This window comes from Ochotona curzoniae, unplaced genomic scaffold (genome assembly GCF_017591425.1).
Source record: "Ochotona curzoniae isolate NIBS_2020 unplaced genomic scaffold, NIBS_Ocur_1.0 contig_4105, whole genome shotgun sequence".
In the NCBI taxonomy this organism is placed as follows: Eukaryota; Metazoa; Chordata; class Mammalia; order Lagomorpha; family Ochotonidae; genus Ochotona; species Ochotona curzoniae.
In genome coordinates this window covers 270,055-1,359,351 of record NW_024466129.1, presented here as the reverse complement: position 1 = coordinate 1,359,351, position 1,089,297 = coordinate 270,055, and the positions used below count along the sequence as shown (strand labels likewise).

General features: G+C 43.5%; 7 protein-coding genes, 1 long non-coding RNA gene and 1 pseudogene across 18 annotated transcripts; 3 read left to right on the top strand and 6 right to left on the bottom strand.

The window, feature by feature from the left end:
* Positions 1–271,766: 271,766 nt before the first annotated feature.
* FASLG (Fas ligand) lies at positions 271,767–279,240 on the bottom strand. Its single transcript, XM_040984268.1, has 4 exons — positions 278,462–279,240; positions 277,691–277,736; positions 273,543–273,599; positions 271,767–272,815 (listed from the first exon to the last, which is right to left on the bottom strand). Exons 1-4 carry the CDS (start codon positions 278,810–278,812, stop codon positions 272,421–272,423), a joined length of 849 nt encoding a protein of 282 aa, XP_040840202.1. The 5' UTR covers positions 278,813–279,240; the 3' UTR covers positions 271,767–272,420.
* A 36,371-nt stretch (positions 279,241–315,611) lies between these two features.
* SUCO (SUN domain containing ossification factor) lies at positions 315,612–388,751 on the bottom strand. 3 transcript variants are annotated; one of them, XM_040984265.1, is made up of 24 exons: positions 388,610–388,751; positions 373,539–373,653; positions 371,887–371,997; positions 368,046–368,194; positions 365,357–365,494; positions 362,524–362,674; positions 356,676–356,799; positions 355,602–355,738; positions 355,059–355,126; positions 352,668–352,775; positions 351,257–351,362; positions 349,572–349,592; positions 349,346–349,401; positions 348,620–348,711; positions 346,978–347,043; positions 337,772–337,840; positions 336,943–337,033; positions 332,985–334,121; positions 331,223–331,310; positions 329,018–329,122; positions 327,782–327,936; positions 327,366–327,457; positions 318,463–318,518; positions 315,612–317,486 (listed from the first exon to the last, which is right to left on the bottom strand). In XM_040984265.1, exons 1-24 carry the CDS (start codon positions 388,669–388,671, stop codon positions 317,043–317,045), a joined length of 3,741 nt encoding a protein of 1,246 aa, XP_040840199.1. In that variant the 5' UTR covers positions 388,672–388,751; the 3' UTR covers positions 315,612–317,042. The 3 variants fall into 3 exon arrangements, with proteins under 3 accessions (XP_040840199.1, XP_040840200.1, XP_040840201.1); XM_040984266.1 differs by having other exon boundaries at positions 318,463–318,515; XM_040984267.1 differs by having other exon boundaries at positions 355,602–355,726.
* A 57,725-nt stretch (positions 388,752–446,476) lies between these two features.
* Positions 446,477–468,908, bottom strand: CUNH1orf105 (chromosome unknown C1orf105 homolog). The gene is made up of 7 exons (XM_040984201.1): positions 468,789–468,908; positions 468,169–468,305; positions 465,194–465,284; positions 457,935–458,000; positions 451,877–451,944; positions 448,567–448,634; positions 446,477–446,893 (listed from the first exon to the last, which is right to left on the bottom strand). Exons 1-7 carry the CDS (start codon positions 468,906–468,908, stop codon positions 446,709–446,711), a joined length of 735 nt encoding a protein of 244 aa, XP_040840135.1. The 3' UTR covers positions 446,477–446,708.
* Positions 468,909–469,402: 494 nt separating this feature from the next.
* PIGC (phosphatidylinositol glycan anchor biosynthesis class C) lies at positions 469,403–472,514 on the top strand. The gene is made up of 2 exons (XM_040984264.1): positions 469,403–469,454; positions 471,185–472,514. Exon 2 carries the CDS (start codon positions 471,373–471,375, stop codon positions 472,267–472,269), a length of 897 nt encoding a protein of 298 aa, XP_040840198.1. The 5' UTR covers positions 469,403–469,454; positions 471,185–471,372; the 3' UTR covers positions 472,270–472,514.
* Positions 472,515–483,115: 10,601 nt separating this feature from the next.
* Positions 483,116–984,652, bottom strand: DNM3 (dynamin 3). 6 transcript variants are annotated; one of them, XM_040984259.1, is made up of 21 exons: positions 984,431–984,652; positions 903,520–903,593; positions 847,057–847,206; positions 845,852–846,055; positions 814,226–814,324; positions 813,262–813,422; positions 809,402–809,544; positions 806,677–806,812; positions 804,488–804,555; positions 801,830–801,968; positions 781,702–781,788; positions 774,276–774,346; positions 764,359–764,410; positions 763,556–763,585; positions 734,699–734,812; positions 623,632–623,741; positions 574,534–574,645; positions 517,522–517,686; positions 510,359–510,585; positions 509,609–509,845; positions 483,116–483,284 (listed from the first exon to the last, which is right to left on the bottom strand). In XM_040984259.1, exons 1-21 carry the CDS (start codon positions 984,589–984,591, stop codon positions 483,248–483,250), a joined length of 2,577 nt encoding a protein of 858 aa, XP_040840193.1. In that variant the 5' UTR covers positions 984,592–984,652; the 3' UTR covers positions 483,116–483,247. The 6 variants fall into 6 exon arrangements, with proteins under 6 accessions (XP_040840193.1, XP_040840192.1, XP_040840196.1 ...); XM_040984258.1 differs by lacking the exon at positions 483,116–483,284 and adding an exon at positions 489,055–491,826; XM_040984262.1 differs by lacking the exons at positions 483,116–483,284; positions 763,556–763,585 and adding exons at positions 489,055–491,826; positions 566,852–566,863 and having other exon boundaries at positions 984,431–984,596.
* On the top strand, positions 631,597–645,552 carry LOC121159339 (annotated as a pseudogene).
* Positions 984,653–1,017,582: 32,930 nt separating the features above from the next.
* LOC121159280 lies at positions 1,017,583–1,033,224 on the bottom strand. Its single transcript, XR_005884329.1, has 4 exons — positions 1,033,214–1,033,224; positions 1,032,439–1,032,449; positions 1,018,617–1,019,170; positions 1,017,583–1,017,686 (listed from the first exon to the last, which is right to left on the bottom strand). It is a non-coding gene; the product is annotated as an uncharacterized LOC121159280 (long non-coding RNA).
* EEF1AKNMT (eEF1A lysine and N-terminal methyltransferase) lies at positions 1,018,668–1,031,149 on the bottom strand. Of its 3 annotated transcripts, XM_040984256.1 has the most exons (9): positions 1,030,824–1,031,149; positions 1,028,538–1,028,837; position 1,028,445; positions 1,026,678–1,026,868; positions 1,025,375–1,025,570; positions 1,024,493–1,024,660; positions 1,022,672–1,022,890; positions 1,021,311–1,021,442; positions 1,018,668–1,019,597 (listed from the first exon to the last, which is right to left on the bottom strand). In XM_040984256.1, the coding sequence occupies exons 1-9, from the start codon at positions 1,030,974–1,030,976 to the stop codon at positions 1,019,323–1,019,325; spliced, it is 1,635 nt and encodes a 544-aa protein (XP_040840190.1). In that variant the 5' UTR covers positions 1,030,977–1,031,149; the 3' UTR covers positions 1,018,668–1,019,322. The 3 variants fall into 3 exon arrangements, with proteins under 3 accessions (XP_040840190.1, XP_040840188.1, XP_040840189.1); XM_040984254.1 differs by having other exon boundaries at positions 1,026,678–1,026,877; positions 1,028,078–1,028,837; XM_040984255.1 differs by having other exon boundaries at positions 1,021,311–1,021,445; positions 1,022,678–1,022,890; positions 1,026,678–1,026,877; positions 1,028,078–1,028,837.
* A 3,688-nt stretch (positions 1,033,225–1,036,912) lies between the features above and the next one.
* Positions 1,036,913–1,064,292, top strand: VAMP4 (vesicle associated membrane protein 4). Of its 2 annotated transcripts, XM_040984252.1 has the most exons (8): positions 1,036,913–1,036,983; positions 1,040,319–1,040,423; positions 1,046,473–1,046,519; positions 1,051,698–1,051,748; positions 1,055,859–1,055,959; positions 1,056,828–1,056,907; positions 1,062,267–1,062,318; positions 1,064,063–1,064,292. In XM_040984252.1, exons 2-8 carry the CDS (start codon positions 1,040,358–1,040,360, stop codon positions 1,064,089–1,064,091), a joined length of 426 nt encoding a protein of 141 aa, XP_040840186.1. In that variant the 5' UTR covers positions 1,036,913–1,036,983; positions 1,040,319–1,040,357; the 3' UTR covers positions 1,064,092–1,064,292. The 2 variants fall into 2 exon arrangements, with proteins under 2 accessions (XP_040840186.1, XP_040840187.1); XM_040984253.1 differs by lacking the exon at positions 1,036,913–1,036,983 and having other exon boundaries at positions 1,051,701–1,051,748.
* The last annotated feature ends 25,005 nt before the right edge of the window (positions 1,064,293–1,089,297 follow it).

Below are 1,089,297 nucleotides of genomic sequence, written 5' to 3'. Positions count from 1 at the left end.
TTTGCTCTTTTAGGTCAAGGTGAGATGAGTGAATATACAACAAATGCTTCCTTTACCAAATCTCTTCTTTACCTGGTGCAGCTCAGGGATGTCCTCAAATACGCTCCCTTACCTTGAGAACCCCATCAGAGTTAAATGGGCTAACTTCTGAAAAGGAACGGGTACCACCTCATTTAAAAGTTTCAAACTCTATTAAATTTTTATTTGTAGCTTATTATTGAAAAACATATAATATTACATTTTCAGATCAATATAAAATATTTATGAATGTGAAAATTGTGTTGCTATTTTTATTAAAGATAAAGTGAATTTAAAAATGCTTTGAGGTGCACATAGTAAAATATTTCTTGGAGTAGATTAATCTGAGGTCAAATCGGATTTAGTACATGTATTTTGTTTTTAACTTCTGCTGAGTAGTAATAGGGACATAGAGTTGAATATCTTATTCCTATTGCACAAAGGCACTTCAACAGTTTGTAGAAAATAAAAGACAAATTTATATTGATATAAAGAGTTTTAAAATCCATGCACAGTTTTATAATATATTTTTTCTAATAACTTTTCTAAAGTCCCCTACATTTACATGTCTTGTTAGGGTAATCAAGCGTTCTGAACATATGTTTACAGAAATGGGTTCATCTTTGCTGTATTGTAACAAATAATGTGCTTAAACAGGCTAACACTAGCTACTCGAAGTTTATTGTTAAACTTATTGTTAAATTTTCAGGAATTTTGCATGCTGGCAAACACTGAAAATCAGGCTTTTGTATCGGGATAGCTCATTTACTTGCTCATCACTGTAAAGCAAACATGAACCAACAAACAAAAATCTGCTCCTTCCGACGGGCTTGTGTGTGCCCCTGCTGCACTGTGGGACAGGTGGGCCTGACCGTGTTTGGACAGCTCCTGAACACGGTCCTTCCTCAGGGCTAGCTTCAGCAGCAGGAGGACCAAAGCAGGCAGTTCTCCGAGGTTCCTGGTGTTGGTAACTTTTACCTTTGTTTTCAGTGTGCAGTCTATGTCCTTATTTCTCCAGGCATTGTGTTTTTTTTTTTTTTAACTGTAATAAAGGTACTTTGGCAATTGGAATGTAGCTGAGTTAATCTGTGAGTTATCAGATCAAAGTTAACGATGTAGCGAACATGAAGCACATGAAGGAGATGCTTGGCCCAGATGAAGCCCTGCCTGGCAAGCATGAGGCCAAAAGGAAAGCTGAGCATAACCCACTTTGGACGATAGCTGTGCTCCACCCTAGCCGTGTGTGTCACCAGCACTGCCACCGTTCCTCTCACTTGGATCATCTTCTTCCTACCACCTTAAGGCTGACCAAGAGTTTATCACTGTGCATTTACGTTTCTGCTTCTGAAAATGGAAGCCAAATGACAAGTGATGCAGTCTTACACATTTGATGAAACAGACAAAACCCTTAAAAGGTATTTGCCATTTTGCAGATGAAATTCCTGACTTTATATTTGAGATGGGTACCTTTTTGTTAGACATCAGGAGAAACAGAAAAACCAAATAGAACAAACGCAAGGTCAGCAGTTAGAGGACTCCTTTGGAGTGGTGTCAACAAGCCACGCTTGGTACAGACACATCTCCTGACCTGAAAGGCTGTGTGTCTGCTCTGGAGTTCAGTGGTCACCCCATTGCACCTGTTCTGTCAGTTGCACATCCACACACAGGAAACTTGTATTCATGCTCCTAGCAGATCACTTAGCAGAGCTTAAGAACCCCTGACTGACCAAGCTGGATCATGGATGGCAAGGATCTTGCCCACACTAAGGAGTCTATGGGTCCCTGGGTGGGTCATGTGCCTGTGTGGGGCATTAGTAGCCGTTGTGGGCTGACCCCAGGCACTGATCACCCTGAAAGAGAGGAGGTGATGGTGTGATGATACTGGCAGGTGGCGATCACCTCTTCTTCAGCTGACAAAGCAAATCTCTAGCCTGCCTACTGTGGGTGCACCACACCCTGGCACTATCTGGCACACACATCTGGGTATTCACTGAGGCAGCATTCATCCAACACGCCAGAGACAGAGCCCAGGAAATGTCTCCACAAAGGCCCAAAAGTCAACACAGAGGTGTGAGAAATGAGAACAAGGAAGACATTGTGACTCAACTCAAGGAACACGATTATTCAATATTAGAATGAGAAGATGAAGTAATTTACAAAATTCCTGAAAGTTAAATGGACAAAATGTTCACAATAACACTCAAGACACACAGAGACAAATCAATGAGATAAAAAGATCTATATATGATATGGTTGAAAAATTTTGCTGAGAGATTGAGATATCAAAAGGAATCCAACTGAGGTATTATAAATGAAGAATTCAATATGCTAAATAGAAAATACAGTGGAAAGCCTCAACAACACACTGGGTGAGGCAAAAGAAAGAATGTTCAAGGAATAGGAAACAAATCCTTGGAAATGCCTCAGCCGAAAATCGAGCAGAAAAAAATCAGAAACACTGAAAATAATGTTAAAGATTTATAGATGCTGGTGAAGGGACAGCTGGACATAAGGGCTCCATGCTGAGCTGAGCTGTCTTAGGTGAGGTGTTCCCGGTAGCCCAGCCTAGAAAACTGCATATTGCTGTGACCCCTAGAACCCCTACCTAGGCTGTTCAGGAATGACTAGGCAAATGTTTCATATGGCTCAGCAAGAAAACATTGCAAAGATCATAACTTTTCAACTCGAAGGTAGTTCTGCATAAACTGGACCCTACATTCCTCCTTCATAACCTGCTGTCCCATACCTTGAGAGGTTTTTGGTGGCATTAGCTTGCTCTCTGCTGCTGGCAAAAATGAGACTTGCAAATGTTTTTAAACCATTTATCAATTGGAAAGTCAGATATACAGATGTTCAGAGAGGAGGTGAGACAGAGAGAAACATCTTCCATCTACTGATTCACTCCCCAAGTGGCCACAATAGCCACAGCTGAGCTGATCCAAAGCCAGGAGCCAGGAGCTCTTCCACACAGGTCCCACGTACAGGGTTCCAAGGTTTTGGGCTGTCCTCGACTGCTTTCCCGGCCACAAGCAGGGAGCTGGATGGGAAGTGGAGTAGCTGGGACATGAACCAGCATCCATATGGGATCTTCATGCATGCAAGGTGAACACTTTAGCCACTAGGCTACTACATTAGGCCTAGGACTTATAAATCTTAACAGTGTGTGGTGCCCTGGGGGTCCTAAAGAGGCCCAGGCTTAGAAACATCTGGCTCCGGTCCCCCCAACGTTGGTGCTCAGGCATTGGCGAGGTACCACCCAAGGCTGGCCAGGGTCCCATGTCTTAGAACACCAATCAGAGACTCCCAGCTTGGTTGTTTTGCTGATGAGCTGGTTGTACATCCTTTGCTCAATCGACTGGTTTTCCTGGCTGACTGGACTTGGCTGCTTGGATGCCTGGTGTGGCACCACACAGTCCCTTTTCCACTTGAGCATGATGGCGTTAGTGAAACATGCCTTTGGTCTGGTTAAGAAAGGGTCTTCCCTCCCTTCCATTAGGAAATGGGCCAATGTTTGATTATGGGAAAGCCTGGCGACTTCTTCTGGTCTTAACTGGTTTAGTCTGTCTGTTATTTGTTATCTTTTTCATCGTTGTGCTGTCTGTGTTGTCCTGTTTCTAGTTGTCACATTGGAGTTAAAAACACAGAGCGTCTTGCCCCTATACTCCTCTTTAGTGCATGCTAAAGAACTAAAAAACAGGGATTTACTGGAGACTGCAAGGTCCAGTGTTGCCCTAACTCTCTCCAGAATTTCTGTGAGCTGGAAAGGCTGGCCACGGTGGTCAACTGGACCTCTCTCATTGGTAACGGATGGGAAAAGGTCACTCAGATCAAATCCCATATGTTGATTAATGGATGCATTCGGTCTTTAAGTCTCATAAGTAGCTCCAGTTAACCTGTCCCCAGACTCCCAGTCACAAGGACTAGACTCCCTGTCCCTGCAAGGAAACAACCAAGGTAGAAACACAGATACCTCAGGTTCTGTCCCCTGGCCCTGATGCCTCTCTTCAACTCCACTGCCTCCATCAGACCCTAATTAGACCCCACATCCCCCCACCAGGGATTCCTGCCTGAGTGAAGCCGAGTGGCAAGGTTAGGGTCCAGCCCATCCCCGTTACACAGGCCGAGGGAAGACAAACTTCAGTGACCTGATGCCTGAAGCGTTCAACTCCCAACACGCATGTGCACGCATGTTCTCACGTGTCCACAGGGCTGCGGTTTCTCCTGAGGGGCAGTTTAAACATTTTTCTTCCTCTGTGGAGTGTGGTGTTACATTAACTCTATCACTTAGCCAGGTTGGCATGACGGGACAGGGTTGGGAGGGAGATTAGGCAGTAATTCCGTTAAGATCCCTGCCTTGAAAAAAACAACATGATTTGCCAGCCTGATTTAGTAAGTTGATTTAACAGATCTCACTGCTAAAAGCACTGTGCAGTCCGTCAGCCTTATTGTCACAGACCCTCAAAGGAATGTTTTGCAAATTAAAAAACTTTGGTGAAATAAATGGTTCTAATTGTAAAGTTAAGCACTCTTAGCCTCTTAAATTCTATTTTAAAAAAGCTATTTGGGTTTGTTAATGAATGTGTTAATGAATAAGTTGCCCAAATTTGACAAATAGGGATTCAAATCTCCTTAAAAGTAGCCACAACTAAAATTTAATTTGTTCTTTTATTTAGAAAATATCTCAGTTTAGGGAGTTTTAAACTATCATTTGAAAATATAAAAGATTATTTCAAGGTGAAATCGGCATATTAAAATGGTCTGAAGTATAAAACATGTGTTCTTGATGAAGGGCCTGCAAAAATTGATTGCGTTACTCTAGACCACACACACACACACTCCCACCTAGAAGAAAAGGACAAAATACTTACAGGCAAGTTACAAAGAGAGTGCGAAATTAACAGAATGTTTAAAAAGAATACACAGTATGTGTGTGATAAAATTGATAATCTTAATGTATATTTACAAAGCATTTTAAAGATTTAACATTTTTATGATATGATTTTTTTTACAAAAAGATTTATCTATCATTCTATCTATGTATTTATTGGAAAGGCATGTTTATAGAGAGAAGGAGAGGCAGAGAGAAAGATCTTCCATCTTCTGGTTCACTCCCCAAGTGGCCACAATGGCCGGAGCTGAGCTGATCTGAAGCCAGGAGCCAGGAGCTTCTTCTGGGTCTCCCACACAGGCTCAGGGTCCTAAGGCTTTGGGCCGTCCTCGACTGCTTTCCCAAGCCAGCGACAGAAGCTGTATGGAAGTGGAGCAGCTGGGACTTGAACTGACACCCATATGGCCTCCTGATGTGTGGAAGGCGAGGATTTAGTCACTGAGCTACCATGCTAGGTAAGATTTAACTTTAATATCAAAGATATCTAACATAAAATCTAAATCTCTGTTAAGATGATCCTTTGCCAAAGAAACAATGATCTTAAAAAGCATGTTAGTAAACAGATAATAATACTTCTGCTCTCTTAATCTGAAATATGTTTAGAAACTGTAGAATTTTTTTAAAGATCTATTTTATTTCTTATTTGAAAGGCAGAATTACAGAAAGGAGAGTGTGAGAGAGACAGAGATCATCTATGCACTGGTTTACTTCCCAAATAGCTGCAACGTCCAGCAGGAGCCTGGAGCCTAGAGCCTGGAGCCTGGAGCCTGGAGCTTGGAGCCTGGAGCTTGGAGTCTGCAGCTTGGAGCCTGGAGCCTGGAGCCTGGAGCCTGGAGCCCGAAGCATGGAGCCTGGAGCATGGAGCTTGGAGTCTGGAGCTTGGAGTCTGCAGCTTGGAGCCTGGAGCCTGGAGCCTGGAGCCTGGAGCCCGAAGCATGGAGCCTGGAGCATGGAGCTTGGAGTCTGGAGCTTGGAGCTTGGAGCCTGGAGCCTGGAGCCTGGAGCCTGAAGCATGGAGCCTGGAGCCTGGAGCCTGGAGCCCGAAGCATGGAGCCTGGAGTCTGGAGCTTGGAGTCTGGAGCTTGGAGCCTGGAGCCTGAAGCCTGGAGCCTGGAGCATGGAGCTTGGAGTCTGGAGCTTGGAGCCTGGAGCCTGGAGCCTGAAGCCTGGAGCCTGAAGCATGGAGCCTGGAGCCTGGAGCCTGGAGCATGGAGCCTGGAGCATGGAGCTTGGAGTCTGGAGCTTGGAGCCTGGAGCCTGGAGCCTGGAGCCTGGAGCCTGGAGCATGGAGTTTCTTCCTCTTGGTCTCTCATCTTGGTGCAGGAGCTCAAGGATTTGAGCATGTCTTCACACTTGAGCTCCTTCCGTTAAGCATAAGCAGGGAGCTGCACTGAAGTGGAGCAGCTAGGACTCCATATTACTACTCTCATAGGATGCTGGCACCATAGACAAAAGCCAGGCCTATGACAGAGTAGCGTTTTCTCCAATCTTGTTTGTTAGAGGCTTTGTCTAACTGAAAAGTCTGTCAATTTTTAGCCATCTGTAGTGAGCTCTAGTTCACACTCTGTTAAAATTGTCACAGGTTACAGAATGTTAGCATCTACTAACTCTTAGGATTTTGTTTCCATTTTAGTGGCAGACCGAAAAGATATGGATTTTATAATTAATGAGGTTATTTGTGTTTTGTGTCTCTCATTAATTTCTCATTATTTAAAACCAACTGAGCTTTAAAGGCTATTATTTAAGTATATACTCTTTTTTTTTTTTTAACATTTTGAAGGAGCTGAGTGCAGTGGTGAACAAGGAAGCTAGTCATAGGCCAGGAATAACTGGGTTTGTGGCTGATCTTGGAGCACCAAGCGGCAGACTTAATCCCGCAGTGCCATCTCTCCTTGAGTCTCCCCCTGGTTCAAAAGCACAGGAGAGCGCTTCCCTGTCATCATTACCACGTTTTCTTCTTGCGTTCCTTGAGTTATAGATAATGAACCAAAGAATACCAAGATTCTGTGTTAACATCCTCTCCCTTATTTAATTTTTATTTTTAGTTTTGCTAACGTAAGAAACACTATTCTAAGAATTGTTAGCTTCACATAAGATAAGGCTTAATGGTAGCTTTGTGTGACACCTGGGTTCTTTTGGGGGTAAAAAGACTGTGTATTCTTAGACAAAGAGCGTCATCCTGAAAGTGTGGATGTTGGCCCCAGTGTAGATTAATAAAATCAGTTATGCATTAAGCATCTTCTTATTGTTTGGTTAATACTGACAACTTTTATTTTTGATGATGTTAACACAGTTGATCAGGGTGGAAATGATCGAGGGTTAGGGGAAAGTGGATGAGAGCAATGTTTCCAATTTTTCTCCTTCCTCTTCCTGTATCTGGGAGAAGGGAGAAGCCACACCCAGCCTCCCAACCACCCCAGTACCTGGGTATTTGGCCATCCTCACTATTTCTTTGGGAGCTAAGGTTGAGGAGCCTCTGCTTAGATTTTGTGCTATGGACGCTCACAGATGGATCTGACCTGACCAAGCTAAGATTGTCTCAATCTTGCAGCTGCTACTCTTACGATGCTCCTGACTGGTCCCGAGTCTGTGTCCAGTCCTGAGAGAAGTTACTCCTCTCCAACATCCCGCTGTGCCCACTGAAGCACAGAGAGTCCCTTGTTTAGTTATTCCTGTACTAGTAGATTTAAGGGATGCCTTTGTAGAGAATTAGGCATCACTGTGTGACAGAAGTCATTGATGTGGAGGTAGCCATTTTCAGTACTCTTTTGGTCATCCAGTTACCAGGTTGGCTCACTGGCTACGGTTCTCCAGAACAGGAGCAGGCTGGGATCTGCTTTTCATGACTCAAGGCAGACTTTGTGCTGCTCTGGGAGAAACTTGCTCTCTATGTAAACCAGTCAGGAGTCGTTGCTAACTCACTCCAAAGAGTTAAACAAAACTTAGAGATCTACAAAAAGCAACAGCGGGAGAAATCTGTCTTGTTACCGTCCCATGCTTAACTGAAACCCTGACCAATTGCTCTAGTAACAGGATTGGCAAATCCGTTCATAATATCAAATGTGGACTTCCTTGTTGGATCATGCCTTGTCAACTGGCTGTTGTTTTTCATTCGGGAACAAATAATGAATATCTGCATACTCATTATTTCACTTACCTGGGTCTCAGTGCTTACACAGCCCTCACACCAGAATCACGGGTTTGACTGCCAACCTCAAGAAGGGAAAATGAAGTAATAGGCATGATAGTAATTGGAGACTCCATGTTGAGCTGGGCTTCATTGAGGCGTTTCACCCTTTCCCACCCGGGAGACTGTTAGCTCAGCCAAAGGTGTGTGTGGGGGGGGAAGCTGAGCTCTATTGGCAAGAATGCTCGAACCCCTGCAAGGCTGCTCAAGCATAAATAGAAATAAAAATGAGTTTCCTGTGGCTCAGCAACTAAACCCACTACGTTAGTAATTCTTCACCCCCAAGGGAATTCTGTATTAGCTCAGTCCCACTGAACCCCTGCAGGTCATTGTTTTTGCCTTTGTAAATCCTGATGTTCTGGATCTCAGGCTCAAGATGCCTTTGGTGGCATGAGCCCATTCTCAATCACTGGCAAATAAAGGACTTACAAATCTTGTCCGTATATGGCACTCTTCTATGTCAGCTCACATGGATATAAATATCATTTGACCAAATCTGCATATCTTACAGTTGTTGAAGGTGCAGAAAGAGAGAATGGATTGTAAGGTCTATTCAGTGAAATAATAGCAGAAAACTTGCCTGATTTGGAGAAGAAAGGGATATCTAATTTCAGGAAGCACCTAGAACTCGTGTGTTCTTCACCATATCACATTAGAGCCTAGCTGTCAACAGTAAAGCATAAGAAGGGATTCTATGTTATGTCAGTTTATACTCAGAACCATCCCCAATTACACACTTCAGCTGATTTCTCATTGGGAACTTTACAGTCTAGGAAACAAGGAGAAAAATCATCTGAATCCTAAAAGGAAAAATATTCCAGAACACTGCACAGAATACTGTATCAAGCAAAGCTCTCATTCGTAAATGAAGGCAAAACAAAGACATTCCGAACAAATGGAAAACCTTTGCTATCCCTCCCCCAACGGTATAAATGAAACAGAGCAGGATCCCTACAACGTAAGAAGGTAGGAAGTCTTCAGGTAAGAGCCCGAAGGAAATTCAAGGAAAACAATTAGGATATTTATGGAAAATCAATACAACTAAATAGTTGATTTAATAATAAGAAGAAGAACCTTTGGTTTAAATGGCTTGAACTCTCAAAGACACATGCTGGTCGAATGGATTCTAAACAAGCGTTGTCTATTGGCTGCCTACAAGAAACGCAAGTATGACACACATAGAATCAAAATGAAAGAATGGGGAAAAATCTTTTAATTGTTTAAAGCATTAATCAGAAGGTGTATCAAAAATTTACTGTTATTACAATATCCTAAGTCAAAAACAGGTAGCCCTCTGTTTTTTTGTGGAAGTTTCGATAAAGGCCAGGGACTCCGATTTTTTTAAACTCATGGTAACTTTGTCACTTGAACATCGCAACCAGTAAGCATATGTGGCTTACCACAGTTAACATATTGTCTGCCTTTGAAGCTATTAACTCAAATGTTTATTTCTAATCCAAGTTTCTCTCCTTTACTTTAGACTGATATGATCAATGCAGCAATTTCACATGGATTGAAAGTGCCTCAAAGTTGACTTCTGCAAACTGGATCTCTTCTCACGCCTTCTGATCAGCTATCAGCTTCCTTGAAGCTTTTCTCATTCCAGTTTTATTGCTGTGGACCAAGAGCTGCTTGTGATGGTTTTTTTCTTAGCTAACCTATTAAAATAGATGCACATGTTTTCCTGACATAATAATTACATATATTACATATACTATACTATATATAATACAGTAGAAGGTTTATGATTATATACGTATTTTCCTAACACATAAACAAATATAAATCTATGTAAATATATATGTAAACATGTCCTTATGTATACAGTTTTATTCCTAAGGAGAATCTGAACTCATTTCTATTATAATCCTTCTCTGCTTCATTAAGTTATGTTAATAGTTTGATAAGTTGTTATTTTGCTTTGAACTTTATAGTTAGACTTATTTCAAATCACAGTTTTGTACTCTACTACTTATTAGAATCATGAATTATTATCCTGTCTGAGATTAATATTGAAGAAACTCAACAGATATTAGCACGAGTAAATGAAATGACACAACCCTGGTTAGTAGTTAGAACATAAAGATGTGTGTGTGTCCCATTTGCTGGTTCACTTGCCAAGGGAGGGGTTGCAACAGTCAGAGCTGAGCCCATCTGAAGCCAGGACCTAGAAGCCTCCTCTGGGTCTTCCACGTGGGTGCAGGGTCCCAAACCTTGGGCTGTCCTCTACTGCTTTCCCAGGTCACAAGCAGGGAGCTGGATGGGAAGTAAGGCAGCTGGAACATGAACTGGCACCCATACAGGACCCTGGTGCTTGCAAGATGAAGCTTTAACAATTGAGCCATCACACTGGACCTGGTCCTATTTATCTTTATAATCCTAATACATGCTAGAAGAATCCCCTTGTCATGTTTATGATAGAAAAAATCCTACTACATTCCTGTCCTTGGATTCTCTGAGGATCGTGTGGCAGATTTCTCTCCTTCTGCACTCAATTTGCATGAATCAGTTCCTTTGAGCTGTGTTCTGTATGTTAACCATCATAGTGACTACAGGCGAGGAGACAAAGATTGGAGACACTTATCAGAGATTTGGGGGATGATGGTGGTGTTTTGATGGTAGGGAAGATGGAAGGGCCAACTGGAAAAAGTTTGGGTGGATAAAATAATGAGTTTAGTTTTATAAATAGACAAGCCATCTCTAGAAAGTTCATGGAAAACACATATCATGACAAAACTCTGTGGCAACATCAACTTTGGTTTTAATTCCCGTTTTTCATGAACGTTGTGAAGTCCCTTCATAGTGTTCAGATGTTTGCAAAACATCCAAGCGGACACTGCCAATACGCCTTTGGAACTCAGGAGGAATTGCACCAGTTGGAATGAATAAAGACCTGTGGTCTTTTGAGGGAAGTCGTGTACCTGGCCGGAATCATTCTAGAGAGGATAGAGAGCGAAAAGCAGGAAATTGATTCAGAGCTGGGACACAATGCTACCTGAGAACAGGTTGAGGCAGTTATGGCAAGGCAGCAATAAGAGACAAATGAAGTCAGCAGAGAGGCGACAGGAGGCCACGGCACTTTAAGGAGTGGTCAGCAGTGCTAGATGCTGGATGGCCTGCGGGTTAAACATGGCTCATCAGTTCTGCACCCACACATCCATTTATTTTGACTTTATTTGGCATGCATAAATATAGTGGTCAAGAAGAGAGCCAGAGAGAGATATGGAGAGTTCCCATTCTTGGCTTACTTCCTCAAACACAACTTTCAGGATCACATCATTGCCAGTGACATCAGTAAGATCATTTCGGTGGAATAATGAAGAATTACCCAGATTTCAAGGATAAAGCAATAAATGGGAAACTGAAGTGTCAGCTGAAGAGTAGAAGGGAATTAAGACAAAAAAAGTTATGCTACATGTTTGCACAAACTTGGTGATGAAGAATTGTGCAGGGGTGAAAAAGCAGGTCATCTCAGGGCCAAAGGATTAAAGAGGCACATCCATGGACCACAGCCCTCCAAGAAGAGTGCTGGAGTCACACGGGGAGAGCCATGGCTTTCTGCAATACAGGAAGCCATGCACATGCACGTTACTTTTGTAAGAATATGATATAGATTTTAGCATAAAAGAAATTCCACTTAGCAATGTAGAAAAGTCAGGTATGCCCTGCAAGTATTGTTGTTGAGGAGAAATAAAGGGCAGCCATGGGACATGGGGGCAGGGCAGAGGGCGAGGCTGTGCAGCTGCTTGGAAAGAAGCCGAGAGCAGGCAGTCCCCAAAACTGAGTTTCAGGCAAAATTTCAGTTCCTATTGAAGTTCTTATCATACTTTCACTCCCCCTTGAATCTCTTTTCTTTAAAACAAATAATTTCCACTGGAGTATGTATTCTCAATTCTGTATCTTGTAAAATCTATTTTAAGCCGTATGTTATTTTTGGAATTGTGTTGTGGCTGGGGAGCCAATGCTAAATCTATGCTTAGAGAGAGCTACAGTTAAGTCTTGATCTGCTACTTATGGTTTTGCAAGCTTGAGAAATTTCTGTACCTTTCTGGAGCTAAGTGTTCTCATTGGTTAAGTGAAGACGATTTTTCTTCAAGAATAGTTTAAGGATTAAAAAGAAAGCATGAATAGAAAAAGCTCATCTCAGAGTTCGGCGCACAGAAAGAGCTCAGCAGACACCGATTAGATTTTGTATTCTTATCTCTTGACAGTTAACTATTTTATGTTAAACATCTAGATTTTTTTAAGGTTCCAATGAGTTTCCTCCAGTAAACAATTTTCATTTCAGTCTGTTCACAGTTTGAATATATGCATATGTGTGTAGAAGAGCATGTTTATGTCATTCTGGGAAGATGAATATTGAAAAATGTCCACCATTCTGTCTTGCTCTTGCTAGCTACTTTTGTTGCTTGGATCCTCTCTAGAAACAAAGCTAACTGTAGCTTGGGTTTTAATTATGAAAAGTCGTGGTTATTCATCTAATTAATTTTGTAAAGACATCATCTGTAATTAATCACTCACGAATGCAATCCTTGTTTCTCACTCCATCAACATCTATCCAAGTTTCTCTAGGTAGAAGGCATAACTAGATGTTTGCGAAACATCAAAGTGGACATTATCAATACACCCGGCGTATTGGACACCACCAGGGCCCAGATGGTCCAGTCGACTACATCCTCACCTTGCAACGCCAGCATCTCATACGGGAGCTGGCTTGTGTCCCCCTTGCCCCACTTCCCATCAGCTCCCCGCCTATGCTCTGGGAAAGCAGTCAAGGACGGCCCAAAGCCTTGGGACCCTGTACCTGCATGGGAGACCTGGAGGAAGCTCCTGGCTCCTGGCTTTGGATTGGCTCAGCTCAGGTTGTGATCATCTGCCTCTCCTCTTCTCTGTAAATTTGATCTCTTTTCAGTGAAGGTAAAATCTTTTTTTCAAAAAAAGAAAGTATGGGTGGGCACTAAATGCTGTTTAAATCTTTATAAGATGTTATGACCTCAAAAAGCTTCATCAAATAGAGACATAAATGTATTCAAATCACAGAATTATAGGCCTAAAATGTTATAATTTTTAAATACATGTAGATTTATTGATTTTTATTTTTGAAAGGCATAAAATGGGTAAAGAGTTTATGTGCTTCTATTCACTGGTTCCGGCTCCTGAACTCCCATGGCTTTCAGCTTCAGGTAGGTGGAAGCCTGAAACTTGAAGCCAGGAAGTCCACCACATCTACACCACTGGAGACACCGCACCATTGCAATACAACAAAGAAAGAAGTGAGTGTTGTGATAAGCAAAAGGCTGCAAGAAAGGAAGGGCACTCTAGGCAAACACGAGGAAGAGGGAGGGGTTGTATAAATTATTATGTGATGAAAAAATTGGAGGAGACTCTCCAGAGACTAAGGGAGTCTCCAGGCAGATGGAGGGTGGGCAAGAACAGAACAATGCGATAGATGGTGCACACGGTCAAGAGCCCGGGAAGGAGGAAATGCGGAGACACACCGTGGGAATGGCCACCATGCCACAAGGAGCCGGAGCATCGCGCAGCTGCAGGGGCACGTAGGAACTTTTCATTTCGGGAGCGTATGGCTTGAAAGAACCTGCTTCAGGAACAGTGACACTCGCTGTGTTGTGAGAAGTGCATGAGAGGGACACAGCAACACACCTCTGCAGCTCCGAGGGAGGCCAGGGGAGGAGTGGTCAGCAGAGGCCGAGCAATGCAGAGCGAGGAAGGGTCTGCCAGAGGCGCTTTACTCAGAGCATGGGCCCTCCGTGGTAAGCCGGACACGGGAGGGACGCCTCCGGGGGAACAAGCGCACAGCTATTCCAATGTCTGGACAGTTTGTTTGATGAATGGATGGCATTTCTCCATTAAAACAACCAGAGGCTTCTGAAAATGTATCAGTTTTAATAATGGAAGGTAGTGTTTTCCAAATTCACTTAAAAACCCATCCTTCAATGCTGGTTTACAGGATCTTTCTCTGCTCTCCAGAGTCTGCTTTTCAAGACGACTACAGTGGATCCGATAACCCTGCCCTTTGGATCACGATGGTATGAGTTGGCACTTACTATTTTACAATTTTGTATTAACCCCATATTTCTACTGCTCCGTGATGGCATTCTGAGAACGGGCACGTGATTTTGCTTAACTTCCCAGTTTCTAGCAAAATTCCTCAGCGACTATTAGTGAAGGCTTCCGTATATATGCTTGCTATACAGAAGTGCAACACTTGCACTTACAACGTTAACACAATTCTTTGGTAAAATCCACATGTACTTGTTCTTCAAAATCCATTTCATGTGCCAGCAGACTGCATGGGCCCAGACAGGAAACGTGTGGCGTCTGAAACGACTTGTTATTAATGAACCTACTCTGGTCCTAAAACATCACCACTTCCTTTTCCGTGTTGAGTGTTTATAACATTCTATTTTGGAATCTTTGTGTGACTGAAGCCAACCGCATTAACCTGTAGTTTGTACAATTGTGAAACAGCTCATATTTGTTGAGTGTTTGTCCTGTAGTAAGTATTCCTCTAAACAATTTTAGTGTAACCTCCACAAACTTCTCAAGACATTCCATCTTATCAATGTAGAAAAAAATTAAAGAACAATAACTTGGCTTGCTCACATGCTTACTAAGAAATAAAGCCAGAATTGTTTTTCTTAGAAATCTGTCAATCAACCCACAAAATGTCTTTAATATTTTTCTAAATAAGATTGAAAATGTAAAATAAAATTTAACCATTTGTGGTCTTCTGAAAATCCTCTAATTCTCTACTGTCGCCAACATATTTTAGGTATTATTACTTTTGGTAAAAATTTTTTTATCAAACTGAGAAAAAGACTCACCAGTGTAACCAGCACTAAACCTGTTCAAACTCCCAGTTTGTCATGTTCTTATCTCTTATCTGGGTTATCCTTTCTGACTGGCATAGCATTTTAGGGATTCAGATGTCTCTAAATCCCTACACATACCTGGACATGTTTTAAAGTTATGTTTCCCTTGGGTTGTACCCTCACTTATTTCACTATAATTATTTTATTATGCCTTATTATAGTCCCTCCTTCTCTCCTCCTCCCCTCCTCTCCTCTCTCCTCCTCTTTTCCTTTAGTATTTGTAGGTTTAGTACATATCTTTATCTGTTTGCATATTTTTTCACTAGGCTGTTAGCCTCCTGACAGAAGGGATGGTTTCTGCCCATGATGCTCAAAGTTTCAGCATTTCATACGGTGCTTCACACAGAGCAGGTGCCCAATAGTACCGGAGGGAAAAAATAGTTCTCAGAATCTCATCTTTTTGTCATTAAAATTAATATGCTACTATTATTCTCAAAAAATCAAATTCTTATTCTTTCCTTGTTGTCATTTTTAAAAGAAATAAGTGAAAAACAAAAGCACAAATAAGTGTTTTCTTGTTTCAGACTTTCCCTTTGCCCATTAATTCATTCTAGAATACAGTTTATGTGGATTAATTTAGGGTTTGTACCACTGTTTAAGATGTTCTTAGCTGTATTGTCTTTTGTTCTATGTTCTGGAGTCAAAATTCTTCAAGAAGGTTTCCTGCCAGATGTGCATAACTTGTCTGCATTCTTGCTTCCTTAGCTGGGGGATGCACAACGTAATATCCAGAAATGCCTTTTGCCAAGGTCTCATCTCTCTTCATCTCTTCATCCTTCCTCTTCAGGTTATGCCTTAGTAAATCTTGCCTTGTTTTTCTACGTTCTTGAAATCTGTCTTCCATAAAATATTGGGCTTATGACCAATGACTCTCTTCATTGGCAATTCATATAACACCTTTTCTGCATTCTCATATTCATAACGTTAAAACCTCCAAAAGAAAGTTAATCAGTTGCTCAAGGCAAGACATCTTCTAAGTGGTAGGGAATTGCTTAAAACCAGGTTACTGTGATGCTGAAATACTTACAACTAATCTGTTATATAGGCTGTGTCCCTAACTGCTATTTAAGATTGGCAGGCCATAGGAAACCCATTGCCTAAGATAACAGTTCACACTTAGCCAAGACCAATCATATAATACTTAGCAGAACTGGAATTAGAAGTGAAAGTTTTGGGCGTTAGCATGGTGGCATACAGGCTAATCCTCTGCTTATGGTGCCAGCATTCCATATAGGCTGCTCCAGCTTTGGTCCGGTCCCTTACTTATGCATTGTGAAAGCAATAGGGGATGGATCAAGGGTTTGGTGCCCTGCATGTGGAGAGCCAGAGCAGGATGCTGAATCCTGAATTCAGATGGGCTCATTTCCAGTCATAATGGCCATTTGGGAGTGAATCAGCAGATGAAAGACGCCCTCCCTTCCCTTCTCTCCCTCTGTAAAATATACTTTTCAATGAATAAATAAATAAACAAATAAATTTATTTTTAAGAAGGTAAAATTCTAAACGTTCAGTGTTTATTTTCTATTCATCATCTCTAGGATTGACAGAAGTACCTGCTCTTCTTGGTGTTATTTTAAAGGATCAGGAGGCTTTCAGAGTACAGATGATGTGGCACCACTGGACCCAAAAGTTATCTGGGAAAAGTACTTGCCCCAGTTATGATTTCCTGTCTTCATTGACATGGACTAGAATAACGGTATGTTCTATAAAAGGTGTTGCTGATGCAGTCCTAAGGCTTTAACCAGATGGCACTCTTGGTGGTTATTTTTCCAACGTTGTTTTTAATCTATCCTCCCTCTCATTTTTCCACTTCCACTTTCATGATGGAAATAGAAAAAGGCATCTAAAAAAGTGACAGTAAAGAAAAAAAAGTTTCTGTGTCAACCCTTATTCAGAAATTTCCTCTGGAGATTTTTGAAAAGAATCCAAGATTTATTAGTTTAGTCAACTGATTCCTTCTATTTATATCATTTTTGTCTTAAAATCTCCCTGTCAGCTTTCCTAATCTTCCAGTTCTCATGGCACCCTTCCACTATCTTGTTCAGAGAATGCTACAAGTTCTTTCTTGTACAAAGGCACTTCCTTGTTTGAAGAGTACTAGATCACGAAATCTTCCCTTTCTGGGCTGAACCGCATGGTTGTTATGGGGTGATTCAGTCAGAAGAATGGAGGTTGAGGAAGGGGGAACTGGCTTGACTGCCCCTTACCAGCCATGGTTATAAAGGCACAACCTGCCTGTCCATCTCAGGATTGCCATCTGCTGAAATGAGGCATACTGATCTCCTGGGATGATGTTAGGACCCCAAATCAGCAACAAACAGTGGGACAGACTTTTTCTCCGTAGATTGATATGTAGATGGTCATGGCTGCCACTCCCCAGAGCACAACCTGGTTATTGTTATACTTCGTCCAGAATAAAGAGCTGATCTGTAAAGGCTTTGGGAAATAGTTTATTCCCTCGGTGAAGACATTCATCTTGTTCAGAGTGCCTAATGTGACACTGGATGAGGCAGGCTAGGTCATTTAAACATATGATCAATGAAGACACTCCGATCTTTCTCTCAGATTATCTCTGTCTTGTTCATATGAGATGTTAAGCTTACATGTGGAAAAATGCTTTTCTCTGCTGGCTTATTTCCCAAATGCCTGCTACGATGGGGCTAGCCCGAGTTGATTCAGGAGCTTGGAACACCATCTAGGTCTCCCATGTGGGTGGCAAAGACAAAAGGACTTGAGCCATCCTCTACTGCTTTCCCAGGCACATTAGCAGGGAGGTGCATCAGAAACTGAGTAGCCAGAATTCAACTGATACTCATATGACATGTTGCCATCACAGGCAGTGGCTTAGCCTACCCACCAAAATACCAGCACCAGTAGTCTATCCTTATAACAGTTAAATTTTATGTTTTTGGTCTTAACTGAATGCCTGAAGATGTTGAGGACATCTGGGTATTGAATTAGTTCTCTGGATGAATTTTACTCCCCAAATTTGTAGCGTCAACAATTTGATTTTTTTCTAATATTGGAAAATTGGTAAAACCTAGTGAAAAAGAGTGATTGGGAAACTCTGTTTGACTGCAGTGATAAGACAAGCTGCCTATTCTAGTTTCAAATTCCGGAGACCTTTAGCGCCAAATATTGCACTTGAGTATTTCCCTTTTCGTGAGAGTGAAGAGTATAATCACTTGTCAGAATTGATCTTCCGTGTAGACACCCTAGTCCATTTGCGCTGTTGTAACAAAACACCACAGGGTGGGTAATGTAGAAATCACAGCGATGTCTTTTTCACGGAAGCTTAAGGAGTGTAAGATACGGGAGTGAGAGTCTGATGGAAGCCTTCTTGCTGCATTGTCATGTGGTAGAAGGCTGAAGAGCAACCGAGAACAACTCACTCCTGGAAGCACTTGTATAGCGAGATTAATGCAATCCTCAGGGTGGAATCCTTGTGACAAAAAAAAAAAAATCCTTCACAGGGCCCCTACACTAACACTACACATTATGGATTAATTTTTCAATACCTGAATTTGGGGAGACATGTGAAGGTCAACTAGTTGTCTTTTCACAGTCCCGAAATATAGGAAGTTTTAATCACATCTTCCCAACTTTGAAGTTATAGCATCTAACTTCAGGTAGAAGTACAGAATAGCCTGATTACAGGATCAGTGACAGGTAAGACAGACCAACTGTGCGCCCCAGTTTCCTCTCCCCAAAAAAGAGGGTTACAATGATTGAAAATTTGATGAGATTGTTCAAAATTGTCTATCACGAAAATGACTGTAGTTCTACATACTGTCTGCTTTGAAAATGAAATGCAAGATGAACAAATCAAAATCCTCACATAGGCGTTTTTCTTTTTCTTACCTCTTGGGAATTTACGAGTCACATGCCATAATGGCACATGTCTCTGTGGAACACGTTGACTCATAGTTCACAAAGAGAACATGCCATAGTCATATTCTGTGTCTGACCTATTTACTTACCAGTTTGTCCTCCAGCTTTGTTCACTTTGTTGCGACAGATGTGGTGTTATTCCTTTGAAAGGCTGGGTCATGTTCTGTTTAGCCTATATCCAACATTTTCTTTATTCATCCATTGATAGACAGCTAGAGTGATGCCATGTCTTAGCTATTGGGACAATGGTAGCAATAAATGCAGAAAACGGACATAGCTCTTTGATATGCTGATTTTATTTTCTTTGGCGTATGTATCCCAAAGTGGAAAACCTGGATAACGCAGTAACTACATGTTTACTTTCTTAAAAGATTCCTTTATTTGAAAAGCAGAGTCAGTAAGTGCTGGACGCACACACACACACACACACACACACACACACACACACACACACACATCTTCACATACTGGCTTATTCCCCAAATGGCCACAATGGGTGTCCAATGCTAAGCTAGGCTAAGCTGAAGTTAGGAGCTGGAACTTCCTCATGTGTGGCAAGGCCCATGCATTAGAATCATAGCCTGCTGTTTTCCCCAGGTCGTTAGCAGGAAGCTGGGTCAGAAGTGAAGTGCCCAAGACTTGAAGTGGTTGTCATGTGGAATGCTGTTATCTTAGGAAGTGTGCTTGACTTTCTGAGCCCCAACACTTATGTAACTCCATGTTCCTCCCCAGAAAGGCTGTGCTAATACATGTTTCATGAATTAACTGAAGATTTAGGAATCTTGGGAAACATTCAAAAATGTTCACATGAACAAGAAAGGATCAGTGAGATGTTTTTGTGTTCAGACAGTCTATATTATATAATTGGCAAATTTAGTCCATTTACATCCAAGATTATATTCGGTAAATAATGGCACTCTATCATTTAAAAGCTATTTATTTTGAATACATTTTGAGGTAGCCTGCCATAGGTTTTCACAGTGGTTGCTATGTTTTCAACGTAGGATTTCTTTAATAATTTTGCACAAGGCGGATCTGAATGTGAAGAATTCCTAGGTGCTGATTTTGCAAGGTCTAGTTCACTTCACTTAGGATAAAACGTTCTTGTCTGGTGGTCAGCCTTTCGGCGTTTGGAATATACCATTCCATACCTTCCTGGTGTTTCACATTGCAGTTACCAAGCTTCTGTTGATCTGTTGAGCTCTCCCTTTAAGTACCTGCCACTTCTGAACTTTAGCATTCTCTCTTCGCATCATGTTTTGAGGATTGTACTGTAATCTGCCATAGCAATGATCTTTTCTGTCATGTCTATGCAGTGTCTTGTTCTTGGATGCCATATGTTTCACCAGACTGTTCTCCACTGTTTTGTTGTTGACCCAAATTTCTGTGCCTCTCCTCACATCTTCGGCTTAATGAAACTTTACATTAGAATATTTGTTTAATAGTATCACAAAGTTTTGAAAGCTATTTTTATATTTTTAAAATTTCTTTCTTTTTGTCTCATTATAGTATTTCAAAAGAAATACCAAGAAATACCACAATGTCTTCAAGCACAGATACTCTTTGCTTGACCGAGTCATTGGTGACATTTTATGCTGCATTTTTAGTTCTTATTGAATAAGTTGCTCCCAAAATTTTCATTTGTCTCCTTGTCAATATTCCTATATCTTTGCTGCATTTCCCATTCATATTATGTGTTATTTTCTTGAGTTAATGTTTAATGTTCTTTATTCTGCTGTATCCTTTTAACCATCATAATAATTATATTTTTAATTCCTTGTCAAAAATTCATTGGTCTCCTTTTTAGGATTCTGTTACTAAGGGATTACCATGTTCCTTCAGGGAAGACAAGGCCTCAGCTTTCCACACTTTCTGTGGTCCTACACTGGCTCTTAGTCTCTTTTCTGTGCTAAACAAAGTCTTCGGAAACATTTAGATTAGGATATTCAAGCACTTATGAAAAAGGACAAGTTTGTGTTGTTCCAGATAACCAGAGATTCTAAAAAACGTTGGTGATTAAACTCACCCGACATACCTGTGAGGGTTTTCAGAGCAGCATACAATTTTCTTTTTGCAATCCTACTTGAGGCCACAGGAAAAATTCAACACAAGAATGATATCTACTTAATGATTTTCAATTTTGGAAATAAATACTTGTTAAAAATAAATAAATGTATGTTAAATAAATACTTAACAGGAAGAAAAGATTAAACTAAAGAATTAAATAAGATCAGCAGAGAGGGTCCAGTGCAAAGGTCTAGTGGCTAAAGTGTTGGGATCCTATATAGGCTCCAGTTCGTGCCCCTTGAGGCCCCACTTCCCATCCAGCTCCCTGCCTGTGGCCTGGGAAAGCAGTGGAGGACGGCCCAAAGCCTTAGGACTCTGTACCTGCATGGGAGACCTGGAGGAAGCTTTGGGCTCCTAGATTTGCATAGGCTAAGCTCTGGCTGTTGCAGCCACTTGTGGAATGAACCAGCAGATGGAAGATCTTCCTCTTTGTCTCTCCTCCTCTCTGTATATCTGACTTTCCAATAAAAATAAATAAATATTTATAAAAAAAGTCACCAGAGAAAATCAAGGAGAATGCCAAGAAACGGAACAGAGAACAAAGATTCCACCAAATAACTATAAAACAATGTGCAGTGTGTCTGTGAAATTATTCTGGTAATAATTTCCTAGAATGTCAATGGATTAAGTTTTCCAAAGACAGAACGACTGAACACATTAAGATGAGATTAAACTGTTGCCGCCTCTGGTAAACTCACTTTACATTTAAGGACACATGAAGACTCAAAATTCGAGTTATGAAAAGATATTTCATAAAAATACACACCAGGAGCTGATGCTGTGCCTCAGCAGGCTGGGCCCCCCACCTCAACCTTTAGGCACCAGGGAATCGGACCAGAAGTGGAACAAGCCAGGGCTTGAACTGGTGCCCATATGGGATGTTAATGTTGTAAGCAGTAGCCTAACTAATCACAATGCTAGCCCAAAGTCTTAAGAATTGGATAACATGAAAGTCATTGCTATCATATGGCATGAAACTAGAAATCAATGACAGACTACATCCAACAGGATAGCAGGGACGGCAGAAGCCTGTGGGATCCTGTTGAGAAGAGGCTCCAGGAAAGAAGAGGCAGAGGGCCTCTCACCCAGAGTGCACGCCCCTCAGTGAGTCCTTGGATGTGCTTTTGTGATGCCCTGATATACGGCAAACATCTGTGCTTAGTTAGCCAATTACCCTAGATCAAGTGCTCCTTATCGATAGCTCACAGCAATGGTGCTTTGATCCTGGTGCCTGGGTAGCTCTCCTGGAACTCCCTGCTTACACACAGGTGACACACTTTGTATATCAAACCTGATCATTGTAACCGATGTCTGGGCTGAACCATGTTTGAAGTGTTGCTTTGTTGAATGTATATAAACTGGGACCCTGGAAATAAACTTTGTCAGCAATAAGTAAAATCGAACTGTAGACCTGTGGGTGACACAGCTTAGAAACCTGCCCCAAGGAGAAGAATCTGATAACCAGAAGCACAATGACCAAGAGCAAAAGAAGAGACAAAGGCACAATGAATATTACTGAAGAATCCCCTGCAAAGGAGCAAAAGCCTTTGCCAACCTCAGAGTTCACTGAAGAATACATTAGGAAATTGGGAGATACAGAATTCAAAACACTTGTTATAAAACTTCTTATCAACAATGAGAAGCAGATATTTAAGGAATTCAAGGAATATGTTACACTAGAAATGAATCAAATGAAAGCTGATATACCAGAAATGAAGAATATAGTGGAGCAAATTAAAAGTACAGTGGAGAATCTCCAAAATAGAATGAAGGAGTCAGAAGACAGAATGTCAAAATTAGAAGATGTTTTCTGTCACCAGGGAGAAACAAACAGAAAGCTGAAGCAGAGCTGGATCAAGCTAAAAAAAGTATTCAAGAATTGAAAGACACCATTAAAAGGCCAAATATAGGAGTTATGGGAGTCCCAAAAGGTACAAAAAGAGAAGCTGGGTTTACAAATGTATTTAATGAAATAATAAAGGAAAATTTTCCTAATCTAGAGAAAGAATTGGGAAACAAGATCCAGGAGGGGCACAGAACTCCCAACAGGCTTGACCAACAGTGACCTTCACCACGATACATGATAGGCAACAAATAGACGAGTTTTGTTTTTTAATCCAGTCTACTAGTCTATGAGATTTGATTGATGAGTTTTAAGCTGTTTACACTCAGGATTAATACAAATAGGTGGTAATTTGGTTCTGTCATTTTAGCAATGGGTTGTTAATTGATTTAGTCTTCTGTTGTCATTTTATGGGATGTTCTTTGCATTTGCCTTTGGTTTTGGTGGGCGCTATTCCTCTTCTCTGTCAAGAGAACATCTTCAGATATCATTTGTAGAGCAGGTTTGGAAGAGGCATATTCTTTTAAATTGTCTTTACTGTGGAAGAATTTTATTTCATTTTCAAACACAAAGAAAAGCGTTGCTGGGTACATTATTCCAGGATGACAATTTTTTGCTTTTTGAATCTGGAATACGTCACTCCATTCTCTTCTTGCCTGTAGAGTTTCCTGTGAGAGGTCTCCTGTGAGTTTAATTGACATTCCATTATATGTCAATTGATTTTTTATAAGCATATTTAAGGATCTTTATGTTTGATTGAAGAGAGCTTGATGATCATGTATTCAGCGACACATTAGTCATTCATTAGCATGTTATTTAGCTTCATGGTGTTGTTAATTTCTTTTTTTTCCTGTTGTTGATTTTGTTTTGTGGATTTTCATTTAAGGGGACATACAGTAACTGTGTAATGGAGACTATCATTTCTAGATGTGAGGATACAATGTAGTATGCATCTCTTATTCCAGACGAAGATGGACTCCCAATGAAACTGTTCACTTTTATCTTGATAATAGGACGCTGGACTTCCTGACATTGTCCATGCCTGCAATAATGCACATATGGCTGTGCATGAAGAGCTGTACTATAGCAACGTTATAGAGGAACTTATTGAGGGAGGAGGGAATTGGGGAGGGGGTAAGGGAAAGCTCAGGGCCGATGGAACTGTATCATAAAATGATAATAATAAAAGGAAGTAAAAAAAAACAAGCATTTTTCAAAGGATGGAATGCAAATGACCAGCAGAGACATAAAAATATGGTGAGAATCACTGGCCACTAGGGAAGTGCAAACAAAAAGCAAACCAAGGATTCCTGTCACTCCAGTTAGGATGGTTATTGGGAAAAACTTCCCTAATAAGCTGTTGCTAGGAATGTAAATTATGGAAGACACCAGGAAGATTCTTCAGTGATCTGAAACAGATCTAGGTCCAGCATCCCCGTTTGGGGAATTTATTCGATCAAATGAAGCAATCATGTTAAAGAGTTATCTGCAATCCCATATTTTTTGCAGTTTAGTTCACAACAACTAAAGTATGAAATCAACACAGATGTACATCAGATGATAGCTGAAAAGAGAAAATATGGTATACACACACTATGGAAAGCTACTCAGCCATTTTACTCCCAGCATGAAATTATGTCTTTTGCAACAAAATGGATACAGCTGAAAGTTATTATGCCAAGTGACTTAAGCCAGTCCAGAAAAGAGAAAATAAATGTTTTCTCTACCAAAAAATGTATGAGGATGAACAGATATTTTTTTGACTGATTGCTGTAGTAACTGTCCTTGCATTTATTCATGTGGAACAGTGGTCTTTCTACTGTTTGTTAAATATTTTCCTTAATGGTGCATTAAGCGCATGAATACAGAATAGGCTGAAATTATGTTTTTACAACACTCAACGCAAAAAGGAAGGCAGGAGGACGAGGGTTGAGAGACAGATGGAGGGAGGGAGTTTAGTGATTGTAAAGCTGCATATGAAATATGTTCTTTTTATAATAAAAATTTTTTAAGCACAGACTGTCACAAAGTGGGAGTTCACATCTGGATGGTGATAAGTGTTATGATTTATCCTCAGAAACATTCCAAGCTTGTGGATGTGGCTGTGTGGAAAGAATTTTCTTCTCACAGAGAATAAGACACGAACACACCCTGTCTCATTTCTGAGCATTCCTAGAGAGTGCAAAGGTCAAGATCCTGACAATTATGCTTACCAGAGTAGGACCAGGCTGGGATGTGCAGCTTTCAATCACAGCACCCACAAGCAGTTTCTCTTATTGAACAAGACAAAATCCTGAGCACCTGAGCAAAAATTCTGAGAAAAGAAACCCTTTCTCTTCAATGTCAGTTTCAATAATGATTATGGTAAAATGACTACTCAACAAGTGTTTTGTATGTTCTAGGCACTGGTCTTGGTGCTGTCAACATTTTAGTTGATTTAGTCTTCACAGCTATGTAAAAGAGTCAGTACTACTACATCTATTCTACAGGGGAATAACAGAGACTCGGCATAGATAATGGACTGGTCTAATGCATGATTATAGAAGAAACAGAATTTAGGAGCCAAAATCAGGACTGAGATTTAAAAAAAAAAAGTAGATAGCAAATTAAATTCACAACTGTATTTGCAGAAATTTGAAATTCATGAATATATGACATGTAGATATGATTGATTTGTTTATCTGCTTGTTTAGAAAGGCAGATTTAGTGAGACAGGGAGAAGGAGCTTGAGAGAGACAGAGAGAGAGATGGCCACCACCATGTCTTCGATGGTTTCCCCATTGTGGCAAGAAATATCTTCCAATTCTGAGATTCTTTCTTCTTCCTAATTCATTCTATTATTGAGACTGTCTATTGAAAGTTTAATTTGCTCCATGGTGTCCTTCAAAATGCAGCCCTGCATCTAGTTTTCTCTCACATATACACACCGAAGTACACATTTGCTTTCTCTGAAAACAAAAGTGAGAGCCATCTCTTGGGATACTTAAAAGTTGTCATTTTCACCTATTTCTGTATGTTTACATAGCCAAAGAGAGAGATTTTTATCCGTGAGGCAATGCTTTCCTTTTCTTTTCTGGCAAGTGGACAAGGATGACAAGCAGGACAAGTGTGTCTGAAAAGTGGACAAGGAAGTCTTACAGAAGGTGAAGGACAATGATGAGCTTCTGAGTGCCTCAGTGTTGCTCGTGGTTGGCCATGCTGTCTCATGATGAGGAAATCATATCTAGCCCTGCATGGTGTGATGAATAAGCAACATATCTTACACGATAACCAAATCTATCCTAAAGTTGCTCTTAGAACATCTGTTAGTAGTCTTGGTACAGTTGGATTCACCAAACAGAACCTGTGTGATTTTCAATGTTCACTCGTTCAGCTCCCACAACTACTGAATCTGCTCAAAAGTAGAGTTCATCTTGCTTTGGATTTCATTTTCAAGAGGATGGGGAAGGTTGTCAAATGAGATTAGTGTGAAAGTCTTTTTTAATATGTTCAATACAATATGCATAATGGTGAATCCTCTGTGTAGGAGAATAGTCATACGTTTTCCAAAGAATCTAGTCAAGATAAATGGGAGTTGCCCTTATTGAAGTTTTGTTATGATTCTTTGCTGTATGTTAATTTTTAGCGATTTGAGTCTTAAGGCACAGTAATAGACTTGAATACATTTTTTAGATTTTACTGTTAAGCTATTGAATTAATTACACCGATGTATATGAACTTTTACCATAATTTTGCTACCAACATAACTTGCTTGATTTTGAAAAAAAAAAGGGTTGGAAGAATGGAAAAAGAAGGCAACAATAAAAGCTGTGGCCAAATCTGTTTGTGTGAATACACTTATCAAAACAACTAGAGTTTTGATGACCTAAGATCAAAATTAACAGTAGCGTTATCTGGTATGGAGTGAGGATTCAAGAGCATTGAGTTCAAATCTCAAGTCTGTCTCTAACTCACTGCATATAAAAAAAGGGAAAGCACGTGTGATCACTTTATGTGCAAGTGTTTGGGTATATTTGTAGGTGGGAGAAGAAAATATGATATGTAATCACATCAGATAAGTGGCATGATATGATCAAACTATCAGCCCTTTAAATGGCATTACGAATCAGTAAATATTTATTAAGTCAACATCCAACCGGAGTCAGAGATGGAGTTTAAAACCATGTGTGATCCGTAACATTTTGTCAAATTTAGCTGGGTCTTTTTTCTCGGTTGTAATGCAGAACAAGCACATTTTTTATTCTGAGTATTAAGAGAAAGGGAGATTGCAAAGTAAACCCAAGGTAAAAATAACCTTAGTGCTGAGGCTTCAATGTTTTCGTACATTTAAAAATGTATAGTGTTGAGACTTAATTCTCAGTGTGGCAGCATTTAGATGGGACCTTCAGGAGGTGAGGAAGTCATGAGCAGAGCCTGATCTTTGTGAAAGGATTTTCAAATTGACTTTCCACTGGCACTATCATGGCGGCAAAGAGCTGACCTCTCCAGAAACAAATGCCAAGCCTTTGTTACAGCAGCAGAAATGGACTAGGACTCTTAGCTTCCATGTGTTGGCTAAATATTTTTTGTGTTCTCTTATGTGTGCTGCTTTTTTTTTTTTTTTTAATTCACCAAAGCATGAAACTGTGGGATTTTTTTTAAAAAGGTGTATGTGTTGAGGTCAGCACCTTAACTCAACAGGCTAATCCTCCATCCCATGGTGCCAGAATCCCACATGGCTGCCGATTCATAACCTGGATGATCCACTTCCAATCCAGTGCTTATGGCCTGGGAGAGCCATGGAGGACAGCCCAAGACCTGGCTCCCAGCTTTGGACTGACTCAGCTCTGGCTATTGCAGCCATTTTTGGTATGAATGAGCAGATGGAACATCTTGTCTAGCTCTCCTTCTCTCTCTAAAGCTTCTTTTCAAATATAAATAAATAACTATTTTTAAAAATGTGTATCCATTTGAAAGTCAGAAACAGAGTGTGTGTGAGAGTAAGAGATACCTTTTTCCGTCAGTAAGTTCACTCCTCAGATGGGTCAAGTCATAGCCAGGACCCAGATCCTTTTCCAGTCCCCCAAGCACCTGGGTCATCCTCTGCTGATTTTCCCAGGCAGTAGCTGAACTGGGAGAAGAAAACCAGGACATGAACCAGCACCATTTGAGAGGCTGGCATTGCAGGTGACTTCTTAATTGGTTATGCCAGAATACAATCCCCATGTCTTGGCAATTTTTATAGGCATAAATAATTGCTTGCTTTCTCTCCCTTCAGTCTTCTCTACCCCATGTCCTGTCTCTCTCTCATGCTCAAGGAACACCAAGATCAGCTTGAAGGAATGCTGCCAACTCCCATCTTTAGCCCTAGCTGTCTGAGACAAGTGTGAGCATGATCAGTTTCTTTGGGGATTAAGAAATTGACTCTGAATTTATTACCTCATAGGTTGGCAATGACCTATGGAAACTCTTCAGCCTCATCACTCCCTTTCTCACCTCCACTGTGATTTAAACGGCATTGCCTACAGGGCAGGAGTAAGACAGGAAGGGAGTGGAAATGAACTTAAGCACAAAGGTATCATCAGATCACAAAGCACCCCAGAGCTAAATCTAGGCACTCCCAAATTCACCTTAACAGTGCAATTAATCAACACACATCTTTCATTTAGTTTCGGATTGCCACATGGAAGAGCAAGTCTTAATTCAAACATGCTCATGGGAAATGGAATTTTGCTTTGTTTCATCACATTTTATCAGCTTTGGATGAGCACAGAGATTTAACATGCCTTCCTAGGATCATTTGGAGCTAGTATTCCCACACTGAACTTTGTCTTCAGAACTTCTGAAATTCTGTCTTTGGGTTCTTTCTGAAGCCTCATATCACAAAGAGAAATTCTGAGATGCTTACACACTGGATTCTAGCTATTGTCAAAAGAAGAAGTGTAGAAACCAGCTTTCTGGAAGTAGACAGTAGTATGATGTCTCCATTGCTTGGTCTTTCCTAGACAGTCCTTAGATCTGATAGGGTTTGATTGTGTTGTGTGGTTTTGTATGAATATTGCCTGCATTGTGGAGATGTTGACTTAGCAGTTACTCTATGATGATAACATTCATGATACGGCTTGGCAGCAACAACAACAACCAAGCAGCAGTAGCAAACCCTCATTTTTAATGAATGCTCAGTCTTGATTTTGACCTTTTTAGTGACATGCTACCCTGCGTATGAGATGGCTGATTCCTGGCTTTCCATGAAGGAGAAGATGGAAGAAATAGAATGTCAATAAGTGAAATGTCTTTGCCTTTTGACTTTTGTCTTCTAACTGTTGCTTTATAAATTCTATCCATTAGGTCAAACCTAACTCAATAATGGTGAAACAACTCAGAATGTGCTACTGTCATGAATAAAGATGGTCATATTCCCACTTTGCTCTTTTAGTGATCGGTGGCAAACTAGAAGTCATTATTCTCAGGCTCCCAATAACTATTAAGCAGGAGAAATTTTCTATAAGCGCCATCCAGAACATTCAGGAGTAGTTGTGGAGTTCAGCACACAGTGTTATATTATGTACCTTCTCCTGGACAAAGCAATAGTAATGAGTAGGACATTTTGTAACGTGGAGTCCAAGTATGACATCCTGGGAGGGCACCTTGAACCTAATTGCTTCTTTGGTTGAAAATGAAGTTGTAAAATCAATCCATCATGCAAAATCTTTATTGATCAGTTGTGGTGTTCCAGGCACTATGTTAGATGCTTAGACTGTGGAGTGAAATAACACAGAGTTTCTGACTTTACAGAGACAGGCACACAAAGAAGCAGTTACAGTGCTATGATCAAGATAGATGTAGTATGGGTTGAAATCAATTGTGAGGTTTAAAGCTTTACAGAAAGGAGAGTAAGTGACATTTTGTCAAGTGTAACTTAACACACTCCTTTCCTTACATGTTCACCATATTTCTTACCTTTGACCTACAGCTTGTAGACAATAGAGGGCAGAAATAATGACCCAGCAAGAGATGGCTTTAGAATGTATCTCATCTGGGATCCCGGTATGTACAAGGCAAGGATATAGCCATGGAGCCATCACATGAGGGCCAAAAATATATTTAAAAAAATAATTTTTTCTCAAAGGCAAAAAAGTTAACGAAAGTTATGGAAGATGACTTGAACTAACAGGTGTTTTTAAAATTGGGTTTTGAAATTTAGTATTTCATTTCACATTTACCTATAAATTCAATGTAAATCTTAATTTTAATCTGTATCCCTGAAAAAAACCTAAAACCATTTATTCCAATTCTCAAAAAGAGTAAACTATATAGGAAAGATGTACTCTGCCAGTTAGATAAATTCTTTAAAAAATTATAGAGCCAGGGAATCAAGATGGCAGAATAGGATAAGGACATATTTAAATAGACAGAGAAACATTGAATCGGGATGAAGCAGAGAGGACACATTCCAGGAAATAGGAAAGGACAAAACTACAGCAGAGGGGTACCTGGAGACTGACAGACACAGGAAAGCAGTGTAAACAATGGTGTGCTGTTGCAGTGACTGAAACTCCAGTGGCATTCAGCTAACGGGAGATCTGAACTCCACCAGCAGCCAGAACTCCACCAACAACCACGTTCCACCCAAAATAGGTCTGGGTAGCCCTCAGACCTGAAAGCCAACAGATCAAGAACTCCAGCAGTGGTACATCAGGGAGCATTTTGTACGATGTGGCAAAAGCTTTAGGCTCGTAGGGACAACAGTGAACTGTGCATGTGCTGAGCTTGTGAGAACTCAGTGAGTTCCGTGGATTGCCCTGGTCCCACAGGAGAATAATACCAACTGTGGTATCATACGGGTCAAAATAGGTCCGTGTGGCACCCAGACCTAATGTCCAACAGGTTCCGGCAAGATCAGCACTACCACCAACCTAGCTATATAGGACACGTGGTGTCTCTCTAATCCTGGGACCTGCTCCAACCGCAAGTGGCAGAAGGATGTACAGACAACAGTGCAGCCTCAGCACGGTATCACAGGAGGTGGAGATTGGTGAGCCAGGAGTTGGGGCTACGAAGTTCTTTGTGGAAATCTAACATAAGAACCCAGACCTGAAACTCACTGGAGGGAGTAGCACAAGTGACTACAAGCAAAAAGTTGTGTACCAATTGCAATAAGTAAAATCGAACTGTAGACCTGTGGGTGACACAGCTTAGAAACCTGCCCCAAGGAGAAGAATCTGATAAAAAGAAGCACAATTATTAAGAGCAAAAGAAGAGACAAAGCACAATGAATATTACTGAAGACTCCCCTGCAAAGGAGCAAAAACCTTTGCCAACCTCAGAGTTCACTGAGTAAGACATCAAGAAAATGGGGGACACAGAATTCAGAAAACTCATTTTAAAGCTTCTGATCAACAATGAAACTATTTACTATATCTTGACAATAGGATGCTGGACTCTGCCATTGTCCATGCCTGCAATGATGGACATATGGACTATGTATAAAGAACTATACTTTAGCAATAATATAGAGGAACTAGGTGGGGGGTGTGGGGGAATTGGATCTGGGATAAGGGAAATACCAGGAGCCTATGGAACTTTATCATAAAATGATAATAATAATAATAACAACATCATGAGATACAATAAATGAATAAATAATTACAGAGCCATGCCATGCATATTCATGTGTTCTGTAACCATGGATTCAAGTGACTGTGGTCAAAAACATTTGTAAAAAAATGAATATGCAGTGAACATAGACTCCTTTTCTTCATCATTTTCCCAAAAGATATGATAATTAGCATGTTATTTGCATTGCAATAGAAAAGGAACATAAATTACTTGAAGCAGGTCATACAAAAATGTGATTTTATGTAAGGAACTCAGACTTGGATGTCCGTGAAGGGTGCTGGAATCAGTCCTTCACCATAATGAAGTTTCCAAGCTCATGGAGTGTGCAGGGACACACCCCTACACCTAGGGCAACGCCAGATACAAGCCAGTGGGGAGAGGAGAGCAGCCTGAGAGCATCATGCCAAGAAAATTGGACACTAAATGCACAATATGGTTTATAGATGGCTTCAGATCCAAATGTTAAAGCTGGAACTGTGAGGATGGGCATTGTGACACAGCAGCCTGATTCCCATACTGGAGTGCTTGGGATTGTGTCTCCTCCACTTCCAAGTCAACATTCCTGCTAAAGCGCCTGGAAAGGAGCAGGTGAAGATGACCATGTGTCCTGTGACATACGGGAGACCCAGATGGAGGTACCGACCGGGCTTTACCCTGACACTGGGGAGTGAACCAGTACATACAAGATCGGGCTCTGCCTCTTCGTGTCCTGCTGTCACTCAGCTATAAAGGCAGCTACAACCGAATAATAAGACGAGAATCCCCAATCAGAAGATGTGTGACTGTGTGATAGAGGACTTAAAAAGGCTTATGTAAAAACCTGCTCAAGTTCATTAATAACCAGTGAAATACAAATTAGATCAATAAGGAAATATTACCTCTCACATCAGCGGGTGGGAATTGAGACAGCTAGAGATCCCCAAGTGCTGGTGGGGATGTTGGGGCATGTTTCTGGAAATCCCAGAGATTTGCAGAGACTAGGGTAGAAGCCCTTAGTCCAAACAAATATTCCCACATTTTATGACCCTCTCAGATATTTATGGATAAGCAATCCAAAAACATTCCTACACAATCTCACAAGGGAACATTTTCAAGAAAGCTCACACAGCAACGCTATGTTGCTTCTGAGGACAGAAATGTCATTATTCCTGGTCTCCAGTCTGGAGGAAAGAGAGGTCAAAGTGGAGGAGCGTCTCGGTAGCCAGCTATGCAGAGGACTGACATGCTGTGTGTGCCTGCAGCTGGATGGACAGACACTGAGATTTTAAAAGAAAGAGATAGCAGATTAAATCCACAACCGTATTTGCAGAAATTTGAAATTCATGGATATATGACATGTACATATGATTGATTGATTCATTGACTCATTTGTTTTCCTACTTACTTAGAAAGGCAGAGTTAGTGAGAGAGAGAGGAGAGAGAGAGAGACAGAGGGAGAGAGAGGGAGAGAGAGATGGCCATCACCAGACAAGAGCAGGGGATAATCATAGCATGGCTCTGTTGGAAGGCGCTGCTCGGGAAGGATTTCCATATATTCCTTCACTCACTCTTGTCATCTAGAAAAATATTGTAGAAATTATGGTTATTTACCTGAGAGTATATGTCAATCCAAGAGGAAAAAACAAGGAATACAGCCAAATCGGCCCCCAAGAATCATGTAAGTATCATTGGTGTAATTAAAATCGAATAAGATTACATTCGTTATGAAAGGTGGAAAACAAAATACAGGGATAAATAAGAGAATTAACTATCAAACAATTTCCAGGAAAACGGCTCTGTCAAAATGCAGTCATACTACTTGTTGATTCTTGTGGGGAATAAACACAGTGAAAACACTAACTTGCCAACCAAGTCCACGGACTTGCTCTTTTTTCCTGCAGAAATATCTTGAAGTTGTTGTGGTATTGGTCATCAGTCTTTTTGGAAAATGCCAGAAAATTCTTAGTAGAATGTAATCTTATACCGTAACTAATGTAAATTGCATTTGGTTTTCCACTTTTTATACTCACAAAGGAAGTTGAATTTTAGTAGTTTAAAATTCTAGAATGGAAGATAATTTGTTCCCAATAAATTTTACAAGACACAGCAGCTGCTCCTGACATTAGTGATCTTCAGCACGTGGGTTGGTTCTGTTCACTTACAAGCAGGAAAAAGCAAACACCCTTCCATAGCACTTTTAGAAACTTCCCTTTGGCATTTATTATCTTGACAAAAACACAAGGGCTCCAGATGAGCTTGTGGCTTAGCAGTTACAATGAGTCTTGGGATGTGCTTTTATTGAAGTCTGGGTCTGCTTCCAATCCCAGCTTCCTGCTAAGGTGCAAGCTTAGAGGATAAATGTGATTATCTGAGTCCTGGGGTTCCTGCCGCCCACAGAGGAAACACAGATGGACTCCAGATTCTTGGCTTCAGCTTATGCCAATCCTAACTGCTGGACATTTGAAGAGTGAACCACTGAACGGGAGATAGCTCTCTCTGTCTCTTTCTCCCCTCTCCATCTCCTTTGCTCTCACTCCCCTCCAGTTCACTCACTCACTCACTCAAAGATTTGAAGCTGCAATCAGTGAAGCAACTTATGTTGGGAGAAATATTGCCTGGTTTTCATTCAATTGTCCAAAATATATCAAGGACTAAGTCCTTCACCAAGACCTGCTAACAAGGCCAGAAAAGTCCCCTACATCCTAATGGAGATAGGTAGATGAGTATGTGTAAAAACAGACAATAACAAGAAGGTTTCATGTAATATTAAGCTCCAGGGACATAAAGAAGGAAAAGCAATAGAGAGGAAAAAACGAGTGATGGGGGGAGTGCATGTTTCCAGGTGATGGCTACTCCAGGCAGCATGATTAGCAAAGGCCCCTGGGGATGTGGAATTTCAGATGGACCCAAATGAAAAGATGGATGAGTAGACAGAAAAAGGAACTGACTTAGGGCAGGCACGGGAAAGAACAAAGCCAGTGGCTAAAATATGGTAGACAAATTAGATGCTAACAAAATATAAAGATGAAAAGGAAGACAGGATTGTATTATGCAGAGTTTGACAGGTCATGAGAAGGAGCTTATATTTTTATTGTAAGAGAGGAGTGCTGTGTTGATTAGAAGGGTGTAACAAGATCTGCACTTCAGTGGATTTGATAAGTAGATAGTTACATAAATTGCAAACTGAGAGTTAGAAAAGTATAGCTTAGTGAAAATGTTTAGAAAGTGAACTGTTCCAACACACTACACTTTCCAGTTTTCTGAAGGGGTGTTAGGGCTGCAGGCTGGCATCCTGGTATGGTATACTGATGGACTGGGCTCAGGGACTTACTAACATGCTTGATTACCAGGTGAGCACAGAGGTAAGGTCTCAGGCTGGCACATGTGCTTCCTGACTGGATCTGGGGTCCTGGGTGGGTCCTGGGTGGGCAGGCAGGGCTTCAAGCCAGCATGTTACTCTGCTGGAAGTCCAGGCTGGGGAACCCATGTGTTCACGGGCATGGGGTATGTGCATTGCCCAGGAAAGGGGGCATAGGATGTGTGGGAGGGGGAACCACTGAGGGATTATGTTGCTGGTGAGTAAAGATTTCTAGGAGATTTCTATCAACAAGGTCAGTGTACTTGCGAGTAAGCAAGCAACCTGAGACCAGGAGGCTACCAGGAGGCTTCCAGGAGGAAAGCTGGAGGACCATGAGGGTTAGACCATGGGTTAGACCATGAGCTTGGCTAGTTAGCATTGACCACCACTGCCCACCTCCCACTGGCACACATCAAAGCTAGGGCTGGGGAGAGGGCTACCCAACAACAATAGACCACAGTTCATGCCAATGAGTGTTGGAACAAGGGATGGGTCACACTAAGCTGGGTCATGACACTAACTGGGTCTGGGGACAGATTCTGTGGAGGATATGTGAGCTTACTCCTGTGGGACTGCCATACCAGCTGGTTTGCTGAAGGACTGGGGTGGTGACAGGCCAGATGGGCATGACCATAGAACTCATGGATACTCATGGGTACTGGGGCTTGGAACAGGCTGTGACATCTGCAGGCACACCCAAGAATTGGGTGTGGAACGGGCTAGGACACAACACTTACCAACACACACAAAGACTTGGAGGTGGACTATGCCGTGTAAGGGCCTAGCACCAACTGGAATGTGTGAGATCTGAGTCTGGGAGTGGGCCTGGTGGGGGAACATGGGGAACTCCACTGGTGGGTTGTAGCTCCTGCTGGTGAGCACATGAGTCAGGGCTGGGTGTTGATCAGCCCAGAAAAGGCTGTTCCACTTGTTGGCAGGTGTGTGTTGATTGGCTCAGGGAGCTCGGGGGCGGGGATGGTGGACTAGGCCAAACCATAACACACTAGTATGTATAGGAGTCAGGATGGGGTGTAGGCCATTTTGAGATAGGCTACACTTGCCATTTTGCATGAAAGCCAGAGATGGGGACAGGCTGGGCAGGGTTAGGCTATAACATGCACTAGCAAAAGTTGGGACTGGGGGTGAGCTGGGCCAGGCCAGGCTGCAGCATCCTATGGCAAAGGCCAGGCTGGGGGGTGGCTTATGCTAGGCTGGGTCAGAGCATCCACTAGCATGAGCAACAACTGTGGCTGGGAGCAGGTCAGGTTGGGGCTATGGTTCCCACTGGTGAATGCAAGAGCCAGAATGGGAGCGGGAACTGCACTGGATATGACTACAATATCCCTTGGCATGGGAGTGTACTGGGTATGAGGTATCCCGGATTAGGCTAGGTGCCAGCACAAGCTGGTGTTCCCGAGAGCTAGAGTGGGTGCACAACAGGTTGGGCTAGGTATCAGCAACTGCTGAGCCATGTGAAAGCCGAGTCTGGGGTGAGTTAGGCAGAACTAGTCTGTAATACACATCAGTAGGAGCCAGAATGGGTATATGCCAGTTGGGCAAGACTGCCATACCTGCCAGGAGAGGAGGTGGGCCAAGTCAGGCTCAGCCAAGATTCTACCGTGTGTGACATCTGCAACTGGAAAGTGACCTGATAGAGGATCTTGCGGAACTCCTCTGTCAGGATGCAGTCCCTACAGGTGAGCACAAGAACTGAGGCTGGGAGCATCTCTGACCAGGCCAGGTTATAGTACCACTAGCATACATATGGCTCAGGTCTGGAGAGGAGCAAGGCTGGGCTAGTTTATAACACCCACTGGCAAATATGAGAACCAGGACGGGGGCAGGCCGTGCAGAGCCGGGCTGTATCACCTGCTGGTGAATGCTGAGGTGAGGTGAGCCATGACAGACTGGGCTGCAGTACCCACTAGCACACGTAAAAATCTGGGGGTCAGGGAGCCCGGCAGGGATGCCCCTGATAGCCACTGCACCCATGGCTCAGTGTGAGAGCTGAGACCTTTGGTGGACCAGGCTGGGCATGGGTACAAAACCTGTTGGCCATGCTGGACTAAGCAACTGTATCCACTGTGGTACAAGCAGTGAAAGTGCAGAGAAAGTGAGCCAGAGAAAGTGCAGGTTGATCAGGCCTTGCTGCAGCATCAGCTGGCAAGTGCTAGGAATGGAGGCAAGTCCTGTCATTCTGTGCTTCAGTACCACCTGGAAGGACCAAGATCAAGCTGGGAGTGGGCCTGACAGGGAAACTTTTGTCATCTCTCGGATGGCTGTAGCTCCTACCAGTGAGCATGAGACCCAGGGTTGGGGTCAGGCCTGGCTGGACAGGGTGTAGAACCTGCCAGCCTAAGTGTGGGCTCTATGGTGAAGTCGGTCAGGTTGAGCTAGGCTGCAGCACACATTGATGTGTTCAAAAGCCAAATGGGATGAGACGGACCAGGCCAGTCTGCTGCACATACTGGCATGTGTAGGAACTGGGGTTGGGGCAGGCCTGGTGGGGGTTGTTGGGGGTCTCTGATTAGGCTGCACTTGCTACTGGAGTGGATGAGGGCCTGCAGTGTGGTGGACAGGTTGGGCTAGACTGTAACATCCAAGAGTTTGCATATGAGATGGGGCTGGAGACAGAATTGACTGAGCAAGTGCAACTACCAGTGTGTATAAGCTGATGTGGGTGAAAAACTGAGCCATACCCTGCATTGGCTGGCACACCAGGAGTCAGGCCTGGGGTCACTTTTGGTGAGGTTTCCTTGGGGATGACCCCCCACCCCAAATAGACCTCTGGAAACTCAAATTATGGGGAAAAGACCACAGGATTTGTGGTCTGTCAGAACTGGGTCTCCTTGGTTGCTGAAATCTGTGTAGTGGACTGCACACCCAGAGGCAGAGGCGGGACATGAGAACTAGTTCACCGAGGCCTGCAGAGAAGGCCTGGTACTGTGGAGGGCAGAACAAATGGGACAACTCTCCCAGCCAAGCTTTGACAACAGGAATCTGGATGAATGGAGATGCTAGGGTGGACTATGTCAATCAGTGGACCTTGGAAGTGTTTCCTCAACCCTGGAGCAACAGAATCAACAGCATCTTAGAACTATCAAAACCACTTCATCAGCACCTTCTGAATACATGCCACATCGGGGGCCCTAGAATGACATCAGAAGGCAGTCCCCCCTCCCCAGGCACTGATATGGTTAGGCTCTTGGGGGCAGCTGTCTCCGCTTCACATTCCTCTACCCCTAGACACAGGAAGAAAAGAAAAATTGGAAACAATGGTCTCATCCACTTTCCCCCATTCCTGGATCCTCCCCCATCCTGATCAATGGCCCTTATGGGGCTTACAGCCTTCCCAACTATATAAACATCATCAAAAAATAAAGATAAATATATTTTTAAAAGAAGAAACAGAATAAACAGGAAAGAGAACATCTTCTGATAAACCATCCCAGCCACCACATACGTGTTGGTAATTATACCAGAGAAGAAGAAAGCAATGGACAACCGCACACTGGGATTCTACCCAATGCTCTGTACCCAAACAGGCCATGCCCTGGCCCCCCATGACTCAGCACAGAGAAATGTCTGAAGGAAGTGAGAGCTGCAATTCAGCTCCCTCACATGGCAGCTATTGTTTATTTCTCAATGACTTTGAAGAGGAATGTGCTAATATAATCTGAACCAAATGTAGTAAATGACTACCAAGAACCCAACGGGTACGTCCTTTCTGTCTTCAAAGCAAAGTCTCTTTAATGATTGTAGAGATGTTTCAGTCTCCCACTGCCTGCTCTTGGCCAAGTTCATTGCAGAAATATTTCTGAACTCAATATCAACTTTAACTAACCTCAAGTTTATCTATTTCCAACAATCCTTTGGGGAAACGCAAGGATCACAAGAGATTGTGAAAATGTTTTCTAAGTTCTGTAAAAGGCCCTTTCAGTTACCCAGATGAGAAGAGTAAGCAACTCAGTTTCATCCAGTTGTGTGGGTGGTGGCAGAAAAAAAACAGCGTGTCTCAGAATGCCCTCGGGGTAGTACAATCTCTCATAATTTGAGAAGGATAGCATTAATTCTGTATTTCTTGAGTTCTTATCATTTTCAAGGAATTGGACTTGGCAGAAATCATAGGGGAGATTTAGAGATTGGTAAACCACCGTTTCTACTGGTATTACCCTTGTGATTGCAGTGTAACAGGGATGAGGAGCCTTTATTCTATGAAGAGCTATATGGAAATTTATAGCAGCATTCATGTGACCTACAAAATTATCAACTTAGAGTTAGCCTTCCAGGGCCTGCTGTGATGGCTCAGTGACTAAATCCTCACCAGCAGAGGATGGCCCCACGCCTGGGACCCTGTACCCACATCGGAGACCCAGTGGAGGTTCCTGGCTTCTGGCTTCGAATTGACTCAGCTCCAGCCATTGTGGCTACTTGGGGAATAAACAAGCAGACAGGAGATCTTTCTGTTTGTCTCTCCTTCTCTCAGTAAATCTGTTTCCCCAATTAAAATAAAATCTTTTTTTAAAAAATTAGCCTTCTATAGATTTACTAAATTTCTAGTCCCACCTGTGTTTGGTTTGGCACAGCCAAACCAAATGATTTAATGGGTTTGACACAACCATTGGAATAAGCATTGCTAAGAATAAAAGCATAACATAATACAGAACAAAAATGTAGTTAGCAATCCAAGAATAGAAACATTTGTGTAGATGTTTGTATTTTAGAGGGACAGGGTTTGGGCAGAAAACCTCTATTGACCTAGAATTCTCTAAATAAATTCAACTTATTGTAGAAAAATCCTCTGGCCCTGAAAGCAAAGCTTTTAAAATTATTTTATTCTGTTCTTGATTTATTCCCCAGGCAGATATTGGGATCGGCTTCTGTAAGTGATATTCAGGCAACACAGCACCTGACTCCAAATGCTTTCATTGCAACTTTCAGGAACCCAGAAAGTACAAGGAAGGTGAAGTGTCAACAGACTTTCCTCTTATCCCGATCTTGATCTGGTCCGAACCAGTACCTCACACACGCTGTGCTGCACTTCACACTCTGGGTTAAAGCCAGGAGCCTTGTGTTGGGTTTTCGAAGACATAAGACCAAACTTGCTGCTTTGCTCTTTGGAAAATTCAGTATAGCTTGCCAAGTACTTTTGTTATATAACCCAGGATTTAGACCACATTGGTAGCTGTTTCCAGCTATACCCTAACAGCTAGTTCTTTGCAGGCTTCTGGAAGAATTGAAACTGATGTGATGCCATTACTGCCGAAACATATGTCCTCATTTGCATTTCAGTGTAAGCCAGTTATAAGATTATTTCAGGTGATTTTCTCTGAGAGGTCTTGACATTTGCCTCACAAACAAGCCAGATGTTTCTCAGGAGTTGATTCTGCTCCATTCATTTCTGTCATTGGTAGCCTCAAAGGCATTTGCCTTTGAAATTTAAACTCTGGTGATGCAGGTCATGTGAAGTTCAATATATGCACATCCGAATAGGGCTGTTTGTACTATTCGTTCATTGAATCTAATCCTCAGGAGAATGTGCTGGCTCTAGGTGATGCATACCTGCAACTAACCAGTCAGCAAGCTCCATTCTAGCTTGGTCTAGTAAGGCACTTTTCTGTCTCAGTTGATTTGGAAATGTCTAATGACATAGCATAAACCAAGCCCTCTCTTCCTTAAGCCAAGTCTTTTTACAGAAATGCACCTTTTCTTGCCAAGGAAAACTCCTTTTGCCATTTGAATCTTGCTTGCATCATCCTTAACAGGGTGATGTGGCAGGCAGCTTGTGAACTGCCAGAGAGAGGCTGCTGGCCAAAGGAAATCCTCCTACTGTCTTTCTTGGTCTACTTCCATGTGGAAACGAAGCCTTCTCTTCCCTGGAGCAGATATTCAATCATGATAGAAACTGGCTGTGGGAGCTGCTGGCAAGGTAGAGGGAACGGTTTTCATTTAGCAAGAAGTTGAGGCAGGGAGTGGAGAGAACTGGGAAAGCCCTGCCCTAGAAGATTGCATTCTATGCTATAGGAAATTATGTAATTAAGATTTTATCAGCAGTTGAGTTATGAAGGCCAACACTATTCACTTCCTATGTCATGGGTCTGAAAAAGAAAGTGATTGAAGTAAAGGTATTTTGAAGGAAACATGAGTGAGGTATTTTGAATGAAAGCATTCATTTTAATGTTGAAAGGTGGAAGGACGTTGGAAATGATTCAGAGTGTAACATTTTCAACAACAACCTGTGGTCTTGTACGTACATGAAGCGATACTTGAATGCAGGTGATATGTAGGTTTTCACTAGCTAACCATACCGAGAAGCAAAGGTATGTTGATCAGTAGATCTTCTGAAGGTGATCTCTGACATATTGTAAATAATATTGTATCTCAAAATTACTTCTGCTGAAACGTTCCATATTAACTTATGACTAGGACTCAATGAGGTAGCTGAGAACACAGGAAGAAAAAAGAAAAAACAGAACTCTTGAAAATATAGGGAGAAAACTTGCTGCAGTAGTTAATATTTCCAGCAGGAAATCCACATTGAATATCGGAGTGCCTCCTGCGTCCAGCTTCCTTCTGAGTCACACTCTGGAAAGTAGCTGGTGATGGAGCAAGTAGTTGAGTCCCTGACACTCACGCAGGAGACCCAAACTCAACCACCAGACCTTGACTTCAACTGGCTCAGCCCCCAAGCATCCCTACTCTTGCATTGTTAAAGCTTCCTGGGTGATTTTAATGTGTAGTCACAGTGAAAACTCAATGTACTAGGGGCAGTGTTTCCCAAAGTTTGGGTCCCAGAGGAACACCAAGACTGTGAACTTGGAGAGAGCCCGATTTTTGTGTCCTACCTTAGACCTACTTAATCAGAAACTTGGAGTGGGGAGCTGTCTGTCGTCTGAAGTTTAGCAAGTCTGAGACACGCAGCATCAGAAAATCAACAGCAACCATGCCTTTAGTTTTCAGGCAATCAGCCACATGACAGGCCTGTGCAGTTTTACCTGTTATTAGAATGATATGTTCTAGAAGTTTGTGTAATTATTAGTATTGAAATGAAAATATATATATATATATATATAAATAGAGAAAGGAAATGTTCTTCGTGTTAGTGCAGATAGCTCATTCTCCAAGTGGCTGCAACAGCTGGAGCTGAGTCAGTTCAAAGGTGAACAATTCGAAGGTATTTCATCTAGATCTCTCACGTGGGATGCAAGTGCCCAAGCACTTGAGCCATCTTCTGCTGCTTTTACAGGCTTGTCGACAAGAAACTAGGTTAGAAGTGGAGCAGCCGAGACTCAAACTGGTGTCCGTAACGGACAGCGGCCCCACAGGTAACAACTGTGCGTGCTGTGCCACGATTGGCCTCACATGCTCTCCTGATGTTCGTCTGCATCCCTGGTGAGCTCTGGGCTTTGGTCCCACTGCTCTTGTTTTTGGCATTTATGCACACAGCTGTTGCTCCAGCCACAGACTTGTTTCACACATTCTCCTTTCCTCGGGTTGGTTTGTTTCATTCCTAGTCACCTTCGAACCACAGTGCAGCCATCAGGTCCTTGGACCTCTGCCCTGTCCCCAACCAGGTCACGTTCCTCTGTAATGTGTGAAGAGCGCACTAGTTTCTGCTTTAGAGCACTCCTCCTAGGTTCAATACTTCATCTCCTTAAGTGATGTCTTTCTTCCCAGAATCTGATCAGCTCCATCTGGGCAAATTCTTTAGCTCCACATTGTGCCATCAGCACAGGCCTTCATATGTAGCAAGGGTTCAGAAATGACACCAAGAAACGATTAAAAGGGTGAATAGATGAATGACTAGTAGATCTGGCTGTACTGTAGGGCTAATTCCTGTTTATCTGCACATACCATTCACAGTCCTTTGGTTAAAGTCCATAGCATCTTGCAAGAAGCACAAGACGTTCTGAGAAGTAACTATGTCTCTAGGTATCCACCTGCTCTGAGTATTGAGATCAACTTGTTAAAGAAAATTTAACTAGAAGATATAAGGGTATTATTTATTTATTCATTCATTCATTTTATGATACAGCTCCATAGGCTCAGATGCTCCCTCCCTATATTATTACAATAGTATTGTTCTTCACACGTAGTCATGCAAAATGCGAGATCAATAGATAGGTAAGCATGCATGCGTTTATATTCACCTAGAGGAACTGTGTAATAGAGACTGCCATATCAAGAAGAGAAGACGCACTGGTGTATGTACCTCTGTTCCTGAATCAAAGATGGATTTCCGATGAAATCAGTAAGTATAACTTGATGATAGGGTGCTGGACTCTGCTGTTTTGTATGCCCACAATGTCAGGAAACACTAAAATAGCAGAATGCTAAGAGTTGTTTCAGTTCTGATGGCCACTGTTCCATGTCCACACTAGCTCAGCCAGTGTGGAAATCACTTGCTGCTTTTTGGTGCTAGATTTGTAGGTTCTGCCCATCGTTTCTCCCACCTGAGCTCGTTTCCTACACCAAGAGCATAAGACAGATTCTAGCTGAAGTGCAGGCAGAGCCCTAAAATGTGTGGAGGGATTTGTGTGAGGCCACAGTTCTGGCTGAAGTAGCTGCTCTAGAAGCCCTGTTTCACAGAAGGGAAAAGGTGACCTGTGTGTCCCACCGTCTAAGGAAAAAGCACCAATCAACCTCCTTCCCTTGGCTTAGCAAAAGCGATCGTAGATGAAAAAACCCAAAGCATTCCACTAAATTTTCAATCATTTATTTGAAAAGCAGGTATACTGATAGATAGATAGCTCTTCCACCCACTGGATTATTTCCCAAATGCCTGCAACACTGGAGTTGGGCCAGGCTAAAGCCAAGAGACTAGAACTCAGCCTGGGCCTCCCTCATGGCAGGCAAGGATCCAGCCACTTGAGGCATCATCTGCTGAATCCTAGCAGGAGCCTTAGTGTGAAGTTGGAGCAGCAGAGCGGGGACTTGAACCTGGACGTCCTGATAGGGGGCGCAGGTATAACAAGCAACATCTTAAATGCTGCACTAAGCATTTCTTCACAAATCTACTTTCAAAACATTATTTGAGAGACAGACAGCAATGCACATAAAAAGAGTTTACATACCCAAATGACTGGGTCAAGCATCACCCAGGTCTCATGTGGCTGACAGGAAGCCGAATACTCAAGAGCCATTTCTCATATAACCCCGCCCCGCCCAGGGTCTGCATTGGCAGGGTGTTGCGAAGCAGAGATGGGAGTGAGGTTGGTATTTTGATGTAGAACAAGAGTGTCTTAACTGGCATTGTCATCAATAGGCCACACACCTACTCCAAAGCTCATATTTAAAGTATTGAGGGGGTCTAGCACAGTAGCCTAGTGCCTGAAGTCCTCCCCTTGCATCCCATATGAGCACCAGTTCTAATCCTGCCAGCCCCACTTCCCATCCAGCTCCCTGCCTGTTGCCTGTGAAAGCAGTCGAGGATGGCCCAAAGCCTGGGGACCCTGCACCCACGTGGGAGACCCAGATGAAGCTCTGGGATCCTGGATTGGCTCAGCTCTGGCTGTTGCGGCCACTTGGGGAGAGAATCAGTGGACGGAAAATCTTCCTCTCTGTCTCTCCTCCTCTCTGTATATTTGACTTTGCAATAAAAATAAATAAATCTTAAAAAAAAAAAAAAGGAGGGCAGATCAGGAGTGAAATGTAAACCAAGGCACTTGAGTTGAGAATGTGAATGTCCTGCGTGGCACATTAATTAACGCCCGTCTTAATGCATGTCTTAAACAAGAGAAATACTTCCAGGGGCTAGTGTAGGAAATGCAGAAGTAAGGATAACCAGGCTTCTTGCTTGATTTTATTCTCTCTCTGTCTTTTTGGAAAATAAAATCAATTTTTAAAAAGGGAAACAATCTAGAATTAAGGCAACATGAATAAATGAATTTGGGAGCAACAAGTAGTAATTGTTTGATAAAAAGATAAAAGCATTTTGCATTAAGCTACTAGCAGCAAGGGTTAAATCCAAGTATGTATCATATAAGAAAATACAGATTATGTAGTTTTTAAAATTGCAGAAGAAAACTCAATCCATTTCTTTGAGGCAGGAAAAAATAATAGAATTAAAATGAATATATATTAAAAAAGACTACCTCTGGATTGCCAACGAGCAGTGTATTTGGATTTGGCAGAATATTAAGAAATGGGCAGAATGGAAAATTTTGCTTTTGGGGATGCACCGCCTGTGATCTCATCACATACAGACATTCTCTCTGTTTGGATTGCGGTAAAGCTGGGAAGTCTCCACAGTGGCCATTGTTCTTACCCAACCCCTGTGTAAGCAAAGGAATCTGGAAAGTCCAACTTTCCCACCTGTGCGGTAAGTTCTTGGAAGAGTACCTGCTCTCTGATGTCAAGTTAGGGGGCCAGATCTTGGAATGTGAAGATCCAGGTGTTGGAATGTCAAGTTAGGGGGCCAGGTCTTGGAATGTTAAGTTAGGGAGCCAGATCTTGGAATGTGAAGATCCAGGTGTTGGAATGTAGAGTTAGGGGGTCAGGTCTTGGAGTGTCAAGTTAGGGGACCAGGTCTTGGAATGTCGAGTTAGGGAGCCAGGTCTTGGAATGTCGAGTTAGGGAGCCAGATCTTGGAATGTGAAAATCCAGGTCTTGGAATGTCGAGTTAGGGGGCCAGGTCTTCGAGCCAGCTGGCAGGGAGGGGTATTAACTGTCGCAACGGGCTTAAGTGTGTTGGGCCAATCTGCTTCCCATACGGTCTGTTGCCTATTTTACAGAATAAGGAAGAAGATTTCATCGAGCATGTGTACTACTATTATTGTCAATTAATTACACAATTGGGGTCAAAAGAGCCTTAAGAAGCAAGGAAACGCAAGTTCTTGAGCACTGGGAGCTTGTGTATTTGACTTTTCCACATATCTTTATCTCTAAATATTTGAGAGTAAATTGGATTGTAAAACGAATTAGCTCGCATGGGAAAAAAAAATTGGCTTCCTGGATGGGATTAGTTTGTGTGGGCAATAATTTACTTCCTTAGATCTTTCAGTTCCTTAAGTACATGGTAATCTTTCACTTTCTCAAGAAAGAATGCTCAGCTAAAACACACTTTTGCTATTTATGGTCCAGGACAACGCTCTGGGGATTTTCCTGATTTTCTTCAAATGGAGTACATATTCCCTGGTTGGATGAAGCAAAGCCAAAGTTGTGCAGGCCTACCTCAGCACTAAGGCGTGCCGCCTTGGCAGTGGTTCTGGCTACCCTGCATAAGTCAGAGGCCCCACGGCCATTCTAGCAAAGCCAGTTCCAGGGTCAGATGGAGGTGGCAATCCGCCTGCATCAGAGAGCAATGGATGTTCATATTCACCCTTCTCCATGCCCAGAATGAGGAATCATACGTGCTGCCAGCATCCATAATCCTAAAGGCAATCAAACAAGTCAATACAATATCAAAGCATTTAAAAATAAAAGAATCTTGGCATCTTCTAACCATCAGTTCACAGGACATTGATTAACAGGGGGCATTTAAACACAGTTCTGTGACTTTTTCAAAGTAATTGTTTTCCAAGAACACTGTTGACTGGCATGTCTCACCTTTCTCATTTTTCAGGATTCCTAGAAATTTAGAGTCCTAAGATAAGCACTCTTTCAGAAAGTTCAGTTAGCAAACTGAACCAATATCTATTAACAACCTAAGTTAACAGTAGTGTATGCTGCACATGCATATCAAGAAAGTGGTATTTGTAAATTTCTTCCTATGCAATCTTGGTTAGAAAGATCGATTTATCTTTCCCATAAATTAAAGCTGGAAATGCATGCGGTTTTTGTAGTTAAGCCTCACAGTTTATCTCTGTGAAAACCTACAGAACTGATTCAATTGAGGCCTCGTTGCAAAACCAGCATTCTACTCGGTGTTGGCAGGATTCCCAGAGCCACGAACTGGCAGTCCGTGCCACATGGGACTGCAATCTCATCAAGAAAAACTTCAAAATACCAAACGAGGTATTTGTTTGATGAACATTTTAACTATATAATCTAGCTTATAACACTTATAACTATGACCTGCTCCTGTTCCTCTCTTCTGAGTATATGTGAAGGAAAGCTCCTTGTGGCACTTGACCCTGCCTAACCCGCTAGTATTTCCTGGAGCTAGCAACGTTGTTCTATATAAACACAACAGGGTAAGCACACCTAAAATAGTAACACCGATCTCCTAGTACTTTCTATATAGTCAATAGTTAAGCTGCCTGAGGTATTGCTGCAGTGTCTTCTGACTAAAATTTTATTTTGATTTAGAATAACCTCACACCACTTTTACTTGATACGATTTTTAGCAACGACTGATACTCTAGAGAGGTCGGGGTACGTTATCTTGCTCGGTGTCCCACGTTCTGGATTTGCTGGTATGTTTTAACTTGTTGTTCTAAGCCTGTATTTCCTGTAAGCTGAAAGTCGGGATTACGTAAGCTGTTATATCACTCTACCAGCTTTCTTGAGAGAAATGAAGAGCTTGGTGGGAGCTGAGTTTCTCCTGTGTCTGTCTTTTCCCTCTCTCTTGCCTCTCTTTCCAAGCCGCTTTGTCCTGGACCCCTGCATCCTCCTCCTGTCATCTCCTGCCCTTCAATTCTGCAGCCCTGTGTTAAAGCCTTACTACCATGCTTTCAATGGCTACTTTGAATAGAGAGAAAATATGATCTAGAATCTTTGTTTTAATTAAATGGCTCTTTTTTTTTAAAACATCTATACCTTAAAACACTTTTAAAAAATAATATACCAGTGCAAAACTGGTTTATAGTCTTACAGTTTGATACTAGCCACAAGTCCCTATAGCCCAGCTTCCTTGATTTGCGTATTAGCCAATCATTTCATGTGTTCGATAAAACTGCATTCCACATACATTGCTGCTTTCAGGGATGGAAAAAATTATGGTAAAGTTTCTTGCCTTGATGAGTTCAAACTGAATTGGCAAATAGGCCACTTAAAGTGATATTAGTTACCATTCAGCCATTAAAACACCCTACTTCCTCTTTTCACATTTCCCTCCATGCGCCCATAGCACTCTGTACCCAGCATTGCGGCTCTCATAGTGTTGTGAACAACCATTCCTTACCACTTTTGTGTAGCAAAAAGTTCCTTAAGTTCCTAAGCTTCTTCATCTTCATGTCACCAGCATCCAACACTGATTTTGAAACTATAATTGCCCAATAAATGACTGCTGAATGAGCAGACTATTATGCATTCAGCATCCTTATAGAGACATAAGCCTGGTGATACAGAAATACTCAAAATATAATTAGTGAATTAGAGTTTTAAAGGATGATTATAAAGGGATGTTGCAGTGGTATGGTAGGTTATGCTACCATGTGTGTCCCTTACAGAGCAGTGGTGTAAGTCCCAGTTGCTCAGTTTCTAGTCTCTCTCCCTGACAATGCTCCTGGGCAAGCAGTGGAAGATGGTCCAAGCGCTTGGGTTCTTGCCTGCTGCAGCCTCTGTCTCCTGTATCGGTCTGACTCAGTCCCAGCTGTGGCAACCATCTGGGGAGTAAAAAAACAGAAGGCAGCTCACTGTGTCTGTTCTGTAAATCTGCCTTTCAAATAAGCAAATAAATATTTAAAAAATAAGTGTAGAAAAAGGTTATTACAAGAGAGAACTACATTAAAACATCTATATTTTTAAGAGAACAAAGTTACATGTTCAAAAAAATAATAATATGGAATCAATGGTCTTACCCACTTTCCTGTAGCCCTTGACCCTTTGTGCCCCAATCAGCTATGTAAAGATTATCAAAATAAAACAGTTACAAAAAATTACATGTTCAGAGGCAAAAAGGAAATGGACACATTATTATAAGGAGAATAAAAGTTGGAATTGGATAAGGAAAAGTCTTGACTCCCAAACCAAAAATGTTTGGATCCTATCCCATAGGCATCATGTTAAGTGAAATAAGCTGGACACTGAAATATAAACACCACTCTTTCTCCTTTAGATGTGGCAGCTAAAATTTAAAAAAAAAATAAAAAGCCAAAAACAAAAGAAACATGTCTATATGTATTAGTATTGCTGCAACTAATTTTGTCAAACTTCATTTTATACCTTTGTCAAACCAATTGTTACTAATGATGTGTTAGGTTCACTGCTGTATTGTAGCAGTTTAACTCACTACCTGTGATTCTAGCATCACATGTCAGTGCCACTTCGCGTCTTGGCTGCTCCATTTTTGATCCAGCTAGCTGCTAATGGTCCCAGGAAAGCAGCAGAAGGTGAAGGTTTTAGACCCTGTATCCACAATGGGAGACCCAGATTCTGGTTTCTGGCCCAACCTTGGCTGTTGTGACCATCTGGGGAACGGACCAATGGATGGAAGATTCTCTCTTCTGTTTATATGAAAATAAAACTTTTAAAAAAAGAAGTTTTGGGGCAACTATACACCACCACAGTTTTATTTGATTTTTATTTGAAGATGTATTCCCCAGCTATAGATGGTCACATAGGTTGCCTTACACCTAGACAGGTGTTACACTGCTGGAAGAAAAGCAGGTAATACCTGGGATGTATTCTGGGCCTGATGAATGCCAAATTTGTGCTTACTATAGCAGTGTGCCAGCATAGTTGCCTAGTCTATTTTAAAAAACCAAAACAATAACGTTGTGCAGTATCACTACGTAGCAGAAGACAGGGGATTCTGGGCCAGAACATGCCACCCTAGCACCCAGCTGAGGCAGTAGGGGTGGTGGGGAGCTGCATATTGTGTGAAGAGGGTCTGGGGAGTGTTGGAGTGGGGGGCCACCAAGGGTGTGTTTCACAGGAGAGGAGTTCACAGACCAGACCACCGCACCTGCAGGTGGGCAAGGGAGCTGATACAGAGCAGCTTAGAGGGGTAAATCAGAGGACATGTTTGAGAAAGGTCAGGATACCCAGCCATGTGGCCAAGCAGCGTTATCCGCTGTCAGCTGCCCACCAGTGCATATAAAACCTAGGGTTGGTGGGCATGTCTGGCTGGGCTAGCCTGCAGCACCTGCCTACAAGGTCAGGACAGAGGGCAAACCATGCCAGGCTGGGCCACAGCACCCGCCAGAACATTAGAGAAACAGGTTTGGGACAGAATTCTATGGGAACTTTGTGGTCTCCCCTCTGTGGGACTACAGCACCCATTAGTCTGTGAAAGCTGGCACTGGTGCAGACCAGGATGGGCTAGGCTGCCACACCCACTGGCATGTGGGAGAGCCCAGATGGGTGCAGGCCAGCTGGGTTAGGCCACAGCACTCACAAGTAAATGCTACAACTGGGTATTAGTCAGGTCAGGCTGGACCACAGCATTCCCTGGCAAGCACAAGCTCTCGAGCTGGAAGTGGGCCTGATAGGGGAATCATGGGCCTTTCCCTGCTAAGCTGAAGCTTCTACTGGTGAGCAGGATAGTCAACATGGGGGGGCGGGCCAGGATGGACCGGGTGGCAGCACCCATTGGCAAACATGTGGGCTGGGTCTGGGCGAGGTTGTAGCATCCATGGGTGTGCACAAGAGCCATATGGGATGTGGGTTGGGCTGGGCTAAGCCACAGCACTTGCTACCATGCATAAAAACCAGGGCTAGACTGGGCCTGGTGTATGATACTGAATAGCCCTGATTACAATGCAGCAGCTGCTGCTGTGTGTATGAACCATGCTGCCCTGCCTGGAGGTAGAACTGACCAGGCAGCTGCATTGGATGATAAGGTGAAGGGCTGAAGCTGACCCCGCACTGGCTGATGCACACAAGAGTCAAGTTTGAGGTCATCCCAGATGAGGTTTCCTAGAGGACTCCCCAGCTAGACCACCGGACTCAGACCCTGGCCACAGGGAAAAGCTATACCATTTTTACTGGTTTCTTTTCCATAAATCACTCATTCTTACCTCCCTTCAAAGGTTCAATAGATTGAGGAAGTGTCTTTATGTCAGGCACTGTTAATGAACAAGCAGACGAGTTCGCCCTCTCTGTACACCTTGACTTTGATCACAGACTGGTTTTCAGTAAAGTACAAAGGATGTTGGAAGGTACTAAGCACCGTGAGCGAATAAATGCAGCCAGTTGGAGGGACTGGGCGCAGTGGATGGTCGGAGGTCAGAACTGCAGCCTCGAGCAAGAAGTGAATGAGCCAGGCTAAGCCAAGATCATCCCCTTCACTGAGAAGACATCTTGGATTGTTGTAAAACCTGGTTTTCCTTTCCTGCTCTGAAGATCCCTCGTGGGATCTTGCTTCATTGCGGGGCTTCCTTTTGCTGTAAGGATGTTTACAGAAGGAGTTACCTAATCAGCACAAGGGACTCTCTAACTTTTGTTTGGATTTTTGGAAGATTGAGGAAAGGGCACAGGGCAGCCAGCAGTGTGAGCACATTCATTCCGTGCAAGTCCCACTCTACAATTCACAGGTGTTTGTATGACTCTGTAACAGATAAGGAAGTTCAGGTTTTGAAAGGTTACATAGCTTGTCTGTGGTTATGGAGCCAGTATATTTAAAGCCAGGATTTGAACCCAATGGTTTATTGTGGAGCCCACACAATGTCCAAGAGTCACTTCAATGTTTGTGTGTAGCACTGCTAAGGCACACTCTAACTCTGAGTTCAAACAATGATGAGTGCCTGAGTCAGAGAATGTTAAACCCTGCCTTCCCATCATGGTAGATCAACTATCTGATATTACTTTTCTACGCATTTCCTTTGCACCCCCCAAAGAGAATAAATTAACAATCTGCCATAAACTGAAATCCAAGCTAACCTGTAGCCTACTCTTTAACTGCTACCCTTTAGAATATGGAAGGAGTTCAAACAGAGCAGCAGGGAGCAGTTTCCTGGCTCCAAGACTCTACAGGTCAACACAGGAAAGTCTTTCTCAGATGACTTTGACACGTATTGCAAGTGCCAGTGGCAGAAATTATGTGCACGGTGCTAGCCCAGAGTTCTATGAAGCAATAACGAAAGAGCTAACAGCAGTAATAAAACATCCACTCTGTTGTACTTCCATGTCACCAATGTCTTTAGTTCTAATGAATCACAGGCCATTTCAAGGAATCATCTACTTTTTTCTCATTAGTATAAATTAAAAACATTTTTTTTCTAGAGGTTTATCTATTCATTTTGAATGGCTTAGCTACAGGGAGAGAGAGAGAGCCTCCAGCTGCTGGTGTTGATCCAATCTCCATGTGGTGTCTATGACTGGGGCTGAGCCACATCCAAGCCAGGAACCTGAAACTTATCCTCATCTCTGGAGTCCTAATGTTTTCAGGCACATTGGCATCTGGAACTTGAACTGGTGCTCCCATGGCCTGCCGGCATTGCAGGAAATGTTTAACTTGTACCATAACGCTCCCTAGCCCTAGCTCTGCCTGCCCACGCTCTAAGAAAAACTTGAGGAAGTAAAACATGAGAGAGCAAAGAAAAGGCAGAACAATGGTTTATTTTGGTGAAATAGAGAGTAATTTCCAACTGAGAGTGAAACAAAGCTTTACTACTTATGCACTAGATTTATATTGGTTCTATCCTGACTAAACTGCTTGCACACACCTGCTTAAAACTATATCCTCTACTATTAGCTTCATATTCATAGATCTAAGGATTAAAGGATTATGTGCCCAAAGTTGAAGAGGCTTCCATTTATACAAGTGGGAATATACAAGTAGGTTCCCGCTGGTTCTCTTTCAGGGAATGTTTGAAAAGAAGAGAATGTTTCTGGGGAAAAATGATTTCTCTGCCACTGTTTTTGTCATAACTTTTCCAGAGGACTACGGAAATAGAGTCAACAGTTTAGGTGTTGGTTCTCACCAGCTCTCTGGTGGCTGGGCAAGTGAACTCTATCAACACTGTTGCACTAAAGGGAACTAAGAAGATGTAAATTGGGCCCTGCCCAACAACAGCTCAGTGGCTAAAGCCCTCACCTTGAAGGTGCCGGGCGGGATAGCTCCCTGCTTGTAGCCTGGGAAAGCAGTGGAGGACGACCCAAAGCCTTGGGACCCTGCACTCACGTGGGAGACCTGGAGGAAGCTCCTGGCTTCTGCCTCCTGGCTTCAGACCAGCTCAGCTTTGGCCATTGCAATCACGTAGGGAATGAATAAGCTGATGGAATATCTTCCTCTGTCTCACCTCTCTGTAAATCTGTCTTTTAAATAAAAATAAATAATTTTTAAAGAATATATGAATCTTTAATATTGAAGATGAAGGAAAGCCCATGGAATTTATTGTGATTGAGTTTATGGGTTTTCTCTATGAATATTTGAATTGATTTTAGAAAAAATATTCATTTATTTTAATTAAATTCAGAGTTACAGAGAAAGACGGGAAGAGACAGACCATGAAATCTTCCATCTGCTGGTTCACTCCCCAAATGGCTGTAACATCCAAAACTAGTCCAGCTTGAGGCCTGGAGCCAGGTGTTTCTCCTGCACCTCTCAGGTGGGTGCAGGGGCCCAGGCCCTTAAGCCATCTTCTATTTCCTAAACCCTTAGCAGGGAGATGGATTGCAAGTGGAGCAAGCAGGACCCAAACCAGAGCCCATATGGCATGCCAGCCCTGTGGGTGGAAGATAATGGGGTTAGGCTACTGCAACTTCCTTAGTAGAATTTTTAAAAAACAATTAAATAGATTTTTATATGAGGAAGCATTTCTTCAGGGCTATATTTTGTTAGGGAATATTTATTTCCATTCATGCCACGTTTGTCTCACAATCCCAATGGAAGTAGACCTAACAGGAATAGTCTGAATGTGTGAGGCTGTAGAGAAAAATATGAAGTCATGTCTGGAAAATTAATTCTGCTGAAGCTGTGTGAAGGATGTGGACTGTGGGAAGCTGCTGCTTGGAGGGGAGTGGCAGGGAAGGGATGTGAGAGCAGGTTCAATGTGTTCCAGCAGCTCTCACTGGTCCTTTCTTCATTTGCTCCCCAGCTCCCCAAGTGGTGTGGCAACAGGGGAATACAGAGACTTCCTGACCCCACCAAAAACAGGAAACTAATTCCTAATGCATCTAGACATATCACAGCTTTTATGATTTCCCACTTTAATTAGGAAAGCATGTCCTGCTTTGAATTCCACTCAAAGTGATTTCCCCTAATTTGGCACCAAGATGTATAATCATGTGGGCATTCTAAACTATGTAGCACTTAAATAATTTTTTTTTCCTCCGAGGAAGTCAAGCCAATTTTTCTGGGAAGCCTTTCTTAGTTTCACAGCATTCCCCAAATTCCATTAAACTAAGTGCTCAGATTTCCAAGCATGCTCCTTGGGCTGCTTCTCATAGATCCAGAGGGTGCTCCTGTGCTCACAGAGTGGTTCCCACTGGCAGAAACTGGGAGCTGACTCTCAAAGCTTTCTAATACTTAAAGGTTCTTACTCTGACTCTGCCACCAGCATTTTATACCTGGCCCACAGCAGGCAGATACATGTTTGAAATGATGCCAGTTGGGCTGCTGCTGCAGAAGTCTATGCAGGGTCTCCATCAGCAGTCTGAGACTCTTCTGAACCTAGTGGTCTGGGAACAGACTCCATTAGAGCATTCTGTATGCAAGACTGAAGTCCCTAGATGTCGGTGTAACTCTATGATAAGGAGCTCACGGAGCTCACCTGCTCAGCAAGGAACCCTGTGCTCCTGCTCCCTACAGCACACGATGTTTTCCTGTCTCAAAGGTTAGCAGCAGGAATGGTTATGTGGCTTTAGACCACGGTCGTGACAATAGAGAAGTTTGATACTCTGATTAGGAAATTAAAACTCCTGGGAAGAGCTTGCCAGGGTCCCTCATCCTTTTGGAAAGCAGAAACCACTGGTCCCCACTTTCAGAAACTTTACATCTCTATCTCTTATACCTAGTTGCACATCGTCTCCCTTGTCACCCCAGTGTGTACAAATGGGTTTATTCCGCAGTTCATCCCTAGTTTATTGGGCTTCATGTTCTTTGTGTTACTGCTTCTTTCTGTTCTCCATTGCACCATCAAGATCCTGAACCTCTATCTCAAAGTATCCAAACAAGCTTCCAAGCCTTATCCTCACATTCCTGCTTTGCTTCCTATAAGCTCATAAAGCTTCTAAAACCACGAAAAAGCAAGGGTCAAAAGCCAGGCAAATCTCTACATGTTGCCAACATTTCTTGTAGAGCTGATATTGGGTCTAGGGATGGCTACAAAGAATTACAGGCTTATAATGACTCAGAATTTCTAATTATCTTTATGATACTCACTAGCAAGCAGGAATGTATTTACAATTAAAAAGTCTAGACCCTCAGGTCCTCTCCTTGTATTTTAGTTGTCATCGTTTTTCGTGCTTTGCTTTGTTTTCATAGGAGAACATCAGGAAATAAACTTTATTGCATTTACAAATAATGACACCATAAAATGGACACAGAGAGATCATCTGTGGCCTCTGATGGAGTTACCTAAGGTTCCTTTTCTATAAATTCAGGTCAGAATTTCTCATTCTAGGTAGAGAGCTAGAAAATTTGTGCTTCTGAGGGATTTTCCATGTCATGACTCGCAAGCCTCATCCTGACGTGAAAAGCAGGTAGCAGCACATTGTTAGGAAGATCGAAAACACACATACCAAAATTTTAGGAACGTTGGAGTAGTAATTTAAGTCTCAGCTTCCCTTCCCCCCTGCTCTAACCCGTTTCTTTTGCTTACTTCTCTCAGAGCAACGCACTTGATTTTGAAGCTTCTTTGCTTTTTAAATAATTTCTGTTTTTTTTCAGAAGATCTAGGAAAAGCTTCGTAAGATGGTGACTCTAAATAGTGTAACACAATCACTAAAAGTGCATGTTTTGAAGTTGGGCAACAGATTCATCTTGGGAGACTCACTGCGCCACACTCAGTAAATAACTTCTACAACATAATTGCCTTACTCAGCAGTAACACCTACCTCCTAGGGTTCCTGTGCAGCCTTGGAGGGGTTAATGCAGATTAGAGAGCTCAATCATGGTTGACCTGAGGCTGTTCCTCATGAGAATGGGGGCAGGTATGAGGAGAAAGTCAGCATTGGAACTAGAAAGCACACTTCACCTTGCAGTGCACCTAAAGGGTTTGATTTCACTACAATGAAGCAGAAATGCCTTGGGCAACAGCTGCAGGAGAAAGCCACTTCCGCTCCCTGGGAGGAGAGGCAACGGAAATGATTCAGCCTTCTGGAAGAGAATGAAGTTGCTTGGGAGGCAGAGCTGTGTGAGAAGTTTAAATCACACCGTGACTTTCCCTGCTCCCTTGCTTTGGTTCAGGACCTACCCTGGGGATTTGACCATAGTAGGATTTCTGCTGTCCTTTGATGTGGGCTGACCCACATGACAACCAAGCCTGCGTCTGTTCCCAGTGGCCATCCTGTTAGGAAGAATGCACTCACGATAGGATATAGTCAGCTGATCTGGACTAAGAAGTGAGCTGGGGACAGAATGGGAATTGTGTGCCACAAAAACAAGACAGTTCCCTCCCACTAACTCCTGTCCTAAGCTCCCTCTCTTTCTCAGGGCCTTGATTTCTTCTATGCAGACTGCTCTACCCGGGAGGCAGGTTCGGCTCAATTCTGACAAGAATGGGCAGTGTGTCTGTGAATGACTCAGCAGTTAAGGAATTAAATTAAATCCAAAATTTAATGTTAGACAAAATCTGACCAATTAAATCCTGAAAATAAACTTTTCTCTGATGAAGTTTTCAAATGCAAGTATTTCAATCTGAACTACAAGTATCAATATTCCAAACCAAAATAATTCTCCTAATGTAATATACTCTCAAACTACCGTGAACCTTGTCAGCATTATTCTTAGTATACGTATTGGTTTACCATCTCACAGTGTCTCCTGAACAATATCTTCTGGGCCATCATGAATTTGATATTTGTGGTTGGGAATGAGGCTCAGAAGTGGAGTTTAGAAAATATCCCTTTAACAATAGGAAGAGATAGGGCAGTTTGGGATATAGTGGTTCTATTTCTGTTCTACAGTGGAGTGCTTGGTCCCAGCTCCATATCTAGTTCAGATTCCTGCAAGGCAGCAGGCAATTGCTCCCTCACATGGCTAGATCCTTCTGCCTATGCGGGAGACCTGGATTGAGGTCCAGACCCCAGCTTTGGCCTAGCCCAGCCCTAACTGTTGAGAGAATTGGGCGGCAGCAAGGGTGAACAGCAGACGGAAGATTTCTGTCTGTATCCCTCTTTGTGTCTTTGAAGTAAGATCTATTATCTTACTGCCCCCTGTGATTAATATGATGGGTATTGTTTTATTTGTTTTATATTCACTTGACTCTCTATTGGCAAGTGTTGGAAAGTTGGAAGAGTGTTATTTAGAATGATGTTGGCTATGTGGTCTCTGGGAAGTCACACATGTAATCTAATTGTTCCTTGAATTCTTCCAAGGAATGGAGACTTGCCATTTTCTCCTAAGCCAAAGATTTTTTTCCTAACAACCAGGTGACCTTGGAGTTGAGTTCTGTCTTTTACACAAGTGTCAGCACTGGTTCTAGGAGTACTTAGATCCACAAGCTATGTGTATGTCCAATTTACAGTCAAAATAGTGGGTTCAGTTCCTTCAACAAATCATATATCATAAATGGAGCTGGAATATTCTGTGCTACCCAACAGTTATAATGCTCATCAGATATATTTGTATATCACTAGTAAATGTCAATAATAATATGTCAATAATAATAGCAGAAATAGTAATAGTTAATGTAAGTAGGACCCATGATGTGGGTTAAGTGCTCTAAGCACTTTAGACTCGTTACAGATTTCAAATTTGTGCATCCAAAAATGTTACTTTCTATCTCATATTTAAATTGTTTGAAGTACTCCATTGCATATCCACTCATATTATTGTCATTTCCATTTTATCGATAAAGACGTTGAAGAGTAGAAAGGTAATTTCCCCATGCCATACAACAAATAAGAGTCAGAGTCAGTGTGTTCACATCTCTGTATGCATGTCATTATGCCTCATGCACGGTACAAATCACGTTAATGTTTCCATGGCGAATGCATCCTTGGTAACTTGCTTTGAAACTTCCTGAGTTTTTAAGGTTCATCCATGTTGATATCAATAGCTCTCATTCTTTCATTTAAATCACCACACAATGTTGTTACCGACGTGCAAACTGTGGTTTGATGTGTTCCACAAAAGCCTGTATTGGGATCTTCACTTCTGTCACTCAATACAGGGTGGAGGAGCTGTGTGCGGAGTGTGCAGGTCATCAGAGATCCACCCTTATTAAAATGTTAGTGACACTAAAAAAATACTGGAGATTAAAAGTTTGATTTCTCGCTCTCTGGCACATTCTGTTGCTTTCACATTTCCGCTATGCAGTCACCAAGTGAAAAGATGCTTATTGGGTGGCAGTCTCCTAGGCTTGGGCTCACGAACCTCCAGAACCATTGGTCGAGTGACTTCCTGCTGTTTAAGTTACTTAGCTTAGTTATTCTGTTGTAGTTGCACCAGCTGGACCAAGACACTATTTTTGCATAGGTGCAGGAAGTTGCTCAGTCGTGCAACATATTGCTGCATTGATTATATAATTTATACTTAAGATTTTGCTTTAAGGTTTTGCCAGCACTTGATACTATCAGACTTTTGCATTTTTTTCTCTTCTCTTTTCTTCCTCCGTCCCTCCCTCCCTCCCTTCCTTCTTCCTTCCTTCCTTCCTTCCTTCCTTCCTTCCTTCCTTCCTTCCTTCCTTCCTTCCTTCCTTCCTTCTTTCTTACCTTCCAGCTCAAGCCAGCACTCATATGAAAAGCGGCATTGCAGATGGTGACTCAAGCCACCATTCCGTGTTTATCCCCTTTCCTTCTCCTCTTTTTCTTTCACTTTCCTCCCTCGTTCCTTTGTTTTTCTTGTTAATTCAACCCAATAGAAGCAAGATAATCTTCGTGTGAGTTTAATTTATATGTCAATTTCAAGTAATATTGACTAGCTTACTAAGGATTTATTTTATCTGAAAGGCAGAGTGCCAAAGCTAGTGAAATAAGCCAGTTCCCCAAATACAAATATCATGTTTTATCTTATTTGCAGTACTTAATGTAGCACACAGATAGGCACACGCACACACACACACACACACACACACACGTAGGAGTGAAACAGACATTTTTCAGATTTGATTGTTGCTTTTAACCTTTGTTTATACTCCTGTAAAAGTATAGTTTTTCCCATGTTTTACTTGTTGATATTGTAGTTTGTAGCATTAAGCCCATGATTATAGAACAGAATGAAATTTTATGCTTGAAAAACTTGAAGGAGAAGAATGGAAGGGGGGCTGAGGAAGAAAAAGACAGAGGGAGGAAAATATGGTTATCTTCTTAGAATTGTACTTATGAAGTGCATGAAATATACTATGGTTATACTACTAAAAATCCAAATGATGCATTTTTTTAAAAAAAAAGGCAAAGAAGGAAAAGAAGAATGATACAGCAAGAGGGAAATACAGAAACACAGATGTGCCATTTTTACGCCATTCCCTTACCCCCTCAAATGGCCTCAGTGCTGGGTTTCACTGGGCCAAACCAAAGCCAGGAGCCAGGAACCCTGTATGCATTGTTCTTCCATGTAGGTGGCTGGAGCCCAAGTACTTGGACCATCTTCTGGCACTTTCCCCAGGCACACGAGTAAGGAGCTGATTAGGTGATGGAATAACCCCTACTTGGACTGACTGACATCCCTATGGAAGGCTCACAGCTTAACCCACAAGCACCAATACCAGCCCAATTAGTGAATATCTCGTATCTCGTGTTTGCCATCCATTGAGACATTCTCTGTCAATTGGCTATTCATCCATATTTTTTTTCACATTTTCTTTGTAGTTGATTTTCTTTCTGGTACTGATTTAGGGGATTCCCTCTTGTACCTTGCATCATCCCAATCCCTAGTTCAGATGCGATGTGCCAGTGTTAAGTGGGGACTTGCCAGTTTTTCCATTGCAGTTTCAATTGAATTCAAGGGGCTAGCCCTTTTATGCATGTTGCTATTTAGATGCTTCTAACCCAGACAGGATACCAACATTTTTCTTCAATTTCTGTGTTTTAATCCTTAATAAGCCTCACATTTCATTTAATCTTTACCGTTCCCTAATTCTTGGAATAATTCTATTGTACCTGAAGAAATGTTATGATTCTTTTCACAAAAAAAAAAAATGCTTATATTTTTAAATTCTTCTCTGAGTATCTCTCACCCTCTTGCTCCCTAAGAGGAGGCCAGCGTGAGGACAAAGCTTGCTCTGCAGCACAATTAGCTGGGAACTCTATCTTTCCCACCGCTGGGAAGTTCAGAGTCCTCATATCTCTTCCTGTTGATATTTTTGTATTTTGCCTCTAACCATTGATCCCTACCACCAAACTATGCATTTCATGTTGTGACAATTAGAAAATATGGACCCCAAATTCTTTACTATTCCCTTCATTCAAGGTGAGATTTATATCGTTTCTCTTGAATCCCATTTCTGAGGGTGCTTGGCCACTAGAACTCAATACATGTATCGCCACAGCTGTTTCTGGATCTAGACCTGTGAATCCAGAAGTCGCTCTTTCTGACATTTGGAACTCTACCTGTCTCTATCCCATAGATTGACCTAAGTAGGCACAAATATGTCAAGCTTTCAGCCCTTGGCTGAGTCGCAAGCCAACAAGTGGCATCAACTTGCAACCATGTGAGTAAGCCATGAAAAGGAAAACTTACTTTTTTGTTCATACACATTTCACTTCTGACACCAGATGTGTGTGGGATTTTCCCACATATTAAGCAATTCTATTCTCTGTCAATGCTAACTACTCCACCATGTAACTCAGTTCTGATGCTACACACAGTATCAGTGCTAATTCCATAGGTTGAGGGTTCATCCACAAGTCTGTACCATGTCTGACACTGACTCCAATCCGAAGTTGTCACCTTGCTTCTCGAAGACTGGCTATAGACTGAGGGCTCCCAAAACCCACTCTTCACTTTTGATAACTTGTTATAAAGATTCACAAAATTTAAGGAAACCTTTGCTTTATCAGTTTATTATAAAAAAAAAAAATAGAACTCAGAGGTAGCCAACTGGAAAAGAAAAAAAAAAGTCAGGTTTTGGGGATGAAGGTAGGCAGAGAGTTTGTGCCCTGCCCGGTCACTTGATGGGTTCATCGTTTAAGGTTTCTACAGGGAAGCCTTCATGTATGTATGAGTGACCACATCTCTGGCCTTTGGAAATTGAACTCACTCTGCAGCCTCTCTCCTCTCCCTGTCTAGGATGCTTGGCATCCCATAAATTCCCAGCCCTACGATCACATGGTCAGTCTTTAGGAGACAGTCCTAGTCTATTAGTCATCACACTGATATAAACTCAGGGATGATTGCAAGGGCTTCCTGGAAATAACACGGATATTTCTTTCTCTCCTGTCATTCGTAAAATTCCACAGGTTTGAAGAGCTTGGTGCTGGGAATCAGGGATGAAGAGCAAATATTTCTTACCTTATCTTAATATTAGTATTAAGAACAGAGGAGCAGATAGATGGAGTCACATATTTAAGAACACAATGTTCATACACTGGAAATTAAAGTAAGACTATTTGGGGTGGGTGTGGCACATTGGGGCATGTACATGAGATGGCTGCATTGCGTGGAGGAGTGCCTGATTCAGGTGCTAGCATCCTTGGAGCATCCTTGGGAACAGTGAGCGATGGTTCCAATGTTCGGATGCTTGCCCTCCATGTGGGAGAGCTGAATGGAATTTCAGATTATGATGTCAGCCAGGCCTATACCTGACTGCTGCAGGCACTTTCGGGAAAAAAAAAAAAATGAACTAGACAATGGAAGATCTCCTTCTCTCTCATTTTCTAGTCCCTAAAAATATCAATAAATAAAAATTTAGTAATAAAAAAGAAAGTTTACTTAATACCCAAATCTACAATGTTTCTGTCTGGATCCTCTGTCACAAGATCATAAGGATTTTAGATATAAAAACAATCCTAATATCCAATGTTTGTGAGTTGGAATGTGTTGCACTACTTTTTAATTTTCATTTGATCCTACTTTCAGCGACACGTCAAAAAGGGAAGCAGCACTTCTTTCTAGAGAGTTGTGTATTTCTTGATTTGATGTCACTAATATGAGAGGTCGATGAGGACGGAATAACATGATATCCCAAGCTGAATCGGTGCTTTTCTGAGGGGAAGGAATGCCATGAGCAATAGATGGACAGAGAGACGGTAAGAGTGAGAGACGCTGGAAAAGGGAGAGAGAGAGGGAGAGAGGAAAGGCAGAATTGCTAAACTCTAAAATGAAGTGATAACGTTGTGTTTAAAAACAACCCATATTTTCAGAAATGAAAATTTTTCTCAAAAATGCCTTAACATTTGGCATAACATTTGGCCTTAACATTATGGACTGTATCATTTCAAGACTTTCCTTAAAACCATTCCATGAAACAGAATGTCCAAATTGTAAGGAAAGGCTTAACCCATCACTCCACATGCCACTCCTAGGATAATACATTTTTTCACAACTTATGAACTACACCTAGCTTCCCAGAAATTTTTTTTTAAATGCACACTCCAACAATTCCTTCCATACTTCTAGCTGCTGATAATTGCCATCCTGTATTCAGACTGAACTTAGTTGTTATTTGAGTTCTTGCATGTGAGGGAGGACCTGAACCTGTGCATGCCTTTCTTCACTTGATATGATATTAAAACAGCAGCAGCAAGAACCGGCTTCAAGGCAGACAACCAGGAAAGCACTATTGTTTGGCGTTGGTAAGCGCAAACCCAACTTCCTCTCCTCTGCTTCCTAGTCTTTTGTAATACAGAGAGAAATCAGTGAGTCAGGAAAGTGAACAAACTGCACACCATAGAAGAGATGAAACTCAGCCAGAGCTATTTTTTCAATGTCATTTTGCTCCTAGACTCATGCTGCCTTGCTTGGCCAAGCCGCACAAGTGAATGGGCAGTTAATTGATGTCAAGAATTGTGCATGAGAGACACTGTGAACTCAATTGCTGGTATCTGGAGTTCAAAAGCAAATGAGTAAAAATATAAATAAGTGAACACAACAGGAGGTCCTGAGAAGAATAAAATACTTTTCAGATGGCTGGGAAAGTGCAGAAATCCCGACAGCAGCTGGATAGGGAACATCTGGCTACTTAGCTCTTCTCTCATAATGTCTTAAATCATTTTACTGGTACAAAGTGAACGACGCTCATGCATTCCACAATGAACATTTAGGAGCAGTGAGCCAACTCATCTCAATGCCCCCTCCTGCCCGTATTCCCACATTCCACTTCCTTCCTTTTTTTTTTTTAATTTTTACAATGGAATAGTTTCAGTTCACTTTGCAAGCACAAGGTTAACGCTTCCTTAGGTAAAGATTTAAACAAATACCAAACGGAGGGACAGAAACCACTGTTCAGAAAGAGTATAGACAAAGCTCATAAACAATATCAAATCTTAAAGTCTCAACCTCACTCATACAGATTTCATTGTTTTGGTGGGTTGTATGTTAGTTACCAGAAGTCAGGGAAGACAAATTGTATTTGTTTTTTTGGGACTAGCTTATTTCATTGGGCATACTGATTTCATTGAGCATAACAATTGCATCCATTTTGTTACAGGCAGGTTTTCTTTCTTTCTATGGCTGGGTAGTATTCCACTCACCTGCTGATGTAATATGGGTTGATTCCATTCCTTAGCTGGCATGAACTGAGCTGCGGGTGACTCTCATGCTGAATTCATTGTGTTAATTCCCAGGAGTGGAGTGGCTAGGTCACAGGGTAGGTCTACTTTCAGATAATTGAGGATCTCCTCCATTATGTCTCATAACGGTCTTACTTATCTACATTCTCAACAGCAGGGGATTAAGATCCTTTTCTCCCCACATCTTCACCAGCATTTTTTTGGGGGGGGGGATTATAGTCATTCTAACTGACATGAGGTGCAGAATGGGAGAAAATATTTGCAAGCTGCTTATCTGGCAAGGATTAATACCCAGAATATTTCAGGATCTCAAAAAGTGAACAATAAACACCAACCACTCCCGTTAAGAAATGGGCCAGGATTCCGGTGCTGTGGTGCTGTGGATTAAACGTCCATCTGCAGCCCCAGCATCCTGTTTGGGTTCCAGTCCAGTCCCTGTCAATACTCCTGAGGGATCAGTGGAAGATGGCCAGGTAATCACCTTCCTACACCCACGTGGGAGACCCGGATGAAGCTCTCGGCTGGTGCTTTCAGCTGGCCCGTCTTTGGCTATTGCCGCCATTTGGGATAACAAGTGGATGAAGCTATGCCTTCTTTACCTGCCTTCACTATGAAGCGCTCACTGGCCATTGGGGAAATGCAAACCAAAGTCAAAATAACATAACATCCCATCCCTGCCAGAGTGGCTAGCCGGCGAAAGCCAAACAGTGAGAGCATGTAGGAGGGGACACTGGTATACTGACGGAGAGAGTATAAATTCATACGGCCACCATGAAAAACTGCACAGACATTTCATTAAAAACTAGAACTGGAACTGCCATATGATCCAGGAATCCCACTGCTGAATATTAATACAAAAGACAGAATCACTGGTCGAATGGATGGTAACTCACAAGACCCTCATTATGAAATCAGCCAAGACGTCCACCATCACATGAGTGGAGAAATAAAGTAAATGCATAAAGCATTGCTAGTCAGTCACCAAAAGAATGGTATCCTGTCATCTGTTACAAAAACGGAGGGCACTGGGAGGTAGGAAGTGAAATAAGCCAGAAACAGAAAGACAAACGACACATGTCCATTCTGCATTTGGACACTTCAAAATCTGGTCTGAACACAGACTCTCGGGTTGGTGTTAACTGGAGGCTAAGAGGAGTGGGAAGAATAGAGGGAGTCCGGATTTAAACAAGGGGAAGTTGGGTGTGGTTCATACTGTCACACACAGTGAGGGATGCTAATAACAAGGGGCGCGGGGTGAGGAGCACATGGGAGCTCTTTATACTTACTCACAGCTTTCATTTTGTAAGTTTGAAACTATTCTCAAATAAATACTTTATTAAGTGCCACTAAAAGAAGCCAACTGTTGCCAGACTGTTGGGAGTTTTACAATAAATCAAACAGAGGAGGCTAATTTCATTCAGCTTTTTGGTGCTTTCAAAGCAACCATTTCAAACAAATTGCCTTCCACACATTCTTGTCAATAAATGTGTCTGCCCCTTGAGCCACCAGCTTGCACTTTGTGAGTGACTACTGATCTTGGCTGTAAGAGCAGCACACGTTCCTTTCAGCTTCACTCCCCAGTTCATCATCCCTAGCAATTCGGTTATCAGAAACATCACTTAAACCAAAGGGGAGCGGCGCTAGTGCACTGTCCTAGCGGCTAAAGTCCTCACTTTAGACACGCCAGGATCCCATATGGGCGTCGGTTCTAATCCCAGCGGCCCACTTCCCATCCAGCTCCCTGCTGTGGCCTGGGAAAGCAGTCGAGGAAGGCCCAATGTCTTTATAAAAAAAGTCACAACAGTTCTTTCTCCCTCCTTGTGCACAATAAGCACAAGTTGGGTTATGGAGGTGAGGTAAGGTTTTGGGCCAAATTTCGAGGAGTCATTGTTCAAGAACGGTTCTCGCTACACTGATGTGTAGGCAGGTTAGATTCAAGCATCAGCACAGGAAGCTCTTGGTGGGGCCAATGCAGCTGTGCCATCTTCATGGGCCCTGGCACACAGCTTAGATTAGGGTCAGAGGATACTGCCACTTGGCAAGTCCTGGCTGAATCTGAGGCTGAGGCCACACTGCAGCTGTCAAGGTTCTGTCTCTGAACCATGCTCAGCCTCTCCCTTCTTGGATTTGTCCTCTGAAGTTTCCCAACACAGCCCAGGCATGGCCCCTCATCCCACCTGCTGGCTGATTCACCTCTCATGTCTTCACCAACATAGGTATCAATCAAATGGACACGCCCTGACCTTTTGTTATTCTGTCTTTCCAAGCCTTCACACATCCTACTTCTCTTCCTTCCTCTCGCCACACCCACCAGCGGGCTCAAACTGACTCTCGACTCTTCCTGGGACTTTCCCTTGATCCAACAGGTGCTGCACTTGTATCTCTCATGGGTCTTGAAAACGCTTCTTCTGTTGTTTTCTTGCAGCCCCATAGTCCGTCACTTCCTGCCTGTTTATCAGGTCAGGGCCACTGCCAACTTTTATTCCAGAATCTCTAGCACAATGATCCTAGAGCAACTGTACATCTTAAACATCTGCAAATGACTAACACTAACAACCTTCAAAAATGTCCAGTCCATTACTGCATCAATATTTATGGTTCACCTACCAATAATATCCTTTATTATCCTATTACGATCTATTACTATTCTTCAGTATCTAATACAAAGATAAATGTATATATTTTTGTCTATTTGTCTTTTTTAAAAAAGATTTATTTTTATTGGAAAGGCAGATATACAGAGAGGAGGAGAGACAGAGAAGATCTACTGTCTGATGATTTACTCCTCAAGCAGTCGCAACAGCTGGAGCTGAGCCAATCTGAAGCCAGGAGCCAGGAAATTCTTCCAGGTCTCCCACATGAGTGCAGGGTCCCAAGACATTGGGCCATCCTCGACTGCTTTCCCAGGCCACAAGCAGGGAGCTGGATGGGAAGCAGGGCTGCTGGGATTAGAACTGGCACCCATATGGGATCCTGGCATGTTCAAGGCGAGGACTTTAGCCGCTACGCTATTGTGCCAGGCCCATCTATTTGTCTTTGAGATGTGCACTTTAAATTCTATAAAGTCAGAGAGCAATGTGCAAGCACACAGATCTTGGTAGGAAACCCTGTGAAACATCATTGTACGGAAACTCCAAGTCTCTGCCTTCTCTTATAAAACTGGAAGAGAAAAAAAAATCTCGATTCTCTCTGGCAATGTTGGGCCAACCCCCAAAGCAGCAGTCTTGTTTTGGTACAAATGGTCTCACAACTGGTAATTCTCTGAATAGCGTTTGCTAGTGAATATCTCCTTGTTGGCCAGTTGCACCTGCTTGGCTATGGCCTGCTCTTCCCAGATGAAGCTCTATGGAAATACACAATGATTGTGTAAGTGAGAAATTAATAGTCTTAAATAAAAAGTTCTGTTTACGAGTTTAAACACACACATTTTACAGGAAGTTCTCTTGGCAGATGTGGCGAGTGGTTAGGAATTTTTTTGTATGTGGCCAATTTTTACAGTGAGTTTGTGAAACCGAATCTAAATTAAAGCTTTATGAAAAGGAGCTGGTGAGGTGGTGTATCAAGCTAATCCTCTGCCAGTGGCACTGGCATCCAAAGGGCGCTGGTTCTAGCCCTGGCTGCTCCACTTCTGATCCAGCTCCCTGTTTGTGGCCTGGAAAACCGCAGAAGATGACCCAAGACCATCCCTACCCCCCACATGAGACACCCAGAGGCCAGCTGGAAAGAAAACCAGAGGATAGAAGATCTCCCTTCCTCTCTCATTCTGTCTTTCCCTCTTTGTAATTTTGACTTTAAAGTAAAATAAATCTTAAAAAATAACAATAACACAAAGGTTTGGAAAGTCTTCCAAGTATGTCACCACAAGTTACTAACAAATCTAAAGATTCCCTTGCAGTTATAAGCTAAAGATTTCTCCGGCAGATAACGTATTTATTAAGGGGCACACACTGGGTGCAGTGGGCTAAGCAGCTGGTTCAGATGCTTACAGGCTATGTTGGGCACCTCAAACACTGTCCCGCCTCCTTCCACTTCCTGGAAATGCATAAACCTGGAGACATCAGTCGATGGCTCAAGTCCTTGGGTCCCTGCCACAGCACATTGGGATAAACAGCTTTCCTTGTGTCTGACTTCAGCCTGACCCATTCCCAGCTGCTGTGGCCACATGGATAGTGAGCCATTGGATGGAACATTGCTCTCAACCTACCTTTGTCTTGCTCTGCCTTTCAAATAAAAAAATAAGCCGTTCATTGTCTAAATATTCCTTCAAAGCAAGTAGACTTGTCTTCCTTTTGCTTCCTTCCTCTCTTCCTCCCTCCCTCCCTCCCTCCCTTCCTTCCTCCCTCCTTCCCTCCCTTCTTCTCTTTTCTTTCCTTTCTTTCTTCTTTTCCATCCTTCCTTCCTTCCAATATTGAGAGGGAGAGAAAAGCCTAAAGGAACTTTGCAGTAGTGTGCTATTGCTTCCCTGCCCAGAAGCCCTTCAGTCAATCCAGCTATCCCAAAACAGCCATGAGATCCACTGCTAAAGGCCAGAGATCTGCCCTGGAGAAAAACCAGCCACCATGACTATGAATAAGACATTCCTAGAACTGTTCCTCTTTTTTTTTTTTTTTTTTTGTGGGACAAGCTTGCAGTGCAATTCACATTCCAGAATGCCCTGTGAGACCCAGACTGAGGCTAATCCCAGCTGAAACCACATCCCTTTTTTTCTGTCTCTACCCCGTTCCCACTCTCCCTCACTTTCCTTTTCTTGAAAGCATTTCATTTATAAATCAACCGGTCTCTGTGTCTGTTTTGGGGAGCATGATCTAACACCCTCACCTGAGTAGACTCCCACTGCCCTGAGGGGCTTCATGTATTCTGTGGCTGGAGGAGGAAGGCAGGACACATTTTCCAGTCTGACAGTCTGCACCCAGGGCCTGCTCACAGACATCCCCCAATCTCCTGTTGGCTTGCAAGAAGTATCTCTAGAACAATACACAGCATTAGTCAGCTCACACAAACAATCTATAATGCTATCACTACCCACACCAAATACATTTTCTAATAGATTTTTCTATAGGTTATTGCCTGCTAAAATTTTGATTCCCAATTTTGAATCAAATAACGAAGAGAGAAAAGATAAAAGGAAAGACTCCCAAGAAAGGAAAGCCAAAGTACAGTTCTGTAATTATTAGTGAAAGAAAATCTATGCTCAAATGCTTATATTTCTTTTGAAATATCAACAACCCTATTTGTAGCCTACAATGAAGAATATGATAATTACTTGTGGGAATGTAGTTTTCCTGTTAAGAGTCTTCTATCCTTTCACTAAGTGGTGACAGACTCTCTGTGGGGCTCTAAAACAATGGGTTCCAGTAATGTTGTAATTTATTGGTGCATTTTCAGTTATCAGAAGTGGGGCTGTTTGCCATAAAATTCCAAGTTTTAGACAGCATTAATTTGAAATCTGAAATATTAAAAACAATCTTTGCATGTGAAGAGCACTGCACAATGAAATGAGCAGTAATAGGAAATGATGACACCTTCTAAGGCGGGGATTTCCATCTTGAAACTAGATCCTTAGTACAATGAGGAGTCGATGGTTGTGAAAGACCAGCAGAGGGTAGGCTGCGTGGGTTCTGCAGGCAGGATTCTGCAGTTGTGCAGGGCATGGACTGAAGTGGTTCTCTTCTGGGAAGCATCTCTCAGCCTCAACGGACACTTGGGAACTGGGTTTTGACTGAATGCCATGGGAATTCTATAGGACCTACTGGGGGGCTGTTTAAAGGAATTTGGCCGAGTATTGCAGTGTATATTGCACAGTAGAGAAAAGACCTGTGCCAGAAAAAAACTTTACATACATTTCTTCACTTTCACTTAATAGCAATCAACAAGTTACTAAGGGCATTCTATGGATTGGAAAATTGAGATTGTGATGTTACGGATCTGATTACTTCAGCTCTGTTATAAGCAAAGACTGGAAGAGAAAGCTGTAGAATGGAACAGCGTTGGAATTATCTCTCTGAGCTCATCATGCTATGCCTCTACTCGCTACGGCAGAGAACTCCTTCACAAAAGGATCTTGTAGGGAACACGCTGCTGGTTCAGCCAGAGTACTTCTCAATTTGGGTCCAGAATTGATTTATTTGTTTATTGATCTTTGGCAAGTAGAAGTCAGTACACCCTAGCAGTAGGAACATATCTAATGTCCACCAGACTTTCTAAGATCTCAGATCTCCAAAATTACTGGTTATGGAATCAAGTCGCCTTAATATTCCTTAGCCTAAGTGCATGAGGAATAGTAGTAGCAGCTACTTCTGAGGGTGGTTATTAAAATAATGAACATAACCCCAGATGAGTGTAGAGTAAACAGCAAACCATCCTTGGTGGCAGGGAAAAGAGAAATAAGTTGACCCATTTTGGCGTGTTGCTTCCTTTGAGTGGAATGCTGGCTTCTCACCCACACATTCTCCATTTATACAGGCTTTTTAATTAATGGAGAGAATTACATTTTGTTATGGTATGTAGCTTAATGATTTCAGAAAAGGCGCATATGACAGGATGGTTGACTCAAGTACCTCACATACTTATTAATTTGCACTGACAACACTTGAAATCTACTTTCCTATGCCGTGTTGTGTAGCAGTTCTTTTGAAGTTCTTCCTGATATCTAATTAAAATTTTGTGTCCTTTGGTCAAAATCTCCCCCACATTCTCCATCTTCCAGCCATAATAACCACTATTCTACTTAGCGTTCTGGTTTATATGAAAGTGGCAGTTTCTCACTTACAAACTTATGCTTCATGTGTAATTAGTACGATGTTAAAGAGAAAGTGGTCAGATGTTCCTCAATATGGAATACACTGCACAGAGAGGGGTAGAATCTTGTGCAAGCTCAGCATCTCCAAAAGTACCCCTAAAACTTATACATACATACACACATATATATACCATATCATAAATATATGTGTGTGTATATATATATATGATCTTTTATAGGATCAGGCAGCCTAACATGGCCTTACCCTGAGATCTTAGTCATTCAACTATTTTGTACAAGGCTGTGGTCTCCCACTGGTACCTACAGAGGAATAGTTGAAGCTGCATTTGAACGGGCTAACCTAGGACAGGGATGTTTCGTCAAGATGATAAAACTCAATCTCAAAGATCAGGGATCCCACTAGCTCTCCTTTCTGAAACTACTGGCCCAGATACAGCACAGTGTGACGTTCCAGGGCTTGGACACTGGGTTCGTCAATTGTCTGGGACCACTTGACACTGTCATTGAGTGCCCAGATTCATGGTCAAGCCATTACTGTGAAAGTGTCTGTGAAAATGTTATTTTTGATGAGATTAACATTCGAGTGAGTAAAGAATATCTTCTTTGGCATAAATGGACACCACCTTGGCCCATTTGGAGGCTTAAACAGAACTAAATAGAGCAGAACTCCTCCCTGAGTGCTTAGACCATGGAATCAGTACTTTCTTGTTTGGAGAGTTGAACTTACTGGAATTTTGGCATTCAGGAATCTCCAGCCTGCCGTCTGTAGATGTTGGGGATTTTCATCAGCTAACTCCTCCTATTCACATCCACGACCTACCACCTTTTTTTATGTATCTCTCAAGCAAGCTGACAACACACTCCCAAATGTCAATATATTTTTAACTTATTTTAAAATTTGTTTATTTTTAGGGAAACTATTCAAGAATGAAAAATGTCCTATTCTATTCCTCAGTGTGTAGGTTTGTTTTTGGAAAGATCATAAGGTACACAGGGAAGAAATATCTTCTTGCCAACCTTTGGGCATGTGACTGTGTACAGGGAAATAGCTATAATAGGATTTCTAATAAATTTGCAAGTTTAGAAGAAAATAAAAGCAAAACAATGGGAACTACCAACAGCAGTGTTGTGTTATAATAGCTCACAAATAATTAAGTTGTTTTATCGTTTCAAGAGTCTAATGGAGAAAATGTGCAAATGTGATTCTTGCGGAAGCGTGTCTGGGAGTAATAGGCTGTCATGGGCTGGGGGCTGGGAATTCGCTCTAGGAAGAGCGCGTCTGGTTTGGGGAAGCAAACAAGATGACATTTCCCCCTAGTGGAGAAGCATTAAAACCACCATGAACAGCTACTTCAGATTAAGATGTTTCAGCAAAGAGAAAAGCAAATCTTCCTCTCACTTGGGAGATGACCTGCCTCCCAGACAGTAACGTCACCAGAACTGGAATGAGGAGCAAACCCGGGACTTGAATCCAGGCACTACAGGGCAGTACCCAGGTACCTGAACCAACGGACAACCACCGCACACAATGCCTGCCCCAGTTTTGTGTCTCTGAGTGCTGAGAGGGAGTGTGGGCCAAGGTCGTGTCTCTTAGGAAAAAGCAGTAACAGAAAAGCATTACCTAAAAAAAGTAAATATGGAAGAATCACATTTCACACTCCAGATGAAGACATCTGGCTTTGGGAAAGGACACAGTTACGTGTATAATGTGAACTCAGCTGCTGATAGAGCGTTACAAAAGGGAGTTGATAGATCTTCAAAAATGGACTGAAGATAGAATCCCTTTTTGACATCTATTTCCTGTGTGGATGCACCTGATTTGAGTTCCTGATGTTATGGGTACCAGGTCAGCTTCCTGCTGGTACGCTACGGGTTGACACAATGGCCTGAAGACTTGGGTTCCTGCCATCCGGTGGGGACCCACGCGTAGTTCCCAGCCCCCAACACTAGGTTGGCCCAGCCCCAGTGGTTGGGAGCAGTTGGGGAGTGTACCAGAGCATGGAAACATCTCCTCCTGTTTCCCCCTCTCTGTCACTCTGCAGAATGAACTGAGAAGACTAGGAGATAGAGGTGGGACAAAGTGCTCTATCACCATTAGAAGAAAACCAGCTATGTTACAGAAAAAAAAATCTTTTAAAACATCAGAAGGATGTTTGGTGAAAGGATAAATGTAGAGTTAGCAAACTTTTGGAGGCCAAAAACATCCAGGAGAGCTGATGAGAGCTAGTCATTTTCCCACGGAGGATGTTTGCCGAGCAGAGGCACTGAACTGAAGGTTGGACTTGGCTTAGACTCGAAACTTCTGTGCTCTAGAAAGGAAAGCAGAAAACCCTTCACTCTTCTGCTTTCCTCAAAGTTTGAGCATAGAATATCATTGGCCTCCACGATTTTCTCCTAATGTATAACCAAGAAAAGTGAGAAGAGACAACCATATGAGAATGTGTACACGAAGGTTCACACCACAACAAGCAAGCAAGGAAGCAAACAAAAGTAACCCAAGTACCCCAAATCTAATGGATAGATAGAGAAATAAAATGTGAGGGACACCCCAACACACATATGAATGCACTCCATGGAATATAAATCAGTTACAAAAAGAAATAAAATGTTAATACACAGGATAGCATGCTTGGCCCTTGAAAATATGTTAAATGACAGAAGTCAGTCTTGAAGGGCTGCAGAATGTGTGATCCATTCTCTAGAACATTGCAACAATAGGCACAGAAGAAGTAGGCTGGTGGTTGCCAGAGATCGGAGTGAGAATAGGTCAGGATTGCTAATGGGTAGTGGGTTTATTTTTTAGGGTAGTGAAAAACATTCTGGAGTTAGTAATATTCTACAACATGGTGACTATATTGTACACTTTTAAATGATCATTTGCGTGTCTGTTGATCTCATCCCAAACTGGCAGAAGCAGAAAAACTCATCTAGTTCTTCCTGAGAGTGGGATACATATCCTGCATCTGAGTAGTCCAAAGAATTGCCCTCAATCTGAAACTCACGCCGCAGCATGGTGACCTGTAGATCTCAGAATGTTTAAGTTTTTCAAGCGCTTTATAGCTGAAGTTTTGATCTCAGTGTGCTTTCTCTCTCCCGTGTTTTTTTAAAAATTAATTAATTAATTTGAGAAGTAGAGTAACAGAGAAAGGAGGGGATATCGCCCACCCCCAGTTCCCTCCCCACATGGCCGCAGCAGCTGAAGCCAGCAGCCTGGAATTCCAGTCCATCCAGATGGGCAGGGATGTTAGCATGGAGTCCTCCCCAACTCCTTTCCCTCACTCACCAGCAGCGAGCTGATTGGACTTGGAGCAGCATCACAGTGGGCAACTCTGTCTACACCACAGCACTGGCTCTCCTCCCCTCTTTTCCTTGCATTCTACTGTATGTTGTGAGGTGCAAACAAGATCATGCCAGACAAGTCTAGGGTGTATTACGGAGTCTTTATTAACCAAGCTTGATGATAACAGGGCACCTTAGAAATTAGCAAATGACAAGTCCATATGGCAATCCAGTCTGAATCAAAACTCTGAGAGGAGGAACCATTGGTCATCATCATGAAGTCCATCCATTAAGCTGAAGACCTATGTCCCAGCTTCCCTAGCCGTATTAGCTATTCCAAGAGACAAGCAACAAACAAGCTGGACATAGAAAGCTGTAAACATTCACTATCCCTGGCTTTGCCCACATTCCATTACTGCTAGGACTCACCTCTCCTGGACCTCTTGAAAGGACACAAGTTAGAAATACAAAGTATCTCAGCATTGCTATTTTCACTGTCCTGCCCAAGCAATGAACAGAGGGTGAAGGATACAGACACGCAGGGCCATGCTCAGGGGCCAGCTGTCCTCAGAGTCTGTCCACGGGAAGCCAGAGCGCAAGCAGGTGCTGGGGAGGCCAAGGATCAGAGTGCCAGAGTGAGGGAAGCACAGGACCAAGAGAGCGAGCCCCTCCCTATCATGGGCCTTTATGGGGGCTTGTGAGGGGAGTGGTTACACAACAATGCAAAACTGCCCCCTCTCAGATTCCAGATGATAGGTGAGTGTTACAGGTGAGCAGAAGGGACCACACAGGTGATGATGGAGAGTGGCTTCCAAGCTTGTGACCTGAACTAGCTGCCTATCCCACAACACTACCCACATCTTTCTCCTCTACCACACACCCAATAAATACAAGTAATTCTTAGCGCACATTTTAACATTATCCTTTCCATTTTGTTAACACTAAAATTTTCAACGTGTTTACTAACTATGCGTGGAAAAGAATGGCATTCAAGGCGATGTATTTCCAAATCAATGCAGACTTAAGGACTGTGCATTCCAACCAGGAACTTGCCTTGGTGACAGCTTCGCAGGAGGTTGTCACCAGCACATTCAGGAGCTCTGCCTCTAGATGGTCTTTGGTAGTATTTGCACTCTGTGACGATGTTTCTGGTCCAACGTTAGATTTTCTGCACCTCCGTGTTTGCCATTGGCGTTGCTTCCTTTCTCTTCCCGGGTGACTGGCCATCTAGCTGCTCTGATACTAGCAGACACCTTCTGCATGGTCATTCTCACTTGAGGTGCCACATGCGAGACTTGGCAGTACTACCCACTTCAGGGACAAAGGTTCTGGAGTCCAATTCAGTCACTAAGAAACGAACTCACTCAACAAAGCCCTGCGGCCTATCTTTCCATCTATGTGCGAAAAAACAGCTTAAGAATTTTTTTTTTTAAAGCGGGCAATATTACATTTTCATGAAATTCTTTCTGACGTAAATGGGCCGAATAACAGGAAAAAAAAATTCTCCTGTGTGTCCCTCAGAGACAAACAGGAAGTCACTCTTCCAGCTGCCAGGCCGAAGTGTCTTAGCATGGCTGTGACTCAACCTCTGTTCCCTCGAGCGTTTCCAGCGTATACCCATGGCTTAAGCTCCTGAGGGTTGCCAGGCCTTTACAATTATTCATTTGCTTCATCTCATAGGCAGCCTGAGCTCTGGCAAGGAGAGACTAATAAAATGGGAACATTCCAAATGGGTGGCTGGAAAAGGTGATGTCATCGGCTAAAACAAGAATCAAACACATAGACCAAGTCTGCTCTCACCATTCCAGCAGGGTAAGAACCAATGTGAAACCAACAGCACGCAACCACAGAATGTTTACCTACATCAGGACTAAAACCCGATTAAATGGCCTTTTAAAAATGTAATATTTTATAATATATGAACCTCCTAAAGTTCTAAAAAGATGTACTGTCTAGGATTACTGCTGGGAGCCACCTCTGCAGTTGCCTTGTGCCCCCAACTCTTAGGCTGCAGGCGAAGATCAACAGAAGCCCTGAGAACTCCACCGCTGCTCAGCTCCCTCCTTCCACTCCGCTCAGCGCAGCCCGCATTCAGAACTGAAGAACTGGTCTCAGGAAAAGAAAGCTGAATATCGTAACCAGCATGAAACAGGAGCAGAACATTGTCTACACTATGGCTTGGGGAGTGCTAAGTCAGCCTGATGCCTGCGTCACATCAGAATCTCTATACATGGCACTCAAAATCAGAGACGTAGATGACATTTTCTGAACTGCACACGTGGTTTCAACAAACAGCCAAGATTGAGAACTACTGAACCGGGTGCAATGAAGAAAGTGCTCCTCACGTCTGGAAATACGAGATTTGAGTCCCTGCCATCCCAAGTCCCTAGCCCTGTCACAAGCTTTAAGCAGAGCTATAGCGTCCCTTCCCTTTATTCTGTCTCTTTAGTGTAAGTCCCATGTTCCCATTTGAAGTTGAAGTTAGCTTGGTTGCCTCTCTTTATAACTATTACGCAAGTGTTAATCAACAGGGTTTAGTTTAATCATTACCACGTTTTCTCCGACTCCTCACCCACCACTCCATTCTACATGAAACTAATAGTGCATGGTTCTCAGACCTGTGGCAACACCATCATCTGAAACTATGGAGCAACACTGAGCCTTGGACCCATCTGACGAATAAGAAACTGGGAAGCCGCCCAACAATCTGTGTTTTAACAAGTCCTTTAGATGACTCTCATGCATGCTAAAGCTTGAAAGCTTTTCAAACTTGCAGTTGAAGTAAAGTACCAGTTTATTTTTATACCCTGTAAGAGTCTACATGATCTGGGCCCTACACATGTGCCTGGCTTCTCAACATCACTTTGCACCTTCACACGCAGTGGGCTCTGGTCACCCTGGTCTTGGTGCTCCTTCACACTCTCCCTCTACTGGAAGCCCCTTACCTGGAAGAGCCCTACCCACATCTTCACATGCACATGTATTATCTCCCTTTTTATCTTTAATATCTATTATCTCCTACTTTATGCTTAAACAGTCACATCTTTCTGTTTAACATTTGCATATACCTAGCTGAGCTGATCCGAAGCCAGGAGTCAGGAGCTTCTTCCATGTTTCCCATGTGGGTGCAGGGTTCCCAGGTGTTGGGCCATCCTCTACTGCTTTCCCAGGCCAAAACAGGGGAGCTGGAAGGGAAGTGGAGCAGCTGGGATATGAGCCAGTGTCCATATGGGATCCTGGTGCATGCAAGGCAAGGATTTGGCCATTCGGTCATCGTTCCAGGTCCTGCTCAGCACATATTTGATCTGTTCTCATTTAGAGTCTAAGTTCCATGAAAAGAGATACATTTTTTTGGTCTTACTCTCTGTCGTACTCCCGTAGAGAATAGAATAGCAAATATATCCCGACTTAATAAGCACATGTTTTCTTGAGCAGGACAGACATTTAAAGAACACTCACATATAAAATTCTTCTAAAAGCTGAAATGTAGGAAAGCATTTATTGCAGGAGTTAGAATCCCTGGCTGGGATGCCTGAATCCTGTATCAGAGAGGTTGCTTCACTTCGTCCTCCTCGCCCTCTCAGGCAGCTCCCTGTCAACACGCATCCCTAGAGGCCGTAGGTGGAGGCTCAGGTGGGCGCGGGATGCTTCAACGGAGTACTGTCCTGGCTTCGACCTGTTCTCACCCTGATGGTGCGTGCAAATAAAAGAACCCTGACCATCGTGCTGTCTTTCAAATTAAAATTTAAATAAGTAATACATTTATAAAATAAAAAAAAATAAACCAACCATTTTAAAACTCTGGGGAGGCAAAACTGGAAACTGTATAGTATCACAGTCAAAACCTGAATTCCTTATGAGAAAGTAGATTTTCTGCTTAGCTGTCTAAAAGTCTAGAATATTAGGATTCAAAGTTTGTCATTTCCCACCCTCTCCCCAGAGCAGGATATTTTGCAGAGAGAATGTTCTCCAGTTCTTAACACTCAATTTTTTTTCTTCCCACTCTAATTGAATAAGTATTCTTTTCCTTCTGCCCAAAGTGAAGTCTTTGTGACTTAGAATGTAGTACACCAATGCATATTTAAGCTATTTCTTCCCAAAATACAATGACCGAAGGTTATTTTGCAAGCTTCAATCATAGTTTCCAACAAAGGTAATTCGAAAAGCAGGAGGAGCTACTTGGCTCACAAGGCAGGTATAGCTTTCGGGTAAAGGACAAAAACAAAGGGGATTTCCAAGACAATTTATTTTTAAAAATCTGTGCTAGTGTTGAATGGTTCAGGAGAAAACAGTCCATAATTTGAGGCAGAGAAACTTTGCATGTCAACTAGCCCAAACCCCCACCCACTGCAGAATCCCCACCCCTCACAACTCCCATTACGGCCTTTCCTGGGTCATTCTGGCTCAGTACTTCCGAAGACAGCCCCATGCACATTTGAGAACTTTCAATGATTAGGCAATTACTTCCACTAATGAGTTAAAGTTTCATTTCCTAACCTACACTGTTCACCGGCCTTACCGAGAGCATGACATGTTCCCTTTCCCACGTGACATTCCTTCAAATATAGAATCATTTCGTTTCTTCCTTTTTTATCTTTTGGAAAGACTTTTTCCTCATTATCTTCAGTTGCTTATTTAATGACTTGCTTCCAAACTTGGGATTATTTGGTTATTTTCCTCTGCACCCACTTCAGCTCATCAATATTTCTCTTAAAATGTAGATTGCACAGGTAAGCATGCAGCAAGCCTGTGGCCAGCAATGCTTTTATTTTGGCTTAGTGCTCCGACTAAGTTTCTCTTAGTGTTTTGACAGCTTTCTCATAGCTGACTCATACTGACAAGTTTCTCTCACTTCATTGTTGCCATTATGTCCTGAAATCATCCAATGACAAATGGAGAACAAATGCCACTCGATTAAGGATTTCCTAAGCTTTAGCGCTTTCCATCAAATGATCAGTAAAGGTAAAACTCCTTCTTGCTTGATGCACTTTCTGGGTGGGCAGAAAGATTTACTTTCAAACACAAGCCCTTTTCCAAGGCCGTTGCTTCAACAGCTCTTCGTCAACAGACCCTCTTGCAGTGCTCTGGTTATGAGAAGTGTTAGGGAGAAAACGGCAGCAAAGCCAAGGGCAGCTTCTCAAGCTTCCAGCTGAGCTCTCCGTACAATCCCACGTGGTAACTCACAAGGCTTTCTGGTCTGCAGATTAATTATTTTGTTTATCTTTTAAAACCCCATCAGTGGTTTAATACATGGCAAAGTATAACACCTTGGAATCGGGGCCACAGACAGCCAAAAGCTTTCCATACCCAGATCTTGGAAACTCCCTTCTTCTGTTCTAACACTGACTTTCTGACCTTGGGGGCACACAGCACTGATGATAACCCACAAGCATCCGATAATCTAACGAATCTGGAGCTTTTCCGCTTTACTTTAAATTTACCATTGGCGAGCAAACTGGAAAATGTTCCTGAGAACATGCCATAACTGAGAACATACCGTGTTTATCACACTTTATTATCTAATGCACGGAACATGATAAAATCCGTAAATACGTGTTTACCGAGTGAACCCCTGAGCAGTGACAGCTCAAGTTGTTGGGTCTCTGCCACTCACAGGGAAGACTCAGGTTGGTTTTCTAGTTCTTAGCTCTATACTGGCCAACTCGACTGATGCAAGCATTTGCAGAGTGAAATGTGCACTTTTTCAGATAAGCATAAATAAATAACTAAATAAATATTTTGGAAATTATCTGCCATATTCCCGCCAGTCAATACTGCCAATTAAACAAGACCTCTTTCATTTCCTTCATTTCCCAGAGGTGGGATAGCTGGATCATGCAATTTCAGTTCTCTTAGCACTCTCCGTACCGATTACCACAGTGGTTGTAATAGCCTACACTCCCACTAACAGTGAGGCAGGGCACCTTTCTCTCCACATCCACGCCAGCATGTGTTGTCAGTAGAGTTCTAAATCTAGGAATACCTCACTGGAGTGAGAGAGAACTTCACTGTGGTTTTCTTTGTATCCCCCTGACAGGTAGGGAGCCTGAGTGTGTTTTCATATGTCTTTTAGCCATTTGCATTTGTTCTTTTGAAAAATGGTGTATTCATTCCTTCACCCATTTCTTCACAGGGTTTTTTTTTAACTGTCCCTGGATTTCTGAAGTTCTTTATAAATCCTGAATATTAGTCACCTATCAATTGCATAGTGTGCAAAGGTTTTCTCCCATTCTGTTGGTTGCTTCTTCACTCTGTTGATCATTTTCTTTGCTGTGCAAGAGCCTTTAGTTTGATGTAGTCCTGTTTGTTTATTTTGGCTTCGGCTGCCTGTGCTTTTGGTGGCTTCTCTAAGGAATCTTTCCCTGTTCCTGTATCTTGGAGAGTACTTCCCATGTTTTTCTCTGATCGTTTCATGGTTTCTAGGTGCAGGTTTAGGTCCTTGATCCATTCAGAGCTGATTTTGCCTAAGGTGGCAGGTGGGAGTGTTGCTTCTTACTTCTGCAAGTAGATGTCCAGTTGTCCCAATAGCATTTGTTGAGAAAAGCATTTTCCCTTGGATGATGGATTATTTTCAGTTGGCTGTACATGTGTGGGCTCCTTTCTGGGATGTCTTATCTGTTGCATTGATCTACTTCTTGGTTTCTGTGCAGTACCAGACTGTTTTGGTCACTACTCCCTGCAGTATGTTTTGAGATCTAAAATGCTGATTCCTTCAGTTTTATTTTTGTGCTTCAAGATAGTTTGGCTATGTGTGGTTCCTTGTGTTCCAGATGAATTTAACTATCATCTTTTCTAGCTCTGAGAAGGATGCTGTTGGGACTTTGATTGGGTCGCGTTGAATCTGCATACTACTTTCAGTAATATGAACCTGTGGATGACATTGATTCTACCAATCGAGAAGGATGGTAGATTTCTCCATATTTTGATGCTTTCTTCTGTTTCTTTTTAAAGTGCTTTGTAATTTTCATCATAGAGATCTTCTACATTTTGGTTAGGTTTATTCCAAATATTTAAAGTTCTTTTCTGCGCCCTTATGAGTTGGTTCTCAATCATGGGATTGCTTGTCTCTTCTATTGCCACCACTTTATATTCACTAAAGTTGTATTCTAATACCTGCCAAACTCTCCTATGAGCTCCATTAGGTTCTTGATTGAGTCTTGATTCTCACCTGTATAGAATCATATTACCTACAAACACATAATTTTACTTACTTGTCTCCAATTCAAATCACTTCAATTTCTTTTTCTTGTCTAAAACCTGTAGCAAGAACTTCCAATACCATGTTCAATAGCAGTTGTGAAAGTGGGCATCCTTGTCTAGTTCCAGATCTTTCCAGAACAGTTCCAGACAGTTCCAAAGCTTCCATTCTTTCCCTGTTTAGTATGATGCTGGCATTGGATTTTTCATATATGACTTTCATATATGACTTTTATAGAATGTTCCTTCTATACCTATCTTGCATATTTTTAGCATGAAGTAGTTTTGGATTTTACCCATTTACTCCATAAAGTCAAGTGCCATCTCTGCATTTCCTGAGATGATCATACGGTTTTTATTCTTCAGTTTGTAGATGTGATTTATCACATTTATTGACTTGCATATGTTAAACCATCCCTGTGTGCCAGGGATAGATCCCACTTGGGTCAGATGAACAGTGTGAAGTACTGTTGGATTTTACTGGCTAGCATTTTGCTGAGGATTTTTGCTTCTGTGATCATCGGGGGTATCAGTCTGTAGTCCCCTTTCTCCGTTGTGTCTCCATCTGGTTTTGGTGCTAAGGTGATGTTGGCTTCATAGAAAGGCTCTTGATTTCCTTTTTCATTTCTTCAGTGACATGTTGGTCATTCAGTAACATGTGATTTAACTTCATGATGTATATTTCTATTTTTCCTCCTGCTGCTCATTTTGTTTTGTGGCTTTTCATTTGAGGTGATGTATAGTACCTGTGTAATTCAGACTGTCATATCCAGATGTGAAAATACAATGCAGCATGCATCTCTACTTCCAGATCAAAGATGGACTCCCAATGAAACTGTTAAGCATAGTTTGGCAATAGGATGCTAGACTCTTATCCATTGTCCTTATCTACTATGTTGGAATATAGTTAAATAGCAGAATGATGGACTTACAGCTGTTTATGAGGGACTATACTATTGTAACAATATAAGCAAAATCAGTTGGTGGAAATCCCAGAGCCTATGGAACTGCATCATAAAATAAACAGATAATTTAAAAGACCTCTTTCAGATGAATAGCAGGACAACTGCTTTGGGAAAAAATCAGAATCCAGAACAATATCTTGGGGTTCTTTGGGTGGCACTAATCTGGCATTTTCGCTGTCATTTAGTAGTAAAAGTCCCCATAGATTCCATGCATCTCTGCGGCCCTAAACCTGTGGTATTGAGATGCTGAGTGGTTCTCTGCTGCAAAAGCAAAGAAGGACTGGAGCGAGGCCTCACATTGGCTTACATCGCAGGGTGCTGAGAGAGGAAGCTTCAGGTGAAGCACACGGTAACTTTCCTCCCACTTCACCAAAGAGAACAGCAGCCTGCCTTCACCTCTCCTAAAACAGCACTAAAGTGTGAAAACCCAGTTGGCAACACATGAAGGAACATTTCTAACGACTCACACGATGTTGAGAAAGCAAACGACTTTAATAATTGGAGAGTCCTTGCAAGTTAGGTAGTTTCCATCTCTTTGACTTGAAAACAAAAGTTGAAGGAGAGCCTAATCACTTCATCAGTTACAGAGGATGACACAAAACTCCATTTCCTGGTGTGCGCCTTGGCGTTCAGCACAGCGTGAGGTGATTCACTAAGCAATATTTTTGTATCACTCCATTCCCACTTCCATTTACTTAATCATGTGAGCAAAGTTTGTCCACATTTATGTGGAAACCTTAAAATAAAATGGCATAGAATTGATACTGGATGCTGAAATTTGCCTCATTACAGCATCAAAAGATAATAGCAATAATTACAAACAAAAACTAGTTAAATTTATTAAACCTATTTTCTGTTCAATTACATTACATTTCAAACATATTCATGTTTGACCCATTCTGTCCTAATAATTGTGGCATTATGTAGTCTGGGGACTCTTAAATAATGGAATTTCAGCTTATGTGCATATATTTACTATTTAGAAAAACCATGGGCAATTAATAAAAAAATTCTAGCCTAATATTAAATTAGAATACATGCGCCAGTTCTGATCACTCTCTCTGTCATTGGCCTGGGAAAGCATGGAAGCTTGCCCAAGTCCTTGGGGTCCTGTGCTCACATGGGAGACCCACAAGAAGCTCCAGCATCCTGGCTTTAAGCTGATCTAGCTCTGGCTGTTGAATCCATTTGGATCCATTTGGAGAGTGAAAAAGCAATGGAAGATTCTCTCTCTCTCTCTCTCCCTCTCTCTCTCTCTGTCCTTCCTTCTCTATAATTCTGCCTTTCAAATGAACAAAATCTTTTAGAAACCCAATCACAAGGTATATTATTATAGAATATGCCTAAGTTTTAATATGAATGATAATAAAATATCATTACACCTAGAAGAATGATACAGAAATTTAATTGATAATATTTATATAAGTTGGAAATGACATATTTTGTAGCAATTAAAATATGACAAAATGTTGCCTAGAAAATTTTATTTGTGAGAGACACTTTAGTTTTAGAGTATTTTATAAAATAGGGATTATATGAGCTAAATATTTGGCGAGCGTTGTGCTTAAGCATTCTTCTTACTGTATGTCAGTAATTAGTCTAGGATTAGTACATCTCGTGCTGAGGCAAGCCAAGACATCAAGATTTGCAGTTGTCCAATTTCCTATAGGCATGCTTCTCAAAGCCAAATGCTACGTGCCAAGTCTGTTTCCTACCTACTTTGTGCTTCCTAATGCCTAACTCCATCTTCCTAAAGTATGCGTCAGCTAAACCTTAACACTATAATCTATAAGAAAGATGGAGTTTCTCAAAAGATCTAAAAGTGAGTCTAATGCATTTTGATCCCCAAAAACCATCCAAGAAATTACCCATTATCTTATCATCATCATCTCAACATAGATAGAATCTCTCTGCTTCTGTGTAGCCCTTCTTTTGAATTAATTAACTGTCCATCATCATTGAAGTATGAGAAAAATGCTGCATGGAAATCCCTTTGGAAGAGTGCTCAGGTGTGAGCAAATGCGGAAAGCCCGTGCTTCAGCGCTGTTTGCCTGGGTGCAGGTGATGGAAAGCTGCCCACAGCAGAGTGCAGAAGTGACTTCTGCTGGAATGTGGTTTGACCCCATTTAGTCACAACATAAAAGGGAAATCCAGGCATTCAGTACAACATGCTCAACATCTGATCTGCACCTCTCCCCTAAACTGCTGTAGTCCGAATGACTCACCATTAGAACATGAAAAAAAGAATGTTGAATTCATAGAAGGAAACGCAAACCGCAGGCAAGAACACAGCCAACAGGAAAGCGCCCGACAGTGAGAATATACCACATTTTTTTTTTCATGCAGTTCTGGAGAAGGCAATGCAGGTAGAGAAGACATGCCACAGCTCTGTCTTTATCACAGACGTGCAGTGCTGCTTTGGAGAGCTCAACTTCTTGAGAAATAGGAGCTGTTGCACATTTATCTAGTCCAGAATCAACCACAGGGAGCTTTGTGTGAGTTTCCAAGATTTCCCACTAGGATTCTCAAGGATAAGAACTTCCACACATCAATCCGTTTCCCAGATCAGCGGTATTCCCTGGGAATACCCAGTCTGCAGGAAATCAAATAAAAGAAATTTGGGCAAATTAGAGTTGCATAGAGGGAATGAAGGAGAAATAAATTAAACAAATTCAAGTTAATGGGGGAATGAAGGAAGAATATAGTCAAGAGATTTAAGTTAAGCATAGTAACTATAGTGAAGATAACTAATGACAAGGTATTATATTCTTGAAAGATGCAACTATAAAGTGTCCTCATTGAAAAGTGATTCAACCATTCTACAGTGCATGCATACTTCAAACATCATATTGTACATGATAAATATGTTGCAATATGATCAATCCATCAGATATGTCATATATATGTATATATGTGTGTGTGTGTGTGTGTGTATATCCCAGTACTCCCAAAGGCAATGAACAAAACTTCAGAACAACACACATAACTATTTTTTTCCACAGTTGTAGACAACTGCCCGGATTGCTTTGTACCTGGATACGTGATACACTGTTGGGAGAAAAGCGCTCAAGGCCGGTGGGCATTCTGGGCCTGGTTAACATCAAATTTGTGTTATCTATACCATTATAACTGTTCTCTCTCTCTCTCTCTCTCTCTCTCTCTCTCTCTCTCATATTCCTGGAAAAGAACAGGAATATGGGTCCAGGACACATCTTCCTGGCTCGAGGCTGGGGTGGGGTGTAGCAGATGGTCTGGGGTAGGAGGTCTGGGGACATATATGAGTGGGAGTGCTGAGGGCACGTTTGACAGGGGAGGAATGACTTCTTGGGAATTCCATGGGTTGGGCCACTGAACTTGAAACTAGGCAAGGGAGCTGAGAAAAAGTGGTTTTCAGGGGGGAAACTGAAGACATGCTTGGGTCAGGCCAATGCCCTCACCTACATAGGAAATATGTGCTGGCCTAAATAGTGTTGCCCATGGCCCACCGGTCCCTGCAAAAGCTAAGACTGGGGGCATGCCTGGCAGGGTGCAGTACCCACTCATGAGTGTTGGGGCAGGGTTTGGGCCACATCAGGCCCACACAGAATGCGAGAGAACTGCACCTGAAAGCAGATTCTGTAGTGCCTCTGTGGGCTTACCTCGGTGGGACTGCAGCACCTGATGGTTTGCCTGAGAGTTAGGAGTGGAGCCAGGCGGGACTACAGAACATACCTGAAAGGAACCCACCTGACACTCATGGGAGCTGGGGCTGGGAAGAAACCAGGCCAGGCCAGGCTGCAGCACCCACTGACACCTGCTGAGGGCAGACCATGCAGAACAGAGCTGTTGCACCTGCTGGGAAACATGTGATCCAGGGTTAGGAGCAGGCCTGGGAGGAGAATTTGGAGAATTCCCCTACTAGGCCCCAACTTCCACCGGGAAGAATAAAAGCCATGACTGGGGGCAGGCCAGTCCAGGCAAGGTCGCAGCACTTGTGTGGGCTGGATCTGGGGACAGATTGGGCTGGGCCAGGACACAGCATCTATGGTATGCACAGGAACCAAGACAGGGTGTGGGCTACCCCAGGCTGGGCTCGGCTGCAGAGTTAGATTGCAGGTGGGCCACTCCAGGCTGGATCAAAGCATTCACCAGCATGCACAAGAGGCAGGGCTGGGAACAGGACTGGTAGGGGAACTCTGGGTTCTTCCCTACTAGGTTGTAGCTCCCACTAGAGAGTGTGAGAGCCAAGGCTGTGGGTTGAACAGACTGAGGCATGGCTACACAGAATGGCATCCAACAGCAAGTGTGTGGGTTGGATAATGGATTATTTGGGTTCAACTAGGCTTCAATGATCACTGACATGTGGATGGAATGTGGGACCAGTTTGCTGTACAAATTGGCAAGCATGGGAACCATGGCAGGGGGCGGGCTTGGTTGGGTTATTGCGGGTCGCTCCAACTAGGCTGCAGTTGCCACTGGTTTGTGTGAGGGCTGACTGTGTGGTGAGCAGGATCAGGATTGGTTTGTGTAGAAGATAAAACTGAAGACAGAAATGACCCAGCTATTGCAGCTACCATCCATATGCATAGGCTGATTGGAAAGATGGACTGTGCCAGACCCTGTACTGGCAGGCACATACAAGAATCAGGTCTGGGATCATCTCAGACTAAGTTTCTTTGGGGATCCCTCCAACTGAACTGCTGATCTCAGAACCCCAACCATGAAGAGAATTACAGGTTCCATGCTCTGAGCATGGAGTGCAAGTGTCAAAGCTGAACCTCCCCAGTGGCTCAGGTGGAGCAGTGGACAGCATGTCCAGGTGCACATGGAGGATATGGCGGTACATTGGAGCCTGCAGAGGACACCTGGTACCATGACAGAGGATGGAACAAATCGATCATCTACCCTAGCCATGTGTTGTCAGTGAAAATCTGGACAAATAGAGACTCTAAGGTGGACTATGCCAACCAGTGGATTCTGGAGAGATTTCATCGGGCTTGGAATGGCAAGATTGCCAGTAATTCAGAACTGCTAAACTATCGAAACCACTTGAGCAGTGCCCTCGGAGCATGCCCCACATCGGGGACCCTGGGATAGTTGGGAGAGTGGGTGTGGCTTCTCCCTTTATCTCTCACCTTCCCACAGATACAGGAAGGAAAAAAGAGAATGTGGGGAAAAAAAAGTAACTCTTTTTAAAATAATAAGTACATAAGTAATCAGAGTTGATGGGGGGGGTAACACTCTGTTCTTTTAGAATCCTCTTGAAGATTCTCTTTGAACTTATCCATCCATCTGCCCATTTACTTTTTTTTTTTTATCTAGCAGTGATTACCTGAGTAGCTACTAGGCATCTGGCTGAGGCCCGCAGAGCCACAAAGCATACTACCTTACCTCAAGGAGTTAAGTCATAGCATGACAAATAATCAGGTAACCTTGTCGGCAGTTTCCCTGTTACCTGGCAGCTGTTGAGGTACAGTTAGCAGTTAGCACAGGTGAGTAAAATGATGTTTGGAGTAACCTCCAGAATAGCATATCTTGGGTCTTTGAAGGCACCTGTGCAAAGTAGACGAAAAGGCATTTGGAACCCAAACTGACGGGAAAACTAATAAATCATTTCAGAAACTAGTTCAGTCTGACGCAAAGCTTTTCAGTGTATCAGCCATCCAAAACCAGAACATAAAAAAAATTGCAAAAAATCCCTTAGCATGCTTTTAGAAAAGTAGTAGCTTTTAAAATTAAGTTTCTAGTTTTGTTTTTAGATTTATTTATTTTTATCAGAAAGTCTGGTATACAGAATGGAGGAGAGACAGAGAAGAAGAGCTTCTGTTCTATGGTTCACTCCCCAAGTGACCGCAACAGACAGGGCTGAGGCAATCCAAAGCCAGGAGTCTAGAGCTTCTTCCAGGTCTCCCATATGGGTGCAGGGTTCCAAAGCTTGGCGCCATCCTCGACTGCCTTCCCAGGCCACAAGCAGGGAGTGCCTATCATCTTTGCCAGGCTCCTACCCTTTTCTGCTTCAACATGGATATCACTGTGATGAAATTATTGTCTGTCTGTAATCCTGTAACCGGGGCCTCACACCTTGTCCCGTCCTAACCAGCGTCTTGATCTTTTCTTAAATTCTGCCTGAGTTTCTTACACTGGCCAAATAGTGGCAGTGTTTATTTTACAATGCTAACAAGCATTAACTTTCTCAAGGGATGTTTCCTCTTGATTTTATAAAAAACGTTGATAAGTACCAAACAGCAGCATACAACAGGATGAACGAGACATTTTAGAGGATTTTTACTATGTGGGAAGACGTTGTTAGTGTCATTCTCATGGTGCTTTGATTCAGCGTGAACTGTGAGCTGACTATTTGATAGAAGCGATGATCAATGTGTGGGGCTTATCCACACTGAATGTTCACGCCCATCCCTCCGAGATGTTTTCTGTTTGTTAGATTGGTGGGTTTTGTTTTATTTTTCAGAGAGGAAACATATAATGGTCCATCATTTGAAAGTTAATCCTATTATAAACAACACATTTGGTATCTGTCTTCTACTGCTTAGAGCCAAACCAGTGCTGAGCCTAGCATAGGGCCTCAGTTGGCTAATCCTCCCCATTCCAGCACTGGGATCCAATATGGTGCCAATTTTTGCCCCAGCTGCTCCTCTTCCCATCTAGCTCCCTGTTTGTAGCCTGGGAAAGTAGCCAAAGACGGTACAATGCTTTTGAGTCCCTGCACGCTGGTGGGAGACCTGAAAGTAGCTCCTCCTAGCTCCTGGCTCTGGATCTGCTCAGCTCCAGCCATTGTAGCCACTGAAGTCATGGGGGCATTTAGTAACACAACCCTACTGGTCAGAATCAAGAGGAAGATTGGAGCACCTTGCTATCTATACTGACAACAAATTGCACAGAATTTTTTGGGTGCTGTTGACTGGGCACCAAGATCCACTCTGGCACATGTGAGCCACTGTTCCAAGGAATTCTATTCTCTGGCATCTGGACAATTAAATATCCTTTATACGGCCTTTAAGTGTCTTGCTCCGTCTTACAAAACTTTTCTTCTCCTACATGCTTGCGGTCAAATTACAAGCCTGTTGTTTTGAAAACATGGCTAAAATAACATAATAACATAACTCTGGTTGGAATAACTAACCTTGATAACATTAATTCGTCTTGTCTTCTATTAAGATATCAAAGGCTAATTTATAAGCACCATGCCTCTGAGATAGGAAAACCAGACTTGGATTGGTTCGCATGGATTGGCTGTGACACATTTCCTGACAACTTAGAACTCCGAAATGGTTTCCAGAAACTCCGTCTCATGGCAGGAGGGTTTCGGAAGGACTACCCAGAAAAGAGAGGAATGTCGAAAAAAACCCCCAAATTTGAAAGTCCTTTCAGTTTCTGTGATGCTATTTTTAATCCTGGTTAACATAAGAACAGCAATGTTAGAGTAAAATTTGATTCTCATTTTCTTGATGGAGTTCCAGAAATTGCTGCTTCCTGTCTGTGAATTACGCATGGCTGGGAGAAGGGTGCAGGGCTCCCCATTTCACCCCTGCACACCTAAGCTTTAGCTTTTTCAAGATTCAACCATTTTTTTTTCATTCTTTGACTTGCAACCCCAACGTGACAAATTAGAAAAACCTTTCCTCTCTAATAATGTCACAGGGAAATGAGGGTAAGTTACAAAAGGATTTCAAAACATTATTGCAAGTGGAATTAAAATATATTTATTTTGGTGACAAAAAATGAAATCCACTTATAGTTTCCTTGCAGCGTATTTCTATAAGCTTTTTGCAGGTGGTTTGCACTGGTTTCCAAAGGCTCTTTCCTTAGAAACTTAACTCCAGAGAGAAGAAAAATGTCCTCTTTAAGAGGGGCAGATAACAGTGGAGCTCAGTGAACAGCCCTGCTACACAACGCAAGCTAACACATACTAAAATTGAGAAGCATATTAGAAACCTACCATGGGAAGTAGGATTTGCTACCCAAAAATGCAAGGTGATTCATAGAAGATATCCATAAATACATAACCCACACATCTATAATAATTATATCAGTTTCATGGTCATAAAATTTAAAATAAAGCTATTGAATCAATTGAATTTAATAGCTCAAATATTGATGGCTCATCATAGTGAGGCAAGAATTACAAGTATAATTAGTAATCAGATAAAAGTATCATTTTCAGTATCATTACTTCAGCTTATATCATTACCAAGGCATGCGAATATACAAGGAAAAAGTAAGATAGAAGAATTACAAAAAAAAAGTCAAAATTATAATTATTTGCAAACAATGGGTAGATATATAGATCAGAAAAGCCTTCACATTGATTAAAAGATATTGCTAATGCAGAGAAGAATCATTATAGCGACTTGTTAAAAAAGTCACAAAAAGTGGAAGTCTCAGATGTAAAAATGACAAAGTATATTTCAAAAAGATATCACCTGTGGTAAAAATGGGGGATAAAAGTACATCCAATCAAACCACAAGGAGCTGTCTAAAGAAGGATTTAGATTCCACAGAGAACTGCATAGGCGGTCTTGAATCAAGGCAAAGAACTCTTTTTTGGACGAAATGATTAATTATTTAAGAGACATCAATTTTTCCTAAATAAAAACATCGCAATAAATGCCCTTCAACGTTATTGATTCTCAAGTTGATAAGAAAATAAGCAACAAGAATTCAAGTGTAACAGCAGTAACAAAGGATGTGGGAAGCGTTACTAGTTATGAAATAAATGATGAGCACTCGTGGACATATCAAAGCAGAAGAATGCCAACAGCACACACGGATTTGGGGTGAATAATCCATAACAATAAAAGCTTTTCAGTAGTGGGAGAGAGGAAACGATGCATTGTACAATAAATAATATTGAATAATCAGCTACTCGTTTGGAGAAATAAAAATTAAGTGAATTTCTACCTCACTCCTTAGATCAAAATTAATTTGCTGAAAAAAAATTAATCATAGAGATAGATCTCTTTGAGCAAAATTCAGAAGCCTAAGGAAAAGACTAAAAATTCTGACTTCCCTAAAAAAATTAAGATTTGTTTTAATCCAGCAAAAGTGGATATGTGAACAAACAAAAAACTCCGTCATAAGTGAAGTAACAGGGAATGTAAACTTGGGATAAAAACTGGATTTGGATTAATTTGCAATAGAAACTGAAGGAAGGAGTCCACAACTGAAGCTAGGAGAACCAGTCTTAAGTTGCGCCCAAAGAGATGAACCAAGAATTGAGCATAATATAGATGTTTAAAGTCTCAAGGGACCAATGGAGGCCTTAGCTGCTGATTGCTTCATCTGTTCCGGAGGTCTGAAGCCCCTTCTGCTCTCCATGGCGCAACGGTGCGGTGGGCCCTTGTTGGGCTGCAGCTGCAATGCAACAGAGAGATAACATGTCTCAACCGCAACTGAGAGCAGGTAACCTCCATTACGTACCATTCAACTTTATGCTTGAGGAACACTGACGGTGACTGCTAAATCTGTGAGCGTATTTGTTGGCAGCAGGCTTCTCCCAGCACAGCTCAGGCGAGGCTGATGAGAGAGTCAAGAGCCAGAATCCAGACTCCCTACCTACTCACAGCTCCCTTGGGGTTGAGTACAGTAGGCTTGCCTCTGGGTGTATTCCAGTGGCAGCTGGTCAGTGAGCTGGTGTGCCTGTCTAACCCCCGGACATGGGTAGGCTGGATTGCCTTAGAGCCTATCTGGAACAACCCACAGCTTCAGAATAAGTGTTCATTCTGCTGTGGGATGAGAGTTTGGTCACTGAACAAAAATACCGACAATGAGGGAACTTAAACTTTCCAACATAAATATATGAGAAGTACAAGAATGGATTAAGTGGGCCTGGCACGATAGCCTAGAGGCTAAAGTCGTCACCCTGAATGTGGCAGGATCCCATCTGGTCACCGGTTCTAATCCCAGAGGCCCTGATTCCCATCCAGCTCCCTGCTTGTGGCCTGGGAAAGCAGTGGAGGATGGCCCAAAGCCTTGGGATCCTGCACCCACGTGGGAGACTGGAAAGAAGCTCTGGGTTCCTGGCTTCAGATCGGTGCAGTTCTGGCCACTGCAGCCACTTAGGGAGTGAACCATAGGACAGAAGCCTGTCTCCTCCTCTCTGTCTCCTCCTCTCTGTATATCTGCCTTTCCAAAACAATAATAATAATAATTACAGTTAAAAATTACTATTATTATTATCATTATTATTATTAGAAGAATGGATTAGATATAATTTCCCCAGAAGTTCCTGTAAGGAAGGAGTGGTTTGAAGTTTTGACATAAACCATTACCTTTGGTCACAGCTCTGATAAATGCACTCCTCTTGTACTTTTGAGTATTTCCCTGGACTCCAGTGTTGTGGGCAGTTGGTGAAAAGTATCATCATGATTGACAAGAGCAGGGTAGACTGTACGACTACTGGTGGCTGTGGCCAAGGTCAAAGTTTGCAGGTGACAGTCCATGAGTGGGCAAAAGTCTGGAATGAATGTGAGGGTCTGCAGATAGGCAGTGGTCCAAGATCTGCAGGTGGGCGTGGTCCAAGGTGAGGCCCTGGATGAGGACTTGCAGGTGGGCGTGGTCCAAGGTGAGGCTCTGGATGAGGACTTGCAGGTGGGCGTGGTCCAAGGTGAGGCTCTGGGGAGGACCTGCAGGTGGGCAGTGGTCCAAGGTGAGGCCCTGGATGAGGACTTGCAGGTGGGCGTGGTCCAAGGTGAGGCCCTGGATGAGGACCTGCAAGTGGGTAGTGGTCCAAGGTGAGGCTCTGGGTGAGGATCTGCAGGTGGGCGTGGTCCAAGGTGAGGCCCTGGATGAGGACTTGCAGGTGGGCGTGGTCCAAGGTGAGGCCCTGGATGAGGACTTGCAGGTGGGCGTGGTCCAAGGTGAGGCCCTGGATGAGGACTTGCAGGTGGGCGTGGTCCAAGGTGAGGCTCTGGGGAGGACTTGCAGGTGGGCGTGGTCCAAGGTGAGGCCCTGGATGAGGACTTGGAGGTGGCGTGGTCCAAGGTGAGGCCCTGGATGAGGACCTGCAGGTGGGCAGTAGTCCAAGGCCACAGAACTCTGTGCTTCAAGCTATCCTCGAGAGAGTCACATGTTGACTTCTCTACTGGAGCCATACTGAGCATCATGATCATCACGTACTGGCTTGAGAATATCAAGATGGAACACAGCTATCAAAGTTGGTGCCATATCAGCTCCCGTAATTTGATTCCCCAAGCGGTTCAATAAACACTTGAGGCAGCAAGCCTTCTAGATAGACTTTCTTCCTCAGAGAAGGGGCCCTCCCTCTGCCTGGCCACTTTGTAGTCTTTATCTTTATGTCTGTCTCATTTTCTTTTTCTCAACTGCACATCAGCTCCTTCTCCAACCCTGTTCAGCTACTGAGGACACAGGATCCTGAACGTAGGATATGGAGTTATACATTGCTCTTAGACTCAAAGGACCGGGCGGGCACGAGCTCATTTTTACATCGCACTTATTCTGTTCTTGGAATGTATGCGGTCTAGACCTATAGTGTCAAAAAATATGTATTAAGTTTTGGTTCCTGAGTCTTGTTACAGCACTACCACATCAAGTCAAAGAAAGCTAATTTTTTTTGTGTGAAAAACCAACAACAGCTTGAATGAACAAGTTTTCTAAACCTCACTAAATTACGGTTTTAAGAATTTTTCTGTCAGTAAAAATTTGTTTGATATCGCTGGGAAAGTGAATTACAAACTCATCGAAATTAACATGCCAATTGCACAGCAGTTCCTGTATTGTCAACATTGACCCCCACCCCGATCTTGCATGAGACGGTTTTCCAGTCTAAATACATTTGGTAGTCTGGGTTTGACTCAAACACCTTAGGTCCATGGCAATCAATTCCTACCAGAAAAACACCAGAACAAAAACAACTACATAGACAAATTTTGGAAATCTTCAAAGCCACAGCATACATTTTTCTAAATATCTAAATGAGCGTAATTACAGTGAATTGATGATTACAGTAAATTGTGAAGTCTTCAATGACATAGAAAGCTATTTAAAATCATGACAGTACTTTTATCTCTCTAGGAAGAACATGCAAGTCAAAAAGCTGAAGGAACATTAGGCTATTTACCTAGTTACTCCTTCCATCAAGGGCACAGCCAAGACATTCCCAGGCTTTGCACAGTGAGGGTCAAGGGAGAGATTTGAGACAGTTTCTCCTTAGCATTTAGATCTCACATCTGAGAGCAGGATGTGCAGTGACTACAAAAAGGAAGCAATGGTTTGCAAAAGTGACAATTAGGCAAAAAAAAAAAAAAAAGAGAGTTAGTAAATGCTGACAGCACGTAAATGTTGGCCCCAGCTGGTTCTAAGCCAACCTCAAGTGGAAGACAGAATCAGCGTTTGCTCTTCCATGTGGCGTTTCTAAGATTGACAGTGCCTTCTTAGCCAAGACTTAAAAACTCAGCACATTTATTGGGTGCAGTGTTCATATGTGTCTTGTTTTAAAATCCTTTGAGATCTGGAACTAAAGAGGAGATGCCAGCTTGCTCACGAGTCTTGAGGACACACAAGTGTACAACCAGGAATAAGCCATTTTCTATTGTATGGCATCTAGTCCATGCAAATGGTGACACCATCCTATGGAAAGTCCTGATGGTCTGGTTGTTGTTGAATTGGTCATCTTCCGTTACTATCTGCCCATTCATAAGCCCAGTCTGTTCTGATATTTACCAAGAGTAGTCCCTTGCAGCACTATCGGGAAAACAGTCCTCCACATTCGTTTAGAATTTCCCGTACTTCTAATTTACATAAAAATATAACTGGGTTAAATGGCAAGGATGATATTTAAGATAAATAGCAGAGCTCCAGAGTTCTTTCTTAACCTCTTCCTAGTCACTGCCAATTTTTTTTCCTGATTGGTTACTTCTCTAAAAATTTACAGATTACCTGCTCCCTGAAATTGACCTTCTTCTGCAAGATTCTCTTTTACCGGTTCAATTTTCTGAGCTTTGAGTCTATTTTGGGTTGCTGCTTAAATGCTGCAGTTAAGTCTATGGTTTTTTTTTTTTTTTTACTTTTATCCATTCACCCATGTGTCCATCCTTTGGTGGTTCCCGAGTTTCTCAGCCTCTCTCTCCCAAGTTCCTATCAAACACAAAGTTACACTAAGTCCTTCCTCAGAGGTCAAATTGCATGATAGCTCCATAGGCACCTTATGATGTGGCTGCAGTAAAGTAAGGGGCACAGAGATACAGTAGGGGATCCAGTGTGATAGCTCAGGGATAAATCCCCACCTTGCACACCCCGGGATCCTATGCAGGTTCTAGTCCATATCCTGGATGCTCTACTGCCCATCCAGCTCCATACCTGTGGCCTGGGGAAGCAACTGAAGACAGTCCAAAGCCCTGGGACCCTGCACGCCTGTGGGAGACCCAGAAGAAGCTCCTGGCTCCTGGCTCCTGGCTCCTGGCTTCAGATCAGATCAGCTCTAGCCATTGGCTTCTTTCTTTCTTTCTTTCTTTCTTTCTTTCTTTCTTTCTTTCTTTCTTTCTTTCTTTCTTTCTTTCTTTCTTTCTTTCTTTCTTTCTTTCTTTCTTTCTTTCTTTTTCTTTCCATTCCTATTCTTGGAAAGGTACATACACAGACAGGAGGAGACAAAGAGAGGATGATCTTCTGTCACCTGATTCACTCCCAAGTGGCTGTAAAGGCCGGAGCTGATCTGATCTGAAGCTAGGAGCCAGGAGCCTCCCTTCTGGGTGCAGGTGCAGAGTCCCAAGGCTTTGGGCAGTGCAGGTGCAGGGTTCCAAGGCTTTGGGCTGTCCTTGACTGTTTTCCCAGGTCACAAGCAGAGAACTGGATGGGAAGCGGAGCTGCAAGACATGAACTGGCACCCATATGGGATCCCAGAGTGTGCAAGGTGAGGACTTTAGCCACTAGGCTACTGTGCCAGACCTATACCTTTGCTTCTAATGTCCCTTTCTGAGACTCCCTTAAGGTACTCCTCTGACTGCTAGATCCATTTTTCCTGAGAGGATAGAAAGCCAAAGATGTAATGAGAACTGCACTCCCTGCTTCTCCTCATGTCCTGTTTTCCATTAGTCAATTACTGACCAGGACAGCGGTGTGAAAGGGTATCTGCCTTTACATGATTCACACCCCTGGGATTCCTTTAGGATCTGACTGAAGCTGCTGTCCAGGGAACTTTGAAATTACATCTTTGATTATCTCCCCTTCTCTATCCTACTCTCCCCAGGCCGTTATTGTAACCTCAGAAATCCAACCTACAATATCCTCTTACATGGGCGATATAAGTCAACAGAAGAAGTCAAGAACAAAAACCTACAGAACAGAGGGCAGTGCTAACAGTTTACTGTGTGCAAAGCTACACTAGAATAAAGTGGAATAGAGCTGTACATAAACCAGACAGAACCGGGCAGTGAGTAGGTAGCCAGGCACACCTGCAGCCTGATGTCAGCTTGTTCAGACTTGCGTTCTTACGAAGTGATGCCTGGGGAAAAGCAGTCTTTAGAAGAAATGCATCATTTACGTTGGGAAAGTATAGATTACTTTCTGGGAGAACGTAATCCCACCCCTACGTTTGTTCATTCTTTCAGTCACTCATACGTATCGATTGTCAAGTGATTAAGAGCACTGTGATAGGTGCATGGAAATATTTACAGTTAGCAGATCAGACAGACTCAGAGTCTCGTGAGAGAGACACCCTAAAAAGTTTATCACATATGTCAGAAAAATAGGTAAGAATACTTCTGGTTAGCACATAAATAATTTTTATATTAGTAGACCTTTACTAATGTTTGCAAAGGTCTGAGAGAGAACATAGAAGGGAAATGAGTGTATTAATTGAATCTGAAGCGTCGGAAAAATTAATTGGGTAATAGAGGTGGCAGATCGTTAAACAACAAACAGTACATACCAGCCCACAAGCTGGAGGAAAAGATACTCTAAGAAATATGACCACCAGGAAAAGCTCTTCAATGATTCCAAATCCAAGTTCAAATTTTCTCTAGCGAGAGCTGGTACCAGCTTAGCATGTGAGAGGGCTGCATCCCACCTTTGAGAGCTGAGGTTTAATGTCAGTCTCTCCTGATGCCAGCTGCCGGCCAATGCAAACCTGGAGGCAGCAGCCTGCCTCAAAGAACAGATCTTTTTTTTTTTTTCTTTTTAAATTTACTTTACTTTTAGTGCAAAGTCAGGTGTACAGAAAGGAGAAGAGACAAAGAGGAAGATATTTTGTCTTGTGATTCACTCTTCAAGCGGCCTCAACAGCTGGAGCTGAGCTGATCCAAAGTCTGGAGCCAGGAGCCTGGAGCTTCTTCTGGGTCTCCCATGTGAGTGCAGGGTCCCAAGACATCCTAGACTGCTTTCCCAGGCCACAGGCAGGGAGCTGGATGGGAAGCGGGACTATCAGAATTAAAAGTAGAACCCTTATGGGATCCCAGCTGGTACAAAAAGAGGACTTAAGCTGCCAAGCCACCATGCCAGGCCCAAAGAACAGATTCTAAGCCTAGGAAGGATCATGTTCAGGGTTCCTAGCTTCAGTCCCAGCATTTGGGGAGTGAATCTGTGGATGGGAGTGCTCTCTCCCAAATAGATGCTTTAAAGTCAGAATTACAGAGAGAAGGAAAAATGAGAGATCTTTCATGTGATGATTCACTCCCCAGTCAGTGTCCAGCGCTGGGTGAGGCCAAAGCCAGGAGCCAGGAGCTTCTTGGAAGTCTCCTGTGTGGGTGGCACGGGGCCAGGTGCTTTGACTGTCATCTGCAGCTTTCCCAAGTCATTAGCTGGATGTTCACTGAGAAGCAGAACAGCTGGGACATGAACAAGCACCCATGTGGGATAGCAGCACTGCTACTCCCAGGCAAATTCAAGCATTAGGAATGTGCAAGTCAGCCATTTAGAAAACAGTCATGAACTTAACATTAACTTGAAGTTGAATGGTTTCCATTGGTTAAAAACATTGCAAGTAATTGCATTCAAGGTAGAAAATTCTTCCCAACTGCTGCTTGTTCTCCTGAGAGACTTGGTCTCAGCCTGCATTTCCAGGCTTACATTTCACGTCTAAAGCCCCAAGGGCAGGAAAGACACCACTGAGCTTAAATCATAGTGAGCCTAGCAGATGAAAGTTTCTGCAGTACAGCGAGATTGAGTGTCCTGCTCTTCAGCTATGTTATTAACAACTCAGAAACAAAAGGAATAGATGTGATGTAAGGCAACACACACACACACACACACACACACACACACACACACACACACACACAGCCAGTGGTTCACTTACAAAGACTAAAACTGGAGTGACATTTAATAAGAGTAAAACCCAGACTACCAACTTTTAGACCTGGTTCTGGGCTGCGTGACAGTGGAATTCCCATGGGTAACAGGAATCATGACTTAACTTGCCAGAAAGTCATGGTACATTTCCCTCTACCAGAAGATGCATTTGTCATGACTAGATTTCTTACTCTTTATTTCAGTTTTAATAAATAAATTTGCCCTAACTGGAGATTAAAGTGTCAAGTTTAAAGGATTGTGGAAGCAAGTCATTGGTCCCCAAGGGATTTTATGCAAACCACAGAATTGTACTCCAGGTAAGGAAATCTCTAACCATGGCTGTGAAGGACGGCATTCCCTAATGAAATAGCTAGATACATTTACCTATCCTAACTCCTGCAACTTGGGAATGTAACTTAGACGTTTATACAAAATGTTACAATGTGGAAAGCTCTGTGCTGCAGGGAGACTGGATCCCCACACCCGGTTTTGTAAGTTCTACAGTTGCTGTGCACTTCACTGCATTACACATCCGAAGAACTGGTGACTAACAATACCACTGCAGACAAACATTAATAACAGCATTACTTACTGTATGTTAAGACTAGCTAACACACATTTTGAAACCCATGTGAAACAATAGAGGTTTACTTCATTTTACCACAGGGACAGAATTTTCAAATCACTTGGAAGGTCAACTGAGCACCATGACATTTAAGAGAAGAGAAACCAAAAGATGATGAACTCAAAATACTGCTAGCAATTTACAAAACGTTCAACATCTACTTTATCCCAAAGTAAAACAATGTACATTTTCCATCTACATTATAACACAATAATATCAGTTAAAAGCTGAAAGCATTATGAAAACAGTTTTGAGTTTAGAAATTGCCTTGGCACTTCACTTTAGCTAATTTGAGATACACACATATTACAATACATATTCAAACTAATGAACATTACCAGGTGGATATGCTTAGCTTCAGATCTAGATGTTAGATTTCCCCGTTTAGAATAAAGTTATTTCCCTAAGTTCTCTGCGGTAATGTTACTGGGATCTATTCAATGGTGCGGAGTGTTGATTGTTACATGATTCAATAGAGAACTCAAAGCCAAAAGCACTGAATTTCATTCTGATTCCATAATTAGTGCAGGTACTGTTGACCATTCAGGCTTCTCTTGACATGTGAAGTATGCTTTAAAAATACCCATGAGTATACAACTCTAAGTTATTTCCTTTATCAATTTACACGACATGAGAAAACAGACTCATAGCCATCAACCCATCATCACTGACACAATAGTGTCCGAGTCTTGCTTCAACGAATCTTGCAAAATTAACATCTGCTTGAAATCGTAAAGTCATTTGCTATTAATTATTTAGTCAAATGATCAACACTGTTTTAAGTAGAAGTTTTAATAAGCAGTCAAAATCATTAATTTTTAATTTTTAATTATTCTGTAAGATTTCTGTGACCAGGAATGCAATGTCATGCATCCCAACTCAGAACCGGCAGAATGAAGAAGCTTCACAAGACAGAGGATGAGAAACCAACTCTTGGCCATCTGATTGGTGCCTGGTGGAGTTCTGTTGGTGTTCTTTCCTTTTTCATGTGACTGAGAAGATTCTGATGTAAGTTTACAATCATCACATGGGACAGGCACTTAATCTAGTGATTAAGATGTCTGTTTAGAGACCAGTGTACATTATATAATACTTCTATGTCTGATAAAAGATTTTCTAACAAAAATATTAAATTTCTTCAACTATTTTATATTTTAGTTGCTTTGAATTTTGTTATTAAAAATTAACATTTTGATGCAGCTATCATGGTGCAGTGCGTTAAACCACAGACTGGAACCCCCATACTTTGTGCTAAAATTTCAGTTGAAGTCCTGGCTCCTCCGTATTTCCAATCCAGTTTCTGGGTAACAATATTAGAGAGCAGTAGATAAGGGCTCACATGCTTGGGTTCCTGCCATCCACATGAGAGACCTGGGTGGTCTGGGTAGAATTTCTGCTCCTGGCTTTGGTCTGCCCCAGCCCTGGCTGCTGTGGATATTTGGAGTGTAAAACCAACGAATAGAAAACTTTCTCTCTATTCTGTCTCTCTCTTTCTCTTTTCTGTCATTATTAATTAAAAAAAAAATAACTACATTTTGAAAGAAAAGAGGAAGAAACCTACATCCCATCTGGAATTCATTGGTTTGATACTTATCTCTGGCTCCTCCTTCAAGATTTCCGCTGGTTCAGAAAAAGACCCAGTAGTAACTGCGGAATCAGGTCCTGCCACTCATGAGGGTGATCTGGGTTGAGTTTCCACTTCCCAGACATCGCCCTGTTTCTCACAGGCATTTGTTGAACTGTGGGACTGATACTCAAAGGAGTACAATTACTGAACACATAACTGAATAGACGATTATTTCATTCACACCAAGAATATAGAACAAGAGGAGATCTAGATTTGAAATTGAAATAAGCAGTAATTCAGAGAAAGATAAATAAGCAGATTCACAAAGTGGGTAAAGGAAACAGGAAGAGAATGAGGACAGAATCTAATGTGACATTACAAGGGGAGAGTTTCACAAAAGCCATCTATCAACAAAGACATGCAGAAACTGAAAACGAAAGGATGGAAAAAGATATCCCAGGCTGACAGAAAGGAAAAATGAGCTGGCATAGCCACTCTTAGCTAGGACTTTGATGTGAAAAACACTAAAAGAGATGAAGGACACCACACGATGATCAAAGGATCCATTCAGCAAAAAGATATCACCATAATAAATGTATACACACCAAATGCCAGGTCACCTGGCTACATGAAGCAAATATTAATGGACTTAAGGGGAGAAATAGACTCCAACACAGTAATAGTGGGGGATCTAACACCCCATTAACATCAATGGACAGGTCAACAGGACACAAACTCAACAAGGAAACAACAGAGCTCACCCAGACACTGGAACAAAAGGACTTAATTGATATCTACAGAACCTTTCATCCCATAGAGAATACTTTTTTTTTAAATCAGCGCATGGAACTTTCTCCAGGATTGACTATGTTATAGGACACAAAGCAAGCTTCAGCAAATTAAAAAACGAAATAAAAATTATGCCATGCATCTTTTTAAACCAGCAAGGAATGAAATTGGAGACCAATAGATCAAAATACCTCAGAAGAATAACAAAGACCTGGAGACTGAATAATATGTTACTAAATGAGCAATGGGTTAGAGCGGAAATTAAACAGGTTAAAAATTGCTTGAAACAAATGAAGAAATCAGTACAACACATCAAAACTTATGGGACACAATCAAGGCAATGTTAAGAGGAAAGTTCATCATAGTCAATGCTTATGTAAGAAATCAGAAAACCACAAAGTAAATGAGATAACATTAGAGTTAAAGAAGTTATAAAAACGACAGCGAAGTGATCCCAAGATTAGCAGGAGAAAAAGAAATAACCAAAAGATGGGAGGAAATAAACCAAATAGAGACCAAAGAGAATGATACATAAGAACAATGAATCAAAGAGCTGTTTCTGAGAAAATCAACAAAATAGATTCCTCACTAGCCCAAGTGATCAAGAAAAAAAGGGGAGGGAGGAGATAAGAATCATTAAGATCAGAGACAAAAGAGGAATTATAGACACCGTGGACATACACAGAATAGTTAGGAACTATTACAAAGAACTATATGCCAACAAATCAGAAGACCTAGAAGAAATGCATAGATTTTGGACACACACAATCTACTAAAATTGAATCATGAGGTAATTAATAATCTAAATAGACCTATAATAGAGACTGAGATTGAATCAGTAATTAAATCCCTCCCAACCAAGAAAAGCCTTGGACTAGATGGCTTCACTGCAGAATTCTACCAAATGCTTCAGGAAAGAGAGTTTCATGAGAGAAGGGACCAGTACTGTCAGAAACCGTAGCCGGGCTCAGACAATGAGGGCAGCCCAGCTGGACTAACTTGGCTTGAATTGACTAACTGCTGAAAGCATTGGGCATTGAGTCAGAGGATGAAAGATCTTTGTCTCTCTGTTTCAAACAAAAATAGATTGAAATAAATTTCAAACATGTTTAAAATGGCGTTATTCTTAATTTCAGCCAATATTCCTTAACCCTCATTTCTACATTTTCTGAGTTTTAAAAGCTATAAAGATTATATTGTTATAACAATATAAGGGAAATCAGCGAGGGAAAGGGAGTTGGGTGGCAAGGATCCCTGAGTGTATGGAATTGTATTATAATAAATAAATACATGAATATAAAAGCTGTTACAAAAGATTGAGCTCCCTGGAGGTGTTTTAAGAACAGGCACAAAAATGGTCCTGAAAGATTTTCCCATCAAGATCATCCTTCATATCTTTAGAATACTTCTGTTTGCTAGGTATATGGAGATAAAATATTTAGAATTTCAGCAAATGCTGGGCCTTATTTCTTAGAAGTGTCATATAAATTCTACAGCATTAAATATACCTAGAGAACATGACCCCTTGTCACCCCAGGAAGTGCACCTCCTTGATGACATCATAGAGCTAAAAGGCTGTGATCAGTCATAAAGTTAAGAGATGCAAATAAGGACATTTGGTTTGTGGTAAGCAAAGAAAAGCAAAGTCTTTTTGATAAATGCCACTGGGGCAATAAAATATCTACATGAAATGTGAAATTTGACCCCTACCTCACACTCTAGAGAAAAAAATAAATTCTTTATATATCCATGATTGTTGCATTAAAAAAAGACTTATTAATATGGTTAAACAGACAGATTATACAGGTTCAATGTGTGGCTCCTGGAAAATATCACTTAAATGAAAGATAGACCAAAGTTACTAGAATGTAGGAAATAGAGAAACTTGGGGTCCATTGTTAAATGATCACCCTCACATAGACTTTGAATTCACCTAAGATAACAGCAACATGGAATGATAGAATAAATGTATGAGCCGGATACAACAGGAAGATAATAAGCAAATGAAGCAGATGATTCTAATTGAAATGCAATTATGTAACTATTTCTTATGAAAGAAATGGATTTTCTTTGTCTATGCTTCAGTTTCTTTCATTTTTCAAATGTTTATTTATTTTTGTCCACTGGAAAGGCAGACGTTGGGAGAGGCAACATCTTCCATCCACTGATCTATTTCCTAAAAGCTCAAGACAGCCAGGGTGGACCAGGCCGGAGCCAGAAGACCAGAACTTCATTCAGATTTCCCACCTGGAGGGCAGGGGCCCATGCACTTGAGTTTTCACTAGTGCCCTCAAAGATGTATTAGCAGGAAGCTAAGTCAGAAGTGATAAAGGTGTTCCTGGGAGAGAGTTACCCCTCTCTGAAGCAGTGTCAGCTCTCTCAGTATGCCATCCCAACCCTTTTATCTGGCTATTGCAACTCTGGTCCTTAAGCATTCATGTGTGTTTGTGGCAGTCTTTCTGCTGTCTGTCATTCCCTACAATAATATGGGAGAAATATTTAGTCTCCGGTTACATGATTCTTTCATGGTATAAGGAATAGTACTGTTCTATATAAGAAGATATTAGAGACAGTCTTGCTGAGAGGAAAGGCAGTGTATCAACCTCCAACATTCAGATATTTATGGTAAAATTCCATTATTTTCACTTCCAAGTTCCTTGTAAAAGTCAAATACGCTTAAATGCATAGGAATGAAGCATACATCTTATTATTTTATTGTCGTTTTTAGTTCTTGCTTATTCTATTATTTAACAGTGATATTTCTTCTTTTTCATTTGCTGAATATTATGCTCAATGCATTGCATAGTAAGCCTCAGATCATATAATGGACTGAAATTATTGTTTTGCAAAAATTAAAAGAAAAATAGGAAATAAAGAGGGGGGTTGAAGGAGGAAGACAGCGAGAGAGGAAAGAAAGGTGATCTTAGAGGTGTTTCTGCAAAATACACAGAATCTATCTTCTTAAAAAAAAAAGCCAGTTTTTCAGACTCCCAACATGGAAGATAGCCACATTGAACCAGTATCTGCATGCTAGTATAACTGATCGCATTTCAGCCTATGTCGTCCCCAGAGGGTAGAGGAAGTGCACAGGAATCACTCCAATGAGCAGTACACTGGTTGGGAAGGAGAGCAGATTTCAAGGGAGGTCTGCTGGTGTGGATTAGAGAGGTGCCTACACCGCTGTTGGTGAGAGTGCAGGTTAACACCACCACTAAGAAGTCAGTATGGAGAGTGCTGAGGCAACTGAAAACTGATCTGTATACCCAGCTATCCACTTCTGGGAAGACAGCCAAAGGAAGTGAAATCTGCATACAAGAACATGCAGTCCTGTATTTACAGTAGCCCAATCTACAATGGTTAAGACATAGAAACAACCCAGATGTCCATTAAAAGAGGAATGCATTCATAAAGAAGCAGTGGTATATCTATCCTGTGGAATATTACCCAAACATTAAAAAGAGAAGTCCTATCATTTGCAACAAGATGGCCGAGATTAGAGACTATTATGTTTAGTGAAATAAGCTGATCCCCAAAGGAAATAACACATTCTCTTTGACATAAGGCAACCTTCATGCAAAATACAAGATCACTAAACGATTAGGTAAACACATATATACGTTCATTCACCTAGAGAAACTGTACATTGGAATATACTGAGAAGTGAATGTATGTTGCAGTGTGCAGCCCTGGTCTCAAACAAAAAGAGCACTCCCATTGAAACTGATAATAGGATGCTGGACTTTTTATCATTGCCTATTCTACCATGCCAGGATAACTTAAATAGCAGCACGTTGGACTTGTGACTGTTTTTGAAGGACTACGCTAGCCGTAAAACTATAGGGGAAACAATGTGGAGGAGAGAAAATAGGAAGGGCGGAAGGGGAAGATCCCTGAAGCTATGGAACTCTATCCTGAAAGAAATTTTTTAAATGAGCAATGAGAGCTATAATACCTTTGTCCTTTTAGCTATATCCAAGAGATATTTAATGAAAGGAATCAAGTATTCACATGTGGTTCATATCACAACAGATGTCCATAAGTTCACACACACGTAGCTGGGGAGTTCAGGTATTTTATTGCATGTAAATCCTGAAGTTCTGAAGCACTCAATGTGAAGCCTATTTCTTTGGCCAAAGGCTTCAAAAGTTCTTTTGTGCATTGCTTATTTCATCACACGGAGGAGCGGTGAGCATAACTACGACTGTGAGAGAGTGCCTCACGTGGTGAGCAGGAGTCCCAATCACAAGTGCTTTCCATCATGTTCGCTTTGTCATGCTTCTTATATCCCAGTGAGCCAAAGGAATTCACCACTGGATCCCAGTTCCAACAGGCAGAGGACTAGACTCCACTTGGTGATGGGAGGAACAGAAAGGTCTTGCTGCAGGAGTACCTTACAGGGGTGGAAAGAAGGCTTTGGACCTGACACCCCAAGTAGTGGGTTAAACCTCCGCCTTCAGTTCCCTCATCTCATACAGGTGCTAGTTTGAGTCCCAGCTGCTCTACTTCCAAGCTAGTTCCCACCAATGTACCTGGGAAACCCAGGCATCTGGGGAGTGAAACAGAAGATGCAAGGTTTGTCTTTCAAATACAAATAAATAACTTTCAAAAAAAGCAAAACCTTGGCATTTTTACAAATTAATGCACATATATTTCATAGACGAAAAACACGCAGAAAGATACTTGACTGGTAAGCTTTTCACAACTTCAGAAAGAAGACATACTTGATTTGCTACACCAAACAAGTTTTACTTTCATTATTTTAATTTAAAAACCATAGATAAGAAAATTATGGTGCTAATATTTCCATCACCAAAAGTTTTCTTTTGTAGATATCTTCCTACTTCAGGAAGCAAAATAGGAAATAGAACCAAAATGGTCCAAAAGAGACATTTGATTGCTCTCTACGCGCTGTTGGAGAAAGGAGCAGTCAGCAGTGGAGCTCACTGCATGCTCTACAGCTTTGCTTTGCAGCTCACAGATTGCTTTCCACCGGATACAGCCTGGCTTTTCAAGCCAAGTCCCACTTTCAAATGTCAGAGTCACCCTGCAGCAGGTACTGTGCCTGGGACTCAGCCTCCTACCGTGCCTGCAGGGTTCTGACTGCTGCTTCAGCAAGCCCTGAGCGATGAAGGGACAGTAGGACAGTCTGCTCTTTTGGCCAAAACCTGCTATACCTTTTATGGATTCTAATCGAGCAATGAAATATACAGAACTCGTCATGTGTATATTGTGACTCAGAACTTGATAAGATTTTGGCCAGGTGTTCAAGTTTTGGTGCCATGGAGCCTGGGAGAACTAATACCATTATGGTAGAAAACCAGCTCTCTCCCTCTCTCTCTCCCTCTCTCTCTCTCTCTCTCTCTCTGTCTCTGTCTCTCTCTCATCTCCCCCCTCCTTGCTGCCTCTCTCTCATCTTCCCAAGGCCACTTCCGAATCTACACTACATCACAGTGTTTGTGACACACTCAAGATTGCTCTGTGCTAGTACAGGGTTGCTTCATTGTGACTTAGCTAGCAATGCCCCTTCAGTTAGAAAAAAGAATCCATAGATTATGGTATCAAATCAGTTTTGTGTAAAAAGGTCACTCCCAGCATTGTCCTTCCAGGAAATGTTGCAGAATTTTTCTTTAAGGGCCATCTGTCCACTACACAAGGGCGCCTACCTCAGGGGCACCTCATTGCTCAAGGTGGCTAATCACACACAGACACAGTCCTTGCTGCCCTAAAACACAGAACAGGAAAAGGCACACTGCCCTAGACAAGCAAGTGAAGCCGCCTTCTGCCAGTCGATCACCAATCCTATGTCTTTATTCCTAGACCTCGCCGGGTCATCTGGGAAACCATGCACATGAAAGTCACTTGGTCCTACATCCCTGGGAAGAGGAGCGGCTGTCTTCGATCCAAGTGAATTGCTTAAAAGGGAAGAGTTTCAGTTCACAAACTGACCAGAAGTACTGTTCTCTCCAATCATTGCTTTTTCAGCATATTAAGGGACTTCAAAAAGCACCTGGAAAATTATAATTGGAAGAGAACATATATTTTATGAGCTTTCTGAAGTCCCTCATAAAACTAGTATGTTATGACTGCTTTAGAGTGATTTTTTTTAAGTCTTCAGAAAGTATTTCATTTTCTTATCATCTCTGCCACGTTTCTTTGCACATTTTCAGTTGGAGTTTTAGTATTTATTTCTTAAGCCTTACAAAATTTTGAATGTATTGTTAATATTTTCAGGAATTACAAAAATGTTCCCCTGTCTAAATCACCCAAATCAAATGGACAAAAATGTGAAGTAACTAAATTTACTTACATACTGTTCATTTTAGACACCACAGAGTAACTTTGAACTTTTAAAATGATGATCTTTTTAGCTCCAATGCTGGAAAAAGCCAAGCTCAGAGAGTGGGTAGGTATACCGGCAGCTACACGGAGGGCACAGCCTGGTTCAAGACCTGCTGGGTGCAGTACCACCACAGGAAACAGGATGACATGTTGTGTTATGCCCGTCTCTATGCTGAGGCCCTGTTTGAACAAGTCTGGCCCATGCTCTAGATTGTAGGTGGCAAGGTTCTGCACTCCATCTAATCTGGAATTGTCTCTCACTGGAAAGGCTGTTGGCATGCCCAACAGCCATAATAACCAGCTCAGGGACCTTTGCACGGAACCTTAAGTCTGAGGTCTGTGCCATTCTGAACCCAGAGACTGGTGGCACCATAACATAGTTACTCAATTCAAATCTCCCTCCAGGAGAGGCTGACCCAGGATTCATCTTCCAGCTCAGTGGTGACTTCTGGGTCAGCTACAGTGTTATAGACTGAAGGGAGGCTCTATGGCTAAGATTGAGGCCCTCTGTCCTATACTCTACTCTTACGGAGGAGAATAGGAGTTCATTGGGATTCAGTAGAAATAAGCACCTGTCGGCTCCAGTTACAGTGTCAGTTGCTATGGATCAGTCTGAACTGAAACGCATTAAGACACACAAATTCTGCTATTCTAATCAAAGAAACCGATTTATTATGTGGCAGTCTCTGTCTGCCATTCTCCTTGGTTGCCTTTTTATATTTCTTTTAAATAGTAAAGCTGCTTTTACATTTCCCAAGATGTTTTTGTTTTCATGACCTTACGTAACTTGAGAGATTGTGACAAATGAGATCAGCTTGCCCATCACCGAAAGTTGGATGCCACTGTTTCCCTGGGGTGCTAAGGGGTCCTCTGTGAGGTCTCCTTACTCCCTGGTCTTCTAAAACCCTTTGACATGGGAGTCTCCTGAAAATGTTCTCTCCCCTACCCACTCCTCCATTACCTCGTGCACAACCTCTCCTCTGGCATTCTACCTGGCCTACAAAAAAGCTCTTCTTAGGACATAAGTACATCAAACAAGGCACAACAGGCAAGGCATCAAAGAAGAGCCTTGGTCTTCCCGATACAAAGGGAAGGATGGGCTTCCAGAGCTCCATGCTTTTGCTGCAAAGCTCATGCGCTGTCAGGAGCGGGCCTATTCCTGACCTTGGCCCATCTGTGTGCTTCCAGAAACCTGGTCCTCTAGATCAGAGTGCATCAGCAGTGCTCCCTCAGTAATTCTGAAAGTGGCAGTTATTGGCGTCTGTGCTCTGGGAATACCCGTGTTCCCAGAAACAGCACATATGAGCACTGGCGGCCTCCTTTACCTCCGTCTCCTAGCAGGAGCCTCACCAGACAGAATTTTCCAAGAAGACCTGAAATAATGAGTGTTCTGAGACCATGTTGCTATGGTCTGGAATGTCAAACCAAGAGAGGGGAGCCAGTACAATGGCCTAGTAGCCAATTCCTCTTCATGCTCACTCTGGAATCCCATGTAAGTGCCGGTTTGTGCCCTGGCTTCTTCACCTCCATTCTAGCTCCTTGCTTGTGGCCTAGAAAAACAGTAAAAGGCAGCCTGATGCCTTGGAACCCTGCTCTCCATAAGAGACCCAGAAGAAGCTCCTGGCTCCTGGATTTGGGTTGGCTGAACTCCATCCATCGCAGCCACTTGGAGGGTGGGCCAGTGGACAGAAAAAGCTTTCTTTCTATCTCTCCTCTCTGTAAATCTGACTTTTCAATAAAAAAAAATAATTTTTTTTAAAAACTCTAAGAAAAAGCAGTATGACATGGGTCAGGGAGTTTACTTGGTTTATAGTAGAGTGCTGTTTTAAAACCTGTAAACTGGCCTTTTTCTGCCCTTGAACTAACCTCACAATCTGTGTTTTTATTCCTATTCCTGCCTGACATTTTTTTTTGTGGCACCTGATTCCATTCTACCTTAATGTGGTATCCTCAAAAAGCAGATTCTGAGATAGGAATTCACACACGGGCAGTTTATTGGGCAGCTGAATAGAGAAGTAAGACCGGGAAGGAAAGAGCAGTCATCCAAAAAGTGTGAGCCAACACAGAGGGGATTGAATATCACTTTTATGAGGAACCCCAAGAAATGCCTTTAAGGTGGATGACCAGGGAATCTTACTGTGTTTACCAGTTCCTTTAGCCATTGCTCAGTCTGTTCCTGGAGTAAGGAACAATGTGGACATCCTGACACTGCTGTCCCAAGGTCAGTCTAAGCAAAGAACCCCCACCTATTCATTCAAAACAGAATCAAATGCATATTATCCCTTTGGCAAAACTTGCAAATTCCCATCTGACAGAGTTTGTTTCTCTGTGGCAAGAAGGATCCAAGCCACGACACAGACCATACATCCCTTTTCAGGATGACGGCTCATCTCAGTGTATGAAGCATTTCATTTACAGCTAACCCTAACTTCTCTGGGTTTGGTGACCCCGCTCCACCACAGGCATTTTCACATTCCCCTCTATGGTTGTTGGCCTGTGATGGATCAGAATCAGATCGGCAGCGTTATATAAGCAGCATGTTCTGGTCAAAACGAGTTCAGATGAGAGTCATTAAGATTGGCTAATGTCTCACTTTCTTTTAAGCCCGGAGCTTTTAACAGATTGATAGGGAAAGTCACTTGTTTTCATGAGTCAGTGCAGTCATGACATCATAAATAAACTACAATTTCTTCAGTATAAAGGATCTAACTCGCCTCTGTGTCTTCTAATCTCCCCAGAAATAATAAGCATGGTCTCTTGTGTGTCCGCATCCCTCCTTCTGCTCTTCAACCACAGCAGTCTAACTGTGGTCATGCGTGGAAGCCGAGCCTTTCCCTGCCCCGCAGGAGAAGCAAAGGCCCTAATTAATCTCATCAAACCAAAAGGGATGATCTCAACTCCCTTGTTAATAAGGCAAGAAGAGGTGCGTGACATGCTCAGTGTGTGAATATGGAGAGGAAGCCTCCTGGGGATTTTGAGGTTTTGTTCTTGCCCTTCAAAACAGAACAGGCACAGAGCCACTCTGTCATCAGTGTGCGGGCACTCTGTGTGTGATGCTTGGGTACACAGCTGCCACGCTGGGCTTGAAAAGAGATAACTTGAAATAACAAGGGAAATTCTGAAAAACTGAGGAAACCTGCCCTGTGTCCCTGATGGCGCTTTTGAGCCATGCACTTAAGCAATCCTGAAATTCTTTTATTCCTCTATTTCTTTTAGATAGAAACGTTTTTTTTTCTTAGAGAGAGAATGTGTAGCAATTCTCTCATTCAGTGGCTCTGCAACACCATTCATGTGCTCATGACTACTGCGACTCCATTTCTTTTTTTTTTTTAAGATTCATTTATTTATATTAAAAAGTCATATTTATACAGGGAAGGAGAGACAGAGAGAAAGCTCTTCCATCCACTGGTTCACTCCCCAAGTGTTTGCAATGGCTGGAGCTCAGCCAACCCAAAGCCAGGAGCCAGAAGGTTCCTTGAGTCTCCCACATGGGTGCAGGGTCCTGACTTTGGACCATCCTCTACTGCTTCCCCAGGCCACAAGCATGGAGCTAGAATGGAAGTGGAGGAACTGGGACATGAACTGGCACCCATTTGGTATCCCAGAATGTGGAAAGCAAGGATTTAAACACTAGAAACTTACACGCTATTCTACTATGCGCAGTTAGAAGCAACCTAACTGATGGAGTTGGTACATGTTTGATTACCTTCTTAATAACTTTTAATCATAACAGCCTTAATATTTTCTGATAATAATGAGCATAATTTACAGCCTTTTCTCCGTGGAAGCCATGTATCAGGTGCTTGTATAAATTACATTTGTTAATACCAATAATAGAATGAAATTGTTATTATCAGTCTCATTCTACATGGCAGAAAAGGAGGCCTTAAAATAAAACATAACTAATGTTATTGTCAGTGATGGAGCTCAGGTTTCAAGCATCAATCACTTTGACTGGATTCTACCGTCTTTGAACAACCTAATTCCCCAACTAGCTTGTCTTGATAAACATTCACTCAGCAGCTCAGAACTATTACTCCCTCTTGAATGAATGACGTTCCAAAGAGAATGTGTGATTTGCCATGGGTTATAAAGGAAAACATTAATTAAAACAAAAACACACAATCAATTAACAACTCTGAAAATTGTTTAAAGACATCCTATGAATGGAAGAGAATTTATCCTAAGAAATCTGTGAATTATTGGTAAAAACTCTATCTATGGCTTTTGCGCCCATCCAATTGTATCACTGCCCTTTCTCTGTCGTACAGAAATATTATACCAGCCAGTGTGCAGCCAAGAAGACACGAATTCCCTCCACCATAGTTCCAGTCTATGGCTCTGGCTTCATTCACCCTGGGAGGAGCTGACTGTGTTTCTCAACCCCTGCTGTCCTGTTACAGAAATGTATCCTACAGCTGTGAATCCAGCACAATTAGGCTCCCTAAAAGGGTGAACATCTACCACAGACATGGCAGGTCAAAGAAAAAACCATGAGCACCCTCAGTGGCATGCTAACATACACTGAGGAATGAGGTTGTAAACTCCTAAGGGCAAGCTGATGAGGCCAGGGGCTACAGAACCTCTCAGAAGCCCCCCATTTAACATGACATCACTTAAGGAGAAGGGGCAGTATTTCCACTTTTGCTTCATTGGGCCCAGGAGTGGAGTTCATCATTTGGTGAAAAGTTCCACTGTTCTACTTGAGGAAACTGACAGTATTTGGAACCGAATATGGAAATCTTCATTCCATTGTGGAATAAGAGGCAAGTCATAGGTAGCCAAGTTAAAGGAGAGAAAAGGAAAATCAGACCTCATCTGAAGTTGCCCAATGCAAAAGTAAACAGATTTCACCGAGTTAGTTAAGCCAAGTCATTACAAAAAATAAACAAATGACCTGATAAAGAACACAGTTCCTTGGAGTTGGGGGTTGGAAATTACTACCCAGAGTGCTGCAATGTGTGGTTTAAAGTGTCTATTTTTAGAGCAAACTTTCTATGACATAGAAAGAGGTCATGCCAATCTATAAACAGGTGGGAAAGAAGCGGAGGACAGAAAGTTTCTTGAAGAAGCTCGTTGCTTAACAAGCAGATAAATATTTCAAAGAAGACATTATAAATGCATGCCAAAGCTAAAGCAAACCATTTCTTAAAAAAAAAAAAAAGACTTCCTTTTATTTAGAAGGCAGAATTGCAGAGAAGAGAGAGAAAGAGAAGAGTGACAGTGACAGAGACAGAGAGTTCTTCCACCTTCTGGTTCACTTCCCCAGTGGTTGCCAACAGCCAAAGCTGAGTTGATCCAAAGTTAGGAGCTTGGAGCTTCTTCTGGGTTTTTCATGTTTCTTCTGGGCTTTTCACATGGGTTCAGTGACAATGCACTTGAGAAATACTCTCTTGCTTTCCCAGGCCATAAGCCCGGAGCTAGACTGAAATTGGAGCAGCCAGCATTATAACCAGAGCCCGTATTGGATGCCAGCACCACAGGAAGAGAATCAGCCTGATACTCCACCCTTCTGACCCCAAAGAAAACCAATTATAAAAATTAGTAGCAAATCTGATGCAATGACTCATCAGAGAGAAAAAAGAGATCATATAAGAGAATCAGAAATTTTAGAGTCAACAATATAATTACAATGAAAAGTTGACTAAAGAGAATCAGCAATACATTTGAGGCAACAGAAGAAAAATCAATAATCTTTAATATGGATCTATAGAAGGAGATTAGCCTACCTTTGGAAATCTACTAACAACACCTGCTGGTGGGGGTGTGGGGTTAAAGGTACCCTACTCTACTGTTGGTAGAAGTGTAGACTAGTACCATGAAAGTCGGTGTGGAGAGTACTAACACAACTGGAAATTGATCTACTGTGTGGCCCAATTATCTAGTGTTTGACACAGCTGTGGGACTAGATCCAAAGGAAGTGAAATCTTCATGTAAGAAAAGTGACCTGCAACCCTACACTCATCTCAGCACCATCTACAACAGTGAAGACGTGAACAATCCAGATGCCCATCAAAAGAGGAATGGATAAAGCAGTTGTGTTACATCTACTCCATACAGTAGTACTCAACCATTTAAAAGAATAAAATTTCACCATTTGCAACAAAATGGCCCAAACTAGAGACCATTATGTTGGGTGAAATAAATAAATCCCAAGAGGAAAAATATCATATGTACTCTTCGATGTAAGGCAAACTTCATGCAAAACACAAGATAAATACATATATAAGTAGGCATGTATTTGCATGCATTCAAATGAACTGAAGATATGTTGCAGCGTGCATCTCTACTCCCAAGTCAATGGAGGATTTCCAATTACATAAATAATAGTCATCCTCATACTAAGAGATGGATCTGTAGAGATCACATAATATGAGTAACTAAAACGAATGGGTAAAGAAAAATTGAACCTCAGACAGTTTGCAATGCATTAAGCACACTGATGTGCCTGATGAGGAAGAAGAGGAGAAAGAGATTGGGACAGAAAAGAAATAAGTGCTCAGGGAAACAGTGAGCCACAATAGAGAGAACTGTATTCAAAACACTTCAGATTGAGCGAAAACATTACCCAATCCAGGAAGTTCTGTAAAGTCAAGTTGGACAAAGATTCTCAGCCTGACACATCAAATTGGGTTAAGAGAAAAAGCTTGAAGACACTAAGAGAAAAACAACTCATGATGTATAAGGGAACCCCAACAATGCCGGTATCTTTGAAAGAAACGATGAAGGGCAGGAAGGTGGAGGGGTGACAGGGCACTGAGCTCTTCAAAGCAAACCAACAAGGAGACCATTTCTCAACCTAGGGGCTTCGGGCCGACCTAAAGCATGTCTAAAATGAACACAAAGTCTGAGATACTCCTAGATTTAAAAAGAAGTAGGAGAAAATCGGTCACTAACAGGCTTAACTTGCAAAAAATAGCACAAAAGGTATGTCACAGGCCTAAATGTCGCAAGGTGGTGACTCAAATACGCACATGTGATCGTCAATTTTAAATATCACTGTGGTAGGCTAAGGGGCACCCACACAGCTGGATGGCTGATGAAACATTGTTTCTGGGTACATTTGTGAAGATGTTTCCAGAAGCAACTGCATGTGAATCAGCAGACTGAGAAGGAAGGCCCCTTCTCACCCTGATGGGGTAAGGTGAGGAGTGGTTGAACCTGCTCTGTCTGCTCTCAGGCACCTGCTCAGCCTGAGCCACATTAGCCATCTAGGGAGAGAACCAGCAGACAGAGACCTGTCTCTCCCCTTTTCCCTCTCTCTCCTCCCTTCTGTCACTTGGCTTTCAAATAAATTTTTAAAATAAGCAATTTAAAATTGCAAGTGTATAAAATTATGCAAGTACATATTTGAGCCTATAATATATGGGAATGTAATACATCTGTAGGGAAAGGAAGAGGGCAAGGAGATAACATCAAACAATAATTTGAAACTACAGAAATGAATGAGGATTAATTATTTGTGATAAGCTTCAAACGTTTACGGACTTTTATATTATTGCATTTTGTTCTCATTTTAAAAAAGTATTTGGAAAAAAATCCATAAAGTTCCCAGTGTTGTGGCGCGTCATATTAAGCTTCCCCCTGTAATGCCACCATCCCAGACTGGAGCACCTGCTCCACTTCTAATCCTGCTCCCTGCTAACGTGCCTCAGAAAGCAGCAGCAGGAGGCACAGGTACTTGCACCCCTCTGCCCTGCGAAACCCAGCAATATGCTTGCTGATCTGATTTGAATGTAGAAAGTTTGATATCTTTTGTTTCCTTATCAATGGTGTGATATGGATCACTTGAGCAAATCATCGCAGTACAAAGTCGAACTCTCCCTTAGACTGAGGTATCACCCTACCAGCAGGAGGACAGAATAGTGTAAATCAGCACTTGGCTAAAAACTCTGAGACCAATTTTTATTGTCTCAACTCCTATGTTCAAATCTTATCCTTGATACTCAATAACAAACAAGCAAACTCAGTGTCCCTTGGCCCAATGATATTCAACTTAATCATAAATATTTAAACCATTTCTAAGGAGATGGAGACGAGCCGGCCACACAGGAATGATTGGCAAGGAGATTGGGCAGCTGGAAGAGGGCTGATTCTCAGATGGTTGTTGTTGGGAATTCTCTGCCTCTCTCCTTCTGCTTGGCAAGGCCTTCTTAAGTGTGTTCTCTTTGCTGCCCACCACCCCCTCCAAGCCCATTCCTCACTTTAACTTACATGACACAATCCACAGACACTTTTACCATTCATGTTCCTGCTCTAGCCAGACGTTCATGTGGCCACTGACAATTGTGAACTTTCTCACCCTACTCAACCTTCAACGAATTCAAAGCAGAGCTGGCTGGGCCAGGGCCAAGGAAAGCGGTCTTCACCACGTAAGGTTTTCTGTGTATAATTTGAGGCTATGAAAGACGATCATGAAAGAAATGTTCCAAGAGCTTCACTTTCATGCTACAAAATTGGCACCGATTGCGTATAACTGTCTGCTAAAAACACTCAGGAGGGGGCCCAGCGCGGTGGCACAAGTGGTTAAAAGTCCTTGCCTTGCACGCCCGGGATCCCATATGGGCGCTGGTTCTAATCCCGGCAGCCCTGCTTCCCATCCAGCCCCCTGCCTGTGGCCTGGGAAAGCAGTCGAGGACGGCCCAAAGCCTTGGGAACCTGCACCCGCGTGGGAGACCCGGAAGAGGCTCCTGGCTTCGGATCGGCATAGCATCGGCCCGTTGTGCTCACTTGGGGAGTGAATCATCGGACGGAAGATTCTCCTCTCTGTATATCCGCCTCTCCAATGAAAAAATAATAAAAAAATAAATCTTTAAAAAAAAAACACTCAGGAGGCCCACTTGGAAATCCGCATGGAAGGTGGTGGGAATTGGTGCATTATAAAAGCAGAAGACATTCTAATGGGAGCCTCGTTCAAGTTGGTTTAAGACTTAGGTGGAGCTCTGCTCCCTTTTGAAAACTGCCTTGAGACTTTCGAGAACCACTGAGAGTCTGTGCCTTCACCACCAACTCATTAAGGTGAACCCAGAAAGGTAAGAACCCAATAGGAAGATGTGTTCCCCTAAGAAATGGCCCCTACAGACCTCTGGCAAACTTGAAAGTGTCTTGAGTTTTGAGAGTTCAAGCCCAAACTTGTCCTTTGCCTTGGTTCAACTCCACTGTGCTACTCCGGAATCTTTGTTTTCTACACTTGAAATCTGATCTTCTCATATTTACAGTAGAAGGATTCCCTAATGTTACTTCGCTCTATCAGCCTAAAACTGGCCAGGGGTGATACAACATAACAGAACTGAAACTCGAAACTGGACAGACCCACGCTTCCGGAGCTGAGTGCCTGCTGAGAGTGGCAGCTTGCCCTGTCTACGGTCCTCTATAACTGGATTTCTTTCCCGTGTTTCCTCTATGGTATCTGAAGGAGGAAAGAGCAACCTGGAGGCATGTACAGACTATTGTTGGCACATTCTGTTGGCAGAGGCTGCAAGGGCAAGGCAGGAAGCAGGTGATAAGAGATGTGACCTGACGCTCCGTGTGGTGTGCCTGACACCTCCCACTCACAAGCAGTGACTGGTGGTGAGAAATGTCTGCTAGGAGAATCACAGAGGAAGACTCGGAGCGTGCTGCTCTTACCCACTGCCGACCTCACACATGCTGACCTTCAGCTGCCATGTGCTCAGTGCTGCCTGGATGTCGGTCCTTGGAACCGTAGTGCGGTTCCTCCGTCTGGAGTCTGTCTCCGAGGCACCTGGGCTGCATCCGTCCCACCATCCTGTGTTTTTATTCCCTTCACAGCATTTGTCTCTATTGGAGAGATATCTGATTCTATAACAGGCATCATGTGTCTCCCCTTCCCCACCATACCTGATCCACTGCTACATTCTCCGAGCCTAAGTGAGTGCCCTGTACACTGGGAATTCTAAATTCGTGTGAAGTGGCTATGGCTGGGCTGAGCAGGTAAGTCACTGGTGACACGGTGACCCCCCTATGCGAGTGCTAGTGTGTGTGTGAGCCGCTCTGCTGCCCACTTAGCTTCTTGCTGATGCCCACCTTGGGGGTCAGCAGGTCATGGCCGAAGTGCCTGGCTTCTCACCACCCACAGGGGAGATCTGCATTTAGTTCTAAGTTCCTGCTTCCAGCCTGACCCAGTCCTGACTGTGATGAATATTTGGGGAATGAGCTGGTGGATGAAACAGATCTCTCCTCTTAGCCTCTCCCTTTATCGTGTGTAATAAACATTTTAAATATCTGTGTAATAAATGCATTCACAAGTGTACAACACCATTTTTAGGACAAAATTGTAAACAAGGATCAGGATCAAGGGTCTGTGAGCCTTTGTGTAGTCTTCGCCCAAGTTCACACAAAAAGAGTGAGAAGAGGCACATGCATGGAAGCAAGCTTTCAGGTCAGGGCAGGAAGCCGGGCTGTTCAGGCGAGGAACTGAGAATCACCATCCAGACATCTAGCTTCCAGAGCCCGTGCATAAGCTGTGTGCTGCAGCACGGAGCTCACGACCTAGCTGCACACCTAATGTAGTGGTGTCCCCGTACATAAGCTGTGTGCTGCAGCACGGAGCTCACGACCTAGCTGCACCCTAATGTAGTGGTGTCCCGTGCATAAGCTGTGTGCTGCAGCACGGAGCTCACGACCTAGCTGCACCCTAATGTAGTGGTGTCCCGTGCATAAGCTGTGTGCTGCAGCACGGAGCTCACGACCTAGCTGCACACCTAATGTAGTGGTGTCCCCGTACATAAGCTGTGTGCTGCAGCACGGAGTTCACGACCTAGCTGCACCCTAATGTAGTGGTGTCCCCGTACATAAGCTGTGTGCTGCAGCACGGAGCTCACGACCTAGCTGCACCCTAATGTAGTGGTGTCCCCGTACATAAGCTGTGTGCTGCAGCACGGAACTCACGACCTAGCTGCACACCTAATGTAGTGGTGTCCCCGTGCATAAGCTGTGTGCTGCAGCACGGAGCTCACGACCTAGCTGCACCCTAATGTAGTGGTGTCCCCGTACATAAGCTGTGTGCTGCAGCACGGAGCTCACGACCTAGCTGCACCCTAATGTAGTGGTGTCCCCGTACATAAGCTGTGTGCTGCAGCACGGAGCTCACGACCTAGCTGCACACCTAATGTAGTGGTGTCATCTTGGGATGATTAATATCTTTTTGCTTAAATTTTTTCCCTATAGAAGGGAAATATTCAGGTTATTCTGCTAGATTAATTGTTGGTGGAATTAAACAATTAATGTACCAATATGCAGCATTTTGCAGCACTATGTAGTGTTTTCCAATTACAGTTCTCACATCTGCATCTCTGAGTCATAGGAAGGTAGTTCTTTGTCCCACTGATTTAGAAAACCTAATGAAGCTTAGGTGTCACGTCTCATAACAATGTTTTTTTAACATGCAACATAAACTATCTAAGATGACAGATAATAAATTATATTGAAATATATTAACCAAAAATGTTTAATCTATGAGATAGCAATATATCTGCTCTACTAATGAATTAAGTTATTTTCAAAAAATAAGCTATGTAGTATTTCAAAGTATTGGAAACACAATGAAAATATCTATGACTCTATTAGCAACCAAACCACAAAACTGCGGATGTCAGGGTGGTTCACTGGCATCTTTCAAAATGGATAGAAATAGCAAATTTCAGTGAGAGATCAGAGGAAAAAAAATTGAATTGAATGTTACTTTCATTGCAGTTCCCAGGCAGTCTGACTCTACCCGCTGGCAATGGGACTCAGGTCAGGAAGCCCTAACTCAGGGACCGTTTCTAACTGCTCTGATAGTTGTCCTAGGAGGTTTAACAATATATCTGTTTTGTGCATGTATATATTTTTAGCAATGGATCCAACTTAGTTCTTAGGCATGTACCTCCTCCCCCAAATGCTTATGCTTAAAATGAACACATAAAGTTAGTTATCCCCTAAGATGGAGAAAGGGCAGAAACAATTCAAATAACTATCACCAGAAATCAGCCCACGTTAGGTTAGCTGTGCACTCTGAGATACCAGTTTTTGTTCATTTGAAAAGAAAAAAAAGGAAGGTAAAAAACCATCTCTGTTAACTGACAAAAAGATTCCAAGTTACAAAGCATTAATAGTATTATTCCGCCTCTGTAAAAACCCAACCACAGTAAATGATATAGATTTACTGGAGAACAATGGCTTATGCGGTTGCTTGGTTACAGGAAAGCTCTATTTTTACAAGGTCGGGTAAATATTTTCCCCCAAATTAAGTCTGTACCTTCTGTTATCAAAAATATTACAATAATCGTTTTGGCAGCAAAACCCCAGTTGATAGCCAATGTACCTGGCATCCAGAAGTCCACATTTTAGTGAGCATATAGAACATCAGACGTATCAGTAGATACTTGCATGATTGTAGGCAATTTCAGAAAGATAACCTTTCGGGCTTTTTCCAGAATTCCTACATAAAGACAACATCTGTGGCTTCTAGTCACATCTTATTTGATTTGCATTATAGACAGGAACTAATACTTAATAACAAAGTCTTCTAAACAGTTATGATCTCCTTGGCCTAAGTCTGCAGGTTTCCCACGCACGAGTCCCTCTGTGCACCCGTAATTCAGGGCTGCTGTTTCTTCATGTGGACCTGCTGTTCCAACAGTGTCCAGTTGCCTATTCCATGTACTACCTTCTACCAACAACAACAACAAATGTTTATTCATATCTAGTTTCGCTGTCCTCAGCTCTAGTCTGTTCCTGCAATTGTCAAGGCTCAAATGTGCTCCCCTCTCCACTGTTTTATCTGGCTGCATTACAGTTCAAGATCAAAGAAGAAACAAAAAACATGAGGTTAGGAGAGTTTTTTGGGTCCAGCAACTGTACAGCCATATTAGCATAAGTATAAATAAATCTTTATACATAGTCTTGCAATACCAAATCCGTGATGTTCTGTCCTGGGAGTAAACACTCTTGAAAAAAAGTTAATAAAAATTTGCATCTCCTCTTCCTTTCATTTACACATCTCTTCATTCTCAACTTAGGCTGATCCTGTCCCTCATCATGATTCCCCCTAAAGTCACCAACAAGCTCTAATGCATCAGTTTTCTTATCACTATAATAAATAACTGAGAGAAATTACTTACAGATGAATGAGATTTATTTTTTAGCACAGTCTTGGAAATTCACAATCCAAGATTAGAGATCCCATTTTTTGGACATCTCGTGAGGATGGGAGGTGGGAGCCATGGAAGGATTGTGTCAAGGTGCTCCAGGAATCCAAAGCCTTGCAGTATCTCCTTGGGAAGTCACCATGATTCCATCATAGGAACTTCAACCATCTAACATAACACAAGGACCTTTCAGGGGACCAGCAGGAAGCCACAGTTACTTTTGCTCCTTTCTCGTTTGTCTTCCTAACAGATTCTGTTGATCCCTGCCATGTGCACAAAATTCTTCACTTCTCTGGCACCACCAATCTAAAAGGGTGCCGATTACACAGAGGCCAGAAGCTTGTCAAAGGCAGGCTCCAGGCCTTATTAGATTGAATATCACCAACACCGACAGGGTGCTCAACAAAGCTGTTAAATAATTGGATGAATTCCAATTTAGGATGACTTTAGGATGCACCACTCAGTCTACAAAGTTCTAATCAGCTCATATCACACTCCCTCCTTTGTGCTATTATCAGAATATTGTCTAAACTCCTCAGTCAATTAAGGACCCAAGACATTTAATCTAGTCCAAAAGTGTTATTCTAGAATTATCTCCTATCAAATCCCCTCTTAAATTCTATGCTATAAGCTTGCCCTACTGTTCAGCCTTCTCTGAATACTCTCATATGTCTTAATCTTGACCTGTCAGAGGAGCAAGCCAGTCTTATTTGGGAAATTAATTTCTCTTTCCTGTTTACTTGAAATACAACATATCTCTAAGGATAACTATATTTTAGTTTAAATTTAATTTTCCCCTGCTCTATTGAGCTAGAATGCATGGATTTTGTCTCATTTCTCTCTGCCTACCCCTTTTCATTTCCCATGGTAATTATTTATATACAGTGATCAGCAATAAGCATTTGGTAAGTTGCATGTATTAGCTGGTAAACATCAGCTTTCTTCTTCAGTAAATTTAAATTTTGAAGTCCTTTAAGGCAAAATTGTGTCTAGATTTCATGTTATGCTCTGCTCATGGCTTACTATAGGCACCACACTTTTAAGAAAGGATTATGAGGAAAATCTTTGCTAACTGTACCTGTGGTAGAACATTAATACATAAAGCACAACTCAATAGTAAAAGGAAAAGAAAGTCCCATTAGGCAGTGGGCAGAGAAGATATAGATTCAGTCAGAAGGTAGTTGTAAAAGGTTGGACCGGGACAACAAGAAGTCTGCTAGAAGTTTCAGTTATGGAAAATAAATGCATCCTACAGATCAACTATAAAGAACTGCAGGTCTGCTTGTACTTTACAATATTGTATTGTATATTTCACATTTTTCACAGAGGCCAGTCTTATGTTAAGTGTTCTTATCACAACATAGTAGCAGTAATTAATACAGAGGGCAGGGAACACGTGCCGACAATGGATGGGTGTGTATGGCATTGGATGAAGTGATGGGTTTGTGAATGAACACTGATCTCCAAACTCAGTGGAGTGCATACATCAAATTTGTACAACTTTTGATAATAAGCTCTAGGAAATGTCATTCAGTAGCAAAAAATCCAATCTTCATAATCTGAATATCAAATAAAATCAAGGTGCACTTTAATATGTAAGAATCTATATAATTTTAAAAATAATAATAGCTTCATGTTGCATTCTATTAAGACTTTTGCCAAGTCAGTGCCTGTCTGGGTAGACTGAATGTGCGATCCTGTTACTGATCTTAGGAAAAATACGCTGTAAGAGCAAGCCTGTCACAGGACTATTCACAGGTGTGTCCACAAGGCCAGCGTAAATAACGAGACAAGAAAAGACACATTTCCTTTTGATGCGTTCATTCGCAGTCAATGAACTAAAACAGCTCTGAAAAGGAAATATGATGCCGAAGTCTCCAGCTATCTCACACCAGCCTTGGATACGTACCCCTAGAAAAACACTTGTCCTTTTCCAGCTCATCTTCACCTCTGGAATGACAGGGAAATTGCTGTTTTCTGCAACGTTGACCAAGGATGAGCACTCTATGGTAGATCGTGCTGGTTCCCTGTGACTGTGTCAGAAACCCACAGAGCTCTCCACGTATTACTCAGCATGCCATACCTTCAGTCAATAAAGGGCTTCAGACAATAACAACACAAATGAATCTAGGTGAAGGCAGGGGCTGGGGGCAGGGATGAGGTCAGGTTGGTGAAGAGGTGTGAGAGAGGGAGGCTGGTATGAGGGAAATCCCCTCAACTCCGGGTGCAGCTCGTGTCAAGTTCAGTCTAGTGAACTCAGCACTCCACTAGACCCTGTAGGGAGCTTCAGCCAACGCTTCATGACTGGTGGAACAATCCAGTAGTGCATGTGGAAAACAATTTGTAAATAACAGGACATTTTATTATAAAAATCTGTTCTAACCAAAATGCTCAGAATTCTTGATTTGAATAGTCGCCGTGCAGAGATTCCGGAGTCCAGAATGGACGATGAAGGTTCATCTGGGGAACCTAGAGCTTATTCTCACTTTGGCCGTGATGTATCAGAGCTCAAGAAAGATACAGAAAGCATTGGCACAGAGACGCACGTAGGGTGTTAGAGGAGGAGGTGGTCTACATGGGAAGACATCCAGGTATGAGGATCAGAGGGCATCCACACAGAGAGAAGACCACCTTGCCCTCAGGAGATGCAAAGAGGCACCCCAGGGTCAAACCCTGCAGTCTAAGCAAAGGACCATTGCAATCTAGTTGGCCAGAGAAGGCTTCGTTCAGCCTGAGGACATCTGGGCTCAGCTCGAAGACGAGACCCACTCCAGGATAAAATTGTAGCAACGAAAGACTGCTTACAAAGAACAAGGATGATCAAACTAGAATAGCAGGTGCGTGGTCTTTCATTGTGGGAAAAGATAATTACAAAGATCAAACAGAACTGAACTAGAATGAGCCACACACTACTGGATTGCAACTGGAGGTACTGGCGTGAAAATGTTGATTGTAATACATATGATAGAGAAAGAAACATGACCAAAGTCCATGCCAAGTTCCTCACTAGCACTGCTGGGAGGTCTGGGAGCAGTCACGTTGCAACAGCAATGAACACATCCAGCTCCTAGGGGGTGGCTTTCTAACTATCATTTTCTAAAAAAGAACTGACAGCAAGAGTAGGAAAAGCAGAAAAGACGACTGGACTATCTTGCTATGCCAGGAAGCAAAGGCAAGCTCCAAGCACAATGGAGTTTTGTCAACAGATCACAGAAACTAGACTGAAGGACTCCCAACAGCCAGAAGGCAGACAACTGTAACACTTAAAATAATGATAGTAACGAGAAAGCAAAAAACAAAGTCAAATTGTATAACAGCCTACACAATAACAAACCACCAGTTTTCAAAAGTGTCACGGTCATGACAGTCAAGAAGAGAAAACTAATAATTGAGACAAAGTAATGGGACAGCAAACGTAGCAGTGACTGTGAACTGCATCCTTCTATTAATGACGTCATTAAGACGATTGTGAGGATTAGGAGACGATGGTAGGACGAACCATGTTAATCTGATATCGGTGGTTACTTGTGATGGTGTAGGAAGCTGTCTTATTTGTTAGGAGTACACAAAGTTTTCAGAAGTAGCGGGGCAGCCTGTCAACCACATTTACATGTTTCCAGTGAAGTCCTGCACCTTTTGTGTAGGTCACAGCTGAATTGAGTTTAATATACTCAAACTAAATGATTTTTAACAACTGTCTTTCCTCTTGAAGTCATTCCCATTTGTTTAGGCTCCAGTAGTTGGAGGGTTAAAGGGTAGGGCAGAAGTAACCGAGTGTGAGTTCAAAAACTCCACTCTCGATGTGACCTTGACCTCTTGAGAAATCTCCCTTCCTGTCTTACAGGTTGCTACAAACAGCAAATGAGGCATGTGTGTGTAACCCTGTGCCAAGTGCTATGCAAATGCTGGTATCAGAACTGCTACTTCCTGTCATCATAGCTCACATGTGGCGAAGCTGAGAAGTCACAGAAGTTGCTTTGGGCCTCCTCCCTCTTGCCCTTTCCCCTACCTTTTGCAGCCTTCTGCACCTGCTCTGCTCCAGCGCTTTCCGCAGCCTGTTGTATTGTCCTGCCCTGCTCTGCAGGAAGTATTCCCCCATCTCTGTCATCAGCATGCTAACTGCTCAGCAGAAGCAAAGGTGTGCACAACCAAACATGTGCCGAGCCTGTAGGATTAATACAAAAGATACATAAGGCACAGCTAGGCTCGTGGAAAGCTCTGTTCCTGCTGACAGTCATGACTATAACCTGTAAATGAATACTAACAACACCAAAATCAAAAAATAACACTGCCAGGAAGAGATACTGTTCTGATGCTTAAGCCATATGACAATTGAATATCACTTGGGGAAGCATGTTACGATGGAGTAGATAGAAAGAGTAAGATGGATGAACGGGGGAAAAGTGACCTTTTTCAAACCAAATCTTTGCAGTTAGCAAGTCTACTGAGAAGCTAACATGTGCCAGAATCTATGCATTGTATCCTCCAATCCTGCTGTAAGTTGTACAATCTTACACAAGTAAAGGAACTGGGATTTGACGAAGCTAAGCTACTTGTTCAAGTTATACACACAATAAAAGATACAACTTTCAATTGGTTAAGACAATAGAAAGCTCTTATTTTCAGCTGTCATTTAATTGGACTAATTTTCATAATGAGTTTTAATAGAAGATGTAATAGTACTCAAAATTAGTAGCTTTACAAATATTCAGCATTATGTTTTGAAACTTGTGGTTTCAAGAGAATTTTAAGCGGATGCTTTTTCAGTTGCAAAAATATCAGAGAATTCTTGTATTCACTATATCTGCATTTTTTCACTGTTGATATATCATCATTGCACAGTTGCCAAAAGTAGCTATCAGTATTGGATAAGCACGATTTGCCACAGACCTTTTTTTTTTCTCAGATTTTCCAGTTTTTCCCCCCTCTGGTATCTTTTTCCCATTTGTAGATGCAACCCGTTTATTAAAATATTTCATTTATTTTTGTTTATTTGAATGTCAGACACAGAAAGAGGAGATGATCTTTCATCTGCTTGTTTACTGCTCAAATGCCCAACACCTGGGCCTCAACTTGGGTCTGCCACACAAGGAGAAGCGACCAAACTACGTGAGCCAACACCTACTGTCTGTAGGGTTTGCATCAGCAGTAAGTTACAGTTGGAAGTGCAGCTGGGACTGGACCTCAACTCCCTAACTAGCAGGTGCAAGTGGCCCCGATGGCGTCTTAATCGTTGTATCAACCTGCAACAATTTTTCAGACTTCTTTGTATTCATCACTTTGATGATTTTAAATTATGTTACTCAAGTATTTAAAATAATTTTCTATTTTCCAAAATGTCATAGAAATGGAATCATATGCCATGAGGCTTTTGGATGTCTGTTTTGTTTTTTTCACTTAAGTAAATTAAATAATGTTTCTCTCCATCTAATTGTTTTCCTGAAGCTTTTCATGATTATACTAGGGCTGAAAAATAGAGGCAGAGGAGAATAGCATGGGGGGAAGAACCCCTGTTTTTGGATTCATTACTGGTGATATTAAGTTTCACCACTTGATTCAGGTCATATTCGCCAGGTTTCTCCAACGTGAAAGACTGGTGGGGAATGTGAAAAGGTCTGTAGACCATTGGATTAAGAGGTAAATTTGTTTGAATGGAAAAGATTTTTGAAATTTTCCAGGTTTTCTTCATTATGAGCTTTTTGGCCAGTCCTCATATTGTTTCCTTTCTATACAAATAATTAGAAACAACTTATCAAGCTCAATTTATCAATGCTCAAGAGGTGGAATTTCGTCTAGTGGGGAATCTAGTTTGTTAATTTTCTTCAAAGAACCAGCTCTTTGATTCATTGATCTCATATATATAATATATATATATATATTTGGCCTTTATTGGGTCTGACTTGCTCCCTTATTTTGATTATTTTTGGGGTGGGAGGATTGCTTGGCTGTTGTCTTTTTTAAATTATTTTTTATTTTGTGATACAGTACCATAGGCTCTGGAATTTCCCCTCCCCACTCCAGTCCCCTCAAATTTCCCTTGTACTACCACAATAGTATAGTCCTTCGTAGAAAGTCATGAAGCTATCATTCTGCTGTTTAAGTGTATCATGGCATTGTAAGTATGGACAATGGCAGAGAGTTCAGCATCCTATTGTCAAGATGTATTTAGCAGTTTCACTCAAGGTCCATCTTTGATTTGAAAGTAGAGATGCATACTGAATTGGGTCTTCACATCTGGATATGACAGTCTCCATTACACAATTCCCCTTGATGACCATATATACATGCCTGCTTACCTATATATCTATTGATATTGCACTGCCTTATATCAAAGAAAACATATGATATTAACCATTTGGGAATTGGCTACTGCATTAGGAGCAATTGACTCCAGTTGGGAACATTTTTTTGCAAAAGGCAGAAGGCAGAATTTCACTCTTTTTACTGGCTGAGTAGTATCCCATGGAGTAAATATGCCATGGTTTATTTGTCCGCTCGTCTTGCTCCTTCAGATGTATGGTTAGCTCATTTGCTTGGCGCTTTTCTAATCCTTTGGCATCGCTTTGATTGAAATGAACTTTCTTTTTAACACCGCTTTGATTGTGTCCCATGTTTTGTTATGTAGTGTTGATGCATTCATTCATTCATTCATTTCCCATTTGATTACTTCTATAATCCACTGTTCATTTACCAACATTTTATTCTTTCTGTCTCCAAGTATTTGTGTATCTTCCAGGGTATTTTGACTTGGTCTGCTAGAATGCTGGACTTTGGGCTCAGCTCAGTAGACTAGCACGTGAAGTCTTCACCAATTCTAATCCTGGCAGCCATGCTTCCCATCTGGCTTCCTGCTTGTGGCCTGAGAAATCAGTCAAGAATGGCCAAAGCCTTGGGACCCTGCACTTGTGTGGGAGACCTGGAAGAGCTCCTGGCTTCAGATTGGCTCAGCTTTGGCCATTTCAGCCACTTGGAAAGTGAATCAACTGACAGAAGATCTTCCTCTTTGTTCCTCCTCCTCTATGTATATCTGATTTTCCAATAAAAATAAATCTTAAAAAAAGGGAATGCTGGACTTTATAGCATTCTTTATGCCTACAATGTCAGGGTACACTTAAATAGCAGACTGATGGACTCGTGTCTTGTTGTTGAGGCACTAAACTATGGTAACACAGGGGAAACAGTATGGAAGGAGAGGTGGGAGAGGGTGGAAGGGGAAATCCCTGAGACTAAGGAACTGAATCCTGAAAAAGAGTTTAAATTTGCAAACCAAAAACAACAACAAAAAAGAATTTAACCTCCACTCTTGGAGCAGGCAGTATCAAACAAACCTGTGGGCAAAACTTAGGGACACCGTCACAAGTTAAGGCCACTGTCACTTAGGACACCATCACAATTCAGGCAACCATCACGGTTTAGGAACAACATCACGACTTAAGGCCACCATCACAATGATCATTTGGAGTGAGGACTTCGACATTGTGCCAGTAATCTGCTTCTCTTGAAGTCTCGTCCGCTCATTTTGGTTTTCATTAGCGAAGCTCACCTGCAACAAGGATGTTCTGACTTTTTGTTTTCCCTCATTGCTTCATTTTCTTGAAGGTATATCGTTATTAATTTTTTTTGTTAAACATTTAAGTAGTGCAGTATGATATTTTGATAATATACACAATGCATACTGGTCAAATGATAGCAATTCAGATTTCCATTTTGCTACATTGCCTTGTTTGTGACCTTATATCATCTAGTCATTCGTAAAATTCTAACAGGTTACCAGGAACTCTACACCGTAGAGTAATGGAACGTATTCCTTCCATTCCTCAAAGAGTCATTACTATGCATTCAGATCAGCATTTTACTAAGTTACTCTTACAAATAAGAACTTGAGTATCTGCCTTTCTAACTTACTTCCCTTAACATAATGGTTGCTGGTTTCATTTACATTGATGACATAAAGTGATATTATTATTTTATGGTTGAAAAATATAGATTGTGTACATATACTGCATTTTATCTACTTACAAGGTACAATTACAGAGCACAGTACTAAAGTTTCTTACAAAACTAAAATCGGCTACCAAGTGATACAGTTATCCCACTTGTGGGTGCATACCCAAAGAAAATGAAATCACCATGTCAAGGGAGAGATACATTCCGCTGTTTGTTGCTGCACTTTCTCACATTGCCTTCGCATTTACTATTTGGAAATCTTTTCTCAGAGTGATTTATCCATTCACCTTAATTTACATCGGGATATATAAGAGCAGCATATTAAAACTGTGTACTTTAGAGTCATAGATATTTATTCATGTTTAGCCTTTTATTTTGTAACAATTTCAAATTTACAAAAAAATACAAGAGTTCCCATGTATTGCTCACCTAGTTGCATTTCTCCTATTGCTTTCATTCAGCATTCCTAGAAGCATAGCCAAAGACGCAAGCATTGGTACAGCTCTGTAAGACCACACACTCTGACTGGAAATCACCAGTTTTCCAACGAGTGTTTTTCACTCTTCCCAGAGCCAACCAAAGATACCCTACTGCACTGCCTTGCCCTCTGGCCTGCACAGCACTTGGCCGTAATCATACAGCACAACACATTTGGACTCTCCACACCCTAGCCATGCTAGTATTAGATCCCCCAATCTGCATAAAGCAAAGTTTATTCTCTGCAATGTGTGCTTCCACACTTAATAAAAAAGCAAGGATTGATGTGTCCACCACAGTACTGGACAGGCCAGTTTCATCAACCCCAAGTTACCTTGTAAATTCTGTTTGTGCATAACCTCTGCCACTTCCTCAAACCTCTGACAGCAATCTATTTCCTATGTTCACAACTGCACCTTCTCCAGAATGCCGTATCAACACAATTGTACCACATAGTCCTGGGGGTTTGGCTTCTTTCACTTAGAAAAAAAGGTACTTAAATTATGTTTATGCTATTGTACGAGTACTTCATTCATTCTGTTCTCAGTGATGTGTTATTCTACAGATATGTTATGGTTTAGCCATTAATCTGAAGAAGAAAATCTTAATTATCTCCAATCTTGGTGATTATGAGTAAAGTCCAAAATATGAACATGTTGGGTGCAGGTTTTTATGTGAACATATTTGTTCATCTCACTTCAGCAACTAAGATCTGAATTGCTAGATCAAATGACAAGTACAGAGTGGATGTTGTGCTTCAGTGGGTTCAGTGGTCACTTGAGAATCCCCCATCCCGTATCAGGCAGTGTGTCAGTGTACGGAAGCTCAGGTACGTGAAGTCTCAACAACTACGTGGAATACTTGCCCGATGTCTAGGCTCCCACTTCAGCCTGGCCACGCCCTAACTCTTGGATGTATTTGGGAAATAAATTAGAGAACATGACACTTACTCTGCTCTTTTCTCTCTTTTCTCTATCCCTATGATTCAAATAAATAAATAAAAAAAAATCGTCAAACATTTTCACAGCATCTGGACAACTTTACATTGCCACCAGCGATTAGTGAGATTTCATGCTGTTCCACATCCTTATCAGTAGTCAGCACTGTGAAGGATTTTTAAAAGTCACTTAACACTGGGCCCGGCGCGGTGGCGCAAGTGGTTAAAAGTCCTCGCCTTGCACGCCCTGGATCCCATATGGGCGCCAATTCTATACCAGCAGCCCCGCTTCCCTTCCAGCTCCCTGCGTGTGGCCTGGGAAAGCGGTCGAGGACGGCCCAAAGCTTTGGGACCCTGCACCCGCGTGGGAGACCCGGAAGAGGCTCCTGTCTTCAGGCCGGCATAGCATCGGCCATTGCGCTCACTTGGGGAGTGAATCATCGGACGGAAGATCTTCCTCTCTGTCTCTCCTCTCTGTATATCTGCCTTTCCAATAAAAAAAAAAATAATAAAAATAAATCTTTAAAAAAAAATCATTTAACACAAAAAGCACAGATTTGAGTGCATTCCCTAGCACAGTTCCAAGAAGAGCCACACTTCCTTCACCCTTCCCTCCAATCTCCCTTTTTCTGTAAGTCTTGCAAACACGTAATTTTAATCCAGTCTATGAGCATTGGCTTAATTTGCCACTAATGAAAATATTCAGCAAGTAAAAAGTAGGAAGACCGTATTTCCACTGGAGTATGAACAAGCACTAGAAACGCAATCATAGCCCAACATGACCATTTCATTTCTATACATTTCTTGGTATTCTATATTAAGTCCAGCATAACAGAGGAAATGTGTCTTTTTTAAACTGCTATTCCTTTTATAGCTGAGTAAATGCACAGTGATCCATTCTTTACCCAGGGGCTTGGGTCACCGTCACCCACATGAGAGATCCAGATGGAATTTCTGGATCCTGGCACCAGGCTGTCCGAGGTTGGCAAAGTGACAGGATATAAAATTAACAAACATTTGTACAATGTCATGGCTGAGAAAGAACAGGTAAGATCAAGTTGTTTCATAATAACCACAAAAAATGTAAATATCTTGGGATTACTTTAACCTAGAACATGAAAAAATCTCTGCAATTAACATTTTAAAACAAGAAAATAAAGAGGCAACAACAACAACAAAAGCAAAAAAGCTCTCCATGCTCTTGAGTTGTAATAATGAATATCATCCAAATGTGCACAGTACAAAAAGCAATTTACAGATTCAACGTGATTCCAATCAAAAGGCCCAGGGGATCCTTTTCAGATCCAAGGAAAAAAAATTTCTAAAATACATATGGAAGCAGAGGACACCTTGAAGAACTAAAGCAATTTTGAAATAAACACAAAGCCAGGGGCATCACAATACCAGATTTCAAGGCCTATTATTGGGCATTTGTAATCAAAACAGCCTGGTACTGGCACAATAATAGGTGTGTGAACAGACTCGAAACCCCAGAAACTTGCCCATGCATCTACAACCAACTACCCTTTGATGGGTGGGAACAAATCATTCCCTTGAGAAAGGATAAACTCTTCAACAAATGGTGTCTGAAAAACTGGATCTCTCATACAAAAGCATGAATCAAACAAGACCCCTACAAGATCCCATACAAAAATCAACTCACAACCTGGCACAGTAACCTAGCAGCTAAAATCCTCATCATGCACATGCCAGGATTCCATATGGGTGCCAGTTTGTGTCCCAGCAGCCCCGCTGCCCATCCAGTTCCCTGCCTGTGGCCTGGGAAAGCAGTCAAGGATAGTCCAAAGCATTGGGACCCTGCACCCATGTGGGAGACCCAGAGGAGGCTCCTGGCTTCCTGGTTTTGGATTGGCTCAGCTCCAACCGTTGTGGCCACTTGAATTATCGGATGGAAGATGATCCTCTCTGTCCCTGCACCTCTCTGTATATCTGATTTTCCAATAAAAATAAATAAATCTTTTTAAAAAAATCAACTCCCATTAGTTCAGGGATCTAAATCTACAATCTGAAACCATCCAATTACTAGAAGAAAACATAGGGGAAATACTGTAAGACACAGGCATAGGAAAGGGTTTCTTGCATAAGATCTCACAGACACAGGCAAGAAGAGCAAATATGCACAAATGGGATTGCCTGGAGTGAAGAAGCTTCTCTACAGCAAAGGAGACAAGCAGAGCCAGGAACTAAAGTAGAAAAAGAACTGAAGAAACTCAGCTACAGCAAGGCAAACAATCCAATCAAGAAATGGGAACGGGTAATGAGCAGCCAGTTTGAAAGCATGAATTATAAATGGCCGGCACACACATGAAAAAACCATTCCGGATCACTAGCCAATAGGGAAACGTGGATTAAAAACCATAATGAGGATTCACCCAGCCCCAGCCAAATTGGGTAGCGCTAAAAAATGAAAAATCTTGCTGATGATATGGAGCAAAATATACATTGAAGGGAATTTATACAACTACAAGTCTTTGTAGATAGCAGTATGAAGATTCCTCAAAAGTCTGAAAATTGACCCACCGTGTAACTCAGCCATTCCTCTCCTTGGAATTTACCCAAGGAAAAGGAAACTAGCATTTGGTGCAGCTCTCTGTAGCCTCATTTACAATAGCTAAAATATAGAATCAAATCAAATGTCCATCAACTGGTGACTGGATTGAAATGTGGCACATATATTGGATGAGCGCAGGCTAATCATTCAAAGAAGTGACAGTGTTGCATGCTATTCAACTGTTTACAATATTTTAAAAAAAGTAAAGGAAACCATGGCATTTAAAAGAATACATTTTCAATTAAATTCCACTAAAAAGGATTTTCCAAGCACAATAATGCTGAACGATTGGAGTTCTTTTTTAAAAATGGCATGCATTCTCAGTTTAAAAGTAAAATAGGCCAGCCAGATTTCACCTTCTGCCTGGGGAGCTCCCTGATAGAGAGATAATAAGAGTTTTTCTTTGACTGAGCCAGTGCCTTGCAGGGTGCTGCTTGCTCCTGTTTGTTGCTTCAAGGTGACCTGGAAAGGCAGCCTCCAGCACAGACAGCTCTAAGGACACGGGACAGGCCACAAGAAAAGCAGCCTTGCTTCTCTCGGCTCTTGTAGAAGCATTTGATTTCACAGAGTTGACAGGTTTAGTTCTCCTGGTGCTTGGTGGGGTTTTTTGTTTGTTTGTTTGTCTGTTTCCTCACAGGGCCAGGTTATCTCCTTGGACTTTAGAGTTTCATAGTTGGAGATTCCCTCAACGTAAAAAGAATTGAACAGTAAATTAGCAGCTCCTTCCTCACCTAGAGCAGCTGTTGCATGACTCAAACTTTGTGACTCTGTGTGGAATTGCACTTAAGGCTAAGGTAAATGTGCAGGGCTAAAGGCTTCACCTCAGGACACGTGTTCTTTAGTCATTAAAACCTTCTACTGCCTCCAAAGGTGTTTATGTTTTTAGCAGGATGCATTGGTATATAATATCATTGAGAAAGTTTGATATGAAAGGAAGGAGGAAAAGGGATGCTTAGCCTGTGGGACATGCAAATCATTGAACCTTCAGAAATATTCTTATTGCTGAATATTCTGGAAACGTAGAAGCAGTTGATCTTCTAACCAGCACTTCAGCCTGTAGAACTGGAGAAGCTCTACCTCCTGGGAAGACTTTCTCTCCTCTTTTGCCGTAACTATTTTGGCTTGCCTGTACTTCTCAATTCATTTCCCCCCATAAAGGAAAGCAAAATACAGGAATGATACAACTCTAATATTGGATGTCAACATCAACAAAAAGTGTCATTGTCCAATAACCAGACACAACTCAATACCTTCTTTATGTCATTAAAACGTACTATTTACCACCAGGTGCGGACACAATTTAATATGATGTGAGGAGAGAGTTCCAAAAGGAAGAGTACCTGTGATCAATTGTCGATCTTTTTATTAGCACCTCGTATTTGCAATGATATATTATTTGTCACGATTAATGAACCACATTTGGCTTCCTCTATCTTTCTTAACCAAGGGCTAATGATGAGAACAGTTCTCAAAATAAGACTAGCTAACAGAAATGGTGAGGTGCTAGCTCCCGTCTCACACCAGACATGCATGAAAGCTTGCCTCTTGGCAACATTAATGGAAGACTGGCAGGTCATTCCCTGAAAAACAGTTTAATAGAAAGACCTTAATGGATAACGAACACAACTGACAGTAGGAATTTGTGCAATCTCCCCTGGGGATGGTTGCTAATCAGCTGGCTTTCCTCACGCAGCCCCTCAGGTGCTAATGGCTGTATAAGATGCTGCAGGCATGGGATTAGTCATGTCTGATGAGTACTAGACCCAAATGAACAAGAGGACCTAACAGCCACAATACATAGGAAACAGAGTTCCCAAAGTAAATCCCGGTCAACATTTCATGAAGTGAAGCCCAAGTCCTAATAAACCTGCACATGCCCAAAGAGCTTCTAATTAGTTCCAAATAGAATTCCAATCCGGCTTAAAATGATACCAAAAAAAATTAACAGACATTTGAGGAAAGCCTCTAGCCCCCCAAAAATAAAGAAGAAACGCAGCTAGAAGAAATGTAGCCCAAGCCATCGTTAACATCATCTTAGCTATTGCAAGAAGAAACACATGAAGCAAGCATTAGGAAGAGAAGAGCTCATGTAAACTTGAAACTAACTGGAGTGAAAAGTCAGCTGATGGGAAAAGGTGATACAGAAAAGTCTAGAAGAATGGAAGAAGGTGCAGCAGCTCTGGATGGACTGAATGTTAGCAAATGAATAATGACAAAGAAGAGCAAACTGTATTATCCAAAATTAATCCAACAAAACTTATAGGGAAAAAAGAACAGACCTACAGTGTTCTCTGCAAGAAGCATGGAGGAACTAATCCAAATGAAGAATTGTCGTTGGAGCCAGCACTGCAGGCTGCTCTGCTACCCACAACACTGCATTCAATGTTGGAGACCGGTTCAAATCCTCCCTGCCTCACTTCCTATCCAGCTCCCTGCTAATGCATCTTTGAAAGCATTAAAAGATGACCCAAGCACTTGACTCCCCATAACCCCATGAGAGATGTAGGCGGAGGTCCAGGCTCCAGCTTCAAGGTGGCCCAACCCTAGCCACGTCAGGCACTTGGGGAGTGAATCAACAGATGCAAGATTTCTCTCTCTGTCTATCCACCTGTCTGCCATTCTATCTTTCAAATACATACAATGAATACTTAAAAGAAGATAGAATCATCATAAAATTCAAATTCTGAGTATATACAGAATATGCTCAGAGCTTCCAAAAAGAAGGGAAAAACAGATTACAAGCAATAATTATATATTAAAATAACATTTTGGTTCTCAATACCAGAACTAGAGCTAGAAGACAACAGAGCAATAATGTCAAAAGTTTGTAGGAAAATTATTTTATACCCAGACCAGATAAAACTTGTAAGGAAAAAAAGGCATTATTGTAACAAGTAGACCCTCAAACTTTTGGGGATTAGTCCAATAAATGTTTATTTCCTGTTCCTGGGGAGTAATCCTGCTTGGTGGGTGGCCCTCCACTTGTTGACGCAGGGACCCAGCCTACTAAAAGGTTATGGCTGTGTCTTTTCCTAAGAGCTTGCCTTCTGGAATGAAGGCAACACAGAAACTGACTCAACTCATTGGTCTCAGAATGACCCACTTTGCTCTTTGTATCTTTCTATGATTTACTTATTTATTTGAAAATCAGATTTGCAGTCATAAAGGGAGAGACACAGTGAGATTTTGTCACCACTGGTTGGGGCAGGCCAAAGGTCAGGAGTCAGGAGCTTTCTCTGACTCCCATGTGGATAGCAGGGGCCCGGGCACTTTGGGCGTCTCCCACTGCTCTTCTCGGGCCATTAGCAGGGAGCTGACTTGAAAGTGAAACAGCCCAGACACGAACCAGCATCCGCATGGGATGTTGGCACTGCAGGCAGCATCTTTATGCACTACAACACAATGTCAGCCACATGGATGGCAGCAGAGTTCCTGGATCCTGCCCCTGGGCTGGCACATCCGTGGTTGTTGCCAGAATTTGAGGAGTAAATCAAGAAACAGAGACTTGCTCGTTCTCTCTCCCTCCTCTCTCTCTCTCTTTCACCCTCCCTTTCTGTCACTCTGCCTTTCAAATAAATAAATAAATAAATAAATTTTTAAAAAAAATAACCATTTCAAGAGTATTTATAGATTGCCATAGCGCTCTCCGAGATGTCCCTCATGGTCATTTATGGGAATGCTGGTTTTAACACAGTGAGAGCTGCAGGTGGTTGTAGTGACAATTATTGCGTATGTATTGAAGAGGTACGCACGCATCTATAGCATTTAAGGATTTAACCAATAGAGAAGAGACTGAAAATACAAGATTGGAAAGAAATGGCTGATGAGGGAAATATCCCAATCTTAGAGCAGACAGAAGAAAGAAAATCTGGAGTACCAGTGAAAAACCATTCTTGGGCCCATTAGATCTCTCCTTACTCGGAAATTTCAAGGTAGGATACTGGAAATTGAATAATCAAATAAATATAAAATCATCAGTTTCTTACAGGAAAGGCTATCTGTTTTGAGTAAAAGCAAGGAATTAGGGTCGAGTTGTTTACACAGGAAAGAAACAAAATAAATTATTTCACAGATGTATAAGAATGAGGGGATTAAGCAAGAGGATTGCTAAATAACTCTCAGATGAGTTTGAAGATTATGCAGCTGGGACTGCAAAAGCCCAGGAGATACAGGAAAAGAGGCCAAAGCGATGTGGAGATTCAACATTGAGTGGCGGAGCGACAGGGGAAGAAAGAGGAAGAAACTTGTGAGTCAAGAGACCAACCGAAGTGACATACCTTAAGGTCTATGCCAAGTAGGAAAGGAGACAGAGTTATCTCAAGGCCATATTTTTTCCAGACACTGGAGGAAAGAAGAAAAAGAGATCTACAAAAAGCTAGAGGGATGTGAAGGGGAAAGAGAAATGGGAAGAAACTAGAGGTGCATGAAAACTCAAAGGGTAGTCAGAGACACAGAGAGGGGCCGACGGTGAGCAGGGAACACGCTTGGGAGGAACACAACCAAGGAGCCAGCAGCGGGAATTTCAAGATGACTGCAGCCAGTATGAAGACAGGAAGTGGAACTTGGGGTTTGTGCATTATCACAACATCACTAATGGAAAAAGAAGCGACTGGTTCTTACTCTAAACAAAAACGTTTTCCACAGTCACGTCACTTTTAGGCCATTTCTCTCAAAGTTGATGCAATCTTAATCTAAACACTGTGGAATTCAGCTTAGACAAACAAACCAAAGGTCTACCCTATGACTGCTTCATAATTTAGAGTATAACTGTTGCTTCCTTTGGTGCACATTCTCTGACAGACTCACCTTTGATAAGTTTCTGTGTTTACTGGGACCAGCATCCCTGACAATAAAGTGATGTTTCTTTATTTCTTTTTTTTTTCCCCCAATCTCCAAAGTGCTATTTTCTTAATTTAATGTTGCCACATGCCAATGCACTGGACTTAAAAAGTTTTAAGTGAATTTGTATTTCTTCTCAATATTTGGTTATAAGTGCACTTATTTTGATATAAAATTAAATTATATAATTAGTAATTAATTTTAAAATTAAGAGGACCCCCCAGTGAAATAGCATCCTTACCACTTAAGACCATTAATCTTCTCTCTTTATTTTGTTGTTGGGGTACTACAGTAACTGGATGGGTTTTACATGCTACATAGCAGTAGACAAATAACCCAGGATAAAAAAACTGATGATTTTGAAAGCTGTAACCAAAGGAATGTGAAACTAACTATTGGGGGGAAAATCCTCTTTTATTTTTAAATGTTTATTTATTTACTGCTAGATTTGATCCAAGAGGCACAGATGGAGGAGTGGGAGGGGAAGGCGGGAATCACTTCCATTCCTTGTTAATTTCCTGAATGTTTGCACTAGGTGGGGTTTGGTCCATTTCTAGCCGGGAACTCATTAGAGATTGAGAGCCATTTTTGCTTGGGAAACATTTTAATAAGCTTTTTTAATTACTTAAAAATAGACTCTGTTTAGTCTAGAAGAGAGAGAGATGGCCCAAAGGGAGAACTTTTTTTTTTTTTATTTAGTAAACAAACAAGATTTTGACATTTTCTCCTTGTAGATCCTGGGCAAGAGGAGAATACACCAAGACATGAAGAAAGGGTGGGTGGACAGGGCAGGGAGATGGTGGTCTGGAGAAATCTGCCATGTTCTGGATTGCTAAGGCATGTAAGACTGTAGATAATGTTGAATTACTTATTGCTTCTGCATCGCATTGCGGTTCCCCCAAGATGTTCCCAAACACACATTACAGCTCACACAGAATAGATTTGGGCAGTGAAGAGCGTGTGTTTGAAGTGAGAGGGAGCAAAGACGGGGGGCCATGGAAGAGGGGGTGGGAGAGGATTGGGACCAGAGGTTCGGAACAGAAAAGCAGGCCACGCGGCAGCCAGGGGAATGGATTCTGTGCCATAGCCTTGAAGTCTCACTGTGCTGGCTCTTCCCCATCCGCTGGGCACCTTGACTGAGTCCACAGATCTCTAGAACCCATTGTGGACCCATAAAGTCAGTTTAGGAGATCATGACCAGGATTTTTAATGAAATAAGGCAGAATTGAGATTTTTCAGAGCATAACTTAGCTTCCTGAGAGTTGGCAATATTTTGTGAAATTTTGGAGTATGTGTGCGTGGGAGTGTTCACCACTTGCAAAGTGACATGAATTTCATGTGGTTTGTGGTCCGAGAAATTCCAAAAACTCTGCCTTAGTGATCTCATTGAGTGTCATGGTCTTAAATATCACCTTTATGTGACTCATTCATGAATGCACATTTGCATTTTCAGTAGGATTTGATTGATAAAGTTCAGACTCACCCATCCAGCTGCATCACTGATATTTCAACTTGGAAGTTCAACCAGGTGTCTCAAACTGGTCTCAATAAACCTAGGAACCTGGTATCCAACGTGCATACTCCACGCTTTCTTCTCTCAGTCTTCCTGCTATCTTTCCCAGGTCATGCAGTAGCCTCCTTCTTCTTCCCTCGACTTTCTTCAGTCTGTTTTCCCAAAAGTAGCTACAACGACCCTCTACAAATATAAATCAGAGTGTGTCTCTAATTTAGAACTTGGTGATAATCTTTAAATCTCACTCAGATTCAAAGCTCTTATAGTGATTATACGATCTTTTAGAAACTTCTACACCCACTTTTCATCTCTGTCACTTACCACACTCATCTCTCACCTGCCACTCCCTGCATTTACTTCTTTGTCTAGCAATTGTTACCTTGCAGCTCCTTGAATTTACCCACCATGCTTCTTCCTTCGGGCCTTAGCACATGCTAGTCAATTGCCTTTGAAGCTTTTAATATGAAATAATTACACTACGGTTACAGCAGAGCATTCAGAAAATTCATTTCTTCCTTTCAGCCACATTCCTCTTTCTGTTTTTAGATAATAGACTATTTTACATAATGCACTGCCTGATGGATATCCCTCCTTCTCCTCACTGTTCCTGACTTCTACCCTATTTTTCCTCATAGCATATGCAGTGATACATATCAGATATTTTGAAACTTGAATTAGACATAAAAGAAAGGAATAAAAATATTAAGGTTTCACCAAATGATTGACTCAAACACAAGTCTCAACATCTGAAGATAAATCAAAGCCTGAAGCCACAAAAGAATGGAACAAAGATAGCTACAAAATAGGGACTCAACCTCAAAGGGGATGGAGAAGGCAGGAAGTCTTCTTTACAAAAGACTGCATTAATAAGTTGAATATAAAAACAAAAAAATCTATAATTGGCATAAGAGATTAAGATTTCAAACTATTCAATGAAGGAAAGGCTTTAAAAAGTGGAAAATATATTTATAAATTAGCCAAAGTTGAAGACTAACCATAGAATTACTTAAGAAAGCAGATCAAAGGGAAAGGACATCCAACTAAATGATTAGGCGTGTAGGAGAAAACCTCAGAAGTGAAAGTTCCAGGAAAGTGCTTAGGGCTTTGCTCTCTTAGGTACAATGAGCACAGGGCAGTGTCTTCTTCCGACGTATCTGCTGTTACCAATTGCTGACTTACGTACTATGCCCAAAGAAATGCTCTGACTGCACCGTCCTAGCAAACTCGAAGTTCCCTAAGCAACAGAACTTGTGGCTTGGTTGCTGGACAGTGGAGATGCTCCAGGTTCTGTCCTCCATAACCATCTCGAGTCTGTCTTCCCATCATCGAGTCTTGCCTTTGCTCACCTGGTTTCCTTGGCTGAGTCTCCCCTTCTCACAGTCTCCTCCTCCAGAGCTTGTTGCTGGGACGCCACCCACGACTCATGCGCCTGCGACAGGTGCCAGGGCTGCACAACGCAGGTCACCTGTGCTCTGCGGCACCTGTGTCCTTGAAGCACACTTCTTCCATGCCACTCTTCCATCTCAATCACTGTGAAGTTCCCTGTGTTCACCGCTTTCCTATTTTGTGCCGTTTCACTGTCCTCATCACCGGTGAACTGCATAGAGGGTGCGAATTCCTGGACTCCCTCCCGTCTCTGGGTCTGCAGGTGAGTCCAGAGTAAGTCATGCTTCAACATTCCCTGGGATCATGGTGATGACATGAACGGTTACAGGTGTCTGGGGTATAGAAATATTAATGCAGCAGCTTTTTCATTCAATCAAATACTGCTAGAATACAGCCTCTAGGGTGAGACCTCCCAAGTCCAAATCTCAGCTCTCCTTTACAGGCAGTCTAACAAGCGGCATAGTACCTCACACTTGGAATCGTGCGCCCAGATTTTTTCCTAAGTGATGCTTAAAAGGGGCAAAACATTGGCACACAATTGGTGCCAGTTCAGGTCCTAACTGCTCTGCTTCCAATCAAGCTCCTAGCTAAATCACCTGGGAAAACAGCAGGAGATGGCTTGAGTGACAGGCCCCCTGCACCCACGTGGGAAACCTGAACGAAGCTGCTGGCTCTCTCTCTCTCTCTCTTTCGCTGTCTGCTGTCCCTCCTTCTCTCCCTATCTCTCTTTCTATGTCTGTAAATCTGCCTTTCAAAGAGAAGAGATAAAAATGGAGAACACACTGTCAGTTAACGGGTGAATTCATTATCAGGCGACACTGACATTGTCAAGCACATCAGTCTCCCGGAAGCCAACTCACAGGATCGTCTCCGTATGCAAATATTCGTTGAAAACAGTGAAGCTAACAGTAAAGACAAGCAGTATCTTTCTCATGAAAAGGTGGGGAATGGAAATTGAAGTGAAGTAATATTCATCATGATATGAAGCACTGTCTACAGGCAGTCTCGTTTACGCTCCCGGTGAAGCAGCTAACCACACCTCGGCAGTGTAAGAGCAGTTCCACCTTTGCCTATACCTACAATGCCACGAAACAAGTGGCGGAAAGTCGGACTAGAGGCTTAAACTACTGTGATAATACGGGAGAAACTGTCGGGGAGCAGAGCAGGCAGGGAGAAAGACGGGGGAAGGAGGAATCTCTAATTACAAAATTATTCACAGAAAATAATAACAATTTTGCTTATGTAGAGATTAGATTTCATGTATTTCATTGGTACAATTCTAAAAAGATAGGGATGCTTCTATCACTCTCTTTCAGCCCATCTCCTTCCATCCTTTTTTTATTTTTCCTTATTTTTTGCAAAACCATAACTTGAATTCTCTCTGTAATCACAGCAGAATGTGCCACTAGTGATAATATTTAACAGTAAATTTGCTTTCAAGAAATGTTTCCCTTATCTATTTAAATAATGTTTGATACGACATAGTTCTTTTTCACAGCATAATCAAAGGTTTATGATATCCACTAAATGAAAAGTTCAGCAAGTAAAAATCATAGTACAGCAGGAAAACAGTCAGGTGCCACATACAACAATCAAAGGAAAAGATGTTCAACCTCACTCACACAAAAAGAATTTTAAAATAGTCAAAATCATTAAAATTATGCTAATATGTGTTCTGCCATGTTCAAAGCAGCACTGTTTCCCATAGCTAAAAGTCAAGGCATCCATCATCAGATGAATGGATGAGGGAAGTTTCTCCCTGACACACAACCACACACACACACAACCACACACAACCACACACACACAACCACACACAACCACACACAACCACACACACACAATCACACACAACCACACATACACAAATCACATACAACCACACACACACACAATCACACACAACCACACACACACAATCACACACAACCACACATACACAAATCACATACAACCAAACACACACAACCACACACAACCACACACAACCACACACACAACCACACACACACAAATAACATACAACCACACACAGACAACCACACACATACAATCACACACAACCACACACACAACCACACACACACAAATAACATACAACCACACACAGACAACCACACACCACACAATCACACACAACCACACACACAAATCACGTACAACCACACACACACACAAATCACATACAGCCACACACACAAACCACATACACACAAACACACACAACCACACACACACACAAATCACATACAACCACACACACACAAATCATATACAACCACACACACACAACCACGCACACACAATCACACAACCACACACACAACCACATACAACCACACACACAATCACACACAACCACACACACACAAATCACATACAGCCACACACACAAACCACACACACAAACACACACACATACAACCACACACACACAATCACACACAACCACACAATCACACACAACCACACACACACACAGTGGAATAATGTTCAATTAGAAAAAAAGGTGAAATGCCATCATTTATAATGAAATGGTTGGAGCTGGTAGACATTGTGTTGAGTGGAACAAGCCGGGGAAGGTGAATGCCGTTCTCACTTCTGCATGGGAGCTAACAGAAAGCAATCAACAAAGGAGGAAGGGAGGTAGCGAGAATCAAAGTAAGGTGTGTGCCTCAGTCAGGTTGCAAATATGGTGCTTTGTCAAATTTTGTTTTAAATCTTTGCAAGAGAAATTGATAGGAATTGACCCTCGGGGTTCATGAAAGGTGATGTGTGTCATGCGTCTTTAAGCCAGGTTGAAGCTACAATCCAACACAATTGCAGAATGATGAACTGTGAGTGATGCTGAGGGAATATACTTATAATAATGTGGGGAAACCAGCTGGTGAGGAGGAAATGAGGAGGGGGAAGGGAAAACCCTGAGCCTATGGAACTGTATCACACACACACACACAAATTAAAATTAAGTCGCACTAATTTCCCAAAGGTCAGTCAACTTGGGTCAGAGGTCAAATATGTCAATAAAGGTCTGAAACCTTTAAATATCACTAAATGGCTTGGTATTTTCCCTATGGGACTATTACTTACATAGTTAAAGTAACAATTCTGCTAACTAAATACCAGGGGCATGGGTGGGATGTGACTGTGATTTAAAAGAAAAAAAAAGGAAGAAGGGGAAATTTGGGTGATCGTGGGAATGGTTTATGGGATAAGAAAGACCAAGAATATCATGAGGAAACCCAAATGGTGCTAAGGAGTAAGGAAGGGAGCCCAGGCAGAAGGAAACTCGTGCACTCCCACACTCACCCTGAGCTCAGGGAGCCCAGCAACAAGGGCAGGAAATGCCCAGCTGTTTTGGAAACAATTTGAACATTATCAAAAGCCAACCCACAGGGCCTTTCTGCAACTTCAGCACCTCTGACTGCTCAGCAAGTTACAGTAAAATCCAGAAGTAGGGCAGAACAGCTCTGCGTGGGAGTTCAAACCACATCAGCTCCAGGCCAGGGGAATTGCCCCAGGGGACAGCCAGGGAGCTATCCAGGGTTTGCAAGTTTCATCAGAAGTGGGTAGAGACCAGGACTCCCCAGAAAGCAGGCAGACAGCTGGAACCATTTCCCTTTAGGATGGGAAGGAGTTCCTTGGAATGTTGTTGGAACTTGAGGGAGGGAAAGTATACAGCCAAGACGACAGCGCAGGGAATGCCTTACGAGTCTAGGGCTTCAGGTACGATTTAATCAGGAGGGACGGGGGGGTGAAGATGAGCGAGGACAGGGAGAGGGTAGCCTACGTAAAAGAGCTAAGGGGCATCCACACTTGTGTTGGCAAATAAAGAAACAAGCCTGGATGTACGCTTAGGATACCTCTAGCCCAGCTGAGGCTGTTTACATAGGCTTCAAGACTGGATGGAGTGTTAGAGACACTCCGGGGTAACTCCTTCGTGAAATGGCGTCAGTGAGGTAGTCACGGAAGCGTGGGGTGTCTTCTGGTGTGAAGGATGAAGCACATTAAGCAATGCTATTTAACACAGTGCTTCTAAGAACGGCACGGCCTCGCTCCCTCACTTCCTTCCTTTCCATTTCTATGTGCTAAGCCGGCTCTATACCAAGCACATAATAAGTGAACGTGACTGGTGCGGTTCTCGCCTTCATGGAACTGCAGTGGTGAGAAGAGGGAGAGTGGTACTCAGTCGGGATGGGGGAGTGGCTAGGGGGAGGGCTACAAGACTACCTGAGTCAGGGTCAGTTGCCCAGACCTGGATTGCCACTTTCCAAGTAAGATGCTGGGTAGTTTTGTCCAGGCTTTAGTTTCCATAAACGTAGGTAAGCTTAATCAGAATAAAAATAGTTCAAGTAGGGCCAGGCATAACAGGCTAAGCCTCTGCTGATGGTGCCAGCACCCCCATCTGCTCCGTTTTTTGGTCCAGCCCCCTGCCAATGGCCTGGGAAAGCAGTTTGACTCCTTCAGCATTCCCAGAGGTTCCTGGGCCGACGTCTAGTCTACACTTGCCGCATTCCTAATAGATTTCCCTAAGACGCACTTCCGCGTAGGAGTGTCAGGTGGATCAGTTACAGAATTATTTATAAAGCAATAAAGATAGGAGGTGATTATTTAAGTGGCCCAAACATTCTCTTTTTATAAGTAAATTTATCCCAATTTGACTCAATTAAATGGCAAGTCTCCTCCAACATTTACCTGTCTGGTTTTAGGACAGTTCCAAATACAACGCTTTGACATGGAGACTGAGAATACAGAAGCTTCTACAGAACCAGGTGTTGAAATATTATCAGAAAAACCAAGCTCCTGTGAAGTGATTAAGGAGGAAAAGAGAAAGCAGGCTGCACGCCTCCAGCACTCCTGAGGGGCTTCTCCAAGAACAGCAGCCCCCGCTGGGAGTTCTCCAGGCCTTTGAGTCCGTAACCTAAGGAATCCCTGTGTCTGCTGAGACACAGGGCTGTTCCCCAAAGGGTTTAAGGATCAAATTAGTCTGAGGAAATAGGAAAAAAGATTTAAAAACTGGCTTTCCTGCAACACCTTGGTGGATTTCCAGGAGGGGAATCTATACTGCAGCAATTCTAAAGTTTGTTTAAAAATAATAATAATAATAAATAAGGTGGGGCTGGCGCAGTAGCCTAGTGGCTAAAGTCCTCATCTTGCATGTGCCAGGATCCCATATGGACCCCGATTCATGTCCCAGCAGCCCCACTTCCCATCCAGCTCCCTGCTTGTGGCCTGGGAAAGCAATCGAGGATGGCCCAAAGACCTTGGGGCACTGCACCCGTATGGGAGACCCAGAGGAAGCTCCTGGCTCCTGGCTCCTGGCTTTGGATCAGCTCAGCTTTGGCCATTGCAGCCACTTGGGGAGTGAATCAACAGATGAAAGATATTCCCTCTGTATCTCCTCTTCTTTGTGTATCTGCCTTTCCAATAAAAATAAATCTTAAAAAAGAAAAAAGTTTGCCAGAAGCAAATAAGGTTTGATGATGTACACAAGCATGCGGGAGATATCAAAGACAGGTTTGTGTTCATTTTGTAAGAAAAGCATTGTATAATATTTCAAATACTAACTAAGACATTATGTTTTATCCTTGATCCTTAATGTTTTGATATTGTTCTACATTATATCCAAGGATTGACCCAGGCAATGTTACAATCGCTTAGAACACCCACAAGTTTAATTTTGAAATATCCAACAATTCTCTATTCAGCAAATAGTCCTTGTTACTTAGAATCTGAAGTTCTCAACACTTTTCTTCTGCCCTAAAAATGTCAGGAATAAGATCCGTTCCCACCAGGGGCAGTGGCTCCTGTTGGTGACTGGGTCTGTGAGGGGAGGAACCTTGGGCGGAGGCCCTTTCTGCTGTGCAGCCGGGAGCCTGTGCTGCGCCCAGTGAGTCAGACAGAGCCCCATGCTCAAGGTCGAGGAAGCAATAGGAGCATCATAAGCGGCACCATGGAGAAGGTGGGTCTTTTTTGTTTTGTTTTCAATTCTAGAATCAGTTTGAAGAAAGACAGTTTTGAGGGCTTTCTTTTCCTTTATCACACAACCTCAGTTCACCAGCAAGACCTGTGTCAACACGTCAGAAGACATTCTGAGCGTGTTCCTTTGCTGTAGATTTTCTAAACGGTTTTCGTAGTACAGTTATGTTCTAGGAACAGCATCTCTGCCAACGGTGGACTACAGAGATAATGACGGTGCGCTAAGCTCCATCACCGTGTGATGAGCAGCTCAGGCACGTCAGACCCACAGTGATAGGGTCCCAGCGAGGCCTTTCTTAAAAGGTGTTGCATCATTGCACAACACAGGACTGCATCAACTGATCCAGTCTTCGTAGTGCCAACCTGTGCGGATGTCATTCAGCTAAATAAATTGCCCACAACTTGCCAGTGTTAGGGCTTCAGTGAGCACAGGTGTATAATTCCAAAAACTGCATCTGCGTCACCGTGGTAGCCTGCCCCCCTCCACCATAGCTCTATACTTCAGATCTACACGCTCCAGCAGGAATGCATGTCTTCTGAGAATCTTTGCAATGGGCCTGCAAGTGATCTTGCGTCCCCACATTTTCTCTTTGGTGATCCATTCTCCTTGTACCCTCCGGAGTGCTCTTTCTAAAGTGTAAGTGAACGCTGACTGTTCTCTGCCTAAGCCCCTTCAGGGTCTTCCAATTCAAGCTTTCTGCCAAACAGCAGTACACAAAGCCTGCCTTGTCTGGTTTCTACCCAGCCTGCCACTCCGTCTTACTCTAAGCTCCAGACACTCCTGTCTCCTCTCTTCTCTAGATCTTTCCCTCTTGTAACTCACACTTGACCCTTTCTTCCTGGGATGACATGCTTCAGACTCTGTCCCAGCACGTTCTCTTTACCCTTCAGGCCTCAGCCTGACCGTCCCATCCCAGCAAGGCCCTCACTGTCCACTGTCTGGAGCACATCCCTCTGCTGTTGGTTTGAGCAGTGCCAAGTGTGCTTGCTCTGCCCCACTTTCAGGAAGCTGCACTTATTCCTTACTAATAGACTGTCTTCATGAAACTACCACCGAGGACAGCACTTACCCTATTCGCTCCCGTTTTTTCTCACTATTTGCTACATAGTTACTGAAAAATAGCATCCGCTTAGCTGTTACTCAATAAGTATTTCTGGAATGGAAAAAGAGTAGAAATGTATAACCAAATGTCAGATTGGAGACCGCCGTACCAAGGTGGCTTGTGGCCACCCTGGGTGTCACGGGATTCTAAAGAAAGTAACAACGAAGCGTGGAAATCTCACTGATTCTGTTTAGCTGAGGCCACACAGTACCATGAAATTAAAAGAAAAACCAAGACTGGGGACCTGGGACATCAGGGTTTTCTCTTTCATGGACGCCTTTGAAAAGTTACGGAACAACATTAGGGATGGAGGAAGGAGACAGGAAGAAGGAAGGAGTTGCTGGTGTTTACTAATTAGGATTTATTCTTAACATTTCAATGTATAAACTAACTTGCACCTCCTAGCAGCTGATCAGGTGGGTTATCCATTGCTGCTAAATAAACTGCCTCCAGAGTTGGGGGCTTAAAACATAAAGGCGTTTCGTTATGTCTCACGACTATATAACAAGGAGCTGTGGCAGAGCAATGGCGGGACAGTGTCTCTGTCTGGAGCAGCGCAGACCTGGTTCTCAGCTACAGCCTGCAAGCTGGAAAGGTCTGGGATGGCATCACTCCCAAGCCAGGCGCCCTGGCACAGACGGCTGCAAGGCTGGGCTAGGCTGCGCCCTTCCCTGTCTTCCTGTCCATGCGGAATTTCCAGCTGCACCTGCTATGGAGGCTCAGACCTTCAAGAGACAAGGGAGAGGATTCCAGTTTTCTTAAAGGTTGAGTCAAAAACTAAGACACCATCACTTGCCTTTTTCTCTAGGGGTGAAGGCCCAGCTCAGATTGAGGAGAGGTGAAGTAGATACCAGCCCCTACTGGGGGAACTGGCAAAGAATCTGTGCCCATCACGGTCACGTGAGATAAAACTGATAGCACATTGAAAATTCATCTCTTCATTAGTGACTGTGGGACCTGGAGCAGTCCTTTCAACTTCCTGGGTCTCTTTCTCTATGAAACAAGTAGACATTTAGAAGCAGCATGCCAAATTGAAGGCCCATGTACCAAAACAGCTCTGGCCAACTCAGCCTTTTCTTTAGGATTTGTTTCATTTTTATTTGAAAGGTAGAGTTACAGAGAGAAGGGGTTGGGCAGAGACAGAGCTCTTCCATGCACAGATTCACTCCCCAAATGGCCACAGCAGCCAGAGCTGAGCCGGTCTGGAGCCAAGTACCAGGAGCCTCCTCTGGGTCTCCCATGTGGGTGCCGGGAGTGTGTTCCACAGAATTGCCCTGTGTCGCCTGCTGTTCCTCCTTTCTTGGGAGTATAACATTGGAGAGTCAAAATAATTATCGCAGAAAAACAACATCAAACTTTCATTTTCCAAGCTAGTCACCACAACAAACACACATTCTTGCTTTGGGTTTTGAAGAACTCCTTTCATTTCCTCTGTTACTGGCTATCGGGAGGTTTGGGTATGACAAACCCTCTCTCACACTCACAGCCCCAAAGGTAAAGGGTACACAGAGAGAGTAAGATTCACAAAGCCATGACTCATTTTTGCATCCTTTGGCTTTTGATCAAATGCCAACAGATGGTAAGAGATAAATAAATGAGTCTTCAATAATGGGGTATATGGAAACCAGTAAAAATTGCTAGTGATTGTTCAAGTTTCACTATGAATTCTCTTGTTCTTAAGTTATAAATACATGTGGCAAATAGGCAAAGAGCGCAATCCTACAATCTTTGGGGAGTGAAAAGAAGCCGTCTTCCGAGCAGCACTTTCCAAGTCGGTGCGCGATTCACTCAGACAGCAAGTGACAAGAGGCTGAGCGTTGGCTTCAGGCCACCGTGGCAAGGACACAGGATTTATGCAACAAGTCATACACCGAGCTTCTCTTCAAAGATGTATTCATTTTCTTTCTTTAAAAGCAGAGAGTGTGTGGCGGGGGCGATAGAAAGTGGAAAACACTTTCCAAAATGACCCATATTATCATCCATCACAAGGGATAGTGAGAATGTAGGAGAGTCTAACAGGCTCCATTTACAGAAGCGAGCGTCATGGTGCACGTAGCAGTGACTCGTGTGGTCCAGCAGAACCACCCATGCTCCAGCCAGCTAGGGTGTCTCTGGGACCTCAGAGCAGAAGCCTCACTACCACGTCTGACTCCTCTTCACCTTTAGAATAAATGGCACCACACAGCAGACAGCTCTTTGCATCTGGGTTCCTTCTCTAAGCTAACACTTTCAAAGCCATTGGTGTTGTAATCTGTGTCCCTGCTTCACTGGTTTTTACGGCCTGATAATGTTTCGTGAGCTGCAGGTAGCATGTACTGTTCATGCATTCACCAGTCGATGGACACTGGCATGTTGTCACCCTGTAACTGCTGCCAGTCATGCTTTTGTGCGGCAAAACTTTCCATTACTCTAGGTTATGTTTCAAAGGCTGAAATTCAGATGAAGAACAAATAGAAGTTTAAGATGAAAATATTTGTTAAGATGGGAAAGGAACTCACTAGTATAAATCAAATGTTTATAGCTTTTTATTGAGATTTTGCATGCTTTTTACGGCCAACCATGTGGCAGAGAATTCTCCATGTTTGTAGAACTGAAATGAATCTTTGCCAGTTTTGCACCAACAGCCCTAATTGTAGGCAACTGCCCCTGCTGTGGACTGACACTTCATTCTACCCTAGAGCCGTGTGGAGTTCCCTGGAACATTTTCTTTTGACTTAAAATAAATCCATGGAACAATTCTGAAAATATTTGATATTTGCATCTTTAGAGACAATGCATGCTTCTGTAGGTATTTTTTTTTATTTCACCTCAGATTCTTTAGAGACATGAACCACCCAAATAATCTCGGCAACCTTTACGCGCTGCGGCTGCTGCCATGGTATAGTAGGTTAAGCCTCCACCTGTCGTGAAGGCATTCCTTATGGCATCCCCCACTTCCCATAAAGTAGTGACAGACAGCCCACGTCCTTAGACCCTTGCAGCCATGTGGGAAAACCAAGAGAAGCTCTGGGATTCTGGCTTCAGGCAGGCCCAGTTCCAGCCACGTGGCCATCTGTGGACTCAGGATAAAAGATCTTTCTCTCTCTGTTTCTCCTTCTCTGTAAATCTGCCTTTCAAATTAAAAAAAATAATAAAATAAATCTTTTAAAATACCTTAACACCTTAAAGGTGTCAAAGAACATTAATTGTAACCACAAGGTTATGTTCTGGCTTTCATTTACAGAATAACTTAGGTAAAATTAATCTGATATGGACACACTTCATACTGTGCTGAATCCACTCTAGATCTGACAGGAACGCTGCACTTACATTCATGTCGCAAGATCAAGAACGCAGAATGATCGTTTCCAGGTTACAATGGAATTTTAACCCAGTTTCCCAAACTCGTCTAGTTACTGTTTGATTGGTATTTCGTTCTCGGTCAGAGCACCATCTCACTCAATGTAGAGCGTTATTTATTTGGCAAAATATGATCCGCTTCATAATGATGTGCTTTTTGACACAGTTTCCAAGAACTCGCTGTGGTGAAAATGGGGGACTTCCTGCACCACTGTGCCGGACTGCACCGCCTTTGATCTCAGCTTCGGTGATGCTGACTCCCCGTTGAGTGACGGAGGGGGCACAGGCAAGCACAGCACACACCTTCTGACCTGGTGCCGCGGAGCAAGAGTGTCCCCAGCCGACTTCACCCAGAAGTCTCCTGGAGCTAACCACGTGTTCCTCCAACCTCTCCAGAGAGAACTCAGGGCACTTGTCAGCTGCTCTTTACGGGGCTACTTTAATTTCCCTAACTGCTAATCTTCATGATTAATAATTAAAAGTCAGGCATTTCCCTTTGTAGTCGATGTCCTGTGTGTCAGACCCTGGTCTGATCCTACTTGGAACTCATTTGGCTGCCAAAATTTAAGTTGACCTCTTTTACTTAAATTATTTTTTAAAAGATTTATTTATTTTTATTGGAAAGTCAGACTTACAGAGAGGAGAGACAGAGAGGAAGATCTTCCATCTGCTGATTCACTCCCCAGATGGCCATAATGGCCAGAGCTGAACAAATCTGAATCCAGGAGCCATGAGCTTCTTCCAGGTCTCCCATGTGGGTACAGGGTCCCATGGCTTTGGGCCATCCTCTACTGCTTTCCAAGGACACAAGCAGGGAGCTGGATGGGAAGTGGGGCTGCTGGGATACGAACTGGAACCTGTATGGGATCCTGGCACTTGCAAGATGAGGACTTTAGCCACTAGGCTACCACACTGGGCCTAATTTTTATTTTTAACTGTGCATATTTATGAGGTACACTGTGAAAAAATGATATGTGTATACAACCTGTAATGATCGAACCCATGTGGCTAGCATATCCACTTCTTCCTTAAACTTCATCATTTCTTTGTGCCACTCAACACTAACCACAAGCCAGAGTACCTTCTCGTTTATAAATCGGAAAGTATTATCAACCAATCCATCTTATCTGTCATGGCCAGACTATTACATTGAATCCATAGATCATACAATGGAAAGAAAAAAGATGGCTTTGAAACACCTGGGTCCAAGTTTTGGTTCTGCCATTTGCAAGGCGATTGCTTGCTAAACCACAGCTGACAAGAACCGCAAAATGCTCTTAAAACTGGTGAGAATCATGTAGTGTAGCAGAGACCATACGCGTGTTTGCCAAATGCCATCCAGTTTTCTTCCTCCTGGAAAGCGAAAGGCGATGTTTCTTGGCTTTGCTCGCAGAGGGTTTGGTCCAGGAGACCTGGGCTACGTGCAGATGTTGGCTCTCTCTACGCCCCACAAGGCAGTAGGGCTCTCCTGCCGTGGTGAGCTCTTGGGCCACTTGTGGAGACGTGCTCTGACTCTGCTGGCACTCTGGTTTCATCTGTGGACATTCAGTAACCACAGAGGCAACCTCACAAAGCTGTTGGTATCAACTTGGAGTTTCAGCCTGCACGAGAACGTGGAAATTATTTTACAGACCAAACTGAATTGATACACCCAACCATGTCCTTGGACTAACTCGCGTCTAAGCAAAACAATATTCATCCAAGGCCAGGCAAGGAACACTAGAAATCACCTTGGAATCCAGGTTCCCTCCCCCACCTTCATTAGCTGGCATACCTTCCGGTACCTTTCCTTCGGAACTTGGACTCTGGCCCCAAGGTTTTTCTTCGTTCTTGCCTCAGCTACAGACTGACCACGCTGGGACTCCCGGGAGTCCTTGTGGCAGCCAGGCCTCCTGTTTCCAGGCAGCCTTTCCAAGGTATTGACTTCTGCGTGTCATCACTGACTGCCCTTAACAAATGCAGAGCCAGGCACAGAGCCGGGGGATGACCCAGCAGGATGAGGGGCGTGTGCTGCTCAGCCCCGGGCTCTGCACGGCTGGGTGAGCAGCATTTGTTACCGCAGGGTAGTCGAAACTCCTCACTTTTAGGTTTGTCTTAGTGCTTATTAAAATCAAGTGAAATAAAATACATAACAGCCCGTAATGCAAAATGATAACTAAAAAATGGCAATTATGAGAGTGAAGAGTTAACAACATTCAAAATACATATGCAAATAAGGCTAATATTACCATTTTTAGCCCATTGAAAACATCAAAATGGGCTTTTCCTCTAACATGAAAGATATAATTGAGTCTGAGATGAGACAAATTGGACACACAGAAAAAATTACTCTTTGGCAATTTGCTCAAATGAATAGTGTGGCAAATGAATTTAGCGTCACTAAAGAAGTAACAAAGGCCAGAGATTTGTTGAGAGTGGTGCTATGTAGACTTTACATGCAGAAGCAACAACTTCATAGGCTACTGCATGCATAGTGTGCTAAGGCCTCGACTGTAGCACCAGTTCACGCCCCAATTGCTCCGTTTCTGATCCAGCTCTCTGCCATGTCCTGGGACAGCGCGTGACCCTGAATGAGCCTACTACTCCACAACACAATGTCAACATTACCTGGAATTTGGAAATTCGAAATGTCAGGTCACAGTCCGGACTTACTGAGTACCTTGCATTCCGACAAGGTATCCAAGCGTTCCTGTGCACATTGGCACCGAAGAAGTATTTCCACGAAAGACACAAATTTATTAAGTAATTTGTCTAAGTTTCGATGTGACAAAAATTGGAGAGGTAGAGGGAAAAGCAGGCTGGCAGAGACAGTCCACGTGTATTAGAATATTCCCCCCATGCCAGCAACAATTGCGCAGAGCCACGGCTGGTAGTTGGTAACTCAGTCCCTGTCTTAGCACCTGCTGCCTCTAGGATCAGTGCTAGGAGGAAGCTGGACTCAAGCCTGAGCAAGACTCTAACCCGGGCACTCCAGTGCAGGATTTAGGCGTCTTAACTGCTAGACTATACTCATGTCCCAGAAATGTGTGTTGAACACAGGGAGCTTGGCAACTGTAGACACTCATTGAACAATATGCTTTACTATGTCTTTCTCATCTTTCAGTGGCTGGGATATCTTGGCCTTCTCTGCTTCCACCACCCATCACTTCTGGATTAGGTTCAAAATCATTAACAGATCTGAAGCTCCAGGAACTAGAGTTTTTGGTATTACCAAGATATTAAAGCCTCAGGCCTCAGCAGGTGCCATTTTCCCAAGTGGTGAGGATGCTCCCCAGGGGTTTGCAGATTATCCTGGATGGGCTGTAACTCCTCAGACTTGCTTCTGTCTTGAATGGGAGTTGAGCAAAGACAGAGAACAGAGCTCACTTTAGCCAAGGCTTAAGAAGATTAAGTCAACAAGCAAGTGCCAGGGTTTGGACCAAGGGCTTCAGAAAACAGAGAAGATAAAATGTCCTGGACATCACGTGGTCTTCTATGGATGCATTTCTCTTGGGATCATCCCAGAAGTGGTGTGGTCACACAGACCTTAAGAATCTACCCCTAAATTACTGGGAAAATATTCGTTACCTACAGTATAAATGCAACAGAAATAATGCACCATTTTACAGATAAGAAAGCCAATAAGTAGTAGAAAAAAAGTCTTTAACTCCATTCCTTTGGAGAGAGGCAGAGTAGATCTGCAACACAACTTCTCTGAGATGTTTCTTATTTAATTTAAAAAAAAAATTTTAGTATTGTTTGCATAGCTGAGAGGGATACACATCCGTGCAGGACTCCAATTGGTTGGGGGAAGGTCAGACATGGAGGAATGTGGTGGGGACAAATGTTTCAGTTCTATTTTCCCTCCTTTGTGTTCTCCTGCGTTGACAGAGGGGGAAGGTGAGGAAGCTGCTTCTAGCTCCAGACTCCATCAGCATCTGGGGATAATGCATGGCCATTTGAAGACACCTTAGAGACCCAGTGAATATTTCCATGCTGTTACTTGTGTGGTTTTGAAAGCTCAGACATGTTCTTGGCTTCATTGCCAGGGTTAAGAAAATCTTTCCAAGGTCTATCGGCTGACCAAGTCACACCCAGATACTGGCTGCAGAACTTGGTCAGAAGAACTGTCCAACCTTTTGTACTTTCCATCCTCTGATGAGGCAGCCCACATCCTCCAGTGGCCTAGATGAGTTAGCTGTCATGTCTCCCATGTGTATCTGGGCACCCTGTCCACTGTACAGATATCAACAATGCGGAGACCCAGTCCTGATGCATGAACTCTAAGGTCAGACCACATGCATTGTGATTTTCCCTGTGGCTGGAGTTTGAGTCCAACGATCTAAACGGGGAATTCCCCAAGAAACCTCGCCTGGGGTTTGATTCTTGTGTGCATCAGACAGTGCAGGGTCAGATTCGATCCCTTAACCACACCAACCATTGCACTTACCAGTGGTCAGTTCCACACTCAGCCTCATCTCTTACATGAACTGATGGCTGCTGCAGCCTAGCCCAACCCAACCCACCACAGGCCTTGTCCTCACACACCAGCAAGAACCACTCCCTCACCAGAGTGACCCCACCAGGCCTGGGTTATGCATATGGTGCCTTCTGCCATGGCCTAGCCCAGCCTGTCCCATATCCCGTCTCCCTCTCATGCATACCCATGGGTGCTGCAGCTTAGCTAAGCCAAACCTATCCTCAGATCTGCCCCACATGTATGTTGGCAGATGCTGCTGCCCAGTTCAGCCTGATCTATCCCCAGTCCTGGACCTCATGCTCACTCGTGGACTTTTTCCCAGTCTAGGATCTTGCACTTGCCAGGGAGTATTGTGGTCCAGCCTCACATGATTAACATCCAGCCCCTGCATTTGCTGTGCAGGGGCTCAGCCAGCTTGCTCCAGCCCGCATGCCAGCTGATGGGTGCTTCAGCCCTGCCTGGAGTGGCCTGCTCCCAGTCCCAGATTTCACCTTCACCTGTGGAAACAGCAGGAGTAGCCCAGCAGCGGGGTGCGTGAAATTTCCCTACCAGTCCTGTTTCCTCTCCTAGATCTTGCACATACTGGCAGGCGCTGTGTCCGGTTTGAGATGGCCTGCCCCCAGTCTTGGCATTCACCAGCAGGTGCTGCAGCCCAGCTCAGCCTGACCTACCCACAGTCTAGCCTATCTTAGCTCATCACCAGCCCTAGCTCTCACGCAAACCAGTAGGTGCTACAGTCCCACAGAGGTAAGCCCACAATTTCCACAGAGAATCTGCCCCCAGACCTGGTTCTTTCATGTTCTGGTGGGTGCTGTGCGCCAGCCTGATATGGCTCACCTTCTGCCCTGACACTCGTAACATGGCACTGCAGCCTAGCCCACCAGGAATGCCCCAACTTACACTTGTGCTGGTGGGTAGCAGGCAATGCCATGAGCCCAGCCCAGATCTCCCACATGGGTAGGTGCCTTGTCCTGACCCAGACATATACCCTCGTTTCCTTCTCTAGACCACCTGGTCTCAGTTCCCTCGCCTACTGGAGAGTGCAGTGGCCCCATCTGTAAAAGCCCCCAGACGTCACTCCTCCCCGTCAGACATTCCCCATGACCCTGCTCCAACATGTCCCAGAGTTCCTTCCGCAGGCAATCTCCCCACACTGCACAGCAGCGCAATGGCTTGGGTGCCATGGCCCGGCCTTCTCCACAAATCTTGGAAATAGAAGAAGCAACTATGCTGGCACGCTGGCTTAGTTAACACAGATTGGCATTAACCAGGTGCAGAATGCCCACCAGCTATTGGCTGCTTTTCTCCCAGCAGTGTAACACTTGCCTAGGTACAAGGCAACCCAGCTGTTACCTACAGCTGGGGTGAGATGTTTCACGTGATTTTCAAAGCCCTCTGCTATAAAGGAACAGGATTTTCCAATGAATTGTCCTTGTAGGCTTAGACATGTGGATGGCAAACATTTTTCCGCTCCAGTATACCTGCAGATCGTAAACTGAGGTTTACTTCAACGAGATTTGTGAAAGCTGTGTACATACGCCCACTGCCTTCTACCACAAAATCCCTGTGACTGCTGTCCAACGCTTTTAAACCTGCTCAGTAACGTGGGCTACACGCCCCTGCTGCAGGGACAGAAAACCAACTTAGCAAAAACAGGAAGCCGTAGGAGACGCCACCTAAACTTGGACTCATCCCCACACTCAACCTGGTTAAATACGTCTGATTTTCCTCCTACTTCATGGCAATATCAAAGGAATAAAGCATGGCCGAACAAGGAATAGCTAATAGCTTCAGCAATTTACTTTGCTCTATGTATATTAGGAAAATAAAATAATATGTTAGTTAATTAGTTCTCCACTGGTTGCCGGCCATTTTCTATCTATCTATCTATCTATCTATCTATCTATCTATCTATCTATCTATCTATCTATTTATCTATTGATGTATCTATGCATCTATCTATCTACCTATTAATGAGGATATTTCAAAACCTTTGCTGCATAACTGTTGAACTATCAAACCCACTTGAGCAAGACCCTCGGAGCATGCCCCACATCAGGGACCTGGGATGGGTGGGAGACTGGGTGGGGCTTCTCCCTTTACCTCAGATGCAAGAAGGAAACAATATGGAAATAATAGTCTAACCCACTTTCCTGTAGCCCTTGAACCTTTTTACCCTAATAAACTATGTAAAGATTGTCAAAAATATCATAAAAAATGAAGAAAAAACCCAAACCTTTGCTGTAAGCTGGCACTATTAGCACAGTTTCAGCCTGTAGATACCTGGTAGGTACTTAGGAATGTTTCCCAATCGTCAGGAGGCAGAAGAAAGTGGCTTGAGTATGATCATCTAGCCACTGACAACACCTAGCATTTTATAGTTTATTTATAAATACTGACCATAGCAGTTGATGGATTTAGTTAATGTTTATAGGAAGTATAATCCTCTAAGTTTATATATTTATTGCATATTTTTCAAGATTTATTCATTTATTATTTGGAAAAGCATATTTACAGAGAGAAAAAGAGAAAAAATTTTCCATCTACTGGTTTGCTCCCCAAATGGCCACAATGGCTGGAGCTGAGCCTATCCCATGTCAGGGACCAGAAGCTTCTTCTGGGTCTCCCATGTGAGTACAGAGTCCTGATGCTTTGTACCGCCCTCCACTGCTATTCCAGGCAATCAGAGAACTAGATGGGAAGTGGAGCACTGGGACAGGAACTGGTGGCCATATTGGATGCTGGCACTTGCAGGAGAGGATTAGCCAACTGAGCCATTGAACTGATCCCTGAAGTTTTTTAAAAATCTAGATTTAGAGGGCTGGACAGAGTAGCCTGGTGGTAAAGTCTTCACCTTGCACACACCAGGATCCCATATGGGCACCAGTTCTAATCCTGGCAGCCTTGCTTCCCATCCAGCTCCCTGCTTGTGGCCTGGGAAAGCAATCAAGCACAGCCCAGAGCCTTGGAACCCTGCAACCACATGGGAGACCCGGAAGAGGCTCCAGGCTCCTGGCTTTAGATTGGCTCAGCTCTGCCATTGTGGCTGCTTCAGGGGTGAATCATCAGACAGAAAATCTTCCTCTGTCCCTCCTCTGTATATCTGATTTTCCAATAAAAACAAAATAAATCTTTAAAAATAAAACTAGATTTAGAAAATCCACAATCCACAAAGTTAAAAGACTCATCTATTTGTAACTTAACATGAAGCATGAAAAAGTTCACAAAACTTGAGTGGCTTTCTAAAAGTTTATTCATTTAAAGTTATTTATACATTTTGGAACCTCTATTTACCATCTTCAAAGGTTTAGGAATTAAAGGACAGACCAGCATTGTGACACAGCAAGTTAAACAGCCACTTATTAACTCAGCATCCATAGGAGTGGTGCTTTCAGTCTCTGCTCTACTTCCCGTCCACTCTGCTAATGTGCTTTGGAAGGGGGCAAGAGCCGAAGCGTCTGGGCCTTGCCACCCACGCAGGAGACACAAGCGGGGTTCCAAGACCCTGGCTACAGTTTGTGCCAGCCTCTGCTTTTGCAATCATTTGGGGGAATATGAAAGTGGATGAAAAGCCTCCCTCTTCATCTCTCTCCCTCTCACTTGGTTTCCAAATAAATAAATCCTTTTATAGAAATATAAAAATCATTAATTCATGCTCAGTCATTTGGAATCCAAGACACTCTGAAGAACTATAAGGGAGATGGAAAACGACATAGCCACTAACATGCAAATGAGACTCCAACAGGGCAGCTAGCCAAGGAAGCAAGGTGATTGAGGAGAACTACATGTCATGTGTAAGTCAGCAGAAACTGGAGCTACAGGAAAGTAATCCATGTTAAGCATAAGAAATGTGCTACAATTCTGACAACTGCAATGCAAGATATGCAATGTAAAATACATGGCACTTGTATTAACAGCTATCAAACTCAGAAAACAGCTTCTTAAATCATGTATAACAATAAATAAGCATGAAATGAATTCCCGTGTATTTAACTATTGGTGCCGAGAAATTTTTCTTAAGTCAATCTCCAAGAATTTGCTGAGCCAAAGAACCAAATAAAAATATCATCAGTTTGCCAGTTGAGTAGCTTCACAGGTTCCTTTTTCCACAAAGCACATGCTTCTGATAACACTGATTACTATGAGCATTTTTCATTGATTAAATTTTTCCTAATTTTCTAAGCAAAACAAAAATCATATCGTGGTTATTTTTAAAATGATTTTATTTAGTTTTATTTGAAAGGTAAATTCAAAGAGACCAAAATAGACTGGGAGAGATATTCCATTCACTCCCCAGATGTTGCAACACCCAGAGTCTGAAATTGGGAGCCTGGAGCTTCATCTGGGTCTCCCACATGGGTGTATGGGTTGAAGGATCTGGACTACCCTTTGTTGTTTTCTCAGGCACGCTGGCAGAAAGCTGAATGGGAAGTGAAGCATGTGGCATTCAACGGGTGCCCACATGGGATGCCAGCACCACAGCTTAGGTTTAAAATACTATGACAAAGTACCAATGCCAAGAAATTCCCTTTGCTTGTGTTTCTTGGATAGCAACATTTGTTTTAGAAAGTCGCTACTTACATCCCCTCCCAATTTTTTTAATTGAAATTCTCATTTTTCTTTCATTGGCCTACAAAAGATTTTACACACTCATACTATTTCTATTTCACATAAGTTGAAATGCTAGCATTATTCATGATTGAATTTTTTTCTGGTGGCTTGAAACAATTTCAATGAGTTGAAATCTGTTTAGACACAAGCATCGAATCTTACCTACCCGTCGTTACACACTCATTATTCTTTGCCTCAAAGAGAGAAGTCCCAAATGACCTAGTCCTCCCAACTTTCTGTCCATTAAATACTGTCAAGTTTCAGTACCTCGAGCCAGCCCTTCCTTTCTAACTTTTCTTTCCAACAAAGTGTGTCAACATTCTCCAGCTTTGTTCAGTATGGCATGACTCTGTGTTGTTACCACATGAAATCTGTTTTTAACTTTTTCCCCTACAGTGGCTCAAAAATGGATGTCCTCCTTTGTTTCCGTCCATTCCCACTCCACCCCCCAAGTCCTCTGTGCCTTTATAACTGTACACACCTCCAACTTGCTTCTCTGATCCCAGTAATGCTAAAAGTACTTGTGCTAAAGTACTGTTGCTGCAGTGTGAAAAAGCCATTCCCTCTGCCCAGGGAAGCAAGCCCCTTATTCATGAGCCCCAGGTCAAGATTTCCAGCCAGCTGTATTAGAACCTGGTGCTGTTTAGCATTGTTTTGCATGCTCCCCCTGGCAAGACTTCTCACCTTCACTTATTTAACTGCTTATTTATACCTCCTGGCATCTCTATTGGTCCAAACCCTGTAAACCCGGCTCTTCAGGGTATAGCTCAAGTCTTTTTCTCTTCCAGGAAGTTGGCTCAAGATAAAACCACAGGTTAGTCTTCTTAGAACTGAAGTGCCAGGAGCTGTCACTGTGGTATGGCACATGAGGAAGCTACTTGCAGTGCCAGCATCCCATGTGGACATTGTTTGAGTCCTGTCTGCTTCACTTCTGATCCAGGTCCCTGCTGATGTGCCTGAGAAAGCAGCAGAGGACCAAGTTCTTAGGTCTCTGAGGCCATGTGCGAGACCTAGAAGAAGCTCCTGCTTTCAGAATGGCCCAAGTTTGGCCTTTGTGGTCATTTGGGGAGTGAGCCAACAATGAAAGATAGTTTTATCTTTGTCTTTCTCTCTCTCCATGTATAACTTATCTTTCAAAAGCATAAAAAAATTTTTATAAAAAACCCTGAAATTGATTGCACAGAGTACCTCTAAGGATTCTGAAACTAAAAATGTTAAATTACATTAAACAAAAATGCACATACTCATTTTGCACTAATCCTTCCCTTCAAAGAGTTTTTGCCTAGTGAGGGGAGAAAATCAAATATAAATAGCATTAATATGCCGATCAAGTAGCTTTACAGGTGCCTTTTTTAACATCAATTAGTATGAGTGTTGTTCATTGTCCCTTATTTGGAAATTGTCTCAAGACAGAAATCTTCTAAGCAGAATAGCAATGACCCAGAGCAAAAGAAGAGACAGAGGTAAAAACGCCTCTCCCACAAAGAAACAAAAGTGCTTGTCAACCAGAGGTAACTAAGGAAGCTATCAGGAAATGGGAGATAAAGAATGCTTTATACTTTTTATAAAGCTTCTTAACAACAACAAGAAGCACATACAAGAGTTCAAGGAATTTAAGCGGTATGTCACACAGGAAATAGCAACACTAAAACAAAATGAAGCCAAATTCTCAGAAATGAAAGACACAATGGAGCTACTTAAAAATTCAGCGGGAAGCCTCAATAATAGAATGAGTACGGCAAAAGAGAGAATCTCAGAATTGAAAGCTACTTCCTTCAACAATGGAAGAAAAATCAAAATCCTGGAAGAGGAACTGAGTCAAGTTAGGAAACTATTGAAGAATTAAGAGACACTGTTATAAGAGTTATGGGAGTTCCAGAAGGTACAGAAAGAGAAGCTGAGTTTAAAGATGTATTCAGTGAAAAAATAAATGAAATAATTTGGAGAAAGACTTGGGAAACAAAATACAGAAAACAAACAAACAAACAGAAGGGACACAGAGCTCCCAATAGGGTCAACCAAAGCGGATCTTTGCTGTGAGATATGATAGTCAGGCTCTTTCCAGTTGAACACAGGAAAGATGCTTTAATATGTACATGAAAAAAATCAATTAACATACAGAGGAACTAAAATCAGACTCACTGCTGACCTGTCAGAAGAAGCGCTATAGGCCAGAAGAGAACGAATGGAGTGACATATTCCAGAATCTGAATGGAAAGAACTGTCAGCGCAGAATAAAGAACCTGAGAAAGCTTTCCTTTGCCTTTGAAAATGAAAGAAAATTCTCTAGTAAAGGAAAGTGCAAAGAATTTGTCATTTCCATACCTACTCTACAAATGATACTTGAAGATGTTCCATTGGCAGAGAAAAGAAATGGCACCAACAAAAACCAAAGGCAAATGTACAGGACATCCCAATAAAACAACAAAAGAACACCAAATTAAGCAATGGACAACCCTTTACTAAAACCACAGGGCCAAATTCCTACCTATCAATATTGACCCTGAATGTAAATGGCTTAAACCCTTATCAGTCAGTCGTCTAAGACTAGGAGACTGGATAATAAAACAAAACCCATCTTTCTGTTGCCTACTGGAGACACATCTCACCAACAAAGATACGTGGAAACTGAAAGTGGAAGGATGGAAACAGATATTCCAGGTTAACGGAAAAGAAAAAAGAGCTGGTACAGTGATTCTTATATCAGAAAATATCGACTTTGATGTGAAAAATATTAAATGAGATGAAAGAGAACATCACATAATGATCAAAGGATCCACTTACCAAGAAGAGATCATCTTACTAGCTTTTGGGGATGGTTTTTCTTTTTTTATCTCTAATTTTACTCGGCTTTTCTCTCTTGCTTTTCTTTACTAGTCTGGCTGAAAGTGAGTTTTGCTCAGCTTAGAAAGTTGCAATCTGTAGTTTTTTAGTTCCCAATCCATCTAGTTTTGCTGTTATTTTTATCATTTCTTGCTTCCTGTTCATTTTTTCTTTTTTAATAAGACCCTGAGAGGTGTTATTAGATCATTTATTTGAGATACTTTGATTTTTTTTTTTTTTAGATATATTTTTATTGGAAAGGCGGGTATACAGAGGAGAGACAGAGAGGAAGATCTTCCGTCCGATGATTCACTCCCCAAGTGAGCGCAACGGCCAATGCTGTGCCGATCCGAAGCCAGGAGCCTCTTCCAGGTCTCCCACGCGGGTGCAGGGTCCCAAAGCTTTGGGCCGTCCTCCACTGCTTTTCCAGGCCACAGGCAGGGAGCTGGAAGAGAAGTGGGGCTGCCGGGATTAGAACCTGCGCCCATATGGGATCCCGGGCGTGCAAGGCGAGGACCTTAACCACTACGCCACCGCGCCGGGCCCCAAGATACTTTGATTTTTTTGTGTGTGTAAGCACCGGGTGTGATAAATGTTCTTCTTAATGCTATTTTTACTACATCTTGGGGGGTGATATTTTTGGGTTTTTTTTTTCATTTTTATTTTCATTTTTTATATTATTTTTTTCAGTGACACATAGTTCATACAATAGTCTCATTTGCTTCAAGCGGGTTTTTTATTTTCTTTTTCATTTTCTTAAAGTGGCATATGGGTCACTCAGTACCATGCTTTTTTACTTCATGTAGTTATAAATTTTCCAGTTTTCTTCCTGTTGATTTTGTTTTATCTCTTTTACTTTAAGGGGATGCATAGCAACTGTGTAATAGAAACTATTATATACAAATGTGAAAATGCAATGCTGTATGCCTCTCTACTTCCACATCAAAGATGGACTCCCAGTGAAACTGTTAAACTTGACAATAAGATGTTGGACTCTCTGCCTTTGTCCATGCCTGCAACGTCAGGACACACTTATGTGGCAGCATGAGGGCCTTACGACTTACGAAGGACTATACTATTGTAATAACAGGCAAAATCAGTGTGAGGTAGGGGGGGGAAGGGCTTGAGGAAGGAATAAGGGAAGTCCCTGAGCTTATGAAAATGGATAATAAAATAAATAAATAAACAAACCCCCCAAAAAAGAAAAGAAGTAAACCTTGAAGAGGTAACACTGTCGGATATTACTAAGCGCTAGGATTACCGGGAGTTCACGGAGCTCAATCTCCCATGACTCCTCTGTGTCTCTGATTGGGCAACTCAGAGGGCGATGCCAGTTTAAGGTGGAGATAAAGAAGCCGCACTACACTGTTGAGGGGTTGTTGTAAAGACTGGAGCCAGTGAGCAGAGAATTCCAAGGAAGAAAGTTCTAGAAATGTTGAGACATCCTTATGATACAGAGGACCAAAGATCACAAATGAAATGTAGGGTAAAGATGAACTTTGGCATTTATCATCATTCTACCGACAGATGAGCTTCCCCCACGAAGAACATGAAGAGGAATGATGACCTTGGCCAGGAGGTCAGTACACAAGGTGGAACCCTGTTGTTGGAAAGGGAAGAGCCCCTTCGGATCACTGAGGAGGAACTGAAGGAGCCAGGACTGGCTGCAGTCATTACAATCAACCAGAGAGTTTTAAGATGGGGCACGAGGGCTGCGGGTGCATGCTGGCATAGTCTAACACCCCTGGTGACCTCCAAGGGGACTGTGCCCTCGCACCTACGAGTTGCTGAGCCGTGTGTGAATTGCACAAGTGACTCGACTGAGCAGGAAGTCATCAGAGCAGCTGGAGGAGACTTGGTCAATGGATGCTCTTGACTTCGTGGACTTAAAGACAGCAGTTTAAAAGCATACAGCTCACCATTCAAATATCCCCTTCAGACCAACAAGAAAGTTTCATTCATGCCTTTGCTAGAGGTCTAACTGTATTCTAAGGACAGGAATCTAGAAACTTTCCATTTTTATTGAAAACTACAGGTACACGAAGTGGTCCCTCTTCCAAGTGTCTGCTGAAGTCTTAGATAACAATTTGTCATTGGTTCCTGTGAGGAGTCACTGCGCCACCATGTGGCCACTCCTGGAAGAGTGTTTTATGGTTTTGTTTTGTTGCTTTCAACTCCTGGATGGAATCATAAGACTCCTTCACGGGTGAGGCGGTAGAAATCCTCACCTCACATTGGAGGTGAGGAAGGAGGTAACCTGCCTCCTTCATTTTTAAAATGGAAGTTTCTTTCTTTCAACTCCTTTATGTGTCTTCTGCATATATGGCTGAATGCATGCCTCAAAGCCAGACAGTAAAAAATGCACCCCAAATCTCTTTAGTTTTCCTTCAAACCCCAGGGTAGCAGCCTTGTCAATCTCTGTGTTTAGGGCAACACGCTCATGAAATCCACCCGTAGGCAAAGATCACTGCTCCTGAACAAGTCCTCGGCAGCAACCATCATGCCACAGGACATTGTATCGAACTTTGAGCCTTTTTACATATACATATTTAACTTCAAATGGAATGGCAAGATAGTAAAGTTGATCCTGTGTTAGTAACGTGAATGTGTTTATTAAGAGTAAATATAGCATCTTTGGTCATTTTTCTTTCTTTACCATTTCTGCTGATACTAAAAGTACCAAATATCATTTTTGAAACATAGAGATTTCAGAAGACAAGAAGACACAAAGTTAATTTTAAAATTCTCATTACCCGGGCCCGGCGCGGTGGCACAAGTGGTTAAGGTCCTCGCCTTGCACGCCCGGGATCCCATATGGGCGCCGGTTCTAATCCCGGCAGCCCCACTTCCCATCCAGCTCCCTGCCTGTGGCCTGGGAAAGCAGTCGAGGACGGCCCAAAGCTTTGGGAACCTGCACCTGCGTGGGAGACCCGGAAGAGGCTCCTGGCTTTGGATCGGCATAGCATCGGCCATTGCGCTCACTTGGGGAGTGAATCATCGGATGGAAGATCTTCCTCTCTGTCTCTCCTCTCTGTATATCCGCCTTTCCAATAAAAAAATAATAAAAATAAATCTTTAAAAAAAATTCTCATTACCCAAAGGTAGTATTTCTTAATACCGTGGCATTTTCAATCATTTCCGAATGGTTCTAGGCTAAATATATCAAATTATCAGTTTGTTAATCGCACTGAATTAAATGAAAGTTCTGAAAGAGTCCTCACGTTTCCAAGTGTCTTCACTGTTCCCCTGTTGCTCACTGAACCAGCGTCTCCGATTCTGGGATCGCAAGTGGAGGCCAAACGGGAAATACAGGATCAGGCTGGTAAGATGTGGGTGACCTTTGTGCAAAGCAACGTCTTTAACAAGACCACTGATCTGTTCTCCAGTGCTTCCCGCAGTTACCTCTAAATGTTTCTAGTCTCTTGGCTTCTCTGTCTTTGTAGCCCAAAGATACTTCTACTGAACTGTACATCATTTGGAATGCAATGCCCTAAGACAGCAACATTAGAGCATTCTGAGCTTTGAAATGTTTCAAATCAAGGTAATGAACTCCCTCCAATGCCGGGCGTAATGGTAGCGATCAACAAGGCCAATGGTAACAACTCACGGAGCTTTCGCCTGCATGACAAGCCCTCCACTTAGTTCTCTTAGACAGCCCACTTTCCACGGAGGCGTTATTAGCGCTGGCCCTGCTGCTCGCAGCTAGCTGGCTCACAGCCCCAGACGTGAGTGAGCCGCAGAGACCAGACTGCCGAGTCCAACACATTGTCTAGGTACTCACTGTTGAGACTGAGCCAGGTTTTCTGATTCTTTTTCAATTATATCCACGTGATGACTCACAAATTTAGTGGAGGAAATTACCCTGCCTCTCTTTTTTAAAAATCTTCTTCTTTAACCTTTCTATTTTTAAAAATCTATTAAGTACATTTCCCTGGGGGAAATACTAGGGCATGTTACAGGAAAGGATGAAAAATGCTGATGTTCAGTTTCTACCGCATAAAATAGAAACGTCCTGGGCAGGGTGTTTCTAGACTCTTAAACACTACACCGAGAGCCCAACTCCCAAGGAAGCACCTGCCCGCAGCCTTGGCCTTGCACGCAGAGAGAAACACGGTCGAGGCTGTGAGCAGAAGACCACCGCCGCTGTTTTATGAATGAGAGAAAGTCTGGGCAGGCAGGAGAGCTGACATTTAACCACGCATGTTCCATCTACTTGTGTTCCAGGCACTGGCTCTTAGGAGAGTGACGTGTGTGTGTAACACCAAGGATAAGGAGGATTTTTTATCCCTTTTGAGGGTGGGATAATGACACTAATGTGGTGATGTGTGACTGTGTTCTTCAGGAAGGCAGGCGGTCAGCTTTTCAAAGCAGTCCTTGGTTCCCAGGGGCATCAGAGAAGAGCCCAGAGGCCACTGTGCGGAGGCTGAGGTGGACCTGTAGACCAATGGTTAGCAATACTGGGTGGAGACCCCAAGGCATGCAGCCAATGACAGCCAGGTATAAGCAAGGCTGGCTAAAGGGATACCCGTAGATTCTAATCAAACCGGAAAAAACAAAGCAGCAAAGCAAATGGCAGCCAGGTGAGCACAAACCTCCCTGGATTCCGGAGAACAAAAGACGTGAAGTCCTCCTCCTAAGTCCCCTTACCAGGTAGCCGAGCACATCTCCGCTAGAAATCAAATCCAGCTGGAAATAGGAACAATTGGAGAATGCAGTTGCTTTTCCCTGGAGAAACAGTATTTCTGTAAAGCACAGATTCAATGATCTGGTTAATTTATTCCAGGATGAACCAAGTCTTGGAGTAACCGATGTGTGGCTCTTTCAGAAGATTAAATCAGTTATGTACAAAAGGCAATGTCTTTCAGAGGTTCCAGGTTCATTTGGCAGACATAACACATGCGTCTACATTCACTTGTTGCTAAAGCTGCAACTACAGTGAACAAAACTTTCACCATAGAAGAGTGGATTGCCAACCACAACGCTGTGTCACTTTGGGAACGCGGAGTGTGCAGAGAGCACGGTGCTGCCCTTGCTGCATGACTGCTTCCAGGGGACGGGATACCCAACAGTTCCCTCGCTGTAGTCTGGCTTTCCTTATCCGGAGAGCCGTAAGAGCCTCTCCAGGGAGAGGGAACACATGGGAGCAAGATTGTCTGCAAGAGAGCGGGAGTCAGAACAGTGGGGCCATCAGACAGTGTCTCAACGAGGTCAAGGAGCGGCTGCTTCGGATTTCCTGCTGATTGCCTCACTTCCACTAGCACGAAACAGCAGAGTGACTCCTGCTAGTCCAGACTGAAGGGTCTAGGAGAGTGTCGAGACACCTGTTCCGTGCACTCACAGCTCTATGCAGCCAGGAAGACTTGAGCAGCTCTCTGGGAACAAGCACAACTTTAGGAACGCACTCTGGTTCCTAGAGAGAGCGGTAACTTGCAGAAGTAGGGTCATCCTCCTGCACGTTACTCAGCCCGCCCAGCTGTGCCGCTGTAGGCCTTCCAAGGGGCCAGCTTGTGCGAGAACACAGGGACAGCCCTGACAGAACACCAGGTGTGCTAGGTGACAGGGGCGGTGGCAGAAAATCATCAAGCCTTGGCATTGAAATCAGGTTAAATGAATTCCAGACCCCAGAACCTGTTCATCACCACCTTAGACAACAGAGCTAACACAGAAATCCGTGCTTCTGGTTTTCAATTTATTTATTTTCATTGTAATCAAAATGCTGCTGTGATCAGTTTTTGTTGAATAAACGAGATTCACTCTTCACTGAATCATAATTATTGCTCCTCCATTCTGCACCAGATGCTGTCCAGGCATTTAAGATGAAACAATTGTTTAATGTCCTGCACTTCATGGAACTTATATTCTACAGGCAGGATGTGCGTAAGTGCACGATAAATCACAAAAACATAAGTGCACAGTCTAAACACTTACACACAGGGAATCACAGACAGTCCTCCAGAGACAAGGCAGCACCAAGAGGGACACAGACTTGGGTGTACAGTGGGCAATGGAAGCAACACTTAGAGAAAAAGTCATTCTTCAGTGAGAAAAAGAACTGAGTGGGGCCTTCGAGAACGGGGAGGTTTCATGACACGATGAAGGCTCATAGTCCACACCAGTCGCAGCAGGGCCAGTGCCTCGTCAGTGTGATGTTTTGAGAAAGAGGAAGATTTTGAAGAGATGAATATCCAAAGTGAGCAAGGAAGGAGGGGTGAGCTGGAAAAAACGGACTATTCCTATGAGTGGGACACTTTCCCGGTGGTTAATAACAGCTAAGCGCTGGCTGTGTGTTAAGGTACGCTGCAACTTTAAAAATATAGGATTTTACCTGATGCTTGGAGATCCCCACCCTTGGTCACAGAAGCAAATTGTCTAAGGGACACACAGTTGGAGGGAATCCGAATGCGTCTGTGGGTGGAGGTCTGCTCTGCTCTCCTTCCGATCCCTCTGCAGGCATGAGAGAGACACCAGAACACGGTGACCGGAGGAGACAGCGCATGGAGTAGCAGCGTCATGACTCGTCGTTCCCTTCACTGGCACTGATCATACAGCCCCCTGAGCAGGTTCTACGCGAATACACACACATTACGCAAAGTTTACACTACGAGCCTCCATGAAAACACCAAGCTGTTACAGAATCACCTTTCGGGGTTTTCAAAGTAGTAGACTAGATCTTCAAGCATGACGGCTTTTCCCAAAGTCCGTTTCTCGGCACCCCGGGCCCAGGAGGCGCTGCGTGCAAAGCCTTGCTTCTGCTGACAAAGCGGACAGTGCTGGCCTCGTGGAGAGGGCAGTCCCGGACATGTCCTGCCTGACTCCCAAGGCTGACTCGGTCCAGCTCTCTGCTGGCCCAGAAGCACCCACGTCTTGGGTCACCTCACCTTGCCTGCTGTGAGAACGGCCAGCCTTGGTGGCCGAAGCCTGACACTGTATAAATACCTTTTGTTTAAGCTTAGGCTTAAACCGAAGTTGAGGCGGAATGTTATTCTGTGCGTTAAAGCATAGGGTGGGGAAGGTGGGGAGATGTGGAGGCCTGAACTACAAGAAAACAAAAATGAGAAATTTCAGACAGGGCCTTGGTTTCACATGGTAACAGGCAGAAGTGGAAATGAACAGATATTTCTGTTGGTAAGTTCACCTTCTGGAGACTTCCAGTTCAGTAAGCATCTTAGGTTATTTAAAATAAGCAAAAGGTTTCCCTCTGGGGAGTGAAACAAGTGTGCCAGACTCCCCAGGGGGCACAGCAGCCTGAAGGGACGTTGCTGACCCGGAGCTCTCAGGAGAGCAGAGAAGCCAGCTCCTCCTCCCGCTGTCTCGGGCTGTGAACACTGCCATGGGGCACACGAGTGACAAGGACTTGGCCAACTCCATTACACCGAAAAATGGGGCAAGTGACACTGGCTAACATTCTCCATGAGAGAGATGAGTAATAGTGTAAAAAGGAAAAAAAAAAAAGTGCATGGTTGACAACCCCCACAGACTTCAGCTTGACACCTCCCGAACCGAAACCATGAGCCAGCAACAAGCAACAAATGTCACGGAAAACAGTCCTTGTGCAGGTAGGGTCTCTCAGCAGGTAGGGTCTGGGTGAGAAGATGCCAGCCAACACTGTCACAACCTTGGCACAAGGTGTCCCTTTAGCACTTTGTCCACAAGCACCACAGCTACAGCGCTGGGCCAAGCTTCACACTTCATCACACTCAAATGAACAATCAATTTAGTTAATAAAGTAGGTATTGAAAAGCAAAGGGGAGATATACATTACACACAGCCTTTCTCGTACATGGCTGGGGCACCACAGCTACCCTCTCATCTGCAAAGAAGGCCAGGGGACTCCTGTTCTCCTGTTATTCCAGCGCATAACACATGAATCTGCATGTCGGCAAAATCCCCATCTGTTTCTGAGCATTTGGTGTTGAATGGCAACACAGCAACCTTCCTCTGGGAATAACAAATCATTTGGAATCCTAGCCAGCTTTTTACATTTATGGAATCAGGTCAAGCGGAGCTTCAGAACTGGCCCAAGGACCTCTGCCTTGTTTCTGCCTGTGTTACAGTCAGATCAGGAACCCGCAGGTTTTTTGCGTTATTCTTACAGGGCACTCCCTCCCGTAGGCAGCCGGCTGCGTGTGAATGAGAGGACTGAACAAAAGGAAGATGGGAGACGCAGCAGTGAAAGGCACAGACTCATCTTCTTCCTTCAGTCTTACGCAATTTGACCTTTGTATTGCTTTCTCTTTGGGATGACCTGTGTTTTCTCTCTCCTTCCCGTCTTTCCCCCGCTCCTGGCCTTTCTGTAAATGCTTTCCCCTTCTGCAATTCCACCTCCTTGCTCTTCTTTCTAAACTACTTTTATCATTCTTCCCCTCTAGAAGCATGCAGACACCTTAAAATCTTTAAGTAAAAACAAAATCAAAAGTGTATCTCGAAGAAACATTTGAAATTTATACAGCTTTCCATAGATCCATTTTCCTGAGATTCCTGAAGACCCCTTATTTGTAAATCGCCTGTACTCACATTCTCAGAAAGGCAGTGCACGGATTTTTAAAAATGTATTGATTGATCTATGTGGAAAACAGAGGGGTGGTGAGAGAAGCAGGGAAATGTTCCACCTGCTGGCTCCCTTCCCAGATGCCAACCGCAGCCAGGGCTGATCAGGCCAACCCAGGAGCCAGGCGATTCATTCGGCTCTCTCCACCTGCCTGTTGCACTGGCAGGAAAGTGCATAGGAAGCAGAAAAGAGGTTGCAGGAACTCCAACACTTGGCCAGGGTACCCCAACAGATGATTTGTCAGCCGTACCACAATGCCCACCCCCATGACTCTTTAAAAATTTTTTAAATTATTTTTGATGATAGAGTCTTTTTTTTTTTAAAGATTTATTTTTATTATTTTTTTTTTTATTGGAAAGGCGGATATACACAGAGAAGAGACAGAGAGGAAGATCTTCCGTCCGATGATTCACTCCCCAAGTGAGCGCAACGGGCCGATACTATGCCGGTCCGAAGCCAGGAGCCTCTTCCGGGTCTCCCACGCGGGTGCAGGGTCCCAAAGCTTTGGGCTGTCCTCGACTGCTTTCCCGGGCCACAGGCAGGGAGCTGGAAGGGAAGCGGGGCTGCCGGGATTAGAACCGGCGCCCATATGGGATCCCGGGCGTGCAAGGCGAGGACCTTTAACCACTTGCGCCACCGCGCTGGGCCCTGATGATAGAGTCTTGTAGGTACAGTGAGTCTCCTATTTCCCCCTGCCTCTCCCTTCTCATCTTCCCCTCCCACCATTTTACCCCATAGTATTACAATAGTCTAACCCTTTAGTAACAACGACAACTTCAACATTATGACATGTAAGTGCACCATAAAGTTTGTAGGTACAAAGATAGAAATTCCAGTATCCTATTGTCAAGGTATATTTAGCTGTTTCACTAGGAGCCTTACTTTTGTTGGGAAGTAGAGCTGCACATTGGAACTATCTTCACTTCCGCTATGCTACCCCCCATTGTACAATTCACCTATGAGAATATATGCATGTACTTGTTAGCCTATATATATATCTGTTTGTCTGATATTTTGATAGTACTCATCCAGCAGAAACAATGAAATTCTATCTGTAGCAAAATGGTTCCACCTGGAGACCATTATTTCCCGTGAAATAAGCCATTCCCACAAGCACAAACACCATAAGTTCTCTCTGCCCCCTTAACTCTCATCCTGGGGTTTTATGCCAGGCCATTTAGATTGCTCTAGAATTTGCCTAAGTCAACTCTAACCTACAGTGGAACCTCGTTATTCTGAATTCCTTCTCTTCAGCTGAAGACCTGATCTGCTCAGAAGTACACACATGCCTTAGTGAGACGGGACAAGCCTGACAAAGCTATAGGACACCTAATTATTATCACCCTTCTTATCTCCTGCTTTCATATAACTTCTCACCTAAAATTTGTATCTTTGTTGTAGCAGCTTGGATGTGACTTCTTATTCTGCTATTTTGTGACTAGTATAAAAAGCTGTGTTCCTTAGTGACTATTTGCTGATTAAGTACACACACCTGTGCGTGTCATACATGCTTGCATATGTTTATGGATTTTAGTTCTTCAGAAGATCAAGTAAAGAAGTAGAAGATGGAGAGCAGATACACAGGAAATGAAATTATTACTTCAATGTATTATTGCTTAGTATGGGGCCATGCTGCGGTGTAATAGGTAAAGCTGCCACTCACCAGAGTCCTGGTTAATGTTCTTGGGAAAGCAGGGAAGCATGGCCAAAGTGCCCAGCTCCTGTATCCACATGGGACACCTGGAAGGGACCAGCCCAGCTCCTGTACCCACATGGGACACCTGAAAGGGACCAGCCCAGCTCCTGTACCCACATGGGACACCTGGAAGGGACCAGCCCAGCTCCTGTACCCACATGGGACACCTGGAAGGGACCAGCCCAGCTCCTGACATTATAGTCAAGCAGAGTAGGCCAGTGGATTAGCATCTCCCTGTCTGCTTTTTACATAAATGAATGTTTTTTTAAAAGAGAAAATTAGCAAAACATTGACACCCTATTGTTGGCTCTGGGGGAAGCTATAGAATTAAATCAGAAATTAAAAGACCAAGACATTTTCTTGGGTATTCGGGGATAATAAAGAGCAAGAAACTGAAGAACCCACAGCAGGGTCATTTCCATTTGTGTCATTTCTAGAGGAACCCAACAGTTGCCTCTTCCATAAACAGGAGTTGAAGATCACTAATACATAAACGTGGATGTAGCTGCACAGATCTTGACACACAAGTCATGCATTGTTTGGCTGTACACTGTGTGGGCTGCCATGTGCAGAAGTTCTTTTCAGAAGAAATGGAGACAGAGAAGTTGACAATAATTGATATTTCCTTCTGTGGGCCACTGTTTCTCTTATCTAACCACATGATTTCGTGCTTAGCTGCACGTGGGCTCTCACTGCTAAATTCCCAGTTCCCTCACCCTCACTTTGACTTAATTTCTTGAGAAAACTGTTTGTCTCAAGTGGGAGGGGAAAGGGACGAATGTGTGCTAAGGTCTTCCCATGGGCCAGGCACTGTGCTGCTGCCTGACTCATTGCACACTGCAATCATCTGGGAAGTACTTATGGCTATTTATTCTCTACTTAAAAATGGGAAACTTAACCTATATAAAATTCATATTTCTTCTCTAGACCATCTGGATGTAAAGTATGGAAATGAAGACTCAAGCCAGATTAATCTAACTCTCCTGGTGTTCCAACCTGTGTAGGACCTACCTCAGTTTGAGGCACTTAGTAAGAAATCCGGGAATACATACTGGCTAACTTAACAATGAAGAAAGAGTCTTAAAGTTGCAGCAGAAAAGCCAGTGCAGAAGCTCTCTGTTCATCTCAGGTTGGGAAATGCCCAACCTTGCCTTTCCTCTGACAACACTACCCCGTCACCGCCGGCCCTTGGGTCTATTGGTCCCTCTCTGCCTTCATGCAACAGCTCTCACTTGAAGATCCCCAGGACTTCGTAATCTCTGGCGCTCCACAACAGGCATAGCACCGATAACATACAGACACACATATGGAAGCCAGTCCTCCCGTCTGCTTTGCTTTTCACATTGCACCTGACACAGTGCTAACCACGCTGCTGTCACTATCCCACACACACTGCCACACTCCCTGAGTGATAATTTCCCCAATCTAGATATTCATGCATGCTTCTAAAATGTTCTTAAGTAATCAAGAGCCAAAAACCTTTGGAAGCTTAGGTAAGGAAGACATTTCCAGAATGACAGTATAAGGATCTCTACATATTTATTCCTCCAGCAAAGCAGTAGGAATACCGATAGGGCCCAGCGCCGAGGCATCGGGACACTGATTTGTGCCCCAGTTGTTCCACTTCAGAGTCAGTTCCCTGTTGATGGCATGGGAAGTAATGTCAGGTGGCTCCAGTATCTGGATCCATCTCACTCACCCTTGTGAGAGACCCACATAAAGTTCCTAGTTCCTGCTTCAGGCTGGCACAACCCTGGTGGTAACAGCAGCCATCTGGAGAGTGAACCAGCACACAGAAAATCAATACCGCTCTCTCTTTCTCCCAGTCTTTCCCTTTCTCTGACTTTCAAACAGTGTAACACATATACAAATATACACTTCTACATTCATATAGGGGACATTTATGAAAACCAATATTTTTAGGACTCTGGAAATTAACCATAGGTTTACAATGATCTTAAGGACGTTTACTTAAGAGAAATGGCTAAATATTAGTCAGAACCATAGACTTTGTGGCATTTAAGCCTACCTTGTTCCCATCTCCCACCACCCCTGAGTTCCAGGACACCCCTGAAATCCTTGGAACCAAGGAAATGATGAGACCAGCGGCCAAGTCACAATAGGAAAGAAAATGATGGTTCTGAGGCTTCCCCAAGTGCCCCATTCCTGGAGAATCATCTTTACCTGACCTATCTGGCAGGTCCCTAGAAAAACCCTACTCATGTGATTATTTGAACTGACTCAGCTCTCACAGGGAGGAAAATCCTATCTCCGGGGTATTTGTTAAAAACAGCCTGATGTCTGTTTAACATTACGATGACCTGTGTATTATGCTAATTTTGGCAAACAAGAAATTGATGTGAAAATTTAGCAGAAAGAACAGAGGAATAGGACATATTTCAGGGAGAGGGTTGTTGAAAATGCCAACATGTTTCCTGGAGATTCAAAATAGCTGCCTTTGTGTACTCTGCACATACCCAAGAAAGTCGCAAAACAGCCCAAGCACTCGGGGACCGCCGAGCAGAAGCCACGAACAATGGGAAGCAGGTAAAGCAGAGTTGTTGGGGCGGGAAGCTGCCCAGTGCACGCACAGATCCTCTGATTACGCAAGGGAGACTTGCTGAGAAGAAGCTCTTCAGGAAGGGGCTGTGGGATCCTCAGCTGAAAACAGGGAGCGATTTCAGTGAGTTCATGATGCAAACAGAATAACTTCATAGCATTAATCCAGGAAAATAGTGAACAAATAGCAGCAACAACAATAAACAGGAACAACAGCATTACTGGAAAAGTCCGATTTCGATGACTGTTACACTGCGTTATTTTAAATGGTCAGTATTCACAAAAAAGTGACAGAATCATACCAACAGGAACGCAGAGTCCCGATGCGTGTGTGCACACACACACACCCTAACACTGCCAACAGAAAATGTTGGCTTTGGTCAACAGCAGCCCTGATGTCCTACTTGCACACAGATACTTCAAATCAGCTGTTGGGAATGCATTCCAGGAACCAACAAAAAGGACAAGTGAAGAATTAGAGAAGAACACGATGGTTTCTGACCGAATCGAAAATATCAACAAGGTTCAAAAATGATTGGGGATGGAGTGGGGACAAAACTAGCCAAAGACACAGGATTGGAAAGTGTTTAAAATCTGCAATGAAGACTTCAGCACTGAGGACTTCACAGCAAATTTGAACAGCTAAAAAGAAAAAAAAAATTCAAAAGCTTGATGTTAAGGACCAGAGAGGCAAAGTGTATGAAAGACAGACATGTAGTCTAGTAATGAGATGGGCATCACCAAGCGTCTTCAGGTACCAAAGAGGGTTTCGGAAGAAGGAAAACAACGCTAACCGTTTCTGAAGGGATAATGACTGAAAATATCCCAAGTATGACCTTACTAATCTTCGCCTTAAAAAAAAAAAAGAAACCTCAAAACTCCAAATAAGTTAAACCCCCAAGGACGCACCCCTACACACATTGTAGTAAAACTAATAAGATAAAAAAAATTCACAAGCAACAAGAAAAAATGTTTATCAGACAAAACATCTAAAATGAGATGCAGTTGATTTATCATCAAAAGTCGCAGAGAACAAAAAACACGATGGCAATTCAAAGTGCTAGAAGACTCTCCCACAAGAATTTTGCATCCAGTAAAACCTTCCTTCAAAACCGCAGAATTTTCAGATAAACAACAGTCCCAGATTTAAAAAAAAAAAAAAGTTGCTAACAGACTCATAAAAAATAGCAACGAGAAATTGTTTATGCTATGTAAAAAGATGATAGCTTGAATTCACACAAAGAAATAAAGAGCATAAGTATGCTATAAGCATGAATTATGTAGTATACAAAAAATAATTGTATTTTTTACTCCATTTCCTGACACATTTTGTAAAATACTTTCAACATGCAAAGTGACTGGTATCTTTTTATTTGAGCGTGAGGTGACTAATGACAGGGGCCTCCAAATCAGATTCAGAAAAGGGGCTGGCGACCAGGGAAACAGCTGGGTGATCAGAATCCTGAAGCTCCAAACAGTGGAAATTCCAGAAGCAGACAGGCTGGGGTGAGTTAATACTAACTATCAATGACCGAATCGAATGTAAACCCCAAAAGGATGAAATTCAGAGAGAACTTGTAGGTTGGCAAACACGTGTTGGTGCTGGGAAGGTGGCACGCTGGGAGGGTCAAGGCATTCATGCCCTGGCTGGACACACGTTTTTCTTCCATGCAGCTATTTTAATCTCTCATTTTAAATAACTGGATCATTTTCCTACTTCTTGCATTATCAGCGATCGGTCTCAAGGAAGGGGATGTGAGACGCTGTGACTTTGGGACAATGGTCAGAAGCGCAAGTGGCAACTGGGCTTCGGAAAGGAAGCCTGCTTGCGGAGCCTGTGTGGTCTCTGCTGATACTGTAATTATGAGAATCCCCAGAAATCTACTCCAAACTAACCCCTTCCCTAAGGATAGGCTTTCTTGTTTTAATTTTATATATTTTTTTAAAGATTTATTTTATTACTTTTATTGCTAAGGCAGATATACAGAGAGGAGAGACAGAGAGGAAGATCTTCTGTCCGATGATTCACTCCCCAAGTGAGCGCAACGGGCCGATACTATTGCCAATCCGGAGCCAGGAACCTCTTTCGGGTCTCCCACGCAGGTGCAGGGTCCCAAAGCCTTGGGCCGTCCTCGACTGCTTTCCCCGGCCACAGGCAGGGAACTGGAAGGGAAGCGGGGCTGCCGGGATTAGAACCGGCGCCCATATGGGATCCCGGGCGTGCAAGGCGAGGACCTTAACCACTGCGCCATTGCGCCAGGCCCAATTTTATATTTTATGTTATTTTTAATATGATTGACACAGGTGTGACAGGTGCATACCCATGTCAGCTGCTGGTTGGAGTGGGGGCAATGGGTGGAACAAACATTTCAGGGCTTTTTTTTTTCTCCTGTGTCCACAGGGGAGGAGGAGAGGGAGCCATTACTTGCTGTCAAACTATGTCTTAACCCAGGGATGGAGAATAGTCCTTTTACTGTTTCAAAGTAGAATATTCTCAGAGTGTTACTTCAGTGATTTTAATAACTTTGAAAAGTTGTTGGTTTTGTTGCTCCAGGGTTGAGAAAATTCTCCCAAAGTTTATTGGTAGACAAAGTCCACCTTAGTGCGACCCACAGACCTAGGAACAGGCTGCTAGCTTAGCCGGGAGAATTGTCCAACCTGTTCTGCTTTCCCTCCTCTGATAAGGCAGTTGATGTCTTCCGCTGACTTAAATGAGCCAGCTGTCTCGTCCCAAGTGTGCATCTGGACACGCGCACAGGCATCAGCAACCAAGGAAGCCCAGCGCGACGTATGCACTCCAAGGTCATATTTTTGCACATGTTTGCTTCTGCTGTGGCCAAGCCCAGCCAATATCCCATCTGGCTATCATGCATACCCACGGGTGCTATGGCTTAGCTTAGCCAGGCCCACTCCCAAGACCCGTCCCTCATGTATGCCTATAGGTGCTGCCGCCTTGTCCAGCCTGGCCTGCCCCCAGTCCTGGTCCACATTGTGCTCAAAGAGGTACAGCCTAGCAGGGAAGTGCCCACAGTTCCCCTGCCAGGTATGTTCTCAGTCCTAGTGGAGTCTTATGTGACTCGCACCCAATCTTTGCACTCACCAGTTGGTGCGACAGACTACTTCAGCCAGCCTCTGCCCATCCTGGCTCTTGTGGATGCCACAGGATGTGCTAGCCCAGAGCAGACTGACCCAGTCCCGGCTCTCACACTCCCCAGTGAAAGCAGGAGCTCATCTAGGGGTTCCACCCCCCACTCCCAGCTCTCACAAACAAGTGAAGCAGCTTACCCCAGCCTAGCCCACCCCAACCCAGCATGGCCTACTCCGGTCCTGGCTCTCACTCATGCCAGTGCGTGCTGTGGACTGACCCTACTCAGTCTGCCCCCAGACTGTGCTCACATGTGTTGCAACAGATACGGCAGCCCAGCCTGTTCTAGCCTACTCCCAGCTTCAGCTCTCATGCTCACCAGTGGGAGCAGTGGGTTAGCGGGGGAGTTCCCCAAGTTCCCCTAACAGGCCTGTTTCCAGCCACAGATCTTGTGTATGCCAGTGGGTACTGCTACAAAACTAACATGGTCAGCCCCCAACCTGGCACTCACTGGCGGGTACTGCTGCCTAATCTGACTAGTCCATATCCATTTCAGTTCTCACCAATGGATACGAAGCCTATCCCAGCCTGGTCCACCCCCAGACTCAGCTCTCATGTGACCTAGTGGGTTTCATAGCCTAACCTGGCCCATCCCACATCCACTCTGCCTCTCAACAGTGTTAGTGAGTTCTGTAGCCTAGCCCAGTCTGTCTGTCCCCAGAACCATTCCACACAATGCCAATGGATGCTGCAGCCTTGCCCAGCCTGGTCCACCCACAATCTTGGCTCTCATATTCACCAGTGGGGGCTGCAGCCCAGTAGGGAAGTCCCCAGAGTTCCCCTACTAGACCTGTTTCCATCTCTGGGTCTTGTTTGTGATAGCAGGTGCTTCAATCAACTTGGAATGGCCCTTCTGCAGTTTCAACTCTTATTGGTGCAGCCTAGCCCAGCAGGGAATGGCCCATGCCCTGCCCTGGCTCTCATGTTAGTGGGTGCTGAGGCCTGACCCAGCCCAGTCTGTCCCCAGATCCAGCCCACAAAAATGTTGATAAGTGCTGCAGACTTGCCTGTCCTTTGTCTGCCCTAGCTCTGGCTCTTACACTTCCAGCAGGCGCTGCAGCCTCATCGGAAAATTCTCCCTGTTCCCCTGCCAGGCCTGCTCCAAGCCCCAGATTTCACCTGTGTCAATGGGGGCAGCAGCCCCTTTTTGCCATGGTCTGCCTCAGTCCCAGCTCTTGCATGTACCAGTGGGTGCTGCAGCCTGGCCCAGCCTGGCCTTCTCCCAGCCCCAATTCCCATAAGGTGGGTTTCTGACAAGTGAGTTCTGTGGTCCAGCTGTCACCACCCCATCTCTCCACATAAACCTGTGGGTGCTGCAGTCCCACAAAGGCAACCTCACAACTCCCCTGCAGCGTGTACCACCAGCTTTGGTTCTCTCACATTCTGGTGGATGCTGCAACCCAGGCTGATGTGGCCTACCCCTGCACTAACACTCACAGGACAGTGTGGCCTGGCCCATCCAGGCATGCCCCCAGCCCCAGTTTTTGCACATACCAGCAGGCAGTGGGTGATGTACTTAGCCCAGGTCTTCCACATGGTGACCTGACCCTGACACACCCTCTGTTTCCCCCTTCAAACCACTCTGTCTCAGCTCCCTCTCCTAAGTACAAATGCACAGGTCTGGTCTGTGGAAAACCCCAGAAGTCATTCATTCCCTGTCAAATATACACTCAGCCACTCCCACTCCAATACATCCCCAGACCCCCTTCCCCAGCAGTCTGCAGCCTCCGTCCCCTGCCTGAGGGCTGGAGTGGCATGTCCCAGTCTGGAGTTCCCCATCTTCCTCATTCCTCTTTAAAAAGAAAAAAATAATAATAATAAGCAACTATCCTGGTATTAACCAGACCCAAAGTGCCTGCCAGCTACTGGCTGCTTTTCTCTCAGCAATGTAACACCCCCAGGTAAAAGGCAACATGGGCAGTTGCCAACAGCTGAGTCCAAGGATACACTGTAAATATCACAACTGAATGAAAGGTTCTTGCCTTTTAATCCATTAATCAGACATTAGCATTAATACATTAGCCATTAACATAAAATATTAACACATGAGCATTTGGAGAACTCTTGAACCTAATACAGGCCAACTATGAAAACCCACCAGTAACATCATAAAGGGTTTGTTGGTTGTTTGGTTTTATACCACTTCTGTCCTGAACTAGAGATTCTTTCAAAGCAATCAAGAAAGAAAATGAAATAAGATATCCAAAGTTGGGAAAGAAGAAATCAACTATCTTTACTTGTAAATATCAAATCTTTTATAGGGTTTTATTTATTTGGAAGCCAAAATGAGAGAAAAAGTGAGAGAGATCTTTCATTGGTTCACTCCCCAAATGCCCACAAAATCCAAAACTGGGCAAAGCCAAATCGGGAAACCAAGACTCCAATCTGATCCACTCCATGGGTGGCAAGTATTTGGCCCATCCTCTGCTGCTTTCCCAGGCACTTGAGCAGGGAGTTGTGTTGGTAGCAGAACAGCCAGGATTTGAACTAGAATTCCGATGCCGGTGCTTGTGATAGCTTAAGCTACTGCATCACAATGCCATCCCCCCAACACCATAATTCTATAGAGAATATCCTAACCGGGTCCTGAGTAGATTGTTCAAATTTATAAACAACTTCAGAAACGTTTTAGGGCACAAGAAAAATATACAAAAAATCAATTGCAATTGTGTACACTAGCAATAAAACATCTAAAAAACAAATTAAGAAAACAAATTCCATTCACAATAGCATCGAAATCATATATTACTGGGAATGGATCCAACTTAAAAAATGCAAGAGTTGTATAACGAAATTACAAAGCATTGTTGAAAGACACTTAAGAAGATAAGTAAGCAGAAAGCTGCCCATGTTCATGGATCAGAAGACTGGGTATTAGGACTGTAACGCTCTCTGGAGTATTTAGCTGTTCAACACAATTCCTCAGCAAAAGCAAGCCAAATTTTTTTTTGGTAAAAACTGATCATTTATTTAGATAAATTTACGTGGACATTAAAGGGAATTAAAACAGACAAAATAATCATCAACTAAATAAAGCAGAAGGTCTCGTTTTTTAATGTTTCAAAACCTATACAAAGCTAAAAGAAAGACCATATGTTAACGATGTAAGACTGGACATAGAGAACGACAGAATAGAAGCGAGAGATTAAAATTTAGCCTTTACATTTATGATCAACTGATTTTTGACAAAGCTGCCCCCTGTGATGCTGCTGACTCAGATGAGCACCTGTTGAGTTTCTGGATGCTCCTTGCTAGTGGCCTGGGGACAGTAGCACAGGTGGCCCGTCCTCATGGAGACACAGATGACGTTCCTGGACCTGACTTCAGCCTGGTCAAGCCTTGGCTGTTGTGGCATTCTGGGTGGGGATCCATCAGCAGATGGAAGATCTCAAACATGCATGCATGCGCACATGAATTCTGACTCCCCAATAAATATATAAATCTAGATAAAATAAATAAAAGCATGAGACAGAAAGAAGAAAAGATAAATCGAGCTTCTTGAAAAATTTTAAAAGACATGTTTCCAAAGACACTAAAGAAATGAAATAACAAAACACGGGGAAGGATTCGCAAATCATTTTCTGATACCCAGGATCTGCACAAAACTCTCACAAGTCAACAAGAAAAGAAAAACAACCCAATAAAAAGTTATGCAAATAGACATTTCTTCAAAACCAGGTGCAAATAATCAATAAACACATTTTAAAAATGTGCAAACTAATCATTAATGAAATGCAAACCAAAGCCATATCTGACAGCAATTTATTCCTACTAATAAAATAAGAAGCAACAAAACAGAAAATATCAAGTGTTGGTAAACACAAAGGAAATTGGAACTTTCATGCACTCTGGACTTACAAAATGATTGAGACATTTTGAAAAAATTTTGGCAATATCTCAAAATAATAAACAGAATTATAATATACCCTAACAATTCAATTCTCGAGAGAAATAAAAACACATAACTCGGGAAAAAATGTAAGGATGTTTAGCGCACACTTATCTACAAAATATTTTATATCTACACACACTTGAATATTCAGCAACTGAGAAAAGAAGTACTGACATGTACTATAACACTTATATGACCTTGAAAAACATAATGTGGAGCAGGTGGAGAACTTTTTTCTGCCCAGGGTCATTTGGCTATCTTTAACTTAATTGCTGCTCCACACAAAATTATCAACTTAAAAATTAACCTGTGTAGATTTATTTTTCAAATACTGCCTGCAACTGCCTCGGCAGAGCCAGGAAAAATGATTCTGTGAGCCTGCTAGGACCCGCTCCGAGAAGCCAGTTGTGGAAGTATAATTCTTGCAAGAGTCTGCTTACATGAAATGTTAAGAATAAACCAATGTGTAAGTACAGAAAGCAGATGTGGAGTTCCCAGGGACGTGGAGTTCCCAGGAGTTAGTGTAAGGATGCAGGGATAGACACTGGTGGGCACTGTGGGCACAGCGATGGCTGCCACTTGGAAGTGATAAAAGTGTGATAAAGTCAGATGCTAGTGATGGCTGACTGACTCCATAAAAATCCTAAAACCCATTGAATGACACATTTTCAAGTCTATTCTATAACATTGTAAGTATGTCTTTAAAACTACTGTTGAAGAATTGGAGCATTCGGTGTAGTGGTTAACGCGCCCTAACACTCAGGAGCCATCAGTCAAGCTGCCCACAGCTATTACCAGCTATTACCTCATTTACCACCCACTAGCGCTCCTTGCAGGTGTCGCACCAAGGTCTCTCTCCATCTCCTCCAGTCCTCATGGATTTCCTAACAAAAACCCTTGACATTTTCAATATACGAAACTCAGGAAGCAGGCGTGCAACTCCATAGGTCCATCGCTGTCTGCCTTCTTACCCACCACGCCACACTGTCCTTCCTGCGTCCCAAAGTCTGCTCAGATAGAACAGAAACGGTTCACTCAGATCAAGAGTCATGGCTAGGGGTGTGGGGAGCTGGAGGAGATGACGGGGGACAGTGGCCAACAAGAGAATTTCCAGATGAATAGGCTGACCTTCAGGCTTCCTGGGTTTTCTCAGCCCACTATCTCTACTTCATCTTTTCTTCAGTTAGCTCCTTTGCTCATGAGAAAGCAGTCCAGTTTTCTGTCCTCAGAGTGGCCACAGTGCAGCAAACCACACACTGACCTACATGTATAACGGACTTTGACAGATACCGTTTTGAAATACACCAGTCGAGTAAGGGTTAGCTCACTAATCTTAGCAGTAATCGGTTTTCATGAGAATTGTAGAGAGAAGGGGGTTTTTATTGTTGGGTGATAGAGAAAAATGAAAAACAAAGAAAGGGGAATTGTCTGTGACATTCACCTTTCCACTTAACCAAAAGGTTGGTAAAATCATTTCAAAGGACACCTCTCTGTATTTTAGCAGTTCCGGACGCTGGCATTGACTGAATGACTGTACTGAGGGATTCAGAGACGAGCCAGAAGCACTGTTCCCATGAAACAGGTCAAGTATGGCAACAGAGGTCGTAGGCCCCTGCACCCACGCAGGACACTGAGAAGACGCTCCTGGCTTCAGACAACCACAGCTCCAGCAACCACATAGGATTTGTTTATTTGGGGTTTTGGCTTGTTTTATGGGTTTTCTTCTTACACAAATAATGGGTAGCTTTTGTTTCCAAATATTATCAAAATATCTTTGTGTTGAGCTTTCATTTCTCAAAGACTTTTGTTTTAATGGTTTTGCCTTGGTTTGAGTTACCCAGAAGCAAACACTGACACCAGGATTTGTGTATCAGCACTTTCTTCGGGGGACTTTCTCAAAAATGGAAACGAGAAAGCAAAGAGAGCGCAGAAAGGAGGGAGGTGTCGAGTGTGTTGTCAGGGAATGAGGTCTCCCGTGACGACCCTCTGAGACTGCCCCTCCCCCGAGAAAACGGGATTCAGATGGCAATCTCTCTTTTCTTCCCGTGTAAACATGGGGCATCCTCAAACACAAGCTCTTCCTGACCGTGAACACTTGCTTTGACGTCAGACCTCGAGACGAGCAGCCAGGGCAAAATCAAGAATGCAGATGATGTGTAGAAAGAAGCTCTACAATGAGCGAATTGGCACAGAGAACTTTGCCGGACCGGAAGAAGTCCACTCCTTCCCTCAAAGCCTAAATCAATGTCAACACAACAATAAACACAGCCAGTGCTGTTTTATGACTTTCAAGCCGCCATTTGCCACTCTCAGAGTTGGTTTACAAATAGTCATTCCCTCCAAAATCAAGATGAGAGAATTGTTAAGAACTTTATAAACCAAGTCAAGTGTAATTATGCTTAAGATACATTAATGCTGGAATAGACTTAACAGCGAAATTTATATAAGAGGATTTTTTAGATGTTTTTCTTTCAGTGTAGCTTGACCTGTCCCAACTAGGCCAGTCTCCTAGACATCGACTAGGTCATTCTAGAACTTCCTCCTAATAAATATGAGTTTGATCTGTGTTTCTAGTCCTCGTTGTTTCCTAACATCCTAAGCGCAGTCATGCCTGCATTTATTGCCTCATGAGGGAACGTCATTTGGAATCTTGAGAGTCGTCGCCTTGAATGATTAGAAGAAGGATGTTCTAGCCTGCATCCTCCTGCAGCTCCTTAGCCCAGGACCTGTTTACGCTAACGGTGTGACTGGGACGAAGAGGACAGTGCTAACTCTTCTTTTCTGGAAACTTCAGCTGATTGCTCATTTACCTCCCTCCTGTGATCCTGTGGCAACATCTCACTGCCTTGTGAGTGCATCGACCACACAACACAAATGCCGGCTCTCATTAGGGCAGATATCTGACAAAACACCAAATAAAGAGAGAAAATATTGACAGGAAGACAGAAAACTTCCCCCTACCAGAATGAACCAAAAATGTAACAAAGGAAGTCACCAGTGATTATACCCACAGATGGTGTTCACACACAGTATGACTCTGCCATAGGATGCGACCCAAGGCATTAGAATAAAATCTGGGTGTGCGAGTTCTGTCTAGAATGCCCTAGAGAAGTGAACACATGCCTCTACTTTATTTTCTGTATCTGAATAATTAAGAACTGGGCAGTAATCTACTGAGAAAGGTATTTTTTCACAAAAATCTTATTTATTCCTGCTGGGCCTGGTGCTGTAGCCCAGCAGCTAAAGTCCTTGCCTTTCATGAGCTGACATCCCATAGGAGTGCTGGTTCTAATCCCGGCTGCCCCGCATCCCATTCAGCTCCCTGCTTGTGGCCTGGGAAAGCAGACGAGAATGACCGAAAGCCTTGGGACCCCGCACCTGTGTGGGAGACTTGGAAGAGGTTCCTGGCTCCTGGCTTCAGATTGGTGGACCTCTGACTGATGTGGCCATTTGGGGAGTGAATCAATGGATGGAAGATCTTCCTCTCTGTCTCTCCCCTTCTTTGTATATGTGACACAGAAGGGGCGGAAGGAAATGCATCCTCAAGCTTCCCTTTCTCGTCCCCACGGAGACAGCAGCAGAGAAAACTGATCTGTGGCCAAAGTCTCAGAGAAAAATAATTAGGAACCTCTGCTGGATTGCAAGAATGTGAAGACCGCAACTCCAAGGAGAGGAGGTGGCGGGAGGGTTCAAGTGAAGACCACAACTCCAAGGAGAGGAAGGGGGGTTCAAGTGAAGACCACAACTCCAAGGAGAGGAAGGGGGGTTCAAGTGAAGACCACAACTCCAAGGAGAGGAAGGGGGGTTCAAATGAAGACCACAACTCCAAGGAGAGGGAGGGGGGGTTCAAGTGAAGACCACAACTCCAGTGGGAGGAAGGGGGTCCAAGACTTTGACTACAAGGCCTTTTGGGGAACACAATGCCTTGAGTGGCAAGCACCATATGGTCAGGGCAGATTCCTCATGAGACCTTCCAGGTGAAGTTACTGCAAATAGCTGTGGTCCGACATGAACTCTCAGGTTTTCCAATCAGGAGCTGACCTTCTCTGGGGACTTAAAGCTGATTCCATTCTCACGGTGTTAGGGCTGACTCCCTTGCATAGGACACGATTCCTTTTATATCTGCGTGTATTTAAGCAAGCTAGTCTTGATTTTTTCACTGGAAATTTTCTAGTACAAGCACAAGAAAAGAAAGAAAATGGTACACATGAGGACAAAACAGGAGTGATTGTTTTTAAGAACAGCAGTGGTTGTTACATCGAAGTAAAGATATCGAAAAATATTTACAGTAGTAAAAATATCTAATCCACATAGGTATCTATCAACAGATAAGTAATTAAAGAAAATCTGGTATAGATACACAATGATTACTATTCGACCATAGAAAAAAACAAGCAAAATGCTGATATTCACATGTAAATGAATAGAACTGAAGGCTGCTCTACTGTTAAATAAGCCAGAACACAGAAATACAAATATCTTAGATTCTCCCTCATATGTGGAAATTAAAACCAGTTGATCTAGACTTCAAGTAATGAGTAGTATACGTGGGAAACAGAAGAAGAAAGAAAGAGAGCAACTGGATAGCAAGTACCAGACACAGCCAGGCAGAGTCCCCCGGTCCCCTGTTCCACAGCACAGTAAGGGCAACAGCATCTGACCAGAAGTGTTCTGTGCCTTCTGAAGCACCAGAGGAGAGGGGACAGTGGGCTCCGAACAGCAGGAAAGGAGATGGGCAAGCTGGCTGACTGACATGATTCCGTATTGAAGTCTGCACTGTGCCCATAAAAACGTACAAGTATTGCATGTTAATAAAAACTGGAAATGAAGCACTCAGAAAGACTTCCAAGCTAATGCCAGACGCTTTATCTTATTCATACAAGTTTCAGATATTTCAATCTCTAATGCAGGGAGCCAATCATGAGGAAAGTAGCATAAATTCTTGACATATCTTTATAAAACAAGATACTGATATGATAACATATTGTTCCCACTGTACAAAGTTTGTCTGGCATTAGGGAACCATTTGTGCTCTTTGATGAGCACATGTGGCAGCAGGCGGGCTGATGTAACATGCATTGACTGCCAAGTGGCCAGCTAGGCTGACGAACCATTTCTGGTATGACTGTCTCTAAATTCTTCCACTTTTAAATTATTTCCACACTTTAACAAAGTTTCCTTCTGACTTTCTGTGACAGCGACACAATCACCAAATATGAACGGCTTACTGGCTGACATGTTGAATGCATAGAAAACAGCAGCATTTGAGAGCTACAGCAAGTTCAGAAAGAGCCAGCACCAGCTGAGCTCATAATCCCATCTGAACACTGCTTTGCTATCTTACATCTTTTCAGATTTCCTTGGCCCTGAAGATGAAGTTACTTCTGAGGCACTTCACCCTCAATCTAAGCTCCCATTTGAAATGCTGAAAGAATCACAGAGCTCAGAATTTTTGGAGAAGGAGCCTTGAGAATGATTGTATAACCCCCAGAAGTAACAGTGAAAACCATGCTGCTACGTATAAAACTCTTGTGATTAGATTTTCTTTTGTAAATACAAGTGTCCTTCAAGAAGGAAGGAAGGAAGGAAAATTAGGGTCCACATTGTCTGCCCTGACTGCCCACACTGAATTTCAGTTTATTAGAGCTGTGAGTGAGGGGAACAAGCACAAGATAGCAAACCCATCATGCCCCATATGCAATCAATGTCTAGAAAGTTCTGGATGTGTGGATGTGATTGTAGGTGGAGAAATACCTAATATAAGATGGCCTTTGACAGCATGGTGTCAAGTAAAATGTTAGTTCGCTGATTTATCCTCCCTTCATATAAGATGCTATTTTTGTATTTTAAACAACCAATACAAAGAGATAGTTTATTGATACATGCTAACTTAAGATAATAAGCAAGTAAGAACAAAACAATTTGTACAGTCCAATTCAACTCACATAGTTTAAAAGGGAAGCAAGGTATGTGATTTTCAAATTTCATACAAATTCTCCTATCTCAGTTTCTCAAGAGAGACAGCTGTTATGTAAACAGCACAGCTATATCAATTTTCTCACTTTTTCCCATTTCCCATCAGAAAAAGCTTATTGAACACATCTGACAGAAATGCAGCATCCAAACTAGAGAACGATGTTCATGAAGCCTACCGTTTTGAAGGACGTGGGTGCCGTGTAGTCTGTTATATCCAGAGCTGAGTATCCATGGAATTCACCAGCGAGAGTCTGGCATCTTTGCCTTCCCCTAACACCCAGAAGAGGTTCTCCTATCCTTCTCAGCTATTCTGACCGTCTGTCTTCCCTGTCTTTCTCCACCCCCATCTTGCTTCTCTGTCTTCTTACTTGCCTTCTTTTCATCCTCTTCCACTTCCCAAAGTGCCTGTCAATATGATGAAGTATAAAACCCACTGACTCAAAGTATTCCAATATGTTCTGTGCTCATTGCCTGGTAACAAAGGCAAGATAGAAACAATGCAGTCATGGTTTGTTCTTTAGAACTTAGGTCATTCACTGATTTCCAGAAGGGACTGAGCTGTCCTTCCTCCAAGTAACTGCAGTTATCTCAACCCCAAATTCTCCTGTGAAGATTCTGCGTCAAAATACACAGGACTTGAAACGATGAGGGGGTGCGGTTTGGCCCATGGCACATTGCATTATCCATATTCTTTGTCAATATGCAAACTCCATGGCTGAATGGACCTTACGTGTTTTTTATGTTGAATCCAAAGCATCTAGATTAGAATCTGATCTGTAGTTAGAATGTATAAAAGCATTTTCTCAGTAAATGCATACTTCTGACAACCTACAGGGTTTAATTTGGATAATTGCAATATCTATGGGATTTGGCTGCTGGTTATGCCTGCAGGCAAGGTAAGAAAGTGTTGGATATTTCCTAAATTTCTATTCTGCATTATTGACTAGGGTGATGGTACTTCTCAAAGCAAGAACAGGATCTGGGTTTGGGGGAAATGCTCTGGACTTGCTGGGTAGAGACCCTTGAAATGCATTCAGGGTTAAGACTTGTAGGTACATGAACTACAGTAGCGCAGAGACCTTAGTCAAACCCACATATCTGCAAGAGAGGGGGCAGAAAAGGGTGGTAGTGTAGAATCCAAGTGGGAAAAGCACTAAAAGGAATAGTCTCTTGTGCCAAAAGATAAAGCGAAGTGCTTTCTTCCATGAAATAATCTTTGGAAAAACCAGGCAAGTGAGAAACGCTGAATGCTTAATACTTTTCTTGCATAACCACAAAACATGCCAGCAGACGAATGTCTCTGAGAACCCTTGCTGCAAGGCAACTCTGACATTTTAATTTTTATACTTTCCAAAGTTAACTTGGGCATCCATCATTCCTCCTTCCTCCTACATGACTGTTAATAGCAGAACACAAACTGGATTCTTAGAGAACAATCTTTGAGAATACTGTGATCTAGTAAATGAGATGAGCCTTGAATTCAACAATAGGAATTTTATTAGACTTGTTCAAGTGATTTCCATAGGGGAGGAGGGCCTGAGAATGAATATGAAAAAATGAAACTTAAACAAGCATAATATTAACCTCAAAAATGAATGGACAGGGAAGGAAGTCTCTTGGGCAAATGATTGTCTACAGCCAGATTCTCATATTTTGGTGAGAAGGGCGTGACCATACCTATATTACAAATTCCCTCCTTCCATGTTTTTGTTTTACCTTTTTTTCCTCAACTTCATGTAGATTAAAATGTCATTCTCTTGTTCAGTTCATTTCAAAAATCATTCATTAGTACTCATCATTATTTCTAGGTGCTCTGTGGTATACATACAAGAAGCTATTCGAGAGCATATGTGTTGCACTGAAGGACCGAGTCAAGAGTGATTGCGTAACACAGACAAGGCCAGAGCCACGTTAGGGAACAAAAGTCAGTGCCAAAACCACTAAACCGAGGAGGGGATTCTCAGATCACATGTACCCTGAGGTGTAAGAGGGAATGGTCAGACATGACGGAGGTCTAATTAGGGTGAGAGCAAAGGGGTGTGCTACATGATGTCTGCAGTATGGCTGGTTACGTGTTAGCTGCAAGGCTCCTTCTCGGCAGCAACTACACAACCAAAAAACCCCACCTGGCAGTTTACTCTTGGTGGCTTCAAGTCATTAAGATAATTTTAATAGTCTCTTAAAATATGTTCATTCTGGGGCTTCTGAAAATTCTGTGATATATTCATTCTTCCCTCAATCTTTCAATTATCCTTCCACCCACAGTTCCCAAGTCTCCCCAAGTCCATAGGTAAGGAAAATTACGTGTTTTGTTTCTTTCTGAAAATTTGAGTTGAGGAAACTGCAGATGTCTGGAGAAAAGATAGCTCATATCCTTCTGGAAATTAGTGAGTGACCTAAGTTCTCAAGAATAGTGTCACTGCAAAGAATAGAGACTGAGCTAAGTCTCAAAGTTGCAGGGAAAAAAAAGAATGGACGCACAAAATGTGAAAGACAGAATCAAAAATTACTCATAAATTGTATGTAAGGTGCACCAGCATGTGTGAGATCCAGCACTGGGAGTGGACTTGAAAGGGAAACTTGGAGAACTCCTCTGATAAAGCCACAGCTCTTGTTGAGGATGAGAGCTGAGACTGAGGACAAGCCAGACCAGGCAAAGCTGAAGTACTCATAGGCATGTGTGGGCCAGATCTGAGGAAAGGCCTAGCTGGACCAGCCAAAACCCCCATCAGTAAGAGCTGAAAGTGAGGGCTGGCCGTCCCAGGATGGACTAAGCCCAATACTCACCAGCAAGAGTAGAATGGATGCACGTTGGTCAGGCTGGGCCACAGTACCCCAACAGGGAGTACCTGGAGTGGGTGTGGGCCATGTACGGCTGGCTACAGCACCACCACTACACAGAAGATCTAGGGCTGGGAGTAGATCTGGTAGGGGAACTTGGGGAACTCCCTTGCTGGGCTGCAGCACCCACCGGTAAGCATGAGAGCCAGGGCTGGGGGCAGGCCAGACTGGAATAGGCTGGCACATAAACTGGCACATGCAAGAGCCAGAATTGATGTGTGTCAGCTGCACTAGGTCATAGCACCCCCTGCAATTGCTGGGATTGAGTGCAAGGCATGTCAGGCTGGACCATAATATCCCTGGCAAACACAAGATCCTGAAAGCAGGCCTAGTAGGGGAATTGTGGGCACTTCCTCACTAGGCTGTAGCTCCCAGTGGTGATCACAAGAGCCAGAACTAGAGAAGGCTAGGCTAGGCTAGGCAGTAGCATCCATCAGCATACATGGGGACTAGGTCTGGGGGTGGGTCAGACTGAGCTAATCCACTGCACTCTTGGGTGTTCATGAGAACCAGATGGGGTGCAGGCTGAGCTAGGTTAGGCTGCAGAAGAGGTTGGCATACACAAAACCACAGCTGTGGATAGGAATTATCTGGGGTTACCCTGACTAGGGCCATGGCAACTTCTGGTGTACATGAGGATTAGGCCTGTGGTAGGCTGAGCTATGCCATAGCCATGTTCATGTGAGAGATGGGATCGAGGGTGGAATCAACCAGGCAACTACATCCACCAGTATGTGCAAAGACTGCTGCAGGTGGTAGTCCAAACCTTACCCTGTGGTGGTATACACTGGTACACTGGCTGGTCAAATCTGAGGTTACCCCAGGTAAGGTTTCTTAAAAGAACTCCCCAAGAGATGGCTGGACTCAAACCCCAGCCATTGGGAGGATCATTATATACTTGGTCCGCTTTGGAGTGGATGTATCAGCCCCCGGCCTCTTCAGTTGCTGATGTTGCTGATGCCTGTACAGTGGACAGCGTGTCCAAATGCACACAGTGGACATGACAGTCAGCTCGTCTAAGCCAGCAGAGGACATCAAATGCCTCATCAGAGGATAGAAAGCATGACAGGTTGGGCAATTCTTCTGGCCAAGTTTTGCTACAATTGTCTAGTGTGTGGATGCGCTATGGTGGACTTGGTGTGCGAACAGACCACGGAAAGATTTTCTCAACCATAGGGCAATGACACCAACAACTTCTCAGAACTAACACCACCACTCAAATTCCACCCTTGGAACACTGCTCACCACATCAGGTTCTTCAAGTGTCATCAAATGACCGTCTCCTGCCCCTGAGACCCGGTGTAATTTGACACAAGAAGCAGCCTCCTCCCCTTTCTGTGGGCAGAGGAGAAAAACAAGAAAAAATAAAAAGAACTGAAACATTTTTCTCACCCACCTTCCTTCATACATCAATCTTCCTCACCCTAACAGAGGCCCATGGGGGCACAGATCCCTCTCAACTATGCAGATACTATCAAAAATAAAATAAACTTTTTATAATTAAAACATGTATGTGTGGTGAAAAAACAACGAGGAATCATGGATATCATTAGTTATGTTTAAGTGACTAGATGAAAGGTTATTCCTCAGAATGGGAGGTGGGGGGATTGTGCAGACCGACAGCCCCATTTTCAATATGATGAGTTTAAAAGGACTGCTAACCATTGCCGAACACATGTCAAGGATTGTGACGAAGAAACTCTAAAAAAGCCAGAAATGCATGAAGGTTGGGAAGCATCAGCTTCTAGCTGTGCTCCAGGCCACAGAATCAGAAGAGATCGTGTGAGGGTAGCATGGAGACAGTGAGTGTAGGTCACTGTTTTGCACTTATTTCTTCTTTAATGAGCGTCAAATGCACAATTTGTTCACTTTTTCGTTTGTGCTTTTCAACCTTTGGGGAATGATTTTAATGTTAAGAATGTATATCTGTATGGCTGACGTGGAAGTCACACTCATCTGCTTTGTGGATGTATAATTTAGAACAGATGCCTTTAAGAAGGCTTCTGCTACCCTGAGATGACAGGAATACCTCTAATATTGGAAACCAGGATGGGCCCAATCTCTAGTGCTTGTGGAATGTAACCATTGAGTAAACCCACAAGGAAACAGATAGAACTCTGGCAGTACCGAGCTCTCTGCTAAAACACTTGCAGGTTTTCTCAAGTCCAGGGTTTAGAAGGGTCAAGTCCACACAGATGACATGAATTTTTACTCAACTATCAGTTCCACAGGCCAAGCAACACAACACCCAGGTCGAGGAAGCTCAGGAGACCCAGGCACCTGCATGCCTGACTCCAGAGAACAAGAAAGAAGAGAACTCACATAATGCTTAGCCAAGTCAAGGCCCGTGAAGGACGCAAAGGATGAGGTCTTGGCTGCTTTTAGAGGAAGCTCTACCTTCCAGTAACTGAACCCAATCTAAAGGATAACAAAATATAACCATCAGATTAACTCCTCCTGTCCCTTAGTGTAAGAAGTGGGAAGAAACACAGAAACCCCCCCCTCCACCCTCAGGTACTTTCCAGAAAGCATGGAAGGGCAGATGGGACTTCCTTTTCATGCTGGTCACAGAGGAATAAGGGTTGGGGAAGGAAAGCGTCTTCCCTCTAGAATCCACCTAAATTTTCAGTTATTAGTTTTCTACTAAGAACCTTCAGATATCTTCACATCGTGACTCAGCAAATCTGATGTCATATTCAGACTGCAGATGATGGGTAGGAAACCATGACACGCCATCTTGAGATGGTCATTGCCATCAATTAAGTGAAATTGATGATCCACGCTGTTCTACACATGGTACAAGCCAGCAAAATTTACTTGGAAAACATTTTACTTGGAGTTTAAGTATACTTAAAGTGTTGCTCATTAGCAACCATAGCCAGAATACCAATAGTAGCAGCAGTAAATATTCATGGGCTACTTACTGGGAGTAAGGCACTCTGCGAAGAGGAAGAGAAGAAGCAAAGCGAGAAGAAAGCTCTGATCCACCCTCAATGACGACTCAGGGAAATTGCAATGCCCAGGACTAACTTCATTTAATGAAATTTTCCAGGAAGTAGAACATTATACCAGAAAACTTACTGCTCTTTACTACAGAATAAACAGGAGTTAAGACAGTTTTTCCAGTGAATATAGATATTTATATATCCATATCTGGTGCACAGATATACCTGAAATCAATACAGAAGTGCAAGTGCTAGGAGCAGCTCCATGGAGCCACCACTGTGTCTCCTGTGATGCTGCAATGTGGGTACCTGTTTGTGTCCTGGCTGCTATGCGTCTTATTCAGAAGCACCTGATAAAGCACCTGGAGGTACCCCAAGTACGTGGGCCCCTGTACCCACATGGGGCACCCAGAAAAGCTCCTGGCTTCAGACTTCAGTCTAGACAAGGCCTGGCCGTTTCAGCCCTTTCAGAGTGATCCAGTAAGTAAAAGCATCTCTCTCATTCTCTCTCTCTCTCTCTCTCTCTCTCTCTCTCTCTCTCTGTATCCTTCTCTTCATATTCTCCATAGCTGTTTTTTTTAAATAGAAGTTTAACACAGAGAAATAGCCCTGCAAGATTTACACTCCCTGTGCCGTTCACTCAAATGTTAGAGACTTCTGTGAATACTTTTTTTGGGTAGACAGCATTAAGATTACTAATTACATGTCCTTGAAACAGAGACATTAGGTTAGATCATCTGGGAGAGTCTAAAATAGTCACATGAATCTTAAAAGGCAGGGGGAAGAAGGGATAGAAAAGAACTCAGCAAGGCTGGAGGCATGAAGGAAGAAAAGAACGGAGGAAGGAAGCACAGTTGTTTTCAGAATTATATCTTTGAAATACATGAAATATTTCCTCTTTCTATGAGTAAAGATATTTTGAAAACCAGGCAGGTGCTGAGGCAAGAGGCTCATCCATGGAGTCGAAGCAGGTAGGAAATGGGAGATAAAGTAATTTCAGAGCCAACGGCCTCTACTTACCGATGCTGTCTGTGAAGGTGGAAGAGGGCCATTAGCAGGTGAATGTAGGTGACGTTTAAAAACTAGATCAGCTCCTGAGACAATGAACCCCTCAGCTCTACAACCACGCAAAAATGAATCAGGCCAGAATCCTGAATGAGCGGGGGAGCAGATTCACTTCTACAGCCTCAAGATTTCTTCAAGCACCTTGAATTCAGCCGAATGGTACCAAAGCCATCTTGGATGCCACATCTGGCCTTCAGAACTACAAACATAACAAAGTCGTGTGTCTAGCTGCTAAATGGTTGATGATTTGTTTCATCTATTGTAAAAGAAGTATACAGCTTAATGAATTCTACTTGGAGACTATAACCAAGAGAAACGCAGGCTGGAGACGGGAGACAGGCTGGTATCGTTGAGTTTCTGAAGCTCTTTGTGAATCCTGGATGTTAGTCCCCTATCTGTTGTGTAGTGTGCAAGCATTTTCTTCCATTCTGTGGGCTTCTCTTGGCTTTACTGAGTGTTCGCTTTGCTGTACAGAAGGTTCTTGGCTTGTGTATTTTGTCAATCAAAATATTTTATTTATATCGTCAGGTTTTTTCGGCTTTGCCCGTGCTTCCGATGACTTTTCTAAGAAGTCTTTTACTACACCTGTATCTTGTTGAGTGCTTGCTACATTTCCCTCTACTAGTGTGATGGTTTCTGGGTGCAGATTTAAGTCTTGATTCATTCATAGCTGATTTTCGCAGAAGGTGGCAGGTGCGGGTCTTGCCCCTTAATTCTGTGAGTAGATGTCCAATTGTCCTAGCAGCATTTGTTGAGAAAAGCATTCTTTCCTGGATTATTTTCAGTTCTCCAGTCAAAGCTTAGTTGGCTGTATATGTGTGGGCTCGTTTCTGGGATGTATGATCTTTTCTGTTTCTGTACCAGTGCCAGACTGTTTTGATTACCACAGCACTGTAGTATGTTTTGAGATCTAAAATTATGATTCCTTCAGCTTTACTTTTGTTCTTCAAGTAGAACAAATGGAATTAATTAATATCAGTAGAACATTTAATTCCACAAGTATAGAACACATTTTTTAAATGAGTACATGAAACTTCTCTAGGATTTATTATAGTATAGGCCACAGAATAAACCTCAGTAAATTAAAAAAAAAAAATCCACATCATACCATGCAACTTCTCAGACCATCATGGAGCAAAACTGGAGACTAGCGAGTTGAAATACCCAGAGAATATATAAAAACTTGTTTTCTTGCTGAATTTTTTGTCTCATTGGTCTGAGCAGTGAGGTCAGTGGGATGTAAAGCCCCCCACCATTATTGTGTGAAAGCCTAAATCTCACTTAAAAGCTACTGATATTTGTTTCATATAGTTAAGTGCCCTGACATTTGGCTCATACAGATTTATTATGGTGATCTCTTCTTGCTGAATGGATACCTTGATCGTTCTGTGGTGTCTTTCTTCATCTCTTTCAATGCTTTTCATATTAAACTCTGCATTATCAGATACTAGAATGGCTACATCAGTTTATTTTTCCTTTCAATTAGTCTGGAAAATTGTTTTCCATCCTTTTGTTTTCAAGTTCCACATCTTTGTTGGTAAGATGTATTTCTGGTAGACAATAGAAAACAGAGTCCTGCTTGCTTTCTTTTAAAGATTTATTTATTTTTATTGAACGACAGATATACAGAGAGGAGGAGAATTAAAGAAAAAGATCTTCCATCTGCTGTTCACTCCCCAAGTGGCAACAAAAGCCAGAGTTGGGCTAATCTGAAACCAGGAGCCTGTTCCAGGTCTCCCACGTTGGGTGCAGGGTCCCAAGGTTTTGGGCCATTCTTGACAGCTTTCCCAAGTCACAAGCAGGGAGCTGGATGGGAAGTGGGGCAGCTGGGATATGAACAGGGCTCAATGGGATCCCGGCACTTGCAAGGTGAGGACTTTAGCCCCTAGGTCCTGGTTTTGGATCCACTCAACTAACCTGTCTTTTGCTTGATCCTTCAGGGTTTATGTCAACATGTAGTGATTTGGTGCTCTCATTTTATCATTGGCTTATCGTTATTTGATTTAGTTTTCATTTGTGGCTTTATTGAGATGCTTTCCATGTTTGCCTTTGTATGCGGTAATGTGCTATTCTTTTTCTCTGTAGCACAACTTGAGGCAGCATTTGTATGGCAGAAGTCTCCCTTTTTTTTTTTTTTTTTGCCTTGAAAGATTTTTATTTTATTTTCAGATACATATGGAAGCTTTGCTGGGTGTTTTTTTTTTTTCCTTATGGTACCTGGAATATGTCACTCTCTACTACTCTGGTCTGTGGGATTCCTCTGAGAAGTCAGCTGTGCGTCTGATTCATGCTTTTCTATAAATTATCTGATTTTTCTCATGTGCCTCTTTAAGTGTCTCTTTTTTTTACGTTCAACCAAATGGATCTTGATTCTGACGTGCAAAGACAAGGATCACTTCTGGTTGAGTCTGTTTGCGTTTCTCGGCCCTTCCTGCCTTTGGTTTCGTCCTTCTCCACTTTGGGAAAGTTCTCCTTCACTTTTTCATTGAATACATCTTTCAAACCAGCTTCTCTTTCCACATCTTCAGGAACACTTGTAACTCTATGATTGGCCTTTTGATGGCGTTACTTCATTCTTGGATGGTTTTCTTAGCTGTAATCTGATCCTCGTCCATATTTCTGAATATTTTTGTAGTTTCCTAGGTGATGCTTTCTAATGCTAAAATTGTTTCTTCTGCCTCAGTCATTCTATTACTGAGACTTTCCCGTAAATTTTCATTTTTGTCTATCATATTCTTCATTTATAATAATTTGGTTAATTTTGTTTCAAAGCTGATATTTGCTGTGTAACAAACACCTTAAATTCCTTGAATTCGTATATCTGTTTCTTTGTGTTTTTAGAAAGCTTTACAGCAATCTTTTTAAATTCTTTTGTCAGCAGTTCTTGAATGTCTTCATCATCTCACTTTGAGTTTGAAATAGCCTTTTGATCCTGTATTGAGGAGGTGTTGGTAACCTCATTCCTGGTGCCTGTGCTTCTTATTTTGCCCTTGGCCACTGCAATTCAGATTGGTGCATCTATCCTCTCTGGCCAGTGTTGTAAGCTCTGATGTCCACAGGTCTGCTGATGTACTTTATTGGCCCTGCTCAGAGTTTTGTTCCCCATTTGTGACACTTGCCCTACTCCAGTAAATTTCAGTCTTGGGCTCCCATGTTGTGCTCCTGCCAGGACCTCTACAGCCAGTGCCACCTGAGTCACTTCTCTCCACCGCCTATGAGTTTGTGCCACTGCCACCCGTCATGTGCACTAAAAATGCTTGGAGAGCTGAGCGTGGAATCTCCCCAGGCTTAGTGAATGCTCAGCTCACCATTATCCTCTAGGAGCTTTGTGGCCATACTCAAAGTGGCGCTTGGTGTGCCACCCATGCAGGTCATGGGGCCTGGGTTGCAAACTCAGTCCCTGTTCCCACACCCATCTGGCAAGTGTTCCACTGCTCTGTTTTGGCTCATGATCAGATTTGTGGAACCAGCAAGGCCCCCAGATCCGTGGCTTGATTCAACTCCTCTGTTTTCATGGAGTCCCTTTTGTACCTGTCTGTTAGTGGATCTCTGATCGCCAGTGTGCTATCTGTCCACTGCTGAGCCTCTCCACTCTCCCTGCTGCTTTCCTGTGACCCAGCCTGCCTCCTCCTACCGCCCAGGAGCACAGCCTCTCTGCTTCTCCTCTGCTAATCCTCCTCTGTCTGTTTCAATGTGTCCTCGCTCTATTTTGGTGTTTTGTCCCTCCCTTAGAAATGCTTAAAATATGTATTTATTTCCATGTATGCAAGGTCTGGATTATCCTTGCCTGAGCAATAGCTCAGGCCTCAAGCTGCTCCTACTCTGTAATTCTACCAGGCTGCAATCCATCACTCACAGTCATCTTGGTAAAGGAAGCAGAACACGGAAGCATCTACAGTAAAGCCTTTATTTTACATCTGAGAAAGATAAGTCATATTCTCTAAGTAGATTTCTTCATAGACCCCACATACATGGTTAGAAAACCATCTCTTCTGATGTTTCTAGGAGAAAAAATAAAATTATTCCATGAATAACTACATTTTATCTGTGCAATGCAACAGTATTATTATAACTTGTATACTACCTGTTGAATTAGAGAGTCTGGTAAAAGGATAAGGCTTACTTTGTAATCCATAGCAGGTAGCAATTATGGAAAGTCAACCAGACCTCACGTCTGTCATCGCATGTGCTAGCTTATGTCTGTATGTAAAATGAGCTGCCTTCTAACTGTGAGGACAGAGAAACATCCCACATCTGACACATGAACAGCTCCAGGATCCCTCTCATATTCCAAATTCCACTTCTCTATAGATCTAGCATGGGGAAAGCTTCACTTGCCAAAAGTAAATCCTAGAACTCTTAACAAATTTAAGTGGGAAAGGTTATGAATAAAATGTGTTCAAGATATCAGCTATGGGGTTAACTATGGTATTTTTGTAGTGTTTCCAAGTAATTATTCAAGGGGAGTACAATATTATGTATGAAGAAATTTGAAGCTCAATCTGAAAGGCCTAAAATTTGCTTTGAAGAAACTCCTGCAGAAATGGAAAACTCAATCAACAACAAGAATTTACAATATAGAACGTTTCATTCCATTTCTCTTTCCTGTCCTTGATGGCAAGAAGTATAAGGTGACAGGTGGCTTCATTCCGTGGAGACCAATGATCAAACAGTATTATGAAGGGCACATTACAAGCTTATTTTGCTGTTACTGTAGTTTCACCCTTTTTTAAAAAGGAATGGAATCTTGGCATATCTAACTCAGCAAATTTCAAAGTGGCTTATAAAAAAAAAAAAACTTAGGACTTATGATGAGTACAAATGGATGGTGTGATATCTGTTGGCATTCCCCAGAAATACTGAGCTGAATATGTGTCTTCCTCACTAAGTGTCCGTATTTGTCTTTCCTCCATAGGGCTCTTCACTTCAAAAGCTATAGCAATTCAAACAAGTATTAAAATAACAAAAAGACATCCAACATTTAAGAGACAAGTTTGCTGAGAAATGTATTCCTGTTAACTGAAGAGGAATCCATCCTGGAAGTGATGGCAAGAAGAGGGAGCGCTTCAGAAGAGAAGAAAACTGTACAGAACTAGAAGCAATTCTGGTTTACTAACTTGATTTCTCAATAAAATTCTATTTTTGGCCAATTATCCCCAGCTGTACATCAGGGTGAGCTGGCCACAGCAATGCCCATTGAGCCGGTTGTAGGTAAGATGATTCCACTGGAAAAACTCAGGGGTCAGGGAATATAGTGACATTTCTTTCTACTCTGTGTATCAAACATCATTGGAGTTAGATAATACCCTTCCAACTATATAGTTACAGCACTTGTCTGACTGTGGGTGTTCGATCACACTTCTTATACAAACAGGAGCCACGTGTGAGAACACTTTCAAAGGCTGAACCTGAAGCTTTGCTAGACAGAGAGCAGCAGGTGCACAGCCCTCCAGCCAGTCACACAAGGCTGAAACTGAGGCTGCGAAGCCCACTGGGCTCCTCAAAGCCTTCCCCATTCTCTCAGCCCACTCAAACGCACACCCAACTGGGGTGCTTCTCATCTATGGTTGCCCCTACGCAAATCCGAGGTACACATCTAATCTGAAAAGAACACATCTGCTCAAACACACTTTGGTCGTGGGAAAGTGGTATTTCTGTGCAAAAGCATCATTTTCCTTTGATAAAGGGGAAAAATGATTGCTCTTACTAAAATGGTGCAACCATAGATGTGTTAGAGCTGAGACTGCTTCTAAATATATCCGTAAAATCACCTGACCCAAGGGGTGTGATTATTAAAGTCATATGGCTGTACCTCAGACCCATTGCCCATATAAGAAGCCACTGCACTGGCTTTGACAGGCAAAAATGTGGACATGCACCCCAAGCCCCAAATCCCAGTGTGTCCTCTCTCACTATAGGCTCTGCTCTCACCAGTTGATGGCAACCACAAATCGTGTCAGTAGCACCCCTATTTCCCTATTCCTGCTATTGTAGTTTCTCTAAGTTGATCCCCAAAGGGGCCTTGGTATTTTAATCCACTATGTTCCTTACCAAACAATCGGGGACATATTCCCAAAGGCATAGCCAGAAGCTGTTACAGCAGCACTCATCCTGGGGCCAATCCAAAGGTAATCTTCCTGATGCTGAACTAACATCATGAAAACCCAAACCCTCTTGTCCTAACACTCCCTGCTGACCCACGGACATCTCTCCTCTACACTTTGAAAGTCTTAGCTTTCCTTGACAAAACCATGTATTCAGAAATATTAACTTCAAGATTTCTCTCTCCATTTACCCTAGAAGAACCTAATGCAAATATTCCTTCTCTGTGCAAGTACAGCCTATTTTCTGAGGCAGGCGTGCACCACAAGTGAGAGGTGAATAAGATACCATCCCAATCTCTAAAGAACTCTAAATTTAGTAGGCACACCAACCAAACTGAGGAACTGGCAACTTCTTAAGCAAACATGGTGTTACAGATACTATAGAGTACAGCGTAGGGTCGGGACAATTCTTGGTAAACCATAACTTTTGGAAAGAACCAAGAAATTCCCCAGCTGGAAACAGGGCTAGCCCCTTCTGAAGCTTCACTGTGGATTCTATGGATAGAAACAAATTGAGCTTGAAGGAAAGGGGAGAACTAACTTTCATTTGGTTATTTGGTTTTCCCTTCAGTCAAAAAGCCAGAATCATCACTTTCATGAACAAGTGGCTGTCCTAAGGCAATCAGGTTTTTTTATGCAGCACTGACAAATCTAACTGCAAAGCAAGAATCAAAGCATGAAAGCCAAAGTTCGACATTAAACAATCACACTGTATCAACATGCAAGTACAGAATCTAGAACAGTGAACTGTAAACGTGGGACTGCCACAACAACAGATTAAACCGATACCAGAGAAAGGATTCATGGTGGCTTCTTTCTCACAATGCCAGAGGGTACTTTATTACAAAAACACCTAGATTCTTTGGAAATTTTCCAACATCAACTGCAGGACCAAAGTGAGAACTCCACTTTGATGATACATGTCTATCACAAGCCTGCGGAACACTGAAGATTGAACTTGACCTTAACACCTTCCAAGTTGGGGGCTACACTATGGCTCAGTGAGTTAGGTCACTGCCTATGACACTGCCTGCTGATGTATCTGGGAAACCAGCAACCTTGCCAGGACATCCAGATAGAGTTCTGGGTTCCTAATGTTGGCATGGACTATGCCAGTCATTGTGACAGTTGAGGTTTAAATCAGGAGATGAAAGATCCTATTATTTCTCTCTCTCTCCCCCGTCTCTCTCTCTCTCTTTCTCTCTCTCTCTCTTTGTCTCTTTCTCTCCTCTCTCTTCAATTAAATAAAATAAATCTTTTTTAAAAAAATTTTAAAGTCCACCCTTTCATACCTCTTCCAAGCAGGGAGTCTTGTGAAAATGGATGTATGGGGGCGGCGGGTTACAGATGTTACAGGTGGGTTGGAAGAACCCTGCCTTTCCTGAACTGATGGGCTGGGAAGCCAGAGGAGGTCTCATTGCTGTTAGGGGGTGGAGGGCAGTGCTTCTTAAAGATTTTATTAATACATTGCATCCTTAGGATTACAGCAAGTGTGTGATAACTACTACAACACAATCCGTATCATTTCTCACGTTCACAGGTTAGTATGAAGAAAGCAGAAGCAATTCCAGTAACATAATAGTCATGCCTTCCTTCTCTCCTGATTTTCTGAATTTTTGTAATGATATATTTTAATCTGCATTATAATGAAAGGCTAAATGTGCCACTGAATAAAGAATTCAACAAGTAAAATATATTAGCTTAACAAGAATATAGGCAAAATAGTTGTATTAAGTACTGGAAGAAAAGTCAGCATTTCCACACTAATGAAATATCTCTGAAATACTGAATTTTAGGATTCATCTTCAAGATACCTTAGAGTACACCAAGTGGCTCATGTTGCCACAGGGTTCTGCCAAGCCCAGATGGTGTCTCTGTGAGACACAGCTCAGCTTTGCCCTTCACAGCTTCTCTGCTCCCTCACCACCAGTTTCTTCCATTGCCTACAGAATCTTCTTTCTTCTATTATAAGGTAAAGGTCAGAGTTAAAACCAAGGAGTTTCACAAAAACAATAGCACCTTGCTCGCCACCAGCTTTTTCTGCCTCTTAACCTCCTCAAAGGGAAAAATCATACCAGAAGGGATCTTGGGTTGAGTGGAAACTGATTAAACATTTTTTTTTTTTAGTTTCAACACTATTTTTTCTAAACCGTTGGTTTCTAGTGACCTTTCAAACACAGGATAATTAAACTCAGAAGCTGTCAAAAGTGAAAACTCTAAGAGCCAGCCAACAATTTTGCCAACTTGGAGAGTCCCCATCCATCACCAGCTCTGCGAGAAAAAAAAACAGGAATGCCAGTCATTTCAACTAACGAAAGAACTATGACTCACATCCCAGAAAATTTCCATAAGGATTTTATTCTAGTCTATAAACCAGTCAAGCTTGTGAGGAAATTAACAACCCATAGTAGAGATATGCTGGAGATGTATGGGAAGACTCTAAGATGACTGAAGACTACAGGCAGTGGTCACGCACATTGACCCACACGTCAACACATACATGATGCACACACACGCTCTGCTGCCTGGATAGCCTAAAACACACCATGATCAAATGGCACCAGTACCCAAGCCACAAGTTTCAGATTACTGGAATTCCTCACCTATAGGGTGAATCAAGAGGGGTGCCTGCTTTTTCTCTGTCCATCTGATTTCCCCTCACACAGACAGATTTCCCATGACCCCGGGGGTCTCGGCTCTTGGACCTGTTCTTTCCTTCCTTTCCCCGTCGATGGTTCTGGAAATAACAGGTTTTGAATTCACACAGTTGCAAGAAACTAACTTGTAAATATCTCTGTTTGACTCTCTCATAACATTATCTGGACATCCCCAGGAAACTGAGAAAACTGCCTATTTGCTTAACACATTTCATCTTCGAAAAGATAAGTCATAGACAGGAACCAGATATTTGCAAAGAAAATTTTCTGATAAAGAAATTCTATATTCAAAATAGAAAAAAAAAAAAACTTTAAACCCTTGACCAACCAACTGTTGTGACATATCATTCAAAACCTCCACCGAAGATGCCAGCTTTCTATCTCAAGATAGAAAGTTCAAGTCCTGGCTGATCTACTTTCAATCCCACTCCTTGCTAACTTGCCTGGGAAAACAACAGATGGTGGCCCCGCCTGCCCCTGCCCCCACGCGGGAGACCCAGAGTAAGTTCCAGGTGCCTGGAGTTAGCGAGACTGGCCCAGTCCTGACAGCTGCAACCATTTGCAGAATAAACCAGCAGGTAGAATCAATCTCTCTCTCTCTCCAATTCTCTCCCTCTCTCTGCAATCCCATCTTTTAAGTAAATTTTTAAAATATCTAAAAAGATTTTTTTAAGCTAAACACTTAGAAAAAAATATACAATCCAAGTTAAAAATGAACAGATGTAGACACTATATCAAAGATAAACACATAATAAATAAATATGTGAAAAGATGTTCAACTCCATAGGTCATTAGGGAGTTGAATATACGAGAGAGCCCTTTTATCCCTAGACCCACAAACACCACCAAACGCTGCTCAAGATCTGGAGCAACCACAAGGGTCCATGCCTGATAGGAAGGCAAAGTGGTGCAATCACTCCGGGAGACAATTTCAGAGTTGAAGTATAATCTGATCCAGAAAATTGTACTCAGTTGGCACTTTTTTCAGATAAGTTGAAATCTTGTATTCATACAAAAGCCTGTGCACAAATGTTTATAGCAGCTTTATTCATAATTGCCAAAATGTCAGGAGCAATTAGGATGTCCTACCATAGGCATGTGCGAACAAACTGTATCATGTCCATACGCGGAATAGTTTTCAATGTTTCAACAAAGAAACAAATGAGCTATCAATCTATGAAAAATGGAGGAAACATAGATGTTCATCGCTAAATCAAAGGTATCAGTCCAAAAAAAAACAAAAAGAAAGAAAAAGAAGAAACCCATCTTCTTTATTATCCTTCTCAATCATGGAGAGGGCAAAACATAGAGTAACAAAAAAAAATCCTCAGTTGGCTGGAATCCAGGGAGGAGAGAAGGACAGATGGACTGCACACAGATTTTTAGGGAAAGGACAGTTATTCTGCATGGGATTATCATGGTGGATATAGGTCAGCACACATTTTTTCAAGAGCTATAGAGCACAAGCATGGGCCCTGATGTAAAGCACAGCCTTTAGTTAATAATGACTTGCCATATTAGTTCAGCAATTGCAATGAAAGCACCGGTGCAGGGTGTTAATAATAAAGGCTGTGTAGGTGGTAAAGACAGCAGGGGAGAGATTACAGGAACCCAGTGCTCTCTGCTTAATTTTTCTGTAAACACAGAATTGTTCTCTATCAATCGTAAAACAGAAAACACAGTATGTCTATTGAACTCAACGGGAAATTGAGAATTGACTCATATAAACATGTACTTAGTATCAACATACCTACTTAGTGGACATTCGGCTGGACCTCAGCAGCATTTCAATTTCCTTTTGAATTCTGAGTCTGTGTTTTATATTAGCAACAAAACTTACCGATTTCCCATTTGAAACTGCTTCTATTAATGGTGACCACACGGCCTTTTTCACACTTGGTGATTCCATACAACTTTCATAGCACTGTAATTTAGTGGGAAGTTAGTTTTAACACATCTAGCTTTCGAAGAAGTCAAGCACATTTTCATAATTATAAAACAAAAGTTTCTTTAAAAAAAAAAGCTAAAGGAGAAATGTGTCTTTTAAAAGTCCTTTTCTCCTTTCCTCAGCATCCTTTAGATCCCTCGGTTGAGCTCATGAACTTATTGTCTAGGTAGCAACAGCAACTGCAGTAAAATGAGAAAAGCACTAGAGGTTCCAGAGCTCCAGCTAGAAATTTGTTAAAGTGGAAATAGGTTTTTCTTTGCCATCCTTCAGAACACACAGAAAGCAAACAGCGCATGTCCTTGCTGCAGTATTGCCTTTCTTGTTATGACTTGGTGTGGTTTCATAAAAACAGAGGTCCACTGTGTCATAATGTCATCAGAATGGAGAAGAAAGAAGAGGAAGCAGGAGAACTCCTGGAAAGCTGAGGATAAGTGCTGAGTGAAACCCAGGGTCCCGGGACACTGGGGAAATTCCTTTCAAGCCAGAAAGAACAAATCTGAGACATAATTGTCAAATCTGTGGTGTATGGAACATTCAAGTCGGTAGTTTGGCTTAGGAATTTAGAACAAAACTGCTGCTACAGGAGGGAAATATTTAGGTTCAACAGTCTTCCTTTTGACTCAGTGCTTTGGACAGATTCTCACTAAAATCCATGTTTACTTCCTGACTCAGGGTGGCACCTGCTGCTACAAGCAGCCGGCCCCTGAGGGTCAGCACTCCAGGAGATCATTTGTTTGGGGCTGCCATGGTTTTCACCCAGGCTCCGAGGAGATGCAGATGTTCTCTCTGGAACCAAGAGCACACTTAGGCACAATATGAAGAGCCCCACTCAGCCCTTTATGCTTTCCTGGGAACAGGGGCAGGGAGGGAGAATTGACCCTTAGCCTTTCATTAACATCTTTCACTTTCTTATAATTCAGAAAATTATTTCTGTTCTTTGGTTAAAGACATGGCTGAATGAGGGAAAAGTTATGCTGATTTTGACTAGGAAAGCTAAGAAAAGGCAAAGGATGTGCATGACCAGGGGAGCTTTGGAGAGAAGTTGCAGTGAAAATTCCCCAAAAGGAAAGATTCTATGAAGCAGTACAGACAAGCCAGAGAGCAAGCAGGGATACCGCCCGCACATCCCTCCAACGGGAATACCATGTACACATCCAACCACCGGGGATACCATCCACACGTCCCTCCATCCACCGGGAATACCATCCACACGTCCCTCCACCAGGGACACCATCCACACGTCCCTCCACCAGGAATACCATCCACACATCCCTCCACCAGGAATACCATCCACACGTCCCTCCACCAGGAATACCATCCACACATCCCTCCACCAGGAATACCATCCACACGTCCCTCCACCGGGAATACCACCCGCACATCCCTCCACCAGGAGCTAGAGGAGACACAGCTCTGAGAGCAGACGGCAGCAGCCTATGTCACTAGTAAAATGGCCTGAGGGAGAACCTTGCAGAGCACACTGACTTCGAGCCTGACCTAGAATCCTAGCAGGGGAACCACCTAACCCTGAGAAGGAAAAGCACATTTCTTTCTCCATATCCTCCCACAGTGGCACCTGGTGACCAACAGGAAGAAAGTGCCATCTTAGTGCCAGTGGAGATTGTGGCCGTTCTCATCCACACATGATCAGCGGATTTCCTAAGAGGGACTTTGCGTTTGATCTGAAGGGTTGGAAGGGAGAGGCCACCCATTTGGGACCACAAGGTACTCTCATCCCCCTATCACACCACAGGCTCTGGGGCTCAAAATTCTAAGGCAAAACATCCCCAAGCATCTAGCTGCTCTCTCCGAAAAAATTTGCCGCCACTTGCCCATCCTTACAAAAGATTTCTAAAGATGTGTTACAACACAGAAATCAAGAATGATAATCATTGTTATGAAAGAATGTTAAGATAGGAAATCTAGTAAATGTACAAAGCAAACAACAGAGATATTTATGGCAAAACAATAAGACCCAATCGTTTTGTATCAATGTTAGCCTTGAAAGTAAATGGCCTAAATTCTCCAATTGAAAGATATCAGCTGGTTGAATGGGTTAAAATTTAAAAAGACCCATTCACCCATCTATGCACTGCCTACAAGAAACACACTTTGCCAAAAAAGTTGTGTACAGAATGAAAGTGAATGAACAGAAAGATATTCCATGTTAATGAAAGGAAAAATGAGCAGATGTAGTCATCTTAATGTTACCAAAAACAGAAACACAAGACAAGAAGGGCACATTTAATGATTGAGGGATCGATGTTAAAGCACCCGTTACCCGAATCGCTATTACAACAAATATTAACGATGCACAGACTACAGTACAATAAGGGAGGGACTTCAACACCCCACGTGCATCAACTAGGCAGAAACAACAAACCTAATCTGCACTAGGACCGAGTGAACCTGATGGTGACTACGAAACATTTCATCCCCCAATTAAAGAATGCAACTTCTTTCCATCATCAGTGCATGGAACTTTCTCTGGAATAGACCATATGGCAGACCATAAAGAAGCTCTGAATAAATTCTAGAAACATTGGAATCTGAGGACTGCTCAGGGCTCCTGGCTGTGGCTCCGATGACATTAGATCCTGTGAGGAAGGACCTGGGCATCTTCCATCCCATGTGGGAGATACGGGAGGGAGTGGATGACCTCAGAGTTCTCGTCCTACAAGGGCAGTCCATTTCTCCATGGTCTCCTTGGCCGTTGGGATGTAGTCCTTGGTGCTCGTACTGATAGTCCTTGGTAAGGATCCAGGAGTCTCCAGGGTTGGGATACAAGCCTCCTCCTGTCTGCCTGCTCCACTCTGGGGTACCCCCTGCTCTGTGCCTATGACCTCCTGTTGGGACTCGAGAGGGGAGCTTTCTCTGGTCCTTACTTAGTTCCAACTTTGGATCCCCAGCCTCTCTTGCAGTGACGATCAGGGTCGTTCCGGACCCTCCCCCCGCCCAAAAAAAATTAGAATAGATAGAGAACAGCAAGGAAAGCTTAGAACCAGACAGAAAACAGTCAGCTTTGACTCACATATACCTTACTAGGTAGGACACAATGATAAGTTACTCCTCACTAAGGCATTGAAGGTTTCTCTGCACACCCCTCCTAAAACTGTTCTGTGCCTCAACTGCTGACATATGTCTTGTTAGAGTTATAATCCAGTTTAGACTATCCTAAAATCTGCCAAGTTGAGTAAAAATTATGCTTCAACACTAGAAACTGCTAAATACTAAAATGAAAATAGATATGAGACAGCTGAAACAGTATCCTATAACCATTTTAACGTGTATAGCAGCCGGATGTGTATAAACTAAAATTGAAATGTCGATGAAGTAGTCACAGGATGTGGTTAAGAACTTGCATTTTCTAACATATTGGTCACTCAATAACATGTCAATTAACTAATTAACTCCATAATGTTGTAAACCGTTGTTGATGTTATGTTGTGGCTTTTCATCAAATGGGATGATATTCTGCCAGCTCTGCTTTCAAACCAGAGATGGTCTCCCCAAGAAACTGTTGAAATTATTTGGAAAATAAGATGCTGGACTGTATGCATGGTACATGCTTGCAATGAAAGATTCAGGACTGGATTTGATCTGTAATATTGCAACAAGGTGGAGGAATCCACCATGGGGGGAGGTTACGGGGAGAGGATGGGGGAATCCCAGATCCTATGAAACTGTGCCATAAAATGAAATGTAATTAATTAAAATATATTTTTTTAAAAAATTGGGGAAAAAAAACATTGGAATCATCCCATTATCTTTTCTGACCACAATGGAATGAAGCTGGAAATTAACAACTTAAAAAGCTTTGGAAAATAGTCAAGCACATGGAGAAAAAATGATAGGCTTTTTATGATTAAGCAGTGGGTCATAGAAGAAATAAGAGGTAAATCAAAAGCTTTCTGTATAGGAGTGAAGATGACAGAATAACGTATCAAAACTTACGGTATAGAGCAAAACCAGTGTTCGTAAGGCAATTTATAGCAACCAACGGCTACATCAAGGAGTGCAGTCAGTGATTCCTCCTTCATCTCTCCTTGTATATTCTCCCCCCACATCCTAATTCAGATGTTGGACACAGATGAGTCCAATTAATCTCTTGGGCTACAAGCCTAGTTCCTATTCTTGCCATCTCAATGAGCACCAATTAACTCCTTACCTCACAACACTTAGGTATTCGCTCCTGCCCACCTGTGACTCACCTATCAACTGAGAGGGGGCGGTATTGCGTTGTTGTGTAACCACTCCCCTCACATGCCCCCTTCAAAGGCCCGTGAAGCCAGGACTTGCTCTCTTTCTGGTCAGGTGTTTCTGTCACTCTGGCACCTTGACTCTCGCCTGATCCAGGACAGGTAATCCTGTGAGCATGGTCCCTGTGTACTGATTGATTGGACTTGTGATCTGTTATTTTAGTATGTTCTGTCATCGCCAAGCTTGGTTAATAAAGACTCCTTAATAAAACTTTAGACATGTCTGGTGTGATCTCGCTCACGCCCCATAACCACATATCAAGTAAATGATTGCCTCAACCAATAAATGTGATGCAGTTTTAACAAATTTTAAAAAATCTAAAACAAATTCTGAAAAAGCAAATCAAAGAATAAAAACCATGCAGTTACCTCAGTAGTTGCAGAGAGCACTTGATGAAGTGCAATATCCTTTCGTAATAAAAGCCTACAGCCCCCAGCTGTAGGCAGCTGCCTTGGTTGCCTTGTACCAAGACAGGTGTTACACTGCTGGAAGCAAAGCAGTTAATAGCTGACGAGCATTCTGGACCTGGTTAGTGCCAAATTCCTGTTAACTGGACAGTTATGTCACCATAGCTGCTTATTCTTTATTTTTTTTTAAAAGATAAATGGCAAAGGCAGAGCAGTCTAGACTAGGACAAGCCACCCCCAGTGGGTCAGGCCACACTGGGGGGTTTGAAGCAAGCACCAGCACGCACAAGACGCAAGGCTGGAAACAGGACTGATAGGGTATCTCTGGGGACTCATTGCTGGACTGCAGCTCCCACTGGTAAGTGTGAAAGCTGGGGCTGTAACTGGGGGCAGGCCAGGCTAAGCCATGCTGTAGCAGCTGCTGGTGAATGCCAAGACTGTGGGTGGGCTACCTCAGACTGGCACACAGCACCTGCTGGCAGATGCAGATCCGAGGCTGGGAATTGGCCTGCTAGGGGGACGTGGGGAACTCTCCTGACAGGCTGCAGCTGCTGCTGATAATCATAAGAACTGGTACTGGGGGGTGGGCCAGAATGGACTAAGCTGCTGTACCTTCTGCCATGCACAATAGCCAGAATGGGTACAGACAAACCATGGTAGGCCACAGAACCAGCTGGCAGTGCTGGGACTAGGTGCAACTCATGTCAGGCTGCACTACAGGACCCCCTGACACGTACAAGATCCAGGACAGGGAATATAGCAAGGGAACTGTGAGTACTCCCACGCTATGCTGTACCTTTTGCTGGTGAGCGTAAGAAGCAAGGCCGGAGGAACACCAGGCTGGACAAGACAGCGGCACCTGTCAGCAGACGTGAGGGCTCGGGTGCCCGAGGCTTGTCCGCTAGTTCCTCTTTCAGACCTCTACTCCCCTAGGAACTCTGCACTCCAGCAAACTGACTTGGATCTTCCGTAAACCTAGACATTGCCAGACTTCCCCTCCGTATCATTTGTATTCCTATTGGATAAGTCAATGTTAAGCAGAACACTGGATACAATCCCCAAGCAACAAACTGGAATGAAGCCAAACAGAGAATACACACACTGAAAAGAGACTCGGATAAGCAGGTAGTTCTCAAAATGAACAAACGCAAAATCACTTAGAAATGATCTCCAAAACGTCAGGAGGCGCCATTTCTCGATTTGCAGCTTGCCTGGAGCCACTAGTTAAATGCGGATTTTTTTTTTTTTTTTTTTTTTTGCTGGAGACAAATATTTTTGTTAAAGATATTACCAAAATGTTGGCAAGCATTTCCAAACAGATTTGTAAACATCATGCCTCCCTTTTCAGCTGGCAGCGCTTTGAAGACGATACGATACAACGATACAACTTGAAGCAACGTTAGTTCAAGCACCTTTCATTTTGGCCACTGCAGAAATTATAATGGAGACTACTTGCTTTGTGGTTCATTTTGAAATAATAACGTATGAAGTAATCACACATAAAAATTTTTGTAATTCTGTAAATGTTAAGCAATGAGTTAAAACATGGTTTTTGCTTGTTTTACTAAATAAGTTTCCTTTTGCATATAATAATAGATCAATTAAAGCAAACACAAAAATAATTTCCAAGTTGATTTTATAGGTAGACTACAAGTTAGGTATTTTGTGTCTTAATTTTTAATTACTCTAATATTCCGACACTGAGAAATACAAAACAATCCACAGCCGTTTTTTCCGGGCTACCAGTCTGAGCATGCGCAATCACGCCGTGTAACACAGACTCAGGAGCAGGCCGAGACTGCGGTGGTCACTGGAGCTACTGGAACATTGTCTTATGATTTGGCTCTTTCTCCTAAAAGGAAAGTATTTCCAAAACCCAACTGATCCATGGTTCGTTTGAGTTGCATACTTTTCATAATCATGTATAACACGTGAGCTTCAGAAGAGAGCCACCTTCCACACACAAGGTCGGCACAGGCCACCTTGGCACACCTCTGTGGGCACACCCCAGAGCTTGTGGCATGCTGCTGAACACTCGAGTCCCTCAGAGCTCAACCCTAGCCAGCAGGGAGGGCACTGGCTTGTGGGAGAGAGCAGGTGGGGGTGGGGGTGGTTAGTTACCATTGGAGACGTGGCGGGGAGGGATGGGTTGTCAAAGCTACAGCTTGACAATTTTAGTTTTGAGTTGTTGGGGCCCTAAATGCAAAAAAAAAAAAAAAAGAAAGAAAGGCATGTTTGGAGCGAGGTGGGCACCGTGCTGACAGACGTCCCAGCAGAGGCCTCCCCTCACCTAACGAAATACCAAAACTGGCAGCTCGCAATCTGATTTTTCTTAAAAGCCGCATTTTCCCCCAAATCCAATGAAGGTAAACAGAAAAACCATTTAGGCTATGTGACTTGTTTTACAATGAGTTTTTAACTCCTAACAGTAACCGAATAATCCACCTGTAAGCTGTCATTCATTCTCAAAGATGCGGTTCAGGTTTGACTGGCATGATGAAGCCACACCCAAAAATGACCTTTGCAGCTCAGCTTTGTTGATCGCTGTGTCATCGCGTTATATAATGCCTTCAGAAAAGGCATTGTGTATATTATATAATATGTATATTGTATGTATATATTAGAAAATAATGTATATAGAGAGAGCATATATAGAGAATATATATACAAAAGTGTGTGTTTATATATATACCTCAGAAAAGAATGTATTATATTTCGTGCCTTGGCTATCCCCTTCAGAACAGAAGCCCCATTTTATTCAGACAATACAGCTGTTCCTTGGGGCAGGAGTCGGCAGTTAAACACAACTTCACAGGCTGCATCGCATGGCAGTCTTCTGCCCTGGCTCTGGCTCTTTGGTTCTGCCCTGGCTCGCTCCCAGCTTCCTGGCGTGGCAGACACTGGGAGGCAGCAGACAAAGGCCCGTGTGCGTGGTCCCCTCTCGGCGTGGGTCCGAGGCTCCCAGCCATGACCTGAGCTAGCCCCGGCTGATGCGAGCATTCAGGGAGTGAATGGAAAATCTCAGTCTCGCTGCCTCTCAAATAAATACAAATACAAATACATTTTTTAAATCATTCAGTTGGTTCTAAATTCAATATTCCTTCTTGGGAAAATGAAACAATGAGAGAGAAGGGGAAAATAAATGATTATAGTAAAGAGAAATGCTTTTTTTATTCTCAATTATTTATAAAGGAAAGAATTCAATTCTTCTACTCACATGAATTGCTATTTTCATGAGCCAAAATACATTTTCCCATGATGTGGGGAAGTACACAGATCAACTTTCCTTCCTTCCATCACAAGTGCCCCCGACCAACACTTACAGGAACCTGTAGCTCTGTGCTCACGAAAGACATAGAGCCCTCTGCCCAGCGCTGGAGCCCTTGGGTGGCCTAGGATGTGCACCCAGCCCTCCGAATGAACAGAACTCTGCTGAGCACACTGCAGAGCTCCGAGAAGCAGCTTGATCAAAGAGTCCGCTATGCCAGGCTGAGTTCTCCCTTCAGCTGAAGGAAGCACCAACTTTGCAGCTGCTCCAGCGTGCCGGATGAGAGAAAGCTGAGGCTGAGGATGAGGCGAGAACCTGTGGCTAGTATGTTCCCGAGAAAAAGTCCACAGGAATAAATCGTTGACGCTAGGAAAGCAGGAGATGATCATTTTAAAAAGGAGACTATCCAGGAGCGATCTGCAAACATGCCCTTAATGACTGCAGACTTGCGCCTGCCCCAATAAACAGCGGCTGACTCACAGTTCAGTAACTTGGAACTCCAGATCTAAGTTATTTACACTTTCTATGCCTCAGTTTCCTCGTCTCTTCATGTAGGAAAATGATTCATGAAGGATGATGATACTGTTAGGATTACAACGCAAGGCAGTTGTAACTCTTTCGTCAACAGTGTAACCTGGGCTTCCCTAACAGGTTTTGGTACCTTGACAGTCAAAACATTTTTGTGCATGAATTGGACTGAAAGATGACAAAAAGACCTTCTGGCATGAATTCTTGCAGTTTGGCCACTGTAGTTGTTCCTTCAGGATGATGTTTGGGTCAATGGGATGAAAGGGGTACCCCACAACTTCCAACGATCCCCCATATCTCAGGTACCATGAGAGCCTTCTGTTACTGCTGCAGTTACTGCTTTTATGAACTCAGCTGGTCAGTCACCACCGAATTACACTATTCATTACCCCCACTGGGTAACTGTTCTATTTTAATGGATATATGGAAACTGTACATATTTGTGCAGTTACATGTGATATTTTAATACATGTATCCTTTGTGTAATTCTAAAATCAGGGAAAATATATATCCTAAAAAAGTATCATACTGTAAAACAAAAAATCCTTCCTTCTAGTTTAAAACATGCATAAACACTATGCAGTATTATCCAGTCATCCTACTGTGCAATAGAGCACCACACTTCTTTTCTCACATCTAATAGCTTAGCAAACCTTAATTATTAATCAATTATTAATCAAACTTATTAATCAATATTAGTGATATTAACCTTATGTTAATATTGACTGAAGTGAGGTGATATTTGATCGTGGCCTTGATTTGCATTTCCTTAATAATTAGTGACATTTTCATGGACCTACTGGCAATTTGAATTTTCGAAAAATTGGATTAGCTGTTCAGTGTAACTGTTGTTTTGCTTTGTTATTGCATTGTTTGAATTCTTTATACATCGTGGTTATAAACTTGCTGAATGTTCTATTTGCAAATTTTTTTTCTATTTTCTAAGTTACCATGTTGTCTGTTTCTTTTGATGTGCAAACTCTTTTTGTCTAATTTAATCTCATTTGTCTTTTTAAATTTTTGTTTCTTGTACTTTGGAATCTGATTCAAAATCTCTTACCCATTTCAATGCTCTGATGCATTTTTTTGATTTCTTCTAGTAGGATCACAATTTTATGTCTTTTTATAAGTCTTTGTTTTAAAGTCAGAGTTATAGAAAGGGGAAGGGGAGACAAAGAGACGGTTGTTACATCAATGGGTTCACTCCCCAAATGGCCACAATATGCAGGACTGGATCGCTGCTAAGTTGGGAGTCAGAAACTCCATCTAGATCTCCCATGTAACAGGTGCAGGAGTTCAAGCACACGGGCTGTCTTCCGCTGCTTCCCCGGGAACGTTAGCAGGGAGTTAGATGCCGGCACTGCCAGCGGCAGCTCTACCCACTACACCATCATTTTAGGTCTTACATCTGTTTATTCCAGTTTGAGTTCAGCTTTGTTTTAATAATCTGATAGTTCGTATTATTTGACGTTTGAATAAGCAATATATATATAAAATATAGATTCATAGCATAAATTATGGTTTTACTACATTGATAACAATTTCAATATAATTAGTTTCCTTTGTAATTCTATCTACTTTGCTTTGTACATGTTAATCTTTTTTTTTTCATTTATTTTGGAGATAGAAAAAGAAATCAGACATCGCATATGCTTTTTTTTTTTTTTTTTTTTTTTACTCCCAGAATGTCTACAACAGCTGGAACGGGAGAGATGGAACCAGGAACCAGGAACTCAGCTCAGGGCTCCCGTGTGCGGGCAGGACCCAGTCTCCCGAGTAATCCCTTTCTGCCTCCAGCCTCTGGAGCAGGAGAAGCGACACCCCAGGAGCAGAGTGAGAACCCAAAGACAAACATCCTACTATGAGACAGGGACATCCCATGCCGGCACCCTAGCCTCCATGCTAAACACGTCCCACCCACATTTTTAAAGACTCCCTTATTTATTCAAAAGGTAGAGCTATAGAGAGGGAGAGAAGAGAGATCTTCCACCTGCTGGTTAACTCTCCCACTGGCCACAATAGCTCGGACTGCAAAGCCAGGAGCTTCTTGAGCTCTCACAAGGGTGGAGGGGCCCAAGCACTTGGACCATGTCCCACTGCTGGCCAAGTTCATTGACACGGAGAAGGACTGGAGCTGGGACAGCCAGGACCTGGATCAGCTCTCGTGAGATGCTGGCACTGAAGGTGGCGGTTTTAATCACACCACAATGCTACTGCCAACCCACACACATTTAAAATATGAAAAATAAGTGGGTGCCTGCCTTTGTATAGGCACAGGTGGGCTCCTGGCGGGCTGAGGGTATGGGCTCATAGGGGGCCTGAAGGATGGTGCCACTGTGGGCATGTGGGGACCTGGAGGTTCACACCCAGGCAGGCAGAGCAAGCCTGAGGATTTCCACACATGCTTGGTCCTGGTGGGGCCTGCTAAAAGTTTGGGGGGGGAGGGTCAATTCAACAAGTCTGCAGCTCCTGCTGGTGTACATGTGGGCCAAGTGTGTGGTAGGCAGGGTTGGACTGAACCACAACATCCAATGCTTTGTGTAAGAGGTCGGGTGGGGCCCGGCACAGTAGCCTAGTGGATAAAGTCTTCACCAGGATCCCATATGGGCACTGGTTCTAATCTCAGCAGCCCTGCTTCCCATCCAGCTCCCTGCCTGTGGCCTGGGAAAGCAGTCGAGGATGGCCCAAAACCTTGGGACCCTGCACTGCATGGGAGACCCAGAAGAAGCTCCTGGCCTCTGGCTTTGGATTGGCGCAGCTCCAGCCTTTGCAGCTGCTTGGCGAGTGAATCATCAGATGGAAGATCTTCCTCTCTGTCTCTGCTCCTCTCTGTATATCTGCCTTTCCAATAAAAATAAGTAAATCTTTAAAAAAAAAAAAAAAGACATGACAGTCGTGAACGATCTGGTAAGCTTGCGCATGATGAAGTTTCTGACCAAATGTAAACTCACCTGAGGCCCTCTGTCGACGTCATTTTAACTCTACGGCTGCTAAGAAGAAGAGATAAATACATCTGGCACACATTCTAAAATTCAAAAATCGCTTCCCAGCTGATCTTGTCTGGAGATGGTCTGGGGGCTGCCTCTCGGTGCAGCCAGTTAAGCCACGGCCTGTGGCACCAACACCTCGGCTGGCTGTCCGTTTGGGACCCCGCCGCTCCACTGGCAATCCAGCTCCCTGCTAACATGTCTGGGAAAGCAGTGGAAGACGGTCCAAGTCCCTGGTGCCCTGCACCTTCGCCGAAGACCCCAAGGAGGGTCTGGCTCCTGGCTTTGGTCGGACTCAGCCCCATCTTCATGGCCATTTGGGAAGTGAGCCAGTAAAATGAAAGCTCTCTCTATCCCTGCGTCTCCTCGCTCTCTCTTTGTAACTCTACCTTGCAAATAAATAGGTAAATCTTAACAAACAAAATTTTTTTTTTTTAATTTTACAAGCTAGCACTGGTCCCTGATACTGGTGAGTACCTCCATCGGTAAGCCTCTGGGCCTTGGTGGCCTCTCCTGTTTCTTCTTTCTAGTCACACTGTCCTTTTGAGCAAGGGTCACTCTTACTCTGAAGAGGAAAGTCAACGTGACTCACTGTCAGAAACTGAAAGTATACTGCGTCCACAGGAGCAGCGCCGCCGCCTGTGTAACCACAAACCGCATCACAGCAAGTCAGCTGCTCCGGAAGGAGAAGAGGCGATGGGGGAGCAGGCCCAGGCCCCATCCTCACGGCCAGCCCCCACGGCGGGCGTTGGCCCGTGCTGAGCATCGGCTGGTACGTTGTTACAGCAATGGCAGCAGCCAATGGAAGACGTGTCCTTGGCGCACGGTACCGAAAACATTGGAACAAGCCCTACCCCAGGCCACACTGCAAAGCAAAGCTGCGTCGTCCCTTCCCTTGCCTTGGTCCTTCTCCCTGCTTGCACCCTCTCTCAAACCATCTTGCGCTGTCTCGGTAAAACTGTCCTGGGCGATTTAAAGAACGTTTAAAGGAAGTAGCCCGTTCTCTGGATTCTGTGCTCGGGAGCCTCAAGAGCATCCAAGGTTTCATTGACAAAGCAGTAGCAGTGGTTCCTAATAATTGAAACGAGGACACGTTTCTTTTGGTTTCTTTTAACATGTTCCTAGCTTTATCTGTGCTCAGAGATGATTACAAAACTGATTTTTCACTTACTTTTTCCTTTGATTCCCTTTACTTGTTGGCGCTCCTCCCGGTCAGAGGGTCCTCCTAAGAGGCTGGTATTCTGTGAAGTTCCTCCTGTCGAACACGGTGACCGTCTAGCCGTGAGTGCACAGCCGGCCCCGCAAGCCCAGACCCAGCCAGCAGCGACTTGGCTTCAAATTCTGATTTTACAGCTTCATTTCCCTCCCCTCACACTTGGATATTTCTGTTCTTCACTGTCTTCTTGAGACAGCTCACTCTGCTATGTGGAATAAGCTAATCAGAGGAATTCGTCTCAAGGATGAATATTCAATGGTGTCACATCTCTGCACTGTCCTTGTGACCTACGATAACCCCAGGTAAGCCAGAATGGCAAAGAGGGGCAAACTGGAAGAGACCTCATGGAGGCTGCCCCCAAGCTGGCCATAAACGTAGCTGCTGCTTCTGCCAGCACACAGAGACGACTCAGCAAGGCTTGCAGGCAAGCCCCTCACTCACAGGTCTGCTTGGGCCACCCCACCCTCCTTCTCCAATCACGGAGCAGGCTCACCCCCACAGCTCTGAGAGCCCCCCGCCCTGCACAGTCTCCTGCCCGCTGCCTCGGTACCTCTTCTCAGTTGCTAGCTTTGCAGGTGCTGTTAGGGAATCCATGGTGAAGCTTGACTTGCCAATGCAGCACAGTAAGGGCTGATGTTCCACTGCTCTGCAGGTGGCGCAGAGGGCCAAGGCGAAGCCTGTGATTTCTCTTACAGTACTCTGCTGCCACCTGCTGGAAGCCCAAGGCCAAGCAGGGCTCCAGACTGAGCTTCAGCAGGGCCACTCCCGGGAAGCACCTGCCTCTGCCCTCTTCTGCCTCTCCTAAGCCTTGGCTCTTCCAGAGGAAAGCAGCAGACTGAAAACTTGGCTGAGAACCCACACTGGGGCAGGAAAGGAAATGGGCACTAAAACGGCCTGGGTCTCGGGAGGCAGGGCCAGGTCAGTGGCATCCTGAGGACGTGTCATGGGTTCATGGATTCATCACAGCTTGCTCTGCAGTCGGTCTTAGTAAATAAATGTGACGTCAGCATTCACATAGAAGCATAAATGTGCCTTTGTTTGCCCTCCCTGTCCACTGCGCTGGATGATTTGGCCCTCAGGCCAACTCAGTGAGATAGTGAGTATGTTTTATTGTGTATATTCATGAGGTGTGATGACATACATGATAATGGCACAACTCATTATTGCAATAAAACACTATAAATTGCTTGTCCAGGCTAACTAAAACCTTATACCCTTGATTAACGTTTTTCATCTTTCCCTAGGATAATGTAAGTCTCTACTCAGGGAGAGGAACGTGTGCAAGGACCCGGAGACACCTCAGTGGTCCTGGAAGAGGTGGGTTTGAAGCTCAGCAAAGGGCCCTCTCCGTTGCTGCGTTCTCTCTGCGCACCGCTGCAGCCTGGGGTCTGGCAGAGACAGTGCGGAAAGCAGTCTTCCCATCTCTTTCTCAGGTCTGAATCCTGGCCATAACCGGGCTGCTTTCCAGTTCCCTTGGGTAGGGTTCCCAGCGTCTGGAACTAACGGAACGTGGAAGAGCAATCATTGAGTTTATTTGATCTGGGTAGTTGTAACAAGGAATCAGCAAGAAAAACTCAATCCTAAATTTCCTCCCATTCTAGCTAGTAAAAATCAAGAAATAGGGAGGCACACTCGGCATAGCGGTTGAAGCACTGTTAGGACACATCGCATCTCAGAGTCCCTGGGCTCAGTGCACGGTGAGGCCGACCCTGCAACGCAGCAGGTGAAGGCTCAGGTGTCTGGGTTCCCACCACCGTGAGGCAGAACAATACTGGCTTATCAGCTCCTAGCTCCCTAGGCAGCCTGACAGTGCAGGCTGTGAGCTTTTGAAGGTGAACCTGAGAACTCTGAAAACCTAAGAATGCATGCAACTTAGGGAGCAGAAGTTAGATCTAAAGGGAAGATCAAGGTGCATTTTCCTGTGGTTTTTCCTCTTGTTTCCACACTATGACACACAGTGCTACACGGTGGGGTCAAGCAGCAGGCACGGACATCAACGGAGCTGGTGGGACGCTGTGTTCCAGTACCTAAGGAAGAGGTCCTCCCGTGGCGAGAACGGAGTGGGGATGGTGAGGAATTCGCACCGGTGAGGTTTGCGTTTCTATTTTTTCTTCCAGTTCTATATCAAAGACAGCTCCTGTCACAAACCAGCAATGCTACAGCAACAGAGGCTCTAGCACCTGAATTCGTGTTTTAAATTCAAAACCCAATTAGTCACAAGAACTTCAAGTTAAACCTTAGCTCTCTAATCACGTAAGTATTAAGATGAGCCCCTGGAACCAGGAGATTTGGGAGACATCCTTAGGAGAACCGAGTGCAGAAGCACTAGTTCTGTGAATGGAACTGTATCCGTCAGGGTTATCTCTAAGCAGGCCTTGCACAGGGCAGGCCCACACACCACAACAAAATCTTTGAAAACTGAACTGGCATTGGTACCATCACCCAAAAACGTGAAATAAATCCTGCTGCCTGAACTTCACAAAATGTTTACCACAAAAATAGAAGAACAACAGTGATGGGCAACATTTTAGTAAGATCTAGATACGTAACACTCAAAACACCTGCATAAAATCCAAAATCACTTGACAAACCAGGGGAACCCGGCCATTCCCAACGGAACACACATCGCCAGATTTCAGTCCGGAGACGGTGTAGACAGGAGAACCACACAGAGGCTTCACTGCAGTCGTTATAACCACGCTCCTGAAAGCACTCTGGAACTTGATTTAAAGATAAAAGTTCTCACCAGAGGAGTGGGAGCTACAAAGAGAACCAGAGAGAAGTTTTAGAAATCAGAAATAAAGTATCTGAAACATAAAACTCACTGAAGGATCCAAGGAGAATGACAACAGCAATTATTCAATCTAAAGCATGCAGAATAAAATGTGGGGAAAGGGAATACATTTTTGAGAAATAAAAAAAAATGAGAAATTGGCACAGAAAATTTGCTTGAAACATAGTGATTTCAAAGATTCAGATTATAACATTAAGAATATAAAATGTGAGGAAGGAGAGTGAACATATAGAATCAGCATAAATTGAAGTTTACAGTGAAAACGAACTGAGTTAGCTTTGTCACATGTCATCCTGGTGGTAGCCAGGAAACAATGACCTAAACTAAAGGTGAAGCATTTTACCGCGGAAAATCATCAGACCCCAAGGAACACTCCAGCTGGAAAACAATGACCAATTAAAATTAAATACATCTTCCTTTTTGAGTTTTGCTAATTTTTATTTTTTCCATTTATTATTTTTTTATGATATAGTTACATGTGTTCTGGGATTTCCCTTACTCCCTTCCCAAATCCCCTCCCCCCTCACTGAGTTCCCCTATATTAATCCTATAGTCTAGTTCTTCATACACAGTCATATGTCCATCATCGTGGGCATGGACAATGGCAGAGAGTCCAGAATCCTATTGTCAAGATATACTTAACAGTTTCATTGGGAGTCCAACTTTGGTCTGGAAGTAGAGATGCATACTGCATTGTATCCTCACATCTGGATAAGATAGTCTCCATTACACAGTTATTACACATCTCCTTAAATGAAAAGCCACAAAACAAAATCAACAACAGGAAGAAAAACAGAAAATTTGTAACACCATGAAGTTGAATAACATGGTACCGAATGACTAATGTGTTGACGGAGAAATGAAAAAGAAACTCAAGAACATTTTTTGAAGAAAATGATGCTATAGCATGACCTATGAGTCAGTGAAGACTTTAATATGAGAAAAAAAATTTGAAGAAATGAAACTAAAAAAAAATCAAAATCCAAGAGATATAGTTTCTGCTGATCTCTGTTGGTGAAATGTGTCTCCTGTAGGCAACAAATAGATGAGTTTTGTCTTTTAATCCAGTCTACTAATCTATTATGTTTGATTGATGAGTTCAATCCATTTACATTCAGGGTTAATGTGAATGGGTGATAATTTGGTCCTGTCATTTTAGCAATGGGTTATTCATTGATTTATTCTTCTGTTGTTGTTGTACTGAGATGTTCTTCACATTTGCCTTTGATTTTGGGGGGCGCTGTTCCTTTTCTCTGGCAAAAGAACATGTTTGAGGATCATTTGTAGGGCAGGTTTGAAAGAGGCAAATTCTTTTAAGGTTTCTTTACTGTGGAAGAACTTTATTTCATTTTCAAAGACAAAGGAAAGCTCTGCTGGGTACATTATCCTGGGCCGACAATGTTTTTCTTTTAGAATCTGGAATATGTCACTCCATTCTCTTCTTGCCCATAAAGTGACCTGTGAGAGGTGTCCTGTGAGTTTAATAGTCATTCCTTCATATGTCAACTGATTTTTGTTTCATGAGCGCACTTAAGGACCTTTTTCTTATGTTCAATTGAAGAGAGCTTGATGATCATGTGTCGAGGTGAAGATCGCTTTTTGTCAGTTCTGTCAGGGGTTCTGCGCCCCTCCTGGACGTTGTTTCCCAATACTTTCTCCAAATTAGGAAAGTTTTCCTTTATTATTTTGTTAAGTACATTTTTTTAAAGATTTATTTTATTTTTATTGGAAAGGCGGATATACAGAGAGGAGAGACAGAGAAGAAGATCTTCCATCCGATGATTTACTCCCCAAGTGAGTGCGACAGCTGATGCTATGCTGATCTGAAGCCAGGAGCCTCTTCCGGGTCTGTCCTCGACTGCTTTCCCAGGCCACAGGCAGGGAGCTGGATGGGAAGCGAGGCTGCCAGGATCAGAACCGGCGCCCATATGGGATCCCGGGCGTGCAAGGTGAGGACCTTAACCACTGCGCCACCGCGCCGGGCCCTATTAAGTACATTTTTAAACTCAGCTTCTCTATGCTTCTTATGGGACTCCCATAACTCTTATATTTGACCTTTTAAAAGTGTCTCTTAATTCTTGAATACGTTTTTTGGCTTGAGTCAGATCCATTTCCAACTTTTTGAGTGTTTCACCATTGTGACAAGAAATATCTTGCAATTCTGAGATTCTTTCTTCTGCCTCCTTCATTCTATTACAGAGACTTCTCACAGAATGTTTTTGTTGTTGTTGTTATTTTGTTTTGTTTTTTCATGGAATATTTTTAAAGATTTATTTGTTTGATACTGGAAAGCCAGATATACAGAGAGGAAGAGGAGTGACAGAGAGAGATCTCTCTGCTCTTGGTTGAATCAAACAGTTCAGCAAAATGGGCAATTCTTTGCCCGGGCACCTGCTGAGCTCCTGGTGAACTTTCCTCCCCTCCTGGCATCTGGCTGAGCTCCAACCACAGGGGGAACTTAGATCTCCACTCACTGAGTGTTGCTGGGGCATGCAGTCACTGCAACGCCACCCCCGGTGTCCACTGCTCTCCCATGTCCATCGGTCCCCAAGTGTCCGTCTGCTGTCAGTCCATCCTCTCCTGTTCCCCGGAATGTGCCCTCTTTGCTTCCCCCGCCTAATGATTCTCCATCTGTTTAAATGTGCCCTCACCCTGTTCCACCATCTTGATTCTCCAAATAAATAAATCTTTAAAAAAATGATCTCGTGCTTTAGGGTATTCTGTTGATCCTGGTAGCATGCTGAAAATCATTTAACACTGGTTAACAGGTGTCCCAAAAAAAGGCCTCTGTCACTCTGAATTGCCTCAGGAGGTTTGTTATCATAGGAGATTCATTCGTATAATTCTTAAATTCTCATCAGCAACACAAAATTATCCGTTGGGGCAAGTTACTTTTATGGATGACTTAACAAAATGCACCAGCTGTCAGTTGATTTTCATTATTTTCTCCAAACGGCAGTTTTTGCTGACCCTACGCAAGCATCTCTCCTGTCCTTAGGATAGCTGTTAAGTGCAGTAAGTGGTGCCCCGGTTGGTTCTTGTCATCTGACTGCAGGATCTGAGCAGTAGTGGTCCCTGTCCCAGGAGCTCGGGAGCTCTCCCATTTGTCCGTCTTGTCTGCTGATTCAGCACCCTCTGCTCTCCACCTGATGGCCTGCTCAGCTTCTCAGGCCCATCTTGATTAGCTCACACAGCTTGTTGCATGATGAAGTATTAACACGTTACAGAATTCCAGTCCTGTAACCTGATTTCACCAATCAGCCTCCAAGCACAAGAGAATTCAAGCACTCACTGTTAGGTTTCTGCTGAGCTCCCCGACCCTTCTGATGCTGCAGAACTGGGATCAAGGCAGTATCTAAAATACCTAAAATGTCCCCGACACCAGGGACCGCAGGGTTGCTACTTAGCAAACTAAAGCAATGCCTGCGATCACCACTAGGTGGTGCCAGTGAGCCGAAGTGCAAGTGACAGAGAAAACAAAGCAAGCAAAAGCAGAAGAAAACAAAATAAATATGGCAGACCAGGAGAAACTGATGCAGCTAAAATTGGTCACTCTTTAAAACAACAAACACCCTCTGTGATAAGCACCAACACGGTGGCAGAGGGGGACGGGACACGAGTCTCGCGGTGTTAGGACGCAGACACACAGATCTTGCTACTTCGTCTGTCCAACTTCTTGTGCCCCTGAGGAAGATAAACGTGCAGTCACTGGACGAACTGTGAGACGTCTGAAACAAGAGCAGATGAAATCATTAGCACTCGCTGTTCTGTTGGCTCTGCCACTGTGTTAGTTTATACGTGTGCCTCATTCCAAATCTACCATCATTTAAGTGAGCCTTGGAAACCAGTCCTCACTGGCCACTCTTGCGCCATGAAGGAGGCGGCTCAGACAGATCCAGTGTCACACGGCCACAGCACAAGCAGCCCTGGGACTCACCTACAGATCTGCCTAATTTCAAAATCGTTGTTTAGAGACATGAAACAGGTACACAGAGTCCCGGACAGTCAAATAAAGCAAAAGTCCACTTGGTTTCTGGTAAAGTGGCTCCATTCATAGTTCAGCCAAGCTTCTCTTCCGACAGCCAGCAAGTGAGTGCCTTGACCAATACCAACAGACCCTCTGGCTTGCTCTCTGAGCGAAGGCAAGAATCCCCAGACTCCAGGAGGAAAGCAGCACAGGGGAGGTGGCACTCCTAGGCAGAAGTAGTGACGCCAGAACAACACCAAGAAAACGATCATTGCCAGTATTTAGCCCACCTTTCCAGGGCTCAGGTCCGTGGATAAATTCGTTGCAGCCACCTGATGAAGCACTGCCATTGGTTGTTTAACGACACACTCTTCTCCCTTCTTCCTGGCACAACAGGCCTTTCTAGATCCTTTACAAGGCAGGGGATGTGGGCGCCACTCTGCCTTCACAGCCAGGAGTGCCCTTTACGCCAGCACCAATCCGGTCATTGGATTTGGAGTCGTGAGCTCATGTAGGGCTCCTGGAACCACCAGAAGTGCAGATCACCTTTGTTAGTCCGTGTGGTGTGAGAGATGGAAAGCTTAGCATCACGGATGCCCTGAGGCAAGGCATCCCGCAGCCACAGCTAACACAAGGAGCAAGCCACAGCCAAGAGAACTGCAGAGAAATAAAGATGGAGGCCTTTAGTCATCGTGAGCCTCAAGATCAGATCATACCTGAAGTCAGAGCCGCTTCGGGACTGCACAGTTGGATTTTGTTCAGACAGTTTAAGTTTTCTATTAGAAACAACCAGACATCCTGTGACATGTGAATACTGCCACTGTCCCTAGCTTATAGATAAGGAAATGCAGACTTAGAATGCTATAGCATACTGGTAAACTTGCCTACTGTGGCAGGGCCGTCCCATATGGGTACCTGAATACTGCACTTCCAATCCAGGTCCCTGCTGACTCTGCAAGGAAAGAAGAGCATGGCCCAAGTGCTTGGGGCACTGCACCCAGGCGAGACACCTGAAGAAGCTCCTGACTTCAGCTTTGGACGAGCCCAGCCCCAGCCTTGTGTCATGTGGGAAATAAACCAGAGGATGGGCGGTTTCTCTCTCTCTTTGTCTCTCTCTCTCTCTCTCTCTCTCTCTTCCTCTCTCTCTGTGTGTTTCTTTCAAAGAAACAAATTGTTGAAAAGGAAAAAAGAATAGTGTTGAGCTCAGTATCACCATAATAGTGAGATCTGACCCAGCAGTGTCTGACCCCGAAGCCTTAACTATTCACTGTAAACATCCCCCAGAGAGATGTCCTTTGCACTCTGTCCTTGGCTGGAATCTGGAGCTGAACTTCTTTCCCCAGCTTCCATGTTTTCTATGACATTTTCTTTCACTAACCCTCCCTAGTCACAGGTCTACAGACTAAAGCACCGTTACACGAATTATTTGAGCTTATGAGAACAAATAAGATTGCGATATTCAACTCCAAGATTAGATATTTTGCTGATTCTATCCCAGAAATGACCATCTGTCTGCAGTGCTCGGAAGTAATCATTCCTGGAGCTTCGGTGAGATCATGGGAAAATGTGCTTCGTCATTGACACTGCTCGGCAAAGCAGTCAAAGCAAACATTACAACAGTTGGTGCTTCTAAACACGCTGGCCCGCCCCTAGCACAGCTGCCCAGAGGTGAGGGTTGGTCACAGACGACTCGCATGCCATTCAAGATGCCCAGAGGCGATCCCATTTCGGCACTGCCCGTAACTCCCATCCAGAAGAGCTCTCCAAACACCCAGCCCCGCCCCGACTCTGCTCAGATCAGCGCCCACTTCACCCAACCAAACCTGCAGTCACCATTTCCCAAGGGAGAATTGCAACATTTGATTCATGCCTTGAAATAAAGAAGGCAATTTAAAAATGAGGAAGGGAGGGAGGGAGGAAGCCTAGAAGAGGAAAAGGTACCTTCAAGCACTTTCCAGGATCTGGCATACATGCATGGCAGATTTGACCAGCACCTATGACACGAGCATCTCATTGAGGCGCCATTTCCACACACAGCTCCACTTCCCATCCGCCTCCCTGCCATCCACATGGGAGACCCAGGTGCCACTCTTATCCCACGGCTATTGCAACCAGCCAAGTGTATTAGCAGATGAAAGATCTTTCTTTTTCTCTTTCTCTCTGTAACTCTCTCAAATAAATAAATTCTTAAAAATGTGTGTTTCCCAGTGAAATTCACGACAAAGACTTAACTAAGTTCTCACACAGTAAGCTGACAATAAATGCTTACTTCTGCTTCTAAGAAGTTGAACTCCTTGGTGATAAAAGTATTCTCTGCCTCACTCCCTCAAGCTTGGTTTCAAACTACCTTATTTTTCATTATCACCCTGACCTTTCTATCTCTTCTCAAATACACCTCCACGTCTACGGCCCCTCCCTGGACGTGGCCTTTGTAGATGGTTTACCCAAGCAGCTGAGCTTCTGATGTAGGGTTTGCTGCAGTTTTCTTACTGACTATTCAAAACTTATTTGTTCTTTTTCCAAGAGCCTTTCTATGTTATGCTGTGTTTATAAATTGGAATAGATCTGCTTAGAGAATGGCAAAGATGCGTGTTCTGTGCATTTTTCCATCACATGACAGAGAGGAGCAGGGAGAGAGAGGAGGGGGCGGAGAGCAGAGGAAACCCTGCTGGGGCAGGAGTGGAGGAGGATCAAAGAGAAAGCTCTAAATGGCACAACCACAGCTAATGCCAACAGAGGGAGAATGCCTCCCGAGGATGCGACGTGGCTATGCGGGGTTAATCAGAAGTCTGTGAATCAGTAAGTTAACCCCCACACAGGCGGGACACTGCTGCACGAAGGAGAGTAACAGCAGTGTGTGACTTGTACAGCATTACTTTAAAATTCTTCCTGAAAAAGCAGTGCAAATACAAGGGGTAAAGTGACTGGTTTCAGGTCGGAACTCCAGTGCATACAACAGCAATGGACAGAACAAAAAGCCATTTGTCTCCCATCATGCCTTGCTTCCTTTATTCAATTTACGCAGTTGTCTGAAGAATTTTCCCAGATAAAACCTCGAGACTTGCAAAGGAACTTAGAGGCCAACTAATCAATGGAACTCCTCTTCCTGGAATCCCATGCACAACAAACTCCTAATTACTGTCTTATTTGTGCTTGGATGAGCTCAGAAATAAGGGGAGGGGAAGAACACCAGTTCCGAAAGTAAAAGATTCTATACGTGGAAAATTCTAATTAGTTTGTAAATGTATTATAATATTAAAGAGAAATCTGAATCCCTGAAACTTCCACCCACCGGCTCTAATTTTGCCCTCAGCTTATATCAAAGCCCTTTAGTCACTTGATAATGTCTACAATGTTCCCATTTACTCTGATCTTCTCCAGGGTACACTCTCCAGTTCATTTCAACATTCTTCCTACTTGAGCCTTGCGAATTTCCTTTCATGCTCTAACCGTTCTCCACGGTGCACGCCACAGCTGGCCCAAGACGCTCCCATAGAGGGTTCACTTGATAAAGTTTAAAGTGTCATAAGCAGTTCAACCAAAACAAAGAGGGGAACATGGCTTCCCTTATTTCTGGTCAACAAAACAGTCCTTGGATCACATTTGGACCAACAATACACGGTTTCTCTTTCCACCTTCCCTTCAAAGCCTTCCCCACAAAAAACAGGGATGGGGGGAAATACTTGAACACTATAGTCCACCAGACAACTATACAATTGTCCTTGGCAATATTCAAACCCACATGAACAGAGTGTATCTAGCAGACAGGAACAGGTGGAGATCTAAGAGACATTCAAAAGCCAGTCAAAAACCATTTAGCATTGTCTCCCACCAATGTCACATAGCTAAAAGTTGCTTCAATGTTGAAAAATTGGATTAATACCTAAAAGACTTTGAAATTACAAAAAAAAAAAAAAGACGCAGCAGTGGCAAACTAGGAGTGATGTTTAAAATTTGAGGGAGTTATTAAAATCTGAACAGATGCCAGCTGGCAGCACCATTTACACAGAGTATGTGCAAAGATGTGCAGTGGTTGACTTATCAAAGTCTTTTCCAGCCTATTTGTAACCACTAATTCTGTAAGTAATGCTTCAAGACACTCTGCATTTTGTGAACAAATGCTGTATCAGTAAGTAGACAAAATAACAAAAGATTAACAGAGCAATGTAAATGAGTAACATTTAAGGTGAAGAGTCTGTATTGAAAATAGATGATGATTTCAGGACAATCTGAAATAGATCTGAGTTATCCTTCTGAAGTGGTTGACCTCAGAATTTGATCTCTTTCCTTTAAATCACCACAGTGCCCAGAAAACTAGGAGAGTGGAGTCCAAACCATAAGTTGCTATCCCATAGCCAGTCTTGAAATGACTAAAACAGCTACTATAATGTTTTCCACGCGACATGTCCATGACAACGCATCTAATGACACAATAGCTTGAATGTGTATGGGAAGGTCCAGCCTCGTCTGGCTGCAACGCTTCTTTGCAGGTGAAACGGAAAGCAAAGAGGAATTCTATACCGACTGACATGGAAAATCATGAGTACATTTAACATGTAAATTTCTGCATCTATTTTTCATAAGTTGAGATTGATTGACTGACAGATTCTTATAGCTAAAATTCACATTCACACACTCAGGGTCAGTGGGAGACCTTGCTGTCACTTCTTTTTCTAGTAAGTCAAGGAAAAGTACATGAAGTTGTTGCAGATTAATTCAAGCATCCTCTTTTTTTCTAACTAATAACTTGTTAAACTGTAGAAAACACTTAACTTGGACAAATTATAAAATCCATGAATTCCAGTGCAGAATTAATACTGTAAAAGAAATTTTCTTTCTTGCCTAATGAATGGGGTAGAAATTAATTTACTCCGGAAAGAATCGACCAGCTTTTTCCCTCTTATCGAGATTAATTTCGCCATAAACCACTGGAACCACTTAGCTCACTAGGTAAAATGCGCCGTCATGGGGATTTTGATTCTGTGGGTTGACGGAGAAGCCCAGGAAAAATACTACATTGGAGTAGGTCTCAGTCTACACTTTAAAGCACCCTGCCGCAGTTAGGGTGTGTTTCCCCTCAGGAATCCATGGGCTGGAAGCTCCGTCCTCAGGGTGGCAATGGGCAAGGCAGTCCAGCTTTCAGAGGCGAGGCCTTCACGGACGCACCTTGGTTCCCTGAGGATACCTCCCTCAGCACGGATGAAGGTGCTCTCCTGAGGCCTTCGAGTTAGTTCTAGTGAGAGGGTTGTTACACAAGGACAAAGACTGGCCCCGTCCACTCTGGCTCCCTTCCTCTCACTTTCTCTCTTACCATGGCACAGATACCAAGATGTGATACAACCAAATTGTTTTGCTTCATCAGAGCTAAGCACTGTTGAGCCACTACAACTAGGAGGTAAGTAAACTTCCTTTCCAAGTAGGCTGTCTCAGGTGGTTTATTGTAGCAACCAAAAGCAGGCTAACATCCCCTCCCCTTCTAGCCATCCTACTCCTGGATCATATACACAAAACAGCCCAAGAGATTCATAGGAACGATGGCATGGGATGCATTTTTAGCACAACTAAGAATTTCTTTCCTTTTTTTCTCCTCCTACACTTTCCTCATGGTTAGTTTTTTCTCTTAGCTACCCTTTGTGTCTTCCCTTTTCCTTCGCCTCTTTCCCTGACATCTTTGCATTTTCAGCCATGACTCATGGAACAGGAGTATGACAGCCACAGAAAGAGGCTGACTGGTCTTGCCCTTCTTTAAGTTCAGCAGTTTCTCATGAGTCCGTGCAGCTGACACAATGATCTTATCAGGAATTCTCTGTCCTCTTTCCATAGCTGAAAATAGTGGAATCACTACAACACAGCAGGTTAGCGATGTGAGGGGAAAATCGAGTAATTTTAGTTATTATTTGTTGGCAGCTTAGAGAAAGATCTGTTGGAGGAAAAGGATATCAAGGACAAATATTAAGAAAAAATTGGTTCAATTACCCAAAAATTAACAACTGTGTTTTTATCTTTTTACCCAGACATATAATACAATGTATATGTCATTGCTATAGTTGATGGGGGCCCATGCCATGGCACAGTGGGGAAAATTGCCAGCTGCAGGCATGAGCATTCCATGTAGACAGGTCCCAGCTTTAGTCCCAGCTTCTCATCAGCGTCCCAGGTCTAGTCCCAGCTGCTGCACTTCTGATCCGTCTCTGTGCTAATGTCCCTGGCAAAGCAGTGCAGGATGGCCCAAGTCCTTGGGGTCCTGCGCCCACATGGCAGACCCAGAAGAAACTCCTGGATCTGGATTTGGTCTGATCGAACCCTATCTGTCAGCAGATGGGAGATATTTCTCTTTGTCTCTGTCTTTTAAATAATAAATAAATAAATAAATCTTTTACAGAAAGGAGTTGTTGAAAAGCAAATCAGAACATAATGTGGGGTTTGCTGTTGTTGTTTAAAGCTAATGGGTTTCCACAAAAGTCTTAAATCAGTCAGTCAGTACAGAAAGGCCAATTTACCATACCTCAACTGGTTTTAGAGTTCAGGATGCTGTGAATGTGATAATACATTTTGTTGAAACTGTCCTTGAAATGCTGAATGTTGGTCTTCGTGTACAGTGGGTCACTGCCTTGTGATGCTGGGTAGCAGCCATGGCCCACCGTCCATGATCCACCATCCATGACCCACAGCCCATGACCCACGGTCCATGACCCATGGTCCATGATCCACCATCCATGACCCACGGCCCATGACCCACGGCCTATGACCCACGGTTCCTTCAGCTCTACCATCACCAGGAGAAGCAGCAGCTGCCCACAGTGTGTCTTGCACTAAGTTAGGGTTCGATGCACTAAATGGATCTCCAAATTAACATATTTTCTATTGGTTTGTTGGGATATAACGTGTCATAAGTTGTCGAGTAACTGTATCTGGCTAATCCTGACCAACATACTAAAAAAAACACAAAAAGGGGCCAAGCATTGTGGCACAGTTGGTGACGCGATACACCAGTTTGAGTCCCATCTGCTCTACTTTCAGTCTAGCTCCCTGCCAGTGTGCCTAGGAAAGCAGCAAAGGATGAGCCACTTGGGAAACCCCAGGGTGATTCCTGTCTCCTGGCTGTAGCCAGGCCCAGCCTGGCCTTTGCAACCGTTTGTGGAAAGCAAATCAGCAGATGGAAGATTTCTCTCTCTATCTATCCATTTTTCTATCTATCCATCTATCTCTACCTCTCCCTGTCACTGTTTTTCATATAAATTCAAAATGTTTTGAAAAAATGAATATAGATTAAGCTACCTAATTTTATTCTTGAAAATCATTATCATTAACTGAAATCTACAGGTTCCCAGGGATACACTGGCTAGCACAGGCTGGCTCCATGAACTCAAACGAGAAAAAATAGCACTTCATTTTCAGTACCCCCAGTCACTTTACATTTTTCCTTCTTTTGCAAATGTAATATTAGTAACATCCATGACTATTAATAGAAACCAGATACTTTTCTTATCACATTGAAGTTATAACAATACACTAAAATAGTATTTACACTCGGCACCATTCAGCACACTTCCTAGTATTAAATATAATTGTATGTGAATAAATCATTATTTTTATGTGTTGATAGCTATAACTCAATATAATTGATTTCCTTGTAATCAAGTGTTCTCTGTTTTGTGCATTTAAAATAGTATTTTAGAAAGAAGTCTGTAGCAAAAGATTGTGAAGAGCTATCAGCTTCAAAATTCTAATCAATGTAAAATGAAATAATCTCTAAACAAGACACCTTAACTTCATGCGTATCTTCAGTGAGCACAACTTAGTATCATGCCCTTGTGTATTTATTATCAATTACGTGTAACTTCTCCTAGAAATTCAAGGCCAAAAAGCTAGACCTCAAATGTATTTTTACAGCTTCCTACAGTAATATCAGAAAGTACACCTCTTTTCGTCTGTTTTTAGTTGCTGTTGTTGAAATAAAGTTGTGAGAAAGGTCAGAGTTGAGCGGAGTACATGATGATACTGACATCACAATTTGGGGGTAAAATCTTATCCCTCCCTTTAAAACAATTTTTGTTGTGCTATTATTTTAGTTGCCCTGTCCTATATTTTCTTTCAAATTATAGCTTGACACAAAATGCATCTTGAAGTAATTAGGGTAAATATCATGAAAAAGCAATTTAACAGCTTTGTAGACTATCGTGAGCCATTCCATGTGGATACGGCTCGGGCTCTCTCAAATCATGAATGAGGACCATCACAGGTCTTTGCCTTGCCATCCTAGTTTCTAGGAGCTTTCTGAGTCAACCACGTTCCCAGTCAGCTTCTGTAACTGCAGGAGTGTCAGGACCCAGATGTTACAGGCTGTTACACTGTAGAGGCCCAAGCAGGCCGTGCCCACCACAAGAAGATTCCACTAGGCTAATAGAAATAGCCTGCCCTGACGTTCTGGTGACTCAGTTCCCCCAAGCATCAATTAAAACTCATGCAAATATTCATGAGCTCCAGAAGGACTTTGCCTTTTAAGGAGCTATCATGAACCCAGCACCTGCCTGTTGAAAGTCAAGGTTATTTTCCCACCCACTGTCCTAGTCCTCTCTCCCATCCTCATTCCTCTTCCCCCTCGGTCCAAGGCCCCTCACCCACCGGGATTTCCGCAGACTGGCTGTAGCTCCCTGAACATTTCACAGGAGAACCAGAGCACGTGAACCCATGGGATCACTTCAAGCACGGATGAGGGTCCTTGAGTCTGCCCTGAGCGAAGCACCCACTGTCCCCACCCACCACAAGTCGTTGGCCTGACTCACAGGTGTCGAGGGGGAGTCGTGGGTTCCCCAAGTTCCTAGCACAGAATCAAGAGAACCGGCAGACAACTTCAGCCCTGCTCTTCATCTAAAGACGTGAGGCACGTCTTACCCACTGTTTCCCAGTGAGTGCTAAACTGACTAGCACTTCCTCCAAAATACTTCCATCTCCTGGGGAAAAAGTTATAATTACAACCCATACGTTGCTCATCATATGGTGTGAAAAATAAGGAGAAGACAGGGAGTACAACAAGACAAAAGGCTGTGGCTTGGGCATAATTTAAAAATTGGTCTCTTGATGCCAAAGTCTATTTTTCATAACGATATCCTGAGTTTTATTTTTGCAGACATAGTTTTTCCATAAAAATTCAATTCCCTGCGGCTAATGTTGTGGAATAGCAAGTAGAGCAGCCACCTGCAATTCCAACATGCCACTTGGGTGCTGTTTCAAACTTGCCTATTCTACTTCCTATCCAATTTCCTGCTAAAGTGCCTAGGAAAGCAGCAGGGGATGGGCCAATTCCTGGGTCGGGGTGATTAGAGTAGGATGGATTTAGGGGGAGCTGCCAAGCGATTATCTCAGAGCTGTAAGCAGGCACCAGACATACAGGCCGGGTAGACCGTAGTTCAGAGTTCGTACATGATCCTTAGAGGAAGGGAGAGCTAGTAACATATTAATACAGAGGAGTGGTATAATCTAATTTCTGTTTTCTGAACATCATTCTGGCTGATAGGGTGAAGATGGAGGCAAGAAATGTGTGTGCTTTGCAAACCAGGTTCTCGTTTAGAAGCTAGTGCCTGTTTCAGACTGAATTCAGTTCTTTAGTTATACAGAGCTGTTTTATCTGCCATTTTGCTCTTGAAATGCATGGGTGTCAAGTGAGTGGGAAGTAAGCAGAGAGTGCATACGAAGGATACTGGGCCCAGTGTGACTGCTCGGTGTCCAAATCCTCACCTTGAACGTGCCAGGACCCCATATGGGGGCTGGTACATGTCCTGGCTAATCCACTTCCCACCCACCTCCCAGCTTGTGGCCTGGGAAAGCGATCAAGGATAGCCCAAAGCTTTGGGACCCTGCACCTGCATGGGAGACTCAGAAGAAGCTCCTGGCTCCTGGCTTCAGATTGGCTCAGCTCCAGCCATTGCAGCCACTAGGGGAGTGAATCAGCAAATAGAAGACTTCCTGTCTGTCTCTCTCCTCTCTGTAAATCTGACTTTCCAATGAAAATAAACAAATCTTTTTTTTTTTTTAAGAAAGGGGAAAAAAGGTAGTCCTCTACTAATAGAAATGAGTTGTCCTTTGTGTTAGTTCATTAGTCTTCAACGTGAACAGAACATTAACTACTTCTGTGTAGTGGGGCTGGCTTGATAATAAAATGCAGTCTGCATTGTTGCCATGGACACCTCTGGAGGGACATCCCAAGAGGAAGGACTAAGGCAGAAGTTACCTCCACCTGTCCGTCTCATTCAGAGTCCGTGGGTGTGCGTGGGGCAAGGAGGCTGGGCTAGATGTCAAAGCCAGGTCACTCTCTGAAGAATTCTGCAAACATCTTAAAAACAAATGCCTGAGTTAGCAGAAAGCAAAGAGGCAATTTTCTAATCTCTTCTCCCCTGCACCTTTCATCCCCAAACCCATAAAGAGAACCACCCGGTATATGATGCTAACATGGAAAATACCCATCAGATCTGTAGCTGAGAGCTCTCCTGGGAGACACAACTGTTTGATGCATCCAAACTTCTGCAGACACGCCTAGCCACTCTGCTTTGGCACCACTTGGAACAATAAATAGGACGCCACCCCCACGGGGTTGCCTGATTAAACAAAAAGTAAAAGTTGACAAATAGAGGGAAAGAGTGACGGGCTCAGATATCTCACACATCCTATCTCGAGTGGAAATCACCGCTCGGCAAACTTGAGCGGGGAAACACCACACGTGGGAGAGATCAAAGGCCAGAGCCCCGGCTGTTTGGTTGTTTTCAGCCTCTCAGCCGAAGCAGGTGTGTTCAGACCCAGAAACAAGCAGGTTAGGGAATACCCAAGGTGACCTCCACCTAACACCCCTCGCTTTCACTGAACGCTCCTTTGCGCTACAACTGGTTAATCACACGACTGGAAGTGAGCAACAGTGGAGTTTAATCAAGTTATAAGCAGGGTCCGGCAGGGAGGATGAGCTCTAGTTATAAACCTATCGGAATCTGATTGTCACGCACTCGCAAGGAAAACTTTTCTCAGAGGTCACCAGCCGGGTACCTTCATTTCCTGGCACTGTCATTATCCAAGAGTTCTTCAATGTGAGTGACGCGCTGGCCACAGCTCTTACCACGAACACCTCCCCTCTTCACATATATTTTAACAATCGTTTTCTCAAACTGCAGGATTTGAAGGTTAATTTTTAGTTGGCATGAAGTTTAGAAACAAAAAGAAAGAAAGTTTCAAGGCTCTTCTAAGGGAAGCCAAGTTTAATTGAATATACTGATATTCTGGCCCAGAATGTAAATGCTAAGTTCTGCTTGTTTGTATCCAGAATCTAAGCTTCTTCATATTAGTCTGGAATGAAAGTCAAGTGTTACATTTTTTAAATGCCTATTTTTTTTAATTGGAAAGGTGGATTAGATGTGTAAAGAGAAGGAGACAGAGAGAAAGAGCTTCCATCTCCTGGTTCACTCCCCAGTGGCAGCAGTGGTTGGAACTGAGCCTATCTGAAACCAGGAGCCAGGAACGTTCTCTGGTGCCCCAGGTGGGTGCAGATTCCCAAGGCTTTGGACCATTCACTGCTTTCCTTGACCACAAGCAGGGAGGGAGCTGGATGGGAAGCAGAGCTGTCGGGATTAGAACCGGTGTCCATATGGGATCCCGGCACATGTGAAGTGAAGACTTTAGCCACTAGGCTACCACGCCAGGCCCCAGGGTTATATTGCTTAAGCCAACACAGCCAGCAATCATGAATGAATCTTTCAGGACTCCTTCAGATGTGTCTCAGGAAAGCAGACCTATGCCAGTTTCCTGTACTCCAGGGAGAATTTACTCCCAGCTGTGTGAAGATAGGAAGACTCGAGTGATAACTTTACCTCCTCTTCATTTCTTCTGCGGTCTTTTTTCTTTCCCCAGAGAAGCCCTGTGTGGTTGGAGGAAGGGCTGCTCGAGCCTTAGGAAACCTTGTGCGAAGAATCCGCATACGGTGTGTGTTGGCTTCCAAGGAATCTCGGGGTCTTTGAGCCACTGCTGATCAGCAGTTCAAGCAAGCAGGAACACAGCAGTGGAGCCTCAGGGCCTGGTCACTTCTGGAGCGCCCACCAGTGTTCCCATGGGTCATCCATGGCCAAGGTCACCTGCTATACTCTTGCCGAAAAGCAAGGCAGACTCAGCGGACTGCTCAGGGAGACAGATCCTGGAAGAAGCCAGAACTGGGGAAAGCAGAATGGGGAGATGTGTTTGACTTCCCTAGCTTCCGTCTCCACAAAAAACTAGGACAGGAGCTGGGGTGGCTAGACAGAGAGGCACTCAACAACATCCATGAGGGTTGGATAGTTGAGCTGGTTAGATGGAACTAAGCTTCAATACCCACCGACATGTACGAGAGCTAAATGGGATGTGGGACAGACTGGACTAGGGTAGGGCAGGCCTGGTGGGGATTACTGTGGGTTGCCCACACTAGGCTGCAACTCCCACTGGTTTATGTGAGGGCTGTATGTGCTGGGCAGAACCAACCAACCAACCAACCAACACCCATTGGTTCCAGTGGAAGACAGGGCTGGAAACAGAACCAACCCAGCAATTGCAACCACCAGCTGATCAGGGCAATGGACTGTGCCGGGCCCTGTACTTGCTAGTTCATACAAGAATCTGGTCTGGGAACACCTCAAAGTTTCTTTGGGGATCTCCCCAATCGAAATGCCAGACCCAGAACCCTAACCAAGAAAAGAGGGAAGACGGAACAGGTCAATCAACCATCTCAGCTATATGTTGGCAGCGAAATACAGGGCAAATGGAGACTCTGTGATGGACTATGTCAATCAGTAGATTCTTCAACGACATCATCGTGCTTGGAGTGGCGAGATTGGCAGCGATTCATAACTGGTGAACTATCACAACCGTTTGAGCAAGACCCTCGGAGCATGCCCCATGTCTGGGACCTGGGGTGGGTGGGAGACTGGGTGGGGTTTCTCCCTCAATATTCCCTTTACCTCAGATACATGAAGGAAACAATATGGAGAAAATAGTCTTACCCACTTTCCAAAAGTCTTTGTATCTTTTTACCCTAATTAACTATGTAAAGATTGTCAGAAATATAATAAAAAAAGAGAGAGAGAAAAAATTTTAAATAATATAGGCTACAGTTCCCACAGGCGAGTGTGAGAGCTGGAATGGAGTGACAAGCTGTGCTGAACATGGCTGCTGTGGCATCCCTCAGCCTGGCTGTGCGCTGGGTCAGGGGTGTACCGGAATGGCCTGGACCCCAGCATCTGCTGGTGCACACAAGAGCCAGAGTGGGTGTAGGATAGGCTGGGCTGGAACTCAGCATCAGCTGAACCACATGAGCCAGGTCTGGGGGTGGGTAAGCTGATAGGAGTGGCAGACCCTGCACTGACTGGCACACACAGGAGCCAGGTCTGAGGGGGATAAGCTGATAGGAGTGGAAGACCCTGCACTGACTGGCACACACAGGAGCCAGGTCTGGCAGGATTTCTTTGGGGAAAGTTCTCACCAGGGCCACTGGACTCAGAACTCGAACCACAAGGAAGTTCACAGGATCTGTGCTCTGACTGTTGAATGCGTGCGTCAGAACTGGGCCTCCTTGGTTGCTGAAGCCTGTGCAGTGGGTGGCATGGCCAGATGCGCATGGGGGACATGACAACCTGCTCACTGAGGCCTGCAGAGGATGCCTAGAACATGAAGGCAGAGCACATTGGTCAGGTTTCCTAGCCAGGCTTTGACAGCGAGTGTCTGGGCAAGTATCTCTCCTGCTCTCTCCCTTCCCCCCAGATACAGGAATCTTACTAAAAAAATGAGAGCAATTGTTTTCCCTACTTTCTCCCATGCCTCGGCCCTTCCACTCTAATCAATGGTCCACATGGGCACACATCCGTCCCAACTATGTAAACATCATCAAAAATAAATTTATTTTAGAAAAACACAAGTAAAGCCCATTAGAGCAGAGACCAAAATATTTTTTACAAGCAGAGTTGAATATTTTAAAAGTATTTAGAGCCTGCTAAAAAAAGTAATAAAGGGACTTTTTTGAGATGAGCAGAGATGATCAACTATGATGTCAAAAAGTGAAACTCAATCTAAAAAGGATTTTACTTCCTGCATCACCTTTTCCATGTTCAGTGCAGGTGTCTGTCTCTACAACGTCATGGCCTGAGGTGCTCACTGCTTGTCCTGCCCCCAGGAGGCACTAGCAGCAGGTCATTTTCATGGCCAGGGCGTTCAGGTCCACTTCGCATCTGGACCCACATGTCAATACTTCCAGGGAAAACTTCTTCACTGGTCTTCAAGAGTAAATATTTTAGCAATTATTAATCAGTATGTACAAGATACAAGCACATGACTTGAATGATGTTTGCCTTGAGAAGAAGAATAGCAACCATATTAAAGTATTCCCAATAGCCAGAGAGTTTCCATTCCTTGTTTATTCCAAACACATTGTTGGGAATCAGATTGGGTTTTTGCTGTAGTGATGGTGGGGAGAGGGATCCCTTTTGCTTTCTCTCTTCCTTTTCCTTTTGGAATAAGTCAGGGGCACACAATACGTTGTTAGCTGCATAGGAAAATGTATTAAGGACTGAAACAAATACAAAAACCTCTTTTTAAAATTATTTTTAATTGATGGAAGTTTTACACATTTATGAACAATATATTTTGAAGTGTTTAAATGTCATGAGCAGCTCAAAAAGCTCTCTTTCTGCCCAGTGGTTAGAGTCACAGCACGTTACGATAAAGAAGGTTCATGCATTTGGTTCATTTCCCCAATAACCCTCCCTCCTTTTTTTCTTTCGTATCGTTGCCTTTGCATTATGGTGAAACCACAGCAGAATACAGAGAGATGAATCATTTGCAGCCCACCAAATGTCTCTTTATCGGAAGCATCTCTGGGCTAAGGCTTACCTCCTTACAACCTTTGTTCGTTATGAAAATTCTTGAAACCTCAACCAAAGCCTGCCTTCAGACAAGACCACAGCATGCTGCCAGGAAGTGTCTTTTCACAAGAGGGGGCTCCTACGAAAGTGGGGTTTTTTTCTTCTCTCATTCTAGGAGCAAAGGGGTCTGGCGGTATAGCAGGAGAGGTCAGTAAGCTTACGCAGGATGAGTGCAACAGGGCAAGAACCGGAGGGCTGTTCTTGGCACCCGGCTGTCCTGGAAGGGCTGAGGTCACCTGGAAGGGGCCACAGTCGAGAACATGAATAGTCAAAGTGGCCATGGAGATGAGGAAGCCAAGTTCTGCTTGCGTTGTTCATTCTACAGTGAGCCATGCACCTGTCCCTCTGTGAACAGCTGCAGGTGCACACACACACGTTGCTCAGACTTTCTGGGAGCAGGCAATCTGCCTTTGAATTACATGGGTGTGGGTGGGGGGAGTCTGAGTGGGACCCCAAGACAAGGTGTTAAGTCTGCAGGGGCTGAAAGAAGGTACGAACACTACCTATACCACTGACACATTCTTTGTAAGGACATGTTTATGTTAGGCTCACCTAAGAGAACTCGTCTGCACAAGGGTCCCATCAGCAAGAAGCACTTTCCTCAAAATCGCTGGCAGACCATTGCTGGCTACAGTCCATTGACCCACATGGTGTGTCCTCTGTATTACCATCCTCAGCAGGCAAGGGGTGAGGACGACGAGCAGCAAAATAGTGAAAGATTTCTTGGTTTTGCTTCTTCTTAGTGACTCAAAATTAAAGGTTCATTGAGGTGAAAGGTAAACTACTGTGACTTGAAATAAGATCTTAGAACGATTCATAGCCCTCCTCTCAATCTTTCTTCCTCATCTTCACCTACCTCTGAAATACCTACTCAACCATAGTGACAGATGGTCAGTTTATTGGTATTTGAACACACCAGGTCCGTCGGTGTTCAGTCTTCCAGGTCCACTCCCATCTATCCCTCAATGAAATGGACATAACTTTTATCATCTTGTCTCACGAGGAATCCTCCACCTCTCTCGTGGCTCAGGCCAGGGATAATGTGAAACTCATTCTTGCCATTGGGCAAGGATGGCACTGCTTCAGCTCTAACCCTTCTGTGGGCATCAACTATGTGTAGAGAGGGCCCGCCCCACCAAATTGGGCGTAATGTGCTAGAAGACTGAAGGGCAGAACACCCAATCCAGTGCAGGACATTCTTCTGGTGGGTGGAGACAACTAGGTTGGGCAGTGGGCTGAAAGCTGTGCATGGTTGCGTATTCAGTGAGGGTGTTAGTGGTGTCAGTCCCCAGAGAGATGAGCTGATGGCTTGAAGTCCTGGGATAATTCCTTGGGACACACTGTGGAGCGCAGATTGAGGTGGTGAGGAAGTGGATTGGCAATGTCCCCCGGCTCCTGTCTGTCCGTCAGAGTCCCCAGGGCAGCAGGGCTGGAGTGGACAGAGCCCTGGATTCAGAGCAGAGAGCAGAGTGCCCACCCCATCTGTGGCACTGAATAGCTCAGTCTTCTTGGATGAGCCACCCATCTTCCAAGCTTGCTTTAGCATCCATGAAAGTTTGTGGAAAAAGGAGTTAAAACTTTGGGGGCAGGGGTTCCAGCAGGGCCTTGGTCACTGGTCTGGGTCCTTGGTCCACCTGCACAGTGGGGACCAAGTCCAGGAGTCCCGGGGGTGGGTGGGGTCCAGCGATGCCCTGGTTGCCTGACTTGGTTCTTGGCCCACCAGCACTGGGGGGCCAAGTTCAGGAGTCCTGGGGGTGGGTGGGGTCCAGCGATGCCCTGGTTGCCTGACTTGGTTCTTGGCCCACCAGCACTGGGGGGCTGGGTCCATAAGCCTTGGAGATGTGGAGGGGGAGTGGGTGCAGCAAGGTCCAGGTCACCTGACCTGGGTCCCTGACCCACCAGTGTAGTGGGTTCCAGATCCAGAAGCTCAGAGATTGAGGGGGTCCAGCAGTGCCATGGTTGCCTGGCTCAGGTCCTTAGCCCACCTGCATGGTGGGTGCCAGATACGTGAGCCTTGAGGGCAGCAAGTCCCGCAGGCCCCAGATAGCCTGGCTAGGGTTCTTGGCTCACCTGCAAGAACTAGTCCTCCTCAGTGGAAAAGGCAGAGTAGTGGACAGCTGGCCCAGATCCACATGGAAAATACAATAGCCCATTGAGCCCTGCAGGTGACATCTGTAACATCCCAGAGGAAGGAGAGAAGAACAAATTAGACAACTACCCCAGCCAAATGATGACAGGAAATATCTGGGTGAAGGACACTCTGAAGTCTACTGTGTCAGCTAATGGACATTGAAAGGGCTCCCTCATCCCTCAGTTGGCGAGATCAACAACATTTCAGAACCATCCAAACCACCTGGGCAGAGCCCTTGGGGTTCAATGTACCACACTGGGACCCTGCTTGATACTGAGTGGCCGTTCCCCATGCCTGTGTTCTAGAGCAATCGGGAGGCTTGGTATGGCTTCTCCCCTTATCTGTCCTCACCCCCCCCACCACCAAAAAAAAAAAAATTAAAGAGAAATAGAAAATTTGAAAACAATGATCACACCCACTTTTCCCTAACCCTTGATCCACCCCACTCTGATCAACTATGTCAGCATCATCTAAAATTAAAGTTTTAAAACATGGGGAAAAAATGGAGTTAAAAGATAAGCTTATATGGGAACAAAGAGAGAGGGCGAGTCAGAGAGATCTACCATCCACTGGCTCACTTCCCAGATGACCACAAAGGCCACGGCTAGGCCAGGCTACAGCCTAGAGCCCAGAGCTTTATGCTTCTCTCTAAGGTGGTTGACAGTGATCCAAGCTCTTGGGCCAGTTTCCCCTGATTTCCTAGGTAGATTATCAGGGAGCTGGGTTAAAAACGGAGCAGCTGGGATGTGCAGTAATGCCCATTTGGGATTGGATATTGCAAGCAGAGCCTTTGCCGCTGCACTACAATTTTGCACTGAATTTTGCCGCGAAAGTCCTTGAGCAAGCCTCTACGGCCTACGATTATTATTCTCCTAGTCATTTTTTAAATCCCTCATGTTAGACATGTGTCTTTTCAAGGTCACTGATAACCCCCAATCTTCCAGCTGTCTGGATCAATGTTCAGCAATCCTGCGCTCTCATACCTGACCCATCAGAAGCATTCGGTGTATCCTTCTCTCTCTGCAGCTAGCTGCTTCCACAGATACCCTGTCTCTAGGGTCTCAGTGTTTCCTCTCCATCCCTCTGTTTCCATCTCTTCTCCACAAGCTGTTACTGAGTGCTGCCCCAAGATTCAGTTCTTGGCCCTCCGTTATTCGAGTTCTATGTTGTTAAATACATCCTTCTACATCCTATGACTCCAAAACCTCTCTACCCAGCCCAGACCTCTGTCCTCAATATTGGGATCATACTTCCATAACAAACTGCTTCACATCTGGAGAAATAGTGGTCCTTTTCAGGCTTAACTTGTCCTACACAGAACTCTGTCTCATCATCCTCAAACCTGAACTTCTGGTATTTCCTCTCAGATGTCCTCACACTGTTTAATTGTTACTCTGTCCCCTCAAACTGTCTTCACACTGCTTCATTGTGACTCTGACCCTCCAGTTAGGGACATACAAAGCATCTTTGACCCCTTCCTCTTTTACAATCCACATCCTGCCAGTCAGAAAACCCTGTCCCCTTCACTCTCAAGTATGCCCAAGATCCAACTACTTCTCACCACCTCTCCTTTTATCACCAGACCTCTTCCTTGTTCCCGTGCCTTCATCCTTGGCCAACCATAGCCTGTTTACAACACAGAAACCAAGGAGGTCCTTTGAAAACATAGGGCAGAGGCTGGCACTGTGAAATAGCGCATAAAGCTGCTGCTACCTACAGCACCAGCCATCCCATTTAGACACCAGTTCAAATCATAGCTACTCCACTTCCAGTCACTGCACTGTGGCCATCCGGGGAGTAAACCAATGGATGGAAGTCTCTCCCCGCCCAACCCTGTATTTCAAGTAAGCAAATAAATCTTTGAAAAACAGAAAATGTGAGTCAGATTACATCACTCCTTCGATCAAAACTTTGTAAGACAATCTGACAACACCTCACGCACCTACAGCCACCTTCCACCTCACGCACCTACAGCCACCTTCCACCTCACACACCTACAGCCGCCTTCCACCTCACGCACCTACATGATCCTGTCTTGCTGTTTTTCCGGTTTCTTTGTCCTCATCACCTTTTAAAGCATACTATACGTATGTATTTCTTATTCTGCCTTCACCAGTTTTAGTAACTGCAGCTGAAGATAAAAGTCTGCTTGCTCACCAACGTGTCTCAAGTCCCTCGAATGTGCTAACACACTGGATGAATTAACAAGTGTGTTCAGCAACTACTCAGTTGCTGAGCAATATGAAACTTTCTACTTCATATGGTCCTAAATGTTTTTTTTTTTTTAAGAGTCCAAAAAGAACTTGACTATCAAACCAGTAGAAAGTCAAACCTTACAATTTCTCTTCTTGTTTCCCACATAAGCCTCCGGTGTTGAAATGGTACAAGGAAGGGTTTCTCTGGAACTATGGCTCCCACTCTGGCCAAAGAACTGGGGAGAAATGGGAGAAGAGAGGATGAACTAGAGTGTACTCTCTGTGGCATGGAGAGAATGTGTTGTTTTCACAGTTACTCTAACTGCTGGACAGGAACATACAGTAACCAAGACAGAGAGCTGCCCCCATCTCCTAGGGCCTGAACTCTGCAGTGACTGCTCATGCCACTCCTTAATCCTCACCAGGGAGTGTCCACAGTGGCCTAGTGAGAGGAAAAATTCATGTTCAACATCACACTGTCTTTTAGAAGCCTGCTACTCAAAATGTTGCCCCCCAACAAACAGCAGCAACCGCAGCTGAAAGTTCATTCGACATTTATTAGAAGTTAATAGGAAGTTTATTAGAAATTGAAGATCTCAGGCTTACTGAATTCAAAACAAGTGATTCTTTTTTAATGTTACTTCTATTATTATTATTGTCATTTTATAATACAGTTCCATGGATACTGAGATTTCCTTTATCCCCTCTCTAATTCCCTCACATTTCACTGGGTTCCCCTATATTATTACTATAGTATAGTTTTTCATCAACAGTCATATGTCCATCATCGCGGGCATGGACAATGGTAGACAGTCCAGCATCCTATTGTCAAGATTTAGTGAACAGTTTCATTGGGAGTCCATCTTTGATCTGGAAGTAGAGATGCATACTGCATTGTATCCTCACATCTGGATGTTAGTCTCCATTTCACAGTTACTGTACATTCCCTCAAATGAAAAACCATAAAACAAAATCAACAACAGGAAGGAAAAAAGAAATTAACAACATGAAGTTAAATAATGTGCTACTGAACAAAAAGCTGGAAGCAGAACTGGGTCAAGCTAAAAAAAAAAAAAAAAAGCATTCAAGAATTGACAGACACTATTAAAAGGCCAAATATAAGAGTTATGGGAGTTCCAGAAGGTGCAGAAAGAGAAACTGGGATTAGACGTGTATTCGATGAAATAATAAGGGGGGATTTCCCTGATTTAGAGAAAGAGTTAGGAAACACCATTCAGGAAGGTCACAGAACTCCAAACAGGGTTGACCAAAGCGATCTTCACCATAACACATGATCATCAAGCTCCCTTCAGTTGAGCATAGGAAAAGATCCTTAAATGTGCACGTGAAAAAAATCAGTTGACATATAAAGGAATGCCAATTAAACTCACAGGAGACCTCTCGCAGGAAACTCTACAGGCCAAAAGAGATTGCAGCAACATATTCCAAATTCTAAAAGCAAAACACTGTCAGCCAAGAATAACGTATCCAGCAAAGCTTTCCTTTATCTTTGAAAATGAAATCAAATTCTTTCACAGTAAAGTTCAAACCTGCCCTACAAAACAGGCGATTTCTTATGAGCAGAAATGTTCTAGATGTGTGGGAACTCCCCGACTAAACACAAGCACATAGATATCTCACTAATTGTGGGATGGGAAAATTTGAATAGAAAGGTGAACTAACTTCATGTTTTCCTTTATCTAATGAATAAGAAATAATATTCTAATGAATATTATTTGATGCTATGAATGATAAAAGGAATTGTAATAGATTATAGACTGAAAAATGCAAGAACTATCAAAAAGAAATATGTGGTAGTCATTTGCTCATACTTTGCCCAGCTACACAAATTCAAAAAGCAGCATTTGAAACTATTTAAACAAATATACTTCAGCGGACAGATTATGCAGTCAGACTTGCTGAATTCTAGGCATGTCAGCGTAGCGCTCACTGTATTTCCTTCGTCTTTTTGCTTGGCTTCTCTTGGGTTTCAGCTTCATTTTCCATACACAGGGATGCTGTTAGTACTCCGTGCCTTTATTATGACAACTAAATAGAGTAATGCTTATAAACAATAAACACAGTATCATATAGTACTCCACAGATGTTAATGTTGTTATTTAAATCAACATGTAATTTATCCAACAAATATCTCAGAAGCAGGATACAAGTAATGCAGAAAATTAAAATGGAGTTTGAGGATCTAAATAAGACCATTCTGACCATAAGACCATCTAAATAAGGCCATGTTTACACAAGGAAATGGAAATTGAATAATAGCCAATCACATGACGCCTGAGAGCGGAAGATCCTGCAGGGCTTCACAGTCCGAAAGAAGGGTTCGATTAGACTCAGCGCCAAGGGACACCTACCGAATCCCGTTCCAGCACGTGGACAGGAGTGGACAGGAGTGGACAGGAGTGCTCCCTGGAGCTCACTGGCATTCACTTGGAACAGATTCTGGGGCTTGCAGTGACAAGCCACCCGCAGCATCGCCTCCACTGCCATTCTGACGGTCTGACCGGAGGTTTGCTGCCAATGTTGGAAAGTTCTCTTTCCACGCCCATCCACTCTGTATTTTGTTAACTGAACACAGCTTCACGCACCACATCCAGAGCCCCATCATAGCTTAGCGCTTTTTTGGAGCTTGTGCCAGCTCCAGTTCTCTGTACTGATTACGTCTGATCCTTGAGAGCACCTGGTGGGTAGTGCTGGGCTTGACAAAGCTCTGTCTCATACAACTAGAATTAGCTACGTTTCTTTCTCCTCTGCTATAGCAATACCAAATCTGCCTTCACCCGCTTTGTACACTTACTGCCACAGCCACAAGTACTACCATTCCATTTACCATTTTACATTTACCATTACATAGTATGTTTACTGCCATATGTCACACGGTACTACTCAAAAATTCATTTTGGATGAAAGATGCAACATTTGCCTATCATTTCTTTCCTTACAGCAAAAAAGGAAAGAAGAAAGGAAGGAAGGAAAGAAGGAAGGAAGGAAGGGAAGGGAAGGAGGGAGGGAGGAAGAGAGAGAGAAAGAAAAGTTGTGTGTAATTCATTCTCTGCTTTCATTGGCAAACCAAGAAATCTTACATGAGACATTTTCTTTAAAAACTATCTCTTTTAGTGACAATTTTGACGAATCTCAGTTTGGAATATTTTGCTATCAAGTAGCCATGCATTTCACTCATTTTGTGCCTTTTTTAACTTCAGCCTGGGATTATCACCATAGAAACTTAGAAAACGTATACAGCAAATCAGTGGTTTTTGCTGCTTTTCTTAGATTTTCCTCTCCGGTGACTTTTGTGGTGCTTCTCATCTTCAGAAGGGGAAATTAAGCAGCGGAAGAGCAGGCCCCGGTGAGTCAGAGATGAGGCAGGCTTCCTGGGAGGTGCTGTGGAGGGATTGCTGGGGCAGCCACCCTCAACCCTGACGTCACCCTCGCCTCTCCACACTTCTCCTCCCAGGCTCAGCCCCACTTCCTCGTCAGTGTGAGTGTGTGCTCTTGGCCAAGGCCTTCGGACCTGGACTCTATCTCCTAAACTACCCCTCCCCCTCCCTCAGAGCTGCGCATCTGCCTCCCTGTGGTCCCTACCCTTACAGATGCCCTCCAAGTCACTGTTCCTTGAAACCAATACAGACACTCACCAGCAACCCAAGGAGTCATCCGGTTCCACCCACTATGGCACGTTCCATTATACCAGCTAACTGGATGCACAATGTGTGTAACCGAGAGACTAAGGAAAAGAAGAAAGATCTAAAACAAGGGGTGTTAAACTTACATATCTTTTCAACATCTGGGGTGGCATCTGCCTGGTCATGACCAATATGCTAATAGGTTGAACAGAACTCCTCTCTGCCAAAATTCTCTTTGGACCTGAGAAGACGAGGAAGAGAAGAAATTCCCCTCCTGACCAGTCAGTTACATGAGCATGGATCTTTAAAAGTGGGCATCCAGAATGGATGGTCTGGGTTGCGGTGCTGGCTCCACTCTTGATGCTTGCTTGCTGCCTACATGTAAGCTGACAGGTAACAAGTGATGGCTGAAGCAGGTGGCCCCTCCACCCTCATGGGAGACCTGAGCTGAGCTGCCAGCTTCATGGCGGGCACTTGGAGAGTGAAACATAAGATGGGAGAGAGCTAACTCTTTCTCTAAATCAATGATAATTTTTAAACTTTAAAAATGCAAAATTGCAAAAGAAAATTACATACAGAAGAGCTCATTCACATAAAATGAAGAAGGATTATAACATTTGTAAAAGCTGGTAATTGTCACAGATATCACTGGAACCAAGCCCCGTTGCAAGCAGAGCACTAAGAAGTGCAGGAGTCCGTGGCAGCCGCACACAGCGGCCCTGAATGACTAGTATGTAGTACTACACTTGATTTTAGCCATCAGGCGGAGAAGCAATGAATGACTACAGTTTTTGAAAGCTTGTCTGACCTCACCCTCCCTGTTTACTCACCCCTAATCATTTGGTGACCAGAGGCCCTCAGTTTCGATACACACTATTCCACTGAAATTCTCTCCTCACTCTACACAGTGGTTACTGGTCACCAAACTGGGTGGCTTTTGCTCATCTCTCATGTCCTTGATCTTAACCATAGACACTCATAGCTACACCTTCCTTCTCAAAATCGTGTTTGCCTCAGCATGCAGGGGCCGGCGTACCACAACTTCTCTTCTGCATGCATCAGTCTTTCTGTTTTGAAGATTTTGCTTCTTCCTTCCCTCTGCCAAGTTGAGTCTAACCTAAGGCTCATCCTCTGCCTCGTGCTGCTTCAGCCACATGCATCCCAGCCCTTCTCAAAGCTTCCAGCATACAGACAAATCAGGACTGGGAAGACTTTCCTGACAGCTTTCCAGTTTGTCAACCATGTGTCAGAGTCCTCTCCCTGGATCTCAACGTGCTTAAAGCCAAATGAATTATGTTCATTCTCAGATGGATTAACCTCACTAGGAAATGAAACTCATTGTCTCTAGAATCAAATGTGTCATCTTCCCCTAAATTAGCCATGTTTCATGGTCTCTTCCCTTTTTATTAAAGGTCTGACCTAAGTGGGTGAGTAGTAAGTCAAAATCCGAGCACAGGAAATGATACTGCCCGTTTTCTATTTGTCTTTTCTGTATAAAGCAACTCTTTCGGTTTGCGCCTCATGAGAACAGGAAGCTGTTCTAAAGGGTTGACTGGCAGGGAAACATCTGTGACCTACGGGGTCGGGTCTGGCTTGAATCCCGTCCTGTGTGCATCTTCCCCTAGACACAGTCTTCAGACCACGAGAATGAGAGGATTTTCGTGTGCTATCATCTGATTGCGAGTCTAGCTGCTAACAGGGACTGTGGCACTTAAAGAATGGTGGACATTTATTTATTTTTATTAGAAAGGCAGTTCTTCATTTTTGTTCTTTAGCAGAGTGAGAGAAAAGGAGACAGGGAGAAAGGTCTTTCATCTGCTGGTTCACTCCCCACAAAGGGCTGCAAAGGCTGGAATTGAGCTAGTTCAAAGCTAGGATCCAGGTACTCCTTCCCAGCCCCCATGTGGGTGCAGTGACCCAAGGCTGTCTACTGCTTTCCCAGGTCTGCCTTGCTCTGTGGCAGATAAAGTTGCTGCCTGCAGCACAGAGACCGGCATCCTATTGTAGGCACCAATTTGAGTTCCAGCTGTTCATTTCCTGTACAACTCCCTGCTATATAGGCTGAGGAAAGACAACAGAAGAAGGCCCGAGGACTTCGATCTCTGCCACTATGTGCGATAGCTGGACTCTGCCTCTTGGCTTTGGCCTGGCCCAGCCCTGGCTGTGACAACCACCTGGGGAATGAACCAACAGATGGAACTCCCTCTTTCTTTCTGTTTCTTTGTCTTTGTCACTGTGACATTTTAAAATAAATCTTTAAAAAATGAAAAAAAGGAGAAAATGAAAATTAATCCTGACCAGTCCACCATGCCAGAGTAAAGGTCCTGGTTAGGGATCAGCATGGTGGAGTAGTGCTTTAAGCTGCCACCTGAGCCACTAGTGCCCTATATGGCAGTTCTAGTTCAAGTCCCATCTGCATTAATTCCAATCCAGCTCCCTGTATTTCACCTAGAGAATAAACGGAAGACAAACTAGACTCTTGGAACCCTATCACTCATATGGAAGACCCATCTGATATATAAGGACCATAGTTTAAAAAATGGCAGCTTCAGACTTAGACTCTTTGTGTCAATGTACTTGAAACACAGGACACCTTTGAACAGGAGTGCTCCATTCCTCCCTAGTAAAAGCTAATCTTCTCTGTTTATTAAAGATTGTATAGAATCTGTTGCTTTGAATATGAAATTTCAAAGACCAGAATTTATTCCCACTCACTCTCTGGCCACCAACCCATTAATAGGGTCATTTCCAACATAAGGTGTCATGGCGGGGAAAGCCAACTCCATCATAATCATCTCACAGCCAAGACAGTAAGTTACAATCTTGGGGTAGCACTGTGGGCTATCACGTTAGGCCTACACACAGTAACTGCCAGTAAGTGTCAGTGCAGTGGGTACATCACATCAGCTGGCCATGGCACTAACCAGCACATGAGAGAATTGGGTCTAGGAGCAAATTCTGTGGAGGAGCTGTGGACTAGCCCATGTGGAACTGCCCTACCAGTTGGTTTGCACAAGGGCTGGAGTGGTGATGGGCTAAGCTGGGCATGACCATGAAACTCAGCAACACTCATGGGTACTGGGGTTAAGAACAGGCCTGACTGTGCCAGGTGGCAGCACCCACAGGATACCCAAGAATTGGGTGTGGGGTGAGCTGGGCCAAACATCTACCAGCTCACACACAAAGGTCAACACATGGGGGCACAGACTATGCCAGGTAAAGGCCTAATACCCACTGGCATGCGTGAGATCTGGGCTTGGGAGTGGGTCTGGGGGTGGGTCTGGCGGGGGGACTTGTGGATCTCCCCTGCTGGGCTATAGCTCTCAATAGTGAGCAGATGAGTCAGCTGGGATTTGATCAGGCTAGGCAGGTTGCTTCACTTGGCAGAGGGAGTGTGGGTGGGCTCTGGGGGTCAGACCCAACTGGGCTAGACCAAACTGTATGCAGGAGCCAGGGTGGATTCCAGGTCAGATTAACCTAGGCTAGGCTATCAGACCCACTGGTTTGCATGAAAGCCAGGGATGGGAGCAGGCTGCTGCACAAACAGCAGCATGCAGAGGAGCTAGGGCTGCGAGGCAGGCCTGGTGGGGGTTCTTTGAGGTCACTCTGAGGCTGCAGTTCTCACTGGTGTGTGTTAGGACCAAGTGTGTGGTGGGCAGAGTTCGAAAGGGCCACAATATCCTTTTGTTTGCATCTGAGATGGGGCTGGGGACAGAACTAACCAGACAAGAGCAACCACCAGTGTTTGTGTAAGCTGATAGGAGTGATAGACTGAGCCAGACGCTACACTGACTGGCACACACAGGAGCCAGGTCTGGGGGTGGGTAAGCTGATAGGAGTGGCAGACCCTGCACTGACTGGCACACACAGGAGCCAGGTCTGGGGGTGGGTAAGCTGATAGGAGTGGCAGACCCTGCACTGACTGGCACACACAGGAGCCAGGTCTGGGGTTACCTCTGGCAGGATTTCTTTGGGGAAAGTTCCCACCAGGACCACTGAACTCAGAACTCAAACCACAAGGAAATTCACAGGATCTGTGCTCTGACTGTTGAATGCGTGCGTCAGAACTGGGCCTCCTTGGTTGCTGAAGCCTGTGCAGTGGGTGGCATGGCCAGATGCACATGGGGGACATGACAACCTGCTCACTGAGGCCTGCAGAGGATGCCTAGAACATGGAAGGCAGAGCGCATTGGTCAGGTTTCCTAGCCAGGCTTTGATAGCGAGTATCTGGGCAAGTGAAGAGTCTATGGTAGACCATGAGACAAGTATCAATCCACAAACTCAAGAGTGCAAAAAAAAAAAAAAAGTGTAGCATTTTAAAATTTTCCTCTTTTCTTTCTTTATTTTTTTTTTTTGTTTCTTCATTCCGTTATTTTGTGCTCATTCCATTGCTAGAGGAAATTCAACCTCCGTTTAACTGAGGACTTCCTGAATTCTGAGTTTCTGTCCTCACCCTGCCTCTGTTGCATTCAAGGTGAGGGATGAACAGCATCTTGCCTTAGCTTTGCTTGTCCTCAGAGTCCCAGCAGTTGCATGTGTGTTGTTTCTGTGGACCACACAGGACACAGCTGCCTCTCCTTGCCCCATGCAGAAGACCTGAGGCTTGCATTATCTCTTGGCTTCTTCCTACTGTTCCTGGAGCGCTTCCAAATGCACCTGGTTGTTGTGCATAACCCCACGATGAAACGAATGCCTCAACATCTTTGCTGAAATATGACTCGCCATCCTCTCCTCTTCACCACTCAGGAAACTTCTGCAGAACCGCCCCGTTCCTGACTGCGCCAAGGCTGCAAAACCTAACTGGGTTCTGCTGTCTCCCAGCGCATACAGCGCTCACAGCAGGTGCTGCCCCCAGGCAGCCTGAAGGAGCATGTGCACCAGTCGGATATACTATTGCGCTGCACATCACTGCTTCCCAGCCGGGCAAACATCTCTTCCACACTGGTAGAGTTCTCCAGTCCAGAGTAACAAAACCTAACAGCTGGCTATGACCCTCTACCCAAATCCATCATATTTACCTTTGTTACATGAGCCCTTTGAAGTTAAAAGTAATGAAACTTTTAACGTGAGATCTTATAACTTCAAGTAAATTTTGAAACTCATTAGGCAATTATCATATTATTTTCTTTATTAATTCAACTGATATATTACTGAGTACAGCTATGGACTAACTGTTGTAGGTTCTGGCTACTGTTGAGATGAGTTCTGGTCTCAAGCGCTTAGGGTCTGGTGGCATGAGATTTTTCCAGAGCATTTTTAGACTAGCCCTACCCCATGGTAGTAAGCATAGACCATGTGGGCTGATTTTGCCAAGGCAGGTGATCAGTTAACTCCTAATGAGATCAGTCCACTATGGCATGCAAACCCTTCTTAGGACGCCTCCCTCTGTCTCTTCAAGCTTGCCATAGATACTCTGCCCCAAGCAAGCGTGCTGCTGACAATGGCATCCATGGGTCAGACCCACCGACCGCCCCGTGCCTTTATCCTTTAGCTCTCAAGCAGCTGTCAAAAGTTCATCATTATGAGCCAGTGAGAATAAGTTCCAAACAAGTCTTTCCTGCCCTCTATGACCAAGTGAGTAGTTGGCTTTTGGAACCATGGCAGATACCTTTCCAGAGGGGTGTGTGTTTGTGTGTGTGTGTGTGCACACTTTTTCATTCAAAAACAAATTAAATGCTTTTGGAGAGCCTATGCAGTCATGTGACCGCTTTGGGAATTTCCGGCCGGAGAGCTGCGGTGAGGTGCTGCAGATCCTGCGGTGGGTCGTTTTGCTGTTTCAGCTTTCAGGAGAGGAGCTTTGGACTCAGCTTCCTTGCCTATCTGCGGGGCTTCAGCAAGTGGAGCTGGCCATGCCCCTTTACAGCATCCCTTCAAGGGATCTCAAGAAACCAAGCACAGCACCCCGTCTTGCTTTGGGGTGCAGCTGGGCCTCCCCAGCACTCTGGTGAGTCTTCAGTGCCAGGACCAGAGAAGAGCTCACAGGACCTAGGCATAGAGGATGCAGTGTGTGTGCTCACAGCTTGGCGAGGGCACCAGAGCACTCTGGCACTCAGATGGGCCTGGAGGGGCTGTTCAGCAAGGAATTCCTGAATGGAGGATGCGTCGCCTGCGGCATGGAGGCTGCAGGTGCGTACTTACAAACCCAAGATGAATTCTACCTCTATAGGTTGTTACATTTCCTTGTAATGATAACTGCTGCTGTTTGCAAAGCGGGTACATTCAGTTCCCAAACTCACTGGGACTCATAATCCAGAAGCTTCACTTACAATTCTAAGAATGCTCAAGCTTTGATGCAATGATTTTGATTACTTAAAAAACAACTTCAGTGGGCCCGGCGTGGTAGCCTAGTGACTAAAGTCCTTGCTTTGAATGTGCCAGGATCCCACATGGGCACCGATTCTAATCCCTGCAGCTCCACTTCCCATCCAGCTTCCTGCCTGTGGCCTGGGAAAGCAGTCGAGGATGGCCCAAAGCCTTGGGACCCTGCACCTGCGTGGGAGACCTGGAAGAGGCTCCTGGCTCTGGTTTTAGATCAGCCCAGCTCTGGCTGTTTGCAGAATGAACCAGCGGAGGACAGACCTTTCTGTCTTTCCTTCTCTGAAAATCGGCCTTTCTGATAGAAATCAATAAATATTAAAAACCTAATTTTGAAAATTTTTGCATCTTGACTTTTATTTCTAAAACAATTATTCACTAAATAACTATTTAGGGTTCTTTCTAGTCTAAAACAGTGACACTTGAGATGCGGTAGAGACAAGCACAGCCAAATTGCTTCTCCTCATTATACTCCAGTAAGGACTCTGGTTCTCTTCTGCAGTTTTTCCTTCCTTTGGTCCACTGTATTTATGTCAGTCCCTCAAGATTTTCCATTGATGATTTCATCTTTCTCTTGTCTATGTGCTTGAATACACACAGTGCAAGGGAAGGACTACGCATAGGTTACGTCATAAACGCAGCTGGAGAAGCACAAAGCTTGTTATGCTAACTGAAGAGTCATGTCTTCAAACTCCGATTTCCACGTCACGTCACCTGGTTTTTATGCTCTCACATTCCCTCGCTGATGGCGAGCAGCAGGTGAGGGCAGCATGGATGCCCATGGAGGGAGACGGACGTCTCGCCAGCTCACATCGGCAGAACGGTTCCTGCCCATCAGCCAGAGGCGATTATGGGAAGGTGGGTGGCAAAAGAGCAGATACGTAGAAGAGAACTGTCCTGCAGGGCCTCCTTCTCGGTGACTCAGGCGCTGTCGGGACGGCGATGCAGCGGTCTCAGGGTGGGCTAGGTGGCACGTCGCAGCACTGATCATGAGGGGCTTGAATATGACCTTACAAAAGGTCAGCCATGGAAGGTTATTCAGCTTTCTAGATTTTGATTTCTTTGTAAAGATCCAAGAAATTTTCGTTTTCATTAAATCTCTCTCCATGCCCCCCCATTACTCTCTGCCTTTTTACATTGCTCCCACCCTCCCTCTGTCTGCTTCTCTTCTTTGTTTTTCTTTATTTTAGCTTCACGGGTTCACGACTATTAAAGCACACTACAGGCACGTTACTACCAAGAAGTTTCACTACCTAAAAAATATTAATACTTTTCTCGATGCACATCTGCATAGCTCTTATCATCCAAATCTAGAACAGATGATTCAAAAACAGCGAGTTCAAAACAGTCCATTATTATAAAACAAGCCTAATTTCCAGGATATCATGTTCAAATATTTATCATTACTGAAAATTTTTAAAAATAGATTTTCATTTTTTAAAGATTTATTTATTTTTATGGTAAAGGCAGATATATAGAGAGGTGGAGAAACAGAGAGGAAGATCTTCCATCCAATGATTCATTCACCAAGTGACTGCAAAGGCTGGAGCTGAGCCGATCCGAAGCCAGGAGCCAGGAGCTCTTCCAGGTCTCCCACGCAGGTGCAGGGTCCCAAGGCTTTGGGCCGTCCTCGACTGCTTTCCCAGGCCACAAGCAGGGAGCTGGATGGGAAATGGGGCATCCAGGACACGAACCAGTGCCCGTATGGGATCCTGGCATGTGCAAGACAAGGATTTAGCCACTAAGCCATCAAGCTGGGCCCCAATATCCTATTTTCAAGAGATTAAATTCATTATAATATTTCCTGCTAATTAATCACTACAGGATAAACTCAAGACACTGATGGCACTCAAGACATATGATGGTATACATATACCTGGAATGGAATGCAAGGTGGTTCCTAAAGTCTAGGAATGCAAGACTCCATCTCCAGCTTTCTCCTGGTTGTTATTTTATTAATAGATACTGGATACCTTCGCTTACTTACATTTTTGTCCCCCTCTTTTTAAAGATTCATTTATTTATTTTATTGGGAAAGCAGATCTAAAGAGAAAAAGATCTTCCCCACTGGTTCACTCCCTAAGTGGCTGCAACGGCCAGTGCTGAGCCGATCTGAAGCCAGGAGCCAGGAACTTTTTCCAGGTCTCCCACACGGGTGCAGGGTCCCAAAGTTTTGGGCTGTCCTCGACTGCTTTCCCAGGTCACAGGCAGGGAGCTGGATGGGAAGCAGAGCAGCCAGGATTAGAACTGGTGCCCATATGGTATCCTGGCAAGATGCAAGGCAAGAATTTAGCCACTAGGTTATTGCACTGGGCTCTTTTTACCCTTCCTCCCCCTTTCCCCATAAAATCATACCAATAATTTGCCTTCAAAATTTATTCTGTGTGAAACAGTTTTCAACTTGAAAAATAGATGCTTTTCAAAAATCACATACCCAAATTTTAGCAAATGGTTTTTGAGCAGTTTTTGCCTGCTAGGCTCAGGGACACAAATGGGGATTCAGAAAAAGCAGAAACACTCTTTGTTTACAAGGAACTCATGGGTTGGTGATGAGATCACAATATCAGGGCCAAGCAAAGCTTCTGACATCAACCCAGGCCCACCCACACGTGCTGACACATGCTGCCATCCTGTCCAGCCTGACTACACCTAGTCCCAGCCTACAGGCCAGCAGATGTGTCCTACAGCCCTACCAGGACCAGTTCACCCCCGATCTCAGCTCTTACAATCACCGTGGAAGCAGTGGCCTAGTAGGGAATGCCCCAAAGTTGCCCTATCAGGCCCACTCGCAGCCCCAAATGTTGTGCATGCTGGTGGCAGGTACCCCTACTCTCTCTGTCTCTCCTCCTCTCTGGAAATATGACTTTCTGAAAAAAAAAATCCTTAATTCCACTTTCACAAGATTTTTAAATTACTCATTTTCAAAAAGGGGCCAGCTCAGTGGCACAGCAAGCTAATCCTCCACCCTCTGGTGTCGCCATTTCATATGGCATCAATTTGTGTCCCGACTGTTGCGGCCTGGGACATCGGTTGAGGACGGCCCTGCTCTGAGAAGAAATTCCCCGCTTTGGACATCTGAGCTCTGACCATCGTAGCCACCTGGGAATAAACTAGAAGATGGAAGAGCTCGCTCTCCTTCTCTTTCCCTGATTCTGTGTCTGTAAAATCTACTTTTCAAACAAAAATCATGAAATCCTGCAAAGATAAGTAAATAAATATACAATCATTGCCAGTGAAATTTGAAGCAAACAGTCATAACGGTGCCGTTATTAGAATCAGTCCAGTAACTGCAAAATTCTGAGGAGTCCAGCACCAAATTCAAGGTCAGAGAATGGTTTGAGACTCTCGTTTCAAGCGTAAAGGAGCCCGAATGTGAGTGCTGGCCTGTTTTCAGTTATCCGCTGTGACTTACCTCGAATGCACCACCTCCCTTCACTACGTACAGATGGGTTATAAAAATACTATGGAGCTAAGTCACAATCAAATGTATCATTAGAGGAAAAATAGGCAGCAATATATCTAATCACAAAGGGAGATTAGTGTTCACAAGAAGCTACAAAGGTAAAAATAGGTTTGCTCTTAAAAATATTAAACATTTCTGAATGGAAAAACTTAACACAGAGATGACACAATAGGAAACATCCGTAAGACGACACGAACAGCTATAGCAACACCAGACAGAGAACAGCAAGGCAGCCAGAAACCCCGAACCAGCCAGCTTAGTGGGATTGGATAACGCACTGAAGAATTCCAAATAGAATAAATGAATGCAAATTTGATCATTCCAACTTGTCAAATGTTTAATAATGCTCTCATTAGATAATATTCAAGTGCTATCCGCATATTAAATGAAAATTAGAATAAGAAGACATTTTACCTGCAAGTGTGACGTCTTTCAAGTGAAACTGACCAGTGCTTACAGTACAGAGAAGCGATTCTTTCATGTGCTATAACTTTTAGAAAACAATTTGACAACATCCGCGGAAAATTATAATCCATAGCTTATGCTCAGCCCTTCAAATTCTACCTTTCTATTCTAGAGAAAGTAACACACACACGCACCCATTTATGGATGTGAACAGCCATTGAAGAACTCGGGGCTGGGGGAGCAATGAAGTTCCGGGGCAGTGGAGTGCTCTGACGGAGAAGTGACATGATGTGATAATCTATGCAGACGGTCATTACAAAACAAGGGCGCGGGCAGGGCAAGTGTTTGACCTACCAGTTGGTACACCTGCATTCCACATGGGAATACTCAGGTTCAGTTCCTGAAACAGAGATTCGGGAAAGCAGGAAGTCATTAGAGTAGGCACTGTGAGGGAAATGCTGAGAAACTGCACTTGGAATCACTGATTCAGCTTTCCCACGTACTCAATACTCCACGGGTGGACCTGAGAACTCTAACACCAAAACACGCGTCACAGCTTCCCACCTCCCTCCAATTCCCATCATGCGATGATCCCAGTGGCTTCCCTTGGTGTTCACAATGCCTGCTTTTCCCATGCCAGCCTACCGAGCCCTCCCTGATCCGTGCCACACCTCCCCGGTGTCATCAACTCTTGCCATCTTCCACCGTGCAGCCGCCTAGCCCGACACCTGCCAAGCTCCTTCGGCGGGAGGTTGGTCTACAACAAGGAGGAGGAGGAGTTTGGATATGCCTGGCTGTCACAGACACTGGAGGAACCACCCAGCTTCAGCCCTTAGAAATGTGCCGAGACTCTGGCTTTGTGCATTACAGTTCTGCACAATATCACATTGCTTTATCCAAAATAACAAAAGTAGGCCCCGAGAAAGTCTCCAGGGTCTGGAATACTCTAAAGTGGTCTGATATCCTAGGCCTTGTTACTCTGTGGCCTTACGAAAGTTAGTATTTCTCAATCTCAATCAATTTTTTGAATCATAAACTAGAGTTAGTAATGGGGCTGTCATGAGGGCTGCGAAGCATAAACCTAAGGCACTTTGCATAACCCTGACAAGGGATTGTTATCATGATTCATACGCTTCATAATTTGACTCAGAGCAAGAGTAAATTTTGTTAAAACTGTAACACTATTTTAAAATAAAAAAAATCGATATTCTTACTCATCTATAAGCCTTAAATATGAACTTGACTTTCAGTTCATGTTCACTTTCCTTTCACAAGTGAATCTCTATGCTCATAAATGAGCTGTAGAATGGCGGCTGACGCTCGAGTCCTCCCGGATAAAAGCAGGACTCCCAATGAGACCGGTACTATACCTTGACAGTAGGCTAGCGGACTGCATGCCTACACTGAGTGGCAGAGGATAGAACATACGACTGTTGCTGAAGGATTGTACAACTGTAATAATATGGGAGAAAACAGCTGTGGGGTGGGGATGGAGGCGAAGGAGGTGATTGCTGTACCTATGAAACCATATAAGTAATAATAATAATAAAACAAGATGGAGTACAAAGACAGAAAAAAAACATATTCAGCAAATAAAAATTTAAACAAAAGTATTATGACCTGTATTTGGGAGCTTGGAATTTCAGCTCTTTGTAACCGCCTATGTGCAAGAAATCCAGAAAATGAAAGATGATTCTAGAAAGAAAGAAGAAGTGGTTCTGACTGCATGGCCATCTTGCTGCACTGGCTACACACCCATGAGGAGCGTAGGGAGTTCGGACGCACGCCTGGCCAGCCAGGTCAGCAGTACCAGGGAGCGCAAGCGTTGGGCACCACAGGAGGTAGTGCCTGCCTCAGTCCCCTGGGTGGTTTTCGCCTTTTCACCACCCCTTAGCCCCGTCAACACCTCTAGAGCTTCTTAGAAGCCAGAACAGAAGCTGAGAAATGATGCAAAGAGGATGCTGAAGTTTGAGACACGTCTTCCCCAGAAGCTCACACTCGAGAGTTCTGTTTAACACCTCGTGTCTTTTTCTCACCGACCAGGCAAGGCTGCTGTCAGCCCCCAATGACCTAGCGGAGGCAAGAGCGATCATTTCAAGTCATCAGAAGCTTCAGTCTCTTCCATCCAAGCTCTTTAATCTCTGTTTGAAGATATAGATTCTTCCCTCATTCACGGAAATTGCTAAAAAGGCATCTTTGTCATTTCCTAAATCTTCCAGAAACCTACTGTCCCAAATCAGGAACAACTTCTGGGACTTTCCAAACCATAAAGTGTGCATGGCATTACCTTACACAGACTAAAAATGCTTTCGGAGTAACAAAACGGAGCCCTACAGCAGACGACACATGCAGAATCCTTACCCCAAGAGACACCTGACACGCCAGTAACTGCCTATCCAGCATGCCACTCTCCTTTGCAGAGTTTCTTGACTTACATAGGATTCCTTCTGCGTGGACACTTTACGCACTTGAGAACATCAAGGGTTTCTAACTTCACTCACTGTCTTTGAAGTGGTTCACTCACACAAAGGCAGAGCTGCTACAACAAGAAACAAGAGGTTGTATCTCCTCTGTGACGAGCCAGGACTGGAGGCAGGGGATTCCCTCAGCAGGTCACACCCGAGATGACCGAGTGTCCACAGAAGGGTTTAGCTGTATATGAGGCTAACGCTGAGTTTAAGTGTTGTTACCTAAGTCAGGCACTTAAATGTCACTCTATATAATTGCATTTCAGGATCAAAGATACACATCAAAATGGCTACTTATCCTAAGCCACGTGCTGAAGCTAACACACGCTGGCTTTTTTGTGCATAATATTTCATAATTTAAAAACAATTTTTAGCAAGAAATACAATAATTTTAAGCAAGCAATAAAATAATTTTAAGCAAGAAATATGAGGGGAAATTTTAAAAGGTTATGTTGGTGGGAGTTAACACTTCTGGCCTGGTAAACAGGGACTCTCTTCCTAGGCCACAGCTCCCTCTAAGCACAGGAACCAGGACTGGAGCGGGCCAGGACAGTCAAGTCTGCAGCACTCATCAGCATTTTGTGCACTGGATCTGGGGACAGGCCAGGGTTGGTCAAGCTTCAACATGCACTGACATACACAAGAGCCAGGACAGGGTGTGGGTCATGCCCAGGTGGGCTGGGCTGCAATACCCCTTCTCCCAGTGAAAGCTGAGACTGTGAATGGGTCCTGCCAGGATGGGTCGAAGCACCAGCAGCAAAGGCAAGACCCAGGGCTGAGAAAGAGGGGAACTCTGAGGACTCCTCTGCTGGGTTGCAGCCCCACTTGTGACTCTGAGAGCCAGGGCTGTGGGCAGACCAGGCCGCTCAGGGCATCAACATGTGTGTCGGCTGGAGGTGGCGGCAGGCCAGCCTGAGTTAGGCTCAAGCACCCTGCTAGTGGTCATAAGAGTCAGGTCTGAGGGCTGGGTCCGACTGGACTGTAGCACTCACTGGTGAGAACTTGGAATTTGTGTGGGCCAATGAGGCTAGGCCATAATACCCATCAGTGAGTGCCAGAACTGGGGTACAGCTGTGTCAGTCTGGGCAGCAGCACCCATCGGCACACACAGATCCATTGCTGGGTGCAGGCCTGGTAGGGAGACTTAGGGAACTCTCCTGCTAGGCACAGTTCCTGCTGGAAAACATAATAGCCAGAGCTTGGAGCACACTGAAGCAGATTTGGCTATAGCAGCCTTTGGCATATGTGCGAGGGAGGTCTGGAAGATGGACTGGGAAGGTTCAGTTCCCCACAAGCTTAGCTAGGCTGCTTCAGTGACCGGAGAGAGCTGGGACTGGGGGTAGCCTAGACTGAGCCAGGCTGTGGCACCTGCTGGTGGGTTCTGGCACTGGGGTGGGCCAGCCTCGGTTAAGCTACTACACTAGCTGGTGTCCACCAGAATCAGAATGAGTGTGGGCTAGCTGAGCTAAGCTGCAGCAGCTGGTAGGTGCAGGAACTGGGTGTGAGTCATATAAGTCTAGACCACAGTAACCCCTGGCAGGCACAATGGGGCTGGGAACATGGCTTGCAGGGGAACTGTGGGCACTCCACTTGGTAGGTTGTACCTATCGCCGGTGAGCACAAGAAACAGGGCTGGGGGCAGACCAAGCTGGACAAAGAGACACCTGTCACCATGTGGGGGAGGGGTCTGTGGACAGAGCAAGCTGAGCTAAGCCTCAGCACCAATGGGTGTGTACAAGAGCCACATGGGATATGGGCTGAGCCAGAGTAGGCTGCTGCAGAGGGTGGCATGCAAAAACCTGAAGCTGGGTGTGGGCCTGGTGTGGTCTACTGGGCCCTGCCCAGACCTCGGAACCCACTGGCATGCCTGAGGACTGTGTCTGTGGTGGGCTGGCTGGGCTGGGCCCCAGCACCTGTTGGTTCGTGTAAGATATGGGGCCAGGAAAGGACTAACCAAGCCACATGCACCAATGTATGCATTGGCTGGTGCTGGCGACAGACTGAGCCTGACCCTGTACTGGCTGGTGCACACAAGTGAGTCTGAGGTCACCCCAAGCGGGTTTAGGGGACTTAGACCCTGGCCACAGGGAAATATCACAGACTGTATGGTCTGACCTTGGAGTGCATGGAGTAGTTGCTGATGTCTGTGCAGTGGACAGCATGTCCTGACGCACACAGGGACAAGGCAGCCAGCTCATTTCAGCCAGCCAGGGATGTCAACTGCCTCATCAGCGGACAGAAAACAGAGCAGGTTGGACAGTTCTGGCCAAGTGTTGCAGCACGCTTCTGGGTAGACTTCTGTCAACCAACAGACCTTGGCAAGATTTTTCTCAAGCCTGGAGCAATGAAACCAATGAGCAGAACCATCAAAGCCACTCCAGTGACCCTTGGCACACTCTGCCACACTGGAGTGTCTTAGGGGTCATCAAGGACCATCCCCGATGCCAGGTGTTGATGTGGTTTGAGAGCAAGAAGCAGCCCCGCCCTCTAATCTCCTGTGGACACAGGAGAAAAAAATAAAACAACTGAAAGGGTTGTATCACCCACCTCCCCGCGCTAATCAGGGGCTATGGACATGCGTCCTTCTCAGCCATGTGAACGATATTATAAAGAACATTTAATCAAAAAAAAAAAAAAAGGAAATACATTGACTCTATCCAGTAAGTCCCAGAGGAATACCTGTAACACAAATCTACCGACCTGCCTTTCAGGAATACCTCAAAGTGCTTCTTTATTGTGTAAAAAATAATCAAATAAGCCCACATTATTATAAAGTCGTAAGAACAGGAATTGGTTTCCTCATTTCCAATCAGTGAACCTGCTTAAGGTGGTGTACACAGCTAGTTAAGCAGCAGAAGCCAGACGGAATCCCTGACGTTCTGACTTCAAGTTCAGTGTCTTCCCATCTTATCATACCCAGATGCCATCTAATATAATGGTATGCTAGGTAATATGAAACTCAGCTGCAAAGAGATAAATGCAGGGTGAGAGATACTACTGAGAATTATTGGATTGTTGCTCATGTAAATGAGTGCAGTCACATAAGGTTTGGGGTTAAAAAGTCTCTTCACATATGGAAACCCTAACCACAAAGTATAGGGTTAGAGAACAGGGGCCAGGCTCACCTCAACCATTTGTTAGCTATTGTCATCGAAAAAAAGGCTCACAGAAATTCTGTTTACAACTGCCTTTACGTATAAAATGACAACAACAGTCAACTCTTCGGGGTCATAGTGAAGTTTGTACAAGGTAAGCGATTTGAGGAAGATTTATAAACTATAAAAAAATCACTGATAGGGAGCAGAGAAAAAAACATGATCAATGTGTGTAAGTTACACTGCAGAGGATTTTGATGAAATCTAAAAATGAGCTTTGCACACAGTCATATATTTCCATGTAGAAATGAACTTGTTTAGGGATCAGTGCACCCCTCTCTAGTAAGTGTTGAGCCGGAAGCTCTGTGAGTGCCTCTGGGAAATGTGGTGTGGACTGTGCCACAGAAGGGAGCGGAACCCACACCGTTGCTAAGGTCTGCGATGAGTGGCATTTGGCAACTGGTGCAGCTTCAAATTTCAGTACTCGTGGTTTTTCTTTTAAGAAGTTACGTCCATGAGCAGACTCCACGAGGAACCCAAAGGCTTGGCGACCTCTGCGTTCTTGGCTCTCCAGCGATGAGCAGCCATTTGTAAAAAAAAAAAAAACAAAAAAAAAACAAAAAAAACAAAACAAAACAAAAAAAACCCCACAATATGCGGGAGGAAACCGAGCTCTCTGCCTCCATCACAGCTGTGCCTACCACTTGACACTCTCCAATACTTTAAAAATTATTTGTTGCTTTTTAAATGTCCTCTTACCAGCTCTTCATTAAAATGTAATTCCGTAAGCAATTCTCTACAGTAGTTAAAGCACTTTTTGGTATTAAATTGTAGACATTTAGTAGACACTTGAACTGATGAATAAATGAATTACTACAAGTGCTTCTCTTACTCCAAGTAGTAGAATTTTGCGTATCATATTTAAGGAAACACTTGTGGCAAATTTGGGAAATATCGGTGATGGCTAACACTCAATTTTAAGAATAACTTACACCATGTGTGTGTGAGGCAATCTCTGAGTTGGCGCAACTTCAGTAAACTTATTGCACAGCAACCTGCAGGTAACAAGCTAAGGCCAGCACCCTGGTGGTAACTAGGTTATCCCACCGGGAGAGTGGCCAGGAGCCTGACAGTACAGCCACCACCAGAATCCAAGTGGCAGGCAGAAAACCTGCTACAGTGTGAGCTGTCCAAGGGAACAAGGCTGTCCGCTGAAAGGTCATGAACGCTGAGGCGTAGATTAGACATTCCATGTCAAGTGGAAATGGGAAGAGGGAGTGACCGTGCAGGACTGAATGGGTCTCCAGGTTGGGTCAGGGCAACATCTGTATCGTCCATTTTCTGAAGATGTATGGACTAGAATTCAGCAGGATGAAAAAGCCATCACTGAGGTTTCCTACCTTCTAAGAAAATTGTAAGGAGTAGAACACTCACTTAGCTGTCTATGTTGAAAAGGCTGAACAGATTCCAAGTAAACCCTAATGGTCTAAGACACCATCAAGGGCTGTATAATTTCGCAATATGGCTTATTTCTGATTCTGACGACTCAAAAGAATGGAACTCTGATCTGATATTCTAGGATCACCTTTGTCAGCCTCTGGTTCATTCAAAATCTTGGGAAAGAAACTGAGAAATAAGAATTTATCTTTAGTAATGTCAATATTTATCCAAACCCCTTTGAAAGTTTTAACATTTGGCCTCGTCCTAGCCTTAGATGAAGACCGGGAAACATCTAGGGCCCAATAGACTGAAGAAAGTTCACACTCTGATTCTGACAGACTGGGCTTCTCCAGTTCCCCTCCCCAGCTAAGCCGTTGTTTCAAATTCATTACTCTCATAATGGTACCCACAACAGAGTTCTTTTCCTGTGAAGCTGCGGTAAGTCAACCCTACTTCAGAGAACGCGAACTTACCACGCTGGGGGGCTAAGAAAAGACATGGGTTTTATGTGCTTTTAGTTACTTGAAAAGAAGAAAAGAAACAAAACCTCAGACTATTGATCTAGAAGCCACCTTAGTGTCTGTGTATGTTTTATGTTGGGTTTAGTATTTCATAAAAAAAAATATCAAATCCTATTTGTTAGGAAAGAGGCACAAAGCAAAGAGGAAACAGGGTGTGAACTCACAACCAAAAATGAATTATTACAGAGGAACACAACTCCCAGTGCGTAGCTGGATCAGACATGCAGAAGCCACGCTGGTTCTTGAGCAGGCCAGACTTGTTAGAGCACTGGGGGTGTTGAGAGAGGTGGGGAAGTGGCTAGAGGCAGGTCTTTCATCTCACTGGCCTTGCTCTCTGGGGGTGAGGTGCTGTACCATGCAGAGGGTGCAGGAGGGAACAATACAAGGCTTGGGTTAGATCCTAATGAAACACAAGGAAAGAGCCTCTGGGAGGACTGACTCTCTTTACAGTCTGGGAGCCATGAGGCTGAGATCTGAGTCCTTACTCTACCACTGCTTTCCATGTCGCTTTCCAAAGTTTGGATTTTTGACACTCTTTGTGTTCCAACTAAGTTAAGCAAAAATAGCAGAAACTTCCTTAAGACCCACTACGGTGTTTTTTTCTGGAATCAGGATTCAAATTCCAGCAAGCCGTAACACTAGCTTTAGCAAATCCCAAAGGCATTTTGGTGTGACTCAGACCAAGAGAAGAATGTGCCAGAAGCAAGGTACACCATGAGGCCGTCTCACGAGGCTCCATTCTCATTGCCTTCTTCTTGCTCTAGTATCACTAGCTAGAATAGTTCAATAACAAAAACAAATGACTGTTCGGATTGGTGTACTTGATATTTTGAAGCTGTTAGGAAAGTGTCAAAAACAAAGAAGAGACAGGGTACAGATTCACAGCCAAATTGAATTTAGTGTCAGAAAGAGAGGAAATAAATTCGAAGAGATGACCAGATACCAACATGCAGTCAGGAAGAAGCACATGAAGAGACCCTGTTTCTCAGCATGTTACGCCTTTCATAATCGAGATTTGAGATGTTCTGAGATGTTGGGGAGTCTGGAGAAACAGAGAAGTGGCGGGGGGAGAATAAAAACAGCTTTTGAAGGTTTTGCCCCCTGGGCAGCTGAAAGGAAATTCTGAAAGATTGAGGGATCATATCGAATGAATGGCAAATGCAAAAGATCTATCAAAATGCAGTGCAAAGGTTGTGAAGGACAGAATGCATGTGGCAATTGTAATAACTTGTGTCTCCCTGTTCTTTCCCTGTAAGAGGAGAAAGATGCACTGGTCTGCAACGGACCAGTGGCCATAAGCATGGAAATATCCCTCTGGCTTTCTCTATGAAGTGCCTGGTCAAGAACCTGGCCTTGCAAAGCATAGACAATAGTTTGAGGAAGAGTAGATGACCCAAATTTCAACCTAAAACTTTCATTTTATTCATTTATTCAGTCAACAGACATTTATTGACCGGTTTCTAAATTACAATTTCAGTTCTGGTGACAATTCTCTTGACCCTTCTGACTAAGTCCTTTTCTTATTTTCCAATGTTATTTAGGACAGTGACAACCCACACAACAACAAGTGGCAATAGTAAGGCTACACCTCCTGAAACACTTCCAGGAATTGTCCATAACCTTGGGTTAGAAGACAGTCCCAAAGGGGCTAAGAGTACTTACCCCAAGGATTAGATCTGGCTTTGCTCTTAGTGGTCACTCTGTAAGCTGATTGCCCCAGATTGGTGTTTGTACATGGAATTTTAAGGACCTGCTTGCCTGGTTTGGTTTTTGCTACTAGACAGGATATAGCTCTTACTGATTTAGAATGCAAGATGCTTTAAGTGATTGGGTGTCTGTGTTTCACACCAATACAGTCAAGTGGATAATTTGTATTGTGCATTAGTGTAAGCTTGGTTGGTTGAATAATTAATATCACGTGCCAGTGCTCTCTTGGATGGTCGTTACTTAAACACCCCTGAACGCGGCTGGTCAGGGCTGTTCCCGTCTTCTACTGGCAGTGGCATGGGTATCCACCAGTCAGCACCAGCTGGTGAATAAAGACTCCTGAGCTTGTAAGGATCTACCTCTGTCTCATTTTGGGGATAGATTCGGTCAAGTCGCAGCAGGATTTCTTTCTTTCTCATCTGTAGTCTCAAACTGGGGGAACAGGGATGTTCAGCCATCTTAGCTCCTCAGCCATTGTAACTCCTTGCCTAAAAGCAGAGCCAATACCTACAGGGACCCTTCCCCTACATTCCAAAACCTAGCTTAAGCCCCCTCTCTGTGTTGCTTCCCACCCCAACCTCTGCATTCCTTTCCTTCAACTCCCTGGCCTCCAGGGAGCAAGGCCTACTGAGTTTCAACAAGAAGTTCAGCTCTCTCCTCACTCCTGATACGACCCTCACCAGACCTATGCTGTATAAACTCGCTCTGCTATATTCATGCCTCTGCACGGGCATGCCTACCAACGGCCAGCCACCTACACGAATGTATTTCTCTTTAACAAATGTGTTCTGTGAGTCTGTACCCTCTCCTCTCTCTTCTAACACAAACTTCTGATCAAAATTCTATTCAAGATGTGAATACTCACACATATCCCAAAGATGACACTGTTGACTGCTCTGAAAGTCATACTCATGTACCAAAGCCCAGTGGGTCTTTTCCTCAGCCTAGTATAGACATAAAAAGGCCAGGAATTGGTTACAAAATAGTTTTATTTGCAAAGTAAACAAGTGAACATGCAGAAGGAGGAAGGGGAAAGCCCCTTTGGGGGTGGGGAGGGTTTCCAAGAGATGGGATGTCTCCTGAACAGAGAGAGATACCGAGGTTTCTGGAAGTGTCTTTGATTTTTGAGGATTCCCTGATTCCTCCTGGTCTGGTTGGAGACCAGTGCAAGAGTTACCACACTGGTGATTTCCAATCAGGAAATGGCTGGACACTCCCTGTGTTGCCCGATTGGAGGAATAATTGGGTGACTGACAGTGTGTGTGCAAACATGGGGCAGTGAGACGGTGGCCAGGGAGAAGGGCCTCGCAAGGATGGCCCCTAGACCTCACACAAGATTACAGAGGGCTTGAGCAGCCTCACACACCAGTGCCTCTTTATGTTTCAACAGCACTTACTATGTACCAGTCACTGAGTGAAGCGATGAGAGTGGAGTGATGAACTGGTAGAAAAGGACTTCATTTCACAGCGGAAATTCCAGCAGGGGTAAAAACGCTTCCAAGCAGCCCAGGTCAGTATATTCAAAGCTTACAATGATTACCAAGAAATAACTTTCAAGAGTCACATGGGCCAATAGGCTGTTAAGGTCACAGTCCCTGGAGAAATAAGAAAAGAGGGCCTTTTGGAAAATGTACAATTTTGCTTCTCCCCTATTCTATCCTTTGGAAAGGCAAATTTTACCAAGCCCTTCCTGGCTTTGGTTTCATCAGAGTATGAAGGAGCAAGCAGTTAAGTGGAGCCCTGTTGAGATGTGAATCCCACTCCCCTCAATTTCCAGTTTTATTCTCTCTCTGAGAGAAGGCACCATGCTTGTCTCCCCCAGAGCTACCCGCCACATGAGTGTGCCAACCTCCATTTCTCTGAGTCTCCAGTTTTCTCATGAGAAGTCAGGAGACCGTGCCTGAAGCTTCACTTACCCGTGAGAATGACAAGCTGCCAGACACACTCATTGATGGCTTTTTATCTTCATCAAGCTAGACAGTCCTGACCTCCTGTGAGTTTCCTCCCTAAGCCTTTAATTGATCCATTTTTCCTCCCCCCCAGGTTGTCTTAAAAGCACCACTTCTTCCGTGTTCTCTAGTGTTTGCGCTCACGGAGCTCCTCTCTGATGCCGCAGAAGGAACTTTACATCTTTTATAAATCCTGCTTTGCTCAGTGAAATTATCTGCATGAAACTTTTCTTTCGTGTGAACACAACTAAGCTTAAATTAAATCACTAAAAAAGGGGGAGCTGCGCTTAGCTTAGTCTGGGGGGGCAGTATTTGGACGCACTGTGAGACACCTGGGGAGGGACACTTCTGGCAAAGGAAACGCAGCCCAGCCAATCAGCTCCAGTGTTTGCTCTACTCCAAGCTGGTTGTTGGAAAGACTTTGGTTCCGTTTGCTTTGGTTTGGATGAGGTTGAGTCCGGCTTTTACTTCTCTAAAAATGCTGTTGGAAATTATTTCATAGAAGGAGTTAGTCTGGAGATTCAGAGGGAGGGGAAATGTTAAAGTGACAAAGTAAGGAAGAGGAAATGTGCAATCTTGTGGACCAAGAAATTCTGAGCTCTCACTGTAACTAGATGGAAAAATAGACCAAGCCAGTGCAGGTGAGACTGTTATTGTGTGGAAGGGAAGTTAACACGGTGGGAGGTGGGGATGTGGTTGGTCCGCAAAAGGAGAAAATATGATATGATGACTCAAAGAGTAAAAAACATGCTTACTAGGAAACTGAAGAAAAAGTTCTGGTCACTGGTTAATAACAGTTTGTGATCTGATTTTGGGTGAGAGCAGCGGTTCTCATCTCGGGGGTGTTGCTCTACTCTCACCTCCAAGGACATGCCGCAATTTGGAGGGCGGTTGTCAACTTTTGACGGAGGAGTGTAGGATGCTATCGGCATCCTTGGAGTACAAGGCTAACCCCTGCACCGCACAGGGTAGATCCCACAATGAGGAACTACCCAGCTTAGCAGACCAACAGGGCCTAAGAGATACTGCTGGAAAGTCATGGCAGACTTACGTGCAAACCGCCCGGAAGGCTACGTTAGATCATGTTCCTCTCTGAGGCATGTATGAGGCCACAGAACAAGTTGGAGAGAATACTTCATTTCTATCCCGTATTCTTGTATGTCAGGAAACATCTATTTATCAGTTGCGCATATTACCTACTCCAATCAGTCAAAATATATAAATAAATCAGTGGTAATTTTTAGAACAATGTAAATTGATGACAGGTAGACATAAATGAAATCACTCAACCTCAGACAATGTTTTTCTCCCACTGCATCAGCTGCTGGTTTGCCATCTTAAAGAAAATAGGATTTCTGAAAAGAGAATACAGTGGAGATTCTCTTCTACAAGACACAGTCTGAGTTAGCCTTCCCAAAACTCTGGCCTCCCCGACAGTGAATCCTAGCACTGTGGCACAGCAGGTAAAGCCATAACCCACCGTGCCAGCCTCCCATCGGGTTGCCAGTTTGTGTCCCAGTTGCTCCATTTCCAATCCAGCTGCCAGCTCTTTTCCTGAGAGAAGCATTGGAAGTTAGCTCCATGTGGGAGACCTGGATGAAGCCCGGGGCTCTCGGTTTCAGCCTGGCCCAGGCTTTTCTGGTCAGCTGGGGGTTGATCTCCCCTAGGTCTCTCCCTTTCTCTCTGTCACTCTTTCAAATGCATAATTTAAAAAAAAAAAAGGAAAAGATCACTGTGAATAACACACGTGAGAAAGGAAGAAGCCAAATGTTTGCCTGGATCCCACACATCAGTGGCCTCTGGAGAATAAAGTGCCTCTGGTGATGTGCCTTAGTAGAAGTACCAGTTTTTACGACCTGCTATGTGTCAGCTGCTTAATGAACAGATCAGCTCTTTTGTGACAAATCCAGAGAGGATGGAATAAGAGGGAAAGCAAATATTCAAATGAAGGCTTGTGCCCACAGTCTGTGCGCTTTTCCCTGAATCACAGCCCGAGGACAGGGTGAGTTGCCATCAAATCTATACACCTGTGGATAATCTCACCACTGGCACTGAGCGGCGAAGGAAACGGTACAGACAAGTGGAGAGGAAAGAGAAGGCAGAGGGAAGACCTGGCAGGCCGGTCGGCAGCGTCCCGGTTGTCACAGCGTGAAGCTTTCCAAGTGTCTTGACGGATGAAGATATCACAGAGGAAAGAAGCAATAAGCAAAAACATCCAAAGTTTAGTGATTTCCAGAAACTGCATTCACAGTCATCTGTGTTCTAAAACAGGTTTTATTACGTTTAACATTCCATGAAAATACAGTCTGTCTATAAATATTGCTTGTGTTAAAGGAAATCAGCAGCAGCTGATCATCAAAGATTGAAAACTGGTAGAGTTGGATGCCAAGAATCATTCAAAATCTACCAAAATATGCAAACCATAGTTTCCAAATACACACTTCACAATTGCACACTTTGTGCCTATGTGACTCTTCATTCTCTCTCTCTCTCTCTCTCTCTCTCTCTCTCTCTCTCTCTCTCTCACACACACACACACACACACACACACACACGCCTATCATTGCACTGGAAATACACCTGCTATTTAGGGACATAACTGATACCCAAAAAAATCCCTTTCTTTGTCTATTAGCATCATTTGGTAGTTCATGCCACTCATTTGGAATTAACAATATTGTCAAGTGGGCATCAGACTCGGTCAGTTTCTTTAGCTTATTTTGCAAGCCTAGCCCTCCTTCTTCATTCCTTGTACTCTCAAGTAACAATCCAATACAGGAAACACATCCTCTGCTGAGGTAGCAAGTTGACCCACCTCAAATGGTGAGTAAAAAGCTATCATTTTAAATACGCTATGATGCGGTAGGCCACTTCAGATGAGTATAGAATGCCCTGTGGTGGCTTCCCAACACTTTTGATGTTTGCATCACAGCTGAAAGCTCTGTTTTCTTCAGCCATCTTCCTCTTCCTGTCTGGCTCACAGATCTTGGGTGAGACTTGGAGCCACAGATATGCCAGACCCTGGGCTCGCATGGTCCTCATGTTTCATGACCTTGACCTCCAGAGGAATCTAGGAAGACCCTTGTTCTAGACAGCATTCTCAATGCCTGTAACAGGAATTGTGATGGAATCCCAAAGTGTTTTTCTCAGAGTTTATATAAGCCAAAAAACGTCTTAGATTCCTCAAAGTTGACCAAGGAGATCTCGGAGACGTTGACATGTAAGTGGTCGGCACTGGTGAGGTTGAACACTGCCCCCAGGTAGCTGCTGCGGGCCCACATCCTGCCCACAGTGCAGTAGTCCATCATCTTCCCTTCCAGGAGCACCAGGTCCTGCCGGTACTTAGAGTTTCTCATGTAGACTTTGTGGCTCAGGGGCTGGTTGTTGCAGGCCTGACCCCGGAAGTACACTTTAGAGTACACGAAGTACAGGCCAGTGTCATTGATTACCAGGCTACCCTTCTCATACTTCACTCCAGAAATGAGGGCAATTCCGTAGGTGTCTTCCCATTCCAGAGGGTTGGACCTTGTGTTGGACTTGCCTGAAATAAACCAGAGAGCAGCCTTCAGCCAGAAATACACACACATTAGAAAAACTAAGCTTCCAAGGCAAAACCATGGGCTCACTAACAAATGTTTCACCAAGAGTGATACGTCCCATGCGGAACGGGCTGAGGAGCGGGTACACAAGAAGATTTGGCCCCACTGGGTCACTCTACAATCCCTGCCTAAATGATTCCAGGGGCCATGACGTTCCTCTTTCTGTAATATTAACCCATTTCCAGTGACTTATGGAGTTTACAGTAGGAGTATTTGTACACAGTGCTCTGAAGTCATTCTTGCACTCACAGCCCAAACGCCCCTAAGTGCCAGGGCTGAGCCTCTGCTTCCGAGGCTGTTTCCACTGGAACGCTCCCAGGTAGCCAGGGAAGCACTGGCTAAAACAATTCCTCCTATCCCACGTCCTGGGTTCTCACCTCTGGGAGCTATGTCACAAAGCCCCTAGGGCATCTTTGGAGTGCCAGAAGCGGGGAGCACTGTACGGGCAATTTGTCATAATCACAATCGGGCCCATAGCTCCAGGTTAGGACAAGGCTCACACCCCAGACTAGGGGGTCTAAGATCAGCCTGACCAGGAAGATCTTTGTGTTCTTGAGTTTTCAGTCAATCGCCAGAAATAACAGCTTCCTGCAAGCCTGGCGGGGGAAACCAACCAGCAGCTGCTGTTCTGCATCCTGCAACTCCCAGGGCCACCCTCCAACCACAAACCTGTTAAGTGCGCCACTTTCCTTGCCTCCTTCTTTTCAGACGGGAGACTGGGGTGACCTGAATAATAGAGAAAGAAAAAATGTATGCAAAAAATGGAGCATCAACTCTTTTTGTGGGAGTTTAATACTCATCACTTAAATAAAATATTTCATACATACACAGCCATAATTAACACATGCTAATCCAATAGATGATAGATAGATCAATAGATACACATATATTAGTTACCATATAACATAAGTGGTAAACAGCAATAATTCATAAAGTACAGTCATATCAGTGACCACATTAAGAATGCCTGACTATTCCTTCAGCTAGGAATTGCTATTCTTACACAAGGAGTCTTCAAAAATTCATGCAATATATGTTTATTATGAAAAATCTATCCATGTACTTCAAAATATTTCTGTGGGACCAGTGGGTGGCATAGCAAGTAAGGACATGGTTGTATGGCACCAGGGTCGCACATGAGTGCCAGTTCATGTCCTGGTTGCTCCACTCATGATCCAGCCCTGCAATGACCTAGGGAAAGCATTGGAAAGTGGCCCAGTGCCCGGGCCCTTGCTCCGATAGGGCAGACCCAGAAGAAGCTCCTGGTCTGGCCCTGGCCATTCACATATAGGGAGTGAAATAGTATATAGAAGATCTTTCTGTGTCTCAATCTGGCCTCTTGCTGTGTAACTCTAACTTACAAATAAATAAATCTCAAAAAAATACATTTTTGTTCCAAAATAAGCTTATGTTTTAACTCTATTTTCCATGAACTTTCTGAAATGTCCTCTGAATGTTAAAGCAAGCTTGAAAGCTGGGTGGCTCATCCAAGAAGACTGAGCTATTCAGTGCCAGGGATGGGGTGGGCACTCTGCTCTCTGCTCTGAATCCAGGGCTCTGTCCACTCCAGCCCTGCTGCCCTGGGGACTCTGACGGACAGACAGGAGCCGGGGGACATTGCCAATCCACTTCCTTACCACCTCAATCTGCGCTCCACAGTCTGTCCCAAGGAATTATCCCAGGACTTCAAGCCATCAGCTCATCTCTCTGGGGACTGACACCACTAACACCCTCGCTGAATCTGCAACCATGCACAGCTCTCAGCCCACTGCCCAACCTAGTTGTCTCCACCCACCAGAAGAATGTCCTGCACTGGATTGGGTGTTCTGCCCTTCAGTCTTCTAGCACATTACGCCCAATTTGGTGGGGCGGGCCCTCTCTACACATAGTTGATGCCCACAGAAGGGTTAGAGCTGAAGCAGTGCCATCCTTGCCCAATGGCAAGAATGAGTTTCACATTATCCCTGGCCTGAGCCACGAGAGAGGTGGAGGATTCCTCGTGAGACAAGATGATAAAAGTCATGTCCATTTCAACAAAGAACCCTGGACAGCCTTCCGTCCATCTTAGGCTTGGGATGAGCCTGAGGACGGCACACCATGAGAACGGCATCATCAACCAAGGACACTGTGTGTGCACTGTGCTTCTGGCCAGCCAACACAGCGCACCCTGAATGAGCTGTGAATGAGCAGGAAGAGCAAGGCTCCTGCCCGTCCCTGCGGCACTGACCGCCCAGCAGCTGAGCTGGCACTTGGTCCAGGAAGAGCAGGGAATGGAAGTGAAGCACCACATGTGGTATGTCTTACATCTTCTCACAGAGCCTAGTGTAACATCCGCTCTGCTCACAGAAGATGCACACTGAAAATATCTTGGTGAACTCCAGAATAAACTGAAAAGAGACACCAGGCATTCAGGGTGAATGCGTCCTGTCCTGGGGACTCTAAACAAGCCATTCCCAGGGCTGGGACGGATCCTCTCCTTAGCCAACCCATTCCACATCACAGATGCAGAGCCCTCCTCTCTGAGGATCCTGATTTCTTGAGTGTCAGCACAAACAACAGCCCCTCTCCAGACTGCTCCGCCTTGGGTCACGCTTAACACAATGTGAAAGTATGCTTTTTGCCCACTTGCTGCTATTCACCTTATTTACCATGCTGAAAAGGCCCCTGAAGACAGGTCCCCTTCCCCTCTTGTGTTCTCAATCTGGACCAGCCATCACCCAGCCTGGCACATAGGAGATCCTCAGAGGGCATTTATGAACGAATAAGCATATTAACTAGTTAACTACTGAAAACTGGAAAGCAGAACAAAGAAGAAAATATAAATAATCTGTCACAGTACCTCCCAGAGAAAATCACCCTTTTGTTTCTTCTCTAAGAGTACAAAAGTATGATTGCATGGTTGGTACTAAGCCACGATTAACTATCACACCCTTTTTATAACAGTTATATAAAAGCACAATCCCCATACTACTAAATGCATGGTTTTAGTTCAGTATTTTATGTTGATCTGAATATACCATAATATACATAACTAACATTATGAGGCGTTTAAGTTTCTTCCAGATTACTTCTTCTGAATGGCTTCATAAGGAAGGGATAAATATCTTCATAAAGATGACTTTAAGTCACCATACCTCTGATTATTTTATTAACAAAAAAAATCTTAGTGATGGGAATTACAAGCTAAACTAACAAGCTCGAGCTTTTAATACATATTTCCAAACTCTTCTTCAGAAACATTACAGCAACTTCACTCACACTAGCCGAGACTAGTGTTTGAACAGGCCCTTTCCTGTCAGTCTAGGGTTTTACTTTTTAGTCGGTTCTAAATTGATGGATGCAAACAGGTATCTTCCTCTGTAACTGGCATCTTGCGTCAATACAGTTACTACATTCATTCCCACCTGCTAATTCCCTAATTTCTGATCTGTCTGGGTTGATGCAGAAAAGTGTTTACTGGAGTAGGGAGACCTGACTCATCTCCTCATTTGACTCTTAATCAATAAAATACCCCAGAGAGTGGGTGAATGATGAGTAATGAGGCACCTGTTCCCCAATGAGTCCCCTGATTTGCAAAGCAACCTTAGAAATCCTAAGGAGGCCTGATTTTTCTGCAGTTTCCCATCCATGCACCTCCACATTTCTGACACACCACAGGGGGCCAGAGTGTCTCCACAAGGACTCCTGCAAGAGGGTAGATCCCAAGACAAGCACTCAGCTGGGCCACTTGCAGCAGCTCTGCTGAGCCCGGAGCCGGCTGTGCTTAGTGGATGGATGGCAAGCCTGCCCACTACATGTCCAAGGAGATTGATGTATTGTCTCTGCCAACTTGTCCTGAGTTCCATTTTGTTCTCATCCCATGGCCCTTAGAGACAGAAGCACCAGTCCATGTGCTAGAAAGCCCTGGAGGTGCAACAGTACCAGGAGACTGTGCCCCTTCTAGCTCCCCACCACCTCCCCCCACGCCCACCACACACACACACAGCAGTGTTGGGCGCATCAACCAGTCTGTCTGAGCCTTTATCTTTCTTCTGAAACACGAGGTGGCTGGATGGACCAGATGGTCTTCAAGCTCCCAAACCCACATTTACAAGCCAGTGGGTCTTGATTCAACACAACCAAGGCCTATCCACAGATCCATCTGCCCACAGCTTCTGAATCTGAAGTTTAATGAGACCAGTGTTCAACACGTTCCTCTTATTCTTGTCCTGAAGTTCATACACAGAATTTTCCTTTCTTAGCAAAAAATTCACTGTGAGTAAAGGCGAATAATCCTTTGAACAATAGGTAAAGTCCCCCCCGCCAAGTCTCCTGGTAACATCAAAAGAATCACCCTCATGTTGTGGGAAATTGTCCACTTTTTTAAAGCTTAGTTGTGCTTTACTCAATGCTTTAAATAAAGATTGACTCTCCAGCAATCTCATTTCTAGAGTTTAGAAGAGCAGAGGCTCTATCCCAGAAACCCTTCTCTGTGCCTACCTCCCCCTCTCCACCAGGGGTTGGAGCCGGGTCTCCTGAGCAAGAGACCAGGACTGGAACCAGCAGCCCGGATGGCAGAACTCCAGACCTGTGTCTTTGACACCAAAGTCAAGTGCACGTGTCAGCGTGTGAAGCACTCAGCTTCAACTCATTTCTCTTCATATTCTAGAAGCAACTCAAGAAACCATATTGACCAGAGATTTGGGATTGATCAGGATTTCTCTCACGCCATTCACAAGGGTGAGCCCCAGCACGGGTTAGAATTGAAGGCATTCTGCCAACAACTCAGCCTGAGGCTTAGCCTGGGAAGCTCCACGCGCATGCTCGAAAGAACTCACCTACTTGCTTCTCCACGGATGATGTGGTGTGCCTTTGGCTGAAGGACTAGCAAAAAAGAAAAAAGAGAGAGAATAAATATGGAGTTTTTTCAGCAGAGGAGGATTTGTCAAAAAAATCAGCCCCTGGGAAGAGATTCCAAACACTTTAGGACACTTCCTAACTCAGGCTGTGACCGAGTAACTTGGTCTCACTGTCTCTCAGTTTTGTCATTTGGACCAATTTCTTTGTTAAGGAAATTTAGGTTGACCACTTGAATCCATTTACTTCTTTTTAATTATTATTCTCATCTTCCACCATACAGCTTTGTAGGCACAGGGCTTCCCCCTCCCCCCTCCCTCTCCCTTCTCCTCCTTTTCCTGTCTCCATTGCCTCCTGCTTTTACAATACTATGGTCCTTCAGCTGCAGTCACAACTCCAGCATTCCACTCTTCACAGAATACATTTACTGCTAAGCAGACTCAAAGACATTCTTTTTATGTCTTAAAATTTAAAGGTCTGAGGCAGCCAGAGGCTTAATAGAATGACATTACAATTGATAAAGTTTAAATCCTTTACAAATCAGAAAAGACCTCTTTCTTTCATAGAAACCTTGATTTCTCTGGTATAGACCAGAATGATGAGAACAAAGCCTTTCTTAGGAGAGTAAAGCTTGGAAAGCACTTGGAGGCAGCACAATGGTCCAGGAGGACCACAGCGGCCCTACCCCCACAGCAGCATCGCTGTCTTAGGCCCGATGACTCCAGGCACAGCCAGCCACACAGCAAGCTTACCTCTCGGAGTTCAGCCAGCTCCTTCTGCAGGTGGTAGAGCTGGAACATGGCCAGCCCCAGTCCAACCAGGGCCACCAGAACTATGAAAAACAGCACGAGGAGGCAGAGGCCGGTCTTGTGCTCTTTGCTCTTCTTCAGGGGCGGTGGTGGCAGTGAGGACAGTGGGGGCAGTGGGGGCAACGGTGGTGGCGGTGGTAGTGGTGGTGGTGGCGGTGGTGGCCTTCGTTGACCAGGCCTTTCGGGTATAGAGGGTGGGCAGGGCAGGACCGCCCCCGGAGGGGCCCAGGGAGAGCTGGCCCTGCTGTCCACCCAGTAGATTTGGGGATAAGGGTAACTGAAGGGCTGCTGCATGGCAGCCAGGGACTGCGGCCAGCCCCGGCCAAGGATCGTGCCTCTCGGTCCTGGGGAGGCTGCCACCCCTGCTGCTCTGACTGCTCGAGGGAAGGCAAGCCAGTGCTCTCTTTATAGAGTTTCCACGCCAAGGGAAACACCTTCTCGCTCTCTCATTTTCTCTTTTTGCTTTTCACAGAGACGCCCACTCACCCCACATCTGCAGCTGAGAAGCCTCAAGAAGCTCAGAGCAAACCCCTGGAAGTTTCCACCCACAATTTTCTGATGAAAGCCTTTGCAGTCACACTGTGCTACCTGAAAGGGCTGGGAGGCCAACGCTGCAGAGCAGGGCAGCTCTGGGCACAGTCCCAGGTGGCGACTGCTGCCTAGCGCCCTTCAAGGGCGAGTGGCCAGAGGCCGTGTTCAGGCCCCGAGGGACTCACCTACACGTCTTCCCTTTGGCAGACGAACTCATGCCTCTGCTGCCACCCCTGCCCCACACCAACTGCTGTTTGCCCTGACACTGCAAATCACCAGCCTTCAGATTAAACCCTGCCCCGCCCACTCTTGACATTAGATCAGATGCTCTGTGATCTCACAGACCTGCTCTGGACTTCTCCACGTTTTGCTTCTCATTGGTTGCCTGTTTGTAACATCAACACAGTCCCCATGAAAGCTGCCTGCTTCAGTTCTGTTGTAAATACTTTCAAGCCCATGCTTGCATGTCGGGTCACCTGGAGCTGGGGAGCAAGTAGCCCAGGAATGAGGCCCTGGGGCGCAGGTGCACAGCATGTCCTCAATAATGCACTTAAAAAAATCAAAAATCATTTATCTGAAATTTAAACTTAAAAAGTGTGTCTTATTTCTTGATGACCCTGCAAGGGCTGACTTCACCCTTTCTTTTGGCCTCCAACTGTATTCATGCTCCAGCAACGTCCAGGTCCTCTGCTTGGCTCTTACAGACCCGGAACCCTGCCCCAACCCCTAAGTTTTGTTTTACTCTTTCATTTCCATCAGTTTTTATATCATGCTTTGGGATTTTGGTGACCATCATTCTGACTCAGCTGTACCAAGTCAATACCAAGCATACAGGGGTTTTTCAACGAATCCATGGAAAATGGCTATTATGAAAATGCTATTAATGAATTTCAAAAGCGTTTTCACCAGAGGGTAGGAAGAAAGGAGAGATGAGAGAGGGAGCAAGATAGATTGAGAGAGAGGAGAGACAAAGGGAGAAAGAAAGGGTTTCCATCTTGCAGGTTCACTCCCCAAGCAGGCTGAAGCAAAGAACTGGGCACTGGATCCAGGTCCCCCCCACACACACACTGCCGCATCCCAGTGCTGCATCCCAGTGCCGTATCCCAGTGCCGCATCCCAGTGCCGCATCCCAGTGCCGCATCCCAGTGCCGCATCCCAGTGCCGTATCCCAGGGGCTGTGCGAGCAGGGAGCTGGAATGGGGAGCTGGAGTCGAGAGCTGAGTCCCGTGGGAGACTTGGACATCTAAGCTGTGTCTTAGCTGCCAGGCCATTGCTGCTCCTGCACCAAGACAAACTCATCTTTAAATCCCATTTCTTTCAAGAATGTCTTGAAGTACCCTCATATTATTTCCTTGTCACAATCTCCCTAACCCGTCCACACACCTGGTACAACCCTTTTTCTCTTGCAATAACTTCAGCATCTCTTTTCTTTTCCCCAAACACTACGAGTTATCAAGAGCTATTGATTTTACCTAAAACCTTTTTCTTCCCCTCCCTGCTGCCCTCCCACTCTCCTGTCCCTTCTGCTACTGCCTGAGATCATCACTAGCTCCCACCTGAAATGCTTCAATGATATCCTAACCAGTCTCCTTGTCACAAGACTTTCCCAAGGTTGAGTCACCCTATAAAATGCTACAAGAATGATGCTTTTATCTCTTTTCTTTGTTTTAAATATTTATTTAGGTATTTAATTGTTTCTAGCCTTTTTCTTAGCTTTTAACAAATTCAGCACAGTTTATGGATACAATTGTAAGAATGTAACAATACTCCTTTCTCCCCTCCCCCACCCCTCTGCAGAGCGATGCTCTTAAAACAAACCTAGTGGGGCCAGCGCTCTGGCGCAAGCTAAGCCTCCTCCTACAGCACACACACCCCATATGCTCCTGGCTGCTTCGTTTTCATCCAGCTCCCTGCATAAGGACTGGGAAAGCAACAGAGATGGCTCAAGTCCTTGGGCCCCTGTACCCACATAGGAGACCTGCAAGAAGCTCCTGGCTTCAAATTGACTCAGTTCCAGGAACTACAGCCACTTGGGGAGTGAAACAGCTGATGGAAGATCTCTCTCTCTCTCTCTCTGTAACTCTGCCTTCTGAGTAACAAAATAAATAAAATATAAATCCTTAAAAGCAAACAAAAACAAATGCAGTGACCCTACTTATGCCTGCAACCTTTTGTTGGAAGATTTCATTACAGCCAGGATGCAGACTCCCCAGCACGACCCGCGGCTATGCTCCGCTGGCCTCAGCCCCTGCCATGGCTCCTCTCTGGATGCTGCCCAGTCCCCACTCTCCACCCAGGAGCAGCACACCAGGAAAGGCCGGATGACTACGCACGATGCTTCCACCACCATTAGCGGTGCTCAATTAATGCATTTCGGATCTCACCTGTGTTTTTTATTCATCGTTGTGAAAGCTGGTGAGTTTAAAACGAATAAGCAATTATCAGAAAATATCACTTTAAGAATTCTCTCATACGTTCAACCACAACAACAACAACAACAAAAACCCTTAAAATACCCTAAAATAGCTGACAAGGCATGTAGAGCAGTATTTTTAAACTACAAAGCTCTACTGAAATGGAGAAGATTTGAGCAAATGGACGGAGAAGGTGGCAAGCTGATCCAGGCATTACCCTGCCTGCACTCTATTCTCAGCCTTTCGGCTTGGTACTAGGTGGAACTGAACTCTTTTTCTTGTCTGTGTCACAGTTTTCCCTTCTAGAAAAATAAATGATATCACACTACTAGTACCTACTTCATAGGGAGTTGTGAAGATTAAAGAACTTAATATTCTTAGCATCAATGTAAGTATTCGATAGACATTGGTGGTGGTGTTACAGACGAGACCGGGCGCGTTCAGGGTGGAATGGCTGTACTCGGTGGTGGTGTTACAAATAATCTCCCCTTCGAGCTAACCCAAGAGGAGAGGGGGTTAGCGCGCAGGGAAAGGCGCGAGGTCAGTGCTTCATAGCCTCTCTCTGAAATTCTGCTCTACCGATGGCTTCCGCCAAGGCAGGCTGCTACATCCTTCCCGGTCCATCTCAAACTCCCCAAGAGTTGTCGAGGCTTCTCAATGCGCATGATGCTGTAGCCACACCTCTCTCTACCCTGCGTCATCTCCTGATTCATCCTACAGCCTGAGGAATCAGAGGCGAAGCTGCCCCTGACTCAGCCACGGCTCAGCCGCAGGCAGAAGCTGCACCGAAGGAGCGGCGAGCAGAGCATCCGCGCAGGGAGGGAGCCTCGCGGAGCCACCCAGCACTGGCAGAATCAATCAAGAAGAAACGCTTGTGTGAACAAACATGAGGACATGCCGCATTCGGGGGTCCCGGGGGTACCGTCAACACCTCATTACAGGGAATGGTCATGCCAAGCACATCTAGCCCTGTGGTTGGTCTTGAGGGGTGCACTTCGTGAGAAACTCAGAGAGCCAGCAGGCCGGCGGCTGTCGCCCTGGGAAGGCGGCCGGACGCTCCGCCATCAGCGCACTCCACCTCCTAACTGCTTCTTCCTCTCTCGGGATTCCTTGGAGAAGGAAGAGAGAGTAGAATGGAGAGCTGCAGATCTCTCAGAAGGGGTGGGGATACTGCTCATAGAGATTTACACTGATGCAGGTGTTACTGGAAAGTAAATTGAAATGTAGCATTAAATTAGGAAAACTCCTTGTACATGTTAGCATTTTTAAGGTGTCTGTGCTCATTAGTTGAAAAAAATAGAACTTCAAATGATGAGCAATATTGACCCCTTCAGTATTGTAATTTCCTTCAGAAATTGTCTTAACCCTCCAGATGAAGGATTTAAGAGTACGTTGTCACAGCTTAGGGCAAAAGTCATAGGAAGGCTGCAACGCCCAGGGGGGTAACAGAGGGATCTTCCGGGGCCAGGAGTTGGGCCTGCCGGTTAAGGCGCCACTTGGAGGTAGTGCAAGTGTCCAAACCTCAGCCGCACCCCTGATTCCAGCTCCCCCGTGGACACCCTGGGAGGCTGCGGTGACAGTTCAAGCACTGGGGACACTCCCACTCACGTGGGAGAGCGGGATTGTTCCCAGCTCCCAGCCCATGCTTCAGCCTCCGACCCTCCCAGGCCATTATGGGCATCTGGGAAATGAACCGACAGATGGGAGCCACCTTGCCTGACTCTGCCTCTCCAATAAATCCGTGGGCAGACACCATAAGTCAGAGGGCGTGTTCCATCAGATGTGTTCGTGGGGAAGCTGACTCACCTGACTGCAGCAGAGCTGCCGAGGTGACTCAGCAGTAACAGGCTGCTACAAAGTGAAAGCAGTGGAACCTCACAAACCAGAGAATTCCAAGGATAGCTGCCAAATAACTAGGAAGGGCAGACCCCGGTATCTCAGGAGTGAGTTCCCAGGACACCTCTCTGCTTGCCAGCATGAACTCATGTATTTGATTTCACTGCATTCTCCAAGGTGCGTCTCTACTCAGTACCATCCACATCTGTAATCTGGCCAATCATCATGGCAAACTTGCCTTACTGCCTATTCATCTTCCTTATTCTAATTTCTTATGGCCACAAACTTGTGGGGCAATCAACTTACCTTTTCTCCCCTTAGGCAAACACATTCGTGAACTGAACGTTGATGACAATGTCAAATGTCACTGTTAGTTCATGTCAAGAGGCAATTTCTCCTGTGCACATTCCATGGCTATGTCCGCCCTGCGATGGGCCCGTGGGGGCTTTGCCGAACATGCTTGCACGTCGGCGTAACGTCTCCTTCCGCTGAGGAACAGATAGAAGGAGAGAGGAAAGGAAGGGGTTAAAACTGGAGATCCTATTCAGAAAGGATTGCCGGGGTCCCTGCGGCCAGGACTCAGAATTTCAGGGGAATGGGGTTTTGGAGCTGGCCTGTACAGCTTTGTCACGACCGGGTGCCTCCTGCCAGCACTGTCAGCTGGGCTCACCTGATGGCTGGGGGCTATAGTGTAAGCAGTCACACGGCCACCGAGGGGCTCCTGGCCCAGCCGCCGCCTGCTCCGTCACTCTGAGCCAACTGATGTCCACACTGCTCAGATAGCATCCAGCCTCCCCGTCCAGCTCAGGCTCTCCCGGCTCTGGGTGCAGCCTCGTCTTTTCTTGTGGAGCTCTGGGTCCTACTGTTATGACTTTCAGGCTTCTGACCCTTTCTAAGCCCACGTAACTGCCGTGGGAGCTCTGTGGGCCGCAGGATGTCACAGAGCCTCGCTGTTTTAAGAGCGTTGGGGCAGAACTGCAGGAAGCTAACAGGGGCTGAAACAGCACTCCGGCGCCTCCCTTTAGCGTGCTGCCGTCTTCGTGGCCAAGCCACTGCCCGGTGATCACGTCGCCAGGACCTTGCATAAGCTGGATAAAGTACCACAGCTTTTCGTGTTGACAGCCTTTGACGCTGACACCAAACCTCGTGGGCACGCTTCTTCGAGACCCTAGGCGGTGGTTGGGTGAGCAGTTCAAGTTACGCATTTTGTTTGTATTTCCTGTTCATGTCAATTTTTAAATTGGGTTTCCTGTCTCTTATATGCCTGTTTGCAGAACTTCCTGTCCTTATGGTCTGCAAATTAGTACAGCAGCTGATTTCGTACGCTGCTAACAGGTTGCCCTCCCATCCCGTGGTGCTCTGTGTTTAAGCCTGTACCCTTGGAATCCTCTTCTCTGTATAAAACAGGCACCCCTCTTTTTTTCCATGTATGAATCAGTTTTTCCATCATAGAATGCCTTTTTTTTTTCATTGAATTAATGTAGCATGTTTACCATACATCAAAATTTTCCCCCCAAAATTGAACTTTTTTATGGACTCATTTCTGTCTCACTCGTGTCACCAGGGTCAAGGAGCTTTATCATGTTCCTACACGTTATCCTGGACTACTACCGGCAAGCATAACATGAAGGAAACATTATCTTTGCAATATATTTGCTCTACCAAGTTTTTCAAGTATTCTCTTTGTGACTTTTAACTTTTTAACTTTCTTCTCCAGAGTGGTCCCATACATTCTTTTTTTGGATTAATTGTTTGCTGCTTTATAATTTTGTCATGACTAAAAATCATGTTTTTACTAAATCCAAGTTCTTTAGCTCAGTTTAGAAGAGAAATTAATGAGCAGCCCAGACAAGGGTCCCTGCAGGCTTGTGCTGGGCAGACAGCACAGCCGGCCCAGGTCTGGGGGCTGGCAGCTGAAGGGGCTCACGGGTTCTCACAGAGTGGGGCGGCATGCGAGTTCTCAGCCATGACACTTCCCTCTGTGTCTGGCTCAGCGCTCTTCCCTGCGCTGTTAATTCTTGTTCGTTGTTTTAGCACACGACATTTCAGAAATGGTAGTGTGACTCACACTGGCCCTTCCAAAGGGCCACATGGATCAGTCACGTTGTGCTTCCCTGGGGCACATGCGCAAGTGGTGGGATTGCCCACCAGGCCACGGGGGGCCTTCTGTGGTAGCATCTGACCCGAGTGAGATGAGCTGCCCAAGTCCTGAGGGGCTTCGTTTACCAAGCCCAGCTTTCTTCCTGTTTCAGCGTTTGCTTTGTGGCACTTTCAGATGCTGTGCTAGGCAGCCTGCAGGATGCGCCCCACAGCCCCCATCCTCTGGCATTCATGCCTTTCTAGAATACTCTCTCTTTAAGTGTGGGGTGGACTTGTTAACCCACTTCTAACCAACAGGATACGGCAGAGGTGGTAGGATGCCGTCTCAGAGATGAAGCTTCCACGATTATGGCTTCCATCGCGAATCTCAAAACTTGAGGGCAGGCAATCACCCACGCTGGGAGCAGCCCAGCAGAGAAGCCCCAGGAAAGACTGTCCAGCCGACAGCTAGTGAGGACCTGAGGTCTGCGAGTGACCGCGAATGAGCCTTGGGGTGGCTGTGGCCCACCTTGGGGTGGGCAGACTTCGCCCACGTATTCCAGCTTGGCCACCTGTGGATTCCTGACCCACTGAAACTATTAAAAACAATGTCTGTTGCTAAGCCACTGTATTTTGGGGGTAATTTGCTATGTAGAAGCAAATAGCTAGTATACATGACTTGCTGGTTTAAATGAATGCTGTGTATTTCCTAATAGTCTTGAATCTTACAAACTTGTAAAACACTTCATACTTCTAATAATGAAACTGTTCATTTTTTAAATACATACACGGAAAGTGGGAAAAGTAATGGTTTTAGTCTGCTCTTACTTTTTAAAAAACTAGTTAGTTACTTCATCTGAGATGCAGAAAAATAGTACTAGCAGAGAGAAATCACGTCTCCTACTCCACTCAGTGCAGGTGCCTCATGTGGGGGCTGGATCCACTCACTGGAGCCATCTCCCACTGCCCCCCAGGGCGTGCGCTGGCAGGAGGCTGGACACAAGACTAGAGCTGGGATTTGAAACCCCAGCACTCTGCAAGTGCATAGGGTTGAAAGATTGTGCCCATGCAAGCCAGGAAGGAAAAGCATTAGGGAGTGAAAATGCCTGTTCTATTTATTTGAACATGCCCCCCAGACAAGACCTCTTGAGCCTGGGCATGCCTGAGTCTTGTGGGTGCTTTTATGAGGTCTTTTTTTTTTTTTTTAATGTTCGAAAAGCTTCGCTGCAAAAACACATGTCATGGTGGGTTTGTGGGAAAGCAGGTACACCAAAGACTAACTTAAATGTCAACTTCGTTGCTTTTGTCACCCACTGTTTCCTTTGAGTACCAGCAGATGTTGGTCGGAGGCACAAGTTGAATGCCTCGAGAGCCTTTCATTGTTGGAGTCTCATGAGAAGCAAACATCTCAGCTCACACCCTCTGAGTCTGGCACGTGAGACAAACAGGAAAAACCTCGGGCCGGCAGGGAAAGCCTGGCAGGGAAAGCCTGGCCTCGGCCAGCAGGGAAAGCCTGGCAGGGAAAGCCTGGCCTCACCGGCAGGGAAAGCCTGGCAGGGAAAGCCTGGCCTCACCGGCAGGTGAAGGAGCCCTAGCCTGCAGCCGTTGCTGCTTTCACAAGGTCTCGGTTCACACCTTGCTGTCCATCATTGCTGTACCTTCACAGCGGTCAGCTTGTTCCCCTGCCGGAGCACAGCAATCCTGGTGGCTGGAAGTCCGAGGCTGCTGCCAGCACAGGCAGGCTCCCTTCCTGGCTCATAGATGGCAACCTCTGTGCCGTGGGCTCACACTGCAGACAAAGAGATTCTCCCTTGCCCTTCTAATAAAGCCACCACCCACTTTGACGGTCTCATTTAACCCTCATAACGTCCTAAAGCCATTTTTCCCAGTGTCGTCACTCTGGGGACTGGAGCTTTTGTTTTTAGTGCTTATTCATGCTGTTTATTTGGAAAGCAGAATATGAGAAAGAAAGAGAGGGAAAAGAAAAAAGGATTGAAAGAAATGCCAGTGCTCGCGACAGGCACAAATGGGGCTGAAGAGAAGCAGACGCTCTGACTTTGCATTTCCGAGCGTGTAAGACGCGGTCTGAGAGAGCCAGAAGACAAAACGCATTTTCTTCATAACTCTTCACATTGGCAACGAGGCCTTTGGAAAACTCCCTCACGTCTCTGACGCTCAATATTCGCAACTGTGAGCTAAGGAACACGGCCGAACGACTTCCATGCTGTGCTCTCTTTTTAATTCTATTATGGACATTGATTTTCAGATTGATGAAATACTTACCATGGGTGGAGTTTTATCTGCCCTCTCCCCCAGTTCATGTGTGAATGGTGTAACAGGTTAAGCCTCTGCCCAAATGCATACCGGGGTCTGTGGTGAAGTTCCAGTCTCTGCCTAGGATGCAGCAGACCCCGGCTCACACGCTCAGGGCCTGGTCAGCCACGTGGAGACCCAGATGAGGCTCCTCACTCCTGCCCTGGCTCTGCCCAGCCCCAGCTCTTAGGGCCCTAAGGAGAGTGAACCAGCAGATGTAAGATCTCTCTTTCTTTTGGGGTGTGTGTGTGTGTGTGTAAGAGACTGCTTTTCGATAGATAGATAGATAGATAATAGATAGATAGATAGATAGATAGATAGATAGATAGATAGATAGATAAATCTTCTTCAAATCTGTCCTTCTAGTATCAAACGCTTTTAAATCAGTTCAAACATCACTCCCCCGGCTAGGCCTTCCGGCAGGGCCCTTCCTCTGCCTTCTTAACACCCTGCTCTGACACTTACCGTATCACAGGAACTATCGCCTGCTTCTGACTGAAGCCTCCCATCAGGGCCAGCCTCTTGTTAGCACTGGAAGCTGTAATCTCTACCCCAGAAACTGGTCTACGGGGAATGCTGAATAAACTGAGCCTGCTTGTGCACCTAGACCTTAGGGTACAGACCTGGCACCACCGCGTGGAAAGCCAGCCCCTAGAGCCCGAGTGTCTGACGCATGGGAGGAACAGTACATCCCACCCTTGGGTCCCCAGTGTGCTAACCATGAAAGCTATAAGCACAGAGTGACTCTCCCTGCACAGTGACCACGGAGTACTTACAACAGACCCATTGCATCTACATAGTAAGCCGTATTCTTTCTCAGATTATGATTGATTCTGCAAAAGAATCCAATATAGTAGCTGCTGTGAGCACCGTTACTATCAGGTAAAGAGACAGGCTCAGAAAGGTGACGTAGTTTATCCAAACCTACATACACAGCCATGAACATGGTCTCTGGATGTAAACCTGCCTGGCCAGTCCCAAGACCCATCACATGGTGCCATCCAAGAAACCCATCATTGCGCCTTCCCTGTCCCTGTGTCCTTGCCCCTGTGTTTGTTCTTAGGTGAGTTCTCTGTCCTGCTTAGGTATCTTCCTGAGGCCTGACTTTCTGCTTCATGCCCACTCCCTGCTAACTGCTGCCCAGATGCCCGGTCCCCCTGGACAGACACCTGCAGCCTACCTGGCTGTACCTCGTGGTCTGCCTCTCTGCTGGGGTGCCCAGCCTGACAGCGCTGCAGAGAAGACTTAGACACCTTGCCATCCACAGCTGGCCTGGCCTCCCACTGTGAAAGCCTGGCTTTTATTAAGACCCTGAGACACCTGACTCCATCCCTGGGTCAGCAGGCGACAGCTGGCTGCATCAGCCATTTGTTCACAGATGTCTAACCTGTGAACACCACTAATCCTACAACGCACTTCTTGTCCCTTCAGCTCTCTCGCAGACCAAGCTCACTTCACAGTGCAGGTAGGGCCTCAGCCCTGGGCCCCCGGCACTCCTCCAATCACTATCTCTCCCCCCCAAAGGGGCTAAGGGTTCCAACAGAGAACAAGGTGCTGGGTTTTGCTTGAACCTCTAATAAATCTTTCACAGTTCCACACTGCCCTTATTCCTACACACAAGCACTCCTCTGGCACCTGCGTCCGTGAGTGTGTGTGTGTGTGTGTGTGTGTGTTATTACTCTTGTCCTCAGGTTATCCAGAGCAAGGGGTTGGAGAGCAGGAGGAGGCGGTGGGCAACACCAGCTAAGGCTTCGGGAGCCGTGATCACCAATGTAGCTCCACTTCCTCAGTGCTCCTCTGCTGGATTCTGTTTCTGCCCCAGCTCTATGCGATGAACCTGCCAGCAGGGCAAGCAGCGTGCTGAGGAAGTGGTCCGAGGGGTGGCAGGAAGCATTTCCTTCCTCGGTAAACCTTGGGGCAGAAACTCTATGTTCAGAAACCATCCTTGCCCCACAGCTTCGCTCTCCAGCTCACAGACACACAATCGTGCAGACCGACCACAGTAAGTCCTGATTTTAGAGTAGGCCATAGTCTGCCTGGTAAGTGAGCTCAGCTAACACTGTCCTGGTTATTTATGGGAGCAAGATCAGGGTGAAGGCATGCCTCCCCCTGCAAAGGCCCCTGCCCTGCTCAGATGATTGGAAGGTCAACCAGCATCTCAGCCTGATTGCCATGATGATGACCACGGAGATGCAGGATCACAGGCCTGTGCTAATGAGGGGTCACTCCACACAGACTGCCCAGCTCCTGGGAGGAAGCAACTCAAAGAATTAACAAATTCACTAATCATTGTTGTAACCTGCAACTGATCTCAACGCTCAGACTTACGTCATGTTTGACTTATAGATACAGAATGAAAATGGGCTCAGGGAGGTGCTCGGGGCTCTTGAGCCCGGCTGACCCCCCAAGAGTTAACCCTGCTGCTTCTTTCTCTTTCTTTATTTCTCAATTGTTTACATAGTTGGGAGGGATGCATGCCCGTGTGGATCCCCCCAAAAACTGGGGAGGGCCAAGGGATGAAGGAAGGTGGGTGGGACACAGGTTTCATTGTTTCTTCTTCCTGCTGTTGAACTACATCAGCACCTGGTGATGGAGGATGGTCCTTTGACGACTTAGAGGCCCTGATGGGGGAAGAGGGCTCCAAGGGTGTCACTTGAGTAGTCTTGATAGTTCTGAGATATTGTCAGCTTCGTTGCACCAGGACTGAGAAAATCTTTCCAAGCTCTGTTGGCTGACCCAGTCCACTTCAGTGCATCCACAGACCCAGTCACTAGTCGCAAAGCTTGGCCAGGGGAGTTGTCCAACCTGTTCTACTTTCCATCTTCTGACAAGGCACTCTGCTGGCCTAGATGGGCTGGCTGTCATGCCCCCATACACATCTGGGCATGCTGTTCACTGCACAGGCATCAGCAACTGAGGAGGCCCAGGTTTGTCACATGCTCTCTAAGGTCAGACCACAAATATTGTGATTTTCTCCATGGCAGAGGTTTGAGTCCATTGATCTAGCTGGGGAGTCCCCTACGAAACCTCACCTGAAGTGGCCTCAGAAGTGACTGGCATGCCCCAGCCAGTTCTGGGTCACCTGCACCTGCCAACGTACATACCGATGCTGCCTGGCCGGCTCTGCCCACAGCCCACTCTCTTGTGAATGGATGGGTCCTGTCGTCTAGCCCAGCCCAGTATAGCCTGCCACAGGCCCAGTCCTCATGCACAACAGTGAGAGCTGTGGCCTAGACAGGGCGACACCCTATAATCCCACAAAGCCCACCCCAAGCACCAGGTTTTGCATGTGCTAGCAAGTGCTGCAAGTGCTGCAGCCTAGCATGGGCCATCCTGAATCCCATCTAGCTCTCATGCACAACCATGGGTGCTGCAGCCCAGCTCAACCTGACCTATCCCAAGACCAAGCCCACATGATGCTGACAGGTGCCATTGCCTAGTCCAGCCCAGTCTGCCCCCAGTCCTAATTCTTATGCACACCAACAGGAACTGCAGTCTCAAAGAGGAGTGTCCCGAGTTTCCCCACCAGGCCCGTTCCCAGGCCCTGATCTTGTATTTCCCATAGGCTGCTGTGGTCAAGCCTAACATGACTTGTACCTAGTCACCAGCTGATGTTGCAGCCTAGCCCAGCTGGCCCACCCTCAGACCAATCTATCCCCAGTCCCAGCTGTCACACTCACCAATGAAAGTAGCACCCAGCAAGGAAGTCCCTCAAGTTCCCCTAGCAGATCTGCTCCCAGCCCTAGGTCTTACACACGCTACCAGTACTTCAGCTGAATCTGACATGGCCCACCCACGGTCTCAGCATTTACCAGCAGGTGCTACAGCCTGTCTGAGCCTGGCCCACCCTCAGTTCCAGCTCTCACTGGCAGGTACAGCAAGCCTAGCCCAGACCTTCCACCCCTCATGTGAACTGGCACATCTTATAGTCCAACCTGGCCTGGCCTACACCCTGTCCTGGTTCTTGGTCATACCAGGAGTATGTTGAGGATTGGCTCAGCCCAGCCTGCCCCAGACTCAGCTCGCACATATGCCCATGGGTGTTGTGGCATTGCCTGGCTTGCCTCCCACACCAGGTCTTACACTCACTACCAGGAGCTGGAGCCTAGCAATAAAGTTCCCCATGTTCTCCTATCAGACCTATTAGACTAATCTCACCTGTACCAGTGGGTGCTGCAGCCCAGTCTGACATTTCCAGCCACCAGTCCTAACACTCACTAGGTGCTGCAGCCTAGCCTGACTGGCCCAAACCCATTCTGGCTGTTGGCAGTGGGTGTTACAACCTAGCCCAGCCTGGCCCACCCTGAGACCTAGCTCTCATGTAAACTTCAGGTACCATGGCCTAGCCTGGCCTATATCACACACCCGTTCTAACACTGGCAAGCGCCAACAGGTGCTTGAGCCTAGCCCAAGCCAGCCTACCCTGAAACTCAGCCCACATGCATGCTGATAGATGTCACAGCCTTGCCCAGCCCGATCTACCCTGGCTCTTGCACTCAACAGCAGGAGCTACAGCCTAGCAGTGGAGTCCCCAAAGTTTCCCTACCAGGCTCGTTCCCCAGCCCAGAATTTAAGCATGCTAGTGGGTGCTTCAGTTCAACCTGCCTTGCAGGCTAGCTTCTGTTGGCAGGTGTTTCAGCCTAGCCTAGTCTGTCCTGGACAGCCCACACCTGTCCTGGCTCTTGTGTGTGTCAGCAGTTGCTGTGGTCTGGCCCAGCCTGGTCCGCCCCCAGACTCAGGCAACATAAATGCTGGCAAGTACGTAGCCTTCTGTCCCGGCCCCAGCTAATTGTTTCCCATGTGGAGCTGTGGCCTAACAAGGAAGTTCCCTAGGTTTCTCTCCAAGGTCAAGGATCTCACATGTGCCTGCAGCTGAAGTGGCCCTGCTTGGCATGGTCTGCCCTCAGCCCTGGCTTTTGCATTTGCTGGCAAGTGCTGCATCCTGGCTCAGCCTGGTCATCTCCCAAGCCAGATCCTGCAAGTGTCACGTGAGTTCATGTGAGGTGAGTTGCACCTCGGTTAGGCCTGACACCCCCACACCCAGTGGGTGCTACAGCCCCACAGCGGCAAGCCCACAAACACCCCACAGTATCTGCCCCAGATCTGGTTCTCTCACATTCTGGTGGAGTTTGCGGACCAATCTGACATGGCCCACCTGCTACTCCCACACTCATGGAAGGGTACTGTGGCTTAGTCCAACCAGGCATGCACCCCAGCCCCAGCTTTTGTGTACACCAGTGGGCGGTGGGCAATGTTATTCAGCCCAGCCCAAGTCTCCCACGTGGGAAGGTGTCAGGCTGACCCAGACATACCCTTCAATTTCCCCTCTAAACTCCTGCATCTCAGCTCCCTTGCCTACCTACGACTGCAGTGACCCAATCTACGGAAGCCCCTAGAAGTTACCCCTCCCGTGTCAAACATGCCCCCAGCCACTCCCACTCGCTAAGTCCCCAGACCCCTTCCCTGGACAATCTGCGCCTCCCACCCCCACCAGCCCAACACTTGGATGCTGGTGGGGGGATGTATCCTTGCCTGCAGCTGCTTACCTTCCCCAACTGTCTTTAAAGAAAAAATCAGCAACTACACTGGCACGCTTGTATAGTTAACACCAAGTTGGTGTTAACCAGACCCAGAATGCCCACCAGCCTTGGCTGCTTTTCCCCCAGCAGTGTAACAGTTGCCTAGGTACAAGGCAATCTAGGCAGTTGCCTACAGTTATGCAGGCAACTGTTTCTTTATCTTGAGTTATGCATTCTTAATTCTTGCTATTTCCAAGTAGCTCTTTCAGTGTCCACATCTCAGCCTCATACTTTGCAGGACTGTTGCATGCTGGCACACAACATACCTTTCATGTGTTCTCCGTTCATTCTTTTTTTTTGTCACTTTATTTATACAAAAGGCAGAGTCGGAGAGAGAGAGAAATGATGCATTTATTGGTTCATCCCCCATAGGTCCATAACAGCCAGGGCCAGGGCAGGTTGAAGCCACGAGTCTGTTTTTCCATGTGGATGGCAACCTAGCCATCTTCGGCTGTTTTTCCAGGTGCACGAGCAGGCAGCAGGATCAGAAGTGGAGCGCTGTTAACTCCAACTGGCATTCACACGATGCTAGTGCAGTAGTCTTACCTGCGGTGCACGGCACCGTCTCTTTGTCCTCAGTTCTGGATTGCCTTCCCATACCCCTGCAGCATTTTACCTGTCTCAAGTACCTTGGCAGCAGTTTGAAATTTCCAGTAATGAAATGTCCCAGTAAATATATTGGAGTGAGGGTTTGTTCCCTGCATCCCTTCCAGGCAGTCACAGGGGATCGGATGGTGGTTGGTGTGCAGTCCCACATCACAAGGTCAGTACATGCTGATATTGGTTACCAGTGTCCTGAGTTAAGTATGGTCCAAGCTGACATTGGAGACTTGCAGGTTAAAGTTACATCTCTTATCCTGAAGGAAGAACTCAATTCCCTTTTCATCCCAGCTTCCCCATCTACGAACAGAGAAAGGAAAGTGGAAACGCAATTGGACTGCTGTGGATGCTGAGTGTCCACTAAGAATTAAACTCTTCAGGAACAAAGAAAAAGCACCTAACACAAAACCTAGTCTTAAAGATGGGAAAACTGGGAGCCAGGGGGAAAGAGCCACTCAGTCTCATTCATGTGTGAGTGGCAGACCCAGACTGCAAATCTCCCGTCTGGGAACATGCCTCAAGGTCAGATGCTTCCCACGCAGACCCAAGCACTGCAACTGCCCTGAGACACAATGCAAGCTGCACCAAGGTTGGTTCCATCCAACCCACTGGAGTGGTTTTAAACCATGTGTCTTCAGCTGAGGACAAAAACTGTGCTTCTTGATCCTTTGGATGGAAAAAAAAAAAGAATTCTTGGAGATTATCCTACACAAGACGATATCTGAACTCAACAAATAAACAAATAAATAATAATGAGGCCCTGCACAGTATCCTAGTAGCTAAAGTCCTCACCTTGCATGAGCCAGGATCCCATATGGGCTCTGATTCATGTCCCAGCTGCTCCACTTCCCATCAAGTTCCCTGCTTGTGGCCTAGGAAAGCAGTCAAGGATGGCTCAAAGTTTTGGGACCCTGCACTCATGTGGGAGACCCAGAAGAAGCTCCTGGCTCCTGACTCTGGATTGGCTCAGCTCCAGTCATTGCAGCCATTTGGGGAGTGAACCAGCAGATGGAAGATCTTTCTGCCTCCCCTTCTCTCTAGATCTGCCTTTCTAATAGAAATAAATAAATCTGCAAAAATAATAATAGTGATGATGAGCTGATTCTGTACAATGTGAGAAAGGCACAGATGGGGAGACACTGCAGGAACACGTCTCTAAAAGCTTAGGAGGAGAGAAACAAGCCCTTGTTCTACACGTAGTAATCCCTGCACTTTCACCTATTCATTGGTGTGAACAATCTAGCAATCTTCATCCCATTTTTGGAAACAGAAGTCTGAGCGGCCACCCGTTTCCCTGCTTCCTCTGCTGATGTCGACGGGATCCCATCTTACAGTAGGCCTGGACTCAGTCACGCAGGAGCATCTGAAGATCGCAGAGAGACAGAAGAGGAAGGGTTGGATCAGCTGGATGTATGGCTTCACTCAGCTTAAACCCGGAAGGACTGCCCTCTAAATTTTATACAACTCTTAGCGTTTCCTTCTCTTTTGATGTAAGCCTGATGGGACCAGGTTTCTGTCCTCTGGCTGTGACACAGAGGTCACCAGGAGAGGTAAGCTCATCCCAAGCTGACATCTAGCTCCCCACCCACCTAACATTCCACTGAGTTTCAATGTGAGAATATGAAACTGCTTTTGATGAGGTTTCACCTCCTCTGACTCCCACAACCCTTTCCAAGTCCACAGAATGTCTAACTTAGAGCTGCCCCAAAGCGCCCCAGACCAGAGCTCAGCCCCGTCCACCTTTTGTCCTTGGCTTCGTGCACTTGTACTAGACAGCCTCAGCTCGACGTCTTTCTTTCCCTGTGATTACCAGCACGACCTCATTTACCCAGGCTAGTGGTGTGACCTGCTGCTCCTTCATAAAGGCACAGCATTAGAGCATCATGACTTACTGCAAGTGCTACTCTTTAGTAGATCCCTTCATTTCTTACTGTCTTTCCTGGGTGATTTCTTGCTACCCTTCAGTCCTAACTCCTCGTTTGGAATTTGAAAGAGGGTTCAAATTAGAGACTAATTGGTTCTTATGGAGACTGGCACCCGAATCAATCACTCTCTCTATTCTTTCTCAACACCAGGCCCCAGGCCTCATGGTGAGGATATAATGAACATAATACACTGCCTGTTCTTGATGAGTCTGTCTGGCAAAGCACCAGTGGGGTCCTTGTTTGTAGTTCTCATACAAGACGTTGTGAGGGTTAGCAGAAGTTAAGGCAAACACATTTCTGCAGCTCATGCCACCCTGCGTGTTCTTGGAAGCCAACCTGTTCCACTTGGAAGGCATTTAGCAGCTTGCCTGGTGAACCCCTTCCTAGTGTCTGACCAGTTATAGGTCATTAGTTACAGGAGTGGGCAAAGGAATGTGGAAGACTGAGTCCTTTGGTTCTCCCATATCATCAAATTCCCATGACATGAGCTCCATACTAACCCTTTTAGCAATGTAAGAACTGGAAATTGGGTTGTCCACAGTCAGCAAAATAGTACTGAAGCAAAGAAATCCTGATATACTGCTAACTGCATCACAGGATGGGATGTGAAATCAACCAAAGAAATGCCAAATCACTGTTACACTGAAGAGGAGCAAGTGTTTCTTTTGGCTGTAAGTGGGCTATGGACAGAGGTGTAGGGTCCACGCTCCTCTTGTAGGGTAGGGCATACACCAGTGATTTCTGCCTGGCCACCTCGCAGAGCACAGCTTGCTTGGGCAGCCCCATGCTGCCTGAGGCTGCCCTGTGCCACCTGAGGCTGCCCCGTGCTGCCTGAGGCTCCCCAATGCCACCTGAGGCTCCCCAATGCCACCTGAGGCTGCCCCGTGCCACCTGAGGCTACCCCGTGCCCTAAGCAGGCTCAGGGCTGGTCACTTGCTTTGGGGGAGGTTCTGACACAGCTTGAAAGTCAAGGTTTCCAGAGATAAGACAGATCAGAGGCTGATCTGCCCACAGCGTTCTGTGGTCTGGGCTCAAAAGCTCAAGTGTTCCAGAGTGCAGTGGAACATGTGTGTGCTTCTCTGAGCAACAGAAACTCAACCATCATCTTGTTCCACAAGGCTGAGAGAGCCACAGTCCTGTGGAGTCTAGAAAACCGAACCAGCCCCTGGCCTCATCCATTAGGCGTCTCACACTCTTAGTCAAAGGAGATGCCAACCGCGGAGAACTCGGGCAGCAGAAGCCAGATAGAACCACAATGCATGAAGTCAAAGATATTGGGCAAAGATAGGGCGGTTCCCCAGAGGAGCTCTGAGTGCTGCTTCGCAATTACAAATATTCATCCTGTTTCCCCAAGCTGCCTGGTGTATGTGTGCATAGCTAAACCTAGCTTGTGGACATAGGAATCATATGAAGGCTGACAGCACAAGTGAAATACAACTCTACTTGGTTGCAAATTTTGACATCCATGCATAATTTCCATGAAGGTTTTGAAAATCCCTCATATGGAAAATTTCAAATGCTTTTTTGCACCAAAAGAAACCCATCTTTCAATTCCATTTCCACATTGAGTGTATGGAAGAATTACCCTGGAAAATGAGCATATATCAATGCTACACGATTGGATTAAGTTATCTTGAGCTCTTTTTTTTTTTTTTTAGAGTTATGTATTCTTATTTGAAAGGTGGATTTACAGAGGAGAGACAGAGAGAAAGAGATCTTCTGTCTGCTGGTTCACTCAGCCAGAGCTGAGCCAACCTAAAGCCAGGAGTTGGGGGTCTCTTCCAGGTCTCCCACCTCAATGCAGGAGTCCAAGGCTTTGGGTCACCCTCCACTGATATTCCAGGCCTAAGAAGGGAGCTGGATCAGAAGTGAAGCAGCCAGGACATGAACTGGGGCCCATATTGGATACTGGTGCTTGCAGGCAAAGGATTAGCCTGTGAGCCATAGCACCAGCCTCTACTATAACGTGCTAACGCACCAGTTCTATAGAGGCATAAAACAAAACTTTTTAAAATATATTGGCAACAACACTGATATGCACAAGCATTTCCTCTTTGCTTTTACTTATTTTTATTATTGTTTTTTAAATTTCCGTGCCCACATACAAGGAAGAGCATGGGGTATTTGTTTTCCTTTATCAACACAATGTCTTCCAGCTGCATCTATTTTGATATGATTGAGTTTCCTTTTTGCGATTTATTTATTTTTATTGGAAAGGCAGATTTACAGAGAGGAGAGACAAAGATCTTCCATCTACTGGTTCACTGCCCAAGTGGCCATAATGATCAGAGCTGAACTGATCTGAAGCCAAGAGCCAGGAGCCAGGAGCTTCCTCCAGGTCCCCTGTGTGGGTGCAGGCTCCCAAGGGTTTGGACAGTAGTCCTCTGTTGCTTTCTTAGGCCACGAGCAGGGAGCTGGAAGAGAAGTGGAGCAGCCGGGACACAAACCGGCACCCATACAGGATCCTGGTGTGGGCAAGACGAGGATTTAGCTAGTGGGCCATCACACTGGGGCCAATGACAAAGTTTCATTCATTTTATAGCCAAATACTGTTTCACTTTGTAATTCATTCTTCTGACGGTGGACACCTTGGCTGATTTCAAATTTCAGATATCATGAACAGTGCTGCTACAAACCCGGTGGTGCCAGCCTCTTCAGTGTTTGTGTCTTGGGGGTATTTCTGTGGGATTGCCGGTTCATATGGCCAGTCCATGTGTAGTTTTATGGCAAAGCTTCGTGCTGTTCTCCATGGTGACAGGACTAGCTGACATTGCGCTACAGTATGGAAGAGCTGCTCTCAGCCCACATCCTTGCCACCGTTTGCTGCTCTTTTATGTTCCAACCCTTCTGACAGGAATGAGGTGGTATCCCATTGTGGTTTTGATTCTCATTTCCTTGATAGGTAGTGATGTTGAGCATTTTTTGTAAGCCATCTGTTTGTAGCTGTGTACTGAGTCCCTTTGCCCATTCTTAACTGGATAGACTGGGATGCTGCTGTTGTTGCTGCTGGTATGTTCCAGATGGTAATCCTTTGGCAGGTGGGCAGTTTGCAACTATTTTTCACATTGTGCTGGATCTATTCACTCCGCTGATCATATCGAAGCTTCCGAGTTGGACACCATCCCATTTGTTTAGTTTTGCTGTTGTTGCCCGTGCTCTGGGGGACTTGTCCAAGAAGTTGTCCCCCGCACCAGTGTCCTGAAGGGTCTTCCTTACATTGTCTTCCAATAACATCATGGCGTCAGGTGCTAAAGTCAACTGATCCACCTTGAGTTGATTTTTTTCACATATAGTCACATACAGATCTTGTTTCTTTCTTCTATACTTTACACCCAGACGGGATCGGGCGCGTTCAGGGTGGTATGGCCTTAGACACACACTCTACACCCAGACGGGATCGGGCACATTCAGGGTGGTATGGCCTTAGACACACACTCTACACCCAGACGGGATCGGGGGCGTTCAGGGTGGTATGGCCGTAGACACACACTCTACACCCAGACGGGATCGGGCACATTCAGGGTGGTATGGCCGTAGACACACACTCTACACCCAGACGGGATCGGGGGCGTTCAAGGTGGTATGGCCGTAGACACACACTCTACACCCAGACGGGATCGGGGGCGTTCAAGGTGGTATGGCCGTAGACACACACTCTACACCCAGACGGGATCGGGGGCGTTCAAGGTGGTATGGCCGTAGACACACACTCTACATCCAAAGCACTGTTTGTTGACAAGATTATCCTCGCTCCACTCTGTCTGATTTGTCAAGAACCATCAACTGTTTGCATGTGAATTAAGCTCTGGGATCTTGGTTCCCGTTCCCTTCATCTATGTCACAGTTTTTACAGGGGAAAGAACCTTTTGCAAGGGAAAAGGAAATGACAAGAACAGAAGGTATGAGGAGTTGTCTCCCACCAAGCATGTCGCTCTTCGAAGATCATCACAAACATCATGTCCCTCATTAACAACAATGTGCAGAATGCTAAAAGAAATTCAGAGGATGAATAAAGATGGCGGAATAGGGTAAGGACACGTTTAAACGGACGTAAAAACATTCAATCAGGATGAAGCAGAGAGGACATATTTCAGGAAATAGAAAAGGACAGAACAACAGCAGAGGGGTACCTGGAGACTGACAGGCACAGCGGTGTGGTGTTGCAGTGACTGATACTCCAGCAGCATTCAGCTAATGGCGATCTGAACTCCACCAGCAGCTGCAACTCCACCAACAACTATGTGGGAAGGGACTTTCAATGGGAGCTTGGGAGGTGAACCCAGACAAAGAACTGTCAGTCCTGCTAGTCCATTTGATTTGACCAGGAGCAGAGACAGAGCAGCTAATCTCAGACAGGCAGTGTGAGAACAGGGAGGATTTCGCAGCCCAGTCAGCCCCTAGAGCCAAATTGGGGGCCATTTTGCATAAGGAGGAAGAGGCAAGGAAAAGGACGGAGCATACGCTTAGCTGGGAGTGAACTCATTTCTGACTCGGTGAACTGCACCAACGTGCCATTCTGCAGGTTCCACCCAGGGCAGGTCTGGGTAGCCCTCGGATCTGACAGCCAGCAGATCAAGAACTGTAGTGGTGGTACATCAGGTGCCATTTTGCACACTGTGGCAGTAGTTTTGGGATGGCAGAGGACAACAGTGAACTGTGCATGTGCTGAGCTCACAAGAACTCAATGAGTCACGTGGATTGCGCTGGTCCCACAGGAAAATAATACTGATATGGCATCGTACCAGGCACCCAGACCTAACATCCAACAAGTTCCAACAAGATCAATGCCACCAACAACCTAAATATATAGGACACCTGGTGTCTCTGTAATCCTGGACCCACTCCAACCAGAAGTGGGAGAAAGTTTGCAGAGACAACAGTGCAGCTTCAGCACAGTATCACAGCAGGTGGAGAGTGTTGAGCCAAGACCTGGGGCTGTGGAGACCACGGTGGAAATCTGACATAAGAACCCAGACCTGGAACTTGCTGGAGGTTGTGGCACAAGTGGCTGCAAGCAAAAAGTTGTGTACTAACTGCAATAAGTAAAATCGCATTGTAGTCCTGTGGGTGACACAGCTTAGAAACCTGCCCCAAGAAGACTCTGCTAACCAGAAGTACAATGATCAAAAACAAAAGAAGGAACAAAGGCACAATGAATATTACTGAAAACTCCCCTGCAAAGGAGCAAAACCTTTTGCCAACCTCAGAGTTAACTGAGGAAGACATCAAGAAAATGCGGGACACAGAATCCATAAGACTCATTTTAAAGATTCTGATAAAAAATGAGAAGCTCATGCAAGAGTTGAAAGAATTTAAGGAAGCAATAAAGCAAATCAAGGCTGATCTATCAGAAATTAAGAACACAGTAGAGCAAATTAAAAGTACAGTGGAGAGTTTCCAAAATAGAATGAAGCAAGCAGAACAAAGAATCTCAGAATTGGAAGATATTTGCTGTCACCAGGGGAAAGCAAACAAAAAGCTGAAAGCAGAGCTGGATCAGGCCAAAAAAAGTATTCAAGAATTGAGAGACACTATTAAGAGGCCAAATATAAGAGTTATGGGAGTCCAAGAAAGTGCAGAAAGAGAAGCTGAGTTTGCAAATGTATTTAATGAAATAATAAAGGAAAATTTCCCTAATCTGGAGAAAGAATTGGGAAACAACATCCAGGAGGGGCACAGAACTCCTGACATGCTTAACCAAAAGTGATCTTCACCACAACACATGACAATCAAGCTCTCTCCAATCGAACATGAGGAAAAGATCCTTACATTTGCATGTGAAAAATATCAACTGACATACAAAGCAATGCCAATTAAACTCACAGGAGATCTCTCACTGGAAACTCTACAGGAAAGAAGAGAACATAAAATGATAATGATAATAATAAAAAGTTAAAAAAAAAGAAATTCAGAAGCCCTCAACGGACTATTTTTTTAACTTTTAAAAAAAGATTTATTTATTGATTATTTAAATTTATTTATTTATTTGTTTTGATGATTTTTACATCGTAAACCAGGATGATCAAGGTCAAGGGCTACAGGAAGGTGGGCAAGATCACCATTTCCACATTCTTCTTCTTTTCTTCCCTCTATCTGGGGGGATGTAAGTGGAAGCCACAGCCAGCCTCCTAACCGCCTCTACCCTAAGATGGAAAACAGCCATCTGACACCACACCAGGGTCCCCAATGTGGGACATGTTCTGAGGGTCCTGCTCAAGACGTTTAGATAGTTCAGCAGTTCTGAATTGCTGCCAATCTTGCCACTCCAGTCACAATGAAAATCTCTCCAGAATCCACTGATCAACATAGTCTACCCTAGAGTCTTTATTTGCCCAGATTTTCACTGCCAACACTTGGCTGGGGTAGTTGATCGATTTTTTTGTCTCTGCCTTCTGTTATGGTACCAGGTGTCCTCTGCAGACTCCAAGGCACTGCCATATCCTCCATGTGCACCTGGACATGCAGTCTAGTCCCCACATGCCACGAGGATTTGGATGGAGAGCGGACATGATCACAGACAATATGAGGGCTTGGATGGAGAGCAGCAGACATGACCCCACAGGTCATAAGGGTTAGGTTGGAGAGTGGACAGATCCCCACGAGACATGAGTGTTTGGATGCTGCGCTGACCAGAATGGACATCATCTTTGAGAACCACCTGTTGTTCACAAGCAGGCCATCATAGGCCAAAGACAGCAACGCTTTTGCTTGACCAATGCTGTGTTTTGCAAATTAGGGTACATTGTATAAAAATTGTGATTGCTTTGGTCTGGCATTGTCACATAGCATTGCTGTGTAGCACCCAACATCAGAATTCCACGTAGGGCACAGATTCAGTTCTCATCTTGGCTGCTCCACTTCCAGTCCAGATCTCTGCTAACCAGCCTAGGAAAGCAACAGAAGAGACCCAGATCAAACCCCTGTGTTTCCGCTTCCACCAGTCCAGGTCCACTTGTTGTTGGCCAATAGAGAGTGAACCTGCTGACAGAAAAGCTCTCTCTCTCTAACATCTCTCTCTCTCTCTCTGTGTGTTTTTAAGATTTATTTATTTTATTGCAAAGTCAGATATATAGAGAGAAGGAGAGACAGAGGAAGATCTTCTGTCCAATTATTCACTCCCCAAGTGACCACAATGGCCAAAGCTGAGCCGATCCAAAGCCAGAAGTCAAGGTCTCCCACGCGGGTGCAGGTCCCAAGGCTTTGGGTCGTCCTGGACTGCTTTCCCAGGCCACAAGCAGGGAGCTGGATGGGAAGTAGGGCTGCTGGGATTAGAACTGGTGCCCATATGGGATCCCGGTACGTTATAGGTGAGGACTTTAGCTGCTAGGCTACTGCGCTGGGCCCTCCAACATCTCTGTCCTCCTTTCTATATAACTCTGCCTTTCAAGTAAATACAAAATAAAATTTAAAAAATTAGATTGGTGGATTCCATTTTTAAAAGCGGTAACAGCAGGGCCATTATCATTTAAGTCAGTGACAGCTGGTACCCGAACACCAGGGCTCCCCCGCCCCAAGAAGACCTATGGCCCCCTGTGCAGCTCAACTGCCCCGCCCATGGCCCACATCACGTCTGCCCTGTTCACATGCCACCTGCCAGCTCCACAGAGAGACTGTCTGATATGAAAATATTCTCAAGGATGCGCTGACCAAAGCCTAAACACCTTCCCTGAACAGATGCAGCCCTAGGAGAGACCTCCGAAACACAGTCATTCAGCTAAACCCAACTAGCCTGCCGGATATGAAAAACAAGAATCATTGCCTTTGGACAGTAACAGATATGTTAACCCAAACGCATTACTCACATACAGTTATAGAGTAGTCATTGGCCTTTGGCATAGTACTTAGCTTCAGTTCCTTTTCTTTTTGCTTTTTAAAATATTCACTATTTTATTTGAAAGGCAGACTTACCGAGAGAAGGAGAGACAGAGAGGGATCCTCCATCCGCTAGTTCACTCCCCAAATAGATGCAACAGCCAAAGTGGGACCAATCCAAACCAGGAGCTTCTTCCGAATCTCTCATGTGGGCACAAGGGCCCAGGACTTGAACCATTCTCCGCTGCTTCCCAGTCCATGAACAGGAAGCTGGGGCACGAACCGCCGCCCTGTGGGATGCCAGTGCCTGCAGGTGGAGGTTATTAGCCTGTTGAGCCACCATGCAGGCCTCTAGCCTCAATCCCCTCACCTTCAAAAGAAGGACAATAGTAAGTAATACGGGCAACTGTTCTCAGCGATTTTAATGTCCCTGGCCTTGGAACTCGGGAAAAGGTTATCAATAAAGCACGTGTTTAATGCATATAAGTCAGCATTTGACTTTGGTTCTCGTTATCATTGCTGTTGAAGTGTTCTTCCGTAGACAGTAGCTCTCACTCCATGCAGAAAGGGCAAAGAGCTGGTGCCGGTGCTGATAGAAGGCTCGGGAAGCGGGAGAGGCTGTGAAGAGGACAGCTCCCAGGGTGATGAGTAAGTCTTGACCACTGCACTCCCGGGAGATCGGCTTAGCTACTCCATCTTGGCGTTCTGCAGGAAGGATTCTGGAAGCTCCTACCAAGTCACAAGTCATTAATACAATTCATTAAAAATATGAGGATTTCTATTCACATGATATGTGTCAAACATTGTTACAGTGCTAAGCAGGCATCAGACAAAAAGCAAAATCTCTAGTACTCTGGATGGTGGTAAGTGCAATGGAAAAGCACAGCAGAGAGATGCATACCCATCGGATCTCCGAATAGAGTGGGGAAGGACAAGGTACAGAGGAAAGCAGGGACACAAATGCTTCAACGTTATTCCTCCTTCGTCTCTGAGTGGGAAAAGGGAAGGGACTGCTCCTTGCTGCCAAAGTGCATCTGTACCCAGGGATAGTGGAAGGAACTTTGATGATGCCTTAGAGACCTTGAGGTGGGGAAGAGTGTCCCCGGGGTGTGACCCGAGTAGTCTTGACAGCTTTGAGACATCACTGGCTTCGTTGCTCTAGGGTTTAGAAAAGCTGTCCAAGCTCTGTTGGCTCACCAAGTCCACCTTAGTATCTCCACAGACCCAGACACTTGTAGCAAAGCTTGGCCAGGAGAGTGGTCCAATCTGTTGTTTCCACCCTCTGACGAGGCAGTTTCCGCCCTCTGCTGGCCGAGAAGAGCTGGCTGTCATGTTCCCCATGTGCAACAAGGCATGCTGTCTACTGCACAAGCATCAGCAATTGAGGAGGTCCTGTCCTGACACACTCTAAAGTGATACCACGTATCCTGTGATTTTCCCTGTGGCCAGGGTTTGAGTCCAGTGATTCAGTTGGGGAGTCCCAGGCTGTATACAGGAAGTTGGGTGGCAAGTGCAGCAGCCAGGACATGACCCAACACACACATGAGAGACCAGTGTTTGAAGGTGAAGGAGCATCAGCCTGATGAGCCACTGCGCTGCCCCCGCCCCCGGTGTAAGATTCTTTTTAACAGCCTGAACTAAGACATCATCATTCTAAATTGAAAACATTTTTTAAAATCTGAACCACTTTTGAGCCCACAGGCTTGAACCAGAAATTGTGAGCTGGTTCTCCTGTTTGCTGCTGATAAAATTGTGCGGTTAATGTGCTCACTGAACCAGAGTGATTACTGCAGCCCTCGAGGTGAGCTCCTCCCCCTTCCCCAGCTGAGGACACTGCTGTCCGCCCTGCATCTGGCTTCAGTCCCTCTTCACCAGAACTCTTAGCTCTCGTTTCTCTATCTTCTAATAGGAAAAGGAGGCCCCTGGAAGTTGACCTCACTCTTCGGCAAGCTTTGCTTTCTGTTTGTAGCTTGCTTTTAGGCTTCCTAGTAACACGGGTATATGTTTGTGCACACAACCCACTTGCCCCTTCAAAGGTTCTGAACTAGTCTAGAACTGTGGACCTCTGTAGACGCTGTCTAGACAGCAGGTAACCATCCTGAGGGAAAAGCTGACACCTGCATTCTGAAAAGCATTTTTCCCCTTTGGTGACTTGGCAGGAAGGGAGATGTGGGGGGACAGGACGTGCAAACCAAGCACAGGTCCAGCTGCGCTGGCCTTGGTCTTAGGCCAGGTGAGACTGGCTGAACTCACAGGCGACACTCTCGTCCTCAGAACACAGATCCAGCCCCCTGGTCATGCTGGGTGGGATGAGCCAGACGACTCTGACCCTAGCTGACTTTCTTAAATCCAGTTTCTGAATTCTCAAACAAACATGGTTCCAGTGAACCACAAGAGCAGCAGTTAGCTTTTGCTAATCCGAATTCAAAAAGGAAAGGATGACGCTAAAGGTTACAACTTCCAGATCTGCTGGGGAACAGTGAAGCTCTTTGTGAATTTGATGCAAGATTCCGAGGTAAGACTCCTAGAAAAATGACAAGAAACTCCAATTTTGCACAGAATGTCATGTTCTCAGACATCCCCTGCAAGTCCAGCTTCAGAACTCCCATCTCTTTTGGTCCAGATCACTCTCTTTCAGGATTTCACTGAATCCACTCTCCAGCTCTAACGGAGCTCCCGGAGACCCTTTAAGGATCTCTGGTCTGGGTTGGAATTCTTCTCTTTATTTAATGACACAGTTAACATATTTCTTTAAATGTTTCTCTGGGGAACAGAGCACCAAACTTCTTCTCAACTAAATCCAGAAGGCTTGTATTATATTTTCACACTGTTTGTGGCATGAATTTAAAGGGCACGGGTTCCAAATACTCAGTGTCCTTTCCATTGGCTCTGACAACACGGCCCTCTCTGTAGAACAGGCTAGCACTTCAGCTTGGCCCGGGTAGCTTTCTCTTGAGCGTCCACCTTTTTGTATATTTTTAAAGCTGCATTATGTATGTATTGATTGATTGATTTGAAAGGCAGAATTACAGAGAGCAAGATCTTGCATTCAGTGGTTCACTCCCCAAGGACTGCACTTGCGAGGGCTGGGCAAGGCTAAGCCAGGATGCTGGAACTTCACCCGGGTGCCCACACAAGGATCCAAGCACGTGGGCCATCTTCTCCTGTTCGCTCCCCCGGCCCCTGCTGGCTATCAGTAGAGTGGTAATGGGAAGTGAGGCAGCCAGGACTCAAACCACCGCAGAAGTAGGAAGCTGGTATCACTGGTGGTTTCTTTGCCTGCTACACCACAATGCCCGGCTCTGAGCATTTTCCTGCAACAGGCAATTTTACTGGGATTACTCCCTGTCAGGGTTGATCTTGTCCTTGGCCTAGCCTACTGGCCATTTGTATCTTGTTTCCTCCATGTCAACTGCTATTTTAGAGTAAGTTCTTCTCATACTTCTTTGGAATGTTTCTACGTGCTCTAAGGAGAAGGGCATAGAAGGAGAGAGATGGAGACTCTTCAATTCTTGCCTAGACGATTTATGCTTTCTAGAATACCACAGATTTAGCACAGAAGTAATTCCGTTAACTAGCCTGCAGTAGAGTCAGCAAGGACCCGTGGTCACAGCTAAAGGCTATTCCATTCCCTCGTGTAGCCATCATGTCACCGTGATGAGGATCACGGGAGAAAGGGTGGGCAGGAGATCTCATACCAGTAACCTCCAGGGGCAGAAACAGTCCTGATGATGGGTCTGCAGTGTTTACCATCAAATCAAAAAGGAAAGCCTAACGACACCTTCACAGGGAAGAACTCTGAAATACATCAGGTGAATGACCAGCTACTTGTCTGAAGTTCATTGCACTTGATGCCTCTGGACTTTCTTGGGCATTTTCTGGATGAACTGTCCTCCTGACGTCCACTCCCAACCCCTGCCCGCATCCAGCCACATCCAGCACCTCTGCTTCCGTTACCTGGTCACCTGGATTCATCCTTCAGGACGCAGTTCAAAAGGAGGTAACTGGAATTTGCCTTCCCTGGGCAGAACTGCAGTCTCTGGTTTTTATGGCTTTTAGTTGGACCACTTCCAGAGCACTTACGCATACTGATCAAGGACAGTGGCCTGTGTTTCTTGGTCTGCTTCCCTCCATGGACTGAAGGGAGGGGCCACTTGTAACCATAGAACATGACACTTCAGTCGCCTCTGCTCAGTCATCTGCCTTTGCTCTTGGGAATACGTCAGAACTGTGCACGCTGAGGCCTTGGCGTGCACTGGGAGCCCACTCTGACAGCTGCACTACAAAGACCCTTGGGCATCATTCTACAGCTTCCATCTCTGACACATCACAGCACGCACCGTCACAGCTCCCTCAGGTCATTGGCAGGCAGCTGGATGGGCGGTAGGGCAGCAGATCTCAGAGCAGAGAGTCCTGGGATGCAGGACTCGCAGGGGGTTCTATCTGTTGCACCTGGAATCCCTCTAACTGGAGAGCTGAAAATGATTAATGTTCCGCAGTGGAAACATCGGGGACGAGAAAGCATTTAGTGGATTGTCTTAGGTGTTTCTCTTCTTTCTTAAATGTCACAGAACAGAAATACAAACTCACTAGAAGGAGTGAGAACTCCTATGTCAGAAGGAATTCATTGACGGAGTCCCCACGCGCCTGACCTCAGTGACCTGGTTAGCACCAGGCTCTGATCCTCACGCTAACATCAGAACATGCAAAGAAGCGGTCCAAATGTTCAGTGAAATAACCAGCGGATAGCTCTCAGTGACCTACGCCTCCACCAAGAAAGCCTTCACTGCACATCCCATGTGCTCGCACTGCGGCTGCGGCTGTGATGAGGTACACACGAGGTGCTAGGACCAGCCTGGGACTGGCCAGGGTCGTCTTACAGTAAGTATTTCAGGTGTTTCTGGGGGACACGGCAAGCCTGGCTGCTCCGAGAGCCACAGCGAGGTGCGCGGAGCAGGGCTGACGGGGTCTGGGTGGGGCTGCTGTCCCCCAGGGGAGCGATGTTCTGGAGTTTTGAGGGGAGATCAGACACCCTTGGGGGGAAAGAGGAGCCACAGCTTCCATTCTCAGCTGCGCTGGTATTTGTTGTTTTAAAGTAGAGCCTTTTTGATGTATATTAGCATTTCACGTTCCCTCAGATCAATATTCTTTTTTCATGAGGGCATTTTGAGTCATTTTTCTGTTTTCCCTTTTAAAGTTCCTTAAACCCCCAAAATAAGAACTTTGATTGCCTGCTTCTGAGGGGCGTCAACTGCTGATATAAATAGTTCATTTCTACTGATTGTGGTCGCGTTCTTAGAAGTTGATGGTGTAGTTTCCTGATGTGTCACGATTTTGCGAGGTGGCGGACTGCCTAATCAACTGTTTCACATCAGTGAACAAACACTGCTACATTCTTAAATGAGAGCTACGTGTGAAATGCATTCCTGGCATGCTTGTTAAAAGGATTTATATATTCATTTGAAAGTCCAAGTTACAGAGAAGAGAGAGATGGGAGAGCTTCTATCTTCTGCTTCACCTGGCTCCAACATCAAGAGCTGGGCTGAGCCGAAGCTAGGAGTCAGGAGCTTCAGCCAGTCTCCCGCGTGGCGTCAGGCGCCAACCACCGGAAGCATCCTGTACTGCTTTTCTCACTGTTCCCGGGGAGTTGGATCAGAAGTGGAGCGGGGGCCAGAGTATGGTTCAGGGCTGGGGCTGTAGCCTGTGCCCCATGTTAGTACCACTGGAGTTTCAGCCGCCCGATAAGGGCCTGGGAAAGCAGCAGAGGATGGTAGGAGTTCTTTGGCCCTTGTACCCATGTGGGAGACCACACACACACACACACACACACACACACACACACACACACACACACACACACACACACACACACACACACACACACACACACACACACACACACACACACACACACAATCTATCACCCTGTTCTTCACTATAACTATGCATTCCAAATAAATCAATCTGTACCCCCCCCTCAAAAAAAAGAAGTGGAGCAGCCAGGACTCAAACCAGCACCCATATGAGAAGCTGGCACTGCAGGTAGCAGGCCCTACCCACTATACCACAACACTGGTCCCAGCACATTTTCTAAAATAGGATATTTTGTCTTTATAAAGAGTTGTTTATTTATTTAGTTAAGATAGTTATTTAAAAGCAGGGATCTTTCAACTGCTGGTTCACGCCCCAAATGGTTGCAGCAGTCAGGGCTGGGCCAAGCTGAAGCCAGGAGCCTGGAATTCCAGCCTGGTCTTCTACCTGGTGGCAGGGGCCCAACAACTTGGGCCATCTTCTGATGCCGCATTAGCACGGAGCTGGATCAGAGCGGTCAGGACTCAAACCTTCACCTATCTGAGATGCTGGGAATTATAGGCCAAGGCCTAACCCACTGCCGCACAGTCCCTTCAACTAAATTTTTTTGACAACTTTCCCATTAAGAAATTGGTACCTATAATTTGCTTAAGTAGCATTATTGTGGAATGGCAAAGTGGGGGCTGCAGAGGGGGCCCCTGGCTGAGCTTAGGGTTCATCCCTCCATACGTGAAATCACTCAACTGTGGAGGCATAAAGAGGTACAGAATAATAGCATTCTTAAGAGGACTTTGCTGGGCCTGGCATAGTGGCCTAGTGGCTAAAATTCTCACCTTGAACATGTTGGGATCCCATATGGGCACAGGTTCTAATCCTGGCAGCCCCGCTTCCCATCCAGCTCCCTGCTTGTGGCCTGGGAAAGCAGTTGAGGACGGCCGAAAGCCTTGGGACCCTGCACCCGCGTGGGAGACCTGGAGGAGGTTCCTGGCTCCTGCCTCCAGATCAGCACAGCACTGGCTGTTGCGCTCACTTGGGGAATGAATCATCAAATGGAAGATCTTCCTCTCTATGCCTCCTCCTCTCTGTATATCTGACTTTGTAATAAATAAATCTTTTTAAAAAGAAAGCAGAATGTGTAATCTCCGGTCAGTGAAGACAACTGGAGGCTGACAGTGCTGTGTGTTGCACGTAAGCTGCAGCCTGCAACACGGACATCTTAGATGAGCACCAGTGGAGTCCCAGCTGCTTCACTTCATGCAGGTTCCTGTTTGAGCCAATGAACCTGGGAAATCAGTGCAGAGCACTCCAAGTGCCCTGTCCCCTGCCCCATGAGCGAGACCCAGGCGAAGCTGCTGGCCCCCGGCTCTGCCGTGCCCAGCCTGGGCTGTTACAGCTATCTGGGCAGTGAACCGGGAGATGAGAGATCTTCCTCTTAACTCTGCTTTTTTGAATAAATAATGAATCCTAGAAACAAAAACACTGACTGCTTGGCGAGGTCCGTGCACCTTGGGGTTTCTAAGGAGGCTGCTGAGCAGGTGCTGAAGCGGGCAGCAGCTCTAACAGGCTATCGCTGGCAGCAGTGCAGCTGGTGGGGAGGCTCGCCTGATGGCAGGACACCTCAGGAGCCGTAAAGCATTGCTTGGCTGAGACCTGCAGAAGCCTCAGGGTTGTCACTCAGGCTGAAACCCTCAGCTGGAGCCCATTTAATGTGGCCCTAGTCAGTCAAACTCCTTGGCATTTTGTTACAACAAATGCAAACCTCTGGTTAATCCTGCTGGCCAGAGGGCCAGATTCCCTTGGTAGTGTAGCTGGCTTTCTCAAGGCCGGTTTTGGGATGCACATACACCATTAACTACCTGTCTGAACAGACACTTTAGCTCAGCAGCTCGCGTTGTTGCAGACGCCAGGTGCAACATTCTAAGTGGACACAGAGAGCATCGAGTTCAGCATTTCCACCTCTCAGCCCTCACCAGACCGTAACCACAAAATGTACACTTCATGAGACAGAACCCACAGCCTAAGGCCACAAACTGGAGTTCCTGCAAAGGTTCCCCCTCAACCTCTGGGGAACAGAAGAAAGTGGTATGTGAACCCAACCAGATTTTAAGGTAGAAAGAAAGGCTTGCAGAGTTAGTCAGCTACCATGTGGACACTGAGTAACACTACCAGAAGGTTCCAGAAGCTGTGAGAAGCTATACAGATTGAGATCAGACTTTCACAGCAGAATAGATGGAGTGAGCCCCCTGAGAGGAGCAGGTGCGAGCAGTCTCCTGCTGCCGCGTAAACCAAGGGGTGCACTGAGAAGCAGCAGTTCCTTCTTAGCGGAGGTGACTTGTCCCATATGCTTGCAACGAGCAGCACGACGTTCACAGCTGTCCTTCCCACACAGACTTGTGACTGCAGTGCTTCGTCAGTTGGGGTGTTTTCTATGGTTCAGTAGCTTTCCCTGGCAGGTGATTTGCACCTCCAGACACAATTGGGAAGCTTAGAGCTCCATTAGCTTAGGCGACTGCTGCAAAACCCTGGAGCTGCCTTTCACACTCGATGCACTCTTTGGGGACGTAAATGAGAGAGCCTCGCCATCAACAAAGGTAAGCATGGGAAAGGACTACAGAATCAAGATGGCGATACAGACGAAGACTTTATAGCTTCAGTGAAGAAGAGGGCACATTTCAGGAAACGGGAGAGGACGGAACAACAGCAGAGGGCCACCTGGAGACTGACAGACACAGGAAAGCAGTGGACACAGGGGTGTGGTGCTGCTGTGACCTACACCCCAGCCGCATTCAGCCAGTGGTGATCGGAATGGCAGCCAGAACTCCACAGCAACGAGGTGGGAAGGGATGTTCACCAGGCCCTCCGGAGGTGAACCCAAACAACTGCCCATTCTACTGGTCTGTTTGATCTGACCAGTAGCTGAGACAGAGCAGCGGGTCCCAGAGGAGTTTTCCAGGAACAGGGTGGATTTCACAGCCCAGTCTGCCCCTAGCACTGAATTGGATGCCATTTTGTGTAGGGAGACAAATGCTATGGACAGTACTGCGCATGCGCTGAGCTGGAAGTGAGCTCATATCTGGCTCAGAGAACTGCAACAACGTGGCATCTGACAGGTTCCACCCAAGACAGGTCCATGTAACTCTCAGACCTGACAGCCAGCAGATCAAGAATTCTAGTAGTGGCACATCAGGCACCATTTTCTACATGTGACAAATGTTATAAGAGAACAGGGACAACAGTGAGCTGAACTGGAAGCTAACTCACTTCCAGCAAGGTGCACTACACTGGTCCCACAGGAAAACAATACCAAATATGGCATTGTGCAGGTCAAAATAGGTCCATGTGGCCACAAACTTAATGGCCAACAGGTTCCAGCAAGATCAGCCCACCAACAACCTAGCTGTATAGGACACCTGGTGCCTCCCTTATTCTGGGAACTGCTCGAACAGGAAGTGGGAGAAAGGTGTATAGACAACAGTGCAGCCTCAGCATGGTATCACAGGAGGTGGAGAGTACGGAGCCAGGACCTGGGGCTACAGAGACCACGGTGGAAATCTAACATAAGAACCCAGATCTGAAACTCACTGGAGGGAGTGGCACAACTGATTGCAATCAAAGAGCTGTGTACCAACTGCAATAAGTAAAATCGAACTGTAGACCTGTGGGTGACACAGCTTAGAAACCTGCCCCAAGAAGAAGAATCTGATAACCAGAAGTACAATGACCAAGAGCAAAAGAAGAGACAGTGGCACAATGAATCTATCTTAACACTCCCCTGCAAAGCAGAAAACGCCCTTGCCAACCTCACAGTTCACTGAGACTCCTGCAAGAAATCAACAACGTCCAAGGGGGAAGTCACCATTCCACAGCTGCCAGACTCACGAGAGCCGACAGCTGTCTTAGGAAGACATCAGCCAACAAAGACTTGTGTTCCCCTTTTCTCTCCTGCCCCTTACTCCAAACCTAGAGGTTGGAAAGTTTGGTTAACAAGTGAGAGGTAAAGCATGGAAAAAGCAGGAAGACGCCCGTCCTGTCCCTTTGCATCCAGGCTTCCCAACTTTCCTTAGGGCTTCTCTGCCAACAGAAGAGGAGTTATAAATTAGGGTGATATTCCAAGATTTGTCTCTTATTGGGGATTGAATATTCTCCCCCCCACACACACACACTGTTTCAGAAGCAACAGATAGACTTATAGAAACAGCTCCCATCTCTAACTTACTCCATAAGTACCTGCAAGCCTGAGGCCAGGACTGGGAACTCAATTCAGCATCCTGCTGGGTATCGGGAACCATCACCAAGCCATCACTGCTGCTTCCCAGAGTCCGCACTATGAGCAAGCTGGGGTTACGAGCCAGAGGAAGCAACAGAACCCATGCTAGTGTGGGACATGGCCATGCTAACCACGAGGCTAAAAGCCCACCATGACCACAAGCATTTTAGGGAAACAATTCAATGTAATTAAGATAGAGAACAGTGGTTCAAGAACAGGAGAGATAATCCTGATACTCAGATATAGAAAAGGAAGTGATGAGTAACAGAGAATAAAGGTCCCAGAAATGAGCTGGGGCTTTTCAATCTCAACTTTGGGATACATTACAGCCTAGTTGGTGCTCAAGAGGTCTCCCCAACTGGGTTGCTGTACTCTGTGGTGTCCGTGAGAGCCAGGACTGGGGGCAGGCCATGGTGCAGCACCCACCTGCATGAATGAGAGTCGAGTCCGGGGCTGGTCTGGTAGGCATTCTGGAGAGTTCCCCCCACCCTAGGGTGACATATCCACAGACACCTATGGGAGAAATGGCAGGTAAGGTCATACCAGGCTCCAGCACATGCTGAAGAGTGCAAGAGTCAGGACTTGGAGCAGGTCAGAAAGGGTGACCTGGTCAGGAGTGGGCCCCCAGAATCACATGAGGACCTCAGGCTGGAGAGAATCCTCAAAACTCAGTGACATCCCACTGATATGTGGTCCTACCATGGAGTACATGTTGCAAGACAGGGCCGCCTCCATTACTGATTTCAGAGAATGAACGAAGGATATACCCAGATGCACATGAAAGACAAGGTAACAGCACCTCTCATCCGAGAAGACCTCAAGCACTTCTCTCATGTATGGAAAGAGAGGCGAATGACACGGCACTTCAGGCCAGATTCTACAGAAACACTAGGCTTGTGCACACCTTGAAGGAGACACAAACAGAACCTACAGGAATAAGAACTTAAAGGAATAAAAAGCCCCTGTGGGGATACATGCAATAAGTCAACACTTTAAAAAAAGCTTTATTGGGAAGTCAGATTTACAGAGAGAAGGAGAAATTGAAAGTTCTTTCATCTGCTGGTTCACTCCCGAAGTGGCCAAAGAGGGCAGAGCTGAGCTGATCTGAAGCCAGGAGCCAGGAGCTTCTTCTGGGTCTCCCACATGGATGCAGGGGCCCAAGGCTTTGAGCTATCTTCTGCTCTTCCCAGGCCACACGAAAGGGAAGTGGAGCAGCCAGGATATGAATCAGTGTCCATATGGGATCCTGGTACATGCAAGGTGAGGACTTTAGCCACTGGGCTACCTTGCCAGGCCCAATCAGTCATCTCTTTTCAGTGAAGTCTAGAGCATCTTAGAGGATTCGAGATGATGTGGGGTATACAGCCACAGCTACTGAAGGGAGAACCTCTGGCAAGTGGTAAGCATCAGGTTAGCCACAAAGCAAGCTTAGGGCCACAGCTGGAGGTTGGCCTCCCCTGCTGTTTGTCAAGGTTCCCACCCACCACTGGACCAGTGGACGGAAGATCTTTTTATTTTTTCTTTAAGACTTATTTTACTTTTTTATGGCAAAGTCATAAAAAAAGGGGGAGGGAGAGAGAGAGAGGAAAATCTTCCATCCAATGATTCACTCCCCAAGCAATCGCAATGGCCAGAACTGAGCCATCTGAAGCCAGGAGCCAGGAGCTTCTTCCAAGTCTCCCACATGGGACTTGAGCTGTTCTCCACTGTTTTCCCAGGTCACAAGCAGAGATATGGATCAGAAGTGGAGCAGCTGGGACCTGAGCTGGCGCCCTTATGGGATACCAGCACCGCAGGCGGTGGCTTAGCCTACCACGCTATGGTACCACCCCTCTATACTGAGTTTGGACATGCTAAAACCTCACATCTGTGTTCAGAATTCAGCAGAATTGTGAGCTTTTTGTTATAAGACAGAAGAGCCAGTAGTTAATAAAGACATGTGTTCATATTTATTTGGAAATTCACAGTTTCTAATGGCACTACAGCTCTGTAGTTACACCAAATCCTGTTTCCACAGCACAGACAGTGCCATATCCGACTCTGCTCTCATCTGGACCTTGTAGGGCTCTGTACAATCAGGCCCTCCTGCTCTGAATGGCTAATTGTGCAGACTGGAAAAAAAAAAGGGTTTAAATCTTCTAAAACGTACTGTTAAACTAAAGCAGCAAATTACACACAAAAAGGCTTTAAATAGTCACATTATAAACAATACCCCCAAAAAAGGTATTAAGACAAGTTTAAAAAGTTATTGCCAAAAGTGCTCAATAAGTTATAACTTAAACCTTTTACAACACAAATGGTCAATTTTCTCCCTTCCAAAAAGAAACGTGTTCCACTTTCACTTATTACTGTACAATCACACACTAAGAAATCATTTTATTCAAATATAGTCATGGCCAATTATTTTTTTAAAGAAAAAAGAAAGACACATGAAGACACACAATGACACACACACACACCTCTGCACACTTGTAGCCAATGCAAAGCACACACCAGGGAATCCCTAGCCCTTCCAACTCGACCCTTCGGGCCAGCGCTGCCCGGTGCACCAGCTGCTCACGTACCTCCGGACACAGGCAGAGGGGATTCCCGAGACCTGGAGTTGTCTGCCAGCCCTTCCAAGTTTTATCCTTATAGTAATAGAAAACAGTGAGGTGAACCTATGGAGGATTTAGTGTTTACTGAGAATACTGAAAACCTTCAAAAATAGTTAAAGGTGTCTAAAGGTGAATCTATCAAAACTCGGTTTGCAAATACCAATCATTAGCAAGAAAAGAGCTAGGGTTTGGTTTTTTCGTTTCCTCATTAAATTAGCAACTAAAAAAGTAATCCGGTCTGAATAAATTAAATGAAAATGACATGAACACATCACCATTTGCCTAGAGCGGGTGCACTTCCTGTGAGTCTGCCTCCCAAGCCCCAGGATCCTGACACCACCCACACCGCAGAGCTCCAGGCACAGAACACCTCAAAGCCTTGTAGTGATCAAAGAAACCAAGCGACAGGAACTCCCCTTCTCTTGCATCATAAATAGACAAAGGCACATAAATATGGAGAGGTGCAAGAGACAGGACAGAGCTACAGGAAGAATTCAGGCCTTCACTCCTTCCCCACCGAGAACTGGGCTTCCACATGACCGCGGCCCAGTAAGTCACCTGTGAAAAACTATAAAACGTCTCCCATTGTCCTGTAGACACTGCAGCGCATTAACCAAGACGGACACAATCCGGTCTACTTCTGAAAGCGGCAAAAACCCTAATTGCTGAATACTTTTCCCATTGCTATTTCTCCCTCCCCAAGCCCTCCAAACACCACCGGCTGCCCCGCAAAGAGCGACATCTGCAGCACGAGGTCCTCTCAGATGTGTCCCGAGACTGCCGTGACGCCGAACGTGCCCACCGTGATCTCTTTGTTGCCCCTGATGAGGTCATGCAGGCTTGGCAGCGAGCCCGACTTAGTCTGTATCAGAGTCTGTATCAGCTTTCCTTGGTCTTGGACTTTGGATCGCCTCCGTTTTAACGCCCTCTTCTCAGTTTTTGTCTTTTGGGACTGTCCGTTGCACAGACTTGTGCAAGCTGAAATGCCACAAAAATAGGATTCTTCTGACTGAGACGAAGTTTCTGAGCTTCCTTCGGATGGAGGACCCTTGTAGGAAGAGTGATAAACTTCCCCCATATTAGAAAAGTCTCTCTGGTTCGTAAAGGGCTTCCTTCCTTTTATGTCTCCATTGGCTACAGGGTGCAATGGATCTGCAGGCTTTATGGTCTCAATTTTTTCAGTTTTGTACTTGCAGCGTTTCTTCTGTAACAAGTGAAAAACAAAACAAAACAAAACACAGAGGACAGGAATGAGACCTCCCAGTGGTTTAGGAAACATCGGCAGCAGAGCTAACGGGGCAGAGCGCCACCTCCTGGTGAAAAGGAAAAGCACGCAGGTATCACACAACATGGTGTTCCTTGTCGCCACCTTCCCATTCTGTATCCCGAGCAGAAACTCTAACCTGTCCACGTGTCACATGTGCACACAGACTCGGTTCCCCTGGGCACTAGCTAACACATCGGCCCTTACTTATCGCTAGTTCTTGGAAAGGTCCATCCAAGCTCAGAGGTTTGGAAAGCAGCAGTGGCCATGACTCCCGAGCTACTCTGGCTCTGAGGCTCTCTCACGTACAGACAATCCCGCCATCAAAGCGTAAGCGAACAGAAAAACACAAGCTATCAAGTCAAAAATCTCAAGTGCATCCTGGAAACCCGTCATCTATCCCTTCCACGAGGTTTCAATTTTCTAACTTAAAAACCAGGAAGCATCCTCTTCTGGTTTTAAGGATTACAGTAACAGTGAACTGCATGCCTGGTGGGCAAAAATCAGACACTCAATAAATAATGACATCCTCAAAGATTAGGTAGCAAGTAACAGATTTAAAGCTCACACCTTTCTCTCAAATAGGAATAATTCCAGAAGCTCATGGAAACATGGAATTAAGATGATATAAAATATTCTGAAGCACAGGCACAGTCCCTTAGGCGTTCCGTCCGCCTCGCGGAGACCCTCTGCATTCCTTTAAAATGAGAGCGTCTCCTCCAGCTCTTTTCACACACAAGTAGGTCACAGTGATCTGCGGGCCATACTTTGCAAATCCTTATAAAAAACACACTTAGAACGTTGTCATCATTGAAAATAAACAGGAAAACTTACACTTTATGTTAACCGTTTCCCCCTATTTCTTACTTACTGCCATATACACACACCTATAAACTTAGAAGTAGTAAAATGTTACCTTCTTTTCTGGAGAGAACTTGAGAGGTTCTACGATGTATAAATCATTTGTGTCTTCTACAAGTAAAGGAGAAAACAGACATAAATGAAAGGTGGAACATGCTACGACTAAACACTTAAAAGCAATCATCCCTTAATAAATGATCATTTTAATAGGATTGTTTGTGACATTTATGCTCATTAAATTGGTAATTGGGAAGAGGCAACATGGGAGGCAGATGACATCATTCTTGTTTTGGCCTAGATTGGTCATTTTCAAATAACTATTCTTAGTTAAACTACTATTTTTTTTTAAAGATTTCTTTTATTTTTTACTGTAAAGTCAGATATACAAAGAGAAGGAGAGACAGAGAAAGCTCTTCCATCTGCTGGTTCCCTCTCAAAGTGGCTGCAATGGCTGGAGCCGAGGCAATCTGAAGCCAGAAGCTGGGAGCCTCTTCCAGGTCTCCTACCCTGGTGCAGGGTCCCAAGGCCTCTGGCCATCCTCCACTCTTTCCCAGGCCACAAGAAAAGAACTAGGTGAGAAGCAGAGCAGCTGGGACATGAACTGGCACCTGTATGAGATCCCTGCGCATGTAGGGTAAGGATTTAGTCACTAGGTTACCGTGCCATGCCCATAGGACTCCTTTTTAACTACTAGCCAATTATCAACCAACAGAGTAAGAGCAAGCAACTATTTATCTGCCATGAAAAATAACCATATTGGGTAAGCTAACATTTAAACCAATAGAGCAGGTGAGTATTTCTCTGCAAAATTACATTGTACATTGTTGGTGTGAGAAATGCCTTGAACCTCAGTCCTGAAGGCCCTTGCCATGTTGGACTCAGTACTATTTTAAATATTGGCTTCCTTAAGATCCACGCACCCTTCAGGTTAAAATTCTGTTTTCTGCCAATCCACTGTAACTTCGTAACCCTGTTCCCCCCATCCACTGTAACATCACGGTACCATATTTGACAGTCCCATCCACCAATTCCTCGAGGCATCATTAGGATTCCCGCCCATCCACCAATCCCACACGACCCCAAAACAGGCACCCTCGGGCAAGCACTCTCTTCCTTGGGCATGCTGCCCCTTCTCCCATCCTCCTCCTTGCCCCACAACCCTGCCTCCCTTAGAGCCCCCTCCTGCCATCATGGTGGGAGATGTCCCCGTCCAATCTCTCCCCCTACCCTGTTGGAATAAAGAGCCTACCAGTGGCCTCACTGCATCTGGAATTTTGGCTTATTGTGGCAAACTTATCCTGAAAAGAGCTTAGTTTCGTGAAAGGGCTAACAGTTGGTGGGTTAAAAATGTGCAATAAGAGTTAGCACATGGATAAGGGTATTTCCAAAATTTGGTCAGAAATAGAATTAAACTGATTCTGATGCAAAATTGTTCGGAATTCATGGGTGGAGAGATCTTCAGGAAGTTCATGCAAAATGAATGCTTAAAAACTAATTAACAGACTTCAAAAACACTTTGTGCCAAAACAAACTAAATTCCATTTTCCATGAATCTTGCATTCACATGGAAGCTAGTTAGAACATACACATAAGAAGATTCAAGGATTTGCTTTATAGCCTTTTATGACGATGATTAAAACTACGAGTGCTAAAATCTAAAATAGCTTGAACTTGCAAGATACATGATCAAGTAATCCCCAGAATTCTGCCACACTGAACAAACAACCTATATTACTTTCAGCTCCAAGTTTTTTTTTTAAAGATTTATTTTTATTATTTTTTCATTGGAAAGGCGGATATACAGAGAGGAGAGACAGAGAGGAAGATCTTCCGTCCGATGATTCACTCCCCAAGTGAGCGCAACGGGCCGATACTATGCCGATCCGAAGCCAGGAGCCTCTTCCGGGTCTCCCACGCGGGTGCAGGGTCCCAAAGCTTTGGGCCGTCCTCGACTGCTTTCCCGGGCCACAGGCAGGGAGCTGGAAGGGAAGCGGGGCTGCCGGGATTAGAACCGGCGCCCATATGGGATCCCGGGCGTGCAAGGCGAGGACCTTTAACCACTTGCGCCACCGCGCCGGGCCCCAGCTCCAAGTTTTTAAGAGTGCATTACCAGAAGCACATTGAAGACACCCTCAGCCCCTCCCTGATAATGACAGCAGTCAGAGCACTTGGGCCTGTTCAACCCATTCAACGGAAAAATGATCCCACTCACATAAACTTGTAAGTAAATCTAATGTCAACCTTCACATATTAGAAATTTATGCATAATATGAACCAACCAATGGTAACTGACATTTAAAGCAATGTCAGTTAAACTCACAGGAGACCTCTCACAGGAAACTCTACAGGCAAGAAGAGAATGGTGTGACATATTCCAGATTCTAAAAGAAAAAAACTGTCGGCCCAGGATAATGTACCCAGCAAAGCTTTCCTTTGTCTTTGAAAATGAAATGAAATTCTTCCGCAGTAAACAAAAGTTAAAAGAATGTGCCTCCTCCAAACCTGCCCCACAAGTGAGACTTCAAAATGTTCTCTTGACAGAGAGGAGGAATAGCACTCACCAAAACCTAAGGCAAATGCAAAGAACACCCCAGTAAAATGACAACAGAAGACTAAATCAATGAACAGCCCATTGCTAAAATGACAGGACCAAATTACCACCCATTCATATTAACCCTGAATGTAAAATGGCTTAAACTTATCAATCAAACATCATAGATTAGTAGACTGGATTAAAAGACAAAACCCATCTATCTGTTGCCTACAGGAGACACATTTCACCAACAAAGATCAGCAGAGACTGTGTCTCATGGATTTGATTTTTTTTTGTTAGTTTCATCTCTTCAAAACACTTTCTTCTGATCAAATTCTTCACTGACTCATAGATCATACAGTAGCATCATTTTTTGCAAGAAGGTTCTTGATTTTCTTTTTCATTTCTTCAGCAACACATTAGTCATTAAGCAGCAGATTATGTAACTTCATGGTGTTGTTAATTTATTTTTTCTTCCTGCTGTTTATTTTGTTTTGTGGCTTTTCATTTAAGGGGATGTATAGTAACTGCATAATGGAGACTTTCATATCTAGCATACTGTTATTTAACTTCATGGCATTGTAAGTTTCTATTTTTTTTCCTGTTGATTTTGTACTGTGGCTTTTCATTTAAGGAGATATTTAGCAACTGTGTAATGGAGACTGTCATATCCAGATGTGAGGATGCAATGCAGTATGCATCTCTATTTCCAGACAAAAATGGACTGTTTACTATATCTTGACAATAGGCTGCTGGACTCTCTGCCACTGTCCATGCCCACAATGATGGACCTGTGACTGAGTATAACGAACTACACTACAGTAATGATATAGGGGAACTCAGTGAGGGGGAGGGAATTGGGGAGTGGATAAGGGACATCCCAGGGCCTATGGAACTGTATCATAAAATGATAATAATAAAGAGTAAAACAAAACAAAAAATACAAGCAAAAACAATAGTCACACACATATCATAACTGTGATGTTAACTGCCATGCAGTCTGACATCAGAAAGTTAATATAGTTGGTCTTCATGATATACTAAAAACGATGATCTTAACAGATGCTCAAAATGACACAGATTCCTGACGGTAGGGGGCTATTAGCTACCCAGGAATCAGTATAAATTCCTCCTGCAAAGATATCCACAAGATATCTATGACATCTAAACATTAAACATACCTAAGTATGTTTAATACTTCAACAATAAAAATCCTCTCTTTGAGAATAAGACACAACTCCTCTCAGCTACTTCTACTTACACTGCTGAAAACGCCAGCCACACAGGAGATGTGAAGAAAGCAAGCCGCGAGTGCTGGGAGGAGGCCAATCTCCCTGACCTGCACTCACGGACAATCCAAAGCAGCATCCACACGGGCCACCGCACTAACACGGCAACGCCCTGGACACGGACGGGCGGCTGCACTAACACGGCAATGCCCTGGACACGGACGGGCCGCTGCACTAACACGGCAACGCCCTGGACACAGACGGGCCACCGCACTAACACGGCAATGCCCTGGACACAGACGGGCCACCGCACTAACACGGCAACGCCCTGGACACGGACGGGCCGCTGCACTAACACGGCAACGCCCTGGACACGGACGGGCGGCTGCACTAACACGGCAACGCCCTGGACACGGACGGGCCGCTGCACTAACACGGCAACGCCCTGGACACGGACGGGCCGCTGCACTAACATGGCAACGCCCTGGACACGGACGGGCCGCTGCACTAACACGGCAATGCCCTGGACACAGACGGGCCACCGCACTAACACGGCAACGCCCTGGACACGGACGGGCGGCTGCACTAACACGGCAATGCTCTAAACGGAGGAGCTACAAAGCCAGGGAGCTGCAGTTTCCGATCCAGCATGAAAGAGGCTAAACAGTGTCTCCGTCCTAAACAGCTGAACGCGATGGTGAACAAGCAGGCCACATCTGCCAGAGATGTGAGGTGACAGGGCAGCTCATTACCTGCACACTGGTCACAGCTCGGTGGGGAAGACACTCAGAAGCAATCTCTGAGGGAACAAGAGCAAGGACGTATGACTGTGTTGGAGCCGACAAATTCTCCGAGGGTCAGTGTGGACCTAACTGAGCCTAAGAATTCAAAACTTAAGGGGACCCACTCATGGGAGGGGTCCTCAAATTGTCACACGGTTTCGGCCTCACCATTTAGTTTTTAAATTGTGTTCTTAACAAGGCCTGCTCTAAGGGAAGCTATTTTACCAGAGTCTAACTGTAGTTTTAGCGGAGCCTAACCTACTTGAGTTCTTCAAAGAAAATAGCCAAAGAGGGGCTGGCACGATAGCTCAACAGGCTAATTCTATGACAGTATGGGTGCTGGTTCGTGTCCTGGCCACTCCATTTCTGATGCAAATCCCTGCTTCTGGTCATTGGGACTACGCACCCATGTGAGACCAGAAGCCCCTGGCTCCTGGATTCCGATCAGCTCAGCTCTGGCTGTTGTGACCATTTGGAGAGTGAACCAGCAGATGGAAGATATTCTGTCTCTCCTTCTCTGTAAATCTCCCTTTCAAAAAATAATACATTTTTTTAAGATTTATTTTAATTGGAATTTAGGGGATCCTGGCACATGCAAGATGAGGATTTTAGCCACTAGGCTACCATGTTGGGCCCTAAAAATAAATAAATCTAAAAAAAAGATCTGATTCCCTCTAGCCATATGTCATTTCTTGATCTGGATGTTAGCTACAACCATTCATGTTACCATTACATCTTAGAGAGACCTGGAAGAAGCTCTAGGCTTCTCGCTTCAGAACTGCCCATCTCCTGCCATTTTAGCCATTTCGGGAGTGAACCAACAGATGGGAGAGCTCACTCTAACTGTGACTCTTTCCGATGAATGCAAACAGACCGATAACAAATGTTTCCTAACACAGAGGAACCCTGTGTCAGACGGTTTTGCTGGAGAATTCTAACAAGCATTTAAGAAGTCATGCCAATACCCTTGACCTCTTACCAAACACCACAGAGCAGGGGACGTGGAGGTCAGCATTGTCCTGGGAGAGGGGCAAGCTACAGACCAACAGCCATCCTGAACATGCAAAATCCTTCAGCAACACAAGCAAACAAAAACCAACAGCACATTCAAAGGACCAGTGTCCAACATAAGAAAATGAGGCAATTTAACACACAACAGAAGGACAAAAAGTAGATGATTAGCTGAATTGATAATAGAAAAATACTTAACTAGATTCAACATCTTCTCATGATAACAGAGCAAAACTACTCCAACATAATAAAAACCACTTCTAAAACACCCACAGCTGACACCACGCTTGCTGAAGACCACGCTGCTTTTAAGATCAAGACCACAGTATGGATGCCTGCTCTCACGACCCTCGTGTTCAACTCAGCCATACAAGTCCCAGCCCAACTCATCAGGGTAAAAAGAGAGTACCCAAACTGAAAAGAAAGGAAGCCTGTATTCACTGAGCTCATGGTTTATTCATAAAAATCCCTAAATACGTAAGCTCAGCAAACCTGCAAACATAGAAGCAACATGTAAAACTTAGTTGCATTAATAAGCATTCAATGAAACAATGAAACAGGATCCTTATTTTATACTCCTTTCCGGAAGTTACCATAAAAAGGATTAAAGAATAAAAACTACAAATCTGCTGGGAGGGAGCAGAGGGAAGCACTGCCCGTCTTTGGACTGCACAGTGACTCTTGGCTGGGCCTCCAAGCAAGCAGAGAACGAAGCAAACGGGAACATGCCAAACGTGAAAACACTCTGTGAGTCAAAGAACACAGTCCCGAGGAGACAGGACGCCCATGGAGTGGGAGAAATACTTGGAAATCATAGGTTTGGTAAAGGTATAAATCCAGAAAATAACTACAAAAATCACAGAAAGCAATCAAAATTGAGCAAAGGACTTGTATGCACATTGCTCTAAAGAAAATATATGACAAGCCAACAAACTGAAAGTACTGACTGTGTCACGGATTGTGAGAAATGCAAAGCCAAGCCACAATGAGACATCACCCATATCCATCAAACCAAAAGAACACGTTGGTGAGGCCTGTAAAGTGGTGCAAGAATGCGGTAAACAGTGCTGAGGTTCCACAAAAATTAAAATTAGGAATGCCACGTGATGTAGCAGTCCCATTTCTGGTGTGTGTGCAGAACGGCCAGCGAGGCCCTGGGCACGCTCTCCCGCTGCTAGCAGCTCTGTCACTGGAACACCACTAAGAGGGGGACGGACCAAACACAGTGTTCACAGCTCCTACTCAAGGGAAATCGTGCCTTATATCAAAGGAAACACTGTCCCTTAGTATCCTTAACACTCATTCATGTCATTACTATCTACGCTGGGAATGTCAATCACAGAAGAAATAAAAATGGGATGGTTACACTTAGACGGACTAAGGCAGAGCCAAAGGAGCAATGTTGAATGTGCACCTGATTCCAGATCTGTAAGATAAAACTGCTCTGGGGGTCTACACTATAACATCAATAAACTCCATATTAATGCTGTGGACAAAAATGGTTGATAAATTCTGTGACATGCTTTTTAACACAACTTTTAAAAATGAAAAAGAAATAAAGATCCAGTCCATTTTCACTGAGCTTAAAATTTCAAATTATAAGAAGCGTAAAATTATAGCGGACTACGATGAATGTCATAAGAAGATTTAATTTGAAAAGAAAAAACATAACAGAACCAGGGTTAAGGGCATCTCCTACTACTGTCAGCTTCAATTGCGAAAATAAACTGAGATGACACAGCTGCTTAAAACAGAATTGGCATTAAAGAATTAAAGAGAAACACCAAAAATAGCCATAAATATACTTAACATAAAAGAAACCTGGACATTTTAACAATATTTCTAATTACATGAATAGCATTCACGTAAGGAATGTACATGTGCTTACTAGAGAGGCAGTGTTAAACAGGATATGCAACTACTGGACGTCTGAGTCACATGGTAACAACGCAGGCAATCCACGAGGCGCTCTGGAACACTGCGTGACAACACTCGTGCTGGCGACCTCGGAGAGCTGCAGACCCAACTGAAGCGCAAGCATGTGTTCACGCACACACGTACTGGCACCGAAGGAGAGCGACTTCAGTGAGAAGGGACAAGCTGCAGAGGCTTGCCTGCAGGAAGCAATGCTGCACAGCAATGAGACCCAACAACCACAGTCCACGTCACACCTGAACGTCGAACACGGACCCACGTGCAGCTTACGCTCCCCATCAGGTTTCGCTCTTTGTTTTGAGTTTTTTTTTTTGGATGTGTGTGTGTGTGTGTTCAGTTTGTGAGAATTCATCAAGCTTACAGATAATAATTATACTTTTTTTGTATGTAATATTTTAATTAAAACTTGAGTTATACAAACTAAACTGTGAGAAGAGAAAGGAAGGGAGAAGGGTAATGCAGGAAGGAAGAAGAGATCGCCCCTCCCTAAAGCAAAGCCACAGCAGGTGAGTGAGGGGAGGCCCACGAAGCACCTCGTTAGGTTATAAAACCCCAAGAAAGCATGGCCGACTGCAACACACAATCGGGTTGGCTATTTTGATACTGCTACAAAGACAAACTTGTAAGTCTCTTAATAACCACTAATTACAAGGGTACTGAAACAGGAAACATTCAGTCAGAATATACACAATTTAAATGTTAGGCATTGAGTGTTAAACAATGAAACCCAATTAGAGAGTCTGGGGACATAAACAAGCCACGGGGCAGATATCGCTTCACAATCCTAAGCTAGGGACGAAAGGGTTCCTACCTGTCAGGACACAGTGGCAGATAAACACAGGATGCTGTGGCGCACTCAGGCTGGCCCTAGCTGCTGAACCTTCTCAGACACCCTTCCTAAAAGGATACTTCTAAACAGGAACAAATGTAAATAAAGCTACCCACTGCCAATCAATGACCTAAAGGTCCCTTCCCACCCTCTGGGGTTTCAGCACACAGATGTGAAAACGGTAACGTGGTTCTGACATAGCACAAACTTTTTTTTTTCCCAAAGATCTATTTTTGTTGGAAAGGCAAATCAGATTTACAGAGAGAAAGAGAGACACATCCATGCGCTGGTCCACTCCCCAAATGGCTGCCAATAGCCAGAGCTGAGCCAACGGGAAGCCAAGAGCTTCTTCCAGGTCTCCCACAGGGCACAGGCTCCCAAGGCTTTAGGCCATCCAATACTGGATGGAATGTGGAGCAGCTGGCACATAAACTGGTGCCCATCTGGGATCCCGGTGCTTGTAAAGTTAGAACTGCCACTGAGCCACTGCCTCATAAAGGTTTCTTGTACCCATTTGTTAACTGTAGACAGTAAAGAACCTAGCCCTGCACTACACGTGTGCCAGAGGTAAGCTGGTTTCATGTTGTCAGACACACACGCGCACACACAGATCAAAAACAGACTCATGAAGAAACCTACCTTCTCTGCCAGTTAGCTGGAGTGACTTGGATCTGATGAGCGGGAATGAGGTTCTTCTTTTCAGACTCATGTCATCATAGGAAGAGAAACACCTGACAGTGACAAGATGAGCACGGGAGCAATGAGTGAACTGTGTACACACCAGGCGCCACCAAGCCAGGCTCCACCAGCACCACACGCTAGCGAGGTGGCCGCTCTCCTCAGTTATCACATGTCAGCATCTTTCTCGCCCAAAACAGTCCAAGGGGCTCTATGCATGTGCTGTTACAGTCACAGGGCCATCTTGCTATGCCAATGATGTTTTTAACATCATAATTTCAGAATAACCACATCTAAATGTCCCTTTATTTGCTCAAACTTCTCAAAAATACCCAAAGTACTGCAAGAAAAGAAATTGTCCAACATGGCGCTCTTACCTCTTGGGGCTTGGATAGCAAGCACCTTCGGGAAGCTTTGGAATGTGATCGCCGTCAAACGGAGACGCATTTCGACAACGCTGCATACAAAGCATGAGTCCCAGGACAACGCAGAGAACCAAGGACATAACAAGATAGCTTTGCCGGTCGGACACCTGACAAGGGGTCAATCAATTAATTCTACTAGAAAAAATACAGGCATTAAAAATTAAAAGGAAAATCATGGTAAACCTGCTTCAGGGTCTCGCCTGCCTAACAGGCGACTCGCCATAAAGCAGCAGGGACTTTAGTGTCAAGCACCGCTGAGGTGACGCACATCGCTCCACTACACGCTTGTGACTTCCAATGACCAGAACAAAACCCGACCCAGCAGTGCCCACACAGTCCTGCCTGACCAGGCCCTGCCACAGCAGGAGCTCAGTTCTCAGTGTCCCGTCTCTCCTTCTCTCTGCTCAAGCCTCAACAATCTTCCGTCCTCAAACATACAATCCTGCTTGTAATCTTGGGTCATTTGCCTAAGTTCTGCTGGTAACGGGTTTATCCTTATCCCAGGCGATGTGTGGAGGATGACTGCAGTAGAGCACTCAGCTCTGAAGCCAGCTCCTCACCCCTACCTTGACACACACAGTTACCGTCCACACAGCACTTTACCCAGGAGCAGTTCTGTCTAGATGCCAGCTCCTCGCCCCTACCTTGACACACACAGTTACCGTCCACACAGCACTTTACCCAGGAGCAGTTCTGTCTAGATGCCAGCTCCTCACCCCCTACCTTGACACACACACACAGTTACCATCCACATAGCACTCTACCCGGGAGCGCTTCTGTCTAGTTATCTACCTACCATATATTTTCATTTTGTCCCTCACTGCCCAGGACCATCATACAGTTCACGGCTTGCATATTGGCTGCTAAAGAAATACTTGGGAACTTACTGAAATTTTTGCTTCTATGAAACTGTAAGATTTCTTCAACTGAAAATGAAGTATGTGTCGCTAGTAGCAGTGTCTGCAAAAGGCCTACCAGAGGAGCTTTATATCGACACTATAGTAAGATTAAGTTACAAAAGCTGTGTTTTACAAATACTTTTAATGATTAATATACTTCTAAGACTTGAAAGTATCATATTTTAGCGTTCTGAAAGATTCCTATAAATGACAGTTTGGTTTTAGGTACCATGAGCATCCTAACGAGCCTGCCTCGATGACAGCCCCACATCTGTACTGTGGTAATTACCTCCCGGGTTAACTCTGCTACCGTTCTTGATAAGTTTGAAACAAGCTGTGTCATGTTGGTCAGCTGTGCCTGTAGCAACTGGATGGCTTCAGTTTGCCGTTGATCCTACGATAAAGGATTAAGACTTATTATGCTTTGTATTTTCTCCGTACAGTAACCACATTATAAATTCAAGTAAAATAATCTTGAAATTATGAAAGATAACCATGAAATTCTTTCACCTCCATGGCCGAAAACATAACAAAAAGAAGCTCTTAGTGAGTATATACTATAAATTTAGGCAGAAATATAAAAAGCAAGTAAGGCATTTCAACCATTTGAGAGTATGTTCAATAATTTCCCTCAAAATTGTATGCTAGACCTAAGCTTTTAAAATTTAGATTCAGGGTGCAGTGGGCTAGTGGCGAAATTCTTCCTTCGCTTGCCTGAGATCCCATGTAGGGGCTGGTTCATGTCCTGGCTGCTCCACTTCCCACCCTCCCTGCTTGTCTCCTAAGAAAGCAGTCGAGGACGGCCTAAAGCCTTGGGACCCTGCACCTGCATGGGAAACCCAGAAGAGGCTCCTGGTTCCAGTCTATCTCAGCTCTGGCCATTGCAGCCATTTGGGAAGTGAACCAGTAGATGGAAGATCTTTCTCTCTATCTCTCCTCCTCTCTGTGTATCTAGCTTTCCAAATAAAAATAAATATTTAAAAAAAATTTAGATTCAAAGAAGTTTGAAGTCCCAACCATCTGTGTGGAAACAGCGTTCACCTATTTCTCTTACTGTGATCCACTGCAGTATTTCTCATCTACAGCATCATTTAAAATGCCAACTTTGACTTACATTTGACACTTAACTCACATTTGACACGAAGAAATTTAAGAGTTATAAACACTTAAAAGGCAAGCCATCAAATCTAATAAATTAATCAATGCTTTCAACCAAGATTTATTTCTAGGTATTAATGACACCTAGATCACAGAAAACCTTTATGCAAGTCGTTGAGACACCAGCTACAGATATTACACATGAAGCAAAGAGACCCAGAGGGGAAACCATTGTATCAAACCTCCTGAGGAGCTTATGGTCATGGGTTAGAAGACTTAATAATATTAAGATGTCAATTCTCTAATGTGTAAAGTTAACACCACATCAACCAAGATTCCAACAGGCTGCTTCTGCAGAAACCTATGAGCTGACGGTCACCTCCTAGAAGGACTTAACACTACTGACTCTAGGGTTACGACAAAGCTACAACAATTACAACATGACAGCGCTAGCGTAAGAAACAAGCATATGTAAAGAATAGAAACAAAGAGCCAAACAACCCAAGTATCCCAAGCTCAACTGATTTTTTAAAAATCAAAAGCACTAAGGAAATTGAAAAGGAACAGTCTTTCCATCAAATGCAGAACAAATGGATATTCACGTGTTTCTGCCCTCTCCCAAAATCAGCCCTCCCCTAAAGAACTCTGATTCACATTTTACAATGTACAAAATTAAAGAAATGTGGACCATTATAAAAAAAATAAGACTTGCAGAAAGAAACAAAAACAAAACCTTGGTAACTCCGCAAGGATTTTACAGAGCAATGATGGGCTGCTCTGCAGAGCTTTCCCAAGCACACAGCTTCTGCTCTCCAGCTACTCTGTGAGTGAAGGAATATCTTCAAAGCACATCTTTAACAACTTGCATTCACAACATGTAAAGAAATAGCAAGCTTCAATAATGCAGAAACGACATGGAAAAGCTATACTATACATTTAATTCACAGTATGGTGTAACTGACTACACTGTCACATTTCACTATCACCTAACCCCAAACAACTGGTTATAAAATTGAGGTATAAAATTTCAGCACAATACTAAAATTATGCCATTAAAATCAAGCTAGGGGAATGGGCATCATGACCAGTACTAATGCATTACTACAGAGCTCACGAAAGAGATCAGAAAATAACATAATAAGGTATGAAGATCAAAGAGAAAAAATGAAGGTGTTCTTATACTCAACAAGATTATCTACATGGAATATCACAAAAGATTTTATAGTGTTTAACAAAGTTGCCAAATAATTTATTGCATTTCTACACACACATTCAATATGAATATGCACACATAACCAACATGAATAGTCTAGAAAAGATAACGATCTTAACAGGTGGATGACTTTCCAAACCTGACGTCACAGCACTCAGCACATAACGGGTGAAGTAGACCAACCTGTTCCTCGGCTATTCTTGAAGTATTCTGAAGTTTCACTATTGTTTTATTAAAAGCTTTTTGCATTTCCTCCATTTGTTTTCGGTACCTATAGAGTAAAAGTTGATTTAAAATAGCTTTAATTTCTTCTGCATTCACTTAGTACTGAAACACAACTATAAAAAGCCAGTTTTTTCTAAAATGACTCTTAATCACCCTGTGCAATGAAGAAACGCAAAAGCCTAATAAAGAGATATTAGCTCCCAACACTGACTCGCAATACCATACCAAATCTCGCGATGTCTGTGGATCCCTTGGAGTGCAGATGGCAGGGCAGGCAGAGGGCAAGGAAATGACAGCAGGTAAGAAGTGAACATGCACCACATGTGCATTCATACACACACAAATTACAAATAAACCACACATATGCATTAGGGCTTCACTTCCTACCTAAAACTACCCCAGCTCTTGTGAATGGCAGTGCAATGCAAGGGCTGCAGGAAGAGGCAGTATCTCAAGAGCTCTGCACACTGGTGTCCAGGGGATTAGAAACGCTGGGGGAGAAGCTCTAACAACATGGAGTTAATGAACTTGAAACATGTAAGATGACCAGCACTGTAACACATCCAGCCAAGCAGCTATCTGCAGTGTCAGCATCCGGCAGCCCTTCTGCTTCAGATCCAGCTCCCTGCTGACGTGCCTGGAAGGACAGCCACACACGGCAGGCCTGGCAGGCCTGAGGCTCTGCGCTTCTGCCCCACGTAGTGCTAGCCCCTGCAGCCATTTGTGAAGTGAACCAAAGGTTGGCACTTCTATTGCTCTCGCTTCTCTCTGTAACCCTGCCTTTCAAATAAACACATAAATCTTAAATAATTAAAAATTTTAAAAAGTTTGAAAAACAAAAAGAAAAATATAAACCGTGCTCGTGGTCTTAACCACTGCACAGATGTGCTGGCCCAGCCTCTGACACGGAAGAGCAAAGGTATAAATGAGTACAACTACAACTATAATTCTAGGACTGGATGAAAGAGTGCCAATTTTAAGTCTTGTCACCCAGTTCAATATCACTTTGTTTTTAATGGGCCAAATTGTCCTATCGACTCTAAGGTCTACATACTTTTTTTTTCCATAAATCTTTTGGGAATCAAACAGAAGGGGCTAATGTTAAGCAACAGAAACAAATGGCACACATACAATTCAAGCTCACTACCAGCCTAATAAAAAAGATGTTATCTGCTATTAAGCAGTAGCTATAAAGCTTTTCTTAAACAGTAACTCTAAGTTACTGGTCAGTATGTAAATGATCCCTTCTACTCACACCCCTGAGACAATCCCATCATGAGACGGTCCCATCATGAGACGGTCCCATCATGAGACGGTCCCATCACGAGACGATCTCATCATGAGACGGTCCCATCACGAGACGATCTCATCATGAGACGGTCCCATCATGAGACGGTCCCATCATGAGACGGTCCCATCATGAGACGATCCCATCATGAGAAGGTCCCATCATGAGACGATCCCATCATGAGACGGTCTTATCATGAGACGGTCCCATCATGAGACGGTCCCATCATGAGATGATCCCATCATGAGAAGGTCCCATCACGATGAGACGGTCCCATCATGAGACGGTCCCATCATGAGACGATCCCATCATGAGAAGGTCCCATCATGAGACGGTCCCATCATGAGACGGTCTTATCATGAGACGGTCCCATCGCTCCCTCCGTGTAACTTACCAGGGGAAGTGAGCGTTGCTAACCCTAGCAGAGCTTACCTCTGGCTAAGCTCTTCCAGATAGCGGCCACTGAGAGACATATTAACTTCGAGGGCTTTAATACGGTTATTAAGTCTCATAAACACTGATTCCTTTTGGTTGGATCCATGTACAAGGTTTCCATTAGCATATCCTAGATCTGTAGAGTTTTGTAGTTCAGCATAAAAGTCTGTAGCTGTCCTCTGTAAGCCTCTTAAAAGTGCATCTTCTGGAGATGGCTCTTCCTCTTTCACTTCAGGTAAGGAGGAAGAATCTCCACCAAGAGTCAAAGCCAGCTTTGGGGTGTCGGCTCTGTTCATTCCAGCTTCCCCATCTTCACCGTCCAGCACAGTGGCTGTAGGCACAGGTGGCGCTACTGGTTCTGACGGCACGGCGTTGGTAGCATCTGCTCCCACAGCACCACCCGTTACCTCGCCACCCTGCTTCGTTTCAGGGGGCACGGATGGCTTCTCCAGAGGGCTGAGGCTCTCAGACTTCCTTTCTGTTTCACTGTTTACCTCAACAGAACTTTCTTGAAGAATCACTTGTGACGGTGTATGTCCAGTCTCGTGTTTAACAGATTCAGGCACTTGTATTTGAGATAATGAGCTGATTTCCGGAGTACTATCCAAGAAAAGAGACTGGGAAAGAGTTTGAGAGTGGCTCGGTTCCAGTTCAATTGCATGTGCAGTGTGATTCATCGAATCACCTTGGAGCATACCACTGAAGTCCCCACGCACTGCAGTCTCGGCTTCCTTGTCCACGCTCCCACTGTCCGACTCTCCACTCAGTGTTGCTGCAGCATCCACAGCTTCTGCAGGCGGTACTAACTGTGGAGGAGCTGATGCAAGAGGGTCTCCTTTGCTCACAGCAACTCTGCTGTGCTGAAGATAACGAGTAACTCCAACCGAACACTGTCGATAAATGTATTCGGAAAAACTAGAAATGCAACAAACTGTTGTCAGGTCACCACAAAATGTCTGTGTCTCTGACTCAAACCAGGGTGAAGCTTCATCTTCTTGTTCTCCACTGCCTAGAAGGGTCACTGTGGAGGGGCCTGCCTCCTCCTCTTCCTCTTGAACGAGCTGTACAATGGGACTCTCTTTCGGAGCATCTGCTGATGGCTCTGGCTCCTGCACAGCTTCAGTGGTCACATACCTAAACATATAGATCAGAAGTGTAAATCATTTTCAGTACAAATCAAAAGTAAAATACGCTAAAGATTATATAGACACATTGGCTACAAATCAAGAACAAAACAATAAGCACTGCTCCAAAAATGGTAACAGAAACACTGCTCAGTGAAGTGGCCAGCACGGTGCCTCTCAACGCATTCATCATCTCCAACCTACTCTTCCACGACTGTTTATAAATGAATACTTCCATACAACCTATAATGCAAGTTTCGCCCTAAAACTGTTAACAGTCTTTACAAGCCTCATCACCCTGCTATAGGTTGGAAATCATAATGCCCAAGAGTTATAACAAGAATCTTGGATTCCTAATATTTATAAATGCTTCATATGTTTCAACATCCTGTTTTTAAATGGTGGCTAGGTTTCTCAAAGATAATTTCTCTGTGATGACTTCAGGAATGCCAACATGGCATTATACTTAGGCGTGGACGGACACACAATCAGCTGCCTACAGGAAAAGAAACATGCCCCTTTCTTAAAACAAAACAAGCTGTTTTCCAAGTGTTCATCGCAATGCAAATTATAAAAATGATCATGGGAATAAACATATATTTGCAGCAAAATAAACTACCTTCTAAATCCACTTTCTGATAGACTTACTGAGATATAGACATCTCATCTGGGTTAGTTTTCTATTATTAAAAGCCAAAAATGTAATTACTTCAAAGAACATTCTGCCTTATTTTAACTGACAGTGCCACAGTGCTAGGCCACCTCTGCGTCCCAGGGCGTGTACACGGCGTAGAAGACAGCAGAAGAACAGGGCTGCTGGTAAATAAGCAATACAACGCCTACTGTTCCTCCAAAATAAATATAATTAACCTCTGAGTTCGGCCTTAGAGCACAAAAGGTATACAATATGAAAAGATAAGTAATTTTGATACCAAGAAGAATTATCCTCATATACACATACTCCCACTGCCAGGACACGTCTTCAAATAAACACTAGTGTTAAATAGCCAGGCAGAAGCAGTGAGACAGACAATTCCCAAAAACTGAACTCAAGTCACAGTGACATCTTGAAGGACCAACTAAAACCCAGAGAAGATACAGTCTCTGATAACATACCCTGCATATTCAGGTGGCATTTTACTTCCTATCTTTAAAAAAAAAAAGCCACAGTAAAAGCATGTCTGAAAGGGAGGAAAAAGAACCAGATTGAGAATAGTAAAAATTAAGCTACCAACCATCTAAAAATACTCTAATGACACCTAGAGTTAAAAGGGCAAAATTCAAATTCACGGGGAAAAAAAAATCAGCTTTTAAAGTAACATCCTACCACAGATATTCACTCTCAAAAGAGTTTAAGACAAGTGCACAGTGGCATGGCCCAGTGGCTAAAGTCCTCGCCTTGAACACACCGGGATCCCATATGGGCACCTGTTCTAATCCCGACAGCCCCACTTCCCATCCAGCTCCCTGCTTATGGCCTGGGAAAGCAGTCGAGGACGGCCCAAAGCTTTGGGACCCTGCACCTGTGTGGGAGACCTGGAAGAAGTTCCTGGATCCTGGCTTTGGATCGGCATAGCATTGGCCATGGTGCTCACTTGGGGAGTGAATCATTGGACAGAAGATCTTCCTCTCTGTCTCTCCTCTCTGTATATCTGACTTTCCAATAAATAAAAATAAAAAAGTTTAAGACAAATAAAAATGAACAAGTAAAAATAAGTTAAACAAAAATAACTTTTAAAAACTGACACAGAAAATAATAACTAATTATATATAAATATTCATACCCATTTATGTGTGTACATTAATAGATACAAAAACTGGAGTTAGTTTTATTTAGTTTAGAAAACTAAGATACACCATGTGTTACTCCCTGAAGTCAAGTGACTCAGCAAACTCGGAATACAACCCCAGTTCCACATTATCAGACATACCCAGAACGTCTCTATTCCTAATAGATTTCTCAGGTCTTCTAGGAATCAAGGAAATACATTTTCTCTGTAATCATCCAATAAATACCTTTAGTCATGTTCCAGATTAACATAGAAGAATATATATTTCTTTTCATAACTTTCAAAGTACAAATTTATTTTTTGTATCAGAATAATACTTAGGAAATACAATTATAAGCAAACTGTGCGAATGTTATTATATGTCACCTTAAGTGCATCTTCTTAAGTACAGTTCCTCTATTGGAGAAATGAGTCTTCAAAGTTTTACAGAGTATATTTAATAAGATATACATAAATCCAATCTTTAATAGCTATACCCAATCATCTAAGTCATTACGGACTTGTTATATATTACAGCTAACAGAGACACTCCCAAAAAAGTACTCAGCTACTTTAGAAGAACAGAAAAAGGGAGAAAAATGGTTACCTATATACACATCCTTGTCCAAACTGATATAACACAATGAGGAGAAAAACCTGTATAATCCAGTTTATGAACTGGAGCACCAAGTGTGTTGTGTGACAGAGTAATTGCTCTTTAAGATCTCTGGTACTTTCTGGAGTTTTACAGAGGAACCAGAGATGAACAAGCAATGCTTTGAAGCTTATTTAAACAAACCAGCCACCAAAACTTGTCGTTAAGCCAATACTTTGCACAATCAAGTCAATTACAGGAGTAAAGGAATGTTACGGGACTGTGAATGATCACAGTAGTATATGACATCAAACAAATGCTTGTTCTAGAAACAAGTGCATCTCTGGCATCCACACACAAGGAGAAGCCCAAGGATGCTCTACAGAGAATCGTTTCACACAAGAGTTACAAGTCCTCTTTTTGTACTAGTGTGCCCAGCTCTTTGATAGCACTCTATCAAAACTTACTCAGGTGCCAGAACAGGAGTGGAACCAGGAGCCGACTCTGGTGTTTTAGGTGCAGCTGTGGCTGAGGCATTCTCAGATATACTTTTATTTCCTATGTTAAAAAAGATGTCAATGTTGAGTTCAAGTTTGTCAAAAGCTCTATCATGAAAATACCTTACCATAACAAATAAAGGCCTTCAGCTTCCAGGGCAGAAGACAATAGTCAGGTGAGCTTGCTACTGTAGCCTTTTCTGTTCAGAGTTCTTTTAGAAAGGAATGAATGCTAGAAGATCACAACTACAAGAAATACATGCTATCTGCCAACTTCTCAGATACTTAACGTAAGAAGGCAATGAATTCTGCATAATCTTACATAATTAATATGCCTTCCAGACACCCGGGAGAATCACTGAAGAGGAGATAAAGGTTCCATTTCTAAGTTTGCACTAGGAGCTAAGCAACTTTTAACAAAAAAGACAAAACTGTTTCCCCTTGAAAGTAATATTCTTATATTCTATTCTGTAACAATAAAATGACTTCCTAAATCGAATTACTGGCTCCATAAAGAGAAAGCAAATGAAGCGCACCACTGGGACATCAACACGTCAGTGACGACAAGCAGGACATCACCGTCACAGTGAGGGAGGACTGGGAAGCAACGCATTCACTTCACATACACAGGACTTCCAATCCAAACATGCGATCAAGAGTAGAATTCTGGAAAGCTCCTTCTGGGTCACACATTTCTAAATGAAAAATCAAATTTTCTTGGCTTATTACTGACTTTTTCTTAACTAGAAGGATCCCTGGACTGCAGATGACTTAGAAAGACTCGTAAAACGATACATACCTTCTGTCAAGTCTTCAGTCTTTGCTCCCAGAATATTAGCAGCAATATTCACCATATTTAGAATGGCATCTAAAACAAAATTCAATCAGAAAAAAACCAATACACCTAAGTTACAACATGAATATCAGATAGTCAAAAAAACCTGCAGTGGTCTTTTTGCGTTTCTTTTCATAATGTCTTTTTATCTCCCTTATTAATTCAGTCCAAAGCAAGAATCAAATACATTTTAGCCTCAGATATAAAGCATAAATCCAAATTCCTAGGAATTTTAAATTTAAATACGCTTTTGGTTGTAAAGTTTTCCCAAAACTTTTTGAAAACAGTATTCACCAGATTACCAAAAGGTGTAATTCAATATAGTCTGTACTAGATCTGCAAATGTGATAATCAAAATCCGTATTTTCTTTAAAAGAAAAAAAAAATCTACAATTTAAGACAAAAAGAGTTTGAAGAAAAAAAGGTTTTCCCAAATGGATGACTGCTTTTTCATTATCAGCATATAATATTCATTAGTAACACCATTAAATTCCAAATTCATAGTGCTCCTAGAGAACAAATACCTCTGATTATTTTCAAAAACTCACTGGTCACAATGACATTTTGTTGTTGATTATAAGACACAATGTTTCATGATTTGCATGGAAATGAAGCAAAACAGGTAAAAGTCAAAACCATACAACCCTCAGGGTTGTGACCGAACCACTGGCCTGCTAGTTAACACTGTCGCCCATCCCAGGAAGGGTCAGTCAAAATCTTTAATGTGTCCATGAGGAGGACCTCACTCAAGTCACATTTGCACAGGAAGCTGGCGCCAGCCACAGCAAGGCTTCCACCCAGCAGCGCAATATCATTTCAAGGGAAACTAAGCTCCCCCTCCAATTTATCTTCTGGAATTACACTACAAGTCAGCGACCCAGCATCAGGCATCCCTATGAAAATACTAAATGCAGCAGGGCTACACAGGAAGACTCGTGAGTTATTTCCAAGTTTCCCTTCCTAGCAGAGCACACCAAAGCATCTCTGTCCCAATGAGAATCAGAGATGTGCGGAGCAGGAAAGGCTCTGAGAGCTATCTGGCACATCAGGAAGGCTGTGTACACACGTGTGTCCAGAGGGAGAAACCTGACTCGGAAGTCTGGGGCGCTAGCTGGTAGTAGGTCACTGTTGCTTTGATCTTCATCTAATGACCTGATCATCTGAAAGCCATCTGACAGCAGCACTCTGCTTCCACTCGTCAGCGTGACATTTGCCATTCTGAACTGTCACAGACCTCAGCCTGGCAAATGCATGGACAGAGAAGCAGCCCTGAGCCCCTCAGAACAAGGGAACACCTGGAATGGAAACCCAGTCAAGTTAAGGACAGCAGAAGCTATTATTTCCTCATAAGTCCACTTTCAATGCAAATCAATGCTATACTGTTACATAAACTCCCTTACTTACACTTAGATTCAAAATCCAAAATGTGTAAGAAAGTCTACTTCACACACCCTTTGAGTGCCAGTGTTGAAGTCCAGGCTGTACTACTTGTGATCCAGCTACAGCAGGGCATGGCCTATGTCCTTGGGTCCCTACTCCTCCGGGGAGAGAAAGAAGCGGCTCCTGGCTCCTGGGAATGGCCCCTTGAAGGAGCGAACCAGCCCATGGAAAATGTCTGTCCTCTACTCACTCTGACATTCCAATAATAAGTACATCTTAAAAAACAAAAAAAGAACTTTCCTATTTTATGAGAAAACTTTTTTTTTCTCTTAAGAGCAAGCAGGATAGTGAACAGTCAGCTCATGCTCAGCTTGCATCCAAACTCGTGATAGTTTGTCACCAGGATGACCCAACTTGTCAAATCCTTTCAGAATAAAAGAATCATGTGGAACATGGAAAAACAGAACAGTTAACTCCTTGACTGGGGAAACTTACTCACAACCTTCCTTTAGGAATTAAGCTTTTCTAGGAATTTAGTATTTCCGTATTATGAGTCTCTGGCACACCAATGGCTTCTTCTGATGTGCACACCACACTTGTCCAGGTTGCTGAGGCTAAGTAGTTTATGGATATAAACTATCAGATAAACTGATAATCCCACCTTCTCCCACATGTTCTCGGGTACCTCTAAACGAAGACTATTTCTATTTTCAAGACCTTGAAATATGTATAAAATACATTTTGATTTAAAAATTATTTAGCAAATATAGGTAATAAGGTAAATAAGGTAATTTAAGCAAAACATGGAACACATACATACCTAAAAGTAAAAGCAGATTGGCAAGAATAGCAAAGTAAACAAGAAAGCCCAGGACAAGCTTGTTGGTAGAAGATTTCAATGCTTTAGCTTAAGGATGTACCATGAAGAGTTGGGTCGGGAAGTTGCCAGAACTCATAGATACAAGCCGAGACAACGGTCTCCTATCATGGCTTCTCCTTGCAGAGCAGTGAAGTACATTATATGTTAGAAATGTTTAGGGGCCATCACCTGGGACGCTGTCAGCCCATCCAGACACTAGTTCACTAGTTCAAGTCCTGGTGCTCTACTTCTCACACACTCTGCCTGCTAATGTGCCTGGGAAAGCAGCAGAACACCATCCAAATTCTCAGGCTCCTGCACTAACTCAGACTGGCTGAGCTGTGGCTATTGCCGCCTCGTGGGCAGTGAACCAGCTAACGGAAGAGTCTCTTTCAAACCCTGCCTTTCATATTACACATATCAATTTTCTTAAACACAGAGTGCTTAAGTATGTGTTATACATACTTTCTGATAGCGTGCCCAGGCCCCACCTGCCACCATCATGGATGGGATTGGAGAGGGGGCGAACTTGGGACCTGAGGATTTAAACTTCCAGCAGCCTGTTGGTGACCTGTCCCTGGGTGGCCAGTGCACCATTCAGCACCAGGCTCTACCTGCTGGCCGCCTGGTGGCCAGCTCTGGGGCTTTGGGGCTTTGAATTACTGCTTAGGTATCTCCATGTCAAGCCCACTGTACTTCTGGAATGTCAATCGGTCCTAAAGAATCCCAACAACAGAGTAACTTTTCCTTTGAAGGTTAGCGAAGGTAACGAGACCTAGTAAGTTGGAGGAGAGGGACCAGATGATCTTTATGGATAAGACTGATATACCAAGCTCCTTTAAATACTGTGTAGTACTTATAATCACAAAACATCAGTACATGCAAAAGCTAAGGCTCAGGGCTTGTCTAGCAGGATCATATCCTATTACCTGACATGTTGATTGATCAGGAAATGGGTCATATTAGGCAGGGGCATGAATTAAGTAGCACACGAGACAACCATATCCAGGGTAGATTCTGTGGGGGATGTGTGGGCCAAACCCCGTGGAAATACTAACCCCACTGGTTAGCTCAAGAGCTGAGGTGGTGATGGACTAAGCTAGGTGTGACCAAGGAGCCTGCCATCACTCATGGATAAAGGAACCGACAAGTCTGGACTGCTCAAGGCAGCAGCACCCAAATGTGCATCCTGAATAGGGTGTGCGGTGGGCCAGGCTGCAACGTTCACCAGCTCATACAAGGCCAAATGGAAGGCTAGACAATGCTGGACACTGGCCTAACACCCACTGGCATGTATGAGAACTGGGTCTGGGAGTGGGTCAAGAGGAGGAACTTGGGAAACTCACCTGGAGGGTCATAGCTCCCACTGGTGAACACATGGTCCAGACTTGGAGGTTGGACAAGCTAGGCAAATAGCTCCAATGGCTGGCTAATGTGTGAACTGGTAATGGAATGGGGTGGACCGGGCAGGACTGAGCAAACCTTAGCCCACAAGCAAAATTAGAAATCAGGATGAAGCACAGGTCATGCCAGGCTAGGCTCTTGCTGGTCTGCGTGAGCCAGGGACCCTAGGCCACAGTATAGTAAGGAAAGAGCTGGGACAGGTGAGGGGCTGAGCCAAGCTGAGTCAGAGCAACCGCTGGCATGCATGTGATCTATGGCTGGGAACAGGCCCGGTTGGGGAGCTAAGAGGACACCCTACCTGGGTGGAGGGTCCCACCAAGGGGCATGGGGCTGGAATGGGGGCTGTGTTCTGATCAGGATACGGTTGTAGTCTCACTTAGCACAAGTGTAGACTGGGATTGGACGCACCACGCCAAGTTAGACTCTAACACCATCTGGTGCTCTGGAGGACCAGGGTAGATGTGGGACAGACTAGGCTAGGTCTCAGCCTCTACCCAGCCATGTGTGAGCTGTATGTGGGTATGGACCAGCCTTGGCTGGGCTGAAACATCCAACAGTAAGAACCAGATTGGGTTGAAGGCCAGTCAGGAAAAGCCACTGTTCCTGCTAGGACAGGAGGTGAACTGAGTAGGCCTGGCTCATGGACCCCCTGGTATGCGTGAAATCTGACATTGGGAGAGGTTCTGATGGAGGAGCCTGGGCAACTCCTCTGGCAGGACACAGACCTGCAGGTAAGCACAAGAAGTAAGAAAAGAAACAGCCCAGAATAGGCCATGGAAAGTTTCCCACTGGCATACATTTGGCATGGGTCGGGGGCAGATCAGGCTGAATCAGCTCAGGCTGAATCATCCACTGGCAAATCGAAACAGAGTGTGGGTCGAGCCAGGTTCAGTTGTGACAAAAACCAATGCACAATACGGAATGCCAAGGTGAGGTTATCTATACCAGATGTGACTGCAGCCAGCATCCAACCAGCACACATGAGAACCAGCAAGAGAGGTGGCGGAGCCGGCAGCGGGAATATGGGGGTACTCCCCTGCTGGACAGCTACTCCCACTGGAGAGCGTGAGCTGGGATGGGTGCAGACCAAACTAGACAGGGCTACAACACCTGTGGGCCTCATGTGGACTAGATCAGGGAAAAGCCAGGCTGGGTTGACTGTTCCGACTTGTGCAAGCATAAATGAGAGTGGGTGAGGGTTGGCTGGGCTTTTCCGCAGTATCAACTGGCAGAAGCTGGCACTGGGGGCTAATTCTGTCAAGTTAAACTGCAGAATCACCTGGAGAGTGCATGATCTGGGAGTGGGCGTGGCCTAGAAGGGAAATAGTGGGCTCCTCCCTCTTGGATTACCACCCCCACTGGAGGACACAAAAACCAGAACAGGGGCTGGGGTCGCTAGACAGAAAGGCACCCAACAGCATGTGTGTGGGCTGGATAGTAGGGCTCGTCAGGTTGAACTAGCCTTCAATGTCCATCGACATGTTTGAGAGCTGAATGGGATGTGGGACAAACTGGACCAGTCTGCTACACATACTGGCAAACCAGGATAGGGGCGGGCCTGGTGGGGGTTATTGTGGGTCACTCTGACTAGGCTGCAGCTCCTACTGGTTTATGTGAGGGCCGAGTGTGTGCTGGCAGAACAAGGCTGGAATGCAACACCCATTGGTTCGCGTGGAAGACAGCACTGGAAACAGAACCGACCCAGCAATTGCAACCACCAGCTGATCTGGGCAATGGACTGTGCCGGGCTCTATACTTGCTAGTATATACAAGAATCTGGTCTGGGAACACCTCAGACAAAGTTTCTTTTGGCATCTCCCCAGTTGAAATGCCAGGCTCAGAACCCTAACCATGAAAAGACAGAGGACAGAACAAGTCAATCAACCACCTCAGCCATATGTTGGCAGTGAAAGACTGGCCAGATGGAAACTCTAAGGTGAACTATGTCAATCAGTGGATTCTTCAATGACCTCATCGTGCTTAGAAAGGCAAGTTTAGCAGCAATTCATAACTGTTGAACTACCAAAACCACTTGAGCAAGAGGCTCAGAGCATGCCCCACATCCGGGATCTGGGGTAGGTGGGAGACTGGGTGGGGCTTCTCCCTTAAAATCCCCCTTTATCTCAGATACATGAAGGAAACAATGTGGAAATAATAGTCTTACCCACTTTCCTGTAGCCCTTAAGTCTTTTTACCCTAACTGACTATGTAAAGATTGTCAAAAATATAATAAAAAATGGAAAAAATGATAAAAAAACACATACTTTCTGATAACCATGTCGCATCAGAAGCATAATATATTCTAGTGACACACTCATATATTCCCTTTAATTACTAACTACAAAATGAGCATCCCCAGTACAAAGCCAGGAATTCAAAATGTTCCAAAATTGGAATTTTTGATCACAGCCATAGCATTATGTGAAAATTTCTACACCTGACCTCATGTGGTAGCTCACTGTCAAAGGCACACTGGCAAGACTACATAAAATTATCATCAGGATATATGTATATATATCATATATGTGAAACAGAGAAATTTTATGTTGAGAGTTGGGTATTATCCCTAACATGTATCATCAAGCATGTATATACACCCTAAATTATGAAATGCTGAACACTTACAATCCAAGCATTTCTGATAAGGGGTATTCACCTGCTCTTCCTAGCAGGAAGAAAAGATGTTTCTATTACCACCAAAAACTAAATGCTACTTTGTAGATGGCCAAGTGCAAAACACACACACACACACACACACACACACACACACACACACACACACACGAAAATTCGGCTTGAAGCAGCAAGCCAAGCTGCAGCTAACTCAGAGTTTGGTCCTGATGACAGTAAAAGGCAGCCACTGCTGTGACAGATGCCGGCGTGCCCTGGCCCGGTGCTGCACTGTCACCATCCTGTAGGGCCGAGCTCAGAGAACACACGGGGAAGGAAACAATGTCAGGTCCTCCTGCTCTGAAACTTACACGATGGAGACCCAGGCTCCGGTGACTTCCTCCCACTCATCTCACATCTAAAACACTGCAAGAGAAAAGAACTAACTGCCCCTCTAGAGAGCTGTAAAGAGAAAAATAATGATGCATTATCAAGAAATAAGAAGCTTCCAGAAAAAAAGACTCAGAAAGCATGATCTAAACAAGATCCTCTAAGTAATTAAAACACATGGCTCAGAGAAGTGAAAATTTTTGACACAGGGTAATATCCTCCACTGACACTCTTAGATATGAGGATTTAAATGGCTTCTGAGATTTAATCTCAGGAAGATAGAAAACAAAACCCAGAATAATGGTTTCATCAAGACTTACAGTAAGGCATAAATTCCTCAGAACACCATCTCTTTTCCAGTAACCAACAGAAGCCAGAGTTTAAAGCCCTCTCAGAGTGGGGTTAGCATTAGTAAGTTACCCAACAGGCAGAACAATCACCACGTGGACTTCAACAGAAATTTAAGTGCACAAGCAGTACTACTATCCACCAAGCTAAAACAGCATCATTCCTTTCATCTCTAAAACACTACACAAACAGCAGCAAATTAAATACTGATTAAGTATGATCAACTAGATAGGCAAGCGCCCTCTTAAAGAGTAGACATTAACATCTTGAAAAGTCAGTAACGGGCTGGCAATGTGGTGCAACGTGTTAAGCTACTGAGAATGCAGGTTTGAGCCCTTGCCACTCAGCATCTAGGCCATCGCCACCCAGGCGGGAGACGTGCAAGGGGCTGCTGCTCCTGGCTTCGGCCTGGCCAAGCCCCAGCTGCAGCCGTCTGAGGAGCGGACTAGCCGATACAACGATCTGCTGTCTGTGACTCTGCCTTCCAAGTAATTAGAACCAGTCAGAAAGGGAGAAGTATATTTAGCAGAAGATGATCACATGAAAGGATTACTCCCTCCTGTGGATACTTCCAAGCACTCTTCCATTGAACACTCCACTGAGCTCGGGGGCCGGGGCCACGGAACCCCATACAGGTGTCAGTTCATGCCCTGGCTCCTTCCCTTCCAATCCAGCTCCCCGTTTGACTGGGAAACTGGAGAGGACAGCTCAAGTTCTTGGGCTCCTGCACCAACTGGCCATTGCAGGAGTGAGCCAGTGGACAGGTAATCTCTCTCTGCTTCTCTCTGTAACTCTGCCTTTCCAATCAATAACAATAAGCAAATTAAAAAAAAATCCAATGAGCTCTATATTTCTCTATGGAGAAGGAAAGAAGGGAGAATGAAAGACTATGAAACACAGCAAAGTGATTCAATTCCATATACTGCAGTCATATCAAACACATACAGAAGTATGTGAGCTACTGGTTAAATATTTTTTCAAAAGTTGTAAGTTCAATGTTGACACTGAAACTGGTATTCAAAGCCTGTGTGCCAGCCTGCTCCCTGCTGATGCTTCTGGGAAAGCAGCTGAATTTGGCCTAAGTACTTGGGCCCCTGTCACCCACAGGGCTTACACCTGGCCTAGACCCTGTCGTTGCAGGCACTGAGGGAGGGAGCCAGGGGATGCAACAGCACCCCCTTTCTTTGCCTGTGCCATTCTGCTTTTCAAATGAGTAAATAAATTACTAGTAATTAATCTCTAAATAAAAGAAGACTTCAGGGGGAAGGGAGATACCAGGTCCTACTGAACTATATCATAAAATAAGAAAATAAATTTTTAAAAATAAATAAACCTTCAAAAACAAAGGGGAAAAAAAGGATGACTTCTGGAACCTGCCTGTGGCACAGCAGGTTAAACTGTGCCTGCCACACCAACACCCTAGGCGGCTCTGGATGAAGCCCCCACTGCTCCACTACTGATCCAGCCCTTCAGATGTGCTCGGAAAGCAGTGGAGCAAGAGGCCGGTGGGAGACCCACATGGAGTCCCAGGCTCCTGTCGTACATGGCCATGGGAGCAGTGAGGCAGCAAACAGAAGATCCCTCTCTTTAACCACGCCTTTAAATAAGTAAATCTTTAAAAAAGCAAAACTACTCCCAGTTGGCTTTATATTCCTCAAGAACAACCAAAAACACAAAACATATCTATCCACATTCTAAAGTGAAAATAAAGTACCAATTGGGTGATGGTTTTTCTCTAACAGTCTTCTTACCCAGCCTACCACAGGGTCAAGTACTATTTGACAATGACTAAAGCATCACGTATACTTGGCTGCATGGATTTTACAGTTTACAAAGAGCATAGTATTACTATTATCGTTACTCATTATTATTATGGACAGAAAGAGCCTTAAATTTTATTAAATACTTACCCTCACTCACAGATGTATAAACACTCTGTGATGCCGGAGCCCCCTGCCTGCAGAGGATCTGCCCGAATGGGGGTGTGCGCAGGGCTGAGGGCGCACCCCTGAGGGACACAGACACAGCCGCCCGCTAGCCCTTTCCGCACAAATACTACGAGAAGGCAGTATCTCAGTTCAGCAATGGGTGTAGAAGCCTCCTACGTTACACAACAGACCAGCCATAAAGAAATGGAGGCGTTTCAAGCGAGTGCTTAGGCAAACTCTGAAATACTCACTTGTAGCAGAACCAAGAAGATTTTTTGAAGATTCATCCTCCACGGTATTATAATCCAGTGGATAATCTTTAAAGAAAAAACAGAAGCAGTTATACCGAGAACTAGTCCTAATATCATGCTGAAAAGCTCAAATTATGTCCTGTCCAAGTCATCTGACTTTAAAACGTTCTGTAATAAGCATTAATTATATAAGTAAAACTTGTTCACAAAAGAAAACGAAATCAGAAGTGATTTAAGAAACAGATGTAAACCAAGCAAAATAATTACCAATGCTTATCAAAATTTCAACAACAGTACTAAGGCTTTTTAGTCAAGCTTTTTGAAAATACTTTGCCAAACCCTAGCCAAGGTCTTCCTACCACTCAGCAGAAAGCTGGCTCCATGTAAGGCGTCGCAAACAGTTCCTGCCGAAGCACAGCGGCAGTTCTGGCGACACCCTCCTCTCCCCAGCCAGGTTCCGGGGGCTTCTTAGGCCTTAACGAGCTTACTCTTAGACTGAGGGCAAACCAAAGCAATGAATGCCCATTTCTACTATGCCAATTCCCATAGGAGTTTAAAAATTCATTATAATCTTAAATTACAATATCATTGTTATAAAAGGGAGTTGCAGTTAAAAATAACTGGTCAATAAACTTGGGACACAATAAAATTCATGAAGCAATGATATTATAAAGTAAGTTTAAGAAAAAAATGGCATTAGGCTGAAAAATTACAAAACAAAGACTAAAAAGCTGTTACTAGTAAAATTTTAAAAACAAAGAAATATCTCCGGGTTAGAGCTGTGGAAGAGTGGCTAACGCTGCTGGCTGCTCATCTGGGTGCTGATTCATGTCCTGTGGCGCCACTTCTGATCAAGCTCCCTGTTAACAGCCTGGGAGATGTAGAACAAGGTGGCCCAAGAATAATTTCATAAGTCATAAATTAACTTTAACCAATTACTATTATTTCATACATGAGAGATTATAAAACCACAGAAATAGGAGCCATATAATGTCTGAGATGTTATAAATATGTACACATCTGTACATCCATTTCTATACTGATACACGTGGCTGCACGTATGTATATGTCATGGGTATATGTTTATAAAAACATTAGCATGTTGTAAATGTTCCTTATTGTTTTACACAATCTGTTTCAGGGAACACAGGAAGTCTGCTGAAGGAGCCCTGACTTGCGGCTTCAGCCTGGCCCCTCACACTCTGTCACAGCAGAGGAAAGGTCTCTCTGCCTCTCCTTCCCTCTCTCTCTCTCCAATTTTAAACTCTCTTAAAAAATATATTCCTAGGGCCTGCACTATGGCGAGTGGGCAATGCTGCTGCCTGTGGTACTGGCATCCCATCTGGACATTAACTCAAGTCCCAACTGCGGCACTAATGAGCCAGGCCCTGCTCACGTGCCTGGGGAGGCAGTGGACAACATTTCAAGTGCTTGCATTCCTGCACCCACATGGGAGACCCAGATGAAACTCATGGCTCCAGGCTTTGGACCACTCCAGCTCTGGCCACTGTGGCCATCTGGGGAAGGAATCAGCACACAGAAGAGCTCTCCCTCTTTCTCTCCATACCTCTGTCTTTCAAACAGATTAAGAAATTTTAAAAAATAAATCGCTAGTAGTCACCTGCTTAAAGCCAGCACTTACCATAATCTTCATCAAATAGTTCTTGGCGTTCTGACTGGTACTGCGAATCAGCGATCTCTTCATATTCCTCCACCATGCTCGTGCCAAATACCCTGTTAACAAGAATTCCACCAAAGACTCAACAGAGCCCAGTCAACAGCAAATAGCAACTTTAATCTTGTTTCAACGGGAACCAGTGTTTGGACTCCTTCCATGCCAGTGAGCATGCAGAAGTAGGAGCGGACCTTTGGCTTCCTGGCTAAGAAGCTGTTTCTTACGCATGCACGCCATTTGCTGGTGCCCGGCTTCAGTCCCAGCCTCCTGTTAACGCATTCCTGGGCGATGGCAGGTGATGGCCCAAGGAGGCAATTCACACCGAGTTCCCAGCTCCTGGCAGCTGCCAGGCTCTGGGCATTTGAGCCTGAACCAGCAATGACGTATCTCTGTCTCTCTATGGCCTTTTGCCTTTAAAACATTTTTAATTGAAGGCATTTAGAAATTTATCAGACAAAAACTTAACACCTATTATCATGAAAGCAAGAAGCAGGCAAGCTAAACCAAACACATTAGTGAAGGTCATTTTCTGATTTGTTTTCAGAACTGCATCCAAGAGAAATATTCAACAACTTATAGTTTTACAGTGTTAACATTACACAAGAGAAAATTATTTCTTCGTTTTAAATATGTGAGTTTTGCATATGATCTTTTTTAAAAAGCACTCAATGAAAGTGTTTTGTTCTGTATTACCTTATAAGGCTTAATGGGCAAAAGTGCTCTGATCCAAAATGTGAAACCAAGTCCACCTAAAGAATAAAAAGCATGTGAGACATGATGCCATTCAAGCATAGGTGAGAATATCCAAGAACACAGCCGTTTTAACTACATCATTTCCAAAAATAGCTCATTTCCCAAAATCCAATACCTGTCAAGTTTTGCTTTGCTATTTAATATTGCAAAAGAGAAGGGTGCTAACCTTTATGTACTTGATGAACATCTGAGGCAAGAGAAAGGAAAAGAAAGAGCAATCAGTGCCAGAGTCGGACGCCGTCACACCGCGTGCTTACAGAACAGGAGCTACGCACCGTGCTGGGTAACACTGTAGTACTCCACAGCTTTCTTCAGGAGTCAAAGGAATGAAAATCTACCGTCCTAACTTGAAAGGATCATCTCAGAAATCATGAACTAACTTTCAGGCTACAAAGTGAAGTGAGCTAACATCAGTTATTTTATATATGAGAGATTCACAGAAACAAGAGGCGGCGTATACAGTCTGAGATGTAAACATGTACACACCCGTTCGTGAATACTGATACACACAGACATGTACAGACTCATACATTAATATGATCATTTCTTATTGCTTTATATAATGTGCTTCCAGGAAAACATGAAATTTTGACATTCTGTGTAACTTCAAACACAACAGAAGTGGAGGATATATATCAACCCTCTAAAATGTAAGCTACTAAAAATTAATGTGGACATTTGCACTTAGTTCTTTTAGGATAAGGAAAACACAGGGAAACTTACAAAGTATTTATGAACATCAAAGCAAAAACTTTTAGACTTATTCTATAAAAGTTTCATTTTTGCAAAAAAGGTGAAATTAATAATCAAAATGCTCTGTATCTTTCACTATTTAAAAATGGCTATTTTTTTTAATGTCACCAGTAAAACGCTCTCTCATTATTAACAGTAGACAGCATAATGAATGATGCTCAGAACCATTTCATAACTTGTGAACTGTCTTTCTTACAAATACAATGGTTTCACCTGGCAAACAATTTTTGTCATCTTCTTCCAGGAAAAAGAGTATCAGCTACATACAGACATTAAATATTTGTTTCAGTAGTCATTTTAGAAAGAAATGAAGATACTCTCATTTTTCTGAACTTCTGAATTATTAACTGAAAAGACAAACTATTTTAAACTAAAATTTAGTATTTTTATACTGAGCCTAGGAATACTACAAGTTTACCCATTTAAAAGTTAATCATACATGCTTTAAGAGATAGCAAAATTCCAGAAGACAAAAGTAAGTAGATTTAAGTTCTCATGTTTAAAGAAAAGTCAGAAACTACAATTGCTACCATCCCAAAAGATCCTACTGCGAATAAGCAAGGGCCCCTAAGAGGGTGAGGGGAGGAGCAGGCACTTTCTCCAGCAGGAAATCCAGTTAGCTGGTGGAGGAGAAGCAGTACTGAAGCGTTTAAAAGCTCACAGTATTTCAAAATGCCATTTGAATGGCACTGAATTCACCTGAATATATAACAGACAAAAGCCAAAATAAGTATCTAATAACTGGGTACTAAAATTGAAGTGACCTAAGAATCAGATTCCAATAATTTAAGAACCTGTTTTTTTTTATCAAACTAGCAGCAATTTGGTCTCAAATTAGAAACATAATGTTATAAAGGTGACAGTTTACATGAAATCTCAAAACGAATGTGAGAGCTATAATTTGAAATTGCATCAGGACCATAAATAAACTGGTGTACGCTTCCAATAACACAAAAGAGAATACGTTAAAAATCTGTTTCAAGTAAGAACTACTTGGTTAACATATGGCATAATAAATGTCCTCTCCACGCTTCGGAATGCTCAGCAGGTTTACTGGCCGAAGTGCGGCACACACAGTCCTACATGTATGAACATTACCTTCACATATTTCGCATACATCTGCTCATCTAAAGGGAAGCTCTGCACATTCCGCTCATCTCTACCGTGGAAAGTTCCCAGCTTGACCCACTTATTTGTGGGATATCTGGAAAATAGGAAAATAACTATCTTTTACAAAATTACAGATCAACTACTGAAAGGTTACATTTTCAACATATATATACATATTTTTTTTTTCTCTCTGAGGTCCATAGTCACAGCTCCTTTAATTAAATAACACATTTTATCTTCCAACTAAAATGACAGGTTCTTCTGAGAACCAGCATACGATAAGAATGGACTGGAGTGACCACTGGCAGCCTGAGAGTCCCAGCCCCATTCCAGCTCCCAATTCTAGCTTTCTGCTCATGTAGATGCTGGCTTACGACAGCGATGCCTCAGCTCACAGGCTCCCTGCCACCCACATGGAAAACCTCAACTGAGTTCCTGGATGTAACTCAGGCCCTGGCCAAACCCAGCCATTTCAGGCAATTTGGCAGTCAGTGGAGAAAGCCGTTTTTACTTGGGGTTACCACCAATACCCAAAAAGCTATTTAGAGAATGAATGAAGCAGCTCACTAATACTACGATATTTAAGGGCTGGCACTGCCCTTCAAACCAGAATGCCTGCTGCAAGTCCTGACAACTATGCTTCTCTCCAGCTTCCTGCTGGAGCACATGGGGAGGGTAGCAGGGGAGGCCTGACTGCAGTCCCACCCACCCACCAGGGGGCTCGCAGGGTGTGGGAAGCCAACCAACAGCTAGGGAATGAACCAGTAGATAAATAACACCTCCTATCTTTCAAATAAACTGAAAATAAACAAATGGTTTAAAATGGTCTATGTGAAAGACAAGAGGATAATCTCAAGATGTAGGAAGCAAAATGTAAATATAATTGCTGTAGAACTAACAGATACATAAAAAAAACCACAACAAAATGCATGCAAATGCCGACAGTGGCCATGGACATTCACAATGCTGCATGCCAGGAAGGCAGTTCTTCCCCCAAATGCCTTACTTATTACTTCTGTAACCCTAAATATCTCCCCAAAATCTTTACAGTAGACTTTAACAAAATAATACCTTAGTATACAAAATGAATCATCTGTACATTTTACACTTCTAATAACTTTCAAAGAAAATGTGGAAGCAATGGAGTATAATGATTACAAGTCAGGACTTCGGCATTTCGTCTCTGCAATGTATGAGTCATGTGACCCAAGCAGCCCGCGTACCAGCCCCTGCTCCTGCACCTGCTCCGCGCCTGCTCTGAGCTAATGAAGGAACGTGATTAACAAGAGCCTACAATAGACTACTGCTATTACAAGCAAATAGGAAAACAAAATGCCTGACACCCAGCGACAAGCTCTGGAGTGTGCAGAGCAGAGATCCACCACAGGATCAATCTTACCTGTCACTGATGGAAACCAGGAAGTCTTTAGGAGTAGATGAAAACAGCTCATAGTTTGCAATATCAAGCTGTTTCACTTGAATGGGTTCACAGAGTTCAATAACAAACCTTCAAAAAGAACAGATAATTTTACAAGACTAATTAAAAGTCTGTATTAAATACGACAAAATAGCATACATAAACTGGACTTGTATGAAAGAGATTAAAATACAGAGAAGAAAGGGAAAGTATGACCTGAGTTATTCACAAAGGAACACCCAAACTATTCGCCAAGGAGCTGTGCACAGAGCACGGTGTCTGAGGAAACAATACTCATGATACTGCTTTAATCAGCTATTTTATCAAATGATAATTACACATCAAATAAACCAAACATTAAAATTTAAGTTTAACCTTGGCAACAGCACAAAGTTGTAGATGAATAGGCAACTGCCCTGTAGAGGAAAGCTCTCCAAGAGGGGCCCTCTCTCCCTCCTCTAGCTGACCGCTTGTCTGCAACGACACTGGAGAGGTACTACCCACTGTGCACACCACTCGGCCAACACTGTGGCCTACTCCACATTTTTCCCGGACACCCTTTACCATCCAAGCTCTTAAGGGGCATCTGAGTAGAAGGCCACCACGCTGAGCCACATGTCCTAGGCGTGGCTGTGTTTCTGAGTTCTGGGTGAAGCATGTGACCAAGAGCAATCAAGTATGACTTCTAGGTCAAGTCTTTGAAAAGAAGCTGTGAGCTCTCCACTCGTTTTTCCCACTTATAGGCCAGAGTGAGGATGTGCTAAGGGCCCATCATCACTACCCTACAGGTAGACACAAAGCCAGAGAATGGCACAGGACCACAAGGAGAGGGACAGACATGCGCCCTGCAGGCAAATATTTTCAAAGCATACAGTCAATTCACTGGGAAAATACAATTTAAAATATTTGTATGCCTGATAAATTGTCTCATAAAATATTAATATATACCATGCCTCATTATAATCAATTTTAAAATATTTTCAATTCTTTTTGTCTCATGTGTTCTTAGAAGCAGAAAATATTAATAAACTAACAAACGCTGCATGAAAGCGAGTGAAACTTAACAGATGCAACTTCACTGCACTGTCTAATTACAGCACAGGAATTACAAAAGGCCAGGAAAGTGCAGCTCAGTTCTGAACACATGAGCAACTTAGAAGGCAACTGGCAACTTCCAAGGTGTCTATCGGAAAATTTAAAAAACAAAGTTAACAGACTAATTCTCAAAAATATACGGAACTAAACAGAAAAGATTTCTATGAACAATAAAATAAAATCTAATAGATGCTATCAATAAAAACCAAAACAGAAAAATTTCTGGAGAGGTTAAATGAAGACACATAAGTAAAAATAGTCATTTTTTTATTTTGAAGATCTTTATGGCAAAAAGGTTTTTAAATGAGACAACACGATAAACAACACAAGAAATCTAAATAGTGCTAAAATGATTCCAGTGCTTTAAATCTGCTAATCTAAGGAGCTGTTGCTTAGCCTCCTGGTTAAGATCACTGAGTCTCGGGGCCGGCACGATTGCTCAAGGGGCTAATCCTCCACCTGCAGTGCCGGCATCCCATAGGGGTGCTGGCTGGTGTCCTGGTTGCTCCACTTTGGAAAGCAGTGGAGGATGGATGACCCAGCGCTTCCAGATCCTGTCGCTGTGGGGAGACCCATTGGAGGCTCGAGGCTGTTTGGGTAGTGAATCAGCAGAGAGAAATCCTTCTCTCTCTGCCTCTCCCTCTGTCTAAAATCTGTTTCCAACGATGCCCCTCTCCCATCAGGGTGCCCAGGTTGACCTTTGGCTCCCAATTCCAACTTGCCATGCACACAGACCCCAGCAGGCAACAGTGCCACTACAATAACTAGGTCTATCCACACACACCTGGATGGGGTTCCTAGTTCCTGGCTGTGGCCCAAACACTTTGCACAAAAGCTTTGAAGACCCCCTCATAAGCTATTTTTTGATTCATTCCTTTTAGTAAATCAACAAAAATGATTTTTGTGCCTAAAGGACCTTGCTCGGGTCCCTCACACTTCCTTTAGCATCGTCCCTTTCTCCTCAGGGGGACTGAGCACTGTGCCACGCTCATCTGCTACTTCCTCTCAGTTCAGACTCGGCGCCCAAATTTCCACTTGCAGGAACCCTTGTGTCACCTCTCTTCCCACAGCACATCATCTCCTAACTTCCCAACCCGCCCTGTCACCGTTCCCTTTCTGGGACACCCTTCAAAAGAATGCAGTCATCCCCAACTTTGCACAGCACCAGCCCGATCACACTTTCCAACTTTTGGATGAATAAATCAATAGAACTCTGACAAACACGCCTAGCATGGAACGCACATCTCGCCAATACTGTACAAAAGTCACAGTACTTACCAAATTTTAGTGCTGCAAGGATTCAACATATAAAGGTCCATATTCTCTATAAGAATAGCAGATGTGCTCTATTTACAACAAAAAAAGGGAATATGTTACTTTAGGAAAAATAAAAGTATTTGCTGCAATTCAAACTTTGTTAGGATATTCTGTAATATTGCATCTTAAAGTTCACCCAGGGATTTGAAACGCTCATTTTGGAAGAATGCATAAAACTGGCAAAGTCAACTAGTTAAGCTGTATACAGCAGCAAACTACTCTGTTAACAGAACACATTAAAAATTCAACGTCTGCTACTGTGAAGGAAAAATAGTCCCTACTGCTTATTTCCTGTTCAGATTTCATGTGAGTTTCAAAAGTTAGAAACAGGGAACAAAGGACCAAATGAGAGAAGTACGAACTCATACAAGCGAAGGTCTGGAAGCACAACCTTACATTACTGAACCAGCACACATTCACATTAGCACAGCTCCGAGCAAACCAATGTCTATCTCAATGCAGACATCACTTTCTATATTCACATAGAACTGCATTCTGAAGTACCTTGGCTTCGGGATTGGCCGCCAAAATCTTGGCACCACACTCCACCGAGGCGTAATTATTCCGGTTTTTCTGGACTTTTTTCACGGCCGGGGGCCCTCCATTAGGAGATGGATGCATTGACTGGCCTGCAGACAAACCTTATTATAAACACACATATGACAACTATGCCTGAAAATGTTCCCAGCAACACAACAATCTCAAAAAGAACAAGCTGCCTTCCAGAAGACAAGTTTTAATACTTAAGGGAGTCTTCACAATAGCTTTAAGACATCTTCCAATAAAGTGAACCACCATGAAAATTCACAACACTTGATTCATGCCTTAGTAATATATTTCAGAAAATGAAGCTTACTCATGAGAACCAAGGTTTATGGTTTATATAATTTATATTAAGGATAAATATTATTTTCCTGTCTGTAAACCCAACATTAAGAATTCTTAACTCAGAGACTTACTCTACAAATAAAAAACACAAATGTAATGATTCTCCAACTGTATTTATACTTTAAAGCTTTATTACTTGGAATTTTCCACACCTCTATTTTCCTCTTCGTGAGACTGAAATCGCTACTATGTTTTATCTTATTATATCCTCACTTGAAAAGATTATGAGTAAACTTTAATTAAGGTCAAAGTTACAGTGTATGGGGTAAATGACATAGATGAGATAACCAAGAGCAAGCTGCAGGGACGCACATGTGGCTTCACGGGCTAGACCAGCCCTTGCCACGCCAGCATCGACGCGGCTGCCGGCCAGGGTACCAGCCCAGCAGCCTGTGAATGGCTGGGAAAGGCACCAGCAGATGGCCCCAGGCACTCGGAGCCCGGTTTGGCAGAGGGAAGCCACACCCATGGGGGTGAACCAGCAGATCGAAGGGTCTCCGCCTTCCTCACTTCCTTCTAGCTCTTCAATAAATACACGAAAAGAGCAAACTGACAAGTTTCACCACTTAAAAGTTTTCAAAAGTAAATTTTTAGATATATTCTTTTACCAATTAGAACAAGAAAATCATGTTTAAACCACCCTCACTTAAATGGACAAAGTTTCAGAGAAGAACCTCATTATTTTCTTACTTTTCTCTTTCTCTACTTCCATGACTTTCTTTTTCCATTCGTCAAACGTTGGGATGTCTTCCGGGTCCTTAGGGTTTCCCACAGATGTAGGGTCCATTTCTCCGGATTTTGTATAATCAGAACTCTGAACAAACACAAAGAAGAAACAGACTTCAACTGTCAAAGATTACAGATTGGCCAATTGTAAAAGTAAATACATAAGTGTCTCTATCAAAAGAATTTAACGTCTAATTGTAGGATGAGTCATATTTTGAAAAAACAAAAAAGGTAAAGAGATAAAACTGTGAGTTCACCTTCAAAGAATGGCAACCTTTAATTACACCACGATTATTTCCCATGCTAATGTTCCGAGCATGGTTTATATGTTAAAACGAAACCTGCGAGTGATGTCTTCCAAGGAGGAAAGATCATGCAGGGACTGCTCACGTGAACAAGCAGCAGACTCAGGGCCACCTCCTCCCCAATTTAGGTGAACTGCATTAAACCAAGCTAATTTTTAGCTGAGGTAAAACAAATCTTATTTCCACAAATCCTTAACAAGAAGTATCACACACATGAACCTTCATGGATCTTTTCAAAACTAACTGTAGAAAAGAACTTTGGAAGAAAATAAGGAAAAAGTTTTTATTCAGGCTAATACAAGAATTCAACAGGATTCAAAAAACCATAACTCGCTAGAAGTAATACTGGTGCACCTGCTGACACTGTAATTCCCAAGCGAGAACTACATGGAGAGTAAGCAGAGTGGGGCCTTGGTGCCGTCCGTCAGCCGGGCTCGGCCCGTGCCTAGCAAAGGCCCAGTGCCGATTTACAGAATGCCCACCAATCAGCCAAGCACAGGAAGACGGAGGGGAAAACACCAAATTCAGCAAAAAGCAAATACAATCTCTGTAATAATGAAATACAAATAAAGTCAGAGATATCACACAAATTGTACCAATCTAACGGAAGTTAAACTGCGGCCGGCAGTGCCAATCGTGTTAAGTCTGATAAACTATGGGAAATCAGACTGTTGAAAGAATATCTAAAATCAAGCAACAGTAAGATGTATTCTATTCCTATATGAAAATATCGGTGGAACACACATGACCTAACAAAACATGTAAAAGCATGCTCACTGCAGCATTATTTTTAATATAAAAAAAAATCAGAAACCTATGGGCCGGGTGCAGTAGCCTAGCGGATAAAGTCCTCACCTGGAGCGCGCTGGGATCCCATAAGGGCACCAGTTCTAATCCCAGTAGCTCCACTTCCCATCCAGCTTCCTGCTTGTGGTCTGGCAAAGCAGTCGAGGACAGCCCAAAGCCTTGGGACCCTGCACCCGTGTGGGAGACCCAGAAGAGTATCCTGGGTCCTGGCTTCAAATCAGCTCAGCTCTGGCTGTTGCGCCCGCATGGGGAGTGAAAGAGCGGACGGAAGATATTCCTCTCTGTCTCTCCTCCTCTGTATATCTGACTTTTTGATAAAAATAAATCATTAAAAAAAAAGTATTTCTTAGAAAGCCTTAGAGCACCTATCTGTTGTTTTCCTCCCCAAATGCCTGGGACAGGAAACCAGAGCCAGAGCCCGACGTGGCCGACTCCCACACAGCCCAGACGCCAGGCAGTGGAGCCGGCAGCAGGGACCTGGACAGAACTGGAACGGCCACTCAGATACAGGACACAGGCATTCTCCTCTCTATGGATCTGACTTCCCAGTAAAAATAAAATAAATCTTTAAAAAAAAAATCAGAAACCTAACTATAAGAAGGATGGATAATTTATGATATAGTCACTATAACAAACGAAAATATATAATCTATTATATATCACTATAATCAATGAAAATAATTAATGGTCAAATCTCAAAAACAATGTTGAGAAAATGCTATGAAAAGCAACAATGGGGCCCAGCACAACAGCCTAGCAGCTAAAGTCTTCGCCTTGAACACACCGGGATCCCATATGGGCACCGGTTCTAATCCCAGCAGCCCCACTTCCCATCCAGCTCCCTGCTTATGGCCTGGGAAAGCAGTCGAGGACGGCTCAAAGCCTTTGGACCCTGCACCCGCGTGGGAGACCTCGAAGAGGCTCCTGGCTCCTGGTTCCAGATTGGCTCAGCTGCAGCTTTGCAGCTGCCTGGGGAGTGAACCATCAGATGGAAGATCTTCCTCTCTGTCTCTGTACATCTGCTTTTCCAATAAAAATAAATAAATCTTAAAAAAAAAAAAAAGAAGAAAAGCAACAATGTGTGTTTATAGCTACCTGAGAAACTCGGAAACAACATTTTAGAAAATGGCTTGGGATCCTGACTAGGTGTGGGAAGTGTACCTGGGAAAGGCAGACGCTGGCTCTCCCTTCTGCTGAATAATGTATACGCCACATACACGCCACATACTTCACTACTGTGACAATGTCAAGACAATCACCTCTGAAAAATAAAACTAAAGCCTTATTTAGTAACACTTTGTATATTAACGCATATTTTTGAGTATAAATATAAAGTATGTAAAAACTCTGTAACCATTATGTCTTCTAAAAAATGTTTTGACAGAGACAAGGAGGGCGAGAGAGCAAACCCCGCATCCATCAAACGCCGCTCACTTCGGGCTAAGGAGCCACGGTCGGGAGAGAAGAACTTCCTGCTGACACTCAGCGCTCCCCACATGCCCACACAGCCAGGCCGGGGCCAGGCCAAAGCACCAGCCAGGGCCAACGCCCAGTCCACCCACACGTGTGCCAGAACATCACCTGGCGTCTGCAGACTCATTATCTAAAGCTCGGGTGGGAGGCAGAGGTGGGGCTCAGACGCTGTGCCATGGGATGCAGGCATCGCAAGAGGCAGCTTACCCTACATCCACAGTGCCTGGCCCATTGCAGGTCCTCCACGTAGTTTTTAGCAATCCTAATTTAGCTAAGGTATAACTAAAACTCTATTCTTTTGCCTATTTGCAGAGACTCGACCACAGTTCAAGACTCTTGGAAAATAAAAACTCAGTTTCAGTCAAACAGTTAGAGCACAAGCCAACCTAGGACAAAGCGATGTTTGAATTTAACACTTCACAGAGCCAAGAGAGACTTATTTTAATGGTTTTATCTGCTGCTGTGATATCTGACAATTATGTTTGCTTTTATTCCTCTGGGAAACAAAGGCAAGTTCCCTAAGAATGTCGTCCATTACACGCTGAGCTCCTACATTTATAAAAACTATCACAGAACCAGTCGCTTCACTGAACTGAATCTTGAGACCGAAGTCTGACTTGCTGTTAAGCAGATTCACTGAGCAGCTGTGAGAGAACAGAAGACTCCAAACCAGAAAGCAACCAAGGTGGACGCGGCACTTGGAAACACTGCTCTTTGATCCCACGTGTTTCCTGTCCCACGGCTTTCATCTATTTCTTACGTGAAAGAGGTCTACGGACTGTGCTAACATCTTAGGACACTGTCTATTAGCCTCCACGCAAAATCAAACAGTACTCAGAAACAAAATAAACTGCTGCACAGCAACAAATCCTCTATCTGAAGAATAAATTCAGAAATTTGTCTAGTTTTTGTTTGCACACAAATCATGAGAAGCAAAATGGCCTTTAATTATTGTCAAAGAATCTAAAGTTAACTTTGGGGTTAAAGATACTTAAGCTTAATAACCATAAATTCTCCTATATAACTAAAACACCGCTTGGGATTGTGACGCAGTGGCCTGGGACACTGGCATCCACTGTGGGCAGTTGGATCCAGGCCCAGCTGCTCCATTTCTGATCTGGCTCCCTGAAATCGCCCCTGAGAAGGGATTGGAAGATTACCAGGTACGCAGGCCTCTGCCACCCACACAAGACCCCAGTAAGACTTCTAGGCCTCTCGTTTCACCCTGGCCCAGCCCTAGCCACTCTAGCCAATTGAGTCATGAACCAGCTGTGTCTCCTCTCTCTCTCTGGGTAACTCTACTTTCAAATAAACAAAATGAACTTAAAATAAAACAAGGGGCCTAGCATGGTAGCCTAGTGGCTAAAGTCCTCGCCTTGCATGCACTGGGATCCCATATGAGTGCTGGTTCATATCCCAAATGCTTCAATTTCCATCCAGCTCCCTGCTTGTGGATTGGGAAAGCAGTCAAGGACGGCCAAAGCCATGGGAGACCTGGAAGAGGTTCCTGGCTCCTGGCTTCAGATCAGCTTAGCTCCAACCACTGCAGCCATAATATCTTTGTATCTCCTTCTCTCTGAAAAATCTGCCTTCCAATAAAAGAAAATAAATCTTCAAAACAATAAAACAAATAAATAAAAACAAGCTGCTTAAGTGGCTGACAATGGTGCGCAACAGGTAAAGTGACCGACTGCAATGCCAACATCCTTTCTGAGCATACCAGTTCAAGTTCTTGCTGCTCCACTTTCCACTCAGCCCCAGCTAATGCATCTGGAAAAGCAGGGCAAGCTGGCCAACTGTGGCCCCTTGCTACCCATATGTGAAGGGGCTGAGCGCATCAGTGAACAGGGAGACACACAGGCAAGAAGGCCAAGCGGCATACCCACTGTCCCGGTGCGCTCTCTCCACTGTGCCTCGCTCTGCTTAAAAGTAACAGAAGGGGCCCGGCGCAGTGGCGCAGTGGTTAAGGTCCTCGCCTTGCACGCCCGGGATCCCATATGGGCGCCGGTTCTAATCCCGGCAGCCCCGCTTCCCTTCCAGCTCCCTGCCTGTGGCCTGGGAAAGCAGTCGAGGACGGCCCAAAGCTTTGGGAACCTGCACCCGCGTGGGAGACCCGGAAGAGGCTCCTGGCTTTGGATCGGCATAGCATCGGGCGTTGTGCTCACTTGGGGAGTGAATCATTGGATGGAAGATCTTCCTCTCTGTCTCTCCTCTCTGTATATCCGCCTTTCCAATTTAAAAAAAAAAAAACACAGAAGGTAGCATCCCTGGCATCAATACTACCTTCTCTTCCCCTCTCCCTGCGTTGTAAGTAACGGACCAAAGCGTACTGAGACTCTGGGGTAATGTCTTCTCCTTTACTTTTTTTAGTTTTGCTAACATAACAAAACTATTCTAAGAAGTACTGACTTCACATAAGATAAGGGTTAATGAAAGTTTTGTGTGACATTTGGATTCTTTGGGGTATAAAAATCTGTGTATTCTCAAAGTGCATCCTAAAAGTGTGAATGATGGCTGCAGTGGACGTGTGCGACATTTAAATGGAGTTCCAGGCTCCTGGGTTGGTCTAACTGGGTTCCAGTTGTCGCAGCCATTTGGGAAGTGAACCAGTAGATGGTTGTCCAACTCAGATTTCAAAATAAAATAGATAAATAAAAAAAATCTTAAAAGAAAAAAAAAAGACCAAGAATGAGAGACAGAAATAAAGGATGAAACTGCTTCAGTAAGGACTTCACATAAGTGCGTTCAAATAGTTGCCAATAACAGAAACTCCCTACCTATACATAACACACAGCATCCTGTGAGATTCCAGAAGGAGCACAGGAAGCCAGCATGGCCTAAGTCTGTTATACACATCATCAACTACACACATGTCGTCAACTACACACGTCGTCAACTACACACGACAGCAACTACACACATCAACTACACACGTCGTCAACTACACAAACGTCAACTACACACACGTCGTCAACTACACAAACGTCAACTACACACACGTCGTCAACTACACAAACGTCAACTACACACACGTCGTCAACTACACACATCAACTACACACACGTGAACCACACACACGTCAACTACACATGTCATCAACTACACACACGTCAACTACACTCACGTCATTTCTATGTTAAACACCTCATTGTCTGATGTTATGACAGATAGATGTATGTCTTGCAATTAATTACAAAAGAAAAGACAGTGCAAGATTATGTGCTCACCTCATTTTTTAAATTCTCTGAAGCATTCAAGGCAGATTTGGGAGTGCCATCAGCCTGCTCACTTGCTGAAACCTCCGATTCTAACTTCGATTTTGGTATCTTTCCTTTGCTGTGCGAAGATGAAACATTCTCTGTATGCTGACCTACAAGACTGTCAGAAACCAAAAGACACATTACTCACAGTCTGGCTGGGTAATGATTACACAGTCTCAATTGTTGAAATCATGTGAAGACAGAAATGGAATCAAAGATCAGCTTTCTCACAATCATAAAACAGATTTAAGCAAGCACCAAAGTCCATTCAAACAGCATGTCCTTCTTTTTTTTTAACATTCTCTGCATAGTTGAGAGGGCTGCACACCCATGCAGGTCCCTGATTAGGGTGGGGAGGGTTGAGGTATATGTGCCCATTATTTTTCTCCTATGTCCACAGGGAGAGGAAAGGGGGGGCGCTCCTTCTGTCAGACTGTGTCAGCACCCAGAGATGGGTCCTTTGATGTCTTCTTAGAGACCCTGTTGGGGAAGAGGGCTCCCCAGGGCGTCATTTAAGTGGTCTTGATAGTTCTGAGACATTCTCCGCTTCATTGCACCAGGGTTGAGAAAATCTTGCCAAGCTTTGTTGGCTGACCAAATCCACTTTAGTGCATCCACAGACCGAGGAACATGCTGCAAAGCTTGGCCAAGAGAGTGGTCCAACCCTTTTTGCTGTCTACCCTGCTGACAAGGCACTTGATGTCCTCTGCTGGCCAAGATGAGCTGGCAGTCACGTCCTCCATGTGCGACTGGGCACGCTGACCACTACACAGGCATTACACACTCCCAAGATTTCCCCTTTGGCCGAGGTTTGAGTCCAGCCACCTAGTAGGGAAGTCTTCCAAGAAATCTCACCTGGGGTGACTTCAGACTTGACTCTACACGCCAGCCAGTACAGGCTCTGGTCCGATCGAAGCATCAGCTCACCAAGGGAGTCCCCCAAGCTCTCTTACGAGGCCCAATCCCAGCACCAGGATTTAGCATGCCAGCAGGTGTTGCGACCCAGTCTCAGCATTTGCCAGCAGGTGTCTCAGCCTGGCTCAGCCTGGCACGGCCGCAGTCCCAGCTCTGGCAGATGGGTATAGCCACCTAGCCCAGGCTGGCCCAACCCCAAACCAAGTGAACTAGTGGATGTTGTAATCCAAATCAGCCAGAGCTGCACTCCATTCTGGCTCTTGGTCATGTCAGTGTGTGCTGTGGACTGGCCCAGCTCGGCTCACACCCAGATTTGGCTCACACATATGGTGATGGGTGCTATAGCACTGCCTGGTCTGGAACCCCAGATCTAGATGGGTGTTGGCCAACACTATCAATGAGGACAGCAACAAGGACATGCAGAAGCATGGTTTCCAGATGGAAACACTGCAGTTCAACGCACTCGGGTGTCAACAGCATTTTCTGGCTACTTGGAGCGGCACAGACGGATAAGATCCTTCAGTCACTTATCCCTGCAGACTTTCCCTGTTCCTCCTCATTGGTGTCAGGCAGTGGGTTTCATGCAAAGTTGTAAAAGTGCTCACTTCTTTTCTGGAAACTTGGTTAGTAGTTTAGAAATCCAAGGCATTTCTCAAAATGAGTGAACCAAACCAAAGAAGCGGAACTCCCCAGGGTGATGCTGGCATCTGAGGAGCAAACCAGTAGACCCAGTGGTTGAAACAGCCATGCTCTCTGCCTCGCTCTCCGTAACTCCGTCTTTCAAACAAACAAATTAAAAAAAAAAAAAAAGGAGAGGGCCCTGCGCAATGGCCTCATGGCTAAATCCTCGCCTTGCATGCACCAGATCCCAGATGGGCACTGCTCCACTTCCCATCCAGCTCCCTGATTGTACTCTGGGAAAGCAGTTAAGGGCGGTCCAAAGCTTTGGGACCCTGCACCCACATGGGAGACCTGGCAGAAACTCCCGGCTCCTGGCTTCAGAGATTGGCTCAGCTCTAGACACTGAGGCCACTTAGGGAGTGACCCAATGGACAGAAGATCTTTCCCTCTGTCTCTTGTTCTCTCTGTAAAAATCTGCCTTTCTATAAATAAATGTTTAAAAAAAAAGTAGAAAACTGAAGATATATGTTCAAACATACGAATACATATTTGTGTCCATATTCTATGTTGATAGAGAAAATGTATTATTGTAAAAATTAGAAATATTTGAAAAAAAATGGGATCTTAAGGTGAACTTTAAAAGTTACTAAATTAAAGCATGCATTTCAACTATGCAGTTACTGAGGAGAGCGTCATTTTAAACTAGACACACAAGACTACAACACCATGAAATAGTCAAGGGACATCACAACACCTCCCAGAAGACGAGTCCCACCGGCTGCATGCAAGCACAAGGCACCACGCGCGAACTGAGCTTCTCCCGCAACAGTCAGCTTCAGTCCTTCCTCTGGCTGAAAGAACTCTGTTCCTGCGGTCCCTAAGCATTGCTACTAGAAAGAAGAATCCTCCTGGGTTGGCACTGTGGCGTGGAGGGAAAGCTGTTGTCTAGCTCCCAGCTTCCCCTGGAACAGTTCTGGACAGGGTAGTCTTCTGGGCAGTGAAAGCGCACACGGAAGATCTCTCTCTCCATGTCTCCCTCGCTCTACTTCTTCTAAATAAATCCTAAAAATAAATAAGCTTGCAGAAGACTTTTCCATGCAGTCAATCTTCACTATGGTAGAAACTTGCATATTCATATCAAGTACAGAATTTGCTTTGCCTTTTATGTAATACAAAGTTCTTCAAAAATGTTTACATATAAACGAATGTCTGCAATCTAATCCCACACAAAGCAGCGACAAGGACAGAGCGCGGCCACACTCACCTCCCAGGTGTACTGACAAGGACAGGCTGCTCAGCAGGAGCGCTCAGCTCCAAGGCCTCACGAGCTTCACAAGCAGCTTCTGGTGGTTCAGCTTCACTGGACTTGGCTACAGGGATAGTACCAGATTTTTCTATTTCACTAAAAGAAAAAAACAAAAAGACAATCTGGTAATTTAGCAGACTTCAAATAACATAAAAATGCTATTAATAATTTATAAGTACTTCATCTAAATCAAAGAATGCTTCCCAGTTCTGCAGAAAGTTCTCAAGCTCGGCCTAATTTTAAGCCATGTGTTATCAACTCCAACTCAATCTGCTGGCCTCCAGTTTCTAACTAACGACCAAACCTTACAGTACCCCAGTGCCTGGTGCCAAGCCGCAGCACCGCACGCCACCACTGAGTGCTCACTACCCATAGCAGAGTGCTTCCTCCCAGCCCAGCTACTTCACTTGCTATCTGGGAAACAGAACACCAAGCTCAAGCACCCGAGTTCCTGCTGCTCCTGCAGTGATCCACAGGGAGTGTCTGGCTTCAGCCTGACGGGGGACAGGGCACTGGGGCTTCAGCCTGACAGGGAACAGGGCACTGTGGCTTTAGCCTGACGGGGGACAGGGCACTGGGGCTTCAGCCTGACGGGGGACAGGGCACTGGGGCTTCAGCCTGACAGGGAACAGGGCACTGTGGCTTTAGCCTGACGGGGGACAGGGCACTGGGGCTTCAGCCTGACATGGGACAGGGCACTGGGGCTTCAGCCTGACATGGGACAGGGCACTGGGGCTTCAGCCTGACGAGGAACAGGGCACTGGGGCTTCAGCCTGACAGGGGGTAGGGCACTGTAGACAAACTAGGAGAGAAGCAGCAGATGCAAGAGCACTCTGCCGCTTAAACAAAACAAGCAAAAATCTTGAAAAAAAAGTTGATGTTTGCTCTCATCAAAACTCAGTTTCTTAAAATTTACTTATTCCAATAGATCCTTTCTAAAGTCTGATCTGTTAGCATATTAATTCTACTAACATTACAGCTGTGGCACAGCATCAAAAGGCCCTTTTTATTCTCAAGACATTAACAAAAGTTCTAGGTACCTGCAGCTTTCATTTAATGATATATGCCCAAATGCTTTCCAATGTCTCACTTTATTCACTGAGCAACCCAAAAACAGGATGCACTATCCAGCTGTATATATAATACACATGTCATATACATGGACACACACACATATAATCAAATTCTTCCTGAGCAAAGCATTTAAATTTAGGAATTTACAATGTTATCATTATCTCATTCCCTTATTTCCTACTATGACAATTTGGTAAATACTGTTAACATCCATGTGTGCAATTCCTACAATCTAGCCCCTACATTCTGAGAAAAACAGATGAAACAAACAAACAACAACAACAACAAAACAGTGATAGGGCTCAGCACGGTAGCCTAACAGCTCAAGTCCTTGCCTAGAATGCACTGGGATGCCATAGGGGCACCGGTTCTAATCCCAGCAGCCCCACTTCCCATCCAGCTCCCTGCTTGCGGCCTGGGAAAGCAGTCGAGGACAGCGCAAAGCCTTGGGACTCTGTACCCATGTGGGAGACCCAAAAGAAGCTCCTGGCTCCTGGCTTTGGACTAGCGCAGCTCCAGCCATTGTGGTCACCTGGGGAGTAAATCAACGCATGGAAGATCTTCCTCTCTGTCTCTCCTCTTCTCTGTATATATCTGACTTTGCAATAAAATTTAAAAAAAAAAGCAGTGATGATAATGTCAGCTCACACATTCTTACTATGTACCATATATTCTTCTATGTACTTCAACTCCTTTAATAAAAGAAACAGCTTTACACAGTACTAAGCAATGGGTATTTCATTTTATTTTTGAGACTGTTGTTGGAAAGCGCAAAGAAATATACATATAAGATAAATTAAATCAAGAAAAATTTAAATATTCTGCATATTAAGTATCAAGTTTGAATAAGAAGCGGCTAGTCAAAGACATAACTATAAATGGAATGCCAGTGCTATTTCACAGGGACAAATACCCTGATGTCTGAGTGTTTACAGTCACTGGGACAGTTATTCCAACAGCTTCCGTGCTTCCTAGCAGAACCTCATTTTACCTACAGAGCCTGCATGGCTTTGCTTTCACCAACTTCGTTTAGGAAGCTAAATAAATCCATTCTAAGACTATATTCAAAACACCTAGCCACACGGGCAACCTTGGCAAGCTGACCTAAATCCTGCCTGGGAATCCCACGGCAGAGTCCCGGGTCCAAAACTGTTCTGCTCCTGCCTGCAGCTTCCTGTTAACACAGAAAGCAGGTGACCAGGGAGCCGGCATGATGCCCACGGCCTCCTGTTAACACAGGGAGAGCAGGTGACCAGGGAGCCGGCATGATGCTCACTTTAGCCTGAGAAGGAGACATAGAAGGTACTCAGGGTTTCTCCAACTCTCAAACAGTGGCAATATTAAATAGTTCAAACTCTAAACTTGAGCTTCACACTGTCTTAATCTCAGGTCGAGTACCTAATCCAAACACCAAAAATGCTCAACCAGTAACATCTATGCAAATTTTCTCAAATCCAAAACTCCAAAGTCTAAAATAGCTCTGGTTTAATACCAAAAAGTTTTTCTCTTGTTACCTAGGCAGGCATTTTGGCATTTTCTTTCAGGCCCTTTGTTTTGCTGTGTAATGACTTACTCAAGCTTTGAGACTGGAGTGATTTCTGAGGTAGATGAACTGGAAATATTTTCAACATTTTCACTCTCAACAACTACACCGGAAGAATCTTCATGTAAACCAACCGTAGGGAGTGTCTCAACCACAGGTGCACTCAACTTCCTTGTGTTCTGTTAAAAAAAAGGTACTATTTAATATTGACATTAATAAGTATCTTTTCAGCTGAGTAGCAGTTAACAGAAAGCTGAAAAATTATGAAGAACCATCACTTAAAAAGTACTCTTATGAAAACCCTTTCTCCCGACATTATCACCCTATCAAATACAATTCATCTTAAAATATTGACTGTACACATTTTCAACATTTCGTGAACCAGGACAAAAAGCTTGTCTCTTTCTCCTTTCCCACCTCCTATTTTGCACCAAGAGTGACAAACACGTTCCTCTGACATCAGCTATTAAACATTAGTAACAACAATGCAATCTTACGTGAAGTACTTAACTTAGTTTGCTAGGTCTTGCCCCTGACCAGTTTTGAAAATGTGTATCAATCAGTTTCAGATGATTCCTGCTGCTCCTCAGTCCTCAATGTCCTGAGCCACTCACTCCTCCAAAGCACAACCTGAAATCCAGTTAACACCTCCTCAATCTGGACACCTCCATCAGCCCCTGCTTCCCCACCCCCTTTGCTGTTGCTTCATTACTCCCGAGATACTTGTTCCAGCTTCGGCCGCTGTTCCAATGGCTATTCGTTCTCCGTCTCTAAGTATGAACACCATGAATAACGTTACAGTCCTTACTACTCCCAGCATCGCAGAGTGCCCAGTCAACTGCTCAGTAAGTTAGCAGCAAGTGAAAAATGCTCCCACTCAGTTCAAGGAAAAGAGAAACTCCAGGCCAGGGTGACTCACTCCTCTGTCAAGGGTCATACAAATATTTATAACATCATTCACAGGCCACACAAAATTATCAACTTAAAAATTCGCCAGGCCAATGTGGTGGCAAAGCACATTAACCCTCTGCCTGCAGTGTCAGCATCCCACACGGACCCCTGCTCATGTCCTGACTGCTCCCTGTGTGTGGCTGGGAAAGCAGCACAGGATGGCGCAAGCCCTTAGGCCCTGAGCCTGTCTGGGAGACTCAGAAGAAGCTCCTGGCTTTAGGTAAGTTTAGCTCCAGCCATCGTGGCCATTTGGGCAGTGAATCAGAGGATAAAAGAGCATTCCCGTACGTGCGCATGGCTACTCTCTGTAAATCTTTCAAACAAAAATAAATAAACCTTTAAAAAATATTAGCTTGCTAAAAGCTTACTGAATTTCAAGTCCCACCTTCAGTTGCCTTGGCAGGGCCACACCAAACAATTCCAGGAGCCTCACACACCGTCCACAAGATAAGCACTGCCCATCCCTGAACAGTCAGGAAGAAAGGCAGGTCTGAAGAGCGCTCATGGTGAGCGTCTGCAGCAGACAGACACTGAGACAGACACACGACACAAACAGCTGGTGCTTCAGCATCGTCATTTCAAGTTCCATTTAGACTTTCTTTTCTTTCAACTAAATCTTTGAATGTCAATGAATGTTTTCTTCTTAAATTAATTCTCCATTTGTGCCCAGCAGCCACAAGCAGGTCCTCAGGACTCCACCCCAAGCCCAGGCACATGAGCAACAGTCATAGCTTCAAAGAATCCGAGCAAGAACAGAGGCTAAACGGTCAAGGAAATGAAGGAGGACAGCACCGTTCATACAACTGCAAGGGTCACACAATCACTTCCAGTTCAAACAACTAGAACACTCACACAATCACTTCCGGTTCATACAACTAGAGCAGTCACACAGTAACTTCCTGTTCATACACTGCAGGGGTCACACAATCACTTCCTGTTCATACACTGCAGGGATCACACAATCACTTCCTGTTCATACAACTAGAGCAGTCAACAATCACTTCCTGTTCACACACTGCAGGGGTTACACAACCACTTTCCTGCTGTTCATAAGCATAAACCCTTGCAAGGGTAGTCCAGAAGCTTACACTGCACAGTGCAGCGTCTCAGCCGGCCAGGAAGCTGTTAGGCCAGCCTGAGCTGACAGGAGAGAAAGACATGCACCCTCTCACACAGGTGGAGCTTCTCCAAAATGGGGGACATTGCTATAGTCCTACATTTTCACATCAAATACCGCTCAGCCTCCAGCCAGGAGGCGTTAACTGGATTCCAGATGCCTCAATGTTCTGGTCAGTTTAAGGCAGATAGTTTCTAGTTCATTACATTTTACATATAGCCTGGTACACAAAATATAAGCCAATACTCAGAAAGTAAAATGCGAGAAAAAAGAAAACAATAGTTTAACTTGCAATTATTAATTCATACACCATACTAAAACTAGCAATCTATTAACTAATATACTATACTAAGTGAAAAACACTCTTGCTAAAAATAATTTATATTCAGCATACTTTCTTTTCTTATAAATCAGGTAGAAAACACATTTGATATCTAAAAACCTAAAAAGACATGATATACTATAACAAATAGAAAAATGAAAACATTAAGGACTAAAATTGTTACAAATAAGAAATAATATTAATTACTGAATTTATAATTTCACACATTTTGAAAAGTAGTATCACAAAGTGAATATTAAGATCTTATTATATCATTTTTCAAAAAAGAAAAAACACTGTGAGGGCACACTACTAAGGCAGGTGGTGGGGCAGTGCGGGCACATTACTAGGGTGGTGGGGCAGTGTGGGCACATTATTAAGGTGGTGGGGCAGAGTGGGCACATTACTGAGGCAGCAGGTGGTGGGGCAGAGTGGGCACATTACTAAGGTAACTGGTGGTGGGGCAGAGTGGGCACATTACTAAGGCAGCAGGTGGTGGGGCAGTGTGGGCACATTACTAAGGTAACTGGTGGTGGGGCAGTGCGGGCACATTACTAAGGCAGCAGGTGGTGGGGCAGTGTGGGCACATTACTAAGGCAGCAGGTGGTGGGGCAGAGTGGGCACATTACTAAGGCAGCAGGTGGTGGGGCAGAGTGGGCACATTACTAAGGCAGCAGGTGGTAGGGCTTAGTGGGCACATTACAAGGCAGCAGGTGGTGGGGCAGAGTGGGCACATTACTAAGGTAACTGGTGGTGGGGCAGAGTGGGCACATTACTAAGGCAGCAGGTGGTGGGGCAGTGTGGGCACATTACTAAGGTAACTGGTGGTGGGGCAGTGCGGGCACATTACTAAGGCAGCAGGTGGTGGGGCAGAGTGGGCACATTACTAAGGCAGCAGGTGGTGGGGCAGAGTGGGCACATTACTAAGGCAGCAGGTGGTGGGGCAGAGTGGGCACATTACTAAGGCAGGTGGTGGGGCAGTGTGGGCACATTATTAAGGCAGCAGGTGGTAGGGCTTAGTGGGCACATTACAAGGCAGCAGGTGGTGGGGCAGAGTGGGCACATTACTAAGGTAACAGGTGGTGGGGCAGTGTGGGCACATTACTAAGGTAACAGGTGGTGGGGCAGTGCGGGCACATTACTAAGGCAGCAGGTGGTGGGGCAGAGTGGGCACATTACTAAGGCAGCAGGTGGTGGGGCAGAGTGGGCACATTACTAAGGCAGCAGGTGGTGGGGCAGAGTGGGCACATTACTAAGGCAGGTGGTGGGGCAGTGTGGGCACATTACTAAGGCAGCAGGTGGAAGGGCTTAGTGGGCACATTACAAGGCAGCAGGTGGTGGGGCAGAGTGGGCACATTACAAGGCAGCAGGTGATGGGGCAGTGTGGGCACATTACAAGGCAGCAGGTGGTGGGGCAGAGTGGGCACATTACAAGGCAGCAGGTGGTGGGGCAGAGTGGGCACATTACTAAGGCAGCTTACTTGTGTATCCACCACGTGGTCATCCTTGAGTTCATTTTCTTCTGTAGCAATGGGTAAATCTGAACCTGATTTTCCAAGTAATTCAGCATTGATAAGTCCCTCTCTTTCATCCTATATTGGAACAAAGAAAAAGACTGATTAAGTTGTTTCAGAAGACAGCCCTCTGTGATTTAAAGACTAACTCCTTTATATGCCAAAAAACGACGTTATACACCCTTGCCCTAACTACTCCTGTTCAATGTGCGCATTATATTCACACTAAAGGTGTAATTGCAGATACTGTCAATTCTTTAGATGTGTCTTCTGCCGTTCAGACAGGGAGAAAATAAACTTTACGTCAATCTTCGCTTTCGTAAGCTGTCTAGCTGTATCTACATGTTTAGTGAGAAAAAGAATGTTTTCTTCCCCTCCCCAACCCCCCAATGTTTACTTACATTCAGTTTCTTATTTATTATTCAAATATGTCAAAAAGATTAGATCTAATTCTTGTATGGATGAAAGTACGCATAACTCAAAAGTTCAAATAATTAATGCAAATGTTATGTACCCTGAAATTCAAGCATGGAAATGTGACGACTGTATGTGTATCAACACACATACACACACACACACAGCCGTCAGCAACACGGACAAAGTGTGTTAACAAAGAAATGATGAATAAATTGTGATGTATCTACATGCTGGAGCAAAAATACAGTAATACAGAAAGATATGTAACCATGAAAAGGTGAGATAATCCTGGGAGATTAGGAGAAATGAACACTTGGAGAACATACATAGAACATTTGAGTGCAAAGAAACTATTCATTTCCCAAGAAATCACCTGATTTGCAAAGGTGAGGAGCATTCAGCCCCTGGCCAGATATGACACAAGTGCTGCCGTGCCTTACTCTGCCAAGGCCAGTCAGACAGGGCCCCAAATTCAATTCACGTACAACACGCTCACTGTTAAGTGGCTTCTGTAAGGCCCATGAATGACGCTACAAGTATTCAAACTAAGGCTGGCACTGTGACACAGGGGAAGGCCATTACCTGTGGTACCATCCCTCTTGGGTACCAGTTCATGTTCTGGCTGCTCCACTTTCCATCCAGCTCCCTGCTGCTCCGAGGAAAGAGGAAAGCAGAAGCGGCCGGTGCTGGAGCCCTGCCACACACATAGGCCACCCAGACGAAGCCGCTGGCTTCAACCTGATCCAACTCCGGCTGCTGCAGCCATCTGTGGAGTGAACCCGCCAGTACAAGGTCTCTGTTTCGCTCGCTCTCTTTGGCTCTTTCAAATAAGTAAATAAATAAATCTTTAAAAATAAAACAAAGTGAAACAAAATATGCAAATGGCCCTTAACAGAGAAAAGCTAAGGCAGAGCAATTTCAGAGAATTAAAAAGGAGGGCACAAGTTCTCCATGAACAAACACTACGTTTCTTTCTCCTGGAGAACTCGAGATGGCAATAAAATTCCAAACTCCAGAGGCAAGCAGCAGAAATATTTCTAAGTTACCTGAATTTCAAAACTACCTTAGTAGCTTCAATTTTAACAAGGAAATATACCCATTTCCACAAAAAAAAATTGGGGATTTTTAAAAAAATTCTAAATGTTTTGAGATAATTTTCAAAAGCTAGTAACACATTATAAAGCCAACATTATTTAAGGTACCTTTTTCTGGACTTGTCCACCTTCATTTTCTAAAGCACAGTTGTCATGCTGAGAGTAATACGTTGCGGCTGAAGTTGAGGGACTCTCTTTGCAGCACACATGCCAACTGGGCAGCCTGCAGAGCACGTCACACAGCCAGACGGAGGGAGACACACAATCAGGGAGGGCGGGGGAGAAAAACAAATGTGAGCACGTTTGATAAGGGCTAGAATTAGAGGCAACAGACAGCTGTTACACAAATACTCCCAAGAACGTAAAAGTTTCATGGTAGATAATTGTATTCTGGACAAGGTTTAAGAAAAATATAAATATTATCAGCATTCCAAGTAAAGAATTTTAAATCCCAAGAAAGGTTGCACAGGAAAGTGTCTGATGATTATCATATTTTCATAGAGAGAGCAGAGAAAGCCATCAAAGCTACCCTCAGAAATACTAGATGCCAAACAGGTAACTCTAAATGAGCTTTACTGTCTCAAAGCACCGAAGCAAGGGAATATAAACTTAGTCCTATCAAAAGTGACCAGAAACAGCACACACACAAACGACCGCTACCAATTTCCAGTACTTAGGATGTAAAATCCCTAAGGAAATGAAACAAGGAAAAAAGACTGAAACTCGGCCAAGGAAGAACACCACTGTTCCAGTCAAGTGCAGGTTAGCTGATACTGAAAACTGAGTGAAAAATAGTAAAATTTGCCTAGCATGCCTGCAAAAATAGCAACAAAAAACATTTTATGATCAGCTCCATAATCACTTAAAGGTTTCTCATAAACTTATTCAGCCATCAAGATGTTTTGAATCAATAACACAAAGTATGCGAGTAACACGAGAAACACTTAGGTATCCATAAGCCTAAGAGCGAGCACCACATTTTATGAACAAACCTAAGACCTCATGCAGAGCTGAGGCAGGGAAGTCACCGCCAGTCACAACACAGCTTATGGAAGCAGAAACTTTAAACAACCATGACCAGGAGGAATCCTAAGTGTGAAACCAACAAAATAGGAATAAACAAATGACTACGCTCAGCGCACAACCCCCGGTTCTACCAAATCACCACATTCTCAGTTACAAGTCGAAGGAAAACAAAGCAGAGTGTCCAGACATTTACAAAAGCATCCCAACTGCTGCAGGCCGGCGGCCTGAGGCTGCGGTCTGGGCAGTGACTCGGTCGGGCAGCAGGCGAGCAGGGCTGCGAGGGACGGAGCTCCGGAGACGCACAGGGTCCACCTCGCCCTCTCTGCTCTTTCTGCTTCCTCCCTCCTTCCCCGGCCCCACTCCACCTTTCATTCTCTAACGCTACCCTGCAAATAAATAAATACTAAAAAAAAAAAGCCTTTTATTAGAGCTGCTTAAACTTTCCAGTATTTGAGAATTCTTTGGCTTGGAAAGTGCTACCTTCACACAATTCAAACTTCACAAAATTCAGAATTAAGAAATAAGGAAAACTTGAAAAGTAACATACTGAGGAGATGAAAGGGACACTTTATGAAAGTGATGATCTCTTTCTATATTTTTAAACATATTTTAAATTATTTTATTTACTTTCATTTAACTTGAAAGGAAGAGAGGTGAATGTGCATTATTTACAGCCAAGATATAAAATCAATCAAGGCATCCATTGACAAATGAATGAAAGAAAATGTGTGGTGAAATAGAGCCAAAATAGAGTAAAATCCTTTCATGAGCTAACACTGGTGAAGCCGGAGGACAGCAGAGCAGGCACAGAAAGAGAAAGTTTACATGTTTCCACTTACTTATGGAAGACAAAACACTTGATTTGAGACAGTGAAGTAGTGGTAGAGAGGAGAGAAGAAATTATAAAATGAGTAGCAAAATACAGCTGCAGGGAGGCATCCGTTTCAGATCCCATCGTACAGTTGTTACAAGCTGTAACAACCCATGATGTAGCTCAAAATAGCTGGAAAAATCTGAGGTTTCCCAACACACAGAAATGCTAAATATTTTGAGATGGAAACACCAAATCACCCTGATTCGATCATTAACTGTACGAATGTACCAAATTCTCACACTACACTTCATAAATTCATGCACATGTGAAATCAACTTTAAAACACAGGAGCAAGTTCTGTGCACAACTGAACATGGCCTGCCCATTATCAACAGACTGGATGGAGTCTGGCTACTCTGTGACCCAATCCAGCCCACTGCCCGTGTGCCTAAGACCGCAGAAGACCGCCCAAGACCATGGAGCATCTGGCTCGTCTGGGCTTTGGACTGGCCTCGCCCTGTCTGTTCTGGGTATTTGAGGGATGATCCTGCACCCACATGGGAGACCCGGAAGAAGCTCCTGGCTTCGGACTGGTCCAGCTCCAGTCATTGTGACCGCTTGGGGAGTAAACCAGCAGATGGAAAAGCTTTCACTCTGTATCTCCTTCTCTCCATATATCTGCCTTTCTAATAAAAATAATAGTCATCATCTTTAAAAATAAAAAAAAAGTTTGGGAGGAAACCTCAAAACTTTGAACATTACAATTTTTGGTTATTTTTGGACCTGCCGGGTCTTTACCCCTTTCTCCACCATATAAACTTCACCATGACCATCAATTAGGTTTTTTTCAAGAAAATTAGTTTTATAATCAAGAACTCTGAATATGTGTAAAGTCTACTGTTCCAGGGGCATTAACTCTTGCTGCCCTGGGGGGCTGGTGACACGCACATTAGATAGAACCACCACATGGGTGCTGCAGCCCATTGGGGCACACGTCAGTCCCAGCTGCTCCACTTCTCACCCAGTTCTTTGCTAATGACCTAGGAAGACCAGGAGAAGACAGCCCAGGTGTCTGGGGCCCTGCCAGCATGCGAGAGACCCAGCTAAAGTGCCAGGCTTCAAACTAGCCCTTGGCTGGCCTCTGGTCAGGTGGGGAGTGGACAACTGAGAGCTCTCTCGCTCTCGCTCTATCACTCTCTCTTATGTATGTGTATATGCGGGTGTCTCTGGGTGTGCCAAGATGTTGGATTAAAGTACAAATCTCATTTTTAGAAAGAAAAAAACCAAAAGTTCAAGAATTAAGTAATTTACCCTATTCAATCTATGACTGCAAATAGCTCTCTCTCCCAAAGCTGTTGATATCTGTATTCTACATTTCATATTTATCTTCTGATACATACATAAATAAAAAGTTGAGAGAATAACATATCCAGTAACTCATGAATTGGTAATATTAGCAAGTAAAAGTCAGTTATAGCATAACACAAAAATACAAAAACCATTACAAAGCATCCGTATCAATCCAACATTTCATGATTTAATTATTGGTAACTTAGTAAGTGGCTAAATTATTGGTAAAATAGTTCAGTGGCTGAGGGGATGAACTTCAAAATTGAAAGATTTAAATTGTATCCCCTATTCCCCCCACTTATTACCTGGTCGTAAACAAGTTGCAAAGTCTATATGCCTCAAATCAGCATTGTAAAATATAGATGTTGTGAGGAAATGAAATGAAAACAAGCACTGTGCTTAGAAGGGACGAGAGGTATTGAACGTTAGCTCCTACTGTCCTTCCTCCGCCCGGTGGGCCCCGAGTGCACAGAGGTGTTTAACTCCTTCCCTCCCTAATCAGCTCTCAACCTGCTAAAATCTAGCTCTTTCACGTATCACTGACACTGGAATTTCCCATTTTGATTTCCCTGCTGCGTGCAGAACCCCCGATTATTGCTCACACCTGAAGCCCTCTCCCTGCACGTCAGCATGCCAAGCTGCACACATCGCGTCTCCTCGCTGTCCAATTCTGACTTGTACACACACACGCTGCCTCAGCTCGCTCTCTACCCTTGCGCTCTCCGTCTCCCCTGTAAAGACCCGGAGGCCCGACACACTCCGGCAACCTCGTACTGCCACTTCTCTTTAGCTCTGATTTCTTCCCGCCTCATCCATTCTTGAAATCCTTCAAGGATAAGGTAAATTAGTGCTGGGAATGAGCAAAGGCATGTCAAAGCCGGAGCTCCCTTCTTGACATATCGAAACAAGTAGACGCAAGCACATCCTTTTCCCTTTCCCAAGTTCTCCCTCCTACATCCTCGACACACCGCGCAGTGCCGTTATTCACCCATTACCTAAAACCTGAAAACATTTTGACTTTTTCCATTTCCTTCGCCTTCCCTTTACCACCTCCAGTTACTTCAGATTTCCAAACCCCATTAAACTGAGCTCGAGCTTTCAACTCTTCCCTACAGCAAGATCTACACAGATCTCCCAAACTCCTGGCTTAGAACCACTAAATATCAAGTGCCTCTCCACATGTTTAAGACAGACTCTTAACAGTGCTGGTAACCAGTTTTCGCACTAGCCAGTGCCTGCCTCTCAGGCATGCAGGATGACCTGAAATTGTCTGAACACAGATTGCTTTGTCTCACAACCCTAACCCTCCGACTCCCGCTGCTTCCGCTTCCGCGAATCTCCCTCCCTGGAATGATCCAGTCCTGTGCAGCTCCTCACACTCCACAAGCTGACAGTCCTTCTCATTTCACTTTCATCTCAGTGCAGGACTAGTTAAGGACCAGGGGATATTTCTAACGTCCCCAAGGCGGGACTCAGTGACCCAGGATCTTCCCATAGCACTGGAGCAATCCGTCCTGAGCACTTGGCACGTCTGGACTGCAAGCGGCCGGCTCCACTGTAGGGTGAGGCCCTCCAGGGCAGAGAGCCCCACTTGGGTCCCTGGCACAGTCGTCTTTTCAGCTGTCACCTGAACTACAGACTGGAACAGTGTTTGATAAGTATTAGAAAAACAAGAGTTCAGCAATCAGAGAGGACTCCTCATGAAAGAACTGAACCAGGGAATGAAGACTCCTAAACTAAGTTCAAATCTAACACAGAGTGCAGAATGGCCACCCTATCAGCCATTCAAAAGGACAGAGTGGTTAAAGTAATAATGAAAACTGTGGTTTCTAAGTATTTTTGTCTGGAAATTTGGAAATAATTTGCAGAAGCTCTATGAAGTATTTAAAGATTTATGGGAAATGGGTGAGCAGTATGGGAGCCCTGTGGTCAAACACTGGTAATAAAACAAGACGAAAAGGTCACTGGGTTTACAAAGCCCTTGTTTAAAAAGCACTAAAATACTTGAGCAAAAGACAGGCATTTTTCTGGACCTATTGTTTTCTTGTCAGGTTGTTTCATCTACCTGCTAGTAAGAACACACTGGGCCTGCTTTGCACGCTGCTCCTCACAGCCCAAGGGGAGGCACACCGAATCACACACCTCACTCAAGAAAGGCCTAATTCTGGTGCTTGCTTTTGCAATAGTTCTGATCTTTAATACTGATTCTGATACAGGGCAGGACTGGAATTGTCTTAGCTTAAATATGCAACATACCAAATCCTATCAAAGAACTGTTTCACTAGATTGACACCGATCCCTGACAAGGCAGTGTGTTCTGCCTTTACACTCCGCCCCCCATTCCCTTAATTATCTGCAGGGGCTGATGCTCAGCTTCTGCAGTCAGACACACCTTCAACAAGGCCTCTGCTGGAGGAGAACGCCAGCCTAGATCTTACCTGCACTCAAGCCTACATTTTCAAAGACCTATTCGCCTCTAACTGCGCCTTGGCCATGCGAACTCTGACAACACTTGCATTTCTTTGTGAACACTACAGATTTTCTAGGTTGTGCAAGTCCCACAAAAACCTCTTTTATTCTCTTTGAATTCTGATTGACACATTCATAAGTTTAGACCCTAGAATTTATTCACTAAACAATAATATGATCTAAGAAAACAGCTGGTGTGTATGTAGTACCTGCCAAAATCTGGCACAGGTACAGCACCCAGGGGTCTTTGTATCTCAGGACATGGGAACCGGCTGCAGAGGTAAGGCAGACCCACCTTCTCTGAATCCTACTCAAGGGTTCTATCCTGTGCCCATCGCTGCCAGCATGCCAGCCTGTCTCCAAAGCAGATCGTTTACTTGCTCACAAGTCTCTAGAACAAACCTTAACTAGTACAATTTCTTCATAGTGCTTTTCCCCCAACTTTTTCTATGAAATGCATCTAGCATAATGATATCAAGACAACATTCTTGAAGCAGCATTTTCTTTGCCAAACATGTACTACCTAGTACTACGGTTTAACCCGCAAAACCCACCATCTCCAAGTTCCCTCTCAGGCTTTCTCCTCAGGCTTGCTTACTTAGTTATCACCACTATCACGGACATTGGCAAGTATCATCTTCCCACTGCAGGCAGGCAGGCAGGCAGGCGGGCAGGCGGGCGGGCAGGCGGGCAGGTACACACAGAGACAGGCAGGCACACACACACACAGGCAGGCAGGCGACGGGCAGGCAGGCACATGACGGGTGAGCAGGCGCACACACACAGGCAGGCAGGCAGGCGGGCGGGCAGACACACACACAGGCGGGCAGGCGGGCACGCAGCGGGCGGGTGGGCAGACACACACACAGGCAGGAAGGCAGAAAGGCAGGCGGCGGGCGGGTGAGCAGACACACCCACAGGTAGGCAGGCACACACACATACACACATATGCGAGCAAGCACACACACAGGCAGGCTCACACATACACATGCAGACAGGAAGACACACAGGCAGACACACACACTGCACATATTAGCAATAGGATATCATGTTTCAGTTCATGAAGCACTTGTTCTCACAAAAAGTTTCATAACTAGGGCCCAGCGCGGTGGCGCAAGTGGTTAAGGTCCTCGCCTTGCACGCCTGGGATCCCATATGGGCGCCGGTTCTATCCCAGCAGCCCCACTTCCCTTCCAGCTCCCTGCCTGTGGCCTGGGAAGGCAGTCCAGGACAGCCCAAAGCTTTGGGAACCTGCACCCGTGTGGGAGACCCGGAAGAGGCTCCTGGCTTCGGATCGGCATAGCATCGGCCGTTGCGCTCACTTGGGGAGTGAATCATCGGATGGAAGATCTTCCTCTCTGTCTCTCCTCTCTGTATATCCGCCTTTCCAATAAAAAAAATAATAAAAATAAATCTTTTTAAAAAAAAAGTTTCTTAACTATATGTTAGTTCTCTTGAATCCAAAACTTCTCAGACAATGTCAGTCCTACCTTTTCTTTTCTGTAAGTATCCACTATAAAGTTGAGCTGTGTTCACTAACATTCTAATCAGCACTCTTACAATGCTGCAGAAAAAAGTCTCAGAGTTCATCTTAACCAGCAATATTAGCTTGAATGCACTGGGACAGAAGAACCAAATAAGAATCACTGGCATGTGTATTTATTTTTATAAAGTCGTATGAATAATTCTAATGTCCATTCCTTCCTGGGGCAATCCACACACTCCCATTTTCAGATCAGAAATCTGATGCACAGAGAAACGTACCAGCCCTCCGACAGTGCAGCGCAGTGATGAAAGAGGCGCAGCCGTGGGGCTTGGCCTACTTTAGGTTCGGGCTCTCTGCTCACTAACTGTAGTCGATGCCTCTGCGATATCGATCTCAAAGACTAAGGAGATCAGAGAACACACACTAACCACGAGCAGAGTTCAATCTGTGCTCACTGTGACGCGAAGGGCTGCCACCAAGCCCTGAGTCTGACGATCATTCCCTCTGTACAGGCACCGTGACAACCAAACTCAAGGCCCACGCTTCTCTCGGATCCCTCATCACACCAAATACATACCGAGTAACAGACACATTTTCAATTAATGGATTCTTATTTCTGAGCTGACGCCGAGGCCTTCCTACTTCTCAGTGAGCTACCAAAGCATTCAGACCACACGATTAATAAAACTAACATGACAGCAATTAATACGAAAAGGTATTGTTGTAAATACAGATTTCAAATACTACAGGACAACACAAAACTGGCTTAGTATCTATGAGCCATGTTAATACTATAAAAGTTCTCTAGCAAAGTTGGGTGCCTTTTATAGAAAATGTAAAACAATCTTTAGTAGCATTTATTATAAAAATAGAGTTCTAAAAGAAAACAAAACCCCCAGAAAACATCTGCATTTCTGAAAAAAGTTCATCCCAAGGGCTTTAGCTTCTTACTTGCAAATACTCAAAAGTAACTTCCCTTTCCTCTGGAACATGAGCAATTTTACTTACTGAAATTACTTTAAAACATGACCTTGGAAAAACAACACAGATAAACACACTGACGCCAAAGTAGGATTTTAAAAAGGTAAGTAATTACGCTTCAAGTGATGGGTATTTCTTTCCAGTTCTGCATCAATTGCTACACAAAAGCATTACATACATGTAAATGTTTCCACCCGAAAACTACTTGAGAATAAGCAGCTGAATGCCTTGCCTCTCTCTTCCCTTCCACTAGTTACTGTATATATTGACTCATTTCTCCATTCAGATTGCTGAGAAAAATGAAAGACTAATTTACAGGAAATACTGCTGAAGGATAATTAAGGGCTAATATCTCTTGCTTTTTCTACTGTTAGCCAAATCTACCAACAGCTTCCAATTCAACCTATCTCCAATCATTTAATAACCTAAGCAAACATGAGTTGCACCCAGCTCTTCTAAAAACAACTTTGATACAGGAAAAGATGATTTTGCAGCAGCACATTTGGCATACCACTCGAGACACTGCCTCGGTGCCCACAGCCCACACTGGGGTGCCAGGTGTCTGGCTCCATGGCCGCTTTCAGCTCTCCGCTCTACACACCCTGGAAAACAACGCAACGCGTCAAGGACGTGGATCCCTGTCACCAAGTCCACACCGACATATGGATCCCAGCTTTGGCTTCTCCCTGTTCAGGTGGTTGTGAACATTTGAGAAACAAATTGGCAGCCAAAGGATCAATAATATTTCTCTTTCTGTCTCTATGTTTCAAGAAATTAAAAATAAGTTAAAAACAAAGGAAAGAATGGAAAACAAAATAAAAACTATTTGCCATCTTTTATTGGATTCAAGTGTTTAACAAAAAATAAAAATAAGCAAAAATAAAGGTAAAATGGGAAACGAGAAAAAAGTCATTTCCATCTTTTATTGGATATAAGTTTTACACAAAGATGTCATGCCAATTTCAACAACTTTTTCCCTTTGAGGGAAGTTGGCTTCATCAAGTTTGTCCAAAGGGATGTGACACCGTTAGTAATGACACATCACCTCTGACCCTCTAGTTGGAAATGCAGATCTCAAAGCAAAGATGAACTTTTTGCTCAAACTCTTTCACAATAAATTTCACTAAAAAAAAAAAATTAAAAGCCATCAAATGATTTCAAAGGAGGGATCCTGAATGTTATTTCACTCAGAAAAAAACACAAATTGTATCCTTGGAAAGACAGAAGCAGAAAACAAGTAAAAATGTTCTCAAAATTAAAGATAGAGTAGGGATTTTCAGTGTTTCTGGTCATTCTTTCAAAAATGAAAAAAAATTTACATATCAATGATTAAGAAATCAGAGAAAAAGCAACAGAAACAGAAAAGCTAAATCACAAACCAGCAAATAAATCTCCACAAAGAAAACTACTCCCAACATCAGAAAGACCAGCATGTGGGTCTGGACACGTCCACGCCTGGGCAGGACACCACCGAGGGCTCCCCATCGGCCCACTCGGGTCCGGACACGTCCACGCCTGGGCAGGACACCACCGAGGGCTCCCCACCGGCCCACTCGGGTCCGGACACGTCCACGCCTGGGCAGGACACCACCGAGGGCTCCCCACTGGTCCACTCGGGTCCGGACACGTCCACGCCTGGGCAGGACACCACCGAGGGCTCCCCACTGGTCCACACGCCTCCACAACCTAATGAAAAGATGCTTGATTCCACTCGCCACTTTCCTCGCTCACCCACAGGACAATCAGGTCCCTACAAACCTACAAACCCTACCTACAGCCTGCTCCTCTTCTGTTCCTCTCCACATCTGTTCTACAGAAATGCTCCCTGAAACATAATTCTCCATCTTAAACTACTGGTGCCACCAACCATTTTATGAATGGAAACTGAGGCTCACAGACATCATTCACCCAGGGGCACGTAGTTAGTGATAGAATAGTAACAACATGAATCCACTAATATTCAAGACCTTTTTTTACATTATTTATTTATTTGAAAGGCACAGAGAGACAAACACACAGAGAGAAATCTTCCACCTGCTGGTTCACTTCCCACACGACCACAACAGCCCAGGCTGCACCAGGCCGAAGTCAGGATGCAGGAACTCACGCTAGGTCTGCTACACAGGAGGCACCGCCAAGTACTTGGGACATCGTGTGCTGCTTTCGCACGCATATCAGCAGCAAGTGGATCAGAGGCACAGGAACCCCATGGGATGCCAGCAGAGGCGTACCCCACCGCACCACCCTCAAGGGTTGACCCTTTATTACCTCCGTATTTGCCAAATGTATGAGAAGTGTTTAAATGTCAAATTCTTCTCCTTAAATATGAGCTTCTCCAAGATGATCTTTTGGGGTACAGAAAGAAAGGACTGGTTTCTTTTTAAAAAATAAGCTTCTTAATAAGGATTCATACTTGGTCTGAAGGAGGGCTGGGCACTCACTGGCAAGGGCTAGGGAAGAATCCCCACGCAAGTACACAAACCAGGATTAACTCCCAGCACACCAAATTCTCCACCGTCAACACGTGCACAGTAAGTAGACTTAAAAGTTACTTAAACTCGGGCCCGGCGCGGTGGCGCAAGTGGTTAAGTCCTCGCCTTACACGCCCGGGATCCCATATGGGCGCCGGTTCTAATCCCAGCAGCCCCGCTTCCCTTCCAGCTCCCTGCCTGTGGCCTGGGAAAGCAGTCGAGGACAGCCCAAAGCTTTGGGACCCTGCACCCGCGTGGGAGACCCGGAAGAGGCTCCTGGCTTCGGATCGGCATAGTATCGGCCCGTTGCGCTCACTTGGGGAGTGAATCATCGGATGGAAGATCTTCCTCTCTGTCTCTCCTCTCTGTATATCCGCCTTTCCAATGAAAAAATAATAAAAAAAAAATAAATCAAAAAAAAAAAAAAAAACAAATCTCTAAAAGTTACTTAAACTAAAATGAATCTCAACATGAGAAGTTCCTTTCTAAAGATTTTGGAGGCAGGCCTCTGGTCCGTGATGAAGGCACAGCCTGGACGTCTGTGACACCTGTTGGACAGCCTGAGTCCAACGCCAGGCTCCACTGGCAATTCCAGTTTCTCACTCACTGACCCTGCGTGTCACAGGTCACGACTCTAGTCCCTAGTCCCCCAACACACATCCACCCTGAGGGCCACAGGTCACAGCTCCAGTCCCAGGATCCCAACACACACCCACCCTGAGTGCCAGAGGTCACAACTCTACTCCCTGTATCCCCAACACACACACATACACCCTGAGTGCCACAGGCCATGGCTCCAGTCCCAGGATCCCGACACATACCTACCCTGAGTGGCACAAGTCACGGCTCAGTTCCTGGACCCCCGACGTGCATCCACCCTGAGTGTCACAGGACATGGGTGCAGTTCCTGGACCCCCGACATGCATCCACCCTGAGTGTCACAGGACACGGGTGCAGTTCCTGGACCCCCCGACATGCATCCACCCTGAGTGTCACAAGACATGGGTGCAGTTCCTGGACCCCTGACACGCATCCACCCTGAGTGGCACAGGACACAGGTGCAGTCCCTGGACCCCTGACACGCATCCACCCTGAGTGGCACAGGTCACGGTTAGAGTCCCTGGACCCCCAACATTCACCCACCTTGAGTGTCAGAGGTCATGGGTAGAGTTCCTGGACCCCCAACACGTAACCACCCTGAGTGGCACAGGACAAGGCTGAAGTTTCAGGATCCTGACACACACCCACCCTGAGTGGCACAGGTCATGGCTCATGTTCCTGGACCCCTGACACTCCAGTGAGAAACCTGTCCTGATTCCTGGGCTTCTGGCATCAGCCTTGCACACCTGACTGTGGCAGCCATCTGAAGGGTCAAACAGGGATAAAGACCAATCTCGGTCTCTGTTTCTGTCTTCCTCTCTCTCTCTGTCTCTCTGCCATACAACCCTCATTAATAATATTTAATGACGGCAAAAGGGTAGCACGAACAAAGCGTATTTGCTTGCTCACCTTTCCTAAACAACTGGAATGTATAACCGATCATGTAACACCATACTAGCACATCCACATGACACACACAACACGGCCCCCTGTGCAGGAGACACAGTCCCAACACCCTCTGACACAGATCCCACCTGCCTCCCTTCAGGACAGCCCACATGTACAGTGTGCTGAGGGCAGAACACGTGTCCCGCCCGCAGCAGGAGCTGCTGTACCCTAATGCAAACAGGTCGCCCTGCCCAGTAACAGCGACTCTGCAGGAGATAATGCTAGACAGCTGTGGTCACCAAGTCAGGACGAGGGGCCGGAGGGGCCGGAGGGGCAGGGGCGTAGTCACTGGCAGAGCTCAGCACAGAACCAAGGCTAGGAAACGGAAAGCAGACAGAATGCCAAGAGCTTCTGAGAACTCGAAAAGTCAGAAACGTGCTCTCCCCTCGAAGGCCCGAGAAGGACCTGGCCCCGTGACCTCCTAACTTCAACCAGGGAGCTCTAACTTTTGGCCCCCCAAAAAGGAAGACAACATACGCGTATCAGTCAAAGCCATTCAATTTCCAACAATTTCTCAGAGCAAACAGGAAAGTAACACAGAGCATTCCTAGGATCTAAGACTTCCAGCATTAACACTAGGGCCACACATCTTGGTGCACAATGCGCAAAAGCAAAGTGAGGAAAACTCAGTGAGGCCCCTTACTGCTTTACAAAAATCTGCTATTGCTATCTCATCTAGTCCTTCTAACAAGTCTGAGACATGAACAGCTCCATTTTCCTGTGTTGATAAACAAAGTTCGAGCTAAGGTTCCAGGAAGCAAGGCAGCAAGTTGAAGAAATGGATCTCCCAAGTGGTGGCCACGATCTCACACACAGGCCTCTGGACCACCGTCAGATGAGGGTGGGACTCGGGGCCTGGGCTTGAAGCGCCCACCCTCAACAGCCACTTCCCCACAGCCAAGGGCCTCGGCCTCTCCTTCACCTTAGACGCAGTTACTAACCATGCCCACTCGAGAGCTGCACAGAGTACGGCCCTGGCAGGTGGCAAGTGCCGTTCTCAACAGCTCCACCTGATCCTGCGGGTTCGCGTTTACATCTTCAAGTCTGCACGACACGACCACGATCACACACACTGCAAGAAGGAAAGCGGAAATCCCATGGACAGGACTCTGTTCCTACGGAGGTACCCAAGCTTAGTATTCTAGAATGGAAAGGCAGAAGCAAGGTGCAGACATAATCAAGCTGCATCAAGTTAATGCCTTTATGAATACGAATGGAGGAAATCAGATACCAGGACACTATAGTATAAACACACAGCTTCATTCAGTACAACAGAAAAGGGTCCAAATACTTGGGAGCAATTTCTAAATGATAAGCCAAGCCACAGAGGACCTGATCTGCTCGTTCAGAGCCCTCTGGTCTGCCTCTAGAAGAGCTCCATTAGACCTGTACTATAGCAAACAGGTGATGCTCTGGTTACGTCCATGACACAATTCCAACTTCCAAAACCCTGGAAACACAGCCCTCTCCCTGGGCCTCACTGGCTCCCACCTGTCTCCCACCTCACAACCACTTACAAGAAAGCCTACAGCCCCAGAGCTGTTTCATAGTTTCATTTTCTAACTTGGCTCAAGACACACTAGTAGCTTCTGCAGCTGAGTCCCTAACACAACCTCATGACTGCCACCAGCCCTGCACCGACTGTCTTCTTCCCATGGGTCACATTTCCTCATTCCTGCTAAGAAAAAACAGAGAAAAAGCTTCTACAGAAAAGCAGCCTGAAAAGTCCCACAACTAATACAAGTGTGATTTACAAATTACAATTTACAAATGACCTTTAAAATCACATTCCAATGCTCGGTTTAGCTCACCATCCGAACACCAGTTCATGACATAAGGTGCCAAGGGACATCCTCCTCCAAGTACGAGCAAGGCCAAAGAAGAAACGGAGTAGGACCGGACCCAGAGAGGTAAAGGTGAGAGATTTCAGTATGTTATCTATGCAAACTCAGAGCAGTAAGCAGGCTCCTCAACACGATGATCTTCCTTAGCAGAAATGGCAGGGGTGAGGCACCAACGCGGCACCCTGGGGTGGTTCTGTTCTACCTGCTGCTCCACTTCTGATCCCGCATGGGGGACCTGCAGGAGCTTCTGGCTCCAGGCTTCAGCCTGCTCCAGCCCCCTGGCCCTCGCAGCCCTTCAGGGAGTGAACCAGCCGATGAAAGATTTCTCTCTCTAACTCTGCCTGTTAAATCAATCAAGCAAGCAATCTTAATAAAAAGTAGAAGGGGATTGTGGGATGATGATACTAGAATGGGCTCAGAAAGTTGGACGAAAGTTCCCGTAAAAGTTGTATCATCTTTCCAAGCCAAATCCCTTAGCCAGGCAAGTGCTGTGTTTTCCCTTTGTTTACATCTGACTTTTACACGAGCAACAATTCTAAAACCTATTGGCCTTACAAACCTTTTAGGCACCCATACCTATGAAAGAGCCACTGGTTCTTTGCAGAAGCCACAATTTTTATATAGAATCTAGAGCAAATCGCTTTGGCTGAAGAAACGTTTTTCGGTCATCAAATGCCAGGTATCGCGACAGAGATTCCCTGGAGACCAGAGCGGCTTCTCCAGCTCCTCCGACTGGCACAAGCCCACTTGGCTTCTCAAAACGCCAGGGCGGCCTGGGACCAACAGGAACTCCATCAAGTTTTCGGGGTGGTCTCTCTGGTCAGCTTCACAGCGTTCAGCTGCTGCACACCCGACAGCTGAGAGCCCACGGCGCGCCCCAGGCCCGAGGTGCGGCCAGGCACGTCCAGGGAGCCCAGGCTGCGCCCCGATGACCACCCCGGGGACCCCGACAGCTGAGAGCCCACGGCGCGCCCAGGCCCGAGGTGCGGCCAGGCACGTCCAGGGAGCCCAGGCTGCGCCCCGGGGACCCCGACAGCTGAGAGCCCACGGCGCGCCCCAGGCCCGAGGTGCGGCCAGGCACGTCCAGGGAGCCCAGACTGCCCTCCGCTGCGCCCCGAGGACCACCCCGGGGGCCCGCAGCCCACCTGCCGCCCCGCACACCGCGACGGGGGTGTGCCCGGGCCACTCACCAGACGAGCGAGCACAGCGAGAGGCAGGAGAGCAGGGCCAAGGCCCGCCGGTACCGCTTCATCTTCTCCTCCTTCTTCCCCCCGCCACAGGGCGGCACATCCTCCCGGCAGCCGCCGCCGCCGAGGCCAAGATGGAGGAGCCGCAGCGGCAGCGCGACGGCCGAACGCCCCGGCCGCCCTCTCGGCCAGGACGGCGGGGCCTCCCTCGGACGCCGCGGCCGCCCCGCCCGCCCCGTGCTGCCGGCCGCCAACGGCCGCCGCGCCCTCGCCGCGCACAGCCAATGGCCGCCCGGGCCGCGCCGCCCCTCACGCCGCCGCGCTGGAAGCGGCCGCGTCAGCCGGAGCCCTGGGCGCCAGCTCCCGACCAGGCCGCGCGCGGGCCACGCCCCCGCGGGCGGGCGGCCACGCCCCCGGCGCACGCCGCGCGCGCTCGGCCCCCTGGGAGTTGTAGTTTGCCTGCCGGAGCCCGACTGGCTGCTGCCAGGCCTGCCGGAAGCCACGCGTGTTTGATGGAGAAGTGTGTGGTCTGGGTTCTCAGGGCGAGGGGACCGGCTCTCAGATCGGCACGCTCCGCTCTCCTCGCGCAACGGCCTAACACGACGGGAAACCGCTCCAAGACGACGTAAAAGGCGGTTTTCCCGTGCGGTGGGAGGAGAGGGGCGTGCTAGGGTTGGCTCGCGGCCGCAGCCTGTCTCTCCTTTGACACACCCAGAACGCCGCTGCCCGCCGCATTCCTCGGCGGACGTGGTCAGCGTGCAGCGCCCTGCTCGAGGCTTGGAGCTCTGGGCTCTGTGTGCGGGGGATGGACATGCCAGCCGACGTCCCCCCGGGCCTGGTGGCCTTGGGAGCTGCCCTGCACCTGCCGGCGTGGTCCTGTCCCTGGGCCAGAATTCCCGGCTCCTGACCGCCTCCCCTCCCAGGTGCGAACAGGGCCTGAAGCGCAGCGTGCAAAAGATGTAAATCAGGTGTTTACGTGGCCTAGGAAAGACACCTGCACCCCTGCCCAACCGCCGCCTGATTCTGAGCTGTTTAATTTCTTCTGGAGCCTTCCAAACGGAATCGCTGATGTTCCCCAGGGAACCGAAGGGTTCGCAGTGTAAAATTCTTGGACCTCAGTCAGTGTATGTTAGAAGTTCTAAGAAGATAATTTGGGTTTTAGAGGGATTCATCCTGAATCGCTTTTTCTGGCAACGATTGACTAACAGTTCCAATTATGTGTTGAGTCAGCATAAGGGCCTTTTATCCCCATTGCCCACTGCGGGAGGCAAGTCTGCACCCCCACGAGTGACGTTAGGGAAAGGCAGCGGAAAGACGGGAATTCCGCTATTTGTCATGTTGGGTGCGCTTTCGTCTTATTCCAGGCACAGCATTAAGTGGGACAGGTATCTTGTGCCAGTCAGTCCTCAGTAGATGTGAACCCAGAGTGCTCGGAGCACGCACACATGTCTGCCTGGGAAGTTGGCAAATGTTCTCTCATCTCCCACACACAGAACCACAAATGTTCCGCGAGACCCTGAAATGGTCATTGTAACGTGTGACTCGTGGATACTATTATTTCTCTTTCGTTTTCCTGCAGTTGAAGCTTTGTTAACACTACCAGGATAAGGTTGCTTTTTTTTTTTTTTTTAATTATTATTCAGTCATTAGCTTTCCCTATTTCAATCTATAAATTTCCTTTCCTGGCTTTATGTGTGTGGTTTCAAGTTAGGTTTCAACCCTTGACTCCGTTGTACTTTTCCATTTTTCTCTTGAATAACTTAAGTTCTCAGTTATACTGTTGACTGCTAGCTCTGTAACCCAGTCTCTCCCTCTTGGAGAGGTTGGAACCCAGTCGGAGTAGTTGGTGATGTAGCAGCTGTCCGCCATCACTCCCAACTTCACCTGTATCAAGCAAAACTCAGCCTTCCCAGGGCTCAGCTTCCTCACCTAATTATTTCTGTTCTTCCTTAAGTAGTTTCTAGATTTGATCATTTCTACTCTTTTCTTAGCCTTCACAATGAGCTTTGATTAACTAGTAGACTTCTGTTTTTTAAAGATGAATTTTCTTGGAAAGTTGGAGTGGCAGAAAGCAAAGTGCTGTCTTATTCCCAGATGGCCAGCACTGCCAGGGCCGGGGCAGGCAGGGCCGGGGCGGGCAGGCCTGGGGCGGGCAGGGCCGTGGTGGGCAGGGCCGGGGTGGGCAGGGCAGAGCCGGGGCGGGCAGGAGGCAGGGTTCTGCAGTGTCTCCTGGGTTTCACACATGTGCATCAAGGGTCTGCATACTGGGCCAGCTCAAGCACACGGGCAGGCAGCTGGGTCGGAAGTGGAGAAACCAGAACTGGAACTCACTTTGCCATGACTCAGGACTGTTAAAAGTGATAGGGAAAACAGAAGGAAAATATTTCTCAGTAGAAGAATGTAAGCAAATGAGAGAGCACCAAATGAAATAAGTCCAAGCAAGTGCCACCCTGCTTAAAAGTGCAAGATATCCTTGTGGGTAGCAAAAAATATATAGAAAACTCAAACCATGTGTAATCTCTCAGCCTGGGTTAGTTAACCACCATCAGCCACCTTGTAACTGTGTATAATTGTTCTCTAGTTTTTCCTGTGGGTGAAATTGGCAGTGCTGGGCACATTTTTGGTTGTCAGAATTGGAAAAGTGCTACTGGTATCTAGTAAGTAGAAGTCGAGAGAGGTGTTCTGTATTCTACAACAGACAAGACAGCCAACCACAACCAAAACAAAAGTCATTTATCTCAGCAAGCCAAAGAGCTAAAGTTGAGAACCTACCCCCTGACTGAATCCCCCAAGAAAGCCCTGACCGCACATGCAGTAACTTTTTCCCGTGAAGATCCTTGCGTTATTCTGCAAGTCACAAGGGCCTACCCTTCCCAGTACTTCCTAAAAGGTTGACTACACAGAAACTCTGGGTAACTCAAGTTCCTGACCTGATAAAGATCAGGAGTTTTTCTTTGCTGATGGTGAAAAAGAGCAAACAGCCCTCAAAAACAGTGCCCAAAGCTCTGGCCGTTCTTTTGTTCTCTAATACGTAAGTCATGAGGAGCCAGACACAGCGCTACTGGTCTAATTGTGCGGCTGGTACTTGATGAGGGCAAATATCGATGTATTTTGGAGAGAATCTCTTCTCGATGTTTCAAAATGTGGAAATACTATACTTGTTTGTTTAAGAAAGAGCTCACAAAGGAACAAGTGTTGCCCAATGACGTTAGATATTTTCACAGTAAAAGCCAATTAGAAATCCCAAGAAATCAATGAAAGAAAGGTAGAGGAATTAAGAGTCTAGTAGACGATAAAAGGGACCACATCAGATAGAAAGAAAAAAGAATGTGGCTGTCAGTCCTGAAAGTCTTCCCGACATGTAAACACAGCACATGCCCAACATCTTGCCGCCAACTCCCAGCTTACTCTTTCCGTGTATGAAGCAGCATTCACCTGTCAACTGTCTACCTTAAAAAGCACTGAGCATCTGACCACTGCCAGAAGTAAAGGCAGGGCTCAAAAGGGGATGAGACACTGGCCCACACTGTGGCATGGCAGGTAGAGCAGCGTCCTGCGACACTGACATGGCATCCCATGGGCATCAGTTCACATCGCGGTTTCTTCATTTCCCATCCAGCTCCCTGCTAGTGACCTGGGAAAAGCAGCAGTGTTTAGGCCCCTGTCATCCACCTGAGACTCAGCTGAAGCTCTTAGCTCCTAGCTTGGCCCAGCTCTGCCTGACTGTTATGGCCAGTGAGGCAGTGGATGGAACATCTCTCCCTGCCTCCGTTTTTCCCCCTCTCTCTGTAACTCAGATTTTTAAAAAAAAACTTATATAAAACAAAAATAACATAAAATAAGTAGCAAACTGCTTCTCTAGACAACCTGGGAACTCAGTCCCTTAAAAGACAGAAAAATCAAAGTGTGATGTTGCTTTGTGTAGGGGTGTATCTACTACAAAGTGCAATACGATTTCCTTTGTTAAAATTCTACTTTATATGTTCCCAAATTTAATATTCTATCATTGGGTTAACATAAGTGTATTTTGTTTTTAATTCTATATTTAGTATTGTTTATCCACACTTATATGGGTCACTGATTAGGGTGGGGAGGGCCAAATATGTAGGAAGGTGGGTAGGACAAGTGTTTTAATTTTTTTTCTCCTATGTGTGCCAGGGGGAGATGGAAAGGGCCATTCCTTGCTGTCAAACTATGTCAGCATCCAGAGATGGGGAGATGGCCATTGGATGATGCCTTCAAGACTCTGATGTGGTGTGAGTGCTCCAAGAGTGTTAACTGGAATGGTTTCAATAGTTCTGACACCTCACCAGCTTCATTGGACCAGGGTTGAGAAAATCCTCCCAGGGTCTGTTGGCTGACCAAGTCCACCTTAGTGCATCCACAGGCCCAGGAACATGCTGCCAAGTTCGGCCAGCAGAGTGGTCCAACCTGTTCTGACGTGGCACCATCCTCTGAAATGGCACTCAGCTTCCTCTGGTGACTTGCTGAGCTGGCCGTTATGTCAGCGATGGTGTCAGTCAGAGGAAGGGAGTGGAGCTCATGTAGGTGGTGGAGAGGAAGCATCAAAGACGACTCAGTTCCCCGGAAAGCAGGTATCACTGTAGAACTACAATAGTTGGGAATCCTGAGTGTTTGAGTCCAGTCTGTGTTTCTATAGCAGAATACGTGAGACCGAGTGCCCCCAGCACTTTCTTTGTACAGCTTAGCATCTCACTGATTACATGGCTTGCCTTGTCCTCAGATAGCTGCACCCTCATGCTTTCACTTTCATTTAATATTTGTTTATTTCCTATCTCCTACTGTGGATAAATTAATTATACATAGAAGTCATGTGTTTTTACACATCAACAGGGGCTTTTTAATTGTAAGATCCCAAGAATTAGTATTTGTACTTAGCTATTTGATTTGGCTAATCACGTTGAATTCCACTCTGCCCTGTGATTTGAATTCTTAGAAACAGCAAGCACTTATGATGGGAAATGTTATGCAACAGATAGGCGTGCTTAACTGTCACTTATACAAATTTGCAAGTTAGCTTTTTGGCATAACATTGTTGGACTTGTACCTGATACAAGTAGGTCTCAACAAATATTTACTGAGCCTTCCTTGTGGGAAACAGACACTGGGACATGTATGTGCTCCAGGAATCCTAGCAGGGAGACTCCAACTTCTTTCCAACATTGCTTCTTGACTAGTCTGGGAACACTTATGGGTCCCTTCTCAGAATTTTTATAATGAAATAAAATACATGGATTACAAAGGAATCAAATAAACTGACATAACCAGATATAGGGAATAGATAACTGAAATATCAAAATATTGTAAAGCAAATTTGTAATGAGCAAGGCATGCTTTTTCATTAATGTATGAATGATCTGTAACAGATCTGGTAACTAATCACCCCAAAATAGTGATGAATGCAAATTATCTTTTTGAATATAGTTAAAATACACATAATGTAGTATATTAGTGTATATACTTATTAACAGAGTAGGATGAAGTAAGGCCTGGACTTGGGAGCATGAGCACAGATTAAGGCTAATACCATCCAAAAGTTAGAACATTTTTGTGACAACTGGAGTTTGAACAGGATTGAATATTAAATGACAAACATTATTTTTCTTTGATATCATAGTACCATAAATATTTATGAAAAACCCTTATTTTGACAATGAAATGAAAAAATACTTAATAGTTGAGTACCATGATGACAATGCCTTATTTTCAGAGATTCAAAGATAAAGGGAAAAAATATGCCAAACTCTTCATTTATTTCTGTTTACTCTAGACGGATTGAATTCAGATAACAATTGTACAAGAAACTCATCCCTACTGGTCATAAGAAAATGCAGAGACTCAAAACAACAGAAACAATAAAATCTCTTAGTAGAAGAAAAAGACTATGCATTAAGTCAAAAACAAACAAAACCTCACGTTGCCAGCGCCCACTCAAGAAGGACACAGCTAACACTGAGTAGCATAAGCAGGGCTGGAGAGGCAACAGGCAGCTGAGAAGATGAGGGTGCACAGCTAGATTGTGGCACTTTCTCTAAGCAAGGAAGGGCAGCCTTTTATTGAACTGCATAGGGAGCCAAATTACAGGAATCGATGCGGCACAGATTCTACTAGCCACAGCCCATAGTCGTGTTAACCAAAGTTTGATGATCAAGAAGCAACAGTGTGACCAAAGTACAGAAGTTAATACACGGTTTTCTCAAGGATTTCTTTAAAGCACACAATCACACAGTTCTGCAGCATTGTACCATTGCCCAGTGGCAGCCTTTTGTCCATGGCTCTCAACCTCGGCTGTGGACTTGAGTCCACCTGTGGATCACTGCCCACAGAGTGTGACCTTGACCTCCAGCACCAGCAGTCTGTGAATTCCAGAGTCTAAACAGTCTGCCCTGCTCTTCCTTATCAAGTCAAGCTATTAGTTTTAGAAGCTGCCTGCCCTAAAACAAATCTGTGAAAAATAGCAATATTATAAATAAATAGCTCTGATACAGTAAAACCATGGAATCAGAAATTTTAAAATGTAATAGGATAAGAAGATAAGGCAGAAGAAATTACCCAGAAACTTTCAGAGACTAACCCAGGAGGTCAGTATTGTGATATTGGCAAGAAAAGAAAGAAAACAAAAGTGAAGACATAGTTCTTTTTCAAGATGTTTTCCTAGAGTTGAATGATAGAAACTTCTAAGTTGAAAGCATCTTAGTCTAAAAAGCCAACACAATAGATAATGACCAAGAAACATCATTGTCAAGTTGGAGAACATTGGAGGCCAAGAAAATAGACCAAACACAAGGACTAAGAATCACAATGATTTCAAACATGTCAACAAGTAAGACAGAAAGCAAAGTTTTCCAAATGCTGAAGGAAGAGCATTTCGAGTGAAGAGTCACAAGGACTAAAGACGTTGTCAGACACAAAGGGAAGAAAACAAGGAAGAGGAAACAGAAAAGCCAAAACAGGGAAAAAAAGATGGAGGAAATGCTAATACAGAGAGGGGAGGAAGAAGCCAATGTGGCAAAGGAGGCAGCAGGACTGGAGCAGGTCAGAGGGGCTGGGAAGACCTCTCCTGCAGGAGGCAGCAGGACTGGAGTAGGTCAGAGGGGCTGGGAAGGCCTCTCCTGAAGGAGGCAGCCAGCACTGGAGCAGGTCAGAGGGCTGGGAAGACCTCTCCTGCAGGAGGCAGCCAGGACTGGAGCAGGTCAGAGGGCTGGGAAGACCTCTCCTGCAGGAGGCAGCCAGCACTGGAGCAGGTCAGAGGAGCTGGGAAGACCTCTCCTGAAGGAGGCAGCCAGCACTGGAGCAGGTCAGAGGGGCTGGGAAGACCTCTCCTGAAGGAGGCAGCCAGGACTGGAGCAGGTCAGAGGAGCTGGGAAGGCCTCTCCTGCAGGAGGCAGCCAGCACTGGAGCAGGTCAGAGGGGCTGGGAAGGCCTCTCCTGCAGGAGGCAGCAGGACTGGAGCAGGTCAGAGGGGCTGGGAAGGCCTCTCCTGCAGGAGGCAGCAGGACTGGAGCAGGTCAGAGGGGCTGGGAAGACCTCTCCTGAAGGAGGCAGCCAGGACTGGAGCAGGTCAGAGGAGCTGGGAAGACCTCTTCTGCAGGAGGCAGCCAGGACTGGAGCAGGTCAGAGGGGCTGGGAAGACCTCTCCTGCAGGAGGCAGCAGGACTGGAGCAGGTCAGAGGGGCTGGGAAGACCTCTCCTGAAGGAGGCAGCCAGGACTGGAGCAGGTCAGAGGAGCTGGGAAGACCTCTTCTGCAGGAGGCAGCCAGGACTGGAGCAGGTCAGAGGAGCTGGGAAGACCTCTCCTGCAGGAGGCAGCTTTGCCTTCAAGACCCAATCTCTGCCCAAGGGCCCCCTCCCCAAACACCATCACCCTAAGGGTAAGACTGAAATGTACACATCTCAAGGTGGCCACAAACTTCAGACAACTTCTGAAAAAAAAATTAGTTATGAAAATGACAGCTCATCTGTTCATAAGGTTTACCTATCTGCGTAGTAACATAAACACAGAAAAATAAAATCATGATGCAATTAGAAGGACAGAATGGGGTAGAGGTGTCCAATGGGACTGAGTGAGCAGGCAGAGGGGCAAAGAAAACCCAGTTTCCATAGCAGAAAGTCAGTAATACCCAGAATTTTCAAAATCAAAAATAGAGAGAAGCAGCACATGCTAGTTCGGACATAGCAATTAACAACTGCTCTTAAGCCGTGAAAGGAGTCTTGCTGCTTTTAATAAACTTTTTAATCTGAAAGAGAGAGAGAGATTGGCCATCAACCAGGTCACTTTCAAGTGCCCACGACTGTCAGGACTGGCGTGGGCTGGAATCAGGAGCTGGGAAGTCAGACCAGACTTCTCAAATGAGCAACAGGGACCCAGCCCCTGGAGCCATGGGCTGCTGTCTCCCGGAGCACACCCCGGCAGGAAGTTGGGAAGCCAGGACTCACACCTGTAGTATTGCTAGGACACTCACCCACTCACAGCAGTCATTGTGACCAGAGAAATAGCTAGGAGTGCTGGAAAATTGTGTTTTTCATACCTTGTTAAATTACTTGTTTTTTTAGATTACATACAACTTAATTTTTTAAAGTTTGTTATCACTATCATAATATTTATGATAAATGGCAAAACGAGTAATTTTGTTTTTGTATCCCACACATCCATACATTCCCATCCCACGCATCTGTACATCTATACTGAAGCAAAATTCATTGCTGAGATGTATAGAGTTTGCAGTTCTTCCATCTAGCTGCTGGAGTTCAAAATGTAAAGAGAAGGTAAAAAGTAATATAACATAGAGCCTTTTTTTTTCTTGCTTCAATGAGTAGATTGAAACAAACAAAGGACATTTTCCGAGGAGTTATTTTTTTTCTGTTTGAAGATCTGAAAGTATTACTGGTACTCTGAGTATAGTATCAACATTGAGAACCATGTATTTAAAGTCTAGTATTCAGTCCATTTTGGCCTTCAGTTTTCTTCCTTCGTTGTTACTTATGTGTCTAATTTTGAGCCATCTTTCTACTGGTTCTGCAAACCAGTGATTTCCCCTCTTTTTGCCCAGGGAGTAAGCACCATGATAAAAGGATGTCAGCCTGCAAGTCTTGGAAGGATCTGCAGTGTAGGATGTTCGCGCGGTGAACTGGTACTGAGAAATGTTTGCGCTTTCCATCCATGGCACAGTTCTCCTGAAGTTGCAGTTAAGCAACTCAAGCAGTTTAATTTAACTTACTGGAAAAATCTATTCCAGAGCAGAACATTAAAAATTAATGATTTCACATCACCAAATAATTAATGAGGAGTAGCAGCCATGCTCCTGGGGAAGGTCATGTTTAGAATAAACCCTTTCTCAGGAAAGATTTTACCAAAAGATACCAAATGCTGTCTCCGGGCATTCCCCTTGGTTCCTGCACGCTGAGACCCCCGGTGTGGACTTAGCAGGATGGATTGTTACACTGTGTTACACTGTAGCCAGGAGATCTGGTGGGAGCACTGCTACATTCACACAGCCTTAGAGCTTTCCTGTGCACGCCTTCATTTAAAGCTAAACTGAGAAAAGCTGTAGGAAAACAACCCAGTGCACATTCTGCTACTTGTGAGATGGATCATTAAAGTCTGATTTTGTGAGGCCAGTGTTGTAGAGTAGCAACTTGAAGCTAGCACCTGAGTGCAATTCTATGTAGGCGTCAGTTCGTGTCCCTTCTGTCCCACTTCTGATCAGAAGTCCCTGGGGAAGCAGCAGAAAGAGCCCCAAGTCCTCAGACTCCCATGCGGGAGAGCTGGATGCAGCTCCTGGCTCCTGCGTGGGGTGGGCGTGCCCAGTGCTGGCCATTGCAGCCATCTAGGAAGTAAACCAGCAGATGAAGGATCTCTCTCTCCCTTCCTCTCACTTTGTAACTCTGACTTTCAAAACAATTCATTCTTTTTTTTTAAGTCTGGGTTTGTAGGGTGGGTGTGGTCAGGCAGTCAAGATGCTGCTTGGACCATTTGCATTGCATGTCTGAGGAGCAGAAGCTCTGCTTCCCCATGTCTGCCTCCTGCTAACTGCAGGTGATGCCCCAAGCAGAGGTCCTCTCCCAAGTGCCAGTCCCACCTGTTGCAGGCATTTGGTAAGTAAACCAGAAAATGGAATATCACTGTGTCTGGTTCTTTCTCTGCCATTCAAGTAAAATAAACAATCTTTCAAATTTGATGTTTCAAAAATCAATTGTCCTTCATTAGAATTATTAGATAAAATTGGCAAGATAAAATTGGCAAGAAAATATTCCAAGAAGCTTGAAAGAAAAAGAGAAAATGCTTATTATTGAAAATGGGGAAGAAAGGAATGTTCAACAACTCCAGAAAAAATTTACATTCTGAATCTTAGATTATCGTGAAAATAATTTTGGTTTACTTTAAACACTATGTAATCTTACCTTTTGTCAGGGCCTGCTTCAATTCACTGTATAGACGTTTGAGTTAGAGGTCCATGGGTGCCGGAAACATCTTGACAAACAGGCAGAATATTTTGAATCCAGCTTTTACTGCACCTGTCAGCAGCATTCCTGACGCAGCTTCAGTCAGCTGGAGAAAGAGTGCCAAGCATCATTTCAGCTTCCACTTTCTCTTGCAGAGACTTCCAAATGCTTTCACTCTTCTCTGGGCGTTTGAAATCTCTCTACAGAGCAATCTCCAGAATATTCCTTAGCACAGAACTACCTGCCAAAGCATGGCTTGTAAGTCCACCTTCCATGCACGGACTCCCCCACAGCAGGACGCTGAAAGCTGCACTCAGCAAACGCCTCCCGGTCAGATAAACGAGCAGGTTTGGTGAGACGTCCACCCCATGCCGCTTGAGCCGGTATTTCCAAATAAGACATTGCTACCGCACCATCCTGAACGTGCGGCTGCAGACATCTTGGTACACTCTATTTTAGTTGTATTGCCATTCTAATTAATTAACGACTTGCCTTCCTGTTTCAGACTGGAAAGGTGAAGTGTGTCATGTTTGTCATTCTGGCACGGAAACGTTCGCTGTGTAACCGTGATTCTGGTTGCTCTCCCACAGTTGCTCGGTGGACTTCCTCCCCACCCCCGATCAGGTGAACTTTCTGAGGCCAGGTTCTCCTTTTCTATTTCACCCTGGCTTTTCTGGGACCTAAAAAAGGTGCACAACCAGTGTAATGAATACATTTGTTTCATTGAAATGAAATCACGTTGTAAATTATTGAAAGCAGAATGCTAATGCTGATTATGTTAGCAACTTCTTCATTATGTTATTGCTGGCTTATCATTCTGAGTTTTACCTACCAAATGGTGTCAGTCAGGATTTCCTACTTGGCAAAAATAAATGAAAGATACTATAAAAATGCTGTCAATCCTTTGCCCTTCCTGTCCCAGCTCTCCTTTTGTTCTGCTCTTGGTCCAAGTACATCTGTAGGCTTTGGTCCTTCCATAGGCAGTTATGGCTCTCCTGCTGTGTTTCTACTGTGTAGCCTAGAATGTAAAGCTCAGGCTGGCAGGGACTCTTGGCAGAGCTTTCTGGTCTGAGAACGTTAAAGAACAAACAACAGGTTCCAGGCTATGGATGGAACCACAGTAACAAAGGTGGGACGGCTCTCTCCTGGGAAAGCGGCTTGCAGGAAATACTTGGTAGCACTGGGGCGAGGCCGCTTCGTCGGCCTTGCATGACAATTTGCAGCTCCGTGGTCCTGTGCCAGAGCATCAGGCCGGACGTAGTAGACACTCTAGATTGGTTGGGAAAGACAGGGAAACTGAGAGGGAAGGAAGGTTTTATTCCTAACACTTCCTGTTTATTTCAATATTTTTGGCTCAAAGCCATAAGGCATCAGCTATCCTAAATATGACATGTATACAGCGATGGAGAGATGTGTACATAAATTAACACCTGGAGAATTTCTATCTGGAAAAGTCAATGCATGATATGTAATTTTCCATTATTATGATAAGCATAGCTTTCTTGTAGGAGCAAAATTGAGAATTCAAAATGGCTTTCCGCACTTATTTGCAGCGGGATGACTACTCTATAGTGTGTATAGGATGAGCATGTACACTGTTAGGAAACACAAGTAACGCACTTAACTGATCCAAATGCAGACTGTCTGGAATGTTCTAACAGAAAGACAGGAGCCTCCAGAAGAAAGGCAGGGAAGAGAAGAAACAGCAAATTTAGTCAGTTTTCGGGCTCTGTAATTCTCATTACGAATGGAGACCAAAGTGATGGCACTTATGAAATTAAGTCAACTTTAAAAAACATTAAGGCTGTTTGGGTAGAGTGTGTATGTTCGTGTGTGTGTGTGTGTGTGCGCATGTCTGTGTATGTGTCTGTCTGTGTCTGTGTGTGTCTGTCTGTGTGTGTATAGTGGCTCTCCCAATTGAAAAGTTTTTAAATTGGGATTTGGAAAGTCTGGGTGCGGCCCTGTGTGGCTGAGAGCTGCCGTGTGACAGCCACAGTGGCGTGAGGGCATTAGCACGGGAGAGTGACCGGGGCTCCCGCAGGACGCGTGCCAGAAGCTGACAGTTTAATCTCACTCTTTTTCTCTGATGATTCCCCATATTTTTCACCATTTCTCCAGGCTGTCTCGTCCAGGCTGATTGTCTGCCCTGCAGTGCCTCTTCATGATATCTGCTCGTACACACACACTCACACGTGGCACCTTCCCAAAGCCGGCTCTGCTTTATCCAAGGCATCATGTTTGGTTTCAATACCAGCATGTTTTCCTCAAGAAGATCAAATCTTTCCTGACACAATTAAGTGCTGTTGGTGTTCAGAGGGAAAAAAGCAAGACTGGAGCCAGCTGAACTGCTCAAGGAAGGTAAAGGAAGAGGAAAGCCGTGTAGCGAGCTAGGGCAGGTCCCCTCATTGGGGCAGCAAGCACATGTGGGTGTTCACACTGATGTCAAGCTGCAGGGTGGCATTTTCTAGCAGTGGGAAGGTCATATAAATCTAAACGAGTGTGCTGCCTCGTCTACTAAAGGAAAAAAGGAAAAAGAATTGCATCTCCATTGAGAGGGCTATCATAGGCCAAGGAGCCCCGGAAGACAAGGCCAAGGAAGGACTTGGGGTGCTCATTACAGAGGCTTTGAATGCCCTGTTGGGCATGAAGCGCCCCTCCTTGCACAGGTTCTGCCTTGTTGGGGCAGCATCTGGGCTGGGCTGTTTCTACTTCCTTCTGGCAGGGAACCAGTACAGATTCCAGGGCTCTGTCTTTTCTTCCTTTTTTTTTTTTTTTAATGTATTTTTATTGCAAAGTCAGGTTTATAGAGAGAAGGAGGAGAGATAGAGAGGAAGATCTTCTGTTTGCTGGTTCACTCCCCAGGTGGCCATAACAATCAGAGCTGAGCTGATCTGACGCCAGGAGCCAGGAGCTTCTTCTGGTTCTCCCACGCAGGTGCAGGGTCCCAAGGCTTTGGGCCGTGCTTACTGCTTTCCCAGGCCACAGGCAGGGAGCTGGATGGGAAGTGGAGCAGCCAGATCCCCCAGGGCTTAATCTTAAAGAAGATTCATGGTGAATCTTTCGGATTCTGAAGCCAAAACAGTCCATGATTTCTGCTGGATAACAGGATGTGCCTGAGATTAAGCTGTTTACTTTTGCCAGGAAGAAGTTAGTTATCAAAGCATCAGAAAACGCCCTCAAAAAAAACTAAAAAAAAAAACTTTCCTCTGAGGTCATCACAGTACTGAGTCTTTGCTTCTGTAATCATGCTCTCGCAATCAGGAGCTGCCAAGGTGGAGGGGCATATCAAATACCACAGAGGAGTGCAGGTACGGACGCGAGGTGAGGAAACACGAGGGGAGCACAAGAAGCACAGCAAGTCGTCTGCTGCGGTGCCCCTGGAGGTGCCCCTCAGGGAGCTAGCTCTGGCAGAATGCTGTGCGCTCTAAGGAAAGTGAAGGTGGACCGGCTAGCTTGCAGCAAAGGGAGCCAAGGAGAAGTGGAAAAATTCTTCCATTTTCATTTCTTTCTCATTTGCACAGTAGTGAATGCACAGTTTTTGAATTGACTTTTTAAAGATTTATTTATTTTTATTGGAAAGGCGGATATACAGAGAGGAGGAGAGAAAGGGAGGAAGATCTTCCATCTGATGGTTCACTCCCCAGGTGACACAATGGCCCGAGCTGAGCCAATTGTGAAGCTAGGAGCCAGGAGCTTCCTCCGGGTCTCCCACGTGGGTACAGGGTCCCAAGGCTTTGGGCCATCTTTAACTGCTTTCCCATGTCACAAGCAGGGAGCTGGATGGGAAGCAGGGTGGCCGGGATTAGAACCAGCGTCCATATGGGATCCCGACGCGGTCAAGGCGAGGACTTTAACTACTACGCTGTTGTGCCAGGCCCTGAATTGACTTCTTTAAAGCACAGAAAGAGAGGTTTGTTTAAAACATGAGCGTTGGACTCTGAAATGTGATGGAAGTGATGAACTAATAAAAAATAACTATCCAAAGAAATACGGTCCAGTCTCCATGCTTCCTGCGGGCATTACTTACCAAACTGCAGACGCACATCAGGCGGTGGACCCTGGTCTTCCCTTTCCTCCAAGAGTGACTGGTTAGAGGCAGGACTAACAAAACGTTTCTTGCTTAGCACACTTGCTTTGTTCTTGGCATATCTGACTGTCCAAACAACCTCGGGGAGTGCGTCAAGGCTGAGCCCGGCGTGGTCACGCTCCTGGGCGCGGCACACGGTTAAATGCCCGATGCCCAGGCATGAGGGTAATCCCAAGCCTTACGCACCTCTTGTAGTGTAAGACACCGTGTCATCCACAGGCCATGGTGTCCCCGAGAGAGGAATACACAAAGGCCAGACGAGCTGTGTTATTAGGACCACATATTTGGGGATCATCAAGTTCTGCTCTTTGATAAGCCTGTTGATACTTTTAATCCACTTTAAAAATACCAGTATATTTCCATCTTACATTTCCCTACAAGAACCTTCCTTTTTGCCAAGACATATCATGAAACTGGCAACTAGTGTGTCCTTGGGACAGTTCCCTTATCTTCACGCCCCACGTGGCTGTAGGCCCCTCTGACGTCAGCAGAGCAGCAGCACTGGCTGTGACACGGCTGCCTTGAACCCGTGCTGCCTGCGACTGGAGTTGAGTTAATGACGTCCCGGGGATTGGGAAACCGCCCACACACATGCACCCTGTAAAACACACATTTCCAAAACAAGGCAAATTTGCTCATTTTATAAAAATATGACATTCATTTGCAAGGGGGAAATCAGCATGCTATTTGAATGTACAGGTTTCTCTATTATTTCTGCAACTTCTCAATTTTTTCACTGCATTTGCTGTCTGACCCTGATACAAGGGGGAGAGCAGCTGACGCCGTCGGAAGAGCCGGGGCCAGGAACCCCAACTGCCCCGTGCCTGTGCCCTGCCGCGGGAATCCTACCTCCAACCTTCTGTAAAATGAGAATGCGAAGACTCCTGGGGAATGGCAGTGAGCCTCCAAGGCCGTGACAGCATGGAGCGAAGCGCTCGGTACAGTCAGTGCATATTAGCTGGATGTGAGAGAACACAAAATACCGGAAAAGCATCCGCTCGAGCTGTTCTCAGTTCTAAAAGGGGTTCTGCCGGTTGAGGACCACGTTTAGCGCATCGTGCCTGTTCATCTGCAGGTTCATAGTGACATTCACATTCGTGAGTCTTTGTCAACAATGACTTGTTTCAGCTTCCTGGCTGACCTGTACATAAGAAATCAGGCGTGAACATGGCCGTGTCTCTGAGCTCTCTACTGTCATCTTAACCCTGACGCTCTGCTAAAATTCTCAGCACTAACTCATTCCTAATCTGCTCCCGCATGAGGGGAGGAAGAGCGAGGGCTGTGGGAGCCCCACTAAGATGTTTCAAGCTGAGGTAGGTTTCCAACGGAACCCAGGAGCCGATGTGCAGGAGCGTCCCAGTGTCCCCGGGGCTGGAGAGGAAGCAGCTGCTCCCTGTACATCAGCCGTGAGGGATGAAGCGAGGCTTGAAGACTTGTGTCGGCGCCCAGGGGAGCGAAGCTGCCGCTCCTCCTGACTGCGCAGGTGGGCGTCCCGTGTGGGTCACCAGGAGCGGTGCGGACCAAGACAGACCTGCAGCAAGCAGCCACGCCAGCCCAGACAAGCGCGCTATGAACGCGATCCTATTATTTTTCTGTAAAGAAGGAAGCTGACTCTTGAGGATATACCCAAAAATATAAATTCCTAACCACATCATGCTATTTTTTTTATAAAGAATAAAATTGGACAGCAGAAGTGATTAAAACAAGGCAAATCAAACTTTTTCATGTGACAGAATTCAGCACTTAGGTAGAAGCGTCTGTACCTATGATCTGTTCTGACTCATGAAGTACGAATTTCCAATTTGTCTAAGAGACACATTTCTAACGTCTGCACGCTTCGCTTTCTCCGTCTGAAAGGCATGCCTCCACCTGTTTCTGATCGGCCTTCTCCAGACTGACCGCACCGCGCTCTTCCCGGGCGTCGGCAGCAAGAACGGAGATCCATTCTGTCCGAGTGACTGCAAGTTCAGTTTCTGACCTTTGACATCAAGAGTTCCCATTTATAGAGCTTAAATAATCAAAGATAAGCATATAATTCCTAGATGAAATGAGCAGCATAAATATCTTACATATGAGTAGTGACAGATTTTTTTTTCATTATCTAATAAGTTTCTAGAAATTAATTGGAAATGACAAAGAACCGTTGCTGCCCGGGCTTGCCAGGGTGTGTAACTCCAGAGGAAATGCTGAGAATTTAACAGCTGACCTGCTCTGTGAAACTTTGCTTTGAAATCTATTTCAAACACAGTTATTTCCTAATCATCAAACCCCGTGAACATTTTTTTTTTTTTCTTTCTCTATGCCTCAAGTTCCCAGATGTGTTTGCAGTCAGAGTCCTTTCTGGTACTTGGGAAACTTTATCCCCTCAGTTGCAATGTCTGATGAAGTCGTCTTTTTGTATATTCCACACCCATCTCTACAGCTCGCTTCCCATCTGCGCATATGGAACTGCATAATGTCAAAAAATCCATTCATGGATTTCAGGAACTTTTTATCCCAAAATAAGCTCCTGTTGATTCTGTTTTCTGTAAATTTTATAAAATCTCCTGATACCTTTTAATCTTGCCTATCTTAATTCATCTTCTTTTTCCTTGTGAGATTAAGATAACTATTTCTTTTCTCTGACCCAAATAAACCACTCAAAAGACAGAGGTGTAGTAACCGCGTACTGGAGATTTGGGCAGGGCTGAGGTTGAATCCGAGCTTCAGCAGTCCCAGGTTCTTGGCCATGTAGCAAATTTACTTGGATTAATTACTGGGCCAACTCAATATGCCACAATATGCGCCTCTATAAAAACAGGGATGCTAATGTACTTACTGAGTAGGGTGTCTAACCTCTCCGTCAGGGGAGCTCAGGGCCATGAAACAATGGAAAACACAACTCAGGTGCTGCTCGTGAGAGATTGGAATCATGACTCGCACCAAGTAAGCAGGGTTGGTACCCAAAGGTGAGGTGGAAAAAGATCTAAAAGGGACTGAAGAAGAAAGTCAGGGATAAGTTTTCACATATCCAATATTAGATATTATCAGACTTAGTTTTGGAAATTAAGATTAGACACTATAAAAGGAGTTGGAAACTTGAGGCGTCCCACAAATGTTAGCATCTTACCATCTTACGCTTGTTCATTGTTACACTACGGTAATTAGCAATCAAATTGCTGCCAGTTGAACACACAGCTTGTTTCTCGAGCCCATGCCATATTCTGCCTTCCCTTCCCCATCACAAATGCTCCAAAGTGCTCATTTGTGTTATTTCCTGGAGTTATTTCTATGATTTTGCTTGTTTTGTGTCTTATTGAAATTTCATTATTCTTGTTAATTATTCTCTGCCTAAAAACCTTTGAAACAAAACGCATGTTTGGAATGAAGTTCTGAGCGTCCCGAAACAGGCCAGGAGCTCCAGCAGCGTGAGCGGTCCGTCGCCTCACTGTTGAACATGGGTCCTGATGTGTTTTGTCAGGTGATCAGGAAAACGATGACGCCTTTGTTCAAACACATCTTCTAATGTTTCTGAGTTAATCTCATCCTGAAATAATTCATTAGTAACAGCTCCTTCCCTTATCTTGTGAGATACTCCTTCCTCCAGTTTCTACTAAGGCAACTTGACTCACGTCTGACGGTTCGAGTGACACTAGACACTCAGTTGCTTGCAATTTGCCGTAAGATTAGGGACTACAGGGATTCCAGATGTTGTGGCTTTTAGGAGATCATGCTACATAAGCTGAGTGGGGAACAATAACAACAGGTGTATTTCTCTCTGACATGTAAATATCGCAGTGTAACTAACATACCTCATATATGCAAATATGTGTATATATATATATATACATATATATATATAGTTCTTCCATTGGCTGTAATCCTGGAACCAATTATTATAATTCAGTATAGCAAAACCAAGAGTGATACAATGGTGAACTTTCTGAGGAAAAAAAAAATAGAATTCTAAGGAAATATTTACTATCCAACAAAGATCTTGACTGCAAGTACATATGGGCCTAGCTCTGACTAGAAACCGTGACTAGCTCGAGCCACAGCCCGTGGAGGGCAGCCCAGGAGAGGCACAGAGCAGTGGGCATTTCTGCGTGTGTCTTCTGCCCAACAGGAAGCAAGAAGTCTGATCGAGCATCCCTGCTTCCGCTGCCAGGAGGAAGATGGTTGTTAGAGTCTGCTTGTGCTTCATTTCTTGGACGCCAGTTTTAACAAGGAGGCCTGGGCCTCAGCTAAAACTCAGATTCCATGAACATCAACAAGGTCGCACTCCTTTTTTTATATGGGGGCGTATTTCTTGGAGATATGAAAAGAAACAATCCCTTGTTTGACTGTTCAGCAAGGATGTTTAAAGAAAATGCATGTTCCTTTGAGTCTAACTTGCATAGATGGGAACTATTGCTTGGGAAACAAGAATTCTAAAGGATTGGCGAGTTCTAGTCCTGATTCTGTCACTACTCGGCGTGGCCAGGGCTGAGGTGACGGCTGGTGTCCACAGTGACCATGCCCTCTACTCGGCGTGGCCAGGGCTGAGGTGACGGCTGGTGTCCACAGTGACCATGCCCTCTACTCGGCGTGGCCAGGGCTGAGGTGACAGCTGGTGCCTGCAGTGACCATTCCCTCTACTCGGCGTGGCCAGGGCTGAGGTGACAGCTGGTGTCCACAGTGACCATGCCCTCTACTCGGCGTGGCCAGGGCTGAGGTGACAGCTGGTGTCCACAGTGACCATGCCCTCTACTCGGCGTGGCCAGGGCTGAGGTGACAGCTGGTGCCTGCAGTGACCATGCCCTCTACTCGGCGTGGCCAGGGCTGAGGTGACAGCTGGTGTCCACAGTGACCATGCCCTCTACTCGGCGTGGCCAGGGCTGAGGTGACAGCTGGTGCCTGCAGTGACCATGCCCTCTACTCGGCGTGGCCAGGGCTGAGGTGACAGCTGGTGTCCACAGTGACCATGCCCTCTACTCGGCGTGGCCAGGGCTGAGGTGACAGCTGGTGCCTGCAGTGACCATGCCCTCTACTCGGCGTGGCCAGGGCTGAGGTGACAGCTGGTGTCCACAGTGACCATTCGTTCTTCTTTCCTCACACGCTAACAGAGAAACCGCTCTCCGCTTCTCTCCAGCACAACCTTCTGCTTCAGCAGCCCTTGCCTGGCTGGGAGACTTCAACCGGAGGCAACATGTTTATGGTGCACGCAACTTGCCTCTGGGAATGAGAAACCATTCTCATTTATGAGAGCTCCTGAGAGTAAACATAATTTATCTATGTCCATTTCTTCAGTGAATGCTTGATCAGCTGCTCATAACATCTCACACTGGAACAGCCCAGTGTAATCATGCCTAATAGGCTTATAACCAAGAGGTGGACAGGCAGCTCTTACAACAGTCCCTGAGTTGCCTTTTACTTCTGCCTTAACCCATCCTCCCAAGTACCTGCTGAGGTTCTCGGGACTGTCTGGCCAGGGCAGCAGCTCACTGATTGTGCAGGCTTGGAGTCCTTGCCTGTAAGCTGTGCGTATTCCAGTGGTAGGCTGCATGCTGTAGTGGTTAAAATCCAGACTTAAAGTCAGACAGATCTGGGCTTTAAATTTCATCCAACTTCACAAGAGAGTCTCTAAATTAATAAAAGAAAGTATGAGACAACTTTGATGAACTCCTGGAAAAAAAAATGCAGTCAAAACGTAAGTATATTTGGAGAAAAAAAAAATCTGAGACCCGTGCATTTTGTTTATTAATGCATCCTCTATGAATTTTTGAAGATCCGTCATATGGTACCTGGAACATGATAGGCACTGAATAGATGCCAGCAATGCTATCTTTGTCTTGATCATCTTGGGACAGACAAATTCACAATGACAATATTACACATAGTGCAGGAGGATGGGACAGCTGATGTCCGCAGTGACCATCCCGTCTACTCGGATCAGATGACAGGAAGAAGACATATAAGGGGAATTGGTTCCAAGCTCCTTTCAGAAGGATGAGCAGCAAGGAGTCAAGCTCTGGAGAAACATTCTAGAAAGACAACTGACCCAGAAAGATGCGAAGATTGGGCTGCCATTCAATCCTGCTCTGGGAATACGTGGAGGAACCAGAACTGACTCTTGCCTTTGCTCCCTGATTAAGTCAAGTGGATTCTAAGGAGTTCCTATGTGGAAGCCTCCAGTAGAGGGCTAGGGAAAATGAAGGACACAGAGGTTTGTGGGCCGTTTGGTTACCATCAGTATATTTGGTAATCAATGTCTGGGATTGTGTATCCCTTTTCTTGTTGCAGATCGAAGTAAGGCAGAAATCGCAACAAGGAGAAGAAAATAGTGAAATCCTAAGTCAGATGCAATAAAATAAAGCTATATTAGATAAGAAATTTGCATTACAATCGATGAGTCATTTGTCCCTGTTATCTTTAGATACAAAGATTTCATTTTAGGCAGCAGTAAGAAACGCCTGTAACTCTACAGAATGATCAGTCCACCTCGTCGAAGGGTGAGGTGCAGATGTGCCTGCAATTCAGTCACCATCACTTGCCGGCACGACAGAAAAACGTAACACAAAACTAAGACTAGGAACTTCTCTACACACTGACAAGGAAAATTGGTTCTGCAAGTAGTAGACTGAAAGCAGCAGCTGCTTTCCAAACAAGAACTCGAGCTGGCACCTACGGCGGGTGATGGAGGCATCTCCTTCTCTTCCCTTCGCTGCCTATGATGCTGATGGTTATGCGTTCCTTGACCTGTCATGCGGAATTGATGCACAGATGTCTGTCGCAGCATTTTGAGACCTTGTGTAACAGCTGGGTAGGATTCGATCATGATCGTCATCTCCTTGTCTCCTTTGCATGTATGGAAAAGCATAGTGGGCATGTCAGTATCAGTTTCTGGTCAGTGTCTTTTTAGCCCTAGTTTCTTGTATGTTGATGGCAATGGAGTCAATCTAAGCACTCCCTTAGTCTGCCGAGCAAATCATGGGCATCCCAACCATTGACTCTGCTTATGTCACCCCTGCATGACCATTCCCATTTTCCATATTTAACCTTTCTCTTAAAGCCTAATTTTGATCTCTCTGCTGTAATTTTCTTCTTCCTGTTAGCATGCACATTAGACACCAATCTACGGAGTCTCTATGTATGGAGACTGCTCTAGGAACTCGGGATACAGTTCTGATGGAGGAACAGTCCTTGTTTTCAAGATGTGCCTGGTCTGGTTCAGTAACTTTCAGATTTCGTGATGGTTATGGTTAGGAGTATATTTCCTGATGGTTAGAGGCATATTATATATATATATATATACATATATATGTAAATGTATACACACATACACAAGGAATCTCCAGAGTTCATAAAAATGCATCCTATGATAAATCTATGCATGGATTTCAAAAATTTCTGCACCAAAATAAACATTTTCATTAACTTAAAATTAGTATTATTTTTTCCAAGACACAGCTTTTTAATTACAGGAATCCCCCTTCCCTCTCCTTTCTTTCCCCTTTTCCTCTCCTTGTATTACCCCTCATATTCTTAGAGTACTATAGTACCTTAGTAACGGTTACAAGTATAACACTCTGCTATTTAAGTGCATAATGGAGTTGTAGGATTAGATAAAGGTAGAAAATCTAGTATCATATTGTCAAGATATATTTAACTTAACATTTTCTTTAAAAATGAGACACACACAAGACAGAGGAAGAGATAGAGAGAGGAGGAGAGAGGCAAAATGCACTCCTAAAAGTTGGTTCATCCTGCAAAATCCTACAGTGGTTGGGACTAGGCTGAGGCCAAATCTGGGAGCCAGGAACTCAATCCAGGGCCCCCATGTGGACATCAGGAATCTACACATTTGAGCCATCTGCTCTCTCCGAGGGTCTGTATTATCCGAAACCTAGAGTTAGGAGTGGAGTGAGTTATCAAACCCAGGCACTCCAATATGGAGCTAGGCAGCCTAACCAGCGTCTTAACTACAACACCTTCCCAACACCTGCCCCATCTTATCCTTTAACTCAGTCTTTCCACAAACTTATTGAAGCGCCCTCATATTTGTATGTGTGCATGTTACAAAAGTTTTACGATGTAATATTTTGTTCAGTGCCTTCTGATACATCAGTTCCATTTTTTAAAATGTTTATTGATTTATTTCAAAGGCATAGTTACAGAGCAAGAGGAAGAGATGGAGATTTTATCACCAGTTTGCTTTCCTGCGGGTCAGAACAGTAGGTTTTGGACCAGGCTGAAACCAGGAGCTAGGATCTCCATCCATGATTCCCACATGAGCGCAGGAGCCAAAATATGTGAACCATCTTCTGTTGTTTTCCTAGGTGTGTTAGCATGAATCTGGATGGGAAGTAGAGCATCTGGGACTCAAACTGGCCCAGCTTAGGGGATGCTGTTGTCACAGGCAGCAGCTTGGTGCTCTGCAGCACAGCACTGGCTGCTCTGTTTCATTTTTGAAGGATGCTGGTTGTGGGTCGAGGGCTTTGGCTTAACAGGCTCATCTTCCACCAGCATCCCAGATGGGTGCCAGTTCACGTCCTGGCTGCTCCACTTCTGATGCAGCTCCCTGCTGTGGCCTGAGAAAGCAGTGGAAGATGGTCCAAGACCTTGGGACCCTGCACCTGTGTGGGAGGCCCGGAGGAGGCTCCTGGTTCCTGGCTCCAGATCTGCTCAAGTCCAGCTGTCGCTCTCATCTTGGGGGTGAACCAGCAGGCGGGAGATTCTCTCTGTAAAAATTATCTTTTAAAAAATCTTAATTTTTTTTAGTTAAAAAAATGATGCTGGTGATAATTCACTACCTTAACTTTATGGCTTTGAATGTGTGTGGACCCACAGGGTACAAACACGGGTCCTACTGAGGTGCAGACAGGGAACCGTGTGAGCGGTAGTTACGGAGTTGGGATAGACACTTACGCTCAGCATTTTCTGCATCTGTGGGTTTCACATTGCCTCATCAGCCAAAGGCTCCCTTGCGGAAGGGGCCTCACATTCTTTGTTCTGTTCCTATCCTTTAACCTTGCAGTAGTCTTCACAGAGGAAGCAATGAAGGAATTATTGCTGGTGTATTGCTGTCACCGACTGTACTAGTCAGGGTTCTCTGAGAAGCAGATCTAAGAGAGAGGAGTACATACAGAAGAGATGTGTTGACGTCAATGCCTGTGAAAGATAAACGAAAGTGAACAGAAAGTGGGGCGATATCGGACAGCCCTGTGCAGGTCCACTAGGGATGAAAGGCTTGGGTGCAAGGGGCTTGACTACAATGCAGTTCCAAGAAAGGTTTGGCCAAGCTAACAGGACATCTACAAGCACAAACCGCATAATGGCAGAGTTCTGAGTGTCGCTGAATGGACCAGTCTTAACGTTACCTCTGTGGTTCATCAGAGGCAGGGAGTCGGCAGGCAACATGATCCCAGCAAGCCCTCTCAGAGACTCAAACCTAAATGGGATAAAGCTTCATCATAAGCTTTATGACAAGCACAAGGTGGTACACCCATGGCTACCTTGTGACTGCTGTCCCTGTTTCACCATACCTAACCGTGAAAAGCGATGACTGGCTCAAGAAAGACCACATTTCATGTTTTGCAGTGTCCTCCTTAGGCACGGCCTAGAACTCTGTATCAGCACAAACTCACTCACCTGCACCAGGGTCCTTCTAAGACATTGACAGATGCATCTGGTCCTTAGTCGGAAGCAAGATCCTTGCAAAGCCAAGACTGACTCAATGACATAATCGAATCATGCTGACACAGTAGCAGTGGCAGAACAGCAAGTGGGAGCTGGGGAGGCTGGGGGTGACCTCTGAGTGCATCACAAACAGGCTGTCCTTTCTAGGTCACTTCAAGGATCATCTGCCGGAGTCCAGCTCCAGCTGAGTCCGGAGCTCGAGAAGGGTGCGAGGATTCGGTGATAAGAAAAGACAGACACTGTCACTTGGTGTCTTCTTGCTGCAGCTCAGGAAGAAGCTGTCCTTTCTATTTACTCAGACACATCACAAGCCTCTGCACAATAGTTTGATTGTTCTACTTTTACTTTGTGACTCAGTGGGTATACACAGATGTTTGATTATTTCATTTTTTATTTCATGGTCAACCAGGTGTTCTTAAAGATAATTCTGTAAGTTACTACAATCAGTTTCTTTAAAGCAAGCCATTATTCATTTTTCAGTAGTGGCCATTGGGTGACAGCCAGGACTCCAAGGCCAAGGCACAGATGGTTGCCTACTAATCAGTAAAACATTCCTACTGCATTTTATTTTCCCAACTTAGCTATCAATTAGTGGGAGAAATACAACAAAAAATAATAACAACAAATGAATACGAAAAATAATCATAATAAACAATAAATAAATACAAAAAAATAAAGATCCAAGACAAAAGGTTTCAAACATTAAATCCCCCTACACCTGCAGGCTCTACAACCTCATAAACAATCAAACAATAATCCAAAGTATATCTCTTTGATGTTAATAAAATCGCCCTATATTTCATCTAGTTAAAGAATTATGAATGTGGCTAAAACAGCCACATTTTCTATGCTCTAAAGAGTTGCAAGGACAGGCTAACCTTTAAGGTCAGAGTGACTATATTTTTTTGCCATAGCAGTTTCTGCTGATACTCCCATCACTTTCATTAGTCTGTAAAATTCTTATCAAGCCATTTCCCAGAAGGCATGCTCCATGTCTGGGCCCGATTTCAGGGCAATGGGCAGGCACACAATAAGGTGTCCAGAAACGGCATGGGTTTAATTGTACTCCTGTGCGCAGTTAAAGACCCACTCACCAGGACATTATCAATAACATGAACTCCCAAGCTCACGTTGGTTGCAAAAGCCATCTCACAGGGGCAAACAATGCCTCAATAGATTGCAGAATTCTTAGTGGGGTGTTTGAGCGTCCATGCAAACAGGGGTGAGACTGCGTCAAGGTGGTCAGAGAGACACCCGCTGGGCCCTGCCTAACAGCTGGAAGCTCTCCCGGGCCCTGCCAAGCAGGGCGCTGTTCTCTTTACACCTCCGTGTCATCCACACCTACTGCACGGACCCCAGCAATCATCAAAGTAAAATATAACCCGTACATTCTTCAATCTGACTTTTTAAAAAAGATTTGTTTATTTTTTATCGCAAAGATAGATATCCAGAGAGTAGGGGAGACAGAGAGAAACATCTTCCATCGCTGGTTCACGCCCCAAGTGGCTGTAATGGCTGTAATGGCTGCAGCTGGGTTGATCTGAAGCCACACCCATATGGGATCTTGGTACTGGCAAGGCAAGGATTTAGCCACAAGGCAATCACACCGGGCCCTTCAACTTGTTCTGATAAGAGAATTGTTTTCTCTGTCTTGTTCTCTCTGTGCAGTGGTAAGAAATGAAACTGGACGCACCATGTGCATCGTCATGTTAGAAATGATGTGGTTTGGGGGCCACTAAACTCCCGATGCATGACGGAGTCACAGGATGTGGGTGATAGATGCTAGGGGTGCAGAGTGGGGGAGGGCTGACTGAAATACCTTCTTCCTGGAGTTTAGAGTTCAGAGGAACTCAGTCTGCAATGATCTATTTTAGTCCCATCTGAACACTGAAGGGGCCTAGCATTAGTGGAACAGTACTTCAGCTTACGATTAAAGGGTTAATGCACTTCTTGCCCCCGCATCACTGACATTCAGTTTGGGCGCTGGTTTGAATCCTGGTTGTTCCACTTCCAACTCCCTGCTAATGAGCCTTAGAAAGCTGTGGAGGATGGCCCAAGGCCTTGGGCCTCTGCACCCACCTAGGAGACCTGTATGCCCTCCTGGCTGGCTTGTGCCTGGCCAAGGCCGGCTGTAACAGCCATCTGGGAAGTGAACCAATGGAAGGAAGATGTCTCTCTTGCTATTTGTCTCTTTCACTTGGTAACTTTACCTTTCAAATAAATAAAATAAATATTTTTGGAAAGTTGGTATAAATTAATTTAAGAATAACTTTATCTTCACGCAAAAAAAAAAAAAAATTGAAATCCATGCACTTTTCTCCTGAAATTGTTGAAGATGTTTGGTTTCTAGTCTGTTCTCAAAGCCAGCCTTCCAGTTAATAGCTGTGGACTTACCCAAAACAGCCCGGGATTTCTCTGAGACTTTTTCTACCCTACACAAACTGCATCATGCAAGGTGGTGTTTACTAAGCAGCTTGGCTGGGGGCCTGGGGCTCATCAAATGCCCATCACAGCATCCTTGGACTCCAGTATCACCCTGTGTGAGCACCAGAGTCAGGTGCCGTTAATTGTGCTGCACACTGCTGTCTCCCGGCCTTTGCCGTGCCACGCTGGGCAGTATGTGTCAGCGGTTACAGGCAGCATAAACAGAGTGGTGTCCCTCAGGAAGGTGTTGCTTTGGATGCATGTCCAGATTCTTTTATGAAAGTTGCCTCACACGTGTCACAGTTAGAGGAAACCTCAAACTGTTGTCGGTAAGTGCTAAACAAGAGTCACTAAGTGCACCTGCTATCAAGGCTAGATCTGAACATGGTGGGAAGAGGGAGACAGGTTGGTCCTCCACCATTCCCTTCATTTCTTTTTTTAAATTTTACTTTTTTATTATTATCGTTTTATGATACAGTTCCATAGGCCATGGGATTTCCCTTATCCCCTCCCCAGTTCCCTTCCCTCTCACTGAGTTCCGCTATATCCTTAATATAGTGTAGCTCTTCATACACAGTCATATGTCCATCACTGTGAGCATGGACAATGGCACAGAGTCCAGCATCCTATTGTCACCATATATCCAATAGTTTCATTGGAAGTCAATCTTTATTTGGAAGTAGAGATGCATACTACATTGTATCCTCACATCTGGATATGACAGTCTCCACTACACAGTTGCTATACATTCCCTTACATAAAAAGCCACAATACAAAACCAACAACAGGAAGAAAAATAAAAATTTGCACTTCCATGAAGTTAAATAACATGCTGCTGGATATGATAGTCTCCGTGACACCATTACTATACATCCCCTTAAATAAAATGCCATAATATAATATCAACAAGTAGAAAAACAAGAGATTAGCAACGCCATGAAGTTAAATTACATGCTACTGAATGAGTAATGTGTGGCTGAGGAAATGAAAATCAAGACCCTTCTTGAAGAAAATGAGATACCCTATGAATATGAGTTATTGAAAAATTAAATCAGAAGAAAGCATTTTGAAGAGACGAAATTATCAACAGCAACAACAACAAATTCAAAATCCATGAGATACAGTTTCCACAGATCTTTGCTGGTGAGATGTGTCTTCTGTAGGCAACAAATAGATGGGTCTTGTTTTTTAATTGAGTCTGCTAATCTATGACGTTTGATTGATGAGTTTAAGCCATCAGGGTTAATACGAATGGGTGGTAATTTGATTCTGTCATTTTAGAAATAGGTTATTCATTGAGTTAGTCTTCTATTGTCATTTTACTGGGATGTTCTTTGCACTTCCTTTTAGTTTTGGTGGCCGCTATTCCTTTTCTCTGTCAAGAGAATATCTTTATCATTTGTAGGGCAGGTTTGGATGAGGCAAATTCTTTTTTTGTTTTGTTTTGTTTTGTTTTTTGTTTACTGTGGAAGAATTTTATTTGACTTTCAAAGACAAAGGAAAGCTTTGCTGGGTACGCTATCCTGGGCTGACAATATTTTGCTTTTAGAATCTGGAATATGTCACTCCATTCTCCTCTGGCCTGTAGAGTTTCCTGTGAGAGGTGTCCTGTGAGTCTAATTGGCATTCCTTTATATGTCAACTGATTTTTTTCATGAGCACACTTAAAGATCTTTCCTTATGTTCTATTGAAGAGAGCTTGATTATCATGTATCGTGGTTATGATTGCTTTTGGTCAACACTGTTGCGAGTTTTGTGCCCCTTGTGGATGTTGTTTCCCAATTCTTTCTCTAGATTAGGAAAATTTTCCCTTATTATTTCATTAAATAGATTTAGAAACCCAGTTTCTCCTTCTGCATCTTCTGGGACTCCAATAACTCTTATATTTGGCCTCCTAATAGTGTCTTTTAATTTTTGAGTATTTTTTTTAGCTTGACCAAGTTCTGCTTCCAGCTTTTTGTTTGTTTCCCCTGGTGACAGGAAATATCTTCTAATTTTGAGATTCTTTCTTCTGCCTCCTTCATTTTATTTTGGAGACTCTCCATTATACTTTTAATTTGCTCCACTGCATTTTTCATTTCTGATATAGCAGCTTTCATTTGATTCATTTCCAGTGTGACATATTCCTTGAATTCTTTGAATGCCTCTATTACATGCTTCTCATTGTTGATAAGAAGCTTTATAACAAGTGTTTTGAACTTTGTATCCCTTGTTTTCTCGATGTCTTTCTCAGTTAACTCTGAGGTTGGCAAAGGGTTTTGCTCCTTTCCTGGGGAATCTTCAGTAATATTCATTGTGCCACTGTCTCTTCTTTTGCTCTTGGTCATTGTACCTCTGGTTAGCAGAGTCTTCTCCTTGGGGGAGGTTTCTAAGCTGTCATCACAGGTCTACAGTTCAATTTTACTTATTGCAGTTGGTACACAGCTCTTGGCTTGCAGTCACTTGTGCCACTCCCTCCAGTGAGTTCTAGGTCTGGGTTATTATGTTAGACTTCCACCATGGTCTCTGTAGCCCCAGGTCCTGGCTCACCATTCTCCATCTCCTGTGATACTGTGCTGAGGCTGCACCACTGTCTGTAAAACCTTTCTCCCAATTCTGGTTCAAGCAGTTCCCAGGATTAGGGAGACACCAGGTGTCCTATATAGCTAGGTTGTTGGTGGTACTGATCTTGCTGGAACCTGTTGGCCGTTAGGTCTGAAGGCCATACGTACAATGCCATATTCGGTATTATTTTCCTATGGGACCAGTGCAATGCAATGAGCACAGTAAGTTCTCACCAAGCTCAGTACATGCGCAGCTAACTGTTGTCCCCCTGCACTCTTAAATTCTTTGCCATACTGTAAGAAATGGCGCCTGATGAGACACTACTAGAGTTCTTGATCTGCTGGCTGTCGGGTCTGAGGTCTACCTGGACCTGTCTTGGGTGGAACCGGTAGGATGCCACGTTGTTGCAGTTCACTGAGTCAGAAATGAGTTCACTGCCAGCTCAGTACATTCTCAGTACCATCCATAACCTTTGTCTCCTTAAATCAAATGGCGCCTGATATGGCTCAAGGAGGTGCACTGGGCTGTGAAATCCACCCTGTTCCCTCATAGCCCATCTGGGACCTGCCGCTCTGTCTCTGCTCCTGGTCAAATCAAACAGACCAGCAGGACAGACAGTTCTTTTCTGGGTTCACCTCTGGAGCTCCGGGAAAACGTCCCTTCCCACCTTTTGCTGGTAGAGTTCTGGCTGCTGGTGTTGTTCAGATTGCTGTTTGCTGAATGCGGCTGGGGAATCAGTCACTGCAGCAGCACACCATTGTTTTTGCTGCTTTCCTGTGTCTGTCAGTCTGCAGGTGCCCCTCTGCTGTTGTTCTGTCCTCTCCCAGTTCCTGGAATGTGCCCTCTCTGCTTCACACTGGCTAAGCCATTCTCTTCATTTCTTAAAGTCCTACTCTTCTTCCAGGATTCTTACTGTTCCTCACTAAACTGACTTCTCGTGCCTTATACGTGCTCTACACTCACTACATTTACAAACCGTCTGTATCACCAATAAGTTAATGACATATTAATAATAAAAAAAATGCCTTTACTTTTTATTGTTTCCTTTATTAAAATCTTCCTTTATTTAAAAAAGGTTCCTTTATTTTTCTGTTGAATCGAGCACTAGTTATCAGTGAGAGTTAATAATTTGTACACTCCAGAACTCAGCACTGTTAACATCACTTTGTCAATGATTAGGTAATAAACTAAATCCTGACGGCTCTGTCCACATCTACATTATTCGGTGATCAGGAACTCTATTACAGGTTTGATTTAGTTTCCAGTTCTCAATTATGTCTTCAGTTGTAAAAGAGCTGAGAGGTTCCCGCTGAACCCACAGAGAAACATCCAGCAAACAGACTCCAATTTTTTTCAATAATCACAAGCGAATATCTTGACCAAATAAACATTGCTGCCATTGAAACAGCAAATTGACCTGTGCTGTTTTCTGCAGTTCTGCCAGCCATTCCAGCACAGACCAACTCCCATTTGTCTGGAAGCAAGCCAGATGGTGTTATGATGGCCTCACGTGGTGTTAGCATGGTCCAGGAGCCAGTGCAGGTGGCACACGGGCCCTTGGTGCCTGTGAGTACTGGGTGCTGGTGGGCAGAGCGCAGCAGTGTGGCCATGTGCTCGTCCTCAGCTGAGGATGAATAGCTCAGCTTTGGTGCCCTGTGTCCTCTTTGCCCAGGTGCCCTTTCTTCAGTTGGCCTGTCCACTGCAAACCATTCAGTGGCTGTCCAAGAGAGAAAAGCTCACATCTATATGTGTTATTTATATTTGTTATAGTATACAAATGTCCATGACACACATTATCTCATTTAACCTTTGCTATACCTCAGACAAATTATTTAACCAGTGTCAGCCTCATTTCATTCCTTCAGAAAAAAAAGGAAAAAAAGGATAATTTTAAAAACTGCCCTAATCTTTCTTTCAAAAATTGGAAAAAATGTTCACCCCACCATTCTGGGAAAACTCCTCCAAAGTGAGATTTCGTAAATAACTCAATGCAGTAAGGTTCCTACGATCTTTGTGAGGAGTTGAGGAGTGAAGGGAGGTGGAAGCTGATTTACTTGCACAGGTGCTGAACAACAAAGGGTAGGTGGCTGACTTTCATGACAGCAGCAAGCAAAGACTGAGCAATGTACCACAAAGAAAAGCATTGCGTGTCCAAAGAGCATAGCTGATAGGACATTTCTCCATGTGGCTGCTCAGGCCTGACTAACGTATGAGCGGAGATGGGATCCCAGCACAGCCAAGCACAGGTTCTTGGATGATGCCAACAGGAAGAGAGGGTGGCTGGAGAATCCTGTGTGACTCCTTGTGAAGACTTGCACTTTAAGGTGGGGTGTGTGGAGAGGAGTTGCTGGACCTGAAGCCGCATCAGAAGGAAGAGAATGCAAGCCGACACTAGGCATCAAATGAAATGCGATGATTTGGGTTGGGACCTTAAGAGCCCCTCTGAAGAGGACAGTTTCATATTAGTGGAGAGTTAAGGTTGTAAACTATCCTTTTGAGACATTTAGTAATGGAAGGAAACACAGAGATTTGACGATAACATTGGGAATAGAAAGAGCCAAGGAAATGAATCAAATGACTTCAGTGTTAATCAGTACTGACTTAAATATAACACTCAAAGCAGCTGCAAGTGTTCCAAAGTTATTTCAACCTCCTTAAAACCCTATAACATATTCTTGTCGTCTTCATCTTATAGATGAGAGAGCTGACGTATAGAGCACCTAAGTGAACTTCCCAAAGCCTCACAACCAACACACACAGAGCTGGTAATCAAACCCAAAGCACGTCCCTGGAGCCAGCATTTTGGCGTAACAGGTTAACCTGCCATCTGTGATGCCAGCGTCCCATATGGGCACTGGTTTGGGTCCCAACCTTCCATTTCTGATCCAGTTCCCTGTTAATGCATCTTGGAAAAAAATGGAAGATGGCCCAAGTTCCTAGGCCCCTACAACCATTTGGGGACCAAAAGGAAGCATGTGACTCTTGGCTCCTGGCTCCTGGCTTCTGGCTCCTGGCCATTGCCTTCAGCCTGACCCGACCTTGACCACTGTGGCTATTTAAATAGTGAACCAGTGGACCTCTCTCTCTCTCTCTCTCTATATATATATATATAATTATTATATTTTATAATAATATACATTATATTATATATTACATTATTAATTATATTAATTATTTTATTATATAATATATGATATTACATGTTATATATTATATATATATATAAAGAATATCTGTCCTTCAAATAAATAGAATAAATCTTCAAAAAAAACCCAATCTGTTTCTATTCATTTACTTTTCTCTCTGGAACTCTGGAATGGTTTGATAGTAACCAAGGCATTAAGGAAGAAACACCAAGACATTTTTTTTTTCAAACAGTAACATATCAAAAATTTTTTATCGCTTATAAATGATCACCCAAACATTTCAAAGTAAATACATATCAGAAAATACCCTTGAAAATGCAGCTCTTTTAAACCATGAGAATTTAACAAACACACAAAAAACATATATTTCCTTAGTCACCAAAAGGGAAATATAGCCTTAAACATGGGAATTTGCACATAAAATCATCTCATAACTTTTAAAGAATTTAACAAATTCAAAGGTTGGAACAAGAATAGAGCTTTTGAAGCTGGATAGACAATTGGCAAAGTCACCAATCAAACAGAGACTACCTAAAGTTCAATGTTTCAATTTTTTTAACAGTTTTCAAAATTAGAGATTTTTTATTTTCAGCCAAATACTAGCAATCTTAAGTATGCATACTGCAAAAACTTTTTGCACACAGATATCAATTCTAACGTCAACATATATTAGATATTAATGTTAAAAACTTAAACAATGTTGTAATAGTATCTTTAAAATTATAGCCAATTATATATAAAGCTTACAAGATTCATTCCTCAACTTTTCTGACTTCCTCATCTCTTTCTCAACATGCTTAAACCTTTAAGTATTTTATCCCACTTTCCCTTTCCATTCTATGATAGCTGTTTTCCTGTGGGACAAAACATTCTACAAGCAATGCTCTTCCTTAATGATTCTCCTTCCATAACCTTCTCATCAAGAACACACTCTCAGGCTCAGAACCATTTTCCATCTGCTAATCTTCTTGATCTACATTTTGAACCAATCATGTAAGACTCCAAATTAAGACATTTTCTAAATAAAAGCATGCCAAATTTTAAATACAATGGCTTAAAGCAATCTTCAACAATTTCTCCCAATTCGTGGAAATACATTTTAACACAAATCCACCTCAAAACCTGGAATGGGAAGTTTTTCAAATAACCTTCTTCTAGCTGATTTGGGAATTTCCCCCTTCTCAAATGAAGGCAGATAAGAATCACCACAACAGGGACAAAATCAAAGTCCCAAATTCTTTAAAGGGCAGACTCCAAGCATGCCCCTCCCTTTTCCATGGTTTGTAGGCCTGAAGCTTCTCCTTAGCTTCTGTTTTATTGAAGTCAAGAGAGCTGGAAAACTTCAATTTGGCTATTGTCCTGGGAGACTACCACACATGCTCCTGGAGTGGAGTCCTGATGATCTTGGGGATCCCGGACGAGCCTCCATTTGTTGTGCCCAGACTTTGAGATCCCCAGAAATCACCAGGAGTCTGTAATCGATCCAAGTGCACAAGGACGGTTTGTTGAAGCTCAGTACATCCGAGCCTAGATTTTTGGTTGAGAGCAGGCAGCTGGCTGACACACCGGCCAGCCGCCTGGGACCAACACCCCTTATCAGGAGTGTCGCCACACCAAGACATTTTGTTCAACTTGCATGAATGCTAAGAAGAGGGAGCCGGAGCGACAGGGGAAGCACGGGGGTCCGGGTAGAGGAAAACAGGACGTCAAGCACATGAATGGCCTCGTGAGAAAGTGTGAACAAAGCAGTCAGTCTTGGAAAAGATTTAGTCGTAACTGTGTCCTGAGTAAGAGGGAGATGGTGAAAGATTTCAAATTGGAGTGGCGAGAAGGAAAGTGAACCAAACGCCACAAGATAGAAGCTGAGTTTCTCTTGAGAGAAACTGGAGAACTGATTCATGACTTGGGAAGAAAAACCTGGCAGGGAACGAGGACTCGGCACTTAACAAATTGCACTTAGGGCCCACTGAGGCCACCTGGCCTGATGCCAAGCATGGCCAACATTCACAGCCCCCTTCTGTTCTGGCTTGCGTGAGCTGACAGCCATCAGAGCAATGCTTACAGAATGACAGGAGACAGGATACGAACAGCACTCGGGTTGTGGTGCTCAGAGAAGGGAGAGCTGTGTCTCAGAGCAGCTGAGGACAGGCTGGGACACGAATGTGGTCTTAAAAGGATTTAGGGGTTGGAGATGGAGGCGCAATTTCTGGTGCTAGAGGAAGAAGAACAGAAGAATCCAAGGAGGAGAGGCAGGCACAGGAATCATTCCGGCAAAAGCATGCAGTCTAGAGGCCGAGGGGGCATGACAGTCCGCACAGCCCTGTTCGCTAACTCACCTCTTGCTGGGTTTCTCGGGCCTCGCCCTGAGTCGGCTTGGCTGTCTTCCATCTCTGCTGTGCTCTTCTTCACCGAGTCCTCATAGACTGCATTCAAAATGGTCACTTTCTGCATACACAAATGCTCTTTGAGACAGGAATAGTCATCTTCAGGGCCAATTCTGGCTCCCAGAGGGCACCCAGGTCAGTGAGGGAATGCTGTAGCCGTTAGCTTTGTCTGGGGTCTGTCCTCCGATTGCGCTCAGGAAGACTTGGCTCACAGCATGACCGTGAGGAGAGAGGCGGGAGCCTCTTCTCAGGCCCTCCTTAAGCTTCCAGCTGGCAAGAGAGCTGTCAAGGTGCAAGACCTCCTGGATCTGGGGGCTGGGCAAGACACTCAAGGAGGGGCATGTGTGCACGTGCGGGAGTGGGGACGCATGGAAGAACAGGTAGGGATTTAGGCCGATGGATCCAGGGTGATTTAGGCAGGAGGTGAGTCTCTGGTGGGACATGCTGACTCTGAGAAGCTCAATTATTTAATTATCATATTATATTATATTGTTAAAACTATTGATTGATCGGAACACCTCTCAATTGTTATCAGTGCACTCTCTGTCCCCTCCCTAGGAAGTGTGATCGTGTTTATTCCAAAGTCTTTTCCCGAGTGAGGAGCTTTCCTCAGATCCTGGTACCCTCATCAGCGTTTTCTGTCCAACAGGGAAGAGCATGGTTTATGCTTAAAATTGACTTCAAGTTAGGAAATAAAGCACACACTGTCCAGGAGCTACTGTTTTGTGACTTGCTGTCTAGTGGACTTGCCCATGGTTGCTGTCGCTCAGAAACACCCCATGGTCATGTTCATGGTCCCAGGTCCTGTGCCCCTCCCTGAAACACAGACACTAGCAATCTTCATCTTCTCAAAAGGCCGATTTGACTTCCCATTCTGTACAAAGGGCAGGGAAGTCCCCGTTTGCTCAGCCCAGCCCCACATCTAATTCCACCCAGAAGGAAGGACATCTAATTCCACCCAGGAACACCATGCATCTTTTTTCTTCTTCATATTTATCTGTTTATTTATTTACAAGCCGGAGTTACACAAAGGGCAGAGAGGGGCTTGGAAAAGAGAGAATCTTCTATCTGCTGGTTTATTCCCTGGATGGGCCAGGCAGAAACCAGCAAAAAGAGCTGCGTCCAGGTCTCCCACTGGATCACAGAGGCCCAAGTACGCAGGCTGTCTCCTGTTGCTTTCCCAGGCCATCAGCAGGTTGCTGATCAGAAATAGAGCAGCCAGGACACGAACCGGTACCTGCATAGGATGCTGTGTCACAGGCAGCAGCTTTACCTGCTACACCACAACGCCCGTACCTTGTATTCTAGCTCGTGGCCATTTCCTTTTCGTCAGTGGCACCGCTGCTCTGAGTGTCTGGGGCCCACTTGTCAGGAGGGGTTATTAGTCACGACAGGTGAGCTGGCTGTTCCCTGGAGAACTTGGCCCTTACCTGTAATCTCTTACGGAAGAGCCTGTTGGCCTTTCCTTCCCCTCCTCCAGAGAAAAGCAGAAGAGATGTGCCTCCTCAGGTAGACTGCCCAGGAGGAAAACACAGGGGAATCTCTGATTTCCAGATAGGAACAGGTGAGCAAGTGGAAGAAACTTAGTCACACTTGCCAAGCCGCATGCTCCGCTGAGACAGTCAGAAAGCTAAACGTTCCTCCCTCAGGCCACATTGTCATTCTTGCTTTCATTTCCAACTGAGAGGACCTGCACCCGGGTCTGAGCCAAGTTCCCCATGGCAGAGAACTGACCACCTTCCGAGCTCTGGTCTCAGGCAGGGTTGGGGTAGCATCATGTTGGGGGGCTGGACTTTGACACCTGTCTCAGGATGCTCCCTGGCACAGGATGCGTGCGTCAGTGTCAGCTGAGAAATGAGCAAGCAGGTGTCAAACTCCAGGCGGGAGTGTTTGGCTCACAAGTGTGGGTGAGTCACCCGAAGGCCTTTGTTTCTGATGACGTCCTCCTCCCTGCTCTCTCTGGCTCTCTCTCATTTCCTTTTCCCACGCAGTGGAAACAGACTACTGAAGAGGCATGATGCTCGGGGCCTGGGAGGGTATTATTCTACCTAGAAAATAGGTCCAGTCACCTCTGCCACTTGGTAGCTGTTGGTCTTTTGGCTAATAGCTTGCCTCCTCGGTATCTCAGATTCCTTGAACCCATTTGTAGCATGATTACAATAATGATACCGACCCCAAGATCTGTGTGGATTAGAAGAATGAACACATGCGCATGAATAGTGCTGGGCGCATGGTAAGTGCTGGATGAACAAGGCTACTCCCACAGCCTCTGGAAGGTGCCAGAGGCAGCCAAATGGAGACATCCTGGACTACTGTGTTGCTAAAGAAAGCTGTTTAGCCAGTTCCCCACTCCCACCCATGGGCAGTCTTTCCTCTTCCTTGATCCTGCAAGAATGAATTTTATAATTGCCTTTGCCAAATCCAGATTTGTTTTCCGACACTGTAGCATCTCACTTCACTCAGCTTGTTAAGCTAAGGTGATCTTTCTTTTCAGTTCTTTTCTTTTTACTTTCTTAGCCCTTCAACTACACATTCAGTGGATTTGGAGGGGGGAAATTTACTCCCCCAAACCACATACTAAGTCTGTATTCTCCAATTGTGACAGAATGCTTCAGACAATTCCGTATAATGGGACCATGAAGCCAGAAACCTAGATGCCTGTGTGTGTGTGTGCGTGCGTTTCCAGAGCATTCTCTCCTAAACTATTGGAGGGGCGGTACAGAAAGCAAGTGGGACCTCCAAAAGGTACACCACTTTCTGGATGTCCCCTGGCGGTTCTACAGAAGCAACTTGAGAGCCACACTCACTGTGGGATCTGGATGCAGAGCTGGCGTCAGATAACAGAGCCAAAGCTGTGTCGGTGTTTTGGGAGTTTAGTGGGCTCCCGAGTCACCCTGGGATCGACTAAAAACCAAGTGTCCTGGATTTCTTCCCACAGTTTCAAACCCAGCAGAAGTGAGAGCTTGAAAGGGCTATTGTGAGGGGAGCTCATTCTGCGATCCCATGGTTTACACAAACCAAGGAGGTTTTCCCAGTTCGCTCTAGCTACGCAAAGCCACTAACTCCTTGTTACTCTTTCATTTGTCAAGCAGAGTGGCTGGCCTTGAGGAAGGCTGCCTGTGTCTGAATCTTGACCTCTTCCTCACTGTTACGCGATCTTAGCCAAATGATTTACCCTCTCCGCGTTCAGACTCTTCAAGCTGGCAGCTGCTCACGTTGTCCGAGAGTATGTTAGGCTCTAGGCACAGATCCAATCCCTTTACTGTTTGCTAATCCCTACCAACTGGGAAGGAAATGTTGTTATGATCCCCACTTTCAGATCAGGAAATTGAGGCACAAAGAGGAAAACTAATTGTGGACACTTCCTAAACTTTCTCCATGGATCCAGTGGCATCAGCACCATTATGTTGATGAGCTGCCGAGGATGCTACTTCCTGTGAAAGCAAGAAGACACGGGCATCTCCCTTCTTTCGAGACTCTTAAGTATTTTCACCCGAGGACAAACTCTGTGCCTTCCAAAGCTGGTGCAAAGGAGGTACCAATCACGTCTCATCTCTCATCCGGGTCTTCCCCGAAGAAAGACCTCTTCTTGTGCAGCCTTTCTGTCTCCTGAGAGCTGCCACAATTCTGCAGGTCCCTGGGCGTGTGTGGATGGAGACTTGGGCATGAAGGCAGCGCTGAGAGTGAGTCTGCAGGGCTGCAATGGTGTGTGTGCGCTTGGTTAAGCAGGGAGTCTTGTATGAGAGCTGACAGGGCTAACTCAGGGAATGCAGTTCGCAAGTTCACCAGACCAAAAGAGGGAAGAGGACGAGTGGGAGAGTTGCACCAGCACATTCCAGCAGCCTTGGCACTTGCTGTTGGCCTTTGTGCTACAGCCAGAGTTGGAGAGCAGGGGATAGAGACTGGCCGTTGCTTTGTCTGACCTTGACACATTTTAAGGTCTCTGTTGCTGATCACGATGGGACTTGTCACATTTTATGCTTTTCATATCACAGATCAGATACCAAGCTAAGCTAAATATGAAGACGGACCGGAAGCTAATCACTGTCATCAGAGGGAGTGGCAACATCCTGAGACCCTAGAACTCCTCACTGTCTCCCAACCCTGCTCTCTCTCACTGCCCAGTGCTGGCTGCCCTCCCTCTTAGCTGCACCCACCCTGGCTTGAGGTCAGCTTTGGCCTGCCCTCGGAATGCCACCTCCCCGATGGATTTTTAATTCCCAATCATCCCCTTCACTAAGACTGGCTTGGGAGTTCAGTCTCGCTCATGCTTTAGTGGCCCCGGTCCTTGTCCACGGTTTCACCACTGCTTCAGGTGTCTGGTCCTTCTCCGCAAGAAGCCATAAGCCTCTTTTGCATGCAGAATCCCCAGTGCCACGCAGGGTGCCAGCATGAGAAGCTTACTAGCCAGGATCTTGTGTATGCCAACACTTCCCTTGGTACTCTGTGAAGCACTGTGGTGCTCCTCTGTTGTGAAAGACCTGAGTCTTAGACTCCAAGGGAACAACACAGTGAAAAGCAGGAAACTCTTCAGTTTTGTCACTGGTAAACCCGGGGGTGAGAGGTCATTTGATGTGCTCCACTTCAAACCACAGCCGAGCCGACTGGGTGTGTGAGCAACAGCTGACTGCCCAAGCACACGAGTGCTCAGATCAAAGGACACCGCCTCTTACGGAGGCCCTTAAACTTGATGCCTTTGAAATGGGCAGATGGCAAGGTGTGAAACTGTATGGGTCATGGCTGACACTCCTGCATCCAGCCAGGTTAACAAAAGAAGTGCATATCACATTTGTTTGATCTGTTTTAGGGAGTTCACTGTGGCACAGTAGGTTAAACCGCAGCTTGAGAACGCACATTCCGTGTGTGAGCACCGATTCCTCTCTTTCCAGTACAGCTTCTTAAGAGGCAGCTGATGAGCCCTGAAGTACTGGATCCTTGGCACTCATCCGGGAGGTCCACGTGAAATTCCAGGCTCCTGGCTCCTGGCTTCTTCCTGGCTTTGTAGGCATTTGGGGAATGAACCAGCAGAAGTAAAACCTCTGTCAATCTGCTTTCAAATAAACGGAAAATAATAAATGAACATTATTTTTTAAAAGTTCCATGTGAACTTGGGATCCTTCAGAAGTGAACTTCCAGGTCTATTTTTATGCTTAGATTTAATAAAGACTGGAGACGTGTGATCAGTCAAGAAGGTTATCACCCAATGAAATAAACCGAGAAGGAAAGTCTAGCAAGTCTTTCCAGATTCTTTTTGGCTTTCTGGGTGACATGCTGCCCTTCCTTCAAGAAAGAGAGTCTTAAGATCTACTCTGAGATCATGTAGATTAGAGCATTTCTTTGTGGTCTACTCTTACACAGAAATGTAGAGGAGACACGCAGTATTGTGTCTAAGTTTTTTTACAGTTGACTTTAGGGGAGAAAGGCTCTAGTTTCTGAGACCTACTTTGGGGAAAAAGGAACTCTAGTTTTTATGCCCTGAACTGTGGGAGAAAGAGGCACAAGGCAGGGATGGAAAGAGAAAGCTAGAAAGAGACTGCATCTGAGAACTTTCCATTGTCCTTCAGTTAACCACACCCAGCACCACCATTCTCTGGGCTGTCATCGCCGGAGCCCACTACCAGACACCCAATCCCTCCATAGGAACAATGCTGATGAGTTAGGCAGGTTCTCTGGAAGACCAGCTTTCCAGGGAGCTCTTACCATGCTGATGAGGGGGCTGGGAACGGCACAAGCTAAGGTGAGATGTCACAGGACTTGTCACTTCAGAGAGGCAAGCTTAACTCTGGTCTGAATCTGAGCCCTAGACACGCGTGACAGATCTTCCTGGTAGACTATCTCTCCGTACCTATGCATCAGTCCTTTTAACTGCAAATGTTGGCTTCTACTGCCATCCATTTATACCAAATAGATAGCCTTGATTATAAGGGGGACAGGAATAGGAAAGTATTCAGGTGAACAGGGATCAATGTTTCTGCAGCTGGGATGCTGCCTCAAAGAAAATCTCCTGATAGATCAGCAGGGTGATTTCTGTAGCAGAGAGCCAGCGGTGCTGATGCTCAGAGTCTGTGGAGGTAGAGCTGTTTGCCCTGGGTAGGGTACTGTGTGCGCACATGGTACGGAGGAGTGCATGACCCGGATGCTGCCTCGACTGCTGCCTGCGCAGAGTCCTTCATGCTTTGTGATCTCATTTCAAGGCTTTTGTGTGCATAAGTCTTCTTCAGATGAATGTGTATTTCCTGAGGGCTTGACACATATTCTGGTGCTTCCTTTGTATTTAAGCTTGGTTACATGGACTGAAGGAGAAACACAACTTGTGGAAATGATACAGAAACCAAGGAAAGTACTAGGCACAAGGACTCAGGCTAACCCATCGCCTTTTGAAGCCAAGACTAGAGCCCTTAAATTCAGTCTTTTGATTTGTCACTTTCCGCTCACAGCTGAAAGCCTGTGGAAAGCCGCTCTAATGTGGTAACAGCCTAGAACAAAAACTGAGTTTCAATCTGTTATAGAGACTCAAATCAGCGTCTTACAGAGACTCAAACTTTTTTCAGGTTCTGGGAAGCTCAAGTTTCCACCCTTTCTTCCTGCCCCTACAGGTTGCAGGGTGAAGAAAGCAGCGCTACCTCCCTACAGCAAAGCTTGGCCCTACTGTTTGTTCTTCGGGGAGCAGTGGAATCTGGACTTAACAAGAGAGTACAAGGGAGTCTCATCCTCAGGAATCTTGTTTATTTATTGGGGCTTTTTGTTTGTTTACAGATGCTAAAATCAATTTTCTTTTCTTCTGGCCCTTCTAATATAGAAAAGTGGGTGATCCTCCTGTTATTCAAAGAGAAGGAAAGAAATAACTGAAAGGAGATGGAGAGTTTGCTCTCAAATATTTGATTCCTTTTACCCTGAGGAGGGACACTTGGTTTGCAATGTTACGATGGGGGAAGCCTAGAAGCATCTAAAAGCTGACGTCACTTCAGCATAAGAAACAGCTCTGCAAGTCCAGCCAAGTAAGATGCAATGATCTGCTTTTGGTGGTGGTGGTGGGGGAGTTTCCTAACACAAAAGGGGTTCTTAAAATGGTTAATTTACTCTTTTAAACAAACAGGTAACACATGTAACAGGACAATATTCAAAAGGAACAAAGAGATGTATCAAGAAAAGCTCATCTCTCTCCCATCCCTTTTTCCCTAAGACATTATTTTTACTTCTGAAGATACATCCTTTGTCAACTGGTATTTGATCCAAGGCCAGACATGTCTTTGTGAGGAATGATCCTTGGCTTCTGGCATGGGGTGATATGATGCTCCAAGATCTCCCAGCGCTCAGATCTTCAGATTTACAGGTCATGATCCTTAACGCTCTGTGACACGATGACAGTTTACTGCTTCGGGACTGGCCAGAGGCAACAGGCACTTCACAGCAAGTCATGCACAACGTCTTTTCTCCCATTTGAGATGGAAGGTAGGAGCAGAGCGCTGGGTGACTGGGCAGTGGGAGATGAACGCTGGAAGGATGAGCTGGGAAAGGAGCAGGAGATGGCTTAGGACAGAGGGAAAGGGGATGGAATGCTGCCCTCCAGGACAGCTGGGAGATGCTGAAAAGCCCCTGTCTCGCTCCCTGGGAAACCTCAGAGGGCTCCCCTTGGTCTTGATTCCTAAGTTGCTCCAGATTTTTCAAATACCTCTACAGTCTATTGTCAGGGAATTGAAAACAGGACCACTGATAGGCAGAGCTAGCCATGCATGACTCCAAGTGGAGTCTATTTTCATATATCATAGAGAATTCAAAGCTGTCTTTGACCCTGCAGTGAAGGTTAACCCTCTGATCCTTCCAGGTGAGGTTGGTTGCAGCCTTCAAGGCCATGCAGACCTGACAAGTCCAGGTAGTGCCTGACCTACTTCTGGAGCATGGCTATTTCTCCAGCACAAAGGGAAGAAGGTAAACAGAGGTAGGGCTCCAACGGACCTTTCATTATTAGACATACAAGAAGTCAACTTGCCCGTATCTGGCCCAGTATTTTAGAGGGAAAATGTACAATAAACCATTTGATTATCATCACTATTTCCATGGCCATTATTTATTTGGGAAACCAAATAGTCTATTATTATCAAATAAAGTAGAATAAATAACCATTAGTATTTGTACCCAACATAAACTTTCAGGCCATCTCAGAAAAGGAGGCACTGCATGGTGCTGTGTGTGGACACGGTTTTGGCCAGTCTCCTGGTATTTTTCTGCATGCGAAGCACTTACTGACATTCACTCCGAAGCACGGCTGGGGCCCAGCCCTGGAAGCCTATCCTGACAACAAGGATTGAAGTGACACTCGGCACAGCTAGCATGTTCAAGCACCTAACACAGAGAGATGGCCAGGAGCACGGCGGCCGTCTGCCGCCATCCTGCTCTTAGCAGAGGGACTCCTGCTAAGTTGCCTTTTGTAGCTGAGGAAGCAAGGCTTGGAGGGACCAGGCTGCTTTCCCACCTGACCTCTCAGATGCTGCTGCTAACTTCTGTGTTAAACAACACAGAGGAACCAAGCCCAAGAAAAGAATACGTGAAGGTGATTCCAAAGAACAAGCTCAGGAAAGAACTAAAGAGCAGTTAACAAAGCGAGTAGACACCAGACTAGGAGCTGGGGATGTGCAAAATGAGAACTGAGTGAGTGATGCCAGAGAGCGTAAGGGGAGATTAGATGGACAGGTGTCTAGTTCGATGCCTGCTCGTGTGGTAGAGCAGGAGTGTGCCACAGAGGGGCCCTACGGCCCGGCTCTCACCTCCTCTTCCCACGGAGGCTCCTGCCTGCCAGACAGGGCAGAACTGGGGAAAGAAGCACAGGTGCTGTGGGTGGCACCTGGACTCCGGGCACAGTCCTGCCACCCACAGCGCAGGCGCTGAGTTTGTTCAGCGTGTAACGGCTAAGGTGGCTCTCAGAGCGTACAGCACAGAACACTCATCGCAGCGTGAGAAGCGGAGAAGTGCTTAATCCACACCGCTAGAATGATGGAGAATGGGAATAATGAGCTGTTAACCCGACGAACACTGCTTTTTGCCACGTGCACACGAGAAGTGTTTCTGGCATGCTCAACTAGTTAGAAACAACCCTAGTTAGAAAGGGATACGTAATTTTCTCAGAAAGGATGTGAAAGCAGAAGGTAAATCAGCATTTTCACGCCACACATGTCACCACTTTCACTGTTACCGAGACGATCACACTTAGGTGATAGCCAAATCCAAATTAAAATTTGCTTTCAGAAATGACAATAAAAATGACTTCCTTTTTTAACAAGACAAAACAATAAATCTTTAACCTAATGATTACAGTTCACCCTGTATCAACATCAGCTGTTTCTGTTCAGGCTAAGTAAGCATTTTCTTGGGCTTCCATTTCTGTCATCCCACCCCCAGCTGCTGCGTGATAAGATCTTCACTCTAAGGCTGAATCATCATGTCAGTCCCACGGGATCGGAGGAAACATGTTCCTTTCACCAACTGAAACGCGGAATTATGGAAATAACCCTTTTCAGCCTCATCTACATTACCAAGATTCATTGATCTGATACAGCTTGAGCCTGCATGAGGGTTTTTTTTTAAAGATTTATTTATTATTTTTATTGTAAAGTCGGATATATAGAAAGAGGCGGAGAGACAGAGAGGAAGATTTTCCATCCAATGATTCACTACCCAAGTGACCACAATACCCGGAACTGAGCCAATCCGAACCCAGGAGCCAGGAGCTCTTCTGGGTCTCCCATGTGGGTGCAGGGTCGCAAGGCTTTGGACCTTCCTTGACTGCTTTCCCAGGCCACAGTAGGGAGCTGGATGGGAAGTGGAACTGCCGGGATTAGAACCGGCGCACACATAGGATCCTGGTGATTTCAAGGTGAGGACTTTAGCTGCTAGGCCTCCACACTGGGCCCTGGATCAGGGCTCTGACTTGCTCACACAAACCTCGGCCCTGTTGCAGTGTTTACCGTCCTGAGGCTTTGCTGCTCCAGGAGGAGAAGGCAGACACCACTTCACCTCCACCACACACGGCTGAACTGGGAAAGCACTGCGCTAGCTGACAGTTTCCACTGCCAATGTGCTTTTCTAAGCCAAGGGCTTCACAACTGCAGGATTTCCGTTCCCAGGCCACCTCCAGCTTTGCCCTGGACTCCTTTCTTTCTTCAGGCACTAAGTTTTGAAAGCACCCAGTACCGCCCTAGCTCAGAATATGAAAAGATCCAAGCTCTGCTCTGTTAGAACTGACTCCTGCTGGCCACAAGGTGACGGCCACATGCTCAGAAACTCCGTGAGCTGCTGAGCCACTGTACCCTGACACTGGCCATGCCGCAAGTGCTTACACTGCAAAAGCCGGCAAATGTCAGCGAGGGCAACTTTCCTTAAGATCAAAAAATAAAAGAGCATGATTCCTAGACTGAAAATGCCATGCATTCCTAATCCTTTCAGAAACCTTGAACATTTGCTAAGAACAGACCTAAGCTAGGTGAGAGGCTGTGGAGATGTGTGACTCAGGACAGTTAGGCTAGGAGGGACGCCCCTGCCCGCTCTCCCACATCCTGCTAGGTGGCTGAATGACTCTGGGACTTTTCTACTGAGATTGAAATGTTCTGAAGTCCCTCTGCCTCCCAGGACTAAGGAGAGCAAGACGGCTGCCGCAGCTGAGAACCGACTCACTGCAAAATGAAATCCTTGCCAAATGGCAGACAAACCAAGTCCCTGGCCCCGAAGTCCCTGGCCCCCAAGTCCCTCCCCCCGCCCCCGGCACGCTTTCGCTCATCTTCCCTGCCCAAGCCATGCTTTGGTTTTGGGGATGGGGTCCTGACGAGGGGGGTGTTCATATGGAGGAGAGGAACACCAGATAATCCCCTTGGGTATTTGGGACATTGTGCTAACGTGTTCCACTGTTACTGCCAACAGGCTCATAGGAACATCATAAATGTTATTTAGCACTTGCTTATTTCTAAATCTTGTTCAAGGAGCTGGTGTCTAGCCTAGCAATGCTACATGCTGGCATCTTCTGTAAGAATGTCTGGGTTCGATTCCCATCTCTACCTCCGGCCTCCTGCTAACAGAGATCCTGAGCAGCTGAAGTGATTGCTCAGGGCATTGGAACCCTGCCACCTGCGTGGGAGACCTGGCTGGAGTGCCTGACTCACAGCCTTGCTCTTGGCTCAACCCTGGCCATTGCAGGCATGGGAGAATGAACAAATGGATGCTGGCTCTCTCTCTCTCCCTCCCTATCTTTCTTCTTCTCTTTCCTCTCTCTTTTTCTGACTCTCTGCCTATTAAAATAAGTAGCTAATGTTACTTATGTACATAATTTTCTTTTTATCTTCCCAGTCCCTCACTGTATCTCACTTTTAAATCAAAGGCTCTACACCCAGAACGAACACAGTGCCATAAGCACAGACACTGACTTGGCATGGAGCAAGTCTGAGCTGTGGAGTGACCTTGAGCTCTCACCTTCCTAATCAGTGTGTAACAAGATGGTGTTTTCACTCTGAGGAGCATTTAAAGGATTAACTGGGGCCCTCTAGGATACTTGGAACAGGTCAAGACAATTGGTTATTATGGGTCCAGGCTGGACAGGCCCAGGGGACAGGCCCTGATTGTTTGGATTCTGGAAAGCCTTGGATTTCTTGCTTCTAAGAATCATAATGGGCTTCAAAGCCACTGAAACCACTGTGACTGCTCAGAACTTCCTGCTGAGGAGCAGCCTGCGCAGTGGCTGCTCGCAGGAAGCAGGCTCAGCGACAGCCCCGCAGGCGTTGTAGAGTGTGTCCCCTGGCATCATCTAAGTGGGTAACCTGCAGATGCAAGGGGAGAAGTCCCAGGCCGTCCAGGGTGAGGTGGGCCAGGCTGGACTGAGAGAGGACGCAGTTACAGCTTCTCTCTTCCTTTCTCTTTCCTTCTAGCTTCCCCCCTGACCTCCGCTGAGCTAGGCTAGTTCCCTTCCAAGCCTTCTGCATTTTCAAGTAGTACGATTCCAAGCATTTTGTTTTTTGAACACCCACGCTGGGAACATGCCAGGGTTACATCAGAAGAAAAAAGAAGGCAGTTTTCTTCTCCCAAATGAGCACAGAGCCCGTGCCTGATGGGTGAGAAAAGCCAAGGAAGATGGCCCAAGTGCCCGGGCCCTGATGCCATGTGGGAGATCCAGGTGGCGTCCCAGGTTCCTGGCTTTGGTCTGGCCCAACTCTGGCTTTACCACCATTTGGGGAATGTACCAGAAGATAGGAAACACGCACCTGTCCTTGTGTAACACTGCCTCCAACAAACAAACCTTACTGAGAGTTACAAAGTGGAAGAATACAGAACTCCACCCAACTGGACACCTGTTTTGCCTTTTTTGTGGCAGAGGTAACTCAGGCTTTCCCCCCTGTTTCAATCCTGAGCTCTGCCCAGAACACATGGGAATCCTAATTACAGGCTCAGTTTCTGGATTAGGAACAAACTGTGAGAGTGGTGGTACAGAGAATGGTCCAGGTAGCCACCTGGAGCCAGGAGTTTTGGAATCAAATTCCTAAAGAACCAGGAGCATGATTCAGAAAACCCAAACAGAAAAATTAAATGAAAGTTCATTTAAATATCCCCCCTCACTCCTAGAGGCAAACCCTGCATCATTAGAAAGGCCCAGGCGGTGGCTGGCGCCTTACACACACTCACAAGTCCTTCCTCGGCAGCTGTGGGGACGGGCTTCTGAGACTCCAGGGATGCCGGAATCTGCAGACACTCAATGGCGCGAACATCTCATAGTGCAATGCTTTGTATAGTCTAAACCACATCTGGAAAGAAATGGTAGTTATACTTCATTGTTGAAGGAATAATGGCAAGAGAAAATCACGTGAGCATGTTCGGGGCAAATACCACTTGTTAAAATACTTTTGATCAGCATTTAGTTGGATCCACAAATGTTGAAAAATGCATAGGAAGGGCTAGCTGTTTTCCTTCACTCCATCAGCTAAGCAGTCGCTACGTGCATCACGCTAACCAGAGAAGACAGGAGGCTCAATCACCCTTTCATTCCATCAGCTGAGTAGTTGCTAAGTGGCAGGCATCACGCTAGCCAGAGAAGAGAGGTGGCTGAATCACAGCTTCTTCAGTCAAGTTTACGGGAGGATCGGAGTCAGCCCTGCTGTTTTAACTTCCGGGTTGGTCATCTTCAGCTCTCAATACCTCCCTCTGCCCCACAGCTCTTGTTTGCCAGGTGCATCATCCTGCACCTGGGACCACCCCATTCTGGACAGTCGCTCTCATTCAGGGAGAGGCTTCCTGGCTTTGACCGTTTCCCACCAGGTCCTCACTTCCGTCTGCTTTCTCATTTGACTAACAAATGACTGGGCAAGCTTTATCCTGTTCTTACAGATGTGTTTGGCAGTTACCTTACCGAGGTTATATTCTCAAGGGAAAAGTGAAGAAATTTATTTCCAGCTACCTGGAAAGAATCACTATTAGTCTAAACATTAAAAATGGAAACCTCCAAACTAAATGTCAGTCTTTGAGAGGATTTCTGAAAAGCTGAACTGCTCGACTAACAGCCAACATCATCCCTTCGCCGAATGTACCAGTTCCTCCCTGGGAAGTTGTAATATTATAGAAATCCAAACGCAATGCTTGAAGATGAGTTGCCATGGAAACAAAGCTAAGGTATGACAAGTTCTTCTGATTTCATACACCCCTCTACACAACATGTTGTTCTAGAAAAACAAGTGAGCAGGAGCTGACAGAGTGAAAGGAGCAGGCAGCCCTCTGTGCCCAGGGAGACTTAGATCCAAGAGCTTTGCTCCCTGGTAGTACTGTTCAAGGGAACCCTTCTTTCTCCTTCCTGCCTGGAGGAGGACATGGAAAATGGTGAGCAAGGGACGTTAGAATCCATTTGATGTTAACTCCATTAACCAGGACGTTCTTCTCCTGTTTTCTCTGTTTCCTTTCTTTCCTTTTAAATGCTTCTCTTGCTTCCCACTTCTGATCTTTGATAGTGTCATAGTGACCTCTTTTTTCTATGCTCCATAGAGTTGACAAACCAGTTCTTCAACTGTCACCTTAACTTGCACGGTCATTATTAACCCAAATGACAAGTCAGGCTTCTGAACTGGACAGGCAGGCTGTGATTTTACTAACAAAATGAGGACAGCCTTCTCGGAGGCAGCAAGATGCAAGCTCACCTGCTCTTAAATGCAGCGTCCCATTTGGGTTCTCTGAACACATGACAGCATGTTTGTGCGGTGGTGCAGCTATTGATGGCATCTTGGTTTCAGTGATGGAGATTTAGTTACCTTTGTCTCATCAGTGCCCGACAGAGAGCCAGGTCAAAAAGATAGTACCTGCTCAGCCCTACGCATCTACTTGGAAAGCTCTTTCCCTCTCCATCATTTCATTCCTAGTTAGGGTTCTTTTTACTTAATGCCATCTGGAATGATCAACATTGATTGTCAAAGGTACACTTCCAAGTTGGTTCAGATGACTTCTGCATTTCTGAGTTTAGGATCCTAAGTGGCCAAAGGCTTTAAGGTCACTTATGGAAAATGCCTGTAGGCTTTCTGTGCTGTGGGGCTGGGGAGGAGGGCAGAAAAGAAAGACAGTCTACGAGAAGAAAATGAATGGACAGTATCTTAAAACACAAGAATGAAGTCTCCGCCTGCAGCAGCTCCTGGGAGATGGCCGCACCCCTGCCCTTCTCCTGGTGTGACTGCTCTTGGAAGAAACCGGGAACTTTCTCATTCACATCTATTTGTTTAATTTCTTGAGATCTGTAATGAGTTTCTGTCAATTGCAATAACACAAAATCCTGACTATTCCAAGCCACTTATTGGGTATTTTTGTAAATATTTGCTAAATGGTGAATAGTAGTTTTTTACTCTGTTACGGCTGAAAGGTGTTTGAAGACCACTTTGTCCCTCAAGCCTGCATGGATCCATTGGCACTGGAAGGAGAGAAGTAATCTCATCTTAATCCTCTTTGGAGCCCTCCGTGAGGAAGATTTTACAGTCTCCCGTGGGAACTTAACCAAAGCGACAGTGGGAATATTCCTTCTCCCTGGTCACAAGATACTATTTCTTAAAATTGAAATACTGATTTCTTCATTGATTCATTCACTCTCCACTCATTCAATAAAATCTTTTTGAGTTTCTGTTTAGGGTCAGACACTGTTCTGGCTTTGGATAAGCAGAGCAGAACAAGGTCCCAATTTTCTAGTGAGGTGTCATAGAAAAAAAGAAGCAAGTTAGCAATTAACCAATGATCTCGGGCAGTTTCAAACAGTGATAGTTGCTGTGTCTGATAGAATTGGAATATGGAATTATGCATCTTGGGATGTGGGTGGACTATTATACTTGCAAATGAGGTCATCAAGAGGTGATGTTTAAATCAAGACCTGAGTTGTACGGAAGGGTGAGCCCTGCACAGGCAGGAATGTGGCAGCCTGAGGAATTCCACTACATTTCCTTTGAGCTTCTCTTAGGTCGCATAGCCTTGCCGCCTGGTGCAAGGCTTTCTCCCGAAGCCTTTGTCAGTGTCTGGGATTGTCAGTTGTGGAGCTCGGAACCAATCTGGAAGCTCCAGGGCTGCGCGTCCATCAGCCGTGACTGATGGACCTTCTGCAGCAGCATGCTCCTCCTGCTGCTAGCACGGCTCACCTCAGCAAACGAGCAGATCAATACAACGTGCTGTTACTGTGACGCCACGATACTGTGCAGCCACTAGCGTGTCGGAGGGCATTTGCTTACCCTGATGGAGATATACAGTGTATACATGTGTGGAACCATCACACGATATTCTAGAAATATGCAGAGTTTTTGTATGTTTAATTTTTATAGTAATTTCTTCTGAAATTTACTTTTATCTGAAAGGCAGATTTACACAAAGAGAGGTGGAGAGAGAAGGTGTTCCATCTGCTCGTTTACTCCCCAAACGGCCGCAGTGTTCAGAGCTGAGCTGATCCAAAGCCAGGAGCCAGGAGCTTTTTCCTGGTCTCCCACGCGGGTGCAGGGTCTCAAGGCTTTGGACCATTCTCCACTGCCTTCCCAGGCCACAAGCAGAGAGTTAGATGGGAAGTAGAGCAGCTGGGACACGAACCAGTGCCCATATTGGCTGCTGCAGCCACAGGGTGGGGATTAGCCTGTTGAGCCATAGTGCCATCTGTTTAGATTTTGTAAAATATTTTTTAAAGGAAGAGAATCTTACATTTTGCAAAAACATGCATGAACTCAGAAGACATTATACTTTTTGAAATAAGCCAAACATGGAAAAAGAATTACTATATGATTTTACACAGATGAGGAATCAAATTGTTCTTTTTATATGTAAACTAAAATTTATAAAAATAAATGACAATGTATATCAGTTTTTCTGTAAATGCAGTATTTTGTCAGCTTGTTAGGAATTTTATCCTTCTATAGCTTTTATGACCTGTGAGTGCTTTAGAACCCTCTCTCATGCCCTCACAGGTCACAGGACCGCGTTGAGATTCCTTGTGCCTTGCTGGACCCAGCTCGCTTGCCTAGACAGAATCCAGGCTCTTGAACCTTGCCCCGTGGCTTGGACATTACTACTAGCAGTTTCAATATGATGAAACTCCTGCCCTTGACACTTTCAAGCACTCCTACACACACACACCCCTCCACCTCTCTCCCTGCTGTGTCCTCCACTGGGACGCTAATCCTAACTACAACTCCAGGCCTGACTGGTACAGGTTACATTCCCAGCCTGGCGATGCTTTCAGGCCTGCTCCACCTCCCTGGCCTTAACCCACCTTGCTATGTCTCTTGTTGGTCCTGGAGGACAAGTGTCACACCAGAGCCTGGCTCCCTCTGGGGCCTCCTTGCCCCCCTATTCCATGGACATGAGCATTCCAGTTAGCCCGAACACCTAACGAGCTGAGAGAACAGAGGCCTCGGCCTGCAGCAGGCAGGTGGCATTCCCCACCATAGAAAAACCTGCAAAATCAAGTTTGCCTTTGTTCAGTTGTTAGCCAGTTTTATCCTTCAGAAGGTGGAGGACTCCAAGCAGGCAGTGGCTACTTTGGATTTAACTCTAACAAGCCTGACTTGCCCGCTATGAAATCTTGAACACTGTACTCAACATTGACCAAGAAGCAGGTGTGAGCTAAACCAAAGAGACAAGCTTGAGCAGTGAGCAGTAAGACTTCAGCTGTGCGTTCACAGAGTCCCAGCTCAGCGAACCTGTGGCTGTTACTCAGCCTCATGCCTGAGCCGGAGATAATGGCACCTACTCTGAACGGCATGAGGATGGCGTGTGAAGCCATCATGGAGCTCACGTCCAATTAGGGATATGAGGAGCACTCATCTAATCACTTTTCAACAGCACACAGCTGGATTTGATAAATGTTAGTTTAAAAAGTCCAAATGTTAATGAAAACCTATGTTTTCTTCTCTGTTCTGAGATTATAAATGGAAAACTTCATTACTTATTGTGGCAGTCATTTCAATCATTTTATTGTTCAGACAGGTAATTTTGTCTCCTCTACAGAGTGCAGGAAAGCAAGGCCCAGGAAGGTTAAATAATTCAGCCAAAGGTACACAATTAAAGTCTGTCAGATCCTGTGTTTATTCCAGTGGTCCTGTGATGTCAGTATGGTAAGAGCATCGCCTCGTCCTTCTTAGAAGCTCTAACGGCAGTTAGAGAGGAATTTGTAATTTAAATAAAAGTATTTAATAAGTGGCCCTAATCTGATAGCTTCATTTGAAATGAACAATATGAAGAAATATTCCTAGAGGTCTTAGGCATTCTGCACAATCATCTTGGTCTCTTCCCCGCAGGAAGAAAGTTGGAATGCAGCTCCAAATTGGAGGAGGCAAAAAGTCATTGTGTCACCTTCAATTGGATCCGAGTTGAACAAGTCACCCAGATTGGTCCTATTGGGAACAAATCTGGAAGCTTGAAGGTGGACTCAGTGGAGATAAAACAATAAGAAATGTTTGTTTTTGTTAGGTGAGATAAGGGGCTATGTGTGCAAGACATTTTTAGCGTTTATCTACCTAGTGGTATCATATAATGGTGTCTTCAAAATAATTCAACCAAACAATATATTGATAGAAGAAATGAGACGAAATGTGGGTAACTGCAGATTCTAGGGAGAGTAAGCATGAGTGCTATTTTTTCTGTTTCTCTGTATTTTTGAGTGTTTTCACAATAAAGCACAGTTGTTACTTGATATAAATGGGAAATTTAAAAATTGTAAACTGCTACATAAGCATGAAATGTTTGCACCTGTTTGCCAATAGTAACCTTTCAGTGATAAAAATTCCACAGACCAGAAACACAGTTTATTCTTTGAACTGGACCTTTGCCTGGATCTTGTAGTACTCAAAGACTACGTTGTTCAAGTGTCAGGAAGACAAACAATTCTGCTGATAGTATATCAAGTTTCCAATTCCAAAGCTAGATTAACTCCTGGCAACTTTAAAAAAATATGCTTGCTTCCCCAGCTCTGTGTTTGAGTCAGTGAAATGTTCACACAAATCAACATTCCGAAAGAACAGAGACACCTTTTGCAAACCGTGCCTTCCCCACCCCCATATTCTACCCTTAAGTTGCTCATTCCCATTTTTCTTCTTCTTTTGGTATTGTTGTGTTAGATGATGTTTACATAGTCGATCAGGGTGGGAAGGATCTAGGGCTAGGGAGAAGTGGGTGTGGTCATTGTTTCCAAACTTTCTATCTCCCCACTTCTGGGGGGCGGGGTGAGGAATGGGGAGGTAAGAGATAAGGGATTAGGCCATACCCAGCCTCTCAACCATCTCAGTACCCGAGGATGGGGAAAGGCCACCCGATATCAACCCTTGGTCACAACGTGGTGCATGCTCCGAAGGTTCTGCTCAGGTGGATGCGATAGTTTTGAAATGTGTCAGCCTCGCAGATCTATGGATGAGAAATCCCTTCCAATGTCCACTGGCTGACACGGTCAGCCTTACACTCTCCATTTGCCCAGATTTCTTCTTCTTCTTTTTTTTTTTTTAAGGTGTATTTATTTATTTGAAAGGCAGAATTACAGAGAGGAAGAGATAGAGAGATAGAGAGAGAGAAATCTTCCCCAAATGACCACAATAGCCAGGGCTGCTCCCAGCCAAGACTAGGACCCAGGAGCTTCTTCTGGGTTTCCCGTGTGGTGCAGGGGCTCAAGGGCTTGTACTTCTTTCTAAGGTGCACTCTCAGGGAGCTGGATCTGTAGTGGATTAGCTGGGACAGAGTTGACACCTACATGGGATACTAGTGATGCAGTCCAAAGCTTAAGTCTTCCACCCCACAGCACCCACCCTTCATTCCGGTGGAGAAAAAATATCATCAATATCTCTTCCTCTTTTTTCTGAGCAAATATCATTGTATTTCTTTTAAACGGTTATAGGGAGAAAGATGTTACATGCCTACTATCTAGGACTCTCAAGAGCTGGGACTGGGCCTCTCACGTGGATGACAGGGACACGGCTACCTGAGCCATCCCCTGCTGCTTTCCAGTGTATGCACTGTCAGGAAACTGGACGCGCTAGTGCAGCCAGGGCTCGAAGCCAGGGACATCCCAAGAAACATTTTAACTGCTGTGCCAGCCACTTGGCCCCCATCCTACTCTTCAAAAGTATCTCTCAAAGTGATGGTCCAGAAAGTCAGAGCTCCCTGGGTAGGGCAGTGTGATAGCCCCAAAGATGATCTCTAAGTTGGAAAGCTCAAGGGGTCTAGGAACATAGACAGTGTTAGTGGCCAGGGCTCAGTTCCCTAATCCCTTCAATGGCTTGATCTTGCTGAACACTTTGCAAAGAGCATGAGACGACATCCTCTGTGGGTGGCTGGCTGCTCCCTCATTGCCCAGCACTCTGACAGGTTCCTGTCCGGAGAGTTGAACCATTGCACTACGGAGATCATTATTGCTGTAACCACTGAGTGTTCACTTTATAACTCCTGGTGACTCGCATACCAGCTTGTATGTGTACATGTGTGTGTTTGTGAGAGACAGGGAAGAGATGAACAAGTAAAACCGTTAAGTCCCTCAAAGGCAGGTTCCTAACACCTAGACTTCTGTTGCTTCACAGCCCTCAATTCAAGGATCTGAGTTTTTACGGTTCTTTATGTTTTTGGCAAACCTAGAAATGGCCTTGGTTTCATTCTGATTATCTCTGGATAACTCCTTCAGGAATATGGGTCAGTGTGACATACTGTTCTTATGCTCATTAGTCTCAAGAGTCAAGAAGTACTTAGGTTAAACAGGGATAATATTCAATAAAGTGCCAAATTAAGAAGGTTTTGAGCAAGACATGGTTGCAATCATTGATTGTCCTAATTTCCCTCTAAGGATAATTTCGATTTTCTCTACTATAAATATTTTTTTTTTCTGCTTTAGTTTCCAAGCTTAACAATTTCAGGTTTATTCATAGAGACAAAGGTCGTGTTCTTCCTCTTCCCAGGAATCCTGGGAATCTGGTGTGCTCTGCCGGATGTATCCTCCCCGTCTCTAGGACACGGGCAGCTGCATTCAAATAAGATGGTTTCAACAGGTTCTTTTTGAAGATGAAGCAAGGCGGTTCTTGGTACTCTTACGTTCCAGGGGTTAGTGGTTCTTAAACATAAAGAGGACGTTGGGCAATACTAATGTCAACGTGGATTGTTGCAGGAGCTTGAGGCCCCTACCAGGCCTCCTACGAGCTCTGACAGTCAAGAACAAAGGGGTCATTCTCCTGTACGAAGCTCAGAGTGACAGACATCTGCAGAGCAAGTTAAACTGGGGACTGGATGTGACAACAGCCTTGTACTAAACACCTCATTTTAACCTGTTTTTGCATCTTAAATGATAGTTGTTCTGCAGTTCTGATAATAAAGCAATTGCACGGATTGATTGGTTGTTAAGTTTCCTGCTTAAGTAAAAGAACATGAAAGAATAGCAATATGTCTAACTCATGGCTGCAAGCATTTTTTTTTTTAACTTTCAGACTTTTGCCTTGACACCAAAACTCTATTCAGGATTGTCCATTTTACAAAATTTATCTGAACCACAAATTCTTTTGACAGGAAAAAAAAAACATTATGACTGCATTTTCATGGTGAAGAAATCGCTTCACCCCCTAATGGACGAGAATGTTGTCCGATGTGTAGGACATGCTGCAAGTAAAACCATCCCTGAGAAGTCCGAGTTGCTACAGCTGAGGTCCAGCTGAGCTCAGGAACGCCTGGGCCAAGAAGAATGACATAGCATGTGCCCCCATGGTACAACCAGACGGCCTGGAGGTGAGAGTGAAAAGACTGATTTTAAACACCACCACTGGTGGAGAACAACCTGGCAGCATGCCTGTGGGTCTCTTTGTAACTTAGAATCAGAAGTGGATTAGCAGTGTGAACTATTACGGTAAGGAAGCATTCCTCAAGTGAGAGTGCTGCATCTTCATTGCCACGCTTTCCTGGATTCGGTTGCATAAATAAAGTGAAGAGAGAGCTCACCATCGGGCCAACGGCGGGCTAAGGGAATGGCAGTCGAAATGGTTCCTGGAGGTGGTAGGGTGGCAGAACAGAGGGACTTTGGATCAAATAGATGGGCAAAGTTGTGTTTGGTTAGTCCTGGCCAATACGGCCATCTTAAGGTTGAAGCAACATGTCAGGACTGTCCCAAAGCTGGTAACTTCTTTTGGGTCTCCCACATGAGAGCAGTTACTCAAGCACTTGGGCCATCTTCTGCTGCTTTTCCCAGGCTTGTTGGCAGTGAGTTGGATCAGAAATGGAACAGCTGGGACTCTAACTCGTACCCATATGGGATGCAGGTGTCACAGGTGGTGGCTTTACCCACTGTCCCATCAGGCAACCCCATAATGTCACTTTGTCTAAGCTTTTGGAAGCATCCTAATATTGAAATTGTCATCTTAACGAGATCCAGGAAGCATTTCCTCTTACTAGCCAGATAATACTCATTGTACTTCAAAATCTCCATGAAATTCTGCATGAGGCAGATTCCTCTGTCTGTCCTCCTCCCGGCCCAAAGAACAGGGAAGGAAGGATCGGTGTCATTGTGAAGTGTCTGCCCTTTCACAGTGACCTGAAATGGAATCATAATTCATAGCATAGTGTTATCTTTGGAGCTCTTGAACTCCAACTGATTTAAAACCAAGAATAATAGCCTACTAGGAATACAGGACAGCTAAGTAAATTTTCCTGCCTTTGTTTGAGTCATTTTAAACATATTTTTGTTTTGTTTGCTTTTGTGCAGGAATTGAGACAATTGAGGTATCATGTTTGAGATCTATTCTTCAAATACAGTCAGCACAGGGGTTGGTTCCCACTTAATAGGCCAATGTTTGTTCACTCGGGATCCCACGGACCATTGCCTGTTATGGGACAGAAGGGAGCTTTGGTCCACACCCCTCCAGATCCTGGGCATGGGCTTGGTGCTCATGCAGGCAGCATTTGATGGCTCTGAGTTTTGCCTTCCTTATACTGTAGACACATAGACCAGGATGGATCCAGAGACATGCATCTTCAGACCAGCAGAACCAAACTTCGAAATACAAGCACTTGCCATGAATTTACCTGAGCAAAGATAACCTAAACATCTACTACTTCAGGGTGCTGAAGGAGGTGAGCTGAGGAGAACAAGTCAGGCACAATTTGAAGAGCCTCAGTATCAAAATCCCAACCATGTGTTCATGGCCCATTGCTACTAAGAAACTGTGTGAGCTTATAGGCCAGATGGCCTATGTGACCTTTAGCACTGATGGGCCCCAACTCTCATGAATCAAGGCCCACCTAAGTCTGGTTATCTCACAGGTGGCTCCAAGTAATTAAGTGGGTGCTTGCCTTAGTTGCTGGAGGCCTGGGCTGTCCAGCTGAGACAGGTAGGGAATGTGTGGTAGCTCCCCTCACCTTGCAGGCTATTGTGAATTGCCCCCTTTCAAGCTATTGTGGACTGCCCCTATAAAAACCCTATGAATGTGCTGTTCGGGACCACACTCCAGTAAGGGGCATTGGTCCCGGCTGGCCGGTCAGTCAGCCAGCTGCCTGCTTTCAACCAAGAACCCAGGCTCGGATGTGCTGAGCTTGAATAAACCATCCTTGTGCACTTGGATCGACTTCAGACTTCTGGTGATTTCTGGGGATCTCAAAGTCTGGGCACAACAAGTTCCCCTATTCTTGAAGTAGAAGAGCAACCTCCCTTCCTTTGCTTCATTCTTAACAGGTTGAATTCATCGGCGAATTTCCCGTCCCTGCCCTGAACAAATTGCTGAAATAACTTTGGCAGAAACAGAAGTATGTTACCTATCATAATATGAATAAGTGCTTTAACAAACTAAAATGCTCATGTATTGTACTTTAATCATATAAATTACTCCATTTTGTCCTCAGGAGACATGAGTGAGAAGCTAGTGGCAAGAATTCCAAAGCTGGGGATATCAGAGGGGGCCGTGCTGGCATCAGAGGTCAGCCAGATGAACCCGCTTTCTCTCTGAGCGGTTCACCCTCACTGTGTTGACTGTTGGTTCCTTTCTGAGTAAAGCAGGTTGCTGCACATTCTGCAAAGCTTGGTAGGCAGCTGAGAGAAGGCTGTGGAAGACGGCTGTCCTGGGACCCAGCATGGGCAGCCTGTAGTGAAGGCTCTCTGGAGGGAAGTGCAGGGAGAGAAAACAAACTCCTCAGGGGACCCCGCACAGACGCGTGCAGCTTTAGCAACATGCTCTAAGCACTGCAGCCTGGGTGTGTCCAGGCCTTGCACACCAGCATGGGACCCCACACTGGCACATGCTGCTTCAGCAACATGCTCTAAGCACTGCGGCCAGGGCACGTCCAGGCCTGCACACCAGATGGCCGCACAGAGCCCTCAGTGTCACTGGGTTCCTTAGAGGAGGAAGCTGCTTCTATCTTACAGGTGGGGACTACGAAGGAAGGCTATTTAGCAACATGAGGATTCAGACCGAGGGCTCATTGTTCCTGGGCTAGCATTTTCCCCATGACCTCATAAATTGCACTTGGGAGCAAAGCTCAGCTCAGAAAAGATCACAACGGGAATGAACAGGAGCTGTGCTACGCTTCAGCTCCTCGCCAGTTCTGCAGTCACTCTCGCTTAGGTCCAGCACCAAGATTACTGTTCTAGGATGGGCTCCGGGCATACTGATCCAAGTGTACTTGTACACATGTCTGCAAGACTGGCTTGTTCCTTTGCAAAGCAGGCCTGAAAAATGTCCAGGTCCAAAGGAAACTTAGAGTGAATATATGACTGCTCAGACAAACCTGACCCAACCACACATGCCTATCACTCTCGGCTTTGAAATGCTGGTGAGTCAGCGCATTCATACAATGAGGGAGTGGTGGTTTACCGGGTGGGTGGATGCTCTTAGCTCTGAGATCCTGATTCCATTTCGGCTAAATCAGAGTCCCTTGCTAGATCAATGTTTTTGGACTTACACGAAATGATTCACCGGGACTGGGTGGCTCTTCCCTCTCTCTGAGTAGATGTTAACCTGTTACCTGAGTCTCCACTCGTCCCTCCCAGCATCGCCTCAAGATAGCCTTTTATCCTCAGATTTCTGCTCCAGATACCCTCTTGGCTCAGTTCTAATTTGGCTCCTCTGTAATCTCCCCAGATAAAGTTTAGTCTTATTTGTGTAAGGCTGAAACACTGATCCTGATTCTTACTACAAGTATCCCCTATCGGAAGGCTCTGGGTGACGTCACGTAACTTGGGAGCAGATGAAAGGATGAGCAAAATGAAAGGAAGGACAAAGTCGCTCAAGTGTCACCCTGACCCCTTAAATGACGTCACCCCCAAAGAGTGGCCTGCCCAGTATCAGCTCCTTTAAAGGATGGCAGTTAAGCCAGTTCTGGAGAGAGCTGCTCTGTGCTCGCTCTGCCAGCAGCAAAGGAAGATGAGAACAGCATTGAGCGGCTGTGAAAAGGCCGGTGTTTCAGGGAACCTGCTGGCGGAGGTCCAGAGCTGTGCTGTGGCTGCCACGGGGGTTTCCCTCACTCGGTTGCTCTCTCAGGACCTGCCTGCACAGTGACCTCTTTCTCTAGTGTGTGTCCTGTCCCTAACGAAGCCCTTCAGCAAGGGGGCTACTGGCCAGATCCGTGAGATGTGGCGAGGTCCTGTGAGCGAAAACAACATGGTAAGGGGAAGTGAAGCGGAAAGAAGGGACAGGTGCACTTGCAAGAGAAACAGGTAGAGAATGGAAATTTGCTCAGAGGTTTAGAAAGTATCTTTAGAACTAAGCTTTTTGTTCTATCACTGTCGGCATAATACGTGTTGTGCTGACGTTATTCTATAAGAAAGCAAACCTGTTGGAATGGCATCATGAGAAGGTTTGGAACAGGCCGCCGTTTGGGACTGATGAAGACTCATTGTTCTGATTGGAAAAAGCAAGAAAACAGATATGTTACTTGGCTAAGGCTTGGTGGAAAGGGATGCATTTTTACATATTTTACTGCACAGATGATGAACTTTCCAGTCCCTGACTAGTAACCAGGTGACTGGTAACCATCCTGGTAACCAGGTGACTGCAGCAGTGCGTGTCCCAAACCAGCAAGTCTCACGCTCCTCGGACTTAGTGGTCGTCATAAACTTTTTTTTTAAAAAAATATTCAATTAAAAATTGTGTTCCACTGCAAGAACATGCATAGTCTAAAAATAGCAGGGATTAAGGAAAGAATTCTCCAACTGCTAAAAAAAAAAAAAAGGCAACTAATCAATATCTGTAATCTACCCCTTAATGAGCAAAACTAAGAATATTCTGGTTAAACTTGCAACCTTAGACAAAATGTCCTGGCCACATACCACTTCTCCTGACAGGCAGGTTGTGGAGGTAATTCTTACCCAAAACATTTACACATGTGTCTAGATGTCTAATGTCTAAAAACCAGAAAATTAGTAAACTTTGTTAAGCTACCTAAGGTTTTATATTTGTTTCATTATTTCTACTTCTACAGAGATATTCCAAGGTTATTTTCGCATTACTACCAAAAATATAGCCATGCCAACCAGAGTATTTTATTCAGTTGCCCCAGGAAGACTTATGGAGACTTTGTCCATCTGGGGTAAACAGATTGGTGATTTATTTAAGATCAAATAGTTTAGCTTGGGAACACTTCAGAAGAAGTTTTTTTGGGGATCTCCCCAATTGAGATGCCAGATTCAGAACCCTAACCATGAAAGGACAGAAGATGGAACAAGTTAATCAACCACCTCAGCTTTAGGTTGGCAACGAAATACCGGGCAATTAGAGGCGCTATGATGGACAATGTCAATCAGTGGGTTTTTCAACGACCTCATCATGATTGGAGAGGCGAGACTGGCAGCAATTCATAACTAGTGAACAATTGAAACCACCTGAACGAGTATCTCAGAGCATGCCCCACATGTGGGACTTGGGGTGGGTGGGAAACCGGGTGGGGCTTCTCCCAATATCCCACTTTACCTCAGATACATGAAGGAAACAATATGGAAATAATAGTCTTACCCACTTTCCTGTAGCCCTTGAATCTTTTTACCCAAATTAACTATGTAAAGATTGCCAAAATAATAATAATAAAAAAGATCAAATAGTTTAAATCTAAATTTAAATTTCACAGTTCAACAAATGTGTATCTATTTCTCCACCGCTTCTCTTTTTTGCTCCATCATTCTCCTATCCATTCCTTCCGCTCAACATGACCATAATTATTTGAAAGGCTATAAAGGCGGTCATTTTAAAAGGCAGTTATTCCACTGAGCACAGTTGCATTGACATGTATATGCAGTGAGATTTAAAACTACAAGAATAGATTCTATAAGCTATAAACAGAACCAGTTCCTGACTTATACTCATCTAAGATAAGCCTCAACCAGAAGTGACACATTTTCCTGTAAAGTACTGAAAAAGAACCAAAAAGCAAAACATAACAACGAACCCAGTGTTATTATTTCTGGTTGGTGTTGACATGATTATATGATGCTAATTCTTAATGTTAAATGGAGAATAGCTGTTTGTTTAAGATAAAACCAACTAACCATTCTGGGATTGCCACTTTATTTAAAGTATTGAACTTGCAAGATACATAAAAGGAGACAACTCATTTCAAAAGTCTCATTCACCTGACTACTCCACTTCCAACCTCGCTCCCTGCTAATGTCTCTCAGAAGCAGCAGAAGGTGGCCCAAGCACTTGGTTCCTGCCATCCATGCAGCAGGCCAGAAGGAAGCTCCTGGCTCCTGGCTTCAGCTCGTCCCAGTCGTGGTTGTAGTGGCCGTTTGGACGAGCGAATTCAAGAATAGAAGTTTCTCTCTCAGCATCTCTCTGTCTGTTACCCTACCTTTCAAATATAGATAAATAAATCTTTTTTATTTTAAAGGACTTTCATGGAAGAATAGAGTTTCATTTTGTGTAGAAATGCCTAATTTGAGTCCGTTGTCTTGCAAGAATAATTATTAGGATAAATTTGATATCATGATTTGATATAAGAGCTCTTTGAAAACACAAAGATCAGATAGACAAGCAATATCATTTCTAGGGATAATATTTCCCAAATATCTACCTCTTCCATGACCTTGTCTATCTGGAATAAGTACATGGCTTCAATCTTAGAAGGAATCAGAACTTCTACCACTGTGACACAAGGGTAGAAAAAGACTCATTTGTTTTTTTTTTCCAACATCATTGTTCTCTATAAGATACTATTATTATAAGTTTAAATTAAATTTCATCACATAATTTTTGATTGATTATATGTCAGGATAACTATTAATTGCAAGGCAAGTTGACCCACATTTATGACTTATCCAAGGCAAGAACATGTTTTGAGGTTCATTTTTTTCTTAAGATTTATTTAATTTTTATTGGGTAGGCAGATAAACAAAGAGGAGGAGAGATAGAAAGGAAGATCTTCCCTCTGTTGATACACTCCCCAAGTGGCCTCAACGTCTAGTGCTGAGCTGATCCAAAGCCAGGAGCCAGTAGCTTCTTGCAGGTCTCCCACACGGGTGCAGGGTCCCAAGGCTTTGGGCCGTCCTCAACTGCTTTCCCAGGCCACAGGGAGGGGGCCGGATGGGAAGCGGGCTGCTGGGGATTAGAACCGGTGCCCATGTACAATTCTGGGGCACACAAGGCGAGGACTTTAGCCGCTAGGCTACCATTCTGTGCCCCATACTTTGAGTTTTTAAACAAAATAAAAACATAATCCTTCTCTGTATGATGTCAGAAAAACTAAAAGAAAACTTTGACAAACCAAATCCAGAAACTTTTATACCTGTATGGATGAGAGAGGATCAGATGATAACCAAACACGCAGGGAGGAGGAATTTCAGTCAGTAAAAAGGAGCAGAGGATGTCCTGAATTTAGGACACAGTATATGTGATCATCCATGCCTCGTGATTCAGGTATGTTATTGACATATGAACTTATCTCCAGTCTGCCCAAGTTATCAAGGAAATACACAATAGTCTGTCAAGTTGTTCAAGAAGAATATTGAAGTGTGTCTTTCAGGCTCTCTAATCAGAAAATAAAATCTGTCCGTTATCCCATTCCCAAAGCTTTCCTTAAACATCCTATTTATACATTTCCCAAGTCATCCTGACCAGAATTAGAGATGTCTTGAATAAAAGCTCTGGCGTACCTGTGATTCCCAACATTCTTGAAGGACAGTGCAAGGCCGTCAGGGATTCTCACGGGTCTTAATTGCATCTGAGGAAGAAAGTCTCATTTAGAACATTACCCATAACTGCCTGCTGATTTAAATTAACAATACAGTGTAACTTTGATGAACCTGAATTTTATTTGATATTAAAGTCATTATGTAGGGCCAGCATTGTGGCACAGAAGGCTAAGCCACCAACTGCAGCAACAGCATCCCATATGGGCATCAGGTCCAGCTTTCTCTCAATGAGTCTGAGAAAGCAACAGTTCTGAATCGAGTGCCTGGCTCCCAGCTCTGGCCTGACCAGCGCTGGCCATTGCAGCCTTTTGAGGAGTGAGCCACTGGGTGTAGGAGCTGTTCTTCTCTCTCTCTTCCTCTGATTGCCTTCAAATAAACAAAATTCTTAGAGGTGTGTATCTATAATATGAACAAAGCACAGACTAGCACCCTTCTCTTAAGTCATGGTGCCTTTGTCTTGCCCAGCTATCACATCTGAATGCATGATACCCCAAGACTAGTTAGACTAGTGTTAACAGCTGCGTTGTCACGGAGTCTCCTGGTCAGTCTCTGCCTCACTCACATCTGCTTGGAGCTCCCGCTGCAGGAATACTGGGAGGTTTTCCTTGCATTTGGTGCTGCGCTTCCCTGGTAGGCTCAGCTCTGTGAGAGCAGAGATCACTTCTTCAGTCTTGTATTCTCAGCTCCTAACACAATGTTGGTATAAGAACTGCTTCGTTTTGTTTTATCAAATTATTGGATGAAGGGCATGATGTGAAACACTTCAGACCTGTCAATGTGCCCTTCATGAAGGCCTCATGGTAGGCCGTGTGGACACATGGGCCTCTTGATTAGAAAATGCCGGTGCAAGTGTTCATGGAGTGCCTCACACCAGGAGGGCTCTGATTTAAAGTTAGGGTAAATAGCACTGCAGTTTACAGTGTGTCAAGGACCTCTAGAGGTGCTCCAAAATAGAAACAAACCAACCTCAAGCTCAATGCCAAGCACTTACTGCGTTTAATCAGATTGTTCTAATTTATTACCTGAAAGGAGGGAGCTAGCATAGGGCAGCAAAAGCTTTAGTGAAAATCTGAGGGGAGATTTCCATTTTCCTAAAAGGGGCTGAGGACGTGCCAAAAGCAGACTCTGCCCTTTTAGTGGCAGGTGGGTCCTTTCTGTAGGAGAGATGCAGGACCCTAAGGACCCTGCATGCACATGCGGCGGAAGAGGCTGCAGCAGGCCAGCTCTGCACGCTAAGGGCCGTGCATGCGCATGCGTTGGAAGAGGTTGCAGCAGGACAAGGCTGCCACAGACACTGCTTCTGGTTCTCAGAAACAGTGCATCATGGGAACTCCTACTCCAACTTGCAAACCCGGCTGACTTCCTTTTCCCCAAAGACTTCCCCGGGTTTTACTTTGCCTGCTCCTCCCCTCTCTACCAGATGCAGTTCTATACACATGCACCGCATTGTACTGTCATTATTTATTCCATAAGGCAGGCATTGTGTCTCATTAATTAAATACTTGACCCGTAACAGCAATCAATAAGTCATTTGTTAAAATGAAGTATATGAACAGTCTTTTAAAGCCAACTCTCCTATGTTACAGAATGCCTGCCTAACAGTCCCATTTTTAAAGAAATGTATTTATTTGAAATGCAGAGTTACAGAGAGGGTACGAGATCAAGGAAGAGAAGGAGGGAGAGAGGGAGCTTCCCTCAGCTAGCTCACTCCCCAAACAGCCATCACACCCAGCCCTGGGCCAGCTTGAAGCAGGCGCCAACTCCTTCTGGGCTCCGAAGAGTGGCAGAGGCCAGGGGTTGGGGAACTGCTGCTCTTTTTGTTTGCGTATCACAAGGAGCTGGGAAAGAAGCAGAGCGGCTGGGAGTGGCACAGGTGCTCATACATGACGCTGACCTCACAGGAGGCAGTACGACCCCTGCACCACGGCTTGCCAGATGCCACTTCAAAATAAAAATGTCCAAAGGAGTGACTCCATTTACTTCTTTCTTTCTTCCTCTCTTTCTTTCTCTTTCTTCCTCTGTTTCTTTCTCTCTCTCTTTCTTTCTTTCTTTCTTTTTCTTTCTTTCTCTCTCTCTCTCTCTCTTTCTTTCTTTCTCTCTTTCTTTCTTTCTGATTTATTTATTTACTTACTCTAACAAATTACAGAAAGGAGGAAGAAGAGGCACAGAGATCTTCCACCTGCTGGTTCACTCCTCAGATGTCTGCACAGGCCCGAGCTGGGCTGATCAGGACCTGGGAGCCAGGAGCTTGTTCTCAATCTCCTACATGGGTGCAGGGTCCCAGGCCGTGGACCATCTACCACTGCTTTCCCAGGCCATTTGCAGGGAGCTGGTTTGGAAGTGGAGCAGGCAGGTGATGACCTGCTCATAAGGAATTGTTGACGTCGCAAGTGGAGGATCAGCCTGTGACTCCAGTCCCCTCCCCCATTTCTAATTTCCAAAAATTATTGTTTGATTTTCATTTTATCTGACTGGTACAGGACAGGAGAAAGAGATCCTCTGTCTGCTGGTATAGTTTTCAAAGGCTTGAAATAGCAGGAGCCGGAAGCCTGGAGCTCCAGTCAGGCCACTCAAGTGAGTGTCAGAGACCCACACACGGAGCTGTCACCTGATGACTTGCTGGTGCACACACACAGGAAGCTGGGATAAAGAATGCAATTGTCGTTTGCACTTTCTTACAGGGAATGAGAGTGTTCCAAGCAGTGACTCAGTTTGCCAACACCTGCCTCATACAGTCCTACTTTTAAAGGGTTTGAAAGTGTTAATTAGAGAGCAATGTAGTTAATGGAAAACTGGTGTATTAAAAGGAACAGGAATTGTTTGGAGACAGATGCTTTAAAGCACAGTGGGGAACATCTCTTTCCCTGGTGTAATAACCCTACCAGGCCTGCCTCCTGCCACGGTTCCTGTGTTTGCCAATATGTACAGCAGACTGCTCTTATCTATCCCACATCCCATGCAGCTCTCATACATGTCAATGGGCATTGAAGCCTAGTTCAACCCAACCAACCCCACTATCCAGCACACACGTGTTGGTGGGTGCCACTTTGTCTAGTCATGCCTGTCCCAGTCCTGGTTCTCATGCCCACCAGTCAGAGTGGCAACCCAAGTGGAAGATGCCCACTGCTTCCCTACTGGGTCTACTCCCACTCCTGGATCTTACACTCTGCAGGTGGTTCTGCAGTTGACTCGACAGTCTTCCCCCTATGCCAGCATCTGGCAGTTGATGCTGTGGCAAAGCCCAATCAACCCTCTCACTCTGGCTTATACATGTACTACTAGGTACAGACCTCCCAGCTTGATTAGGGTTCAATCCAGCTTCCATGCAAGCCAACAGGTGTTGTAGCCTGGCCTGGCCTACCCCCAATCCCAGCTCTCATGCTCAACAGTGGGAATAGTGGTCCAGCAGGAAATCTCCCTGCAGCCCCCCTACCGAGTTAACCAGCTCTCTCCTGGCTCTCACATATTCGGGTTGGGCTCTGTGACCCAGCCTGGCATGGCCCACCTACCCCCTGCATTTGCCAGTGGGTTCTGTATCCTTGCCTAGCCTGGCCCCAGTTCCAGGTCACACTGGTGGAGACTGCAGCCTAGCCAGCCCAGCCACCCCCCAGTCCCAGCCCTAGTGTGAACTGGCTGGTATTGCAGCCCAACCTGGCATGACCAATACACCATTCTGGCTCTCAGACTTGCCAGTGAATAATATGAACTGGACCAGACTGGCTCAGCCCAGACCTGAGCCAAAGGTAAGCCCCTGGGTACCATAACCCAGCCTGGTTTTGTTAAACTTATACCTAAATATTTATTTTTTTATATTCCTGTAAATGCAATTTTTAAAAATTTTTATTTTTGGACACATTACTAGTATGTACAAATGAAGCACTGTTTGTATGTTCGGTAATCTGCTGTGCTCTTGCACCTGTTTATCAGCCCAAATAGTTGTGTGGGTTATGGCGGGCTTGGTACATAGCAGACTGTGCTGCCTGCATACAGGGAAGATCTATCTAGTTATTTGAACGGCAGAGTGACAGAGAGAGAGGAGAGAGAAGAGACGAGAGAGGGAGAGAAGAGAGGGAGAGAGAGAGAGGAGAGAGAGAGGAGAGAGGAGAAAGGGAGAGAGAAGGAGAGAGAGAGGAGGGAGGGAGAGAGAGCAAGAGAGAGGAGAGAGAGAGGAGAGAGGGAAAGAAGAGAGGGAGAGAGAGGGAGAGGAGAGAGAGAGAGAGAGAAAGGAGAGAGGAGAAAGAGAGAGAGAAAGGGAGAGAGGGAGAGATTTTCCATTTGTTGGTTCATTTTCCAGATGGCTGCCAACAGCAGGGTCTGGATAAAGCTGAAGCTGGACCTTCCTCCTGGTCTCCCACATGGCTGGCAGGGGCCAAGCACTTGGGCCATCTTCTGATGCTTTCCTAGGCAGATCAGCAGGAAGCGACAGCAGCAGAGTGGCTGGGACTTGAACCAGCACTGTGGTGTTGTCAGCAGCAGCTAAGCTCACTGTATCACAATGCTGTCCATACCTCTTTCTTTCTTACCTGGATGGCTTTTACTTTTCTTTTTTGCCATAATTTCCCAGCACAGTGTTAGAAATAGTAAAAAGAAAAAAAAAAGATAACTTTGGTAGGATGTTATTTGTGGACTTTCAGGAGATGGTCTTTATTTGGTTGAGGAAGCTCCCTTCGACTCCTCTGGACTGTTAAATGGCCGTCTGGGATCTGAATGTCATAGTAGCAGATCAACAGCCCCCCACCTGCAGGTAGCCAGGCAAGGCTATTTGGTTTCTTTGTTCTGACTCTTCAATTTCCTCTCGGGATCTGACAGCAGTAGGAACAGACCCCTGAGAGCTTTAGTGTCTGAGGACATTCTGTTACATGCTACAGCAAATGGCAAAACCAAACCACAGGGTCCCACTCGTGTCTGGCCCAGGCTAGAGCAAAGATGAGAAAGGACAGCTGCTGCAGTGTCCAGCATGCCAGGGGATGAGGCCAGCACAGGCCTGGGTCAGGGCCTTCTAAAAGTAGACATAGATTAGTCCAGGAATAGGATGTCAAGAAAACCCAATTCTAATTGCCCAGACTCCAGTCAAAACAAATGTTGAACAGCATGCTCCTAATCACGTAGACCGTGAATGCAGATGACAACTGCCAGGTATAGCTATGCCAGTAGCTTCAGTTAAACTTCTGAATCCCCCAAAGTTTCTCAACATTTCGCTGCTCTTTTCTGTAACCTACTTGCCTCTGGCAGGTTGGCCATGAACCCAGGTAAGGGGCCTGTTTCACAGGAGTTACCTTTCTCCTATCCCCTGCCCTGGCTCTCACAGTTCACCCAGCCTATCTTCTCAGCTAGGGAAAAGGAGGATCACAAACCCAATCAAGAACTAAATTAACCCTTACCCAAAGCCTTCTCCCAACACTAGCTTGAAGCCTTGAATTGAACCACATCTGAACCCTGACTTGGTAGAGCATCTCTTTGGTAGCAGCCCATCGGCTCTGACAGATGTCCTTCCCTCCACATACACCTCAATGTCCTTCATATTTTACCAAGACGTTCCCTGCCCCATAATTCCCCACCACCTGTTATGGATACCCTGGCCAGAGGACGCCCCCATTCCCTTTGCAGGTCTCTTGCGAGGTGTGCTCTGAATTACTGACAAACCCAAAGGCTGAGCTGCCTGCCTCATGACGGCCAGGGTGGAGGTCTGGGAGTGCCTTGGAGTTGGAGAGATGTTCAAGGGGTGGAGAACCTCTGCCATCTAAACCTCCCTGAAGGTGCCATTGCATAGGAATCCAAAGCCAAGCATCTCTTCGGCTTCCTTTGGCCCATCTATTGTCCTTGACCTTGCTGAAATTAGGCCGACTTATCTTGTGCCTGTGGATGGTGCCTCAAGGCCAATGTTCCTCATTTGTGGCCTCTGTCAAGATCTTTCTTGTAATGGGCCCTCTTGCAGTCTCTCTGCAGGGCTTTGATTAGGGACAAGGAATCCTGGGCCCACACAGCACCCATGCCCACGTCTCACACACCCCTTCCCTACCGTGTGTATTTCTTGACAGGTAGAACACAATGGCTTGGTGTGGAGTAGTATCTGGGTCTTCCTGTCCTGAAAGAAGAACAAAGACAGGTGAGGGAAATAATGAGAACCTGGAGAAGCAAGAGCAGGCGATGATGAGTGGCAGGATTAATGATAACAGCCTTCCCTTCCATTACACTAAGCTGGGCACTCTGGCCTCACCCCACACAGGATAGACTTTGAATCTGGGCTTTGCTTCAGGGGTTCAGAAATGGCTTAGGCGGGAGGGTGTGAGCCACAGAGCCAGCACTGGTCTTGCAGCTACTGCTATGGTGGTACAAGCAGGGGGGACAGTTGGCAGAGGAGGCCAGAGCAGGGGCTGAGACCAAAACCCAGCGGCGTCTCTGCTTGCCAACCTGAGCATCTATGACTGAGGCTGTGTGTTCTCACAGGTGCCACAAAACTCTCTGCTGTGTGCGGAGTTGGCTCAGAAACAAGAACCCTCTCCTGTGCACTGCACACCAGCTGCCACCAACGCCATCCTTTGTCTCCTGCCTTCCTTCCAGCCCGATGTTAGCTCTCCAACATCTGTGCTGCAACACCACTTCACGCCACCACACTTCCTGCATGCCACAAACTAAATAACAGGCAGAGATGGCATGGGTAAGTGAGCCCTGAGCCCCTCAGTTTCCTGGGGGGAAGAATGGCTGGCCCTGCAACAGAAGTGGATGGCCCGTGGTGACAGGGTGGGCACCCTGTGTGTTCCCTGCAAGCACCACCTTCTTCCTGATGTCCGCTCTGCAGGGGCTGAAGGAGAGGCCCAGGGCTCTGCCATGTGGGACAGGAGGTTCTCATCTCGGTCTCTGGTGGAAGGCTGAGGGAGGGGGCAATGGGACTAACTTGAGGCTAAACTTGTGTATTGGTATTCTCTCTTATCCTCGGTGGTGACATGTTTTCATGAAGCTATGGACAGCTGGGGCAGACAGGCCTTAGTGACAAGTAAGTGATGGCCAGCAACAGAAGCCTTCTCCTTCGTGGGTGTCTTGGTGGCCTCTCATCGCACACATGCCCTGAGCCTCTCCCGCAGCCCTGGGCGGTGCGGGAAACAAGGAGAAGCAGAAGGTTCTGGCACAGCATGTGGAGTGTCTGGGGTGTGCTGGATTGGTGACCTTTAGCCTTCAGAGAGGAGGCATTACTGGGGGTTGGGGACTGAAAACTACTGACAACACTGGGTTCACTTGGCAGATACTGAAAATGCGCTTCACTTTTATGAGAGGTTTTCAAAGAATAAACTCAGCATTACAGGGTTGTGGGTTGGTATGCTAAAGTATGAGTGTGGATGACTAGACTGATTCATTCAACAACAAGCATCTATTATGAGGCCACCATATGTAAGTGTGGGTGCAGCAATGGGGTCACAAAGATGAATAGGATGAAGTCGATGGCCCTAAAGAAGACAAGAACTTCATTCATCTGCCTGTTCATTAGGGGCAAGGGCCATGAACATGCCCAAGACATGGCTTGTTGTGACCAGCAGAGCGTACGCCAAGAAGGATGGTAGTGCCGAAAGCGCTGTAACTGCAAGATATGAGGCCCCAGGAAGGGCACAGGGCGCCTTCGAGCTCACCTAGGAGTAGGGCAGAAAGGGATCTGAGAAGGTTCGAAAGAACAGGCATCCCTTGGTAGGTGAACAGGAGAGGAGAGGGCATTCCAAGCCAGGAAACAGAGCAGTAAGAACATGGAAGAGAAACCCATCAATTCCATATCAGGTGACTGAGGAACGGGGAGCAGGTGGCGTGACCAAAGCGTCCAGTGGCATGGGGGTGTCTGTGTGTGCTGAGTCCTGTTTTAAGGGGCTAGGTGGAGTGGCAGGAGTGTCCAGTGGCATGGGGATGTGCTGAATCCTCTGTTTTAAGGGGCCAGGTGGTGTACTCAGAGCGTCTGGTGGCATGGGGGTATCTGTGTGTGCTGAGTCCTGTTTTAAGGACTGAGTTTACCCTCAACAGTCTTCCTCTCTGTCTTCTGGTATCTCCGACAGCATCCTAAGGGCAGCACTGGCTGACACTCAAGCCCGCCTGTCCTCTGAGTGGCCCGAGACTAGGACAAGGCTCGGCAGCTGCATTCAAAGTTGGGCAGCCGGTGGACATCACAAAAGGAGCAAGGATCAAGGATGCCTCTGGGCCCTCGGAAAGGAGGCTGGCCATGTTCAAACAGAGGGGTAGCGAAAGCTTCCTCAAAGTGGCACACTTGGTCTGGATGGGCGAGGGGCCTGGGAGACACTTCTTTGGGTGGCTGTGCTTGCTTTTGGTAGTTACAACCAGATTCTTGTGTGCCTTGCAATTAATTCCTTCACTTTTTCCAAACTTCTGGTTTCTGTAGAACAATACTGCTAGATTCTACAGGGAGTGGGATCACAGTTTGTTGGAAACCAAGCACAAATGCATTTGTGCAAGCTCCAAGGCATGTGGCAGGGTCTTCCTGGGCTGTTAATACGCCTGTAGCTGAGGTCCCATACCATGCTAGGCAGAATCCCATGCAACCTGAAGGACAAAATGCTTTATACATTGTCCTGCCTGGCCTTGATAACTCTACATCTGTTCAGATACAAGACAGGCATTACTTTCTCAGAACCTTTCCCCCTGCCTTCCCATCCTCTCCTAGCCTTATGACACGAGTTTGGTGCCTGTCTCTGATTCCATCACAGAACTTACTCTAGTTCTTTTCCATTTTATACCTTTCCTCCTTCTCATGTTTTGTTTGCTCCTTGAAGCTGAGAGTTGTTTAGCAGCAGGAGCCAGACCTTACACGTCTTTGTGTCTCTAGAATTAGTCATAGACTCAGACACACACTGTTCAGCAGGTCATTTGAATGAATGAGTTATTGGAAGCATTGAAAACGATCATGTATTGATCGAATCAACTCACTTATAAACACACACACACACACACACACAGTACATGGGGGTGTGCAGGTCACAACACTGCCTTAAGGGAGCATTGCAGAACTCAAGTGTCACCGTGTAGGAAACTCATTCTATAAACAGGGCTGCAAGGAGCCCGGGCTGCCAATCTGAAGAGCTGGGGTGAGCACCCTGAGTGACTGGGGAGTGACGTACACTGCCCGGGCATTCCCTCTCCTGCTGATGGTCTCAGCAGACGCGCTGACCCTCTAAGCTTCACCTATCGGGGTGAGCTGTGCTGGCCCCCATGTCCAGCTCACTGCCAGTTAGGTTCTGGCTCCATGCAGAGTGACTCCATCCCCCTGGAGAGGGCAGTGAGGGTCCAGGGGGACCAAGGAAGGCATCTGGGGCAGGTACATCCCAAGTCGGTGCAGAATTACGCTCTGCCAGCCTCCTGTCCCCCGTCCCCTTGGGGCTTTCCTATCTGAGCAATGCATTCCACTGCTGGTCTCACTCAGGCCGCTCAGGAGCAGCGGCAGAAGCAGGAGAGGGGTGGCCGGGCTCGCAGCATGGCCAGCATGGCCCCTGCAGCCGAGGCCCTGGAATGTTCATGGGACTGTCATTTCTCAAGCAGCTGGTCTCGTGGCAGCAAATGGCACTGTGACAGGAGAGTGACGGCAGCCTGTGTGCAGTTTGACTGACACAAGGTGCAGATTCCAGCCACTCCCCAGAAGCCAACGCTTATTCTGCACGATCCGAAACTGGGAGCATCCATGGCTGCTGAGGTCCCCGATGTTGGCTCACAGCCCAAGCTTCTCCTAGACCGATGAAACAGACATAGCCCTCTTTCTGCCTCTCCCACTGTCTTTCTTCTCTCCCCCTTCCCATTCGCTCCTTGTCTCACACACCTGTTCACATAGCAAAACGGAAAACATGAGCACCAGATGGTGACTTTAAAAATAGGCATCACAAGTCTGATCTGCGGAGTGCTGGCAAACTGACCTCTGACCTCCCTGCCCTTTGACACATCTAGTTCTCCTCTTCCCACCCCCTACACCCCCAAATCACCTGAGCCCTCACCTTGAGGGCACCTGGCTCTTCAACGAACGTAATGCAGAAACTGGCCCAAAAGGATTAGATTTTTTTCCCAATGCAACATTTATTTGGTTGCAGTTAGCTATTTTTTTAATGAAAGTTTCAAAGGCAGATGGCTATTCCTCAGCAACTGGGTGGACTGACAGGACCCTGGGAAGGCATCCGTATTTCTATACTTACGGAGTCCCCATTGCAGCCGCCAGAGCCTGATTTCAACTTTCCAAACAAAAATCTATCATGCCTACACATGTTCCTTCTGAAATTATCAACAACCTCAATGAAAGAATCAAGCTGACTGCACTTTCAAACACGCTCTCACCTTCACTACGAAATGTCCCAAACACACACAGAATAACACAGTCAAGCACATGCCATCTGGCCACACGGAACTCGGTTCTCATCATTGTTGCCACTCCCGGGCCCGTGGTGTGCAGTGCCACTGCTCCTTTAAGATGGCGGCCACGTGTTTCATCAGTACGACTGGAAAACAGACTTAGAGGTACACAGAGTAACTCCATGGTGATCACGAGTTTTCAAAATGTAGGACCAACAAGAGAGAAACAACGGGGAGTTCTTAGTGGGAAGGAAATCAAGCCTCCCCCCAACCCCGCTCCATGCTCTCCCCGCCCATCTGCTACCACACAGCCCTTTCAGCCAGGGCCTTCGCCACAGGTCTGTGCAAGGCAAAATAAAGAATGCTCTCTGGTCACTCTGCAGTGCTCCCACCCAGCTCCTCTCAGGGTGCCCAGCCTGCAGTGCTCCCACCCAGCAACACGTAGGATGCCCAGCCTGCAGTGCTCCCACCCAGCTCCTCTCAGGGTGCCAGGCCTGCAGTGCTCCCACCCAGCTCCTCTCAGGGTCCTCAGCCTGCAGTGCTCCCACCCAGCTCCTCTCAGGGTCCTCAGCCTGCAGTGCTCCCACCCAGCTCCTCTCAGGGTCCTCAGCCTGCAGTGCTCCCACTCAGCTCCTCTCAGGGTGCCCAGCCTGCTGTGCTCCCACCCAGCTCCTCTCAGGGTCCTCAGCCTGCAGTGCTGCCACCCAGCAGCACACAGCTGCTGATCCTGTCACGGGTGGTGGTGTCTGTCCCCTCTGCGTCCATCTTCAGACTGCTATGACACATCTGCCCACGTCACAGCATTCTGAGAAGTCCTCAGTCGGTGCCAGAAACAGCAGGTGAAAGTCACGTGGGGCGAACAAAGTTCTCCCCAGGAAACATTTAAATGAGGAAATGTTTGTCCCTTTGCCTTCCCTAAAACTTTGAGGCTCCGCCTCTGCTTGTGCCCTGTGTGTGTCACTCTGGCCGTCCATCCCTCCCTCCCAAACCGTCACTGTGTCCCCAAGTCTGTTCACTAGGGACAATGCCACTGGCACACGGCTGAGGACACCGGTCTGTAAGGGTCTCTCCCTGGGCAGGGGAGGAATGCCACTTGCAATGTTGCTGTACAAACTTCTGCCCTTCGGTCTGCGCTGATGCACAGGAAGGGAGCCAGGTGGCAGGACCTTTGCCCTGCCACTCGGGGCCAGGGCCTCCGGGACGGCCAGTAGCTGCTCGGCAGGCAGGCAGGTGTCTGATCTGAAAAGCTAGGGCGGCCACAATGCATTCCACTCCTCTGAGGCCGCAGCATAATCTCTTTCCAGAAAGGCGCAGGTGCAGGCGGAGCCCGTGCTTGCTGCTTGGCAGACACGCACAGCGCTCCGGGCTGACTCTGGAGCCCACCGGCCAGGCAGGGAGGGGATCCTACACACCCGCCCACTGCTCCAACAGAACGAGAATCCCAGGTCTCCTGCCTGCTTTGCCAAGGCGCACGAGTGTCTCGGGGACACTCTTCTTCGCCCACCAACCATTAAAGGCTGGTGGGGATGACCTAATGGCATCTTCTCTCCCAACAGGGACAGTTCCAGCTGTGAACTCTACCAGCCACTGGCCTCCTAAGCACTGGCCAAACAGCTCTAAGCTACCGCTCTCAACTGTCACCTAGTGGTCAGCCGCGAGCATTGCAGCCACGGAATGCTAAGCCCCTCGGCAGAAGGCCTCTCATCTCCCTTGCTCAACAGAAAATGGGCTCCCCTCCCATCTTCTGCCCCAGCCACACGATGCCTGGTCATCTTAGTACCTGAGTTTCCATCATGCACTGAGACCCGACGGAAAGCTGGGACGAGACTGGAAGCTGCTTAGGCAGTGACTGCCTGCCCAGTCCAGCCTCCTGGCCCCACCTCCAGGAAGACTGAATGTCATGGTGACCACTGCTACCTCCTTGCTGGTCTAGGGTGTCAGGGTCTTAAAGGCAGAGAGCATCGACCCCGACTGGCTAGTGCTGAAGACCTGCAATGCCACCCCACTGCTCTTGGTCAGCCAGGCCCTAGATCCTCCGGCTGAGCTCACCCATCCCTGGTCCCATCCAGGAAGGCCCTGGACTTCTTATCTTTGCAACCGCCTTCCTTTTGCAGCCCCTTCTCTGCCCTGGCTCTTCTGCATACAGGCAAAGATGCTCTACTCAAGACTTAGTGTAGACACGCTTCCTCCAGAAGCATCCCGTGCCCTCTCCCTCCCTCTGGGCACCATGCCAGGAGGCGATGGACAGGAGGCCTCCCACCTCCCTGGGCCCCCTGTAACTGCCCCTTCCCATCCATCCCTTCGTGTGGGCGGCCCCACACTTACTCATCTGTTTATTTTACAGCGAATTAAAAGGGCTCGGCGAGCACCCAGTGACCTGCAGGAGGCTGCTCCTAATTGTGGTTCACGCTTCCCAAACACTCCTCGTGGGTCAGGCACTGCTTCGGGCACTGCGGATGGCAGCCTCGTGGGTGCTGGGCGATGTCTCACATGAAGAAATGGTTCATGTGGCCACGTCAGGAGGGAACAGCTGCACACCACCACCCGTCACAGCAGCCCCGTGACACCTGGCACCTCTGAGTGTCCCCCTGGCCAGTCACGGGGAGGGGAAGTGGGATGTGTGTAGCCAGTGGGAGGGTGACAGACCACAGTTACCTGCTGTGGGGTCACATACTCCAGGAGCGAGGACCGAGAAGCAGCCCCTGAAGGCTTTGGAAAACTCCCCCCATGTTTGGCTTCTGGGTCCCTTTTCCTATGGTTGAACGCTATGCTTTTACTCCTGGTTGTAGTGGACTGGGACCAAGAGATGGTGTCCATTCATTTCACCCAAACGTTCCTTGAAGCTGAGTGACAGGCCAAGCACGCGCCAAGGACATAGAAGAGTGGTGTTCACACTCCGTGTCACCCTGCAGGTGCTGCTACTTCCACGCAACTCAAAACAGTTTCCTCTAGTACCTTTGATAAGACATCTGGAACACGGAACACAGCTGACAGGTCCCCGTCCTTCCTGGATGCAGGCAGAAAAGCGCCCAGGGAACGTGGTGATCTAAGAGATGGAAACAAGCTCTGGTTGGACCCAAGGCCCCCGGGAGGAAGTGGCTGGCCCCTGTAAACCAAACACGAGGGCCGCACCTCAGGGCTGCCTCTTGTGGGGCTCCATGGGGCTCCTGTGGGGCTCCCGTGGGGCTCTGCTCCTGGGGGCTCCGTGGGGCTCTGCTCCTGGGGGCTCCGTGGGGCTCTGCTCCTGAGGGCTCCCGTGGGGCTCCTACCCCTAAGGAGCTCTCAGTAGCATGGCTTTCCCGACTCAGCTTATTTGTATTTCGAACTCCACAGTGGCAGCTCTGGACTGTGAGAACTGCCAGGGCCATTTTGCCTGCTATGCCACCATGGTGGCCCCTGTCTACTGTGCATTTAAGGAAAGGCATGTGAGGGGGGTGGTATTCGTGAGGCATTTGCATTTTCGTTTCTCCTTGCCACTTCTCTGGGCCCTGTGAGAGCAGAGGCCATCACAGATTCGTTCCTATGGAATAGGCGATCTGGAACTTGCTACCCAAGTGCTGACTGGGAGAGACCAGAGACCCATTTTGAGCTGTTTCGGTATGTATCATCACATTATAACAGGCCCCGGTGTGAAGGGCAGGGTTTTGGAGCCGGATGGCAAAGGGTGGCGTTGGCACAGCCAGGCTAACCAGAGGGTCTGCCCCACAGGAAGCAGATCTGCGCAGCAACAGGAGGTGGCCCCCCTGCACACGTGCTGCCAGAGCCTGAGAGCAGAGGCACTCTGGATGTATTTCAGGAAAGTTCCTCATCTTTAGACCCGTCTGCGGCGGGACTGGCTGCCCAAGGCTGCGCAGCAGTTACAGCACAGCGAGAACTTTCCCAAAAGGTCTCAGAAAGGGTCTTGCTAAAAATAGCCAGCTTGGGACCCAAGGCTTTGGCTGGATCCGTGAGAACTATTGATAGTTCAGCAAATCACAATTTACAAACACTATTTTGCCTTCCCGGGCACTGCAGCCACCTCCCAGGTCCTGGCTCAGAATTCTCACGGGGCAGATAAGCTCCGCTTTGTAAGCGGGTTAACACTGCCCAAATCCATAGTGGAATGCGTGACACCTCACTGCTCCCCTCACAGCTTCTCCTTGAGAGTAGCTCCACTCGGGCTGGCTGGCGGGAGAAGATCCTCCTCTTCTTCCCTACTGGCCGCCGAACACACCAGGCCCTGGCTGTGGGCATCAACAGGTGCCCTGGCCACCAGCTGGGCTCTGGGCCAGGCAAGAAGGCAACTGGGGGCAAAGGAGCCACCCCCAAAACAGTTAGCTCCTGGCTGTAGGGGCATATGTAGGGGTAAGGGATCAAATGGGACCGGTAGGGTGTTGCTCCGTAAGTCCAGGACTAGCAGTCACATACAATACAAAAAGAAAAGTCCAATTCCTAATATTGTTAGAAAAGTCAGCCCATCTGTCCCCTGGCCTCACATATGTGCAGACAACACAGGTTAGGGCAGAGAGCGGGCTGTCCCCTTCAGTCCTCTGACCAGCTCATGACTGTACCCATTTGTCAGCAGTTTGTACTCCACCCTGAACTGACAGGTGCTGAGCTGTCAGCACTCGCACTGACCCCTGAAGGGCTAATGACTCGTATTCAGAGCTAGGTCAATCCTGTTTTTATTTTCTAAACAATATTTGGCTTGACATAACTGCTGATTAATTGCTTGGGATAAATTCAAACTTAGAGTAAAGCATTACAACTGAACAACAGGCACTGGAAAGCACTTGCGCTTTAAAAACACACAGAATTACCTAGCTGCCTGTGGGGACTGTGGTTTTGTGTGGTGGACCAAGCAAGGGTAGTAAGAGCGGTGTGGGAAAAAGCCGCCCCATGCCAGGCAACCAACCCAATCCTCTGTGAGGGGCCTGAGTCGCTGCCCCCCGGCCTGCCTCTCCCTGTCCTTCCTGTTTCTCCTAGGCACCCCCATATTATTTCAACACACCCTTCTTCCCATTTGCCCTTCCTAGAGCACAGCCCTAGCCACCAAGGGATCATATCACCAACAATGGGGGAGCAATGAGGAACCCTACTTATTCCAAGAGAAATATTTCCTGTACACACACTTCTCCCATTTTGGAAAATAAAAACATCTCAGGGCAGTCTCTTTAGAAGGTGTGGGGATTGTGAGGTTGAAGGAGAAAGCTGTGGCGTTAGATGTAGGCACCGCTACTCCACAAAGATGATGGTCTGTGTGTCTGCGAGGGGAAGATGCTGCTTACCATTGCTGCATCCCAGCACTGAGTGCTTGGGTTCAAGTCCCGCTTCTGATTCGGACCCAACTCCCTGCTAATCTCTACCCCGGCTGGTAGTGGGTGACAGTTCAAGGACCCAGGTCCCTGCCACCCACATGGCGCATTTGGGATGGCTTCCAGATCTGATGCTCCAGGCTCGGCTAGCCTGAGCCATTGCAGGCATCGGGAAGGCGACCAGTGCATGGAGGTATGCCTTCTCTCTCCCAGCATCTACCCTTCACATAAATAAAAAATAAACTATTTTTAAAACTTTAAAGATTAGGAGAATTCAAAGTTTTAGACTTTAATAGTTAAGATTTAAATATTTCCAATTAAGGTATGGCAAAAAAGTGGGGTGAAGGGGAGGGAAGAAGTGTTTATTTCAGGAGCCGTGTCTGGGGGACAATCTGGTACACTGTTGAGCGCTGGTGGCAGGGCCGGAGGTGTGTGGGACCCCGGTTCGCCCAGCCAGGCCTATTCATGGTGCCCATTTGTTTTTTTTCTAAATAACCCAGGACTTCTCTGTTTTTAGGGTAGCTGGCTTGGGTTTCTGGAGTGAAGAGAAGCCCCCTCCTGACAACTGTCCCCATTCCGTACTAAGCCCCCTTGTGTGAGTTCCAGCCTGCACCCCGGGCGTGGCTGAGCCATTACCTTCTGGGGATGCTGAGCACTAAAGGCTTGTTCAGGAGGCTGGCTTCACTAGGCCAGGGAACCTTGTCAAACTTCGGAACGGAAGCCTGCAGGGAAGAGAGAAAGAATGGTTCAGAATGTATGACACGCAAGCCCTGCTGTCAGCATGACAGGCAGGGTAAGCTCAGCGGTGACACAGCAGTGGCCATCAGTGACACAGCAGTGGCCATTAGTGACACAGCAGTGGCCAGCGGTGGCACAGCAGTGGCCAGCGGTGGCACAGCAGTGGCCAGCGGTGACACAGCAGTGGCCAGCGGTGGCACAGCAGTGGCCATCAGTGACACAGCAGTGGCCATTAGTGACACAGCAGTGGCCAGCGGTGGCACAGCAGTGGCCAGCTGTGGCACAGCAGTGGCCAGCTGTGGCACAGCAGTGGCCAGTTGTGGCCAGCGGTGGCACAGCAGTGGTCATCTCAGAAGAATCAGCCCAGGGGGAGCCGGGAGTGACAGCTGTTAGCTGCGGTGTAGACAGCTGACCTTCGGGTGTACACGGCGCCACGTGCCCGAGCCCCACAGCTGGCCAGTGACTCCCACAGCTGGCCAGTGACTCCCACAGCTGGCCAGCAGGCCAGGCCTTCATGCCTGCTTCCACACGGCTTTACCTTGACCAGCACTACCACCTCCCACCAGCCCGCTGGGTGCCGGCCCTCGGCTGCCACCCCTGCTGAGGTGGCCACAAGAGCCACAGGCGAGGGTCGCCATCCTTACTGCCCGACTTGGGACAAAGTCTCCCAGCCTTCAATTCATCCTCACTTCCCCAAGTGTGGGCTGTGGCCGCTCCCCGGGCGCCCAGCCCGTGCCGGGTGCCCGCAGGGGCGTGGGGGGCAAGCACGGGGGCAGGGCCCGGCGCAGGGAGGCCTGTCCGCCCGCCTCACACGGATCCCCGCGTTCGAGAACCGCCCTCCCTCACCCGCCGGCCCGGCGCTGGCGGGGAGGCCTGTCCGCCCGCCTCACTCGGATCCCCGCGTTCGAGAACCGCCCTCCCTCACCCGCCGGCCCGGCGCAGGGAGGCCTGTCCGCCGCCTCACACGGATCCCCGCGTTCGAGAACCGCCCTCCCTCACCCGCCGGCCTGGCGCTGCGCGCGGACACGGCCAGCAGGGGGCGGCAGAGCGCGGCGCCCCGACCGGGAAGGGCGCTCTGGCTGCCGGGCTGCGGCGCACCCGGAAGTGCTCGTCCGCAGTCTCTGCCCGGCGCCCCGGATGGGGAAGCAGGCGGGCGGCCGCCCCGCCCCGGCCGCGCAGCCCAGGTGGGTGCCCCGTGGGTGACAGGTCCAGGCCTGCTTCTCTTGTGCCGTCCCTTGCTGGGGCTAGTTTGGGCGAGGGGCGGCGGCGGGCGGGGGAGGCCCGGAGGGTGAGCAGGGCGGCCCTGGGGGACACGCCGCCCTGACCCCTGATCCTGACCCCTGACCCTGGCCCCTGGGGGACACACCACCCTGCCATCCCCTGGCCCTTGGCCCCTGGTCCCTGGGGACACGCCGCCCTGCCATCCCCTGGCCCTTGGCCCCTGGTCCCTGGACACACCACCCTGCCATCCCCTGGCCCTTGGCCCCTGGTGCCTGGGGACACGCCGCCCTGACCCCGATCCTGACCCCTGACCCTGGCCCCTAGGGGACACATCACCCTGCCATCCCCTGGCCCCCGGTGACACCCTGTTCTGCCTTGCCCTGACCCCTGGTCCCTGGGGACAAGCCACCCTGCCCTCCCCTGGTCCCTGGGGACACACCGCCCTGACCCCTGACCCTGGCCCCTGGGGACACACCACCCTACCATCCCCTGGCCCTTGGCCCCTGGTCCCTGGGGACACGCCGCCCTGCCATCCCCTGGCCCTTGGCCCCTGGTGCCTGGGGACATGCTGCCCTGACTTCCTCTGGTCCATGGGGACACACCGCTCTGCCTTCCTCTGACCCCAGCCCCTAAGGACGAGCCCCTGCCATCCCCTGGCCCTGGGGGATAAGCCACCCTGCCCTCCCCTGGTCCATGGGAACACTCTGTCCTGCCCTCCCCTGACCCTGGTCCTGGGGACACGCCACCCTGCTCTCCCCTGACCCTTGGGAACACACCACCCTACCCTTTCCTGACCCTTGGCCTTTGGGGACATGCCACCCTACCTTCCCCTGACTCCTGGCCCCTTCGGACACGCTGCCCTGCTCTCCCCTGGCCCCTAGGGACATGCTACCCTGCCCTCCCCTGACCCCTGGCCTCTGGGGACAAGCTGCTCTACTGGACCCAGACCCCAACTCTGCACTCACTTGCCTGGGCCAGGTCCCTGCTGCCTGGAGGAGGGGGCCTCAGGGTGTTGGGCTGGCATAGCCAAAGCTCTTGGAAGGAATAAGGTCAGACGTTTTCTCAGATTTGCTGGATGCCCTTTGGATTTCTGACACTTGTTTCCTTTTGTGGAAAAGATGCTGATTTTCTTTATGCTGCACCAGGCGTGTGTGCCCAACAGGGTGGGCGCTCTGAGACTGTTAGGGTTAGCTACTGCATGTCCTTCCTGGAGTCCTTGGTTGGGTCTGAGTAAACCGAACAACTCCTATGTTTCTTTTGTGCAGCTTACTGTTGTTTATGCTAGTGACTTAGAGCATGCTTTTGACAACTGAGGGAAATCTGTGGATTCTGCCTGTGCATTTGCGTAGATTGCAGGGGGGCAGGGCGGGTACGGTGCCACTCACCGCAGGGAGTGCCACCTGCCTTGACAAGTGACCTCACAGACTTGGGACTCTGTTCCCTTGGACCAGAGACCAAGTAACTTAATCCTAATGTGTGAGGTCATGAAGATTAAGATGTGTGAGTCATTGAGCACATAGGAGGCATACAGTAATGGAAGGTAACAGTCCCTATTAAAAAGTTATACTTTAAAAATCTGAGGTTAATGTTCCATGTGAAAGGATGGCCACCGTATGCATTCGATTCAGACTTCATAAACTGAATTGGTTCACCTCAGCTTTAACTGGCATATTCACAGTATCTCTTTTCCTAGGAACGTGGCTCCTTTGTCCTGCCTCAGAGAAGTTCATCCTTGCAGACCTAGCCTGGGTTGCTGCCTTTGACAACAGGAAAGGGTCGGTAGGATATCAGCCACAGCTGATCATGGCATTTCCAGAGAGGTCTAACTTGAAAGCTTCCTAAAGCACAGGAACCCATGGACTTGGCCGAGTGAGGGAGTCGATGATGTGTGCCCAGCCTGTGACTAACACCGAGGAGGTCAGGTGGCAGAAGGTCTTATATGAACGACAGCCCTTCCCTGATAACTACGTGGACCGCAGGTTCTTGGAAGAGCTCCGGAAGAACATCTATGCCCGCAAGTACCAGTACTGGGCGGTGGTGTTTGAGTCCAGTGTGGTGGTCCAGCAGCTGTGCTGCGTCTGTGTTTTTGTGGTTATTTGGTGGTACATGGACGAGGGTCTTCTGGCACCCCATTGGCTGTTTGGGACTGGACTGGCCTCTTCACTGGTGGGTTACATTTTATTCGATCTCGTTGATGGAGGTGAAGGACGGAAGAGGAGTGGGCGGACGCGGTGGGCTGACTTAAAGAGCGCTCTCGTCTTCATTACTTTCACGTATGGCTTTTCCCCAGTCCTGAAGACGCTCACCGAGTCGGTCAGCACTGACACCATCTACGCCATGGCAGTCTTCATGCTCTTGGGCCACCTCATCTTCTTTGACTACGGTGCCAATGCTGCCATTGTGTCCAGCACGCTGTCCTTGAACATGGCCATCTTTGCCTCTGTGTGCCTGGCCTCGCGCCTTCCGCGGTCTCTGCATGCCTTCATCATGGTGACATTCGCCATCCAGATGTTTGCCCTGTGGCCCATGTTGCAGAAGAAGCTGAAGGCTTGCACTCCCCGCAGTTACGTGGGGGTCACGCTGCTGTTTGCACTGTCCGCCCTGGGCGGCCTGCTGTCCATTAGTGTGGTGGGAGCCATACTCTTTGCCCTTCTGCTGCTTTCCATCTCCTGTCTCTGCCCTTTCTACCTCATTCGCCTGCAGCTTTTTAAGGAGAACATTCACGGGCCTTGGGATGAAGCTGAAATCAAAGAAGACTTGTCCAGGTTCCTCAGCTAACTTAGGGGTCCACTGTCAGATTGCGAAAGCAAGCTAAGGGACGAAGCTGCTAACAAATTTGAAGCCAAAGTTCTACTCGAAGCAGCAGTGGCTGAGAGAACGGAGATGAGAAGGAGCGCTCACCGGAGCGTGGACGGGGAAGGTACTTGTCTTCTGTTTTATGGATGAAAAAGCTTCCTGTGTCTCATGCACTGTTTGCTGTAACTAATGAAGTGATGTGGTTTCTATTAAAAGCACCAACAGCACATCCCGTCAGAAGCTGTCTCGTGATTTTCACTGAAGTGGAAAGCCGACAGAGGGACACAGTGTGAAGACAGTGCGTGGGCGTGTGTCTGCGTGTGTGTAGCTGTGGCCTTCTTCCAGTGTGCCAACAGAAGCTGCTCTGCTCATGTAGAGCTCCGTTTTGTCGCCCAAGGTCACAGAAGTCACAACCCTGACCAGAATTTCTGTGTGGTTTTTAGGGAAACATGGACTCCAGTAAGGGAAAGTGTGATTGTCTTGTCCACAAATTGCTGCAGATTCAACAGGGAAAAGTTAGAACATTTATGGGAAGAGATGGCAGTTAATCTGGTCTGAGGGCCAGTGGGATTTGAAGAGTGATCTGGGGGCAGTTTGGCCCTAGTGAGGCTGGCCTGCTTTGGCGGGTGGAGCTCAGTATGGAGGTCAAGGAGGAAGAGGAGTTGGGGGCAGATGGGAGAGTAAGCAGGGGGTGTGAGGCAGCTTTGATTTTCCCCCCAAAATGCTGCCATGCATTGAAGTCGGATGGCAACGCTCGTGGAGAGGCAGGAGCACCCCGTTTTGTGCGTTGTGAGGCTGCTTCGTGGCTGACGTGTGGAGTGCAGGGCCTGGCGCACTCAGTGGAAAGGTCCAGCACAAGTGGGCTGCGGTCGGAGATGGCGCAGTACTTTGCATGATTCTATCCCGTAGTTCATTAAGGGCTTTGGAAGCGGTATTATACCTGCCTATTTATAAAGCCTTAAATAGAGTGTATCATACACAAATAAATGCCTGGGCAGTTATGAGGGGCAATTCTGACAGTTTTTGAGGCTGAACTACACTGATTGAGCCGAAGAGTGACAACAGTTGTGGTGAAAAGTCAGTCAACTGAGGGTGAGCTAGTGGGATGGAGACGAGGGTTGTGACAGGGGAGCTTCTCCAAGAACTGAGCGACTTCCTGTAGAGGGAGGGACGGTGAGGCCGCGGAGGACCTTCCAGCTACTGATTCACTCCTCAGATGGCTACAGCAGCTGGGGCGAGCTGATCTGAAGCCAGGAGCTCCTTCTGGGTCTCCCACATATGTACAGAGTGCCAAGGCCTTGAACCATCCTCTGCTGCTTTCCCGAGCGATACAGTTCAGCTCCCAAAGCACAGGTGGGCGCCTGCGACACCATGGCACCCACTCCCAAGTCTGCACTTCCTGAGATGTTACATCCAGTCTAAGGTGAGAGAACAGAGGGAAGGGAAGAGAGCCGAGAGTTCTTCACAGTGGAGCCGGGGCCTGGAGTTGGATGCAGGGATCAGGAACCAGAGCTGTAGGCTGTTGGTGCTCTCCCGTGCCATGATGGCTGGTGTGTAGCTGGAAAGCGTGCACCTCAGAGTACAGCAACACACGGTGATTGTGTAATCCCTGTTTGCCCGTGTGCCTGCGTCAGTACTGCCGCGGTTGGGAAAAGCCTTTGAGCGGCTGACTTCAACTGTGGGTTTAAAATGTTCCTCCAGAGCACACACAAGGCCTATGAAGCCATCATTTACGTCTAAGCAAGACTCAAGTACAAGACAAACGAGTCAGCAGAGGGCGTCCGTTACCAGATTAGACAGTGTTTTAAACTGCTAATTCAGGAAACTGGGGCTAGGACACAGTGCCCCCTTGTGGAAGCTATGATGTTCCTGTCTGTGATGACATTCGACTGAAGTGCTTGGCTGCAGGAAACACCCCATTGGGGTTTGATAAATGATAGTTCCCGCTCTGCTGTGTTACACGTATATGATCCTAACTGCTGCTTGTCATAATCCTGTGAGAAGCATCATTTTCAGTCTACTTCCAGGAGCCTGAGCTCAGGCTGGGGCAGGAACTACTCTGCTTGCTACAGCTTGAATGTTATCCAGGGCTAAAGGTCGTCTGGTGGGCAGTTGCTTTAATGCTTTTCTTTCCTTTTTTAATCTTTTATTATTATTATCATTATCATTTTATGATATAGTCCACAGACCCTGGGATTTCCCCTGTCCCCTCCTGAATTCCCCTCCAACTGAGTTCCCCTATATCACTGTTAAAATATAGTTCTTCATACAAAGTCATCTGTCCATTACTATGGGCATGAACAATGGCAGAGAGTCCAGCATCCTATTGTCAAGATATAGTAAACACTTTCACTGGGAGTCCATCTTTACTCTGGAAGTAGAGGTGCATACTGCATTGTATCCTCACATCTGGATATGTCAGTTTGAATGTAAATGACTTAAGCTCAATCAAACATCATGGATTAGTAGACTGGATTAAAAAACAAAACCCATCTATTTGTTGCCTACAGGAGACATATTTCATCAACAGAAGTCAGCGGAAACTCTATCGCATGGGTTTTGATGTTTTCTGTTAGTTTCATCTCTTCAAAATACTTTCTTCTGATTAAATTCTTCAGTGGCTCATAGATCACACAGTAGCATCATTTTTTTTCAAGAAGGTTCTTGATTTTCTTTTACATTTCTTCAGCGACACATTAGTCATTCAGTAGCGTGTTATTTAACTTCATGGTGATATTAATTTCTTTTTTCTTCCTGTTGCTGATTTTGTTTTGTGGCTTTTCATTTAAGGGGATGTATAGTAACAAATGGAGGCATTAATGCTTTTCAAGCGTCTCAACAACCTCTTCATCGTCATCTTCTTGTTTTCCTCCCACAACATTTGGAAAAACAGGGTGCGCCTAAGCTTACCTCTGCTCACTTACATTTTAGGATGTTTGATTCAAGAATTTATTTAGTCAGCAAAAATGTATTGAGTGCTTACCATGCGTCAGATTCTACGTGCTTGGGATGTAGCGGTGACTAGCAAGCATGGAGGTCCTTGACCTAGCAAAGCTTAGAGACACATGATGAACGTGCATGCACGCTAATGCATGCGATCAGAGAGGGGAGTGGCATCGTGCTGCACAGGGCGACACAATGACACTGCAGGGAAGAGAATGTCAGAGTGTAGCGCTGCTGCAAAGCCCTGGCAGGAAAGTGCTTGGTGTGTTTGGGGGGTGGCAAGCAGGGGTGAAGCATGTGAGCCAGTCGAGCAGAGTGGAGGTCAAGGAGGTCATGTGAGAGGTCAGATTACAGATGACACCATGAGCTCTTAAAAGGGCTTGCGGCCTTTTACATTGGAGAGCCATGGAGGAAAGTTCTGGGTTCTGTGTGCTCTGGAACAAGAGCTCATGCTACCAGAGTCGGCAGCTGATGTGCAGGAGTGCTGCCAGCGAGGGGAGGGCTCAGAGGCACAGGATGACGTCAGAGCAAGTGGAAGGGGACAGTGACAGACGGACTGGACAGGATTTGAAAGTGAAGCTAACGAGGCTTTCTGATGTATTAGATGCGGATATGGAAGCAGCAGCAATTACTCCTAAGGCCTTCAGCCCGAGCTAATTAGAAGATGACAGATACGCCATCAGTCAGGCCGGGGACATGGAACATCAGAGGGATGGGACAGCATCATGGGAGGAAGGCCAGGAGTTCCTTTGGGGTATATATGGCATAAAAGCAACATGTTGGGTAGGGAGCGGGAGACAGGAGTTAGAGAGGTAGGATATGGGATTGGTTGGCAATGAAGAGCGCTGTGAGACCAGATGAGATGACCAAGGAAGTGGGGACAGGTCAGCGAGGAAAGGAAGCACCGTTTGACAAGAAAATCATTGGAGACTAAGAAAGTGGAGAGATTGTCTCCAGAAACCAAGTACAGAATGTGTCTCAAAAAGCAGGGATGAGATTAAAACGTGAGATGTGCTGAGGGTTTCTGCATTGAACCAGGAGGAGGGTTAGAAGAAGAGACATTTCATGGAGCAGTGGAAGTAGAGCCCAATTTTGGACTGGTTTAGAGGAAGTGTAGGAGCAGCGAGTAGAGATAGCTTTCAGAAAGATTTGCTTCGAAGAGGAACCAAGAAATAGGACAGACTCTGGAAATTAGAACCAAAAATTATGGTTGTGTGATTGTAATCAAATTGTAGAAAGATGACATGCTGCGAGAGGGAAGAGTTTCTGGGGTAATAGACTTGAGGAGGTGAGAACTAGTGCCTAACTGGAAGGCTGGGTTCTAGAGAAGGCAGGGAGATTCGATCCGTGGAGCACGTGGGAAGGTACAGAGAATGCCGAATGGGTGGATGGGCTGATGAGATTCTTGGGACGTTCTTTCCCAATTGCTTCAATTTTGGGGGGAAGATGGAGGCAAGGAATCAGCTGAGAGGGATGATGTGGGGAGATGACTGAAGAATATGTAGAAGAGTTTAGTAGAGTGGGGAATGAGTGGGTGAGGCTGCTCGGAGCAGTATCTTGACTTTCAGTGCACCTGCTTGTGTGTGTCTCCAGACTACGGAGAGCTCCACGGATACAAAGCAGAGCAGGCAGACCTGGGTTCTCCCAAGTGGTGGCATTACCAACTTGTGAGAACAGCAGTGGGGCGTGGCTATAGTGATTCCCGTGGCATTTAAATCGAGTAAGGAGAGTGAGCATCTTTGGGGGTCAAGGAGAGGAGGCTAAGGGACAGCAAAAAGATCCAGGAGATTGGAGCAGCAAGGGATAGGCTAGAAAACAGGAGAGAGAGTCCAGAGGGGCCAAAGACGAAACTGCCATTTGGGAAGAAAGTAGTTTGGGTAGCGGCTAGGGCACAGTTTCTGGAAGAGTGTGATCCTAGAAGAGGGGAAATGAAGTGCCTACAGGCATATGAAAACAGCCAAGAATTCAACCAGGTAGCACACGAGGGAAATACACTAGGGGAGAATGGGTTTGGGGGGCTCGGAGAGAAGACCAACATGGGCACCGTGTGCTGTCGTCAGATGCACTGAGGTACAAACTTGGAGGTTTCAGTGAGAAAAAGTGGTCTGAAAGCAAATGTAACAGAAAAGCTCTGTTTCCCATGCAAGGCTGAGTGGGATGAGAGCTAGAGACAAGCTGCCAGTTTCTGAGCAGGCTTCAGGGGGCCGCAGTGCCCGCCCTACGACAGCGGGTGAGGGTGGAATTAGGAAGGGCACATCAGGAGAGAAGGCGGTGGGTGACGGTGGCTGGCGAGTTCTGCAGGTGCAGTGGAGCTTGGAGGGGTGGAAGAAAGGAGAACAGGAGGGCTGGGCTTAGATGTGCAGTGGTTTCTGACTGACAGGCTGATGCTGGAAGTCCCAGGACAGTGCAAGTTCAAGGTGTATGCTGATGGTGACAGCGTGCTGGCGGTTAGGGAGTGGCTTTCTGGAACCATCTCTTCACCTTGGAGGAGGTGTGGTCTCACAGTGCTTGCTTGCGGGACCAACATGCTGGTGTTTTGGTGATGAGCATTTTAATAAGGTCTCCTGGGGATAACGGCACGCACGCTCCATGACGCTGGTGCCAGCAGCACATGGCATCACCACTACATTCTGCAACATTCGCTTCCTGGCTGAGCGATGGCAGTGTAGATGAGGGCCAGAATTTAACCCAGAACCTACGGAAATGGCACCTGGACCCCTGGGAGGCCAGGGAGAGGTGGGTCAGAGCTTAAGGCCTGTGGCGGCACCTAGCACAGACCAGGCCTGTCAGCTTCATTTTGCTGTGCAACTCACCGGTGCTGCCAATACTTGCCTGTTTATTTTGGGGCAGCCCTAATGACTGCCACTCAAGCCAACGCACGGCTTCCTCCCAGACACACTGTGACTCGCTACTGTACCTCATGACTATGATCCACATGCAGGAGGTTGGCAGCGGCTGTTCCCAGCTGGCTGGCTTCGGTGCCACACTCGGCCTGGTGACACTGCTGCCCCGGGGACTCTGTGCCCATCTGGGAGCTCAGGAAGGCAGAGGAGAAAGGCCAGCCACCCTGTCTGCCCCGAACTGGCCTCTAGGTTCAAGGAACCTGCAGAATCAGCCCAAAGTTTTCTGCCCCGGAGTAGCTCTCAGAGTCTTTGGCTACAGTTCTGCTGGGACCGTGAAACAAATTGGTTTGACCAAAGCTGAGGTCAAGGGAAACGAATCCCGAGGGCCCCAGTAAGAGCTCCTGCTTTCCCAAGCTCTGCTGGCTCCCTGCTCACCACTCCAGGACAGCCCTGTGGCCTTGTGCTGGATCCATCAGTGTGAACGCTGTGGGCCTCCCATTCTTTTAAAATTGCAAAATAAACAGAGCTAGAAGGCCCTGGGCAGCTTTTGTGTATGTAGCTGAGAGTATTTTTGTCTTGAAGAGAGAGCAAGGAGGGGCTGCTTCCTGGGCTCTAACTTGCTCCCTGCTGCCTTCTGCATTCCCACTCCTTGCCCGAGCCAGCATGTCTCGGCCAGCCATGCCAGCTGGAGCCTGTTGGCGCTGACCCCCTCTTCATGGCCTTGGGGCTTAGGCTTTCTTTGCTCTGGGTCTGCTCCCACTCCTGTCCACGAAGTTTCTGGGAATGGGATACAATTTTATCAGATTAAAAACTGAGTATGGGATTATGAGTTTCACTCATCCCGTAGCCGTCTAGTCTGATCATTGCACAACTACGAGTTACAGCATTGCAAGCAACCTGCGGGTGTGTGCTGCGGCAGCTGAGGCTGCTGCTCCGGCCTTCCGGTAGGACTCATGGTGGGGTGATGTCTTCGGTCAGATCCAGATCCAGACTAGTAATGATGAGGGGCTACCCCTCTTTGCCATCAGACCTGACTTTCCACATGCGAAAGTCGAGCTTTGCAAAGGAATTGATGCTTGGGAGGCGTGACTGAACTTAAACATCCAGTGTCGATTCTATGAGTTCTTCTGTTTGTTTTGCAGCACACTTAATGGAGCTACAAAATGGGTGTTGACAAGGCAAGCACATTCAAACTGTAGAATCAAGTCCAGGAAGGTGTCTTACCAGTAAGTGGACAGCAGGGGGCGTCGTCTCCCCTGCCTACGGCTTTCGCTTACAGGTGCTCTGATGAAACCACGTGTTCAGGGCTCCCAAGACTTGCTTACTTACCAGCAAGTCACAAGGAAAGGACTGCGTGTTTGGCTTGTTTCCCCTACCTTTAATTCTGCTTTTTCCATCTCTTAAGAGCGCTGCGTCTTTCCAGCAGGAGACTGAGGCGCTCCTGCCCCTGGCAGCCGCAGAGCACCTTCTCAATCCAAAACCTCTGGTTACCAGGGAGTTAGCACATCGCGTCCCGTTTCAACCAACCCCTATGCGGTTTAGACTTGTGCATTGTATTATCCAGTCTGGAAGTCTGCTTTCTGATTGGCTGAGAGCAGTTCTGTTGTCCCTGTCATAGTCACTGTGTCCGGAACATCAGCATGCGTTGGACCTATGGAACGCGCAGGCAGTCGAATAGCTGCTTCACCCTGAAGACGGGCAACAGTGATTGGAAAGACACAACTTCCGACAGCAGCATGTTTGAACTGCTATTTAGCTGTTTTGTTGGCTACTTCTTTGTTGTTCCTGATGGCTAGGGTGTGTTGTGAGTTTGAGACATGTTTTAGAAATGAAAGAGTGAGCAAATTAAATAATAAGCTGTTTAGAGGTGTCACAGCGCAGGGTGGCTCCCTGCTCTTCCTGGGTGAGGATGAACTCTGAAGCAGGGAATGAATTCTCAGCTCCGTCACATGAGGCTGGGTGGGAGTCCTAAGCAGAGCTGGACAAGGTGTGTTGTCAGCTACAGAAATACTCCCACCAGTAAATACACACGTGCTGAGGAACCTTGGCGTGGTCCAGTCTCCCTCCAGGCCGCCCTCCCTCCTGCACCCTTTCTTTCCTCCTCTGTAGGAGGTGAGCCAGGAAAGGGGCTTTTGTTGTTGTTAGACTGAGTGAGGGTATTACTTCATTACTCTAGCACGAGTGTTCTCTTTCCTTACAGGTCAACATAAGCTGTGTAACACTGTCTGAAGTAAGTTCATGCCTGAGGTTTCAACACTGTGATCAAGTACCAAACACATTTTAAAAAGAGGAATTGGAGGAGACCTTCCTCATCTCAGCTGCAGCTGTTGCTCGGGAAGATGGGATGACGCAGTCTGGCAGCACGGCTTTGGTCAGGATGAGAGCGCTGTGCAATCAAAGAAACAAAAGCACGTGCCTGCGGCAGACAGGAGGCAGGCAGGAGACGCAGGCCTGGCCTCACTCCACGTCGGCTCAGGCTGCTCCCTCCCGTGGATGCACGGCTTTGCAGCCTTCCACCGCAAGTGCAGTCCTTACCCATGGGGTACAAGTAAATAGCGATCGGCTATGTTTTAGACTGAACTTGGTGTTTGAGAATGATTTTTATGGTGGTGTGGTGCTGCAGTGACCAGATGCTCCAGCAGCATTCAGCAAGCAGAGTTTCACCAGAGGCCGGAACTCCACCAGCAAACAGGTTCCACCCGAAATAGGTCCCGGTAGCCCTCCGCCCAAGCAGATCAAGAACTCCATGAGTGGCACACGAGGTGCCATTTTGTATAGTAGGTCAAAGGCTTTGAAACTGCAAGGACAACAGTGAGCTGTGCATGCGCTGGGCTTGGAGAGAACTCACTGAGCTCAGTGCATTGCACTGGTCCCACATTGAAAATCATACCAACTTTGGTAACTTAAGACTCAAAATAGGTCCATGTGGCCCTCAGACCTAATGGCCAGCAGGTTCCAGCAAGATCAGTACTGCCAGAAACCTAGCTATTCAGGACACCTGGTGTCTCTTAATCCAGGGAACTGCTCGAACCAGAATTGGGAGAAAGGTTGTACAGACAACAATGCAAGCCCAGCATGGGATCACAGGAGATGGGAGTGGTAAGCCAGCAACTGGCGCTGTGGAGACCATAGTGGAAGTCTAATATAAGAGCCCAGATCTGAAACTCACTGGAGGGAGTGGAACAAGTGACTACAAACAAAGAACCTGGTACCAACTGCAGTAAGTAAAATCGAACTATAGACCTGTGGGTGACACAGCTTAGAAACCTGCCCCAAAGAGAAGAATCTGATAACAAGAAGTACAATGACCAAGAGCAAAAGAAGAGACAGAGGCACAATGAATATGACTGAGGACTCCCCTGCAAAGGAGCAAAGGCCTTTGCCAACCTCAGAGTACCCTGAGGAATACACTGAGAAAATGGGGGATACAGAATTCAAAACACTTGTTACAAAGCTGATCAATACCGAGAAGCACACACAGGAATGTAAGCGATACACCACACAGGAAATAACAACACCAAAGCAACAATGGGGAAACAATCAAAAAGCTGCAAGCAGAGTTGGATCAAGCTAAAAAAAAAGTATTTAAGAATTTAGAGATGCTATTAAAAGGCCAAATATAAGAGTTATGAGAGTCTCAGAAGGAGCAGAAAGAGAAGCTGGGCTTAAAAATGTATTCAATGAAATAATAAGGGGAAATTTCCCTAATGTAGAGAAAGAATTGGGAAACACCATCCAGGAGGGCCATAGAACTCCCAATAGGCTTGACAAAAGGCAGTCTTAACCATGGCACATGATAATCAAGCTCTCTTCAATAGAACATAAGGAAAAGATCCTATGTGCACATGAAAAAAAATCAACTGACCAATAGAGGAATGCCAATTAGACTCACAGCAGACCTCTCACAGGAAACTCTACAGGCCAAAAGAGAATGGAGCAACATATTCCAGATTCTAAAAGGAACACATTTTGTGGCTTTTCACTTGGGGAAATTTATAGTTACTGTGTAGTGGAAACTGTCATGTCCAGATGGGAGGATACAGTGCAGTGTGCATCTCTCCTTCCAGATAGAGAATGGACTCCCAGTGAAACTGTTAGATGTATCTTGACAATGAGATGCTGGACTCTGCCATTGTCCATACCTGCAATGGTGGACTTAAGATGAGGAAGTGTACAGTTGTAATGATATGGGGCAACTCAGTTGGGGAGAGAGTTGGGGAAGGCAAAGGTAAAACCCCAAGGCTGTGGAACGGTGTCATAAAGTGATAGTAATAATTAAAAAATGAAAAAAAAAAGTGAGAGAGAGCAGCCAGCTTGTTGGCTCAAATGGCTAATCCTCTACCTTCAGGCGCTGGTTTCCCATATGGGCACCGATTTGTGTCCTGGCTGTTCGACTTCTGATGCGACTCCCTGCTTGTGGCCTGTGAAAGCAGAGGAGGATGGTTCGAGCCCTTGGGACCCTGCACCCACTTGGGAGCCCCAGAGAAGGATCCTGGCTCCTGGCTTGAATCGGCTCAGCTCTGGATATTGTGGCCATTCGGGGAATGAATCAGTGTGGATGGAAGATATTTCTGTCTCTGCTTCTACCTGCAAATCTGCCTTTCCAATAAAAATGCATATCTTTAAAAAGATACATTTATTTATTTGAAAGCCACAGTGATAGAAAGACTTCATTTTCTATCTTTTGGTTTGTTCCTCAAATACAAACAAAGGCAGGGTTAAACCAGGTAGATGTCAGGAGCAGGAACTGCATCAAAGTCCACTACAAGGTGACAGGAACCTGCACACTCGGCTGTCACCTGAAGCATCCTTGTGACGTTGGTAGGAGGCTGGTCACAAACATGGAGTGGCTGGGACTTGATCCAGGCGATGTAGAGGTCTTATACTTGACTCAATCTGCTACATTAGAACCCCTACTCATTTATGAAACTTTTGAAAAAGATTGGATTATAACTTTTGAATCTTACCTGGTTTTAGTTCAAACAAGTGATTATATTAATTGGCGTCATCTTTAGGAAAAGAAACAGGACACATTTCATTTGTATATAGAATAAACTTTTATTATAGACAGATCAAAAATAAAGTTTTTATATACACATGACAAACTGCAAACAAGAAGCTTTTAAATACCATGGATAGACATGTTGTCGGAAACAAAAGATGAATGATGGGGGTTAGGACGGTCTTCCTGGAACTGCAGGTGGGGGTCGCCTAGTGAAAACAAAACAAAACAAAATAACGAAAAACACAAATGCAGAGGAAGGAACAATGTTTAAGTTATAAAATAAATCCAAATAATGGTATGCAAAAATATCCCACAAAAGTCAAGTTCAAATCAAACAAAATGTATGCAGACGTACAGAGGCAATGGAAACAAGACCACACACACACACACAGCAAAATTAGCAGTTTTCAAGTGGATGTCAGCAGTGTGCTGTTCAGTCCACTCACAAATGTGATTATTTTGCACCCAGGAATGACGGATCCATGCAGTCCTACCCAGGAGGAGAAGCCCAGCCCTGACGCCGTGATTCCTGTAGCTTTCAGTGGGTGTCGTGCAATCTCCACAGGGTTAGAGGGAGTTTGATGGAGAAGTCTGACAGGTGAAGAGTTTTTAAAGTGAGAGAAATCAGAAGCTGTTAAGAGATGTGACGGTGTCATTGCGATGCAGGAAATGTCAGGAATTCCTCAGAATTCATTTTGAGTGGACAGTCCCGACACATAGTCCTGGCTCAGGTCCAGGGCTGGTCCATGGCGATCCCAGGCTTTTGTAGGGCTTCTTTCTGAAAGTTAGGCACAGCTGAAGTTCTGATTTAACCTGAACCGCATCCAGGGTAAATGAAATCCAGTGCTGGGACTTTCTCTGCCTCCTTAGCTGGGGGGTCACCAGTTATGGAATCAGAACCTGTAATAGCCCTGACCGGGCTGGACCGGAAGTCAGGAATTCACGTTTCCTGCATGACAGCCTCCAGAGCGAAGCCAGGACCCCAGCCCAGTGCCTCCGACACGGCCCCGGCTCCCTGCTTGGACCGCATGCTGAGGTTCTCCCAGGACCTTAGGAGATCATCTACCCCTCCGAGTGTTCAACAAGATACTCACTTCCATCTTAATCTCAAGACACTTCAATGAGTGGAGCAATGAAGCCTAAAAAACAAAAACACCTTCTTTTTCATCTTCTTTGAGTTGTTAACACAGCCAAACTGTCTGGGTTATTTCTGAGAAGTGGTTTGGGGAAAATCAAAAGATTTTACCTCTCCCAAACTCCAAAACCAATTTTTTCTTTGACCCAATTTAAGCTGACAGCTCTAAGGAGGCCTCCTGTCCATTTATATGATGAAGAACTTGCCGTTAGTACCTAAGCTTTCTACCGCGGGGCCTACAAGGATGCAGCTTCACACACCCAGGGAGGGGGTGTCCCATGGAGACCCAGGGAATAGTGTTTCCATGAAGAAAGCGTCATGCACTTTCTGCCAGGCACCATGAGATTTATCAGCTGCCCAGCAACAGAAAGTTCTTTTGAGTTTTGAAGGGGCTGTAGAACGGATGGCCTTAGCAGGGGTAGGGGTGGGAATGGGCTGTTACGCTGCACAGTCAGTGTGGTGCTGAGGTGATGTTCCGTGAGAATGTGCCCCAAAGCTTCCCTGTTGCTGCTAGCTTGGTGTTCTAAGCCAGCGACAGGCTCTGGAAGGTCACGTTTTGGAGTGTATTTCGCTGCCAGGGTAACCTTTCTTGGCATCTTATTTGTCTTATTTCACTTTATCCTCCTCGCACCTCCCCACAAACGTTGACAATGGTACCGTGTAGGAGCCAAGTTCATCATGGGTCTCAGGTGTTTGGTTTTCGTTTTTGCTATTTCTCCTCCATAATTTTTGTGTGACTTACGCAGTGGCGAATGCCCAGAGGGAAATGCTGAATCCTGTGGGCTCTTTACACCTGCTGCTGATGCTTCCAGAATGCAAACTGAGGGAGGGGTTGCTAGCCAATCTTAAAGCTCATCATACTGAATTGACTGTACAAGCGTGCCTACCTCATCAAGATGGTCATTTCAGGGTATATTAAGATTTCTAAAAAGTAACTTCATTGTAAAAATGGTGAAAACAGTAAAATTAGGAAAACTGTATATGGGACATGGGCATAATTCACATATAAAAGACTCAGTTAATAATAAAATGATGACTTAACCATGTTCTCTGAGACCGACCTCAGCCTTGCGATCTGGTTGACAGCACCATTCCTCTGGCAATACCACTTGTTTTCTTTTCTGTTGAAATCCCGCACAGCAGTCTCTGCCTGTCTTCTTTCTACATCATTTAGGTAATTTAATAACCCAGTGCTGTGGGGGAAACGTGAAGGCTTGAGAAAGTGAGGAAAGAAAATCAATAGGGATAGGAATTCTTCTGTATTTTTCTTTGACGATCTTTCGTTTAAAATCAAAATAATCTTAGAGGGAGAACGTAATTCATTTAGAGGCTCTCTTCTTTGAAGAGCGGGAGCAAAGCAAGACAGAATATTTTCCGAGTTTCTGGGTCCCATGTATGACTCATTGGGATTCATTCTGAGTCCCATGTACGACTCATTGGGGTTCAACTGTGCCCATCTCGAACCTGCTTTCATGGCTCCTGTGTGAGCTTCTTCACGGGGCTCAGCACCCAGACAGGCCCACGAGGACTGTTGGAGGCAGGAGCTCCTGTGCCTGGTCTTTCCCAGCCTCTGGCAGCGGGAGCCTCTGAGGGCCTACCCTCTGGGGCAGCGCTCCTAAAGGCATGGGCTCGGAACGTGAGCTCTGAGCAATCTCTAAAGAAGCTTTCCTTCATGGTCAGCTGAGTCAGAGAAACACGCACCCCCGCCTTTTTCTTGGTCGGTCAGAACGCCATCTCTTCTTTGTCTTCCAGTAAAGATTCATTTAATTTGCAGTCCTCATTTCCCAAGTATATTTTACCTAAAGTCTCATGGTGCGTGTGTGCATAAACCTTGTTAAAAATCTCCTGGAACAGACTTTAGGAAACGGTGAGTTAAGGTTGTGGTTTTTAGTCGGTATCTCTTATACATGTCCTAGTAATTAAACCACCATAGTGTGAAACAAAACCAACAGATGGCCTGAAAAGGGGCAGTGCCACGTGTGTGTGTTGGAAGAGGGCAGTGAGGTCAGTGTAATGCAAAGCCAGACGCGTGCCTCCATGTGAAATGAAAAGATTCCAGCAGAAAAACAAGAATCTTGAATACGAACTGATCACCTGTTTATACTGATGCCAGCATGATTTGGAAAACACAAAAGGAAATTTGTAATTAGTTATAATAAAGTGCTTTGCTCTGGGTAATTTTTCCTTAGAGACTATTCTGAACATATCAATATATGTTAGAATTATTTACTGAGATAAAACAACGTGCACAGTGTGACCTTCATCCACAGTGTCTCTTCCAGAAGCTTTCTTGGGAGGTATGAATGCTCCACTTACGAGAAATGCAGATAAAAGGAAGGCTGAAGTAACACAATGGGCCTACTTCATGATTCCACAGACGCGTACCCTGGCCACAGAGGTACGCTTCTCTCTCCCCTTTCTCCCTCTGGCCCTCGGATCTGAGAAGGCTTAGCATCCATGGAGAGCCTTCAGTTACTCTTCAAAGGTTGAGTGAAGCTACTCACAGCTCTTGCATCCCCTTACTGCCGGAGAACAGCAAGGGTAAGTTCCCCCACTGCGGCCAGCCAGGGCCACCGCTGGGGCTGAAGTTTGGTCATCCAGGGAAGTCCTCCTATAGCTCTGGCACTCCCACAGAGCATATCCCTTCCACTTCGGGGCTGCTCATGAGCCTCTCCCTTTTCAATTGTGGAGTGCCATGGTGCTCATCGTATCCTTCAGCTACTTCAGGATTGTGTCATTTTTCAGTCCATCCCAACAATGGCTTATAGCCAGAAATGCAATGTCCCCCGCCCCCAGCCTTTGATCTGTGCAATTGGCTCCCTTGAAAATTTTCCTTCTTCTGCATATTTGTGGCATTAATGAAGACTAGTATTGTTTTCCATTTTGGTAATTCTGGGTCAGTTCAACCAAAAAAAAAAAATCTGAATATTAGGATTTCTAATGTATGACAGATCAGAGTGAAGAAAGAGGGTCCTTCAAATGTTATTTATTTCAGGATCAGAAATACAGCTTCACATTTTCACAACAGGTACATGTGACCTTCAAGAATGATACAAGTGTTAGGAATTTTTCTTTGAAAATTCCATTCACAGAGTCCACATACCAGCATTAAGAAATCCTGAAGGTGCCGAGAAGACATCACAAAAAATGGCTCGTGTTAATCAGAGGGGCCACAGAGAAGACTCCTTTCGCATGAAAGCACACAGGAGAAACTTGAACCAGAAAATAGCAAGGAAACATACAGAAGCAAGGAAAACAAAGGACAAATCAGGTTAATCGTGCTGATTTCCAGCTGGGAAAACATTTCCACAAATTGGCGGCAGACAGTGCAGAGGCATATTTTTTGGTCATAATTTTAAAAACATCACCTAATGAGTGAATTTAAGGATTTCAAGGGTAAAGACAAAAAAGAAGTTCATGTTTTGAGCTGAGCCACGTGTGAAACCCCCTAGCCGACAGGTGAGAAGTTTCACCCACATACCAGTATGACTAGACCTTAAGACAAATGGGCCACTCTTCCTCAAAGTTCCTCTCTTGCTCACACACATACATAGTTCTTACACTGATGTGTATTTACACACATACAAAAAGGGCATATTTACTACATGTACGTCAAAAACATTCTTGCAGTTTCACAGAGCAGCACAAGTTTGAAATCATACCAACAAGTCAGGAGGTGTGTGACTGGGCACACTGCAGCTTTTCAGGAGGGATTGAGTGATGGGTTAACAGAGGTATGGCTCAGATCTCACACAGTACCAGCTTTTTGTTAGGTCCAACTGGTCAGACACTGACTGTTTAAGCTTTCTTTTTAATGTTACGGAGATTCCTATCAGTTGAACAATAATTATACTCTTTGCCAAATGGAAAAATATTTACCTGAAAAAGTAGATAACCTGCCAAAAGTCTGCTACTTGCATTATGTTCTGTGTTCCTGTACTTTTTTTTAAACATATATTGTAAAGCAAAAGACTTTATAGATGAACTTGGCATTTTAAGATTCAGCTCGGCAATTCAAGGTTGACTTCCAGTTCTCTTTAGAGATCTTAGAGCCAGATCTCCATTCCTCACACTTATCCCAGTGTGTTGCTAGGTCACTTCTTCGTAGATGGCAGTGCGGTAGACTGAGTGACAAATGCGTCTACACACTACTCTACCACACTGCGACTGTGCGCGTGAGCCTCGTACCTCTCAAAGGGAAGACACTTGGGAATTAGAACATTATTTTAAACCTCATGTAAGTTATGAGAGACCAAGCACTGTTATATGATGGCAGATCCTCCAAAGCTATCTCTTGTTAGGACAGCTGAAAAAAATGTATTCACACCCACACATACTAAGCACATGTATACACAGATACTTACACTCATACATATACATCTATATACAATGCACATAAGTAACACTCATGCTGTGGCATTTTTAACAAATGTTTTTAACCTACCAATTCAAAGGGACACAAAATACACACTCATAGGAACAGTCTGTGTCTACATCGCACACATAGACACATGCATAGAAAGTATGTTTGTACTCAGAAAACACCCACACTTACCACATACTGGTATTAGGTCCCATTTTGTAGTTGAGAATTATGGCTACAGGCTACACTAAAAAAATCACAAAATTAATCTATGTGACTACTTTTTAATTCTAAGTTCTAAAGGCTTATAGTGATATCACGGGAACTGGTTTGATAAGACTGTTTTGGAGTTAAGTAAGTTCATATCTGAGCAAAGAGTAAACTTACTAATAAACAGACCCTGCTGCTCTCCTAGGTCGTAAAACACAGCTAAAAGCAATATTCAGAAGGGTAACCTTGGTAGATGGCTTTTGAAAATGCATTATATCTTCTAGATCAATACTTTTTCAATAATCTGCCCACAGTTGAGTAAATGTTTATTCCAATTAGTCAATATGCATGCAAGATTTAGCATGTGACAATAAAACTAGACTTACCTACCAAATAAACATATACAGTTTCTTGTTCCAAGTCCTAAAAATACTTGGTTCTTTTTTTTTTTTTACGCTACATAGGATGGAGTTATAGCTGTTGTGTTGGCAACATCAGAGTGATTAGCCAAGAGAAAGTCACAGAACAGGCCAGAAGTGGAGCTCATTATGCCGTTTCCCATCTTAAGGCCTGATGAGCTTACTGCACCTCAAGCCATGCACATGCCAGAGCTTCAGACTTCATTCTCATTGGCATCTCCCTTCAGCAGGACGCAAGCCCCGGGAGTATGCTGTGGATATTCTCCAATGTGACTGATGAAATTCTAGCGGTGGTTGGGTTCCATCAGACATAATTTAGGAGCAAAAGAGACCAAAAACATACCCACAAAGGGAGACAATTGGGACAGCACAACTGTGGGACTGTAATCTAAAAGCAAAAGCCAAAGCCAAAGATGACAAATGCCACTGTTTATGGCTGCCTAAGATCAGTGGAAGGAAATGTGGACAGAAAGCCTCCATCGTCTCTGACATGGTTTATGCTGGTCCGAGAACACACCAGTGGTTATCCAGAATATTTTCCTTTAACAGAAGAAAATTTTTGAAATACAGCAAAATACAAAACCACATTTAGCACAAAGCCAAACCCTGAAGTATATAATCTGTTAGCTGCCTATTTTAGAGAATTCAAAGGGAGAAGAAAAGGGGGAATTTTATGAAAATATCTAACTGTAGATTATCTGTTTTGCCAAAGCTGTTTACTTAATATTTTCCCATTTAGCCGAGACACTGTTTTTAAAGCACACCACACGGCTCGTCCACCGGTCCTATCAACAAAGAATTCATTTATTTGCAATGAGAAATAAGATTTGAGAGAACTTACGGTGCTGATTTTTTTTCTACAATCACTCATAACGTGAAAGTTGAAATGTCATTTTAATAACTCTGGTATTCACTGAGTTTTGCCAATCAGGAGTGGGCTGGCTATAAGCCTTCAGAACCAATTCAACACAGTTCATTCAACTTGGCAAGTTTTCTTTTTAATAATGGCTAAGAGGTTTCTTTTTTGTTTTTTTACTTCATACTTTATGGGTGTCTGCTGTGAGTATAAACTACACAAATCATGTTTGCTGTTTTCAGAGGGAGACACTTCAGTTGGTAATACCGGATTTACTTCTGCAGAATACGAACTAGTGTCCTAGGGGTTCAGTGAACACTCGCTCTGCTGTCTGGGAACAGTTAGCAGACAGAATTCCAACTGGCTCCTGGCTGTTTCCTACATGTTAATCATTCGGTCCTAGGGAGTTCAAAACTTAGCTTTAAGAATGAACTCTTGACCCCTTGGCTAAACCACTCTTGTAAATTTTAGAAGTCTTGGAAAATGGAGCATTTACTTAGGATTCCAACGTTTCAACGCCATTTTGTGGCGTGATCTCGCAGGGACTCTGACAGAACGCCACTGGTTCGGAGCCTCACTGACACTTCTTCCAGGGAAGGCCCCATTGTTTATGTGCTTAGCTTGCAGTAAGCCTCAAGAAGGATCAAGGACTCCTCACATAAGACTGGCCGAAATGTACGCTTACATCATTCTTTCTAAGTAAAGAATAGAAGGGAATTACTAAGTCTCAGGGAATACAATGTTTTTGCTTCAACCAAACTGATGACAATACTAGTAGTACTACTACTAAACTGGAGTTAGTGTCAAAGAATTGTTAGTCACGTCAAAAAACCCAGATCAGCTGGAAAAATCAAATATTTCTCATTTGTCTGTCACTACAACCCACCAGGAGTGAGGTCAAAGTTGAGTAAAGCTTCTGCTTTTCCAGACAGTTCTGGAGATAGGTTTGCACCCCCCACCCCCCACTTCTTCCCTGAACTCTGAAACTAATGAGCCAAATTTACAGACCGACTGACAAAAATGACGCTTGGATCACTGCTGGGCGTGCTTCTGGCGTGAAGCAAAGCGCACTGGCCTGAGCGCTTTCTAAAGCAAGCAGTGTAGGTTTCTCCTTTGCAGACTACCTTGTGCTTTGGAAAAGTTCTACCTCTAACCAAAAAAAAAACCCAAAAAACAAAAAACACACTTCATTTCCTAGAAGTTTTCTGAACTAAGGGGTCAGAGGAGCTACACAGGTAATAATTTCGTAGGTGGCAATATACATTCAAACACAGAATCCTGCCATCCTCAGTACAATGTGGGAAAAGAAATATGTGCATGTTGCGTAGGTCTTAAGATCACCATTTCACACCTGTTCAGTTTTATTTAATGAACTACCAGGTAACTAACCTGGGAAACTGGTCCAAAGCAATTTCGAATGCCAGAGTAGGCAAATCAGAAGTGCAGGGCTGCCATACAAACCTACCTTGGTCAATACAACTTGGAAAGCCTGGAAAGGTCACCAGTTTTCAAGAGGTCAAACCCCAAAGATCTGAGACTGGGAGCCATGGCGATGAGTAATGAATGCATTGGTGAAGAGGCTGGTTACCTGCCTACTGATGTCCAACATGCGACTACTCAGGGCTTACTGCAACGGTTATCAGGTAGGTTGCTTGCGCATAATTAGTGGTTTAATTGCCATGCCAGACACTTCATTTAGTCTAACAGGGAAGATTCTAGTGGACGGATTATAGTGGGACGAGTTGGTGATGGGGGTGGTCTCCGGCTAGAAAGAGAGAAAGAGAGAGGTAAAGAAACAGGTAGACGAGCAGGGAGTTCCGCGCCCTCATGCACATGCGCATGCGCCTACAGGCCGGCGGGACTGGCTGCAACCCGAACTCAGCCCAACCTTGTCACACTTCCTCCCTCCAGCGCCAAGATCGAATTCATCCCTTCTAGTGTGAATAAAAATGAAAGCTATCTGAAATGTGCTACACATGTCCCAGTCAACACTGCCATGAACGCTTACCGCACACTGTGCTATGCTGTGTCTACCCCAGCAACAAACAAGGCGGATTACGTCTCAGACAATGATGGCCTTGGAGTTGTTACTGATAGGATTTTCCATCTGTTTTTTGCTTTGGTTGGGGTGTCAGGTACCACTTCTCATTGTCTTAACAGTAGCTTTCTCTGATGTATTCAACATTTTGGCTGTTACTGCAGGACACTAAGAAATTAGAAAGCAGGGTTTTCAGAGTTCTCTAACATAAATGTAGATTGAGCTCTAGTTCCTGTTTGGATTTTAAAGGTCTTAACTTCGCTTACGTTGTTGTGATGGGGTTTCTGACAGCTGAGTATGCTAACTGAACTAGCTCCAGGTAGTAGTAACACATTCCTGTATGTGAGAGCTGTGGTGTCGCCAAGGAACCTTATCTATTCCCCCTGACTCTGTACTCGCTTCCTAAATGCATTAGTAAGTCTGTATATGCATGCTTACTTGACTTTGTATGAAGTACACTGGGAAAGAATTTTTATATCCTTCAAAAATTCAACAAACTCTGCAAGTTGAAACCCTGCTTTTTGAAAAAAGCCGCAACAGAGCATCTTCAGAAGGGCTCCTTCTGGAATCAGAGTCATGTCATGGAACTTCTGTACTGCAAACACTGCACGGATCGAGCCAAGTGTCTTCGACACTTACAGGGAAGCAAAGTTAGGGAGCTGAAGGAAATAGCTGCGAAATATCTTAAAATCACAAACTATAAAATCAGATGGTCAGGACACAAATCAAGCAGAAGAGATCCTGTTGATTAACGGTGACTGTAACGAACCCATAGGTACAAACTAACAGATATGAGTGAAGTTTGTTGCACCTGAAAACTGGCTGAGGCTTTAAAGGCAAGATTTTCTGGGGAGGGCAAGGTCTGACGTTGTGCCCTGTGGTGAAGCAGGTGGTCAGCTTTGAAGAGTGTAATCGGAGACATCTTACAGGCACCATAACAAAACCAATGAAGTCCATAGCAGCGATTTAATTTGGATGAATCAACAGAGTCTCTTCATGCAGAAAGGCCTCCGTGATCGTCTGAAATGTTCTGACAGTTGTCCATTGGGAAGAAATCCCTCCCAAATTACCTTGTTACTTTGGACAAGTGCAAACACACTTGCCCTTTTGGTAGGGCATAGTAGTTTAAAAGGCTATATTTCTTTCTGACCTGATTCTTGATCCTGCATTACATGAAGTTTCTAGAATACCGAGACTGATGTCATTCAATGGCTAACATGGTGTTACATGCAAGCACCCCACTGCTCATTTCTGGAACTTCGTGTGGCCTCAGTGGATCTGTCCCTGGCCCACTTCCCTGCCCCGGTACAGTGGCTTTCATGGCATCTCAACATATCTCTATATCAGGCATCACAATGAACTCTAATTGGGATTATCATGTTTATCTTCATTAATCAGAAGCAAACTGTTTCTTATTCATCTTCATATTCCTTCAAGGTCTGTCTGGCTTACTGCTTGTCGTACAGTCACCAAATGTCTGGACAACTAAATAAAGTGATTTCTGTAAGTAACAAGCAACTTATGAATGCTTGTGGCATCCACTGGTCCTACCATGCTACAAGTGCATCTGTTAATTAATAATGGCCTTGGCAGGAAAGAAGAAGAGAAGAGAAGAGAAGAGAAGAGAAGAGAAGAGAAGAGAAGAGAAAAGAAAAAAAAGAAAAGAAAAAGGCTAAAGTGACATGTAGACTTGAGACTCCTGGAGGCTTTACATTAAAGTATTTGACTTCCTAATGCTTCTGAAGTTATTTGAAAAAAGTACTACATAATAGTCTCCTGCTCTCAGGGGGTGACAAATCACCACAAACCCATGGAAATGCATTCTCAGCAATGTAGCAGCTATGGGGAAAGGGCAGGGAGTTCACCAGAATTTGAAGTGGAAGGAGGGAGACTATCAGACTCCAACAAAGGACTTAGTAACGGAAATTTGAAAAAGTGTTTCTCAAGCTATTAATTCAGTATGCGTATTAGAAATTGTTTTATGCATAAGCCCGGACAACGGCTTATAACCAAGCAAGGAATGCCCACTGGGTCCGCAGCTGACGCCTTCATTCTGAGCTTAAACTCCACTTGTTGGTCTTTCCTAGGACGTCCGCCTCCGGCCCGTCATGCTTCCTCGCCTCATGAGGGCTGCTTATTTCACAGCCCTTAGCCTTGCCTGGGCCACACACTTGCTTACTGTGTCATGATTCTAAGGTCTGTGACCCCAACACTTTGAATGTTGTTTGCATTTATCATGTATATTCAGCATCCAGTAGAATGTGATTAGAAGGCAGTGAGTAATGGACAAATGGATGAAAGAATGAATGAACGCAACTAGCCTGGGTGTTTTGCTAGGTTACAGTTTAGAGGTCAGGCCAAGGTAATCTTTGAAGTGTCTTCTTTAGAAGCTTATATTTGAGGCCATATATATTTACACGAGGAATCCGGAATCAAAAGTTAAACACTGTGTATCCAGCTTCAACTGTCAAGTTGTTGAATTGTTAACCCTTGGCACTTTTTCTAGACTTCATTTTTCTCCTCGAACACAAGGCACCAAGCTTTGTGCTGTGACCCAGGCCTTCCAGGCACAACTTGTACGCTAAATAGTAATGCATGATTTTAAGAGAGAAGCTGCAGTGAAACACAGCGGAGTATAAGACAAATACACAAGTAATGTTATAATCCACACCCAAGAGTTTGCGCCTTCAACAGATGAGACAGGTCACTTCAATCTGCCTGAGAATCCAGATGGAGCCGGACATGACCACAGCCAGCTCAGAAGAATGTGCATAAGTGTCAAAGGATGGGCTGAGCGCCAACCATTCTCTAAGTTTAACACAGATCTCTCCGCCCTAGGAGAGAGCCCTATTACCATTCCATATACTATCAGTCTAAACTGTGCCTCATTATAACAGGTACTTCCTTTCTTGCATATTCATTGCTCCTAAGATAAGATACACACTTTCTTTTGCTCTGAGAGCTGTGGTTTTAGGCATGATTCCCCATGGGCTCCTTGACAACTACCACCTGTGCAGGTCTTGGTTTGAACTCCGCAAGGAGCAGGTCCTCGCCTCTGCTTGGTACCGAAGAGTGGGCCAGAACTCTCTAATTCAAAAGATTGAGAACATTTTGGGGAAAACCTGAAAACACCACAGCAGAGTCAAAGCAAGGGGAAGCATGCTTTTAACTGCTGAATGGACCTTGGAAGTTATATAGATGTGCAGCATGTAACGAGGGAAAGAAAATGGAAATGAAATTGAGATTGAAGGCAAGATTTCCAGGGTGAGGACAGAGCACGGCAGGGCTTGACTGCTCTGCCAGCGTGGTAAACGCTCATGGGTCTCAGTCCCACTCCTGAGGTGCTGCTAATTCAACAAGAGCGTGACAGGCAACTGCAGGAAAGTGGCCAGGCTGGAGATGAGAGCGCGCGTTAGTGTGTTGGGGCCAGGGTCTGTTTCCTTCCCCATCGCATCCCAGATGTTAGCATAGTCTTTGGCTCACAGTATTTTCCAAATGAATGTATCAGGGCACCCCATTTATTGTTAGCTCTTGAAGGGTGTCCCTGGGGCTTTGATGTGAATAGGCGGTGCACAGCTATGGGGGCGGGGGTGGAATATTAACTGAAAGAATAAAGATCACATTTATATCATGTTCTCTGAATATAATTATGGCTTCTTGAATATCCCCAGTTTCTGGTTAAAGAAACCTGGATATGTACTTATTCATAATTAACAATCCCACAGAGTCTCCCACTAACCTTTTTAGAAGAAATGGATATTATTTTATTTCTAAAATAAGGATGAAAAATAACCCAATAATTTGTATGTAAAATTCTACTAGCAAGTAAGTCAAGAGGAGCATTAAACTGTTCAGAGTGAATTTTTATAACAAGCAAGGTGGAGATGTTTGCCAACTTTAACACCAAAAAGCAGTTAGGGTTTACTGTTCATTTCATCGCTCCAGTTCCTAACCATTCAAAGCGTTTCCAAAGACCTTCACCTCACAGGACAGTTTGTTTTAGGCAAAGCAAAGTTAATTGTTTTGTACCAAATTCTCCTCAGTGGCTTTGTTTGGCGATGGGCTTCATTAAGTAACCCATTATATTGAAATGGAGCATCTTGCATCATTTAGCGTTTATTGAAACACTGTGTTGTATGTGGGCGGTTTATGGTTACGATAGAAGAACCATGTTTCTGCTTCCAAATCAAAGGAAAAGATGTAATACTTGAAGTTGTATTTATAGCCGGAGGGCTGGACCACTTGCAGCATTTTGGACAATGACAGATTTTGTAAGTCAAGTGCTCACGCAGGGTGGGTGGCATTGTGGGGGAGAAACTGGCTTCATTGATAAGACAGAAGAATGTACTATTTGTTTGCTTCACTCAAAGAGAAGAACTAAAATGTCATCTTTCCGTTGGGTTAACTGATCCTGAGTGTTCATGATGTGGGGCCAAGCTCAAGAGATTGTGGGGGAGACTTGGACAGGGCAAACTGCTCTGCCCATCTGCATGTGGGCGAGAAACTGCTGCTCCTCCAGTTGTCACTTCCAGGCAGCACAGCACGGATGCTGAAACGGCCTGGTCTTCCCTCCAGGTTGGGCTAGGAAGTGGGAACTGTGGTTCCACAGGAGCCAGACTGGCTCTGCAGAGTGCAGGCTTTCCCCGAGATTTCATGACCTGGCCTCGGGTATGTTGGCAGTTCAGACAAAAGTTCTCAAGTTGGGCCTGGCATCAGCATTCCCTGGAGTGCTTGTGAAAATGCAGCTTGTTGGTGCGTCCCAAAGTTTCTTCATTTCCCCAGGTGGCTTGTATATATTTTGAATAACTTTTGTTCTTTTTACAACCTATTTTATTTTTCATTTTCTTCGAAAGGCAGAGAGTCATTTACTGGTTCACTCCTCAAATGCCTGCGACAGCCAGGGTGGGGCCAAGGGCTAAGAGCGCCTTCTGGTTCTCTGGGCAGGTGCCAGGGCCCCAGGGACTGGAGCCAGCACACACTGCCTCCCAGGGCGTGCCGAAGCAGAGAGCAAAGCAGAAGAAGCAGGACTCAAACCAGGCACCCCACAGGGACTTAACAACCTTGCCCCAAGGGGCAGCCCAGCTCTAGGGCATTCTGTGTGAGTTTGACCTTACTATATTAGCAATTCAATGTACTTTTCAGGTAAAGTAAAAATAAAAAGAGAAAGTGTGGGGGCTGGGAATCCTAAAAAGGAACAAGAGTGGGAGAAATGCTTCGGTGCCTTTTAGATTCAGGCCCCACGACGGGTCAAAGCACCCAAGACAGTGGTCTCCAGCAGCTCTCTGTTTAGTACCAGAATAACTACTTAAGGAACCTCGTATTTGCTAGTGAAAACCCAATAGAAAGTATCTTTAAACATTCATTCCAAATTCTCATCTTCGCAGAGACAGAGTCTTCAGGTCCAACCTAATTCACTGGGAGGCTCCACCTGCGACAGGAAGCTGTTAAAAAGGCACAGGCTGCCACGTGTGTGGACATTATCTGCCACCCAGGCGGTTTCTGCATAAGAGGATATGTAATACATTTCCTTTATGCTTCAAGTTCTACTTTCTAAATATAATTGACTCTGATTTACACGTGATTACATGTAGCGTCATGGAGGGCTACATTCAAGGGTTCTAAGCTCCACCAGACTGTGGTATGAACCTGCTCCTCTGAGCCTTCCTCCTTCCACGCCTGGCAGGTCCGTACAGTCCCCGCTGAGGGCACCGGCCCGTTAGGAAGTTAGTGAGTGCAAACACAGTCCAGGACAGGGCAGGACACAGCCCCAGGTGAAGTGCCAAGTCAACCAACCAGAATCTTCTACAATTGCCTGCTCTAAGACCACAGTGGTTCAAATCCAGCATTATATTGCTACTTCTCTTTTTAAGCATTCACTCAATAAAGAGGTCCTACACAGCCAGGAGGAGATTAAGCACTAAAGGCAATAATACCCATGATTTTTATCTACATGGCAGATACTATTTCACAATTTATATATATATATATATATATAAGCCTCTATGGGATGCTAGCCAACATAGTTTGGCCTTTTTAGTTTGCATGACAGTGCGTGCAGTAAATGTTGGAAGAACAGACGACGTGGGGTCCACCTGGGGGGCTGAGGGAACTCCCAAGGCAGGGTCTCGCTGCACACGACAGTGAGCACCCCTGTACACAAGCCCGAGACGGTAACGCATGTCACTGGGAAAACGAGTTCATTATGGAATCTGAATTAAGACCATAAAGAGAAACAGAGTCCACAGTTTTAATTCAAGAATACAAACATGCAATTTCCTGTGGAAATTAGTCACCGTGACCCACGGTAACATAATCTGCCTCGTCACACTTTTTCGGCATTGTCCGAAATATCTGACTGGCAGCATGGAGGATGATTTGTCCAATAAAAGTCTACTCAGCTCACGACTTGTAAAAAATAAATTTGCAGCATTCGTATAGCCATTGTTTTCAATCGAATAGAATAAGAGAATGTGTGCAAATTGGTTCATAAAATACACTGAGCATTGGGCTAAATCCAAGACAAACATGATTAAGTATGACAAGGCAGCTCGGTTTGTCATTTGCACCTCCCTTGAAGCCCCTGGTTGCCAGGCTCTGTGAAGAGCTGGACTCACAGTGTGCCCGGCCACTGCCCTGCTCGCCAGCCATGGGCCGGGGGTGGCACCAATGCTGGAAGCGGCACCACAGGCCGGGGCTGCAGGACGCCAGGGAGCTCATCCCAGGCGGGTTTCAGGACTCCCAGAAAGCCAAGAGAAGCGAGAGGCAGAGAAGATGCGCAAGCACTGCTAACTCTTGGTCCCAAGTACCCAGTGATTCCCCAGGTCCTCATGAAACTACAGCCCGAATAACACGGAATACAAGGCTTTGGCCTTCCCTCAAATGGCACTGACCATGCTTACGTGGGGAGAGAAAGCTGAGGGATGCAGAGCAGGCGGTTCAGAGGCACAGGGCGGGGCACTGCCGCAGCCAGGGGCCAGGGAGTCAAGCTGAAGAACGGGCTTTCTGACAGCTCCCCCATTGCCTTCATACTTCCCTCCTCCTCCATTCCCTTCCTCTCCCTCCCCATCTGTTCCTTCCCTTCTTTCCTTTCTCTCTCTCTCTCCCCTCTCCTAAACAGAACTCCCAGACCGGACATCCCGTGGAGACCCACAGAGACCCGGATCCATCTGTTTCTTACCTCCCTCCTCTTCTCTGCCTTCCAGGCTCCAGCGAGGGAGGCAGACTCCCACCACTCGGGGGCAGAGAGTGCTGAGAGCTGGCCCCAGGCAGAGGCCAGGGCCAGACAAGAAGTAAAAGCCACCAGGACGAGGGCTCTAGCATTCCTGTCCCCCCCCCCCCCCGGGGATGGTGAGAGGTCTTTCCCTGCCTTTGTGAGGCAGTAAGGACCTGTGAGGCCCCTTGCCCCTGAAAGAGGGGCTATGGAGTCACAAGCGTTGATAGGAAAGCTGACCTCGGAATTGCTTTTACTTTATTAGCGCAACAGAGACAACAGCACAGGAATTTGGGGAGTTAGTGCTAACTTGTCAATGTCCACCTGATACTGTCCTTTGAATTAACGGGATAGTTTTAAGGACATCACATGATATTTTTCTGGCCACTGGATCAGTTCCCAGTGGTGAAAACAAAGGGTTGCCCTTTACCAATGAAAATCCCGCTCACTTACACAGAAAGCCAGCAGGAGGAGCTCTAACATGCAAAAACCTCGCAACACGACCGGAAAAACAGAGGCACTGTGCCGCGCAGGCTGCCATGTCAGTGGACAAATATGTGAGTCCAATTAAATGCTTAGCAGGAAGCCAAGTGATGGGACTGATGGGGGACAGAGCTGCCCACGCCTTTCCCCCTCAAGAGCCTGTCCGTTCTGACGCAGCTAAACCAGGACCGAGTGTGCGGGATTGATTCTCACGGAGGGAGGGAAAGGACAGGTTTTGGGCAGTTTGACAAGTTCCTCTGAGCCTCTATAGGGCCGCAATGCTTCTAAGTAAGTCTTTTGACCGTCGCTGTAGGATGGCATCTTAAAATGAGCTTTCCATTGTTGGTTGAAAACACTACCACATCCGTACCCAGCGGCGTGTGGAGTGTTGGGGACACCTTTTTTCTTTGTAACTGAGGGAAATGCTATGTTTGTAAAAATTGGTGCTAAGAGGGCAAGGAATCATCTGACCCTTGGGTCACGCAAAGAGTTAGAGCTCTCTCTCTCTGTCTGTCTGTCTGCCTGTCTCTCACACACACCCTACAGAAGCACAGGGCAATGGCGAGGAGCATACGAAGGTAGCAGCTTCGGGAGTTTTAGGGGAGCCTTTCCACTGCGGACGGACGGTATTGTGGGCTGGACCGGATGACTGCGCATATGCAGTGATCAGAATTACTAAACCCAAAGGAAACTTTCAGTCCAATCCCTTTCAATCGCTCGCCAATAAGCAAGTCAAAGCTTTGCTTTACACTCTACCGGTATGCTCACATTTTAAAGTTTTATACAAGCTCCTACAGAAACTTTAACTAGAGTGAAAGTCACCAGGTAAAGCTAGTCTAGACAGAAAATCTATGGAAACCACATGTCGTTCAGCCTCTTAGAAGAACTGCCCTGAGCCCGGAGAGGGCGTTCACACGGCCCGCGGGCTGACACTGCTGCCGCGAGCACGGAGCTGCTGCTTCAAGACAGCCCGGCTTGAGAAAGTACAGCCACGGTGTTTATAAATGAATGCTCTCATTTCCACATACACCTCTAACTGTCTGGAAACATTACACAGAGGACGGGTCCAGTCAGACATCATTTATACTTCCACTTTTGACAAGAGATCCCAAAAGCCTACAGTTCTGTTCCTGCAGACCCCCTTGGAACGTGAGACCAAGGGATCACAAAGCAAGTTGCTTCTCACCCACAGAGAACTGCTTTGAATAATGTTGTATGTGAACGAGGCCAAAAGACAGAACATTTCCTTCTGACTATTACCTCATCCTTTGGCAGGTGTCCCACAACAGTGACTAGAGGAAGACTCTTCTAGATAATGGGGTTATGGTCCAGCTGGGAGGCAGGAAGGAGGAGGGGGCCAGAGAAGGGACAGGACAGGGCCACGATGACCAGGAAGAGCCTGAAGCCCTGGCTTTCCAGATCAACAGTGTTCTCTGAAGGAGAGACTGGCCAGTGCTGCCTTCATGGACGCAGCCACACACTGTCACATCTCAACAAGGGGGCATTAAAGCAATAGGAAAAGCTGAGAAATGCAAACTGTCATGATAGAAACAACACTGTAAGAGCAAACCGCCAAGAGGACACGGTGATTATGAGAGCGTCTGCAAACAGCAAAGATCCCTTGTGACCCTCTAGAATGTTCTGAAACTTCTTGCTCTGCTTGGGAACAAAACAGTAGCCTCTAAGTATTGTTCAGCTGGAGGCCTGCCACGTGGCAACGCCGTAAATGACCACATGTGCATGACAAAAGATTTCCATGAACAAAAACATATACATGTGGACAAATGTATGTGTGGGAACCTTCAGGAAACCTTGCAGGTGTAATGAGTCACGCACCCATGTTTGAAGTGAGAAAGCCCTACAGTGCGCTTTCTTAAAAATGTGTTTTAAAATGAAGTTTCAATATACTTCTTGGTTTACAAGTATTAAGACGGTGATGGAAGAATTCTGAATGTGTGAGATATGAGCTCCAAGCAGGCACTGGTCCCAGCACGCATCATTGCAGATCCCAAAACTGACCCGTGCTGTGTCCAGTGAGTTCCCCGCTGTTGGCTGAGGCACAGGAGTTTTCTGGTGAATTCTTTCAGCCCCGAGCGCTCCTGTTGCTTTACTCAAATCATGCAAGTGGCATTCGGAGCGTGGGTTTTCTTCTGAATTTAGACATAGGTATGTGGAGGGAAATTACTGCAGTGCCAATGTTTCTCTAAGTTTTCCACTCCAAGGAGCAATAATTACGATGCCATGGAATTTGCCTCACATGAAATTTAACTATTTTAGTTATTAAAATATTTTCCAACACTACTGAGAAGGAAAAGGAATTCCACTTGCTTTTAAAAGTCTATAGATATGTTCTGATTTTTTAATAGTTTTTCCTCAGTAAATGGTGTTTTAAGGACCAAGTGGGAAGACCAGGGTGTGGCCCAGGAGCACAGTTCCTAGGAGTAGATTCACATGAAGGAAAATCTTGCTCATTCTTAGAACTGGCTTTGAGAGTAGTCTTAATAGAAACGTAACAACTGCACAGTACAGACTCGATCTTATAGAAATACCCAACTCCCAATGAAATCATTTCAGTGTGAACTCTATCCTTTCTCACCTCTCGCTCTTAGAGCGGGCTTGTGCTAGGCGGGACACTCATCTTGAGTTCAAGGAAACAGTTGAAGTGTTTAAGCAATGCTTGCGTGGTGGAGACACCTGGCGTGTGTGATCCCAGCTTATGCCAAGGCTTCCTGAGGCCTTCTCACACGGTCTTTCTTTCTCTGGGTTTTCCCACTGTCATCAAGTGAGGCATTGTCCCGTGGTGGTGTTTCTGCTTGGTGCTCACCCCTGGCATTATTTTAGCCTCTCTCTCTCTCTCTCTGCTAAAATATTACTGTTCCACCAAAAAAGCAGGCAGGAAGCTAATATCTAAATCAGATCTTAATTTACCCATCAGTGGGTTCCAACAAGAGCAGGATTTTGTCTTACTTTCTAGAGATTAATTCCTGGAGCAGCAGGGAAATGTGGAGTGGAGCTGACACGACACGGGTCGCAACTCTCCATGCGGAGGAAGCTCTGCCTGACCACTGAGGAAGAGAGACACAGAATTTTGCTACTTGTCATTTTTTAATAAAGATTAAGACAAAAATTAAAAAAATATATCTTTGAATGGGCTGTGCGCTTTCTACAATTCACAAGGACTCCTTATTTTGAGCAGAAAACATGAGTGGCTATTTCCCAGTGCTGTGGGAGCTTAGAAAATGAAGCAGTCAGAGGCCTTTCTGGTTAAAGTTATGCAGTCAGAAGGAAAAGAAAGTTGAATGCAATGATGCAGGGTGCTTCAGGCCCTCGTGGCTGCAGGCGGTGCCTACGGAGGTTCTAGCTCGAGTAGGAGTTGTCAGCAGTTTCAAATCCATCTAAATACTTCAGTAATGTGACATCACTAAACAAGCCGATTCTCTCAACCCCAAGGCCTACCCGACACCAGCCTGCCCTCGACTGCACTGAAAATACTGGCCAAAAGAATAGCATTCTCTTTGCAACAGCATTGGGTAAACCAGATGGATTTCATTTGGCAAGCCAAGGGTGTAAATATGTGTTTGGTCTCAGAGGTTCCCGCAGACAAAGCTTACAATATGTTGGCACAAGCAAGCTAAAGGATTTCAGTCGGGCATTTAAAATGTCTATGTCTAAGCAGCAATAAGGTTATGACGAGCGGGCCAGAGCTGTCGACCCCCAGCCAAGCCTCAGTTCCTGTCCTACCGTGCTACAGATAAGCACTCCGGGCACACTCTGCACAAAGAGGCAGCATTTCCATTTCCATTTTGAATTTCCTGGCCGTTAGGGGCTAAGGCAAGTCTAGTAAGTGCTGTTTAAATTTCGTGTCTCATACTTCCCACAAGCTGATAAGGCAGAGGCAAGGAGAAAGCCACCCGAGCCCGTCGGTAATTACAGTTCGCTGTCTGGGTCCGACTTAGAATGAGAGCCGCGAGGCCTGGTGGGTGTGGATTCCTGAAACCACTGCAACCCACGCTGTGCAGCCAGGACTGTGTGAACGTGAAGGCTTCCCCGTAATAGCCACTGACTCCTGCTTGAAGGCCAGCAGGAGCGCACGGATAACACAGGAGCCCCTACGGGGTGTGTCTGTCACCTGGGGAGGGCTCTTTGTCCCTGTTCTGGGCTGACACCAACACGTGCACAGGGACACGCGGCAGATTGCAACTGGCGACAGGCCGTAGGAAGAACAGTCAGCATTGCTCTGTTTCACCAGCCGGTGGCTCTGCTGCCAGACTCCTGTCCTGGCTGTCTGCCTGCATCAATCAGGAGAAACCAGGGCACGCAGAGTACCCTGAAACCCCCAAATGCTTTCCCGGAGCAGCAGAGAGCCCCACGAAGCACAGCAGCAGAGCTACCCGCTGCCATTTGCCACGGGCCATGGCCGCACTCGCGTGGGGTTAACTGAACTGCGGCAGTTGGCACTAGGGCTGCCAATGGCATACTGGTATGCTCACCGCCACCTGTCTCCATTTACTGTGCCATGCCTCGTGGTGGTCCTTCCATTTTGCCTTTTCTTTGACAGGCCCACAACCCTGGTGTTTGGAAAAGTCAGACAAGGGTCACAATGAAAACAAAAAGGCCACTTAAAGTCTATCTTGGCACTTGTGCCAGGCTCCTGCGCTGTTTCAGAACATGTGGGCCTGGCATGGACAGCAAGCCGTCCGTGGTACGGGCAGGTTTGGGTATGGGGGAGCCTGTTTGCCGGGCCCAGAGGGAAACCACTGAACTCATCTTGTTTTCAGTTACACCAGATTGAAACCAAGTCCCGAAGCAAGCAAGACTGACATTCAGCCATGGAGTCACTGCCTTGAGCTGTTCTGTTACGACCCGAATTGTCTGTGGAATTGCAACGGGGCTTTCCATTTCGGACCTGACGGAGGGACTTAAATTAAATGGACATGTCCTTCACTGGGGAGCATGTCACCAAAGCCTCCTTTCCCTGAGGTGTAGTAAGTATCGTGAAGACTGTCGTTAAACCTGCAACAAATTATTAATTACATTTGAGGGTTTCAGTAATAAATTTTGTGACAGAGTGGCCTCATGAGATGCCTTGAACAGTAAGAATCAAAAAGAAGGCCTCGAAGTTGTTTCTATTCTTAGCATGTATACTTAAAAAATGATTTGCTTGACTTTTAAATCCAGTTAAAAGTAAAAACTGTTCGCTGAAAAATCCGAATATCTAGTTACAAACGTATTTCCTATTTTCCCCTTTGAAAGTGGGGAAGGACAGGAGGCAAGCGGAGAACTGGCTGACAAGACCAACCACAGGATGGCCTCCTCGCGCCTGCGCAGGAGCCCGCGCTCAGGGAGGCCGCCCAGAGCCGGAGGAGACGCCAGGCCGGTCTGCGGCTCGCACACGCTCCCGACTGTCCACGCACCCGCAACCCACGACTTCAGGGCTCCGCAGCTTCGTCCTTCACGACACCAAACCTTGATGTGAGGGACGCAAAGACACACACGTAAGAATCACGGGTCGGAGCTGACTCAGAATGTGGGGGACGCAGTAGTTGACAAAAAATGAAAACAAAACAAAGAAAAACAAAACCCAGGAAGTCCTCATTTCTCAGTGAAAGGGGTTCTCGATTATGGTCAATCATGTCAACATATCAAATATGTAAAAGAGATTAGCAATGTAGTTTTTCAAGGTAAGACTTTAAATTGTAAAAAGAACCAAAATGACTTTTATTTTTGTAAAGAAAAGAATCTGAATTCACTGACTATCTCCTTATGTGGAGAGGGTTAGACATCTCTCGCAACGTTTGCATGGCTTGAGTCCATGCGCACCGTGTGAAGTCAGGGCAGCCATGCGAGTCATGGGTGGACACCCGCTTTCTCCAGGGAGACAGGGACCTGCCATGGAGCACGGTGCCCCGTGCAGTGCGGCTACCTCCCAGACGAGCTGGACTAAGAGCCAGATCCTGTGAAGGAGTCGGGTCCACCATCTTTTCAAAGACAACCATCTGACTTGGTGAGCATGGCGATTAGAAGAAACACTTCATGCAGCTGAAGTGATGAGGTGCACAAAGGTTCTGTTTGGAGAGAGACCCTCCCTCTCACTCTGCTCCCCTCTTGGCCATTGCAAATGCTTTTGTCCGAGGACAGAGAAGAAAACAAACGAGTGAACTATTTCCAGAATTGCTACTGCCGGCAGAGGCACGGGCACGGCTAATTTGTTCTGTTCGTGTCACAGGCTGCGCTTCCCAATTTTAAAAAAGGCCAGACTGAAACACCTCATCAGCTCTAAGGTTAACGTCTGATGGAAATGAGGTTCTTCAACGAGGAGAGCAGAGACCCTGCAAAGTTGGTGATGTCTGTTTAAGATCATCAGGTGACATGAATAGGTGGCTGGCCTGCATTTCCAAACAGGAGTTGAGGCGCTGCAGAGCAGCGGAGAGCAGCGGAGAGCGGCCGGCACAGTGGCTCTGGGGACAGGAGGCGTCCCACGGCTGCCGCATGCACTGCGCCCTCCTGACGGAAGCATGCACACCCTGACTTTTCTCTGGGATGGAGACATCTCCTCAATGAGCCACTCCATCAGCACGTGGCTCGCAGGATTTCCATTTCTCTCAAAAACCAGAACAGCTCCAGCAGCTGAAGAACACTGGGCCAAAAAGTGCCTCTGCCCCCTCTCCATCCCCTCCCTCTACATTGGAATGGAAAGCTGGAATCCTAATAGTATTTTTAAAAGCAAAACACTCTTTTTTGTGTGTGCACTTGCCAATTCTTTGGTTGCCTCTGAACAGAGCTGAAAGTTTGGATGGGGATGATTCTGAAAGTGCGTGGAGAAAATGAAGTTGAACGATGAGTTCACTTGGTACAAGTGTTTTGAAATCCATGCACAGGAAATGTCTTCAAAAAGTTTATGAAAAGCACGTATGGGGAGAAAACTCAGCATGAATTTCAAGATTTGGTGCACCACAATAAATTCGCCTTTCAATTACATTTTCTATGGAAGTGTTGAGGTACTCTGAGATGCTTTTAAAAGCCCTCATCGTAACCTGCTAGTAAACTCAGGAGTTGTCCAGATGCGAGCATGAGCTCACGCACAGTTCTGTGCTGTTAGAGTGAGGCCCAGCAGGGAGCAGGGCGACCACTTCCACGCTGTCCCATCTCCGGGAAGGCTCCAGTTTCAGATAAAAGAGGACAAAGGGCCCCTAGGAAAGCAAAGAACTCAGAAGAAAGATCTGACTTCCTTCTTGGGAGGCTAAGGGTTGTTTTCCTGGAGATGACGGATAGTGGCAGTTCAGGCCTTAGTTTGGAACAGAGAAAATGGAGGCACATTGCACAGGGATAAGCGAATGTATAAACAGAATCAGGTAAAGTTTCAACAAGAGCTTCCTTTAACGTCTGTCTGTCTTTCTTTCTTTCTCTCTCTCTCTCTCTTTGTTTTCCTCTTTTTCTGAAATCTTACACCCTGTTTCTGGCTTGCATTTGGTAGGATTCCTGTTCTGGCTTTTATTAAAACCAGACTTTCCGCGGTCAGAATCCTCCAGTCACGCCGCCTCTCCCAGGCACGGGATCCTGCAGACTCCTGCTCCCAGGCGGCCACCCCTCCCCGCAAGAGGGATTTCCCTCCCAGTGCGCTCAACTGGCCTGAAACTTGAAGGCTCAGCACAAAACAACTAACTTTCCTCTGCTGTGCTATTCTTTCTGTTTTAAATTTGGGACTCTGCATGGCAAGATCAGGTTAAGTTTGATTCTAACTTGAGAGGACTCCAGACATTTCAAAAAAGGCAGCGTTGTTCAGTGGGTGTCCCACTGCAACCACTCGACCTGGCGGCCTGTCTTTCCAGCTCTGCTGCCCGTGGGCTCACCCGGCCTGCACTAGCCAGCCTGAAATATAAAGGGGCACCTCACTCCTCCTAAGAAATAGGTGCAGCATTCGGACGCTGGCTCTCCTGAAAGGTACTGGTGAGCTAGTTTATCTGAAACAAAGACGCAAAGCAGTCATGCGAGCAAGCAGGACATGCACATTCACTCTGCACAAGACAACGGGGGGGGGGCACCCGGGAGCTCTGGTTCCTTCTCACAGCAGACAGAGCGCTGACTGCAGGGCTCCTGCGTGGAGTGCTGACTGCAGGGCTCCTGCACCTTCCTGGCACAGTGCAGACAGTTTCCCAGTCAATTTGAGGTTTTCCAAACAGTAAATTCGATTTTCGTTTGTAGCAAGGCTCAGTGTTGGAATTTTATTTTATTTTCACACGGAAGGGAAAGTGGCTCTCAGCAGAGAGGCATCTGTGGTTTCCTTCTCCAAGGGACACTGACACTGTCTAGAGACACTTTCAGTGGTCACAGCCGGGCTGTGCAACTTACACTCGGTGCATAGAGGCTAAGGGGCCTGTGAAATTTCTTAGAATACACAGGACAGCTCTGCACAATGAAATGTCACTTGTGACAAGTTAGGAAACCCTGGTGTCAAGGTTGGAAGCTCTGTCATCAGACTGGGATTCAAGGCAAGGTCTTTCGGGGCCTGGGTAAGCAGCCTTGGGCAAGGGGCATGCCCTCACTAACGCCCATCTGTAACACCTACACAACAGCCTAGCTCGCTGGAGCAAAAGTGTCTAGACAGTGCTCTGTGACTAGAAGCTTAGCTAGCGGAGGTCCAAATAAATGATAAGCCAATCCTATGGAATTCAGAGGAAAAAAATTAGGTCGAGAGGACATACACCCTCTTAGATTAGGACCGAAATGGTGATCAGAGCAGTCACGGTCAGTGTCCACAGTGTATCCGACTTCAGACTGCCCCGTCCCTCAGCACCTGAGCACTGCCCTTACTGCTGAGTCTCCCCTGGTTCAGGTCCCCGAGCGGCCTGAGTCCTCGGGCGGCCCAGGTCTTCTGACTCCAGCGGCCCTGCTCTTCTCTAGGCTGCCTTCATCGCTGGTTCAAGCCCCTTCCTGCTCCCAAAGGTCAAAGGTCAGCTCTGCACCTGCAGGCAGAGCTCCGCAGCCTTCACCGTGGGAAGAGGTCTGTGTCTTTACAGTTCCCTAAGCAAAGTCAGGTTTTCCTTCACAGACCGCAGGGATGCTTTAAGTTTTTGAACTGAATTTCTTCTTAAGTCAAGTTCAGGCCAATTCTCCCCGCCTTTAAAATTTCTGATTATCGAGGGGAACCACTTAGCACTTTAACTCCCAAAATTTTCTCATTATACTTAACTTTAAGACACACTTTTACGGTGAGCGCATGAAGAGAAGGCTCTAGCTCCAACTATAAATATTTGAGGTCCATTATTTATTCACTAAGCAGTGTCACAGTTAGGCCTGAAGACCTCTTTACGATTTTCACTGTGTGTCTTTAAATGCAGCGTTTTCACAAGTGGTCAGCGACCACGTACAACTACTGTGTTAAAATTTCCATGCATAATCTTATTTTTAAAAAGTGGCAGCTTTTATTAGCCTCACTTTCCTTAGCCTGTCACAGTTAGTGACACTGACTTTTCAGTTCAGATAACCTTTCAGAGGTTTTCTTGAATTCAGCTAGCCTGCTACGGCCCTGTCTTGGCTCTTTTGTCCCGGAAGCCCCCAGCGGAAGTCCACCAACAGCTGCCAAGATGGTGCCCAGATTCCTCCAGTCCTTTCTAGTCAGGACCAGTTGACAAATGCCAGGCTTTGAAGGCCACATACTGGTCTCAGCGACCATTTTCCCATGGTCCCCTCCCGTGTGAAAACTATAAACGTGTAAACGTTTAGGCCTTGGCCTTTGTCCTGCTCAAGCCCATTTCATCTGTCACACTCTGAGAAGGGAACCCCGAGCACCCCCACAGGCTTGGGCCCCCGCCTTACCTTGGGACACTGGGTGGGGCCCGCGTGGGCCGCGAGGGAACCTGCGGAGGCGCTCCGAAGGAGTCGCTGCTGTTGGGGAAAGGGGGTAACGGCCCCGGACGGAATGGGACGGGAGGTGCCCCAGAGTGTGGACCTGGAGAAGGAATGGCGGGAGCTGGTCCTCGGCCGGAGGCGGGTCTCGTGAGGGGTGCACTGAGGGTCGGCCTCCTTTGGTTTGTGGGACTCGGAGGAGGAGACCTGGAGAAAAGACAGGTTGCTGTTGGCCCAGTCCGAGCGCCTTCCCTGGGCCAATCTTGGAAGATGCTGTGAGGTTCTGCGTGACTCACTCAGACCCAGAAGATGTAAGTGGGAAGGTGGAGGCGGCAAGGAGTGAACAGTAGGTTCGCCTCCTGCCCTCCTGTTCACCATGCACAGTCCTCTCTGGGGTGTTACGCCTCATGTCATCTTGGTCTGTGCCAGGACAGCCTCCCCTACACAGCTTGCTGTTTGCGCTGCCAAGCACGTGGCCTGCAAGCTGCTTGCTTCTCAGGCATCACGTGGGCCTGGTGAGTTTGTCATTTCAGGACTAGGAGAACGCCCTTGCTTTTTTGTAATAACCATACAGAATTCCATTGGAAACAAACTCTGCTTGTTTTGACCCCTTCCCGCCTGAGCTTGACTTGCTTTTGTGCCTATTTTTCTTTGGGTTGGTCCGGGTTAGGGTTGCACTCTTGGAAGAATGATCCCGATGCCCTAGGGCCATCTCCTTACCTGCGGGAATGCTGCAGCCAGGAGTCGTCCACTGGAGGGGGGGCAGGAGTGGACACCGTGGCCGTGTTGATGTCCCCGATGATCACGAGGGCCTCTTTGAGGGCTTGGTACATTCGCAGCATCTCGTCTCGGCGCTGAGCCTGCTCCGCAGATTCTTCCATCAGGGTATTTTGGTCCTCCGAAGAATATAACTGTGCCAGCAGCTCCGAGTTGATGAAATCTTTAACCTGGCCCATCACCACAGAAACATGGAAAATGGGAATGAATGAGGGACTGACTGGCCTCAACACAGCTGGGCACTCCATCTATGGACACAGTCCACCAGCGACGCATCCTGCACCTGTCCTGATCGTCCAAGTGCCATTATTCCCTCTGTCTTCCGGCTGTCAATACTGAAGGATGGTACAGATAGCCGGAAGGGAGCACCAGGCTGGCCCTCTCCAGCACAGGTTCTGCTGACCATGCCAGCTTCCCCCATGCCTGGAGGCACCTGGCTTACACAGGATAGAAGATAGCATGAAATAAGTCTGGCATTTTCAACAGCAAATGGATATGGAAAAAATATGTAATAACAAAAGTCTTCTACTCCTTGGCATTCCCAGCCATTCACTAGCTTTCACTAAAATTATTGCATTTTGAGACTCCAAGTTCTAATGTCTATTAAGTGGAGTTAGCATTAATCAGCAAATATTTATTACAGAACCATATTAAGTTGGTTTACAGAAAGTTGTGTTAAGAGATGCAGTATTTCCTGGAGTTTCTGGCGGAAGCTACCAGCGGTGAGCCTGACATGCGGCCCCACAGACACAGCACGTATTCTGAGCAGGATTGTGATTCTCATGCATGAGTTTCTAAGAAAAGCTAAAGACAAGTGTATCTGTTCCACATTCAGAGAGGAAGCCTTATCTATCAGGTGCTCAAAGTTGCTAGGTTAAATTTGTAGCTCAGACATGGCAACAGCTGAAAAAATGGTTACATTAAAGATATCAAATCACACCAAAAATTCTGTCCTCCCCTCCCCCCAATCAGTTTTACTGTGGTTAAATAATACAAAAAGAAAAGTGCTCCTTGCACATATTTTGTAAACTGAGAGTAATTCAAGTGGTGGAAGTGGAGGCACATATAGTACTGTCAGGGTGGTGCTTGTGACAGCCAACCTGGGGCTGGCGGGAAAGCCCTGAATCCAAGGAAGTCTTTGAACTTTATCCACTTGGCAATGCGAAACTGCTGAAGGCCGTTCAGCAAGTAAATAAAACAACAAATGGCAGTTTTTAGGAAAATTAATCTGTTAGTGATTGCAAATGAGTTTGCATAGGTGGTATTAGAGATTAATCTGGAAGAAGCCTATTACGGGTCCCTCGTGAGATGATAAGCATTTAATCTGGTGATATTGCAGTGGAATAGAAAACATGGGCACATAAAATGATATTACAAAGGCAAAAGTCAGCCAGACATTGTGTTGTTTGCATGTGGAGGGCAAGGAAGGAAGGAAGGAGCGGTCAGAGACTGCCCAAGCACTGACAGATGGGTGAATGGGAGAACAGAAACGTGAATGGCAAGAAAGTCAGATTCAGAGTAAAGCCAGTCAATATGGGTTTAGGAATATTTCACTTCTGTCCTTGAAGATTCATTCACTTCTGAGTACATGTGCAGGTGTCATCCTGGCTGTGTGTATGCGTGGGCAGAGGGCGCAGTGCAGAATGCCGACAGCAGGCCTTGGGCTGGCATGCATTATCAGTTGGCTTCAGCTCGTTTGAAGCTTTCCTTCTTAGTGAAATAGCACTTAGGATCCATTAAGCACAATTTAAAGAAAGATCCTTCCAAGACTAGATTTAAAGCAGATCTGAAGTAACAATCAACTCTCAGACAAACCACAAAATAAAATAATAAGGGCCTCCTTCAGAATTCTGATCAAAGATTTGCCTTCAATGTTCCACAACTAAAACTTTGCTCATATCCAAAAGTCTTGGACAGGTTCCACAACAGCACGAGCGTGCTTAGCATGGAAGGAAACGGCAAGACGGTGCGGTGGCTGGAAGACACTCATTTACTGTGCTTGAGCGGACACCTCTGCTTCCTCATGTGTTAGGCGGGGTAATGAGGCGTTGTGAAGTTTCAGTGGAAGAATGGCTATCAGTCGCCTAGAGTGTGACGATTAGCTGGCTAACATTCAATGAGATTGCTCAGTTTTTCTGTATAGAAGTCAGACCGGAATTAGGAATAAAGAGACAGAGCAACAATAGCAAGCAAAGCAGCAGCGATCAAATGACACCGTTAGAGCTGGTGCTAGCATTTTATTTTTCATTTCTTTTCTTCCTGGCAGCTTTGCAACGCTGCAACCGGAGTTTGGAACCAAGGCAGGGGAGACTTGGGGGGGGGGGGTTTCCAGACGCTTCAGGGACTTTCTGAGCAGTTGGTGTGTCAGAGCTATGAGAGTTTAAATCAGGGATCCTACATGACATTTAGCCAAGAAGATCTCTTCCAAAAGATAGCATTTAGAGCGTAACTCATTGAACCTGACAAACTAGTTCCACTCGGGCGTGAGATCCGCAGTAATATTTATGGGTTTAATTGTAACACCTTATAACCTATACACGTCTTTGTATGGTTTGAAAAAAAAAACTCTCACACTTAAACCTTCATTCCAGCTCAGACTGTAGGCTAGATAAACAGGCATAGCTGCACCAGTCCCTCTGCTCAGAGTCAAGGAATGTGAGGTCATTAAGAACGTTCCACGAGTCTTCCTCTTGCGGACTTTAACCCTTCCCTGGCAGCCTGCAATGTGTTCAGATTCCAGATGCTCTTTGTTATCACGAAGACCACTTTGAAGCCTTCACAAGACAGGAGGAAGGATTCTAGGGTTTGCACAGTTCAGTTACCATGGAAACCATTTCCTGACACTCTCTTTGTTTCTAGAAGGGACGGCTGTAGCACAGAACAGAGTGCTCTCCTGCACTCACGTAACACACACATAAAAAGTTCATAGACAAGTTTAATTTTGTTTGTTTGTTCTTGGAGGGAGGGCTTGGCTGATGTGCTTTTTTTTTTTTCATTCTCTCTCCTTTTTAGATTTCACGATTCTTTTAGGTCTACTTAAGCTTTCTTTGCCTTTCCAAGGGATTCTGTTCTGCTAAAGACCAAGAAATCTTTCCTTCTTGAAAAAGCAGGAGGCTGGAGTGTCTGCCATTGTCTGTACCAGCATGTTGGGCACACTCAGAGAGCAGGAGGCTGGAGTGTCTGCCATTGTCTGTACCAGGATGTTGGGCACACTCAGAGAGCAGACTGATACTATTGTAACAATTTGGGAAAAATCAATTGTGGGGTGGTAATTTGGGGAGGTGAACCTCAGACCCTACACAGTTGTACCATAAAATTCGAAATTAAAAAAAAAAGAAAAAGCACTATTTTTTGACCTATGATCATAATGTTGAGGAAAAGAAGCCAGACAAAAAGGGACACATATTGTATGTTCCAAAGTTCAAAAACAAGTAAAATTCAGGCACGGTGCAGGAGGTCCCTTGGGGGGTGCAGGGCTGGGGATTAATGAACGGGTGAGACTTTGGGGACCTGGCTACAGTGCTTTCCTGCACCAGCATGCTCTAAATACCAGCATCAAGTTCTGGTATTTAAAGTGTCCTTTCCCATCAAATAGTGAACATTTAAAAGAACGCTTTACTTCACCCTAACATAAAAGTTACAGTGAATTCTGCAAGGGAGGCACATGTTTCTAATTTTCCACCAAAATGCCAATGGCCCCGAGGAGTGAACGTGGCCCTCCAGGGTCCCAGGGGCACAGGCTTACAGCACACAATCCAAGTGTGAAATGCCTCCAGGTTTTCATATTTGGTTTTTGGAAAAAAAAAGTTATAAAAACTTTTACATTCTATTTCATCTTCTCTGGGTCTGTTCGAACCTAAGAAAACAGTGCTTTACATGAAGATTGAAAAACATTACTTCTCATATTCAAACAAGTTTTAATTAAATTTTCAGGTGTAAGCCACCTCGAGGGAAGCTAGCCTCTGGGTCGGGAACCCCACGTAGGAGAGGGCTGACTTGACTATTCCTGAGTCTGCTGAGTGTATTGTCTGATGCTGAAGGAGTTAGTCAATCCTGACTTTGCCACTCCCGGCTGGGTGGACTTGGGCAAGTCCCTAAACCTCTTGGTGCCTCGACGGCTTTATTTGTAAGCTGGAGAAAACAATGATCAGACAGAACTCTGTGCCTCTTCGCACAGGCATTTTTGCACACACGAGGGGTGAGCCGCAGAGAAGAGGCCGTCTAAACAGGCTTGCCACGGTGTTAGGCGTGAATACAACGCTCCCGCCTTGACTGCCGCCTGTCGTAAATGGCCGGCTCTTTGTGCCGCTGCTACCTGGTATGTTTAAGTAATGAAACAGCTGCTGTGTTTCAATAGACAAAGGCTTACAGTATGTCTGAGGCAAGGCATTTATTGCTGGGCTTTAAACTTCTTAAACAATTCCATATGGAGGCTTGAGTGGCAGAACACTTAATGTAAACTTTCAAAGGAAACTGCCCACCACATTCTGAACTTTATGAAAGTTGGCTGAAACATATTCTTTTCCAGAAGGCTAGGCAGCCATTCTCATTTCAAAGAAGAAAGGCCACAGCACAGCTTTCTATGGACTGGGAAGAAACGGGGGACCCCATTTTAGGCACTTATTGGTCTGGGGGAATATGTGGCTCTTCCACCCAAAACTATTAGTAGAAGCAGCAGGGTTAAGTGCGTGAAATTCAGGATTAAGAGTCAAACTAGGAGCTCTCTAGTTGGAGTTTTGTTATTAATTCTCTCACTTGAAGAGCTCTCCGGTTTAAACCAGAGAGAAAACCCACCACATGTGCACAGCAGTGCTGGGGTTCACTCTGTTGCCATTTCTCTGTGCTCAACAGGGCGAGAGGGGCCTCCAAGGGCTTGTGCAGCCTGCGCAGTCAGAAGACAAGGGTAGGTTATAAAAAGCACAGTTTACCTCTGTGGAATTCTATATAACTGAAATAAAATGCTCCCTATCCATGTAGAAAAAAAAAAGGCAGAAACTATATTAACGGAAGCAGCCATCCCAGTATCTGGGGGATAGGAAAAGTTAAATTTCCCCAAAACACCAACATAAAGAGTGCCACAATTTCACAAGAATCCAGCTGCGTACCACAGCTCTCATGAGCCTCGTGCTTGCTCCACTCCCACTCGCGGCTGCCTCCACGCTCTGCTTGCTAGCACTGGGGTCTCTCCTGAGACAGCCAGCATAGCTTTACCCCCGGGAACCGCATCTTCCGCCATTCCCTTACAGCAAGCACACTGGCCAGCGGGCAGTGCGCAAAATCACGCCCGCGTTTCTTTGTGTGTGTGTTTGTGAGTTTGGAGCTTCTGGAGAAGGTGAAAGTGGGGGCGTCCCGCGATAGAGAGGTTTCTTTTTTCCTTCCTTTTAATGAATTTGTGTCAAGCTACTCCTCGCAGCTCGAGACAGGAAGTGCTATTTCCGGTGCCGATGATTGAGTGCAGTGCAGAGCAAGGCTGCGTTTGAACTGACGGCAGCACTAATGACGGAGTGAAACGGTGAAAAGATAAATGACCCTTAATCAGGAAAGTGTTTAAATAAGCAAGTGCCTGGATATACCACAGCAAAACAACCTGAACTCATTTCAGCCAAGTTAAGAGGGTAATTTTTTAAAATACACAGACTATTTGTTTAGTATCTTACATTTTTTTCTAAATGGCTTGCAGCCACATTTATTATACTCTCTGACAGTCTGCGGGGTTCCTCAGCAGTGACAGAAGTTATGGACTTTAACGCAGAGAGGCTCAACAACGCTTCGGGTCACACAGCCCGTCAAGGACCAAGTTTAAAAACGCAGTTCAGCAACGCCATTTTTTCAATGCATTACTTACTTGCTAACCTTGTCTAATATTTGAAATGTGCATGAAAATAGATTTAGGAAAAACAAAATGTTCAGATGAATCGTCAAGGGATTCTTATAATGCAGAAAGCCAGGGCAACAAATCTTGGGATATAGAAAGAACTAATCAAAGTTCTTCAAAAGGCAGCTATATCAATTTCTTGCAATTAAACATTTTCACAGTAGTTCCATACACACTATTTTCTGGAACAAGCTTCTAAGTCAGCTATACCTACTATGGTTAGTAGTGTTTTAGATAAGCAGGAAACAGACACAGTTATGTGACTCGCCTCGTGCTACAAGTCAAATTTCTCTTGAATTCTGGTTGGGGGATCCTTTCATTATTTGGCCAACTAATCTTGATTTCTTGCAAGCAATGCTCATAGCACGGAGGCACTTTAAAAAGTTCATGGCAGGGCCCGGCGCGGTGGCGCAAGTGGTTAAAGGTCCTCGCCTTGCACCCCCGGGATCCCATATGGGCGCCGGTTCTAATCCCGGCAGCCCCGCTTCCCTTCCAGCTCCCTGCTTGTGGCCTGGGAAAGCAGTCGAGGACGGCCCAAAGCTTTGGGACCCTGCACCCGCGTGGGAGACCCGGAAGAGGCTCCTGGCTTCGGATCGGCATAGTATCGGCCCGTTGCGCTCACTTGGGGAGTGAATCATCGGACGGAAGATCTTCCTCTCTGTCTCTCCTCTCTGTATATCCGCCTTTCCAATGAAAAAAAAAAAAAAAAAAAAAAAAAGTTCATGGCAAATGGAAAAAACATTATTTTGGTGCAGATAAATTGTGAGATCTATTTGTAGTTTTTCCATGGAGCTCTTGAAAATACTTCGCAAGAATGTGTGAGTGGTGTGTGAGTGGTGTGTGTGTGTGTGTGTGTGTGTGTGTGTGTGTGTGTCTAATGTCCCCGGCCTTTAATCTTAAGGGGCTCAGAGCCAGGTCAGCTGTTCTGTTGCTGACCTTGCTGTTCATTTACACTGTGACCAAGCTGTGGTGTTTTTGCTGTTTCCTCGTGACCAGATTCACATTGTTCTAGAAGTGATCCGAGGGGGGATACTTCAGCACTGAAGTGGAAGGTTGAGGATTTCCTTTCTGGATCTGTTTCACTGGACATTTACCATTTGTAATGGAAAATGAGGAACCTAGGAAATAGGTGTTTCATTTATCCAGAAAATACCGCTAAGACTCCGAAGAGCAGGGGTGGAGATGTGCAGGCCGGCCTGGCAGTTCGAAGCAGCAGTGGGAGGCTACTTACGCTGTTGATCATAAGGTGCATTATCGTTTTTGGAATAAGGTCTCGGATGCATTTGTTGATAATCGACATGTAGGAGTCCACGAGGTTGCGGATGGTCTCCACCTGCCTCTCCAATTGTGGGTCCATAGAAAAATTTTCTGCTTGGCCATTTTCATCATTTTCAGCCTAACAGAAGGGAAACAAAATATGGGTTATCTCACAATGGCCCAGAAAGAAAAAAAAAACAACTAGATCTTAATAACTGATTAGGTTCCTCGTAGCCTGTTAGTGGTTTACAGCATTGCATCTTTACGATATCAGCCATCTACAAACAAAAGATCAAAACCCTGCAATTACTGTTAGCTTTTAGCCTGCCACATTCCAAGCAGATCAAGTCTTCCATTTCTAAACAAACACTGCAATAAATAATCAGACAAACACCCACCTAACAACACGTCTCTAGAGAACATTCTAATCTTCAGCCAAAGAACTGAATCCAAGCACATGATGCAGATGTAAGCCTCTGGGAGGAGTCTCCTGGGATTCTATAGATTAGAAATAACCTTTGTGTGTTCTTACACTTCTGGATGTGCTTTGGATTGGGTCAACATTTGGATCAGCTCAGATTCAAAACTAAATCTCCTAGGGTTGGCCTGAAGCCACAGCAAGAGATAGAGAAGATAATTCTGTTCTTCCATGCACTCGCTGGAATTTGTTATATAAATTCATGCCTCTGTCATCACGACCAAAAGCTGGCTTCATTGTGAAAAAGTTACAATTTTTAACTTTCAACTTGCTATTCTTTGAATAAAACAGAACACATCTACACACAAAGAAATTATTTGTGCAACATGAAGAAGCATCTGTTTTCTATACTATGGGACTTGAGTTAATTAGCTTTGGCTTATCCACCAGAGGCTGCCCTGAAATGCATCTTCATCATTAAGGGCTGACCTATTGGCTTGGCATTGAAATCAATTTAGAACAAATGGTCTCCATTTTAAGTCAGTTGAACCAGCTAAGCCCCAGAACATGATACAGATATTGTTAGTGGTCTGGCTACTTTCTAGCGTTTGGGAAGATTTAATTACAAATTTAAAAAGGGGAAATAATTTATTGCTTCCAATGTGGACATTAAAGTACTACTCTTTGGAATTTTACATACTTTGATCTGCCAGGTTTTCAATCTTCCAATCAGTTCTAGGCAAAGCACTTGGTTAAGCAGCTGAACTGGATCTGTAAGTGAGGTGGCCTTTCCTCTGATTCAACACACTACGTGAAAGGCCGGTCTATAGGCTGCAGAATCAACAGCACAACAGAAATGGGTTCAAATCGTTTATATAGGCTTCATTCATTCAGAAATATCTAATGTTTCAAAAACATTAAAATAAGACGCTCATGCTGAAAGCCAAGGGGCACATCCCAGTCCTGAGCCCATCAGGGAGCAAGGATACTGACCAGGCTTCCTACTGTGACACCAGGTTGAGGATGACAATATTTAAAATGACAGCTCTTGGATTGTTGTACTTCTTTTCAAATGGTCTTTGAGTCATCTTGAGGTTCTTTGTTTTTATTATTAGTTTACGGTAAGTAGCTAAAAAGCTAAGACTACAAAGTGATGGGTGATAGGCGAAAGGACCATTCTAGCATTGAAGTCAGCCATGTTCCCAAGCTTGCTTCTGGGGCATGAAAGCCACATGCCACACTGTGCCCAAGTTCTCAGGCAGCGGTGACTGCTTTGTCACTGGAAGGGTAATGTTTATGGATGTGAACACCTTAAGTGCAATCTGGCCACACTCTGGTACCCTAATGTGATTGAGACTCAGCGTCTTCAACTTCAAAATGCGGCAGTTAATCAAGATAATGTTCATGAAATGACCAAGTGGTGGGCCTCCTGCGTGCTTACTACATGTTAGTTACTTTCCTTCATTCCTGGATATTCAGGGAATAACAGAACGCTGCTTGACTCTCAACACATGTAACATTTCATGTGAAAACTAGGATCTAACACATATTTAACTCGAGTCATCAAACTATACAACCTACACATGTATGAGTATATACATACATGTACACACATCTACGGTACATCTCAAGGTTTCCTGCCAGCTATTCCACTTTCCTGGAATCCCTCTTCCCATCACACCTGGCTGATTGGTGAAGACTTGTCCTCTTTTGAGGCTCTGCCGACTCTCACTTCGCCCAGAAATTCTCCTGGGTTCTTGGGCCCTCCAGTACTCCTTTCTCTGTGCTTCATCTGTGTCTTGCGTTCACTCCCTCTAGCTACTATACGGCCTAGTTCTGTGCTTCTTCCCCTCAGACTCTGGAATCTCATCTTGCTCTCTTAGCACCTAACATAGTGCGGTGCATGGGAGTGAGGCAAGAAGTGAGTGCTACAGATGGTGTCACCAGTGTTAAAGGAGCTGCCGTGGCAAGTTTCAGGGTCTCCAGGACTGGCTGCTTGTTACAGGAACCAGAAATCAGGAAACTCCAAGTTGATGGGTTAGGAGCTGCTACTACTTCATAATAATGGCACGAATAAAATGACTACAGAATTATGTACATAGAGGCTGGCACATGGTGTAGCCAGAGAAGTTCCATCTGCAATCGCGTTACCCCATGTGGACACCAGCGTGTGTCCCACCTGCTCCATGTCTGACCCAGCTCCTGCTAGTGGCCTGTGAAAAGCAACGGAAGATGGCTCAGTGTTTTAGCCCTGGCTACACACATGCGAGTCCTGGAAGAAGCTCCAGGCTTCAGTGCTGTCCATCCCATGGGGAGTTATCCAGTGGATGGAAGATCTCTCCCTTTCTGTTTCTCCTTTTCTTAGTAACTCTGCCTTCCAAAGAAATAAGTAAAATATTTTAAAAAAGAAAGCATGTACATAAATGAAAAAAAGATGATGTATGGCTGTGTAAAGCAATCTGTCTATATAAAGTACCACAAATCTCCATAAAATGGGATTCACTATCCAGTCCAAAACATTCTTAATGTTATTACTGCCTTTAGCAATGTGGTGACAGCATTGCAGATTCAACCTACGATACTTGCAGTGGACACTGAGCACTCACTGAGTACTCCATACTGCAAATCCGCAACACAACCTAAGGGGGTGAACTGAAGACACTGCCTTGCAATTCTGAGAGCTGTTCCACAGATAGAAGTAAACATGGTTTTCAGTTAGTTTCTTTTTATTTCAGTGTAGGTATCCAGGTATTTAAAAAAAAAAAAGGGAAGTCATATGAAATAATGAATCATCCATAATAGAGCAAATCAGATAAAATAACACATTTAAGAATAGTCTCTAAGTAAAAGATATCACTGGAGCACAATTATTTGTAAGAATTAAGTGATTGGGGCCCGGCATGGTAGCTTAGTGGCTGAAGTCCTCTCCTGTTTGTGCTGGGATCCCATACAAGAGCCAGCTCGTAGCCCGGCAGCCCTACCTCCCTTCCAGCTCCTTGCTTGTGGCCTGGGAAAGCAGTGGAGGATGCCCTGGACCTTGGGTCCTGCATCCGCATGGAAGCTCCTGGCTTCAAATCAGCTCAGCTTCGGTTGTTGTGGTCACTTGGGTAGCGAACCAGTAGATGGAAGATCTTTCTCTCTGTCTCTCCTTTCTCTGTAAATCTGACTTTCCAATGAAGATAAATAAATATTAAAAAAAAAAAGAATTAAGCGATTGAACTAAAAAAAGAACAGAAGAATACAGAGCATATATTAAACAACTCTACCAGAATATAACATAGCAGGAAAATTAAATCCATATCCATACTTTCATATAGAAATACTAAGATTCCCTGTTTCACACTGTTCATAATGTTTAGTCTTGCTTTACTTTTTAGCAAATCAAAATATGTAAAAGATACTGGTTTTCCACTTTTGGAAGCCATGCTGTTAATAAGTAAAGTGTCAGAGTGAATAGAGGATACCGGTTCAATTCTCAACATTAAAAAAAAAAATCAATTATTCCAAAATAACCAGCAAAGCTGTTTGAAATTTTCTTTAGTTTGTGGAAATACTAGCAGACATGTGGTCACATTCAAATTCTAGCTACTGTGATAATACAATGGCCAGCAGGAGAGTCAGCAGCAGAAAAAAAATTCCTGCTCTGATTTCAGACAAAAGCAGTAATTGCCTCTTCCCAAATATGTCTAAGATGAATGGGAAAAATGTATAGAGATGGATTTAAAAAAATAAGTAATTATGTCGGCAAAACACTGTCTTTTCTCTAACCCCAGTTCCAACCAAATTCTCTCTCAGGCTCTTTTCTGCTTGTATCCTATGCATGACTATGTATTTTTTCTTTGTTTAAATTACAGGATTGTAGTAGGATTCTTTGCAGTTGAGCGCTGAAGTGACAGCTGTTTATCATTATCCTCATCAAGGGAATATAAAATAAAAATAGTAATTTGTCTCTGATCTTTGAGGCAAAAAGAATGGTCTGCAAACATTTAACCTTTTATGTGCAGTTCACTGATGCTGTTTACAAAATGTGAGTAATATTGTAGAAAACAGCTTTCTTTTGAAAAACACAATGGATTGGCATTCCTGATGCAATTTTCTTCTAAATAGCTTTTGGGAAGCATAATTCAATTTTAAACATTTGAAAATAGCAACACAGCATGTATGTCTACAGTTGCTTCTATAAAAATTAGCATAACTTTGCTTCTTATGCAATTATTTTTCTTACAAAATTATCTGTATGGTATTTAAGAAACAGGCCATTTTACAAAGGTTGATGCCCCAGTTTCCTTTCAAAGGCTTGCTGCTTTGGAAGGCCAGTGAAGGGAAGGGTCCGGTCAGAGCTGAGTCCCACCATGTTGGAAGCATTCTGCACATGAACTGTGGTCTTTATCTGCTTGGTTTTCCTTCTGTATGTTTCTTAGTTACATCACCAGGCTTATCTTAGGAGTGCTAAAATCATCGCAATAAGCTGATGACTACAACTCCCTAAGGAAGTGTGGAAGAGCAGAAATCAAATATATCCTGCAGTAGTATGTGCATGCTACTGCAGAGCCGTGGACAGGCGTCTGTAGGTTTCACAGGTGAATTTTTCAGAGAACCATCACCTGTATCTTTTGAAAGCACCTAATCTTCAGTATTTCTGTGTTGCCTTGAACAGAGAAATGCCACTGAGGTTCATGTCTCAGGATGAAACATGACTACCACGGTAAGCGTCTTGGGCTTTCCTAGCTCCCAGGTCTACATGATTGAGAATGTTTCCAATGAAAACCTTTTCTGCTCCCAATTTCACTTCTAATTTACTGAGGCAATTAAGGTACCCAGCTAAACGTGCAGAACTATATGAGAGATGCACCCCCAAGCGCCCGTGAAGAGAGGGTAGGGTGTAGACTGGCTCCTGTGACAGACATTTTACTTAACAGTCAATCAGTATTGATTGAGTATCTGGGGTAGACTGTGAGAGACAGAAAAAAAGTCTGAAAACGAGAGCTTGAGTGCTTCCTCTGCAGTGGGAGGCACCCACTGGGAAAGTCGTTGGTAAAGATTTCTTTATTGGAAAGGCAGAGTTATGGCAGTAGGGGAGAGGAGGAATGAGGTCTTCTCTCCACAACTTCACTCTCCAGATGACTGCAGTTGGAGCCGGGAAGCAGGAGCTTCATCCACATGGCCCATGGGGGAGGCAGGGGTCCACGCACGTGGCTATCTTCTGCTGCTTGTCTCAGGCACATTGGCAGGAGCTGGACAGGAAGTAGAACATTCCTTCCTCCTTCCCCTTCCCTACACTCCTTTATTCCGGTACCTAACACAGTGCCCCATGCACAAAACAGGGGCTTAACAAATACTGAGGACTAAATGAAGACAAGCACTGCAGGGACCACTTCCTAGGGGGTGGAGTTCTTGTTTCCAAAGGAGGCAGAGGGACTGAACTCTGGAGAGCTGGGAAGAGTGAGCCAACACTTGCATTCCTCGAACCAAGTTCTTCCCTCAGAGCCTTTTCTTTGCATGGCCAGGATAAGTCAAGATCCACATCCCATGTGAAGGAGGTCTGAAGATTTGAGCCATGATCGTGCTGCACATGTGGGCACAGAGGGGACCTGCATCTGCCAGAAGCATCTTGGACCAGGGCGTCGAACTTTGCATGCGCACGTTGTCGGCATTCTTCCCACATTCTTCCTTTCACCTGTTACCACCTTTTAAATCCTCTGTATCACTCTTACTGTCATCTCATTTCTAAGCAGCATCATAATAAACATTACAAAGCTAAGATACTATAAGTGCTTACTTAATAAAAATTAAAAACCTTGATATTTACTTTTTTGAGAGGCAGAAAGAGGCAATGATGGAGAGATGCCAGGTCTGCTGGTTGACTCCCTAAATGCAGGCCCCGTGGGGTTGGACCAGGCTGAGCCTGGGAGCCAGGAGGTTGACCCAGGACTCCATGCAGGGTCAGGAACCCAGCCACCTGAGCCGTCCCCACTGCCTGTCAGGGTGGCACTGGCTGGAAGCTGGACTCGGACCTGGGCCAGGTATCACATGCAGATATCCCAATACAGGAGGCAGCCATGCAAGCATTTAATGGTTAACTGGATGGCTTTGACATAGCTCTGCATCTTTTTTTTTTCTTAACTACTTTTCAGCCCCAAACCATCTGACAGAGCATGTTTATTTTCATGTGGTGTGAGCCTATGTCTAAATCCCTAATAAATAAGTTGGTTGACGACAGCCACGAATAACAGAAACTTGGAGTAACAGGGGGTGGGGGTGGGGGACCAACCTCCTACAACAGACAGCCATTACATTGTATAAAAGATGCATAAAACAACTGCTTTGTCTATTACTGAGCAGTCTCAGAGAAACTGGAAAATTTATATATCCTGTGCTGTAGTCTTCCCAGAAATAACAGTCCTAACTCAGATCTTAATGTATCTAAAAAGCTCTACTGCTATATATATTATATAAATTCATGAATGCATTCTCATAGCAAGTATTCCAAACACAACATACAATGTTGGTATTTAAACAGTCTCACTGATGAGTCTTATAAAAATTATTAATATTTATTTTGGGGAAATCTCTATATACTGAGTTTGTGTACTATAAAATATGAATAGCTTCTTTAAAAACAATCCCTGCTTAGGGCTGGTGCTGTGGTGCATGGGTCAGGCTGTTGTCTATAGTATTGGCATCCCAAAAGATCACTGGTTAGAGTCCTGGCTGCTCCAGTTCAATCCAGATCCCTGTAGTGAGTCTAAGAAACAAGAAGATAGGCCCTGCTTGCACATGAGAGACCTGGATGAAGCTCCCGGGTTTGGCTCAGCCCAGCTGTTGTGGCTCTCTGGGGACTGAACCAGTGGATGGAAAATTCTCTTTCTCTTGGTCTCTTGCTCTTTCTCTGTAACTCTTTCAAATAAATGTAGTTTTGAAAGGGCTAAAATTATTTTTCAAGTGTTACCTATTGGGAGATACAGTCCTATTTATTTAAAATTTAACTTTCTTATGAAGAAAATCCTTTTCCTAAAATGAGGTGAAATTTGAGTCAATGAATACAAAACTACCTAAGTTTATTTTTTTAAGTGAAAACAAAAACAAAAGCAAAACACTTAGCTGGGATAGCAAAATGGGAAATGGAATTTTTTCAAAGAGAAAAATCTCCATGAAACGAAAATGGATAAAATATGGGTGAGTATCGAGCAGTCTGTTGGCTAGTTTTCTGTGTGAGCCCAGCTGGGTCACGGGTGGTTTGGTAACCCAGTGTTTATGTGAGGGCGTGTGATTGACTTTCGCACAGATGGCCCATAGGTAAAGTAGTTGACTTCCCATCCTCCAGTCTGTGAACACTTGGCTGGGATTTCATAACACAGAAAGGGCAGATGACATATATTTGTAGAGGGCTTAGAATCATTATATCAAGGCACTAGGTTGGATCAAAAGTTAAAGGGAAGTAAAATAAATGTATAATCCTAATTCTGAAAGGTAATTCCTCCATCTTATAAACTCTGCAGATTTACAGTTCCTATATTTCTATGAACTGCAATTCTACTGAGTCTGGTGAAGAATTCCCAAGTCAAAGAAGCTATAAAGAAAACACTTCTATCATACATAGGCAGCATTTATCAAAGCAAGTTAAAAAAAAAAAAACTGACTTAAGCAGCAGAATATACTAATGTCCAAGCTACTTTTGTCTGAGCAAAGTAGAGTAGAAATCAAGAATATGACGTCAGAAGGTCTACATTTACATCTTGGCTTTGTCACTTATCAGCTTTGCGACTTTAGGGACGTTGAAGCAGCTTCTCAGCTTCTCCAGGTCTTCACTTACCATCCTCTTAGCAGTAGTTACGTCAGTATTTTTTATATTTTATAGGGCAGGTTAGTTGAATCATCACCAAAGAACTCAGGAAACACACAGACATGATGACTGATATATAGTTAAATGTTCATGATTTAATCATTTTTATTAATTTAGGCAAATGAGGTAGACAACTTACGTCGCATCTGACTTTGAGAATTCATAACTGGAAGATTGGATTGAAAAAACCTTTTAAAAAGTAAAGATTGCATTCTAATTTCTTTATCTGACTTAAAATACATGCTCGAGGAAGAAACTCTATGATTTTTTTTTTTGAACCAATGGATGGAGGATCTTTCTCTCTGTGTATTTCCTCCATCCATTGGTCACTCCCCAAGTGGCCACAATGGCCAGAGCTTAGCTGATCTGAAGCCAGGAGCCAGAAGCTTCTTTCAGGTCTCCCACGTGGGTGCAGGGTCCCAAGGCTTTGGATCATCCTCTGCTGCTTTCCCAGGCCACAAGCAGGGAGCTGGATGGGAAGTGGAACAGCCACTGTACTAACTGGCGCCCTTATGGGATCCCGGTGCATGCAAGGCGAGGACTTTAGCCACTAGGCTATCAGGCCTTCACAGATAAATGCCTTCTCAGTGGATCTTTACACAACAGTCTTTGAAACAAAAGCATAAGGAGGGAACATATGATATGACGTGGAGATGCCCACGTTAGCTACCGGTTACCAGTTAGTACCTGTAGAATCCTGGGTACTTCAGTTTTCTGTCAAGTAGAGTTAGGATACTACTACTATTACTACTGTTAGCTTCAAATGATTGGTTTGTGGATTAAATAAAGAGCTGGTATAGAAATTCAAAAGAGTTTGTGATACACAATTATTAAATAAATGTTAGACAGTATTCTCTCATTTTTAGGAAGAATACAGAAGAAGGGATGTATCTAATATATGAAGACAGTAAGGTTTAACAACACTGTGATATGATTTTTCTTATGCCTATTCTTTTTCTCACTGTTCAAACAGGTGATAATACAATGTTTCATCTCAAAGAAGCCAGAAGCTTCTTGCAGGTCTCCCACATGGATGGAAAGTCCCAAGGCGTTGGTCTATTCTCTACTGCAATCGCAGGCCACAAGCAGGGAGCTGGATGGCAAGTGGAGAGCTAGGACATGAACCAATGTCCGTTGGAATCCTGGCACTTGAAGTTGGAGGATTAGCCAATTGAGCCATTGTACTAGGCCCATACGGCTGACTGCACATTGAGACAGGCATTTCATGATGGACTCTAATGTGGCTGCTATCTTTATAAGAGCCCACAGGAACACCATCCCATTACACAGAGGAAAAGCAAGACGGCCAAGGAAAGAATGCCTCATGTGTATAAAAGCACAAGGAGTACAGAGGGAAGTATCAATTGACTTCTCGATGGTCATTACTTGGCTTCAACAATGACCAATCTTGTCCTGCTTACATTCTCCCAATAGTTTTGAGGCAAATCCCGGATGTCACCAAATTTTTATCCAAGAAGGTTTAGCATACATTTCTGAGGCAAGAATGCTTAGAGGATGTTGCTATAGTATTATTATCACTTCGGAAATACTCATGACAGCTATGGATTTTATTGTGTTCACTCTATACCGGACCTGTCCTTTGGGGGGAAATGTTTTTAAATTTATGTATTTGACTTAGAAAACAAATGACTACTGTTACTGGCAGGTAACTCTCTTTGTTCTACTTCAGTCTACAGATTTCTCTTCCATTTCCCTTCCCCCACCCTTTACAATTTGTTATTGATGCTTTAAAAAGAAAAAAAAAAAGCAGCATTTGGCCTGTAGTTTGGCTCTAAGCCAGTCAAATGGAGAAGAAATAATTACAGTCAACCCATGTCATATGCTAAACATTTAAAGTATGGTGAGAAATGTCTCAGTTCTCCCAAGAGAATCAAGGGAGGAATGCGGTGCAACTTGTGCTCCTAACAAACTCAACTGTTTAGGAGTTGATTGACAAGCAGGAAACAAGGTGGAACAGTGTGAAACGGCCCATGGCTCAGCCTTCCCATGTGTTGGCTTCCCAAGACAGGAGGGAGTTGCAGAAGTTTCGGGAGCCAGATTAAGCCATAGCGACTCGATCTGATTGTAGTGAAGCACGCAGACAGGACAAAAGCACCCAGGTTTCAAGGGGGGGGGGTGAAGGGAATTAAGGTGGAAAGGAACTTGATGTGTTTGGGAAAACATTGGGAGGTCATGGTAGCAAGAAAGCCCAGCAGAAAGACAGGGTTGAATCATGAAATGAGCATTCTGCAGCGAATTTGATTCAGGACAAAGAGATGAAGCGGGGTGTGGTGGGCTTTTAAAGGCCATCAGAAAAGATGTGCCCCAATTGCTTCAGCAATATTTCTAGGGTCATTCCTTGTGGGCTGAATGTAAGGATGGTGAGATCAGGCAGGGAGATGCAAGACGGTCCACAGTAATAAACTATGTGGGAGGGGTAAATGTCCGGCGCAAGTGGGTGACAAAGCTGGACAGGTGAGTGTCTCTTAAGGCTTCTTCAAGGAAGACTATTCAGAAGACAGTGCCAGATTGAGTTCTAAACTGACCGAGAAGCAAGAATGAAACAGCATGCTCAGACTTCCAGCCCGGAATAGTGACAGGGTGGCGTCCTAACAGAGGCAGGCGACCCAGGCAGGGAGACTGATTTCCTTACGCTTGAGGAAACCGTGGTGGAATAGATGAAAAGGGAGTACTGATGGCACACTGAAGTCACGGCAAAACACGCAGAGCTCACAGCCTTTCGGAAAGTGGTGCAAGCAATGGCTGCTTTGAAACAGGAAGTGCAGGGAGCACACCCTCATCCACGTGTGCAGTGTAGTGCCTGGTCGAGTAAATGCTTTAGTGGGAATCAAGCAAGCAAGGCACGGTGTTGGTGAGATCTATTGTTTCTGGAGGTGGAGAAAGTGGCTCACAGGAGACCAGTGAGTGGGAAAAGCGGGGTAGGAGGCATTCACACACTATTTAACACCGCAGGCTTCTCCAGAAAAAAATCCTTTGGGCAAAATGCCCAGTGTTGCTAAGAAGCCAAACAGGATGAAGACTGTTGAGGGCTTTTGTCTGAATGATTTGGAAATCCTTGCCAAAGCCTCTACGGGGACGGGCTGGAGCTGGATTAGAAGGGTGAGGTGGACATTGTGGAAAAGGGGAGTGAAAGAAAAATGTAACTCCTATCCTGAGAGTTCGGCAGATCCATAAAGGAAATAGCATGTGATTCATCAAGATGTCAGGGCTGAAACTGTTTCTTTTAGGATAAGGAGGACATTTATATACACAAAGTTTAAAAAGGAGCCAGCAGACAAAAGATCCACGACACTAGAAATGATAGAAAAAACGGATGAGGTTCTGTGTACTGGTAAAGGAGAAATATTTAGAAAGATCCGCCTTCCATGCCACATGCCAGCTACTCCAGGCCACCCCCTCTGCCCAGATTAACATACCACATCATTCATGGCTCCTTCGGTCTCGAGGCTCGTTTCTCTGCCTAACATCTGACTGCATGAATCTGCCCATTGCTCATTCTCTAGGTAACAACCTGAATTGATCAGTCCTTCCTACACACTCAAAGTTCATTTAAAGGTACCTTGTCATTGAATCTGCACCCTTCCCGCAGGCCGTTTACAATGTATGTTAATGCACTGCACGCAACTGGCACTCAGTGTGCTTTGTTGATGAAACAGACTTTTTCCTCTGAAAGCTGTAAAGGTAGGGTATAAAGGGAAGCTGTGCTGAAATGAGAGGATACTGCGCATGTGTTTCTGGCTGACTTCAACAGTCTCCCAAATGGGAGTCTCCCTGACAGGAAGAGCTAGCCTAATCAACAACCAGGTGAATATCAAATGAAGGTCATGGATGTGCGGGGTAGCACAATCACTGACTGACAAAGGGCTCAATTTCACTGCAAGACTCCTTTCACCGGGAATTCACATTTGAAAGGACACAAGGAGAAGAGAGATTCTGTGTTGCTCTTTACAACAGTGAGCTTCTCCATAGACACTAACAGACATCTAACCTGCAGAGTGGGTGGCCACTGTGGAAGGATGCCAAGAAAGAGGCTCAAGCGAGGGACAACCTACCACACCCTGGCAGGCCAGGGTCTCAACATGATGCTGGGAAAATCCGCTGGGATGATTCTAAAGAATACAAATATCTGGTCTCCACCCTCAGAATTTGTGCCTTAAGTGGTATGAACTGAATCCTGGAACACCTGCATTTGCTTAACTGCACCATTTGGCGAGGCCCTAACAAGTCCGAGAAAAGCAGAAGGAATGAACTGATTGAAGGTTCTACTGGGGATAGAACACAGGATGAACTAAAACTGCCATTTCTGCTCTCACGCCTAAACATTCCCAGGAAAAAGGATGTGACTTACATAAGAGAAAGTATCCATGTCTTAAGATCCAAATGTGATCTCAGCTAGTTTCCACTGGACAGGCGTCAACACTCCCCAGCGGTTGTGACTGCACTGGGGAGGCCGATGCGGGGACAGGAGGGGAACAGTTTGGAAGATTTCCTTCCGTGTTTGTTGTAAAAGTTGCCTATCACACAGCAGACTTGGAAGGGTCTTCTGAGACCTGGTGAGAGTGAGGACAAGCTAAGAGGTGACACGGGATGCTCTAAAATCCCACCACGGACCGGACTCGGCTCACTCAGCTCTCAAGGGATGCCCCGTGGGAGGGCTTGCCCAGCTGTCTGATTTCTGGAGTACAGGTTAGGTGCAACTGCCGTCTCTTTAGTGGCCATTTATGCTTCTCATTCATAAGTTTGGCTGAAAGGTTTTTGAATCATTTACATTTCCTGCCAGTACCACCTTCTGGGACTAATGAGTTCCCCAAGTTTATAACCCACAGTGTGAAGTAAATTTCCTTTACTTTTTCATGAACTTACTTCACTCTCTTTCAAAGACTGCCCTCCTTGTCCTAAGAAGTAAACGCCAAAAGGATTATAAGATGAGGACGACTGACTGAGTGTAAGCAGGGCAGACAAAGAGCCAGGCATCGCAGGAGCCACCAGCCATCTGCAATCCAGTTTTAAAAGGCGAGTGTGGCTGGAATGCAGGACCAAGCAGGGAGGCCGGTGTGCTGCCCGACAACGGCCCCCTTGTTCTACGGCTTACACCTTCCCAGGGACTCTGGCTCCTGGAGGAGCTCTACAGCTGCAGTCAAAGCGAGAAACCCAATGTTCTGCAGATGTCAAGAACACAAGTTAAGACACTGCGACTGGAATCTACAAGAAAGATCAAACAAATTCGGACTCCCCCCTTTTTTTGGATTAGAGGAAAGAAAGTTTTTTCAATAGTTGTTTTACATTCAAACATTTGAATTAAAATACAAGAAAGAAGGAGTCAAAATTCACATGATGGGAGATGGTGTCCCGGTGTCATGAGTCTAGACAATGCTGGAGACTTCACATCTGTGGGCACTGGACTGCATCCTGGCTACAGCATCTCTGACCCAGCTTCCTGCTAACGTGCCTAGGGAAACGAGGAAGATGGCCCTGGGGCTTGGCCCCTGTTCCCCATGTGGGAGGCTCCTGGCTCCTTGCTGCAGGATAGCCCAGCTCTGGCTGTTGTGGCCACTTGGGGAGTGAACCAGTGGATGGAAGATCCCTCTCTGTAACTCTCTTGCAAATAAATAAACAGATCTTTAAAAAAAAATCTGTCTGATGGTGATTAAGTTTTGAATTTTCTAACACTGACAATTATATGCAAGATTGAGTGGCGACAGAAAAGTTTGCATTTTATGCTTTGGAAAGCTGTGCATTTCTCAATGGATTACAGACAGCTCAATGAGTCATTTACTCAGAGGGATTTGGTAATATGAGACTAGGTAAAGGCACAAAACAGATGCGCATATAAACATGTTAGAAAGAAAGCAATTTGTGGCCAAAAAACATGCAACTTAAAAACAGAACGAAGCAAATATTTCAAAAGCATATTGATTTTAGTGGGTTGAACAGCAGTCTAAACTCTGTTGAGTCTTTTTCCTCCATGCTCATAATATAAAGTTGATTATAGGAAAGTCTAGTGTTTTAATGGAAAATAGGGCAAAGGTTGCATGCAACAAGATTCCAGTGCTAGAGTTTACAGAAGGCAGGTTAGCCTCGTAAAACTGCTCATTAAAATGCTCCGTTCTGAAGCAAAACCAAATAAATGAGCTCAGGGAAAAGAGCCATAGAAATTGTCTAGAAATATTTCCATGAAAGTCTGTGAAACGAGGCCTCCGCAGTCGTAAGAAATGTGCACTTACTGCTTGTACAAATAGCCTATGCTTGAAAGATGTTCAATATCTTCCCAGCAATGCTGGTTTTGAGTTTCTGCCAAGAGCTACTTGATTTAAAAACTTTTTTTTTCTGAATAGACTTATGATGAGCAAAAAACACCAAGGCACACATCCCTCATTTTTTTTTAAACAGTACGAGAAAAACCATTTAGTTATTAACCCTCAATCCAGACTCTGGTTTCAACTTAGCAAATGTACAAGTTCTGCAACTGATTTCAATACCTCAACCCCAAGTTACAGAAATGAAGGGTCCCCCCCCACAAAACCATGGGGAAGATTGATAGAACTTTACCTCTCTGTACTTCATTATCTCATGGCACAGAAAATGTAGACTAAGAATTTAAAACTTATCATTGTAACGGCTTACTGGCAAAATAATGAAGAGCAGGACTCGTAACAGGCAGCTTGCCAGCTGCAATTCAGACTGTGCTTACACAACGGCTGGCTGGTCTCTGAGGCCTCTGGCCAAAAACAACACCACCCCGCCATCACCTAGAGAATGCAACTGCCCCACGTACTGCCGATTGTGTGTGTGTGTGCATTGGGGGAGCAGTTGGTCCAGATGACTTTTTGCTCATTTATTTATTTATTATTATTGTTTTGACGCAGTTTAATAGGCCTGGGGTCTTCCCCAAGTTCCCTCCCCTCCAGTCTTACAATGGATGTCTTGCTGCCACTGAGGCATCCCCCGGCAATGGAGGAGGGTGTCAGTCGTGCCGTGAGTCCATCCTCACAGTGCACGGACGAGCACACGCTCCTCTCTGCTTCCACCTGTGAACTTAGTCACTTCTGCTCCATGTCCGATAAGCGTCCCCTTAGGTACAGTCCACCATGGGGGAGAAGAGGGTGAACCTTCATCCCCACAAAGCTGACGAGCCTGTAACGGGGCATCAGTGTGACTCTAGAGTGGCAGAAAGGAGCCAAATCTAAGGATTTTACATGTGACTTTTACCTTTTTGCACCTTCTAGTGATTTGTACCTTTTGTAATAAGATCTTGTGATGTGCGTCATGAATCATCCACCAGAGACTGACTGTATATGATCACCTGAGACGGTCAATGTCCATCTTATCACTGTTATTGCTACTGCCCATAAGTACCGATGACCTAGTCCTTACTGTACTTGTATTAGTGCCACACGGGACACAAGCTGTCATTTATTCCTACAGGAAGATGTTGGACACCTGTTTGGTTTTTAATGTGGCTTCAGTGATTCTCAGGCCCTGTGGGAGCCGCCCGCGAGACAACGTGATAGGAGCCCACTGTGCTAAGTGATTCAGAAGGCTGAAGCCAGCTCAGAGAAAGCAGACAGCTGCAGAAGGGAGCGGTGTGGATTCACTGCAGTGTGCTGGCGTCGGGATGGGGGACCCCCGACAGCAGTCAGTAGCGGGCGGAGGGGTTCTGCCCACTTCCCCCCCAACCCCAGTCTTAGGAATCACTAATGGCAATATTTGCTGTTGCATCTACGGCTGGTTTTAACGGAAGGAGAGCAGCAGACTCGAGCCCTCTTGTGAGCAGCATGCAACCAAGCCAGAAGAGGCAGGCTCCTTGCAGCAGGCTCCCTGCAGCAGGCTTCCTGCCTGGCTCCGGAGGCCCTGTGCCGCTCAGGTTTCCTTGTCCTGGGGGAGGCCTGCACTGAGCATGTCCTAGAAACTGGCTCGAATGAAAACACAGAGCTGTTTCACACCGCTGGGCTGGCTTTCGCGCGGCCGAGAAGCCCTCCACGGTTCCCAGAACACCATTTCCTGCTCCAGCAGCTCCACAAAATAAGCTGCTGTTCTTTCACTCACTGGCCTCTCACACACCTTCCTCAGGAATCATGACTTCCTCTGCCTGAGCAGCAGATTTTAAAAACCAGCCTTGCTCTTGCACAGTGGTTTACACTCTGCGCGCCTGCCTCTCCCTGCCACCACCGCCACCACACACGTTCTTGCACAAGTTAGAAAGATTTAAAGCCTTTCATTTTTTAGTCTTGAGACCCGAAGGGGAAACTGCGATTCATGTGCCAAGGAACACAGCCATTCATTATTTTTTTTCTTTCTTTCTCCCTCCAGACCCTCCCAATAGGATTACAGGCAGTCCGGGAGCGGGCTATGCAGGCCGAGGAAGGAGAGGCGCAGAAGGAGGGTGGCTGTATTGGCTGTATTCAACAGCACCCACCCCAAGCCATCTCCTTCCGTTTCCAAGGCCTTCAGCGTGGCCCACTGGGTGCTGCTGAGGCCGGGGAGGGAGCACTCCGGACAGCCCTTCCACAAGGGAGGGAGGAGGGAGAGGCCAAGGGAATGATCAGGCTGACTCTACCTTTGGCTTGTAACAGCATTTTAATCTGGAAGCAATCTCCATCTGATATAAAAAGTTGCAAAATTAATACAAAAGAACTCTCGTGTGTCCATGAGACTCCTCAAAGGTTAGTTTCTGACAAGTCTACCCAACTTTGACCAACATCAAGAAGCTGATGCTATTACAAAACTTGATCCCGGCTAATCCTAGATCATGTGGTGTACTTTGTTTCCACGTTGAAGCCGCTTTTAATTTGGACCAATGCTCTAGTCTCCATCTTCATGACCCTAACACTTAGCAAACAAACAAACTTGTACGGTTTTGCTACTTGTCTCTTTAAAATATTTTATTTTTTAATAAAACTGATGATTAACACACAATCCTTGCACGTTTTTCATGGGGGCAGTATGTCCGTGTATACACACAGCAAGCACCTATCAACCCAAGCACCTGGCGACTGTAGTGTTTGTTTTTCTGGGCCTGGCTTCGTGTAACTGAAAGTTATACGTACTAACCATGTACTTTATGTTGTTGAGTTTCACAGCTCTTTTTATATTCTGGATGTTAGTCCCTTCTAAGAATTGCTTGCAAATATTCTCTTCCATGCTGTTTGTTCTCTCTTTACTCGGCTGTTTCCTTTTCTGTGCAGAAGCTTCTTAGTTTATTAGAATCCTAGTATTTCGTCTGCGTTTTGTTCTGTTTGGGGGTCTCTGCTCTGTCAATGCCCTGATGTGTTTTCTCTACGCTTCCTTCTGGTGGTTTCATAATCTCAGTCCTCAATTCTCTGAGCCAGTCTGAGTTCCGTTTTGTACAGGAGCGCGAGGAAAGGGGACAGTGGTTTCAGCCTTGCACACATGGGTACCCAGGTTTCCAGAGCTATTGACTGAAGAGGCAGTGCTTTTTCCCTTAAGTTTTTGATGCTTTTGTTGAGGACCAGTCAGCTGCAGGAGTTCATGCCCAGGAGCTCCGATTCCGTTCCACTCATCAAAGGGTCTGTTTTTATGGTATTATCATGGTGTTTTGGTAAACAGCTGTCATACATCTTAAAACCATGTCTGGCTATTTTCTTATTCAACATTGCTTTGGCTGTTCAGAATCCTTTGCACTTCCAAAGTGCGAACTTTAGCACCACATGTTCTAGTTCTGTGACAAACTTCACTGGGATTTTGATGGGGATTTCCTTGAGTCTATAAATCACTTTGAATAATATGGGAATTTAAATAATATTAAATCTTCCCAACCATAAATATTAGAGACATTTCCATTTTTTGCGGGGGAGCTTCTTTAATTTCTTTCATCAGTGTTTTGTAATTTTAGTTGTAGAGGTCTTTAACATTCTTTGTCAAATTTGTTCCAAGGTGTTTTAATTTTTTTTAATCAATTTTGAATTACTTTGCTCTTATAAAATCTTTCTCAGAGTATTTGGTCTTGGTGTATAAAAATGTTATTGATTCTTGTGTGTTGATTTTGTATCCTGAAACTACTGGATTTTTTCAGCAGTTCTAATGGTTTAATGATGATTTCTCTCTGTAGAGAATCAAGTTATCTGCAAGCAAGGATAATCTGAATTCTTCCTTTCTTTTTTCTATACCTTTCACTTCTTTCTTGTTTTGCGTCCTGTTGGCTGATTGTTTTGGTATTCAAATTTAAGTGGTGTTTACTTATTATTCATTTTAGGCTGTACACTTTTGGCAAGAAAACCACACAAGTGGTGTGACTTTTCCAGTGTATTCTGTCAGGAGCTGTGTAAGTCTGGTCTGTCCTCTTCTTGGTGATGTCAGCTTTGACCAAGCAGCTAAGATGGTGAACTCCAGGTTTCTCTACTAGAAGGCTTTCAGTTTTCTTCCTTTTTGAAAATTGTATTCATAGTGATAGCTTAAAGCTATGTCAATATTCTGCTTTTCATATTTTCATTTGCTCATGTTAATATTCACTGGCGATTCTTAGAAATTATCTCTGTGATGCTCTATGAACGGTGACCTTGCCATTTCTTTCTGAGAAACTCGCTAACTGGACAGGCTTCCCCTCTTATTCCATTCAACTGTTTATTGATATTTATTGCTGTAAACATGGATTCTTATTTTCTCAATGGATCATAACAAATTACAATCGCTATTTTGTTGCTGAAATTGTCCCAGATTTAGTCATTTGAACCCTTCTTCAAGTGGCCTCTTGTATCTGTCTCACATGTTCTCCTTCATTGCTTGAACACTTCTTTATTTCTAGCATGAGCCATCTTGTGCTCGCCCTGTGCTTTTTCTACAACATTCTGGGAAATTGGCCTCCTTTAGCCAGGGGAAAAATGTACAATCACTTTCTCTCTTTCCTGACTCCTCGTGAGCACTCCTCGTGGTAACCAAGTCCCAGGCATGCAGAAAGGCAAACACAGAGCCCTGCCCTTCCAGTACCGAAGGAAGACGCGTCAGCAGGCTTTGGAACAATGCCTTTCCCAGTTATCCCTAAATTGGAAATCCTTGCTGGATAATGATCATAAACATATAATTGAATGTTCACTTTAAAAAAAAAAGTAAACAGATATATTTATGGATTTTTTGTAAAAAATTTAGATTTATTTATGTTTTCAGTATGTTTAGTAAAGTGTAACTTGTATGTAGATAACTAAACTTTGAAAGTTTTTACTGGCACACCAGGCTAATCCTCCACTCTGCAATGCTGGTGCGTCTTTTCATGTCCTGGCTGCCCCACTCTCCATCGAGCTCCCTGCTTGTGGCTCGGGTAAGCTGCACAGCACGACCCAAAGCCTTGGGACCCTGCACCCGCATGGGAGACCCCGAGGAGGCTCTGGCCTCCTGGCTTCGGATCGGCTCAGCTCTGGTCATTGTGGCCATCTGGGGAGTGAGCCAGTGGGTGGAAGATCTCTTTTTCTGTCTTTTCTTTCTCTGTGTAAGATCTGCTTTTCCAACAAAAATAGGTAAATCTTCAAAAAAAGTTTTTAATGTTTCTCCTGATTGTTGTGCATGTCCGAAATGAAGAAAAAAATAATTAAAAGGTGTAAAATATGACATAAATATTAATAGATATATAAGAAGCTGACTGTGGGAAAATAAAACACACTGGCCATATGGTGGTTAAATCGCCAGCTGCTACTCGTATTTGTTTTTACACATTCGCGTACATTTCTCTGCATTCTGTTCACTTCTCTGTCCACACCTCTTCTGGATCACTTTCTTTCTTCCTAAAGCAGGTCGGTTCTTTGAGTTCCTGTAAATGTCCTGTTTTTGTTGTCTGGAAATGTCTTTATTAGGCCCTCACTTAAACATAACGTTAACCAGACACATAGTATTAAGTGGGCATGCTCTCTCTGCACTTTGAAGATTCTTCTGCTATGTCCGATTGCCGCTGCGGCTTTACTCTCCTCGGCCACAGCTCCTGCGAAGAAGGGTTACTGCTGTCTGTGCTGAAGGTTGCACGTTCGACTCAGATGTTCTGGTTTTCTCATTATAACATGTACTGCCTGTTACCCATAGTACTCCTTGTTCTTAGAATTCATGGCATTCATCAATTTTGGACAAATTTTAGCTCTTTCCACATTTTTTCCTAGAATAATTGAACATATAATCTTCACACCCTACCTATCATTCGTGTGTTTTTAAAATGTACATAATCAGAGAATTGAGGAGATGGCTCTTTTGAGAGAAAGAAAAAGAAATCTATCTGCTGGTTCACTTCCCAGGTGGTTGCCATGGCTGGAGAAGGACAGGTCCAAAGCCAGGAGCCAGTAGTTTCTTCCGGGTCTGCCAAGTGGGTGTAAGGCACATTTGGGCCATCCTTTGCTGCTTTCCCAGGAACATCAGCAGGGAGCCAGACTGGAGGTGGAGCAGCTGGATGTGAACCGGTGTTCCTCTGGGATGCTGTTAGCACGGGTGAGGTTTCACCGGGTATACCACAGCGCCAGTCCTATGCTTCACAGTGGGAATGTTAATATCATGGAAGTTGGTAAATGCTGCTGATCAGGACTTGTTTTCTCTCCTGGAGAATAAGCTATTATAACCCTATCAGACGAATCCATTTTGCTTACTCTCTTTTGGACTGTTTAATTGATCTGTGAAGTTTTAACATCAATCATTTGCAAATTCCATTTATAAAATTATTTTGTTTACTTTAAAAACATGCCTTAGAGTGGGCACTTGGTACAGCTACAGGGCTGTCCATGCCCTCTGCCTGAGTTTCAGTTTTGGCTCCTTTCTTAACTTCAGTTTCCAGTGAATACCCTGGGAAGCAGCAGATGCTGTGTCAGTAGCTGGGTCTCTCCCGCCCAAAAGGGAGGCCTGGGTTGAGATGCGGCCGTTGGTCTGGCTCTAACCCGGCCGTTGCAGGACTGTGGCGGGGTGAACAAGAACACAAGAGACTGTTCCCTCTGTCTCTCTGCTTTCCAAAAAATAAAAACTTACAAGTCAATAAAGACATTTTGTCATTAAGAAAAGTGTTCCTTTCTCAAGATGTGACTTACTATTTTTCTTATAAATTTTTTTCTATAATTTTTGTTTATATAAAGGGAAAGATTTCATACATACAGTTTTAAATAATAATACTTTGTTCCTTCCCTCATATATGCCCTCTTTCTTGTCTTTTAATTTTTGAAACGATCTACTTTCAGTTTACTTTATAATCACAAGCTTAATCCGACAGTGAATAAAGAATTCAACAATTAGTAACTGGAAAAGAGCATTGTTCCTCAAAAGCATAGATAAGGTCTACAATCAAAGCTCGACATGTCAATTTCACACTTACACATTAGTCTTAATGCACTCTATATAACAGATACCATAAATTGCTGAAACTCTGTGATATCTGTCTTTTTAGGACTGGCTTGTTTGACTAAGCCTCACCGTCTCTAATTACGTGCTTTTGATGGCTGAGTAGTACTCCACTGTGTACACAGAGCACGCCTGTTTTGGTACCCAGGCATTAGGTGGGCTGGTCAAGAGTGCCGGGTATTGTGACTTGAGCTACTACAAGTAGGGAACTACAGATAACGTTTCTATGCTAATTTCCTTTGTCTACTTCTTTAAACATCTCTAGCATAGTTTAAAATCTTTTCCCACTGTTGTTCTCTTGAATTTCTCATAATGGACTTTTCTGCGTATCCCTTCAAATGTTGCATTGTATATTTTACCTTCAGCCAGACCCCGTATGAATCATAGTAGGTGCTGAAGGGGTGTGTTCCTCCTGTGCTTAGACAGGTCCCCAGAACGGCTTCTGAACTGGGTCCATCTTAAGCAGGAAATTCACAGCTTCAGTTCTTCTTCAGCATGAGTGACACAGAGGCAAAACTTAAGTAATACAGTCAAAGATCTGTAACAATGCATTCCCAAAGATTTTTCTTTCTTTCCATCTAGAGTGCAGGCGGAGACAAATCTCTTCCCTTTTCCCCGCTCTCCTGGCAGGGGATTTTCCTTGATGTATTATCGTCACTGACGCAGCTCCCTGAGGGTCCTTGGCTTGCGCTGGGGATCTTGGTTCCAATTCCTGCTTCTTTTCTCTCATTGCTGAGTGACTATGCAGATCCAGAGCTCTTGGGGACAGGAAAATGTCCCCAGAACAGCTGCCGCTTCTCCACAGGCTCAACCCCTCGCTGTCTGCTCCCCTTTATTTCCTAAACAGCAATTTCTCATCTCCCCGTGAGCTCAGGCACTTTTTAGAAGCACTGGGGTCAGTACCAACTCTCCGCCCTGTGGTGCCAGCCTCCCATATGGGCACGCCCCGGGCGCTCCACTTCTTCTTGGGCTTTCTGCTATGTCCTGGGAGAGCAGCAGAGAGGCTGGCCCCAGTCCTTGGGACCCTGTATCCACATGGGAGACATGGAAGGGGCTCCTGGCTCCCAGGTTGGGACAGCTCAGCGCTGGCTGTAGCATTCACCTGGTGACTGAACCAGTGGATGTGTCTCCTCTCTCTGTAAAATCTGCCTTTCAAACAAAAATAAATAAATCTCTAAAAAAATGTAAAGGTACCTGTCACCTTGTCCTTAATACTTCCATATGTTTTAAAGGTAGCTAGCTTAAAAATGTTTTAAAAAATGACAAAAATCAAAGTCCATGTGTATTTGTGAACTTACTAATAGTTCAGAATAATGAATTGGGAGTGATGCTTTGCCTCTTTCTTTTACATTATACTGCAAAAATGTTTTATTTTGCAGAGATGGGCATATTTAAGTCATGAATACTACCATGTGTTATATCCCCATTTTAGCTACTTAGTCATATATATCGATCCGTATGAAACCAATAGGTGAAACTGAGAGCAGTTTAACTTCTAATCACCATTTTTTGCTAACTTCTAGTTTCTCTGCTGGTGATAATAATACTGTGTGTTATTCACACTAACATGAATATACACTTTGTACAAATACGTATGCATAAGTAACTCTTCAAGTCATTTTACTAAGATTTTAAATTGAGATCAAGTTTGTTCCATAGGTAGACTGACTAACTTCCATTTTTAGAAACTAAGGTTTACAGAAGTAGCATAATGTTTCCTAGCTCACACATGCATGTTGAAGAATCAGAGTTGAAACTCGGGTTTCTAAGTTCTAAGCCCAGTGATTAATACATGCAAATCAGTTAGGAAAATTGGGGGCATTTTTCCTATCTCTAGGGACAAAGTCCCGTTGGAATAAAAGAAAACACAATGCGATTAGGTTAGTGTAGCATATGGACATATTTTGGCTAAGGAATCCTTTAGATATATTTTGTCTTTTTTTCAATATTTGATTTAAAAAACAAACAAAATCTTTATAGAATAATCCTTAGTTTCCCGAATGCTTAGTTGTTAAAGATCTATTTGGTTATTTGAAAGTCAGAGTCACAGAGAGGGGAAGACACGCACACACACACACACACACACACACACACACACACACACACACACTTCTCTCTGTTGGCTCACTCCCCAAATAGTTACAACAGCGAGGGCTGGGCTGAGTTGAAGCCAGCAGCCAGGAGCTTCACCTGTGTTTCCCTTGTGAGGGGCAGTGCTCCAAATACAGGGACTGTGTTCTGCTCTTTCCCAGGCCGTCGGCAGGGAGCTGGGTCAGAAGCGGAGCATCTGGACAGAAAACGGTGCCCACAACGGAGGTCGGCATCACAGGCGGCAGCTTAACAAGTTATGCCACAACAATGGCCCGAGCTTCCTGGAGGCTTCTACTATTGCCCATAGCATGTTTCTGTCTGCAAACCTCAATTCATTAAGTGAGACAGGATTAACAGAAATATTAACACTGTTAGGAAAAATGAAACAGATTTTCATTATAAACCAATGGTCAAATTTGCATATTCTAAAAATTAGGTAAATCTGCGTATTACCAAAAAATGTAGAAAGGAAGTATGACTCAGACAGCAGCCCAGGTTTCGATGAGGAGGAAAGTATTCCTGAGATATGGGATGAGTGAAAGGGCCTTCCAGGCAGAAAAAAACTACATCCACCAAGGCGCAGGATCAGGGGAGGAGCACGGAGCAGGTGGACACAGACAGAGAAGCAGGGAGGTGTGCTCCTGCGGGGACAGAGGACAAGCAGCTCAGGGGGATTCCAAAGAGGACATTTCTCTCAGAAAGCACCTGCCCTCTGCTGAGACGGAGGACGGAACGTTCCTAGGGGAACGAAATGCTCAGATCACTACTGAGTTTGTTTGCACGCATTGAAGAGTTTTCCTAAGTCAGTAAGGTCTGCACTTAATTTTTATTCTTTGAAATCCTCTAAAGGGTGTGGGCTAGTCAAGGTCGAGAGCGCGAGCACTGAGCATGGATCTTCCAGGGTGACCGAGAGCAGTTCTAATTAGAAACAAGAAGCCCAGGGTACTGAATGTTTGGGCTATCCCTTCTTGGGATCCAGCAGCATCACCAAGAACACACCAGAGTTCTCCCTTACCACTGTCACACCAGAGCAAAGTTCCGGGGTATCCACATTTCTACAAGCAAAAGTACAGCACAAATATTAAAAAGAAAACCTTGTATTGGTTACAAATCCTACGTGAGGCGCAGGTGAGCAGATGCGCTCTCGGCTGCAGCCTTCACTGCTGACATGGATGTGGGGCTGCTCTCCCCTGAGGGCTGTGCTGTGCTGACTAAAGGACTGCAGGTCACAGCACTTCTGTATCAGAAGATCCACACGCACGTCCCTCACCTCACTAGTTCCGACGAAGTTACATCAAAAGAAGAAACATACATATATACATGTTACATGCTCCTCAATTTATAGTGGGGCTTCATCTGTTTAAACCCACTGCAATTAAAAATGCATTTATTATACCACAGTGTGGCGGCACAGCACACTGTGGAGTCCCAGGGACTTGCCATCGATGTTCAGCAGTGTGAGAGGGTTGTACATCACTGACCTGGGAAAAGACCAAAGGACGGCATCTACTGAATACACCATAGTAAAGCCAAAACAAAACGACAGATCAAACCATCGGAAATATGGAATCATCTGCAGTCAGCTAGAAAAATACCAGCACTTCATTCATTGAAATTATTTTTCCATCTTGAATGCAATTTAAGACACAGTCTCTCCACCTTCATTGGCAAAACCTATAAACAGGAACTCTTCATGAATTCTTACATTCACAGTGAGATTTGCAGTGACAAGCTTTGGGTTCAAAAGTGCACTGCTGTTGTAAGTGGACTAGACGGACTCACCCAGTGGACTGGAGGCCAGTATGACATGCACACAGCTGTGCTGAGAAGTAACTTTAGCTGTCAGGATGATGTACGTCAAAGCTGCGCACAGCCACAACGCAGCAGTGGATCACGGGGTCTTTGGCAAACGGCTGTTGACTGTATTGTCTCCGCTGCAGCACTGGGATTTGTCACTTAAGCCACTCGTCCTCAGCTGCCAGGAGGTGGGCACATGCTGACCTCTGGCATTGAGGCTGGGCAGAGTTCCAGCTGCCATGCTCTAAGAATGTGTTCATTTAGCTCCAGTAAGCACATGCTGCCCAGCAATTCAGGCACAAGTGGGATCTAGCTGGGTTATTTCTTTTTCATTTGAGGAATAGTGTAGAATTCTGTTTTTCTTTAACCTATGTGTGAAGTAAAATGGTCTCTAGGAATGGAATATTAATTTTTTTCCCTGCAGCACTAACTTGAAAACACTCAAGCCTTATTTTGAAAATGTAAAATCTCCTAAACTGAGGCCTGATGGATCAAGTTTCAGCCTCAAGAATTTTTAAGCTGATGGTTTAGGTTAAAAAGAAGAAGAAAAAGCAATGCTGACAGACGCTGAACAGCCTGGGAATCCCAGGGAGAGACTGTGTAGCTATATTTGTTTGCTAAACAATTTTGCTTTGGAAAAAAAAAAACCCTTAGCATCCACTACCTTGAAATCTTAATGTCTTTTGAGAAAGCCACGGATTGCTGCGCAAAGTTCCGCAACTCACTCGGCAGAGGCTCCCCTCTGCCTTCTCCTGGCACATCACTGGGCACTGTGAAAGGTCAGCCGAGAGGCAGGCTTCTGGAATCGTGACCTCTACAGCATGAGGTAGACTGAATTTTAAAGGTCCCTGCAGGAAGCCCCCGCCACTGAGAGCCCCGGGGTGGGGAGGGGAGGGGGGCACTCTGAGGTGCGCCTGGCAGTGAGCTTTCTTTTCTAAAACATTAAAATATGAGGCCGGAGACCTACAAACAACATAGGTCTGATCAGAAGAACGGAATGTTTCTCACTGTTCCACAGGGACCACAGACTTTCCCAGGAGGGGAATAACTTAAAGAATGTCAGCGGGTGCAAATGAATCAGCCAGAAGAAGGACGGAGAGGTGAATAGCACTTTTGTCTCTGGGAGACCTGGAATTCAGACAGGCTCCATTTTGGATAATTCTATTTGGCCTGCCTGCATGTTCTGGTGTTGTTTCAGTTGGGAATGATAGAGTGATATTTCTTCTCCCCGCACCCTGACCTGCCCCCAGTGCCAGGCTATGCTGTTAACAGCCGCCAGGCTCTGTGTGTACCCAGAGAGATGGCTTCCCTGCTGCTAGGAACAAAGATCTGTATGAATCGAGTCTTGTGTTAGAGAGGGGGGTGTCCTTTTTACAAAGTAAGCACCATTAGTTAATGGCTGAAGCATTTTTGCTTCTCCTATCGCTGCTCTGACACAGCCTGGTCCCTGACACTTGGAATTAAGACTACCTGAATATCTGGCGCATTGCTGGACATCTGGAGGGCAAGTTTTATGTAATTTCCCCCTCAGACTATAGCTCTTCTTCATCTCTAGTGATACTGAAGCAATACTGATGCTGAGTCTGAATGCGACCCAGGTAACCAAGTGGCACGGAGTGAGTGCCCTGCTCTCTGGTTAGTCATCGTATTACGTCGTTAGCAAGGTAATATTCCACCTCTAAGACACACACACATAAACACACACACAACAGGACGGAGGGTAAGAAAAGAGGCACCATTCCACGGTGTTGTTGTCGTGTCCAAAGTCCTGAATACGGACTGAAACTCCTCACTGGGAGTCACTAGCCAGAAAACACTCCCTAAGCTTTAATTTATTATCTTATGTCTTTGAGAAAATGACAAGGCAATTAGTTGAAGACAAAATACAGCGCATAATAAAAACCCCTGTATCAAGTTCAATTTAAACAAAATATATCAACAACTTGAAAAAATAGGCATATTATTCTCAGAACTTTATGACATATAGTAGTTCTTACATATTATATGGACATACATCAGTTAATGTACACGTTTTGGTTTAGCGGTTTTTTCCCTAATTTTGTTTTCAGGACCAATTGTCTACATAAATGAGGATTTGATATTTTGTATTTCTAAACCCTAGTATTGCCACAATCCTCTTAACAAGGACTGTACAACTAAAATTATTTTTTTACTATAACTTCTTAATTCAAAATAACAAAATCCTTTGGCCCAGTACAGTAGCCTAGTGGATAAAGTCTTCACCTTGCATTCACTGGGGATGCCACACAGGCGCTGGTTCTAATCGCTTCCCATCCAGCTCCCTGCTTGTGGCCTGGGAAAGCAGTTGAGGACGGCCTAAAGCCTTGGGACCATGCACCCGCGTGGGGGACCTGGAAGAGCTCCTGGCTTCAGATCGGCTCAGCTCCAGCCATTGTGGCTGCTTGGGAAGTGAATCAACAAATGGAAGATTTCCCTCTCCTCCTCACTGTATATCTGCCTTTCTAATAAAAAAAAAATAAATCTTCAAAAACAAAAAAATCTCCTAGGTTAGAGGTTCTTTGTCTAAACTGATTATGAACATGTGTATTTTCTTTAAATATTTATTTTATTTTAATTGGAAAGGCAGATATACAGAAATAGGAAATAGAGAGAGAAAGATCTTTCACCCTCTGGCTCATTCCCCTCGTGAGCACAAGGCCTGGAGCTGAGCTGATCCGAAGCCAGGAGCCAGGAGCTTCCTCTGGGTCCCCTACGCGGGTGTAGGGTCCCAAGGCCTTGGGCCGTCCTTGACTGCTTACCCAGGCCACAAGCAGGGAGTTGGATGGGAAGTAGAGCAGCTGGGATTAGAACCGGTGCCCACATGGGATCCCGGGCAAACAAAGCGAGGACTTTAGCCGCTAGGTCACTGCAATGAGCCTGAACGAGTGTGTTCTTTAGCAGCTTAATGAACTTTGTCTTCATTCATTCTGTAAATTTATTAGTAAATTCATCTCAGAGATTGAAACCTTGGGAAATTTTGCTCAATCTTAACCTAATAAAAGGGATATTTGGTAATATGTCATTGTATTTAGGTTACCTTAATGGGAAATTCAAAACAAAATATTTTATAATTCTTTTCATATTGAAATGAGCTAAGATGATGACATCCAAGTTCAGGACTACATAGACCACAACTGGAGTAAAAAAAGGTGACTTATTTGCTTATAGGCAAGTGGGAGTAGGAAACTGAATATCCCTAATAGAAAACCTCTTTCTGATAACAGCAGATACAACCAGTCATTGAGAACTTTTATCAGCCAGGGCTGAAATAAAGTGTGTAGTTGATTTTGCATTTCCTTATTTAATCACTTCAAGAATCTGTGTTGCATGCAGGACACTACCCACTTTGCACATGATGAAGTTGAGGCTTAAGTAGAATCAGTACTTTTTGTGAATGACAAGATTCAATACTCTCGCACCACTAGGGAAAAAGAGAACGTTATAAATGGACAGTCAGACATGCGGTAGAATCATTGAGCAGACATATGGGGATGTGTCTATGAAAGGTTAAGGAAGAACTGACATCCCAGGCAGTCCTGGGTGGCGGGACCTCTGATAGTGGGACAGCAGCACCAGGAGAGTACTAAGAAATATTGCTTGCCTCATCTAGGTTAGACTATTAGTCTATTTCTGAGTTTCATCCTGGCCCGGCTTTCTTTTAGTCAATGCATTCACATTACCACAGATTTTTCAATTCATTAATTCTTTATTCAGCTATGTCTGTTTCTTTGAGTCTTTTGGTTTTTTTTTTCCATTTCAATGATTTTATTTCATTTTTAGACTTTACTATACCTTCAAGCTACTTGATTTTTTTTAAACTTATGCTTACAACCTTGTTATTTCTAGATACTTTAAACTTTCAAACTTTATTTGTATAGCTACTAAGTAAAAAATCTTATTGTTAGAGATTGGATTTTTACTCCCTGTTATTTCCCCTGTTCTTGGTAGTGGCTTGTTTATTTTCTTCCTTCCTGCTTTCTGTGTGAGATACCACGCGTGTCAGACACCCTTGTCCTTGGAACTTTATCTGGGAGGCTTACACCTGGTCAACCTTCCATTTTCCCAAAGAGGAGTTATATTTGTCACCATTAGTTGTTCTGCTTAAAAAATTATATTATATTTAAAAACATACACATAGTGTGCATTCAGACCTCGTACTCGAACGGAGGAAGACTTGTGGTTCTATAGTTTCGAGGGAGATTACCAGTACCATTCACCATCCACTAGTTCAAAGGTCAATACAAGCCCACTGCCTCACTGCACCCTGCTGGTCGCCGGGTTTAGTTCCAGACTAAGGGACAGCTCTTTGTTCCCCCTACAGCCAGCCTTGTGTGACGAGCTCTTGTTAAGCTTGCTACAACTGGGAATGTTCTAGGCTTTGTACCTGTCTGGGTGGCCTTCTTTGGTCGCCACATGGAGGCCCCAGAACTGCAAAGTTGGGATGGACTTTCCAACACAAAGTGAATTCTGGACATAGTTCAGCTTCCAGGTTTCCTGCTTTCACTTCAGTTTCTGATATCTGTGTATGCCTTCCTTTCAAGATATCCGCAGCAATTTTAATGCAGCTTTTAAATTTTAAATTAAAACTCCGAATCCATCAGAGTATGTGTTGTGCCCTTTGTTGAAAAGAGAAGTCTGTTCCCATTTCAATATGGCTCACTTTTGCAATAGCATATTATGCTTTCATACTATTCCACACTACTCTACTAAAATCAAAAGATGATTCCACGTTTAACTTTCCTCCGCGATGTCATGGTTCTCCTTGGGTGAAGTCCGTTTGCCTACAGCATGCGTAGCCTGGCAAGGGTTCACTCTACCTGCGTTCCCCTACCCATTGGCTTGCTGCACTTCCTCACAGCCATGTACCCTCGCTGCTCCCACCCCGCTCCTCCCACCCCGCTGCTCCCACCCCGCTCCTCCCACCCTGCTGCTCCCACCCCGCTGCTCCCACCCCGCTCCTCCCACCCCGCTGCTCCCACCCCGCTGCTCCCACCCCGCTGCTCCCACCCCGCTCCTCCCACCCCGCTGCTCCCACCCCGCTCCTCCCACCCCGCTCCTCCCACCCCGCTGCTCCCACCCCGCTCCTCCCACCCCGCTGCTCCCACCCCGCTCCTCCCACCCCGCTCCTCCCACCCCGCTGCTCCCACCCCGCTGCTCCCACCCCGCTCCTCCCACCCCGCTGCTCCCACCCTGCTCCTCCCACCTCCCTCCTCCCACCTCGCTCCAATGTTTCTGGGCTGTTACGTAAACTGGTCCTCTGTGTGGACTCTTCTCATTCCTAAGTTTCCACATTTCTCACTTGTACTTCTTCAAAGCGTATTTTGATCCACACTTTTGCTTGTAATGAAAACATAATTAGGCACCTCTTTCCTAACGTATCTCTTACAAACTGGAACTATACCATGCCACACACCCAAAATTCAAGCACAGTGCTGACATACAAAAGGTGCTAGCTACACATCTGTGTAACCAGTGGGTCAAGTGACACACCTACACTTAAATGTTTTCTAAACTTGTTGAAGAAGATTTATTTCTCAGGGTTAATTTTGTGTGTATCGGTCTTAAAATTTAAAATCGTACACACTTTCTGTCTTCCTATCAATAGAAAACTTTGAGCACTTTCTATTTACTGTCACACAGACTTGAAATGTTTGACTCATTTCCTGACATACCACATCAAATGCCTTTGCAGCCAAATTAATAGAGAGAAAAGCGGCCAGCTCACTTAGGAATAGTTCACTTAACTCACAGTTGCCTGAAAACTATCTTATCTTTAGTATTATTTATTCTAGTATAGAAAGAACTATAAATAAGAAAGTTACAACTGAAAAAAAAGACATTCTGAGAAATAAGCCTCTTTGCCAATTCGGACATAAGACTACACATATTAGTGATCAACAATCAAAGGTATAAACTGACCTTTATATAAGGCTACACACTGTGAAGTATTCAGAAAAGCTTTGTCATGAGTGTACTTGCTGGAATGAGATGAAAAGGATGCCAACACCTTTTAGAACCAGAAACCACATTTTGTGACACATGCACATGTCCCTCTGCGAGCCTGTGTACACAGCGACGCACATGGAGAGGAGCAGAGTAGAAAACTGATGAGCACATTTCCCCCCATCTACTTCGAAGCAGGTCCTAGTCTATTTAAAGCCAGCGCGAGGGGAGGCAGGCTGCACACTGCCTCTGGCACCCGGCGGCCTCCAGATCCGAGTGCGGTTCAGCCTCTGGCGCCATCAGTCGGGCTTCCATTCAAGGGCTGTGCAAGGGACGCGTGACCACTGCGTTGGCAGCAGCACCTCCTTACAGCTAGTGGGAAAGTGGGCAGGAAGGGCTTCAGAAATATTCTTTAAAATAACATTTCTCCTGCAAAATGGATGGCTCCAACTAGAGGGCTATTTTCATGAGGAAAGGTTAACTCTGCTTCACCCATTCGCTGAGGTGTCTGCTCAGTCTGCAGCCACTGGCACAATCATTCCAGCTGCTTGATCAATAAGATGATAAGAATAAAGGCGATACCTCCTAACCCACCATCAGCCCTTAAAGGGGTCACTTCATGTCACCCCAGACGATCCTTGGCAGAAAAAAAAAGAGGGTGTAATTCCCTATTCTGTTAATTCCAGCAGAAATTAAAGCAAGGACAGGCATACTGCCAAAGGAGTGAAAATATAATTATGAAGCCCACATTCAGAGGATGGGGTCCTCTGACTCTCATGGGGTGGGGTCCTCCGACTCTCAGGGGGTGGGGTCCTCTCAGGGGGTGGGGTCCTCCGACTCTCAGAGGATGGGGTCCTCTGACTCTCAGGGGATGGGGTCCTCTGACTCTCAGGGGGTGGGGTCCTCTGACTCTCAGAGGATGGGGTCCTCCGACTCTCGCTTGGCCAGCCTGTTGATTTGTTAAACTGGAGTATTAAGCAGAAAGAAACTGGCCACATCTAGCCGTTTGATTTGGCTACAGACATGATCACTTACAAATGAAGGCACTGTGTTCCAAATCGACCAGCTGAAGGAAAGTTTATATTTCAAAAAAACAATCACTTGGTGAGTGATTCATAGGGAAAGAATTCTTAAGCTTTCTTCAGGGAAAGCCCAGTAAATAACATGTATAATAAAATGGAGATGGTGCAGTCTGCTTACTCGGGCCATTTAGTCCACATGATCAACCTTTTGGCAAAAAAGGGAACAGTGTGAACACGGTCATTCTTCCTGGGAAATCCCCAAGCAGCAAGAACTACTGCGGCTTCCTTAAAATTTTACAGAATATTTTCTCTCTCAGACTCACATGTGAAATAAAAACTTGGAAGAAATATAGAAAAAGTCTGTTTTCTGTTACTGGGCTGAAGGTTTTTCAGTCAGTTGCTTGCATGATTCACACTGCACCCCACTGCTCTGAAACTCAAAACCACATATCATGAAAAGCAACAGTGCCTTGAGTTAATTCTTCCTGTTTCGTCCCTGGGAGGACCAAGCGCCCACAGTGTGCCCCACATGACACAAGAGCAATGAATGAAGAGCTCCCCGTCTGCATCGACTTACTGGAATATGGTGTAAATCATTTACTTTAAAAGAGATTTGGAGTTGCTGGCTTTTTATTTTTTTCAAACGTGAGGTTTAACTGACATAATCTGTAACAGTTTCAGTTCCTCTCATTTTAATTCGCAAAAGCTTTTGGAATTCTGTTGCTCTCGGTCTCTAAGAACATTGTGCAAAAAAAAAAAAAAAGTTGAGCAAAATAAAATGTGCTTGAAATGATTAAAGAAAGCCCTGTTTTCTGAGGATAGGGGCTCTCAAAGCTTGTCTGCTCCCCAGCCCTTGCCCAGAATGCCTTGTTCAAGCCACACGGTGTCTAATTAGCATGTCTTAAGATTATTCCATGTTAATTAAAATTATGGTTGGTCTCAGGGGTTAATATATACGTGTGCAAGAGCCTTCAAAGGCTTCCCCAATTACCGGCTGAGCTCGCTGGCCTTGGGCAGGCCCGATCTGTGATAAAACTGACCACATAAAACCAAGCTTATTGCTATGGCATTTCTTAACTCAAGAAACAAAATACATTTTGCAGGTTTCTTTCAGAACTTCCCATTTTGAAACACTCTCTTGGGATTCCCCCCAGAAAAGATAAGGGGAAATAAGAATTAAGATAAGAGAAAAGGAAAATAGGAACTGGTTTCTATCAGGAAAAAAAATTGCTTTACATATTGCTGAGAGTCATAGGTGAGACAGAGAACCAAGATGGTGACAGACAAGGATTCCACAACATTTGTTTTTCTCAGCCAAAGAAATGTTCCAACATATTGGCTTAGTCAGAGGATACTTTACCCCTGATATCACAGAAAGGAGGTTAATATAAAGTTGATCATAATTTATTCTTTACTTTATATTTTATGGTGAATCACGCTTACCAGTTACTGTCATAGGGAAGAGTGATTACCTATTACCTAAAACATCAATGCTGTTTATTAGAGTAGCCTAGTGGGACCAGGGGACCTGGTGGGAGCAGGGGACACAGTGGGACCAGGGGACCTGGCGGGAGCAGGGGACACAGTGGGACCAGGGGACACAGTGGGATCAGGGGACACAGTGGGACCAGGGGATGTGGTAGGAGCAGGGGACACAGTGGGACCAGGGGACCTGGTGGGATCAGGGGACACAGTGGGACCAGGGGACCTGGTGGGATCAGGGGACACAGTGGGACCAGGGGACACAGTGGGACCAGGGGACCTGGTGGGATCAGGGGACATAGTGGGACCAGGGGACCTGGTAGGAGCAGGGGACACAGTGGGACCAGGGGACCTGGTGGAATCAGGGGACACAGTGGGACCAGGGAACATAGTGGGACCAGGGGATGTGGTGGGAGCAGGGGATGTGGTGGGAGCAGGGGAATAGTCCAACCAAGCGACCTAGTGGGAGAAAGCAAGGGTGACTGGCAGAGATGAGATCCCAAGGGAATATAAACTAATGTAAGATTGGTGTAAAAACAGAAATAGTAAAAGGGTCTGGGTGAAACTTTTCAAAAGTAGCATATTAACACTACTGCCTTACCCAAGGGTAGCCAATGCAACCTTCCAACACTGTGAGAAGCCCAGGAGGAGACTGTGTAGAGGCAGAGTCTGACATCAGCACAGCAAGGAATGCTGCCGGCTGCAGTACAGGCATTCCACTGAGCGCAGGTCTCAGTCCAGTGGCTCCACTTCCAGTCCAGCTTCCTGTTAGTGTGGTGGGAAAGCAGTGGAGAGGCCCTGGGCGGAGCTTCTGGCTCCCTCCTGCCTTCAGCCTGCTCTAGCCCCACACATTTGGTCATCTGGGAAGTGAATCAGCAGATGAAAGGTATATTCCCCTCTCTATATAACTCTGACTTTCCAACAGATAAACAAATCTTTAAAAGAACTACCAAGACTGGGAAAAGCTTTTAAAACACTGAAAAAGAACAATTTAACATACCAAAGCACAGCAAAATGTCACAAAACCAAAGGTGTCCCTTCTAAAAACATCAGGTTTGGAAATCACCAGTAACAGAAAATGAGAAATACATTTTAATATGTTAGTATTATTGCTATAATATATAATTAATATTATTCATCAGAATAATGTGAAAAGGCAAGAAGTTTGGAAGAAAGACAAATAAAACTGTTTGCACAAATAAACGGACCATGTACATGGGCCAAGTTCAGAGGCACTTTCTGGACTTGAAACCATAGAGTGTTGGTTATAGCCTTAGGTTTTTATGAAACGCTCTGGGAAAGTCTTCAGCACTCGCTACCACAAAGCACACAGACATGAGGCAATGACTGAGCTGGATAACCAAGGAGAAAGCAGTCAGCGAGCAGAGCCCTTGGCACGCCTAGGGGCCGGAGGCTGCCCTAATCCTCAACCAGGCCGCCCCAGACCACCCCTCGGCCTGGGACCGCAGGGGTCTTTCCAGTGAAGAAAAGGAAAGGCCCCACCCTGCATCACCATCAGAACTGTGAACAGGATCTGGTCACAGGCTCCCAAGTTACTGGTGCGACCATTCGCTGGTGCACACACTGACGGAGACTTAGGCAGAACGTAATCCGGAAGCTAACGCTTTTGTGAAGCTGCAGTTCGGGCATGATTCTCACGTCACATCAGCCTGTCTCATGACTAAAACAAAGGGTACGTACAGATCTGGTGCAGCGACCCAGGGGAAATGGGAATAGTTTCTGTAGCTTACATTCTGGCTTCTGTTAGTAACTGGAATAGAAATTCCAAAACTTCAGAGATGATCAAAATTACCCTAACTTGTGCAAAATAAACATTCCCGGATCCTCAGTCATATTCCAACACGTCTGAATTCATCAGACATGAGAGTGGCCCAGGCATCTGCATTTTCAAACAGCAATTCAGGTGTGTCTGAGGCAGTGAAGACGGCCACCTTGAGGTGACTTGAGTTAGACAGCTCATAGCCCTTCTGCTTATTCTGAAGTAGCTTCCCACTGATCACCGGTGTTAAAATAGAGTGATAAGTGAAAAGGATGTTTCAGTGGTGTTTGAAAAATAGAGTTCAGGGCCTGCTGCGATGGTGCAGTGGCCATGTCCTGGTCCTGCACATTCCAGGGTCCCATCTGGGCACAAGTCTGTGTCCTGCACTTCCCATGTGACTCCCTGCTTGTGGCCGGAGCCCTGGGACCCTGCTCCTGCGTGTAAGACCTGAAGAGGCTCCGGGCTCCTGGCTTCAGATCAGCCCAATAAAAACAAATGAAAGTTTTTTAAAAAGGAGAAGAAAAATAAAATTCAGGAACTGCAGTGTAAAAAATCTTTGTGTTTCGTGGGGCGAGTGTTTAGACCACCGTATCCCACACTGGAAATAAGTGACAAAGTAAGCCTTGAACACACACTGAAGACCTGACCTGCGTGGAGGGCAGGCCCAGGCCCCGACCCACGAGTGCAGCAGCAGGGGATAAGCCGAATGCTTCCCAGGGTTCTTCTCTTTAGTCATGTTTATATTCCCGTTTTGAAATAAATTAGCAGACATTCGTTCTTGTTCTTATGATATCACATAGATTACTAAAACAATGGGAGAAACGCTTAATCAGATGTGTTATACTTACCGGAAAAAATACTACCAATAAATTTATCCATTAACATTGCCTATCCCTGAAAAAGGAGGTGCATAGTCAGTCTGTTCATGTAAGAATGTAAATACAGGGCCCGGCGTGATAATGCAGTGGTTAAAGTCCTCGCCTGGAGTGCACTGGGATCCCATATGGGCGCCAATAATGCTAATATGCTAATCCTGGCAGCTCCACTTCCCACCCAGCTCCCTGCTTGTGGCCTGGGAAAGCAGTCGAGGACGGCCCAAAGCCTTGGGACCCTGCACCTGCATGGGAGATCCGGGAGAGGCTCCTGGTTTCAAACTGGCTCAGCTCCAGCTGTTGTGGCCTCCTGGGGAGTGAATCAGCAGATGGAAGCTCTTCCTCTCTGTCTCTCCTCCTCTCTGTATACCTGACTTTCCAATAGAGATAAATAAATCTTTTTTTTTTTAAAAGGATATAAATGTATGCTGGTCAGAATTGCTTCTCTGCAGGTCAGTCAATGACACAAAGCAGGCTAATGGCTGAAGATTCTGGAAGCTGTCTGCCCTGCCTCAGTGCTACGACCTTCGCCTCCTTCCTCACTGTCCCCGGCCTCTCTCCTGGTTGCTGCCGCCTCGTTCCCTCCTCACACGACACCTGCACTCCCTAACTTGTCCAGTCCTCATGTTGGTCTCACATTCATTCGCTGGGTCATTCAGGACCCGTGATGTTCATGTTCCGACCACCGGACAATCCTGTCTTCAGCTAAGAAGACAAGCAACAAACAAATAATAAACCCATAAACATAGCACACGGCAGAAATTTTACAAATTACCAACACAGAAAATCTTGTTTTCTGGTAAATTTGGGGCCAGTGTCCCTTGACTGGCACTTACAACTTTTACACTGCTTCTTTGCTGTTTGTTAAGTAGTTGTTATCCATCGTCTCTATCCTGGACCTATTCCCAGACCTGGACAACCATGCCACTTTATAGGAGCCATGCTGAAATTTGGGTGTCTACCACTTCTATTCTATAAATCCATAACACCATAAATTTTATATGCTTGCACTTTGGTAATTCATTATAAGTGTTAACAGTCTCAGTACTTCATATAAAAAAATATAAAATTGTTAATAGCCTTCATAAGACTCAGAGACTATAACGGATTTCAGTAATCTCATTAAGTTTCAAAGTACCAAAGTTTACCCATTTATGTTTGGAAACCTGTTTCTCTAAACTGTAAATTGATATGAGTAGCTTTATCTCTGAGCTTACCTTCAACTCTTCTGGTTATAATGAAGTGACTTAAAAAAATCTCAGAGTCTGGCACCATAGCCTAGCAGCTAAAGTCCTCACCTTGCATGTGCCAGGATCTCGTATGGCTGCCGGTTCATATCCCGGCTGCTCCACTTCCAATCCAGCTCCCCCTTCGTGGCATGGGAAAGCAGTAAGGATGTCCCAAAGCCTTGGGACCCCGCACCCGCGTGGGAGACCTGAAGACGCTCCTGGCTCCTGGCTTAGGATCAGCTCAGCTCTGGTCGTTAGTTGTAGTCACTTGGGGAGTGAAGCATGGAAGAATTTTCCCTCTGTAACTCCTTCTTTCTGTAAATCTGCCTTTCCAACACAACTAAAGTAAATCTTTAAAAAAAAAATCTCAAATGTAAGACAATACATTCCACACCTTAAAAAAGTTTTCTGTTTCACAATCTATTAGTCAAGTTGTTGGGCCATATGGAAAGGAAATAAAGACACTATGAATGCTGAAAATTTACAATTAATTTTCTTGATAAAGGCCCAGATTTGAACAATTCCTTACTATATATAGGTATATTTTGTTCCAATGTTTACAAACAAAAATATTTTAAACTTTTCCTGGAATTTCAATTTTGGGATATGATTTTAAAAGAGCACTAAAAAGTTGCTCATTTTTACAAAAATTAGGTTTTTCTTATTTAATGAAAGACACATGTTCCCAGACCGCCCCCTCCCAAAAAAAGAGAGAGAAAGGGAGAGAGAGAGAGTTAGTAAAGGCAATGCAATTCTTTGTAAAATTCAGTTGTTGGCCCTGAACCCCTGGGTCAGGTGCGCACGCATAAGCATGAGAATCTTGGTCCCCGTCATACTTCCTAAGTCATGTGGCAAGTCGAGGGCAGGAGTGTTTTTCCTGCGAAGGAGAATCACCCAGACACAATGAGAAGTATGCACTACACACAGAGCTTGCAATCCAGAGTCAGGTTGGCTCACTTAGCAAAAGTCACAGGTTTCGATCTCGTTAGACCGTTTGGGTGTGTAGGGATCTTGTGGACTGACAGAGCTAGCTGAACGGTGCTGACACCTTTCTTCATAAGCCAGTGTTCCAGGCTCTACGCAGTCATGCTAGAAGGCACTCCTGCTTGAGGCCATCATACCCCTCGGGTGGGTTTCTGGCCTAGTCCTTCACGGGCATGCCTTGGCTCGGGCCCTGGGCTCATGCCCTCCCTGGCAGGTGGCAGCTACAGCCCATGTGCTTGGTGTCCTGGCACTCACGTGGGAGACCCAGATGGATCTGGGCTCCCAGCTTTGGCCACTACCTGTTGCTGTTGCGGGCATTAGGGAATGAATCAGTGATGGGTGTTTTCTCTCTCTATTTTTGTCTTCCCGTCTGTTTATCAAATAAATAGATAAAAATTAAGAAAGAAACTCACCAGGCATTAGTTAGCTGTTCCTGGTAGAAACCATACATGAGGGGATTTTAAGGAGGGCCAGGGAAATGAGCATTAAAAGTCTGCATTTTTGTACAAAGAAGTTGTGATGTCCACGCATACATGGGATTTTCAGAAAGCTCATGAAAGCCTCATATTATCGAAACAACACTATCTTCTACTTCTATTTTCTACCAACTTCTTGAACTACCCACACATGTTTTTTGAATTTTATTACTTGACAGTAATTTAGTGCCAAAAGGATTTTAAATGTTTTTAAAGCTCGAGTTTGCTCTTTGCATCAAATTGGCCTATATTTGTAATTAATCTTTAGCCTAATTAATTCCTTGAACTCTCACTATATCTCTTCGAAGTCACTGTGATATAAAATGAGAGAATCTGAGACTATCAGCTAATTACTTTTATGAGGAAAATAAAAATACCCATCAGAACTTTACTTCAATAAACATTTGGTCAATAATAACACACTAAGTTGGCTTTTAATACTCCCACTTTGTTTTATAATTAGATATCCCCAATTACCCCTTTTCTATTTTAAAACTAACTCAATTAGTTGGCATTTAACTGAATAAGTTTTACAATTCCTTATTTAAACACTCTTGTATTTTCTTTTTACATGTTGTTTATTAGACTCTGCATAACTCAATAATTAAGAAAAATCCAGTCCTAAGTCTGGACTAAAATACTATGTATTAATTGAGGAAAATAAAGTGTAAATTTTTAGAAAAGCTTAAAATGTACTAGTCATTCTTGTTTACAATTTCTTTAAAAAATTAGGGTCTTCAATAAAAGAATTATTTTAGGTTTTATTTTGGGACACTCATTGCCTCGTGCACCCAGATCAATTAATGTAACAGATGTTATTTCTTCTTCTCTCTACACACTTTTTCTTGTTTGGTATAAACTTTTTCTTAGGTCTTTGAATTGAATTTCTATTTATAAAAATAAAATATGACTGCAGCAACAAATTAATAATGAATATCTGAATAAGCAAATGTTCTTCAAACTAATTTCCTACACCTTTGCATATACTTGTTTCTTTTTGTAGGAAACCCTGGTGTGCACGCAACTTGTATCTTTCAGTGTTGGGTGGGTGTTCCTCCTCTGCCTTCTTGTTCTTTTCCAGGGGCTGCTAACACTGGCCTCTCTTCCATCTGGTTTTAGCACTTTTTTCCCCTAGGTACCAAGATTTCTTACTTCCTAATTTCTATCTGCAGACCTTGCCCTTGTACTTGAGGTTGACATATGTAACTGCCTAGCAGAATTCTTCACTGGATTCAAAGCTGATCACTTAAATACTGAGTTCTTCTCCAAGGCGCTTGGTAACACTGTATCTCGTGTCCTTTGGGAATTAGGTGTGGCCATGTGACTTGTTCTGGCCCCAAACAGGGTGGAAATGACACGTGACCCTTGACAGAAGTCTCAACAGCCACTGTGTGTTTCTTCATTCATTCTTTTTCTCTGTCATAGCGACCTGCAGTCAAGCCATCAGGTTGGGACATTAGAAACCCACTGGGTTTGGAGATGAGAATAACAAGAAGTGTTGGAGTCAAGCCGAGTATGTGGCTTGTAGCTTGCCATTACTGAGCTTGGGGGGGAGTAATTACAGCAATGCAGCTGATCTGGGCAAAACTCTGATCTACACTAGGGTTCCCAAATGACTCAGACCAAATGATCCACTGCATTGATTCACTTTTCTAAATGGCCCTAACATGCACCCACTGTTGAAGACCCAAGATTTTTTGGATTTTACTTTTTCTCACTTTCCATATCTAATACACCAGTGAAGAGAAGGGTTGGCTCTACTGCCAAAATCGATCCTAAAATCCAACTACTCGCATTTCACTGCCATGGTCCTCATTCTTCCCTCACGTGACATAGCAGCCTTCAGATCTTCTAAAGTCATTATCTTTTTGCCTTATTGATTTTTAAAAATGCTTCCAATTTTGATAAAAATATTAACTTGTTGCTTACCATATATGTCACAAATGTTCTCAATTTTAACTTTAAAAACTGAATTTTGTTATTCATTAGAGTCGGATTAAGTCATTGAATTTTATAGCTATCAGCCCTAATCTGCGTGTAAGACAATATATAATATCAGATATTTATTATCTAAGCCATTCTGGTTTTGTTCCTAAAATCAAACAGTAACTGTCATTCATGGCTAACTGTCTGAAACCAACAGGAAAAATGTCTCCTGGAGGAGATCATTTCTAAGTAGGAATTCTAGTTTCAATCTGGGAACTTCAACTGTCACCATGCTTTCAACTTTCACATTACACAGTTTGTCACATCAAGGAATGGGCTAGAGGCAAATTATAAACTTTTACACTTACATTTTATAAATCCTGTTTGTTAGCTAAATATCATATGTCATCTTCTTTAAATCTCCACGAGGACTTTAAAATAATGGCTAGTGGGGAGTCGGAAAGTAGCTTATGAAATGGTTTCCTGATAAGCCTCAGAAAACGTACATTATTTGTTCTTTATTAACAATAGCCATAGTGGGCAATAGTGCTGACAGGTGAGAAACTGGAATTAAGGAAGAGTGGTTAGTCCAGGAAGATGGGGAGGCCACAGACCACAGAATTGGAGCATCTGAAACAAAGCCAGTGCTGAGAAGCACAAGCAAACAAGAAGCCTGACTATCCCGAGACACATGGACACAGCCCTCTGCAAACGAAATAACTGCACAGGCAGAGTGGGAGAGGGACTTAAAGCCAACATTTCCATTTCCACACGATCAGAGGCACACTGATGCAAATGCTTAGCCTTCAATGCTTAGTTGCTATACTTCATTGCCAAAGTTATCTTCGGCTTTCTTTTTAAGTCATCCTATTTTCTTATGAATTTTAATCTATTTCCTTTTTGGAAATAGAGTATTCTCTATGGATGCTCCATTTTCCTCATTTTGTTTGTTGCTTTCTCTTCCATGAAAGTTATCTCCATTAAAAGTATTTTTCTGAAAGTGGAGCATAAATGAATATCATATCAAGCATGAGAAAATAATATAGGATCAAAAGTCAAAATTGCCTAGACTGCTAGTATTTTGGGGTGTATCTTCACAGAACTTCTCTGTGGAAATACACAGATATAAATCTCATCATACAAAACCAGATTATGCTATCCATGCTGTGCATAATCTTCTCAGTTACTTTATCATGAAAACTTCCATTGCAATGCACTCGTATCTGTCTTTATTTTTGGAAATGTGATTCGTGACAGTTCATGCAATCAGCGTGCCACAGGCCATTTGCCCAATTATCTATGATGGATACTGAGGCTATTTTTAAACACTGGTGACGGTGAGCAGTGGTTTCAAAATCATCTTCGAATTCTAAGGCAAAGTCATTGAATTACGTGATAAAAAGAAACCGTCACAGGTGCAACTGCTCGACGGCAGGATGCAGGTTCCCATAGCGTTACTATAAGATTAGCGCCAGGCAGACTGTACACGGCCCGCCTCAGGACTGAAGCTGACCAGGGAGCTTGCACACAGCCCACTGGGGACACTGCACACGGCCCGCCCCAGGACTGAAGCTGACCAGGGAGCTTGCACACGGCCCACTGGGAACACTGCACACAGCCTACCTCAGGACTGAGCCCTCCGGGGACACTGCACATGGCCCGCCACAGGAGATTGCACATGGCCCATTGGGGACACTGCACGCGGCCCGCCCATGTGGACAGCAGGGCAGCCTCCCCACTGCCACTGAGACTGACCGTTTTTAATCATTTCTACCAATATGAAAGCACAGCCATGACGTCCGACTGGCTGTTTTCCTTTACAATTCTTGACTGCCAATAAAACTCAGACTTTTTATCAAATAATTGGGCTGCCACCTTTTACATTTAAATGAGAGTCCTATTGATTTAGCCAACTTATTCTTAACAAGCAAAGCTTTTTTTTTTGTTTTATGAGTTTTAAAAAAAATGAAATCATTTAAATTAATACATTTTGAGGACATTTACTTCTTTGTCATCTATATTTAAAATATTTTACTAACTTGTCTAATCCAGAAACATTAAATTCATATACAGTTTGCACTTTATATTTTCTTTTTTCTAAAAATGCTTTCTAATTCATTTATATTTACTTTGGTCATTTGTTCCTTTTTTCTCTGAGGTTTTTGGTTATTTTCTTGTCAGACTTCTAAATTAATTTAATAGCATTAAATGCAGTCATTCCTTAAAATCATGGATTTTCCTCTTGAGGAGTACAAGTTATAGCCTACAATATTTCCTGTGGAGTGTTTTCACTATTACTACAATCCCCAATTTTTTTTCTAAATTTATTTTATTTCCATTGGAAAGGCAGATTTTACAGAGAGGAGAGACAGGAAGAAAGATCTCCCCTCCGCTGGTTCACTCCCCAAGTGGCTGCAAACGGCTGGAGCTGAGCCGATCTGAAGCCAGGAGCCAGCATGGGCACAGCAGCATCCTCCACTGCTCTCCCAAGATCACAGCAGGGAGCTGGATGGAAAGTGGAGCAGCCAGGACATGAACCAGTCCAGATGCACTTGCAAGGTGAGAATCTAGCCGCTGAACCATCTTGCTGGACCCTACATCCTCCAAACCCTGTAAATTAGTTTGTAATTTCCATTTGGATCTAGTTTGGGGTTCTTTTCTCACTCATAAGCACATAGATGTTTACATGCAAAATAGTCTGTAAATCATGAGTTTTCTGCACTTTCTAGGATATTCAATACGTACCTTTGTGTATAACACAGATAATCTCTGGGTCAAGCCCATTCCTTATTCCAGCCCCATGTCTTTTTGCCCAGTTAACCCGCCAAAGACAGTGAGGAGGAGCCAAAGCCTCCGGCTACAGTGATCTGGCACGCTTTCACTGAACGGGGTTCTAACCTCATTAAGATAAGTGAACAGGAAATAAATTCTCCTTTTGGATTGAAAAAAAATGCTCTGTAAGGGCATATTTTAAAACAAAGCTTATCACAATGAAACTTCCTAAATCACACTTGGCAATATCTTTTCAAAGTAGGTGTACAATACTTTCCTTTGGGTAGACTTGCTAAATGAGTTTCATTAATGAACATCACAAACACACATGGAGGAAAAATCTTCAACACTGTGTGACGAAAGTGTGTCAAAATAACCCTTGTGTCTTAAACATTATTTCTCACTAAGTAGAGAGAAGTTTCTCCATTTTCAACACAAGGGACAAAGTGAAAATTCGCAAGCAAACCCTACCTGCCCTTCAGAAGTCTTCGGACTGTTGTCTTTGCGAACAACAAATTCATTCTTGCTTCCCCACCGAGATTATCCGGCAAGTTCAGTACACCTGGGAGCAAACTACAGCTTTCAACCAACTTCCTCAGTTTCCTGTCTCTAAATGAACTGTCCTTCTGCCAACTGGTCACAGTCACGGTCAGTGTTCAAAGAAGTACACGTCAATCAAGCTTCCCAAAGGCTACCCCACAAGAAAGGAACCAAGGGTTTACTGGCGTTACAAACACCAAGAGACACTTCAGTTGTAGATGCGCATTAATGGTGTCCTGTTGGATTACGCACAAATCTCATTAAAGACAAGACTCTGCTAAAATTCCAGGAAAACAGATCTGTTAAATTTCTCTGAGAAAGCCAAGCAACGCATACAGATTATTCAAAGAGAACAAACATTTGCAGTTGAACTGCCTGTACCTGTACTGCTAGAATGTTCTGGCTGTCAGATACATATTTTAAGTGTTAGAGGGGAAATACGCATGTGATACTGAAGGATAACAACACATCGTCAGTAGGATATTTCCAGAGGATGAAGAGGGAGTTTCTGGATTCTCTCACGTGACCGAGGACAATCATGCAGGAGTTGAAAAAAAATATAAACCCTAACCCTACTCATCCTAACCCTACGGATTAAACATCTGTATTCCTTCAAATACATTTGATGCTACTTGATTTAACGGACATCAGAGAGACACCAGCGGATTACCAGAGTAAGTGCCCCAGGCAATGAAGACTTTTCCCACCAGTGGGAAGTGGGGGCTGACCGTGTCCACTAAGGCCACTGAATGTGTTAGGGATCAACACGCAGATAATCTTCAATGTTCTCAAAACAGATGTTCAAAGCTGATTTTTTCCTTTCCTTCTCCAAAATATCAAGATTCCCCAATTTGGATAAAATGATTCTTTAACCACACTAACACTTCCTAAAGACAGAGTAACTTAAGAATTCCATATTAGGATTTTCTCCTTTTCAAATGATCCTCTCCTCCAAGATGTACAGCCCACCTTAGTTTAAAGGGACTGAAATGAGTGAAGTGGTTGCAAATTTCTCTAACTTAAAGAGCCAGAAGTGAAGAGGTTAAATACAGCCATTTCCTATAACCTGACTTCTAGCAGCACAAATTTCTAAATTTAAGATTCTTTTCCGGTTTTACTTGTATTTCTGTACCAATGCAATTAAGAAATGTTTTTGTTATAGCATCTTATTCCTTATATTTTACATTTTTCTCTACCTTTAATTCACCTAGTTGGCCTTCAAAGATATTTAAACAAAAATCAAAGTCTTTAATAAGAAGATACAATTAAAAATCAACTAAATTCTAGAAACATCAGCAATGGGAAGTCATTTAATTAAAGAATAAAAGTGAATGGCTATTCTCTGGGGGTAAGACTGGAGATTGATTTCTACCTGAAACTATCAGATTGAAAATGACACTGCAGCTTATAATCGTACTCAACAAGTGAATAAAAAAAAAAAAAAAAGAACAGGGATAGACACTGTGGCACAGTGGGTTACACTGCTGCCTGGGTGGCCCAACATCCACCTTGGAGGGCCTGCTTTAAGCCATGGCTCTTCCGCTGCGGATCCAGCTATCTGCTAACGCGTCCTGGGAGGGACGCGTTAATAATCTCACATCTTTGAGTCGCCTGCCACTCCCATGGGAGATTCATCTGTGAGACCCCGATGAAGTTCCAGGCTCCTGGCTTCAGCTGTTGTGGGCAGCTGGGAGAGTGAGCCGATGATGGAAATTCTCTGTCTTTCACCATTACTCTGCTCTTTAAACAAATGCATTCTCTTCAAGAAAAACAAACACCCCAAATGATCTCTCCGTTCCTTCATGGGTCAGCTCCCATTCTCACAGCTGGCTGAGAGAGCCTGCATCCCAGTCTTCCTAGTGAAGGCACTGAGTCCAGGGGTCCAGGAGGGGTCCAGGAGGGGTCCAGGGGCCCAGGGGGAACCATCTAAGGAGACAGATTCTACCCTGAACAATGCAGGATATTGCCATGCCAACATAAAAACATGTTCACAGGAAAAAATAAGAAGTGGGCCTGGAAAGAGAATTTTCTCTGAGCAACTGTGATTCCCTTCACAAAGGGGAAAAATCTGATTTTTAAGGGCAATTAACAAAATCCTTATTATTATTCCAGGACAAATGTGAGCCTCGAAATTTCCGTCCATTGTGTGTTTATGACGTAAGCCTGTATATGCACGAGTGGTAGAAGCTACTTTTCTTGGAGTTTAGAGAATTAACCCTCCAACTCTAAGGATAATCTAAACCTTGGTCAAGCAAATCAGCTGAGCTGTCACTGAGAGCGAAAAGAGCAGCTCTGTTCCACACAGCCCAGACCGTGTGCATCACACTTAATGTGTGTGCGAAAACAAAGCCATTCTGCCATTCTGAAGAAACATTCATTGAGCAGATTTCGCTCTGCTAAGAGTTTGTTTAACATCATAAATAACAAATTGCCATGAACTAAATGAACCACTGGCTTGCAGGTCCGAGGAGTCTGGCTGGCTCAAGGACAGGGTTGGCACAAGTCAGGTATGTGGCCTTGGGGACAACTCCAAATGAGAGGGACGGAGACTCCAGACCTGCACTCTGGAGACAGCACAGCTTGTGTCCCAGCGTCTTCCACTTGCGCTGACATTCCCAGCCACAGGGAAATAGCATGCAGATGTGCCGTGTGTGATCCGAGCAGGCGTGCTCGTGCCAGAGTCTATGGTCAGTATAATGATCACACTCCTAAAGCATTAGCATTATGCTTTTCATAAATTATCACTTATTCATAATGTAAACAATTTTTTAAAATTGTGGGACAACACATAAATGTACCTGTAAAGGCACTTCTATTCACTCTTCAATTAAAAATTAAAAGAATAAAGATTTGTAGCTTTCATATCCATCAACCAACATTTACCTGCTAATCAGCACCCAAAGCACCACACCACCTGTTCCAGATGCACAGGTGGCTTCTGGGCCTTGAGGCTCTCGGTAGCATCCTAGAAGTAGCCTTAATGAGCAGTACTTGGAATTCTTAAATTTTATTATTTACTGTATCATATTATTTGAAAATCAGTAAATAGTATTAAATTGAACATTTTATGACCACAAAGAACCAAATCCACCAAAAACACAGTCCATCGATGACTCTCACACAGAGAGGCACAAATGTTGTTGCATCACCTTGGAATCACTAGTGAAAAAGACATTCTAACAGCTTTTCGAGTGGCCTCCGAGTCAGCACCTCCCCCCAATGTCAGCAACTGGCTCCCAGACCCTCGGCCTGCACAGACTTCCTGTAAGTGCCCTTTCAATGAGCCCACGGCAAACACGAGATGTAACCAGTGCAAAGTCCAGATGGAGACTCTATGTAATGCAACAAGCAGACGGGACAGCCTCCACATTCAGGAATTACAATGTATCTAAAGGAATGACACCTAAAGGATACATTTTTGTGTTTTATTCAAGCGATTTTTTTCCTCAATAGTGGTAGCATTAGTTAGAAATCCTGTGCTTTGTTTATGGGAGAAATCTTTAATTCCCTGAACTATCTTCCATTTTTAAAAAGTATCTTGTAAGTAGGCAGAATTCATCTCGTTATGCCTTCACAAATGCCTACATCGTGCTTTCCAAGTAATAACTTTATTAAATATTATTACTTGGGTTATAAAAACATATCTAGATATAAATCCATAAAATGACTAAATGATACATTTTCAGCACCAACAGCCTGTGTCAGCTTACTCCAGAATAGTACATTCCATCATTAATTTGGTGGAAAACAAACAAAAAAGGTTTCCTCCATTTGTTTCACATTTTAGATGTATGGCTTATGAACTGCAATGTTGATGAATTCCAGCTGGCTTAAACATGCAGGCCAGCTCGTATAGAACAGATTCTTCTCAATTCTCGTTGTCTTCAATGAGGCCTGTTTGAGGCAGGCCACCTGCCGGGAAGCAGCTCTGATATCTCCCCATTGAAAAAAAAAATCCTTCATTTCACTAACCTGAGGACTGTCTTTCCTAACTACATTACTGTCACATTTCTAATGTAAATAAGTGATTTGGGGGAGGGGGAAGTTGAATAAAAACTTAAACGCATCAGCAATCTTACGCCATATTCCACTGATCCTTTATCCATCAGGGACCATTTGCGTTGCCGTTTACCCACGTCTACACCAAACGTGCGGGCGCCCGCTCTGCTCCCCGCACCCTCCAGCTTCCATCCAGCTGCAATACATCAGGGCCGCAGAAGCCAAGCCCGAAGTTGACCCCACCCTCCTCCGTCCATCTTAAGGCACCTTCAAAGCCAGAGCGCAGATCTAGGTCACTTTCAGTGACAAAGCCAGCTACACTTCGACTTAGGACCACAGTCTGGGCTTGCGTAACTGCACATTAAGACCAGAGCTTTCATTGTTGTTCTCACCAAAAACTTGAACAGCACCGACTTTCTGACAGTGAGACTGGCACACCCTTTCTGTGAAAGTTTCCTCATTACTGCAGCTCATGCACTCTGCTCTTCATGTCAATCTTATTCCTTACAACAATATCTACTTCTCTGGACTACCCAGCACTCCATGCTCAAGAATATGTTTCCCTTCCAGAAAGGTCAAAACAGAACAGCCATTATGGTAGTCCAAACACACATTTCTGCCCACATTTGCACACCTCATAGAACTCGTGCGCTGTAACAGATGACAGTCACTTTAACGTGCACAGACACACGCCTGTCGGGACACATGCATGGGCGGGTGGGGGGCGGGGAGGCCGAGGACAAAGAACAGGACAGAGCAGGACAAAGAACTTACTTTGTTGTTTCCCTGTGCACGCAGCCGCGGGGGGAAGAAAAGAAATATGTTAAACATAAAGTTATGTTAAAAGGATGAGGTTTCTCTTGCTAGAGCAAAATCAAAACAAGCAATTTAACTATTCACTGACATCCCACACACACACACACACATACACACACACATCCGGCATCAAGAGCTCACGGACAAGTCAAAGAATCCACTTAACTTAAATGAAAGCATACGTTTATAACAGCAGAAAATTATGACAGAGCTTTCCCCCTCTTGTTTCTCCTTGGAATACTTAGGCTATGGGAACCCGGCCAGAAAGCGTTGGTTGAGTTGGTAATAAGCGAGCTGTGTGCATAAAAGGCCCAGCATTTAGCATGTTGGCTTGCCCCTTCCTACCAGCCCCTCCTTCAACATGCCAAGCAGTGGAAAATTTCACCAGCCAGGGCATTTTTTAAACAAACACTGCCCCTTGGTTTCAAAGAAGGTGGAAAAAGAAGGGAGAAGGGGGACTGAGGGAAGAAGTGGGTGGTTCTGGGGAGGCAGGGCAAGCAGCCCAAGCTACCAGGTCCATTGGTACCGTGCCTTTATTTTGTAAATTAGGAGTTTTTCTTGGGTTGGCATAAGAAATGCAGGCTGTATAGTGGGGACTCTGCCAAAATAAACACTGGTTCACATTCAAGAAAATGGGTCTGGAAAGGTTAGTCTGAAAAATGCAGCCCTTTCTAAAAGCGACACTGGATAGAGACAGGGAAAGCAGCCAGCAGCGGGCGGCGGGCGAACCAGTCTCCTGTTTCAAACTGGAGCTGCGCGAGCATGATTTATATCCAACAATTTAACTCGCATATGGCCTAAAAAAATAGAATGGTGATTCATTACTCCCAGGGCAGCCCGAGTCCTCCCAAGGTTAGATCCTGTGGGGGAGATGTGAGGGGATATGGGCAGGCAACAGATCTGAACTCTTCTCACAAGGGGCCCAGAAGGAATTTCTCGCTGCAGAGTGTGGCTGAAGAGCTGTGAGCAACATGTGTGCAGCTGTGGAGGACAGCGAGATGGGGGTGGCGTCTCAGCCCAGCCTGCAGAGCCGAGCTGTGCTGGAGATGATCCACAGCCCACCTTTCTGGAGAGCAGTAAGGCACTGACCCCAGGAGAATACGCTATATGGAAAACAGATGCAATTGCTGGCTCGGGGGAAATGCCTGATTCGGGGACCATCGTGGACACCATAGTTAAACAAACAAACAGAGTTTAAAGGCACTGAGAACACAGCACAGAGAAGTTTCTTGGTATTGTGAGAGAACATAATATAAGCATGAACACACCGGTTTAGCTAAGATGTAAATAAAAGAACAAATAGAAATAAAGGCGGGGGGGGGAGGTAAAGGGAGGCCCCTCTTAGACCAGTGTCTACTGTTCAATCAAGTTAATTATAATCTCCACTGGGAAACTTATTTGGTGCAAAATACTACTGTAGAGAACAGAGTCCCTGCTTCTCCCTACAAAGTCCAGTAGCACTGCTGGAAACACTTCCGAGAAAAGGAGGTTGCAGCATCCTATGACAGGGCGGCTTTTGATCTACCAGCTACGTTTCAGGTTTGCCCAGCTTCCTCACTGCATGGCAGATGCTTCTCTTTGCAGTGGCAGCACCATGTCACACAGTAGGACGCCCTAATCCTGAAGACAAGAAACGCCCAGGAGAAGGGCTGTGGCTTGGCCACCCTCATTCCACTCAACGATTTCCCGACTGGCCATCCTGAGGGAGAGAGTGCCGGATGCGCACATGCTCTGTAATTCCACGCTCCGCTCCATGGGCATACTTTCTGTTCAGAGAGCTGAAACGCTGTCACTGGAGGAATACGAACAATTTGGAATTGGCTATGTAGCTAAGCTCTGTATGAAGCACTATGAAAAAGCTAAGAGTTAAGCTGTGTGCAGGGGCTGTGTTGTGGTCATCACATAATTCATGAATATTTGTGGAGATCTTTGCCCATCCCTCTCTAGGATGATCCTTTTCCCCAACTATTGTTTGACAGAGAGAAAAAAAAATCATTGTTAAACTTTATCCAAGAGCAATTTCTGAAGTTACCACGGGGACTTCATCTTCAGATGGTTCCAACCTGCAGGGCAGTTCTCCTTAACACACTAGCAGTGAGGCCCAGGACAGTGTGGTGTTCAGAAAAAAGTGAAATTCTGGGGTATTTCCATTTCCACTGTCACTTTTAATCCCCTAAGAAATGATACAGGAAAGGAGAGGATGAGCCTTTCACACAGCTAATAGAAACCTTTTAGCAAGCTCGGAGATAGCTGACTGCACAAACCTGCAGAAGGAAGTGTGTGCCCTGCTTGTTTGCAGTGTGTTCACGGGGCTCAGGTTACTTCTCTCAGAGGAAAGGCTTGTGAATTCCCACTTCCCATTCCCGACAGTCTGAGGGAGCCCCCCGGCCCTCAAGCACAGGGCAGGAAAAGGCACTGGCTCCCTGAGCCCACAGATGAGGAAAGTCGCCCTCCCATATCCCACTGACAGCTTCCGAAGAAAAGGGACCTACTAAAGCGCAGAGTCCGATTTCATGGCCACGCTAATGATTCTGAACACTAACATTAAGGCCGATCCTTGCACATCCATCCACCTGATAGAGGGCCTCCTGTGACAGAGCAAGTGACCTACAATCTTTCAACCTAACCCCGAGAAAGGTATTATTTTGAGTTCAAAGAAGAATAAATGACTGGAGGCTTACGCTGGCTGAGCCCATGGCTGACAACTGGCAGGATCGGGACCCAAACATGAAAGAAGCTGACTGCAAGTCTATTTCACTCCACTGTACACGTTACATTTCAAATTATTTGAATTTGGAATTCCTTGCCATGTATATATAATTTAAATCATTTTGTAAGCTGCAAAGCTGTGCCAGAAAAGTCTGTTGTTATTGTTACATCACATTCTTGAGGTGTTTAACTAATTCATTTATTTATCATCACATTTATAGGAAAAATTTATACACGTTCTGTAAAATAACTTTTTTGAAGTTATTTAACTATAACTTCAGCCACTGAAACCCCACACCTTAGTTGTATCTCAGTCTCATCCGTGAAATTGAGTATTAATTGCTTCCACTAGGTCAATGACTTATTTAGCAATATAAAGTTTTATGCTTAAAAAGTTATCATTTCAATCTAATGAAGAAGTAGAAATAAAATGCCATCAGTCAAAGTCAGATTGTAATATGATTTAGACAGAGACTAAGTTTGTGGCTCAGCGACACTCCATGCATGTTTGCAGGAGATCGACAAGCAAGGAGCTCAAGGTCGCACTGCTCATTTCCATCTCACAAGCAGATACTCCGCTGCTCCGACAAGGACTCCAATGTTTCTGAGGATTCAGATTATGTGAGCTCGAGTAATAAAAAAATGCTCCAGGGGAAATGGAATTTGAAAGTAAGTTAATTAGAGAACTCACTAAGAGTTGGGCAGGTACATTTCACACAGATGACTCACTGAAGTTTGGATCATACTAGAATTAGTCGTGATTTTCTCATCTGCTAGACTTGGAATTCCTATAAAGTAGGAATTGAATGAATTCGATCTTTGTAGAAGATGATGGGAAATAAAAAACAAGATGGGGGGAGAAGAGAAGTGGAAAAAAAAGACACGTTTTTAAAGAAATTACAGAAGAAATTATACGAGATAAGAGAAACAGGACATTAGGACAGTCTGACATGAGTTACATAAAAATGTGAATTCCATCATGTGGATATCATGGGAAAAATATAGTGAGATATTTCACAAAAGTTACATATAAAACTCAATTATGTGAACAGAAATCTGTACAAAATGCCATTTCATTCAAATTCTGGTCATCACCATTCATCTACATGATATCAAACTTGTCTAATTATTCAAAATCAGAGTTTGAAAATTGTTTCTTGTCAAAGTTTTGTGCAAAAAGCAGAATGTTGTGAGCTAGCACATCCCAAGGTCCGACACAGAAATGTTTGTTAAGATAGCAATTGGTGGGCCCGGCAGCATGGCCTAGCAGCTAAAGTCCTTGCCCTGAATGTGCTGGGAACCCATATGGGTGCCGGTTCTAATCCGGGCAGCTCTACTTCCCATCCAGATCCCTACCCGTGCCCTGGGAAAGCAGTCCAGGACAGCCCAAAGCCTTGGGACCCTGCACCCACATGGGAGACCTGGAGGAGGTTCCTGGCTCCCCGCTTCGGATTGGCGCAGCACCGGCCGTTGTGGTCACCTGGGGAGTGAATCATCAGACAGAAGATCTTCCTCTCTGTCTCTCCTCTGTATATCTGACTTTCCAATAAAAATAAATAAATCTTCTTTAAAAAGATAGCAATTGGCTGCTGCATTGCTGAGCCAATGGCTGAGAAAAGCGAAAGGACATATTTTACTTAGAAAAAGGCATGGACTATAAGGTTAATCTGATCTCATCAACTCCTTATTTAGGAATAGCTCTCTAAAATAGTCTCAAATGGAAGAGGGTTCACAAACTGGAATCTGTACCTAGGCATCTCACTTGACTGATTCCAGCACTCAGCTGCCATTTAAAACATCTGTAAGCTAAGCAACTGTTTAATATGACCTATAAGACTATGCAGTGCATAAGAAATGCAAATATTCCTCATGCTGGAAACTGAGGAATGTGACATCCATGGCATACTGCCAAGTTTAATTTCCTGTCTTGTTTTACGGATGGAATTAAGATTGCACTGCAAGCAACTAAATCTTTCTAGCCAATGTACCACAGGGGTGATTATAAACAAATAACCTGGATGTACAAAGGATCAAAACTAATCCAATAAGGTTTTTAGATATAGTTAAAAGTGAGTATTCTTACAAAAACACATATGTTTGTTTGACCATTTTCCTGATGTCAGGCTATACAAACACAAAAATCCAGGTTCAAATATCCAGATAATTGGGGAATTTGCCTTGTCATGATAATTTTTCCTTCACAAGAGATGCATTGCATCATCGGCTTTAAAATAAGAAATTGGTAGATTTTGAATATGTTGTCATCATCATTGGAAAGAGGTGCTCACTTGCACCTGCCTTGCTCAATGCTTTGCCCGTATTATTTCACTGAATCCTACTAGCCATCCTTTAGGGGATGGCTGCTCTCTCCACTTTAGGAATAACAATCTTGAAGTGTAAAAGGCTGAGGGAGCGACCAACACCTCATAGCATGGAGGTGGACGCTGGAATCTGAGTGAAGGTCTGAACTTACAGCCACACTGAACTTTTAGCGTTCATGCTATGAACTGGGCAGAAACCTAGGACTTCCCATCACACCCAGAATGAAATCCATAGCCCTCAGCCTCGTCCTTGTCATCTGCTCCCTGGCCACTGCTCACCCACCTACAAAGCCACACACGTTCTGGCCACCTGCTGCCCCTTGGAGCACTGTGCTTGGCCAGGTGCTTGTTCTCCCTGGCAGACGGCAATGCTTCAGGGGTCCATAGAGTCTGCTCCCTCCTTCCCCCGAGGATCATCCTCACGTGTCAGCTCTTCAAAGGAGCCTCCTGTGATCATCCTACTCCTCCCTCATCGTCACTGTCCCTTTAACTTCAAACCTTAGTGCCACATAATTCGCCTGTTCAGTGTCTGGTCCATGGGAGCAGGGCCTTATCGTTTCTGGGTCATGAGCTCCTAGGATGCTTCCTGGTAAAGAGCACATGATTTTGAGGTTTTTGTGGAATCACTGAATAAAAAATTAAGTGCATGTGCATTTCAATACACAGTATTTGTGTCATGGATAGGGAAGCAATGATTAGTAGGGAAATCAAAAGTTGAAGTGTCTTCCAACGCTTAGGCTGCTTTCTTACAGTAGCAAGTGCCTGTGCAAATCCATGCGCCCCAAACAGGAGGAAAGATGGGTAACTACGAAACATCTGATTTAACTTCTATTGGAAAGGCACAGGGAGGGTGGGGAAGGCTGATTGTGCAGGACCAACTAAGCAGGAGGGGCAGGCTGGAATGAGCTTCAGATGTGTGTGTGAGCTCGGCCTGTGCCTGTGGCATACGCTGCCTGAGATGCTGGGATCCCAAACGGGTGCTGGCTCATGTCATGGTGCTCAGGTTCCTGTTCCTGTTCTGCTAGTGACCTGGCCAAGCAGCAGAAGATGCCTAGGTGTAGGCACCTTGTCACCCCTGTGGCTCCAGGCTGCTGTGGCCATCTGGGGAGCGAACCAGCGGCTGGAAGATCTCTCTCCATTTCTCTTAAAAATAAACAAATCACTTTTAAGATGTTTATGTGTGAGCTAAAATAATAGCAAAAAAATTTTTGATACAAATCCTCTATTGTTAATCAGAAAACTCTGATAAATTCTACTGCTGCTCCAGATATCTAGTCAGATCTGAGATCTTCCACAGAAATACTCCCAGAGACTCCCATAGCACCATACGTCACATGTTCTCATGAAAGCAAATCACAGACTACCAGTCCTTCAGCTGATGCTGAGCCAGGAGCAGCCCGGGGCCCGGCTGCACCACCAGCCAGGGCTCAGCCCTAGTCCTTCAGCTGATGCTGAGCCAGGAGCAGCCCGGGGCCCGGCTGCACTACCAGCCAGGGCTCGGTCCTAGTCCTCCCGCTGATGTAGACCAGGAGCAGCCCGGGGCCCGGCTGCACTACCAGCCAGGGCTCAGTCCTAGTCCTCCAGTTCCCATGGCACAGAGACTCCCAGGAAGCTGCAGTGTAGAGATGTGCTCAAAGCAGCCGCTTTATCCGCAAGTGCACGCTGGTTGGTGTGACTTGCGAAGTGCCAAATCACACTGGTCTGGCAGTATTACTACTTGCAAAGAACACAAAGAGAAGGTCTGTTTATTAACTTGAATGAGAAAAGTGTCTCCAAGACACTTGAAATATATTAATAAAGATAAGTGGAAATGAGAATAAAATATTTTTTGTTGTCCTTTCATACTCACAATGACATTAAACAGAGTTTGGATATAGATGTGACTGTGAATACAAACAACACAGAAATAATGAAAAGAAGTACATTTTCACAAGAAGCCTATTTTTAAGAATATGAAATATTGGTGCTAAGATTAGTGATATATGGTTTGTATTAATTCCATGACAACAGTGGATTAGCACACAGAGAGGAAAATAAAATTTTAAAATAAAACAAAAAGCTTTCTCTTGCCTGAGATCACATCCATTATGTTTTATGGCACAGTAGGGCATTTTATTTAATAAATATAATGGTTAACTTTTCAAAATAGAAACCCTGTGGAGAAAAAGCCTTATAAAAAGCAATGTATAAAGAGTAAATGAAGTCAAAGTCAAGACTGTGGTAAACCCATGAGAGTTTTGCTAAACATGGTTATTAAGACTTTTTTTTTTAAATTGGAAAGTCAGATATACAGAGACAGAGAGGAAGATCTTCTATCCATTGATTCACTCCACAAGTGACCGCAATGGCCAGAGTTGTGCCAATTTGAAGCCAGGAGGCTGGAGCCTCTTCCGGGTCTCCCATGTGGGTGCAGGCTCCCAAGGCTTTGGGCCGTCCTGGACTGCTTTCCCAGGCCACAAGCAGGGAGCTGGATGGGAAGTGGAGCAGCCGGGATTAGAACCAGCGCCCATATAGATTCCTGGTGCATGCTAGGTGAGGACTTTAGCCACTAGGCTACTGTGCCAGGCCCTGTTGCTAATACTTTATAAATGAAAGATCCATTCAACTTACGAGAGATTTATCAGGATAGACCCCAGCCCTCAGCAGCGATGCCTTCCAGCTGTCTACATCCTCCTGTGAGTCACACGCCAGTTCAAGGAAGCGGTAGTCTTTGTATACATTCCTGTAGTTGAAAAAAAAAATCAGGCTTTCAGTCTTGCAGCAAATCCAAAATGATACAAACGACAGTCCAAGTGGATAGCTATCTTACAGTCACTAGAAGCAAACACAGTGTATTTAAGAACAATTACCAAATGTCCATCATATTGTATACTTTTCAAACCCTTATATTGAGTAACTAATCAGTTATACTTATTGTTGAGCAAATTAAAAAGGAAACAGAGTAAATGAACCAAGGAAAACACAAATACAATCAACCTTCTGCACAAGGTGCCAAGTACTTGGGGATTAATTGTGCTGCCAGGAAAGCATTTGTTGTTGCCTAGGAATCAGTTCAATTTTTTAAAGCTTTTTACAAGTCTGCATAAACAGCTCATAAAACTTTAAAATGCATGAACCTAAAACACACACTGTTACATTAAAAATAAATAATGCTCATCAAATTGCTAAAAAGAAATAATAACCAATATTTCATAGGGTTAGATGCCTCTGATGTGTAAACTAGAGGAAAAAAAAACCATAACTATGGGAACTGGCAATGTGGCACAGTAGGTTGAACAGACACCTGGCACGCCCACAGCACATGCGGGAGTGCTGCTTCAAGGCTCACTCCTCCACTTCCAGCCCAACTTCCCCCAACGTGCCTGGGAGACCGCACTGACGGCTGAGCGCTGGGCTTCCTATGGCCTGATGTGGTTCTACCTGGCCCAGCCTTGCCTCTTGCAAGATTGGAGAGTGAGCAAGCAGATGGAAGATCCCTCTCCCTCTGACTCCCCACCTTTTTTGTCACTCTGCCTTTCAAATAAACACTTTAAAAAAAATGACACCTATCATTCAGCTTCCATGACTCCCATTCAGTCTTATTTTGTCACGTTCTTTTGTGCATGTTTTTGCACTGTTGAGACACCCTCTCCCTCCCCCACCCCTTCCCCACTATTTCATCATCATCTTTGTCTGGCACTCTTACAATAGACTCCTTACTTGTCTCTCGGTATGCCCTGGATCCTTCAGTGTGTTCTGCTCTGTATCCTCATGACCTTAGGCAAACGTGTCCATGTATTTTCCTCTTGGCTGAGACTTCAATGGCTCCCCGCTTTCAGAAACAGCACGTTCCTACAACGGCTCGCAAGGACTCCGCCCTCCAGAGCCCCCTCTTCTCCCTGGCCTTCTTTCACGTCTTGGAGTGTGCCGATGTGTGGTGCTTACTCCTCATGCATGAACATGTGGCCCTTCCTTTCTCTTCCTCTCTCCTTGGACAATTACCTCCTACTCTTCCTTGGGAAACTCAGGAAACCCCTGCCATATTTCAATTTACCTTTCATTTATAATACTTCTTACAGCTATAATTTCAGAATTTTGTGCTTCTTTTTAAATTTGGCTTTCCTCCCTTCTTTCCCTTCCTCTTTTCTTTCTTCCTTCCTTCCTTCCTTGCTCCGTGTTTTTACAATATTTATTTATTTTTATTGGAAAGTCAGATATACAGAAAGAAAGATCTTCCATCCGCTGATTTACTCCCCAAAGTGGCTGCATCGGCCAGAGCCGAGCTAATCCAACACCAGGAGCCAGGAGCTTCTTCTGGGTCTCCCATGTGAGTGCAGGCTCCCAAGGCTTTGGGCCATCCTCAGTTGCTTTCCCAGGCCACAAGTAGGGGGCTGGATGGGAAGTGAAGCAGCTGGGATTAGAACTGGTGCCCATATGGGATCCCAGTGCGTGCAAGAAGAGGACTTTAGTCACTAGGCTTCTGTGCCAGGCCCTTCCTATCCTTTGCATTCCTTTCCTTTTTCCAAACCTCTCTGCTGTCTTTCATCCTCCCTCCATTCCTTCCTCTCTTATTTTCTTATCCTTTTTCCTTCTCTTTGTCCCTCCCTCCTTCCATATCTCCTTCTCCTTTCCCCTTTTCCTCATTTTTTCTTTTCTTTTTAAAAAATTACTCTTTTAAATTATTTTCCCTTTAACTACCCCATATACTCCAGGAGGACAAAGGGTGTATCATTTTCATTTTCACCATTATATCCTCATGGGATTCTGCAAAGATGACGCCTTTACTCAGGTCCAACACATGCTCTTTTGGGCAGCGAGGTAGACCTGTGGACTGGCTTTCAGAGGGCACGAGCAAGATGCTCTTATGGCTCCTTGCTGCTCTGGGTTGGGTGAGTACTTTGTGACCACAGCAGGAAGGTTCTAGGACAAGATCATCTTCCACAGTAAAGAAAAGTTAAAAGAAAATGTCTCTTCCAAACCTGCCCTACTCATGATACTTCAAGACATTTTCTTGACAGAGAAGAGGAATAGCACTCATCAAAACCAAAGGCGAATGCAAAGAACATCCCAGTAAGATAACAGAAGACTAAATCAACGAACAACCCATTGCTAAAAGACAGGACCAAATTACCACCTATTTGTATTAATCCTGAATCTCAATGGCTTAAACTCAAATGTCCTAGATAAGTAGACTGGATTAAAAAACAACACCCATTTATTTGTTGCCTACAAGAGACATATCTCATGAACAAAGACCAGTGGAAACTAGAACTCATGGATTTTGATGTGTTTTTCTTTTAGTTTCATATCTTCAAAACTCTTTCATTAAATTTTCACTGACTCATAGACCATAGAGTAGCATCATTTTCTTCAAGAAGATTCTTGATTTTTGTTTTCATTTCTTCAGCAACACCTTGGTTATTCAGTAGCATGTTATTTAATGACATGGTGTTGTAAATTTCTTCTTTTTCTTCCTATTGTTGATTTTGTTTTGTGGCTTTTCATTTAAGGGGATGTATAGTAACTGTGCAATGGAGACTATCACATCCAGATACAATGTAGTATGCATCTCTATTTCCAGATCAAAGATGGACTGTCAATGAAACTGTCAGATATATCTTGACAATAGGATGCTGGACTCTCTGCCATTGTCCGTGCCCACAATGACGGATGTATGACTGTTTATGAAGAACTATATTATAATAATGATATAGGGGAACTCAGTGGGGTGGGTGAGGGGATATAGGAGGGGGTAAGGGACTATGGAACTATATCATAAAATGATAATAATAAAAAAAGTTTAAAAAGAAACAATATGATAAATAAATTTAAAATAACATGACAGAAATAAAATCAAAATAAATCAATTATTAAGTTACTATAAATGAATTCTGTAAGTTGAACCATTTGTTTTAGATTAAAAAAATAAACTCAGGTATGTGTTATTTGCAAAAATAAAAAGCAAAAGCTGTCAGCCAAACACAAAATGAAATTTAAAAAGAACAAGGACAAATTTAAGAGCAGAAATAAACTTCAAAAGGCCAGCATGGTGACTCAATAATAAGAGTAACTCTCCACCTACAAGTGTTGGGATCCCTTATGGGCACTGCTGCGTGTCCCTGCTCTTCCACTTTCCATCCAGACCCTGCTAATGTGCCTGGGAAGGCAACAGAGGGCATTCCAAGTCCTTAGGGCCCTGTACCCAGAAGACTCGGGTGAAGCTCCTGGCTTCATATTAAATAACATAGTGTAAGTGAATGAAATAAATGCTACTAAAAATATACAGTCCAGGGCAAGTGTTCCGCGTGAGGGTTAAGAGTCCTGTATCCCATGCTGTAGAGTTCCTGGGTTGGACTTCAGCAATGCTCTTGATTTCAGCTTCCCACTAATACATTCTATACACGACAGTAGCACTGGGCCAAGGAACTGGGCTCCATGTCATCCATGTGGAATATTTCAATTCACCTCCTGCCTCCTGGCTCAGCCCAATTTAGATCATGGTGGGACTGGGGAAATATATTTGTAAATGGAAAATCCCTCTCTCTTTGCCCCTCAGAAAAACAAAACAACAACAACAAAAAGCTAGAAGATGGACTTAATGTAATCATATGTGTATGACTGAATTATAGACTTATTTTAGCACAACTTTCATTAAAAAATTGAAGTGTACTTTATTCAACCATATAAAAATACCAACTTTTAAAAATTAATAACATTTTAAAAATATGCTTTTTCAAGCTTAATTCAGAAAGAATTTAAAAAATCTGTTTGTAAAATGCTATAAGAATTAAAGTGATTTAGTCGGCTAACCTTATCAGCAGGATAAACATAAACTCAATGGCCTATAACTTTGAAATGGGAAATGTTTCATTTGCTTTAGGAATAAAGTCTATATAAAACACATAGAATAATTCTATTAAATTAGGGAAATTATAAAATCTTAATGAATAGCATAAAACAAGATTTTTTTTTTTTTGCTTTTCAACCAACTAACTGGTTATATTATTTCTGAATTTTGTTTTAAACATTTTTGGATTATCTTGTAATGTTTGTATTGGACATATCACAGTATTTTGACATTCACACAACAGGGTGTGTGGTTAGTCAAATAACTAGTCTTTCCTTTTCCTTATCTCCTACAGGCCTTTTTTTTTTTAAGATCAATTTTTTTTTTCCCTACTGGAAAGTCAGATATACAGAGAGGAAGAGAGACAGAGAGGAAAAATCCATTTGTTGGTTCACTCCCCAAGGGGCCTCCACGGCCAGAGCTGAGCTGATCCTAAGCCAGGAGCTCAGAAGCTTCTCTGGGTCTCCCACACGGGTGCAGGCTCCCAAGGCTTTGGGCCATCCTGACTGCTTCCCAGGCTACAAGCAGGGAGCTGGATGGGAAATGGAGCTCCCAGGATTAGAACCTGCACCCACATGGGATCCCAGTGCACTCTAGGCAAGGACTTTAGCTGTTAGGCTACTGCGCCAGGCCTGCATTCCTGTGACTTGTGTGCTGCGGAACCACAATTCCTTACTTCCCTTCGACTTGGATTCGGTGCCTGTTACCAGTCTCCCTGGATCCTCTCCCCCTTCACATTTTCCAGCCACTAGCAATCTCTATTTTAGAATCCAAATAGACTAATTTCCACATATGAGAGAGACCATGTGGAATTTACCTTTCTGTGTCTATCTTGAAATAAAATCCTTACAAATGAAAAGGTATGTTTAGTTGAATTGATTACATTGTGTCTAAAAGTCTAACAAAATGAACACCAAAAAACATGTATTGGGTAATGAGTCTCAAGCCCATCAACACTGAAAATCATCTTTAAACACATTTGCGAATTTCATAAGAAAAGTGATACCCCATTAATGCATTAATAACTTTCTTCCTTAAAAAGCAGAGTGTTTTGTATGCTTATAGAAATGAAGTTCTTTCGTCCTGATTTCATCCCATACTGCATGGGGCACACTAATTTTACGTGTATATGCAATGTTTGATGGTTTCTCACTTTATTTACATTTATGTGATGTATCTATCTTTACCTTTCATTTTGTACTCGTATTCAGTTGATTTACTTTTCAAAAAGATCCGTTCATTCTAAACGCTAACAGCATAGTTGGATTTTATTTTCCATGCCAACTTGAAAACCACTGCTTAAGAGTTGGAAAGTTTCAGTCAGGTCTCTTTCTTCCAGAGCTGGCCTTGCTTTTGCCATTTAGACATATACTTTGCTTTTTGAAAAATGTTCTTCATTATTTCCTTGGTCATGAGCAATGAGCTGCCTCTTGGCTTGTATATTTTTCAGTGGTTTTCAGTTCTATAGGCAAATTGCTTAGCTTTAGGCTTTTCACTTAATTCTTGAATTTCTTTTTGCATAGTTGAAATTCAGAAATAAAAGTATAACTCTTGGCTTCATGAAGAATTTAGAAGCCTTCACTGCTTCTCTGTGTCACAACACCGAATAATCTCTCTAGAAATAACGTTTGAAGCCACTTCTGCTATGCTGTCACTGCCTTGCGACAAGCTCAGGCTCTGAATGTTTTACAGTGGATTGCGTTACATTCAAGCCATCATTTAGTAGGACCCAGTGTTTACTTTGAACAAACATTTGTCATCCTGCATTTTCTACCTGGACCTTCATATCCATAAGTTGTCACTTGAGTGTTTTTCTTTAGCTAGCCACAGTTTTTGGCTCTTTTAAGATTTCCTGGTTGGCATGATGTTTGCCTTTCTCAAGGGGATGCAGTGAGACAGTGAAGAAGTTCCCTTTGCTTCTGTTGCCTAACCTCGTTTTCCTCAATCAAGGTGAAACTTATACTGATTATTGATAGATTTTTCAATCCAGCTCACCCTGTTAATCTTAAAAATAATTAGTTGACATCTCCACTTCTCATTTTGACCTGTTTTTAACTTTCTGTCTCTGTTTTGTATGACTTTGGGGGGCATAGCAATGATTAGAAAAAGTGAAAGAAAAAATTCTAATTTTCCACTACTGTATGAGCGATGATCTGGTTGAATCTTCTTAGCCTGTGAAGTTGGTAGCAGGGCTATTTCACAGATCAGAAAACTGAGATTCAGAGAGGCCAAGGGATCCTCCCAAGATGACACAGCTAATAAGTGACATAATATGGATATTCCCATCTTTGGCATAAGGCCTCCATAAATCAAAGCTTTTAGAACGAATGAATGTGTGGGTAGGAAATGAACAAATGGAAGCATAATGGAATGTACTTGGGCAATGCTTATTACTGAAATGATGTTTTTCAATTCGACTGGATCCTTAACTTTCTACAGAAACCTAAGAAATACATTTGTGAAGAGGGAAAACATGAAATAAGTCCAATTTGATTTAAAATAGAGAATACTTAGAGGAAACGAATTGTCCAAGAAGTTTGGGTTTCTGTTTAAAGATTATAATCTGTTACAGAGTGGAATGGACAATGGATTATCTTGTCTAAATCAAGAGTCACCACAGTCTTTACTTAGCTAATCACCTCTCCATTGTAGTTTTTAGCTCCTGGGTCTGTTTCAATTTGGAGTATTTCCACACACTGTATGAATTCCGTTAAGTGGTAAACATAAGGAGACTGGGAGCTCTTGGCTAGCCAGGAAGCACGAAAAAGGAAAAAGTGGGTGCCGACTTTCCACCTTCTCTGAGTAGATCTGAAAAATTCAGCTTTGGCCCGCTCTCACTGACCTTTCTCCAGAGTATTTTCTTTCAGGAGCTCTTCACATGGAAAATCTTAATTTTTTTCCCCGTTAAAGGACAGCCAAATTCTTGAGAGGGAAAATAATTATCTGGTTGAAACATTAGAAGAGGGTCAAAGGCTTCTGGTGGCTTTGGCTGCCTGCACTTTACCCATTTCTGAAGCCTCATCTTAGGCTGTGTCTAGACATCTAGGGGAGTTGGACACAGGTCTGAAACACTGAGCTGAGCTGATTTACTGGAAGTCCCATGAATGCTGTGGAGGAAGCTTCCAGGTTCTCACCGCACACTGGAGCTGTATAGATAACCCACAGCAATCTGCCCCGACTGCATCTGTTTTGTTTAGTCTATTTCAGCTGCAATCATGCAGATATAAGCTTCGGAATGATTGCACGTTGAAATCGAGCTGAACCATGTATTTTACAGTTTGAAGACATAAAAGCCACTGCAATGCTCAAAAACAAGTAGGAGAAATTTTTATGCCTTTGGTAAAAGGCTTTCGATTACCACGCTGAAGAGGGTAAGGCCACATGGCTCACTTACGCCTGACTATTTGTGTAACTTTGTTCACACGTTAATAGGATGCCTCTGAGTGTTGGCGATATGATGGCCAGTTCCTTCACTTACGAAACTCTTCATGGATCTGATATCACATAGGAAACATTGGCAACTGTGACCCATACGCAATGGAATGTCATCAAACTGGCCCCCAGGGAGGCCTGCATCCGGGGTGCCTCGTGAGGACAGCCGGTCAGCACCCTTAATACCACCTGCCACGACTATTCCTACTCATTTCTCCTAATCTGAACGCACAGCCACGTCTGGCAGACAGTTCTCATTTACAGTTCTTGGCCGGGAGGAAAATAAAACTTTCCTGTAGTCCATTTGTTAGTTTTTCTGTTTTTGTCTAGGTCCTAAACGTACAACTTAATTTTAGCATTAGTGCATTTCACCAGGTTAGTCTGCATCCATTTATTTCAGTTTGTTTCGCCGTCTCAACCCTGATGCTCGCAAATAATAGATTGCATTTCTCCCTGTTCCGCACGCACTGCCTATTTTAACTGTATGCTGCTCATAGTGTTAGACAATCGTGTCATAGACTGACAAGGACCTCACATGATGCATGAACGGGCACTCAAGGGACTGATGTAGCACAGGGAGTTAAGTGACCGCTTACCTTCCTGGCACTCCATATCAGAAAGCCAGTCAGACTCCCAGACACTGCTCTGATTCAGCTTACTGCTAATGCAGCTGGAAAGTCAGCAAAAGATGACCCAAGTACGCAGGGCCCTGGCACCCACATGATAGGCCAGCGTGCAGTTTCTGGCTCCTGGCTTCACACCAGCTTGGACTTGGCTGTTCTATCCAACTGGGAAGAGAATCAGCAGATGGAAAAAATCTCTCGCTCTCTCTCTCACTCTGCCTTTGAAATAAATAAGTGCAAAGCAATAAGACTTCAGACTTACTCATAAATCTATCACATATGTTCTATCTTGTCATATTTCTCTATTTTCACTCACGTATATGCCAAAACTTTTTATCAAGATCTAAATATATTATATCTATTTAATTCTATTTTAAAATTGGAGTTGCTTTGGTTCATGCTGTTTTCCAAAATTCAGAGCAAGTTCTTATTAACCACTGATATAGTTTCTAAATAATTACAAACATCTGCTATATTAATTATAGACTTCATGGCAGGGCTTCGATGATAAAATGATCAATCTAAATTACAACTTAGTTTTCCTTTTTGAAAAGCGGAACAGCTTCCAGTGCAGATTTTTATTAGTCAGTTATCCTACTATGTTCCCTTCAGCAATAACCCTCCTGCCTTCAGTTTCTGTACACATTTATTCTATTATTTTAGCTACATCACTGAAGACCTTCAAGTTCCATTGATCGTCCTTTCTCTTTCAATTTTACTTGCTTAATAAAATTTCAGTGAGACTATTTTCTTATTTATCTCCTGGATCTAAGCCATTTTGCTAACTGCACACACTTCAAATTCCCTAAAAGGAAAAAAAATATTTCACTTACTTGAAAGAAACACACACACACACACACACACACACACACACACACACACACACACACACACAAATGGGTTTGGGGAGAGAGAGAAAACGAGAAAGAAAGAGAGAGAGCAAAAGAGAAAGAGAGATAAAGAGAGACGGAGAGAGGGGTCCCATCTTTGAGTTCACCTGCTTTAGATGGCTTTAGTGGCAGGGCCTGGGCAAGGCCAAACCAGGAGCCACTTCATCCAAGTCTACACAAACAACAAGTGTCCAAACACCTGCACCATCATTTGCTTCCTTTCCAAATTCAGCAAGAAGCTGGATTGCGAGTGGAGACCCTGGTAATACTTCACTGATAACCTTGCTTCTGTTTCATAGGGAAGCTATATACAAGTAAAATCTGTGAGAAGGATCCATTTTCTTTCCAATCAATCCAATTAAACTAACTGTACTGCAACCACAGACTCTGCCTTTCCTTTGTACAACGGAATGCCATATACTCGATTTATACACAACGTGCATCTCTCAATGTTCTCATGAACTTGCTTCCTACAACTACTCACTTTCTCTTCTACTTAAACATTTGCCCCTTTCTACTGTTTAGATAATCCATATGCACACTAGCATGCCTTAAGTGTGACCAGTTATACACACACAAACACACTCATTCATTTTCTCTTTTGCATGCCTACTGTGTTTCTATTTGCTTTGACAGAAAAACTCTAAACTCTTTCCTTTTTTCAATGCAAGCCAGCAAGGATTGTGATCCTGTGACTCTACAGGGTACTACCAAGCTAATGGGATTCAAATCCTGCCAAAGCATATAGTCCCTGTTTCCCTGTCATTTGACTTGGCTATAGCCTTTGCCGTCATTCCCTCTCTCTGACTTCACTTTCTTCTCATGGCTGTTGCGATTTCACATCTCTCCATGTTACTCCAACCTTCTACCTCACCGACTATCCTTCGTACTCTCCTTTGTGTCTTCTTCCTTTCACACACCGTGCCATGCTGGAATGCTCCAATCACTGTTAATGTTCCATTTCTCTCTATGTACACTTTTTCCAAGGTGATGCTTCTTACATATCATTCAACGTTGGTAAGTGCAGAGAAGTTCTCTGTAGATCCCCATGTCCGTGACACCGTCTTTCCACACACTGATGAGCAGCTGTACCACATGTCTTAAAGTTTTTGTTGCTACATTCTCCACAAAGAAGCCACAGGGATCACATATTACATCACTACCCCATTTCTAAAGTCTCTCATTACCAGAAGAAAAAAAAATCCAAACTTCTTGCCATGACTTATCTACCTTTATAATCTCATTTCCCTCAATTTTTTTCTTGCTTTTTATGATCCAGGCTGTTGTATTGTGAAGTGTGTTTCACTGTATTGCAATTCATTTGAATCTAAGAAAACTGGTATTTTAATTATGATTAATAGAACCATGCTTGATAGCAGTAAGTATGAGCTTTTGTTTTGTTTTTGGTGTCACAATCAGTAAGGTTGATAATTAGGAGGTATATTGCTTTAGACTAAGGCTGATGGTTACATTGACAACTGCGCACCCATCTGGAAGCTAAGATAATATACCTCTGCGACAATTAATTTAGCACCTTTCAAATGCCATCTCAGACACATGCTCCCATGACTCCATTTGCTCTGTTGGAGCTGACACTGAGATGGCATCAGCTTGCAGAGCACTCCAGGACTGAAAAGCCGTTTAGCCCACTGCCAACAGCTTGAAAGCATCTAGACCAAACGAGCATAATTTTCAAGGGGTCTGTCCATTTGGAAAACTTCCTCCATGGACACAAGATCTTTGGTTCAGCACTACCACATTTTATGCTCAAGTAATTTTCTTTTACCTATTTTCCCCTATGTTTTCATATATTGTCTTTGCTTTATTCTGCCTCATAGCATACCAATTAATTTGAGAACTATCTTTGCATGATTTTGTTTATCATTTGACAAACAGTAAAAGGCCTTCCCCTGCTGAAAATTACAAACGCTGAGGTTGAAATATCTCCAAGTAATGGGGAAGCCATGTCACCCTGACAGGCTCAGACTGACACAGCCATACTAGTTCTTCCGTCCGCCTTCTCTCCCCTCTCTCTTTAGAATAAGAATGACGAAACCATACTAAGTCTTCCCTCCATCCCTCAGGCCTTTCTTTTTCCTTTCCCTTTCTTTTCATTTCCTCTCTCCCTTTCTCTTTTCACTTCTTTTAACGTGTATGTTCCTTAGGATTTTGCATTGGGCTCTTCTTGTTGTGTAAGATGATATTCTGGTTCACCATATACATCTATCATCCACTAACACCCTCAGAGAAAGCTCTGCTGACCCTCCAGCTAAAGCATGGTCATCTGTCGATTCTCATTTTTTTCAGCTGCTCTGCTGTGTTCCCAGCAGCTAACTGTATCTGACAAATATCTTAGGTATCGCAACTATCTGTTGCTTCTTCCAATGATAGCATACATTCCTCGACGGGACCTTAATTATTCCCCAATGCATTCATAACACTTCCATTTATAGCGGGCATCAGTTAACATCTCTTGATAAACTACTATTGGTTTTTTTCTTGACACTCAAAATACTTTTTTTTCTGTTTATCCTTGTCTTTGCCCTTTTTTTCTTTCCATTTATTAAATTATTATTATTTTATGATATGGTTACACAGGCTCTGGGATTTTCATTAACTCTTCCCCAAATCCCCTCCCCGCCCCAAACACTGAGTTCCCCTATATTACAATAGAACAGTTCTTTCTAAACAGTCATATGTCCATCATTACAGGAATGGACAATGGCAGAGAGTCCAGCATCTACTGTCAAGATAGAGTTAACAGTTTCATTGAGAGTTCATTTTTGATCTGGAAGTACAAATATATACTAAATTATATCCTCACATCTGACTATGATAGTTTCCATTACACAGTTACTATATATCATCCTAACTGAGAAGTCACAAAACAAAATCAACAACAGGAAGAAAAAGAAGAAATTTACAACACCATGAAGTTAAATAACATGCTACTGAATGACCAAGGCATTGCTGAAGAAATGAAAACAAAAATCAAGAACCGTCTTGAAGAAAATGAAGCTACTGTATGATATATGAGTCAGTGAAGAATTTAATGAGAAAAAAAAAACTGTTTTGAAGAAATGAAAATGAAAATAAAAAATAAAAATCCATGAGATATAGTTTCCTCTGGTCTTTGTTGGTGAGATGTGTCTGCTGTAGGCAACAAATAGATGGGGTTTGATGCTTTTGATGTTTGATTGATGAGTTCAAGCTATTTATAATCAGGGTAAATACGAACGGGTGATAATTTGGTCCTGTCATTTTAGCAATGGGTTGTTCACTGCTTTAGTCTTCTGTTGTTATTTTACTGGGATATTCTTTACATTTGCTTTTGGTTCTGGTGGGTGCTATTACTTTTTTTCTGTCAAGAGAATATCTTTAAGTATCATCTGTAGGGCAGGTCTGAAAGAGGTGTACTCTTTGAGCTTTTCTTTACTGTGGAAGAATTTTATTTCATTTTCAAGGACAAAGGAAAACTTTGCTGGGTTCATTATCCTGAGCTGACAATTTTTTTCCTTTTTTTATCTGGAATATGTCTCTCCCTTCTCTGCCAGCTTGTAGAGCTTCCTGTGAGAGGCCAGCTGTGAGTCTGATTGGGGCTCCTCTGTAGGTCAACTGATTTTTTTCACGAGTACATTTAGGGATCTTTTCCTTATATTTGATTAAAGAGAGCTTGATTATCATGTGTCGAGGTAAAGATTGCTTTTGGTCAACCCTGTTGGGAGTTCTGTGCCCCTCCTGGGTGTTGTTTCCCAATTCTTTCTCCAGATTAAGGAAGTTTTCCCTTTTTATTTCACTGAATATACTTTTAATCCCAGCTTCTCTACATTTGCCCTTTTAATAGTGTCTCTTAATTCTTGAATATTGTTTGACCCAGCTCTGCTTTCAGCTTTTTGATTGTTTTACCATTGTGGCAAGAAATATCTTCTAGTTCCGGGATTCTTTCTTTTACACCATTCATTCTATTACTGAGACTTTCCAGCGAATTTTTAATTTGCTCCATTTGCCTTTCATTTCTAATAATTCTGCTTGACTTTGTGTTGCTATTTCCTGCAAGACATATTCCTTAAATGTTTGCATGTGCTTCTTATTATTGACAAGAAGCTTTAAAACAAGTTTTTTTTTTAAGAAATTCAGTTGAATTTTTAATTTTCTTTTTTCCCCATTTTTATTATTATCCTTATTATATAATTATCATTTTATGATACAGTTGCATAGACTCTAGGATTTCCCCTACTCCCTCCCCTATTCCTTTCCCCCCATGTCCGAGTTCTCTCATATTATTACAACAGCATAGTTCCTCATAAACAGTCCTAAGTCCATCATTGCAGGCATGAACAACGGCAGAGAGTCCAGCATCCCATTGTCAAGACACAATCAACATTTTCACTGGGAGTCCATCCTCGATCTAGGAGTTGTTTATCCTCCATTTCCTTGATGCCTTTTTCAGTTAATTCTGTGGTTGGCAAAGGCTTTTGCTCCTTTGCAGGGGAGGCATCAGTAATATTCATTGTGTCTCTGTCTCTTTTTTGCTCTTGGTCATTGTACTTCTGGCTGGAAGATTCTTCTAGTTAGGGCAGGTTTTGTCACTAACAGGTCTGCAATTTGATTTTACTTATTGTGTTTGGTATCAGGTTCTTTGTTTGCAGTCATTTGTGTCACTCCCTCCAGTGAGTTTCAGGTCTGGGTTCTTATGTTAGACATCCACCATGGTCTCCATAGACTCAGCTCCTGGCTCACCTCTATCCACCTCCTGTGGTCTTGTACTGTGGTTGCACCATTTTATGTGCAGTCTTTCTCCCACTTCTAGTTAGAGCAGTGCCCAGGATTAGGAAGACACCAGGTGTCCTAAAGAAATAGGCTTTTGGTGGTGTTGGTCTTGCTAGAACCTGTTGGCCATTAGGTCTGAGGGCCACCTGGACCTATTTTGACCCATATGTTCTTTGCCTGGGTTCACCTCCTGAGCTCCCAGTGAACTCCCCTTCCCAGCTTGCTACTGGTGGAGCTCCAGTTGCTGATGGAACTTAGATCTCCACCCACTGAGTGCCGCTGGTGTATCTGGTCACTGCTTTCCCATGTCTGTCAGGCTCCAGGTGCCCCTCTGCCATTGGCCTGTCCTCTCCTGTTTCCTTGAACGTGCCCTCTCAGCTTCACCCTGGCTAATGAGTCACTGTTTAAACATGTCCTTACTCTATTCAGCCATCTTGATTGCAGCATCCAATATTCTTGAAAGATTATTGACAATAAGTCAATGACCTTAAATTACCATAAATTATGATTCAAACTTGTTACAACAATATAGCTTTAATAATTTAGCACTATGAATTCTGTATTGTAGAGAGTATTCCTGATTTCTAATATCCATGGTAGCAAAATAGCTGTACAAAATAGCAGTACAAAAATAGCTGTAGAAATTATGATAGAAGTTGAAAGACTGTGTCAAATAGCCACTCAAAATTATAATTGTATACTATTTACAAAATAAACAACATTGGACAACCAGGATTGAAATACAGGAAATACAACAAAACTATTCACTAGCCAAAATCCTTAAGCTTACTATGAAAAACAAGAAAAGAAAAATACCATATCAGCATTGAGGTCATTAAGTTATAAAATTATAAAACGAAGTAAAACGGACTATGTGGTACTTACAAAGTTAGGAACTAACTAGGCAAAACAAGCATATCATTAAATTCAATAGCATGTTCACCCCTGAATCAGAAAGTGAAATACAACCATGATCTGAAAGATGAGAAAAGTAAGACCTAGGAATGAGACCTATAATTTCATAAATCAAAGATTAAATTATTTCAAGATATACAAAGTATACTCTCATAGCAGAGAATTTGTACAGAAAGAGAATATTACAGTCACAAAATATCAACTGGCCAATGTCTATAGGATAAACAAAAAAATTTAATTTTTTTCTTCAAAAATCAATGTGGTTTTATAGAGCTTTATATATATTCTTTTTCTAATTTAACATGTAAACTTTTTTCATGCAGAATCTCTCAGAAAAATAATAGATTCATACATGTAACAAATTTCAGAAATAATAAAACTCCATGCAGGATTGTCCAAGCTGTGTCTACCTCTGCTTTAAATAGTGTTAAGCAGTGTTCAATAAATCAATATCATCCATGAATAAAAATGTTCAACTGCTAAAAATTAGGAAACTTAATTTGACAAAAGATCCCAGCCTTAGTGTGGTTGAAAATGACCTGTTTCTTGACTTCTGCCCATCAGGCACCAATTACCAATGTTTCTTCCTGCCTCGTGCCATGTGCCATCATGCCATCGCTCCTTCTCCCTTCACCCAGTATATATCTACACACTGTTCTAGTTAGTTTAAACTGTCCTAGAACTCTCAAATGGACAGGTTACTCTGTTATAAATTCTCACAGTAGATACAAACAAGAACTGTATCAACGATTCTGGCTTGTTGCACATCCCCCATGAAAGGGGACTCGTTTCTCTTAGTCATAGAACTGTAGTGTGGTACCAATGTTTGTTAATAATTCCCAGTGAATGAATATAACTCAAGAATTCATTAACAGCTAAGTTAGCTTAGCACTCTTCATTTCCTTAAGATATTTTTCTTGCCTTTTAATAACATTTTCAAAGATCAATACAACAGTTTCAAATTGGAGAACTGCCTTTGGCTCAAGTGTCATGATTTACTGCCTTATAGGACATATTTCTTCGAACTGAGCTGATTTAATATTTGACCGAAACCATTTCCTTTTCTTGACAAAGAAAAGGAGAAAATAGATACTTTTTAAAATAAAAATTAAAATCTGTAGAAAGGCCCTTGAAAAATACATTTACTGTAAGTTCAGCAGCAGAGGACAGCTGAGTCACCAATACTCCTGCGCTTCTCTAGCTGCCAATGGCTGTGGTGCCAGGTCCAGGTCAGCACCAATCACTGTGACAGCCAGAGAGCTGGAAGCATGAACTCTGTTATAACAGTGAGGGTCTTACTCACAATGAAAAAAAAAAAAAGGTCAAAAAGGAGGCAGATTGCAATTTAAATGGAAATGTTCACAACATATAGCTTATTATCTAAATAACCTCCACACCCAGATGCTAAGGCAATCTGATGTCATATAAACTAATGGATTGTGATTCCCGGAGCTGGCAGCAAGCAGGAACTTGATCCCCTGACTTCTTGCTCATGGCTCCTTTCTCTCAGTTTCCCTTGTCTCCTTCCCTGAAGAATAAGCCCTATGAATTGAAATGGTGAGTTCTGCAGGAGAAATTGAGAAAGCTAATGCCCGTAGGATGTGGGCACTTCTCTCCAATTCCAGATGTCCTGGCGAGTTCTGTCCTCCAGGACAGGCATGCAGTCTCCTGGCTCTGCTTAGGATTACCAGGAGTTCAAGTACGGCCATGAATCGGATCCATTTGGTTTATGTTTTATCTGTTTGTTTCCTGTATACTGCTTCTAAAAATAGCATTAGCAACAGTTTCAACCAGGGAGGGCCAGAAAGGGGTGTGATTAAAGGGGCTCCTAACACTTTAACAGTGATGATTTTGGTGCCAGATGGGTTAAAGAGGCAGCAACAGAAAGCTGGCTAAGTGAATATGCCTGCTAGGCAGTTGGAGGAGTAGAGCTGGTGTCTCAGGGTAATAAATAATAACCATACAGCATGTGGCTATGATGCTGGGTGCCATGTGAATTTATTTTATTTTAATACAGCTTATTCGTTCCATTAAGTTATTTTCCCAGAGGAGGACGAGCCAAACAGCCACAGGTCATGTGTCTACTTGGGCATAACCAACAGCAGGCAAATTAGCCAAGATTACAATGCCATTAAGAAAGAGTTGGTGTTGCAATCCAAACTTCATTTAGCCCAAAGCAATGAATGGAAGACTTTAGAAGGGAATAAAAGGCAACTGGTGAAGAAAGCAGAGAGAGAGAACCACAATTATTCTCATTCTGTCTCTTTTATTAGGTCAGAAGAGGTACGGTGTTGGTCTGCTGGAGCTCAGCATTTCTAAAATTAAAGGAATAAATACGAAAAGGTCACCGTCCCCTCCATGCCTTGCCTGATCACACACAAACAGTTTGTGCTGGAATGGTCTTGACCTTCAACAAGTCCAGTGCCGGAGAATCATTCCAGGGAGTCAATGACCAGAGAGTAATAATAGTGATTGATTACTCATGAAAAATTTCTAGGAAACAAAGTTTATGAGGGAAGTAGCATCTACGTGTTTATCAATCCAACAAGCAGTAATTCTGGAATAATATGGGCAGTTGTGGATTCATCTTAGCTTACAAAAACTTAGACACAAGCTACTTGAGAATTTTCAGAGCCTATGACTGGGGGTAGAGGAGGGATGTCTTTGTTAAGCTTCCCAATTTAAGACACTCTTAAAGAAAGCAGGGTAGAAGAACATTTTAGAAGAATGAAAAGGACTGTCAGGGGCATGGTATCAATGCTTGTGTTCAGTGGGTTCCCACAAAACTGCATTTTCAACATTTTAAAATGATTCCTTCTTGGCATCATTAGCTTAAAATTTTGTGAAATCCTATGCATGATGCTCCTTGAACTCATTTCAGAAAGGTTTGTATGAGTCTTCATTACATGGATACAAAGGTCTACAGCCCACTGTTCTGGGGTTCTACACAGATGCCCTGGGCAGACAGGGCTGCATACCATGTGCATGGACTTGGATGCTGGACCTCCCAGTCTCACCAAGGAAATGACCTCTGAGGCATGGCTCTGAGACAAGTCACCACCTACTTCAAGGAGACCAGGAGAAACTGATGTTTGCTAAGAAGCCATGTGTTGGGTTCAGCACAGTGGCTCAATTAGTTAATCCTCCCCCTCAAGCACTAGCATCCCACATGGGCACAGCTTAATGTCCTGGATGCTGCACTTCCCATCTAGCCCTCTGCTAGTGGCTTAGGAAAACAGTAGAGCAAGGCCCAAAGTCTTGGGACTCTACACATTGTGGGAGATCCGGCAGAAATTTCTGGATTCAGATTGGCTAGGCTCTAGCTGTTGTGGTCACTTGGGGAGTGAACCAGTGGATGGAAGATCTTTTTTGTAAATCTGCCTTTTCAATAAAAATAAATAATTTTTTTCCCCAAAAAGTTATTTGCCAGGTATTGTTGTTAATCCTGAGGCATCCACAGTGATAAAGAGACAAAGTCCTCCTTCTCACAAAGCTGAAATTCTGGCATTAGGCAAAGGAAACAATGTGACTGGAGAGCTGAGACATTCACAGTAATTTATTTAGACTTCTCTGCTGAGGTACCAAGTGAATCCCAATATTCCAAAAATATATTCCCCTTCCTCTAAAAATAAAACAAAAACAGACGTCTGTTTTGTTCCAGTAAGTTTCATCATTTCAACAATTACTCAAAAGGCCAAAATAATTCACTATCCAGATAAAGGAAATTTACAAAGCCCTTGGTAGCTGTTAAAAATTTCTGTTTAAAAAATGTACACTACAAAGGACCAGACAACAGTTTCAAAGAACAATGATTTCAGTTTTAAAACTAACTCTAAAATTGAGATGTCTTTGCCTTCCAGGAAAACTAAGCAGCTGAGAGATTATTTCACTTCTTTTTCTTTCACATTTTGCTGGATTTAATTTGGAGAAAGAAATATTTAAAAGAGAAAATTGTATCCAACACAGAACAAAACCTATTGCGAAACAGGCAATTGCACATTTTTAAACACAAAGGCAAAACCAAGCTGATGACGGAGACATAGCTCTTTCTGAGTGAAATTTACTTCTTTCCTGCTAAACATAGACGATGGACATTCTGGATCTTAATATAATCAATTCTGACTTAGTTTTATCCCTGGAATCAACATGCTTGAGGAATCATAGCAAAGGCTTCTGGAAGTAGCAATGGCTAATCAATCATATATTAAGAACACCAACCATGGTGCCCTATTCTGGCACTGAATTAAAGACCAGGGGATGTGTGTGAAGGGGCTAGAGACGTCCTCCAGGATGACTGAAGGGCCCACGGGTGAGGTCAAGGGGGAGATTATCAAAGATGAAGGAGCAGGGTCAGCTATGGGTGCAGCGACGTGGAGCTCCTTGCATTTTAGCCATTATCACTGAGGGTAAAAAATGAGAGATAAAAGCATTGTGTATAGGCTCACAAAGTCGCTCCAGTCTGCCTCAATGGACAGCAAAGAGCTGAGAGAGCTGAAGCCTGCGAGGGAAGGCGCTCTGCAGGAAAGCAGCGACACAGGGATGGTCTGCTGTGGTGAAGACAGGGCTCTGACCAAGTCCATGAGTTCCCAGGGACCTGAGACAGACGGATGTGCATCCCCTCTCTTATCTTGAGGGACACATCAATGTTTGCATTGGGAGTTCAGTTATCAGACAAGAATGATGAGCTCTACTGACAAGAAAGGATCCATGACCATCTCTAAGAAGAATTAAGTCTGGCATTAGAGTGGTCTAATATAAGGTGTTTCCAGACTGAGATAAAATCAAAATAATTTTTTAAAGAGATATTATTTCTTTTTATTTGGAAGGCGGAGTTATATATAGAGAGAGGGAGAGAGAGAGACAGGGAAAGAGAGGGAGACGAGTGTGAGAGAGCAAGGGATCATACCCACTGATTCATTCCCTAAATGGCCACAACAGTTGCAGCCAGGATTAGGGCTGGGCCAGGTCAAAGCCAAAACCCAGGAATTCCATGGGGCCTCCCTTGTGGGTGGCAGAAGACCAAGTACGCAATCATCGGGGCACAGACACAAAGGCAGGGAACTGGGTATAAAGTGGAGCAGCCATGTTCAGTCTGGTGCTCCTATGGGATGCTGGTGTCACTGGCAGGAATTTAACCTGTGTGTTGCATCATTGGCCCCTCAGAATGTTTCTGAATAAATGAACGTAAGCCCACTTGGAGTATCCTATCCCCTTTCAGAAATCTCACCAGCCAGTTGCCTTTCGGACTACTGAATCATTTAGCATCTTGAGAGCTTTAGGTTTCTGAGAGAAATCAGCATGTTGTAGTGTAAGGAACACAGACTTAGGAATCAGAAATTCAACTGCAGTACTATTAATTAGGTGAGTGGGTCTGTGACTTCGGATTAAGTTACTTAAGTTCTCAAAGTCTCTCTTTCTACATGTTAGATATGGATAGTGCTATCTAAGAGGGTTGTTTTAAGGATGTAGATTAATGGATGAAAAGCATTAGGTATGGCTCTGGTAGTTATTTCCTGGAGAAAGACAGACTACACAGGAGGCGGATGGGAAGATCAGAGAGGATGAATAATGGACAAGATAAAACACAACTGTCACCTCCTTCACAGTCCCGCAGAACAGTGGGGTGAAGTCTTAGGGAAATGTACATAAGATTTTCATCTTGCCAATATATTTTAGATGTTGCTTACAGGTGGAATATGGTATTTCTTGATCTACTTCAATTCTGATGTTTCATACCTTTATACATAATTCTAGGATTTCAGAGCAAAGAATTCTGATGGACAAAAAACACATGTTAAATATTTTAAAGCATTAGTAAGAAAGACACAAGGCTAATACTGCCAAAGCAGCTGGCAGTTAAGAATATACCCAGAAATTATGCAGTGGAAACTGCAAACCAGCTTGAGGCATGCCATGAAGTAAATACGATTTTTGAGTTTGTTGTTGTACTTTAAAAACTACTGATAATTATTTATATTAGATACAGAGCTATTTAGAGTAATTTACAGCACTAAACAATATCTGAATACTGTAGGCTCTAAAATACCCTACAAGGCTAAACAGCTGACCAAGGGAAAATCAGTAACTAATAGATGTGATTCACAAAATGGAGAAGGATCAAGGGACGGATCATGGAGTTGCTTGTTTGGACAGGGTGGGCACAATGATGTAATTGTTTCTGAGTAGAAATATGAATTGGAAGTGGAAAGCATGAAGCATGAGAATTTCTGCAGAAGAATGGTCCGGGTCAATGCAGAAGCCTTCAGACAGGACGTTCAGCATCTGAAGAGGCATCAAGGTGGCCTGGGGCACGAAATGGTCAAAAGTAAATTCAGAGTAGAGCCACGGTTGTGATGCAGTGGGTGAAGCTGCTGCCTGCTGTGCCAACATGCCATAGGAGTGCCAGTTCAAGTCCAGCTGCCCCACTTCAGATGCAGCTCCCTGTTGAAGGTGCGCCAAGTTCCATGAACTCTGTCATCCATAAGGGAGGCTCAGGGATGTCTGAGGAGTAATTCAGCGGATGAAAGTGCACTCTCACTTTCTCTTTTTGTAATCACACTTTCCAAACCAACAAATCCTTTTTAAAAATTGAACTCAGAGGGATAGCAAGCTAATATGCCTCCAAGCACCAGAATCACAAATGGGCGGTATCTGTGCTCTGGCTGCCCCACGTCCAATTCTGCCCATGGCCTGGGAGAGCAGCAGAGGATGACCCCCATTTGGAACTCCTGCACACGCATGGGAGGTCAGGAAGAGCTCCTGCCTCCAGGCTTCAGACTGACTCAGCAGTTGGCTGTTGTGGCCATTTGGGGAGTGAACCAGTAGAAGGAAGCCCTGTCCCTGGAGTTTTTGCTGTAAACATAAAAAGGTATAGAACGAAACAGCTAGAAATCAGGTAACGGACCACAGGGGAAAGCTTGGATATTCTTCCTGAGCTTGATGAAAAGACACTGACGATATTTAAGAGGAGGCGTGTGGTAGGTTCTGGTTTACTCCTTGGGAATCTCTCTCTAGTACTGCATGAACTCGGTAATCACAGTGTCATTAGCACAAAAAGGAAAAAGCTTGGAGGCAGCTTTGTAGGAGTTCAAGCAAGGAGGATGAGGCTGGGAAAGCAGAGGTAGGCAGAAAGAAGCGACTGAATTCTTTTTTTTAATTTTTATTTTGAATTTTGAATTTTATGGTGCAAATCCATAGAGTCTGAGTCTTGCCCCCAAATTCCCATCTCCCGACTGATTTTCCCCATACTGTTACAATAGTAAGTCCTTCACAATGAGTTATAATTCCATCAGTCTGTTATTTAAGTGTGCCCTGACATTGAAGGTACAATTTCAGACAGTCCAGCATCCCATTGTCTAGTTATGTCCAACAGTTTCACTGGGAGTCCATCTTTGATTTGGAAGTAGAGATGCCTATTGAATTGTGTCTTCACATCTGGATATGGTAGCCTCTATTACTCATCACTACATATTTCCTTAAATAAGAAGCCGTGAAATAAGGTCAACAACTGGTATTAAGTTAAAACAACAACGACAAAAAATTACGGCACCATGGAGTACAAAAAACGTGCCACTGAATAACCGATGCATGGGTGACAAAAAGAAAACAAAAAAGCCTAATCTGCATGATGGTTTCCTTATAGTAAACCTTATATTAAACAAATACCATAGTATTTGTCCTTTTGGGATTGACTTACTTGACTGAGAGTAATGGTCTCTAGTTGGGAACATCTCATTGCAAATGGTATAATTTCATTCTTTTGAATGGGTAACATCCCATGGAGTAGATGTATCACTGTTTCTTTAACCATTCCTCTTTTGATGGGCATCTGGATTGTTTCCATGTCTTTGTTATTGTAGATTGTGCTGCTGTAAATATAGGATTACAGATCACCTTCTCATATGCAATTTTCATTTCCTTTGGGTATATTCCTAGGAGTAGGATAGCTGGGTCATATGGCAGGTTTATTTGCAATTCTCCAAGCACTCTCCATACTGATTTCTGTAGTGGTTGTACTAACCTACACTCCCACCAGCAGTGAAGGAGGGTGCCTTTCTCCCCACATGCACACCAGCAGGTGTTGTTAGTAGAGTTCTGAATGCAGGCCATCCTCACCGGAGTTAGGTGGTACTCAACGTGGTTTTCATTTGAATCTCCCTGATAACTAGGGAGCTGAGCCTCTTTTCATACGTCTGTTATCCACTTGAATCTGTTCTTTTGAAAAAATGTCTGTTCACTTCCTTTGTCCATTTTTCCCCCACAGGATCTTTTTTTTTTTCCACTCTCCCCGGGTTTCTGAGCTCTTTGTAAATCCTGGATGTTAGTGCCCTATCAGTAGTGTAGTGTGCAGAAATTTTCTCCCATTCTGTTGGTTGCTTCTTCACTTTGTTAATTGTTTCCTTTGCTGTACAGAAGCTTTTTAGTTTGATGTAGTCCCATTTGCTCATTCTGTCCTTGACTGCCTGTGCTTGTGGAGTCTTTTCTAAGAAGTCTTTACCCGTTCCTATTTCTTGGAGAGTGCTTCGCAAGTTTTTGAGACTAAATTTTAATGCATGTCCAAGGCAATGCCATCATACATTTTTGAGAAACTGATTGTGGAACATGACGATAAAAGAGGACTCAAGGGTGACCCTACATTCCTGGCACGAGCATTTGAGAAGCTGCAGGAGGAATGCGTTTGCATGGAGATATCAAGAGTTAGTTTTAAGCTTGTGTTGGTAGGGATGAGAGATTCATTTAAAAGCAAGGAGAAAATCCACAGCTGGACATGTACATTTAAGATCATCAGCATATAAGACAGGTCTTCAAAAAGTTCTTCAGAAATTCATATTATGAAAAAACTATGAATGGATTCAACTTTTTGTACCAAGATAAATTTATTTTTTCATTCCACTTTCCACGAACCTTCTGACCCTCTCTTGCAGATGGAGCAAGGGTATTCTAATATTTTCATGATATTGGGGACCAAGACATTCATGAGCTCAGTGAATCTCAAGACTAGTGGCATTTACAAGAGCAATGTGAGTGGACAGTGCACTGCCAGCTAATGTGTGCTGTTCTGGGTTACTCAGACATACGCTGTGAGCACAGGGGATGGCAGACTGTGTGCTCAGAAACAAACAGTCCTGCCGTGGGTATGGTAGTCCACTTCAACTCTACTTGATTCAGCATTTCTAAGTTGTGTTTGTCAAACGAAGAAGCTTTTGCTACAAACATCTGCATATTACAAGGAATTTAAGGATGTCAAACTGTTTTTCAGCCCAACATAAAATTATGATTTCCTCAAGATTTCTCAGAAATGAAATGCTCCCTCCAAAGATGATGAAGCATCAATCTTTCTCAACATGCACACTCATCCATTTCCTAGACTGAAAGGAGAAAACAGTGACGCATGGTCTGGCAAGGTTGTGTTTATGAAGCCAGATTGCAGTAAAAACAAGCAAAGCGAATTTCAGCAACAGAAAGCTGGCCACCTTCCCCCCGGGTCAGGCAGGAGCAGACTGAGCACACAGCCCAGGAAAAGGCACAGTGAGAGAAGGAGCACGTCAGCCTCCAACTCAAGTCAGCAGCAGGATCCAGGCTGCTCTGCGCTCTGGGATAACCAGGGCAATGCTCCTGCAGAACCCGAGACTGCGAAGTCAAGGGCACATGGGGCTGCAGCTGTGTCCTGATGCGACGGTCACATGTTGAAGACAGGGTAGCAGGGGTGTGTAGGAGGGAAGGGGCCACACACTCGCCTTCTCCCCCACTGCCTGTCAGAGCAGGAGTTCTGATGCTTCCCTGGAGGCAGGCACATGCATCGCCTATTGTGAAACACTTGTCGGGGTCATGAATCATGAATTGAGATAAATATTTAGCATCAGCAAATTATAAAAATACTGGGAATATTAACTGGTAAACATCTGGTAGGACATTCTTCATACACGCTTTGCCATTGAATTCTCTAACACCTTGAGCAGTCTCTGGTCACTGTAGGCTAATCTCATACTCCACATGCGAGAGAGGACAGGCAGCGGCCTTCCCATGACCACACTGTCCTTCTGAAGCAGCTCTTTCCAGTGCAGCCGTAACTTGACAGAATTGCTTGGGAAGTGTGTGTGTGTGTGTGTGTGTGTGTGTGTGTGTGTGACCTCTTGAACTCAATGCAATCCAAGACTAGAATTCACAGAACTTCGGTGTTGCCTTATTGTATCCAAGGCCTTTCACCTTGGTGGTTTACAATTCATTTCATGGCAGAAAATCGTAGTTACATAACATAATGACATGAACATTTAGAAAACAACTCAAAATAAAGTATCCCATTTTTTGGCGGGAGGCTAGGCTCACAATAGGTTATTCCTCTATTTCATCAGTTATTTATAGCTTTTTGATAGGATCTTTTCAGATTATACTGCATTTGACCAGGATGTTTAATATAATATAATATAATATAATATAATATAATATAATATAATATATTGCACATCATAAAACATGACTTCTTACAAAAGTCTTGACAGGCTCTACTTGACTAAAGGAACACCTTGCACAGATATTTTCAGGCCCAGTTTAGAAATTTTCCTAAATTCTTTTCTCTCATTTCTTTTTTCACTACCTGGAAGAACCTCATTGGAGTTTTCGAAATGTATTTCTGATGACTTACACAAATGCTAGGTTGTTTTGAGCACTGGAAATATAGAAGATTTGGATCCTGAGAAATGTCATTTGTGATACCAGTGATAGAATTATTCATCTCTTCCCAGCACACAAGACTCAGGGGGTGCACGGAAGAACATGCTATCCCCGAGCCCTCCTAACAGGGCGCAGCACCTGCCAGCACTTGATAAAATATTTAAAAGTTGTTGAATTTCTATCCCCAACCCATTTTTTTTCCAGACAGCTTTCCAGTCAGATTTTATTAAAAAGATTTATTTTAATTGCAAAATGAGATATATAGAGAGGAGACAGAGAGGAAGATCTTCTGTCTGATGGTTTACTTCCCAAATGGTCACAATAGCTGGAGCTGAGCCAATTCGAAGCCAGGAGCCAGGAGCCTCTTCTGGGTCTCCCATGCGGCACAGGGTCTCAAGGCTTTGGGCTGCCCTCAACTGCTTTCCCAGATCACAATTAGGGAGCTGGATGGAAAGCGGGGCCACCATGATTAGAACCAGAGCCCATATGGAATCCCAGAGCATTCAAGGTGAGGACTTTAGCTGCTAGGCTACTGCGCCAGACCCCAAGATTTTTTTTTTAAAGAAGTAAAAATGAATTTTCTTTGGCATTTTACAAGAATTCCGGATTTCTAATAAGCTTTAAAGTAAACCTTTACTAATGGCTATTTAAAAGCATAAATGTGTAGCTATCCACATGTGTAGCTCATTATAACTAACACTTAAACGTCCCTATTACCATGCCAAATAATAACACATCTTTTCCTTTCAAACAAACTATCTTGCCATTTGTGTAAGTTTTAATTCCCATTTTTAATTGCAAAAAACCCATCAACTTATACAATGTAAAAGCGGGCTCTCCGTTTCTTACCCTAGAATTTCTGTGATTGTTAAAATCGTAAGAACAACCCAGAAGCATGAAGGTATATATCATAAAGAACAGTATCACATTAAAGAGCATCACATTCATTCCACTTGAAGTCTACCCCTCAAGGGCTTCTGGCTAGCTGGTACACGCGCACACACACATGCACACACACTCACACACACTCACACACACTCACACTCCACACCCACCCATAAACATACACACTCCATACCTACACAGACACACGTTCACACTCATCCCCACACACCCCAAACATAACCACATACACACACCCTCTCTGTATTCGTTTTTAATAAGATGCATTTTTCATAATGAAGTCTCTCTCGAATGCATGAATATTATCATTTTGTACCAATAAACCTCCCTTTTAATTTCATGTCCATGAATTTTTGTGCATACTCACACACAACAGATAAACACACATACATACATTATAAGGATTTTTCTGTATTTATTAGAAATAATCTTTTTATGATTTAAGATAATTTTAAAACAAATAACGTGTAAGTCTTCCAGAACAATTTAAAATTGATGGGTTAGAGTCCACTTAGATCTTCAGCCCTCTAAGGAAAAACAATTAAAATAAGTTTTCAAAAAAGTTGATCAGAAATGGCAGTTTACAAAGCAGGTTTCACCGTCAATATGGTAAGTACTATGAACGCCAGTTCCCCCAAGAGGCAGGACCCTCTAGAATACTGTTCATCCAGTCTCTCTGTTGCCAGGTCCCAACCACTTTCACCGCCCGGAGGAATCTGAAAACACGACAGCTGGATCAACAAGCTCCTATGCAGTGTCTACTCAGTGTTCCAGCAGTGGGGGAGCCTTGCGAATTCACAAACTACTCATGACATCTTTAAAAAAGCTATAGCAAAAATAAAAACATGCATGTAATATATAAAAGTATTAGGATATGGAGGAGCCATTCCTGACAATCAGCTAGTATCTTTTTCTGAGCATTTATTTCTGTTTGAGAGGCAGAGTTACAGAGAAACAACGAGACAAGCACACAGAATGCTAGTCTTTTGACTCCACAAAGCAACTTTCATGCCTTCCTTAACTTCCGCCAGACTAAACATCAAATGGTCCAATAAGAATATACCCAAAGCAAAGTAAATCAGCATATGAAGGAGTCATCTGTACTTCCACGTTTAAGGCAGCTCAATTTACAATAGCTAGGCTATGGAACCAACCCACACGTCCACTAGCTGATGACTGCAGGAAGAAAAGGTGAATCATACACATGACAAAATACTACTTAGCCATGAAAAAGAATGAAATGACAAAACAGATGCCAGCCAAGACCATAGGCTTGGTAAAATCAGCCAGACACAAAAAGGCAAATATCATGTTTTCTCTGACTCATGGTAGCTGATGCATAAAGAACACACAGGAAAAACCCTGAATGTGTACAACTGAAATTGACATCTTATGCTTCAATTATTGTTTACCTCTCTTATCTAAGTTCCTATGGAACAGTGGTCTATGTTTTACTTCTTGAATACTATATTTAGGGGAACATCAAACCCATGATAATAAACAAATAGAAAATATCTTACTACACAACACAAATTAAAAAGCAAAAAAAAAAAAAACCCAGAAAGAGCAGGGAGGGAAGTAATTATGTTTTTCTAGAATTTTATCTATAAAATACATGAAATCTATTCTATTGGTATTAATAACAAGGGAAAATTTTCTGTAAGGATAAACTTAAGGGAAGTAAAAATTGTAGTACTAGATTATCTCCAGGAGCTACACTGCACATGCTCTTACGTCACCCTGAGGGTGGTGCGTGTACCACCTGGACTCCCCTCAGTGACATCCACATGCCACCCTCAGGACAGGGCATGTATCACCTGGATTCCCTCAGTGACATCCACATGCCACCCTCAGGACAGCGTGTACCACCTGGACTCCCCTCAGTGACATCCACATGCCACCCTCAGGACAGCGTGTACCACCTGGATTCCCTCAGTGACATCCACATGTCACCCTCAGGACAGCGTGTACCACCTGGATTCCCACAGTGACATCCACATGCCACCCTCAGAACAGCGCATGTACCACCTGGATTCCCACAGACAGAAACCAGGGTCTGCTTTCAAAGTGTTGAACATCAGTAAAGAGAGGTAACAGAATTCAGGAGAGCAAGATGCTTTTTCAAAAGAACAGGGAAGTTGTCATATTAGTAACAGTTTATGTTGTATTCTCATTAATGATTAGGGTGTAAAAGGAAGCCACCATAATGAAGTGGACCTCAGTATCGCAAGAGAAATCAAATATTTTCCAGATGCCAGGAAAAGTAGATCAAGTTGAAAATATTAATGCCAACATAATATACTGGCAAATTGAGTTTGTATGTCCTTGTTCTAGAAATGCACAGATGATCATCTCTTTTAAAATGGAGATACAGTTAACTGAAATTTGCTCTATCCATCAAAGTAAGGTGACTTTGTATTTTATAGGAAAAGCCAAAGTAAGTATCTGAACCATGTGCACTAAACTGTGAGATATAAATGATGTGTTCCTTGAATTATTCTACTTTTTGAGCCCACACTACTGGAACGAGCTCCACTAGTTCATCAAACAACAGCTGCACAAATGGCAGGTACTAGTTGTCTAGGAATAATGAGCTTACACTTGGAAATGTGCCTGCAAATGCCATACTATATTCGTGACGGCCAACACCAGGGCAGTATTCCGTGCCTCTGAAGTGCCTGCTCACCATTCTATGCTAGTGGGAGTAACAAAGCTAGGAATAAGCAGATGGGAGCTTTTATAGCAACTTGACATAACCAATATCCAAGCCAATGACCACTAGCTTGCTTTGTTGAACTGGGTTCAAAGTGCTGTGCATGTTGCTAAACTCACACAGTGAATCACATGCAGTGCAAATTACTTACTGCTCATGCACACAGTAGGACCAGGTATGTATCAACAAATGATTGAAAGTTAACACAACATCTTTGCCAAAGTTTAAAGAGCAATGCTTTGGGAAATTTCTCTATTTCTACTCTCTGATTATTTTGACCCAAGACTAAGCATGTTAACCAAAGTATCTTTAGCACACACACCAAAACCCATCTAATAGCAGACAATATTTGTTGCCTTTCATTACTTCTCAGATCAATCATAATGGATAGGAAGGAAGAATACGGATGACGAGTTTGCCCCAGAATTCCCAAACAGCTCCTCACCTGAGATTGAGGTCCAGCCCCTAGCCCCTCTGCGGAGGATTGGAGAGTTCAGGATAGGACTGTATTATTGATGCTAAGGTTACCCTCACATCTTCATTTCCAATGGCTTCATCTCCATTTCAACCCTGAGCTATCTGGTGATTTCTTTCGCTGACAATGTTTATCCATATCATCACTCATTAAAGAGTAATGATGGGTAGTGGTAGTAAACAAATGTTCCGGAAATTCCATTGATCTTTCAATTTTTACTTGGGGGATGACAGAGTGACCTGAGTGGCATGGCTTTGGATTGCTAAGATAAACACATTGACTTGACTTGAAATGGGATGAACTTTCCAGATAGGCTCTGCTTTTATCATTAGCTTGAGGAGAGTGATATAAAAGTCCACTTTGGTCATCAGTGTTTTCTTGATTCTTTCAAACTTAGAGAAACAACCAGCAGACCAACTTATGCAATAAGCCAATAATCACTCATGAAAATAAACATGATACTCTTAATCCATTGTATCATGCACTGCCTAACTGATATTTCACAACAATGTAGATTAATAGTTGTAAAAGTTTTCCCCAGTAACTTCTTGGGTAATCAGGAGTTTCAGAAGATTCTCAAGGTTAACACTATCTTCATAACACGAACGTGGCTGCACGGAAGTTGCAGGAAAGCTCCACAATGTGATGTGGATGTCAGCCCTTGGGCAGTTAATGCCAGGTGAGCACATACACTCTCATCTAGTGCCTAGAAGTTTCGGAGGTGGTATGTGACTCGTTTTCACCCAGAGCTTCTGTTACGCTCTTACAGCTTTCTCCATTGACACTTTCTATAGTGTGCATAGCCCACTGTCATCCTATAATTATTCTGAAAGGAAGAGTTTCTTTCACAAATATGTGAGACACAAGAAATAAGTATAGTTTTGCCTTGTTTTGCAATACTTTAAAGAGGCCTTTCTAAAATTCAGAAATCCATCTAAAATATATTATTTTGTAATTTAGCTTATTATAGATAAATTATTTGCAGGTTTCCGATGTTTAAGGATGGATCATTAACTTAAAAAGGGAAACATGAGAAGTAACTTTCTCCATCCTTAGCTACATCTAAAGATCTGAATAATATTGGTGTGCCTCAGTGCTCAGACTCCTACAAGGAAGGGAACTGATACAGAGAAATGGAACCCAACTTCAAACACAAGAAAAGGACAAAACCTAGCTTTCCTTGGCTTCGCAGATATTTAAAAGTTACCTTATTGTCTTTTTCCCTGAACAACTGAATAATATTATAATGCTTAGTTAAGCTACAGCATTATTTTGAGACCAGTTATGAAACATTTAAAGAAAAGAGGATGCACATATTTTATGAATATATGATCTGTGAGAACCCAAAATTATTTCTTCCTTCTAAAGTTTTTTCTCTTTTTAATTTTCATTTGTCATAATACAGTCCCATAGGCTCAGGGATTTCCCCAACACCTTCCCCATTCCCCCTCTTGCCAGTCATCCCCCCCATATTATTGCAATAGTATAGTCCTTCAGTAATAGTGATTAAGTCTGTCATTCTATCTAAGTGTGTCATAAAAATGAAGGTATAGTCCATGGTAGAAAGTCCAATACTCTATTATCAAGATATATCCAGCAGTTTTATTGAGAGTCCTTCTTCTATTCAGGAGTAATGAAAAAGATCTTGAAGTATTTGCAGAATAAATCATATTGCATTGGCTGGAGGAGTACACACTGTAGCTGAGAGATTCAGAAAGTGTTACATTTTTGACATTACTAAATACCTACCAGATAATAACATCAGTTGAAATAAATTGACAAGTGACTTGCTAAAAGTAAATTTGCCTAGTTAAAGATTTGGTTGCTCACTATGAAACACGAATGAAAAATCTCTTCTGAAGAAAAGGAAGCTAGCACTAGTATGTTTACATCCCCTATCGGAGCACTTGGGTTCAATTCTCAGCTCCACCTTCGACTTGAGTTTCCTACAAATTCAGACCTTGGAAAGTAGTGATGACCCAAGTCACTGGGTTCTTCTCACTTGCACTGGGGCCAGAGCTGAATTCCAGGCTCCTGGTTCTGCCCCAACCCAGCCCCAGCCCAGCCCCAGTCCAGTCCCAGTCCAGCCCCAGTCCAGCCCTATGCTAGAGCCCTGCGTTGAAGCCCAGCCCCATGCTGGAGCCCAGCACTGAAGCCCAGTCCCAGCCCGGCACCAGCTCAGCCCCACGCTGGAGACCAGCACTGAAGCCCAGCCCCAGCCCAGCCTCACACTGGAGCCTGAGCTGAATTCCAGGTTTCACATTCAGCCCCAGCTCAGCCCCACACTGGAGCCCTGGGTTGAAGCCCAGCCCAGCCCTGTGCTGGAGCCCAGCATTGAAGCCTAGCCCCAGCCCAGCCCCACACTGCAGCCCAGCACTGAAGCCCAGCCCCAGCCCAGCCCAGCCCCACACTGCAGCCCAGCACTGCAGCCCAGCCCAGCCCAGCCCAGCCCCACGCTGGAGCCCAGCACTGCAGCCCAGCCCAGCCCAGCCCCACGCTGGAGCCCAGCACTGAAGCCCAGCACTGAAGCCCAGCCCCAGCCCCAGCCCCATGCTGGAGCCCAGCACTGAAGCCCAGCTCAGCCCAGCCCAGCCCCATGCTGGAGCCCAGCACTGAAGCCCAGCCCAGCCCAGCCTCACACTGGAGCCTGAGCTGAATTCCAGGTTTCACATTCTGCCCCAGCTCAGCCAGCCCCAGCTGTTTCAGGCATTTATCTGAGTGAGTCAGTCTTTCTGCGTCTCAAATAAATATTTAACAAAAATATTTCACTTGAAGAGATGTGCTTTTGCCATAAAATAAACAAATAATGACTAAAACAGTTTTTATTATATTTGGTATCAGTACTAACTAGATCTTTGTCCTCTAAGATCTTCATTTTTATGAATGCTCACTAGCAAATACATATAATACAGTCCAGCTACAGGTTAATTATTTGCAATTTCAAGGTTTATTTTGCAACAGCTAGTTAACAATTAGAATGCCTGTATCAAAGCAAGAGTGGGTTCCCCAGCCTAAATGAAGATCATGTTCACTGACACAGATTCATATATTTTTAAAAGGCAGAAAGGGAGCAAAACAAAGCAGTGAAAATGTTAATTCCGTGAATTCTGTAGATTTGTATATAGATGGGGCTAAATCCTCGCACTGCACACATCAGGGTCCCATAGGGGCACTCTTTCCTGTCCTGGCTGCTCTACTTCCCACCCACCTCCCTGCTTGTGGCCTGGGGAAGCAGAGGACAACCCAAGGCCTTGGGACCCTGCACCTACTTAGGCAACCTGGAGGAAACTTCTGGCTCTTGGCTTCAGATCAGCTCAGCTCTGGCTGTTGCGGCCACTTGGGGAGTGAACCAGCAGATGGAAGATCTTTTTCATGTCTCTCCTTCTCTCTATAAATCTGACTTTCCAACATCCATTGTAAAACTAGAGCGGAAATCACTGGGGTGGGGGAAAGGAGAGACCATGGGGAAGGGCACGGGCAACCCCAGAGCCTAGAGCACTATACTATAAAACAGAATAAAACGTTTTTAAGTGCAAAAAAGCCTTAAAAATTGTATAGAGATGAACATATAAATTAATATGTTGTAGTGTGAAACAGCAACATATTGTATACATTGAATTTTAATATTCTACACCACAAAGTGGGAGCTGCACATAGGCACATTTCCACACCCAGACACTGAACTGGAAGCTAAAGCGGCTGACTTTGCTGTGGGAATCCCAGACACTGAACTGGAAGCCAAAGCGGCTGACTTTGCTGTGGGAATCCACTTCGCCTCAACTGAGAGTCAATTCGCGATTACTAAAACTCGAGTTTTTGGCAAAGTTTCTCTCCCCAAAATAAACAAAAAAGTCCGTTGCTACAAGGAAACAATGAACACTCTTTCCTGGCAAATGATGAACCCTGGCATTAGAATTTTAGAAAATCTGTATCTGCCAGTAGGGGCTTGCCAGCTTTTACTTTTCTGATAAAATTCAGGGTGACATTAATGAATGCAATTTAAAAATATTGTATAATGAGTATGTATAAACATTTGGAATAGCTGTACACATGTAAGTTGGAGAGCAGAGACTTTCCAAATGACAAATGTATAAGGTTACAAAATCTCCTCCTAAATAAAAGATCAGTTTGAAGTACACAGTCAATCCGTGTATTAGTCTAACAGATCATGAAAGTTAATTGGTTTAATTTCTGATTCCAACTTGCAATTATCACTTGTTGAGTTTTGGTGGGTTATCAAAGAGGAAAACCTGCAATGAACTGAAAAGGCAGCAAGAACTCTTCTCGTGTCCAGCCACAGACCCGGGAGAGATCCTGCCAGATTCCAACCAAACACCAGCCTGAAAGCAGAAGCAGGTTTGCACATCCAGCTGTCTTCCACTAAGTCACACTTTGAAGAGATTTGCAAACTTGTAAAGACAATGCCATTTTTCTCAGCGACCGCTTTCCTACAGACACATTATTTATATGAACATGAAATGAGTTTATGGCCATTGTTCAATGAATTAATACATGAATGTTTTTAAAATTTCTCATTTTTAATTTATAACAATGGATATAATTGGTGGTGTACTAATAAATGCTTTCTGAGGGGGTAAGGCCATGATTTTTAGTATGTTTAAGTTTTTGAAGAATAAATATTCTTAATATGGCCAATTTCAAGTCCCAATAAGAAGTTAACCAGTTCACAAAATTCTTCACATAAGCCATGCAATCCACATGAACTGAAGCTTTTTGGGGGTCTTCAAAAGTTTTTAAGAGTGCAAAGAGTGTTGGGTTAAAAATATTTAAGTGCCATTGTATAAGCTTATGCAGTCTATTTTTAAATTTATAATCATGAAAATGAAATATTGTCACTACCTTATTGCACCAAGGGCAACCAATTTGCAAACATTTACTATAACAAAACAATGTTATAATCTGCAAACAAGTTCCAATACCTAAAGGCAGAGAGCATGTCACACTTTGGCCACTGAAATCCTTAGTGAGGTATGGCTTTAGCACGCACACTTAGAACAAAGGCAATGGCTCGCTTAGAGTCCAACTACACTCTGAGTGCATTTTTTTTTTAAACTGGCCCTAAATATGCACGGAACTTTCTTCAGATTTTAAGAAATGACCATAACCATTTTTAAAATTAGAAAAAGGAAAGAAATGGGGAAATGCTGCTCCAGTTCAACTTAGCAGATATTTTCTTTATGAAACCGTGGCGTCTGCTCGGAGTTAGCTGTGCAGTGTGATGAGCTTGCGCCCTGTCAGTTCCCTCGCTTAGGCTGCGTGTGTTAATTAAAATTAATTACACATGCCAGTTAATAGCTTCCTTCTGAAGGCAGTGTATTGAAGCAGAACAGTACAATCTGTACATAAGGTACGCAGCTCGAGTTTTGACTGTGCTTCTTCTCAGCAGGTACAGTTTCCAAGCACGACAAGGGTAAGTCTGTCCCACTGTGCCTCAAAGAAAGAAAAGTTAAAATACACATGTGCATGAAGCCACAGAAATTTCTGACTTGTATATTGTTATTTTTAAAAGTTAGACTTTCACTATTCTTGAGTACATGATTTGAGGTAGGACAATGATCTTCATACAGTATTAGATATCTAAATATCAGCTTGATTTGAAAAGCATCTTCCCTAACTACAAGAGCTTGGGGGCAAGCTGTTGCTGTTTGAGCGATGTAACAGTAATCCATGGTAATGTGGTAATAACGGAAATACTGCCTGTCAGAGAATCACGGACACATCAGTCAACTGCAACTGGATTTAAATAGCAGCAGATTGGAATAATAACCCTCTTTGGAGTTTTCAAGTTTCTTTTACTATTTACTGTTAAGAATTTTTTCTTCAACATGTACATTGTTTTGCAATATTCTACTGGACATCTCTAAACCTTGATTACTTTAATAGTCAGTAAAATATGTACTTGGTTTTCTTTTTTGAGTTCTTGGGAGGCCGCTAAGACTGCCAGAGAACTGTGGGTGTTTAGACATTTCCTTCAGGCTATACCAGTTAGGGAATTTTTCACAACCCTGCTTGTTCATTTCTTAACAGCGCTCCTCCCCAACCTGCTGACTGACATACCTACTCCATGCTTCCTCAGTACTGCCTCCGGCCAGGGGGTGCCAAGGTGTCAGAAAACCACCCGGGCCTGGCTCGAAGAAAGCAGCAGCATACAAATCATCTTTGATTCTCTCTCTCTCAATCTCTCTAACACATGCACATACACACATCAAGATATAAATTCATTCTTTCAAAGAAAAGCCTAAGATTAGTTTGTATCTTGAATCCAGTTTTTCTCAAATGACTGATTTTCAAAAGGCAAAGGTAACTTTTTAACCCAAACTGGTACTACCACTTCACACAGTCACACATTGGGAGGCATCAGGTCATCTGCACACATGTCTGAAGGGAACTGACGATCTGAGACTCTCCCTGGCAGTTCACTCCCACAACGCTTTACGGTAAAGACCGTATCCTACAGCCGATCATATATTTTTCTGCAGCTTGTTTGCAACTACGGTTGCCCCCTATCATTAATGAACAGCAGCTGGGGCCATTTTATGGTTCCCAACTAGAGGCAGGCACACTTCTGTCCCAAGCCACAGTGTTTGTCTGAAGAGGGTAGAGGCGGGGAGGGGATTGCCATTCAGCCAATAGTTGTTCCGGGAAATAGGTGGGGAGAGGGCAATGTGTTCTGAAATCCTAGAAGAAAAGTAAACTTGCTGTGAAGGGCATAATTTCTTTTTGTTCTTGAACTTTACACAGCCCTGTTGGACTCATTCATCAACAGAATCTTTGGACAGAAACCTCCTGAACATTAATGCCTCAAACACGTTGACGAAAATCCCTGCTGGCACTACTAATGGCTTTTAAGACACAACTCCATTTTAAATTCTTGGGAAGGAATGAACTGATTCTAAATTGCTCATTCTAGTCTATCAGCCCTTTGTTTGAAACAAGGAAATTTCTCGAGAAGAACAATGCCTAATTCCCTTAAAAAAGTGTCTATGCACTGCACACAGGTGTTTGAAACACAAAAAATGTTCCAAAGCCCTTTAAGACATCTGAAAAAGCCGAAAATCACCAATGTGCTAAATTCCTCCTGCAGAAAAGGCACAGCGATCCAAGTAGGACATCATGCCCTTATTTCATTTCAGAGTTTAATTTGAAAACCAATAAGAGAAGAATTTCAATTGATTGCTTCAAGCCACAGGCATTTCATCCCCAAGCAATTATGTTGCTTTTCATGAGAATTTATCTTCGCTGTGAAATCAATTGTCACAGGCTTAGCTCACAAAATATCACCGAATACTATTTGATTTCTGTCTTGGAGTGATGGGTGAATCAAACAAATCAAATGGGCAGACATTTTGCTTCTTCAGCCCATCTTTCTACAAGCTTCCTTCTGGAGACGGTTCTCCTCTCTCTTGCATATTTCACAACCAGTGAGACACCTATGAAGGGGGAGCTGAAGGAGCAAATGCTGGGAAACTATTTTAAGTTGCAGAATCACAGCCACATGACAACAAAGAGCTTTCCAGAACGACTGTAACAAAGGAAGAGAGCAGACACACAAAGTCATAACTTAGAGACTAGCATTTGGAGTTAACTGCTTTCAAGATACAAGTGTGCTTTCACTGACTTGCTAGATATGCATTCTTATCCAACTGCTTAACAGAAAAAGCACAGTTTATCTTTTTGGGATTTACAGGAAGTAACCCTGACTGTCAGATTGTAAGCTCACAATCAATAACTTTACAAAAGTCCTCAAACCTCTACATGATCCATGGGAACCTAAAAGTTCGAGTGCAGAAAAGAAGTTAAAACTTATGAACAGAAAAATGAAAGCCCGTCTTTGGCTCTGTTCCTCCCCAACGTTTAAAAACTCCACACATAATAGAAAATCTGAAATTTGAATTCTAACACTTTGTTAGAGCTTGAAATGTGGAATTTGCTAAAGCTTCTTATACAGATATATGAAGCATTTTTGAATAATGGGATATTATGAGAATAAGCTGAGCCAAGTTATATGAAAATAGCTATGCCATTTTTCCTCTTAAAAGGATCATGTCATAAAATTCAGTTCCATTTAATTTAAACACTACCCATCCATACAGTTTGGGTATTACTAAAATTTTTCAAGCTTTTACATTTTAAATGAAAGAATTTCTTCATCATTAAACTCTTTCCATGCTCCACCCACTCCAGAGAGGCGTTCCTGGCCCTTGGAGCTCGCTACAGAACACCTGCTAATCACAATAGGCACTGTTTGTATCTTCTCCATATAGTAAGTGGGCAGAGCACAGCATGGACCATCCTTCCCTCAGGCTTCTGAACTCCCACAATTTGCCAGGACTGCATCTAGGCTGCAGAGATAAAGCTATGAACCAGCCAAATAGCCTTTCTCCAATGGAAAGTAGAGGCAGGTGTCAAATACACAATCACATTTAATTAATTCAGTATAATATTTTTGTTAAGACCAGAAAGAAGTGCACTGTCTACTTGATACATCCCAACTTTTAAATAATCTGGTTTTCCTAAAAATATTCCTGACGTCTTACTATTGCAAGTTCATCATCAGACATCAAGCATCAGTGGTCTAATAACTCGTGGCTTTTTCTTTTAATTTTAGTCAGTTTATTTGTGAGAAGAGAGAAAGAAAAAATTGTGCATGTTTTGATTCACTCCCGCAGCAGTTAGGAATTGAGTGCAGGTCTCTGCTCTGGATGGCTGGAGCCCAGTGACTGGGGCATCACTGCTCTCCCGGGGTCGACAGGAGTGCGAAGTTGGAGTCAGGAGGCAGCCCCAAAGACTGGTAGGAGAGATGAGGGCAGTCTGACCACTAGGTTAAACGCCCACCTCCAGAATAAAATCTGGGGAAAAGCAAGCTTTGAAACAGTGCATGTAGTTTCAGAAAAGTGTACAGTGAACTATATAAAAACTGAGAGGTCAAAGAGTTTCTGTTCGCAAATGGACTTATTTTTCTTTCCTACCTAGTTAGAGGGTGTTACAAGCACCCCTGCTGGGAAGATGGCCTCTACACACTCCTTGGGCAAAAGGCAGACACACGTATGCTTCATTTCTCAGCTTGGACTAGCAGACTGTTCACTGGACTTCCAGGTAATAAGAAAATGTTGAATCATAATATTCAAAGACACAAAATTCACTTAGTGCTCTGTGAGAACACTGCAAAGTCACATCATAAGCATTGCTTGTATAAGAGTGGGATAAAAACAAAGTAGAGCAATTTCTCCAGTTTCTTGTTTATGTTCCATACACAAACTTCATTACATTGTGTTCCTTACACAATTTCCACTACCGGGTCCAGATTATTACCCATTCTCCCTACTGATCAATGCCTATTTATAGAAGAGAACTGGCACTCTTTTTAACAGATTTGACACTCAACCACACATAGGTGAGACACAATTTTTCAGACAAGGCATGATGGACCACCTTCCACACAGCATGTTTAATTAAACATTTTCCCAAACAAGTTAACATTTGAATTGTCTTTATACAGGAACAGAGCCGTAAAGGCATACATGTGGAAAATCTGACTCCAATTCCATTTTAGCTAACAAGTGGAAAGCTGTACTACCCAACAAAGAGAACCCAGAGCCGCTCTTTTCAGAGCACCTTAAGAAAGGGCAGGCGGTAACTGTACTGCACATCATTTCACATTTATTGAGTGTCAGCATGGTGGAATGCAGAAACATCCTGAAATCACTTTCTACAGGAAAAGGAAGAGGAGGTAAACTGGAACACTTGGTAATGTTGATCAATCATATTCTGAATTTAAGATCAGAGGCAGCATCAAAGACAGAATTCCTTATTTTAAATGAAAACAAAGCTGGGCAAGCCTGAGCAGTGCTCAGAAAATACCATGTGGCTGCCCTGTGAACCCCCTGGACAGATGCAGATCTGTGGGTTACTGGAGCTGACATACCTTGCACCAAATGAGCCTTAGCATGACCTTCAACTGAAGGCCTGCCTGGGGGAGAGCAAACACAGCACAGTGAGACCATAATCCAGACATTCTCCTATCAGAAAAAACAGGGCATGCAACCTGGGTTTAGACCACGTCACAACAAAATGTAGAAACGTTTAACTTAGATTTCACTTGCAACTTATGATGTGGTGTTGCGATGAATGTACCACCACAGATGAGCTGTCCAAGTGTCCATGATGGCAACTTGGGTGGGCTAGAGCAAGGCTCAGGAGTGTGCAGCCTTGCCTGGAGTCCACACAGCTCAGAGCCTGGGCTCCCCTCTCCAGAAACAGCAGTCACTACAACTAGCAACAGAGCCATTCACGTTCCAAAATCTGTTGTGAATGTTTCAAAACCTGGTCAGCAGCCTCAGAAAGATCATATTAATTCAGGTGGACATTGCGGCTTCTGCAAAAAGGATGTTAAATCTATTAATTCCCACATGCCTGATGATGAGGGAAAACAGACAGCCAACTGGAACTATATACTGAATGAGCTCTCAGGGACAATGAATGCTGTGACACAAGTATCAGGAGGTAAAACTGGAGTCCTGGTCAGTGGGCTTTCTGAATGAGATTCAAGACTTTCCCTGGACATTGGTAAGATATAATGTGCAAACCAAAATACGGATATGAGCTGTTAAATCTCTTCATTGCTGTTCTTTTAGGAGGAATTCCAAATAAAGCCACAGGTGGAATTCCTGTTCCACTTAAACAGTGATGTGACAAACAGCCCTGGGTCTTGGGGAAATAACACCTGAGTTTCAATCTGCTTTTGTAATAAAGAAATGCTTTAAATTGTTGCAGGCACTCCTTAACTCCCCGGGCGAGGAGGGGCTGCACAAATACCTTCACGGTCCCAGAGACTTGAAGCCATGATACTTTTCAATGACACTGAAACCAACACTCCAGTGCGGCTCCCATGGGTTCACTGAACAGATATAGAAAATTCATCCAAGGCTGATGTGGAAGACAAGGATGAAAAATACGAGGCAAGTGAACCCTTCAGGAAAATGCTCCCAAATTAACTTAGAATAACCTCATCTAACAGTAAGGAAACAGAACACTTCTGATATGACTTGTCTCAGAAAAAAAAAAAAAGCAGGAGCATTATCTCAGAATCAATGTAGGTGGCAAAAGATATGATTTAAATAATTATGCAATGCCTAGGGGCTTCTGACAGATATACAATTCCCTGTCTACCGAGTGCATTAAAATACATAAACCTACATGGCTATGTCCCGGTTAGTAAGTGTTATCGATAAAAAAAGGAATTAAAAAATATATTTATTATTAGGGCGCCTATTCCCTTTAAAAGAACTTTCCTATCATCCAAAAAGAGGCTGGCAACAGATGAAAGAACATTTGTTGCTACTTGCTTCACCTAATACTGTTCGCCTCTTGGTACGGCCTTTTCTCATCAATTAGTGGTATGATCTCATGAAAGTCACCTTCTATGATGCTAATTCTGATGTTTGTGGTAAAATTCTGGGCTTTCCGTTACTCCAGCATTTAGGTACTGGGATGACATACACGATTATGTAATCAGGTTAAATGTTACCATACACACTGTAACTCTTCGTTTCACATACAATCATCTCCCAATTAGACTCACTTCTCTTAGGTGCTATCGTTGTGTGGTGAGTTACCTCACCCTCTGCAAAGCCAGTAACTCATAGGCGAGCCGGTTCAAGTCCCAGCTTCTCTACTTGCAGTCTGTCTTCCTGCAGATATGCCTGGGAAAGCAGCAGACGCTGGCCTGAGAGCTGGAGCCCCTGCACCCCCAGGAGATCCAGCTGGAATTCCCGATTTGCACTTGACTGTGGCAGGCTTGGGGGAGTAAACCAACAGAAGATCTCTGTCTCTCACTTCTTCTCTGTAACTCTGCCTTTCAAGTAAGTAAATACGCCTTTCCAAAAAAAATTTCTTTTATTGACTTCTTAATTTTTTTGTTTTAATATCAGTGAAAAATCTGTTTATATGGTACTCAGTAGGAATTACAGCACAAGATCACATCTTGTATTTCAATTTGAACACCAATACTGACATGCCAGATTGATACAAACAAATGTTTAGTAGGCACTTTGAGTGAATAATAGAATAAATGCATGTTGAAAGAATAACTGAGAGAATGTAAGAGTGATCACCATTTCTCAATGACTGGCTTGTAAAATATTCACATCTGTGCACACTGAGCCCCTGATTCCTGCTCAAAGTTACCGCTGAGTCCCTGATCAGCCATTCCCACTCAAACTAAACTTATCACTGAGACCCCGATCAGCCATTCACGTTCAAAGTTATCACAATCCTCACCCCTAGCCAAAGTTGGGGACATGATTTTGTGGTAATAGGAGGTTACTTTAATTTTAACCAAAGTAGCAGGATAAACAATTTAAAACTTTTTTTTGCTAAGTTTATAGGATGGATAAAAAACACCATTTCAGGTGCCCAGGCTATTTCCAAAATGAAACAGTCATTTTTATCGAAGAGGAAGACTATTTCTTGTCCCTTTGGCCAATGGATAGCATGAGTTTCAGTAAGCAAAAGGCCTGTAACCAGTGACCATAAAAAGACAGCATGTAGTACCTTGGGAGCTGTGTGAGACCCAGCACTTCCCAGTAACCTCGTCCTCAGTAAAAGGATGGACAGAAAATAAATCTGACTTCTAGCAAATAAAAATGACAGGTAAGCTTACCATGGGCTGGCCAAAAATGAAGAGGGTACTAATGAATATAGTGCTAAAAATGATCAGCAACAAGGCATTAACAGAGATACACATGTAAAAGACAGAACAAAATATGCAGAAAACAATGAGTGTCATATTTATGTCAACTATTTTTAGAAAGAATTTTAGAAAGAATAACAAAAAAATGAAAAAGACAAAAGTCTAGATAAAGGTCTATCTTTTTTCAGAATTTAAGGAAATTCTGAGTCCTTGTGATTAAGAAGAAAAATGACCACAGAAGACGCAAGACAAAAAATACCAGATGCATCAATTAGAAAAAAACACATATTACTTATACAAAGGAGGAACAACTAGATTGCCACAAAATCAGGAGACAGGTAGTAGTAATGTGAACATGTTAGGATAAAATAACTGTCACTCTGTAACTTAATATCCAATCAGAGAACTGTTCCAAAGTGAGGGCAAAGTAAAGATCTTTTTTAGGGAAACCAGAACCTGAGAGCTACAACGATGAGCAATAAGTGAGAGGATGTGCTTTTCTGGGAAGGAACATGAAACAAATTGAAAAGTTGACATACGAGAAGAAAGTGAAGGAAGCCACGATGCTGTTAGTAGCTCGAAGCCATCACTGTTCCCATGGAACAGTTCTAATCCTGATGGAGGCAGGAAGCAGGATGGACTTGAGATAGTTCTACAAATCTGATGGAAATCAGGAGGGAATTGTTGAAGTCAGTGTGTGTAAAGGGCATTTTGGAAAGAGTAGAGAACTGGGTTCCAATTTCAAACTAAATATAAGTCTCAAATATTGAGGGGATATTGGAAAGAAGAAAAACAGAGCATATAATTTCCAAACCAGTGCAAAGAATAAATTAAACAAATTAAAAAAGGCAGGAATAGGGGTGCTGGCACTCAGTGGGTGGCTGAGCAAATATAGAAAATGCAGGGAAACAAGAAAAACCAAAAACCATGTTCAAATTAAATTCAAATAAACCAGTAGTAATAAAAAATGTAAATAGGCTAAACTGTTTAATTAACAGAAAAAGTTCTCAAATTAGACTTAAAACAAAACCAAACCCAATCTGTAAGTTATTGTAGGAGAAACAATAAAGAAAGGCTGATGACAGAGGAAACAGAAGGATATCTCAGCAGATAGGAAGATTTTTTAAAGATTTTCTGTCTCCCTGCCAATGCCCCTTTCCAGAATATAACCTAAAATGTTCAATTATGCTTGTGGTATTTACACATTTAGTGAAAGCACAGCAAATCCATGGGACATAACAGCTGTCTAATATATGAGCTACCTGAGATAACATATACTAAAGATTTGAATTATTCAAGGTAAGACAAACATGACTACAGAAATTACACGATGTAATTTAACAGGCATAATCTCATTAACTCACATAGAATCTGTACTCCCAAACAGTAAATGTACTTTATTTTCTAATACACATGAATTACTAATGAAAATTTATCATGTAATAGGTTGCCTTCTTTTGCGACAACATAACTGTATTAGAAACAGTACAATGAAATTCCATGTTCTATAAAATATACAATATACTTCCAAATCAATCAAACAAACAAAAAACCATAAAGAAGATTGGGAAACAGAACTGACTAGTGATAAAATGTTTACACATCAGTGGCCAGTTTGCGGCTCAGTGGATTAAGCCATGCCTGAGATATCAGATGGGTCTTACAGCCCTGACTTGAGTCCTGTCCCATCCACTTCTGATCTAGTGCCCTGCCAACGCTCTCCTGGGAAGCAAGGCACGAGGGCCCAAGTCCTCAGGCCCCTGTCTCCAACATGGGCTATCAGGGCAGAGGTTCTTGCTCTCGGTTTGACCTGGTACAGCCTTGGCCATCATAGCCATTTTGGGAATACACCAGTGGATGGAGGATATCCCTAACCTTCTCCCCAATCCCCATCTGTTAATTCTGTATTTCAAATAAATAAAATAAAAGCTTCAAATTGTTTACATTTCAAAACCTGTGGTAACCAACCAAAGACCACTTGTAGGGAAATCTATTGATTATATAAGAAAAAAGACAAACATTAATACTCTATAAATATAAATTAAGAAATCAGGGATAGATGCTTCTGTTTTTTATTTGTTTCATAAAAACTTATTTAAAAGATTGGGAACTAATATCAAGGAATTACAAAGAGCTTCAGAAACTCAACGACAGCAAAACAAAAATCCTGGTAAGAAATGGGTGAAGGATATGGGCAGGCATTTTTCAAAAAAGCAAATTAAAACTGTTTATATATATATATATATATGAAAAAGTGCTCAGGCTTCCTAGTTATTATGTAAACGCAAATAAAAACCACATTGAGGCTCTACTTAATTCCAAATAGAATGGCCTACAATCAGAAATCTACTCACAGCCCCTGTGGGAATGAATACTACAGGGAAAGGTGCCAGTTTCCACCGTTAGTGGAGTGTAAGCTAGTGAGCAACTATGAGAGTCAGTAAGGAGAGTGCTCAGACAACTGAAAATTGATCTACTCTATGACCCAGCCATCTCACTGCTGGGAATATATCCAAAGAAGGGAAACCCGCACACGAGAAAGCAATCTGCAACCCTATATTTATAACAACACAATCCACAATAGCAAAGACATGCAAACAACTCACATGCCCATTGAAAGAGGAATGAATTAAGGAACTGTGGTACATCTACACCATGGAATACCATCCAGCCATGAGAAAGAATTAAATTCTACCATTTGCAACCAAATGGTTGCAACTGGACACCATTATGTTCAGTGAAATAAACCAGTTTCCAAAGGACAAATGTCATATGTTTTCTCTGATATAAGGCAACATTCTTACAAAATACAAAACAAATAGATATACAGGTGAACAAGTATGTACATATATTCTCATAGATGAACTATAGAATGGAGACTAGTGTAGAGACCAGCAGATTGGGAAGTGAAGATACATTGCAGAATGCATCTCTACTCCTGAATAAAAAATATTCAATAAATACTCCATAAATACTGAAGGAAACAGTTAAATAGACATGATCCTATGATACTAGATTTTCTACTGTTGCCTAGACCTACAACGTCATAATGCACTTAAATAGCACAATGTTAACCTTGTATGTCACTAAGGGATTATAACATTTGCATAATGCTGGGGAAAGTAGGGAGGGACAACAGGAGGGGAAGGAGGAATCCCTTTATCTACAAAAAAGGTTTCATGGAGAACAATAACCATTTAAAAATCTAAAAAAAAAAAAAATAAATACTTGAAAGGCAGAGTTACAAAGGGGGAGGGGGAGAGAAAGAGAGAGAGAGAGAGAGAGAGAGAGAGATCCACTGGTTTACTTCACAAATAGCCTTAAGAGCCAGGGTTGGGCAAGGCCAAAGATTCAGACCTTATTCTTCTGCTTCCTCAGGTGCATTAGCAAGCAGTTAGATCCAAGGCAGAGCAGTTGGGGCACGTGGGATCTTAGCATCACAGGCCTCATTTTAACTGGCTCTGCCACATGCTAGCCTGGTGGGCAAGTACTGGCCTTGTGGCCCCACCCACATTAAAGGTCCTCGGGCTAACACCCAGTTCTGATTCTAATTTGTGCCACTGTGCAGGTTTGGGCCCCTGTGGAGCCTTGAGGGTGACAGAGAAGGCTACAGCTACTGGGTCTCTGTCACCTTGGCAGGGAACCTGGAGTGAGTTCTCCACCACACCCTCCGGCTGTGCCAGGCACGTGACTGGCAGACCTCCCAATGGGGTCTATCTTCTCCTCTTCCCTTCTGTGCTTCAGTGTATCAAAATACTTTCACCGTTAAGTTTAGGGGAAATGACTAAAAAAAGAAGAATGCATTGAAATTGGAAAAACATACACATTAGATAATAAAAAACCCAAGAATGTATTGTTTGAACGTTGAAAACCTCTGGGGTCAATAGTACGGCGGGTCACAAATCTCCAGCAGGAAGAAAAGTGGTAAAACGCCAGGCATACCAGGTATTTTAACAAACAGAAATATCTGTGCTAATATATTTTAAAAGAAGCGGAATGGATAACAGAAAAAGAAATTTTTCCAAACTGATGCATGGGAAAAAAAAAACCAGAAAAGCGAACAAATCTATAATCACTAAACACATTAAAATCACTAGTTAAAAGTCTTTTTTTTAACCAAAATACCTCCCAGACCCAGATAATTTCAGGAATGACTGCTCCAAAACAATCATTTAAAACAATTCATCTTTATTTTGTAGAGAATATTCCCCAAAATAACAGGGACTTATTCACACCTCAATTAATGAAAACAACACAACTCTGACATTAATTTTCCAAAGATTGGTTTATTTACTTGAAAAGCAAAGTGAGAGAAGGGGAAAAGGCAAGGAGACCTTCCAACCTCTGGTTCAAGGCCCTGATGCTCACAAGAACCACAGCAAGGTCAGGCAGTTGCCAGGAGTCATGAACTCCACTAGAATCTCCCATGTTCCTGGCAGGAACACAGGGTTTTAAATACTATACATTCTCTCAAACACACACAAGCAGAAAGCTAGATGAGGAGGACGGGACTAGAAGCTGAACCAGCCACAGTGATATTGCATGTGGGCTTTCTAAGCAGCAGCTTCACCTGCTTAGCCACAACATCCACCCGCAACTTTGATATTAAAGACGGGACAAAGTACACAAAAGGATATTATGGGTCAATCTCACTTAACAGAAAAGCGAAAGTCTGAATAAAATGCAAACACACAAACCAGGAACACATCCTAAATGATAGTTTATCATGCCTGAGCTAGATTTAGTCCCAGGAGACCAAAGATGGCTTGAATTAAATGGTCTATCAGTGTACCTCACCGCAAAAACAGATTAAAGACTCTAGAGGGTAGACATATTGATAAAATTCAGCACCCATTCAGGTTTTAGAAATAAAAATAGAACCATTAGTAACTAGGAACACAAGGTATGATTTTTATCTAATGCCAGATATCTACCAAAAATTAGTTCATTAAAATATTTAAGTAATTCTTACTGAAATAAGGCAAGGATGCCTGGTTGTACTCAGCATTGCGCTGGAGGTGACAGCCACACAAAACCAGTGGAAAGGAATTAAGATTTGAAAGTTCCCGCAAACGCGGTCATAAAGACCAGTATGTGCTCACAGGCATTTCGCAGCATCACCTAAAGAATCTGATCTCTTTTTAGCACTCCAAGATTACTGACTACCTAGACTGTTAGAAGTCTAGATTTTTATTTGAGTGACTTCTGTTCTAGCTGAAATCCACAGTTGCATTTATCTAGAAGATTCTTTGTCATCGTCTTGACTCTGTTCCAAGCTCTTCTATAATCTAAACTTGGAAGACCAGGAATTGAGTTGAGAGTCACTTCCTGTTTGGTAGCCATCTGTCCCCCTCCACGTCTGACCCACAGGCTCGGCGTGTCCCACTTTATGTCTGACCCACAGGCTCAGCGTGTCCCACTCTATGTCTGACCCACAGGCTCGGCATACCTGTGATCTAGGGCTCTCTGGCTCTCCAGGCTCTGACACAGAAAGTGAACAATATGTGGCTTTGTTCCAATGTGCTGCAATCACTAGCGTTTTCTCTGGAAACATTTTCACTCTGTTATTAGTTTTAATGTTTTCCTTTTTCGTAAGATGTTCTCAAAAGATACCATGTCTTTCAGAATTCCCACTTCAATATTGGGTAGGGGAATTGTATTTAATTTTTTTCACCTTTGATACTTTAAAAGGCTTGATCTTGTGGTTTTTCAAGTATTTTTGTATTGTGAGTCATTCTGAGCAATTGACTGGGAATGCAGAAACAGTGTTCTTCCTTTGCTGTTTCACTGTGTGACTGACCCTGGGCCAGCCACTGACCCTAATCAAAACTCCATTCCCTGCGAATAGGGTGAAAATTAGACTCTGCCATTTTACAACTTACTCTTGTAATAACTTATTCACACAATCAGATTGTTCCCATGAAATTTCCATTTGCAAGCAAATCCCCTTTATTATCCTTGCCCAGTGTAGCCAGTTTACATCTCTGTAGCCCATTTTCCCTTTTCTCTATTTGCTTATTTAACTTGCACTACTTAGTTTCATTGAGTAACCAAGGCACTTCATGATTAGTCTAACATGAGTTTTGACATTATACACAAACAAGGGAGAAAGGAGAAAACTTCTGCATAAATAGAGGGAGAGAGACAAGTGGACCTACACACAGTTGATTCCAGTTCCAGCTCCACCATGATTGGGTGAGCTACCATAAGAAAGGTAACCAACCCTTTTCTCCACCCACTTTCCTAACCAGTTAAACCACAACACTTCATCTTTTTAATCTCCTGGCCATTGCTATGAAAACCAAAAGTAATTAAAATAGAGAGTGTTCTGAGAGACTGTACAGTGCTACACATTTCTCTTCACATTAATTGAATATTACTCAATGAATTTAGTCATGATATTTAGATCTGAAGAAGACATTGAATTATATCCATTCATATTAAACAGATACTATTAAAATTACAGTTCATTAATTTTAAAATGTGATCACTAAATCAGGGAAATGAAAACTTTAAGGTAATAAAATGTGGTTTAAGAAAGAATGTAACATGATTTCTGAGTACTTCTTAAAAAAAACACTAATACTTGAATATCTAAGTTTTTATGTTTTGAAATGATAACCATGATGAAAGTTAAAAACACAGAAGGAATGAAACAACAATGGAAGAAGTGATAAAATTCAAGGAGTGACCAAAGGAAGCGTTTGCAAATATGAGCCCTGGGTCACACAGAAATTCAAGGAACAGAGACCGAGAGCAAACTACTTTCTTTTCTTACCTTTGCTCTGTGTTAAAGAGGGCAAAGATGTGTTTGCTAGACATAAAGCTCTTTTCCACATCCCGAACTTTCAGGTTGTCCAAGGGAAGCATGTACTTCTTTTCTTTTTCCTAGAGAGAGAGAAAATTGACTTTAATAAAAAGACCTGGAAGTATGCCAATGGCTAAACATCACCTGAGGTGCCTCACACCTGACTGCACTATTTTGATGCCATCAAACACTACTTTGAAACCAGCTCCCAAGGAATAACCGTTACAGAGATGGCAAACTCCAGTGATTTCCAACACATGGGCAGGAAAACAGGGTGGTGGTGATAGTGGGGGTTGCATACAGGAGTGGCTGTGAGATGGAGAAACACATGGCCTTCCTGATGTGGGTCCCCTTAGATGTTTTTAAATGTTAGTTTGATATTAAGAATTTAGCCATCTGTTAATATTTAACAAAAATGTTCTGGTCCTAATTCAATGAGAAATGCCAGATGGATTTCATTTCATGTTTTATTTGCAGCCTAAGCAGTTTTGATAGCCAGTGTTGGCAGGGGGATGGAAGTGCAAGGACGCAGTATGAAACCCCCCACTTCCAATGAGCCAGGGTAAGCATAAGCACAGGAAAACTGTCCTCCTTTGGGTGTAGAATAAATTAGAAGTCCAGAAAGAGAATGATCCCGGAAAATTGTTGCTCTTAAAAGCAGACTGATATTAGCTAAAATATATTCTTTTTTAAAACTACCAAATGTTTCAGAAGAATATGGGCTTTGGAGAGGTGAGGTCTACAAACACAACCAAAGTGGTGCTATTACAACATATTGGATACTAAAGAATTGGAAACATTTACTCTTAGACCTGAAAGTAGTATGTAAATGCCTAAAAACCAGTAGACTAGGAGAGGCCAGCAAGGCACTGCTACCAGCAGCCTGATAGGAAAGCCTCATTAGGCGTTTGCCCTCTCTCTGATCCCACGCTACCTCTATGGTGCCAATCTTTAAAAATAGCAAGACCAGATTCCAGAGGAGAAAAGCTTGATGATTGAGATGTAACTTTCAATAACTGATCATTAACGCCTGAGGGAAATACACACCCCATGAAAGTATGTTTGACCTCTTCCTTGAGAATCAATGGTTAGGCCCCGGAGCACAGGGCAGAGGGCTCTTCCTTGAGAATCGATGGTTAGGCCCCGGAGCACAGGGCAGAGGGCTGCTGCCCAGAAAGTTCACAGCTCCCATGGTGTACTGGAGAGCAGGTCCCTCCTTGGCCACTACACTTACTCCCACATCAGTCAGATCAAAGTTTGGCAGAACATCCTATGATAGTAAAAATGTAGCTCTCAATTTGAATACAAAAGATAACACAAAATAAGATCAATGAATGCAAAAAATATAGTGAGGAAAGCTAGCTGGAGATCATAATGGTTGTCCTGGCTGATAAAGTCTCAAATAAAAAAAAACAAAACAAAACAAACAAACAGATAAATCAAAACATAAAAGAGATTTCACATGAACAAGCAAAATATTCTAAGACGATTCCAATGGTTTTTGTATGAAAATTAATACAAACACAAGGACAGCCTAAATAATAAAACATATTGTAAGTCACAGTTGAGACCAACTTGTTTAAAAAATTTGTCAAGTTATTTTAGGACATAACACTAAGAGGCAAAAATCCTAGATTGAATGAAAATCCTATCCAATACATAATCAAATGAAAATGTTTGAGACCAGGGAACATTTTTTTTTTATTGGATGTTTTTCAATGCCCCAAATTTATGCAGCTGGGTTTTCTTAATGCATCATTCTATTCAACCTTTTGAAATGATGGATTTGCCTTTAGTGGGAAATCTGCGTTTCATTGTAAAGATGGAACACAATGTCCTTGGCTTGTTTTCTGCAAAAGTACGTTTCCTTTTGTACTGCATTCCTCAGCATATAGAACAGGCTGGGCCCCACCAAGCTGGGCTCGGGTATCAGGCGCTGCTGAGATGTACACATGCAGACAGGGCAGCAGGAGAAGTGCAGTCTTCATTTCCAAATGTCATTAACCCAGGTTTTTGAGGACACATTGCTAAATTATTTCATAATCAAGGACTGACAAAGGAGGAGGAAAGAGTATTCATACTTATTTGTTTAATTAAAGTTGTAAGTCAAAGAATTAAATGAGACAGCGACAACTCCAAGCAATGAAATAATACACCATAGCTATTTCGAAAAAAGTCTTGGTGCTTTGGGGAAACTGATGTTCAACCAAAGCACATCTTGAATATAAATTAGCTAAATAAACAACAGGAATAGAGAAAGCATTTATAGAACTTACAATTTCCAAACTACATCGTCTTAATTAAGAAATTTGTTAAGTAACATATGTCAGTTCAAAGAAAATGTCTAGTAATATGCTGTCCAGTATGGTGGCCACCAGCCTCAGGCAGCTATGAAGTAACTGAAATGCAGTTAGTTAATTAGGAATTGTGTAAATATAAAATATGCAGCAAATCTCAAAAACTTAATAAGAAAAAGAATGTAAACCAAGCCCATAATGATACTTTTGTATTACTTAGAGGTTAAAATAATAGTATTTTGAATATATTGGAATAAATAAATCATTACTAAATGTAACTTTACATATTTTTTTTATTAGTCTGAAGGTGGCTTGTAGAATATTTCAAATGACTTATGCGGTGCACAGTAAATTTCTTTTGACAGCCTTGAGTCCCGTACTTATTTCTTTACTTCTTCGCATCTGTCCGAATAGCTTTCCTCCGTGACCTGCTGATTCCCTCCCTCAACTGCCAGTGTGAAGCTCCCCTGTCCTTTGCACGCGCTGCTTTCCCTCATTTCCTCCCTCACACTAAGACTGCACTGCAATGAGTTTGAACCGTTTACCATAATTCCCTGTTTGCCATGCCCACCACACCATTCCAGGTCCCTGGCATTTCACAGACATGTGTTCATCAACGCAACCCTCTATTGTCTCTTTGCATGTCAATTTCTTTAACATCACTGGGGTGCAAAATTTTAACAACTGTTATGGTAGGTTTCCATTACTTAGGAAAAAATATCACTGAAGTCTTTGATGTGAAACTTAAAAACACCTAAATATTGACCGAACTGTAATTTACAAATGCCCACTTCACTGTAAGAAGTCTGTTTCAACCAAACATATGTTTGCCAAGAGTCTTCACTGAGCTTGCATCTCCAACTCTATTCCAACTCTTCTCTCCCCTGACCATGTTCCTAAAGTCCAGCTCAACTTCAAATTTTTGTTCAAAATATTTCCCTAAGCTCTGCTCTTTCTCATTCCCTTATCTCTCCTTAAGCCTCTTATCTCTGTTTTAGCTCCCTATCTCTCTGCTGTGCGTACTGTAATTTTCACTATTCCTTACATGAGCTGTACTCATTTTGTAACTGTATTAAATTCAAAACCTTGTGTAAAAGTTTCTCCTTTGAAACTCAGAACGTCCAACCAACTCAATTGTTCAAGGAGATTGCATTTGAGAAGAAACTCAAAATAGTAAAACTTTTTTGCATTAAACAAGAAATAAATATTTTAAATGTTTTTATCTTGACTAGATACTCTGGAAGAAATACAATTCTAGAGAAAGATTTTTTTTTTAAGATTTATTTATTTTTATTTAAAGGCGGATATACAGAGAGGAGGAGAGGCAGAGAGGAAGATCTTCCGTCTGATGGTTCACTCCCCAAGTGACTGCAATGGCTGGAGCTGAGCCAATCTGAAGCCAGGAGCCAGGAGCCTCTTCCAGGTCTCCCACATGGGTTCAGGGTCCCAAAGCTTTGAGCTGTCCTCAACTGCTTTTCCCAGGCCACAAGCAGTAAGCTGGATGCGAAGTAGGACCGCCGGGATTAGAACTGGTGATCATATGGGATCCTGGGCATGCAAGGCGAGGACTTAAACCACTACTCTATCGTGTTGGGTCAGAGAAAGATTTTTTTTTTTTTAAATAGACATTCAGAAAGAAATTTTACGTCTTTTCAGAAGCTTCAGACACCAGTGCCACTGGATGAACTTTGTTCTTTTCTTCACATTCTCACACAGTACCTTTCCCCCAGCATTATTCAGATAAGGGGCATTGAAATGCTTTGTTCAAAGAGTGGTATGGGAGGGGCATGAAAGAGCAATTGTTTCTTCCCTGTAGTAACAGGGCAACAGTCACAAGAAATGGGAGAACAGCACAAGGTAGAAGTAACATAACAGTGAGTATTGAAAGGAGACCAAGAGCAGGAGGAATGTGATCACTGACTTCAGGAGAAACACAAGGATCAGTGCCAGGAGAGAGACGAGCTGGCAGGTGCCCAAGGATGGCCTCTAGCTGCCAGAGTGCTGTCAAGACAACTTACACAATGGGTGTGAGCAGATGACGGGGGCTGTGGACAAACAGCTTCTGCAGATGCAAGCAACCGGGAAATCCGTCCTCATGCAATTTGCACACAGGGGATTTGTAACTAGGGGAATATTCAAACAGCCTTGGTTTCATGACACACTTAGCCATTTGTGTGTGTCTCTGTGTGTATACCTTTCCTACCAAAAAGGGAACAAAATCTTCAAAGCTAACAGCATGAGTCTTTCATTTCTGTATATTATGATGCTTAGCATAAAGCTTTACATAGCATATGCTATTCATATTTTTTGTACTGGTTTGAGACTGTTTGATAACCAAAGTCAGATGTTGATTATGATATGTGTTAGTCACATCTATGAGATCAAATTAAAATTCTAGAGAAAGAAAAGCTGTAAGATGCTTAACTGATTGGCACTACTTTTGATCACTAAATATTTACAAAGCTTAGATTGCTGTCACATGTACACTGTGAATGTCTTCTTTCCCCAAGGGCAGCAAACCTCAGGTGTCCCCTCCCCCATGAAGATTACTCTGCACCATGGACCTCTTTCTTCCAGAGCTCTGACTGCCCACGTTTCTGTTACTTAAATGGTTCAGCCTGCCTCTTCAAGATGATGAGAAGCTTCTTGAGGGAAAAGAACAAGTCTTAATTCTTTTGTGTTTCTATCTAAGCATCTTTACACTGGTACACACACAGCCATGGCTTTAAAACTACTGGATTTCAATACGATAGGCCTACCCATTCCATTATGCTAAACATTATCTATCAGGATGTGATATAAAGTGCATTTTAATATTTCAAAGATCAACATTATAGTCATATAGTTTACTACTAACCTGGATAAATAGGTCTGATTGGCTTCATACAAACCTCCACATTTTAAAATACTAATATACAATAATAACCCAATATGCCTCAAAAATGCATAAAAACAAAAATATGCACAGATTTTGCTCTTCTGAAGAATGGACTGATGCAAAGTTTTAAAACTGGTCTGAGGCCAGTGCCGTGGTTCAGAGTGTGAAGTGGTCGTCTGCAGCACTGGCAGAGATGGGCGCAGGCTTGAGTCCGGCTGCTCTATTTCCTGTTTACGTTCCTAGGAAAGCAGCAGCCGACGCCCCACGTGCTTGCGTCCCTGCTGCTCACATGGGAGACTTGGATGAAGTTCCAGGGTCCTAGTTCTCGGTCTGGCCCAGCTCTGGGCATTATGGCATTTGGGGAACGGAGAGCTTCTGCTTTCTCTGCACACTCTATTTGTAACTCTGGTTTGAAGTAAATTTTTAAAAACTTTATTTTTATTACATTTTTAATTTATCAATATACACAGATTCCATAAATATGACTTTAAGAAAACAATGATTCTCTTTTCCCTTCCTCCGTTTATTTTTTTTTCCTTTAAAATTTTGTGATAACACAGTTTTGATTGACTTTGTAACCACAGGCTCAACGTTTTTGGAAAGAAAAAGCTCCATAAAAGGTAGATAGTAAAAGTGAAAGCTAAAAAAATAAAAAAAGTAAAAAGTAAAAAAGTAAAAGTAAAACGTAACTAGCTACTGTCCCATACGGTACAGACAAGGTTATAAGGCAACAATCAAATTACAAGATGTCAGTTTAGCTCCATATTCATTCAATCTTCCTTGTACTCTATGTATTAGCTGAAACCATCAGAGGAACATGGTATTTGTCTCTTTAGGCAACAAATCTTTCTAAAAATGGTAGCACACAAGAGAAAGTCATAAGTCTTATAACAGGGACAAGTATATATATATATATATATATATATAAACATTAACAGTGCGGAATATAACTTGGAATTATGCAATAATGGCACCAAGTTCCATTTTTAAATATGATTTCTATTATAATTCATCACTGACTTATGCTAACATTCTAAACAGCTATGCAAAGTTTTCATGCTAGTCCTTAGATTAGAAACAGGTGGCATGGCACACTAACGGAGAATAAAGCTCCAAACTGCTGAGACTCGCTGTGCTCATTAGGACAAAGATTCTCACTCTGAACTAGCCTATTCTGCCATTCATACCCGTCTTCCATTGGTACTCATTAGGATGGCATTTGCCATACTGAATATTCCTAGTTTGTTTAATGTTACTGTTCTCCTCGGGGTAACAGATACGTGTTTGTCCTATGTCTGCTGCACTAAGCAGACACAGGCGTGAGCAAGTCATGATGAGTCCACTGTGCCAGCCAAAGGAGAAGTGACTCGATGCTTGTGACACCAGGAACTTGCTTCAAAGACAGGGTAGTAGCACTAGTAGCACACAGACTTGTCCAAATTAGCAATTCTTCAGCCATGAACTAACTATTTTCACATAATATTGAGAGCGATGAGGTATCATTAGCACATTCAATCACTTTAATTTGTTTTATTGTTGTTGTTCAAGAAACAATGGTTCCCCACACCCCCAATATTTCTTTTACTAGCAACAGAATCTTTGCAAGCAGAAGCTGGTGTCATTACCATCGGTACCTGAGTAGGGACGAGAGCCCAGAAAAATGTGATGTCAACATATGTCAATCCAGGCCTGTCATGCTTTGAGTAACTGACAGAAAGTTCTGGTAGCATACATGTTCATCATGCCCACCCCATCACGTAGTCAAGGGACTCCTGCTGCCTAGGAAACTCAATGATTTTTGATTTTCCACCTAGAACACATTCAATTGTATCTTCCTGTGTTTGTCTGCCTTCTTTCTTCCGCTAGAAATGCTTATTTTCTACTCTGACCCTCTCTTTAAAAATTCCTGTAAAAATGACACCATTAAGCTCAGACTCAATCACCTTTTATTTATAAAAGTGTAAAAGGTTCATTTCTTTGTCTCCCCCACCTCACGTACAAGCCTATTTTTCTAATGAGTGAGATCCTAAAAAGAAAATAAAAGTCTGATACGAAGCTGAGTACAGAGTGGTGGGTTATAACCAGGCGCTGCTGTCACAGCAGAGGAGTGGAGGACACACGGTCTCCCAGGTGTTTCATCGCAGCCAGGTCTTGGTCTTGTGACCAAGTTACCAGTCACACAGGCCCTTTAATCCTCAAGCTGGTGCATTATCATCTATCACACGCTCCCTCTCACCCACACCTTAAACTTTCAGTTTAAAATTTCTCATGCACATTATTTATTATGTACCTAATTGCTCTCCCAATTAAAAACTCTTCCCTTACAAGAAAAACCCTGAAAATTAAAAGATATATGGATGTCTAATATGGACTTATTCTAAAAATTAGTTTCTGTAAATTTTTACTACTTAAGTAGTGTTATTGTTCTGCTTCATTCATTGCTCATATTGCCAAGGTGTAATCGTAATAATAATAATATCTACTAACTAGAAATTTAAACTGTACATTCAGAATTCTTAATTGACAACAACAGAATTTACTCTAGCTAATTTAAATCTAAAAGAGTCTATTAAAAGGATAAATCACTCCAGGAATCATTGCGAGAGCAAAATTATAGAAGTTTCCAGGAGGAAATCAGGAGGAGTTTACAGGAATGGGTCCCCAAACTCAATTCTAGAACTGAGATAGCCAGAGAGCTGCGTAGTCAGGAAGCCACCATTGTAACGTAGCTGCTGGATCCAGAACCATGCTACCTATGCCATGACCCAGGCGACGCAGGCAGGTGCCTCAGCTCTGCCTGTATCCTGCACGACTCACTTCTGGATTGCAGTCTGGTGTTACTACATCCATGTGGCTGAAATTACGAATCCTAACTGCGGTAACAAAACTGGGAAGGAAAAAAAGGTTCTGAATTGAACCCAGATAAACTAAGGAGGCTGAATGAGTTTTGGGATCAGGCCATTTTTGGACTCTACTCTCGTTAATCACTTGAGCAATTTAATAAGACAGTGCCATGTGGCCACTAGGAAGTTCTTGTGTTCGAAGAGTTTGAGGAATAGAGACCCTACCCATTAGGTGATTAGGTGGGAAGCTGACCTTTTCACTGCAATGCAGGACGTTTTCTCTGAGAGCTCCTAAGAGTAGCTCACTATCCCGCCATTTCAGGGCAGGGCAATCCATCAGCTGCTGGCAGGCACAAAGGGCTTTGGGGCCACTAAGTCAGGATACAGACTTCCACAACATCCTCTTGGCTTTACCCACCACTGCCGTCTGCCTTGCCTAGCATCTCTGAGTTAGATTTCTTTGGTAGTTTCTCCAGGGAAAAACCCCCTTCTGATTTGTGTAGGAATGGGCCGCTGTGGGTTGCGAAGTTGATCCTATGTTACCGATTGTGCTGAATACTTGCGAATGTGGACTTCTCCCTGATCCTGTTCACCCTCACAACCATTCCCCTGTGTGGTATAACTGATGCCTCCGAGGACAAATGCCGGTACAGTGCTTTTCTATCTTTATGCTAACTCATTAAATGATCCTCTATGGCTTTCACTATTTTGAAAATACATCTTCCACTGTTTTATCCGCTACAATTTCTCATTGTCCACATGATTGATATTTTGTTATTTTACTGCTACTTTAGTGTGTTTGGTAGAAGCATGTCATGCGGCATAAGTCTTTTCAGTTTGTTCTTTAATGTGCTTGCCATTGTTATCAGCCTTAATATCACCTATGTACAAATGCTCACAAATGAGTATTTCTGTAAAAGGAAAGCTTAAAGATTTGAAAACAAAATTAATAATATTCTCACGTTCACTTTGTAAAGATGTTTCCTAGCAAAGGGATGGAGAGGGGGAAGTCCACATTAGAGGATATTGGATATAACTGAGAACGAAGGGCAGTTAATTCTAAGTGAAAAAAATAAACACCATGGACTAAAAATGTGGTAAAAATGCAGGAGAGAGCCCCCGCCCCAGGGACTCTTAGGACTAGATAGGCTTTCTAGAGGAGGTGACAATGGAACTGGACTCTGACAAGAGGGCTGGAGCCAGAAGAGCCTGCTTAGCAGCTGGGCATTGGTGAGCAGGACTGTTTTAACATTGCAGAGGTAAGACAGGGTAGCAGTGTGTGAGCCAGCAGCCCACAGGCCGTGCTTGGTCCTTACTAGGTGAGTCCATCAACGAGTCACTTCTTTAGTGCTCAAGGAAAAACTCAGAAATTGCTGACTACTAGCAGCCACGGCTCACAGATGCTATTCCAAAAATGTTAACTCTGATTAGAGTAGAAAGCTAAAACGTAAGAGTTATAGACAGGACGTGGAAACAACCCAGACGCCCGTCCAAAGAGGAGTGCTTAAAGAAACTGTGGTACGTCCACTCCATAGAATACTACCATTTAAAACCAAATGTCCCAACTAGAGACCATTATGCTCAGTGGAATGAGTCAATCTCAAAAGGACAAATTACATATGTTCTCTTTGGTATAATATAAGATCAATAGCACTTTTAATACTATTTTTGGTGAAACCCATGGGTTTTGATACTTTTTGTTCTTACTTTCATTTCTTCAAAATAGTTTCTTTTCTCTTATTAAGTTCTTTACTGACCTGTAGCTCATACAGTAGCACCGTTTTATCCAAGGAGGATTTTTATGTTCTGTTTATTTCTTCATTGACACATTGGTCATTCCGTTACATGTTTTTTCACTCCATGGTGTTGTAAATTTTTCTAACTTTATTCTTGCTGTTGATTTTGTTTTATGGATTTTCATTTAAGGGAATGTATAGTAGCAGCATATTAGAGACTTGCATACCCAAATGTGAAGATGCAGTGCAGTGTGCATCACTGCTTCCAAATCAAAGAGACTGTTGGATATATCTTGACAATAGAATGCTGGATTGTCTGCCATTGTCTGTACCAGCAATGTCAGGACATATGGAAGAGCACATGGATGGACTTGCAACTGCTTATGAAGGACTATACTATTGTAGCAGTATGGGGGAAACCACTAGAGGGGAGGGATATTAGGGAGGGGTAAGGGAAATACCAGAGCCTATGGAATTGCATCATAAAATTAAAAATAAAATAGAAGGAAAAAATTAAATGCAATCAATACAAAAAAGAGTTATAGATTGAGATTTCTGCTTCCATATCTCTGTAGTTATGCCTTCTTAACATCATAAACACCAGATTTTAGTTTTCAGCAACATGTGGAACTGGCATTCTGGTATTCTTAATATTTTAGGCTCTCTTTTTAATTATGTATTATTTATACTAAATTATTTCTTGTCACTCATCATCTCTGAGTCCTTAGCCAGTCCATGAGGAAGCTGCTCATATGCTCATTGAACAAGTGTTTGTGGAATACCTGCTATGCAACCAAAATTAATAGGGAAACAGTTTCTTCCCTCAGAGCTCTGATTGGCAGAAAATTTAGTACAGTTACAGAGGAACAGAGGATAAATAACATGGACAAAGTTAACTGTATTAATAATGAAAATGGTAATGCAGTTCTTGTGGGTGTCCTGGAGACAATAGCAGGATAGGAAAATGAGTTAATGGACAGATTAACTCACAGCCTCGCTCCTGCTTTGGCCTGAGGAGCTCCACTTTTTAAAAAATGGGGGAAGGTGGGATTTATTTGCTTGAAAGACTGTGTACCAGGGGTGGAGGTCCAAATGGAGAAAGACCTTCCACCTGCTAGTTACGCCCGGCTAGTTACATTCCAGCTTTAAATAGTGATTTATTTACTTGAAAAGAGTGCACGGTATCACAGGATACAGAGTTCCGCTTTAAAACACAAAGACAAGAATCCTTCCATTCTGACCTAATGTGGCTGCACACAAAATTACACAAAATTTAGGAGACCCCACAAATGCTGAAATTACACTTACTTCATAACAGCTTTCAAATGCATATTAATCATACTTAATTCTACATGTGTTGCTCTTTGGACATGCTTGCATTAAATAAATGTGTTATTTTGGCTAAGGATCTAATACATTTGTAAGAGTTCAGTTTAGTTAAAGCACCTTGTTTAAAAACGTAGCATAATTTTTACATTGCTGAGACAGTGGGGGTCATAAAGGCATTGTACAAATAAAATCTTCTGACTATTTCCAGAATTCAGTAGATGAATGGTTTGAAATTCACCATCATTTATCACCATATGGCAAATAAACATCAGAGTTGAATTTTCCTTCTTGCTCCTATCATTTCAGCAAAAGAAACTAAAAAAGTAGGTAGTACCAAGGAGAAAAGCAATGGGCCTGAGAGTTTGCTAAAGTCCTTTGTGACAACTAATGGGTTGTTTTTGCCTTTTCCTCTGCTGGCATCATCATACTTCAAGGAGGTAACTGCCTTTAGGAAAATAACTTGTTTGAAAGACAGAGTTGGGTACCACATGCATTGGACTGTAATGTTACAAGAACCCTGATCCCTGTGTCCAGAAAGTACAGATGCTAGCATGAAACAGGAGTGGCCCAGGACCGGAGAGGGCCTCTGGCTGAATTACCAAAAGTACAGCTGATGGGTCACTACGACACTTGGGCACAATTCTACCCTGCTCCCGGGCCCCACAAAAACAAGGCTCTGGAACAATGAGAGTGGAATGGTCCTAGCCTGCCTGCTGCTTCATGAGGGAAAGAGAAGTGAAGATAGGGAAGGAGAGAGGAAAGAAAGGAAAGGCAGGGAGAGGGGGGTGCAGTGAGGAGAATTAACATCCACCCAGAGACTGAAACCCTTCTAATCTCACTCAATGCTAAGGTGACCCCAACTGGCTTCAGCTTCTGAAAGACAAAGATCACTACAAGAGGAATCCCAGGGAAACAGTGAAGTAAGAGCAAATTACACTTACTCTGGAGTTAACACAAAAGGAGTATGGAAACAAAGTTCATGCTACACGTAGTGTGAGGGTTACATGAGACCATGCATAATGGCATTAATTTAAGAACTCTCTATGAATGCTTGTGTCTGGGGTAGGCACATCAGTCCAGAAGCCCCTGGGGCTCCCACATCCTACAGGAGAGTGCCCGGTTCACCTGCATGAGGACTGAGTGAGTGGGTTCACCTGCATGAGGGCGTGTAGGACTCTCACCGTGTGGATCATCCTGGCTCTGCCCCTGACTCCAGCTCCCTGCTAACCTGCACCTTTACTGGAAGCTGGTGAGGGCTCATAATGAGGACGCTGTCACCCTTGTGAGAGATTCAGACTGTAGTACTAACTCCTGACTTTGACCTTGCCAAGGCCCAGCTGATACACTCATCTGGGGAGTGGACCAGGAGATGGGGATCTCCATAAGACCATTTGTGCATGCTCTTCACATTAGTAAATAAAAAATATTGATTCATCCTTTCCCTCGGATAAACCTCTGTAACCTTAACTTCTCCATAAACTCACTTTCTTCAACATACCTACAGCAGTAAGCATTTATTCTTTAAGGTACTGAGTTATAAAGGTAAGTCAGAAAGTTAATTACAAGTTACATATATAAACATTAAAACATTCAGGTAGAAGGTGCAAAGCAACAAGCATTTCAAGCAGGCTTTCCTGATGAGGGCAGGTCTACCGGGACTGTGTTCAGAGGCACACAGGGAAGCATGTCCATGGCATGATTTTGCATGTCGTTGGCATGATTCTGCGTGTCCCTCCCTCCCGGCCCCTTGCTCCCACTGTGAACTGCAGAGAAGAGGTCAAGGAGTGAACAGGTGGAGGGGGGAGCAAGTTCCGAAAAAACTAAAAGTGACAATTCCACCATCAATGAATCATTGATTTTTTTAAATGACATGTTCTTAAGCACATGAATAAAGGTCTCCTGGCTAGTTTAAGAAACTAAGGTGCTTTTCTCTTGGGAGAGCCCCAAAGCTTAACCTGTCTCTGCTTCCTCTGTGGTGCTGAGTGTGTGTCTCTCCTCTGCAGGTACTTAATCCGTATTATGGTGATACCACTTTACTTTCCCTATGCTTTACCTGCTAGGATTTGCTTCATGTATAATCACATATGAAACAAATGAATAGCTGCTACTCTATCAAAGCATATAAATTAGCATTTACATTTGGCCCTTCAATACTATTGTGGAAAAATGGATTTAAACATCCAAGAATTTGATCGGCCTCATGCAAGTAAAATTCTTGACTTGAGTTGTCTTTAAATCATCCCATGAACGCTCCATTTCATCAAATCTTTTATACTTTTTTCTTTTTCAAAGATTTATTTAGAGAGAGAGAGAGAGAGACCCTCCAACTGCTGATCCATTCCTGTTCCCTGCCAGATGGATGAAATGGCCAGGGCTGGGCAAGACTGAAGCCAGGAGCTTCATCTGGGTCTCCCGAGTGGGTGGCTGGGCCCCAGCGGCTGGGTCATCCTCCACTGCTTTTCCAGGTACCAACAGGGGCTGGAGCAGAAGAGGCAGTGGGGACATGAGATGTTAGTGTCTTAGGCAGAAGCTTCACCTGCAGCGTCACAGCATCAACCTCCTATTTCTCCAAATCTAAAAGCAAGACACCTAGTCCAGCATGGATTCTTCTAACTCCCAGAGCCTGAGTTCTTGGGAGACTTAAAAGGAATTTGTGTTGGTTTGTAATAACATTTGTACACGGGATATTTTTTTAATTATCTGGGGCATCATTTTATAACTTAACACCATGACTGTACCCATGTTAGTGTTTTTGCCAAGTATTCAGGATATTTTTTTGGAATAAAGAACATAGACAAATACCAATACATTACACTGCACTTTTCTCTGATGACATCATGGTTGATGGAGATTTTCAAAAGGATAAAAGTGGGCACGCTAAAGGTGGGCTCACCCAGCACAGAGTGGTCTGTGCACATTAACCTCAAAAGAGTGTATGTCTGGCAGGCAGACTACATTCCTGGTCATTAGCTAATGGTGATTTCTCAAAGATCATCATCTCTCACACTCACGGGGCTGGTCAACTGAAGCTCCTCAGTAATTCAGTTCTTGAATCTGACCTGTGACTTTGGCTTAGTTTTGAATATATAAATAGGAAGAAGGTACTTATATATTTATGGATACACTAATAAACAAAATTTCTGTTTGCATATAAGTAAATAATAATTGCATGAAAATAAGTTGTCTACATTCAGATGCTATGAAGTTTTCATTAATTCCATTAATTTCTGATTGATTTTCACTCATCTTCACATTACTCAAATGTGAGAAGCACCAGATTAGAAAGCCTGAATTTGAAGTTCCCTTGAGAGAACTGATGTGCTTCCTACAGACATGAACATGGCAGGATGTGCCACCTGAGAGGCTCCCCTGCCACGGGAACCCTCACTAATGTGTGGCCGTGGAGGAGACAGGGAGGTTGGGCTGCTGGACAGGCCTTTGGTTTCTTCCTGGCTTGTGTGGACACATGCGCAGTGGGCTGGTGGATGGAAGATCCTGTTGTCTTTCACTCTGATTTTCAAATAAAAGGCAAACAAATTTTCAATCAAGTTTTCGATAATAAAGTGAACATAGTTACAAAAAGCTCTGAATTATAAACAACTTGAACTGAAATTTGGAAATTGCTTCAGCCACTTCAAGACAAAACTGCAGATCTGGCCCTCAGGAGCCAGCCTGGTGAGAGACCCCAGGGCTGTCCTCGTGGAGGCTGCCCTGCCCTGCTCTCACATGCCTCAAGCAGCAATAATAAGCCAAGCTCAACCCTGCAACTGAAAAAAGAAAACAAAGACCTAACTTTACGAGAACAAGAGGCAACAAATGTGGAAACATTTTCATCTTTTCAAGGAAAAAAAAGGTACTACTTCAAAGAGGAACTCTTGAAAATATCTCAACAATATGCATCTAATTCATACTGACATGTGTAATTGAACCTATGCTTAATTTTTGTTGCAAATTATCTGCGTCCTTTAAGAAGTTAGAGAACACTGAGCTGTGTATGTGGCTCAAAAAGAGCACTGGAAGAATTAGGGATGTTGGGATGGGGACAAGAGTTGGGCTCTCAAAAGAGAGAATGAGTGAACCAGCAGAGGGAGGGAGAACTCGGGGGTGGGGTCATGGAACAACAGTTCCAAGGGTAAGAAAAGCTGCCTCAGCCCCCCAAGTTCTCGGGGTTAGGAAGCAAGCTCTCAGCATGGCAGTTTTCACTCTGTTGAAGTTTAACACAGACAGGACAAGGTCAACGAAGACCAGAGTAACACAAGCAGAGAGACAGTGAAATATAAACAGGGACAATGAAGTTATCCCAGTTTAGGTGACAAGCTATGTACTCTTCCTTCTGCCCTATGACCAATTCTGCCCCTGTCTCTTCTACTTCTTGCTCCTCCTTTATTTCCCCATTTTGCTTTAAGCTTAAATATTAACCTAGTTATTTAAAGCTGAACTTGGTCAATTCTGGTTTTGTTATTTAGGGCAATTATATCTCAATGTGAAAACTCTAATGACTACATAATACGCAACTTCTCAGATTCTCTTCTTTCTTTTACCTACACATGCTTACAGGTAACTGTACCCTCTTCAAATGCAACTCAAATGTTGAGAAGAACTATATCCCACCACCTCCCTCCACCAAAACAAGTACAACAACCACATAAATTAAAAAAAAAACAACTTTAGTTTTTGTTGCACTACATTAATTTTGGAAGTTCACTGAGAATCTTTTTTTTTTAATTTATAGAAAGGAACTAGACCTCATATACTTCATATATATATAGTTTTAACAGCAGAAACATACTTCCCATTCTACCACAGCTCTTTCTCTCCGCCTCAGCCCCTTTCTCCTATGCCGTATCTCATATAAAGGGCCCATTGGCTATTTTGTAGACCCATAGATGGGAGGTGGCTGATCAGAGCCAGAGTGGTGAACCAAACAGGAATCTGATCAGTGAGGGGGGAGCGCTCATCCCCTCTGGGGTGGGGACTGAGGTGAGTGGCTGGATGTGGCACAGGTCTGGGAGTAAAGGCAGGCAATCCACGGTCTACAGGGCTAATTCCTAGCCTCACTCCTGCTCTTATGGCCTCAATAACTACGCACGGTTTTTGCGTTTTTAAAGGGTTATAAGAATGAAGAGGACAAGGATATGAAAAGCAAGAGGGACAGCCAGCCTTACTGTTCTGACCAGCCTATAGCTATCTGTACCTTGCAGGAAAACTTGGACAATCCCCAGAACAGAATCGGCAGATGTTGTTAAGATGATTTTAGAATAACTGCCTTTTATCTCCCCTTCCTACAAAAGTGAACCATTTTAGGTGGAGAAAATGAAAAACCGTGATGTAAGGATGGCAATTTGGTTGCACTGAGTTTTAAAGATTATTTGGCAATCTGATGGTACAGGATAAACGAAGCTGAGGCATGGCAAAACCAAAGATGAAACTGAAAAATAGATGAAAATTTGAGAAATAATATTTATAAAACATATGAACATAACATCCGTAATATAACATTCGTAATATTTAGAGACATTTACAAGCATGTTTTAAGAACATTTTCATAGAAAAGCACTTTTAGGAGTGTTCGGGTATTTGAAGAGCAGTGATTGATAAAACATAAACTGCTGAGCTTCATTAATAATCACAGGAGTCACACGGCAGTGTGTGTATTTACATATCTGACTGATAGTCAAATATTGACCATTTCTTGGAAAAACAGAGAATTTTATACATCCTCAGAATATTAGTTGTCACTCTGTAAGAAGTGGGGGGAATATGGAAGCGTGAACATTAAAAATGTGTCTATCATTTGACTTAATAATTCTATTTTCCACTTTAAGTATACAGAATATATTTTTGCAAGTATACATATATCAAGTACTGCTAGTTTCTCTATGATTGAAAAACTGAAAGATCTATTAACTGGAGACTAGCTAAAATTACTGCATGTTAATACTTGCTGACATTTAATATTTGTTATTACAAGTATTTTTCCATTTTTTAGTCATTTAATCCTTCTAAGAATAATATGATGTTGATAGTGGTACCATCACAGCTCCAGTGTGAGGGACACCTAAACCAAGAAGTACTTATGGTCACACACCAGCTGCAGAGCCCCACCCTCAACAGCTACACTTTATTAACCTATGCAGGAAACACTCTACCATCAGTGAAAGAAATGACAGAGAAACATGTGCAGTAAAGTGGAAGTTTGTTTAGGATCTTCATTAGCTGGCTAATGAAAAGCTTACAGTTAGGTGTGCCCATACTCTTTGTAAAACGGACCCATGTTTATAGTTTTTACATTAAAGGTTTAGAGTTGATAGGCAATTTTCTTTTTTCTTTTTAAGATTTATTTATTTTTATTGGAAAGCCAGATCAGATTTATGCAGGGAAGAAGAGACAGAAAGATCTTCCATCTGCTGGTTCACTCCCCAAACAGCCACAATAGGCAGAGCTGAACTGATCTGAAGCCAGGAGCTTCCTCTGGGTCCTCTATGCAGATGTAGGGTCCCAAGGCTTTGGGCCATTATATACTGATTTCCCAGGCCACAAGCATGCAGCTGAATGGGAAATGGAGCAGCTGGGACATGAATGGGTGCCCAAATGGGATGCCGGTGCTTGCAAGGTGAGGATTTAGCCACTGAGCCATCGCTCCGGGCCCAGGGTTTTCTTTTGAAGCGTGCATTAACAAGCAGGGATTTTAAAAGGCTCTTCAGCATTACCCTTGTTTTATTTTTGTTCTAGTTGAGCTTTTAGTTTAATGGAAATAGATATTGTTCAGCAATTTCTCTTCTATGAACTTACCCTAAGGCAAGGATGTATATATAATACATAATACTTAAATAGCTAAAAATTAGAAACAAACTATGTAACTGACCACAGTGGATTGCTGAAATAAAGTACAAGAAACACAGACCAAAGAACATTGTTAAAAAAAAAAAAAAACCCACTGACTCCTATCAAGTAGAGTGACATTTGTTTTTGGTGAAGGACCATCAAAATGTTTCAAAGATCTGAGTTACAGAATTCCATTAATAGTAAAATATTTTATACTATAATAAACTCATGCAGTTAATTTAAAAAGAGTTCTAAAGAAAAGTTTAACACTGGCTTTCTCTAAATGGCAAGGCTTTGACTTGTTAATTTGATTTTCTATCTTTAAGTTTTTCTGTTAAAAATTATTAACATGAAACATTTTCATTGAGATATGTGCAGTTGATTAGGTTGTTCAAATTTCCACTTTGTGCCTTATGACAAGTGAGTAATTTGTTTCTGTTAATTTGAAAGTCATGTTTTTTTTTTCCCCTAATTTTAACCCAGACCTCAAGCTGGAATTCTTAGGCCTGTTTTCCAACTGATCTTGGTTATCCTAAATTATCCTGAAGGCTGCGATGGAGCAGTTCTTAGAATTGCTTGTTGGGGTTAGCATTGTGATGTAGCAGCTTAAGACTATGCTTGTGACACCAGTATCCGAAATGGCTGCCAGTACCAGCTGCCCCACTTCTGACCCTGCATCCCGTTAATACACCTGGGAAAGCAGCACCAGAAGGCCCAGCAGCGTTTGGTTCCTGCAGCACATGGGAGACCCCTAAGAAACTGCTGTCTCCTGGCTTTGATCTGGCCCAGTCCCAACCCTTGTGACCAGTTGGAGAGTGAACCAGAAACATACAAGATTCTCTCTCTGTTTCTTCTCTCTTTGCAACTCTGCCTTTCAAATAAGTAAACAAATAAATTTTTAAAGAGAAAGAATTTCCTACCACTGTGCTACTATACAATGCATGTTGTTATGAAAATGTGGTAGTGGCACAAGAGGTTAGTTAGAGAGCCATCAAGAAAATACAGCCAGTTGGTAAATGGTTGCTAAACAGAGTTTAGAGTAAAAGCTATCAATGTACTTCAGGAAAAGTTCAACAGACTGCGTTCTGCATGTGTGCTGACTCTGGGAAAAAGCAAGGATCACCTTGAGCTGACAAGGACGAGTTTCATGGCACCACAGCCATACAAGCAAGCAAGCAAACAAACAAAACAACCAGCAAAGACATTGGAGGATACTGGATTGCAGGAAAAGAAACCCCAGACCTAGTTCTAGCTCTACCGTTGAGTAACGCTGTAATTCCAGGCATGTCCTGTGCCCCTCTGAATCGCTGTTGTCCTGGAGGTATTTGGTTTTCCAACTCAGATCAACAGTACTCTCCCTATGCGCTTTGGGGCCACCATGCAAGCTGGACAGCCTGAGGCAAAGGGCTTGGTCCTGGGCTCCCAACCCACTTTAACCAAAACAACTCCATTTTTATTTATTTCATCTAATGGGATTTCATGCACGATTTTGATTGAATACAGGGTTCCAATGCTTAACAACAAGAAAGAGAGAGAAAAGTCTGAAAACCACAAGCTAAGCTGATGTCTAAGGTTCCTTATAGCTTTCATTTCTTGTTCTGAAATTAATCTGTGGCTCTAAATGTATATGAGTAAGCAGTGAAAATGCAAGCAGTTTGCCCTGGAGAGAATTTCCAAGTCACTGAACATCAATCAGGAAGAGTTTCTGTTGCTAACATGTGGTAAGTTGATTTGTTTTTTTTTTTTTTTTTTGCTTCCCTCGGGTCAATTTACCATCTGCCTCATCTTCATCAAAACATTAATTTCAGCTTAATCCCCTCTCTTCCTTTCTGGTGGTAAAATGACCTGGCTCATTTTGAAATAAAACAAATAGAATACAGCAATGCTTTCATATGAAAGGTGGTTTTCATTCAACTATTATGGAACACTAGAACACTAACATGAATTCAGTTTTTGGACCCTTTCCTGAGACTCAAAGTCTAAAAATCTATCCACGTGAAACACACTACCATCCATTAAATGCCTTGAGGATGTGCTGCATGCAAAGGTCAACACAGTTTCTCCAGAGACCAACATCAGGTGAAGTTCTCTCAAGGAAATCACCAACTTCAAGCACAAGTTCAGCTGACGTGAATTCAAAGGACAAAAAGATCTCAAAGGACTGAGGGCAGGGCACGAAAGGCTTCTAGAATCCTGCAGTTTGGCAGGATTTGGGCTTTTTTGTGTGTGTGAAGAAAATGTTAAACTAAAATCTTAAAAAGATTTTATTTGATTCAGTGAGGAAAAAAAAATTGGGGAGATATGCTTGCCCTCTGAAGATTTATGCTGGTATTAAAACGCTGTATAAATGATGAGGGCTCCCTCCTCTTGGTGTTTCTGCTTTGCAGTGTGCCAGCACATCTGGTTCGGCGGTGCACACCACAGCCCCTCCATGCCTTTGCCAGGTCGCATTTTTCACCAGCGGATCGGACAGTGAGTCTGAGCGCCGCTGTTGGGGGACGAACTTCTCAGCAGAGTCGTTGTTGCTAAGCGAGGATGAAGAAGATGCCAAGTGTGCTGTCTGCAGCACCAAGGATGAGTTTGTGAGGAGCCGACCAAGCTCATCCGCACCACTGGCGATGCCGCTAAGACTCAGGATGTCGCCAAATGACTGCAAGAGCCTGAGCTCCTGGGAAAGACCTACGGGAAGGCCAAGAGCATCGTGGACAAGGAAGGTATTCCCTACTTCTAAATCTACATCCTGGTGGACCTGGAGGACTATCTCAACGAGCTTTGGGAATATAAGGAAGAGAGAAAGAAAATGAGCAAGAACAAGGCCAAAGCCCTGGGCACAATGCGCCAGAAGATCTGGAAATCCAACAGAGACCGGGAGTCTCACATCACCAGCTACAAGCAGAACCCCGAGCAGTCTGCAGGTGAAGACGCCGAGGAATGAGGAGGATCTGGAAGGCCATGAGGATGAGGATGGAGTCACTGCTGCATGTTTCTTGAAGAAGAAATCAGAAGTCCCTTCCGGAGGGAGTAGCAAGTTTCTCAAAAAGATGGAGGATTCAAATTTAGAGACAGGAGACTCCAAACTGATGAGGAGTGGGACACCGGCTCACTGTCCAGTTCCGACTCAGAAGAACTGGAATGGAAAACCGACGGCACTGGCCTCCATATTCCTCAAGAGCCATCACCACAGAGGACAAGATGACCACTAAGAAGAAACGGGAGGACTAAGTCAAGAAGCATGCCAGGATATCGAAGCGCCTAGATGATGATGAGAAGGTAAATGAAGGCAGGAATGGGAAAGAGTCTTGGTAGAGTGCCTCTTGTGAAGGAGAAGCCAAGATGGCTGTCACAGGCACATCCTCATCATGAAGGGCGTGGACCTGGTGGCCCAGACTGCTGTTTCTGAAAACAACCTACGGGAAGACATCGTTATCAAGACCAGGTTCAACATCATGGCCTCCCTCTACGACTACGAATCCCAACCTGACCACGCACATGAAGCCAGAGATGTGGCCGAAATGCTTGGACTGCACCATGAGCTGATGGACTTCCTGTTTGCCAACTCCAACATCTTTGTAGCAGAGAACATTCTGGAAGAGAGCGAGAACCTCCAGAATGTTGACCAGCCACTGCATGTCTGTGACTGCATCCTCACTCTGGTGGAACGAATGGATAAAGAATTTAACAATATAATGCAGAATACTGACCCTTACTCCCAAAAGTCTGTGGAGCACCTACATGATGCAGAGCAAATGTGTGCCATCATCAAGCGACAGCATTCCTACTTGGAGGAGAAGGGCACCATCGAGATCTGCTGTATCTGCCTGCAGTGCATCCTGCCTACCTACTACAAGCTTGATTATAAGGCCCACCAGCAGCTGCTCAGGTCTCTCAAGGGCTCCTTGAAGTCTGAGCAGGAACAGGCTAAAAACGAGGGTGAGGACTCTACCATGTTAGTGGATAGGCTCCATTGGCATGGACATGCCTGAGCTCGACCTGCCCACTGTGCACTCTGTCATCAGCAAGACAATTATTAACAAGGAGAGGACGGCCTCCCTGGATCAGCTGAGGCAGGCAGTGGCGATGGTCTGCACCCAGCAGAACCTGGCCTTGCAGCTGGTGAGAAGCTGGGCGGCCTGGTGGAGAACAATGAGGGGGTGTTCGACCACAAGCAGGGAACCTACGGTGGCCACATCCGAGAACAGCAGGTCAGCTACTGCGACAACCAAGGCTACATGCGCTGGGGGGCTACTGCCAGCAGCTTCCCAGATTGCCTACTGAGCAGCCTGCTTCCCTGCTCGTGGCCTGGACCACCCGCCCTTTAGGTCCTGACCCAAACTGCAGCCATTAAAGGTTTATTTAGAGTGACAAAAATAAAAACAGACAATGAGAAAGACTAGAAGCTGGACACCCAGAGCACTGGTTCTTCCAATGGCACAGATTAAAAAAAATGATAAAATGGGAGGATGGCAGTCAGAGAGCGACAAGGTAATGACTGATAGAAGCTAGACCTACAGCAGCGTCAACACTTTGCAAATAACCAGAAAGAGACAAGAGAGTAGTCAGGAAGCTATTCTCACAGCCAAGGACGAAGATGACCAGAACATGGAGAGTAGAAGGGGAAGGCAGTTGGGAGTGCCTGATGGCTTGGACCTGGAGGGGATATTCGCTGAGACAGGGAATGCCAGGTGACGGGCTCTGCATTCAGTGGGAAGCCAACAGCTTCCCTGCTGGGCCATGGACTCTGAGGCGTCTCAGTGAACCAGTGAAGCAAGCACAAGCATACTCTAAGAGTACTCTCTTCTCGAGGGAGGTTTCATTTGTTTTTGTTCATTTTTGGAAAGTCAGATAGACAGGATGAGAGACAGAGAGGAAAATCTTCTGTCTGCTCTTTCACTCCCCAAGCAGCCGCAACAGCCAGAGCTGAGCTGATTTGAAGCCAGGAGCCAGGAACCTCTTCCAGGTCTCCCACACGGATGCAGTGTGCCAAGGCTTTGGGCCGTCCTCAACTGCTTTCCCAGGCCACATGCAGGGAGCTGGGTGGGAAGTGGGGCCACCAGGAAACACACTGGAACCCATAGGGGATCCCGGCATGTGCGAGGCGAGGACATTAGCTACTAGGCTACAGTGCCAAGGCCCCCTTAAGGGATTTTTGATGATACTATGTTTAGATCTTATTGAATACAAAGAACTGTAAGGATTGATAAGACAAGAAGTTACAGGAGAAATGGGAATTTTTCACAACAGAATGGGTATACAGTGGGGCTTGCAGATGTGCCTGGAAAGTTAGCAGCACCCAAATGAACTGAGTTGGCTAGGTTCTGCTGGTAGCAAAATGGAAAGAGATTGACAGCTAATATGAAAGAACAAGGAACATGGATATATCTCTTTTCTAGATGTTGTTTGTGCACTTGTTTTCAATGAATGATGTCTCTTTAAGCTCTCTGACTAGTGAAATTACCTCTTCATCCCATGTTTGAATGTTTAGAACTCTTACTGTTCTATTTAGTTCAAGTGATTGTATGTTGGTTCTTTGGCGCCATTGTCAATAACAAAATTCAACAAAACAAACCCCCTAAATATGGTTTTGTTTTTCTTTTTAAACATATCTTATTCCCAACCCTAACCAAGACTCAATTTTTTTTTTTTTATGTGGGAGACAAGTGTAAGTGATGACCACCATTAAAATGACACTGCTCAGAAGACTCCCTGGCCTTCTGGCAACCTCTCTGTCTGCTCACCGTCCTCCCCAGCCCTCCCCGCATCCTCAAATTCCTCTTCTTCCCTGTTCACTGCAGCCACCTTTCTCGATTCAAACCCCTTGCTTCTTACCTACTTGCTGCTGTGTTCTTTCTATCCGAGATGGGGCCAGGCAGCCTATGTTTTTAACTAGTTGTCCCCAGAGGTTCTGGGGATGAGGCTACTTTGAGAACAACTGTGCAAGGGAGCCTTTTGAGGAGGCTGGGGAAACATTTCAACTGGACCATGTTCCTTTCAACACTTCACCCACACTACATTTTAGTTACTCATTGCACAAATTTCCATCTAAACTGAAGTTTTGTTGTCCAAGGTGTTTGGATATCACAGACATGGATTGTTCCTTCTGATTTCCCAGTTTTCCTACCCATTCCTGTTCAATGATATGCTTAGAGTCAGCCTAGACCTCTCCAGCTGCTTGACTGAGCTAGAGGCTTACAGTGGTAAGTTCCATTCTACGCATTAACCTACAACATTGGTGCTCTTGCAACTTTCTAATGGAGTATATACGTTGTAAAACAAATGTGACTTACATGAGGAATAAAGAGGCCCTGAGGGTGTGTCTATATGTGGGAATGTGTGGTGTGTGAGTGGTGTATGTTTTATCTGGTGAGTAGTACGTGGGAGGTATGGTGTCTCTGTATAAGTGTGTATGTGTGAGCATGTGCCTGTTGTGGTATATTGTACGGGATATGGTATATGGTTGTGTGTGTGGTGTGGTATGTTGTACAAGGTGTAGTTATGTGTGTGATATGTTGTATGGAGTGTAGCTGTATGTGGGTGAAGTGGTATATGAGATGGAGTGTAGTATGTGGTGTTTGTGTGGTGTGTTGCATGGTATGCAGTTGTGTGTGTGTGAGATGTGGTATATTGCATGGGGTGCAGTATGCGGTGTGTGTGTGCATGTGTATGGGATGTGCACCTACAACATTTAATAATGGGGAAGAAAGCCTCATAAGATGACCAGAGTGAAGACTTAAGTGAGGCAGGAAGATGAGCAATGTAGATACCTGTAATAAAATAATTTTGAAATAGGAAATAACAGATATCTAACTATATTTACAGAAAGAATGGGTAACATGAAGGAATTCTTGTACAAGATATTTTCTCTGGAACCAACCCGTCCCCTCTCATTGTTACAGTGAATGCCCTCTGGTTAATGCCCACATGGTCCAGTGCAGGTATTCATTGCTGATACACTCCAAGGTCTGCAGAATGGAAGAAGCTGAGGGACAGACAGGGCATTTGTCTTGCCAGAAGCCATAATAGCAAGACTGGGCTGGAATGAGAGCTCTAGTCTTCTGAACTCCAACCTCAAGTTCTTGCTGTTGAGCAGTACTTTGAAATGCAGACCGGAAACTTAACTGCATGCCTTCCATATCTGTCTTCTTAGGAAATATGTACTTACATAATAATTACAACAGCAACTAGATTAATAATAAATTATTATCTTGTGAATTCCCATACCTCCCCAAGTCCTATAAGGAGAAAGAAGAGAAAGGAAGTGGGCGGCTGGGGGCAGAAATGAATGAAGAGTAACTTGTCATGACATAATCAACTCCTGAATAACCCCAAATCTACCTTGGCCTTGGTTCTTTCCAAATATCACAAGAATATTGCCAATTTCCCAGCAGCTATGATCTAGAACAATACTCAGACACATATCTAAAACTGAGACATCTACTTCTCATGTCCTCTGTGGGAATATCCTGTTAAAGAAGCACATATCATTGTTGTCAGGGGACTCCCATCCAGTCATACTGTGACAACTCCATGCTTACAGCTCTAACATGACAGCCCCTCAAACTTCTCAACCAAGCTGCACCTGGTCATTCCATCCAGTACCACTCAGTCACACTGTTATTCCTTCCCATCTTATTTGGTAATGTGATCTCCATTTCCTTTACCATTTAATCTTTCCTGAGAAGCTCTGCCGTCTCTGACATCTGTTCCTTTCCCATCCCCCTCTGTGAACTGCAATAACGACAGAGTTCTCAAGAAACACAAAGTTCATCTGTCAACTGACTTCCCCTGCCACCTGCCAAAGGTCTCATCGCGTTCCCCTTGGGCACTCTTAATTCTGCACAGACTTGAAGCACTGATTGTTAAACTCCCACTGGAGGTATATATTTTTTCCAATTTCCATACTTTAATTACAATTGACTCCCCTCATAGATTACATTTATTCCATATTGCTCATCATTTCCCAGAGTAATCATTGTGTGTACAGCTCATATGCCATCATTCCTGCTGTAATCAAAAGCTTAGTATGTCAAGAAACTTCTATTTAGTCTTCAAATGTAAAGGCTCAACTTTGAGGTTTAGCCCATAATCTCTTTGAAAAGATACCACAGCTGCTACAGCTGCCAAAAGGGTTACTGAAGCAAACAGCCCTTCCTTTTAGATGACCTCATCATAGTTGTTAATGCCCTTGAAATATTTAGGCTGGATTAGTGCAATGAATTCTGCTCTTAAGGCTTTTCTTAAAGACCACCTTTGAGATCTGGTTAGCTTGCTTGCAGCAGGATCTGGGTGAGATGAGTCGTATTTGATCTACCCTATACATTTTACTTGAAAGTCATCAGCTTCATAATGAACTTCTTAAAAGTTTCCCACTTTAAATATTTCATCTCAAAATCTTCCTTTTGGGGAATAAAAGTCAGACTCTGGGGGGAGTGGAGGTGGGTGGGTGCTTAGCCCATGGTTGAGTTCCTGGCGAGGACAGCTGCAGCCCATTTCATAGGGCCTGGGCTTGACTCTCCCTGCTCAGCTTGCAATTTTAGAACTTGAGTTTGCAGCTAATGCGGACTGAGAGGAACTGGTGATGGGGCAGCTGGGCTCCTGCCACCCACATGGAGACATGGATTCGGTTACTGGCATCCTACTTTGCCACCCCTTCTCACCCCGTGGCGGGTTTTGAGGACTGAACCCGAGAATGGGCTCTCTCTTGCTCTACCAAGGAAATAGTTTATAAATTTAAAACTTTAAATATGCTACATAAAACATCACTTTCTTCCCTCCACCTTCACTGTTCTCCCAAGATAGGGAGGCTGCTTGAAACATCTTGCTTGCTAGGGAAGCAGGTGTACAAAAAATTATATATATTCAATAATATATAAATGTATTATAAATAGAAACATATTTTACACATTTAGATGTAATATAAATATAAACATGTTATAAATATTCTCATATAATACAAATATAAAACATAGTTTATGTAACTATTTATATATTATAAAATGATTATAAATAGAAACAAATAAAAATATTTATATTTGATCTTCTCAAAAGGCAGAGTGAGTCACAGAGACAAGGAGATTTTCCATCTGTTGATGTACCCCAAGCCGGAGCCTGGGGCCAGGTCATCACCGGCTCCTGGCTAGGATGCATCTGCAGGCACCTGGACGGGAAGCAGAGTAGCCCAGCCTCGAGCCAGCAGTCCAGGCTGAGCTGCAGTCATTGAAAGCGGCAGCTTGACCTGTGCTGTCCCTCTGCCTGCCCAAGGCAGGAGCAGAAGGCTGCTTGTTTTCTTTAATTTTATTTGCTTATTTTATAATTCATGATACAAGGCTATATCACAGGGATCCTCCCCTTCAACCTTCCCCATTCCCCAACCCCAGTTTTCTCCCATGTTATTACACTAGTACAGCCCTCCGGAAACAGCCACAAGTCCGTCATTCTGCTCTCTCAGTGTGTCATGGCATTGCAGGTATAGACAATGCCATAAAGTCTAGCACCCTATTGTAACGGCTTCATCAGGAGTCTTTGTTTTATTCGGGAGTAGATGCGTTTTGCAATATATCCCCACTTCCTGATTTGCTAGTCTCCACTATACAATTCACCTGTGACAATATACATATATCTGTTTACTTATATCTCTCTTACATTTTGTTTTTAAAGATTTGTTTACTTTTATTGGAAAGGTGAATATATGGAGAAGAGGAGAGACAGAGAGGAAGATCTTCCGCCTGACGGTTCACTCCCCAAGTGACCACAACAGCCGGAGCTGAGCCAATCCAAAGCCAGGAGCTGGGAGCTCTTCCAGGTCTCCCACGTGGGTGCAGGATCCCAAGGCTTTTGGGCCATCCTCAACTGCTTTCCCAGGCCACAAGCAGGGAGTTGGATTGGAAGCGGAGCCGCTGGGATTAGAACCGACAACCATATGCGATCCTGGGTGTGCAAGGCGAGGACTTAAACCACTACGCTATCACACCGGGCCCTTATCTTACACTTTGCATAAAGGTTACCTTATATCAGAAAGAACATATGACATTTGTCCTTTCGGGATTGGCTTATTTCCCCGAGCTTATGGTTTTGAGTTGGCACCATTTTGTTGCAAATGGTAGAATTTCATTCTCTCTATCTTTTTTATTGGAAAGATCTTCTATCTGCTGGTTCACTCCCCAACTGTGGAGTTGAGCTGATGCAAAGACAGGAGCCAGCAGTTTCTTCCAGATCTTCAATGCAGGTGCAGGGTCCCAAGGTTTTGGGCCATCCTCTACTGCTTTCCCAGCTCATAAGCAGGAAGCTAGATGGGAAGAGGAGCAGCCAGGATATGATCTGGCCAGTGCCCATAGGGAATCCCAGCACTTATAAGTGGAGGACTAGCCAACTGAGCCATTGTGCTAGGCCCAAATTTCATCCCTTTTAATGGCTGGGTAGTATTCCATGAAATAGATGCATCACAGTATTTTTAAATGGGCATCTAGATTATTTCGGGGTTTTTTGTTGTTGGTGGTGGTGGTGGTTTTTTTTTTTTTTTTTTTTTTTGCTATTGTGTAGCTATAAATATAGGGTTAAGGTCACTTTCTCTTATGTACATTTTGCTTCCTTTGTATATATTCCCAGGAAGAAGGCTGGTATTTCCTGAATAAAGCAACAGCGGGAAACTATGCTCCACTCTTTAATTCTGATCTTTACCCCATTTGCACTGCCTTATACCTGCCTTGGATTGAGGTCTTTGGGTTCTAAGGGGGTCCAGCACCATCATAAAGACTTCCCTACTCCCTCTACTGTTTACTAGCTCAGCAAACCCATACACATAAAGACAGATGCTCACTCTCTCTTAACATAGTAATCACTGTGTTCATAAGCGAGATTACCACTTAATGCCTTTTTGTTTTCCATACTAGAGCTTTTTTTAAAGGATCTACTTTGATTGGAAAGACAGATTTACAGAGAGAAGGAGAGAGACAGAAAGGTCTTCCATCCACTGGTTCACTCTTCAAGTGACCACAATGACTGGAGCTGAGCCAATTTGAAGCCAGGAAACTGGAGCCTCTTTCGGGTCTCCCATGCAGGTGCAGCGTTCCCAGGTTTTGGGCCGTCCTTGACTGTCTTTCTAGGCCACAAGCAGGGAGCTGGATGAAAAGTGGGGCAGCCAGGACATGAACCGGAGCCCACATGGGATCCTGGTGGATGCAAGGTGAAGACTTTAGCTGCTAGGCTACTGTGAGGGGCCCAAATCCTTATACTTTAATTTTCACAATTCTAGAAAGACTCCAGCACATTTTTTAACAGAAGGCTAATCTGTTCAGTAATTTAATTTCTCAAACCCAAGTAATATACAAACATGTGGCAATAGTAAAGAGTTTTAAAGAGATGATAAGAAGCAAGACTCCCACACCAACTTTCTCAATTCAAAAGATTTCTTTGCACATCTCCTTTTGGACTTCGTTTTCTGTGACCTTCTATTACACACTTGTTTTTACTTCGTGATTTAACAACTTTAGATAATAGCTACTTAACATTCCTACAAGAAGGGGGTGCTGGGGGCTGACGTTGTGTGGCACAGTGAGTTAAGCTGCTGCCTGCAATGTGTACATTCCAAATGAGCCTGGTCCAGCTGCCTTAGCATGTGTCTGGGAGAGCAGCTGAGAACAGTCCACTGAACCCACATGGAAGACTTGGAAGAAGCTCCAGGTTCCTGCATTCGGCCTTTCTCAGCTCCAGGCAATATGGCCATTTGGAGGGCGATGTTAACCAACAGACGGAAGACCTCTCTCTCTTGCTCTACTTCTGCTTGTCTCTCTGTGAAATATTGCTCTTGAAATACACAATACAACACACACAAACACATTCATACCTGCACACATAACCCCACAAAATCGTACATGCATGTAATGCAGAGAGACATACATGGATGGATATATATACACACTAACACACAAACACATGCATACCTGCACACACACATATGCCCCCACAAAATCATACATACACACATATACACACAAACACACATAGATGCATACATCAGACACCCATCCATATGTTCATACATACACACACATAAACAACTATATAAATCTTGTGGGGAAAGAGGAGGTAGGTATTTGCTTACTCACACACCTCTTAGGAAGGCTCCTTGCAGGAGTGGGTAATCACACACTCCACAATCCATTGCCGTAAGTCCTTGGAACACATACTTCAGAGTTACTGATTTTTTAGAATTCACATGAGATATATTGTACATATCACAAGCTGCAAAACCTCCAGACAGTAGGTTGGTAGTAAAATACATGAACAATGGAATTAAATGTGAAATGTAAAGTTTATACATAATTTCGCATGAATGCAAATCACATTTTGCCAATTAAAAAAGAGAAAAGAACTTGCCAAAAGTTGCCTTCTTCAGCTAATTATTCACAAATGACCACTGTTCACTATTCCATAGCCTTACTCCAAGCAACCACATGCTCCATCACTTCATTGTAAAAGAATCTCTCTATGTACATAACGTAACCCAATCACTCCATCACGTCTTCTGCATCATCCTCACTGACTTATTTCTGAATGTGTTACACCATGACTTGCTTTTTTTTTTTTAAAACTGTTTCCCAAGAATCTGGCTGGACATGAACACCAGCTAGGTTGTGCTTATAGGATGGAAAAAATTTCACAAGGTAAAGGATGTGTCCTGAAATCCTTAAATGTGCAAGAAACATTTTAAAACAGAAAACCAGTTCATAATCGGTTTCAGCAGGGATAAAATATTCTCTAGATATTTCCCTACTTTATTATTTAAAATTAATGCTGAACAAATATAAAACATCACTCCTAATCAATTGAAGCGTTTTCACTTTACATTCATCACAGATCAGGAAGTTGAGCTTCTGTTCACTGTTTTTTTTCCCCCCAAGGGGAAGTGGAGGTTTTAGGAAGTGGATCAATGACCCCTGTGTAATATACTACATAATACCTAGCCAGGTAGACCATGGCTGAAGCAAAGTCACCAGTAAGGAAGTCGACGTATTTAACTTTTATACAGAGCTGTGTCTAAATACACTATGGGACAAATGGTGTATGTACACGACTTTTATAAAGAGCTGTGTCTACATACATTGTGGGACAAAAGGCATATATGTACATGACTCTTCCAAGGAAATTTTGAAAAATCAACCTGGAATATGACTTCCAAATTGACCAAGAAATTATATCAGGATAAGGTAAAAATTTCTGCATCTAATTTTATAGCTAAGAGTTCAATTTTAACATTTTATTCCTGTTCTCTTGTGGTTCTGATGGTCTAGTTAGAAGGTTTTGAAAGTTTGCATCTGTATCTGACCTTGTTCCTCTGTTTTGATCAAAGTATAAATCATCAATTGAATTATCAGTTATTTTTGAAGAAGAATGGTTAAAGGCTTTATAGCTCATTAGACTTAATAATTCGTTCATGAGAGTCAATAATTAAAGTTCACAATCATAACAAATCCAACAAGACATACAAATTTACATGGTAATTCCATAGCCAGGTTTCTAATGGGGTAGTCACCAAGCTCTGTCCCCAAAGTGGTTCCGGGAATTAATTTCTAGTTCTAGTAAAAGAAGATGAGCAACTATCAAGGGTAACTGTAGATAAGGAGGAAATTTATAGTTTTATCCCTAGTAAAATCCTGTTCTATTTTTGCTGTTACTCTATCCCATTTGGTTTTATTTAATTCATTCTTTAATCTTCCCAATTTTGTTCTAGTAAAATTGTGTCCCTGATTTCTAACTTTTGGATTGTTCCTTAATCTGAAGCATGCATATTTAATAAAGACTTGGGCCTGAAAACTTTTCTAAATTCACGTCATGTTCCTTGAGTTCATGTGTACTCAGAAATGGTCCTGTTTCCAGGAAGTGTGCCATGCTTGAAGACACCAAGAAAAATGCACCTTCCACTTGTACTAAGGAACATCCATCTGCCTCCAAAGAGAAGTGGCATTTCCAGAAAGCACTGTTATTTTACATGTTCTGCAAGCCAAGAGGATTCAAGTTGCTACTCAAAACGTGACAGGTTCTGTCCCTGATCAATCAACTTAGAAATGATTAATATGCAAGTTAGCAAGGATTATCATGGTTATAACAGCACCAAAATGTGTAACTAAAACACTTGAACATTTATCTTTAATTTTAAATGTGCTTACTTGATATTTGCTAAGTACCTACATCTGAAATCTTCAAGTTCTTGGATATTGCTTATAAAGCTGGTCCCAGCTTGCTAGCAGTACAAATCCAGCTCAACTTCTGCAAATCTTTAGTAGGCAAAGATGTATTGTTTGTCTTCCTTGTGGTATAAATATCTTTTCTGAGATTTTGTCTAACCGGTCATTTTTCTTATCAACATACCCTACACAGGTAGCAAAAAATTTTAAATCTATACATTTTTCATAACACATATTTCCCATTAACTTTTTGAATACCCTTGATATATGTACATAAACTTTTCTTTATTAAAGGTAGGAACTAGAATGATATATTAGCGAAATAGACAAAATTCTAAGTTTTATTTTCCCCTAAAAATTATAATGAGTTTTCATGGAATTTTAAAATTTATTTTTCACATATTTAGATAAATTTCTCAAGATTTAATGAACATTTTCATTAAAGATACATAATGAAATAACCATTAATAAATACAAATCATATTTTATAATTAATTTTTAATTAAAAAGAGGTCTGATTTAATTTTGAATATTCCCCAGAATGTGACAATGTAACTGGAATCTAGCAGCTCTTGTTCTTAAATAATTTCCTCAGCAATTACACTGTATAAAGGACCCAACATCTGGAATAACCTTCTACTCAAAGGCAGATGACACCTTACAACCAAAACTCTGGTCCTGCCAAAAAAATGATAACTGCTCTTATTTAAGTTATTTGTTTCAAGCTTTTTGTGTTTAAGAAACCATTTCTAGAGGCATTTGATTTCATTAATGCCAACATGTTTTCCTTAACCAAAATTTTTCATCTTTCCATGATTAAAAAACTTGTTTTGGTGTGTTATCTAGGAATGCACAGCTCCTATTCCCAGGTAACCAGTGTCTAGGTCAGAGACCACAATGTTCTGCCACTCTCCTGTCGGTCCTCAGCAATGGTAGCTAGCTAAGGATCATTCTTGAGGCAGGAATAGAGTGAAGCAAGACTGCTATCTTTTCTGTAAGCTTGAAGAGCAGCTGGCATTCATGCAGGCACTTCCTCTGCAAGTGAAGCAGCTGCCCCGACCTCCGGTCATTCATGGGAAGTTCTAAGTGACAAGGACAGTGTGTGCAGATGGTGGGCTGGGAACCCACTGTTTGAGATTTAGATTTTTTCCACCAAGTAGCTCTTTGACCTCGGATGACTTTGCTAACATTTCTTGCTCTTAGTTTCCTTTACCTAGGAAAAAGGATGTCTGTCCATCTGATCTCTCAGGTTGATTTTCTAATGCTGAGTGGTCTTGGTTTCACAGGAAAGTATGCTTGCATGAACAGGTGCATTGAGAGAATGAGAGATGGCCAGGAGCACCCTCTGCCATCCAGTGCTGATCCCACTAGTATTCCCAACCTTTCTCCTTCGTGTTGACTTTAACAATGTCTCCTTCAGTATCATGAATTAGATTTATCTTATCATCCCTTCTTATATCATTAAGCCATTTTGTGATGTCCAGCAATTACGAGGTCATGAATGAAATACAATTTTTGATTTTCTTTTTAGTTCTTTGTGACAGAGGAAAGACTTCCTAAATAATTTCTCACTCACACATGTGGTAATCTGTGCATCACCAAAATGTGAATCTCTAACAATGCCCATGGCTACACTGTTAGGAGCTACTTCAGTAACAGCATGGGGCACTTGTGATGTTCATAAAGGTTCAAACTAGAGGGGAAATCAATGGGGTTGGAGAGGGAACTTGAGGAAGGGCACGGGCAACCCCAGAGCCTATGGAAGTATATCATAAAACAAAATAAGGACTTTAGCGTTAAAGTCTTCACCTCGCACAAGCCAGGATCCCATAAGGGCACTGGTTCTCAACCTGGCAATCCCACTTCCCCTCCAGCTCCCTGCCTGTGGCCCAGGAAAGCAGTTGAGAATGGCCCAAAGCCTTGGGACCCTGCACCCACGTGGGAGAACTGGAAGAGGCTCCTGGCTTTGGATTGGCTCAGCTCTAGCCACTGTGGCCACTTGGGGAGTGAATTATCAAACGGAAGATCTTCCTATCTGTCTCTCTTCCTCTCTGTATATCTGACTTTCCAATAAAAAAAAAATCTTAAAAAAATGTTTTTAATGTAAAAAAAGTGTGAATGTCATCACATACACAGGACATGAAATGCCCCTAAGAAATGCTATGGAGTGAATAGGAGCCTCGTTCAAAGACAAGGAATATGTTAATTTTCTGCAATAGTATTTGTATCATATGAAATATGTCCCATGACTAACAATAGCAAAAGACATACATCAGCTCCCACTTAAGAGCTCCAGACCTCTGAGCACTGGATCGGATGGATCACTGTCAGGAGGAAACCATCCAGCACAGTGGGTAGCCTCTGTGTGCTGTCTGGTAGAGGTGTGGCTGATACCAGGGAGAAGCGACTTTTCAGTGCCAGCAGGAATATGGAAACTGCTATGAAAGCAAGATTTAGAAAGCTCATAATGGACACGCCTGCTGTGACTGTGACTTCACCATGACTGCAGGAACTTCCCTGGACTCTCCCTTTTCTGATTCATCAGATTTTTTTTTAATACAACATTCGGATGAAGCTGGTGACGGTTCTACTGCAACTATTTACACTAAGTGGATGAAAGCCAAATTACTGCCTGCTGGCTACTAGTTATCTCGTGCTGCAGTGCCTGGACTAAGCAGAATTTAAGAACTTGAACACTGTGACTTCAGTTCTAACAAAGACATTATACCTAGCCTCCCAAACCCTGCTGCATCCTCAGAAATACTTTCCACATAAGTCAGGAGACTCAAACTCACAAAACCCCAGGCTCCATTTGCTTTTTCAATTTCCACCTGTTCCTTTAAAACTTCATATCTATGTTCTGATCTTGTTTTAATTTCAGCAGCAGAAAAAGCGTATAGAAAGTTGAATTTTGGTAATCAGGGCACAATATTCCACCTGTGATATTCATAGACACAGAGATTCTGCTTTTCTGTTCAACCAATCAGTCCATTTTTCAAAAAGTGTTTTAAACCATTTGTTTTAGCGTAAACTTATATATCAAACTCAGAGCGGTAACTTTCTCCAATCCCCTTCAATCCGCATGAGATGCTTAAGGACATAATAAAACATAAGCCAAGCATATTCTAGCTTTCTGCTATTTTGAAAAAAAGGAAAAAAAAAACTCTAGACAGTAATCAATTTCATTGTGGTGGTGATTTCTGCAAAACGCATTAAGAAGTTCACGCCTGTGGCAATGGCCACTGCACATAGCTTGGAATGTCTCCCAGACTATGAGACTTTTTCCAGACATGCAGGAGGGACTTTAGTATGACAGAGATCCTACCCTGTGCCTTAAAATACTTGCAGAGGGAAAGCTTTTGAAGGGTTAGTTTCAGCTGGATTTTGTTTCTTAGACAGCCGAGTCGTCTAGGTTATGGAAAATACTAGTAATCATGCAGTGACGATAATCAGGAAAGTTTTCCCTTCTATGTCTTTTTATTTTCCTGAAGCCTTAGTTGATCAAGGAATTACGATATTATACTAATTTTCCTCCTAAGAATCTTTATCAGTGGATAGATTCTATTCTCTCTCTGAGATTAAAATCATGAAAAGGAACTGTGTTGTTGATATATTTTTCAATATAACCTGTGCTTACTCAATCGCCCTTACATTTGTTCAGAAGTTATGTACGGAGGGAGGAAGAGAGCATGGGTAAAACACTGGACTTAAAGGTGCTCTGCTCTTTAACCATTTTCTTCTTTATGACATTAGCTGTAAACTCAAGCGGCTCTGCATTGTGGCTGGAGATGACATCTGATACGGAAACTGACGCAGTTTATATCTTCAAGGACAGGCTGATGGATGGTGGGGTCTCAGACACTCCAAGGGCTTATGTTACCTGCTTTCCTCTCAGAGGCAGCACTACTTTTCCTTTTGGACATATTTTGTTTTCTGTACATGCAATTTATCCTACAAACACACACACGCAAAATGCCAGGGGTAGTTTTGCTGGTCATTTTGCTTTATAGCACATCCTGGTTCACTTTTTATGATTTGTTCCCATGTAATTTTATACTTTATTATTCTTGCACTGGCTTACTATCTACTTTTTGCTCTTCAAGCAGCTTAAGATTCTGTCTCCGCTGCCTTTCATATTCTGAATCCATCTGGCTCCTGGCATTAGCAACACTGAGCCTCCTGGGCTTCATTCCTCACTCTGTCTCTCCTTCCCGACTGAGAGGCAGTGATTCTTTAGAGTCAAACGTCATTTGTTTTACTGATTTGCATGCCTCTTTGTTTAGAACCCAAATGGTCAAATAGTAAAAGAAAGACCATGTTTTTTTCACTATCCAGGGCAATATATTTGATACACCTTACAAGAAAGATAGTTTGGGAAAAGTACTAATTTAGAAATCTGAAGAACAGGATATTGTTTTAGGCTTAACATTTACTGGTGGAGAAACTAAAAAAATTCACTGAGATTCAAGATGGCAGAATAGGGTAAGGACAAGTTTAGACACAGAGAGAAACATTAGCCAGGGTGAAGCAGAGAGGGCACATTCCAGGAAGTAGGTTAGGACAGATCGGCTGCAGAGGGGTACCTGGAGCCTAACAGACACGGGAAAGCAGTGGAGACAACAGTGTGCTGTTGCCGTGACTGACACCCCAACAGCAGCCAGGGAGCAGTGAGCTGAGCTCCACCAGTGGCCAGAGATCCACCAAGAGCCAGGTGGAAAGGGGAGTTCAACAGGCGTTCAGAAGGTAAACCAAATAACTGCCCATCCTGCTGATTTGTTTGATTCGGCCAGAAGAAAAGACAGACCAGCAGACCACAAACAGGTGGCACAGGAACAGGATGATTTCACGGCCCAGACTAGCAACAGAACCCCAGCAGGCCTCATTTTGTGTAGTGAGGCAAAGACTGTGGGACAGGATTGAGCATGCATTAGCTGGAAGTGAACTTATCTGGGCTCATTGCATTGCACCAATGTGGCATCCTACAGGTTCCACCAAAATTAAGTCCGGGTAGCCTCCAGATCGAGAACTCCACCTGTGGCACATCAGGTGCCATTATGTACAGTGTGGCACAGGCTTGGAGACAGCAAGAACAGTGAGCCGCACATGGGGTGAGCTGAGAGTGAACTCACTGTGACCAATGCAGCAGGGAAAATAATGCCAACTTTGGCATCTTATGATTCAAAATTGATCCGGATGGCCTTCAGATCAGCACCACCACCAAACTAGCTATCCAGGACACTGGTGTCCCTCTAATCCAGGAAACTGCTCGAACAGAAAGTCGGCAGAGAGTGGAATGTCAGGAGCTACAGAGACCATGGTGGAAGTTTAACGCAAGAGCCCAGACCTGAAACTTGCTGCAGAAAGTGGCACAAGTGACTGCAAACAAAGAACCAGGTACTGACTGCAATAAGTAAAATCAAACTGTAGACCTGTAGGTGACACACTTTAGAAACCTGCACCAAGGGGAAGAATCTGCTAACCAGAAGCACAATCTGCTAACCAGAATCTGCTAGCAAAAGAAGAGACAAAGGCACAATGAATATTACTGATGCCCCCCCGCCCCTGCAAAGGGACAAAAACATTTACCAACCTCAGAGTTGACAGAGGAAGACATTGAGAAAATGGGGGATGAAGAATTTTAAAAACTCATTACTGCAATCGAGACTGTCACATCTAGTAAAATGTTATTTAACTTCATGGCATTGTAAATTTCTATTTTTCTTTCTGTTGTTGATTTTGTATTATGACTTTTCATTTGAGGAGATGTATGGTAGCTGTGAAATGGAGACTATCATATCCAGATGAGAGGATGCAGTGTAATATGCATTTCTACTTCCAGACAAAGATGGACTAACAATGAAACTGTTTACCATATCTTGACAATAGGATGCTGGTCTCTCTGCCATTGTCCATGTCCACAATGATGGACATATGACTGTGTATGAAGAACTATACTTGAGTAAAATGATATAGAGAAACCAAGTGGGCAGGGGGAAATTGGGGCTGGGATAAGGGAAATACCAGGAGCCTATGGAACTGCATGATAAAATGATCATGATGATGATAATAATAATAATAAAATGTAAAATGTGAAAAAATAAATTTTAAAAATCTATTGCTGAACATAAAAAAAAACTCAATACAAAGCTTCATATCAACAATGAGAAGCACATGCAGGAGTTCAGGAATTTAAGGAATATGTTGCACAGGAAACAGCAATGCTGAAACAAAATCAAGCTGAATTACTGGAAACGAAAGCTGCACTAAAGCAAATTAAAAAATTTAGTGGAAAGTCTCAATAATAGAATGAATGAGACAAAAAAAAAAAAAAGAATTGGAAGATATTTCCTGCCTCAATGGGAAACAATCAAAAAGGTGGAAGCAGAGTTGGGTCAAGCTTAAAAAAAAGTATTCATGAATTAAAATACACTATTACAAAGTCAAATGTAAGAGTTATGTGAGTCTCAGAAGGTTTAGAAACAGAAAACGAATTTAAAAGTGTGTTCAAGGCCCGGCAAAACAGCATAGCAGTTAAAGTCCAAGCCTTGAATGCCTGGAATTCCAAGAAGGCGCCGGTTCTAAGCCTGCCAGCCCTGCTTCCCATCCAGCTCCTTGCCTGTGGCCTGGGAAAGCAGTTGAGGATCGCCCAAGGCTTTGGGTTCCTCCACCCGCATGGGAGACCTGGAAGATCCTGGCTCCTGGCTCTGGATTGGCTCAGCCCCAGCCATTGTTGTCACTTGGGGAGTGAACCATTGGATCGAAGATCTTCCTCTCTGTTTCTCCTCTTCTCTGTATATCCGCCTTTCCAATAAAAATAAATAGATCTTTTAAAAATTGTATTCAATGAAATAATAAAGAAAAACTTCCCTAATTTGGAGTAAGAATTGGGAAACAACATTAAGGAAGGGCACAGAACTCCCAAGAGGGTTGACCAAGAGCGATCTTCACCACAACACGTGATAATCTAGCTCTCTTCAGTCAAACATAAGGAAACGATCCTTTATGTTCTTGTGGGAAAAAAAAATCAATTGACCTATAGAGGAACAGTTATCAGACTCACTGCTGACCTCTCACAGGAAGCTCTACAGGCTGGCAGAGAAGGGAGAGACATATTGGAGATTCTAAAAGGAAAAAAATTGTAGGCCCAGAAAAACATACCCAGTAAGTTTTCCTTTGTCCTTGAAAATGAAATAAAAAATTCTTCCACAATGAAGAAAAGCTTGAAGAGTACACCTCTTCCAAACTTGCCCTACAGATGATACTTAAAGATGTTCTCTTGACAGAAAAAAAGTAATAGCACCCACTAAAACCAAAGGCAAATGTGAGGAACACCCCATTAGAATAACAACAGAAGATTAAATCAAACATTGAACAACTCATTGCAAAAATGAGAGGACCAAAACACCTATTTAAATTAACCCCTACCCCCTAAAATTAACCCTGAATGTAAATGGCTTAAACCCATCAATCAAATGTCATAAATGAGCAGATTGGATTAAAAAATAAAATCCATCTCTCTGCTGCCTACAGGAGACACATCTTATGAACAAAGATCAGTTTAAACTATATCTCATGGATTTTGAAGTTTTTTTTTATTTTCATTTCTTCAAAACATTTTTTCTCATTAAATTCTTCACTGACTCATAGATCATACAGTAGTATCCTTTTCTTCAAGAAGGTTCTAGATTTTCTTTTTCAGTTCTTCAGCAACACATTAGTCATTCAGTAGCATGCTACTTAACATTATGGCATTGTAAATTTCTATTTTCCTTCCTGTTGTTGATCTTGTTTTGTGGCTTTTCATTTAAGGTAGTGTATAGTCACTGAGTTATGGAGACTATCATTAGATAGTGATAGGATGTGAGGATATAATGCAGCATGCATTTGTACTTCCAGATCTCCCCAATAAAACTGTTAACCATATCTTGACAGTAAATGCTGAACTCCGCCATTGTTCATGCTGCAGTGATGAACTTACGACTAGTTATGAAGAACTACACTATTGTAATAATGCAGGGGAAATCAGTGTGTATGGGGAGGGGATGTGGGGATAAAGAGAAATCCTAGGGCCTATACAACTGTACATAAAATGATAATAATAATAAAATAGAAAAAAGACTAAAAAATAAAAAGAAGTTCACTGAACTCTACTCTTTCTGGATGTTCTCATCTGGCAAGTGAGAATAATCTGTGCCTCACCTAGCTTGCATAATTGTTACAAGGATCGAATGAAATATTCTTTTTCAAAATACATCCAGGTTAACATCTCCCTGTAAGGAAGTTAGAATGGCATTTTGCACACAGGAAAAACTGCAGTAATCCTCACCTCATTCAAGGTTTTACTTTAATTGGTCTTCATTATCCAGTCAACTGCTGTGTGAAACAGTGGAGAAATCAAAATCATACCCATACTGAGTAGCTAGATAAAAGTGCATGCCATCCTGTCTCATGCCGCCAGGGAAGTACACCATACTTTGTCCAGCACATACATACATACATACAGTCTATTAGTCACTTATCTGTCACAGTCTTCAGATTAACAACAGAGGCATTGCAGATCTTGTGTACAAGGAACCCTTACATAGAAACCCAATGCTTTGTGTAATGCCTGCATAATCAGTTGCCCTTGATCTCGCCATAAAGGTGTTACACAACCTCACATCATCATTATCTTCATAAGAACGTGTCTAGTGCAATACAGTATTTCCAGGGAGAAAGAGGGAGAGAGAGAAAGAGAGAGAGAGAGATCATACAATAGTTTCATTGAGGTATTTACTGGGGCCAGCCTGTGGTGCAGTGAATAAAGCTACTGCCTGTAATGTCAGCATCCCATCTGAGTGCTACCTGGAGCACTGGCTACTCACCTTCTGACCCAGCTCCCTGCTAAAGCACCTAGAACACAGTGGAAGTACTACACAGTACTAGACAGTACTACACAGTGGAAGGGCCCCTACCATCCACGTGGGAGACCTGGATGCAGTTCTAGGTGCTTGGCTTTAACGTGGCCCACACTGGGCAGCCACAACCTTGTGGGGAACGAACCAGTAGATGGCATCTCTCTCTGTCTCTCTTCGATCTTTCTCTCTGCCTTTCAAATAGACAAAATAAATTTTTTATGAAAACCATATCAATGGACACAGCATGATGGATCAATGGCTAAATCCTCATCTTGCAAGCACTGGTATCCCATATGGGCACCAGTTCATGTACTGGCTGCTCTACTTCCCACCCAGCTCTCTGCTTATGGCCTGGGAAAGCAGTGAGGATGGGACCTTGCACAACTCTAGATAAAGTGGAAAGGTATCTGTGTTCACACTTGGGGCCTACCGTAGTTGCTGTACAAAACACCACAGACGGAAAGCCTGAGATCAAGGAGGTGGAGGTTTGATTTCTCCAGGGGCCTCTTGACTTTGCCTGAAAACACCTTCCTTCTTCCGGTGCCCTCACAGGGTCGGCTTCCTGTGTGTGAAGCCCTGGTGCTGATTTCTATACAGGTATTTCAAAAATGGAGTGAAAAAGAAGAGGTCAATTTCTTTTGGTGCAAAAACTTTTCAAACTCCATGCGCAGTTTTTCCATAATAAACAGTTTCCATGAGCTTTTCGAAGACCTCTTGCATGTTCAAATTCCCTCTTCTTTTTGGACGCCATCCAAACTGGATTAACTGTCGCATGTTAGCTTAGTCAGGCCTCTAAGGCTTCAGGGAAGAGATTATGGGTCATGGCTTCGCCACATGACACTGGAGGAGCCTTTTCTGTTATTTCTTCTACTGATTACTCGGGTCCATGCAGCTTACTTCTCCATCACTGCTTCTTCATATGGTTCATGGCACACAATGAATAGGTCTGTTAAAATCTGCACTGTACTTTAAATGTGCTACATGAACATGACTTCCGTGAACCCAAGGCTGAGTGTTGACAAACAGACTCAGGTAATGTCATGTTGGACTAAAAGAAGACTAAAAACATGTGTGATCCAGCTGTGTTGGTCAGTGTTCTCCACAAAAACAGAATCAATAAGGTATACATATACTTTAAGCAATGTACTTACACAACTGTGGAGGCTGGGAAGCCTACAGACTGCATAGTAGCTTGGAAAGCTAGGAGCTCAAGGAAGAGTTGATACCACAACTTGAGGGTTAAGGCTGCCTGGAGGCAGAACTCACTCTTACAATCAGAGCCTTAGCTTTGATTGGATGGCCATCCACACTATGGAGAATAATCTATACATCGAATATACTGATGAAATGAGCTCATCTAAAACATACCTTCACGGCGACATTTAGACTGGGGTTTGACCCAATGTCTTGGTTGTATATTTGCATATTTGACACATAAAATCAACCATCACATGAGCAAGATAGGAGCTGGATGATAATACCTGAGGACTGACCTTGGAAGTAAATTCTGAAATTCAAAAGCAAGGCCAGTATTTCTCCTCTAACTTGCAGCTGTACTCCTTTTGGCAGCCCCTAGTCTCAGTCTTGGAGGACAATCACCATTTGCAGCTCAGCTAGTCATAATCAACATTCTCATGTTGATTGCATATTCCCCTCAAGAGTAAGCTCTTTGGAAATCTTTCAGTTTCTGCATAAAGTTTAACATATATATATTTAATATATGTATATTTAGTAATGTTGCCATATAGATTGGAGTAGAAATAAATGTAGAAATTATATTTTAAGAGATACTGCATTTAACAAAGTATATACTTTCACTGCAACTGGAAAATTCTGCAACCAATCCAAAGTTAAAATCAATAATGAAACAATGGGATTTCTCTTTAAATTCTATGTCAATGAAGGTGATTTTTAAATTGTAGAAAACTTATTCTACATTATCAACTTCCAAATAAACTCAAAACTGTTTTGAGAAGGGCATATACAACTGAAATATCTAAGACAACCTTTACATCTAAGCTTTCATTCCAAACGCAGATAAGCAAAAATCAAACCATACTTAACTGCTGAACTCAAAGATATAAAAATAAAGGCATAAAACTAAAGAACAAATTTCTTATGCATCAAGTAGGATTTATATCTCCAAAACTCATACAGATGTTTAAGCTCTGATGTCAATGTTAACAGTCAATGCAGCAAAGGTGACTTGATCTAATTTGATTCAATTTTATGACATAGCTGATGATAGCAGCCAAGAATCACTAACTCACAGTTCTTAAGTGAAAACAGGAATTTCACAAAACTTGTATGTACCACAATAAGTCAGATAGCTCTCCAGACCTGCTTGATGCAATCAAAATTATATTAACCAGTAGGATCTCTAAAGTAGCATGATGAAATGGGTGAACATCTGGAAGACCACTCAGAACCAATATTTTCCAAGAGACTAAAGCACGGTACTGGACAGTCACACATGGGTAGACACCTATTCAACAATTAGACCAATGAATTTTAGTGTCATGGTCTAAAAAGAGTTAACTGACAGGGTTTTAGGCACACACTGCAACCAAGCTTCAGGAAGTCATAATTTTCTGGTTGAATATTAAAGAAGAACATCTATATGATTTTCTGAAAAGACTACTAAAAGTAATCTTTTACCAAATACATGTTTTAAAAGAGGCTGCATTTTCTTCATATTTTTCAACCCAAACAGCACATTACAACAGACTGAGTGCAGAAACAGACACAAGAATCTGTCTTTTATTAAGCAAGACTTAAGGATATTTGGGAAAATAGAAACTAAAACATCCTTCCCATGTTTTCCTTTTGAATAAATACCTATTTTTTCACAAAAATGTATTGCTTAGAATAAAAGTGAGTTGTCATTTTAAATACATTAATAAATTCAGCTTTAATTATCTGTTCTAATATACAGTGTATTATGTCTCAATGTACATAGTGTCAACATACACACAAGGAGTCCTTGAGTGTTTAATAGTGGCTGAAAAAAAATTTAAAGAGATACTGAGATCAAAAGCTTTAGAACTGCTATGTTGTTCAGAATTAGCTTGCAGAAAGGTAACACTTGGTCTGGTGCCATGACTCAATGGCTAAATCCTCATCTTACAAGCATCAGGATCTGGGCGCCAGATCATGGGTGCTGGTTCATGTCCCAGGTGCACCACTTCCTGCCTGTGGCCTGAGAAAGCACTGAAGGATGGCCCAAAGTCGTGGGACCCTGCACCCGTGTGGGAGACCTGGAAGAAGCTCTGGGCTCCTGGCTTCGGGTTGGCTCAGCTCTGGCCACTGTGGTCACTTGGGCAGTGAACCAGCAGACAGAAGATTTTCCTCTCTGTCTTTTCTCCTCTCTGTATGTCTGACATTCCAGTAAAAATAAATAAATCTTTAAAAAATGAAACAAATTTTTTATAATTATTAGAAGTTTGGATTTTATCCTCTATTCTGATAGCCATTACTTTTTCATGACTGTAACCTGTGGTCAGAAACATATTTTATATCATGAGGTAGTAGAGAAAGTCAGGCATGTTTACATAAATAAGTACAACTAGATTGGGATTTTATAGAGCAATACCTTTGCAAAAAGTGATAGTCTCTGTTGTTTTATTTACACTGTATTTTAAAAAGTTAAATAAAATGCACTCTTCTGATTTCACTACCCACCAACTGCTTGTGACCTGCAATTTGTACAGCACTACCCTCTGTAAGAGAAACCAAGAGACAACAATGCTTTATTCCAGGAAGGTGACATGATCACACTTGTGTTTTCAGAACCAGAATGTGACATGCCAGATAAAGCACCAGGAGACTGGATGTGATTACTCAAAGAACTATGCCAAAACATTAGCTGAGCTTGAGAACTCAGAAGAGGGCCATTCACAAGGGGGAGAGTTCAAGGCAATCTGCCTACAGTCCTTCTGGGAGAACCCTGTGGCTGCTGAGGCCAGTATCAAGGACAGAACTAAGCAAAAGCAAAATACAACAACCACGTGTGGCTGGGCTGCAGTAGACAATGCTCAGAGGCCTGCAAGCTACGTAAGTACTGTTGCTCAACCAGGAAAGTAGCTGCCCTACTGAAGTGGAAAGAGCTGAAATCTTGAAATACAGAAGAGTTTATCATAGGTCTCCAGAGTGTCATTTTAGGAATGCTTTGCTAATCCTCTTAATATTATGTTTATGCTATTACATGCGTTTTTCTAGGTACAAAAATGCATTGTATATGTCAGTTAGTGCAAAACAGACAAGATCCTAAAAGATGCAATGTCACTGAACATAATAAAACAAGCAAGAATAAAAACCTCACATAACAGTTGTAAGATGCAACACAAAGTCATAAAGGTCACTCCGTTGTGCAGTTTCCTCAACAGGACTAAGTTACACAGAAGAAAAGCAGCACATATGGTCTTTGTCAACATGCGCCAAAACACCAGGAGATGCTGCGTGAACTTAGTGCTGAGGAAGTCTTCTTCAAGGCAATAAAATTCCAGCATACACAAGAATATAAATACTTTATGAGTCACCCTAAGAGAGGATTACACTCATTTCTTCTTCGGTAGAGATTTAAGATGGAAGGACACAAATATTTACATCTTTCGAGTAAAAAAATATTGAATGCATAAGTATGCAAATTATAAGGCCCAAACCAAAATTTAATTGATTTCTTTAAAAAAGCCTCATGTTAAACCAACTTACTGTTATGAAATACGTGTCTAATGGCAACAACACTCTTTGCAGAAGGCATTTTACTTGAAAAAGATTCGAGATTTTTGTATCTCTTGATAACATGGCATGCCGTGTTATCTATTTTACAGTGATGGAAGTTAAGAAACTTTTAATTGCCCCTGCAAATGTGATACAATTTGTCAATCAAACATATCAAAATTCTTTGTCAGACCCATAGTGCCTTGCAACCAAATATAGACATTTTATTCTGATAGTAACCTACATAAAACAGCACCAGTTAAGACATTGAAACTAAACATTTCAGTACACTTTTCAAAGAAAACAATGTCAGCACAAAAGGAAATATCAAATTACAGAGAACAAATATGGATGTAGTTTATTGATGATGATTATATAACACCAACATAAGCCGCTACTAAAAGGATGAATTTAGTGTAGCCTACCTAAGAACTCATCGTACTACATCACAATTTCTGTTTTGCAAATTTAAAATCATTTCTGAAGTTAAAAGTTAAAAAGGAAAAGGAAAGAAATATGGAAAATGGGATATACTCTATGAGAAATTACACATGAGTCAGCCTCACAAGAAAATCCTGTTGTTTACCATAATCACCACAAATCTCCAGAATGGATTCATATAGTATTAAACACATGCAAAATGTCAAGGATTGGATATCTTATAAACAACTTGCCACTGCTGTTACAATGTCATCGTCCAATAACTGGCCTGGACAGTTCAGCCACCAATAACTGCTCCAGAAAGCTGGACTTGTCAGCATGATGTTTATGCTTTGGTTTCTCTGACCAAAAGCGTCTGAACACATCAATGAAACGCAACACCACAGCTCAGCGGATGTAGCACTTGAGGACTAGCAAGCAATCTAAACACAACGTCTGGTCGAAGCTGCCTGTGGCTCTTCCTTAGGGCAACTGAAGGCACCTCAATTACACAACGGCAGTGAACAGATCAGAGATGAGATTAAAGGGACCCTCCAGCTCATTCTTTGTCCTACACACAATATTTAATCATAGCCAAAGACTAAGAAGAAGTTTAAATTACATGTTTAACTTCCTGTTTTGTAATTTTTAATGACCCCTCACCCCCCTGGGATTCAGGTTATATGGTTATTGTGTCTGTTCAAGTTGGTTCTGTTTCATGCAACGGATAATTTCAGGATATTGAGAAAGGGATGAATCACATTTTTGTGATCCTATTAATCCTTCCTACAACGACAAACATCATTTGGGACTGAACTCTCTAAGTTTAGAATCTCCTGACTCACTCTTGGTCAGCCTTCTCTCAAACAGTAATTGTCTCGGGTCAACATTAAAATAACCCAGTTTAAAAATGGACAAACGAAGGTCCAAGGCAGTGGTTCAATTGGTTAATTCTCCCACTTCAAGTGCCAGGACCCCATATGGGTACCAGTTCGTGTCCTAGCTGCTCCACTTCCCATCCAGCTCCCTGCTTGTGGCCTGGGAAAGCAGTCAAGGACGGGCCAAAGCCTTGGGACCTGCGCCCATGTGGGAGGCCCAGAGGAGGCTCCTGGGTCTTGGCTCTCTAGCTTCAGGTTGGCGCAACTCTGGCCTTTGTGGATACTTGACGAGTGAACGAGCAGATGGAAGCTCTTTCTCTCTGTCCTTCCTTCTCCTGTAAATCTGCCTTTCCAATAAAAATAAACAAATCTTTAAAAAAAAAGGGCAAAATCTTGAATACAGCATCGTTAAGAAGTCCATCTACAAAAGCTACATACCATATGACTTCAATCATATGACATTTTGGGAAGCACAAAGCCATAAAAACAGCAAAAAGCTTTAGTAGTTTTCAAGGATTAGAAGTGAGAAAAAATAGATATATATAAAAGAGAGGGAAATATGAAGAGATGAAACAGAATGTTTAGGGCAATGAAACTATTTGTTAAGATAGTGCAATGTGAATGAATACCTGACTCATAAAATGTGCAACAAGCATCAATCTTAGTGTCAATGACGGCCATTATTTAGTAATCCTACTTCCTATAATATAGTTGACATTAGCAGTTATCAACTCTAATATTGTCTTATCAACTGTAACAGACAAACCCAATAATACATGAGGTTTTAAGTGGAAATTCTATAATAGGGAAGTATGTATACAAAAACTCCTGTTCTATCAGCTCAATATCTCTGTAGCTAGAACGTTCTTATAAACTGTGAATATTCCAGATGCAGAATATCGAAAGCACGATAATTCCTGAAAAGAGTGGGGAGAACGCGCAGAAACACAGTAACAGAGATTCAGAGTAGGTTTGGGAAAAGAAAATCAGAACTGGTAACGCAGGCCAAGAAAGTAAGTATTGGGTTCTACACAAGAGTTCATCCTCTGCATTCAAAACAATTTAGAAAAGGAAGCATTGTACAGAAGGAAAACACACCAACTTTCCTTTTCTTTTTAAGGAAAAAACAAATTGTATGCAAGACACCTAGAGAGGAAGAGGCAGGGAGACATCCCCTCCGCTTCAGCTCCAAGCTCCTGTGACGGCACTGACTGCGCAGACAGAGATATCGCCTCCACTGCACCTGCTGCCTCTTAGGATGTGCAAGAGCAAGAACTGGGAAGCAGGTGCAGACTCCAAAGTTGCACCCAGGGATTGCATCCAGGACTCAGATACCTGCAGTAGCAGTTGAAGTGCTATGCCAAATGCCCAGCTCCACACATTTGAGATGACAATCGTGTCTGCTTGTGGCAGGGAGTGCAATGAATCAACACTAGGGTAGTTCTGGTGCAGGACTATTCACATTAAGTTCTCCTCCACTCCTTACCAGCTGAATATTTTCAGGCTCGAATTAACCTCTTCACATCAGTTTCTTCATCTGGGAAGTGAAGATACTGGTTTGTACCTCTAATTCCAGTGGTGTATTGATTTATTTAAAGCGCTCAGCTCAGTAACCCAGGGTAATTATGGCAAAAATGCTCAAAGCTTTTTAGCAACATTATTATTATTACTAGCACTAGTCACTCACTGTGACTTGCAGCATTTCCTGAACTTCTCTGAGCTGCACCTCCTGTAAACCAACCATGTATCTTGAGGAGTCGGTATGAGAACCAGGGGCAATGTGAAATGTCCCCAGTGATTCAGCATTCAATAAGAACCCAAATACTGTAATCAAGTCTGATGGTGACGTGAGAAAGGAGCACTATGTGTCATGAACATGGAGAGGAAGCATGTATGAAGCAGACTTGATTAACCCTAAGACTGACCTTAGGAAAAACATGTATGATTCAAAATCCAGGTTCCTCTGGGAAGGCTATCTAACAGCTTAGAGAGAAATCATAGGTGGGGGCTAGGATCTGAAAAAACAAACGTTCCCTCTCTCCACTAAAGTTGCCTGACTAAGGAAGGTTAGAGTGACTTGTAGAGTGACTTTAAGGAAGTGGCGTCCCTTTGAGAAGGCTATCTTAAAGTAGTATGTTCAGAGTTAGGGAAATAAACTCTAGAACTAGGATAACAAATCATGAACCATGAGCCCAGCGCGATGCCTTAGTGGTAGATCATCACCTTGGGTGCACTGGGATCCCTGCGGATGCTGGTTCATGTACCAGTTGCTCCACTTCCCATCCAGCTCCTTGCTTGTGGCCTGGGAAAGCAGTCAAGGACCACCCAAAGCCTTGGGAACCTGAGGAAGCTCCTGGCTCCTGACTTCAGATCAGCTCGGCTTGGGTCATTGTGCCCACTTGGAGAGTGATCTTTCTCTCTGTCTCTCCTTCTCTCTGTAAAATCTGCCTTTCCAATAAAAATAATATATCTTTAAAAAAAAAAAAAAACCCTGACCCATGAATGATCCTTAGGACAAGAGAACCTTGAGAGATTTTTTTTTTTTTTAAACATTCGATACTCTGACAAAGATCCACAATGCTCAATGACTCTAAATTGTTAGATGATCCCCTGTGCCTTACCAATCACTGGCATTACTGGAGGACATCCTAGGGTTAGCAAAGGATGCCCTCAAATTTTCAGTAACAATGGATTTTGAATCCTTCAATGGGCTGAACATTGCTAGAGAGCAGAAGTCTCCTGGGAAGGCTAGAGACGGCACACTCAGAATCCAAATCCGTACAAGCCTCATCCTGGGCCTCTCACAAAGGGTTAAAACTCGTGCTAATCCCATATCCTTTTCATGTAGCGGTGGAAGGGCATTGCCCTTCTATATTATCTGCCAGGAACAAATGAAAGATTTCTGTGGTTGGTACTACCTTAAGAGTGTCAGGAAATTAGGAACTGTATTTCATCACTATAAAGTTGGACAAAAAAAAAAAAAAAAGCGACTCAGGGTCAACAACAGAGTCCACATTCCCAAAGCCTCACTCAGCTCTGTAGGTCATGTTGTCTTTCTGGTTTATATCTCCACATTTCTTGGAATTTCTAACCGACATCTAAATTAACTCTCATGCACTCTGCACTTTGAGGTAAAGTTGGTTGTAAGCAGAAACAACTTCAACAGTCTCAAGTCCTTACTCCCTGCTGGACCCTAAGCACCCCAAAGAGTGTGATCCTCCGAACTCCGTGACGTCTTCCCGGAAACTGAGCTACAGGGATATTTCTGCTTATGCCTATTTTTATTGCAGTTACTCTTGAAAAACTTTTGGTTTCTTGATTCTCGCAATTTGGCTTTTCAAATGAGTTTTATGAAACAGTGCAGCCAATTATAAAGCAATGTAAAATTCAACAACTGCTCATAATAAGACGGCTCAGGGTTAAAGAGCATCTTTTAAAATTTAAGGATAGGCCAAATTCTTCAGACACAAAAATAAAAACGTGTGTCTTAAGACATTTCTACAAGCCTTAACATGATAGTGGAACTCGTCCACAAGCCCCTGGACATTTTCATTTCAGTTTCAAAGCCAGGTATAAAATCAACTTAGTTAACTTGATTAAATGATTTAATAGCCTTCTTCATGGAGCTATGAAGCAGTGCTTGCAATACATTTACAATATAACCTCACAAGATGGCTAAACAATTACAGAATTCTAGAAGAATGATCCCTAAGTGCACAAACATACTAAAAATCTTCTGTTCAGGCCAGGTTGCTATATAATTCTGGAAACACTGTGACCTTGCTTCCCTTGGAGACCCTTTGGAATTTGGCTCTTATTTCAGCCTTCCTCTGCCAAGCATATAGAATGAATTAGCTGAAGCTCTATTACAAACACACTCTACCCACAATGGTTTCTAATAGAGAGATGAAGGTTTTAAGCCCACAGTTCAACTTTAATGTAAAAATAGTTCCGCTTTCAAAACCGAGTTTGACTTGCCTTTGCCATATATCTTTTCCCTTGTATTACAAGTTCACTTCCCAGGAAAAGAATAAAAGAATAAATGTAAGCAGAAAATCTAAAGACAACAGTTTAAATTTGTACTCTTTTAATTGGATATCCACACTCTGAAAGGGCCTCTTTCAATCTCATGGCTGACGCAAATATGGAAGGAAGACTGGAAAATTACTTCAAGTCCATTTTTATTTTGGTACTAGGAATCCATCCAAGCCCCTAGTGACGGAGGGCAGGTCCCATGCTCTGAAGGCCCGAGCACCGCAGAGCACAGGTGAGCGTCCCCTCTGCGTAGACTGACCAAGACCACCCGCCTCTTTCTGTTTTCTTGCCCCCTGTCTTATTCACTCTAAATCTATTTCAGAAGCTTAACACACTTAATGCTTTCATGTTTCACTGCTAAGAGGAAAGAATCTCACTAGTTAATTTACTCTTAAGGTGTAACATGCAAAGGAAAGGACGTGGGTTTGTAGGCAGACCAATGGGGTGGAAGATCACATCTGAGCTTCATTGGTGCTTCCTGTGGATGGCAGGTGAAGCCATAATTCACACACCTGCCTCCTATATTGGAATGTTCACTGGAGTCCTGATTGCTCCTCTTCCCATCCAGCTTCTTGCCAATATACTCTGGCAGGCAAACTACAACGGCACAAATGACTTGATCCCTGCCTCCCACATGAATACCTACATGGAGTTTCTGGTCTCCTGGCCTTGACCTGACCCAGACCTGGATGTTATGTAACTAGGGAGTGGACCAGTGAGTGGAATCTCTAACTTTTTCTCTAGGTTCCTGTTGTTCTGCCAAGTAAATAAACGAACATTAAAAAATCTCAGCCCCATGATTCATTCACTTGAAAGGACAATTAGGAAATCCCTCTGAGATTTGACTTTTGTATTTATAAAATAGGAAACACCCAAGCCTACCAAGAGAATGCATACCATCCACTTTATATCCCAGATTCAGGACTTTGTTAATTCAGGGATATTTCTTCTCCTTTCCTAATCTCGGATTATACTTCACTGAAATATTTGTCCTTTAATGTTGGACAATACTAGGACAGCATAACATATAACAGAAAAAATGAATTTCTCAAAAGGGGAAAAAGAATGTTTTTCCCTCAGCATCCAGCCTGGAGAGCTGCCTTGAGGAGCCACAATGGTAGGTTAATGATAATACTAAGTTAATGATAAATAAAATACTCCTAAATTCCCATTTTTCACATACTAGTTTCTCACCTTACACCACTGGGTGTATGTTAGAACAGCTGTACTATTCACAGGAGTGGGAATATAAATGCTATTTGTCATATTGTCTGTGACACTTTTATTTCATAATTCAGGTTGTCTGACGCTAAATTTGGAATGCACTTTCAAATCTTGATTCAGTATCCGAGATCACTTGACTTCATATTTTGAACATCTTTTAGTAAAAGGATTTGAAAAGAGTACACAGAGTTGTGTGTGTTCCTAGCTCACACTACCTTTGCTTTGTACTGCAAGGTAGGACTTGTTCACTCTATTCTTTACATCTATGTCTATGACTATAATAGATTGCAACAACTCCCTTTGCTCCCAGTATTCTCCTTTAGTTCTCTGCAAGGATTCTGGAAGGCAGGGCAACCTTAACCAAAAAACCTATGGTTTCTCTCGCACAGGACAGAACCATCTAGGTAGAAGTTTTACCAACATGTGAATACACAGCTACGCATACACACATGCACAAATGCACACATGAATAAGACATCGACCTCCCTTTTCAGGATACCCTGTTTGTTCTCTGGCTCTAGGCCCTAACTCGAGTTTTCTTTTAATACAGATTCCTAGATGTCAACAGTGATGGCTCAGGTACTCACGTCCCTGACATGACATCTTCATGGGAGACCTTGACCGAGTTTCCGATTCTCAGTTTTGGCCCCTGACCCATGACCTTTAGAAAGATGGGAGTTACACTTCTTTCTCTATGTCTTATGTGTCTGTCTCTCGGGATTTGCCTTCCAAATAAATGAGCTATATCTTTAAAAATGCACATGTATGCATACACATCAAATAGAAAGCCTTAATATAAAAGGAAATCTTAGGCTTCATGGTAGATTCCACTCTAAATATATGATTAAGCTCATCTCTTTATCAGCAGAAAATGTTCTAAAATGTAGACTCATAAATCATGATAATGCATTTTCATGATTTCTTCAAATATAAATTATTTCTTTTATATCAAAAGTCATTTTTTGAAATATTCACTCTCTGACCTGCAGAATAATCAAGTAGTGCTTGTTATGTTTCTCCATAAGTGACTCTGAATAGGTTGACATTACATTCCAAGGTAAAATTAGCTTTACATTCCCAGCATTGCATAACGTCACCCAAGACATTCCTACATACCACACAATGTATTTGTCTCTCTGGAGTCAGCAATGAGTAATGGAAATAGTGCCTAGTTCCCTATAGTCATCATTAAAATGAGTATTCCAAGGGAAATCAAGAATGTGCTACGCTTATGATAAGAGAAGTTCAATTTAGATTAAAATAAGTCAGAGAAAGCTTCCCTGAAAAATGACACATTCAGGTTTAATTTTAAAGTTCAAGAAAACATCAACATGTTTTCAGAGTAGAAAACATCCCAGCTTAAAAAAATAATGAGAAATGGGCTGGAGAGTGCTAACAAAAGTAAAGTCAGAAGGAGCAGGTCATATGTATCAGGCTATAGAATTGCAACTATAGCTGCCAGGTTTTAACCAAGCACATGCCTTAAGATCTGATTCATTCTTTCATTAATATTATACTGGGGTTTCCATGTGAGAATATCCCAAAGGAGAGCTATGGTGAGAGATATGAGAGGGCATTTTTGCCGGTAAGGTGGTTCAGATCAGGAAGTGCTTATGGAACAAAAGACAAAGGTCAGACTTGACAGATACTTTGAAACAAAACTGGTAAAAATTCTGGAGGGATTTGAAAGTATGAAATGAAAAAAAAGGACTAAAGATACTCCCAGGTTCTGGTTGTTTTATAAAAGCAGATAAATTTGCTTCTTCCCAGAAGGTAAAGATGAGCATGCAAGAACCGATATGGAAAAAGTTGGCAGGGATAAGTACAGAATATAATGTGGGATAAAATATTGGACACTCAAATCTTTCTACCTTGGTTTTCTATCTCTGAAAAGAAGCTCAGAAATCCAGTGTTCGGATTCTGTGTTCCATAAGTACTGAGTTCACCTCGGGGGAGCGGCTGGGCTTTGTGTGCAGTGTAAGGAGGGCCTGCTGAACAGGAAGTCTTCACAGGCTCCACGTTAAGGACAATTTCCAAGGGAGGTTCACTGCAGTGCAGTCTCTGCTTCTGTTTTGTTCTTATAAAAAGCAAGAGAAAAGCAAGTCTAGGGAGAATTACCTTTTACTGAATTGGTTGGATTTATTGTTGGGTTTGGTTATCATGCGCCTCAGGAAGTATTTCTCAACATTTAAGGAGGAAAATGTGTTTTTTTAAAAATTCTTTAAAATACCCACGATGGCTGAACATCAACCTGTAAAAGTTCTTGCTAAGCTCTTCCCTACCTTTATATTTGTCATAGCCTGAAAACTCCGATTCTAAATTAATTCCATGCACACAAAGTCAACATTGCAGCCATCATCTTCATGCATTATCTACTAAACTGAGCATCTGAAAGAGAAGCATGATTTTGGACTTTGGACTGCTAAAAAGAAGTTCTTAATGTAGTGTTACTTTTCATTTTTGTCCAGGGTAGACTTTAGTTCCCATATTAATAACCTCCTCCAGACTGAACAATTCCACTTCCATTTCTAATACTAAAGAGCTACAGTTCATGATAACCAAAAACTCCAGGAAACCAGCAATTATTCTTCAAAAACTCTTACATATTATCTTTAAATAGAGCACATAAAGTTGTGGCCATGGGCACTGAGCACAGCCAAAAGGCAGACTGACTCATCAGTACCCAATGAGTTAAAAACCAAAGGCACAGAGAACATATACAATAACAACCAGCATAACTTCGCTTATTCTGCATCAGTCAGAGACCACAACTTCTTTCAAACAACCCAGTTTATTTTTGAAAAAAAAAAATAATCCTATCTTCAGACAGGATATGGGGGAGGAGTTAGGGGGTGATGTTTTACACATGCACATCTGGATATAGTCCAATTATTTCCCTTAAACATTCCCCCAGTTGTTTTCATTTTGCTCCATGCTTTGGCATTCATAAATTTGTGAGATTAATTGTGTGTCAGCAGTCTGCAGGACTGGAACTGGGCATGGCTTTAATAGCAACATGGCTACAAAACAAGTCTGTGGAGAAATACATTCACATTTTTCAAAAAAGAAAGCACAGCCACATCGTTCATTTCTGTTTAGTATTATGGCATTGACATTGTGCATAAAGGAAGCAGTGTGTTCTTTCAGAGAATTGCCCTAATATCCAAATATGCGCATGCGTGTGCGCGCGTGCATGCAAACACACACACTCAGACACACACAATCACACACACACTCACACTCATACACACACTCACACACTCTCACACACACTCACACACACTCACACACACTCACACACAATCACACACACTCACACACTCACACACACTCACACACTCACACACACATTTTTATATTCCTATAGCATGCAGCTTTATCTCCTGAGCTAATTTTTTAAAAAATGATTTATCAAAATGTACAATGGAGAAGAGTGTCAGCAGATTGCACTCCTTAATCTAGAAACATGCCTACAATTACAGTCAGTCACCTGAGCCAAGAAAAGAAATTTAGAGAAGGCAGGAAGGCATTTTTGTTTTCAACTGGATTTTGAGATGTCTCCTATAATTTTAAAAGAACTATAAGAAAAGTGAGACATGAAGCCATTTGACCGAACATTTTGGCCTCAAGTCTCTTTGAGGAGCCCAGTGAGGGAAGTACTATATTCCCAGAGTCCAGCAAGGTGCCTGCACTTTCTAGGTGCTCAGACAGTGTCGGCGGATGTCAAAAAGCTGATAAACAAGCAATTTCTCAAGAGAAATACTAACTTATTCTAATGGCAGAGTGACACAGAGAAGGAGACAGAAAAAGCTATTTTCCAATCACTAGTTCACTATCCAAATGGTTGCAATACCCACGGCTGCACGAGGCTGAAGCAGGAAGCCTGGAACCCCCAAGTGGGAGGTTAGGGGCCCAAGTACTTGGGCCACCTTGTGATGTTTTCCTGGTCCTATTAGCAGAGAGCTGGATTGGAAGCAGGCCAGGACTCAAACCAACACTCTGGTATGGCATGCCGGCAGTACAGGCAGTGACTGAACCCTCGGTGCCACACTTGGCCCCAACCAGCAACTTCTCATTTAAGGTTACCTTGCACTATATGCACCATTAGCAACAAATTTATGCAATACTGCAACGTTGCTTCACATTTAAACGCATAAGGCAGGTAGCAGGTAGGGAAATTTTCATGCATACACAGTGTTCTAGATTGCCAACATCACTATGGGGAGGAAACTGGCAGCTTCTCTGACCCTCTGTAACAAACAGCTGCTGTAAAAGTGTTGACTGTTGCTCTGGCAAATAATTATGGTTCACATACACAGTACTAACCCTACAGAAAAAGAAGGAAAATGTTTAGTAACCCAGTGCTTTGTTTCAAGTATGCTACATAATGGGGGAATTTTAGCAAAATCAAGCCATAATCTAACAGGAACCATCTAGCTACATAAGCACAGGATGTCGGGGGGTACTTGTGGGATCCTTTGATCTGTAAACTCTTTTTATGAAGATGTGTTTGAAGGATGTTAAGAAGGTCACACCCCTCATTCAGTTTCATGTACATCTCCTCCTCTGTAAAATCAGGGGATAACGTCAGGGCTATCCAGCTGACAGGGTGATTACAACGCTCGAACGAGTAATATAAAGACAGCCCAAGCAACTATTATGGCAGTAAGCACCATGGACACTCACTAACAGTTGTGTAGAGTACTTGAAGTTCTATGCTGAAAATCAAAAATACACAATTACATGTACAAATCTATTTTATCATTGCTAGAGCTTACCATCTATTAATGCTGCAAATCTACTCCGATCTTCAGATCCATGCTATGTATACAATGGACAAAAAGCTAACTTGTCTTTGAGTACTAATTTTCCTATATATATATACATGAAAGTGACAACACCTACTCTTACAAGGTTATTGGAAAGATTAAGAAGTTAGATACAGAGACATGTTTCTGCCATAGTTTACTGATATTTAATAGCTAAAAGCTTACTACTAAATATCATTACTAAAGCATGCTGGGAAAGTAGGTCCAGAATTAAATAAGACCAGAAATAATTCAATCACAAATAATTAAGCACAACATCATTAAAACATATACACATTTATAACTAACACCTACACACTTTTCTTCAAAAATTCCAGAAAATTACACAGAAGCTGAAATCAACCATAGAAAAAGATCTCTCTGCCTCTTCAAAGATGTATCGAATCAGAGGTTATAAGTTAAAAATTTTTTTCTTAATATTATTTTCTGGGTGCCAGAGATAGAACACTCCCATCGACTAGTTCACCTCTCCAATGCCCACAATGACAAGGTCGTTCACAAGGTCAAAGACGGGATCCTCAGCTCCTCGCAGGGGTCCCACTGGGCGGCTAGGCCCCAGCTGCCCGAGCCATCACTCTGCTGCCCAGGGTCCACCAGGCACCAGTGGGCAGTCAAAGCCAAACACTCCAGTCACAGGACACAGAGGTCTTAACTATAAGTTCAATGCTCACTCTTCTAATGTTATTCTAACAGAGGGTCACAACTTCTGTGCAGTCTTACGGACTGGGACATGAAGTGTTGTAAGGATTGTTAATTCTGCTAATTTCATTTTATCTGCACCAGCTGACGCATTAGCCCCCCACGATCTAATTTCTATTTCCCATCAAGTGGCAATGGAACTGAAAAGCCCAGTGATTATTTTGTGACCAAGTCCTGGGACTCACCCTTTTTCTCACTGATAGATCTGCAACATGAACTCAAACCTTAGAAAGCTGTCAGGACACTGCCTTACTATCCTGCTGCCTGAACTCTGCTCCTTGCTGCTCCTTCCTCACTGCAGATTCTTTTTCACTTACTGCTCAGCCTTTCTTCTGCCTCCTATTTTCTTCACCATACAATGGCGTTTCAGAGGTTCATACTTTTAAAAATAAAAACATACAGTATATTATCTATAGTTGCTCTACTATGCAACAGAACCTCAGAATTTTACTTTTATCGAGGTATAAAATGTAGTGCCCAGCTAATCAATCTTTCTCTAAAAGACACAACTTTGGATGTTCTCACCATGAAGAAATGTAAAATGTTTGAAGAAATAAATACATTTACCCATATTAAATATTACATAGTGCATGCAAGTACTGAAACACTGATAGTATTCCATAATAGTCAAGGACAGCCCAAAGCCTTGGGACCCTGCACCCACGTGGGAGACCTGGAAAAGGCTCCTGGCTCCTGGCTTCGGATTGGCTTAGTTCCAGCTGTTTTGGCCACTTGGCGAGTGAACTAGCAGATGGAAGATCTTCCTCTCTGTCTCTCCTCCTTCTCTCTGTAAATCCAACTTTCCAGTAAATTAAACAAATAAATCCTTTTTTTAAAGATGCTGCTTGGACATCCAAATCTGTATCAAATTATCAGCGGCTGCCTGCCTCCTCTGCTTTAATCCCAGCTCCCTGGAAGTGCATGCCCTGGGTGGCAGGAGGTGACAGCTCCCTGCTTTAATCCCAGCTCCCTGGAGATGGATGCCCTGGCAGAAGGTGACAGCTCCCTGCTTTAATCCCAGCTCCCTGGAGATGCAGGCTCTGGGCGGCAGGATGTGACAGTTTACGAGGCTGGACCAAGTGGGAGACACAGCTCCCAGCTTCAGTCCGAGGCCCTGGAGACTCCAGGCACGTGAGCAGTCAGCTGGCAGTTGCACTCATGTGCATCTAGCTGCCTGTCCATCTCTCTGTGTTCCTCTGCCATTCATATAAAAAGGTTAATAATTCTAATAAGTGTAAATTAGAGAAAATTATGGATGGATTTCAAATTTCCTTGCATCAAAATAAGTTTATCTTAATTCTATTTACACGCTTTATGTGGTTCTCACACATATTTGCTACAATACTCATAAAATTTCATAGAGTAAATATTGAAGAAATACTTTAAAATAAAACAATGAATGCTTCCCAATTGAAGTATCAATCCTTAGGTACTTTCTCAAGTTCTTGGTTCATTTTTCATCACCTAGGCTTTGGCATGGAACTGGATTACTTATAGTTTTATCTGGCTATTATATATGCACTGGATGCATTAATGAATATAGAAAAGAAAAAGTACCTTTTAGGGAAATCCAAAGGAGACATTTCTCCCAGAGAGTTCTTTTTCTTGTGACTGTGGAAGCCACGTAACTGCATTTCCTGTGCAAGGTGCACAGGGCCTTCTAATACATACTCTCCCGTATGCTTTAACGCTGTATCCCCAGCAGCTATTGTCTCATCCCTCAGTTCCACACCTTACTGAAGCTCCTACGTGGCAAGACTTTCAGAGCATTTTAACTTACCCAACTCAATTTCAGAAAGTATTCAAAACCTTTTAAAAATCCAGTCTTACTGTAAATACCCATTTCCAATTGTACGACTCTTCTCTAAACTTAAAACCCATCTTTACCTTGCAGTGGTCCTGTTCCTGGCATGCTTTTCCTTGTCTTCCTGTATGTATCAATAGGCCTAGAACACAGTGTTATTGTCATAGCTAATAGTACTATCTTTACCATTTTTTCTTCCATGCAATGTGTCCCTTCTCTAATATATTCAAACAGCTAAGTCCTTCAAGTTAGTCACTTCTGAAATAAATTTCCGGGGGTTCCTATGGAGCACTGGAATTCTTTCAATTCCCTTCTCAACCTTCCTTTCAAATATTCTGTACATCACTGTATCACTTTCCTATGGCTCCTCTAACACATGATCATAAAATCAGCTGAAAAAAATGCAGATTGGGCAAGGAAGGTGAGCTAGCAGGGCTGCCATTCCTTCTGGAAACTCTCAGGAGAATCCATTTGCTTCCTCCTCCAGGGCCAGAGGCCATCCACACCTCTCAGCTCACAGCCCCTTCTACTTGCGAAGCCAGTGAACGGTAGCTCCTCTCCTCTCTGACTTCCACTCCCATCCTAACATTTTCCATTTAAGTCCATTGTTGCACTCCCAGGGACCACATTGAGTTAACCTAAAAAAAACCCAACATCAATGTCTTTCATTCACAGATCACATAGACAAATTCACATAGGAAACACATTCACAGGTTTACGAATTAGGGTATGAATGTATTTGGGAAGGTTGGATGGGGAACATGGCTTAGTTAACCGCAGTCACACAGACTAACACTTTACAATATGAGAGGGGATTCCTACGGACATGTGGAGAGATCCCTGGAGACTGCCCACCACAAAACCTGTCTTGACCTTGTTCCAATGTTGAGTAAACTTTGATCCCCTTAGTAGGATCTGTCCAAGTTTCATTTACCACTAAGATATATCTCATTTTAGAAACAAAATATAGTCAAATGTCAGTAGCGTGGTTGTCTGCATGCCAGTATTCACTACATAGTTCTTTCAACATTTCAATATTTGAAATTTTTCATATAAAGCATTGGATCAAAAGTGCCCCTCAGCTCTCACCTTCACCAAATCCTTCTTGCTATTACTTCTCAAAGTCATTTCCCTCCTCTAGTCTCTTATTTGTTGTTATTATCCATGCTACTCACTTGGCTTAAAGGAATACGGGTTTTCCAATATATCAATGTATAGTTAGGTTTTGTGGAAACGAGAGCTATGCTACACATCTCAAAGCATGGGAATAGCTTAGGAAGTACTTAATGACTAATCAATAAATCATTATCAATGGGTTTTAGGACACTAAAATATGTATTTCTCTTGACATCACATTTAAAATTTAAAGAGAAGGAGTGGGCCAAAGGTGTGAGAGTTAAGCCCTACTTAGGAGGCCCACTCACCCACTAGAGTGCCTGGGAGTGGATCTTAGCTCCACTCTCCACCCTCACGTTCTTGCTAATTTGTACCAGGGACTTGGATGTTGCCTCCCTGCCACCCACACAATTGAGCTAAATTGAGTTCCAGGCTCTGCTTTGGCCTGTCCAAGCCTTCACTGCTGAGGCTACATGGGCGCAGTGAAACAGCTAGTGGAAGGTCAGTCTTTTCTCTCTGTGTCTCTCTCCTCTCTTTGCCTTTGAAGTAAGTAAAATAAATTCTAAAACTTTTAAAATGAAAAACAATTATATCCAATAGTTAAAAGAACATTGTTGCTTAGAAATAAAAACATTAAGAATCAGTCACTATCTTTCTCTTGTGCTATTTTTTTTTGAAATATTGGAATACACATCTGTGCTGATCCATCACAGTTTTCAGCTGTATAAACGACAATAACTTGCAAACTGCCTGACCAAAGTGAGGGGAGAACGTGCGGCAATGAAAAGAACTGATGCTGTCATCTCTGCCTTTTGTCTTAGTTGAAACCCTCATGCTTTAATGAACTAAATTTATTCCACATAGAATAACACAATTTTATAAAAATCAATACATACACAACTTAATGGTGAGTCCATTATTCAAATGTCTCTTCTTCTTAAATGATATTAAGCCACCTTGATATATTATGGAAGTTTCCTAAATAATCTGGCAATCTCTCACTTAGACAACATTTGCTAAAATTCATAATAAATTCTTTTTTTTTAAAGATTTGCTTTTTTATTATTATTATTATTTTTATTGGAAAGGCAGATATACAGAGAGGAGAGACAGAGAGGAAGATCTTCCGTCCGATGATTCACTCCCCAAGTGAGCGCAACGGCCGATGCTATGCCGATCCAAAGCCAGGAGCCTCTTCCGGGTCTCCCACGCGGGTGCAGGGTCCCAAAGCCTTGGGCCATCCTCGACTGCTTTCCCGGGCCACAGGCAGGGAAGCGGGGCTGCCGGGATTAGAACCGGCGGCCCATATGGGATCCCGGGCGTGCAAGGTGAGGACCTAACCACTTGCGCCACCGCGCTGGGCCCCATAATAAATTCTTACTGTAAAAACTGTTACTGTGGGAAATCAGGTGGGGCTTCTCCCTCAATATCCCCCTCTACCTCAGATATATGAAGGAAACAATATGGAAATAATAGTCTTACCCACTTTCCTGTACCCCTTGACCCTTTATGCACAAATTAACCATGTAAAGATTGTTAAAATAAAAAATATTTAAAAAAAACTGTTACTGTCAGGATAAACTTGAAATATAAAATATCCTTTACTCACTTAAGAAAACACAAAAGAAAAAATTCTCTGCTTGTAGTGTATATTCCATTCATGGCATAGCCTACCAACTCTTCCTAAACAGACTGGTCTTAGAAGACACTTTAGTACTCTGTCTCTGGTAATTAACAGGTAAGGTTAAACAGTAAAAAGGAAAGCATAAAGCACCTCAAACTACTCCAAGGATAACACTAAGGCATTTGCCCCAAAATGTCAGCCAAGGAAGATTGATCACCAAGGTGTAACTTGTCAGTCCCTTCTAAACCACACAGCAAAGTTAAGACATGGTATCCAAGACTCAGATATTGCCAAAATATTAAAGTATTTTTTGGTCTGAAATCTTCTGCAATCACCAAGAGACACATTTATTTTAGAATGAGTGTATTCACAGTGGATCCACAGTTGAGCAGGAAAGCAAAGACTTGTACTCAATCTTATGCTCCATTAATTTATACTTCCTTCCTGAATTGAGGAACTCAAACTCAGGAAAAAAAGGCCTCAAATCCCATTCTATACTTCATCATTATTCTGTTGAAGATTCAACCACAGTACTTTTACAAAGTATTCTGTAACATGTGAAAGTGTAATAGCCTCCATTCCCCAAACAGCATATTTTATGATGAATTATATCAGTTAAATATTTCAAGTTAATGAAATCAACAGAACTGGGTTTTCTCATAACATACTCACATGGCATTATGACAGCTTCATTGTGATTCAAGCTCAGCACTTAAGACACTAATTTCCTTTCTGTATGCAGCCTCCAAACACAGTTGTGCTGACTCAGTCCTGGCCACACGATACAGAAGACCTTCCCATTAAGCTATCTTACCCAGAAAAGCTAACCTATACATATCTCCAGCTAAAAATGAAAACACTTCACTTTCATCTTGTAAACACTGGGTCTAGCACATTTACAAATGTTAAAACACTGAAAGGTAAACATGAATGCCAAGAATTACATAAATTATTAACCCTAAATTTGATACTTTAAATTACAAGCAAATCTTTATTTGCTTTATTCCCCTTTCAGTTTGCTTGAAGCCATTCACTAGAATCAGAATTCTCCCTGGTTACTTTCAGGACTGATGGCTTTTTGGACTACGGTCTATTGTTTTCAACTGGACATCTTCATAGGTGGTCCACATGAGCATGAATCTCAATACATGCCAGATGTGCCATTCCACTGTCAGGTGGACATTCCCAACCCTTACTTCTGTATTTGGTTATTAGCATTGCAGTTCACCTACTTACCTAGGAACAGTGGCAAAAGAAAGAAGAATGAACCAAAACACCCTCGAAGCTATCCCTGCCTCCTTTTTGTTTTTTATAAAAATTTGTACATTTTTAAAAATACAGACTAATGGTCCTATGCTTGAATGTCACTGTGGCTGTGTGTGATTTCTATACAGTGTAACCAACTGTGAGGAACTCTTCACAGACACTACACACAGAAATTACAAGTGAAGCAGAAACCATGGATAAGGCAGGCCTGTCTCACACATTATTTCCTTGTAATTAATACTTGCTAAACGTTGGATGAGGCATTTGTTACACCAACACTCAAGAAGACTGTCAGTCACAGGCAAAGGGCACATAGGAGCAGTCGCTTCATTATTCCTTGACAGTTTCACAGGCTAGCTGCGAAGGTCAGTCAGCAGGCCTAGGCTTGCTTTCAACAAGTGGCATATGCTGCTCAGTCAGAGCTGCGTGCATCTTCCTCAGCCTGTTCGCTTGCATAGAAACCATAACCATGCTTGTCCAGTGCAGCCGAGCGAGATGCTCCATCTTCACTCCCACTGTCTCCCTCTCTGCTCCCTGTAAGGTGCCTCTTTACCCTATTCCTTAGCTCCGAGGACCACCATCTTTCACAGAAGTGATGGCCTCTGAGTAAATCCGCCCCACCGCCCCTGCTCAAATACTACAGGAGTTCTTCATCATCTATAACTGTGGCACACTGTTCTCCACTACCTGACAAGAGCAAAAAGTGATATGACTTAAAAATGCCAAATTAAAAAAAAAAAAAAACAACTAAAACGTCTCACTACTTATTCCTCAGCAGCTCTTTAACCTTGTGTTACTTCATGTTTGAAAAGAAATATTTTCTCATCACAACAGGCTGTCTTACTCCTCAGTGCAGCAGGTCCCTGGGTAGTCTGCTAAAATCTAGTCTGTCTTTGGTGGCTGGCTGGGCACTGTATCACCTCTCCCATCTTATCTCTATTTTGCATGGATGAAGCCCTGCTCTACTGGTCACAGGATGAACCAACCAAGCGTATGGCTAAGAGCTGTCAATACAACAGGACAGGTTTACACAAGTCTCAAAGATGCAAAAGAATGAAGGGTTTGGGCTTCCTCAGTAGGCAGCCATCAGTAACCTACTAGAAAGATGGGATTTCAGCACTTAAGCAAGCCATCCACCTTAGTCATCTTTACACTTCAGATACATTTCTTATCATCCCTACAGTATCTTGTTTATTCCTTCAATAAATACATATTCATTCAATAAAGGGTTAGCAATTATTATTTACCAAGTACCAGATGCTATTCTCAGTCACATGTAAAAATCTCTGAACACAACTATGATCAAATGCCTTATAAAGATTTCTTCAATCTAAAATGCACTCCTTATCCCCTCTTTTCAGCTTCCTTCTACATTGGAGAGTATAAAGACTCAAAAACTGCTATTTACAAGAAATTATTTTAGCAACATTATTTACTTACATCTATCATCTAAGTACAGAAATCAGCACTACCAAAGATGGCTCCACAACAAGTACTGGTTCAGTCAATTTGACAAACACTTTGAGACTATCATCAACCTAACTCCTCTGTCTACGTAGCCATTTGCATCCCTTCACTCGCCACTAAGGAGAAGTGGTGGTAAGAGGCTGCAGAACAGTTGTGGACAGTATAAAGCCATGCTACTGGAACATTTTCTATGAGAAATAACAAATACACAAGAATTAAACAAAATATGCACCTGATATACCTGCCTTTCTAAATACATATAGTGATACTCCCCAAAGGTAAACTGTTATTCAAGCACCTAATTTTTATTGTCTACTCACACAGCTTTATAACATTATTTTTTAAAAATAAAATGTAATCAATAATTCAATAGCTGGAAACAAACTATTCCATTTCTGTATGTTCCCAGAAATCAGGGCAGCTGATCTGGAATAAAGAAGATGATTCAGAATGAGTCCAAGAGGAGAGAATCATCACCAGCTCCCGACCTTTTCTGTTTGAAATTACGTGCTGCTCCTCACCACTTCCTGTGGACTCGATAGAGCCATTGAAGGTATGTCCTTTGAAGCACAAAACTAATCAATCTATTTCTTAGGCTGAAAAAAAACAGAAATGCCAGACTGGGGTACTCAGAAAGGTGATAAATTCAAGGATGTTCAAAACTCCAGGTTGATGAAAGAGCAGTACTCTTCTCCACATTATAAAATTCCCACCACAGCAGCATATCCAGGTGCACATGGAGGATATGGTAGGATATTGGAGCCTGCAGAGAATGTGAAAACAGGTCTTACCACTTTCCTGTAGCTCTTGACCTTTTGAGTCCTAATCAACTATATAAAGATCATTGAAATAAATTTTAAAAAATTAAGAAAAATTTTCCACGACAGTTGGATTTTCTTTTTTTCTGATTTTAGGTCAGTGTGAAAATGAAGAAAGAGCTGACATAATGCCTGGAACTTCATCAAAGCAGTTTACCTGCATTATTTGGTTTCATGACAGTGTAATGTGCCAGACTTCTTTAGACACATAAGAAACCAGACTAGTGTATATGGGCTGGCTAGATTAGGTCAGCTGTAAAAAGAACAACAACAACAACAACAAAAACACAGTCCTTCAAATGTTCCCTCTTACAGCCAGAAATACTGTGATATTCTGTTTATAAATTGTATAAATTGTAAACAACTTACCCCTAAATTACTGTCCTTAGGAATACCAAGTGGTATCATCCACTTAACACTGAGAAGACTTTAGAATAGTATATTTTACATGTGTTAAGTGAGCAACAGATAGATAAGGTGAGCATTGGGCTGCAGCAGGTTAGGTTAACAGTTGGGCTGCTTTGCATCCGGGAAGGCAGCAGCTGATGGCTCAAGTGCTTGGAGTCCTGCCACCCGTGTGGGAGACTCAGGTGGCATTCTGAGTTGCTGCCTTCAGCGAGGTCCAGCTCTGGCTTTTGGGAAGTGAATCAATGTTTGCTTTCAAAAAGATGACAAAATAAATATGTGCTAAAAACTCTAGTTTTCACCCCTTCTGATATTCTTAGAATGTACAATTCTGCCTTGGTAAACACATTTATGTAGAAGCCAGTGAGCTTTGCAGTAGATAGATTCCTAGCTCTTTGCAAATCTGGTTCGCAAGCTTACTAAGGAAAATTGCAGTTATGTTTGTGAGAGATCTGCAAAGGACTTCCTCACACTCAACAACCCAATTTTCGCTTCTTGGTTCTTCTTTTTTTTTTCAATTGCAATGTCTCCGAGAAGAAAGAAAGACAGGCAGTTGAGAGCAGGCAAGGCTGTAGCTGGGGCTGCAATCCAGGTTTTCACATGGACAGTGGGCGTCCAGCTGCATGATCCATCACTGCTGCACCCGAGGGTCTACAAGGCCAGGAAGCTGCGGTCAAGTACCAAGGCCAGATACTAGGATGTCAGAGGCAGCTGTCTTATCTGACATCTGACCCACCTGTGAAGTACTCACTCTTGTCCTCAGTGTTTGAGTGCTATGGAGCAGTAAGAGTCAAGAAGGCTGGTGCTGTGGAATAGGAGGGAAGGAAGAGCTGCTTGTGATGCTGCATCCCGGTGGATCCCCGTTCATGTCCTAGCAGCTCTGCTTCCAATCAAGTTCCCTGCTAGTGACCTGAGAAAAGCAGCAGAAGATGACCCAAGTGTTTGGGCCTCTGCCATCCCCATGGTAAACCTGCATGAAGCTCCTGGCTTGGGACCAACCCAGCAATGCCAGGGAAGATTAATTCTCTCTCTTTCTCTTTCTCTTTCTCTGTGTGTGCGTGTGTGTCCTACTGTAACTCTTTCAAAACAAAATAATAAATACATAATAAATGAAAAATGAGTCAAAATTCTTCAAAGGAAAGATAAACACAAGCAATAGATTATTAAGACAAAAAGCACAGCATACCATTCACAGTTCAGCATTTGTGATCACATTTAGAGACCTAAGAAGCCAACAAACCAAGGATCAACTCAATCATTTAAACGGTAAACATCCTTATGCAAAAAAACAAAGGGAAAAAAATAGGCCTTTTTTTTCTGAGACTTAAAGTACAGATGGGAGGATGAAAGATTCCGATTTCATAAAATTAGCACAAATGATTTTCATTTTCTAAGAAGCGGAATCACAGAAATGTAGCTCAGAAGAGAGAGGAAATTGGAGTTATGAGAAACTGAACTGAAGAAATAGATATCTAAGCTATTACAGCTCTGGAAACACTTGAGCTCAGCTCACTCAGGTTGATGGGAAATCTGTAGAAGACCCTGATTCTTAAAAAAGTATCTGGGGCAGGAAATGTCTCTCAATAAGGAATTTCTGTCACAGACAAACTGCAGAAATGGTGAGGACTCAGTCTTAGAACAAGAAGTACATGTGAAGGTAACTAAGTGAGATGTGCTGAGACCTTGTCAGTTAGATGAAACTTGGACTATAAGAACAGCCTCTTACAAGAAAAATACTTGGACATATATCCAAAGATTATTACCATTTTCTCTGATCTTAACTTTTGATCATTCGAAAATACTTGCACTTCGATAATGCAAATATAAAATAACCATGGTCATTGCCTCACGTGAAACAACTTTTATCTCTTGGAACAATGGAATAAACTTTTTGGGCTCATTCCCCCTTTTTGTTTTTGTTTTGTTTTTCCAATTTGCTGTGCAGAATTTGATAAGCCATAACTAACTGTAAAAATGTCTGTGAATATTCATTGCAAGCCTCTTTTAGTGGTGAGACTGTGTAAGGGGGCCTGTCTCATGAGGTGTTGGCCAGGGATATCTTACAAATCTAACGTCTGCATTAACATATTCTATATAGAGACCTGTTGTGCATTTCATACTTCCAAGGAGGCAGAAAAGGCTACAACAGGAAAAGAATACTTTCAACTAAGTCATGTCTCTCAGGGATCGTGTCTACTTCAAGTGCTTCGTGGAGACAAGCCAGGGCATTGGGTTGCTCATAAGCAATTCTAATCACTCCAGCACCCTGTGGCAATCCAGACACATACTTGGAGCTTTTCCAGAAAGCTGTTCTCAATCAGGCAATTGTCTTGATAATAAAACAATTGCATACTCAGCCCCATTTAAAGCATCCACCCTGGCAGGACCACTAAACCTTCTGTTAAAATATACAACATTCCCTTTCATGCTCTGTGTTAACACATGCAGGAAGAAATGAAGGACCCTAGTGAGGAAATGCAAGTTGTGCTTCCTTGTTTTTCCAGGGAATTGTTTAATATTTCTCTCTCCCTCTCTCTCTCTCTCTCACACACACACACACATACACACACACATACACAACTGGAAAAGAATGACAAGGAAACTGTACTGAAAAACTAGTAATCAAGACATACATTCTCTAATCACAGGCAGCAAGTCAGTAAAGAGTAAATTGCAATACAGATAAATCATAGGGAAATGCCAATTTTACTCTGAGACAAAGCAAAGTCATGCTAATGTTGAGAGGAAACAGCAGAACATCACAAAATCTAACAGGCATAATTACTCCCGAGGATGGTATGTTCAGGTTTTCCTTTTGTAGTCTTTTATCTGCACAACCTCAACTCTCAAAGCATCAGGAATCAATCTCAACTTTGCAGGACACTGCACTTTTAAAAAATCTTACTGTGGTCGTATGAGTTATCAAGAGAGAGTTTAAAATTTCACAGTGTCTCTACTTCATCTGTTCAATCACGGATTTGAGTAATGTGTGCTCAATAATTATAGCTGGATTGAAATTCCTCAGTGCATTACCCTTGATACATTCTTTGAGAGCAAACCATGTACATGTTTGACCCAAGTAAATAAGTGAAAAGCCCAGTTACATACAAGAAAGAAAGAAAGAAAGAAAGAAAGAAAGAAAGAAAGAAAGAAAGAAAGAAAGAAAGAAAGAAAGAAAGAGAACAGAAATGCATTGAGTTTCATTTGCTAGTAAGAATGAGCAATTTCAGTTGAAAATTCAATAAGAACACAACTCTTTGGCATTTATATAGCCTTGAAAATAAACTCTTTATGACATAAGTCATACAGAGACATGAATCAATATGTTTTAGTTCAAAGCTCCCACTTCTGCTATATTTTTTTTAAATTTCCTGTTAATGCTTGCAATAAAATATTCTATAGTAATTAATTACCCATTGCATGTTTAAAAAAGCACACAAGACTAAAACTATTAGTAACAAAAGATACTGGGTAGGGTGAAGAATTGTACTTTTGTACATCATTAGTTCAACAAGCATTAAGCACACGCAGTGTTCTAGTACCTTGTTTATGCTACAAACTTTGGAGTCAAAAGTGAACTAAAAGTCTCATTGCATTACTGATCTTTAATGAATTTAGGTCTAATGCTAGCTTGATGCCTGTTGCTAGAGATGATACGACATGACACAGTCATTCACTCCTAGAATTCCAAATAGCAAGGGTTTCTAATACCCAAGTTTATGACTATCTCAAGACAAATTCAGGAACAAAATGGAGAACAGCAAACAAACAGAAGGCAATTTACTGAAGAAACAAAAGCACACTCCCAGTCACAGTGGAGGCTCTCTGGAGGGGAGGGGCCTGTCTCCAAACTCTGTTGAACATTTATTATGGGTTGATCAATGAAAAGCAAAGTACATTTTGATAATAGGAAAGAATACATATGATTATGGATATAGGGCTGTGATTTCCAAGAATTCTTTTCATTTCTTTACATGGCATTATGTTTCCCATCATAGCAGCTGGCAGGTGCACATACTAAAGTATCACAATAAGAGTCGACAGAGGTCAGTCTGGATCAGGCTTGACTCCTAACTTGTGCTAGCCTGGCCGAGACAGGGCATCTGCTACTTCAGATCCATATCCCCAGACCTTGAGAAAACAGATCCCCAGGAGGCTCAACTGCTCTTGGCAGCTACCTGTCTCAGCAAGCATCTACTAAATGATATATATATGATGGCTGATGCATTCATGTTGCTGCGTTTGTAGATCCCGCAATGAGATCCTGTAGTGATACACACATCACGTGTGAAACTACACACTGGAGAAGAAGAAAGGAACAGGAATCAAAAGAAAGTGATTCGCAAGTATTTTGATCAAAAGTTAATCACCTGTTGAAGTGAGGGACCCAATTAACAATGATCACACCAATTAATGGCAACTTTCAGTTCTAGTTTTAGAATTTGCCTTTCAACACACATGCAATGAACACTGCTACATGTAATATTCTGTATTCTGAGGAAACACTGAAGAAAAGATCACAGTGCTGTTGTTAAGGGGTTTGCAGTCTAGAGAGGCCTTTAGAAATATAATCTAACAAACAGTATGGTGTGCAACTTCAGAGTGAAGCCGTAATAAAAATGTAATGAAATGCCAGCAAGAAGAGAAGCACAAAAGTATTCCTTAGGGAATCTCTTCACTATTTTACTTGTATTCCAAAAACCTAACACAGCGCCTGGCACATAAAAGACAATGGATAAAAATGCACGGAATTAATATTTATGAACAATGTGAAGATTTTGAGCAGATGGAAACTCTAACAGGAGCTACACAATGGATCTTCAAAAAGTTCAAGGAAAACCTCTATTATGCAAACACTATGCATGGGTTCTGAAAATTTTCACACTAAATTTGATTTATCTTCAGTTTCATTTCTCATAAACATTTTATGCCACCTACTACAGTAGATGAATATTAAAAGCAAGGGGTATAAAAGTTAGAACTAAACGTTTCTGTATGATATTTGCTTCAAGACTACAGCAGAATGAGGGCATGAACTTAGGCTAAAGGTCACCAGGGAAAGCTTCTTGGAGAGCATGAGGACTGAAATGTTCTTTGCAGGATCGCTCCAGATCACCTGAGGTAGCAGCACGGAGGACAAGAAACCTCCATTGTAGGTCAGTAAGCAGTCAAAACAGCGAGGCTGGGGTATGCGCCCGCTATCAGCGACCCACAATATCAGAAATGCCAACACAGACACCACCTGAGAGATTTTTGAAGTTCAAAACTGAGGAATTTAACTATTTTAAAAATCAGATGAAGTCACCAAGTTTCTGAACAGCATGACAGCATAAAATCTATGTGTATATTAAACTTAGAGAAATTTCACGATTCCCTTAAAGATTATACTCTCCTCTACTCTTACCTGAAAAATCTTGTCATCTCAGCCTGAGATTTTAATGAGAAAGTTTCAAAAAACTAATGTTTAAATAAAACACGATTTTTAAAAAGTCCTATTTTAAAAAAAAGCAAAACTGAGGGCCATTGTGGTGGCCTTGCAGCATAAGCCTCTACCCTGCAGTGTCGCAACCTAGATGGGTGCCCACTCATGTCCCAGCTGTTCCACTTCTGATCCAGCTCCCTGCTAGAACCTGGGAAGACAGCAGAGGACGACTCAAGACTTCGGTTCCTTGCATCCACATGGGAGATCTGGAACAAGCTCCTGGCTCCTAGCTTTAGATCAGCCCAGCTCTGGCATTACAGCCATTTGAGAAGTGAAACGGTGGATGAAAGACCTCACCCTCTTTCTCTCTTTCTCTGTCCCTTTCAACAAATAGGCTGTGTTTTTGAAAGATTGATTAGGATAAAGACAAAGCTTTAACTCATGTTCATCTTCAACCAGAGTTGTTAAGATTACTTCTTTAGGAAGAGTGACAACGGAAAATTGTAGAAAGTGGATTTCAAATCTACAATGTAAACTTGCTGAAAATGGCAAGACTGCATCTGCGCCAAGTTCTCAAACTCAGGACAGAAACTAACATAAGTCTTGATATAAACCTGAGGGATGTGAGCTCTGGGCTTTGACACAAAAACCTGGCAGAACAATAGCAACCTCACTTGGCTTTGTCCTCACTTAGGGTTACCAAGCCTGTGCCCTCTCCTACTGCTGCCTTCCCCACACCGGCCTGAACCTTGGCTGTGGTTTGGTAGGCTGGAACATCTATGCCAAAGGGACTACCAGGAGATCAATACACCAGGGTCTGATTCAGCCTCTAGTTTCTCCCTTACATGTATCTGTCATGTTTAGGGTTGAACCTCACGTTCCTCAGGCCTGAACACGGCCCTCTCTTGAGTCTGTCACCTGTGATTGAGTGCGGTACGACACAAAAATGCAGGTGTGACCCCCAGGGTGGGACAGGGCTTCCTTTGGCCTTGCCACATCGTAGCTGCTCCACATAGGCAGTCAGGCAAGCCGACTAGAATTCTTTGCTCTTGGGTGTGGGGTAAAATCCCCAAGAAATAATGAAGTGTTACTTTTCTTCTCTTTGCCATTACTTCTTCTTCTGAAACTATGAGAGGCATGGCTGCTGTGGTCTCAGGAGGACTTGGCAATTTCTGCTGCTGTGGTCATAAACCAAATAATAGTATCCTAACTTGAACATAACCCATAACCATGTCCACTGCCTTAAATTGCATTTTGTTATCCTGGTTAATACCAAGAGCTCAGAACAAAAGAAGGAAGGGAGGCAGCTGATTTTCTTCTCTCTGTCCAGTTAGGCAGCTGATACTAAGTTTTTTCAAACACTCACAAGTTGAATGTGCCACCTGCGAAGCTCACATGCTGGAAAGTCAACTCCCAGTGCAACAACAGGGAGGGTGGAACCTTGCAAGGGTTGAATTAGGCAGGAGGGTTCTGCGCTCAGGAGTGGATTAATGCAGTTCTCATGACATTGCCCACTGCCCCGCCACAGCACAGCAAGAAGTATCACACGATGGGGTCGATACTCATGAAATTGCTATGTATTTCAGCTATAACACAAAATGAGTTCTGGAGAGCCACTGTATATCTTTGGTAGTACAGTTAATAATACTGTATTACATACATGAAATTTCCAAGGAGTAGATCTTAAATAGTCTCTTTTTTAAATCTCAAGTATTCTATACACTCCAGAGATAGCTATAAAATTATAAGAATAATGTTTTTATTACTTATTCATTATATATAGATACAATAAACTATATAAATAAAAACAACACTTTGTATAATTTAAACTCACACAATTATTATCAACTATATCTCAAAAAAGCTAGGGGAAAATGTTTTAATTAAGGGACAGTTTTTTACCAAATGCCAGCTTGTGAAATTGCCTTAAAAAGGATTATGTTTCGGGCCCAGCGCGGTGGCGCAAGTGGTTAAGGTCCTCGCCTTGCACGCCTGGGATCCCATATGGGCGCCGGTTCTAATCCCGGCAGCCCCGCTTCCCATCCAGCTCCCTGCCTGTGGCCCAGGAAAGCAGTTGAGGACGGCCCAAAGCTTTGGGAACCTGCACCCACGTGGGAGACCCAGAAGAGGCTCCTGGCTTCGGGTCGGCATAGCATGGGCCGTTGCACTCACTTGGGGAGTGAATCATCGGATGGAAGATCTTCCTCTCTGTCTCTCCTCTCTGTATATCTGCCTTTCCAATAAAAAAATAATAAAAATAAACCTTTAAAAAAAGGATTATGTTTCTGTATTAAGCTCTTATTTAAAATATTAGACAGTTATTTTTCTGAAAATCTATTCAATGACTATTTTTAAGTCTCTGTGAAGCTCTAGGAAACAAAAAAAGGAATAAAAGATTCTCACATAATGCTGTGAATAAAGACTAAGCTAAATTGAAGCGTACTATGATGGGAACCTTTTTCTCCCCCATTTTTAAAGAAGACTTTGAAAAGATTTATGGAGCAATACTGAAGAGATTTTTAAAATATTTTAATACTATAATGTAACACTTTAAAATTGAAAATATGTTCATATAGTTTGAAATTCAAAACCTGGAATTAATACAAAGAAAAATTATCTTTCTGATAGCAACTGTATTTTTTAAGCAGGAGAACTAAGTAAGAAAGCCACCTCTCTGTTTTTTAAGAACTCTGTTTTGTGTGTTTATTTGTGTTCCCAAGTAATTGTCACCATGACGACATACTGCATTAAGCTACCTAGCATTAATCAGGAGGTCAGAATTTATTACCAAGTATTTGGAAAGCAGCTTACTGTGCCTCATTTGAACCAAACTGATGGTTTTTGAACTTACAAATCATCTGTTCTCAAAGGGAAATCTCAAAGTTGAAAAGCAACAACAGCATATGTGTTATTATGTCATATAAGATTGCAAATATTTTCATTTATAAAACACCATATAAATAATCAAAAGCATAAATTGGGCAAGAAATCACACATTGTTTTTGAATGACAATAATAGCATATATTGTTATTGCTTCACAACATTATAAAAATATTTATTAACACAAGTCCAAGCCTGATATATACTTGTTGAGTAAATTCTTTGAAGTACATAAGCAGTAAAAAATTTAACAAAATCACAGCATTGATTTTTCAATTCTTTTGCAAATCTACATAACCAAATGCTGCCTCAGAGAACCATGCCTTTAAAGAAAAGATGAGTAAGCTTCCAAGCAAAAGGGAAAAGCCCTCTTTCAAGAGATAATCACTGAGAGAGCTTAGAGCAGTTGGCTCCACGGCGTTCTTCACTCCGTTCAATCCCGGTCTCTGGTAGTAATTTACACTAATTTATTTGTTTACTTTCCCTTGGAAGATGAACTGTGGCTGAACACCCTTCTTACACTTAAATTAATTTATTTAAAGGCAGTTAAATCAACATTAAGCTTCTCCCACAGTCAAAACAACACCTTTTTTCTTAACACCCCCTAACTCAGAGTCCCCTCCACAGGCCCATCTGCTCGTTTCTTATTCAGCTGTGCTGTCCTGCCCAAATTTTTCACCTCTCTCTTAACGGCACCTATTCAAAAAGTCATATCTCATTAAATAAACGCAACCAACATGCAGTTTTAAGTAAGCATTATTCTTCCCTGTTTTCTATCATAGCATGAATGTGAAAGGGTCATGGACATGTTTATTACTTAAAAATTGTACATTAATTTTAATTTTTTGTACCATGAAAACTGTATCACTTAACTCTCTCTTATGAGTTTTTGGAAGACCTATACATCCTCTTTTCTTCATCCCAATATGGGATATGGTATATTTCATATTATTCTAATATTATGACAAGACTTTCAATGTTCTACTTTAACTCTAGTATTAGGAAAAACTTTGTTTTGATAAATTATTCATAAATTCTACATATAGTAATGTTTAGCTAAGAAAAAGGACAATGCTGGAGGCCAGTGGAAGGTTAATCCTCCATCCGCAAGCACCAGCATCCCATATGGGCACACAAGTTCTACTCCCAGTTGCCCCACTTCCCATCCAGCTCCCTGCTTGTAGCCTGGGAAAGCAGTCGAGGACGGCCCAAAGCTTTGGGAACCTGCACCCGCGTGGGAGACCCGGAAGAGCTCCTGGCTTCGGATTGGCATAGCATGGGCCGTTCCGTTCACTTGGGGAGTGAATCATCGGACGGAAGATCTTCCTCTCTGTCTCTCCTCTCTGTATATCTGCCTTTCCAATAAAAAAAAATAATAAAAATAAATCTTTAAAAAAAAGACTGTTTCTTCCAAAAAAAAAAGCAATGGGTCATAATGATATTCACACCTTGTTGTGTTCTGTGTAGCTCTGTGCCACTCACTTGCTGCTCCCCGCTGCAGATTTGTCCAGTGCTTGAAGAAATGCACAGTACCACTTTGCCTTTGGATCATGCTGCAGGTTCAGACACCAAGAACCATCCGCCAAGCACTAACACGCTTACTCTGAACTCTGTCACCAAGACCAGTGAGAGGAAAAGAGAAAACAATCCAGCCCCTTCACTACTTCCCCCAAGGATTAGTGAGAGAACTCCCTATCCACTGGTTCCTTCCTGAAATGCCCACAGCAGTCAGGCCTAAATGGAGCGGAAGCCTGGTATTCCATCTGAGTATCCCACGTGGGTGGTGGGAAACCAAGGACGGGGCCGGTTATCTGTTGCTTTCCCAGGTGATTCAGCAGGGAGCAGCCAGTATCTCAACAAGAATCCTAATATGGGATACTGCCACTGAAAGTGGTTGCTTATCTGCAACCTGACTCATATTGATTCAAACAGTGTGTCTCATTCTAGGAACAGGGCAATTGCTAGGATTTTAAAAGTAATTTACATTTTAGCCCAACCCAGGTAAGTAACTTCGCGCAGACCCTTAGTAGAACTGTGGTGAGAGCACTAGCCGACATGCGGCATCTATTTCGTGGGGACACACGGGAAACACAGAGGTAGAAGGAGCTCACACATTGCCAAGTTCCTGGGGCAAAACGAGAATAAAACTAGGAACAGAATAAAAACAAAATAAAACACCTCATCCTGTATCAACTTGATGATCATGTCATCCACTTCTTAAAACAGATTTCATGAAAATCAACCTAGCCATGAACCTCATTTCCTTTTGGAAGGTAAAGAATTATTGGGCCTGGTGTGGTAGCCTAGCAGCTAAAGTCCTCACCTTAAACATATCAGGATCCCATATGGGCACCAGTTCTAATTCCGGCAGCTCCACTTCCTATCCAGCTTCCTGCTTGTGACCTAGGAAAGCAGTCGAGGATGGTCCAAAGCCTGGGACCCTGCACTTGCGTGGGAGACCCAGAAGAGCTCCTGGCTCTTGGCTTTGGATCAGCCCAGCTCCGGCTGGTGCAGTCACTTGGGGAGTGCTTCAGCAAATGGAAGATCTTCCTCTCTGTCTCTCCTCTCTCTATATATATATATATCTGACTTTGCAATAAAAGATAAATTAATCCTTTTTTAAAAAAAAAAAAGAAATGTTTTTCCATGTGCCAAATTTCTAAGGAGGACCAATCCATTTATGAAAAATAAATTGTTTGTACCTGGGGTAGGGTACTCTCACCATGGCAGCCCCTTCTTTCCCTTCCTTTTCCTCTCTTCCCCTCCCTCTTTCTTCCCTCCCCTTTCTTCCCTTCCCTTCCTCTCCCCTTCTCCTCCCTCCCTTCTCCTCTCTCCCTTCCCTTCCCTCTCTTCTCTTACCCTCCCCTCCTCTGCCCTTTCCTTCCCTCAAAATGACATGAACCTACTGCAGCTGAAGCTAGCCACAGAAGTCATTTTGTGCCTGAACCTTATTTTATACTAAAGCCTGTTTCTCAAGAGATTAGATTGGAAAAAGTTTGAGCTAACGAGCACATCTGAAAGTCAGACAAATTTCAAAGGCTACCCAAGTCGTGCTTGTTGTTTGCTAGCTGTCTCTCCCTCTACGTCTATCCCACAGCTTGCCACTGAATCCAAAGTCACAAGAGGCAGAAATCAACAAAGAACGCTGATAGGTCTCAGGATAGATTTCCAAAGAAGTATGTGACCACGTAGAGAGCTATGTGATGTGTCTCTCATTTCCCAGAATGTTGGTGAGCACTTACTGGCCATCCATACCCACAAGCAACCAGTGCTTACACTGACGCCTTGACTGTAAGCATACAGAAAAACATCGGCATATGAGCCCCAACATGTTATACCGACTAAGACTGCGATTTAGAGTCTGCACCATAGTGTTGCAGCTGAAGCCACTGACCGTGACACCAACATCCCATATAGGTGGCGATTCAGGTCCCAACTGCTGCACTTTGAATCCAGTTCTCAGAAAATGTGCCTGGGAAGCGGCAGATGTGCCCTGCATCCGAGTAACACAAAGCTCCCAGCTTTGGTTTCGGCCGGGCCCAACCTCAGCAGCTGGTTGGGGTGTGAACCAGCAGCTAGAAGATGCTTCTCTCTGTCTTTTCCTCTTTGCCTCTGGAAGTCTGCTTTTCAATTTCATAAAATAAATCTTTGAAATAATATTATGATTTAAATATTTAAAGCAACATCCATTTGCTTAAGTCATGATGCTTACAACTACAGCACATTTTAAAACATTACAGAATAATTTATTTAACAGGAAGTGTTTATCTCAAAAATTAAATTTTTTCTTATTATATAACAAAACTATCAATAACACTTAATTTAAAGACATTTTTTTTGAAAGAAGAATCTCCTAGGTCTTACATATATAGTTTATACACTTTAAGCTTGGACTTTTTTCCCCATTGTTTTGTTTCTTTCAACCTGCCGAACCTGAAGTCCTTTCTCTACCAAGCTTTCAAGGCCCCACCACCTCTTCCAATGAGCTTCTTGAAGCTTCCTGTTTCTTCCTTCCCGGGCTGTCTTAGATGCCCTCCTGGCCTACCTAAGCCTTTGTCCATCCATATGTGTCTTATTCATAGGAGTACCACCTGCTCCTCCAAGCAGGTTTGCGGGCACATTCCTGACCCTTTGCTTGTGTCTTCCATGGTACCACTCAGATCCCAAGCAAGTCCTGGCATTATCCTCACCTTCTCCACTCTCCCCTCACCTTATTCTAGCCCCTACTGTCCTCCAGGTGCACTCTTACCTCAGGACCTTTGCACATGCCCCTTGCAGCTGCTTCCCCAGTAATCTGCCCGTGTTCTGCCTGGAAACACAACTTCATCTTCAACTTTGCCTCACTGCCCTATTTACCATAAAAAACACATTTTACACTTTCCAATTCCCTCTGCTTGCTCCACCGGACTATCACAAGGGCAGGAAACTGCTTTATTTACTAGGGTATCACTCATGTGAGGACACATTAACACGTCTGAAGTGTTTGGTAAGTATCATCTCATTTAAAATTGACACCACCCTTTAATTGCCCACATTTGGAGACAGAGAAATGCAACACAGAGAGGATTAAAGATAGCTAAGTGAAGAGTACATAGTAGTGCTGGGAATCAAGTTTTTTTTACTGCACAGGATCAAATCATCTGTATCTCCCATACCTGCAGCGTCTCCTAAAGCCCATTCTCATGATGAGCTGCTGGCCAGCTACTGCCAACACCCAGCCCCTGGCCAGCTACTACCAACACCCAGCCCCTGGCCAGCTACTGCCAACACCCAGCCATTCTCTACAGCACATAGCTTCCTTTCAAAAGAGAGTCTAAGGAAGAAAACAAGATAATGAGGAGGGAGTGCTGTTGAAGGAAGAGGAACTAATGCAGAAGAAAACCTACATTGCAACAATTTCCACCCTACATTAGGAGGAAACAAATAGAGAGGTTTGATACTGGTATATTTCTAAAACTTATAAGCCAAGAAAAATCTTTCAAATGGTCTGGAACATTAAAATGTCTACACTAAGTCTAGGTACTTGGAAAATTGCAAAAATATGTATTGTGGGACACATGGTCCATAACACAGGATGGGGATGAGGCAGGAATGCAGGCTCAGAAGGGTTCCATGGAAACACTCATACCAGTGGAGTCAGCTGATACCCAGACTCTACATGCTGCTGTGTTGTCCAGGAGCTCCGTGGCCAGCTGGAGTTTTTACTGACCGGTGTCCTTGCTGAAATAGCTACTGAGTACCTGTTTGTTTTTGCTTCTTATTTTTTCATGGAACAGTTCCATAGGCTCAGGGAGCCCCCCTTCCATCCATCCCATTCCTATTTTCCCCACTCTTCTCCCCTATATCATTACAGTGGTACGACAGTCTTTCAGCAACAGTCACAAGTATATCATTCTACTATTTTTTATGACATTGCATGTATAAACAATATCTTGACAATTATCCCCAAAGCCAACATCTATTAGGTGTCTAGCATATCCCAGATGTTGTTCTGAGAGCATTCATGTATTAACTCATAAATCTCACAACTACCTTATATGCTTGAATACATTCCTGGATCATCTGCCTCCACAGTTCCAGCCCTCTACAACTACACTCTGCTTAAAACATCACCACCAACAATACTGGTTTACTATTCACATGAACACTTGTACAGATTATAATTATTCATATGACTAAAATCATTATATTTCTTCTTAACAATTGTTGGTATTCTTTAAGCCATTTCTAGCAAACCCTTTCAAGGCATCAGTTTTGTATTATTTGTCTTGTATTTCCAACAAAAAGCTTGACACACTGAAAGTCTAATAAAGATTCCTTGGAATGAATGAATAAGACAATAACTGAGTGGAATTACTAGAAATTTATTTGTATATCTCTTCTGGAAAATAGCACTTTTTCAAGGCTACAAGTATAGATTCAAACAAATTATATATTAGTTACTAAATTATTATATTTTCAGACTATAAAAAGATTCATTGTATTTGAAAGCCAGAATTACAGAGAGAGGAAGTGGGAAGGAAGGAGAGAGGGAGAGAGAGAGAGACAGAGAGAGAGAGAGAGAGAGAGAGAGAGAGAGAGAGAGAGAACGAGCTGTCTTCCACCAGTGAGGCTGCTTTAAAGTCAGGAGCCTCCAGCTTCCTTCTGGTCTTTCACACGGGTGCAGGGGAACGAGGACTTGGGCCATTCTCTGATACTTTCCCAAGCCAAAAGCAAGGAGCAAAATCAGAAATGGAGCAGCAGGACTAGAACTGGCATCCATATGGGATACCACTGCGAACATGGGGGATTTGTTTGCTATGATACTATGCTATCCCCCAAATGAAAAATTTTAATCTATTTAAACAACGATCAACTTACTTAATCTTGATTTCACAGGTTTCTTTCTTTTTTTTTTTCAAAGGTTGAGGTATACTTGGCTTAGAAATATATTTCTACTACTTTTAAACATACATATATATGTAATAATCATGTTTATCAGAGGAAAATCACAATTTGAGTGATTATTTTTAATGCTTCTTATGTTTACAGCTTTATTATTTAAGATGCATTTTCCCTTCTCTGAGTTCAGCACTCTTGGAATGCTAACCACGTAACATTTGAACTTCATAAGGGTAACCATACAGCAAACTGAAAAAGAACCTTCAGGAGAGTTTTCTGAATATAAGAGCAGTCTAACTCATCTCCCACTTACTTTATAGATTACATTTACTTTACTTGATGCGAATGTAGTTTCCAAAAGCTGTATTTAGGTACTAAGTTAAATGCCCCTATTCTCAAATGAAATAATATAAAACTATCCAAAAAAAGGAGGGTTTCACGTTTCCTCCCCTTTTCAAATTCTCACAAGAGTGCCTGACTGCCACAGACTAAAATGAGACTTTCATTCTTGTTCCAGCCGAGGCAAATATCATCGCTGTATCACTGCACGCCAACAGGAAGCAGAATTGCTCATCCATCCCGCTGCGATATCTAAGACTAGAAAACAACACATCTTTTCTTTAAAGACGTGTGTGATGGGATTAAACTTGGCAAATTTCAAAATACATTGATGTACAGGATTTTAAAATGTAATCCCTCTGCCATTCACTTGAGCCTTAAAGAGCTTGTTTACCTTTTTCCTGCTAGTACAGAATGTTGGACAGAAATGGAAACCAGATTTCTGTATGCAGTGAATTTCATGTGGTTTCCACATTTCTCCTGGCAGTAGTTTCTCAGCAGACATTCATCTAAAAAATTCCTTCCTGAATGCCTTTTCAGTAAGATGGCATCTGCAGCATTCTGTAGCACATTCTAAGTACACTCTTCTAGGAGTAGAAGAGGCTCTGAATTAGAGCAACCTACAGAGCAGTTGTAAAGTCTGCATAAAGCTAAATAAAGATCACAAAATGTTAACATAAAAAGATTCTTTAGTGCTCTTGATTCTTACTAAAGACAGAATCACCCTTCTGTTACTCTTTCCATCCAGCAAAATTTCAGATTAAATCATACATACTTATTCGATGGATTTCCTTTGAGAAACCATTTGGGGCCATAAATTCAATTTACAGCCATCATGCTTACCCTCAAGAAACTTATAACCAAGTTAGAAAGATGTAAATATGAGAAAAAGTCAAGCAACTGCCTCAGAAGAATTCACAGAGCACAGGCAACAAGAGAATAAATAAACGGAGCCAGCAATAAAGCTTATCTGAGTTATCGGGAAATAATTGGTATGTAACAATAGTAGAACTGATTGAAAATAAAATGACATGATGTCTGTAGCTCTAACGTTCTGCTACCTCACTTTGTACGATAATATCTAAAAAGCAGTTAAAGGCCACTGGCTGAGGCAGAATCATTTTCAACACATGGAAGTATACAGGCAGCTTGATTTGGTCAGGGAGCAATTTGCTTTGAAGCAACGCGCACACGGGGCTAATGTCTTCTGAGTTGTTAGTTATTCATTTGTATTTACCCAAAAGGCAGATTGAGAGTGAGACAGAGGAGAGAGAGAGAAACAGTGAATGTAACATTACCTGCACCGCCAACTACCAGCTCCTAGACTGTTTATAGCAAGGCCTTCCTAAATAGTTTCTGTCAGCATACACAAAAAGCTCACCAAAACTCTTCTATAGTGAATGTAAAAGATATGTTTATCGTAGGAATCATAATTTTAAGTGGATAATTTGATATATTCAGAAAATCTAGCTTATACATATCAAGGAAAAATGCCTTGAAAATGATACAGTATATGAATGCAACAGAACTGACAGTCATCTAAATTAATCTGACTCTATAACACACAACCCAAACAAATCAAATTAAACAATAAAATACGTAGAGTCGACATTAACTCAAGTTAGATTCAGAATAACCAAGCAGTAACATTACTGAGTGATCAATGCCAATTATTTTATAACCTAAACGCAAAGATGAAATTCAAAGTTGATTTACAAAACAGGGCCAAATTTACTGGAAAAAGAAACACTTGCTAGTCATGTTATTTTTCCTTAAAGTATAAAAAAATGAGGGGCTCAACATTCCGCAAATTAGCCAATCAAATGGTAGCACTTAAGCTTCATCATTGAAGTCACAGAGAGAGAGAGAACGAGAAAGTCCACAATTTTCAAACTGGATCACTACTGGCAAGAGGTAATTATTTCTAGAAAGGTCAGAGTGCTCCACATCATTCTTGCTTTCTCTTTCCAGAAAATATGAAAACAAGCAAACAGCGGTTAGAAAACAAGGTCCTTTGAAAACTCCTGTGTTGGTCATTTGAACCCCAAGCTGCTATTCCAGTAGCTGCCAGATGTCAGCCAGGCAGAACCTGAAGGCAACCCAGTTATTCTCAATGTAGAAAAGGCCCTTTAAGGAGAAAAGTCTAGTAGCTCTTCAGCAAATCCAAACACTATTTCAAAAGCAATCCAAACGCAATCTGGCTGACGATGTTCAAGGCTAGTTCCTTGTTGAGAAAATTCAGACGAAAAGAGCAAAGGACAGAAGGTGGGCAGGAAACGCTGTATGTTGGATTTTAAAATACGGTCAATGATAGCTTCCCCTGCGCACACATAGATTCCCCAAGCACGACATTTTTACAAATGTTACAAATCCATTTCTTACACAATACTACCTTGTTAACCTTCGGCTATTGCTATAAACTCCAACAGGTAAACATGAAAAAAAGGAAAGACCGAAATGTGAAACCACTAAAACTAATGCCGAAGATTACACAAAAAATTATGTTCTAGTGTTTAAAATATGCTATTTTAAAAAGAACCTGATGCTTAATTTTAATTTAAAATTAAATAATGCTTTAATTTTACTTAAGTTTTAAAGATTCATTTATTTACTTGAATGTCAGGGTTACACACAGAGACCAGGAGACAGAGAAAGGTAAGACAGAAAGAGAGATCTTCCATCTGCTGGTTCGCTCCCTAATGGTCAAGCCTGATCCAACACAAAGCTAGCAGTCAGGGGCTTCATCCAAGGGGCCCCCCATTGGCAGCAGGGGCCTAAGCACATGAATCACCCCCCTGTTCTTCTCTGTCCATTAACAGGGAGCTGGCTGAGAAGCGAGGCAGTTTTGGCTTGTCAACTGGTACCCACATGGGAGCTCAGCATCATAGGTGGTGACTCAACCCACTATACCACAATGTCAGCCTGGAAACTGTATTTTAATATTGGTAATTCTCATATGAAGATGATCTGTATGAATGGATGTCATAAGTCCATTTGTATGTGTGAATAAATGTCATGGAAAAATAAACTTACCCTTAAATGCATTTTCATAAACTTCTGGATGTACCTATATACATGGGTATGGTGGGGGTAGAGAAAGGGTAAGCTAGAATGAAACCAGATCAAGGGAGAAAAAGGTTGTCATTGGGTTTTCCAAAAGACCTTTCCAAATGATCTTCTAAGGAGCAGCTTCCACTACAATTTTTTAAAAGCCATTCTGCTCTCTTGCAGAAGCAAGCATTTTTATTTTCACTTCTTCCACAGGCACTTACAGGCTATTTAGCCAATGAGATGGTAGATACAGTGGAGAGAATGCCATGCTTTCCTCTGAGCAGAACGGGCTGCTGCGTGGGCCTTAGAGTCTCTGGCATCCAAGTCAGCGGCCAAAGGGAGCTGCCTGCTGCTTCCTCAAGCAGCACTGCCCTGCCAGGGGCTCCCTCAGCTGTACCCAGGCTCCACACCACACTCCACCTCCAGCCACTCAACCCCCAGAGAAAATCATCCCTCAGAGCAGCCACATCTGCCAACACAGCAGAGTAACTCGTAAAGGCAGGATTCACACCCGTACCTGGCAGCACCAGAACCCTCCCACTCGGCCGCCTCCTCGGGTCCTCACTTCCTGGAACCATGGAGAAATCCTGCCATTTCAAGTCTCTTGGGTTAAATTCTACCACATGTGAAACCCGCTAGCACAGGTCCTGGCTTAGAATAATGCTCCAGTGAAAGTACTAAAGGAACAAAACAAACCTCTATAAATGGAGAAATGAAATACTCTTTCTCTAACAGCTCTGATGCTGTGGTTTTGAGTGGCTCTGAGGTGACATAAAATGATGAAGACTGGCAAGATGAAGTTGCTCCTGGTTAACTAATAATACTTGAACAATGTAGTTGCTTATAAACATAAGTGAGAAATACTTATCTGCACCATAGAAATAACGATTCCCTGATTTATATGTATCAAGTGCTCTTTGTTTTGCATGTGAGAGTAAAGGCAGCCCCTGTGCTAGCATGAAAAATACTTGAATGAGGCCGCCCGCATCCCTGGGACCTGAATAAGTTCCGGAGAGACTGAATGGAGCAGAGAGACCAGCTGGTGTCTACAACGTGCACAAGTAAATGCAGTAATGTTAGATCAGACACAAATTAACGTAATGGTGTTTACAATTTGGTATATACCAGAGAATCATAAATCCCAAAATAAAGTGCCACGTATCATGCAAGCACGCCTTTACTCAGATGATGTGTAGTTTCTCAAACGATCTAGTGCATAAACTGCAGGAATTGCGAGGTAAAGACGAAGCTCCCCTTTGGACATTCATTTGTGTGCAGTCAACACGCTTCACTTTCACTGCCATCCACAGAAAGGGTACTTTTCTCTGCTCCTGCCAGAGAAGGTGAGTTCTTAGTCTCTGTGATGTGCGTACAGATCATTTCGGGGGGATGGTTTCCGAGTTGCACTTAGGAAATACTGGCAATGTCAGCAAACATCAGGAGTCAATATTCTAAAATTGCCAGCAACCTGAGGACACCAAGTTTTTCTTGTCCAAGTGAGCTAGGTCTCATTTTAGAGTCTGATCGTAGCGTGGAATTCAACCAGAGTCCATAGTACATAACATTCATATGATGCTTGTCAGATTTTGAGGGCTTCAAGCAGGCAGCAGGCTGCATTCCCAGTACGCTCTCACTTAAAATACACTTGCAAAGGCCAGCAACACTTTTCTAGTCCTCCTATCTTGCCTTGCTTAAAAGATTTCCACAGTGCTTCCAATTTCACTGGAGGCATCAATCACACATTTACCTTCACGTGATGGGTTCTCAACAGAGCCACAGTTTCTAAACTTTGCAGAAACATGGAAAGAGCTGCTGCACAGGCAGTGGTGAGTACCACTATCTCCCTCCCCATCGAATCGAGGCAAGAATGTTCATAAACTTACACTGCTTTGGGTTAGGGGCTGATTTCTAAATAAACAAACTCAGCCATGGAAATTTTAGAGACAGGCTAAACAGAGCGTGCATTTTTTGACTGTACATTTTAAAGTCAACTCTCTCACAGTCTTTCCCTTCTACAAGGTTTTGGAAGATTGGAAAATGAATTGCATTATATTTCTGATTTATAGCTGTTGTGATTTAAGCCGTTCTTCGTCACTGAAACAAAATCTCCCAACTCTCCTGGAGTATTTCTCCTGTGCCTAGCAGGCTGATGGCGTATCTCTGCCAGCAAGACATTGCACTGAAGCTATTTGAACGCAGCCATTTGTGAGTCAGGCAGGGAAGAAAGTGGAAAGCTTTGCTAGGACAAATTTCCTAGCCCTTTGGGCCCTAACAGAATAGGACATGTTAAAGATTAGAGAACTTCATTGCATCCAACAGCAAAATTAAAAAGTGCCAATCCACACAACATAAAACCAAAATAAGTGAGCTATCTTCCCTAATTTGCAGTGAACTGAGACTAGCTAGATTTTTGTCTACAAACTGGTAAGCAGAAAACAAGAAGAAAGGAAGCACCATGCGTTGAGATCCTGCTTTTCACACAAGATTGTATGAGCGATAGCTGCACAGGACGCTGCCAGAAGATTAGGAAGCTGAAAACAAGCAAGGAATATGGTTGGCCCAAATGCTCACATTTATTTAAAAAAAAAAAAAAACAGTAGTGTAGTTGGTGCATAGCCCTGGTATACATGTGCAGATGTTCAAATCTCACTGTATTTTCCATTTAAGGTATGAAAATTAAGATAGCTTTAACTGAGTTATTATCATTCCAACATTTAATCAGAATCCACAACACATGCAATATATCCTTTCTTCATTCTTTCCACAGTTTACTGAATGGTCTAGTATGAGCTAGTCAAAAAAATAAAACAAAGTATAGCAACTTGCCTTGCCTTCAGTTAGCTTACAGAGCTGGCCTAGAAGAGAAGTCCAAACATGGGACATACCCAACACATAGGTAACACTGCCAGAGAAGACTAGGACAAGGAGCAGGCAATCACCTGCCTTGTTAATAGAAAAAGAGCTACAAGGATTCAGAATGGGACACGTGTCTCTGTAGACTTCATAAGCTATCCCAGCCCCAAAGGCATTTAGTGCAGCGAGGAAAACCCTAATTTCTGCCATTTGCTGTGATCCCGAAAACTAACATACTTGACCTCTCTGAGCTTTGCGTTGAATGTGACAGCAATATCTACACTCCAGGTTAATATCAGAAATGAGTCCGCTAAACGTAGAAGGAGTTTGTAATCTGAAGGAGCCATAAATCTGCTATTGAGAAGCTGGTCAAAGGAATTCCACCAAGTTACTGCTACTAATATTGGAAAGCAGATCTCTCTCTCTCTCTCTTTCTCTGTAACTTCTATCAATCTATTTGAAAATATATATACGGGCAGGTAGAAACAGAAGGTGGGAAGAGATGATAATTAGCAAAGTCCTTGCTTCTCTTTAGTTTGACGTTAATTCCTGAGGACTGATCATACAACAAAGATGTTCACGCTCTCTGGCTGAGGAACACTGCCGGGACATCACAGACAAGTACAAACACTGAACATCAGACAGCATACCTTCACGGGGATGCAGAGACCAAATGCAGCGCAGGCTTGGGAATAAGAGCCAACTGAAACAGCATTTCCTTGCCCCCAACTTTTTTTTTTTAAAAAAAAGATTCGTTTATTTCTGTTTGAGAGGCAGATTTACAGAGAGAAGAGGAACAGAAAAATCGTCTGCTGGTTCACTTCCAAAATGGCCAACAGCCAGAGCTGATCCAATCTGAAGCCAGGAACCAGGAGCTTCTTCCAGGTCTCCCAGGAAAGTGCCAGGGCATAGAATTTGGGCCACCCTCCATTGCTTTCAAAGTCCATAGGCAGGGAGCTGGATCAGAACTGGAGTATCCAGGAAGCACACCAGCAGCCACAGGGGAGGCTGAGGCTCAAGGCAGAGGGTCTGTTCCCTTAGCTGCTGCACTGTACCAGCTGCTCCACAACACGATCCACTGAAGTAAACTTTGTGATCATCCAGAACTATCCAATGATTCAATCATGATATTGCGTGGGTTTTAAAAGTATGCTAAATCACTTAGCTCCTGAAAGTAGGTTCCAACACATTTCAAGTATTTAATTGATAATTTTAAAGACTTAAACTACTAGCTTTGGGCCTGGCACTGTAGCCTATCAGCTAAAGTCCTGGCAAGATCCCATCTGGGCATTGGTCCTAATCCCAGTGGCCCTGCTTCCCATCTAGCTCCCTGCCTGTGGCCTGGGAAAGCAGTCAAGGATGGCCTAAAGCCTTGGACCCTGCATTGCGTGGAAGATCCAGAAGAAGCTCCTGACTCGTGACTTTGGATTGGCTCAGCTCCAGTCATTGTTGTTGCTTGGAGAGTGAACCAGCGGATGGAAGACCTTCGTCTCTGTCTCTCCTTCTCTTCTTTTTACATGTATGACTTTGCAATAAAAACAAATCAATCTTTAAAAGAAATCTCTTCAACCCATTCCAACTCAATGGCACAAACTTTCCCTAGTGGCCTGACAGAATTTTTAGACTGAACCTGGCCAAAGTTAGGCTCCTGACATAGAAGCAAGTGTGGATTCATTCACAGGTAGAGACAGATAGTCCTTTTCTTCATCTTCTTCTTTTTAAACAATACATGCAAATAGCTCAGATGCCTAGCAAAAGAGGAGTGGATAAAGAAACCGGTGAACGTACTCTGTGGAATACTATTCAGCCATTAAAAATGAATTCTACCATTTGCAACAAAATGGTCCCACCTGGATACCATTATGCTCAGTGAAATAAGCCAATCCCCAAAGGAAAAATATCATATTTCTCTCTGAAATAAGGCAACATTCATGCAAGATAAAAACCAAATATTTATGTGAATAAGTGAATGAGTACATGCATATATTCCTATTAATGAACTGTATAATGGAGGGTAGCGCACTGGGAAGTGAAGATATGTCACACTGAATGGGAGAAGAACTCCCAGGCAAACAGCTAAACATCCATTGACATTATGACGCTAGACTGTCTATCTTTGTCTATACTGAGAATGCACCCAAACAGCAGGATGTCATAACTGTTACTAAAGGACTACACTATTGTGATAATATGGGGGGAAATGATGGGAGGGAAGACAGACAGGGGAAAAGGGGTGAGAGGGTGACTCCTAGTACCTATAAAACTGTATCATGGAAGATAATAAAGTATTTTTTAGTTTTACTTTTTAAATTATTATTATTATCAACATTTTATGATACAATTCCATAGGCCCTGGGATTTCCCTTACCCCCTCCCCAATGATCTTTCCCACACACACTGTGTTCCCCCATATTGTTACAATAGTATAAATCTTCACAAACAGTCATAAGTCCATCATTGCGGACGTGGACAATGGCAGAGAGTACAGCATCCTATTGTCAAGATATAGTTAACAGTATCAATGGGAGTCTATCTTTAGCCTGGAAGTGGAGATGCATATTCCATTATATTTTCCTATCTGGATATGTTAGTCTCCATTACACAGTTACTATATATCACCTTAAATGAAAAGCCACACACAAAAAAATAAATAACAAGAAGAAAAAAGAAATTAACAATGCCATGAAGTTAAGTAATGTGCTACTGAAAAGACTAACGTCTTTCACTGAAGAAATGAAAATCAGGAACCTTCTTGAAGAAAAGGATGCTGCTGTATGCTCTATGAGTCACTGAAGAATTTAATGAGAAAGTGTTTTGAACAAATGAAAATAAAAGCAAAAACATCAAAATCCACAAAATATAATTTTCATTGATCTTTGTTGGTGAGATATGTCTCCTGTAGGCAACAGATAAATAAGTTTTATTTTTTCATCCAGTACACTAATTTATGTTTGATGGATAAGTTCAAGCCACTTATCTTCATGATTAATATGAATAGGTGGTAATTTGGTCCTGTGATTTAGCAATGGGTTGTCCTTCGTTTGATTTTGTCTTCTGTTGCCATTTGCCTTTGGTTTTAGTGGGCGCTATTCCTCTTCTCTGTCAAGAGAACATCTTTAAGTATCGTTTGTAGGGCAGGTTTGAAAGAAGCAAATTCTTATAACTTTTCTTTACTGTAGAAAAATTTCATTTTCAAAGACAAAGGAAAGCTTTGCTGCGTACATTATCCTGGGCCGACAATTTTTTGCTTTTAGAATCTGGAATGTGTCGCTCCATTCTCTTCTGGACGGTAGAGTTTCCTGTGAGAAGTCTCCAGTGAGTTTAATAGGCATTCCTTTACATGTCAATTGATTTTTTTTCATGTGCACAGTTAAGGATCTTTTCCTTGTGTTCAACTGTAGAGAGCTTGATAATCATGTATCGTGGTCAAGATTGCTTTTGGTCAACCCTGTTGGGAGTTCTGTGCCCCTCCTGGATGTTGTTTCCCAATTCTTTCTCCAGATTAGGGAAATTTTCCCTTATTATTTCATTAAATACATTTGTAAACCCAGCTTCTCTTTCTGCACCTTCTGGAACTCCCGTAACTCTTATATTTGGCCTTTTAATAGCGTCTTTGAGCACTTAAATACTTTTTTTTAGCTTGACCCAGCTCTGCTTCCAGCTTTTTGTTTGTTTTCTCCTAGTGACAGGAAATATCTCCCAAATCCGAGATTCTTTCTTCTGCCTCCTTCATTTTATTTTGGAGACTCTCCACTGTACTTTTAATTTGCTCCATGGTATTCTTAATTTCTGATATCAGTTTTTATTTGATTCATTTCCACTGTGACACAGTCCTTGAATTCCTTGAATGCCTGCTTCTTATTGTGGATAAGACGCTTTATAACAAGTGTTTTGAATTCTATATCCCCCATTTTCTCGATGTCTCCCTCAGTGTACTCTGAGGTTGACAAAGCGTTTTATTCCTTTGCAGGGGAGTCAGTAATATTCATTGTGCCTGTCTCTTCTTTTGTTCTTGGTCATTGTACTTCTGGTTATCAGATTCTTCTCCTCGGGGTAGGTTTCTAAGCTCTGTCACCCACAGGTCTACAGATTAAATTTACTTATTGTGGTACATGGTTGCTTGTTTGCAGTCACTTATTCAACTCCCTCCAGCGAGTTCCAGGTCTGGGTTATTATGTTAGACTTCCATCATGGTCTCCATAGCCCCAGGTCCTGGCTCCCCACTCTCCACCTCCGGTAATACCATGCTGGGGCTGCATCACTGTCTGTACAACCTTTCTTCCACTTCCTGTTAGAGCAGGTCCAGGATGAGGGAGACAGCAGGTGTCCTTTACAGTTAGGTTGTTGTTGGTGCTGATCTTGCTGGAACCCGTTGGCCATTAATTATGAGGGCCACACGGATGTATTTTGACCTATACTATGCCATAGTCGGTATTACTTTCCTGTGGGACAAGTGCAACTGACTGAGCTCAGTGAGTTCTTGCCAAGCTCAGTGCACGAACAGCTCATTATTGTTCCCGAAGTCTTAAATTCTTTGCCACACTGTACAAAGTAGCACTCGATGTGCCAGTACTAGAATTTTTGATCTGCTGGCTGTCAGCTCTGTGGGTTACCTGGACCTATCCTGGGTGGAACCGGTAGGATGCCATGTTGTTACAGTTCATTGAGCCAATGAGTTTACTCTGAACTGAGCAAATGTGCAATACTGTCCATGGGCTTTGCATCCTTAGTCAAAATCGTGCCCCATATGGCTCTAGAGGGCTGACTAGGCTGTGAAATCCACCCAAATCTTGCACTGCCCATCTGTGACCTGCTGCTCTGTCTCTGCTCCTGGTCAAATCAAACAGACCAGCAGGATGAGCATTTCTTTCTTGAGTTCACCTCCTGAGCTCCTGGTGAACGAAATTTCCCACCTTGTTGCTGGTGGAGCTCTGGCTGCTGCTGCAATTCAGCTCACAGCTCACTAACTGTTACTGGGATATCTGGTCACAGCAACACCACACTGTTGTGTCCGCTGCTTTCCTGTGTCTGTCAGTCTCCAGGTGCCCCTCCACTACTGTTTTGTCCTCTCCCATTTCCTGGAATGTGCTCCTTCTGCTTCACGCTGGCTAATGTTTCTCTGTCTGTTTAAATGTGTCCTTACCCTATTCCACCATCTTGATTCTCAGAAAATAATAAAAATGTTTTTTAAAAAGATGACTTGTTGAAAGCCAGAATTAGAGAGAGAGAGACCTCTTCCATCACCTAAGTTACTTCCTATGTGCCTGAGACCAGCTGAAGCAAGGACCAGGCCATTTCGTTGCAGCCCCAGAATTTGGGCCATCCTCCAGTACTTTTTCCCAGGCTATTCGCAGCAAAGACATGCACAAAGACGGATATGGGATGCTGGTATTACAGCCCAGCAGCCTTACCAGCAATGCCACAATGTGATCGCCCAGAGTCAGATACTTCTAATCTTTATATGTCTGATTCCTGATATTGTGACTTGAGCATGACTCAACAAGGATAAATATTTGTTAGATAACTTGGATGAAAGATAACTAGACTATTTCAGTCAAATGGAGGCACAAAGAGATGGGCATATTTGCTAAGGGGAATACCATTTCTGCAACTGTCTCTGGAGAAAATCACTTAAGCTACTTCCAAAACCATAAAGATAAGTCTAAGTCCCTTGAGTAAAGCATAAAATCCCTCGTGGTCTATGCAGGACCACTTGAGAGGGTAGATGTACAAACTAAGGTGACAGCATGGAGCCATCTGAGCACAACCACGGCTTACATGCAAAGTCTTCCAAGGATTTCCATTGACATCAGAAGTGGGCAGAGAAAGGCTCTTATCTGCTTGGAGCACCTGGATCAGGGCACCTAGTTGATTATGGTCTCATGGCTATGGCTTCCTACTGCTCATCAATGGGAGCAAGCATACAGACACTTTAAGAAGGAGAAAATTAGCAGCCATACATAACAACATTATGAATTCTGATTTGGTCACATAATATTTCCAAGCACGCACAAAACAGTGATGGGATGGTGACAAGTGGGCAGTGGAGTCAGACTGAGTTTACTCAAACAACACAAAAAACACCTGACAGACACAGGGAGGGACGCCAAGGGATGCAAGCAATGGACACATCCGGCTGACCTTCACTGCTGATTTGCAGCTACAAATGAGGCACCTCATGCTCACCTCTTTGCTGCTCCCTAGCTTACCAGGTAATTAACACTCATTTCTTTCACTCGTCCTCACAAAGTGACCAGGGCTTATTAATAACTTAAATGCTTCCGGGCCCAGCAGCGTGGCCTAGCAACTAAGGTCCTCGCCTTGAATGTGCCGGGATCCCATATGGGCGCCAGTTCTAATCCCAGCAGCCCACTTCCCATCCAGATCCCTGCTTGTGGCCTGGGAAAGCAGCTGAGGACAGCCCAAAGCTTTGGGACCCTGCATTTGCATGGGAGACCCGGAAGGGGTTTCAGGTTCCTGGCTTCGGATCGGCGCAGCACCGGCCGTTGTGGTCACTTGGGGAGTGAATCATCAGACGCAAGATCTTCCTATCTGTATATCTGACTTTGTAATAAAAATAAATAAACCTTTAAAAATATAACTTAAATGCTTCAGTGGTACATTAATTCAAGAGAAGCCATTTATATGAAAAATGAAAGGTTTTTAGATCGTACTCACTTGAAGCTTTTTGAATATTCAACCCAAAGCATCTAAGAAGAGACATACTTTTTACATCAGGTCAATGGACATGAATTGCTTTGACTGTAATTCTTTAAGGAACGCTAGCTTTCTTAGTTTACTTAGTCAAGTTCAATTTGGAAGCTACCTAAAAATGTTCTCACATTTTGATCTCTGGAAGGGCAATTAATCAAGCTCTCTAATCAGAATACTACGGAATAAAAGCCAGAGAACTGTACATTCAGAATATTCAACACTGGATATAATTGAAAACAGCAACAACAGGAGAAAAGTTTGGTGCCAGTGGGTTGATCTTACAACTTCTGGTCAAGCAGTGCTTGGTAAATTTCAACAGATTTAGTTAACCAGAGATAAAACTGAGCAGAAGAATAGCCTGGAAACAAAAATGTTTTAATCGCATCAGGAATTATCATTAAAAACCATGTGAGACGTAAAAGCAGGGATACAGCCGAGACAACTCATTAGGAGCCCAGAGCCGTTACTTCATAGGGGAGGCTTGGGACCAAAACTTTATAGTTTCTTTAGGTCAAGCTATAGCAGCACATTCAGAAAGCCAGCCAAAATAGCTGAGGGAAACGCGGAAGGCCACATGTGGAACTAATTATTCATGTAGAGGCCATGACAAAGAACATTTCTGCAGACTTGTCATGGGGGCTTCACTTTCAGGAAGTTGCTATAATTACTGTTCAAGTCTAGAGCAGCCTGCAAGCTGCTGACAGATCCAACAGACAAGGAGGAGAAGGGAAAGGTGGGGAGAGGGTGGCAGACAGAGAGAGGGAAAGGAAAGGAGAGAGGTGGGAGAGAGAGAGGTGGGAGAGAGAGAGAAGGAGAGCGGGAGGGAGGGAAGGGGGGAGTAACGGAGACCTTATCTGCCTCTTGGTGAGTGAAATATCAGAAAACAAAGCACCGCAGGAAAGCTCAGGAAGGTTGCTAGAGAGCTTTGTTCCGCAGTGTTCCACTTTCTATTTGCTGTTTATCTATCCTCTGCCTTCCAGTCACTTCTGCAGCCTGGACCGGACAGCAAAATCTGTACTTCTCCACTAACTCGCTTTCAGCTGGCCGCAGCACAACTGTACATCTTGCCTTTTTTTTTTTTTTTACAGCTTTTCCATACTGGGCCCCACTTCCTGCCCAGTTGAAGAAAAAAATCTGGCCTGAAGATGAAATGACTGCTTAACATTACACTAAAACATCTGGTACCATTTTATGCACAGAGCCATGTCTGAGAGCAGGCGATCCTAGCGGTCTCTCCAGCGGCACAGCGCATACCCAAACCTCCCCAGGGTGACATCATCCCATATATGGACTCTCCAGCCCAGCCCTCCCCCTTTTCCTGGTCCTAAATTCATTGCCAGTTCCCCAGTCTGCAGCAAATGTGCCACGTCAAGACTGGAAATCACAGCCCTTGAGTGTGTCTCAGTTAGTGCAGCAGAATCGGGGGGGAAGCCGAATGCAACCCCCGGTACAGAAAGGCAGGCTTTTCCCCAGGACCGGCAGAGGATTCTCCGTGCATAGATGGAAGCTTCTGGAGACCCTGCTCCGTCGCCCCAGTGTTCAGACTACCTGTTCAGGACAATGCCGTTGTACAGTAGTCTGCACATTGGTTAGACTGGGCAAGGGAGAGCAACGCCACGGACTGCTGGGGACAAAACTTCCCGTGTCCAAGAGGACGTTCGTTTCCTCCCTTTTCCTTCCTTTCTCTTTCCTTTTTTTATTTTCCTTTCTTCTTCTTTTTTTAAAATTTCATATCCAGTGTTTTCTTCACAGGTTTTGCACGCTAGGGACCACGAACCCCCCGGGGACACCGCCGGAATGGACAGCGGGCGAGAAGACGGGCGGGTAAGGCCTTGGGATGGCTCACCTTGGTCTCTGCTCGGGCAGGCCGAGGTGGGCAACCCTGGACAAGCACGAGGGAGACGGAGGCGCGTGCGTGCCGGGTCGGGATTCCCGTGCTGGTCAATGTTGCATTTCCAAAGACTGGTGGTTCAAGAGTTTTCAGAAGTTGAAATGTTTTCTCACATCAAAATGAGATTACTTAAGAGTAACATGTTGAAATTGATAATTCAGAGATTTTAAAACTTGCAGGACTGAGGGCTGAATGGCTAACTTTTAACATCCCACGAGTGACTCCATTTTGCCCTAAAGAATACTTGTTCTCTTCTACTTACAAAACGGAAACTCTTTCAGAATATTTACTGAGATAATATAAATATCAGGAATAAAATTGCCTATCAATAAAAGATGAACCTGGCAAGTTTTTGCCCAGACAACACAGATGGGACATGTGCAGAAATGAGTACTAACACGTTTATTAAGTCAGCAACTGAGTAACCTGTCTTTAGCTATCCAGAATATATATCTCCTCTGTATTTACACATTTTTAAAATCCAGCACGGGTTGATAACTGCTGGTCAGCTGAGCCCTCTTGCCTATGTTTCATAATGTGTCTACTTCTTTCAGCATTTAAGACGATAAGGGTACTTTGTCTAGAAACCCACTGATAAAAACGGAATTTGTAAAGGCAGGCAGAAGTTTTGTTTGGTTGATTTCCAGCTGTCCTGGAGGTGAAGGAGGGTGGCAGAGGGGGGAGAAAGAGGGGAGGGAAAAGCCTCAAGCTGAATGAAATCCTATTAGGAAAAACAGCAGTGAGTCTGGGCTGCAGAGCGACCTGTGTGATCAGGCTCAACTTCAGAAGTGGTTCCCCTAAAGAAAGTTCTGGAAAAATGCTCCCACCTCGTCTTTAGATTCCTCAATGCCCACTTATTTCCACCCCTAACAATTCTATGTAATGAAAGCATCTGCTCTTCTGCTGGCTTTTGTAAGAAAAGGACCGTGATCTCTTTGTCCTTCCTGAGGCTCCTTAAAGGGACAGGGCTTCCTAACATTTTGAAATGATTCAAAAATTGAAACAAGTTTTCTTGTATAATACATTTTACAAAAAAAAAATTCTCAAGTTTCTGTTTTGTCAAGAGCTTAAGAATTACGCTTATGATGGTCCCAAAGTTGGTATAAGGAACACAGAAGTTTTCTTATCTCTTCACGGAGTTTGGTGAAAATAAAAACATCAAGGAGAAATTTAGATAGCTTTAATTAGATTGTACAAATATTCATCCTTTTATTTTCTATTATGACTTGGATCCTTTAATATTAGTTATTTTTACAAGAACAAATGGACTTTAAAAATCCGAATAGTTTCTTTTGATCAGAAAACTAGAACCTAGGAGAATAACCTATACAGAAAAGATAATTTCTTAAAAAAAAAACAAACAACTTTTTATTCACTAGTTCAATTACTAAAGAAGAATGATAATCACCAAACTATTCTGGCGATACTTAAAGTTTCAAAATGTTCCCCTAACTCTAGGAATGATTGGTTTTCGTACTTTCTTTCATTTGATATATATTTAGTTCGTTTCTTTCTTCACATTAGATGACCTTTTTTGATTCAAGGAATTCAACCTCTGTTGCTCCCTCACCTGTTTTGTCCATCAGGATCATTTTCAGCTCAGAGGGAGAAGGGACATAAAGGTACCTTGGCGTCTGTACAGGAACAGAAATCAGAGAATTCCTTTACCAAGGGGCAGCCAGGGAACCCTGCAGAGGCTTGCTGGGCTCCCAATAATCCAATTGAGAGGCAAGCCTTAATGGAAAGGAATGATACTTATTTTAAAATTAAAAGTGCCAAATTTTAGGGGGAAAAAAAGCAAAACGTCATTTTACAAACTTTTCTTGACTGATGGCAGAATGGTAGTTTACACACTAGTTTATCAATAGTTGTACACACATACGACTGAAGAAAGGTTAACTGTACTGTGGTATTACATTAGATGAGATATACAAATATAATGGTTATGGAATCTCTTCTGAGGAAGCTAATCAGCAGTGAGCATCTCCAACTAAAAGCACCCTGGGATGAATGGTAAGGGTAAGTATCAAAATGAAACATCTGTGGTCATAAAGAGAAAGTGGTTTGCAAGGTCCGTCCAAACTTTACTTCATAGAAATTTCATATTTCTCTCTTTTTTAAGTATGGGGCTGATTGATGGGCTTGATTAGGTATTGGGTTAAAGTAATTTTTTTCCACCAAGAATCATGTCCTAAATGGAAAAGAATCAGCATAAAACAAAGTAACCACAATTTCAAACCTCCGTTTTTCCTTAAAGATAAATATTTCCAAATCAAAGAATGTATGTTTACAAGTGGCTCCATTTCACACTGATCGCTTTTCTGCAGTTACCAGTAGGCTGCACAGCCCTTCCCGCCTGGCACTCACGCCTTCCCCGGGATAATATGTTTATGTTTTTAAAAGACTAAAATATACTATCCACCCCCACCTCTTGCCTACAGACCACCCAGGTATCGCTGTGGGAAAGAGTTTAGGTATCGAACCCTAAGGAAAGAAGTTTTCTTGTTTTGTTTTGTTCTTTTAATTAAGGTTTCAAGGTGTTACAGAAAATCAAAGAAAGTCCAACCTGGTAATGTTACCAAAAAAACTCATTAATCCATAAGCATTCATGCTTACTACAAGACTAGCCAAAGCTTTCCCTGTAAGGAAAAGTTGTTGTAAGTTCCCTGTAAGTTGCTCTTAAAGAGCAACTCCTTTTATTCCAAGTAGAACAGCCCACCCCTCACAATAATGACCAAATAACCTAGAGACCATCAGTCAGAAGTCTCCGGCTTAAAATAACTGGAAGGTCAGCCTTTAACCTGAGGCAGGAAATTCTTTAGTTAAGATTGAAACTTTCTTACTTCCAATCCCTTTTTACTTTAGTGTCCAGTAAATTATGTAGATATAAATATCTGCCCATTTTTTAAAAAAGTGTCTTCTCCAGACATTTCTGTCACTCTTAAGAAGCAGGGTTAACGAGGTAAACAAGTAAAATACTAAATCTTCACTTCGGATTTTCTCATCATCCTGACAACCAGCTTCCTGGATTTGCTTTGGTTTAATTTTGTAGCAAAAGACTCAGAAGATAATACTCTTGTATTTTCTTAAGACACAAAAAAAGAAGCGAGGTATAATAACATACATGGTGTGATAATGATGTAAATAACTCATTTTGGCTAGAATTTTTACTGACAATAAATTATTACTCATTCTATAATTTGAGAAAAAGCAAAGAAAACTCAACTTTTTTTTAATCTTTCACATTTTTACCAAACTTTGGTTTGGGTTCAACAAAAGAATGATGTTCACATGCCACACACATACTTACAGTTACGTTTCTAAAAGTCTATCAAAAATCTAAATTGTCCAAAAGCCTCATGAACAAAATTATGATTTTTCACAACTTTTTTTTTCCTTCCTAGAAAAAACTGTTATGGTTACTTAGGTTTTTGTTTTGTTTTGAATATTTGGGTTTAACAAAATTGTCTCATAATAAAAGATAATGCATGAACTTACGACCGTTTCTTTTATTTTTTCAGGTTGCATGCCTCATTCCTTTCACTGGATCAGATTATTTATGGCCGAGACAGGGAAAACTATAGAGAAGTGTAGCGGCTTTTCATTTCTACCACTACATTCTTTCTAAGTGAATCACACCATACTTAGTTTCTGTTGTGCTGAATACAGCAACAATCACAAAAGAGTAAATGAAAGTATTTGTTTTTTACAAACTCTGACCTTGTAATTATTGAAATAGCAGCCAAATTTATTGATGTTTTGATTATATTAAGAAAAAAGAGTTCCCCCACTCTGAAGTGATGGCCAGAAACAATAAGACATTTAATCTCTTGAAATCAAATACAGAGAAAATTGTAAATATCAACCCTTTGTTAAAACTTCACGATATATAACCACTGGAGAAAAGTTCAGAACTGTGGGCTACTGTAAATTTTTCAGTCTCTGAAAACTACTTTTCTCTCCTTAAAAGTTTCTATTTGCTATTTGCTCAGAATTTTGCAATTAAAGGTAAATAACAAATTATTTGCTTTCTTTAAAGTTCCTTTTCAGAAATCCCCAAGCATATACTATCTTGGTCAACAGTGTGTTTTGTGGTGTTGTTTTTTAAAGAAACCCATCTTACTGGAATGTTGACTGTCTAGATTTGTTGTTTGGGCAGGGGAGGAATTTGTCAAATATCTCATAGATTTGAGTTGATAATTAATATTAAAATAACCAGGCTAATTATTCTTGATTTACCAGGAATAATTTTACATCTGTATATTTCCACCAATAGCTCATTCTGGTATGAATTAGAAGGAAACTCTCCAGAACGTCTGCCTTGTATTTGATCTTCCTTTTCTGGAACGGGATGGCAATGACAGTGTTGGGGCACCCCTGTGGACACAGGCCTCCATTTGCTGCCTTCTGATTCATGGCAGAGCTCTGGAGTTAATTCAGTGGTGGATAACAGGCTCAGAGCTATCTTTTATCTGACTTGCATATCCATACTTGGCAATTTTGCATTAAAAAAGGAAATGAGAAATAAGTTTGTGCTGTTTAACTTAGTATTAGTAAACAATGCATTCTCTTGTAAAGCCCCACTATGAAAACATCATACACCAAAGTCCACTGGAGGGCATGTCACATATCTTAAGTTCATGTATTATTTTGAAAATGTCTGCTGTTTGCACGTAACTGATAATTTTCTTTTTCATGGGCAAGGTTACAGTATTTATCTACTATAAGAAACAAGCATAAACATAGTCATTATCTTTAACTTCAAATTTAAAATAATGCAGAGTTTTTGTGAAGAGGAAAAACATCTGGTTCCATTACTCTGCACTCCGCATGGTGGGCCAAGTAATAATATGGATTGGATTGAAGATTAAACCTTGTTTTTAATCTTTCTGTTTCCTTAACATTTGAATGCGAGTTTTCTGTGTACCAATTATCCATGTTAGTACGTTTGGAACGAATGTGTAAGTGTACTTTCCGAATAAAGTCCAAAGTCTAACTTGTTTATAGCTCCATAATGTTTTAATGTTTAATTGTATTGTGTGTTTTCTCCTTTTCCCTTACTCTCCAAAATCACCAAATGTGGAAAACAGACTGATTGTCCATGAGCAAAGGACACGCGAAGGAAGCGAGGGCCTGGCTGGACAGAGTTGTCACGTGTCTGCCTGTCTACACTTGCTGTGCAGAACATCCGCTCACCTGTACAGCAGGCACAGACAGGCAGTCACATGACAACCCAGCCTGAGTGACCACCAGCCTCACAGCTACACCAACAGCAACAGCCAGAGGGCGGGGCTGGGGGCCTGGGGGCCTGATCTGTGAACTAATACTTAACGCTGTGTATGATGATGATATATCTTATTTTGATTCAAATATTAAAATCCACCAAAAGCAAAGTGAGTGGTGCCTATTAAAGATAATAAAACCCATTTCTGAAAACGTTCCTGTGCTCTCTATAATTCTCTGTTCCAACTGTTGTCAGTAAGTCACTACCCTTCACCTTCACGATCCACGTGCAAAACCAAATAGCAGAACAATAGAAGCTCAGGCTGATGCTTCGCAAAGAATAAAAGCAATCCTGATCCACAAACAAGTATACATTTCTACGTGAGGACTTTATCTTCAGGCGAGACAGGCCCAGAAAAAGAGTGGGGAGGAGAGAAGGAGAGAGAGAAAGGAAGGCAGGGTAACGTTCCAGGGAGCAAGTGCAAAGAGCATTCTTGTTCAACATCATTTCCAAAGTTTTAAAATCATTGTCTTAGGTAATAATTGCCTTAAGACAAAGAAACAGTTAACACTGAAACGCAAAGCGTGTAACCTGAGTAAACAGGTCGTGGTTTACTCCAGGAAGGGGCTCCAACCACAGTCTCCAGACTGCAGTCCACGGATCTGGAACATTCCTCCCGCTCACTATGAACTCGAGATCCTCAGGCCTCAGTTTTTTCAAAAGTGCTTACTGAATAGTCATTGTAGATGTTCTCAACTCTTTTGAGGAAACAGTAGGACTTCAGGTCACATACTATTAGTTGGAGTCAAATGATCAGAATTGTGTTTTGTTTATGAATATTTCAAACAATCAAGAGTAAAATGTGGCAAGATGAGTAATGTCAGAAATTTGCCACATTTAATTTATTCATCAAATGTCTGAACTACAGTGTCTAAAATTATTAGTTTTCTCAGAAAGATTCTCAAGCTTAAAAAATAGAACACATTTACCCCCATTTCCTATTTTTAAAAACAATTTAATAAATAAACATGACAAGCTGTATGCATGGATTTCAAGCATTTTTGCATCAAATAAAATTCTCTTTTAATTCTGTGTTTCCATGAGCTTTTTGAAGTATTCAGTATAGACTAAAGGAAAGTATTTTTGCAAGTAGCCATTTAAATTTTAAAATGAATGATTTTTGTCTTGACGTCAAGAGCCCTACAAGCTTCAGATTTTTGATTTCTTGTTATGTGAACCATATCCGACACTACAATTTAAGGAGGAAAACTGATGGACAAAATTATGAAGAGCAAATGCGTTTAAAGGCTAAATGCTTTGTATGTACACAGTCTCCCCTTGGGTAAATGTTATTTGCTAAAATTCTCTTTTTCTCCTGTAGGACACATTGTGACAGGAAATTTCTTTTTACCCTTTTACCTAAAATAAAACCCTCAAAACTAGCAAGAGGAGTCCAAAGCAAAACTTCACAGAATGTAAATAAAAACAGAAAGAAATGTAAAAATGTGCCACTGAGTAGTTACCTCCTTAGCCCCAACTTTAAATGCTCACACAGCTTGTAGCCAACTGCCTACCTAGGCGTCCCCACGAGGAGCCCGGCAAGGCAGTGGCAGCACAGTGCTTACCGCTGTCCGGAGCTGCTGGACGTCAGCCCACCTCCAAAGAGGAAAGCTGGGAGTCCAGCAAGCTGAGAGAGCCCTGACATACGCCTCCCCAAAATGCTTACGAAGTGTTTATGCATACTTTATATTTAATTGTAAAGATTTAATTTATGTATATTTTAAGTTTTAATAAATCTGAAATAGTATTTTGCATTAAGTTTTATTAAATAATACTTTTTCCAAGATTATGCTTGGAAAATGCTAGCATGTGAACATGCCTGGCAGAAATAATCCAAATTGAATATAAACACAACATAAAATAATTCATGTATATAAAAAAACCACAACTATGATCAAGAAAAATTTTAAGTGAAAAAATGAATTAAAGTTTGATATATTGGACTGTTTCTATACAAATATGTCAGATTTTTCTGTACAAACACCACTCAACAAGCCACACACACCACAACCACATTCCGAGGGTCGAGGCTGCCCCGCCGTATCCCGAAAGGACAGGATCCAAGCAGGAAGTACCCACCATCTTCAAAGTTAATGTGAAAATGGAAAGAGAGGAGGATATCAGGGACTTCTTGGCCCCGTAACTTGAGCCACTCAGAGATACAGAGCTGTCATTTTGTTTCCTATTACTGAAGTTACATTTCTCATCTGGTAGAGCAACAAAATAAAAACAACACTGAGTAAATATCCCTATAAGGAAATTATATAATCTCCTTATCATGCTATCCAAACACTTCAGCCCACAAAAATGAGGCCTGTAATTTCTTAAGAGTCCAAAAAATGTCCCCTTTCAATGAAGATCTTGGATTCTCTTCAATAGTTAGGTTAGTGCATTTCCTTTGAAAACACTGCTGGTACGTTACTCCACTTTCCACGCGGGATCTTGTGTTGAGGCTAATCTTTATGTTGGATTCCAGAGGTGGCATAAATGCTGGCTAAGCACTTTGATCATGCATAAATTAGCAGCTTCCTTTATCAGAATTTAACCAAAGTATATACATTTATACATTTTTATACATTTTCATGGATTAGAAAAAAATCTTTTCTCCTTGAAAGATCTTTTTCTCTTTTCTATTCCCTGAAAATTCATATTTTAGGCATATCTTAAAGTCATAAGATTTTTAGAAATCTGATTTTTAAATTATCAGTGCACAATTATCTAGATGGAAGGTCCTTTTAAAATGACGATCTGTTATTCCCATCTTGCTTTTTTCTGAACCCCTCACAAGAAATGTGAAATATATTTTACAGGTCAAAATTCACATTGTGAAATTGGTTTCCTACTTCAATGATCTTTAATGCAGAAAGTCAGAGACACGGCCAGATGAGATGGTCAGACACGGCTAGTGGAAACAGGTGCTCCATGCCAAGCTGTTGGCTGCTGTCCCAGCTGCTCCACTTCCAACCCCGCTTCCTGCTAATGTATCCTGGCAGAGACCCAGTTCCAGGCTCCTAGCTCTGTCCTGCTCCAGCTCTGGCTGCTGTAACCACTAACAACAGAGTGATCCAACAGACAGGACAGATCTGTCTTTGTTTTTCTCTCTGTGTCTGTCTCTGTGTATTTCCCTGCCTTTTAAGTAGATGAAAATATACAGAGAACACAAAACAACCTATTAGGAGGGGGAGAGCGAGGAGAGATGGGGAGGAGAAAAAGGAGTAATCCCCATGTCTGTAAAACTGTGTCATGGAAAATAATAAAAAAGAAAAGAAAAACAGCCTATTAACCTTCAAAGACACACATTAACAAAATCCTAACACAATCTATCTTAGACAGAAAACTCACAATTAAAACTTTTAGGAAAAGAGTAATTCAGCAGTTTAGTTTGGGTGCTTGACGTCCTAAGGCATATACGCTCTTACACTGGATGGATTCCCTTATTTGCTCAGGCATACCTCCACCCAATCACTATGTAGCTAGTATTCTCCCACATGCTCCTAGTGATAAAGAATGAACACACCAACGGCCTCTACATTCATAAGTCGCACAGTGAGCACATGTTAAGCTGCCCTGTCAGTTTCTACCTTCTGAAAAATCTCTTCAACTCATTAATTTCCATCAACTCACCCTGACCCAACATCCTACCACAAAAATCAATAATTTCTTAATAACTCTCCAATCCAGTTTGGCCTTTTCCAATTCATTCTCCACAATATAGCCAACTAAGAATAAGAAAATTTAAATATAATCATGTGACTCTCTATACTCAAATTATTAAGGCTTCTCATCTTGCTTCATTTGTTTATTTGTTGTTTTGCTCCTCATCTTTCTAAAATAAAAAATCTTTCATCTGTAGAGTCCCTTTCTCACGTTTTCCAGTCCCCCCAGTCTAACATCAGTTCCTTAAACTCACTGGCTCAGTCTTGAAATGAGATGATAGATCCCTCCTTAGACCACTCAATCCAAAGACCTCCATTCTGGGGTCACCATTCCAGACAATAATGTGGTCAAACAAACCAGTTTCTTTATTTTCTTTATGGTTTGTACTTGACATCTGAGAGGTTTCCCCATTTGTTCAGTGGGCAGGTACTATGAATTTTTTCCTACCGTTTTTATTTTGGTGATTGGTACATAACAGGTGCTCAGAAAATACTTCTCAGGAAATGTTTAGGCGATTAAGAGGACAGCACTGACACTCAGAGCTGGCTATGTTATTCAGTCACTCTGATCCTCAGTCTCAAAAACCGCAGAATGTAAATACCGTACTGACTTAGCTAAGTGCCTGGTAAACTATGAATACTCAGCAACGTTAGTCAGTCTATGATAATTATCATGAACAGATTGTTAACGATAATTGTTCGGATAGAAAATTGGCATTCATGAGCAGGTACAACTAAGAGAGAGAATGTGATTCACCGTCACTCCTACTAACCAGATGACATCTTGTTATCCTGACCAGTCTGAACATGTCAAGTGGACTCTGCAGAGAGCACCTCACGAGATGTGGAGAGATGAGCTGAGTTAAGTCTACATCTAGATATCTTGAGCTTGGAAAACATGGGAGAGGTGGGAGGAGAAAGAGTGAGAGGGCCAGTTCTTAGGCTGGGCCGGCAAATCCTAAAGCTGCCGGTGACACACCAAAGTGGGACATGCTCCGTCTGAACATTGCTGTGTAGGGAAAGCTCATACTCTCTTTGAAGTCCTCTGAATTGCCATATTTTGGTAAATTGTCAAGATTTAGTAAGGATGAGTAATAAAAACATGCTTGCATTATTATTTCATAGAAATCAAAGGAGTTAAGCACTACACATCCAAGATCACAAGGGGATCACATGTGGACACACATGGATGCATGAGCAAGTTCTTCCCCTGACCCCCTAGCCATCATTCGACCATCATACAGACCTTGGAATGCACACACTGGCAGACTGCCCTGATGAGGCCTGTGCAGCCCATGCAAATGTGTTCAGGGCCATTTGTGCAGGAAATTCCAGCGACTGAGGTGCCTTAGCATGCTCTAGGAGGTCAGCCGGACTTGGAAAAAAAAATCCCCTTGATGATTAGTTACAAATTGTTTAACTTTGTGAAAGATGGCTCATTTCTGCGAATGCTGCAGAAACTCTCAGCCTTGGAGTTAGATGATAACATTCTGTCAAGTACATAGATTAACTGTGAATATTATAATCACAGTGTATTATAACAATTCATTGAATATACCATTTGGAAGCTTAAACATTGCCTGGGATGCAGATGGAATGCTTAGGATCTTGTATCAGTAGCATTACACACAACACTATAGTATTGTATAGGACTGGTTCAAAAAGACGTTTACAGGTGCTTGAGGGAGTTGATGAATCCAGCAAAAATTCAAGAATTGGATGGATAGAAGAAAAATGAGTAAGATCCTAGGCAGTAGTATCACAGTAGTTTCAACGACAGCTTTAAATTATCAGCTGAAATGTTCATGCTAACACCTCTGAAAGGTTAGATAGGAACTACAGGCTTTCCTCTCATCTTCTCCAACTCTTGGCTAAGATGCAAGAAAACCAGGAACATGAAAAACCTCAATGGAGAAATAAATTCTGAGATTGCTCTTGTTATCTGGACACTACTATCCTCTAAGAAAACCCAGATCCAATAATTTTACTTCAGGAAACAGAAAGAAGATGTGAGTCAAACAATGGCATTGCAATGTAGAGGGTGTGGTGTTGTCTTTTCTGTAGTGCTCTTTCTGTAATGGCAAGAATAACTATGCCTGTGTGACATCAAGGGTATTTTGTACATAATTTTCAGAGTTCTATAGAATGCCTTCAAGGCGATTTGATCAGGAACGGTCCCCATTTGGAGAATCAACAGACTAGCTAAGAGTGAAGTGAGTTTCTGTAGCACCAGCAGTTACTCAAAGCCCATTTCCACCAAGTATTTCCAACAGGTATTTCATCTATAGGATCTTGTATCCAATTAACAGCATCCAGAAATACACTTGGAGCCATTATTTTTTAATGCTAAATATATTCCTTAAGTCATTTATATTTATTAAAAAAAACTGTCACAAATTAAATAAAACCATATATATGCTCATGACATAATACGCTATTTATTAAATAGTTGCTTTGGATTATAATGAAAACACACCAATCTAATTAACTAAGAAATCAAGAGGAGGGAAGAACACATAAAAATATGACAGCCCTCTGTAAAAACTGAATATAATTCATCATAAAACAGATAATTAATCTATCACCAACTTAACAATATATCTTGTGTCATGGGTACAGGACTAGGAAAAAGAAGCGGTCACATGACAGGATGTTCCAGGTGCACAGACAATGATGTGTGCACGGGACAAAAGCTACAAGCATGAAGCTTACCAACAACTTGACTCCAAGTCTTGACTTATAACTTGAGCCTTTTCAAGGGCATATTCTACAGGAAGGCTCACAGGATTATTCACAGAACCACGTTTAATCAATATGTAATTGGATTTTGACAGCAAGACTTTGTGGAGTTTAAGTGTCACTGAAACCACTGCAGCTTAAGGATGCATGTCAGAGATGGATCTCTGCCCCTGAACACCTACCATCCTGACATTCACTGCTTGATCTTACTGTCACACATCTTCTCGCTCCCCACAGATACTAATGATGATCTGCTCAGTCCTGTACTAGTAAAGAACAAGGCAGAGCACTCTTTATTTTTGCCCTGGCAGCAGGTACAGAGATGGTAGGGAGGGCATGAAGCCCCAGCAGGAGAAGCGCATGGGGCAGGGCAGAGGACGACAAGGGTAGCAGTTTAAGAACGGCCAGGTGGGAATGAATGATGCTGGTTCCATGGAGACTACTTCATGGACAGATACTTTGAAATTCATTCGCGAGTCCAGACAGCATCGACATTCTTACAAACATCCCACCTTGTTTTTTGAGCTCAGTTCTGAATAGGCAACAATAGCTACTGATCAAAGCACAGCTGTTCACATCCATGGATTTGCCACCTTGAATTTCAGAGATCCTTACACCAGGAACATCCCATGAAAGCCACTGCCTTCTATTGGTAGCACCAGGAGAAACTGCTAAAGTTTTGCAGCTGTATTTATTGATTTTATTCTTTTCTCTCACTCCTTGCACACACACATCCACCCCTCACATCACACAGAACACAGGAGCCAGAGTAGCCTGTCTCAATTCAAGCCTACCATCCCAGTTGGAACTACCCAACATTTTTCAATTTATTGGTTTAAAATCCCAATTGTTAAGTGAGGACTGGCAAGGCCCACACTTTCTGGTGCCTCTAACATTTCCCACTTCTATCCTCTGCTGTTTTACCCCAATCACAGTCTTCCTTTGGTTCTCATCTACAAACTTGTTAAACTTATTAGCCCATCTCCTCAGAATAGTCAACAAAAACCTCTGCAAGCCTCATCATATTCCAAGTTCTGCTCAACTGTCACTTCTTTATAATTATGCAATCTAAAGGTGTCTCCGCCTTACTTTCTAACACATCACCCACTTCCTTCAGAACACTTAATATCTGATATATTATTAATCTGATGTAATAGCTGACATTATACTATTAATTTGTTTGGTTGTTACTTACAAAGAGCAGAAATCTCTTTTCCTCTTCCCTGAAATTATCAAAATGGAGAAAAGAACTTTTTTCCTAGAATTTCTTCATCGAAATTGTTCTGTTTTATTGTGCAGGTCATTCCCACCCTCCTCTGTCTCCCTGCCACAGGTTTAATAAAATTCACACAGTCAGTTTATATTGCAACTGAGTAACTGTTCTGCATCTTTTGTTCTAATTGATAACATTCAATGTTGCCTGAAGTTTTCAGACTCAGGAAATCAGTGGTAATCATGGGCTTCCCAAGATTTTAAGATATCTTCCTTCCCTACATAGGCACTGTACACCTTCTCACGGCTTCATCTCAGGACCCACACAGCCAGACAAGAGAATCTGAAAGTCACATCTCAACAGCAGTGGCTATCCCAGTGACTTCAAGGACCCTTGCGCCACTACCAGGTGAATGTTGAGAAGTCAAAAAACCATTTTCAAAAACTCTCTGTGAATGAGGTTGAGTTGCAGAACCCCAGATACCTTCATCTGCAGAGTCCAAAGGCCTGCATTCAAATTTCTGTGTCGCCACCTACTAGCAAGCTGACTTTAGAACGCTAGTTATCCTTAACATCAGCTGTTCTGCAGAGACTCCCAGCCCTGTAAAACGGCTTTTGAGAAAGTTATTTTTTACTTTTTTTCTACTTTTCTCTTCTGAAAAACAAGGATAGCACCAATACTTTTACTGAGGGTTATAATATTGGCTAAAACACTGGCCACAACTATTATGATTGCTCAGTAAAATCTTTTGTTTGTCCTTGTATAACTGAAAAAGACCCCAAATTGGTATTATCTAAATCCATGTAAATGACCACACAAATTCTTGAAGGGAAAACTGTATCTACAAAGATATCTTAGAGCAACTAAACAGCAGAAAAAACAGCTGATTTTTATCTCTAGGGAAGTATTTGAGAGCTTCCCAACCACTGGGATTCAAACCCAGCTTCCCACAGAATGAGAGGGAAAGCTAAGCAAGCAGCTCAGGAAGTCATTACTCATCCTCAGACTTTCACAACCACTGACTTCTGACTGAGGTCCATGACAGAAGACATTTCAAAAAGCACTCGAATAGCAATTTCATTTGAACATTTCTATAGAATTGCATTGCTCTCATTGAAGAAATTTTAGTGGTGATTTATCACCATTTTTCTTAAACACACTCCTGCACACACAACACTTGGAAATGAAAAGAATGGCAAGAGCCCTGAAAATTTTCCTCCAAAAAATGGCAGCAGTACTTTAGCAGGCTCAGTACTCTGCTTGATATCACGCCAAGACAGAAGGGACTTGTACCGCTGGAGTGCATGTCCTCTGCAGTCACAGAAACTGACACAACCTCACCTGGCTGTTCACAGGCTAGGTCAGACTAGATCTATTAGAATTTAAGATTTATACATTAACCTGCATCTATGACTCCCCAAATTTAGCTGTTTTACACTAAAGCATTTTAATAGCTCTCTAAGGTTAATATGATCTATTTTGAGCACTTCCCCAGCAATTTAATACCAAGGGGCCAAACTTTACATGAGCAGGCAATTATCATAAACTGTGATTTTTACGTAGATAATAAATTCTCAAAGAACAAACTTTGCTAACGATCTAGAAGCCACTTGATACCAGTGATGTCTTTCTCACAAGTCTTTGATTTGACACAGGTGTCACAGCAACCATTTCAAAATGTGTTAGTAACTCCACATCAGTGTTATTAACTCCTAAGATATTCTATTATCTTAAGTCTTTCAAAACATTATTTCATTAAAATTTCGTTCATTGAGTCAGTACATCAACATTATTATAAAGAATATTTATAACTATTGACCTCTAATGGCATTTCTTCAGGTAAGCAAATACACAGCCCCACCAAAGAAATAAAAATGAAGATACTTGAGGCAAATGCAAGGATGCTACATAAAGCTTAAGGAAAAGTTGACTTACAAGTCAAACGTATTTAAAAAAAAGTTTCAACTCAAGCATATTTTTCACAATATCTTTTTCATAAATTTCTAAAAGACTAATGCACAGATTTCAAAAATATTTTTACACCAAGATAAACCTGCCTCACAATTCAATTTTAATTCCAATTTCCACAAACGTTTGATGTCCACTTGTATAGAAAATGAAAAAACCTGTGAGGACAGGTTTATTATTACCTCACACATATTTACCTTGTAAATTAAGCCTATTCTGAGATCATTTTTTTCAGAAAACTCTTCAGATGGCACTCTTGCAACAAACATTTCAAGCTACGTCCATGGCAAGAGCACACTGGCACCCTGACATTGTGCTTCACAACAACATCAAAGTCGGCACTCTCTGCCACTCACCTCATCGTCTTTGTACCAGGACAAGCTTTCTGCCGTAAGAACGAACCAGTACCCCTTGGAGCCTCCTTTCATGATGCCGATGTTGCTGATGGTGAGCCACCCCTTGCGAATCACCTACGAGAGAGCAGAAGTTAGCAGACATGTTTAGTGTAAGAGAAGCCAACAGACCAAAGGTCTTGGACTAAGTGAAAAACAACATATAAATTGCAATAAAAACAGCACTGCTCCCTGGAAGCTCAGCCGCATTGAGTCGTTCAAGAGAATCTGCCTTCCCAGAGTTCAGATGGCTGGAGGAAAGTGTCTCCCATTTGTGAATGAAGTCAAAATTTCGGACTCAGATGAATGGTGGGGGCAGAGTGACTGAAACACAGGAATGAAATGAGGCAGCCTGATCCTGTGCCAGCCTGTTTATGGCAATGGAGCCACAATTAAAACATGTTTATGTGATTGGATGAACAGTGGTCTCTCTGCCCACTGCTCTTCCCTCCTTCCAGCCTACTGGCCCGGCTCTTTGCCTAGTTTGCAGCTCATTAGAATTCTCAGCAGAGAATGCCCAGCAAATGGTAGAAAAAAAAAATTCAAGCCAACCAATTAGCTCTTTATTAACAGCCTTGAATAAGGCTGATTGAGGGATAAAGCTGAAATAATAAACTAAAATGAAAAGTTTGAGGTTTTGTTTTTAATTGCCTTGATTTGTCCATCCACTTCTGTTTGCTATTTGCCATACCAGAAAACATGTAGCATCTTCATAAAGATCTTTAAATAGTCTTTTAAATTTTTTCACAAAAGAAACTTGGATTATAGATTTGACAGAAATTATTTATAAGTGGTATTTAAAATAAATTGCAAATTTTTCCTCACAGTTGCAAAGTTACACTCTGCTTCCCATATGGTACATTTACCATGTCCTCTACGATACATAATTTTGTTGTCATAGAATCAGGAGTGAAATACCACATGAAATTGTATGATGTTATTTTAAACATCAAAAAATACTATATACCAAAATCAGCCAACATCTTACAGATCTTAAAATAATAAACACTATTTATTGCATGACTAATGAGTGTTTTAGGTCAGTGCAAGATTAAAAAATACTCTAAAAATCAAATTTCATTTTTGTATTGCTATTGTTTTCTAGCAGCAGAGGAAGATCAAGTCTAGAGAAAATTATGAAATAAGTCACAATCATTACTGATCTCCCTAGGCCCTCTTCGCATCTCTTCCCTGTCACCTTGGGCCCTGGTTATCACCACCACGGGAAGCCCACTGCTCCGGAAAGCACTCTTCTTTTCACAGAGCCCCACAAAACATCTACTTCAGGTCCAGAAGATGTTTTACTACACTGTTTAGAATTGCCTTTTCTTCTTTCTCTCTACATAGAAGAAAAAAAATTTCTCAAAGTATGTTCTAGCAGTCATAGTAGAGGTTCAGAGATTCCTGGGTTACCTATCAATTCAAATGAATATTCAAGTGGGTCTGAAGCATACATATGAAATTCAGAAGTCCAAATTGTAACATATTCCCAACATGACTCTTGAAGTAAAAGAGCAATGAATGTACAAATACAATCACAATTTCATTTTCCTAAAAAAAATTCATTTTCCATAGAGCAAATGGTGCTGTGTAATTTTCAGCGAGAAGTAACTGATTAAATTATTTCACACTAAGATTATTATCCACCCAAACACAGCTTGACAAATCACCTGAATCAAAGCACAAATCAAAGCAGACTGCAGGTTAAGGATTCCTCACTTCAAATTCTCAGGACAGAAATATTTCAGTGTTTTACATTTTGCAATATGAAAATACACTTTCCTGACTAAACATTATTAATCTGAAAATCCAAAACACAAAATGTTATAAAATCTGAAACTTTTTGTGTGTCATTATTTCATTTTTATAATATATGTTTGCATAATAAAGAAGTATTCCAGAAGGTGTAGAAATCGCATAAGTAAATTACAATTTTGCCATCAAGCAGAACTGTGAATTTTGCACAAAGAATATTTCTCAAGAATCTACCATATGGGCCCAGCATAATAGCTTAGTGACTAAAACTTTGCCTTGTATGCACTGGGATCCCTTATGGGAACCAGTCCATGTCCTGGCTGCTCCACTTCCCTTCCAGCTCCCTGCCTGTGGTCCTAGAAAGCAGAGGAGCCCGGCCCAAAGCCTTGGGACCCTGCACCAGTGTGGGAAACCTAGAGGAGGCTCCTGGCTCCTGGCTTCAGATCAGCTCAGCTCCCAATGTTGCAGCCATTCAGGGAGTGAACCAGCAGATGGAAGATCTTCCTCTCTGTCCATCCTTCTGTGTAAATCTGCCCTTCCAAAAATAAAATAATTAAAATCTTAAACAAAAGATGTAAAGATGAAAAAATATACTGAAGTCACAATCATTTCCTTAAGAATATCACAATATGAGGGAAAAGCAGATTCACAGAGATACAATTCAATATAAAAGTATGCCAAGAGAAACATGCCAAGAGGAGGTGCGCTGGCTATGACTCAGGAAGTTAGGACAGAACTGTATCTCAGAAAAGCCTAAAGGGGAGTAGAATTAGGTTAAGTAAGTTGTCTGCCTGGTGATTTACTTGTTTTCCACAAATAAGAATAAAAAATAATAAAGTATGAAGGAGCCACTTTGCAGAAAATGTGAGGTGAGGATGAAGATGTTGAGACTGGGGAAAGATATGGGATAAAGATGGGATGGATCCAGTCCAGTGAAACCCACAATTTTTCTAGTCTTACTCCGATAGCAGCATGAAAACTAACTTTAAGTTCATACCCCTAATGCATGCATATTAGCTTTAAAATTGTATATATCACACGTGTCAGTTAACTGTATACATCAAAAAGTAAAAGGGGAAATGTGAACATTCCTCATATATGTGTGTGTGTATACATATAGTATTTATATATAGTATGTTTGGCTTTTAAAAAGTTTGTGAGAGAAACACATATGTCACTGGCAGTTAAAACTCTTGAGCAAAACAGCAGTGTCTAATAGACAAAGTTGGGGAAAAATAACATTTTAGAGGTGACTATAGAAGAATCTAAAAGAAATGCCAAGGCGATAAAAGCAATAAGGTTGTTAAAGCCAAAGGCAATAAATGTCTAGAAGAAAATGTAACAGTGGGGACAGTTAACAACTGACTGGGGAGGCCAGGCGCCATAGCCTTCTGGTTAAAGGCCTTGCTTTGCACATGCCAGGATCCCATATGGACACTGGTTCACATCCTGGAGGCCCCACTTCCCATCCAGCTCCCTGCCTTTGGCCTAGGAAAGCAGTCAAGAACGAGCCAAAGCCTTGGGACCCTGCACCTGCGTGGGAGACCCGGAGGAACCTCCTGGCTTTGGATTGGCTCAGCTCCAGCCATTGTGGTCACTTGGGGAGTGAACCAGCAGACAGAAGATCTTTCTCTCTGTCTCTCTTCCTCTGAGTATATCTGAATTTCCACTAAAAACAAATAAAGTTAAAAAAAAAACTGACTAGAGAACAGGGTTAAAGGAAGTGTTTATTCATGGTGGTGTTTGCTTTCAAAAGAGAAGTTGAAAACTTTTGTATGGACACCAATGGAGTTCAAGAGGGAGCTTCAAAAGTTTACAGAAAAAAGAATTAAAAGATCAGTTCATTTTGGTGGGAAGTTTCTTGATATTTATGCATATTTTTAGCTGGAGAGGAAATAATTAGCACAGAATAAAAGATTAGTGATACAAGCAAGATGATACAAGGAAAAATTATGGCAGCAAAGAACACAGGGAACGAGCTGGGAATGACGGGAGAGTGAGGGCAGGGGTACCTCCTCCATGAGTGGGGAGGCTGGGAGAGTGAGGGCAGGGGCATCTCCTCAACGAGTGGGGAGGCTGGGAGAGTGAGGGCAGGGGTACCTCCTCCATGAGTGGGGAGGTTGGGAGAATGAGGGCAGGGGTACCTCCTCCACGAGTGGGGAGGTTGGGAGAGTGAGGGCAGGGGTACCTCCTCCATGAGTGGGGAGGTTGGGAGAGTGAGGGCAGGGGCATCTCCTCCATGAGTGGGGAGGCTGGGAGAGTGAGGGCAGAGGTACCTCCTCCACGAGTGGGGAGGTTGGGAGAGTGAGGGCAGGGGCATCTCCTCCATGAGTGGGGAGGTTTGGAGAGTGAGGGCAGGGCAGGGGTACCTCCTCCATGAGGAAGGCAGTGGTAAGTGGATCTCCCCATTGCTCCTGCTAAAACAGAGACACTAGATTATCTAGATTATCTGCAGTAAAGTGAGGACATGAGAGTAGAAAGAATGATTGGAGATACAATACAGTATCTAGACAGTCTGAAATTGAATGAGATTAAACTAGAATTACTTTTTCAAAAAAGAAGAACCCCCAAAACTTGCAGCAGTAAAATCAACACAGTTGCATTTTGTGGGAGGATTTGGCATACTTGATACAGAAATTGAGGAGCTAAATATGACTTGATCCCAAGTTCTGAATTGCCTTGCCCTAATCATCTGGATGAAAAAGCATGGACGGTTTGGGGCAAGAGGGGAATTATATCATGCAGAGAAGCAAGATCTGGGGCTCTAATAGAAAGGAAGAAAAAGCAAAGACAAAAGCATTACAGTGGTTAGTGGGCAGTGTGTGAGAGAGGCAGATACTACATCAAACTTGTAGAGTTTAAGATGCAAAGAAAAAAACTTCCTGAGTTAACTGGCATCATGCACTTGATATTTAGTTGGAAGATATTATTAAACATCACTTAGTCCAGTGGGTAGAGTCATTCGGGTTATGATAAAATTACAATTGCTACAAATAACTATCTGAAAGACATTTCCAAAAAGTAATTAAAATGGATTCAAGCTTATTCTTGTGACATTCCAGCTATTTGCATTTAAATGGTCTTTTTATTTTGGAGAGAGAAGAGGATTCCAGCTACCATGTTGTGAATACACAGGGCCCACATGCCTTCCTGGCCATCTAAGAGAGCTGGATGCATTCTGTGCTGAATACTCAACAATCAGGCTGCTGTCCTAGAGTCTGAGAGAAGCTGATCCAACACTAGCCATCCTTTTCTACAGGGGAAGTACTGGCCACAAACTGCTTTGCCCAGAGACAATCTGCTCAAAATAGGAACTTAGGAAAAGCACCGGCTGCTGTGCTTTTCACTAAGAAATGGAGAGGAAGAAAGGAACCATGAAATCCAGGCTTTAAAAAAAAAAAAGTGGAATGTTATAGGAAAAGGCAAACATTCAGGACAAATGCAAAAACCACAAGGGATAAGAATACTCAAGGAAAATTAATCAAAAGAAAACAAAAAATGAATGGTCAATAGAAGACAAAGATGAAACACAATTTTAAAAGAATGCTGAGGGAAATGGGATTGGTTGCAGAATCCCCTCACAGAGAAAGAAACTCTAGAAAAAGTTAGTTTTAATCAAATTTTACCAAAAAAATCTATCATATTCACTAAAACTGCCACTTACAGATTCTTAGTGCTTGAATATCAAATTCCGTTTGGAGTCCCCAAGTAAACAAAGACAAGCAAGCCCGTAATTACTTGACTAGAAAGAACCTTGAGAGCTGAAAGGACATGTTCTTATTTGTTTGGCTGGAGACGAACTGTTTTTTAAAATTTACTGCCATAAATATCACCCAAACTTCTTTCACCAAATATAGAAACTTTGAAAGCAACTACAAGTTCAGCAACGGGCCTCTTCTATCAGTGGCAAGCCTACCCTAACAGAGGGAGCACTCTGGTTTCCTCCACGCTATCAGAAAGAAGACCTCGTTAAAGTTGGCAAGACCTGCATGCTCGGAGTAGGGTCAGACCCCAGCATCTGGTAGGCACACTAAATCATGAAATAAATATGCGAGCCAAAAAGTAAAGTTATGGAGAGAAAAATGTACATGTGGAAAAGTTTTAGTAATCCAAGGCCTTGAACTATATCTGGGAGCAAGGCATTTTGAACATGGCCTTGCTCACGGTAAAGGATGCAATGGCTCTTTCTGTGTTTTTCAGTTGTTTTTTTCCAGTGAAGCAGCAGCTGCTCAACTGCAGCAGCCCACGTAGAGGCTGTAAACCACGTTCCATTTGAGAGGTCGCTCTTGCATATGACAGAAACTTATACAAAGCCTTCTTCCATGGGTGAGCAGCTGCTTCTATAAAGTTAGTTCACTCACCAAGGGCTGCCTGTAAAGGCTGGAGAGCAGCATGGCTCCATCAAAGGAAGAGGCCAGTCAGTGGGGATAGAGCGAAGGGGACTGCTGTTGCATATTCAGGCATCCTCAGAATACAGCTGCTTATCCTTGGGTTCAACTGGTCAGTATTTTTCTGAGTAGACATACTCTCATACAAGGATTCAACTATAAATGAGAAAAAAAAAGCCTGCCTGCCAATATACAGGCTGATGGTTCCCGGGATGTAAAGTGAGATCTATTATTTTCATAGGATGATATAGCTGAGGTCCACACACACGGCAGACCACAGTTCTGGTCCCCAGGCCACGCTGTCAGGGAGGCATAGGCAGCAAGGGCTAGATCAGATGCCCTGCACGCCATTGTGTGCTCTGGACCAGGGCAAGAAGCAAGCTGTGAAGCCCTATTCACAGACTTAAGGACCCCTCCGCCATCCTACAAGTGACCAAAGAGAAACACAAAAGCAAAAGAAAAGATCACAAGCTTTAGAATAGCCTGTAAGGGTAGCACAGCCTGTAAGGGAATGCGGTAACACAGAGAGTGGTAATGGCTGGGGTTGCTGTTACTACAAACTGTCAAATAGGCAGCAGCATGTCAAGCGTCCTCTGAGACTGTGTGTACAGTTTTGATGGTGAATGTGGAATAACATCTAGCTTGCTGAAACCCTGATAACACAACTACTTTGCAATCTGGTAGAGCTGGAAGATTCCCCTCGTCTATTCTCTCTCCCCTAGCTGTCCTCTCTGATTGGTGGCAACACTTACAAAAGGGATGTGGGTACGTAAACAGGGCCTGTCTGACATCTAGGGACATAATCTGCTTCTTTAAATTTAGTTGCTGTGAAGCTAGTGTTGTATCATTTACAAAGTGAGGAACACAAACTGAGAGGGACAGTGGGCACTTCCACAGCCTAGCAGCCCACACCTGCTGAAGGAATTCCAAGTCTCCCTACACCTGTTTGGCTGAGGCTGACAACACAGTGCAAACTGAGTGACGACCTCAACTTGAGTTTCACAAATCGACTAGTTTGCAGACTCCTTTGAGAGTTCATAGCAGCAGAGGTTCACGTTCAGATTGAGAACATGTCTATTTCATTGCCATTTAATTACTGATCTATATTCATGAGCATGCATGAGCATTGCAGAATCTCTTACGGACTAGGGAAACAACATGGTTGAATGTAATCTGAAAGAGGAAACAAAATAAAGAGCAAATAAAGAGCAGTGTGTTTGGGGGACACAATGGCCTTGGAGTGGCTTTTCAGAAGTACGGCTCTGACCTACCTACAGCAGAGCGGTCTGTCCACTAGGGGTCCTAGAATGAGGCCCAGGGAGGCCCTAGGCAGCTTCCCAGGAATGGCTTCAAGCAGGTAGAGTGCGAATGCTAGCCTACTGGTCTCCTCCACAAGGCTAGCCAAACCCTAGTTAAGCCCAATGGAGTAAACAGTATTCTTCTCCCAAGAGTTACTGGATGTTGGGGTTGCTTCCTCATTCATCCCATCCCAGCAGAATCTGGTGAGCCTGGAAGGGAGGCAGGGAGTACGACCATGGCCTTTATCTCCCCCATTCCTGGGGGGAACTGTGCTCATACACAAATGCTCTCACAGAGGGAAAAGGCTCATGCCTGAGTTGTCAGGGAGAAGTTCAACTCAGGGAAGTATTCAAACAGCTCAGCTAACACCATCGGCAAGTCAGGTGGCCAATATTTCCTGAGTGGCTATACCAGGCACTGTGCCAGGTGCCCTGCCCTGAGGATCAGATATCCAGCTGTGTCTTCCCACTAGCCTGATATAATAAACACATTTTCATTTCTGATGAATTAATCTTATCATAGGGAAAAATACATGTTGAAGACCAGCAAATAAGGTAGCACATACATAAAGAAATTATCTTTAAAAAAATCAAGATAAAAATAAAATATTTCATGAAATCTTGTTTTATTTCAAGACTTGAAAAAGCCAATCTGTCAGTACTAGGAATTAATTGATTAATTGAAATGTGTACATTTGACTGGTCCTCATGGTTTTAACTTTCTAGGAAATCAGAATCTTGAAAGTATCTAAAAGAGGCATAGTGAAAACTGCAATTAGATTCTACCTGTAGGAATTCAAGAATGGAAATAGCTAACATTTACTAAACACTACTGTGTCAGATGTGCTGAGAGCTCCACGTATTTCTATTAATCTACATATAAAATAACCCTGAGGGAGGCGACACGTGGCTTGTTGGACAGATGCGGACACAGATCAGGCTCCTGGCCAGCTGATGGGCCCATGCATGCGGGCAGAAGGGCTTCCTTGTAGGAGAGACACACCCCACTGAGAATACTGAGTTCAGACTCAGCACTCGAATGAAACAACATTTCTACAGATTTGCTTTTGGAGTCCCGACTCTCAGCCTGTAACACACACAAGACTGTTTGCTATATGGTAATAGCAGCCAGTTGGAAGAAAACAATCAGACTAACAGGATACAAGTCAACACTTAAGTCATCAAGTTAGAAAAAAGGAAAATTTTTTTGGCCAGAGTGTACTAGTATCGGGCACATTCCTAGGGTCAGACCATTTGGGATTCACTTCCAGTTCCAAACTTGTTTCCTGGATGATACTGTATGAGTTATTTAACTTTGCTTTGCCTCAATTATCCTCAAACACGCTAGTAATACCAGTAGTAGAGTTTTTGCAAGGATCTGGAGCTAATACATACAAAGGGCTTTCGATTAGCATCTACTAGCATTATTCTGCATAACATCATGTTGATTATGCAAAGAATTCAAAACAGTTCATAGCAAAGCAAAACTAACAGTATGGGTTTATTACGATTCAAAAAATTGGGGGCGTGAATTTTTCTCATATCACCTGGAAAATGTATGCTGTGGAAAAACCATGCCTGGATTTCAAAAACATGTTTGCACCAAAATAAACTCATGCTTTTAATCCTGTTTTTCCATCATCTTCATAAACTTACATTTGTTAACACAAAGATGTAAAAGACTAATATTTATCATAATGTGTTAAATTCGTGGTAATATGTGATTATGATTATTTCCTCTTTCAATCTGCATGTATTTTCCAATAATATTGTTATTAAAAATACAAGTTGGCATCACACTACTGTTCATTTCTGGAGATGCTCTTTGATGTATAAGGAGGAACAGGACACTGAAAAACTGGGGACCATTACTAACAACTTGGTGGGAAAAACAACCCAGCAACAAAACATAAACAGAAGTATTCAAAAGCACTGTGTGTAAAATCCACATGATGAAAGAATATAGATTATTTTAAATAAGGAATCGATTTGCTCGAGTAAAAACATATTAACAGTGTATAGTGCAGACTGACTGCAAATAAGAAACCAATATTTGATATTCATATCAAATCAGATTTTTGTTTGAAAGATAGAGATGCCCAAAAGGTAAGTTCTGGTTTCTCAAAAAACAAAAAAAAAAGAAAGAAAGAAAGAAAATCTCTAATCTTGAGCTAATAACACTGGCATGAGTTTAAACTACAATCACCTAAGTAAACTTTTATATGTAAAACATCAGATTGCTTCCTAAAGCAGCTGCAGACTTGTGTGGTGTCTCTGTCACCTTCCATTCATGCTGTTTAGTAAAATCACATGGAGCCTCTTCCCTGGAATTTCTCTTCCAGATCACTAACCCGTGATCACACCGTCCAGGCATGTTTAAGGTCTCTGTGTCCAGGGGCGTTTGGACTGTCCTGATTCTCAAAACGATTCCTGAGGAATTTCTTCCCCTCTTATTGTACCCCAGATGTTGTTGAATTGCCTGTTTATGCATTATTTCTGCCACAGGCACAACTATTTCCGAGGAGTTCACTAAGCTGGAGCTGTTTATTCTCAGTTTACTCACCTAACCCTCTACAAGAGCCAGGCCATTAACCGTGATGAAAATCAGGGCTCTACTTTTTTCACTTTTTTCCTGTGTATCTTTTCCATGTGTAGAGTTTCCTTTGAAGTTAATGGGCCTTCCATGTGGAAGAGATTCAAGTGATACAAAACAGAGTAAGAACTAAGCCCGTCATCTATTTCTCACATCCAAGGACAAAAATACACAAACACTAAAGAAAGAATACCTCATAATTAGCCAGACCTGAGTGAAACTGGAAATTTTACTATAAATAATTCAGAAAGTTTTTCTAATAAAGAAAAAAGCATGTTAATAAATACGAATTTAATCATTCAAAAGGACATCAGTGAACACTTTGTATGTGGAAACTAAACGGTACACCAAAACAATAGCAACAACAACAAATACAGCCACATCAAGAAGCTTGTAGATAAATGATTGATTAAACACTAAGCAACATCTCACTATTGATAACTATAAAGTTACAACTGTGCCTAGTGCTGCCAAGGAGTGATTCAGAATGTCAAAAGAACTTTTTAGCACTTGAGTTCCAATCTGCAGTGGATGGAGCTGTCATCATGGCACATAAGGCCATGGTGAGCCTTGTGAGAGACGATGCTGCATGCAGATAAAGCATGCTTGGCCGTATAATTTATGTGAAGAAATCTTATCTTTATCCTTAAAGAATGGGAGACTCTTGAAGTATCTAAAATTGGGCAGGGATGTTAAGATTTGGATCATGAAAATTTTCTATCCTGCTCTGGTTTGGTAAAGCAATAACAGCAGGAAAGGGAGAGATCAATTAGTGGACTGCTACAGAATCCTAACTCAAAGACAGTGTGAATACGGAGGCTGAGAGAAGGAGCCGTTGATGCTGACCACGCAGGCTAATGGACAGACTGTTAGGCAAAGGGGAAACACTTACTGAGAGGAGGAACACATCAAAAAGAGACCGGAAGAAATAAGACACAGGCTGTGAATAATCCTAGACCAGACATGCATATTAGTGAATCGTTGATGATGAATCTGAGTGAATCAGGGGCTGTGGGAAAAAAAGTGACTTAAAATCAGAGCTTGAGAGAAAACAGAAGACAAGGAAGATCCTTTAAAGGGGATATATGTGTGGCTAGAAGAATGAGGAAAAAAAGCAGTGAACTCTGCACAAGTCAATGGGAAAGGAAGTTATAACTAGGCAAAAGGATAAAGGTCAAATGTCAGCATGAGGGAGCATGAAACTGAAACAAAACAAGCGATTTCACTGATCAGTTACATGGATGTCACTGAGAGGTAAAATCCAAAATATCCAATCACTAGCATGACACAGCCTCCCCAATTCAAAGGGATGCTGGGGTCATGATGCTGGAACAGGGTACAGGACGGAAAGGAAGTTGGAGAGACGCTGGGAGAAAGATGTCAGTGTTTCTGGTGATATTTGGGCAAGGGGAAACGGCCAGTTACAACTGGTAGGAAAAGGCCATAAGCATGACAACGGTCACGCAGCCCAGACGTCCAGGCTGGCCAAGGAGCGTCCCACCTGTTGGCACAGTGCCTCATGCAGAGTGGGAACAGCCAGACGAGAACAGACACAGTTGAAACTGTGCTATGCCATTCTGAACTTGTGTGAATCAACACGGCTCAAAATAGTCTAGATGCAAAAACAAGCAATAAACTTCTAAAAGCACTAAAAGAAAAAAAATCAATAGCTGGCCAATGAATAACAAAACATGTATCAGAGAATATGCTTTAAAGAAGTTCTAGAAACAGGGCCTGCACAGTAGCCTAGTGGCTAAAGTCCTTGCCTTACACAGACCAAGATCCCATATGGGTACCAGTTCTAATCACGATGGCCCTGCTTCCCATCCAGCTCCCTGCCTGTGGCCTGGGAAAGTAGCCAAGGACGACCCAAAGCCCTGGGACCCTGCACCTGCATGGGATACCCGGAAGAAGATCCAGGCTTTGGATTGGCTCAGCTCCAGCCATCATGGCCTCTTAGGGAGGGAATCAATGGATGGAAGTTCTTCCTCTCTGTTTCTTTTCCTCTCTGTATATCTGACTGTCTAATAAAAATAAATAAATCTTTTTTTAAGAAAAGTTCTTAGAAACATTGGCTTCTACAATTTCAAAACTGGTGACCTATTGAAACCACTTCAACGAGTATCTCGGAGCATGCCCCACATGCGAGACTTGGGGCGGGTGGGAAACCGGGTGGGGCTTCTCCCTCAATATCCCCCTCTACCTCAGATATATGAAGGAAACAATATGGAAATGATAGTCTTACCCACTTTCCTGTAGCCTTTGACCCTTTTTGCCCAAATTAACTATGTAAAGATTGACAAAATAAAAAAATTATTAAAAAAAAAAAAGAAACATTGGCTTCTATAGGGAAGCAACAACATGCCTTGCTGCTCAATCATTCATGCTAATGCTACAGAAAAATAACCATATCAATGTTATCAAGGATAAGAATTATTAACAAAGTAACAAATTCTGAGGCTTGGAGACCTAGGACATTCATATATATAGATACAGCTATAGAGAAACATGAACAATGCTGTAACATCTCTGAGGAAGTGCATTGGTGAGGTTAGCATGTAGGTGTTAATATGTGTTAGCAATTAATCCATTGGCAGAACCCATCACTGAAAATTCAAATGTTCTAGAGGAAAAATCAATGAATAGATCCAACACAGAACTTCAGTTTTAAATCTCAACTCAGTGAAAAGGAATCTGAGTCCACCCTTCCCCACAGCAATGATCAGTGTCCTAGGGATCCTGAGAGTAGTTTATGCCGACAGTGAGTTACTGCGGATGACTGAGGCCTTCTCATGGTGTAAAACCAGGCACTTACTTTCCTCAATCATTCTAGCCAGTTTCCAGAGAGCAGCTGATCAGCTGATATTTCCTTAAAAAATATTTATTTATTGTTGGAAAGTCAGATATATAGAGAGGAGGAGAGACCGAGAGGAAGATCTTCTGCCTAATGGTTCACACCCCAAGCGGTCACAATAGCTGGAGCTGAGCCAATCCAAAGCCAGGAGTCCGGAGCCTCTTTTGGGTCTCCCACGCAGGTGCAGGGCCCCAGGGCTTTGGGCCGTCCTCCATTGCTTTCCCAGGCCACAAGCAGGGAGCTGGATGGGAAGTGGGGCTGCTAGGATAAGAACCGGTGTCCATATGGGATCCTGACATGTGCAAGGCAAGGCCATTAGCCAGGCCATCAGATGATCTTTCAGTCCAACATTCTTTTAAACTACCCAGCTGTCACCTCAGTACTTCTTCCTTACTCTCGTGTCAGAACCCTGTCAGGGCTCCTAAGGGTGTTCGTGCTAGCTCATGCTAGCAAATGTACAGCAACAAATTAAAGAGCTCTTTACGATAAACAACTTCTTCCTTCTCACTCCACTCCAAATGCGTTTCAGCCATCAAAGAGGGATCAAAGATGATACTTGTGGGCTCCTGAGTTGCAAAGACTAAACAGAAAGAGCCTCGGACGTATTAAGGGAAATGCAGCCAATCTGAGGCTCAAAAACATAGACAGGGCTCAGACGTCAGGGAGGACTTCCGAGTGACTGATGTGGTTACTTCAGGGTTTCCCAAAGCATGCATTCAGAAATGCCGGTTCACAGAGATATCCCATAAAAAAGGGTTTAGTTTTTTTGATGGCTAAATAATTTTAATTCCTGCAATAACATATCTACTTTTCTTGGGTACACAATGCACCCTCTTATACAAAATACGCTGAGAAGTCCCAAGGTAAACATACCTTTTAACTGGTTTAACATTTGGTAGTCCACATTTGACCATGAAGCCCTCATTTCACATCCCGCAGCATTCCGAATGTACTCAGGAAACAGTGGTGTGTGCAGTTGAGAGCTGCACACGAAGCACACGATCTTAAACACACAAGAGAGTGTCTGTGGGAGCTCAGCTCCCTCTCACCTCTCCCACGTTCCTGCCCCAGGATCACACCTGAGCAAGAAACACGCAATACGAGAAGAGAATTCTGGATGATGGATGGCATGGGAAAACATAGCTACAGCAATGCAAGGAAGTGGAATGAGCAGTGAGCATGTAAATCAATATGGGAAGAGAACAGAAATCCGAGGACCTCTGAGAGGTTCCCTGCAGGGTGATCAGATCCCTGTGGAACAGACACATCTGCCCAGATGGACAGCTGGGAGGAAGACACACAGGTAAAGAAACACAGGCAGAGGGGATTATCTGAATAAATAGCCCAACCCTAGAGGAACTAGCAGTTAATCAACACATTAAATATATTTAAACAGCAAGAGCTATCTTTTCAATGCCAAAGAGACCGAGCCTGTCAGGGGTGGGGAGCACCCAGTCTGTAGGCTGTATAAGCCATTTGGTCTGGACTTGAAATTTCATGAACCCCTAGCAGGTTAATTTTTAACTTAAGAATTTTTGAAAGATGCACAAATGATGTTATAAATATCCAAAGGATCCTTGGCAGGGAAAAAAAAAAAAACTTCTCCAACTTCAGTAGATATGTTCAGTAGATACGAGCTAGAGACAGTGACACAGAGATCATTGTGCAAATGAATAGTTATTGAATACTTACTTAGTTGAGTACCTATTAATCTATTTCTAGGTATGCTCATGTTGCGGCAGTGGTAGAGGTGGGATGCAGGTCAGGACAAACAAAAAACAAACAAAAAAGCAAATTATATATCAGAAGATCAGTACTATGCAAGAAGCAAAGCAACCCAGGTGGGACAATGAGTGCCCACAGTCTGAGTGAGGGAGAAGGGAAATGCTTTCTCACTCAGTCAGGAAAGGCCTCTGATGAAATCGTGCTCCTGCAGAGATCTGAGGGAATTTAAAAAGAAAGTATTTAGTGCTTTTGCTGTGTGGGACAACAGAATGAGGAATGAATTCTAGAGACAGAGGGCACAGCAAGTACCAAAGTCCTGAGGCAGGAATAGCAGGGAGTCCCACTGTGAGCGATGAAGGGGCAGTAAGAAGTGGGATTGGGCAGAAGGGGACTAAATTATGTAGCTTTAGAAGTCTTCAGATCTGATCGGAGGGTTTAACAGAGAAGACAGGACTTGCCTTAAAGAGAGCACTCCAGATGTTGGGTAGAGACACACCAGGAGACCAGTAACCCAGCAGACGACGGACACATCCAACGGGCCAGTAGGAATGGGCAGAAAGAGAAGTGGGAAGATTTCAGGCATGACAGGAGATGTGGGGAGTCACCTTGGACAACCTATCTGACTCTGCGTCTCAGTCCCCACACATCAAGGAGCTGTGGCTACCTAGATTATCAAGGATGTTGTGAAGAATTGAGAAAATGATCAGTGTAAGTGCTTAGAACAGGGCTAGTTTAAAGAAATGCTTAACACAAATTGTTTTCTTATTATTATTCATCCAAATAGGAACATCTACACTGAAAGGAAAATTTGAGTAACAAAGCATCTAACACACTGCCTGATCAAATCATCTGCAAATTATGATCTTGACTACTTAAAAAATCAGATATGCCAGAGATAGACAGAAGTTCTGGTAATGTTATCAGCCCAAGAATTTTTTTTTTCTAAAAAGGAGTCCATCTATACCATTTTAATGACAAGTAGAGAAGCTTCATTAAGCCGTATAGCTCTGCTCTGAACCCTAACTGCTCACACAGTGGCACTTTATATCATCTTGCTTTGAATTATTTCAATGATGCTTTCTTGGTGCCCATTTCCCCAATACGGATATGGCTTTCTGAGTTTGAAGATCAGGTTAGCCATTTATTAATGATGTGAACTTTGGAAAACTGCTTAATCTAGCCAAGCTTCATATTTTTTTTGGTCACCTGAGAATTAAAACTAACAACACTAACCTCAAAAACATATTCTAATTATTAGCTAGATGGATTTACATAAAGCATTTGATAGAATTTGTCATACAATAATTTTTCAACAAATGGAAGATACTATTATCAAGTAAGGAGCAACTGTGCTTCGTTTTTTTTTTTTAAGCTTTATTTAATTGAAAAGCCAGATTTACAGAGAAAAGGGGAGACAGAGAGAAAGATCTTCCATCCACTGGTTCACTCTCCAAATAACCAAAATGGTTGGAGCTGAGCTGATCTAAAGCCAGGCAGGAGCCAGACTTCCTACAAGTCTCCCACATGGGTGCAGGGTTCTAAGGCTTTGGGCCATAATCTGCTGCTTTCCCAGGCCATAAGCAAAGGAGCTGGATGGGAAATGGAGCAGCTGGGGAAAAAACCAGCACCCATGTGGGGTCCTGGTGCTTGGAGAAGGAGGATTAGCCAATTGAGCCACTGCTCGTCTCATCCTCAGATCACAGGTGGGTCAGGAAGTTATTACTGTAACAGTTCTAAGACAGGGCCAACACCACCACCTAGGGCTAGCTGCGAACACATAGCACGTGTACTACAATTTCAGTGTCTGTGCGACAGCTACTGAGCAGAAGGATGGGAAATGCAGAAATAGCTCTGTTGTAATCCAAATAAAATCTATAATTGGCAGTTAGTTCTGCTAATCACTCTGGAATCATCTTAACGGAAGATTGGATTTACCACATTTCAGAGCTATGTCTAGCAATTTTTATGATGACAGATTTAGACAGCAAACTTACATTATCACCCTAAGCAAACCTGAGATGATCACTAATCAGTGATAATTAAATTTAAGAATAAATTTTTTCTTCTGGATGACAAGCAGCATTATATGTTCAAAATTAATAAGCAAGTTTATGACATTCTCAGGTTTTCTTTCTGGATGTTAACATCACAGCTTTTGATCCATTATTTTATACATCACACTACATATCAGATTCCAGATTTCAGAATATGTAACTCTTTTCATTCATTCAATATTTTTTGGCTGAGCATTTGCTCTGAGTAGATTCTCTGTTAAGCACAGAGAATAGAGCAGTGAAAATGAGAACGTCTGTCTCTGACCTGACAGAGCTTATAGGCAAGCCTGAACAAGGGATGCTGAACAAGCAATTTTACATGTCCTGGGGAAGGTGCACATACCTCTGGGAAACACGGGTAAGCACAGAAAATGCGCTCCAAGGAAGGGCTACCTAGATGGGCATTCATGAACGGATGTTATCTGGCCAGAAAGGGAAGAACTTGAACCACTGGAAAATTCACTATGTTCACAACTATGGGAGCCCAGGACTCAAAAGTCTTAAACGGAAAACAAGGAATGGGAACCAAGCAGGGAAAAGAAAACTGATTTAGAATATGGACTTAATTCTAAACATGAAGAAGCAGTTTGAACGACTGTAAACTGAGGAGTAATAGTTTCACAATTTTTGCTTGTTCCTTTTCACCAAGACAAAACAAACAAAATCCCCATCAAACATTTCACTTGTTTGCAACTTCAGTGTAAGTTTTAAGGGAGAGTGTGGAACTTTTGGTTCAACTCAGTCTTTTAATTATCTGTGTGTTTTAATTCTCCATATTGTTCCTGATCTCCGTAATCATGACTAATTGAAAATTGGCTGTAACTCAAGATACTCCATGAAAAAACTTAATGAAAGTATGTAACAGATGAAGTCTGTATTTCTATTGAAAACTGGAGAGCATATAAGTAACAGGCATTCTGGTTTCTATGGGAAATGGAGAGGTCCTGGCAAATATCAGTCATCTAGAGCAACTATTTTGTTAATCCCATAAACTAGTTGCAGATGTTGGCTCAAATAGCTAGGCTTTGCATCTGTAATTTTAAAATTGTCTCATATTTCTAAAACCTGACTCTGCATGCACCGGAAATCAGTGACATGAATTATGAACTTCAGGAAGAGGAGAAGCATAAGAAATGCCAGAAGTGACAGGAGATAATATTGAGAGTGGTGGTCGGGCTCTGTGCACAGGATGAGTGAAGGATGACACGGTTCCTTCCTCCAGCACACGGATCCTGCAACCAGACATTGGGAAATGAAATCCTGCAAGCGCATGTACCAAACAAGAGGAAGTCATTTGTAGATAGTTGAGTTCTCAAAAACAAATCCTCCTTTTTCCTTCCCCTCCTCCACTCTACATCAGGTCAACAGGAAGACCAGAGTTTCTGGAAAAGGAAAGAAACTTTAAAAAACAAAAAATTGAGAGCACAATGTATGCTGAAATTTTCTTACTTTAATTAAGAAAATCAAGTTTAGTAGACAGGGCAGGAGAAACAAAATGACTCACTGTAAAAACAATATTTTTATTTTACTTAATATTATTTTCTCATCGAAGGCCATAAGAGAAACTCAAAACTGAAAAATTGGGCTGAAGAACGTAGGCGTCTATAGGTAATTAACTCTCAGTATACAGAAATCTGTTATGATGGTGACTTATTTGATTTAAATATTTTTTGCATTTCTCTAGCTCATTTTTGTGTGCGTGCATTCTTCCCTAAGTCATGTTCCATCAGGCAACATGAAACGGAGGCATATCTAACAGTCTGCTCACAGGGACCATCCATCCCAGGCCAAGTGTGAACGGCGTCACTAGGAATCGCGACAACATCTTCAGCCATCAAGGCAGGAGCACAGTGCAAGGCTCAACTGCGAGACCCAAACCCTCATTTCCTGGCTAGGGAACACTCGTCTCATAGAAATCAGCCCAGTTCAACAAATCCCATTGTTACTCTGGGGTGGGGATTTCATTCCTCGCTTCAGCTAACACTCCACATGCTCCTATTTTGTTCAAGAGAATAACTCTAAGTTTAGTTATTTTTCATTTATACACTTAGGAAATACACTGCTTAGGAAATGAACCACTTTGGTCTTTCCAGATTGTGTAAGATAAATCTGAGACCAGTATAATTCTTTCAAATTACTAAAACTACTCCAGTCACAATCTTGGTGTACCCTGGCACCAACTTCCCAGGGAAAGGAAAAAATGATTCATGCAAACAACCACACAATTGCTCCTTGCAAATATCTGGGAGGAACAAGGGAGGTTTCAAAAAGGGATCAGAGACGATGGCAAACAGAACTTAGGACTGATATATCAAACTAACACAGAAGTGATCTAAGACCCTACAATTAGAAGACATCTGTTTACATGAAAGGAAGAAATACATTGTACTCAACTGGGATTATACCATTACAAAGCAAGATTGGAGAAACATTTATGCTGAGATGTCTCAACTGATCCCCCTTAATGCCAGGACTGATAACCTTGATATCTTATATTCTTGACATGAAGACCCTGTATGACACAGCAAATCCAGGATGACGCTGAGATTACAGCCCTCAAGGTTTACCAACAGGTATTTCCCCAGCCTGACATACTTAACATGAACGTTCTTCTCTATGAATTGAAAACTCCTAGAGCATAGAGATGTCTTTGTATCTTCAGGATCTTGGGTTAGGTTACATATTCTGACTCAGGAGAGTGAGTGGACTCATGCTTTTTCAGCAGTAGGTACAGTTCTACTGTAAAATATGTGCTGATTCTTACTTCTTTTAAATTAAAAATGATTGTCTCTGAGTGTGCTTGTGGGTGTTAGGGCATGTAGGCATTCAGGCATTATAAATCCAGTTATACCTACGGAGGTGAGTCAGACTGAGTGTAGTTAGAAGTATATTTGCCTTATCTGCATTTAAGTTTCACAATGAAAATGTGTTTGTGCATTTCTTGTATAATTTAAATGAGATTTATAGGTTAAAATGATATGTAACACTGATACTTTGTGCTAAGTAAGTCACGCATGTGTGGGGCCCACATAAAAGTTAAAGCAAGAACAAATAAATACATTTTAGAAACTGGGGGCCAGTTTGTGGCACAGTGGTTTAAGAAGATGTTTGCAGCTGTTTGAGGGGGCAGGATCCCATATCAGAGCCCATGTCCCAACCTAACTCCTTGCTACTGTGCCTGGAAGATTGGTAGTGGATGACCCAAGGACTTGGGCCCCGCCGTCTATGTGAGATGCAGAGGACCTCCAACGCCCTAGCTTTGCCCTGATCCAGCGCCAGCCACTGTGGCCACTTGGTGAATGAATCAGTAGATGGAAGGTATTTTGCTTCCTCCCTTTGTCTCTGTCATTCTGTTTCTAAATTAATAAAACATAAATCTTAAAGAAAAACAGCTAAGGAAAAATTGAATAGTGACAACCCTATCTTGACCTGCCATATAAGGTGCCTGTGGTCAAGGGCTGGAGGATGGGTTTGCTAGTGAGGGGTGGAAATGAAAGCGCCACCACACAGCTTCAGGGAACTCTGGTAAAACACCCAAGAGATAGTTCAATGCAGTGCACAGCCATACAAGGTGGAGAACAGAGTGGAGCAGCTTTATGTTTGGTCTTTGAGGGACCTGCCTAAAAACAGATAACCAGCAACCCATACAAAGCCCTTTCACCACCCAAGTGGCTGAGAAGGCATGAAGCTGAGGCTTCTTACTTAAGACGCAAACTCAAAATTAAGAAGCAATTAAAACAGTGAACAAGTATTATTAATCAAGGATAGTGAAACTGATATAATCCCAAAGTATACAAGCACTGGAAACAGTCCTTAACAAGCAAACATTTAAGGTTACTTAGCTCAAGGGCATTTTCAGTTCTCAAATTATAATAGTTAAAACTTCAGGGCTTACCCCACTAGGAGATCTTACAATTTTTAAATGCTATAAAAATGCCAAGGAATTTTAGAATCATATAGATATTTCACTTAGTTGGAATCAAACATCCAACATGTGCACAAAGAAAGACAAACAGGACAGCATAGTAAGTAGAAGAAAAGAAGGAAGGAAGGAGAGAAGGGAGCACTGGGGTGGAATATAGGAGGGAGGCAGGCAGCCTTGGGAGCACTGGGGTAGAAGACAGCAGGGAGCCAGGCAGGCAGCCTTGGGAGCACTGGGGTGGAAGACAGGAGGCAGGCAGCCTTGGGAGCACCGGGGTGGAAGTCAGGAGGGAGGCAGGCAGCCTTGGGAGCACCGGGGTGGAAGACAAGAGGGAGGCAGGCAGCCTTGGGAGCACTGGGGTGGAAGACAAGAGGGAGGCAGGCAGCCTTGGGAGCACCGGGGTGGAAGACAGGAGGCAGGCAGGCAGCCTTGGGAGCACCGGGGTGGAAGACAGGAGGCAGGCAGGCAGGCAGCCTTGGGAGCACCAGGGTGGAAGACAGGAGGCAGGCAGCCTTGGGAGCACCGGGGTGGAAGTCAGGAGGGAGGCAGCCTTGGGTGAATCACTTGCTCCTTTTACTGGTGAAACAGGATCAGGCCTCCACTGCTGACGCCAAGACCAGAGCTTAGGTGTGAGGCTGGATTTGCAAATGGAAGGGAGTTTTCCAGGTAGTTTTGAACAGATGAAATTTGCCATTCCTGAACTTTCTAAGCTCGACACCTTCAATTAAGGTACAACTCAGCACTAAAAATACAGAAAGCACATCAGTGGATTTTTCTGGGAGAAAAAAAAAACCTAGATGACATATCTTCAACATTGTTGCAGATACAACTCTAGATTTAAAAGATGCAGAACAAATTATCAGACTGTACATTCCACAAAATGTGACTTTCTTTCCCTCTATTTCCTATCTCACTAAAATACAGTGGAGTTCTGTATAAGCTATTGATTTGCTCCTCTGGAGATATTTTCCTAGTGAAGGAATGAAAGGGAAACATTCAGACAGTTATTACAATTTGGCATTTTAATTACAGTAATTTTTACAAACTCAACTCCATTCCTTTTAGGATCTAGCAGTCATACTGAAAGGAAACATTTAATTAATACTTTAGAATAAGAGAAAATTAAATGTAATAATGTGACTTCCGATACCAGGAATTACAAAATAAAATCGGTGATGCAATTTTAAAAAGTGTCAGAAGCAGTGGCTTCAGAATTATCAGAGAACAAATTCTGTAATTGAATTGCCTGGACTTTTATTACTGTGCTGTTTATTTACACAGACTGGAACCATGTCGTGACCCTTCTATCCCACAGTTTACTTATTTGCAGAACAGTTAGTAAGGATACCTACATCATAGGACTGTTGGAAGGAGTGAATGAATTCACTAATAGCCACAACTAAGCATCTAGCCACCATCGTTGCACTGAACACTCAAAAATTCTCATGAAACAGTTACTATCAATTTATTATCAATCAGAAACCCGAGGAAGACTAATGCTATATAATTTGCTCATAGATTACACAGTGACTTCATGGTCTCAGCTCCAAAAAGCCAATTACAACTGTGCTGCTTCTCAACCTCTAAACTAGGGGTAATGGATGAACTAAAAAACTCAATAAGCCTAATCAACAAATGAATGAAAGAGTTTAAACAATGTAATAATTCCATTTTCCAAATTAAATCATTCTGAAGACAGTGCTTCAGGAGTCCTTCCCCATCAGCAGAGCGGAGCCTTCTCCCAGTGGCCATCCTCTCCGCTTCCCACCACAGCGCTGACTTCCAGAGAGGCAGTCCAACCTTCCCAGTAACTCCTGTGATCCTGAGAGCACCTGCTCTTGCCCAGAGAATCTGGTTGAAGCCAGTTAGTGTATCTCATTTTCTGTCCACAGTGATTGACTCACAAACGAGTACATGAGCTAATCCAGACCCATCAAAGTGAGCACCACCACTTTTCCATATGATCTAACTCAATCAGAAATGAGTACATGATTCAAGCCAGAAGGAACTTCAGGTTTTATTTTCTGGGTTTTTTTTTTTCCTGAAAATTCTGGGAACTTCTTATTTCCGTGGATGCAGAGTTTAGTTAAGCTTACAGAAATTAATCCGAAAGAATTCTAACACTGATAGGCAGATGTCAGGTAACAGCAGGGGTTTGAGCAACGAATTTGAAGTTGTATTGTAGTACAGCAGGTCAAGCTACCTACTATGCTAGCATCCCAACTTAGCAGCAATTCAAGTCCCAGCTACATCACCTCTGATCCAGCTCCCTGCTAATACTCCTGAGGAGGCAGTGGCAAATGGCCTACACGCACCACCCCCAACCCCTCCCCACATGTCAGACCCAGTGGCATTCCTTGCTCCTGACCTCGGCCTGGTCCAGACCCAACCTCTGGGGACATCTTGGGAGTGAACTAGTGAATAGACCACTCTCTTTGGATCACATTTTTTTCTCCTCCTTTCTGTAATCCTGTCTTTCGAATAAGTTAACTTTTACAAAGAGAGCCAGACTCCAAAGGGCTGAGTTATTGCCTGACTATAGCATAGGGGTGTGAGAACACTGGGTTATTTATCTTAGGCTATAAAGTTGGCATCACTTGTTACTCAGTGACAAGACTTTCACCTCTTTTGATATTGAACTCGAACCATGTACTTACAGTGGCTAGAGATCAAGGTCACTTGGTAGGAACATCTCAGGATATTGGGGAAGTGACTACTGTCTACTGACACTAAGTTCCTAAAAGCAAGGAGAGAAGATGCCCTGCTTTGATAGGAAAGGTCTTTGCTGCTTACAACCTATAACACCAAAGGTTGATAATCCAGGTGCCTTAGAAATGTGTGGGTTTGAGAGAGCCAAATTTCATGCTTTAATCTAAAGTTAGAACCATAAAGGGCACATTGATTGCAAACACATGATAAGCCTGGGACTAGAAGATACCCTGATCCTCAGCTCATATATGCACCTGCCTGCTCCCTGCCTAGGGAAGGACTTCCTGTTTACATAATTGCAGCCGATGAAATCTGGACCCATAGAACATATTAGTAGTGCCTTCTTACTCAAGACTCCAGGGATTAAAGGAATAAATTACAAGTCATAAACAGGCTACATCAATTGTGGTGCCTAATATTTTCAGATCCAGAATATATCACCCATTTTTTTTTGAGTTACCTACACTTGAAGATGAAGATTGTTCAGAAATATCAATAGCTATCGCTAGTTATGGCCCTTCTGCATTCTTAATTTATTCCAATAACACCTCTTATTTTCAATTTGCATGTAGCATTCTCCTGTCTCTTAAAAAAATCTCGAAATATAACATTCCACACACTGATTTCAACCTCCCAAATCATCACCCATTTCTTTTATTACTCATGTGCATTTTCTGATTTTAGTAATACCTCCAGTGCCCTGACTTACCCATTTCCTTCCAATCTTTAGTCAGCATCATCTTTTGTCCTGTTTTCCTGTGCACAAAGTCTTAATTTCCTATTTCCCTAGTTGAGCCAAGATGACTGAATTTTGGGTGATAGGGTATCAATGGAAGCAACAGATGGCACTAGTGGGATAGTGCTTAAAACTCTTGCTCACTCGGCTTCTATCTCTTTCCCTCCTGTCCCAAGACCCCGCAGGATCCCTTAACACAGTGTGGTTTTGACCCTGTGAAACAGAATGCCCTTATTTTCACAGTGCTCACTGGATTAACACAGCAGGGTGAATTATATGTTTTACTGTGATGAGGAGGTTGTAACTTGACTGATCCATCTTGATTAATGCATCAGTAAAACACGTAAATTAGATCACACGGTCTTCTCAACTTGCGCGTGTTCAAAACTTAGATTCAACTTCCCTCTTGAACTTATATGCTAAATCCCTGGGGGTGAGGGCTGGGGGCAGATTATACCAGTTACCTGAGTTTTCAGCTTCCTGGCCACGGTCCAGTTACATGGAAGAGGACTTCACAAGATCCAAAGAGTTGATACTAACAAACTCCAGCTAACTGAAAGCCCCCAGGAAAAGGACCACCGAAATATTCTCTCTCCTCAGCTTTCATTCCACCATTCTACAACTTTTTTGTCTTCATTTCTCTGACTCCCTTTTTAAAGTTTCTCATTCTGTTCCAGTTATTCTTTCTCCATCATTTCTTAAATCCTGTTATCTCCTTCTATGTCCTCACCCTTTGGAGGCAATTCCCTCTTCTCCATGGACTGAGCTACCACTTATGTACTGACAACCATAAATCCTATATCTACAGTCTACATAAGCCCCAAATCTCAAAACCAACGTCTCCAAAGAACACAAAGTTGAATTCAGCCCTTCCTTACCGTCTTCTCCCATGCGTGCATCTCCTCGCCATACCTCCATTCTCAGAGAATTCCCTTAGCTATAATCATGGGAAAATGACTTAATCCCCCCCAACTATGATTTCTAGTTCTTCCAGCTCTACTCCTAAATACATCCTGAATCAATCCCAACATATACATATGCCAACATACATATTCTCACCCCAACTGCTTCGAGAATATCCTTGCCAATTTCCAGATCTCTAGATTTTCTCCTCAAAATTGTTCTGTTTGGCTGACACCCAGATCTCCCTTAGATAAAATTCAGTGGCTACCCCTTCCTTGCTGGAAAGAACTTAAACTCTTCTCCAAAGCTTTCAGAAGAAATACTTCTCTGTCTCTTCTGAACTCAACACCGCATCCCAGCTTCTTTTTATGCCAGATTCTCACAGTGACTCATATTTAAAGCAACTCTCCCTGACCCTAGATCCAAATCTGAGCCCCCACATAATGTTCTCTACTCGTGATTTTAACATCTAGTCTATAAAAAAATCAGAAACCTGAAATATGGATGACACTGCAGACAACGTCCAGTTCTGTCCCCAGCATCCACAGGTTTTCTGGATTCTTCTTATTTTTGGACTCTTCAGTTCCACCAGTGTCTCCTCAAATCTACTACATATACTCAAGCCCATCAACACAAGTCCTGGTCCATAACAGCATCCTACATAATTTCCTTTTTCAGGCTTACATCCCTGTCAAAATGCTTATTCTATAGGCAGGATTTTATTTCTAACATACTAACATGATTTGCTTAACACTTACTTTATGATACTCCACTGCTTTAAGCAGCATGAAGATAGCTTTAGTGGAACCTATGTCCCAATAAAAGAAGACAAAAAAAGAACAAACCAATGAAAAATCAAGACTGTTTCAAATAAAATAGTGACACAGACAATGCAAGACTTCAGAGGAGGAAGGTAACTTTCAGATCCAGCAGTCAGAACTGGCCTCTTGGGGCAGTGATGTCTCACTAATTTTGAAGGGCAAGTGGAAGCCGGCCTTGGAAAGGAGGCCAGTACAATGCATTCACTTACCATCACCCGCACTGGGCTGTGAGCTCTTGCAATAATGGCCCATGACTGAAGCATTCTACTTCTCTAAATACTCACCACCATTTTTGTCATGAATTTTTTTTAATATATGTATGAGGAGCTGGATGGAGTTTCTGAGCAGTCCAACTATGGGTAAAGTGCATACCCACATGTTCTAATATAATCCTTTATACCATTTTGTGAAACTATTAAAATTTCTAGGCACACAAAACTGAATGGGGTTTATACTTTAAAGAGCTTCTTTTTTTCTTTATTTTTTCCTAAATCTTTTTAATATGTTTCTGAACAACTCTTACAGCCAGTAGTCCTAAGAGGACAGCAAAATGAATGAATGACTCATCAGGAAACTGCAGGACATTTTGGTCCCACCAGCCACAAAGGCCCGCTGGCCCTATCTTCTTTAAAGTAAAAATTGTTGTCAATGAAGCCCAAATTAACATCAGGTACTCAGATTCACAAAGCAAATAATATCAAGTAGTTATAGTTCATTTTTGCAAGTATAAAAATCATAAAGGATTTTTCATTAAGGGAACTGAGCATAAACTAATTTGATTCTGGAAAATAGGCTACTCCATTCAAACTTCCTCACTTGCAAATTGAAAGGTGTTTTGCTTCAGCAGCACCTAACCTGTTGTGAGAAATATCTGTGTTTTTTACTTAACCCATACGTGGTATAACTATTCATCTATCTCATTCCACAAAAGGATGTATTTAATTACAACGTGCCATGTCTGACCACATGATAATTGCGAAAAACACAAGACATAGTCAATATATATTTTTTAAACTAAAAAAGAAAAAAGATCTACCCTTCAAGGCATGCCTACTCCCAAGCACTTTAGATAAGGAATTTATATTCTATCATGACAATCATACAAATTCTATTATCTGGAGCAATAAAACTCAACAGATGTGCTCTGATACAGTGAGCAATGCTCAAGCCACAAAAGTCTTATTGCCATGATTTTAACATTTGGAAGTAACATGAAAGGAAGCTGCCACCAGCTTCTGTTCAGACTTGATGTAACATGCATGTTTGTGTCAGTCTACCACGATCCTGCTGTGTTTATATGGACACGAGTCAGAGATGCCTCTGACTACAAAGAAATTTCTGTCGTAAATCCTTTGCATCACAACTAGACATCATTTGGGCATTTCAGGTGTTGTGGCAGACTGAAGCAGCTGCCTGTGGTGCCAGCATCCTATAATGCAGTCCTGGTTTCTTCACTTTTCCTTAGTTCCCTGACAATGTGCCTGGGAAAACAATGGGGGACGACCCAAGGACTTGGGCTCTTGAACGCATGTGGGAGACCCCCAAGTTTCTTTCTCCTTGCTTTGGAATGGTCTGGCTCCAGCCCAGCTCCGACCAAGATCTGGCCATTGTGACCATCTGGGGAGTGAACCAGCAAATGGAACATCTCCCCTCTGCCTTCCCACTCCTATAACTCTGCTTTCAAATAAATAAATCTTTCTTTTTTTTAATGCCATGGCTTGTAATTTTCCCAAGGGCCTCACTGGTCTCAACTATAACTTTTATGAAAAAGTTATAATTTTTATATCAATTTCCCCTCAAAATAGCACCTACCTGCTAGTAGCAAGATTTCAACTCTTTCCAGGCATATATCTCATGTTGACTACAAACCTCATTAAGTATATTATTTCTGACTTTTTAAAAAAGATTTATTTTTATCAAAAGAGTTGCAGAAAGAAGGAGAGATGAAGAGAGATCTTCCATCTGCTGGCTCATTCCCCAGATAGCCACAAGCGCTGGAGCTGAGTTGGTCTGAAGCCAGGAGCCAGGAACTTCTTCTGAGTCTTCCACATGGGTTCAGGGGCCCGAGAACTTGACCATCCTTGGCTGCCCTCCCAGGCACGTTAGCAAGAAGTCGCATAGGAAGCAGAGCTTCTGGGACTCAATCCAGCACCCACATGAGATGTCAGAGCCACAGGTGAAGGGTTAGCACGCTATGCCATGGACTCTCAACAATCATCCTGTAGAAATAGTTTCTGTTCATCCCATCACATAACCCAGGCTAAGTTTATTCAGTGCTATACAACTCAGTGCAAAGTGCAATATCAGCCCAAAATATTTAGGTTCAAAATCTGTTTCTTCCATAGATATGGGATTATTAGTTTAGCCACACTGTACAAAGCTGAAAGGATAAACCTGGTTCACACACATGAGAGAAATGAGAGCTAAAGCCAATGCTAGTCATCTGGCAGTGTCCTTATACTTCAATAAAAAAAAAGGTATTTGGGCTTTCAAGATTCAACTCAATAATGATATAAAATGGCCCTGGGAAAAGTTTCAATTTTGCTTTATTATTCAAAAATGAAATCTAAATAATCTGAATTGAATCGTCTTATCAACAACAACAAAAAAAGCAAAATCAGATATTCAAGATTCACCCACCTTTTGGAAGTATCATCTACATTTACTGGAAATATTATCACACAAAGAGAAGAGAAAAGCTTACGCCTAACGACAACAAAGCATAAAAGGACAGAGATGAAGATCATTAATGATTTTAATTATTTTAAGGCCCATTAAAATTAGAGAAATATCAAAGCACCCACAATGTTAAGGGTTTATTATTACAGCATTTTAGAGTTTACTAGTTCATACCTTTCAGTCACAGCAAGTTATTAGCAGTGAAGGGATGAACTCTGTTTTAAGAGGATTTTTATTTCAATGATAGGGTGTTACAAACAAGACAACCTAAGTTCAAAAAAATTAGTAGCCAGCGCTAGTTGAGTTAATCAGTTAAAGACAAACTGTGCCCTTTGAAAGCAAAATGAAAAAGCAACAGTAAGGCTTACAGAACTTAGCTCGTACAATTTGCCTTGAAGGCGGAAGATTGGTTCCCTGAAATAGCAAAGAATTATATGCTTTAGTTCAGAAAAAAAAAAAGATTTTAAAATAAAGTCTGTTATTACCTCTTCTCCTTTCAAAACAATGGCAAAAAAATCTAGAGCAGAGGTTTCAATTTGTTCAAAAATTGTACCTCTGAATTTAAAAAAAAAAAGACAAAATCATCATTGTTTTGACTTGAAAAGAAATAACAATGCAAATATTCATTATCACATAAAACATGAAGGAAACAGCAAACTGTCGGAGTTAATGCAACCTCTGCAGAGCGCTGTTAGTGAGACAGCTGGTGGCCCCAAGACAGAAACTCCAGATCCTCGTTCTCCAACAGGAGACTCATCCAACAACTGCCTTCCTGCTGAGCTGTCCCTTCACTGTTACCAGGCTGTGCAATGTGTGAACTAGCCAGCAGCACCAAAAGCTCATGCAACCACTGGCCACAGTTTAACCTTGAATCAACTCACAGATTCAACGTTAAACTCAGGAGTGATGGAAGCAAGCACAATAGGACCTGAGGAATCCAAAATTGAAATGCAGAGCAAATAGCAGAAAAGTTACTTAAAATAAATCAATATGGTTAATTGCATAAAATGGCCAAAAAAAAAAAAAACAAATGCACTTCACTGCAAAAACTTTAGAAGCAAAACAAAAACAAAACTGCATTTCAAGCAAAATTTGCGCATGATTAATGTGCATTAAGAGATAGTCAAAGCGAGGCAGTCCATGTTCTTCAGGGCGTGCATGCATTGGTTCTCTTAGACAATTCCTACCTGATTTCCAATGGTGGCTTTCTTGTGAACCTGACTGCTCCTCTGCTGAGCACTGAGGAAAGAGGAAAGTGGCACTGAACACACTCTAAACAAGAAGCAGACACTAAAACAAATACACTCAGGCTTTAGGAGAAATGTCAGCAACGGAGGCCGAGCCAATCCAAGTCAGAAAAACCAAATGTAGTGGGACTTCTAATAGCAATGAACCATCACAGCCAAAAGTGTAAAAATACCACAGGAAGAAAATCTGAACGCATTCACAGCAACGTGAGTTGATACAGACTTACAGAATAGATGTAATGAAAATGAAATCAATGCTCAATGAGCATATGCTATGTTCTAAGTGCTTTACCGATAGCAGTGATTTTAATCTTCACAACAATAATTACCGTACTCCATGAGGCAATTGTTGTGCTTCCCTTTGACAGATGGTATGACTGAGTCACACAGAGGCTAAGTCCCTTGGGGTCTCTCCAACTGAAACCTATCTTCCTAACTCTGGCAGGTAGTTTCTGACAATTCCGCACCTACAGCCTTGGTCCTCCTCTCGATATCAGTGGCAATTTGTTCGCACACTTTCAAGGGATTCGACTTCCAAGTGACAAAATCCTTAACAGCCGCTGACTTTCCCTTCTTGTAATGTATTTAAAACTCAACCGTTTTTTAAAAGTCACTTCCACTGCTGCCTTTGTCCAAACCACTTCATCTAGCAAGTGGATGATTACAATCACACACTATCTATTCTCTGCTTCCAGTTTTCTTTAATGTCTATTCCTAATAAAGAAATCAGAACAATTCTTATAAAAGAGAATTGTGTCACTCTTCTGCTCAAAACTCTCTTACTGCCAACCATATTCTATTCAGAAAGCCAAAGTGAAGGATCTTAGAAAGATACACAGGCTTACCTAGGACCCATCCTTCCTCTCCTTGATTCAACCCCCACTAACAGCATCACTCACTGCAGACTTCCACCAAAGCAGTCACACCCTCCCACCTCCCAGGCCTCATGTCAGCCCACTACCTAGATGTTCCTCACATCTGACTCCACATGACTCCCAACTTCTCCTTCAAGGCTTTACTTGAATTTCTCTTTTCTGTGAGGTCCACCATGATCACCCTATTTAACTCCGGACCCTCTTCCCCCAGGACTGTTCTCCCCTTTACTCCCACTCTCTTTCATATTCACACACACTGTGTAGTTCATTTTCTGTCAGTCCCCCTCCATTTGCATGCAAGCTCACTGTGATCAGGGTGTATGCTTTGCTAAAAGCTAGATTCTCAAGGATCTGGCACACAGTGAGTTTCAATAAGTCTTTTACCGAAAGTCCAGTGAGGTGGGTGCCATAACAGCTTATTTTACACGTAAGTGCAAAAGGTTAAAATCCAGATCAAACGTTGACAATATATGCCCAGAGCACACACACTCAAGTCTAATGTTACTCTCTCCCTCAACACTTTTTTTGGCGGACCCATCAGTATAAGAAACCACAGCTCAGGCTGACATTGTGACGCTGCAGGATGCTTGCAATGCTGGCACCCATGGTGGAGTGCCAGTGCCAGTTCCAGCCACTCCAGTTTCAACACATCTCTCTGATCCTGCGACCTGGGAACGCAGCAGGAGATGGCCCAAGGGCTTGGGCCCCTGACACCTACACAGGAGACCAGGATGAAGTTCTGCGTGCTCGACTGCTGCAGTCCTTTAGGGAGTAAACAAGTAAGTGAAGGCTCATTCTCTCTCTCTCTCTCTCTATACCCTTCACATAAATAAACTAACCTTTGAAAAGAAAAGACAACTCATTTTGGTTACTCTGGGAAGGCTAGCAACACTCAATTCTTTGTCGGGTTGTTTAATAATTTGTAAAGGCTGTTTTATAAATCATTGGAATAGACTAAATTAAGGAAAGGTAGATTAAAGCTGCCGGTCAACTACCTAAAGAGTTAGGATGTTAGGGCTCAGTAGCAAGCTAGAAATCAATACCAGGCTGAGAACAGTTGTTCAAATAGCTGTCTTTTATCATCTGCCCTGACTCAACCTCATGAAAATCACACTCCATTCAGCTGAGAGTGTTCAGAGGGCCAGCAGTGAAAGTCTCCCCTGTAGTTGGGTGGCAGCGGACACTTGTATGTTTTTTGTCCTTCAATTTCTAATCTGAAAATTTCAGCTTTTCTCTTCCTTGGTTTTTTTTTTTTTTTTTTTTTTTGCTATTGTTCCAATTTTTAGTTTAATGCTGAATTCCTTTAGACTCTGTGGGAATCATCTCAACCGTTTCTGGGTATTATCTGCATCGATGTTATACAAGCCTTTTAGTGAGGCTGTGCCTCCCCTGGACCATTACCCAGTGTGTGCATATCGCCCTCTGGCTGCCCACAGTGCCTTCATGTCACGTCCTGGAACCAGGAGTTCCTCACCTCCTGCCTCCAACCTCTTTCATGCTTTTTTCCCTATTAAATTGACCTCTTACTGCCCATCAGGTTTCTCCTGATTTCTAGAAATAAATGAGAAAGCTATTCAATGTGACCAGGTCTTTTTCACAGGGTACAGTTATCTGTTCCAAGCACCATAATTAAGTTTTAGAGTATTCTTTAAGGGGAAATGTTTTCAATCAAGCACTCATTACTGTTGACAACTCCAGAACTGTGACAGATGCATAGCTGTTTACTCCTAGTTACCGGGGAACCTAAGTTTGTGTGTGGAACCAGCTGACATCACATCACAGGGAACAAGAGAAGCTAAATGTTTGTTGCTGCTTGCTGTACCTGAGCAAAGCATGACTTAAATGGATCTCAGTGTCGCAGATGTAAATTGTATAAGTGTGTCAGAAACATTAGAACCCAGACTCCATTTATTTATGATTATGTGCATTGCAAACGTTAGGATAGGCAAATTAATATAAGATTCTGGATACCTTTTTGGATACAGGACCTAAACTGGTTATTTCTACAAAACTATAGAATGTACCTATTTACAACTCTTTAATTTGATATAAGTAAAAAAGTTAGGATACCAAGTCTGAGGGAAATAAAAGCATGAACAGGATACAGTTCTTGTGATCAGAAGTATACAATTGATCTACTGTTTAAGAAGATGTACACACCAAACACAAAACAATCAATAAAAATAAAGGCGTGGGAAGGGCTTTGTCCGGGTTAAGACTCCTAACTCACAGTGTCGCAGTGCCTGTGCTGACACTTCAGCTCTACCCCCACGCCCAGCTTCCAGCTGACACACAATCAGGAAGGCAGCAGTGTTGGCTCAGATAATTGAGTTTCTGTCCCAATCTAGCAGACCGGATTTATGTCTCAGCTATTGGTTTTGGTCTGACCAAGCAAGACCACTGTGTGTGTATGTGGATGCCAAACCATGCAAAGGTTGGTCCCTCCATCCCCATACACAATAAATAAATTGAAATTTAAAAATCAATGTGTGTGAGTGTAATATGAATCTGAAAAACATGCTTCTGTTTTAATGCGGGACACAGGCGCTGACACACACTTTTTAATTATCATTTCAATTCCTGTCACACACAAATCACTTTGGAATGCTTTGCTACAACATTAAAATATGAAAACCAAGCTAAGTTGATTGGTTTAGGGGCCAAAACATGCTGATCCTAAAATTAGATAGTAAAAAGTTTAAACTCTTATAAAAATAAGAATTCAAAGAAAAACATGCAAAGTGTTACCTCTCACCTCAAACTATTAATTTTTTTTTGCAATTTCTCTCTATCCTCGCATATATAACAAAGAATTTAAAACAACAGGGGAATGCTCCAGGGGTTGTGTGATAATTTGTCAAATAAATTCCTTTTGCATAGTAATTAGTCTGGGTTGACATTAGAGAGACAATAAATATCCTTCTGGTACAATCTGAATAGAGATTTAGAGCAGAAAACTTAAAAGGAAAACTTTAATACAGGAAGACAACTTGCACTCCAAGAGAACAGACTGACATCAATGATGTCATGCAGTAGAAAGCTGAGGCATGTGGGGCAGTCACGGAGGGTAACACCTTGAAGCAGAGTCATTCACTACTGGCTTCAGGTGGGAAGTGCCCCTCTAGGCAACCTAATATGGAAACTGTGTGTTGGGGTCAATTGCAGAGAACTCAGTTATTTCAGCAAAGGCAATGGAAAATGTTAAATGTTTCTGAGCCAGAAAACAGCATGATCAAAGTAGCAGTTCAGTGAAAATATGGGTATGACTGAGTGGGAAGCCGTGAAGACAAGAGGCTGGCAGCCCAACCCCCTCCTTTCAGACTGCTGAAATCCTGCCCAGCAGTCAAAAGTCCCATCAAGTACTATTCCGAGGTTATGCCTTTTAGAATTCCCCAGTTATATTTTTTTGTCATGAAGTCCCAAGGCCTTTTGTCTGTGCCTGACTTCTGTAAGCAGAACTGTGTATGAGACACATCTCTAGCTCCCTCCCAGCGATGCCTGCTCCCTGATCCTGCATTAATCCTGGGACTTTTCCTTTACCACCACTAGCATTATCCAATACAGCGTTTATAGATGTATTTTACAAAATATTTATGGAATTCTAACTTGATTCCAGAATCAGTTATGATCAGATGATCAATGCTTATCTGCAACAGAAAACGGAAATAACTTAAAGAAGCTAATTACAGGCATGTGAGCTGAGCAAGAACGTGATACACCTAGGGATCTCAAACTGGCCAGACTGGCTGGAGCAGACAGTGAAGAAATGAGGGAGAAAGAACTGTGACAACAGAACTGGTTGAAAAAGTAAGAAGGGGACAGGTTTTCCAGGGCATTGGAAATCACACTGGAAAGTCTAAGCTTTATACTGAAGGCAACAGGGAATACTAAAAGGAAAAAGAGGAGAAAAGTCAGGTAGACTATTTGAGCAAGCCAACTAAAAAGAATTCACTTCAATGGTAGCAGTGAAGATAGGAACAAATAGACCAACTCAAAAAATATTACAGAAATATAATCCAAACACACTTGGTAAAGATAAAGGAAGAATAAGGAATAAGGATTAAAGAATGACATTACATTCATAGTTTGAGCAACGAGTAGTCACCGCTCATAGAATGGGAACAATGCAGCAGGTGTAAATTACAGGATCAAACGTGGAGTTTTACTGCAACTACTGGGATGAGGTTCTCCAGGATACACAAGTACAAATGACCACTAGGCAATTGGATGTGGTACACTCTCCAGGAAAAAATTCCAGGACACAAATGTAGACTAAGGATCATCAGATAAATTTGGTAACTGAAGCCACTGGAATGAACGAGACTGGTCAAGAGAAGGGGGAATGAGAAAAGAAAAAAAAAATCTAAGAAAGAGAAAATGAATTCATGAAAAATAATTCTTATTTATGAAAAATAAATCTTAAGCTAAAACTGAAGGTTATGGGCTACTAAAGAAGAATCAGAATGAAGTTTGGCTAGAGTATAAAAAGAAAAAAGCAGACGGTATCAGTAAATTTTGAAGCAAAAGAACAGTGCTCCAAGGAGAGGTTAACAGTATCCACTGAAGGACCAGGATTGTCCAATAGAGTAACTGTTTTTATCCTACACAAAGGCATTCTCAGTAGAGTGCTGTGGTAGAAACCAGGCTTCAGTGGGACAAAAGGGGATAGAGACAGGATAAAGGGGAGAAGCCTTCACACTGAATCAATTCAAAGAGGATTCAGCCACAGCAGCCACCTCTCAAGTCCCTCAGATAGGCAGAGCACATGGTAAAGATCAGGTGTTGCTCTTCTCTTGTTGAAGAGACGTGGAATTGGAGCACTACCCAGAAAATGGGTAGACCAAGCGCTAGGACAGTGCAAAGGAAGGCCCACGTTCTACATTTCAGTGGCAGGGCACTTAAGGATTTGACTGATAGATCAGAGGCCTAGGGCTTACATAGCAACAGCTAAAATACATGCTTCCTTTTTCTCTTCTAAATCTCACCACTGTAGGTCTTCACCAGGCCAATAATAAAGTAGGGTTGTATTTAGCATATCACAGACATGTGTATCCAAAACAGAAACGTGCAGCCAATTCTGGCAGTTAAATTACAACTTTAAGTAATTTAAATTTTAAAAATATTTTCCTTCATCTCACTAGTCATATTTCAATAGCTCAATGTGTCTAGAAACTACTGCACTAAACAGCTCAGCTTATTAACTATTTTTACATATCAGAAAGTCCTATTGTTAAAATGCCACTGAAGGATAGCAAAGCTCATTTAGAAGGTCCTCTGTATTACGCCCAAGGAAGACAAAAACACTTTTTGAAAGTCTCGGAAGTATTATTCATTACATGTAGGGCTGGCTGCAACCAGACTTCAGGAAAAGAAGAAATCCTATCAATTCCAACTCTAAGATCCTTAGTGAAGTGTCAGTCTGAGTACCATACAAGAAGATTCTACAGAACTTGGAGGCCTCTAAAAGAAGGATCAGTCAGAGCTTAAGATTCATTTTAAGGATGGAGACGAAGTTCAAAATAGGTTTTGGAATGAAAGATAAAAGCAAGAGCTTATTTACGATAGCAGCTAAGAAGCCTGTGTCCCTCAGCAGTGTCCACGTTAACTTTTGGCTCTGGTATCCTCCTACTGTGGCCTCCTGCTGATGCAGACCCAAGAGGCAGCACTGATGCTTCAGGGTTGGGTCCCTGCCACGTATGTAAGAGACCAGGATTGAGCTGCTGGCATTCAGTTCAGTTTGATCCAGTCTAGATCCTTGCTGGCCTCTGGAGAGTGAGTATCTGATGGAAACACACACACACACACACACACACACACACACATTCTCTTTTAAATGAATGAATAAAACTTTCCAAATGCTCACAACATTGGAGTTATGATTACTTGAGCAAGTGATATTAACAATATCCTCCCAGGGTGCTCCACAGTATCTTTCTACCTGAAAACTTCAGGAAACGTTCAAACTTTGGAATGAATTAAACAAAGACCTTTCTATGCTCTTACATATAGGTTTTGATTCCACACAAAAAAAATTCTCACATAAGAATAAGAACTTGAAACACTATTATAATAGAAGAAACCCATGTGGTATAGGGCAAACAAAAGAATGTGAAAGGAAAAACCAAAAGTGCTCTGGAATTTGGTGGCAGGGCTCAAATATGCTGCCCTCAGTAAAACGGCAACAGAGGCATTCCAGGGGATCAGGAAGGAGATATAACGAATGTTACAACCCATAGAATTTTCATGGTGCTCATATAACAAGAACTGGAATCTACACACTGCATCATTTCAACTGTGAGAAAACAGGTGTGGAGACCTATTCCACAAACTGAAAAACAAACAGACCCTGCTTTGCTGATTGCTGTGTGCAAATAGGGTTTTAATGCCCAAATGCAGCACATCTTTCTTTTAGCTCACTGGACTGCATAAATCTTAGTAACTCGGAAGGTAAATTGTGCTTTGGAACAAACGAGGAAGAGCACAAGCATTTAAAAATCCACTTCCGAAGGTATTCAGCTAACAAACTTGCCCTTCTGTTGGACCAGCAGGATTAAGAATGAGAAGTGAATGAAGGAACAATTGGACTGATTCTTGCTTTCTTAAATAGTGAAAAGTAGTGGAATTATTTAAGCAAATACGGCACTTTCCTCAAAAAAAGAATGACAAAGTAAACACTTCAAGTTACAAGGAAACCTGACGTTTTCTTCTGAAATACGGAATGTTTAGGCTAAGAAACCATAATATAGTTGAAAGACCGAGTTTTCAGAAGTCAGGAAATTCCACAGCAAGCCTACAGCAGCGCTTGCTTGGACACATCACACATGGTACATATTTTACGGTCCATGTTTGACAAACAACTGGGGGACGGAGAAGAGGGTCCTCATCGTCAACATGGCAGAATAAACTGTACAACAGGACCGAGAATTCTGAAATATCCTGAGCATTACTCCAAAACTAAACATTTTATTAAATCTACTTTTACCCATTTGCTTGCCTTTTGCAAAAAAAAAGGGGGGGCTTAGAGCAAAAGTTGTACCAGTTGAAAAAGTTAGATGTGTAAGACACTATGTAGATTACCCTGTGATAAATCTGAGAAATGCATCTCTTCCTGGCAACTCTCTACAGAAAATCTCCGGAAACAAATGCTTATATTCCTCAAGCCCAGACCTTAATTTTCTATCTTGGGAAATTAAAAATACTTACATAATTGTCTTCAAATATGGCTTGACTTTTCCTCCTTGACGGAAACGGCATTCCTGCCAACTTTAAAATTTATAGCTACCACCATATTTTTTTGATTTCTAAAAGCACAGAAAATACCACAACCCCTCAAAGTGATTTTGGAATGAACATTTCTTCATCCTCATAGTGATCCCATGTCACATGGAAATGTGTTCCAACTTAGCATACACATGGGAAGGTCATTTAGCTCCGAGTCTCAGTGTAAAATACGACATTTGGAGATAATGACATTAGAAATGAAAATTATGGCATGGCAATAATACTTAAATCAGTATACATTCCATGAAAACAGTAAAATGGCACATCTCATCTAGTAACCGTGTGTGTGTGTGTGAGAGAGAGAGAAAGAGACAGAGACAGAGACAGAGAGGGGGAGAGGAGCCACTTCTCTAAACGATACCAGTTTTCTAAGGTACTTCCAATAACTTCATTAATTTGCTTCTCTGACAGTCCTGAGAGAGGCACAAGAGAGAGACTGTTCATCATTGTGCTTGATAGACCCAGTGGAGTGAGTTGGAGTAAGGCTAACTGCCTTGCCAAAACCCAAAACGAAACCGGAAACATAAATGGGACTGCTGATTCCCAGGTTAGTTCCTTAAACCACGGCTTAGGCACGCAGTTTAAATCAGAGGAAAAATACACAAAACTGCTGCATTTCCAGAATAGTTTTTCCACTTTCCTTTTTCTCTCCAACATCATAAAATTCAGTGCCTATCTCACTGCTGGTAAAATGAAGGCACCCATCTAAGCCACAGACATCGCACCAAGTGGCAGCAACAAGCAAAGCTATGCTGATTTGAAGCCAGGAGCCAGGAGTTTCTTCCAGGAATCTCACATGGAAGCAGGGTCCCAAGGCTTTGGGCTGTCCTCTACTGCTTTCCCAGGCCACAGGCAAGGAGCTGGATGGGAAGTGAAACAGCCAGGAGATGAACCAGCATCTATATGTGATCCTGGCAAGTTCAAGGCGAAGACTTTGGGTGCTAGGCTACTACACCAGGCCCTGTCACTGTTCTTGGACACCTCATTTAGATGAAAGCATAAAAGCTCTTTTATAATTTAGATAAAATAAGCTATGTTTTATATACTTGAATTTGGAACCACTTATCTCTCATAAATACATGTTAGACATAGAATTAAGATTCTTAAACAAAAATTGCTTTCACTATGGGGCAGCAAACATTTGTGAGTTAAGGACTTGAATGTTGCATTACCAACATTTATAGCTAACTATAATGCCTACAAGACAATATCTATAAAGAACAGCTACACACACACACACACACACACACACACACACACACACACATCATGCCACCACACTGCACTTTTGAACAAAAAAAGGCAGGAAGGACAGCTTCCAAAGTGGATTCCTACATTCAGGAAGTTGAAATACCACGTACTTGATATGTCCAGCTAATGAGAGCAATTGTGCTCAAATTCCACACTTGTTTCTGCTTATTTATAAGAGTTGAAGTACAAACTGCACACCGTCACCCAAGAAGATGACTGATACACATGGATTTATATGCAGAACAGAGCCAGCTACTTTATCAAAAGAACACTAAATTTCTTTGTCCCATGGTCATGGAAATCAGATCTCTTAAGTAGGTAAGTTCAGAGTTAATCTTGATGGCACAGGAGTTAGCCTCAAAAGGTAGGGAAGTTGTGTTAGGAAGTCATAAAGCATATTCTAGAAAAACCAGCAAGAGGAGTGCATATATCCACCAATGTTTCACGTACTTTGCAAAGCCTATGAAGTCTTCATGGTTGGTGTTGATGTAGGAAACTTGAATGTCAATCAGTAACAGTACCTACAAGGGAAAAAGAAACATTCCTGTGAAAGCCTGTCTTCAGAACTCCCCACCACTCAGTTCAGTAGCCGTCTCTACAAATCATTTCTACATTTAATTTTTAAAAGAGCATATCAATTACAGTGAACATTACATTCATTTTTCTTCACTGGACTCAAAACTTCACACTCAAATTTTCTTTCTTTTTTTTTTTTATTGTTGCTTACATTGTATTATGTAGTACAGTTTTATAGGCGCTGGGGATTTATTTATTTATTTGAAGTCAGAGCTTCAGGAGGTCAAAGAAAGACCTTCCATTCACTGGTTCATTCCCCAGATGGCCATAGCAGGCAGTGCTGGGCCACGCCAGGAGTTTCTCCTGTGTCTCCCGTGTGGATGGCAGCAATCCAAACACTTGGGTCCATCTTTCCCTACTCTCCCAACCTATCAACAGAGGCTTGGGTCAGTAGCAGAGCAGCAAGGACATGACTTAGGGACAATATGGGATCCTGGCTTTGGAGAAAGCAACTTCTCCTACTATGCCACAATATCGGTCCCTAAATTCTTACGTGCAAAGTAAATGTGAAAAGTAAATGTGTACCACAAGAGGAGAAGAGTTTATAAACACGCACTATTTGCTAACCTAACACAGAACCTTGCATTATTCCACTGTAAAACATAGGCACAACGCCTGAAGCAGAACAAGCAAGGACAGCATAGCAGGCAGGAAGGCTTCGAGGGGCTGCTCTGGGTTTTCTACTCCTAGGACACCATATACTAGCCATCAATTGGCAACATTACCTTTCCTTTTCTTCTCCCTTGCCATTTATTTGAAGGTCCCTGTAGGCAATCAGGGAAAGCATCTCCAGCAATTCAAAACAGAAACACAGATATAAAACCTGCCTGAGATCAGTAGTGTGCACCACAGGACTGTGACATCACTCAGATCTCTGTCGGACTGTCACTCCTTCAGAGGACTCTTCCCTGCCGAGTCCATCTAAACCATGTTCCTGTCACTCTCTGTTATCCCATCCTGCCTTATTTTCTTTTGCAGTACTACCAGCAGCTGACATTCGGAGTTCTTAGGCAAACCTCACCTGCCTCCACTGCTCTATGTCCAGTGCTAGAGAACAGTGTCTGAACATGTGGAGCCAGCCAAGGTCTGTGAAGTAATTAACTGAATACAAGACCCAGATAATATGAAATGGTAAAAGGTGGGTAGGGCAAGCAGAAACTGTGAGAAAGTTTTATGCCAGATACATTCAACACTCAGTTCTTCTTCCTGAATTTCTTTTGTTCTCCTAATTGGGCCATATGTTTCTATGACACAGAGATGTGTTGGCTGGAAAGAATATTTCAGAAGTCCTGCCCAAATATTACTGGCATGTTCTGCTTCCATTCTGCTGAATGAGCTTTTGATGGCCAAGTATTTTTACACTGGTTCCCTCCACTGAAGGTAAGATTTAAGTACATCAGAACCTCATGGTAAGACTTCAGAGGGACATTCTTTTTTTATTTTTGATGATGTTTACATAGTTCAACAGGGTGGGGAGGGTCGAGGATCCAGGGAAAGTGGGCGAGGCCATTGTTTACACATTTTCTTTTTCTTGTTCCCATATGTGTGGGAGGGGACTACAAGAGGAGAAACCCCGCCCGGCCGACCCACCACTGCATCACCAGGGGGATGGCCAACTGCCCCCGGACGTCACCCGGAGGATGGCCAACTGCCCCCCGATGTCACCCAGGACCCCATGGTGGAGTGTTTTCTGGGGGTTTTGCACATGTGGTTTCGAGAGTTCCGAGCTGCTGCTATCACCACTCCAAGGATGAGGAAATCCTCCCGAAGTCAACTAGCTGTCACAGTCCACCTCCGAGTCTCCATTGGTCCAGATATTTGCTGTCAGCCCCAGGGGTCTCCCATAGGGGGAACACAGCAACCCCCAATAACCACCACTGAAATGCCCCCAGCTCTGGTTCCTGTGCCTGCCAGCATGCGCAGTGGACTGGTCAGTTTTCCCCATAATCCCATTGAGATCTTGTATACATTATTGGACACTGAAGCCTAACTCAACCCAACTGACTCCACCCTCCAGCCCACACTCATGCCAGTGGGTGCCACCTGTCTAGCAAGCTGGCCCCCAGTCCTGGTTCTCATGCTCACCAGTGGGAGCTGCAGCTCATCAGAGAGGAACCCACCACCTCCGCACTGGACCCAAATCCAGCACTGGAACTCACACTGTCCATGTGGTTCTGTAATCTAGTTCCACAGGACTTGCCCCCAGTCCCAGTACTTCCCAAATGATGCCACAGCAAAGGCCAACCTACTTGTCTTCATTCTGGATTATGCTTGTACTGGACACAATCGTACACCCCAGCCTGACTCTCCCCATAACTCAGTTCACATGTAGGTCAACAGGTATTGTAGCCCTGCTCCGCTTGGTCTGCCCCCAATTCCAGCTCTCAGGCTGGCCAACTTGAGTAGTGGCCTAGCAGTGGAGTCTCCACTACTCCCCTACCAGGCTCACCTCCCTCTCCTCCCCCATCCTGGCTGTGTGTGTGCTAGTGGGTGCTGCTGCCCAGTCTGGCATGACCCATCTCACCTTGGCATTTGCCAGAGGGTGCTGTAGCCTGGCCTGGCCCAGTCTGCCCCTGCTCCAGCTTGAGCTGGCTGGAGCTGGCAGAGGCATGGCTTACATAATACTTCCCAACAGGTACTTCCTCAGGAAAGCCCTTCCTGATTCTAAGGTTTTATCTTTAAAATTTAAAGTTAGGTCAAATGTGACTCCCAGATAGCCTGTATATTATAACTACAACATGTGCATATATATGATATATACATGTATACACACACATATCACCCTATGCATTTTGTTTATGGTGTTTAGCACAAATGTAATTATTTATCATATAAATTACTGTTTGATGTTTTCCCTCCCTGCAGAGTTGTAAACTCCATAAGAGAAGGAATTGCTTCTTCTGTTCACTATTCAATCCCAGAACCCAGCAGAACACATAGAATAGGTACCAGTAAATATTTGTGGTTATAAATTTTTAGCTATCTAATTTTGTAACCGTTTGTTTCAAAGGAGGCAGCTGATTCCTATATAATTAGTATGTGGCCACGTACTCGTGTTTGTTGCTTAGTGTCCAGTGTGACTGGCAGTAGGACTTTGTTTCTGTGGCTAATCGTAACTGCTCATCTGACCAAATCTTGCTGAGAGTCACAAAGGAAGATTCCCACACTCCTCATCCCTTCCAAAAAAAAACTTTTTAAATGAACAGATCATTCTTAATCTATTCTCACTATAAAATATAAACTCAAGGCAAGAGGCTATTGAACCAAGCACATCACACTTTCAGATCTTCAGGTATAATGATGTTTTACCTCCTGCAGAAAGCTAACAGATTGGGAGCGGCAATCGCTGTTAAAGCAGCTGTGCCTTACCTCTTCTCCCACAACAGAGTCAGATCCTGTTCAGTGTTATAGTCCCAAACTATAAAATTTGGCCTATAATTTGTATCGACAAACTGTAATAGTTAAACATAAACAGACTGTTGCCACCATAAAGAAGAAGAGATGCATGTAATTCTCAGCATTACCAGAAGTTGTCATAAATACCCTGCATTCACACACATGAACTTGGACTGCAGTGAAGGAAAAAAGTCGGGAAAAAATAAAAGCTAAGGCTGTTCTCACTCATTTTCCTGGAAACTGGGAGTCTGTGTTCACCCTAGGAAAAGAGCCAGGTCACATGTGGGGAATTAAAAGGAAAACAACATTTTTTTTCTTATTTTTCACTTTCTCAGGGTTTCTCAGTGCCTTTTTAACCCCACAGTTATTGAATATTTTGTTGAATAAAAATGCAGCTACTCCAGGTAGAAATCATGCCCTACAAAGTTAACCACTTCAACATGAAGTTACCCGTGTGGAAACGTCTAGAATAATAGCTGGCACAAACAGATCTTGAAGGATTTATGATTTGCCATATTTTTTTTTTGAAGGATACTCCCTATCCCCTCCTAAAAACTTCCATAGCAGAGGCTGGTCATAACTCCATTTCCAAAAACAAAGTAAGAAACTTTCAAGAATGCCTCAGAGCAGTTAAGGCATAGAAGCCTGAGAAAATGGGCTGTTTTTCTGTCTACACACACACACACACTAGTATCATAGGGCCTAAGGCAGAATTCAAATGCGAGCTCTATCCAAAATGACCAATTTACATGACCAAAATCATGCATATTTCTACCACGTCTATCCCCACATCAGAAAGAGCCACTGCCAACTAGTTGACAGCTATCAGAGCAGGCCACCTGAGACTTACTAGGGAACACACCTGCTTTCATCTCCCATGTGGGAATGGATTAATCATTGCATCAGGACTGCATAGGGAAGGCAGCTTGCTTTGAAATTAAAAAGAATCAATTCTCCTCCTCTATCACATGTCAACGCTCTCTGAAACAAATGTTTCAGTTCACTCTCATTATTACCCTACTTCAACAGGAGCAAAGGAAGTGCAGATACCAAGAAACTTGTTAGAAGTAACATAGAAAGCAAGTGGCAGAATCAGGACCCAAAGTCAGGTGGTCTGAACCAAGAGCACACAAGCCTGACAACAATGTGACATTTGAGGGAAACAAGTAATGTGAAACACATAGAAGTAAACAACTGATTCAGGTGTGATTGCAAATGTGGCTTAAATAGTATTGTACTATTTTTGCCTCAGTGTAATTCCTATACAGGATCCCTATAAGTTAATTTAAACAGGATATCCTGTAATTGCAATATTATATACTGAAGATACTAAATTAGGACACTGGCTTATTTATTTAAGTTCAAGAGTACAGAAGAACTTAAGCTTTCTTGATCCAACAGTATCCAAAACATTAGCTATGGAGAATCTACAACCTTTGGTTATATATTTGGATTTATTTTTCTTGTTTAATACTAACTGCTTTATTTCCACTAAGTGACAAAGCCCATTTTCTCTGTTTTAGTTAACCAAGAGTGTGAAAGCTGGAATACAGGCAGGTGTTTGGCTAACATGTCCCTGTAGACTCTCACATCCCATTCTGAAGCGCTGGGGTTCAGGTCCTGGCTCAGCACACAATGCCAGCTCCCTTTCAACGCACATGCTGGGAGGCAGCAGGTGATGGCTTAAACACCTGGTCCTGATGCCCACACAGAAAAATGACGGAGTTCACAGCTCCAGCATTCAGCTAGGTCCAGCCCTGTCATCTGGGGGAATAAGTGGGAATGGTCCAGGAGATGAAGAAGTCTCTCTCTCTTTTGTAAGACTTTTTATTGAAAAAGTAGATTTACAGAGAGAAGGAGAGACAGAGAGAAAGAGCCTCCATCTGCTGGTTCACTACTCCCCAAATGCAACTGCGGGAGCTGATCCAAAGTCAGGAATTTCCAGTCTCCCACCTGAAATGCAGGGTCCCAAGGCTTTGGGCCATCCTCGACTGCTTTTCCAGGCCATAAGCAGGGAGCTGGAAGGGAAGTGGAGCAGCCAGGACTGTGTGTAAGGTGAGGAATTTCGCCACTAGGATACTGTGCCAGGCGATCTCACTCACTCTCTCACTCTTTCTCTCCCTCTCTCCCTTGCTCTTGTTCTCCCTCCCCTGGTCTTTGCTTTTCAAATTAAAAATGAGAATAAAGGGGGGAAAAGTTCAAAGACAAATGAAAAACTATAAGCAGTTTTCAAAGTACAATAAATTTCAAAGTACAATAAAGCAGTAACAATGAATCTCAAGGAGAAAAGGCTGCTTACTATCACTCGCAAATGTCCCACATCGCAGGGCCTCCATCCTCTGATGTCTGCCACAGCCTCGCCTAGCCCTCACCCAGCCCCCTCCCAGCCCCCACCTAGCCCCCTCCCAGCCCCACAGCTTTACCTAACCCTCACCCAGCCCCCTCCCAGCCCCCTCCCAGCTCCCACCCAGCCCTCACCTAGCCATCACCCAGCCCTCACCCAGCCCCCTCCCAGCCCCCTCCCAGCCCCCTCCCAGCCCCACAAGCACACTCACTCCAGGAAACACAGGCTGATGCAGCTCCCCTGTGTGCCCCCGTCTTATGTTCTATCTCCTTTCATTTCTCCCATTCCATCCCTCCTTCCAACTCACCTGAGAATCAAAAAACCTCAGGAAAGAATTTACAAAGGCAGAAGGAGATGGCATAGAGCAACATCTCAGTGCTATGCACAAGCAACCAGCAATCCAGAGACGTGATTCACCCCAGAACGTGCTGTTATTCTGCGGAGAACACATGGCCGCCATCCAGGGTTCTCTCCACAGCATCACACTGCAGCTGTGTCAGGGAATCTAAGAATCTGAAAACTACTGAAGTTCCTATTAAAATGCTTAGTAACTACGAGCATCCACTTAAATTGTGCTCACATAGTCTTTTACTGTTTTAAAATAAATATCCTCATTTGAGATAATCTTTCCTAATCGCTGAATTAGAATTAGGAGGGCAATTCAAAAGCACTCCCTACACACCATCTACACTTACAAAACTGTTACAAATATCTAAATGGGCAGTTTACATTTTATTGAAATCATAGGTTCCATGGATAAATGGATGATCAGTTACATCAATTCCCTCAAGCACTAAAACTAAAGCACTGAGCACTCTAAATAATATTTCAGGAGTTTGTGAACATGTTGGAACCGATCTTTGGGCCCAGCTGAAAGCTAACACCTTTTATTCAGCAGTAGAAATGCAAACTGCAACTTATCTTTACTTCCTGATATCTTAGTCTCCGTTATACAGTTTATCTCTGAGAATATATATACGTACATGTTTACCTATGTAGCTATTTGTGTTGCATTTTGCATGAAGGTTGTCTAATATTAGAGAGAACATAGGTGTTTGTCCTTTTGGAATTGGCTATTTCACTGAGCATAACTGTCTCCAGTTGAGACCATTTGGTTGCAAACGGTAGAATCCCATTCTTTTTAATGGCTGAGTAGTATTCCACCGAGCAGAAGAACCACAGTTTCTCTATCCATTCCTCTTTAAATGGGCATCTGGGTTGCCCAATAAAACTGTCAAATATACCTTGACAACAGGAAAGTAGAATTTCTACCATTTGCTGTACTTACAATGCCGTGGTACATTTAAACAGCAGAACTCCAGACTTGTGACTGTTGCTGAAGCATCAGGCCATTGTAATAACATGGGAGAAATAGTGGTGGGGAGAACAGGGCGAGAGGAGGGAGAGGTGGACAGGAGAACCTCTATACCTACAAGACTGCATCATGGAAAAGAATACTGGAAAGTTTTTACAGCAACCCTAACAGCACAGGAGATCATTCCTCGCGGAGCTCTCTGCTCCCCACAGGGACCCCATACACCGCAGGACAGCATTCCTCACCTGGTCCTTCGTCTTCCCCTCTCGCTCACGAATGTGGTTGGCAACGATCCTTTCTGTTTCCTCACAGAGTCTGGGGAAGTTTGCCAGCTGCCAAGAAAACAGATACGAGTGTTAATATTTACAAAGCGATACTAGCAAAACAGAAAGTAAGACAGGCATTTGGTCCAGTGCTGAGGCTCCATAGGAAGTGCACTTCCACATCAGAGCCTAATTTAAATTCCAGCTTCTGCTCCCAGTGTCCAGCTTCCTGACACTGCAACCCTGAAAGAGGCAGCCGGAAAGACTCAGGCTTCTGCCACTCACACGGAACAACCTGATTCAGTTCCTCATTCCTGCCTTTGGTTTCTCACTGACATCTAGACACTGGGCATTTGGAGAGTGAACTGGCAGAGGAAAATAACTCATTTTTCTCTCTCTCTACCTTTCTCTCTCCCTTTAGTAGAGGGAGTGCTCATTCTCTCTCTATTCCCCAAATAAATAAAGGTAAACATTTACAAATAAAGCAAAGGTAAATTATGCTATCTTACAGAAAAAACTGTGTTACTCTGGAAGCAAAAGTAAAGTATGACACTTCTAAAAAACAATGGCAGTGTGAGGGAAAGGGCTCCTGAAATTACAATTGGAAAAAACTTCATCGTCTGAGAGGAAACACTGTTAATTCAGCAGGGCAATTATCGAGAAGAAAACAAGCCTACACATCTTCTAACACTGTGCTGTACAGCACTGACACCTTCGAAATGCTCCAAGATGAGGAGACCCAGAAAGAGGCCCCTGCTGTGTTCCCAGAGGTTGAGCTGCAGCTTGCCACAGCAGCATCCCGCACTGCAGTGCTGATCTGAGTCCTGGCTCTTACGATTCAGCCTCCTGCTAACAGGCGGCGAAGGCATCAGAAAACGCCCAACATGCTTCGACCATGCGACCCTTAGAGACCAGGATGGAGTTTTGATATTTCAGGAGTAAATCGGTAGATGGGAGATCCCTTGATCTCTCCCCACTCCCACCTCCCTGATTTCTCTCCATTTCAAGTACGTAAATAAACAAATCTTTAAAGAAAAAGACAGGAAGGAGAATGAAAAAAAAGGACAGTGACTGGAGCCCAGCGTGATACCTCAACTGGCCGATCTTCCTATGGGCCCCAGCATCCTATACTGGTGCTGATTCAGGTCCCAACTGCTCTATTTCCATTCTGGCTCCCTGCTTGTGGCTTGGGAAAGCAGTGGAGGACGGACAAAGCCTTGGGACCCTGCACTCACATGGGAGACCCCCAGAGGGATCCCAGAGGGCTCCCTGCTTCGGATCTGTCCAGTTACAGCCATTGTGACCACTTGAGGTATGAACCAGTGGTTGGAAGATCTTTCTCTGCCTGTCTTTGTTTCTCTCTGTAAATCTACCTTTCCAATAAAAATAAATAAATAGTTCAAAAATTAAAAAGAATAAGGGCTGATTATAATGTGCTTACTGTGTGCCAGGCCCTGTGCTAAGCACTTTCTGAGTTGCCTCATTTAGTACTCACAATAATCTAAGAGACAGATGCTACTATTAACTCCACTTACAGAGGTGGAAAGTTAAAACGACAAAGCTCAAGTCGCCCAAGACCAAATAGCTCCCAACTGCTCAGTCCAGAGCTCCCATCTAAGTTCTAGGTCTCCAAACCCCATCATCTGGTCACTAATCTCAGAGGATGAGTCATTCTCCAAACACACTGAGATTATTTTTATTTTTAATAATTCTCCCCTAAAAATGTGTGCTCAAATGTGCATATTTTTGTAGAGCTGTACATTCTATATCACTTACCTCATCTAAATTATGAAATTATTTGTTCAAAATGCAGTTTGCAAAAGTGAATTAACACAGTTGTTTTTAGTGTAAGAAAGAGAATGGGATTCTGCTAGATAAAGAAGGAGATCTGATCTGCAGGAGGGCTAGACTGGGAAGGCAAATGTGGATATGGGAAAGACAGAGCCAGCCAGACACGGAAGCCCCTGGAAAGGCTCCGTGAGGACGGCAAATGCTGCACAAAGCAGAGGAAGGGCAGTGCAGAGGCTGAACAGCACAGGTCAGGGACAAGGCTAAAAAAAGGCAGTGTCTGAATCAGGCACACCCCCACAAATATGTTGGGAAATTTGTCTGGAAAATGATATTAGCTTCAATAAGAACAGCAGTAAGGGACTGAGCTGGACCCTACGTTGGCAAGAACACATAGGAATCACATCTGAGATCAACTCCAATTTTGGGGGGATCCCCCTAACTGAATCACTGGACACAGAATCCCATCCATGAAGAAAAGTATAGGTTCCATGGTCTGACCGTGGAGTGCATGTGTCAAAGCTGAGCCTCCTCAGAGGCTCAGATGGAGCAGTGGACAGCATATCCAGGTGCACATGGAGGATATGGAAGTCCATCAGAACCTGCAGAGGACACCTGGTACCATGATAGAGGACAGAACAAATTGATCAACCAACCCAACCAAGTGTTGGCAGTGAATAACTGGGCAAACGGAGACTCTAGGGTAGATGACATCAACCAGTGGATTCTGGAGTGATTTCATCATGCTTAGAGTGGTCAGACTGGCAGGAACTCAGAAATGGTAAGCTATCAAAACCTCCTGAACAGGACCCTCAGAGCATACTCCACACTGGGGACTCTGGGTGGTATCTGGTGGCTTCCTCCATCCCAGGGTGCAGAGGTGTTTGGGAGGTCGGATGTGGCTTCTCTGCTTGTCTCACCCCTTCCCACAGACACAGGAAGGGAAAAAAAAGAGAGAAAATGTGGAAATAGTGATCTCACCTTCCTGTAGTTCTTGGTTCTTATCACCCTAATCAACTATCATCAAAAGTAAATATAATTAATAATAAAAAATCAAAAAGTGGACAATCCATAGCTTATAGAAATCAAAAAGTGAATTCTACTTATAAGCAAATAATACTAATATTTCATTAAAACATGCAAAACATGACTTGATTCAGTAAAGAAAGTTAATTGTCCATAAGCAGAAGAGAAATACAATATATAAGAGATCAACTAATACAAAGAAAGAAAGACAAATATTGACAAATCGCAAGTTATTCTTCTAAGACTTACTAAGGTTAAGGCATACTGATCAGTATAGCCGAAACTTACTGAAGGGATAGAAATGACAGCAATCTAGAAGGCAATGTGGCAACGTGCCTCAAGTATCTTTTAATATGTATACATAAATATGTATATATGTATGTAGGCTGTGCATTTATGTATACACATTTATATATACATATCGTTACTTTGGAAGAATCTAAACCAAAATGAATACACATACACATAGGTTGTGCAGCTATGTATATACATTTATATATACATCTCATTACATCAAAAGAATCTGAACTAAAATGAATAATGACACTGATCATATTTGGAATAGCAACAGTAGGAAACAGAAACCCCAAACCTCCTAAGTATGCAGCAAAATTCACTAAAATAAAGTAGATTCACTTTGGGGGCATAATACAGTCTTTTAAATCTGACTTTTAATAATTTATAATGAGTAGTAAAGTGCCTACAATATGACACTAAGTAAAGAAAATCAGGCTGTTAAATATATAACAGGATTGTGTGCACACACAGTCACACTGCGCAGCACACACTTCATCTCCTTCAAGGACATAGTCCAAACTTCTTACAAATCCCAAAGCTCTTAAGTAATACTGCACATAGTATTTCCAGGAAGTTGAAGGTAGAAGTTGGCCACCTGGAATGTGGCTGTTATATGGCCACCAGCATCACTGTGCTCCTAGCCTCTACAGCACGCATTCTGTACAGCAGTGTCTTAGCAAGATAAACCTCAGGACTTCACAGAAGCATCATAAGCAACAAACACACGCAAGTGTTACTTCATTCAATGCTGCAGAACTCCTGTCTGTGGATAAGATCTGCACAAACTCAAGAAGATGCTTAGCAACAATAGCTGCACTGAACACAATTTTATTTCTCCACTTTTTCTCAATTATTCCACAGTAGATATAGACTACATTCATAACAATTTCATAAAGACACAAAAGCCTGGTTGCCTTGGCCACTTCATAAATCACAAAGAAATGTCACTGCATGAAGTCACCAGCCCCTCTCCCATTAACTGACCCTCTTAGCTGAATCGTGATAGGCAACTCATCTGGGTTGTTTATTTCATGAACTGATGCCAGATACAAATGGAGTTTCCATTTCCATTTCGAAAACAAAAATAAGCACACCAAAAACCCAGGACTTCATTTTTAAAAATTGTATTTTTGATGATGTTTACATAATTGAAAAGGCTGCATGCACATGCAGACCATTAATCAGGGTGGGAAGGGTCGAGGACTAGGGGAGAGCGGATGAGACCATTGTTTCCAATTTTGTTTTCTTCTTCCTGTATTTGGGGAAGGGTCTGCGGGTGGGGGAGAAGGGAAGAGGCTGAACCCTCCATCCTAGCTGCATCAGTACCAAGGAATGGGGATGGTCACCTGATGTCATCCCAGGGTTCCCGACGCGAAGCACGCCCAGACCTCTGTTAACACCCCAAAATACAAAATCTTTATTTTTATAAGATGAATAGAAGCCTTCAGGAAGTGGAAGAGGCAGCTGCTCAGTATCAGTCCTCACACACGAATGCTAACCTGGGGGGTACACCTGGTTCCAGATCCCAGCCTGCTTTCGGCATCTGTCGCAGTGACAGCATCCCCATCCATCAAGGAATGCTTGCCTTTCAAAGTCAGGCAAGGAAAGGAGGAATGGGATGCCTTCAACAACATTTAGGAAATGGATTACACAGAATGTTATTTTTAAAACTACTGAATGGTGGTAATGTAAATATTTATTCAGAAACTAAATACTTGACAGCTGAAGGACCCCAGGCCGGTGCACAGTCATCACTAAGTAAGGAAAAGGCCAAAATGACAAGAGGAGCCCATGAAGTGGAGCCATCCAGGAACACTTCCCTTCTACTGGCCGTGCCAGGAGGATTTACCTTTGTGTCCCTTCATCTGTCGGGCTTACTACCCACAGATTCCACTTTGCTAGCAAAGGAATCTACAAAGCCACCACGCTGTACCTACAACTGAAATGACTGGGACTCAATAAGCCTAAAATATAAGTTAAACTACAAAGGAAGAAAATGCACTCTAGAAGTAAAGGCGCAGCAAACACCACAACAGAAAGTAAGCAATGTAAGACCCAGGCATCACCGAGAGTCAGGGATAGATCTAGTGTGGTTCCTGGAAAGGTGACCTCGAAAAAGCTGTGATGTGTAAAAACCTAAGTGTTGGTGTTGGAAACAGCTGTGTAGCCTAGTGTTTAGGACATGAGTTAGTATACCCACATGCCACATCAACACATCTCGACTGGAGTCCTGGCCCCAGGTTTGCCAGCTTCCTGGCAATGTTGACCACTTGATGGCTCAAGCGAGTGGAAGACCTTGCCCCCACGTGGAAGACCTAGATTCAGATCCCATTTCCTGACTCCTGGGTTCCACCCTGGCATCCGGGGCACTGAGGGATAAACCCGTAGGACAGGGGTACCCTCTCTCCCACCTCGAATAAACAAGAACATAAAATACAAAAATAATAAAAATATTTGCTTCAATTGGTAGCTCCCAAAGGCAAACCTTTCACAGATGGGAAGAAAGTGAAAAGCCCCACTGACATTCAAAATGATTTTCAAGCTATTTTTTTCTTTTCAAAATGATTTCTGCTCAGACTTCGTACCACTCATTTCAGTAACTGCTCCCAAAAGTCCCTGTTCAGTTTGCATGGGCCCATATGTAGCCTTAAGCTATCAACTCTGCTAGCTTTAATAGCTTATCTCTTTTTTATGTCTTTTATTTAATCTTATAATTATAGCTTCCCCAATTCCCGAAATTATAATGTTCCATTTCCTCTGATCTGGATATCAATTAAAACCTTTCAGTAGGCATTGTTTTGTCAAAGTAACTGAAATTCTTAACTATACTGAATTATGTCTTTATTTCCTATTACTTACCCTTAAATATTCTATAAATTGATTTATATATACTCAAAGAACTTAGGTTTTTGCTATTGGTCATAATAACTATTCTTAAATTTATATCATATCAGCAATTTGGGAGGCAACTCCTATTTGCCAGTGCAAAAATCAGATTATATTATGGAATCCTATATTAAGAACTTTCAGACTTGCATCTCAGCTTAGCAGCACAGCTAAATAATCACATGAGAAAAAAATATTTTCAGGTAAGAGAGCAGGAACGCCCTTTGACATTTGACCTCTGGCCTACAGAAGTGGAAGAAACAGCCTCTGTCTCTACAGAAGGGCTTTTCCAGCCTGCCAGAGCCTCTTTCCCGGTTTTAGGGCCAGCTGCCAAGATTTCCCTCTCTTGCTCAGCTGCCCACAGCTGCCAGGTACAGCTGCTGCCCTGGGTCTCAGGGCCCTAAACGCCCTGCCCGCCGACATGTACTCAGCGATTACCTGGTGAGCTACATCAGGGCTAGATGCCATCACAAGCAGATGTGGCAGTGTCTTAAGCCGCATCTGGCTGCCACCTGCCAACTTGTGTCATGCTCTCCACTGGTAGAATCACATCAAGTCGTAGCAGAAGGAGAAGGCCAGCATGCCAGGAGTAAAAAGCTTTGGCAAATCATGGCCCTGCGGAAATGGAAGTGGAGGCACAGAGAGTAAAGAAGACATCGACCTCTTTGGGTCCGACGATGAGGAGGAAAGTGAAGAGGCAAAGATGCTAAGGGAAGAACGACTTGCACAGTTCACCTGTGCTTGCTGCAGGTGAAACCTTGGGATGCTGATGCGGACATGGCAACACTGGAGGAGTGTGGCAGGAGTGGGGCTCCTCCAGGCCAGCTCCTGGGGCCATGGAATTCAGCTATTCCAAATACAATGTGCAGCTGAAGATGACTAAGCTGCAGCTGGAGGGGCAGCTCAAGGAGGACGATGTGCAGTTGATAAACAGGCTACTTTCAACAAGATCTGAAGTCCACCTGGATTATTTTACATATATATATATACATTTCAAAAACAAGGGAAACAAATAAATAAATGGATAGGCCGGTTATGAAGGAGTTTCTGAGTTCACATGTTAGTGAAACATTATGTTTGATTTCAAAGCTGAACATCTATTAAATGGTACATTGCTTCTACATAGCTTATCATTAAAATGCATATGACATTCTATGATAAAAAGAATGCAACTGGAAAACTACAGGAAACTGTCTCAAGAAGTCTATGAGGAAAACACAACTAAAACAAATTTATTTTGGTGCAAAATAATTGAAATCCATGCATGGTTCTTCCAATAATACACATGCTCATAAACTTTCTGAAATACTTTCATAATGGCTTAGAAATCCAAACTTAAATACTCAATTTTTAGAGAAAATTTTAATTATACAAGTTCTCAGTGAAAGCACTATACATTAAAAATAATACAAAAGCATGTTTTAATAAAGTCCAATATTTTAAGTGTTATTTCTGGGAGTATTTAATTACTTGGTGGAACCTTAATATAGAAATTTAATTTCAGCACAGACCATATTTTACCCCAGAGGGAAAACAGTCACTTAAAAGACATTTCCATCCAATAAAACAAAAATTACACCCTCATAAAATTTATTAACCATTAATTAATCAGATCATAAGCCTCATGCTATTAGGTTTCTCTTGGAACAGACATGAGCCCAGGAAAGATTTCTGCAGCTTCAAGAGCAACCAGCTCAATGCCTCAAGCAAAGACCCATTTATTAGTTAACCATCTGTTCATGGTCCCATACCAAATATCATTGAAACAATAAACTAAAGCCAGAATGAAATTTCTTCTATGCACAAGACATCGTTCTATTGTTCGACCTAAAGATTAGGTCTCTGCTTTTATCAAAAAGCTAAAACCTGGCCTGGCACAGTAGTCTAGTGGCTAAGGTCACTGCCTTGCACACACTGGGATCCTGCATGAGAGTGATTCTAATTTCAGCGGCCTTACTTCCCAACCAGCTCCCCTGCTCGAGGCCTGGGAAAGCAGCGGAGGACAGCCCAAAGCCTTGGGTTCCTACACATGCATAGGAGACCCAGAAGAGGCTTCTGGCTCCTGGCTTCAGATTGGCACATCTCCAGCCATTGCAGCCATTTGGGGAGTGAATCATCGGACGGAAGATCTTCCTCACTATCTCTCCTCCTCTTTGTATATCTGACTTCCCAATAAAAATAAATAAATCTTTTTTTAAAAAAAAAAAAACTAAAAACCTTCAAATGCTGGCCACTTACTACAAACTGAGTAACAACAACAATTTTGCTGCTCATAAAAGCATACAATCTTATTCCATTTTATAATAATTAACCACCACCCCACCAGTTTCCTAGTAATAGTTTGTTTTTGTATGGCATTCAATTGGATTTACCCAGAAAAGTTCATCTTGACATAGTACATTTGCTACTGAAAAAGAAAAAAACAGATGCATTCACATTTACAAGAGTGTATAAAGATGAGAAGCTATTCTAGGATAAAGTAATCAAGAAATGGTTGATTCTAAACTGTGCCGGGCAAATGGCAACTCTGTGTACTTCAGAACTTTCTGCATGTGAAGAGTGGTGAATGGCATGTCTAGGAGAACCCACATATGCAGTTGGAAGGGGGAAAGGAGCCAGATCCCAGCTCCGTGCTGCTGAACAAAATCGTCAGAGCAAAAAAAAAAAAAAAGTATACATACACACATATGCAGTACTGACCTCCCGTCTCCAGTGGGGAAACCCCAAGTCTCGAACCCTCCAAAGATTTCTAGACATGGTGGAAGAAATTAGGCATATGATGGGAAAAACCTTTGAGACAGAAATGAAGAGAATCTTTAAACAGAAAAATCCAAGCTTAGGTGAAATAAAACCGAAAAGGAGCCAGAAGAGGCCCACTCTCTTACTTAAGTAGTTAGGAAGACGCAAACAGGAGACGGGGAGCTGACACCAAGTCCCACCCAGGGTTTATCTCCCCTCTCTTCCCACATTTATATCTAGTAGACACATTATGGGCAGTTAACATGGAAAAAGAAAACGAACAAGAGAAGGTAAAGCAAAAGCACAGTCATGCCTTTCCCTTTTAAAGGCAAGTTTCGGCCCTGAATTCCCCACGCTCCCCACCCAAAGGACAAAAGTTTAATGGCCAGGCAGACTTGAAGCCCGAGTATCGAAGCATGCACATGAGGCAAACAACAGAATCAAGTTCCTTTGCGCTGTCAGCCAGTTACAGAGGTGAAAAGCCCGTGCGAAAGCCATCTATCTGGATCTAAGAAAGTTCTACCCTAGAATGGTGCTTTGGCCACATTCTCCTTCAGCATACATCAACCCAGCTGCCCAGACCTGCCAGGTCAGTAAGATAAAGTTCATTCATTCTCTCAAGTACTCAGTATCAATTATTGAAAGCCTAGCTGGTACGGGCATTGCAGATGGAGTAATAGGCTTAATGGACAAGTCCCTACTCCTAAAAAGCTTATCTTCTCAAACTGCCTTCATGTTCAACAAAAATAAAGATACTAGGTGAGTTAATTCATATAATTATATGTAGTACAAAAAACAAGATATGGGTAAGTAGATGAAGAGTGATGCGTGTGTTGTGTGGTGTGTGTGTCTGTGTGTGGGGGTGTGCGTGTGGGTGTGTGAGTGTGTGGGTGTGTGGTGTGTATATGGGGAGATGAGTATGTGTATGTGTGTGTGTGTGTGTGTAGCTGTGAGTAGGGGGGTGTTGGTGTGTGTGTGGGTGTGTGGGGGCAGTGTGGGGGTGTTGATGTGTGAGTGTGTGGGTGTGTGTCTCTGTGTGTGTGGTGGGTATATCTGTGTGGGTGTGGGTGGGTGTCTGGGTGGGTGTTGGGGTGTGGGGGGTGGGGTGTGCGTGTGTAGGGGTGTGTGTGTGTGAGTGGATGTGTGGTGGTGTGTGTGAGTGTATATGTGTGTGTGTGTTGGGAAAAAGCTCTGTGCAAAGGTGAATACAAAAATGAGAAAATGGCTGAGGAGGTGACAAGATGGCATGTGTGCAGAGACCAGAAGAAAGTAAGAGTGTCATCTATTTTGGTCATCCTGACGGACAGCCTTTGCAACGTGGTGACCGAAAAGCACCAAGGCTCCTCCATCCTGTCCTTTGGTCTGTTCCCCTCCACTCTGTGGCCTGCTCCCTCCACCATGTCTTCTGCCTATTGAGGAAAAAAGCAAACCTATGTAGGAATGGACAGAGAGGAAAGAGAAGGCAAAGAGATGAGCAGAACAAGATTAAATGGGGCCTTGCAAACCAAGGTAAGAATGTTGGATTCATCATTTAGTAACAGATATTCAGAGCCAGGTGTTTACTTATCAAACAAGACACAAAATGCAGAACTTTCTCCAACAGCATTTTCCCATTGAAAATTTCCCGTTTTTCTAATAGTCAACTAAGATTTGTTTATTTTCCCTGCAAAACATTTTCCTTTCCTTAAGTAGGAAAAAAATTAATTAATTGCTACAACAGTGATTCAAAAATGTAGTTTCAAAGAAGCCAATAATGGCACCGTTGCTAAACTGTGGTTTACAAAGCAAGATGTTCCACTCTGTGCTTCCTAAAAGGAACTTCAGGAGCCTGTGATGTGCCCCGGGAGGAAGAGGTACAGAGACGCAGCTGGAAACAGATACCCACCAGAAGAATTCCAAAGCTGAGTGTCGCTGGACTGAAGCCCACAGCTCAGAGAGTACACGTGTTCCTGCCCCATTTTCCCTGGACTGAAGCCCACAGCTCAGAGAGCACGCGTGTTCCTGTCTTCCCTGGAGTGAAGCCCACAGCTCAGAGAGCACGCGTGTTCCCGACCTCCCTGCAGTGAAGCCCACAGCTCAGAAAGCACGCGTGAAGCCCACAGCTCAGAAAGCACGCATGTTCCTGTCTTCCCTGAAGTGAAGCCCACAGCTCAGAAAGCACACGTGAAGCCCACAGCTCAGAAAGCACGCGTGTTCCTGCCTTCTCTGGAGTGAAGCCCACAGCTCAGAAAGCACGTGTGAAGCCCACAGCTCAGAAAGCACGCGTGTTCCTGCCTTCCCTGGAGTGAAGCCCACAGCTCAGAAAGCACGCGTGTTCCTGCCTTCCCTGGAGTGAAGCCCACAGCTCAGAAAGCACGCGTGTTCCTGTCTTCCCTGGAGTGAAGCCCACAGCTCAGAAGGCACGCGTGAAGCCCACAGCTCAGAAAACACGCGTGTTCCTCTCCTGACTTCCAGTGCCCCAGAAACAAGAGCAGAGAGCATCTGAGCAGAAGTCCATCTCCTGGACTAGAGGCCTCGCTCTGTGCTTGTCATTTTAACAGACATCAACCCCCTATGTTTTTCACGGATATTTACTTATGTGGCATAAGGAAAAAGAAAAATTTTAAAGATTTTACATATAGAGTATTCATTATGAGGAATTGTAAATAAAGTTTTTTAAGTTATGCATTTATAATGTGTAATTATGTTACATAATATATAAAAATATACATATAATTACAATAGAGCTGAACTGACTCATTTCTTATATTGCCTGAAGCAGTCTTGGTTTTCTCCTATTATTCCAGTAAAAATATTAACAGCATTCTCTATAAATTTCAAAAATATCCTGCATTGGACAATAAAGTCTAGTCCTCTTTCTATGGCGCATGTTCAAAAGCGATCAAGAGAAAGAGTCAATTTTAATTAAGATTGTTTTACTTGGCAAAATATTTCAATTAGTCTTGTTTTAAAATAAAAGAAGGCAGGGCCTGGCACTATAGTGTAATGGTTAAGGTCCTTGCCTTGAGCTTGCCAAGATCCCATATGGGTGCTGGTTCTAGTCCCGGCTGCTCCACTTCCCATCCAGCTCCCTGCCTGTGGCCTGGGAAAGCAGTCGAGGACGGCCCGGGGCATTGGGACCCTGCACCTGCGTGGGAGACCCAGAAGGAAGTTCCTGGCTCCTGGCTTTAGATTGGCGCAGCACCGGCCATTGCGGCCACTGAGGGAGTGAATCAGGGGATCTTCCTCTCTGTCTCTCCTCTTCTCTGTATATGTGCCTTTCCAATAAAAATAAAGAAATCTTAAAAAAAAAAAATAAAGAAAAGAAGGCAGACCTAATAAGACCAAAATTTTTTTAAAAATCAAAATGAGTATTAAGAGAAACTCACACGCTCAAAGGAGGATCTACCTAAATGAAGCTTTTGGAAATGGACGCCTACAATGCTGCTTCAATACCAAGTGTATATTTCCTGAATATGACAGTAACTTTAGAATGGTTAAATTATTAGTGGGGACTCACAGATATCTCTTGACTGGGGTTTTTCAGAACATGAAGAGGTAAAAACAAGAAAAGACACAGTTGTTGTTGTTTTTTTTTTTTTTTTTTTTTTAAGGAAAACATCTCCAATCAGCCACAGGAGGCACCCACACAGAGCAAGTCTCAGTACAACACCCTGAGCGTTGAGGAAAACCACATACAGGTGCTGAGCAAAGTAATGGGGATGGAGGTGGGGAGAACCACGGAGACACTCCAGGAAGAGGTTTAGTAAAAGATGGCGATGATAATTGAGCTTTAAGAAACCAGAGGGGGTGACAGGTGAGGACAAGAAGGGAAACATTCCAAACAATGAGAAGGACGTGTGTAAACGACACAGACGGGAAATATCTCTAACATCTCTAGGATTACTTGGGATGCTTAAACAGCTGAGTGACCACACAAAGACGTAAGCTACAGCAGTATTCAGTATTCAGACACGCAGCAAAGCCAAACAAAAGGGTTTGACCTTTATTTTCAAGATTTTCAAGATCCTCAAATGCAATAGGATGGTTTTGAGAAAATAGACAAAAAAATCCACTTATGTGTTTTAAACAGGCCACTTTGATAGTATTGTGTAGGATGAATTTAAGGATGATTAGTCTGAAAGGTAAAGGACCAGTTTGAAGACCACTGCAATACTGAAATAGAAAAACAAGTTCTGGATCCTAAAAACAGAGTATGCTTGTGGCAGCCTCTGCACAGTTTCCAGAAAAGGGCTCGAGCTACAAGTACAGATTTGGCAATCATCAACTTTTCATACCTTTTTACTTAAAAAAAAGTTTAAGTGACATGTACAAATTATGCATATTTGTGGAATACTATGTGATGTTTCATTATATGTATATAACTGTAATATACAAACAAGGTAAATATATTTCTTTCAAGCACTTTACATTTCTCTACAGTGAAAGCCTACAAAATCTTATCTTCCACTTTGGTTTTACTAGAGAAATACACAGTACATTAGCATCATCTATATTTACTAACTCACTTACATAGACTATGTGTATAAAGAGGTGGGCTCTATTTGCATGGAGTATCTTATTTCATCTCTTCAAACTCAATCTATTTATGTTTTTATAGGAGAACTGCATTTCTTGTAATCATACAGTTGGTTCCTGATTTTTAAAGTTCTTCTCACCATTCCACGTCTTTTAATCAAAGAATTTTAACCCATTCACATTCAACGGAGTTACTGCTGGGTAAGGATATTTGATTCCTATTTTATTGATGTTTCTTTCAAACTCTCTATTTTATTTTGTGCATAAGTAACTTTCAATAGTGGTATACTTTGTTACCTTACATAGATTTTTGCTAAGTGTTATATTTATTGATTACAGTAACCATGAGGCCTACATAAAACTTCTTTGGGCTATCAAGAAGCTATCTTGAAAGGATAATAACTTAATGCTAACAATAAAGATAAGAGACAAACAAAAACAGAGATAAGAAATTTTAACAAAGCACTCTAATTTTTACTTCATTCTTTCCCACTTTTAAATTTCTGCTGCTATCCTTGGCCCTTTTCAATATCGGACAATCTGTACATTTTAATACAGTGGTAATAATTTTATTTGTAGTTTTCACAGTGAATGTGTAAATGGCGTATGCATCACATTTATTAGGACATTTTGAAACTTTAGTCTTATCAAGGGGTTTTCTATCCTCTGATATTTTTTATTACTTGTTAGTTTGTGCATCTTTCAGTTTGACAACTCCCGTTGCTGTTTAACAAGGCGCGGAAGGTGATACATCTCAGCTTCTGTTTGTTTAGGAGTGTCTTTCTCATTTCTGAAGGACAGCTTTTCTGAAACCCGTACCCCTAAATGGAATACTTTTTCCTTCAGCACTACGAGGATGCCATGGCATTTCTCCCGCCTGTATGGCTATTGCTGAGACGTCCACAGTCCAGTGATCTGAGGTTACTATGCGTTCTCCACCTTATTGTGCCTTGCTCGTCTAAAATACTCTCCTTTCTCCTACACTGGTAGAGATTTACGATACATTTTGGGTAGATTAGCTTTGTCTGCACATGACTGGTGACCTCTGGCCTTCTATTAGCTGATAATTTTATCTTTTATTATGGAATATTTGGGAAGTTTCCTCTGATCTATTCTGCTTCTGGTGTCTGCTAATACGTTTTTCATTTTACATAGTGTGTTTTTCAGATGAAGGATATCTGCCTTACTTTATTTAATTACTTCTATCTCTTGATCAAATACCTCCATTAAAATACCAGGTCTTGGGCTGATGCAGTGCTTCAATAGGCCAGTTCTCTGCCTTGCAGTGTCAGCGTTCCATACGGAGACCTGCCCTGCACACAGCTGCTCCACGTTCAATCGAGTTCCCTGCTTACAGACTGGAAAACAGCAGCGGATGGTCATGTTCACGAAGCCTCACAGCCCAGGGCAAACCCAGGGACTCCTGGTTTTGGATCTGCTCAGCCCCCACCACTGCAGCCCTTTGGGGAGTGAACCGGCAGATGGAGGGTCTCTCTTTGTCTTACTTTCTGTCTGGAAATCTGCCTTAAAAGTGAAAATACATAGATACATTTTTAAAAGAGAATATTAGGTCATGTCTCTGTGCTCTGAATTTAGTTGAGTTTCTTTACAGATATCACAGATTTTTTTAAAAAAACTCCTGAGTCATATGGTATGCAGATTTTGAGTTGTTTGAGTGTTCTCCAGACTGATTTCCATAAAGGCTGTACCAATTTGCAGCTCCACCAGCAGTGGAGTAGGGTTCCCTTTTCCCCGCATCCTCGCCAGCAAGCGTCGTTGGTGTTCTTGTTTATGTGGGCCAATCTTACTGGTGTTAGGTGGTACCTCATCGATGTTTTAATTTGGATTTCCCTTATTGCCAGGGAGCTGGAACATTTTTTCATATGTTTGTTTGCCATATATGACCCAGCAACAGCACTCCTAGGAATATATCCAAAACACCTGTTTTACGACAAACCAACATGCATCCCTATGTTCATTGCAGCACAATCAGTAATTGCAAAAATATGGAAACAACCGAAATGCCCATCAGCAGAAGATTGGATAAGAAAGCTTTGGTTCATCTACTCCATGGAATACTACTCAGCTATTAAAAAAAACAAAATGCAGTTCTTTGTGGCTAAATGGGCCCAACTGGAAACTATAATGCTAAGGGAAATGAGCGAATCCCAAAAGGTTAGATACCACATGTTTGCCTTGATTTAACCTGTAATTTTTTGTTTGGTTGTTTGTTATTTTTTGAACCTGTCATTGATACTGTCTCAACCCAGATGTTTCGAAGAATGGAACTTGCATTATTTTTAACATATTGTTTACCCAATACTATGTCAATTAATTCCATAATGTTGTATATTGATACTGAGGTTTTGTTGGGGCTTTTAACTGACCGGATCTTTACTCTGTTAGCCCTACCTTCAGACCAGAGAAGGTCTCCCCAAGAGGCCACTGAACTTAACTGGACAATAAGACGCTGAACTTTATGCTAGGCATGTGTTTGCAAGGAATGAATCTCAACTGAACTTGAACTATGGTTATGCAACAAGGTGGAGGAATCCACCATGGAGGGAGGGGTATGGGAGGGGTGGGGGGAATCCCTAGCGCCTATAAAACTGTACCACATAATACAATGTAAACAACAAAAAAAATAAAAAAAAAATAATAAAAACTCCTGAAAATTTATTTACATAAGGCAGATAAATGTCACATCCATTGAAATACAGATTTAGCAGCTTACTGATATGTCCCAGCCTACCGTACCACTCCTGCCACACCCTCCATCTCCCTGTACCGGCCCATTTCTTTTTTTCTTTTCTTTTATAGATTCAATATCTATTGGAAGGTCAGATATACAGAGAGGAGGAGACACAGAAAGAATTTCTATCCATTGATTCACTCCCCAAGTGGTCGCAATGGCCGGAGCTGCACCGATCTGAAGCCGGAGGCCAGAGCCTCTTCCAGGTCTCCCATGCAGCTGCAGGGTCCCAAGGTTTTGAGCCATCCTCGACTGCCTTCCCAGACCACAAGCAGGCAGCAGGATGGGAAGCAGATCTGCTAGGATTACAACTGGCGCCCATATGGGATACCGGGGTGTTCAAGGCAAGGACTTAAGCTGCTAGGCTACTGCGCCAGGCCCACCGGCCTATTTCTTTTCTCTAGTTTTTAAAATGGTATACCTAGACCTCTTATTTGCAATTACAAGTTTGATACTCCATTAAGATAAATATATCAATACCTGGCAAGGAGAAGGGAACAAAAAGATCCAAGTAGAACAAAACAAAACAAAATAAACAAATAAATAAGATTTCACTATTTCTTGGGTATATAAACAAAGGTTATCCACAATAATCAAATCCTAGAATATCACTCTTGCACCTGTAGATCGCATTTTTATAATCTGTATTAGTCATCACAGATTAGGGAGGATATACGATACTTGTCTTTCTTGGACTGGTTTATCTGACTAAGCATCATAGTTTTCAATTGCATCTATTTAGTTGCAGAAGACAAGATTTCTCTCTCTGTGTCTTTTTTTTTTTTTTTTTTGCCAAATTAGTATTCCATACTCTACACATATCACCTTTCCCTTATCCGGTCATCCGTTGATGGTCACCGAGGTTGATTCCACCCTTCGGCTACTGTGAATGGAGCAGCTCTAACTAGGGGTGCATACAGATAACTCTCATGCTGATTTCACTTCATTTGGATAAATTCCCAGGATTGGAAGGCTGGACCATTTTCAGACAGCTGAGGAATCTCCATTCTCTCTTTCATAATGGTTTACTATCTTTCATTCATGAGGACACTTCCTGCACACCTCACCAGCAGTTATCGCTTCCTGGTTTTTGATGATAACACTCTAACTGGGGTGAGGTATCACTGATATTTTAAGTGGTAGTTGAAGGAGAGATGTGGCCTGCCATGGAGCAAGAAGAAAAGGAAATGAAGTCACATTTTGTAGGGATTTACATTTAGTTGCAGGTAAAGGTGAACATACTGCTAAGCAATGGAGAGGAAGAATCAAGAGAAGAGAAAGGTGAGAGATAACCTACGACAGAGGCAGTAGTGTCAGTAACAAGAGTCCCCACTGACAGGATGGTGACGATCGCAAGTGCAAAAAGTCATAGATACAGACTGGATGTGGAGTCACCGGAATCAGAGATCTTACAGAACAGAGGTTATTCTGGTGTGGCATACGATCTCTACATGAGCACGAAACGCCAGGTTGAAGGTTACTCTGGGAAGAGGATCCTGACAACACAGGAAAGTGACAGGGACATGACATTGACAGTGACTCTGAGGGAGGGGTTGCAGGTTTGGGGTAAGCCGGCCCTTGATGTCACATGTTCTACAGCAGGTGAAGGGAATTGCTTTTGGAAGCCACACAAGCAGAGGCAGGCAAACGCCATGCCCATTAAAGCCCACAGATTTTTCAGGCTGAGGCCAGTCAATGCACTCTTCATTGATGAAAACTGCTGAGTAAACAACAATCCTGTGGAAAAGCTACCTACTGTTTCATTTAAGAACATTATAGCATATTTTGAGAAGGCAGGAAAAATATACAGGGGATCTATCTGGAGAGCAAAACGGAAAGGAGTTCAAAGGGTGGAGAGCAAGAATGGAAACCAGAAAGGATCTGGGAACAAGCTGTCTCACCCCTTGCCATTACGACTGACTGCTGGTCTTCCAGGAAGATGGATAAAATAGGAAATGGTAAAAAAAAAAAAAAAAAAAAAAAAAAGGAAGAAGAAAAGAAAAATCATACATACCATAAACACTTTCTATAACTTAAAACATAAATGTACACACATGTGCCACTCTTTTGATGTGAGGCCAAGGCCTGCTCACTGCATATGGATCTGCTGACTGGAGTTATGCATCTTGTGCCTCACATAAACCACATCCTTCATCTACAATTTCCAGCTTGCTTTCTTTAAAGTCGAGGGAAAACCTGTAGACACTCTTGAAATAACTTGAATGCAGAACCCACCAGATTTCTTTAACCCTTCCCCAACACACACACACACATCTTGCCTACTCCTAGCATATCAAGTCTTTAAAAAAAAAAAAGCCGTCAGCTTGATTTTCATAGAAACAAAACTGGCTTTTTTGCATTTGGTCAGCTTATTTATTCTTAAAGTATATAATCAAAATATGAATTATAGCTGCTAAAATAGGTTTGAAGACCAACACAACATGATTGGCTTTTTGGAAAGAAGATGGATCCGATGGCAGAGGCGAGAATACACAGACAACTTAGAGAGAATCTGTGTGCTGGGATGAGGACTGCGGTGTCGGTTCATTCTCTCTCCAGGTAAAAGATGCACCAGCCCTGCAAATGGACAGCAGAGGCCGACAGGGACACGCGTATAACTGACTTCAAGTTTTCAAAAGGAGAGACAGTATAGAGCTTTCCTCTTCCCCACATGCGTTCTTTCCTTCTTCTTCAGTCCGTTAACTCCTATGGCCTTTCCTATTTGGGCAGGAGGATCAGAAGTTGTAAGGAGAAGGTGCAAGAGCAGCAGGTGCACAGAGAGAGGGCTGAAACTACAGTCACTGAGGGTTGCAAGCTGCTTCATTTGTCTTCTTGCTGCTGGCACTCACAGTCAGTGAGTTAGTCTTCTTTCTCTTTCTCTGCTGAGCTCTGCCGGGCGACTAGGTAAACTATTCTGATTCGCTGGTTTGTTTCTGATTTTGTTTTGCATCCTCTTGTCTCTGATTCTCTATTTCTCTTTCCTCCTGCTAGTTTTTTTTTTTTTCAGGGAGATTAATCCTAGTCGCCGCATAATTGGACAATTTGGATATTCATAATATCATTTACAAGCCATGCCAAGCTACCAATTGAGAAATTAACCTGATGTATAGATTTCTTGAATTTTGAGTCTTGCCTGTAGTTGGGTTGATAGGCCCAGACCAATTGACTTCATAAGCCTTACCTAGACAATGGGTCAGATGTTCCCCAACCTTGGCGTACAAAAAGGTAAGGATAACAATACAACACAATAGATCTACACTTTCAAGAAGTGCTCAAAGTTTCACATTGTTAACTTTCACAAGGCCAGGCAGGCTACACATCCACTGCCTAAATACCACCACTAGTTCTCTTCTCATGTTATCCAGTGTAAGTCAATTTGGCACACATTCTCCTTACCTGGAAAGTTTCTCCCCAACTAATCCACAGCATAGAATCAATGAATTAGGCCAGAAAATAGCACTACTGCTAAATTGGCCATTTATAGATGAGTCACTATTTATGAGCATTGAATATTGGTTGCATCACAGGTTTCAGACTCCACCATGCTTATCTCTGACGAGTGCGGTATTAACATCCTAATCTGTGCTTCACGGATAAATTAACAAGATTAGAGAATTAAGTACGTTATTAAAAATCACATAGAAAGTATCAGGAATGGATTTGTATTTGGTTAACTGAACCGCAGAGACTAGGTGCTCAACCATTGTACTACATCAGCCCTTCTCAGAATACCCAGAACTAAATGGAATTCATTCATAAATTATTTTCATTTTAATACATACAAAATCAATTATTCTCTTCCAATAACAATTCTATCCATCAACGCACTGTCGGAAAAAGCAGCTTTTCATCCACTTCTTCTAAAGGGATACTTGTTTTCTTGAGGCAACAAAACATCAATCAGCTGATTAAGAGATGCTCTTCATGATCTAACCGACACTTTTTGGAATGAAATGAAATAAGACAATATCCATGCCCATCATGACGTAATTTCCAATTATTCCCCTTGAGCAACCACGCAACATTCATGGAAGAGTGGGAGAGCAAGAGACTCCTGCAGGGGAAGGAAAGCCGACTGCTGGAAAATTCACAATTTGCACTTACTTTTCTGGTGCACTTTTTCACAGTGTTGATTAATTCTTGCATGACCAGATCTACACTCTTCAAGGAAGGCCCTTTCAGCTTTACAATCTGCTTTTTCACTATTGCTTCAAATGCCATGTCTGGAGTAAACAACCCTGTCCTGAATACAAGAAAGCAAGCAGAATTTTAGATTTAAAAACCTGAATGATATCCATTAACCTTCCAAAAACTGTTTAAGTTGACATTCCTTTTAAATCAAGCATAGAAAGACCAGGGATAAAGACTTTACGCTATTGCCTTAAGATGTTTATTACTGCTAAGACATAAGCTCACATCTATAATAACAGATTATTTATAATAGATAAATAATAGATTAATATTTGCATTCAGTACCTAAAAGAGTTAGTTCCCCATTTCTGTGAGTTAGACACTCAAGAATTCAACTAAGTTTAAATAAAAAAAATCTTTAAACAAAATATCTGCTCTGGATATGTATAGGCATTATTTTTCTTACCATCATTTCCTTTTACATATATATGTATATAGTATTTCCTGCAACAAACTTTGTTGTATCTTGAGTTCTTTTTTTTTATTATTTCTTTTTACTAGAAAGGCAAATATACAGAGAGGAGAGACAGAGAGGAAGATCTTCCATCCAGTGATTCACTCCCCAAGTGGCCGGAGCTAAGCTGATTGAAGTCAGGAGCCCAGAGACTCTTTCGGGTCTCCCACTCGGGTGCAGGGTCCCAAGGTTTGGGCTATCCTCAAGGGACTGCTTTCCCAGGCCACAAGCAGGGAGCTGGATGGGAAGCGGGGCTGCCAGGATTAGAACCTGTGCCCATATGGGATCCCAGCACATTCAAGGCAAGGACTTTAGCTGCTAGGCCACTGCACCGGGCCCCTTACCATCATTTCTTTACAAACACAGTATTATCATTCATACACAGCCCTTACATCGTATTAGAAACTGTAACTAATCTAAAGATGGTTTAAAGTATAGGGGACTTAAAAATGTTCATAAAAATAGGATTTAAAGAATTAAACTTGTTGTGATGTGAGAAAAATTGAAATCCATGCATAGTTTTTTAAATAATATATATATTTTCATGAACTTATGAAAAATCCTCAAACCTACACAGGTAAACACATATAGTTATATGAGAATGCTCTGTTATTTTATATAGAAGAAACTCGAATATATAGAGATTTTGGTATTCAAGGCGGTCTGGAGCCAATGCCCTGTAGAAGACTGTATTAAAATAAAAATTGTATCCTAAGCTTAAATTTCTATTCTAAAGAGTTACAAAAGCAATCCTATTTTCCCCCTGTGCAATAACGAGTGTGCCTCACTTTTCTACAAACAGTAGTGCTTCCAGAATATGCAAACTGTTCACTGAAGGAAGAAGGCAGCAATAGGAGTCATAGACTAATTTAATGTTTCAAGATGCCCGAATTAAACTGTAAACTTACAAAAATAACAAATGAGGACAATAATAGCAAGCATCTTCCTTTTGGCTGCAATTAATTCAAATGGGCATCACAACAATACTTCTCTTGCCTGAGATGAACTCAGGGAATCAGAGGGGTGAGTGGTGTGTGTGTGTAACTCAGGGAATCGGAGGGGTGAGTGGTGTGTGTGTGTAACTCAGGGAATCGGAGGGGTGAGTGATGTGTGTGTGTAACTTGGGGAATCGGAGGGGTGAGTGGTGTGTGTGTGTAACTCGGGGAATCGGAGGGGTGAGTGGTGTGTGTGTGTAATTCGGGGAATCGGAGGGGTGAGTGGTGTGTGTGTGTAACTCAGGGAATCGGAGGGGTGAGTGGTGTGTGTGTGTGTGTGTGTAACTCAGGGAATCGGAGGGGTGAGTGGTGTGTGTGTGTGTTTGTGTAACTCAGGGAATCGGAGGGGTGAGTGGTGTGTGTGTGTGTGTGTGTGTAACTCAGGGAATCGGAGGGGTGAGTGGTGTGTGTGTGTGTGTGTGTGTGTAACTCAGGGAATCGGAGGGGTGAGTGGTGTGTGCGTGTGTAACTCAGAAGGGAATGTAACTCACTCACATTCCCCAGACCCATCTCTGCACAAGCTTCTTGGTTCCATGAAAAAATGCCACACTTTCCCAGTCTATTCCTCAGCTCATGCTGCACCTGCCACTCGAAAGCCCTTCCGGTTGACCTTTACCCTCAACAACCTCCATTCCATGTTCTCACGCTCATTATATCACTACCTACCTCAGACACACGCACGCACATACATGTATATACCCAACGCACCTGGGCCTGTGGGAATCATTCATTCAACAGGCAAAGTTCAAGGATGAAATAACCACCTCCATGAATCTTTTCAAATCTTGCTCCATAACTCTACTCAAAATTAATGTGTCCCTGCTCTGTGTAAGTAATGGTTACTCATGATTTAGTCAGGCCTCAAGCCCTAGAACAGAAAGCTTTGCAGGACAAGGCCTTGCTCATCTTTGAACCGTTATGCAGCCTATAGGCTGTGAGCACAGGAACTAACTGTGGCAATACAGGAAATTGCTATTGAACTCAAACTATGATTTCCTATTTCTCAATCACACCTTTGCAGTCTATTCTGCTCAGATGATGAAAAGGCTATTTTTCTGGCAACACATAAACATTAATTTTGTTTTGGTAGCTTGAACTAAAGACCAAATGTGAATCACTTGCCTGATACCATGTATGTTTTTGATTGCATAGCTTATTTCTCTTCGTAATTCTTTCTCATTGAATTCCATCTGCAGATGCAAAATAAACCATGGTTATGACACTTAATTCCTTTGAATGTAATATTGTTGAATATTATAAAATGAGAATAACTTGAGTTACTTATTAATAAATGGATACTCATGTCTCTCTGAACCTAAACCCAGATGGCCAAGACATCTGTTTATACAAGTTCAAGGCAACACAGAACCTAGGGATTTCTGGGAGTTCTAGTGCAGCGGACTTTAACTGTATAACACATAAAGAGTGTTGCGCATAACTGATGCCTTCTGGGCTGCTTCTGCTGAGTCAGGTCAATTTGAGGCCACAGGCAGCAGCGTCACCTGGTGTGCAGCAACCACGCAGCTGGCGGGAGAGTAGCAATGGCCATCTTTCCTGCCTGGCAATTTTACCCTCCTGAGATCAAGACCTCCTTACAAAAGGAAATTAATAATAGTTCATCAAGCCAACACAGGACACGTTGCTGTATGCACATTTCACATTTCCCAGAAGCTCTAGCTACTATAACTCTACTTGCAAATGAGATCAAAGTGCCATGGAGATCAGACGAAAAGGGGGATCCAGAGAACACCAGGTCCAGCCCCACCTTCTGAGATTCCAGCCCATCTATCCCCCTCACCTGCCTATTTCCTCCCTCCCAGTTGACAACCTAGAACCACGAACTGCTCTCTACCCACACCTCGTGGCTTCCCACTGCACAGGCTATATTGTCCCCCCCCCTTTCTCTCTGGAACAAGCCCACCTTTTCCTGCTGAATTAGCTGTACATCCTTCCAGGCTCAGCTCAGAAGCCTGGCTCCTCTGCATACTTAAGCGGGGATTCCTGGCTGTCGACTGGGTTTCCCTTATGCTGAGGCTTATCACTTAACTTAGCACATTTTAATGAAACGCTGTGTTTACCCATCTGTGTCCCACACCAAAATCTAAACATCCAACTCACTTGTGTGAGGCAAGTAGCTTAGTCCCTGTAGCTGCTCAGCTGCTTTACCGGGCACTTCACACTTAGTAAGTCCAAAACAGAATGCCTCACTCATATCTCCACAAAAGTGAAAGTTATCCTCATTGGCCTCATCTGCTCAGTACCATCACTCACCCAGCTGTGAATGGAGACACGCTAGGAGTCATCTCAAGTCTTCTCATTTTCTCATTCCCCTTTTGACTTTGCCTCCAAAACCCCAAAACCCTCCATTTCTACCCACCTGTCTTATCTGGTCGTTATTACTTGGAAGCCAAAGAAAGTTAAGTTTCAAGGTGTCTGCCTTTTGTGTAAGGCTCCTTCCAAAACTGTGTGCCTAATCGGGTACTTATAATGTTGCACCCTTCTTTGTCAAGGTTTCCAAGATTGGAAAATCTTAAGGGCTCCATGGATCCACTCCTGGTCTGGCCCAAGCCATTTTTACTTAGCTGTTTTTTCTTACCCTCCTTATAATCCAGCAGCCATAACTCTTTTTTTTTAAATTACCAACCAAATTCCATCATACCCTTGCTTTTATCTCTCCTGTAACTGTTAAACATGAACACCTTTTCCCAAGCACAAAGCCCTGTTCACACAGGGCATTTTGTGTCTAAATTCACTTCTGAATCTTCCCCTCTGCCGTCTCTGACACAGTTACGGCCACTCTTCACCTGCCATTCTCATGCCTGGGTTAGAGCCTTGCACAAAGATGCTGCCTCCAAACAACCCTTCCCCCTGGATCTTTCTATGGCTGACCTCTTCATGCCATCCGGCCAGTTTAAATCTCCTCTTCTCATAGACAAAGGCCCGGGACAGCCCACTAGCAGTGCGGCGCCCAGCCCTCCTCTCACAGCATGTTACCTCAATACCACATGATATTTTCTTTATTTTGCCAACTCATTTTTCTGGCTTTCCTCACATGACAAATACAGATAGATTTCTTATGTCTTAATCACAGGCACATAGTATGTATTCAAAAAAATGTTTTTAAATTAACTAAACAACAAACAAACATCATAGAAACTCAATTAGCATGTCCTTGAGATAATGTAAAATGCAGTCCAAAGTCATTAAACAAAATCAAAAACATTAGTCCCATACCACTCACGAGAAAATGTAAAATAGAATTTGGAATTGATATGAAACAAAAGGGGGTAAAAATGACGTTCTGTACAAACCTTTACTATCTCAAAAGGAAAGCGTTCGTGAAAAATGCGATTGATTTTAGCACCACCTGAGAGTTCCAGGGTATCAACTTGATCCCCCGACCCTTCAATTCTCTTCTCAAAGTCCACAGCAAATTGCTGAACCATCCTGTAATGGTGAGAGAATAAATTCATGTTAGACATACAAGGCTCTGCATGCCTCATTGTATTCTACCATGATGACGCTTTTAGAATCCTGTTCCCGGTGTTCTTAGCGCCACCTGCTGGCAGAGGTACTGCACTCCGCACTCAAAATGTGACTGCAGCAGAAACATCAAGATTTCTTCTAGATAGTTAAGTAGGCGAAATATTTTTACTTCAGATGCACGTATTTGATCCATTTAACTGCCACCATGAAATAATACTTAAATTGGAAATTAAAGTTAAGTAATAAAGATTACTATAAAATAGTCAAAACTCAGCCCTCACATTTGCTCACGTTCCAACTGTTGCAGCTCAGCTCCCTAACACTTCATGAGCTGCTTTCTCCTCCTCATGTCACAACCTCCAATTCTTCTCTTTGACCCTACACTCATCCTATAGGATCTCAGGGTTATGGTCACTTTGGGTCTAACCCACAACCCACTTGTGAGCAATGAGTGAATGGTCAGCTGGACATTAATGTCCTCTCACTTGCCTTGAACTCAATACACCTAAAACTGAACCCCTTGACTTTGCCGATTGCCTTGCATGCCCGGGATCCCCTTCCCTGTCAAGACAGAAGCCTGGAGTGTCCGCCCTCCCTGTCTCCCATATGCTGCACCGCAGGGAGCAACCTGACATTGAGTCTTCCCAAGCCTCACACCACAGCCTCCTCCTCTTCAACACGCAACGACACTGCCTCATCTCAACCTTCAGTCATTCCTCCTGGGAACACCATTCTGCCTTCAGGTTTGTCCCTGTCAAGGCCAGAACAGCACAAACCCATCACTGCTCTGCTCCTCTGCAGCTAGCTCTTCTCTCATTCCTCAGGAATTCGCTGCAATGTGCTAATAAACCCAAACTCCCCAACTGAAGACTGAATTGTGTGGCTCCAGGTGCCTCAGCATGTCCCCTTCCTCAGCTCTCACCCAGACTCAACCAGATTCACCTTCTACGCCAGCCACAGGGACCCATTTGCAGCTTCTCAGACACACCAGGCTCCTGGGCTTTCACTCCTTTTTCTTTGTTTAGAGAACCACTCTATGTACTTCTTGGAGCTTTGTCCGGTTAATTGTTATCTTCCATTCAACACTCAACTCAAATATTCTTTCATGCAGGAAACCTTTCATGATGCACAGCTCTCTCAGCCCTACGCCACAGCACGGCCCAGATAAATCGCTCCTCCTTGGTTCCCCACATTTCCAACACAGCACCTAGCACGCGCACGCGCGCACACACACACACAGCATGTGTCATTGCCTGCCCGTTTACTGGTCCCTTTTCCAAGGACAAGAACTCTGCATTTTCCTTACCTCTCCCTCTTCAACAGAGGTGTATACAACTAACAGTATTTTGGTCAAAAAGAAACCACACATATGACAGCGCTCTCACAAGGTGATTGTGGGGAGCAGTGCGCCAGGAGCTGACCCCATGCGTATGAGGGGCCACAAGATGGTGGCTGGCCGAGTGCCACTAGGCAGGACTTGTCCCGCCAGCAAGTAAACAGGAAGTCATAGGGATAGGCTAATACCCCCACTACGATCATGCTGTTACTACCGGACTATCAGGAGCGCCCAGTGGACACACGGGGAGAAGTGATTGGTGGAGAACTGTATATAAGCAGCCCGCTTTTGGAAATAAACCTTTCCGTTCGCCTGCTTTTCGTTTGTCTCTCCCCCTTTATTCGTTCACCCTCCCCCTTTTCGTTCCCCTTCCTTTTTTGTACGCCCTCTTTTTTGTTTCGGCTTTTCATTCGTTCCTCTGTTCCTCCGTGTGTTCATGTATGTTCGTTCGGTGTGTGTGCTGGTTGCAGTGGCGGTTTCTGTTTTTCCAGGCCCTCGAGGGCTCCTCATCATTTTAGTGTCGTCGCAGGACAGCAGCAGTGATAGTAGAGTTTAAAAATTTCCATCACCCAGTAGTATCACAGCTGTTGTGCCAGCATTATGCACCTTTTTTGTAGTTTTCCTGATATAAACAAACACACTTTCTCATCAAGCCTCCCTTAACATTTCACCCTTTCCACAAACAACATTCATCCAAGTAATTGCTTATGCATCTGTTACGGCCCACAGCCATGCCCAAGTCCAGCTACTCTACACTTCAGGCCCAGCTTCCTGGTAAGGTGTCTGGGAGGTAATGTCAGGACTGCAGGTCCCTGTCAACCACGTGGGAGGTATGGATGGAGTTCCTGACTGATGTCCACATCCTGTTCTAGCCTCATTGGAGGAATGAACTAGAAGATGAAAGATTTTCTGCATCTGCTTCTCTCTCTTCAGTTATCACTCTGCTTTTCAAATGCATACACACATTTTTAAAACATTTATAAAAGTATTTCCACAGACGGAAGATTATTTAAATTTATAATAACAGATTCAAATCAATAATCATTGTTCAAGAAAACAAAGATTCACGGGTCATGGATAGCACACAAAGGGTTTTGTATACTCAACCTGTTTCTTTGTTAAACCTAGAAAATAGTAAGACAAATGTACCCAATGCCAAAGCAAACTGAAGGAATCACTTCAGGATGAAGAGAAGGAAGGTGGGAGGGCCTTACTGCAGCAGCGCTTTGGTCTTCCTGGTGGGGTCTTCAGGCTTGAAGTTCTTGTAGGCCTCTACTTCGTGTTCTATAGAGAGCAACTGCCCCTGGAGTTTATTCCTGAAGTTTGGCAGGGTATCTCGAATGTGATTGGTAAGTTGCTAGAAAAAAAAAAATCACACACAAGACTGAACATTAACTCATGGAACAAAAGTCACCCTCCATTGCCTTCCTAACCAAATTTTTTTTTTAAAGATTTATTTTTATTATTTTTCATTGGAAAGGCAGATATACAGAGAGGAGAGACAGAGAGGAAGATCTTCCGTCCGATGATTCACTCCCCAAGTGAGCGCAACGGGCCAATACTATGCCAATCCGAAGCCAGGAGCCTCTTCCGGGTCTCCCACGCGGGTGCAGGTTCCCAAAGCTTTGGGCCGTCCTCGACTGCTTTCCCAGGCCACAGGCAGGGAGCTGGAAGGGAAGCGGGGCTGCCGGGATTAGAACCGGCGCCCATATGGGATCCCGGGCGTGCAAGGTGAGGACCTTTAACCACTTGCGCCACCGCGCCGGGCCCTACTAACCAAATTTTTAGAAATCATATACAGTCATTCAGAATCATGTTGGCTCATAATGAGAAGTACAGCTTTCTAGTCCACTGCCCTTTGGAGAAACTCAAAAACTTTCTACTTAAAGCCAGCCACTTGGATGCACTCTTTATATGTGGAAAAGAGAGTGTTAAAATTCAGCAATGCTTGGGCCCAGCGGCGTGGCCTAGCGGCTAAAGTCCTCGCCTGGAGCGCGCTGGGATCCCATATGGGCACCAGTTCTAATCCCAGTAGCTCCAATTCCCATCCAGCTCCCGCCTATGGTCTGGGAAGGCAGTCGAGGACAGCACAAAGCCTTGGGACCCTGCACCAGTGTGGGAGACCTGGAAGAAGTTCCTGGATCCTGGCTTTGGATCGGCATAGCATCGGCCATTGCGCTCACTTGGGGAGTAAATCATCAGACGGAGGATCTTCTTCTCTGTCTCTCCTCCGCTCTGTATATATGACTTTGCAATAAATAAATAAATAAATAAATAAAATAAAATTCAGCAATGCTTTAATGAGGCTGCTCAGCTTTAACACATTAGCATGGATTCTTTTATCAGAGCACCTATCTGCTGGGGAAAAGAATAATTAAAAGCAGAGCAAATATACTCAGAGTCACTGAAGAAGTTTTTTGAAATCATCTTTGATAAGAACATACCTGGAACTATTCAATCTGTAATTTCTTGCCTGCAGTTATGAATTATTGTGAAATTACCCTATGTGGTTACGAAGCAGCAACAACAGCACTGGAGAGGACGGAGTGCCAAGAGCAGCGACACAACAGAAAAGGGCTCTAACCTCCGAGTAACAGTAATCATGGAAAACTTCAGTCAGCTGGTAAACAGACACACTTGCTTTCCACATTTTGCATCTCAACATCAAAGCTCCCTAACACATCCGTTTCCTTGGCTTTCATGATCCTGTATCCTCCTCACTTTTTTCCTAATAATTTTGGACGAGTCTTCCTTATCTCTTTTAACAATTCATCCTCCTGGCCACGTACAATTAGTGAAAGGTCTCCAAGCTGCCTCCTAATCTCATGTTTGTTTACTCTCTGTTCTCATTTGGGTGATCTCACTCCATCTGCGGCTTCAGTAGTGCCCCCATCCCTGGAGCTGCTGAAAGCTTGCTGCCCAACAGAGCTTCTAATCCAGACTGGAGCCACCTGCTTAACTTTGGCTCTCAGAAGTTCAAACCTCAAGTACCTGATCTTGCTTACTGATCTTGGTTGCTACCAGGAAACATGGGTGTCACCCTTCAATACCATCCTGTACTACACTACCACCAAATTCTCAATTTCAGCAATAGTTCTCAAATGTTTCTTTTAGATTCTATTTCCAACGGAGAGTATAAAATACTATATGGCTTTTCAGTTTTTTCTGAAGGAATTATTTCTCAGGTCAATGGTAATGGTACACACGAAACAGCAGTAAAATTGCAGTAGTTTCAAACACACTACAATGATCTCCAAAGAAGTAAAAATAAAAGTGACTATCCAGGAAAGCAAAGATCTTCAGTAAAACATTAATTCAGTTTCCGCCAACTGAAGTCCAATTCTACTATAACAAAGGTTAAGGGTGAGGAGTCAAATCAGAATATCCAAGTTTCAATAACCTTCTGTTTTCCAGGACTAAAAAATTGCAAGCATTTCCAACTTTGATTATATTGATTTTTTCCTTAAAGAATTTTTTTCAGTTTCATATTTGAAGGTTGCAATTAAAAAACAGTGTCACCAGTTTTGAATGTATTGATAAAATACTATGGCTCTCACATGACAAACCAGTGTTCCTTATGTTTTTTTAAATGATAGGAGCACTGGCCCTGGCTACCCTGTAACTTCCAAGTATTTCCTTACCCTTAGATGTGCACTCTTTCCAACAGTCTATGAAATGTTATTAAAAATAGAGTGAAATCACTACTTTATATTTTCTTAAACTTATTCAATTAGTCTGCCTCAATGGCTCAGAAACAATGTCACATATTATGACAGCTTCTTCTGATAACTTAGCCTTTGATTGACCGATTAAGTTAAATGATAGGCTTTTAAGTGAAACCTAAGAACATATTTGTGAAGACTGAAGTGCACTGTACAAAGTCCATTAAAACTCGGGGACAGACCCCGCACTCAGTGACAATAAGAAGGGTGGGAGATATGTCGCCAAGGGAGACCAGAGGACAGCGCATGCAAAGAAGGAGGCAAAAGGCCCAATTCTATTTATTATGGAGGAAGAGATTATCAGGAAAAGCTTCATAAATGACTGGCAGAAGGATCTGCTGTTTTGAAAAGTTGAATGCACAAAATAAATCAATGCTAAACAAAACCATATCCTAGAGACCAACTTGAGAGCTACACAAGTTCCAGTTTTTAAAGTAAATACATCCTACGAGAGAATGCACACTCAAATGTATATCATCCAGTCTCTGTTCCTCAATACATGTTTCTGCTCTCAGCATGGTTCTTTCAATAATATTAACGTGAATTTTATTGACAAATAATAGTAATAGTGTGGCTATAAGTATCTATATCCATTTTTAATTTTATCATTTAATCCTGTCTTGTTGGGGGAGAACAAAGTGAATAAAAATGAAATGTAAGCTGCCAGTGTGATGCAGTGCATTGAGCCGCTATCTGCAGCACTGGTATCCCATACAGACACCGGTTCAAGTCCCACTTCCAACCCAGTGTCCTGTCAGTGTTCTTGGGAAAGCAGCAAACCACGGCCCAAGAGCCTGGGCTCCTGCCATTCCGGGGGGGAGACCAAGAAGCAGCACTTGGCTCCTGCCTTTGGCTTCTCCCAACCATGTCACTGCAACCATTTCAGGAGTGAACAAGCAGATGAAAGATTCTCTAGATAGAGACATGGAATGCATATATATTAATGCATATATGTCTATATGTATAATATATATTGTGTAAACCATTAATAATATTTATATAATGGTATATTCATTATATATTGAAATGTTAATAATATTAATATGACAATATAATTATAATAGCATGTGCATTGTTAATAATGCATATAAGGTATATTATATAAATATATAATTAACATATGTGAGTGATATATTTATACATTTATGATTTATAAAACTTATGTATTTATAAAATTATAAGTAATTATATTATGTTAATATATTAATAATATGTTAAAATACTAATAATGTAATAATATAATTATCTAACAATATGATTATTAATAATAATGCATAGTGTTATGCATATATACTATATATATGATATATAAATAAATACAATTATTTCTTCCCGTGAAAAAACATTTCTACCTGATTCAGGACCTTCTGCAGGTGCGGCGTCCCCATGCGATCAGCGATATGTCTGTAAGCAGGGTGGGAAAGGAAGAACTTCCTTTCTGCCAGCATGGCTGCCTTAATGTCCTTCTTCCCGTCGATGTCCTTCTGGCTTCTGTTCACCACCCCCACATAACCTGGAACAAAGCGCAAAGCTTGCTGGCTCCAATGCTACCAAGAGCTCAAACAGACCGAACAAAAACAGATTCAATTCAATATCTGAACTGAGTCCCTTCATAAAAAAGTTTAAGGAAATTTTCATTATGTTCTTAAAAATCTTTCTATAAATCATATTAAATCTGTTAAAAAAAAAAACTACTTAAAAATTAAAACAAATTTGCATTTTCCCAATGAATAAAAAAACTAATAAAGTAGGCTAATGATAATTTTTTGGCATCAACATAATAATTCTCCTCTTAAAATGTCGGTATATGCTACAGACTATGCCCCATGCTTTTAGGGCATACATAACACCTTAGTGTTCTATTCTTGAACACTAAAAGGCAAGTTTGTTTCAGTGCCCCAACCTCTGATGCATGGATTTCATAAAATCCTTTTCCATAGTTTGAAGCACCCTCATGTCAAATGTAGAACTGCGCACATGTATGCAGCCATAGTGAATATCTAGAGCCTCGCTTCAAACCATTTCCTGCCCTGTTTCTTCCTGCTACTCAGGGAAATAGTTCTCCTTTTGGACCAAATGCTTGAAATACTGTGCCATTACATAAAAAGGCAACAATACACTCATCATTGTGATCTGAGGAGGCAGTACCACCATGTCTGGGCACTACCACCCAGGTGAGCACTAACCCAGCACAGTACACACCCCTGTGAAGTGGTGAGCCCTACCACCCAGGTGAGCACTAACCCATCACAGTACACACCCCTGTGAAGGGGTGAGCCCTACCGCCCAGGTACATGTAGGTATCAGAGTACACACCCCTACGAAGAGGCAGCAGCTTGTTCTCCAAGACATCCCTGGCGTCTGTTCCTTCATCCATGAGATCCAACTTGGTGATGACGCCAATGGTTCTCAGACCTGCCACATAACCAAGGCAAAAGACCAACACATTTAAAAGATATTTATGTCTCAAAGATAATTGTCAAGCACATATTCCTAGCCAGTTTCCTGTTCCTCTTTGGCTTATTCAGTTTTCTAATCTACTGCTACCAAGAATAGTGAATTTCAATCCAATGAAGAAGTTTTGAAATCATCCACCAACAAGATATCATTCATTGCAAGATAAGGATCATTCTCACCAAAACCCTCTAAATTCAAGTACCTCAAAAAGTTCATGAAAAATGAAAAGATAAGCTTGCATTTATGCTTTTTAACTTAGTGAAGCCTGACTTTTCCACTGATGTTTTTGAAGCCTTCTTGTCTCCATGAATTTCAAATGTCAGAACCGAAACACATTTATCCTTTCAATTCACTTTCCATAAGCTTTCTGAAGTTTCCACACATAAGCTCATTTTTCTCTCATGTGTAAACAGAATTTACACATTTCAATTTTGCTCTCAAGCACCCCATGCAATATGTATGCTTAAAACTTTCGATATATAACATTGTTAAAAAATAAATAAGTCTCATACTGACCAATGAACATAGCAAATCATAAATCACGAATTAATCATCTAGTTCTGGTCATGTTAAGTCAAAAAATAAGAAAAAAAATTTTACTACATGAAAGTATTATCATGTAAAAAGTCTTTGCAAGTTTAGTGACTGCTCCTTAAAATAGCAAATACACTTTAATAGAGAGGAGAACCAAGAATTATGAGGGTCAAACCCTAGTTTCAAGGCATAAAACATAACCCCCATCACTGTTAGTTCTCAATTTTGCTAATCTGTAGAATTAAAAATTAAAAACAATGATCTCTACAATCCTCCCAGTTATAAAAATAAAAGCCTAGACATTTACATAGCCTATCAAATACATATGGACATTATTTGCATAGTGACAAAGTGAATTTCTCAGAGTGTTCTAATACATATGGTAACTTAAACATACAGACTTACCTTTTACCTGAAAGTGCTCCAAAATAGTAATGGCTAATATTTGTTAACAAACCAATAATTCAAATTATTTATAAGTTATAATTAATTTGATTCTAATATCAGTCCAATTATTCTCACTTCAAGATGTGGAGGTGATAGGAAAAATCTAAATAACTTTTTAAGATTGTCCAGTCATATAGGTATGGGTTTAGGCAGAGTCAACAGTCCAGGTCAGAAATCTGTAGTTTACATAAATATATTACATCTTAAACAAGAAACGTTTTTTTAAAAAGTTTAAAACACACAGAGAGAACAGGAGAAAATAAAGCTGGAAACAATAACTGCTAACTAACCTCCAAAGTAGAGGGAAAGTCCATGCAAGAATACCAACAATAGAAGCTCTCGCCACGAGTGGGGCAGGCTCACTGGTCTGAGTGGTACCCCAGCACTATGTGACCAGGGAAGCCTTGCACACTGAGACCGTGAGAATGTTGTCATTACACGGGAGCGTGTGATGTGCAGCTGGTCTCTGGGCAATCAACACACGGGACCTCAGAGAGCGATCTGAAGTCACACAGAGAGCTGCATAGATGTGGGGGTGCATGGTTTGGCGTGGGCAGAGGGATTAGCCACTGGCCCAACCCCAACTGTGGCTCGCACTGAAGAAAGGAGCTGAGACTGATTTGCTAACAGGATCACTGGCTGCCTGAGGATGACAAGAGGAGATCGACCATGTCCAATGTGGATGACGTCCTGTTCTCTCAGCCCAGACTGGAGCACTGCCCACACCCAGCACACTTCCAGATATCCATGGAAGAAACGGTCACTTCACCAAATCACAGAGGTGCAGTCAAGACAAAAACCATGAGAAGAGAAGACAAGTGGTTTCAGAACTGCCTAAAAATAAATGCAGAAATACAAGAAAAAGTGGAAGACATTAAGACTTCCCATGAGGAACACAGCAATTCTTCAATATTAGAAAGTAAACACAGAGATCAATGAAATGATAAAAAATGAAGGGAAAAATGATCACAGGACTCCTCAAAAGCACACAGAAACAAATTATTGAGATAAATAAGTCCATATAAAATATCAATGAAAAGTTTTACAAAGAGATTGAAATACTTAAGAAAAAGCAAAATGAAATATTAGCAATGAAGGCTTCAATAAACCAAATGGAAAATACAGAAGGAATCCCAACAACAGGCTTTGTGGGGCTAAAAAAAAAGAACATCTAAGAGAGAAGAAAAATCCTTGGAAACATCTGAATCTAGCAAAAGTCAAGAGGAAAAAGAAAAAACAGGAAACAGTGTTTGAGATTTATACACTATCAAATGATCTAAGGTATGTACGTATGTACGCTACGCTCTCCTGGAGGTGTGGAAAGAGATCATGGTTTAGAAGGCTTGCAGTAAACTCCCCTAACGCGGAAGAGGAAGTGACACCCAAGCAAGGGAAGCATATAGAGCTTACACATGAGCGAATTGCTCTTCACCACCACACACTGCAGCCACGCTTTCAACGATAAAACATAAAGATTCTAAAATGTGTGCAAGGGAAATGCCAGGTTACTTTTAGAGGATTCCTAATTACGCTGATACCTCGTCAGAAACTCTACAGCTAAGAGGAAACGGAGAGACACAGCCCACCTCCTAACAGACAGAAACTGCCAACTCAGAATCCTGTATCCAGCAAAGCTCTTGTTTATAGATGCAGGCAAACTAAAAACTTTCCAAAACAAACAAATCGAACGGTTTGCTACCACCCATCCGGCCTTACACATGATGCTTAAGGAAGTGCTACGAACAGAAACAGAGGATTATAATCACCAAAATGAAGTAACACAAAGGTCAAAAATGTCCTAGCAAAAATACAAAGGAAACCCAAAGCAAACAATGAGAATATTTATAGAAAATGGTAGGATACAAAGGATACAGACTGGCTGAATGAATTAAAAAACAAGACTAATCTATCTAATGCCTCCAAGAAACATACCTCATATAAAGATATACACAGATTAAAAGTAAAAGAGTGAAAAAAAGATATTCCATGCCAATGGAAAGGAAAAAGGAGCAGGTGTAACCACTCCAATATCGCACAAAATATACTTTAAAAATGTTTAAAAAAGAGTCAAAGAAGGAAATTCTCCAATCAATTCACAAGAAGATTAAATGTATACACACTCAATGCCAGAGCACCTGGCTATTTAATACAACTGTTAATAGTTTAAAGATAGACACAGATTCCAATACCATAAGAATGTGGGAATCCACAAAACCCCACTATGAGACAGAAAATCCAGAAACAACAAGGATAATTTATACTAAGGAACAAATGACCTTAACTGATGCCTACAGAACATTTCATCCATAGGTGCAGAATATTCATTCTTTTACTAATGCATGGAAATTGCCCTAGTATGGACCAAAAACCAGGCCATGCTATAAGGCTCAATAAATTAAAAAAGCTGAAATCACACCACGTATCTTTCCTGACCACCATGAAATAGAAGTGGAAATCAATAACACAAGAAATTCTAGAAAATGTGCAAACACATGGAGACTGTCAATACTGACAAGTAGAGGGTCATAGAAGAATTAAAAAGGAAAATCAAAATGTTCCTGGTAACAAGTAAAATGGTAGCACAACAAATAAAAACTTAGGAGATGGCAAAAAGCATTGTTAAGAGGGAAATTCATACCAATTGGCACCCATATTAACAAATTAAAAAGGCATTAAATAAATAACCCATTACTGCATATCAAGGACCTAGAAAAATAATAACAAACTAAACCCAAAATGAGTAGAAAGAAAGAATTAAAATTCAGGAAGATATAGACAAAAATTAACATAAGATAAGTGAAATGAAGAGCTGTTTTTCTGAAAAAAATAATAAAATCAATACATCATTGGTCCAAACAATCAGAAAAACAAAGAAGACCCAAATCAATAAAATCAGAGATGAAAAGGAGATGCAGAAAAGGACATCACAGACACACAAAGAATCATCAGGAATTATTAAGAATTATTATCTGCCAACAAATTCAAAATGCAGAACAAATGTGCAGATTTCTAAACAAATACAATCTACCTAAATTGAATGAGAAAGTCAGAAACCCTAAATAGACTAACAACCAGTATGGAAAATGAGTAATAAAGACAGTCTCAACAAAGAAAACCCAGGACCAGATGACTTCACTGATGAATTCTACCAACTTTTTGAGAACTAATCTAAATTCTTCCTAAACTATTCAGAGCAATTTAAAGGGAAGGAATACTTCCAAACTCCTTCTCTGAGACTAGTGGCACCTCTATGCCCCAAACCAGAAAGATACCAAAAAAGACAGCTACAGAATAACATTCCTGATGAACATATAGCAAAAAGTCCTCCACAAAATCTTGCTAATCAAATCCAACAACATATCACAAACACAATTCACCCAGACCGAGTGGGATTTATCCCTGGTATGCAGGGATGGTTCAACATAGGAAAATCAATAAATATGATACATCATATTAAAAGCTGAAGAATAAAAACCATATGACTATGGGCAACAGATGCAGTTAAAACATTTGATGAATTACAACATCCTTTCATGACAGAGTCTTTAAAAAAGCTGGGTATTGAAGGAACATTCCTCAACACAACAACGACAAACCCATAGCCAGAATATTATTCAATGGAGAAACACTGAACCAGATAAGGAAACCCACTCTCACCACTGCTATTAAATATAGCCCTGAATGTTTAGAAAATGAAACCACAGGGATACAAATTGGAAACGAGGGTCATGCTATCCCTGCAGGGAGATGACATGATTCTCTCTTTAGGAGAACCAAGCCTATACTAAGAGGCTGTTGAAATTCTTTGTAAAAGAGTTTCATAAAGTTGCAAGATGTGAAATCAACACACAAAAGTTATGTCTTTGCATACAAAAAGAATTCTATGACTGAGTAATAGCTTGTAAAATCAGTCCGATTCACAAAACTGCAAAAAAAAAAATAATAAACACATTGTATTACATTTAACCAAGGGTGTGAGAGATCTCTGACTTGAAAATTGGAAAACCTGAAAGAAACAAAAAAGACACACACAAAAAAAATTGGAAAACCTCTCATGGTCATAGATTGGTAGAATTAATATCATCAAAATGTAGGCATTACCAAAAGCAATTTACAGATTTAATGAGATATCAATCAAAACACCCATGACATTATTCTCAGGTCTAGGGAAAAAATGCAAAAATTCACATGGGAACAAAAGAAGCCCTGTATAGCTAAAGCCATCTTAATAAACAAAACAAAGCTAGAGGCATCATAATATCACACTTAAGAGACACTACAATAGAGCAGTTCTAATCAATACAGCTTGTTACTGGCACAAAGATAGACATGCCCATCAATGGCACAGAATAGAATCCACACAACTACATCAAAAAAAACTGGGTTTTTTTTTTGTTGTTGTTTTTTAGTTTTTTACTAGTGACTGGAAACCAATTTTTGGAGAAATGACAGTCTCTTTTAAACATCATGCTAGAAAAAAATGGATCTACATGTGCAGAATTGTGAAATTAAATCCCTACTTTATGCCTCATGTAAAAATCAATTCCAAATGGATTAACAATCTAAATCTACCTCACAGCATTGTCAAATTAACTGGAGGAAAACAGTGGGTAAACTCTGCAAGAAATATGCATAGGCAAAGACTTGTTGGAAAGGAGAGAAAAGCCACCAGAAGCACAACAATTAATGAAAGAAATGCAATTTGTTCAAATGAAATGAAATCAGCATAAAACAGTTATTTATGCACATATATTTATTGGAGTTCAAGTCACAATAGCTAAGATATGGAATCCACCCAAGTGTCCATCAATGGATGACTGAATGAAGAAAAGGTGATATATGTAAACTCTCTGGCTTTGATACTAACTTGATGCTAGCTTCATAGAAACGGTTTGAAAGGATTGTCTGCCTTTCTATTGCTTGTGGAGGATTGGGGTAAGTTCTTGAATTATTTGGTAGAATTCAGCAATGAAGCAACTCGGTCCTTGATCTTCTTTCTTGGGAGGGATTTAACTACTGATTCAATCTCCATCCTGGTTAGAGGTCTATTTAGGCTTTTAACTATCTCATGATTCCATTTTGGTAAATTGTATGTCAAAAAAAAATCTATCATTACTTCTAGATCATCTGATTTGTTGGTATATGGCTGCTTGTAATAGTTCCTGCTTATCCTATTTATGTCTGAGGTTATATTTCCTTCTTTATCTCTGATTCTATTGATTCATATGTTCTCCCCCTTTTTTGATTAATTGGGCTAATGAAGAATCTATTTTGTTGATTTTTTCAAATAACCAGCTCTTTGATCTGTTGATGTGATATATTATTCCTTGGGTCTCTACTTGGTTTACTTCCTCTTATTTTAATTAGTTCTTTTTTCTGCTAATATTGGAACTGTTTGGTTGTTGTTTTTCTAGCCTCTTCAGATGTTCAACTGGTGCCTTTCTTGTTTCCTGACATGGGTGCTAATTGCAATCAACTTTCCTCTTAACATTGCCTCAATTATGTCCCACAAGTTTTGATATGTTGTTTTGATGCCTTCATTCATTTCAAGCAATTTTTTATTTCCTATTTGATTTCTTCTGTAGTCCAGTGTTCATTTAATAGCACACTGTTCAGTCTCCAAGTGTTTGTGTATCGTCTATGGTGTTCTGATTCGCCTGTCTCCAGCTGAATGAACTCCATTATGGTCTGAGAAGATGCATAGTATGATTTCAAAATTTTTAATTTGCTGAGGCTTATTTTGTGGCCTATAATATGAGTAATCCCTGGATGAGTTCTGTTGATAAATGTATACTTACATAAGGAAGTAGCATTCAAATCCATTCATTTAATCTCATTTTTAATCACTACTTTTTTCTGTACCCCAATTCTCAGCTACATTCTACAATGGTTCGATATTTGTTAAGAGAAAAAATAATGAATATGCATACTTATTTATTTATCTTAGCATCAGACAATAATTGATTTACAAATTACAAAGTGAAGATGCATGACACCATGCTACCATGTTAGCTAGTTTTGTTGGCAGCATACGATTTTCTTAAGAACACTGCCATTCCTTCCACTTACTGAAGCAACTAAAATATAAGTAGTGTGTTGGTTCATCTAATAAATGGAACAAAGCAAGCCACAACCCACATTAGCAGTTGCCAGAAAATTAATCCAGAGCATTGCATGCACTGAAAGGAAATGAAAAGCAAATCAATATAGAGTTCATGCAAAAATGTATACAGAAAAATTAAAAACAGACTTTGAAATCAATCGTCTATAATGTAATGCATTGACTCTATTTGAGGAACTTGCAGTTTTAGATGGAGCTACAGTAACCACCCGTTCTGTTTCTCAAAGATTATCAATGTTATTTCTGGAAGAAATTGGTAACAAATAGTTTTGTTTCTTATTTTTAAAATATTTACTTATTAATTTGAGAGGGAGACAGAAGCAGAGATATCTGAGCTAGTCCAGGCTGAAGCAGGAACCAGGGGGTACCTTAGGACTCCAGCGGGTAGGGCAGGAGTTCAAGTGTATGGGTCTTCACTGCTCACTGCCAGGTGAACCTGGTCTCCTTAAGACTCCACCAGGTAGTAAGAGTTCAAGTGTGGGGGACTTCACCTACTGATTCCCAACCTGAGTCCCAAATACAGGACCCAGAACATGAACTAGCAACAGGCATGGCATGTGGGCATCCCAAGTTTAGCTTAACCCACTGTGCCATAACATTCACCTTGTCATCATTTGCTTGAAAGCTTTCCATCAACATTTTAAAATTATTTGTAATAATTCTGAATAATGCCACTTTCATTTCAAAATCATCAGGTAATATATATTCAGCATGATACTAGGTAAAATATGAAGTCAATAATACAGAACACTAAAATTTATCACTATGAGAGAGAAGACTTTTAATCGTCAATAGAGCTCTCAGTTGAAGGCCAAATATTTAATATACATAAAAGGAACAGAAGAGGGAGAGAGGTGACAGATAAGGAGAAAGAAATTAGCTCAAAAATGAAGAAAGAAAAAGTATTACATGGTTTTCATTCCAAAACAGACTAAACTTTGAAGAGACGAAGGAATCCATGCAGGCTTTGTTGTTTTTCCCCCAAATCCATTTCCCTCATAATTTAGCACTTCAAAACTTGATGTATTTAATGCCCCACTTGCTCTTTTTGCCACTCATTTGCTGTATATAACCTTAACACATCCTTCAGCCTTAAAGACAACTAGATGGAGGGGTTCTAGATTTTTTTAAATTGGCATCATGGAGCAAAAAGACTATCCCACCCCAAATCCTTTTAGAGTGCTCTGTCTATTGTACATTAGTGAGAAGAGAGCTGTCTTTGGGAAACTTGGCAAACAAGATTAGGGGTAAGGATATCAATACTCAGGACAAAAAGAGGACGATTTGTGATGTGCAATAGTTGCAGATTTTTAAGCCAGTTGTATGTGATCAATTTTAAGGTAGATCACAAGTGGGTGTCAATAAATCAAAATCTAACAAAAAAATTATTTTGATGCAAAAAATTGAAATCCACACAAATTTCTCATAGTTACAGTTTGTGTGGACTTCGCAAAAAAACAAAAACAAAAACAAATGTTCAGATCCCCCAAATTTTTGTACCTAAAATAAACTTACTGCTTAATCTCATTTCCCACAAACCTTTGGAGATGCCCGCATCAATGCTAGCTGAAAGAAGCTGACGTGAGCCAGAATGGCCGCTGCCCTTGGATTCCATGCTGACAGGCAGGAGGGCACTACAGAATTTCACTGAAAACACAGTGTGAAAACTATGCAAGATTTCAAAAATTTTGCACCAAAATAAATTTATTTTATAATTCTATTTTCCCACCAAACTTGTGAAGTCCCTTGTATTCCAGAAAGATATGAGTTCACACAATAAATCAATCATTTTAGCCAGCTGTTCTTTTTCACTCAAACTATAAAGAAAAAGACTGAAAGCAACAAAGGTCCACAGAATTTTCAGTTAAGAAAAGTTTCAGTAATTTCTGTTTCTGGATATAAAGTTTAGACAAATCTTACTTCTGAAAACTAGTGGAAAGCTGCATAGGATGCATGGAACACGCAAACAATAGGACTAGTAGCTGAGAGAACAAGTAAGAAGGCTGCATAATCACCCAGTTGGAGGCAAATTCTGGACTATAACGCAAAGAGGAAAAATTTAAACACAGGTATCACATGTAATTTATGAAATATTAAATCAGAATTCAAAATGATCTAAAGTGGAATGAGCATTGTGACACAGCAGGTAGAGTGGCCACGTGCAAAGCGTATGGGTGCCGCTTCATGTGCTGGCTGCTCCACTTCCACCACAGCTCCCTACTGCCTAGCAAAGCATCAAAAGACCCAACTGCTTAGATCCCTACTGGAAGACCCTTTGTCCTCACTGTTGCAGCCATCTGGGGAGTAAACCAGTGTGGAAGACCAATCTCTCTCTCTCTTTTTCTCTCTCTCTCTCTCCAATTCTTACTTCCAAAATAAATAAACACATGTTTTTACAAATATAAGCCTTAGGCTTTGGCAGAGTAAAGGGAGCCATGTAAAGTAAAAGTCCAGGGAATTCTCAGGAGCCCTGTTAATCTTTGCACACATATAGCTGTAAAACTCCACATGGCCAGGCAAAAACTTCCAGAAACTCTAAACCAGGTAAACCCCAGAGTTTCCACAGAGGTTGGAATCATTTCTAGTAACATGACCTCAGAGAGATTTTGTGGAGTATGTGGCATTCGTTAGACCATATGGGTTAAACTGCAGTAATCTACTGCAGACCCACCCTTTAAAAAACTAAAAATGAGCATAAAAAACATAATCAAACTCATCTGCAAATAATGCAGCTACCTGATGAAACTAAGCCCAGTATATTTTTTAGGTGGGATAAAGTTCAATGCTAGAAAAAGTAAAATTCAAAGTATTCAAGATCCAAGCAAAGCCGTTAGCTACATGAAGAAGAAGACAAATACAACCCATAATCAGGGAAAACTATCCATCAGTAGAACATCCCCTACACACAGCGGAGCTCACAGATGGCATTAAAAGAGCTACGACAAACATGCACAGAATGCTCAAGAATATAAAGGAAACATAAACACCAGGAGTAAATAAAAAGAATAACTGAAAAAGTACAACTGCTGAAAACTATAAGCAGATCCAGAAATTCAAAGGATACCATTCCCACAAAACGCCAGACCCAAGGCACACCACAGTTACACTGCCGACACCTTAAGGGGCTAGCGCTGTAGCAGAGCACCAGCATCCCATCGTAAAGTGCCAACTCAAGTCCTGGCTGCTCCATTTCTGACCCATTTCTCTGAGAAAGTAGGGCAAGACAGTCCCTGCAACCCACATGAGACCCCCATCACGCCGACCCTGCCTGGGTCTGTGGCAGTCATGTGTGGATTGAGTCAGCCGATGGAAGAGCTCTGTACACCTCCCCCTCTCTGGCACTTTACCTTTCAAATCAATACAGTACGTCTCCAAAACACAGAGGGAAAACAAAACAGAGATACAAAATAAGGACAAGTGTAGCTTTAAGAAAAAAAACGACAGGTGCAGCTTATCTCATCAGGAATTATGAGATGTTAGAAAATACCCTGGAAGTTCTAAAACATTAAGGAAAAATGATGGCCATTGCAGGCGACCACCTGAGATTACTTAATGCCGGAGACCTGTGCTACAAGAAATGATAAAGCAAATTGTTCAAGCCGAAGGAAAGTAACACAAATCGGGAACTCAGATCTACACAAAGGAATAAAAATCTCCAAAACCATGAAGATATTGATGAATGAGTATCTCCAAGTATCATTTATAAGATAAAGAAGACATGAGGTATGCATTACATATGGAACAGCAAATGACAGTCTCCCCACTCAGCCAGAGCTTCCAAACAGCAGTGGATCAGCTGATCTTTTTGCTTTTTAAGATTTATTATTTTTTATTGGAAAGTCAGATATACTGACAGGAGAGCTAGAAAGATCCTCCATCCTCTGATTCACTGCCCAAGCAGCAGCAACAGCTGGAGCTGAGCCGATCCGAAGCCAGGAGCCAGGAGCTTCTTCTGGGTCTCCCATGTGGGTGCACGGTCCCAGAGCCTGGGCCATCCTGGACTGCTTTCCCAGGCCACAATCATGCAGCTGGAAGGGAAGTAGAGCAGCTGGGATATGAACACAGTGCCCACGTGGGATCCCAGTGCATGCAAAGCAAGAACTTCAGCCACTAGGCTACTATGCCGGGCCCACTAGCTACCATTCTTGCTCGTCTGTCTGTCAAGCTCTCTCCGCCTCTCAATAAATTATTAGTTATGTCCAAATAAATACGAGATAATTTTGTTCAAAGAAAATTTTAAATACATAGGCAGATGAAAGTCAACACCCAGCCAACTTAACCTGATGAACACTTACAGAAGTTCCCATCCAAAGATGTGTTACATACAGTGATGTCACCAAACCAGTAACACCAAACCAGTAACAGCACATTTTAAGAAATACATACAGCAACTAAAATGACGATGCTATCTGCAAATCTCAAAATGCTTTGGAATTTATAAACTTAATGCCGTCACAGGTCAAAAGCAAATAATAGAAATTTTTTAATGTTTCAAAATGAATAAAATAAAAGCTCACTATATCAAAATTTATAGCTAAACTAAGGTCTTAGGAAAAAAACATAGCTTTAAAATGCTATCATTATCAAATAAAAAACATTAAAAGCAACAAATTTCCATAAGCTACAAAAAAATAGCAAAATAAATTGAAAGTAAGCATAAGTATAAATAAGAAAGGTGTGAGTGAAGTAGAATGCAAACAAGCAACATACAAAATTTATTACAACAAATATTGATTACTTGAAAATATAAATAAAATTGTCTACCCTCCCTAGGCAACACAACATTATACTGGAGGTCATAGCCAAAGCAAGAACAATAAATCAAGTTTATGAAATTTTAACTACGTAACTATATATATGGAAAAAAGGAACCTGGTCCTTACTTAATATCATATATATTAAAAAGGCTCTGCAGACTTAGAGCTAAAACCATGAAATTTGTAGATAAAGGCATAACCTTTAAGGCATAACATATACCAAATATGTGCAAACCTGAGTTAGACAAAGATTATATAAACCACAGGAGATTGATAAATTGAACATAATCAAAATTAAAATTTGTTCTTTAAAAGATATAAACAATGTGAGAAAGGAAATTACAGACAGAAAGTATTAGCAGCAATATATAACGAAGGACTTGTGAGGATACATACTTATAATTTTAAAAATAATGTAATATAATCAAAACAGATATATTTCAAACAGGCTAATAGTGAGAAGTAGATAAAAGATTTAAATAGACATTTCACGAAGGTAAATGAATGCCCTACAAAGAAGCAAAACGAAGTGCAGCATCATGACTCATGTCAGAGATGCAAATCAGCTACACACGTATTATAACAATAACAATTAAGGGTGGGCATCCCGCATGCATGCTGGTTCACCTCCCACCCGTTCCGCTTCTGATGTAGCTCCCTGCTTACAGCCTGGGAGGGCAGCAAAAGACACCACCAAGTCCTTGGGCCCCAGCACTCATGAGGGAGACTCAGAGCAGGCTCCTGGCTCCTGGCTTCAGGCTGGCTCAGCTCTGGCTGTTGTGGCCAATGAGGGAGTGAACCAGTGGATGGAAGATCTCTATCTCTCCTTGTCTCTGTAAAACCTGCTTTTCAGATAAAGTAAATAAATCTTTAGTAAAAACAAAAATAACAGCAATGAAAAGAAAGCTAATAATTCCAAGTGTTGCCAAGTGTGTGCCGCAGCTGAAACACTCAAATATTGTATATAGGAGTAAGAATAGTGTAGCGGTTTCTTCAAGTGACCACTCATCCAGAAATTTCATTTTTAAGTATTTTTCAAACATAAGAACAAAGAAAACTAGCATAGTAATATTCATGGATATTTTATTTATAATAACTGAAAACTAGAAAAAGCTTAAGATCCAGAAACAAGAAAATAGCTTGACAAAATATGGCAAAGTCACACAGTGAAATACAGTTCATTAACTTTTTAAACAGCTAACAGGAATGGATGAATCTAAAAGCATTATGCAAATTGGAGGCCATTATGCTCAGTAAAATAAACCAATCCCCAAAAGACAAATGCCATGTTCTCCCTGATACAAGGCAACCTGCAAGCAGAATACAAGAACGACCGATACACAGCTAAACATGTCCATACATATTCTCATAGATGAACCATGCAACAGATCAGCATAGCAGGAAGTGGAGACACAACGCAGCATGCATTTCTGTGTCCGAATAAAAGATGGACTCCCACTGCAGCTGTCAGATATGTCTTGACAATGAGATGCTGGACTTTCTCCTGTTGCCTACACCTACAATGTCAGGATACACCTTAGTAGCAGAATGATGGACTGTGACTATCGTTGAAGGGGAAGGCAGTGGGGTGAGGGAGGAGGAATGGGAAGATGGAGAGGGAAACTCTGAAGCTTATGGAACTGTATCATGAAAACCAAAAAAATTTAATAACTATGCAAAGTAAGATAAACAAGGCACAATGAGTGCTTCCTATATCATTTCATTCCTATGAAACTCTAGAAAATATAATTTTAATTTTTAGTGACAGAAAACAACAGTTTGATAGTTTCCTGAAGCTAGAAGCAGGATGCAAAGCACAGAGACTGATTAGGAAGTAACAGAATGGAACTTTGCTGGGTGATGGCAATGTTCCATATCCGGCTGCCACGTACACGGGTTTATATTTGTCAAAGCTCATCACACTTCGTGCCTGCAATGTATACCACCTAGCTGAAGCCTATTCTCTCAGGTAACCTCAAAGCAACCACAGCAAACTGAGGACAGGGGCAGAGACTGGTTTAGGTGGCAAGAAAATCAAGGGGAAACAAACAGATTTAATACGTGTTTAGGAAAATTTCTGGACACAGCTATTTATACATAAAATTAAGTGGAAGTAGATAACAGAGTTTACTAGTTTTTTTAATAGTAATTCAATTTGCAAAGAAACAAAAAACCTGGCATGAAAAGCTCATTGCATCTTAAAACAACCTTCGTGATCACAGGTCTTTCAAGAAACACAGTGCCTCTCCCAGGAACTGAAGTCCAAGAAAAACATGAGCAACAGAGACCCCCACCCACCCACCAAAAAGTACAATTGGAATGTAATCAAGAAGCCCCTCTCACTGCCAATGCAGGAATCCCACACAATGCCTGCCAGCCAAAACTTAGTACCACTTCAGATCTGAGGTGGATGGGCACTGCCCATTCTTATCATCCACACTCAGGAGTTCACAGTGCAAATAACTAACTCATCCAACAGAGTCCTTAGCAATGAACACACAGACATTCCAAATTAGTCACTGGCAACCACAAAATCGACTGGCCCAGAATGCTATCCCGAGACTGTCAGCAATAGCAAGGCGACTCCCATTCCAGGGAGGCTAGCTTGTGACATGTTAGTACCACCAGATTCACATTCAATGTTTTCCTTCATTCCTAAACCAAATCCAAGTTTCTCTGGTCATCTGTCCTCCCTAAAGGAAATTCTTCAGCAACAAGTTTCCATTAAGCCAAACTGGCTCTGCTGCGACCCACCACACAGCACACACGATTTTCATCACATATACAGCTATAGGCACCACTGCTAGAAACTATAGTTTTATGCATGATTAGCTAAGCATGAAAATGCTTTTTGGAAGTGTGGCTCTGGCTTTGAGCATCACAGTAGATTATAAAGGGACATGAACCTTAGCCAAGTGTTCAGCAGCTACAAGAAAAGGACAAGAAGAAAATATCTAGCAGAGGTTCAGCTTGACAAGCAAAGCTGAAGTGTAATACCTGTATGCTTCCTGACGCTACAACTACAGGTCTTTTTAGTCTTTATGCTAGAAATTTCTGTTGGAAAAATACCTTCAAAAGTCTGAAAACATGAGTCACAAACTCACTGTTTCACCAATGAAACAAATTATTTTAACCCCTTTACAGTCAGAGCTCATCAAAGGTCAGTCACTTTTCTATGTAGTTTGTACACATTGTCTCAAGAACAATTTTACAAGGGCACTAGTTTTTTTAGAGTTACTTATTTTCAAAGTCAGAGCTACACAGAGGAAGAAACAGAGATCTTCCACTCACTGGTTCAATCCCCAGGTGGCTATAGTGGCCAGCACAGGGCCAGACCGAAGCCAGGACCCAAACACTTTGTTCAAGTATCCCATGTGGCTAGCAGGATTCAAGCACATAGGCCATCTTGGGTTGCTTTTCCCAGGCGTTTACCAAGCAACTGGATTGGAAGTGGAACAGCTGGAACACAAACTGGCCACATGAGAAGTCAGCATCACAGCCAATGGCTTTAACTGCTACAACAGTATGCCTGTCCCAAGGAGAGTGTTGTTATTCCCATCTTACACGTAAAGAAACTGAGGCACACAAATTAAGAAATTTTCCTAAGATTACAAAGCTAGTAAATGATGAAACTCAGGTAGATGGCTTCTGAGCTTTGCTACTAGTCACTAACCCTCATTGTAAATGTGTGTTTTTTCATGATTCTCTTCTTATTAAGGTGGAGTTCTTAGGAATGTTTCTATGTCACTGCAGCAGAATAGCTTGCACTTGCATTGCAACATAATGGCTGATTTCTTTTCCTGCTGCCTGTGCGTGAATCCTTTTCCACGGTCCATCTGAAACTATCTTCATTGTCACCAAATTACTCCAACACGTTTCTGCTCTGGTCTAAGCAATCACCCTCAACTCTTGGCCCTTATTTAGACCCAATTCTCTTGTTTTTGCCTTTCAGATGGAGACTGTGAACCGTTCCAGAAACTACAGAGTCCACCGTTGTAGAAAGAGTATCTCTACAATCTCACACACATCAGCTGGGATCCTGACACCATCTGGCTGCAGCACTTTCTGTGCCTGCACTTGGTAGAAGCAACAAGACTGTTCTTGTCACCAATCCAACTCCCCACAAGCACAGTGAACACCAACACACACAGAGAGACATGCACATACATACATAGCATACACATACACATAGCATAGCATACACATACACATGCATGCACATGGAACATACACATGTGGCACATATATGTGCACATACATTTGTGTGCACGTATGTAAATATAACACACGCGTGCACATTCACACATACACATGCACGTGCATATACATACAGCACACATGTGCATGCACACATATACGTGCACACATGTGCAGATGCACACAAAGAACATGCACACATGGCACATATGCACATATACACGAGTATGCATATAGCATACATGCACATACACGGGCATACACACACACACTGACTGGAGGTGTCCACAGCAAGGTGTTCCTCACAACCTTCAGTTACACCGTTACCAGCTAGCACCAGTGTAGCTGAGGAGGACACTCCTAGGTCCTTGGCTCCCAACCTGATTTTTCCACCTGTATAACAGTCTAGCAATTTCCTTTCAGAACCACATCCTGCACATCCATAGTTGGAACTTGTTCTAGCCATAAACCATTGCTTCTAATATTCTAGTTTCTATCCATAATTTCATATTCTCCAGATCCTTCTCTCTTTATATGAATTCACTGTTATTCTTCAGCCTCCTCAAGAACCCCATTCTTGAACCATACATTTTTTCCAAATCTCACAGGGACTTTTTGGCATCACTTTCTCTCTTTCTCTCTCACAATGATGGTTTTGTCAACATCCTCCGCTCTTTTGCTAATTTTAACTGCCAACCAACCTATCCTACAAGTAATCCAAGTATTTCCCTCCACAACCCTACAGTTTCTGGGTGTTTCCAGGACTCACATAATCATGCAGTTTGGCACAGCTGGCTCAGGACTAAAGAATTCTGCAATGCTGTTCACTTTCTCCTTTTATCCTTCTCCACAGAGGTTGTTAAAATACATTTCTCCTCAAATATTTCATACAATCCCTTTCCCTTCCATCCTCCTTACCCTAACCTCGCCCCATACAGCTTTTCTTTCCCACTTACAGAAAACAAAATGTATGGTTGAGCAATAAAATCTTCAAGACCTCTCTGGTACCCACAAATAAGGCTGTACCAACATTCGGTTTCTTTACCTTCTATCACAAAAAAACAGTTCTTCCATAATAAGTATTGGCAAGTACTTCAGAAATGGTGGGGAGACAGAGGGCTGGCAGGAATTGAGGGAAGGAAGGCTAGATGACAGTCTAAGTAAGGAAAGGATCCTGAAAGACCACGAGGGAAAATGTGGGTCTTACGCAAAGTTAGAGCTGTTTTATTTTTTTAATTGTTTTATTTTGTACTATAAGGGCATATTTTATTTACACTACATATGAATCAATACATGCTATTTCTAATTTAATTATATATTCTAGGGATGGTCTGTAGAATACGCTTTGTAGGTACTAGGAAAAGAGTTACTATTCTAACGAAAATGTACGAAGCTCATGGTCATATCACAAAAAAAGGTAAAATCCAGTTCCATAGCCAAAATACTGTAAATGTTTTCAAATTTCAAAATTACAAGCATTCTTTACAAAAGAAAAAGATTTCTTTATCTCTTCTTCTATCCGCTGGTTCACTCCCCCAACTGACCAATGAGCAGAACTGGGCCGGTCTGAAGCTGGGACATAGAACATTCTTCCAAGAATCTTACATGGATGCAGGGACCTAAGATACTGGACCAGCCTTCACTGCTTCCCCAGCCCATCAGCAGGGAGCTGAATAAAGTGGAACAGGTGGGACTAAAATTGGTGGCCATACGGGATGCTAGCTCCACAGGCCAATTCTTAGCTTGCTATGCCACTGCACTGGCCCAAAGAACACTAATAATGTTTAATACTAAAATCATTTTAATTCAATGCTTTTTGTCTTGAATGGCAACAAAACACTTATCCTTAAGTTAATATACAGAGAATGCCTGAGAAAATTCTTATCATTAACTTGCACTTGAATTTGGGGAAATACAGACAACATTTTATTTATTTCTGATTTTTTTTTAGATTTTCTCATAGTGTTTGTTTTCTATATTAAAACTCTACATTTAACTTCCACAAAGAGCAATTCAGACAAATTTTAAACTTGTTAATGCAATGTTTCTACTGTGACCCCTAGTGGCAAAAAAAATGAATGTGTAACTTAAAAAACTACTCGGTCAGATGCAGTGGCCTAGTGGCTAAAGTGTTTGCCTTGAATGCACCACGATCCCATATAAGTCTAGGTTCTAATCCAGGCGACCCAGCTTCCCATCCAGCTCTCTGCTTGTGGTCTGGAAAAGCAGTCCAGCAGTTCAGGATGGCCCAAAGTCTTGGGACCGTGCATCCGCGTGGACTCCTGGCTTCAGATTGGCACAGCTCCAGCCATTGTGGTCGCTTAAGGAGTGAAGATCTTCCTCTCTGTCTCTCCTCCTCTCTGTCTGTATAGCTGACTTTGCAATAAAAATAATTAAAAAAAAAAAAAAAACACTTCTCAGGCCTGGCGCGATAGCCTCATAGCTGAAGTCCTTGCCTCGCACACGCAATCCCTTGTGGTGCCACTTCTAATCCTGGCAGCCCTGCTTCCCATCCCGCTCCCTGCTTGTGGCCTGGGAAAGCAGTTCAGGACAGCCCAAAGTCTTGGGACCCTGCACCCATGCGGGAGATCCAGAAGAGGGTCCAGGCTCCTGGCTTCAGATCAGCACATCTCCAGCTGTTGTGGCCTCTTGAGGAGTGAATCAAAGGACGGAAGATCTCCCTCTCTGTTCTCCTCTCTGTATATCTGACTTTCCAATAAAAGTAAAACAAATCCCCCCCAAAAAAAAAAACCACATCTCTGTGAAAACTATGTTCCATTCTTAACCTTTCATTCCTATTTATGAAAACAATCAATTTTACATACATACACATTCACATTTAAGCTCTACTTATATTCTCTTCTGTTTCACAATGATTTTACAACATAAGATATCCTATCTTCCCAACTGAAAGAACATATCAGGAATATACACATCTTCAAAAGTCTTCTAAGGTCTATGAGATTAACTTTTGTTGTCAGATACTCAATTAGAAATATGGTTCAACATATTTTTTTTGATCTCGAAATGAAGGCATTTCTTTACACTTGAGCTTACCCATAAATCAATAGATAGCTGTTGTACTTAATAAGATTTAACACTTATTTCAACTGTATATTGACGAAACTCCTAAAATACAAGTGCTGCAAATACAATGAAAAATAACATTACACATTTGAAATGTGCTGTAAGTCTCATAGTATGCTGTTTTGATAATATGGTTCATACACTCTCAATTAAAACAAGATTGCCAGGGCATATGTACTTTGGTGATCCTGCTCTCTTAAGAGCAGACATCTTGGTCAAGCCCAGCCCTTAGTTAATGCTCTACTAGATGGAAGAACAACTAAAGAGAACTCAGGAACAAAAAGCATTTGGAAGACACTAATGGTTTGGTTTTACTACCTTTTCTTAACACTTGTCTCATTATAGAGAAAGAAAGAGAGAAAGAGAGAAAGAGAGAAAGAGAGAAAGAAAGAAAGAAAGAAAGAAAGAAAGAAAGAAAGAAAGAAAGAAAGAAAGAAAGAAAGAAAGAAAGAAAGAAAGAAAGAAAGAAAGAAGGAAGGAGGGAGGGAAAGGAGAGGAGAGGAGAGGAGAGGAGAGGAGAGGAGAGGAGAGGAGAGGAGAGGAGAGGAGAGGAGAGGAGAGGAGAGGAGAGGAGAGGAGAGGAGAGGAGAGGAGAGGAGAGGAGAGGAAAGGAAAGGAAAGGAAAGGAAAGGAAAGGAAAGGAAAGGAAAGGAAAGGAAAGGAAAGGAAAGGAAAGGAAAGGAAAGGAAAGGAAAGGAAAGGGAGAAAGAAGGAAGGAAGGAAGGAAGGAAGGAAGGAAGGAAGGAAGGAAGGAAGGAAGGAAGGAAGGAAGGAAGGAAGGAAGGAAGGAAGGAAGGAAGACTGGCCAACTGTAACAGGAGTCTCACTCCTATTAGAAATAGCCTCAAAAGTAAATCCCCCAAGAAGACAAAATGCAGCTTGTATCTGTAACACTAAGTTATTTATGCTTAAAGATATCTTCAAATATACTAACTGATTCACTTAATGTTAAATAGGAGTTACACACTCAATGCAATTATTCAATATCTATTGGGGTTTTCCATTGGCCCCAATAATTAAGCTAAGAATTCAAAGGTAAAGTGAGAATCTAACTGGGAGGAAAGAACAGGTTGTCAAGAAGAGAAGTGCCCAGAAAATGCCTTTTCCCCATGAACTGCTTGTACACTAGCAGTTTCTAAACAGATTTTGAGTGTTGACTTAAACTCGCATGGTGTTTGGAGCTTCTGTTTAACTGCAGCAGCACTAGCCTCTCCGTGCCACACAGAGAAGTGAACATCTGCTAAATTTTATCAAAGTTCAACAAACAACTACTTATGTCATCCACGAAGGTCAACATTTTCCATATTAAAAAGAGAAAAATTAAAAAAAAAAACTGACAAGGCAAGCTGAACACTCCCCTATAAAGCAAGAGGTCCCGCGGTACAGCAAGCTGAGCTTCTACCTGTGGCACCAGCATCCCACACTGGCACCAGTGCATGTCCTGGCTACTCCACTTCCGACCCAGTTCCCTGCTTACGGCCTGGGAAAGCAGAGGATGGCCCAAAGCCCCAGGATGTGTCTGGCTTTTGGTTCAGATTGCCAGGTCCTGCATTGTGGCCACTTAGGAGTGAACCATCAGATGCAAGACCTCTGTCTCTGCCTCTCCTTCTCTCTACAACTCTTCCTTTCAACAAACAGTAAACATTAAAAAGTCTAAAAAACAGAATAAAACACAACCAAGTGACTCCAGCATGGTGGTGAGTTTTGGTCCAGTTCACAAATGGCATCTCAAGAAAAAACTGCCCCTCTTCCTAGCCAGAGACCTCTTGGGAAGATGTGATACTTCAGAAAGACCTCTGTTCATGCTGGATTCAGAAATGAAATTCATCTGCTGTGAAATAAATCACCAAGGAAGGAATTTCCAGACACATTTGTTCCCTAGTGTGGCCTCTGCGCAACCCTTCTCTGTAGACAAGTTGAAATACTGTAGTGCCCCCCAAATAAAAGGCACAATGACAGTTTTTGTGGGTAATGAACTCTTGTTCCAGTAATAAATCAACACCACTATGAATTCCTTTGCCTAGAAAGTACGTGTGTATCTTTATGATGAACTGGAGTACAGCAGCATCCTCAAAGCGTGCAGCTATCAGGGACTGTAGCTGAAGTTAATGGCACTATAAACACCATGTCTTCTAATATAACCATCTTTCGGGATATGTGTCTATCAAGCTATCACACATCAACTCAATATCGAAAATCTATTTAATCATCAATCAATTTGCTCACTAACCTCATCTGTATCCATGCCCTTTGTCTTTCTGTCTTTAAAAAAATAATAATAATCCAATCTTCTTCCATCTATCTAAGGTTAACACTTCCACAAATGCCTTTCATTCCATCAAGGATTTTTTCTTGCCTATTAAACCTATTTTTAGTCTATACTCCTGCATGTATCCCATCTCTGCTCCATATCACCAATGTTATCTCTTCAACACTGTTGTCTTCAGCACACAAACTTGTCCTAATAGCACCCATACTTCAAGAACATTCTCTTGATCTCATACTACTATTTCTAGCACTCCATGTCCCTGCTCCCCTGCACAGGGACACCTGAAACAATGGCTTGTCGTTCCCGTTTACACTTTCTCGCAATCCAGTTTTCCCAAGGTTTCCTGCTAAATCAAGTCACCAATAATCTGCACATGCCAAATTCAATGGCCAATTCTCCACCCTCATCTCCAGTGGATGAGACCATATAATTTTTGTTTAAACAAAAGGATAAAAGTAATGATCATGTGCCCAGTTCCAAGTTGGTTTTTCCCTGTTTACCACTGAAAATTCTGGCAGGCAATGGGAAAGATCCATGGGTTAAGAATGCTAAAGGTTAAATGGATGCAGCTTGCCAGCGCCTTGATTCCCCACCGACACTGTCAGCGTGAAAGCGAATGCAGTGTGTGAAGACGGGGAAAAATCGCTATGCCAGAAGGACAAGCAGATGTGGGTGCATGACGTTTACAGCTTTTGATTAGGTACAAATCTGTTCATTACAATGTGAGACAAATCTTGTTACTCGGCAGTGACCAACTCCTATGTTCCAGGACTGTGTTACTGGGCTTCCTCACTGTCTCTGAAAGCAGGCCTAGTTGACTTATCGCATCATTCTCCTTGAGGCATCTTAAAACAAATTCTAATAAATCTCAACAGAAGAATTCTAAAGCAAAACCGAATTCAAAGTAACTAACAGAGTTTCATAATGTGCAGGATCATACAATGTCATCATGAAGATATCACTCCAACTTTCTTCATTCTAACATGTGTTTGATTAACTCTGAATAAAACATTTCAAACAAATTAGGTTTGAGATAGATAGAAAATATAATGGCAAAAAAAAAAAAAAACACTATTGGTATCTCAGACAGGAGTCTCCATTTTGCTTCTGCCCTATCAGCTCTTTGTGAGCAAACTGTTTGACCTCTCCAAGCTCACCATGTACAAACCTGGGGAGAGGTCAGCTGGCTGCAACAACATTTAGGATGATAATACATGTTATTACGCAATCCATTGCAGTTGATTTAACATGAGTTCTTGGCCAAATCACATCTCTTTAAATACAAAAGTTTTGATTTTATTAAACTGATCATCTGAGGACTTCTACAACTCCACATATAAGAAGCCATGTAAACAAGCATTTTATTTTTTTAACATGATGTGCAGTCAAGGCAACAATCAGAAATATGAGGTGAGTACCACCTAGTTTAGTGTCCTACCAAGTAGTCCATGCCCTGGAATTTACACTGACCTTGAGTACCTTGTTCGCTCAAGAGGTACCTCATTAACATCTGCTGAACAAAAAAATCAACGAACTAACAAAAGGAATGACTGCGTCATTAACACTTGTGAGCAGGAATTCTAAACAGCTGGAGGAAGTGATTCTTCAAAAACATAATCAATGCAGAAACTGGTTCTTGGTGCAGTGATTAGTATGCCTGTATTACGTATTGGAGTATCTGCAGTGGAGTCTTGACACTATTCCCAATCCCGGTTTCCTACTGTTGCATGCCCTGAGAAGTTGGAAGTGACGACCTTGGTACTTGGGTCCGTGCCATGCCATAGGAGAGCAAGGTTGAATTTCTGGCACCCATCTTCAGCCTGGACCAGCCCTGGCTGTTACAGGAAAACAGTAGCAGGAAGATTGCCTCACCCCCTCTCCTCCTCCATCCCTCTTTCTAACCCTCAAATAATTTTTATGTTTTTATTTATATAAAATAAGTAGATTTTGCATATTCCACAATACAGATTTAGAAGCACGGAGCTATTTCCTTCACTCTGCCCCCTTGTCCCTTCCAATTTTTCCCAAACTTTTACAACAGTATATTTCCTTTCACTTCATAACCACAAGCTTGACACTTCAACAGATAAGGCTATCATGACATAGCATAGAGGAAAAAGAAAAATTAAGGTGGAAATCCTAGCATATACATACAGGCTAAAAACAGCAGTGAAAGTTAAGCTCATTTACAGAGAATACTTTCTTTTATATTACTTGTCATAGATCAGAGAAAAATACGATACATGTCTCCCTGGGGACTGGCTTCTTTCACTAAGCATTCTGTTGCCAACTGTACACAATGAGCTGCAAAAAAACAAGATTTCATTCATCTTTGTGGCTGAATAGTATTCCACAGTATATTCATGCCATACTTTCTGTATACAGCTATGAGGTGATGGGAATTTGGTGAATGGAATCCGAGCCGATTCCATACTGTACCTACTGTAAATTGCCCTGCTATGTTCATAGGGCTACAGATAATTCTCATACTTTCATTTCACTTCATTTTAATAAATTCCCAGGAGTGGGATGGCTGGCTGGGTCATACAGCAGATCGATTTTTAAATAGCTAAAGATTTTCCATACTGCCCTCCATAAATGGTTCACTAGCTTCTATTTCCCCACATTTGTACCGGTATCAAATAATTAAAGAAAACATTAAAGAAGGCATGGTCCTGTCTAGGAATCCTAGTCTGCCCCTCACAAACACACTCTTGGTCTGCATGTACAAGAGCACATCAGGCTGAGCTAAGGACAACCAGTGCTCCCTCCATCCTCCTCCAGGCCAAATGCATAGCAGAGGCTCTTCCAACTACAGTTAATCTAGTAATGTGGAGGCAGATCTAAAATCACACATTTCTATGATACAGTAAATAATCTTATTCTAATCCTATTTAGTGTTATCAAATACCATTATCCATATCGATGAGGGTAGCAGTTTAGATTATAGAAAGTTACAGATTTTAAAGACAAGTTTATTAAATTAACAAGTAGATGCAATCCATAAAATAACAAATACTAGTAGTTTTTCATTTGAATAATTTAAGAGAAAAATAACTGCCAGTATTTGGTAGGCCATTGGAGTTAGTTACCTTTAATTATCATTCTCTTTATAACAATTTATCTCTTACCTTTAAAAATAAGGCTTATTATAATTTCATTTCATTTTACAGATGAGGCAATAAGGGTCAAAGGAGTTACAGAACCTGCTTCCAAACCTTATGTCCTTTTATCTAAATTGTTTCATAGGGCATCTCTCAGAGCTAAGGCATGACACCAGAGCAGGGCAAAAGCACAGACACTCCGAGGAGTGGCAGGTGTGCATTCAATCACACTGCTTATCAGCCAGATAAATTCTTTCACTGCCAAGCAGAACCTCACCCAACCCAACCTACAGGATTTCAGTAAGACTGGAGCAAACCATTCTGAAAAGTAAAGACCACTGTATTAAGAACCTGTAAGGAAAACAATTCTGATGACTATGAGTTCGAAATTTCAGTTAAGCCATTCCCCTTGAAATTTTACTAAAAATACTGGTCTACAAGTCATTTTCCCTGGCATTTCAGCAGCGCATATACTAAAAAGTCATTTTTTCCAAATAATGCAAAAGATAAGTTTTATCTATTCATAAATTTGTGATGATCTATAAATATTGGGAAGATAATTTCATCATGAAACTTATTTTAAAATAAACGTATCCCAGCATTACAGTAATAGTAATATTTATTTAACAGAATTTTTCCTTTTTAATACCTATATGCAAATATAACAAATTTATCAACATGAACTTCTTATCCAAATATATACTCAAATAAAGCCAAATCTTACTTAGCTGAAAATGGCCCATGACTAATAGACTTAATGTAGTAGAAAATAGCCTAAAATAGGCATTTTTTTAACTTCTCAGCAATCTGTATAATTATTTACCTTGATGACAAGACTGTAATTCAGATACACTGGAATAATTCAGTCTACTCTGAATTCTACATAGTCATCCTTCTTGAGCCAAAGGCAAAATTCAGAAAAGATACTCATGAAGTGATAGGAAGAAGCCACTTGCACTGCCAACCAAACAGGCCAGAAGACCAATGGGACTAGATGTCCTAACCAGATGGCCCTCACCATCCCATTCAAGGACTTGCGCAGGAAGTTTCTGTCTGTTGCAACTGCAGAAAGATCAGAAATAGAGACAGCAGTGCCAGTGCTAGAATAAATGCTACTTCTCCACAAAGTCAATAAAAAATAACAAGGAAAAATGGTCAAAATCAAACTTCTTTCAGAAGTCAGAAAATTAGCCAAAAGCTGGCTTAACATCATGGGGCATTTACTCAAAAGAAGCATGCTGAATCTCAGTAAGAGGGATAATCTGTATGGTGTTTGAATTTGCATTGCTTCTAACCCCTCTGCAGCTACAGGAGCCCTAGAAGTCAAAACTTCCACAATCGTGGGGAAGGGAGAATCAAGAACACATTTAAACAAAGAATCATTAGCCAGAGTGAAGCATAGAGGGCATATTCCAGGAAACGGGAGATGACAGACCAATGGCAGAGGAGCACCAGGAGACTGACAGGCATGAGGAAGCAGCAGAGTGGTATTGCAGTGACCAGATATCACAGCAGCTGGCAGCAAGTGGCAATCCAAACTCAACATGCAAACAGGCAGGGGCTCAGGAGCTGAACCCAAGCAAAGAACTGCCTGTCCTGCTGATTTGTTTGATCCAACCAGGAACAGAGACAGAGCAACAGACCCCAAGAGGCAGTGCAGGAACAAGGTTGGATTTCTCAACCCAGACCCCAAAAGTTCCACACCGGGCACCATTTTGTGCAGTGAGGCAAAGACTGGGACTGGAAGGACAACAGCAAGTTGTGTTTGCGCTAAGCCAAGAGTGAACTCATTTCCAGCTCAGTGCATCGCACTGCTCCAAAAGGGAAAATAGTACCAACATGGCATCCTACAGATTCCACCCAAAATAGGTCCAGGTAAACCCAGTGGAGGGAGTGGCACAAGTGACTACAAACAAACAACTGGGTACCAAATGCAATAAGTAAAACTGAACTGTAGACCTGTGGGTGACAGCATAGAAACCTGCCCTAAGGAGAGGACTCTGCCAACCAGATGTACAAAGATAAATAGCAAAGAAAAGACAGAGGCACAATGAATATTACTGAGGATTCCCCCACAAAGGAGCCTTTGTCAAACTCAGAGTTAATATAAGAATAAATTGAGGAAAGGAGGAATTAAGAACTTTAAAAACGTGTTATAAAGCTTCTAATCAGCAACAAGAAGCACATTCAAAAAGTTAAGGGATATGTCATACAGGGAACAAACACTGAAACAAAAGCAGAATTATTAGAAATTAAGGACATAATGGAGTAATTAAAAATTCAACGGAAAAAATCAACAAGAGAAAGAATGAGGCAGAAGAAAAAATCATGGAATTGGTGCCACAATGGTGAGACAATCAAAAAGCTGGAAATGGATCTGACTCATGCCAAAAAAAAGCATTCAAGAATTAAGAGACACTATTAAAAGTTATGGGAGTCCCAGAAAGTGTAGAAACAGAAGCTAAGTTTAAAGATGTATTCAATGATTCATAAGCCAAAACTTCCCTAATCTGGAGAAAGAATTGGGAAACAGGATACAGGAGGGGCACAAAACTCCCAAAAGAGTTGACAAAAAGCGATCCTTAACACAACACATGATAATCAAGCTCTCTTCAAATGAACACAAGGAAAAGATACTTAAATGTACACATGAAAAAAAAAATCAACTGACACATACAGAGAGCAATGACAATCAGACTCACAGGAAGCCTCTCACAGGAAACGTTTCAGGCCAGAAGAGAATGGAGCAACATATTCGAGATTCTAAAAGCAAAAAATAGTTGGCCCAGAGCCTTTGGAATTGTATCATAAAACAATTTTAAAAATTAAAAAAAAAAAGACTTAAACTACTAAACTTAACTAAGTAATACAACTTAAATATCCTGGTATCTCTTAAATAATTTTAATTATTAGTCTGAAAAAAATCATTACAAAAGCAAAATATCCATGACAAATAGTTTCACTTGTAAATTCCACATATCATTTGAGGAAGAAATAAAATCCTTTCTACAGAAATTCTTCCAAAAGACTGAAAAGGAAAATATATGCTCTAATTCTGTGACCCAAATAGTACTTCATAGCTAAAACAAAGACAGTATATAGAAAATAACCCTAACTGCAGAACACGACCCTGCAAACATAATCGTGAGGAACAGTCGGCATTCAGGAGTCATTAGACAGGGATGCGCTGCATGATGTCAGCAAACGTTTTTCTCTAGTTCCACCAAGGCACCCCATCAAAGCCCTCAAAGGTCTTTTCTCAGGACTGCCCTCTACAGAACATCACAAATGGGCTCTGGCGGCTTCTCCACGGCAGCAGCAATTCTGTGACCCACGACAAGCTATTTTAAATACGTTCATAAGCATTCACATGGGAATTTCTAACTGGAACAGAATTAAAAAAACAAAACTTGAAGAGCTGGCTCTCTGGTGGCAACAACAAATCTCATTTCACTTTCTGCATGCAGGTTTGTCACATACAATTCCAAGCCCATGACGGGGAGTTAATGTAACATTGCACACAGGCTGTGGCAACATGTTACACACACTGGCAGTGAGACTGCCAAGATCAATTCCTTCCTGGAAAATGCCCTTCATGAGCAGTAGCGGATCCCAGCTGACCATCTGCAGGCCTGCCGCAGTCAGCTTTTTAGGTTCTAACCGCATCCTCCCCCTAGGAGGAGCCTAGGCACTCTCCAGGAGCATCTCCGAGCTACACACAACAATTTTGGTTTATTTTTCTGATAGAGTTCATAGCTTATGCAAAAAGAAAAAAAAATAGCTTCTTTGGTTTTTCTGCTGGCATTAGGAAGCAGAATGTGAGAATAAGAGCCAGCAGCTATTGCAGCCATCTGGTCAACTGGGAGGAGCGTCTGCCTGGGAAAAGAACTGATTTTTAAGAGGTGGCGCCCGAGTAAGGCGAGTAAGGCGAGCGAGGAATCAAGAACTGTGTGGCTTTATCTGCACTCTTGTATGAAGCTTTTACTAGATTAAGTGTGAATGTTTCAGAAATGTGACTTTCCTACACTCACTAAAATTAACTGGAAAGCCTGCCCCCTTTATAGTCAAACATGACTCGACCCTCTGTGGGAAGGTAACTGGACACAAGCGTGGTTTAATCCCCGTCCATACAATGGTCCTTCAAGGTGCTAGTGCTGGAGAGGGAGTCTTGGCGACAGTCCCTGATACAAGGGGTGCTGGCGGCTACCACAACTGAACGCTTCCAGGGCTCGAGAACTGCAGAACAAAGGGCAGAGTAGAGCAGCAGCGAGAAACACAACTGTCAAGAGGTTCAAACCCCTGCCCCCAAGCTGAACAGCCTCCCAGCCGCCCTTCCTGAACCAAAGACTGACACTTAGAAGCTCAGCTAGATGCAAAATGCCAGAGATAAACTAACAATCTAGTATAAGAACCACTCTTCCTGCAACTCAACCTCATCACTCCTGTCCCTATTGAATCTTGTTATGGGGTGCAGCCAGTGACAGCCAGCACCCATTGACAGTGGGCAAATGAAATCTGGCTGTGTTCTCTATCCTCTGTCCTGAAGGTGGGTCCTAACAGCAATGGAATTATAGTTCCATCCTCAACCATTTCCTCCACGTCCTAATTTAGCCAGGATATTGGAAGTCCAATTAGTCTAGGTGTTTTTAGCTACAAACCCAGTTCCTGTTCCTGCCCATCCGAACAAGCACTAGTCAACTCCTTAGCTCACAACACTTAGGTATTTGCTCCTGCCCACCTGTGACTCACCTATCAACTGAGAGGGGACCTTATTGCATTGTTGTGTAACCACTCCCCTCACAAGCCCCTTTAAAAGGCCCGTGAAGCCAGGGCTCACTCTCTTTCTGGCCAGGTGCTTCCGTTGCTCTGGCACCTCGACTCTTGGCTGACCAAGGACAGGTGATCCCCAGAGCATGGTCCCTGTGTCCTGCTTAGATGGGACAATGGATATAATACTGTTGTTTCTGGTTTGTGTGCTGTCAGGAGTTCCAGGAGAGGTGAGGCCTAGCAGTGATGGAATGTGGGCAGAGAAGCCAGGGAAAGGTGAATGCCTGCAGCTTTGTGAGTGTGTCCAGGTTATTCATTGCATGTGTCTTAGGATAACTTATATTGTTGGGGAAGCTGGGACATAGGCCTTTAGCTTAATGGATGGACTTCAGGGTAATGACCATTTGTTCCTTTTGGGATTATGACTGGTTTGATTATGATTGGTTGGATTGCCATATGGACTTGTGATTTTCTATTGTGCTCTATTATCACCAAGCTTGGCTAATAAAGACTCCTTAATAAACCTTAGACATGTCTGGTGTGATCTCGCTCGCACCTGCAACAATCTATTCATCCTCTTGGCTCCAATAAGACAAGACATAAGGTTTACCTTAGACCAGCTCAAGGACAAGAGGCCACAAGGAATCTAATCACAGAGGATGTCACCTAGCCAGATGGTCAGGCCTCATCTTAATGACCCAGGCTGGTGTCCCACTCTTACGTAAGGAGCAAGCACTAAGCAAACATTTTTTAAAAATCTCTAACTTCAAACACTAAGACCAAAACAAGCAGCCAGGAATATATGGGTGCAGACAAGGCACATTACAAAAACAGAATCTCAAAGGCTCTCACTAAAATCCTTGCAGAAGATACTTTACTTGAGTCACCAAATTAGGATACTGTTTTTAAAAGTAAGAATTACATTCAGAAAATAAGGAAATGCCATTGGAACTTCAAAAATATATTAAAAGCGGGGCCCAACATGGTAGCCTAGTGGTTAAAGTCCTTGCCTTGAACATGCAGGGATCCCTGATGCTAATTCATACCCTGGCTACTCCATCTACCTTCCACAGCTCCCTGGCTGTGGCCTGGGAAAGCAGTCGAGGACAGCCCAAAGCCTTGGGATTCTGTACCCCCATGGGAGATATGGAGGAAGTTCCTGGCTCCTGACTTCCGATCAGCTCAGCGCTGGCCATTGTGGTCACTTGAGGAGTGAACCATCAAAGGGAAGATCTTTCTCTCTGCCTCTCCTTCTTTTTGCAAGGCTGATTTTCTAATAGCAATGAATAAATCTTTAAATATCTATATTAAAAATGAAAAATCAATCAGAAGAGACAAAGACAACAGTGAGTATAGCTTGTAAAAGAAATAAAAACAATGAAAATGAATAAGAGAATATAAAGATTAAAATAAAAAATTATTAACCCAATGGTTCTAACATGATTACAACAATTACAGATTAAAAAATAGAGGCAAGTGATTATTAAGAGAGGCAATATTCCTATAATTGAAGAACAGTTATTTCCATACTGAAAGTGCCTTTCCACTGTTACTTCAGACACACATGTGCTAAGCCACTGACATCCCTGAAAACAAATCAACATTTGGCGGAAAGACGCAAAGTTTAAAAAATCAGCTTAAGGAAGGGACTTCTCTGGATTCTGAAATGCAAACAAAAGATAAATCTGTTTTTATGATAGAACAAATCCTTAAAAAGGTCACAGAAAGTGCATACTATAAAAAATTATGCCTGGATCTCAGTGTTCGCATCAACTCAACTTTTAATTCCATATTCCAGAAATTTTTTGAGGTACCCTCACATGTATTTATCCCAAATAACTTTAAACTAGGTATTTTATTAATAAATATTAAAAGACTCTCCTATCGTAAAGAAACAAATGAAAAGCTCAGAGGCAGATGTTCCATCAGCGCTGTATTCTGACAGCTCGGACAGTAACGAATAGGCTACCCTAGGCTGTAGCAGAATCGATGGGATTTTTAAGATACACACCATAGAAATACCCATTTTCTCATATAGGTTTTGAGTATATTCCCTAGCAACTTTTTCAACATCTTAAACACAAAAAAATTAACAACTCTAATAACGGCTGATTTTATTCATAATGAAATTAAGACGTGAGTATGTATGCCCACTTTAAATAATCAGACACTCTCCTCATCAGGTCCGCGTCCCACACTCACCTTGAGGATCAACTTCTTTGGCCAGCTTCAGGGCGTCTGAGTTTGCCAGGTCAGTGTTGGCTGGCGTCACAGCCAGAACCAGGCAGTTCTCCCTGGTGATGAACTGCATGATCATTTCTCTGATCTGGTACTCGATATCCGGTGGCTGATCTCCCACGGGCACTTTAGTTATTCCAGGTAGGTCGATGAGTGTTAGATTTAACACTGTAAGGAAAGAAGCAGGGTCTTACACACACCTTCAGTGCTGCCAGATATCGACAACACAGATTCGCCCAGGTTGACACGGGACTCCGGACTCCAACCCGCGTGCAGGACAGAGAGCACAGGATGAACACCGCTGTGCTGGATGATACCATGCTGTGCCAAGTGATCAATTTAACATACTTAAAAGGCACTTCCTGCGTGTAGAGTCGTTTTCGCAGAGTGCTGTCACCCCTGGAGGTCATTAACTAGAGGGTTACAATAAATGCCAACACCAAGTGTACATTCTGTCTGCCAGTCTGGTTTGCCACCTTCAAATGGCACAAATATTCTCAAAGTCATCATACATTATTTATAGGCTAACAGAGCCCGTCAGAAGGCTGGCAGACTCGCATGTTGCCCTGCGTCAAGTGTGAAGATGCAGAAACAGCCACAGTGTGCCTCCTGCCAACTCTGTACACAACAATGTGAGCACCAAGTCCACGTGGGAGATAATAACTGAGCTTATGTAATTCACACTCTGTTCTCAAAATAACAAAACTAGGGAAAAAATTGAAACAAAGAAATTGTCCCACTGGAGATTTAGTTAGAATAGAGGTTTTTCCCATCATAAAACTGGAACTGGTCATCTGATTTGTAAGTTTCCCCAGTGAGCCTGGGCAAAGAACAGAGGGCCAAATCACATTCATTCTTCGGGAAGAAAATCAGTAAAAATGTACAAGCCCTCCAGGAAATCAAACAAGGAACCATGTACAAGACAATAAAAATAGAAAATACACACCTCTTTCAAATTCTATCAATTTCTAACAAAAGTAATGGGAAGTTTTCAATGAATAACTGAAATCTGATTCTAAGCCATTTCCTGTACGTAGAGTCTAAATGCTCTGAGCATGCCACGTCTGGCATCATCCAAACATCACCCTGGACAGCACCATTGGTGTCTTCTACCCGAACAACATGTGTTACTTAATAGAGCAAACGCTTTACAGAAGACTTGGACTTACCATGTGGGGAGTACACTCGTAAGTTGATGGGTATGGGGGAGATGCCTTTATTCACCCCAGTCACTCGATCCGTTTCTGCCTCAATCTCATGGCGAACTTCATCAAAGTCTGTAAACTTTTTTCCTTTGCAATGCAGAAATTCAGCATATTCTAAAAAGCAAATTAATATGACTTAAATTTGTGCATTTGGAGCCATAATTATTAGAGAGCAGTATCTCCTTGTTCTCAGTGTGTTCACTGCCGTCCCCTTAGACACCAGAACAGAACACAGTGATTACTGGCACGCCGTCCTTCCTATCCAGCTCCTGCTTGTGGCCTGGGACAGCAGCGGAGCATGGCCCGTAATAGCCTTGGGACCCTGAAACCACCCAAAAGAAGCTCCTGGCTTCTGGCTTCAAATGAGCTAGCATTGTCATTTGAGGAGTGAACCAATAAATGGAAGATATTTCTCTTTGTCTCTCCTTCTCTCTATAAATCTGCCTTTCTGATGAAAATAAATACATCTTTTTAAAAAATACAGAAAATGTTTCTTTCTTCTGGTATGAAATCTTTCTTCTTGCCATTTTCTCAGTCTGGTTTTTGTCATCTGGAGCTCTTCAAACAACATTCTTTCATGCAAAAAGGCCATGGACAAAGAATAATGTCAGTGCCCAGACTCTGGACACCCAGCCCTCTCTCATTACGCTTCCTTGCTTAGCTGCCCACTGCTCAGGCCACACAGTCGTCAAGAGTTCCCTGAGTGACTCCAACTCTCCTAAGCCAGAGAGTTAGACTCCACGCGGGTCAAGGACACTGCTTTAATTTACCCAAGAACTGAAATCATCTAGTTTTTGATATGTCAAAGTGACGACTGGAGCAAAGTCTTGGGACCTGAATCCTGGCTTCAAATTGGCTCAGATCCAGCCATTGCAGCCATTTGGAAATCCTGGATGGAAGATCTCTCTCTCTCTCTCTCTCTCTCTGCAAATATGCCTTTCAAATGCAAAACAGTAAATAAAACCTTAACAAATATAAATAAAAGCTTAATTAAGAAAATAAAGATAATTCCACAAATAAAAATAAGGAAAAATCAATGCGTGAGAAATAATTCAATGTGCTCTGAGAAAATGGACAATGACGGCCTTGCAGTGATCACAATTATTTACTCCTGTCATCAAGCCAATCAACTTCTATATAAAGGGACTACATTTTCAATTATTAATCAGTTGGACCTAAAGGAACACAACGTAGACTTCTTTTGTAGCCACTAGAGGGCGATGACTTGCTTTCTCTGTTAAAAAAAAAAACCACTCTTCCAGAAGGCTGGAATGCCAATTTTCAAATTAAACTTAAATTAGACCCTAGACTCCTCAAAATGGATTTATGTAGAGAGATTACAATTTTGTAAAACTATCTTAAATATTTGTGTCATTTTAAGGATGGGAGCCCACAAAAATTCAGGGATACCTGTATTATTTACTCTATGATTTATCAAGCTTCTACCACCAATCAATCACTGTGTTACCAACTGGGATAAGAAAATGGGGAAATAGTACCTCTCTAGTCCCAAAATCTTAAAATTAATGAGATGAAATAGGAAACAATGTGTGTGCCAAATTATAAGAGATCTGGAGAAAATAAAATCGGAAGAGCTATCCAATGTTTTGGAGGGGGGAAGGAGAGTTTTGTTACATGATGTAGGTGAGAAAGGTTCTTCCACAAAGACTCAGGAAAAGGAAGCAGCAAGTGTGGAGAGCGGAGCCGTGCCTCAAAGATGGCACTTGTTGATCATTGCTTCATGGGTCAAAGGTGGTAAACAGGTTTTAGGAAGTTACTGAGGATTGGGCCGAGCACGCAGGGAAACTACGTGACCTAAGTCATGACTGGTGTGCTTACCACATGATGTGAGGAACTGTGTATGGATTGGTTTGTGTAATGTAAAAAGGTCTGGGTGAAAAATAGTTAAATGAGGAGATTCTCCCAGGCGCACCGCTAGAGCTAAGGCTATCACTTCAAGGCTATGTTGTAGCTGCTATCGCTAGCACTACGCTGTAGCTGCTTTCACTTTGCTGCAATAAGTCTTACAACTGTTGTAACTGCTTTTGCTATGCTACTACACTTGAAGTCTTAAGCAATAAGCTTTTCAAAAAGTCTTTACCGCATCGGGGTCTTACTCGCGGGACGAGGGACCCTGACAAACAAGCAAAGATGATGGAAGAACAGGCAGCCAAAGTGCCCAGAAGAACTGTCACTGGGCCTGCTGAGCCAGAGCCAGGTCAGGGAGAGAGGAGCACAGGGCAGGGCAAGCACAGGAGGACACAGGGGCAGGACCTGGATGGTGGCTGGTCTGTGGACCACTCAAGAATCTTGGTTTGTACTCTGAGATAGTAGACCATTGGAAAAGTTTAGGGCTAACGGAGAACTCGATGTGCTGGAAGCAAGTCAGAAGGCTTCAGTTGAAATAATCTGGGTGAGAGTTGATGAGGCAGACCAAGATGGCAACAAGAGCGTGGTAAGAACTGGTCAACTTCTAATACATTTCTTCTTTAGATTCATTTTATTTTTATTAGGCAGATTTACAGAGAGCAGGAGAGACAAAGAGAAAGATCTTCCATTTCTTGGTTCACTCTACAAACAGCCTCAACAGCCAGAGCTGAGCTGATAGGAGTCAGGAGCTTCTTCTGGGTCTCTAATGTGGGTGCAGGGCCCCAAGGCTTTGAGCCATCCTCTACAGCTTTCCCACGCCACAAGCAGGGAGCTGGATGGGAAGTGGAGCAGCCATGACTCGAACCAGTACCCATATGGGATGCCGTGCTTACAGAAGGAAAATGAGCCCATTGAGTCATCAAGCCATGCACTGTAATATGTTTGAAAGACAAAAGCAAGCAAGCAAGGAAGGAAGGAAGGAAAAAGAAAGCAAGAAAAGAAAAGGAAACGAAAAGAAAAGAGAAGAGAACAGGATTTGCTGATGCAGTAAAACTGAAGCATGGGAAAAGAGCGGTGTCAAGGTAACTTCAAGGAGTGAAATAATGTGGGTGGCCAACTTCATGCAGAGGTTCATGTCCAAGACTGGCTGGTCTCACAGGTTTGCCTCTGGCAGGAGCAGAGTTCATGTGGAAGGTTTAGAGAGCCAGGACGCAGAGAGGGTGAGCCCAGTTTTTGCGTTGGCCTTTTAGATTCAACCCCAAGAGAGAATTACCTTCTCACTGTACAGCCCCAGTGACCTAAGGAGCTCCCTCCCGCCAGGCCCACTTGCTAGACATCATCATTGGATTAAGTTGCTACCGTCTTAATATCATTCACTAATGAATTTGAGCTTTAAACGACTGTATGAGTTCAGGAGACTAATCTATTTTCAAACCAGAAGAAGGAATTTGACCTCAACAACCAGAATTTTGAAATAGGAAAGACTGAAGGGCAGAGGATGAGCAGGAAGAGGTTAGGAAGGGAGAGGAGACGCTGAAGAGTTCTGCTGAGGATCTGTTACAGACACAGAGCTACAGCCAGCGGCTGAGGAAACACCCAGCAGTCATCACAGAGGTGTGTGTTTACTCTGAAAACTTTCCAGAAGATGGCAGTCAAGGGCTTGAGGAAAAGGACAGCTTTCCATTAACATGAATGTGCATGCACGCACACACACACTCCCCCCACACTCTCTCTCTCTCTCTCTCTCACACACACACACACACACACACGCCTTTAGGACTAGCTGCAATAGTCTTTCAGCCAGCAAGAAGTCTACAATTGTAATACGTATTTGGAATTCACTGAAGGCAGGCAAGCAGATGATCACAGCTGACAGGATTAGCGTCAGAGCACTGGGCCCCTGTGTTTTCCAATGCTTAGAGGCACAGGGACAAAGACCGAGGAAGAGAGGAACCAGAAGGAATACGTGAGTAAAACCAAGTCAGGGGAGGATGTCAGGAAGAAAGAGACCTTCCAGCCCATCAGATACCTGCCAACATGAGCACAGAATGAACTCCTTTCAGGGGTTGGCAAAAGCCACTGCAGTCGAGGGGGTTGTGTAAAAGCCTGAAAAGGATAGTTTTTAAGGGAAAACAAGAAAACAGAATGGGAATGATTACAGACATGTCTTTCAAAGCACAGAAGTGAGTTGGCAGCTGGAAAAGGATGTGAAGTCAAGTGAAAATTTGGGGGAAATAATGATACGTCCCTGGGCTGCTGGCAAGAGATCACGATGAAGAGAAAAGTGATGATTCAGAAGTGGGAAGGGACAGATGCGGAAGTAATGCCTTGGGAAGAGAGATTCATGGACCACGACGAAACATGTCACTGCTCCTCCACAAAGAGCAAGCAAGCACAGCATGAATGTGGATGAGTCAAACTGGTGCAACTGGGAGTGGTGGGGGTATGGAAACTCACTAGGTCAGAGTGGGAAAACGTCACATTTGTCTGAAATCATTTCAGGCCTTTAAAAATCTTGCTTGCCAGCATCCTCACTGATTAAATACTACAATTATAAATACCACTCTCTACCACACACACATGCCCAAATGCCAGTGTTAAGAAGAAGTATCGAGGATGTCAACTGATTTCAAACTATGTCCATCAGTGGGGTTCAGCCTTGCTCCACCTATCAGAAACTAATGGAAAGAAACTACAAAATTCTTTTTTATATAAATTTTGTAAAAAGCCTTCTGGAAAAGAATTCATCGTTTAGGCAAAACCAGTGAGCTCAGTTGTCAAAAAGAGGCTGCCTGTCGCAACCTTGTCTCTGAAACTAAAGGGATCATGTTCAGACCACACAGTGATCAAAACACAGAAGAGAATCATGGCTGCAGGGTGAGCTTGCCAATCTAGTGAGGAAGTCAGTCCTGTTCTGGAACGCCTGCCCCTTAGAAAGCAGAACACAGCAAGTACACATCAGAGGCAACATGGATGGTGGACAGACCCAACACCGTTGTTATCAAGTATCTACTAGCAAATACCACAACTACTAAACAAATCTTTACACACAACAAAGAGTTCACAGGAACACATCTTTACCTTCATGTTGTTGAGGAATACATATACAAATAAACATCTTGAAAAGACTATTGGAAAAGGAATGAGTCACTATACTTGCATCTGATAAACAGTGCTTGCATGAGTTTGGGAATGAGAGGAATCCCAGCCTCCAAGCCAGACCCCACTGAATAGAGCTGCTAATCGCTCATTACCCTGGTCTTTTGCAGTGCTGATAAATGTGGGTCTTCTAAAAATTCCACGACATGGTGAAAGAATAATTGTGAAGGTCTACGTGATTTCATCTTATAGTTCTGAGATTCATTCTTTCTCCTAAAATCATATACTTTTAAAAGGCAAAAGTTCTTACAACATGTTCTTAGTGTTGTTTTCATTCTAAATGGCAGTTTTTACATGAAATGCTTATTTTCTCAAATAACTGCAGCATCAGCCCAGGATCAGTATTTTCATACAACATATTCAATTTTTTAGCCAATAGATCCAACCTCTTACAGAGTTTGAAGACTATATGTGTATAAACTTTGAAATTCCAATAACACATCCAAAAACAGATTTTGTCACAGTATAATCTTTCTAATTAAGAATCATGGTGTTTTTCAGTATCACAAAATAAAAGTTCTAAAGTATTTTCTGTTTTCCCAATGTCAAAAACAGCCTACCTTTGAAGCAAAAGTTAAGAAGCATATGAAAGGATGATTACAGGGGGAAAAGAAAAGCACTAAAGATCGCAACTGCAGCTCTGTGTCATTTTTATTTCAGTACTGTCATTTCCACTTGTCATGAAAAACAAATTACGCCAGGTTAAACAACTGACAAATTGTTTGGGGGAAGGATGAGATAGAGGGCTTATGCCTGGGCACTGTTCCAGTCATCTGTGAAAAGCACAGCATGACAATCAGAATTTAAATATTTCCAATAAGCCCTTTCCGTTGGGAAAAACATGCATATGCTTTAATTCATCAAGGTTAAGTAGAAAATAATTATGGTGTGCTAGCATATACTGTCTCTCCAATCTTTATTCTAAGAACTGAGATCCTCAATATTTTAGCTGGAGTCTTAGTTCTGAAAGGTTTTTAATAGTGATGCTTTGTGAGCACAGAGCTTCCATGAAATAATGTACCAGAAAAGCAAGGAATGGTTTTCACTGTAATTTGCTGAAAATTGTGGCTACAAAAGCATCTAATGTCTGACTACATTGAAAAACGCATTTCCACAAAGGCAATGACTACATTTTACTCCGCACAGTTTTCAAATGGTTATCATATTTAAAGAATATCTGTAGATGTCTTCATTCTTTAAAAGGTCTGCTTTGCTTATGCCACGGAATAATGCTGTTTGCCACAGCAATGCCTAAGAGCTATTTCAAACTGAAAGCAAGATGTTAGAAATATGGTTTTGCTAGCTATGGATTCCACAGGACACAGATATGAAATAGATCGTATGTGTGTCTCTGAGAAACACAAAGGAAGTCTGGCAATCAAGAAAAGATGAGGAAATATAAAGAAGGAAGTCATTGCCCTCAGGGGGTGGTGGGTAAAAGGTAGAGTCTCAGTAGAAGCCTTAAGAAAAACAGGGTAAATGAGGAGTCAGGAAGGACAGCTTTATAGCAGACAAACGATGACACCAAGCCAGTGTCAGACTAGAGTGTGCAGTGGGCGTTCCTGCTGTCCAAGAGAGCAAATCAAAACAACTCCAAAGAGGAAGCAAAACAGGAAGACATGGAGTCAGGCATGGATGGTGGGTTGGGCATTTTTTTTTAATGCAACGCCAACTGTACATTACTCAAAATCATGAGAAGGATAAATACAAATATTGTCTTGATATTTGCCAGTCAATGCTGGCCTTTAGAATTCTCTTTCTCAGGGACTGGCTTTTCCTAACGCCTGAAGGATGCTAAGCCAACATGTGAAGCTAAGTGGCTCCAGACAGCTGGAGTGGCACTGGGCTAGCATCCTACAGAAATCTCCAGGAATGGAGGACTTGTGTAGAATATTCCACTGTTAAAAAAAAAAAAAGGCAGAATCAGTGGCTGGTAATATTTATATAGCTTGATTTAGCTCTGCACCTATTCCAAAGCTTGAAGAATATAACATGAACCAACTCTATTTCATAGTCAGTTTCCATGTAAAACACAATCAAGACATAAACTATATTCTAAATACTAAGACCAAATACAAAGTCCAGCAAGCACTGCAAAGCAGATGATGACTATAAGAACCACCTGTCCTCTTCCTTGAAATACTTTTCCACTGACTCCTATCATTCCAGCTTCCAGATGTTCCTCCTTCACTCAGCTTTCCTTTCCTATGTCCTTTTTAACTCTTCTCCTCTTCTATGTTTCTTGGTGTCACAGGGCCCTGACCTTCCAGATCCTCTCTAGTCCTGCCCACGCTGCTGACACCACTTCTACCACTATCTCCGCTCTGCTTTCTCCATACCTTCTTTCTGCTGCTCAAGTGTACACCAAGCCCATTACTACCTCTGGATATCTATACAAACCTCTACTCTTCTTAAATGCTCTTTCCCCAGACTTGCAACATTCTTCCCTCCTGTGATTTACTTTTCATCCAAAATACCACCTCCTTAGAGTCTTCCCTGACCAGGCAAAGGTCCCCAAGAATTGCAGCATTATCTGTCTTTATGCTGCTATACCTCCAGCACATCTATCAGACAGCCAATACATATTTGGTTCCTTGATGAATGCAATGAGCAAATGAATGCATCAACAAATAAACATTCAAGGGTTTTTCAAGGTGTGTAAGTGAGAAGAAAATAATTACCAAAAAACCCCAGCTTTCAGCACATTGAGTTTGAAACATCTTAGACACATCCGAGGAGACATTTTTTAATAATCAGAAAAATGCGTTTGCAGTTGAATCCGGGAGCAATATATGTGAGATTCAAAGTTGTATAGGTTGTAATACAAGCTATCAATATGGAAGAACTGCCTTAGAGAAAATATGAAGTAAAACCAGATAGAAATCATGCAAAACACAACTTAAAGGTGGGGTAAAGGATGTCATATTGAGAAAGGTGACTGAAGGAGTAGCCAGAGAGATAGGAAGGGTGCATGTGATGTCATGCAAGGCAAACGAAGAGCACATTTTAAGAAAATCATGTCAAAAACTGTGGAAAGGGCAAGATAAGTTCAACTTACTATTAGAATTGATAAAAAAAAAAATGCACTACTTAGTTTCCTGTATCCTTAAAGAACGTTCCATTTGAATTGAAATACCTCATCTCAATGATTTTTTGCTATGGAATTTTTTATTTAAAATTTTTATTTGCTTTTTATGTTTAATTTCTTGGGCCTCTTTCCTTGAATAAGGGCTACACCTATAATTTATTGCTATTATCAATGAATTTATTTTAAGCCATATTACCATTCTAACTTGTACTTTTATACTTTAAACCAAAAATTTTCAATAATCTAATTATGATTTCAATTGTAAAATACTACCTTTCCAAGGAAAGTAACCAAAATGACAATCAGCATCTTACTTTGTTTCTGCTTTCCCAAGACTCTCTCTGTCTTGAAAACCAACTTCTTTTGGCTCATCGAGAAACACATTCCATTTGTAAAATGAGAGGTTGTCACAAATAAAAGCTAATTAAGAACTTTAAAATAAATGTCATAATCTCATCTACTGACAGACAACACAGCAGCATATTTTTGCTTGATGAAACAATTGTTTATTTGTTCCAAGAAAAATGTAAAATAATATTCAAATTTAGTCTCATTTTTCCTCAGTGTAGCCCAGTCAACAATGTGGCCTAAGAATGGACTTCCTTCCGCTCCAAATATAATAATCCCTTGAAACCAACGCTTTTAGGAACTGAAAAAATAGAGGCAACCTCTGGCTGCGTCTGTGATCACAGACAGATCCATCAGATGCAAAGAAAAAACTCTGAACTAACTGCAGAGCTTTTCCTACTTGTGGAAAGCATAACATCCTTTGTCCTATCTCACTGGATCATGAAAACCATTTTACGGAAAATGATTATTACAGGAATTAAGTCACTTCCTTATAAAGTTGTACACCTGAAAGGTAGGAATAGCATGTCAGCCCTGATACAGAACGCATTTCACCACAGGAAGCTGCACTCCTCGGGCAGGGTGTCTCAATCACAACATAACCCTTTCTGTGAGAGTCTCGCACCGTGTACAGAATTGGAAATGTCTCAGGACCACTTCCGAGAGCAGACCAGAAAACCACCAGACAACGGAAGGCTGGTGACCCCATCCTCTGCCCACGGAGGGCCGGGATAGGGACCGTCCATGACTACAGCAGCAAAGAGAGGGAAGAACACCAAAGTGTGTCCTCTGGAACAAAAGAAACTGCCCAGGATAAGGGGCCATCTGGAGGGACAAGGGGACTACTACAGATAAGCTGTGTCTTTGTGGTGGACCATAGGGGTCTGGGTGGAAAAAAAGAGATACATAGATAATAGATAGACAGATAGATAAATACAGAGATAGAGATTTGGGGGCTGATATGATGGCTCAACAGGCTAATCCTCAACCTGCAGTGCCAGCATCCCATAAAGGTTCTGGTTTGTCCCCCAGGTGCTCCACTTCCCATCCAGCTCCCTGCTTATGGACTGAGAAAACAGTGGAGGACAGGCCAAAGCCTTGGGACCCTGCACCCACATGGGAGCTCCAGAAGAAGCTCCTGGCTCCTGGCTTCGGATCTGCTCAGCTCTGGCCATTGTAGCCACTTGAGGAATGAGTCAGCAGATGGAAGCTCTCTTCCTCTTTTTCATGTCTCGCTTCTCTGTCAAAACACCTTTTAAATAAAATGAATATTTAAAAATAAAAAAGGAGAATGTGCATTTGGTATCTCTCCATAGTTCTGACACCAAGTTTCTAAAACTGGGCATGTTCTGGGAGAGGGAGAGAAGGGGAGTCCCTGTTCTAATTTGTAACAAGCCCCTTTTCAAAGTACCTGAGTTTATGCTAATGAGGTGATCGTGCATGGGCCCTGAGACAGCTTTTGCACTCATCTGGAGAAGCACGACCAAGGGTGACCACTCTAATCATCATGCCCAGAAGGCCCCACCGAAGTATTCACAGGGCCTCTGGGTTGGTGAACTGCCATGTGAGAGCAGCAAGGGACCCTGGGCCTCAGCCTCTATTCACAGGGCCTCTGGGTTGGTGAACTGCCATGTGAGAGCAGCAAGGGACCCTGGGCCTCAGCCTCTAGCCCTGCCCATCTGGCTACTGACCCACTCCTGTATAATAAACCAGTATGGCTAACTGCTTCCCTCAGGTCTACAAACTCTTGTGCCCAACTGTTGGACCTGTGGAGAGGGTATGTGGAGTCCCAATCTGTAATCAAATCATACAGATGTTTTAAATACCTGGGGACCCACTACTTGAGATTGGCATCTCAATTGGGGGAGACTGTTTTGAGACTGAGCCTTCAATTTATGGGATCTGTGCTAATTCCAGGTATTCAACTGGATGCTAACACACCAAGGTGGTATCCGCTGGAGACACATTTGGTGCCAGAAGCAGTGAGAAAAGCAAGAAGAGCAAGAGGCATCTCCTAATAACAGTCATCTCAGCAGACGTTCCTAGGGAAGAGAAATCACTGTGGGGCCAGGCGAGACAAGTCTCCAGGGGCTTCTTCAATTTTATTCAATCTGCTGTTGCAATAATCCTGCTGGCCCAACTTGCCACTGTACTTAGAGTAAAACATCCTCTAGATGCAAAGCATAATTTTAAAGAACTGAGTATAACACCATGAATCGGCATACCCTTGATAGACAGCTTCAAAATTTTTTTTTCTTTCATACTTACTTTCTTTGGCTGCCACAGAACAGACAAAAGATGTTTAAAAAGATCACAAAAAATGTATATTATAACATAACTATGAATGGATTTCAAAAACATTGTTACATAAAAATGAGCTTATCTTCTCATCATAATTTCCATGAACTTTTTGAAGTATATATTGAAAATAAGTTACTTTACAATTTTTGATATACAAGTCAATTCTACACACATACTTGTAGATTTATTCTAGAACATTATACTCATTCTGAAATGATCAAATTTATCTGTTGTGCAAATAGATATTCATGGAACTTTCTAGTTCAGTTTAGCCAGTGTATTCTTATAGGCAAAATATTTATGACAAATTTTCTCTGGCTAAGAAATATTGTCTATCCAGCACCTCACCTTTTCATGAGAGCGTGAGAGCTAAGAGGTAGCCAGCTCCACCAGGAGCTGAGCGCTCTACCAGGCAGCACTTCCACCCATACGAGCAATTCCGAGTTGTATTCTAACATGCTGAGTCAGGTGTTTTTTTAAAAAGGAATATCAATTTAAGCTAGGCTAATACAACTTTTCTGCCTCCAAATTGTGGTGACAGCTTATTAATAAGTTAAATATCTCTAATTAAAATAGAACTGTCTAGCATCAAATTACTGTAATTCACTAATTCACTGCTGAGAACATATTTTTAGCTTTCTCAGGAAAAATTGCATAACAAAGCACTGCCCCAATTCCCTCAATTCTAGTTATCCTTCCCGAAATGTCAGAAAATGAAAAAAAAAGTCTGTCTTCTGCCTATGTTTTCCATTGTTGTGATTTAAAATTTTCTAGACTCTATACAAAAGTCAAATCTCTTGAAAATGCACACACTGCTTGGAGTGAAAAGTGATCCATCCCAGTTGTAGGCAACTGCCCAGGTCACCTTGTACCTAGACAAGTGCTGCACTTTCATAACAAAGGCAGCCAGCAGCCGGCAGGCACTCTGGGTCTGGTTAATGCTAGCACTGCTATGCGGGGAAGGTGGGACACACCACCCAGCCCCCAAGCAGGAAGGCTACAGGTTGCCTGGGAAAGGCGGTCTGAGGACACACGGAATGGGAGCAGCTTACAGCATGTTAGATGGTGAAGAAATGATTTCGGGGGTCTTCCTTGGACTGGGACTGTACTTCAGGTGGGTGAGGGAGCTGAGACATGATGATTTGCAGGAGGGAGACTGGAGAGGGTGCCTAGGTCAGGTCAGGGCACATGCCCACATGGGGGACCTGGGCTCGGCTAAATATCATCACCCACCACTTGCTGGCACATACAAAAGCTGGGACTTGGTGGCATGCCTGAGTGGGCTAGGCTGGAGTGCCACCTGCAACTTTGAAAAAGGGGATGAGTCATATCAGGATGGGCCACAGTACCAACCAGAATGCAAGAGAACCAGATCTGGGGGTAGATTCTATATGGGGCTTGTGGTAATGGGCTCAACCAGGCTGGATCAGGGAATTCAACTAACAGTCACAGGAGTTGGGGCTGGGAAGGGGCTGGGCTGAACCAGGCTATAGCACCCACTGGCACATGCAAAGGCCAGGACTGACGGTCATGCCAAGCAGGGCTGTAGCACCTGCTGGCACATGTGAGATCTGGAACTGGGAGTGGGCCTGATAGGGGAACTTGGAGAATTCTGCTGGGCTCCAACTTCTTGCTGGGGAGCACAATAGCCAGGGCTGGAGATGGGCCAGGCTAGACAGGGATGCAGAACTTGTCAGCATTTGTGTGGTATGGTTCTGGGATGAGCCAGGCTGGGCTAGATTGTAGCATCTACCAGCAAGAGCCAGAATGGGTACAGGTCAGTCAGGATAGGCCACAGCACCCCTTAATGAGAGCCAGGACTGGTGACCAGTCATATCAGGCTGGGATGCAGCATTCGCCAACACATGAGAGATCCAGGACTGGAACCAGGTCTAGTAAAGAAACTTGAGGAACTCCACTGCCAGGCTATCACTCTGACTGAGGAGCACAATAGCCAAGGCTGGGGTGGGACAGGATGAGCAGGACTGCAGCATTTGTCAGCATTTGGGTGTGCCAAGTCTGGTGGTGGGACAAGCTGGGCCAGGCTGCAGCACCCACTGGCACATACAAGAGCCAGGACAAGGTGTGGGCCATGCCTAGCTGAGCTATGCCGCAACATCTACCAGCGAGAGCTGATACTGTGGGTGAGCCACGCCAGGTTTGGTAAAAGCACTACCAGTACACACAAGAAGCAAGGCTGGGGAAGGGTCTGGTAAGGGAAATTTGGGGACGCTCCTGCTAGGCTAGCTCCTACCAGTGAATGCAAAAACCAGAGCTGGGCAGACAGGCTGGACAAGGCAGGAGTCCTTGTCAGCATGCACGTGTGCTGGGTTTGAAGGCAAGCCAGATGGGGCCAGGCCCCAGCATTTGCTGGCATTCGTAAGAGTCAAAATGAGTATGGACAGGCAAGATTATGCTGTGGCACCCACTGGTTCACATGAGATCTGGGTCGGGGTAGGCCTAGCTGGCCTATAGCACCCACCAATGAGAATCAGAATGGATGCAGGCCCATTGAGTTAGATCACAGTACCCACCAGTGAGTGCCAGGACTGGTGGCCAGCCATGTCAAACTGGTCCTCAACACACACTGGCACATGCAAGATATGGGGTTCGGAGCAGGAACTTGGGGTAATTCCCAGATAGGCTACAGCTCTTGTGAGGGCCGGGGCTAAATGCAGGACAGGCCAGGCTGGGCTGTGGCACCTGCTGTTATATGGGAAAACTGGGCCTGGGGGCTGGGCTGGGCCAGTCTGCATCATACACTGGCATGAGTGGGACCCAGGACAGGGCATAGGCAAGGTCAGAAGGACCCTTGTTCACATCAGGGCTGGGAGTGGACCAGCCTCAGCCAAGCTGCAGCACCTTCTGGTGAATGTTGATACTAGGAGCAGGAGATCTCAGATTGGGTCACAGCACCCACTAGTATGTGCAGGACTTGGAGCCAAGAGCAGGTCTTGTAAGGGAACTTTGGAGCTGCCCTTGCAGGACTGCTGCTTCCACTAGTGAGCACCAGAGTTAGGAGTGGGCTGGTCTGGAGGAGGATGGGAGGGATGGGGTTAGAGGCAATGATGGCCAGGCTGATCTATGCTGCCCAACCTGCTGGCACACATGACAGCCAAAATATGTGCAGGCCATCTGGTCTAGGCTGCAGCACCTAGGTAATGTCATGACTGGATATGGATTATGTCTGGCTGTACCTCAATGCCTCATGCCAGGTGCAAGATCCGGGGTTGGAAGCAAGTCTGGTAGAGGAATTGTGGGCACTCCACTCTGAGATAATTTTGGGTTCTGATTCTCTTTTTCAACTTGGCTTCAGTTCCTCCCCTGTAGTTGTATAAAGTTTAGCATCTAAAATGGGAGAAATGAAGGGAAGATCACCATATTCCTGAGATTGTTTTCTATGAACTATTCTGAATCTGTTAAAAACTAATCAAAAATAAATAAGGAAAATCAAAAAATGTTCATGGATTATAAACTTCTACTATATTTGCATAATCCAAAGAATAAGCTACATAAGATGTCATAAAATCTCAAATCCCCCAGCATAATAGCGTAGCAGTTACAGTCCTCGCCTTGAGTGTGCCAGGATCCCATGTGGGCACCGGTAGCTCCACTTCCCATCTAGCTCCCTGCTTGTGGCCTGGGAAAGCAGTCGAGGATGGCCCAAAGCCTTGGGACCCTGCAGCCAAGTGGGGAGACCCAGAAAAGCTCCTGGCTCCAGATTGGCTCAGCTCCAGCCATTGCGGCCGCTTGGGAAGAGAACCATCGGTTGGAGGATCTTCCTCTCTGTCTCTCCTCCACTCTGTAGATCTGCCTTTCCAATAAAAAAAAAAAAATCTCAAATCCAATATTCAGTGGAGATGGAGAAAGACCATTGCATTCGTTCAAGAAGCATTTAAATAAATGTCTACCATTTCTCATTACTTAGTCTCATGGATTACAAATGTTCTCATAAAGAAGGTATGGCCTCTACTCTCAAAGAAATCAGTCTACAGACCTCAACCAGATAAACACCTATGCAATGAACTATGAGGTGGATTGGACGCTACAAGAAATTTGCACTAAGTGCAACAGAACATGAAAGAGAGCTGAAATAATTAGGAAAAGGATAATTTTAGAGATGGTTTTCAAAGGAGGTGACAGCTCTCTTCACAAGAAAACAGAACTGCATCAAAGAGAAGATGTTAAACAGCTGTTAAGGTAAGCCTGGAAAATGCCACGTTGGCTGTTTCAAAATAAAAGGTTGACTGAAGAGCAAAGAAGAAAGAGGCCCTGGAATGAAGGAATGAAGCTCTTACGTCTGTGGGAAGGTAATTGAACTTCCAGAACCCTAAGGAATCCACAGAATTTATTCACTTTTTAGGTGAAACAGTTGCCCTCTGACTTTGTCTACCTCTAACTCATTTCAGGCTGCACTGTTTTATAACTTAAAGATAGAATGTCCAAAATACATTCTTACAACATGAGAGTTCCCTGCTCAGAAATATATAATCCTGTGTTTTATGAAAAAAAGAAGAAAGAAAAAAACTATACACCCCTTGATCAAGTTGGCTTTTTTTTCTTTAACATGTCCTAACTATAACAGGTCAGCTATATGGCAAGAGAAATCTCCTGTTTTATAAATTTCACCCCCTGACCTGTCATTCTGTCTCTCCCTCTAGAACATCACCCAGATTGTCCCACATCAGGTCAGAGCCACCACCACATCCTTAACTAAATTCACTTTGACCTGTTTTTACACCGACAGCCTGTTCTTACGCAGCTCAGCACTCAGTTCTCACTTGTGCATTGTGTCTCTCCGGCCAACCAGACTTGCAACCTCCAGCAGCAGGGCACAGCTTCTATCGCAACCATGGGCTCCACCAAGTCTTTTCTAGTGCTAGGCAAACTGTACCACACAGAAAAAAGTATAACAGATACAAAATATTCTCCTTAATATGAAAATCAAAATCTGAGACAACCATATTTTCACTTCCTGATCAATATACCTAACACAAATTAAATCATTGGAAAGTCACATGATAGTACATTTTCTTCTGAACTCTTGAATGTCTGAAGACTAGGAAGTCGAATCCTTTTCACAATTTAGTTATAGTGTACACACCTCGACCTCAGCACTTCCTCCACCTGGATTCTGTCTTAACCACAGAAGTCACTCAAGGTTTGGGTCAGATTGCCACTTAGGAGTTTGGGTCCTTCAGGAAACTCAACTGTTTGAAGACACCTGTTCACAAGGACTCCGGCAGAACCTGCAGAGTGCAGAAGCTATTTTCCTTGGCAGCATTTCTTTCAGGTCCTTCCCTTTGCTCCCTGAAGTGATGAGATCAGTGAGAAGCTCATTCAGCTGCAGGTCATCTCCTGAATGTGGAGACTGTCTCCTTGCCATTGCCTGGTTAAAAGCCTGTCACTTCACCTTTCCATTCCCAAGCACCCACAACTCCAAAAAATAAAAATGACATTTTAACTTAGGCTCTGAAAAAGAGAAACACAGTTATTCTGAACATTTCTCACTCTTTACACTTCTCAGTATTAACTCCTCCTCCTTTCCCTATTCATTATAAATTAGTCCCTTCGTTAAAAATTTAGTGAGACTGCTTAAGTTATCAGTCTTAAGCAATTTATAACGAAAATGTGCACTGGCCTAATGCATCAACACTTTTCCAAGTGATTTCAAATATGCTATTTCACGTCCCCAGAATATTCGATTTGTTTCATCAGCTGTCAAGCGGATTGTATTTCTGTCAGTTCACTGCAAGCAGAGTGTTTTAAAGCCCAGGAATAATTTATGAAGCACTCTGAACTTACTGAAGACGGGATTACCTGAAGGTGCTAACCTTAAGCAGAAGCAGAGCTGTAGTCACATGAGAGTGTGATATCGAAGAGTCTGAAAAAGTCCCTACAATTTAAGGAACAACAACTAGGAAAACAAAAATAAAAAATAACCTCCCTCAGTTCCCAACAGACTGTACCATCAGTACAGATTATTCTCAGTAAAGTGTTTCTCTTTTTTTTTTTTCTGCTAAAATACAAAGACCTTTGGGATAGTAACACTTTAAACAGTATCAGCCGCTTGTATCTGAGTGTAAATAAGCTTATCAGATGCCCTCAGAAAGGCTTCATGGTTCTGGAAAACCCTGGGCACCTTGAGAGATGAGATCCAAAATAATAAAAACAGGTGGCAGAAAAGGCTACTTAAGGCTAGCAGAAACAAATTTAATTTACTTAACTAGATCATTATTTTTACCTTACAGAAATCCTAAAAGCTTACTCATATACTAAGGAAGTTATGATCTTTACATAAGAATAGTAATAACTTTTGAACATAAAGTCAAGTAAAACAGCTTCAATATTTTTTTGTGAAATGCTGATTGTTGACTGTTTCGGCTCATCATGATGAAATTAAAACTATTAAACTACGACTTACAATTTTTAAAGATAGCTAAACTTAGTAAAATTAAAAGCCTTTAAGTATACTTCACATTTCCAAAATACATGCACACAAAATCTACTCCCAAAAATAAACCTATAGTGCACACACACACACACACACACAGAGTTTTATTTATTACAATTTTGTGAAACTAGATGAAAGACTAGAGGCATACTGGGAAGAAATGAAGTTCTATCCAAATTCAAGGTCCTGAGTCACAGGAACCAATGGACCGCAACTGCCTATCACCATGTTGCCATCAGCTACAAGGGTCTGCTCCTTGTCTCAGTTCTGAGAGCAGCCGAAATGGACGTGTACTGGACAGTCCCCACACATTTATCATACGTTCACCAGCATCCAGCCCACAAGGCATCAGGGAAAGGACACTTAGCAGACCACACCAACTTGGCACAGCTCCTCCTGCTCCCTCCAACTTGTGGCAGTAGTGGTGGAAGTCCTAAAAGCATGCGCTGCACAGACAGCTCTTAGTAGTCTAAACAGCCGTCCTTTGCTTCTTCAGCTAGCAGGGAACATCCTCCTTGGTGATTTAGTTAAAGGAACATCATTAAAGTGATTAACTTTCAGAAAAGTCACCAAAAGCACAGGCAGTCAAAGCCAAAATAAACAGGACCACATCAAGCCAAGAAGCTTCTATATAGCAAACAAATGATCAGCAAGGAAGCGGCAACCAACAGAATGGGAGAAATCTTTTGCACACTACACAACAGATAGCAGATTAATATCCATGATCTACAAAGAGCTTCAAAAACTCGACAACAGCCAAATGAACAACCTAGTTAAGAAATGGGCAAAGGAGGCCTGGTGCAGTAGCCTAGTGGCTAAGGTCCTTGTATTGAATGCACTGGGATCCCATATGGGTGCCAGTTCTAAACCCAGAAGCCCCACTTCCCATCCTGCACCCTACCCGTGACCTGGAATAGCATAGTAAAGTCCATATGGGCATAATCCCAGAAGCTCCATTTCCCATCCAGTTCCCTGCTTGTGACCTGAGAAAGCAGTTAAGGACGGCCCAAAGCCTTGGGACCCTGCACCCATGTGGGAGACCAGAAGAATCTCCAGGTTCCTGGCTTCAGATCAGCTCAGCTCTGGCCATTGAGGCCACTTGGGGAGTGAACCATCAGACAGAAGATCTTCCTCTCTGCCTCTCCTCCTCTCTGCATGTCTGCCTTTTAAAAAAAAAAATAAATAGGTTTTTAAGATGGCCGACGTAGGAGGAAGGCTGTGAGGGAGCGTTCAGCGAGATAGGGATAAAACGCTACAGAAGCAGCAAAGAGGAACAGCAGGGAACCGCAGGGAGAGGTCTGTGAAGCTCCCTGGGACAGTGTGGAGCCAAAAAGATCCACACAACTCGGAAGAACAACGAGAACGGAGCAGGACAAAGGTAGAGAAACCGACATCCCACTCCAGACCTGCAGAGTCACTTTTGAAAACGGCTTGACGGGAGACGCGGCCAGCTCGGAGGCAGGGAGATCGGGTGGATCGTCGCCGGCGGGAAGCCTTTGACAGCGGCGGAGGCAGACTGCAGCAGCCGGACGTTTGGTGAGCGGGGGGTTGACGTGGCAGCCTCCGCATTCCTCGCCTCCTACTGAGGTTCCAGCCTCTGAGAAGGCGGGGCAGGCAGCCTGAAACGGTTGGGTCTGTACCTTGGGAACTACGCGCAGTGGTGTTGGTGGTGAGGGAAGGCGCATCGGATGTTCCTGCGCTGAGGGGGGCCAGTGCGTCTCGGTGCGCAGAGGCTGCTGGCGAGGATCTGGAGTCCCCCACATCCTGCCTGGTGGATGCGTGAGAACACCAGGAGGATTCTGATCGCTGCCTGCAGCAGCCGCCTCCGCAGCACAGGTGTCAGGTGTCAGGTGTCAGGAGAGCTCCCAGTTTTGGGAAGTGTAGCGCTGTGTGTCCCTGGCACGCAGGTACCACTCCCATAGGGTGAACTGCTCACTCCTAGCCTCCCACCCCGCAGTTCTGAGCGTGGGCGACCCACCAGGAGAGCTCTGAAAACTCCTGCATCACACTGACACGGTGAGAACCTGCCGTGAAGTCATTATAACAGGGCGCCTGGGTCACTCCTCCGCTAAGGGCCTGTGTGGGGGAGCCACACGGGAGCAGGGGCTCTGAACACCCACACACCACGAGTGGTGGATTCACTGCACAAGAGCCACGCCTGGAAAGTGCCTCACCCACAGTCCCGTGTGTGGGAGACGCAACAGGTGGGCCCTGAAAAACCCTGCAGTCCCTGACACGGAGAACGCAGGGAGAAAGCACATAAAACCTTCTAAGCCCTGGGGATTCCCACCCAGAGAGCGCCTCCATCCCTCCACGCCCTGGGGTGTCACACCTGTAGAAGAGGTGCCCAGAGTGTGCCTGGAATCCACTGGGCCCCCAAGGTGGTGCTCTACAGCCCCGGGCCCTGAGAACGCACCAACGGTGCCTTGAAAATTACCACGCCCGGCAACACCACGCCTGCAGGCTCCAATCTCTACAGGAAAGCACCTGACAGCCCCTCAACACACGGGTCCATTTGCCCCACCAGAATACACCAACGCAATGGGAAAAACCACCAGAAAGAGTTGTGCTCCAGATGAAAGAGCCAGCACCCCACCAAACAAGGGCCAAAAGCCATTATCAATATCGGCGATGCGAGATGAAGACATGGAAGTGTTACCAACAAAGGAATTGATAAAAATAATGCTAAAATCTCTCAGAGACGTGGACACAAAGCTGGAAGACCTCCAGAACCGCATAATCACCGAAATACAACAAATCAAAACCAAACTGGATGCCCAAGAGAATAAAATTGAAAGCCTCATCAACAGAATAAATGCGGCAGAGGAAAGGATCTCTGAAACAGAAGACACACAAAATGAAGGTGTCCAGCGAATTAAACAGCTGGAGACAAACCTCAGCAAAACTAATAAAATGATGCAAGAGATGAAAGATTACCTTAGAAAACTGAATATTCGGATCATCGGCCTCCCCGAGGGAGTAGAAAGAGAATCTGGGATGCAAGCAGTGCTTGATGAAATTATACAGGAAAACTTCCAAAACACTTGGAACACAAATCCACCCCGCATACAGGACGGACAGAGAACTCCCAACAGACATGATCCAAAGAGATCTTCACCCAGACACACGGTGCTCAAGTTCTACTCCAATGAAGACAAAGAAGGAATCCTGAGACAAGTACGAAGTAGAGAAAAGATCACATACAGGGGAAAACCCATCAGAATCACTGCTGACTTCTCCGAAGAGACCCTACAAGCAAGGAGAGAATGGACAAAGATCTTCCAAGTCCTGAAACAAAACAACTGTCAACCAAAAATAATCTACCCAGCAAAGATCTCATTTGTATATGAGAACGAAATCAGATACTTCAATAGCAAAGAAAAACTAGAAGAATATGTCTACACAAAACCAGCTCTGCAAAGTCTCCTTAGAAATGCGCTAGTCCCGGACAAAAAGGAGGCAAATCACAAACAAAGTTGGCAAATAAGAAGGTCTCCAAACTAAAGGCCACACAAACAAGACAATTACATAGGCAACAACACACACACAACACAATCACATGGCAGGGAAAAATTGCAACCTCTCAATTTTAACTCTCAACACAAATGGCCTAAATTCACCAATCAAAAGACAGAGATTAATAGAATGGATCATCAAACAAGACCCAACCATCTGTTGCCTACAAGAAACGCATCTAACCAGAAAGGATGCAAAGAAACTGAAAGTGAAGGGATGGAAAAAGATATTTCACGCCAATAGACGAGAAAAAAAAGCTGGGGTAGCTATCCTAATTTCAGACGAAATAGATTTCATTCTAACTAACATCAAAAGAGACAGGGAAGGCCATTTTATACTGGTGAAAGGAATGATCCATCAAGAAGCAATCACCATCATTAATGTTTATGCACCGAATCTTAATGCACCTAGTTACGTAAAGCAATTACTTACAGACTTAAGGGAAGACATAGACACCCGCACAATTCTTGTAGGCGATCTCAACACACCTCTAACAACAATGGACCGGTCTACGAAACAAAAACTCAACAAAGAAACAACAGAGCTCACACAAACAATAGAACAACTGGACTTAGTAGACATATATAGAACTTTTTATCCTAAGGCCACAGACTATACATTCTTCTCAGCGGTGCATGGCACCTTCTCCAGAATCGACCACATGATAGGACATAAAGCGAACCTAAACAACTTCCAAAACATTAGTATCATACCATGTACCCTCTCAGACCACCATGGGATGAAACTGGAAATCAACAACTCAAAACTCCCCAGGAAGTATAGGCACTCTTGGAAATTGAACAATATGCTATTAAACGAACAATGGGTCAGAGAAGAAATTAAAGATGAGATCAAAAAATTCATGGAAACCAATGAAAACTCTGATACTACATTCCAAAACTTGTGGGACACCGCCAAAGCAGTGCTACGAGGTAGATTCATCGCAATCGGAGCGCATGTCAAGGCCCAAGAAAGACGCCAAATACAGGAACTAACCACACACCTCCAGGATCTGGAAAAACAGCAGCAGAAGAGTCCCACGCACAATAGGAAACAAGAAATCATCAAAACAAGGGAGGAGATAAACCAAATAGAAATCAAAAAAACTATACATAAAATCAACAAATCAAAAAGTTGGTTTTTTGAGAAAATAAACAAAATAGACACTCCACTGGCCCGATTGACCAAAAAAAAAAACAAGAGAAAGTGAGAATCAACAGCATTAAAGATGAAAAAGGCAACATAACAACAGACACTGCAATCATTAAGAAAATAATTAGAAATTACTACAAAGAACTGTACTCCCACAAATTTGAGGACCACCAAGAAATAGAAAAGTTCTTGGACTCCCACCACTTACCAAAACTCAGTCCGGAGGCAACTGCAGAATTAAATAAACCCATAACCGAGGTAGAGATTGAAACAGTCATCAAGGATCTCCCAACGAAAAAAAGCCCAGGCCCAGACGGCTTCACTACAGAATTCTACAAAACATTCCGAACAGAACTAACCCCAATCCTCTACAAGCTCTTCAAAACAATAGAGGAGGAAGCAACCCTCCCAAACTCATTCTATGAAGCCAACATCACCTTAATCCCAAAACCGGATAGAGAACCATCAGAGAAGGAAAACTACAGACCTATTTCTCTGATGAACATTGATGCTAAAATTCTCAACAAAATCCTAGCCAATAGAATTCAAAAAATCATCAGACAGATCATTCATCCGGATCAAGTAGGATTCATCCCTGGAATGCAGGGATGGTTCAACATTCGGAAATCCATAAATGTTATAAACCATATCCAAAAACTGCAAAACAAGAACCACATAATAGTTTCAATAGATGCAGAAAAAGCTTTCGACAAAATCCAACACCTCTTCATGCTAAAAACTCTAGCCAAAGTAGGCATAGATGGGAAAATCCACAACATAATTAAAGCAATTTATGAAAAACCCAACGCCAGTATCATACTGAATGGAGAAAAGCTAGAACCCTTCCCACTGAGATCTGGAACAAGACAAGGGTGCCCACTATCACCACTGCTATTCAACATAGTCCTAGAGGTACTTGCAGAGGCCATAAGACAAGAAAAAGAAATCAAAGGCATACGTATAGGAAACGAAGAAGTCAAGCTTTCACTATATGCAGATGACATAATCCTATACATAGAAAAACCAGGAGACTCAATACAGAAACTGCTAGAACTTATACGAGAGTTTGGCAGAGTGGCGGGGTACAAAATTAACGAACGAAAATCAACAGCCATAGTGTACGCAAATAACACCAAGATGGAAGAAGATCTAACCAACAGGATACCATTCAAAATAGCAGAGAGAAGTATGAAGTATTTGGGAATAAATCTAACCAAAAGTGTAGGAGACCTATTCGAAGAAAACTACAAACTATTTAAAAAGGAAATTGAACAAAACCTCAAAAGATGGAATAACATCCCGTGCTCCTGGATAGGCAAAATCAATATCATTAAAATGTCTATACTACCACAAGCAATATACATTTTCAACGCAATTCCAATCAAATTGCCCAAAACATTCTTCACGGAACTGGATACAATGATTCAAAAGTTCATCTGGAAACACAAAAAACCACGAATAGCTAGAACCATCCTGAAAAATAAGAAATTAGCAGGGGGAATCACAATCCCGGACCTCTGGACATACTATAGAGCAGTGGTTATCAAAACAGCCTGGTACTGGCACAAAGACAGAAAGGAAGATCAATGGAATAGAATAGAAGCACCAAAAGGGAATCCACACAGATACAGCCAATTAATCTTTGACAAAAAGACCAATGACAGCTTAAGCAAGTGGGAAGGACTCTTTAGTAAATGTTGTTGGGACAACTGGCTGATAGCCTGTAGAAACAAAAAGATAGACCCACATCTATCACCATACACTAAGATCCAATCTACATGGATAAAAGACCTAAACCTACATCCAGAAACCTTCAAACTCTTGCAAGAAAATGTAGGAAATACCCTGCAAGACCTAGGAGTAGGCCAGGACTGACGGTCATGCCAAGCAGGGCTGTAGCACCTGCTGGCACATGTGAGATCTGGAACTGGGAGTGGGCCTGATAGGGGAACTTGGAGAATTCTGCTGGGCTCCAACTTCTTGCTGGGGAGCACAATAGCCAGGGCTGGAGATGGGCCAGGCTAGACAGGGATGCAGAACTTGTCAGCATTTGTGTGGTATGGTTCTGGGATGAGCCAGGCTGGGCTAGATTGTAGCATCTACCAGCAAGAGCCAGAATGGGTACAGGTCAGTCAGGATAGGCCACAGCACCCCTTAATGAGAGCCAGGACTGGTGACCAGTCATATCAGGCTGGGATGCAGCATTCGCCAACACATGAGAGATCCAGGACTGGAACCAGGTCTAGTAAAGAAACTTGAGGAACTCCACTGCCAGGCTATCACTCTGACTGAGGAGCACAATAGCCAAGGCTGGGGTGGGACAGGATGAGCAGGACTGCAGCATTTGTCAGCATTTGGGTGTGCCAAGTCTGGTGGTGGGACAAGCTGGGCCAGGCTGCAGCACCCACTGGCACATACAAGAGCCAGGACAAGGTGTGGGCCATGCCTAGCTGAGCTATGCCGCAACATCTACCAGCGAGAGCTGATACTGTGGGTGAGCCACGCCAGGTTTGGTAAAAGCACTACCAGTACACACAAGAAGCAAGGCTGGGGAAGGGTCTGGTAAGGGAAATTTGGGGACGCTCCTGCTAGGCTGCAGCTCCTACCAGTGAATGCAAAAACCAGAGCTGGGCAGACAGGCTGGACAAGGCAGGAGTCCTTGTCAGCATGCACGTGTGCTGGGTTTGAAGGCAAGCCAGATGGGGCCAGGCCCCAGCATTTGCTGGCATTCGTAAGAGTCAAAATGAGTATGGACAGGCAAGATTATGCTGTGGCACCCACTGGTTCACATGAGATCTGGGTCGGGGTAGGCCTAGCTGGCCTATAGCACCCACCAATGAGAATCAGAATGGATGCAGGCCCATTGAGTTAGATCACAGTACCCACCAGTGAGTGCCAGGACTGGTGGCCAGCCATGTCAAACTGGTCCTCAACACACACTGGCACATGCAAGATATGGGGTTCGGAGCAGGAACTTGGGGTAATTCCCAGATAGGCTACAGCTCTTGTGAGGGCCGGGGCTAAATGCAGGACAGGCCAGGCTGGGCTGTGGCACCTGCTGTTATATGGGCAAACTGGGCCTGGGGGCTGGGCTGGGCCAGTCTGCATCATACACTGGCATGAGTGGGACCCAGGACAGGGCATAGGCAAGGTCAGAAGGACCCTTGTTCACATCAGGGCTGGGAGTGGACCAGCCTCAGCCAAGCTGCAGCACCTTCTGGTGAATGTTGATACTAGGAGCAGGAGATCTCAGATTGGGTCACAGCACCCACTAGTATGTGCAGGACTTGGAGCCAAGAGCAGGTCTTGTAAGGGAACTTTGGAGCTGCCCTTGCAGGACTGCTGCTTCCACTAGTGAGCACCAGAGTTAGGAGTGGGCTGGTCTGGAGGAGGATGGGAGGGATGGGGTTAGAGGCAATGATGGCCAGGCTGATCTATGCTGCCCAACCTGCTGGCACACATGACAGCCAAAATATGTGCAGGCCATCTGGTCTAGGCTGCAGCACCTAGGTAATGTCATGACTGGATATGGATTATGTCTGGCTGTACCTCAATGCCTCATGCCAGGTGCAAGATCCGGGGTTGGAAGCAAGTCTGGTAGAGGAATTGTGGGCACTCCACTCTGAGATAATTTTGGGTTCTGATTCTCTTTTTCAACTTGGCTTCAGTTCCTCCCCTGTAGTTGTATAAAGTTTAGCATCTAAAATGGGAGAAATGAAGGGAAGATCACCATATTCCTGAGATTGTTTTCTATGAACTATTCTGAATCTGTTAAAAACTAATCAAAAATAAATACTGGTGGAGCATTTATTTAAATGCTGGTGGAGCTGCAAATTGGTACAGCCTTTATGGAAATCAGTCTGGAGAACACTCAAACAACTCAAAATCTGCATACCATATGACCCAGCAATAGCACTCCTAGGAATATATCCAAAACACCTGTTTTACGACAAACCAACATGCATCCCTATGTTCATTGCAGCACAATCAGTAATTGCGAAAACATGGAAGCAACCGAAATGCCCATCAGCAGAAGATTGGATAAGAAAGCTTTGGTTCATCTACTCCATGGAATACTACTCAGCTATTAAAAAAAACAAAATGCAGTTCTTTGTGGCTAAATGGGCACAACTGGAAACTATAATGCTAAGGGAAATGAGCGAATCCCAAAAGATTAGATACCACATGTTTGCCTTGATTTAACCTGTAATTTTTTGTTTGGTTGTTTGTTATTTTCCGAACCTTTCATTGATACTGTCTCAACCCAGATGTTTCGAAGAATGGAACTTGCATTATTTTTAACATATTGTTTACCCAATACTATGTCAATTAATTCCATAATGTTGTATAATGATACTGAGGCCTTGTTGGGGCTTTTAACTGACTGGATCTTTACTCTGTTAGACCTATCTTCAGACCACAGAAGGTCTCCCCAAGAGGCCACTGAACTTATCTGGACAATAAGACGCTGAACTTTATGCTAGGCATGTGTTTGCAAGGAATGAATCTCAACTGAACTTGAACTATGGTTATGCAACAAGGTGGAGGAATCCACCATGGGGGGAGGGGTATGGGAGGGGTGGGGGGGATCCCCAGCGCCTATAAAACTGTACTACATAATATAATGTAAGCAACAATAAAAAAAAAATTAAAAAAAAAAACAGTTGCAGGCACAGAAAAAAAAATAAATAAAAAAATAAAAAAAAAATAAATAACTTTTAAAAATATAATTTGAAAGCATTATCAGACATTGCACATGATAGTAGGTCAGTCACATGATAGTACATTTTCTTCTGAACTCTTGAATGTCTGAAGACTAGGAAGTCGAATCCTTTTCACAATTTAGTTATAGTGTACACACCTCGACCTCAGCACTTCCTCCACCTGGATTCTGTCTTAACCACAGAAGTCACTCAAGGTTTGGGTCAGATTGCCACTTAGGAGTTTGGGTCCTTCAGGAAACTCAACTGTTTGAAGACACCTGTTCACAAGGACTCCGGCAGAACCTGCAGAGTGCAGAAGCTATTTTCCTTGGCAGCATTTCTTTCAGGTCCTTCCCTTTGCTCCCTGAAGTGATGAGATCAGTGAGAAGCTCATTCAGCTGCAGGTCATCTCCTGAATGTGGAGACTGTCTCCTTGCCATTGCCTGGTTAAAAGCCTGTCACTTCACCTTTCCATTCCCAAGCACCCACAACTCCAAAAAATAAAAATGACATTTTAACTTAGGCTCTGAAAAAGAGAAACACAGTTATTCTGAACATTTCTCACTCTTTACACTTCTCAGTATTAACTCCTCCTCCTTTCCCTATTCATTATAAATTAGTCCCTTCGTTAAAAATTTAGTGAGACTGCTTAAGTTATCAGTCTTAAGCAATTTATAACGAAAATGTGCACTGGCCTAATGCATCAACACTTTTCCAAGTGATTTCAAATATGCTATTTCACGTCCCCAGAATATTCGATTTGTTTCATCAGCTGTCAAGCGGATTGTATTTCTGTCAGTTCTGTCTGCAAGCAGAGTGTTTTAAAGCCCAGGAATAATTTATGAAGCACTCTGAACTTACTGAAGACGGGATTACCTGAAGGTGCTAACCTTAAGCAGAAGCAGAGCTGTAGTCACATGAGAGTGTGATATCGAAGAGTCTGAAAAAGTCCCTACAATTTAAGGAACAACAACTAGGAAAACAAAAATAAAAAATAACCTCCCTCAGTTCCCAACAGACTGTACCATCAGTACAGATTATTCTCAGTAAAGGGTTTCTCTTTTTTTTTTTTCTGCTAAAATACAAAGACCTTTGGGATAGTAACACTTTAAACAGTATCAGCCGCTTGTATCTGAGTGTAAATAAGCTTATCAGATGCCCTCAGAAAGGCTTCATGGTTCTGGAAAACCCTGGGCACCTTGAGAGATGAGATCCAAAATAATAAAAACAGGTGGCAGAAAAGGCTACTTAAGGCTAGCAGAAACAAATTTAATTTACTTAACTAGATCATTATTTTTACCTTACAGAAATCCTAAAAGCTTACTCATATACTAAGGAAGTTATGATCTTTACATAAGAATAGTAATAACTTTTGAACATAAAGTCAAGTAAAACAGCTTCAATATTTTTTTGTGAAATGCTGATTGTTGACTGTTTCGGCTCATCATGATGAAATTAAAACTATTAAACTACGACTTACAATTTTTAAAGATAGCTAAACTTAGTAAAATTAAAAGCCTTTAAGTATACTTCACATTTCCAAAATACATGCACACAAAATCTACTCCCAAAAATAAACCTATAGTGCACACACACACACACAGAGTTTTATTTATTACAATTTTGTGAAACTAGATGAAAGACTAGAGGCATACTGGGAAGAAATGAAGTTCTATCCAAATTCAAGGTCCTGAGTCACAGGAACCAATGGACCGCAACTGCCTATCACCATGTTGCCATCAGCTACAAGGGTCTGCTCCTTGTCTCAGTTCTGAGAGCAGCCGAAATGGACGTGTACTGGACAGTCCCCACACATTTATCATACATTCACCAGCATCCAGCCCACAAGGCATCAGGGAAAGGACACTTAGCAGACCACACCAACTTGGCACAGCTCCTCCTGCTCCCTCCAACTTGTGGCAGTAGTGGTGGAAGTCCTAAAAGCATGCGCTGCACAGACAGCTCTTAGTAGTCTAAACAGCCGTCCTTTGCTTCTTCAGCTAGCAGGTAATGTCCTCCTTGGTGATTTAGTTAAAGGAACATCATTAAAGTGATTAACTTTCAGAAAAGTCACCAAAAGCACAGGCAGTCAAAGCCAAAATAAACGGGACCACATCAAGCCAAGAAGCTTCTGCATAGCAAACAAATGATCAGCAAGGAAGCGGCAACCAACAGAATGGGAGAAATCTTTCACACACTACACAACAGATAGCAGATTAATATCCATGATCTACAAAGAACTTCAAAAACTCGACAACAGTCAAATGAACAACCTAGTTAAGAAATGGGCAAAGGAGGCCTGGTGCAGTAGCCTAGTGGCTAAGGTCCTTGTATTGAATGCACTGGGATCCCATATGGATGCCAGTTCTAAACCCAGAAGCCCCACTTCCCATCCTGCACCCTACTCGTGACCTGGAATAGCATAGTAAAGTCCATATGGGCATAATCCCAGAAGCTCCATTTCCCATCCAGTTCCCTGCTTGTGACCTGAGAAAGCAGTTAAGGACGGCCCAAAGCCTTGGGACCCTGCACCCATGTGGGAGACCCAGAAGAATCTCCAGGTTCCTGGCTTCAGATCAGCTCAGCTCTGGCCATTGTGGCCACTTGGGGAGTGAACCATCAGACAGAAGATCTTCCTCTCTGCCTCTCCTCCTCTCTATATGTCTGCCTTTTAAAAAAAAAAAATAAATAGGTTTTTAAGATGGCCGACGTAGGAGGAAGGCTGTGAGGGAGCGTTCAGCGAGATAGGGATAAAACGCTACAGAAGCAGCAAAGAGGAACAGCAGGGAACCGCAGGGAGAGGTCTGTGAAGCTCCCTGGGACAGTGTGGAGCCAAAAAGATCCACACAACTCGGAAGAACAACGAGAACGGATCAGGACAAAGGTAGAGAAACCGACATCCCACTCCAGACCTGCAGAGTCACTTTTGAAAACGGCTTGACGGGAGACGCGGCCAGCTCGGAGGCAGGGAGATCGGGTGGATCGTCGCCGGCGGGAAGCCTTTGACAGCGGCGGAGGCAGACTGCAGCAGCCGGACGTTTGGTGAGCGGGGGGTTGACGTGGCAGCCTCCGCATTCCTCGCCTCCTACTGAGGTTCCAGCCTCTGAGAAGGCGGGGCAGGCAGCCTGAAACGGTTGGGTCTGTACCTTGGGAACTACGCGCAGTGGTGTTGGTGGTGAGGGAAGGCGCATCGGATGTTCCTGCGCTGAGGGGGGCCAGTGCGTCTCGGTGCGCAGAGGCTGCTGGCGAGGATCTGGAGTCCCCCACATCCTGCCTGGTGGATGCGTGAGAACACCAGGAGGATTCTGATCGCTGCCTGCAGCAGCCGCCTCCGCAGCACAGGTGTCAGGTGTCAGGTGTCAGGAGAGCTCCCAGTTTTGGGAAGTGTAGCGCTGTGTGTCCCTGGCACGCAGGTACCACTCCCATAGGGTGAACTGCTCACTCCTAGCCTCCCACCCCGCAGTTCTGAGCGTGGGCGACCCACCAGGAGAGCTCTGAAAACTCCTGCATCACACTGACACGGTGAGAACCTGCCGTGAAGTCATTATAACAGGGCGCCTGGGTCACTCCTCCGCTAAGGGCCTGTGTGGGGGAGCCACACGGGAGCAGGGGCTCTGAACACCCACACACCACGAGTGGTGGATTCACTGCACAAGAGCCACGCCTGGAAAGTGCCTCACCCACAGTCCCGTGTGTGGGAGACGCAACAGGTGGGCCCTGAAAAACCCTGCAGTCCCTGACACGGAGAACGCAGGGAGAAAGCACATAAAACCTTCTAAGCCCTGGGGATTCCCACCCAGAGAGCGCCTCCATCCCTCCACGCCCTGGGGTGTCACACCTGTAGAAGAGGTGCCCAGAGTGTGCCTGGAATCCACTGGGCCCCCAAGGTGGTGCTCTACAGCCCCGGGCCCTGAGAACGCACCAACGGTGCCTTGAAAATTACCACGCCCGGCAACACCACGCCTGCAGGCTCCAATCTCTACAGGAAAGCACCTGACAGCCCCTCAACACACGGGTCCATTTGCCCCACCAGAATACACCAACGCAATGGGAAAAACCACCAGAAAGAGTTGTGCTCCAGATGAAAGAGCCAGCACCCCACCAAACAAGGGCCAAAAGCCATTATCAATATCGGCGATGCGAGATGAAGACATGGAAGTGTTACCAACAAAGGAATTGATAAAAATAATGCTAAAATCTCTCAGAGACGTGGACACAAAGCTGGAAGACCTCCAGAACCGCATAATCACCGAAATACAACAAATCAAAACCAAACTGGATGCCCAAGAGAATAAAATTGAAAGCCTCATCAACAGAATAAATGCGGCAGAGGAAAGGATCTCTGAAACAGAAGACACACAAAATGAAGGTGTCCAGCGAATTAAACAGCTGGAGACAAACCTCAGCAAAACTAATAAAATGATGCAAGAGATGAAAGATTACCTTAGAAAACTGAATATTCGGATCATCGGCCTCCCCGAGGGAGTAGAAAGAGAATCTGGGATGCAAGCAGTGCTTGATGAAATTATACAGGAAAACTTCCAAAACACTTGGAACACAAATCCACCCCGCATACAGGACGGACAGAGAACTCCCAACAGACATGATCCAAAGAGATCTTCACCCAGACACACGGTGCTCAAGTTCTACTCCAATGAAGACAAAGAAGGAATCCTGAGACAAGTACGAAGTAGAGAAAAGATCACATACAGGGGAAAACCCATCAGAATCACTGCTGACTTCTCCGAAGAGACCCTACAAGCAAGGAGAGAATGGACAAAGATCTTCCAAGTCCTGAAACAAAACAACTGTCAACCAAAAATAATCTACCCAGCAAAGATCTCATTTGTATATGAGAACGAAATCAGATACTTCAATAGCAAAGAAAAACTAGAAGAATATGTCTACACAAAACCAGCTCTGCAAAGTCTCCTTAGAAATGCGCTAGTCCCGGACAAAAAGGAGGCAAATCACAAACAAAGTTGGCAAATAAGAAGGTCTCCAAACTAAAGGCCACACAAACAAGACAATTACATAGGCAACAACACACACACAACACAATCACATGGCAGGGAAAAATTGCAACCTCTCAATTTTAACTCTCAACACAAATGGCCTAAATTCACCAATCAAAAGACAGAGATTAATAGAATGGATCATCAAACAAGACCCAACCATCTGTTGCCTACAAGAAACGCATCTAACCAGAAAGGATGCAAAGAAACTGAAAGTGAAGGGATGGAAAAAGATATTTCACGCCAATAGACGAGAAAAAAAAGCTGGGGTAGCTATCCTAATTTCAGACGAAATAGATTTCATTCTAACTAACATCAAAAGAGACAGGGAAGGCCATTTTATACTGGTGAAAGGAATGATCCATCAAGAAGCAATCACCATCATTAATGTTTATGCACCGAATCTTAATGCACCTAGTTACGTAAAGCAATTACTTACAGACTTAAGGGAAGACATAGACACCCGCACAATTCTTGTAGGCGATCTCAACACACCTCTAACAACAATGGACCGGTCTACGAAACAAAAACTCAACAAAGAAACAACAGAGCTCACACAAACAATAGAACAACTGGACTTAGTAGACATATATAGAACTTTTTATCCTAAGGCCACAGACTATACATTCTTCTCAGCGGTGCATGGCACCTTCTCCAGAATCGACCACATGATAGGACATAAAGCGAACCTAAACAACTTCCAAAACATTAGTATCATACCATGTACCCTCTCAGACCACCATGGGATGAAACTGGAAATCAACAACTCAAAACTCCCCAGGAAGTATAGGCACTCTTGGAAATTGAACAATATGCTATTAAACGAACAATGGGTCAGAGAAGAAATTAAAGATGAGATCAAAAAATTCATGGAAACCAATGAAAACTCTGATACTACATTCCAAAACTTGTGGGACACCGCCAAAGCAGTGCTACGAGGTAGATTCATCGCAATCGGAGCGCATGTCAAGGCCCAAGAAAGACGCCAAATACAGGAACTAACCACACACCTCCAGGATCTGGAAAAACAGCAGCAGAAGAGTCCCACGCACAATAGGAAACAAGAAATCATCAAAACAAGGGAGGAGATAAACCAAATAGAAATCAAAAAAACTATACATAAAATCAACAAATCAAAAAGTTGGTTTTTTGAGAAAATAAACAAAATAGACACTCCACTGGCCCGATTGACCAAAAAAAAAAACAAGAGAAAGTGAGAATCAACAGCATTAAAGATGAAAAAGGCAACATAACAACAGACACTGCAATCATTAAGAAAATAATTAGAAATTACTACAAAGAACTGTACTCCCACAAATTTGAGGACCACCAAGAAATAGAAAAGTTCTTGGACTCCCACCACTTACCAAAACTCAGTCCGGAGGCAACTGCAGAATTAAATAAACCCATAACCGAGGTAGAGATTGAAACAGTCATCAAGGATCTCCCAACGAAAAAAAGCCCAGGCCCAGACGGCTTCACTACAGAATTCTACAAAACATTCCGAACAGAACTAACCCCAATCCTCTACAAGCTCTTCAAAACAATAGAGGAGGAAGCAACCCTCCCAAACTCATTCTATGAAGCCAACATCACCTTAATCCCAAAACCGGATAGAGAACCATCAGAGAAGGAAAACTACAGACCTATTTCTCTGATGAACATTGATGCTAAAATTCTCAACAAAATCCTAGCCAATAGAATTCAAAAAATCATCAGACAGATCATTCATCCGGATCAAGTAGGATTCATCCCTGGAATGCAGGGATGGTTCAACATTCGGAAATCCATAAATGTTATAAACCATATCCAAAAACTGCAAAACAAGAACCACATAATAGTTTCAATAGATGCAGAAAAAGCTTTCGACAAAATCCAACACCTCTTCATGCTAAAAACTCTAGCCAAAGTAGGCATAGATGGGAAAATCCACAACATAATTAAAGCAATTTATGAAAAACCCAACGCCAGTATCATACTGAATGGAGAAAAGCTAGAACCCTTCCCACTGAGATCTGGAACAAGACAAGGGTGCCCACTATCACCACTGCTATTCAACATAGTCCTAGAGGTACTTGCAGAGGCCATAAGACAAGAAAAAGAAATCAAAGGCATACGTATAGGAAACGAAGAAGTCAAGCTTTCACTATATGCAGATGACATAATCCTATACATAGAAAAACCAGGAGACTCAATACAGAAACTGCTAGAACTTATACGAGAGTTTGGCAGAGTGGCGGGGTACAAAATTAACGAACGAAAATCAACAGCCATAGTGTACGCAAATAACACCAAGATGGAAGAAGATCTAACCAACAGGATACCATTCAAAATAGCAGAGAGAAGTATGAAGTATTTGGGAATAAATCTAACCAAAAGTGTAGGAGACCTATTCGAAGAAAACTACAAACTATTTAAAAAGGAAATTGAACAAAACCTCAAAAGATGGAATAACATCCCGTGCTCCTGGATAGGCAAAATCAATATCATTAAAATGTCTATACTACCACAAGCAATATACATTTTCAACGCAATTCCAATCAAATTGCCCAAAACATTCTTCACGGAACTGGATACAATGATTCAAAAGTTCATCTGGAAACACAAAAAACCACGAATAGCTAGAACCATCCTGAAAAATAAGAAATTAGCAGGGGGAATCACAATCCCGGACCTCTGGACATACTATAGAGCAGTGGTTATCAAAACAGCCTGGTACTGGCACAAAGACAGAAAGGAAGATCAATGGAATAGAATAGAAGCACCAAAAGGGAATCCACACAGATACAGCCAATTAATCTTTGACAAAAAGACCAATGACAGCTTAAGCAAGTGGGAAGGACTCTTTAGTAAATGTTGTTGGGACAACTGGCTGATAGCCTGTAGAAACAAAAAGATAGACCCACATCTATCACCATACACTAAGATCCAATCTACATGGATAAAAGACCTAAACCTACATCCAGAAACCTTCAAACTCTTGCAAGAAAATGTAGGAAATACCCTGCAAGACCTAGGAGTAGGTACCAACTTTCTAAGAAGGACACCAAAAGCAATAGCAGTTGAGAACAGAATAAACAAATGGGACCTCATCAAACTAAGAAGCTTCTGTACAGCAAGGGAAACAATCAACAAAGTAAAAAAGCAACCCACAGAGTGGGAGAAGATCTTTGCACACGATATAGGCGATAGGGGGCTAATTTCCAGGATATACAAAGAACTTCAAAACAACCAAAAAACCAAAACAAACAAGCCACTCAAGAAATGGGCACGGGAAATGGGCAAACATTTCACAAAGGAACAAGTCCAAATGGCAAACAAACATATGAAAAAATGTTCCAGCTCCCTAGCAATAAGGGAAATCCAAATTAAAACATCGATGAGGTACCACCTAACACCAGTAAGATTGGCCCACATAAACAAGAACACCAACGACGCTTGCTGGCGAGGATGCGGGGAAAAAGGAACCCTACTCCACTGCTGGTGGAGCTGCAAATTGGTACAGCCTTTATGGAAATCAGTCTGGAGAACACTCAAACAACTCAAAATCTGCATACCATATGACCCAGCAATAGCACTCCTAGGAATATATCCAAAACACCTGTTTTACGACAAACCAACATGCATCCCTATGTTCATTGCAGCACAATCAGTAATTGCGAAAACATGGAAGCAACCGAAATGCCCATCAGCAGAAGATTGGATAAGAAAGCTTTGGTTCATCTACTCCATGGAATACTACTCAGCTATTAAAAAAAAACAAAATGCAGTTCTTTGTGGCTAAATGGGCACAACTGGAAACTATAATGCTAAGGGAAATGAGCGAATCCCAAAAGATTAGATACCACATGTTTGCCTTGATTTAACCTGTAATTTTTTGTTTGGTTGTTTGTTATTTTCCGAACCTGTCATTGATACTGTCTCAACCCAGATGTTTCGAAGAATGGAACTTGCATTCTTTTTTAACATATAGTTTACCCAATACTAAGTCAATTAATTCCATAATGTTGTATAATGATACTGAGGCCTTGTTGGGGCTTTTAACTGACTGGATCTTTACTCTGTTAGACCTATCTTCAGACCATAGAAGGTCTCCCCAAGAGGCCACTGAACTTATCTGGACAATAAGACGCTGAACTTTATGCTAGGCATGTGTTTGCAAGCAATGAATCTCAACTGAACTTGAACTATGGTTATGCAACAAGGTGGAGGAATCCACCATGGGGGGAGGGGTATGGGAGGGGTGGGGGGGATCCCCAGCGCCTATAAAACTGTACTACATAATATAATGTAAGCAACAATAAAAAAAAAATTAAAAAAAAAAACAGTTGCAGGCACAGAAAAAAAAATAAATAAAAAAATAAAAAAAAAATAAATAACTTTTAAAAATATAATTTGAAAGCATTATCAGACATTTTTTTTTAAAAAGATTATATGGGGACTGGCTCAATTGGCTAATCTTCCACCTGCAAGTACTAGCATCGTATATGGGTGCCAGTTCATGTCCTGAATGGTCCAATTACCTCACTCAAGTTCTCAAAAAACTCCTGAGATTCAAAAACTGTATAAAACTGCAGCCCAGGACCCAGCATGGTGCCTAGAAGCTAATGACCTCACCTTATATGTACCAGGATCCCACATGGTCGCCGGTTCTAATCCCAAAGGACCCACTTCCAACCAGCTCCCTGCTTGTGGCCTGGGAAAGCAGTCGAGGACGACCCGAAGACTTGGGACCCTGTACTCATGAGGGAGACCGGGAAGAATCCCCCGGCTCCTGGGTTTAGATCAGCTCAGTTCCAGCCATTGCGGCCACCCAGGCAGTGAATCAGTGAATGGAAGATCTTCCTATCTGTTTCACCTCTTCTCTGTATATCTGACTTTCCAACTAAAAAAATAAATAAATAAATCTGTAAAAAAAAAAAAATTGCAACCCAGTGTTCCTAATCCCCTTTTTGTGGTCTTCTTTATTCCACAGTATTTAACACTATCTCATATAGAATGATGAGTGTAATTTATTTAGTCACGCTGACGGCATGCCTTACATCATAGGGTCATATTTACCTGTCTCACTCATTATGTCCATATAACGAAGCTTCCAATAAATTTTTGTGGAATGGGCCTGGCACGGTATCCTAGCAACTCAAGTCTTCGCCTTGAAAGCGCTGGGATACCATGTGGGTGCCAGTTCTAATCCCGGTGTCCCCGCTTCCCATCCAGTTCCCTGCTTGTGGCCTGGGAGGGCAGTCAAGGATGACCCAAAGCCTTGGGATCTTGCACCCATGTGGGAGACCTAGAAGAAGCTCCTGGCTCTTGGCTTCGGATTGGCTCAGCAATGGCCATCGCACTCATTTGGGAAGTGAACCATCGGACAGAAGATCTTCCTCTCTGTCTCTCCTCCTCTCTGTATATCTCACTTTTCAATAAAAATTTTTTAAAAATTAAATAGTTACAGGCCCGGCGCGGTGGCGTAAGTGGTTAAAGGTCCTCGCCTTGCACGCCCGGGATCCCATATGGGCGCCGGTTCTATCCCGGCAGCCCCGCTTCCCTTCCAGCTCCCTGCCTGTGTCCTGGGAAAGCAGTCGAGGACAGCCCAAAGCTTTGGGAACCTGCACCCGCATGGGAGACCCGGAAGAGGCTCCTGGCTTCGGATTGGCATAGTATCGGCCCGTTGCACTCACTTGGGGAGTGAATCATCGGACGGAAGATCTTCCTCTCTGTCTCTCCTCTCTGTATATCAGCCTTTCCAATAAAAAAAATAATAAAAATAAATCTTTTAAAAAAAATTAAATAGTTATGGAACAAAAAGCAGAATGAACAAAATTGTAAATGAACATCTATTATTTACTTAGCATTTTCCTTTGCACTGACATCATCTGTTATACCAGTTCTTTGACAGTGTTTTATTTCATTAAATGTGTTTCATATTTTGCTTACTTCCTTACATAGAAATTTGCTGTGTTTCTCTAACACTTTCACTTGAATAACCAATTACTACAATGTACGGCTCCCTGGAGGAAGTTTAATGTTATGCCAACACCTCAGACAGCAGTATTTTACATCCCACATCTAGAGTCCAGATTCTAAGCTTAAAAACACTATTGAATGCTTCATCTGTACTTTCAGTTGCTTTAATTTATTTATTTGAGAAAAAGCCAAATGCAGGAAGTGAGATTCCATCACAGTCAAGACTAGTCTAGGCCAAAGCTGGCAGCCAGAAATGCAACCCAGATCTCCCACAAAGATGGCAGGAACCCAATAGCTTAAGCCTCTCCACTGCCATCCAGGACGCTGGACTCAGGATGGGAGCCAGGAATAGTCAGGTAGTGCTGCACAGGACCCAGATGGCTTAACCACTGTGTCCGCCTCATCCCCTTTAAACACAACAAACAGTCCCGGGCACCACATCTGAGAAACATTTCGGACAAAACACATCAACTCTATCTCTTCCAACACCTTATTCACTAAACACCCGAAACACCTTTGCTAAAGTCATCTGTATCCATCTTATTTAACCTCAAACATTTGAACAAAAAATTACAAATACATACTGAAAGCAAAAATGCAAAGAAATCACTGGCCAATACAAATAAGCAAAATACAAACTACAATGAATTATCTCTAATTCATAAACTCACTCCTTATGCATATACACATGCTCATTTCTGCATACTTTCCCTTAACCGGAGATTTCAGTTTTACCAAACACATACTACAGGCCATTGCTCCTGGAGGTAGTTAGGAAACAGCAGGACTACTGTAAAAATGGGACTCAAACAATAAAATCATTTTTCTCCCTACTGAATATGTGAGTAAAACAGACTGTGTGGTGTGGTCGTTACAGATAAGGAAAGCTGCTCCAAACATTTGGTGTGTGTCCCTGGAGAGCAGACACCTACGTATGATGGACGCAGACACACCAGCTTTTACTCAGGCTGAACTCGAAGACAGCTCAGCGCAGAGCCGAGGAGCACAAGCAGGAGGACGACTGGCCCTGCCTGTGGGCAGTGTTCTCCCAGCCTTCCTCCAAACTCCCTCTACCATACTATTTCTGCCTACTCCTTCGGTAGCATCCATGGACCACCCTTGGTCCCAACAATCTGTTCATTGGAATCCTTGCTGAGTTTCTCTCACATCAACCTGTCCATTGATGATAAAGGGGTATCAAGGTCCCCCACTATTATTGCATTGGAGTCTATTTCTCCCTTTAAATGTATTAATATTTGTTTCATGTAGCAAGGTGCCCTGGCATTTGGTGTGTATATATTATGGTGATCTCTGCTTGTTGATTTGATCCTTTGATCATTATGTGATGTCCTTCTTCACCCCTGTTAAGGTTTTCACGTCAAAGGCCACATCATCTGATACAAGAATTCTTGTCAAATTCACTGCTGGCTCATGGATTACATGGTGGCATCATTTTTCCCAAGAGACTTCTGTGTTTCCTTTTTGTCACCCATGTGTTGGTTACTCAGTGGCACATTTTTTCATGATGCTGTAATTTATTGTTGATGTTGTTGTTGTTGTGACTGTTGTTGTGCCTGCTGTTCTAACTCATACCAGTTGTTGACCTTGTTTCATGGCTTCTCAATTATGGAAATGTACAGTGATAGAGTACTGAGCTCCACCACATCCAGATGTGGGGGTATAATGCAACATGCATCCCTGCTTCCAGACGAAAGATCAATTCCCAGTGAAACTGTTGGAAATGTGTAGACATGGGATGATGAACTGTCTGACATCGTCTGTACCAGCAATGTCAGGGTACACTTGAATAAGAGACTGATAGAATTATGATTCTTTATGAAGGATTATATCACTGTAGTAAAATGGGGAAAATCTGCTGGGGGTGGGAGTTTGGGGGGAAAATCCCAGTCTATGCCAAATTGTACCACATAATTCAAAAATTGAAAATAAAAATTTTTTAAATGGCTACACCCACTCGTTTTTCCTTAAAAGTAGCTTGGAGTATTTTTTTTTCCAACCTTTCACTTTCAATTTCCTCTGATCTTTGTTGGCGAGATGTTTCTCCTGTAGGCAACAGACAGATGGGTTTTGTTTTTTTGATCCAGTTTTATAATCTTTGACATTTGATTGATGAGTTCAAGTCATTTATGTTTCGGCTAATATGAATAGTTGGTAGTTTGGTCCTGTCATTTTAGCATTGGTTTGTTCTTTGATTTGGTCTCCTGTTGGCCCTTTACTGGGATGCTCTCCACATTTGCCTTCAGTTTGGTAGGTGATTTTCCTTTTCTTAGTCAATCTTTTCTGAGCCAATCCGAAGCCAGGAGCCTGGAGCTTCTTCCAGGTCTCCCACATGGGTACAGGGTCCCAAGGCATTGGGCCATCCTCAACTGCTTTCCCAGGCCACAAGCAGGAAGCTAGATGGGAAGCAGAGCCAGGATTAGAACCGGCACCCATATGCGAGACCAGCTCATGCAAGACAGGAGTTTAGCTGCTAGGCCCTTAATTCTTGAATATTTATTTTAGATTGACCCAGGTCTGTGTCCAGCTGTTTGGTTGTTTCCCCAATAAAACAGGGGATATCTTCCAATTGTGAGAATCTTTTCTCAGCTTCATTGATTCTATTATTGAGGCTTTCCACTGAGTTTTTAATTTGCCCATTGTGTCCTTTATTTCCAACAATTCTGCATGATTTTGTTTCAGTGATGCTATTTCCTGTGTGACATATTCCTTAAATTCCTGCATATGGTTCTCATTGCTGATAAGAAGAATTATAACAAGTGTTCTGAATTCTATATTCCCCATTGTCTTGATGTCTTACTCACTTAACTCTGAAGGTGGCAGAGGCTTTTGCTCCTTTGCAGGAGAGTCTTCAGTAATATTCATTGTGACTTTGTCTCTTCTTTTACTCTTTGTCATTGCAATGCTGGTTAGCAGCTTCTGCTGCTTATGGCTGGTTTCTGAGCTGTGTTACCCATTGGTGTACAGGTCGATTTTATTGATTGGGTTTGGTACCCAGTTCTTTGCAGTTGCTTGTGCCAATCCTTCTATCAAGTTTCAGGCCTGAGCTCTTGTCCTAGACTTCCACCACAGACTGCCTCTGTAGCCCCAGCCTCTGGTTCAACACTCTCTGCCTCCAGTGATCCCATGCTGTGGCCACTCTGTTCTCAGTACACCCTTTCCCCCACTTCTGTTCCAAGCAGTTTCCAGGATTCGGGAGACACCAGGTTTCCTAAATAACTAGGCGGTCAGTAGTGTAGATCTTGATGGCACCTGCTGGCCATTTTGTCCTGTTTTGGGTGGAGCCTGTACAATGCTATGTTGGAACTGTTCTCTCTGTGGGAGCAGTGCAATGCACTGAGCTGGAGGTGATTTCACTCCCAGTTTAGTGCTTGCACAGCTCACTGTTGTCCTTCCAGTCCCTCGGCCTTTGGTCCTGTTTTAGTGCACATGCAGCTTACTGTTGTTCCTCCCATCTCCCTATGTCCCACTGCACAAAATGGCATCTGACGTGCACTTCTGGAGATCCATGGATGTTGGCTGTTAGGTCTGGGGCCTCATGGACCCACCGTGTGAGGAATCTACAGGCTGTGATATTGGTACTGCTTCCCTGTGGGATCAACGCAGTGCACTCACCCAGAAACAAGCCTGCTCCTGGCCCTGAGATCCACAATCTTTACCCCAGTACAGGGAATGGTGCCCTATGTGGCACTAGTGGGGTCTGGGCTGTGAGATCCAACCTGTTCCTGCACCACTCCTTGGGGTCTGCTACTCCGTCTCTGATCATGGTCTGGTCAAACAAATCAGCAGGACAGGCAGTTCTTTGCCTCTGTTCACCTCCTGAGCTCCCAGCAAGCTCTCTCTGCAATTGGCGGCCACTGAAGCTTTGGCTGCCACTGGAGTTCGGATCACATCGCTGTCTGCTGACCGCCACTGAGTGATCTGGTTCTGTAACACCACTCCTCTGTCTCTGCTGCTTCTGTGTCCAGGGCACTCCAAGCACTGCCAGGAGCAGTCAGACCTTTATCTTTTTCTAGAATCTGCCCTTTGTACTTCAGGCTAACAATTCTGTGTCAGTTTAAACCTGTCTGCACCCTATACTGCCATCTTGGAAAAACCCAGTACCTGTCTTATAAAACCTCTACCTGCACATCCTCAGTCCTAACATATCCTCATTGTTGGTCACTCCAGTTTAACAGTGTAGGAATTATGTTATGTGTATGCACTTACACACCCTTCACAAGTCTATAAAAACAGCCTCCATATGAGAAAAGGTGGCCAACCTTAACAATACCACTAACACAAGTAATTAGGATTCATTTAAAAGGCAAACAAGAGTTTAGACAATAGCAAATAATCCAGACAACCTTTCAAGATTATGTTTACCTTGTATGTAAAAATAGACCTGTATTATATTTTAATAGTCTTATATGCATAGTAACTCTAATACATGATTGAGTCTAGATACAGTCTAACACAGATATCAGCAAATATGTACATAGCAGAATGAGAACACTAAAATAATACAATGATAAACAAAATAGTACAAAAAGTTATATATACTACCTGCACATGAAGAAACAGGTTTTCAATGGTGACTGAGAAAAACAAGGGAAAATAGATGAAGTGAAAATTGCAGCTGACATGCTTTAGATTAAAGATCTTTACCAAAATGGAATTTCCAATTGGTTTTTACATGCCTTACATATGTTCTTTCTAAATTCTTTTTTTTTAATGCCTGTAAAGTACTGCATAACCCCAAATGCCTATATAGTGGAACAACAAAAACTGATGTTAAGTGCTAGAAAAATTTCCATCCAGTATATTACTTATACACAAGCTTAAAAAAAATCATGACTCTTTAAACATTAGCTATGATGAAAGCAACAGGGAATAATTGAAACATGGTATGCAAGACACAAACTGGCAGCTCCTCTGCTGTGTGGCACACTGTAGGCATTCATAATCATTTAGTGAGCTGACGAATGAGTGAAAAAAACATGAGGATGTAAGTTTATAAAACAAATACACTTTGGGAATATAATAGCGGAGGGGAATCCATCAGGCTTTCAGGCAACAGCTAAATATTAAATTAACACGATTCATTGAAAAGTACTTAAAGTAAATTTAGTTTACTCTGAAAATAAACACTTGAAATTACTATAAAGCACTCTTATAAATTCACAAAATAACCATGATTTATTCTTTGGATGTTTAGATCCCCTAGCAACAAGCTTCTAAAAGACAGATTGTTCAGCAGCAGTTAAAAATCTTGTCTGACCCTGTGTCAGTGAACTACTGTTCCACATTGGATGGGGAAGAGAATAAAGGATGTACAGAGGGAAGCATAAAGCATGCCCCAAGGAAGAGTAGCACAAGAAAACGCTTTCCACACAATCCCAAAACATCCAACAGACATAGCTACAAGGAACATCCATCCTTTGATCTCTGCTATTTGATGCCAAACATGAAGCAAGGAATGTGGAAATGGTAAGTAAGCAGTAAGTACTAGCTGACAATAGGCATAGGGATGGTATAAAACAAGTTTATTTGTCACATTTCTATTCATATTTCTTCCTCTAAGACTTAGACAAATAAACCCTCGACAGGTTGATTTTCAGTTCTCTTCTATATCAGTTATACTAAGATTATCCATTTTAATGGGAAAACTAAAGGTTGGGGGAGAAGTCTTAAAATTAAGGAATCTGGTATCTCCTTTCCATCTAGACTCTATAAACTGGCATAATTCTGGAGAAGATATGGCATGAACCAAAGAGGACTAACCCCAAAGAACAAAACTTTTGGTATGGAAACTCAAGGCAAATTACAACTCAACACCTTCTCCTAAAATACAACATTCACAAGCAGACCTAAAACCCAGCAAGTCATCACCAACTTGGCCAGCCCAATCTCATTCTCATGATGGGTAACACTGAAATACTAATTTCCTTTGAGTCAACATATCATATCTCCAATTGGGTAATTTTCCTCCTAAATGGGAATGTAGATGGAATTAAGGAAAAGTTATCTGTGAAGAAATAAAATCTAGTTCAATTCACTCATAATAGATCCTTTGCTTCTCTCACAATTTTTAGAGTTGAGTAAAAATTGGTTTTGACTTTATATTGGAAAATATAGAACTAAACTACTACAAATTGTATGCTTATTAGTAAATATGGAGCAGTGCTTAAGTCAAGGAGAGATAACTGAAGAAGAGGGTGGGAGGGGGTGGGAGTGAGGCACTAAGACACCCTTTAAAGATACCCATGTTCCATTGCAGGGTTCCTCAGTTCAAAGTTGAACTAGGGCTCCTGACTCTAATCCCCCAATAATCCACACCCTAAGAAGGAATAGTGATGGCTCAAGTAATTGAGTTCCTGTTATTCACATAAGAGATCTAGTTTGAGTTCCTGGCTCTAAGGTTCAGCCCAGAATTAACTGTTACAGCCACATGCGAGCTCACTCTGTTGTTCTCTCTCTCTGTCTTTCTAAATCTCCTTGTTTCTTAAAAGATTTATTTATTTTTATTGGAAAAGCAGATTTACAGAGAGGAGAGACAGAAAGATTTTCTACCTGCTGGTTCACTCCCCAAGTGACCACAATAGCCAGAGCTGAGCCAAGCCCAGTTGAAGCCAGGAGCCAGGAGCTTCCTTCAGGTCTCCCATGCTGCTACAGCATCCCCAGGCATAACAGTGCAGGGACCCAAGATTTGGGCCATTCTCTAATGCTTTCCCAGCTCATAAGCAGGAATTCGATGGGAACTGGATCAGCCAGGTCATGAACAGGTGCCCAAATGGAATCCCCAACCATGCAAGGCGAGGATTTAACCACTGAGCCATTATGCCAGACCCTTTTCTACCTATCAAACTATTTTTCTCATTTAGAAAGATAGGTAAAATAGCAGAAGAAGGAAGGTGGTAAAGAGGAAAGAAAGAAAGAAAGAAAGAAAGAAAGAAAGAAAGAAAGAAAGAAAGAAAGAAAGAAAGAAAGAAAGAAAGAAAGAAAGAAAGAAGAAGGAAGAGAAGGAAGAGAAGGAAAGGAAGGAAGGAAGGAAGGAAGGAAGGAAGGAAGGAAAGAAGGAAGGAAAGAGGAAGAGAAGAAGGAAGGAAGGAAAGAAAGAAAGAAAGAAAGAAAGAAAGAAAGAAAGAAAGAAAGAAAGAAAGAAAGAAAGAAAGAAAGAAAGAAAGAAAGAAAGAAAGAAAGAAAGAAAGAAAGAAAGAAAGAAAGAAAGAAAGAAAGAAAGAAAGAAAGAAAGGAAGGAAGGAAGGAAGGAAGGAAAAAGCCTGACCCACTTAATAAAATAAAAACAAATTAAATTGAAACAATTTACATTTAAAAAATTAAACTTAAACAGATATTAAAGAGTATGAACCTGAAAAAAATAATCAAATCATATATTTTTAAAGTTTTTTTTTTAATTTTACGATACAATTCCATATGTTCAGGGAATTTCCTCTTCTCCCCAAATCTCTCCCCCACCACCGATTTCCCCTATATATTACAATAATATAGTCTTTCATAAACTGTCATAAGTCCATCATTCTGCTATTTAAGTGTATCCTGACACTGTAGTTATGGACAATGGCAGAGAGTCCAGCATCTTACTCTCAAGATATTTTAAGTTTCATTGGGAGTCCATCTTTGATTTGGAAGTAGAGATGTATATTGCACTGAATCTTCACCTGGATATGATAGTCTGTATTACACAGTTACTGGATCTCCTCTTAGAAGAAAAGCCATAAAACAAAATCAGTAACAGGAAAAAAATTAAAAATTCACAACGACATGAAGTTAAGTAACATACTACTGCACAAGAAATGTGTCACTGAAGAAATGAAAATCAAAAACGTTCTTGAAGAAATTGATGGTACTGTGTAATCTCTGAGTCTGTGATATAATTAATAAGAAAAAAACAATTTCATGAAAACAAAAACCCAAAAATATCAAAGCCCAAAAGATGTAACAAAAACAGTATTGAGAGGGACATTCGTAACATGAGGCGCTTACAAAAAAATAGAAATATCTCAAATAAATGATCTCATAACACCTCTCAATGACTTATTTAGAAAGGAAAAAAAATGAGCAAGAAGCAAGAAATGATAAAAATCACAGCAAAAATAAGTGGAACTGAAACTAAAAGACTACAAATTGCAACCAGAACGTCATTTTTTTTAAGATGAGCAAAGCACATTTTTCACCAAACTAGCAAAGAAAAGCAAGAAACAAAGTAAAATTAGATATGAAAAAGAAAACATTCTAAGAAACTAGTAAAGTAATTTCTTCTTGCTGAATGGGTTCTTTGATCAAGACGTGTGTTTTTCTTCATCTCTTTTAATGTTTTTCACATCAAAGTCAATATTATCTGATATAAGAATGCTATACCGGGCCCGGCGCGGTGGCGCAAGTGGTTAAGGTCCTCACCTTGCACTCCCGGGATCCCGTATGGACGCCGGTTCTATCCCGGCAGCCCCGCTTCCCTTCCAGCTCCCTGCCTGTGGCCCGGGAAAGCAGTCGAGGACGGCCCAAAGCTTTGGGACCCTGCACCTGCATGGGAGACCCGGAAGAGGCTCCTGGCTTCGGATCAGCATAGCATTGGCCGTTGCACTCACTTGGGGAGTGAATCATCGGACGGAAGATATTCCTCTCTGTCTCTCCTCTCTGTATATCCGCCTTTCCAATAAAAAATAATAATAATAATAAAAATAAATCTTTAAAAAAAAGAATGCTATACCAGCTTGTTTTTCTTTCCCTTTAGCCTGCAATATCTTTTTCCATCCTTTTACTTTCAATTTCCATATATCTTTGTTGGTAAGAAGTGCTACTGCAGGCAACATATATGGGTTTTATTTTTTGATCCAGTTTGCTAATCTATGACATTTGATTGATGAGTTTAAGCCAAATACACAGTGTTAATATATACAGGTAGTAATTTGGTCTTGCCATTTTAGCAATGGGTTGTTCATGTTTTTATTTAGTCTTCTGTTGTTATTTTATAGGGATGTTCTTGGTTTTGGTAGGTGCTATTCCTCTTCTCTGTCAAGTGATTATTTTAAGTATCATCTGTAGGGCAGGTCTGGAAGAGGTATAGTCTTCGAGATTTTCTTTACTCTGTGGAAGAATTTTCCTTCATTTTCAAAGACAAGAAAATTTTTGCTAGGTATGTTATTCTTGACCAACCATTTTTTTCCTTTTTGAGTCTGGAATATGTCACTCCATTCTCTTCTGGCCTGTAGAGTTTCCTGTGAGAGGTCAGCTGTGAGTCTGATTGGGGTTCCTCTATATGTTAATTGCTATTGTTTCATGTTCATATTTAGGGATCTTTTCCCCATGTTAAACTGAAGAGAGCTTGATTATCATGAGCATGGTGAAAATCACTTTGGTCATCCCTAATGGAGTTCTGTGCCCCTCCTGTATTCTGTTCCCAATTATTTTTACAAATTAGTTAAGTTTTCCTTTATTATTTTATTGAGTATGTTTTTAACCTGAGCTTCTCTTTCTGTGCCTTCTGGAACTCCCATAACTTTTACATCAGCCTTTTAGTAGTACCAATCAATTCTTGAATACTTTTCTTAGCTTGACTTAGTCCCTGTTCCAGCTTCTTAATTTAGCCCCCACTGTTAAAGGAAATGTCTTCCAATTCTGTGATTCTTTCTTCTGCCTCATTTATTCTATTAATAAGGCTTTCCATTGAATTCTGAATTCCACTGAATTCCTGCATTGTGTCCTTCATTTCTAATAATTTGGCTTGATTTTGCTTCAGTGTTGCTATTTCCTGTGTGACATATTCTTTAAAATCCTTGAACTCCTGTATGTGCATCTCACTGTTAAGAAGCTTTATAACAAGTTTTTAAAGTCATTTATTCCCCTTTTCTTGATGTCTTCCTCTGAGGTTGACAAAGGCATTTGCTCCATTGCAGGGAAGATGTCAGTGATATTCACTGTGCCTCTATCTCTTCTTCTGCTCTTGGTTGTTGCACCTCTTATTAGCAGATTCTCTCCCTAGGGCCAGCTCCTAAGCTGAGCTGCCCACTGGCCCAGAGGTCAATTTTATCAATTGTGTTCAGTACCCAGTTCTTAGTTTACAATCACTTGTGCCACTCTCTCCAGTGAGTTTCAGGCCTGACCTCTTGTGTTAGGCTTCCACCATGATCCGCATAGCCTCAGCTCCTGGCTCACCACTTTCCACCCCGTGGTCCTTTTCTGGTCTTGCCAGAATCTGCTGGCCATTAGATCTGGAGGTTACCCATAATTATTTTGGGTGGAACCTGTAGGCAACCAAGCCAATACATTTTTCCCTGTGTGACCAGTGCAATGTGTCAAGCTAGAAATGAGAGCTCACTCCTGGCTTAGAACATGTGCAGCCTACTGTTGTTCCTCCAGCCCCCTGCATAGTCTTATCTTCAGTACACAAAATGGTACCGGATGTGACATTGGTGGGGTGTCTGAGCCATGAAATCCACCCTGTTCCTGCACCCGCCTGCTTGGGCTCTGCCGGTCGGCTTCTGATCATGCATGATCAGAAGTGCAGGCAGGACCCAGCAGCGTGGCCTAGCGTAGTAGCTAAAGTCCTCGCCTTGAATGCGCCAGGATCCCATATGGGTGCTGGTTCTAATCCCGTCAGCCCTGCTCTCTGTCCAGCTCCCTGCTTGTGGCCTGGGAAAGAGGTGAGGAAGGCCCAAAGCTTTGGGACTCTGCACACATGTGAGAAACCCGGAAGAGGTTCCAGGTTCCCGGTTTCAGAATGGCACAGCACAGGCCGTTGCGGTCACTTGGAGAGTAAATCATCAGACGGAAGATCTTCCTCTCTGTATATCTGACTTTGTAATAAAAGTAAATAAAAATCTAAAAAAAAGGAGAAGAAGTGCAGGCAGTTCTATGCCTGGGTTCACCTGCTGAGCTCCCGGTGCTCTCCCCTTCCCACCTGGCCACTAGCAGAGCTCTGATCGCCAATCACAATCACCAACCACTACTGGGGTATCTAGTCACTGCACACCACTCCACTGTCTCTGCTGCCTCTCCATGTCCACAGGTCTCTAGGTGCCCCTCTGCCACTGGTCTGTCCTCTTCTATGTCCCAGGATTGCAGCCTCTCTGCTTCACCCTGGCTAATGATCCTCTGTCTGTTTCAATGCGTCCTCACCCTATTCTGCCATCTTGTTTCCCTCTCAAATCAGATTTAAAGTAAGTCTGATTGGGGCAATTACTGTGGCAGTGTTAAATTGCCACCTGGGACAGCAACACCCACTGTGACTGCCAGCTCGAGTCCCAGTTTCACCACTTGTGATCCAGCTCCCTGCTAAAGTGCCTGGGTAGGCACTAGATGGTGGGTCAGGCACTCAGGCGCCCCTGACTCACATGAGACACCTAGATTACATTCCAGGCTCCTGGTTAACAAACAAACAAAAAAAAAATTGTGTACCTCTTTATTTCTTTAGATTCTCTTCTACTAACTTTAACAACTCATTTAAAAAACCCAGTGATATATTTTAGTTTCTATACCCAATTAAGGAGAAGTACTAGCCTTGCTTTTTCCAGAAAGTTATGTCTCAGATTCAGGGTTCAGGTATAGCAGCCATGGATAGCAAGAGCCTAGGCCACACCTGGGGCTATGGTGGCATCTGGCCCCAGTGTTGTACAATTTGAGGACATTGGGACAGATGTGCAGTTAGGTGGACAAAGTGTCCTAACACAATGACTTTTCCTTCCGTAAGAACAGACACTCTTACACAGGACAGTTAGAACCAAGTCAGATAGTTAGAAAACTACAGTATGTAGGTAGAACTTCATTGGCTACAGTCAGCATCACTACCATTGCATATTTTGGTATTTCTATTTAATAAGTCTAAGAATCCTCTGAGGTAGATTTTATGATTCTGATTTTAGAAAAAGAAAGGTATCAAAGTTAAAAAAATTTTTTTTCTAAATCCATCCTGTTGGTAGAAGTGGGAATTCCTTTTTTTAAAAGATTATTTAATTTTTAAAAGAAAAGAGGGGAGAGATATAGACCATCCATCTGCGAGTTCACTCCCCAAACAACTGGAGCTGGGCCAGGCTGAAGCCAGCAGCCAGAAGCCCCATCTAGGTCTTCCATTTGAGTTACAGATGATTCAATAACTTGATACTAGAGTGATAAAAAATGCAAATAGTCCAAATTGCTTCAACATTACAATAAAATACCTTACCATAACCAAATATAACATAGGAATGCAAAGACTTCAATATATATACATGAAGAATTTCAAAGTCTTCTATTTTTGTTTATATGGGAGGCAGATACAGAGAGACAGACAAAGAGATCTCCTTCTATTGGTTCATTCACAAATGCAAGGAAATGGCTAGAAGCAGAGCTGGAGCCAAAGCATCTCAACCCAAGCTCCTGCTGAGGCAGCAGGAGCCACAAACTTGAGCCTTGGCACTCGCTTCCAAGGTCTGCATCAGAGGAAGCTAGGTCAGGAGCTAGGTCTGGGAATCATCGCCAGGTATGCCAATGTGAACTACAGGGAACATGTTTTATAAATGTTTACTATTACATCATTATTTTATTGAAAAGGCAAAGGAAGTGGGGAGAGTGAAGGGAGTGAGAGAAAGAAAGGAAGAGAAAGAGATCTTCTGTCAGTTCGTTACCCAAAATGCCTTCAACATGTCAGGTTGAGTAGGGCCAAAGCCAAGAGCCTAAAACTCAATGAGTCTCCTATATGCATGGCAGGGACTCAAGCACTGGAGTCTTAACCTGCCACTTCCTTGGTGTGCGTTAGCAGGAAGCTGAAAGTCAACTGAAACTGGGACTCAACTCAGGCACTCCGATCCGAGATGTGGGCACCCCAAGTACTAGCATCACCACTGCACTAATATCTGACCTGCCACAGAGAGAAAGATCCATCTGCTGGTTCACCCACCAGGTGGCCACAATGGCCAGAGCTGAGCTGTTTCAAAGCCAGGAGCCAGGAGCTTCTTCCTGGTCTCCCAAGCAGGTGCAAGGGTCTGAGGCTTTAGGCCGTCCTTCTCAGGCTACAAGCAGGAAGCTGAACGGGAAATTGAGCAGCCGGGACACAAACCAGGTCCATATGGGGTCCCGGCACATGCAAGGCAAGGACTTTAGTCACTTGGCTACCGCACCAGACCCTAAAAAGTTTTAAAATTAGATATAAAATAATTTCTTATGAACATACAAAGAAAACATAAATTAATAACCTAACCCAAGAAGTGTTTTTCATAGCTAACAACAAAATACAGTTTTGGATGTTGTGGCCACATTCATAATACTTCAAAGAGATGAGAGGCACAACTAATGAAAATTAAAAAGAAAATAATCATCATTAACAAATATATTGTTTCTTCCTGGAGAAAAATCTGACAGTTTCCATCATGTTCTCCTTGCTCCATTTAACTAAAGTATCCTTTTATCTTCCTCATATGTAAAGGAGTTATCACAACTCTCTCTCTCCAATCCTTCAATCACTCCATCCTTTCATTCTCCAATACTCACTAGCACTTAAGGTTCTAATCCACACATCACTACACAGCACATTTCCTTCAAAGTCCCTGGCCCAACCAGTTTCCTTAGTGTTTGAGCAACACTGGCTCTCTCTGGCCATCTCTACTATCCACACTCACCTCCAGCCCTTGTTTCACACACATCATGCGCTCCCATCTTCCCCTGCCTAAACTGCTCGTCCGGCGCAGCCATTAATATAGCTGGAATGCTCACTCTCTTGATCACCTAGTATTATGTTTGTTTTTCTTTCATTTTTTCCACAGAATGTAGACTAATGGCTCCATGACGACAATGACATTTCCTTGAAATATGGTAGGCATTCAGTAAATATTTGTAGAATGGATTAATTAAGAGAAAGTTGTTTTTATGGAACTGATCCCAATTAAGATTTTAAGACAATGGGGCTGGCAACAGTCATAGTTGTTAATATGCCCCTTACGATGCCTGCATTTCATATCAAGTGTTCAGGCCCAGGTTTGAGCCCTGGCTTTGCTCCTAATGACAGCTTCCTGCTAATTCACACCCTGGGAAGCAGCGGAGAACAGAGCATGTGCCAAGATCCTGACACTCAGATGGGAGATCCAGAAGAACGTCTCAGTGCTGCTCTGGCTTGGCCCGTCCCCGGACCCCCAAGCTTTTAGAGATGGAATATGTGTGCCTTGGCCTGTCCCCGGACCCACAGGCATTTAGAGCTGCAATGTGTGTGCCTGTGTCTCTGTGTTTCAAATAAAACAAGTGAACAAATTTATAGAAAAAAACACAAATGAATGTATGAGCAGAAGACACACATACCAGCTTTCTCCTTTCGGGATTTTCTCTGCTCTCAACTTGACCCTCAGCCACAATGAATTTGCCCAGACAGTTCACTTAGGATGTGCATTCAAACGAGCCTGCTTCTCATCTGGCTTCAACTAAAGGGCTATAATGCAGCAGCCACATATTCTAAGTTACCTAAATGATTATACTCATGGGACTTTACACTGAGGGAACGATTCCTCATCTATTCTGTGCAAAAGATGGAATGTGTGATACTATCTTCATTGGTTAATGGGAAATAAGGAAAGAAGGTCCAGGGACCTGAAAGGGACAAGCTTGGGAAACTAACTAGGGTAGGCATATGTTATACCTTTCTTTGAAGGTGCCCATTATATAAGAAGATCTCTCCCACTGCAAAGAAGCTTGCCAGTGTCTGGTCAATCAGTCTCTTTTCTCAGTCTGCTATTCACACAATAAAGACTTATGAATATAAGTTTTGTGAATATATGAAGAAATGTGGATGAAATGACTTCACAACTAAATTCCCTAAAGAATCAAAACAGGACATTTTACAGTTAAATGCTGACCAAGATGGGCAACTTAAAAATTTAAATCATTAAATTACATTAAAAACTAAAAAGCAGCAGAGTTCATATAGGTTAGCATTAAATGTTAGAAAACATAATGGCAAAAACCCTACTTAAACCACACAAACAACAACAACAAAAACCAAGTATCCTAATGTGAGACACTACACAGAGACCATCAAAACAAGCATAAAAGATGTGAGGAAATGAGAAGATGCAGCACGGTCCCAGAATTGGCAAGAATAATGAATACTTTAAAGACATCACTTATACCCAATGGATATACTGATTTGGAATAATTCAAGTGGCATTATTTTGTCTTTACAAAATTATTCTAGACTTGGCCACACAATTAGAAACCAATCCTTAAGTAAAAATTCAAAAGTGAAAAACAGATCATCTTCCCACAGAGATATTTATAATAAATTGTAAACCAACAAAATACAATGCTGTAGTATTGGCATGATAAAAAACAAACAATATTCACAAATTACTGTGGAGTTAAAACATGCCATGTAGGAGCAAGTGTGGTACTGCATGTTAAACTACCAGTGCTGTTAGAGCAGAATTAGCCTACTGCACCTGGTGCCATCCATGCCCTGCTTCTGATCCAAGCTTGCTGCTAATACATCCAGAGAGGCAATGGATGACGGCTTAGGCGCTTAGGCCCACGCTTGCTGCCAATGCATCCAGTGAGGCAATGGATGATGGCTCAGGCACATAGGCCCACGCTTACTGCCAATGAATCCAGAGAGGCAATGGATGATGGCTCAGGTGCTTAGGTCCATGCCCACCCATTTGGGAGAACCGGATAAAATTCCGGGTTCCTAGCTTCTGATTCTGGCCAAACCAGACTGTTGCAAGTAACTGCACAGTGAACCAGCAATGAGACTCTCTCTTCCTCTCCTGCTCCTTCTCTTCCTCTTTCACTCCTTCCCTTCCTCTTTCCTTCTTTTTCAACATAATACAAGGTACATTGAGGAACAATTATTTCATCACACATTAAAATACATTTCAGATAAAGAAGTAATATCAAATAAAATTGGAAAACTATGAAAAAGGAGAAAAGTGCAATGAATATTTACATTCTCTTTAAATACACAGATTTAACAACTGTTTTGAGTAAAACTTGCATATAACGGGTCTTCAGAAAGTTCATGGAACTGCATATTATGAAAAGAATAGACTACGCAGGGATTTCCAAAAACATTAGCCCAAAATAAACTTGATACAGTTAAAATTCAATCATCGGAGGGCAAGGAGTTTTCCTACTCATTGTTTTATCTTCAGAACCTACAGTAATGACTGCTGCATGGTGAATTTGCAAATAATTCAAATTTCCATATGATGGCATTTGAATCCATTACTCTGAATCAGCTCCAACAGACTGATTGATTGATTGATTGATTTGTTGGTTGATTTACTGATTGGTTTGAAAGGTGGAGTAATGAGAGTGGAGGGAGAACAGAGAGAACTCTTCCATCTGTCCATTCACTTCCCCAAATGCCTACACCAGCCAGAGTAGAGCCAGGTCAAAGCCAGTAGCCAGCTACTCCATCTGGGTCACCCAATCGCAGGGGACCAAGGGCTCAGGCCATCTGATGCCTCTAAGGCTCCATACTAGGAAGCTGGATTAGAAGTGGAGAAGTTAGAATTTGAATCAGCACTTTGCAGCATAGGCATCGCAAGCTGTGACGTAACTTGCTGTAATACCACACGAATCCTACATATTCATAACATCAAAAAATTATTTAAAGTATATGCCATTTCTAGAAAGAAGAGAGCTAAGATTCTGACAGGAAACACACTGCATCCACATGGCAGTTTAGGAGTGCTACCATCAGAACATTGTGAAGTTTTCCAATCAAGAATCATGGGATGGGGCCCGGTGCAATGGCGCAGTGGTTAAGGTCCTTGCCTTGCACGCCCGGGATCCCATATGGACGCCGGTTCTATCCCGGCAGCCCCGCTTGCCATCCAGCTCCCTGCCTGCGACCTGGGAAAGCAGTCAAGGTCAGCCCAAAGCTTTGGGACCCTGCACCCGCGTGGGAGACCCGGAAGAGCCTCCTGGCTTCGGACTGGCATAGCAACGGCCGTTGTGCACACTTGGGGAGTGAATCATCGGACGGAAGATCTTCCTCTCTGTTTCTCTTCTCTGTATATCTGCCTTTCCAATAAAAATAAGATAAATCTTTATTTAAAAAAAAATCATGGGATGTTTCCCAATTTACTTAGATTTTCATCTATCTTTTTAAATGAAACTTTGTAGTCTTCACGGCTATGTTTTTCATATCTTTTGTTGAATTTATTCTCCAATAGTGCATTCTTTTTTGTGTTGTGAATGAAACTGCTTTTTTCAGTTTAATTTTTGAATTGTTCATTGCAAATGTATAGAAATGAAATATATTCTTCGATAATGCTCTTAAGCGTTTCAACCTTCCTGAAACTCCTTTATTAGTTATAATAGTATTTTTGTGATTCCCCTCAGTTTTATATGTATATATTTTATATAATGTATACATATAATAGTATCTGTAAAAGCAGATCATTTTACTTCTTCCTTTTCAATATAAAAGCCTGTTAAAATTTTCGCTGCCCAAGGGTCTTGGTAAAAACCTCCAGTGTGATATTGAACAGAAACTGCAAAAATGCATTTTTTCCTCTCTTCCTGATACTCTAAGGAAAGTTTCTAGTCTTTTACCATTAAGCATGCTGTCTGCGGTTTTCATCACAGGATTTATTCAATTAAAGAAATACCCCCTCTACTCCTACAATACTAATAGTTTTTATCATAACTTTCACATATTTAAATTACTGAGATAAATTATAATGATCAAGTATTATTTTCTAAGCATAAAAATAGTAACTTTTAAGAATGCCTATGCAATGAGACTTTCCTTTTTATGTAATCAAAGGGGTTAAGACAGCAGTGAAGAGGGAAACACTCTAGAGAGCATGAGAGCAGCTGCCCCCAGCAGAGTGGCCACACAGGAAGGGAGACGGCAGGTGTCCTGGGATGTGCTTATCCACGCAGTGAGCAACCACACACAGAAAGGGGAAGGCAGCAGGTGTCACGGGATGTGCTTATCCACGCAGTAAGGTACCACACACAGGAAGGGAGACTGCAGGTGTCACGGGATGTGCTTATCCACGCAGTAAGGTACCACACACAGGAAGGGAGACAGCAGGTGTCACGGGATGTGCTTATACACGCAGTAAGGTACCACACACAGGAAGGGAGACTGCAGGTGTCACGGGATGTGCTTATCCACGCAGTGAGCAACCACACACAGGAAGGGAGACAGCAGGTGTCACGGGATGTGCTTATCCACGCAGTGAGCAACCACACACAGGAAGGGGAAGGTAGCAGGTGTCATGGGATGCACTTATCCACGCAGTAAGGTACCACACACAGGAAGGGGAAGGCAGCAGGTGTCATGGGATGTGCTTATCCACACAGTGAGCAACCACACACAGAAAGGGGAAGGCAGCAGGTGTCATGGGATGCGCTTATACATGCAGTGAGCAACCACACACAGGAAGGGAGACAGCAGGTGTCACGGGATGTGCTTATCCACACAGTGAGCAACCACACACAGGAAGGGAGACAGCAGCTGTCACGGGATGTGCTTATCCACGCAGTAAGGTACCACACACAGGAAGGGAGACTGCAGGTGTCACGGGATGTGCTTATCCACACAGTGAGCAACCACACACAGGAAGGGAGACAGCAGGTGTCACGGGATGTGCTTATCCACGCAGTAAGGTACCACACACAGGAAGGGAGACTGCAGGTGTCATGTGATGTGCTTATCCACACAGTGAGCAACCACACACAGGAAGGGAGACAGCAGGTGTCACGGGATGTGCTTATCCACGCAGTAAGGTACCACACACAGGAAGGGAGACAGCAGGTGTCACGGGATGTGCTTATATACGCAGTAAGGTACCACACACAGGAAGGGGAAGGCAGCAGGTGTCATGGGATGCACTCATCCACGCAGTGAGCAACCACACACATTACCTGCTTTGGAAGTAACAAGCTGCAGCACAAGAGGTCGTCTTGTTACAATGCCTGATCCTCGAGGAAGAAAGTCCCTAAAAACAAATAAGTAAATAAATAATAGATTAAGACATTAAGAAATTCAGATCAACTATAAATGTATTCATCAAGAACCACAGTAACTTTCCTAAGTTGCCACTTGTTGATGTGCATAAAGAATGCTAGATTATGCTAGAAAAAAAAAGTATTTGTAAAGTTACGAAACAGGTGGGAGGATGTATAGCTAACATTAATCAATGCATGTTATCAAAAAGACTTCAGTGCGACATGTCACTCATTCAGTCTGCTATAAAAGATTGCCGTACATTTCTACGGGTTATCGATTCACTTGTTTAAGGAAAATGTCGTTAAAAAAACATTTTATGCTGAAATTCTTAAACATGTTGAATAACAAATCAGTACTGTCTTCTACTTCAAGATCAATATTAGTACTATCAAATACCAATCATTATTAAAGATACACTAGATTGTATATTCAAAGTATTCTGAAGTTCTTCTGAAATGAACAGATACACAAAATATATGATAAAGTAAAGGTATATATTGCACTTAGAAATTAACAGCAAAAAAAATTACAACTTCAATTCTGTTTATCCCAATTCCTGGAAAACAAAAAACTTTAAATAAAAGTCATGTTTAAAATAGCCATGTTAATGTGTACTAGATCAATTAAAGTGCAGGAAAGAGCGTACTGTATAAATGCCACATACATCATCACCTACGCTGAAATATCCAAGAATTCACAAAAATGCCTATGAAGTAATTTTTAAGCACATTTAGAATGCTTCACAACTCTTGGAAAAATCATCACAGATTTCCATTCAAAATGACTCAAAAACAGTGTTTTAAGAAATTTTTCCAGGATAACCAGAAGGTATTATAACTGCAGTCACCCAAGAGCCTGTAGATGCACAATATTCAAGGGAAGGCAAGTGGCACCTGTACTCCAACAAGCACCCAGGGGGTTCTGAAGTTTATCAAGTTTTGAGAACCAAATACTGGCCTCAAGGCAAGATGTTACGCAACAATTCAGAGAGTAAAAATGTTCTAGGTCATACCATGAGATTTTAGAAGCTTGCTGGACAGAGCTTAAACTGAAATCAGATTTCACTGAATAGAAACATAGAAAGCAGGAAAAGGCCAATGAGAACGTTCCAAAATCTAACCCCAAATCTAATTAGCTTCACTGGCATAGTAGAATGGACAATTACAGATACAGACTTGAAGAAAATCCCCCTACCACAAATATTTATTTTGAAAGTACTACAATACATGTTGCAAAAATAAATAATACCAACTAGCTTTTAGGAAAGTAATGGCTTTTCTCATTGATGCTAAGAGCTATGATTTAGTTAATATATAACTATATGTGGACCTAGCATGGCAGCCTAGTGGCTAAATCCTTGCCTTGTATGTGCCTGGATCCAATATGGGCAACGGTTCATATCCCATCTGCTCCACTTGCCTTCCAGCTCCCTGCCTGTGGCCTGGGAAAGCAGTTGAGGATGGCCCATAGCCTTGGGACTCTCACCCGTGCTGGATACCTGGAAGAAGCTCCTGGCTCCTGGCTTTGGATCAGCTCAGCTCCACCCACTGCAGCCACTAGGGGGTGAGCCAGTGGATGGAAAATCTTCCCTTCTGTCTCTTCTCTGTAAAGCTGACTTTCCAATAAAAATAAATAAACCTTTGAAAAACTATGAATATAAAGAACTGTATGCATTGGGTTGAAATGAATAATAAACCTACCAGCATGTATCTTCCCTAAACAATGCCACTTGGCATAAAACTATTTTTTATTCACCCCTCAAAAAAAAAACACCTTAAGAAATAAGACTGCTAAAACAGACACAGAATGCATGTCTTCCTGCTATGTAAACACTATGGTGCAGCCAAAGTTTGACATCTAATGAGAACACAAAGATACTCACACTGAAAAATATCAGTGAAGGAAACACAGACTGTAGCCCAGGTGATAGGCACCTGGTGCAGCAGCTGGGTCTCTCCTTGAACACCTGCATCCCTGCCAGGCTGCCTGCGTAAATACAAAGAAACATTCTGCTTCCAGTCCAGCTTCCACTCTGTAGAACTCTGAGAAACAGCGGTTGATGGTTCTAGCACTATGTCCCTGAAACCCACATAGCAGAGCTGGACTGACTGAGCGCCAGTCTCCTGGCTTCAACCTGGCCCATTGTGGCTGCTACAGGCAGCGCAGAGTCAATCAGCAGATAAAAATATGCTCTTCACTTCTCTCGTTCTCCTTCCTTCGCCATCCCTTCTCTCATTCTCTCTCTTGCTTTCTTTTGCTCTCTCGCCTTCAAATAAAATAAAAGCTTCTAGTGCTTTCCCAGGTGCATCAGCACGAATCCAGATCAGAAGTGGAGAAGCAATAACTCAAAGGAGCACCCATAAGGGATATCAGCATTGCAGATGACAGTTTTAACCCACTGCACCACAACATTAGCCTTGTCAAATAAATTATTAAAAATATTTAAAACACAGTAGATTTCATACAGGAAAACTGGGGCCGGTGACACAATGGATTAGGCCACCACTTGGAACACACGTCAGCATGTAAGTTCAAGTTCCACCTCTTCCACTTCCTGTCGAGGTTCCTGTTAATGTGCCTGGAAAAGCAGCATACGATGGCCCAAGTGCTTGGGTCCTGCCACCACATACGAGACCTGAATGGAGTTCCACGTTCCTGCGTCTGGCTGGCTCCCAGCCCTGACTATTGCACCACTTGGGGAGTAAACCAGCAGATGGAAGATCTTGCTCACTCTGTCTCTGATGATCAACACTTTCAAAAATCAAATAAGTAAATAAAGAAATCTTTTTTCAAAGAAAGAGAATCAATAGTCTCATTATGAGATTTTGGCTATATCTAAATATATAAGCAGTAGCCTAGTGTGTGTACTCTGAGAACATGGAGGCACTAAGTGCTCGGATTTGCATTTCACCAGAATCACTGGGGCCCACATAGAGAATGCTGGCACAGGAAGACTAAACCAGGAAACTCATCACTAGCCAGTCACTCGGGTAGATAATAATGGAATCTCTGATGCGGTTATGGTACAGATAAGAAAAGACAAGTGACAGGACTTAATGATTGCTTTCATGCAGTATTTAGTGCTATGGGAGAGTTAGGGCAACCTCACCTTTCTGCTATAGACAGTTAGTTAACAATGATGTCATCAATAGCAAAGAAAATTCAGGAAAATCTCACTGTTACTGACAGAATCAGATAGTACCTGCCATGTACTATTATCAATGTAAGTGCTTTATGTAAATTAACCTCCTCAACTGCAATAACAACAGTGAGGTAGCTACTGTGGTTATCCCCACCTCAGAGATAAACATATGGAAGCATAGAAAAGCCACATAACTTGCACACAGCCACAAAACTGCCAGTGACCTGTGCAACTCAAGCCTAGAGAATCTGATCCCAGCATCTGTGGTCTTGACCATTAATCTACGCTACATGGGGGAAGTAGATAAGGAATCAATATTTGGATGTATTGATCTTTATGTACATGGGGAAACGTACAGATAGATAACAAATACATAATTAGACTGAACAACTGAAACTTGGGATAAAAATGCCCTGTGAAGATAATAGATTTTTAAAACACTTATTATTTGAAAGAGCAATAGAGAGAGGGAGTGAGGAAGGGAAGGAAAGAAAGAAGAAGAGAGGAAGGGGGAGAGAGAGAATATTCTATCCACTGGTTCACTACCCAAATGGCCACAATGGTTAGGTCTAGAGCAAACTAAGCAGGCGTCAGGAACTCCTAGGTCTCCCATTTGGAAGGCAGGAGACACAAGTACTTGGACCATCCCCTGCTGCTTTTTCAAGCACACTAACATGCAGAACTGAAACTGCCTTCTATCGGGGAACAACGGTGTTGCAGGTAGCCGCTAAACCTATGGCACAGTGCCTGCCCCCGCAGAAGGCTTCGCAGTCACCAATGAAGCAGGCAGTGTCTTCTCCTGCATTTCCAGTCATTATCACAACACAAGCTTCTGCATCGATCAGTCATGCCAAGAACCTGGAAATCATCCACGTTCCATCTTCATATTCATGCTTCTGCTAATTCTACCTTAATATCTCTACCAATCAGCACCCTTTCTCTATTTCAATCAACACTCCAGATGCCAGCAATGCTCACATACACTGCTGCAGTGATCTTATAAACAACTTACTGCATTAAATACAAGTGCCTGGGGCCTGGTGCGGTAGCCTAGAGGCTAAAGTCCTCACATTGCATGTGCTGGGATCCCATATGGGTGCCAGTTCGTGTTCCGACAGCCCTGCTTCCCATCCAGCTCCCTGCCTGTGGCCCGAGAAAGCAGTCGAGGACGGCACAAAAACCTGAGACCCCACACCTGCGTGGGAGACCTGGAAGAGGCTCCTGGCTTCATATCAGTGCAGCTCCAGCCATTGTGGCCGCTTGGGGAGTGAATCAATGAATGGAAGATCTCCTCTCTGTCTCTGCTCCTCTATATATATCTTACTTGGTGAAATAAAAATAAATAAATCTTTTTTAAAAATTTAAGCACTCTTCAATCTAACATCAATCATGACAAAGTCCCATCACATCATTTCCAGACTTTAAATGATTCCCCATAACACTCAGCATCAGTCCAAATCTTAGTATCATAAAGAAAAGGTTTCAGTTCTCAATATTCCCCCAGAGAAATCCACATTAGAGGCATAGTACTCCTTACAATTCATTTAATCTTGTATATATATATATATATATGTACTTTGTGCCTACTATCCCATAATACTTCAAAGGGATACTCTGACCAAAAAAAAAAAAAGAGAGAAAAGACATGGAGGACATGGAGGTAGGTAACAAGGAAGTGGGCATGAGAAACAAACTAACCCAGAAAATCATGACCAAATAGTGGCCGGCCATGCCCCAAGAAGCACTGAGGTCATGGATCTGATTTCCCCCACACTAAAGGATGCTATTAATACAGCTCTGCACTACATACCCTAATCCCATAATTCTGTCAACCATTATAGCTCCACTTTAATTGGCAAAAGTAATTATGTCAAAAACTTTTCCTCTGCAGTGTCCTTCCTTCCTTACAAATTGTTGGCATATGTTGAGAATATTGGGACTTAGAAGGTTTCAAAAGGTCACATTTAGCTGCTCTCACGCTATAATTTGAAATATTCAATATCAACATTTTCTTTCTAAAGCATAGTGGCAAATGCAATTTCTGGAAACATAGTGCTTTTATTTTTTAACATCAAAGAAATTTCAATGTTGAGCTTTTACCCACAAACCTCAAAATTTCTCAGCAATTTATTTCCATGAAATCTAATTAATCAGCAATGAGTGGTTCCCACTGAATCATTAAGAATGCAAAAGTTGGTGCCAGCTCAGTGGTACATCAGGCTAACTGTCCGCCTTTTGGTGCTGGCATTCTACATGGGCACCAGTTTGCGTCCCGGCTGCTCCACTTTCGATCCAGCTCTGCTTATGACCTGAGAAAGCAGCGGAGGATGGTTCAAGTCCATAGGACCTGCACGCACATGGCAGATACAGTGAAGCTCCTGGCTCCCAGCTTCAGGTCAGCTCAGCTCTGGCCATTGCAGCCATTTGTGGGGTGAACCAGTAGTGGAAGACCTTCTTTCTCTGTTTCCCCTGCTCCTGTGCAAAATATGCCCTTCAAATAAAAATAAATAAATTTTTAAAAAATAAAAGAATGCAATGCAAAAGTTTCTGAGTCAGAGACCTATCAGGTGAATTAAGAAGTCAGCTCTTAGCTTACAAATGCTATGTACTCCCCACTGACAAACACTCTCAAGAAACTAACACCTAAATTATGTTTAATTAATTCCAAAGTCAGTTTGTTTGAGAATTTAATGTAGCAGATTTTTTGCACAGGCAGTGTGGATTAAACTGTCACTTAGGATACCAGCAATACATATCAAATTGCCTGGGAAGGAGTTCCACTTTGGCTTTTGATAAAGCTTTCTGTAATGCACACCCTGAAAAGCACCAGATGACTACCCATGTACTCAGATCTCAACCACCTGCAAGGGAGTCCTGGAAGCTGCTCCAATTCCCTCTGGCTTTGACCTGGCCCAGCTCCAGCTGCTACAGGTGTCTGAGGAGTGAGCCAGCAGATGGAAAACATATTCCTGTGTGTATGTAACTCCTTCAAATAAATGAATGAGTAAGCTTTCTTTTTAAAAAAATTATATTAGTGAGTCCTGGCATAAAACACGAGTGTTTAGTTCTGACTTCATCGCAGATAACATCCATACTTTACTGATTATCTCCTACAAAAATGAACAGTAAACAAAACTAGTAAAATTCCTGCTAGGCCAATACCCTTTTTTCCTCTCTCTTCTTTCTTCCAGAATCCCAACTCAGTAAGGAATAACAAGGTTTCCAACTTCATTAGGTAAATCAAATAACGCACACTTCCCAACCTTGCTGCACATGGAGGATCTCCATGCCAACTGCTGCCGATAAGGGGCAATTACTGTGAGTGACATCAGAACGATTTTTAAAGACCTGCTTTCAGAGCTCTGTATCTTTTGCTCTTTCTTTTCCGTCTCCTCTTTGTCAGTTACACGTGATAGAAGTGTTGCAGCAAGCAGCCTAACAGCAAGAGGCAATCTTACAGACAGAAGCCACGTGCTCAAAGTGGCACAGCCTGGATTGTGGTGTAGGGTCACGAGAGCCAGCTCTGGACTAGAAAAAGAGGCAGGCAGGCAGACTATTATTTCTTTTCTTTTTTTAAGACTTCTTTTTTATTGCAAAGTCAGATATACAGAGAGGAGGAGAGGCGGAGAGGAAGATCTTCCATCCCAAGTGAACGCAACAGCCAGAGCTCAGCTGATCCAGAGCCAGGAGCCGGGAACTTCTGGGTTTCCCACACGGGTGCAGGATCCCAAACCTTTATGTCATCCTCAACTGCTTTCCCAGGCCACAAGCAGGGAGCTGAATGGGTGGCAGGACCATCAGGATTAGAACCAGCACCCATGTGGGATCTTAGCATGTGCAATGCAAGGACTTTAGCTGCTAGGCCACTGTGCTGGGCCCCAGGCAGACTATTCTTTAGACCAATGTTTGTCAACTTCCTTTTTGTTATTGCCCTACTTACTTGATATATGTTCCTATTAAAATCTTCTTATGTTAATCTTAGTATTTTAGACATACTATAACTATATGTGTTCTATGTAGGTTTTGCTTTAAACACAAAAAAGTGAGATTTTATTTTTAATCTCAAAAATCCATTTTTGCATGGGGCAATATTAACCATGCAAAATATTATGATATACATCAACAAGGAATAAGAGAACTAAGAATGTGTAACATCCATTGCTGCCATCAATCCTCCCTGATATTAAAAAAAAAAAAAAGATACATGTAAAACAGCCCAGCCAGATAGCTTTTGTCTCAAACCAAAAAGCATTCTCTTATCATCCCTGAAAACATGATCTGGAATTGGGATCTTCATTTGGCTTAGACAAGACATAGCTCTGACTTAAAACCAAAATGGAAAAAGGCCCCCCTTCCCCCTTTTCATAGATGAATCTTGGACCTTTGTAGTTCGACATGCTGTGACCAGAGAAGGTCCATCTTCGGAAGATCAAATCAGCAATACAGAAGCACAGGCAAGGGAACTCACTAGGAAAGCAGCACTGATTCTAGGCAGCCCACTTTCTTGCTCCCATACTAAGGCTTCAGATGAAGAAATGGGGCCCAACTACTGTCCTTGGTGCTGAATTGCTGCAACCAGGGCATTGGTACGGGGCTAGAAGGCAGAGCACGGAACAAAGCACAAGTGAGCTTCCCTCAACACCATCGCTCTCTTTGGTTTTCATTTTTTCTAAAACACTGGCGGGGGGGGGGGAACAATAGATTTAATTGGAAATCAAACAGGCATAGCTAAGTCAGAACCCAGCATCAAAGTCATACCTTTTTTATTTAAAAAGAATGGGAATCCGATTGACCAAAGGGAATGCAATTGACCAAAGGGCTTTCAGCAGATCAATCATTAGGTTCAGGGAGCCCTCATTTCCCTAGAGGACCAATCTGCTATTCACTCATGTAAACCTTCCGTCCCAGGACATCTAGTGATTCAGCTGAGTTCAAGTTTACGTGTTGACTCTTCCACCGCAGAAACTCTTCTCCAATGTCCCTTCCTTCACCCAACATATCCCTCAATTATTTGACATTGACAGAGCCTCCTGTGGGGAAAAAAATTTCTGACAGGCCAGAACATTTACTTGCCCTTCCTGTATATTCCCAAAGCACCATGAACTCCAATCCCAACCCCACCTAGACAACCCCTGAGAGCACAGACTATCTTGGTCATTTTTGTGGCAGGGGTTTGATGAAGCACTCACACAAAGAAGGTAGTCAGCAGTCATGTGGTGAGCAAACAGCCAACATTCTGGAAATTCAAACAGAACTTACTGGGACAATAAAATTTTATGAAGGGTTCTTTAAATAAGTATGTAAATATTCATAACTGAAGACAGAGCCATCATGTATAAGGTTGATTGTTTTCTTAACCTAAACAAGTATTTTTAGTGATTTCCTTCTGTGTTTAGACTACCTCCTATTAGAGAACCTCAAAGCATTATCTAACTAAACAGCGATATTTGCTCTTTCTCCTAATATCTAACAGCACACTTAAAGTTTTAATTAACTAATTCATTAATTTGAGAAGCACAAAGACAAAGATAAACGCAGAGTTCTTATCTGTTGGCTCATTCTGAAATGCCCACAATGTCCGGGGCTGGGTCTATTCCAGAGCCAAGAAGGAAAGACAGAGGAAAAGGAAAAGGAAAGAAGGGAAGGGAAGGGGAGGGGAGGGGAGGGGAGGGAAGAAAAGAGAAACAGAAAGAGAAAGAGAACTCAATTCAGGTTTCCCATGTGGATGGCAGGAGCCAAACTATGTGACCCATTGTTCTCACTTCCAAGAGTCCATGTAACCAAAAAATAACAGCACACTTCAAAAAAAAATGCACTAGTGCTGGCATCCCACATGCACGTTGACTCATGTCCTGGCTGCTCCATTTCCCATCCAGCTACACTCTTATAGCCTAGGAAAGCAGCAGAGAATGCCTCAAGTACTTGAGCCCTTGCACCCACATGGGAGACCCAAAATAAGCTCTGGGCTTCAAATCAGCTCAGCTCTATTTGTTGTGATCATTTGGGAAGTGAACCAAGAGATGGAATTTAATTTCTCTATCATGATTAGAGTTTTATTAGATAAACAAATAATAGAATATTTATTTCGTTGAAATGCTTTCAAGTATCTCCTTTTAAGGCAATGTTGATAGTGGTTGGTGCGTGCACCAACATGTCTAAGTTTGAATTCAGAGTTCTTATTTGCCACTCTTTTTTCTCGTTTTCACTTTATGGGGCTGCTGGGAGCAGGAGGATATGCCAGGTATGACAGACAAATCAGATTATTTTTCTGACTCTAGAATGGTAAAATACTGCATGGGTCCGACAAAATGGCTCAGTGACTAGAGCAAAACATGTGATCCCACATGGGCACCAGCTCGTGTCCCAGCTGTCCCACTTCCCATCCAGCTCCCTGCTTATGGCCTGGGAAAGCAGTCGAGGATGGCCCAAAACCCTGCACCTGCGTGGGAGACCCAAAAGAAGCTCCTGCCTCCTGGCTTCAGACTGGCTCAGCTCTGGATATTGCAGCCATTTGAAGAGTGAACTGACAAAAGATCTTTCTCTCTGTCTCTCCTTCTCTCTATAAATCTGCCTTTCCAATAAAAACAAATAAATTTTTTTTAAAGTACTACATAACATCCCCATTGAACATACGAATATTTCTGTGACAAAACAAAGGATAAACAAACACAAACTAAACAGCCTCATGTCACAAATGTCAAATTCGCAAGTAAATGAATTTACGTCAATATAAATCTTATCAAATGAGTTACAAAGACAGCATTTGCCTTTAGAGCAATTAACATTTTGAAATGTAGGCAAGGAGATTAAAGCACGTAAACCTCAAAGACTATTATCATTACCATCATTATCACTATTTTTAGAAGTAGTGGTAAGTTATCTTGAGGTCCACTTAGTAATTAGTTATTCAAATTCACTTCTGAAGCTATGATCAACAAATAATGATGATATTTTGCTAACCAGAAGCATTTGGCTTTAGGGTAAATGATGTCCAATTTCTCCAAATGCATCTTGATTTTTGCATGTTATGAAATGGAAAATCATCAAAATAAATACCTCTACTTTAACTATCACTTGCTTCTTGGAAAGTCCTCAGGTACCTCAAGTCTTCATTGCCTAAGTGCTCTCATTATTGTTCTACTGACTTCTACCAGAAAAGGTTAATGCAAAATACAGAATGATCTCTTACATCAATGAAAGAATCAACACACATTCCAGACTCAGTGTGTTCAATTCAAATACAGAACGAAATGAACCCCCTGGCATCCAGAGTATTCCACAAGTGTGTGGCAAGTGTTATTTCTAGCCACTTGAAAGCACCAGTGTAAAGAGCTCAAACACTGAGAGAAGAAAAGATCTCCAACAGCATGAGGAGAGGCATTTATTAGCACTTAATGGTTCCCTTTCACAGCCTTTCCACTGACATATCTCTAATTGTTCCAATTATAATTTCAAGTAACAAAACCAATAATGGTAAATGTCTACAGTTCAGTATGTGCATTACAACAAGAGGTCTTTAACAACACAAACCACATAGAAGAGTATGACAGCATGGAATCGGGGCAGGCAATCTCACAATACACAGAGGATAGGGTATGGAAAGAGCAACGCTCAACAAGCAGCTTAGGTTCCAACTGTGTCCTCACCAGGGCGTTTAATCCACGAGACGCACTGTCTGTACCTTTAAATTATGAGGATTGAACATCTGTCTTCTAAAACCTCTGCTAACTCTCGCATTTGGTCATGCTCTGACTCTAGAACTCAACAAAACACAAAGAACATAATATCATGTCTGGCTTTCTAACAAGCTTTAGGCCTTCTGTTCTCACTTCTATCACTGGCGACATTAATCTCAAGTTTAAGTTTACTGAGGACAGAGAAGATGCCATTTATTTTTTCCCTACTACCATATATGTCACATAGCAGACACTCAATACAGGAAATAAAACAGAAAAAAGAATGAAATGGAAGCAGACATGCAACAAAGGAGCTGTATAGAAGCCAAACAATTCAACATGGCCAGACTACTGTGTATGAAAGCACAGTAGAGTTTTAAATACAGATTTCTTTCTTTTCATAAAAATGATATTAAAATTTTTATATCAGAAAACATTTTATCACAGGATATTACTGAAATATTTCTTAAATATTTTATATTCTCAGAGGATATCCAAAAAAACTCAAATGTATAAACTACATTTAGCAATCTGTTTACTATTGCGATATTTTAAAACAATTAAGTATGAACTTGTTTTCATTATTAAATATTTTTCTGAGTTTTATTTGTTTTTATTGGAAAAGCAGATTTATCGAGATAAAGAGAGACAAAGATTTTTCCACCTGCTGGTTCACTTGGCCCAAATGGACATAGGGCCAAGGCTGAGTCGATCCTAAAGCAGGAGCCAGGAGCCCCTCCCAGGTCTCCCACAAAGGTGCAGGGTCTCAAGGACTTGGCCCATCCTCTACTGCTTTCCCCAGGCCATAAGCAAGGATCAGGATTGGAAGTGGAGCAACCAGGACACAAACCAGCACCCATATGAAACACCAGCACTTACAGATAGAGGATCAGCCAGTTGAGCCAGCAACACACTGGCCCCAAAATATTTTTCTTTATTATTAGCATGTGTTATCAATACAAGTAGGAAAATAACATACACCAATCAATTCAAAATAAAAATACTGAGGTTTAGAAGTGAGAGAACATCAAAGAAACTACTTACTCTACTGGGTGGAGAGAGGCATATCTAATATTAAAATATTAGCAAATAAGATTAACAAAATAGTAAAATTATTTAAATTAAATCTTTAATTATTTAATTACATACTTAATCTACATTATCTTTGTTGATATGAACATTAAGATAAGAATTTTTACTAATGTTCTCATGCCAGTAACTCAAAAGAATAAGTGACTTTTCTTTCCACAGTTTATTTTCAAGAAACTAATGTACAGGAATTATAACTCCAGAACTATTGTGATTTGAGACAATTCCACATTTTTTAAACCATATATTATAACCAGTGAATGAGCTGGGAAGCCAATTTATAAATCATGGCCAACATAATTTTTATAATGAAAAGGAAAACAATGGGACTTAACAGAAAATATTTGAGCATCACACATTAAATACATAATTTGCACTTAAGAATCTTTGTAAAACATCTGTTATCATCTTATGTGCATACATTAGGTCATAACGTAAAATTTATTTCTTACAAAAAGACTATGTAAGCTGTTTCTACTCTACTAAAAAATACAAATATTTTCACATTTTATATATATTCTAATTTTGCTTCTCAACGTGAAAAAAAGTCATTACCGAACATAGAACAGGGAATTCTAGAATTTTAAAGTATTTCAACAAAGCTTGACCATTCTAAACTTGCTGTGTCTGAAGTGTCATGGGGGTTACCTTCTGAATCCTGGGTTAGAAAAAGCCTCATTGCAGACAGGAAAAGGAAAGCCTACAGTTGCTCAGCCTGTACCTTACTGGTCAGCCTCCCGACTTGGCTTTTCCTAGAACTCACTAGGTAGGATGCAGAGTTCAGTTATTCCTCACTAGCTAAGTTATCGGAGATTTCTCTGTGCACCCGCCTAAGACTGTTCTACTCTTCAATTGTTAATATATGGCTTGTTAGAATCATAAGTTTGTTTTAATTATCTTAAAATGCACGAAGTTCTGTAAAATTTTGCTTGAACACTATAAAGCACTAAATAGAAATATAACAATAATAAAAAATAACTTTAACCCCTCCTCAAAAAAAAAAAAAAAGAAGAAGCTTCATTGAGAAAATGAGATTGGAAGAATGACATGAAGGCTGTTAGACATGCAGATCCTGGAGCCATGTGCCTGACACACGAGAAGAAATGCAAAGAAAAGAACGTAGATATTAGGCAGAGTAAGAGAGAAAAGAAAGCCAGGTCAGCCACATCACTGAGGAGCAATTGCAAAACATTGTGAAAAGGAGTGATATAACCTAACTTACACGTAAAAGGATCATATCACTGACCAGCACAGTAGCCTAGTGGCTTAAATCCTCACCTTGCACGTGCCAGGAACCCATATGGGCGCCAGTTCATATCCTGGGGGCCCCGCTTCCCATCCAGCTCCCTGCTTTTAGCCTGGGAAAGCAGTCAAGGACAGCCCAAAGACATGGGACCCTTCACCTGAGGAGATCCGAAAGAAGCTCCTAGCTCCTGGCTTCGGATCAGCTCAGCTCTGGCCATAGCAACTACTTGGGGACTGAATCAATGGAGGGAAGAGCTTCCTCTCTGTCTCTCCTATGTACATCTGACATTCCAATAAAAATAAAATAAATCTTAAAAAAAGATCACATCAGGGCCCGGTGTGGAAGCCCATTGGCTAAAGTGCTCACATTGCATGCACCAGGATCCCATATGGGCACCGGTTCAAATCCTGGTTGCTCTACTTCCCATCCAGTGCCTACTTGTGGCCTGGAATGGCCACCCCATTGGAAGACACCCCAAAGACTTGGGACCCTGCACCCACGTGGAAGACCCAGCAGAAGCTCCAGGCTCCTGGCTTCAGATCAGCTCAGCTCTGGCCGTCTCCTATTCACTGTAACTGACTTTCTAATAAAAATAAAAAATAAATCTAAAAAAAAAGATCATGTCAGGACCTGGCATGGTACCTTAGTGGCTAAAGTCATCACATTGCCTGAGCTGAGATCCATTCCCATCCAGCTCCCTGCCTGTGGCCTGGGAAAGCAGTCGAGGATGGCCCAAAGCCTTGGGAACCTGCACCCACATGGGAGACCTGGAGGAAGTTCCTGGCTCCTGGCTTTGGCCGAGCTCAGCTCTAGTTGTACTCGTCACCTGGGGAGTGAACCAACAGACAGAAGATCTTTCTCTCTGTATTGCCTTCTCTGAACTCTGTATATCTGACTTTCCAATAAACATAAATAAATCTTAGAAGAAAAAGAGAGGGATCATGTCAGCTATTAATAACACGCAGGGAGGCAATCAGGGAACACAGAGAGGAAAAGCATCTCCTCATCTCGGATCAGGACAGTAGTAGCAGTGAGGTGGAGAGGTGCTCAGGTTCTGGGTATATCGAAAAACAGAATCCACCTGCAATTACTTCTGCCTTGCAGCCCAATATGGTGGAACATGGACAAACGTAATTTCCCAATAATTTAAGTTGAATTCCCAACTCTCCCACTGAGATAATATTCCACTGGTTATGTCCGACGCTGTGTATCCATATCTTACAGCCCATGTCTATAAGTTGAAATGACTATCAAACAACACGCATAGACACACAGCAGGATTTTAATAAACATAATCTCTTTTTCTTCCTTTTATTAGGAGTATATTTAGACATACTTGATATACAAAAGACACAGGAAATATGACTAGTGGATATTTTTGGAAGTTGAACTTGCAAGAGTTACAAATTCCCAAAATTAATTTGTTGTCTGTAAAAAGTAAAAGATTAAAGCACTTGCATTTAAGAAGAAAAAAAACAGCTAATTTCAGGATTATATCAGGTTACAGTGCCTCTTCCAACCTTAAATGCCTTCTGTCTCTTTTTCATTCAATTGCCTTAGTCATTCTGTGAGTGAAGACAAGCATTACCTGTGTACTGCAAATTAGGAACCCAAGAATCATCTTCCCCAGACTCCCCAGACTCTGTGTACTCCAAAAGCAAAAGTGACACCTGACATGAATTTTGAAAGATGAGACTGAGGAAGTTCAGCAAGGCTGTGTAAAGGTTGGGCAGGTTATAGCCGCCTGGATTTATGTCTATATTAACATACGTGCGCATGTCAGAATGCTTGCACAGAAGGCTCCACTAAACTCAAGAAGCAAAAAATGCCAAAATGCCATTAGATTTAAAATCAGTTCAGACTTCAAGGGCAATCGTGGGTCAATCACTTTAATAATTCTAATAGCAGGCATGTTTACCAGCCCTTCTCCTACAAGTACCCCAGAGGTGACGCAATGAAGGGAAATGCAGAGGAGCCTGTAGGCCCCAACACACAGCACCCTTTAGATGTTCTGCTTAAGCCCTGTGAACCTATTGAAAGTGACTGAGCTCCAGGGGCACTATCCACTGCCCACCCTCCCAAGTGTCAGTGTCAACCTGGCTGTGAAGAGCTTCAGCAGTCACGTCAAAAATCAGCACTCTCAAACATCCACGGGACCACACACACTGCAGCTTTCAAGGACCTGCCTTGAGTGCCAGCTCCAACTACCACAACAAGCAGATCACCCTTGAAACGGAAGACGTTAAGTGAAATAAGCCAGGCACAGAAAATATAAAAACTGCATTCTCAATCATAATGCTAAAGGTAAAAGAGATGTTTTCACAGAAAATACAAAATTGGTGAACAGGGGTTAGAGAGTGGACAGAGAAAAGTTTGTCAACGGAAACCAAAGTAAGATAAAAGGAATAAGAGCACTCTACGGCACAGTAGGGCAACTGTAGTTCAAAATAATTCATTATATAATTATAAAGAACTAAAACAGAGGTGTTTGAAGACTCCAAATATAAATATTTTATAAATTTTAGGGAAACATATTAATTCCTCTACTTTGATTACTACATATTGTGTATTGTGTGGTTATGTTGTACCCCATATGGATGTACAACCAAAAAATGATAAAAATAATTTTGAATGGAACACAAAACCAGATCACTCTCAATTTCCTCTCCTTGGAACATATCTCTTCTCTTCTCTGGGAGAGATAAGTCAGTCTCCTAAAGACACACAACCCTCTCTTCCCAACCTCTTTCGACAATTGCTCTCCCAAGGGGTGTCAGCACAGGGCAATCGCAGGACGACGGAAAGGCTTCCATTGTAAAACTCACGTGGAGGGAACGTAGTAGAGTCTTTTACTAGCAAGCTCAGATTATAAGCTCTCCTATGCTTACAAAAAGTACAATAAAATTGTATTTTCTTATTTTTCCACAGTCAATTTTTGATAAATTATCTGGTTACAGATACAAATAACTTTAGTTGTTCTTTAGCTAGCTAGATCATACTTGTTTAGAATAATTTCACAGCCGATACTCTTATGCATTGTGAATGCATTTCAGTTCTTTGATAAACTCATATTTTGATATGTTATAAATCAAACTGTCTCTTAAAATACAGCTAGGTGCAACAAATGTAACAAAATTTATGCAACAGATAAAACGTAATAGTCTTTTGCTCCAGCACTGAAAAGGCTGACACAAGAATAGGCATTTAGCTTAGCAGTTACGATACCCACAAACCATATCAAAGGCACCCAGTTTAATATGCTCCAGCTGATGCCAACCCTGGGAGGCAGTGCTGATGACACAAATCGGATCCTGCCACCTACATGGGAGGCCTATACTGCACTCCAGCTCTGATGTCTGGGTCTTGAACCAGTGGATGAGAGTTCTCTCTCTCTCTCTCTCTCTCTCTCTCTCTCTCTTTCTCTTTTCCTGTCCCACTACCTGTCATTTCCTCTCTCACTGGATTACATTACCAGTTCCTAGTATTTGTGCAGTGAGCCAGTGAGTGGGAGTATCTCTCCCTCTCTCCGCCCCCTTCTCTCTCTCTCTCTCTCTCTCTCTCTGCTTCACTCTACTTCTCAAATAAATACAGAATCATCATCATCATAATAATAATAAACACAAAGAGGCAGCACAACGCAAAAAGGAGAACAATTTGTGACAGTCATTTGCCTGTCTCCAACCTATTACATCTCTTGACACATAAAACCTTTCTAATAACACATTTTTTCACCTTATTTCATTCAATTGCAATTTTCCTACAAAATAACCTTATTTATTTTCACCCTTCATTAAAATCTTTTAAAGAGTTTTTAACTAGTTGTTATAAGACATTTCAGTCACCATGAAGCAATGCAACAGTTTCTAGCCAGGGGAATACTTTCATTTGGCACATTGTGGCTTCCAGTCCCTGACAAGCACCTGGAATTCTCCCGCCAGCAGCAGAGAAGCCATTCAGCAAGTCTCAAGCTTATCCAAGTGTCCCACAAGCAAATTTCAAACATTTACTGAGCCAAATGTTAGTAAAAACAATAACAGTTCAAGTCTTTGATCAAGTTTTGTAAATTCCCTCTTCTTTTTAACAAAAAATTATCATGCTCCATCATATGTCTACAGTGTCAACAATGCTACAGGTCATTTCCTTGATTTTAAGCTACTGTCCAGATTTCAGACACACTTATAAAAACATTTCTGACATCAAGAATTTGGGGTCTTACAAGGTCTTAGGCTGGTCCTTCCTGGAAGTCAACAGGGCTGTCTCAACTCAGTCATGAGCGTTTTTACTTTTACTTTACATTAGTCTGACTTTGTTCACTGGTAATTTCAGAAATAACCAAAATTCTCATTTCTTTTAATTGATACAACTAAAGCTAAAGTCTTTCATGTTTCATTTTAATAATTTCCACTGCAAGTTACATTTCAATTAAGGATGTTGTAAAAAGAATACTCTCCTTTAGAATGAAAAGATGAATGTATGCTGTCCCCAAATAAATGATGTGTTCTATGCACCTTCACATTTGTCCTATTCTTTAAAGTTTCCATTGATTAACCTTTCTTGGAGTCAATAGGACAGTATAGACTTAAAATAATTGTTTTTATAAATGTGTTTAGGAAATGTAAGCTTGAACTTACATATAAAGCTTCCTTATTATTTTCTCCATGTATAATCAGGAATATTCCCCAGATGATGAAAGCAGCCAGAACTGAGCCGATCTGTGAAGCCAGGAGCCAGGAGCTTCCTGGGGTCTCCCACACAGGTCAGGGGCCCAAAGACTTGAGCTATCCTCCACTGTTTCCCAGGATATAAACAGCAAGTAGGATTGCAAGTGGAACAGCCAGGACACAAATCACTGCCCATACAGGACGTCAGCACTGCAAGGAAAGCTTACCCTACTACGCCACAGCATCAGCCCCTACACAATCACAGTTCTATCTTGTAATAATTTATATAAGAAGAATTAATTCTTGAGCATCTTACATACAAATAATAGAGTTAAACCTTTAGGGTAAGACCACAACTTAACGTATTAACTACCAAAATTTTATTATAGGAGAAAACTACAGAGTGGAGTTAGGATGTTCTTGTGGCATTCTTCTTTTTGTTATATGCACACAGGATGCTAGTGTTATAATGCAGTGGGTAAAACCACCACCTGTGCAACTAGCATGCCCTGTGGACACAGATCTGAGAGCAAGCTGCTCTAGTTCCCTGCTAATGTGCCTGGGAAGCAGCAGAGAATGGCCCAAGATCTAGAGGAAGCTCCTGACTCCTAGCTTTGCATCAGCCCAGCTCAAGCCATCACAGCCTTTGGAGAGTGAACTGGGGAATGAAAGATCCTCTCTCTCTCTCTCTCTCTCTGTGTGTGTGTGTGTGTGTGTGTGTGTGTGTGTGTGTGTCTGCATGTGCATGTCGTTACCTTTTAAAAATGTATTTATATAAAAGGCAAAGCGACAGAAAGAGAATGTAAAACAAAAATCAAAGAAAGACCTTTGATCCTCTAGTTCACTCCACAAATACCTACAACAGACAGGTCTTCTCGGCTGAACTGAAAACAGGAGGTAAGATTTCCACTGCAGTGTCCCACATGAACAACAAGGTCCCAGGAATTTGGGCGTTTTTACCTGCCATCCCAGGTATACCAGCAAAAAGCTGGATTGGAAGTGGAGCAGCCAGCTTGAACCTGCACATGACATGGAATGCTAGTGTCGCAGGCAGAAGCTCAATTTGCTGTTCCGCACCAGACCTGTGGTCAGCATTCATAAAACACAGCCCATCAGGGCACACATCTGGCCTAGCTGTGGGACATCCTTGTCCCACTTGAGTGAGTACGTTCGATTCCCAGTTCTGATTCCTGACTCCACTTTCATGCCAATGTAAATCACAAGAGGCAGTCATGTTGGCCCAAGCAGTTCTCTTCCTGTCATCAACATCAGAGACCTGCAAGAAGCTGCAATGCGAGCTCACTTGTGTGCCTTCTCTTTCTAAAACTAACACAATGACAACAAATATATCATCTTTAAGTATTTATTGATAGAGTCCTCACTTGAAATGTTAATTATTGCTAGATTATAGCAACACCTTCAGTGTACATTAAAAAGAAGACTGTTAACCCTGTTTTTATACCATTATTATTATGTTCTGCAAAGTGTCTCTTTGCTGTCATCAGGTTGATCACTTCTCTCTGCCCTCTATGTAACTGCCCACGCATGCCTCTCCACCTCAATCTTGCTCTGCCTCCGTCTACACTCCTCTGTAGCAGGTGTAGATGTCAGAGAATAGGCTATCAGAGGCAGGTAACATGAGCAGGCACTGGAAACCCACCAGAGTGATTCACCAAGTGTAATCTAAGGGAATTCTGCTGCACCATCTTGGTTGCTTGGGACCAATTTCACTCTAATGTCTCAGTGCTGTCTTCTTTTAGGGTTAAATGAAAAAAAGAAAATGTTTCCTGTGGCATAATGTCACAGACATTACAGAGGACTAATAGATTTTGTGATTCCTTAATTCCAGCCAGGTGAGATATGACTGCAATAGTGTCATCCTCCTAGGACTAAACCCTGCACATTTCAAAGCCCTGAGTATCTGTACATTATCAGCTTCTGTTCTCTAGAAAGTAAAAAGGTGAGATAAAAACTGCAAGCATGTTCCTGCTAAGAGCGGGAAAAGACCATGAGGATTCAGGAACTCATCATTTGTACTACGGTTTGAGCTGGCACTTGGTATTCAAATTCTGCACTCTCCCTGAAAAAGGACATGCTTCTAAAAGAAAATTTCCCCAAATCTACATCTGTAGTTCTCCCTCCCAGGACCTTGTGCCACTAGTAACTAACAGGGCTCTAACCATGTAAAGGGGTCTATGAAAAAGAAAAAGAAAGAAAGAAAAGAAAGTGCAAGGATGCCACACAGGCACCTGTTCAATTCCCATCCAGCTCCCCACTTGTGGCCTGGTAAAGCAGTCGAGGACAGCCCAAAGCCTTGAGACCCTGCATCCACCTGGGAGATTCAGAAGAGGCTCCTGGCTTTGGATCGACTCAGCTCAGGTTGTTGCAATCATTATAAGAGTGAACCAGTGCATAGAAGATCCTTCTCTGTCTCTCCTTCCTCTCCATAGATCTGCTTTTCCAATAAAAATAAATAAATTGTAAAGAAAAAAACCCACTTTTGTTCCATATTTTACAGAGGTTAATCATTTCAGGTTAGTAAAACTATCTATTTAGAGCCATGGTCTATTTGGAAAGCACAACAGTAGGGCTTAGCAATGGGCCCTGGAAGTCTGTGCCCAACTGCCGCATCACTTGGCTGACCTTGAGACAGGGCCCCTGGTGCAGTTTCCTTCCTGGGCACACAGCTCTCTTCCTCACGCCTCCTCTGAGGCCTCTCTCCAGTCTCTTCAGCAACTTCAACTTCCTCTCCAACAGTGGGGAGAAATTCCTGAACAAAAAGCACCACTTTCCATCCCTGTTTCATGCACTCCCTTACAATGTCCTCCATAGCCAACCTTCCTATGCTGTGTGTGCTCCACCTCTAACACACACCCCCAACACTGCAGGTCGGTTCAGTCCCAACTTTATCCTAGAAACTGGCCCCCCAAGACCACCAAGGACTGATTATTTCTGAAAGCCTGCCCGGAATTTACCTTCCTCCCTTCAGAAAAGCATACTGCCGCTCACTACTGATGCTTCTCTTCCAACATCCTCAAATGTCTGCTGCTTCCTGTGCTTGGTTTTTGCTTTTGCTTTCTCCACTCATATTCTCTCTCATTGGTTTCATACACACCCAGCTAATAGCTTCCATTCAGGAATCTGCAGCCCAGTCTCTTCTGAGCTGCTGATTTCTACTCGTCATATCAAGACATCACAAGAACCCCAAACTCATTGTGTCACAGACTGAATACACTATTGTCTTCCTTGGGTCTGCCCCTTGTTTATTCCCTATAATTGTGAATGGTACCACCAACCGCCCAATCGGCCGAGTAAAACGCTGGGTGTCATTCTCAATTTTCTCTCAGCCTCTACGGTCCACGCACAAGCCCGCAGAAATGATTTACTGCTGATCCTCCACAACTTGGCATTTTCTCGCTTTTGCTGTACACTGAACTCATACATTGTGTCTTCCTTCACACATGCTTGCAGGATTCTGCTCAGGTGTCAGCTCCCACAAGGAGACTTCTCTCTCCCTGGTTGGGGCAGGACTGTGACACCCCTACTTCAGCTCGCACACTGTTCTGCAGAAGCCTTCATCCACTACAGAGGCTGCTGCCTGGCTGCCTGCCTCCCATCTTCCCAACCGGACTGACAACCAGAAAAGCTAAACACATCCAACTTGTATTCATGAGTATTGAAAATCTAGCATCATTCCTGGCTTACCATAGAGCTTTCATCTGTTCCATGAATACATAAAAAGCTCACATTTCCACGCTTCCTGTCACCTGTTCTCCTTTATCATCTCATCCAATATTCATTCACTTCGGAAACCTCTGGTTCCCACTGCACCCACACTGATTCCCCATATCCTGTGATGATTCACTGTAATGCAAAGTCACGAGAAAATGTGTGCCCTTAATCTGCGGCCCTGTTTATGATATTTCCATTACAGGGGGCATGAAAGACAGTTGTCTCAAAACGAGGCTTTCCTTACTAAAGGTTCGTTAGAGAGAGATGCATGCACATTTGAAAGAAACCCAAAGCAACACGCTAGCAAAACTTTCCCCGCACTAACACACAGCAGTGCCTCACAATAGGGCTTTGAGAGGGGTTACAGAGCCTGTGTGTAGTGCTGCTTTCGAGCCATCACATGGCAGCAGCGGGGGAAACTCAGCAGCACTGAGGGAGACAAAGAGCAGAGATGAAGCCCGCTCTGTTCCTGCTGACGCTACTGAGGACACTGCTCTCTCAGCTGGGCTAGCAACAGGCCCTGCAGCCTGGCAAGCACCCAGATGGTCAGGACGGCTGATCAGAGAGCCCTGGTTCCCAGCACCAAGAGAGCACCGTGGCCCTGCCCACCCACAGTGGCTCCGAACACCACTCAGACCCCAAAAGCACAACCAAATGTGATAGTTAACATGGATTTGTTACTGGAAATAATATCAACATCCAAAGACAGGAGGACTTATCCAGTGACCTATCCTGTACTCAGCTCACATTTACAAAACAAAAAAACACTCTAGCATTAAGTGTAAGCACCAGTTAAAACACCCAATTGTTCTTATATACATAATCATATACTATTATAAGACAAATCTATGCCAAAATATTAAAACTGCTTAGCTTAGAAGTGATGAGATGGATTGCAGTGACTTTCATCTTCTTATAATTTGATCCATGTTTTCTAAGTATTCTTTAATGCACTTGTATTCTTTAATAAGAATGGGAATTGTTTTAACAAATGAAATGTTCATCTCAGATGTTATTAATCTATAAACCTTTACAAATATGTTCACTCATTTTTATAGCCTGGATATTTAAGACACATTTCTTTTCTGCCAGCCTCAGTAGTTCTTGTAGAAGATGATGTCAGACTTTAGAATCGCCATGTTAGCCAAGGATATTGTGAGATACTCAGTGAGTACACACTTGTAAAACTAGGTCAAACGCAAAGGTAACCTTAAATGAAAAGCTCAAACAAAGCCCCAAAACATCAAAATTAAATTTTATCACTGCCAATCTAAGACAAAAATGACATTTTTATTTTTTAATCTATAAAATATAGGAAATGTCACATTGTTAAGACCAAATGAAACTTTCTCAGGGGCAACATAACTCTAAGATATGACTGATAAGTTACAGCTGCTCAATCTGACCCATGTAGACACTAGACAGGATATCCGTCTCCTACTTAAATGTTGGCAATGTGCTAAGCAAGAAATGGTAATCTCAGAAGGAAAAAGAGGTACACAGATTCAAGTTTTAGTCAAAAAAAAAAAAATTCAAACCCAGAAATATTATCGTTCCCTTTCCATAGCATTTATCAACAAAAGCAATATTGTGAAAAGCAACTTAAATACCTACTTTATTCTAACTGATCCAATGATCTTCATAAGCCACTATCATAGTAACACACACAATATTTAAAATCCATGCAAAGAGAGAATCCAGGGAAAGGGATAAAACCCATTGCAGAATTTGTTTTAAAAGTTCAGTGTTATTGACATTTTAGATTCACTGTCTTCACATTATGAGATGAGAATGAGATGATTTGGGAAGATCAGTGTATCAACTGTTTAGCAAATATTTCTGCAGCATGCGTTTTAGCATAGCATATACTATCCTAGGTTTCTAATCAGGAAAAGAAGTCTCTAAATCATTTCCTTCACTTAAAATCAGCAGCCTGGGGCTGACCCTGTGGCAGGCAGCATCCCAGGTAGGCACCAGATTGAGTCCCAGCTGCTCTACTTCCCATCCAGCTCCCCTGCTGAGGTGACTGGAAAAGCATTAAAAATGGCCAAATTTCTTGAACTCCTGCCATCTGTGTAGGAAGCTTAGATGAAGCTCCTGGCTCCTGGCTTCAGCGAGTCCAGTCCTGGCCACGGCAGCTTTCTGGGGGAAGATCTCTGTCTCTCCTGCTCTCTCTCTGTTAACTCTGCATTTTAAATAAATTTTTAAAATTTTTTTCAAAAATCAGACATGACAGAGACATGATTATTAATTACTGTCAAATCTCTGACATCTGTTTCACTCATTAAAGGTCTGTCCTTGACATTTATAGCATAGGATAACAGCTAAAGTTGTTTAAGGAGGGTCCGGCATGCCATGGCCTAGTGGCTAAAGTCCTCGCCTTGAATGCTCCGGGATCCCATATGGGAACCGGTTCTAATCCCAGCAGCTACACTTCCCATCTAGCTCCATTTGTGACCTGGGAAAGCAGTCGAGGACAGCCCAAAGCCTTGGGACACTGCGCCCACGTGGGAGACCTGGAGGAAGTTCCTGGCTCCTGGCTTCGGATCAACGCAGCACCGGCTGTTGCGCTCACCTGGGGAGTAAATCATCAGACCGAAGATCTTCCTCTCTGTGTTTCCTCCTCTCTGTATATCTGGCCTTGCAATAAAAATAAATAAATCTTTCCAAAAGGTGTTTAAGGAATAGAACCACAAATAAAAGTAGATTTAAAAAAACGTAAATATTCTAATCAGAGAAAAATGGTTAATGCAAAATTTGAAAGTTTGGATTTGGGAGAGACAAAATAAATCCTATCTGGTGGAAACTGGCTGTTCATTTTTAATGGCCTGACGTGGCAAAAAAGAAAAAAAGGAGAACAAAGCCACCCTATCATGCACTGTATATATGCTGTCCTTGTTTTAACTTGTGCAAAAAAATCAGCAGCCTGGAAGCCACGGGTTCCAAGGGCGTTTAACCACCCAGAAGGTAGCTAATTCACAATTTGAAATTCTGTTCCTAACACAATTTCACACAGACAGAATAAGCTCAAAATACTTTCATTGCATAAAGATAAGTAGGTTTTTATGGGTTCTTTTTTTTCCACATAGATTATGTGCATTAAAGAGGCTTCAAAAATAAAATCAAAGGACCATTTATCCCAGCAGCTGAAACATCTGCACCCCACATCGGCATACCCAAGTCTGATACCCAGCTTCACCAGCCCTTGCATCTTTCCACTAATGCAGAGCCCGAGATGGAGGCAGTGGCTCAGGCTATTGAGTCTCACCACTTGTGTGGGAGACCTACACTGGGTTCCTGCTTTTGACTTCTGCCTGGCCTGGTCCAGCCCAGCCAAGGCACTGCAGTCATTTAAGGAGTAAAGCAGGCATGGACTCCCTCTCCAGTGAATAGAATATGTCTCTATCTCATACTCAAATAAGGAGATACAGTTAAGGGAAGTTGATCCAAGGGACTAAAATTCTCCCCAAAAAGGTTTTGGTGGTTGTTGTTTCTTTGTTTTCTTTTCATTTTTATTATTATTATAATATAATTATCATTTCCTGATACAGTTCCTCAGGCCCCGGGAGTTCCCCTACCTTCCCCATTAATCTGCTCCTACTGTGTTCTCCCATATCATTACAACAGCATAGTTAGTCACAGATGTCAAGTCCATCATTGCAGGCCTGGACAAGGACAGAGAATCCAGCATCCCATTGTCAAGACACATCCAACAGTTTCACTGGAAGTCCATCCTCAATCCAGAAGTACAGATGTAAACTGCATCGTATCCTCACATCTGGACATGTTAATCTCCACTACATAGTCACTATACATCCTTGCCAAGTGAAAAGCCACAAAACAAAACCAACAACAGGAAGAAAAACAGAAATGGACAATGCCATGAACTTAAACAACATGCCATTACACAGTTACTATGCATCACCTTAAATGAAAGCCACAACACAAAATCAACAACAGGAAGAAAAAGTAGCAGCCAGTTCTGTGTATAAACTAAAATTGAAATTTCAATGAAGTAGTCACAGCATGTGGTTAAGAACTTGCATTTTTTAACATATTTGTTCATCAATACCATGTCAATTAATTACATAATGTAAATTGTTGTTGATGCTATGTTGTGGATTTTAACTGATCGGCATGATATCCTGCCAGCTCTGCCTTCAGACCAGAGATGGTCTCCCCAAAAAACCACTGAATTTATCTGGACAATAAGATGCTGGACTCTATGCTTGCAAAGAAAGAAGCTTGACTGAATCTGAACTGTAATACTGCACCAAGGTGGAGGAATCCACCATGGGGGGAGGGTAGGGGGAGGTGTTGGGGGAATCCCAGAGCCTATGAAACAGTGTCACATAATACAATGTAATTAATAAAAAAAAAAAGAAAAAATTGAAATAACATGCTATTGAATGACTAATGTGTCGCTGAAGAAATGAAATGAAAAAGGAAATCAAGAACCTTCTTGAAGAAAATGCAACTGTATGATATGAGTCATTAAATAATTTAATAAGAAAAAATGTCCTTTGAACAAATGAAGCTAAAAATATCAAAATCCATGAGATACGGTTCCCACTGATCTTTGTTGGTGAAATGTGTCTGCTGTAGCAACAAATAGATGGGTTTTGTGTTTTGAATCCAGTTTACTAATCTATGACATTTGATTAATGAGTTTGAGGCATTTACATTCAGGGTTAATATAAATAGGTGGTAATCTGATCCTGTCATTTAGCAATGGGTTGTTCATTGATTTAATTTTCTGTTGTTATTTTACTGGGATATTCTTCACATTTGTCTTCACTTTTCGTAGGTGCTATTCCTTTTCACTGTCAAGAGAACATTTTTAAGTATCATTTGTATGGCAGACTTAGAAGAGGCATAGTCTTTCAACTTTTCTTTACCATGGAAGAATTTTATTTCATGTTCAAAAGCAATGGAAAGTTTTCTTGGTACATTATTCTGGGGTGACAATTTTTTGCTTTTCAAGTCTGCAATATGTCACACCACTCTCTTCTTGCCTGTAGAGTTTCCTATGAGAGGTCGCCTGTGAATTTCATTGGCATTCCTCTATATGTCAACTGATTTTTTTCACATGAACATTTAAGGATCTTTTCCTTGTGTTCAACTGAAGAGAGCTTGATTATCGTGTGCTGTGGTGAAGATCACTTTTGGTCAACCCTGTTGGGAGTTTTGTGCCCCTCCTGGATGATGTTTCCCAATTCTTTCTCCAAATGAGGGAAATTTTCCCTTATTATTTCATTAAATACATTTGAAAACCCAGCTTCTCTTTCTGTACCTTCTGGGACTCCCATAACTCTCATATTTGGTCTTTTAATAGTGTCTTTCAATTCTTGAATACTTTTTTTAGTTTGACCCAGCTCTGCTTCAGCTTTTTGTTTGCTTCCCCCAAGTGACAATAAATAACTTCTAAACTGAGATTCTTTCTTCTTCCTCCTTCATTCTGTTTTGGAGACTAACTGTACTTTTGATTCGTTCCACTGTATTCTCCATTTCTGACATATCAGCTTTCAATTGATTCATTTCCAGTGTGACATATTCCTTGAATGCCTACTTTACATGCTTCTCGTTGTTGATAAGAAGCTTTATAACAAGTGTTTTGAATTCTGTATCCGCCATTTTCTCAATGTCTTCCTCAGTTCACTCTGAGGTTGGTAAAGGCATTTGCATCTTTGCAGGGGAGTCTTCAGTAATATTCGTTGTGCCTTTGTCTCTTCTTTTGCTCTTGGTCATTGTACTTCTGGTTATCAGATTATTCTCCTTAGGGCAAGTTCCCCTACAGGTCCAGAGTTCAAATTTTACTTACTATGGTTGATTCATGGCTCTTTGTTTTCAGTCACTTGTGCCACTCCTTCTAGCAAGTTTCAGATCTGGGCTCTTCTGTTAGACTGCCAACATGGTCTGCGTAGTCCAGCTCCTGGCTCAGCACTCTACCTCCTCTGATCCCATGCTATTGTTGCACCATTGTCTGTACAACATTTCTTTCAGTTCCGGTTCATGCATTTGCCAGGATGATAGACCATGCACAGCTCATAGTTATCCCTTCACTGTCAAAGCCTTTACCACACTGTACAAAATGGCACCTGATGTTCCACTACTAGAATACTTGATCTGCTGGCCCATATGTCTGGGGGCTACTCACACCTATTCTGGGTGGGACTTGTAGGATGCCATGTTGTTGCACTTCACAAGCCTGAAATGAGTTTACTTCCAGGTCAGTGTATGTGCAGTTCTGTCCCATAGCCTTTGCCTCCCTATGCAAGATGGCACCCGATTCGGCCCTGCTGGGAGTTGGGCTATGAAATCCACCCTGTTCCCACACCACCTGTTTGGGATTTGCTGCTTTTTCTCTGCTCCTACTCAAATCAATCAAAGCAGCAGGACGGGCAGTTCTTTGTCTGGGTTCACCTCCTGAGTTTCCACTGAACTCCCCTTCCCAACTGGTTGCTGGAGTAGTTCTGACTGCCAGTGGAGTTCAGATTGCCATTTGCTGAATGTCACTGGGGCATCTGGTCAGTGCAACACCACATGTTGTGTCCACTTTCCTGTGTCCATGATTCTCCAGATACCCCTCTGCTGTCAGTCTGTCCTCTCCTATTTCCTGGAATGTGTCCTCTCTTCTTCACCCTGTCTAATGTTTCTCCATCTGTTTAAACATGCCCCCACCCTATTGATTATCTTCCCCCTAAAAGTTTTAACACATTATTAACACTGGTCACAATTCCAGTACTGGGTAAGATATGTTTGAGTTGGAATGTACTATTTTTTAAAAATGCAAATAATTTAAAGAGTACTAAGGAATTTATTTAAGGATGTTTCTTTGATCTATTACAAGCAAATCTGCAGTTTTGTCATAGTGTTTTCTGAATAAAGCATGAACTTTAATTAATAAAAATGTGTCAATAGCAATTAATTAATTGCAACAAGCCTACCATATACCGTAAGATATTGTGAATATATAAAATTGAGCACCAGGTCTGGGGGAACTCCACATTGTCTTTGTCATTTTTCTGTAATTATATAAATTTACTTCAAATAAAATAAAATGCCTCTTCAAAAAATAAAATCTGAACTAAATGGCTACTTTAAAAAAAGAATATGGAAAGAGCTGTTTGCTACATGTGATGGTTGCCAAATTTTTATCTCCAGTTCAACCTCTGATCCCTTAATTGACATGGGTCACCTCATTCAGGTTTTTACACAAGACATTCTTAGACCTGATGTATTGGCCACTGTAGCGATTTCTCTCTGATATTCATGCTCTCTTAGGAAGGCTAGGGAACATCCCAGGACAATTTGGCTATAAATCAAGTCAATTATATGGAAACTTTTCATGAGCCAAACATTTCCTTCTCTTTTTTTAAGATTCACTTTATTTTTATCGGAAATTCCAACATACAGAGAGAGATGGAGAGAAAGAGAGGAAGATCTTCCCTCAGATGATTCACTCCCTAAGTGGCCACAAAAGCTGGAGCTGAGCTTCTTCTGGGTCTCCCACACGGGTGCTGGGTTTCAAGGTTTTGGGCCATCCTCAACTCCTTTCCCAGGCCACAAGCAGGGACCTGGATGAGAAACGGGGCAGCCAGGGTTAGAATCAGTACCCCCTTATGGGATCCTGATGCATTCAAGGCAAAGACTTCAGTGACTAGTCACCATGCTGGGCCTGCCAAACATTTCTTTAACAACAGCTTTCAATAACCAGAGCAAGGGACTTTGAAAGTATGTCCTGTGCTATTTCATTTTCAAGTCATGACATATGACTATTAACTTTTTGATGCCATGAAAGGTGACTAATAATCAAGACCCACCCCCCAAAAAAGGCATACTGCTGATAGATTTACACTTGGTCCCTGCCCTCATCAATACTATTCTGATTCTAGAGCTAGTGATATAAAACATAAAAGATGCAGTGACAGAAAGTCAGGAATCACTCAAGACATACACACAGATGGGAAGATGTCAAGAGTGACTCAGAAGCCAAATGCAAGAGCTCTCAGGGAACAGTTAAAGCAAAAACAAATAAATACATAAAGCAGCATTGCGATAAAACCCTAAATATAAAATGTGGTTTGTAGGAGTAGCTTCAAAAAATAACTAATAATTAAATAAATAAACTTGATACCTTTTCCCAGATGTTGCTTATAAATTAATTGAACTGACATCTAAAACCTCATATCAATTCTTTTTCATTCAGAGAGTAGCTAGGAGCCATAACTTTGACATATGTTCTGTTAAATGCTTATTTTAAAGTCAGTTTTACACAGGGAAGTCACTAACTCAACTTTAAATAAATTTGATTAAGCTTGCTCTCTAGGAAAGCATATGGTATATTCCCAGGAAAATGAACCAACTAGTCATTTTTTTCTACTTGGCTAGAAATGCTACAGAATAAGTATTTGTACACATGGATGAAGAAAGCTTTAAAAAGCCAAATCTTAACATAAAACCAGAGAACATATTCACCAGGAACTTTATTTTTAGTACCCTTCTTATTGTAGAAGAACAAAGCTTTAAATATATCCTTACAAAAGGGTTGCTTGCTGCCCAGGCTCAGATCTTCTCTTTGCATATAATGAATATGAACACAAAATGTGAATGAGAATACACAACAAAATATACAGCTCATTTTAAGGCATTACATATCAGTTTTGGAAGACAGGTTTAATGAAGGACTCCCAGACAAGCTCTAGGGTGCCTTTAGTCCCCAGCAAATTCTCCCCCTCAGGCCCTCAAAGAAATAGAACCCACACTGGATGAAAATTGTAGAATTGTACCCAAACCATCATTTGATGAACTGAGCCTACTATAGATAATGAAGAATGGTTTGGAAAATAAAGACCAACACACTTGTAACCTTTCCTTTTATCCCAGTTCTCACTACTCAATGTAAATCTATAAAATATGGCTGGTATATCCTCATCAGAGCATGACAAAACAGGTTACATTCAGGGGAGGATGACCACAAGATATCTAGATTTTGGAAGCACTGCGAAGTCACAATCTATATGTATGAAATATTTATGTTAGAAACAATGACACTCAAAGCCCAGTATTTCACCTTCTAAAATTACCTCTGAAGAACAGTTGCAAGGAGGAGTCCCATCTTCCAGAGGGAACTTCTTTTTTTTTTAATTATATTTTTGACAATCTTTACATAGTTAATTAGGGTAAAAAGGTTCAAGGGCTATAGGGAAGTGGATAAGACTATTTCCATATTGTTTCCTTCATGTATCTGAGGTAAAGGGGGATATTGAGGGAAAAGCCCCACGCAGTTTCCCACCCACCCCAAGTCCCACATGTGGGGCATGCTCTGAGATACTCACTCAAGTGGTTTGGATAGTTCACCAGTTATGAATCACTGCCAGTCTCACCACTCCAAGCACGATGAGGTAGTTGAAGAATCCACTGATTGACATAGTCCATCATAGAGTCTCCATTTGCCCAGTATTTCGCTGCCAACATATAGCTGAAGTCGTTGATTGAATTGTTCTGTCTTCTATCTTTTCTTGGTTAGGGTTCTACATCTGGCATTTCGATTAAGGAGATCACCAAAGAAACTTAGAGGTATTCCCAGACCAGATTCTTATGTGTTCTAGCAAGTACAGGGCCCGGCACAGTCCATCGCCCAGATCAGCTGATGGTTGCAATTGCTGGGTTGGTTGTATTTTCAGTCCCAACTGCCACTGTAACCAATGGGTGTTGCAGTCCAGCCTGGTTCTGCCCAGCACATACTCGGCCAGAGGGAACTTCTAAAAACAAAATGCTTTCTCCTATCTTTGATCTATTTTCCATGAACTTTAACTAATTTTCAGTTTTAGCTTCCCTGACATTATGTATCTAAAGCATCCCATGAATTCTTTTCTGCTAAGCAGTAGCGCTAGTAGCCATTCTTCTACCTGGAATGTGTTCTACATTTTCTATTACAAGAAAGTCACCATCTCCATTTTAAACAAATGCTACTCTTGGATTTTTCTCTAGTTGCATGCTTCTGCCTTGGCATTCATATATTTTCCATACACTTTGTGCTCAGAGAATTAGCTATAATAGTCTAAGCTACTTCATACAATACCTTTCTCCCCTCTTTGGCTCATTCATAACTAGTCAGGACTTCACTTTATCATCTATGACCCTCATGAATCTCGGTCACTTCTAAAACACCCACTTTTTCTCAATGCTTCTTAAAATCTGCCTTTAAGAATGATACCCAATGGCAGGAATTGTGGGAAACCCCATATCATCCCACATGGAGAGTGTTGTTTTGCATTCCAGCTACTTCAAGCTTCTACCTTCCGGCTAATGCACCACGGAGACAGCAGACGATGAACAGTTAGTTATATTACATCAAATTCACAAAAAGTAAAAGTGCCAATAAGGTTGCAGAGTGGCACATCAGGTTAAACTGTCACTTGCAACACCAGAATCCCATCTGAGAGTGCTGTTACATTTTGGCTGACTTGCTTCTGATCCAGCTTCCTGCTAATGTAAAAGATGATTGCCCAAATCCTTGGTCCTCTGCCTCCTAGGTGGGAAACCACGGTAGAGTTGCAGGCTCCTGACTTTCCCTGACTCAGATCTAACTGTTAGAGTCACTTGGGGGATAGAACCAGCGTATGAAACTCTCTTCTCTCTTTCTCCCTCTCCATCTCCCTCTCCTTCTCCCCCTGATGTTCTGCCTTTCAAACAAATAAATGTTTAGAAAAAAATAAACAGGTCAAAAATTAAGGGAAGATTTCTCTTATTCTAAGGTTCCCACAAATCAGAAAAGATTCCTCCAGAATGGAAAAATTTTGCTACTCCCCCAGCAATAGAAAGACAAACCAAAAAACATTTACATAGACCAAGAATTGGTTTTTGAGGTTTTGCTTCTATAATACACAAAAAAATCTTCTAAAGATTATAAATTTAAAGAAAAGGAATCTGCCTCCGGAATGCACATTAGACAAACAAAGGACAGATCCTGTCTGTGCCAAGGTCCCGAAGGCAGGGCGATGCTCCTGGGCTCGGTCACAACCACTGGTTACAGCACAACCTTGGGCAGGAGAACTTAAACCTCATCACCCTTGTTAAAGGAGGGTACTGACTAGATGATCTCCACAGTCCTTTCATCTCTATACTCCTGTGATTCCATGAAGCAAAGCTCCACAGCCACAGGTAAATGGACTTTAGCAATAACTTCTCCAGTACTTTAGTCACCTGATAATGTACCTTGTTCTGCTCTTGTATTTGATGATGTGTTATTAGTCAATCACATCATATTAAAATAACTAAAGGTAAGCATATTCTAGTAAGATGTGTGGTAACTTTAAAACAATAAACCAGAAAAAAAAGTCAAGATTAACTCTGAATGCCAAATCTCACTCATACACACACACAGGGTGGAGAGAGGAGGAAGGGAGGAGGTGAGGGAGGGAGGAAGGAAAGGAGAGGGGAAGCAAAGGAGAGAGGGAGGAAGAGACAGGGGAAGGAAAAACAGGAGAGAGAAAAAAGGGAAGGAAGGGAATGGAAGGGAAGAAGTATTATATTTTTTAAATTGTATCTATGAGCTGCATTAAATCTGTTCTCTTTATAATAAAAATCGCATTATAATGACAATTGTGATGTAGTAATTATGAATTTACCATGACCCTGAGAATCTAATGGTTAAAAATCCCTGAAATTTTTTTAATTTAATTGGCTTTGAAAGTAACGCTTATAGAATACTTGGCAGTCAACTGAATTATAAATACCATTTCTAGACATGTTTACTACTAATTACATCTCAACCTAATCCTCACATTATAGACTAAAATTTGTTCTTTGGCCTTTTTTTGTTATTTTAACATTTATTTATTTTTATTAGAAAGGCAGATCTATGGCAAGAAGGAGACAGAAAGAGCCTCCATCTGCTGAATCACTTCCCCAAATGGCCACAATGGCAGGGGCTGAGCTGATTTGAATCCAGGAGCCAGGAGCAAGGATCTTCTTCTGGGTCTCCCACATAGGTGTAGGGTCCAAGGCTCTGGGCCATCCTGCACTGCTTCCTCAGGCCACAAGCAGTGGATGATGGGAAACAGAATAGCCAGGACATGAACTGGCACTCATATGGGATGCCAGTGCTTGCACAGGGAGGATTAGCCAATTGAACTATTGCACCCAAGATCTTTTGTTGTTGTTGAGAGTTAAGAGTTAAATTGACAGGTATCTTCCATCTGTTAGCTTTCTGTCCAAATGCCTGAAAGCACCGGAGCTGAGCCCAACTGAAGCCAGGAGCTGAAACTCAACTCAGGGCTCCACATGCGGGGGGGCAGGAATCCAATTACTTGAACCACCACCTGATGCCTCTGAGGGTCTGGAATATGGAATTGGGAGAACAGTCACAACACCAATCAGGGCACTCAGACATAGAATATACAGCCCAACTAATAGCTGAATTACTAGGCCAACCCCCATTTTTTGCTTTCTTATTTTAAATATAAGCAAAGACCAGACAATAACAAACTTTGAGTCTGTCTGCTCTTTTCAGGCCTCCCATGTCACTCTCAAATGCATACACACTTAACATAAATGACAACGGTAATTTGCCAGACAAGCAGTGACTGACCATCAAGTTCTCCACAGGGATGGTGAGGACAAGAGAGCTCTCATTCAAACTGATTGAACCACAGTAACAAACTCAGTAACTCTCAGTTATAGTTATGTCTACTTTGCTCTCAAGTCTTCCAACTTCCTCCTTTTAAAACTGTTTTAAACACCACATTATGAACCTTATCATCCTTCTACTAAATACGCATTAAATCCCCATCTGATTTATAGAAAACAGTGAAGGCACCTCTGCATAGTACTAGCAGAACCTTAGGGTTGCAAGTGGTTTTTCTACAACTTTTTTGTAATGTTGCTTGTTATTATTACAGTGCGAGATGGTAATTACTTTTTTTAAGGAAACCTGTTACGTTGTTGAGCTACTGTGCCTCCATAAATTACAATTTCTCTTTTGAGCTTCACACATTGTAAATCTGCTTAGTGCCATGAAAAGCGCTGTACAGTAGTGCCTCTGCCCTCCAAGGGAACCCTGCTGACAACCTGTGGAGTGTGAGGCAGCCTGCTGAAGGACAGGAGGCAACCAGAGAAAACCCGAGATGCTCCAGCTAACAGTCAGCCCACCCCCAGAGGACTCAGTCACCACCCATGTGAAATCAGCTGAGCCCTGCTGATTCCACACAACAACCAGCTATACTCACAGCTTTTGTTCTAAGCCACGAAGTGTTGAGGTGGTTTGTTGCAGGGCAAACAGAGCTAACAGATACAAAAACCAAAGCCTTACAGGAAGCTAGAACTTGTACGGGACTAACTGCAACACAGAACGACAGATTATAACAGAACTAATAACAAAGACATGGACAACTTGGGGGATAAAGTGATTAACTCTGCTGAGTCCAAAAAGGAGAGACAGACAGGCATGCAATAAAAACATCATACAAGAAATGAATGAACATTCTTTATTCAGAGAAAAAGCAGCATGCTTAACCAACCTCTGATTCTTGGTCATTGATACAAACCTCCAAACGGAGTAACAACTGGATCAGAATCTACGGCTGCAGCTCCACAGGGAAACAAGGGGCCATTCCTTCAAACAGCAGCTCTCTCAGAGCCCAGACAGTTCCATCAGGGCTCAAACCAGACAAGACCTTGAAGACGCAATCCAGCCGAATATCTGCTTAACTCAACTCTATCTTCCTGCACTCTCCCAGCAGTCACACGGAAAATGACAACAGATTGTCACTTCACACAGTACAACAACCAGATGTGAAAACAGATATGCTGTGGAAGAGCAAACTGTTAGGTGGAGAGAGGACCCAAAAGTCAGACTTGGGAATGACATGAGTGCCTGACGCTGAGACTTTAATTATTGATTTATGACTAAATCTATGATGAAGTCTCTTATTTAATATACATTTGCTTAGGCAATTTAAAAAGGAAAAACAGGAATCAAAAAGTTATTTATAGATTAAATACATTCATCTTTATGATGCTATTTTTTTAAAGTCTTATTTGATTTTTATTTGAAAGGCAGAGTTGCTGAGAGGACAGGCAGAGACCATTCATTCACTAGTTCACTTCCTAGATGGCTGCAACAGCCAGAGCTGGGCCAGTTTGGAGCCAGAGGCCAGGAGCTTCTTGTCAGTCTCCCATGTCGGTGCAGCGGCACAAGGACTTGAGCCATCTCCATCGTTTTCCCAGGCTATAAGCAAGGAGCAGGATTGTAAGTGGAGCAGCTCAGACAGGAACCAGTGCCCATACAAGATGTTGGTGCCACAGGGAGAGGCTTAGCTTAGCATACCACAGCACCAATCCCAATTGTTAAAAGAATAATACATGAAACTTACATGCCCAGCACTAAGATATCTAGCTATATAATAATGTAACTGTAAGGAAGCTACAAAAATACATCTTCAAAGAGCAATAAGATACAAAAATTCTTAGAAAACTGAATATAATGACTATATTACCAAATTATGTTAGTTATATGAAAAAATATATATTCACAAGAAAAATGGCATGTATTTAAATGTGATTTAAATAGCCTTTGGAATCAAGGTAAATTATTTCTTGTTATATATTTCCAGTTTTTAAAATTAAAATACAAGTTAACATACTTAAAATATTAAATCAAAAAAGCCAAAATTAAGAATTAAGCTATAAAGCAAAAACATTATAAAATAAGAATTAGGCTATAAAAACTGGCTATTTTTCTTCCTAGTGCTGATTTTGTCTTATGGCTTTTAACAGGATGTATAGTAATTGTGTAATAAAGACTATCATATCGAGATATGAAGATACAATGCTCTATCAAAGATGAACTCCCAAAGAAACGGTTAGATACATCTTGACAATAGGATGCCGGACTCCAGAACTGTCTAAACCTACAATGTCAGGATAAACATAAAGAAAAGAATGATGGATTTAGGACTGTTTGTGAAGGATTACAGTAGTGTAATAATATGGGGGGGATCAGTGGGGGAGATGGGATTTGGGGAGGGGGTAAGGGAAATCCCAAAGCTTATGGAACTATATCATTACTAAATTAAATTGAATTTTTAAGAAAAGATTTAGGCTATTAAACAACTGGCCTTGAAAATCTGGTCACAAAATGGGGTCACTTCAGTTCAGGCCTGCACAAGTTTGCTAACCTGCTCTTCATGCTTCTGTACAAAATGCTTTGCCAGCTTCCTGCTTTTTGGGCCAGATCACAGGGAGCAACATGCCCTTCCAGCAATTCTTGGTTCCCAGGTATGATTTATTCTCCCATTGTTTCCATGGCTACCTCCTATGGCTGCCCAACTCACCTGGTTCCCATGGCTCTATAACTCATCCTTTCCATAAAACCCCATCTAACTCTCACCTCGGGGTCACTGTAAAGGAATGCAGAGCCTCCCTGGGCAGTTTACTGATGGTTTATTGATTAAGTTTGTTGTTTAGCAGGGTTGTCTGGGCTGCACTTCTTGGGGAGAGGCTCAAGTTGGATGCTACAGCCTATCTTTTCAAAAATATTAGTGTCACAAGAAAAAAAGTGAAAAATTGGAGCATCGTTCCAGATTAATAGAGGTTACAAACGCAGGAAAATTTAACATAATATGTGAAATTGACTGCTGAGACTCAAGGAAATGTGGCTCTTGAATGTGCTTGCCAGTAGGGGTTTAGATCAGTCCATCATCCACATCAGACTATGTACACTGGTAGTTGCAATTGCTGGGTCATTTCTGTCTCCAGCCATATCTTTTACACAAACTAATGAATGCTGAAGCCCAGCCAAAGCCCACTACAAAATTGGCCCTCATGTACATCAGCAGGAACTGCAGCCTGCTTGGAGCGACCCCCAACAATCCCTACCAGGCCCACCCCCAGCACTGATTCCTGTGCTTGCCCATGTACAGCAGACTGGATCAGTCTGGTCCACATCCCATTCTGCTTTTGTATACATCAAAGGGCATTGAAGCCTAGTTCAATCCAACCAACCCCACTATCCAGTCCACACTCATGCTGGTGGGTAGCATCTCCTGTTCAGCTAGGCCCACCCCAAGGCCTGGCTTTCATGCTCACCAGTGGGAGCTGCAGCCCATCAGAGATGAGCTCACAGTTTCCCTCCTGGGCCCTCTCCCAGGCCTAGATCTTGCAACCTCCAAGTGGTTCTGCAGTCTAGCTTGACAGAACTTGCCTCCAGTCTCAGCACTTGCTAGCTAATGCTGCAGCAAAGCCCAACCCAACTGCACTTACTTGGGCTCACGCATGCACCAGTAGATACAGTTAGCCCAGCCTGGCTCTCCCCCTAACCCAGTTCACATACAGGCCAAGAGGTGTTATAACCCTGCCTGGTCTGATCTGCCTCAATTCCAATTTTTACACTCAGTAGTGGGAGCAGTGGCCCAGCAGAGGAACCCCTGCAGCCTCGTAGCCTCCCGGCCAGGTTTGCACCCCTCCCTCGGGGGCCTCATGTGTGCTGGTGGGTGCTGTGGCCCAGTATAGCACGGCCAACCTTACCTAGGCATTGGCTAGCAGATGATGTAGTCTGGCCCAGCCCAGTCTTTCCCTAATTCCAGCTTATACTGCTGGTGTTGCAGCCTAGCCCAGTCCAGCCAACCCCAAGTCCCAGCAATAATGTGAACTGGCTGATGTTGCAGCCCAACCTACCTGTCCTGAACCCTGTCCTGGTTCTTGGATCTGCAAGTGGTTGTTACGAACTGGACTGGTCTGGCCCACAACCAGACCTGAGCCACACGTATGCTGATGGGTACTGTAACGAGGCTTGGTCTGGGCTGCTCCCAGTCTTGGTTCTTACACACATCTGCAGGGACTGCCCCCTAACAAAGGAGTTCCCCACACTCTTCTATCAGATCTCTTCCCAATGGCGGATCTCACACATACCAGTGGGTCCTTGGCCCAGACTGACTTGGTCCACCTCTTGTTTTGGCGGTAACAGTGGCTTTGCCTGACTGGCCCACATCCTTTCTGATTTTTTTTTTATTTCTGATTCTTACTGTTGGGTACTATAGCCTAGCCATGCCTGGTTCACCCCCAGACACAGCTCAACAGGTGCCAAGGACCTAGTCCAGCCTGTCCGACACACACCCTGGCTTTCATGAGCACCAGTGGGTGTAAGAGCCCAGCCAAATCTAGTACACCCTAGACTCACACCCATGCCGTAGGATGCTATAGTTCTGTCCAGCCCCGATTGCTATCCCTATTCTGACTTTCGTGCTCACCAATGGGAAACACAACCCAGCCACAGTGTCCCCTTTACCCCTCAACCAGGCCTGGTCCCAGCCACAGATCTCATCTGTGCCATTGGTTGCTCTAACCCAGTTTTGCATAGCCCATCCCACAAATTAACCTTTGCCATCAAATGCCTGGCTTGTCCCTGCCCACCCTCAGTCCCAACTCTTGCTGGAGGGTGCTACAGTACCATACTGCCCAGTCTACTCCCATCCCTAGCTCATGCAGGCCACTAGGTGTGATGCCTAGCCTGGCATGACCTGCACTCCTTCCTAACTCCTGCTCATGATATTGTGCTAAGTTTTGGCCTGGTCTGCCCTCTACAGAACCAACCCACATACTTGCCAACGTGTGGTGCTACCTTACCCAGCATGACCAACACCCAATGTATGTTCACCAGTGGGAGCTATGGCCCACCAGGGGAGTTTCCCAAGTTCCCCTACCAGGCACTCCCATACTCATATCTCACATGTGCCAGTGGGCACTAGGCCCTTATCCACTCCAACCCTACCATTGTATAAGCTTGTAGATTTTGCAGAAGGGCTCACCCCACACCCCATTGCGAGTGCTGCAGCCTGGACTATCCTGGCCTGTTTCCAACCTCAGCACCCATGAGTGTCTGAGGGTTCCATGATCATGCCTAGTTCAGTCTGTCACTAGCCCCAACTTTTAAGGAAACCAGTAGAAATTGCAGTTTCACAGAAGTGAGCCCACACATCCCCCACAGAATCTGCCTCTAGACCTGATTCTTTCACATGCTAGTGTCATGGCCCAACCTAACATCACATATCCCCTGTTCCAACTCTCACTGACAGATACCGTGATCTAGCCCTGCCACATAGGCCTCTAACACTAGCGTAAGTGTGCGCCAATGAGTAGTAGTCAGTGGTGGTCATAGGTAACTAGCCCAAGGCCTTCCATGTGGATGACTGTATCAGTGTCATCCTTCAAAGTCCTCCAGTTATACCCTCCCACCCCCGCCCCAAACTGCTCTGACTCAGACTCTCGCTTACCTACAGGTGTAGTGGCCTTGCTGATGGAAATTTCTAAGAAATCATTCCTCCCCTGCAACATACTCCCTCGGTGGTCCTCCCTCCCACACATCCCCTTACCCACCTCCCTAGGCAATCCACAGTCCCTACACCCAGGAGCACATGGTTTCCCCAGCCCAGCCTTCCAAAGCCCAGACTTCCAGTGTGGTGGTGTGCTGCCCTGGAGCTCTGCCCACCCACTAGGGTCCCTAGCTCCTGGCATGTGTGCTAGCCTGAGACCTTACTCCTCTACCCACTCAAGTTCTAGCCCATTCAAAGTTCCCCAAGCCCAATCCACAAGCACACCAGGCCAACGTGTTAATCTAGGGCTCTCCCCTCCACCCCCAACCTCCAGGCTGCCTTAGCCTGAGCCCCAGTGTTTCTACATGCCCCCACTGGCACTATCCCCTAGGCCCCCTGCAAGTCTAGCAGCACCTCCTTGCAACTCTTTTCTAAGTTCGATTATTTCAAAATGCAATCAAAAATAGTAAGTCTGTAACTCAAAACATATGCATCTTAAAGAGAAAAATCCTTGGTAAATTAATTATTTTAAAGGAGATTCTAAGATTCCATTCCCAAACTCTTACACAACATCTTCATGCCAATTAACAAGACCCTCTCCTTGGGGAAATTGAGGGCACAGAATGGTTAATCTCATCCCTAAATGTCTTGATGGGAGCTGGAATCCCTCTCAGGATCCACTGTAGGCCACATCTACATGGCATTTTTGACCTTCATCTTGACCCTCCAGCTGATAGGTCTGATGAAAAGATCAAACTGAACAGAAGAATTTTCATATAAAATAACATTGTACACACTCCAATTCCTTAAATTTTAAATTCCTAAAAAAGGGGCAGTACCTTAAATAACACTCTATAACATACTTAGTGTATATTCAATATCACAAAAGCAAATAATTATAAAGATATCCTGAAATGTCATATTACTCAAATTAATTCCATCTTATCTTTAAATGATCATCTGTGGTTGACATGACATCTGTGGGGAATAAACAAATATTTCAGATAAAATTAGTTGAAAAGTAAATAGGTCAACAGAGAAGGTCTCCCCAAGAAGCCGCTGAACTTATCTGGACAATAAGATGCTGGACTCTATGCTAGGTATATGCTTGCAATGAAGGAATCCCAACTGAACTTGAACTGTGATTATGCAGCAAGGTGGAGGGATCCACCATAGGGGGAGGGTTGTAGGAGGGGTGGGGGGAATCCCAGTGCCTATAAAACTGTATCACATAATACAATGTTATTAACCAAAAAAAAAAAAAAGTAAATAGGTCAAAATAATGCAAGTATGAATTATTATTACACTAATATTAAGACACAGACAGCCTAATTTTACAACTTGCCTCAACAAAATATTACTATTATATCTTGAGATTTTGGTAGGTAACAAAACAAATTTTACTCACAATGAAAAAATACTTCTCAATAAATTAACCATAAAACAATCCAGTTCTATTACAGAAACTCAAGTTAGCAAGAAATAAGACACATACATGGGTTTTTTCCCACTGTTCTAGTTATCCTGTGTATTTCGTGTAATATTTCTGATTAATAAAACTCACAGAAATTTTTACTAAAAATTTTCAAATGATTCAATAATTCCACATGCTCATTGGTTAAAAAAAATTAATAAACCAAAAATTTACCCTAATTCTACCACAGAGCAACAAAGAATGTCAATATTTAATCTTTGACTTTTCCAGACAATTTTATGCATATATTTGTCACAAAAACATTACCACACTCTACATGTTTTGAAACTGGCCTCATTCATTGAACAGCATAATGGCACTCCTTAGCAAAAATGACACATCTCCATCATTGGGTTTATAGGCGGCATATTAGCTTATTTGAGTTGCTTCCATTTCCTTTAGAATACACTACCTTATAAACCAATAACAGCAGCATTAATTGTATGACTGACAGGCTATCTATGGAAGACAGATCTTTTCTGATCAACACTGAGCTGCCCACAGCAGAATCACATGAATTCAATGCTCCATGGTGGTGTCTCTCTGTGACCCTATTTAGCAAGGATGATCGTCACCCAATTACAATGTAGCTGGAGTAGCCATAACTAATGGGGACCTCCGAATTCAGGATAAACAAATGGAACACACAGCTTACTAAAGCATTAGCTCCTAATTTGTGATGTTAGTATATTAAAAACTTTGTAAGGTATAAAATAAATTCACATATGATTTTTTATTTCACAAGTTGTTTTTACTCAGAAAATATCTCATTGAAGACACATGGTTATCATACGTTAAGTACATACCGTTAATGTCAACTATCTAGAATAAAGGTGATTTTGGGGGCTTAATTAAGTAATTTTATATAGAGAGTACATGATGGACTGTTTATCTTCCTCAACAGAAGAGACCACAGAAAACTCTTCAGGGGAGTGAAACACTTACCTAAAACCAACCTAACCAAAGTGAACAGATCTAAACTCAAAGAGCCCTTAAATTAAACCAAATTACCTAGGGCCTCGCATAACCTAAGGGCTAAATCCTTGCCTTTTATATGCCGGGATCCCACACGGGTGCTGGTTCGTATCCTGGATGTTCCAGCTCCCTGCCTGTGGCCTGGGGAAGCAGCAGAATATGGTCCAAATCCTTGGAACCCTGCATCCGCATGGGAGACTGGGAAGAAGTTCCTGGCTCCTGGCTTCAGAAAGGCTCAGCTCTGGCCATTGTGACTACTTGGGGAGTGAACCAATGGATGGAAGATCTTTCTTTCTGTTTCTCCTTCTGTTTGTAAATTTGACCTTCTAATAGAAAAAATAAATAAACCTTTAAAAAAATCACCTAGATGCTAGGTCCCATCCTTGCTATGTACACAGAAAATTCAGCAGCACATTGTTGCTGGTATCATAACAAAGCAGGTGAAGCACACCTGTGACTCCAGCATTCCTTAAACACTCTGCAAGTGCCAGCTGCTCCATCTCCCATCCAGCCCCTTGCTGATGGCTGAGAAAAGCACAGAATATGATTCAAGTGTCTGGGTCCCAGGATCTACTCTGGAGACCAGGATGAAGTTCCTGGCTCCTGAACTGTGTCCATTTGGGGAGTGAACCAACAGATAAAATCAATCAACCAATCTCCCTCCCTTTCTCTCTTTCTCTTTTACATATATATATATATATATATATATATTTCTGTAACTCTTTCAAAAACAAATCCTTTAAAAAAAAAAACTATTTGGCAGGAAAACCGTGATCTTAGGGAATTAAACTCTTACTGAATTAGAGGGTTGGGTTCCCTGATTACCATTCCAGTGCAGTTTCACCATTGCTTAATCATTCATCCATCCAGTGTGAGGCACTCACTATATCCTAATCTCTGTCCAAGTCTTAGTGACAGTGAACTGACAAAGGCCCTGTCTGGTGCTTACACCCTAATAAAGTACCCAAATGTATAAATAAATGCATAAGTAAGTGGGAGCATGACAAACACTTGTTGAATATTTAAGGGCAGTCAATAGGACAAACTGACCTAAGGAAGTAGGAATGAACCATAAGCACAGGAAATTCAAGAGACCTCTAATCAACAATATCTAAATTACATAAATGTTACGTTTTTAACACTGGAGTGAATGAGTTCCTTTTGTTTCCATCTGATCCGTAAGTAAGGTATTGAGTACACAGACTCAAGAGTCAGGCCATGTGGGGCCAGCATTACGGTGTGACAGCTGAAAGCAGCAACTGCAGCGTGCAAGTCACACACCCAGAGTGCCACGTTGAGTCCCGGCTCCGTTAGTTCCAATCCTGCTTCCTACAGCTTTCCTGGGAAGTGCTGGGCCTCTGCCACCCATGTGGGAAAATGAACTAGAGTTCCAGGCTCCTGGCCTCAGCCAGTGTAAACTCCTATCCCTATATGGCTCTCCCTGACCCTCCTTCCCTCCTTCTCTGAGTAAATGTTTAAAGAAGAAAAAAGAAGAGCACTTAATGACATGGCATAGGTACTTCAATATTTTGTTTAAGAGCAGGAACTGTGGCATAGCAGGTAAAGCCATCACCTGCAACTCTGCTGTCCCATTTCAGTGTCGGTTCAAGTCCCACCTGCTCCACTTCTGAGCCAGTTCCCTGTTTACAGGCCTGGCAAGCCAGCAAAAGACAGCCAGACTCCTTGGTTCCCTGCTTCTACACAGCTCCAGGCTGCCTGAACATTGCAGCCATGTGAGGAGTAAGCCATGGATGGAAGCTCTCTCACTCTGTCTCTGTAACTCCGCCTTTCAAATGAATAAATGAACACTTTTTTAGAATTTTTTGTCTTTGCTTATTCTGCCTTTTGACATTAGGATAAGCTAGGTGTTCTGGTTCACAGAACCTTTGAGAATATACTGCTTAGCTCTAGGGGACTCACCAAATTCATTATTAATTCAACTGGAGTTGCTTGTGCTCCTTTTGCTGTACCTAATGTTCATTGTGCCACTAGAATCTCAAGTAAATGCACTATTATAATCATCAGTGGGAGAAGTTTAATTTCAAAAGCTCATCCAGTTCTAAAGAAAAGACATACGGGAACCACATTATAAGTATACACAGAGAACTCTGTTCTGGATGGCCCATCCGACTGTGTCACCTACGGAGTTTCCACATGCTGTTCTGGAGACTAGATAACACAAACAAGAAATGCTTCTGAATGTAACCTGACCTTTGGGGCCCAGCGCGGTAGCCTAACAAGTCCTCACATAGCACTAGCTGGAATCCCACGTGGGCACCACTTCATGTCCAGGCAACCCTGCATCCCATCCAGCTCCCTGCTTGTGGCCTGGGAAATCAGTCTTGGGACCCTGCACCCACGTAGGAGACCCAGAGGAGGCTCCTGATTCCTGGCTTCCTCTCTCTCCACCTCTCTGTATATCTGACTTTCCAATTTAAAAAAAAAAAAAAAACTAAATCTTTAAAAAAGAAAAGAAAAGCACATCCTTCACTTCACTAGCTAAATACTAAGTTCATTTCAACAACAGGAAGGTACCTGGAGCAGCCCAGGTCAATGGCTAGTTCAACTTCCCATTCAATCTCCTTTTTTTGCTTTTCTATGCTACAGAGTTTACACACTTAATGAAACAAATCAGAGCTTCACTTCGTCGACTCTGCCGTAACTAGCATTGTCCATTAAATGCAGGCCCCACCACTAGATGCACTTCCATGAAACCTGAATTATGTTTTAGGTTTCACCATCACAGGAACTCCATTAGAGCTCAGGGCCCGGTGCAGGAGCCTACTGGCTAAAGTCCTCACCTTACACATTCCAGGATCATGTCCCGGCAGCTCCACTTCCCATCCAGCTCCCTGTTTGTGGCCTGGGAAAGTAGTTAAGGACAGCCCAAAGCCTTGGGACCCTGCACTCACGTGGGAGATCCAGAAAAGCTCTTGGCTTCTGGCTTCAGCTAGGCTCAATTCCAGCCATTGTGGCCACTTGGGGAGTGAATCAGCATATAGAAGATCTTTCTCTCTGTCTCTCCTCTCTGTATATCTGATTTTCCAATAAAAATATAAATTTTTTTTAAAAGACATGAATTCCGAATTAGTGGGAAAGGAACACTGGAGGCCCAGATGACCAGGCAGCAAGCCTCTGAAGCTGCAATGCGGGCAGGAAGCAGTCTAATCTATGAAGCACAGATAGGAAAGAATACTCCAAAAGACAACAGCGCATTTGTGATTCCTGGTTGGGGCCAAAGCAGTGTGATTTTGGAACCAGCAGTTGGCACACAGACTTCCTGAATCCCCATCTTTCTAAATGTAACAAAAATGCAGCAATTCCCTGGCACGAGTTCTACAGTGCCCTTCAGGAGGCTGTTCCTGAAGTCCCAGCCTAGACTCCAATCCTCCAGCCCTTGCCACAATTAGATTAGCGAAGACCTACTATGGCAGAGTAAATGCAGCTATTTTTGTTGCTCTAATTGCTCTCAAATAGCTAGAATAGTTGCCATTCTCTCAATTTTGGTCAGAAGCATTTTTCATGAATGAATTCTCACAGTCCTACTATGCAAATTAATATCTGTTGATCATTCAGTTGTGCAAAGCAATTTATTAACTGCCACAGAGGCATACACCAGGATAGGAAACAAAGGCCTTATCCCTAAGGATTTATATTTAAAGAGATCTCGAAATATCACACATCTTTTGCATTCAATGTTACAAAAATTTCATTAAAACTTCTCCAAACTGTTAGAATTCTCATCTGGGGGAGGTGTTACACATCTTAAGACAACTTACTCCCTACTTCTTCATTCTTCTAAAATTCCATGTGTCATCATGATTAAATAAGCATTTTATTTTTAAATTCTCTTAAAACCACATTAGTCAGCCAAAGACACTGTGTCACAGTGCTCGTACTGAGAACTACTGTCCTACACACTACAGAAACTCAACAAGTCACTGAGACAACACAGCTAGCGAGTCCAGATCCTCGCACCACGCCCACTCTCCATTACAGCCTATTCATGATTAGATAGCCCGCCTAAAAGTTTAACCATGACTCAAACCTTGCCAATATGAATGAAGCATTTCATAGCTTGTGGATTTGAATTCTTTAGTGCAATATCTAAAGGTCAAAGAATCGAGCTACTGAGCACATGCCACTAACTGGCACTGCACCAGCAAGAGAGTGGAGGAAAGCAGAGAATAGTAGACTGCACTGCTGTAAATATAGGTTTACAGATCCCCTTCTCATATGCAGTTTTCATTTCCTTTGGGTATATTCCTAGGAGTGGGACAGCTGGGTCATATGGCAGGTTTATTTTCAGTTCTCTCAGCACTTTCCATACTGATTTCCACAGCGACTGTACTAGGCTACACTCCCACAAACAGTGAAGGAGGGTACCTTTCCCCTACTCCACATCCATGCCAGAAGATATTGTTAGTAGAGTTCTGAATGTAGGCCAGTCTCACTGGAGTTAGGTGGTACCTCAATGCAATTTTCATCACTATCTCCCTGATGGCTCGGGAGCCTTAGCATTTATATATTTATATAGGTCCTCAATCCTTTCAGAACTGATTTTTGTATAAAGTGACAGATAGGGTCTTGCTTCTTAATTCTGCAAGCTGCTATCCAATTTTCCCAACAGCATTTGTTGAAGAAACCAGGCTTTTTCCCTGGATTGTTTTCAGTTTTCCTGTCAAAGATCAATTGGCTGTATGTGTGTGGGCTCCATTCTGATATTTCTACTCTGTTCCACTGATCTTCTTCTCTGTTTCTGTACCGATACCAGACTATTTTGATAACCACTGCTCTGTAGTATGTCTTGAGATCTGGAATTGTCAATCCTTCAGCTTGATTTTTAGTCTTCAGGATAGCTTTGGCTATTCATGGTTTCTTGTGTTTCCAGATGAACTTTTGTATCTTGGGATCACATTGAATCTGTATATTACTTCTGGTGACATGGACATTTTGATACTATTGATCCTACCGATCCAGAAACATGGTAGGTTTCTCCATCTTTCACTGTCTTTTTCTATTTTTTAAAATGTTTTGTAACTTTCATTATAGAGGTCTTCCACATATTTGGGTAGATTAATTCAAAGTATTTAAATTTCCTCTCTACTATCTTTAAGGGGACTGTACTTACAATTTTTAAATTTATTCTACTTCTCTGCTTCAAAGATGTAATTCAAGGAGAGGGTAGCAGAGCACAGCAGGCTAAGCTTCCACTGCAGTTCTGGCATCCCATAAGTGCCACAAAGTCCCAGACACTCGACTTCCTATCAAGCTACCTGCCTGTGACCTGGGAAAAAAACGGAGGATGGCTCCAATCCTTAGATCCTCATGGGAGACCCGAAAGTGGCTCCAGTGGATGGCAGTACTCTTTCTCATTCTCTCTCTCTCTCAATCTCTCTCTGTCTCCTCCCTCTCTGTTTTGCTTTCTGTAACTCTTTCAAACAAATTTTAAAAATGTAATTTTTAAAAAGCTTGCACAGGGGAATATGGATGATGATTACAGCTACTTGAATTTATTTCTTTGGTTCGGGGCCTATGGTAAAGCAGTAAAACACTGTGATAGACGTGTGTGCCTGCACACACACGCACACACACACTATATACATATATATATATATATATATATACGTACACATATATACATATATATAACATCCAACTTAAAAACATATAAGTACTATCACCTGTAATTTGGAATGGAAAAAAAGCTTAGTTTGCATTTCAACAAGTTTTCAAATGAGCTCAGGAAAAGAACTATCTACCATTGCCTAAACGGTGTACTTCAAGAGCAACTTTCAGTGTGGCAAGAGGCCTTCTCACATTCCTTTCCTGTGGTCAAGCAACAGCAGAAGGAAAACAGAAGCATTCTTACCTTTAAACCACTCACAACAATGCATCACATAAGGAAAAGCTCCATATAAATATGCCTCTGGTTTGGATTACAGCTAAGTCTATTAGGAAGTAAGGGAAATAGCTCCTAAAGAAAGATCTGATAATAACATCAGGAAGGTTATTTTACCGTCGTTGAGAGGAAAGATTTCAAAAGATGCTTTTCTTACTTCCTGAAGAAAATAAAAAGACAATTTCTCACCAATTTTAAGTTGAATACTTAAGTAAAACACACATTTTCACATGGTTCCTGGAGTATAACAGCTATTAACTTGGCAAAAAAAAATTTTTTAAGAGATGGGTGCCTCTGACCCCAAAAGTTACCTAATTTTAATCTAAGAACAATTGTTGCAACCCTAAGTGACTTCTTTCCATTCGAATGCCAGCTCCTGACTAAGATGACATACGATTGTGATTTTCATTCTCTTCAAGTCTTCGCAGACATCTCAGCCGCTCCTCCCTGGACAAGCACGGTCCTCCTTGCCGTGCCTTTGCCTTGGCTCCGCAGAGCTCTCATCTTACAAACTACTAGACGATGGACTGGCTCACGTTTACTGTTTATCCAGTTAGGGTAGGCATCTACACTGTGGAGCATGTACCTAACTCTGAATAGTGCCTGGCACACAGTAGTTGTTCAGTACATATTTACTGAATTCAAGATCCTAACAAACCCTGAAAATAGCGGTAATATTCTACAGCTCATACTATGCAAACAGAAGCATTTACCCCAAGTTTTGTTCCTAACATTATTTCACAAATATGCCAAATTTGATCTAAAAACCATGTATCTATAATATTGATCTTTAACTGATTCCCAAAAGAAAAATATCTTGTTCAAATCAGACATGAGTGGGAAACACAAAGGAGGACCCTCCAAGCGCAAATTTCTATAACTTCCTGAGCAAATATTACTCTGTAATAAGTAGTACACTCTGGAAACGTTGCTCCAACTGTTCTGTAAGCTCTAGCTCTAAGATGATCTCTGCCATTGTCATCGATCTCGCTTTAACTTCTCAAATTCTCCCTCTAAACTTCGTATCCCAGGTGCTCTGGTGCGTAACAGCCAGATGTGTGAGCCCAGAGGCCATAGCTTGTACCTGTGTGATGCCTGGCAGTAAGTCAGGAGGGACTTTTAAACCTTGTTAGTTAAGTTAAAAGAAAAAAATTTACTTAAACTCACTAAATCTGTTATCCTAGAGAAAGTGCTTAATTCATGGTCTCTATATTTTAAATATCCGATGTAATAGAAAAAAGCCAATGAAAAAGCTTCATAAGGTCAGGAGATCAGGGTATGTAATCTGTATAGTCATTGCTAGGGAAATTTTGAAATTTCCAAGGATGTTTCACTTGGTCCTGGGGCCAGAAACGTTTAGCATGCTACAATTCTGAACAGTGAAAAAACATCCCACCTTCTTCACGATGTCTACTACATATTCATGTTGGTGAAATTAACTGAGCTTACAATTTAGGCAACATCAACATTTTCTAGAAACATAACTACTATGTAAATTGGGAGAAAATTATACTTGGTTTTATTTGGAACTTTATAAAGAACTGTTGAGCACTTTGGAATATCAATTCCCTGGTGCCAATGCCCCTTCTGAGCTGCCAAAAAGGTCAGTTCTGTATCCATCTATTCTTTGGCTTTTAGCGTTGAGTATATCCTGGTGAGCACAAACACAATTGTTTCACTTCATTTCTCAAGAACCTGTGCTGATTCTTATCTCGTCTCTCCTAGCATGTCAATAACTTGTGACAATGTCTAGTGCAAGCTTTTCATTTTTAGTATTTGAGGTCATTTAGAATGTTGCCTCTCTTAGAATACTACTTCTTTTAGCCTATACTAAAACCTCTGGGTAAAGCTTTTTCCTGAAAGATTCTGACATTTTCATAACTGCAAATGTTTATTCACACGGTTCCTCTTGTAGATACACATTCTACTTTCATTTTTGTCTTCTCAAACCCCATCATTCCCCCCAATGCCCTTGAAGTGAAATCTCCTTTTGTAAATATTTATTTATTTATTTATTTATTTATTTATTCATTTATTTATTGGAGAGGCAGATTTACAGAGAGGAGATAAAGAGAGAAACCTCTTCCATCCACTGGTTCATTTCCCAAGTTGCCTCAACAGCCAGAGCCAAGCTGATGCAAACCCAGGATCCAGGAGCTTCTTTCGGGTCTCCCACATGGGTGCCAGGTCCCCAGGCTTTGGGACATCCTTAACTGCCTTCCCACTCCACAAGCAGAGAGCTGGATGGGAAGTGGAGCAGCCAGGACATTAGCCAGCTACCTTGTGGGATCCCAGTGGATGCAAGCTAAGGATTTAGCCACTAGGCTGCTGTGTTGGGCCTTGAAGCGATGCTTCTTTCACAGACTTTGTAGAATTATCTTTGAATGGGGATGATTCCCTCCTGATTCCCCACTACAAATACCAGCTCTTTTACGACCTGGTTGTATTCAGTTAAGCATTTCACTTCTATGGATTTATGCCGATTGCTCATTATTTAATGTCTTATCTTTCCCTAAAAGAATATAATTTTCAGTGCAGGGATCACTACATACCTCTTGCTGACACACAATCTATTTTTGCAAAATGATATACTTGGAAAAAAATTTTAGGGGCTGGCATTGTGGCATACTAGGCTAAGCTACCGCCTGCAACAACAACATCCCAAATGAGCGCCAGTTCAAGTCCTGACAGCTCCACTTGGGATGCAGCCCCCTGCTTATGCACCTAAGAAAGCAGCAGAAGGTAGCATAAGTCCTGGGGCCCCCTAACCACGGAGATACCACATAAAGCTCCTGGCTCCTGCCTCCTGGATGGGACTTCATCCAGCCCTGGCACTGCAGCCACCGGGAACAGTAAACCAACCAATCAAAGATATCTATCTCTTTTTTCTCCTGTCTCTCCCTCTCTCTTGCTCGCTCACTCTCCCTCTTTCTGAATGTAATTCTGCCTTTCAAATAAACAAACCAATTATTTTTTACAACAAAGAAAACTTCAAAAATTTCATGGTAAATGCCTGTTTTGAAAATACTGTACATTCAATGTTTTTGTCCCAAAATAACCTTAGCTTCAATTCCATCTTCTAATGACTGTTCTGTAGCCATATATACGTGGCCTCATAAAATGCTGGAATTTACTCTTAACTTTCTATGCCAGGAAACTGAGTCAAACTTTTGCAAAAATATGAAGCGCGCATAAGAAACATCAGAGCTCTTAAATATATAGAAGATTCCTGGCCATCAGGCAAATCACAATAGAAATACAAACATTAATTTCTAGTTGGTCCCACCTATAATTCATCCTTAGCAATATCCTCAAAGTGGTTATACTAGGAGTTATAAAAGTGCTGTACATCAGTGAAGAAGAGAAGAGGTAATTTATTTCTAATACATATTATTAATAATAGTAGTATGAGGGGCCAGAATTGTGACACAGATTAAGTTGCCACTAGAAATGTTGGCATCCCAGACTGCCAGTTTGAGTTCCAGTTGCTCTACTTCCTATCCAGCTCCCTGTCAATGTGCCTGGGAAAGCAAGGGTAGTCAGTCCAGTATTTGGGTCCCTGGCACTAATGTGGGACCTCAGAAAAGAGTTCTGGAGTCCTACCTTCTGCCTGCAACAGCTTGGGCCCCTGCAGCCATTTTAAATTTGAGGGGTAATTCGGGTGATTGAAGATTTCTCTCTTCTCTCTTTTCTCTCTCTCTCACTCACTCATTTGCTTTTTCTGTCTCTCTGTCTCTCTGTCTCTCTGTCTCTCTCTCTCTGATACACTGCCTTTCAAAAAAAAATCTTTTAGAAAATATTTCCAGAGTAATGGAAACATAACAGCAGATGCCGGAGTATACAAGCAAGTCCTAAAGAAAGCCATCAGACTGAGTTAGCTCCTCCATTTCTGAGTATTATTTCTTTCTAGGCTCTACATCTGTACCCACAAAGGGTGTCCAGCTATAGCTCTACAACCAAATGATTAATGCAGAAACTGAGAGTCATATATGAGCTACTGAAATTAAAATGCAGGAAACATTAAAATTACCCATATTTAAAAATCTATTTGAATTCACATAAAAGTTATCAAACACCTCCTTTAACTAGATGAAGATTAAATTAAACTGAAAATAATGGCTAATCATTTCTGCCTTGGGGTAATGTGGGTAATGTGGAACATTTATTATTGCTAATTATTATTTTGAATTTCAAACAATAAGGCAGGGAAGGGAAACATTTCAGCAGCAATAAACCAACATTATAACTCAATGAGAATTAATGATTATCAGTCATGACATGAATCCATTGTAATTAAATAGGTTGAAGAAGAAAAAAAGTGAGCAACCTAAAGCCTTCAGGTTCAAGAGTTTAAATTGTTGTGAACACAAGTACAGGAAAAGGTCAGTATGAGTAGAGGAGAAGGATTTAAGGGTAAGCCCAAATGGTTTTATAGTTAACTGTGACAGATGTAACTACCTGCTTTCCTTTGGGACAGTGCCTCTGAACAAGCGAACTAAGGAATCAGATAATCACACACTAAAGACCTTGGGAAATGTGCAGTCTACTAAGATGCTATGCAAGTAAGCTGTGAACAGACAACAGTTTCTCATGCATAAAAAGGGTAGCACCAGCTGAGGAGGGCAACGAAGATGGCGTGTGGGCTCTGTGCCAGGTGTTTTCACATACCTTGGTTCAAAGGAAAAAGCAGCAGTTTGTGTCTAAACGCATTCACAAAACACCAAACACATGATGTCCAGAAGCACAAACATCAATGGAGCAAGCACTGCCCAGAAGTGAGGGACTCACAACTTACGCTGGAACAACAGACCCTGATGAGATCCATGCCACCTACACAGGAGACCCGGATTGAGTTCTTGGTTCATCTTGCCCAGGACTGGCTATCTGGACAGTAAATAATGAACAAAAGGCTCTCTCTCACTTTCTCACTCTTCCTGCACATCTCACAAATCAAAACATATTTTTTCTTAGTAAGTAACAAGAAAAATTGAGTGCACATACAGTAACAGCTATCCCAGATAACTGCTCAAGAGTTTAGGAAAATATTCAAAGGACACCAAAAATAGAGAGGGGAAGAGGAAGAGAGAGCAAATGAGAGGGGAGGGAAGGAGAGAGCTGAAAATTAAACTTAAATAGATAGATTATTTCTCACTTAATAAAGTAACTTGCCAAGAAGCTGTAACAGAAAAGAGCTAATTCTCCTTTCTTTCTGCCTGAAACATTGTCTTAATTGTGGCATTCAACTCAATTACACATGGCTTTGTGGATGCCATTAAATAGGTGGATTTGAGTGTTTCAAATAGATCTGGCACGAAGCTATTTCTTGCTCAAAAAATTTCCACTCACATGCGCAATGCACACATTGCAGTGTCAAGGTTGAAAACAGGAAAAATGGCTTGGCTTCGGACCAAGTACTTCAGGGCAATTCCGTCTCAGTCCCTCATCCTGAGTGAGCAGGGCACAGAGAAAACGGATGCCTGGAATGCCGGGAGCCTGGTTCAGGACACCACTCAGTACCATTGCCAGTGAGGGTGGAACCCAGGCACAACCAAAGAATCTCTGCTTAGAAAACAATACCACTCTTGCCCAAGCAAGGATCACACTTGGTAGAAATGCTGTATACCAATACCCTCATAGTATGAGGAAAAAAATTAGGTTGAAAAATACAAATAAAAATCATGAGTTGAAGGGCAATTCACAACAGTTGGACTTGAAAAGATTTTGAGGAATAGATCACTAATGTATTTTATTTACATCTTATGGCTTATGTAAACAGAAAAGCAATGTATAACAGAACCTATTTCCAAAGTATATGTTTTTCATAAGTATAAAACAAAAATTCAAAGTTATAAGAAAGCATTATTTCTTATGTTTAATGGACAGTAATTCTCATGTTCTTTTTTTATCACTTACAAAATAATGCTGTGTCATAAAACTGTGGTATTCTTGATAGATAAAATGACAGGTTATAGCAAATATAAATCTATGAAACAAACCAAAGACACCACACACAGGAAAATCCACAAATGCCAAATACTGGGATGATAGGAATACCCCATGACGCTCCACATATAACTCTAGGCCTACTAATTTCTAAAATGGGTAATCTAATACACAAGCTATTCCAAGGGATCCAATTTAAATAAAGCTAATTTTAAAGCTATTTACAAAAATTTGATATCAATATCACAAATTTATGACAAGTGCACCCTTAATTCAGATTAATATTTGTTCCTTGCATCTCTAAGGTGTGTAGCCTGGCTATTAGAATCACAGATTGGATGAGCCAGGGATATGCTCTACTCACAGCCTAAATATTTGAGGTTTGAAGCATTAATACAAATTTTAATGAAATAAAACAATCATACTAGTGAAGCAAAGTAGACTTTTCCTGAGCTATTTAGCCAGTAGCCATTTTCACAATAGACAGAATTCTATCACATGTCAAAAGTAACAATCTCTCACATGAATACAAATTTGCTGCAAATCTCTTTAAGCCTGACCCTCATCTCCTCTACACTTTGAGAAGCCTGCCCACAGGCCCAACTCTGACCCTGCCTTCTACCTTGCCAGGATCTTGTCCACATACTATGTGGAGTTCCTGCTGATTTCAAAGCCTGCATTCCATGCTTAAAAATTTCAAGAACCTGACCTTTTTTGGACCCTTCCATGCATCTACACTTTTTAAGTAACAACTGAATGCAACTTATAGAGAAAGACCCTAAAAATTCAGCTGAGTGTGTTTAGATGATGATGATGATGGTACGACAGTCACAACAACTTCTCATGATCAATTCTCAGACCATGTGTACAGTGTTCCCAGAAATTACTGAACACCCACTACAGGAAAGTTAGAATGTACACATACAAAAACCTAAAGGAACAAAATGTTTATAATATGTAATGCATTTAAGACAATATTTAGGAAATCAGTAAGTCCTATTTGAAAAGCACAAGTAGATGCTAAATGGGTAATACTGGAAATTAGACAGGCACTTGATGCAGTGGGAAAGGTGCCACTTTGGTGCCTCCATCCCATCCTGGGGTTGATTAGAGCTTCAGTTAGAGTCTCCGTCCTTCTGCCACGCTACCCTCCTGCTAATGTGAGCCCTGGGAGGCAGCAGATAGCCACTTAACTAATGGCCCTGGCACCCAGGTGAGAAACCCAGACTGAGTTACAGACTCCCAGCTTCAGCCTGGCCATGCCCTGGCAGGTAAACTGGAAGAGCAACTTCATCTTACCAATTTTTCTAGACATATTTATAAAATCTTTGTATTCACAATGCAAGCCTTAGACACAGAGCAAACAATGAATAAAGAGTTGATAAACTGAATTTAAATCGTATTAAGTTTTTTTTAAAAAAAAAAATCATCCTAAAAAATGATATGAGTAATGACAAAAGAGCAAGTACATTAAATGGTAACCATGGTATCAGGGAAGAAGAGTGGATTATGCTGAGAAGTAGTTAGTGACCAGATCACAGAAAGATATAAATCGAATGCCAAAAAGTTAGGATTTATTATGTAGGGAAAGGAAGTGATTAGAATTACACTTCTCATAATACTTACATAATTTAGACAGGGCCAATACTGGAAAAACTGATGTTAAACAAGTTACTGAAATAAATCGCGCAAGAAGAAAGTAAGCTCTGAACTGAGACAACAGGAAAAGGCAACCACACAGAAAAGTCACTGTGAAAGCCGAAGAAAACAGAAAAGATTCAAGATTTGCTAAAGGAACAGTAGAACCCTTCGAGACAAACAGGAAATATGAAGTGAGGTATTTAGGGAAGAGGATGAAGGTAGTAGTCAAAAGCTACAGACTTCAATGGAAATCTCAACATACATCTGTAAACTCATGGAAACAGCCATTTCAAAGGTCCCACCGTCACCCACTCACGACTCCCCTCAGAGTCCACTTTGCACACAATCACACAGAAATGAAGTCAGTATATTTGTCTTGAAATATGAGAAACTGGCTTTGACTCACTTCTAAAGGAAGTTTCATAAATATGAAGATTTCTTACTCCTTTCTGGTAACAGAGTGCTAAGATTTCTGTTCGTCCCTGACAAAAGATTGCTTTCATATAGTCAATTCTTCTATTAAAGTAATCTTTATGTTTGTAGATTCTCTAGTCCCTATGTCTGGTTCTTTTATCAGTCACTTCTTTTTCTTGATCCTGCCTCTTCACTTCTGTTTTACTTGTTTCATGTTACAAGTACAGTATCTCCATAAACAACTGCTGGACTAAATAAATGAATGTGGTTTTACAGTAGGCCATCTGAACTCCACCTCAGAAAAGCAGGATAAAAATAAATTTAAATTTTAAATGATTTTATTTGAAGGGAAGATAACTAATCTGTTATGATTGAAAAGAATGTTTCTAACTAACACAACCTGCTAAATGTTAAATAAGCCTATCTTTTAAAAGGCAAATTAAAGAATGATTAATTTCATTACACAATAATTTCGCCCCATAAAGAGACTTATCAAGAACTCAAGCTTAAGCAAAAATTAGAAACTTTTGGCAAACAATAAACTGATAATTACAGCATCTCTAATACAGTAATACAAGTAAATTAAAATAACATTAGTTATAAATATTCATTTTACATACAATTTTTAAAGAGAAAAGCTAATGAACACAGTAAGCCTTGCAATGCCAATTCAACAGCAAACGTTGCATACCATTCCAAAACAGTGGAGCCTGTTCAACGTATATAAACTAAGACCTCTTTGTGCTTCTCTTGGTTTCAGCCTAATAGGAAAATCCTTTTCCAAGTGCAAGGCCTCCACTTACACTATGCTCCCCAAATCCCATCTGTTCTATAGACAACTGGGAGTCTGTACTCCAGCCTGGCAAGCTCATCGTCAGCTCTGTTAGCTCCTTTTCACCAGTTTCCATGGCTTATCCTCCTCACTGCACAGCTCCTTAGTGCTCAGGCAGCTGGAGACCTTAATAGAAGATATTCAGCATAGAGCTGAATGCATATATGTTTTTTCTTTCTGCACTACTAAATGCAGCCCCTCCATTCATCACCTACAGATCCAAACCAGGAAACCTACAAGTCATACTGAAGAAATATTGCCTTTCATTAAAACAGCCTTCAGTCATAAAATTTTTATAATTTGTCTTAAAGGTTACAAAAAATGTAGCATTTTGGGCCCAGCATGGTGGCGCACGTGGTTAAGGTCCTCGCCTTGCACGCCCGGGATCCCATATGGGCGCCGGTTCTGTCCCAGCAGCCCCACTTCCCATCCAGCTCCCTGCCTGTGGCCCGGGAAAGCAGTTGAGGACGGCCCAAAGCCTAGGGACCCTGCACCCGCGTGGGAGACCCGGAAGAGGCTCCTGGCTTCGGATCAGCATAGCATCGACCTGTTGCGCTCACTTGGGGAGTGAATCATCGCACAGAAGATCTTCCTCTCTGTCTCTCTTCTCTGTATATCTGCCTTTCCAATAAAAAAAAAAAAAAATGTAGCATTTTAAATGGACTGGGTATCCTTGCAATCCCTGAAACTGAACTAATCTCTTCAGAAAATTTTACTACATGCACATCATTTACTTAAATGTTGATCTTCAAGCTAGCATTAATTGCTACTTTTTAAACTCCACAAACGTAATTAAGAAAATGTATATCATCTCCATCCTGCAGATGAAGAAGTAAATTTTTAAAAACTACAAAAGTTTAAGAACTGTGGCTTTTCTGCATATAAAAGCTGTCTTCAGAAAGTCATGGAAATGTATATTATTTAAAAGATGCATGGATTTCACTATTTTGTATGCAAATAAACTTAGGATTTAATTCCACTTTTCCATGATTTTTTTCCTTCTACAACACTGCTCCATTGGATAATTCTTCTGGCCTCAAAGAGCTCATTAGGTTCACTGGACTATTATTATGCGCAGTCTTTCTACATACGTACACCTTCCACCTGTGGGAGTCAATTATGGCTTTCAAAAGAGATGACAGCTCCTTTGTAAAAGTAGGTAGAGTTATCCAGGCAAATTAAAACCCAAAGAAAACTCCAGGTGGAGAGAAACATGGTCATGCTTTGGAGACATGGAAGGGCTTGCGGCATTCTAAGAACAACAGTAGAACAGCAACAATGAACATCACGGTAGATGAATGAATAGATCATGAAGGAAGCATTGAGCTAAGCTATGAAACTTGGTGAAGTAACTTTAAGCAGTTGAGTGATTTGCTAAAAATTACATTTTACAAACCCATTGAACTGTTCTTATTAAAAGGGAAATTTCAAGTATAGTTTGGATATTTCTCTACTGAGCGCACACTTCCATCTCCTCAGATACTCTTTTTATACCTTCTCCTCTTCTTGCCTCCCCTCCCTCTCCTTCCATCATCAACTGAGGCCATTGTCTCACTCTGCTCAGAAGATTGCCTATCAAAAACAGCTCCCTTTGCCTGAGACCCTCTCAGTTTCTTCTCAGAGATAATATCTACACTGTCTGTCACAAGTTAGCCACCTCCCATTCTTCCACCCTTTCCAATGTGGCTTCTCATCCCATCACTCCATTGCGACCTCACTCTTAGCTCTGTCTCCTCATTCACCTTCCACTGCTTGGTATCCTTCTGTTGAACTCCTTTGCGAGGGTCTCCTGCTTTTCCTCATGTGCTCATCTTAGACATATTCTCTCCTCAAGCGATTTAATCCAGTTTTAACATTTTTTTTAGTTGAAATGGAATATAAATACCACAAAATTCACATTTCAAAAGTGCACAGTTCAGTGGGCTTAAGCACATTCATGATATCTTACAATGCCAAAGATTTGAGTCATCTCACAAAGAAACCCTATACCTATTATGAACTGTTCTCCAGTCTCTGTTCCCAGGGGCTGATGATATTCTGTGTTTGGTCTTTATGGTTTTCCTATCAGACGTTTTTATTAATGCAACTATACTATCTGTGCTGTTTTATGTCTGCTTCTTTCATTTGGCATTATGCTTCAAAGGTCGCCTTTGTAGCATGGGTAACTCCTTCTTTGCTTTTCACAGCTGAATAACATGCCATTGTTTGGACCTACCATGCATATTTGTTCATCAGTTGCTGTGCAGTGGGTTGTTGCTACATGTTGCTATAAACACTTGTGTGTAATTTTTTGAGTATACACACTTATATTGTTATTAACTATGCTTAGCTTATTCAGGAAGTGCCAAGCTGTTTTCCAAAATGGCTGCAAAATTTGACACTGTCACCAGCAATGAATGATGCTTCCAATTTCCCCTTATCTTCACCAATACTTGTTATTTTTCACCCTTTTTATACAGCCACCCTGTGGGTGTAAAGTGGTATCTCATGGTATTGATTTGAATTCCTTTAATGAGTAACAATGTTGTGTATCTTTTTGTGATTTTAGAAATTTTCATATATACCCCAAATAAATGTCTAACCCAGTCTTCTACCCATTTAAAGATTGGGCTTTTCTGTCAAGTTATAAGTTTCAAAAATTCTTGGTACTAGTCCATTATCATGTTACAGATATTTCACAGAGATATTAAGAGTTCACTTTCATATCTTTACAACAAAATATGGTAATAAAGTGAATCACATATATTTTGTTTCCCAAGGGACATTAAGTTGTGTCTGCACTATATTAAAGTCTATCAATTAAGCAATAACATTTCTAAAGCAATCACATATCTTTCTTTTTAAAGATTTACTTTATTTTTATTGGAAAGTCAGATCTACAGAAAGAAGGAAAACAGAGAGGAAAATGTTCCATCTGCTGATTCTCAAATGGCCACAATGGCCAGAGCTGTGCCGATCTGAACCCAGGAGATTCTTCTGGGTCTCCCACATGGGTGCAGGGTCTCAAGGCTTTGGGCTGTCCTCCACTGCCTTCCCAAGCCACAAGCAAGGAGCTGGATGGGAAGCAGGGCAGCTAGGATCAGAACTGGTGCCCATATAGGATCCTAGCACATGCAAGGCAGGAACCCCACCCGCTACGCTACCACTCCAGGCCCAGGAATCACATAATCTGAAAGATCATCTATTTTATTTGAAACACAGATATTACAGAAAGAAAAGAAGAGAGAGACAAAGGGCTTCCATCCTCTGGTTCACTCCTGAGATGGCCACAATGGCTGAAGATGAGCCTATCCAAATCCAGGAGCCAAGAACCCAGAGCTTCTTTCCAGGTCTCTTAAGTGAGTGCAGGGACAAAAGTACTTGATCCATTCTCCCAAGTCGTAAGAGAGAACTGGATCAGAAGTGAAGCAACCAGGATTCAAACCAGTGTCTATATGGATGTTAGCATCTCAGGTGGAGAATCAGCCTCCTATCCATCATGTCAGAACCACATGCCTTAATTATGAAATTCTTTATTGCTGAAACTATGCTAAGGGTGATTCCAAAAATCATAATATCTTTTCTGGCAAAGGGTCCCACTTCAATGTTAATGGTTACTGATTTATTATGGTGGCATGTACTGATGGGTTGGAATCACTGATCTTCAAATCACACAACAATGAAACCTGCCACATCAATTAGCCCTTTTCATGAACAGTTCCTCAGGAGCATGTTACGCTCTTTCACAGCACTTTATCCTAACAGAACATCTTCCAAAATTTAAGTCAGTCCTCTCAAACCCTGCCTCTGCCTTACTACCCAAGTGTATAAATGTAGATAATGCTCAAAATCCTTTGTTGTCATTTCAAAAATGTTCCCGGCATCTGCACTCAGAGTAGATCCCATTGCAAGAAACCACACTGCTCATCTAAAGAAAACTGCTCGTCTGTTACATTTTTTCATGAGTTTGCAGCAGTTCAGCCTCATCTTCAGGCTCCACTTCAAGTTCTCTTGGTGTATGCAGCATAACAGCAGTTGTTTCAGGGTCCCAGCACAGCCTAGTGTTTTGCCTTGAAGGCATCGGAATCCCATACAGGCGCCGGTTCTAATCCCAACAGCCCTACTTCCCATCCAGCTCCCAGCCTGTGGCCTGGGAAAGCAGTCGAGGACGACCCAAGGCCTTGGGACCCTGCACTCACATGGGAGACCTGAGAAAAGCTCTTGACTCCTGGTTTTGGATCAGCTCAGATCTGGCCATTGCAGCCACTTGGGAAGTGAATCTGGGGATGGGAAAATCTTCCCCTCTCTCTCTCCTCTCTGCATATCTGACTTTACAATAAAAATAAATAAATATTTTAAAAGGCATTTGTTTCTTCCTCTGAAGATTTGAATGCCTCAAAGTCATTGATAAAGACTGGAATCAACTTCTTCCAAATTCCTGTTAATGTTGCTACTCTGCCCTTCCCCATGTTCATGAATATTCTTATTAACATACGGAATGTAAATTCTCTCCAAAAGCCTTCACTTTACTTTGTCAAGTTTACCAGTGGCATCGCTATGTATGGTAGCCATATACTTCTTTACAAAATGTTTTCCTTAGATAACAAGTCTTAAAAGTGAAAATTACCCCATTATCCATAAACTGTAGAATCCATGCTGTGTAGGCAGACAGAAAACCATTAATATCAGTGTACATGTCCCCCAGAGCTTTTAAGTGGCCCTGTGCAGTGTTGGTAAAAGCCATGTTTTGGAAGGAATCTTTTTCTGAGCAGTAGGCTTACTATTTAGTAAACCATGCTACAAACATGTGCTGTCATTCATAACTGTTATAGGATTTCCAAAATGGAAAATACCACTGACTTCAACCTAAACTCAGCAGCTGCATCAGCCCCTAACAAGAAATTCAGCCTGTCCTTGGAAGCTTTGAGACCAGGCACTGACTTCCCCCTTGCTACCTGTGGAAGTCTTGGAGGAAATATCCAGGCAGTGGAACAAAAAACCAACACCTGTTTTATCCAGTCTACCACCTATATGGACTTGTGGTGCTTCAAACCAGTTACAATAGTAATATTAAAACTCACCGGTAATAGATAACCCAACAGAAACAACAACTAGAGTTTGAAATACTTAGAATCATCAAAGTGCGGTATCCATCTATATGAAATAAGCACATACTGGAAAAACGGCACTTAGAGATTGCTCAACACACAGTTATTAATATCCAATTTGTAAAAACAACACAACAGTGTTTGTGAAGTACAAGAAAACATAGCAGAATAAAACAAGGAATGCCTGTATTACTAAACATTTCTCCCATTCTCTGGATTATCTTTTCCTGTCCTTGATAACAGCCTTTGACGTACAAACTATTTTCAAATTTGATAAGGCCCAATCCAAGGACATTCTCTTTTGTCACATGTGCTTTTGGTATCACAGCTAAGAAACTATTACTGGGTCTGGTGCAAAAGTTCAATAGTTAAATCCTCACCTTGCACATGTTGGGATCTCATTCAGGCACCTGTTCATGTCACAGTTGGCTGCTCCACTTTCCTTCCAGCTCCCTGCTTGTAGCCGGGGAAGGCAGTGGAGAATGGCCCAACGCCTTCAGATCCTGTACCCATGTGGGAGACCTGAAAGAAGCTCCTGGCTCCTGATTTCGGATTGGCTCAGCTCCAGTCCTTGCACCCATTTGGGGAGTGAACCAGCAGATGAAAGATCTTTCTATCTCTCTGCTCTCTGTAAACCTAATCTGTCTTTCCAATAAAAACAAATAAATCTTTAAAGAAGAAAAAATCAAAGACACCATTGCCAAACAAAGTCACCTGCGTTTTCTTCTAAGAGCTTTAAAGTCTAACTTTGATGTTTAGGTCTTTGATCCATTTTGAGTTAATTTTAGAATAGGCAGATGGTAGGGGTCCAGACTCATTTTTTTTTTAAGATTTATTTTTTTTATTGGAAAGACAAACTTACAGAGAGATGGGGACAGAAACATCTTCATTTAGCTGTTTGTTTTTGGACATTGTTTTTCCTGTTTAATCCCTGAACTCTCCATAAAAATTTTAAGATCAGCTTGTCAATCTTGGCAAAAACAAACAAAAAAAATCATCTGAACCTTTGAAAGCATTTCATTGAATTTACAGACTGATATGGAACATGCTGTCATATTAATATTCAAGTCTTCCAATTCATGAACACAGGATGTTTATTTAATTTGTTCTTTTCATTTCTATCAAGGATACTTCGTAGGTTTTGCTGTACAGCCCTGAGGTTTTACATATGAATATCGACTAAATGATATCTCTAAATTACATTACATCCTGTTTTTTCATTTTTTAACTATTGTTATTTTATGATACAGTTACATAGGTCCTGGGATTTCCCATGGCCCCTCCTCACATGCCTCCCCCGCAAGTTTTCCCAAATCACAACAGCATAGTTCCTCATACAGTCATAAGTCTATCACTGCAGGCATGGACAATGGCAGAGAGTTCAGCATCCAATTATCAAGTCACATCCAACAGTTTCCACTGGAAGTCCATATTCAATCCGGAAGTAGAGATGCATACTACACCATATCCTCCCATCTGGACATGACAATCTCCACTACACAGTAACTATAAATCCCCCCCAAGGGAAAAGTCACAAAACAAAATGAACAACAGGAGAAAAAAAAAAACGGAAATTTACAATACCATGAAGTTAAACAACATGCCACTAGATATGATAGTTTCCATTACACAGTTAATATACATCTCCTTAAATGAAAAGCCACAAAACAAATCAACAGCAGGAAGAAAAAAAGAAATTTATAATACCATGAAGTTAAATAACATGCTACCAAATGACTAATGTGTCACTGAAGAAATGAAAAAGAAAATCAAGAACCTTGAAGAAAATGATGCTACTGTATGATCCAAGAATCAGTAAAGAATTTGAGAAAGTGTTTTTGAAAAAATGAAATTAAAAAAAATCCATGAGATATAATTTCTATTGATCTTTGTTGGTGAATTGTGACTGCAGTAGAAACAAATAAATGGGTTTTGTTTTTAAAATCCAGTTTGCCTCTATGACGTTTGATTGATGATTCCAAACCATTTATGTTCAGGGTTAATATAAATAAGTGATAACTTAGTCCTGTCATTTTAGCAATGGGTTGTTCATTGATTTAGTCTTCTGCTATTTTACTGGGATGTTCTTCGCATTTGCCTTTATGTTGGTGAGCATTATTCCTTTTCTCTGTCAAGAGGACATCATTAAGTGTCATTTGTAGGGCAGGTTTGGAAGAAGCATATTCTTTCAACTTTTCTTGACCATGGAAGAATTTTATTTCATTTTCAAAAGCAAAGGAAAGTTGTTCTGGGTTCGTTATGCTGGGCTAATAATTTTTTGTTTTTCAAATCTGGAATATGTCATTACATTCTCTTCTTGCCTGTAGAGTTTCCTGTGAGAGATCTCCTGTGAGTTTAATTGGCATTCCTCTATATGTCAACTGATTTTTTTCACATGCACATTGAAGGATCTTTTCCTTGTGTTCAATTGAAGAGAGCTTGATTACTATATGTTGTGGTGAAGATCACTTTTGGTCAACCCTGTTGGGAGTTTTGTGCCCCTCCTGGATGATGTTTCCCAATTCTTTCTCCAGATTAGGGAAATTTTCCCTTATTATTTCATTAAATACATTTGAAACCCCAGCTTCTCTTTCTGTACCTTCTGGGACTCCCATAACTCTTATATTTGGCCTCTTACTAGTGTCTCTCAATACTTGAATACTTTTTCTAGCTTGACCCAGCTCTGCTTCCAACTGATTGTTTCCCTCTGGTGAAAAGAAATATCTTCCAATTTTGAGATTTTTTTTTCTGCCTCCTTCATTCTATTTTTGAGACTTTCCACTAAATTTTTAATTTGCTCTATTGTGTTCCTCAGTCCCAAAAATTCAGCTTGAATTTGTTGCAATATTGTTATTTCCTGTGTGACATACTCCTTAAATTCCTTGAACGCTTGCTTTATGTGCTTCTCATTATTGATAATAAGCTTTATAACAAGTGTTTTGAATTCTGTATTCCCCATTTTCTCGATGTCTTCCTCAGTTAACTCTGAGGTTGGCAAAGGGTTTTTGCTCCTTTGCAGGGGGATCTTCAGCAATTTTCATTGTGTCTTTGTCTCTTCTTTTGCTCTTGGTCATTGTACATCTAGTTAACAGATTCTTCTCCTTAGGGCAAGTTTCCAAGCTGTGTCACCCACAAGTCTGCAATTCCAGTTTACTTATTGCAGCTGGTACACAGCTCTTTGTTTGCAGTCACTTGTGCCACTCCCTCCAGCTAGTTTGAGATCTGGGTTCTTGTGTCAGACTTCCACCATGGTCTCCAAAGCACCAGTCTCCACCTCCTGTGATACAGTGCTGAGGCTACATCGTTTTCTGTGAAACCTTTCTCCCACTTCCAGTTCAAGCAGTTCCCAGAATTACGGCGATATCAGATGTCCCAAATAGCCAGGTTGCTGATGGCATGGATCTTCTGGCCATTAGGTCTGAGGGCCACAAAGACGTATTTTAAGTTGTAAGACACCAAAATCTGTATTATTTTCTATGTGGAAGAAGTGAAATGCACTGACTTCAGTGAGTTTGCTCCCAGCTCAGCACATGCACAACTCACTGTTGTCCCTGCAGTCTCAATATCTTTGCCACACCACACAAACTGGCGCCTAATGTGCCACTATTAGAGTTCTTGATCTGCTTACTCTCATTTGTGAGGGCTACCCAGACCTATCTTGGGTGGGACCTGTAGGATGCCATGTCATTGCAATGCACTCAGCTAGGAATGAATACACTCTCAGGTCAGTGCATGCGCAGTCCTGTCCCCTAGCCTTTGTCTCCCTATGCAAGATGGTACCCAATTCAGCTTTACTGGGGTTTGGGCTCTGAAATCCACCCTGTTCCCACACCACCTATTTGGGATCTGCTGCTCTGTTTCTGCTCCTGCTCAAATCAAACAGGCCTTCAGGAGGGGCAGTTGTTCGTCTGGGTTCACCCCCTGAGCTCACAGTGAATTCCCCTTCCCACCTTGTTGCTGGTAGAGTTCTGGCTGCCAGTGTAGTTCATATTGCCATTTGCTGAATGCCGCTGGGGCGTCTGGTCACTGCAGCACCACACCATTGTCTCTGCTGCCTTTTATGTCCATCAGTCTCCAGGTGCCCCTCTACTGTGACTCTGTCCTCTCCTTTTTCCTGGAATGTGCCCTCTCTGCTTCACCCTGGCTAATATTTCTCCATCTGTTTAAATGTGTCCTCACCCTATTCCACCATCTTGATTCTCCACATTTTATCTTCTATTCTCCTTTGTGCCCCAAGCTCCGGCATTCAGCCATGCAGATTCTGAAACGTGCAAATCCATAACCATGTTTTCCCTGGGTCTCTATTTTAGTAGACAACAAATTTGTTCATCCAGTCACAAGACTCTGACAATAATTTCTGTGTTCCCTTCCATACCTAATTCATCCACGAATCTTCACTATTCTCATTTCAAAACATGCAGACAGGTTCATGCTGTCTTTCATTTCCACTGTCACCTACTAATCAGAGATATCATTATTACCTACCTAGACAACTACAAGGGATTCTTAACACATCCTTCTGGGACTACTTGTTCTGCACCATCCCATTTCCTCACAGTACCTGGTGCATTGTTAGTCTAATGGGAATATGATGGGAGCCCCATACAGAATTTTAAATGTTCTAACAACCACAACACAAAATGTAAAAAATATAAAAATACTTTATTTAATTCAAACTCTCCAAAACATATTTCAATGTATAATCAATTTAAAATATTAATAAAACAGTTTACATCCTTTTTTCAGATAAAACAATTATAAGATTTATTTATTTGTTTCTTTAAGATGCAAGAATACAGACAGAGCAAGACAGAGATCTTCCACCAGCTAGTTTAATTCCCAAATGAGCACAGCAACCAGGGCTGAACCACCTCAAAATCAGGAGCCTGGAACTTCATCTGCCTTTCATGGGGATAGCAGAGACCGAATACTTGAGACAACAAAAAAAAATGTTAATTTTTATGCCTTATATATATATATATATATAATTATGTTAATTTTATGTGTTATACATATAACACATCTTAATTTGGATATTAAGTTTTCATATTTATGGTCTATAAAGTCTGTGACATTTACAATTGAAAAAGCAGTGTCAACCACTTAAAAATTTTCCAGTAACTAAACCATTTTATTCTTAAATGTAGGTTTAAAGTAACTGAAATCACATAAAATCAAAACCTGTGTTTCTCCGAAGCTTTAGCTACAATACCTGCATGGGGTAGTAACTATTGTCTCCAACAACTGACCTGGGATGATCTCTATAAAATATAAATCATATTATGTCACCACCTTGATTAAAATCCTATAGATGCTTACCATAGCACCATGGATAAACTTGAAACCTATTTTTGGTACTAACAAAAGCTTATCTAACTGCTCTCTGCTCCTTTTCCCTGTCCCGCGTGCCCTTACTAGAGGGGCTGCAGGGTCCTACAGCACAGCGCTTTGCACACCTTGGAGCCCTAGCACTTATCATGCCTGTGCACTGAACGCTTTCTCTGTGCTCATCCCACAGCTGATGCCTGTCCTTCGGCTGAGATGCCTCCTGATCAGGTGGGCCTCCCTGACCATCCTCTAAACAAACGTCCCCCTCTGCCATGCTCAAACCTCCACCTAAATATCCTAGTCATGTTGTCATTTTTGTCATCTCTTAATTCATGCAATTTATACTTCCACATTTGAGTTTATTGAATGTGGGCTCTTTATGAGACTATAACCTCCATGATGACAAGGAGTGTAGCTGGCATACAGCAGATGCTCAAGAGACAAACAGGCATGGCAGATGCAGAAGTTACTGCATTAACCCTGCTGACCAGAACGCTGAAGTCATCGTACGCAGATAAACTAGTCAAACAGATTAGTAAAACTAGTAAAACAGGTTACCTAGGAAAAGCACAAATTGGTGGTAGGAGCAGCTAAGATAATTCACCACGGTAAGTATAAGACTGAAGATATGCTCAGAAAACTCTGAGCACCCAAAAGAAACAAAAAAAACCTGTAAGAAATAAGCGCAGGCAGGAGGCTTGAGACTCAGAAATCAGATGTTGGCAAGAGCCATTTTAGTGGACTGACGTAGAAGCAAGACACACAGAGCTCCCCATCCACAGCTGCAGAAATAAGGGGAATTGTGCAAGTGGTTTGTCACAGATTACTCTGGCTTTACTCCAGACCCACTAAGGCGGCCTTTGTGAATGCAACCCAGGAACTTCCCATTGGACAAGTTCCTCAGGTAAACCTTACCCAGAGATCAGAGATCCACACACTTGCTTTGGGGGATGTTAGTCTTTGGGATCAGCTAGTCTTTTAAATGTCATTTTCCCTCGTAACTCAAGACTATCTGGTTCCTGAGCTCCAAAGTGAGACTAGATGGTTGTGAAACAAATGAAGGCTACATCACCATCTGTTGAGGGTAGAAGTTCTGATAGACAAATCATGGCACATTGGTAACATTAAGAAAATGGGGAGAGAAGTGCAGGTGAGAGAACAAGTAATTCAACTGAGGCACATGGTGAAAAACAGTTTATCAGGTGAACAGCATTAGCTCAACCAATATCCAGTGTATAACTCACAAGTTCAAAGTGAGTCTGACTGAAGGCCATGAAACTCAACCTCAGGGATATCAACCGAAGGCCGGTCAGTAATATAATTAGACAGCGCTCGGTACTTCAGTGTCTGACTACCCCACTAAGGCTGTCAGAACATAACACAGGCTGGGTAGTTTCAACAAAAGAAATTTATCTCTTGAAGTCCTGAAACTTAGAAGTGCAAAATCAAGGCCAAAGACCAGAAGCCATGTGGCTTCTAGACTCTCTCCGTCTCCTGCTAATGGATGACTTCTTGCTGTGAGTGCACATGACCCATTCTTTGTGAGCATGCAGTTGGGGATGTCTCTTCCTATAAGGACACTCATTCTGTTGGATCAGAATCCTGCCTTACTGATACTGTCACTGTTAATTAGTACTAGTTCCTACTATCTCCAAATACAGCCAACAGCAGGGCTGAATTCTGGGAGGATACAAACACACACAGTCTGTAACAATACATTAAACTATTGTGCAGGGTACTGTCAGGGATACTAACAAATAGTTTTCAGCTTGCCTCATGGACTAAAAAGCAGTATTTATCAGCCAGAAATATTCAGATACTAAATAGTGTAGAACACGGGCAATGAGGATGAAAGAGAAGACTGCAATGGCCACAGACAAGGTGGTCAGATGGGTTTCAGGGATGACTATGACCCGGTGCTCAAGTGAAGGACAAGGTGGTCAGATGGGCTTCAGGGATGACTATGATCTGGTGCTCAAGTGAAGGACTCGGGGTGGGGGAGTACAGCGAGAGTACAGGAGGATGTATTCCTTCCCTCTTCAATTTTTTTTATTTTTTTATTGATTTTACCACCATTACCGTAGGGATGCTCTCAAAGTTTAAAACCATTTTTTTATTCCTCTCTTACCAATAACTTAACCATCACAGACCTTCTAAAACACCCTAACTCATTTCCATTCCTGAAATTATGCCTAGAACATTAATTCCCATTACCATTAGATAATTAATTCCCTTCTTGGCTCCCAAATGGTTCCCTTTACCTGTGCATACTACAGGTAAGTGTGTAGCCAACCTAACCTTCCTAAAATCTGACTTGAGACCTACCACATAAAGAACCATAAACCCTTCCAGGGTAACTCACTGCCTCCTGTATTACACCGACACTCTAACCCAGTGGTCCTTCACTCCACCAGCTCTCTCACCATTCCTCCTCTAGGCACTTAGGCCACACGGAAAATTCTGCTCCCTAAATACATCCTTATGCTACACCCCAACCCCGCCTACTCTTTGGTGGCCATTTCTTATCCCATCTTTTTTCAGGAAATCTTTTTTTTTTTTTTTTCAGACTCTGTAGAGAGGTATGCTCTTCTCTTTTCATCACTCCGAATATTCTGCACCTCTCAAAGTGCCTAACACAGACACATGTTACTATGTGAGACACTGTACTGGGTGCGTGGCTTGTATTAACCATCACGGTCACCTAAGAGTAGACAGTGCCCTTTTCCAGCTGAGGCACAGACAGGTCCAATGACTTCCTATCTGTAAGGCAATGAGATATTTACTTTTATTAGAAATTCAGATTTACAGAGAGAGAGAGACTGAGGCAAAGATCTTTCATCCACTGGTTTACTGCCCAAATGGCTGCATTGGCTGGAGCTGCACTGATCCAAAGCCAGGAGCCAAAAGCTTCTTCTGGGTCTCTCACACACGCCTGCAGGGTCCCAAGGCTTTAGGCCATCCTCTTCTGCCTTCCCAGACCACAAGCAGGGAGCTGGAAGAGAAGTAGAGCAGCCAGGATACAAATCGGCACCCTATGGAATTCCAGTACATGTAAGGCAAGGACTTAAACCATTAGGTCTTTGTGCCAGGTCCACACATTGCTTTTTTTAAGACATATAATTTATTTGACAGGCACAGTGACACAGCAATCTTCCACCTGCTGTTTCACTCCAAATAGCTACAGCAGCTGAGGCTGGGCCAGGCTTACCAGGATCCTGCAACCCTATCATGGTCTCCCTCATGTGTGACAGGGACGCAAGTAGTTGGTCATCTTGTGGTACTCTCCCAGGTACATCAGCAGGGAGCTAGAGACAGGACTTAGCACTCTACTGAGCCATGTTAGCAACACACCCAGCAGCATAACCTGCTGTGCCATAACACAGGCCCCTGCTGATTCCTGAAAAAGGCAGACATTAAAGCTGTATTGCAGAAGTGTAACAGAATGTCAACAATATACATGTGGGAAAGAGGAATGCAGAGTGGAAGAAGTGAGAGAGCAGGATGCTGTCATATAGAAAGCAAACCAGTGGATGGAAGTTCTTTTGTAATCTTTCTATTTTTCAAATAAATAAATAAATATTAAAGAATAAGACAGATTTTAAAATCAAGCAGTTACTTTCCCAGGCTCATTAACAGGGAGCTTGGTTGGAAATTGAACAGCTGGGACCCAACCAGTGCTCCACTGTACTATGCTGACATTGCAAATGGCAGCTTAACTCGCTGTGCCACAAATCCAGTCCCTGTAAAAATTAACATCATGGAACACTACTAAATCATAACCCACATCTTGAAAAACATTGCTGTGTCTTTGCACCCTCAACTAATTTATTGATGAAGAAGGTGTGATTCGCTTAAATGGCCCATATAAAAACTCACGTGCCATTTATTCAGTCAACTCCTGCTGTGTGTTACCACTATATCATGGATAATAACAAACAAGATACACTCCTAACTTCCTAAAAGCTTCAAAGTGTCAGACAGATAGAAAACAGTCAGAATGCATACAGTGGGGCCAGCATTGTGGCAAAGCAGGTTAAGCCTGCTGGCATCCCATAAGGTTGCTAGTTGGAGACCCCTGCTTTACTTCTGATCCAGCTCTCCCTGCCAATGGCTTGGGAAAGAAGCGGAGAAAGACTCAAGCGCTTGGACCCTGAACTCACATGGGAGACATGTATAATCCTTGTTCCCAGCCTAGCCCAGCCTCAACCATTGCTGCCACTGGGGAGTGAACTGGCTGTTGAAAGATTCTTTCTCTCCTGTTTTCTTTGTAACTTGGACTTTCAATCTTTAAAAAGGATATATTCAGTGAAGCATGCATAAGTGCTGCAGAGCAGGGGCTCTGAGTCAGACAGGGAGTTGAGGGACACCAGCAGGCCCATGTAGACACAGGGTCGCAGCTCTGCCCTCTGCGGTGCTGCCTGGACTCCCCTGGCCACCAGCAAACACACGGGGGCACCTTCCAGGAGTTCAACTCTATCCACCCCAAACTAACCCCGTAGCACTCCTAAATCCCCAAGAGCAAGACTAGCACGGCTTCTCTCCTCATACACCCCTACAACAGAGCAAACACTCCAAAAAGAAAGCAGAACACCCCCTCCTCAGAGCTCTTCCCACTTCTCCAGCAAGAAATCCATACTCCTGGCACTTCACAGACTGGGGGAAAGTCCCTGAGGAAAAGGTAATATTCAAAGTACCTACTTCAAATCCAGTAAATTCCACCACTCAATTTCACATGATTTTTTTCAGGGATTAAGTCAACAAATTAAGGAAAGTTTCTTAAGTTGAATTCATAAGTAATGAATGCTGTATTCAGACAGTATTCAGATGGTTAGAGTGCTATTTCCACATGAAACAAAAACGGCATCACACATTGGTTGTGTTCAGACAGCAAAACTCAGAGATCCATGAATGTTAACATACTAAAACAAGACCTCAGCCTTTTTTTCCTCACTTCAATAAATTAAAAGAATGGGCTAACCAGAAAGCACAACCAACACACACACACACACACACACACACACACACACACACACACACTTCTAAATCCTCACTAAATAAGACACAGAAAGCTATTCAAGCATACAGAGATGGAACTAGTTAACCAGCTCAAAGCTAAAACTTGTGGCTAACAAGTAGTGAGAATAACAACCAACTCAGAATATAAAGCCTTCCCCTGAGTGACACTGGATATTATTTCAACTTCCACAACAGTGACGCTGGTTCTTCTCCTAACCTCCCGAACCACTCAAGTTCAGCTGGTACTCAGGGGAAGCCATCCTGCCTCTCCAGCTGCTTCCCCAGCTCAGCTGTGGTCCCCTCTTCTAAGCCAGCCTTGCCTGCTAACACTTCCACAAGAAAAGGGCATGCCAAAAGCTATTGACTTCATATCGCAGAATAAATTACCTTCTTTAAACTATGTTTTCTAAAAGAATATCTAAAAATAGTATTAGCAAATTTCATTTCAATTATGTTACCTCTGTGTTAGTAAGTCAACTATATTCACGACCTCCAGATTTCATCCAATGACTGCTAGCACTTGACTTTTTTCTTGTTTCAGCTGCTATGCTTCTTTTTTTCTTTCTTTCTTTCTGACTATCTTTACATAGTTAATTATGGCACAAAGGTTCAAGGGCTACAGGAAAGTATTATTTCCACATTGTTTTTCTGTATCTGGGGGGAGGGGGAGGTAAAGGAAGAAGAGCTGCTTTGCTTCTAAATCAAAGTTTTAAAATAAGCTTTTATTATCCCATTAGAAAAATAGTAAGAATTAATAAAATCCTTACTATTCCTTACCAAGTGGAAACGTACTTTGGTAAAGAGTATACAAACTGGATTCATCTTCTATAATTGTATCACTTAAGGAAAATATACCAAGCAATAATACTAAATGTGTATTTTTCTTCTTAAAAGGTCCACATAAACTGCTTTAAATAATCCTAATATAAAGAGCTGGTGTTGGGTACAACTGTCATTTTCTAACAAAGAGAAGAATTTGCAAATATGCATCACCATATACTATGCCTCCTAAACTTACTAAGGTTTTAAAAATATTTAGAAACTGTCCCACGTAAACAAAAGATTTAAACTAATATCCATCACTTACTAAACTATACATGATGAGGCAGGCATCTGGCATCCTCTTACTTAGAATTCACAAAGGTAAGTAAAGGCATGAATAAAGAAATTAACTAAGGCCTAATGAGGCTAAAGAACCTCCTAAGAGAGAGCCTTGCTACCATCAGTGGTCACAGGTGGGCCCGCCACCAGTCAGCAGAGCCTGCACTCCACTGCCATAACGTGCCGACTCTTTCTTAAACACTCACTTTTGTGAGAGCTAAGGAAAAACACCGTAAACCAGATTAGTCAACCACAGTCTTTTCAGCCCCAAGCCACTAAGCCAACTGACAAAGAGGCCCACCCCAAGCCCCACCTTCATCTAACATGTCTGGATATGCCATCCTTTGTTATAGTGTAACACTGAAGTAGTGGAAAATGACAATGACACATTGTCACAAAGAAGCACAGAGGCATGCTTGAAACCCCTAGAAGTAGAGGACATGCAGCCTAGATGATGGAGAAAACAAAAATCTAAAGGAATCTTGTATGATTCATGTAATTTGGGGACTAAATACACCATCCTTTTCCTCAACTACTCTCTTTATCATCAAACATTAAGGGCTTAATGCATTGTTAAGGCTTCTTGAAATTAATAAAATAATTTCTAAGATATTGATGGGCCTCAAGTCATCAATGTATTCTTACAAAATTAAAATGGGCAAACGGAAGGATGTGTTTTTGCTGCAAAAAGGCATCTCGTATTCTACCTAAAAGTTCACCCATTTCTTTGAACAGTCTCCTTTCCACTTGCATTATTTATTTACATGCAAGTGTTTGGAAGCTGGTCTTGGTTTCAGCAAGCCCTACCAGTGACTGCCCCATGCACAACTTTCAAATCGCCACCTTGTGAATAAATATTAATAATGCATGAAAACATGCTATGCCTTATTCAATCTAATTCTGAGTCCATCCCCTGAAATTCACACACCACTCAAAACAAATTCTCAAGTCAAATTATCTAGCTTAAGTCTGAGTCCCCTTCCAGTGACAGAGGAGGAGTGATGGGGCAGGAAGGGAGGATGTAGCCTCATTATTTTTCTGCTGCTATCAAGAAGAGAATGGAAGGTAGTATCAAGAAGGGGGAAAGACTGGCCCAATGCAAAGGACTGGGAAAAGGAGCAGGCAGGGTGAGAGGGAGGCGCTCTGAAACAATGACAAGGAGGGGAAAGGCGAACTGACACTGACGCAGGACCCAGATCTGAACACCAAGTTCCAGACTCAGCTGTGACTTCTCCGACCTTGGACAAATCTCCGTATCCTGGTGTAACTCCAGGAAGTGAGAAAATTAAGCCAGAGGAAAGCCTCTTGGAGCAACCTAGGGAAACAGCAGCCATTAGCACTAATAAAAGAGGAAAACTTTAGCTACCTGTGGCCACACACACACACTTAATACAGAATTAACAATTACTTTAAATGTGCTTTTTAATGTGTTTATGTGTTTAATGTGTTTTAAATGTGAGAGTTTCCACCCCTTTTTATTTACACTGTCCTCTTTACAAACAACATATTACATTTTCAAGTTACCTTTAAACATTTTCTCTGATGTATTTCTTCAATTCACTTACTACTTTAAGCAAATGCCTTATTCTTCAAAAGAGGAATAGAAATCCCACCTCCCTTACCTGTCAGTGCTTTGGAGGCCCTAATAAAAAAGCAAGTGGTCTGATCTACATCCCCTTTCCGTTAACTGTCATGGCATCATCACATTTTTAATCTCTCCAATGCCTTTTCTTTCTTGTTATTGGTCTCTCGGGTCCTCTCCAATATACAGTATCTCTCTGTGATAAAGTGACAGCCTAAATTCAGTGCCTAGTAGTCAAGTTCGACATCGACACATATCACCAACTCCCTGCTTTGACACCGATACTTCAGCACATGCAGCCCTGAGCTAAAACGAAACCAGCTGCCAATGACACTGGAAACGCACTTATTCACTGCTTGCCACTTACAGCTCAGTTCAGCCTCAGAAATATAATTTGGGGGGATTCTTCTGGTAAGCATAAACTGACACACCGTGAGGTTTTTATCCAAATTGAGATTTATACTCAATTGAGCTTATTCTTTAAAATTTTACTTGTTTGTATTTGAGAGGCACAGTGAGACTAACCTTTCATGTGCTGGTTCACTCCTGAAAAGCCTGCAACAGCTGTAGCTGCCAGACCAAAGGCAGAGCCTGCCGTCAGCCAGGACTCCCACACGCACAGCATGAATCCACACCTGAGACCAGTTACCTCTGAGGGTGCACTACGTCCAGCCACGTCTCCCACACGTACAGCATGAATCCACACCTGAGACCAGTTACCTCTGAGGGTGCACTACATCCAGCCAGGTCTCCCACACGTACAGCAAGAATCCACACCTGAGACCAGTTACCTCTGAGGGTGCACTACATCCAGCCACGTCTCCCACACCCACAGCATGAATCCATGCCTAAGACCAGTTATCTCTGAGTGGCATTAGCACGAAGCTGGACCAGACACAGAGGTGGGACTTGAAGGTAGCGACTCTGATGTGGGACACGGACCTCCAAAGTGGTGTCTCAACTGCTACACCAAATACGCCCGACTGTGCCCATATTTCTCAAGAGTTCCAAAAGGAATCAGATCCAAGGATAAATCCCAGCTTCGTCACTTGGTAGTTTCACTGAGTTTCCCTTCATGTCGAGATGAGGATGTGAAATGCAAGAACCAAAAAGCACAAGCACGTAGCAGGAGTCATGCCTGCCACCCATGTCCCCCTTCCTCCGCACTTCATAAAAATGTGTTCAGTACAACGCAATCCACTACAACGTCCAAACCAATGCTGAAAGTCTGAGAAATCACAAAATGTGGGCCGTATGGAAAGTTACATTCCTCTCCGTGGTCTATTTCCTCATGACGCTCTTGACTTACTCTGGTAGAAGTCTTCTACTTCTTAGCAGTTGCTTGCTGTGTTTTAAAGATAATAATAAGTAAAAACCTCATAATTTAACTCGTTATTAGTTAGCAAAGGTACCACCCAGGGGAAAAAACGATATTGTCTGCCAAATAAAACATACAAACTGAGTTTGTTATATATAAACAGCTTAAACAAAGCTATACACTACAACAATGCCAAATGAGAGTAACACTTTCCAGAAGCTCAAGCTATATGATAAACCTATTCTAAAACGTACAATCCTATCAATAATTCCGTTTTTAATTTTGATTATCCATTCAACACAGCATAAAGTGGCTCACCTTTGTGGTTCACCCTCAAAACAACTTTGATAACCAACATACCCACTTTTAGAAATCTCACAACTACCTACTGAAACAAACTCTGAGCAGCAGAATAACTTTTAAAAAATATTTATTTCGTCTTCATTAACAACATCTTTTCTACGTGTAAAGAACTGTAAGTGAGTTTACCACTCAGGCTTGAATTTAAAAAAAGCATAATCCTTGTTCTACATATAAGCAGCATTAAAGAACTAATATTTCTAACAAATGCATCAATAAAAGAAAATTTTATATTTTAGCAATTAGTGCAATTTTCACTTAATACCTGAATAAACAAGTTTTACACAATGTGATCATATATTTTAATAAACTACTCAATGCATAAATGCCTCATATATTACAGAAAATGCTTTTTTAACTAACTTCCTTCCTATCTAGACTGCCCCAGATCTCTTGCCAAATGAGGCAAGGTAGACACACAAAGGAATATGAATAAGAGGATAAATACAGCAGCTTTTTTATAAAAGCACTGTTCATACAGGCAGTAAGAGAGAGGTTAAGTGTGCTAATCAGATGAACAAACACCAGAATAGCAGGTGAGTTAGTGGAAGTCCAACGCCTCGGGCTGAATTCTAGCTCCACTGCTTCTACATTAAATTAAATCAGCCCTGAGCAAGTTCTCCAAATGCCCTACATTCCAATTTCCTCTTGTGTAAAACGATACTCGTAAGAATACATACTTCTCTGGAGTTTCAGGAAGCTCTAAAGGGATTATTCATGTACAAGCATCCAGAATAGTAGAAATGCAGCAACTAGTTGATAGATGGTAACCATTCCTATCACTATCCCACCGTAAATAGTCAGATACACATATCATAATCATATATACATTTTGTACATCATGACATGTGGATTATTCCACAAGTAAAGCAACAGGCAGACCAAAAGGCAGAGAATCCCCATGGCCGGACCACTGGTGTCAGCGTCTGTTCACTAGATGTTATGGCTGCCTTTCACTGCCAACACACACCTCCCCCAGAATAATCCAAAGAACCACTGATTCACAATGGTAACTTCATCAAACAAAAAGCCACAAACAAACACAGTTTATTCATAACTTGTTTTATTCATAATAACCTCAAATGTGTCACAACTACAATTGTATGAAGTAGATGGATTCACATCCAAAGTCATTCACTAGGGACTACCTTCAATAGCAGTGAACTGTTGGAGAGGAAATACGGTTAGAACTGTTAAATATTAAAGGAAAAACTGCGTGAGTACTTTGATGGGAACAAGCTTATCTCATGAGCACCTGATGTGCTGTTTTGGACAGTGATGACACACCCTTGTCTGACGACATCACTCAATAGCTGTGCGTTCCGTCAGGCTGTTTAAACCAAAGATGTGCGAAGTTACAGCCTTCCTTTCTGTCCCTCTTGGACGAAGTTTCCCCCACCCTTTGCCTTCCTGGCCCACTCTTCTTGAACACTGCCCATGTGTGTCTGTATTCCTCTCCTTCTGAATAAACTTACCACTTTCTTTAAAAAAAAAAAAAAGTTACATCCTTAAAGGAAAAAAATCCTATCTTTATTGCAAATCCTGGTTAACAAAAAGAGCTAAAAGCTTTAATGGAACATGAATACCACTTTTCCCACGTCAACTAAATCTCTTATCAAAAAAAATTCATTTTCCCTAAGGTAGGTTTATAATTAGAAACTACATTTCTCAATAATTCAGTGACCGAAATCATTAAAGTCAAATGGCCTTTCTAATTAAATGTTCTCCTTAATGTATAAGCTTCATCAGGCAGGTGCCATCTCTACAGTGACTAAAGCCATATTTATTACATAAGCTTTTTCCTCTGTGTTCAACCTTAACTTCGACTTGACATCCAACAGTACTTATTTATTGCTAAAACTTCTTAAAGTATAACAAATTACTAATGCATTCTGGTTACTACTCTGATTTTTACAATATTTATATTCCTTTTTTATTTTATCATGATAAAAGCTCAATAGTAAACATTTCACGTTTGTATATATTTTTCTCACTTCAAAAGAATACCTAGTGAAGTAAAATGGGCACAATTGTATCATGGCATTCACAAGAAGATTAGGATTTGAAAACCTAGAGATCAGAATTGAGATGTGCATAAAATTAGATTCAAGCTTAGGACATAAATACTGCACTTGTAAGGCAGTTCAAAAAGTTCATGGAAAATGAAATTAAAAGTTTACTTTGGTGCAAAAACATCTTGAAATACATGCACAATTTTTTCATAACACACATTTGCCCTCCACATTGCCCTCATTCAGGCGCATGTGAATCAATATGTGAAAAATAAGTAAAAAGTTGGTCATTACATTTGAATCTTGAGTATTTGCTAGGAAAGGCAGATGTGGTTAAATAATTCTTAAGGCATGATGATGAAATTTTCCAGAACTTGAAAAACCATAAACATGCTATCATCAAACCTCTCCACCCTGTGGATGCCACTTTAAATCTAGTGAATTTCACTGGCAATAAATCAGAGAAAATGTTTGCATAGATGTTCGCAATCACATTTCATCCATGACTTCACAAGATGGCTAAGATGACGAAGGCAAAAAGCTGGACCACCACTTTTCCACTGACCACAAATAATGAAACCAATGCAAAGGGATACCTCATCTAAGGATACCGGCCAGTCGTCAGCAATTACACTTTTTAAAAATTCTTACATTCTAGATCATTCAGAAAGAACAAAAATATGAAATGCGTATCATCTGAGAGATGCAATATCACGTGACAGAAAAAAATACACTGTTTAAAAACCCTAACATCCTCAAAAGAGAAGTGGCAATATCAGCTCCCAGGGTGCACACCACCAAGCACAAACCAAAAGAAAGGAAGGCAGGAAAGGGTACAGCAGCCTCCTGCTCCGCAAGCCACTCTCGAACCAGACAAAAAGGATGGAGCGCAGCCTCAGGAGTGTCCCCTGCTGCCACTGCGCGCCGGGCCACCTGGCTGCAAGCGGCCCCACACCAGCTCTCCTGGGGGAGGCAGGGAGGTAACCCGCAGCCCTCCAGAACGGCTCCGAGGAAGAAAGCTCAATTTCTAGCCACAGATGAACTCTGCCGCTTGTTTGTTTTCCTGCATTCAGAATCGTGGCGAAAACCGACTGAGGCAAGACAAACAAGCGCTGAGGGAGAATGACGCCGGGGAGAGGGGGCCGAGCGCGAGCCGCTGCGGGGATGACACGGCACCTGGACAGGGCGCGCGGCGGGGACGGGGTGTGCCCAGGGCGCTTCCCCGCTGAGGACACAGCGTCCCTGGCGGAACCGCACCGCCAGCCGCGGGGCCGAGAGCCGGGCGGGGAGACGGCTTTGTGCAGCCCCGAGCCTGAGCAGCCCGGAGGCTGAGCAGCCCGGCCCGGCGCCTCACGCCCCGCGCCCCACATCCCGCGCCCCGCGCCCCACAACCCGCGCCCCGGCCCTGCGTCCCACGCCCCACAACCCGCGCCCCGGCCCCAAGCCCCGCGCCCCACACCCCGGCCCCGGCCCTGTGTCCCGCGCCCCACAACCCGCACCCCAGCCCCGCGCCCAGCGCCGCGGCCCCGCCTCCGCGCCTCACACCCCGGACCCGGACCCGGGCCTCACACCCCGACCCCGGCCCCGACCCCGCGACCCGCGTCCCACACACCACACCCCGCGCCCCGCGCCCCACAAACGGCCCCGGCCCCACACCCCGCGACCCGCGCCCCAGCCCCGACCCCAAGCCCCACACCCCGGCCCCAGCCCCGGCCCCGCGCTCCACACCCGGCCCAGCGCCTCACACCCCGCCCGCAGCCCCACAACCCGCGCCCCGGCCCCGACCCCGCGCCCCACACCCCAGCCCCGACCCCGGCCCCGGCCCCGACCCCGCGCTCCACACCCGGCCCCGGCCCCGGCCCCGGCCCCACCCCAGCCCGACCCCGCCCCGACCCGCGCCCACACCGCCCCGGCCCGGCCCCGACCCCGCGCCCCCCACACCCCGCCCGCAGCCCCGGCTCCGCGCCCCGCGCCCGCTCACCTGCCCACGAAGTTCTCGAGCACCGAGCTCTTGCCGGCGCTCTGGCCGCCCACCACGGCGATCTGCGGCAGCTCCAGCAGGCAGCTCTGGCCCAGCGCCGAGAAGGCGTCCTGCAGCCGGTTCACCAGCGGGATCAGCTCCTCCATCTCGCGGTTCCCCATGCTGCCCGCCCCGGGGTCGCGTCGCCTCAGCCCGCCGGCTCCGGCCGCCCGCTCCTGACAGCTCGCAGCCCGCAGCGCGCCTGTGCGGGAGGAGAGGGCGTGGCCGGCGCCAGGCCCCGCCCCCGACGCCTCCGGCCGCGCGCGCGTTCGCGTCCCGGCGCTGCCGGAGCGCAGGGGTCGGGGCGGCCGCGCATCCGGTGGGCAGCAGCAGGGGCACCGACAGCCCCCCGTGTCCGGCTGGGGTCGGGGCGGCCGCGCATCCGGTGGGCAGCAGCAGGGGCACCGACAGGCCCCGTGTCCAGCCCTGCCGCAAGGGTCGCGGCGGATGCTCAGGAAGGACCTGCATCCCAGGTCCTGGCCTGACCTTCCCTGCCGTGAGGAGCCCACGACCCCTCATATCTACCATGCCCACTGGACCTCTCAGCCCAGCTGCTCCCTCCGGCCCTCCAACCTTTGCACTGTGCTGCATCCCTGTTAAATTTAGCCCATGGGAAGTGATTTGCAGTGGGTGGAGGGCCTGGGAGAATCCACAGCCAAAGGTCATGCTTCCTGGAGCGCCCTTAGCCGGTTTCTCTGGTTGCAGCCTCAAACGTGACACTTCCCTGGACTGCCTCACACTGCATTGCCTCCCCTAAGCACTTCTTACGACTTTAACTCCACATAAAGGCTAGAGACTATACACAAATATCACAGGTACCCTATCCTGCACATGAACGCGCCTCCAGCTCGGTCCCCAGCCTCACAACCTCTATGTCCCACAGTGTCAGCTGAACCCCAGCCCTGTGCGGTAGCCTCGTGACTAAAGTCCTCACCTTGCATGTGCCTTGGGACCCTGTACCTGCGTGGGAGACCCAGAGGAGGCTCCCGGCTCCTGGCTTTAGTTCAGCTCAGCTCCAGCCATTGAGGCCTCCTGGGGAATGAACCGGCAGAAAGTCCTTTGTCTCTGTGTCTTATTCTCTCTGTAAATCTGACTTTGCATAAAAGGAAATAAACATATTTTTTAAAGTGTGATAGGTTTAAAATTTTTTTCAACTTAACTCAAATCTGAACTCTGGGCTTTATAGATGTCCCTCTAATCCAAAAACCACTTGTACAGAAATGTTCATAATAACACCCCCTCCCAAAAAAAAGCACCAGCAATGCAAATGTCCAACAACAGGCTCCTGTGTTGGAAACTTTCATTCCCAGGGCGGAAGTGTTGGGCGGTGTTTAGGTGCCACGGAGTAAGGCCTTTCTCCGCAGGGGGCTGATGTTAAGGAGTGGCTTTGTTCCTGCCCGCTGGGCCTCTCACCGTGTACTGCCCTCTGCCTTGTTAAGATCTCAAGAGCTCCCTTCAGATGCTGAGCCGATGGCAGCACCGTGTCCTTGGGTTTCTTGGCCAAATAAACTTATGTCTTGCACATCACACAGCGTCACACATTTTGTTATAGACTCTGAGGAGAACTGAGATGACACATACAGTGCAAAACCCTCAGCTATAAAAAAAAAAAAAGAACGGACTTCAGGGATGGCGCTAGCCTGGTTGGACTCCCTATGTAGAATGGAAGACACCAAAGCCCCTATTCTTTAATTCTATTTGTTTCTATTTGAAACTGATTCCACATCAAGTTCTACAACAGCAGAACTATTCTGCATTAAGAGAAATTGATGTTAGTTGCCTTTGGAGGATGGTGACTGACGGCAGGAAGCATGAGGGGCCTCTCTAGAGTGCTAGGAATGTTCTAGATCATGATTGGGCTATTGGTAGGTGTTTGTCAAAACTCATCAAGCTTAAGTTCTGTGCAGTTCACTGTAAATTATATCTCAACTTTTTTTTTTACAAACAGGACAAAGCTAAATGCATTGTCTTCTCCACTAAAGTAGCTCCCTCTTGCAAGATCTGTCCCATGCATCTTTTCTAAGAATTATCCATCCATCCAACCAGTGTTTGTAGCTATGCTTGGCATGAAGCTGGAAAAGCATGAATGATGACTGAGAGGTGGCCACAGCCATGTGCATAAAAGGAACATTTGCTTAGACATGAACCAGTAGCAGTCAAAGCCCTTTGCCAGAGATACGCCATGGAGAAGAGAGCGACCAGCATACGCTAAGGAAGATGGCAACTACGGTTGGTAGCATTTTTTATCAACAAAAAGCAGATACAAAACATGCTGATAAAAGTAAATACACATCCCGCGTGCCATGAGCCAGCCTCTCCCCACAGACCTCGAATGAACTCCCCTACTTGGCTGCTCTGATTCAATTCAGATTTCTGATACTTGCAATCCAGTGTCCTGACACACACATCCTCTAGTGTGTTCCCTACAACGACCCAGTCACAATTCAGAACTCAAAAGACATTCTAGCTTCCTCTCGCTCTTGCTCACCCCCTAAACCAAGTCGGTCCCCACACCATGACCATTCTACCTCATCGAAAGCCGTTTTGTCCTCTCCATCTTGGAGTGAGTCCCTCAGCTGTAACTATCTTATCTCCAACAACCATCTTCACTATGCTTCCTGTACAGATAGATTTCACCAAATAGATTTTCACTGTTGCACTTGACACATTGCATTCGGTTACATACCACATTCTCTCTCCCACCAATGTGAGAGGCAGAATAATACCCCACCATGTTGGCCACGTTCTAATTCCCAGAATCTATAAATATTACCTGAATTAGTACAAGGGATTCCGCAGATGTTAACAAATAGGGGCCTTGGGATAGAAAGATTATTCTAGATTATCCATTCAGACGGGTCCAGTCTAATCACATGAATACATAAGAGCAAAGGATTTTTCCCATATGTATCCAAAGGAGACACTGACCATAGATGCAATTTGACAGGTTTTAGAGGAGGAGAAAGGGATTCGTACACCAAGAAACTACACTTAAACTGAAAAAAGCAGGGGAACGCTGTCCCCTGGAACCTCCAAGAGGAAGACATCCTTGCTGGCCCTTTGACTGCAATTCAGTGAGCTCAGTGCAGACTTCGACGTCACAGAACTGTAACAACTGTTAACGGTTTATTTGTACTTGAAAGGCAGATTTTACAGAGAAAAAAGAAGAGACACAAAGAGAGATCTTCCAGCTGATGATTCACTCCCCAAATGGCTGAGCTAATCCAAAGCCAGGAGCTCTCTCTAGTCTCCCATGTGACTTCAGGGTCCCCAAGACTTGGGTCGTCCTCCGCTCTTTCCCAGGCCAGTAGCAGAGAACAGGATCCGAAGTGGAGCAGGCAGGACGCGAGATGGTGCCACAGGGTGGAAGATCGGCTTTCTGTGCCACCATGCCAGCCCCTATAATAAATTTGTGTTGTTTTAAAACATTATTTCCTATGAAACTGTGTCATAAAATGAAATAAATGTAGTTTAAAAAAAAAACACTATTTCAGTGGTTTTGTTATAATGGGAAAACCCCACCCATATAACATTTTCTCAGCACCTGAAACCACAGTTTACTAAAGACAGACCTAGACAAATTAATACAACACAGGTAGTGTGTCCCCATGTATGAAGAACGAACTAAGCCCGCTTCCAAAGCTCAACTGCTGCAGCACTAACCCCTAATGTGACTGCGTTTAGAGCAGGAAAGAAATGAGCGTGAAGTCATAAGGGTGATCACCTAACAGGCTGAGTCTCAGCAAACACCTGAGCTATCTCACTCTTACTCTTCCTCCCCCACTTTCTATCCCCTCTGCGTTTCTCCCTCTCTACCTACCAGGTGTCCACACAGTAAAAAGGCAGCCATCTACAAGGCAGAAAGAAAATTCTTGGCAAGAAATGAGTCAACTGGCACCTCGACCTTGAACTTCCTAGCCTTGAGAGCGGTCAGAAATGAATACCTGTTGTGTAAGCCGCTCAGTTGGTGATGTTTTGTTAGAGAAGCCCCCGATGACTTCAAGCACAGGCTTTGTTGGAAGGAACCTACGATAGAAAGCAGCGAGCAGTCCTTGTGTCCGCGGCCAGTATGATTTCAGTGGGAGAAGATCTGGGTGATCCTGAGGACAGCCTGCTCTCTGTGCGTGCCCTGAGGAACACCAAGCACCGGGAGCACTCCCTCTAGTGTCCGAGTGCTCTGCATATGAATTTAGAAGACAATTCTGCCAAGCGTTTGGCAGAAGCAACATACAAATTTGAAGTTCATCAGCGCTGAAGCATCATCTCTATTCTTCATAACTTAGTTCAAATCAGTTCAATCAAACTGCTTCCAGAAACCATTCCGAACTACCCTTACCAACAGATTTCCTTCTTTAATGCCTCTTTCCAGAATTAGTCCTGCAATAACATGAAACGAAGAGAAATCTAACACCGAAACACTCACCTCAAGGTCTCCAGGAACACAGACACTTTCTCATAAAGTAATCGGACAGCTGGCCTAGCAGTTCAAATGCTGGCATCACCTATCAAAGTGCCTGGGTTCAAGTCCCAGCTCTGCTCCTAATTTCAGCTTCATGCTAATGTACACCCTTCAAGGCAACAGGTGACCTTAACCGGGCTCTGCCATGTGCAACAATTCTGCACCATTGCAGTTGTTTCTTAGAGTTCATGCTGCCAGGGACTCAGAGCTGAACGGAAGCACACATGTGGGGCACCAGAACCATCCCCAGAATAAACAGACTCAGGACCCCTCACTCAGCAAATACCTACCTCTCAATGTCATTTTGAGAAGAGACAAGCTTTTTGGTTTATTTATGTTCTTCATTATTATTATCCACAATACAGTTTTTTAATTCAGTTATGTTATTATTTTATGATACAGTTCCATAGGATCTGGGATTTCCATTACCACCTCCGCAAATCACCACCTCTCCACTGATTTTCACTATATCATTACAACAGCGTAGCCCTTCACAAACAGTCATAAGACCATCATTCTGCTATTTAAGTGTATCCTGGCAGTGTAGGTATGAACAATGGCAGAAAGTCCAGCATCTTATCGTCAAGATACATTAAGCAGTTTCATTGGGAGTTCATTCTTTCGATTTGGAAGTAGAGAAGCATATTGCATTGAATCCTCACATTTGGATATAATAGTCTCTGTCACACAATTACTGTACATCCCCTTAAATGAAAAGCCAGAAAACAAAATCAACAACAAGAAGAAAAATAGAAAATTTACAACATTAAGTTAAATAACATGCTACTGAATGGCCAATGTGTTGCTGCAGAAATGAAAAAGACAGCAAATACCTTCATGAAGCAAACAATGCTATGTGACCTATGAGTTAGTGAAGAAATTTATGACAAAAATACCTTTTTGAATGAATGAAAATAAAAACAAAAATATCAGGCCCGGCACTGTGGCACAGTGGTTAAGGTCCTCGCCTTGCACGCCCGGGATCCCATATGGCACCGGTTCTATCCCAGCAGCCCCGCTTCCCTTCCAGCTCCCTGCCTGTGGCCTGGGAAAGCAGTCGAGGACGGCCCAAAGCTTTGGGAACCTGCACCCGCGTGGGAGACCCGGAAGAGGCTCCTGGCTTCGGATCGGCATAGTATCGGCCTGTTGCGCTCACTTGGGGAGTGAATCATCGGATGGAAGATCTTCCTCTCTGTCTCTCCTCTCTGTATATCTGCCTTTCCAATGAAAAAATAATAAAAATAAATCTTTAAAAAATAAATAAATAAAAAATAAAAAAATATCAAAGCCCCTGACATGTAGCAAAAACAGTATTGAAAAGGCTATTGGTCTGTATTTTGCATGAAGGTTGCCTTATATCACAGAGAACATATGATATTTGTCCTTTTGGGATTGACTTATTTCACTGAGCATAATGATCTCTAGTTGGGACCATTTGGTTGCAAATGATAAAATTTCATTCTTTTTAAATGGCTGAGTAATATTCCATGGAACAGATGTACCACAAATTCCTTTAACTACTCCTCTTTGGACAGGCACCTGGACTGTTTCCATGCCTTTGCTGTTATAGATTGTGCTGCTGTAAATATAAGATTACAGACCCACTTCTCATATGCAGCTCTCATTTCCCTTGGATATACTCCCAAAACATGGTACAATTTTGTGGGTGCAGGGATTCTCCCCTTTCCCTCTCCTTTCTCCCTTCCTATTTCATGCCCCACCACTTTGCCCCAAAATATTATAGTAGCACAGTCCTTTAGTAACTGTTACAAGTTTAGCACTGTGCTTACTGTGCTATTTAAGCGCATCACAACATTGCACGTTGGGGGCACTGACAATTTCCTGCCCTGTGATTGGCCCTTTGCCTGTGATTGGTGTGCCTTGGTTATCTTTAAGCTGATTGGACAGGTTTGACAGCTAAGCGGGGACTTGGTGGGGGAGGGGCTTGAGCATAACGGAATTAACGGACATAATGGTTTTTTAAAAGAAGATCGGAATAAAGCGCCTAGGAGACTCTCTCAAGTGTCGGGTGATTTCTTCTGCGGGACAGGAGACCCTGATAATTGCAGATATAGATAAAGGTAGAAAATGTAATATCAAATTGTCAAGGTAGTTAACAGTTCCACTGGGGGTCCTCTTTATTCCGGAGTAGAGATGCCTATTGTAATGTATCTTCACCTCCTGGTATGCTAGGGAGACAAGCTTATTGTTGAAAATGTTGCCACTTCCACAATATAAGTAAAATTTATGTGCCTTCCCCAAAAACCTCACTCAGTAACATGGTCACACTTCATTTTAAATAAATAGAATGCCAATCATCTTGGATCTCCTACTTCATTCATAGGATTACAACTAAATAACTTTTGGCAAGTTCAAAAATTCAATAACATATATACACATATTTAAACTAAGTACTTCAAAAGATCCAAGGAAAGTTAAAATATATATTTATTTTGGTAAAAAAATGGTTTAAATATGTACACAGTTCTTCCTAATGTATAGTTTCCAGTGACTACTTATGGATACCTTGTGTATATACAGATATAGGTAGATATAGATATTCTTAAAATATGCTACAGGTTAAAGGCAGAGACAAGTTTGGAACATTTTGGAGTAGTGAAAACATCTCTGGAAGAGTATTTATACTCGCAAAGAGCACGTATATTTCATTATGTGAATTTAAGAGTTCATGTTTTTCAAAAATCGATAACATTACTGTGCAGCCACATCTTGCATATTTCCCACAGTGCTCTATGAATATTTATGAAACAGAATGGAACCAATATTTTAAGCACATGTCATGTTGTTCATTGTGTCCCTTAGCAAGTGATATTATCACTTTGTATATGAATAATTGAGTCCTTCAGTCCCTTCAAGGGTTTTCTATTGAGCGGATTTTAGACAGTTTTTGTAATTTAGCTTGTCTTCAGGCGTCTTTCGAGGTCTGTTAAGCAGTGAACATCAATACGGATGCACAGATTTCCAAACTACAGCCATTCTGGCTAACATGTATCTCCCAGGGCTTCTCTCCTTCAGCTTAGAGGAACGGAAAGAGGGAAAAATCCCCATCTCATATTTCCCATCAACTGCCATTAGGAAGCGAAATAATCCTAAAAGAACCACCCCAGCCTCTTATTCCAGTCATTCCTGTCCACTTGAGTTTCAGCAGATGGAAACTCAGCAGCGATCTCGTCGAAGCATGGATAAACTGGCATACATGAAGGGCATAAAATAACCATAGGCAAACTTACAGTATTCAGAAAGAAGGCGTTGAGAGAATTCTTTACATCATAGTTGGCAGTCAGTGGATGCTTGCTTGTATCAAGTATATGTGGCCAGTTCTACTATGAATATAACCTATATTCTCTGAAGGAAAACAGACATTACATAAAATCCTTTTTAAAGAGAAGATCTCCAATGCCTTTCCAATCTTATTTGTCAAATAACGAAACTCTATTTACCTAGATACATATGCACACACATAAATATACATATTAGATGAGCTATAAATGCCCATTGAAATTATGTTTTGAAGAGTTCTCTGTGTTTTGGATAACACACAGAAATCCCATGAATAAAATACTAAATGGAAATGAAGTGTTGAATACTACACTATCATATAACTGTGGCTGGAAATATACTGGCGACAAATACTCCAAAAGTTTAATGTCAGTTTATACATTATAATATGGAAACCATTTTATGGCCCTTTCCCTTTTATTTCTTAAACTTTCTACAATAAATATTGTATTCTTATCATTTAAAACATGAAGTAAAGGCTATTTCATGGAGCCATAATTGGCTTCCATCTGCACTAGCATTTCTCTAACAAAAATATTGCATCTGTGAGTTAAAACTAACTCTGCAATTAGAAACAATAGAATTAATAATGTCCTCTACTCCCCAAACATTTTATACTCACTAGCAACTGATAATGACCTCCATGATTTGCAGTGGAAAATATTTCCTCCTGACTCAAAGAACTGAAATTTCAGAAGCCCAGGCCACTACAGTCACAGAAATCATTGTTAGTCATGAATTCATTCTGTACACTGAACTGCTGACTACTTACAAAGGTTTAGTTCAAACACACAGTAGGTCTAGGAGCTGAAATTTTAAAATATAGATCACAATCTATGGCAACAGTAAGTCAGACTCAAAATATTATAAATTGTAGAGACCTACTTGCATGATGTTCTAGAGACAGCAGACAGATCTGGTCCATAAAGACAGAAACCAGTGCAAAGCTGTGCGTAGCAACAAGGGACCAATTGTCAGGGTACAGTACATGGAAACTATGACCGGACTGTGGTGGTTACATGCTTGCATATGTTTATCAAAATTCACTGACCCTCAGACTTTAACGCATTTTATTTTACATAAACTATACTTCAAACAACCTATGATACTGAAGTATTTATAAATGGCATGGAATCATACAACAGAAAGTGACAGGAAAAGTCTGGGCAGTAACAGCCATGATTATGATGTGTTCTGAGAATTCAAACTACAAATATAACTACTCTTCAAGAAGCTTAAATCAATTCCAAAATCCTACATGGTATCATCTTTGCAGGAGCTCTGAATGCTATGTTGATGGCAAAGTAGCACTTGGAATAGGTCAGAGTAAGACCTCAAACATTTATTAACCATCTCTCAGAAGAAATCATTCTCCATCCATGTTTGGAAAAGTGTGTGGCAGTGGCACAGTGGACTGAAAGTGCAGAGTCTCATAGACGGCCCAGTGTGAGACACCCAAGACAAACTCCAAAGCTTCCCATGCCCTCCCTCTCATTCCTGAGCTCAGGCACAAGGCCCCAGCCAAGCCCTGCTGCCCCTGCGGTGAGATGTACACCCCATTCTCCTGGCAACCATCTCACTAGGTAAGCCCAACAGCCTTTGAAGTAAAGCTTTCAGGCAGACAGCACTAGCATTCCTGTTTCCCATCAAGAAAAGCCAGGGCGATCGGGAAGATTAGAGGAGATGGCCAATGCCACGCGTTTCAGAACTACTGGAGACACTCCTCAAGGCGCCATGCTTGGATCACAACCACGTAAAAATATCGAGCCTGGCAATGTATGGTACCTACATTTTTTAATCTAATATGAAAATTCAAAAATGCATGGCAAATATTGTCCTGGAAATATTTATGAATAGCAGGAGGCTTTATTTTTACAGAGATTATTTCCATTTCCATGACTTAGAGCCTTCTGGCTCCTTGAGTCACCCCTCTAGACCTTAATTTCACCTGTAAACAGGGCATATTGAAGTCTGTTCTTCTTAATCCATGGAATTATTCTAACACCTAATAAATACTAAACACTAAAATGTCATGTAAACTGAATGGTATCATATGTCTGTTAGCCATCTTCTGTATAATTATCCAACTTCACACAAGGGTTATAAATATATGTATTACTTACCAAAATGATTTTCTGTGTAAACTGTAATTCTAAATGATTTTTATGATATAACTCCATCTGATAAAAATATTTTAAATTAAGTTACTGTTCATGTATTTCATCAATTTTAGGATTCCTTTCCTCAGACAAATTAGAACTAATTTCATTCTTACAAAAAGTTCAGAAACAACCAACTGATGATTGGAAGGAATCACGAATCAAACACGATACAGTGATAGAAACCAAGATGAATCCAAGAAGCAGTGAGTTCAGAGAGGAAAACGAGACCGAGATTGACTTTGATGCAGAAACTACAATCAAGCTTAAATCTTTTACAACTTTTAATGTCCTAATCATGCCAGGGGAAAAAGATGTGAAAGAGGATTAAAGCAGCCCATGACAGGTGTGATGTGCAGATTCTCAGGAAAGGCCTGTGCAGACGGCCCGGGTCTGAGTGAGGAGCTCCAGCAGAGCCCTCGCCCGTCGCCCTCCTCTTCCACTTTCTGGTGTCTGCCCCCGCAAGCTCCCGCCCTCCCACGTACCCCTCAGCTGTTGAACTCTCTTCTGCTGCTTGTTCTTCTTGACCTTCACAACTTACTTCAAGAACTTGCTGGTCTAAGAATTAGTCCTTCATCAAGTCCAACAGAGAGCAACTCATTGTAACAAGTCGAGACTCCAAGACCTCATCCCTGACCCCAGCGGCCTGAGAGGCAGGGGTAACTAGACACCCTAGATTTCACAAACACACCATGAGCCCACCCGTAAGTCACTGTGTTTGATCAAATAGTCTATGCTTCCTTTTGTGGCTCTCAAACGCTCCTCATTCTAGAGTAGCCTGAGGAAATCTTTTTTTTTTTTCTGTGCCCCATATAACTTTATTTTAGGAGTATAAATATTGGCAGGTATGTGCCAAGAGAATAGAAAGAGAAAATTCACATAGAAGGTAATAGGCAAGCTCCGCTGCATCTTCCTCTTATACAATTTATTTTTTTATTGGTGAAAATTGTCTGAAAACATCTTGTTACTGAAGAAATATGTTCTGAAAAAAGCAAAAAAAATTCAACTGCAAAGATTGAGCTTGACCCACTGGTACAGGTCTCTGCTTCCATTGGATCACACATATCCTGTGTACGTGTAGACATGCACACGGCTGCACTGAATCCCATTCAAGCGTTGACATCTGTGGAATGACATTTGCACCAAGGAAGCGGGGGACCAATAATGTTTCCTGTGAATCAGTGTCCATGTGTGTTTGATGAGCTATTGGTCATCTACCCTAATAAAAATTCGTTTGATTTGTTATTGATTATCCTTTTAAAATCAGCTCACATTGTAGCTGCTTAGAAACAGGTCTAGATGGAGTGTCAATGTTGACCCTCTGACACAGCCCAAAAGGACTGGGCGCTGTACACGCGTGGGAGAGCTTCCCACTACAAGCCTTTAATCTAATGGACAAAGGTTCTTCAAAGATTCTCCTTTCCTACTTAAAGGTCACCCATATGTCTCCACCCAAGCCAAATGAGGATTGTAGAATTCTCTTCTAGGACAATCAGCCCAAGAGGTGATGAATGGCTGTGTTGAATCCTGCAGTGTGGGCTCAGGTTTACATGCCTGCTTTTCCTCTCTGGCCCAGATTTGCCTCCATTTCATACAGGAGTAAACTGGGTCACACTGTTTGCCACAGGCAGAGTCCAAGTCATTAGAAAACAGTTAAAGAAGGTGAGGAACAGAGTCTCATCACACTATATTAGTAATTTGTCCCTGGGTCAGATTTCTGAGACACCTGTGTCTCAGAGAGAGGACCTGGTTCAAGTCTCAGCTCCTTGCTAATGTAGGCCCTGCAAGGCGACAGTGGTGGCTCCAGCAGGTGAGTCCCTGGAACTCCTGTGTTGGATCCTCATCTCTATCTGCCAGCTGAGCCTGTGGCCACTGCGTACAGCTGGGGAGGGAACCAGGAGATGAGAGCTCTCTATCTGTTGTTCTCTGTGTATATTTCTCTACCTCTCAAACAATAACAAACTGAAAAAATTATACATATTTCTCGGGTAAAACTCAGTCACATGGTCGCACAGCTCTGAGGGACTCTAGTGTTCAGGAAGTAGAGTTGCCAGATATGGGAAAAATACAAAACAAAGCAGGACACCATTTCTTATTTTACATATATATAATATGAAAGGCGGATATAGAGAGGAGGAGAGGCAAAGAGGAAGCTCTTCCATCCAATGGTTCACTCCCCAAGCGGCCACAACGATTGGAGCTGAGCCAATCTGAAGCCAGGAGCCAGGAGCTTCTTTGGGTCTCCCACACAGGTGCAGGGTCCCAAGGATTTAGGCTGTCTTCGACTGCATTCCTACGTCACAGGCAGGGAGCAGAATAGGCAGCAGGGCCACCGGGATAAGACCCCGTGTCCATAAGGGATCCCGGCTCATTCAAGGCAAGGACTTTAATCGCTATGCTATTGAGCCAGGCCTTCTTGTCTTATATTAGTCAAACTAAGAAAATACCATTTCCATTGGCCCGACAGTAGCCACGTGAGAAGGAAGAATGAGATCTCACTACATATTTCCAGCATTTTCAGCCTTTGACAGCCTGTACTTGAGAACGATCAAACTCATTACCAGCGTAATTGCAGACTTAACTTGCAGACTCACAGAGAAATGGAAAGATCCACTCATGATAACACTGAGGCAGAAAACCACAGAGAAAGGGAAATGAAGAAGTCTCTAGTCTTGCCAGAGAAAATGGACACTTCTGAAAATACTGGGACGCATCCATAGAAAAAATCCTCTAAGTATCAAAAACAGATTCATCCAAAGGTTGTCTATTGGTTTCACTTATTTCTCTGAAAAAACTTTGATCTTAAACATTGCTAACAGGAGGCAGAAGAGAGGAGAGAAGATGGTAAAGAGGAAAGAACAGATTTTAACGACTTTCTCACAACTGTCCACGTGGAAACCATCAACTCTTGTTAGCTATCTTCTTCACCTACCAGGATAATAATTTTAACATGACTATCATCAGGAAAAAACACTTTTTCTGACAGTTTGCAGTCAGGCATTCACCTCCCAGGCTTCCAGTGAGGGGCCTACTAACTAGGTGATTGATTCAGGGGAAAGAGTGTGATTGATGTGTGGGAAAAGCATCATTCTGGACACGGGTGCTTAATTTTTTGTTGTTTGAAGACTTAGGCTCAACTTTCAATTAAAAACATTTCAGAATCTCCAAATTATCAGAGGAAAGGTTAAGTATTAGGGAAAGAAGCTTGAATTCTAGCCATAAGAAAAAAATTACTAGCAAGAAAAATTGAGTCCGTGCCTTCTTACAGACCTCGCCCTGACAACCAGGCCAATCCAGAGCGGTTGAGAATGTTGGTGTTACACTCGTTTCGCAACTCTTTCAAGCTTATAAACTGTAGATTGCTAACGTACTTATTAAAAAGGTAGCATACAATATGGTTTCTATGTTCACATCATTTCCCTGTGTCTCTGTTTTAATGTAAATCTATTTTTGTGATTATGCAGCCTGCTGTGTGAATCTATTCTGGTGATGTTGATTTTCTTTGTCTAAGAGGACTCACATTACCCTGGCTGCCTCAGGAAGGTGCATGACATCAGAAGAAGGTAATGGCCCCAAGAAAAGAGAAATATAGTTTAAGCCAGCATTGCTGAAACAGCAACAGGGAATTAAAAGTCATGCATTTTGATTACTTCCTTTTAAGAGACATCCAAACCCCAAAGCAGAAATTCCCTGTCCCATTTGTTCCTCTGGTGCCAAAAAATGCACTATTTGCATAGATTTTAAGATTTTAATTTATTTTTATTTTCCTAAAAAAGAGAGAGAGAGATAAGCAGAGGAATTCTTCATCCACTAGCTAATACTGTCAATGCCCTCAGTAGCCAGGGCTGGGCCAGCCAAAGCCAAAACTGGGGATCTCAGCCTGGGTCTCCCTTGTGAAGACTTCAGCCATCACTGACTGCCTGGCAGGATGCACAGTAACAGGAGAAGGGAAACAGAAGCCAAGCCTGGATCGGCACTTGGACAGTCTCATACAGAGTGTGAACATCCCAAGGAGCACCTTAACCAGGCTCTGGTCCCACAATAATTTTAATAAATATTACCTCCGGGAAAACGTCCTCCTACATTTTAATATGCACCATTACTTGGGAGTGTTTAATATGCCCTGTTTGCAAATGGTAATGTATTCCATGTGACTCAAAGATAACCAAACAAAAATCTACATTTCAGAATTTACCATCTAAGCCCATCAGACCTCAATCTGCTCAAGGAGAAAGAATGCGTAATTCAAGGGAATTAAAATGCAACAGTGACATGCAGCTCAGAACCACAACAAGATATCATTTACACAGACAAGAATAACCAAAATAACAACAAAAAATGGAGCTATGTATTGGTGAAGATGTGAAGAGACTAGAATTATGCCTTGATGGAGGCAAAACAAAACAGGGAAGTCAGTATGGAGAATACTCAGGCAACTGAAAACTCACCTGCCATATGACCCAGCAATCCCACTCCTGGGAATACATCAGTGAGAACGTTCAAGTGTTCATAGCAGTGCTATTCACAGTAACCAAGAGATAGAAATGACCACTAACTGGTAAGTGGGAAAACAAAATGTGCAAGAGTATTCATCCATAAACGGCATGAAGAACCAGCTCAGGCTGCTATGAGGCTGACCTTTGGAAACCCTGGGCTAAGTGAGGGAAGCCACACACTAAAGGTCACATAGAGTGTGACTTGACTTCAGTTATGAGAAACATCCAGAATAGACAACTCGAGTCAGAGTCCATATTAACGGCTAAGAGAGAGGCAAATGGGCAGTGACTGCTCAGTGTATGTGAAGTTTCCTTGTGGGACAATAAAAAGTCTAAATAGCAGTGATGACTTCACTAACTGCCACTGAATAATACACTTTACAATGGTCAATCCTATGTTATGTGAATGTTACCTCAATAAGAAAAATAAATATTAGGTAACAAGGCTCCCCAGCAACCCGCTGACTCAAAACATGTACACATATCATTCACAGTCCTTGACCAAGCCTTGGCAGTCTTCCGTTTTGCCTGTGACATGTCATCTAAATGCAACCTAATTTTGTTTCCACCTGTCCAAATCTGAGTAGCAATCCAGAAAACAGAGGGATTGTTGATGCACGACCTATTGCTAACAACTGTGACCTTGTGGTGATGACAATGACACTTTGCAGATCATTTTTGAAGGTTCATATATTTATATTTTGGTTTTTTTAAATATATTTTTATTTTGAATTTTGAATTATGTGGTACAATTTTGTATAGGCTGGGATTCTCCCCTAGACACCCACCCCCCGACCGACAGATTTTCCCCTCATTGCTACAATAGTATAGTCCTTCATAAGGAGTCATGATTTTATCAGTGTGTTATTTAAGTGTACCCTGACATTGTTGGTGTAATGTCAGGCAGTCCAGCATCCCATTATCTACACACGTCCAACAGTTTCATTGGGAATCTATCTTTCGTCTGGAAGCAGGGATGCATGTTCCATTATTCCCCCACATCTGTATATGATAGACCCCAGTACTCCATCACTATACATTTCTATTATCGAGAAGCCATGAAACCATATATTTATATTTGTGAAAGGCAGACTTACAGGAAAAAAGGGAAAGACAGACTGACCAAGAAACAGAGAGAGGGAGGATGAGAGAGACCAGATGGGGCTGGGTGCAGGAGCCCAAGAACTTGGGCTGCCATCTGTCATTTTTCCAGGCATGTTAGCAGTGAGATGGATTGGAAGTGGAGCAGCTTGGATTCAAACAGTGATCACAGGGGAGGCTGGTATCCCAGGCAGAGGCTTAACCTTCTGCACTATAACACCGACCCCTAGAATTTTTCTATTTCTACTGCCTCCGAACTCTAATAGCTACTTCTTCTCTCTTGATTTTTCATCCCAGTAATTATACTTGAACCTATTTTCCCTGAGACCTACACCATCACTTGGTTTCCCTGAAACCAGCCTACACCTTTGTGAATGGTGAATTCACATCTAGCTGGGATCCCAAGTGATATACACGAGTCCCATTCTTACCTTTAAATTCTCATTCATATCTGTGGGCTGCAATTCTAAATATTTGTTCTTCCCAATACCAAATCAGAGGAAAGAACAGCATCACTGTCACAGCAGGTGGCACCCCTGCCTGTAACACCTGAGGACCTTCCCAGAACGCAAAAGCTCCTGAAATTAAACCTGCTCAGAATCCAGAAAACTCTGAGCAGCGGAACAAGTGTTTCGGTCCCCCAACCGTGTGGTGGTGCCAGGCCAGGCTTCCTGCTGGGGATCTTAGCTCCCAATCCACTGCTGCTAGGTGGAGGAGGTTCTGGGCTTGGGGTAGCCAGCACGCCAACTGTTGACAGGCTCCACCCACTGGCCACCCAGTAGGGGGTTCTGGAGTCTTGGGGGTATGGAATTACTAACTAGGAACATCCAGAATGAAGCCATAGTACATGTAGGTGAGGAAGGAATCCTGACGGACTCCAACTACAGGGCCACTGTACTTGCTGGTGAGGGGACGTAGACCTGGTGGTCTGGAGGGGAGAGACCTGAAGATTTTTTGGGATCAGACTGTGCACCAGCCCACATGGAAGTCCTAGGTTGGGCTTGTTAGCATGGAACATGGTTGAAAACCACACACCTCACACATGTAAGCTATGGCTAGGGACCTATCTGGCATTGGAGGAGCTTGGCAACTCCTCTGTTGGGCCACAGTCCCTGCAGGTGAGCACAGGAACTACGATAGGGAGCAGCCCAGACCAGGCCAGATTACAGTACCCACAGGCTTACCTTTTGCTCAGGTCTGATGTAAGCCAGACTGGACCAGTTCATATCACCTGCTGGCAAACTTGAGAGCACCAGAATGGTACATGGATCATACCAAGTCGGGCTGCAATACTAGCCAGATCAGACTAGGGCTAGGACTGTGGGCTAGCTAGGCTCGATAAGCTGTAGTCCCCACCACCATGAACTGGATCTGGGGGCTGGCCAGGCCAGGCTACAGCACCCACTGCCAAATGCTGGGGTGAGGCAGGCCATACCAGATTGGGCTGCAACACCCAACCAGCACATCTGAGACTTGAGGGAGAGTGGGTGAGCCTGATGGGGGGCTGCAGGGAGCTCTCTGTTGGGTCACTATTCTCACTGGTGTGCATGAGAACTGGGACTGGGGACAGGCCAGACTGGGCAGGGCTACAACACCTAATGGCCTCTAGGTAAGCTGGATCAGGGACAACTGTACCTGCTAGTACATGCATAAATCAGAAGGGGTGAGGGTTGGTTGGGCTTTGCTGCAGCCTCAGCTAGCAGAAGCCAGCACTGGGGGGGTGGGGGTGGGAATTCTGTTGAGGTAAACTGCAGAATTACCTGGAGAGTGCCAGATCCAGGAGTGAGAGTGAGCCCAGTAGGGAAACAGTGGGCATCTCCCTCTTGGATTGCCACTTTGACTGGTGAGTATGAGAACCACAACTGGGAGAGGCATAGCTAGACAGAGAGTGCCACCCACCAGCATACGTGTGGGCTGGATAGTTGGGCTGGTTGGGCTGAACTAGGTTCAGTGCCCATTGACTTGTATGAGAACTGAATAGGATGTGGGACAGACAGGACCAGTCTGCTGTACATACTGGTAAACACAGGAACCATGGCAGGAGGCAAGCCTGGTAGGAGTTACTGTGGGTCATTCCAACAATGCTACAACTCCCACTGGTTTGTGTAAGGGCCAAGTGTGTGGTAGGCAGATCAGGCTGGACTTCAACACCCATTAGTTTGTGTAGAACACAGGGCTAGAGACAATGGACTCAGCAATTGCAACTGACAGTGTGCACATAGGCTGATTTGGGGCAACAGACTGTGCTGGACCCTGTATTGGCATGCACACACAAGAATCAGGTCTGGGATTGCCTCAGATGAAATTTTTTGGGGAATTCCCCAACTGAACTGCTGAACTCAGAACTCCAACCAAGGAAAGAATTGCAGGTTAAATGGTCTGACTGTGGAGTGCATGTGTCAGAGCTGGGCCTCCTCAGTGGCTTAGATGGAACAGTGGACAGCATATCCAGATGCACATGCGGGAATATGGCAGTACACTGGAACCTGCAGAGGACACCTGGTACCACAACAGAGGATGGAGGACAGAACAAAGTGATCAACTAACCCAGCCAAGAGTTGGCATTGAATACCTGGGCAAATGGAGACTCTAAAGTTTACTATGTCAGCCAGTGGAATCTGGAGAGATTTCATCGCAATTGGAGTGGGAAGATCGGCAGCAATACAGAACTGCTGAACTATCAAAACCACTTGAGCAGGACCATTGGAGCATGCCCCACAATGGGAGCCCTGGGATGGTAGGGAGGCTAGGTGGGGTTTCTCCCCTTATTGTCCCATCACCCCAAATACAATAAGGAAAAAAAAAGAGAGAGAATGTTGAAACAATGATTTCACCCACTTTCCTCTAGCTTTGACCCTTCACGACCTAATCAAATATGTAAAAAGTGCCAAAAATAAAATTTTAACAATATTAAAAAAGAAATCAAACCTACTAGAAGTACTGGGAAGGTCTGGAACAAAAGAACCTGTGCCTTCAGACAGCCATAGCTTCCTTTCAGTGAATAAGTCAGCCTCGGCCACTGGGACATTAGTGCAGACAAGACGATGACTCATCAGAGGAGCTGCAGTCACTTGACCTCCGTGTCTGAGACAGACTGCTGTCAACAGAACAGCAAGGTGAACAGACGCTGAATAAACCAGTTCCTGGCCATGCATGAGTTAAAATCACTGGTCCTCCCTTCATATATTATCTCCTAGAAGTCCTCCAAGCTTCCTCTGCTTCGTCTGTCATTCCTTTTCCTTCCAATCCATCCATAAAAAAAAGCATGCTGCTGCAAATGAATCGGATGGAAGCACACAAGGGCTGCACTTCTGAGATAACATGCACAGGGCCACCAGCCAGCAATGCACTTTGCTTTAATCACTTCGTGGAGCTGGGTATCCACGACTCCAAAGCCCCAATTCTCCTGTCTTCCAATTTTAGCTTTAACAAAAAACTCAATTTGAGAGGCAAATACCTTCAGCCAACTGGCTTACAATCCAGCATCTCTTTCCCAGTTCCTTTCTCTCTTGGTGGAGGCCCCTTTCGCTTTTCTAAGATCTATGCCATTGACCTGCCTTGCATAATGCGCGCTGTGTCGCTATGTAACGTGCTGCACATAACACGTGCAAAGCAGTAACAGTGGGTAAGCACCAGGTGTCGGGCATGTTCTAAAGCCTGTATTTACTTTATTTATCCACTCGAATGTTTTAATAACTGGTCGGTTGTGCACATATGTCTGTATGTGAACATGTATGCAGGTATGCTTTATAACTGAGAACAGGCTCAGATAAATGAGCAGCAATGGACACAAAACTTATAATAAAAAGGAACTTCAATCTAGTTCTACTAGTTCTTCAGTTACAAACTTTTAACTACTGTCCAGGTTCTGTGTATATGTAATCATTAAATTTTCAAAATCCAGGATTATTCAAATTCAAGCAGAAATTCCCCCAGAGAACACAAAATACATTCTGTTATTCTTTGCAGTTATGTTTGCCATTTATACACAGTGCTTCCCATGTACCATGCAAGGTACCAAGGCACAAGGTTGGAAAACACAGTCTATGCTTTCAAATGACCTACTAAACAGAGAAAGAACTTCTGGATCTTTAAAAGCCCCTGGTTTCCCTCTGGTCCTGAGGAAACAGAAAAATGATTTTTTTTTTATTTGCACCAGCATTATAGCTGACTGATTTCTATTGCTTTTTAAAGCAAGTGTATGTAAGAGATAAATCCACATACTTTTAAGTATGCAAACATGGAATGATGCGGACAATAATGCCATGTTATTGTTCTTGCCAGTCTTCGAGGCCATGAGCCATATTTACAAATTGTCCATTCCCTGATATTCAATGATGAAAATATAGAGCATATTAAGATAGAAATTTGATAGCAAGAAATAAGTTGTTGCTTTACATGAAAACACAAAAACTACCTTGGAGCTAGGGGTGGTAACAGACCAAGCTAGGTATGAACAGAGAACTCACCAACACTCATGGGAACTGGGTTTGTGGGTAGGCCAGGTTGGCCCAGACTGCAGCACCCACAGGTGCACCCAAAAATTGGGTGTGAGGGCAGGCTGGAACAGAGCATCCACCAGTATTCACAAAGGCTGAGACTAGAGGGTAGACTATGTTGGGCAGGGCCTAGCACTTGCTGACCTGCATGAGATTCAGGTCTGGGAGTGAGCCTTGGGGGGAAAACTTAAGGAACTCCTCCACTAGTCTGTAGCTCCCATCAGTGGACATGAAAGTTGGGGCTGGGTGTGGGCCTGATCAGACAAAGGCTGCTCCACTTGTCAATAGGGGTGTGGGCTGGCTCAGGGGATGGACCAGGCATGAGCAGGATAAGCCATAACACACACTGACACGGATGGGAGACAGGATGGGGTGCAGGCCATGCAGGGCTAGGCTGCTGTACCCACCTGTTTGCATGAGGGCCAGGAATGGGAACAGGCTGAGAAGAGTTAGGCTGAGACCCCGAAACTAACCACGTACAATGCCAGCCGCAGTAAGCTGCACACAGGAGACCGCAAATACATGGAGAGTGCCTGTGGCAACTGGGGCCTAACTCATCCCAATGTGCCCTGCAGGTAAAACATGGAGTCCAAGATGATTCTTGTAAGAGCAAATGTTGGTCCCCTGCTGGGTTTTCTATTTATTTGGAACTAGTTACCTGCCTATCCTTACCTGTTTCTTCCTTTTAGAATGGGAAAATCCATCCTAGGATACTTTCATCATTGTATTTTATAAGTAAAAAACTTGTTTTCATTTCACAGGTTCTCCACCAGAGGAAATTTAACATGGGACACATAGTGCTTTCAATCTCACCATATCTGCTTAAATAAAATTTTGGAGTTTGGACTTTGAATTGATTCTGGAATGAGGTAAGACTTCTGGAGCTATTAGAAGAGAATTAACTTATTTTCCATATAAGAAGGACATGAGATTGGAGAGCAAGAACAAAACGCTATGGCTTGAATGTGTCCCCCAAAGTTCATATGTTTAGAAACATAATGTCCAGTCGAGAAACAGGACCTGTTAGAGGTGATTAGTGGATGAAAGCGCTGCTCTCCAGAATGAACTAATGCTGTTATCATGGGAATGGATTGGTTTTCACAGGAGTGAGTTCCTGACCGAAGGATAAGTTCAGCCTCTTTCCTTTCGGCTCTCTTGTCCCCTGCTTTCTGCCATGGAATGACACAATAAGAAGGCCTTCACTAGATGTTGATGCCATACTGTTGGACTTCAGCTCTCCAGAACCAGACAAATTTCCATGGTTTAATAATTATCCCATGTGTGATATTCTCTTATGGCAACACAAAATAAGTCAGGTAGGTATTCAGGTATTTTTCATATTAGTCATAGATGAGGACATTGAAATACAATACTTCTGTAACTTGGCCAATGCTTCATAGAGAATATGTGACAGCAAAGGAATTGAAGTCAGGACTTTAACAATAGAGTTCTTCCTATTGTTTACAAATGACCCAGTCAGTAATATTCTTTCATGGTAACACACACACACAATAGGTAGATGCTTTTATATCAGCTACAGATGAGGAGATTGAAGTTCAGTATTATCTCATAATTTTACCAATGTCTCATAGATACTTGATGATGAAAGAAGAACTTGATAAAGTGAAATCTGCACTTGAGAAAGTGACCTGCATCTTGATATTTATAGCAGGAGAACCCACAACAGCAAAAACATGAAGACAACCCAGTTGCCCATCAAAAGAAGAATGGGTAAAGAAATTGGTGCATCTACTCTATGGAATACTACTTGGTCATTGAAAAGAAGGAAATTCTACCATTTGCAACAAAATGGTCCCAACTGGAGACCATCATGTTCAGTGAAATAAGCCAATCCCAAAAGGACAAATATCATATGTTCTGTCTGATATAAAGCAACGTTCATGTAAAATGCAAAACAATTAGATACATGGGTGAATAAGTACATATATACATTCTCATAGATGAACTGTTTAATGGAGACTAGCAAATTAGCAAGTGAAGATACGTTGCAGTATGCATCTCTACTCCTGAATAAAAGGAGGATTCCCAACAAAACTGCTAAATACACCTTGGCAATAAGATGCTGGATTTTCTACCAATGTCTATCCCATATTGTCATGATACAGTTACAGAATGGAATGTTAAACTTGGATCGGTTACTTCGGGGCTATGCTACTGTGATAATACGGGGGATGAGGACACAGGGAGGCGAGAATCTCTATCTACAAAACTGCATCATGGAAAATAATAACAATAAAGAAATAAAGAAAAAGAAAAAGGTATTTGAATTCAGAACTTCCAATGATCATATGCGTGTGCTAAGTAAGAGAATATTTAGCTACATAGTGCTCCATGTGTCCTTATGGCATCAAGCTGCCCATGTGGAATCCAGACGATAAAGAGGCTCCGTGTAGGCACCAGAAGGGCAGGGTCCTTCTCCTCCTGGCCCGCCATCCTTTACAAGTCACTATCTGACAATCTCCAGCCATCACAGTCATTTTCCTAGCAAAAATAATGAAAATGGGAGAAAGATAAAAGGCACTTGCCTGGTGACTCAGCCCCATTTAGCTTCCCAAAAGCCTCATGTGGTGACGTCATCTTGCAAACCATTGGCAGAACCGTGACCCAAGGCCACTCCTAATTGCAACTTGTGTATTTTAAGCTTGGGATAATTGGGGCAAAATTGGATTCTCTTAGTTAGGAAGGAGATAATGGATTTGGGGGAGGCAATCAGGAACATTGCCACATGACTTCTGCTTTAACCCCAGAACTTTCACAACATTGCAACTGCTACGTAAACCAGTGGAGCCCTAGCAGCCCAGGGAGAGAATGTTTTCAAGTCCTACGGTCTGTGCCCTCATCCAGTGTAAGAATTCGGTTTATACCATTCCAAGCAGGTAGTTATCCAACACACACGAAACTCCAAGGGTGAAAACTGTGGCTTTATATTGAAATCGTTGTACTTGAAAAGGGCGTTGACTGTTGGAATTTCTCCCCGATCGGTAATCATAATGTGTCATACTTACATTTTCATATTAGGTACTTAAGCCTAGAGAGAGCTATTATTTATTTATCCCTGTAACTGTACAGTTACCACAGACAGATGACTCGAGGAATCAATGAAGAATAGCTTTTTATACTGGGATATTAAATGATTTCTCTTGTCTTTAATATTTTTCTCTTTTCCTCAGGTCCACCTTATTCAGCTGAGTTCATATGTTAAATTAATAGGCTATTTAAAGAGAGAAATATTAAGGTCCTGTACAAGAGACCCAGAATGTACAAGAGATCCTGCAGAACCTGGGAATAAGCAACGAGAAGCAAGATGTGCACAAGCTTCAGAGAGCAGCTGGAGAACTTGATCCGTGACATGCAGGAGAAATGGGAGGCTTCTTGGCCTTTTGGTGGAGATTAACTGCACAAGAAACGGGGCTCCTGCGCTGCAGTCCCCAGCCCCAAATTCGCCGTCATTTTTTTTTCTCTCTGTTCCTCTGTGTTCTGATTGCGGTCTCTGGCAAAGTTTTGCTATGACCCAAGAAATCAAGTAAAAGCTTGTGTGTGTGTGTGTGTGTGTGTGTGTGTGTGTGATGTCTTCAAATGATACTCAGTTTGAAATAGTGGCTTTTTTTCCACGTTGTCTTCTTAAAGGCAGCGACAGCCAGTCTGGAGCACAATCACCACATGCTCTGGTGTGACACAGTAGGTTTTCTTTCTTTTTTTTTTTAATGCTTGTTTGTAAAGTAGAATTAAAAAAAAAAAAAAGAGTGAGAAACAGAAGGACCTTTATCCAACGAGTTACTGCCCCCAGATCCAAACAGCCAGGGGTGGCAAGGCCAAAGCCAGAAGCCCAGAGATCCATGGGGGTTTCCCATGCAGGTGGTGAGAATCCCAGTACTTGGACCATTATCTATCACCTCCCAAGGGCATTAGCCAGAAGCTAGCTGCAACATATAGTTTGACTGGGACTCGAACTGGCATCACAATGAGATGTGAATGTCCTAAGTGGCAGATTAACCTGCTGCACCACAACTCCCACCCATACAAGGAGTTTATGAGGTAAACGAGTAGAATTAGAAGTTCACAAAATTGAAGCGAGAGGCAAGTATAGGGAGCAGACAGGTTTGGGATGATGGAGAATCATTAGGTAGGGTGAAGCACAAGGAGCAGATTCCAGAAAGAAATAGAAGTCAAGCAGTTGGTAGGGGTGCCTGGAGACCCCTGGACACAAGGAAGCAGCAGCAATGGGGTAGCAACCTTGCAGTGAACAAAAAACCCACCAGCAGCCAGTGAACAGTGATCTGGACTCCAGCGATCCAGGCTCCAGTGGCAGCCAGAGATCCAGTGGTGACCATAGTTCCTGCAGCAGCCAGGTGAGAGCGTGAACTCACACTGAGCTTGGGAGGTGAAGGTGGGTTAAGAATGGCCCATCCTGTCGATTTGTTTGACCCAACAGCCAGCAGAAAAGGAGCAGTGGACTCTAAGCAGCGGGCTGGTGGCAGGGTGGATCTCACAGCTCAGAGATCAGCACCATCTTGTGTTCTGGGGCAGAGAGTGTGGATTTGAAGGGATGGCCTGGAGCAGGCTTGTTTATAGCTAATTGCACTGAGCTGATCCTACAGGGAAAGCAGCGCTAGCTTCACATCCTGCAGGGTCTGTGTGGTCCCAGGATCTAACAGCCAGCAGCCCTGGATTTCCATCAGTGTCCCGCGGAGTGCCATATCATAGAGAGGGGTAAGCGCTGAGATGGTGGGAGGAGCAGTGGTAAACTGCACTTGTGTTAAATCAGTAGGGTGCAGGCGCCATTTTCATGGGACTAGACACTGTTAGAATAAATGGACAACAGCTGAGCTATGCAAGCACTAAACTGAAAGCAAAATAATTTCTAGCTTAGCACAATGCACAGGTCCCTCAGAGGAAATAGTTTGGTTGGGTTGTGGTGCTCTACAGGTTCCACCCAAAATAACTCCAGGTGGTCCTCAGACTGAACAGCCAGGGTGTCAGCACTGCAGACAACCCCGTTTTTAGAAAGTTGGTATTTTCCTAATGCAGGACATTCCTTGAACATAAAATTGACTTGTAGACCTGTAGGTAACACATTCTTAGAAACCTGCCCCAAGGAGAAGACTCTGCCAACCAAAATTACAATCAAAAAGGTGAAAGAAGAGACGGGCACTATGAATGTTACTGAAAATTCTCTGGCAAAGGAGCAAAAACCTCTACTGACCTCAGAGTTAAAGGAGGAACACATTGAGAAAATATAATATTTCCAGCAAAAATTTCCTTTGTCTTTGAAAATGAAATAAAATTCTTCCACAGTAAAGAAAAACTCCAAGAATTGATCTTTTCTAAACCTGCCCTACAAATGATACTCAAACATGCTCTCTTAACAGAGAAAAGGAAGAGTGACTGCCAAAACCATAGGCGAATATGGAGAACATCTCAATAAAAAGCCAACAGACGACTAAATCAAAGAACACATTGCTAAAATGACAGGACCAAATTGCCACCTATCCACATTAACATTGAATGTAAATAGCTTAAACTCATCAATCAAATGCCATAAATTAGAGGACTGGATCAAAAAATAAAACCCATCTATCTGTTGCTTACAGGAGACATATCTCACCAATAAAGATCACAGGAAACTGAAAATGAAAGAATGAATGGAAAGGGAAATTCCAAGCTAATGGTAAGGAAAAACATATGGGTGTAGCCATTCTTGTATCAGATGATATAGACATCCATGCGAAAAACATTAAAATAGATGAAGAAGGATACCATATCATGATCAAAGGATCCACTCAGCAAGAAGAGATCACCATAATAAATATATATGCACCAAAGGCCAAGGCATCTAGTTATGTGAAACAAACATTAATGGACTTAAAGGGAGAAACAGACTAATGCAATCATAGTGGGTAAATTTAATACCCCATTAACATTGATGGACAGATTTAAAAAAAAACTCAGCAAAGAAACAACAGAAATCACCCAAACTCTATAGCAAACGGACTTGGTTGATATCTACGAAACTTCTCATTCTACAGAGAATATACTTTTTTTCATCAGTACATGGGAGCTTCTCCAGAATTAACCATGTTATAGAGCACAAACCAAGCCTCAGCAAATTTTTTTTAAAAAACTGAAATTATATCATGCATCTTCTCAGACCATCATGCAGTAAAACTAGAGACCAAGAAGTCAAAACACCCAGGAAGACATGAAACTATATGGAGACAGAATAATATGCTACTAAATGTGCAATGGGTTAGAGAAGAAATCAAAGGAAAAATTTAAAAATTGCTTGAAACAAATGAAGGCACCAATACAACATAGCAAAATTTATGGGACACAATCAAGGCAGTTTAAGAGGAAAGTTCATTTCAATCAATGCTTAAGTTATTAGAAAAGCACCAAGTATATGAGTTAACCTTACAATTGAAGGAGCTAGAAAAACAATAGCAAAGAAATCCCAAAATCATTAGAAATAGGAAATAACCAAAATAATGGAGAACTAAACCAAGTAGAGACCAAAAGAACTATACATAAGATCAATACATCAAAGAGCTGGTTCTTTGAGAAAATCAACAAAATAGACTGTCCGCTAGTCCAGTCAATAAAAAAAAAAAAAAAGGAGGGAGAAGATACACATCAATAGCATCAGAGATGAGAAAGGAAACATAACAACCGGTACCTCAGACAGACAGAGAACTATTACAGCAACTATATGTGAACAATTCAGAAGACCTAAAAGAGATGGATAGATTTTTGAACACATACAATCCACCAAAATTGAATCAAGAAGCAACTAACAATCTAAATAGACCAATAACATGCACTGAGATTGAATCAGTAATTAAAGCCCTCCCAACCAAGAAAAGTCCTGGACCAGATGGCTTCACTGCTGAATTCTACCAAACGTTTCAACAGGAATCTGCCCAAATTCTCCACAAGCTTTTCCAAACAATAGAAAGACAGGCAAACCTTTCAAACTCTTTCTATGAAGCCAATATCACCTGAATATCAAAACCAGATAGAGAAACAACAGAAAGAGAAAATTAAAGGCCAATATCCTTTATGAACATAGACTCAAAGATCCTAAAAATACTAGCCAACAGGATCCAACAGTACATCAAGCAAATCTCTCTCACTCTCTCTCTCTCCTTGTAACTCTGCCTTTCAAATAAAAAGTAAATAAATGTCTTCTTTAAGATAAATTAATCTTTATAAATAAAAAGGATGAATTTAAGATTAAATCTTCAATACTTTGAAATTCATGATTTGAGCTCTGCGCCATCCTGACTTTACACTGTAGATTAACAGCCAGGGAGGACATACCCACATCCTGTTTGTGGAATCAGGAAAGCTGGGACATTGGGCGGGTTGCCTCCCAGCCTCTCACACCCTCCACAATAGAACATGCTGCCATAAGCCAACAGCCTGAGGAGCCTACCCACCACTTCCTGCTAGGACTGCTAACATTACTCCCAGAAGAATGTATATTGGCTATCTGTTTTCTGTTGCCTTAACAGAACTCGAAACTAGGCAATTTGTAAAGCAAACAAACTTATTTCTTACAGCTTTGAAAACTGTAAGTCCCAGAGAACATCCTCTGGGAGCGCCTTTTGCTTCAGTATAGTAAGAAGACTCACACAGCCAGAGGATGGAGCCAGCTTGGGCCTTGCCCTCACCCTCTGGAAAGCCAACAATGCCATCAGAGGTGCCCTGCTTTCAGGACCGTTTCTCATCTCTCTCCCAAAGGTCCTAACTCCAAACACCAGTAACACAGGAATGTGGGGGCTCAATTTGCAACACACAAACTCCTTAGGAAGGGGAAAATTCAAACCCTAGCACCATCTAACTCCATCAGGCATTTACTATGGGCACAGAATGCATCAATTCCAAAAAATATTCACCTAGTCTAACAGCCCCCAAAAGCTTCTAGTCTAAGCAGGAGGGCCAAGACCAACAATACGAATATGCACATAATTAACTGCTAAGTTTACTAATATAGATTATGTGTGCTAAAGAAAAGGTGGATGCATGAAATTCTAAAAATATAGAGGAAAGTTTAGCAGAGGAGGAACTTCTTTTAGAATGCAAGGATGCATTGTAAGAGAAATGAGGATTGTTTAGCTAATACTACATTCCCCAAGGCAGTTACTGTACCAGCACTTAGACCCATCATCAGTCAAAACCTTCACAACAAAACAGTTCCTTAAATTCTCACACAAGACGCAAAGAAACTGAGGATCTGAGAGGTCTAGCAATTTACTGCAGAACTTCTGAGTGAGAGACACAGCATTCAAAGCATGACTGAGTGCACGCCCATCGACACTTCTCTGCCTCTGCAGCTCCTTACTGTCAGGCAGAACCCAGGGCTCAGCAGGACTGAATGCAGCTGAACCCGAGCATGGCCAGCTCAGACAGAAGCAGCGCAGTCAGAGATGGAAACCTGGTTCTCATTTGTCTGTTCATCTTCTTAGCCCTTTCCAGAAAAGTAGAGAAAATGCCAGCCACCTGCCTCCGATGATATTATCAGGATGAAACAAATAACCAGGTGGGTGTGACTACCACGTGTTAAATACCCGCTTTGAGTGTAGATCATAATAAGCAATTGATACGCAAGTTAAAGCCCCCGTGTTGTACCTGGGACTTCACCACATGTACCTGTGCTCCATTTTAACCTTAAAGCATCTTCAAGCCTCGGTGGATGGGAATAACGAGGATGAAAAGGCAGAGAACCCCTGGATCTAAACCCTTTGATCCTAAAACTGACAAGGCAATGTCAGAGCTATCAAGTTGTCTGGGCTGTAATTCTCTTTAAAGCTGAGCCTCTCTGGTTTTCAGATTGAGGGACAAAGGAATAAGACTTCCAGCAAATAGGAAGTTGAAGAAATCTAGGGAGCACCGAGTGGGCCCCAGCATATGCTGCACTCCCAGCAGTGAGACTGACCTGAACTCCTAAAGACGCAAGAGGCTGGCCTCCTAGCCCTCGGCATGTGGGTCCCAGCTGTACGCGTGTGGGGTTGGGGCAGAACTTTCTGTTCTGGCTCTCCCCCTTTCTGTAGCTACAAAAGCACGCTAGGAGGGAAGTGTGTGTGTTTCCTTGTAAGGGCTGCCTGTGCCAGGCAGGGACCTTCAGCTACTCCTCACCTGTTCAGCAGGAGCTAACCATGCCAGCGGTGCCTTACAAAGAGAAGTGCCCTTCATTTCATGGCTTTCTTGCTAACAGATGACATTCACAAGCCAGAATTTGAAGGAACAAAGAAATTACCACCTTCGTCTGATGGAACAATAGTGAGTGCCTTTCTCCCTGATGATTCAATGTACTTGGTAATTACTCCCTCATAATTTTTTACAGAATCAGAAATATTGTTATGGGGTCTAGTGGGGAAGGATTCTCAAGAAAGCTGGGAGGGCCAGTTGACTGAGCTGGGAGGCCAGGCACTGGGACACGTGGTCATGGCATCTCATTGCAATCATTGCAGAGGCCAGGTCCTCCTGCTCTGCTTGTTGGCAGAGGACAAGGAGGAAACTGCCACCCACAAATGTGCCTATGTATTCATTCAAGAATCCTTCACCTTTCTGTAAAGATTTATATATTTAGTGGGAAAGGCGGATCAGACTTACAGAGAGGTGAGACAGAGAACTTTTTAAGTAACAGGCATCACACCTAAGCACTTGAAAGAAATTTTTAAAGATTTTTTAAAGGTTTTTTAAGATTTTCTCTTGTTTGTATGTGAAAGGTAGAGCTGCAGAAGGAGAGGAGAGACAGAGATCTTCCACCCACTGGTTCACTCCCCAGAAAACCGCAATGGCCAGAGCAAGGCCACTCCAAAGCCAGAAGCCAGGAGCACCCTGAAAGTCTCCCCCATGAGCACAGGAATCCAAGCAGCCATCCTCCACTGCCTTCCCAGGCACACCAGCAGGAAGCTGAACGGGAAATGGAGCAGCCAGGACTCAAACCAGTGCCCATGTAGGAGACTGGCACTGCAGGCAGAAGCTTAAGCTACATGCTGCAGCGCTGGCTCCAGCTTCCTTTAATGCAAGCCCTTGCAGGCAGCACAATAGCTCAAGTATTGGGTTTTCATCATTCATGTAATAAAACTGGATTGAGTTCCCAGATCCCATTGTGAGCCTTGGCTCAGTCTGGGTGTCAGGGGCAATCTGAGGAGTAAATAAGTGACTGGATATTCTCTCTTTGATTCTCAAATTAATAAACAAAAAAAGCTATATATGCTAGCCAAAAACAAAGAAAAATTGAAATTTTAAAATACTACTAACGAGGTAAGTCTGAGCAGCGGAGCAAATGACTGGATCCCCCAGCCATGTGGCTGTGGCTGGAGGTGCCCACAATGGCTCAGGCTTCCTGCTGGGGATCCTAGTTCCCCAGCCACTGCTGCAAGGGAGTTAGGGTCCTGGGGATGTACAAATCCGAGGCCTGAGAATTTCCTCCGTCCACAGCAACCATGATGGGGACGAATCCTCGGACGGCTCTGAGAACACTCAGGATCATGGCTATACCCACCACCGCCATCTTGGTGGGTGGAGTCCAGGTAAGTCTGGATCCATCAGCCATGTGACTGTGACTGGGGATACATGTCCCAGGCCAGGGGATCCTGCTGGGTGGCGTGAGGATCCTGGGCTTAAGGACAGAGGGTTAACCAGCGCCAGGCTTCACTTACTGCCACCCAGCGGTGAGTTCTGGAGTCTTGGGGGTATGGAATTACTGCCTAGGGACATCCATGGATAAGGTCACTATACAGGTAGTTGAGGAATGGATCCTGAGGGACTCCAACTACAGGGCCACTGTACTTGCAGGTAAGCAATGGAACTGAGGCCTGGTGGTTTGGAGGGGAGAGACCTGAAGATATTTTTGGGTTAGACTGATGAACCAGCCCACGTGGGAGTCCTGGGTTGGGCTGAGCTGATAGAAAACTGGAGACACACTCTGAAACCCATGCTGACAGATGAGGGGCAAGGAGGCAGAGGTCAGCGATAGCCCTATCACACTTACACTGCAACAGGACAAGCTGTCTCCTGACTTTTCACTCAGTTCTGACAGTCCTGGAAAGTTACACTGTACCCTCTCCCAAGAACGCTGTGACCGCTCCCACTCAGCTGCAGCCATCAGAGAACTCGTCTTCGCACAAGCACACCTTTCTAGGCTTCTGTAGTTGATCTCAGCCTGCCTCATGCTCATTCAAAGACTGGTGCGGACCTCACCCCCAGGTTTCCACACTTCTGCAGCTCATTCTGGCCACAGGTTGAATATGGTTTGAAGACATACTCAAGCTTTCTTTTATTTACTTATTTATTTGGAAGAGAGATTTTACATCCACTGGTTCACTTTCCAAATGCCTGAAATAGTTATGGCCTAGCCCCAAAGGAACCAGGAACTCAACCTGGAATCCTAGACCATAAGCCATCATCTGCTGCCAAGCAGGATGGGACAGAGGTGAGGCGCAGTCCCAAGCACGGATCCCATCAATGGCTCAGCCCGCCTTGGCTGACATTCTAACATGCACACACACACAAACACGACACATGGGGGCAGGACCACAGAGAAAAACCATTGTCTTTACAAGGGACATTCATTCTCTGGTTTGCCTCAGGTCTCATCCTTGTGTTTTTTGTATCTGGCTCACTCCACGCAATTATGTTGCTGGTGTGATTCAGCATTTACGTCAACTGGCCTTCCCTAACGTAAAGTTAGGCAAAAGTGTCATGAAGTTCCAACAGCCTGACATTAATACCCAAAAAAGCTCTCTGGTGGAAAAGGTGAGAAACAGGCCACTAGCTCTGTCTACGCACAGAAAGCCCTTCCTCAGCCCGCTGAGGGCCAGAAGGCAGCAACAGTAGAGCGTAAGTAAAGAGTGAACACCACCAAGTGTCTCACTAAACACAACATTCTCCACTGGTACAAATTCTCTTCATAGAAACCAAGCTGAAAAATGGATCAACCGCACCTTCTGCCCAATGGTCCTGTCCTTTAGTCTTCCAAGGCACACATAACCAACATTTCTAGACAACTATCAGGGCTGGTGTTGGTGGTGTACCAGGTTGAGCCACCACTGGTTCGAATCTTAGTTGCTTCACTTCTTACCACTGTGCATGTGAAAGCAGTGGAGGATGGCCCAAGAGCCTGGACCCCTGCACCCACACGAGAAACCCAAAGCCACTGACTTCAGCTGACTCGACCCTGGCGGTGTGGCCATTCAGGGAGTGAACCAAAGGACCGAACAGTCATTGCTTCCCAAGTTCATCTCCCTAGCTCCAAAGGTAAGAAGTCAACATTCAAATGTGTTGGAACAGTCCTCAGAGTATTCCTCCTAAGCACAGCGAGACTCTGTTGCCACCGGTCATCCTGCTCATTCCCTGGGTTGGCTGTGCCACCCAGGGTGCAGCTTCCAACTCTGCACAGCATCAAGAGGGACAGAGCAAGGACAAACGATCCTACAGTCCATCCCAGCACTGCATGAGCTGACAGGTGAGGGTGTGCTACGCTGGAGCCCAGCACACAGGGACACAAGGCACAGATGCGTCACCTTATCCAGTGGAAATCCCTTCCCTGAAGAGCAGACACCACATATGCTAATGGACGAGATCCGAAAATATTACTCTACACTCACACAGCTTTTCCTTCTGAGACTGACAATATAACTGAAATACACTTCACTCTGAATTAGAATGCGTGTCCACGGCCCACAGAAAGACGGGCTCCAGAGGGATCAGTGATGTCTTTTTTTTTTTTTTTAAAGATTTAATTTGTATTGAAAGGCAGATATGCAGAGAGGAAGAGGGACAGAGAGGAAGATCTTCCATCCATTGATTCACTCCACAAATGGCCACAATAGCCGGAGCTGAGCTGATCCAAAGCCAGGAGCTTGGAGCCTCTTCCGGGTCTCCCACATGTGTGCAGGGTCCCAAGGTTTTGGACTGTCCTCCGCTGCTTTCCCATGCCACAAGCAGGGAGCTAGATGGGAAGTGGGACAGCCAGGATTACAACCGGCACCCGTATGGAATCCCGGTGTGTTCAAGGTGAGGACTTTAGCCACTAGGCTACCACGCCGGCCCCAGTGACATCTATTTTACATGGCAGTGCTCATGAAGCAAATTTCAGAAGCAAGCAGCTGTGATAAACGACATTCTTACTCCTGACTCAAGTGAAATTTGGATTTAGATGTCATTTTGGCTTACCTATCTTTTTTTTTTAAATATATAAAATTTTATTTTGACAATCTTTTCATAGTTAATTAGGGTAAGAAGGTTCAAGGACTACAGGAAAGTGGATAATACTAGTATGTTTTCCATATTGTTACCTTCATGTTTAAAGGGGGAGGGTATTAAGGGAGAAGGCCCACCCAATTTCCCACCCTCCCCAGGTCCCGGGTGTAGGGCATGCTCTGAGGTTCTTGCTCAAGTGGTTTTGATATTGCAACAGTTATGAATTGCTGTCAACCTTGCCACTCCAAGCACTATGAGGTCTTTGAAAAATCCACTGATTGACATAGTCCATCATAGCTGAGATGGTTGGTTGACCTGTTCTGTCTTCTCTCTTTTCTTCGTTAGGGTTCTGAGTCCAGCATTTAGATTAGGAAGATCTCCAAAGAAACTTCTTGTATGTGCTAACAAGTACAGGGCCTGGCACCGTCCATCGCCCCATTCAGCTGGTGGTTGCAATTGCTGGGTTGGTTCTGTTTTCACTCCTGACTTCCACTGGAACCAATGGGTGTTGCAGTCCAGCCTGGTTCTGCCCAGCACATACTTGGCCCTCACATAAACCAGTGGGAGCTGCAGCCTAGTTGGAGCGACCCACAATAACCCCCACCAGGCCCACCCCCTACCCTGGTTTGCCTGTAAGTGTAGCAGTAATCCAGTCTGTCCCACACTCCGTTCCACCCCAGCCGCTATCTTAGTTTTATGTCCTCCCATGGAAGTGGTAACCCAAGAGGGATGAGCCCACTATTTCCCTCCCAGGCCTTTCCCACTCCCAGATTCCAGCTGATGCTGTGGCTAAGCCCAAACAACCCTCGCCCACTTTAATTTTGTTTGCACTAGTAGGAATAATCAGCCCAGCCCGGCTTTTCCCTGATCTAGTCCACATGAGGCGCACAGGTGTGGGCTTACCTATCTTTTAACCCAGATGAAATGAGATAGTTTATGCAAACCACTGGGGAGAGTATGTGAAACATTTTTATTGCTAATCTGTTTCCTGGCCATTTTTAGACATCTGTACTTCCACCACGGCTCTTTGCAGCATCTGGCATACAACTGTCACTTAGTCCACGTGGTGGGACTTTGGTCTGCAGGATTCTGATATGGCTGTGGGACCAGCTACCTCACTCTTCCACTACAAAGAGAACAAATGGTGTAGGCTACAAGCTCTTGGCAGCCAAGGAAATGCGCTGGAGGTTGCAGGAATAGGTCCTAGAGGCCCCAACGCAGGCAGGACTGCAGTGCAGTCTCAACTGGGGCAGTCAGTAGCAGATGCCTCGTCAAGTTTGTCTCCCCAGGGTAGGACTCACTGCGGCCACTTCTCTGGACGTGCAATGCTCTGCTGTTTCACTGGAGAACCAACAGACAGAGAGCAAACAGACCGCGTTCAGCCATCCGGAGGAGCCCTACTCCAGGACACAGTGCAGGAAGCAAAGCCCACTGATCCAAGTGGCACTAAAGAGGACCTTCCCAGATCTCCTAAGCAGGAGATCACACACAGCCGGGTAAGACACCAGCAAAGACACAGGGCTTAACAAGCACCATGTGCTCTGTTTGTCTGCCCCTGACGGGGTCCAAGCGCAGTGTGGGCAGACTGAGGAGTGCCCAGCCTCAGTGATCACACAATCTTTACAGATTTGAGCATATCTGACAGGATGTACGTGTCATCCCAAGCCCGCCCAGGCTTCCTGAGTGCCTGCTGCAGGGCCTGCGCCATTTCCAGGAGCTTCAGCATGGCAAGTTTCTGCTCAGGGTGCAGCTGACAGAACAGGATCTCGTTCACTTCATCCTCAATTCGCCGCACATACAGAAGAGGGAACACAGCCTTGATCCTGGCCAGCACCGAGTCCTTCAGCCCCATGTCTCGGCACACGAGGTTAAGGATAAAGACACCTGCGGGGGGGGGAAGGAATCAGGGCAATGAGTCAAGGGGCAAGCTCCGAGAATGCCGGTTCCCCTCCCAGTGAGGCTGACGGCCTACAGCAACACTGCATTTGCAGAGAACACACATCACACAAGCAAAAAGCCAAAAGCTGGGGAATATGTGAACCCCATCAAAACCTGAGCTGGAGGTGAGCATTTGGCTCAGCAGTGAAGCTATTACTTGCGGCAGGTGCCTTGGCCACACCTTCCCAGCAAGGACAGCGTCCCTACATGGCAGGCCTGACAGCCCACCCTGCTCTCTCACCCCAGCTCAAACCCAGCTCATCTGGTTCAGCAGTTACTAACTAGAATGCCTGCATCCTACCCTGAGTCTGTAGATTCAATTGCTGACTTTGCTCTCCACTCTGGCTCAGTCTCCTGCTGATTTGCACATGGGACGCAGCACAGGGCTGAGTCCCTGCCAGCCATCTGGGAGATCCAGAATGAGCTCCTGGCTCCTGGTTTCCGCCTGGCCCAGCTGACATTAGAGTGGGGATGAACCAGTAGACTGAAGATTTTTAAATGCTTTAAATAACTTTTTAAAGTCAAGCTTATCTCTTGCTTTCTGTGCTGCTGGCGCATTATTTCACCATTCTTCACACCCAGTTTCCCAAGGACCACAGACCACCTCTATGGAGACACTATATTCCTGACAATGCACAGCACTGATTAACAGACACGGGGCCAAGGCTACCCTACGTGTGACACTGCTCCGAATCCACGTAGTTATTAAATAAATACACACAGCAGGCCACGGACACAGTGTGAAGGCTGCCATCTGACAGTGGGAAGGACCTGTGCTAGGGTACCAACTCTACACACAGCAGGCCACGGACACAGTGTGAAGGCTGCCATCTGACAGTGGGAAGGACCTGTGCTAGGGTACCAAGTCTACACACAGCAGGCCACGGACACAGCATGAAGGCTGCCATCTGACAGTGGGAAGGACCTGTGCTAGAGTCCCAACTCTACACACAGCAGGCCACGGACACAGCATGAAGGCTGCCATCTGACAGTGGGAAGGACCTGTGCTAGAGTCCCAACTCTACACACAGCAGGCCACGGACACAGTGTGAAGGCTGCCATCTGACAGTGGGCTGCTGTGAAGACTGGAGGCATGTGCGCAGCATTCAGATGGCAACTAGCTGTCACCACACTTGGGAAAGTGTGAAACTGTGTGGCAGCATTTGGGAAAACTGAACATGCTCAGAAAGTGTCATCTAGCAGTCAGAATCCTGTGTGTGCACCCAAGAGACGGGCTAAGACACTTCATGCAAAAATCCATGTCGCAGTGTTAATGGCAGCACTACTTATAATAGCCCGAAATGGGGAACATCTCAAACGCCCAGAGTGGAACAGACTGAAGAATTGTGGAATAGTCACACAAAGACACACCCCAAATAAACACCAACAGTGTGGGTGAGCCTCACAAACATGTGAACAGAAAGAAAAAACACTCAAAGAGTACATTCTGTATGATTCTATGTAACTTGTTCATAAAAAATAAAAAGGGGCAAATCTAGGCTTAGGACACAGGTCCTCTGAGCAGATGAGTTACCCTGCAAACAGTCTGGATTTGGTGCTGGCAGACAGATGAAATCCATACAAGTCCACACTGATGTGCATTTTTCATTGGAAAAGACCCAACATGTTGGAAGGTCCTTTCCCTCCTCCCCCCGGTACCTTCAGGGCTCAGGATGCTTTTGACCTTCTGTAGAAAAGGCTGGTCCACAAATGCTGCAGGTGGACAACTCATTCCCAGTGTCGGGTCTTTACTGTCCACATCAAACATGATGACATCGTAGCGAGGTCGAGCTGGGAGAGAAAACAAACGAGCCCTCATCTTTTCAGAATACAATGCCATCCCTATCCCTGCGCCCTGCTCCCTGAGCAGTGGTTGCCGGGGTGGGCACATTAGAATAACGGAATGGTGTGCCTGTAGCACTGACATCACAGTCCAGCAGCATCCTTGCCATCAGAGCCCACAGTAAGCATGAGGTCGTCCTCCACATCTAACAGCACCTCACAAAGGCACACACACTCACCGAGGCCACTCTAGCATAAACACTTCTTTGGCTAAGAGTCCATTCATACTAACGGATTTCAAACTGCAGAACATCAGTCACCTTGGGACTGTTCTCAATACTTAAAAGAAGGTAAACTATATTCCTAACTAAGTAACAACAACTTCAGTAACTCCTAATACAGTCAGAGTTGAGAACCAGAGATCTGGACAGAGGAGCTGATCCAACAAATGGCAACTTTAACTCCAGAAACAGCACATGTTGCCTCACAAAACAAAGTGTTCCGAAGTTCCTGTGTGTGAATCGTTTCCAGTCACCTGAACCCAAATGGGAGACGCAGAAGAGGCCCCAGGCTCCTGGCTTCAGATCGGCTCAGCTCCAGCTGTTGCGGCCACTTGAGGAGTGAATCATCGGATGGAAGATCCTCCTTTCTGTCTCTCCTCCTCTCTGTATATCTTACTTTCCAATCAAAAATAAAATAAATCTTAAAAAAAAAAACTTTGCTGTCACCAAGCTTGGGCAGCACAGTCCTCACATCCCACACTTGGGTCCAGTGTGATCTCTCTCACACTCTAACACTAGCCTGTAGGTGACTGCATTTGGAAACAGGACTTTAACAAGGCGTTTATGAAGACAGTCTAATGGCAATGTCCTCATTCTAATGATCTTGTGGCTAATATTTATCTTGCTGAGGGAAGCTGAACATCCTCTCACATGATTCTTGTTTATAACTTTGACTATTTTCCTACTGGGCTATAGTATTTTCAATGTTTGTCAATTCTTTAGCTTGTAGAGTTATTAAGCCTTTGGCACCCAAGTAAATTAAAATGTCACCAAAGCGACACCAGGATGTGTGTGCACAGAAGGCCATCTGAGGACACAATGAGAAGGTGGCCATTCATAAGCCCGGAGACAGGTCCCAGGGGAATCCGTGCCCGCAGCCAGCCTCTCTGTTTAACCACCCGCACACAGCAGCACAGCATGGAATGACATGGATGCCACTTAGAGATGAATTCTAACCTCCTCCTCCTCCTGCCAGGCTGGTGATGTAGTCCAGGCCATCCGCAATATGAACCTTCATCCGGTCACTCTGGGAGAAGCCAAACCACTGGGTAGCCACTTCCAACATGGAGGGGTCGATCTCCACAGCATCAATGCAGCACTTCGGGAAATGATCATGGATAAAGAGGGGAAGGCTGCCGCCGCCCAGACCCACCACCAACAACGCCAACGGGGTCTCTGTGGTGAAAGAAGAGAGCGTCACTTGGTCATCTGCTCACCGTGAAGTCTTGGATCAGCCTTAAGCAAGGCAAAAAAGGAAAGCAAATTGTTGACTCTGCCCAGGAATACAAGATTTAGACACCTAACCTGTCTGTCTCATTCAGGAGTCAGTCAACACTGGAGAACTCAACCCTCGCCCCATAAAATCTAGATCCAGAGGATGAATCTACATGTGGTTTTATAGACACGATTTCCAGAGTCTCTATCATTGGCATTGTAAGACTCTTGCCCTTCAAAAATGTAGAGTAGGGCCTCCCACGATGGCTCAATGGCTAAATCCTCGCCCTGCGTGCAGCAGCATCCCATATGGGCTCCGGTCACATGATTGTGGCCTGGGAAAGCAATAGAGGATGGCCCAAAGCTCCTTGCTTATGGCCTAGGAAATTAGTAAAGGTTGGCCGAAAGCCTTGGGACCCTTCCCCCATGTGGGAGCCCAGAAGAAGCTCCTGGCTCCTGGCTTCAGACTGGCTTAGCTCTGGCTATTGCCAGAGTTCACTTTGGGAGTGAACCAGTGGACAGAAGATCTTTCTCTCTGCATCTCCTTCTCTGTAAATCTTTCTTTCCAACAAAAATAAAGAAACCTTTAAGAAAAATAGAGGGTAATGGCCAAACATAATGGCCAGGGGACCAATGTAATGGCCAAGTTATTCAATCACAAGGCAACTGAGGTACAATACCCCTCCCCCAGCTCTCACAGCAGAAGGCCATAACTGCCTTCTCTGGTTCCCACAATAAACAGAGGGCAATCCTTCCAAATTCCATAAAACCACCAGAAAACCAAGTCCTAGCCCTAAATAAAGAGCACAGAGCACTGAATGAAGACAAGAAACTAAACAATCACCAAAAGAAAATACGCTCTAGGATTAAAATGAGGAACTGAAATTCTAAGACACATCCACATATGCCAAAAGTAGAGGGCGTCTCAGCAAGCCTTATGCAGGGCCTGCAGGTGAAGACAACTATAAACTCAGAGACATGAACACACTTGTCACTGTGGTCCACTCCAAACCTGCTCAATTGAATAAGACTATAACTGCAGGAAGTCTAAGAATTTTTTTTCAGCGGGGGAAAGAGTAGAAATTCAAGAAAGAATTTAATCTAGTGCTCAAATAATGCATTACCGAAAACCTAGACATTTATCAAAAGGCACCATGCATACAATTAATATGGGTACCATCTAGTTAACATGGCTACACATATGGGCAAAAATTCAGCAAGTTGAACAACGTAGTTTGTATACTTTGTTAAGTATACATCTTAAGTTTAATTTTTTTTAATGAAGGAAACAAAGTTTAGACTCCCAAACTGCCCTCTGTCTGTTAGGGCGTCTGGGAAGGCAGCTACGGCTTTTGGAATGGACAATCAGGCAAGGAGTGCTGTATTTTGAGCACCCTGTGGTCATGAACAAGACAACTTAGCCACTGTCACTCCATCTTCCACGCGCAAGGGTCATTTCAGGGCTACAACTGAGTTGAAGGCCGAAGTGACCAGGCTGCTCACGAACACAGAAGTTGGCTAGGATGAGGAGACAGTCGCCCTCAGCAGCAGCATCTCCCTCACCTAGCAGCAGTTCCGGGTTTCTCAGCAGGGCGAGGCCAGCAATCATGGCTTTGTGGTGTTCACAACAAAGGTGGCTCGTATCGATGGACTGCCCGGGGGCTGTGGCGGGGTCATCTGCAGGATCAGCAGGCCGCTGCTTCTTCCGGTCCTTCTTTCGTTTCTTCTGAACTAAAATGAAAGACAGCAGATTGGAAGACACTCGTGTGGGCAGTAGGGGCCACCAGCAGCACTGCCACTGGCCTGGACAGACTCCAGAGCCAACTGGCAAATATGCAGAAATTTTGCAAACAGGTAAACATTATTTAACTTGAAATTGACCTTGGTGGGAGAACTTATACCATAGAAACTGGCAATGTTACAACCAAGACTCCTTTCCCCCAACAAAGGGATGCCTGTTAGAACATTTCATATATACCTCTGGATGCCAGGGAGTCAGAAGAGCCCTAGAACTTCAGAAACAGAAGAAACACAGTCCTAAACTCTTTTTAGAAAAAAGATATAAAGCTATCAATTACTTCCCCTATGCCAATTACTGTAGCACGATGTCCTCTCTCCTCTAACAGCCTTAATGTCCCAGTTGGTGGCACAGGAAAAGACCAAGAGCATCTGAACGTTCAGTGAGCACAGAATAAACAAGTGAGGAAGACAGGATGGGAACCTGGGCCTGCCTGTCACCAAGACTTACCATCTTCTATGACGCTACTCATACAGTGCCACTTACACTCTCCAGCCCAAATGACAGGAAAAGGGCGGCCTAGACCACGTAGCTTCTGCCAGGTCTGCCTGTATCCTGGCCAAGCTTCCAGGGCTTTCTGACCACCTCAAATCCAGAGTCCAGGGCAGCCCAGTCCAGGTCCCAGTGCCCTACCCGTGCCGCCTCACCTCTGTGACACCCATCCTGCAGCAGCCTGGCTTCGGACTGCACCACGTTTCTGTTGCTGAGGAAGATCAGCCGCCTAAAGTATCGCCTGTCGTCCCCTTGCACGTCTTCAATGACATAGTCGCCACTCAAGGGGCTGCAGCCTTGGTGCTGGACAGTCCGGACCCCGATGTCCCCACCCACAGACAGAAAGGGCACCTGCAGGCAGAGCCAGACTTGTGGTCACAGGTCAGCTCCCTTAGGAAAGAGAAGACATAACTCTAACACAAACACAAGAAACATTCGGCCTCTGCTGTGCGCACGTAAGGGCTTCCAGGGCTTGTCGCCAGGCCACCACTCAACTTCCTCCCACTCCCTGCAAACCTCAGCTGCTGATACATCTCCAAGTTTGACCAAGGCCCCACGCTCAAGAGCCTGAACAACCCTAACTGCAGCTTTACCTTCCTAGTAAGTCCATTTCTCAAAAAATGTAATTCATCTTGTGAAGACCAAGTGAACATATGAAGATCTAAATCACTTGGTGACACAGCTGGCTTTCCAAGGCAAACACAAGCCTCTCGTTCAGAAATCCCTCAAAGAACTCGATGGACGTGGACAGTGCAAGCTGGAGGGCACCCTCAGTGAAGGTCAGCAGGGGAACCACTACTCCACGTTTGGGGAAATTTCTCCCCTCCCCATTATTCTTGTCTGCACCCCTCAATTTTTCTAAACCTTAAAAACAAAAGTGTTTCCGTAAACTTCTCCACTCCACCATCACCTTTACACCCGTTACTCTGATCTATTAGAACAGTTAACAGCCTTCAGGAACCCATGACCTCACAGACACAGGTGCGGGTTGGGAGAGTCACACATGAAGCACCCCAGACCTGCACCTCCCTGTACTGACTCTCGCCTGAGGGACCCCAATCCCACAGAACATCAGCAGGAGTCAGACACAAGGGCAAAACCAAGGGCTGGGGCCTGGGAGCCTGGGTCCCTCCTGCCCCAGACCACTGCTAACTCAAGCATCTAGGGACTCTGCTTGTACCAACTGTTAGTTATCAATGCAAGGCAGCTGGTGTCAACTAGTAACAGCACGCCAGATAGCTATGCTAACATTCTGGCAACTAAGCCGGCAAGCGCTTCCTTCAGACACCTCTGCAACCATGGCTTTTATTCTAGGCGACCATTCAACTTCCTCTCACTCCCTGCCAGCAGTGAACAGGATAGGGTCAACACTCCTCCCAGCTCATACCAGGCTCCCTCTACCTTCCTGGGTGCTAAGGACTTCAGAGACCCCGCAGGTTTGCCCTAAAGCTTCCTCACCTGCTGCTGTGCCGGCATTCCAGCTGGGGCCAGCTCCAGGACCCTGGCCGACAGCTCAGCCTGAATGCTCTCCATGCCTTCGTACTGTTGACCTCGGTGAAGGGCCACTGTGACCAGCCTCCTGAAGCCCGCACTGGCTGCCAGCTGCCTCCGGCCTTCCTCCATGCCAAAGAGCCACTCAGTCTCGCGGCCTTGGGGGACTAGAAAGAGGGACTCGGTTACAGGGAGTCCTGGGAAGAGTGTTCAAGACTACAACCAACTAGGCCATGTGACAGCCAGCCAGCCAGCCTCATCCAGGCCCAGTATCCTCCCCATTCAATGTCCTGGCAAGTGAGAAGTGAGCCAGGGCAAAGCAGCCCAGCAGACATGAAGCAGGCCTATGCGTGGGTAACCATGGGTACGTCTGTAAGGAGGGATGAAGGTGAGAGGGCACACATGAAGTGCAAGAAAAAGCAACTCATGCCAATGTTCACTGCATGCCAGGCACAATTCCAAGTTGTTTACAATATAAACTCACGAAATCTTCACAGGTGCTATTATCCCCAATTGCCCAGGTTCATAAAGCTAAGAAATGGCAGAAGTGGAGCACACGCTTGGGCAATCCAGCCCACACTCCAAGCTCATATCCACGCACTGCCTATTCCCATAGGTAGGTAGACAGGATTATGGAATGTTTGGGAACATGGCTCAGTCACCAGGAAACAAACTACCAAGATGACCCTAACACCTCGCACTTGCCTAGAGTTGTCCGGTTTTGAAAGTATTCCCTATTATCATTTACTCCTTTCAGTAGTAACAGTGATCATTCATAACACACTTGAAATGTGCCAGCATGAATGCGAAGAGCTTTTACTCACCTCACAGCTACCCAGCAGCTACGAATGCATTTCACAGATAAGGAATAAAAGGAATCTGTCCAATGTCATAGCCCAGGCAGTGACTGAGGCAGGACTGGGACCCTGATCCAGATAGTCTGGTTCCAGAGCACCCTCTGAAGCCACTCTCCTGTCCTGCTTCTCTAAATTCTGCAGAGAAGCAAGTGACTCCCAAAAGCCACAGCTCAGGTCTTAGCCTGCTAGTCCAGCATTGCTTTCACGACTCCTTGCTGCAAAGCCACATCTCTGTGCAAATACGATCTGGCTAAATTGACGCCTGTTCTCTCTGCTTCTTACCAACTTCACTTGTACTTCTTCAAGCTTTTACAAAAGATGAGAAGGAATTAGGAGCAACTAGTCTCAAAGCTAACCAAGTAGATGGGGAGCTGTTACCCTCCCTTCACCATATCTTGGCTAGTCTCACCCTTTGGAAATGCCACCTCTTGCAAGATAAACACAGTGAAGACACACCCGTCCACCAGAGCCCAGCCCCTCCAGGGATCAGAGGGAGCAAGCCCAACTCACTGATGAAAATGGCAAAATGATTGTCCCTCGATGGTTTCACCGTGGGGCTGTCCACCACGTGCAGGGTGTAGCGTGGTTCCCCTGTGTCCCCATCGCACAAGTCCAGAGACACATTCCCCAGCCCGGCCTTGCGGCGCAGCTGGCCACACAGCCAGGCATACTGCTGCCGCTCCCGCACTGCCTCCGCCAGCCGCTCAGCACTCTCCAGCCGTGTGGGCTTGCCCTGCTCCTGAGCACACAGCTCAAAGATCTGGAGGGTGCGGCCAGGGACCGGCCTGAACTTGGTCATGACGAAGGCAAAGACGGGCAGGGAGAACCGAGGCTCTGCTTCCAACACCTGGTCCTGGCTGGTGGCCACTTGGTGCACCCTCACCATCCACCCCTCCCGAGAGAAGTACCCCACTGCTTTCTTCAGGATGTGAGCCTGAGCCAGGGAGATGCACAGGTAGCGCCCGCCCACCTGCAGGACGCGGCCGACCTCAGCCAGCATCCTGTCCACCTGCTGCAGGGTCTTCTCCCCCTCATCGGTCAGCACGGCGTCCAGGGTGCCCTTGTCCAACACCACCTGGAACGACGCACTGGGGAAGTCCATCTGCGTCATGTCCATCCTCAGGAAGCTCATCTGGGGCCGCCGCGTGGCATTGCGCTCCCTCATCTGCTTGATGGCGCTCTCGCTGATGTCAATGCTCACTATGTCCTGATAGCCCACATCATACAGCTGCTCGCTGAGCTCCGAGTTGCCGCAACCGATCACCAGCACCTGGAGAGAGACGCACAGCAGGATGGAGGGGCCCAAGGCAAGGCAAGACATGCATGTCCTGCACACACAGCAGTCTCACCTCGGGTACTGCATATTCTCAGAAGGCAGAAAGGCTACCATGCTGAGGAAGCCAGATTACAGAGTGCAGTGTAGACTCCAGGCTGAGCCACCACAGGTTAAAGGATCTCCCAGGCAGAGCTACAATCCAGCTTAAATGAGAATGAGCTTCGCATTGCAGAAATAAACTAATCCTTTTTGCTAAAACAAGTATTTATGGGCCCGGCACCATAGTGTAGCAGTTAAAGCCCTTGCCTTGATGGCACCCGGGATTCCATATGGGTGCTGGTTCTAATCCCGGCAGCCCCACTTCCCATCCAGCTCCCTGCCTGTGGCCTGGGAAAGCAGTCGAGGACGGCCCAAAGCCTTGGGACCCTGCACCCGTGTGGGAGACCTGGAAGAGGGTCCAAGCTTCTGACTTCGGATTGGCTCAGCTCCAGCCATTGCAGCCACTTTGGGAGTGAATCATCGGATGGAAGATCTTCCTCTCTGTCTCCCCTCCTCTCTGTATATCTGTCTTTCCAATAAAAATAAAATAAATTAATTAAAAAACAAGTATCTATGACTAGGAAATTAAGAGGAAACCACAAGGCCTGGAACAGTGGCTCAGCTGGTTATCCTCCAATTGCAAGCGCTAGCACCTCACATGGGCAGTTTTGTATCCCAGCTTCACTTCCCATCCAGCTCCCTGCTTGTTGGGAAAGCAGTTGAGGATGGCCCGAAGCCTAGAGACCCTGCACCCACGTGGGAGAGCCAGAGGAGGCTCCCAGCTCCCGGCTTCATCTCAGTTCACCCCCAGTCGTTGCGGCCATTTGGAGAGTGAACCAGCAGATGGAAGATCTTTCTGTCTCTCCTTCTCTTTGTAAACCTACCTTTCGAATAAAGTAAGTCTTCTACAAAGCGAGACAGTACTTCGAGTGTTGAAATCTCTGATTTTACTGCTGAGAACCAAGGGCTGGCATAACTGATTCCCTCACTCCACTCAAGCCTCTGGCTCACAAGACAATACACAACATTTTGCAAAAATTCAAATCTTACCACACCAAATTCCATCTCAGGACACTTGGCTATTTTCTGAAGCCTCTTCGTGGAGTGACCCCCACTCATCTTCCAGAATTCCGCTCTGATGGCACCATCTTTGGAAAAGCATGCTACAAGGTCACAGAGCTTTTAGAGCTAGACAGGCCTGGATTGTTTTGTTTTTTATTGAAAAGGCAAATTTACATTGAGAAGGAGACACACAGAGAGATCATCCATCCAATGGTTCATTCCCCAGATGGCAGCAATGGCAGGGTCCCAAGGACCCGAACCATCCTCCACTGCTTTCCCAGGCCACAGACAGGGAGCTGGATGGGAAGTGGAGCAGCCGGGACTCGGGATGCTGCGCTGGCAGGAGGGTTTGCCGGCCTCCCAGGCCTGGACTGAAGCCTCCATGTGACCACTGACCGACTGGGGACCCCGCAGCTGCGTTTATGAAGACTTCCAACAGACAGCACCCATAATAAGCTCTGCACGGCACACCTGCTCTCTGAGGTAGCTTTTTACCCTCCTTGGCCTTCCTCCATCCAGCACACGCCCACCGCCAGCACAGGTGGCAGCAGTGCAGGCAGCACACCTGTGCGGTAAGTGCAGCGCTTCTGTCTTTCGGACAAATGGCACTGCCACCAACTATAAGGCGAAGGCCATACCTACAGCAACGACGCCCACACGAGCTGCCTAATCCACAGGAATACAAGAGACGGAAAAGCAGGCCTTACAGGAGGGGCAACGAAAAAAGCCACTCTTCCAAGGAGGAACACTGACGACTGGCGGAAACCCTTACGGGAACACAGTGTCCTGCAGCCAGCTCCTTACACGGAACGCCCGAGTGGCCGCCTGTCCCCCAGCCCCCGCTGGGCACACCGGGGCCGGCCGGGCCGCGCGCCTCACCTTCTCCCTGGGCTTGATGTATTTGTGCAGCACCCCGCACAGTTCCAGGTAGGTCCCATACCACTCGAAAGCTTTCTTTCCTCGCTGCTGGAAGAACTTCTCCCAATAGTCAACCGAGCCAAACTCCTTGGAGCTTTTAGGTAAGAGATTCATGTTGCCCCGGCCCCAGCGGCGTCTTCTACACCCTGCTCCTGAGGTACCTAATGGGGGCTCGGTCCCCTGGGGTATGTAAAGTCACGTGAGTTTGTCCCCTCGCTCAGCACGAACAACCAGCCGAAGCCATCACGGTGCGGCCGCCCCTGCCCCACGTGGATCCCTTCACTGTTTCCGAGCTTAGGTTTCAGAGCCCAGCAACCATATCCGGTTGCCAAGACTTGTGATTGGCCGGGAGCCCAGCCCACCCCTGCACCTCATTGGTTATCGCTCTGCCTCCCTGGCATCCCATTGGCTGCGTCTCGGTCGCAGGCGCCGAGCGCCCTGTTGGCGTGAGGCGTGTCGGGGTCAGGGCGGAAGAGGCCGCATCCACGTTCCGCCAGAGGGCGGCCTGCTCTGCGCGGGCGGCGGGGCGGCGGGGCGGCGGGGCGGCGGGGCGGCGGGGCGGCGGGGCGGCGGGGCGGCGGGGCGGCGGGGCGGCGGGGCGGCGGGGCGGCGTGCTCTGCGCGGACGGCGGGGCGCAGCTCCGGGGAAGCCGGGCTCCTCTGCAGCCGGGCCTCAGCAGGACCGGCCCCGAGGATCCGAGGAGAAGCCGTGAGGGAGAACCTCGCCTTCTGCCCGTGTTGTGCTCCTATGCACTGCCTGCCCCTGTCCCGCTGACTTTGGGAAGAAAATGGTCCCTGCTGTACTTTATCTGCACCAAGACACAGGGTTCCACCAAAGGAGGATTTTAACAAGAGGGTAGCAGCCAGCCATTCAGAGGCGCCTCCTGCATCTTCTTCAGCCCTCAAAACGACGAAGTAGAACTTAGGACTCACTTTCCTAGGCTCCTTGGGTTGTCATTCCGATGTCGGCGTTTATGGTAGGTCACAGAAGGAATGTAAGGAGTGCGGAGAGCAGATGTATTGAGCATCTGTAGTTAAGACTATTATAACTTACTCTAGTACAAATAGCCAGGTAGACTGTTCACGGTTAAGTAAGATGAAGTTCGCCAATTTTCTTGCACCAAAATAAACCTATGATTTAATTTCATTTCCCCCAAACTTTTTGAAGTAGCTTCATAGATGAAAGTGAAATTAAATTGGTTTTCAGAAGAGTGGCTCTCCAACCTGGCCTGGGGCAGAGTTTTCGGGGGTCTTGCTCAAACACAAGGCTGAGACCCACTGTTCTCACCGTCTTAGGGGCAGGCGGGCAGTAGTTTGTCTCTAAGGCTTCTCACGTGGGGTGGATGATCTTGGTGTGGGGAACTATGAGGATGCAGTTCCAACACTATAATTTAGAGAGAAGTCCAAATGGATGTGGTTAAGGCTCATTTAAAAGCTTCCTACCAATAACATTTTTTGAAAAGTTTTCATTCTCCTATTGTTGAGTTTATAAAGAGAGGCGGAAGGCCCCTCCAAGCCCTCAGCTACTACATTACACAAGATTCTTCCCGGGTCAGACCTGAGTTAGTCCAGAAAACATTTTGGAGACCTGAGGTCAGTGCTTGCGCTTCAAGTGTTACACAATGACGAGCAAAGAAGCCGTGGCTTCCAACCCCCGTGCTCCGCAGCAGTCAAGGTTGGAATCCCCGAGTGTGAGCCACAGCGCTAAGGAGGCTATGCAAGCAAGGCAGTCACGTGAAAGGCACATTCAATAATTGCAAAGATCGTCCGCAAGGGGCCCCTCGGAGGCGCTGTGAATATAAGATTCAAGGAGATCGGATGTGTCCGCCCCTCCCCCCCCCATTCTATGAGAGAACGCTACCCCAAGAAAGAGTGGAAAGGTTCTGTTACCTGCCTGAGTGGGTAAGCATCGCTTTATGAGCGCGACACAGAAGCCTTCTGCAGGCCTCTACAAGGACTTTCGGCTGCTGTGCTTCCTTTGTTCCTGTCATCCTGCTTGTTAAGGGCATGGTACATAACAGCTCCAGGTCCTTATTGTGCCCTAGAAATACACACTCACTGTTCGCAATACAGACTCACCTGTCTCCTGTTGAGCCTGAGCAAGCAGTAACAACCAGAGCAATTTAAGCTACAACGTGCAAGAAATTTCTACAATTGTGCAAATGATTAGCAAAAAAAAAAAGATGTATTTTAACATTAGAGTCTGGCACAAATCTTTTAAACTATGTACTGACTTGAAACGCTTGTCTCAATATTTATTAAATGTAACGATGTATCATGAAAAAACATATGTAACTGGTAGGTGTGTATTGTCACCAGCAATGGTTATTGTGAGCCAGTCGGTGTTAGCACACCTCCCCAGAACAGTTACCTAAAAGCATTTAGGCTGAATAAATTGAGCAGTGCTTATTTGAGCGAAAAAGAAACAATTTGCCAACCAAGCAGCTCCCAGAACCAGAGCAGGTGCTGAGAACACTTATGAATTATGCAATATGATAAGTTTCACAGAAAAGTGGAAGTCCTACATAGAAAACACCTGAAGAACCACAGCCTGGGTAACTACCAATCAGCTGGTTAGAGCTTCATCCGTTAACTGCCGACAAACTCCAGGGTTGGGAAGTGTCTGCTGCACAGAATCATTTGGCCTGGCCCTGCCAACGCAGCTGCAGGCAGGTCTCAAAATCCAATTAAACTGCAGGCTCATTTTTAAGTAGATCATTTTGTGTGGCCCATGAATGATGGTATAAATATCCAAATGACCCTTGGCAGAAAAGCAGCTTCCCTACTGCTATCAGTTAACTGGTTGCAGGGCCTTCTGCAACCAAATCAGTTACCGCAATGGAACACTATTGGCTTTACGTGTAGGACCCAGTGCAGATGTCCAACCTAAACCCATGGCTTCCTACAAACTGTCTCCAACTCCAGCGTATTTAAAATGCAAGCTGAGTTTAGATGAAGCCATTTGAAAACAACTGGGATATGAACCTGTGCCTGCATGGGATCCCTGCGCGTGGCAAGTGAGGACTTTAGAAAATAGGCTACCGGTCCTTGCCTCACACATGCCAGGATCTCATATGGGTGCCAGTTCCCGGTAGCCCCACTTCCCATCCAACTCCCTGCCTGTGTCCTGGGAAAACAGTCAAGGATGGCCAAAAGCCTTAGGACCCTGCACCCGTGTGGGAGACTCGAAGAAGCTCCTGGTTCCTGGCTTCAGATTGGCTCAGCTTCAGCTATTGTGGCAGCTTAGGGAGTGAATCATCGGACAGAAGAGCTTCCTCTCTGCCTCTGCTCCTCTCTGTATATCTGACTTTATGATAAAATAAAATTATCTTTAAAAAAAAAAAAAAAGAAGAAAAGAAACTAGGCCACCGTGCCAGACCCCTAAATATCTAAATCTACATCTCTGGATGTTGCATTTTCATAAGGCTTTTGGTAACAACATTCAATTAGTTAAGAACAAACAGAAATGCCGGTCGGTACTGTGTGGTAGTGAGAGGGCTGCTGAAGTGATGACACCGGGAGGACCAAGACTCCAGGGCCAGCCGGACACAGGTGAGCTGACCATCTCCAGCTGCCTTGGTGCTGGAGACACTTGCGGACCTGAACGCAGGGCATCATGGTGGGCGCTGGGACTTTCCCTGAGCCAACCTCCCCGCTGCACACAGACACTGGATCCGAGCTGTTTTTACAGGGCTAGAGACAGAAAATTGGGATCGTAGAAGACTATGAGTTTAGGAGGGAGAAAGAGGCAAGAACTACGCCTGATTCAGACTCAAAACGATTTCTCCTTGAAACATGTGGAATTCAGAAAGCTTTTTTTTTAAGCTTAATAGAGGGGAAAATTTTCTTGTGAAAACAATAGTATCCCATGGATGCTCTTGGTCCCAGTATTTTGTTCTCAATTTTTTTTTTAATTTTTTCTTTTTTTATTGGAAAGGCGGATACACAGAGAGGAGAGACAGAGAGGAAGATCTTCCATCCGATGATTCACTCCCCAAGTGAGCGCAACTGTCGATGCTATGCCGATCCGAAGCCAGGAGCTTCTTCCGGGTCTCCCACGCGGGTGCAGGGTCCCAAAGCTTTGGGCCGTCCTCGACTGCCTTCCCGGGCCACGGGCAGGGAGCTGGATGGGAAGCAGGGCTGCCGGGATTAGAACCGGTGCCCATATGGGATCCGGGGCGTGCAAGGTGAGAACCCTAACCCACTGCGCCATCGCGCCAGGCCCACAACAAGAAAATTTTAAAAACAGAAAGAAAGGAAAAATGAAGAACATTCAAGGATTATCATCTGGATAATTAGAGCTAATGAGAGAGAAATTAGGGGAAAGAATAACCACATAATTCAAGTCGGAGTTCTGACTCCACACTCAGGGTTATTGGCATATTGGATTCACAGTAACTACATAATGACATTTTCTAAGTTTTTATAAAAGTTAAGGATAATCAAAGGGAATTTGCTCAGCGGACTAAAAGTGAAGCCTGGATTTCTCCTTCAAAAGGATCGGCAGAATTGAAGAACTACGGTTAAACTAAGGGGCCAGGCTTGGGCTCGGCGCGTTAATGATGCTGGCACCCGGCTCAGAGCCTGGCTGGAGCTTCAGTTGTTTCCCAGCTAACGTGTAGGAATGCAGCAGAAAACGCCCAGGTGCCTGGCCTCCGCCATGCCCACAGGAGGCCAGGCTCCAGCTCCCAGCTGCCCTGCCTGCTGGAGCCTTCGGGGTGGTGTTTCAGGGAACAGGAGACGTATTTGTCTCTGTCCCCCTCTCTCTTTCACTCCACCTTTCAAGCTAAATAGATTAAAACCGTAAATAAAAGGCTAAGCAAGAGAAAATCCACAAACCTATGCAACAGCATGCCCATATGCCTCAACCACCACATTACATTTCTTCAGTTGTTCGTGTGGAAGAGCTAAGGCTGGTGGGCTAATGTTCTCCTGGCTAAGGCAGCAAAGACCCTTAAAGCAAGACAAAATCCGTTTTTGTTTTTTTTTTTCCCAAGCAAGGTAAAGTTGTCCTTCACTTGCCTTAATAACGGAATTGTTGCTCATTGCCTGTATAAGCCAGGCACTTGTGCTGTGCTGCAGCCAGGTACACAGCCAGTTGCAATGATGGCATTGCACTTCACAGCTCCTGTTTGAGCCCTGTAAAATCCGGTTCTTAGAAATGACTCCCGGGTTACCTGTGGGGGTTGGGGTTGTCTCCGGCTCAGCTCTAGGCGAGGCCCATTTCCAACCCCCTGCACCTGGCCCTGGACAAGAGGCCGTCCAGGTCCAGCGAAGCAGCAGCGGACACCCCCCTCGGCCCATCCTCGCCTTCCTCTAACTCAGCCGGCCTCCTCTTCCCATGCCACTTTCGAAGCCTGAGGACGGATCTCACCCCCGACCTCCTCGCCTCAGGAATCCCAGTCACGCACCGCACGCCCGGGCGCCTCCAGCCTGACGCCAGCGCCCCTTCCCACCCGGCACGGCCCGCGCCCCTTCCCACCCGGCACAGCCCGGGCCCCTTCCCACCCGGCACAGTCCGCGCCCCTTCCCACCCGGCACAGTCCGCGCCCCTTCCCATCCTGACGCCAGCGCCCCTTCCCACCCGGTACAGCCCGGGCCCCTTCCCACCCGGCACAGCCCGCGCCCCTTCCCACCCGGCTCGGCCCGCGCCCCTTCCCACCCGGCTCGGCCCGCGCCCCTTCCCACCCGGCTCAGCCCGGGCGCCCCTTCCCACCCGGCTCAGCCCGGGCGCCCCTTCCCAACCGGCTCGGCCCGCGCCCCTCCAGCCGGACAGGAGGTCGGACCTCTCCGGGCTAGAGGCGCGGGGCCGATCGACTCCTTCGGCGCTCGACGCGCCACGGGCGGAGCGCCGAGCGGCTCGCTGCGCGGGGGCGCATCTGCGGCGCAGCGACCGACGCCGGTCCGCGTCCAGGGCCTCCCCTGCCCGACCTCGGCCTCCCCTGCTGGCCCCGGGCTCCCCTGCCGGCCTCGGCCTCCCCTGCCCGACCTCGGCCTCCCCTACCCGACCTCGGCCTCCCCTGCCGGCCTCCCGCTCCGGCCCCGGGCTCCCCTGCCGGCCCCCGCCTGCCGCCCCCCGCCTGCCCGACGGGAGAGCTGCCCGGAGCGCCCCGGAGCCTCAGGTAGGCGGCCGGCCTCGTCCCGGCGGGAGGCTGCTGTGAGGAGGCAGCGAGCGGAGCGGCCCCAGGTCCGGGGCCGGCGGTCGGGGCGGTTGTGGGAGAACTGGGAGGGACTGGTGCCGCGGACGGGTCTGCGTGGTCCTCGGTGTGTCTGGGCAGGAGGGGCCCGAGTCAGGAGCAGATGTTGGGGCCTGCGGGCGGTGCACTCTGCGCCCCGTCGGAAGAGATGGAAGGCTCTGGAGAAGGGACAGTGCGTTTGTCACGACGGAAGCTGGGGGGTCTCCTTGCGCCTGACAGCCTTGGTGGTAACATCTGTCGGTTCACATCGCTGTGTTTCTGAGAGCGCAAAGCTACTGAGATGGGAATGGAGACTGGGGAGAGGAAAGCCTTTGCCCAAATTCCAGCTTTTTTTTTTCCTTTTGTGAAATGAACAATATGAATTGTTGAATGGAGGGATTGTATTTCTTGGTTAGTTTTCTTTGCAAAGCAGAAGTCAACACTTAGTAAGAAGGTTATTACATATAAAGCCGTGGAATATAGGGAACGGAGTGCTAAAAAGCATACATGAGACTTGTTTTAACGTGTGGTGATGTAAACATACACCATGTTGTGACATTTTTCAAGTGAATTGTGTACCGGGATGAAAGTGTATAATAGTGGGTCTCATATTTACATACATACCTGCACGCAAGCACCTGGATTCACATGTACTTTTTTTGGTAGAACTCTCCGGATGTGTGCATGCCTAGGACCTGACTTTATTTCTGGGGGTTGATACAAACATCATGCCTTATGACTCATCAAGCATTCATTGATTTGCCTGCTGGCAGCCCTGGGTTTCCTACCTTGGTGAGGTTGGCTCTTGGCTTGTGAGAGCTTTTAGCTTTGTATCTTAGAAGAGCATTTGACAGGTCATCCTGGTACTTGTTTGGGACTGCTGAGCAATCTTTCTCATATATAAACAAACAAATAAGAAAAGCTCAACTCCCCAGGTATTTGCTCTGTCATTCTTTTTTCCATGCATTTCTGCATGAATGAGATATGCTGAAATCAACATATGAGGAGCAAAGTGGACATGATGAGTGTGACAGAACAACTGTGGAATGGGTACTGTTACTTAGGTCACAAGACTGGTTTTGTGACAAGTGGTTGAATTTCTGACTTGGAAATATTTCATATCAAATTTTTTTTTTTACAGGAAGCTCATCCAAAATACTACTTTTCTTAGGTTTATGAGACTATACGCTGTTCTTTGTTGTTTTTTTAGTGCTCAGCACTAACTAATGTCTAACAGTGTGCAGTTTCAAGATCTGAAATTCCTATGGAAAAGGGACCGAGCTCCTGGGTTGTCGTAGGGAAATGTGTTTTCTGGAACAGAACTGTGCAACCTAATGGCAGCTACTTGAGTGACCATTAAAGCTGATTTGAGGACGTGGTTAGGCTGCTTGCATCCCTGTCTGAGTACCCTGATCCTGTTCTGGCCGCAGCTCCGGCTTCAGCTTGGGAGGCTGCCTAAGTGGCTGGGATTCTGGGTTGGGTTTCAGGCTCCCGGCATCAGTTGATGGCCCCTTCCGTGGCCGCTGTGTGAGCCAGTGGGTGCGAGTAGCTACTCTCCTGCCGCAGCACCAGCCGCTTCTCCCTCGCCCTTCCTGTCTCTCTGTCTTCCTTTCTCCATCTTCTCAAATAAATGAAACTGAGAAGGCACAACTGTCTAGCCTTTTAGGCTTATGGTTCTGCTATTTCAGTAACTGAAGTACTGTGACTTGTCTTCACTAAGCCTTGCTTCTTAGTTTCTCTGCACTTGCTTCAGAGGCATATCATACAGAAAGACAAAGTGCATGTGTGTCGCTAGCCCTTAGTCAAGCATTCAGTACATCTCAGCCGAATTGCTAAATATTCCGAATTGCTATCTAGTTCAAAAGGCTGAACATATTTGCATAGGACAGCTTTTTCTCAAGAAAATTTTAATTATGTTGCATATTCAAGCATTTTCCTGGAAAGTTACTATGCAGATTAACACATGAGAGGCTGAGATGGTGAACTGGGACTGTTTAACCCAGCTGTTCCTATGTAAGGAAAGCAAACGCAGCCTTTTTTTTTTTTTAAACCATGAAACAACATAGAACTTCTTTGACCCCAGAAAGTGTTGGGGGGGAGCAAGTAATTAATTATTCCACAGGTTATCTGAGGCACACCCGGTTCTGCCACTGTCAGACCCCATAGGTTGAGAGCTCAGTCCACAGCGTGGCCCCCACCTAAGATGCTAGTCTCAAGCCCCAGGTTGTTTCTTACAAACTAGCTAAGAATCAAGGTGTCCATCACCCCTTCCTGGGATTCAGTTCACTTGGTCAAGGGGCTGATAGGAGTTAGAGCAGCTTGTATCCAGCTTATCAAGGGTCTAACAAAGGATGCAAAAGAGTTCAGATGGATCGGAAGAGACGCACAAGGCAAGATGGGGGAGATGTGTGGAGGTTCCGGGTCTGCTCCGGGCTTGCCCTCTGCTGGAACCTCTGCATCTTTAACTCCCCCAAATCTCTTGAGCTGTGGAGATTGTGTAGAGGCTTTCTTAGTAGGCGTGGTCAGTTACATCACTGACCATTGCACTGTACCTCAACCTCCCTTTGTCTCCCTAATTGTTACAGTTGGAGCTGAGCAGTGCCAACTCCTAGTCATGACTTTATCTTTCCTGAATCCATCCCGGTCTACCTTTGAGCCTGCTAATATGTAGAAGACACTGTTAACATTCCAGGAGATGCCAGGTGTTTTAGGAGCCATATGTCAGGGAACAGGGTGAAGACCAAATATTAAATATATAACATATGCTTATATGTACACACATAAATCATAACGTCACACAAGTGCTTATTCCTTTTCCTGGAGCACCCCTGGGACACCGTAGTGTGTAGAATACTTTTGCATGTATTATCTGACTTGACCCTCTCAATCCCAGGTAGATGCCAGATAAACTCCGTTCTACAGTGGGGACTGCATGATTGCCAAGAGCTAACTAAACGACGGAGGTCTAGAAGTGTGCCACTGCCTTCTGACTGCAGTAAAACGATAAAGCAGTTAATGGCATTTGCAGAGGGCCGCCCCGTAAATTCTCTACTACTTTTCTCTTACAAAAACCTAGAGTCACTGCACACATGTTCTCTTAGGGCAGTTGCATCCGTTTGCTCACAGTTTTAGCCATTCCTTATGAGTGGAAGCCTAGCACACAGGCCGGGCTCCTGGCATGGGGCAAGTCGGAGTGTGATTGAAGCGAGATTCCAGGCTTTGTGTTTTCAGTGGTTTATACCCTGGAGTGTCAATCTGATGACATTTATTTTCTCTTTAAGGTGTGAGCTCTCGTTCTCGCGGGGAGAAGAGGAAAAAATATGCCTCCCAAGTTCAAGCGCCACCTGAATGATGATGATGTCACTGGTTCTGTGAAAAGTGAAAGGGTGAGTTCAGTCTTGAGTTTGGAAATACCAAAAACCTGCTTTCATTCCCTTTGTAAATAATAGGAAAGAAACCTAACTTTTATGGCCGTTATAGGGGCAGGAAGGGAGGTGGTCTTTTGCAGCCCGTCATAAAGGTGCATGGTGGACACTCAGTTACAGAGGGCAGGCTAGCAGGAAGAAAGAGTATGATGTAGTTGGTCTGAGTCCCGCATGACTAGAGGACCCAGGCTGAAGTGTTGCTTCTCGTGCTCAGGTCTGTGCAGGACTGATCGCATAGTGGAGGTATGATCTGGAAGGAACAGATTGGACGTCTGTTCAGATTCTCCTCTACTTGCCTCCAGGGATGGAGCCAGGACCCCTTCTGAAAGGGGGTCGGCTGACCTACATTCAGATAACCTAGCTGGCTTGGATGAAAGGACGACTGCAGCAGGGATCCTGGTCTCTGGACTCACCTGCCTGAGGGAGGAAGCTGAGAGATGGCGGAGTGGGAATGCGGGGCCTCGGACAGGGAAGTGTGCTGGGTGGGCAGCGGTGGTTCGAGGCCTTCTCTTGGAGTTTTCTCATCTTACGTGTTTTCTTCATAGTTGGCGTATTTAGAAGTTGATGTTAACTTAGATTTGCAGCTCAGTTACACTGAAATCATTGTGCTTTCAGCATCTTTCTAGTCTTTCAAGGGAACTTTTATACAAATACACAGTCTGTTAGATCTCTGGAGCCAAGTGTATTTGGCATTCAGAACTTTTTCAGATCTTAAGTGTATGTTATGTAACAGCCTCTTCTGCAGTCTGGGTCAGCACTTCAAACCATATTAATATTAATGATTATCTAACTATTTATATACTTTATATTTACATGTATATACGTAAATTAGTGTCATTTCAGATCAAGCTTTCTTCAAAATCAATTCTGTTGTTTTGGTTTTAAACTTTTTAGATTTTGTAGTGGTAGACAAAGGATTATAAACCTGTAATCATCTCAGAATCCAGTACACTTTTAATAAAATGCTTCAATTTCCAGTTCATTCTTAGAGTCTCTGTACAATCAGTTACAACTTTGGAAATTATGCAACAGTTTAAAAAACTTTTGATATGATTATAGTAGATATGTTATCTTTAGAATAAGTATTCCAGGACCGGCACAATAGCCTAGTGGCTAAAGTCCTCACCTTGCATGTGCCAGGATCCCATATGGACGGTGGTTCTAATCCCAGCCGCTCCACTTCTGATCCAGTTCCCTGCTTGTGGCTTGGGAAGGCAGTCGAGGATGGGCTAAGGCCTTGGGACCCTGCACCTGCATGGGATACCCGGAAGAGGCTCCTGGCTCCTGATTGGCTGGATCCGGTCATTGCAGTCACTTGAGAAGAAATTTCCCTCTGTCTCTCCTTCCCTCTGTAAATCTGACTTTTCAGTAAGAAAAAAATAAATCTCTAAGAAAATGGGTATTCCGTAGTTATTAAGGGGAGGAATCTGTTGTTATTTTTTAATTCAGAAAAACATTCTTTTCTCCTTGCTATTCTTTACTTTGCTGATTTATTCAGGAGATATTTATTCCTTGTCAGGAACTTGCCATAGTGCCTGTGTTTAACAGATGCTTGTTGATGGTTATTGTAAAGCGAAGAACATGTTCTGTGACCCTCAGGAGGTTAGGGTTTGATTTTGGTTTATTTGATTGTATTTTACATGGTCCTTTTTTTAGCATAATCTTATAACTTAATGTCAACTGTTCTGTGTAACATCTGATGATCTAAGTATTTATTTTTGTACAAGAAACATTTGCCTTTCCTGTAGTCTCTGTTTGTGTTTTCCTTTTATTTTGGTGAGTAAAAACACCAACATATAAATTTTCATTAGCTTTTTGAAGTCAAACTTACGACATAAAATAAGCAGTCTCAATCAGTTGTGTTGCTGAGACTGTAACTGTTAGTCCTTCTGTTGTGGGTCGGTTGCCATCCATGATAAGAGCTGGGTATTGGACTTCAGAACTGAACAAAATTCAACATTGCCTGTTTAGTTTTAATATTTTATAAATTGCTTCTGAAATTTTTTTAGGTTTTGTTGCTTTTTCTTGTTATATTTTTCATAATAGCCTTACTGCTAATAGAATTCATAAACCATACAATTCGCCCACTTGAAGTGTTTGATTTAGTGAGCTTAGTACATTCAGAGTGACACAACCACCATGGTAAACTAAATTAGATGCTTTCATCACTGGTAAAAAAAACTCCACATCTGTTTGCAGTCATCCATTCTCCTCATCTCCTCCACCCCAGGCAACCACAAATCTGTACGTCTTTCTTTCTAGGCATCACTATAAATCACATCATTGCTGTGTAGCCTTTTGTGCCTTGTGTATTTGATTTAGCAAGATAATTTTAACATTCAAAAGTGTGTGTGTCAATACTTTATTTTTAGCACAGAATAATATTTCATTGTATGAATATACCACATTTTTAGTCACCCATTCATCAGTTAAGGATGTTGGGTTTTTTCCCCCTGTGTTTTGGCTATTATGACTGCAACTGTGGATATTAGTGTAAGTTTTTTCGTTTTAAGTATATGTTAATTTCATTTAGGTATACACCTTGACGTAGAATTACTAGGTATTAATAGTGAGTCTTTTGAAACATTTGAAGAACTGCCAAACCATTCTCCAGTGTGGCTGGACAATTTTTACATTCCCACCCGCAGTGTGTAAGGCGGTTCCAGTTTTCCACATCCTCACCAGTGCTTTCTGTTTGCGTAGTAATATGGGTATACATTTGTGTCATTGTGTTACTATATATTTATGTATATATTATATATAGTATATATGTTATACTTTTACATATATATAAAAAGATTTTAAAAACATGTATTTATTTGAAAAGCTCAGTTGCAGACAGGGAGGGAGAGAGATCTTCCATCTGTAGGCTCAGGCCGGAATGGCTGCAGTGGCCAAAGCCAGGTCGAGTGCAAGCCAGGAGTTTAGTCTCTTCTGTGGGGGTGGCGCTGAAGGGGGCGCAGCGCTTGGACCATCCTCCACTGCTGGGAGCCCCATCGGGAGAGGAGACTCCAGCTGGTACCCCTGTGGCTTGCCAGCTCTGCAGGTGGTGATGTAAGTAGCTCTGCCACAGGGCTGTCCCCCTGACACACCATCATTATATTTTGACATTGTATCTCTAAAACCATGTTTGTTCAGTCAAAAATGGGTGTTAGTGTCCATGCATGTTTCTCAGGAGTACGCCTGGAATAAGTATACCTTATGTTTATTGTCATCCTCCAAAGCAAGTCAGCTTTCATGACTCTTGCTTTTCAGTTACACCATCACTCAAGACATAGTGAATGAATGATAGCGTACATTTCCCTGAATATTACTGATTTTGAATTTTCTTGTGATAGTTATCCATTTATTTATTGAAAACTACCTTCTTAGCATTTTGCTGTTTTTTTCTGTAATGTCTCTTTTTTTGTTTTTTTGAAGTTATTTATATAATCCAGCTTTCACACCTTTTCTCTGAAGGCATTTTATATCCATCCGCAGCACCCTCCCCCATTATTTGCTTTTCACCCTGGTTTTTGATGTCTTAATTCAATTTTAAAATGTTTATGTAATCAAATTCCTGAAACTTCTTCACCTTTTAAAAAAAAGTCTTCTAAAAGATATTTATTTATTTATTTTTATTGGAAAGGCAGATATACAAGGAGAAGGAGAGACAGAGAGGAAGATCTTCTGTCTGTTGATTCACTCCCCAAGTGGCTGTGACAGCCAGAGTTGAGCTGATCTGAAGCCAGGAGCGGCCTCTTCCAGGTGTCCCACATGGGTGCAGAGTCCCAAGGCTTTGGGCCGTCCTCCACTGCTTTCCCAGGCCACAAGCAGGGAGCTGGATGGAAGGTGGGGCTGCTGGGATTAGAACTGGCACCCGTATCCCAGTGTATACAAGGCGAGGACTTTGGCTGCTAGGCTACCATGTCAGGCCCCATGAAAAATTTTTTAAGACTTTTGAGGTTGTGGGTTATGTAAGAATAACTAAGTCATCAAAAGAGTTAAATGCTTATGTAGTTTCAGCCTCTGGTTTCATAAATACATCTAAGGTCATGCTCTAAGTGCAGCCATGCTCTTGAGTACGCCAGAGCTGTGCCCCTTCTGTCGTTTCACTTCTTAATTCTAGCCTGCTTCCCCCTTCCTTCATTCCACCCCTCACCAGAGTGAGCATGTTAATGTGTTCTTTTACTTTAATAAATCTTTAAGGTTTATTTAATTGTTTTTATTAGAAAGTCAGATTTACAGAAAGAAGCAGAGACAGAAAGATCTTACGCCCACTAATTCACTCCCAAAGTGGCCGGAATGGCTGGAGCTGAGCTGATTTGGAGCCAGGAGCCTGTAGCGTCTTCTGAGTCTGCCATGAGGGCGCAGGGTCCCAAGACTTTGGGCCATCCTTTACTGCTTTCCTAGGTCACAAGCAGGGAGCTTGGAGGGAAGTGGGGCATCCAGGATTAGAACTGGTGCCCATATGGAATCTGGCGTGTGCAGGGCTTTAGCCGCTAGGCCACCGTCAGGCCCAAGCACGTGAATACTCTTTCACTTCCTCACTTCACTCTCCCTACCCCCAGCTGCCACTCTTTGTTTAAAAAAATTAGACCCCTTTAAAACTTTACCTTACTGTATAGCTTCTCTTTTTCAGAAGCTTTAACTTGCGTTCACAAGCACATCGTCATCGTGACTACATATCTGATTAGCTGCATTTATTTTATCAATCTCTGTGTTAAAGTATTATGATGTAATTTTCATTCCTGATGGTGTAATTTCTTGAGTAACTTCCTGACGGGCGATAGATGAGTAGTACATTACTTTCCTATTGCTACTGTAAGAAAATGTCACAAATTTAAAACAACGTACATTTATTATTCTTACAATTCAGGTAAAAAAAGCAAGGCCAAAAATGAGTCTTTCAGGACTTCCAGCCAGCAAGCAGGGCTGTTCCTGGTGGAGGCCCTGGGGGAAGTGCTGGTCCCTCCCGTTTCCTAACTCCTGGAGCCAGCCAGCCTGTATTCAAAGCTAGCGGTGGAAACTGTGGTCTTCCGTTCCTGCCCATTCCTCCCTTGAGAAGGAACCCTCTTGGTGATGCTGAAAATCCCGGGTCACATGCACAGTGCCTTCAACCTGAGTCCCAGGGAAGGGGCCCTAGACATCTTTAGGAGGGCTGGCTTGCTTGTTTTATTAATTAATTTAACAAATTTTTCTTTATTCTTGTTAGAAAGTCAGATTTTTACAGAGAGAAAGAGGGACAGAAAGATCGTCTGTCCACTGTTTCACTCCGCAAGTGGTCTCAACTGCCATTGCTAAGCTGATTAAAGCCAGGAGCCTGGAGCCAGGAGCCCCCTCTGGGTCTCTTGCATGGGTACAAGAACTCGAGGCTTTGAGCCATCCTCTACTGCTTTCCCAGGCCACAAACTGGGAGCTGGAAGGGAAGTAGAATAGCTGGGACATGAACTGGAACCCACGCGGGATCCTGGTGCATGCAAGGCAAGGGCTTCAGACACTAGGCCCCAGGGAACATTATTTATGTATGCTTCTTTGGGAACTTTGCTTTTTTCTTGCTGGGGAGATGGTGAGATGGTCTTCTGTTGACTTAAGTGAGATTGTCACATAGCATTGGGTAAAAATAAAGTAGCTTTTGTTTGGAAGTTCCATTTAATTATAAAGGCTTTTCACGGACTGAGGAGCCAGAAGATAGAGTATGTCGATTAGTTTTGTGTTTTTGCTGTAAACTTGACCCTTTGATACTTTCCTTTCTGATGTTGGACTCCACCAAGTTTTGCCGGTAGAAGGAGACTGAGAACACAAGAGGAAGAAGACTTGCACCTGCCTGATCGCATCCCTTACGCCCATCCAGGTCTCCACGGCTGACTCAGTTATAGAATCCAAATGTTGTGTATCTCTTAGCTCCGCTGACGCATATGTAGAAGCTTGGAGTTGAGCAATTCCATTAATGTGGAATTTGTTTCATTGCTTTGGCATTTTGTGAGCTCTCTAATTTGAAAATTCAAATCTTTTTTTTTTCTTATAACAGAGAAATCTTTTGGAAGATGATTCAGATGAAGAAGAAGACTTTTTTCTGTAAGTTTAATAGTTCTAATATGTGATTGATGTAATAAAATGTGTGTTCTAAAGGGCATGATGTTGATTTTGGAAGACAACTTAGTATATACTTCTGGAAACCATTACCAAAATCAAATATTGAGCACGGATATCATCCCAAGAGTTTCTTCCCACCCTCAGTCCATAGGCAGCCACGGGTTTGTTTTCTGTTGCTGTGGTTTGTGCTTCTAGAATTTTATGGAACTGAAAGAATTCAGGAGGCCTCTTGTGCTGCCTTCATTCCTTCAGTATGGTTAATTTGAGGGTCATTTTTGTATATATGGTTGTTTGCTGCTGTTTAAAGGTTTACTTGTTTGTTTCAAAGGCAGAGTTACGGAGAGAGAGGGGGGTAGACATCTTCCTTGTGCTGGTTCACTCCCCAGTGAGCACATGTGCCGGAGGCTGGAGCTCGGGTCTTGTACAGGGAGCTGCATTGCAAGTGGAGCCGCTAAGACATGAACTGGTACTCCTGTGACATGTCAGCATCACAGGTGCCATACCACAGTCCCAGCCCTGTAGGTGTTTCTGTAAATGATCTGAGAATCCCATCCTCTGAGAGTGCTGAAGCTTACTCATCCATGTTCCCAGTTTAGAGGTTTCTAGCTTTAGGTTGTCACAGGTAACGTTGCATAAACACGGAACACATTTTACTTCTCTTGAATAACTAGCTGGGAGTAGAATGACTAGTGTACATTCATAGCTCTTTCCAAGGTGGCTGTGCCATTTTGAATTCTCACCAGTGTTCTGAGAGTTCTAGTGCTGCAGATATTCACTGGGACTACGGATGCTCAATCTCCCGTCTCAGGAACTAGTGTAGATTTCACCTGTGAGAGTACTCCAGAAACTTTATGGGAAATGTGATTATTGGGTTTCAAAAAGTGTTAGGCCTATTTGTTGTTTAGACCATTTTAAGTACTTTTTTTATGAATCAGATATAGCTGATTTTTTTTTTTAGCGATGACCACCCAATTTGTTTCATTACTAATTGATAAAAAGATCTTTTTTCATTGAATTATTTTGTTACCTTGTCAAAGATTAATTGACTTGATCAGTCATTTGCTGCTATGACTTGCAGTTAGAAAGGTCTCTAGCAAATACCTAGGAGGGAAGCACAATATTATTTGCAGGGATTTTCCCTGGAGAGTGGTTTTCTGAGAGGAAGCATTTGCCTCCTACTTTATTAGAAATGTTATATTTGGGAGAGGCTGATTTTTTAATTTTAATTTTTATATACTTAAAAGGTGGCAGGGGAAGAGACAATGAGATTGGGAAAGAGAAAGAGAGAGGGCTCTGCGCGGTGGCTCCGGAGTTAAATCCTTACCTTGCAAGCAACGGGATCACACTTCGGTGCCAATTCCTGTCCTGACTGCCCCGCTTCCCATCCAGCTCCCTGCTTGTGGCCTGGGAAAGCAGTGGAGGACGGCCCAAAGCCTTGGGACCCTGCACCTTGCTGGCCTCGAATTGGCTCAGCTCTCACCTGTAGCCATTTGAGAAGTGAACCAGTACATACAAGATCTTTTTCTTCATCTCTCCTTCTCACTGTAGATCTGCTTTTCAGTAAAACAACTAAATTATAGATCTGTAACAAAAAAGAAAAAAGGACAGGCACTGAAGCCTAGTGGCTCAAGTCCTCGCCTTACATCTTCCGGGATGCCATCTGGGTGCCGGTTTGTATCTTGGCTGCTTCCCATCCAGCTCCCCCTGCTTGTGGCTGGGGAAAGCATTGGAGGATGGTCGCAAACCTTGGGACCCTGCACCACCGTGGGAGACCCAGAGGCGACTCCTGGCTCCTGGCTTCGGATCAGCTCAGCTCTGTCCTTTGTGTCCACTTGGGGAATGAACCAGCAGATGGATGACCTTCTTCTCTGTATCTCCTCCTCTCTGTATATCTGACTTTGTAATAAAAATAAATCTTAAAAAAAAAAAAGAAAAAGGAAAGAAAAGAGCAACAGAGAGAAATCTTGTATCTGTTGATTGGCTCCCCACATGCCCACAATAGCCAGGGTGGACCAGGCTGTCGCCAGGAGCCCAGAACTGTACTGGGTCTGTCATGTAGAAGGCAGGAACCCAGGAACTGTTGCCCGGCAGAATGTGTTAGTAGGAAGCTGGAGCGGGAGCAGAGATGGCAGGATTCAGACGAACACTTGGCTGTGGCATAGCAGCTTAACCACTGTGCCACAACAGCTACTCTGTGTTTAAAACAAACAAAAAGATTTATTTACATATTTATTTGAAAGAACTGCAGAAAGATGAGAGACAGAGAAGAGATTTTTCTGTCTGCTGTCTCTCTTCCTCAAATGGTCGCAATGGCCAGGGAGGACCAGACTGAAATCATTAGTTTCATCCGGATCTCCCATGCTGGTTGCAGGGCCCAAATAGCTGGGGCCTTCTCGTGCTTTCCCCAGGCCATTATTCAGGCTCCTGGATCTGAAGTGGAGCAGCTGGGACTGGAACTCAAAGCTTTTCTTGTCTTGTTTTTTATTTCCCCTAAGGGAAAACGTTCATTCTTTCATCATTAAATTTGATTTTCATGGTAATTTTACTACTTTTTTTCTTTTAAAGGCAGATTTTACACTGAGAGGAGAGTCAGAGAAGGAGAGAGAGAGAGAGAGAGACAGCTTCCATTTGCTGGTTCCCACAAGTGCCTGCAGCTGCCAAACTGGACCAGTATGGAACCAGGAGCCAGGAGCTTCTTCTGGGTCTCCTACGTGGGTGTAAGGTCCAAGGACTTGGGCCATCCTACACTGCCTTCCTAGGTCGTAAACAGGGAACTAGAGTGAAAGTGGAGCAGCTGGGTACTGGCCCTGCAGGCTGAAGATTGGTCTATTATGCCACTTGGCCCCCTGTGGCAATTGTTTTGTACATGCCTTCTTTCAAACTAAGAAAGTAGACTCTGGGTGCCAGTGCAGTGGTGTGACACCCTCATTCTTCATCTGCAGCACTGGCATCCCATAGGGACACTGGTTCTAGTCCTGGCTGCTCCGCTTCTGATCCAGCTCCCTGCTTCTGGACTGGGAAAGCATTAGAGGGTGGCTAAAGTCCTTGGGCTCCTGCACCCTACGGGGGACCCGGAAAAAGCTCCTGGCTCCCAGCTTTGGGCTGGCCCGACTCTGGTGGTCGCGGCTATTTGTAAAGTTAAACCAGTGGATAGAAGATCCTGTCTCCCTCTCTCCCTCCCTCTCTGTTTCTGTCTCTCCTCTCTCTGTGTCTCTGACTTTCAACTGAAATAAATACATTTGAAAAATTGTTTTTAGAAAGTAAACTAATACACTCAGTTTTTTGAGGTTTTATCATTATTTTTTTGTGCATTTATCTCTTGAGATGATCATATTTTTTATCATGGTAGATTAGATTGATTTTGGAGTTTAAAATCTTGCATTTTTGAGATAAACTCTTCTTGTTAAATTAATCTTTCAAAAATTGTTGGAAACGAAATTTTGGTGAGAATATTTACATCTTTGCTTGTGAGAGGTTTGGGTTATTTTAGTTATGTCTTTTTCTTATTATGTCTTTGTCTTGTTTTCGTTACAGATTAGTGTTAGGCCCCAAAACAATGAGCTTGGAAATGTGTCTTTAGTTTTTTCCCGAAAGGTTTCTATAGAACTGGTTTTATTTCTTCATTAAAATTTTTGGCAGAATTAACTATTTTTGGATTTTCGTTTGTATGATTTAACATTCTTTTAATTTTAAACTTACATAAGAGTTGCATACACAATGCAGAGTTCCAAGTTAGCTTCCCTCAGTGAACATTCCATAACCGTGACACATTCGTCTGCAGAGCTGTCTCCTGCCCGCTTCTGCCATTAGTAAGTCTTCTTTCTTCTTTCCCTGATCACATTAGAAGGTTATCAAGGAAACCTTAACCTTCTTATTCAGAGAGCTAATTTTATTCCTATAACTACTTTGAAGTCTTCAGTTATTTAATAAACCAGACAAATATATCTGCATCTTCTTTTTTCTTAAGTCTATGTATTTTTTTAAGATTTATTTTTATTTTTATTTGAAAGGGGGATATACAGAGAGGAGGAGAGACAGAGAGGAAGATCTTCCGTTCAATGATTTACTTACCAAGTGACCACAACGGCTGGTACTGCTCCGATCTGAAGCCAGGAGCCAGGAGCTCCTCCAGGTCTCCCACGCAGGTGCAGGGTCCCAAGGCTTTGGGCCGTCCTCGACTGCTTTCCCAGGCCACAGGCAGGGAGCTGGGTGGGAAGCAGGACAGCCGGGATATGAACTAGTGCTCATATGGGATCCTGGTGTGTGCAAGGCAAAGATATTAGCTGCTAGGCTACTGTGTCGGGCCTGATTTATATTGAGTCTTGTGGTTAATATCTTACTTTATATCTTCAGGAGAAAATTACTTAAAATAGCCAAAAGTTTGAGGCCGAATTCTTAGCTCAGTACGGTAAGCCATTGCCCCGAGACAACCAGCTTTCCCTAACATGGTGCAATTCAAAGTGCAGCTGCTCTTCCTGTGCAGCTCCCTGCAATACACCTGGAAAGCAGAAGGGCTGACCGCATCCCTGGGAATTTGCTGCCCACGGGGGCCGCAGCAGCCCCCGGCTCTCGCTCGGCCCAGTGTCAGCCGTCGCAGCAGCCATCTGGAGGAACAGTGGAGGCAAAAATCTTTCTCTCTCTTACTCTGCCTTTCAGATAAATCAGTGGTGATACAAAGAGGTAATAATTTGAGAACTGTTTCTATTTCCTTAGACTCTTGCTTTCCCCTGTGCTGTGCTGGCAAGCTTAAGATGAGTGTCTTTATATTTACCAAAATAAAGACAGTTACATTTTTTAGTGTTTTGAATGAATGTTCTCTCCATCATTCAGTGTTTCATCATAACCTCAATTCAAAGGGAATAGCTTGGTTTTAGATCCACAGTTCATCATAAAGATATTAATTGGCAGTTTGTTATAATATTTTATACTTTAGTGATTAGAGCAAAGTGTATAACTACAGATTATATAAATTCTGATTTCTCTGTGAGACTAATTGTGTCCAGTAAGTGCTAGTGAAGACATGCTGACGTGTTCAGTCCCGGCCCTACCAGGTCCTTTATTCAGCTTGGTTACATGTACGGATATGAGTTTGTTATTTGTTTTTGTCTGTTTCTTTTTAGTGCTGTTGTTACTAATAGGTGCTTGATATTTTGTTTTCAGAAGGGGACCATCTGGACCAAGATTTGGACCTAGGAGTGATAAAATTAAGCAGTAAGTGCCTGAGACATTGACCTGTTTAAATGATAGCATATTTAGGTTGGCAGACCCTAACCTGTGTGTTAGGCCTGGCTACAGCCTGTTCTTTTTTTTTTTTTAAGATTTATTTATTTTTTTTATTGGAAAGGCAGATATACAGAGAGGAGAGACAGAGAGGAAGATCTTCCGTCCGATGATTCACTCCCCAGGCGGCCGCCACGGCTGGAGCTGAGCCAATCTGAAGCCAGGAGCCTCTTCCGGGTCTCCCACGCGGGTGCAGGGTCCCAAGGCTTTGGGCCGTCCTCGACTGCTTTCCCAGGCCACAGGCAGGGAGCTGGATGGGAAGCGGGGCTGCCGGGATTAGAACCGGCGCCCATATGGGATCCCGGGCGTGTAAGGCGAGGACCTTAACCACTTGCGCCACCGCGCCGGGCCCCTACAACCTGTTCTTGTAAAGTCATTTGATTAGAACATATATATATTACTATATATATAGGACAAGTCCTGACATTGGTTTAGTATCTAAATTGTTAATTTCCATAACCAGTGTTTGTCACTTAATTTGTAATATTTCAGTACAAAGTATTTTTTGACTACATTGATGAATACTTTGTTGCTTTTTTTTTTACTATTTAATTACTCATTAAGTATTAATGATTATAATAGATTAATCTTACAGACAGTAGCTATCATCTTTCAGAAAGGTTTTTTTGGGGGGGTTAGCAAGAATTTTAAGTAGCCACATGTCTGTATAAAATTTGTGATTCTCTTTGGAATGTTTACTTTCAGAGTAATAGCATTTTAAGTGTCACTCTTGTGATGTCAGGACATTGTCTCTCAGAGTGGGGAATCCCTGGCTATAGCCGAGGTTAACCAGCTTAACTCTTAGCAGGCCAACAGGAAATGTTCCCTGGGGCAGCTGCAGTTTATACATGTATTTGGAGAAAACCAGCCTAACTGTATAATGCTGCTTTTGTCAGCAGTACCTAAAAAGGCCACAAGATGGGGCTGCTAACTGTGAAAATGTTCTCTGTATAAAAAAAGGATGTGTTTTGCAGAGCTTGGATTTTCTTTTCATAGTGAACAAATATTGGCACACACAAGGTCTTAGGCACTGTGCTAAGTGACAAATATTATCACATTTAATTCTCAGATAGGAGATAGAGATCATCATCTCAAATTTAAACATGAGAAAATACACGTATAGAAGAATCTTGCAAAATTACTTCCAAAGTCACGTACGGCTTGATGAAGCTGAATCCACTGTGCCGTGCGGCTGAGGTTTAGGTAGAGCATGCCAGTGGCTGGGAGGCTGGTGCGGCTTCTCCCACATACAGGAGGAGGAGATGGAAAATCGGGAAACGATCCCACCTACTTTTCCATAGCCCTCGATCCTTCCCACCCTGATCAACTACGTCAACATCGTCTATACTAAAAATAAGAAAGATAAAAACAAAACCAAAGATGGAGACAGTTCTAGAATGTAGTGCCCCAAGTGTGAGGAGGTGGCTGAACTGTACTTATAACACATCACCACAATCTGATAAAGGTGGTGGAAAGCACGTCTTTTTAAAAAACGTTTATTTACTGGGCCCGGCGGTGTGGCCTAGCAGCTGGGGTCCTCGCCTTGAATGCGCTGGGATTCCATATGGGTGCCGATTCTAATCCTGCCAGCCCTGCTTCCCATCCAGCTCCCTGCCTGTGGCCTGGAAAAGCAGTCCAGGACATCCCAAAGCTTTGGGATCCTGCACCTGCATGGGAAACCTGGAAGAAGTTCCTGGATCCCGGCTTCAGATCGGCAGAGCACTGGCCATTGCGCTCACTTGGGGAGTGAACCATTGAATGGAAGATCTTCCTCTCTGTCTTTCCTCCTCTCTGTATATCTGACTTTCCAATAAAAATAAAATAAATAAAATATATATATATATTTATTTATTTACTTATTTGAAAGACAGAAATACATAGAGACAGAGGAAAAGACAAAGCTCTTCCAGGCCCTGGCTCATCCCAGATGGCTGTAACGACTGGAGTCAGGTGGTCAGAAGCCAGGAGCCAGAAACTCCTTCCAGATCTTCCATGTGGATGCGTGGGCCATCCTCTGCTGCTTCCCAGGCACACTAGTAGGGAGCTAGTCAGAAGTGGAGCAGCCTGGACTAGAACCTGTATCCATATGGATGCTGGCACTGCAGTTGGCAACTCAACTTGCCATGCCACAGTACCAGTCAGGAAAATGTTTTCACTTTGAAGGACAACAGAAACATTTGCTTGTTTGTTCCCAGCTGTTGTAAGCCTTGTTTGTATTTCAGAGCAAACTGGTAAGCAGTGAGGAGCTATCCTTACATCAGAATTCCACTCACGGATTGTCAGTATCCCCTAAAACACACTGGGTTCTGTTTGGGAAACTAGATACTTTTCATTAACTTCTGACACAAATGTCAGTTGTAATTGTGTTTACATTCTGTCTCAGGAGCCCAGTGACAAGAAGATGAAACTGCCACTTTAGAGTTAAGCTGTTTGACTGAATTCTGCAGTTATCGAGCATTTTGACAGTACATTCTTTTAAAATATAGTTTTAAATTTTATTTTTGATGATGCTTACATAGTTGATCAGGGTGGGAAGGTTGAGGATCAGGGAAAAGTGGGCAAGACGATTGTTTACACATTTTGTTTTTCCTCTTCCTGTATCTGGGGGAGGGGAGGATGCAATGGGAGAGACCCCGCCCAGCCTCCCCAGGACCCGGTGTCACCCCAGGGTCCCCGTTGTGCAGCTATTGATATCGCTGCTCCACGGATGAGGAAATCCTTCCAAGGTCAATTGGCTGACGTAGTCCACCTCAGAGTCTCCATTCTCCCGGAAGTTTACTGGCAGGTGTCACTGGAGTAGTTCATCAGTTTGTTCTGCGCTCCTTCCTCTGCAAACCAATGGGTGCTGTGGCCATGCCCAGCCCTACCCACCACACACTGGGCCCTCATGTACCACAGGGGGAGTTGAAGCCCAGTCAGAGTGACCCCCAAAATCCCCACTGGTCTAGCCCCCAGCTCTGGTTCCTGTGCCTGCCAACGTGGACTAGTTCGGTCTGTCCCACATCTCCTTCAGCTCAGCACATCATTTGGCATTGAAGCCTAACTCAACCAAACCAACTCCTCCCTCCAGCCCACTCTTATGCCAGCGAGTGCCACCGCCTGTCCAGCCAAGCTCACCCCCAGTCCTGGTTCTTATGCTCGCCAGTGGGAGCTGCAGCCCTTCAGAGAAGTGCGCATAGCCTCCCCGTTGCACCCACTCCCTGCCCCAGATCTTTCACTCTCCAAATGGTTTTGTGGTCTAGCTCAACAGGACTTGTCCATAGCCCCAGCGCTTGCCGGCTAATGCTGTGGCAAAGCCCAACCCACTGCTCTTACTCTGGCTCAAGTCTGTATCAGTGGATACAATCCGTGACCCCAGCCTGGCTTTCCCCCTAACCCAGTTCACATGTAGGCCAACAGGTGTTGTAGCCCTGTGCAGCCTGGTCTGCCCCCAGTTTTCATGCTTGCCAGCAGGAGCAGTGGCCCAGCATGGGAGTTCCCACTACTTCCCTACCAGGCTCAGCCCACCTACCCCCGGCCGGTGGGTCCTGAAGCCAGCCCAGTCTGGTGTGGCCCATGTCACCTTGGCATTTACCGGCGGGTGCTGTAGCCTAGCCTGCCGCCAGTCTGCCCGCATTCCAGCTTGCGCTGGTTGGAGCTGCTGCCCAGCCCGGTGTAGTCAGCCCCCAGTCCTGGCACTAATGTGAACTGGCTGGTGGTGCAGCCAGACCCAGCCTGTCCTGCACCCCAACCTGCTTCTCAGATCTGCCAGGGGGGCTTTTGATTAGCAGTACATTTAATTTGCATCTGAATTATATTACTAGTCACAAATGGGCTGCAAAGAAACCATTATGAGTTAAGTATTTCTTAAATTTCTGTTATTTTTTAAGTACTCGAATATTCAAGCTCAAATGGAAAATTATTACGAAGTTTTGAACTTAAGTTTTACAGTTTAATAATTATTAAGCTATAATTCTCTGAGAGTTTGCTACTCTATCCTAATGAAAACTTCCAAATTAAAAACATTCTCAAAGAAGAATAATTTTTCTTTTTTTAAACCAGTGTTCAGAATCAGGTGGATGAAGTTATTGATGTCATGCAAGAAAATATTACAAAGGTAATTGAAAGAGGGGAGAGACTAGATGAACTACAGGACAAATCAGGTACAGATATTTTGTATATTTCTTGACCCTCTGCATCTGTTTTGCTAGTTTGTGTAGATTCCCACTTGTCTTGCCAGTGCTTAGGAATCTTGGGTTGTAGAAATTGGTACATGTTGGCATCAGTTACATGGGTTCTTCAGTCGGTCAGCTGAGGATTGCAGATTCTAAAATCGCTGTTGAAGAAGAGTGAAAAGTGACGCTATTTCTTCCTTTATTATTTTGATATGCTTTGTGTTTCTTGTGCATTCAAGTAATCACTTTTTCCCAGCACCTTTAAACTGATTTAATATTATTTATTTTACAGGTTTTTTTTTTTCTGGCAACTCGGTAGCCACCTTTTATTAACAGATTTTAGTTTGTGCACCTGTGACAGTTCCTTGTATAAATTAGTCACTAAAATATTGCTTGAATACCCAATCAGTTCTTTTCAGACTTGCTTAACTGAAATCCTGCTTAAACATTTTTAAAATTCATGTCTTTCCTTAAAAGTAATCACTTCCAGTACCTTCTAAGAATCTAATATTTCCATGTGGATTTTTTTCTGAATGTGCCTGAGATTTTAAAGAGTATTTTCTTAACTGAAATATTTTATTTGTAAGCATTGAGGTCCTAGGAAGACTTCTCTTAATTTGATAATAAAAATGGATTGAGCAAACTAAGTTGCAGCTGTTTTTTTTTAGCAAGTGCTTCTGTTTTTTAGCATAACGTGCTGGAGCTTGTGGGTAGGACAGAGGGAGAATACTGGTTTATGCTTAAAAGGGAACACCTTTGTGTATGTGGAAATTAATATTTTCTTGTCTTTGTGTGACTAGATAAAAGAATCCTGTCATGTCGTTTAATCCTTCTCTCCATCCTCTGTGTGATATAGAAAGCTTATCGGATAATGCAACTGCTTTTAGCAACAGATCCAAACAACTTCGAAGGCAAATGTGGTGGCGAGGATGCAAAGTGAGTACATCAAAAGATAGTGGCTAGATTGGCCAACATCTCAAGTGTGATCAGAGATGTGAAGCAACGAGAGGCCCGTAGAAGACAGGGCTATAGCTGATCCTGTGTGTAGTACCTTCGGGACCTAAGACATGGTAGGAACTCAGAAAATACTTACTGAATTGATAAATTACTTTCGGACAAATAAAAGTAGAAGAATCAAGCAATATTTTTTTAAGAAGACATATATATAGATTTTTTCCTAATATAATCCGTCTTTTATTAGCATGGATTAATCAGCTACGTCTAAACTTGCTGTCTTGTAAGTGTGTATTTACACTTTCTTATACTTTAGCATTTTTTAGAGCAACATTGTATATACAGATATTAAGAAATAAAGCAGACTGAAGTCCTCGCCATAAATGCACTGGGATCACATATGGGCACTGGTTCGTGTCTTGGCAGCCCCGCTTCCCATCCAGCTCCTTGCTTATGGCATGGGAAAGCAGTCGAGGACGGCCCAAAGTCTTGGGATCCTGCGCCCGCAAGGGAGATCCAGAAGAATCTCCTGGCTCCTAGCTTTAGATCAGCTCAGCTCCGTGTGGGCACTTGGGAAATGAAGATCTTTCTCTGTGTCTTCTCTTGAAAATCTGCCTTTCCAATAAAAATAAATGAATGTTTAAAAAAGAAAAGGAAGAAAGCAGAAACTATAGAAAAATTATTTTCCATTGAAAAGGAGAAAAATAAAAGCAGTTTATTTATCAGAATCTGTAACAACAAACGGGTTACACAAAAGCCCCACAAACTCATTATTTAGAAAAATAAGACATTCATGAAATGTTTAACAGAAAACAGGAAAATACTATGTACTCTATATATGTAAATATACCTGCACAACATATCGAATATACTCAGCTCTTAAATCACATGAAATGTCTAATCATGAAACACCAAATGTCTCCTTTAACATTTTATAGATACCATTTTAAAAGCGGCGTGGCACCGTGCGCAGGATGGCTGGTTTTGGACAGCTGCATGAATGCAGCATCGGGAGAGATGTGACCATGGACCTTTTGTTTTACCAAACTTCTCAAAGAACAGAAGTTTATAAATGAAAAATTTAAGAAAAAAACAGGAAATTTACTTTTTTAAAAAGGCTTATTTATTTTTATTGGAAATTCAGATTAATAGAGAAGGAGAGACAGAGAGAAAGCTCTTCCATCTGCTGGTTCGGTCCCCAAGTGGCCACAAAGGTCAGAGCTGAGCCAATTAGAAGCCAGGTGCCAGGAGCTTTTTCCACATCTCCCACATGGGTGCAGGGTCCCAAGGCTTTGGGCCGTCCTCGACTGCTTTCCCAGGCCACAGGCAGGGAGCTGGATGGGAAGTGGAGCTGCTGGGATATGAACCGGTACCCGTATGGGATCCCAGTGCATGCAAGGCGAGGATTTAGCCACTAGGCTACAGTGTCAGGCCTCAAATTCTATAAAGAACAAGTAGTTAATGCAGAAAACAAATTCTAGACAAGGGGATCAAAAATAATAATAATAATAAAATAAAAAAGAAAAAAAAAAACCTGTTTCTTTCCTCAGTTCTATTTCAGAAAGTGAAAGGAATTAACAAGCTAAAGGCTGACAAAAAAATGAGTAAGTCAACCCAAGACAGCTTTTGGAAGATAACCTTCCCTTAGGGTAGGGAAGGTTTAGAAAGTAGAAAGTTTTCACTAGACTTAAAAATGAAGGAATAAAAACAATGAGTTTATATCTCAGATTTTCAACAAAGCCAGAATTATACCTAGAATCAGGGGGAAAACTGGATTTGCTTTTATGACTTGAAATTTGCTATAAAAAGTTTTGTAATTTAAGTTTCTACAGCAGAGAAGTAATGTGCTTTTAAGGGAAAAAAGCACACTGAATTGTATTAGCATATTCTGTACCACACTTGGGGTCTACCATTAGTAACAGCCATGTAACAAAGAGATTGTTCCTTAGCTTAGAAAGTTTACTTAGAGTGAAGTGTTTGCCTTTGATCACTTCACTCTCATGGTGGTCCATTAGTGCATCTTTGGGCTGTTCTTCATCTGAGATTGTCGTTCTCTGACTAAATCACTTTCTTAATTGATTTTTTAGTGTGGAAATACCACAAAAATTTTGCATCAAACTGGAATTAAAGTTTATTTTGCTTTAAAATTTTTTGCGTAGTTTTTTTATGATACATATTTTCATGAATTTTTTTGTGTCCTCTCACGATTTAGCAAGGTTTTTATGAAAAAAATATTTTTTAAGATATTTGTTTCCACGTTATTGTTATTTTTTTCTGTATTTGGGATAAGGGGAAAGAAAAAGGGAGAAGCCCCACCCAGCCTCCCACCCATCCCAGGTCCCCGATGTGGGGCACGCTCCGAGGGTCCTGCTCAAGTGGTTTTGATAGTTCAGCAGTTCTGAATTGCTGCCAGTCTTGCCATTCCAAACATGATGAAATGTCTCCATGAAAAAAAATATCAAGGACAGAAAACAGTTAAAATCTCAGTAGCTAAAACTCAGGGAATTGGAAGTTGACAAAACAGAATATAAGGAACTTTTGGGGTCAGTGGTGGTTAATTATGATGGTAGTGGAAACATCAGAATCTACTTGAAGAGACTGAATTGTATTCTATGTAAAAATGACTTCAATAAACCTGGCTTTAAGTAATTGAGTCTCTGAATCGGATATTGGATTTTGTGTGTCGTTTTTTTCTCACAAGAAAGGGTACTTCGCATTGAGTATCATGGTCTTATATGTGCTCAGATGTAATTATGTTGCTTTCTCATATAATTTTATTTTAGTATTTTTAGGTAGAATTGAAAGAAATTCTGTCTAAACATATTATGTAGTTGTCCAACTCATGAGATAAAGGACATAAGACATATTTCTCACTTGCCTTGGGAGACTTGATAGAAATTTTCTTCCCCAAATTCAGGTTTCTGAAACCTTTGTTTACCATCTAGGGAAAGTTAAGGTGTAATATCTGTTCTGCGCTGAAACAGGTAAAGGAACTGGAGGCGTAAACCGGCTTCCCGTCTGCTGCTGGATTAGTCCTCAGTTCCCCTTTCTTTTACAAATATGAGCGGTGGACAGATGTTATCCAGTGTTCCTCTCACTTACCAGCTCATGCTTTTCTTCCTTTTTATTGATAAGAGCCATGGTTGGACCTCACCTTTTTGGCTTCCCATTCTCAAGATGATGTGCATTGTGTGTAGGCCGTCAGAACTCTAACCAAAGATGCTTGCGTCTCCTCCGAGGGGTCTGCAGTGCTCTGATGGCCTTGACAGGATTCGACAGATTTGCTTTCCTCAAGCTCTGTGGAAAACCTGCCATGCTTTCATCGCTAAGCCTCAGTAAAGGCCGAGGTTTCAGGAGACACACTAACCTCTGGAGCCACTTGCAGAGTAGTGACTACAACACCGGAAGGAAGCGCGGTTGTGCAGTGTGGGGAGGGGGATGCTGACAGCTTCCTGCTGAGCCCTACCTGGTTAGTGTTCGTGGCACTGCTGGTGGGGTGTCAGATATCCCAGGGAGAAAACCTGGATTGATTTGAGATGGCTTTAAATTGACTGTTTATTTTTAAATTAACCTAATTTATAAATTTTTTAAAGATTATTTTATTTATTTGAAATTATGACAAAGAGGGAAAGAGAACAAGAGATCTTCCGTGTGCTGCTTCACCCCCCGAGTGGCCACAGTGGCTGGGCTGGGCCATTGTCATCTGCAAATACTGTCCAAAGACAGGGACTGAAGTCTCATAGCTTTCACAGCAGTGAATTATAAATACTGCTCTAGTATTATTGTTAATTTCTTTACTAATTTATAAATTAAACTTTTTAAAAAAGGTTTATTGGGCCGGCAGCGTGGCCTAGCAGCTAAAGTCCTCACCTTGCATGTGCCAGGATCCCATAGGGGCGCTGGTTCTAATCCCGGCAGCTCCACTTCCCATCCAGCTCCCTGCTTGTGGCCTGGGAAAGCAGTCAAGGTTGGCCCAAAGCTTTGGGACCCTGCACCTGTGTGGGAGACCCAGAAGAAGTTCCTGGCTCCTGGCTTCGGATCGGCATAGCATCGGCCGTTGTGCTCACTTGGGGAGTGAATCATCGGACGGAAGATCTTCCTCTCTGTCTCTCCTCCTCTTTGTATATCTGACTTTCCAATAAATAAATAAATCTTTTAAAAATTTTTTAAAAATAAAAAAAGGTTTATTTTTATTGGAAAGTCAGTTATTCAGAGAGGAAGATCTTGCATGCTCTGATTCACTCCCCAAATGGCTGCAGCGGCTGGAGCTGAGCTGAGACAGAGCCTGGAGCCAGGAGCTTCTTCCAGGTCACCCACGTGGGTGCAGGGTCCCAAGGCTTTGGGCCATCCTCAAATGCTTTCCCTGGTCACAGGGAACTGGATGGGATGCAGTGCCACCAGGATTAGAACTGGCACCCGTGTGGGATCCTGGTGTATGCAACATGAGGACTTTAGCTGCTAGGCTACTGCACCGGCCTCCCCCCACCCATGCTTGCAGATGTGGAAGCTAAGACCCAGGGATCACTCAGCGACCACACGGCCCCTAGCCAGCTAGTGACAGAGCCAGGACAAGCACTCCAGCTTTCCGTATGAGGCTCAGTAAGCTTCCAGACCCCCGGCTGGCTGCTGCTTTGCAGGTCCTGTAGGCTGGTGGCAGAAAGGTGCAGGAACATTGGGGATACCGGTCAGCCTCGCGGCCAGGGCTTAGGGAATAGAGGGCATTAGGAAGGGCTGGAATTTAAGTGTGGAGGGGCTGCAGGAAATGGGGTGTGGCTAGCTTGGGGTGACCCTCAGGGAAGCCCTAAATGAAGCCTTATCACAGGTATGCCTGAGCACATGGAGGGAAAGCGGGGTGTCTGGGGTTTGGACTTCCTCTGGGGGTCCTTTGAATGCTGCACGGTAGAAAAGGGGACACTGCTGTTGATTGAAGCATTGTGGTTGGCTGCCTGTGACCCTTGAATGGAGCTGTGGAAGTGTCGCTTTTCTTGATCTGACATGACAATGCGTGCCTGGAAACCTGTACAGAAACTTGCAGGCTGGTTAAGGCTTTGGTTGTAACTGCTCACTGTACAGTCGGCCTTGACCAGGGAAATGCAGAGCAGCCATCAGGTTCACGTTAGAAAATGGGAAGATCTTCCAAGGAGTGTGCCTGTTGGAGGATGAGTTAGTGTATGAAGGTACTTTTAAAAGTTCCCTGGACAATAGGATTAAATGCTAAGCTTATTTTGGTGCAAAAAAATGTTTGATCCGCGTGTAACATTTCATAATGAAGACCTCACGTGTGTGGGCACGGCAGTCTCAGCTCTCAACATGCGTGACTTGTATGTCTTTCTGTGTTTAGGTGAGAGCCATCATGGCCTTGGCTGCTGTCGTCCTTCTGCTGGTGATCATCAGTAAGTACTTTCCGTGACGCTGTCTTGGGGGGCAGGAATGGTTTTGGGGTTCACTCTCATTCGCTTTTTATTTTCAGTTGACCTGGTATGTCTCATGTCAGGATTGAATTATGACTTCTGACCTGAGTCACGAACCCTTAACCTAGACCCTGTTGATCTCTGAAAACATCCTTAAGTTTTATAAGTGCATGAACATCCAGAAGTAGAGTTTTATGAGGATATGTAGCTTTTGTCTGATTCCCCAAGGGAGCCCTCGGCCCGTCTCCCACCCACACTCAGATGCAGATGTCTCAGGACATTCGTCTTGCATGTACTGTTCACTTTCAGGTTTGCAGGTCACATCTCGTGGTGTCCAGCTGAGTTCTCACATGGATGGGTATTTTAGCTTTGGTGATTTTTTCTTGAAGATTTGACCCTGGTTTTCTTCATCATTGATTTAGATTTAATTCTGTGCCCTCTCCTCTTTTTGACTTAATGTAATATCTCTTTTCTTGGAAGTTTATTGTATGCACAGAGATTTTGTGAAGTTGTGGGAGGTGTCTCAGAATAGCTAGGAATTTGTCTCAGAAGAGCTGGAAATATGTGTGATGCTGTTCCCTTGTTAGAACAAAGTTTTTTGTTTTTTGTTTTTTTTTTTAGCAGAAATATAACCTATTCTTATTTTTCATGGATTCTGATTGTTAATTTACTTACTAGCCAAAATTCGTTTATTCTCCCCAAGCTGGCACTCATGATGATTTTTTGTGGCCAGAGACATACAGAAAGAAGTAAAATGAATAAATGAGTCCCCTGACCCACACATTTACAGCAGAGCCTAGCAAAGCTGTCTACCTTCTTGTTTCAGTTCCCCTAAGTAGTCTTTTTATAGTCTAAACATTTAGTGGTGAACTTTCCACACGTTTGTACTTTTTGTTCAGGATTTCATCGTTTCAGTTTCTCCTAAGTGTAGTGCTGAAGTGCTCTCTCTGTTGCTAAACAAGAAATCTGTGCTGTGCCTTGGAGACTGGAGGGGTGGCTTGGGGCGCTGCTGACTTGAGGTCAATGTCAGGGCCTCAGCAGTACTTCAGAAACGTCTGGAAAATAGAAATAAAAGATCAGTTTAGTGCAGAGAATTTTGAGAAGTATTTTTCATGAACTTGTTGAAGATGCCACATATTAAATGAAATGCAGACATGAAGGTTATGTTCCGACAGACAGAAACCCAGCAGCCTGAGTCTCACAGCACTGCTCCCTGGGCTTTCCCGCCAGTGGCCCAGTGTTTGTGCTGACTTTAAGGAACATAACTACCTCAGATAACAAGAATCAACTGCAAATATACGGTGGACAGCTTGGAAAATGTGGACTAGCATAAAGAAAATAAAGTTCAACAGTAATCTTACCACAGACGGTTATTATTCACACACCTGTTATAGATGCTTCTGATCTTCCCCTCACTGTACAGGCACGCTTTGCAAAACTAAGAGCACATTAGACATGTAGTCTAAGAAATACACTGTGAATATTTTTCTGTTAATGGTTTTTAATAACATCTTAGCAACTGCACGTTATTGGTATACCAGCATTTATTGATCCAAATGCCAGTATTAAACATCTAGATAGTTTTATGATATTTTTCCTTTCTCATTTCTTATTTACTATTCCAGCTAAAAGTTCAGCCATCATTACCCATTTCAGCAACTGGATAGAGCTACATTTAGGAACACTGCTTCTTACATATTAATGTATTTCATTTTTTCTCTTACAGTTCTTATAGTTGTGAAATACCGTGCTTGATTTGATGACAGAAATCTTCATTAAACAAGATCTGGGACAATAATAACAAAAGATTGCTGCATAATTTAAATGAAATCTATGTATAAGACTTTCCAAACTTCTTTTTCCAAGAAACCAAGAGGCAAGTATCAGTTCGAATTGGAGCATTGAGAATGTCCAGTTGTGTCCTTCCCGTCTAATAAAATGTGCATTGAATAATTATGTATGATGCAAAGAAAACCAGCCTCTATTTTGCTATATCCCAAGGGTCTAATTTGAAACTAGATACTTGCCAGGTCATTCTATTTGTGTTTAGTCAAACACTGATGACAGTATTTCATGCTAGTGTTCTAGAAGCATAAAGATGAGGGTCAGGAAGCCTATATGGAATTCCAAATTATTATGCTGAAAGTTGTAGACCATCCCATCAGTATTTGTGAGAATATCATTCTTTTTTCTTTGCAGTTGCTTTGTCAGCAATTCCTACTTGTTTATGAGTATAACAGAAGCTAAACGTTGTAAATGTTGCTACCTTCAGCTGTTACTAAAAACATTCCAGTAAAACTATTTTTGACTGTTTAAGGGAATGTGTAATAATTTGAGGGTATTTTAATTATGGAAGTGGGAAATTTAATGAAAAACATAGTATGGCACCATATAACTGGAGATAATAAAAGTATTGGAGAACATCATTGGAGTGTTTCAAAATGATCAATGTATGAATATGACTACCAGTTTCTGTCAGGCTGTTCTCTGTTCAACTTCAATAAGAAAAGACAAGTTTTAATATGAGTCGGTCAAGTCCGTGGATGACTTAACTCCATCTTATTTGTGTTCAGTATTTTTCTCTCAGCCTTCATCTAGCCCTACCAGAAGTGCTACAGTTTTTTCCAATCATCAGCCTGGAGTTTTGTGTCTTTTCTTTCAGTAGTTGCCAGGGGAGACTCGTGCTGTGTGAGAAAGGTCAGATCAGACACTGCAGAGGAGTCATGAAGTCGTAAGCTCGGTGTCTCCATACAAGCCAAGCAGTCGGACCAGATGCTGGGGTCATCATGAATCCTAGCCAGTTCTTACAACATATTTTACAAAATAGGTCAATACTGAAGTGTGCCAGCCTACTTACTGTTGAAACTAGTAGAAGTGAAAATGTATAGTCTCCTAGTGTTTGTGAGGAAGAAGCCTTGTACTGAAGTGAGAGGTTCTAAGAACCTTGAGGGCAGGGAGACCTCGAGATGTCCCTAAACTAGAAGTGATGGTGGTGGTGAGGACTCTTGGGTACATTTTATCTCTTTGATGTTTTAATTCAAACTGTATGAAACATGGAATATGATTGGAGTGGAATTGTTTGTTTAATTCTACAGGATCAATACTAAGAGGCAGAAGAGTTCTAAATAAGGATAAAGAAAATTTAAGACAGTCAAGACACCTGCAAATTATGGAAGCCTGAATATATTTGTTGAACCTTATAGTTTGTTTAAAACAGTAAAGAGGAGATGAACATCTCTCGTACTGTGGAGTGTTGTCTCTGTTCTCTCCACTCTGTCGCTGTAAGGTAAACAGCATCTGAACTTTATAAATCCGTTCACAAGACAGAATAGCCAGGGAAATGAGCACTTTTAGAATTTCAGTAGTTAGTTCAGAAATGGAAGTGTTTTAATTGAACAGACAAAATCAGTCCTAACACGTATTCAGACAGATGACCTACGTTTGTGTCGGAATTAGACCCATAATGGTTAGTTTTCCATTAGTTGGTATAGAAGTCTGTTTTCTCTGTTTTTTTTTTTTTTTTGAGATTATTTCTCAAAAAGAAGCCATGTTTCTAGTGTTTCTTTTTAATAAAGGAGTATGCTGCTTTTAAAGAAATAATGACAGGATTATTTTTAAATGTTAATGATTAAAATAAAGGAAATATTTCTATGACAATATTGAATGCATGCAGTTCTCTTTGTACGAACGCCAATGCTGAGAATGCTAGTGGCACACACTCACTCTGCTGGAACGTACAGTAGTGGTGCTTGGTTCCCGCTTGATCGCTTTCTCTTTCTTGGTCTTTTTTTTTTTTTTTTTAAGATTTAAAATTTTTTTTTCATTGGAAAGTCAGATATACAGAGAGGAGGAGAGACAGAGAGGAAGATCTTCCATCCGATGGTTCACTTCCCAAGCGGCCGCAACGGCTGGAGCTGAGCCAACCCGAAGCCAGGAGCTGCCTCCAGGTCTCCCATGCAGGTGCAGGGTCCCAAGGCTTTGGGCCGTCCCTGACTTCTTTCCCAGGCCACAAGCAGGGAGCTGGATGGGAAGCAGGGCGCCCATATGGGATCCTGGCGTGTTCAAGGTGAGGCCTTTAGCCACTAGGCCATTGTGCCAGGCCCATATTTATTTATTTTTATTGTAAAGGCAGATTACAGGAAAGAAAAAAAAAGATTTTCCCTCCACTGATTCATTCTTCAAGTGGCTACAGCAGCCAGAGCTGAGCTGATCTGAAGCCAGGAGCTTCTTCTGGGTCTCTCACAAAGCTGCAGGGTCCCAAAGCTTTGGGCCATCTTCAACTGTTTTCCCAGGCCACAGGCAGGGAGCTTAATGGGAAGTAGGGCCGCCAGGATTAGAACCAGCGCCCATATGAGATCCCAGCATGTTCAAGGTGAGTACCTTAACCGCTACGCTATCATACCAGGCCCTCTTGGACTTTATTAATCTTTTTCTTAACTTCTTTTTATTATTATATTTTATGATACAATTCCATAGACCCTGAGATTTCCCTTCCCCCTGCCCAAGTCCCCTCCCACCTCATTGAGTTCCCCTGTATTATTACTATAGTCTAATTCTTCATAAATGGTCATATGTCCATCATTGCGGACATGGACAATAGCAGAGAGTCCAGCATCCTATTGTCAAGATACACTTAACAGTTTCAGTGGGAGTCCATCTTTGATCTGGAAGTAGAGATGCATACTGCATTGTATCCTCACATCTGGATTTGATAGTTACTATACCTCCCCTTAAAATGAGAAGCCACAATACAAAATCAACAATAAGAAGAAAAATAGAAACTTACAATACCATGAAATTAAATAACATGCTTCTGGATGTAATAGTCTCCATTACACACTTACTGTACATCCCTTTCAGTGAAAAGCTACAAAACAAAATCAACAACAGGAAGAAAAAAGAAATTAACAATGTCATGAAGTTAAATAACATGCTACTGAATGACTAATGTGTTGCTGATGAAATAAAAAAGAAAACAGGAAATCTTGAAGAAAATGATGCTGGTGTATGAGTCAGTGAAGAATTTAATGAAAGAGTGAAAGACATGAAATTTAAAAAATAAAAAGCTCAAAATCCATGAGATAAAGTTTCTGCTGATCTTTGTTGGTGAAATATGTCACCTGTAGGCAACAAATAGATGGATTATGTTATTTTAATCGAGTCTACTTACCTATGACGTTTGGTTGATGTGTTTAATCCATTGACATTCAGGGTTAATAGGAATGGGTGGTAATTTGGTCCTGTCAGTTAGCAATGGGTTGTTCATTGATTTAGTCTTGTTATTTCACATCCTTGGTTGTTGTGGGTGTTTTTCCTCTTCTCTGTAAAGAGAACATCTTGAAGTATCATTTGTAGGTCAAGTTTGGAAAAGGCATACTCTTTGCACTTTTCTTTACTGTGGAAGAATTTTATTTCATTTTCAAAAACAAAGGAAGCCTTTACTGGGTACGTAATCCTGGGCTGACAGTTTTTTGCTTTTAGAATCTGGAATACGTTGCTCCATTCTCTTCTGGTGTTTAGTTTCCTGTGAAAGGTCTCCTGTGATTTTAATTGGTATTCCTTTATATGTCAGTTGATTTTTTTTTCACATGCACATTTAATGATCTTTTTCTTATATTTGAAAAGAGCTTGGTTAGCATATGTTGTAAAGATTGCCTTTGATCAACTCTGTTGGGAGTTCTGTGCCCCTCCTGGGTTGTTTCCCAATTCTTTCTCCAGATTAGGGAATTTTTCCCTTATTATTTCATTAAATACATTTAAAAACCCAGCTTCTCTTTAAGCACCTTCTGGGATTCCCATAACTCTTACATTTGGCCTTTTAATAGTGTCTTTCAGTTCTTGAATACTTTTTTAAAGCTTGATCCAGCTCTGCTTCCAGCTTATTGTTTGTTTCCCCCTGGTGACAGAAAATATCTTCTAATTCTGAGATTCTTTCTTCTGCCTCCTTCATTCCGCTTTGGAGACTCTCCACTGTACTTTTAGTTTGCTCCACTGTATTCTTCATTTCTGATATATCAGCTTTCATTTGATTCATTTCCTGTGTGACATATTCCTGAAATTCCTTATACTTCTGCATTATATGCTTTTCGTTGTTGATAAGAAACTGTAAACAAGTGTTTGAATTCTGTATCTCCATTTTCTCAATGTTTGCCTCAGATAACTCTGGGTTGGCAAAGGGTTTTGCTCCTTTGCAGGGGAGTCTTCAGTAACATTCATTGTGCCTCTGTCCTTTTGCCCTTGTCATTGTACTTGTGGTCAGCAGAGTCTTCTCCTTGGGGTAAGTTTCTAAGCTCTGCCACCCACAGGTCTGCAGTTTGCTTTTACTTATTCAGGTTGGCACACAGCTGTTCCTTTGCAGTTACTTATGCTACTCCCTCCTGCGAGTTCCAGGTCTGGGTTCTTGTGTTAAAATTCCAGTATGGTCTCCTTAGCCCCAGCCCCTGGCTCACCGGTCTCCACCTCCTGTGATACCATACTGAGGCTGCACTGTAGTCTGTAAAACCTTCGTCCCACTTTTGTTAGGGCAGTTCCCAGGTTTAGGGAGACACCAGGCGTCCTATATAGTTAGGTTGTTGGTGGTGCTGATCTTTCTGGAAATTGCCCTCAGATTTTATGAACTTAGATTGCTTGATTAAAGAGAGTTCAGTATTAAAGATGGAATGTTAAAATATAGGCAGGAAATTTGCACATCACATATAGAAATGCCTTTTCTGTAGATTGCCTATTATTAAGGTGTTCCTATAAGCTACTGATGAAGAATAAAAAGAAGCTGATTTCTCTGCCAGTCCACCTTTAGCCATGCCTAGTGAGCTGTCAGCAGTGCCCTCATCGACTGTTCCATCGCTGTAGACACACTGTGACTAGGAAATACTTAAGAAGCTGTCTGGTCAGGTTTAGAGTGAGTGACATTAGGAGACACCCTTCACTTCACGGAGTTTGAGTATTACCGTGTCAAGGATGACTGTTCTGATGTATGCGTGGAGTCATTTTACTTTTCAAGTAGGGAATAAGCCTAAATAAATCTAAGAGGATTAACACATTTGTTTTGGAGTGTAAGTATTTTTATAAGAGATTGCCACAAAGCAATGTGAAGGTAATGTGGCTCCTAAGGAGCTGAAAGGTGCTTCACTTCTCGGCCCATCTACACTTGCTCCCATTTCATGGACGAATAGCACCATCCCTATGGGTGGCATTGGGCCTTCTCTGTACATTTGATGCTGGTCCTTTCTGGAACCCAGGTAGAATCAGTTATGGAGGCAGAAACATTTTATTCTGGTTCTTGATTTTTTTTTTCCCCCTAAGAAGCTGGTTGGAATGAGTAGGAATGTAAAGGAAAATGTGACTGACCCAGTTACAGGAGATCAATATAGCCTTGGGGAAACAAGGCCATCTGGCTGTGTCTGCTCTCTGCACCTGACACAGTGCTAGTTCCTTGCAGATGCCAGACACGTGTGTGTTGAATGGAAGTGCCAAAGACGCGGGTATGCTGGAGTAGAAGTGAGGGTGCCTTCCGTGAGACTCAGTGGAGAGGGGGCATGGCTGACCATAACTGAGCACAGTAGTACTTGCGTAACAGTAACATACAGAAAATGTCTGGATTCCTAATATCCCATTAGGTCATTTTCTCTTTTAAATTTTTTCTTGTTTTATTGTTGTTGTTCGTATTTTTTTACATTTGATCTTAGCCAAAAGGCCGAGAAGTGATTGTTCATATTTTTGTTAGTCATTTTCATTTGAAGTTACTTGAAATCAAATCATTTACAGGTATTAAATAGCTTGTCTATAACATAAATTGTATAAATCAGCAAAGATTTTAGTAAAATGTTAGGCATCAAGCTCTAAGCAACGAACTGCATTTTGCCGTGTGGCTGTGTCGTTATTCTAAAATCCATGCTCCTTTGTTCAGATGTTGTAAATGCCTTGATGTCTTAAGATGCACAGTGGGAAATGAGCAAATGCAGACATCATGTGTGCTGTTCTGCAGCCCCTCTGCCACTGCTGCCGAGCCCAGGCCCTCGTGTGCACAGGTGTGTGTAGCTCCCCAGAAGTAAGCAGCTTGGCTTACTCAGTGCTACCTGTTGCCTTAACTTTGAATTAGACTTATTACTAACAGCTAGAAAATCACCCCCTTTAATCCATCCCTTTTCCCCAAAGCATGTGAATGAAAAATGCAAAAGAAAAGATATTCTATCAAACACCATACCCAATTAGTAAGCTACTGATGAAGTTTAGAGGAAGTTTCTCAGGGTGAGATCACTGAGTCTCAGATGCAAGGGGAGAAGCTGGTAGAATATTCGTACTTTTCTCTTTGTGGTGTCTCCTAGAAACTTGTGTGTTCCAGTCAGAACACATGGCACCTTTGCCTCAGCAGTGTGCGGCTGCATTTAAAACAAAGTGGCAGCTGGGGCCATCTTGGCTCATGCTTGGAGGGCTTGGTGGGCTGGGAGCACAAATGGGACCCCTCATGCTTTCAGCCACTTCTGGTTGGTTGGGATGGGGAGGGCATGGCCTAGCCTGACTGCTTCACAGTGGCTTGGGACATCTTAGCTTTAATGGCCAGAGTGCCAGTTGGCACCAGGCTCTGCCCGCTGGCTGCCCGGTAGCGAGCTCTAGGGACTTGGAATCACTGGATAAGGCCACCATCCCTGTAGGTGAGAATGAATACTGAGGACTCCTAATGACAGGGCCACTGTACTTACAGGAAACTGAGGGGACTGAGACCTAGTGGCTTGGAGGGGAGAGACCAGAAGTTCTGTATGGGCCAGACCAATCACCTGCTTATGTGGGAGTCATGAGATGGGCTTGTCAACTCGGAGCATTGCTGACCACCACTACAATCCAAGCAAAAGCTAAGAGGGCCTCTAAAGCAGGACTAGATCCCAGTATATGACTGATTGTTGGAACAGGGGGTGGGTCACATTAGGCAGGGCCATGACACTAACCAGCACAGAAGAGAACCGTCTGGAGATAAATTCTGTGAGAGATATGTGGGCCCAACCTTGTGGAAATACAAGTCCTGCTGGTTCACTTAAGAGTTGGAGCAGTGATGGGCTGAGCTAGGTGTGACCACAGAACCCACCAATACTCACAAGTACTGGGAATGAAAATAGGCTGGGCAGGTCCAGGCTGCAGCACCTGCATGTGCATCCTAAAATAGGATGTGGTGTGGGCCAGGCTGGGCTGCAACATTCACTATCTTATCTGAAGGCCAAGATGGAGGGGCTGACTATGCCAGGCAAAGGCCTAACACCCGCTGGCATGCGTGCGATCTGGGTCTGGGAGTGGAGCAAGTGGGGGAATACGGGAAACTCCCCTAGTGGGTCATAGATCCTGCTGGTGAGCACGTGCTCCAGGTCTGGGGGTTAGGCAGGCTGGACAAAGTAGCTCCATCTTTTGGCTAATGTGTGGATTGGTTTTGGAAGGGAGCAGACCAGGCAGGGCTGAGCAAACCTTATGTCATTTGGTAAGTGCAGAAACCAGGCTGGATCATGGGTCATGCCAGGCCAGGCTATCACACCTACCAGCTTGCATGAGCCAGGGATGGGAGCCCACTGAGCAGTGTCAGGTAGCAGCACCTGTCAGCAAGAATTGGGACTGCGGGGAGGCCAGATCAGGCCAGGATACAGCATCCAAGCAAAGGCCAAGACAGGGGAGGGACAATTCCAAGCTGAATCAGAGCAACCACTGCCACATGCAAGATCTATAGCTGGGAACAGAGCTGGTTGGGGAGCTAGGAGGATGCCCTGGCTGGGTTGTGGCTCCCGCTGGTGGCTACAAGAGCTGGAATGGGGGCTGCATTCTGATCTTGATATGGTTGTAATGTCCCATGTTACAAGTGTGGACTGGAGCTGGGGTGCCATCCTGGACTAGACTACAGCATCCACTGGTGCTCATGAAAACCAGAATGGGTATAGGACAGACTGGGCTAGGATTGTGTCCCTGCTAAGTAATGTGTGAGCTGTGTCTAGGTGTGGACCAAGCTTGGCTGGGATGTAACACCCAACATCAAGAATGGGAATGGGTGTGGATCAGTCAGTAAAGGCCACTGTTCCTGCTAGGACAGGAGGCGGACTAAGTAGGGCTGGCCCAGGGACTTATTGCAGTGTGCAAGATCTGGCACTGGGAGAGATTCTGGTGGAAGAGCTTGGGAACTCCTCTGTTGGGACACATTCCCTGCAGGTGAATGCAAGAACCACAGTAGGGAGCACCACAGACTAGGCCAGGGAATGGTACCCACCAGCACACATTTGGCATAGGTCAGGGGCAAACCAAGTTGTACCAGTTCATATCACCCGCTGGCAAATCTGAGCACCAGAATGAAGTGTGTCTCAGACTGGGTCAGGCAGCCACAAAAGCCAGGTCACATCATGGCCAAGTCTTGGGGCTGGCTGGACTGGGCTAGGCTGTAGCCTCCACTAGTGTAAGCTGGAATTAGGAATGGTCTCGGCCTGGCCAACCTACAGCACCCACTGACAATTGCCAAGGTGAGGCGAGTCATGCCAGACCGGGCCACAGCACTCAACTGGCACATGTGAGACCCAGTAGGGGCAGAAGGGATGAACACGGTAGGGGTACTGCGTGGGGCTCTCCTGCTAGACCACCACTCCCACTGGTGAGTGGTGAGAGCTGAGATGGGGGCAGATCAGGCTGGACAGGACTGCAACACCTGTTGGCATCATGTGAGTTGGATCAAGGGAAAGCCAGGCTAGGCCAACTGTTCTCGTCATGCATGCATAAGCTAGAGTGAGTGTGAATTGGTTGGGCTTTACCACAGCATCATTTAGCAGATGCTGGCTCTGGGTGCTAATTCTGTCAAGTCAAACTGCAGAACCACCTGGAGAGTACAAGATCCAGGAGTTGGAGTGGGCCCAATAGGAAATAGTGGGGACCTCCCTCTGGGTTGCCACTCCCACAGTGAGCATAAGAACCGGGACTGGGGAAGGCATTGCCAAACAGAGTGGCACCTGCCGGCATGTGTGTGGGCTGGTTAGTGGGGCTGGTCGGTTGAATTAGGCTTCAGTGCCCATTGACAAGTTTGAGAGCTAAGAGGGATGTGGGACAGACGGGACCAGTTTGATGTACATGCTGGCGAGCACGGGAACCAGGGCAAGGGGCAGGCCTGATGGGGATTATTGTGGGTCATTCCGACTAGATTGCAGCTCCCACTATTTGCGTGGGAGTCAAGTGTGTGGTAGGCAGGGTCGGGCTCGGCTGCAACACCCATTGGTTTGTGTTAGAAAACAGGGCTGGAGAACTGAGCCAGCAATTGCAGCTAATGGTGCACACACAGGCTGATTCAGGCAACAGACTGTGCTGGACCCTTTATTGGCAAACATATCCAAGAATCAGGTCTGGGGACACCTGAGATGAAGTTTCTTTGGAGATCCCTCCAACTGAACCACTGGACTCAGAACCCAGCCATGGAGAGAACTGTCATGGAGTGCACGTGTCAGAGCGGGGCCTTCTCAGTGGCTCAGAGCAGGGGACAGCATATCCAGGTGCACATGGAGGATACAGCAGCACGTTGGAACCTGCAGAGGACACCTGGTACCACAACAGAGGATGGAGTTCAGAACAAATCAATCATCTACCCCAGCCGTGTGTTGGCAGTGCAAATCTGGGCAAACAGAGACTCTAAGGTGGACTATGTCAGCCAGTGGATTCTGGAGAGATTTCATCAGTAATTCACAACTGTTGAGCTATCAAACGCTTTGAGCAGGACCCTCAGAGCATGCCCCACATCGAGCACTCTGAGATGGCGCTGGGTGGCTCTTCTCCAGCCCAGGGTGCGGAAAATCTCTTTCCTCAGATATAGGAAGGAGAAAAAAGAGATTGTACAAATAATGGTCTCACCTCCCTTTCTGTAACCCAGGACCCTAATCGGCAATGCAAAACTCACACACACACACAAAAAACCCTGTATTTTATTAACTGTAACTTAGAACATAAAAGTTATTTAAAACAAAATAAACAACAACAACAACCAAAGTAGTAGCCGTTCTCTCTAATCTCCTTCTAACCACACCCGAAACTTTGTCTTGTTAATACCTTTGGGATGTGTGGAGGAAGGTGTTGGGAGCATGTTGTACCCTGGGACAGTCCTGAGAAATGCGGGGCTGACAACAGGAATTGGCTGCGAAGAGCCTTGGGCAGGACAGTGTGCAGGTGTGAGAACCAGGCAGGAGGGTCAGAACCTACCAAATGCCAACAGAATCACATGGACTGTGCCCGTAAAGCTGAACAATGCTACAGGTAGAAGAGATTTGACTTGTAGCCAAGTTAATAACTGAGCAGAGCCAAGGGCAGAGCACTTGCCGTTTATTGAGAAATGAGCTAGATGACAAGTAAGAGTTTTAAAAAGCCTAGGGAGTCCGTGAGTAACACTGTGGAAATTGGCTCATTCCCAGCAATATGCAATTTTGCTCTTGTCTTTTTCTTTTTAAACATTTATTTTGATTGGCAAGTCAGATATACAGAGAGGAGGAGAAACAGAGGAAATATTTTTCGTTTGCTGATTCACTCCCCAAGTGCCCACAATAGCTGGAGCCGAGCCAATCTGAAGCCAGGAGTCAGGAGCTTATTCCAGGTCTGTTACATGGGTGCAGGGTCCCAAGGCTTTGGGCCGTCCTTGACTGCTTTCCCAGGCCACAAGCAGGGAGCTGGGTGGGAAGCAGGGTGCCCATATGGGATTCTGGTGGATGCAAGGCAAAGACTTTAGCCACTGGATTACCATGCCAAGGCCTGTCTTTTTCAAACTAAAATATTTCAGCCACTTCCTCTCCCCAAATGTTCTGCCAGCCTGCCATCCCTCTTGTTTTGGTAGCAATAGTCCTTGTAATATCTGGCTATACTTACTACCAACAGTTTGGTTTTGCTCATTTTCTTCAAAACTTAGAAAATTTCGCCTCCACGCTTCACTGATCTCACTCTAGTGAAGTTCCCTATGAACCTTTGCCTGGCTAAACCAGGGCTGCACGTTAGCCCTCATCTACACATCAGGGGCACTTGACACACACAGCTGATTCACATTTGAATACTGTGTGTCTTCTCCCCAGCCCTCAGTCCTCTCTGTCCACGTTGTAGCCTCACCTAAAACTTGGAATGGCATACTTGTGCTAACACATTCCAACTTCAGCAACCTGTTTGGTTTCCGTCGAATTCACACTCTGCCAGCATTCTCTTTGGCATCTTCAGTATTCGTTTCAAATTTGTCATGTCCAAGACAAAAAACCAGCCTGTTCCTCCAGATCTGTTCCTTGTGCACTCTGTCCCATCGGCAGATGACAAGTATATCTTTTTAAAAATGTATTTGTTTTACTTGAAAGAGTCAGGGACATAGGAAAGGAGAGACTGTGATATCTCCTGTCTGCTGGTTCACTCCCTAAATGACTGCAATGCTGAAATTTACAGCCAGGAGCTCTTCGGGTCGCCCGCCTGAGTGCAGGGACCCAAGGACCTGGGCCATCTTCCACTGCTTTTCCAGGCATAGTAACAGGAAGCTAGATCGGAAGCAGAGCAGCTGGACTCAAACCACTGCAATTATGGGATGCTGGTGCCACAGCCCCAGGATGGTGTGCCTGCTGTGCCACTGTGCCAGCCCCAACAAGTGAACCCTTATGATGGAGTCATCCTGACTCTTTAAATCATCTCACAACCCAGATCTAATTCAACAGAAAATCCTCTGCTTCTACTCGAAATCCTTATGGAACCTGACAGTTCCTCTGGCCTCCATGGGCCTCCTGGCCCTTCGCTGTCACCCTCCCTCACCAGGACAATGCGGCGGTTTTCTTACTGACCCCCCTCTCCTCATGATCCGCTCTCAGTAGAATGGTAATTACTTCAGAATGAAGTGGAGTCATGCCATTGCTGCACTCGAAACTCTTCAAGTTTTACTTACTTCTATTGAAAAGGGCAGTTTACAGAGAAAAGGAAAGAAAGAGAGGAAAAAATCTTCCATCCACTGGTTCACTCCCCAAACGGCTACAAGAGATCCAAACCCAGGAGCCAGGATCCTTCTCTAAGGCTCTCACATGGGTGCAGGTTTCCAAGGACTTCGGCCATCCTCTGCTCCTTGAGTGGGATGGCAAGTGGAACAACCAGGACATGAACCAGTGCCCGTATGGGATGCCAACGCTTGTAGGTGGAGGATTAGCCTGTTGAGCTAAGTTGCCATACCCACACCCGCACTCTAAAATGGTTTCTCCTCTGCCTCAGCACAAAAGCCCAAATCCTTTCAGTGGCCCGCAGGGCTTTTCGAGAAGTCTCCAGCTCCAAGCTGCCTCTCTGACCTGGGTCTGCATCGCGCTTGGTCTTTGTGTGGCCTCACAGAGGCTGACGGTCCTCAAACCTGCGCGTGTGTTTTGCTTTAAGGTCGGACGCTTGTGTATCGCTGTCTGGAAAGCCTTTTCCAAACGGCAGTGTTACAATTCTGTTGTATTTTTTCGCACATTTTCACTTTGTCAGTGAAGTCTCTTCTTTCTACATTATCTAATCCTCTCATTCTGTTTTCCCAGAACATTGAACCTTCCTGATGTTCTATAAAATTGATTTCTTGTTTATCACCCTTCTCTCCCATTTTAAATGTATGAGTCATAAGAGGACTTCGGCTTCTTTCATTCTCTTTCTTATCCCAACTACAAATGTCATAGCGAGCACTCAAATAATTGCTGAATGAGTGAGTCAGCTATTCTGAAGACACCAGGAAAGACCATACTTTTTACAAATGATGTTCTGGACCCAGCAAGGTTGCCTAGTAGCTAAAGTTCTTGCTTTGCTCATGTCAGGATCCCATATGGGCACCGGCTCTAATTCAGCGGCTCCACTTCCCATCCAGCTCCCTGCTTGTGGCCTGGGAAAGCACTCGAGGATGGCCCAAAGCCTTGGGACTCTGCACTCACTTGGGACACTTGGAGGAAGCTCCTGGCTCCTGGCTTTGGATCGGCTCAGCTCTGGCCATTTAGGCTGCTTGGGGAATGAGCCAACGGACTGAGGATCTTCCTCTCTGTCTCTCCTCCTCTCTGTATGTCTAAGTTTGCAATAAAAATAAATAAATCTTTTTTAAAAATCTTAAAATGATGTTTTAAAGAACCAAATTGATTTTCAGTGTGTCAGCATCTGCAGTTGAATAAGGCACGGCCTCCATAATTCAGCAAGTCATAAAAAGGGAAGATGAATAAAAGTGCAGTTAATTATAAAGGCGATTAGCTCATCAAAGGACAAGGAAACTGCAGCTCATCATCAGAGTGGGAGGAGGAAGCCACCAGCCCCCGCTTCTGACGTCCTTTAGCTCTGGACCAGGTGATAGACATCGCTGCCCATCGTAAATCAGTTTTTTTCTTTCTGCCCTTGCGGGTGACTCATGTGAACCCCCTCCCTGAGATGGTGTACAAAAGACACCATCTCCATGGCTTCTTTGGGTCTTTCCTCCTTTGGAGCACCCCTCCCTGTCACTGTGACATTCTTTCTCACTTTCCTAAATAAACCTTACTTTTGCAAACTAAAAAAAAAAATGTAACTGTTGCAGCTCTTAGTGTTAGCCCCTGGAGCCCACGTGGAGTCAACTGTAACTCTAGCTCCCTCTAGTGGGTTAAGCAAGCAACAGGGCTACTCACAGGTGTGAGGAATGGAAGAGGAACAAACGCCCCCAAGGAGTCCATCTGCTACAGGTGGGTGCAACCAAATGTGACAGCACCTGCTCTTTTTCTTCTGAATTCCCCGCTGGGTGCTGTGGCTGCAGTGGGGGCAGAAGGTTGAGGTCAGCTTGAAGCACACAAGCGGTGAGCAGGATCGGAGCGAGCATTGTGGCACAGTAAGTTAAGCCACCACCTGCACCCCATAAGCGCACTGATTCAAGTCTGGACGCTCGGTTTCCCATCCAGCTCCCTGCGAATTCATTTGGGAAAACAGAGGATGGCCCAAGTGCTGGGCCACCTACGCCTTCATGGGAAACTCATATGAAGTTCCTGGTCCCTGGCTTCAGGCAGGCCACACGTGAGCTATTGTAATCATCTGGTGGAATGAACCAGAAGATGGAAGATTTCGCTCTTCAACTCCCGGTAAGTCTGCCTTTCAAATACACTAAAAAGAAATAAATAGGGGCTGGTGCTGTCATGTAGTATGCTAAGCCTCCGCCTGTGGCTGCTCAACTTTCAGTCCAGTTCTGTGCTAACATGCCTGGAAAAGCAGTGGGAGAGGACCCAAGTGCTCGGGCCCTGCACCTGTGTGGGAGACCTACAGGAAACTCCAGGCTCCTGACTCTGGGCCAGCCCAGCTCCGGCCATCGTGGCCGCTTGGAGAGAAAATCAGTGGATGGCAAATCTCTTCTTTCTGTCTTCTCTGTATAAATCTGCCTTTCAAATACAGAATCATAAATCTTCAAAACAGATAAACAAATAAATACATCAATAAAATCTTTTTAAAAAGCCTCATGGCCTTTGGGACGAGAGGCCTGTGTGCACCTGTTTGATCAGGGCAGGCAGCTGGGGGAAGGGTTTTAAGGAGCTGCTTGGGAGCTGCGGCTCACATCAAACACCTGGTCTGAGTCGCGTTTGAGTCCCAGCCACTCTGCTTCCAACCCAGCTTCCTGCTAAGCTGCAAGCTGGGAGATAGCAGGTGATGGCCCTGATACTGTGTCCTGCCTCCTAGGTGGGAGGCCCGGCTAGGCTGCCTGATTCTGGGGTTCTGTTGGTCCAGCCTCTGTGGCCGTAGCTATGTGGGGAGTGAGCCAGTGGATGGAATATTCTCTCTCCCTCTCACTCTTCCTTTTTAATGAATGAATGAATGTTTAAAATAAGAACTTCAGCTGTGCTGGAGAGCTCACTTACCTTTTGTGAGTCTTGTATGCTTGTATCTGTCGCCCAGGGCCACGTTTGCGTCATGGGTTCTTACCAGTGTTCACTGCGTAAAGTTAATGAAAGTTCAGGCAGGGGGCAGAGCAGTGGCTGAACAGACGGATCATTGCCTGTAAGCACTGGCATCGCATCGGGCACTGCTTCATGTTCAGCCGCTCCACTTCCCATCCAGCTCCCGGTTTGTGGTCTAGGAAAGCAGTGGTGGATGACTCAAGGCCTTGGGACCCTGCACCAGCATGTTGAAGACCCAGAAGAAGCTCCTGGATGTGGCTTTTTATCTGCTCAGCTCTGGCCATTTGGGGAGTGAACCAGAAGATGGGAGATTTTCTTCCATTTGTAAATTTGCCTTTTCAATTAAAAAATACACATTATTTAAAAATAAAATAAAATTTCAAAAAGTTAATTCAATCAGCATTGATTCAGTGCCTTATATTCACTGAATATCTGTTTAATAAGTAAAATGGGTGTGAAATTTAACAAATCTAGATGTAATGGGAAGTTCACGGTTTTCCTGAATTAGTAAGCAATTGAACATTTACTGTCTCTAAATGTTTTCTTGGAAATAAATCCTACCTGTCTGGTGATTTTGTATTTTTAGCAAAGCCAGGTAAAAATTAATCGGTATCAGAAAATGCCCTGGGTGTAGGGGAGGTAAGTCTTGAATAGCAGGACTCAGAAAACACAGGCTCTGATGCTAATCCTAGCCCTGACCCTGACCCTGACCCTGACCCTGACCCTAGCCCTGACCCTGACCCTCACCCTCACCCTCACCCTCACCCTGACCCTGACCCTTTCTCCCATTTACCAGCACTGGTCTGTGCTCAGAGACAACTGGGCCCAGCTGGTCTTACAAGTTTTCAACAAGGTATTGCATCACCTTCTCTCCTCTGCCTACTCTTTTTCCAGCGCCTTCAGGGCCTTCCCCATCAAATATCACAGTTTGAAGTGTTGAGGCAGGCCCAGGCAGACTCTGTAAGCTTTATATGCAGTATCTCCACTCCAGGAACTTTGTCAAAAACATTCTGTTGGGATCCTGGCACGTGCAATCCAAGGATTTAGCCACTAGGCTACTGCACTGGGCCCTTAAAAATAATGTTTTTTAAAAGATTCATTTATTTTTATTATATATATATTTAAAGATTTTATTATTTTTAAATTGGAAAGTCAGATATAAAGAGAGAAGAAGAGACAAAGAGGAAGATCTTCCATCTGCTCATTTACCCCCCAAGTGGCTGCAGTGGCCAGAGGTGAGCCAACCCGAAGCCAGCAACTAGGAGTCTCTTCCAGGTGTCTGACGTGGGTGCAGGCTCCCAAGGCTTTGGGCATCCTCTAGTGCTTTCCCAGGCCACAAGCAGGGAGCTGGTTGGGAAGAGGGGCTGCCATAATGTGAACTGGCGTCCTTACGGGATCCTGGCATGTGCAAGGTGAGGACTTTAGCTGACCACATTGGGGCCCAGAATAAATATTTCTTCAGAAAAGGTGATTCAACTGGGGAAAGAAAAGAATTATGTGGCCTCCAAATATCAAGTGTGCTGAGGTAAACTAATCTTTTGTAAGAATCAGAAACAAAACCCTCCTAAGAATTATTCAGGTTACCATTAACCTTTATGCCATAGTCATATTTTCATAATTTATAGTCATATTCACAAAATATATCATTAGTTTTTATATCTCATGGTCATTGCCAGAACCATCTCAAAGCATTTTAAAACAACAAGTCAAGCTACTTCTTAAATTCTTCTTAAAAATGAAAAGGAAGCAGTAGATCTTTCACATGCTTTTGTAAAAAGCCATTTCCTAATGACAGAAGAATGTTCTCAGCTCGATGGACGATGGTTCTTTTCTAAGGCAGCTTGGCAAGAATCATTGTTTTGCAACTCTTCCCCTTTATCCTTCAATCTTGCTGGCAGGCACGCCACTGAACCTGTTTATTGTTCTTTATCGTAAGACTTTTATTTTTCCTTTTTCCTTTTAAGATCTATTTATTTTGGGCCATGCGTGGTACCCTAGTTGCTAAAGTCCTCTCCTTGCACATGCCAGGATCCCATATGGGTGCTGGTAAACACCCAGTGGTCCCACTTCCCATCCAGCTTTCTGCCTATGGCCTGGGAAAGCACTAGAGGACGGCCCAAAGCCTTGGGAGCCTGCACCCACACCACATGGGAGACCCAGAAGAAGTTCCTGGCTCCTGGCTTCGAATTGGTTCAGCTCTGGCCGTTGCAGCCACTTGGGGAGTGAATCATCGGATGGAAGATCGTTTTGATTCTCCTCCTTTCTGTATACCTTACTTTCCAATAAGAAGATATCTTTTTTTAAAAAAAAAAAGATTGATTGGGTCCAGTGTGGTGGCCTAGCGGCTAAAGTCCTTGCTTTAAATGCATCGGGATCCCATATGGACTGGTTCTAATCCCGGCAGCCCCACCAGTCAGATCCCCACCTCTCAAGAGCTTTTCCACCAGGCTTTTCTTCCGGGCTGCGGCCAACGCTGGGTTGGGCCATACTGGCTTAGCATGATGTGGACTGAAGTTGCCTCGAGAAGCGCTAGTGCCAAGTACAAAACCCAGGCATTCTGAACCTCATGTTTATTTTTAAAGTCCATATTCCTTTCACTTAAACACTCCTCTTCCTCTGCCTTCAGCAACATTTCCAAGCTAAAGCAGCTTTCAAGACAAGCCTTCATCTAGAGCCACAAAATCCTGTTTATCCGAGAGCCTTGGCCAGCAGAGTGAGTTCTGAACAGTGTGCCCTACTTAATGGGGGTGGGGCAGAGGCTAGGGAGATGGAAAACAGCTCTCCCAGAAGCATGCAGCTCAAGTCCCAACCAACGCACTTTTAAAATGTGCAATGATTCCTTCCTTCCTCATGTTATTAGCATCCTGGGAGAAGGCCCTGGCTGCTTGATGACTTCCAAATGCTGACCCGCCTGCTTCAGTAAACACGTTGTCTCTCGCTGGAGGCCCTCTTGGCAATCCCTCTCATCTTCCGCTCTGCTCCACTCTCCAGTTTGTCTTATTTTTGAAAGTCGATGCTGATGAGGTGATGACTCCCTTCTTGGCATTTGCTTGTGCTTGCACTTGATATCACCAAGTAAATATTGGAACTGTCCGTTGGGCAGCGGCCTCCAGCAGCCAACGGCATCCAGATGTCACTGAGGTCATCAGAGGTAGGACGCAAGAATGAAAAGTTTAAACAGGAATGTAACTTGTTCCATAACTTTTTTTTTGCCTAATGTAAGTAAATATTTGAAACAAGTCTTAAATGTATTTACAAAGATTTAAAAAAAGATTTATTTATTTTTATTACAAAGTCAGATAGACAGAATAGAGGAGAGACAGAGAGGAAGATCTTCCATCTGATGGTTCAGTCCCCAAGTGAGCTCAACCGCCGGTGCTGCATTGATCAGAAGCCAGGAACCAGGAGCTCTTCCAGGTCTCCCATGCGGGTGCAGGGTCCCAAGGCTTTGGGCCGTCCTCAACTGCTTTCCCAGGCCACAGGCAGGGAGCTGGATGGGAAGTGGAGCTGCCAGGCTTAGAACTGGTGCTTATATGAGATCCATTCAAGGCAAGGACTTTAGCTGCTGGGTTACTGCGCTGGGTCCTCCTATTTTTGTTTTGTTTTGTTTTTAAGATTTTTGTTTATTTATTTGAAAGGCAAAAGGACAGAGACTGAAAGTAAGGTAGAGAGATCTTACATCTGCTGGTTTACATCCCCCAAAAGACCCCAAGAGCTGGGACTGGGCCAGGCTGAAGCCAGGAACCTAGAACTCCATCTGGGTCTTCGGCATGCATGGCAGGGCCCAAGTCCTTGTCGCTGGTAGCTTTCCCAGGTGCACTGCAGGGGCCGGAGGAAGTGAAGCAGCCGGAATTTGGACTGGTGTATGTATCGGATGCCAGTGGCCTGGACAGCAGCTTAATTTGCCCCGGTTTGTATCCCAGCTGCTCCACTTCCCTAAATTTGCAGCACCACAGCCCTTCATTGCTCCCATTAAGCGTGACCATTAAATATTGCCCTATAATTATCATCTTCTTTAAAAATGCCTTTCATTTATTGTTTGGCTATCAAATGCCTATCTTCTGTCTGTTCTGACCATGTTTTCCTTCACAGCAACTATGTTTCGCATTGAATCCCCTGGTTCAGTTCCTGTGGTCATTGCTTCTTCAAAGCCCCTTTCATGGGATTGCATCTTAATATACCTAAAGTCCACATCCCTTCTTTTTCCAGGGATTCCTATTTGTAATTGTCTTTTTTGCCTTCCTGCCCTGGGTTAGTCTGTGCTCCGAGAAACTCCCCAAGCTGCCACACTTTGCATTCAGCTCCCTCCAAGCCCCTTCGTGTCTGTTGAATTTTCTTTCTTGATGCTGCAATCTTGTCAATCTATTTTGGATTATCTTTTCAACACTTTTACAAATATGTCTTTTTATTTTCCTAGGATTTTAAGTATGTCACGTTTTCAATAATTTTTTAAATGCCCCTTATGCTCTGCAACAACACGAAATGGGGCTCCAGTTCCTCCACTGGTGCCTGCTGGCTCTTGCTGAAGGTTAAGAGTTTCTGGGACTGCCCGAACATGCCACTCAGGGGGTCTGCTCTCATCATTGTCCATGTCGCCACACTGTGTGAAACCCACAGCATAAATGAACATCCCTGGTGACCATGGAAGCCTCAGGAGGAATTGTTCTACAGTTGCACATAAGTTCTAAGGCAAAAAGAGTAATATCAGGAAGCGGCTCTTACAGGGTTATTCCCCACCTTGGGAGTTGCGGATCACGGAGCAGGCGATTCAGCCCCGACACCTGGGCAAGGCATACGGCACAGATCCAGCGTCAGTTTTAGGAGATAAAATCAACTTCCTTTCCATTTCTTTGAGTGCAATTTTTTTTTTCCTTCTTGCTAAATTTTTTTTTCTCTTCTATTCTTTCACTGAAAGTGTGCCCCTTCAGGGACTCATATTTTGTGTAGACTCTTAGCTACCTTGGGGCCAGGGTTGCAATGCAGCAGCGGAAGATAACCTGAGTACTGGAGGCCCTGAGCCCTTGCAGGGGGCCATGATGGACCCCCGGGCTCTGGGTCGGCCCGGCCTGCCGTGGCTTTGCAGCTGTTTGGAGAGTGAACTAGCAGATGACAGCAGGTGGCAGCTCTCTCTTTGTAACTCTGCTTTTCAAATAAAATTTCCAAAAACATAAAAAGAAGCTACCTAAAGTAGACCCGTATATTTAAGTACCCTAAGTAGGCACTCCTCACCCATGCCCCCATGGTTACTAGACTGTCAATAGGTCATTTCTATCGCATAATGCAACACCTCCCTCTTTGTAATTCAGACAGCTGGAATGCAGCCCAGCATACTCGGCAGTCTGTTTTCATGTACCTCCTTATTCTTTTATTTTTCATTTTTTAAAGAATTTATATATTTTTATTGGAAAGTCAGATATGCAAAGAGAAGGAGAGACAGAGAGAAAGATCTTCTGTCCGATGGTTCACTCCCCAAGTGACCGCAACAACCAGAGCTGTGCTGATCTTAAGTCAGGAGCCAGGAGCTCCTCCGGGTCTCCCATACAGGTGCAGAGTCCCAAGGCTTTGGGGCATCTTCCACTGCTTTCCCAGGCCATAAGCACTGGGATGCGAAATGGCATCCATTGGGATCCTGTTGTGTGCAGGGCGAGGACTTTAGCCACTAGGCTACTGTGCAGAGCCATACCTCCTTATTTCTTGCATGATGAGATTTCCTTATTGTAATTCACACTTTGTTATGTTGGTGACATTTAGGGCTGAGCTGAAATCTGGAGTGGGAGGAAGCCTTGTGGTCTAACTGGTTAACACTCCACCTATGATGCGGCATCCTTATGAGCACTGGTTCAATTGCTGTTTGCTCCATTTCTTATCCAGCACCCTGTTAATGTGCTTGGAAAAAGCAGAAAAGGACCCAAGTCCTGGACTCCCATCACCTATGTGGGAGACCCAGACAGAGTTCCAGGCTCCTGGTTTCCTCCTGGTCCAGCCCTGATCATTGCAGCAATTTGGAGGGTGAATTAGCAACTAGGAGAGCTCTGCCCCTCTCTCTCTCTGCAACTCTGCTTCAAATACATAAAACCTTTAAAAACAAAAATGGGAGAAAAATGCCTGATACCACATGCAAAGATGAACTCAAAATGAACTATAAACCCCAAAGTATAAACCAACTGGAAGACACAGGAAAAACCTCTATCATGCTGAGTTAAGCAAAGATTTCTTAGATAAGATACAATGTATGCAAAACTTTTATAAGACGATACATTGCATTTATGAAAATTAAAATCTTTCACTTTTCGAATGACATCTTGAGAACATGAAAGACAAGACTGAGAGAAAATGTTTACCGATGATGTGCTTGCTGAAGTCCCCTACCCTGCCAGACACTGCAGCCATCTTCGTTGAACCACTACACCCTTGGTATGTGCGGGGTGCTGGCTGGGCAGGAGTGTGCCTGCGCCCAGCACGGCAGCGTCAACTGCCGGCTCCACACTGCCACTCACTGTGCACTCTTGGGCAGCCCGCCCTGTCCTCATCTGTGAGAGATTATGACAATAGGACCTACTTTATAAGTGTGTTATGAGCCCTGGTGAAGCACTTAGCAGGGCTCCTGGCACATGGGTGTGCTTCACGACTGTCAGCTATCATTACTGTTACAACTTGCACCTCTTCTTGTTGGCACTTTCCCTTTAGCATATAAACACATTCCATTTTTTCCATCTAAAGAAAATAATAGTCCACAGATATTAACTTTTTATTTTTCCATTTTCCTCTGCAACATATTTTTCTCTGTTCATATCCTGCACTCTGCTGTTGGCTGCCACACGCCTTGTGCCCATGCCAAAGGGGTAAATGACACCCACTGGACATGTAGAGCGGGGTCAAGTATGATGGGCTAGTCAAGAACATAGTGTGAAACCAGGAGGCTGTGAGTCAGACGGTTGTTTCTCCATGTTGGCGCCACAAATTTCAAGCGGTGTGACCTTGGGCAAATTTCTTGTCATCTTTGATTCTCAATGTCTTTATTTTTAAGCTGGATGTCAAAACACCTGCGTTCGCAGCACAGTATCTGGTATGAATCAGGCAAGGCACAGCAAGAAACGATGATCGCTGGAAGAATGCAACTTGCACCACACTTGAGGTGACAAGACCGATGCATAGAACATGACCCAAGAATAATTTGATATGTTTCCCCCATTTTTCAAAGATTTATTTTTATCAAAAAGCCAGATATACAGAGAGGAGGAGAGACAGAGAGGAAGATCTTCCATCCGATGGTTCACTCCCCAAGTGGTCACAATGGCCAGGGCTAAGCCAGACGGAAGTCAGGAGCCAGGAACTTTCTCCAGGTCTCCCACGTGGGTGCAGGGTCCCAAGGCTTTGGGGCATCCTTGACTGCTTTCCCAGGCCACAAGCAGGGAGCTGGATGGGAAGTGGAGCTGCCAGGATCAGAATTGGCCCCCCTATGGGATCCCAGCGATTCAAGGCTTGGACTTTACCTGCTAGGTCACTGCACCGGGCCCATCCCCTATTTTTAAGAACAGAAAAGGAGCTGTGTGATGTGCATGTTGGGTCCTTGGAATAAAGGCCCACTGAGGAAGCACCAGCTGAAGCCTGAGATGGGGCATGGAGGGGGAAGTGAGAGACAGAGCGCAGTCTGGGATCGTGGGCAGGGCATCTTACTGTCTGCTCCAGATGTCCAAGAACTTGGTGGCAGTTGTGGTGTTGACAGCCCTGTATGTGTCCAGACATTCAGAACTGGAGGAGTGATTGTGCAGTCCCTTACTGGGGCAAGATCCCAACCGTGGACAGTAAGCAGGGAGGCGATCGCTAGCATTTCATGGGTGGGAAAGTGATCGTCAGAGAAGCTGAGCAACTTAAAGCACTCAGCTTCCCAAGGCGGCAGAGGCCAGACGGCTGTTAATGAACTAGTGTTAGGGTTCCATATTCTGCTAGTGGTAGGGAACCTCGTTTCTGCCAAGGGCCATTTGGATATTTGTAACAGCATTCACAAGCCCCACTAAATTATCAAGTTAAAAATTTTGAGTCCCACGCACAGCTGTCTAGGCAGGGCCAAACCAGTTGATTTTGTAAGGATCCACTAAGGTTTTATTTTTTAGCAAGTAATTGGTAAGAGGAAAGTTAGGTGTAGGAACAGTTTGCCTGATGGTCATGTAGGGTGAGTGGAAAGAGAGACCAGGACTGAAGAAAGGCCCGGGGAAGGCGTGGAGAATGCCAGGAGACGTTCTGAAGGCAGAAGCGTCAAAATGTGACAGCTGAGGCCAACGAGGACCAAGAAGAGAAAAGTGAAGAAGCATCAATACCAACCCTGCAGCCAAGAGGAGAACTGAGCACTGGAGCTGGCTGATCCTTCACCTGCAGCACTGGCATCCCATAGGGGCACTGGTTCCTGTGCTGGCTGCTCCACTACCAATTGCAACTTTCTGCTTATAGCCTGGGAGAGCAGTAAGCACGGCCCAAAGCCTTGGGGCCACAAATCAGCATGGGAGACCCAGTGGAAGCTCCTGGCTGCAGATTAGCTCTGTTTCAGCCATTGCAGCTATTTGGGGAGTGAACCAACAGTTGGAAGATCTTTCTCTCTGTCTCTCTTCTGCCTGTTAATCTCCCTTCCCAATAAAAATTTTAAAAATCTTAAAAAAAAAATGATGGAAAGAGACCGAGTTGTTAGGGCTGGGAGGTGATCCAAGAAGAAAACAATAGCTTTGTTTTTGCAGGACGTTCAGCCTGTTGTGAATGTGGGATTGTGAAGTGACAGCAAGGAATCTAATCTGGGAGATAAATTTAGAGGTTTCAGTTAAAAATATGAGAATATTTGAGATGTTTCATTCATTACTGGATAAAGATTTCTCCCAGAACTTACTTAAGACAGCCTTGCTTCTGCTGCCATGTCTGCGGCTCAGGGCTGCCGGAGCTGCTTAGCTACTGCTCTGATTCAGGGTCTCTTGCAAGGTACCAGGCGAGGGAGCAGGCTGCAGGATCCCCTCAGGCTCATGCATGTTGCTGTTGGCAGGAGGCCCTGGTGCCTCACCAGGTAGGCTCTGCACTAGCTGTGCACCACATGGCTGCCTTGTAAGTACATGATCCAAGACCGGGAGGAATGTCTGGGCAGTGCCAGAAGGAAGCCACAGATGTGTGTGAGCTAGTCTCAGCAGTGAGACGCCATCACTCCTGCCAGACCGCTCTGTGACAGGGCCATCTTGGAGACACATGCCTGGGGTGGATGGCAGGTGTGCAGGCTCTGCAGAAAGAGCACCAGGGCTCCCGCAGTTCCAAAGCAAGAAAACAGCACAGCTAAAATGGATGGAACAATCAGAAGAGTTGTGGGCTTGTTGCAACAGGAGTGAAGCAGGATTCCAGCAAGGGTGTAGAACCAATATTAAATGCTGTGACATGGGGCTGGCATCATGGCGTGGTGGGTAAGGCCATTGCTTGGAATGCAGGCATCCCTTATGGGCACTGGTTCGTGTTGGGGCTGCTCTGCTTTTATCCAGATCTTTGCTGATGGCTTGGAAAAACAGAGGAAGGGGGTCCATGTTCTTGGCAGCTGCACCCATATGGGAGACCTAGAAGAGGCTCCTGGCTCCTGGCTTTGGCCTGTTTCAAGCCAGCCATGCAACCATCTGGAGAGCTAACTGCCTCTCATCTCTGTAATTCTGATCCTTAAATATATAACAATATATTTTTTTAATTCCCTCTTTCTTATTCTTACTTTCCATTGTGCAGTTTTGCAGTTGTAGGGCTTCTCCCCCCCTCCCCATCCCCAATGTCCCCAGTGTTTTACAGCAATGTGGCTCTTCCGGTGTATTCCAACTCCAGTGTTGTGCTCTTCATGCGGTCATGACACTGGCGGTATGGGCAATGGTCGAATTTAGTATTTGATTGTCTAGGTATATTTGTAAGTTCTATTGGAGCAACTTGTATCCAGGAGTGGAGACGCCTCTGTCAGTCTCTGACTTTTGGTCTTTTCGTCTTCATTACATCCTTTGTGAGATTACAGATGTGTACTTAGTTACCTTTATGTCTTTTTGTTTTGTATTTTAGATGCAAGTTGCCTTGTATCAGAACAAACAAATGATATTTGTCC

Excerpts from the sequence above, each read along its gene's own strand:
- FASLG (XM_040984268.1), bottom strand. The coding sequence starts at position 278,812 with ATGCAGCAGCCCTTCAGTTACCCTTATCCCCAAATCTACTGGGTGGAC. Across the intron at positions 273,600-277,690 it reads ATCCGTGGAGAAGCAAGTAG|GTCACCCCAGTCTCCCGTCT; the intron begins GTGAGTTCTTTC and ends TCTATTATTCAG. Across the intron at positions 272,816-273,542 it reads GAAAGTGGCGCACTTAACAG|GCAAGTCCAACACAAGGTCC; the intron begins GTTTGTGGTTGG and ends GGTTTATTTCAG.
- SUCO (XM_040984265.1), bottom strand. The coding sequence starts at position 388,671 with ATGAAGCGGTACCGGCGGGCCTTGGCCCTGCTCTCCTGCCTCTCGCTG. Across the intron at positions 334,122-336,942 it reads ACTCCTGTTCTGGCACCTGA|GTATGTGACCACTGAAGCTG; the intron begins GTAAGTTTTGAT and ends CTATATGTTTAG. Across the intron at positions 329,123-331,222 it reads CAAGAATAGCCGAGGAACAG|GATCAACGGCAAACTGAAGC; the intron begins GTTGGTCTACTT and ends CCTTTATCGTAG.
- CUNH1orf105 (XM_040984201.1), bottom strand. The coding sequence starts at position 468,908 with ATGGCGACCCTCGCCTGTGGCTCTTGTGGCCACCTCAGCAGGGGTGGC. Across the intron at positions 458,001-465,193 it reads TTCCAGATGTCTTATCAAAG|GACAGGAAGACCCAGATACT; the intron begins GTACTAGAGGAA and ends TTCTTCTTTCAG. Across the intron at positions 451,945-457,934 it reads CCTGTCAAGAAATACACACG|ATGCAATTAAGACCCGTGAG; the intron begins GTAGGGAAGGGG and ends TTTCTTCCTCAG.
- PIGC (XM_040984264.1), top strand. The coding sequence starts at position 471,373 with ATGATGTGTGCCCAGCCTGTGACTAACACCGAGGAGGTCAGGTGGCAG.
- DNM3 (XM_040984258.1), bottom strand. The coding sequence starts at position 984,591 with ATGGGGAACCGCGAGATGGAGGAGCTGATCCCGCTGGTGAACCGGCTG. Across the intron at positions 801,969-804,487 it reads AAAAACATACATGGTATCAG|GACAGGGTTGTTTACTCCAG; the intron begins GCAAGTGATTCA and ends TCTTGTATTCAG. Across the intron at positions 517,687-574,533 it reads TCTATCCTGATAAATCTCTC|GCTGAAAATGATGAAAATGG; the intron begins GTAAGTTGAATG and ends CCCTTCTGTTAG.
- EEF1AKNMT (XM_040984254.1), bottom strand. The coding sequence starts at position 1,030,976 with ATGAATCTCTTACCTAAAAGCTCCAAGGAGTTTGGCTCGGTTGACTAT. Across the intron at positions 1,024,661-1,025,374 it reads GCAGGATGGGTGTCACAGAG|TTCAGAAGAAACGAAAGAAG; the intron begins GTGAGGCGGCAC and ends CTTTCATTTTAG. Across the intron at positions 1,019,598-1,021,310 it reads AAGCATCCTGAGCCCTGAAG|GTGTCTTTATCCTTAACCTC; the intron begins GTACCGGGGGGA and ends CCCCCCCCGCAG.
- VAMP4 (XM_040984252.1), top strand. The coding sequence starts at position 1,040,358 with ATGCCTCCCAAGTTCAAGCGCCACCTGAATGATGATGATGTCACTGGT. Across the intron at positions 1,046,520-1,051,697 it reads GAAGAAGAAGACTTTTTTCT|AAGGGGACCATCTGGACCAA; the intron begins GTAAGTTTAATA and ends TTTTGTTTTCAG. Across the intron at positions 1,062,319-1,064,062 it reads CCTTCTGCTGGTGATCATCA|TTCTTATAGTTGTGAAATAC; the intron begins GTAAGTACTTTC and ends TTTCTCTTACAG.